Raw genomic sequence first — 1029009 nt, forward strand, 5'->3', positions numbered from 1 at the left:
CCGTAAAGGGGTTATCCAGCGCTACAAAAACATGGCCCCTTTCCCCCCGTTCTTGTCCCCAGCTTAGGTGTGGTTTGCAATTAAGCTCCATTTACTTCAATGGAACTGAGTTTGAAACCCCACCCAATCTGGAGACAAGAGAGGGGGAAAAGTGGCCATGTTTTTGTAGCGCTGGATTACCCCTTTAATATCCGATCCCTTTGGTGCAATGTTATATTATCATAAGGTCCAAGCCTATCTCTGGTAATGCCCCTTTTAGATGCCCCGACTTCAAGGGGGGGGGGGGTCATGGTGACGTTTACCATTTAAGATGAATATTCATGGATAAACTTTTCTCTGAAAGGGAAGGATGTAAATTTCCTTTTGGCCGCCTCTCCTTCCATTTCATTAAGCTTCTTCTTTCCGTCAGCTTTAGCAGAGTCACCCAGTAAGCCCGGCATTAACTCTATCTGTAACACCAGTCAGAGTTCACCCTGCGCCGGGCTTTGCTTTTAATTGACTTTGCCAGCTCTTAACACCAGAGTTTTGGGTTTCTGCAGGTAAGGAAGCGTGTTTGATAATAAGGGATAATGTTAATAATCCCTCCCCAATAACAAATGGCCGACCTGAGGGAGTACTAAGCTTAATTAAAGGATCAAAACCGCCCGACAGCTGGTGCACAGCACGCCAGCGCTCTCACTCCAGACACTTGATTTGTCTCAAATAAGGCACATTAGGCAGAATTGACAAAACTTAGCTTCTAACAGGATTTAAGGGCAAAGTGATCAGTGAAGGTGGAGAATCTAGGACATGGGGCTGAATAATGAGATACATGGACATGGGTGACCCTGCCGCCTGGAGTTAAAAAGACCAACTTTTTCTTAAAGCCTCTATTATCGAGTTACTTCAGAAAGGTATACTATTCATTTTCTGTCTGTCCATTTATTTACTATTGTCGAATCTATCTCCTATCTATCTATCTATCTATCTATCTATCTATCTATCTATCTATCTCCTATCTATCTATCTATCTATCTATCTATCTATCTATCTCCTATCTATCTATCTATCTATCTATCTATCTCCTATCTATCTATCTCCTATCTATCTATCTCCTATCTATCTATCTATCTATCTATCTATCTATCTCCTATCTATCTATCTATCTATCTATCTATCTCCTATCTATCTATCTATCTATCTCCTATCTATCTATCTATCTATCTATCTATCTATCTATCTATCTGTCTATCTATCTCCTATGTATCTATCTATTATCTATCATCTATCTATCTATCTATCTATCTATATCCTATCTATCTATCTATCTATCTTCTATTTATCTTTCTATCTATCTATTATCTATCATCTATCTATCTATCTATCTATCTATCTATCTATCTCCTATCTATCTATCTATCTATCTATCTCTCTCTCTATCTATCTCCTATCTATCTATCTATCTATCTATCTATCTATCTATCTATCTATCTATGTATCACCTATTTTATGTGTCCTGTCTTATAAGTTCTCACAAATTATTTCTCAAAACGTATATCACCAGATGACCTGACTAATCTGATTTTGTGATACTCTGTCAGGAGATGTATAAACTGTACATGTCTATATGTGGCCACCTAGTGGTCGAGAAATTTACTGCGGCTGGTTAAGGGATAATTTAGATAGTTATAAGATCGATAGATAGATAGATAGATAGATAGATAGATAGATAGATAGATAGATAGATAGATAGATAGATAATAGATAGATAGATAGATAGATATTCTTTAGTATAATCAGCAGCACATCACAAGGACTCAGGGTGCCAGATGTATCCTCCAACCACGAGGTGCATATATATGTAAAGTATTCCACCGGCACTCCACATTAGGTGGAAAAAAAAACACTGAGTATACAGCACAGCAAGCATAATCAGTCGGCAACGTTTCTGTGGCCTCTCGCCACCATTTTCAAGCTTGAAAAAGACGACAGAAGGTCGTTGAAACGTTGCTATGGACTGTTATTGCTGTGCTGTATCACTATGCTCTGAAATAAATCACGTTTGATTTCACCGTATCTTGGAGTGCTGTGGGCGATTCCTTGGAATATATACGAGAAGGTTACTGGTCAAAACCACCTGCTGGCACCCGCCATCTTCATTGTACAAGTAGTGCTGCTTACAAGATTCTTCAGACTAGATAGATAGATAGATATGAAAAAAGTATTGCAAGCAGCACAGCTTGGAGCTCAAACGTCTTGTGGGTGTCGGCTGGATGATCCTGACCTTAGATCCTGGAGGATATATTCAAAAAATTCCAACAGCACTTCCCGATATCTTTAAAAAACGTAAAATATTTATTCAATCACTGATTGAATAAATATTTCACGTTTTTGAAGATATCGGGAAGTGCTGTTGGAATTTTTTGAATAGATAGATAGATAATAGATAGATGATAGATAGATAGATAGATAGATAGATAGATAGATAGATGATAGATAGATAGATAGATAGATAATAGGAGATAGATAGGAGATAGATAGATAGATAGATAGATAGATAGATAGATAGATAGATAGATAGATAGGAGATAGATAGATAGACAGATAGGAGATAGATAGATAGATAGATAGATAGATAGATAGATAGATAGATAGCTAGATAGGAGATAGGAGATAGATAGATAGACAGATAGTAGATAGATAGATAGATAGATAGGATATAGATAGATATATAGGAGATAGATAGATAGATAGATAGGAGATAGAAGATAGATAGGAGATAGATAGATAGGAGATAGATAGATAGATAGATAGATAGATAGATAGATAGATAGATAATAGGAGACAGATAGATAGATTGATAGATAGAAAGCGACGTTTCTGACTGCAACAGCAGTCTTTTTTCAAGGCTTGAAAAAAGACTGCTGTTGCAGTCAGAAACGTCGCTTTCATTGTATTGATTTGGGATGTAATACATTTTTGCACCATTTTTTCACTACTTCCGGAGTGCTGCAGCCTTTTTGAAGGATATATTCACCATTGCCCTGTGGACCCCGGCATGCTTGCCGGCACCCGACTTTCTTCTCTGAGTGCCGCATACACTATTTGTATTTGATAGATAGATAGATAGATAGATAGATAGATAGATGATAGATAGATAGATAGATGATAGATAGATAGATAGATAGATAGATAGATCATATATCTATCTATCTCCTATCTATCTATCTATCTATCTATCTATCTATCTATCTATCTATCTCCTATCTATCTATCTATCTATCTATCTCCTATCTATCTATCTATCTATCTATCTATCTATCTATCTATCTATATATCTATCTCCTATCTATCTATCTATCTATCTATCTATCTCCTATCTATCTATCTATCTATCTATCTATCTATCTATCTATCTATCTATCTATCTATCTATCTCCTATATCTATCTATCTATCTATCTATCTATCTATCTATCTATCTATCTCCTATCTATCTATCTATCTATCTATCTATCTATCTATCTATATATCTATCTCCTATCTATCTATCTATCTATCTATCTATCTCCTATCTATCTATCTATCTATCTATCTATCTATCTATCTATCTATCTATCTATCTATCTATCTCCTATATCTATCTATCTATCTATCTATCTATCTATCTATCTATCTCCTATCTATCTATCTATCTATCTATCTATCTATCTATCTATCTATCTATTTTCCTATCTATTCCTATCTCTCTCTCCTGTACTGATTATTTTCTTCCGTTCTTCCTCCTTTGATTCCACAGATCCTGTCTTGCTCTTTGGGATGGATCACTCACTGTAACAAAAGCCTTGTAGTCACAACAAAAAGCCCCTCTCCCCGCCATCACAGGCCGGGCAGCGAGCGCTTCTGCACCTAATACTAATTGTGAGCCCTCAGTCTCCAGACATTATGGAGCTGCGAGCATAAAATAAACCAATTACGGTAGCAGGTGTTTAGTGAAGCACCAATTTTACAGCGGATAGGGGGGGGGGGGGTGTCATTTACAATGTCACGAGATCTGGATGACAAGGTGTATCCGTGGGATCTGATAAATTCTTTTGTGCTTGCAATTTTCTTTTCAGGTGATAAATTCCATGTGTCCATGTGTATAACTTTTTCCGGAAAGATCTGGGTGTATTATGTGCAGCGCCCGAGCCATTTATGAGGACAGGATTGTGTAGTATGTGCAGAATTGTGCAATGAGCTACATGGTTTGTGGTTTTACAGGTTAAGCACATATTGAGTTACACGACATGCATGGTCATCTCGGCTTGGTGTTCCAAAGCAGCAGCTATGATGGTACAGCCCCCCCGGCCTCTAGCAATACCCAATTAATATAGTTTTGGCAGGGGCCTCTTTCCACATGATATTTGGGAGTAGACGGGACTATGGATTTCTTTTCTATTTCGTTCCCTCTGGGATTTAATGTGGCTGGAAAAAAGGGCATGTCCTCTCCCCGCTCTGCCGGCGCACAAGTGGCCTCACTAAATCCCTGAGGGGCTGGAGAAGGGAGCGGCCTCTAGTGGCCAGAGACATAATGCTGCCTGTGGCCTTACAATCAGGTACATTACTTTAAAAAAAAAACAGTAGCCGATCACCGTTGGCAAAGATCCAGTTGGCATGGTAATTTTTTTGACGCACCCCTGGCGCTGTTCTTTTGCCATCTCTATGCAGTGGAGGTGGGCCCGTCGTCCCCCCCGGTGTGATTATATACCCTCCCCTCTGTGACGTGGCTCCATTAGAATCAATGGAGCCACATCAAAGAGGGGAAAGGATAGGGTTACACTAGATATCGTCCAGTGCATAGAGCCAGGCTGGTGCACAGCAAAAGATCGGTGCTAAGTGTAAGAAATGGACATCTTTTCAAAAAAAGGACCATGCCACTGGGCATGTCCCTGTGCCAGCACCGATCGGCTAATGGTAATGCTAATGTACATTCGCATTAAGGCCGGGTTCACACACTGTGTCACAGAACGGCCATTGTCTGTGAAGGTTATCCTGGCTGGTACTACAGTACCGTCCGGATGAACTTAATTATTTTTAATTGGAATATGGGCACATATGGGGACAATTTAAAGTGCCGCTGAAGTCGCAATGAGACTTGATTCTGAAGGAGGTGTGTCACCCGGGGGAGGGGACATTAGTGTATTGGGGGTGCTGGGTCCATCTCCAGTGCATAGAGGGGCCCTATTAGTATAACAAAAAAACAGAGCACAAATCGGGCAGTAATTTGAAAAATTTCTGGTGTCACCGGATCTACGTACCGGCATCAACCAAGTCATCATTTAAAAAAAAAAAGAAAAATGTAGAAAATTGGCTCTTTTGCTTTAATCCCTGAATAGTTCAGTGGATTTGTGGTTGGCTGAAGAATACATATCAGTTGATTGTGTATTCTGAGAAGAGACTGGTTATGAGTGGTGGCCACAGGGGTCTGCTCTGGGTCCTATATATATATATATATATGTTTGTAAGTGATATACAGTAGGACAGTGACATAACTGTGTGTGGGATACAGATAGACAGAGGATAGCTAAAATATCCCCACAGTGTCTTCTTCTTCAGACACAAAATCAACCTAAATCCCAACTGTGGTTGACAAATAAGTGTTGATAAAACTAAGAATGATCAGGTGTAAGAAAAAAAAAAAAAAGTACATATGAATCTGTTGAGTAAAGATGACCCACCAAGGTATGTATAGCGATGGAGGGTCTTAGGTCCTAGACAGCTCCAACCAGTAAGTCTAAGGACTACCTGATATGGATGAACCCTATAAATATGGATGAATCCTATAAATACTTGATTACTGGTAATCGCATGCCCCTACTACCAGTTGTTAGGTGTGTAGGGTTAATGTCTAGTAAGTCTGTATGTTAGAACGGTCTGGAGGCAGTTGTGCATTATGTCTTCTGCCTCCAACAGAAATGGAGTCCACCCTTTCTTAAGGTGGATTCCACTTGACCTTGATTCGTCCTCTGATGCGCTTTCCCCAGTAGATGAGGTTCCTTAGGGAGTAAATGGGTCAACTTATCTGAGATTCAGTGCATACTGGACCTTCTAGTTATAGGTCCAGTGATATATACACGCACTCCGTGTCATGGAAGAACTACTGAAGATATTTTAAGTATTTCTCATAAGATTAGATGTACAGGCGAGCTGTGTTGATCAAGAGATTACCGTGTGAAGTAGACAGTACAGTGGTGTCCTTGCTGCATGTGCTGGCACACCTATGGAGTGTGGGGTGTGGGGGGGGGGAGTACACCTATGATGAAGGATGTACGGTGAGATATGTGGACTAGATGGAGTGGGGGGTTGGGGAGGGGGGGCACATCTATGATGAAGGATGTACCGGTGACATATGCAGAGTAGATGGAGTGGGGGGTTGGGGGGGCACACCTATGATGAAGGATGTACCAGTGACATATGCAGAGTAGATGGAGTGGGGGGTCGGGGATGGGGGGCACACCTATGATGAAGGATGTAGCAGTGACATATGCAGAATAAATGGAGTGGGGGGTAAAAGGGGGGGGCACACCTATGATGAAGGATGTACCGGTGAGATATGTGGACTAAATGAAGTGGGGGGTTGAGGGGGAGCACACCTATGATGATGGATGTACCGATGACATATGCAGAGTAGATGGAGTGGGGGGTCGGGGAAGGGGGCATACCTATGATGTAGGATGTACCGGTGACATATGCAGAGTAGATGGAATGGGGGGTTGGGGAGGGGGGGCATGCCTACAATGAAGGATGTAACGGTGACATATGAAGAATAGATGGAGATGGGGGGTCGGGGAGGGGGGCATACCTATGATGAAGGATGTACCGATGAGATACTTGGACTAAATGGACTGTGGGGGGGGTGCAGGGCAGACCTATGATGAAGGATGTATCGGATGTAACAATTTTCTATGTTTCTTCTATTGATAGAAGTCAGCGTGGAGGATACGGCACATACACAGGTCCATCTCTAGGTGTAACAGATTTCTAGCACTTGTATACAGATAAAAGCACCTTCTCCATAAACATCCATCACTTTGTTTTTAGGCGTAAATGACATTATGTATCTGATGAATTTTCCTTTCAGCCTTTGTATAATTTACATGTAAATGTAAGACTAAGCCTTGACATTATTAGAGGTCCCTGAAGACAGTCTCTACAGATAGAAGAGACTTAATTATCCAATAATTACAACTCACAATGTAATACTAAATATAGAGAGGGCGGGGGATGGCAATTTTCAAGCCCAGGACACAGAACTAGATTTTATTTCATAGAATTGGGAGCCTCGTGTTTCTCAGTACACCCCAACTTAGCTCAACATTAAAAGAGGAGTGGTATTGTTCTTTGAGATAGGGGTCTTGGCGTTAAAGGGTCTTGGCGTTTTTTTTTTCTCTTTTCTCCCAAATCAAGTTGTGTCAGAAAGTTATATGTATTTGTAAATTACTTCTATTTAAACATTTCCAGTCTTCCAGTACTTATCAGCTGCTGTATGTCCTGCAGGAAGTCATGTATTCTTTCCAGTCTGACACAGTGCTCTCTGCTGCCACCTCTGTCCAAGTTAGGAACTGTCTAGAGCAGTAGAAAATCCTCATAGAAAACCTCTCCTGCTTTGGACAGTTCCTGACATGGGCAGAGGTGGCAGCACTGTGTCACACCAGAAAGAATACATCACTTCCTGCAGGACATAAGTTGATAAGCTGATGAGTACTGAAAGACTGGAACATTTCAGATCGGTATTTTACAAATCTATATAATGTTCTGGTACCAGTTGATTTTAAAAAATAAAATGAACATAAAAATTGCCATAGTACCCCTTTACCCCTGCCCCTTATTAGTGATCACATGGACACAGTGATGGAGCCTACACGATATAAAGGAACACTCTGAGTAAAATTTTGCCCAGTGATATGTCCAGTGTATAGCCTAAGGGGCAGAATATAAAACAAGTCACCTTTTCTGGTGTTTCTTATATCATAATCCACCCCCTCAGTCTTTGCCCTTGGCATAACACAGTTCATCAACTCTATTCGGAGTTTTCCTTTAATCACATTTACTGATAAGAAGTGTGAACTGAGCTTCTATTTCTGACCATGAAAACAGCCCAGAAACCCTCATAGACTTGTGATTCATCTGTAATTTCTACAATTATCAGCTTTTGGTTACAGTAAATCCTTTAATTCATTTGCGCAATATAAATAACGTCCATTAATATTCTAATTAAATCTATTTTTTCCACTTATCGCCCACTGCTTCGACAAAACAGGGTCTGAGTCACAACCGTAGCCACAACTTTACTTTTCAGATACATAGTGATGCTGTTAATGTTGGAGGCAGGAAAGAGAGGCAAGTGGTATATAATGGTTAGTACCTGCCATAAGTGGGTCAAAAAGGGCCAACTGGGAGTCGGTAATAGAGTCATGGGCAAGTGTTCTGATCTACAGTAGTTCCCACGATACTTAGAAAACTAACCAACCAGGTGGCACCATTGACTTTGATTGACTCTGTTGGCCCCAAGCCTCCAGGGCCTCCAGCTAGTCTGTCAATTAAACCTCTGGAGTAGTAAGGGGTTCAGACCACCTTAAAGTGACTCTTTACCCACAATCTCACCCCCCCCCCCCTCCCCCCGAAAACCCCTTGTACCTTCAGATAGCTGCTTTTAATCCAAGATCTGTCCTGGGGTCCGTTCGGCAGGTGATGCAGTTATTGTTCTAAACAACTTTTAAACTTACAGCCCTGTGTCAAATTTGCGTGGCCTAGAGTGTCTGGAGGAGGGACGGAGAAGCAGTGCAAGCGTAGGGCACTGACACTCTAGGTCATGCCAATTTGATACAGGGCTGCAAGTTTAAATGTTGTTTTTTAGGACAATAACTGCATCACCTGCCAAGGTTCAGGTTTGACTCCCACTGCCTTCCCGTTCCGTGGGGAAGGTGGAGAAAGCCCGAGTACCACCTGGAAAGCAGGATCGAAGGCAGCGGGAGTCAAATGCCGATGGTTCGGGTTCGTACGAACCTGAACCTCTGCCCTGTTCGATTATCTCTACTGCCGAATGGATCCCAGGATAGATCTTGGATTAAAAGCAGCTATGAAATGTGCAAGCGGTTGGAAGAGGGGAAGACAGATTTCGGGTGCAAAGTGGCTTTAAAGAGGTGGGAGATTTGGTCATCGGAGTAATAACAAATACGAGGAATATGAGAAACTGCATTCAGGCAATCCAGAGCAGAGAGAAATTGTGCTGGTTCATGTAGGGTAAGGAGGTTAAGGCTAGGCTTATTGTGCACATGTGGTTTAAAGACTAGTCCATCTGGTCCAATTCCATCAGAAGAGCAATTGTCAAGAAAATTATTGAAGAATAGAGATGAGTGAGCATGGTGCTAGATCGAGCATTGTGTTGCTTGAGATACGGGTAGGACCCCATGTACTTAGGTTGCCACTGTCAGTAGAACCAGGGGCGTAGCTAGGATTCATGGGGCCCCATAGCAAAGAACTGTATGGAGCCCCATAAATCCTGTAACCCCCCCCCCCCTCGCCAAACACAGACAATGACGCACATATACACACACAGAGGCACCATTAACATATATACAGATACACCACCAGGCCCGGACTGGTAATCTGGCAAGGCGGGCAAATGCCCGCTGGGCTGGCCAGGTTACCAGTCCGTGGGCCACATAATGAAAAAAATAAATAAATAAAAAAATCACCGCTGCGGCCCGCTCCTGACGTGCTCCTCCAATCCAATCAACGTGGGGCCGCAGCGGCCCCTCGTTTATTGGCGGAGCACATCAGGAGCAGGCCAGCCGGGTCCAGATGAGAGGGCTGCGGTGGCGGAAGGGGGCTGCGGTGGTGTGTCTTCCCCCAAGTGCCGAGAGCCGCAGACGTGCCGCGCGCAGGCACGTCTGCAGCCACCTCCACCAGGCCCCCAGCGGTGACGTCACTTCCCTGACGCGCCGCTGAGGACCTGGAGAAGAGAGAGGAGAGCCGCCGCCGCCGTGGACGGAAGATCCAGGGGTGAGGTGAGAATGTTTGTTTGTTTGTTTTTTTTGTTTTTTAACCCCTTCATATGTGGCTGGCCATGGGGGGGGGGGCTGTTCTATATGGGAGGGGGATGCAGGGGGCTATTCTATACTGGGGGATGGACAGAGGGGGCTATTCTATATGGGAGGGGGATGCAGGGGGCTATTCTATACTGGGGGATGGACAGAGGGGGCTATTCTATATGGGAGGGGGATGCAGGGGGCTATTCTATATGGGTGATGGACGGGGGGGGGCTATTCTATATGGGAGGGGGATGCAGGGGGCTATTCTATACTGGGGGATGGACAGAGGGGGCTATTCTATATGGGAGGGGGATGCAGGGGGCTATTCTATACTGGGGGATGGACAGAGGGGGCTATTCTATATGGGAGGGGGATGCAGGGGGGCTATTCTATATGGGTGATGGACGGGGGGGGGCTATTCTATATGGGGGAATGCACAGGGGGCTATTCTATATTGGAGGGGGATGGACAGGGGGGGCTATTCTATATTGGAGGGGGATGCAGGGGGGCTATTCTATATGGGTGATGGACGGGGGGGGGCTATTCTATATGGGGGAATGCACAGGGGGCTATTCTATATGGGAGGAGGATGGACAGGGGGGCTATTCTATATTGGAGGCGGATGCAGGGGGGCTATTCTATATGGGGGGATGCAGGGGGCTATTCTATATGGGAGGGGGATGGACAGGGGGGGCTATTCTATATTGGAGGGGGATGCAGGGGGCTATTCTATATGGGAGGGGGATGCAGGGGGGCTATTCTATATGGGAGGAGGATGCAGGGGGGCTATTCTATATGGGGGGATGCAGGGGGGGCTATTCTATATGGGGGGATGCAGGGGGGGCTATTTTATATGGGGGTAATGTACAGGAGGGGGGCTATTCTATATGGGGGTATGCAGGAGGGGGGCTATTCTATATGGGGGGATGCACGGGGGAGCTATTCTATATGGGGGAATGTACAGGGGGGCTATTTTATATGGGGGGGATGTACAGGAGGGGGGCTATTCTATATGAGGGGATGCAGGGGGGCTATTCTATATGGGGGATGGACAGGGGGGGCTATTCTATATGGGGGGATGCAGGGGGGGCTATTCTATATGGTGGGATGCAGGGGGGGTTATTCTATATGGAGGGATGCAGGGGGGCTATTCTATATGGGGAAATGCACAGGGGGGCTATTCTATATGCGGGGATGCAGAGGGGCCTATTCTATATGGGGGGAAGTACCGTGGGGGGGCTATTCTATTTGGGGGGTTGTATAGATGAGGATGTTGCTGGAGCAAGAAGCCTAAAATGTCTGTCTGACAGATCCCGTGGAGAGGAGTCCTGCCCAGAGAAGCCTTCATGATGGCCGGAGCCAGATGGAGAAGAAAAGGAAAAGTGGACGTCTCGTCATGCAGAGAAGACGCCTACTGTGAGTGACAGGATGTAATTGCACTATAATCACTAAGGGTCCGTTTACACAGAAAGATTATCTGACAGATTATCTGCCAAAGATTTGAAGCCAAAGCCAAGAATGGATTTAAAAAGAGGAAAAATCTCAGGCTTTCCTTTATGACCTGATGTCTGTTTATAGTCTGTTTTTGGCTTTGGCTTCAAATCTTTGGCAGATAATCTTTCTGTGTAAATGGTCCCTTATAAGGTCTTCAGAACATTTATACAGCTGGGATCTGCCTCAGTATCAGGGGTGTCACACTTCAGCCCTCCAGGTGTTGCAAAACTACAATTCTCATCATGCTTTAGCTGTCCAGCCATGATGGGATTTGTAGTTCTGTAACAGCTGGAGGGACAGAGTGTGACACCTGTGTTCTGGGAGAATATTGGTCTTTATATAGTGGCTGTTATTTGGTGCCAGTATAGTGGTATTATCCAGTCACTGTATGCTGAGGGTAGTGGGCATGGTGTGATGGTATAGTGGTATTGTCCAGTCACTGTATGGTGAGGGTAGTGGGCATGGTGTGATGGTATAGTGGTATTATCCAGTCACTGTATGGTGAGAGTAGTGGGCATGGTGTGATGGTATAGTGGTATTGTCCAGTCACTGTATGGTGAGAGTAGTGGGCATGGTGTGATGGTATTACTCGTATTATTGGCAATATTAGTGTTTTATATAGTGGATTATATTCAGTCACAGTGTAGCGGTATTAGTCATTATGTGGTGGTAATGGCTCATGGTGAAGTGGTATTATTTGTTACTTATATACTGGTAGTATTGGAATATTGGTAGGTTTGCTTAGTAACAGTGTGGCAGTAACGTGTACAGTATGGGGATAATATTTGCTTACTGGTGTTATTAACTATGACAGTATTATCATGCACAGGAAATTCTTACCTATGTTACCATTATATATGCTAAAATTTGTCCTGGGGCCCTACTTAGATAGGTAGATAGGAGATAGATAGATAGATAGGAGATAGATAGATAGATAGATGATAGATAGGAGATAGATAGATAGATAGGAGATAGATAGATAGATAGATAGATAGATAGATAGATAGATAGATAGGAGATAGATAGATAGATAGATAGATAGATAGATAGATAGATAGATATCCAGTAGGAAATGGCTATCTAGCAGCTTATTATGTAGCTTTGATTACACATGAGATCACAACCAGCAGACACATTATGATAATTAAACCTTACTACTTATACCGCCATTATATGGAGTGCAGATTTAGTGAGGATAAAAGGGATTTAAAAAATATAGTAACTTTTGTCCAAAAACAGCACCACCCTGTCCTCAGACTGTGTGTGGTTTTACAACTTGGCTCCATTCACTTAAATAGAACTGAGCTGCAATACCTCACACAAACTGAAGAAGAGTCTGGCGCTGTTTCTGGAAGAAGGTGGCCATGTTTTTCTCCTATAAAGGGAATCTGTGAGGTCCGTACCAGGTCTAGAGCTGTAGATCTCAGCAGACAGGTGTGAGGAGATATCACTGACAGGACCTTTAGTCCAGTGTAAACTTATATAATTGTCCTTTTCATTTCCAACTAAAGTTTCACAACAGCAGCCGCAGCAGCAGCAGCACCCTATGCGTCCATCAGTCAGAGCAGGCAGGGGCGGGGCAGAAGGTGCTGCTGTGGCTCCACCTCTCTGACACTTCAGCTGGTAATGAAAAGAATGATTATAGAGGTTTACACTGGACTAAAGATCCAGTCCCTGATCTGTACGCTGGGATCTACAGCTGTGTACCTGGAATAGACCCCACAGGTTCCCTTTAAGGGCACGTTCATACCTAATCCAATGCGGATTTGATGCTTCTGATTTAATCAGTTGAAATGAATGCATAAATATGCCGCATCAAATCCGCAGCAGATTATGTTATATCATTATTTTTAGGTGCTGATGGTGGGGTTCACATGTATAAGGGAGTAGTGGGGACATGGCTAAATAAAGCAGAATTGAAGCAGTATGTGGGCTGCTGGGGTTTGATTGCCAGGGCTGATTTTAAGTCCCAGTCCGGCCCTGTACACCACTGACATACACACATATATACGCTGTAATGTGATTACACTAGTGCTGATGTATACACAATGAATAGACTATACACAGGGAAATCATCTCAGTGTAATAAGAAATACTCAACCAGAAATAAAAGAAAATGCTGCAGATATTAATGGTGGGTTCTTTTATTAGAGCCCAGCATTAATAGAAGCTGCTGCAGAACATCTTTGGGAGCAAACACACACATATACACCAGTGCTACAGACATTGCTGACATACACACACACATATAGCCACAGATACATACACATACTGACATATAAATATATACACAGATACATATATACACACACTGACATATACATATACCCACAGATACATATATATACTCACTGACACACATACACAGCACTTACAGCTCCCAGGCTTCCCCCTCCTCCTCCTGTAGTCCGGGCTGATCTTCACATAGAAGTATTCAGGACCTTTGGGTCATGTGACCCAAAGGTCCTTCATCCCTCTCCTGTGCCGTCTGGCAGGTCCTGCTCCTCTGTTCAGCCCACTCACCCGGCACTACAGTGAGGGGGCTGAACAGTGCAGTGGGGGTCCCTCTTCCTCTCTGGACCCCTGGGGGAGCGGGGTACCTACCATGAAGGCAGGGCAGGCTTCCTCGGGCCCCCTTCCTGCAGGGGCCCCATAGCAGTCGCCTTCCCTGCCTTCGCTGTAGCTACGCCACTGAGTAGAACCCCTTTAAGCAATGTCGCTCTGTTAGGTAGAGCCCTGCAGATAGTTTTTATCCTAAAGATAGGACTCCCTTATAGGTATTTTTTTTGCCCCTGTAGGTAGGTAATTCCCATGAAGGTTGGACCCAATGTAGGTCATCCCCCCCCCTAAATAAATTGCTCTAGAAGCAGTTTGCCCCTTATAGGTAGCACCCCCTGGAGGTGGCTTTCCTTGGGTAGCTAGGATCCTCTTTAATTGTCCTAGTATTTAGGAAACTCTTGAAGGGGATTTGCCCTCGGTAGGTGGGATCTGCCTGAAGGTAGTTTTCTTCTGAAGGAAGGACCACCCTGAAGGTAGTTTGTTTCTATAGGTACTGTAGGACCCTTCTGAAGGTACTTTTCTTTTGTAAGCACGACCCTTCTGAAGGTGGTTTCCTTCTGTAAGTAGGACCCTTCTGAAGGCGGTTTCCTTCTGTAAGTAGGACCCTTCTAAAGGTAGTTTTCTTCTGTAAGTAGGACCCTCCTGAAGCTGGTTTTCCACTGTAGATGGGACTCCATGGCCAAAAAAAAAAATCCTTACCTATTCTCAACTTTACTAAGGTCAATGTTGTCTTCTTCTCTTTCTTCTATCCTGCAGGTAGCTTTTCCCTGTAGTCACTAAACGCTGGAAGCAACTCTACCTTCAGAACGTACAAAATTACGTCAACATTTTTTTTTTTTTTTTTTTCATTACCTTACTATTTCCTCTCTTCGGTTGACATTTTAGGACTTGGGAATTAATTGCTACCTTTTATTAGTATCATTACCTTAAGATAGAAGTTTTAATCAAGGCATTTCTTCTGGATTGTGATTAAACCCTTAAGGACCAAGACATTTTGGACCTTGAGGGTAAGATTTTTTATTTTTATTTTTTTTTTTCATTTAACTTACTCTTAATAGGTTAAATAAACACCCTTAATATTTGCAGGTGAAAACGAAGAAAAAACATTTGGCAGGAAAATGTCGAAAAGTAAATGAAATAACCAATTATTTATGTTTTTTTTTAATATATATTTATAAAATGTGTATTTGTACAAAGCGCACCCTCACCTGCCCTGCCATACATGACGGATTTTTCACATTCTCTTTTTTCACTGTGTTTTCATTTTCCATGTTGACAGGTTGTAATTACTCAGTCTGTTTTTATTTTTTTATTTATTTTTTTATTTATTTTTTTTTATAAATATTCACAAATATAATCAATATCAATATTTATTGTAGCACATTTCCTGACGCAGATGTGACTGTATAATTAAATCTGGAAATTTCACTGAAAACTTTGTCAGAAACTGATTAAAACGTCGCCATAATGTCGCCTGCTCGTGAATAAATCTCCTTTCATTAAGCTGTCAAAATGAGAGAGAAAGGTTAGGTGCAAATATCATCATCTTCCTCCATTCTACATAAGGAAGGACCCCCATGTGATGTTTATCTATGCTATGCTTTTTGGACATAATGTAATGGGGAATGCAGTTCTGTATGGTTCCTGACAGATACATGATACATAGATACATAACGGGATTTAATATTTTACCTCTGCAGACAGTATTACATAGGAAAGAGTGAATTTACAGTATTAACAAAGAGAATTGCTTAATTAGTTCCGCAATTGGCTTATCAGCCACTCCATGTGGCCTTCCCCCTTGATTGCCTGAAAAAGCTTGATCCAGTTCTGGAAAACCGCAAGACATTTCCCAGGACTGGATTCAACTTTTCCCGGCTGATAAGCTGTTGGCTGAATTAATGAAGTGATTCACTTGGACAGGCATAGATAGGTTGGCTGCCGCATGTAACTCTGGTCATAGGGGGTGCTACACTTTATCAGCCAGTGCAAAGTACGATAGTCCATCAATGCAGAAAATGCACCAATGCACTAAATGTTCGGGTTCGACTATGGATGCTTTATTTCAGGGTGCAATAAAACAGAATAGCAGGTGCATTCCACAGACAGGGGCAACGACCATTTTGCGCCTACGCGCTTCTTCCGGCTCACATACAGACACTTACATGTATGTATTTGGGCTGGAAGAAGCACGTAGGTGCAAAACAGTTGTCACTCCTACTTGTGGAACACACCTGCTATGCTGTTTTATTGAACCCTGAAATAAAGCATCCACGGTTAAACACAAATTGGCGGACTATAATTAATGCTAAGTTTATCTTTTTTTTTTTTCCTACAATATCCCAACTAGAGATGAGAAAAACTACAGTAAGTTTGAGTTTGTGAAACCCAGAACTCTCAGCATTTGACTCCTGGTGGCTGGAGAAGATGGATGCAGCCCTAGGATGAAGCCACACAGAGTGAGTCAAATGCCAAGAGTTTGGGGTTTCCTGAACCAAAAATGAAGTTCATCTGAAATCTTCACCTTTAGATCAGACAAATATGTACAAATCATTGAGGGAAAAATTGAGACTTATTGTCAGGTCTGCTCTAGGCGCAGCATAAATTAGTTCCCCAAGCAAAGTCAACTGGTGACTGCATTTGGTCTGCAGTGTTTCATACACATTGAAATTGATTTGAATATTGTTCCCCTTATTGCTTATCCCAGGGGGGTCCTAGCACTGGGTCCCACTGCAATCGTAAAAAGAAGGAGCCCTGTCTGCCCAGGGGCATAACTACCACTATAGCAGCTATAGCGACTGCTACGGGGCCTGTTGCCTCAGGGGACAACTCCTACAATACACTGGGCCCCCTGAGCTGTCATCATTTGCAGACATGGGTGCTGCATGGATCCTGACAAGCAATTTCAGTAGCATTTATGACAACACTTGATGGGTTTGTGGTCAGTCAGGAGGAGGGAATCCAAAGTAAGTTTGCTAGGGGGCTCAGCCGTTTCTAGTTACGCCCCTGAGTCTGCCATCAGAATAGAGTGATGGGTTGTGCTCTACTTATTCTCTGTGGTATTAAGCTTTTCTGTGGCTCTTGAAAAATTAATAGCGGATCGACAAACATACACAACACAATGTTATGTTCTGATGATAGATTTGGGTGCTTGGGTTCTCAAGATCATGGGGAGCTCCAAAAGTCCCATATCTATTACTTTTTCTCATGGGAATATCCCTTTAAACTCGAATTCAGAGAGATTGGAGAACAAATTGAACGGCCAGGCAGCACGACCAATCCATGCATTGTTTGTGCAGTAATGGAAAATGGCACATGGACTTACATATACCTATGCTGTCAGTTTCCAAATTACACAGCAGTGCATACTTACCTAGTGGGCTGCTTCTATAATCCGGCATCCTGCTCTTACGGCACTTCTGTTCAGGCACCGTATCTTCAGGCCCTGGTTCCTTTGGCTGTCAATCATTCTGGAGAAGATGGGGCCTAAAGACACAGTGGCTGGACAAGAAATGGAGGAACAGGAAGCCGAATTACAGCAGCAGCATGCTAGGTAAGTATGCACTGCTGTGTGATGTGAAAACTGACAGCAAGGATGTATGTATATCCGTACTGTCAGTTTCCCTTTATAGGCTTCACATTCCCTGTTTACACAGGAAGATGTTTGGTTGATGATGATAAATTTTAAGGCCTGCTCTAAATCCATGATCAGGCAAGGATTGGGAGTTTTCCCCCCTCCTCAGCAGATCACTGTCACTTTTACACAGGCTGATTATCAGCCTGTTCACACATACTGTATATGCTTAAGATTTTATATTGTATAAATCAATATTAATAAAATATAATAGTGCTGTACTGGACCACTTTGCCCCCTTTACCAACAGCATATAACCCCCTTGTACATGTATCTTTCGAATGGGAAGAGGTGTATACTTCCCAGCATTGGTGCACCATTGCATCCTGGCTTAGATACACAGCCCAAGAGACGGTATCACACACGGTGGACACAATACTGTAATGTATTATATCCAACGCAGAGCTGATAAATTTCATAAAAAGCTACGGTATGTAAATGAGCTCTTCACTTTTACTAATTACTTTTTCCCAGGGAGCATTGCCTGTAAGACTCCTTATACCTTCTAAGAAAAGCATTACCTTCCAAGAGATACACAGCTAATATGAGGCTCAGTGATACCAATCATCAAGAGAAAAACAGGCTTCATGACATATTGATTTTCCTACTGCACTTTATTGGTTCTTGGAAATCTCCATGATAGGATTATAAACCGTCAATTTTACTTTCCGCTGCTCATTTCCTTCCTCACCCTTGTAAGCTGTATTCTCTAACTGAGACACACTATAGGGGGTTATCCTGCCATTAAATATCATATTCACTGTATAGATCATAGACATACCATGAAATGATCCAGTGATAAGTTAGGGCATTGGCTGACAGGGAATGGTGCCACCTAGTGTTGAAAGTGTAGAGCAATGTCCATGGCCATCTGTTGTGCTAAGTGCTGGAGGACACACATGCTTAGTCAATCTTATTATTATTATTATTATTATTATTATTATTATTTATATATTTTTAAAGCACCCTTGATTCCAGAGCGCTTCCTATATCCCTACAACCCGGTTTCTTCATACAGATAATAAAACTGCACATATCTGATTATTTTCTAGCATGATATAGTGCCCCCTAGTTATGAGAGTATATAGCAATGTGCATGACCAGCTACTGGCTACAGAAGACAGGAAGTCCAGAGCACGCAGGTAAATGAAAACTTCAAATAATTTACTTTTAAAATAGTACAGATAGCTTCAAATTCTTGCAAGGGATTGTTGTACGGGACTGTGTGGTCAATGGCTCAGGGGACTGCTCTAGCTCCAGGTGACTGCTCTAGCTCCAGGTGACTGCTCTAGCTCCAGGTGACTGCTCTACCTCCAGGTGACTGCTCTAGCTCCAGATGACTTCTCTTCCTCCAGGTGACTGCTCTTCCTCTAGGTGACTGCTCTTCCTCCAGGTGACTGCTCTAGATCCAGGTGACTGCTCTACCTCTGGGTGACTGCTCTTCCTCCAGGTGACTGCTCTTCCTCCAGGTGACTGCTCTAGCTCCAGGTGACTGCTCTTCCTCCAGGTGACTGCTCTACCTCTAGGTGACTGCTCTTCCTCCAGGTGACTGCTCTTCCTCCAAGTTACTGCTCTTCCTCCAGGTTACTGCTCTAGCTCCAGGTGACTGCTCTACCTCTAGGCGACTGCTCTTCCTCCAGGTGACTGCTCTACCTCCAGGTGACTTCTCTACCTCCAGGTGACTGCTCTACCTCTAGGTGACTGCTATTGTTCCAGGTGACTGCTCTACCTCTAGGTGACTGCTCTTCCTCCAGGTGACTGATCTTCCTCCAGGTTACTGCTCTAGTTCCAGGTGACTGCTCTAGCTCCAGGTGACTGCTCTACCTCTAGGCGACTGCTCTTCCTCCAGGTGACTGCTCTACCTCCAGGTGACTTCTCTACCTCCAGGTGACTGCTCTTCTTCCAGGTCACTGCTCTACCTCTAGGTGACTGCTCTTCCTCCAGGTGACTGCTCTACCTCCAGGTGACTGCTCTAGCTCCAGGTGACTGCTCTACCTCTAGGTGACTGCTCTTCCTCCAGGTGACTGCTCTACCTCCAGGTGACTGCTCTAGCTCCAGGTGACTGCTCTACCTCTAGGTGACTGCTCTTCCTCCAGGTGACTGCTCTACCTCCAGGTGACTTCTCTACCTCCAGGTGACCAGACTCAGGCTTCAAATTACTTTGTGACACATACATACCAAAAACACATCACTTTCTTATTGTTTGGCATGGGCTGTATTATTAAAGACCATAAACAGGGCCAGTTCCAGGTTTTTGCGGACCCCTCATCCATCCACTATGCACCCATCATCCACACACTATGCACAATCACTTGAGACAAGACTAACATACACAAACACACATTATTTAAACAGACACTGACTGACACTGACTGAGTGGCCGACACTTACTGACTGACTGGACACTGACTAACTGACACGTACTGTCTGACACTGACTGAGTGGACACTGACTAACTGACACTGACTGACCGACACGTACTGTCTGACACTGACTGACTGACACAGACACTTATTAACACTGACAGACTGACACTCACTGACTGACTGACACTGACACACAGCACTTACAGCTCAGTCTTCTCCCTTTTCCTGTCTGTGGGGCTGTACACTGTAAGGTTGAGGACCTTCCGGTCACATGATCAGGTCCTTCACCCTTTTTTCCCTCTGAGCAGGTCCTGCTCCTGTGTCTTTTCCACTACAGTAAGCAGGCTGAACATCAGAACACCAGGCCCCACTCCCTCTCTGGGCCCCTAGAGGTGCTGTGGGCCCTGGGTAAAGAGGACACTGGGCAGCCAATGGGAGCAGGGTTCTTAGGTAGATAGATATAAAGTCTGCTATACAGAACCCATCCCTACAGCAGACATACCCTACACCGCCAGCTTATTCCTCTATAGTTCAATATAGTGCAGAGAGTCAATGTCTATTTAGAGAATCAATGCGTTTGCAGCTGAGTTTATATCGAATGGGAAACTTTTGCAGGTCAAAGCAAATTACTCAATCAAGTGACCTTCCTGACTTTCCTAACTTCATTTTGTTGTATGCGGTTGTTTTGACTTTTCAATGGACAGAAAATCAATAGAAAATAAATGTATTGACGCTCAGCGATTTGTTCTGATTGTGTAAGTTGACCTGTGTGCCGATGCCGGGCTGGTTCACCTTTGATATACTGTATAGTCCTTGTACTCTATAGAATCTGCATATATTTGCATTATTATGCCCTTTATCTCTATGAGCGCTCTGACCCCATCGCCCCGCCATGCTGCAGGCTTCATAGTCTCTATAGTCCTGACACGTTGTGCATAGGCTATAATGGTGTTCATATACTGGACTGTGTAAGGGCTGAAATCTATGGGGGAGATTTATCAAACATGGAGTAAAGTGAAACTGGCTCAGTTGCCCCTAGCAACCAATCAGATTCCACCTTTCATTTTCCAAACAGTCTGTGAGGAATGAAAGGTGGAATCTGATTGGTTGCTAGGGGCAACTGAGCCAGTTTCACTTTACAGCATGTTTGAAAGAATCTCCCTCTATGTGTCCAGAGCAATAGCGGATTATAATAGGTCAGTGTCCGTTTCTGTGGTGTATTATCTCCAGGCTACAGTTCTGCTATGATTTGCATACAAATATGCTTTTTATCGCAGTTTTGCACAAATCAGGGCAAAACTGCAGTATCATTAGCGAACATACTGAAGGACCTTATCATGTGACAATGATGTCACCACAGGTCCTTTACAGGCTGCATTATGGAGGAAAAAGACTAAAGCTAGTGTCGTCATAGTTACAGTGGGTTGGGGGAGGGGGGGCAAGCTTGGTGAACAGCCCAGGGTCCGTGGTAAAGTTAATCCGCCCCTGGTCCAGAGAGGTTATTAACCAGTGGACTGCCATGGACTTCTCACGTCTATGAGGCCAGGGGTTGATCCACATTTGATCTACATATTCAAAGAGGAAGTTCTGGAGAGGAGCAGGAAAGTATTTCTATAGGGATTTGCTACTGCTCTGGACAGTTCCGGACATGGACAGAGGTGGTAGCAGAGAGCACTGTGTCAGACTGGAGAAAATACACCACTTACTACAGGACATACAGCAGCTGATAAGTACTAGATGACTCGGGATTTTATTTTATTTTTTTTTAATAGAATTAAATTACAAATCTCTGGCACCAGTTGATTTGAAAGAGTTTTTTATGTGTGTGAACTACCCCTTTAATATATCAATGATTGTCCCAACAGGTCTGGCATCCATTATGAACTTCAGCTCTGCAGCACAATTGTAATATACTAACCACATACTGTATATACACACACACACAGCACATCACCAGAAGAAGGGGCATACTGTATTCTGATTTTGCCAGGGTCCGCTGTAGTCTCTGCTAGTGCAATATGGTGTTACCCTGATATATATATATATATATATATATATATATATATATATATATATATATATATATATATATATTCAGCAAATTGTGTATTTCCTCATAGTTTATCTAATACTAGAATATACTGCAACTCCTCATAGGAAGTCCCATTAACTTAGAAGAAGGGAAACATACAAACTCAATGCAAATGTTCCTTTATGTTAGATTTGAATGAGAAATCTTAGAGATGTTAAACACTGCGCCACCTAGTGTTGACACAGTGCAATAACAATGCAGTATGAAATGCTAAGGGGCAAAGATGGCTATGCTATGTCTATATAAAAGGGTATATCATGTGTGACCAATGTGGCAATATCATAAGGGGTATATAAAACTGAGGCACTTATGTTGCATGTGAGGAGGTATATAAGACTGAGGCACTGGGGGGGAATTTAGCCTAAAGCACTTATTGGGGCATCAGAAGCTGCAGCACTAAAGGCGGTATTTAAGGGGGAACTTTTCTTTTAAATCAACTGGTGTGAGAAAGTTATATAGATATGTGATTTACTTCTATTTAAATATCTCAAGCCTTCCAGTACTTATCAGCTGCTGTATGTCCTAAAGAAGTGGGTTTATTCATTCCAGTTTCACACAGTGCTCTCTGCTGCTACCTCTGTCCATGTCAGGAACTGTCCAGTGCTGGAGAAAATCCCCTTCAAAAGCTGGGGGCACGATGGGGCAGTGAGGCACTGGTGGGGGTAACTAAGCTATTTAGGAAGGTAATAAATTATACAACAAAGAGGCAATCAGAAAAGAAGGACTTTTATTCCTTATTACAACAAAGGTTGGGGGAGGTGGTGGTCATGACAGTGTTTAAAGGGGTACTGCAGTGAAAAATATTTCCGCGCAAATCAACTGGTTTTAGTAAGTTATATTGATTTGTAAATTACTTCTATTTAAAAATCCCCAGTCTTCCAGTAGTTATCAGCTGCTGTATGTCCTGCAGGAAGTGGTGTATTCTTTCCAGTCTGACACAGTGCTCTCTGCTGCCACCTTTGTCCATGTCAGGAACTGTCCAGAGCAGGAGAGGTTTTCTATGGGGATTTGCTACTGCTCCAGACAGTTCCTGACATGGACAGAGATGGCAGCAGAGAGCACTGTGTCAGACTGGAGAGAATACACCACTTCCTGCAGGACATACAGCAGCTGATAACTACTGGAAGACTGGGGATTTTTAAATAGAAGTAATTTACAAATCTATATAACTTTCGGAAACCAGTTAACTCGAAAGAGAAAGATTTTTGAGGGAGTTCCCCTTTAAGGGATTCAGGCTCAACAATACCTGACAAATACAACTCTATCGAGGAGATTAATCAGACATGGTGTAAAGTGAAACTGGTTCAGTTGCCCCTAGCAACCAATCAGATTCCACCTTTCATTCCTCACAGATTCCTTGGAAAATGAAAGGTGGAATCTGATTGGTTTCTAGGGGCAACTGAGCCAGTTTCACTACACACCATGTTTGATAAATCTCCCCCTATATCTCTATGTGTGTTTGCATGCAGCCGCGCACCTTCCATTCCTCGCCGGCTCCCAGGCCGCGTACAGAGACCCACATCACTCCTGTCCCTCGCGGCAGGGCGCACTCCCCATACAGATTGTTTTAATTCCATTGTCATGTAGGCCTCATGTGACATTTCTAAACCTTGTGACAGTGCTGCTCCTTTGTCATCTATCATCTTTATATTCTTCAAGTAAAATGTCTCCTCAGGGCCGAGGGGTTAAGCACATGTGATTCTAAACATTAAGTAGGTTTCAAGGAAATAAAAGGACACTGCCCTGTCGTACATCACTTACAAACTCCCATCAGAAAACATTGTGGTGTCTCCAGGGCCGTGGGAAGCCTTTCATTACTGGTATTAATGGGAAATTTCCAGGTATTGGTTCACAACGTCCTGACCAGCTAAACCTCCAGCTATGTGCTAAAGAAATTAGAAGCCAATTGGATTAGACACCATGTGGGGGAGATTTATCAAACATGGTGTAAAGTGAACCTGGCTCGGTTGCCCCTAGCAACCAATCAGATTCCACCTTTCATTTCCCAAAGAGTCTGTGAGGAATGAAAGGTGGAATCTGATTGGTTGCTAGGGGCAACTGAGCCAGTTTCACTTTACACCATGTTTGATAAATCTCCCCAGCCTGGCATGAATGTAATGTGGACGTTCCTACTATGGAGTAGCTGGAAGTTCACATTGAAGAGGAGCAAAGGGTGCGACCATAGGAATAAAACACGTATAAATAATATTGGCAGAAGGAAGGAGGATGAGTCTCTGTAGTCCTAGCTGTAATGTGTTATAGCAGTTATATTCATGTATATAGGAGCAGTATTATAGTAGTTATATTCTTGTATATAGGGGCAGTATTATAGTAGTTATATTCTTGTATATAGGGAGCAGTATTATAGTAGTTATATTCTTGTATATAGGAGCAGTATTATAGTAGTTATGCGGTTCAGGGAAGAAACAGAGTGCTGCACCTCACACCTATGGCTGATACTAGTGCCGCTTGGCTAAATAAAAAACACATCAGAATTTTGTGTATGAATTGATCAAGCCATACTGCCCCATGTACCTCGTGCCGGTATCTGATACACATGGGTCCCTACACTAAGTCCACACCGTGCCAGTCAGTGGCCACCAACCCCGCAGGCGTGCACAGCCAGGGAACGGGGGCCATGGGACGGCCCTGCGACCCCCATGCCACAGGACCAGACCCAAAAACACCACACCAGAACCCGGCCAGCACCGCCGGCGGAGAAGGTCGCCCCCAAGCAGCACAAGTCTGGATAAGGTATTGCGCTCACCATAGCTGCAGCAAACAGAATGGGAAAAAACAGGAGGGATTAAAACCATGTGCACTCAGGTGTCTCCTGCTAATTGCGGTCATGTGGGTCTCACCAGGAGGAGTGCAAAACACGGAGAAAAGAGAGAAACAAAATGCGGTTCAGGGAAGAAACAGAGTGCTGCACCTCACACCTATGGCTGATACTAGTGCCGCTTGGCTAAATAAAAAACACATCAGAATTTTGTGTATGAATTGATCAAGCCATACTGCCCCATGTACCTCGTGCCGGTATCTGATACACATGGGTCCCTACACTAAGTCCACACCGTGCCAGTCAGTGGCCACCAACCCCGCAGGCGTGCACAGCCAGGGAACGGGGGCCATGGGACGGCCCTGCGACCCCCATGCCACAGGACCAGACCCAAAAACACCACACCAGAACCCGGCCAGCACCGCCGGCGGAGAAGGTCGCCCCCAAGCAGCACAAGTCTGGATAAGGTATTTCGCTCACCATAGCTGCAGCAAACAGAATGGGAAAAAACAGGAGGGATTAAAACCATGTGCACTCAGGTGTCTCCTGCTAATTGCGGTCATGTGGGTCTCACCAGGAGGAGTGCAAAACACGGAGAAAAGAGAGAAACAAAATGCGGTTCAGGGAAGAAACAGAGTGCTGCACCTCACACCTATGGCTGATACTAGTGCCGCTTGGCTAAATAAAAAACACATCAGAATTTTGTGTATGAATTGATCAAGCCATACTGCCCCATGTACCTCGTGCCGGTATCTGATACACATGGGTCCCTACACTAAGTCCACACCGTGCCAGTCAGTGGCCACCAACCCCGCAGGCGTGCACAGCCAGGGAACGGGGGCCATGGGACGGCCCTGCGACCCCCATGCCACAGGACCAGACCCAAAAACACCACACCAGAACCCGGCCAGCACCGCCGGCGGAGAAGGTCGCCCCCAAGCAGCACAAGTCTGGATAAGGTATTGCGCTCACCATAGCTGCAGCAAACAGAATGGGAAAAAACAGGAGGGATTAAAACCATGTGCACTCAGGTGTCTCCTGCTAATTGCGGTCATGTGGGTCTCACCAGGAGGAGTGCAAAACACGGAGAAAAGAGAGAAACAAAATGCGGTTCAGGGAAGAAACAGAGTGCTGCACCTCACACCTATGGCTGATACTAGTGCCGCTTGGCTAAATAAAAAACACATCAGAATTTTGTGTATGAATTGATCAAGCCATACTGCCCCATGTACCTCGTGCCGGTATCTGATACACATGGGTCCCTACACTAAGTCCACACCGTGCCAGTCAGTGGCCACCAACCCCGCAGGCGTGCACAGCCAGGGAACGGGGGCCATGGGACGGCCCTGCGACCCCCATGCCACAGGACCAGACCCAAAAACACCACACCAGAACCCGGCCAGCACCGCCGGCGGAGAAGGTCGCCCCCAAGCAGCACAAGTCTGGATAAGGTATTGCGCTCACCATAGCTGCAGCAAACAGAATGGGAAAAAACAGGAGGGATTAAAACCATGTGCACTCAGGTGTCTCCTGCTAATTGCGGTCATGTGGGTCTCACCAGGAGGAGTGCAAAACACGGAGAAAAGAGAGAAACAAAATGCGGTTCAGGGAAGAAACAGAGTGCTGCACCTCACACCTATGGCTGATACTAGTGCCGCTTGGCTAAATAAAAAACACATCAGAATTTTGTGTATGAATTGATCAAGCCATACTGCCCCATGTACCTCGTGCCGGTATCTGATACACATGGGTCCCTACACTAAGTCCACACCGTGCCAGTCAGTGGCCACCAACCCCGCAGGCGTGCACAGCCAGGGAACGGGGGCCATGGGACGGCCCTGCGACCCCCATGCCACAGGACCAGACCCAAAAACACCACACCAGAACCCGGCCAGCACCGCCGGCGGAGAAGGTCGCCCCCAAGCAGCACAAGTCTGGATAAGGTATTGCGCTCACCATAGCTGCAGCAAACAGAATGGGAAGAAACAGGAGGGATTAAAACCATGTGCACTCAGGTGTCTCCTGCTAATTGCGGTCATGTGGGTCTCACCAGGAGGAGTGCAAAACACGGAGAAAAGAGAGAAACAAAATGCGGTTCAGGGAAGAAACAGAGTGCTGCACCTCACACCTATGGCTGATACTAGTGCCGCTTGGCTAAATAAAAAACACATCAGAATTTTGTGTATGAATTGATCAAGCCATACTGCCCCATGTACCTCGTGCCGGTATCTGATACACATGGGTCCCTACACTAAGTCCACACCGTGCCAGTCAGTGGCCACCAACCCCGCAGGCGTGCACAGCCAGGGAACGGGGGCCATGGGACGGCCCTGCGACCCCCATGCCACAGGACCAGACCCAAAAACACCACACCAGAACCCGGCCAGCACCGCCGGCGGAGAAGGTCGCCCCCAAGCAGCACAAGTCTGGATAAGGTATTGCGCTCACCATAGCTGCAGCAAACAGAATGGGAAAAAACAGGAGGGATTAAAACCATGTGCACTCAGGTGTCTCCTGCTAATTGCGGTCATGTGGGTCTCACCAGGAGGAGTGCAAAACACGGAGAAAAGAGAGAAACAAAATGCGGTTCAGGGAAGAAACAGAGTGCTGCACCTCACACCTATGGCTGATACTAGTGCCGCTTGGCTAAATAAAAAACACATCAGAATTTTGTGTATGAATTGATCAAGCCATACTGCCCCATGTACCTCGTGCCGGTATCTGATACACATGGGTCCCTACACTAAGTCCACACCGTGCCAGTCAGTGGCCACCAACCCCGCAGGCGTGCACAGCCAGGGAACGGGGGCCATGGGACGGCCCTGCGACCCCCATGCCACAGGACCAGACCCAAAAACACCACACCAGAACCCGGCCAGCACCGCCGGCGGAGAAGGTCGCCCCCAAGCAGCACAAGTCTGGATAAGGTATTGCGCTCACCATAGCTGCAGCAAACAGAATGGGAAAAAACAGGAGGGATTAAAACCATGTGCACTCAGGTGTCTCCTGCTAATTGCGGTCATGTGGGTCTCACCAGGAGGAGTGCAAAACACGGAGAAAAGAGAGAAACAAAATGCGGTTCAGGGAAGAAACAGAGTGCTGCACCTCACACCTATGGCTGATACTAGTGCCGCTTGGCTAAATAAAAAACACATCAGAATTTTGTGTATGAATTGATCAAGCCATACTGCCCCATGTACCTCGTGCCGGTATCTGATACACATGGGTCCCTACACTAAGTCCACACCGTGCCAGTCAGTGGCCACCAACCCCGCAGGCGTGCACAGCCAGGGAACGGGGGCCATGGGACGGCCCTGCGACCCCCATGCCACAGGACCAGACCCAAAAACACCACACCAGAACCCGGCCAGCACCGCCGGCGGAGAAGGTCGCCCCCAAGCAGCACAAGTCTGGATAAGGTATTGCGCTCACCATAGCTGCAGCAAACAGAATGGGAAAAAACAGGAGGGATTAAAACCTCCTAGCGTAGGGACCCGTGTGGACCAGAGGACCTGCGCGGTGGTACACGGGGCAATATGGTTTGATCAAATTCATATACAGACACTCTGGTGTTGATTTTTAATATAGGCCTGGCGGCATTAGTATCAGCCATAGATGGGATGTGCAGCCGTTCCATTCTCTCCAGTTCGTGTTTTGCAATTCTCCCTCTCTGAACAGCTAGCACTCCTTTATAAGACCCACATGACCAAATTTAGCAGGATATGTCTGTGCTCACATGTCTGGACCCTATGTCTTCCCCATTCTGTGAGAGCAGCAATGGTAAGTGTAATATCATATCCATACTTGTGTCGTTTGGGGGCAGCCTTCCCCGCCGGTGGTGCTGGCTGGGTTTTGGTGGGGCTTTTTGGGTCTGGTCCTGTGACATTGGGGTTGCAGGGCCGTTCCATGGCCTCCCTTCCCTGCACGTGCACGCTTTGCGGGGTTGGCGGTCGCTGACCGACACGGTGTGGAGTTAGCGTAGGGACCCGTGTGGACCAGAGGACCTGCGCGGTGGTACACGGGGCAATATGGTTTGATCAAATTCATATACAGACACTCTGGTGTTGATTTTTAATATAGGCCTGGCGGCATTAGTATCAGCCATAGATGGGATGTGCAGCCGTTCCATTCTCTCCAGTTCGTATTATAGTAGTTATACTCTTGTATATAGGGGGCAGTATTATAGTAGTTATATTCCTGTATATAGGGAGCAGTATTATAGTAGTTATATTCTTGTATATAGGGAGCAGTATTATAGGAGTTATATTCTTATATATAGGGGCAATATTATAGTAGTTATATTCTTGTATATAGGGGCAGTATTATAGTAGTTATATTCTTGTATATAGGGAGCAGTATTATAGGAGTTATATCCCTGTATATAGGAGCAGTATTATAGTAGTTATATTCCTGTATATAGGAGCAGTATTATAGTAGTTATATTCTTGTTTAAAGGGAGCAGTATTATAGTAGTTATATTCTTGTATATAGGAGCAGTATTATAGTAGTTATATTCTTGTATATAGGGGGCAGTATTATAGTAGTTATATTCTTGTATATAGGAGCGGTATTATAGTAGTTATATTCTTGTATATAGGAGCAGTATTGTAGTAGTTATATTCTTGTATATAGGGGCAGTATTATAGTAGTTATACGAACTGGAGAGAATGGAACCGCTGCACATCCCATCTATGGCTGATACTAATGCCGCTAGGCCTATATTAAAAATCAACACCAGAGTGTCTGTATATGAATTGATCAAGCCATATTGCCCCGTGTACCACCGCGCAGGTCCTCTGGTCCACACGGGTCCCTACGCTAACTCCACACCGTGTCTCTGAACAGCTCGCACTCCTTTATAAGACCCACATGACCAAAATTAGCAGGATATGCCTGTGCTCACATGTCTGGACCCTATGTCTTCCCCATTCTGTGAGAGCAGCAATGGTAAGTGTAATACCATATCCATACTTGTGTCGTTTGGGGGCAGCCTTCCCCGCCGGTGGTGCTGGCCGGGTTTTGGTGGGGCTTTTTGGGTCTGGTCCTGTGACATTGGGGTTGCAGGGCCGTTCCATGGCCTCCCTTCCCTGCACGTGCACGCTTTGCGGGGTTGGCGGTCGCTGACCGACACGGTGTGGAGTTAGCGTAGGGACCCGTGTGGACCAGAGGACCTGCGCGGTGGTACACGGGGCAATATGGCTTGATCAATTCATATACAGACACTCTGGTGTTGATTTTTAATATAGGCCTAGCGGCATTAGTATCAGCCATAGATGGGATGTGCAGCCGTTCCATTCTCTCCAGTTCGTGTATTATAGTAGGTATATTCTTGTATATAGGAGCAGTATTATAGTAGTTATATTCTTGTATATAGGGGCAGTATCATAGTAGTTATATTCTTGTATATAGGAGGCAGTATTATAGTAGTTATATTCTTGTATATAGGAGCAGTATTATAGTAGTTATATTCCTGTATATAGGAGAAGTATTATAGTAGTTATATTCTTGTACATAGGAGCAGTATTATAGTAGTTATATTCTAGTACATAAGGGGCAGTATTATAGTAGCAGATGTATTCTTGTTAATATAAGGGCAGTATTGAGGCAATTGTACGCTTGTCCATAGATTACCTTATAATGGTTGTTCTTGTAATACTTGTGATTATCAGGCAGTTATATAAATATTATAGCTGTACGTAGGGGTAAAGCTATAATACCCGATCCGTACCCGATCGTTCGGCATTTGATAAGCGGGGGCGGCTGAACTTGGATAAAGCTCTAAGCTTGTCTGGAAAACATGGATACAGCCAATGACTATATCCATGTTTTCCACATAGCCTTAGGGCTTTATCCAACTTCAGCAGCCACCGCTAATCAAATGCCTAAAGTTTGGGTTCGGATCGACTCGAGCATGCTCCAGGTTCGCTCATCTCTAATTGTGACCCTTTAAGGTCTTTTTCATCTTCTCCACATTCATTAGTTTTATTAATAATTTGTACAGATGGAGACTGTAGATAGATAGATAGATAGATAGATAGATTCTGATGACTCCTGTACACATACAGTATAGGCACTCATCCAGAGAAGCTCCTCATCCAGATGATGCAGTGCAAGGAATATGCAAGGATTGTGCAAACGTGCATAAAGCAGAGTCTCCTGTGTCTTTACATATAATGTCCTGGATGAAAGAATTTGTCCAGTCTTCAAGGAGAATAAAGATTTGCTGCAGGAATTTGCAAGGCCACAGGACAAGGTACCAGGGTAATCAGGTCAGAAGTGCTGTCACCAGATGATGAATATATGGTTTTAGATGAGGTTCACAACACCTCCGACCAAGAAAATGCTAAAAAAAAAAAAAAAAAAAACTTCTCTCAGGCTCCGGAAGATCCTAAAAATAGTCAATGCAGAGAATCCGAACCCATGATGGCTACCATCATCCTGCTTCAGACTATTTAAAGGGATATGAAACCCTAAGAAAAAAAACAAACATATAACATTGACTGCTATAGATATGCCAGCCAAGACAGAAACTCTGCAGAAATTGTGCACAGAAGGGAATCATTTCCGTCCATCATCTTGACTCTTGACATATTGGTATTACAGTGTGAAGTTCTGGAATGGAGTCTGTTAGCTGCATAATACCAAAGGATCAGGACCAGTAATAGATCTAGAATAGGTGAATTTTATTATGTTTGTTCCTGTTATGTATTTTATGTTGAGTTAGTGTGTGTAGTGTGTGTAGGTCCACTGTGGTTATATAATTGTTTGTACGTTTTGTATTATTATTATTTTTAATAATTTTTTAACTTTTTGTTTATTAAAGGAGAAGTCCGGCGAAAATTTTATTAAAGTATTGTCCCCCAAAAGTTATACAAATCACCAATATACACTTATTATGGGAAATGCTTATAAAGTGCTTTTTTTCCTGCACTTACTACTGCATCAAGGCTTCACTTCCTGGATAACATGGTGATGTCACTTCCTGGATAACATGGTGATGTCACTTCCTGGGTAACATGGTGATGTCACTTCCTGGATAACATGGCGATGTCACTTTCTGGATAACATGGCGTTGTCACTTCCTGGATAACATGGCGATGTCACTTCCTGGATAACATGGTGATGTAACTTCCTTGAGAACGTGGTGATGTCACAACCCGACTCCCAGAGCTGTGCGGGCTGTGGCTGCTGGAGAGGATGATGGCAGAGGGACACTGAGGGACACAGCACACTGGAGGGACACTGAGCATCCCCCTGCCATCATCCTCTCCAGCAGCCACAGCCCGCACAGCTCTGGGAGTCGGGTTGTGACATCACCATGTTATCCAGGAAGTGACATCACCATGTTATCCAGGAAGTGACATCACCATGTTATCCAGGAAGTGACATCACCATGTTATCCAGGAAGTGACATCACCATGTTATCCAGGAAGTGACATCACCATTTTATCCAGGAAGTGACATCACTGTGTTATCCAGGAAGTGAAGCCTTGATGCAGTAGTAAGTGTAGGGAAAAAAGCACTTTATAAGCATTTCCCGTAATAAGTGTGTATTGGTGATTTGTATAACTTTTGGGGGACAATACAATACTTAAATACAAATTTTCGCCTTACTTCTCCTTTAAAATACAGCAAAATCCTGGAAACATTAAGAAAATATCACTTGTGAACACTGTTACATTGTGCATGGTACCCAGCTTTTCTGGTAGCCTGAAAGGCAAATCTACCTAGCTATGGTACCATTTGGGGAAAAAAATTTGAAAAAAAGAAACATTAGTTAGGTCGGTTTACTGTTAGGTAGCTTTTATTACATCTCTACATAGTTTATTACCCCAATTTTCCTTAGATATAGCACAGTTTGGTAGCAAGGTTGGCCATTTCTCTAGGTAGAATGTGATACTGGATTCTACATGGTCCAGTTCTTTTTTTTTTCGGACCCTGAAAATGAAACATGCAAAGATATTGTGTGCAAAATGTCTTACTGCATAAGTGTTAATATTAGCTTAAAGGGGTTATCCTTCGGAAATCTTGTTCTTTCAAATCAACTGGAAAGTTATATAGATTTGTAATATACCTTTATTTAAAAATCTCAAGTGTTCCTATACTTATCAGCTACTGTATGTCCTGCAGAAAGTGATGTATTCTTTCCAGTCTGACAGCGTGCGCTCTGTTGCCACCTCTATCCACCTCTATCCATGAGCAGGAGAGGTTTTCTATGGGGATTTGCTGCTGCTCTGGACAGTTCCTGATATGGACAGGGGTGGCAGCAGAGACTGGAAAGAATACACCACTTCCTGCAGGACATACAGCAGCTGATAAGTATTGGAAGACTGAAGATTTTTAAAAAGAAGTATTACAAATCTATATAACTTTCTGACACCAGTTGAAAGAAAGAGATTTTGGATGGTAAACCCCTTAAAGAGTATTGGCCACTTGCTAATTCCGACTGTTTAGCCTCACTATAGTCTATGAGGCTAAAGTGTCGGAAATAGAGAGCAGCCTGGGAGTGGACGGCACGGCCGCTGTGCTTTCTAGTGAGATCCGCTTCGATCAATAACTTTTGACTTGCACAGCGTCTGTGTTTTTATACCCACCCCTGGTTTTGGTTGACAGAAATACCATGTGTGAACATAACCATAGGCTGTAGCCGTAACACCGCTCCTCCTTATAGCAGGCCTTTAGCACTGGGCTGCTGGTGTGCACACACCTGAACAGAAGATATATATTACAGAACATAAATGATTTCAGAAGACACTTGCAATTACTGCCTGCGGGCACTCTATAAATAATAAGAATTCAGTAAAAAGGAAAAAATCATCTCAATGTTTTTTTAATTCCTCCATTTAGGCCAAATCACATGCAGAACATAATGGGCAGATCGATTCACTCAGGAATTTCCTTTATTCAGTAATAGACAATTTCCAACGCGGCAAACTGGTTCTCGCACCATTCTCCCTAATAGCTTAGGTGTGTCCGTATCAATGTATACATGTTCCTATTAAGGAATCCTGGATGGAGTGTATACACATAGTATACACTCCGACCAGGATCCTGAGCGTTGCTGCATAACATCCACTATACTCTCCCTCAGCATTGACCTTATAGTGGTAGATTCGGCTCTGCAGACCTTATAGGTGATTATAGTGCAGTTATTCAGTGACTCACAGGGGACGTCTTCTCTTGTTGATCACTTTTGTGTTTCTTCGCCATCATGCACGGTCATCTTGAAAACCTCTCCGGCCATCTGCGAGACAGACATTTTAGAGCCCTATTCCATGGAGCGATAATCGGCCGAATCGGCCCCATTCGGCCGATTATCGCTCCGTGGAATAGAGACAACGATCAGCCGATGATCGTTGTCATTGGCTGGTCGTTGATATAGGTTAGGACCTATATTTGTCGGGCACCGACCGCGCACCGCTACGTGTAATAACGGTGCGTGGCCAGCGACTGACGGTATACATTACCTATTCATGGTGCAGGGCTTCTGTTCTCCTGCTTCTCCCGGGTCTCGTGCGCTTCTCCAGCGTCAGAGTGGCCTGTCTCAGCTGACAGGCCACTCAGCCAATCACTGGCCGCGGCGGTCCCGGCCTGTGATTAGCTGAGTGGCCTGTCAGCCGAAACAAGCCGCCCGGACGCTGGAGAAGTGTGCGGGACCTGGGAGAAGCAGGAGAACAGGAGCCCTGCACCATGAATAGGTAACGTATACTAGTTAAGCTAGGGCTGCAAGGACATCGGTAACAATGTCCCTGCAGCCCTTTTTTTAACGATAATCTGGCCGTGGAATAGGCCCAGTAAACGAGCGCCAATCTAGCAGATATACACATGACTTCTACACACACATACACACAACATGTAAACTGCACACAGATATACACATGACTACTACACACATATACACAACATGTATACTGCACACAGATATACACATGGCTACTACACACATATACACAACATGTATACTGCACACAGATATACACATGACTACTACACACATATACACAACATGTATACTGCACACAGATATACACATGGCTACTACACATATATACACATGTATACTGCACACAGATATACACATTACTACACACACATATACACAACATGTATACTGCACACACATATACACATGACTACTACACACATATACACAACATGTATACTGCACACAGATATACACATGACTACTACACACATATACACAATATGTATACTGCACACAGATATACACATGGCTACTACACACATACTGTCTACACAACATGTATACTGCACACAGATATACACATGACTACTACACACATATACACAACATGTATACTGCACACAGATATACACATGGCTACTACGCACATATACACAACATGTATACTGCACACAGATATACACATGACTACTACACACATATATACATGTATACTGCACACAGATATACACATGGCTACTACACACATATACACACGTATACTGCACACAGATATACACATGACTACTACACACATATACACAACACGTATACTGCACACAGATATACACATGACTACTACACACACATACTGTATACACATGTATACTGCACACAGATATACACATATACACAGGCAGTAGAGGACGGGGTGGAGTCTGTGTGAGGTCACATGACCAGAGGCCCAGGCTGCTGGAGACAAGGAGAGAGCCGCACAGGCAGGAGAGGAGGGGGTGGAGTCTGTGTGAGGTCACATGTGCCGGAAGGAAAGAGGAAGCAGTGTAGAGAAATTATAGCGGCTCTGCTCTTCAGGGGACCCTGGCTGGTGGGCAGGACCTCTCTCTCAGCAGAGGTAATTACATTAAGAGGTCGGCCCATCAGAATATCCTCCGTGGCTCAGTTCGACACTGGATGTGGGTGCTGTGAGACGTGCTGGGGCCCCATAGCAACTGCCTTCCCTGCCTCCATGGTAGCTATGCCATTGCCTGTGACGTCACCAGCAGCAGCATGTAGGAAATAACAGGAGAGAAGAGACAGAGCGCAGGTACCGCGGGGCTGGAGCAGAGAGCTTCTGGGGCAACTGAGCTGTGTGTGAGTCTGTCTGCTCCAGAGGCTCCCTGCATGTGTAAATAGCATCCCTGAAGCCACCTGACACTGTAAGATGGCTTCAGTGACGCCCCCTAGTATGTGGCAGTGGCCATGAGGAGGGGCAGCGGGACACATGTGGGCCATCCCGGGATGGCGGGACATCACCCCAAAATCGGGACTGTCCCGCCGGATCTGGGATGGTTGGGAGGTATGCATTAGGTGAGCAGGGAATACGGCTGGCGTATGGCAGGGAGAAAGGGACGCAGCGTTCGTAAATCTTCCCCCTTGTGTTCTGGCATCAAGTGGATGTTATTGTGACACGTACCACCTACCTAACCCTTATACACATCAAGTCTCTCCCTTAATGGCAGCGGCCTCCATCAGCAGGATCAAGCCCCGGGGGGAGCCACACTGCAGGTATGAGAAACATGACAAAGAATGAAGATTTATCAAACCTTGTGCAGAGAAACAAGTGGGGCAGTTGCCCATTGCGATCAATCCCATTGCTTCTTTCATTTAAAAAAGGTATTCTGAAAACTGAAAGCAGGAATCTGATTGGCTCCTATGGACAACTGCTCCACTGATCCTTTACATGAGGTTCGATAAATCTCCCCAAAAGAGTTTAAGGAGGTGACTTGTTATCCAGATCTCAATCCGATCGCGTCGGATCATGGTCATGCTCTTCCAAGCAAAGTTGGACATGTGACACCCCCAATGAAAACAGTCATCATGTATGGGTGTACGTGATCTGCAAGGATGGATTCATACCAGGACGGCTCCATCTGCCTCCATTGTGGCCGCGTCATTACTAGAGAGGAGCGAACCGGGTTTGGGTTCAAGTCGATCCGAACCCGAACGATCAACATTTGATTAGCTGGGGCTGCTGAACTTGGATAAAGCTCTAAGGTTGTCTGGAAAGCATGGATACAGCCAATGACTATATCCATGTTTTCCACATAGCCTTAGGGCTTTATCCAACTTCAGCAGCCACCGCTAATCAAATGCCGAAAGTTCGGGTTCGGATCAACTCGAGCATGCTCTAAGTTCGCTCATCTCTAGTCATTACACAACCAAGCCAGGTGAGCCGGAACTATATGTGTTTCTCATACGACTTCTTTCTACATTAGCACGTCACCCGATAAGGCGCTCGGACCTTTTTTTTTTTTTTTTTTTGCTTTTCTGTACCATACAGTAAAGATCACTGAACTGTTGATTTAGACATATTTGTAGCCCCCTGGTTCATCGTATGGTTCATATCTGTAGCCCCCTGGTTCATCGTATGGTTCATATTTGTAGCCCCCTGGTTCCACTGTAGCGTGCCGCTCTGTCCTTTGTCCTCCCTCAAAGGCAACGCTCACCATCAATGGCTCATGGTGCTGCGCAGTTTCCATGCAGCTTATCACAATGGCCCCATCTGTCCACTCATTACCCACCTTCACCACAGCAGCCCACCGACACAGTTTCAGCAATGGCGCCACCCATGGCCAATAAAGCCAATAATCATTTTTCGCATGTGACCTGAGCTTATAGTGCTACCGACTTCGACAGGAGTAAGGGTGTGTTTACACAGGGAGATTTTTCTGACAAATTTTTGAAGCCAAAGCCAGGAACAGACTATAAACAGAGAACAGTTTATTAAGGAGAGACCGAGATCTCTCTCATCTTCTCGAACCCATTCCTGGTTTTGGCTTAAAAAAATCTGTCAGAAACATCTCTCTGTGTAAACGTCCCATAAGTGATGATGATAATAATGTGAGTGACCAATCCCAGCTCAGCTTTCATATGCTAATGAGCTCTGGTAATATGAAAGCTGAGCTGTGATTGGTTGTTATAGGCAAAACCAGCCAGCCAGATGGATTATTCTGGGTTTATGAGTCGGGAAATTATTGGGCATTAGCATTAAAAATATCTGAGAACATTGAGTATTCACAGGTGATGCATGGTCTCCAGGGAAACAGCATTTTTATACCATTACATCCACATTATGATACAGCGTAGTTCAGCATAGTATTTCACTCAGTCGGCAACAGATGAGATATATATATATATTTTATTTTTTATTTATTTTTTTTTTACCCACATGAACAACTTAGTTTCAAAATTGTGATGCATAATTCTTAAGAGACAGAATTTTTTTTTTTTTTTACAAAAGTGCTGGGGAGGATAATAAAAAAAAAAATTACATGCACTTACCTCCCTGGCTCCAGCACTGATTGCTGCATACCGCTGCTCCGGTCCCCTGGCAGCTTCCTGGTTAGAGAGGGGACCTAGCCAGGTCCCGCCTCTACCATTGACTGGCTGAGCAGGCCTGACAACTCACATCCCAGGTACCAGGACTGGTAAACGGGTACAAGAGCTGGAGCCAGGGAGGTAATAACATGTTGTTGTTTTTTTTCATCCTCCCCCTCCCTGGCACTTTTGTAAAAAAAAAACAAAAAAAACTAGTCTGCCCATAATTCTCCTTTAATTGAAGTGGTTATTGGCTAGGCCATTTATATTAGACCGGTGGGGTTTGGCCTTCCAGGACTCCTAATTGAAGGGGCTGCTCCTCTTGTATGAGTGCTGTGAGTTCCTCCCGTCCCACCAGGAATAGCTCCATCCACACAGTAGTGGCTAAAGCTGATATTGCAGCTCATTCCATTTACTTTAATCAGTGTTTTCAATAGGGAGAAGCCAGTCTTACAATGAGAATATACTTTGTTGCCCATAGCAACCAATCACAACTCAGCTTTCATTTTACGGGGTTGTGTCATGAAGATCAGATGTACACTATACCACGTATACCATGTAAAGGAGGATATATGTGCTGTTTTTGGTATAGTAACTGACAGCCTGTACCATTTTTCTCCCCCATGATCTATTAACTATCTGGTTTCCTCTCTGAACTATGACCCTGCAGTTGCCATGCAACAGTGCAGATCGGGGGCATCGGTGGGTTAAAATATCCGGGGCCCAAGCCCTACAGAAATAAGTGCTAGCCCCAAATGTTTTTGGCCCCACAGAGAACAGAGACTGCAGTCTGACACTGGACTCCCTGCTATCTGAGTGGGGATCCCTCCCATCATCTTCCTTCTCCTGTTCCACTGGTCTGGTGCTGGTGAGTTAACCCCTGCTGCACCCTTATGTTATCTGTAACTTTATTAACCCCTGTAATTTAATAAAGTCACTGTGCCATGTGCACCCCCTCCCCCACTTGAATACATTAAGGAGGGTGTTGCAGTGCAGGGGGCGCTATAACAGGGGTGGGGTGAGGTGTGTGTGCACATGGCACAGTTACTTTAACTCCTGCTATATCATATATGTACTTCATATATAACAGTCCTCCCCTATATAGTGTATACATCACCTGCTGTATCATATATGTGCTGTATACTGCATATGTAATACTTCTCCCCTGTACAGCGTATATATTGTCTGCTATATCATATAAGTGCTATATACTGTATATATAACAGTCCTTCCCTATATAGTGTATACATCACCTGCTGTATCATATGTGCTGTACACTGCATATGTAATACTTCTCCCCTGTACAGCGTATATATTGTCTGCTATATCATATAAGTGCTATATACTGTATATATAACAGTCCTCCCCTATATAGTGTACACATCACCTGCTGTATCATATGTGCTGTATACTGCATATGTAATACTTCTCCCCTGTACAGCGTATATATTGTCTGCTATATCATATATGTGCTATATACTGTATATATAACAGTCCTCCCCTATATAGTGTATACATTACCTGCTATATCATATATGTGCTGTATATATAACAACCCCCCTATAAAGCGTATACATTACCTGCTGTATCATATATGTGCTGTATACTGTATATATAACAGTCCTCCCCTATATAGTGTATACATTACCTGCTATATCATATATGTGCTGTATATATAACAACCCCCCTATAAAGCGTATACATTACCTGCTGTATCATATATGTGCTGTATATATAACAACCCCCCCCCCCCTATAAAGCGTATACATTACCTGCTGTATCATATATGTGCTGTATACTGTATATATAATACACCTTCCCTGTACAAAATATATATTGTGTGGTGTATCATATATGTGCTATATACTGTATATATAACAGTCCTCCTCTATATAGTGTATACATTACCTGCTGTATCATATATGTGCTGTATATATATGTAATATATGTATTCTTCCTATTTCTTACTGACTTTACTGAAGGGCGTTATAATAACGAAAATATCTCAAAATGATTTCTTCTCTTTTTTTTTTTTTTTTTTTTTTTTTAAGATGTTTGAACATAGCCTAAAGGACTGGGTCATCAGACCTACAGGAGTACATAGAGTAAAATAGACATAAACATTTGCAAGTAACCTGCTTGTCTGAAAGCGACCTTATTTTGATACATTACTGTGTGAAATTCTGCACATTTTGTGGGCTGATGGGATTTGTGTGCCAGGGCTGCATTTTGGTCTCAGTCCGGCCCTGGCTTGCGCTGTTGCACAGTATGTAGATCTATGTAGAAAACTGTGCCAAATGACATACTGTATGGCCCTATTCCACCGGACGATTATCGTTCAGATTATCGGTAAATCGTTCAAATCTAGACGATAATCGTTCGGTTGAAATGCAGTTAACGTTTAACGACCGAACGAAAAAATCGTTGATCGCTTTATAAGACCTGGACCTATTTTTATTGTTGCACGTTCGCAAATCGTTCGCATTGAATAAGACGTCGTTCGGTCGTTCGAAGAAATAGCAAAAAAAAAGATCACAAATACGATCATAACAGTAACGATTATCGTTCCATGGAAATGAGTGAATGTTTTCAGGTCTTTCGCAATAGCGGTCGTTTGAGATCGTTAATCGTTAACGATTATGCGAACGATAATCGTCCGGTGGAATAGGGCCCATACTCAGATCTGCTACATCTGTATGGGGCTCACTAAAGAAGGGGTGATTACTACCACAAGAGAAGGGGTGATTACTGCTTGGGGGGAAAGAAAGGGGTATTATTAAGACTTAGAGGCACAGAAGGGGAAGTCTAACCAGTTTGGGGGCAAAGGAGGGTGGATTATTGCTACTTTGGGGCACAGGTAGGGGGAGTTAATTCTACTTGGTGGAGACTGCTACTTTGGGGCCTTCGAATGGAGATAATTTTGATTTGGGGGTACAGGAGAGGTTTTTTTTTTACTACTTGGAGGGCCGGGGGGGGGGGGGGGGGCTGAAGGAGGACCTCGTGAATTGAGGGCAAAGAAGGGATTATTATAATTTGGGGGATGCCACAATCTCTGCCCGGCTATGTCTCTTGATCAGAGTGGGTGTTGGCAGTGAGGCCCATTCTTCTCAATAACTTTTGACATGTGTGGGTGCCATATTAACCCCTTCAGGACCAGGCTAATTTTCGTTTTTGCGTTTTCGTTTTTTCGTTCTTGTGCTTAAAAGGCCATAGCACTTGCATTTTTACACCTACAGACCCACATGAGCCCTTATTTTTGCGTCACTAATTGTACTTTGCAATGACAGGCTGAATTTTTTCATAAAGTACACTGCCAAACCAGAAAAAAAATTAAATGCGCTGTGAAATTGAAAAAAACACACAATTCTTTTTCTTTTGGGGGGGCTTCGTTTTTACGCCGTGTGTCCTATGGAAAAACTGACTTGTTACATATGTTCCTCAAGTCGTTACGATTAAAACGATATGTAACATGTATAACTTTTATTGTATCTGATGGCCTGTAAAAAATTCAAACGATTGTTTACAAATATACGTTCCTTAAAATCGCTCCATTCCCAGGCTTATAGCGCTTTTATCCTATGCGACTTTTTGATCGCTTTTTATTACATTTTTTCTGGATTTGATGCGACCAAAAATGCGCAATTTTGCACTTTGGGATTTTTTACGCTTATGACGTTTACCGTGCAAGATCAGGAATGTGATTAATTAATATTTTGGGCGATTATGCAGGTGGCGATAGCAAACAAGTTTATTTATTTTTATTTATAACATGGGAAAAGGGGGTGGTTCTGACTTTTATTAGGGGAGGGGGCTTTTTATTAATAAAAACACTTTTTTTTTTTTTACACTTATACTAGAAGTCCCCCTGGGGTTAGGGTTATTCCCCCCTTGGGCCTTGGGTTAGGGTTATTCCCCCCTGGGGTTAGGGTTATTTCCCCTGGGGTTAGGGTTATTTCCCCTGGGGTTAGGGTTATCCCCCCCTGGGGTTAGGGTTATTCCCCCTGGGGGACTTATAGTATAAGCACTCTGATCTCTCATACAGATCTATGCTGTATAGATATGCAGCATACATCGATGAGATAGGCACTCAATTGCTTCCGGCTGCTGCAGCCGGAAGCAACCAAATGCCGAGTCGGGATCAGCGCCATTACGGCGCAGACCCCGGCCGGCACCATTCACAGAGATCACTCCTCCGTGACGTTGTCACGGGGGAGCGATCTCCCCACTAGACACCAGAGAAAAGCTGCTCTGAAGTCTTCAGATGCAGCTGTCAACTTTGACAGCTGCATCTGAAGACTTAATTAGCGGGCATGGCGATCGGACCGTGCCTGCTAATAGCCGCGGCCCTCGGCTACATGTGGCACCCGGGACCGCGGCGGTTCAGAGCAGGGTCGCCGTGCGGCCCCGCTCTGAATGCCCCCACCGGCGCGAGGACGTACAGTTACATCCTTGTGCAGGAAAGGGTTAGGGAAGCTATTCATGTTTGGGGCCCTATGGATGGAGTATTGTGTTGTGGTGAGGAGAGTGCTGGAAAAGTGTTGAGCCTAAAATGTTTGTCTGATAAATGCTGCGGGAAAAAAGTCCTGGCTAAAAGACTTCTTCGTGATGGCCCCGACCGAATAGAGAAGAAACGTGAACAACTCTGATGAGAGAAGATGTCACCTGCGAGTCACTGGATGTAACTGCACCCTGATCCCTATACAGTCACTATGTGGTTTTTATTTAGTAGCAGTACTGGTGGTATTTTTCCGTTATTGTTAGGATATGGCGGCATTATTTTCCCCTGTGCAGTGGTAATATTGGTAATAATATTTAGTCACTTTGGGGTGGTTATATGAAGTGTGGCTGTATTATTGGATGTTTATATTATGTTGATCTCAGTACAGTGGCTTTTTTCAGCAGCACTATGACGGTAATGCGTATAGTGATAATATTTGTTGTGTGTACAGTGATATAATTTGATAATTATAGATGCTTATACATTTGTATAACTTTTGGGGGGCAATACGATACTTTGAAAAAATTTTTTGCCTAATAAAAAAAAATCTTTCAAATCAACTGGTGTCACAGTTATATAGATTTGTAATTTACTCCTATTAAGAAAAAAATAAAATAAAAATCACTAGTCTTCCAGTACTGTATGTCCTGCAGGGAGTGGTGTATTATATTTCCACTCTGCCACCTCTGTCCATGTCAGGAACTGTCCAGAGCAGCAGCAAATCTCCATAAAAATAACCTTTCCTGCTCTGGACAGTTCCTGACATGGACAGAGGTGGCAGCAGAGAGCACTGTGTCAGACTGGAAAGAATACACCACTTCCTGCAGGACATACAGCAGCTGATAAGTACTGTTAGACTTGGAATTTTTTTTTTTTTTAATAGAAGTAAATGTGAAATCTCTGGCACTTTCTGGCACCAGTTAATGTTTTATTTTTCCTGGCAAAATGAAAGCTATGGTTGCTATGGGCAACAAAGTACATTCCGATTGTAAAACTGTTGGATAAATCTCCCCCTGTATGCTTTTTTTTTGCCCTCAGTTTGTGATGTTTTTCTTATAGACCTCCAAGGTTTTTTCATGTGTTGTTTTTTTTCCTGAATTTTTTTTTTTTTATCTTTATGATAAATCCTTGAATAACACTATAAAAAAAAATTGTAACTTGTAATAAAAAAATGTACTGAAAGACTGCATAAAATGGCATAAAAACCATCATGAAGCACAAAATAAAAAGATGCATTTTTTAGGTGTTTATTTGCATAAAAAACAACAAAAAAAACCCTGTAATGTAACTGTCCCTTTAAGTTATTTGCATAATGCTATGGAGGATTTATTATCATTATTCCTCTGTATTGTTGCTGCACGTTCCCTCACTGTGTTACTTTCCAGCTGAAAATACAATCTTGTCCGCACCTAGAGGGCATTGTGTGCATTTCATCCCGGCTTCTGTCTCTGCACTGAGCTAATGTGTGACCCGGTATTTACATCACAGATATAATATCAGCATAATACACTGCACACAGCGCACACGGCCATCACGGAGGAGTCCTGAAAATAGTCATCCTAGGGCCGGAAGATTACAATGTATATAATATAGAGAGAGCCCGGATATATCACACCATCATCATCATCATTATCATTGTCACCTTATAAAGTGTAATACTAACAGCAGAGTTAGGATTTAGGCCATGTTCACACGACGTATGTGATGTACAAATCACGGCCGTTGTTGTAGTTTGCAATAACTGCCGTGATTCATACAACACATACATTGTATTTCAATGAATGGAACCCTGTACATAGTATACGCTCTGGCCGGGATTCCATCCGGCCACACGAAAAACTCAACTAGTGGCCGCAGAAGACATTACAGTTGACACAATGGAGGGTGCGGTTTCGGCCGCACGCTCCATTGTGTGCAGCGGTGAATTGCGATGTGGATGCACACGGGTGCGCCCGCATCCGAATTCACCAGAAGTGAAGATCATGCAGTACCGACCGGCCGGGGTGATCTTCAGTAACACCGGCCGTTCTATGATCTGGCCGTGTCATAAAACGGCTGTTGTTATACGTAGCATGGACATGGCCTTAAAGTGTATCTATTCATTATATAGTTATATCTGTACGGGGAAAAGCTGGGTGGGCAATATGGCTACTATTCCAGATCTAAAAGTTTGACATTCAGCTGAGGTGTATTATGAGCTTGTGCAGCAGCTGAGGTGTATGATGTGGTTGTGGAGCAGCTGCAGTGTATGATGATGTTCTGCAGCATCTGAGGTGTATGATGAGGTTGTGCTGCAGCAGCTGAGGTGTATGATGAGGTTGTGCTGCAGCAGCTGAGGTGTATTATGATGTTCTGCAGCAGCTGAGGTTTATTATGATGTTCTGCAGCAGCTGAGGTATATGATGAGGTTCTGCAGCAGCTGAGGTGTATTATGAGGTTCTGCAGCAGCTGAGGTGTATGAGGAGGTTCTGCAGCAGCTGAAGTGTATTATGAGGTTCTGCAGCAGCTGAGGTGTATTGTGAGTTTCTGCAGCAGCTGAGGTTTATTATGAGGTTCTGCAGCAGCTGGGGTGTATTATGATGTTCTGCAGCAGCTGAGGTATATGATGAGGTTCTGCAGCAGCTGAGGTGTATTATGATGTTCTGCAGCAGCTGAGGTGTATCATGAGGTTTTGCTGCAGCAGCTGAGATGTATGATGTGGTTGTCGAGCAGCTGCAGTGTATTATGATGTTCTGCAGCAGCTGAGGTGTATGATGAGGTTCTGCAGCATCTGAGGTGTATGAGGAGGTTCTGCAGCAGCTGAAGTGTATTATGATGTTCTGCAGCAGCTGAAGTGTATTATGATGTTCTGCAGTAGCTGAGGTGTATTGTGAGTTTCTGCAGCAGCTGAGGTTTATTATGAGGTTCTGCAGCAGCTGGGGTGTATCATGAGGTTCTGCAGCAGCTGAGGTATATTATGTTCTGCAGCAGCTGGGGTGTATTATGAGGTTCTGCAGCAGCTGAGGTGTATTATGTTCTGCAGTAGCTGAGGTGTATTATGAGGTTCTGCAGTAGCTGAAGTGTACTGTATATGAAGTCTTATTGCCACTGTGTGGACTTAGAGACAGTGTAGTCATTGTATTTAGAAACATTTTTTTGAATGTTACTATGGGGCCTGGCGCGTCAGGGGGCCCGGTGGCCTGACCCTGTAATGGACCGCATCCCCTGAGATGACATTGTTTGCAGTACCCGACAGCCGAGCGGTCTCCCGGGTGCTGTAAATAACCTCTCGACCGGCCAGAATTCGACTTTTCAACTGTGAGAGCTCCCAATTAATGCTCACAGCTAAATGCTGGGCTATGATTGACAGCCTTAAGACCTAATGGCTCTGGGCCCTGCCAAGCACTTTTGTGGCTGCAGGAAGCATTCTGGCTCCGGCCACAAGAGCCAGCTTCCTCCCCCAGTGCACAAGTGACGTCACTTGTGTGCTCACAGCAGGGAAAGGAAGCAGCCGTATGCTGCAGTAGGTAAGTATTTTGTTTGTTTGTTTTTAGACTGGGGTGCCTACATGGTGGGAGAAGGTTTAATTTACTGGAAGATGTGTACATTGTGGTGATGGTATGTGTGTTTTTGTTTTTTTTTAACAAGAGGATTGCCTGCATAGTGAAAGAAGAGTTAATTTGCAGGGGGTGTGGACATGGTGGTGGCGGCATAACTTAAAGCGACTCTGTACCCACAATCTGACCCCCCCCCCCCCCCCAAAGCCACTTGTACCTTCGGATAGCCGCTTTTAATCCAAGATCTGTCCTGGGGTCTGTTCGGCAGTTATTGTCCTAAAAAACAACTTTTAAACTTGCAGCCCTGTGCCAAACTGTCGTGGCCTAGAGTATCTGTGCCCTAACTTTGCACCACCCCTCCATCCCTCCTCCCCGCCTTCTTCATCATTAGGAATGGCCCTAGTACATTTTCTCCTGCATGGACATTGCACAGGTGCCTTAACGATCCAGCCCATGTGCCGTGCTGACACATGTGATGAATAGTAGAAAATCTGCCTGAAGCATTCCTAATGATGAAGAGGGTGGGGAGGAGGGATGGAGGGGTGATGCAAAGTTAGGGCACAGATATTCTAGGCCACGGACGTTTGACACACGGCTGCCAGTTTAAAAGTTGTTTTTAAAAGTTGTCTTTTTACAATAACTGCATCACCTGCCGAACGGACCCACTACAGATCTTGGATTAAAAGCAGCTATCCGAAGGTACAAGTGTCTTAGGGAGGGGTCAGATTGTGGGTACAGAGTTTCTTTAAAGGGGGATTACCTGCATTGGGGGAGGATTAATTTACAGGGGGTGCCTACATGCGTGGGAGGCTGCTAACAGGGGGAATGCACGTATGGGGAGAGTAACTACCAAGGGAGATGCTTACATTGGGGGTTTAAGTAGGCTAACTTCCAGGGGAGATGGTTACATTGAGGGGATGGGGGCTAACTAAATGAGGTATAGTACACACTTGTGGGCTCATTACTGGGGGGAGGGGGTACTTACAGGGTGAAGCCTACCTACCATGGACACTAACTATTAGGGAAATAGCGACATGGGGCATTCTACCTACTAAGGGGCTATCTGCACAGGGAGGCCTAACTACTATACAGATCTCAGATGCAGATAGAGGGGCCTAACTACTATATAGGGGCACAGAGGGGCCTAACTACTATATGGGGGGCACAGAAGGTTCTAACTTCTTTGTGGATACAGAGAGGACTAACCATAATGCTAAAACATAGATGTGGAGGATGATGGTGCATAAGTGAGGAGTCTAAAATGTTTATCCGGCAGATTTTATGGGGACGACTCATGACTGAGAGAAGTCCTCAAGATGGATGGAGGGAGAAGAAGAAGAGGAAAAGTAAGCAACTCTAATTGAAGAAGACACCCCCTGTGATTCACTCAAAAAAAATGTGTCAGTGCACACAGTGGTAGAAGGAGTACAATTACAATGAGCACATATTATAGACCATCAGCATATCTCATCTAGACTCAGAGGCCACCATGAACTTACTGAAGGCCTCCTCTGAATTGGCAGAGACTGCACTCGTAGCAGGGCGGCCATGTACACATTCAGTAAACATTCATACAGATGGATGGAGGAGGACAGATCAGTGCTCCTTCAATAAACATTTCTTCATATATGTTATTATATAGGAGGAACTGGACACTTGTCCTCACTACTCATGCCACCAGTGACGTAACTATAAAGAGCTGGGCCCCATAGCAAACTTTTGATTGGGCCCCCCATCCCACTGTAGGTAAGCCCCCTGTTAGTAAGCCCTCTGCCTAGTAGATAGCATATGATAGGCATCTCCCCTGGTGTTCCCCTAGTAGATTGCAGGTATTATGCGGCGGGCCCCGTAGCAGCTGCTATGGTGGTAGTTGCGCCCCTACATGCCACCATATGTGTCACCACCAATGCTATTTATAATTGTGTGTATATATATATATATATATATATATATATATATATATATATATATCCACTATAACTGCTGCTACCATATCTGTTACCATGACAACTGCTGCTACATCTTACCGCCACATCTATAACAACTACCGCAACACCTGGTACCATCATTACAGCCAAACAAATCCACCAATGCCACATCTGTCAGAATCTTTCACCATTCCATGTATAGAGCCTTTACCAATCAGTTATACTGACCCTCAAACACAGATTTTAGTGAAAATAGGTGAAACATACCAAAATAAAGTAACACATTAAAGCCAATGGAAGGCAGAAAAAATATTCTTTGGCGGTTGACTAGAACCAACTAGGGATGAGCGAACATGTTCATAAATGTTCGCATGTTTGTATGAAAATGGCACCGATCACGAATCATTTGTTCGATTATGGGAATGGATATAACGATAATTTTCAAACATATTCAAACATGCAGAGATTTATCACATGATGTCTTATTTCAGTGGGTGCCTTATTTTAGCCTAGTTGGTAGGATAGTGAGGGTGTCTTATTTTCGGGGAAACACAGTAGAATTCGGCTGTCCAGGCCTGATGGGAATTGTAGTTTTGCAACATCTGGAGGGCCTGAGTTTGACAACTCTGCTCTAAATCATCCTACAATGGCTGATAACAGAGAACAATAGAGTGCAAAGCCTATAGCTTTTGGATAGACTGTAGTGGTAACATATTACACCATCTGTGCTTATTCTCTATGTATTAAGAGGAAACATTTGTATCAAAACAAAGCAGAAAAGTATCAATATAAATGGCGCATTGTTTCTAAGTACAAAGTAACTTTCCAGCCTTCCCCTATACTATAGTAGACCAGGGGTAGGAAACCTTCAGCCCTCTAGCTGTTGCAAAACTACAACTCCCATCCTGCCTGGACAGCCAACGCTAAACCATGATGGAAGTTGTAGTTTTGCAACAGCTGGACGGCCAAAGTTCCCTACCCCTGCTATAGACTGTAACCAGACATACTCACACACACACACCACACCCCAGGTTAGATCATTCTACACTGCAGTGAATTGTCCTCGCTGCTGCTGCTGCTGAAGAAGAGTAGAGAGAGACGTTATTATTATGAGGTAATGCCCTCATATGTGGCAGTGTACAAAGAGTTAAACCATACACATCTATAGCATTGGGCCTGCCTTTGTATCCCTGATCCTTTATGTTGAGCAAACAATAGGGCACCCCCCCCCCTCTTACCGAACTTTCCGCCCACCCTTGTGGATGAGAGGCTTGGCTTGGAGGTGTGAGCAGCAGGGGGAGCCAAGTGACAGGGGAGGGGGAGCAGCAGGGGGAGCCCAGTGACAGGGGAGGGGGAGCAGCAGGGGGAGCCCAGTGACGGGAGGGGGAGCAGCAGGGGGGGGGCAGTGACGGGAGGGGGAGCAGCAGGGGGAGCCCAGTGACAGGGGAGGGGAGCAACAGGGGGAGCCCAGTGACAGGGGAGGGGAGCAACAGGGGGAGACCAGTGACAGGGGAGGGGGAGCAGCAGGGGGAGCCCAGTGACAGGGGAGGGGGAGCAGCAGGGGGAGCCCAGTGACAGGGGAGGGGGAGCAGCAGGGGGAGCCCAGTGACAGGCGAGGGGGAGCAGCAGGGGGGGAGGGACCAGTGACAGGAGGGGGAGCAGCGGGGGGAGCCCAGTGACAGGGGAGGGGGAGCAGCAGGGGGAGCCCAGTGACAGGGGAGAGGGAGAAGCACGGAGAGACCAGTGACAGGGGAGAGGGGAGGGGGAGCAGCAGGGGGAGCCCAGTGACAGGGGAGAGGGGAGGGGGAGCATCAGGGGGAGCTCAGTGACAGGGGAGGGGGAGCAGCAGGGGGAGCTCAGTGACAGGGGAGGGAGAACAGCAGGGTGAGCCCAGTGACAGGGAAGAGTGGAGGGGGAGCCTCAGGGGGAGCTCAGTGACAGGGGAGGGAGAACAGCAGGGTGAGCCCAGTGACAGGGGAGGGGGAGCAGCAGGGGGAGCCCAGTGACAGGGGAGGGGGAGCAGCAGGCAGAGCCCAGTGACAGGGGAGGAGGAGCAGCAGGGGGAGCCCAGTGACAGGGGAGGGGGAGCAGCAGGGGGACCCCAGTGACAGGGGGGGGGGAGCAGCATGGGGAGACCAGTGACAGGAGAGAGGGGAGGGGTAGCAGCAGGGGGAGCTCAGTGACAGGGGATAGGGAAGGGGGAGCAGCAGGGGGAGCTCAGTGACAGGGGAGGGGGAGCAGCAGGGAGAGCCCAGTGACAGGGGAGAGGGGAGGGGGAGCAGCAGGGGGAGCTCAGTGACAGGGGAGAGGGGAGCAGCAGGGGGAGCCTCAGGGGGAGCTCAGTGACAGGGGAGAGGGGAGGAGGAGCAGCAGGGGGAGCCCAGTGACAGAGGGGAGGAGGAGCAGCAGGGGGAGCCCAGTGACAGGGGAGAGGGGAGGAGGAGCAGCAGGGGGAGCTCAGTGACAGGGGAGAGGGGAGCAGCAGGGGGAGCCCAGTGACAGGGGAGAGGGGAGGAGGAGCAGCAGGGGGAGCCCAGTGACAGAGGGGAGGAGGAGCAGCAGGGGGAGCCCAGTGACAGGGGAGAGGGGAGGAGGAGCAGCAGGGGGAGCCCAGTGATAGGGGAGGGGAGCAGCAGGGGGAGCCCAGTGACAGGGGAGGGGAAGCAGATAGTCGCTGCACACAGCGCACTCTGCAGCCTGACTACTCCAGGGAGATGTCTCACAGACAGGGGATGTCTCATACACAAAGGGACAGTCTCCTGTCTGTAGAGTCTGCCTAATACACAGGGGCTATCTAATACACTGGCAATGGGCCGTCTAATATGCAAATGCATTGTCTGCTTTAAAGGGAGTGTCTCACACACAAGGGACTAACAGGGAGGGTCTCATAGGAACTCTCATGCAATTCCATCTGTGTGGTGTACATAGAGGGGTCTCATACACACAAATGCTGTCTGATATACAGGGAGTGTCTCAGCCTTATACAAAGTGACTCTCTGATCTATAAGAAGAGTCTCACACAGGGACTGTCTGACACATACTGAACGTGTCTTCTTTACAAGTGTTGTCTCACATACACAGCGACTGTCTCATAAATAATGTATAGCATGATACTGATATATATAGGGACTGTCACATAATAATATATAAAAAGATACAGAGGTATTGTCTAATGTACAGAGGGCTGTCTCGTACACAGGGAGTGTATCCTAAACAGGGAAAGTCTCAGACATAGAGGCTGTCTCATATACAAGAAGTGTTTTCTAGACAGGGGTGGTCTCACAGCAGACATTGACTGTCTTCTGTATGCACACAGAGGATTCTCTGGTAACACGCTGGGGTTGTCTTATACACAGGGGGTTTCCCAATACATAAGATGCCTGATAAACAAAGAGTGTGGCATACACATGGTTTGTCTCATACACTTTAACTGTCTCATATATGTGGACTGTCTTAAACACATATACTGTCTTTTACATTTGGACTGTCTAACACATACTATCTTATACATAAGGACCGTCTCATATATGTGGACTGTCTCATAAACATATACTGTCTTTTACATATAGGCTGTCTCGCACACAAGAACTGTCTTATACGTATATACTGTTTTATACATCTGGACCGTCTCATATATGTGGACTGTCTCATAAACATATAATGTCTTTTACATATGGACTGTCTCACACATACTATCTTATACATCTGGACCGTCTCATATATGTGGACTGTCTCATAAACATATAATGTCTTTTACATATGGACTGTCTCACACATACTATCTTATACATATGGACCATCTCATATATGTGAACTGTCTCAAACATACTGTATACTGTCTTATATCTATGGGCTGTCTCATACACCAGGAATGTCTCACACACAAGAACTGTCTTATACATATGGACTGTCTCATATACGTGGACTGTCTCATACATATATACTGTTTTATACATATGGACTGTCACATACACATCAAATGTCTCACACACAAGAACTGTCTTATACATATGTACTGTCTCATACATATATACTGTCTTATACATATGGACTGTCTAACACATATATAGGGGGGGGGGGGGTTATAAAACATTGTGAAAAACTAAACTGGCTCAGTCGCTCCTAGGAACCAATCAGATTCCACCTTTCATTTTCCAAAGAGTCTGTGAGGAATGAAAGGTGGAATCTGACTGGTTGCTAGGGGCAACTGAGCCAGGTTCACTTTACAGCATGTTTGATAAATCTCCCCCCATAGGTCTTTTATGTATGGGTTTTCTCATACATATATATATATATATATATATATATATAGTGTCTCATACATATATACTGTCTTATACATATGGACTGTCTCATACATATATACTGTCTTATACATATAGACTGTTTAATACATATATAGGAGAAGATTTATCAAACTGGTGTAAAGTAGAACTGGCTCATTTGCCCCTAGCAACCAATCAGATTTCACTTTTCTTTCCTCATAGACTCAGGAAAATGGATGGTGGAATCTGATTGGTTGCTAGGGGCAACTGAGCCAGTTCTACTTTACACCATGTTTGATAAAAAATCTCCCCTATAGTGTCTTTTATGTATGGACTGTCTCACACATATTCTGTCTTATACATAAGGACTGTCTCATACATGCATACTGTCTTTTATGTATGTACTGTCTCCTACACATATACTGTTTTATACATATGGACTGTCTCATACATATATACTGTCTTTTATGTATGTACTGTCTCCTACATATATACTGTCTTATACATATGGACTGTCTCATATACATATACTGTCTTATACATATGGACTGTCTCATACATATATACTGTCTTTTACATATGGACTGTCTCATATACATTGTCTTATACATATGGACTGTCTCATACATATATACTGTCTTATACATATGGACTGTCTCATACATATATACTGTCTTATACATATGGACTGTCTCATACATATATACTGTCTTATACATATGGACTGTCTCATACATATATACTGTCTTATACATATGGACTGTCTCATACATATATACTGTCTTATACATATGGACTGTCTCATACATATATACTGTCTTATACATATGGACTGTCTCATACATATATACTGTCTTTTATGTATGTACTGTCTCCTACACATATACTGTTTTATACATATGGACTGTCTCCTACACATATACTGTTTTATACATATGGACTGTCTCCTACACATATACTGTTTTATACATATGGACTGTCTCATACATATATACTGTCTTATACATATGGACTGTCTCATACATATATACTGTCTTATACATATGGACTGTCTCATATACATATACTGTCTTATACATATGGACTGCCTCATACATATATACTGTCTTTTACATATGGACTGTCTCATATACATTGTCTTATACATATGGACTGTCTCATACATATATACTGTCTTATACATATGGACTGTCTCATATACATATATTGTCTTATACATATATATATACTGTCTTATACATATGGACTGTCTTATACATATGGACTGTCTCATATACATGGACTGTCTTATACATATGGACTGTCTCATATACATATACTGTCTTATACATGTGGACTGTCTCATACATATATACTGTCTTATACATATGGACTGTCTCATACATATATACTGTCTTATACATATAGACTGTCTCATACATATATACTGTCTTATACATATGGACTGTCTCATACATATATACTGTCTTATACATATGGACTGTCTAATACATATATACTGTCTTATACATATGGACTGTCTTATACATATGGACTGTCTCATATATATATATATATATATATATATATATATATACTGTCTTATACATATGGACTGTCTCATATACATACTGTATATTGTCTTATACATATGGACTGTCTCATACATATATACTGTATTATACACATGTAATGTCTCATACATATACTGTATACTGTATTTTCAGATGGACTGTCTCATACACAAGGGCTGTTCCTGTAAATTCTTCTTGTAATCACCTTACAGGGAGGACACATGAGATCACATAGTCACACAGATGTCAGTCACGTCATATTACATACTGTACAATATGCTTGTACTGTATATGTAGTATATACAGGAGTATATTCACACTTCTTTTTCAGGGTCCATTAGGCATATGAATCTGGAAAGCCCCAGGAGCATAACAAAAAACTATTCATAGAATATCATGGTGGCGTCCAACAGGCTAATATGTTCAGTTACTGTGTGTATAATAGTGTAGTCTGTACATTCTGTACATAGGCATCCCATCAAACATGTGTGCAGTTACTTTACTAAAACTGAAAGCCTACAAGCATATAGTGGCATTACACAGATATATGTAAGCCTGTAGGAGTCCTATATGATCACCCTATCCGCTTCCTGTACACAACATAAAAATCATCCTTCTCTTGTACACATTTTATTAATATCACCCTCCTCCTGTACACATCACATAATATCACCCGCTCCTGTACACATCATATAACATCACCCTCCACCTATACACATCATATAAGATCACCCTCCTCCTGTACACATCATATAAGATCACCCTCCTCCTGTACACATCATATAAGATCACCCTCCTCCTGTACACATCATATAAGATCACCCTCCTCCTGTACACATCATATAATATCATCCCTCTCCTGTACACATCAAATGAGCTCGCCCCTCCTGTACACATCATATAAGATCACCCCCCCTCCTATACACATCATATAACATCACCCCCCCTCATGTACACATCATATAAGATCATCCCTCTCCTGTACACATCAAATGAGCTCGCCCCTCCTGTACACATCATATAAGATCACCCTCCTCCTGTACACATCATATAAGATCACCCTCCTCCTGTACACATCATATAATATCACCCCCCTTCCTGTATACATCATATACAGATGTAGCCGGGCTTACTATGAGTTGTAGCCAGGGTTAACTTGATCACAGTAACGCATTTAACTCAACATTCTAATCGACTTAACATAACTCCCTGACACAATTGCTGCGTCAGGGATCAAGTTAACCCCGGCTACAACTCATGGTAAGCCCGGCTACATCTCTAAGATCACCCCCCCTCCTATACACATCATATACCATCACCCCCCCTCATGTACACATCACATAAGATCACCCCCTCCTGTATACATCATATAAGATCACCCCCTCCTGTATACATCATATAAGATCACCCCCCTCCTGTATACATCATATAAGATCACCCCCCTCCTGTATACATCATATAAGATCACCCCCTCTTGTATGCATCATATAAGATAACCCCCTTCCTGTACACATTATATAACATCACCCCCCCCTCCTGTACACCTCCCTCTTCCAGAGTTGTTTTCTAGCTCTTGCACACACCATGTAACTTCACGCTCACTCAGTAGCGTAATTTGGTGGGGGCAGAGGGGGTGGCCGCTCCTGGGCCCACACAGGCAGGGGGCCCACTGAAGATTTTGCCAGTTAATGCTGTCCACAGAAGCTATTGCTTTTGCAGACTGACTTAACAAATGTCTATTGGCTGTAGGTGGCCCCTGGCCAGCAAACAGTGCTCCTGGGGGGCCCATACGGCTACCGAATGTTCTGACCATTTAGTTGTATACGCTTTTATGCAAGGAGAACATACAGTTGAATGCAGCATGGTGATTGAAAAGGCTAGGAGAGCATTGGCTCTCCTCCCTGCCAATCACTGTTGTGGTCACAAGAGGCTGTTCCCTCCCTTAGAGCTGTGGGACATGAGTGATGTCACTCGTGCGCTCACAGAGCAGGGAGAGAGTTGACATGAGAAGACTACAGTACTGCAACCGCACAGCAGGTAAGTATGGCTTTTTCCCCTTAGTTATAGAGGAGGAGACCTATGTGGGTGGCTGGGGCTAACTCCTGGGAAGGATATTATCTATAGCGGTGGGTGGGGTATGGGATGTGCTGGCTAACTAAAAAGGGGGTACCTAATTTGGAGGTACAGTCTACTCAGTGGTGGTGGATTACCAGGGAGATTACTGCTGGGGAAGGGGTTGGCTGCATGGGGAATACATACAAGGGGGATTACCTACAAGGGATGGTTCTGGAGGGGATGCCTACATGGAGGAAACTACCTTGGGGGGGGGGGGGGTGCCTGCACAGAGAGGGCAGTCTACCTTCTGTATAAGGGCACAGAGGGCCCTAACTACTACTACATGGAGACTAACTACTGGAAACTAACTACTAGAAACCAGCTAACTACCATATGGATGTACAGAGAAGCTAAATTTCAATATGAAGGTACAGAGGGGCCTGAGTCCTATATGGGGGTGCACAGAGAGGGTCTGTCTTCTGTATAGAGGTACAGAGAGGCCTCACTACTATATGGGGGTGCACAGGGAGGGTCTATTTTCTATATGGAGGAACAAAGGAGGATACTCTACTATGTTAGGGTATAGATGGTGGCCTTTTTACAATATAAGAGCATAGAGGGACCCTGAGAACTACATGAGGGCTAAAATTGGGTCTAAATGCTACATGTAGGCATAAATTGGCTGCTACCATATACCCTGTACACCGTGATTATCCAGGCTGATGTTTAATGTATTGTCATGTATTGTTTCTATGAATTAGTAAAGTAATTATTCCATTTAGTTCTGTTGCAGTACCCTGGCTTTTTTGTACATAGGTTATTTAGTACAGTTGCCTTGCACTGCATGGGACTATTTATTGTTATTACCCAGCATTTGTACTATACATTTACTCTATTAGTACTGCGGGTATCCCCTTCGGATGTTGCTAATTTGGTCATTGACCATCAGCTATGGTTCAGTCCTCATGCTGCCCAATAGATATTAGACAGATAGATATGAGATAAAGAGATAGAAGAATGGATGGATGGATGGATGGTTAGATAGAAAACACAAACAGCGCCACAGCTTCCTCTATGTTATTCGTGGTATTACAACTTGGTTCCATTCTCTTTTAGTGGAACTGAGCTGCACTACCACATCCAAGCTTTGGCGGAGAGTGGCGCTGTTTCTGGAAAATGGCAGCTATGTTTTTGCAATACTGGATAACCCCTTTAATCTTTGCATGGTTATAAATGTGAAATGTAAAAAGTTTTTTTCACTGTTCTCAGTCCCTCTTCACCATGAATAATATAGCAGAATTTACCCTGCATTATTAGGAAAGCATTGTCATCTACTGAGGTTCCTTATGGGTAAAATAATCGGTTGGGGGCCCACTGAGACTCATTCGCCCCCCCCCCCCCCCAGGCTGAACCCCTAGCTACGCCCTTGCGCTCACTGTATACATGAATCACATCAGGTCATTCCCCTTCTGCAAACATCTGTTAAGGTCAGCTGTGAGCCGCACACATCATGTGGGATCATTACTTTGTATAATGTGTGTCACCCCCGCCCCCTGCACCCTTTCCTGCGGACATACACATTGTCACAATTATAAATATAACAATTACATGTGTAAGATCACCGGCCTTCAGCAAGGTTATCCCCTCCTTTACACATCATGTAAGCTTCCCTGTAAACTTCATATACAGAAATATCACCATCTGTATACTACAGCTATATACAATCCCCTGAGTATACGCCAAAATGATAAAGGAGGCACCTGAAGCTCCCGAAATATACTGTATGATCTACGAAAAATTTTCTTTGGGAACAGGAGAATCTTTTTGTGCAGCCATATTCTCCTATAGAAGGTGATGGTGGCTACAAATCAGGATTTTTTCCCCGGGTTTATATGTAAGAAATACAGTTAGTAAAAAAAACTATGGTCAATACTTTGATTGGTAAATAATTTGATGTGGTTACACGCAGGCCCCATAGCCTCTAGATGACATAAATAATAGAACGGCTGGGCCATACGAACAATCCCGTGCGGCCATTTAAAGGGTTTGTTTACCAATTTTTTTTCTTTCAAATCAGCTGATTCCAGAAAGTGACATAGATTTGTAATGTACTTCCTTTAAAAATTCTCGAGCCTTCCAGTACTTATCAGCTGCTGCATGTCCTGCAGGAAGTGATATTCTTTCCGGTCTGGAGAGCAGAAAAGCTTTTTTTATGAGGATTTGCTACTGCTCTGGACAGTTCCTGACATGGAAAGAGGTGGCAGTAGAGAGCACTGTGTAAGACTGGAAAGAATACACCACTTCCTGCAGGATATACAGCAGCTGATAAGTACTAGAAGACTGGGAATTTTTACTAGAAGTAAATTACAAATCTTTGGCACCAGTTTATATGAAAGTATTTTTTTGGTAAACACCCCCTTTAACTACATTGTTATCAGACGCACATCCCCTGTTTATACGGACGGTCTACAATGATGTATTGCCCTGATTTTAAAAATGTGATCAGCGGAGAATTGGGCATTTTTGCCGTCCTCAGATGATCACTGTCACTTTTGTCGGCCGAAGGAGCCTTTCTGGCAATGTTCCTTGCCGATAATCGGCCTGGGTAAAAGGGCCTCAAAGATAAGCTGACTATTGTATAAAAGCTGCACAATGTGAACACGCCTGAAAATGTAATATCGCCAGGCGTACACCAAGAATACAAAGAATTTTTATCTTTTAGATTTTGGCAAAAGCAAAAACAGATGTAAAGGGTTAAGAATATGTGTGAAGGTGTCTGAGCGTTCCCCCATAGCCAGGCAGCATGTCTGTAGGTAGGTGTCTATAGGCAGCCAATCTCTTTCTTACTTTATACATGATCACAATTCTTATACACATTACTGTATATAGATTACTATTCTCCTGGACGTTGTGTGTGACATATGCCTTTTCTGCGTCCAAGATTAATCTCCCTGTACATACAGCAGATTATAAAGGATATTACATTAGAAATATTTATACTACTCTCCTGTTGTACACATACAGTGATATCACCCTTCTACTGTATACAACAAAGCTCACCGCCCTGCTGTACACATCATATAAGATCACCCTCCTCCTGCACACATCATATACGATCACCCTCCTCCTGCACACATCATATACGATCACCCTCCTCCTGTACACATCATATACGATCACCCTCCTGTACACATCATATAAGATCACCCTCTACTGTATACATCATATACAATCACCCTCCTGTACACATCATATAAGATCACCCCCCTCCTGTACACATCATATACGATCACCCTACTGTACACATCATATAAGATCACCCTGCTCCTGCACACATCATATACGATCACTCTCCTCCTGTACACATCATATACAATCACCCTCCTGTACACATCATATAAGATCACCCTCTACTGTATACATCATATACGATCACCCTACTGTACACATCATATAAGATCACCCTGCTTCTGCACACATCATATACGATCACCGTTCTCCTGTACACATCATATACGATCACCCTTCTCCTGTACACATCATATACGATCACCCTCCTCCTGTACACATCATATACAATCACCCTCCTGTACACATCATATAAGATCACCCTCTACTGTATACATCATATACGATCACCCTACTGTACACATCATATAAGATCACCCTCTACTGTATACATCATATACGATCACCCTACTGTACACATCATATAAGATCACCCTGCTTCTGCACACATCATATACGATCACCGTTCTCCTGTACACATCATATACGATCACCCTTCTCCTGTACACATCATATACGATTACCCTCCTCCTGTACACATCATATACAATCACCCTCCTGTACACATCATATAAGATCACCCTCTACTGTATACATCATATACGATCACCCTACTGTACACATCATATAAGATCACCCTCTACTGTATACATCATATAAGATCACCCTCCTCCTGTACATATCATATACGATCACCCTTCTCCTGTACACATCATATACGATCACCCTTCTCCTGTACACATCATATACGATCACCCTCCTCTTGTACACATCATATACGATCACCCTCCTCCTGTACACATCATATAAGATCACCCCCTCCTGTACACATCATATACAATCACCCTCCTCTTGTACACTTCATATACAATCACCCTCCTCCTGTACACATCATATACAACCACCCTCCTGTACACATCATATAAGATCACCCCCTCATGTACACATCATATAAGATAACCCCCCTTCTATATACATATAAGATCACCCCCCTCCTATATACACATATAAAATCACCCCCCTATATACACATATAAGATCACCCCCTCCTGTACACCTCACATAAGATCACCCCCCTATATACACATATAAGATCACCCTCTTCTATATACATCATATAATATCCCCCCTCCTGTACACATCATATAAGATCACCCTCCACATGTATACATCATATAAGATCACCCCCTTGTGTACACATCATATAAGATCACCCCCTTGTGTACACATCATATAAGATCACCCCCTTGTGTACACATCATATAAGATCACCACCTCCTGTATACATCATATAAGATCACCCTCCTCCTATACACATATATAAGATCACCACCTCCTGTACACATCATATAAGATCACCCTCCTCCTATACACATATATAAGATCACCACCTCCTGTACACATCATATAAGATCACCCTCCTCCTATACACATATATAAGATCACCACCTCCTGTACACATCATATAAGATCACTCTCCTTCTATACACATATATAAGATCACCCCCTCCTGTACACATCATATAAGATCACCACCTCCTGTATACATCATATAAGATCACCCTCCTCCTATACACATATATAAGATCACCACCTCCTGTACACATCATATAAGATCACCCTCCTCCTATACACATATATAAGATCACCACCTCCTGTACACATCATATAAGATCACTCTCCTTCTATACACATATATAAGATCACCCCCTCCTGTATACATCATATAAGATCACCCTCCTCCTACTGTATATACACATATAAGAGCACCCCCCTCCTGTACACATCATATAACATCACCCTCCACCTGTATACATCATATAAGATCACCCCCTTGTGTACACATCATATAAGATCACCACCTCCTGTACACATCATATAAGATCACCCTCTCCTGTACACATCATATAAGATCACCCTCCTCCTGTATACACATATTAGGTCACCCCCCTCCTATATACACATATATGATTACCCCCTCCTGTATACATCATATAAGATCACCCTCTCCTGTATACAGTACATCCTATCATATTGCCCTCCTCCTGTACAATCTCCCTTCTACTGTACACATCATGTCAGATCACCCTCCTCCAGCCTCCACCACAGAAGCTTTAGATAGTAACATAACCCTTTAATAACCACAACTCAGCTCAGACAATGATTCCCCATGATGCCCCGTCCATCCCTGAGCTGTTCCTCCCTTTCCTAAATCCCAGAACCATTCTCTTTCACAACCTTCTATTAATCCTTTCAACTCCATCGCTCTGAGCAGAAGCGGCTTCTCTCTCACAACCTGTGGTTAATTTAACTCTTTATGCTCCCGAATTCTGCACAGCTGCCTCTCGTTCTCTTTCATTTCCTGCCTTCCCTCTCCAGCACTTAACCCATTCCTACCGTGCTGCCTGGCTTCTCTCACATCCCAACACTTAACCCTTCCTTTCCCGCTCGCTCCTTCTGCTGCTCACTGCCATCTCCACAATAAGTGCTTTGGATGTTTATTACCCACCTCTTTCTGATTATGTATCTTCTGCATTGTAAGTTTACATTCATTGTATAGGCGGTCTTGCACATTGTTAATTCCATCCTGTAACCCATACAGTGACTGTACTGTCTTCTTAAAACTCTGTTCACATCTATGTATAATTCTTATATAATGGATATTTAATTTAACCCACAAAGTCTGCCTCTTAGCCCCTCTTAACGTCGCCCCCGCTCTGCTTCGATTGCCTTTAGTATATTCACCATATATATGAAATTGTTACCTTGTTACTGGGTTGACAAAAGACCTAAATCCGACTCCAACCCGTCATATTTCAAAACCCCACCTTATAAATAGATACATTGTATATGTATGAATATACAATGCACATTATGCAGAGCTGAATGTGTTACTGTACACATTATACATCCATAAATCAAATACATCATGTCATATGTGTAATATGTAGAATATAAAAAAAGAGAATCAATGACTGTGACAATAGCAACACAAAACACACAAACACACAAATCAGATCTACCAATTTATAGACGACACAGAACATTATAGAGGTCTGATGAATACTTAGAGTATCTAAGCTCCGTTTCCAGCCCTTGGCTGAGCTCTGTTGTTCGGGCAGGATAGTAGAGAAGGAAAAATTCACGCTTAGATTCCGGCTTCTCTTTATTATAAGATAGGAAAAAAAAATGGAAAAATGGTAGATAGAGATCTCCACGAGCTGTGCTGAATAATGTTAAAAAACAATTTTGCGGAAAAAAGAAAAAAAAAAAAAAAAGAAGGATGCCAAATAAGAGTGGATGTTAAGAGAGAATCGTGCAGTAAAATGCAGGGTTGCTTGGCCCCCTGCTCACTGGGCACAATGGAGATTGACTAGCTTATATTTCTAAGTAGGGGCTGCTTGGAAGGTACCACTGAGCCCGGGCTGACAGGCTCTCTCTGCTGTGTGCTCAAGAGAAAGAACACACACAAACCCCACACCCACCCCCCCTCAGTCTGCCGGGGAGTTGAGCCAGCCCTGCCTGTTTAAACGGAAAGGACACAGATCCTGTCTGTTCAATGTATAAAAAAAAAGCCCGATCAGAGCAGGGAGAGAGAGGGGGAGACAGAGAGTGTGTATGTGTGCGAGAGAGAGAAACACCGTGTTACAGAGAGAAAAGCCAACAGGATCCTCTATGTATATAAAGATGGCCACGTTAGCTAACGGACAAGCAGACAATAGCAGCCTGAACAGCAATCACAGCAACCCAAACACCAACGGGCACATGAACGGATTAAACCACAGTCCCGGGAGCACTTCCACCATCCCTATGAAGGATCACGATGCTATCAAGCTCTTCATTGGGCAGATCCCCCGCAATCTGGACGAGAAGGACCTGAAGCCTCTGTTTGAGGAGTTCGGCAAGATCTACGAGCTGACAGTGCTGAAGGACAGGTTCACTGGAATGCACAAAGGTCAGCTGCCTGCTTAACTTTTCTGCCGGCGCATGTGGGGAGGGCAGGCTGGGATGGGGGGCTTTTCAGTTTAGGTAGAGAACAAGGCTAGGAGTCTGTCCACTCAACTGTCGCTTATCCCTTTAACTTTGTCACTGCACATCTGGGTAAGGGATAGGAGGGAAAGAAGCTGTTCCTACAGCTTGGTGCTTAACTGAGGGAAAGGAGCTGTCCGCTCAGCCTAGTGCTGAACTGAGGGAAAGTAGCTATCCACTCAGCCTTGTGTTGAATGGAGGGAAAGGAGCTATCCACTCAGGCTAGTGCTGAACTGGGCGAGAGGAGCTATCCACCCAGGTTAGTGCTGAATGGAGGGAAAGGAGCTGTCCACTCAGGCTAGTGCTGAACTGGGGGAAAGGAGCTCTCCACCCAGGCTGGTGCTGAATGGAGGGAAAGGAGCTGTCCACTCAGGCTAGTGCTGAACTGGGGGAAATGAGCTGTCCACTCAGGCTAGTGCTGAACTGAGGGGAAGGAGCTATCCACTCAGTCTAATGCTGAACAGAAAGAAAGGAGTTATCCATACAGCCTGAATTGAGGAGAGGGAACTGTCCGGATGGACGGCCAGTCTTTTAATCCTCTTTTTACTTTATGACAGCACATCTGGATACAGCAATAGATAGATCTGTCAATAGAGCTGCTACATAATGAAAGGCTTAAATATCTTTTTACTCTATGAATGCACATCTGGGGATGAGATAGATGGAGAGGGGGCTGTCCATGATGTTGGAGCAGAGCTGATAATATTAAATCAGCCTCCACTTTGTCATCACATATGTGGCTATGGAGAAGAATGAGCTAGTATTAAATATACAAGTGCATTACACCCTATCACTTTGCATGCTCACAAAAAGAAATATATACATAGCATATACTTAGTCCCTGCCTCTTGGTGAGATGGGGAGCTGTCCCTGACCTGCAGATGAACTGACTGTTTTAAAAAGCCCCTTTACTTTGTGGCTAAGTATCCACTGGCTTAGGCAAAGCGATTTTAGGAGCTTCCCCCACAACCAGTGCTAAACCGGCTCCTTTAACTTTGTGTTGCACATCTGGCAAGCTGAGTAAGAGGGAACTGAAAGGCAGAGCGAGAACATGGCTTCACACCACCTCCCAGGTACAAGCTTTCCACAAAAGAATAGACATTTCCATAAATATACAGAATACAGATGTTAAAGATTTAGATCTTACACATGAACGCCATTCTTCATCTTTTCCTGTAGAAAGGCCATAGATGTAAACTTTACTAATAAGCACCCAAAAAGCCAATACAGGGACCGGTTTAATCATTGGTTACTGTCCGTCCAGTGCCCATTTGAAGGATAAATTCAAAGCAAAAAATAAATAAATGAAATTCTACAGACTTCCATTATCTTGGACTAAATTGGAAAGCAATTATATCAGGAAATGATGATAAGCGTGATGATACTGTTCTATTAACAAGAAAAAAACATTATTGCATTATTTGGTTTGGAGAAAGAAGTCTATCATTCGTGTGGTACGAAGAGCAGTAAAAGCTTGCCTATATTTCTCCACCATGTGGCAATTGGTATCTGCCACTCGGCAGTCTTTGACAGCAATGTAACTTGCTATCTATTCATTGGGAGCCAGATATGCTACAAAAATAACGGAGGGGGGGGGGGAAGAAAAAGAGGGAGGAATTGATATTTGTTATAACATGGTGGTCTTTACCCAGATGAGAAAGTCAACTGCTGCAAGTTAATGCTGTCTCCAAGATGAATTGTCATGTATATCTATCACAGCAGCATTAGCGTTTCAGCCTGTAGAACTGCCCCATTCAATCATCAAAAGACAATACTACTGAAGGTGGACAAATACCCAGCAATAATAGCTGTCGGACATTGTAGGGAAAAAAAAAAAGGAATGAATAAAACATGTTCTTATTAGGGACAGTAACTCGCCCTTCTGTTCATGCCCAGGTACTGGCTTTTTTTTTTTTTTTTTTTCCTTTTGAGCTTCTAATTATATCACCTACTCATCAAAAATAACTGGCGCCAATGAGTTGAATGGATACAAGGATACATTTTATAGATTAAAAAAAAACAACGACTTTGTAGGTTGCCTCTTTGTGTTTAGTCAACTGTCTAAGCAGCCATTGGAAGAGAAAGCCTGCAGCTGGAATGAGTGAATCAGAAGGAATGCCCCCCCCCCCCTCTTAAAGGGTTAACTTTGCCAGACTGCTACATGTTGTAGCCTTTAGTAGAAATGGAAAGCTCCTAAGGATCTCATGGCATAAGTGTAGCAATACCCGATCCCTTACACAGTGCTTTATCCAAAGGCTTTGCCTAGATTGCGAACAGTTCAAACTCTTTATTACTCATTCTGGGGTGTATCTGATTTATTAGCTAATCCTGATAAAAATGTGCCTCTGGCAAGCAGAAAAAATTACTTGCTTGCCCTTGGTGATTAATTGTTGCCAAGTCTAAGCATGACAACTGTGTGACGAATGAGACTTGTGTTTGGCTTCCAGTCTTTTTTTTTTTTTTTTTTGACCAACTACATACAGTAGGGGAGAAAAAAAAAGTATCAACTCAATGGTCTTTTGTCTCCATGGGTGAGAAGCTCTTAGAGGGACCTTTTACCTTACTTGATCTTAAAATAGAACATTTCAACTTCTTTGAGTTCAGGCTCCAAGGCATTGTACCTCATCGGATGTATTAATGGAAAAGGCTATATATTTAATGCTGTTCAATATTGATTCATAGCCTGCTAATTAGATGGTGATATATTCTCGAGGAGGCACCTCGGAAACGGCACATAGTCCAAATCTCCCAATTAATGCCGCCACGGAGTGCATTAAAGAGTTTAGGGAGTTGAGTTTATTTATTGTCTATGACTATAGAGGGAGCTTTAAATAGGGATTAACCCACGCTACCCTATAGAGGGAAAGAACGTCATTCTTAAGCTGGATAGACGGTTGACGTTGAGCTGTAATCGTTGGGTGTTGAAAATTTCGACCCCCGTTGGATGTTCTTGACTATAATCTGAAAAAATTGATACAAACAAGATTAACTTTCACCATCAAACGTCATTTGCGATGATGAGCGTTGGGTGATGGGTCTTGCCCATGACTGTGTTGCTGTAATTAAAGATTAATCTCATGTAATTTTCTAATTAGAGTTGACCTGTTCAGGCATGGAAAGGTTCCTTACACCATTTCTTAGTTTGCCCATTATCAGCCAGTCATACGCTGTGGTTTGTTTTCTATTCCCCAATGATAAATAGGCAATGACCCACCCACAGATGCAGTTAGCTAATGACAGCTAAACCAGCGGACGATTCATTCATAACTTCACGCTTGTGTGATACGTCTCTCTTTCTCTTTCTCTCTCTCTCTCTCTCTCTCTCTCTCGCTTGAAAACTGACTTCTGAGAGACCTAAATGTTACTGCTCTCTGGGCAGCCATATACCAATGCATTATCTTTTAAAGTTATTCAAAAGGCAATTTCAAATGGTATTTAGTATAATAATTTTCAATTAAAGTAATCTAAATATAGGACCTTCACAATAGGCAGAGTCAGGTTTTATTGCTGAGACGTGCTTTTAAAGCTAGGCCTGTAATGTATTACAATCAAAAGATCCAGGAGACATCTGCCATAGTTATCTTTACCCCGACAGATCCACTGTTCTTAATATGAATATACAACTTGTTACTCAATGACACACAGTGTAGTATATCTCATTGTGCACTGTAGTCATAGGCAACACTGGCCATCCTCCTTTTACTACATAAGTAGCTCTTGGAATATTCCATTGAATAACAAGGATGAGGAACGGGATTAATTCTTAAAGATTACATATAAATCAGTCCTCCGACCCAAAATCTCACACAATGTAATATTACACGACTACCTCTTGACTAAATACTGTTCTGAATCCTCAAAACGACAGAGTCTTGTGACCAAAAATTAACTAGTCTGCGAAGGGTACTGTGATTGTCTTTTGGGGAACCTGGTTCTCTATCTTAAACATCCTCGAGAGTTATCAGTGCCAGATGATGCAATTTTTTATTTTTTGTCTTTTTGTTTGTTTGTTTGTTTTTGGAAAAACTACAAAGAGATATGGTTAGACCAAATCAATGCTCAAAAATATGATACCACAGAAGAACAAAGGGAAGGAGAGCAAAGACACGGTGTAGACTTTAGGAGCAAAGAGGTTTGGTTCAAGTGAGCATTAAAGCATTATCTGACGTCATGACGGAGATAGAGGTCGAAGTCGATATCAATCTAATTTACAAACATTTCCATTAAGGGCCTCAGTTTTGGGATTGTTAACTTGTTAAAGTAAGGCGTCCATTAAAGATCTCAACCCAAGAGGTGCTTGTTTAAGCTGCATAATAAATGAATCTCTGGGGGGTTCATAACCTATTGCCTAAAAGGAAAATGTTTGGAATTTCAAATATAACTTTAAAGTTGGCAACCTGCTGTTTTTGCTAATTTTTTTTTTTTTTAATTCAGCTTTATATCATCACTTAGAATTTTTTTTAGGTATTTTATATATATAAAAAAAAATTAAGATGTTCGACTCAAATGACAAAACTGTCTCCGAATTGCAGGATTTTATTTTGTGCTCTAAAAAATTTGAATCAACCTGTCCCTTTGTCTTTTCTGAATATCAAAATGATAAGAAAGATAATGAATAGAAGGTAGAGAGAAAAAGTCAGTCTTGAGTAACATGGCAATGCCAAAGAGGAAGCGTGTATGTGTGTAAGTGTGTGTTTGTGTAGGGGGGGGGGGAGGGGGTCTATTCGATAAGGGGCAGAATTTTTGAACATTTTGAATGACCTTTATCTCAGTTAATTGCATTGGACAGATGCAAACTAATGACGATGCTATTCCAGTACATGGTGTGCATAGTAAAGTCCAGATTAAAGTCTCAAGACGTGTAAAAAGTGCAGTAAACAAAAAAAATATCATTGTGGTATGCCACTTACAATGTCATTTGAATGCTATATCGATGGTAAAAAATGAACATTGTGTAGCCCGTTTTGTTTCCATCCCCGTGTTTCACTAATACATATAATCATCTTTTAATATGAACTATTTTTGTTGAATGTAATAGGCTGGAAAGCTGCTGCTACCACCACAGGGTGGCATTTTGCCAGAAAAATCCTGTCAAATTGTAAAGGTTCTAGAAAGACGCTAGCTGTGTAGGCAAGGAATACGTTTTATGAATCTTGGCATGAATGGATTCAGGATTATTATTTTTTTTAAGTATGCTGTGGGTTCATATGTCTATGGAAATTTTTTTGGAAACTATAGTCTCTTTAATATATATCCCGGTTGATGTAAGATACTAGAGGTTTGCATAGTGTTATTCTGTGGCCCTGAAAAAGTCGAACCAAGGGTTTGGAAATAATAATGGGTGAAATATTAATCGGGTTGGTATGTTGTTTAGAAAAAAAACAAAAAAATAAATAAATAAAAAATAAAGGTATATCTGCTTGGCTTTAGAAAACAACTTACGATCAACAGTGTTTTTTGTATCAGGAAAAAAAAAAAAATATATATATATATATAATTTGGGTTGGTCAAAAATAACCAGTTTCATACCAATATATGATGATTTTTTAGCATTATTCTAAAAATGACCATGATCTGGATACGCAGGCCCAGATTTTTATTTTTTTTATTTTCAACTTTTTTTTTTTTCACAATCTTTCTCCAATATTTTTCAATACCATGGGATGGAGTTCAAAAAGAATTGCACATATAACTGAAAGATGCAATGTAGCATCTGTGTAAGGGGCACATCTCTCATCCCTTTCCCCCTGCTAAATGAAGCTTGTCAAAAGATATATTGCAATCCGTACTTTTTTTTTTTTTTTTGAGCCCCTATCCAAGACGCTGCGCTTGGCAATGTGATAGATTCTAAAGGGGTCACAGCTTCATGTTAGCAATAGCGAAAATGAAGGTTACAAGACTAGGATGCTTCAAGGTTAGGAAATTTCATACAACTGAAATGGCAAGGAACACTTAATAATAAGTATATCAATACTCCTTTAAGTGTCATGACAGCCATACGGTGTACAGGGTGCATCAGTCCCACAGACAGTTCATACTACAGATGTACATTATTAATGTCGTCAATATACAGGGGAATCAATACAGGCCAAAAGGACAGCAAACTGTATCTAAAGTTTCTGAGATGAGATGCAGGATTCTATTTTTTTTTATTTTTTTTTTTATTTTATGAAAAGCAATTACAGGTACTTAAATTAGTCAGGGGAGCCATATACTGGGATATACTATAGATTATAGTATGTATACTAAAAATAGGGAAGTTACAATCATAACTGACAACCTTAGGAAACCTGACACCTACAGGTTATCACAAAATAAACAACTATCACCAAGTATGCTGGGATCGTAACATAGTTCCCGTTTCCAATTTTATTTTGTAATCGCAACCCTATATGATCTACTATATGACGGGAATAACAATGAGCTGCCGATAAACAATGGAAACTTTTTTGTATAGTCTGAGATAGATAGATAGATAGATGAGAGAGATACACAATAGACAGATAATTGATAGATAGATAGATAGATAGATAGATAGATAGATAGATTGATTGATAGATAGGAGATAGATTGATAGATAGATAGATAGATATAGATAGATAGATAGATAGATAGATAGGAGATAGATAATAGATAGATAGGAAGAAGATAGATAGATAGATAGATAGATAGATAGGAGATAGATAGATTGATAGATAGGAGATAGATAGGAGATAGATAGATAGGAGAGAGATAGGAGATAGATAGGAGATAGATAGATAGGAGATAGATAGATAGGAGATAGATAGATAGATAGATAATAGATAGATAGGAAGAAGATAGATAGATAGATAGATAGATATGACATAGATAATAGATTTTTTTTTTTTTTTTTCGGTCATTTTTGCACTTAATAAATTAATACTTCCAGAGTTACTAACATTAAAGGCACCTCTATCCTTAGAAATACTTTCTGCTCTCTTAACTAAAAGATGTTGGGCATTAAAAAGTTACATTAAAAATATTTGTGCAATCCCCCCTCCTTTTTTTTCCTCTTATGATATATATATAAACTTTATGTGTCAGTTGTGTTTGCATGCGTTACCCCTGAGCCGGTTTTGTCTCCCCCTGCAAAAATTAACCAAGAAGTTCTTGGTTAATGGGTTAATGGTTAAAGTTTTCCTCCTTCTGTCCGTATATTGCTGCTTTCACAGTGTTTTTGCATCGGTCTGTGTTAGACAACACTAGGAGTAAAACCTCCCCAAAATAAAAACTAGAATGAAAAATTTCCGGGCCCATTTATTATATTTGCTTCATACTGCTAAATATCCGGCCTTCATGTTGTTGATGACATTGGGATGTGAACCTCATAAGGGGGCAGGGACTGGTGTATAATCTGTGTACAGAGAAAGGGAATATGTAATAATAATAAAAATACAACGCAGAAATGTGCTCGTATTGTTGCTTCATACTTCTTTGGGATAGCATGACTTTGCAGATTTAACTGCAGTCTCTAACTTGAAAACCTCAAGTGACTTTTTGTGCTATCAAAATCAGTTGTTGCAAAAGTGACATTTAGTTCTAGGCCAAAAGAGTACCATGATCTGTCCCAGCAATAATATATCTGTGCTTTTGTTCAGTGTTTTTAGAACGCCCTTTCAGGGCTATCTAAGTAAAAGCTAAGATTTTGGATTTTTAGGGACTCTCTTTTTTATGTTACTAAAATATAAATATTTATTTGTTATTATTATTATTTTTTTCTTTTCCCACATCTAGTTTTGCTTGGCACCTACTTATTTGAAACTTTATTTATTTTTGTGCATGTATTTTTTGATTATTTATTTTATTTATTTTTTAATAGATTTAAGGTTAGGACTGTATAGATTAGTAGGGCCGTTCACATTACTTTATTTATTATTATTATTATTATTATTATTATTATTATTATTATTATTATTATTTATTTATTTATTTATTTATTTATTTATATTACTTTTGCCTGACTTAAGTGGATGACCAAAAACACTTTTATACATTTAGCCAATTTTCCCGGTTTTATCTAAGTCTATTCCAATGCCCTACACTGCTGAAAGTGACATTTAAGATTTGGCTTTTATAACAGGTGGGCATTTTTCCCCCCCACCAGTGAAAATGATGGCTTTTATTTCCAAGGTTTCTGTATTCCACTTGGCACATGTCCTCCCTCTATGATTGAGCGGGTCTGGAAAATAGGGATTTAAAGGAACATAATAGCCACTATAAATGTCTAGTAAACAATGTGTTTATAAAGCTCTTTGGCTTTGTCTATTAACACAAAAAAAAAAGTGACCGGGAGGAATCATTGAGAGTATGATTTGCTGGTGATTTGGCTTTGTAGAGGACCCTACTGTGGAAACTAGATAAAATGCTCAACAAAGGATAGTGTGAATGCTGTCACATGAAGGTGACGATGTACAGGCTGGGGGAGTTACAGGGTTTAAATATTTAATCAATGACATATATATATATATATATATATATATATATATATATATATATATATATATATATAAAGGCCAAATCCAAGACATACTCAAACTTGAATGTTATTATATTATATTATAGTACATCCTACTCTCTTTATTTCACAACTACCTAAGGGAAGCTATTCGACTTGACGGGATACCGATGTAGCAGAGCCGAATCTCACGTTAAACCCTTTGGAACTGCATATTTTTGCATCTTGGCTATAAGTTTTGATATTATTATGGGGTTATCATGGGTAATATAGGATAAATTATTCTAAATTACCAACGTATTCCAACTGTTTTACTCTTTATTATGTTCTAGTATTATATCAATGATAAAAGTATAACAGAGCTGTAATTTATTATTTGGAGGTATTGCAGTGAGCTGAGTTAATATAGCCATATGGCGGTAAATGACAAGTTTAGGTGCTTATATTGTATATGTATATTGTATATGTTATATTGTATATCATTCGGTTATAGTATGCCCCATAAAAAAAAATATCTATCTATCTATCTCCTATCTATCTATCTATCTATCTATCTATCTATCTATCTCCTATGTATCTATCTATCTATCTATCTATCTATCTATCTATCTATCTATCTATCTATCTATTAAATTGCTAATGCCTTCCCATTTTGTTATAGCAGATGAATAAACATTCCATTTAACTGTTTTTTCGGGATTGCAATGCAATGACAACCTCAACTTATAATTATAATATAAACTCCCATTTACTCCACTTTTCTCCATTGGACGAACCCAACTTATGTGGGTTTTCTCAAGCCAAATAGCTGATTTTTCCATAATGAAATCAGCTTAGCTGTTTCTGTAAAGGCTTTACTGTTCGGGGAATTCAGTCGAAGCCAACGTAATGTCTTACTAACTCCATAGAGATGACTGGACTGAAAATGACATGTATGTGGAGGAATAATCAGGGCCCTCTCGACACACAAAGAGAACACAAAGGAAGAAGAGAACAAATCAGGCTTTATTAAGTTGCCTTTTATCTCTTTCTTGGTTCCTTTGAACAAAGCCACGTTGGAGACCTGGACGAGGCCTAGCCCATCAGACACTGGAGACTGAGCCACGGGTCTCGGCACCAGATCTTTCCAGTATTTTCCGTGGGTAATTTCCCCAATGTAGGATTCTGAGAAGTGACGACAAAGAGAACAAAGTAGAAAGTTGGTTTTACGAGAACCTTGTATAAGTCTACAGATGTATCCATCATTGTTGAAAATTGGCCCAACCATATGTGATATGATGTGTATTGCACCAGATGGATGAGTGAGAGAGAACGAGTGGGCGAAACGCGTATTAAGATGGCGAGAAAAGCAAACGTACAATAAAGCAGATGGCATTAATCTCTTCCAATATAATGAACTGTTAAGTGATATCTACATCACTCTAGGGATAAAAAAAAATCTATGGTTGGGTCTTTGTCTACCTTGCTCTTGGTTTATTTCTGTAGAAAAATCTTACTTGTCTTTAAAGTAACTTTTTTTTAATCGATTTTTTTAAATGTTATTCTCTATTTATTGTAATTTTGGATAGATTTATCTCTAATCCAAGTGTGTGTGTGTGTGTGTGTGTGTAGAGTTGGGAGGCTATGTGTACTGCTTTTCCCCTCCCCTTCCTGTTCGGAGTCATTGCTATGACTTTGGTTATTGGAATGGATATTATTGGAAATTGGATTGGATATTGTAATTTTGGATAGATTTATCTCTTATCCAAGTGTGTGTGTGTGTGTGTGTGTGGAGATGGGAGGCTATGTCCACTGCTTTCCCCCTCCCCTTCCTGTTTGGTGTCATTGCTATGACTTTGAATAGAGGAAAACAAGCTAAAGTTGACACCACACATTAGAAAAGATAGATGATACCCACCCGATACCCACCTTTTGGTCCAAGTCTTCTAATCAACTATAAGGGCTACTACAATGAGATATATTAAACTAATAAAACTGCTAAAAAATTACAAAAACATAACAAAATTTCATAATAGTCCATGTACAAAGACTAAATAAGACTAAAGGTATGTAAATTTACCAGCTACAAATTGTCGACATTTCCTTCCCTCTTTTACCATGATTAAGGGTTACGTGTATCCGAAATGCGTTGGACATGTGGATTGGGGAACATCTTGTTGCTGAAGCTACTTCTCAAGTCAAGAACTTGACGCTAGATGTACACTATGCACTATATGTCACAGCCATGATAATATGTTTAGTACAATATGTACTGTATGTACAGTATGTTTGGAGTCAGTTAGCATACAGTCTTAGGCTATGTTCACACATCGTAAGAGACCGGCCGTTCTGCGAGTCGGCCGGGTCACGGAATGGCCGGTCTCAGAAAAGATTATCCCAGCCAGTACTGCAGTACCGGCTGGATGATCTTTGCAGCCGTAGAGTTCTGATGCTGGCGGATCCGTTCGCATCCGCATCAAAACTCTCCACTGCACACAATGGAGTGTACCGCCAGAGCCGCTCACTCCATAGTGTTCATTGACAGGGTTTTCTGCGACCACTATTCACTGAATAGCGGCCGCAGAAAACTGACATGTCAGTTTTCTACGGTGCCGCGAGAGATCCCGGCCAGAGCGTATACTATGTGTATACACTCTGGATGGGATTCCATAAAAGACTAGGCAACTTATCTTTTCGTAAAAAGCACGGCCGTTGTTGCCGATTGCAACAATGGCCATACTTTTTCGAAAAGATACATTGTGTGAACATACCCTAAGTAGGTGAACATTGAAAGGGTGGTACATGCTATGTAAATAACCAATCCAGAGTCATACAGCCGTAGCCGTGATGTGAAAAGGGCAGTAGTCTAAAATAGCCCTTTATAGGCTTGGCTGATGTCTTCTATCCGATGTATGGCTCATCTTCATCACGGCTGCATCCAGCAGATGACCCTTTTTTTTCCCCCCCTTAGACTATGGTAACATTACATCATACATAGGCATCAATCTAAATGCATTAAAGTCATGGATTCCGAGATGGTGGTGGTTTAAAGAGTGCAAAACTAGTGACCGGTTCCCTATAGGTAGTGAAGGAGCTATATACAACAGTACATGAAGGTAAAAGGAAAGGAGGCATTGGTTTGTGGTGCAGATGCTCCATGTATTCAGAGCTGGAGAGAGATATGGATTAATGGATGGATGGATAGATAGATAGATAGATAGATAGATAGATAGATAGATAGATAGATAGATAGCAAGATTAATTGAGAGAGAGAAAGAGAGAGATAGATAGATAGATGTTAGATACAGTACATAGGCGATAGATAGTAGATAGAAAGCAAGATAGATTGGTGGAGATAGATAGATAGATAGATAGATAGATAGATAGATAGATAGATAGGTGGAGATAGATAGATAGATAGATAGATAGATAGATAGATAGATAGATAGATAGATAGTAGATATATTGATTTGCACGATCAGGCAGCTACACTTTGCAGTTCTCTATCACTTAGATGCTGAGTCGGAGGCCTGAGGCTGGCACCCAGCTACAACAGATGTAACTGTGATTCCTTTGTTGTTGCATTGTGTGCAGGTAGATAGATTGTAGATAGACTTGATGGATTTTCTTCTTCCAGACCAGTACAGCTCTTTGCAGTCGGTGTTGGTGTCTGTGAAGCAGTGAGGAGGTTTCTGCATTACATTGCTGCACGCTGCTTTGAAGCTCAGTTCAAAGTCCTTTCCTGGCAGCGCCTTAACGCTCCACAAACACACAAGCAATTAAAGTGTCAGGTACGGAAGGGAGAGCTAATTTTAGACCAAGAGAGGGAGTAATCGAGTCAAGCTGATATTTCCACACATACTCTGACAGGCTGATATGCTGAGTGTTCTATTTCTATTATATGATAGAATATTCTCAGTGCATACATTAGCACCGGGCAGTGCACAAAGTGGTTGTGTCGCCATATGGCGCGGAGAACAACTGTGCTGTGCAAAAATCGATTCATGCCACTGAAACAGTATATAGCTTCATTATAGGTATGCCTGTACTAATGGCAGCCAAGTTTTGGCTTTACTAACCTTTGGCTTCATCCATTGAGGTGTAAGGCATGGGGTGTACCAATGTTCTGTATACACAGTCAAAAGTCTAAGGACTCCCTTTTATTTTAGAAACAAAAGGGAATTTAATATATCTGAATTACCACCCCCCACCCCAAAGGGTTAAAGAAAATTTTCTTAAAGTATTGTATTGCCCCACAAAAGTTATCCAAATCCCAATATACACTTATTACAGGAAATGCTTAGAAAGTGCTTTTTTCCCTGCACTGACTACTGCATCAAGGCTTCATTTCCTGGATAACATTGTGATATCACTTCCTGGATTACACGGTGATGTCACTTCCTGGGTAAAATGGTGATTTCACTTCCTGCATAACATGGTGATGTCACTTCCTGGATAACATGGTGATGTCACTTCCTGGATAACATGGTGATGTCACTTCCTGGATAAAATGCTCATGTCACGGCCCGACTCCCAGAGCTGTGCAGCTGTGGCTGCTGGAGAGGATGATGGCAGGGGGACACTGAGGGACACAGGGCACTGGGGGGACACTGAGCATCCCTCTGCCATCATCCTTTCCAGCAGCCACAGCCCGCACAGCTCTGGGAGTCGGGGCGTGACATCACCATTTTATCCAGGAAGTGACATCACCATGTTATCCAGGAAGTGACATCACCATGTTATCCAGGAAGTGACATCACCATGTTATCCAGGAAGTGACATCACCATATTATCCAGGAAGTGAAGCCTTGATGCAGTAGTAAGTGCAAAAAAGCACCTTATAGGCATTTCCCGTGATAAGTGTATATTGGTGAATTGTATAACTTTTGGGGGACAATACTTGAATAAAATTTTTCGCTGGACTTCTCCATTAAGAGCCTTATCTTAAACTACTGTATGTCGGGATCAAAACATACAGTATTGCCAATATACTACCAATAAACAACATCTAGTGATCTTGTGTATTTCTTGTGGTTCAAAACTTACAAAAGAAAGTAGCAAAAAGCACAAGGACCATTTCCTGTTATGCACAGCTATTTGACATGTTCAGTGGGATAACTTTTGAACCACAAGAGAGATTTGAAAATCTGATTGCGCCAATCAATTTCTGAGACAAATATTGTTCTACCTGATATGCTACTTGACCATCTCCCCATTGGAAAAAAAACATACCTCTAATCCAATATGGCAACTTTAAAGATGGCAGCCATGTTCTTCCCATAGCCTAAAACATAGACCCCTCCCCCCTTACTTGCTGGGATATTCAGATTTTCCCTTTTCTTTCTGAAAGAGTATCCGGATACGTGTGACTCACCTTGCAAATGACAAATTATAGTCACATTCATCCTGATAGCTCAGGTCTTGTATCTAGTAGTCGTCATATCCTTCCATCCATCATGGCTTAAGCTGCTCCCATTTCACAGACTATAGGCTTGCAGTGGGTCAGTCCACCCACTACACTTATATCTATGCATTACAAATAGAAAGTAGTCACAGCCCCGCCTTTTGTAAAACAAACAAACAAACTGATGACTGTATTTTTTTTCACAAGGAGAAATATCTTATTAATAATTCTAACAGATGAGTGGTAGAACATGATGTTATCCAAGTAATATAAGTAATATAGGTATTCTGTCTTTTTTATGGAGTTACCCTTTAATTCATACAGTGAATATCACCCCAGTGCATCCCTCCTTAGAACAAAAGATTCATCCTGCAAGACTTTCCTCATCTGTTCTGCCTGGAATCGGTGTATTGAGGCTGATGTAATGAGTGGAGGCTGCTTTGCAGTTTTCCCACTGCTTTCGATGTTTATTCTTCTTGACTTTATTTTCTCTAATCTCTGTCTTGTTGCCCTGGTGCAGCTAAACAGAGCGAGTTTTTATTACATCATCAATATAATCTTTAGGTAATCAGCATCCAGGCATGTGGCAGTGCCCAGTGGCTTTGTCTCTGTAGACACAAACTGCTTTTCCCAGTAAATGCTCTCAAGGTTCTGTGCATTATCCATCAGCCTCACTGGTGTTATGCCTGTCTGCTGGACCTGCGAGCCTTACTACCAGAAATTATTATCCAAGTGAAATAATATTAAACAGAGTTCAGCATTTCAACAGTTCTTTGGTGTAGGAATTATATTGCCTCACTAGTACAAGAATAAAACTACTATAATACTGCCCCTATATACAACAATATAACTACTATAATACTGCCTCTATATACTACTATATATATCTATACTATATATATATATATATATATACTACTATCTATATAACTACTATATTACTGCCCCCTATATGCAAGACTATAACTACTATAATACTGCCCCTATATACAAGAATATAACTACTATAATACTGCCCCTATATACAAGAATATAACTACTATAATACTGATCCTATGTACAAGAATATAACTACTATAATACTGCTCCTATATACAAGACTATAACTACTATAATACTGCTCCTATATACAAGAATATAACTACTATAATGGCATAAGCAAACAGAGATCAACAAAATCCAATGCACTCACCAGCAGGTACGGTCTTCACGGGTTTAATGAATACACATTACAGGCGGGAGGGGAAGGTTGAACAGGTGCGGGAGCGGCGATATGCTCCTGGCTAGACGACAGGCCCGAGAGGCCAGAAACGGCCGTCGCCATTAGAGACACGCCACGCACCCTCTTCCTCCCTGCCTGCACTTTATATGTGAAATAAAGATACAAGCCTGTTTACAGTAACCGGTGAGTGCTGAATACATTTACTCCTTTCTCAGACTGTATCATTCTGTTATCGGTATCCGTGCACCGCTGCTTAGGCTGCCTTTATTTGGGGAGTTACTCCTACTGCCTATACCCGTGCTCCATATCCATTGGTTACATTTTACACTTCTCGGTTGTGCTGAGGTCTCTCACTCTCCACGTACTATAACTACTATAATACTGCTCCTATATACAAGAATATAACTACTATAATACTTCTCCTATATACAGGAATATAACTATTATAATTCTGCCCCCTATGTACAAGAATATAACTACTATACATTATATTGTCCCCTTAATTCCCCTTATATTGATATAGAACTTACCTATATACACCCATTTTGGACCATGTCTGCCAGGTATATATGTCTCTGTGGAGGACTGAATTTAGGATTGCGCCTTTATTGCTGGACATGATGAATGGCAGATGGTTGGCTGTGGCGGGTATATCTGATATTTTATCTGTTTACCTTTGCATCATCTTCAGTGTACATATCAGCGGCGGGTGCGCACATAGCACTTTCCGTCTCATGCACTAAAAAGTGATGACGCTGACCATAAAACACTGTAAAAGTTTATATAAAGCAATAAAACATTTTTAGCTGCCTTAAGACATTCTGAATCCGATTTCTAGTCTCCTGATTTTACGGCCATGCACAGCCCGGTGAGTGTTTAATACCAGCATTTATCTGTGCATTAATTAGCATACTTAACTCCTTAATAGCTCCGGAGCAGCGCTCAGCCAGACTCCACACAGATCGTCCTGGGTGACAACTTCAGAGGTGACTCTGGTAGCGTAAACCTGTAACTTCCTGATAATTAACCCATGGCAGTGCCTTATTTATTGGCTCTACATGTCTGAAGGTGTATTGTAAAGCTTAATCCCTATATAACAGGGGTCCTCAACCGGCGGACCGCGGTCCGAACGCGGACCCCCGAGGCCAGCTGTCCAGACCCCTGCTACAGCTCAGTATACCTGTATACTGAGCTGCGCTTCTCCCCTCTGCACAGTAACTATGAGCGCTCATAATGAGCGCTAATAGTTACCAAGCAGGAGCAGCACTGACCATCGTCTCCCTCCCTGTCAGTCACTGTTGTGGCCGCAGTGGTCACAAGAGGCAACTCTGTTCTGTCTCGTCACTGGAGCGTCGGCACCAGGACAAGGGAAGAGCACCCTCTTGTGACCGCTGCAGTGCGGCCACAAGAGTGAAGAGAAGAGCAGACGCCCGGACCCAGGTGAGTATAAGTGTTTGTATGTTTTATGTTATATGCCATATGGTAGGGGAACACAGTGGGGGCTTTCTACTACCGGGGAGCACAAAGCGGGCGTCTATATAGTACTGGGGGAGTGCACAGGGGCTATATACTGCTAGGGAGCACAAAGCGGGGGGTCTATATACTACTAGGGGAGCACACAGCACAGAGCTGTATACTACTGAGAAGCACCAAGCGGGGGTTTATATACTACTAGGGGAGCACACAGGGGGGGCTATATTCTACTGGGGAGTGCAAAAGGGGGATATATACTACTGGGGAGCACAGGGGGGCTATACACTACTGGGGGAATGCACAGGGGGACTATATACTACTGGGGGAGCACACATGGGTCTATATACTACTGCAGGAGCACACAGGGGTCTATATACTACTGGGGGAGCTCACAGGAGTCTTTATACTAGTGGGAGAGAAATTGGGGGGCTATATACTACTGAAGGAGCGTAAAACATTTACTAATGATGTTCAGCTTGGGCCTTAACCTGACAGTAGACCCCAGTAAGTGGACCTTTACTAAAAGTTGTCGAGTACCCCTGCTATATAATAGTCGTTCTGAAACGTTTCATTAGAATTATTTTTTTTTAACGATTTTAAGATATATTCTTGCTGACAGTGAATTGCAACATTTTTTCTAACATGTAGAACAATGATCACCAACCTGCAGCTCTCAAACTGTAGCAAAACCACAACTCCCATCATGCCTTAATGGACAAAGTAAAGCTGGAGGGGAGCTTTAAAGGAGAAGTCCGGCCCAAACTATTTTTTAATATGTTATTACTTATGGAAAGTTAGACAAATTTCTAATGTACATTAATTATGGGAAATGCACATATAGGGCTATTTCCCTTAATTTAGTAGATCAGGGAGACTTCAGATTCTCTAAAAAACCGTGACGTCACAAATCTGGGGTGTAATTACAATGGAGTGTCCAGCAGGGGCGCACTATATATAGAAGTCAATAGTACTCATTGACTTCTATATATAGTGCGCCCCTGCTGGACACTCCATTGGAACTACAATGGATGTGTATGTAAATGTAATATACAGTGTTTTTGATTGAATACATTTATGGAATACTTTGGGGAGCAAGTGTCCTTGCTTCCCAAAGTATTCCATAACTGTAATCAATCAGTACATCACAGTAAGCCCGCCGAACCGCCGCCTGCGGATACGAACGCCCGCTGCCGCTCTGGACTACACTCAACTATTACAGGTGATGGGAGGTAGTAGCTGGGTTATATGGCTGAGATCACCGCCGCCACTGATGCTGCCGCGCAGGGCAGCCGCTCATCACTGTGCAGCAGCTATCATCCCCCTCTGCTCTCCCCTCCTGCTTCTTCCAGGATCCGGGCAAACTTTATATCTGATGAGCGTCTCCCCTGCACGGCAGGATCAGAATGGGCAATCTCAGCCATATAACCCAGCTACTACCTCCCATCACCTGCTCATGCTATGAGCCAGGTGATGAGAGTAGTAGTTGAGTGTAGTCCAGAGCAGCGGCGGGCGTTCGGTAGTGGCGGGCGTTCAGTAGCGGCGGGCAGCGGCGGATCGGTGGGCTTACTGTGATGTACTAATGGATTACATTTATGGAATACTTTGGGGAGCAACGACACTTGCTCCCCAAAGTATTCCATAAATGTATTCAATCAAAAACACTGTATATTACATTTACATACACATCCATTGTAATTCCAATGGAGTGTCCAGCAGGGGCGCACTATATACTGTATAGAAGTCAATGGTACTCATTGACTTCTATATATAGTGCGCCCCTGCTGGACACTCCATTGTAATTTTTTAGAGAATCTTAAGTCTCCCTGATCTACTAAATTAGGGGAAATAGCCCTATATGTGCATTTCCCATAATTAATGTACATTTGAAATTTGCCTAACTTTCTATAAGTAATAACATATTAAAAAATAGTTTTGGCCGAAGTTGTCCTTTAAAGTAAAGTCTACAACATACTGTATGTTAACCATGTTCTGGATTTTAATACTCTTGCTTGCGTTCAGCGAACGGCAAACCAAGCATGCTCATATCTTTTTATTAAAGGTATTAAGGGCCCCTTATGTAAGAAGACTAAAAACCCATCGTGACCTTATTGCAACAACGGTCCTGATTAATGCAAAAGATACCTTGTATGTGAATGCATGGGATCCCGCCATAATGTATACACACAGTATACACTCCGGCCAGGATCCATAGCGGCCATAATGAAAACTGACATTTCAGTTTTGTGTGGCCACTATTCATTGAATAGCCATTGCACAAACCTGACATGTCACGCAATGGAGAGTGGAGCTCCGGCCACACTCTCTATTGTTGGCTATGGGGAATTGGGATGCGGGCACACACAAATGCGCCCACATCCCAATTCAGCACAAATGAAGATCATCTGGCGAGTACTGCAGTACCCGCCGTTCTGTCATCCAGCCGGGTTACAGAACGGCTGGTGTTTCACGTAGTGCATCACATAGGAGGTCAACTCAGATTTAATTTCCTGACAGCTGTCAAATAGACGTTTAACATTTACAGATGTTGGCAGTATATAATGATCATTATATCATTAGCAAATATTGGACTTTTTTTTAAGGGCCACCAACAATGACGACCGGAAGAGTTGTGTGAGCCCTAGGGAGTTTGGAAAACCATACAGTAGATACAACTTTTAGTCTATGGTTGTATCCATATTTTCCAGGCAGCCTTATGGCTGCATCCAACTTTTCCAGCCAACAATAATCAAATGCTAAAAGTTTAGGTTTGCATGAATCCGAACCTACTCAGTTTTCTCATCTCTAGTATTGATGAACTTAAACTCTAAAAGGGACATTTATTAAGGTCCAAATGTTGTATTTTTTTGGCATCAAGAGGGACCTTTTGCGATTAAGTTTATTAGCACAAACTTGTTGTGTGAATAAATCTTTGTAATGGGCCCCTCTACGCCCATTACGCCAGAGGGGTGGGAAGGTGGAGAGGGGGCGAAACGGAACTGCGCTGGCATAGGTTTCCCTAGATGTATTGCACCTCTACATAAATTCGGGGAGAATCGGCATTGCTGGGACATTTTAAAGCCCAGTGCAAAAAAAGCCGGACTGAATAAATGTTGTCCCAAGAGGAGAATTTATCATCCGTATCTTTCTTACTCTATTTTCTGTCTATCCACATACAGGAGCACAGAGTAGGTGGGTATTCTCCCACATTCCCCAGAGGAGCCATGGAAACTATCATAGAGAGCATGGACTCCTTTCATTTTGAGAGGGTTCCCTGCCTCTTTGCATTAATGCAATGCTGTTAACTATAAGCTGTTTACTGATGCCCTGCTTCTGACCCAGGGGGTGTAGGGCAGAATTGCATAAGTAAATTTAATGGCCGTTTTGGTGGAATTATTCAGGTCTGGTGTGGCGGTGTTATCCAGTCACAGTATGGTGGTATTGATAAGGTCTTGTATAGTAGTGTTATCCTGTCACCGTATTGTGGTATTGGTTAGGTTTGGTGTGGCGGTGTTAAATGTGGCGCCTGGAGCTTTGACCTACCAATCCTGTGGAGATAATTCCGTCAGTCAATATGCAGACGGCTCTAATAATTGATTCAATGTGGAATTTTTTTATGTTTTAAGCAGTTAAAAACCATGAAAAACGTGATTCCGAAACCACTCTCCCCATGATGGGGCGTCTTCAGGTTTAGTGCCTAGGGCAACAGCAGCTGTTCATATGGCCCTGGATAAGGTAGGAGATGTGTGGTGTGTAGGACTAGTACTAATAGAGTAGTAGTAGCAGTAGTAGTGGTACTAGTAGTATAGAACATGATGGACAAGGCAGGAGATGTGCAGCTGTGTAGTAGTAGTAGTAGTAGTAGTAGTAGTAGTAGTAGTAGTAGTACCTTACAGCATTCTTCCTATTAGTAGTAGTATCTTAATTTATTATTCTTATCAGTAATTATACAAGGAGTTATACAGTATCTCATTCTTTTAGAAAGATTATGGTACTTTAATAGTAGTAGTGGAATCCTATTCTATTATTCTTATTTTCAGTAGTGCTAATATCCTATTATATTATTCTTATTTTCAGTAGTGCTAATATCCTATTATATTATTCTTATTTTCAGTAGTGCTAATATCCTATTCTATTATTCTTATTTTCAGTAGTGCTAATATCCTATTCTATTATTAGAGTGTAAATATTATTAGTTATGAAACTTGTCATTTGATTCAATGGAGTTTAATGATTGATATCAGCGTTTTAATTATTCATATTATTTCTTATTAATAGAATGTATCATTGTCATTAGCAACATAATATAATTACTCGAATAATCTATTGTTCTAATTATTGTTCTAAATTATTATTATTATTATTATTATTATTTTTATATTTTCTACCAGTAGTCATTGGATACAGAATAAATAGTACTACTAATAATAAAAGATGATTTTTAGAGTCCAGCTGAGCAGCATTGGTAACACAGTAATGAGAATGGGGGGGGGGGGGGGGGACTGTAAATATATAGGCGCATACAATATATGAGAACATTTTGACCTCTCACAGGTAGAATTTTCCGAGTTTTTCCGCAGTACGCTCGGCCTCTTTCCCTTTCTGATACAATTAGCGTTGCTGCTCTCTAATGTCTATTCCGTTAATGTCAGATATTTCCCCCACTCGCATTAGAATTTTAGCAGTTCATTTGTATATGGAGGGCGCTAATGCGCTTTTAAATTGTGTAATTTTTTTTTTATGTATATATATTTTAAATGGCAATTACATCCGATTGAAATCTTTCTCACAGCATGAAGAATTTGCCGTGGAAGGGCCCGTTGCAGCGCCGCATGGTTTCACGTAAATTATCATTTTCTTTGTGCAGAGGAAGCCATGAATATATAGAGATAGATGGATCATGGAGGCAATTATTAGGTGTTACAGAGCACAAACCCAAAGTGTTCCGAGGCACATGGAAAATATCTGCTATTAATAGGAAGAGCTTTATGGCCGATGAATGTTCCACTGAACGAGCAGGAAAGGACAGCAAATGTCTTCAGAAACTCTAGATATCTCTAGCTTTTATATGTTGATGACAATGAACATAATGCAGAGTAGTAGCATCTATATACTGTATATATAGAAGGAGGCCCGAAGCTTTCTACACTCCGGAATACTTGGGACTGAGGAGAAACTGCAGGACTGGGAGAGAAATATTGGAAGAGAATTGTAGTTGGAAGAATATGAGTGGATCTCTTGATTTTACAGATTTCATGTTGGTTTCCTGTAAATGGGAAAGTTCTACATGTCCAAGAGTGATCACCTCTATAGTCCTGCAAGTCACAGCTCTACAGGACCATACACAGATGTCAGAGCTTCACAGTCCTATAGGTGCACAAGGTGCACAGCCCCACAGTCCTATAGGTGCACAATTCCACAGTCCTATAGGTTTACAGCTCTATAGTTCTAAAGGTACACAACTTCACAGTCCTATAGGTGCACAGCCCCACAGTCCTATAGGTGCACAATTCCACAGTCCTATAGGTTTACAGCTCTATAGTTCTAAAGGCACACAACTTCACAGTCCTATAGGTGCACAGCTCCACAGTTCTATAGGTGCACAGCTCCACAGTCCTATCAGTGCACAGCTCCACAGTCCTATAGGTGCACAGCTCCACAGTCCTATAGGTGCACAGCTCCACAGTCCTATAGGTGCACAGCTCCACAGTCTTATAGGTGCACAGCTCCACAGTCTTATAGGTGCACAGCTCCACAGTCCTATAGGTGCACAGCTCCACAGTCCTATAGGTGCACAGCTCCACAGTCCTATAGTTGCACAGCTCCACAGTCTTATAGGTGCACAGCTCCACAGTCTTATAGGTGCACAGCTCCACAGTCCTATAGGTGCACAGCTCCACAGTCCTATAGGTGCACAGCTCCACAGTCCTATAGGTGCACAGCTCCACAGTCTTATAGGTGCACAGCTCCACAGTCCTATAGGTGCACAGCTCCACAGTCCTATAGGTGCACAGCTCCATAGTCCTATAGGTGCACAGCTGCACAATCCTATAGGTGCACAGCTCCACAGTCCTATAAAAGTAGAGCTCCACAGTCCTATAAGTGAACAGCTCCATAGTCCTATAAATGTAGAGGTCCACAGTCCTATAAATGTAGAGCTCCACAGTCCTAAAAGGGGAACAGCTCCACAGTGCTATAGGTGAACAGCTCCGCAGTCCTAAAGGGGAACAGCTCCACAGTCCTATAGAGGAACAGCTCTATGGTCATATGAGTGCACAGTTCTAAAGTCCTATAAGTGAAGCACTTGAACAGCTCTATACTCCTATAGGTGCACAATTCCTCAGTCGCATAGGTGCACAGCTCCACAGTCCTATAAGTGTAGAGCTCCTCAGTCCTATAGGTCCATACCTCCACAGTCCTATAGGTGAACAGCTCCATAGGTCCACAACTCCACAATACAAAGGTCCACAGCTCCACAGCCCTATAAATGTAGAGCTCCACAGTCTTATAGGTGCATAGCTCCACACTCCTATTGGTGCACAGCTTCACAGTCCCTAAGTTCCACAGCTCCACAGCCCTATAAATGTGGAGCACCACAGTCTTATAGGTCCACAGCCCCATAAGTGCACAGCTTTACAGCTCCACAGCCCTATAAATGTGGAGCACCACAGTCCTATATGTCCACAGCCCCATAAGTGCACAGCTTTACAGCTCCACAGCCCTATAAATGTGGAGCACCACAGTCCTATAGGTTCACAGCCCTATAAGTGCACAGCTTCACAGTCCAATAGATCCACCGCTCCACAGTCCTTTAGGTCCACAGATCCACAGTCGCATAGGTGCACAGCTCCACAGTCCTATAAATGTAGAGTTCCACAGTCCTATAGGTCCACATCCTCACAGTCCTATAGGCCGTCTACAGCTCCACAGTCCTATAGGTCCACAATCCCACAGGTCCACATCTCTGCAGGCCCATAAGGGCACAGCTTTATAGTCCTTTTAGTGCAGAGCCCTACAGCCCTTTAAATGATTGTCATACAGTACAGTATATCATATCCAGTTGTCTGGCTATAACTAAAGCCTAAATATAGACATGAGAAGAGCCTCTCCCTTGGGGCCATTCCAAACAGCCCTTTTCTGCTGTTACTATAAAGAGTGCGGAAGACGAAAAAAACATCAGATTCTTCTTGGGTGGAATAACCAGGCACCGTAATGGGCAACTACTCTATTCTTTTACTATGCAACTCTATCTCTCTCATGGATGTCATAGCTAGTGAGTGACATCATCAGAGAAAAGGGGGGGGGGGCTGTATTGACCCCTTCCCACTTATAAGCTCCCCCACTTTTAAAATGGTCATGTGATTTCTTCAAAGATCAAGCCGTGATTGGTTGTAATGGGAAATAAAGAGAATCTCTTTATAAGACAGGTTGATAAATCGCCCCCTTTAAGTTTGGCAAACGGTATCTTGTCGTCTTGAGAGAGCGCTATAATAATTCACCATCAGTCATCATGTTCCCTTCTCAGATAAGCACTTTATTATGGATTATTTACATTTCTACTACTAGATCCTCACCAGCCCGAGTCCCTATAGGAAACATTAACAAGTAACTTGCACGTTTGCCAGACCGTCCGATATAGACAAGGACCAAGCAACACAAAGGAAAATTGAGTTTAAAACGACGTCCGCATTCGGAAAGTTTAGTCGAAATGTGATAGTGTACAAGTAGCCGCGTGTCTGGGGGGTTTCTTAATCCTTTTAAAACTCTGCCCAGCAAGTAAGGAACACACATTATAATGCACATTACCCTCATAATGTATACCATTTATAATTCTCTGTGAGTCGGCTTGGCAGCAGAACTGTAGCTGCACCTTGTACACAGAGAGGCAGCCAGCTTATATCACAGGAGGGGACGGCAGCCGCTGCCTGGCAGCACCTAACTCCCTTCATTATTTACTGTTTTTTTTTTTTTTTTTTTTTTTTAAGAACTTGAGGCAGACACAATAGAAACTTCTTCAAGAACCTCAGAGCCGAATCCTACAAAGAAAGGATAATGGTTATGGGAAAATGCATGATGGGTAGCTAGCTAGATAAATAAATAAATAGATAGATAGTTAGTTAGATAGATAGATAGATAGATAGATATAGTCTTTGAATATCTTTGAGCAGCACTATGTAGTAATTGAATCTTGGGTGCCCGCAGGTATTCCCGACCAAGACTCGACCACTATAGACTCCAAAGGATCGCCCACAGAACTCTAGGTAAGTAACAAAAAAACATGTTCTTTTATTTCATAGTGATACAGCACAGCAAGTGAGTCAAGTGCAACGTTTCAACAGCCTCCTAAAGAGGCGGAGGGGGCTTTTGAAACGTCGCACTTGACTCGTTTGCTGTGCTGTATCATTATGAAATAAAAGAACACATTTTTTGTTACTTACCTAGAGTGTTGTGGGCGATCCTTTGGAATAGATAGATAGATAGATAGATAGATAAATAATTAAATGGGAAATAGATAATGAAAAGAGAAAGACAGATAGAGTAGATGGAAAGGAAGAAAGATGATAGATAATAAAAGATAGATAGATAGATAGATAGATTTTAGAAGTTTTTTCACAAGAAGGTTGTGCTGCAGATTTCTTGGTTTAGATAGATAGATAGAAGATAGATAGACAGACAGACAGACAGATAGTCAAATATCAGCAGCACCACCAAACAGGAACGTTCCTGACCAAGGATCCAGTTCAGCTAAAAGTAAAAATTTCCCGCATCACGTCTTGTAGTGAAGAAAATTCAATTGTTTTATTTAATCTCATGTAGAAAAACATCAGTGCAGCACAGCAAACAAAGTAGATGTATAATACGATGTTTCGGCCATCTCCAACGCCATTTTCAATCATGCTAGAAAAGGCGGTGGAGATCGGGGTGGAGGTGGTGGAGATCAACGAAATTGTCTCATCATACCTCTACTTTGTTTGCTGTGCTGCACTTATGCTTTTCTATGTGAGAAGAAATAAAACAATTGAATTTTCTTTACTACAAGACGTGATGCGGGAAATTTTTACTTTTAGATAGATAGATGATAGATAGATAGATAGATAGGAGATAGATAGGAGATAGATAGATAGATAGATAGATAGATAGATAGATAGGAGATAGATAGATAGGAGATAGATAGATAGGAGATAGATAGGAGATAGATAGATAGATAGATAGATAGATAGATAGATAGATAGATAGATAGATAGGAGATGATAGCTAGATAGATAATGAAAAGAGAAAGAGAGAGTAGATAGAAAAGTAGAAAGATGAAAGATAATAAAAGATAGATAGATAAACACCTTAATAGACATCTTAAAAAGATAGCCTAGAGTACATAGATAATAAATACACAGATCGGGGGGGGGTCTGCTACTGTAATACAGTGGACATCACACGTAATCTTTCTGAGAGAATATTTTTGTAAAATATTTAATATTAATATTAACCAAATATTCAGATTTATTCACACAGTGGCACCGAGGTTCTCTCACTGGATGGTTACATAACAATAAGTATACATATATTCATAGGTATTGGATCTTTCATGGCCACAGAATATAATACATACATTACTATCCGGCTATTGAGTTTTTTTTTCCTTTCATACCTTTATGTTCATTTTGCATCAAAGCTGGAATAATGATGGTATATGACAGCTGTCCACTGGAGCTGACATTATGCGCCGATGGCGCGGGCTGTATACACTTCTTAGCTACAGTAGCTAATTACCAGCCATTGTCCTGTGTAATCAGCCATAGCGTGTTCGGAGTGGCCCCCCGCAGTTCCCTTTCATGCAGGAATTCATGTGTGTAGAATCACATTCGTCTCTCAAAAGGGTCAAAGTTTCTTTAAAAGCTTCAGTTCTAAGAACTCCATTAACCTCTTTACAAAGAACGTGACTCTCAGAGGTGTCACTTAAAGGGAAATTCCACTTTTCAGCTCTTTACAGTATTCCACACTTGAAAATTATTTGGAAATGTTTTTTTCGATATTTGAAGTTTTCTTCTTTTCTATAGAACAGTATAGACTTAAAATTATATCATTAGAAATCTGTTCTTAACAAAGAGCAGTGCATGGTGGTAGTTCAAATGATAGTAAAACAGTCAGAGCTAAGGGGCTAGATCACATGTCCGGCAACAAAGCAGAGCTTACTTGCTTTCAGGTTATTCCATCAAAGCTGCAGGAAGGTGCTTTATAACAAGAGGGGAAAATGTGAAATTTCTGGGTCCTAATGAATCAACTGTAAAGTAGCCCCAAACTAGTACACATCACAACAATGGTCTTCTCATATGGGCGTTAAGGACCTCAGGGCACTACTTTACACTTCTCTTATGGGCATTAGGGACTTCAGAACACTGCTCTTCCCATATAAATTTAAAGGACCTCACAACACTGGTCTTCTCATATGGGCATTAAGGACCTCAGAGAACTGGTCTTCTCATATGGACATTAAGGATCTCTTAACACTGGTCTTCTCGTAGGGCTGTTAGGGACCTCTCTATACTGGTCTACTCATATGGGCATTGAGGACCTCACAACACTGGTGTTCTCATATGAGTGTTAAGGACCTCAGAGCTCTGGTCTTCTCATATGGACATTAAGGACCTTACAACACTGGTCTTCTCATATGGGCATTAAGGACCTCGCAACAGTGGTCTTCTCATATGGGCATTAGAGACCTCACAACACTGGTCTTCTCATATGGGTGTTAAAGACATTGGAGCACTGTTCTTCTCATATAGGCATTAAGTACCTCAGAACACTAGTCTTCTCATAGGGGCATTAAGGACCTCACAACACTGGTCTTCTCATATGGGCATTAAGGACCTCACAACAATGGTCTTCTCATATGGGCATTAAGGACCTCAGAGCACTGGTCTTCTCATATGTACATTGAGGACCTCAGAGCACTGGTCTTCTCATAGGGGCATTAAGTACCTCAGAGCACTAGTCTTCTCATATGGGCATTAATGACCTCACAACACTGGTCTTCTCATATGGACATTAAGGACCTCAGAGCACTGGTGTTGTCATAAAGGCGTTAAGGACCTCAGATCTCTGCTCTTCTCATATGGGCGTTAAGGACCTTTTGAGCCTGCACAAGCTCCAGGTTATGGATGCAACCATGAGCTCTTCATCCCTTTGTAGGATCACTAAAAGCAGTTAATGAGAATCGGCCCAAGGTGTCCTGCACAGATTCTTGCTAGAGACTGTACTCTCTTTTTTGGACCTGTGCTCTTTGGTCCTTTTACCTATTTTGAAAGCTTATAAAATTCAAGAGTAATAGTCAAGTATCGCATCCTGTATTCATTGTGTATAAAATAACATCAAGGTTCCCAAGTTCACAAGATTGATGTTGGCACCTACCATGGCGGGCAGGAACAATGGCATAGCTCACCAGTCGTAGGTAGAGTTTTTCCTTCACTCTCTTGTCATTAATCTTAATATGTTTGACCTGACATTCTCAATCCATCTCTGGCATGTTTCCTCCAGCTCAGCTTTTGCTGTTATTTGTGGAACAGAAATCAAAACTTCCAACATCTAACCAGTTACCCTTTGATTTATACTTCTATAAATCTTGCTCCGGGTGTGCGGCAAAGGACGTCTGAGGAGCAGCTGGACTGAGCGAGGGACTATTTTTCTTGGCTGGGTTGTTCTCCTTGTCTTTGTGAATCTGTAATTACTCTGTTGACACATGGTCTTAGGACTTCAGTACTATTGGATTCATGTAGCCGCAAATTATGAGGTCACGAGGAGCTTTAACCATTAGCTGCTGTCTACCATTGTGACATGGTGCTCTCTGCTTGCACTTCTGTCTATGTCAGGGACTGAACTATCTACAGCAGTAGCAAAACCCCATAGACAATTTTTTCTACACTTGACAGTTCCTGACATGGACAGAGGTGGCAGCAGAGAGCACTGTGGCAGACTGGAAATAAAACTCTACTTACTGCAGGACATGAGTTTATTTTTTTATTGAAGTCATTTATAAATCTATATAACTTTGTGAAACCAGTTCAGCAAAAAAAATAAATAAATCCTACAGAATACCACTCTAAAAAGTATATTAGTATAGTAGTATAGTAATTAATAGTAGTATACTATTACTCAAAATTACTTAAAAAGTACTTAGATATATATATGTATATATATGTATATATATATGTATGTGTATAAATACATTTTGAAGGCCTGTTGGTAAACGTAATAAACATGTTATGCTTACCTCTCTGCGCTCCCTTTGTCCCGATGCAGTGTCGCTGATGCCCCCCGCTGACTGCAGCTCTGCTATTTCTGAGACATATTTGTCTTGGGAGTGACAACCAATCAATGGCTGAGATGGATAAGCCCTGTGGCCAGTGATTGCCTAAGCAGGCTGTTATTCCTGAGACAAGTTCCTCTCTGAAGAGACAAATTAATCTTGAAAGAGGCAAGTTCATCTAGGGGGAAGCTGGCAACTGCATCGGGATTCCATGGGGGAGTGCGGAGAGGTAAGCATAACAAGGGGAATTTATTAAGACCCTGCCCCCTTTCCCCGTCTGGATTCACTAAGAGCCGCATGCCTCTTAGTGAATCCAGACAGCCGGGTGCCTGAACCTGCGCCCGAAGTACTTAATCTACACCTGCTTCCAGGTGTAAATCATGATAAATGAGGCACAGGAGGAGGTCATGGCTCCTCCCCACCTTAATACCCCCCCAGTCCCCCTGCCCGCCCATCAGGTGAGCCTGGGATAAAGATGGCATACGCTATGAAGAAAGGGCAAATGTGCGCCTTCACCCTGGTGTACGCCTCGGGCAGGACTTTCGTAAATGTCCCCCAACACGTTTTTTATGTTTACCAACAGGCCAGCAAAATATACAAAAAATGCTGGAAAACCCCTTTAAGTGATTCCCTAATAGATAAGGCATGTCCTTTATGTGTGTTCTCTAGAAGGAGAACTGGAATTTACCCCATTGGGGATGTTTATCACACAAACCCTTTAACATTCTATATGCCCCTTTCCCCATAGAGGACAATTTTGTAGAAAATAACAGTTTGTGGTTATTTTTTTTAATTTTAGTTTTTCTTCTTGCATGCAGCCGCTCAGAATATTTCAGTAAATTTATTTCCTTTTTAGCAAGTGGTGGGTACATCTCTCCAGACGTAAAGCTGCTATATTTTTATACCCACTAATCTACCTCTGCCTTTCATTTTTTTTCCCCTTGATCTGCAGAATCCTTTATGCTCTGTTCATTCTCCGCTACGCGTGCCACAGCAGGATGTGAAAAACACACGTTTGCACAAAGGCAAATTCATTTGTTACCGGTGTAATGCAGATGCTGAGATTCCCGCTTTTGCGGCTTGTGACAATCAGCGATCAAAAAGGTCGTCATGGTGAATTTATTAACCCCGAAAGGGATTTCATGTAAATGTTATATACCAAGGCAATGGGCTCCGGTGCTTAGTCTCATACATGATAAACATGTATAGGGTAATGGCTTAAATAGCAGTGGCTGATCCAGTGCAACAAGACTCCTTACCCAGAGAATGGTGACACAGACAGGACTTCAGTAGAGATATATGGCTGTTTTATTGGTTTCTTCAGTCTTGGCTAGTGTATATTTTTTATATTAGCATGATAGGTAGTGTGTATGTGTGGAGACTGTATCAGACTTCATTTACATGGGAGAATTATGGTTCATCAGCGCAGTATACAAATCATAACAGGCAAGCCCCCATAGAAATCTGTGGGGTCTAATACTATTATTATTATTACTATAATTATTGTTGTTGTTTCTGTTAATATTATTATCCTTCAGTCTATGGGTAGGTTCACACTACGAAATCCGTATGGAGAAATTCCATGGCTCGCACCCGTTGACAGCAGCGCGCGTATGCGCCCTTGTCATAGACACCATTCTATGGCCGGGCTATTTCCGTGTTCCGCCGAAAGAACTGACATGTCTATTCTTTCAGCGGACAGCGAAATAGGCCCGTCCATAGTATAGTATCTATGGAGCTGGCGGATATGCGCGCTGCCGCAAACGGGTATGGGCAACGGAATCTGCTGGGACTTCTCTGTGCGGATTCCGTAGTGTGAACCTACCCTTATATAGAAATACATATGGCTTTTTTTTTCCTGCTGTATTGGGACATGTTTCAATATGAGATTTACTATGTTTACTATCTTTTTAGGGGGGAAATCTCTCCCTGTGGCACAGAATAAAGTACCACACAGGGGTGCAATATGATGTACCTGTCATCAGAGTACTGTTAACCATTAGGCTTGTGTCTAAGAGGATGGTTGGTTACTGGGCTTGTTGGTTGGTCAGTTGGTTATTTCTCTGGTTCGCTGTTCAGTTGGTTACTTGGCTTGTTGGTTAATTGGTTGGTTGCCTGTTCAGTTAGTTACTTGTCTTATTAATTGGTTGGTTAGTTTGTTTGGGTTGTTTACTTGGCTTGTTGGTTGGTTATTTCTTTGATTGGCTGTTCGCTTGGTTACTTGGCTTGTTGGTTGGTAGGGTATTTCTTTGGTTGGCTGTTCAGTTGGTTACTTGGCTTGTTGGTTGGTTATTTCTTTGGTTGGCTGTTAAGTTGGTTACTTGGCTTGTTTGTTGGTAAGTGTGTTTGTTGGATGTTCAATTGGTAACTTGGCTTGTTGGTTAGTTTGATGGTTGGCTGTTCAGTTGGTTGCTTGTCTTGTTGGTTGGTTATTTCTTTGGTTGGCTGTTCAGTTGTTTACTTGGCTTCTTGGTTAGTTAGTTGGTTGGTTGACTATGCGGTTGGTTATTTGGTTTGCTTTGTGGTTGTTAATTTCATTCATTGAAACCCACACAACATTATCTGCAAAATCTGTGTGTGGTGTATGGGTGTATTCTGTCGTAGAAGCAGCATATGAATTCAGAGACATATGAAGATATAGGAGAGCCACAACAAGGTCCATGGATACCCGGCTATGGCTATGTACTGCTGTTGCTAAACTACAGTCATGTAATACAGTCTTGAGAACACTTGGATTTATCCCAACCCAAGCATGCAACATTTTATTTCCGTGGCCAAAGTTTGATGTAGCCCTAGAGAGTCCTGGAAAGGCCTAAAACTGTATCCATGTTTTTTAAGCATTCAATGTCTTCAACCAACAGTTATCAAATGCTGGACACTTGGATTCGGACAAACCCTAGCGTGCTCAAGGGTCGCGTCTTTCTCAAAAAGGCATCTCAATAGTAAAAAATACATATCATATAAACACAAATTCATAGGGAAGTAGAAGACTTCTTTCTAACGTTAATTTATATTAATTTCTCTCAATGCGTTACAAGAACCAAATATTACCTGCATGTGGCAAAGCAGATCTGAATGTAAGTCCAAGTGGAAGTCCAAACAGTAAATATGAAAACTTTCCCATAGTGTCTGGATGGTTGTAATTTACTGTACGGCTCTGGAGGAGAGGAAAAAAGATAATTACAAGATGAAGGATTGAGAGTAATACCTCCAACTGCAAATTATATCCTGTGCCAGAGGCTGGGGTCAGGGAAATATATTGAGGGAATCATTCATGATGTAATGATAAAACTAAATTGAGTTACAGGCATTAATTATGATTTCGAGGAGCAGTTCATTATCCTTTGGTGACTATTATGGTCAGGGCTGTCCCAGGATTCCTGAGGAATATGTTACATAGGGGACTAGTAGTAGGACCAGAGACGGTCACGAGCTGTCATCTATTAAGTGTGCATTAATTGTTCATTTTCTCTCTCTCGTTTTTGATGAATCCCTAGAGGTTTTTTTTTTTTTCTTTTTCTTCCTGTAAATGGTTTGAATGGCTCAGGTATGATCCAAACATACAGTATTTCATTACAGTTAAAGGAACTGTAAGCAGGTTAGATGAATATAACCTGCTGTTATGTCCCTATTGCACACAGGGTGCCAAGGATGAAGGTATGTCTCTAAGTGTTCAATCCAGTGTGTAGTAAGGTCATTTGGAGCACCGATACACCCCCAGCTGGCCCAACCCTTCTAATCATCATCAGCGGGCCGGCTGGGGGCGGGCCATGTTGATGCTCTGGAGGCCGTAACCCCACCCCCAGTGTGTCAAACGGGCTTACTGCATGTCGGATTAAATGGCAAAGTGTATACAAATGGCGACAAGGATAAAGGTAAGAGGCTAACCTTTATCCTCAGTGCCCCGTGTGCTGTAGGTACAAATTAGCAGATTAGATTTGTCTAAACTGCTGATAGTTTCGCTTTAAAGGTATATATGACATGGTATAATGGGAGTATTTCCTGATATAAACCTTAGAAGGCTCTATTAAGTAGTATATGTCCATTGGGTCCTATTGATGGGGGAAAAAAAAACATTCACTGTAGGGTACACTTTTTAGGATATGCCACTGCATATAAAAGAATAGTAGAATGCAGATGTATCCAGCACCAACTTTTTAAAATATACTGCTAGTCAATGCAATGTTATAAGTGTAATTGGCCTGCCTGAGACAGAATATACATGTAGTTTTACAATGGCAGACACAGAGGCCTTCAGGGACTGATTGGGGATGTGAGTGCCAACTGAACCCCTTAACCCCTGTGTCTTCTGTCAGTCAACTCTCTGCTTGCTGCAATCACTAATCAAAAAAGCCTCTTAAGGGTTAAACTGCCAGGATTATACCTTTTAATTCTGATCTTTCTTTGTTAATATGAAGCATTCGGAAAATGCATGCTTTTCAAGTTATGCTGCATGGCTGCATGTAATTCTCAGAAGGCATGGACGGCATGCTATGCATACATATTAATATGACTCTGGACACCCCAAGACTCTGGTCATGTCTATTGTATTGATTTCCAGAAATCCTTTTTGCTCCACTGACTTTTATCATCTGAAAGCCTAAGAATCACGTATCACAGAGAAGAAAGAACTTGACCCTACATCAATTACTTGCCCATTATTTTAATGCTTATGGGATGTGGCCAAAATGTATCATTAATGAGCAAGCAATTTTGGAAACTAGAAGCTGTCCGCAAATTTTTCTTAATCACGATACGAAAAATCTAAATCTTACAATGTAAATGAATATTGTGGGAACACTCAGCACGGTCCTCTCCTGGTTCTGTGTGACGTGATGAAAGTCTATGAGCCCTACTCTTTTCACTGACACCTTGCGGGGAGAGCGGGGTCCCTTCCCACAATCGGTCAGGGTCTGAAAATACAGGGCCCAACCAATCAAAACTTTTCAACTTGTCAAATTTTTTTCACAATGGTAGTGACACTTTAAACTTATTAGGCGCTAGACTTTAATGGTAAATAGCAATTTTGCATGAAAAGAATTTTACAAAAATTATGGAATCAGAATTTTTGTGATCTGTTTTGGATTCATTTCAGAGGAAAACGGTAACACCATATACATGCAGCTTAAATTAATTTTTGGACACTTGCTCATTATACCTTACAGGGGCAGGAATTGCTTTGACAGGAGTCCCTGCTCCTGTTAAAACTTGGCCTGGGAAATCACAGGGCAATTGGGGCACTTCAGATTCGAATCCAAAATGAATCTGACAGAATTTTTGTATCTCTACAACCATTAACTATTAATTTAAGAAAAAGGAACAGATTTGCAGCAAAATCACTTTGTGGCTGCATCTTAGGGGAGGATAGATATTTTAAAGAAACAACATTATTGTATGTTTGTAATAGTATATAGTTACAATTCAAACATTATAATTTTAGATGTGTGTGATGACAACATATACATTAAGAAGCACAGCCTATGTCCAGACTGTTCATCATTATCACATAGGCTGGGGCTACAATAAATGCATGCTATAGTTGGACCCCGGCTCTTGTCATTCTCATGATGATCAGTTTGGACAACGTGTAATAATCTGAATAACTTTTTTTAAATTCTCAAAGTTTGCAGTGAGTTTTAGAGAGGCAATAGCTCATAGAACAAGTAGTAAAAAGTCTACAGAACTTTAGAAAAAAAATATTCAAAAATATTTATGAAAATTTCCATTGAGGAGGTCACATGACATGTACTGTCCAGTGGTCATGACTACACGGGCTGGGGTCAATACACTGCATGTAACGTTTTGGCTTCAGCCCTTGCACGATCGTAATCATGGTCAGCGTGGACAAGTACAGATGTTAAATCAATCAATATCCCTATGACATATGAAGATGTAGCAGAGCTAAATTTATTGCATATATTGTGCAATGCTAAAGTTCCGCTACGACTTACTGTAGAGCTGCAGCTGCGATCCAAACAATACATTTAATTATATGCAATCTTCTAGACAGAGAGTGGCACTCAATAGTTAAAAACAATCAATAAAACTATAAAAATTCACCAAGTAGTCCTGGCCTATGGTTTCATATTCGACATGGTGGATATAAATGCATTAACTTTACAAGCAGTCCTGGGCCACGGTGTATGGTGTCTGATTTAGCTCTGCTACATTGGTTAATGTTCCTTTTTGCTATAAGTATGACTTTACAATACTTCTATCTATAGTTATTTACTGCATGTCTGCATGATATCCTCTGAAACAGAGGTCTGGTTAGAAATGGGAAAAAAAAAGAATTATAAAGGCTTTCTAGAAAATTCTCAAGTGTCCAAGAGTCCAACCCCCTGGGACCTCCAGTGATTGGCAGTATAAGGGGCTGAGTAAATGGGCAGCAAGTGGATGGGCTGAACTTCTATACCAGGCACAGGTGCACAAATGGGTCCAGCACTACAGCCAATGTAATAAGACTTTAATCTTGAGCATTGACGTCTTATCATCAGGGACCTGCCCAAAAAATAGACCGGAATTCACACACAAGTGAGAGGCAAAATTTAAATTTTTATATTGGGCTCAATGGTTTAAAGAAGAAGGTTTGGTAGATAACGTACATCATGGTTGTGTTCATTGGCATTCTTTTTTTATTTTTAGTCGTACTGCGTTGATTGACATTCCTCAAATATTGACGTCTCATATACTGACAAAAGTCCACAGGTATAAGGTTCACCAGATTTATTAAGAGGCCACATGTATCTTACACATTTGCCACAATCCTCACTGTCATTGAGCCAGACTAAGGGCTCAATTGGCCCTTAGTCCGATAATCGGGATAATTTCCCCAGTCGGGCAGATTTGGGCGATAATCGCTCTGTGTACTAAAGACAATGATCAGCTGATGACAATGATCTTCAGCTGATCGTGTCTTTAGGTCAAAACCTAAAATCATTGGCATGCAATAGCGATGCGCGGCCGAGGGCTGATGATTGTACTATAAAATAATAAAGTATTTACGTACCTTACCATGTTCCCTGGTGTCCTCGGGCTTTCCCTGGTCTCTGCGGCTGCAGCTCTACTTTCTGTTCCCTCCTGTTCTGGCCTTTGCACTGACAGGCCACTCATCCAATCAATGGCCAAGAAAGGACCAGCCAATGATTGACTGAGCGCCTAACAAACAGAACAGAAGGGAAGGTAGAAGGTAGAGCTTTTTGTATAATAATCTGTCCGTGTAATTGGGCCCATAGAAATCTGCTCCATTTAGCAGCTGACGTGGATATCTGGTGTAGCCAATTCCTGATGTAAGTTACGGTAAATCCGCCAGGCAGTAGTTGGCTATGAGACTCCTGCTCAGCCCCACCCACTTGTTAACATTTATTTAAATCTGTTAGGTATGTTCACACAACATATGAGACTGTCCGTTCCTTGACCCATCCAGGTCACGGAACAGGCGGTCGCTGAAAAGATCATCCCGGCCGGTACTGCAGTACCGGCCGGATGATCTTTAGCCCTGCAGCATTCTGATGCGGGCGCATCTGTGAGCGCCCGCATCAGAACTCTCCCCTGCAAGCTATGGAGTGAGCTGCCGGAGCCATCACTCCATAGTGTGCACTGAAAGGGTTTTTCTGCGGCCGCTATTCACTAAATAGCGGCCACAGAAAACTGAAATGTCTGTTATTTGCGGCGCCGCGAGAGATCCCTTCTGGAGTGTATATGATGTGTATACGGTCCGGCCGGAATCCCATAGGCAGCAAAGGCACGTATATTTTCATAATAATCACGGCTGTTGTAGAATGGCCGTGGTTTTACGAAAAATATATATTGCGTGAACATGGCCTTAAAGTGGAAAGTTTCTAATAGAGGTCAAACTAAAAATGTGAATAACCTTCCAAAATGTGTCTACCACTAGGTGATATTTTTGAATATTTACTTATACTTTAGGGGGTGAAAAGCACTTTGTGGTCCATGCTGATCATGGACATGTTTAATCCTTACAGCACACCATGTGGTAAGGGGTGGTACTGCAAGTAAAGAATATTAATGTGATATAAAATATGGTTGTATTTTATATGTAACATGACTGTGGCATACTTTTTTTGTGGTTATTGGAATACATTTCATTAAATATCCTTGTCTGTTCTGGAGATCACCTATTGATATAAATGGATGCCCATAGATAGGATGCAAGCGGGGCACTTTAGCCTGCCATGTTCAGTGTATGCTGAGCCACAACGATCACGTGGGTTGCAATGATTATTTCACGGATGCTGAATAAACATATTATATAAACTCCACTGCCCTTGTGTGAAATACTGTACTATATATAGCACTTGTTTCCTTGGCATTCACTGTACAAATTGTGTGGTCGTCCTGCACTCAGCACGTCATGTTGATGTAGCAGAGCTGAATCTGCCTTCGTTTTCGTGCAAAATGTAACGTTATAATGTACCCCCCTCTCGTTCTGTAATCGTATGTACTAGAGATACAATATATAAAAGTTATACTGTACAGTATTCAGTGGATAAATATTTTATCAGGTTGTGACCACTTGGTTATTGTTATTTAACTCCATTGACTTCTATTAGCGGTGATTTCCACTGCTATTTCCACTATTTAAAGGGGTTGTCCCACAAAAATCTTTTTTCTTTCAAATCAACTTGTTTCAGAAAATTATATAGATTTATAATTTACTTCTTGACATGGGCAGAGGTGGCAGCAGAGAGCAATGGGTCAGACTGAAAAGAAAACAACATTTCTGTGGAACATACAGCAGCTGATAAGTACTGGAAGACTTGAGTTTCTTTTTTAAATAGAATGAAATTACAAATCTGTATAACTTTCTGAAAACAGTTGATTTGAAAGAAAAAAGATTTATGGCGGATAACCCCTTAAATAAATTGACATTTGGTGGTAAATAATAATAATAATAATAATAATAATGTACTGCCTACTGTTCATGCTTTTCTTCAACTTTTTATCTAAAAGCTTAGCCCAAGTTTTGCTGTACACTGTAGCCAGAAATTCAGCCAACTCTGTCTAAACTCTCCCCCCACTACATCGTCTTGACAATAACCTTTCCCACATAGTGTAGAGTTGACTAAAGTCCCAGCTGGAGTGTACAGCAGGAACAGAAAGGCAATTACAGAAGCTTAAGCTAATAAAAACAACATAATAGCCAGTTTGCATAATAAACGGAATAAAACAATGAGAGACCACAGAAAGGTAGTAAGATTTCCTTTTACTAGACAACCGGCAATAGGTTTAATCATCAAACGAACCCCTTTGAGGCATTTTACAGACAACAGTGTGTAACATAAATTTCCCTTCTCCATGATCAACACATGAACTCAAAGCTACAACATGAATACATTAACACATGACCTACCCCAGGGGTGAGTGAAGATCATGCATGGCAGGTTCAATGCTCAGATACCATGCAAGCAGCATGGCTGCACTGACAGAAGGCTAGATATCATATATATTATATATTATAATTAATCCCTCATATCCAATCATATGTGGATATGCTGAAGATGAGCTACCAATGTTTACTCCAAGGAAAAGAGTACATGGTAAACTATATAAAATCTGCATATAAATAAATATATACAATCTGCACAATAAATAAAGTAAAATAATAATAATAATAATAATAATTATATATATTATTTTTATTATGATTATTTTAACTTTTTTTATTGTGCAGATTATATATATATATATATATATATATATATATATATATATATATACGCCCAATGCATTCATCTAGTACTGTATATAATTCTTGTAAACTACTGTTGTATTATGATCAAGTGACACAATACACAGTACAGCATATACCGTCCTCCTATAATTTATGTTGTGTGTGACTGAATTGAATACATACAGCGCATGACTACATTGCATCTGGCTTCATTATTAGTACATTACCTGCATGGCTGCATTATATTGTATTAAGATTGGATTCTGCCATGTATATAAAAACCTGCAGGACTGCATTGTATTGAGGTGGAGGTCTATAATATCTCATCTGCCTGGCTGTACTGTACTGAAGCTGCATGGTACATTGTATGTATACTGCTTACTACAGGACGACATTACGTTACATTACATTTTGGCTTGTTACAGGGCTCATTATTAGGACATTACCTGCATGGCTGCATTATATTATTATTCAGATGGAATTGTATAATGTATGCAATAACTCGCATGAATACATTGTATTGAGATGGGGTAGTACAATTTATACAGTAAAATATTAATAATAATAATAATAATAATAATAATAATAATAATAATATACTGTACTATAATCTGCATGACTGAATAGTATTGAGATTGAGAAATAAAGTACATACTGTAACCAGCAGCAATATATCCTGTAACCAGCATGCCTACACTTGTGGATGGTACAGTATGTACATTGTGATATGTGACCCGCACTTAGATTATGGTTGGAATCTAAAACCTACAGTAGAATTTGCAGGACTGTATTGCATCTTCATTTTAATATATGATGGACAGTGCTCTGCAGTGGCGGATCAAATGTACCCTGGGCCCCGGGATGTCCACCCAACCTGGCAACCCGCCCCCCCCCCCCCCCCCCCCCCCCCCCCGGTCAATCCGCCCAAACCACCCATGTTATAATCCACTACTGCCCCCCCCCCTTCCACGCTGTACCCAATAAACACTGCCTGCCTTCCCTCCCTGCTGGCCCCACTAAACATAATGTTTGGTCCCTTGCTGCTACCCTCAGTAAGCATTGTCCACCCCACCTCCGCTGCCCCCAATAAGGAGAGGAGGGTGCTAATCCTATAGGAGAGGTCCCAGCAGCACAGGGGATGTCAGGAGAGGAGGGGGCTGATCTTATAGGGGAGGTCACAGCAGCACAGAGGATGTCAGGAAAGGAGGGTGCTAATCCTATAGGAGAGGTCCCAGCAGCACAGAGGATGTCAGGAGAGGAGGGTGCTGATCCTATAGGAGAGGTCCCAGCAGCACAGAGGATGTCAGGAGAGGAGGGTGCTGATCTATAGGGGAGGTCACAGCAGCACAGAGGATGTCAGGAGAGGAGGTGCTGATCTTTAGGGGAGGTCTCAGCAGCACAGGGGATGTCAGGAGAGGAGGGTGCTGATCTATAGAAGAGGTCCGAGCAGCACAGAGGATTTCAGGAGAGGAGGGTGCTGATCTATAGGAGAGGTCCGAGCAGCACAGAGGATGTCAGGAGAGGAGGGCGCTGATCTTATAGGGGAGGTCACAGGGTCACTGCAGCACAGAGGATGTCAGGAGAAGAGGGTGCTGATCTTATAGGGGAGGTTGCAGGGTCCCAGCAGCACAGAGGATGTCAGGAGAGGAGGGTGCTGATTTATAGGGGATGCCACAGCAGCACAGAGGATGTCAACTGGCCCCCTCTATAGCTGGTTCCCTCTTCCCCCCTTATAGATGGTCCCCCTCTTCCCCCCTTATATATTGCCCCCTCTTATAGATGGTTTCCCTCTTATCCCCTTATAGATGGCCCCCTCTTATAGATGGTCCCCCTCTTATCCCCTTATAGATGGCCCCCCTCCCCCCTTGTAGATGGTCCCCCTCTACCCCCTCATAGCTGCCCCCCTCATAGATGGTCCCCCTCTTCCCTCTCCCCCCACTTATAGATGGTCCCCCTCACCCCCTTATAGATGGTCCCCCTCTTCCCCCCCTTAAAGATGGTCCCCCTCATAGCTGGCCCCCCTTATAGATGGTCCCCCTCTTCCCTCTCCCCCCCTCATAGATGGTCCCCTCTTCCCTCTTTCCCCCTTATAGATGGCCCCCCTCTTCCCTCTCCCCCCCTCATAGATGGTCCCCTCTTCCCTCTCCCCCCCTCATAGATGGTCCTCCTCTGCCCCCCTTAAAGATGGTCCTGCTCTCCCCCCCCCCCCCCCTCGTGCACAGCAGATAACACACACAAAAAAAAAACACAACGCAACTCACCAGCTATCCGTTCACCCGTCGAGCCTCTCATCCCCTGGTCTGTCCCCGGCTGATGCACGGCTGCACAGCCACAGTCACACCCCCAACAGCCGCGCATCAGCCGGGGACAGCCGGACTCTTGTGACCGCAAGCAAAACAATGCTTGCGGTCACAAGAAAGTGCAGTGGCAGATTATAATGTGGGCGGCGTAGCATGGGCCCCCCCGGAGCCTCGGACCCCGGGCGGCCGCCCAAACCACCCACATTATAATCCGCCAACGGTGCTCTGTGTCACCCACATGACCGTGGTGCATTGAGGTTGGATGGTGTATACTGTGTTTGGACTAAAATGTTGCATGGGACGGAATATTTGTGAATTTTGAATTCAAATTCTCTGCAAATAAGAGGAGGGGGAGGCAAGAGTTACAACCTCCATGACTGCTCTGCATTGTACAGTACTGGGATAGTCCTACATGGTGGTGAACGCTATGCCATATGCGATAACATTATACACTGATGAGTTTAGATACTACAGCATAGACAGCAGGAAAATAGTCATTTAAAAATGAATAGTCTCTACCCTTATGAGATTGGATAATCTAGTCTAGTTTTCTTCTTATTTATTTATTTATTGTTTGTTTGTTTTGGATAGTATAACATATTACTGCAATAAAATCCAAAGGAATGCAAAATATATTGGAAGCAATATAAAATGCATGCCTTTATATGTAGATGCATGCATTATATCACCAGTATATAGTAAATGCATCGTACTGGGGGTTTGATACAATAGGAATTAAATGACTGCCCTGGATGAAAACCAAGCATTGCTTACTTTGCATGACTGCTTGACCTGAGACTGGATTGCAGACTTTGTAATCTGCATGACTGCTCACTCTAGAATTGGATTGAGAATCATATAATCTGCATGATTAACATGGGATTGAAGATAATTTGCATGAGTGCATGGATGAAGATTGGATTGAATTTTAAATAATCTTCATGAGTGCATGAATTGGATTAAAGATAATATAATCCGCATGAGCACATGGATTAACATTAGATTTTAGATGCTATATTCTGCATAAGTGCATGAATATAATATAATATTGGATTGAACATAATAATCTGCATGAGAGCATGGATGAAGATTGGATTGAACATAATATAATCTGCATGGGTGTATGGATGAAGATTGGATTGAAGTTAAAATAATCTGCATGGAGTGCATGGAATAACATTGCAATGAATATAATCTGCATGAGTGCATGGATTGGAGATAATACAATCTGCATGAGTGCATGGAATAACATGGAATGAATATAATAATCTGCATGAGTGCATGGAATAACATTGGAATGAATATAATAATCTGCATGAGTGCATGGAATAACATTGGAATGAATATAATAATCTGCATGAGTGATTGGATTGGAGATAATTTAATCTGCATGATCGCATGGATTATCATTGGATTGAAGATAATATCATCTGCATGACTGCATGGATTGCCAATGGGTTATGGATAATATAATCGGCATGACTGCTTGAAAGGAAGCTGGATTAAACCTAATACAATCTGCATGACTGCACGGATTGCCAATGGGCTGAGGATATTGCAATCTACATGACTGCCAGAACTGAGATCGGACTGCATATACCATAATCTGCATGACTGAAATTGGATGGAAGATCCTATAATCTGCATGACTGCATGGACGAAGAATGGATTGCTGATGGTCTAATCTGTGTGACAGTTTGAAATGAGATTAGATTGTAAATAATATAATCTGCATGACTGCTGGAAAAGAGGTTGGTTCCACAGAGAGAAATCTGCACCGTCATCTGTTCAGGCTGGATTGAGAAGTACGTCTACAGGGTAGAACTATACATAACTTATATTTGCCCTGTATACATGCATGATATTACAGTTTCATACTATGTCATTGGATTTAGACTGCCTATATTCTAACAAGGAGGTTGCATTGTGTATAATCTGAATAAATATAACCTGTTTGATGCAATATAATCTGCATGACGCTATGGTACTCTTTGAATAGTAGATATGATAATCTAATCTGCATTGTAATAAATGGCCTGCATTATAACCTGCAATACCGATAACATATCTGCATGCCTGCATTCTAGATAACCAGAAACCTTGCCTTGTATTTCGATTGAATGGAATCTAATCTGCACAATGTGGGCTTCATGTAGTATAAGCGGCACAATTGGATTATATCGCAGTTATTATTATTCCGCATATGCTGCATGACTGCATTGTCAAACAAGGGAATGGATAATCTGTAACTTTACATTGGATGTCATTTAGCCTATGTTCACACAATGTATATTTTCATAAAAGTATGGCAGTTGTTGCAAACGGCAACAACGGTCATAGACTATGTTCACACAATGTATATTTGTACAATGGCCATGATTTTTATGGAAATATACGTTCCATAGCGTCTATGGGATCCCGGCTGGAGCGTATACACATAGTATACACTCCGGTTAGGATCCTTCGCGGCGCCGCAACCAACTGACATGTCAGTTTTCTGCGACCGCTATTCACTTCAGTACCGGCTGAGATGATCTCTTCAGAGCCCGGCCGTTCCGTGAGCCGGACAGGTCACGGAACGGCCGGTCTCTTACTCTATGTGAACATAACCCTACTATGTACGAAAATATACATTGCCTTGCCTTCTATGGGATCCCGTCCGGAGCGTATACACATAGTATACACTCTGGCCGGGATCTCTTGTGGGGCCGTAGAAAACTGACATGTCAGTTCATTGAATAGTGGCCGTAGAAAACCCTGTCAGTGCACACTGTGGAGCGAGCAGCTCTGGCTGCATGCTCCATAGTGTGCAGTGGGGAGCTCTGATGCGGGCGCGCACGGAACCGCCAGTCTTATACATTGTGTGAGCCTTAAACTGCATGACCCTATTGTGTGTCATTTGCATGCTTTCTAATTTGCATAAATCCAGATTGATTTATAATCTGCATAGGTGCATAAAAGAAAAATCCTGAATGCTATATAATGTAATGTGCACGATTGCATCAGATGGTTGGACGGTAAAAAAAATCTGCAACCTTGCCTTGTAGATTGGATATGACCTAAACTGCATGTAGGTTGCATGTATGAATGCAGATGAATGCAGCACCTAATCTGCATGGCTTATTTGTATTCAGGTCTGACAGTAAATTCAACGATCTACTTGACTTTCTTGCACTTTGTCTGCGTTATAACCTGGGTTTGGTACTATATATTTTGTATGACTGCATTGCGGTTAGATATTATGTAAAGTGCGATACACTGGCTGAATTGCATGGCGGCTGCACACTATGGGGATTGGATCTAAAGTTGACATCACTAAAAATTGCATGGTTTACACTGTACAGTGGATAAGCGTTACTTCATACTAGCTACACTGTAAATTTGCTGAGAATTTATAGTTTAAAATTGAAAGAATACATGAATTTGAATGGTACATGAATACTTTATATTTATGTATCGTACTGATATCAGTTGAATATTTTAATAAATGATTATTATTATTTTTATAATTATTATTATTATTATTATTATTATTATTATTATTATTATTATTATTATCATCATCATCAAAGCCAGACAGCAAAATTAGTAATTGTTGTCTTAAAAAACAGTTCACGGTGCCGTAATGATCTTCAGTAACACTGGCCGGGATGGTCTTCAGTAAAACTGGCCGTTCTGTGGCCTGGACGGTGTGAACATGGATATTGGACTTGCTGCCCAGCCCATCCCCCTTACCCCCCCCCCCCAGACAATTTCTTCCCCCTTGCAGGAATTATATATATATATATATATATATATATATATATATATATAATTTTCCTGCATATAAGACTACTTTTTAACCCAAGAAAATCTTCGTCTTATAACTTTGGAACCGGACTGGAGAATCTGCGGTCGCCACATATGGGGGGGGGGGGGGGCTCAAAAACGTCCGCATCCCCTGTGCGGCGAACGTATGAAGGGGAGAGCAAGCTGCAGGTGTCCGGGGTATGGTAAAAAGAGATACGGTAGAGTGGTGCTGCGCCCAGATAAACACACTTCTTTCACCCGTCTAGCCCACCCTTGTATCCAACCGCTATTACTGTACCTCCTTCAGCCTGATCTATTCAGCCTGAGATCAATATAACCCAACAGGAGAGCAAGGAGATGAATTTGTTGTTTAAGAGGAGTAGTTCCCAGACGTATCACCATCTCCCCCTTCCTGGATATACAGTGATACAGATGTACCCTTCCTTATCCTTCTTCTTGTCTCAACATATTCTGAGATTTGCAGTATGAGATACCAACTTTGAAAAAAAAAATGCATTTATATACACTCACCGGCCACTTTATTAGGTACACCTGTCCAACTGCACGTTACCACTTAATTTCTAATCAGCCAATCACATGGCGGCAACTCAGTGCATTTAGGCATGTAGACATGGTCAAGACAATCTCCTGCAGTTCAAACCGAGCATCAGTATGGGGAAGAAAGGTGATTTGAGTGCCTTTGAACGTGGCATGGTTGTTGGTGCCAGAAGGGCTGGTCTGAGTATTTCAGAAACTGCTGATCTACTGGGATTTTCACGCACAACCATCTCTAGGGTTTACAGAGAATGGTCCGAAAAAAAAAAACATCCAGTGAGCGGCAGTTTTGTGGGCGGAAATGCCTTGTTGATGCCAGAGGTCAGAGGAGAATGGGCAGACTGGTTCGAGCTGATAGAAAGGCAACAGTGACTCAAATAGCCAACCGTTACAACCAAGGTAGGCAGAAGAGCATCTCTGAACGCACAGTACGTCCAACTTTGAGGTAGATGGGCTACAGCAGCAGAAGACCACCCGTTACTAGCATGGTGTACCTAATAAAGTGGCCGGTGAGTGTACATGTGGCTACCTAGTATGTTATATAATAAGGATTCTGCTATAATGTCACAATATTGTATTATATTTGTATAATAGGAAATGTTGGTGTTTCATAAAAGGAATGGCGGACACCTCTGTATAACCTCAACTTTTATTTTCGATGACCTTACTTTACTCCATCTATAACTTACGATATGTTCTGAGCTCAGGAATTGCATTACAAAGAATGATCTCATCTTATTCCTCTCACTACCTCTGAGAAGAAAAGCTTCGGATTGTTACCAGATCTCCAAAAGGTTAATTTCATTTGTCATTTAAAATGATTACGATGAAAATAACCTACATGAAAAAAAATGACTATTACCGATCACTGCCAAATTCCCATTTAAATTAATATCTGTAGAACCCCGGGTTTCTCTTGAGTAATGACCACTGTGCTCACTGACCAGTAAACTCAATTAAGCCTTAGCATGAAAAATATACAGGGCTGAAAAATAGACCCATTAAATGTGTGGCGTTGTCCTCTATCTGTAAGGACCATTGCAGATTATTGGAATGTTTATTTTCTGGCGCTAGTAATGACACAGGTATAATAATAATAATAATAATAATAATAATAATAATAATAATAATAATAATAATAATATAATAATAATTATTATTATTTTAATTTATGTAACCACTAGACATCTTTTTTTTTTTTTTTTTTTTTTACCAGTCATATTGTATAATTCAACTACAATACCAATCCTTCACCTAACCAGATCTATCCTTCACCCACCAGACCTCTATGTTGTCCACCAGATCTATCCTTCACCTACCAGACCTCTGTGTTACTCACCAGATATATCCTTCACCTACCAGACCTCTATGTCACCTACCAGATCTATTCTTCACCCACCAGACCCAACTTCACCCACCAGACCTACCCTTCACCCACCAGACCTATCCTTCACCCACCAGACCTACCCTTCCCCTACCAGATCTATAATTCACCCACCAAACATTTCTGTCACCCACCAGATCGATCCTTCACCCACTAGACCTCTATATTACCCACCAGATATATCCTTCACCTACCAGACCTCTATATTACCCACCAGTTCTATCCTTCACCCACCAGACCTCTATGTTACCCACTAGATCTATCTTTAACCTACCAGACCTCTATGTTACCCACCAGATCTATCCTTCACCCACCAGACCTCTATGTTACCCACCAGATCTATCCTTCACCCACCAGACATCTATGTTGTCCACCAGATATATCCTTCACCTTCCAGACCTCTGTTACCCACCAGATCTATCCTTCACCCACCAGACCTCTATGTTGTCCACCAGATCTATCCTTATCCTACTGGACCTCTATGTTACCCACTAGATCTATCCTTCACCTACCAGACCTATTGGTCATGCAGCAGATTGCTATATTACCCAACAGATCTATCCTTCACCCACCAGACCTCTATGTTAACAATCAGATCTATCCTTCACCCACCAGCCTTTTATGTTACCCACCAGTTATATCCTATACCTACCAGACCTATTGGTCACCTACCAGATCTATCCTTCACCCACTAGACCTCTATGTTACCCACCAGATATATCTTTCACCTACCAGATCTCTAAGTTAGCTACCAGATCTGTCCTTTATTCACCTACTATATCTTTCACCTGCTAGATCTATCCTTCTACCAGACTAGACCCATCGTTCAACCATCAAACCTGTATTATTAGTGTATTATATAAAACCAGGCAGGTGCATAAAGCACCAAATTTGTTTATTGAGACAATGATTTAGGTCTATTAAAGGGGCTGAACTCAATAGGCAGAGTTTGATAATAGTGGGGGTCCTTAGCCTAATGGCTGTTTATGGAGGGTCCATTCAACAAGTAATTATAACATTGATGGGGGAACTACCTGCCGCCCAAGAGCTGTCCACTACGGGCAACCCTCTTGGAGCACATTCCGATTTGTTGCAGGGCATTCATCTGAAATGAATTTGCAGAAATCACTGCGCTCGCTGCCAAAACAAACAGGACGGGATTTCAGTCAAAGAAATATTTGCAACAAATCTGCCATGTGTGAAATTTCTGCAACAAATCTGCCTCTTGTGAACGTTCCCTTATTATCCTTATTATTGGCCACAAGGTATATGCAGGAATAGCAGCACCAGAGTGCTTTGATTTCACTAGCAGGAAAAAAAAACTCTTGGTCTCCCCGGTGAGTCTTCATTCACATAAGTGTATTGAAATACAGAGATAAATATAGAAACAGACTATGGATTGTGTTTTCCATATTTACGGCTGTATTTATGTCTGTATTGATTTTTTTTTTTAAGCTTTGTGTTGTGTCATTGTTCTTGGAGCTTTTTTTTTTTTTCCTTTTTCTTTATTTGTATTTTCTCCCATTGGAAATCTACTCATACGGATCAAATGCAGACATTAATATATGGGTATTGACTTCTATACATTAGCGATCCGGAGAACGTAAGAACATCAGATGTACGTAGATGTAAAATCTACAGTCGTGCTATTAACTGTATTGACTAAAATTTCACGAACATGAAATATTCCCCTGTTAATAAGAGGGAAAGCTTATAAAGTGCACCCTTCACCCGTGAATGGAAACACCTCCACTTTTGTACCAGAGGATAAGATCCTATTCTTGGTGTCCAAAGGTTGAACGTCCAATCCAATTATTGTCGAATGATTTCGGGTCCCTTTGAGCTTTGGCTCATATTAGCTCCGTTTCCTGCTCTGTGATCCAGAAATGTAAAGCAATCAGCCTATCCAGGGCTTTACACATAAAGCTACCGGTCAATGCTCTGAACTATATATCCAGTATTAGCGCTAGAAAAACCCAATGGGACATCTGGACGCCCTGGCAATGCCATTAGTGGTAGCACTTACATTGTGGGTTGGGTAATGATGCCAACATTAACCCATCTGATTAAGCCTCAATTGACTTGTCTTCCCAAAAATTATAATTCATTGATTTTTTTTTACTTTTATTCTATGATTTAGAGGTAACTTTAACCATTACACATAATCGCCCAATAAGAAATGTTAATAAAGGTCAAATTATGTACTTAGGCTTCAGAAATTACATTAATCCAATGGAATAAAACAGAAAAGCAGAAATTGGGTATTCTAGTTATAAGTCAGCTAAGTAGCGGTACTCAGTATCAGGCAGCTGCTGCAAAAGCAAATCGTTTTTGGATGTATAACATCCTGCCATTCCAAATATAGTATAACGTGTTTAAAACAGATCTTTAATATGGTATTTGGGCTCAGTTTTTTTGGAGAACCAGAGAGGTTTTAAGGGTGGACCACAAGGTTATCAAATGGAAGGTTTGAAAAATCAGGTTTGTTCAACTTGGAAAATTATGACTAAGGGCCCTTTTACATGGGCTGATGCCATAGCCTTTTCATGGCTTAAAGGGGTTATCCACTTAAGGGATAAAATATGAAATGCTAGCTGGTCTTACTCACCAGGTCCCTCTGAGTATTTTGAGATGTCTCCTGTATTTCTAGCTTCTGCCATTCCTGACTTACACGTTTTTCTAAAAGCCGATCTATATTCAAGATGGCAACGACCAGGAGACTACATTTTCCATCATGCATTTCCATGATTGGTCTGTTTATGTACTCACCCCCTTAGCTTTCTTTCCTGCCCACTGCTGTCATTACTATTTCACAGTAAACACAGGACTACTATCTGATGATGTAGCAGAGCTGACGCATGCATGGTATAGCTATGTGCTGCATAATGGGCATGTGTTTACCGGGGATAGGGGGTGTAGTGTAGGTTTAGATCTCTGCTTGGTGACTGTGAATGAAAACATTCTAGTTCCATCCAGACTCTAAGAAAATCCATAACACTGTATACAGAGCTGAGACACAAAGAAAGGGAAATATGCCTGCATTCTGACAGAACTATACCTTTTCATATTACAGAGACATAGGCTCAGAGACACATGTAAGTCTATGGAAGCAGCACATTCATTAGCAGTGGACAGCTAACCCAGCCCCCAGAGAGAGGGGGAAAGAGGAAGCTCAGCATTGTCAGAGAGGACACAGAGGAGATTAATTTAGACATCCAGAATGGATAAGAATGAGAAAAAAACTGGACAAGGGTGCAAGATAAGTTATACCTGTATATTAGACATAGGTTGGTATTGGGAAGGGGGTTCATTTACAATATTGTTTTTGTTACCCAGATAACCCCTTTAATTCCCATTATTTCCTCCTCCCATATTCCACAGATCCTACAGAAGGGTAAGCCCTTTAGTGGACTCTTACCCCGCTTGGCATCATGTATCAATATGATGCTGGGAGCTGGGAAAGTGTCAAAATCTTTGCTGCATCAGAACCATCATGATAATAATGTAGATGCTATCAGGCAACACAAAACCATTTTTTTCCATCCATAGGCCGATTGCTGGCCCTTTATTATCTACAAATGCTCATTCGTCCAATAATTGGCCAAGTCAATGGGCCTTTAGTGGTGATTCTATTCACATGTACAAAGATACTGTATGTATGGGCGATAGAACAATCTGACACATGATATATTCTTCCCAATAACTGTAGAAAGGATCAGGAAACACTATTCCATAGAATAAAATCATTTTTCTATGTTATAGAAGTACAGAGGGATTTGTGAAAGGTACCATGTGTCTCCTTGATCTAACAGCTATCTCACAGTATCAGCAGTTTGGAATGTGAATTTCAGCTGACATATCCCCTTTAAGCATTCACTGCTATTGAGCCCCTGGGATTCCCCTTCATGGTGCATACCTATTACTTATTCCCCCTTCAGGGGGCGAGGCAAGAGCAAGTCTGTTTGCCATTAGTATACAAATACTTTCTTTCCCTTACTTATCTGACACAGAATAGCACCTCAACACAAGGGACAGTTGCCAAGAATGTGAGTGATGAGATGGAAGCTTTGATTTACCTTTACATTATGGATCCTTTGTAGAAGGCAGACAGGTTCACCGATTGCAAGTAAAACAGAACAAAACAAAGCATAGCAATAGAAATATTTAAGCCCCCCTCTCAATATCCTCTCCCCCCAAATACACACTTAGGCCATGTTCACATTACGTGAAAGACCGGCCACTCCGTCACCCCGCCGGGTCCCAGAGTGGCCGGTCTCTGAAAAGATCATCCCCACCGATACTACAGTACCGGCCAGATGATCTTTACGGCCGCAGTGTTCTGATGCGGGCGCATCCTTGCGTGCCCGCATCAGAACTCCTCACTGCACACTATGAAGCAAGCGGCCGGAGCCGCTCGCTTCATAGTGTGCACTGACATAGCTTTATACAGCTGCTATTCACTGAATAGCGGCCGCAGAAAACTGAAATGTCAGTTCTTTGCGGAGCCGCAAGAGATCCCAGCCGGAGCGTATACTAAGTGTATATGCTCCGGTCGGGATCCCATAGAAGGCTGAGCAGCGTAGCTCTTTGTAAAAAGTACGTCCATTGTTGCCGATTGCAACAACGGCCGTACTTTTATGAGAAGTTACATTGGGTGAACATAGCCTCACTTTGTTTCATCTTGGTGTTACTAGAGACAGACTGAGCTTAACAACAGGCAGTGAACAGCAGAGTGAGACACCTAGTGGCCAAGACATTGGACATTGCTGTTGTTTTTTTTTTTTTTTTCTCCTGGGGTAAGGAGTCCTGTTTGGTAAATGAACTGATTTACAAATATGTTAGGAATAACACAGACTATAACAAGGAGGAAAGTTACTTATAAAAATAGTAAAAATTACGACAAGGCAATACAGTTAGCTCTTCAGGCTTTATGTTATTTCCAAACTTTTCTAAAAAAAAATGTTTTTAATTCTTTTCGAGTTCCAATGATGTTCATTGACTGGATGCTGAAGACGAGAATGATTTCACTAACAGCCACCTGCTTGGTTATCTGCATTTATCTGCTTGACTGGGTTTAAATCAGTTCCTGTAAGTGAAAGTCTGTTGCTGAGAGCAGATGTTAATGCTTCGGATTTTGTGTCGAGTCTGCCTAGCATATGCAAGTCAATGTTAATAAATGCAGGCATGCACCACCCTGCCAGGTACGTTTGCATTAAAAATGTGACCTTCCCATAAGATCAGCATTGGTTCTACATATTTAATGCAACAATAGAATGTTTGTATTCAAATTGATTCGAGCACCGCACATATTTTATACACTTGCCAGCGTTTGAAAGCAATTTCTAGGAGCACTTTGCTACCGGGCAGATGCATCTATATACATAACATGCAGGAGGTAGGGAAGCAAACCAACAAACGCGACCTCACCAGTGGGCATTATTCTAATGCAAGCCTAGTGCAGAATGCAGACAAAAGCACAAACAGAACAAAAGCCTCTGATAGGAATCACTTCGCTTTCGAGACATCTCCTTCATAAACTGTACTTGCCTGCGCTTTATGTTAGACTGGGCTCACAAAATAAGCTGATTGCAGATTGTAATCAGCATGGGGCTTCTGTTAGAAAGTTCACTCTCCCTGCAGCGCCTCCGCAGGTGAAATAAAGTATTGCACTGTGCTGGCTGAAATCAATGTAGTACTGCGATTGGAAGGGTCCTCCAAAGAGGAAGAGGGAAGAGAGAGCGGGGGAGAGAGAGACAAAGAGAGACACACTTTGAAGCTGCTTTAATTGATCGAGGTTCAGAATTTTCTCTTTGGACGTGAAAAACTTTTTTTTTTTAAAGGGAATATGCCAGTGCAAATAAAGCTTAAGTTGTACATATTTTATAAAAACCAAACTTTTTACTATCTTTAGTTTAACACAATCCTGAAATCTGTAGTTTTCATTCTGGCTACTAAGCCTAATAATATGCTGATACTTACCTGTTCTGTAATATTTCTAGCGGTATCCTTCTTATTATAACAGACAGGATTAGGCAATGTTCACTCTTTGTTCTATTTTTAGAAAATAATGGACACTGATTGAAATAAAATGCAATGCAATGCTGTCCGCTGTGTTCCGACATCGTTATTTTAACGTCCATTCTGTAAATACTGAACCTACTGAACAATAGCTGTTCACACAATGTTAAGTAGGGCCGGCGGCTGTACTTTACATTGTAAGCGATGGTTAATTGAATTGTGGGCAATATTGGGCTCAATTGTAAAATATAATGTTCCTGCAGCCGAACAGGAACTTAGTGTGAACATGGCCTTACAGTAAAAGGTTACACCAGTACATACTGTAGGTGGTGTAAATATGGAACAGGTCACATAGCATGCCAAGAAAGCTCTCCCATAGGGTTCCCTGCAGTCTATTATGCCTCTGTCCATTGGGCTTGCTGTCAAGTATATTTCTAAACGATGTGCTTAAAAGTCATGAAATATGTCTGTCCCCATGATAATGTACAGAATATTATGGTGGCAGCCATGTGAGCCATGGATTACAGGTATCCATCAGTAGTGTCTGTCAGGCATGTGCATTGGAAAATGCACTAATATATACCTCTGGCTGACACTGTCAGGGGGCATTCGTAAGTTCCATGATTACGGTCTATACTATGGGACAGAATCAAAAACATTGAGTACTGACACAGTCATGCAGTTGTGTCAGTACAGTAGCACAACATTTTAAACTGATTTTGAGCTCCCAGTATCATAATGAATTATGTATTTGGACCGTGCACAGAACATTTGAATTTCCCCTTAGAGACATTGTTTTGCCACAAACATGAATAATGAGATGACTTCTGATCTGAGTCATAATGGGACTTTGCTTCATCCTTCTTCTGCCCAAGTCCTGTATTCCTGAACCAGAAGGGCTTGCTGGTGCCACCAAGAACCCAAGGCACAGCTTCCCCCAGTTCCTCTAACTTTACCCCAACAACCTAGCTCCCACTGTTCACAGCACTAGATGAAAAATGAAAACTTATTGGGGGGGGGAAGGCTCTCTGAACTTTTTTAATTTTTTTTTTTTTTTTATGTTATTAATATTATTATTATTATTTTTTTTTTACTTTCAAACTTAACCCCCTCCCGCCGCTGCATTGTAAATTAACGTCACTGCAGCCTATGCCTGATTCTGCAGCGACGTTAATTTACGAGTGAGGAAAATAGACACAGTCATAGCTGGGGACCCGCTGCAACTCTCAGCATCGGAGCCGCGCTCCGGTGCTGCGAGTGAACCCTATAGACACTGCGGTCAGCAGGACCACAGCATCTATAGGGCTTCTGACAGAGAATTCTCGTTTTACAGGGGGAGAATTCTCCGTCCGGTGTCCATCGGGGCCCTGCAAAGTGATCACAGAGCCTAGATGGTAGACATGGAAACCGGAAGCCTCAGGTTTACGGTTTCCTGGCTATGGAGGCCGGCGGGGGGAGGGAAGCAGGGCGCATGCCTGGCACCCTGCCGTGCAATAAACCCCCTCCCCTCTCTCCCCTGCTGCTGTCACAAGATTGTAACAGCGGCAGGGGGTAGAGGAGAGGGGGCAGACATAGGGACATTAGCTTATGGGAGCATAATGATCCCATAAGCTGATGTCCAAACACGACTTGGGCATTGATGTATTATAGACCCCAGGTCGTGAAAGGGTTAAGTTAAATAATAATTTACTGTCAGGTGACCAGTCCACGTGAAAGAACCAAGTCAATGTTCCAAAAATCAAACAGGATGTCGTGAAGACGGAAATAATATTATTACAACCACCACCAGGACGCTGGAGATCATTCTGCCAGGATAAATGTGTGAATCACCTCGGTCTCATAGAGACAGTCTGACCCGATGACATCTCACATGATGAGCAGCTTTCATAAAATAAATAAATAAAATAATAATAACTATTTCCAACACTCTTGTCTTGGTGAACTTTAGCGTCATAATTCTTCCAAAGAGATCCTGATAAGTGTCCCCTGTCCCCATACAAGCCCATTGGCGGCTAATTGTGCTTTAGGAAGGTTATCACATCCTATAAATCACCGCTGGTAAATGGACTTTGCGGGTTTTGTCTATTTTTTCTCTAAACGCATTTTGGGTCATTCGCTTTTTATAAAGTATCTATTGAAGCTCGGGAAGATTTATCCCGTCTGTTCCAGACATGACATCAGAGTTTTTATATCCCCCCCCCCCTCTCCTTTCACTACATAATACCTAGAATATCCTTCATTAATGAATTTATGGTTGTGTCGCAGACTCGGAGAATCGTATTGGGACCCGTTTCATCCATCATTCCTCTAAACCAGAATTATGACAACACTGTCCAATAAAAACAAGAAGCAAGTTATGTCTTAGCCTTGAGGAACCCTCGGAGCATCTTCCCGTGGCTCCTTATTCTGTCATCATTATGGGTATTACCAGGAGATAATCATCAAGAGATATTCGGAGAAGTCATCTCCGCTTTGTTAATTAGTTTGTTGTGCGTCCTATAGGGAATGCCGGCTGCCCTTACATATGCCATAGTCAAACAGCAGACTTCATGTGTCCTGTGGAGGGTACCGCTGAGAAACAAGGCCAAAAATAGCAGACGACTCTACATTGGAGGAGACAGGAGCTCATTAATGGTCAGCAAGGAATTTTTTTTTAATGTTTTTATTTTTCCCAATGGAAAAAATGTAACACTCCTTTGTAAATATTTGAACTGCACAGGCTGCAAATTTAGTACTGGGAAATAAATCTAAGCAAACGCTATGCGTGCCCTAACCATTGCTGCAACCGGAAGAAAATCACTGTTGTTGGAATAAGATACTGTATAGGACACTAGTAATCTTTAAACGTTAGATCAGTCAATCTTTATGGGTTCACACTATGTATATTTGAGGCTGTATTTGTGAGGCTGTATAGCAACCAAAACCAGGAGTGGATTGAAAACACAGAAAGGCTCTGTTCACATAATGTTGTAATTGAGTGGATGGCCATCATTTAATGGCAAATATTTGCTGTTATTTTAAAACAACGGCTGTTGTATTGAAATAATGGCAGTTATTTACTGTTATATGGCGACCATCCACTCAATTTCACCATTGTGTGAACAGAGCCTTTCTGTGTTTTCAATCCACTCCTGGTTTTGGTTGCTATGAGGACCTGACATGAGGACCAAATACTGCCTGAAATATACATAGTGTGAACCCAGCCTAAGTTACAGTGTAAGGCTATGTCCACACTAAGTATTTGTTTGCAAAACTACGGCCTTTGTTGCCGACAGTGAATAGCGGCGCAGAAAACTCTGTCAGTGCACACTACGGAGCGAGCGTCTCCGGCCGCACACTCCATAGTGTGCTGTGGGGAGTTCTAATGCAGGCGCGCATGGATGCTCCCACATCTCTTATGCTGTATGAACATATATCAATATATATGTTCACACTATATAAGTTTCGTAATTAATCACGGCCATTGTTGCCGATTTGCAACAACGGGCGTGATTACTACGGAAATTACGTAGTGCTGCCGTCTATGGAATCCCGGCCGGAGTGTATACACATAGTATACTCTCTGTCCGGGATCCCTAGCGGTGCCGCAAAAACCTGATATGTCAGTTTTCAACGGCTGCTATTCATTGAACAGAGGCCGCAGGACACATGTCAGTGCACACAGTGGAGCGTGCAGCTCCGGCCGCACGCTACAATGTGTGCAGTGGCTAATTGGGATGTGGGCGCACACGGATTCGCCTGCATCTCAATTCATCAGAAATAAAGATCATCTGGCCAGCACTGAATCCAGCCGGGATGATCTGTGAACATGGCCTAAGGCTAAGTTCACATTACGTTTTTGCCATCCGTTTTATTTTATTTTTTTTCCCCATCTGTTTTTGCAAAAAATGGATGGAAAAACAGATGGAAAAATGGATACAATTGTGTGCATCCGTTTTGATCCGTTTTCCAGTGATAAAAAAAAAAACAACAACAAAAAAACCCCAATCAAAACGGATCCATTTTTTTTAACGGATACAAAAATGAGATGGACTATGTTTTTGTGTACGTTAAAAGAAAAACAGATGCGTTTTGTTTTTTTTTATAATAGAAGTCAATGAAAAAACGTATCGAAACAGATGCAGACAAATGCATCTGTTTTTTCATCCGTCTTTTGCAAAAAACGGATGAGAAAAACGTTATATTCAAATATAATTTTTATGAAAAGAACGGCCGTTGTTTTAATTTAAAGCAACAGACGTCTTTGCAAATCATGATTGAAGTCACTGTACTAAACGACGGCCTTTGTTTGCTTCGTCCATCAAAATAGGGATCATGTCAGTTCTCTTCAGGCCCTGGCCAAAGACTCCAGTGCAATTTTCAAATTTCAATTTGCAATTATTCAATACTTAAAACAATGGCCATTACTTTGAGTGCCAAATACCGGCTGTTGCTTATACGTTGTGTGAACATAGCTGTAGGCTGTTCCCACAAAGTCTTTTTTTAGGTAAAAAAGGTCAAATGTCAGTCATTCTAAAAAAAACCATGCAGTTTTTTTCCACTATAACTTAAAGATATTGTGGAAACATAGCCTTACCCAGTCCATAAGTAGTGTCCCGAAATGGTGGCTTTCTAACTGTTGCAGAACTACAATTTCTATAATGCCCAAACTGCAACGCCGCAGTTCTTTGCACCGTCACTAGTCACCGTCCACACTGGCCTCCACTTTCTGGTGTCATTTTGCCACATAGGAAATGTCCATTATTCAACTGTTACCATTTTCTCTCCCCCCCCCCCTTTTTTAAATTTAAAGGAGAAGTCTGGTGAAAATTTGTATTTAAGTATTGTATTGCCCCCCAAAAGTTATTCAAATCCCCAATATACACTTATTACAGGAAATGCTTATAAAGTACTTTTTTCCCTGCACTTACTACTGTATCAAGGCTTCACTTCCTTGTGATGTCACGACCCGACTCCCAGAGCTGTGCGGGCTGTGGCTGCTGGAGAGGATGATGGCAGGGGGACACTGAGGGACAGAGGGCACTGGAGGGACACTGAGCATCCCCCTGCCATCATCCTCCCCAGCAGCCACAGCCCGCACAGCTCTGGGAGTCTGGTCGTGACATCACCATTTTACCCAGGAAGTGAAGCCTTGATGCAGTAGTAAGTGCAGGCAAAAAGCACTTTATAAGCATTTCCCGTAATAAGTGTATATTGGGGATTTGTATAACTTTTGGGGGGCAATACAATACTTTAATAAACATTTTCACCAGACTTCTCCTTTAAACACACACTAGCACCAAGAAAAAAAAAAGTAAAAACATCCAAAGACCACCTCATTAAACATGGTTCAAAGGACATACACTGTCTGTTCAGTACTGCCCTACTTGCTTCTGTGATAAATACAACCCGGATGATAAGAAGGAGGCTCGCGGTCTGTTTTCAATTGGGAAACTACTGGAAATGACATCTTAAAGTCTTGTTTAATTAGTGAAATGGAGCAAGATTACAACTCGGAGAGTCCTTGGTGGACACTCGTCTTCTTCAGTTGCTCCTATGTGTATAGAGAAAAAGAGGAATGCATTTCTGGAATCGCTTTAATGTCATTTAAGGATAATTAACCTTTTACTAGCTGGAAGTTGATGATTTTTTTTCAGTGTTATTAATCCTTCAGCTAAGTTTCTAAAATAAACATATGTAGAATGATAACGAATGTCCATAGTATTATAACAGCTCGATTCTACTACCATAGGTATTTTCTAGTCTATTGGGATTAGTTATATTCTTGTATATAGGAGTAGTATTATAGTAGTTATATTCTTGTATATAGGAGCAGTATTATAGTAGTTATATTCTTGTATATAGGAGGTAGTATTATAGCAGTTATATTCTTGTATATAGGGAGCAGTATTATAGTAGTTATATTCTTGTATATAGGGGCAGTATTATAGTAGTTATATTCCTGTATATAGAAGCAATATTATAGTAGTTATATTCGTGTATATAGGGGGCAGTATTATAGTAGTTGTATTCATGTATATAGGAGCAGTATTATAGTAGTTATATTCCTGTATATAGGAGCAGTATTATAGTAGTTATATTCTTGTATATAGGAGCAGTATTATAGTAGTTATATTCTTGTATATAGGAGCAGTATTATAGTAGTTATATTCCTGTATATAGGGGGCAGTATTATAGTAGTTATATTCCTGTATATAGGAGCAGTATTATAGTAGTTATATTTGTGTATATAGGAGCAGTATTATAGTAGTTATATTCTTGTATATAGGGGGCAGTATTATAGTAGTTATATTCCTGTATATAGGGAGCAGTATTATAGTAGTTATATTCTTGTATATAGGGGGCAGTATTATAGTAGTTATATTCTTGTATATAGGGAGCAGTATTGTAGTTATATTCTTGTATATAGGGAGCAGTATTGTAGTTATATTCTTGTATATAGGAGCAGTATTATAGTAGTTATATTCTTGTATATAGGAGCAGTATTATAGTAGTTATATTCCTGTATATAGGAGCAGTATTATAGTAGTTAAATTCTTGTATATAGGAGTAGTATTATAGTAGTTATATTCTTGTATATAGGAGCAGTATTATAGTAGTTATATTCTTGTATATAGGGGGCAGTGTTATAGTAGTTATATTCTTGTATATAAGGACAGTATTATAGTAGTTATATTCTTGTATATAGTAGCAGTATTATAGTAGTTATATTCTTGTGTGTAGGGGGCGGTATTATAGTAGTTATATTTTTATATATAGGAGCAGTACTATAGTAGTTATATTATTATTAAGGATAATGTATAACAGTAGTTTATTTTTTGCTCTTAAAGAGTGCTATTACAGTATTTATGCTCTTGTACATTCCGAATAAAAATGTGATCCTTAAAATAAAAAAATAAAAAAAATCCTTATTTAATGGGTGCCTACAGAACAGGATGTACATACAAAATTAGGTGAAAAGTTAGATTCTTTTTCCTGACATTTGTCGATATTGTTTTATTAAAAATCTATAACATACACAAAGGGCAGGAACTACTTCATGGCACTGCCTAGGGAAGAAGCATAGCACAGAAGTTCTTTTCGGTACCTTGGAAGAAAATTACATTTGCAGTTTGCTGTCTCCCCCCACCTGGGTCCTAGTTATTCTCCCACTGATCAAGAAGAGAGAGTAGGGAGTCTTCATGGCTGATTTATGTGACACATTCCCTTTGCCAGCATCTTCTACTGAACTACATTATAGCAAATGTATTCATTATTCAAAGCACTGCACAGAAACTGCAAAGAACCACGTTTGTCTATGGACAAAATTATTTTTTTTTCCTCAGAGTTTTTAAAAAGGCTCTGTTTTTATGTTTCCTTTGAATATGTGTTATTAGTTTTTTTTCTTCTTTTTCTTTGAATATTCTTCTTGCAAAATTCTACCATATTCCTATCATCATATATGTCTCAGAAATCAGAGTAGCTAAGAGTTTTATCAAATTCGGTTCTCTAGTGTATGCTTCAACACCCAGTTACTTGAAAGGCGTTCCTGCTCCCGTACATACTTGCTGTGGCATCTTATGCACTGGGTCTAGGGTATCGTGGCAATTAGAGTACTTACTTGAGCAGAGATTGCCATCAAAAGCAAGTTTCTACAGTAGACATGCGAAACATTGAAGCATACACTGTACACAATTTTTCCAGGCTAAGGGCAGAGTGCCTGGCCCATCAAATGTAGTAAGAGACAAGCTATATAAAATGTCTACAAAGTGTACGGGTATGTTCACACTGAGTAAAATAGATGAAATTCTGCGGTGGTCATCGAAGAAGTGATATGTCACTTCTGTGAGCTGAGAGCGACGGCAGCGGAAGAGTGCACTCTCCCATAGAGATGCTATGACGCACTAAGACAGGTGAAATTCCGCCGTGGAATTCTGCCTATTTTGCTCAGTGTTAACATACCCTACTTCTGGCTACGTGGCTGCCAATGACTATGCACCTGGTAAAAAGAATAAAAACTGAGTGAGTGTATGCAGTGTGAAGGAGCAGGGACTCCTGTCTTCGAGAGGGTGCCATGCAGTTTGCCCATTTAAAGGGATCATCTGAAGAAAATTGTATCTAAATAAAACTACCACTTCAAGATATATAACCCACTAAAATAGTGTTGTCTCTAATAGCACCAGCTTCAGTGTGCTTTTATATTCTTCATCACTTCATCGAGGAGGGAGGTATGTCTCATACCTTCCTCCTCGGCACCATTCCCATGCTGTTAAAAGTGTAATCCTCAGTCCGCAGCACCGTTAGGAGTACTTTCCTACCCCCATTGTGGTGATATAGTCCATTGATTATAATTAGAAGGAGCGGTCCAGCTTGGTGCTGTAGTGGTGGGGCAGTGCTCCTAACGGTTCTCCAGGCCATAGATTCAACTACTAAAAGCATTGGAAAAACACCAAGGAGACAGGTTAGAGACATAACTTCCTCCTTGTTAACCCGTGTGCATTAGGGGACAATGAAGCAGGTTAGATTAGACTAACCTGCTAATAGTTCCACTTTAAGCTCTTTAGCTCTTCCATCTCTCCCAAGACAACACATTGTCTTCTCGTGTCACAGGAGGCTTGGTTAGATCTTGTCTCTGAGCTTGTCACCATCTCTGACCAGCCTACATCACCATCTCTCTGAGCAGACAGGGATGGAAAGAAGCAAGTGCTGCAACTTCACTGACTTAACTACAATCCTTAGTGAAATTAGATGTCCTGCTACAGCATTGGGTATAGAACTCGTACTGGTGGGAGCTTTGTGGGAAAGGAGTAGGCAAAGTGGGAAGACACCCCAAACAAGTGGATTTTAGGTTGTTTAAGAACTGTGGAGAACTAGTTAGCAATGCTATATTCTTCTACAGCATGTTTACATTTTTTTTTACCTGCTGTAAGAGTACCCCCTTTAATCTCAAAAATTTGAGATTCAAATTAATCAAACTTTTTTTTTAGGAATCTTAATGTAATCTAAGCATGACCACAACATGGTATATTTAATGGCTTCATAATAAATCAAGATTTGTTATTTAATTGTAAATTATCCTTACAAGATTATAGCATGAGCATGGGGGCGGGGATTTTTATTAGACCTGTATACTCGGATGACGGTTTGATGAATACTTTTTCACTATTTTTTTCCCTGTTCTAGCCATTGACCTCAATGCCTTCCAGATATGACCCCTTACTGTCCACCACTTATACTTCTAGGGGAGGTCAGCATTGACCTAGAAGTTGCACGAGACAAGCTTTCCGGTTGTCTTTTTACATACGGATACAAAAAATACACTTTTTTTCCCTCCATCACTACTTTATCATTCTTTATTCTGAAAAACACCGAAGAAAATTTGAGTTTGAAAAGTCAATAAAAATAATCATAAAATAGTGGTATTTGTTTCGGCGCGCAGGGAATCTAGTTATTGAAGTTCCCGTGATGTCAGTCGTTAGTCTTGGAGATTTATGATGTCTTGTTGTCGTTTTGAGGTAAGGCAAAGGATATGCACATTTTAGATGATATTTCTTCCCTAGGTTTGATGTTCCTATTTTTATACCCTAGTTCTGGGCTGTTCGCTCATTTCTCTTGCAAGTGAAGCATATAGAAGTGTTGGACGTTGTGCATTTTTGTGTTTTAAGAGTTGTTTAGGGATTATTTTTTAATGTACATGTGACAGAGCTGGGCTTAAAGGGAAGCATCTAACCTACTGATATGTGCCCATAGCATACAGGGCGTTAGGGTGGAGGTAAGTTTCTTACCTTGACCCTAGGCCCTGTTTTGGCCCTGTTTGACCCTAGGCCCAATATTTCTTTCAAAGAAGATGTGCCATGTGACAAACCTGGCTCTTCTCCATTTTTATATCCTACTTATTAAATGCTGCTATATTTGTCCATACCAATGGTCTGTTGTAATGTTGTAATATATCTTATAAGATGGTGTAATAAATCTTATAAGACAAAAATACTTCCTTTTCCTGTTATCAAGCATCTTTCACTCTCAAAATGAGCTTTGCAATGATATTTGTTTGCTGGTTATAACTTTTAACCTGATCCCTGAATTACAGTAGATACAAGTCTATGGAGGAGGAAGATGAAAGAGGGAGAGCAAAAAGAAAAAGAGACAGCTAAAAGATAACTCACAGTGTGAAAAAATTTGCTTATAAAAGCCACATACTGTACAAGCGATATAATGTCCAGATAGCGGTCTGCTCCTCATTGATAGCAGCTCACTTAAAAGCTGATGTAAGGCCAATATGGTATACTTGGATATCACCACATACTATATAAGGGACATTTTGGGTAATATATTAAGAAATTGGTAATAAAGAAGCAGAGTCGGAACTTTATCAAAAGTAATGTATAGTGATTACAGAGACGGAACTTTATCAAAAGTAATGTATAGTGATTACTTGTTACCTAATGGTGGATTCATGAATTATGGCTGCTTGTTTTGTCATATAATTTATTGCTAGCATCTTGGAATGCAGTTCTTGTTGTCACCCAGTTGTGTTTTAATATCTGATGAAGGTGAAGACATCTGCTTTATTATGGCTTCATGTAACTATAATGGTGGCAAATAAACTGCTCGCTGGAAATGAAGAGCCCAATTGTTCAAGGCTTATTAGATACAACACGATAACAACATACTGGGAAAATACTGGGAAAATGTTATGTATTTTATAAATATATACAAAGCTAAAGACGTAGATGTACGATATAACTATATACCAGAAGATACCCAGGCTACGAAATGGTCTGTTTCACTACATACAAGAAAATATATATTTTATACCAGTTATACACATACAATTTTATATACAGGAGATAACCAAATCATACAACCTGTACATACAGTATATAGTTATATACAGGAGATCCCCAGGTTATACCAGCCAGCTGTACATATATAATTACATAGAGGAGATACCCAGGCTATACCAACATGCCCTATATCAGTATATACATTAGATGCCCAGGTTATACCAGCTGGACATATAGAGTTACATACAGAAGATACTTATGTTATACCAAATAAATAAATAAATATATATATATATATATATATATATATATATATATATAGAGAGAGAGAGATACCCAGGTTATACCAGGATAATGCATATCACCAGATGTACATGCATAATTACATTGTACACAGGAGATGTCCGATTATTTCAGCATGATTTATATGCAAGAAGAAATATAACTTATATATAAATAATTATACACAGAAGATCCTCAGGTTTCCAAAACCCATAGCTTGTATGAGTGAGGGGAAGGAGAAGGAAGGAGGAATCAAGGCTAGATCATATAGTGAGGGGAAATATATACAAGCATGTAACACTTACTGAGATCTGAACCTGTAGCTGCACAAGCAGGGAACGCCTACTGAGCTCTGAACCTGCAGCTGCTTAAGCAGGGAACACCCAATGAGCTATAAACCTCCATCTCCACAAACTGCTAACACCCACTGAGCTCTGAGCCTGCGGCTACTTAAGCAGGGAACGCCCACTAAGCTCTGAACCTGAAGCACCTAAAGCAGGAAACACCAACTGAGCTATAAACCTACACTTCCACAAACAGGGAACACCCACTGAGCTCAGAACCTGCAGCTTCTTAAGAAGGGAACACCCACTGAGCTAGGAACCTGCAGTTCTTTAAGCAGGAAATACCCACTGAGCTGTGAACCTGCAGTTCCACAAGCAAGGAAAACCCACTGAGCTCTAATTCTGCAGTTCCATAAGCAGGGAAACATCCATTGACCTCTGAACCTGCAGCTCCCTAAGCAGGAGGGAACACCCACTGAGCTCTGAAGCTGCAGCTCTACAAGCAGGGAAACACCCACTGAGCTCTGAATCTGCAGCTCCTTAAGTATACATGTCAAAGAAAGTCATATGAATAAAAATTCTGAAATGAGCTTATAGCATAGTACAAATCAGCTTTCTAGTTATAATATTGATACAGACAGTGAAACCTCAACAAAAGACCCTCTCTTTGAGATGACCAACCTCTTATCTAGACCCCCATTTTGCATAGTGACCAGGTTTTTTGTGAACACTACCCCATGTTCCATCTTATTTTGCTTGGTCTTCCCAAAGAGGTTTCAATGTAATCAAACTTTTTTCCCCAAAACGTGTCATTTTCTTTTGTTGGGCGTCATTGAGCCGTCGCTTTAACAGAAAATCACAACACCTGATTGTATTCTGCATTTCCATCCCTCCGTCTCATCTATTTTATTTAATTTTTTTTCCTATTTCATGTTCTGTGACAGAAAATTAAAATAATATTGCCATATGATAAAGGAAGATTGTCTGGCGCAAAAACCTACATTCTATTCCGAAAATGAGAAGCCTCGTCTTAACGTTTTTACATGATTGGTGGCTGAGGTTTGGAAGAAAGAAGAGGAGGGGGGGGGGTGCAATTTCATTTAATTCTAAGGGGTTTTCATCAGATTTGGATATTTTCTTTCTTTTTTTTTTGTAAAAAACTAAGTTTTTTTATTTCTGCTTTAACAACTACAAAAATCCCATTGGCAACCTTTCATGACCCGCTCTATTTATGCACATAACAAGTGTGGGAACGTAGTCAGAGATGTTGATTAAGGTAAATTTCTTTGCCTCAGTGGGAGGGAGTGAAATCTATTTTCAGAGGAAATATGCAAAACGGCCTTATTTAAATTCAGACACAACCAGGCAGAATGGTGGGGGGGTGCAGGCGGCATCAGCTCGAGTAGAATGCAGTGATGCTCTCATACGTGCCGGGGCCGGATTCAGCAGACTCATGGAAATACTATCAGGTTCATGTTTAAAGATCTGTCACAGTGGCTTTATTATATTGGGGCGGGGGGATTACTCTATGCATTCGGGTCACTGTATTACGGGCGACCCAGGTCATATTCATTGAGCACTCATTATTAAAGTTATTATGATTCTATGCATGATCACATGTTTTATGAATTACTCTAATACCACAGTGAGGCTGAATATGTCTGTCTATGCATACAATGGGGCAGATTTAGTACTACCGTCTAAGACCATGTTTACACAACGTAAGTAAATTATTAATAACGGCCGTTTTTGCCAATTTTAAACACGGCCGTGATTAATCCTTTACCCACATTGTGCTGCAGGCCAAGGTAATCCCTGCCGCAGTGTATACACTTAGGGGGAGATTTATTAAACATGGTGTAAACTGGCTCAGTTGAGGAATGAAAGGTGGAATCTGATTGGTTGCTAGGGGCAAGTGAGCCAGTTTCACTTTACACCATGTTTGATAAATCTCCCCCATAGTATATGCTCCAGCCAGGACCCCTGCACCGCAAAAAACGGACATGTCACTTTTCTGCAGCCGCTTTTAAATTAATAGCGGCCGCAGAAAACCTGTCAGTTCACACAATGTAGTGTGCGGCTCTGGCCGCACACTCCATTGAGTGCAGTGGTGAATTTGGATGCGCCCGCATCCGAATTCAACTACAGTGAAGATCGTCCGGCCAGGATGATCTTTTCTGACATCGGCCGTTCCATGACTTGGCCAGGTCATGGAACGGCTGGTGTCATACAGCGTCTGAACATAGCCTAATAGCGTAGAATGAAACATTGCAATCTAAAACAAATGAGGTAATAATATAACTATCAATATATGTTCATTTTTTAGACAGTTGAAAATGTTTTCTTATTAGAAAACACCTTTTAGGGTACGTTCATACGTACAAGATCCGCAGCAGATCCACAGCAGATTTGATGCTGTGTTCAATTATTTAGATTGCGGATGCGCAGCTGATCCGAAGCAGAAAATCTGCTGCGGATCCGGTACGTGTGAACGTACCCTTAAAGGGTGTATTGGTTAGATGGCTTTTTTAATAATTCTTCTTAAACTATAATAGGAAATTTAATGCAGATAGACAGCCAACAATTCAATTATTCTTTTCCTAATATGTGGGTGAAGGATAGCTGTGGGTATGTGCAAAAGAAACCGTGGGCTTTGAATCTACAAGTTGAGCCTGTCTGTCTGATAAAGATAATCCACACTGGTTTTGGAAGGTAAATCAAGGCTTCCTTCTCATCTCTGACCAGCCAAGTGCTATGCAGCTATGACTGCCGTTGTGTGAACAGCAGTCTACTGCTGTATGTACAGAGTACTGCAGTATAATCTTCTTAGCAGCACCTCAGTTCTGCTCACCATTATGCATTGTGTAACCCTTTCAATGCTGCAGCTTTTTCCTTTATTTCTTCTCACATAGCACCTTTTACACCCAATGTATCAGTAACCCCTTCTCCCTCCACATACCATCTATAGTACTGTGTAAAATCATCACCCAACAGTCACCCCGTTCAGTGCACTTTACCAGCACTATATCATGGCACAGCAGTAAGAACTGATTGTTATGCTGTCTTGGGTAACAGTTTTGAGCAGACTCAAGGAAACCATCCAGGTTTGGCAACTTCTTTGAACCTGAACATTTGGTATTTGATTTCTATCATCTGGAGAAGCTGGATGCTGCTCTAGGGAGTCAGCTTTATCGGCAGGACTCCCTATCGAGGCACCCAACTTCTGGAAATGCCAAGTGTTGGGGTTCAGAGAACTTGCCGAACCCAAACAGCTTCCTTGAACCGCTCAACACTACTGGGCAACTAAAGGAGGAAGTAGGAGAGAGAGAGCTTTTAAACAGGTACAGGTACCCAAGCGTATTCAGGCTGTGTTCACACAATTTATGTGCTGTAGACATCACGGCCGTTGTTGCAAATTGCAAATTGTATGTGAAAGCATAGGATCCCTAGTCGTGCCGTAGAAAACTGACATGCTAGTTTTCTGTGGCCGCTATTCATAGCGGCTGCAGGAAACCCTGTCAGTGCACACAATGGAGCGTGCAGCTCCGGCCGTACACTCCATTGTGTGCATTGTGGAATTTTGATGCGGGTGCGCCAGGATGCGCCTGCCTCAGAATTCAGCGGTGCTAAAGATCATCTGGCCAGGATGATCTTCTCTGAGACCAGCCGTTCCGTGACCCGGCCGGGTCACAGAACGGCCGGTCTTTTGCCAAGTGTGAACATAGCCTCACACTGAAGATCTTTACATCTGGATTTGGACGCAAATTAAACCAACACAATAGGGCTATCCTGGATTCTTGTCACCCGCTTTGGTTTCTATGCAAATCTGGCCAATACATGAGGATCACTTTTTCCCCCCGTATTTATGAAAAATCTTTATGTTGTATCTTTGCCTCTTTCTCTATGTGAATGGGCACTGAACAAGCTGAGTAACACAAACAGATACTGTATTAGTAATAATATTACTAGTATCTCCTTGGGGGGGGGGGGTAAGGTATGAGGATTTATCGTTCTTTAATATTAACAAGTGGCTTCATTTGCATAGCGTAGCTGCAATAAAAGAGGAATGTCATAAAGGATTATGGGGGAAGGCGAAATTGAGAGAGAGAGAGACCCAGACCTCGTTCAGCTGGGTAGAGACCGCGCGAGCATAGAAAATCATTTGCGATTCATATTTCAGATGATATTTGTAAACAAGCTACACCCCGCCGTGCGTTGTAAACCAACTTCCAATTATACATAGAAATAATCTCAGCGCAATATAAAGCAAATAGACACGGAGACAGGATGCCGGATGTGTGATCACAATGCTGGCACAATGCATTAGAACTAAGTGCAAATTCTCTTGCAAAACCAAATGATTTTTCTTCTTTCTGTTATATTTATTTATTTTTGATCAGGGATTCTGCATTTCCTTAGGTAGATGTGGGAGTTAAAGGGAGCCTGTCACCCCCCTACACCTGGGGCGGAACCCACTCAACCTACCGATAGAGCCTCCCATACTTACCCTCTCCAGCTGGTTCCATTTCCAATGCCAGTCCTACTGCGGAGAAATTGCCTCCCAATCGTCCAATATGCAAATTAGAAGAGATGGATCCAATGGCCATAGGAGATTACTATAGTAGTGATTTCCTATGGACATTGGACTTTTCAAGTTGGCATATTGGGTGCACAGATGATTGAGAGACAATTCCTCCACAGTGGGATCGTCATCAGGAAAGGGACCCGCAGAAGGGGGTAAGTATGAGGGGCTCTATTAGGGGTCGGGTGGGTTCTTCCCTGGGTGCAGGGGTGACAGGTTCTCTTTCAAAATATAAAACAAATCTGGATTTTTTTAGATAAATTCCGACAACTGGAATTAGGTAAATATAATGGCCATGCCACTTTTTATTTATTTTTCTATTATTTATAGGGATTCACATTTGCATCATGGCATTTTAATGTGTTTGCTAATGATTTCTCCAAATTGCGAACATCAGATCTCGAGGAAAAAAAAAAGAAAAAGAAAAAATTTCTAGAGACTTAAACTGTTACTATCAAATGAATTAATTTTGACATGTCATCAAGATCCCAAGGGGCCTCATTCCTGAAAGCCGCTGTGATCACCAGATATAACCAGATGAAGCACACAGCAGTAAGCTTTACTACCTGGGCAGGTGCAAAACCCAACTGTTAAAGGGGTTTTCCAGCGCTAGAAAAACATAGCCAATTTCTTCCAGGGACAGCCCCGGTCTTGTCTCCAGCTTTGGCGGGGTTTTGCTGCTCAGTTCCATTGAAGTGAATGGAGCTTAATTGCAAACCGCACCTGAACTGGAGACAAGAGTGGCCATGTTTTTGTAGCACTGGATAACCCCTTTAAATCATTATATTTGAAAAGTGCTGAATGCCCGGCTCCTATGCAACCACCAATCAGCTGAGGGCTGCAGCACAGCTCCATACTTTTAGTAGTGGCTGTGTTTGGTATTGCAGCTCAGTTCCATAAACTTTGTAGAGCTGCAGTACAGGGGACAGAATGTACATAGTAGTGAATAATGAAGTAAGAAATGAAGAGGTTGGAACACCATAGCCTTTTCTATCTGCTGGAATTGATAGTTGTGCTGAGAGTCAGACACGCACTATAACTAATGGCTTATTCTTAGTTTAGGCCATCTATATTAAATTCTCCTTTAGCAGTATATGATGGTCCATGCCTTCCATGTTTAAAGCATGGATCATCATATACTGCTAAAGGAGAATTTCATATAAATGGTCTAAACTGAAATAAAAGCCATTTGTTCTAGTGGGTGTCTGACTCCCTTCTTGCCTAGACAAGTGACCACCTATAAGGGCTATCTTCCCTAATAGAGCATATAGACAAGGGCATGCAATATGTGTCACACTGCTTAGATTAGCTGGGCTGATGTTTACAGACAGTTGTACTCTCAGATAACAGACTTTCGTGTAGTTCCAACTTGCCATCCCAAGACCTTACCTCCTGTGATTTCATGTTGTATTCCTGTAATGTTCTTTATATCAGTGGTGTCTGTCAACTCCGATTATCTCTCTGTGCTCAATGCCGTGTGGTCTCTTATACTTTCCCAACATACAGCCTTCTTGCCTGGCACATCAAGGTCACAAAGCCAGTTGCCTGGGGCTGCAGTCGAGAATCTCAACCAAGTCAGTCTTACTGGGATAAAAAATGAAGCATTTTATACGTGCAGGTTTGTTGGCCGGCGTTCCTCAGAGTGTTCTAAGGTCTGTAAGAAAATAAAGCTACGGCTGGGTTAGTAACTTCTGGAAAAAATAGTCGGTATGATGAAGTGTCTGACATTGCCTATCTCTTCGAAAAGTTATACTTAAGTCTATGAATAATATTCCGTCTATGAACTTTGAAAAACTTTGTTTTAAGCAATCACTTACCTATACAATATAATACATCACTATTGCATTGATTTATCAGTGATCTTCATGCTATAAGAGCAGGTTATGAGAGAAACCATGGCGGCCATAAGACAACAGGTCGGCTTCCTGTGATCGCTTTGAGGGGAACCGATTCAACCCCCTTTACAACCAGTGATGCACATATAGGCCGGGTTCACACAGCGTACAACACCGGCCATTCTTTGACCCGGCTAGGTCACAGAACGGCCAGTGTTAGTGAAGATCATCATTAGTGATGATCTTCATTTCTGTAGAATTCGGACGCAGGTGCACCTGTGTGCGCCCGCATCCCAATTTACATTGCACCCAATGAAGAGTGCGGCCGGAGCCGCACTCTCCATTGTCTGAACTGACATGTCTGTGCGGCTGCTATTCAATGAATAGCCGGTTGGAATACCGACCGGAGCATATACTGTACTATGTCTATACACTCCGGACGGTATTCCACTTATTCAAATATGACGTATATGTTTTGCATAAATCAACAACAGCAAATTGCAACAACAGCCGTGATTTATGCAAAACATACATTATGTGAACATGGCCCTACTCTGTTTAATCCCAAAAGCCGGGATAAAGTACAAAAGTAGGAAGGTTCTCCACTTTTTTAGCCAGTGCTCCCCGTCCTGTGGTTCGGCAACTGTAGCAAAACTGGGACTCCCATCATGCTCTGACAGATTCAGTTATGCACATGCAACTTTTTGCTCCTTGAGTGATAAATATCAAAGTTAATCCTCAGATTACAATTTTTAAGCATTGACCCTCTTTCTGCCTTTAGCAACTACAAGCATGTATTGGTGACTAAAGGGTTAAATGTGAGTAAGAGCACCATCTGCTATCTCTTAAAGGAATTCATTGGCATTCAGAATTCACTGAATGAAGAAAAGTTTCCCATATGAGCCTTTCTCCGAAGGTTTTTTTTTCTTCCCTTCTGTAGCCAGTGGCGAAATAAAGTATGATACACTTCAGAGAGGAAGGTTACTTATTCGCCAGGAAATTAAAAAAGAAACAAAACAGATGGCAGATAGAGAAAATACAATTACTTGCACAGTCACTACATCACCGAGCGCGGCCCTGCCACAGGCTCAGTGCTCAGGATTATTCTGGATTGGTAATGTAGAAAGAGTAACTAATCTTTGTACGCGGCATCGGCAGCCATTTTGTGTAGGAAGCCACCTACCTGGAAACACTGCCTTTCAATTATCTAAAACAACCTTTCCCACTAAAATAATAACTATACGGTATGTAGTAAATTCCACTATTTCAGTGCTACCATGGTAACAAATGGTGGGAGACTTACAGCCGCCATTGTTGCACTTTTTTTTTTATCTCCCTCTACAGACCTACCTGCCTATTGAAATATTTTAGGTGGTTTTGTGATCTTTGCCTTAGATTTGCAGTATAAATCACAAGGTAGAGAATGAATAGAACATAAAGACCCCCTCCACACCAACACACACACACACATCCATCCTGATAAGTCAGTGAATTAAATGGGGGTGTAACACATTAAATGGAATGTTAAAATAAAAAAAAGTACTAGATCATATGAGTTATAATACTGCCCCCTATGGTCCAGAAAATAAAAAAACAAAAAACAAGAATATAAGTACTATAATAATGCTCCCTATATACAAGAATATAAGTACTATAATACTGCTCCTATATACAAGAATATAACTACTCTAATACTGCTCCTATATAGAAGAACATAATTACTATAATACTGCTCCTATATACAAGAATATAACTACCATAATACTGCTCCTATATACAAGAATATAACTACTATAATACTGCCCCCTATATACAAGAATATAACTACTATAATACTGCTCCTATATACAAGAATATAACTACTATAATACTGCTCCTATATACAAGAATATAACTACTATAATACTGCTCCTATATACAAGAATATAACTACTATAATACTGCTCCTATATACAAGAATATAACTACTATAATACAGCTCCCTATATACAAGAATATAAGTACTATAATACTGCTCCTATATACAAGAATATAACTACTCTAATACTGCTCCTATATAGAAGAACATAATTACTATAATGTGAACGGAGGGAGAGTCTGATGGCCAGCACTACTATTAACTCAACACCTGAAGCAACTTCGGAAGGTGGTAAGCTGAATCCTGGTATTGCAACACGGCTAGTGGAGGTGCTCAATGCTAAAAGAAACAGTCCAGAATAGGCAATATGAAGGAAGATAGATGCGGTCACTCACCACAGGATATGCCGTAGAATGCTTTATTAATCCAGGAATGAACACGGCAGGGAAGGGGGAGGAGCAGTTGCTGTCAGACAAACGTTTTCACGCGATAACGCGCTTCGTCAGGTCTGGTAGATCCTATATACTAGAATATAACTACTATAATACTGCTTCCTATATACAAGAATATACAGTAACTACTATAATACTGCTTCCTATATACAAGAATATACAGTAACTACTATAATACTGCTTCCTATATACAAGAATATACAGTAACTACTATAACACTGCTCTTATATACAAGAATATACCTACTATAATACTGCTCCTATATACAAGAATATTACTACTATAATACTGCTCCTATATACAAGAATATAACTACTATAATACTGCTCCTATATACAAGAATATAACTACTATAATACTGCTCCTATATACAGGAATATAACTACTATAATACTGCTCCCTATATACAGGAATATAACTACTATAATACTACTGCTATATACAAGGATATAACTACTATAATACTGCTCCTATATAAAAGAATATAACTACTATAATACTGCTTATTATGTACAAGAATATAACTACTATGATACTGCCTCCTATATACAAGAATATAACCATTATAATACTGTCCCCATATTAATAATATACTATAACTACTATAACACTGCTCCTATATACAAGAATATAACTACTTTAATACTTCTCCCTATATACAAGAATATAACTACTATAATACTGCTCCTATATACAAGATTATAACTACTATAATACTGCTCCTATATACAAAAATATAACTACTATAATACTGCCTCCTATATACAGGAATATAACTACTATAATACTGCTCCTATATACAAGAATATAACTACTATAATACTGCTCCTATATACAAGAATATAACTACTATAATACTGCTCCTATATACAGGAATATAACCATTATAATACTGTCCCCATATTAATAATATACTGTAACTACTATAATACTGCCCCTATCCACAGGAATATACAGTAACTACTATAAGACTGTCCCCATATTAATAAGAATATACTGTAACTACTATAATAATGTTCCCTATGTACTGGAATATGCGACTAGAAATAGAATTGCTTCCTTGAAAAAAATATGAATCGTTGATAGGAAATTGTCAAATCCCCTTAACCTATGAAGATTTGATCTCTTCTCTAAACACCTTGTTTAGCCAGGGACTGCGGTGGACTAAGGTTTCCATCTGCGTAAGCCATGTAAGTGTAGATGATATTTATGCCTCCTCTCCCAATAGCTTCCATCTCTATTCCGCATACATCTTACATAATGGCCGAAGACCAAAGAATATTCACCTCGGAAATGAGGACAGCTTGTATCTGATGGAAAAGGTAATTTTCAGAAGTGGTTGGCTCATAGCGAGGGGATTTTTGCAGGATGTCCGTCACGTTATGTGGATAAGGATGATGCCCTGATCATGATCCTACTTCTCAGGACTGTCATAGCATCTGCAGCGGGTGAAATAGAAGCCCAAGGCTTTTGAGAATTGGTAAATGTCATATACTGTATAGAGTTACAGCTGTACGGACAAGAGCTAGATTAAGGAGAAATACTATATGTAAAGGGATGCTACTCTTTTATAGAAAGCACAGACCAACCTGTATTATGCCGTTGTATTAAGACCTTTCTATAAGTTAAAACATCGGTTGACTAATTGATCAATATATTGATAAGTTTTCTAAGTTTAACAACCTTGAAAGAGAAGCAGTTCTTTTGTTACCCCATGTTTGTGTAATTTTCCGGGTTGTGGCTATGGTTGGGTGCATCACGATCTTCCAACAATACGGCAAGTGTGGTCCACCAAACTTCTAATGTGCATAGTCCATCAGAGAGATAAAATGCATAGTCCACCATGAATGAAACAAGCATGATCTTCTACAATGTAGCAAAAATGAATCATCACTTATGGAGCATATGGTTAACATGCATAAAGTATACATGGTCCACCACATATAAAACAGGCATGATCATGATTTACATGATAAAACAAGCATGTAGTGTATGGTCCACCACATATGCAATGAGCATGGCCCACTACGCATGTAGTAAGAATGGTCAACCACACGTGGAATGAGCATGGTAATGAGTAGAATCCACCACACATGCAATAAACATGATCCACCATACATGTAATGAGCATGGTAATGAGCATTGTCTACCACACATTTAATGAGCATGGTCTACCATGCATGTAATAAGAATGGTAATGAGAATGGTCTACCACAAAAGTAATAAGCATGGTCCACCACATATGTAATGAGCATGGTAATGAGCATGGTCCACCACACATGTAATGAGCAGAATCCACCATACATGTAATAAGTATGGTAATGAGTGTGGTCTACCACAAAAGTAATAAGCATGGTCCACTACACATGTAATGAGCATGGTAATGAGCATGGTCCACCACACATGTAATGAGCATGGTAATGAGCATGGTCAACCACACATGTTATGAGCATGGTAATGAGCAGAATCCACCACACATGCAATAAACATGATCCACCATAAATTTAATGAGCATGGTAATGAGCATTGTCTACCAAACATGTAATAAGCATGGTCAACCATATTGTAATAAGCAAGGTAATGAGCATGGTCTACCAGACATGTAATAAACATGGTAATGAGAATGGACAACCACAAAAGTAATAAGCATTGTCCGCCAAACATGTAATGAGCATGGTAATGAGCAGAATCCACCACACATGAAATAAACATGATCCACCATACATGTAATGAACATGGTAATGAGCATTGTCTACCAAACATGTAATAACAATGGTAAACCACACTTGTAATAAGCAAGGTAATGAGCATGGTCTACCAGACATGTAATAAGCATGGTCCACCACACATGTAATGAGCATGGTCTACCAGACATGTAATAAGCATTGTCCGCCACACATGTAATGAGCATGGTCCACTACACACGTAGTGAGGATGGTCTACCACGCATGTAATAAGCATGGTCAACCATACTTGTAATGAGCAAGGTAATGAGCATGGTAATGAGCTTGGTCCACCACCCATGTAATGAGCATGGTGCACTATACACATAGTGAGCATGGTCCACCACTCATGAAACAAACATGGTCCACCATACATAAAACAAGCAATGTAAAGACAATGATCCATCCCATATGAAACAAGCATGATCCTCTGCCATGTAAGGAGAATGATCCTTCCCTTACAAAACAAGCATGGTCAAACACATATTAAGCAAGCATAATTTACCACACATAAAGCAAGCATGTTCCATCACAAATGATTCAATAAGAGGCCACCGGACATAAGGCAAGTATAATCCACGCAGAAGACAAAGAGTGGTCAGCACAACACAAAGTCCCTTCAAATGGAATGTGGTGTTCTTATTTTGGCTGTATGCCTCTCCACGAGCACGCGAGAAAACCCCCGGACCCAAGGGCATCCAACAAGGTATAGGCATAAAAATACTCTCCAGCTCGCTTGATTTCTTTTAAACCTTTATTATGTAATGTTTAAAAGGCCGACGCGTTTCGGGCTCTCTAGCCCTTATTCATGGCTCTCTGTCAGGTGGTCCCAAGACGACCCATGAATTAAGAAGTCGTCACCCAAAATATAAAGGGGGGACTATCCCTGTCCATACCCCACAATGATAAAGAGAAAGGTGAGCAAAGTGGCGTCAGTAGCCACGCCACTTGTACATAATAAAGGTTTAAAAGAAATCAAGCGAGCTGGAGAGTATTTTTATGCCTATACCAAGTATAATCCACCACAGACAAGATATCAAAATGGTCTATTACACATGAACCAAGAGTTTGACATGCCAACCATGACACAAGTCCACCATACAGACAGCATGTATGATCTTCCACATATGAAACAAAGAAAAGAGCACCATCCATGTGAAACAAGCATGTCAACAGACATTTAGTAAGAATGGTCTAGAATAGGAGACACATTCATTTTGACCTGCCAACCATAAAACAGGTGTAAACCACCACTCTAAAGGAAAACCTGACCCTCCATTGAAGAAAACGAATGACCCACCACACATTTAGGAATCATGACTCCTCACCAATGAAACAATTATGGTCCATCACACATGAAATTTGCATGGTTCACTAACAATGTAAAGAAAATGATCCATCACTTGTGAAACTAGCATGGTCAACTACACATTGGAAACAAACATGGTTCACTACATACAGTATAAAATATGCCTGGTCCAATACAGTTTGAAAAAATGATCCATCACATATGAAACGAGGAAGGTCCTCCACACATGCAGTGAACATAATCCACTGCCTAAGAAGCAAGAAGATGCATAATCCACTAAACATATGAAACAAGCATGGTCCACGACACATAATCCAAGCATAGTCTCATACACATGTAAACAGAATGATCTACCACAAATAAAACAAGTATACATGAAGCAAGCATGGTCCTCTGCACATGCAAAAAGTATGATCTATCTCCTAATAAAAAAAAAGGCATGGTCTACAAGACATAAAACAAGCATGGGCCACCATTTATAAAATAAGAATGACCCACCACACATGAAACAAGCTAGGTCCACCACCATCTACATGTAAAAAAAAAAAACTACCAACAACATCATCATCACATTAGTAAAAAGCATGCTTCAGTATACAGAAATCAAGCATGGTTCGATAAAAATATAAAGAGCATGATTTGTCACATTAGTAACAAGCATGGTCCACCACTCATGTAAAGAACATTATCCATCACATATGATGCAAGCATGGTCCACCACACATGTAAAGATCATGATCCATCACATATAATACAAGCATGGTCCACCACTCATGTAAAGAACTGTATCCATCACATATGATGCAAGCATGGTCCACCACACATGTAAAGATCATGATCCATCACATATGATACAAGCATGGTCCACCACTCATGTAAAGAACATTATCCATCACATATGATGCAAGCATGGTCCACCACACATGTAAAGATCATGATCTATCACATATAATACAAGCATGGTCCACCACTCATGTAAAGAACATTATCCATCACGCATGATGCAAGCATGGTCCACCACACATGTAAAGATCATGATCCATCACATATGATACAAGCATGGTCCACCACTCATGTAAAGAACATTATCCATCACATATGATGCAAGCATGGTCCACCACACATGTAAAGATCATGATCCATCACATATAATACAAGCATGGTCCACCACTCATGTAAAGAACATTATCCATCACATATAATACAAGCATGGTCCACCACTCATGTAAAGAACATTATCCATCACATATGATGCAAGCATGGTCCACCACACATGTAAAGATCATTATCCATCACATATGATGCAAGCATGGTCCACCACACATGTAAAGACCATTATCTATCACATATGATGCAAGCATGGTCCACCACTCATGTAAAGACCCTGATCCATCACAAATGACACAAGCATGGTCCACCACACATGTAAAGATCATTATCCATCACATATGACACAAGCATGGTCCTCCACACATGTAAAGACCATGATCCATCATATATGATACAAGCATGGCCTCCACACATGTAAAGACCATAGTCTATCACATATGGTACAAGCATTGTCCTCCACACATTTAAAGACCATAATCCATCACATATGATACAAGTACAGTCTTTCACACGTAAATAGCATGATCCATCACATATGATACAAGCATAATCCTCCACACATGCAAATAGCATGATCCATCACATATAAAAGTAGCTTGATAAACTATGCAGTGTTAAAAAAAATGCATGCTTATTATTTGTAATAATAGAACTATATCTAGAAATATGAGGGGGAGGGGGGAGGGTACTTACATCAAGCACAGGAAAAACATCTTTTAAAGGGCATGAAATAAAAAGTTAAGAGTTGGGTTTACCATAGAGCCCTCTAAAGTCATCTGAAGGTGGTCGACCTGCTATACGCACTCATTTATTTCAATTTATTACCGAAGGAATTCCACCGAGAAACGCGGAGTATAAAAAAAACGAATGGAGAGATTAACACTGTGACCTCAGTAAATAGCAGCAAAGTTGATAAAGATATTTTTGGTTCTAATTTCTTTTAAGTGGAGAGGAGAAAATCCGGGAATCTTCAGCAGAAAGTCTGACGATAAGGACTAATTTACGAGCGCCTTAGATATAAGTTAGCGCGTGGAAGCCAGTAGGAAAATGAATGTTAATGCATGCAAACATGTGAAGTAATGAGGAGAGCGGCGAGGTAATAAAGACATAAAGAGGCAGATGAGGAAGATAGAGGAGGTCAGACACGGGAACGAGATACGCTGCCAATGATTTGAGGAGCATTAACCGCTGGTAATGGTCCTCAGTGCTGGCGCGTAGAACGCTGTCTTTGATTGTTATTGGTGTGAAATGGGAATGTTATAGTTAGATTGAAGAACAAACAAACTTACTGGAAGATAACATCGGAGCCGAATATAGAAACATGCTGACAGATGAGGCAGATACAGATATAAGTATAAAGTAGTTGGCATCGAGCAGCGTAGTCTTCAGGACTACAGCAGGCCACAGATGTATCAATAACTTGGTCAATATAACCCAACATCATGCGCCAACAATCTGTTTTCTTTACTGTATCATCTAGACTCCCCAACAGTCCCAGTTTTGCCAGGCCAATGCTGTGAGCTGATCCTTAAAGGGGCATTGTTTGCAAATGGGCAAGTGGGCATTTTGGGAGTTTTGCCTGGAGTCTTGGTGCATGCATAAGGAAAGAAATGAGTGAATCGGTTTATTAAAAGATTTTGCTCTGAATTTTTCAAAAATATTTGCATTTGTTAAAACCATTTTTTTTTTAGATTTGGAATTGAGCTTAAGGATGGGTGTAAAGAAGCAGGGACTCCTGTTTGTAAGGCAATATCGACAGGAGCAGGGACTCCTGTATGTAGCCAAAATCTACAGGAGCAGGAATTCCTTTCTGTAGGCAATATCTACAGGAGCAGGGACTCCTGTATGTAGGTAATATCTACAGGAGCAGGAATTCCTTTCTGTAGGCAATATCTACAGGAGCAGGGACTCTTGTATGTAGGTAATATCTACAGGAGCAGGAACTCCTGTCTGTAGCAAAATCTACAGGGACAGGAACTCCTGTCTGTAGTTAATATCTACAAAATCATGAACTAATGTGTGTAGGAAATATCTGCAGGAGCAGGAACTTCTGTCTGTAGGCAATATATACAGGAGCATGAACTCCTGTCTGTAGCAATATTTACAGGAACAGGGACTCTTGTCTGTAAGCTATATCTACAGGGACTCTTGTCAGTAGAAGGGTAGACAGAAATCCCTGCTCCGGTACATGTAGTTAAGATTTGCTGGGCTAGGCACTCTGGCCAGTGGACAGCATTGATGTTGTAGGTAACTTTGTTACTAACACAAGATATTTTCTGGGTCAATCACTCTGCGCACAACTAGGGAATGTTAAATTAAGGGGTAGGCATACAGTGTTTGTACAGGAGCAGGGACTCCTGTCGTTTGATGGGAGTCCTTTCTCTTATACAAATCCATATTGGCAACTGAATTTATCTAAAGGTTGAGTCAAGTGTATCCTCCCAAAGCAAATTACAGTATTCTTCCTGGCCATTTTAGAAAGCAAGAAAAAAGAAAAGAAAAAAAAAAACGGAGCAGACTTCCAAAAATCTGAATCCGATCAGACTCTGACTTTTTGGAAAATCCGACCCATATCCCATACCGGCCAAACCAGTTCGCTCCTCTCTAGTCCTCAAGTAGGGTGTGGGTTTGCAGCTCAATTTTATTGAAGTGAATGGAGTTGAATTTGTGTTGATAATTTCTTTACTTATGGTCTCTATGGTATTTAAAATGCAAGAATATATAGATAGTTTAGACTCCTTAAACCTTTACTCCTACAGACTACATGCTAACAATGACATATGCTTACATTTACAGGGGGGGGAAATCTGTGAAAATTCACAAATTGTTGTTTTTGCAAGTACAGTAACACATTGTCGAGAGTGAAAAGTAATGCGCTGCAGAGGAACGTGTTCCTGGCTTCCTTAGTATGAAACGGATCATATAGCTGCCGAATCCATTGCGCAGAACTAGCACTTAGAATTTATGCTGATTTAGCAAAGCATCAATGCTTTTTAATAGACCATGAGGTTTGCATATTAAGGCAGAAAAAAAAAAAAAAGCTTTATAACAATAGTAAAAAGCCAACTAATTCAGTCTGGTTTAATGCTCAATATGACAGGCAGGTATCTGGTTTGGGAAAGGCTTTATAGTAGAAGTTTAAAGGGACAGAGATACTTTTTTTTTTATATAGTCTTTAATTGTTATTAAACTTATTGGCCCTGCAGATTTTTGCAGTTTAAAAACTTTTTGCTTTGAGGAAATCCAGTAGGTTCTTCTGCAATCCTATTTAGAACTGGAGTACACATGTAATGACTCAAGGAGTAGGCAAAAAGTAAAGAAGCGCAGTATAAGGCTATGTTCACACTATGTAAAAAACATGGCCGTATTGCATAACACCAGCCGTAATTGCGCATTATTGCGCGTTATGCAATACGGCCGTGTTTTTTACGTAGTGTGAACCCGGCCTAATACAGATCTGAAAACATTAATCAGCTACTACCACACTTCCTGTTGTAAAACAGCTATAAGACTGGCCCCTTTAGGTAAAAAAATAAAATAAAATAAGTCCCCCAGTTTATCACGTCAAACAACTGAACTAATGCTGCGTTTACACAAAGCGATAATTTGCCCAATCGATCGTTTAACGATTTTGAAGCAACGATTTGGTTTTTATAACGATCAGCGTTTAGACGAATAAATCGTTAGAAAAATCTTTAGAAAATTCGTAAGAAAAATCGTTATTGCAATCGTTTTTTAGATCGCTTAAGTCCATCTCACACATGGAGTGAATCTTTGAAAAACTGTTTACACGAAGCGATCTTCGAATTTTTAGCGAACGACGATTTGAGAACATGTTGAAAGATCAAAATGAACGATTTCGCTTGATCATTCGCTGTGTTTACACGAGTCGATTATCGCTCAAATGCCATCGTTATTGGGAAAATTTGAACGATGATCGTTCCGTGTAAACACAGCTTTACAAGTGTGGAGTAGAAAGGAAATTAAGAATCCTCCCATGAGTGTTATTGAGTGAAAACTTTCTTACTGTCGAGTATATACTAGATATACTAGAGCACCGTCCTGCTAGATACAAGAAGAAATAACTACAACACTGCTCTCTCTGTACAAGAATATGGCTACTATAATACCGCCATATATATATGTGAATATAACTACTATTATGTAGCAGAGGAAGAACAAATCCAAAGCACTGACCGGGTAAGCACGGGGTAAGATCTTCTGTGGATTTATTGGTAAGACATACCAGGGAGCGACAGGCGATACAGGTGCTCTCAGCAGACAACGGTTTTGCTTCGCATCGCTTTGTCAAGTCTAGCCTCTGGCAAGTCTAGAAAAGACTCCATTGAAAAGAAAAGGCTCTAAAGTTTAGGCAACTAGGTGTCTCCTTCATTGCTATGCTGCTTCCATTTCTTTCAATTCTGCATAGCACCTTGCATGTGGGGGGTAGCTGCCCCCCCCCCCCCCCACATGCCACATGCTAACAATCACCAGTTGGCACAGTGCCAACCCATTCAGTTTCAGGCATTTCCACCAGCATTTATCCTGGTATAGCAGTGAGAACTTAGCGCTGTACTGTGATTGGCCAGAGATGTGAGGGAAAGGAAATCCTTAATTGTGTTCTACTAAAACCCTGAATTTTTAGATCTAATGTTCTTGGATATCATCCCCGTTTACTGCTATTTTATGGCCGCCATTCTTCAAATCTTAAAGGGGCCATTGTAATTTTTTTTCCCCCCAGATCCCATGAAAGGTTGTTTCAATTGAGCCTCATACATTGCACCTTCAAGAACAACAACTTTAAATGCTGATTATTTGCACAGGCTGTTTGATTGTTCTACAGCAGAGCATCATTCCATCTGTTCTTCATCTCCTCCATCTCCTATCATAGGGAAAAGTAAGAAAAAAAAAGAAGAGAAAAAAAAAAAAACTACTGACAGCTTGTGAATCTTTTCATAATCTTTCTGTGCCCAGTGGATTTACTTTTTCAATTACTATGTGAAAGGAAGGATTATATCAGCCCCAAAACATCCGAAAGAAGGCTTGTGCGTTGTTTTTCCGAACACAGAAGAGAAGACAGACTCCTCAGAAAGGATCAGAGGGAACAAGGAGGAAAAGCTTGTAGGATGGGGAACTAATTGAGAAATGCATTTTTCATCTGATCTTTCAGAATCTTCCCTGCTGGGGGCCACTAAGGGGATGATGTTAGTTTGTTTCAAGAACTAGAGAAAAGTTTGGTTTGTTTAGGTTGTGTGGTTCCAGAAGGGGATGGGAAAAATAGACTTGGTCTACCAGGAACGTGATCTAGGAATATTCTTAAGATGGAGGAAAGGATGTGTTGGGTATAAACTTTAAAGATCCGTTTGGCATAGATCTCAGGAAGCTCCAATGGCATTGCTTTCTATTTGGTGACACTATCACTGGAGTTTCCTGGAAGAGACATGGTGTTGGGTGGCTGTCAGCAGTACCAATGCTTCAGAGGGAGCTTAGCAGGGGTAAATAAAGACTAACTGTCTGCCTGGGGAAGCCCCAATGATGTATTCATTCTTTAATAGACAATTACCATGTTTACCTTCCATGTATGGACTATACCATCATCAGCGTTTTCCAGGGGTGTTACTTTGGGACCTGACGTCCAGTGGCCATCCATTGGAGGTTTATTCCAGAAGTGCTCCCGATTAGTGTTGAGCTCAATCATGCTCGACTGAGCATCTTGTGATACTAGGGTAAAGGTGACCATACACATTCAATGACGATCATTCGCCCTTCAGTTATATCTCCTTCCCGCCACAGTAACCTATTGCTTTTTTTGTTCAAACTTTTCTATATTTTTCCCCTTGAAGGGATGTGTAAACGAAATATACAAAATAATTAGACTGAAAAAATGCAATAGGTCTCTGCAACATACATTAGAACTCTGATGGTATTCCGGCAATGGCCAGAATGCCACCAGAGTTCTAATATGTCTTGCAGAAACCTATTTAATTTTTTCATTCTTATTTTTGAATAGTTTTGTCTACACATCCCTCCAAGGGGCGCAGTATAGAAAAACTAGAACAAAAAAGTTGTAATAGGTGAACCAGGCACCTTCCACTTGCAGAGCAAGGGGCTCCTAGTTAAATGGCTGAGTCTTCCTTTGTTTTAAATTTGGTTTATTAAGGGTTTCAACAGCAGGACACGCTATGATCTATTTAACATTGAGAATCCTTTGTCTAGTACATTAGGGTAATACTGTAGAAGGGTGATCATTGAATTTTGGTGATTTTTCAGCAGTGGGATTTTTGGGAAGGTCTTCAGAGGACATACAACATGGTGATGAGGTGGCAGGTGTGAATTGGTGGACTATCAATGTTACCATGATAGCCAATATTCTTCTTGCTCCATACGATCACCACATCCCTTTTTCTTAGCTAGCTTGTCATGTCAAGTGACCAACTAGTCAATCAATGTGATCAACTTGGTCAACACTTAAACTACTTACTAGGTCGCAGAATGCTGGTCTATTAAGGATTGGTGATGTGGTTGACTTCATTCTCAACGAGCTCAATAAATATGGCCCTGTCCATCTAGTGATGTATTTCCCCAGGGATTTTCATAATCCCATTGTACCTAAGTTAGCCATTCCGGCATATTGCATGTAACATTTTTCTTCACAATGGCAAAAAATATTGTATATCCTCCGTAAAAAAAAAAAAATCCTCTATACCAGTTTATAGGCTTCAATGACCTTTGGAGCATTTTGACCCAATGCTGCATTGACGAGCCCGGAGTTGTCCGCCCCTATAGCATAATGTTATATGCCTCTGAGATATTGTGCATCATCTTCTGATAGGAGGTAGATATATCATTCATTGATTTTGTCTGTCAGGTTTTGCTAATCCTTATCTGTCTCATCAATCTTCATTGGAAAGTCTAAGCTGCCGAGTTAACCCCTTGGAGAGAAGCTGCCTCCATCACTGTCCTATCATAAAGGAAGCAGGGCCGTGGTTTCCTCTCTGGCACAATATTGATACGTTGCATTTTTTATTGACTTTCTTTAGCCACATGTTACAGTTTTATATAGACTTTACTAATCTTTTGGTAAGTGATAGCTAAGATATTAACATCTATCCAACCAGGTGACTTCAAGGCTTTGTAAGTTGATTTCATATTGATTCTTCTTTACAGTGCATTGGCTGTCATCTTCTAATATACTTTGCCAGCATTCTCATGAAATATTCGAAAGAAATGATAGATTTGCTTTTTAATAATTTTTCCCAAAGAAGGCATTGTATCCCAATGGTGCAATGAGGACGGCAGAAAAAGGGAAATTTTTGGACCAACTTGAGAAGGGGCCACTCAAAAAGAGCAATAAGATTAACTTATCCATGTATCACATGGACATGTATTTATTAGAGGAGAAATAGAGAGATGAGCTGTTCTCTAGATCTGTAAATGATCTACCTTAACTTGAAAAATGAATAGAGCAAATCCTTGCTTTGTTATCATAGGATAAAAGAGTGTTTGAAAAAGTATGAATGGGTTCTTTTCTTCTCTTTTTTGAATTACTAAATACTCTTTACTGGGTTTCAAAGTTTAGAAATTCTATAGGTTACAGAAAGGTTACAGAAAATATACAACTTCTACTACTTGGGTAATATAATGGCTCAGTGGTTGGCAATCTTGTTTTTCGAAAGTGGAGTCATGGGCTCAAATTCAACCAAGGGTAACACCTGCGTGGAGTGGGTATACTCTTAACATGTTTGCATTGGTCACTTTTGTGTTCTTTGGATATCTCCTCTACTCCAAATACATATTGGTAGGTTATATACAAGGGTCCTCCAACATATGTGTCACAAATAGTGTTGAGCAAGCATGCTCTATCAAGCACAATCCTGGATCAAGCATTAGGGTGCTCCACTGAGCACTATGCTTAACCAAGCACCTCGTGCTTCTTGGGTTCCTGCAAGACACATTAGACAATTGACGGCATATTGCCGGCATTCTAATGTGGCGTGCAGTAACCTATAGCATTTTTTCATTCTTAATTTTGTATATTTTGTTAACACACCCCTTGAAGATGGAACAGGACATCCTCCACTTTGATGAGCCGGGGGCACCTGGTTAAATGCTTAAGTCTCCTGTTGACTTCATTGGGGTTTGATACTTGGGTTGATCACTTGAGCATTGAAAGATCATTTTAGCTCACTCAACACCAGTCACAAGATGACCAGCTTAGGACAAAAACCCAATTTTGTTGATACTCTGTTAGGAGACGCTATTGATATATGGGTCTATGTGTGGACAATCAGTGGTTGTGATTTTAACATGCAGCCTGTTAAGGGTTTTGGTAACATTTCTATTCTAAAAAATTGCAATCTGTAACTAAACTCAAGAAACGTAAGAATGGACACATCTGTATGTCTATCAATTTAACTTTCCGACACTAAAACTATACTTGATTTAAATGCAAATAAATACTGACAGTATATTACTCTGACCCATTAGGATTTATTGTCAATCTGTGCAGAAAACTCAATTGTTGTGAATGTCCATGTAGAAAAAAAATTGGAATTTCCGGAGAAAACCAGGACACATGAGACTTCTAATCCTGGTTAAAACAAATTGATTTGCTCATCTCTATTGACTACACTGGAAACTGCAGAGCAAAGTACATTAGTGCATCCAGTGTCTTGGCCTTAGTCAAGACGTTGACACCATGTGACTTGTCCTTTACAGTCTGACCCTTTCTGCGCAGTCATAAAATTGGATCACGGTGTTTCAGAAGTGTCGTCTAAGGACTGACATATTCAATAACGTGAAGTTAATTCATCCACTGTCTAATATCTCTTCTCAGCTTGATCTCTAAGTCACTCATAAATGTTACCTTGTGGACCTTGTCTTTAGTTCTAAGAATCCAGTTGCATATTAAGTATGTGAAGGCTAACAAAGGACACGTTTGAGATTTTCAATGATAGAGGAGTGCTCCTATATTCCTTATTATATTATATATTATTAAAACCGAAGACAATAAGAAATGGTTCTCCATAAGTCTAAGAGTAAAGCTGGACATACACTTTAGTATAAAATTAGCTGAATATGGTGATTTTGGCAGGCATCATGTGTACATGACGTCCTGACTCCTCCCCAATGGCATATTATGAAATTAAACATATCTTACTCCTTTGTTCTTGAGAAGAAAAGTCACCTCCAGAGGTGTCTGGCAGGGACTTTCTTTTCATTTTCATGATAGTAAATTGGAACTTATACAGTAGCTATTGGCCAAATATACTGCTTATGAGATTGGGAAACAGAGTTGTTAGATGATTAAGTCTTTATTTGGCTGATTCCTATATGACATGTATGGGTAGCTTAAGCATACTGATACAACACATTCAAATTAAAAAAAAAAAATCCCGGGCTGGGGGAACATAAAAAAGAAGTTATATTCAAATGTCCTGGAGCCTGCGCACCACCACATCCCACTCCTGGACCCCAGCCGCCGTCTTCTTAGCACCTCTCCGCCTTTTTCATGATCTGGTTGATGGATACCCCGTGCAGCCAATCAGCGACTGGGGCAGGACACCGCTGCAGTCACTGATTGGCTGACCGGACTAAATACCATCCACTGGTGACTTCCAACATGTGTCGTGACTTACACGGAAACTGGGAGAAGAGCTCACCTCTTCGGAAAGGGCGGGCACAGGGACAGGTGAGCATATAGTCTTTTTTTTTAAATTCCCCCCCCAGCCCCTGCCCATAATGATCTTTTGAACAACCCCCCCCCCCCCCCCGACTTCTCCTTTAATGACAAATTCAGATTTAGCTCATTTAATTGCATGCTTATGAACCTAGCGTGGATGTTGACCATGGCAGTGCTATGGCCATGGAGATGTTCAACATAATACCATGCCATCCTAATGCCATTTTGGTCACATTTGATTATGTGGTTTCCAAATCTGGCTTTATGTCTTGCCAGGACTAGAGATGATCGAACAGCGCTGATGTTCAGGTTCGTACAAACCCGAATCATCAGTATTTGACTCCCACAGTCTTCCTGTTCCGTGGGGAAGGTGGAGACAGCCCGAATCCCGCCTGGAAAACAGGAATACAACCTATGACCCAGACTGTATTCCTGTTTTCCAGGCGGGATACGGGCTGTCATCACCTTCCCCACGGAATGGGAAGGCAGTGAGAGTCAAATACTGATGGTTAAAGTTCATACAAACCTGAACATCAGCGCATTATCTCTCTAGCGCATTATCTCTCTAGCAATCCACTTGTTATGTGAGCCATGAAATGTACTAGCTCAGTTCCATGTATCCAATCTAATAGAGATGATGAAGCTTCTACCTGCTTTTAGGGTACTACCTACTGGGCCATTGTGGAGTAACACAGGTTGCACATCTGGAATGTTTAGCTCTGGGTAGCATGAATAGGAGACAGGGGTTGGGATAGTAGTAGTCTTCAATGGTGTAGTCACTTTCATATGTGGATGAGGGATACATTTTGATGTGGTCTGTTGAGTAAAGTTATAAGAAGAATCAATATATTGACAACATGCAAGCTCCATGTAGACTTTGTAGTCAGAGTAGTTTAACTCATTCCAATATGAGAAGGAGCAGGGGGTAGAAAAGAGACAACGAAACATTCAAGACAAAGAATCTTAGCAAAAATTTGATTTTCCATGCACGACGACATCAGCATTATCCGGATATTTTTATTCTTAGGCTGCACTCCACTCTGCAAACCATCAGCAAATTGCTAGAAAGTGCAGCACAAGGAAGAAAAAAATCCGGAGAACATTTATAAGGGGCGAGAAATGCATGTTCAAAATGTGTCAGCATTAATTTGACAGTAAACTACGACTTGATGCATTTTTCCCTGTGTAGTCTTTAGGAAGCTGACAGTTATGTTTAATAAAGTGGAACATTCAACTGAACAGCCATTAAGGAATACCGATGTGTATGATACTTTAGTGAATAGACGTGTGTCTCCAGTGCAGCATTCGGTGCAATTATTGTTGCTGAGATAATAAGTAATATACGGAAGATACCCGGAGAAATCCCAAGAATCATGTATGGCTGTATGATCATGCTGGCTTCTGTTGCTTGGGATGATAGGCTTGGTTATGACTGTGGTTAAAAGACCTGCTAGACAGATACTGAGATGAATGGTTTCTTAGGTATTTCTGTATCTTGAGGAAAGATGGCGGCCACCCTTACAACTTTTGCGATGTTAAAGGAGAACTAGATGAATCTAACCTGCTGATATTTCCTACTGCACAGGAGACCCCAAAGAGGAAGGTATCTGTCTTACTCTTCGCCTCTGTGCCATTCTGGTAGAGCTAATCTTTTGCTCCATGGTCCGTTAAGTCTACGTTAGGAGCACTGGAGCACCCATTAAGAGGGCTGCCCACCCCCATAGCGCCAATCCGCCCACGGCCGGCTCACCTCTTCTAATGATAATGGGAGTGGGCCAGCTCAGGGCAGGCCGGATCGGCGCTTTGGGGGCGGGCAGTGCTCCTGATAGGTGCCCCATTGCTCTTTACCATGGAGCCAACCACTAGAATTCTCATTGAGATAAAGTACAGCGTTCCCCAAGTGCCTCTTGTGATCAAAGAGATCACTACAGGTCCAAGTGGTCAGATCCCCTACGATTACACACTTGTCATCTATAGGTGATTATCGCTGTTAATGGGCTAACCTCTTAACAAATAAACAGAGCGATCGCTTGAATGCTTGAGTGCTCATTACTCATGTCAAGCATTTTTTGATGGCCAGCCATGCAACCAAGCACCCCGATGCTCAATTGAGTATGCTCAACAAACTCTAGGTGGAATGTATGATGGGGCCTACAAAAAGAATAAAGCCTAAATGTGATTTGATACAGTTTCCTCCTTCATTAGTATACACCCCCGAGTGACCTTAGCTTCCTTTGGGTTCTTAAACTACAGTACCTGGAGCGAACTTGTCATCGTGGAAGATTTTCTAATCTTAAAATAACCTCCAGACATGATATCAGTAGAGTAATAAATGACGGAGAGGAAACCATGACGCAGATAGTTCATAGAATGAGGCTAGGAGCGTCTGACCTAAATTAGAAGGTAATGTTCAGATGTTTTATGGCAGCGGAACAGTCTGTAGAAAATGGTTCTCTATGCCGTCTCCATACAGGAGATGTTTTATCCTCTTACAATCTAATGATACCGTCAGAGCCATTTAAGACAATTAGGGTCAGTTCCGTCTCAGTTCCATCCATCCATTTTTTTTTCCCTTCCCGAATCCTTGTAGCTAGCTGTAAGTGTCACAAGAATCTGAAAGGTGCAGATCAATGATGTCTCAAGAATCCGCCCGGGGAACCGGTGACACGCCAGCAACAAGATTTGAATATATATTGTACCGTAGATAAGCTGTCAGATTGGATGTTGGCAATTTCAACCAATATTCGCAGTTTAATGATAGGCATAAAGGAAAGAAAATCATTAATATTAATATTTATATGATTCGGGACGATAAGACCTCAATATGAATATCATTCCATGTTAAAGAGATTTTATTCACATTATCTTTTCAGGAAATTTAAGTTAGCTGCTCTGACCTATCTATCACAATGCCGCCGCTTGTAAATTGCAATGAAAAATACAATTTGAAAAAAAAAAAAAAAATGCAATGAATGGAGGGAAAAATATTAAATGTATCCAAAATTGTTATATTAGACCAGAGAAAGTAAGGTATAGTATTAGGAAAAACATCACAGCACTTTTATAAACTCTGTTAGGGTTTTACGGCCACGGTTGTATTAGTGGTGCTACACATCAACGCATACTTCATACTTATTTTTATTAGTTTCAGGGAGACTAAAGTTTTTGTTTTTGTTTTGTTTCAGAAACACAGTGCTCTCTGCTGCCACCTCTGTCCATGTCAGGAACTGTCCAAAGTAGTAGCAGAAAACCTCTCCTACTCTGGACATTTCCTGACATGGACTGAGGTGGCAGCATAGAGCGCTGTGTCAGCCTGAAAAGAAAACAGTACTTGCTGCAGGATATACAGTAGATGATAAGTATGGGAAGACTTTTGATATCTGTTGTGTCTGTTTTTTTTTTCCTAATCAAATTCATTAATGTTTCCCATTACCCGTGATAAATCTTGAAGTTTTTTTCACAGGACACAACTAAAACCCGTTCATCCCGCCACACTAGACGTAGCTGTTTCTTAGAATAGAAAACAAGTAAAAAAAATTACGGTTTGCTTAGTAAATCTATGGGTTGTGGTGGTTTTTAAAGGACACGCCCATGACCCAACCACAACACGCCCACTTGGCAGGTTTCTGGATTTGCTGCTGGGAACATGTTAGTAAATCAGGTAAATCAGTCTACGTGTCCCTTATTCATGCGTTCTAGATTGGTGACATCACTGACACGGAGGACTATCTAGTCACTTGGGACTGGTAAAATCAATGATAATTCACCCTTTAATTTTTCAAGATGGACTATGAATGGCATAGTCTATCCATAAACAACAACAAAAAAAAAACTAGCGACATCACTGGATATCTAATAACTAAAGACGGGTGATATAGTAGTGTTTATTCATTCTCTTACGACTAGTGACATCACTAACAATCCAGCCTATACACCCGCTATAGACTCCGAGCTGATGACAGGCTATTTATTCGCTGGAGCCCCTTTACTTCCTTAATAATGTCACATATGCAATCACTAGAGACTAGTTACATCCCCGAGAATGCAATTTGTCATTCAGTGGAGATTGGCGACATCACTGAGAGTGCACCATATCCATTCATTCAAGAATGGGGGCATGACTAACACTGAGAATACAATCTATTAACTAGACACCTGTGACTTCAAATACAATGGGGCTGCTTGCTAAAGAAGCACTCCATACTGTTTTATTTACCATATAATTCTAACTCACCCCCTTGTATCCCTGCTGTGTCATCTCTTTCATCCCAGCTCAGCTGCATCCATGCATTGCAATACTAAAGCTGGATCATGTGATCTCCAGTCCTATGGACAAATTGATCACTCCTGGCAGCTCAAATACCCCCCTCCTGGTTCTAATGTCCTTGTTCATTTCTGTGTCCCTTCTAGATGTAGATTGTTGCTGATGATCTTATATACTGTACATATGCAGCATTATAGAGACTTGTGGCATCACTAAGAATGTAGCCTATCCATTTACCAATGACCAATGTCTTCACAAAGCAGTAACATAGAGACTTGTGACATCAACAGAAAGCAGCTTATCCAGTCTGTCCCAGCTGAAGGACTGGCTGCTCAGCCAATCAGTGACTGGAGTGGTGTCCCACCAAAGTCACTGTCTGACTGACCAGTCCATAAGTCGTGACATGTCAGTTTTGGAGATCCCGGAGCCTGGCTGGGGACCCGCGGCTGGTCCTCCCGCTCACCATGGGCATGGAAAGAGGTAAGTTAGTCTGTGCAGCCCTTACTTTGGTGTAAAATATTAAAAAGATGTACTTACCTATCCAGGCTCCCCGGTGTCCTCCAGCCTTGTCTATGGGATTCCCCAGTTTCCACAGCTGCAGCTCTCACTTCAGGTCCTGTCTCCAAAGTACCAGGCTGTTCAGCCAATTGTCTGAGTGGCCTGTCACTTATAAGACGGGACCAGAAGTGAGAGCTAAAGCTGTGGAAACCGCTGAATCCCATACACAAGGCTGGAGGACACCGGAGAGCCTGGAAAGGTAAGTACGCCTCTTTATTATTTTATGTACTCAATCATCAGTCGGCCACACTAACTATTACATGAAGCGATGTGCAGTCAGCACACGATCAGTTGATGGTCCGCTCTCCGATAATCTGCCCAATTCAGCTGATTTCCCCCCCCCGCTAGTATAAAAAGGCCCTTAGAGTAGTAAGAATGCATGTGTCTTACAAGTTATAGTCGCCGAAACTCAACCATATTGTACTTTGCAAAGAAACAAAAGAAGTGAAGTACTTGACTTTCATGAAACAAATTACTCGACCAAAGGAAGAAGAAGAAAAAAAAATGCAATTTTTATAGTGGACAACTTGGGAGTTTGTGGTCCAATTAAAGAAGGATTACATTGCGATCTCTGCCTCTCGGATGTTCCCAACCAGCCTTCCTTGAATATTTTAGGTAAATTGCGTTGCGCTCTGCCCATGATAATCTCCAGGCACCAGACAGTTCTGCCCGGAGGTCACCACCTTGCACGTCCCGCAGAGATCATCAAATACCTCCTCCGTTCCTCCCCAGCACCCCGTTCTCATAAAACCAAATATCACCGTGTAGGGATGAAAGTGCTTCCCTTCCTATATTCCTGTAATACTTAACAAATGGCATAAAGGAAAATGTTTCTACAATAATGTATTATTTATCCCGAATAATAAATGAAGGCGCTGAATTATTAATCATTCCTATTTAGCATGGCATCAGGTTTTCAGATGCCAGGAGGGACAATTATGTGGTACAAAACATAGCTTTCCCGTTCTCCCTCCCATAAATCAGCGCTGACTTATTTTAATTGACGTAGGTGCCGAAAATGCTAAGGAAACCAAATACTTTGTTTGCGTCCCTCAGGAATAGTGATGAAAAGACTGAGCCCAGAGCCGGTTTGGAAGCGACGTAAAGGATTGTTGTTTTTTTTGTTGTTGTCTGGACAGGTCGGAACAGAAAAGAAAAAATAAATAAATATGCCAGTCATCTGCTTTATGGCTACTGTGAAAGATTGTTAATAATTTACAGATCGATTTTCGATTGTTTGTAACCTGTGGATGCGAGTAAAATAGTTGGTACAAGTAAAGTCTTTTACATGGGCCGATTATCGTGCAAAAAAATTGTTAAATCGAGCTAATCTTCTGGTGGATACAATCAAACATCCCACTGTGAGTTTGTCAGCAGCCCGCCCCGTTAACCCCCTGGCCACCGGAGCCTATACATAACTTGGTCCCTGCTCCGGCTTGGTTTGGGGGTTCCCGGCACACTGAGTGGCTGAGCGGGACGTGAAGACGCGGGGAGCCCCGAAGCAAGCCGGAGTAGGGATCAGGTGAAGCATACGCTACGGTGGCCGGGGGGCTAACAGGGTGGGCTGCTGACATACTCACAGCGGGATGTGCATCCCGCTGCGAGTTTGTCTACCCATAGTGTACAGGACAGGGATACGCAGTGGATCTCGCTGCAAATCCGCAGCAAGAAATCCGCTGTGGATCCGTTATGTGTGAATGCACCCTTAAAGCGAATGCACCATTAGACTTTTTTTTTTTACAGTAGCAGATCAGTGCCTGGTGGTGCGGGCCCTTTTTCGAAAACGTAGTCCGATTTCCATCCTCGGCGCTGTTCATTGGATGTGCACTGGCCCAGCTCTATTCACAGCCGGTAGGCCCGCCTAATGGGACCATATCCCCTCCCCTCTGTGACACAAATCCATTCATTCTACTGCATTCAGTGCATAGAACCGGGCCAGGTGTCAACCCCGCAGCCCCCCAGCTGTTGCAAAACCACAATTCCCATCATGCCTCGACAGCCAAAGCTTTAGCTTTTAGTGTTTTCTTTTGAAAATCACAACACAGCATCATTTTGTGGCATTTTTCCATTCAGTTTCTTCTCTTTTTCAAGTTTTGCATAATAGAAAAAAAAGCCACAAAGCAAATGTAGTGTATGTGGTGAGTTTTGGATTGCACTTTAACACATTACACGTGAAAGAAGCCTAAAAAGTGATAGATAGATAGATAGATAGATAGATAGATAGATAGATAGATAGATAGGAGATAGAGAGATAGATAGATAGATAGATAGATAGATAGATAGGAGATAGATAGATAGATAGATAGATAGATAGATAGATAGATAGATAGATAGATAGGAGATAGATAGATAGATAGATAGATAGATAGATAGATAGATAGATAGATAGTAGAGATGAGCGAACCGGGTTTGGGTTCGAGTCGATCCGAACCTGAACGTTCGGTATTTGATTAGCGGTGGCTGCTGAACTTGGATAAAGCTCTAAGGTTGTCTGGAAAACATGGATACAGCCAATGACTATATCCATGATTTCCACATAGCCTTAGGGCTTTATCTAAGTTCAGCAGCCACCGCTAATCAAATGCCGAACGTTCAGGTTCAGATGGACTCGAGGATGCTTGAGGTTCGCTCATCTCTAATAGATAGAAAGGAGAATCGGGTCCACTATTTTTTTTTTTTAACCTTATTCTGGATCAACACTGTCAGAAAACAGACTGAATAGAGGGGCATGAGTGAGTATTTCTGGATTAAATACCTCTGTACTTATCTCATGTGGTTACATATACAGTAATTATGACACAGGGCATGGAGTTTACTATTTTTTTTTTATTCCCTTATTCTGGATCAGCACTGTCAGAGTACAGGCTGTAAAGGGGGCATGAGTGAGGCTTCCTACCTTAAATACCTCAGAACATATCTCTTGTGGTTGCAAATGATCATGGCATAGGGGTCCTTTATCTTTCTTTATTCCCTTATTCTGGAGCAACACTGTCAGAGTACAGGCAGTATAGAAAGACATGAGTGAGTCTTTCTGCATTAAATACCTCAGTACTAATCTTTTGTGGTCGTATATGATCATGGCACAGGGCATGGGGTCCACTATTTTTCTTCCCATTGATCCACGCGTTAAAGGGATACTCCAGCGACTTTATTTTTTCTTTCATATCAACTGGTGTCAGTTCTAAAGATTTGTAATTTACTTCTATTAAAAAATCTCAAGTCTTCCCATACTTATTAGCTGCTGTATGTCCTGCAGGAAGTGTTGTTTTATTTTCAGTCTGACACAGTGCTCTCTGCTAACATCTCTGGCCGAGACAGGAACTGTCCAGAGCAGAACTGTCCTATGGGGATTCGTAGAAAACCCAGACAGAGTTCCTGCCTCGGCCAGAGATGGCAGCAGAGAGCACTGTGTCAGACTGAAAATAAACCAACACTTCCTGCAGGACATACAGCAGCTAATAAGTATGGTAAGACTTGAGATTTTTTTAATAGAAGTAAATTACAAATCTGTATAACTTTCTGATATCAGTTGATTTGAAAGAAAAAGATTTTCGCTGGACAACCCCTTTAATGCCATGTTACATAATATTAGCACAGACAGTGAAATAATCACACAAGTCTTATGTATATAAAAAACTGTATGGAATGGCGTTCTGGAGTGCCAGGGAGAGCTGTGTATTTATAGACGGAGGCTTTGTATAGCAATGAGTGCCTGTCAGACAGTATGTTTGCACAGTCCTATGAATGATAGAGAACAATTAACCGCGCCACCTCCGTCTTATCCCTTCTAGAACTCTCCCTGATTACTAATGGATCGCTCTCGCATACAGGCCCAACGTTCTCGAGAAAAAAAAAGAAAAAAAAAACCTCCGATGACTACAGTAACCTTTCCATATCAGATGAATGTCACATGGTCCCCAGAGTGGCCCAGGCCTTCCAGGGAGCCAAGAGATGGTGCCAAACGGGTGGCACAAAAAGTAGACTTTGTGGTCACCTAATACATTATCGATACAGCTCCTGGCACATTCCTATACGCACTGGATAAATATAGTCAGACCTTCTGTAATTGACTAAACCAGTCATCCATTCTATTAAAAAGAGAAGAAGAAGAAGAAGAAGGTCCTGCTGGGATTTATTATATAATGGTTGATGATGCGGCAGAGCTGAGTCGGTCATTTGGTGATATAGGAGTTTCACCGGATCGCAGGTGTTTCTTTATCTGAGTCATCATACCTGCAGACAATAGTAAGGGAACAATGAAGAGTGCGAAGAGTTAATGGATAAAGTTATCTGTTATACAATGGTAGGGGTTGTAAAGTGAAACAGGTTCAGTTGCCCCTAGCAACCAGTCAGATTCCACCTTTCATTTTCCAAAGAGTCTGTGAGGAATGAAATGTGGAATCTGATTGGTTGCTAGGGGCAATTTGGCCAGTTCTACTTTACACCATGTTTGATCAATCTCCCAGTATATGACCATGTTACTTTATATTACTGTTACTATAGGGGGTGTAGTGGTGACTGCTGCTCTGGTCCTGGTCCCTCTAGGAGGGATGTGGGGGCTTGGTATGGGGATATTACAGTATTTATAGTTTTATTAGACATACCTTCTAGCATAAATATAGGACATATTCAGGCCCAACAGTGTCAGACTGCCCTGACTGTTTGAAATACAAATTGAGCTGTGTGTTTTGTTGTAGCGGAGCTGGGTGTGTATGATGTAGCACAGCTTGGTGCATATGATGTAGCGGAGCTGGGTGTGTATGATGTAGCGGAGCTGGGTGTGTATGATGTAGCAGAGCTTGGTGCGTATGATGTAGCAGAGCTGGGTGTATTCGATGTAGCAGAGCTGGGTGTGTATGTTATAGCAGAGCTGGGTGCGTATGAAGTAGCAGAGCTGGGTGTGTATTATACTGTACATGCCCCAGAGCTGTGAATGTATGGGTATAATGTACTGTCTCGAGAGTGTTAAAGCGGTGTTGTCATTTCAATAAACTATGACCCCTTCACTGCCTTAGACCACCAAGGAAATTTAATAGGCATGAAATGTTTTTTCCGTTTTTGTTTTCCTTCAGTTGTCTAAATCAGAGGTGTGTCTCATAGTCAGATGCTTCTTATAAAGCGAGAAATATAGTATATTGTATCATGATATTGCTTACGAAACCAGCACTAAGGGTAATACCATGTCTATCATGAGATTATCACAATCTTGCCCATGTCTAGTTCTTGAACTATCTGTCTGGTTATCCATCTAGTTTCTTTCTTTCTTTCTTTCTTTCTTTCTTTCTTTCTTTCTTTCTTTCTTTCTTTCTTTCTTTCTTTCTTTCTTCTAACTCCTATCTATCTATCTATCTATCTATCTCCTATCTATCTATCTATCTATCTATCTATCTATCTATCTATCTCCTATCTATCTATCTATCTATCTATCTATCTATCTATCTATCTATCATCTATCTATCTATTTATTATCTATGTATCTATCTATCTCCTATCTATCTATTTAATATCTATCTATCTATCTCCTATCTATCTATCTATCTATCTATCTATCTATCTATCTATCTATCTATCATCTATCTATCTATCTTCTATCTATCTATCTATCTATCTATCTATCTATCTATCTATCTCCTATCTATCTATCTATCTATCTATCTATCTCCTATCTATCTATCTATCTATCTATCATCTATCTATCTATCTATCTATCTATCTATCTATCTATCTATCTATCTATCATCTATCTATCTATTTATTATCTATGTATCTATCTATCTCCTATCTATCTATTTAATATCTATCTATCTATCTATCTATCTATCTATCTATCTCCTATCTATCTATCTATCTATCTATCTATCTATCTATCTATCTATCTATCTATTTATCTATCTCCTATCTATCTATCTATCTATCTATCTATCTATCTATCTATCTATCTATCTATCTTTAAAATCCCTAAAGAATCCCGGTACAATGTCTATTATTCTGGGCTTTCACTATCTTCCCCTCCTCTGACTCTTATGTAAAAGGTAATTTATGTCACATGAAATGCTTATTTGTTCTCGTATTGTTGGAAGAAAGCTGTAGTTTTATCCTAGCAACAAGGAGGTCACGTGTTTCTCGGAATTATCCGGTTGCTGAGATACAGGGAGATCGTGTAAAGAACGAGACGGAATATTATTTAACCACTGGGCTTTTTTCCGACACAAAGATCCATTAATCTGTTATCTTTATAATTGGTGCGGCAGCGGATTTACTCCACCCAAACAGCGAGCCCAGATCTGCGGACTGGCGGCATGGACCGGCTATGAGCCCACAACCTGTATCTTAGGCGGCTGACTCCAGAACCCGACCTTTGATGCCACTTTTAGGATTGTACTAAGCAACTGCAAAGTTCTCAGACATGCAGGATTATGGGTAATCCTTGCAGTGCATGTTGCTCAGCAGCAGTCACAGCTCCTCGTCCTTTTAGCCAAAGCTAAGCTGTGGATTTATAACTCTAATAAAAGTAATGCTTTCATGACCTTATAATACTCCGGAGCTGCGTTCACAATTCTTAAAGTTTGTATTGGAAACAGTCAGCAAGCTTGTTGTCCGACACATCCAATGGGGTATAATACAGGATGTAAATCAGGATCAGTAATGTATGTACACAGTGACCTCACCAGCAGAATAGTGAGTTCAGCTCTGGAGTATAATATAGGATGTAACTCAGGATCAGTACAGGATAAGTAATGTAATGTATGTACACAGTGACCCCACCACTAGAATAGTGAGTGCAGCTCTGGAGTATAACACCGTATGTAACTCAGGATCAGTACAGGATAAGTAATGTAATGTATGTACACAGTGACCCCACCACCAGAATAGTGAGTGCAGCTCTGGAGTATAATACAGGATGTAACTCAGGATCAGTACAGGATAAGTAATGTAATGTATGTACACAGTGACCCCACCACCAGAATAGTGAGTGCAGCTCTGGAGTATAATACATGATGTAACTCAGGATCAGTACAGGATAAGTAATGTAATGTATGTACACAGTGACCCCACCAGCAGAATAGTGAGTGCAGCTCTGGAGTATAATACAGGATGTAACTCAGGATCAGTACAGGATAAGTAATGTAATGTATGTACACAGTGACCCCACCACCAGAATAGTGAGTGCATGCCTTTATGTTAATCCCCCTTTAAACAAAATATGTTTCCTAGGTGAGGGAAATCAGGTGTCTGATGTCCACCTATCAAAAGTTGTCTAGCCATGGCTTTGTTGTGACAGAGGATGCACTTTGATAACACAAATGTTTTTGTTTAGTTTTTTTCCTAAACCCTACCCTTCTATATAATCATAAGTAACTTCCCTCTAACCACCACATAATAAGGAAAACCCTCTATACACACTGCTACCGTCAGCCTATCCCTATAAGAAAACACCAGTATATAGTAAACGAGGCCAGGAAAAACCCAAAGGAAAATACAGTGTAAGAACCAAGTGCTAAAAAGGGTGACAAAACACTAATAAAACACCTGTCTGGATGAGCCCTATGTGTGAGATTAAGTGCAAAAGACATTATGTAAATATATTCCAGACAGTGGGTTGGCTGGGAAAGGGGAATGGTCTATGGATAGACAACGAGAAAGCTAGCTGAGAAAAAGAGTTGATTCCAACTATACAACGTATAAAAAGTGCTGCGTATCTAGTGATATATGCATGCCCTTATTCACATGTAATAGACCCACATTTTTCACAGAATTTTATTATTATTTTTTTTGCACTTTGACTTCTCATTGAAATCAAAAGAGTTTTTGAAGGAAAAAAAAAATGATAGTCTATTCATCGGATCGGCTCAGGTAACCCAACTCAACAAATGGTCTTTGCCACCATTGTGGTTGAACGTACAAAAGGTTGTTCCTGGACAGGTTGTTCCTGTATTAAGTTGTCCATAGGCCTTCAATATCTGTTGGCTAACAACTACTTAAGCCATATTCTGCCCATCTCCATCCCCCCCCCCCCCCCCCCCTTATTGTACATACTTGGCCAAGCGTCAATGGACAAAGGATAGAAGGCCACTGACAGAGTGTTATGGTGGTCTTATTTCTTGGGAGAACACAAGCTTATTTCTTCTTTACCCAAACCTCATCTATCCATGGAAAGTTGGGAACCCCCAATAAATATTTGGATGGTCCCAACTAAATGGATGAGTTTGCCGGACTTATCTAATGTTTATAATGGCCGTCACTATGACCAAGTCACTCCAGGAAGTCAGTAGCACATGGATAGTAATCAGCCCTGATACATGATGGGAGGAAAGGAATTCATTCATCTTTTTGACCAGTCAATTATTTTCCCATGCTGTTTGGACTATTAATGGGGTTGGCCTTGACCACACCATGCTTAACTACATTATAAATGCTGTACAGCATCATATGTTACCTATAGGAAAGGACTATTCATTGCTGTCCATAAGATACAATGTAAAAGTAATGCACCTTACAGTGCACACTACCCTCAAATAATACCAATATTTAGTGATTAAATACTAGCACCATAATAGCACCATAGGAAGAGTACTCCCTAAAAACCTATTACCAAAGTACACAATGGAAGGATGGATGTTTACAATACCTAATATCTTAAAGAAACCAGACATTCTCTTGGGGACAAGTAACCTCCTGAGGGTGAAACCAGAAAGCTACTGCATATACTTCTTCCCAGAATTCCCAGTGGTGCATAAATAGCCTATAAGCCTCTACGAACAATAAGAACCCAACAACGCAGGTCTTCATGTAAACAAGACAACACTGTGCTGCATACTGACAAGGGACAATAACTCCAAATCAGCTGTTTAGGTTTTGAAGAGTTCTGTGTCCCCCACCCCCACCCCCACCCCCTTGGTTTTTTCAATCCTCAGTCATGTCCCAAGGCTTCTTAAAGGAGCCAAACATTGACAAACAAGAGAAAGCTTCCTCCAGCAAAGTTAGACCAGAATTCTCATATTATATTGAGAGCTACTTTGCATATCTTTCTTCCCAGAATTCCTATCGGACCCCCAATGACCTATTAGTCTCCATGATGCTCTCCTCAAGGAGAACTATTACCTCTCTGTTTAATATAACCTACTATAGATAAGATACCATTCAATGTGACATATATCGGTTAAATGATGCTATATGGAAGTGAGTTAATAAATATATGTTTTATTATTATATGACTATTCTATTCATTTATTTTTTTCCTGGTTCTGAACGAAGGCCAGGAGGAGGTCCAAAAAGAAAAGAAGTGGTAAGGCTATGTTCCCACTTTGGGAAATTAACTGGGAAGGTGGCCGTTTCGCTATATAGACGGACACTAATAATGATCATGATATATTGAGATGGCCGCCATCCCCGTCTTTGTTCTCAAAGTGGGAATATAACCCGAAGAAAAAAAAATTAGATTTTACTTTCTCATCTACAGCTGTGTTGCTTGCAAATGTGCAACCAGCCTCAAACATATAGAAAGAATTGGTCCGGCAGCATCCGGTAGTCAAACTCCAGGTGAGGTTTATTCAAGCAACATACATCATGGCAACATTTCGACCCCTAGTTATTTTTCTCAAGCCTGAGGCTTGAGAAAGACCCCGGGGGTCGAAACGTTGCCGTGATGTATGTTGCTTGAATAAACCTCACCTAGAGTTTGACTACCGGATGCTTCCGGACCAATTCTTTCTCAATGTTACTTGGCCTCCTGTTGGGGTTGGAGACCTCCAAGTGTGCGTCCACATGTATTTTCAGGAAGGCTCTCTCCACACATTTGTGACTGGTGCTGTTGGACTTTTCTTTCAACAGCCTCAAACATATATCACAACATTTTACTAGCTAGCAGCATTTTTTACTTCTCATCACACAATTGACTGGAATATTGCAGAATACTCATTTTATTGTGTATTTCGAGGGTTTTGGAATTCTATATCTGTATATCAAATTTTTTAAAAAATTTTTTTAACCAACTTTCTTTTGTTCTGCATCCATCTGACCCTGGACATTGGAGGTAAAGAGGCAGTAGTGGATTATAATAGGGGCGTTTGGCAGCCCGGGGCCCTGAGCTCCTGGGGGGCCCATGACCATCCAAAAAGACTTATACTTTCAATGGTGTACTGTCTCCTGGCTACACTTCTGCCATGATTTGCAAAAAATCACTGTTTTTTATGGCAATTTTGCACAAATCAGGACATCATGACATTATCTATCCTGTACTATGAATGCCAGGCTAGTGCTTCCATAGTTAGTGGGGTGGCCCAGGCTTGGTGAACAGCCCGGGGCCTATGGTAAAGTTAATCCGCCCCTGTAAAGAGGCACAGATTATGAGCATAAATATAGTATAGTGGTACTTTTTCCGTTGCACTTGAACATCAAATGTAATCTTGAGGCACAAAACGCAAAAGAAAAAATGAATAGACAAAAATGCAGAAATGTATTTTTATTTCAAAAAGACTTGAATACCATGGGAGAAAAAAAAAAAAGAACAACACTGAAACACGCAGCTTCATTTCACTTGTTTTCCGCTGATGACAAACAAAGAGAATTGCATTTCATCTAAATTTATACATTCAGATATGAAACGTGGGGATGGAGTCGGAGAGGCTGGAAAATGAAATGTAGCGTGATTTCTATCCAGACTCTAAAATTTGTTGCAACGCTTATATATAGAAATGAAAATTGGAATAGTGACAATGCCTAAAAAAAAAAAAAAAAAAAAAAAAAGTTTTTCCATCTTATCTGCAGTCAAGTAAGGAACACTAGGAGTTTGGTTTTCTTAAAAAAAATCTGATTTCCTGATCTGTCTTCTGTTTCCGTTGCCATCTTTCGGCGTGAAAGAGTTAATTCAAAAACGACACGTCTTTTGCAAATTTCTCCCTGATTTACATTGTGAAATTGACTGAATTACCTGTCAAGTGTCTGATTTTCTGTATTAGACCCTATTGTCTTGCGAGTGCTTTGTACACCCCCCTGCGCTACAAAGAATTCAATAATTAGTTGAAGTAGTGGTGCAGGTATGCTTAAGAGATGAAAGGATAATTAGGTGTCTGGAAATTTAGAAAGTGGAGAGAAAATCAGCACCGAGCAAGCAATGACTTTAAAAAAAAAAAAAAAAATCAATCAAAAATATTTTAATGGCGTGAATAGACTTGTTGCAATGGAAATCAAGGTCTCCATGGTAACTGTGAAATGACCAAGACAAGTGACCTAGACTCGAATATGTTATGTATTAGAAACCCAACAACTTCATGTTATGATGTATAAATCAGGGTAGATATGAGGGAATAGATTCTAAAACTAAAGTTGCACAGAAAAATTCAGATGAATCTTTTTGGACTTGTTTCAGAGGATTTATTTACAGGAGCAGGGACACCTTTCTAAGGTGGGTGTCCCTGCTCCTGTATATTAAATGGTTCTGTATGCATTGCTACTTGATTGTAACTGCCGGGTGCACTTACCTATGTGTAAGTATAGGTAAGTGTACATGCAGTATAGATGGCTGCTGCTTATACTGCATAACTAAGCAAAAAGTTAAATGGTGTATGCTTCATTGCTCAGTGTACAGAAGCAGGGACTCCTGCCTTTGACAAGGTTCCTGCTTCTTTTTACATTTTTCTTTGGGAACCATCCCAGGGGTGTCAAACTTGCGTCAAACTCACAACAGTGAAAATGAACAAACTGTTGTATCTGAATGAAACCAAATTTGAGTAAATTCACTAGAGTTTTCGAACATATATAATCTCAAATTAAAGGAGTATAACGTTTTATTACTTTGTAAGCTTTATTAAAGGAGAAGTCTGGAGGGGGGTAAAAAATCCTCTCCTCCTGGGAACATAATAAGGAAGGTATAACTACCCGTCCCGATGCCCGCGCAGCATCGCAACCAACTCCTGGACCCCGCAGCTACGTCACAACTCAACTAAGAGGTGGGACACCGCTGCACTCACTGATTGGCTGAGCAGGGTAAATCTTTCCCTTCAGTGACATGGCAGCCAGGTTGTGGCATACTTTACAGCTGTGAGAAAATGACATTCAACGGGGTACTGGAGCCTGGTAATGCAGCGCAGGGCAGGCACAAGGTCTCATAAGTATATTTTCATTGTTATTTTCCCCCCACCCCCTGCCCAATATAAATTTTCACCCCACCGCTGTCGGACTTCTTTAACTTCTTTTTTTTTTTTTTCATTTTTACCTTGGGGCTAAATTTTCTCTGCTGCAACCAATGGCTGACTTCGGAACTGCTGTGCTGCCTAATTCTGGAACAAATACATATGGCTAGCGATACTGAGCCTCCCCTAATGCCTATTCTAATGCATGTTGGACATATATATATATATATATATATATATATATATAATATTATTTTATTTTTTGCCCCTTTTCTAAAGCCCCCCTTCCCTCATATGGGTAATTTATCTTTATACTAAGGCCTTGGTTACATTAATAAATCTATTAGATCACCATGTGCATTTTTTTCATGGTACAACCCTTTTATGAGATGCCTTATAATGACCTAATGCTGCTTTATGGAGACAGTTTGTCCTTTTTCCTGCTTTTCAAGGGGAAACGGTTAATATAAAATCGGCCTCACCCCTTCCGCACTCGCCGAAGAAAAATGATAAAAAGATCTAATGTCGTCCTTTTGCAGGAGAGCTGAGAGAATTTCAGCAGTGAAAGAAATGGTTCCAGTTATTTATAAAGAGACTTCCTGAAGATTGCTCTTACACCTAAACTTTCCAAGGCATCATAAATGAGCTGTCAACTCACGTCCCCAAATGGGCAACAGCTAACATTATATTAAAGGTCAAATCTCATGTAAATGTTTTCTCTCCAGAATGACTTATGCCTCCTATTTGAGGTAAGTGCTGCAAAATAGAAAAATTGAGGCAATGTATCAAAACTTTAACTGCACAACGAGATCAGGAACACTGATATCCCGGCCAAATAAAACTCAATTGCTTCCGTTTTTCACCCCAAGATTTGCAGTTGGGAGCCTGTGATAAATGACTTCTGCTTATGCACATTCTAATGCCTGAATTGAAGCTGCTGCCTATGCGAAGATGATAAAATATGGTATTTTAGCAAATCATTTGAGTTTTTATCAATCAGAGTGGGTCAAGGTGAGGTATCAATTCTTCATTCATTCATAATAAATTATGCAGACCACAAACCCAAGAAGGTTAGAAGCATTGTCCTAACCTACAATGTGCAAAATAGTTATTTACCTCTTTTCTCCAGATGTGTCCATCCTTACCTTTCATTTAGTTAGGGATTTCAATTTATCATGAGACAAATTCAACACATCAACATAACAATTGGGTGTCCACAGCTAGACTATCATCTATCTATCTATCTCCTATCTATCTATCTATCTATCTATCTATCTATCTATCTATCTCCTATCTATCTATCTATCTATCTATCTATCTATCTATTATCTATCTATCTATCTATCTATCTATCTATTATCTCTCTATCTATCTTCTATCTATCTATCTATCTATCTATCTATCTATCTATCTATCTATCTATCTACCTAAACTATCTATCTATTTATCTATCTATCTATCTATCTATCTATCTATCTATCTATCTATCTATCTATCTATCTATCTACCTACCTACACTATCTATCTATCTATCTATCTATCTATCTATCTATCTATCTATCTATCTATCTATCTATCTATCTATCTATCTATCTATCTTTCTTTCTTTCTTTCTTTCTTTCTATCTATCTATCTGTCTGTTTATTAGCTGTATCAGTTATGTTGTTGTGAAAAGCATACATATGTGTCCTGGCTTCCCTTTTTATTAGTTAAGTGATAGAATAGGGTTTCTTATGGCAGCCTTCCACCAAAATATCCCAACATTTTGGTCAAACCAAGGACAGACAGTCGTTTGTTCTGTTGAAGAATCAATATCACAATAAGTAAATTTCACTGATATTTTATGTCACTTACTAACTGAATTGGCTGTTCAGGGGATTGTCTCTAGTTATGGTTCCTTTCTAAATGCAGCCCCTAGGGAGATCATTTGATTGTTCTTGGTACCAGTAGCCTAGATTTTGCATGGGGAAGCCATGGCCAGCATCAGATTAATGTATGTATGTTCATGTCATGTAAGAATAGCTTAAAGAAGCACTGTCACATTTGTTTTTTTAATAAGCAAACAGGGGTTGTGTCAGAAGCAGTTTTGCAACATTCGAAAATAATTTTTATCGCTTTTAGATTTTCCTTGAGTGAATCAACATTTGACTGACTGTCATGTGCAAAGGCTTCACAGATCATTACCACAACAGGGGGCTTTGTAATGCTCCACAGAAAAGGCAAAATAGTTCACCATGAAGACTCTTTATTAGAACCCAACCATGATACTACCCAAAAACTGTACAATACTGTCCCAGTCCATAGCACTCCATGCTTCTCCTTCACCATAGCTCCTCAAACAAAGGTGATGGTGGCTATCTGTCAATGGCAGGACAAAATATGGATACCATGACACTTAATTTCCTTCTGCTTAGCACATGGAAGTGGTCCGAGTCAAGGATGTGTAATGAAGGGTCCCCCTGTGTCTGGATGATTGACAAGGAATCTATGGAGGCTGCCTCTGCTTGTTGACGGAGAAAACTCAAAAATCTATTTTCTGGTGTCTGTCTGGAGCCTGTCAACTATGTGTGTGCCCCCATGTAACCATTGCTCCCAACACTTTGTGGAAGTTTGGTCACAATGGCCTATATGGCCAAAAATATATTCCCATACCCACCCATCTAAGTCCAATAATTCTTCCCTCTCAAAATTTGTCAACTGGACAAAAAGTGCATCATTAAGTCATGAGTAACAGTCATCGATCTCACTACCCAAAAGTAGCCGTTGTCATAGGGTGGCAGTGGAAGCCCTTTTGTGACTTCCTTCTGAATGTATTCATATACGACTTGTGCTGGAGGGTGAAAATGATACAGTCTCACTTCTATTCTTCAACCGCTATCTGAACATCATGACCCCATGGTCTACACGATGAGCAAAAAACAACACGGTAAAACCTATTTTGTTAATAAAACAAGTTTATTTGTTCTTTCAAGGCAGCGAATCAGCTTAACATACAAAACAGTCAAGATGTCTGAACCTTATCATGGGTGGGGGTGTCTAGATACAGCCCAATAATCGAATATTACTCATCATCTTCTCTGCTGCTTTCCTGTTCTATGATTCATCCTGTAACAAATCAACCTTGAAGCCCAAGCAACAGCTAAGAAAAAAAACTTGGATTGAATTATCCTTTAAATATACATTTTATTACAGAGATGACAAAAGAGCTTATATTACTATTCGGTGATGTAAGTAACGGGAATGGGGATGTGACAATCTTTTATGTTATTCAGTGAGAATGAGATCAAGCCAACATGTGCAATATGGAAACCAGGGATGGTGAAGCACCTCACATTAAAGGGGTTATCTAGTTTATAAAGACTGAATTTCAGGGGTATTCCACTCTCAAGCACCGATGGGATATCCACATAGATTTCTGATAGATGTAGGTCCTAGCTCAACAACAAGGTCTCCTGGCCTCATATGACTTGTGTACAGTGGTAGGAGGAGGGCAAGATGGCTAAAACAGCTGTGCCAGTTGTTTTTTAGTTCATGTAACTCCCATAGACATCACTGGTAGTTGTGTAAAAGGCATAGGACCACAAGCTACACTGTTTCCGTAACTTGGGAACCATGTTTAGGACCCTCATTTTTTAACCAGAGAAGATAGAGCAGTTACAAAACATCTCTCACATCCTGGAATACATACCCTGCCTGCATTGCGCATTGACTTTTATAGTGCACTGTGTTCATTTCCCCTGGGCTGATGTTTCAATAAAAAAAAACACTGTCAAGATTTATCATAGATGATCAATAGATCAATGGGTTTCCCAGCTTGTGGGAATTTGGTTATTGCTAGTTGATAGTGATGAGCGAACTTAGTAAAAGTTTGGGATACATAGGTTGTATCCATGTTTTCCAGGACTCCCTAGGGCTGTATCCAACTTCTCCAGACCCCAGGAGTCAAATGCCGAGCATTCCAGTTCAGACGGACCCAAATATTTGGAAAGTTTGGTACCAGAAAAATAATGTCCTAATGTGTTGTGATTCACTGGGGGCAAATCTGTAGAGGAGCAAGAAAAAGATGAGGCCATGGTCCTGTAATTACTAAGTACCAAGGCTTACTCTGTATGCCTGCTACACAGTATATGTTCACTGGGCATCACCACTTACAATCTTAGGCCATGTGCACACTGCGTATGAGACCGGCCGTTCCGTGACCCGGCCGGGTCATGGAATGTCCGGTTTCTGAAAAGATCATCCCGCCTGGTACTGTAGTACCGGCCGGATGATCTTTTGGGCCGCATCAGAACTTTACACTGCACGCTATGGAGCATACGGCCAGAGCCGCTCGCCCCACAATGTGCACATGGGTTTCTGCAGCCGCTATTCAATGAATAGTGGCCGCAGAAAACTGACAGTTCTTTGCGGTGCTGCAAAGTATCCCGGCCGGAGCGTATACTATGTATATTATGTAGTACTATGTACTATGGGATACTATGCCAGGATCCCATAGACAGCAATGAAACATATATTCTCGTAATAATCACGGCCGTTGTAAAACAGCTGTGATTTTACGAAAATATATGTTGTGTGAACATAGCCTAACGCTTGTTGGATCAAGCCACTCCAAACTTGACCCAGTGGGTGTTCATTCAGACATAAAACATATTCCTCTATCTCAGTACATGTACATACATTGTTTCAGTACAAAGCTATGTAGGCAGTTTCCATATTACCTTATTGTAGTGTAACTGGAAATATAGAAAACGGAGCAGGGACTCCTGTCACTTTGAAAGGAGTCCTGTCTCTTCTGTGGTAGGCAGCTATAGGCTATGCATCACTACATACTGTATACAGTAGGTCAAAGAAGGTAACTGATTATGCTACGTATTACCACTTTACTCCTTACACACCCTGAGCCGGCACTCAGCACCTGGCCATTGGAGTGTAGGGCTTAAATTAACCTGATGGCCGATAGGCACTCTACCCCTCTAAACATACAGTATGTCTGTAGTTTTACCATAGTAGTGATTGTATAAATCTGATAACATGGGGTGGAGTAGCCTACATATATTTTATGCTAAAAATCTCAGGTTGTGTATCTCAAGAATTTCTGTTCAAATGTTTTTGGTTATTCTACAAGATAACAAAACATATATATTTGTATCTATATGCCCCCGATGATTCATTGTAAACAAAACCATTTAAAGGAGCCCTATCACATGGTTGATTTATTGAGTAGTAGTTAAAACTCTGTTAGGAGTTGTTTATGCTTTAGGTGTTTTTATGCCTCTACTGTATGTATGAATCAGATGTGAATTGCAGTACGAGAAGAGTTTTTCTAGAAAGTTGAAGTACTGTATTGAGTTTGCATCATTGGAGTTCTTAAACTAGTTTACAGAAAAGTAAGGGTACACATGCATTTGGTATATTGTACTCAATATTATAGTCATACAGGGATAGGGGGTGTTTGATATATGCAGTTGCACCAGTTACACATCCCCATGGATTGATTGTGGTTTATTCTAGAGGCTTATTGTAAAAAAGGCCATCTGTAGTGAAGGAAATTTTTTTTCCAATCATTATAACCACATTATTTTTGCACTTAGTTTCACTAATATTACTGTAGACTCATTATAGACTTCAAACTAGGGTTAAGCAGACCTGTCAAAAAGTTTGCATTAGGCAACGTTCTCCCAACCCGAACACTCGGTATTTGATTCCCTGAAGCTGCAGAAGTTGGAGGCCATCCTAGGGGGTCCTGAAATAAAAAAAACATGGATAGACTGCATCCATGTTTTCCTAGCAGCCATAGGGCTGCATCCAACTTCTGCAGCCATCGGGAATCAACTGCCAAGCATTCAGGTTTGGAGAACGTTGTTGAACCCAAACACTAACAGATCCGCTCAACACTACTTCCAACCAAGAATACTTATAAGACAAGAAGAAAAAGGTTGCCAGGAGGATGTCGCCTTGTGTAATCCTGTTACGGGCAGATGTGTGAAATGATTGTATAGGAGGACTCTTACCTTTAACTCCCTTGGGTTTTATGTGTATCACCCTGCTTTGGGGTAGCTCGTAGCGTCGGATGATGGCTACCGGCCAAAGGGTCCAGGAAATGAGACTCTCCCAGTGTTGGGGCCCGTGATTTCGGGCAGTGGAGAGAAGAAAAAAAGTAGCTAGGTAGGTATCCTGGCGCTGCTATTTTTTATACTCCACTCATTGTGAAGGAATTTTTGGCAGTGCCAGGATACCTACCCAGGTACTTTTCTCTTCTCTCCACTAGTGATGAGCGAATACTGTTTGATCGAATAGATATTCGATCGGATAGTAAGGTATTGGATCTATCGAATATTATTGAATAGTTCGCTGAATATTCGAAAAATATTCGATAAGCGTTCAAATCCCCCAGCTTCCGTTTTTACCTCCAAGTGGTCGAATAGATGTTTTTCAATAATCGAATACTTGTTCCCATAGAATTTAATGGGATCGAATATTTGATCAAATATTCAAGAGATATCCGTACGAATATCGAATATCCGAATATTTCACTATTCGCTCATCACTACTCTCCACTGCGAGAATACTTACAGAGGCACATATAGGGAAGTATTGTATTGGGAGAACCCAGTTTAATAATACTTGTCCAGCTTTAGATGCGAGCACAGGAGGGATCCAGCACTAAAGTGGCCGTCAAAGTTTGTTTTACAAAAACCATTTTATAGATCGTTCCGAACATGATTACAAAATATCTATAAGAGAATATACAATTTCCCCCGTAATGGCTGAAGTTTCCACTTGACTGCTATAGACGTGGAGTTTTCAGCCTCTTGTCGAAAGCCATCCCGGTGCCGTTCAATGCATTTTCAGGATATTGATGAGTTTCAGTCGCATCTTTAAAGTGGGAACTTGCGGATACAGTATGTTATGCACTGTTTAACAGCTCCGCTAACAATGCAGACTATTTGGTTTCTTCTAGGAGACCCAGAATGAACTATTTCTCACCATACTTTTCACAGTCTGTGGCAGATTGTACAGTCAAGTGTAATTTACAGTGTCTGGGCATGCAGCTAACCGTAAATTGTAAAAAACAGAAATGTTCTCCAATAGGACTCCTAGGGGGAAAATGTACAAAAACAACATAGAGTAATTTGCTTTTATGTATTCCAAGTGTATGTTTGTCATCAATGCGTTCACGCACCCTTGCGTAGGCATACGCCCCCACACTGCATGTACAGTACTGACATGAGCAAAAAGTTGGGAAAGTTTATGTTGCTTTTCTTTTGTGCACATGTTATGTAGAGATTATACAAGAGGATCTGAGCAGCCTGCAGCGACTCGATGTCTCTTCTCCACAGTTTTATTGGTGCATTAGAATACAAGCGCAATAATGTGAGGAGATAATGTGAGGAGCCATCTATTCACTATGAAGTACTAGATAATCCATGTACCATCACGTAATGCCTACAAATGGCTCCATATTATAATATCATTCATTCAATGATTACTTAAAAGGATTGACAACTCCTATGAGATAAGAGCCACCCAGTTTAAAGGCCCTATTACACAAGGAAATTGCCTGGCCAATCAGGGCATATATCTCCCTGTCTATAATCAGCCGAGGAGCCGATCTTCTGCTGATCATTGTCTTTCAACTTGTTGGAAAATTGTCACCGACTGCACAGCGCTTCGTGCTATAGGAGCTGTGCGGTCGGTGGCCGATGAGAAAATATAGTAAATAATAAACATGTATACTTACTTTTCTCTGCTCCCTGTTGTCCTCCTGCCTCTTTCCAGCTGACCATAGCCACCACTGAAGCTTCTGCACCTGTCTTTGAAGTGACAGGCCACTCAACCAATCATTGCTATTCTATCCTGTCTCAGTCAGTAATTGGCTGAGCCATCTGTCACTTCAGAGATGGCTGCAAAAGATTCATTGGTGCCTTCGGTCAGGTGGAGGAAACCAGGGAAAGGTAAGTATACATATTTTTTATTTACTATATAAAGAAAGGGGGAGAAGTCTAATAGATTAATAGGCTCGCTTATTCTGCAAATCGGGTCACGTAATATGGCTTCAACTTTTGGACCTTAAACAAAAAGCTAAAAAAAAAGTGTAGGGCCTCATGGTGCATAGGCCATAAGACCCTACTTAGTGTTTTTATATGTTTCATTGGCAACAACCCTATCAGATAGGAGTTGCCCAATGATCTACTCATTGCCAGGGTCCAGCTCCCAACATCTCAACTTGGATGCTAATTTTATTGGTGAAAACCTTGTCCAACCAGATATTAAGGGAAAGTCTCTTTGTGCAGAAGATAAGTGCATGAGATGGAGTAGAAAGCCCAATTGACATGCCACTTTATATTGTAGTACCTGTAGTATCTCTTGCTCATTGCTTCGGCATCAGACACCAGTCACTGCTGTAGCGAGTGCGGCTACAAGTTCTTGATGCTGATTGCTCTTGGCCTCTTTTTAATCAGGTTTTTCTATACTCTTTCTTTACATTAAGACGTAATTTCCAGCCAACCAGTCAGTGATCACTTCTAGTGTCAGAACAAGAGAGGCCGATGCAGTGCTTAATCACATGGTTCTTGTTAGCTCAGGGACAGTCGATTTCACTATTGATCCTCGGGGGAGGGGGGGGGCAGAGCGAGCATCTTCTGTCTCGAAATAATTTCAAAACGACAGAAAATGCTTAGAAGGTCAACAAGTGGTAGGGCCATCACTGGCATTTTCAGAACCTTGGAGTAGACAACCAACTTTTCTTTGGATTTTTTTTTCCTGTGAACTCATCATCAATGGAATTTGTTACAGTTCTTCTTTGTTGTTAAGTTTTTCTATGGTATTTAATGGATGTGGATTTTATAGAAAAACTCATAATGAAAGTAGGTCACACGAGTGTAAACAGAATGTAGGGCTCTGAATATAAGATGATTCAAAGTCATCTGTGGTACTCAATGTACATGGAATGGCTTGCTCTTAAAAAAAAAAGAAAAGTATAGTCTATTCAACCATTTTGTTCAGATTTCTCATTTTCAAGGTGATCCTTTCAACTGGATAAGACTCACCTTGGATGCAAGGCTTTCACCAGAAAGATGGAGAATAAAAAGGAGGGTGACCTTATTCTGTAACTATTATATGTGTTTTACTTTATGGTCTTAAAGGAGACCTGTCACCCCGACTGCCGGGGTGAAGCCCGCCCTACCCCCCGGTGGAGCCCCTTATACTTACCCCTTCCTCAAAGTCCGGTCCCGTCCCGTTGCCGAGCAATCCCCGTCGGAAGCCGTGTGCGTGCTCACCAGAGATGACTCCGACGCTCATAGAGAATGACTGCTCCAGTCATTCTCTATGGGCAGTGGACTCATCTCTGACAGGGAATTCTCGGCAATGGGACGGGGTCCAGGTCCAGGACTTCAAGAAAGGGGTAAGTATAAGGGGCTCCACCGGGGGGTCGGGCAGGCTTTACCCCGACAGCCAGGGTGACAGGTCTCCTTTAAAGTAGAACTCTACATCAAGGAACTTTGATTTTTTTTTTTCTATATAGCCTCTTAACTACACTATGGTGGGAATTGTTTTTTTATTGTTTGTTTGTTTTTTCTTTAAATTGACTCATGTCACAAAGACAGGAACTGTCCAGAGCAGTAGCAAATCCCCATAGAACACCTCTACTGTTCTGGACAGTTCCTGACATGGACAGAGGTGGCAGCAGAGAGCACTGTGTCAGACTGGAAAGAATACACCACTTCCTGCAGGACATACAGCAGCTGATAAGTAATGGAAGACTGTAGATTTTTAAATAAAAGTAACTTATAACTCTATAAAACTTTCTGACATCAGTTATTTTAAAAATATTTTTTTTCCTCTGAAGTGCCCCTTTAAGCTAGTCAATAAACCCTCACAATAAACTCATACTTCCCTTTTTTCTAGCATATACTATGTATACTGTACCAACTAACATATGGAATAGTATTAAATTGAAAGATAAAGCTGTAGACATAGGATGCAAGATTAAATATGATTGAGATAACTCAGTAGGCCCTCTCCTTTACTGTGAACAGTAAAGTCGACACTGAGCATGCTCACTATACTCTCACAATAGGTAAAGTAAAAGATTCCCAAAGTTTTTTTTTTCTTTTAAAGTCAAGGTACACAACAACTTGGGCAACTTCTGTAACAACCCTGGCAAGATAGTTAACCTCGTAATGCAGTATTTCCTCCATTGACCTCCACATTGACATCTACATGTACTGTATCAGAAAGCATGCTCGCTATGCTTTCCAATAAACGTTCTTGAGTTGCCTTATTTTTCTGGGTGAATGTTGTAAAGTAGTCTATTAAATGGGATTGAAATGCTTCTGTTGCTGCTCCAGCGAAAAGGTTATGCCCATAATTCAGTGGCATCTATATGTGGCACACAGCATGCTCACTATGCACTCCAATAGAAGTCTTCTTATGTGCAAGTCGCTGCAGTGAAACAATCCATTGCATTGTTGTGATAGCATCCGAAAGATGCACCATTTGATTGCATTTAAAAAACTCTCCCATCTTTCAGCTAAAACTGGTGTATAAAGCACCAGTCCGGGTGCCTCATGCCCCCCATTAAAAGCATCAAGCGTGACACCTTATCAATAAGCAATACAATTTTAACTCTGTGGACACCTTTTAAAAGCATTTTTTTTTTATTAAAGGGGAACTATCAGCAGGTTAGATTTGATAGTCCCCTTTACAACTCTGCCTAGTTTCTCTTTTACAGCATTGTATGTTTTGCTTTCTGTCTAAACTTGCCCACAATCTATGGGATTCTCTCCTGTAAATCTTTTATTGTGTGCCCTCCTTCCTATCTACAGCCTGTGTGAGCTGTCCTTCATGTATGCGCTCCCTTCTGCTCACACACACTTCTCATTGAAGTTTTGCTTTCTATCTACACTTGCCTACAGTCTATGAAATTCTCTCCTGAAAACCTCTTATTGTGTTCCCTCCTTCCTATCTACATCCTGTTTGGGCTGCCCTTCACATATACTCTCCCCTCTGCCTCCACACACTTCTAATTGAATTTTTGCTTTCTATCTACACTTGCCCACAGTCTATGGGGTTCCCTCCTGTAAACCTCTTACTGTATGCCCTCCTTCCGATCTACAGCCTGTGTAAGCTGCCCTTCATGTATACTCTCCCTTCTGCTCACACAAAATTCTCATTGAAGTTTTGCTTTCTATCTACACTTGCCCACAGTCTATGGGGTTTTCTCCTGTAAACCTCTTACTGTATGCCTTTCTTCCTATCTACATCCTGTGTGAGCTGCCCTTCTTGTATACTCTCCCCTCTGCTCACACACACTTCTCATTGCAGAAAAGCCCATTTAATATATTTTTTCTAACCTTTTCTTGAATAGCAGCTAAATGATACAGCATTTCCTAATGCAATTTAGAAGGTGGTGGCTTCATTTTGCATTCAGTAAACCAATCAACAATAACATATATATTCTAGCCTTTAGGGTCGGTGCATCATCTTCCTCTCTGTTCTAAGGCAGTAATAATAAATTAGCTCTAGACTATATAAGAAAGTTGCAGAACCTCTCATTACAGTATAAGTTTACTGAACGTAGGAAGCTGGATTCATTCATCATCCGCTGCCAATGTCTTAGGGTACATAAAAAAAACGCTTTCAAAGAAATATTACAAAATCAAAATACGTTTTGTACCAGTCAATCGGAGAGATACTAGAGGCAACTCTGATAATTATACACTTAGCATTCTCATTTCCAGGTATCTCCACACAGGCCTAATTACCGGGGTGGATGCGATTTCGGGCATCGGGCTTCGAACGACCTTGAGGATCATCATTAACTCTAAGACTTGTTAAAATAAAGAACTTGTTCTCATTCCTTTAGGATGGAACCGGGGGGCCGGGGGTATCCTTTACTCTCCAGGAGCGTCTGCTTTCATGCATCTCTCCGGCACTAAGCCCCCTATACTTGTTTCCAGAACAGCCTCACATGAACACATTTATTATAGCAGCCAATTAACTGTGCATTAATTATAGCAATATCATAAGAGTTGAATTCTAATAGACAGCTTATGCTCATGTCAAAACGTCCCAAGGGAAGAGGCTACAGTGAGAGGTAAAAAAAAAAAAAAAAAAAGGAAAAAAAAGCTCTTCCTATTGTGGATTGTTACTGTGAATATATAGCGTCTTAATAGTATGGTAATAATAAACGAGCCCAAAGGACCAACAGAATGATGCTCCTAAGCATCTACATGTTTCCATATTTGCATTATACTCTTTCACCTTCTGCTTTATCGCTCAAGGGTAATGGACTAATATATTCTTCTATAAAGTTGACATAAAGCCACGGAGATCTACGAGGGATATTAAAGGCATCAGCATCTTTCGGAGGGAGAAAAAAAAATATGAAAAGAAAAATTTGCATGTAGTTACAGATTTTATTTGTTTAATTTTATTTATTTTTCTTTCATTTAGGGTTTGCTGTTTTTTTTTTTTTTTCCCTTACGTTTTACGTGACCCTATATAAATCCATAATACGGCTGTTTGAAAGGGTACTCTGGGGGGGGGTGTGTGAAAGTTTGCAAATCAAATGGTGCCAGAAAGTTATAAAGATTTGCAAATTACTTCTGTTAAAAAAAATGTATAGTCTAGTCTTCCAGTACTTATCAGCTACTGTATGTGCTGGAGAGGATAAAAGAAATAATTTGCTCTTACCATCTCCCCTCCAGTGCTGGTGGCCGCATAGTGACACTCCGGCCCCCAGCCACTTCCTGGTCTGAGTGGGGACCCGGGTCATGTGGTGTGTGAGTTCCTGTCAGCCAGACAGCTGCCATAGTGGGGTCTCACTTACCTGCTGACTATCTGAACGGACCTTACACTTCAAGATTCGAGTCCCCAGAGTGACGGTAGGAGGCCACCAGTGCTAAGGCGGGAGAGGTAAGAGCATTTTATTTCTTTTATCCTCCCCCTGCCCAGAACTTGCCTTAAAAAATGGGTCTGGCCGGAGTTCACTAATGTCCAAAAAAAAAAATTCTCCTAATATCAACCTCAAGTACTTTTGACTTCATTATCATCCAAAACAATACATACTAGTTAACAAAGTAACTGCAACAACTATTTGGGTCTGAAATATTTGAGGTCTAACCATGCCAAAACAAGAAGGACTTTTGTCTGCTGGGAGTCAGCGGAAAGAACAAGCCATTTCTTTGCATGCCATTCAATGTGACATAACATTGGAAATAATGCGGAAAGCCAAAACTGCTGTCTCCCAGCTCTGAGCTGAAGAAGAATTTGACAGTTTCTCAAAAAAAAAAAAAAAGAAGAAGAAATTTCTTCAAAGCTAAAGTATAAATCTCCGTGGGATTAGTGGATCTGAAGGCTGAAATATCTGCAAAAAAAATGTTCCAATGTTTATTTGGCATGAAGGAGCGCATGGTTAATATTGTATATTATAAAAAATGGGTCCTCGGGTCTACGTTTTTTGGCGCTTATCGTAGATATTTAGAAGCCAAAGTTCTGTCTTCTGTGATTTCTGTCTTCTCTGAGTTGACGTACTAAAGTTCACCAAACACTTGTTTTAGCATCAGCTATGTTTTAGACACCCAGCCGCTACAACAGCAGTAGCTTTACAAAGCGGAAAAATATTTTTTATTACGTCGCGCAAGGCTGGTAGAGGGGTGGCAACTAGTCATCTGGGCAGGAAGCCACCCATGGCTAGTCACGGTTCTGTGCCTGTCAGCAACAGTAAGGGTATAATTGACAGGCAGAGAGGCTACTAATGGGTCTTTCTGCCTGTCAGTCATCCTCGCACTGCGAGTTGATAGGTAGAGAGCCATGACTAGTCATGGGTGGTTCCCCGCCCAGATGACTAGTTGCCGCCCCTCTCCCAGCCTGGCATGGCATGATAAAACATCTTTTACCCGGTCGTAAAGCAACTTCTTCAACGGCGGCTGGTATGCTGCACACTAGATCTATACTGTGCTGCTGGGAACCATATCAGCACAATGGTGCTGATTGGTTCCCTTTAAGGCGCCCTTAACACAACGATCACCATTTTTTGGGTCAGGAAACACTAATGAGAAATGCTGCAGGAAACCATTAATGTTTCCTGACAGTTGAAAATGAAAAAAATTATACAAATTGAACTGCTGCCCTTGTTTGCCGCATCAATGGGGTTGAGAGTACGGCCTCTTGTGGCTGAAGGTACAGTGCCGCCTCTTGCCCGAAGGGTGATTTACAAGACTGAGAACTGATTGGGTGCACATACAGTTAAAGGGCCAGTGTCAGCACCCAGCAGTGCCCAGTTGCTGGCGCTGGACAGGGCTTCCATGCAGTGCCTCCAGAATTCTGGACAGTTTCCAGATGCGCATCCAGAGCTGTCCATAATTCTGCATCTGTGCCGGAATTCAGAACAACAATTGGACAGGTCCTATAATTTCTGGGCCTCTTTTCTAGCACGGACACCCTTCAGGAATAATCCTGAATGATACCCGTGTCCTATAGAACTCATGGGTAATAAAATCTACAGATCTTTTCTGAAGTATGAAGGGGGGGTCAATGTACAAATGCTAATCCATTATGTGGTGCTGGCCAACAATGACACTAATGGGTTAAAAGCAGTAGTTGTGAATTTTTCAAAATTCTGCCGTAGTCCCTTGACTAAAATCTATACTAGCTCGGCAATAAAAGTGACTTACCACGTATCAAATTAAGCTTTCTATGACCCAGGTTGGTTTGCAAATGTGAGCGTTCGGAGGGTTGTCACGTGAACGGTGCTGTACACCAGAGCATGTGGTGCTCACAGATCTCCTGGGGATTATCTTTAATATTGAAATATTGCTAACAACCTCCAAGAACTTCATATGTGAGCAGCGCCTGCCTTTGGGTGCCCTTTTCCATCTGTTGATAAGACATGTGTGACCATGCTTTGCAAAGGTAATGGTGTGAGGACATTACAGCTGTTCATTTACAGACATCCAGGAAAAAATGTGCACTCCGCTAATGATGCTGAAGTAGGTAAATCTCACCATCGGCCGCCTTCATACTAACCCAGGGATGGTTAATGCATTATAATTTGTGGCCCAAAAATTAAGATTAACTTAAATGTTCCAAGGGCAGAGGGTGCTCAATCATGGCGCAATAGGCTACAAGCTCAGTGGCTCAAGGTCCTCCATGGAAGGTTATCGTTCTAAATACCAGAAACATTTTAATATATAAAAGTCATTAAGTCAAAGGACTTGACGGGAATCTGTTTGCATTTAATTAACCCTAACAGAGCATGTTGGCCGTGCGGTTTTTAATCTCTGGCCAGTTCCATTTTGGAATATCATTTCTCAGTTCCTTGCTTTACTCTTATGGACTCCCTTCCTTCCTAACATGGTCTAGAAACATAGAAGATTGACGGCAGAAAATGACCACTGGGTCCATCTAGTCTGCCCTTTTAGTATTTCCATTCTTATTATCTTAGGATAGATATGCCCATTTTGTTACCTTGCAGTCTTGGTATCATGGACAGTGTTGAGCGGACCTGAGGAAAGTGTCTGGGTTCCCCAACTTCTCCGAACCATAACCCTTTAAGAACCGGACTGCTTTTTGCCTTAAAGTGTCGCTGTCTTTTTAAAAAACTTTTGACATGTTATAGAGATATCAAGGACAAAGGAGTAAAAGCAGCAGCACCAATAGACACCAAACTTGCCTTCTGGTGGGATGCACGCTGGTGAACCCACAATCCCTCAAGTGGCTAACGACAATGTAGTATGGTCGACGTTTCGACCCTGTCCTTAACAAAGACCCTGGACAGGGTTGAAACGTTTTATTGAAAATATTTTTTGTAAGCATTGAAGATTTACATTGATGCTGTTGGACCTCTTCCATACTGTTGATGCTGTTGGACCTCTTCCATACTACAACGTCATAGAGACATGTCAAAAGTTTTGATTGGTCCGGATTTGAGTGGTTAGACCCGTACCGATTGTGAGAACGATTAGGGAAAGGACCGCGCTGCAGCGCATCCGCTATGTATCACTTGATATCAGTCCGGCCTCAAGGACCTACTTAGGAAATCAGAGCCAGACCGATTACGAGACACAGAGCCGGGAGAGGACCGTGCTTAGTCGGGCTTGATCATTCTCCCAATCAATACCAATCAAAACTTTTGACATGTCTCTATGACATGTTAAAAGTTTTTCAAAACGACAGTGACACTTTAAGGATCATGGTCCATTTTTTAAATTTGATCTGTCTCATTTTATGTGGTTATAGCTCCATGATGCTTCAACTTATCCTAGTGATTCTGAGATTGTTTTCTCGAGACACATTGTACTTTAGGTTAGTGGTATATTTTGGCTGATTCTGTCTATTCAATTTTCTTGTAAAAAAAAAAAAGGGGCCTAAATGAAAAATTTCATGAAAAAATTTGGCAAAAATTAGGCAAAATTTTTGAAGTCATTGTGCAGGTTTAATCATGGGATACTTTCATTGCCAGCATCGTTGCACACGCTGTGATACCAAATATGTGTACTTTTTTTTTTCCCTTCGACATGTACTAGTTGAATTAAGGGATAGATAGGGAGAATATGTGTAGCATCAATCTGCTATGCTAACCTATCTTGATAGGACATCATTCATCATCAATAATTTTTGCTTGAAGAATCCCTTTAAGTCCCATAATAAAATGATGGCTGATATATTCCACAAACAGCTTTGCACTTTTCCGTTAGTCGTGTCTGTGTTTTGTACTGTTTTAGTTTCTGTTTAATTAAAATAATAATTTTTTTGCTGGTGGATTCCACTCTCTCTTTGTGACAGTCAACGGTCAATGTATATTCATTGACTATCACAGAAAAACAATTTAAAGGGGCAGGCTTCTCAAAGATTAAACTAGACAAGGACAGCTGCATGGGTAATGGAGAATAGAAGTGATGGACAGCGCTGTAAATAAAACTGAAAACTAGAACTTGATCTTTAATTGCCTTTCAAAACGCTAACAAATTAAACGGCTAAGGCAGGATACATGGGGGCTCGGAGGCTCCACTCATAGTCTTTTCAGGAAAAAAAAAATTAGTAGTCAACACCAGGTACTAGGATAAGAAGCGCACAGAATATTCAATGGCACGCTCTAACAAGCACAGTATACTTACTGCTCCTGTCTTCTATCTGTCTTCACTGTCGCTGCTCAGTGTCCTACCTCAGTCTCTGATTGGCTGAGCTGCGATAGTAAAGACAGATAGAAGCCTGGAGTTGTAAGTATAAACTTTCTCCTCTCCCCACACTCCCAACAACAGAGCACAGTCCGATAACTGTCAGACTATTACTTTCAGATTAACCAAGTACCCTCTGCTCTGCCAAGTGTGTGTGTGTGTGTGTGTGTGTGTGTGTGTGTTGTTAAAATCTTGAGTCACCTATTTTATTGAATGGGGTTAGTTACTCGAGTGGTGTAAACAAACGTTAAAAAATCCTTGACAAATACTGGAAAAATTGAGTATCTAGCACTTGAGTATTTTGGAGCTCGCTCATCTCGGGTGTCCACTCTTACCTTTTAAATTATCATAAAATATGATTTCAGGAGATGTTCATGCCATATATGAGACAACCCCGAGACGGTGATGTGTTTGAAGCATGGTCAGGGTTTCTCTAGTATGTTACATTACTAAATTTATATCATAAGAAATTGGAAATCTTAAAGTGTACCTTTCAGCATGTCCGCTGACTCTATTGGAAGTAAATAACTCTATCTATCTATCTATTATCTATCTATCTATCTCCTATCTATTATCTATCTATCTATCTATCTATCTATCTATCTATCTATCTATCTATCTCCTATCTATTATCTATCTATCTATCTATCTATCTATCTATCTATCTATCTATCTCCTATCTATCTATTATCTATCTATCTCCTATCTATCTATCTATCGCCTATCTATCTATCTATCGCCTATCTATCTATCTATCTATCTATCTATTTCCTATCTATTTCCTATCTATCTATCTATCTATCTATCTCTATCACCTATCTATCTATTCTTTCTATTCTATCTATTATCTATTTATGCAGGGGCATAACTAGAAATGGCTGGGCGGGAGGCTCGCTCGGCCACCATGTGCTGCAAATGATGACAACTCAGGAGCAACTCATTTATGTGCATCCGTTTTGATCCATTTTTCCGTTGACTTCCATTGTAAAAATAACGGATCCGTTTTTTTTGACGGACACAAAAACGTAGCTGACACTACTCTTGTGTCCGTTGACAATGGAAGTCAATGGAAAAACGGATCGAAATGGATGCACACAAATGCATCTGTTATTTTCATTCGTTTTTCATCAGTTTTTTTGCAAAAAAACAGATGAAAAAAACGGATTGCAAAAACGCAGTGTGAACATAGCCTATCTAATATCTTTTCATCTATCTGAATATCTATTTACCTAATAATTATCTATCTATCTCTCTATCTCCTATCTATCTATCTATCTATCTATCTATCTATCTATCTATCTATCTATCTTATATCTATCTATCTCCTATCTATCTATCTATCTATCTATCTATCCATACATATATTGATCATCTATCTAAATATCTGTTTACCTAATAATTATTTATGCAGTAGATTTCCTACTTGCAAGCATTCAGTATAGTATGTTATAATTAGCAGGAGATGCATGACTATCGCTCACATCTATGATATAAGGAGCTGAACATACCATGAATATTTCCATAACGTGGGTCAATAAAATACTTTATCTATTATATACGCCGTTCTTTCGTCTCATCCCTCAAGCTCCTGAGCCCAAGTTATCATGACTGATGGCCTAGTCATTGCAATACCTCTCCGACGCCTTATCATCCTGCGTCGTCCCTTCCAGTATAGTGATGGAAAGAAGATTCTCTATAAATCTTCACGGAAACAGATGTACATTTCGGCGATACCAGATGAAAATGTCCGGGCAGCAAAGGTGAAAGGCGTGGAGAGGTCGTTAATTTGAGCCATGAAAGCCGCTACACATCATCCCAAGGAGCCGGCTTCTGCCCACGTCTGCCATTTTTATCTCAGGAATTTCATCTCTTGGATAACCTACATGCGGCAAGAGAGATGCAGATGGGGATCGGAGACAATGTAAAATGACTGGGGCAGATTCTTGCATTGCATTATATCTACGTAGAGTTATCACAATGACCCATGTGTGGTTAGTAGCCCACATTTTTTTTTTTACTTTAACTTTGCCCATAAAAGTTACTCATTACAGAACTTTTATTTCCCGACTTCTCTCTCCAATCACAGTACACTACATACTTCTTTCTACTATGCTAAGAGTGATGATAAATGTGGGTCAGAGAGCCGAGAGGAAAGAAACAGCAGCAGCCCTGGAAAGCTCTTCTGCATATAACACTTGCTACCCCACTTTCTGTGTACTGTCTTGATCTAGCATTTACTAAAGACAGATTTGCCCTAACAACAGGCAGGGGACAGCTGACTGCAAATAGAGCCTTTTTACATAGGACAATATGCTGCAGATCATCATGTTCTCAATGATAACAAAGCTTTCATTAGGCTTAATTGTACGTTCCTTTAACTTCATTATTAGCTGTCACTGATTTCCTGTCGATGTGTGGAGGTTACAATGATTTTACTGGCTGAACAAAAGATGGGATCAGCCATGGATCAAGTGTTTTCTTGTTTGTCGGCTGATCACTGGCCCTTTAATACAGAATAACTATGAGTCCTCTCAAAACCCTTTTTTTTTTTTTTTTTTTTTTTTTTGGGGGGGGGGGAGCAATTACAGGAAGGGGGTGGTGGAAAAAAACAAATAAAAAACAATACGCTTATCTGTTCTTATGCCCGTGTTATGCTGCATGACCAAGATCCCCTAGGTCATCTTCTCCAAGGTTCTGGGTAAATCACGACCCGGCTGAAACATCATAAGAGGGGGAAATTTAGCCCACTCAGAAAATTAGTGACTGCAAAGTTGTCCTGTCCCTGTCACTCACTGTCTGAGCAGGGCATTCGTCAGCTGGGTCGTGAGGTAGCCGGAGGGGATCTGAGAACAGAGCTGGCTGGGGTCCAGAAGCAGGATACGACACTGTGTGGGCCTAGGGACAGGTGAATATAACCTCTTTATTATGTTCCCCCACCACCAGGCCTAAAATATTTTTTTTTTGCCTCCCTGAACTTATCCTTTAAAGAGGACCTAGCCTGACTTAACCTGACCCCACTAAAATAAAACCTGTGCACAATACAGCTCCATACCCTAAATCAGAATACAAAACTCTTATGTCAATCTGTCGCACCAACGCTGAGATATAGACTTTAAAAGTTTTATGCAAATTAGCAGATAAAGTCTACAGACATTACCTGGCTGTAAAAGCTGAACACTGCTGGACCTGAGGGCTGGAGCGCCATATTTATATAAGAGTTATATGTCCTGATTCAGGGCAATACGCTCTATGATACACTGCCTTTACTTTAGTCAGCATAAGGCTGCTGACAGGTGCACTGTAAAGAGTGATCGCCATGAGTTATCAGTGGTGTTACAAAGGACTACGGGTCACAGTGTTATCAATGTGGGCTATGACTTATAGCAGGGAAGTCTATTCCTGGATGTGTGCTTTGAGCGTTATCGTGGTACAATGGTAACTATGCTCACCTAAAGAGTTAAATGACAAATTTAGTATTCAGACTTTGCCAATTAGTACAATTCCTGGTGTTATTTGTAGTTTTGCACAGGACTGCTGACATTGCAAACTTGCACTTATCTAGCTTTCGGAGGTTAAGGGTTGAAGTGTCTTTAAGTGACAAGCCTCACTGATGGACAGCACTCTTACCATAAGCTCCAGCATCGGAGCGGTCTGAGTGACAGAGGAGCAGGGGGTGAGCAGGAAATTAATCCGTTGTAAATGAATGTAAATGGATTGCCAGGCGCTATCGGTGACAGGAGCCGGTGGAGAGAACTTCAGCATGCAAAATACTCCAACTTATCTCATCCCACTTGTCCGGGGTCAATGAGACTCCAGCAGCCAGAGAGACCCCAATCCTTCTTATCAAATGAGAGGGATAAGGGGGAGAGAGAATTGTTAACAACTAAATCTAAGGCCAGGATGCTCATGAATAAATTAAGACTTGATGATAAAATCTCTCCTCACCCTCTGACATCGCAGCGCAAATTATTCACCACCGAAGGTCTGAACACTTCTCTTAGTTAAAGTTTATGCTAATTCACCTTAACCCTTTACTAGTTCAAGGCGGAACGTGTGACAGCTGAGCCTAGGGAAGGCTGAGGCAGGGGAAGGAGGGGGTTCTCTCTTGGAATCTTTTTTTTTTTTTTTTTTCTCCTGTACTTAAATCTTTCCTAGAATAATTGTTATTTTTGCATAAATTGGTAGCGTACAAATACAGCTGCATGAATACCCATGAATTTAACTAAAGTAGTCATTCAGAGTAGAGAGAGAGGGTAGGAGGGGGACACAGCTGCAGCTTAGTCTCTAAATCTGCCTGCTGTGAGAGGGGAGGAGGAGGCGGAGCATAGCTCTGACATGTCCTAAAGATTACAATTTCCGATCGGAAACCTGCAAATTGCAGCAGTGTATATGTCACTAGCAATTCAACATTACAGCAATTCAAACATCATCAATCTCTAACATACTTCCAAAGATAAAGGCTGGCCATACACATAAAGTAGTGATCAGCCAAAATGGACATTTTTACCCATTTTAAGTTACCATTGTATGAAAATGATGTGTCCAATTGGACACACTGTATATTTGAGGTACTAAAAGGGGATATAAATAGTTTTCTAGGCTAGCTTTACACTGCCTTAAAATCTTGAGGGGAAAGCCAATAAAAACTCTGTGGAATTTTTCTTAAAAAAAAAAAAAAAGATTTAGCTGGAGGTCAATAGAAGTTTATGATATGCCTTACACACATGGTGGTTTTCTCTCCTCTCTGGCGTTTTTGAGGCTCTTTGACAGTTGTTCCCAAAATGCAGCATGCTGGGGGTGTTTTTTTCCCCACTACCATAGACTTTAATGAGGTTGTTCTGTTTTTTTTGTTTTTGTTTTCTTTCTCAAAAACAACATTGCTGTATGTATGGCTTTTTTCCTGGTGTTTTTGTCACCTTTTTTATTTTGCAATAATACATATCAGGCCTGCATCAGAGTATTTGTTAGTAGCCTACATTGTAAATTCCATCTATCCAGACAAAATGGTGCCGGACACCATGGTGGAAACCTGACAGACAACAGTATAGTCAGTGGGGTCTGTCAGATGCCATTTATATGTGAAATGTAAGGGACTGGCCTAGCTGTGATTGTTGACAGACAAGAACAATGGAACGTATGACACAGATGTGGCCAGAATCGATCTACCTATCTATCTATCTATCTATCTATCTATCTATCTATCTATCTATCTATCTATCTATCTATCTCCTATCTATCTCCTATCTATCTATCTCCTATCTATCTATCTATCTATCTATCTATCTATCTATCTGTCTATCTCCTATCTACTGTATATCTATCTATCTATATAAGTTCAGGGGAAAAATAAATACAATAATAATATATAATAAAATAATAATAATAATAATAATAATAATAATAATAATAATAATAATAATAATAATAATATTATTATTATTATTATTATTGTTATTATTATTTCAGCTTTAATTAAGAAAACATAATATCACCATAGCAACCACAGCGCTTTTAAAAACACCCAAGACTATAAAAAAAATGACATTGGAAATGTGATGACAGGGTGGAATATAAGGGAGCGCCTGCCCCTGCTATTGCCATACATGTCACACTCCACCTACATGTGTTACTGCCAAGAATAAACGTGTCTCTATGAGAGGATGTGCTCGCTCTCCCTCTCCACCGGCAGATCTGTGCTGCGGCCTATAGCCCTCCTCACTTGCATCTCGCCGTCTTTGCTGCCACCTACAAGGCCACTCATTCAGTGAAGCATATTGGCTTTGTTCCCTGAGCCTCTCCATTCTCCTTTCAGAAGATAAGATTCTCTCACCTGCTCCCTATTTCAGCTCTAGACAACCAAGTGAAACGCCTGCCAAGCCGTCTACTACAATGCTGCATGGCCATTCTGGCAGTGTCTTCTCAGACCTGATGCTGTTATGGACATTGTGAGACCATAGAGATCGGGTCTAGTTCTCTGGCTGGTGTTTAAAACATTGCAGACTCTTCACCGTTGTCTAAGAGTGTTCCCCTTCCCCTAGTGTCTTTCTGCCTGGGCCAGCCCTCAAAGCCACACTGAGGGCTCTGTTCACAAGGTCATGGAGGCCCTACTGCCTGCTCCTGATCTCTTCATGGTCTCACTGAAGCTATGTTAGCGAGTTAAAATCTTAAAGAGTACCTCTCACTATGGCGCCACCGGACCAATGGTGAAATCGATTGAGTGCCCCGAAGTTTGGGTATCCATAGCAACGGACACACCGTGATGGAAATGGGCAAGGCCCCCATTGAATCAGGATGGGGGTCACGCTTTATTCTGCCATGGCATATTCATAGCTACGGATACCCAAAATTCCGGGCACTGAATCAATTTCCCCACTGGAACGGCAGCCGCCATAGTGAGAGGTACTCTTTAAGTAGCTAGTCTCTTTTACTCCTTAGTCCTGAATAGAACTTGCTCTGACACAACTTTCTGTCACATGTCACTTGATTGTACAACCAGACACGTTATCTGACCAGACTGCAAACCAGACCCCTAAATTAATCAGATCCTTAAGTGAAGACACAACCTATAAATTAGTAAGACTCCAGTTTAGGCCCAGGAATAAATGGGACCCCAGACCAGACCCTAAACTTATCAGTCCCCTAAATTTAGACTCCAGAAAAAGCGATACATTTATAGTACTCCATTTTAGACCCAAGAACAGCTTAAAGCAAATCAGGTACATCTTTTATTTTCTTTTTTTTATGAGATGATTGGAGCTGGCATGGGATCCCGGTGGTCCGGCCCTTTTTTAAAAAATACTGCCTGGTTCCTACACTCACCGCCATTTTTTTGCCATGCCTTGCCCATGCACTGAACTGCCCCTAGTGTGACCATATGCCCGCCCCCAGTGCATGGGCAGTGCACGGCAAAAAAAAACAATGACCAGGATCGGGGTGACGGCGCCGATTGGCTCATGTTAAAATAAATTGTACATTCGCTTTAAGTAGACCCCAAATCAGACCGAAGAATCAATCAGACCTAAAATAAGATTTCTAAATTAAATTAGACCCCAGACCTTTAAATGAAACCTGACCTTAAATAAGGTCTGACTCCAGCCCACTAAATTATTTTATTAGACCCCAGACCAGACCTATAAATTTATTAGATCATAATTCATACCCAAAATTAAATTAAACCTCAGGCCTAAATCAGACTCCAGACTAAACTCCAGTTTATAATTATACTACAGTCTCACATTAATTCTATTTTTACCGGTATTCAAATTCCGAGTGAACAGACTCGTGCATGCTCATCTCTAGAAATCAGCAATCCAACTCTACACACCAGTCACTGGGTGGCACCAAGGAGCCTTGTTTATCTACTATATAATGGTGTTTTTCTCATCCTGCTGGCTCTATGGTATTATAATTGCTACTGGATATGTGATAGTTATGCTTGGATTATTCGACTTACTGTTTGGGCAGCTCAAGGGTTGTTATGCTGTTTATTAGGGAACCACTTTATATGTTCACAGTTATAATATTTCAAGATACCCTCTTCTGTTTTTGCCTTGATTGGCCCTATTTAACTCCATGCTTTTCATTGCTATTATTATGGTATGCAACATTGCTGTACTTGCTACTCTGCATGAACCTTCCTGTCAATAGGCTCAGTTGTACGGTGATTTATTCCATTGTCAATCCTTGAAAAACAGAAAAATACTAAAGACTATATACAGAAACACGAATACAAATAGCCACTGCCGCAAAGGGAGATGCAACGTAGGAGGCTCCTTTGAACGGTCCCTTCAGAGTCCACCACGCTGACACCAATTACGGTGTTTCTTAGGTCTCCAATTTCTAAGCTGGGGGTGGTTTGTGTGTGTTCGGTTATTTTTGCACAATGGGGCTTTTTCTGCCACCTAGTAATGCAGTTGTTGGTTTCCCAGGCACTTGAAAACCCAGAAGCAGTGAAGGGGTTAATGAGGTTGCCCTGGTGCCAAGTCTTTCTATTATGCCAGTTAATTCTGAAATTGGAAATTATGTTTATCGGGAAAGAACAGCGGCCGGTCCAAGAATGGATTGAGAAAGTACTATGTAATTGTTCCAAATGTCTCACCCATTTATCTCAGTAAGCAAACAGCCAGGACGGTCCAAGCAGAAAACAAGGATACAGATCGCATTTGGGAGTGAAAAAAAATAGAGACTTTCTTTTTTTTATTATTATTATTCTTTCTTTTTGTGAATGTTAAGTCTGTGTTGGGGTAAGATTTAGCGGCTGCTCCTGGCACCATGCACAAAATGCTTTTAAGTTTGTCAACAATTTCCATACAGATTCCATATTTATGCGGAGCCTCCGTGCCATCGGCATCATTCTTGGCATTTTTTTTTGTATAGTACTTCTGGTGTTTGCGGCTTTTATTTCATGTCAGATGTCATTGGTTGCTTTGCGAAATTGCGGCTCCTCACAGTTAATAGCCTAAGCCGCGAGGAAGTCATAGCTGTGAAATTTCCAACCTATTTACTGGTCTTGTCCTAACTCTGGTGATGTCCAGAGCTGCATGTGAAATTCTGCACTTAAGTTAAAAATAGGGTACATTGAAGACTGTGTGATGAGGCTAAAACATGGTTTCCAAGAATGGTTAGAAGATGAATGCAGCTCTGGAGCAAAATCTGAGTAAGGCTATATTCACACGTGGTAAGACACCGGCCGTTCTGTGACCCGACTGGTGTCTGAGAAGATCATCCCGGCCAGTACTGCAGTACCGGCCAGATGATCTTCATTGCTGCAGAATTTGGATGCGGGTGCATCAGTGTACACCCGCATCCAAATTCCCCGCCGGTGCCGCACGCTCCATTATGTGAACTAACAGGGTTTTCTGCGTCCGCTGTCCATGGAATAGTGGTCGCTTAAAACAGACATGCCAGTTTCTTACGGGACCACTTGGGATCCCGGCAGGAGTGTATACTATTCTTCAGAAGGTACCACTATGTAAGTTTTGTAGTAATCACGGCTGTTATAATGGCCATGATTATTACGAAACTTATGCAGTGGGAACATGGCCTAAGGCTGGGTTCACACTGCATTTTTTTTTCATCCCATTTTACATCCATTTAAAAAAAATGGACAAAAAAAAACAGATGTATTTGTTTTGATCTGGTTTTCCATTGACTTACATTATAAAAAAAGATTAAAATGCATCCATTTTTTTTAAGCGTACACAAAAACATGGTTACCACGTTTTTGTGTATGCTAAAAAAAAAGGATACATTTTGATCCGTTGTTTTCATACTGGAAGTCAATGAAAGAATGGATCAAAACAAATGCATCCGTTTTTCATCAGCTTTTCTGCATGGAAAAAAAAACTGATTGCAAAAATGCAGTGTTAACCCAGCCTAAGGCTTTATGCAAGATCTGAGACCGAATAGATACCAACACCGCCACTGACATAAGTGGTTGTCTATGGGGCAGAAAATATATTAGTTATCCTCGCTGCCCAACATTGCCCTTGTTCTACCCTTTTTGCCTGAGAAGGCATACCTCTGAGACAATGGTTGGGAGACAATAGGGCGATGATGGCGAGAGAGGATAGGTTATATCTCCTCTGCTCTTTGGACAACCTCTGTAACTGTAATTGCCATTAAATAACTCGATTGACTTCAACAATCTACAATTTTACAGAAAACTTTTTGTTTGCTTTTTAAGTCTTCTAGTTTATGAGTAGAAACCTAAAACTGCAGTAAACACTGGCAAAAAAAATCAGAGAGAAAAGATGGATAAAAATGTAGATTTACATGTGGTTCCGTTGAGCAAACCTGTCAAAATGTTTGGCAATGTTCGAGTATGGCAACGCTTTCGGAGCCCGAACCCTCGGCATTTCATTACCCGCCAGAGATGGATGCCGTCTTAGGGATGCAAGAAGACATGAATACTGCCAATGGCTGTATCCATATTTTGCAGGACTCCCTAGGGCGGCATCAAACTTTTGCAGCCCCGGGGAATGGAATGCCAAGTGTTTGGGTTTGGATAAGGCTGCCGTACCAAAACATTTTGACAGATTCGCTCAATGCCAGTGATAATTCCCTCGATGTTCACCTATGCAGAATGTTACCTGTTTTACTGAGACCAGAAAAGCATTTGTGAGCCTAACATCTTAGCTACATTTAAAAGATGTAATAGACAATTATGCAACGTTTTAAATTTTTAAGTCCATAGCAGATGATCCAGGGTGCCTGAACAATACGTCTCTGCTTTAAAATTGTTACAACCCTTTAAAAATGCACCATAGCCATTAATGACTTGCATAAAGTTTGGTCCCTCAGGGAGCCAAATCATCTCTTTCATCTTAATGTAATGCTTACTTATACTGTGAGAAATACGGCAATGCCAGATGAAGGAGAAGCTGCCATGAAAATTATTTAATGACCACCCCCCTATCCCCAAATCCCCAAAAATGTGCTTCCCCTCTGAAAGCTCCCTGAGAAAAGTCATTTTTTTTTTTTTTTGGATAGAGAAAAGAGGTGCAAAATGGTGCCTATAATAGAAAAGACTAAGTAAAGAAGAACAGTGAGCTAGTGCAGCCATGCTCAACATTTTCCAGGCTTAATACTAATTCAGAGGCCCACCAGATCTGCCAGTCTGAGGTTCATGTAATAAAAAACGGACTGTGTGAGATAGATAGATGGATGGATGGATAGACAGACAGACAGACAGACAGACAGACAGACAGATAGATAGATAGATAGATAGATAGATAGATAGATATGGCTCATGTTTCTCCAGTCTATTCTATTTTTGACCTTTGAGATCTTTGTTTCTTCATTTCATACTATAGATGGCCTTTGGACTTAATGTTGGCTTAAAGGGGAACTATCTAACTTGCTGATAGAGAGGAAGAAGGCATGTGTCTTACCTTCCTCCTCTGTGTCATTCCGATTCAGGTAGTCATTTGCTTTATAATCAGGTGAGACCGTTAAGAGCAGTGGGGCACCGTTAGGAGCACTGCCCGCCCCCACAGCACCGATCCGGCCTGCTCCATTCATTATCATTAGGAACAGGTGTGACAGCCAGGGTGGATCAGTGCTATGGGGGCGGGCAGTGCTCTTACCGGTTGCTCCAGTGCTCCTAATGGTTTCACCCGGACCATGGAGAAAATAACTAACTGCACCAGCACGGCACCGAGGAGAAATGAAAGACACATACCTTCCTCCTCGGTCTCTCCTGTGAAATAAGGACATATTAGCAGGTTAGATTAGTCTAATCTGCTTACAGTTTTTTTTTCCCCCCCAGACAAAACTGATTGATTAATAGCCATCAATCACTGATGAGTGAGGTGCCAACACCCGCTACCCCTGCCAGTCAGCCGTCACAATGAACAAAGCCAACTGCTTCCAGACCCATTTACTATGCCATTGCTGAACTACTGATTCAAAGGGTGCTGCAAGTCAGCATACCACCGATCATCAATTGATTCAAGCAACCAGTTTTGCCCAGAAAACCTCCTTAAAGGAGAAGTACAGCAAAAGTTTTTATTAAAGTATTGTATTGCCCCTTAAAAGTTATAAAAATCACCAACATACACTTATTCCGGGAAATGCTTATAAAGTGCTTTTTTTTCCCTGCACTTGCTACTGCATCAAGGCTTCACTGCCTGGATAACATGGTGATGTCACTTCCTGGATAACATGGTGATGTCACTTCCTGGATAACATGGTGATGTCACTTCCTGGATAACATGGTGATGTCACATCCTGAATAACATGGTGATGTCACTTCCCGGATAAAATGGTGATGTCACGACCTGACTCCCAGAGCTGTGCGGGCTGTGGCTGCTGGAGAGGATGATGGCAGGGGGACACTGAGGGACACAGGGCACTGGAGGGACACTGAGCATCCCTCTGCCATCATCCTCTCGAACAGCCACAGCCCGCACAGCTCTGGGAGTCGGGTTGTGACATCGCCATGTTATCCAGGAAGTGACATCACCATTTTATCCAGGAAGTGATATCACCATTTTATCCAGGGAGTGACATCACCATGTTATCCAGGAAGTGACATCACCCTTTTATCCAGGAAGTAACATCACCATGTTATCCAGGAAGTGAAGTCGTGATGCAGTAGTAAGTGCAGGGGAAAAAAGCTCTTTATTTGGATTTTCCATAATAACTGTATATTGGTAATTTGTATAACTTTTGGGGGACAATACAATACTTTAATTTAAAAAATTGCCAGACTTCTCCTTTAATGGGGCAATTCAAAAAATATTCTTGATTCAGCAACTTCTCCAAACCCCAACACTTATTTAACTCCCTGTGCCTAGAAAAGTTGGCCCTCGGGAGTTCTGGATAACTCGGATACCGCCATAGGTTCTATCTATTTACCTCCCTCTAATCTTCCCCCTTTGTCGTCCATTCGTCCCGCCATTGTTCCTTTCATTAATGTACTACGTTTTTGTTAAATCCTTAACCCGAACACTTGATCTGTCAGGCACTTCCAGCATTCTACCTGCTGCTGGCTCTCCCGCCTGGCAGCTCATGGCTCATGTATATTGTATATGAATATGAAGAAAAGATAATAGGCCATTATTTGTTGTGATGTAAAGGTGAAATTGCTCACATAAAACGCTCCGTTTGCCCTTGGGTATAGTTCGGAGTTTCTGGATACGTTTTATCTTTTTCTAAAGTACTTGATGTTCTTTGATCTTTAACGACATCCTATGAGCTTTTCTGATGTTTTCTTGTTGTTGTTTTAGCATTTGCTTGTTGGTATTAGCATTGTCTAAATTTCCTCTCTTTTTTTTTTTTATGTATCCTGTTCTCGACGGTTTCCATTTTAAACCTATATTAAATTACTTCATTAGTCCCAGTTTTCTCCAAAACCGAGACAGTTTAAAAGCGTTTTCTGATATTTAAACACACGAGCGGATAGATTTCTCGATGGTATCTCCACATTCTGTAAATGACGGCTCATTTTTTTACTTTTGACATGACAAGACTGAGAGTTATTAACGGCTTTAGAGCAATCTCGCAAAGCATAATGTTACTGGTAAATACATAAAAGAATTAAACTAAATTAAAAAAAAAATTGTATTAGTATTTTTTTTTTTTTTTGTAGGAACACAAGGACAGTCAACCAAAGCTTATTTAACAGGAATGGGAAAACAGAAAATAACCTATTGTTAAAGTCATGTTTTATGTTAAAGGGGTTATCCAGCACTACAAAAGCATGGCTTCTTTCTTTCAGAGACAGCACCACTCTTGTCTCCAGGTTGGGTGAAGGTTTTGAAACTCAGTTCTAATTAAGTGAATGAAGCTTAAGGCTATGTTCACACTATGTAAAAGCACGGCTGTTATTGCCATCGGGTAATGATGTGTGAACGTAGTGCTCCGTGAAGCATTCGGTAGTGCGGTCCATGGCCACGGGTCCGCGGCCATGCACTGCACTACAGTTGTGTGAATGTGGCCTAAAGGGGTTATCCAGCGCTACAAAAACATGAACACTTCCCCCCTCCGTCTTGTCTCCCGTTCAGGTGTGGTTTGCAATTAAGCTCCATTTACTTCAATGCAACGGAGTTTGAAACCCCACCCAATATGGAGAAGGGGAAAGTGGCTGTGTTTTTTGTAGCGCTGGATAACCCCTTTAATTTTCAGATCACACCTGAACTGGAGACAAGAGCGTTTCTGTCTCTAGAAGAAAGTAGCCATGTTTCTGTAGCGATGGAGAATCCCTTTAATAATCCTGAAATATTTCACTTTCCATTATCACCAATTGACCGTCAACTAAGGGTCCATTCACACTATGATTGTGTGATCTGCATAAAGAAAAAACACTCAAGGAACTTATGTTGTGAGAGGTTAAACTAAGGACGCTTCTATTAAAGGGGTACTCTAGAGAAAAAAAATCTAATCAACTGGTATCAGAAATTAGTACAGATTTGTAAATGACTTTTTAAAAAAAAAAATCTCTTCCAGTACTTAGCAGCTGCTGTATGTCTTGCAGGATGTGGTGTCTGACACAGTGCTCTGAGCTGCCACCTCTGTCCATGTCAGGAACTGTCCAGAGCAGGAAAGGTTTTCTATGGGGATATGCTGCTGCTCTAGACAGTTCCTGACATGGACAGAGGTGGCAGCAGAGAGCACTGTGTCAGACACCACATCCTGCAAGACATACAGCAGCTGATAAGTACAGGAAGGCTTGAGATTTTTAAATAGAAGTAAATTACAAATCTTTATAACTGACTATTTTTTCCCTGCTGGAGTACCCCTTTAACTCAGGATTCTTTAGTATGTAAAACATGGCTTTCTAATCCAGATGACCCCTTTAAATTGTATACAGTTTTGTCTGGAAAGTCAATGCCAAGCCATGTTACTGCCCATCCAGAAGTATTATTCTAATAGTATTATTACAGTGACATAAAGAGAGGAAATTGTTCCTCCAAAGAGCCGAAGCTGTGACTGATTTTGCTGTTAATCAAATGTTCATTTCAGAGTAGTAATATGACATTGTGTTCCCGATCTCGGTGTGATTGTCTCCTAGGTAGGGTGATGTAATTTGTAAGTAACAATGTCATTATTTGAAGGCTGTTCACTTTTCACTTAAATGGGAAATCAATAGTGATTACTGTACACTTTAATTCATGTTCGCTTTGTTAGGAGATGTGTTCTTCCTTCATTCCGCTCAGACAAGGCCCCTTGTAAATCTAGGACATAAGGGCATTTAGAAGATGTTCATTGTCTCCTAAACAATGAACACTGAAATTTGGGGTAAAGGGCAAGGAGCACTGACGTTTGGGGTACAGAATATTGAAGCACTGGCACTTGTTTTACATGATAATAACCGGGGTGCAAAACAATTACAACTTTTCATTGGAGGTACAGGACAATCTCCTTTTGATGCTTGGGGCACAGAATAATGACATGCTGACACTTGGGGTACAGGATAATGACACTTGGGGAACAGGATAATTACACCCTGACACCTGTGGTACAGGATAATGACACTTGAGGTACAGGATAATGACACCCTAACACCTGTGGTACAGGATAAGGACACTGATACTTGGGGTACAGGATAATGACACGTGGGGTACAGGATAATGACACACTGACACTTGGGGTACAGGATAATGACACTTGGGGTACAGGATAATGACACACTGACACTTGGGGTACAGGATGATGGGGTACAGGATACTGACAATGACACTTGGGGTACAGTATGATGACACTTGGGGTACAGGATAATGACACACTGACACTTGGGGTACAGGATAATGACACTTGGGGTACAGGATAATGATACACTGACACTTGGGGTACAGGATAATGACACTTGGGGTACAGGATGATGACACTCGGGGTACAGGATAATGACACTGACACTTGGGGTACAGGATGATGACACTCGGGGTACAGGATAATGACACTGACACTTGGGGTACAGGATGATGACACTCGGGGTACAGGATAATGACACACTGACACTTGGGGTACAAGATAATGACACTGACACTTGGGGTGCAGGATAATGACACTTAGGGTGCAGGATAATGACACTTGGGGTACAGGATAATGACACTTGGGGTACGGGATAATGAAACTTGGGGTACAGGATAGTGAAACACTGACACTTGGGGTACAAGATAATGGCACTTGGAGCACAGGACAATGACACTTGGGGTACAGGGTAATCACACACTGACACTTGGGGCACAGGACAATGACACTTGGGGTACAGGGTAATCACACACTGACACTTGGGGCACAGGACAATGATACTTGGGGTACAGGGTAATCACACACTAACACTTGTACAGTAAAAAGATGGTGTGACGGAGCCTCCAAACCAGGTAATGCATTGAGCTGTTACTTCCCAATGCTACAAAGTCCATACAGTCCCGTGTCACAGTCAGTAGCAGAATACACAACAAGAGAAATCTCTGTCGTCTAGCAGAAATCTCTTGCATCTTTACTGCCCAGACATCTTTGGCTCCTCATTTGTGCAGCAGATCCTCTACACTAAGACAAGCTCCTCATACCCATCCGGGCTGTGCACACCAAAAGCAACGGCCACACACAACACCCTAAATAAAATGACGTCCAAAGCTGCACTGTCCAAAAATATTAGTGCTTCTTACTTCTTGGGGTGCATGTCCGTCATCTTTGATCAATGACGATGCTGGTTTATTGTAATTCTCTTTTTGTCTCACTGTCGTACTCTAGTTTGCAGGTACTTTCTATCTATCATCTGTGTATTCACTTTGGCTTTCTTCCTCGTTCAGGATACTACGATATCTCCTACGCCTAATACATGTGGGGCCTGGTAAATGTGTGAAATCTCTTAAATATGTTTTGCAGCTCTGAGAACCCTATTAAACATTCCACAAATAGCTGTAATCTCAGACCACAGGGTGTAATAACCGGACCATTAAACAAGAAACATATCCAAAAACAATCGTAAGAAACATTTTTGTTGATGTTGGCTTTTTATGCTTTTTAACCGAGATCCTTTTGGTAGGCAGCTTCACCGCAGAGAAAGGCATTTTATGCTATTTAAGATTGTATAAAATGTCATTAGATCTCATAGGAAATTACGTTTATGTTGTTTATTGATCGAATAGGTGTTGTATTATTTCTCGTCGCAAAGGAGGAACCAGGAGCCATAAATGTGAAATTTTCAGAAAGTAAACAATTTTACAATGCTTTACGGCACCTACTACGCCAATGTACTCAATAACGTAGCGTGAAATAGTTTATTATATCGATAGGTATGGTTTATGGGCCATCTGGGCAAATTGTAAAAAAAAAAAATCTAAGGCCAGGCTGAATCTTAATAGATGCTGTTTTCGTTCATGTTTTTGAAGTTCATATGAAAAAGTAAAGTTATAAAATTTGATAAAATATTTCAGCAAATTAATTAGGATTGATAAAGCATGGAACGGAAAGGTAAATTGCTAAAGTATACTTACAGTTGCCATTCTCACCACTAGGCCTAAAACTAAGCTGAGATTTCCTGTTTTGTCTGTGATGATAAGAAGGAAACTGATGGAACGTGATCTGTGCAGAATAATGAACGGTGACGACAAAAAATGTATAGAGGAATATCACAGCTCAGCCGCCCCCTCCCAGTGGGATGACCACTTTAAAGGTCATAGCGTTTGCCCAGTAATATTACTCATTTAAGTTAAAAAAATATATATATACAGATTGGTGCAGAATCGGAAAGGCGATGCATAAAGCATAAGGCAAAGATTGAATTCAGGTACATGAATCACCCATTACAGCATCTGCACTAAGCCTAATGTAGTATATTAGTCTTCTTCAGAGGGTTTATTTAAGAAGGCTATAGTTCTAAAGATAATACAACCTATTCTACTACAGATGCGTCCAACCTTACCTTTCCAAAAGCTAAGCTATGATGATATATTCTGACCTGATCGGCGTGAAATCCATTCTGACACTGGAAGTTCGGGTGTCGATGGATAAGACCATGCCAGATCAGTTCCATGCACAGGCCCCTTTCGAAGACATTAGGGCCTTTGCATGGAACCAACTTGGTGTAAACGTATCTATGTAAATGTATCCTTCTTCTGGTACCAGAATGGATTTTACACAAATCGGGTCAACGTACATCATGAGAGGCACGTGTTAAGCAATTCAATTTTCTTATGTCACAAACACCATATAACATTGTAGCATACTAGCATAACCCTAAACCATCACTTATTCCCATCAAAACCAATGGATCCCATTATAACCACAATATAGACACATAGCACAACTACTGATATGAACTCCAGAAGGTCTTGTATTCAACCCATGACAAACATTTGGAGTTGTGATGAGCCTCAAGAAAAGATAAGGATGGACACATCCATGATTGGAAACAAATATAGGTTTGCCTATTGTTGAAGATATAATTTAGAATTACGTGGGTTGATAGGATCATCTATCAAACCTAGCTAAATTTAGTGTCCATCACTACATAGCAACCAAGAAGAATCTGTTCATAAAAATATCTTTGTCTGCCTTTCGGCTAAGTATACGTCTAATCATGGCTGCGCCTTTCACTGATCATCTCTAGCATTAACAGTGTGAATACCCTGTGTGTGGTGATTGGTGGAAGCAGAGACATCTCCGCACTCCTTAAGGCCACAGTTACATGTTATACCATGGTCCCTGCAGGAAACAGCTGTTTTTTATGTTCCGACACGTTAGCCCCAAGGAGCTGCAAGACGTGCTGACCTTATGCTAACCTTACATATCCCGCTCACTTCCTATTCCAGATCCATGCAAATAGTTCTCTGGGGTCAGCTGTGACTGACTGGAAAAGATTAAAAACTTACAGATACAACAGGAATGAATTAATATCAGGTTTTAAGAGAAGGAAACGATTGGTCTCTCGGTACTGCAGTAACATCAAGGTTTGGTACCTAATCTTAATGTCAGAAAACGTAAAAACTGAGGAGTAAAAAAGAGCCAGATACTTACATTGTACATTTTTTCACATAGCAGTTCAGAAAAAAATTATTATTATTATTATTATTATTATTATTAATAATAATAATAATCATCATCATCATCATCATTTGCCTATAAACAATAACACAAGGGAGATACATTTGGCCAGGTGTCGTTTAGTTCTTTTAACAAAGTTATTTGACAAATATTGCAAAGAACACAAGGGTTAATAAAATATTGATCTCTCTTGTTTCCTGTTGGGAGATAGAGGAGGTGGGTGGGGCCTATACAAGAGGCGGGCCTTAGCCTTATTTGTCTTCTATTGGAGAACATGAAAAAAAGGGGGAGGCTCCTGCTGCAGTCGGTTCTGTTGCTGTCAACCATGATTATTGTGATGGATATTGAGGAATTCTTTATGTTGTTCCTCAGTTTGCTAGTAATAGGAGGGTGAATAATAGATGGTTTATTTTGTGTATTATTTATAGACTATATTTAATTTTAATAACACTCAGCCAAGTTGCTAAAGGTTACAGCTACTGGCAAGTCTTCTGTACATTAACTTTATTTAACTATGAGAAGGCTAACTGAGGGATATACAGTATGTGACCAGATAGTACCCAGTCCTGATCTTCTAGCCCCAGGCCCCTAATGGGTCATCAATGCCAGGCATTTTCAATATATGGGGAGGGTGTGTATCTCTGGCCCCTACTGTGCTTATTGGAACAAGGGTGTGACACCCCTGGCCCATTCAGCCAATCAGTGACTGAGGTGGAACACAGTTGCAGCTTCTGATTGGCTGAGAAGATCTGTAAAATCAGTGGCGGTGTGCGAGCCAGGTGCATTTTATTCTTTTAATCTCTCCACTGCCATATATGGATAGGGTCTGGGAAGATGGCCGTCCCTGCTATAGACCCGCCACCCCTGTCCCTGCCTACTTTGCCCCCTAGGCTAACCCTAGGGCAGCAACTGGGCAATGGTCCCTAGGGATATGGGGCAGTAGACAGAACACACAGACAGATAATATCTAACAGGTCAGACAGTCCGAGTCGGCAACAGGAGGTAACGTCAAAATCCAAATCAGCATGCAAAGGGTTAACAGAGACCGGTACAAGGTAAAAAAAAAGAGGTAATGCAGTACAGAAGGATGAGGCAGAAGCAAAATTCTAGTCCAAGAGTCAATGAACAAGTAGTACAAGAGAAATGCTGTTGTAGCTGGAGACCAAGTCCATACTCCTGGTAGAAATGGCCAGACTAAATGCTGCCAGAACTTCTGCCCTAGCCCCTGATAGAAGCAAGGAGTCTGACAGCTGTGATGGAGACCAATAGCAGCCAGGGAGCCCTCCCATGTGCTCTAGATTAAGCCCCAGGAGCACTGCAACACCTGAAGGCTTAAAGTGACACTGTCCCCCCTTTTTGCATTCTGACTTCTCTACACAGGGGTAAAGCGTAAATGTAGACGTTTTCATACTTATTTTATATCATACATCATGGTGCTTGTTCCTGCAGATTGTGCTATCTGGGCGGGGCTTCAGGGTCAAAGTGCCACTTAGACCCACCCACTACATCACCATTGTCCCGCCCTCGGCCATTGGAATGGACTGACCTAGAGGGGGTGGAGTCTAGACCTTTAGGCTGGCCTGTTCCAATGGCTGTTGAGGGGCTGGGCCTATGCACCAATGACATCATGGGGAGGGGGCGTGGCTAAGTGGCACTTCGCCCGTGAGGCCCTGCCCAGATAGCACAATCTGCAGTTGATAAAAGATCACTTTTACTAGAACAAGCACCATGACATATGATATAAAATAAAGTATGAAAACTGCTAAATTTATGCAAAAGGGGGTGACAGTGTCACTTTAACCCCATAAGCACCAGAGAGGAATCAGGAGCAGCATGAAGCTGGGTGGCGGCTCCCTGGCAGCACAGAATGAAGTGTGTGAATCAAGTTAGAGAGATAGGACGTCGGCTGGTTCTTCCAGACAAATTTACACATAGGAAACAAACTCTAACAGTGTCCAGTTTGAAAAACCCTGTTAAAGGGGCACTAAAAAAAATTGACAAAAAATTTTGATTGGTCAGGGTTCCCAGCAATCAGAAGAATGAGTCGGGAGACAAGCACACACTTCCCCTTTGTCAATCTCTTCCCTCCAGTGGCCCTATGGAGCTATAATGGATGAGAGTTATGGATAATAGGGAGTAAGGGACTAAAATATTGCCCCCAACTAAATTCCATGATCGGTGAGACCCTGACCAACCCAAAATAATTGACATGTCATTTTATTATTATTATTATTATTATTATTATTATTATTATTATTACTACAGTGCCCATTCTTTTCAGTTGACTTAGTGGCGACCTCTATCTTTACACTTTTAAAATGCCCAATAAAAAATAATATAGTAAGGTGACAAGATCCCTTTAAAAGAAAGTTAAACCTAAGTTAACCAATTTAATATACCTATAATATAGTTTTTTGTTGTTTTTTTTTTTTTTTGTGAAGGAAAGCAAACCAGTGAATCTCTCGTTATAATCCTTCAGTTCTCAGAATGACGTCTCATCCTATTTATTTATATGGATCCTAAAAGACACATGGTAATGAGCCAGCGGAGATACTTTCTTTTGGCCTTAGTCGGCAGAAACTGATCACGCTCTTCTTTTATTGGGTTCCTTCCTAGAAAGAACTTGAGGGCCATAGTAATAAGGATTAGCATAATGGCTATCTTTATTATGCATGGTTGTGTAATTATTTTTGCATTGATATATTTATTGTTTTTTATCTGCGCTTTAAGTTGTTATGACTGGGGTGAGAATTGTGAATTCACGCTTCAGTGTATCCTAAATGATATCTGTCGGATCTAATTTGTAGCGTGTTTAAAGGCACGTTGTATCAATCCATTATTGAGACTTGTTTTACATCAGTTAATGAAGCTGGAAGTAGTTTACATATGGAGACGTACATACATTCACTACATCGAAAGCCCTATAGAACGCTACTCTAAGTGATAACCTACGTCCACATAAACGGGTGGCTTCTATAGGATTATGGAGGATAGGCACATATATTCGCATAAGTGGGAAACAATAAATATAATAATAAAAGAAGAAAAAAAAAAGATGACTAGTGAGAATCCCTGCCTTATCCTTCCCATTGCCTTATCCTTCCCATTGAAACTCACTCAGTACTATAAAAAACAGTCCCTTAAAGGGGCTGTTCTCTAATAGCATTTATGGTATATCAAATAACTTGATATGTGATTGCTGATCTATGACTTTTTGGTTGCTTAAAGGTTATCAGAATGGAGACATAGGGGATACTTATCAAGACTGGAGTATGCCTGACGGATTTACTAAGAAGCGCAGAACTCTTAGGGTCCTATTACACTGGACAATTATCGTGCGAAAAATCGTTGTATCGTTTGAATTTAAACGGTAATCGCTCTGTGTAATTGCAGGCAACGATCGAAAAATCGTTTGTATGTCGTTGATCGTTGATTAAGATCTGAACCTAAAATTATCGTTAATCATTCGCTGTAATTCCACATTCGTTCGCTCAAGTTCCTCATTTGTTCACTAATCGTTCAGTGTAATTGCACATTGTTCATTGTTTTGCCGGGATCAGAAGGAATAAACGATCATAGCAACGATCGCAATAACGATCATAGTAACGATCGTAACTAACGACCATCGTTCTGTGTAATATGGTGAACGTTTTCAGGTTAACGATAAACAATCTCGTTTGCGATCGCTTATCATTAGTCGTTAATCGTTAAAAATCGCTCAGTGTAATCAGACCCTGAGACCTACTGTAGCTTCATTTTGTAGGCATTTTGCAATAGGTTTGATATATATGTCCTACTCCATACATAAGCCCTACAGTCAGCTGACCAGATCCCTGACACTGGGTGCTGAGCATGAGTCAATCAGGAAGGGTAAGAAGATGCACATTAGTGGACAGTGAATATAAGGAGGGAAAAAGGGGTAAATAAAGAGGGTGGGGAGGGGTGTATACAGTGTAGGGGAACAACTATAAAAAGTTGAGGGAAATATACAGTATAGGGGAACAACTAGAAAGGGGGCAGGGAGGTATACAGTATGAGGAAATAACTACAGAGGGGGAAGGGTTGTATACAGTATGGGGGGCTTACTGCGGAGTGATAATTTATAGAGTATGGGGGAAGAGCTAGAGATAGGGGAGGGATTTATACAGTATGGGGGAAGAACTATAGAAGGGGGTATGTATACATTATAGAGGCCTAACTACAGTGGAACTTATTGTGTAGGGGCCTAACAACAGTGGGACATACATTGTGGCTAACTAACATATAGTGGGGCTACAGTGTAGAGGCGTACTGTATTTCACAAAAAATAAGACCTGTCTTGCAGTATTTTCGGAGAAACACGGAAGTTAAGCTTAAGGAAGCACTGTAGTTTGCAAAGCATGTTGGCATTACTCATAGTCATTGGGAGAGATCCCAGTAGTCAAATCCCTATAGATCAGACATAGACTGAAATATCATTAGAGATGAGCAAATTGATTTGGCAGAAATCAAAATAGTTCTTTTTATTTCCTAAAAAAAAAATTTCAAACTTGTTTCAGACAAATCTCTAAAAATCAGAGCCACCAATGCTAACCCCACACAGCTATATATTTCCAGCCTTGTCCATCATTCTTCATACTGTACTGAGACTACTACTACTACTACCCCTACACAGCCATATATCTCCTGCTGACCTGCACTCCATACACTCTCTCTCCCCGCTATGTAACTAAGACCATATGTTCATAGAAGGAAAACCCAAATTGGTGAGTGTCGCTGACCCTTTTTTTTCTACTTTATGCACTGATATCTTATGGACATATTAGGCAAGCACCCTGATATAGTGGTTCAGTGTCTTTATATATGAGGATCTACTACAAGCGGGTGTAGTATATAAGGAACTGTGATGCCGCACCGGACCTCTCTTTGCGCTAAACTGTTTAGTCATGATTGCATTTTACTCAGAAAAACTATTTGGCTTTTGGCTGTTAGTCGTGAACTAAAGTCATGAACAGTCGTACTATTTCTGATATATATATATATATATATATATATATATATATATATATATACACACATTTTTTTACGTCAGATTTTATTAATTCTTTAAATATAAAGAACAATACAACAGGCGCCAATCATAATTTCATTAATGTTTTCTTCCTTTTGAGAGCAAAAACTGCAATTCATATTAGATAAAAAGCAAGAAAACCTGAAAACCTGACAGCCTGGGATCCATCAATTTTCTCCAAAGAACAAAAAACTTGATGTTAGCGTACGGCTCCTCCATTCATCTGTCAAAATGGGCAGAGAAAGAAAGCCACATTACTAAAAGTTTTGAGTAGGTGTCCATTCCCCGTAAACATCGACTAACTCCCTGACCACTCCACCATTCCTAAGATGATCATCCAGTAGAAGACATCTTTGGCCGTAGGCTGCATACTTCCATATTAAACTTAGAACAATAGAACATTATTTCCACTATGATCAAACGACTCTTATAACCTTGCATCAAGTTAAAGTGGGAGACAAATTCAAGTCAGGCCGGTTGGCTGACACAAATCTCTGTCACTAAATGAGACCATTGTCAGTGGTCATTTCATTTTCTCTGACTTTCGTATACTCTCCATTCTTTTTTGACGTTTGCTTATCTCCAAACTGCCAAGGTCAAACATGCTACTTTGGAAAGTCACTTTCGGATACAAAGATGTTGCTATCCTTTTTAGAAGGATGACTTTTCCAGCATTGTTCAGCTATAACACTGAAGGACCTTGAATTCGACAAACAACACTTCCATCTGTGCTTTGTTAGAGAATAAAAAAAAAAAACTAGAAGAAGAAAGATAGGCATGCCGATCACCTCACCTGCCGAATGTATGGATTTCAGCAGATATTACAATTGGTGCTGCATGAGCACTAAAATACTTGTCAACTCAAGTAACAAACCCCATTAAAATCAATGGGAGACTTAAGTATTTAACCAGGGTCCCCCTGCTAGGCAAATGGACGGTTACCTGGTTCACCCAAAAACATCAGATGGTTATGAAACACCACGGAAATGGAACGGAAGGAGCAGAATGATCCTTCAGCTAGCTGCCCCTCCCCATAGGAAACACAGGAACGCCTGGCCCAGCGCCAGTGGGCGTTTGGACATCAGTTATTAAAGGTGATGTAGTGTAGTAGTAGTAGTAGTAGTAGTTTAATGCCACACATGGAGATTACAATGTGGGCTCTCTCTGTCCACTAAATGATGGTAACTGTGCCGACTTTCTGGTGACTGAGGCCTACCAATCACTGCCATGCCAGTAGCCAACATGACTATGGCATAACAGGATGTGTCAGACCCCCCCCCCCCCCCACACACACACACACATTTATTGGCTAATGAGCAAAGGGGAGGAGGCATGCACTTTGACCTAATGTTCAGTCAAGCATCGAGCAGTGCCGAATGCCGATGTTCAATTGAGCACTATGATCAATACAGCATGCTCGCTCAACACAACCACAATGTCTACCATGTTGACACTCACTTACCCAAGATGTGCAGTAGCGCCGGTAGAATTTAAGGGTGTCACTGCCACTATTTTAAGAAGGGCACCATTATGCAAAGTACATCATATGTTTCAAGGTAAAGGCGACATAAAACAAATTTGCATTGTTAACCCTTCATATCAGGGTCCGAATGAGTTGCAATCGTTGCGAAACAGGCAGTGTCTTTCCCCTTTACACTGTGTTATTGGTGAGCTAGCTGTTTGGCTCCGATCAATAGCTAAGCAAGCTCCTTTGTCGAGCTAATGAACTGAGCAAGGCAGAAATCCCCATGTCATCTACAGTGATGGGGGGAGAAGTTCTATGTCTGTACGGAAGTTGGGGAACCATGCTGCAAGACAAGGTCTGGAATTGGGACATCAGAGCAGTATTCAGCATTACAGTAAATTAGAAAAATTTTGTTGATGACTTTTGGACACTTTTCTATGTCCCAGAACAACCCCTTTGGACATCTGTGCGTTCTACCATTATCTCTTACATCTTTCACATGGCGGAACCAGTTCATCTTTTTTTTTATTGTAGGTCATAGTCATTCATGTATACTGGACACACTGGATTGGATTTCTATTATCTGCATTAATAGTTCTGCTTGGTCTAATTAGTTTCATGGGTGAGATTATACGGAATTACATGTTACAGACCCAGTAGCATCTGCCCAGCAGCGAAATCTCCCTAGACGTTGTGTTCACATGTTGGCAACTCAACCACATTGCATATTTTCCTATAACAACAGAAAAGAAATTAAGTTGATGAAAATTAAACTGTCTTTGTATAGGAATAAGAGCAAAATCTACAGGGAGTAATTTTGTTGGCATAAATATGGACATAGTCTTGATAAGCTAGGACAATGCCGTACATTATTTAATATCAACCGTCCATTTCTTATTGAATTTAAATGTATACTTCGCTCAGACCCTGCCAAGACTGTTATTTTTAGCTAGTTTTTTTTTTTTTTGCTGTTTTATTCTCTATAGTGCAAAGCAATCGAGAGAAATTACAGATAGTGGAAGGGAGGGGGGGGAGAGAACCTTGAGCGCATTCGGCAGTCATTATTTCCTGGATCACGATATCGAGAACCGGCTTTGAATCTGTCCTAAACCATCAAGGAAAGGAGCCTTGATGAGTTGAGTGTCCATCACATGACATGCGGTGGGTCCTCCGTGATGGATCAGATCCATGTGTCATATGCAGATGACATGGCTGCCAAACGAGCTGAGCTTATGTGATTGAAGACCTGAAAGAGAGGAAGAATGCCATAAAATATGACTGACAGGCTGGCATGATGGGTTGGTGCAAAAAGCTCGTGTAATTATGAGGGTTTTCCGAGTAAAACAGACAGCTTGACAAATCAAGTTTAAGTGATTGGCCGGACATATTGCTAAATTATCTTGATTTCTTTTATTTTTTCACCTGCCACCCGAAGAGCAGAAGGGTTAATGGCAAGGCACAGCTGCACATCGACTATCGGTTTAATAAATCACTAGTAGGTTATTATAAGACAGGAGTAAATGTCAGACTATAGTTCAGCAAACAATGGTCCAGGTTTGCAATATCCTTCTAATTAACACTTAAAAAATTAATCTCAATGCACTTTATCCGAAGCTCTGGTAGTAAAATACGACCATTTACACAGAAATAAAAACAAAATGTTGGGTTCTTCTGCTCCCACCCCTCAAAAAAAAAACAAAAAAAAACAGCCCCCTTGTGGTATTTTTTACAAGATCTGACTACTTTTACCAACCATTGGCCACCATAACATTTGGCTTCAACCTGGTTTTGGCTTTTAAAGGGTTATCCAGTAGATGGCCACTTTTTTCTCCACTCTTGTCTCCAGTCCAGGTGCGGTTTTCAATTGAGCTCCATTTACTTCAATGGAACTGAGTTTCAGAACCCCACCCAAACTGCAGTGGTGCAAAAGTGGCCATGTTTTTGTACCGCTGAATAACCCCTTTAAATTTGTCAAATTTGGCTTGAAAATATCCTAAAATAAAATATCCCCTTAGGGACAAGCTGTCTGTGTCTTATGAAAAAGAAAAAGGGAACAGTGCTCCATAGCGTGAATCAATGGATACTCCGAGGGTGGGTGAACTCTCACCTGTCTGGGAGACACAACCCTCGGCAACACATGCAGGTAATAGATTGCGGCCACTACCATGGAATCATAAGGATCCTCGAATTTAGAATCAACTCCACTCCAAATCACATGCTTCAGGTGCAGATCCAACAAAAAGGAAGCAGATGAAAGTATAACAGTTTATTAAAGACACAATGCTTTTCGAAGCCGATTCAGCTTTCAATCAATAGCACCACAATCTACATTAATAAGTGCATGTGACACTTGATAAAGAAGCTGGATCGGTTTGGAAACGCATTGTGTCTTCAATAAATGGTTATCTCATCTGATACCTTTTCGTTGGATCTGCGTCTGAAACCTGTGATTTGGAGTGGAGGAGTTGTCTCTACTGTCTTATGGCAGTCACTAGTGGGCCTTAGGCTAAGCTGACGCCTTTTTACATCTTTTTACATGCTTATTTGGCCAGTTTAACCCCTAACATGCTGTGGTCAAAGCATGACCGCTCTATGTAGGGAAACTGTTTCCATCGTAGAAGGGAGGGTTTCTTTAAGCCTCTAGGCCTGCCATGGTACGTGATGGTATACAGCTGTGCTGTGCAGTTGATGACCACCAAAATGGAACCATTAAAAAGTACCATTTGCCCTGGCAAAAACAAGCCCTTTTATGGCTATACCATTGAAAAGGTAAAAAAGTTATGGACCTTCGAATGGAATAATTAAAGAATGAATGATATTGGTTTGACAGCAAGCCCAGTAAGAGGATATACATGGTGACTAGAGCTAAGCGAACCTAATGCTGCCTGAAAAACATGGATACATCCATAGTCTCCTCGAGATTCGCTCAACTCTAATAGTGATGGTTTATAGTAACCTCGGGTGGTTTAAACGTCATTAGAGAAGTCCGTCAATTTGTTTTTATTAAAGTATTATATTGCCCCACAAAAGTTATACAAATCCCCAATATACACTTATTACGGGAAATGCTAATAAAGTGCTTTTTTCAACCGCACTTACTACTGCGTCAAGGCTTCACTTCCTAGATAACATGGTGATGTCACTTCCTGGATAACATGGTGATGTCACTTCCTGGATAACATGGTGATGTCACTTCCTGGATAACATGGTGATGTCACGGCCCGACTCCCAGAGCTGTGCGGGCTGTGGCTGCTAGAGAGGATGATGACAGGGGAACGCTGAGGGACACAAGGCACTGGAGGGACACTGAGCATTCTTCTGTCATCATCCTCTCCAGCAACCACAGCCCGCACAGCTCTGGGAGTCGGGGCGTGATATCACCATTTTATCCAGGAAGTGACATTACCATTTTATCCAGGAAGTGACATCACTATGTTATCCAGGAAGTGACATTACAATTTTATCCAGTAATAAGTGTATATTGGTGAGTTGTATAACTTTTGGGGGCAATACAATAATTTAGTAAAAATTTTCACATTTTAAAGCAGTAACCAAATCCCCAAAATGCTATCCTACAAGCCCATCAATAAGGACTTCACATCTTTCTAGGAGTTCATGTAGCTGTCATTACCTTGGGCATGAACCTTGAATGGTGACATGTTGGATGCCGTTGGCTCTATTGTATGACTATAAGAAAAAGGTAGACAGGAGCTTTGTTTCAGTAATCTGTGGCCTTTGCTACACTAAGAGTGACATACAACTTCATTATGAATGTGCCACAGCCATGGCTCACCCTAACAGCTGATTGACAGAGTTGCTGGGTGTCAGCACTCCATTGATCAGACATTGATGGCCTGTCCTGAGGATAGGCCATTAATGTACAGTGCCTGAAAACACCATTTAATTTTATTAATTTATTTTTTATAATCCCAGACAACACATGTACTGTTTTTTCTTTTTTTTTTTTTTTTAAATACACCAGGAGGACTCTCCGGGGAAATATATATATATATATATATATATATATATATATATATATATATACTGTATGTGTATATATATATATATATATATATATATATATATATATATATATATATACAGTATATATATATATATATATATATATATATATATATACTGTGTATATATATATATATATATATATATTTATTCTCATTCATAAAAACTTACATTTACGAGCTCTGATCTATGCATTCTGCTTCTGTATTCTGTAAAATTCTGTCTCTACCTTTTACAGTTGCACTAAAAGAAAGGTTTACCCAGGCAGAGCCATATCTAGGGTGTCCTTCATGTAGTTCAAAAGTTAAGTTTCCTGCCCTATTCCTGTATCTTTGTCAAGAAGGAGTAGTTTGCTGGCACTCAACACCGTTTCAGCCTTCCATGTGTCCTTAAAGGGGTTGTCCAGTGAAAATCTTTTTCTTTCAAATCAACTGGTGTTAGAAAGTTATATAGATTTGTAATTTAGTTCTATTTAAAAATCTCAAGTCTTCCTGTACTTATCAGTTGATTTATGCCCAGAAACGTTGTTTTATTTTCAGTCTGACACAGTGCTCTCTGCTGTCATCTCTGTCCATGTCAGAAATTGTCCAGAGCAGGAGAGATTTTCTATGGGGGATTTTCAGTCTGACACAGTGCTCTCTGCTGCCACCTCTGTCCATGTCAAGAATTGTCCAGAGCAGGAGAGATTTTCTATTGGGATTTGTTTGACAGTTCCTGACACGGACAGAGGTGGCAGCAGAGAGCACTGTGTTAGACTGGAAAGAATACACCACTTCCTGCAGGATATACAGCAGTTGATAAGTATGGGAAGACGTGAGATTTTTTAAAAGTAAATTACAAATCTATATAACTTTCTGAAACCAGATCATTTGAAAGAAAAAGATTTTCACTGAATAACCCCTTTAATAGCTTTGAAAACATTGAAATGTGGTCTTCTCTGGAGTGATCTTTCCAAAGAATATGGACTAAATGCATCATTTATAGTGGACTGAATTCTGGTCTGAAAGTGGAGGTGGTCTTTAAAGAGTGGAGAGGTGTTACTCTATTAATTTATCGTTTTTTTTTATTTATTTGCTGTTTGTTTAATTACAATTTGTTAAAATTTTTTGGAAAGTTAACAAAAAGGAAGGGGAAAAAACTGGTAATAACTTCCGTTGGACACGAAATCGTTGAAATTTTTGATATATTGAAATATTTTCCTACTTTCTCCAATCTCTAAATTGAATAATCTGCTCCTCCACGTCTGCCCTGCTCCAATCTCATCCTAGCTCTTTCGATGTGGAGCTGTACACTAGGGGATGCGGCTAGCCTTCCAGACATCGGGTTATGTGTAAATAAATCTTGCATTTTATTACAATTACAGTCATTAGTACTGCTTGCTTTTTTAATCTCTTCTACCTCGCTCACCATGCATGACAAAAGAGTTTGTCTCATCTGTGTGGCGCGCGGCACCATCTCTCAGGCCTAAATCACATCCCCAGATCTAGCTGGCGTTCCAGGAAATCTATAGCACAACCTTGTCAGTGGTGCCATCACACTAAGTGATAATATATGGCCGCTGTTATAGGAGCTTTACACCATCTAGTTTATCACTCTAACAATGCTGCATGATCTGTCTAATTAGAACTGCATCAACTAGTCATGGTTCTGCTACCGAGCAGTTTCTGTTGTTCCTCGGAGAGCTCTCAGGCCCTGATTTAGCACTGAAATTAAATGTAACTCCGCTTCTCCGTTTGATTTGTCAGCTGGACGCTTTTGTTGCAAGTGATTTCAACAGTTACACCTTCTTAGTAACCTTTGAAGAAAAAAAAAAAGTTGCATAAGGCCTTCTTCACACATACTTTTTCCTTTTGTTTTACATTTTTGGTGGCATATTTTGAGTTTTATACAATTGTAGGCTATGTTCACACAACATATATTTTTGTGAAATCACATTGTACAATGTCCATGATTATTACGAGAACATACGTTGCATTGCTGTTTATGGGATCCCGGCCAGAGTGTATACACATAGTATACGCTCCGGCCTTGATCCCAAGAGGTGCCGCAAACAACTGACATGTCAGTGCCGCTCGCTCCATAGTGTGCTATGGAGAGTTCTGATGCGAGCGCGCATGGATGCGAGCGCATCGGAACACTTTGGCCAAAAAGTTCATCCGGCCGGTACTGCAGTAAAGGGCGGGATGGTCTTTTCAGAGACCGGTCGTTCCATAACCCGTCCGGGTCACAGAACAACCGGTCTCATACATTGTATGAACATGGCCGTATAATGTATTTTTTTCTGGCATTCCCTAAGTCCTATAGGCTATGTTCACGCAACGTTTTAGGTTTTGACCAGTTTTAAAGGCTGAAATCATTGATGGGAGGGGCTGCAATTTTTTGCCATGAACTGCCCCAATAAATGACCATGTCCTTAATTTTATGGATGCAAAAATTACATCTTTGATATTAATCCACTCCTGGTTTTGGTTGAAAAATACTGACCAAAATATTGAGCAAAAATATTGTGCGGGAACATAGCCCCAGGGTAGATTCACACATACCACATGGCTGAAGATTTCATGCTGAAAGTTTCGCAGTGAAGTCCTCTGTGATACCCGGTACTGTTATGGCCAATGACTCCGTATTCTCACAGCGGACTTTAATTCTACTGCAAGAATGTAGTGGAAAGACAGAAAGGCTATGTTCACACACTGTCCGTCATGATTGCCGTTATTTTAAAACATCGGCCATTGTTTTGATATAACTGCTATTTTTTGCCACCAAATGGCGGCCATACACTGAATTTCAACATTGTGTGAACATAGCCTTTTTGTGTTTTCAATCCACTCCTCGTTTTGGTTCCAAAATACTAACCAAAAATATTGTATGGGAACATGGCTACATATTGTATGGGAACATGGCTACATACCACATTGCTGAAAATTTCCAGTGCAATCCTCTGTGATACCCAGTACTGTTATGTCCTATGCTCCAATTCCTCCAGCGCGCCGCCATCTGCTTCTCCAGGTCCCGACTCGCTGACAGCCCGCTCCGTACTGTCCCGTCACAGCCAGTGACAGCCGGGACCCACAGAAGCAGACGGGGGCGTGCCAGAGGAACAGTAGCAGGTAAGCATGGTGTAAGCATGGTATTTTTACCATCCGGGCCTAGAAATAGTTAAAGAAAGTTGCCACTACAGTCTGGCAGCGAAATGTAATGAGTTGTGAGGATGTAGAACTATAGACTCTAATGGTAACAAATATCGCAGCAGATTTGATGCAATATGCGCATCATGAAATCTGCTGCAAACTCGTTATGTGTGAATCAATAGCTACAATTATGAGCAATTAGAATATTATAGACAACCTCAAGGTGTAAATATGGGGGATAAAACCATAGTTTGTGGTAAAAATAGAGTGGAAAGAAGAGTTGGTGGGGCGAGTTCAGACTTCCTAGTGGATGACATTGTGGAAACTCCATTAGTATATGGAGATTCAGAGGTGTCATTGTCTGAACTTGTTTGACCACTATCTAGCAAACACAGAGCTTGCAAAAATTATTAATTGGGGAGTATTAAGGACTCTCTATCAAATATTTACAATGGAGAATGTTCCTTATTTTAATTAAAAGTAGTGTGTGCTTTTGCAATCGATGTATTTGCTCCAATGCATCTAGAATAAGAAAAATTTTTTTACCTTCCTACGCTTCCTTAAAACCTCTTACCGTTCAGCGTATGCAGCCCCTATGTATTTCCATATGTACCAAATGGAAGCCATGGTTGTAGACTATAAGCAATGCTAAGACTGTAATTAGCCTGGGATCTATGACCTTTAGATGTAAAGTCAGAGCAGGTCAATATTATTCACGCATCACAGATGCAAAAGGAGACTTGTGGGCTGCAATTTTTTTCTGCGGAAAACAAAAGTTGAGTTTACCAAAAGAAGGTTTAACCAGACAAAATGGATTAAAGACATTTTACATAATTACAACAAAATATACCCCTCAAATAATAAAAAATAAATAAATTAAACCTGTGGAAACATGTATAATACCTGGGGGGGGGGGGGAGTTTCAGTAAACAGTTATAACATTTACATACACATCTTGGTGCCATCTGTGTGTCCACCTACTGAGTTGAGTGTTGGAGGAAAAACATGCCCACTCATTCGTCCTGTCCACCTACTGAGCTGAATGCTGGTGGACAAACACACTCAGTCACTCTCCCTATTCACCTACTGAGCTGAGTGCTGGAGGACACACATCCTCAATTACTCTCCCTATCTACCTATTGAGTTGAGTGCTGGAGGACACACATGCTCAATTGCTCTCCCTATCCACCTACTGAGTTGAGTGCTGGAGGACACACATGCTCAATTGCTCTCCCTATCCACCTACTGAGTTGAGGGTTGGAGGATACACATGCTCAGTCACTCTCCCTATCCACCTACTGAGTTGAGTGCTGGAGGATACACATGCTCAATTACTCTCCCTATCTACATATTGAGTTAAGTGCTGGAGGACACACATGCTCAATTGTTCTCTCTATCCACCTACTGAGTTGACTGTTGGAAGATACACATGCTCAGTCACTCTCCCTATCTACCTACTTAGCTGAGTGTTAAAAGGACAACTCCCACGAAAAAATTTTTTTGGGCTTATTTAACACACATTACAAAGTTAAATAACTTTGCAATGTGGTTAAATAACCGGTCTGGCCCTCTTCCCCCACTTTCCGGTCCCCCCCCCCCCCCCCGGAAGTTAAAGAATGTATACATTACCGATTACGGTCGTCTCGGTCCTCTTATCCCGCCATCTGGCGACGACGACGTCAGAGCCAGGGGGCGGTCCGGGTCTTCTTCCTCCTCGGTGTCTTCATGGAAAGTGAATGGGAGAGAAAAGGCTGCTGGTGCACATGCGCACCAGCAGGCTTTTCATTGGCTGGAGCGCGTCACATGGCTTCCAGCTTGCTCAGCCCTGATTGTAGTATGGTAGTATGGCTCATAAGACTTCTGAAGGGGAAGTAAAAAGGGACCATATTTAATCTTATCGGCTGCAAGAGGGGGAAGGAGACTGATTATGTCCAAAGCACTCTCCAAGACACATCGGAGCAATATATGATGAAATGGCATATATGTCTGCTAAACCACATACAACTACACAAATAACAATGTTATTAACAATTCTTCAGGAATTTTAGTATAGGAATTGTTGATGGGATTACCCCTTTAAATTCAATAGTGTGATAAAGACTGATTCCGCTCAAGTCATAGGGGTGCAATAAAGATATTTTCTTACTCCTTCCAGAATAAGCATTCCAAACAGAACAAATTTAAAATTATTAATTATTACTAATGAAATTCATAGGGAGCTCAAATAAAATGCCCATTAAATGAAGTATTGTGGTAATTCAATTAAGTGCATTAAGTGGTCGAGTGGGTAAGATATTAAAATAATACAATAAAATCCTTTATGAAGAGAGCAGGGTCCAGTGCTGGAGTCGAGCTGGTTTTTTAATACCGTATAATGTGACCATGGAGTGTTGAAATTTCAATAGCGATTTACTCTGGCGATATCATGATTTATTTATTTAGAACTTATCATTTTCCGAGCAGTGTTAGTCCCAAGTTATATATGGAGACCCTCGCTTGTAGTGGATGCTTTCATTTTCCTTGAGAAACCAATACCCCCACCTTGTTTGAATTTTTGATTTGCTTTTTACCTAAAATGCATTGAGCTGTTACACCCCCTGGTCTTAACTTTCCATTCCAGATGTGTCCTTCCTTAATTTTTCTTGTGAATATATCTACAGGCTGAGTGAAAAGTCTCAGTACAGCCTTTTATTTGAAAACTAAAAATAACATATCTGAATACCCCAGTAAATAATGATCAGGCACATGGCCGGCATCTTGAAATCCGCCATATTGGATCAAGGGCAAATGTTTCCACTAAAAAGGTGGTCATGAAGCATATCAAATAAGACCAGAATTTTGTCAGAAATTCATTTCCACAATTCGATTTTCAATATTTAATGAGGTTCAAAAGTTATCAACAAAGAAAATTGCTTTGTGTTCAGCTTCAGCTCAGTTTTCAGCACCATGGATAACACACTGAACACAAAGAACATGACAGAGAACGTTCATGGTTGTCGTTGCACCCTTTGAACAAAGGGAGTTACACGTGGTCAATACACATTTCGGCACAATTGGACACATTTGAAGCCATGCATGTGCCAAAAAAAAACTTTTAATCTGTAATAGAGACAATAACGAGCCAGACGTACATGTTGCATGTTCTCCTCTGGCTGTGTCACATAACCTGGATGGACTCTGGATTTAAGTCTAGGGGGACAATAAGGTTTTATAGACATGGAGCTTAGAAAGGTAAAAGTGTACAGAGCTCTGCCTGGTAAGCAGTGAAGAGGCTACATCCCCTAAAATTGACTGGTCAGTAAGGATGCTATCCACAGAAGATCATGGAGTCCAAATCTCTGAGCCCTCCAGGGATCTCTTAAAAAGTTCCCATACTACTTTGCTTTGAATGGAGCTGTAGGTTGGCGAGGGGCCGCTACTCTATTAATTCTTTATGAAGCCACCTGAGATATCTGAGTATAGCACTTCCACTTAAAGAGGTTTTCAGATCTCAGTCACAGTGCAGAGGTGGTCGGTATTAGGTAGCCACCAAACCAAATGTTCTACATAATTTCCATCATTCCCATAAAAATGATAGGGTCCCACATCTTTCAGACATTTGTGACATTTCCCGTAAATGTCTAAGAGGGCCATACCCCTTTAAGGGCATGCCGGACCCAACCCATGGACAAGAGCAGAGACTCCTTTTTTCTCACCCCGGACAACTCTTCCTAAATCTTCTATTTTCTATAACTTTTCCGAAATAAAAAGCACAGCGATTTTGTGGAGAATTGATTCCATCTCCAGCCTTCAAGGTTCTATGGTTTTAGGTTTGTGTAATAGATTTTTAGGGTCGTTGTTAGTTTATTTAGTCTACATAAATACCGCGTCCATTAACATTTTACTTTTTTATGAATGTTCCAAGTTCCTGCCCATTAAAAAGACTTTACAAGAGTTTTTAGTCAATGTTAATATTTAAATGGTTTCCCCAAAGTTACAAGTCTATATAACACAAGAAATCGTCGAAGGAAAGTGTTCTAATGCTTCTCTGCTGGCAATATAGTTTAATTACAGATTTGATATATCTTCTTGTATACATCATTAAGCAACAATATTTATACCACTGAAACATAATGAAATAATCTCCATCAGGGTGCCTAGTGGAACTGTGTGGAATCTCCAGATATTGTGGAAGGAAGACAATTACTCTTTATTTATACACTTATTTAAGAGACTGTGAGCGCGGACCAGGGTTGCAGTGGTTGCATGTCTTCTATCTTTTTATATTGTGTTAATAACGTTTTTATAATGGTTCAGTCGGGGAGAAGGCTTTGGAAGTTATCCTATTTTTTCTTTAATTATTGCAGATATTGATTTTTTTTTTTAGCATAGAACTTGCTGTATATAGTCCTTGGGTAAATTTACTTGTGAGTTAAGCTTTAATACTGTAAAAATAAATTTGCACTGAAAAATAGCTGGCTATCGTGGACAACAACATTTTAATCGAAACATCCTCTAAAAGGAGCCTAACACCAAGATAGGGTACCGATGCTTACAGACAACTGTATCTGTTGCCACTTATGGATGTCAGTTTCCTTTCATGGGGTTGTCTGAGGACTAATGTGTGCATATAGATGTTTAGGCTGGGGTAACAAAGTTAAGAAAGCTGCCCCTGGGTGTGTTGTTCTGCTACTAAGCATATTCTGGTCTTAGTCCTGATATGAGAAACTACCCAATCAACCAATCACAGGCAATGGTGGGTCACAGCTGCCGCCAATGATTGTCTGAATGTCCACTTACTTGTGTTGAGACCAGGAAGTGCTGAGCAGCGGGAAACGGGCACCATCAGAAAGGCAGTAACAAGGGATTTTGGCAGATTGATCATATTTACATATGAATATTAATCCAAGGACAATCCCTATAAAGAGAAGCCTGGCGGGAGCAGGGGGAACATAATCATTAAAAAAAATCACTAATTTCCTTTCCTCGTACCTTTGCAGTGCCGTCTCACCGCTCTGGGACTCCTGCCAGGCTCTAGAATCTCCTTTGGCTGCAACGTCCTGACCAAATTGATGGACTGCCCACTCAGCCAATCAGTGAGTGGGGCGGGACATTGCAGTCACTAATAGGCTGATGGGGAAATCTATCAGCTGGGTTGGGTATTTTCCCCAGAGTTGTGATGACATCGAAACTTGGGGGACAATACCTTCTGTAGGGGTCCCAGAGTCTGTGACACAGCGCTTTGCAGGCACATGGAGATTTTAATAGTGAGTTAATAGTTTAATATGTCCCCCATTATTTTTTTAGAAATCGTTGGACTTCTCCTTTAGAAATGAAGCATTATTATTATTATTATTATTATTATTATTATTATTATTATTATTATTAAAAATTGAAATCATAGCCATGAGTTGTGAACATCAGCTGCAAAGATTTGCTCTTCTGTATAAATAACCAATTAATTATATAGGAAAATATTGTGAGCATGTTCTCTTACAGCAAGGGCATATATACTATATACTGTATGTGACTACTATGGGGTCCATAGAAAGATGGGGTTCAGTCTTAATTGGTCTCATTTTTTTTGCTTATGGTAGAGGTTGTGCAGGGAAACTGCACTGTCAGCAAATAAAACGATGGGGGCATTAACCTTAAGGTCATGGAAAACAAAGGTAATTAACACCAAACCTCTCTGTCCATCTATAAACACCATGGTGTGACAAGAGGGTTGGAAACAAATTTGTCCCCATTAATATCTATTGTCAATCCTTTCTCTGCCTTTCTCCTTTCTGCCTTTCTCGATAATATAATCCTGTGCCCTACACAGAGTCAACCTGGTACAAGATAAATAGGACCTTTTAATCAATTGTTGCAGCCTAGTATTAAAATAGTTTAGCATTGTGCTTTACTTCAGTTTTATATATTTTTGTTTTTATAATTAGAGATTTCCTTTTAGACGCCAAGCCTAATATAATCTGTTCCCTTCTTTCAGGCTGCGCCTTTCTTACATACTGTGAAAGAGAATCTGCCCTGAAAGCTCAGAGTGCACTCCATGAACAGAAGACCTTGCCCGGGGTAAGTCAGTCTACGCTTTTTACTTATACAGCTGGTTTTCACTTAAATTGGCGATAAATTGAGTAGATAAAAACCTGATTCATTAAGGTTGGTGGGTAAATATACAAATACTACAATGTTCTTCGGCGTCTGACGATGGTTAAGAACCATAGTTTTAGAAGATGTATTGTAAACAGGGTTTAGATTTTAATTGACTAGTTTTTACTGGAAAATGTATTTGACACCCATCCTGGTTGAATTTTAGCTATAGGATTTGCTGTCTTTATGACGTTTTCTTGGCGTCCTCCATTGTTTTCACCACAACCTTTTGCCCATTAAAGTGTACTTGCCATAAAGTATTGTACACTGACATGATTGGTGTGAAATCCATTCTACTGCCATAAGTTTAGGTATCCATGGCTTCGACCACGTTGAGTTGGTACTGCATGTGACCCCAATTCTGTCCAATTGGGCTTGTGCATAGTGTATTTTAAGGTTTGCCTTGATATGAACTGACCAGTGTCCCAGGACATATATTGATCTTCAGGAGGTGAACACAAATGTGACTTACTTGTTAAAACCTAAACTAGGATTTGGTTGGAAATCATAAAATCAAAGTATGACGTAACAATAGTGAGGTAAGGCTATATTCTTTAAAGATTCAACACTATTACTAATACAGGGAACATGATAATTTGATATAAATGGAACACATTCAAGAAATATCCATTTTTTAGTCAATACCAGAAAAGGCACCATCATGGTTCATGTCAACGATTGACATTCATTTCAAGGTAGATCTCATTGTCTCCAGCAATTATCTATGTGACTCATATTTAGGCCTTGGCAGACGTTGGATTCGTATCTCCGTAAAAAAAGAGGTCATTTCCATTTGAAACAAGTTTTGTTGACTCATACGCCGACTGGTGGCTTGTTCATCAATTGTTTTCATGACCTATATTTTGATACATTTCTAAGATTTGTTAAAGTTTCTGGTTTGTTTAAAAAATCTGACTGGCACTGTAAAAAATATACAGGCACTTTGAGCAACATGAATATACCAAGACTTCATTGGAGCCCAAGATCTCCATAGGGCATTGAATTACCAAGGGAATCAATTACAAGGAGACATCATCCAGCACATCCAAACAATCACTGCTGCCAGAGTGACCTAGTTGTCAGCTCATATCTCTGTACAGTTGTATATCACTTTTCAAAGTGCTCTGCATCCGTATCAGTAAGTGTATCTTGGTATCGGGGACATTGAGCACCATCCCAATTCCTCAACATCTCTCTAATGACATAAAGAGATACAGCCTATTCCTCACACTAATGCATCAGTAATAGGGTTAAAATAACCCTAACATTATACAGAGTCTCAAGGGATTTGTCCCTTGAAGAAATATTATTGTACTAGATCATGCAAAATGGAAGTTTTTAAAAGTGAAATATTTTAAAACTGTTATAATATCTAGATATTGCTATCACATACTTGTTATGGTGCCCTCTCCCACCAGTGCTGGTGGTCACAAATATTCAGTAGCAGACGCTGGTCATTCTGTCGTTCATTGGCAACAGAGTGATCAATAGATCTGGGGTCTTTTCACCTGTACTGGACACATTAAGAGGACATTTAGAGAAGAAAAAAACCTTGGTTGCTATATTACAATTAAATAATAGCAGTATCTAGATACAGGATCAACATCAAATGATATTTAGTCATGAAACAATCACATCAAAAGCTATACACTATAGTGTGCCTGCCAGAGGGTCCAGAGGGGCAGAGCCATACTTGTTAAATATATTTTTAAATTCATCTTTAATACTTACGCTCAATACTAGCTTGTCTGGTCTTGAATGGTCTTAGTATTGGAAATAAAACAAGGTCCTTCTTGTAGAATTTCAATCCTTTAAAGTTTGTTATCTAACTTTAATGGGGCTCCTGACAATGTCTTCCATCAAAGAAGTGATGGACAGGTCATGTTGAATTTCTATGTGCTGTAAAAAAAACTTAGCTTTCTCAAATCTTATATGTGAAAGATGCCCTCCGATTCCACTACACAGATATGTCCACCCTAACTTTTCTTTTAGCTAAGGATCCCACAACACAGATGTGTCCACCCTAACATTTCCTTTAGTTAAGGATCTTTCCAGACAGATGTGTCCACCCTTACTTTTCATTTAGTTAGGGATTCCAATTTCCAAACAAATTAGTTCAACACAATACCACAACATACTATCAGAGCAATGAAATGCTTCATTTACGTAAAAATCACCTGATGTCCACACGTAAGCAAAGTGCAAACACACCCCATTACAGAGCATTGCCAAACCATGCTATAAGGTTGGTAATCTTACATCACGCATCTCATACATACATCACACATGTTGACTTGAGTGATAAGTTAAAAGGGTTATCCAGGCATTCAAAAATATGGCTGCTTTCTTCTTAAAACAGCACAACTCTTGTTTCCAATTTTGGTGTAGTTTTGCAGCTCAGTTCCATTTATGTTAGTGGAGCTGAATTGTAATATCACACACAATCTAATGGCAGCTTGCTTTTTGCAAGAAAGTAGCTGTGCTTTTTCTAATCGTTGTTAAACCCTTTAATAAAGGACACATCTGCACATGTAGAACATATAGTTAACCTACCTAGTGTTCTTGTTTTTGATCTTACCAATGCAGCTCACTCAATTCCCAACTGTGATCTTTCATATAAGTAAAATAGATATGAGATTTTCTGACAACCCATTTCATAGTGTGTCTGAGTAGTCTGGGACACTCCTCCCTGTTAAATGATTTAGCAGTGATAGGGTGGAATTGGAATAAAAGGAACTGCGACGGCAAGATTGCAAAGATGTGTGCCAGGTATGGTAACTATACATTCCGCATGTATAGTAAAATTTTACAGTGAACCGGAGGGTCGCTTTAATATTAATACTATGTTAATAAATTATCTAGTTGGATGCCCATTGCCCTTCTTGCCTACTTATTCTCCCAGCCATAATTCAGCATAATGATTCAATACAGCTAAGCCATAAATCAACGCAAGGTTTCTAAGCATGAAAAATAAATTCTCCATTCCCATCCCCGGAATCGTCTTCTTTGTAAATTTCAGATGGCGGAGTTTCTTAGATGAATAGTATTTAATTGCGCGCACCTGTTGGAATTCAGGAGATCCTTTGAGAAAAAAAATAACATTAGTAATAATAATAAATTCCATTTCAAAGCAGCGTGGCAGACCCGGCTTCATTTCTCAGGAATCACATCTTGTCTAGAAGGTGGAACATCAAGGGAAAGGTTTGATGTAGAAGCGATCACAATTATTCACACAAGGTGGTTTTGAAGAGTGCACAACGTAAGAGCCGATGGTTATAAATAAAACCATTACAGGAAAATAGGCTTACCTCACCTGCCTTGGCTGCTTGGAAACTGTACACAACAAAAAAAAAAAGACGCTATTTCCTTGCCAGAAGAGTGCTACGGCGTGCTCACCCTCCTGCAGCTTATACACTTTTCTGATAGGATTAGCTAAAGCACATGGTTAAATATTTAAAGCCCGGTTTGATTAGGAGCCAATTTTAGATGCAATGAAAACAACACTTAGAATTCATTTAAAGAACATTTAACCAAGCAATTGAGCTGGGCCCATGGAGTAAAGGTTCGGGGAGGGTATTTACCTTTAGTTACTGTGCAAGGGTTACGAAAGGTTAATATTTTTTATATTCCCCAAAGTAACAAGGTCAAACTTATATTTAAAAAGAGTTAAAAATGTAAAACCATAGATATTAACAGAGATCCCGTTAAGCTTGTTGACCTCATTAGAACTTCAGCTCAAAGGAAAATGTTTGAAGTAATTGTCATAATTGCATTGGGCTGGATTAATGCATGGAAAGAGATCAGAAATCAGGACAACTCTACCATGTTTCAGTCTGAACGTTTGGCTTTTGAATACCAGTAGCTGAAGAAGTTGGATTCAACCCAAGGGAGTCCTGAAAAACATGTTTTCCTGGACTCCCTAGGTCTGCATCCAACTTCCTTAGCCACCGATATCCGATGTCTAGCAATCCTGTATGTTTAAAGGCAGTGTTTGAAAAAAAAAAAAATCAATTAAATTAACACAAAAACTGCTAAAAACCACAGGGGGAGATGAATAACGGCCTATAGTCTAGTTTGTAGACCATGTAAACTGGGTGAACTTAACCTAGACAGCCTAAGACACATATACAGTTTTGTTGTGTTTCTTTATTTATATTATTTAAGGCCAATTGAATATGTGGGCTCTGCTGTTTTGTCTAAATTGATTGCCTGGGACTTGCCATGTGATCAGCATTACCAGGCTTTATCAGATTGTGTATGACAAGAAAAACATCTGCAATGAAGCCTGGTAAAGCCGATCACATAGCAAAACACGGATAGTCAATAAAAACAAAACTGCAGAGCCAAATATTCAATTAGGCTCTGATTATGTAAACAAAGAAACGCAACAAAGCTGTGGATGTGGAAACGCAGCCTAAGAGTGCTCCAGATTATTAACAGTAGCTCTTTTTAAGAGTGCCAAGTTTTGCCAATTTACAGGGACTAATTACATTGATCTTTCATGGGCTATTATAGTTTGAAATATCTACATATTCCTCAGCAGGGTTCACAGACCTGCGGCTCTCTGTTTTTTTTTTAATGAAACTACAACCCCCTTTGCCGGAGAATGATGATTTTAGTTTAGGAATGGGGAACACCGTTGTACAGTATACAGATGAACTTAAGTGGAGGTGACTAGTAAATAGGCTGCAAGCATATCATAATGTACTCTAAAGTCTTCTTCATCTGTACAAGTCTACATAATGATTATGCATATTTGCTTCTGGTACACTCGTTCTACACCTTATAATTGCATATTCAGTTTCGGTTATATTATTTTATTTCTGGTTGTTCTGATCACATTGCCTTCATCTTTTATACCCAATGCCTTGACTTATTCATCACTCTATTAAAATACATCGTCAATATACCCTCAATATAGTTAACATGGCTAAATCTCGATTGGTTTTAATATCTTATATTGAATTCATGTAAATTTGGCCACAAGGGGGCTCTTTATTTCATCTTCCAGAGTTGGCAGCTTTGCTTTGTGGCTGTTGTAAAATCAATGTAATAAAATCATGGTATGTTTGTATAATAAGGGGAATAGAAAAGACGTCTTTTCATATTAAATGATTCTATCCTACAACTTTGATATTACTGCTTATTTCTATGAAAAATTCAAACTATGATTTTGGGGAAACATCATCATCTTACCCTTGTCTGTCCTTCTCCAGATGTTTTGCTCATTGCATGTCTGCAAACACACTGAGCGCATCCTTAACCTATACTTTATTTTTTGCAAAAGCTTTATTGCAGACTAGATAAAATTAAGAATCTATGAGAGCCGGGGGGGACGTCTATATCTCACAGTGTCAATGTATAGCCGCCCATTTGGCATAGAGGAAGTAAAATGCTTTATTGAAAGCACCTGGAGCCAAGTTATTACATTTTTAATTTTCTCTTAAATCAAAAAGTATTTACTTCTTTTCCAATTCATTGCGCCTTCAGGCAATTTTATTCTTGAGATACTGTACTTGTAGTGTATTGCAGCAACAGCTGTCGGAATTGCACTAGATGTTGTCTCCCGGGGGTATATTCATCATACGCGCCCACCAATGGGGTCTGGAGCTCCATCATGACAATGTTGTTTTATTGGTGAGATTTTATTTGAGAGAAAAAAATGTTAATATATCATAATGGCCTGTTTAGGTATTGATTCCTATACTTTTCCCAAGTCTGCATCTTTACGATGTGTTTGACCGTACATAAATGTTCAGAGATCACATAGCAGGTTTTTATGCTTAGGGCTCATGCACAGGATATTACCACATGCATGAAGCCTGCATAGAACATAGATTCCCTATAATTCATATGGGTTAACCCTATTCCCCGAGAAGCAAAGCTTTTAGAGGAGCACAAATACAGATGGAAAATGCCACCTTTTTATTTTTTATACTATATATCTTTAAATATACAATAAAAGCTCAGAGCAGGCTAGTGACAATGTATTACCCAACGGTGAACTGGCCATGTGAACCCCTTTGGTTAACAAATGTTTCTTTGATTTATCCCTATATTTAGAATGCTTTCATACCCAATAACTCTAAACCTTTACGACTCCATTAAAATACATCGTCAATATACCGCAACACATTTCAGCACATATAGACCTAAAAGCAGTATTCTTTATTACTTGGTTTGACATCTGACTAATATTCGGCCTCTGATAATGAATCATGTTTTATATATCTTAAAACACATTATAACATAGAATATGAAAACTACTTGTTTCACCCTCCGAGACTGGATTCTTTGACACATTGAAAGGTCATTCTCAAGGATTGGGATAGAGATTTGGATTAGGAGACCACCAGCTGGCAAAAATTGTATTTTATATTCCAGACTATGCCCTCTGGGGGAAAAATAGGCAAATTAGTGTTTGTAGTGACATGATGGTCATGATTGACCCCTCAAAGGAGCCTGAAAATTACAAATCACCAAAATCATAATTATTATTATTATTATAATTATTATGTATTTGATCATTTTTCAAAAACACTTGTCCATATGTTGCTTAAGTACTGATTTGACAGCCTAGCTCCATTGATTTAAAGGGGGTTTCTCATGTACAAAGACATGTCTTCCAAACTCTCTCTTGCCTATCTTTGGCTGTCAGAAATATTTGGAAACCACATTTTGCGTAACTCCAATAGATATGAATGGCAGTTGGGTAAATAGCATACAGTACCTTTCTTACAAGGGGGCCATGGAGGACCCAGTGGGGGCTATGAGGCCATGAAACCATGTGAATTGAAGTTACAGTAAGTGACACTACTAAAAATTGCTAGTGTTGAGCGAATTTGCCAAACTGTTTGGGTTAGGCAACATTCTCCAAACCCTAGGCATTTGACTCTTAGCTTCTGGAGAAGTCAGATACCACCTTAGAGAGTCCTGGAAAACATAGATACATATATAGGCTTATCGACATTTTGTTGGCAGCCCTAGGGCAGCATCTATCTTCCCCAGACAACGGGAGTCAAATGCTAAACGTTCGGGTTCAGAGAACGTTGCCAAACCTAAACAGTTCAACAAGTTTGCTTAACGCTAATCATTACTTGTGGACAAGTGTGATGCTGTTTTTAGAAAAAAGCAGCCATGTTTTTGTAATCTGAGGCAGCTCCTTTAAAGGAAATGTCCATGTCCATTTTCACAATGATATATGATCACCTAGTCTCTTGTAATATGATAAAACAAAGAGAAGAATCACTGTTGCTCTTAGTTAATGAATATCATCTCGCTCCCTTTACATAAATCATGCACGGTTTATTCTGAGTTATGTCAGTGATCATGACTTCTCCCTGTCTGTCTGCCACTTTCCTGGCTGAGAATGCAGAACAATCTGCAGACAGCCGGTGTGACATCACCGGAGCTCTCAGCCAGGAGTTCATTTCTATCACTTGCATTGAATTACAATGTTACCCATGGGATGTGCTGGGGTTAAGGTTGTAGGAAATCAGAAAGACAAACTGGTACATTTTCTATTCATATAAATTCCTTGGGAGACATGGCGGCTCGGTGGTTGGCACTACATTGCTGGGGCCATGGGTCTGATGCCTCTCCTGGGTAAAAACTACATAAAGATTATATGTTCTTATCATCATTTATTTTCTCCTATCCTATCTGTTGATAAAGAAGCTGGTTTCCTCTCCATTGAGAATCATTATGATTGCCCAACTTTTCTTACAAAAACAGTATTCCCTACTTTAACGTGTAATTAGTGGCAAGCGAGTCTTCTGAGAATCGTTTCAGGTCTGGTTCTGCAAATCTGATAGGCTACTTGTTTCAATCCAGATTAAGATTGCCAATTGACAATCCAAAGTACCGGAGCAGGAACTCCTATCACAAAGACTAGAGTCCCTGTTCCTTTACAGTACAGTACATGGCAAATCGATGCATGTCTATTGGTACTTTCAAGCATAATGGGAGGAATTTATGGTTGTTTTCACAGAAAATCTTTTTTTTAAAAAAATTGCTATTTTTTTTGTAAATTTTTGTGCAATTCTATCAAATTTTTGAGCAAAACACAATTTTTCACCAAACACTACACAAAAACCATTAATACTCCCCCTTCCCCTGAATATGGCTTTAGGTCCTACATCAAGTGGTGTTTAATTTCCTTACTTATTTCATAAAGATACAGTAGCTACATTTTTCAGATAAAATTTACGTAAATACATCACAGTAGGGTTAGGTGAACTTGTAGGGTGAACTTTATGGGCTCTCTCTTTTTCAACCTTATTAACTATGTGAATATGTATATGTAACAAAGATCTATGGTTAGGGTTTGAGTATAAAAAGTCAACTAAAAGTGGGTTAAAGTATGAGCTAGGTAAACTATTATTTCTTCCTTGATCTGGTGGCTTAATGAGGGAAAAAGTTATTTTCTAAGAGAAAAAAGGGGTCAAGAAAGGTCAGTGAGGGCTAATAGGGATAGAAAACATTTTGCCTGTGAATACTATAGGCTTTCATAAAGTCAAAGACTTTCCCTTTAAACCAGTAGGTCATAACCCATTAGCAGCTAACGGCAGTACACATACATCAAAGTTCAGTGGACAGATTCCAGATTGTACACAATGAAGATGTTAATTAGCAGACAGGAACTGGAAAAGACAGCTGACAGAGAGCCAGTCCGGGACATGAGGGAATAAGAGGGAGACTGGAGAAAGGAAATTTGCCAGAATGTAGCAAAAGGCTGAATGAGAGAAGACTTGTATTTTAGAGAATTAATACTAATTAGTATAGTAGTAAAAGTTTCATTGTAGATAATAAAGTTTTTGGTCACTTTGATCCTTTAGTTTTCATTTCTGGTGGAATTTTCCTTGGTCCGATAAATCTTGAAAACTCCCAAAATATAACAAAAGAAAGAGTTAAAGTCTATATTGGCCAATGACATGACGCAGGCATGTGGAATCCACCAGAACAAATATGTAGTACTATATCACTATAGATCAATAACAATACTAAAAAGAGACGAGCGAGCTTTTAAAAAATTTGGCTGTCCAATACACAAACTGCCGGGTTGCCGGTTCAGTTGGACCCGAATAAGTTCTGAAAGAAGTGGATATTATAGTATGGCTCCCTTCTTTGCTGTGGTGGACATAATGTACTTTTTATTGGGGGGGTTATACTTAACCTCCTGGGCTCATGTCGTCTTCACACTTCACCAGAGCCTGGTCAGCTCCTGCAGTTTACACTGAGCAAAGGTTGGACACTGCATCAGCCACTGATTGGCTTAGCAAAGACTGTAGGAGCCGATCTGGCACACAGTCCTGTGTGCCGGAACTGGTGAAGAGAGAAGACATAAGCTCATGAGGGTAAGTATAATACCCCTCCTCCTAAGAGAGAACAGTCTTTCCCGCAGGGGGTTAAGTGAGGGTAGCATCCCCATTTAATCCCCTGAGGGTGAGACTGTTCTCCAATTTGACGAAGTTCAACACAACAAACTGCAAAAGTTTGCATTCCACCCAAATCCGAGTTCGACCTGAAAATTCAGGTTCAATTTATGTTCAGGCAGACTGGTTTGCTCATCTTTAATTCTAAACTGATCTTCATATTGTCTATATAGGAAATCAATAAAAAAGATTAAGCTTAGACAAGAGTAGTTAAAACTTCACTTGTGCCGTCTGGGCTGGGATCAGTGACGTCATCACATCTAATACAGTAACCTCAATTAATGTAAAATTTTCAGCCAATTAAATGGCTGCATTTCAAATATACAGTTTGTTCTATTGATTTAGATGCTTTACCTCTGGGCCCTGTTATCTGCCTCAAGAATAAACAGGGGCTTTACCATGTTGAAGAAAATTAAAGCAAGTATTCACCTTTTTAATTCCCTAAACCTCAGTCAATGATCGCTCTACATCACTGTGTATCGACGTTTCCAACTCTAACAACTCACCGACAAAACGGCATCCGTCTTGGTGTACAAAATATGGGTCTACGTTGTCATAATTTTGCATTTATATCCCAGACAAACTATCAGAGGACTTTACCATTGAAAGATATATAGTCGGGGAATGTAGGACACATGGATAAATGGCTGGAGTTAACTTCTTTCTTCTTCTTCAAAAAGTCTGCTGACAGATGAACCCTGGGCCCCGTTTCATGTAACACTGATGGTGAGAATTTGAAGCTGTCTCTCCAAACTCATAATAATGTCACTGTGGCTTATTTAAGGAAACCAGTGCTTGTCTTCGGATAAATTATAACAGTAGGATACTGTTTTATGGCTCCTGTGTGAGTAGAAGAGTTTAATTTATGACAGCCCTATCTCTGCCTAGTAACACGCTCCAGCATTATCAGACATAGTTCATCACCATAAAACAGCAAAAGAGGAAAGAGTATGAGAGAGCGAGGGGGAGAAAAAGATTCTCGGGGTCAGAGGTCTACGTCCTCCTTTACATGAGTTTACAAAAGAACAATATAAAACCTTCTTCTCTTGTCACTTCCTAGAAAACGGGCTGCTTACTTTATTAACTATGGTATGGCCACAGGGAAGCTTTTTGTGTTTTTTTTTTTATTATTATTTTTGCGTTGTTTTTAATTTGTTTTTAAATAGTCTCTTTCTTTTTTTCTTTTTTTTTTTTTTTTTTAATTGTATAACAGTTTATGCCTAGATTTTTTCAGATATTAAAAAATTCTAGAAATAAATTGAAATTATTACTGATTATCATTTTATTTTTTTATTTATTTATTTTATTTTTGGAGAAATTTCAAATATTCATGAAAGGCAGGTAAACAATCCATCTTTAAATAAAATAGAGGTCAATAAAATAAAGGGGATATGATAGAAATCAAAAAGGTCATACTAACCTACTCCGCTCCACAGCAGTTCCCAAATGATGTCATATGGTCTCTTTCTTGTCATTGGTTCTGTATGCTTTTGAGACTGAGTCATCTTAACTGGTATTGTCCTCTTAACCAATCACTGACTGAGGCAGGACACGGCTACGGACAGTGATTGGCTGAGAAACCAGGTTCTGCTCAGATGACTCCATCTCGGAAGCAGAAAGAAACCATAACAAACAGGGGACCAGATGATATCACAATCTGAGCTGTGGAGGCCCATAAATGTCCTTTCACACATTGTCATTCTCGGATTGTGGATGACTATTATTATTATTATTATTATTATTTTTTTTTTTTTAACAAGTCATAAGTGAATTCACAGGAAATGGGGAATATAAAGAAATGACATTCTCCTTCCTGCTGAATCCCCTTCTGGATTTGGCTTAAAGGGGTTATCCAGCGCTACAAAAACATGGCCACTTTTGCCCCTACTGTTGTCTCCAGTTCAGGTGCAGTTTGCAATTAAGCTCCATTTACTTCAATGGAACTGAGTTTTAAAACTCCAGCCAATCTGGAGACAACAGTAGGGGGAAAGTGGCCATGTTTTTGTTTTAAAGGGAACCTGTCACACTGTACATATATGTTATAGATTTTTTAAGGTATGCAAAGCAGCCCCCACACCACCTTATCAAGGCAGCTTTCCTTTAAAGTCAATCTCTTAGTCCAAATAAGAGTCTTAGAACATGGCAGGGGTATATATCAAGCCTTTTGTTGGCTTTTGGCAGTGCAGAGTAAGATGTTAACTGGCTAGTGAGAGGTCTGTTGTTGTGGTATCAAAGGAGTTCATTTTCTCTTTAAGGAGAGTGTCATTATGATGTGTGGAGGCTAGTGTTGAGCGGACCTGTCAAATTGTTCTGCAACGTTGTCTAAAACCAAATTCTCGGCATTTGAATACAGGTGTCTGATGTAGCCTGAGGCCAGGTCACACAAGGTACGACAGCGGCCGTTCTGTGACATGGCCGTGTCACTGAATGGCCGCTGTCAATGAAGTCATGAAATGTGGGCGCATTTGGGTGTGCCTGCACTGCAAATCACCATTTCAGACAATGTAAAGTGAGTCCGGAGCCGCACTTTACATTGTCTGCACTGTCAGTTTTGTGCAGCCTGTATTTAATGAATACTGACATGCCGCATAGAATCCCTGCCGGACACAATGTTATTTTAATTTTTAGCGGCCGTTGTTGCAACGACTGTTATTTATTGAAAATGTACGTTGTGTGAACTTAGCCTATGGCTGTATACATATTTTTCAGGACTTCCTAGTGCGGCATGCAACTTCTGCAGCCCCAGGGAATAAAGCACTGGGTTCAGAGAACATTGCCAAACCCAAGTAGTTTGACAATGAACTGGAGACTTAAAGGTTGTTCATGCACCACTAGGAATCCTGGGAAGGATGTGCAAAATAGCTGTCACCAACTTACCTTTCTCTTAAAGTCAATGTGACCATTCATGGGAAGCCATGCATAAATTTCTGTCACCAAGTGGCATTGGAGATTGCACCAACCAGGTCTGGACTCCTCCACACCAATAGCCCCATATGGGATCTGGCATGAAATGTATATAAATGCACATTACTATATGGCTTTGCTCCCACACAAAAGAGGGCCATCATGGCCACAAACAATGTTCACAATCATTATTTGCCGCCATAACTACCAAAAGACAGTAGCCTTCTGGCATTAAAATGACAGTGTGTGAACATAGCCTTAGGCTATTTTCACACTACATGAGATTCATAATAATCACGGACGTTGTTGCCGATTTGCAACAATGGCCGTGAATAATATGAAACTTACATTGTGCTGCCGTTTATGGAATCCCGTCATAGTATACACTCCGGCCAGGATCGCTAGCTGCCATGCAAAAAACTGATATGTCAGTTTTCTGCGGCTGCTATTCATTGAATAGCGGCCGTGGAGAAACTGTCAGTTCACACAATGGAGCGTGCAGCTCCAGCCGCACGCTCCATTGTGTGCAGCGGTGAATTCAGATGCATCATCTGAATTCAGCAGAAGTGAAGATCATCCGGCCTGATCACAGAACGGCCAGTGTTATACATAGTGTGAACATGGCCTCATTCTATATTACCATGCCTAAGACCGGTTTCGCCTTTTTGTCTATTAAATACAAAGTAAACTTTCTTTTTTTCAGAAATTCTCCCAGACATAAAATAGGCGTATTACAGTACAAAAGAAAACCTTGTCGATGGGATTTTTTCTTGCAGCTCTCATGCACGTTATTACAGCGCGGCGATTACCTGCCGTTAAGTACAAGCTAAATTGCGAGTGTTTACACCCATCTCTCCTGCCGGAGGAGGGTACTTTATGATAGAGGCTATTTTGTGTATGATTGCTGAATTTGGTACTTTAGACATCAGAGCGGCGCGGTGATCACGGTGCTTTATCGATCTCTTTCACTGGGCGGGTGGAGGTGGGGGCCCATACATTCAGATGTACAGTAAACAATGACTCCTACAAAACCAACGTCTGCTCGCCGCTGCTTATCTCCATACCGTAAAAATGGCTAAATGATGAAGCGTATTAGTTGCTTAATAATTTATAGAAAATCTTTGATGTTGTGGTGATTATATCATATAGTAGGTCACATATCAAAGGTAATTTATTTCAGCAGCCGTGATGGTTTCTTAGAAGTCGATCAATATCACCGTTCATGGTAGTGATTTCACAAACTGATAGGCCAGATAAAAAAAATGATGCTAATAATAATAATAATAATAATAATAATAATAATAATCCTATAAAAAGGAAATCAAAGCTAGTCTAGAGACAGTGCAGTGTAGTATTTGTAAAAAAATTAATAATAATAAAAAAAATATAATTTTATATATATATATATATATATATATATATATATATATGTATGTATATTTATATGTGTATATATATATATATATATATATATATATATATATATATATGTATATATATTTATTTAAGTGAGCACAGTATCAGTACAGGATAAGTGACACCACCAGCAGAATAGTGAGTGCAGCTCTGGGGTATAATACAGGATGTAACTCAGGATCAGTACAGGATCAGTAATGTAATGTATGTACACAGTGACCCCACCAGCAGAATAGTGAGTGCAGCTCTGAAGTATAATAAAGGATGTAACTCAGGATCAGTACAGGATTAGTAATGTAATGTATGTACACAGTGACCCCACCAGCAGAATAGTGAGTGCAGCTCTGGAGTATAATACAGGATGTAACTCAGGATCAGTACAGGATCAGTAATGTAATGTATGTACACAGTGACCCCACCAGCAGAATAGTGAGTGCAGCTCTGAAGTATAATACAGGATGTAACTCAGGATCAGTACAGGATCAGTAATGTAATGTATGTACATAGTGACTCCACCAGCAGAATAGTGAGTGCAGCTCTGGGGTATAATAAAGGGTGTAACTCAGGATCAGTAATGTAATGTAAACAGTAAATTTTGCATTTATTAAATGATAATATGTATGGACAGACAGAATGTAGATATAATCACATGTAAATACATTACTCCAGGGTGAACATACCATCCAACATGGTTTTAAACTCTCTTTACAGCCGTTTGTTCCCTGCTACAGTATATGCCCACACCCCATGCTATTACCCAGGGCTATGCTAATTACGGAATGATTATTATACTATGAATAGAATAGAAAGTACATCCCCATCACACCTACACAGAGTATCCAGGCAGACTCCTATCCTATACATCCTGCCAATGGTTCATCTGAAGGAGGCCAGCTCTGAAAGCCTGCAACTCTTTTAATGTGTTTGCTTGTTGGTTCCATCGAGTACATTACTCTGAAAGTCAGAGGAACAAGACTAGTGAGATATCGGTTCCAGCAGCCACTTATTTTCCTTCAATGGATCATTACATTTGGCTCCATTTCCTCATTCATGTGATAAATGGAGATTGTAAGTGGCACATTAAAGTCATGACTAAGAGACGATAAGTGTATCTATATATGACAGTGACAGAATCATTGTTGGGGAATCTGCATAGCGCTGGGAACAGCTCGCCATCCATGGAGCTTTTTATGCTTTATTTAACCTATGCAAAAAAATAAAAAAATATTGCAAATCTGCAATGACTGCCAGGACCTAACGTCCTCATTGTTTCCAGGGCTCTCCTTCATATTCTACATTGTCTCCACGTAACTGGGAATAAATGAAATTTAGAAAATACAATTATGGTGTGTTGGAGTACGGGCGGTGGCGGGATCCAGGCTATAATACACTGAGCTCAAATGGACGGAGATTGTCTCTTCTGAAGTTCAGCTTGAAGGGTAATGCTGAGAAATGTCCCTGAACTGTCAGGATTGGTGCATTTTATTTCCTTGGGGACAAATAAAGAGCATGTAAATGATGGCTACCGAAGGATTAATATTTATGCGTCTGCTTCTTCTAAATAGGATGCTTCTCCAATATTTATATTCTAGTTATAACATTAGTAGTAATAGAAGTTTTTGTTGTTGTTGTAGTGGTGGTAGGAGTAAGAGCAGTAGTTTAGTTGTTGCTATTATTATTATTATTATTATTATTATTATTATTATTATTATTATTATTATTATTATATTTAGTAGTAGTAGTAGTAGTAGTAGCTAAAGTAGCAGTATTAGTAGTAATAGTTTATTGCAGTTAAGGGTAGTAGTAGTAGTTTTTATTTTATTAGTAGTAGTATCGGCAGCGGCAGTAATAATACTGATTTTTTATTATTATTATTATTATTATTACTATTATTAGTATTACTATTGTTATTATTATTAACAAAAATAATACAGTATAGAACATGATGGGCAGAAGATATACGTCTGTGTTGTGGTTATAGTAGCAGCAGTAGCAGTGGCGTTAGTAGTAGTAGTAGTAGTTGTTGTTGTTGTAGTGGTGATAGGAGTAAGAGCAGTAGTTTAGTTGTTGCTATTATTATTATTATTATTATTATTATTATTATTATTATTATATTTAGTAGTAGTAGTAGTAGTAGCTAAAGTAGCAGTATTAGTAGTAATAGTTTATTGCAGTTAAGGGTAGTAGTAGTAGTTTTTATTTTATTAGTAGTAGTATCGGCAGCGGCAGTAATAATACTGATTTTTTATTATTATTATTATTATTATTATTATTACTATTATTATTATTACTATTGTTATTATTATTAACACAAATAATACAGTATAGAACATGATGGGCAGAAGATATACGTCTGTGTTGTGGTTATAGTAGCAGCAGTAGCAGTGGCGTTAGTAGTAGTAGTAGTAGTTGTTGTTGTTGTAGTAGTAGTAATTATTATTATTATTAGTAGTAGTAGTAGTAGTTTTTATTATTATTATTATTATTATTATTATTATTAGTAGTAGTAGTAGTAGTAGTAGTAGTAGTAGAAGTAGTAGTAGTTATTATTATTATTAGTAGTAGTAGTAGTAGTAGTAGAAGTAGTAGTAGTTATTATTATTATTAGTAGTAGTAGTAGTAGCAGCATTAGTAGTAGTTATTATTATTATTATTATTATTATTATTAGTAGTAGTAGTAGTAGCAGCAGCAGTTGTTATTATTATTATTATTAGTAGTAGTAGTAGTATTAGTACAGTATTGGTGGTAGTAGTAGTATAGTATGGGACATGATGGACAAGGCAGGAGATGTGCGTCTGTGTAGGGGCAGTAGTAGTAGCAGTGGTAGTAGTAACAGCAGGACAGTATAGAGCATGATGGACAAGACAGGGGACATGAGCCCCAGAAACATGATTTTATGATACTCTTCGGAGTTTTTTTATGTTAAGAGGCTGCCCAGTGGATTGCCAGTGGATGTGGATTATGGCCTGTTAAAGGTTTTGGCAGCATGTAATGACAATGTATTGAATGTATTCAAGGAAAAATAGTCATGTCTGCCGGTGATGCTGATTCTTGAAAGGGTCTCCCAGTAAAAATAAAAATAAAAAGTTGTGGATGACAATTAGACATTTTATTTCAGCCTAGTCTTAGTCCATACTTTATCTTCTCTCCGAGTTCTCTCTTAATGCTCCTGAGTCATTTGTTTACTGTGCCGTTTCAATGTTTCCTACATACTTGCCCCCTAAACTGATGTACGACTCCTTGGGCCCAGTTTAATATGTATAGGCTCCGAAGCATTTAAAATGCTAAAACATTCAATGATTAATGCTATTGAGATTTCACTATCTACCTGTCAACGTATTTTTCCTCTGTCTGGTACAATGCGCTGTGCATAATCATTGCCATTAATCAGACGGAAACTTTCAGTAAAACACACTCTACTTCACCGTTATCAGCCCCAGAAATCTGTGACTAACATAATACCCCTCGGAAATAAAACCCATACCAGTCTGTGCCTTGTAGAAATTTCACTGTAAATCAAAGTTTATTAAGCAGTGACAGACAGGCGCTGTTCCATTGATTAAAACAGCCTCGTGAAAACACAGTCTGCTTTTTCCATGCCCTTTAAGTTTTGAAAGGGAACACATGTTTAATTGTTCCCAGGGGACGAACCAGCGCTTTATCTCATTATAAATACAGTGCACATGAAACTACAACACACCTGAGATGCTAAGAAATGTATTGAAGTTGCATATTCACCGTCTCTCAAGGGCATCTCTACTGAAAAGGCCTTGAATTCAGATAAAGAACTCACGCCTGCCAGTCGGCCAGAAGGTCAGAGGTTTGGCTTTTGCTTTAGAAGAAGACAGCGTTCCCTTTTCTCTCTCGCCCCATGCAGCTTGACATTACAGGTCTGTTCGGCAAATGAGAAGAAACACCTGCCTGCCATCTGCTTGGTAAACATTACAAATGCGCCTGGCCCACTGCATCCACCTCTGGAGCGCAATATCTGAAGAGGTCAAGCAATTTCGAGAACTTAAGCGGATGCCCACCAGCCCGGTTTCGATCTCCTGCTTTGCCACTGCATCCCTGCGGAGTGTCTCTGTTGGAAAGTTTTGCACTTGGTTGTAACTTTTTTTCTGGTATTATTATTATTATTATTAGTTATTTATTATAGAGTGTTGATAAAATTTAAAAGTGGTTTAAAGCACTGGAGTCTGTGTCGGGATTATAGCATAAGATCATCATCGATATTAGAGATTATCGAACATCGGTAATTTTCAGGTTCAATGGAACTCGAACCTGCTCGAACCTTCGTCATTTGATTCCCGATGCCTTCCCGTTCTGTGGGGAAGGTGGAGACAGCCCAAGTACCGCCTGGAAAACAGGGATACAGCCTATTACCTAGGCTGTATCCCTGTTTTCCAGGTGGTACTGGGGCTGTCTCCACCTTTCCAACGGGAAGGCATCAGGAATTAAATGATGAAGGTTCGAGAAGGTTCGAGTTCAATTGAACCTGAAAATTCCCGATGTTCGATCATCTCTAGTCGATATAAGATCAGCTGATTCTACTTAAATGAAACAGCTTTTATAGATTAGGTTAGAGGGAACCTATCCTGAATCAAGAGTAGGGGCAATGCCTGGTGGCTTCTCCCCATCCATCGTCCCACCAATCTTGATGAATGGATTGTCTCTGGTTATAGGGAGAGATCTATCAATCAAGGTTTATAAGGGATCACCCTGATTAATAGGGAAAAGATAAGTACGACTTAACTTTTATTGGTCTCGGATAAAATAAACCAAAGGTGCAAACATGAACACAAACCCAAATACCACTCTCAGTGTCTCAGCAACTCATGTACCAGTGCTGAATGATTGGGAGTTGATGGAGATATGGGACCTACTCTAGGATTTTATCTGCCCCTGGTGTCCCCTAATTAAATCCAGTATGCCTAGGTGGGGTGTTATTCTGTGAGCCTGGTCACCCTGATCACTTTCTAGTTCAGTACATACAGTATGAAAGTGTACCTCACTGTCCCTAACATCATACCCTATTACAGCTTACTATTGTAGAAGAGGTCACCATATCCATGAAGGTGCCACACATTGAAAAACATCCCAGTACTCCCAGTTAAAGGTTATCCACATCTGGGATTGTCCTCCCCTATCCATAGGGGATAACGCTCAACTCGGAATTGTCCAAGGACTCCATAGAGAATGAATGGAGCACCAGCCTCAGTGGGTGCTCAGGTGCGCTGAGAGCTCCATTCACTCTGGGCCAATTGCATCCCTATTTCTGGGATCAGGGGTGCAGTCAGACTCCCAGCCATCAGCTTGTCATCTCATACCCCATGAAAAGAATACCCCTTTTATTATATTGTGGAGTCGTTAGTCTTCTTTACCAATGGGTCACTGTCCACTGCTAAAGTCCAACACACTCATCTGATGCTTCTTCCACTTTGTCCCCAACCCACTTCTATCCTTGTCATATGTAACACTGTTCCCAACGGCATGATGAATGGCAAGGTCACAACCCCCCCCCCCCTCCCCTCAATAATTCTTCTCCTATCCTGATGCTATTTATCCTCTAAAATAATTGGCTGCTGAATGTACCTTCCCCTTCCACTTTAGTCTCCACCCACTTTATTTTATGCTACATTAAGACCAATATCAAAGGGCTAAAGCAGCAAGCAATGTCCAATATTTGGTTCATTGAACCACGCAATAAAAGGCACCTGCATATTTTTGCATCACGAGAAGCTGATGAGGCTTTTGGCATGTGTGTTGGCAGCTCATCTCCGAAGAAAAGAAAATCCTGCTGGTCTCTTTCATCTATCTATAGGTCTCCAGCCTCCTTACCATTCATTAAACATCTTCCTGAAACCACTGATCTATATTTGACACCTATTATTCCACAGCTCCCGTGAGATATAATTTCAAGCGCTCAACAAAGGCCCCCTCATTGTTAATTCAATATATGTTTTTTCCCCCCTCTCAATGACAATTCCTTTCTCTCTGACGTGCCATTGAAAGATCAATTTAATTTAAAGTACAACTGTAAAGATGAATAAGTGGAAAATACCTATGCAGGAACGATGCAAATAAATTATAAAGGGCAAACGATGACAAGGCTGGGGGTCTCCGGAGACAATGATATGATAACAGAGACTCCGAATGAATGTATGATGGATGTACTTATTACAAGGTGCCAGGGATAATAATTCCTCTGTACCATTTTACAACTTGTTGTGCTCCGTAACATACATTTACTGTGAAAGAGCTACAATGTAATCTAGGGTGTACGCCATGTAATAATAAGGGTAATTTATGCTGACTTTAGAAGCTATTCCTTTTACTGGATGTCATGCAGAGCGTCAATAGCCTGCACCTGGCGCCATTGAAAAAAATTGATTCAAGATTTTATTTTAGACACAAGCCTTCCACTAGGTTGCTTGAGCTGCCGGTTTCTCTGATTTGCCAAATTTACCAATCAACTTTTCAATGATTGCCTTTAGTTGAAAAATTTACTAAAACTAATCACACCATGCATCTATTTGGTCGGTTGATCACAATTCGTAGTCCACGATAGGAAGTGTTTCCTATAGCAATAAGAGAAACAGTAGTGGCACTCTCCAACAGTTGGTGAGTGCTAATATTGTTTCTCTGATTGCTATTGGTATCCGGCTCTGACACCTTATGGCTTACTGCCTTCTGTGCCCCAGTCCGGCACTATCCCCATTGTGAGTGATAGGTGAGAGTCCAATGTCACTGATTTACTAAGTTGGACCCACTCTTTGATGGGCGTGATTTCTAGGCAGGGAACAGATATATCAATAGGAAAATAAGGAAATGGTATAAATGTTGGCACAGATTCATGTTTCTGTCACTTTTTAGATTTTTTGTCTTATTCCTATCTAATAGGATCAGGATCAGGGATGTATAGAAATCCATGGATTGGAATGGTGCAATGCCCTGTGGAAGAAATAGTACAGGGAGTCCTACAGATGAAAGACAGAGTTGCTCCTACAAGATTTTTAAGAAAGATGGATTCTCGATTGTGAATGGCACAATTTTCCGGAACTATGCCGTTCCTTTCCTCAGGCACCCATTATTCTCATCTGACAAAGGTATTCCGTATGCACTGGATCTTAGGAATGGGGACCCCAGGCTCTCGTTAGAATGAAAAAGCATCTGGAGTCACAGAAACAAATACAGTATTTTCTGGGGGTCCCAGCAGTCAGGACCCCCATTGATCTTGGGGATCTATCTTTGGGATTAGATAAGAATACCCCTTTAAATTTGACATTAATTTGTTTAAAGGGGAAGTCCGGTGTCAGAATTTTTTTTTTTTTTCAAAATAGTCGGAGAGGAGATGGCTTACATAACAATATGCACCTACCGCACTGGCTCCAGCGCAGGGGTCCACTGTCTCCCACTCTGGTTCCAGGCCCCAGGTCGTGTCAACCCTGTTCAGCCAGTCAGTGGTCAAGGTGGAACCCCGCCCTTACTGTACTATAAGAAATGCCAATCTTAATACATCTAGGATGCTTCTTAACCTTCCTCACCCTTAGTCCATAGCAGACAATGATAATAATAAAAAAAGCAGGAGCATACAAGCAAAAAATGTAATTTTGAAATGTAGCAAAAAAAAGGAAACAAAGATTTTATCATGACATTTTTAAATTTCTGAGCTCCGAGCCATGTAATGACTGTATAATACTGTTGGAGATAAGGAGACAAGTTTGGCTTGAGATTTAACATTCATATATCGCAATCCCAACTGAGGCCAGAAATCAGGAAACCAGAAAATGTTAGCAATACGCCATTGCCATTCATGCTCATTCTGATGTGGGCCAAGCTTCATGAACGTGTTGACAGTCTATTTTTTACATCTGGAAATATATGACTTGTCTCTCTCATTCATCTTCCGTGATTCTTTAGATAGCAGGCTGGATCTTTTGGCTCTCTTCAGCTCACTGAACCCGCACACGCTTCCTGCATGCATGACTGTGTCTATTCTATGGAGGTAAAGAAGGAGATTGTAAATTTTGAATTGATACACTTGGATGCAGGTAATCCTTATGTATAAGGGAGAGGAACGTAACTAGAATGTAATGAGCTCTTTAAGAACTACGAGTACCATCCTGCCCTGTAGGCCGCAGATAATTGAATCTTGCTGTATAAGACATATATACTTGTCCTATTTCTTTTTATTATTTAACTACTAAGTGGTCCTGCTTTTTTGAAAATAAGGCTAATTACATAGGCATTTCAACAAAATTTGCATGTATCAGTTGTGAATGTAAATATAAGAAACTTTTAATATATCTTACCAGACAAAAATGCTTCCTTTTCCTGTTTCAAGCGACATCCCCCCCTCATACATCCTTGTAAACTGTCATGCACTCTCAAAATCAGTGCAATGACTGTTGTTTACTGGCTATGACTTGTAGCAGCTCAGGGATTAGATTATCAGCGATACAAGTCTATGGAGGAGGGATGGCGATGGTAGAACGATTGCCTGGGAACGCACACAGCAGACAGAGAAAATCATACAACAACAATTTAGGGAAAAACTCAACATCTTCATTACAAAATCCAGGCTTTACCTTTATGTTTATTATTTTTCATCCCGCTAAAATGAACATCGCCGGAGTATTCTCACATCCGCCAACTACCCATAGGCCTAATGAATGTAGAGGATCGGCTTCCAACAGACAAATTGTACAGTGACTATATGAAATTGCTATCCTGATCCATTAAAAGATATTGTAAGCAATTAAATCCCACATTCTACAGTAGGCGCTAATCTGTGGTGCTTCATTCTTTTTTTGTTGTACAAATTACTGTAGAAGACGCCATTAATGTGTTCTACATATGCTGCCGCTACCACCTTAGTGAAATAGGAATCCTTGTTTAAAACCTGTTATCTAATTTATGGACTGTGCACCAAGGGTATATGCCGCACCGACATGTGATTTCCCCTTCAATCAGCTTTATATCCATTCATTAAGTTTGACTGATTGACCGATTGATTGATTGATTGATTGATTGGTTCATTGATTGACCAAGCTTGTGTTTGCCTAGAATGCTGAATGCCTTCTCTGGTGGTTTTGCCAGTATGGTTTTGTAGGGGACCTCCGCGTTATGGAGTGGGGCATTGGTAATAATTTTGGTTTATTATGTGGAATTATTGGAGGCAATAATATAGGACCTAAGTGTCCTCCATGTCTTTTACATACTCTAGTAAGGTGGTAATATGGAAAAGTTGCTGATAGCATAATTCCTATACAGCAGAACAACTTTAAAGGGTATTATCTAGAGATGAGCGAACTTCAAGCACATTTGGGTTAGTCCAAAACTATACTCTCAGCATTTGATTACTGGTGGCCGAATAAGTTAGATGGATCCCTAATGCTGCCTGGAAAACATAGGTATAGCCATAGGCTATGTTCACAATATGTAAGTTCCATGGAAATCACGGCCGTTGTTTCAACAGCCGTGATTTCCACGGAACTTATGTAGTGCTGCAAGTGGCTCCGGCCGCACGCTTCATAGTGTGCAGTGGAGAGTTCTGATGAGGGAGTGCACTGATGGGCCCGCATCAGAACTCTGCGGCCCGAAAGGTCACCCGGCCGGTACTGCAGTACCGGGCGGAGTGAACTTTTCTGAGACTGGCCGTTCTGTGACCCAGCCGAGTCACGAAACGGCTGGTCTCATACTACGTGTGAACATAGCCATAGGCTGTATCCATGTTTCCCAGGACTCCCTGGGGCTTCATCCAATTTCTTCAGCCACCAGTAATTAAGTGCTGTGAGATGATCTCATTGACTTTAATGGAAGCTTCAATGCAGAACTAAGCTAAAAAGAAGTGACGTCATGCATCGGCACATTTCCCCTCTTGCACTGAAATCAACGGGAGTGTTTTTAATAAAAATAAAATTGGTGCATTTCCACATGTTTTGCCTGTGTGATAGCACCCTAAGGCTATGTCCCCACGCAGTATTTTTTTTTGGAGGGGTCAGTATTTTTGCTCGGTATTTTACAACCAAAACCAGGAGTGGATTGGAAACACAGAAAGGCTAAGTTTACACACTGTTGAAATTGAGTGGACGGATGCCATTTGTAATAATGGCAATTATTTGCCATTAAATGGCCGCCATCCACTCAATAGCTTTACTGACCAAAATATAGAACAAAAATACTGTATGGCAACTAGTTTTAGCCTTGAGTTGCATTTCTTAGACCCTTTCTGTTTTTCCGTGGACTCTGTAAAAACCTTCTGTTTCCAAAGCATATAATTTTCATTGTGGCAGGTAATCGAAAGAAAATAGGACGTGATAACACCTTAAGCGAATTATTTGTGTACCAATGTTTTCCCTCCATACCTATTGTCATTTCTGCCTGCCGGGGTTGTCTTGCGTGGAGTCATTGTTCGCTTCCTCCACCACACACCTTGCACTTGCTGTATTTTTTGAAATAAATCTATTATGGCTTCATATTGTCTGTCCCCCCAGACTCCTAGCGCGGACTGTTGTATACACCGCATTGTATTTTTACACAATAAGTGAAGCCCATTAGAGGAACATAATCACATCTCTGTGAAGACCACCTCAGTTTCCATCAGAGCTCTACTTCTAAAGCCTATTAATCATATTTTCCACTCCTCGGCTGAATACGAGAAATGAAATTAGATAAAATAAACACAGTCATTTTGTCCAATTTAAAGCACATTATTAACTTGCTGCTGTTCTGAATGTATTTCAGGATTATTGTGCGTCTCTGCGTGATGGTGTCTGAGATTTTTACAATTTAGAGCTGACGAGAAACAAAATAATAATGTAAAATTGGAAGGATTGCCTAGCACGCCACGATGGTGGAACGGTCCTTGGTGTATTTGCTAGCGATGATTCAGAAACAATTGTAACAACATGACTCGGTGGATTTGCTGCGCGAGGCTGGGGGAAGGAACGTTTGTAGGCCGAGAGACAGGATATATGATGCTCGTAGGTAACGAGGCATTGTGTGTGTACGCAACAAATTACAGCTATTAACAGCTATGGCAAACCTTCAGCACTCCATCTGTTGCTACACTACAATTCCCATCATGCCTGGAAAGCCAAAGATATGGCTCTGGCTGCCTATGTATGGTGGGGATTGTAGTTTAACAACAGATAGAGTGCTGAAGGTCCATAATCATTCATTTAGAACATCATCTCACCACATAGATGTTTTTTAGGTCAAGAGTAGTGTTGAGCAGAGTTGCCGAACTGTTCAGGTTTGGAAACGTTCTCTGAACCCAAACACTTGGCATTTGACTCCCCACATCTGCAAAAGTTAGGTGCCGCCCTAGCACTAGCAGTAAAATATGGAAGATCCATGCTTTCAAGGACTTCCTACGGCAGCATATAACTTCTCTAGCCGCCAGGAATCAAATGTTAAGCGTTCGGGTTCGGAGAGCATTGCCGATCCTGAACAGTTCGGCAACTCAACACTAGAGATGATCGAACATCGGAAAATCTTAGGTTCTATAGAACTCGAACCTTGTAGAACCTTCCACATTTGATTCTCGATGCCTTCCCGGTCCGTGGGGAAGGAGGAGACAGCCCTAAGGAGACAGAACCTAAGATTTTCCGAAGTTCAATCATCTCTACTCAACACTAGTCAAGAGGGATCTTTGTTTCTTTATTTCTCTGTGTGACAATCATACAAATAGAAAGATGGAGGGTAGGGGTTCTTAAAGGGGTCATCCCCAGTTGAAAATGTTTGATGCTTGGCAATGTCCACAGGCTCAACAGAGAATGAATAAAGTGCTACTCTCCCATTTTTTTGGACAGCTATTAAGTTGCGACCCCCTTATCTGCTAAATAACCCCTTTTCTGGGGGTAAAGGACAACTTTCCCTTCGGGAGAACTCATTGAGAGTATGTTCACACAACATTTAGGATTTAAATACCATTTTCCCATCCATCTTAGAAGAAACTCTTCTTTGTCCATGAAAATGATGATCTTGTATGTGAAAGTAATTATTAAATCCCGTCTCTACCTGGGACAAACAATTTGTGTTGTAGCATCACGCTGACCACTCAGGCTTGAATCTCTCCAAGGCTTTCTTGTCCAGTTGCTCTTACAACACTGGAATTGTAGGACAGTCACTCTTGATTTAGGAATTAAGAGGCTGCCGGATACTAATGGAAACCTACATAGACCAGCTAAAGTCACAATGAGCTAGATATACAACCTGTGTCAATAAGTAGGGCAGAAAGGACAAGGAATCAATTATGGATAACAGAGAAAAATACAAAAAATGCTAATGAACCTCAGGCTGAAGACCCGATCTTTAGATTACTTTGTTTTCATTGTCTTAAAGAAGTTATTATGTTTATTTATTTATTTTCCTTTTGTTTTGAATGTTTGATAATAGACACATACCTTATGGAGAAAATAGAGAGGAGTGCACTGTACACTACCCAATTGTAAATGTAGCCCTTTAATTCCACCACCAGAATAGTGAGTGCAGCTCTGGAGTATAATACCTCTGGATCAGTACAGGATAAGTAATCTAATGTATAAACACTGTGACTTTACCAGCAGATTTGTGATTGCAGCTCTGAAAGTATAGTATAGGCAAATTGACAGTACAGGATGCAATGTAAAGGCAGCAATTTTGCCACCAAATAATTAAAGAGGTATTCCCATCTAAGTCTATGTTCACACAATGTCAAAAATAGAGAAAATGTGGCAGTTTTTGCTATCTGAAATAACATCCGTTTTTGCCGTTTTTTAACTGACTGCAATGGTAATACATTGAAGTCATTAGAAAGAAGGACAGGGAATAAATAGCTGGGGGTGCGACCACTGGGACACCCACCGATCCTGATAGCAGAGATGCAGTTGTCTATGGGGCTAGCAAATATTTGTAAGTGTCAAACTCTGAAACGTTTGGCGGCCCATAGAGTGTAAATGAAATGTTGGCCATGCAAGAGTGGCAAGTTCTTCATTTATCGGGCTATGATTATATCTCCATTGTCTAGATCGATAAGGGTTCCAGCTTGTTATCCCCAATATGACAAAATACCGCTTAGAAAACAATCTTTTAACTCAACATGGAATAAACTTGATATTTTATAATAGAAAATATTAACACTTTAAACTTCTACTGCTTTGTCATTCTAGGCAAGCACAGCCGCCCCACTCATTTCCCGCACAACTCAGCCGTCATTGGCTCTGGAAATAGTAGCGGATCCCTGTTCTCGCTTCTACGGGTAGATACTAATTGGCAGTTAGGTTCCAGTTCTGTCCTCTGGAGCTGCAGAATCTCAGTAGAGACAAAAATATATATTTATACATATATATAAGGTGTCAATGTGGCAGCTAAAAAAAGACTTTCAGTGGCGCATACTTGGATGTAGTACAATTGACATGTGAAATAAAACTCAGCATAGACATAACTTTCAATGAAACAGCCATCCTCAACACACACCTTCATTAGTATCTAGGTCATGTCACAAGAAGTAGCTGCCTCAGTGTCAACATATCCATCCTAATATGTCATAGTTTGCTTGCTTGAGCTCTCTAGGCAACAGGCAAGAAGTAATTTAGTGAGTGTGATGGGTGCAAAGAACAAAGGCCAGCGCTGAGGTTTCAGGCAGAAACAAGTAAACCTAGCTACTATCCTATATACCTGTGACATTGCCTACTGCTATATATATCTCACCTGGATATAAGTTTGTGTCTAGATGATCTATTATTCCGAGTATAGAAATACCAATTGAAATATTCCAGAAAGACACAGAAACTAATGAAAATATAGGATCTTAATATATAATATAGAATGTCTCTATATACCTTCCATGTCTCAGGTAAGGAGAGTGAACATGCAGAGAACCCAGAGAGATATCAGCTCTGAAGTCCAAAGAATTGTGAACATTCTAAAGTATAATACAGACTATAAAGCTAGTCGTACATTTCATAGGACTTGATCAACCAATATTAACAGTCACTTGATTGCATGTTGGGTGTTTTCAATGGGGGCAGCGGGCTGTGTTGCTTTCGGACACTTTTTGTTGCTTATTTTCCCAATAACATGTTGGGATGTAACATGCCCTAACCCTTCTCTCCCCATTTTTCTTCCTTTGATAGAGTCATGAGGCTACCCAGAGGCATTAGATGGTTGGCTAGCTCAACCAAAATTGGGTTCAGACAAATTTAACCCAAAATGTATGGATAGCATTAGGGTCAGTTCACACTGCGGAATCTGCACCAAAATTCCGAGCTGATTCCCTATCATGGACTCCTCGAAATTCCGCCTGAAACAGTGCCTCAATGTTAAGTATAGGGGGTCTCCACACTTATCCACTCAAAGGATTGACATTTCTTTGAGTGTAGAGGTGCAGAGAGCCGCGGAGAGCGGAGGTGCCCTATACTTTAGATTGAGGTGCTGAGGCAGAATGCAGAGCGGAGTCCGCAACAGGGATTTTGCTCAGAATTTGGGAGCCAATTCCTCAGTGTGAACCGACCCTTAGAATCAGTACAAGATATCTAATGTATTCACAAAAAACACTGGGCACATGTCACAAGAGAGAAGAAGTAGAAAAAATATTACTACCGAGTTCAAAGCCCCCAAAAATACCTCCTCATCTCTCACCTTTCAATAGTCTTGTGTGTGTGTTTTTTTTTAATCTTCAAAACTATTGTTTACACGTTCCTAAAAAACTCTAAAATCATCCCACTCTCTTTATTTATTTTTTTCCTTAAGACCCAAGCTGAATCTGAATCAGTGTCAGAATTTAGCAGAAAGCGTTATCAATCTGGGAGAAATAAATGAATTGAAATTCATAAGGCTTGTTCTGAGCAATGATTGAAAAACAAGATACATAGCCCAAAGAAATGAAGAGAAAGTACAGGGAAAATACACAAAACAGCAGACAAACTGTTCAAAGCAGTTGTTCATTACCTCCTCCGATGTAAAAAAATAAAAATAAAAAAAAAAGTTGAAACCATCGAAAGAAAGGTCTTATAAAATATTAAACAGCAAAGAAAAAAATTTACAGTTTTGTAGAATGGGAAAAAAACAGAAGGTTCTTTCATGAAAGTATTAAAAAACAATAAAAAAAACTTAAAACAAATACAATAAAAATACAAAAAAAGTTTTTCAATTAATAAATAAATATAAAAAAAATATAAATAAAACTATTAAAAACATAATCCTAAAAGAAAGGATACATGTTTAAATAACCTTTTCTTTAACTGAAAACAAATTTTTGGCTATTCTACAAATATCCAGAGAAAGATAAGATAAATACTTCTGCCAAAGGCAAACAAATATTTCATACTGATTATTTCGGAGATTTATAAATACCCCTCTTAATCCCATCCTCTCTGCTATTACTGCTGAAAATAATTTGTTCATCTATTGTTCCTGAGCAGTTACTGATAATTAGATCAGAGGTGGCTTCGTCTGCGTAGAGCCTAAAATATAAATTAGAAAAGACTATTTGCAGCGGAAGCCATTTAACGTATGCACATCACATTTCCTGTCATAAGCTTCTAAAATGAGCAATTTCAGTAGGCAGCTAGAACAAAAAAAATAGTTTTCATAAAAGTAGATATAAATAAAAATAAAAAAGTACAAATTACAAAAAGTCAAGTCTATCGTACTAAATGTATACATTGGAATGCAAAACATTTGTCAGATTATAACACCATATTATTTGGTATTGAACTTACTTTGTACTCTAAGGAGTCGAGTCAAAGGACAAACCAGTTGGACATCCAACGTTATTTACCATAACATCTCTGTGTTTCTATATCTGGGGGAATGCTAAAGATAAATTAATTGTGTGATGGTTTATTGATGGAGCTTAGCACCACTTCCATCCAGACTGTGGTTTGGCAACCGGCCTATGATTGAGGAGGTTTTCGACGGGATACTCCTTAATATTGTACTCCTCCATATTCCTGTAAATCTATATATAGAGTGGTAATAGTCTGTAGTGTTGAGAGACGTGATATAGCGGTTTCTTTTATAGATTCTGTCCGAAAATACAACTTGCAAAGTCTTCCTGCAAAGTTTTTAGCAAAGAGTTTGAACCATGAATGTAAACAGAAAGAAGACAACTATTCTATATCTTAGAGGTTCTTGGGTCTATTGTCCCATTTGTAGGTCAGTTGTAGACTATAAAGCAAGGAATTTGTTGCCTAAATAGCTTAGATCTTGTTGTTTTTGGGTTACTGGTGGAAGGCCAACTCTCAGGACTAGAGATGGACAAAACTAGAGTATGTTTGAACGTTCGGCATTTGTATAGCAGTGTCTGAAGAGGCTGGATATGATCATAAGGCTATTTTCCCAGACTTACCAGGGCTGCATACAACTTCTTCAGCCACTGCCTTTAATGGGGTTTTTATTTAATTTAGGAAAATGTATACAAAGCTTTAATGGTAAATGTTGGTGATACCTTAAAAATATTTGAATAACGGTATATAAAGGAGGATGCATACAAAACGAGGTAGCAAGGACTCAAACAGAGTCCAAGAAGAGGTGTGAACGCCGCTCCACCTACTGTACCACTGATGACTTTCTAAAGCCCTATCATCCTGTATATCTGAGCCATTTGGAAGAATTATACGGCAAGCTTGCTACAGTATTACTTGACAATTAGTTCTAATTGAACATAATATTAAAAATTCATCCAATCTACTGGGCTGTGATAGCATGACCCATCTGCCATACACTCTAAAACCATCCAATGGGCAAGTCAAGATATTAATGGGGGACAGATGCTACACCTGTTTGGCAAAGAAATTAATAGGAGATTTGCAAATACTGAAAAAGGTATTGTGAAAACCTGCCAAATCACTCTGGACCGGAGATCAAACACTTTTTAAAAGAAATTAGGTGATAGGAGCAAGGATATTATGTGATAATGATGTCATTCAGTGGGGAAAGCATGCAAATCGTTGTTCATCATACATAGATATTATAGCAGCCAAACAGATTCTATATTACCAATATATTTTTAATGTACTAGTTAGTATAATTGGAGAGATTTACTTAAATTTTAATTCTTCAGCATATAGATGTTCCCTTCCTTACCTTTAGCAATAGATTGTAATTTCTTCTTGAGTAGAGCACCTAAAGGCATATGGGAACCCATAGTAGAGGCCTATCTACTATAGTGAGAATTCTGGAAAGAAAAACAAAGTAGCTCTCCCCTCCTCTGCCACCTCTTGGAGATAACTTCCCATCATGTCAGTGTTTGGCTTATTTAGAAAATCTTAGAACCTGATTGGGAATTATTTAAGCTAAGCCAGAAACCCTACCAAAAGGGGAACATTATCCATCTGTTACCATCTGTAGGTAACTTTCCCTTTTGGGAGAGTTTCTGGCTTGGCTCATTAAACTTCTAGTCATGTTGTAAGACTCCTTAAAGACAAGAAGATAAGCATTGACTTAAAGGGAAACTATCATCAAAATTGGCACTAGAGAGCTAGTTTGCATATCTTTCTTCCCGACATTGCTTAAGCTTCATTTATAGAAGACTTTGTGTTATCTATACAGCATATACATTTAACGATGGAAAAATGCAAAATCGTGTTAACGTAAAAAACCGATAAACTCTCATTGTATATCTCTGGATATATTAGAAATAAGTTAAGAAAAGACACCTCTTTAGTTCAGAGAGGGAGACTCAAAATTTTAGCCCAGTGGTGAGCATGCAGATTGACATATGTCCAGTTTTGCCATTTGAAACAATGGGGGTAAAGGGAAACTATCAGCAGGTTAGATTCATAGAGCTGTGGATACTGAGGAGGTATGGGTCTCACCCTCCTCCTTGATGCCAGTCCTGCGCCGTTAGTCAGAGTATACTCTGTTCTGGAGCATCCATAGGACCATAGGACCACATCCAGCTCGCCCCCTCCATTGACTATCATTAGAAGGGGTGGGCCAGATGATGCGGCAGTGCTCCTAAGGATGCTCTGGAGCGGACTTTACACCAACTTAAAGCGTGGGACCAGCGCCAAGGAGGAAGGTAAGATACATACCTTCTTCCTCAGCATCTCCTGCGCTATAGGGGGTTATAAGCAGGTTAGAATATTCTAACCTGCTGATAGTTCCCCTTTAAAGCTAACTATAAAAATGTTCCAAATTATGGTCCAAAATTTATTGTTTTCTTGCTTTATCATTAGAATTTGGGTCATGATTATGTCTGTTTCTACTTGAGATTTTGCTTAGGTTATACAAATACCATAGGGGGAATTTAGCAAGGGTGGTGGTGTTTTATACTCAGCCCTTATCTAAAATCCCGCTTGTGTCTGCTCCATTGTATTTATTGATAGTCGAATGCCTTTCTATGAATCCGGTGCATCTGAGGCTGCCTGTGTGGCAGAGCGGCTTTGTGCGAAAAATCTAAAACTTTTCACAAATCTGTGATAAATTTCCCTCTACAGCTATGTTCACATTAGGTTAAAAAAAAAGAAAAAAAAGTGAAAAGACGTCTGTTAACGACGCATTTTAATTGACCTCAATGGAATGCATTGAAGTCAATGAAATGACGGACATCAGATGCACACAGTGTGTTAAATAACAGACATCTGCGCAGACGTAGAAATAATGATCATGAGAATTATTTTCGGATGTCTTTTGCAACCAGAGGATGTTATTTTTTTAGTTCACACACCGTTCCTCTTTTTTTTTTTTTTTACCATCCTTTCACAAGCTTCACTTGTAAAGGGGTTGTCCAGTGCTACAAAAACATGGCCACTTTCTTTCAGAGACAACACCACTCTTGTCTCCAGTTCAGGTGCGGTTTGCAATTAAGCTACATTTACTTCAATGGAACTGAGCAGCAAAAACCCACCCAAGCTGGAGACAAGAGTGGGGATGTCTCTGGAAGAAAGTGGCCATGTTTTTGTAGCGCTGGATAACCCCTTTAAATTTCAATGGGCTGTTCCATTAAAGACACACCCAAAGGCCAATCAGTCCATCTGAACTAGAAAAATGTACCAACAGTCGTTATGTCCCCACTACGTTTTTTTCTTGTCCGTTTATAATTTTTAAAAAGACGTCCGCCATTTTCGGTCTAACATACTGTTAGTCATTTGGCAGTTTGGCTTCCCATCAGTGCAGTAACGGCTGTTGGTACAATATTCTAGTTTCACAGTGGGTGGACGGTGAACAAAGAAGAACTGTGGGTGAACAACTAAAAAATAACATCGGTTGTTTGCAGATGTCTGAAAATAATTTCTCATGAACATTATTTGACATCCGCCTCAAAAGACATCCGTCATGTTATAGACTGTGTGCAAATTACGTCCGTTATTCCGTAGACTTTAAAATAATTCATTCAAGTCAAGCAAAATAATGGCTCTAAAAAAAAAAGCAAACCCCTCTTTCCTTTATTTAATGTGCACTGACGGAGGCCCAAACTGTCAAATGACGGCCGTGATTTTATATATATATATATATATATATATATATATATATATAAACAGACAAGAAAAAACGTTGTGGGAATATAGCCTATATTTCTAATCAATAATTTGATATCACCTCCGGTTAAACAGGAAGAACCGATAGACAAAAAAAAAAACTCGGAAAAGGTTAAATTCGAGTTAAAGACAAAAGAAACAAAAAGTGCACATATCCTGGGAAAACCAGGACACAGGATTGCCCTAACCATAATGTACTATTCTGTTTGGCAGAGAATTCATCACTTCTCTTTTGTTAGTGTTCAGTAGGACAGTCTACAAATAGCTGCTGCCTGCTTTTCCGCCATTATTTCTCTGTGCCGTTCATTACATATTCCTATTTTAATTTGAGGCGGCATGTTGGCCTTTGATTCTGAATGCAGTTAGAAAATGAGCCAGCGATGGCAGGGAGGCTGCAGGTTGAAGGTGACTGATGCAAATATAACGGCGGTGAGGGTTGTAGATTCTTCTTTAATTGCGTTACTGAGGGAATGCAATTTCATAAAGCCCAGAATGAACACAGGCAAGGAGGGTAGGCTGCTACTGAAATATACATTCAGTGTCTGGGCACACCAGGTGAAGCAGCTTTGCAGTAGGAATCAAACAGCTTCGGCAGAGATATAATATTTTTATTGTACATATCATATCTAGCGTCAGTGTTCAGTGCATAAAGCCATTGGCAAAGTTTGTTGGGAAGCTATGCATAATAAGTCATAAACCTGCTGGAAATCTGCTTCCGATCCTTTTATTCGGATGTTTGTTTGCCCAAAAAAAAAAATAGTCACTCTAGCAAGTTGCGCATTAATTTATAATGAAGAAGAGTACAGGATGGGAAATTTCACAAGAGCTTTATATCCAGGATGGGAAAGTGGCTGTAAAGATGCAATATGTATGGACTGATTTTTTGGTGTCTAGATACTTTTTACTACTGTATTGTACATTGAACACTGTAGAAGAGGGATATAGTTCATGACCATAAATTACTCGAAGAACGGGAGTTTGCTTCATTAGGGCGTTCGAGTTTAGGAAGTTGTGCTGTGGGGATGATGTCTGGTATGGCTCAAGATGTTTGTTGGCTTTAATAGTGGATTTTACTTGGACTCAGGTTAGAATAATTGAGGATTTACTCACTAAGGCTATGTACAGTATATTTTTGTAAACGTACAGCCGTTGTTGCAATCGGCAACAACGGCCGTACCTTGTACGAAAACATATGTTGCCTTGTTTTCTATGCGATCCCGGCCAGAGCATAGGCACATACAGTAGTATACGCTCTGGCCAGGATCTCTCACGGCGCTATTATTCAGTGGGGACTGGGGAGTTCTGATGCGGGCGCTCACGGATGCGCCCACATCAGAACTCTGCAGCCCTAAAGATCAGCCGGCCAGTATTGTAGTACCGGCCGGGATTATCTTTTCAGAGACCGGCCATTCCATGACCTGGCCGTGTTACGGAACGGCCGGTCTCTTATGTTGTGTGAACATAGCCAAATTTAGCATTTGTGGTGTAGAATCTACAAGTTTCGCCTCTAAGCTTAAAGCCTAAATGATGTGGCAAGCTCTCTTAGGAGAACACAACTTGATCCATAGGACATATGTAACATAGAAACAGCTCATGAACTAGTGTTAGAGAAGAGGTTAAGCTCAGATTGGCTTCATCCATTATTTTAATGGGTGGTGAGAGGTAAGCAGAGAGCTTCCTTCATAGATGTTAAATCAAACATGAGTATATTGGATGACATCATTGGTTGTGTAAGGACTAGCTAGCATTACATCCTTCTGTCAGAAGTTCCAAGGGGTGCGTTGGTACCAGAAGGAGGGCTCATTTATTTGTTTGTCATATGACCCATTCTCCTTAATGTATACCTCCTTGGAAGGGTCGCTTAACCCACCACCACCACCACCACTCCTTTGGGGAAGTTTTATTAAGGATGTTGTCCGGGATATAGATAGATAGATAGATAGATAGATAGATAGATAGATAGATAGATAGACAATAGATAGATAGAATTATGGAGTAAAAATTTAGATAGATAGATCAATCAATCAGGTCAACCTTAACCCTAATCACAGCGTTTCCGAACTTCCTTGAATACCTCAAGGTATTGGTGAATTTATTATGGTTTGTGTATCAGCTATTACTGCAGGTGTTCTTTGTATGTGGTATCCTTCAATCACGACCTATTGCGGGTACGTGAGGACTGGAATTGAGAAACACCATGCGTTGTCTCCAGGGAACTATTGTATAGAGCCTAACACTACATGGAAGAACATAGGGGCACAGGGTACTATAAACCTTTGGGGACTCCATACATCACCTTGCATCACTCCTATTCCAAATTGTACAAGAAAAATACAAATAAATTACAAAACATCGAAATAAAAGTATTCGGGTCACTTCACGCGTCTATACAACAGTTCATTATTTTCAGTAGCTGCAATGCTTTAAATAGCAGCAAACCCTAATAGGACGTTTTATCTTTTTACAAAGCACTTGAACTAAAGATATTAACGGTTTAATAAAATAGTCATTTTTTGACACATATAACATTTGAGATCAGTAGTTCTGCTAATGCTTTATACGCAGTGAGATATCATTATTATTGCCCAATAAAAGTATATTCTAGAAGCAGTTCAGTAGTTAGGCCAACACTATAGACTCAAGGAATTATTGGGTGGAGGAGTGAGGGGCCAATAATTTAAGTCGGAGAGAATAGGGGCTTTAGCCTTTTAACTTTCTGCTTAAAAAGTGTCCCATAAAAGCAAGGGGAATTTTTTTGGTGAACTATTAGATGTAATCTCTAAGGTGGCATTTCAGAAAGAAATACAAGGTATAATTGCCTTTTCCTCATATGTATATATATATATATATATATATATATATATATATATATATATTTATTTATTTATTTTTTCCCATAAAATTTCTTCAATGTATTTAGATTTAGTTTTTATAGTTGTTGTTTCAGCTTTGAAAGATTAGGAAAAACAATACCTTTACTACTTATACTACAGTATACTTAGTATTAAACAGCCGTCTTTTAGCATGACCAGCATTTGGAGATGAAATGAGTGTTATTGTACAAATGAGGGTCATCATTATAAAATAACAGCCGCTATTTCACCTCAAAATGACGACCATCCTAAAAGACGTCCATTAATGGGGCTAAAAAACACAGTGTGTGAACGTAGTCCTAGGCTATGTTAACACATAGTAAAATAATAGCAAAATCCATCCTTGCGTCGTACCTAAGAAAGGCCTCAGTCATTATACTAGGCATAACTTTAGCACAAATCGAATTGATCGCAGTTTTAGAGGGCATTGTATGGCTTGGAAAAGATGCAGCCAATTTTGGATATGGTTACGTTAGGCGCTGGGGCCAAATCTTACGATGGAACTTCACCGGAGGCCCCAAAATGCTCTGGTTCTATGGGGGCCAATGCAATATATATACTGATTTACTCTTCCTTAAAGGGCTTTGTAAAAAAAAAATATGGCCCCATTCTTCCAAAAACTGTACCTCTCCTGTCCTTCGGGTGCGGTTTTGCACCTCAATTCAATAAGAGTGAATGATGCTGAATTGTAATATGTTTGTATTTTGGGCCATATTTGGGTTTATTTTTTGACCCATAAATGCATACGTATACAGCTGTAAAATTGTAGGAAAAAAAAGAAAACATGAATATGGCTGACAAAGGTTTCGTTATTAGATCATATAAGACATTGAAAGTGGATTCAGTAGACAGTCACAGGGTAGGGTCACATCAAAGAAACTTTTCCGATTAATTTTCCCATTCTTTAAAAAAAAAAATGACAGTATGCCTTGTGGTATGTTCATGTCAAAATAAATGGTTTTACACAAAAATCATCATCATAATAATAATTAATATTTTTTTTTTACTTTTTTATGTACTAAAAGGTCAAATACTGAGCATTCTGAGAAGGTAATAAGACATGTTTCTGGTCCTGGGATGGTATTCCACCCTTGTTAATTCGGTTTTATTACCGTTGTTTTTTTTGTTTGTTTATTTGTTTTTGTTTTTTGATACTACTTTGTAACTTCCATCTTTATTTAAGACTGACAGTTTCATTTACCTCCCGGAGTCATGGCCTGACATAAAGTGCACGGCTATTTGCAAAAACAAGCCAAAGGCCTTAACCCTGCTCTCGCATCGAGGTTTGATGCGGCTTTAACTTGATTATACCAGAGACTAAAGATATTTTAGTCTGTAACAGGAGTCGCGCAAGATAAAACATTTTCGTTACAGGGAAAATGATGGAAAATCATTGGTCTATGTGTTACATTGCATCGTCGGAAAGGAAAAGGTCATCTTATAATGTTCCAATTTACCAGCCTTACTTAACAAAATGATATTTGAATGCATAAAAATCTTTGTCTGATGTTCCATTGCGGATATTTACAGATAATGATATTTGTTTTTAAGCCCGGGTGTACTGTATATTTTTTTTTTCTCGATTCATTTATTTTGGCTAAAGATGTTTAAATACAAGTAAACACCACGAAATGCATTGTTATCTGAGCGTGAAACTGCCACAACATCCCATCAACAATAATATATATATATATATATATAAAGAAAAGATAAAGTGAGATTCGAAAGGTTTAGCTTTTTTGCTTTTTTTTATTGTTAGAATTGATATATTGTCAATTTACAAATGTAATTTTGATTTATTTAGTAATTGGACAAGTCGTGTTACTATAATTAATATTATCATTTTTATGACAATGATTATTAACAAAAATATTAAATTTATTTTAATGAGGTGTAAAAAAAAGAAAAAAAAAAAAAAAGCTACATTTTTAGATATTCTGAACAGACAGTTGCAGAAAATATCATTTCAGTTTACTTTAACATAGCTTATGTGTTGGAAATCTACTGGTGCAAATGTTAGATGGACCTTAAGACCCCCATTAGCTCAATGGCCCCCTTAGAGGGGTTTTAAAAAAAAAAAAAAAAAAAAAGTTTTCTTCCAAAAACATGGGCACTCTTTTCCTTAGTTTGGATGTGGGTCATTGAAAGTGAAAGGAGCTGAGTTGTCAGAAATAGAGATGAAACATAGAAGAAACAAAGAAGATTGTCGGCAAAAAAAGACCATTGGGGGAGATTTATCAAACATGGTGTAAAGTGAAACTGGCTCAGTTGCCCCTAGCAACCAATCAGATTCCACCTTTCATTTCTCACAGACTCTTTGGAAAATGAAAGGTGGAGTCTGATTGGTTGCTAGGGGCAACTGAGCCAGTTGCACTTTACACCATTTCTGACAAATCTTCCCCAATGGGTCGATCCAGTCTGTCCTTTTAGTATTTCCCTTCTTATTATCTTAGGATAGATGTATATCCCAGGCATGTTTAAATTCTGTTATTTTAGATTTACCAACCACATCTGCTCAAAACATCTATTACTCTTTCAGTAAAGTAATATTTTCTCATGTTGCTTTTGATCTTTTCCCCAACTAATGAGCATTAAAGAATTAGAAATAAACAAATCTCTAAATTCATTTCAGGTCCAATTTAATGATTGTGAATGACAAGTATGTACAAGAGCAGGGACTCCTGTCAAAAGCGGGAGTCCCTGCTACTGTGCATTACACTGAGTGGCAAATGTAACGAAGGGAAGCTGCAATGCATATAGCATCCATGGTTACTTTCAAGGGTACATAGTGAAATGAAGAATTAATCCAAAAAGTTCAAATTGTTCAAACATTTGTGCTGACTTGCTCAATTGTAGGGCCATATCCCATGACAGGGTTTTATTGGGAAAATTATGAAGAGCACAAATAAGGATCATGGTTTTTCTTTGGGCCCATTCAAGGGGACCTATCCTAGTCGTAAAAAAATCCTATTTGAAATGTGTAAAGTTCACTGTGCAAGATGGGGGAGGAGGGAGGTGAAGATGAATTATTGTATGCCTATTATCTATAATCAATAGTGTGTATTGTCTATGATCAATACTATTTTGTTGATAGTTATTGTTTATATATTTTAGGTTGAGTCCAATGCACAAAAAACATAAGCTGATCTAAAATATTTTATAGAGCGAAAAATATTGTAAAAAAAAAAAGTCAAATGCAACAGTTAATCCCATCAATACTGCATCGTATAACGATAAACAGCAAGAAAGGGTAGTGCAGCATATTAGTGCAAAATCCATCATTAAAAAGTAATGCAAAGGACGAGATCTGGGAAAGTTAATTAGCAGAAAAAAGGGAATTAAAAGGCAGAGAAGAATAGTCACTGAAAGAGCACATACTGCACGGTACTGATCACCCGGTGCTAATAGCCAGATGTGAAGAGTTCTGGACTTTACGCTCTCAGCTGGTATCTCACTAAGAGACGCAAATCGAAAAGCTGGGTTAATCATTAAAGGGCAGAACACTGTGCAGAAAACGTTACACGGGCAACATATTCTGTTTAGATTTTGTGCACCCTGTTTTGTTTTCATATTTTTTAAGTAGTCTGAGTAAGAAGAGGTATCGGTTTTTTTTTTCTATCCAGTGGGATTGAAAGTCGTAAAGCATTTTATGACATAAAAATTATAAAATCTTTTTTTTTTAATTAAGTACAGTATGAATTTTTTTTATTGTTCTGCCATTAATTTTATAGAAGAATTTGAGAAAAAAAAAGCCACAAAAAATGCAAACATGCTATAGCTATAAAGACCTGGGGGGAGGGGCTTAATGAGGGGGAACGCAATGAAAAACATTGTAGCTTCTACTGAAAAAAAAAAAAAAGTATCATGGGGGGGGGGGTGTCAGATAGCATTTAAAAAGTTCCAGGGGCCTTCCATGACTGAAGGTCATAAAAGAACTATAATTTTTACACTTTTTTAATTTTCATTATTTATGTAATTTGCGATTTGTCAACCAAATCGCCCACCATTTCAGTTGGAGTGGAAAACAGACATAACTATGCTATTTAAGAAGTTTCTGGGAATTTTTATACTGGACACAGGGCCATATCTGCTATAGGGCGAGATGACTATCTCACCTCAGGTGGCAGATTGCAGAGTCCCTGAGGGGCGGTGTGTTCAATAGAGTAGCTGTAAGCCAAGTATATTCTGCTACATACCATTCACTTTGCATTGTTGACTCCGTTGACCCCATGACCTGCAAACGACAACCTGATACAGATGGAATACAAGACAATCAGGACTAGGAATGCACTATTTATTAACCGTTTGACCATTATTTAGAAGTATACAGTACTCTTTGCTTATATAGAAGTATACAGTACTCTTTGCTGGTAGTGTTATATGATGTGGATTTTCTGCAGACAAGCCTCTCTTATTTACACTTTTCAATAGGGGTGTATGGCGCCATTTCAGTCTGTGCTTCGGGCAGCAGAATCAGCCCTGACTATACTTGCCAAATGCATTAATAAAGAAACATAGATTTATTGCTATGGCTGGGATTTACACTATACACCTGGCACAGCCAAGGCCATGTTGGCTCTACAATGAACAGGTAGCTTTGGCAGGTGACCCAACTGCCAGTGATCATGTGATCAGTTTGTACCTACCTATAGGAAAGGCTAAACATGATCAATTACTGTTTTTACCGCCCCTTAACATTGTGTGGCTGTCTAACTTTTTGTTTGTTTGTAGGTCTCACGATGCAAAATTGTTACATGATAGAACCATACAAAAAGTTCCAAATTATAATGATAAAATTTTACAAAAAAAAGAGAAGAAAAAAGTAGACATATCTTATATTAAACTTCAAACTGATGCGCCTTGTCTAGAGACTTCTCCACTTTTCTTTCCTACTAACTTACTTTACAAAGACAAGGTAGTGGCAAGGTTAAACTAAACATTCCTCTTTATACGCCAGCACTGCTATAAATTAATAGCAGCGCAATAAATATCACAATTCCCATTAAAGTTATACAATTTCCTTTTTTACTAGTCAGCTTCTATTCTGGGATCCCATCTACAAGTAGAAAGTCCTTAACAAATAGTCCTCCAAGCGCCATGAGAACAAGTAATTTCTTTCTTTTCTTTTTCTTTTTTTTTCCCTTACTGAAATCTTGAAGACAATGCCACCAGAGGAAGCAGAACATCATTCATTTTTTTTCCTCATAGCAGAGAACTGTCATGTACTAAATAGCAAACAGAGTTTTTTTTCACTCTCGACACAATTTGGCTCCGTGACCCGGGACATTTAAGACGTCCCTCTGGAGCTGAGCTGATCCATTCTAGTGCTGATGTCTAAGTTTCCTTCAGAACATCTCATGAAGAGTGCTGAGAGATGCGTGTTCCTTTTTTTTGAAATTCTGTATGATTTTTTTTGACCCTGTCATAAGCATTCAAGTGTCAAATAGCAAGTAAAAAAAAAAAAGTCTAGGTCAAATAAGGATTAAGCAAATAACTTTGTGTTTAGTCAAATAATATTTAAAAATTATTAACCACACACATAGATAGATAGATAGATAGATAGATAGATAGATAGATAGATAGATAGATAGATAGGCGGGCTATGTTCATACATCGTTGTTTTTTTTGTAAAGAACAGACACTGATTGCAATGGCATCAGCGTCTGTTCTTTACTGCAGGTGCAGCATTGCATTGAAGTCAATGCAATGCCGCCCGCAGTGTTCACATGGCTTTATTCTAACCCCATTCTTTAGAACGGGTGTTAGAATAATGTACCTGCCAATTATTTCCGGACGCTGTCCACTGAATGGCGTCTGGAAAAAACAGCAGTTTACACAATGTAATGTGCAGCAGCAGCCGCACATTACATTGAAGCGAATAGCTAATTGATTTGCGGGCACACCCGACGGTGCCCGCAAATCAATATTAAAAAAGAACGTTCCTGCAGCGGATACAGAGGTATCGACCGCAGGAACGGGCTCAGTGCAGCCCGGCGTCTGGCTGTAAACTGCTGTTAAACTGCGGCTTTTATTGCCTACCTTTATGATGGGAACTGTAGTTTAACAAAAACTAGAGGGGCGCAAGTATGACACCACTGGTCTAAACACATGAGAAAAAAATATGACCTTAAAGGGGTACTCTAGAGGAAAGAAAAACCTCTAAATCATCTGATGACAGAAAATTATGGTGCGTTTACACAGGCAGATTTATCTGACAGATTTTTTAAGCCAAAGCCAGTAACAGACTATAAAAAGGGAACGGGTCATAAAGGAAAGACTGAAATTTCTCCTATTTTCAAATCCATTCCTGGTTTTGGCTTCTAAAATCTGACAGACAAATTTGCCTGTGTAAATGCACCATTAGATCTGTAAATTCCTTCCAGCATTTAAAAGCTGCTTTATGTCCCCAAGTAAGTTGAGCAGTTATTTTTAGTGCTCCTTGCTTCCATGTTTGTTTATTATTTAGAGCCAGAAGTTTGCTTAAGTTTTAAGGGGGTTTGCTCCCCCTCTGGACAGTTTTCCACATGGACAGAGGTGGCAGCAGGGGGCCATATATCAGATTGAGGCTAAGTTCACACAACCTTCACATACTGTAAGGGCATTGTTGCCAAACCATGGCCGGAAATAATGTTTATGATCATTAAAGGGAACCTGTCACCCCCCGTGCTGGGGTGACGCTCGCCCAACCCCCTGGTGGAGCACCATATATTTACCCCTTCCCCGAAGTCCCCATCCTGGACCCGCCCCCGCGATATCGCTGTCAGAAGCTGTGTGTGCGCTCATCAGAGATGAGTCCGACGCCCACTGGAGCCGTCATTCTCTATGAGCGTCGGACTCATCTCTGATGAGCGTGTGCACGGCTTCCGACGGCGATATCGTGGGAGCGGGTCCAGGACCGGGACTTGGGGGAAAAGGGAAGTATATGATGCTCCACCGGGGGGTCGGGCGACCGTCACCCCCGCACGGGGGTGGCGAGTTTTCTTTCATTCCGGCCATACTTTTACTACCTGGCCATGGTTTAGCAATAAACAATGGCCGTTGACTAAAAAATTGCCTAGTATGTAGTGGGAACATAGCCTGAAAATAACTATAAAACCTCCTATGGGGCATACAGCAGCTGATAACTACATATACTTTTTTTTTTTTACATTTTAATTTAAATATACTAATTATTTGTGAGTCTTTAATTGACATCATTCTGGTCATATACGTTATATTTAGCCGCCTTTTCACACATGAACAGCTGCCGTTCTCAGCATTTCTTTATAACCCCCCCATGCTGTAAAACATATGATATCATATTATTCCAGTTGATTTTTGCCCTTACCCTATATTCTCAGTCTCCATTCTGTTTGCAAATCACTCCACTCACTAACAATCTGTGTCAGGCATAAGCCATGCGGAAAATGAATGGTTTGAGCTTTACACTAGATGCACATTTTTGGGTCATTCATGTAAAGATCTGACGATGCACGTTAATAGATACCATACTCGTCCTGAGCTCCGGAACTTGTCTGCCTGCAAAGCAAACATGAACATTGCCCTTCATCTGCTCATGTTTCCTTATTAGCAAGACGATTTGCATTCTGATCACATGATTGCCGTTAGTACAACGGCAGCACGGCAGAAATACTAAAAGATTGAAGAGGATGAAAAGTTTAGAGGATCCCTTTTTGTAAACAGAGATCCCTCAAGATTACAGATTGTCTCAGGAATTTACAGTGATCAACTGCAGTGCCCCTACTGGAGAAATGAAGAATTACAATCAATGTAGAACCCCCATTGTTCTAATCATAATTCACAAACAGGATATATTAAAATGTGTTTCCTAAATTGGAGAACCCCTTAAAAGGGTTGTTCAAGGGGTTATCCAGCGCTACAAAAACATGGCCACTTTCTTTCAGAGACAACATGAATCTTGTATCCAGTTCAGGAGCTGTTTGCAGTTAAGCTCTATTGACTTCAATAGAACTTTGCAGCAAAACTGGAGACAAGAGCGGTGCTGTCTCTGGGAGAAAGTGGCCATGTTTTTGTAGTGCTAGATAACCTTATTAAGACTTGAAAAAAAAATTCTTGGAAGACAACAGTCATGTTTTTTCCCAAAATTTGACAACTTATTTAAAGGGGTATTCTGATTTTTTAAGCTACTTTCTTACAAAAATAAAATAAATAAAATAGTGCCACCCCTGTGCTTAGATTGTGTGTGGTACTGGAATTCAGCTCCATTCACTTTAATGGAACTGATCTACAAAACCCCATACCCAAACTGGGGACAAGAGTGGTGCTATTTCTAGAAAGTAAGTGGATAACCCCTTTAAAATTCCAGAGAATAGTTTCGAAGGTTTTGAATAAACTTTACTTTATCTTTAGTATATTGTCCGTCATACACGTCCATAAAGCTCCAACTGCTCTTGTTTCCAGCGATGTCACCTGGTCGCCTGTAAATAGATTTGATATTCCAGTTAAAATTTCTTCTCAGAGGAAGATTAACAACACATTTCCCTGGAATCTTAAAATCCCAAGGACACCTGTTTATCATCGGCAGACATGTAAATCTGAAATGCATGCTAAATTCACCTCTGCTCATCCTCTCCTGGGAGACACCAGAAGACATGTCAGCCACCTTCCTCTTTTATTATCTTTAAAGTGAAATGTGTAATAAATAAAATATATGACCTGCTCAAACTGCATTGACTTTGGTTAACTATTAAGCTCCTGTATCTAGGTTTGAGCTTGAAATCCTTTTAGAATTTGCTCTCTTAGGCTTCATTGAGAGCATAGACAGTAGAAGTTGGTAGGGTTTTTGTAAAGTGGCTTTGGCCACTTACTGTGCAGCCCTTTGAAGCTTTGTACTGTATATTGTTGTATTATGGGATTATTCTATCCTGGAAACAATGGATCTAGAGGACAAAAAAAAATAAAAATATCTGTATAACTGTGAATACTGAAATCAAGAGACATACCAAGATCCCGTAGGGTCCTATTTACATCTGTGGGTGACGTAATAAAACTCCACATGATTTAAGGCTGCCATAATATGCTCATGTGCATGACTCTTCAACCTTATTGTACTTTATTACATACATTGACTATATATACTTACAGATATGTCCTTTTACTGCAGTCGAACACTTTCAAACTCAAGTAATGAATCCCATTGAAATCAAGTGGTGACGCTAGCATTTAATCAGGTACCCCTTGCTCGGCAGAGCAGAAGATGTCTGGTTGACCTTTAATGGAAGGAAATATACAATAATAAATATTGTAGAACTAATCAGAACAATTGACGGCATACCGCCGGAGTTCTAATGCATCTTGCAGTAAGACATTACAGTTTTTTCCTTTCCATTACATATAGTCACATAGGAAATAAGGTTGGAAAAAGACAAATTCAACCTATAACACTACTGTGTTGATCCAGAGGAAAGCAAAAACCCTCATGAAGCAGATGCCAACTGCCCCATCACAGGGCGAAAAATTACTTCCTGACTCTACGCATCCCCTGCCTTACTCTAGCACCACAAGGTGCTCGGCCACAAGGTATCGACCCAATGCTTAATCAAGCTCTATGCTCGTTAGAACATGCTCGCTCAATGCAAGTTTTTTCTTAATATATCTCTAACTCCAAGTATCTTGAGGTGTATGGTTTGAAATTACCATCCTTTCACAACCACATGATTTGGTGTCACTGGTCACTGTGTCAACAGGTGTATAGGGTATATTGGGTTTGACTATGCGTGGACACTGACCAATTGTTACATATATTGAACACTTTGAGTGTTCTGATAGCGAGCCCTGATATTGTGTTAAAATGGTTCATGAGAAACTGGAATCCTTAACTCAACTTAAGGTAAGGATGGACACATCTATATGTACAGTCCAACATGGGTTAATTTAAAGATGGTTTCCCAACGCAAAAACAAAATTTTTCAATGGGAATAATTAAAAAAAAAAAAGTTTACTGTCTTGATTTGTTACTTGGTATGGCACCCCCTGCAGTTTTTTTGATGCTCTTACAGAATGCCTATTTACTATGCCCTGTGATCATGGTCACACATGTTTAGTAGCCCACTTTTAACATCTAGTATCTCACATTGTACATGGGTATAATTCTTGTTTTTGTAGAGGCCATCCATTTTGGTACTTGGATGGTACAATGTGCTTTTCAGATATCATAGGGTTAAATTTCTAAGTTTAACATTCTCAGGGAATCAAAAAGATCTACATTTTTAGGATTGAATTGGAAAAAAATTCACTCCTCTCCAGCGCCTAATAAGATTTCAGCACTCTTTCTAGTTTGTTTAGTTTTCTGTAGCCGAAAACTTTAATTCTTCTGTGTATCGCACGTTGACATGGTTGATGGACTGGTAAAGGATTACGGGACTAAATTTAAAGGCATTTAAGTCTAGTCTGGAAATTCGGAGCTTACAGACAGGCTTGCAGGAAGAGGAGATTAATGTATATTTTACCTAACCTGTCTCCCTCTAGCTATTTGCTCTGTGCCACTAGCTGTGCAGCCTTTCCTGGTCATCCTGACTAAAGTACCTCAACGAGATGCTGGAAATAAACAGTAACTATTTGCTGCTGAGACTGGAATTTCCAGGGCAAGTTGAGATAAATAGACAGTTGGTTCCATACCTCCCCACAGGACACTTAAATGGCGTGGGTGAAATATACAACGCATTTCTAAAGCCTTTTTGCTTGTCTCTATAAAATTACAAAGTGCTCCCCAGAGGCCATGGAGTAATATTTGAGGAAAACCATCGGATGTGTTGTACACAGGTAATAATACTCTATTTTTTCTTTGTATAGTGCACACCGGCTATAGAACGGGAATTGCACTCTTCCATGTTTCTCTGACTGCTTGTACTCAGATGCCAGGTTTAGATATCGGCTAATGATGGATCGGGGGAAAACTTTTTAAAATTTTTTTTAGAAGGATTATTCTTCAAGCTTGTAGACCCATCCCTGATATTCCAATACCATACTTTTTGTAGCAGTAGACAAACATAAGGGTCTTCAGTATAAGCCAGGGGGATTTCCACATGGGAAGGTAACAGTCTATTAAAGCAATGCTATGTATTCTGTGTAATAACCAACAGCAGAAAACCACCCAAACACATACAATAAAATCTACTCTTTCAGGTTGGATTCAACATTTCATTACAAAAAAAAAAAAAAAAATATTTATAATAATTTTACTTGTTCATAGTCCTGCTAATAATGGACATTTACATTGTCTATGCTTGCACGTAGGAGGCAGCATGAGGCTAAGTTCACACTACGTAAAAATGATGGCCATCTTTCATAATAACTGTCGTCATTGCGAAAAAACTACACAATGACATTCTTGTATGTAGGAGTAATATTACAATAGTTAAATTCTTGTATATAGAGGGCAGTATTATAGTAGCTATATTCCTGAATATAGGAGCTAGTATTATAGTAGTTATATTCTTGTATATAGGAGCAGTATTATAGTAGTTATATTCCTGAATATAGGAGCTAGTATTATAGTAGTTATATTCTTGTATATAGGAGCAGTATTATAGTAGTTATATTCCTGTATATAGGAGCAGTATTATAGAAGTTATATTCTTGTATATAGGAGCAGTATTATAGTAGTTATATTCTTGTATATAGGTGCAGTATTATAGTAGTTATGTCTGATTGCACCTGCTCCTCCACCTTCCCCCTTCCCTGCTTTGTTCATGCCTGGATGAATAAATGAATGTTTTCGGCAACTAATGGTGAGTGACCACCTCTCTCTTTCTACCTTGTTCCATATTGGACTGTTTTCTTGGGCGTAGAGCACCTCCATGAGCCGCAACTACATCCAGGAGAGAGCTTGCCTATCCACAAGACTGCTGATATAGTGTGCATTCCCGTAGTGCCAGCCATTCAGTTCTTACCTTATATTATAGTAGTTATATCTTTGTACATAGGGGCAGTATTTTTGGAATTATATGTTTGTGCATGAAGGATGATCTCCTTTTATTTATCTTGGGTATGATATAATAATAATAATAATAATAATAATAATAATAATAATAATTATTATTATTATTATTATTATTATATTTTATTATGAGTATATAGTAATAGTAAAGTAATGCAGCCTAATTGCTTGAGATTTGAAATGTAACAAACATTTTGGAATCAGAAATGTGCAGCTGTCACTTCTCTCACTTCACATGTCAGCTCTTACCAAGTGGCAACTCCTCAAAAACCAGACAACAGTTATAAAATTTTACAATCTAACTTACTGCTCTACTTTAGTTTTTGGTAAGCAACAGGTTAAGGCAGGACCCAGCTCAATTATTCCTGGCTGATAGATATGGTTGTCAGATGCTCGTGCATATTGACTGGATAAATTGACACTTAAACTTTACAGCTAATTATAAGGTTCTTGCCTGTATTTGACATTTGAAAATAAAGATTATTTCACTGGTTACAGCAGCATTATGGACCACTAATTAGCCTCCTATGGTTTCCCATTTTTATCTCTTGTTTAGAGTAATAAAAAGAAGAAAATTGTACAGTATTTCTCGCGACTTCTCGCTGGAGAAATGTTAGAGTTTCAAGTTGTAATTTAACTCATTTCTATAGGCACATCTATCTAGCGAACATATCCCCTACTGCAGGCAGAACATTAAAACAAAGCACTTCCTCTTCTTTCCTCTCTTTTTTTTTTATAGATTATATTCCGATTTACACCATCTGTTGTGTGTTCATATACAAGAATTCCAAGAATTTGGCGTAGACGCCTAAATAGAACAAAAATAAGGGCGCAACATAGGGTAATAACATACATGTAATAGAACGTAGTGGGTGGTGAGTTAAGTCTGACTCACCTGGGGATGTTTTACGCATGTATGACACTCAGCAACCTAACTCTTTAAGGGTTCCAGACGGTAAACAATAGAAGATTCAATGTTATGGATTCTATGGTGTTATACAGAGGTTTCCAAAGGGGAGTTCTCAGGTGGCGCTGTAGTGCTTGGAAATCATCACTTGGACCACAAAGATGTATAGTAAAAGCTGAGTTATTCAATATCACTGTGTCACAACGCGTTTGGGGTACCAGGACCTCCTTATCAAGTGTACAGGATAGCATCCCTCGGCTCATCTCTGACTCTTTTACACAGGCCGATTATTGACTAAAGTTGCATTTCTAGCAATGCTCATTGCCAGTATTGGCCTGTGTTAAAAGGCCTTAAATCTATTAGAGGAGCCTTTTGATAACATGTCCAAATATTGTGGTGAAAGTTGTCATAAAATTTTGTTTCCTTAATTTAACTAAGGGAAAGGTAAAACTGGACACATCTATAGTTGTGCCATATGTAGCATAGCTACACATTATACCGTGCAGGTTTTATACATGGCTTGCAACCGAAAGCATAAATTAAGAAGATGGGGTACTATAGTATAAGCAGGGTTGTCTTCTTCTGGGCCTTTTGGATTATTTTTTTGCCAGATCTCATGTTTTTTCTTGTAGGACAGTCTAAGGTTATGTTCCCATTTCAGGAAAATAACAGGGAAACTGTCTGTTTTGTAACATAGACAACCACTAATCATAATCATTATTGGAGGACGTCTATTTAACAAGACAGCAACCTTCCACTGATATTAATATGAAGTGGGAACATAGCCTAACCATGTAAAACTGATGCTGTCATCTCTCCCTCCATGAAAAGCTGTTTCAATTTGTATTTAATGAGTATTATATAATCCTGTCTATGGCTAGGTTCACCCTTTTATTTAATTTTTTTGGCCAATCGATCGCGTTCTTAGTGGATGTCCGTCATTTTGAGGTCATATAACGTCCATTATTTCAAAATAACGGATATTATTTGACCTTAAAATGACGGACGTCCACAAAGACGGCCGTCGAACGACCAAACAAAGACATTGTGTAAGCCTAGCCTATACGGTAGAATCTGGCATACATGCAATCAATACATGTCATCAGCTCCCATACTTCTATCCTTATACGTATACATGAGAGCTAAAATCAAAAAATCTAGGTATTGTTTTTTTTTTTCTAAGCCAAAGATTATCAGACAGAACATGGAATTTTCATGATAATACTAAAATGCAAAAAAACAACCCAACAGAATAATAATAAAAAAAGATAATAATACAAAACCTAATCCTCCTTCTCAGCCCCGTTTTACAGGATAAATCCATTGTCTCTAGCATAGAAGTAATGCAAAGTCCATTTTTTAAATCAAGTGTCTATTTCCAAAGCAGATTGATAAAAGATCGGGCTCAATAGAGGATCAGTCTCGCGAACAAGAAAATGGAATTGGCACATAGAGATAATTGTAATAGCCCCCTATATGTTCAGAGATAGGGCCAAGGCTTTGATGAAGGTAGAATTTGGAGCCGGGAAAATAGAAGTATCATATCTCCAAATGCAGAGTAGGATTATTTCCCTGCAATATGACACAGTGAGAATGTGTGCTCATGGTGGATTATTGCACGCCTCAGGTGAAGACGTCAAGCAGCCTTCAATTACATAAGCTATGCAATAATCTCCAACCCTGAAATGTCATGTTTTCCTCCATTAAGATGTCTCGCATTGAAACCTTTGACTGTCTTGCTTTAACCTTATTAGACAGCACTAGGCAATTTTTATATCTATTAATGCCTAATGCTTTGCAGAAGCCAACTACAATTATTAGACGGTAGAATGTATAACTCCTAGGCTATGTTCACACACAGTACAATCAAAGCCAAAAACAGTAAAATAGGTATAAAACGTGGTGTATGTATGGGCTACATTAACGTCTATGGAAAAGCAGATGTCCGTGAACATATTGCAAAAAAAAAAAAAATACAATTTGTGCGCAGATTGACATTTCTCCAAAAATGTAGCACTTCGAAATATGTCCGTATTATACCGTTATATTTGGCTTTTATTTCTGCAAGGAATATGTTGATGAGTATAATAAAATATTCAACAGTTTGTCCCTCTATCCGTCGAGCGTCAGTTTTAAAATAATAGTACTTAAAGGGGAAATCCACCTGAAAGACTTTGGCAATGTCCACACAATGTTTTTTTCAGGCAAAAATACAGCCGTATTTAGATAATTGCAGGTGTTTTTGCCCCATCTCAGAAAATGTTGTTGAAACATAGTCTAAAAGTCATATTTGGCAACATGTTTTCCACTTTATATAAATCGGGGACAATGGTCAAACATAACGTAACCCTTAACATTTTACTTATTTTTTAAATTGCTTTCTTTTTGAAGGACATTGGGCCAAGATTACATGAAGGAAATTTATCATGCACATATAACATATAATCATTCAATTTTTGTGATTTCTATGATCTAAATGAGAAGGTGGGTTCACTGTAGGGCTGACTTTGGGTCAAAATCAAAGAGAGTGGGGGAAGGGGGGGGGTGCAAAAAAAAAGTTTTTTTTATTCTCTAAATTTGACTTAAATTTTTTTTCATTGCTGTACATCAAGATTGACTGCTAGCCCGTTTGCTAAAATCCCCGTTTTTTATTTGGTCATTTGACAGACATTTTTTTCAGATGGCCATCATTTTTTTTGTCAAAGTAATGGGCATTAATAATGGCAGTTATTTGATGTTACATGATGGTCGTCCAGTAAAAACGAGAAAGAAAATAGAGAAAATTTCTGGTTTTAGTAGAAAGGCATCAGAAGACACTGAGTTTTAGAGCCTGCTTAGCGGTATAGTGCATGCTATTAGGCAGGTGTTAATAATGTCGTGGCTGTACACTTTAATTAAAAACAACCCCATCATAACCGCTACCCATAATAACACCGAAAACAAATACATTGAATTTCAATATAAAACTTCCATTTCTAAACTTTGATATCTTTTGTTACAGAGTCATCAAATATTAAATCACTCTGTGTGTCCCGAATGTGTAAGAACCGCTCGAGTTGTAACTTGCTTAGACTTAATTGAAATTTAACCAGGCCGCTTCCCAACATGAGCTGATAATTTGATTTTCTAAAGAGTCTACACAAAATCAAAAAGATGCGTACGGGTGCCCCTCCCACCCTTGGAGAGTCAAATATGAGAAAATATCAAGAGTGGAAAGAAGCAGACACTTGTTCTTGCAAAGTCTTCATGCCCCGTAGAATCCCCTAGAGCAAATTAAACCTTAAAGGACAAAAAGAGGAGAATTTTTTATTTTTTTTTTAAATAGCAATGAGGCAGCCAGTGACTTTTTTCGAGATATAAAATGCTTTCTATCTGATAAGTCTCATCATTAGTGAGGGCAGTAATCGGCCCATGCTCGGTAATGCTGACAGATTTTCCTTTTTTTTTTTGAATCTCTAAATACACAAAATCCATACAAACTAAATTAAAGCAGCTGGTGTGGTTTGTCGGAAATAAAAGGTTTACATATTGAAACGCATGGAGTCTTTGAAAAGATAAAAAAATAAATAAATAAGCACTCGGCAAAGCTTTTGGAATGGTTTTAATACCTGATCTACAAAATCCATATTTTCTGGGCTTTAGAACTTACAAAGCCAACAAGTGACAGTACTCAAATCTACGTAATCCTCTTTGTAAGAGTCTTTTTAATAAATGAATTTATGTTTTTAGCTCGAGCAGATTCCTTCCCTTTATTTTTATCTGACTTTCATCTACGATAGACAATATGTCAAGCAAATAGAAAATGCAATCATTGTAAAGAGGCAGCAGGGTTACTGTTTTTTTTTTTTTTTTCCTGTTGTACATCATCAATGTATCCCACCTTTAATATCTAAGATGAACTTCTAACAAAGACGGTACCTCACTCCTCAATCTTCAATCATTATGTTATTTGCATTTTGTCACATTCTTTTCCATGGGTCATATCAATGTGAAATAAGTTTTGTGATGAAATGTGCTTCATTTATTCTGCTATCTTTACTGGTAACTTGTTAAACTTATAATTTTAACAACTGCAACATTACCTAAACACCAGAGAAGGTAAAAAATATGTATACAAAAATATATTATACCATTATAAATAAAAATATGGATTTATTATTGTATTCAATATTCTGTAATTTTCTTATTTCAAATATTTTAGATGTATAAAATTACTTTCAACCTACTTGTTAAGATTGTTGAATAACTATGCATTCTTGTATATGCAAGAAAAGTCCAGCAAAGTCTTAATGTACCCTCCAAGTATGTGGCTAATGAGAATAATTTGTTGCCCAGTTCCACCCATTTACCGATCGCTCCTTTTCCCGGTATAATGCCACTTCCAGTCTCTGCTGCTTCCCAATGTGACTAGTTGGTCCACACTGGGGTTTGTGTGTGGACCAGAAGTCACTTTCCTGGGGCAGCATGGTGGCTCAGTGGTTAAAGGAGGATTCTGGACAACAACCAAAGTTTGAAACAATGCAACCTCCCCTATTGTTTTAAAGCAGTCCTACTGCTTTGATGCTGTTTTCTGCCTGCTCTATCTCTCTTGCTCTTCCTTTTCCCCAGCACTGCTTTCAGTCTACATTTCCCAGTAGTCTTTGTGGTGCAAGCTCATAACATCCTGTTTCTCCCACTCCCATAACCCTGCCCCCTCCCGCCCACACTCAACCCCCTCCCACCCATACTCAACACCCTCCTGGCCACATATGAAAAGTTACTTCACGTCCACAAAGCAAGCTCTGTGTGAATTAACACTGATATAACAGGGAATCAAAGTTCCGGTAAGCAGGGGCAGCAAGGCAGACATTTACCCTCACCAGCCTTACCAGCTCCTCCTCTCTCCTCCCCTCCTCTATGTAACAATGATCAATTTCATAACATCCTATCATAGAACTCAATAGAGCTACCCGAAATCGTTATGATATTACAAAGAGCGATAGTCGTCGGTTATGATTATTACTACCATTGCTTCCTTCATCTGATCCCAGCAAATGAACAATATGGAATTACACTGAACATTTAGCGAACAACTGTAGAATTACAGAAAACAATTAGCAAACAATTAACAATGATTTCCGGTTCACCTCAAAAGCCACACGAACAATGTTTTGGTCGTCGCCCCGTGTAATAGGGCCCTAAATTCAAGCAAAAGCCTTGTCCAGAGGCAACCAGGTGTCCCCTAAAAACATAAACAAAGTGTAAAATAGAACAGTGAAGACAAATAAAAGATTTTTTTTTATATATATTTATAAAAAAATAATAATGAGTCACTACATTCCCTTCAAGAGTCTATAAAATGTAGAATCTCTATCCTTCACTTTCCTACTGTTGCTTATGACCTTCCACAATTACATCCTCCGTTTTGTTGCACTGTAACCACACTGTTGGCAAGATTCCTGAATAAATGTTCTTTCCCTATGACATCAGTTTAAATGGTCTAATCTGATTATAATTGTTTCCAGTGTATCCTCTGGTAAGTCCTAATTGTAGACACAATGCACATGCTGCATTACTGCTTCGAAATGAGAACCATCCCCTATCTCACTAGCCCTGCCAAGACTGCAGTATGCCATTTAAATAACCCATCCATCAAACATCAGACTCAGCCTTCTATCTGCGGTGGCAATGATGGGGACGGATTGATTATTCAGGTAGCTATGGCTAAAGGCGAAAGCATTTCCTGACAGCTAATGACCAGATGGAAGTATTAAAAGATGACACTGGAGGAGAGGGTTGGATTGGTCTGAACAGAACAAAGGGAATCGCTTGACCTGAAAAGCTTCTTCCCAGTAAAGATGAGGCTTTGATCTTCACGCCATCTTAAACATTTCTCTTTAAATAATAATCACTTTAATATTCAGCTTTGGTGTGAGGTTCAGCCGTCTATTAATAGCCTCCATTGCTGTTGGGTTTAGTTGAAGGCAGCTGTGTCTTTGTGCATTTGGCCCGTGTCTTGTGAGAGGACCTACACGAGATGTAGTATCAAGGGAGCGTACTGGTCTGATGGAATGGGATGAATCTGTATTATGAGGGTTACTGTGTCGTATGTCATATCCAGGGCAACAAATAAAAACACTGACGTATTGGTGGAGTAGAGTTTATTGCAGTGATAACAGTCGTGCACCTCTCAGTCCTAGCCAGTGCAATTCTATAAGCTAACTCCTGTAGTATATGGCAGCATAACCCACGTTGTTTTCTTTTCACAAGAGAAATGTTAATCAACATGTCCAGGCCTGATCTATGAATACACCAATACTAATGCCCTCCATAGTTACTACCATTATACTGCCCCCAGAAACAAGATTAGTATTGCTATAATACTGTATCCTATGGGAAAGGGAGAAAAAAAATCATCCTATGCCAAGAATATAAAAATTACAACACTGCTCTCAAAGAACAAGAGTATAACGACTATAATAGTACCTCCTATGAACAAGAGAAAAAAACTACTATAATACTGCCCCTATATACAAGAATATAACTACCATAATACTGCCTCCTATATACAGGAATATAACTACTATAATACTCCTATATACAAGTATATAACTACTATAATACTGCTCCTATATACAAGAATATAACTACTATAATACTGCCTCCCTTATACAAGAATATAACTACTATAATATGGCTCTTATGTACAAGAATATACCTACTATAAAACTGCTCATATGTACAAGAATATAACTACTATAACAATGTCCCTATATACAAGAATACAACTACTAAAATACTGTTCCTATATACAAGAATATAACTTCTATAATACTGCTGCTATATACATAAATAAAACTACTATAATACTGCCTCCTATATACAAGAATGTAACTACTATAATACTGCCCCCTATATACAAGAATATAACTATTATAATACTGCACCTATATACAAGAATATAACTACTATAATACTGCTCCTATATACAAGATTATAACTACTATAATACTGCCCCCTATATACAAGAATATAACTACTATAATACTGCTCCTATATACAAGAATATATATAACTACTATAATACTGCTCCTATGTATAAGAATATAACTACTATAATACTGCTTCTATATACAAGAATATAACTACTATAATACTGCTCCTATATACAAGAATATACCTACTATAATACTGCTCCTATATACAAGAATATAACTACTATAATAATGCTCCTATTTACAAGAATATAACTACTATAATACTGCTCCTATATACAAGAATATAACTACTATAATACTGCTCCTATATACAGGAATATAACTACTATAATACTGCTTCTATATACAAGAATATAACTACTATAATACTGCTCCTATATACAAGAATATAACTACTATAATACTGCCCTTTTTATACAATAATATAACTACTGTAAAACTGCCCCCTATATACAAGAATACAACTACTATAGTACTGCCTGGATGGGAATTTTGAGGGCAGGAATAATAAATACCGTTATAGAGTGAGTCAATGTAGTAGAAACAACTGTCTCCATTACGGTGATCCTGTTACTGGCGATATACTGTATAACGTGTAGTCACATTTGTATCTTTGCAGTTTCAGTACTAAAAAGACTCCTCAGCTTTTACCTCAATTAACAGAGTTATCTGTCACCAAGTGAACTTTTCTGAAGTCTTTGCAAAATGAATATTGAAAGAGTTTGAGAAGCCGTTCCCCAGGGTGTATTCAGGAGTCCTCCCAGCCACTCGATGCCTCTCTTTGTTTTTAGATTTACATTCCAGGAAGGTTTTGCCGGGGAGCGTGATCAGCAGACTAACATTCCCTCCAATTCTGTCCTGTAACTTCTCCACACAAAGACGTTGAAATGCTGATCCAAATCTCCCAGGACAGGCCAAGTCATAAATTTCCAGGAGTCATATGACGAGACAGAGTCCTTAATGTATAATGTTAATTACCCAACTAAATAGTCAAACTACTGCACTTTAAACAGGTGCTTTAAAGCGAAGCAATGAATCCATAAGTCATTCCTAGTGACCCTGTTTAATTACATTTACACACAGTCTTCTGCTTAACCCTTTTCTGGTGGATTCGTAGATGGACAATTAGAGGTCATACAAGGACACCGTGACATATCATTGTATCTAGCCAGAAAGTCAAAAATCGGAATTTGAAAATTCTATGAAAGCTATGAAAATGACAGACTGATTTCCTTGGACCAATAGGCTATGTTCACACAACGTCTTTCTTATTTGGCCATTAGGCAAGCTTTTTTTTTTTATTTTTTTAATATGGCTGTCATTTTTGTCCATTATAGGCAAAATACAGCCATAGGCTATGTTCACACAACGTGCCATGTGTAATGGCTGTGATTATTATGGAAATATACCTCTACATCTATGGGATCCTGGCCAGAGCGTATACACATGTATACGCTCCGGCTGGGATCCCTAGCGGTGTGCTGTGGAGGGTTCTGATTCCGGCACTCTTATTTTTAGCCCCAGTGGTGAGAATGAAAACTGCAAGATTTCATAATTATTTTATAATATAAATTGGGAAATTAGAAAAAAACATTTAGGCAAAATCATTTCTAAAAAATCTGTTTAACATCAAACTTTATTTAAACAGTAAATCATTTTCTGATGACAAATTCCCTTTAAAGTCAATGGGGAGCATGCCTGTCCATAATATACATTGTGGTCCCATTTTCTTAGTTTGCCAATGTATACATGCCACAAACCTCCCATCCTAATGTGAACGAGGCCTTACATTCAAGGCATTTTGCAGGACAGTATATACAGTACATTATCAATCACTGTTCATTATAAGGATATAACCCATGGACATCATTAAAAAGCTTTCAAGCCCTGGTTTTCATGACACTGGATTTTTTTTTTCTCCTTAATCTCTCTTCCTCCGCCATCTGTACGGGCAGCCACGCCTCGTGTCAACAGCAAAGTCTACCAAAAGATATCTATTTCCCTATTAGTTTGTGTGTATGTTCAGGGCAGCAGCGGATTAGAAGAAAGATGCGACGGGCTAACCCTTCAGAGATGAGATGTGAAGCTTTTCCTTAAGTATTTTCAGTCTCAGCGCTGAGAAATTACAATGTAACTGTGACTTAACAAGTGGCATGACACAAGACACTTCAATCACAATGCAGATACAAAGCAGCAGTCACTGAATTCATTTCAAGGGACTGTTCACATTTACACTCTGCTTAACTCTTTCGCAAGTACAGACTATAGATTTAGGAAGGGTAATTAAAGGGGCATAGATAGGGGCAAAGATATTTTTTCCTGCACATTTCATTCCCTTTGACTGTATAGATATTCGCCTTCGAGAGTGTATGAATACAGAAATGACTTAAAGGGAACCTGTCACTGGGGACGCCGGCACAGAGCCCGCCCGACCCCCCTGGGCAGCCCCCGAATACTTACCCTTTCCGGCGAATCCCGCTCCTGGAGCTAGTCCTGGGATGAAGAAGCCATGCACGCGCTGTATGCAAATTACCTGAGATGAGTCCGAAGCCCATGGAGAATGAATAAAGCCATCATTCTCTATGGGCATCGGACTCATCTCTGCAGCACGCGCATTACTTTGGGCGCTGATATCTTCGTCCCAGTACTGGCTCCAGGAGCAGGACTCGCCGGAAAGGGTAAGTATCCGGGGGCTGCACCGGGGGGTCGGGCGGGCTCTGTGCCGGTGTCCGCAGTGACAGGTTCCCTTTAGGAAATTTAAGATGGTGGACACTCTCTGTATATCTGATTCACTTACTGTTATGAGAACCCAAAAGTTTACAGAGAAGGCGCAAGTCCATACACAGAGATCTCATCTATGACCTCGATATGATCCACTAAACATTGACAAAAAAAAACAACCCAAGGGACACTAACAAAAAGTGAGATGAGGGTACCCCACCAACTATAAAGGATTATTTCCATTTAATGACATATCACTAGAAGCAATGGGGGTCTGACCTTTGCCCTTCTAAGAATGAGGATTCTTTGAGCCGATTTAGTAGAAGGAATCTCTGTGGCGGGAAAACCAGCAAAAGGGCCACGATGCTAAACCAGCTCTACAACGTCTTCATTCTCAGGATTGGTGGGTGGACTCTGCTACCCATTAAGTGATAGCATGTCCTTGAGGTGCGTCACTTTATAAGATCCAGGTTTAGAAAAAACACAGCAACTTTTTGCAAAGACAACACCACCAATGTCCTCAGGTTGCGTATGATATTACAATTCAGCTCCATTCATGTTAATGGAACTGAGCTGCAAAGCCACACTCAAACTGAGGAAAGGTGAAGTGCTGTTTTTGAAATCTTTTCTTGAAAACCCCTTTAAATCTATCCCTTCTTGGCTCTTCTTTTTATCATTTATGCCATGAAGCAATATATTCCAGATGAAACGACTTTTCTTATTCTGGATAAGAGTTTTGGATATTCAGAATTTCTGGACTATCAGATGTTGATTCGTTCATTTCTTTGTTAGAGATTGATGCTACTTTTGGCTAGGGGAAATAGATGATAACATACATTAGCATCTGTATTGCTTCTTTGGGACATTGAAAGTCAAGCGCTGAAGATCTCCATTATGGGATATGCCTCCCTATAATATGTGGAGCTGCAGAAGCTTTGAGTCACCCAGATGATATCAGGGCCATTTGCTGAGCCGTGTTACAAGCTTTCCATATCCTGCAAGGATCTTACATTAAGAAGCACTACAGTAAATTAAACTTAATGCAGAATAATTAATGGAATATTTATTAGATAAAATTGGCAAGTGGCTTTTTTTAAGGATTGAAACTCTGTTGCTACATTCATCTCTATGCAGCAGGAAGGAGGAGCTGAAATACGGGTATTTTTAGCTACATGATCATCTAAAGCAGCTTCTATGGGGTTTTAGTTACCATAATGGCCTATATAGGGGATATTACTCCTCTGTCTCCACCTGGTGGTTGTGTTGCCAGGGCACTATAATTGCCCCCTGATGTTAAAGTGAATTCCTCCTATTGAAATCAATACATTTCAGGTCCAAAATAGCATGCAGAATCACCAAAAGGGGGTTGTATTTGTAGCTAAGAAGCTATTGAGTTATTGTTGAGTGTATGCAGTAAGCTCTCAAGCTCCCCCTAGAGGCTGTTGTAAGCAGTAAAAATTTTAAAATTTTGGATCAAAAAGCCAAGCTCTGATTCCTATAGGGGTGTGTTTACATAGGGTAATTTAAGGAGTAAAATGTCTGGCTGATCAAGTCTGTTGGATATGGAAAGGAAAGTCCTAAAAGGATTCAAAGCAGAACTCTCATCAAACACTTACATGTTCAATAATACTTTATGTATGTGTTATGTCTAAATCCCAAGCTTAGTAACATTACATGATTCATTCAATCAATACGTTATTTTCAGAAGAACTGCATATATATATATATATATATATATATATAAATATATATAATATATTCTATGCGTTATGCTCAGAAGCACTGCATGCCTATATTTTAGTTATTAATTATGCTCATAAGCCCTGCATAGATGTATTCTGGTTATGTATGATGCTCAGAAGCACCGCATGCATATATTCTAGTTATATATGATGCCCAGAAGCACTGCATGCTTATATTCTAGGTATATATGATGCTCAGAAGCACTGTTTGCATGTATTCTAGTTATGTTTGATGCTCAGAAACACTGCATGCATACATTCTAGTTATGTTTGACGCTCAGAAGCACTGCATGCATATATTATAGTTGTGAATTATGCTCAGAAGCACTGCATGCATATATTCTAGTTATGTATGATGCTCAGAAGCACTGCATGCATATATTCTAGTTATGTATGATGCTCAGAAGCACTGCATGCATATATTCTAGTTATGTATGATGCTCAGAAGCACTGCATGCATATATTCTAGTTATGAATTATGCTCAGAAGCGCTGCATGCATATATTCTAGTTATGTTTAATGCTCAGAAGCATTGCATGAATATATTCCAGTTATGAATGATGCTCAGAAGCGCTGCATGCATGTATTCTATTAGGCATGCTCAGAATCACTGCATGCATATGTTCTACCTAATGTGTTTAGCTCAGAAGCACTACATTAATACCTTATATCTCTGTTTCCTGCTGAGCAACACTCCATAGATAAGGATACTTTCTATGTTCCATACTCATACCTCATGTATACATTATAACTATGCCCCATGCTCCGTAGTACTCCATGGATGCATTCTATCTATTTCCCATGCTCAGTAACACTCCATGGACATACTCTATGGGCTATGCTCAGTACCACTCCATGCACACCCTCTATCTATATGTCATGCGCAGTCACTCTTGATGGACATACTCTATATCTATGTGTCAAGCTCCATAACACCACAGGCCCCATTCCAAGTTCCATCTTCCACAGGTTAAAGGGAAGACTCCAGCTTCACTCCAGTCATGTCTGCATTCGGCGCAGACATCAGAGGATCGGTGTTTTTCACTTTCACTTTAAGTGTGGTAAATGTAAAAAAACTTAAGAGAGGACATAAGTTCCTGTCATGGCAACAGTGAAATTATCAAAAGTTACTATGGTAACAGCGGTGTAATTAAGGTCTGTTCAGCATGTGGCAGCTGTGTGCACTTTATCTGGGTGGTAGGAAAAAAATATAGCAGCAATTTGCAGACCTTCCTGTTCTAGGGGAATAGAGACGCGGCTCGACCTAATTATTGTCCTCTCCATAACTAGCCGAGTCATAATGAAGGCTAAGGTATGAGCGCTAGGCCCAACAGGGTCAGAGGTCACACGAATCTTACTTGACAAGTTCTCGGCTACTTTGAAAGATGGACAACGTGGGCCGACCACTAAATAAATCTCCTATTTCTTATGTTTCCGCATAGACACATCACTTACACTTCACGTACAGTCACCCACATATGGTGGGGAACCTCAGGACAACATGGAGGGCAGGGAGGAGCAGCAGTGCCTGCCATTGTTACAGTGCTAAGAGATATACTGCATAATGACTGTATAATAGTTTTCCATAGACTGACATTCATTTAGAGACGGCATTGATCTATTGCGGAATGTCATGCATATTTCATTTACATAACACCCAATGATATAGGATTAACAGTGAGGAATTAATTAGATAATGCAGACGGAGTAACAAGCGCCAAGTGACATGGATACAACACAGTGAGGAGAGGAAGGATTGCTTATAACTTACCAGAAAGGAGAAGAAGGAGCCATGAGTCTTGTACACAGTAGGCAGTAATATAGCAGCCATATTCCTGTATATAGGAGCAGTATTATAGTAGTTATATTCCTGTATATAGAAGGTAGTATTATAGTAGCTATATTCTTGTATATAGGAGCAGTATTATAGTAGTTATATTCCTGTATATAGAAGGTAGTATTATAGTAGTTATATTCTTGTATATAGGAGCAGTATTATAGTAGTTATATTCCTGTATATAGGGAGCAGTATTATAGTAGTTATTTTCTTGTATATAGGGGGCAGTATTATAGTAGTTATATTCTTGTTTAAAGGGAACAGTATTATAGTAGTTATATTCTTGTATATAGGAGCAGTATTATAGTAATTATATTCTTGTATATAGGAGCAGTATTATAGTAGTTATATTCTTGTATATAGGGAGCAGTCATATAGTAGTTATATTCTTGTATATAGGAGCAGTATTATAGTAGTTATATTCCTGTATATAGGAGCAGTATTATAGTAGTTATATTCTTGTATATAGGTGGCAGTATTATAGTAGTTATGTGGGTAATGAGGTGTAGAAGCCTGCACCGCTCCAGGACTGTGCACTATACTCGATGGAAGCCAAGGGCCAGTCCTTAGGACCGAACTGCAACTGTGAATGAGGCTGCTGGAAGGGGGTGCACACTACAGAGCAAAGAGGTACTGAAGTGGAAAAGGAGAAATATGCAGTCGCACTCACCCTTAGACTTTCAGCTTAGCGGCTTTATTGCAATTCACAGAATTCGGGGAGGGAGAGAGTTCAGGTGTGTACGCGTCCTGGGACGGCCGTTTCGGGGATACGCCCCCTTTGTCGACCAGGTGACCTGGTCACCTGGTCGACAAAGGAGGCGTATCCCCGAAACGGCCGTCCCAGGACGCGTACACACCTGAACTCTCTCCCTCCCCGAATTCTGTGAATTGCAATAAAGCCGCTAAGCTGAAAGTCTAAGGGTGAGTGCGACTGCATATTTCTCCTTTTCCACCATTATAGTAGTTATATTCTTGTATATAGGGAGCAGTATTATAGTAGTTATATTCCTGTATATAGAGGGCAGTATTATAGTAGTTATATTCTTGTATATAGGGGGCAGTATTATAGTAGTTATATTCTTGTATATAGGAGCAGTATTATAGTAGTTATATTCTTGTATATAGGAGGCAGTATTATAGTAGTTATTTTCTTGTATATAGGGGGCAGTATTATAGTAGTTATATTCTTGTTTAAAGGGAACAGTATTATAGTAGTTATATTCTTGTATATAGGAGCAGTATTATAGTAATTATATTCTTGTATATAGGAGCAGTATTATAGTAGTTATATTCTTGTATATAGGGAGCAGTATTATAGTAGTTATATTCTTGTATATAGGAGCAGTATTATAGTAGTTATATTCTTGTATATAGGGGGCAGTATTATAGTAGTTATATTCTTGTATATAGGGGGCAGTATTATAGTAGTTATATTCTTGTATATAGGAGAAGTTTTATAATAGTTATAATGTGTATAAAAGATAAAGCGTCCAGCACTCACCGATTATAGAATGCATTGGGTTTATTCCAAGAGACACTGGAGACTTTGGCTGAGGAGGGGGGAAATGTTAAGCAGGTGCATTCACAGGAGCTCCTTTGAGCACACCTGATTGGGGTACAGGATAGTGAGACGCTGATACTTGGGGTACAGAACAGTCTTACAATGACACTTGGGGTACAGGACAATGAAACACTGCTAACAACTACCAATTTTCAGTTCTATTTCTCCCTCAGACAGACACTTTATCATCTGTAATTACCTCCATTTTAATTGTTCTCTTTCTGTAGAATGCCTGAAATATTTAATGTGTTAAGAAGTATTTTGTTAGTGACATTGTAATGTATTGGGTTGTGTGTGAGGATTACACCAACATTACTCAAATCCTGAACTGAATGCAGGATGAAGCATATTGCAAACAATTTATACACTGGAAAGTGACTCATTGCATTCTTTAAGCACCACTGCATCCTTAGGAGTCAGTCCCCAGATGCGGGAAGCCAGGTGGTTCAGTGTCAGGGGGACATTTGTGTAGGGACTTTACCAAGACATCTAATGCTGTCACAGGCTGAAACTTCAGGTATGGGTCAATGTCACACTTACATTTGGGGCAAAGGGTAATGACATACTGACACTTGGGGTACAGGATAATGACACAGTGACACTTGAGGTACAGGATAATGACACAGTGACACTTGGGGTACAGGATAATGACATACTGATATATGGGGTACAGGATAATGACACTTGGGGTACAGGATAATGACATACTGATATATGGGATACAGGATAATGACACACTGACACTTGGGGTACAGGATAATGACATACTGATATATGGGATACAGGATAATGACACACTGACACTTGGGGTACAGGATAATGACATACTGATATATGGGATACAGGATAATGACACACTGACACTTGGGGTACAGGATAATGACATACTGATATATGGGATACAGGATAATGACACACTGACACTTGGGGTACAGGATAATGACACACTGACACTTGGTTTGCAATATAATGACAACACTGGGATACAGAACAGTGATACAAAGAAACTTGAGGTTCAGAATAGAGACACACACTTTGGCTAGAGGATGATACACTGACACTTGGGGTAAAAGACAATGACACACTAACACTTGGGGTACAGGATAATGACATGCTTACCCTTGGTTTACAATAAAATGGCACACACTGGGATACAGAACAGTGATACAAAGAAACGGTGTGCAGAACAGAGGCAAACTTACACTTGGGGTACAGGATAATACACAGTGACACTTGGGGTACAGGATAATCACACGCAGACAATTGAGGTAAAGGGTGATGAAACGTTGACACTTGCGGTACAGGAAAAAGACACAATGACACTTGGGGTACAGGAAAAAGACACACGGACACTTTGGGTACAGGATAATGACACTTGGGGTACATAACAATGACACACTGATATACGGGGTACAGGATAATGATACACTGACACTTGGTGTTATGAACAATAATGCACCAAAATTTTTGGTAAAGGGCAATGACATTAACAAGAGCAAAACAGCCATGTTTATGTAGCGCAGCATAACCCCTTTAAGTTAGTGGTGGTCCCTGGATCCTGGTGCTTTAGGGAGCTGTATTGTAAATGACACATGGTACAGTATGTTGGAGCCTCTTCCATCTATCTGCATTAGGGTCCAGTTGCCTAATGTTATAGTACTAAGATAGACTTGTCTCACAACAGAGTCCTGTAAGCGACTCCGCACTTGCTGAAAGATGAAAATCCTTTTAATGTTTGTTATTAAACATGCAGTGAAGATACTTTCGGCGAGTATTTCACCCTCTTTGTCTTGCAATGAAATATACATCACATAGCCAGGTCGATACTGACTGTCATATACAAAGCTACAAAGACAATGATGGCTCTCTAAGGTGTCCGTTTAGGTAAGGGAGGATGGGGTTGAGCGTCCACTTCATCAAAGGCCTTTTCTTTTTTTTGCATACTTAGGCATCGCTTTCATCTGCTCAGATCTGTTTTGGATTCTTTCTCCTCGATGTCATAGATCATAAACCAGCTCATTTATTTTTTAAGTATATTTCATTTAGCCAAAATAAATGACTATTCCCAATTCCTAAGCTGTCCGGAAAATCACTTTATCTAAACACTTCCAAATGAGGACATTTACCTTAAAGGGGAACTATCAGCAGGTTAGAACAATCTAACCTGCTGATAGCCCCCTATTGCACAGCAGATACCGAGGATGGAGGTATGTGTCTTTCCTTTCTCCTTGGCACCACAGCAGTGCAGTTAGTCATTTGTTCCATGGTCCAGTAAGACCGTAGAAGCATTGGGGTAGCCATTAGGAGTACTGCCCGCCCCCATAGCGCCGATCCACCCCCTGCCAACACATCCCTTTCTAATTATAATCAACCTGCTGATAGCCCCCTACTGCACAGCAGATGCCGAGGATGGAGGTATATGTCTTTCCTTCCTTCTCGGCACCACATCAGTGCAGTTAGTCATTTGTTCCATGGTCAAGTAAGACCGTAGGAGCATTGGGGTAGCCGTTAGGAGTACTGCCCACCCCCATAGCGCCGATACACCCCCTGCCAACACATCCCTTTCTAATTATAATCAATGCAGTGGGCCAGATCAGAGCTATGGGGGCAGGCAGTGCTTCTAACAGTCTCACCAGATCGTGAAGCACACGACTAACTGCACCGGATCGGCGTTGAGAAAAAAGTAAGAGACATACCTTCCTTCTTGGCGTCTCCTGTGCAGCAGGGGGCTATCAGCAGGTTAGATTAGTCTAACCTGCTGATAGTTCTGCTTTAAAGGGGTTGTCCAGGCTTTTAAAAAAATGCCCGCTTTCTTCCTGAAATAGTGATACTGCTGTTACCAGTTTTAGAGATGATCGAACAGCGCTCATTTTCAGGTTCGTTCAAACTCGAACCAGTCGACATTTGACTCCTGCTGCCTTCCTGTTCCAAGGGGAAGGTAGAGACAGCCCGAGTACTGCCTGGAAAACAGGGATACAGCCTATTAGTAGTAAGTTCTACTCAGTTTAGGTGTGGTATAGCAGTTCCAGAGTGAATAAAATTAAAATACTAATACCACACACAACCTGTGGACAGGAATGGAGCTGTTTTTGCAATCCTTTTTTCTAATCCTTTATAACCCCTTTAAGTGTGGGTTTGCCAAAGCACATCACCTATTTATGGTTAAATGTGATCCTAATATGTCAATAGCATTGGTAGTCATTGGTATTTAGTAGAGGTATGCCAAAAATCGAATTTGATCATTCAGCATTTTAATATCGATGGCTAAAGAAGTTGGATCCCTAAGGAGTGGGAAAAAACATGGATACAGATTTTTGCCTATGGCTGTATCCATGTTTTCCCGGACTCCCTAGGACTGCATCCAGCTTCATCAGTCACCGGTATTCAAACAATCGGACTTAAGCATGCTCCAGTTGCGCTCATCTCTAGTATTTACTCATGGGTTTCCTTACACATTGCAACAATGCATTACTTAGCAACTTAGCAATTTCCCACTTGTCTAATGCAACAACATATGTTTGCACCTGCTGGTTTCTTTATATAGCTATTACATTTTAATTGTATTTGGTATAAAGGGGCACCATAGTCCAACCATGGATCAATTGCATTAACTTATCGAGACATTTACCACTCTCATTAAGGAAATTTGCTCTAAAAGCAGTGATCAGAGTGGTCTATATATACATATTGTATATATACATATGTGTATCTACAGATGTAGCCTGTGTTAACTTGATCACAATGACGGAAAGGGGAGGGGGGCAAAAATATGCTTAAATGTACTACCGGCTAAATCGCTTTGGGTTTTGTACACTAACAGACCGGCGGCGCTGCCCAGTTCCGGCGCATGGTTCCGGTCTATTACTGAGCACCAGCCCGGCACAAAGCTGGTCTTCTACTATCCTGGCCTGCCGGCCTCCAGTGTGATGAAACCTCTTTCTCTCTGTGACGCGGGTCCATTAGAATCAATGGAGCCATGGCACAGAGGGGAGGGGAGATTACCCCCAGTGCTTCATGCCAGGCTGGTGCTCAGGAATAGACTGGAGCCATGCGTGGGAATTGGTGGTGCATATTTTTGTACTGTGGTTCCCGCGCACGACGCCAGTTAAAAAAAAGGGCTGTGCCACCGGTATGCCTTCGCCGGTCTTTTAATGTAAAAAAACCATAGCGATGTACCTGGTGGTACATTTGCTTTAACATGGCGAGCTCTACAAGGATAATTATGTTACTTTAGATGGGAATATCCCTTTAAAATGCCCAAAGATCTTTGATCCTGATTTCGACTATCTAGAGTGGTTGAAACGATGGTGAGCAACGGGTCAAATTAGTCACATCAGTCAGAATGTTTAAAGGCAACTTACGAATCCCAAATGTATGAGCTCTCTAATTATGAATGATATTTATCTCCATAATTTGCTTAATGTTAATGCAAAAAAGCCATGATCATCAAGACATTCAAGGTCACGGAAGTTCACCGGATGAATATTCATGAAAATACGGTTTTCCAGCAAGCATGAGGTCTGAACGTTTGTGATGTCATTACTAGTCTACAGTCAACGCACTGATGAATTATTGATCAAGCACACAAAATCTCTACTCTACGCAGATCCGACATTAGTATGATTCTCTATTCAAAACTTTTTGCATTTCGATAGTATCTTTACAAAACACTCTGAACCACTGGGGAGTTGTTATAGGCCGAGCTTAAGAAAGGAAGCACAATGCTTAGTGTAGTGACCTTGCCAGCTGAAAGCAGCTATTGGACTTGTATTAAAACGTGCCGCCGCTATGCCAGTTAAGCTTAATGAAACGTCTTCATCCGTTCAATAAGCTGATCAACTTTATTGACTGTCATTTTTGCATCATTTACCTTGTCATTACTGTAACTCAAGGCCTTCAAATTGTAATTCAGATCTCTATCTGGAGTTCTGTGGCAAAGCAGAGCATTACCGTATTACAGAGGACGTTGGAAGCAGTCAATGGTTACTCCATATTTCGCTTTGGTTACTGAACATTCTCATATAGGTCGGAAAAAGAAAAAAAAAGTCATTTGAGATGCTTTTCTCCGATACTGGTTGCATTGGTTCATTTGAGAGCATATGTGAGTTCAAGATTTTACAAATGATCTGAATTTTGGATTTTTATCCTTTGAAAAATACAACCAAGTTCAGACAAGTTCTTGTGCTAGCCAAAAGTCATTCCTTTACTCTTTTCCTTAAATGTCATATGATTTAACAAATGCTATGGGTACCTTAAAGTTTCTGAGGTCTCAGAGGTCTTTGAAGTCTCAGAAGTCATAGAGGTCACTATCCTCAAATGTCCTCTTGGCTGGTTCATTATTCTTAAAGAGTACCTGTCGTTTCAGGGGTTTTTAAAAACCTGTCTGGTTTTGTTAGATTAACCCTTCAGAGTGATAACAATGTGATTTTAGTGTTCTTCCTGCTACTATTGAGGCCCTTCATGGTGCACAGTTATTTCTCATTCTCTCAATTTAATTGGGTGATGCCAGGGCTGATCACAACATAACTGCTATGCCATAAAACATTGTAGGCGAACAGCAAAGTTCTATAGATAGCATAGAACTGGCACACTGGCATTTGCAAAAGGGAAATCTGCATCAAGCTTAATGGGAAGCCTTGTTATACCTTTTAGGAACAGTGTGAATAATCTTTAGCAGGCAGACAGGTTCAGCTTGCAAATACACGGTCCAGGCTTTCCCAGACTCTCTCTTCTCTCACCTGCCTACAGTAGTGGTTATCTCCCATCCCCATTTCCTCTTATTGTGTGAATCTCTCTGTTACTAGAGACAGAAGCCTTGTTTTACCTTTTAGGAACAGTGTGGATCATTTTCAGCAGGCAGACTGATTTAGCTTGAAGGTACACGGCCCAGGCTTTCCCAGACTTTCTCTTCTCTCCCTTGCATGTAGTAGTAACTATTTGCAAGGAAGTTTTTGTGTGAATCCCTCTTACTAGAGACAATCAGCGCCTAACAACAGACAATGGACAACAGATTGCAAAGAGAGAAGATGCCGAATGGCCAGGACTTAATTTTTTTTTTTTGAGGGGGGGGGGGGGGAGAGTAAGGATTCATTTTAAGTAAATTAAGTTATTTACATGGATATAAGGAATTTTATTTGCTATCACGTGGAGAGAAGGTCCTTAAAACAGCAATGCTTATTTTATGTTAATATCGGGGGGCACGATCATTGGGTAATTAATTATTTCAATATCTCTCTACCCGAACTAGTCACCTGACCATTGCCACAAATGTAAAGGAGCAAAAAAAAAAGAGAGATCCTTAAATCAGCTCCTTGACCATATGCCAAGAAAAAAAAAATTGTGTTCAACAAAAGAAAAATAAATTTTGATCTTAATTTATTTTTTATTTTATTATTTATTTATTTTTTTTATAATGGAGACTTAAGCTATTTGGCACTTTAAAATCATGCACAAAAATCAAAGAATTTGATATGACACCAACGTGTGTTCATCCTTTCCAGACAGGTCTGTGTTGTTTTCCAAATTCGAGAAAGAGATCAAAGAAGTCAGGCAGCCATGTTGAATTATTACTTTCAGTCAATTCTCAAAGGACATTAAGCTTCCGGAGGTTGAACTTGTGGTGCGGTTGTATCTCACTAGAAATTTCTTTTATGCCAGAGGCCTGAGCAATACAATACTAATCAGTCAGCACAGTGTAAACCCATCTGACAGGAAAGGGATTTAGGCATGGGGAGAGAATCAAGTTAGAGAGTTAGCTCTACCAAGATCCTGGTCTGCATCATAGAGCACAATCATTTTTCTTTCCCTGTTGCGGCTGTGCCAGATGTAAGACACCTGTCTCATTTCGTACATTTGGTGGTGATGGATTTGCCAAGAGAGTAATGTGTCAACTTAGATCTGGCTAATGCAGTTGCATCCAGCACAATACAAACATAGGATAGTTTTGGAGGAAACATCAAGGTCTTGTATTAACTCTTTGTGGAAACCTAAGAAGCCACTGCTACAATTTAGTAGAGGCAACATGCATCAGGATGATAAATGTATATTCACATATACTTACCTATCTGAATGGTTCTAATAGAAAAAAAAATGGCAGGATTACTCTGTTTTTTACTTTTGGTCTTCATTTTTGAATTAGCCTTTGTTAACTTGTTCACAATGACGGGTTCCAATTGACTTAACATGTTAACCATGGCTACAGCTGTACATTCTTCTTCTTCAGTAAAGCAATACCTTTAGAGTGGTATACCATTAGAGTTTCCCCGCTTACTATTTGCCCTTTATAATATTTGAGTCTTTGTTTATGGCAGAGGAATCTTTGGGGCTTATGAGGCCCGGGGGGCAATTGATACCTCTTTACCCCTTTTCTTATGCTTTAGCACATATGAGAACTTATACAAGATGGAGCATCACATATCTATGTATTTCTACTTATCTGATATTGCTTTCTACAGAGTAAAATGTTATTTATACCATAAAATGTCTCACAAATAAATTAATACACCAAATTCAATACATTTAAATAAATAAACAAATAAAAGAGGGTTTAAATAAGGTCCCCCACACACCAAACAAGTAAATTAAAGGAATGAGTTTTATTGACCTAAAATGGTACTATTAAAAAGTATGATTATGTGAAAATCTCAATAAAAATTGAATATGTAGAAAAATATAAATTGTCCAGCAAAAAACAAGCTCTCATGTGGCTCATAGACGACACGTATAGGAGTTATCCATAGCGAATTAAAGGTCTTACCTCTTTTGCTCTCCTGTGCTCCTCTTCCTTCCACTGTACAACTCTGATAATAATTTTCAAGAAGAATGGAGGGTGCGAGCATGTTGCAGGCAATGATCAATAGCTGCCAACGTTCCCGAAGTTATCACCAGAGCTGGCCGGCCAAAGGAAGGGGAGAGCTGGAGAGCAGAAGAGGTAGGACCTTTTCTGCTCTCCAGAGAACTCCTTTAAGCCCCCTTCAGGTGTACAAAATATGAGATTTGGGGGTCTTCCTACAGTATGTCTATATTCAGTACAATCTGAGGGTCATGTATAGGCCAATAGCATAGTAGATGCAAAACTGACTATAATTTATTATACATTTAGGCTAAGTTCACACAGTGTATTCTTTTTTTTACAAGAATGGCCATTGTTGTCAAAAAGAATACACTGTGTAGAATCCTATGGGGAACAACAATCGCCGTGCACCCAATGTATTGCACAATGGCCACTGTTCCCCTGCATCCGTGGAAATAATTAACTTGTGAACAACGGCCATTTTTCACAGTCTGTGCTCACAACATATGGTCGTCAATGGTTAATTGGATTGCAGGCACACCCAAATGTGCCCGCAATCCAAATAAAAGAAAATTATGTTCATACTGCAGTATCGGGCTAGTGAACATGTAAGATAGAGGCAGTTGTCAATACATTGTGTGAACATAGCCCTAATATGTAAGAACAATACAAGTAAGATACAAAAACCATAGTATCACCATGTCTGTTGTCTTAGTACCGAATAAAATATTCAACAATCCTCGGCTCTGACAACACGGCTCCCAGCCCTTTGAAGATCCCGTATTCTTCTGTATTGTTTCACATTCCGAGTTTAGCTCGGGGATAGCACATTGCCATCCTCTTCCAATATTGTTAACCATATTATGATATTTATTAGAGCCTACATAGAACACTCATTATGTGGCTACACAAGGACGTCTTTTATCTTTCAGTATAGTGCAAGGTTTTTGTTTTGATTTTTTTTTATTATTATTTTTTTTTTCATCAATGTTACACTGTGTATTATACATCAAAGTGCTCCTTTTGTTTGTTAAGTTTGTTTCTTTGACTGTTTTATATACTGTAGTTTTGGGGGGAAGACATAAAAGAGATCCCTGAAGCCATGTGATAAAGCTTTCATAAATTAGAATTTTAAAGATCTGTGGCTTAAAGTACTAAACCTTGCAAGAAAGCTGACAGAGAAAAGTGATGCCTTGTTTTCTTTTGTTAATATACATACACTGTATACTACCTCTCTCCCTTTCTCATATCTATTATTATTATTATTATTATTATTATTATTATTATTATACAGTATTCTAATAATCAATATGTGGCAATGTTCTATGAATGAACTCCGCCCCAAAAAACGCCTGGGGAGAGGTTGGGTGAAAAAATAATATCCACTTCCCTCCTTCCCTCCAGCACCAACGTTCACATTTCATGGTCTTGAGACAGGAATTGCACCAAGGCTTGGCCATTTAGTGGCTGTAATGATGTCCCGTCTCTGCCACTTAATAACTTAGCGGTCCTGGCACGTCTCATCGGAATGCAATTAAAAGTGACGGAGCTGGAGCTGGGGAGGTACTGTAAGTAGATGTTATTTTTTTCACCATCCCCCTGCCTGGGTGTTCTGAAAAATGGATCCTGGAAAGAGTTCTCCTTTAATTAGCAAAACCAGAGAGCTTTACTTTTGTTGGCCCATTTGGTGTGAGTTGCTGTACTACCCAACTTGGGTTGACTCATAAATGGAATCTAAGCTCCCCCAAGGTTTTCATTCTTTATCTTGCTCCAGTATGTGGAAACTGAACTAAAGAGTAGTCCCGGTGTGGGTAACTGCTGACTAGTCATACCAGAAGATCCCATACCATGATACAACAGAGGCAGGTCTTAATGTTGGCTTGGATATTAGGCTAGGAATTGAAAGAAGTGCAGAGTTTTTTCAGGCGGTACAGAATGAGTGGTCTTGGTTATACAGAGGGCAAGGGAAGTCAACATTGTAGACACATTGTCAGGTAGAAGCAATGTCAGGTAAAAGGCACAGGTTGGATACAGAATTGGATATACAGGTTGGATCAGGAAGCCATATTTTTGCTAAGGAAAGCCACATTATTATTTAAGTACAGGTGAAGCCTTAAACAGGTAGTTTCAGCCAATGATAGGCGGTGGACCCATTAGTGGTGTAGGTGCTGGCACTTTAAATGCGAGAAAGACCATGTGTGCACAACTTAGGGGCAAGACTAGGTTCTCCAGCCATTGTGGAGGACATGGGTGTACAGGAAAAGGGAGACCACGCATATAGAGGAGAAAGCAGGGAAGCAAGTCAGACATGGCAAATGTGAATGTCACAACACAAAGTTGCCCATTAAGTTTACACGGTCAAGCACTGCCATAAGCTGCGTTCACAAGCTCTACATTTTCTTTATTTTATTTTTTTAGAAGCCTACTGGCTTCTCAAATACAGGGAATTTTTTTTTTAAATAAAGTGTTTCATTAGGGCTGATAGGAAGGCAGTTCATTGGCTGCATTTTATTTTTTTAAGGTGACAAAAGTAATGACTACTGTTCAAGGTATAAAAATAGAGATACAAAGGAACAAGATACCCATTAAAAATTAGATTGAATGTAGGGACATGTTCGGGGAGTTATAAAACACTTTAACAAATTGTGAACCTTCAAAATTCAGGGACACGTTTTCATAGGTTTCGAGTCTAAATGGAGAGAGTGGGGGAGCGGGACAACAATGCAATCACTTCACATGTTTAATAACAATGGGAGACCGAACATTGGGTAACCCGATCCGTGTTCAATGACTACAAGCATTAAACGACAATGTGTATCACTTACAAGGGAATTTCATGACAGCAGGTACACTTGATATACCATCCACAAAGACAACACTCAGTAGTGCAAGCCGACGAGAGATACATGACACTGGCACAATTAATCCCAACACATCGAGGTCATAGCCGCTCAGGCTCATTGTAAGTACAGAAATATACTGCAGTTAGCAAAAAACATGTTAATTATTCCAAAACATGGAATTAGTAATAGAAGACCATATGGTCATATTACTTAACAGAAAGTCTAAGCATAAGATCTATGTATTTGTGGTAGTTAAAGATACATTATGTCATATCCCTATTTATACTTAATTAGGAATGATAATTCATTTCAATACTACAAATAAAAAATATGCAACAATATTTTAGAATTTTTACTGAACTCCAGCTGTAATACTATAGTAAAGGTTTAGAAGAGGTTTCAGCATTTTATAAAACACCAACTATATTTTATTGGTTACTTTACATAGGATCAACAATTAAGACTTGTCCATTGACTCGAAATACATCCGATTTTGTACTATTGCCTGGGAGTTCTTTCATCCCTTCTTCTGCATCCCTAATTTTAACCGAATTGAGACGCATTTGTGTCTTTAAAGAGACTCTCTAACAGAGAAGATGAACAGAATGATGTATCATTTACATTGTTCTGTGCAGCTAATAAAGAGATATCCTCCTGAATCACTTGGACAATAAGTAGTCCTCTTCATTATGTGCATGAGCCCAGTAGTCCTGGATATTAATGAGAAACAGAAAACCCCGCCCACCCGCTGCTGATTGGCAGTTATCTCTCCATGCTGTGTTTAGGCAGTTAACTGTCAATAAGCAGCTGGAGGGTGGGGGTGGGGTGTGGCAAGAATCCGATTCTCCTGCATATTAGGAGAACGGTGAACAAAATGATGGCAGTAAAACACTGATCTGTGCAGCATTTCTGTCACTAGTTTATGCTGCCCTCATTTAAGGCAGCATAAACCTAGTGACAGATTCCCTATAAGATATATTATTATACATTGCTAATGTAGGCATGGAGTTTTTATTTTAAGTTTTTACGGTAAGTTTCCATTAATTTGTGTTCACAAAAAAGCCAAATTATGTGGCTGCTATGTGGCCATTCCTTTTGCTTTAGGGTGGCAAGACCCTGTGCAGAGGAACTACATGATTAGAAAACAAGGTTAGAATAAGTTAGACAACTGATCCAATGGCCATGTCATAAACAAGGCTATGGGGAGGCTTGAAAGCATTCACCAGTATTGGTGCAATAGCTATCATCACCCAGACACAAGTTTGCTTTTACTCACTCACAAGGAACAAGTGGAGTAGTGGATTCAACAAGGTTCATTGGAAAAAAATTCTTTGTATAAACTATAACAATTGAATTACTTGGTGGTTGCAACTGATTCTCTTGCATTACGTAACAGGTTCTCTGACTCTGGTCTTATCCGGTCTTACTTTATAACTCTATAGCTTAATGGCAGCCCCCAACCTCCAGCTGGTCCCAATAATCTACATTGTTATGCCTCAACTATTGGCCCTGGTTCACATATTGTGGCCAGCAGTTGTTTACTTCTTCTATGAACAAGTTGTTGTAATTCTGAAGCAAACAACATTAATAGTGGAAAAACCACCTGTTCCCATTAGCTTGTCTCCTTCCCTGACATGTTGGCAACAACACACCCTCTTCTATCTAGAGTCTACTACGTGGATTTCAAGTCCAACCCCAAAAACTTGCAGCCTGTTCCTAATTAACGAACCCTCCCCGCTGCCATGATGCCCAGTCACACTATGCAAATTGCCAACCTCACAAACTAATAGATACATATATTAGGGCTTAGCTTTGTAGCCTAAAACAATAACACATACTAAACTTTGGTGAAAAACATATGTACATGCTCGAAAGAAGAACTCCTGAGAGGATCACATTTGCTAGTATGGATTCTTCAGCAAAAAGCAAACGCTATTGCTTAAATACTAGAGATGAGCGAACCGAGTTCGGGTTTGAGTCGATCCGAACCCGAACATTCGGTATTTGATTAGCGGGGGCTGCTGAACTTGGATAAAGCTCTAAGGTTGTCTGGAAAACATGGATACAGCCAATGACTATATCAATGATTTCCACATAGCCTTAGGGCTTTATCCAACTTCAGCAGCCACCGCTAATCAAATGCCGAAAGTTCGGGTTCGGATCGACTCGAGCATGCTCGAGGTTCGCTCATCTCTATTAAATACTTATTTAACAACATAAATAACATATCTACAAAACTACACCTAAGTAGTTCAGGACTAAGTGTCAGCTCCATCCATTCAAATCAGCACAGACACTGCAACATCCACGCCAGGCTCTAAGCACAAGAACGCATACTATCCTTCCCGAAATTGCTGGTCTATCAAAATTATTTACATAGATTTATGTCCCACAATTCTTAATTGACATGCCTAAGGAGTCAGCATGACTTTTTGTTCTAAGAATTTTTTCCTCTACAGAGTATTTGAAGTCTTTACAAGTGATTTTCAAGAGATTTTTTTTTTATATTACTCTATGGTGAAAAAAGTATCTACTACCTTCTAAAAGCACTCAGAAATCCCAGCATGTAGCGATTAAAAAAAGAAATCGATAGTGACTCGCTTGACTGGAGCAATTTGGAGGGATTTTCAAGCTAACTCAATGCATTCCTATGGATAGCAAATCCTGAGCAATTTTTTTGTAGTAAGAAATAAAAGTCTAGGTGTAGTCCTAGCCTTAAAAAGCATCAAATAAACTATTATAGATCAAACCCTTAAATGTGGGCTTGAAAAGGAAGGCAAATACAGTCCATGTGCCCCTATTAGGGCATCAGGAGATCACAGAGGAGGGTCTCCCATTCAAGATGTCCCCCTCAAGGAGCCATTAAGGAAAACTTCTTCTTTTCTGGAGGACTGGGGGTCCTTGAATTACAAGGACTGCTATTCATCTGAATGGTTGCCTTGTAATACTACATTTTTCCAGCAGAGGTCACTACTAGAGAAATGCCTGGATTGACGAAAACAAACCCAGGGATAACAGCTGATTGCAGGTTGTCTTTAGTGATGAGCGAAATTCTCTGACATTTGGCTTCGGCCAAACTTGAGCACTCAGAATTTGACTCTCGGTGGCTGGAGAATTTAGATGAAGCTCTAGGGCTGCCAGGAAAATATGGATTCTGCCTATAGTCTATGACTGTATCTAAGTTGTCCAGGACTCTCTAGGGCTGCATTCAACTTCTTCAGCTACCAGGATGAACCCAACCGGTAGATTTGCTCGAATCAGCTGCCGTATTATATTCAGATTAAACTGTTAATTTGGATTTCTACAGGAGGAAGGGCTACTGTCACTGGGCTGCCCATTCTGAGCCAAGGCTAGTAAATATTTACTGATTCAGTGTACAGGAGCCGAAACTCCTGTCTTTGATAGGAGTCCCTGCTCCTACTGTCACTGGGCTGGCCATTCTGAGCCAAGGTTAGTAAATATTTTCTGATTCAGTGTACAGAAGCAGGGACTCCTGTCTTTGAAACGGAGTCCCTGCTCCTATACTTACTGTCACTGGGCTGGCCATTCTGAGCTAAGGCTAGTAAATATTTACTGATTCAGTGTACAGGAGCCGGAACTCCTGTCTTTGATAGGAGTCCCTGCTCCTATACTTACTGTCACTGGGCTGGCCATTCTGAGCCAAGGCTAGTAAATATTTTCTGATTCAGTGTACAGAAGCAGGGACTCCTGTCTTTGATAGGAGTCCCTGCTCCTATACTTACTGTCACTGGGCTGGCCATTCTGAGCTAAGGCTAGTAAATATTTACTGATTCGGTGTACAGGAGCAGGGACTCCTGTATTTGATAGGAGTCCCTGCTCCTATACTTTCCTGCCATTCAACTGAAAAGAAACCCAACACATTTGAAACTGAATGTTTTAGATAATATGGAGCAAATTTGATTCTTTAAAAATCAATTCCCTCCACTCCATTATTCAGTTCTTACCATAATAATGTCGGGTTTGTCACATTTTCCCACATCGAATTTGATAAAATATACATATTCAATGACTATAAATCATCTATGAATCCCAGCAGATCAAAGCCAATGTAAAACAAAGTGGTAAATCGATTCAATATTGAATAATGTTCCTTTTGGGTGGAGCTCCCTTTAAATACACCAGCATTGCATAATACAGCACAGTTTCTATAGGAAATTTTCTATTCAGAAGATTTCTCATTGACTTTACATTCAGTGAGTTTAATTGCATGGATCTTTTTGTTTCAAGTTCTAAAAGAAGAATATGGCTGTTCTATGTGAATCACTTCTATAGCTAATTCAGAAGCTGCGAGTCAATAGGAAAAGGTCTCTTTGAGATTTATTACCTGTAGGGGAAGGAAAAAAAAAAAAACGGATAATTACAATATTATGAATTCTACCCTATGACAAAAAAATACGTTATCTGTTGCTTTTGCCTGGCGTCAATATGTATTTGATTTGATTTGTGAAAAGCGTTGAATTTTCTTTTCTGCAATTATTTCATTTTTTTCTCTATGAATAACTTATCGAATGATTAAGCTTTTCGAAATTTTACACTTTTCAGTTTTTAGGCTGTGATTAAGAAATCGTTCTAGTTAGACCAAGGACATAAAATCCATAAAAATCTATGGTTGTAATGAGGCCGTAGAGGGGAGGGGGCAGATCAAGTAGTCAAAGTAACACTGCACTGGATTTCCCATCTCCGGCACACAAAAAAAGAAGTGAATCAGTCGGAAGAGGTTTTTTCTCTACAAGGGTTTATCCAGGTACCAGTTTTTATATGGCTAAAAAACCCAAAGTTATATCATGCTACCTTGAACCCCCTGGTGGGACATTATTGTGTTTGCCGGTTTCTTCCTACGTCCAAGGCAAACTTTTCACAGCAGGAGCTGCCTTCTCAGGAAATCACTGGTTGCAGTGAAGTTGGTGATTTGAGTGGGCCTTCACTGCTGAGTCCAGTTCCCCTTTGACGTAGGAAGTAACAGGATGACGTCACCCTGGGAGTTGTAACAGACCAAGTTAAGGGAGTATGACTATATGACTATATATATACAGTGGTGCCTTGGATTACGAGCATAATTCGTTCCAGGACCGTGCTTGTAAACCAAATCCACTCTTAAACCAAAGCAAAGTTTCCCATGAGAAATCATAGAAATGCAGACAATTGGTTCCACACCCCAAATATAATGATTTATTATTCTGAATAACATGTAAAACTGATGAAACAAACATTCAGAAACAGCAGAATATGTGATATTATAAGTTACTGTACAGTATAGCAAACAGCATGTGGTGTATAATGTAAAGTAAGTGCATAACCCTGATAACACAGCAGCAGTGTGTATAGCTGAGTGTAAGTGCAGGCACATTATAACAGTGTGTATAGCTGAGTGTAAGTGCAGGAGCATTATAGCAGGAATGAAGAAGATAGGAAACACAAGGGCGGACAGAGACTGCAGGGAGCATAAAGGAATGAGCAGGACATATGTGGGCACATACATGCAGCGCTCTCTGTTTGGGGACAGAGGGGTTACAGCTATGGAGAGATTATCTCCACAGTCCTGTCCCCTGATGGAAGCCCCAGCCTGAAGTGGATCTGCTATGATTTAAAAGGTGAGGGAGACTTCCTGGGTCAGATTACAGTGCTTAAGACCCCACTATGCAGACCATGCCCCTCCTCCACTCGCGCTCCCACCCAGTATAGGGAGCTCTTAAACCAAAGCAATGCTCTTAAACCAAGTCATAATTTTTAAAAACTGTGAGCTCTTAAACCAAAACGCTCTTAAACCAAGTTACTCTTAAACCAAGGTACCACATATATATATATATATATATATATATATATCACTGTCATCAGCTATGGAAAAAAATGGTCCTTGATAAACACTTTAAGACAAAGAAGTTTTTGAAAAATTGGTTACAGAAGCAATAATATAACATACTATATAACCTATGGAAGTTAGATGGTGTGATGATTGTATGATCCATCCTAGGTGTATCCAGTTTTACTGATACCTTCATTTCTGCATACTTTCTTTAGCATGATCCAGCAAGTCTTTTTGATCAAATAGAAGTAAAAACTGATTCAAGCCTTTTCCCAAAATTCAAATGCAGTGTCCCTATTTGCGTTGTTCTTTAAATAGATGGCAAGATGTTAGTTTCATCTTCTCACCAGCCTGAAAGATTTCCCTAAGATTGGCGAGAAATCCAACCCATCCCAAATGGGTCACTTCAGCCAATTATTGAAGCCCAACCAAACAACTTTGTCTCTTTAACGTAAGCATAATTCATTGGGTGAAGTACTTTCCACTAAACGCTACTCCCTCTTTCTGAGAGCCTTGGATTTTGTGTTGTGTTTGAAACCTGGCAGTGTCCCATTATTTGGTACACTGAGTCATTTGGTGTTGGTGCCAGTAATTTTCTGTAAGACTGCTCTGCGAGATTCCGTCAGTCACGTTTATGTCGATGGCTCCAGAGGGAGCTTGTACAGGGGCGCATTGCACTTAATGCTCTAACATTTAAGAGACAAATCTAATGAGGTTACTGCATTGGTGCCCTATAAAGCAAATTCACAGTTATCAACCTTGACAAAAAGTACCATTCATGAGCTCACTCCTGGATAACCACTATGGACTTGTGAGGTTATTAAGGGTAAATGAAGTCTTAGAGATTGGGCAGCAGGCCCATGTATTTCTATATATGGATATTATTTACTGGTAGCTCAATGTTGTTTCCAGCACTGTAAATCTCGCTAGTGACATTTCAGCTTTGTAGTCGACCATCAGGTCAATGAGAAAATACAGTATGTTATCAAAGTCAATAAACATTTGCCATCATTCACACAATCAAGATTTCTAGTTAACATATTGTTGGAAATGTATCAATTCCGAAAATGTTCAGAGAAAAGTTCATGAGAGACTATTAAAGGAAGTCATTTACTGAGCCAACTTTTAGTAGGGCTATCCTCGATATTACATCATTAAATATCTTCCCATGACCTTTTATTGAAACTTTAAGTTTTTACATTATGTTTTTAAGTCAAATACAGATGTGCCCTGCCCCCACCATAACTATTTGCAACATCTACCACCCCATGATACCACCCCCTTGCCCAGCATAGGAGATATGAATTTTCACTTGTGGATAGAAATGATCCTATTTATTAGGCAGTCAAGTGCTAACCTTGTTCTCAATGTGGTTCCCTTCATTTTTTTTATTGTGTGATAATTGTATATTGACTTATTTAGTTAACTTTTTTTTTACCATGGCCCCGTTAGTTAAGGATATATCCAATTTATCACGAAACAAATAATAATTAAAAAAAAACTCAAGTAGGCCCTCCTACAAGCTTTCAGTGGTACCATATAGACAAACACAGCATAAACAACACCAATCAGAGTAAAACAAGACTATATTTAAGGCTTGTCATTTCAAGGCTTGTCATTTCACACCACTCAACTCAGTGTATGTTAGCTAAGAGGAGATGTAATCAAGGACACATTTGTAAAATGTTTTTTTTTTTTTTTTACATTGAAGAGGTCTAAGCAAGAACAAAGACATGTCAATTTCTTAGCACGTGATGTCTGTAGAATACTGGAAGGATAAATTGTAAAGCAATTCACTTGATGAAAGTAATATAAAGTAATGAAATAGTATAGCTATAATTATGATGAGATCAGTATATGCATTGTTGTTAGTCATTCATCTCTTTCTCCCTCCAGCCCAGAACTACAGAAGTGTCCACCTTTACTTTTCCTTGAAGTATAGTTAAGGACTCAAATTTCTCATGAAACACATCCAATAAAATATTGTGACATTGAAGCAAACCCCTAAACAGGCTGCAGTTGAAATCACAACCAATGGATGGCCACATTGCCAAATCACGTTTTTTTTGTTTGTTTTTTCTAAATTATTAATCTTATATAAATGAGCAAATTTTATAACTTAGCTCTGCTACTTCTGTATTTAGAAGTTTGATTCTAGATCCATTGACCTTGCAATTTAATTTAAAATGTTACCATGGGTATAAATTATACACAGTACAGCTTTTATTGCAGTTTTTACTGCATCAAAAACACATCTGTAGTTTCTAGATAGACTATACAGCTGATTCAGTACCAACTACATATGTGTCCATCTTTACCTTTCCCTTAGTTAAGGAGATAATTTTCACCACCATTTTTCATGACAGCTTTTAACCACAATATCCTAACATGTTTTTAAAGGATTCAAGAGGTATCATTTCCTTAAGCTCTGTGTGACCTCTCATAGACTTAGACCATAAGTTGATGTGAAATGCTGGTAATTATTCGAGATATAAAACCAAATACATTCAGTTTAGGTATACGATGAGAGTGGACACATCTCTACATGTTCCTGAAACATTTTTGGGGCTACAAATATACAATACATAATTCAAAGAGATAACACTGAGTACACAAAATGTTTTTGTGATTGTCTTGTTGGATTTCAAACCATACCCATATTAACAGGCAACTTAGATAGCATTCTAAAAAAAAGAGTATTTGAATCCAATACTATTGCATCATTGAGTTGAAATTGATGTTCCATGCAGTAAAATGGGAAAAAAAATGTTTCTCTAACCATAAAGTATTGAAATGATCTTTTAAAAGTCACCATGCCCTTGCAATGCTGAGTCCAGTTATCATTGTGTAGCTTAGTCAACTATAAAAATTATTAATTCTCCACAAGTGGGCTTTACATATTAATCTGACTTTAAAATGTTTAATTGACCCATGGGCCAAGCTTAGAAGCCAACAAATAAAACCAATACATCACAATATGTTCCACTGTATCCCACAGAGCAAAAATGGTTTCTCTTACGCAGCATAAAAAAATAATCACAGCCTGTCACGCCGGCACGGCCAAATTTAGAGTCAGATAAGTACACTGTGCTGTAACAACTGTGCTTAAAGTGAACAATGTTCCAGTGGTGAATTTCTGAAAATCATCAAATGCTCTTTTGTACGAAAATTTAGCTTGAGATCACATTAAAGTTATTTGTTTGCAGTTATTACGAAAATGCAAGAGGAGCAAAATGTTCCATTTTTGTTCCCGAAACCGGTGGGCAATCTAGAAACATATTTAACATCTATCTGTGAGTGAACATTCGAGAACAAGCTTTAGATTTGTCCAGCATAATAATGTAGGTGAAAGGAATGGCTAGAAATGGGAACTTGAAGACAATCTTCCCAGAGTTGTTTCTATCAGTTGCACCTAATATGTCGTTCTAATAACTCCACCAAAATCTCTATTGACGATTTTCTTTTCTTCTTTCTTTTGAAGGAATGTTATAGGTCAATAACCACAACTGTATATTGAGTGCTTGGACCAATATTTTGCATTAATGTGATCAAATATTATTATGGGGTCAAACATTATTGGCCTGGGTCATGTCCTCCTTAAATTGTCACTGTCAATTAAAAAACATGTCAAATAGGTATCAATCGTAAAGTGGTCTAGCAGCACCAATGGCTCAGGTAGATAATCAGGATGCCAGGAAGAGGTTCACAGTCCCAGTCAAGTGAACCAATACATCAAAGAAGTTCGAAGTCCAACAGCAACCCAAGTAGAATAATCCAAAAGTGTATTTTGTTGTATTGGCACTTGGCAACTAAAAAAAACTTTTGTATTATTCTACTTGCTGTTGAACTTTAAACTCTTTTGATGTCTTAGGCTGGTTTCACACTACGTTTTTGCAATCCCTTTTTTTTTTACCAAAAAGAATGAAAATGGATGGAAAAAAAATGTATGCCTTTGTGTTCCTCCATTTAGGAAAAAAAAAAAAGATCAAAAAGAATCTGTTTTTTATAACATACACTTAAATGTAGTCAACCTCATTTTTGTGTCCGAAAAAAAAAAAAAACCTGGATAACCCCCACTAATTGCTAAAACAAGGCAAAATAGGCTTCTGCTGGCTGCAACAGAAGTCTTTGTAACCGATCTTGTACAGCAACGAGGGAAACAGTAATGAAAAACATAACTATGGACATCTTCTACCTTGTCTGTGGAATCAGTGGGGGTTTAGACACCCAGACCCCAAACAATCAAAACATTTCATGTGTCTTTGACATGTCAAAATAGTTTTTTGAACACACAGTATGACAACACTAAGATGGACAATGCCTATATTGATTTACATTTAGGTCATGCACAGTCCGTTATATTAGATACATAATACCCAGACCAAATACATCAATAGGGTCTGTCAGATTGATCCGGTTAACAGTTGTGGTTTCCTACCATAACAATGTTAACAGAGCCCTAAATTACCTAAGGGTTATCTAACCAAGACATGTATAGCATAGTAACAACTGAAATTGTTTATCTTTAGATTTTAAAACAATATGGCAAAGACTCTAGACAAATTCCCACAACCTATGACCTACTGTATATAACCAAATAACATTGCATGTAACCTGATTGTAGTCATTATTGCGTGATGTCCTCTACTGCTCAAGATGATGTCCTCCTATCTATGTCTATGAATCAAATTACACCATATCTTTATCAATGACCACAGAGTCTAGACATCTAATAGACCGGGCTATAGCGATCACTGACGCTAATTCACATAGGGACCTGGAAGAGATAAGAAGGAATCTCTCTCCAGGAAGCAATAAACAATGAGGTAAGATCAATCCAATTCTTGTTCTTTAAACCAAAAAACTAAATAAACACCAAAAGTAGTGAAGTCATAGAGATTGTGGATTATGAGAAACTTCATAGAATTTTTCATTTCCAAAGGCAAAGCCCCCAAAAGGGTTAAAACAATAAGATTGAAGAGGGTTCTAACCTAAAGGTGAAAGGTGTGACAAGAAAACATGGCCTCCATACCCTCCATAGGTTGGATGTTGTAATGACATGAACCATGTAAACCACCACAGCTCTTGTTTTTCATTCCAATCTATTCTTCTCCATGTACTTCCGAGAACTGGAATGATCCAGGCTTCTAAAAGACCAAACTAAGCTAGTCGAATTTGGCTTAGTCTTGGGTTAGTCTTTGCTAAAAGTAGCAAATAGAATTGGTTAAAGAAAATGGTAAGACTAGTAAAGAGTTGTTCATAACTCAGTTGGCTCAACTACATCCTAACGTCTTCCCTCCCTTATAGATTTTTCTATTATGCGAAGTTATACCAGATCTACGTGCAACTTTGATAAAGTTTGTTGCAACTGTATTAGTTAATGCAACAAAGCAACCTCGCAACATTGAGCCCTGACATTGAGCGTTAGAGGGTTAAGACGTGAGGATGTGAGTAACTGGCGCTGATGAAGGCTTGTGCCAGGTTTTCAAGCATTATGCCATTTTTTTTCTGCTGTGCTGGTACTTGTCCGCCATGAATCTGATAGAAAAGATCTCTCAAGAGATCCATTTGTCAACAAGAATCATCATCCCCTTTGCAACAGAACCCAGGAATCGGATTAGCAGGTGGGGGTTGCTGCGCTGTACAAAATGACAGATTAGACGAGGACAAGCCGATGTTTTGTGCTAATGTCAAGCATCGGTTCTGTGTAATTGCTGACCTCTGCTGAGGCCTCGTAAAATGCAGTTAAGTGGTACCCACTGCACAACAACTAGAACCTTGGCAAGCAAAAAATACACATGATTGCAAACTACATTCTGTAAAACAGAGATCCCCTGTTCTCGTTTGGCAGCCTTGTCCTCCTGGGTATTGCCCACTGCAAAATATCTTCATCCATCTTTCTGACTTTCTGCTTAACAACTCAGTAACCTCATCCAAACTTAATACCCTTCAGCTTGAGAAGCAAAATGCAGAAAAGCGGACAGAGGGAAAAAAAAAACTTAAATGCAAACAGATGGGTGTTAAGCATCTAGTGTACTATACGCTGCACAACACTCAGATGTCGACTGGCAAACCAGATGTGACTTCCTGATGGATTTCTATCTTGCCGTTGATTGGGCAGTATATACTGTTTAGTGGTAGAAGACTTTATTGCCATCATCTGGCTTGCATGAATTTCCAGCAGCATTACAATGTGAAGAGGGATTGACTATCCTCAGCTTTATCTCCATGAGTTCTGACAAACCTCTTCACGGTTCTGCCACAACCCGGTCTGGCTGGAGTCATCTGATTCAAAATCCAGATGAAAAAGGAGACAATCTGGTATTCAGCTCTTCGAGATTGAATCTGGAGATGTGCCATGATAGACATGGTTTTGAATGGCTCATAAAGAACTACACGGCTCTGGTACATCTTTATTTTGGCCATTTGTCTGAAGATATGGCAAGAAGAAAGAGGGAGGGTGTATTTGAAACCATGTGGGATTCTAAAGAGGGTTCAAATGAGGTGATATAACTAGGTCAGCAATATAACTTCTAGTAACCTAAAATGAAGATGTAAGATGTAAGTAAGGTTATAGTGTCCACATGTAATCCATTATACATTACTAGAGAATAAATAGTAAACTTAAAGCGTGGAGCGTGAACATGTCCATCACCCAGATAAGTGATGGTTCAGAATCTATGAATCATGATGATGCATAGAGCACAGATAGTCAAAGGATTTGTAACCCCACTCCTCGTTATAGGGAGGTGCTCTGTGAAAAAGGGGTCCTCAATAGAGATGATCGAACAGCGGAAAATCTTAGGTTCTATAGAACTCAAATTTTGTCGAACCTTCTGCATTTGATGCCCGATGCTTTCCCGGTCCGAGGGGGAGAAGACAGCCCGGGTACTGCCTGGAATTTCAGGATTCAGCCTAGGTAATAGTCTGTATCCCGGAATTCCAGGCGGTACCCGAGCTGTCTCCTTCTTCCCCAAGGACCAGGAAGGCCTCGGGAATCAAATGCGGAAGGTTCGAGTTCTATGGAACCTAAGATGTAGGGTTCTTGCCCTGAACCCTACGTCAGCATGAAGAAAGAAGAGACAGCACTAGTACTGCAATATAGGTGAAAAGGTAAAAGTTTATTTAAAAAGAAAATGTGTTTCTTATTTCCAACCAGAAGAATAGAGACAATAAGAATATTGTTTTGGTCCTCCCAGGTCTTTGTCAAGCCAAAGTCTCTCGTATTAGGATAAAGCGTAAAGGATGTCCTTGACTTTCCCCAGGTTTAACTCACTTTCTTATGGGTAGGTGGTAAAAACATACAGTTGTGGTCTTCCTTACTTTTCCTCTCAGCTCAATATATTCTAGTCATGCGATGTTCAGCTTTGAAAAAAGAATAAAGTGTGATCTTTCAATACTCCGTTAGGAGTTGTTTATAACGTATATGTCTATATGTGGCCTCCAAGTGGTTTTCATATGAATTTCAGCTTCTTGAAGATCCTACCAGCATTTCATATTTTGTAGTCATTAAAACATACCTGTCATCAAGGAAAGCTTTTGCTTTGTCATATGGACATATTTAAACTTTTGATTGGTCATTGTCTCGATGCTGAGATGCACAGAGATCAGGAGTTTTTAATGGACCTGCTAGATGTAGATCACTGCAAATGGCATATTCAGCAGTGGGATCCTGACTGATCAAAACTTTTGACATGTCCCAGTCATGCATTCCATGTTTTTCTTAATCACTAAATCCACAGAAGGGTAAGGATGGACACATCAGTATACAATCCTATTTGTCTGTATTGGGGCCATATTCAAAAAGAAAAAATACCCTAAAATTGCTGACAGTCATCCTTTATTGTAAAGTACCCCAGAACCCATTTTTCTGACAAGTCATAAAAACCATAGAGGCATATTAAGAGATTTTTGTTCTTTTCACTTTTTTTCCCCCTAATAAAAAGGCTATCATTATATCAGGAAAATTATTTTTGAGAATTGCCTTTTTTCTTTGTTTCTCATTGGGAAAAAAATGCAGTAAAAGCCGCCGCCGCCACATTCTTTCAGCGATTAGTAGTAAAATTGAATCAGTTCAAATATAGTTCACAGTGTCAGCCATTTGCAAGAGATCATAACTTTATTTTTTATTATTTTTTTCCCCTGAATTGCTGCATAATTGAAAGCTACTTACACTGACATAGGCTGGAAAATATAAATAATATACACCGACGTAATGTTTATCGGGAAAGTTATATGAGTCTGGGCTGGAACTAACACAACAGGAAAGGTGTTCACTGATGTTACAGAACGAATCCTCCATGTGATACATTGTAATGAGAAGGAGTATGGTTGTTTTCACACTGCATGTCCATTGGAACAACAGGTTAGTGGATTCCCTGGTGTATACCAATGATAGATGAAACTCAGCGTCATCCATCATACCTAGGCAGTCATTTTTTATACCTGTAGTGTATGGGATATTTTTTATTTTACTGTATACTACCTTACTGAATAAAGCAACTGTTTTGCTCTTTCATAAAGCAGAGCCCATTATATGATACTAAAAGAAGAGATAGATAGATAGATAGACAGACTAGACAGATAAATAGATAGATAATAGGTCATAGATAGATTATAGATTGAGTTAAAAAAAATAGCAGTGGTGTGCTCGGTTAATACAGTATATTGGTTATAGACTTGCTGATAGATAGAAAGTTGATAGATAGATAGATAGATAGATAGATAGATAGATAGATAGATAGGTAGAGATTATATTAGATAGATAGATAGATAGATAGATAGATAGATAGGAGATAGATAGGAGATAGATAGATAATAGATAGATAGATAGATAGATAGATAGATAGATAGATAGATAGATAGATAGATTGATTGATTTAAGGGTCCATTTACACAGAAAGCTTATCTAACAGATTATCTGCCAAAGATTTGAAGCCAAAGCCAGGAATGGATTTGAAAAGAGGAGAAATCTCAGTCTTTCCTTTATTACATGATCTCTGTTTATAGTCTGTAAATGGACCCATAGATTAAGTTATAAAAGTCAGCAGTGGTGTGCTTGGTTAATACAGTATATTAGTTATAGACTTGCCGATAGATAGATAGATAGATAGATAGATAGATAGATAGATAGATAGGAGATAGATAGATAGGAGATAGATAGATAGATAGATAGATAGATAGATAGGAGATAGATAGATAGATAGATAGGAGATAGATAGGTGATAGATAGGAGATAGATAGATACAGTAGATAGATAGATAGATAGATAGATAGATAGATAGATAGATAGATAGAGAGATAATAGATAGGAGATAGATAGATAGATAGATAGACAGATAGATAGATAGGAGATAGGAGATAGATAGATAGAAGATAGATAGATAGAGATTATATTAGATAGATAGATAGATAGATAGATAGATAGATAGATAGATAGGAGATAGATAGGAGATAGATAGATAGATAGATAGATAGATAGATAGGAGATAGATAGATAGATAGATAATAGATTAGAGAGATAAAAAGATAGATGATAGATAGATAGATAGATAGATAGATAGATAGATAGATTCATTGATAGATAATAAATGGGCCAATAGGTCATAGATAGATAGATAGATAGATAGATAGATAGATAGATAGATTATTAGGTGATAGATAGAGTTATAGAAGTCAGTGGTGGTGTGCTTAGTTATTTTGGTTATAGACTTGTCCTACGACGTCAGTGTATGTGCTGAATTTATGAATATGTAATGTATGTATGTAAATTTCTCTTTCATTCCTGATTATACCGTCTATTGATAGTTTTCATGTTTCATGCCAACTCATTTGCAGCTTGTTTTACAATGCAGTGAAGCGAGCGGCCAGCTGAATATACACTGTATATAAAGAAAGGCGCCGCCGTGCCTTTCCGCTGCTTACACTACTTGGGAAATTACAAAGCCGTGTCATCATTTATACTTTTTCCCTAAATGAATTGATGCTGCGACTACTTTCAAGGCTGAGGCTGGCAGTGCTGGGCGGCCATGCAGAGAATGAAGGCAGGAGTCTCACTACAAAGCGCAGGGAGAGAAATGCTTTTATTAAGGCCTTTTAAGCTGGACATGGTTTTTATGATGCCCATTGGGTATCAATATTCATAGTTGTAGAGTATGTGACTGCAACTAAGAGTCTATGGGACAGTCCTCTATTGTATCAAGTTGTGATATAGGAGTATCAGGAGTTGCCTCCTTCTTGCAATCTGTATATTCAGTGACCACTAGTGTTACATGGTCAAGGACTGTAAGACTATCATATGGAATATCACATCTATGGTTGAGTATCTCTTGAAACTCTTTAATAAAGATTCAATGTATAGCTGATTCTCGCAGACATTTGATTCAGCCTTTATTGCCCAGGTCTATTTTAGACTACCCTGGCTATGTATAGATGTGTCCACCCTCCACCTACCTTTCCATGAATTTATGGATTCCAAATTACAATTTAATTTTGAATTCAATACATTTCAAATTTGATATGTACTAGCAAAAAACTCGACAATCTGCAATTCCCATCTCAACCACTAGGTTGTCACTGTAGGTAAGTGAATTTATTTAGTATGGATCGGGCTCACATAATGGGTTGGGGAGGGGGGTATTTATCAATGGGTTTTTGCAAAAATTGTCAATTTTTTTTTTATTTTTTGGCCAAAATTTCAGACTTTTCCTGTTTTGTGCAAAAATTTGGATCACTGTGGATACATTTTCACTTTTCTTTTACACTACGGTTACACCCACACATCATTTTTTTTGGCCATTTGACACACGTTTTTTCAAATCCAAATAATGCCCGTTCTTTCAACAGCCCTTTTTTGGGGCTAAAATGGGCAAAAAAAAAATCCTTGTGGTCGTGGCTATAGATGATCGACCATCGGGAAATCTTCTCGAACATTCGTCATTGATTCCTGATGCCTTCCTGTTCCGTGGGGAAGGTGGAGACAGCCCGAGTGCCACCTGAAAAACAAGGATACAGCCTAGGTAATAAGTTGTATCCCTGTTTTCCAGGCTGTACTCAGGTTTGCTCCACCTTCCCCACGGAACGGGAAGGCATCGGGAATCAAATGACGAAGGTTCGAATTCAATTAAACCTAAGAGTTCCCGATGTTTGATCATCTCTAGTCGTGGCCATTTTGGATGTACAGTATTCATTGATAAATCCCCAATACACGTCAAAAACAACTCCAGAATTCATGTTCTCAAATTTGGTTACCCTATGTCGAGCAAAAGAGGAAAAGTAAGGAACACATCCGTATATAATCTAAATATATATTTCATTGTATGGGTAGAGTGACATCATCATATTGAGTGACATCACTTTGAATATTTGACATCAGATTTAACCTTTAGGTGAATGTACCATAAGGTAAATTGTTTCTTACTGTAGTAGACAGGTGCCGGCTCAGGGACCCAGATCATTTTTTTGAAACGCTACCCAGCTCCTACCCTCGGCGCCATTCTTTTGCCATGCTTTAGCCTGGCTCTATGCGCTGATTCCAATGGAGCTGCATCACAGAGCGGAGAGGAGATGGCGTTAAGGGAGACCCGAGTATATAAAGATGGGCAGGTACACGGCCAGGCTGCTACTAAAAAAAGAAAGCAATGTACAGTACCTAATGGTACATTTGCTTTAAGGCTATGTTCACACTATTCTATATAAAAAAACGAAACAAAAAATGTACTAGCTGATACTCTACCCCAGAGGTATAACAAGCAAGTGCAAACTATACAATATATGGGGATAATCTACTGGGTGCTATAACAGCAAAACAATACAATATACCTACAAAAAAATACTGTACCCAGATATAATACAATCACGAATGAATTTTTATTGATAACACAGACATATAACAATATATATCATAAAAACACAAACTGAATCAGAACGGATGATGACAAAAAACATGGGTAAAGTGCATATACTACAGTGCCGGCCTATAACATACATGTGCAAAAATGCAAGCGTTGTAAGTATTACAAGTAAGGTGCCTGGCACAAACAATAAATAGGGTCTACATATTCAGCAAGGGTTCATTACAATAAACAACATGTCCCAAAAGACCATAGACTAATATCACAGACATCCCTATCACTGAAACATTACCTGATCTGTATGTTCATACAATACCCATGAGGTGCGCCCCGACGCGCGTTTCGGCAACACGCCTTTATCGATAAAGGCGTGTTGCCGAAACGCGCGTCGGGGCGCACCTCATGGGTATTGTATGAACATACAGATCAGGTAATGTTTCAGTGATAGGGATGTCTGTGATATTAGTCTATGGTCTTTTGGGACATGTTGTTTATTGTAATGAACCCTTGCTGAATATGTAGACCCTATTTATTGTTTGTGCCAGGCACCTTACTTGTAATACTTACAACGCTTGCATTTTTGCACATGTATGTTATAGGCCGGCACTGTAGTATATGCACTTTACCCATGTTTTTTGTCATCATCCGTTCTGATTCAGTTTGTGTTTTTATGATATATATTGTTATATGTCTGTGTTATCAATAAAAATTCATATATAAAAAAACGGCCACATTTTATAACAACGGCCATATGTTGTTATTACATAGTGTGAACTTAGCCTAAAAGTTAAGTTGAGTTGTCTAATTGTTAAACAACAACTGCCAAGAAGTTATTCTTCAAAACTTTTCCTTGGCTATTTGTTTTCCAGTACTGCATTGAACCTTGGGATGTAGACATTTTATCGGCTATATTCAGGGCGGTTGTCCATAGACTCTTGATCTATGTCTTGGTTGATGTTCGTGGCACGTTAAAGACCCACCAATGATCCCTCCTTCCATTGACTTGTTCTCGTAACGGTAGCCTTCTTACGACAATCACCATGGAGACATAATAATCCTTATAGGAAAGCTTAGATATCTTCACTTTCCATTAAGTATCTCCATCTGTGGGGATGGTCCCAAAGTCTTGAATGTAGAAGTGCTTGAGCTGTCAAGAGACGCGGGCACCTGGGAACGAGAGGCAGGAGATACATGCATTAAGGTCACACTCATTGCCATCAAAGCACTTTCCAAATAAGATGTGAAAAAGCACTTAAAGGCTTCTTAAACTGTTGCACGTAGCCAACAAGGAACTTAACGCCAAATCAGAGAAAAACTTGTTATCTTATATGGCTGTCACTTGCTGTACAGCTGAGAAACATCAAAACCAATAAAAGGTGCATTAATAGACACCAGGATGGAGGACGAACGATATACCAACTTACATTTCACATGATCGTGGATTCTGTAGTCTGAACCCAGCCTAAGACTGGAAAGAATACATTGCTTCCTGCAGGACACACAGTAGCTGATCTTTATATAGAATTCATTTACAAATGTGTATGACTTTCCGACCCCAGTTGATTTGGAAAATAAAAAATAAAACATTAAATTCTTCGGAGTACCCCTTTAAGACTACTAGTACAAATGAGCCATGAAAATGTATGACATCATGAACTTCCCTTCTCAATAGTAAAGTGATCTGATGATGTCAAGCTATGTCCATTAACAATGCCACCACATTTTAAGGATTGGTTGAGTGTAGACTGTCAATCAAACCTGAGAAGAAGTTATACTTACGGTAAGTGTTGGACTGGCCCACCAGAGGACCGGAGAATCCTCCGGTGGGCCCCCAGCTTTAGAACCTGCACTAACACTGACTGACATGTCATTTCTCACTGGTTCTTCATAGGTGGACCCCCAGGATCATTTTCTCTGGTGGGCCCCAGATACCCAAGTCCAAGCTTACGGTCAACCCCCCCCCCCCCCCACACACACACACACACACCTAGTCATAGCCATAGCAGCCTATGAACACCCCCAATAGGATTCCTCTTCTAGAGATGAACAGTATATGGCATGGAGACACGGGAAGAAGCGTCCTTGAGCGACTTAATTTATTTCTACATTTTAAGCATTCCGCCTCCGATATGTTAATACCTAGAGAGGGTCGTATATCGTAGGCAATAAGAGCAATGTAATTATTAGCTGCACTAATTACAAACAGTCAAAAGCGGAGAGGATAGGCCAGAAAGGCAAAAGGGTAAAAAACAGATTACCCTTAAAGGAATCCAGATGTTTGTTCTGTGAGTGCGTCTTCTGGTGTCGGAGTTATTATGTGATAGGCAATTAACGGGAACAGATTTTCATCCGCATCGTCTTCCTGTCCAGCATGTTCTTCACCTGTTACTCGGCAAATTAATGAATTCGCAGCCTGCAGAGGACAATATGTCTGTGATTCATAACACTGCTATATGTACGCTGTCACCCGACTCTATTTCACACCAGTAATTTCTGCTGTTGATCGGGAAAAAGTTAGGAGCCCCGTGTACTTTAGTTTTACGATAATTGTAATTATTACGGTTTATTGCAATGTTAATTGTAAAATGGACTGAGAAAGGGAGAACTGGGGATAGATGGATAGATAGATATGAGATAGATAGATAGATAGATAGATAGATAGATAGATAGATAGATAGATAGATAGACAGACAGACAGACAGACAGATAGATAGATAGATAGATAGATATGGATGGGTGGATAGACAAATCTATAGATATGAGAGAGATAGATAGATAGATAGATAGATAGATAGATAGATAGATAGATAGATAGATAGGAGATAGATAATAGATAGATGATAGATAGATAGATAGATAGATAGGAGATAGATAGATAGATAGATAGATAGATAGATAGGAGATAGATAGATAGATAGATAGATAGATAGATAGATAGATAGATAGATAGATAGATATGGGATGGATGGGTGGATAGAAAGATAGATAGATAGATAGATAGATAGATAGATAGATAGATAGATAGATATGGAAGAGATAGATAGATAGATTCATAGCTTTCCCAATATTTAATCATCGTAAGCGGTGGGTTATCTTTGGTTTACGCCTTTGTCCCCTTCGCCACCACTCATGCACATTGATTGTCGCCATATACAACTGCATATAAAGTATAGTGGGAAGGACAAATATATTTTCTCAGGGAAAAAAAAGCCAATGTATTTCACAAAGTTCTCTGTGAATATTTCCATTGATTTATTCTTCAGTAGAAATTGTCTGCAGTAGAGTATGAAAATACATCTGTCACAGGCAGTCTACGGGTAGCTGGTCCACAGGGCCATGTTTCAGCTACCGCGCGGCACAAGCCGTGTGATGAAATATCTTCTTCTTTCTGCCTTCATACATCTCCAATTTACTCATTTGTAGACAGCGAGGCTTCCTAAACCTTAAGAGACATTGCTAACCTGTCTTCAGAAAGCACTGCTATGTCATGCTCAGTGCCAACCGCGCCAATCAGACCAGGGAAGTGTCTAAAACAGACTGTGAAAATGATCAATGTAGAGTAGGAAGACATCCAGGGGCCATGGTTAGTGGTTTATAAAATGAATTTCATACAAGAGGATTAAGCTCACCTCTATGGTACGTCCTTCATGTATGGTGTAATGCTCGTATAAGGAAGATATAATGGGGATACTGAGAGATAATACAGTCATATTTTGTTGTATCTGGTCATCCAACCAGATTCAGATCATTAGTGACAGCAACCCTAATTGGACACTCTGCTCTGTCGTTATGCCTGATTTCTTTTTCTTTAGTGTCCCCACAGGTCAAAAAAGGTATAGCAGGATGTATGGAAGGTGTACCCTTACTTAAAATGAGGAGAACATACTGTATAACATTCATGTGGATATAAACAAGATCAGATTAGAGCCCAGGACTAGTGTTGAACGGACTTGCCAAACTGTTTGGGTTCAGCAACGTTCTCCAAGCCCAAGCACATGTCATTTGACTTCCTGTGTCAGGAGATGTTGGATACCGCCCTAGAACTACCATGGAAAACATGCATACAGCCTATGGCTGTATCCATGTTTTCCAGGACAAATGGGTTGGAATCCAACTTCTTCAGCCACTGGGAGTCAAATACCAAGTGCTCAGGCTCAGAGAAGGTTGCTGAATCCAAACAGTTTGCTAAATCCCAGGACCCAAGAGCTCCAATTCCTATTTACTGAGCCAGAGCCATGCTCCTGTTGAGTCTGGACATTATTTGTGACTCCAGTAATGCCAGAACTTAACAGCTGCAAGAAATACTTGTTATCCAATATCCACCATCCCTGGTTGTGTTATTTTCCGCAGCCATTTCAATTCATCTCACAAAGGTTATAAAGGGGAACTATCCCTTTAAATTGTATCTGAGAAGGTAAAGCCACTCTGGTCTTATTAGATTTCATGTTCCGAATTTGGTTTCAAAAGTGTCCATATCACCCTCCTATGTGTTTCATGCAAAGTATGTACAGGAGAAGGTACTTCAAATGCAGAAGTCCCTGCTCTAGCAGCATACAATAGGTTGTACACACCCCATTGTGTAGTAAGTGTAACAATGATACGTAGAGGATCTCTTTTTATCTCTGAGCCCCTCGGTGTACATTAGCAAAGACCCCCATTCCTGACAAGAGTCCCTGCACCGGAAATAAATATTTTACTCATCCCTAAAAGTTTGAATTCGATCAAAACTAGAGATGAGTGAACCTGGAGCATGCTCAAGTCCATCCGAACCTGAACGTTCGGCATTTGATTAACGGTGGCTGCTGAAGTTGGATAAAGCCCTAAGGCTATGTGGAAAATATGGATATAGTCATTGGCTGTATCCATGTTTTCCAGACAACCTTAGAGCTCTATCCAAGTTCAGCAGCCCCCGCTAATAAAATGCCGAACGTTCGGGTTCGGATGGACTCGAACCCGAACCCGGTTTGCTCATCTCCAGTCAAAACCATTATTTTTTTTTTTTTTTATTGAATTTAAAACAATTTTCTATGCTCACAGTTCCCAGCATTATATCATACAGTATATATATTAAGCAGCAGAGTCTCGGTCACTATATTTCCACCAGCTCGTAGATTTTCATGCACACCGCTGTGCCTTCTTCAGCCATTACACGCATTTCAGCCTCTCTACTTATCGATTAAAATCAGTAAAACAATTCTAGGTTTAGCACCTTACGTGTCTTTCCTTGTTGGCTTTATGTTAATATCTTTTTGATCACACCTCTCCGTACAACATAAAACTGTCATTATATTGTAAGTCGCTTCCTTTTAGAACTTGATAAGATGTTAAATCACAATAACAACTCCCGGGGGAAGACGTATAAAAGGTTGTTTTTAGCTTTTTAGCTAAGTGTCAGCCATTTACAGCTCAGCAAACCTTCGCTCCCGTCTGGAGTCTTATGTGGCACTCTGCCCCCTTCACCGCATTAAGGTTATACACATTACCGAAGGTCAGACTTCTCGGGTTCTATAGTCTTAGGCTACAAGTGTTAAGTTGGAATCTATTAATGTTGCATGCTCTCAGTCTTGTATAACACCCAGTCTATGTCTACGTAGCATACATGTCCGTCCACCATCACAGCCACAGTGTCATCTAACTACTCGAAATCGCATCAAGACCAAGTCTACTTTTCGTAAGTAGACCTCTACCGCTCCCTTGCCACTTGTTTCCTAATTCCCTGCTGCGCCTCAGTCTTTACCGTAGCTCTGACACTTTTTATATAAACCTAGAAGCCTGGGATGGAGCAACGTTCATTGCCCTCTTGTAAGAGAATGTGTAATCACATAACAAAACTATAGGAGGATCAAAATTTTCCTCTCCAGAATGGGGTCCTTCTTACCTAATCTTTTACGTGGGCTGGAATGCAGCACTTTCAGCCCTGCTACATCCGTTCCTTGGATTTTTTTTTTTTTTTTTTGCATTCGCCTAGGGTTTTGTTTGACCTGTTATTTTTGGCTAGGACAATGGGAGGGCTGGATTTCGCTGTGTGAGTGATATCATTTCATGCTGTATCTCCCAGTACGAGGGTGTTGCCAATTACGGTGTGAAAATCAGAAATACTAAGCGAGGCGGCATGCAACCAGGGAAGAAAGCAGTCACTCGTAGTCTGCCGGAATATTGCTCCTTTCAACAAAGCCATCTATCCAATCGCACCGGCAAATTGGAAGGCACATCACATGTTCTCCCAGTCTAATGATGATGTAAGGTAGCCCTTAGCTGCCTTCAAGCAACTGCTGAGAGTTTGCACAGTTTACAGAAGTGAAAAAGAACATCCCAGAATCCTCTATGTCACCTACCAAGGACACATTTCCTACCTTTCAATCATTGCACCATTCCCCTAATCACCTCTGTGCATTGACTTTTCTTCTCCTGGACCATATTCCGGGTCTATTTTTTTTCCCCATCCCCGGAGAGGCTCCTTAAGAAATAATTGGAGAGAAGTGTTGTAATTATTATAATGCACCCTCACTCATTGAGATGGCAGTGGCTGCTGTGTACATGGTGGGGTTATATTGGGGATTTGCTTATTAGACATATAACGCATGAATATTTTCTCTTTCCTCCAGGAAACAAAAAAATGGATGTGTAGGCTTTGCTTTATGTCTCTTGGTCTTGTTTTGTTCTTTGTTTTAGCTCCAGGTTATGTCCTACTTCAGTTTCTGAGATCGGCAGCTACTTCCTGTCGGCCATGTTAGACAGGAAGTAGCTGCCTGGCATACACCCGCTTCAGGCATATTCACAATAATGGTCACATGATCACCGAATTGCTCCTTCTTCTACATCTCTCAGGTCTCTCAAGTAGTTTAGTTACCTTCTCAATGGTGAGGTAAGGAGCAGCTAGCTTCTCCTCCTATGGGTGCCAAAATTTTATTCAGCTTTTTCAGCTAAATCTGTTAATGGAGAAGCTGAAATACAACCAATAAGGTCACCAATACAGCTCCAAAAGTGGTTGACAGCTAATGTTCCATTGGTAGTGGTAAATCTATCTCAATATATATAGTGCTACAGTATATAGTGCTGACATGTGCCTATGTTATGCTATGCATGTCTATGTGTGACCACCCAAGGGTTATTGTGTGAATTGCAGCCTGTTTTAGGAGATGTGTATGCTATATGCGTCTGGTGACCACCCAGTGGTTGTTGTGTGCATTGCAGCCTGTTGTAGGAGTTGTGTATGCTATATGTGCCTATGTGAGACCGCCCAGTGGTTGTTGTGTGAATTGCAACCTGTTTTAGGAGCTGTATATGCTATAAGTGCCTATGTGAGACCACCCAGTGGTTGTTGTGTGATTTACAGCCTGTTGTAGGAGTTGTGTATGCTATATCTGCCTGCATTTGACCATCTAGTGGTAAATGTGTGGATTTCACCCTGTTGTAGGAGTTGTGTATGATATATGTGTCAGTGTGACCACCCACTGGCTGTAATGTGCATTGCAGCCTGTTGTAGGAGTTGTGTATGCTATATCTGCCTATGTGAGATCACCCAGTGGTTGTAATGTGCATTGCAGCCTGTTGTAGGAGTTGTGTATGCTATATTTGCCTATGTGAGACCACCCAGTGGTTGTAATGTGAATTGCAGCCTAATGTAGGAGTTGTGTATGCTATACGTGCCTATGTGAGACCACCCAGTGGTTGTAATGTGAATTGCACCCTGTTATAAGAGTTGAGTATGCTATATGTGTCAGTGTGAACAAACACTGGAAGTAATGTGCATTGCAGCCTGTTGAAGTTTCTCCTAGCACGTCACAATACTGCATTGAATTTCCAGAAATTGTAATTCTTAACTTAATTCGAGGAAAGGTAAGGATGGACACACCTAAAAACTAGCCACAACCATTACCATATCTCCCCACCATTGTCTCCAGGCTTACCTTGGACGGTCCGAGGAATCTCCGATCTCATTTGTATGCTCTTTGACTGTGTGCACATTTTGGGTTTTCTGTCATGTGCAGCGCTCTCAGAGCAAAATCTGTCAAGCTGTCAGCAGCATTGGGCAATTATATTACTGTTGTCAAAATACAACAGTGACTGCTTCTCCCTCATCGAACATCAAGGCAATTATTACTCTCAATGTCAGAGTCATAAATTAGCAATGGTACATGCCATTAATATTTGCATACCGCTCCTCCTGGCTGCCACTTGTTAACCCCCTCCCTCCAAGTCGCAGGGGTTAATTGTGCTGCTCCAGTCCCACCAAGAAGTGAATTTATGATGTCTGAGGTAATGTGTTACAATGACTGGTTACTTAGCTGTTCTGCCCTTCAGTACCCAGGAGCATAGCAACATATCACCTCCTTACGCTGCTGCCTGGCAAATCAGATGTGGATGCAGACGTTGTTGCTTGGGACATTTTTCAAAGTTTCCAGACCGCAGTCAAATAAATCAGACATATTAATAATGATGTAATTGTATGGTGCCCGCTACTCTGCCATGCTCCATATGGTAGTTATGCACATCTTCACTGTAAAGGATAGATAGATAGATAGATAGATAGATAGATAGATAGATAGATAGATAATAGGAGATAGATAGATAATAGATAGGAGATAGATAGATAGATAGATAATATATAGATAGATAGATAGATAATAGGAGATAGATAGATAGATAGATAGATACACACATATACATGTAGACAATATAGACGATATGTAAGCAATGCAGTGGAATTTTACCAAAGCTTTTATATATGTGGCTCAACTCCAATAAAAGCTCCATGATCTGGTATCCTGGGGAGAAAAGTGAGATTTGTCATGCTGAATCTAAAATAAATCTACAGCATAAAACATATGAGTGTAGAGATATACAACATATAAAAAATATATGAGTACTATAAGATGGATGTAAGGAAGAAAAGGAAGATAGGAAATGGTTTTATGCAGGAGAGATAATAGATATAAATGGATAAATTGATAGATAGACAGACAGACAGGAGATAGATAGATAGATAGATAGATAGATAGATAGATAGATAGATATGAATGGATAGATAGATATGTATAGATAGGAGATAGATAGATAGATAGATAGATAGATAGATAGGAGATAGATAGATAGATAGATAGATAGATAGATAGATAGATAGGAGATAGATAGATAGATAGATAGATAGATAGATAGATAGATAGGAGATAGATAGGAGATATATAGATAAGATATAGATAGATAGCAGATAGATAGATAGATAGATGATAGATAGATAGATAGATAGATAGATAGATAGATAGATAGATAGATAGGAAATAAATAGGAGATATATAGATAAGATATAGATAGATAGCAGATAGATAGATGATAGATAGATAGATAGATAGATAGATAGATAGATAGATGATAGATAGGAGATAGATAGATAGGAGATAGATAGACAATTTTGCTCTATTTTCTTCCTGGGAGCACAATCAGACCATTTCCTTAGATTTCTCTCCACATATAGATAAATAATTTAATGACTGTCTTGTAATTTCTTCTTCATTACTGTCACCCTGCCCAGTGAATTGTTCCTATGATGACACGGGGTGATCTAGACAGACGGTGCCTGAAAAGCGGGCAATCTGTCCTTTCATGTGTAATGCATGTCACCACTATCTCCATGATCTTACATATTTAAAGGGGGGTCGACATAAAACATCTCTTCCCCTCCAATGTGTCTCCACCGGCGAGACGAGCATTAAAGCGTCCCCATGTATGGCATTAAATCAAACAGTCAAGCCAAGGTGACGACGTCTCGGCGCAGCTCAGGGGTGACACTATGCTAATGAGAAATACAACTTAAAAAAAAAAAAATTATAAAAAAATTAAATAACTCCAGCAGGAGGGCCGTCCTCTAGCAAATGCTTTTAAGAATCCAGATGCAAAAGTGAGACATGGAAAGTATGAATCAACAGGCATAAAGGAAGCGCTGGGAATGAGTCATCTGCTGAGTGAATTCCATTAATTAGCATAAGGTCACCCAATGCTTGTCTTTGTAAGAACAATTTCATCTTCCCCCCTCGTCTTCCAACGACCTTCTTAAGAGTAGCTCTAGAGGTAGAGAGGAGGTAGACACTTCTTCTCTCTCCAGCAGTTCAGTATCGGCTTTGTTGGCTTCTTTAAGATGGCTGGTGTCCTCTATTGTTGCTGGGCTGAGAGTCTACTGTATTGTGGCTTGATATCCTTAGTAATGTGCTAAATAGGATTAATCAGTAAAAGACTATTCAAGCGTAGCGGCAAAGTAAGGACATGGTCAACCTCAAATGTCAACGTATCGGAGGTGTAAAAAGTTTAGATCTATGAAAGTCATTTTTTTTTTAGTCACCGCCTCTATGGAGGAAGAGTGGGCTATGATGGGTAGGGAACCACAGGATCGGATGTAAGAATCAATCATGGTCTAGTTATCCTTGATTATATCTGATTACTGGTCAATGTCATCAATGAGAAACAGTAATTCTGGTGAGAAGGATGAACCGTGTGATATGTATGAGCATAGTTAGCTGAATTTACTATCATACATGCTTGGGGCTGGCACATTTCTTCTCCGACAGATATCTGATTTCTGATGGATACCATCAAGATAAAACAGAGTATCAGATTAAGAGAATCTTTGAGAGAGAACCTCAAGCATGTTTTCCGGGACTCCCTAGAGCTGAATCCAACTTCTTTAGCCACCTTAAATGAAATGTCAAGAGTTCGGGATCAGACTAACCCAAACATGCTCGAGTTTTGCTGATCTCTAGACTTTATACTTTAAAAGGGGCCATCCATATGTGATAGCTGTTGGCCAACATTCCTTTGGCCAACATCTTCCTCTCCCGATTGCTCTCTACTCTAGCTTGGCAAGGCATTTTTGTGTTCTAAATGGAACAAGGACCTCTGGCAAGGTTTTTTCTGAAAACAAAAAAATTAGACCTTAAATTCAACATGCCCAAAATGTTTATCCGATGACATCATCTTTCGGAGAAGAGTCAGGGGTCCTTTTACACATTTGATCGTTTACCAGTCCTGACAAAATTATTGAGTCTGGTCAACTTTTTTATAATGTGTATTTTGGTCATATAAGAGTATAAGAAACCAAACTTATCCCGCTTATCCTATGTTTGGGGATTTCCCTTCTCGACCCTGAAAGACAAACTGGGCATTTTAATGCCATGTCTGATCCTTTTTTATCAAGAGTAGCGGAGAGAGTTCTCCGAACACGAATGCTTAGCATTTGGCTCCCCATGATATCCATGTTTGCTAGGAATCCCTAGGGCTGCATCCAACCTCTGCAGCTGTCAGATGTGAAATGCAAAACATTCAGGTTTGGAGAACGTTGCCAAATCTGGAAAATTTGGCCTCTCCATTTAACACAAATGAAGAGCAGAACAGAAAAAAAGAAAAACTGTCACTAGAAAAGTCTGAAACAAGTTCTCCACATTGAAAAAATATGCATTTTTGGCCAACTCAAGCATGCATTTATAAGGGGAAGATGGCCTAATGACCACTCGGCAAACAGATATTGGTGTATGGCCACCTCTAGGAAGCTAATTTTGGTTGACTGATCTGAGTTGGATAAGCCTATCAAAAGACATAGTAATAACCCACCAGCTATAGCAAAACTTGTAAGGTTATAAAGCAATGTACCTATTCTTTTTTGTTTGATGTTGGGCATCCAGTTATACCTAGTCTATTAGACATATGGACACACTGGACATGCCAACATCACACACTCTTTACCTAGAAGTGAATTTTTTTCCTCTATATTTTCCTATTTGCCTTTTTCTTTGGCTATGAAACATCACATGTAAAATCCCCCTTAGGCTAGGGCTATGCCTTTTGTAGCACTACCCATTGACGTTAACTGATCTACAGTGGCAATCCAAAGCAGTGTCTTAGTTATACGCAAGCCTGTGGACGGCATCTGTCATTCAATGGTTAAAATCAATCAGTAGCACTACGGCGTAGTCCTAGCTTTAGGCTTATACTCTCCGGAGATAAATATATGTTAATGTGCTGTGCGTCAGGAGATATTAAGGTGTTAATGATCCAATCCGGCCTACAGACCATTCATAGCAGGACACCATTAGGCAAAGTACTGGATTAAAAGCACTTAAAGGGGATATATTCGATTCATAGATGTAATAGGTTCTCTCCTTTTTTCTTTTCTTTTTTTGGAGGTGGGGGGATATTCCTAGAGGTTAGTGAATTTACAGTAAGTAAATCTGAACCCTTGGTATTTAAATCTTGTTAGCAGGGGAATTCCTAGGGCTTCATTCATCTCCTATAGCCACTAGGATTCAAATGCCAAGGGTTTGGGTTTGAGCGAACCCCAACTTACTATCAGTTCTCTCATCTCTAATTATTACTCGCATCAAGATATGTATCACCCTTCAATTTGGGCACAAAGAAGACTCATAGGGCCAGATTCAGGTGTGATATAACACATGCAGCTTTAAAGTTCCATCAAAGTACGCTTGCTGATGTTTTACAACTGTCCAACAATTTAAAAAAAATTACAAAAAATTACAAAAAAATTACAAAATAAGTTAAAGGACAATGCAAAGCCATGTAGTATTATACACATATAGCTTCACTGGCACATAATACAGCGATTTTACTGAACGGTTTTGTCTCCTGCCTCTGGCACCCCAGGGGTTAAGAAATTAGTTGTCACTGAGCTCCAGCCGTAAACGTATTCTTGAAGTTCTCCCGTGAAACATCTTCCATGGATTTCTTTCTACAGCCTTGTATTAGAAACATCTCCCAGGGGAGAGATCCTTTTTGTGAAGTATACAGTCCATTCGTATTACCTGGAGCACAAAACAGTGAAAAACTAATATTGTGCCAGGTATGTAGCTATGCTTCACTGCACAGTTAGATATCGGGCATTAAAAGGCAGCGTTTGCAATTAGACAGCCTTAGTGCAGAAAGGAAGCCGAGCCGAGCATCTACCGCAGTAAATTGCTATGCTGTACCACAGTGAATTATCCCTTAGGAGAGCTTCTGTGCTCAGGGCCGTACTAACTTAATTCTTTGTTTTACAGCTGTTGTGCAGAAAATTATATTGGATTTTAACAAAGGCCATGCAGCAGCGGCTTCAGAATCTATGCCGGGGCTGACAACTGCGATGTCTGCGAGCATTAATACATAGAAAGGACAGGATGAGAGCTGGAGTTCTGCTTTATAGCGTCTTACCGCCGCATGATAATTGTCACTAGAGCCCATTGTTCTCGATGTAGAAAAGCAATCAGATATAGCTGGGCTTGATACAAGCCAATTTCTGCTTCTCATAAAAGCACAAATAAACCCAGCACATTATTGTAAAATACTAATGCAATGTACAGATGTGTCCCCCCTAACCTTTCTTTAAAGGGAACCATTCACCCCTTGGCCCCCGTTAGAAACAGACAAACAGTTACATAAAGGTCAATATACTTACCATATCGCTCCCGGTCCCGTCCCGGATCTCGTTGTTGACACGGAGAAATCGCCGATTCTTCTTCTCGCGCCCATTATGGTAATGAGCGCCACCGGCCCGAAGTCCAGCCTTCTCCCCGCCTCCGACACTTGATTGACGCCGGGTCTTCTTCCTCCTCGTCTTCTTTCTTCTCGCCGGATCCCGCGCAGGCGCCGTGACGGTCGTTTTCGGCGCATGCGCAGTTCACAATTGAAGCCGCTCCACAGCTTCAATGTTTACTGCGCGTGCGCCGATTGTCAGAGCTGAAGCGACGTGTTGGACTTCGCGCATGCGCGGTACACAGGAACGTCACGAGCACGTATCCTGTTTACCGCGCAGGCGCAGAAGAGATGACGAGACCTTCGCAACGGCGCCTGCGCGGGAATTCGTGAGGAGACTGAAGACTGAAGACGTCAATCAGGTTCCAGGAGGCGTGGATGGGCGGCGACGAGAAGAGGACCTCATGAATAAGTTGGACTCGTCCGTCGTTTCCTATGGACGTTGGACTCATCTCAGCTCATTACCATAATGGGCGGGAGAAGAAGAATCGGCGATTTCTCCGTGTCAACAACGAGATCCGGGACGGGACCGGGAGCGATATGGTAAGTATATTGACCTTTATGTAACTGTTTGTCTGTTTCTAACGGGGGCCACGGGGTGAATGGTTCCCTTTAAGTTTAGTTAAGGATTCCAATTAGTCACAACACAAGTTCAATACAAAACCTTTAACAGGCTGCAACCTTTATAAGACCATGTATAGATAGGTATGGCATAAACACCAAAATACAGAGTATAATAAATACAAGTTCTTCTTTTTAAACAAGTCATCTTGTGACACTAAATGATCAACATGAAGGGTTAGGAGGGACACATCTATATGAAGAAAACTTAGAAGTTAATTAAACTAACCTTTTCACTATGTCCAGATGGGATCATATGCCTGCTTGTAGGGAGTTTTATTGGCAAAGCTTCCAGAAAAGGCAAATTAGCTCTTCTCCATTATACAGGGTTGTCACCACCAATAGGTGGGACTATAAAGAAAGTATTTTCTTTCTTCTAAACCAACTTAAGACAGCAACAAAGAATAATTTCATTCAGAACATTTCTTTGTTTTGAGCAAGGCTTTGGATGCAGAGACTATTCTAATACACCCCAGCAGGTACTGCTTTTAATTGGTAATCTTTTTCTGTATAGAAATATCTACAGGTCTTTTTGTGATTATTACAACATCATAGTCCACCACATTGTTGAGTCCAACACAGATCGCAAATATATTTGGGTAATGGATCATACATAGTCGCAATTAGACTATGTTCAGTCTATTCATTGTCATTCCTGAATTTAGTATTGTTGCACCTCTTCACAAGCATATTACACAGATGTGTCCTTTTCTATCCTTTTGGCTTGACATATAAAAAGATAAATGGCACCACATGACCAACTTGATAAAAAAAGGGATTTTTCATTAATCTGTTGGAAGATGTTTATGCTATACTTCTCTATGTTTGGTCACCCAGTGGTTGTGATGGGAATTGCAGACCATTGAGGGTTAAGTTAGCATGTTGGGATATTGTATTAAATTTGTGTTGTGAGAAATTGGTGTCCTTAACAAATATGTGAAAAGATAAGGGTTGGAAATATCAGTAAGACATACATACTAAAGCTGAAACGTTGGATCACTAACAAAGCAAACAGTAGGTAAGGGGTTGGTATTGACTAACAGGTGTAAGTCTGTGCCTATATGTGCTCGATGCTCTTGACAGTAATACCATCTTTGCTGTTCTGATTGTAGTCCTGTCTACTAGTTCCGTCCATAAAATTTGTTGGAGGGGGAAAAAAAAACTAAAAACAATAATAAAGGTTCATGATTTTGTTACTGTTATATACAAAACTTTTATCCATTCTATATTTTAACCAAAAAGTTAAGAAGCGTTAATATAGATACTCAGGCGGAGATGAATATTTATGTCTTTGAAATTAGTAATGGTGGACACAACACAAAAAGAACCTTGCTGGAAGTGGAGGACGGGAAGACCAGACAGATTTGATCACTGTTATGAAGCTTTTCCCTGTAATGCCTAATTTTAAATGAGGTCAAGCAAGCAATATGTGTGTAAGGGCTGAACGTTTGGTGACATCACCTGAATCCATGATCATGTCCTCATGTCCTTGTATCTGACGTGAATGATTCTTTTTAAGCCTACTTTCTGTGAATATAAACCAGACATCCTAAGACCACAGGAGACAGCAACGTCTGGGCGTTAGATTCATCATCAGACGTTGTGTCTTCTCACCGTCTGAGGTCATCGGCCTGTCCCACACTCAAAAATATTCTGTAGATCTATCAAGTTCCTCTCAAAGTTACATCAACATCCTTGTACTTTTTGATGTCCACAGCAGCCATATTGGCTCTTCACGATATTGTTTGACATTTGAGTCTTTAAAGTATTACACACTAAGTAACAAGTATCTAGTCCTAAATAAAAGACATACTGAAATATGGAGGAAGGTTGAGCTGTGTTGAGGACTATAGATGGCATTATAGTATAAAAAAGCGAAAAATTAACTGTGCTGCACCCAAGGTTGGATTTGCCCAATTTAAAAACATGGGTAAGATTCTATTAGGGACAACCTTATCTCTGAATGTTGGTTCCTACAGAGCATAAGCTGTATCCATGTTTTTCAGGACTCTTTAGGGCTGCAGGCAACATATTTAGCCACCGGTAATCAAATGCCGAGACTCCCAGGATTGGACGAACTCAAGCATGCTCTAGTTGCGATCATCTCTATTGTTTTCTTAAGCTGGTTATTCGGGTCTGAATCTTCCCCAACATCTGCTATTGGGTAAAGTAACAACACCCCTATACACATTAGATGATAGGCTTGTTCCAGTTAAAAATTGATGGATTTGGCCCACCAATACAATGCATAGGGCCTTCTTAAAAATAAAATCAAGAAAATTTTGGTCTTTAAAGTGACATTGTCACCCCCTTTTTGCATCATGACTTATCTTCACAGGTGTAAAGGGTAAATTTAGCAATTTCAATTTTATTTTATAGAGAGGAGAGAAGAGGGGAAGGAGTGGGGGCGCCTCCTGGTGCAATAAAAGATGACAAGAGTAGCAAGCACAGGGGAAGAGAGTGTTGCACTCACCTAGTCGAGTTGTGCTGGATTATAGGCACAACTCTATATCGGGCATGGTAGATAGAACACCGCAGCTCCTGCCGGGGAACGTCCAAGGGAGTCGTACAATCGATGATGAGGTATGCCAGCTACAGCAGGCTTTAGGACCATGTGGGGTCCCGGCTTGTGTAGGGCGCAGGTGTCCAGTGAACCACAGATTAAAGCGGTTGTTTCATAGAAGGAGTATTTATTAAAATCACGACGCGTTTCGGCCGCCAAATATGAGGTGGCCTTTCTCAAGTTTTACACAACGTACTGAAGAACATGGGTTTAAATGGTGTATGGTATGACATAATGAAATATCACTTCCGGGGCAACAACATAAATATGAGTGATGCCGCAGATATATATACATGAACTGATACAAGAAACCGGTACAAAAACATAATATCCGCAACATATATGAGTGAAAGTTACATAACTTACATTTCCTGAGAGTTCCGGAGGTCAGCGTCTGGATCCGGCACAGTCACGTGAGCGTCCAGGCGTCATTACGTCATTACGGTCGTGCGCACCGGCGTCACGTGATTCCGGAGTTCCGGAGACGTGGCTAGCGAAAACTGCGTAAAACATGTTTAAGAATAGTATAGTAGCGTAAATGGAGTAGAACCCGGAACTAGGTCTCTAAGAATACAAAGAGTACAAAAATACAAAAAATAAACATATGACTGATGAATGCATCCATCCATCCAATCCATTTTAGAACAGAAACTAAATAGTTGCCTTAAATAGGTAATAAATAAACTTTTTACTTCATTTATTATTATATTTTATTTATTTATTACCTATTTAAGGCAACTATTTAGTTTCTGTTCTAAAATGGATTGGATGGATGGATGCATTCATCAGTCATATGTTTATTTTTTGTATTTTTGTACTCTTTGTATTCTTAGAGACCTAGTTCCGGGTTCTACTCCATTTACGCTACTATACTATTCTTAAACATGTTTTACGCAGTTTTCGCTAGCCACGTCTCTGGAACTCCGGAATCACGTGACGCCGGTGCGCACGACCGTAATGACGTAATGACGCCTGGACGCTCACGTGACTGTGCCGGATCCAGACGCTGACCTCCGGAACTCTCAGGAAATGTAAGTTATGTAACTTTCACTCATATATGTTGCGGATATTATGTTTTTCTACCGGTTTCTTGTATCAGTTCATGTATATATATCTGCGGCATCACTCATATTTATGTTGTTGCCCCGGAAGTGATATTTCATTATGTCATACCATACACCATTTAAACCCATGTTCTTCAGTACGTTGTGTAAAACTTGAGAAAGGCCACCTCATATTTGGTGGCCGAAACGCGTCGTGATTTTAATAAATACTCCTTCTATGAAACAACCGCTTTAATCTGTGGTTCACTGGACACCTGCGCCCTACACAAGCCGGGACCCAACATGGTCCTAAAGCCTGCTGTAGCCGGCATACCTTATCATCAATTTTATTTTATATCATACGTCATGGAGTTTATTCCAGTAAAAAGCGGTCTTTTATTATCTGCGGATTGTGCTACCCGAGGGGGGGGGGATTCTAGGGCTAAGCACCTCTTAGCCCCGCCCACGTTGCCAAATAGGCCCAGCCCCGTAACGTCATCACAGAATAGCCCCCCCCCCAGCGACCATTGGTATGGGCCAACCTAGAGGGGATGGTGCCAAGACCTTTAGGCTGGCCTGTATCAATGGCTGTTGAGGAGGCAGAGGACAGAGATGTGAGCGGGCTGAGTGGCGCTTCGGCCATGAAGCCCCACCCAGGTAGCACAGTCCACAGATGATAAAAGATCCCTTTTAACTGGAACAAGCACCATTACGTATGATATAAAATAAGGTATGAAAACTGAAAATTTACTCTATATATCTGTATAGAGAAGTCATAATGCAAAACGGGGGTGACAGGGTCACTTTTAGAAGATCTTGGATATCTTACTTTTTGTTACTTATCTAAACACGTTGGAGGACATTGTGCCCCTAAGGGCATTTACAACTAAAGCAGTCCATTTTCCATTGATTTTAATGGAAGATGGGGAACCCTTTGGGAAAAGAAGTGTCATGTCACTTTTCACCCCAATAAAATCAACGGAAACTTCAGGACAGAACCTTTTTGCACTGACCTCAGTTTGGACAAAGCCAGAATGTACCACTAACTCCAGCCAGCCCTATGTCTTTTTACCTATCCTACAATTAGTGAGGACATGAGGACCATAACCTCCATACCCTATAGCGACAGGAAGTGTGGGACCAATTCCATAAGTTGGCAATTTTTGCCTATGGCATCCCCACCACCATGACTGGGCTATAACTTCCCCATCCCAATGTCTGCACTAAAGCACTTGCCGGGTAAAGAGGCGGCCTACACCGAGTAAATAACTTTCATACTGTTGGCCTGATAAATACAGCCTTTCCCTTCATTGCAGACAATTGTATCTTTTTATATTCTGCATTTTCCTCTATAATATGAACTGGTTAAGTGTGACTGGTAACTAATGAAATCTTGTACAGTAAGTGTGAAATAAGTGCTGCATTTTATATAGACTATAATATAAATAATGCAGTGGATACATTATTTTGCTCCCTCATGGAATATATATATGTATATGTGTTATTATATTCCACGGTGAATCACTAATTCACATTTACCATGCATATTGGTCATTGTAGAGCTAAAGCGTGAAAAAGCTGAATGGACAGTTCTAGTGTTGGAAAGCCGATAGTTGATATGAGGCACTACCGAGTGATTTCATGTTCCCTTATTGCCTATCCTTTTAACAGGTATGTCTGATTGATCTATTGATCAGTTCCGGGAATCTATAGGATTTGTGAGCGGATGAGAATGTTTAGAAATAGGGACCATTTTATTATTGGTATTAATACAGCACCCACCATAGCTCACCTATTCCGGTAGAGTCCACCCTTCATTTGGTCCTAACGATAATTTTAAAGATCATCTCTATCTCTTAAAAGTCAACGCATTTCACAGCCGAATCCTCCAGCTATGTTGCCTCTGGTCTGCTTTTATGCCTTACACATGTGGCCGCTCCCTATAAACTACATGCCAGCTATTAGTCTAAATCTCTTATGCTCTTTGGGGTCATTGAGATGTTAATGAGTATCTGCTCACACAGTGTTCCAGATGGTAGAACGATGGTACAGTACACAAGTGGACCAGAGTGCTATGATTATCCAGATCCTCACATCTCAGCTTTTACTAATGCAGAAACAAATTTCTATTGCCCTCAAAAATCATATGTTTATTTTTTTTTTGTACCTACCGCAATATTCAGATGAGTCAGAAGCTCATATCTCATATGCATCCATTATATCTTCTTTTTAGAGCTAGTTCCAATATATTGAGTCATCTGGCATAGTTTCCAGCTGGCATGCAGATTCGGGGGGGGGGGGGGGTACAAATTTCAAGCAGTGTTTTTTTTTTTTTTTTTTTTTTCAATTTGGCTAAACCATACTGAAAGGCAACTGTGTCCATGGGTTAAATGCCATGTCCCTTTTAGGCCTATAGAATAATGAATGGGACATTGGATGTAACAGGTCCAGCTTGTTGCATCTGGAGTTTCCATGGGAAAAATTCTGGATAGCTGGGTAGCCCCTTACACTTACCCTTTCCTCGAAGTCCCGGTCCCAGACCCCGTACCGCTGCCAAGAAATCCCCATCGGAAGCCATGTGCACGCTCACCAGCGATGAGTCCGACGCCTATAGACAATGACTGCTCCAGTCATTCTCCAAGGTTATTAGACTCATATCTTGTGAGCGCACGCACGGCTTCCGATGGGGATTTCTCGGCAGCGGGATGGGGTCCGGCATCGGGACTTCGAGAGGGGGATAAGTATAAGAGGCTCCCCTGGGGGTCGGGCAGGCTTCACCCCAGCAGCCAAGTTGACAGGTCTCCTATAAGGTAGCCATACACCTTCCATAGCTTTTAGTGGATCAATTGAATAGCTGGCAGCTATTTCTCCTTGGTTCCCTGTACATATGCATGCTCTGTTCAGCCAAATATGGTGAATAAGCCATTTGCAGACATGTCTGGTATTGGCTTATCTCCTTTAAAGACTCAACGAATAGATAGAAGTTTGCCCTGCCTACTGCTTTTTCCTCCAACATCATCTATCGAGAGTTGGCATGACCCCATACACGAAAAAATTGTTGGCTGGCCTTGTATAAGTTGTCAAGTTTGACTGACTTTGCTCTTATGCATATGTGTGCTTATAGACACTAATTGATTCTGGTAATTATCCATAGTTTAAATGAGTCTAGACTAGGGAACAAAGTCTAAGGAAGCCATTGCCTTCACTCTTAACCTCAGGGCCCTTTCTACATAACTTTTTACCCCAACACCAGAACTAATAATAGTCTACGATCAATGGTGACTCCCAGAACACAAGAACATCAAACCTGGGGGGCATAGTCAGAGTAGTTATGGGCAGAAAGCAACAAGAAGGAAACTTAGTCTAGAACAAAGACATTTGCATGGGTTTGCCAACACAGCTAGCCAGGAAGACAAACAAGACGCATATGACATCACTATAAGGTGATCCACAATTGGGACTTGTAATTGGACACCAAAGATTGAAGATTTGACTGTGTTTGAATAACCCATAGGAACATGATGCAATGGCATAAGTCATGGTGATATAATTTTTTTTTTTTGTAGTTTAACTGATCTTCAGGTTGATCTATGGCAGCTTTGGTAACAAAAGAAGCGGTTAAGTCTTAGATGACAAAATTCAGCACTATCTATAAATTTCAGTCACCAATTCGCAGTACAAGGTATATAGCAAGAACATACTTGTGACTTTTATCTCCTTCAGGTGTCCCTTATCTTCCTCAGGCTACTAAGTTTGTAGCTTAGTTTACATGGCCATTCGGAAATCATCGTCCTTGTTTATTGACCAGCCCGGCATCAAAAGAGTTATTTGAGGCGTTCTAAGACGTTGCCTCTTACTGACACACAAGAAGTCATTAGCAGTGAGACTCGTTGAAGAATGACTGAGCGCATCCTTTAGGGTCAGACTTCCTCATCCCTTGGAGACTGTCCTTGTGCCACGTCGTAGCACCGAGCGCTCTTCAACTCTCTAGGCTTTTATGACAGAGCGTAAATCAGGTCTGTACTTGGCCAAGGTTGAAACCCACAGCGCTGTATGGTAATTAGATTTCCCAAAGATTTTTTTTTTCTTCCCCGGTTTATTTATGTAGCTGTAATTACTTCTTGCTCACAGTCGGAATGATTGCTTGTCTTTCACGACCATCCCAACTCCCCTTTCAATTGACATTTCTTTTGCAGTTTTGTGTTTATTATGCCTCTCTCCTGCGAGATTCTTTATATATGTAAAGAACTGCTACATGGGGACATTCATGTTAATAAAAAATTATGCCCCATGAAGTTTCATTGTTGTCTTCTTCTACCATGTCGTGTTTCTTTTCTTATGTTTTAGAGTCTACTGGTTTGGCATAACCTTAGACTCTATCTGATAAACCACACATCCAAACCTTAACTACCTCTTGCTGCCTTCTTACATTTTTTCCATTCTTTTGTCAACCTTGATTCAACGAAGATGCTAGTGCATACCTCAGTCATCTTCCCTCTAGACTACTGCAACCACCTTTTACGCGGTCAACCATCTAAAGGCCCTTTTACACGGGATAACCAACTAAAGCAAGCAAAGGCCGAACTGTATGATCGGCATATATTTCCTTTGCCTTCGCAAGGCATGCCTGATCGCTATAATATTTGAATGGCCAATTTAATGAATCGCCACCTGTTTATACAGAGACAACCAGACATCACCTGGTGAACAAGCCTTTGGCAATAAGGATTACTAGGAATTCTCAGATGCCTAATGATCGAACCATGTAAAAGGGCCCCCATACTCTTGCCCCTCTCCAATTATTATTACTATTTATTCATAAAGCGCCCTTAATTCCAGAGTGTAGATAGGGGGTAACAAGCAGGAACAATACAAGATCAGAACACATTACATGAAGGCAAAAGACAGACCGGAACATGGGGGAAGAGGACCCTGCCCGCGAGGGCTTACAATCTATAAGGTATAGGGAGAGAAACAGGAAGTAAAGTGCAGCCAGTCAAGTGTGATGCAGAATTATTATAGGTTGTAGCCTAGTTTAAAGAAATGGGTTTTGAGGTTACTTTTGAAGGACTTGATGGTGGATGAGAGCCGGATGTGTCGGGGTAGTGAGTTCCAGAGTATGGGGGAGGCTCGGGCAAAGTCTTGGAGGTGGTTGTGCGAGGTACGAAACAAGGGGGGAGCACAGACGGAGGTCACTGGAGGATCGAAGATTGCGTGAGGGACGGTAGCGGGATATCAGGTCAGAAATGTATGGAGGGGACAGGTTGTGGATGGACTTGTACGTCGTGGTCAACAATTTAATCCAATCCAACTTTCTGCCCAAATAATCCACCTCTCCCATTGTTCCTCCTGTGGTTATTCCTCATTCCAATCCTTTCACTGACTAGTACTACTCATTACCCAGCAAAACTGAATAAAAGCATAAAATTCTGTCCACAAGTTGTCCTGGTCCCCCAAAACCCTCTCCCAATACAGCCCCTCACATCATATCAAATCCTATCAAGATCTACTCCTGTTCTCTCTGCTCTCCTTACACAACCATCTCCAAGATTTCCCCTGTTAAACTCCCCCCCCCCCATACTCATTGTCCCAATATATCAGACTATCCAACATCAGTGAATCTTTAAATAGATAGATAGATAGATAGATAGATAGATAGATAGATAGATAGGAGATAGATAGATAGATAATAGGAGACAGATAGATAGATAGGAGATAGATAGGAGATAGATAGATAGATAGATATATAGATAGACAGGAGATAGATAGATAGATAGATAGATAGATAGATAGATAGATAGATAGATAGATTAGGAGATAGATAGATAGATAGATAGATAGATAGATAGATAGATAGATAGATAGGAGATAGATAGTAGATAGATAGATTAGGAGATAGATTAGGAGATAGATAGATAGATAGGAGATAGATAGGAGATAGATAGATAGATAGGAGATAGATAGGAGATAGATAGATAGATAGATAGATAGATAGATAGATAGATAGATAGATAGGAGATAGATAGGATATAGATAGATAGGAGATAGATAGATAGATAGATAGATAGATAGATAGATAGATAGATAGATACTAATTGCTTCTAGATGAATGGAGCTCTCCTGTAGCTGTCTGCTGGATATCAGTAAGGTTACTTTTAGACACATCTTTACCATCCATTAGAAATGCACAACACACTTAAGAAATGGGATAAAAATAGAAATAAAAAGGTTTCTTGAGATGATGAGAAGACAGACGTCTGCCGCTTCCTGTCTTCAGCCATCCACATGAAGTGCAGCTCTTCCTATTGACATGACTTCAGTTTTGCTCAATTACATTTATTCCTGTGATAATAAACATTTCCTGATCTTTTTATATTTGTTTTATATCAGTTGACGGATAATAGATTATTTTAATTTAGGAATTGTCAAGGTAAAACCCGAGCAATCTGAGCAGTCAATAATGGGTTGAGTTCATAAACTTTCATTTACCTCACCTCCATCTGCTGCTATAAATCCCCCTCACATGGAATATGGAGAGAACCCGCACATGGAGCCGGGAAAAAACTAATCTGTTTTATGTTTTTTAATGTTTAACAGCAGCAGTGATTACTGTGTATATATCATAGAGGGTGAGATCATGTCACATCATTCTATCACCAAGGAGAAGAACCACACACATGACCGGTCAATCAGAGAAGAAAAATACTGAATTGAATAGTATGTCAATCTATTTATTATCTATCTATCTATCTATCTATCTATCTATCTATCTCCTATCTATCTATCTATCTATCTATCTATCTATCTATCTATCTATCTATATCCTATCTATCTATCTCCTATCTATCTATCTATCTATCTATCTATCTATCTATCTATCTCCTATCTATCTATCTATCTATCCATCTGCTATCTATCTATCTATCTATCTATCTATCTATCTATCTATCTATCTATATCCTATCTATCTATCTCCTATCTATCTATCTATCTATCTATCTATCTATCTATCTATCTCCTATCTATCTATCTATCTATCTATCTATATCCTATCTATCTATCTATCTATCTATCTATCTATCTATCTCCTATCTATCTATCTATCTCCTATCTATCTATCTATCTATTTATCTATCTCCTATCTATCTCCTATATCTATCTATCTATCTATCTATCTATCTATCTATCTATCTATCTATCTCCTATCTATCTATCTATCTCCTATCTATCTATCTATCTATCTATCTATCTATCTATTATCTATCCATCTCCTATCTATCTATCTATCTATCTATCTATCTATCTATCTTCTATCTATCTCCTATCTATCTATCTATCTATCTATCTATCTATCTATCTATCTCCTATCTATCTATCTATCAATCTATCTATCTCATATCTATCTATACAGTGTCGGACTGGGGTATCTGGGGCCCACCAGAGGATATGTTCCTGGGGGCCCACCAATGAAGAACCAGTGAGAAACAACATGCCAGACCTCCGGTCCTCTGGTGGGCCAGTCCGACATTGTATATATAATTTTATTGTCTATCTACCCATTTATCTTTCTGTCAGTCTATCTAGATACAATAGATACATAGACAGCTAGATAGATATAGATAGATAGATAGATAGATAGATAGATAGATAGATAGATAGGAGATAGATAGGAGATAGATAGATAGATAGATAGATAGATAGATAGATAGATAGGAGATAGATAGGAGATAGATAGATAGATAGATAGATAGATAGATAGATAGATAGATAGATAGGTAGGAGATAGATAGATAGATAGATAGATAGATAGATAGAAGATAGATAGATAGATAGATAGATAGGAGACAGATAGATAATAGATAGATAGATAGATAGATAGATAGATAGATAGATAGATAGATAGGAGACAGATAGATAGATAATAGATAGATAGGATATATATATATATAGATAATAGATAGATAGATAGATAGATAGATAGAATATAGATAGATAGATAGATAGATAGATAGATAGGAGATAGATAGATAGATAGATAGATAGGAGATAGATAGATAGATAGGAGATAGATAGATAGATAATAGATAGATAGATAGATAGATAGATAGATAGATAGATAGGAGATAGATAGATAGATAGATAGATAGGAGATAGATAGATAGATAGATAGATAGATAGATAGATAGATAGATAGATAGGAGATAGATAGGAGATAGATAGGAGATAGATAGGAGATAGATAGATAACAGATAGGAGATAGATAGATAGATAGATAGATAGATAGATAGATAGGAGATAGGATATAGATAGATAGATAGATAGATAGATAGATAGATAGATAGATAGGAGATAGATAGGAGATAGATAGATAGATAGATAGATAGGAGATAGATAGATAGATAGATAGATAGATAGATAGATAGATAGATAGATAGATAGATAGATAGATTTTACTTTCTACTCAAGTCCTCTTTCCCTTAGATATCCTTCCAGGCCGTTCTCCACTCTTCTAGAAACCACAGCACAGAGCCGTCCTGTCCCCAGATCCTGTAATACGCCGTTAAATGAGATTATTGTTCTGTTTTGTTATTTGTTTATTATGTGCTCATTAGACAAATAGACACATAAGGGATAATAAGTGTCTGCTAATGAGGAATCTCGGAAAGGCCGGGAAGAAAGGAAAAAGATTCATTTGTTACTCAGGAAATGAGGAAAGCAAAAAAGAAAAATTTTTACTTTTAGGGTAATTAACTGTCTGTACAGAACAAACTTTACCCAGTGTAATGTGGAATATGAGTCTGCATATTATTACATTCTGGTTTCATTGCATTGTAGGAGAGAACCAATAAGGGAAGGATTTCTGAATACGAGAAGTCATTCTTATGGAATCCATATAAACTATAGCATAACCTACAGACTACTGTATACAGAATCAAAAAGTTCAAAAAACGTAGTGTCACTGTCGTGTTTTTTTTTTTTTTGCAGAAATCAGACGATTTTAAGAAACTTTGTAATTGGGTTTATTAGGCAAATCTGCCATTATCTGCATTCAAAAAGACTTTTCCCAGGTCCACCCCCCTCTCATTCACTGCTCATTATCAGGAAATCTCGACTCTTTCATATCAGTCGAGCTCCGTGTAACCTATGGAGAAAGGAAAAGGAAGATTAGTCACCAGCAGAGAACAAAGGATTACACAGCAGGACCTGTGTGAAAGCTGGTATTTAGAGGTCAGAGAGGTCAGTGCTGACTTCAGAGGAGATAGCCCGGTGATGTAGCTGTAATTTAACTCTTTGTTGTCCTGTTTTGGTGCATCATCTTCCTCCTACCCTCTCCATGGATAACCATGAAGACAAGGGAGGAGAGCTTCAAACTGCTTTTTCATAATAAAAAGGCATTTTTTCGGCTAATAAACCCAATTACAAAATTTCTTAAAATCGCCTGTAATATTGATTTAAAGGCTAACTTTCCTGTATTTGTATAATATGCAAAATACTTAACCCCTCCTTACCCAAATGTCCCTCCATAGCTAAATAATTTCCTCTTTTTAATCAATATATGGCCGTTTCCCCAGACTTGACCACTTGGCCATAGACATGCTTACTTAGCTATCCCCTGCAATTTGCAACAATGTAACAATCTGCTGCTACATTAAAGAAAAAAAAAAAAAAAGGATCCATTGTGGTGCGGGAGAATGAGCACATCCGGGATTAGAGATGACATTTATCTTATTACATGAGCAGTAAATAAAGCGTATTTATCCGAGGAGGACACCGTCCATTGCGGTCTGGAGGCAATGCGGTCAGACCTAGGAATTAATTACGATGTAACAGGCAGAAACACACGGCCACCACAATGTGCAACAATTTATGCCGGGTTATTAGAGGAGATGTAGATAGGAAGGATGAAGTGCCTAGTAAAGCTGGGACATTGGATTTACCGATCGCCTGTGTACACTCTTCAAGTCAGTCGGGATTGTGGTGGAAACAAATCTTAAAGGTGTATTCCATATTAAGACGGCAAGTATCCCATTGGAAAGTACAGTGCTCAGGTATCAATGGCATTCATAAAGATCGGATGGAGGGGCATCCAACATGCTAAACTCAATTCTCATTAAGACTCAATGGGATCAGCTAAATTTTCTCTAATGTGGAAGGGGTCTTTGCAGTCCATAGTGAAAACTTCCCATTTTCTGCAACAAAAGATAAAAAAATAAATAAATATACATACATACTTTTTTTTTTATCTAAAATTATTATAAAGAACTAGCTCTGTGTAAGCATAAGAATGCAGAAGGTTCTTATTGGAATGAATGGAGCTTAATTAAAAACCGCACTTGACCTGGAGACAAGCGTGGTGCTGTTTTTGGAAGAAAGTGACTATGTTTTTCCCTTCGTGCCTGGGCAGCCAAAGCGTTAGCCTCTATGGTGTCACAAGAGGTTGTACATGGTCTACAGCAGTGATGGGGAACCTTCGGACCGCCAACAATTCTCATCATGCTTAGACAGCTAAAGCTTCGCTTTGGCTGTCCAGGCATGATGGGAATTGTAGTTTTGCAGCAGCTGGAGGGCCGAAGGTTCCCCATCACTGCTGTATGTCATCGTAGGAAAAAGTCTTTTAGATGGCACTTCTGTGTCTAGGGTGGTGCTCGCAGCAAGAAAAAATCCAACGATATTATAAAAGTTCAATCTCGGCACTCACCATAATGCTTCAAAATTTTTATTGTAGAAAAAAGTCCATCACAAAACACAACGGCAACAGTTGGCGTCGCCGTTGTATTTTGCGATGGACTTTTTTTCTACAATAAAAATTGTGAAACATTATGGCGAGTGCCGAGATTGAACTTTTATAATGCTCTATGTCATCGTCATTAATTTGCTATACAAAGACAAGGGTTCGGTATTTGGACAAGTACAGCAAGATGCATTGCGTACAGGGATGGGAAATGAGGATAACAACACATTTCCTGGAGAAAATACACAATAACATATTGCATCGTCTCCATTTCATCTGAACAAATGCGCGGAGACGTTTGCAGAGTTAGAAGAATGTTTTGGTATTTCATTTATTTTCATGTTTTCCCCATTGCCGGTAATGACAAGGCATAGCGTTTTCTAAAAGCTGTGTAATTACGAGATGAAGTCTATGAATCACATGGTAATTATTGTGGTTGCTGTCACCTCAGCTGAAGTGTTAGCGTGTCAGATGCACTGGCGCTTTTTGTTGCGTGTGGCTGTTTGTTCGCGCACTCGCCGGTTACTTCTCATATAATTTGGAGGCAATCAGCAAGAACATGTAAATTGCTATGTATGTAGCTGCTTAACATGTAATTTGATTCTTGTTAGATGGATTGTGCTTCAATGCCAAATAGAATATTGTCCTACTGGAGCATCTGGGTACATTGTGCTGAAATGGCCCATTCTGGCAACCGTCCTATACTCGAAATAAGGTCCTGGGGTGGCAACAGACATTTAGACATGGCTTTATTCCATAGTTCTTCCAGCAATATCCTCTCAAACATTACATTTTTTTAAAAGGGGTTCTGCCAAAGAGGTTCTAATACTAGACAAAGGATCTTAGGATCATTCACAGATTCTAGGCATGGTGTCTATATATACGGACAATGTGCTGTGGAGTGGAATGTGGAGCTCTACATCTTCACGCTACTGTACTGACACAGCCACACGGCTGTGTCTGTACTGTAGCTCAAAGATGATTCGGAGCTCCCGGCATCATCCTGATGGCAGTTCTGTGATTCCGGTCTGTAACCCATCTTCTCTATGAATGTCCCCCTAGACCAGGGATGGGGAACCTTCGGCCCTCCAGCTGTTGCAAAACTACAATTCCCATCATGCCTGGACAGCCAAAGCCCAGGCATGATGGGAATTGTAGTTTTGAAACAGCTGGAGGGCCGAAGGTTCCCCATCCCTGACTTAGACAATGGAAACATAGATGGAAAGTCTACAAATTCACTAAATTATCTAGGTGGCTCTTACTTGACTGTCTAGTCTATGTTTGTCTTGTCTAGTGTAAGTTTAGGCCAATAATTAGTTGGTTTACTTTATCCTAGAATGGATAAAGGCCAAACCCTCTTTGTGGAAAGTCCCACCCATTTCCAGATAAGCCACGCCCTTTTGTCAGGGTTTAGAGAAAGTTAAAAAGCATCTAAAAGATATCATAAATATGATGCTGCTCTCCTTGATATTCACATGTTTTGTCTACGGCTCTTTAAGATGTTGAGCTAGGATTTAAAAAGTAGAAAAAAATGTATAATGAAAAAAAAATGTGTATTAAAATGTATTGGGGAAAAAAACTAGAAAAAATAGTAAAAAAAAAAAAAAAAAAAAGAAGACGCTAAGAACAAATAATAGAAAAATTCATAATGACATTAGAAGAATAGAAAATCAAGAAAAATGTAAAGAAAAATATATATATATTGTAATAACACAAATATTTCATGGGGGAAAAAAACTAGAAAAACATAATAAAAAGCAAGAAAAATGTATAATAAACCAAGTTTAATACTGTGAAGTCCAACCCTAATAAATATCTGTACAATAATAAAGATAATAAGACTTGGCTCCTATAGGTGGCCTGTGCTGGTGTGTCTGGCCCCTTTAGGTTCCGTTCTTCTTCTTCTCCCCTGGTTGTTTTATGTAAATGCCCACACCGATCCTATTTCATATTTATTTTCATATTACGGAACATAAATAATGCGGCTTCATCAACGGCGTATGATTATTTACTGCGTCTGGTGGCTGTAAATAACGGCACCTTTAGTAGGCTATTAATGGCGTCTGGCTTGGGGGAGGGCGATCTCACTTTCTAAAGTTGTAATAAGTTCTCGTCAAGAAACAGTGGTGGGAGACGGGAGGGAAGAGCCGCGTTTCTAATTTGTGCGGATTACTTATTGCAACTTGACACCAACCGCTCCCTTTTAGCATTTCGGCTTGGATGGGATGTGACTGGTCTCACAATTCACGGAGATCACTGCGGAAAGAAGAACAAAATATCCAAAGTCCGCTAAGAGAAAGTGAAGGGGAGGGAGGAGGGTGATGAGCTGCTGGGAATAATTTCTGGCTAATCGGATAGCATTGACTTCTTATAGGAGACTGCTCCCAAACCCCCCCCCCCCCCCCCCACAATAGCTCAACAGGGGCACCAATTGTCGGAACCCCACCAATCAGGAGCATAGGTCCAGACATATTATTATACCGTCCGGATTTCGGGTCCTTGCGTTCACTCATTGTCTGCCAGACAATGGATGATACTCATCCATGTGGTACAGATTTGTGGTTTTATGGACTGGAAACCTATACGGATGTGCGCAGGAGACCTGACTATTGACATGTTGGTACTGGAACTAAAATATACCACTTGTTATAGCATTGCTCAAAATTGGTTAATTTTGCACCTCTGTACAAGATCAAGTTTATTTGTTGCATTTACAGGATCTCACATTTCAGTTTAGCCTTAAAGGGGTTGTCCGGTCAAGTAAAGTACATATTGAATCATCCCCCCTAACAATTTGTTCCACACTATTTATTATGTTTTCAATCTCCTTCCCCAAGTTCTGAGTCTGCTGCATTATGCTGAGGACACAGAAAACGGTGTGTGAGCTGTTCACTTCCTCTCTCCCTCCCTTTTGAGATGGCTCATGTAAATAGCATCCCTGGATGGATGGATGTCTCTGCACTCTGTAATGCCAGAAGGATTAATCATGGTAGTGTGATTAACTAACCTCCCCGGCATCAGAGACTGGAGAAACAGGTAGCCAGGGATGATATTTAAATGAGAGAGAGAGAACAGCTCACACACAGTTCTCTGTGTCCTCAGCAGAAAGCAGCAGCTCAGAACTGGGGGAAGGAGATTGAAAAGATAATAACGAGTATGGAACAGATTGTTAGTGTCTAGCAGGGGGAATGATTTAATATGTATGTTACCTAACCAGAATACTCATTTAAAGGATCCTTTCATGCTACCTGAAACATAAGTCACTGAGGCTTTTTCCTGCTCCACCAGGCTTGATTGGTCTATCCCACATCTAAAGAGGGAGAGAACTGTCAAGGCTAATAGAGTGGTGGATCAGGGAGCATGAATGTGATGACAGGTTCCCTTTAAAACTTCTCCGACATCCAAAGATCCTGTATTTGCCGCCTAAAAAATATTTCCTCCGTAAGATTAAAGCGAATGAAAAAAAAAAGCGATTAAAAGCTGAAATTGATATAAGTAGAAATAATAAAAATAAAAGAACAGCAATAATTCTATTCACAGTATGAGACTTAAATAAGCATCAATCAAAACAATTATTTCTTATAAAACAGCTGTCAGTCAGCGGTGGCGGCTTCACCCAAGGGAGCAGCAAAGAGCAAACAAACAAATAAGACGATAATTACCACATCTCGTTTTACTGCAGCTCCAGCTTTACCAGAACATAGACGGCTCCCATACTGAGTGCAGGAATAGGGGGCGGTAGTGAGGCGGCCATTGTTGTGTTCACATCTGTGTGGAAAGACAGAGGAGCAAACTCAGAGGAGCTGTCCGGTGCTGCGGTGCTGAACCTCAGACTAGACAGGACCCTGAGGGACCAGGCTCAGAGGAGACTTCACTCCTGACTCGCCTGTCACTTACTGCAGAGCGCTGGTCACTGTGACATGCCGAGTCACCATGACATGTTCTCTAATGTAGAATTTCTGAATTTCTAACTGATTTGTGTTTTTGTAACAGAACAACAATGTGAGAGGAAAAAGGGACAGAGAAAGTACAAAATTGTATCTATACAACCAGATCATACATACACACACACACACACACACACACACACACACACACACATATATATATATCTCAAAGGAGAAATAACTGCAAATCAGAATAAAGATAGGGGATGGATGGGCGGGTAAATACAATAGATAGATATAAAGACAGATAGATAGATAGATAGATAGATAGATAGATAGATAGATAGATAGGAGATAGATAGATAGATAGATAGATAGATAGATAGATAGATAGATAGGAGATAGATAGATAGATAGATAGATAGATAGATAGGAGAGAGATAGGAGAGAGATAGGAGATAGATAGATAGATAGATAGATAGATAGATAGATAGATAGATAGATAGATAGATAGATAGATAGGAGATAGATAGATAGATAGATAGATAGATAGGAGATAGATAGATAGATAGATAGATAGGAGATAGATAGATAGATAGATAGATAGATAGATAGATAGATAGATAGATAGATAGAAGATTCTTATTCCTGCATGATCTCCGATGTGACTTTCCCTCTATTCTCCTATACTGTATAATGTAATTAAGGTTCAATGAACTTTTCACAAACCTCAGTAAGACTCCACCCGGTTCCGGGACTGTTCATTTTAAGTTTAGATTAATATGTCACGCTGCACACCCCGAAGCAAAATATGAAGTCAGGTAGTTTACCATCTGCTTCTATGGGATCCACCTGGATCAGAGAGGGAATGACTAGTCAGCACTTCATTCATCTGCATACTGATGTTTTAAATGAATGTAAAGTCAGTATTTAGTGATGGAGCAGATGGCGGACACATGAGATAGGACCGGAGCTGGGGAACACCCTCATGCTAAACACATGGTCACATAGATAGGACTGCGAAAGGTCCGCACCATCTGCACATATGTCATCTATTCCCATCAGGGACAGATATACAGATCCTGTATTATACATAGGGGGTATATGCTTACATCAGGCATCTAGGGGGCGCTCAAGATTTTTAGTATTTGCACAAATATTCTATATTGTTTTCTTTGGTTCCATTCTCCTCCTTTCCATACAACATGGCGGCCAGGTTCACTAGCCAGGACTGACTTCCATTGGAAGGAGTGAGAATCGGAGAGACGCGGTAAGACTATACATTTGTCTAGCATTCAGGAAGAAAAGGGCACATTTCCATAAATCTTAAAGGTCACCGGGAAAATGAGTTCAAATCATTGACTATCTATATTGTTTCTGTTTTCATTTGATGGCTCGTTCCGAGGGTTTTAATGCCAGATTAAAGCTTGTGATTCTATAACATCATTATTACCTGGGATGTTGGTAATGGAATTAGACTTAACCCTTTGCCGTCAGGATCCTGGGCCTGTTTGTTACTGGTGGCAGCTGATTTTTTTTTTTTTTGTTAATTGTCCATAAAGTTACATAATGTTAAATCACCTTTTTTTATGTGATGTTCCTCTGTTATTGCTCCTGGAAACGTATGGATACGTTGACAATTGAGTGTTACTTCTCTCCTGTCAGTGGGGTATGTTTCTTGAAACTGTCCGATCAGTGCTAACTGCTAGGGACCATAGATGAATTAATTTGTACACACCGATTTACTCCTTAAAAAAAGAAAAAAAAAAATCTGATTAGTTTGAATCATATTTTTTTTTATACATACAGGAGCAGGGATTCATGTCAATGACTGGTGTCCCTGCCTCGTATACTGATCACTGGCACATACATTTTATGCTTTTCTGCTCGGTTCATGTCAATGACTGGTGTCCCTGCCTCGTATACTGGTTGTTGGCACATACTTTTTATGCTTTTTTCCTTGGTTCATGTCAATGACTGGTGTCCCTGCCTCATATACTGATCGCTGGCACATAGATTTTATGCTTTTCTGCTCGGTTCATGTCAATGACTGGTGTCCCTGCCTCGTATACTGATTGTTGGCACATACTTTTTATGCTTTTTTCCTTGGTTCATGTCAATGACTGGTGTCCCTGCCTCATATACTGATCGCTGGCACATAGATTTTATACTTTTCTGTTCGGTTCACATTTACTGTGTCGGCCATCAAACGTGTGAGGCAACATGGAGCTAAGAAGTGATGCTGTATGATTTGCTGTTCACTGTATTTCCTGAGCCAGGCCCACTGCAAATTTTAACTATGCAGCTAGACATACAGTAAAGCGTATGGCTTTCCGTTTTATGTTTATAAGAGCAGGGACATCTGTCTTTTGAAAGGAGTCCCTGCTCCTGGGCAAATCCATTGAAACTAAATCGCACCCAATGGTTGGTTTGAGAGACTCCTTTTAAAACAAATTCTGTCATGTTTGTTCACATTTTTCGGAGGAAAAGACTCACAGACCCTTTGGAAAATGAAAGGTGGAATCTGATTGGTTGCTAGGGGCAACTGAGCCAGTTTCACTTTACACCATGTTTGATTAATCTCCCCCTATATGTCTGACTATACTCCATTGAATGCAATATAGTATTAGAGTGCACCTAGCACCATTGCAGCATTATACTATGGGCACTAAATGCATTACACTCTGTATAGTAGTGTTCTCCAACCTGATGCAAAACTACAACTCCCATCATGCCCTAACAACCAAAGCACCTCTCCACCTATTATTCCGATCATGCAGTGACAGCTTTAGAATGTTGGGGCACGATGGGAGTGTTAGTCGTGCAGCCGCTGGGAAGCGTTATCGCATGACCTCAGTGTGTTTAATAGAGATTTGCATTGCACTGTGTTTAATGGAGGATTCCTCTCCACTATATGTATTAGTGTATTTGGCAGCACTATGCTTATGGCAGATTACATTGCACTGGATTTCATTTCACTCCCGGCAGCATAATCGCCTGAAGATTGTATTGCACTGTATATATAACAGCATGTTCCTGACTGCAATGAGATATAGACATAGTTGTCTGCGGATTGTATTGCATTAAAAATGGATGTATTAGTGCATGCCCCTGACTATACATACACTGTGCATACAGTACTAGGTATAACAACCTGTTTCCCATTACATTATACTGCACATGCACTCTATAGTACTAAATATAACAACCTGTTTCCCATTGCATTATACTGCACATGCACTGTACAGCACTAGATATAACAACCTGTTTCTCACTGCAGTGTATAGGAGAACTCTGTACTACCGCATGCAACTGCATCTGGACTATGTTTAACACCGTGTTCTGAACTCCATGGTTGCATTGCAGTATACCTTATGGCATGTCCCTGACTGCACTGCACTCTGCTTGCAATATTAAAGTGCATGACAATTGCACTGCACTATACAGTATATATTGTACCAACATGCTCTTACTATTGTATGTACAGTAGTAGTAGTACCTAAAGATTGCACTGCACTATGCAGTATACAGTATATTGTACCAGCATGCTCTTACTATGTACAGTAGTAGTAGTAGTAGTAGTAGTAGTAGTAGTAGTAGTACCTAAAGATTGCACTGACTATACGGTGTATATTGTACCAGCATGCTCTTACTACTGTATGTACAATAGTAGTAGTACCTAAAGATTGCTCTGCACTATGCAGTATATATATTACACCGGCATGCTCTTACTATGTATAGTAGTAGTAGTAGTAGTACCTAAAGATTGCCCTGCACTATGAAGTATATATTGTACCAGCATGCTCTCACTATGTACAGTAGTAGTAGTACCTAAACATTGCACTATATGTGCCTGTACTGGACTCGGTGCAATGGTGATGCCTGAGAACCCCTTGCACAGAATATAATGGCATGGCCCCCGCACTTTGCTCTGCCTATACACTGGTAATGCCTGAGGATTGATACTTCTATTGTTTGGGATCACAATGCATTGTGTATAACAGCATGTTTCTGACTGCCCTATGTTCTGCATGTTCTGGTAGTGCCTGAGAATCACACTGCATCATAACTCTTCTCCTCCGTAACTGCACTGCACTCTACCTGTATAATAGAAGTGGCCGAGGAGTGCACTGCATTATACAGTATTTACAGCAATGACTCTGCCTATACAATAAGTACAGTAGGTGCCTCTACAGTAGAAGTGTCTGAGGGTAACACAGCATGTCCCTGACTGCACTGCATCATATATCAGCATGTCCCTGACTGCACTGCACCCTATATATCAGCATGTCCCTGACTGCACTGCATCATATATCAGCATGTCCCTGACTGCACTGCACCATATATCAGCATGTCCCTGACTGCACTGCACTCTATATATCAGCATATCCCTGACTGCACTGCACTATATATATCAGCATGTCCCTGACTGCACTTTATATATCAGCATGTCCCTGACTGCACTGCACTATATATCAGCATGTCCCTGACTGCACTGCACTCTATATATCAGCATATCCCTGACTGCACTGCACTATAAATATCAGCATGTCCCTGACTGCACTTTATATATCAGCATGTCCCTGACTGCACTGCATTATGTATCAGCATGTCCCTGACTGCACTGCACCCTAAATATCAGCATGTCCCTAACTGCACTGCACTCTATATATCAGCATGTCCCTGACTGCACTTTATATATCAGCATGTCCCTGACTGCACTACACCCTATATATCTCATCATGCCTCTTACTGCACCATATATCAGCATGTCCCTGACAGCACTGCATCATATATCAGCATGCCCCTGACTAAACTGCATCATATATCAGCATGTCCCTGACTGCACTGCACACTATATCATCATGTCCCTGACTGCACTGCATCATATATCAGCATGCCCCTGACTAAACTGCATCATATATCAGCATGACCCTCACTGCACTGCACTCTGCCTGTACAATACATGTCCCTGACTGCACTGCACCATATATTAGCATGTCCCTGACTGCACTGCACCCTATATATCTCATCATGCCTCTTACTGCACCATATATCAGCATGTCCCTGACTGCACTGCATCATATATAAGCATGTCCCTGACTGCACTGCATCATATATCAGCATGTCCCTGACTGCACTGCACACTATATCAGCATGTCCCTGACTGCACTGCACAATATATCAGCATGCCCCTGACTGCACTGCATTATATATCAGCATGTCTCTGACTACACTGCACCCTATATATCAGCATGCCCCTGTCTGCACTGCATTATATATCAGCATGACCCTCACTACACTGCACTCTTGTAGAACAGTTGTACCTGGGAATCACATTGCATCATATTTTAGCATGTCCCTGATGGCACTGCACCCTGTCTGTACAATAGAAATGTCTGAGGATTGCACTGCACCATATATCAGCATGCCCCTGACTGCACTGCATCATATATCAGCATGCGCCTGACTGCACTGCATCATATATCAGCATGCCCCTCACTACACTGCACCCTATATATCAGCATGTCCCTGACTACACTGCACCCTATATATCAGCATGTCCCTGACTGCACTGCATCATATATCAGCATGTCCCTTACTGCACTGCACCCTATATATCAGCATGTCCCTGACTGCACTGCATCATATATCAGCATGTCCCTGACTGCACTGCACCCTATATATCAGCATGCCCCTGACTGCACTGCATCATATATCAGCATGCCCCTCACTACACTGCACCCTATATATTAGCATGTCCCTGACTACACTGCATCATATATCAGCATGACCCTTACTGCACTGCACTCTTGTAGAACAGTTGTACCTTGGAATCACATTGCATCATATTTTAGCATGTCCCTGATGGCACTGCACCCTGTCTGTACAATAGAAATGTCTGAGGATTGCACTTCACCATATATCAGCATGCCCCTGACTGCACTGCACCCTATATATCAGCATGCCCCTGACTGCACTGCACCCTATATATCAGCATGTCCCTGACTGCACTGCATCATATTTCTGCATGTCCCTGACTGCACTGCACCATATATCAGCATGTCCCTGACTGCACTGCACCATATATCAGCATGTCCCTGACTGCACTGCACCCTATATATCAGCATGCCCCTGACTGCACTGCACCCTATATATCAGCATGTCCCTGACTGCACTGCATCATATTTCTGCATGTCCCTGACTGCACTGCACCATATATCAGCATGCCCCTGACTGCACTGCACCCTATATATCAGCATGTCCCTGACTGCACTGCACCCTATATATCAGCATGTCCCTGACTGCACTGCATCATATATCAGCATATCCCTGACTGCACTGCACTCTATATATCAGCATGTCCCTGACTGCACTGCACCCTATATATCAGCATGGCCCTCACTGCACTGCACCATATATCAGCATGTACCTGACTGCACTGCACCCTATATATCAGCATGTCCCTGACTGCACTGCACCCTATATATCAGCATGCCCCTGACTGCACTGCACCCTATATATCAGCATGTCCATGACTGCACTGCACCCTATATATCAGCATGCCCCTGACTGCACTGCACCCTATATATCAGCATGTCCCTGACTGCACTGCACCATATATCAGCATGTCCCTGACTGCACTGCATCATATATCAGCATGTCCCTGACTGCACTGCATCATATATCAGCATGTCCCTGACTGCACTGCACTCTATATATCAGCATGTCCCTGACTGCACTGCACCCTATATATCAGCATGGCCCTCACTGCACTGCATCATATATCAGCATGTCCCTGACTGCACTGCACCCTATATATATCAGCATGCCCCTGACTGCACTGCACTATATATCAGCATGTCCCTGACTGCACTGCACCCTATATATCAGCATGTCCCTGACTGCACTACATCATATATCAGCATGTCCCTGACTGCACTGCACCCTATATATCAGCATGTCCCTGACTGCACTGCATCATATATCAGCATGTCCCTGACTACACTGCATCATATATCAGCATGACCCTTACTGCACTGCACTCTTGTAGAACAGTTGTACCTTGGAATCACATTGCATCATATTTTAGCATGTCCCTGATGGCACTGCACCCTGTCTGTACAATAGAAATGTCTGAGGATTGCACTTCACCATATATCAGCATGCCCCTGACTGCACTGCACCCTATATATCAGCATGTCCCTGACTGCACTGCATCATATTTCTGCATGTCCCTGACTGCACTGCACCATATATCAGCATGTCCCTGACTGCACTGCACCCTATATATCAGCATGCCCCTGACTGCACTGCACCCTATATATCAGCATGTCCCTGACTGCACTGCATCATATTTCTGCATGTCCCTGACTGCACTGCACCATATATCAGCATGCCCCTGACTGCACTGCACCCTATATATCAGCATGTCCCTGACTGCACTGCACCCTATATATCAGCATGTCCCTGACTGCACTGCATCATATATCAGCATATCCCTGACTGCACTGCACTCTATATATCAGCATGTCCCTGACTGCACTGCACCCTATATATCAGCATGGCCCTCACTGCACTGCACCATATATCAGCATGTACCTGACTGCACTGCACCCTATATATCAGCATGTCCCTGACTGCACTGCACCCTATATATCAGCATGCCCCTGACTGCACTGCACCCTATATATCAGCATGTCCCTGACTGCACTGCACCCTATATATCAGCATGCCCCTGACTGCACTGCACCCTATATATCAGCATGTCCCTGACTGCACTGCACCATATATCAGCATGTCCCTGACTGCACTGCATCATATATCAGCATGTCCCTGACTGCACTGCACTCTATATATCAGCATGTCCCTGACTGCACTGCACCCTATATATCAGCATGGCCCTCACTGCACTGCATCATATATCAGCATGTACCTGAGTGCACTGCACCCTATATATCAGCATGCCCCTGACTGCACTGCACTATATATCAGCATGTCCCTGACTGCACTGCACCCTATATATCAGCATGTCCCTGACTGCACTGCACCATATATCAGCATGTCCCTGACTGCACTACATCATATATCAGCATGTCCCTGACTGCACTGCACCCTATATATCAGCATGTCCCTGACTGCACTGCATCATATATCAGCATGTACCTGACTACACTGCATCATATATCAGCATGCCCCTGAATGCACTGCACTCTTGTACAATAGTTGTGCCTGGGAATCACACTGTGTCATATATCAGCATGTCCCTGACTGCACTGCACCCTATATATCAGCATGTCCCTGACTGCACAGCATCATATATCAGCATGTCCCTGACTGCACTGCATCATATATCAGCATGCCCCTGACTGCACTGCACCCTATATATCAGCATGTCCCTGACTGCACTGCATCATATATCAGCATGTCCCTGACTGCATTGCACTCTTGTACAATAGTTGTGCCTGGGAATCACACTGCGTCATATATCAGCATGTCCCTGACTGCATTGCACTCTGTACAATATAAGTGCCTGAAGATTGCACTGCACCCTATATTTCGCATGCCCCTGACTGCACTATATTCTACCTGTACATTAGTAGTGCCTTGGGTTCTCTGACTGTGCTGTGTACCTTCCCTATACAATATTACAGTATTGGTGCCTGAAGATTGCACTCCACCATCTAGCAGCATGTCCCTGACTGCACTCTGCCTGTACAATATAAATGCATGAGGATTGCATGGTATCATATCGGCAAGTCCAAGACTGCACTGCACTAACCTGTATAATATAAGTGCATGAGGTTTGCACTGCATTATATATCAGCATGTCCCTGTACTTTACAAGTGCCTGAGAGTTACACTGCCCCATTTACTGTATATGATCTTGTACTCTACCTATGCAACTGTACCAGCTGTACCAGAGGATTGCATTGCACCATATACCATTGCATGTCCAGTGCTGCACTCTACCCTTCCTATACAGAAGTGGCTGAGGATTGCGCTGCACCATCAGCATGTCCCTGACTACACTGCACTCTGTCTATTCAATAGCACTGCACCATATATCATTGCCTAAAGATTGCACTGCACCATTAAAAAAAAAAAAAAAAATATATATATATATATATATATATATGGCCTTGAATGCTCCGCCTGAGCACTGCATTTCATGTCAGAGACTAACACTGCACCGTATACTGTATAGCATGCAGGGCATAAAGCCTTAGTATTACATTGCACTAAAAGTAACTGCAGTAGGACTGCCTGGTGACTGTATTATACATGGTAGCATGTCTCTCTATACAACATATGTGCCTGCCTATTACTATAAAACTGCATGTTCTGGATTGCAATGAAGACAGCATTACCCTATATACAGGACCTGCATGTGCTGCTCTATACAGCATTACTGCATGAGTCAGTATATACAGCATATACAATCTATAGCCGATCACCCATGAAGGGCTTTGCACTCGGTATTGCATTTGCTTTGTGTTTAGTGCTGATTATATACAATTTTGCATATATCAGACCATAGAGCATCCCTGTGGCTTCCAATTCTTCTATATGTAATACACTGTATATTATAACCCAGGACTGCACTGCAATACTGGATACATACTGGTTTACAGTAATTATGTGACAACCTGTGGCTCTCCGACACCTGTTCAACTACAACTCCCAGCGTGCCGAGTGTTATAGTTCTGAGACATCTGGAGATCACAGAAATAAACTGCAGACTTCCAATCTGTCCATACATTGATTTCCATTATGGCCACTAACGCTTGATAGTGACACCGTGCAATGATTGTCAATGAACCGTGCAGAAATACTATGAAGTGATGCAGAGTATTGGTTATTACTATTTGCTATAACATCCATTGACTTCAACTGCGTTGCTCATACGTTATTGTATTGTCTGTATAGAGGCTTTAACTGGATCTGATCTTGTGGTTTATTACCTGTATTTCATATTGTATATTAACACACCCTTAGGCTATGTTCATTCATTGTATGACACTGGCCGTTCCATGACCCGGTCAGATCACGGAATGGCTAGTGTCAGAAAAGATCATCCTGGCCGCTACTGCAGTACAGGACGGATGTTCTTCACTGCACTTGAATTCGGATGCGGGCGTATCTATGCGTGCCTGCATATCAATTCAACACTGTACACAATGGAGCGTGCGGCCGGAGCCGCACGCTCCATTGTGGGCACTGTCAGGTTTTTTGCGGCTGCTATTCAGTGAATAGCGGCCGCAGAAAACTGACATGTCAGTTTTCTACGGCGCCACTAGGGATCCCGGCCAGAGCGTATGCTATGTGTATACACTCCGGCTGGGATTCCCTTAGCCTGCACCATAATGTATGTAAAGGATTAATCACAGCTGTGTTGCAAATCGACAACAACGGCCATGATAAATGATTTACTTACGTTGTGTTAACATAGCCTTAAGAAATATTGCAATTAAAAAAAATAATAAAAAACAGTGCCCCCTTTTCCTCAGGTTATTTTGGGTATTACAATTAAACCCCTTTCACCGCAAACTAATCTGCAAAGCTGAAGGAGAGGATATGTTTCTGGAAGAAGGCGGCCATGTTTTTCTAAGACTGTATAAGCCCTTTAAGCAGGGGATGTAGCAGGTTGTGTTGCAAAGACAAATGAGTTAGTATAAGGATTTCCATCTCTTACACACCGACAGATCTTACAGCTAAAGCTGTAGTCGTATGCTTATAGATGTGTCCATTTATATCTTTCCTCAAATGTTTTTAACCAAATTTCCGAGCTGTAATGCACATGGTGACCACCAGATGGCCACATAGAGACAAACAAAACACAAACATCTCCCAACAGAGTAATATAAACCCATGTTGTTTCCAAAAGTGGGTCATGTATGGAATATATATGGATCCAAGGGGAATTTTTGGCCAACGTTTGACCAAAGTGTATGAGAACCCTTATCCTTTGATTGAGACAATTCAGCTGGAGTCCTGTATCATTGCAATGTTCTATGTCAGGAGAAATGCAGTATAAAGCATGGGAGGGGGACAGAGCCAATGGTCACCGATCTAAGACTGAGCTAAGAGTCCTGAATGACACATGTATATAAGTATAAGCATACAGTATATAAGAGGGACTCATACATTTTATATGATAAATGGAATGACACCAAAGCTATTGACTAGATAGAGGACAGTGTCGGACTGTCATTGTTTCATTGGTTCTCATTGGTGGGCCCCCAGGATCATTTCCTCTGGGGGGCCCCAGATAGTGGAGATGGTGAAACAATGGAAATTATACTCACACGGTATGAGAAAAGAGAGAACAATGGCCAGGTCATTATTATAACTACAGACGTCCTATCAGTCCCCGACCTGTGAGGAGTGCACTGCCGGCCCGGTGAAGGAGTGAGAGCATGCAAGGGTGGAGGGAGCAGCTCGGTAACTGGGCCAGGAAGGCGAGGAGACCACAAGCCTCACAATACAACCATAGGACAGTATAACTTCTCTGATATGGTAACAGATTTCTTTGACTTCCAACAATACATTGTTGAAGATATGCTGGTCCTAACGCCATGGCCCAGATACCTGCCGTTCCCCGGTATGACATACATGGTGGCTTCTCTCCATTAGGATTTCCAAGAAGACTTCAATGTTGTCTTTATGCCCTAAACTCATTGGATTTTGGGGTTTCAAATGGTTTATATGTCAAATTAATCCAAGCAGTCTTGGAGATGCTGAGAAGTCAAGAGCGACCACGTATGTTCCCCACTATGATGGTCCACCTTTGGATCCTAACCCCTTCCATAGTGCTGGGTCAGTTGCACTACCAGTTCAGCACTGACAGTAAATCTGTAGGATAGTTCATATACATTATATATGATGGCGTGCCCACCATAGGAACAGAACACATGACTATTGGGGGTGTTGGAGGGGGAGTTGGTCAAATCTCTTCTGCTATTGGATGTTGAGAACGTACAAATAAAAGAAGAATTGGCACAATGGACAGGAAAAGATGATGAGAGTATAACCCATCATGTCCTTCGGTCTTGGTTGGCAATGCTCAGAACTATAATGGGAGAGTATATTTTGTTCTCTCTATCTTCTATGTATGCCCTGGTCTTACTATTTATTTAAAGGAGTATGATAATTTTTATTTTAAATGAATTGGAATTAGAAAGTTATATAGATTTGTAATTTACTTCTATAAAAAAAAAATCTCCAGTCATCCAGTACTTATCAGCTGCTGTATGTCCTGCAGGTGGTGTATTCTTTCCAGTCTGCCACAATGCTCTCTGCTGCCACCTCTGTCCATGTCAGGAACTGTCCAGAACAGCAGCAAATCCCAATAGAAAACCGCTCCTGCTCTGGACAGTTCCTGACATGGACAGAGGTGGCAGCAGAGAGCACTGTGTCAGACTAGAAAGAATACACCACTTCTTCCAGGACATACAGCAGTACTGGAATACTTGAGATTTTTAAAGAGAAATAAATTACAAATCTATATAACTTTCTGACACCAGTTGATCGGAATTACCCTTTAAACTTACCCAGATGAGTATGATAGTTGTCACTCATTATAACAGGGATGGGGAACCTTGGCTTTCCAGCGGTTGCATAACTACAACTCCCATCATGCCTGGACAGCCAAAACTTTAGCTTTGGCTGTCCAGGCATGATGGGAGTTGTAGTTTTTCTACCGCTGGAGAGCCAAGGTTCCCTGCCTCTGCATTATAAGGTCCATAAGCCACATCTTCCCTATAATGAACTGAAGCCTTGTCCTCTCTTTTCTTCCATATACAGTATACATGTATACATCTTGCCTGTGGAATGTATTGCACTATACACCTGCTTGCCAGAATGCAATGACGCCCTGTACTGCACTAAACAGTTTGCATATGGAATGCCTTATAACACCGCAGCATGTGGGATGCACTGAACCCTATAACACTACCTGGAAATTGGATGCATTGCACTGTATATGATTGCCTATTGAATGGACTGCACTTTATATAATTGCTTGGATCATAAATGACTTGCAAACAAAAGCCGGAATGCAAAAAACAAAAAAAAAAAACTGCCTGAATATGAAATGCATTGAACTCTATAAACCCGCCTGCAGACGGAATGCATTGCACTATGACTGCATATTGACTGCTCTAAGCCTGGCCTGCATTTTATGAGGATCCCTGCCTGAATGATTTATGATGTATTGCACGGTACATGATTGCATGCTATGGAATGACTGCACCCTATATACAGTAACTGAATGCCTATGACATGCACTGACTTCATAAGACGGCATGCATTGCACTGTATGTACATAACTGCCTGCATGAGTAATGGCTTGCACTATCCTTACTGTGGGGCAGTATATAGACTGTTCCGGAATGGATTGCACAATAAACCTGCCTGCGTAATGAATGTGCGATCACACCGAACATAATTGCATACATAAGGATTGCATAGCTAAATAGGGGGCAAACTGGATAGAGAAAGAGCTGTCAAGATTGCTTCGGAAATAGTCACAGCCGCTTGTTTCGCTGACACTGATACATGTGCCTGTCCTCAGACCACCCATAGGCTGACAGCACAATAAACCTTCCATTTCCTTCTAGAAATTGGGATAATAGGGTTATTACGTAGAGATTTGTCCAGCTGTACCAATACATTAAGCGTTTCTATCTTCAAAGCCCTTTTTTTCTAGGGTTTGGGGGAAGCTGGCTGTGCTGGGGGTGGAGAGCTGGGCATTGGACCATATCTTTACTGTGTATTATATACACATTCCATATATGATACAGTACTTAAAGGGGTTTTACCAGAAAATACGCGCATCCCCTATCAAGGGCCGGCATCAGCACCAGGCTTACCTGGGCAAGTGCCGGGGGCCCACAGCACCTCTAGGGGCCCAGAGAGGGAGAGGGGCTTGGTGCTCTAATGTTCAGCCCACTCACTGCAGTTTAGGGTGAGCGGGCTGAACATCAAAACACAGTGTGAGTGTGTCAGTAAGTGTGTGTCAGTCAATGTCTGTATCAGTAATGTGTGTTTGTGTATGTTAGTGTTGTCTTAAGTGATTGTGCATAGTGTATAGATGGATGAGGGGCCCACTGAGGCTCTGTTGCCCAAGGGCACGCAAAAACCTGGAGCCGTCCCTGCCCCGATCCACAGCACTAAAGACCCATAGAGGTGAATGGATCAAATGGAGGAACAAAGGACCCCTGAACCTAAGGTTGTGGGTCCAAGTGCTCGTGCCCCACTGATCAGATACTCATCCACCTATTCTATTAAGTAATATGTTATGTGCCAATGAATTTTATGAAATAGAAAGGAAAAAGGTGAACCATTGAAAGATACTCGACTCGAGCACTCTAAGGGTATGTTCACACTGAGCAATACAGCGGAATCCTGCCGCGCTCAGTGTCCCGCTGTGAGTGAATGGAAGGGCGCACGCTCCTCCACTGCTGTCGATCTCCGCTCAAAGAAATGACAAGTCACTTCTTTGAGCGTTGAGCTGCGGCTGCGGAGGAGCGCATGCTCTCCCATAGACGGGCTAGGGCACACTGACACGGGCGGGATTCCGCAACCGCACATACCCTAAGGGCCCTATTACATAGAGCAATAATCGTCCGAATCTGTTATCGATTATCGGTCTGTGTAAAACACAATTGATTTAGGTTTGGACCTAAAATCGCCAGGCGGCGACCACGCATCGCTACCTGTAATAGCGATGCGCAGATGACGGCTGACAATTTCCCAAACACCTGACACTTTACCTCTCTTCCCTCCCTCCCTTCTCCCCTGTGCTCCACAGCTTCCTGGTCCTAGCGGCTGCAGCGTCTAAGCGGCCTGTCAGCTGACGCGCTGCACAACCAATCATAGGCCATGAACCAGGGAGCTGTGGAGCAAAGGAGAGAAGAAATCTAGAAGAATAGTGGACATTCACTTTAAGAATTTTGATTCATGACCTTTAAGGGCTGGTGTTATATCCCATAGCGGTGCCCCACTGCTGAGAGTGAAGGCTATAGGCTTAATCCTGCAATGAGTCTGAACTGTACTGTACTGAAGCTCCGTAACTACATAATACCGTCTCCTTTCTCTTATGCCTGCGATTGCTGACTTACTGTGTGGGCTTAGGACAGATTTTACAGTTGTATATATATAACTCCATTACTTTACCTTTAACTGTGCGCCTATAAACTGCTGGAGCAACGTGAAGCTTTGTGCCTGTACATCGGGCTGATTTGCATTGATGGTAGAATACGATGGGATGTATTAAGCTGCCTGTGCATGGACTTTATTGTGGTATAAATAACTACCCTGTGAATTGCATTGTATATCACAGTTTATCTCGGGAGTGAATTGCATTGTATATATCTGCATGTATCTAAATTGCATTCGGAGGCCTTAAATTTGCCTGTAAGTGTACCGCATTGCATTAGATGGAGCTGGCTACGTTGCTTTATTCAGCTAGATGTCTGCGCCGGGGGATGCGTGGTGCGTCTGCTTATATACGGTTACCAACTTTTTAGCAATTACTGTACGCTTGGAATGATGACATCATTGTAAGTCAAACTATTATGTCATATTAGAAAGAGAAGCAGCCGGCAAAAGATTGTGGATTATCCAGATGCAGATATAAGGATTATATATATATATATATATATATATATATATATATATATATATATATATATATATATATATATGAGGAAGCAGTCACAGCCAGGGTGTCCTAAGGGCCCTCAGCTTTATAAAAACATTCCATCATTACAAATGGCACAGGATTTGTCTATATCATGACATAGATCCATCATATGGTTACATATCAGTGTATGATGTGTTGTCGCTGTCTCCAAGATTTATACCTTTGGATCCCATATTGTTCACTGCAATAGCTACCCCATACATAGGAAATTTTCCCTAGCGGGTCTCATGATCTGATTTCCTTCGCCTACAAATACTACTTCTATGGGAAGCCATTTACTTTTTTTTTTTTAGCATTTTTTAGACTGTTACTGGTGTATGATGATGCAGTCTGTTTGGGCTTGAGATGCCATACCATTGAGCTCTGCTCTCACTGAGTGCTGCTTCCACAGAGTGCTACCTCTATTGAGTACTGTTCCTACTGAGTGCTGTCCCCACTAATTGCTGCTTCCATTGAGTGTGTTCCTATTGAGCTCTGCTGTCACTGAGTGCTGCCTTCATAGTGTGCTATCTCTACTGAGTTGTGTTCCTATTGGGTGCTGCTCCTATTGAGTGCTGTTCCCATTGAGTGCAGCTTCTACTAATTGCTACTTTTTATTGAGTGCTGATTCTATTGAGTGCTGCTGCCACTTGCAATTTTTCCCACTGAGTGCCGCTCTGATTGAGTGCTTCCATAGAGTGCTACCTCTGTTGAGTACTGTTTCTATTGAATGCTGCCCACACTAATTGCTGCTCCCATTGAGTGCTGATCCTATTGAGTGCTGCTCCTACTTAGTGTTTCTCCCGTTGAGTGCTGCTTCCATAGAGTGCTTCCTCTATTGAGTACTGTTCCTATTGAGTGCTGTTCCCACTATTTGCTGCTTCCATTGATCACTGTTATCATTGAGTGCTGATCCTACTGAGTGCTGCCCCATCTTATTGCTTCTTCCATTAAGTGCTGCTCCCATTGAGTGCCACTCCCATTGAGTGCTGCTTCCATCGAGTGCCGCTCCCATCGAGTGCCGCTCCCTTTACGTACAGTTCCGATTGAGTGCTCCCATTCATTGCCATTGTCATAAATTGTCACCATTGTACCATTTCCATCAAGTGCTGCTCCCGTTAAGCATGACTTCTATTTAGAGCAATTTCTAGTAGAAGTTAATAGGAGTGAAACTGCAAATTTGGTCTTGGTTGACGTACATCTTGTCTATAACAATCCTGCCTATATCTTATCTATACCAATACTGCCCCATTATGCAGCAGACAGGTCATTTGGCCTCCTTTCGACTCCAAGGTCCAAGACACTAATGCTGAGTTTACACGAAACAATAATTGGCCCGATCGTACGATTAACGATGTTTAGACGGTACGATATATCGTACAGAAAATTCGTTTTGCGCTCATTTTGCGATCGCTTAAGCCTATCTCACACATTAGTTAAATCGGCGAACGACTGTTTACACGGAACGATCTGCGGATTTTTTTGCGAACGATCGACGATTTGAGAACATGTTCAAAGATTAAAATGAACGATTTCTCGCTCGTCGTTTGATTGTTCGCTGCGTTTACACGTACAATTATCGTTCGAATTTGATCGTTATCGTGCAAATTCGCACGATAATCGTTACGTGTAAACGCAGCATTAGTTTGCTTGTTGCTCTCTAGGTGTGACTCAGTAAGGATTAGAGATGATTGAACAGCGGAAAATCTAAGGTTCTATAGAATTTGAACCTTGTTCAACCTTCCGCATTTGATTCCCGATGCCTTCCGGTCCACGGGGAAGGAGGTAACAGCCCAGGTACTGCCCGGAATTCTGGGATACAGTCTATTACCTAGGCTAAATCCTGGAATTCCAGGCGATACCAGGGCTGTGTCCTCCTTCCCCACAGACCGGGAAGGCATCAGGAATCAAATGCGGAAGGTTCAAGTTCTATAGAACCTAAGATTTTCTGCTGTTCGGATTAGAAAAATACAGCAGGGTCTCCTCCCAAGACTGAGAAAGTGCAAGAATATCTCCGGAAATGGTGCGACGGGAATCATTGCCCAAAGATAGTACATGGACAGTCCAACCTTAACTTCTCTCAACAAGTTTTTCTTTAATGGAGCTACTGCCCCGGAATTTTACGGCGCATAAAAAGTATCGCTCCAATCCTCTAAATAATCCAGGACACGGAGAGGGGCGTAAATGAGGAAATATCTGAATGCAAAGCGTCAGACTCTGTACGGGGTCGTCTTAGGGCGCTCATTTACACACATGAATATAAATCTCCGTAGGTGCAGAAACTTCCCCAGTTAGACCCTCAGCGGCGTACCCTATCACCTCTTATTTGGGTTTGTTTCATGCCTGTGGATAATAGGAGGCTGAGGTGTGTAAAGAGCCCAGGCAGGCGGCCCCGGCGCCCCCACGTGCTCCCGTCCGCTCACCCCGTGTCTTTTATTCTCGGTAAGTTATTAAAAATGTAGACATCAGTGGCTCCCAGGGTCAATATGTTGTTTTTAAATTTAAACACGAATTTCCATTTCATTGAGCCTTCAGGCCTAATGAGATGTGCTCTGACAGGAGCAGCTAGCTGGAAAAGGCATGATTGAGGAATGAGCCAATAATATTAACGCAAAGCAGAGTTGTGTGCACACTCCACGAGCCTGATTCGCCGTCCTGGGTCTCCATCGGGCTATGCAAAGGAGGTTTTGTGCTGCGGGCGTTGCAGAAAAATGTCAGATACATTTAACTGTCTCTGAGCCTCTCGCCGTCTATCCGACCAAGCTGCTGCATTTCAGTCAATCGCTGCTCTATTCACCGGCCAGGATGGAAGGAGAAGGAGAAGAGGCAGCGCCCGACGCTCTACACATGTTATTCTGCTGCATTGCTAATCCTCTGCATTATGATCAGTGACAGTGCAGATGTAGCAGAGCGGAAAGGGTTCTTCCCTTTGTCATTACTCCCAGTGCTTACCATGCAAATGGCAACAAATGACAAACTCAGTTTTGCTGCATCTTTATATTTTGGTGCATGTAGTTCAATGGTATTAAGGTTGCAAGAATGGGTATTACGAAAATTATATACTATTCTATTCTATGTCATTCTATTCTATACTGTATAGCATTCTACAGTATACAATTCTATACCATTCCATTGTATTCTATTCCATACCATTCTATTCTATTACACTGTATACCATTCTATATCATTCTATTCTATTCCATTCTATTCTATTCCATACGATTTTATTCTATACTATTCTGTTCTATTATTTTCCATTCAATTATATTCTATACCATTTCATTCTATACCAATCTATACTATACCATTCTATTCCATTCTATTGTATTATATGCCATTTTATTCCATTCTATTCCATACCATTCTACACTATTCTGTTCTATTCTATTATTTTCCATACAGTTGTATTCTATACCATTTCATTCCATACCATTCTATACTATACCATACCATTCTATTCTATGCTAAACCATTCTATCCTATACTATTCTGTTCTTTTCCATACCATTATATTCTATACCATTTCATTCTATACTATACCATTCTATTCTATTCTATACAATTTCAATCTATTCCGCTCTATTCTATTCCATACCATTCTATTCTCTACCATTCTATACTATTCTTTTCCATACCATTCTATAGCATTCTACTCTATTCTAATCTCTTCTATTGTATACTATTTCATTCAACTCTTTTCTATTTCATTCCATTCTTTTCCATTGAATTATATTTAATTCCCTTCTATACTGTTATAAATTATATTACAACATACAAATGTCTAGAAACTATTCCCAGACCCATTATAGGCAATGCCGTGTTTTTAAGGATGTGTTCACACACTGTAAAGCCTAATTGTCTTTGATGCAGAAATCAGACTACCAATTTTCACAACAAAGACTACAATGTGTTACTAAAAAAAAAAAAAGAAATGTCAATTTCTTCCACATAGTTGTATTCTCAAGATCCCATTGAAGTCAATAGAAGCTTCAGGGCCACCCCCACTGGTTGGGGCTGAGAAAAAACTGTGTCTGAAATGGGTTTTACAGGATTAGAAGAACATGTCTTCTTCTTATAAAATAGCACCACCACTGTTTTCAGGTTGTGTGTGGTATTGCAGAGAGAGAGAGACCCACCTATCTATCTATCTATCTATCTATCTATCTATCTATCTATCTATCTATCTCCTATCTATCTATCTATCTATCTATCTATCTATCTATTATCTATCTATCTATCTATCTATCTATCTATCTATCTATCTCCTATCTATCTATCTATCTATCTATCTATCTATCTCCTATCTATCTATCTATCTATCTATCTATCTATCTATCTATCTATCTATCTCCATAGAAGAAGCCAATGGATATTAATGGTAAAGATCATGCACATCTAGTTACAATAATCTAATTTGCAGTACAGTAAGTCATGCAGGACTGGCTTCTATCTCCATGCAGAATGGGCCCTTACATAAGGTGAAGGGCAGTCTGACCATTGGGATTGCACTTTCCTCCTTTATGTGTATATGATGTATATATATAAAAAAAAAAGTAACTGCATGAATATATTCAAGAGGGCAATCAAGGGGTTAACTAAAAGAATGAAAAAGCAATATATCGTATCCTTTCGCATGACTCAAGATATAAAAATAGCAGGAAACGGCCCAAGAAATTTGCACAATTCAAGGTCTTTCGAGCCCCTTTAAGGACGACAATTAGCAAACTGCAGATTTAAGGGCAGAGCGTCGTTGGAGATGCGCTGTGCCATGATGAGGGGTCAGAGGCGGCCGCTAACAGCATCTGATGTGACACATTATATTCCCTGATAGTAACTCATGGCGCTGGCAACTGCCCACTTCTGCATTGGTGCCTCTTGGATTCAATTAGGAGCTATGTTTAGAATCATGAACTATTCAGGTCGGAAGATTTCCTTATGGGGAGAGACTGTCGTCTTCTATCTGGCCAAAGACGTCTTGGATTGTCTGCTTTCTGTAGGATGAAGCAGATTTTATCCACTCTGTCTAGATGGGGGCTCTGTTAATACACACACAGCGTATGCAGATGATACATTCACTGGGGTATAGGATACCTCATGCCTTGCTGCAGCCAATAGGCTTTGTAAGAATATTAGATTAGTCTCCGTATAGAGTAGCTATGTATACACTTAAAGGGAACCTGTCACATTGAAGAAGCGATCAGATCTGTGAGCAGCATGTTACAGAGCAGGAGGAGCCGAACAGATTGATCTATAGTTTACTGGGAAAAGATTGCATTTTATTAATTAAATCTCTATTTTTTCTGTGCTTAGAAGTCCAGTGGGCGGTCCTAATCAATGATTTATGACCTTCCTCGCATGAGACCACCCACAAACTACACATTTTCCAACAATATTATATATCGAATTTTAGGCTGTGTTCACACTACATAAGTTTCCGGCCGTAGCGCGTTACGTGAATAAGTGGCCGGAGACTTACGTAGTTTGCGTATAATGGAAAGTATACGAAGTACGGCTGCACAGTTCACACTACGTACGAACTTACGCCCGGATCGTACGCGGCGGCGTAAAAAATGAACCAGACCATTGTTTGCGGATGAAAATGCCGTAACTGACGCCCGTAGCGTTACATGCGGTCCCGTACGTAGTGGTGATTTCTTCATTTTTGCAGCTTTTTGTGCCGATCCAAAAGGTTCTGTGGGGTGTCCGGGGCTAGGCGAAGATTTCCAAGTAAAAGACCGCTGTCAGATCGCTACGTAGGGCGCTCGGGAAGCGTAAGTAGACTTCGGGCGTAAGTTTGCGGTCCTTACATAGCCGGCCGCAAGTAGCGTTAATGTCGGGCCGGACATATACGCAGTGTGAACATAGCCTAAATGTGCTAAAATATGATATTGGTAGATTTAACAATATTTTCAAGGTCATAGATTCCCTTTAAGATAGATAGATAGATAGATAGATAGATAGGAGATAGATAGATAGATAGATAGATAGATAGATAGATAGATAGATAGATAGGAGATAGATAGGAGATAGATAAATAAATAGATAATAGATAGATAGATAGATAGATAGATAGATAGATAGATAGATAGATAGATAGATAGATAATAGGAGATAGATAGATAGATAATAGGAGATAGATGATAGATAGATAGATAGATAGATAGATATGAGATAGATAGATAGATGGATAGATAGATAGATAGATAGATAGATAGATAGATAGATAGATAGATAATAGGAGATAGATAGATAATAGGAGATAGATGATAGATAGATAGATAGATAGATAGATAGATAGATATGAGATAGATAGATAGATAGATGGATAGATAGATAGATAGATAGATAGATAGATAGGAGATAGATAGATAGATAGATAGGAGATAGATAGATAGATAGATAGATAGATAGATAGGAGATAGATAGATAGATAGATAGATAGATAGGAGATAGATAGATAGATAGGAGATAGATAGATAGATAGATAGATAGATAGGAGATAGATAGATAGATAGATAGATAGATAGATAGATAGATAGAGATATCTGTGCTTAAAGCGGTTATCCAGCACTACAAAAACATGGCCACTTACTTTAAGAGACAGCACTGCTCTTGTCTCCAGTCCAGGTGCGGTTTGCAATTAGGCTCCCTTCACTTCAATAGAACTAAGTTTCAAAACCTGTATCCAAACTGGAGACAAAAGTGGTGCTGTATCTGGAAGAAAGTGGCCATGTTTTTGTAGTGCTGGATTACTCCTTTAATGTAGAATGGGCATTCCAAAATAATATGTATATAGAGAAGGTGAAACTCGTCACTGCTACGTTGTGATATGACTTCACCCTTATATCCTGTCTCTGATGCTAAATGCAAATGACTTCAGATGGGGCTCTATTCTGCCAAGCAGTCAGACTCAGTCCATCCGTCAAACAGAAGAATAAGACAGGTGGCACTCACTGGTAGCGTGGTCTTTTTTTATCAATGCTATAACGATAGTTATCAGCAGAGAGAAGAGAAGAGGGAAAGAAGTGGGGGCGCCTCCTGGTGCAGTAAAAGATGGTCAGAGTGATAGACACAGAGGAAGCAGTGTTACACTCACCTAGTAGAGTTGTGCTAGGTTATAGGCACAACTCTATATCAGGCTTATAGGGTAGGGACACCGCAGCTCCTGCCGGGGTACGTCCAAGGGAGTCGTACAGTCAGAAGAGATGTATCAGCCGCAGCAGGCTTTTAGGACCATGGGGGGTCCCGGCTTGAGTAGGGCGCAGATGTCCAATAACCACAGATTGAGGCGGTTATATCATGGAAGGGGGTTTATTAAATCACGACGCGTTTCGGCCGCCAAATATAAGGTGGCCTTTCTCAAGTAGTACAAAAACAGAATGACAGACAGGGGTTTTAAATGGTATGAGGCATGACATAAGTAAATCATCACTTCCGGGTCAAGCAGCATGGGTAACCCGGGTAATTCGGGTAACTCAGTGAATAGTGCCACAGGGGTCAATACACAAGATATTAGTTGGTGACAAAACATATAGAATCCATACATATATACAACAGGGTGTATGGAAACTTACATTGTCCTGGAGTGCAGCGATCCAGCGTCCGGGTCCGGCATAGTCACGTGAGCGGCCGGGCGTCCTCGCGTCATTACGCACGTGCGTTCCGGCATCACGTGATTCCGGAGTCCCTGTGACGTAAGAAGCGTAGACTGAAGAAGCGTGACGTAAGAAGCGTAGTTATCAGCAGGCTTAGATTGTTGCGATCATTAAGTCCTGAAGCACCTCAGTTCCTAGACATCAGCACAAACAACGAGGCTGAAAGAAGCGCGCACGTGCGAAACGGCTGTTCCCTTTGTGGAACGCTCCCGCACTATGATCCCCTCCCGTTAAGCTGCAGTTACAGCGTCAAAAAATAAAGCCCACGTTATCTGCCTTATTATCCTTTTTGATTGACATAACAAAATAAGATATACTTACCCTCCTCACTCCCCCACCACAGTCATGAGGCTCCTGGTTTCATGGTGCAGCACTCGCGGGACATGGAGTTGCCTAATCAGCCAATCAGTGGCTTAGATCAGACACCGCTGTGGTCACTTCATTATATAATCTTGACTCCCTCAACAGACTGAAATTCACATCATGACCATTGGGGGACCACCTATAGCCTAAACACCTCCTGGCAGTGTTTTTTTTTTTACTTTTATCATGGGTAAATCTAGCCCAAAGTAAAAGGTAGAGTAGGACACATCTGTAGATCCAGTGCTACCTGGATAAAACAGAAATACCAGTGTGTCCACCACATTAACCCCTTTTGAAGAGCAGGTGACCACCTCGTGTTCATCCATTCAGCGGATGAGATGTTTTCCTTTCCATGGTCAGCTCCTGGCGGTTAAGCTGGCCTCTTACAGCGTGCGAGAGACAAACTCAGGAGCGATGAACCAAGACCTCATTTCAGTCAATGGGAGCTCTCAGCCAAGCACATATTAAATGATCACCTATGTTCCCTAGTCAATGCAGTGAGAAGCAAATTAATGCACAGTTAATGATGCATCCACTTCCCTTTACAGTGTCTGGGACACAATGTTCTGTTAAATCCGTGTTATTAGGCGGCATCTGGAGAGGGAGTCAGGACAGCTAAGCTGCGTCCACGTGTGCCGACCATGATCCCCCATGGGGCAGGACACAGCCGCAGACTCGGAGTCTGATCTTGGCTTCCAATTATGATGGAAAGATTAATAAGTACTAAAATATACAGTATATAAAAGAAAGTGCCCCTGTACCCTGATGGTTAGTGAGACACTATCCTGCCCCCCCCCGTGTTAATGTGTCATTATCCTGTACCCCAAGTGTTAGTGTCAGTATCCTGTACCCCAATAATTAGAGAGTCACTGTCCTGTATCCCAAGTATCAATGTGTCATTATCCTGTACCACAAGTGTCAGTGTGTCATTATCCTGTACCCCAAGTGTCAGCGTGTCATTATCCTGTACCCCAAGTATCATTATCCTGTACCCCAAGTGTCAGCAAGTCATTATCCTGTACCCCAAGTGTCAGCGTGTCATCCTCCTGTACCCCAAGTGTCATTATCCTGTACCCCAAGTGTCAGCGTGTCATCATCCTGCACCCCAAGTGTCATTATCCTGTACCCCAAGTGTCAGTGTGTCATCATCCTGTACCCCAAGTGTCATTATCCTGTACCCCAAGTGTCAGTGTGTCATCATCCTGTATCCCATATGTCATTATCCTGTACCCCAAGTGTCAGCCTGTCAGTATCCTGTACCCAAAATGTCAGCGTCATTATCCTGTACCCCAGGTATCAGTGTACTATCCTCCTGTATCCCAAGTGTCAGTGTGTCATCCTGTACCCCAGGTATCAGTGTGTCACTATCCTGTACCCCAAGTGTCAGTGAGTTGCTGTTGTAATACTGAATATATTCTAAACTGATAGCAATGTCCATTAGATTTAATTAAATTTTTCTTATTGATTTGGGGGGGGGGGACATATTAATATGGAAATAAGTCAGCACAGTGGTTAGTATTACTTCCTTGCATCCCCGGTTTGCCAGATTAGAATCCAATCATAAGTAACACCTGAATACAGTTTGCATGCTCCCCTTGTATTTTTAAGGGTTCCCTTCAGGTGATCTGGTTTCCTGTGACCCTCTAAAACCGTACCTGTTTATTATGGTCGTGAATCTCAATGGGGAAAGGGACTGATGTGAGCAATGAAAATCTCTGTACCGCGCTGCACAATATGTTGGCACTATATAAATGAATAAAATAATACACATAGAGGGAGATTTATCAAACATGGTGTAAAGTTAAACTGGCTCAGTTGCCCCTAGCAACCAATCAGATTCCACTTTTTATTTTCTAAAGAGTTTGTGAGGAATGAAAGGTGGAATCTGATTGGTTGCTAGTGGCAACTGATACAGCCTCACTCTACGCCATGTTTGATAAATCTCCCCCATTGTCTACAATTTCACCATATAATCTGCCCTAGATCCCTCCATATGTAGTACAGTCCACACTTTAGTATTGTCACCTTCTCAGCCCGATCCCTTTCTCAATTAGGTGCCAAAAATTCTTATTTATTCTGTTAATGACTCCATTAAAAAAAATCTTGCATTTTCCTATTTTCTTTTTTTCATATTCCAAGTACTAATCCTCCAAACCTCCGAGACCCAGAGCCAACTCTTGCTCAGATGTTAAATTAGTAATGAAATCCTAACATTTTCTAAGCGCTTTTTTTTTTTCTCGTTTTCAAATAACGTCCTCTGACAGACAACATTGGGATGAAGAGTCGGTGTGGTACAATGTGTTTTCCTGAAGAAAGTGCCTCTTTGATTCCCTCCAAGGACAGATTTAAATAGCTTAGTTCCATTAGGGAAAAATGTAAATCACTACTACTCCCACCAGAGGGAATTCTTACTGCGGAGTTCATGTGTGCGTGTGTGTTTTTATTAAAATAAAATGCACTGTCAGAATATCACTGCATTTTAGTACCATTTCCCTTCTCCGAAGCCGCACTTGTCTGGCAATCAGCTCTGCGCCTCTATTCCGGGGTTAGTTAAGGCCGCCAGAAGCTTTCCAGCAGATAACTCGATGTGGAACACCCTCCAACTAAAAAGAAAGCCCTCCACTTCCTTTTATGTTCTGATGTGTTGGAGAAAAAAAGCAAAGTTCAACCTAATTACATTTCTAATCTGCGGTTTCTTCCTAATGTTTTTTTTAGCTGCCATATTCTCCTAAAATCTTTATGCCTAGTACTAGGCATGGTTTAGTCTTAAAGGGAACATTTGGAATGGTGTATTTAAATGTATTATAGCCCCAAAACATAGAAAAAGAGATCGGCCCTATCGTCATGTGAACAGAGTCTTATTGGGATGTCGCGCTGATGTATTGACAATAGTCATTAAGTGGGGTGCTCGCTCCAAAATAGTTAAGAGTCCAGTTATATTAAGGTAAACAAAAGGAGTAACCGGTGGGACACTCACCATAAAACGTGACTTTTATTTCAATCCATTAAAACCATCATAATATAACGGACGGTTCTGGAGAAGCGTGCTGACATGCGCGAAACAGCTGCCACGTTTACCGCATGGTGCTGGCGTCCTGGTCGTCCGTTGTATTATGATGGTTTTAATGGATTGAAATAAAAGTCACATTTTATGGTGAGTGCCCCACCGATTACTCCTTTTGTTTACTGAACGTATTAGAGGATACTAGAGATTAATGCAACTGGAGCATGCTCGAGTCTGATTGTTTGGCATTTGAATTCTGGTGGCTGAAGAAGTAGGATGCAACCCTAGCGAGTTCAAGAAAACATGGATTCAGACTATGGCCTATAGCTGTATTCATGTTTTCTCGGACTCCTTAGGGATCCGTCCAACTTTTTCAGCCACTGGTATTCTCAAGCATGCTCCAGCTGTGCTCATCCATGACAATTAAAGGGAAACTATCAGCAGGTTAGATTAATCTAACCTGCTGAAAGCCCCTTATTGCGCACAGGTGCCAAGGAGGAAGGTGTTTCTCTTACCTTCCTCCTCAGCACCCTTCCCGTGCTGGTAGCAGTGTAACCCTCAATCCATAGCACCATTAAGAGCCCTGTCACTCCCACAGAGTGTAGGCCTGTCCACACCATTGATTATCATTAGAAGGAGCTGTCCAACTCGCATTCTGAAGGCAGAGCAGGGCTCCTAGTGGTGATCCAAACTGAGGAGTACACTGCTAACAGCATGGGAATGTCGCCAAGGAAGAAGGTAAGAGACATACCTTTCTCCTCTATGGCCTGTGCGTAGTAGGATGCTATCAGCAGGTTAGTTTTGTCTAACAAAACACAGTAATCACTGAACTCAAGGAGAACAGCGAAAAAAATTCCAATGAAGTACTCAATCAAGAGTCTCCACTGATGCCCCCAAAAATTTAAATATGCAAAACAAGAATCCGTGGAGCCTCAGTTACGAGTCTCAAAACACGGGATAGCCAGATATCTCTAGCCTGTTGCCAACGGGGTGCCTCCATGATGGGGAGAGCACCACACCACCCTGATAAGTTTTGTCTAACCTGCTGATATTTTCCCTTTAAATTTGGTTAGACACGTTAGATTGATTTACAATAAATGTTGACTAAATAAAAGGTTGGACAACTAAATTAATAGAACTGAGGCCCCGCAGATATGGTGTGGCCACGCAGGTGGTTCCCAACCTCATCATGTCCTATGGGTAGGGGATAAAAAACTGACCTGTGCTACAGAGTTATATGTCCCCTTTGGTAGTGCTGTGTTTCACATTGACTAAGACTGACTAGATCAAATGATGAACTTCAATCTTTATTAAAAGCCAAGCTTAATTAGATACAATGTTTGCTTGGCTTTCGATAAAGATTGAATTTCTCCATTGGATGCTGTTGGACCTCCTTACTACATGCTACGTAAGCCATCTCTGGGATTTTGGGCTTTCCATTGTGCATCCCCCCACCTTTACTCACCAGGATCCATTGGTGCTGCTGACTCCATTCACTCCCTGCAAGCCTAAAATTTACTAGATTCACTGTTAATTCAAGGTTTGGCCATATCAATCTTGGTTGGTCGTGACTGAAGATGGAAACACATTAGAGGATAGGCATAATTTTTAAGTTCAACTTCCATGCTGGCACTATTGCAATAGGGATCCAGTTGGGTTAGCTAAAATTCTAGAGACATATCCAAATTCTTCACCCCACTGAATAGCACTGAGCAAAACAACCTAAATTCAAGAGGCCGTCTTTCCGTGATATATACACTGCACACTATAAATCCAAATAGGATTTTATCTTGAGCAATTTTTATTGAAAACTAGATAATTCTATAGCAGAACCACTAAAATTATGACATAACCATAGCCATAAACCGCATAGACAGGAACCTCAAATGGAGATAGAAATTGAATATCCTTCAACAAGTCTCCATTCAGATTAATGTCAGAAGATTCCGTATCCCGTCATTCTGATTAAATGAAAGGTGGCTGAAATAAGCAAAAAAATTCTGTCTAATGGGAGCTTCATTCATTATTAAACCACCTTCTTATCTGAATGTAAAAATGTGGAGGTAATAATGCAATGGTGTAGTATGATGTGGACCGAGAGGAAGACCGGGAACGAAGGCTTTCCATTTCACTTAATATATAAAACCAACAGCAGGCTCGGAGCCAGATTAATAACTAGAGCTAGCAGAAAATACCAATATTTCTTTTAGCTACATCTGATGCTGTTTGATTCATAAGCAGTTGTACCACCGGGCTTTATTAAATAAAAATAAATACCGTAGTGTTTCATTGGAGGTACACAGAAATAAAACAATGAGCCCGAGCAAGGGAAGGAAATAGATTCTCTCTCTCATCAGGGATTCGTCTGTTTGAAGAAGCAATGCAGGAAAAATACTGTTTACTCATTTTTAACTATCTCCTACAAGTAATAATGGGGCTTCTCTGGGCTCTTAAAGAGGCAATGCTTAAGATATCAAGCATGGTAGGAAAGTATCTAACCGAGTAGTATGGGTAAGGGTATCTATGGGTCAAGTTGCACTGCACAACATTTCAGAGCATCGTTAATTATTGGTTGACATGATTTCATTGGGTCTATGGACCATTTTATAGATTTGGGAATTTGCCTGACTGGCTGCAAATAGAGATGATCGAACAGCACTGATCTTCAGGTTCGTACGAACTTGAACCATCGGTATTTTACTCCCGCGGTCTTCCCGTTCCATGGGAAAGTTGGAGACAGCCCGAGTCCCACCTGGAAAACAGGAATACAGCCCGGGCCATAGGTTGTATTCCTGTTTTCCAGGCGGGACTTGGGCTGTCTCCACCTTCCACACGTAACGGGAAGACTGCGGGAGTCAAGTGCATTTGAGTTCATATGAACCTGAACATCAGCGCTGTTCGATCATCTCTAGCTGCAAATATCCTAGTCACTTAATTTTACTGGGGATTATTAGGAAACCCTAGGAAGAAAAAGAATCATGATGAATATTAGAGTCAACTTTTAAGGGGTTTTGGTGCATCACCAAAAGGAATGTGCTCACTTGTTCTTGAAAACGGTGGTACCCCTTAACCATCCACATTGGAACCGCACCAATTGTTGGCCTTTTTTCCAGCCATAAAGAAAACACTCATACTACCAGAATAACCAAATGGTATCTAGATGTTATTGACCACATAGTCAAAAGAAAATTGACCACCTACTCATAAGTTCCTTCATATACCCCTTCCCTCCTATGGTACCTGTAGAAATTGCCATCAATATACTGTATCCAAGTGATGTGTCTAAAATGCAGCCACAAGAAGTCACTGCCCCCTATATTTGGTTACATTAAATCCCTTAAAGTGTTGAGAGATATTCATATGACTTGAGTAGTTCTCTACACGATTTCATCTAACTTCGCATGACCAGTCCGCCACCATTGATATCGAAGACTAGATAGGAAGCCAACCAGCAAAGAAGAGATTCAATCTACAAAAATGTAGGCATTCTAGACAGGTATAATGGGCCTCTAAAGTATGATGAAGGCTAGTCCTAGCGTCTACCAGCCTGAGGAATATCGGGAAAGGAAAGACGTATTTATCTCACCGGTTAATTTCTTACTGCCACACACGTTAACCAAACTATGTCTATGTCATGATTTAGAAGCGGCTCATTCTCAGCCCCCTGTAGTAAATGTTGTCCCCATCCAGTGTAAACTCATTATCACCTGTTATCACCCAGCTGCTTTAGCATGTTCCCCTGCGCTACATTTTGGCCCATTTGCAATCATTTCTCACATAATAGCTTCTTGGTAGGAGGTTTACATGAATATGTGCGTGTGCGAATTCACGGTAATTAAGATGAATACAGAATTGTAGACATTTCAGGTAAAGTTGTTGGCGCTACATGCACTGATGCATATGCCAGTACTGAGGAATGATATTCTAAGCAGATTTGACTGCAGGAGAATCCATTCAACCTGAAGCAATGAGTTTGAAAGATATTTTCACATTCACTTCCTGTATTTTTTTTATGCCTTTACCTCAATCTTAACAGGTGGCAGACATAGTTCTGCTATTTGAGATACATCCCGAAAGCACCCTGACACATTTACAAGTTACCATGAGCAGAATGATCCACCAGAATATTGAATCAAGAATAATATCTGTACTTTATTGGCCATAAGTTGACATGTGCAAATCTTTAACCCACTCCGGTTTGTCTGAACCCGAACGTTCTACATTTGATGACCAGTGGCTGAAGAGGTTGAAGGCAACCCTAAGGCCGCCTGGAAAACAAATACAAATATAGGCTATGATGACGCTACGTAAGTTCCAACGGCCATGATTTCTGCGGTACTTACGCAGTGCTGCAGACTGAGGGAATCCCACATGGTATAAACTCCATACGGGATCCATAGGGGCACCGCGACAAACTGACATGTTAGTTAGTTCAGTAAATAGCGGCCGCAAAAAACCCTGTTAGTTCACACAATGGAGCGTACGGCTCCGGCCGTTCGCTCCATTGTGTGCAGTGGAGAGTTCTGATGCGGGCACACATGGATGTGCCTGCTTCAGACGGTACTGCAGTACCGGGCGGGATGATCTTTTCTGAGCCCTGCCGTGCCGTTACCAGGCCAGGTCACGGAACGGCCGGTCTCTTACTAGGTGTGACCTTAGCCATAGGCTGTAAGCGTTTTAATTCAATGTGTTTCTATTGCCTCTGCTGCTAGTCTTTGCTGTTGTAGATATGATTAGCCTCCTTCCTCCTCTGGCATCTGACAGTATAGTCACTTCAAAAACCTACATTATGCAGCCATTCAAAGCTGGGAGAGCATGCCCTGCATGCTGAGTCCTCCCATCTCCTTCTTCTCATTGGTGATTGTCTGAGTTCGCAGACCACAAACCATTTAGAAGAAGAGTCAGTGCACCTGGTCGATAGATCAATTTTTCAAATCGCCGCCCAGTTCCTGCCATCTGCACTAGTATTGTGACATAGAAATGGGACCGTTCTATGCACTTAAGGTGAACCCGATGCCCCCCTCCCCTGGATGACGCAACCAGACTTGATTCTGAAGAAGGCAGCAGCCCACTTCCCACTAGCCCACTTCCAGTGCATTTGCATGCAGGTGGTGCAGATGGTAGGATTCAGAGGGCGATTTAAAAAATGGACCGCACAACCGGGCTCTTCGTGCCGGCTCTGAACAGGAGATGTAAAAAAAAAAAAAAGTTTGAGGTAGCGAAGTGGTACATTTACTTTTAAACCCAGGAAGATATAGGTTTAAAACTACCCCTGGATTGTGTCCTTCCTTATCCTTCCTTAGCTCAGTTTTCCCCAAAATAAAACATGATACTCTGTTACAGGTTGTTTATGCTGTATGGACGACATTTATGAAGATCGATCTTAAATTAGGCCCCACCTCCAATTGCCCTTCCCGATTCAATGAGTCTTACACCTCTTAGGGAAACTTACAGAGGGCGCAAAAATATATACCTGTTCCTCAGCAGGTGTATATTTCTACCATGATTTTATCCCTAGCGTACACCAGTGGTGCAGCCTTCATAAATGTCCCCCTATGTGCCTATACAGGACCACCCAATGGTTGTCATGAGGAATGCAGCCTGTTGAGGTTTTTGCTGATATATTACAATATTGTATTGAATTTATATCTTTTTAGAAAGATATGGGTGGATATACCTGTATTTGAAAGCCGGATGATTGTCTAATCCGATTTTGGATCATTGTCTCCCCTGCACTATATTAGTTACAGTACATTAGAAAAATGCAATACTCTAGGGAGTTATACAGAGAATATTTCAGTATAGACAGAAGTACCTATGCCAACCAGCCTTTCTTTTTCAAAGCTTCCATTTCTCTGGCTATACTTACTATTTTTGAAAGCCTTGTAGTCAGTATTTCTCTGTTGGTAACATAAGACTCAGAAGACCAAGCTGACGTTCATTCATTTAGCTCATACAACCTAAAAAGTGACAGTACAGAGATTCCCCATGCATTTGAGACATAAATATATCTGCTTACATGCCAAATTTATTTTCCTGTTTATTAAAAATAGCTATGATTGCGTTACTCAAGGACATGCCAAAATCAATATGTTTCCCTTACTTATTTCTGCTCATGAATGTTATTGCTTTGGCTGATAAGTCAAAAAAAATGGTACCAATATTTTTTTTTTTCTTAAGTCACAAAAAGTCCTTAAACTTCAACCATAAGCAAGAATATTAAATATTTTCCCCTCATAGATCAAGAAAAAGATTGTATTCTGGGAATTGATTGTAGATGGATAATGGTGCAGTGAAATTCTTCTAGTCCAGGAATTGATCTGCTATGGAGTATTGTTACCAGGCATTTGTTCTTCACATAGAACTACAATAGAGTTTAAGACTCACAAGTCACAAAGAGAACCAGACAGAAGGCTCTCTCGACTATAATAGCAGATTTTGTGCTTACAGTTCATGTTGGGATTTATTCCTGGTTTCCACTCTTCCAAGTTAAGTTTGCATTCTCTTTAATCCTGTTTTTTAATATTATATTATATAATATTACTGGACTTCTGTTTGTGAAGGGATCTTTCATGCGCTAACCCTACTGCAATGATAATGAGATTACTCTCCTGAATATGTCCTAGTCTACACAGCAAAGCAGACAAGTGATTTACAGAAACGAGGAAATGTCAGCCTAGGATGCATACTTTGCGTTTTCTACTACTGGACTTGTATACACTGGGGGTCAATGGGTCTCAATTTCTTCCATGAGCTGTTTCTACTTTGATCATAATGAGAGGACTCTGCTCCCTCTGTTCTATTCTACACAGCAAAGCTTACACGTGATTTACAGGAACAAGAAAATGTCAGCCTATTTTCTATATGTTGTATACTTTATTACTGGACTTACTTTTCCAGTTTGAACAGGTTTTAAAGGAGAATTCCTGCAGGGCAACAAAAATTCAGTTTGGGGAGGGAGTGGGAAGAACATAATAAAGAATGTATATTTACTGCTCCCTGTGCCCGCGCCCCACCTCGTCCAACTCCAGCTCTCAGCTCTCCTATGTCACGAGCTGGTTAATGGATGCCCCACTCAGCCAGTCAGAGTTATGATGACATCATGACAAAATGCCTTCCAGCGAGGGTCTCATACCTTCTGACATGGCAATTTGCAGACACAGGGAGAGGTAAGTATTGCTTGTTATGTTTTTATTTGACGACAAATTACAAAAAAAAAAATGCTGGACTTCTCCTTTAAAGGGGAACTATCAGCAGATTGGACAAATCTAACCTTATGATATCTCGCTATTGCGCAGGAGACACAGAGGATTAAGGTATGTCTCTTGCCTTCAACCTTGGCGCCGTTCCCATGCACTTGGTTGTTTACTCCATTGTCCAGTAAGACCATTAGGAGCACTGGGGCACCATTAGGAGCACTGCCCCGCCTCCATAGCACGGATCTGCCCTGTTTATAAATATTATTTCATTAGTATATTTTTCCAACGACCTATTCCTTTAAAAAAAGCAAACATAAAAACAAACTTCTGAGTCTGCACATTTCCTTTATGGATAACCATCAGGAGATGCAGCTGAATATTCATTCTGAGTGACGAGCTGTACGGTATTCTCTCTGACACATCATGTACTATAGCTTTAAAGTACACACTTATTGAAGGCAGTAGTACTTATTGGCCCGCGTTTCACTCAAATAGAAAGATTTCTTCTCAAGAGAAAATTGCAAGCGCACATTTTTATCGTCACATAAAGATGAGTGATATCACCATTGCCTTCAATCTTTTTCATCCTTTCTGGTACTTGTTATTTTTACCTTTCCAGTTATAACACTCTTTTATTTTATTTTTTTTATTTTTTTATATTTATATATAATTTTTTTTTTTTTTTTTTTACTTTTTTCTCCCCCTGCCTACAAACTTATTTGCACATCTCCTACCCAGAATTCTCTGTCCTGTGACTGTGGTTCACACTGGGAGATGTTATTTTCATGCAGCGACAATTCAGGGCTAAAATGATTAGAAACCTGAGGCTCCCCATCAGAGAGTCGCTTATGGCCCATTTTGGAAGAAAATTACTTTCCTTAATTTTGAATTGAGCTTTTTTTTGTGTGTGTAGAAATAACAATCCACTCAAGTGTAATTATTTTAATATTGGCTGATGAGGGAATCCGGAATAATGTTTTTAGTTAGAACAATGAAATACATTTTAGATGAAGAATAGAGTGGGGAGCAATCAATAGGATTTTGTTAAGTTTTTTTTTTTTTTTTTTTTTGAACACACTCGGATCATCTATTTATCCAATCTACATTTCTATCAACAAACTGCACTTGTAATTACATTGTCTAAAAAAAATTAACTTAGTGTGTAAGTAAGAAACATACATAGGAAATAAACTATGAGACAAGCAGGAGAGCAAGTGGATGGTGGCTTAGGAGTTGACATCTCCGCCTTGGAGGTGGGCCATCCATCCTAGGTGAACAGCTTCTGCTACCTACAGATGTGTCCACCTTTCCCTTTATATACATTTTGTTAATGACTCATGATTAGTGATGAGCGAATTTGTCAAACGTTCTGGTTCGATATTTGACTCCTGGTGGCTGGAGAAGTCGGAGGTTGCTGTGGGTTGCTGCGGCACTTTTTGTTTTTTGGAAAAGTCAGAGGCAGCTCTAGGGCTGCCAGGAAAACATGGATACAGCCAATGGTTGCATTGATATTTTCCAGGACTCCCTTGGTCTGCATCTAACTACTCCAGCCACCAGGAGTCAAATGGCGATAATTAGAGATGATTGAACAGCTGAAAATCTTAGGTTCTATCGAAATTGAACTATTACCTGGGCTGAATCCCCGAATTCCAGGCGGTACCTTTGTTGTCTCCTCCTTCTCCATGGAGCGGGAAGGCATCGGGAATCAAATGCGGAAGTTTGATAGAACCTAAGATTTTCCACTGTTCGAGCATCTCTAGCGATGATTTAGGTTCAGACGAATCCAAAGAACGTTTGGCAAGTTCACTCATCACTACTCATGATATTTGAAGGACTCATGAATTTTTCATGATACAAAATCAATACTTCTACTACTTATGTCACAACTACTGTGTTGTCACTTTTAGATACCTATAGGCATACACAACTCCCAACAGAGTTTTAGAAAATTATGTTTATCTTCAAAGCTGTCTAGCCAATAGAAAAGTTAAAAAGGAAATATAATTTCAGAATATTATCCCCTATCTCCCGGGAGGATAAGAGAAAGGGAAGACAACCATCTTCTGAATGAATGGAGGGGTATTTAGCCTGCTTGGTCAATGCTCCATCCATTCTCTGTGGAGCCTCACTGATCTGCTACCACTAAAAAATATATGAGACTGTCTCCTTCTAGCATAGTGCTCTCTATGTGTGGGTGCTATGGCTCTCTATTGTTGATTCCATTGTAGTACAGTATATTAAGTCCCCCAATGATGGCCTCTACTGAAATAGGTTTCTATAGAGTCCATGCAATGATTACGTTAGTTCCATTTGGCTTTTCTTGGATATTTTCTGCTTTTAACAGTATAGTTTGCCTTGTATTTTTACATTTTTATGTAAATATTTTTTATTTTTTAGATTACTTTTTTATTTTTTAACTTTATATTATATTATACTTGTATTGTACCTTCATTCATAAAATAAAAATTAGAGTTCATTAGAGGTCAAGGTGGAGTTCCCCTTCGATCACCGGGTTAAGAAGACCAAATAAAATCTAGATATATAGGTTAAAACCTAGAGAAAATTACGGGGGCAGTGTCCAGCGCTGAGAAGGCTCACTTCGCAGTATATAAGAATCCACAGGCTTACTGTCTCTCATTGTACACTGCATTTCTTCAATTCTCTGTACACTGTCTGTCACTAATTTAATATTTTGCCCATCTCAACCCAACAGTGTATCATGTTCTTTTTATGCTCTAAGGCCAGAAGATCAAAGAGAAGTATCAGACTGAATCTGAATTCTGATGCATTTTTTATACCATGTGTTTTATGCTAAAGGTGACAGCCGTTTGATATACAATAGCTCCGTTCAGCTCTGTTCCTTCATGTCAATCAGATGGCTTTTTGTAACTTGCTACCTCTCATCTTCCAAAATAAAATACTCTCTATATTTTATCATACTTACTTTGTGTGGAATAACAAGGAGTATTTGTGATCTCGGATTGTCTGCATTATTACAGCCCTGTAGCTATAAGATCTGTAGGGTGCACTGTAAATCACACAGGGTGGATGGGCCAGTAAAAAAGTCTTCTTCTTCTTCTTTTGTTTTTTTTTTCTTTTTTGCTGCAGTGTTTTCAGGCAAAGCCATTAATACTGGATCTGATTTCTCAATGCCTGAGCTAAGACGACCTGTGGCTCCACTGCTGCTTTGGATGTAACAATGCCAGCAAGATGCCAATGTCAGGAATCAGTAGATGGGCATGTCTGTCTTATAATGTTCCTTAAAAAATAAAATAAAAAAACAACATATTTATAAAAAGAACAATTTGATGTATTTATAGACCGGTGTTCTTTTAAGCAATAGCTTACAATATATTTATGGTCAAGGATAATTCAACTCTTGGGACATGCAAGAATGATATCATTTGATATTAGACTTGCTGTTCCTAGATGTATTAGTTGTCTTTGTGGCTTGACCAGCTCTTATTATACACACGGTGAGACTGCAGCTTCACCAACCTCCTCCCTCTCCTCTTCCCTACCAGACATATAATTGGTGCATGCCCTCTTCTTCTTCTGCTTGGGCTTCTGCAAAATCCTCCTCTGTATTCACTCATCCAACATCATTGTTCTACTCCAACTTAAAATTAATATACCATGAGGTACTTTTTTTTTTTTTTTAACTGTAGCAAATTGGTGCCGACATGAGTTCCTGGGGTGTGGTCCTTTTGTGAAATACTACCCAGTTCCCAGCTCTATGCACTGGGGGTGCCCCCCCCCCCCATATGACGATCTCCCCTCCCATCTTTGACAGGGTTCTATTGACTCCAATGGAGCTGTGTCATAGAGGGGAAGTGATATGGTCCCACTACCAGGCCCAAGCCGGTGCATGGCCAAAGAATGGCACCAAGAGTAGGAACCAAGCAGCCTTCAAAGAAAGGTCAGCACCGTCACCGATCTGCTACTGTAATAAAAAATTGACCGAATGGTACAAATAAAATAATCTACCTATCCCCTTGCTCCTCCACTGCTTCTTCTCTCTGCTCATCCCTTTCCTGGCTTCCCTTTACCCAATGAATTCAGTTTAAATTGTTGACCATGACATCCGCAACTTATCCCGCCCATATATCTCTGACCCGACTTCTCTATACTGCCCCATCATGTAATCTCCGATCCTCACAAGAACTCCATCTTTGCACTCTGCTTGTCCACTCCTCACACAACTTCCTATAGGATTTTTCCCGTGCTTCCCCCATCCTCTAGAACTCACTACCCCGACACATCCGGCTCTCACCCACCATCACAACCTACAAAAGCTACTTGAAAACTCATCTCTTCAGAATTAGCTTCAACCTACAATAACCTTGCTGCTACCTCATCGCACTGTTACTAGTTGCTGCCACTACCCTGTGGATTGTAGTCACCCTATAGCCCTTGTGGGCAGGGTCCTCTCTCCTTTCTTCATCAATGTCTATTATACTTTATGTTGTGCGCAGCGCCCAGGAACCAAGGTTGCTCTAAGAATAAATAATTATTAATTATAATTTGATATTGCCTTTATCTTTCTAATTAGTGCCAAATGCTAGGGTTCAGCTGAACCAAAATGGTCAGAATTTGACACCTGGTGGCTGGACAAGTTGGATACACCCCTTGGCATGCCAGATAAACATGGATACAGCCTAGGGCTATATCTACACACGGTAAGAGACCGGCAGTTTCGTGGAGCGGCTGGGTCACGGAACGGCCATTCTCATTAAAGATCATCCCGGCCAGTACTGCGGTACTGGCCGGATGATCTTTATCGCCGCTTAGTTCTGATGCAGGCGCATCTGTGCGCGCCCATATCAGAACTTTCCATTCCACACTATGGAGCATGCGGCCCGAGCAGCTTGCTCCACAGTGTGCACTGACAGGGTTTTCTATGTGTATAGGCTTTGGCCGGGATTCCATAGATGGCAAGGCAACATATATTTTCATATAAATCATGGCCGTTGCACTCGGCAACAACGGCCGTAGTTTTATCAAAATATACGTAGTGTGAACATAGCCTATAGCTGTACTCATGTTTTTCATGACTACCCAGGGCCGCATGGTTTGGGTTCATCCAAACCTGAACAGGTTCACGCAACACCTTCAGAATAAAAGTGCCACATGGTAAACAACATAAAAATAATAATAACAACAACATAATAATAAACATAAAACACCAAAAAAATATTTATTTTATGTATTTTTTTTCTGATTAAATAATCCCAAGAGAGTTACTACAAGGCACGTATACTCCATGACGAGGGTCTTGAAAATTAGACCTAGCCTCTCAACAATAACCTACATATGGCTACACATATCACTGTTTACCCAGTAATGTTACATACACATCCTTTCCACTCAGTTCCAAAAAGTCTTGTACATTTCCCGTCTTCCAGCCCCTGTCTGAGTCCGTTATCTCCTCTGTATACACCCGTGGATTTGGAGACTGCAGGTTGCAGAGATGGATTTACTAAGCGCTGCAGACACTACACAATTACTTCTGAGCCTGATGCATCCACTTCAAAGACATCTTCTGCAGGGGCTACAACTAAATTAGATCAACTGAGCAAAATGATGTTCTCCTTTTTCTTCTGTTTGTGCATGAAGCAAATCTCTGGCTTTAAGCTCTTGTTACAATCACTATTTTCATGGACAATAAAAAAAAAATAATTTATACATTCTATTTTGAAAAACATGTCTCTCGCTATATCTACAGTTCTTTTCTAGAGACTTACGAGGACCAGGTCCCCGGGGAGCTTCCAATAACATCATCTCTCATTTTTTTGTGTCCTCGTGTTGTTTACCGTCTTGTCCTGTTGGAATTATTCAGCGTGTCAGTCTGGAGAAAAAGCTTTTATCAGCTCTGTGTAGGCTGGATGTGTTAGATGAACTGTTCTCTTTGCAACATTGACAGACATTTAATTCCATACATAATTTAAGGTGGGTGAAAGGATACCTACAACATTGGAGTTGGCCTCTGATGTTAACACTGTTGGTGTGGGTTATTCTATATGGCACTGGTGTGACACTACATCTCTGCCCCTGGCTATATAGGAAAGCTGTGAATGGTTTTGTTCTCCTAGCATGGAAGAACAATGAAAGTGGTTAACAGTGTTGGGCAGACTGAAGATCTTAAAGTGATTCAGCATAGAAGGGATTTTCGGTGATAGAGTTGTGGGGTATTCAGAAGCATAATAAATGGAATGATAGGGCAGGGAACTACATATGCGTCCTTTCATACATTTTCATGGTTTATGACGTCACAAGATGTCAACTGGGAAAAACTACATGACTGTTGGGAGATATGCTGTATGTGCCTAGGTGTGGCCACCCAACAGTTGTGATGTGAATTTAAGCCTCTTGAGAATTTTGCCAGTCATAATATTGTATTTGGTTTGTATTATTTTTTTTTAATTGGAGCTCCGGGAGTAAGTTTGCACATATACTTACCCGGGCTGATCGATTTCCCATGGTGCAGTATTATTACCATGTTCTGACACCATTCAGGTCCCGTTAGTGCTCTTCTCCGACTTTTCCGAGTCTACATAGGGCAAAAGTCGTTGCCTTATGTTCATCTCTATGAGCACTCTAATAGAGATGCATCAAAGACTATGACTTATGACTATTCAAAAGCACTGTAGCCGTGAAACAGTTAGAGGAGGGGGTCACATGGCCACGTGTAAATATTAAATATTAATAATATTTAAAAAAAAAAAAAAAAACAGCACACGTAATTAATGTCACATCACAGGAACCTGACCAGCCTGGGAAGGTATACATGCAAGTTTGTTGCCAGGAGCCCAATATTAAAAAAAAAACACAAAAAAACACTGGAGTGCTTTGATTGAAGAAAAGTTAAGGATGGACATCCGTGTTACAGCAACAGCTGTTTTGTGCCTATCCGGCACTTCTTCATGGCTGCGTAAGAAGTGCCGGATAGGCACAAAACAATTGTTGCTGTAACGCTGATGGCGTCCTCTCACATGTCTGTCTGCTAAGAGATGTTTGTGCGAATTTAATGAAGTGAATGCAGGAAGACTCCTAAGTGGTGAGTGCTATGTTTTTTTTCTATCGTTCCAACATTGCTATTGGAGCTTTCATATATATATATATATATACTCATAATATATATACTCATATATTGAGTACCACCTGAGAGTCTCCCATCTTCTATACACTAAAAGAAATCAGTGTTTTCCACTCTAAGCGGATTCACATGTTGTGTCGGACTCATCTGTTTATGGTTTTCCTTAGTAAGCTTCACTTTCTTCTTGCCTATAAAAGATAGACTCCATGCCTGATAAGGGTGATCCAATGCTGTATAGCCAAATACAAAACTACACGATGACCTATGAAATGGGACTAAAACCTTAAATACAATAACGATAATCAGAAGCAGCCAGGGGGTACTAATAAGCTATGAATGTACCATAAAATTGAATATATAGAGGAAAACCACATATGTGCATCAGTCTAAGAAGAGGAAAGTATAACACACTTGCTATAACTCCTTTCCAAATGACTTCCAACATATATGACCATAAGTCACCGTTCTTCAGGGAAGTCGATACTGCAAAGGCAATGGTATCCAATAACAAAGAAGTAAAGCAAAGCACTCCAGAAAATCTTCCAAAAGGCAGTAATGGTTTATTCCCCCATATGTTCAATGCAACATTTCAGCCCCTCAATGGAGCCATTTTCTTTAAAATAGTTCCATGGAGGTACTGAAATGTTGCATTGAGCATATGGGTGAATAAACTATCAGTGCTTTTTGGAAGATTTTCTGGAGAGCTGCTTTTTACTTTTGTGTTATTGGATTGCATGGTGGACTACAAAGTGTGGAAGCTGCTCACCCTCTTCATGTTCTGCCTTTCTATTTTGTTCCTTTACTTGCAATACCTAATAAGCTTTCATGTCGAAGGATTTTGGCATGCAATAACTCTACTTGTCAGTAGAGTGAGTTATTCTTTTCTACGACAACTTTTGATGTAGAGGCAGCTGATCCAATGACATCACTGGTCTCGATCCTGGAGCCCAGAAGAGTACTTGTCCTCGTCTCACGAGCTTCTTTTTCCCGCATCTCCCGCTACATCGGAAATAATTTAACACAAAGGCTTTCCAGGCTGCCAGGTACAAACCATAGCAAAGCATTATTCTTTATTTTCTTCCACCCAGCATCTTGTCTTTATAAACCTACCTCGCTCCTCACTCTTATTGATTTTCCCAACTCCCTCTCCACTCTTTTTACCGTTTTATCGCCGGCGCTCCCTGACCTCTCCCACCTTCCATTTTTATCACTCTCTACAATCTAACTTTCCACAACAACCGGCAAATCGTCTGTTCAATAAACGAACACTTCCTTGCATTATTTTTTGCAGAAGTTGTACTTTTTTTTTCCCTTTAAAGCAAATGCTGCCTCGGCAAAGTGAAAAAAAAAAAAAAAAAAAAAAAAGGTTGTGGCCTGCTTGACAGATGCTTAAGAATTACAGGTGAATTCTGCAGACTCAGTGCCCAAATTACTTGTAGGACTGGGTTCTGTATTTAGTCCAGTAATCATTGTGGTTTTGTATGTGTTCTCTCCAAGGTTATTTTCCGAAACAGGCAAGAAAGATCTGCTGAGGACATGAGACCGAATGATTCAAACCCTCAGATGCCAACTCTGGATAAGACAGATATTTTCTGCATCTATTAACTTGTATTATTCCCCCTTAACCACTAAAACCAGGTCTCTCACTTCCTGCTGAACCAGGGCATCCTTAATGGGAAATATGACCAATGTCTTACCTCCCGTTCTTTCGCAAGGTTCTGCTAATATTGACCTTTGCATTACATAAGATGACCGCTGGAGCGGAACCAACATTAAATGACAGTCGTAATGAAAAACAGTTTAATTTGGACAGCACCGTTATCAGCACCTCCATCATTTTCCAATTTTAACCCAATCAAAAAATAATAAATGAAGTGTTGCTCTAAGTTAATTTGGAGGATTGGTTCTTCATCATCCGCTATGGGACACGGAGAATAGAAATTTCACGCACTTTGTTTTGTGTTAGAGGGAAAGACATAAATGCATATTGATCTAAAATATCTGGTATGCATTGGATTAAAGTGCAGAAATTACGTAATCCAAGATTGTATATTACTGTGGGTTTCTGTTTAGATCAACCTTAACCGAGCAACAAATAGTGTTCAGTTGAGTAACCCATAAATTGGTCAGCCTTGATTCAGATATGAATAGAAAGTCTACAGATGTGTCTATTTTTACTTTCTATTAGTTAAGGATTCCAATTTGTTGTGAAATCAAACCAACACAATATAATGTGAATAAGAAAACCCCATACACATTTCCCTATTGTGAATCTACAGATGGGTCCATTCTCACCCTTCTTTTAGTTAAGGATCAATATTTCATGAAAACCAAAATAAGTTAAAGGAGATGTCTAGTTAAAACAAAAAATGCATTGAAGGCAAAGAGGTGCGGAAATATAATAAAAAATCAATACCTACTCATCCCCATGCCCCTACAGTGCCGCATCACAGCTTCTGGAACCCCACTGGCCTCCTGCAGCTTTTGACAGGTCACAACCTGGGTATAGAAGGGCCCAGTCAGTGACTGCAGAAATTTTTCTGACCCAGTCACTGACTGGCTGAGTGGGCATTCCTGAGGGTTGTGATGTGACAGGAGCTGCAGCTGCAGGAGGCCGGAGTGCTGCTGGGGCATGGGGATGGGTAAGTATAATTCTTTATTCTGTTCCCCCCAAAGCCATAAAAAGGAATTTTTTGACAACACGGATGAAAGATTGCATAAGGACTATAGAGTAAACAATTAAGAGTTTGCAAAAGGTCCAATCTCCGTACCCCTCCATTGAACTCCATATCTGCCCGCAACTCCTTTGTTTTAAACAGTGCTGCAGGTACGGCATGTGACCCAGGGCTCTATTATTTCCTATGGAGACAGCGGAAAGAGCTGAGTGGGAAAGGAGGTGGGACCCCTAGCGATCTCTTACTTGTCCCCTATCCTGTGGGTACAAGTTAGTTTTTCTTGGAATACCCCTTTAAAGTCCGCAACAAGGAGCAGGTTACAAACTGTGTAATAAGACATCTAAAATGAATAAAGGAATGAACATTGTAGCCTGAAACTTTCTTAACCCCGGATTATTACTAACAGTCTTTGTATTCTGTATCAAAGGAATCCATTGACAAGCCATCACATACGAAAGAATTATTTGCCTCCAGTCTGAGGACTTCCTGACTACTGCAGTCTAGATGGTAGTAGAGCATGTGTGCATATATGTATGACTGATCATTCAGCAAGTTGCGCTAGGCGAAATCTTGCTCTAATAAATTGTTTGGGCCGTGATAATCAAATCTCAGCAGGTTCCTTCCTCTCCACGTCTCACCATGAAAATATTGTTTAAACATAAACATGATGGAAGTCGAGCTTCATACAAAACACAGACGATTCACGCCACCCCAAGCCCGCGGTGAGCGAAAATCTAAACATCATCCAAATGTTTTATACATATTTCATACACTTGTCAAATTGTCCGATAATTTCAGGAAAAATGAGATTTTAAGCCGCAAATCACTCATACAAGAACAGGTCCGGGTTAATAGAATACATTTTACTCTTGTCTGCGAAACAAAAACCAATAGCCTGAAACGTATATACATGCATTGGAAATGAAAATACACAGGTTGGCCTATAAAAAAAAAAAGTAAGAAATAGAAAAGAAATAAAAAAATATATATATATTTTTTTTTTTTTTTTTTTGCATTTTCACTAAATATAAGCCTTCCAGGTCTTGATATTTACCAGACAGAATTCATGAGTCCCTGATAAATAATTCAGCTTTCTCCATCTGTGAAAATGTAGGATTTGGCCTCATTTCTGATATTAACGCAAAGAAGTGCCTTGCTTTGTAAGACAACCACTGGCGCTGATATACACAAAGCTTGTTTATTTATTACCATTTTAATGAATGTCCATAAAAAAGAATATTTATTTACAGACTCCCCACCAAGAATGAATTTTCTATTAACTGAGTTCCTGCATAAAGCGGGGATTTATTATTAAGTTAATATGCAATACATAACCCACCTAACGTTTCCGTAAAGTATATGCATGATCCAAATAATAACATTTTTTATGAAGCTTATTTAAAAAAAAATATATATATATATATATATGTATACATGTTTTAATTTAAATATTGATATAATTTATTTTGTCTTTTATTCTATACATTTTGGTTCATTTAAAAAAAAAAATCAATAATAAAGACAGTTATAATGATATCTATATATATTAGACTGTTGGTATATTTATTTTGGTCGACAATTTGTTTAGAAGACAATTTACATATCACATATTTTCTTTGCATAATGCATTAATAATGTCAAAAATAGAATAATGTAATAAAAGTATATTTGTGGTGAGATAAGGATATGGCAAAGCTTAATTAAACATATGCGCATGAATAATATTTCTATGTAAACAACAATAGCATATGCTTAACACACAAAAATGTGTATTATATATATATATATATATATATATATATATATGTACAAAGATAAAACAACTATAATACTGCCCCCTTTATACAAGAATAAAACTACTATAATATGTAATGTAGAAAGAGACGGGGTACTCACCGCAATTAAGTTATTCCTTTTTATTTTATGCTTGGTGTGCAGCTAGGGAGGGAGGACGGGTAGTATGGGGGGCGCACACTCTCCGGGACAGCTGTTTTTCGTCTAGTCAGATGCTTTCTCTGCCGGCAGTACCGGCCGCGATGATCTTTTCAGAGACCGGCTGTTCTGTGACCCGGCCGGGTCACGGAACGGCCGGTCTCATACAGCGTGTGAACATACCCTAATACTGCTCCCTATATACAAGAATATAACTACTATAATACTGTCCTCTATGCACAAGAAAATAACTACTATAATACAGCTCCTGTATACAAGAAAATAACTACTATAATACTGCTCCTATATACAAGAATATAACTACAATAAAACTGCTCTTATATACAAGAATATAAATACTATAATACTGCCACCTATATACAAGAATATAACTACAATAAAACTGCTCTTATATACAAGAATATAAATACTATAATACTGCTCCTATATACAAGAATATAACTACAATAAAACTGCTCTTATATACAAGAATATAAATACTATAATACTGCCACCTATATACAAGAATATAACTACTATAATACTGCTCCCATATACAAGAATATAACTACTATAATAATACTGCTCCTATATACAAGAATATAACTACTACAAAACTGCTCCCTATATACAAGAATATAACTACTATAATACTGCCTCTATATACAGCAATATAACTACTATAATACTGCCCCTATATACAGGAATATAACTACTATAATACTTCTCCCTATATACAAGAATATAACTACTATAATACTGCTCCTATATACAGGAACATAACTACTATAATACTGCTCCTATATACAAGAATATAACTACTATAATACTGCCCCTATATACAAGAATATAACTACTATAATACTGCTCCTATATACAAGAATATAACTACTATAATACTGCTCCTATATACAAGAATATAACTACTATAATACTGCTCCTATATACAGGAATATAACTAGTATAATACTGCTCCTATATACAGAAATATAACTACTATAATACTGCCCCTATATACAGGAATATAACTACTATAATACTGCTCCCTATATACAAGAATATAACTACTATAATACTGCTCCTATATACAAGAATATAACTACTATAATACTGCTCCTATATACAAGAATATAACTACTATAATACTGCTCCTATATACAGGAATATAACTACTATAATACTGCTCCTATATACAAGAATATAACTACTATAATACTGCTCCTATATACAAGAATATAACTACTATAATACTGCTCCTATATACAAGAATATAACTACTATAATACTGCTCCTATATACAAGAATATAACTACTATAATACTGCTCCTATATACAGGAATATAACTACTATAATACTGCCCCTATATACAAGAATATAACTACTATAATACTGCTCCTATTTACAACTATTACAGTGACGTCACACAAAGACAACAATTTATAGGAATATTTTATTTAATATAATATTTTTCATGTGTCTTTTATGTTTTGGTTTTACAGTGTATTTACCAATGTGCTGCATGTGAATTTCCGTCACATTGATATTCCAGGCACGTCGTCTCTCGTTTTTTTTTCTCTTCCCGTTCCTCCACCCTCCTTCACTCATCATAATCATATAACATTAATTCATGGCTCTGACCAATTGCAGAGTCCTCCGGGGACCCCGTAAAGTGGGGCTCTGCTTTCTAATGATTGAAAATGCCAGGTGTTTAAGAAGGATAATGTGCAATTTGCAACTTAAGCAATCTGCACAATAAGCAAACCTAACATTATGGTACCTGATAGGGACACAATGGCTATTCTGAGTGAATGAAATGTTTAACAACCTCTATGAGGCCCTGAACTCATGAGCTAATAATAGCTACAGCAAAGAACTATTGCCTATGCTGATGTGTGAAGGCAGAAAATTGTGTAGAAAAGAGTACTTGGGGGTGGGGGGGCTTTTGTCGCTAATTGGACATAGGATCCATAGTGACTCTATGCGCATGTGCTTCTAAGCGTATGTGATCAGTAATGCATACACTGTACATTCACAAGGCCAACCCCATCAATGTACTATACAAAGCGATACACAAATTACTGTTGTATGCATCACCACTACCTACAGTACTGTATCTAAAAGACCAAAGAGTCCAGCAATAGAGAGGAATCCTTCCTCCTGCATGTACTTTCTGTGGTTCTCGATGTTGGTTGCGTAGTAGGGTACTTGCTGATTAAAGTAAAGGCGGTATAGTATATACTCTGCATAAGGACATACAACTCTTATTGAAATCCACTGCTCCAGCACTGAGATATAAGCTTTAGAAGTTGTGTGAAAACTTAGAGATGAAGTCCATGGGGGGTTCCCCTGGGTTGCAAAAACCCAGCGACAGTCAGGCCCTTCTCTCCTATTTAAAGCTTATGTCTCAGTGCTGGAGTGATGGATTGAGATAAGAGTTATATCCCCTGATTCAGGATAAGAAACTCTATTAAACACTTTGCTTACTTTAATCATCAAGAAACTGCTGACAAGTCCAAAGGTCATTTTATAAAAATGTAAGTCTATGCGCATATGGTTCTAAGCATATGTGAACAGTACTGCATACATTGTACATTCACAAGGCCAGCCCCATGAATATACTATACAAAGCGATACAAAAACTACTGTTTTGTGCATCGTCACTACCTACAGTACTGTATCTTTAAGAGCAAAGAGTCCAGCAACAGAAAGGAATCCTTCCTCTTTTATATAGTTTCTGTGGTTCTTGATGTTGGTTGCGTAGTATGGTACTTTAAACAGCTATTACAGAAGGCCATATCGGTTGCAGTCAATGGGCTCTTCTGATTAATGTTACTCTAAACAGAACAGAACAAGCCAGAACTATATTTGAAAACATACAGGCTGCAAAAGAAAAACTAAACCAAATGTTTTCAGTGCCACTTCAGTGTCATAAAATATTTACATGCTGATGAAAGCAAAGGCGGTATAGTATATACCCTGTATAAAAGAACATACAACTCTTACTGAAATCCACTGCTCCAGCATTGAGATATAAGCTTTAGAAGTTGAGTGAAAACATAGAGATGAAGTCCATGGGGTGTTCCACTGGGTTGCAAAAACCCAGCGACAGTCAGGCCCTTCTCTCCTAATTAAAGCTTATGTCTCAGTGCTGGAGCAATAGATTGAGATAAGAGTTATATCCCCTGATTCACAATAATAAACTCTATTAAACACTTCCCTTACTTCAAGAAACTGCTGACAAGTCCACAGGTCATTTTTTAAAAATGTAAGTCTTCAAAGGGAAATTCTTGGAACATGGCTGGCCTATAAGGGTTGAGAATTAGAGATCTTTACAGCTCTCTAGTAGATTATTTCAGCGGGAATTTCCCTTTAATGTCTTCCGTCAGGCTCTCTGGCTATTCCTCCTGGCTGTCAGTACACCGTCTGGAGCTGAAGAGGGGTGGGGTGGGTGGAGAATTGCTCTTTTGCTACAAAGCACATTGCTATTAATGTGTCAGCCTTGTGTTATACTGTTGCCGTTTCTCTGAGGAGTTTATGGATCAGCAGATAACAGTAATTATCACACAGGCGCTTCTCCAATCTAACCTTTTATAGTTTTCCACCACAAGACCTTTTTTTTTTTTTTAAGGCTAAATTGGTGATTTCTTTACGGCCTTTAAATTATGGCAGGCCGAGCTGTAGACTGGCAATAAGGGTTGTGAGCGTTAACTGAATGAGTAGGCGGTCAGTGAAATTTTATTGATAATAGCGGTCACTGGAGCCCATTGAGATAGAAATTAAAGATGTGTTACTACTGTGTTAAAATATATCTTTGATTTATGGCGGCTAAATAAGACTCCTTCCAATGCCCAGGAAACGGCTTGGAAACAAATGTCTTCTTGATAGATCAACGGCCTAATTCTAAGTGAGATCAATATATACAATCTACTTTCTACACAACTACGACGGATGCATCGGGGAAAGGGGGGGGGAGAGTGATTATTAACAATCTCAGATGGAAAAAAAAAAAAAAAAAGGTAATGTTCTTTAAAGGGCAATCATGTCTTATATATAGTACAGTACCATTTTGTTTTCACCAATGTGTTAGTCAATTTTCCTACAGTATGGTGTGCCTCATACCTCTAAAATCTCAACAGTTTAAGGCTATGTTCACACATCGTAAGAGACCGGCTGTTCCGTGACCGGTACTGATCTTTGCAGCTGCAGAGTTCTTATGTGGGCGTGTCTGTGCGCGTCCGCATCAGAACTCTCCACTGCACACTATGGAGCGTACAGAGGCGCTCTCTCCATAATGTGCACTGACAGGGTTTTCAGCTGCAGAAAACTGACATGTCAGTTTTCTACAGCGCCACGAGAGATCCCAGCCGGAGCGTAAACTATGTGTATTCGCTCTGGCCGGGATTCCATAGAAGACTAGGCAACATATCTTTTCGTAATAAGTACGTCCGTTCTTGCCGATTGCTACAACGGCCGTACTTTTACGAAAAGATACGTTGTGTGAACATAGCCTAAGTATTGATCCAACAACCTCTTTCCTTTTTTAGGCAATGTCTCTACTTACTAGGTAATACATCCCACTCATTACGTTATACAGTTGTGTCCATCCTTACCTTTCCTCTTGGCTTAACATTTCCCAAGATGAAAGGTACAAGATGACCAGCCAGGTGACAACCTGATTTTGTGATGTTCTATTGGGAGTTGTTTATGCTATATATAGATAGTTGTTTATGCTTTGTATGTGTTTATATGTAATCAACTGTTAAACTTGTATTGTAAGTAATTGGATTCTGTACCAAAATTTGTGGAAGGGTAAGGGTGGACACATCTGTACCACACTTTCAGAATGCAACAACACCCCTAACCGTAATGGAAACTTATTCTAGAAATGAGGAGTAGGGGAAGACTCAGATTCCCTGACAAGTACCAAGCAGCATGACCTTTTTTCACGGTTCCTTTGTTGGACGTATGAGTTGAGGGTCTAAGATAATTTACTTTTATCATTGCTGTGTTGCGAATGGGAATTTTATGTCATATTTACTGAGATCATTCCATAAATAGAAACAATACTAGTAGAAAAGGAGTCAAAGGGATACTAATTATTTTTAAGGAGAGTCCATTATAAAGTCATGTGGAGTCATTAGGCCTTTCCTGCTCCACTGGGAACTCTTGGAAGAAAGGATATGCAAAATAGCTCTCACACCACTTTGGCAAAATGATGCCCCTTCAATTCAGTGTTTTACTCTATCTGGGAGTCTTAGAACATTGGCTGGGGATATAGGCCAAGCCAAGATCTATGGCTTAGTATGGATTCCCAGTCAATGTTATAAGGCTCCTAGATAAAGTGAAACACTGATTTGTAGGGACAGCAGGGATACTACTTTACCTAAGTGGCGTGGGAGCTATTTTGTATATCCTTTCTTAAGGGATGCGTTAAAGTGGTACTCAGACTCAAAGAAGATCATCCTCTATTAACAGGATAGAGTATAATTGTAAGATTGCTGGGAGGGTTCATCCAATGGGTCCAACTGCAATATCCAAAAAAGGATCCCAACTTCCTTGTGGGCTTCTGATCCATTCATTGTCTATTGGAGCTGCTGTAGATAAGTTAATTCAAGTTGGAATAACTTTTTAGGTTGACTATACGCAATATATGGCTATTTCACTCACACAGCATGATCAAACATACATACATACATACATACATACATACATACACATACATGTTCGGTCAACAAAAGGAATGGGCATGCTGTTACCAGCCTGATTATTTTTCCCCATGTGAGATTAAAGTCATCTGCTTCTGCTGAAATTTGCACTAGAAAGCCCTGCATCCCCTCAACACAGTGCCAAATGAATTTGAAAAATGGTTCCAGTTTTCCTAAATGGTTTAGTTGCTTTTGGAGCCTACTATTGGTCTAGGGGTGTTTGCATTTGCAGTTCGAGGCTATGTTCACACTAAGAATTTTTTTGCTGTCTATGACACCCCGGTCGGAGCATATACATATGGTATACGCTCCAGCTGGGATCCCTAGCTGCGCCGTAAACAACTGACATGTCAGTTTTCTGCGGCCTCTATTCAGTGAATAGCGGCCGCAGAAAGCCGTGTCAGTACACACTATGGAGCGAGCGGCTCCGGCTGTTTGCACCATAGCGTGCAGTGGAAAGTTCTGATGCGGGCGTGCACAGAGCTTTGCGCCCGAAAGATCATCCAGCCGGTACTGCAGTACCGGCCGGGATGATCTTTTCAGAGACCGTCCATTCTGTGACCCGGCCGGGTCATGGAACGGCCGGTCTCTTACATTGTGTGAACATAGCCCCACACTGCAAATGTAAGTTAGGTCATGTTCACACTGCGTTTTTGCAGCCCGTTTAACGTAAAACGAAAAATGAATTTAAAAAAACATGCAATTGTGTGCAATTTTTTCATTGACTTCCATTCTTAAAAAAACGGATAAGAACGGATACGTTTTCTTTTCAGCATACACAAAAACATGGTTGAAGGTAACTACGCAGTGTGAACCCAGTGTGAAGACCTGTGTGCAAGTACGCCAGTCTTATATTAGGCCCCGCACCCTTCCCCCCCGGCAGGATTCACTGAGAGGTGCATGCCTCTTAGTGAATCCGGCCGGCTGGGCGCCGGAACCTCCTTAAATAATGATAAATGAGGCTTGGTAGGAGGCCACCTCCTCCCTGCCTTGTCACGCCCCCCCCCCCCCCAAGCTCCCCAGCCCGTCCATTGGGCGAGCGGGGCATACGGCAGGCGTATGCCAGGGAGAAGGGGTGAATCTGCACCTTCTCCCTGGCGTTTGCCTCGTTTCATCCCAAAGTGGATAAATTTACTGTCTCTGCTTCTTCCTCTTCTTCACATGTCATAAAAGAGCTTTAGAATATTGGGATACACTGGAGACTTTCTTCCTCCTCTTGCGATATGATGGACAGTATTAGGAAATCATCAGAAAGTACTACCCTATTCCACCCTGAAATCACCATCTTAGCTTACGTTTTTTCCTTACACTCCCAAGAGATCCCCGTTACGTCTTACACTCTTCATAGTAACCTCTCGGATCAGCTGCACGTGCTACCATAGAAAGAGAAGCAAAGCCACAATCTGCTGTGTAACCGGCCCCCGTTAGTCTCTCTCGCTCGATTCCCATTTGACAGTCATACCACGTAAATCGAGGATTACGTCTGTACGCTGTGATCCCAGCCCTCCCCCACCCTCCCCCTTCCCCGATAAGCATTGGTTGGAAGCGTCACCTCCAACCAACGGATTCGTAAGACATTTGTGTTTCTAATGAAAAGTTACTGTGCAGGAGTCAGACACAAAATCAATACAAGCCAATTCGAGACCGGCCAAAAAAAAAAAAAAAAAAGGTGCTGTGTAAGTCATGCCGGCCATCTCACAATTTCACGGCTTATTATTAATGAATGAGTAAATTTTTATTATTTTTTTTTTATTTTTAACCCTGGCTCTTATATATAGGTTAACGTAAAACTGAGCAAAATGCGGTGATGTCATATCTTTTTTTAATATTCTCCCGTCGGGAAGCGCGTTAAGTGGCAGGCGTTGTGTCCTCGGGGTATATACGCCAAGAAATGTTACTGCGAGTCAAGAGACGGGAATGGAATGAACTTCTGCACAATGGAGGGTTTCATCTAAATAAGGAAAATACCGAAACAGTCAACGTCCCATTTTTTCGGTCTCTTATTATACATTTTTATGTATTAGAATGATGGGTTTTTACATGCGGTGGCAGAATTTCCGTCGATTGGAGATCACATGGGTATTTTAAGCCTTCGGGCTGTAGGAATAAAGGGTTGGGGGTTTTGGCTTGCTTTGCAGGTCTTTTTTATAATTTTTTATTATTATTTTTTTTTTTTAAGACTTAACATTATAGGAAATGCTGAGTGCAGCAAAAATGTCTTCCCTCGGATGAATAGAAACAGTTTATGATAATCCTAATTGTGGCAATCATTAGACTGGAATGACGGTACCTTTTCTTGGTTTTAGGATGCATTAAGAAGGTAGAAGGGAAGCAAAACTTGGCTCCTAACAACTTGGAGTCATTAGTCAAATGCTTATGCAAGGGGCAGCCATCTTAAAAAAAAAAAAGAAAAGAAAAAACCTGCAGCTTTCGTCTAGAAATAGCGCCCCAATTGTTCTCAGTTTGTGTGTGGTATTGCAGCTCATTTACATTAAAGTGGATGGAGTTGAGTTGTAATACCACACTCAGCCTTAGGACAGGGGTGGCACTGTTTTTTAAAGATAGCAGCTGTGTTATTTTACCCCTTTCAATTAATCTTTTACAAGATATTAGGCAGGTGGTGGCTCCTTAAAGGGACCCTGTCATTTTGAAAATGCTGTCCAATCCAGGTGATGTTAAATAGCTGAACAGCTATTCTGTAACTTATTTAGTCTTATTCTTATTAGTCTAATTATTTAGTCTAATCTTATTTAGATAATGGCTTTTTCGTGCAAAAAAAAAAAAATGCATACTCACCTTCACCTGATCCCTACTCTACCTATGCTTCTTACTGGTTCCTTCAATGAGCAGCACCCACAAGAAAAGCCCACAGAGCCCATCACTGACTGGTAGGAACAAATCAAAGGATCTAGGAGAGGAAGAGAGCAGCAAGGAAATATTGCTGAGGATCAGCAGTTTTAGAGGATTGGGGAAGGTGAGTATGCTTTTTTTTTTTTTTTTTTGCACCAATCTGAGTATTAAAGAAAAAATTCTATTACTATCACTGAAAACATGGTTGCTGATCTTAAAGGGGAATTCTAGCGAAAATCTTTTTCCCAGTAATTGAAACACATTACAAAGTTATATAACTTTGTAATAAGCTTCAATCACCTATCTGTCCCCCTTCCCTATCTTTTACCCCCTAAACCCCCCACCAGTAAGTGAAGTAAACTCATTCTTACCTAACGACTGTTGACCCCAGGCTTTTCTGTGTCAGCCATTTTGTGACAATGACATCTTCAAGAGGGAGGCGGGTCTAAGCCCTGTTAGGCTTGCTTCCCTTCTTCAGATGACACAGGTTGCTCAGCTCTGATTGGCTGAACAAGATGTAAGCCATCTAACAGTTTTACAGAGTTAGTTAGACAAAGTGCATCATGGGAAAGCCCCAAACCAGGAAGTGAAAAAAATAGTTAATCCACATATTTTAGATTTTTTTTTTTTTTTTTTAGAAAAGCTGAATAGGAGAGTAAGAATTAGCACATATGTGATGTAACGGATACATTGTAACTTCTAATGGTGACACTCACAGACATCCACGGAGTTGTTGTCACAGCTTCCGATGCGGATGCAGAAGGTTATTACCCCGGATTAGCAGCATATCTGGATTAACAAAACTAAGTCACTTTGTGAAAAGGCTTTCTTGCCAGCGTTAAATGAATTAATCTGGTTAAAGTCACTGGCAATTAAATGCAGGCCAATCACAATACCCAGAATTCCCAGCGGCCTGTCCTTAAAAGACACGGGAAGAACAAAAGCTTCCCGTACAGAGGGCTAGCATAGAGGCAGCGAGCATTGTCCAGTTTTAGATGTTACTTCATCCATATGCATGTACTCACTGTGTAGCCTTCAATGTAATAGAGCTGGTTTAATCTCCATTGTTGTCTAGGCGGCCATCAGGGTTGCGGGTGAGTGACATTAAGGCTAGATCTCAGTTCACTTTTTTTTTAACCAGAAAATCCTAGATGTTACTTATTGAGCTCATGTTGCCTTTTACAGGTTACCATATGCACCACCTATGAGCCTATCATTCCTTACAGGCCAGCTTTTGCATTACATGATTTTGCAATACTCTGTTGGGAGATGTTTAACCCATGTGTGTCTCTATGTGGCCACCTAGTGGTTGTGATGTTAATAGCAGTCTTTCAATGATATATTATTTTTATTGTAAGACCAAAAATTAAAGGCTACCCCCCCCCCCCTCTACAAGATAGCTGATCATTGGAGATTCAACTGCTGGGACATCAATGATCACAAGACTTGAGATTATATGGGTCCATTTACACAGTAACATTATCTGACAGATTATCTGCCAAAGATTTTAAGCCAAAGCCAGGAATGAATTTAGAAAGAGGAGAAATCTCAGGCTTTCCTTTATGACCTGATCTCTATTTATAGTCTGTTTCTGGCTTTGGCTTCAAATCTTTGGTAGATGATCTGTCAGATAATCTTTCTGTGTAAATGGACCCTATGTCTCCTGAATAAAATGCAAGTTTAAAAGACTGACTGAAGAGGCATTTATTCACTAAGTGACTTCCATAAATCCCTGAGACACTTCCAGAGAAAGAGGGGACAAGGCGCCTGAAATTTGTAATTCACTTCTATTAAAAAAAAAAAACAATCCTCCAGTAATCATCAGCTGCTGCATGTCCTATAGGAAGTGGTGTATTCTTCCCAGTCTGACACCAGTGCTCTCTGCTGCCACCTCTGTCCATGTCAGTAACTCTCCAGAACTGTCGTAAATTCCCATAGAAAACTTCTCCTGTTCTCCAGACTGGAAAGAAGGAATACACCACTTCCTGCAGGACATACAGCAGCTGATAGGTACTGGAAGATTTGAGATTTTTTTAATAGAAGTAAATTAAAAATCTCTGTCACTTTCTGGCACCAGTTGATCTGAAAGATTTTTTTTTTTTTTACAACCTATTTCTTAAGAAACAGTATTTCAAGATACTGTGTCAGGAGAGGTATAGGCTATATATATATATATATATATATATATATATATATATATATATATATATATATATATATATATATATATACATCTAGCTGTTTCTTTGATACTGTGTCAGGAGAGGTATTGGCTATATGTATACAAGTATATACCTGTTCCTTTGATACTGTGTCAGGAGAGGTATAGGCTATGGGGGACATGTATCAAGCAGTGTACCTTGTGCTCCTTAGTATTTTTTGGCGTAAGTGTGATGTGCACAGCCCTTCGTCAGATTTACTAAACAGTGTAGCTCGGTGTATGTGTGAATATGACAGCTTACTCCAGTTTTTTGCCTTCTTGACATTTGTGGGCGTGGTTATCCGTAAGAATATTCTCAGCCGGGATTTATCATGTGAGAATTTTGAAATTTTCGCATTTTCGTTCGCATCTGTACTCCAGTCCCAGGATAGCGGAACTTTTTTAACCAGGGTCAATTCATGAATACCTGCAGTAAAATGCACAGCGCCAGGGAAGCTATGGCAGGTGATTTATGAACCAACATGTGAATGTTCATAAATACCTTACTAGGCTGCAAACATATAAGCCAGTGCACAGTGCTAAAAATATTCGCAAAAAAAGGTGCAAATGATAAATGTCCCCCTATATGTATACATAAATCTAGCTGTTTCTTTGATACTGTGTCAGGAGAGGTATAGGCTATATGTATACATAAATCTACCTGTTTCTTTGATACTGTGTCAGGAGAGGTATAGGCTATATGTATACATAAATCTAGCTGTTTCTTTGATACTGTGTCAGGAGAGGTATAGGCTATATGTATACATAAATCTACCTGTTTCTTTGATACTGTGTCAGGAGAGGTATAGGCTATGTGTATACATGAATCTAGCTGTTTCTTTGATACTGTGTCAGGAGAAGTATAGGCTATATGTATCTATATGTGGCCACCCACTGGGGATGGTTTTCTGAGTATGTTGTGGTATACTACATTGAATTTGTATCATGAGTAATTGGAAGGAAATTGGCCACTGACGTTATAGAAACAGCGCCCTCTCCTGGTGGACATGATAGATACAGCAACAGAAGGGATCACTTTAATCTGTGTAATTTTATTATAATGAATACTGAAAGGGGAAGTGGTTGACATGTGACTCAGATAGGGATAATTACAACCCCCAACATCCAGGTTGGACTGCAGAGAAGCTGAGTCAAGCGGCACGAGGACTGTGCGATGCTAATTTGGTAGCGTCTCTGAACCCACTAGGCCTCTGAGCAGCATGCCAATGTTACACATTTTCATTTTATTATTCAGAATTTACCAAGGGATTCACCAGACATCAAACAGGAAGGAATAATCCAATTACCAATGAATGCATTATACACACTGAGAAATATTATTAAAATGATGTTCGGTATCAGGGGGTAGGTGGTGGGGAGAAGCAGGCTGGGTTCATGGATGTACGGAACTATGGGGGGCGCCAACAAAGCATCCCGTCTCATCTCTCCGCATCTGACAGATTGCTATTATAATCTGGGAGCATGCCCGCTCCTATCTCACGTATACAGTCAGTCATATAGCCAAGCGAGGAAGAAACCAGGGACACAGCCACAAACACTTTAAGGAGGAGATTTATCAAACATGGTGTAAAGTGAAACAGGCTCAGTTGCCCCTAGCAACCAATCAGATTCCACCTTTCATTTTCCAAACAGTCTGTGAGGAATGAAAGGTGGAATCTGATTGGTTGCTAGGGGCAACTGAGCCAGTTTCACTTTACACCATGTTTGATAAATCTCCCCTTTTAAGTCTTTTACTTCTTTCTTTTTTCCACCTTCAATGGAATTGAATGAGAAAAGTCTGATTGGAATGGTTGCTCTATTGTATTGGTTCCTATTCACTTCTGATGATTAGATATGTGCAGAACCTTCACATCATCATTGTCTTAAAGGGTTTATCCAAGACTAGATACAGATAAAGATGCTTTCTTCCAGAAACAGCCCCACTATTGTGCTCAGTTTGGGTTTGGTATTGCAGCTCAGTTCCATTAAAGTGAAGGGAGTAGGGTTGCAACACCACACACAACCTGACCTGGGGTGGCGCTGTTTTTGGGAAAAAAGTAGCTGGGTTTGTCTAAATTCTAGATAGCTTTTTCGCAGACACATTGAACAAAAAAATAAAAAATAAAAATGTATGCAACTGTTGAATGAAGTTAGTCTTTCTTACCACTGGGGACCAGTATGATGTCTCTTGTGCCAATGGCCTCCTATGTCCTATGTTAGGGGTAGGGAACCTTGGCTCTCCAGCTGTTGCGAAACTACAACTCCCATCATGGCTCTCTAGGCATGATGGGCATTGTAGTTTTGCAACAGCTGGACTAGAGATAAAGTGTAGGCTGCACTAGAGATAAAGTGTACTCCCCATATTTATCATGTTTCCCCCCCTATATCATGTTCTAACCATCACCAGTCCTATAGCGCCATCTCTTTCATTCCAGAACAGCTGTATCCATGACAGTATTAGTGTAACTGGATCATGTGATCACCAACCTGACCCACAAGAAAATCACAATGTTTTATGCGTCACAGGAAGTGGGCTGTCCTAGGTCAGCTGACTTCCTGTTTTTTTACAGCATGACATCATCACCTGTTAGAGTGGCTGCACTAACATCTAACCACCTCAAACTTTCTTTAGATTGCTTATATCAGGAAGCTGTCAGAACATAATGGGAGTTGCATTCTTGCATCATTTGCAAACATTGATAAACTTTTTTTATCATTGAAGTTCTACAGCAGTTGCTTTATGTTTCACTTTGCACCCCTTTGTTAGGCCATGACGGGAGTTGCACTTCTGCACAAGTGGTAAATATTCTGCATCCTTGTAGCTTTGCAACAGAGAACGTGATGGGTAGTGTAGCTTTACAACAGTTTGAAGGTTTGACTTACTGCAGATAGGACATGGGTCTTTGCAGCACCTCTCTTGACAGCCTGAAAGCAATACATGGAGATATTTTAGCGGTTCAGGAAGTGTTTATTGTTCTACCTGATCACATTTAAAACACTTTGATTTTTGATGACACTTTGTACAATCAGGAAAGCCGCCATGTCTGACACCTTATTAACCCGGCATATCCCCGGCCACCTCGGCCAGTCTGCAGGTCAATGCATAAAGCAGGCCATGATGAGGATTGGCCTGTGAGTGCACTGCAGCGCTCGGCGGTGGAGAGGGGTTAATTACCAGTGACACGGCTTCCTAAACCCGGCTCCTCAGCAGCTTTTCACTGCATGTGCCCTGTTAATCTCATTTGTTCAGCTCAGCGGCTAAACAAACAATCTCAGACCCTCGGCTTATTCAAATACGTGGCAAATGGGGATGTGTGGGAGGCATCTGCTGCCATGCCAAAGGCTAACGCCCGGCCGGCACCTTCTTAAAGGGAAGCAATGATTTGGCTAACGCATTAAAATTATAGACGTAAAATGCATCTTTCTTAGATACATTAGTAGAAAAACGTATTATTGCAAACAAGCCAGAAACCAGTGTTTATTAGGTGTTTTAGACACTTTTTGGAAAAGGGGTGTGGTCAACATGTGACAACATTCAATATAAAATTCGGGCATTTAAGGGATATTTTACTTGTAGGACTCATGAAGTTAAAGTGTCACTGTTGTTTAAATTTTTTTTTGCAGAAATAAATAGTACATGTGATTTTAAGAAACTTTGTTGTTGGGTTTATTAGCCCAAAAATGCATTTTTTGATCATGAAAAAGCAGTTTGAAGTCCCCCCCCCCCTGTCTTCATGGTTCTCTATGGAGAGGGGATCGGTGGAGGGAGATGAGGCACCAAAACAGGACAACAAAGAGTTAATTTACAGCTACATCACTGGCTATCTCCTCTGAAATCAGCACTGACCTCTCAGACCTCTGAATACCGGCTTTCACACAGCTCCCACTGTGTAATGCTTTGTTTTCTGCTGGTGACTAATCTCCCACCTCCCCCCTCCCCTCTCCATAGGTTACACAGGGCTCGACTGATATAAAAGAGTCAAGATATTCTGATAATGAGCAGTGAATGAGAGAGAGGAGGGGGGGGCTGGGGAAAGTCTTTTTGAATGCAGATAATGGCAGATTTGCCTAATAAACCCAATTACAAAGTTTCTTAAAATCGCCTGGACTATTGATTTCTACAAAAAAATATATATATATATTTTTTTTACCAAATACATTTTTTTTTTTTACCAAACTAGTCTCCTTCTCTTGATATGCTACCCTTTCCCTCCTATTCCCTCCTATCCGCTCTGTTCTAAAAGCAGTTTTCTTGCTGATGTGTATATACCGATACTGTACATATGTCTACATATTATACAGTGCATACACACTATGGGGGTGGATCCATCAAGATCGGCGTACTTGTACGCTAGTCTTAAATTAGACCCCACCCCCTTTTCCCCGGACAGATTTACTAAGAGGTGCACGCCTCTTTAGTGAATGCAGCCAGCCGTGCGCCTGACTCTGCAGAATTGGATCATGATTTACACCTACCAGCATAATAAATGAGGCGCAGGAGGAGGCAACACCTAGCTGTGAGGGATTCCCCACTTACAAAGTTGTCCCCTATCCAGCTCAGAACTGTTAATAAGCCTTATAGAGAATGACTGAGGGCTCACCGAGAATGTACAGTGTGTTCCATTATTCGAGAGATCCCTACTAGGGATGGTCCGAACCGAGTTTGGTTCGGGTTCGTACGATCCCGAACCCTCGGTAATGATTCCCGCTGTCTGCCGCTCCGTGGAGCGGGCGGATCCAGCGGGAGGACCGCCTGGAAAACTGGGATACAACCATAGCCATAGGCTGTATCCCAGTTTTCAGGGCGTTACTCCCGCTGGATCCGCCGCTCCACGTAGCGGGCAGACAGCGGGAATCTGCTGCCGAGCGTTCGGGTTCATACGAACCCGAACCTCGGCAGGTTCGGACCATCCCTAATCCCTACTGATCAGCTTATCCCCTACAGTACCTTGTGGACTGTGGGATAACTTTGTAAGTTGGGAATACCACTCATATATCATCTCCTACAGAGGGTGGCAAACCCATAGTGAGGGTCCTCCATCCTACCTGCTTGTACCCATTATTGGAATAAGTCATTGAAACCATCCGGGTTTGGAATCCCCTGCAAGGGATAGGGAACCTTAGGCCCTCCATGGTGGGCCCTCCATGGTGGATCCATGGGACATATATGTCTATTGCCGTGTAGACTTACAGTAGAGCAGGGATGGGGAACCACTGGCCCTCCAGCCATTGCAAAACTACAATGCCCATTATGGGCATGATGGGAATTGTAGTTTTGAAAGGCTGAAGGGCGGAAGGTTCCCCATCCCTGCTCTACTGTAAGTCTACATGGCAATAGACATATATGTCCCATGGATCCACCTGCATCAAGTCCTTCTAAGTTATAAACAATTTCTGATACTTTGTATCTCTCAAGATCCCGTAAAGGTCATTCTCCCTCCAATGTCCTGGCAATACCGCGTTGTCCTCCCCGATGGCACTGACACTGTTCTACGTCTTCTTCGAGAATCTTTAGGACTTGTGGAGTAAGCCCCAGGGCCCTATTACTGGCCGGTCACTCGACCTAACGCTTTTATTATTACTATCGTTGACTTAGTGGTTCCAGACGAGCGCAGCGTTTTACATAGTAAACTAATAAATAATGTAAACAAGTAACATAAAAGAGTAATACAATTAAATATAATCAACAAAGTCTATTAATAACGCTATGGAAATAGCTGGCGCGGGCAGATTAGCACAGAGCCGAGGAAAAACAATGGCTTCTACCCTCCGAGACGCTGTTTGTGCAGTTTCTGGAAAAGCGGGAAAAGATTAGAGACTGGGCCCAATGTCAACCATAGAGCCTGGAAGCAGAAACCTCCTAATGCTCCAAGTATTGTGTAGGGTCATCGAAAGGCTACACAGGGGAAGAAGGGGGGGCAGTGACAACAAGTCTGGGCACCATGTTGTTGTGCATATAATTCTTGGCACTTCTTTTTCCCCATACTGTGTTACAAAGCTAAAAGTGGATGATAGATAGATAGATAGATAGATAATGACATAAAGGAAAGAAATAATAAAGAAGAAAGGAGGAATGGAGGGTAATGGAAGAATAAGGGAAGAAAGGAAGGGAGGAAGACAGGAAAGAAGAAGGGAAGAAAGAATGGAGGGGGAAGAAAGGAAGAACAAGGGGGGAGGGAAGGAAGGAAGGAATTAAGGAAGGAAGGAAAGAATGGAGAAGGTGGAGTAAGGAAGGAAGGAAGGGGGAAGAAGAGGAAAGAAAAAGGAAGGAAGAAGGGAGGGAAGATGGGAGGGAGGGGGAACGAAGGAAGGGTAGAATAAGGGAGGGAGGAATGGAGAAGGAAGGAAGGAAGGAAGGAAGGAAGGAAGGAAGGAAGGAAGGAAAGGTGGGAGGGGGAAGGAAGGAAGAATAATGGAGGCTAGGAAGGAAGGAATGGAGAAGGGAGAGGAAGGGAGGGAGGAAGAAGGGAAAGAAAAAGGAAGGAAGAAGGGAGGGAGGGAAGGTGGGAGGGCAAAGGAAGGAAGGAAGAATAAGGGAGGGAGGCAAAAAAGGAAGGAATGGAGAAGGGGGAGGAAGGAAGGAAGGAAGGAAGGAAGGGGAAAGAAAAAGGAAGGAATGGAGAAGGGGGAGGAAGGAAGGAAGGAAGGAAGGGGAAAGAAAAAGGAAGGAAGAAGGAAGGGGAAAGGAAGAAGGGAGGGAGGAAGGGAGGAAGGAAGGAAGGTATGATAGATATATAGATAGATAGATAGATAGATAGATAGATAGATAGATAGATAGATAGATAGATATTAGGTAGTGACCATGGTGATATCATCGTGTGTATATCATAGATCAGCAGAGGATTTCACGATACATTGACATTTTAGATCTTGACAGATAAATGACAATTTCAGCTCTGCTACATCTGTACCCCTTATAGAAGCCAAGCAGAATTATTACGGTCTGATACAATCTATTAATAAACCCATGTAATCCGGGCCCCATCCACCCAACACAGATATCTTCACTAGTGACATGCAGTATCGGCGCTGATCTTCAGATTGATATTAATGTGCGGAGCGCAAAAGCCGATGCAGTGAGACAAACCCAGGAATGTAGATTAATGATGAAAAAGAGATGTAAATACATTGATGATAACGTTGCTGATAGGGATTTATGACCTGATTTTGTAGACATGATAAATACCAAATACAGAGCCGAAGCCTGAGAAGAAATAGGATCTGAGGCCTAGTCCTTGGGTTTACCTGCAGCCCTGTATCACTATGAACCGTGCCGAATAACAGGATCAGCAGAGCTGAGTTTGCTGATATTGTTTTATTTTAAAGTCAGTTCTGAATGGACAAACTCAGCTCTGCTGCATCCTTATATAAGTATTGTTCTCTATTTGCATAGTGGAGATATGTGGAATATTGTAATTTGCATGTATGGATGTGTATCTGTAAGCTGCTTAACAAAGTTGCATGATGGTGTTATCACATTTTGGTGGCAGACTTTCCCCAACCTAATGCACTCTTATGGAATATACTGTAACAAGTATGGTGTCCTGTATGAAGTCTATGGCATGACCCAAGTGATAACAATAGGTCTATAGAATTGATTGTTGTCAAATTCCTACAAATTGATTACTTCAGCAACTCTATGTTCCATTAGATTGCACCTTCATCCATCCTGGCCATCAGCAGATGAGGCTACCACCGGTCATGGCATCACACCTGGGCCAATTGTGTGAACTTTGGGTCCAGGCATGGAGCTGCCAGGAGACCAATCCCACAGGATTCCCAATGATATCATAGATATTAATTGAATTGTTGGCTTAAAAGTAGCTGGCAAGCGTCGTGTAAAAGGGCAAATGTCTCCTCTTTAGAATATTACTTTCCTTGCACATTTAGATCTATGGGTTTTTCATATGGCACCTGCTAGAGAAGGAAACACACCGTAGAGCCAGACTATGGGTGTAGACCAGATGTATTCTACTTGTAATGGTAAATAACTATGCAAATCCATTGCTTGATTTATACCTCCAGTCACCTCCAGAGCTGCGTTTACATTCTTGCAGGTTGATGCATTGGAGTATGGGAAAAAGTATGCTCCAGTGTCCACTACTTATGGGACCTTGTCCCATTAGTGATAAAAAGGACTCCTTCTCCTCCTTCTTTTCCTTCTTTGTTGCCTTTTCCTCTCCTTTTTCTTCTCCTCTCCTTCTTCTCCTTCTCCTTCTTCTTTCCTTCTTCTCCTCTCCTTCTTCTTCTTCTTTCCTTCTTCTCCTCTCCTTCTTCTTTCCTTCTTCTCCTCTCCTTCTTCTTTCCTTCTTCTCCTCTCCTTCTTCTTCTTCTTTCCTTCTTCTCCTCACCTTCTTCTTCTTCTTTCCTTCTTCTCCTCTCCTTCTCCTCTTCTTCTTTTTATCCTCTCCTACTCCTCTTCTTCTTCTTCTCCTCTCCTTCTCCTCCTCTTCTTCTTCTTCTCCTCTCCTACTCTTCTTCTTCTTCTTCTCCTCTCCTACTCCTCTTCTTCTTCTTCTCCTCTCCTACTCCTCTTCTTCTTCTTCTCCTCTCCTACTCCTCTTCTTCTTTTCCTCTCCTTCTTCTCCTACTTTTTTGTCTCCTTCTTTTTGTCTCCTTCTTCTCCTTCTCCTCTTATTCTTCTCCTTCTTCTCATCTCCTTCTTCTCATCTCCTTCTTCTTCTTCTTTTTCTATCCCTCTTCTCCTCTTCTTCTTCTTATCCTTCTTCTCTCCTTCCTCCCCTTATTCTCCTCCTGCTCCTTCTTCTTCATCTTCTTTTCCTTCATCTCCTTCTAAGTATTTTTTTCACATAGGTGACCAGTCAGGAACAATTATTTCCAAGGCACCCCCAAGTACTTGACCAAGTACTGAATAGTAGTACATTGTGGCACATACATAACAGTCTTATCTCGACACTGCGTGGTACTTACATGGCACTATAGTCTGGGCATATTGGATATTGGGCTGTATACTCGTCTCTTACATAACCAGCCACATACAGTCTGCATACAGCACAATGAGATATAAAAACTCAGACACAGACAACGGTATGTTCTGAATGCTTTTAATGATATATATGCAACGGTGCCACTAACTTGGTAAGCGGTCAGGGGGTCACCGATTCACTTTAAACTGTATTATTTGAACACTGAGTAGGTGTGTTGAGTGGCACAGATAAGGCAGTGATACAGTATGTGAGCACTATTTGATAGCATTAGTTAGATACTATATGGAGTTTATTATATAGGCATTACATGGTAATAATTTACACTTTACAGAAGTTTTATTTGGTACTGTACGGCCGTGTTATGGTTTCAACATTCACATAATCCATGTCTAAAAATGGTGATCAACGTGCCCTAGTTTACTTATAGCCCTTTGTCCTGTTTTATGGGACCAGTTCATCTCCAATGGATCCTTTTTAGTCCCAATACAATCTATGTAAGGGCAAGTACCATTATGAGGGTCACATATCAGGCGACCACCCAACTCTATGATGTGTCCCCCCCACCCCTAATGTAATCTCTATATACTTTCTATAAACAGATGCCGTTGCCATCCTTTGCCAAGAATTTTAAATAAACGATCTATCAATAATGTATGCCGCTTCTATTTCATTTTTCTTTGGGGATTAGGGGGGAATTGGGTTTCTCCACAACTTTGTGAAGATGAAAAAAGAAAAAGCCAGAGAGCCTCTATTCAGAGGATACTCCCCAAGTGGTTTATAAAATGCTAAGTGCACATTATAATATTACATTTTAATATCACCGGCTTACTTTATTTATAGGAGATTAGATTTATATTCATAGAAGGGAAGTTTCATGGAACAAACGCCTCTTATCGCCATCAAATTAACGCTCTTTTATGTTTTTAAACACGGCTGTTTCGAGAACTTTTTTTTTTCTTTTGAGATTTTTTTTTTTATATTGGCAGAAACATCTATTGTTCTTGATTTATCCAGCTGTCTGTCCATATGTGCTTGTTTTTGTGACAACGTGTTGACATAAGCGATTTTTGCTGTCTGGTTCTTGTGGTGTTTGGATTGGGGTCCGGAGCTTAGACGGGTGCTCAGAAGTTGGGATTGGGAATCCCTGTGGCCTGGATTTTATACCATGGTGTTATATTGTTAACCAGAATTGCTTGTAATTGAACATAAATAACAGGAAAGGCTTCTCCCATAGAGGAAGAGTGTGACAATAACTCTCTATGGTACATATACAAATGCAGCAAACATTAACTTGACAATTAACACATTGAAACAATCAGGTTAATATTTGCTACATCTGTACCTGTAACCAAGAGACTATCTACATCACAGGTGTCAAACTGTAGCCTTCCAGCTGTTACAAAAATACAATTCCCATCATGCAACTGTACACATGCAAAGTACAGATGTGTTCTTCCTTACCTTTGACCTTGACTACTGTTGAGTGGACTTGCCAAACTGTTCGTGTTTGGCAATGTTCCCTGAATGTAAACGCTCATCATTTCAGTCCCATTGGTTGGAGAAGTTGGATGACTCCTAGGGAGCCTTGCCATATGCTGTATCCATGTTTTCCTAGCAGTCCTAAGGTAACATCCATGAACAGGAGTAGAGATGATCAAAGAGGGCCGAGGTTCAGGTTTGTACGAAACAGAACCATCGGCATTTGACTCCCGCTGCCCCTTCTTTGGGGAAGGTGGAGACATCCCGAGTACCGCCTGGAAAACAGGGATACAGCTTATTATCTAGGCTGTATCGCTGTTTTCCAATCGGTACTCGGGCTGTCTTCACCTTTCCCACGGAACGGGAAGGCAGCGGGAGTCAAATGCCGATGGTTCGGGTTCGTGCGAACCTGAACCTTGGCCCTGTTCGATCATCTCTAAACAGGAGCCAAATGCTAAGCGGTCAGGTTCGAATAACCTCATCCAACCTGTTCAGCAAGTGCTCCCAACACTACTCTTGATCCAACGTATGCTGAGGACCATATATGCTGAGGACATTTAGGACCAGTGACTGTGAAGGTTTCAAAATCTGCATATTGCTTGGCCAAATAGATCAGGAGTGTCAAAGTCGCAGCAAAATTACAATTCCCCTTATGTCTGGACAGCTTTGGCTGTCCAGGCATGATGGACAGCCAAACGTCGATTGTTGTAGACAAGCAGTTGGGATTGGTGATCCCTATGGCCTGAATGGAATAAATCTAATGTTTGGCATAGTTGTATAGGTCCAGGACCAACAACATTAATAACATTCCAAGCCAATAGTTCTCAAAGATAGCATGGAGACGTAATGTTGGGATTAGTTATCTACGTGTCTTGGTGAAAATGAAATAATAATATCTAGTAATAAAAATAAGTAAATTAGCTTCTACACTTAAAGGTTTATGCCAAAATTGAAATGTATAATTTATTCAAAGAAGAGGGGGTGACTTGATGATTGATGGAGGTCCAACCGTTCACGAGAGTGGTGGTCACTTTTCACTGCATTCATTAAAGGTCCCCCTATACCTTTTACTTTATTCTGCCATGGTATAGGGTATATGGGGCTTTCCCCACCGGGAAAGCCCCATAGGAGACTTTGCTCTGGGAGACTTTGCTCTGGGAGAGATAAGCTGCAGACAAAGCTGTCTGCGGCTTAACCATCTCCATGGAGAACACAGGAACGCTCAACCGTGATTAATGTTGCCGTGTATAGAACGGATGGCAGAAGAAGGGAGAGATAACTGATGGCGTTGTTGGCAGAGGACAGGAGAGATAACTGATGGCGTGGTTGGTCGAGGACGGGAGAGATAACTGATGGGGGCTTAGCGGACAACGGAAAAGATAACTGACAGCTGGACAATCGTTTGGCCATCAGTTATTGAATGTGTACCGAGACCTTCAGGCTGAACATTTGTCAGTGTTTGGAAGCCCCATAGAGAAGGAATGGAGTGGAGGTCAAGCATGGACACTGCCAATTCATTACCTGGACAAATGGCCTCTGTTCAGTGGGGATCCTAATGGTTGGGCCCCTATTGATCAGCTTGTTATCCTCTATCCTAGGAGTACATGATGACTTATCATTAGCTTGGGCTAACTATGCTAAGGCTCTCACATACACATAATGGAAAAGTCAGATGATTGCATACAAGGGTCCCCAAGCTGTCCTCTAAAGCTTAATTTTGGGGTAAAGCTCTCCCTTGAGCACATTATCAGGGGGTGTCCGGTAGCATCTGGTAGTGGATATCCCATACTTTTTATATGGATTCTAATACAGAATAAAAAGATGCTACATGGTAACATATCCTTCTATGCAGAAGTTGACGCCAAAGATTTAAGGGGACACTCTAATCTAATATACTGTATGGGGCAGAACATGAGATGTGCTGTGTCACAGACTGAAGCTATTGGTGATAACAGCGACACCTATAGGTTATCGAGGAATAAAAACACAACCAATTATTCATAGACGTAGTATTTGTCATTCTATTTTTAGCTGGCGGTATTGTAACCCTTCCCGGCTCGCCGCTTTCATTCAGCCGCATCTCCTGGTATTTACCAGGCAGGTATCAGACACAGTTGCATCCTGAACTTTGTTCACAATTAGCTCTGTATTACTCATCCACTTCTCCTGTCCCCGGGGAGGGCAATGTCCAACATAATTATATCAATGTAGCAGCCAATACTTTTTCCTTAGTACAGCTGCGTTCAGTGCGGATGACCTAAAATCCAGTAACACATCTTTCTGCCTTCGGGTCATCGCCTTTCTGGAGTTCTAGGAAGGGCCCTGAAGTGCTTACTGAGTAGAACACAAGACTGGGATTTTTTTTTTTTTTTTTTACTTATATAAATAAATATAGAAATCTATATAATTATATTTATTTGAAATTGAATTTTAAAGGTTTGTTTCCTCCGGGCATTGAGATGTAATTTCTGATAGATATTAAACCTGGAATAAAATGCTAATACAAGCTCGGTTGAAGTCAAGCCTTCGGGCTAACCATCTAGGCTGTGTTACTATGATAATATAGACCTATGCAAATATCCCCGGCTGAAATTAGATGTGTACCGACTCGAGGTATAGATAACTGCATTCATATGTATAAGATTCTGGGAGTTAACTGCGCAATATATATGGCTGTTACGGATTCACCTGCAAATCACTCAGGGAAAATGAATGTTCAGGACATTTAGATTGAGCAAACAAAGCTTTATACGTTACCTGCCAATATTACTCCTCTACAGTGAGAGAAAATTCATTATTTGCATTCCCCAGTGATTGCATTATGTCACCAAACATTTATCTATGTGAAATGTTAGTAGATGTAGGTAATAGTTGGAGAACTACGATTTAGAAACCACTGGTCCATTCCATCATGACCCAAGTTGGTAAGTTCATAACCACTGGTCTAGTGGTTTTCCTGGTCTACTGGTCTCCAGCCACATGCAAAGTACAGATGTCTTCTTTCTTGACTAGTGTTGGGTGAACTGGCCGAACTGTTCGGGTTTGGCAACGTTCCCTGAATCCAAACACTCTTCATTTGACTCCCGTTGGTTGGAGAAGTTGGATGCCCCCTAGAGGCTGTATCTGTTAGAGGCTGTATCTGTCAGGGCCCCTGGGACAAAGACACACAGGACAAGTGGGCCCTATAGCTAAGACCCCCCCACACTGTCCCTACCTGCTTGCAGAGCAGCCCCTAAATGACCGTCCGCAACTGGGCAGCGTTCCCTATGCTGCAGTAAGTGCAAACACTAAACAAGACGAGACAAACTAACACAATAAAGAATAGTCGGCGGGCAAGGTTGGCAACAAACGGGCAGCAGAAGTACAGTCAGAATCCACAAGCAAAGTCGAGGTCACGAAATCCAGGTCAGAAACACTAATAAACATGGAACAAGGAAAGGTACAAGGAACTAAACGCAATAACAGACAGTAAACATGGTACACGGTGAAACAGAAACCAGAGACAATAACCAGGTAACTAGAGGACAAGGCAAGGAACACTGAACCAAAAGACAAAGGCAAGAAACAAGCAAAGGGATCAGGAACTAGGAATACAGACAAACTGAGGAAAGGCAGGATCTAGCTGACAGACAAGCTGAACAACGCTATCAAGAGCCCAGAGTGAAGGGAGAGGCACAGGTATAAGGGATCAGAAGTCCCGGACTGCAAGCTGATAGGTGGAGCAGGAGAAACACAAGAAATCACAGAAAGCCAGAGGTGAAGAGACCTGTCAATCACACCACAGCAGACACAATTAGTGCACAGACCACAACAAGGAAAGTGCAGGGAGAACTAAGAAAACATGGACCGGAACACAGATGACAAAAGCAGAGAACACAGTAAAACCAGGAACGGATCATGGCCAAAAGCACAGTCTTTGGCGCAGAGGTCGAATATTCGCAGCAGAGGGTGGCACTGATGCCTTTTCAGGCACGATCATGACAGTATCCATGTTTTCTTGGCAGTCCTAGGGTGGCATCAAATGTCTCCAGTCAATGGGAGTCAAATTCCGAGTGTTCGGGTCCGAAGAACATTGCCCAACCCATTCAGCAAGTGCACCCAACACTACTCTTAACCCAATGTATGCTGAGATGAGTTATGCAGTTTTTAAAACATTATTTTACTCTGTCAGGTGTTGTTTATGTTCTACATGTAGCCACCTGGTTATAAGGACCACATTTGTACACCAAAACTTTCTTTTTTCCCTGGATACACACATCTAGTGGCTAGCATTCTCCAACTTTTGCAGCCGTGAGCACTTAAACGCACAGTGTTCAGATTTGGAGAATGTTGCTGAACCTCAACAGTTTGATAGGTCCTCTCAACACTAGTGGCTAGCAAATCCATACTCAGTGGCCAGGTGGAGAAAAGATAAGAGTATCCCAAGTCGAAGGTGCTAGGGTAACTAATAATGCTCTTTTTCGCTACCTGTTGCCTTCCAAAGACGATGGTCAAGTGCTGGTATTTTTGACCCCTTTATATACTCTCATCGGTTTCTATAAACTCTATATTCAGTTCAGTGGAAACCTGTTCTTTTAGTAAATCAATAAATACATTGTCTAAAAAGATGTGAACTTGCGAGAGAGTCACATGCAAAATGCCGAGGAGCACAACACCGATTGAGGATTTATGACCCTTTAATCGATCCTGACACAGAGGCAGCCGAACGACAAGGAGCTTTACACTGTATCCGAGCCCATTGTCCATTGTCCGCAAGTGTCATCACTGGAAGCAGCAATAAAATGCAGGCCGCCACGGACAAAACAGGGTACTCAGCCTGTGCCGAGCCTGCAGAGAACTGACAGATGGTAAAACAAAGATAAAAATGTTATGTCTGCAAGGGTTTTATGAGCAAAATCGTTTGTTTCCCAGTGTGGACAAAGGCGTTTAAGGATACAGGATAAATCAATGGGTCCCAATAACTGCTAAGTGCTGACCTTTGGAATGAAGTAACTAGTTCACAGGATACATCATAGGTGGACTGATTCTGAATACTGCACTTGTTTAACCTTTGTTCTCTATGTGACAACATTTCCTATTATAATACCTAAGTATTTGCAAAATAATCTGCTTTTATTTTTTCTTCAGCAGATACCTAATGTACCATCTCACGTTTATATTAGCAACTGGATATTACAGGGTCACAATAACGGTAACTATTATTAATGAAACAAAGCACCTTGGAATTAGCAGAAACCTAGATAGAAATTAGAACAACCTGGTCTTCAAAAAGACATTCCAATTTGATGACCCCCAACTCAGAATTGTCAAACGTGTTAGAGAGAGTAGTGTTTGGGGTGAGAGTGTTGAAGAAGGTAGTGTTTGGGGTAAGAATGTTGAGGAAGGTCATGTTTGGGGTAAAAGTGTTTAAGAGGGTAGTGTTTGGGGTGAGAATGTTGAGGAAGGTCTTGTTTGGGGTAAAAGTGTTTGTTTAAGAGGGTAGTGTTTGGGGTGAGAGTGTTGAAGATGGTATTGTTTGGGGTACGAATGTTGAGGTAGTCATGTTTGGGGTAAAAGTGTTTAAGAGGGTAGTGTTTGGGGTGAGAGTATTGAAGATGGTAACGTTTGGGGTGAGAGTGTTAAAGATGGCAGTGTTTGGAGCGAGAGTGTTGAAGATGGCATTGTTTGGGGTTAGAGTGTTGAAGAAGGTAGTGTTTGGGGGTAAGAGTGTTGAAGAAGGTCATGTTTGGGGTAAAAGTGTTTAAGAAGGTAGGGTTTGGGGTGAGAGTGTTGAAGATGGTAGTGCTTGAGGTGAAAGTGTGGAAGATGGCAGTGTTTGGGGTGAGAATGTTGAAGAGGGTAGTATTTGAAATGAGATGTTGCAGTGGCTAGTGTTTGAAGTGTCATGGCCGAAAGGAAGCACTCTCATTGTGAGCGTGAAACAGTCATAGCACGATTATCTGTCAGCGTCCAGTTCCTTGCTTTTATGTAATTACATTTTTTCAAGTCCATTTATCGGTGAGTGCCACAATGTCTTTGTGAGAAGCTAATGGTGTCTCCATATCGTCAGATGGCAGGACATATACTTAACTGGTAAAGCCAAGACATTTCTACCTTTTGACTGTTGGGGTGTTAGCGTTAACAAAAGCAGTATTTAAGGGGAATGTGCTGAAGAGAGTACTGTTCGGGGTTAGAGTATTTAAAATAATAAGATTTGAGTTGATGAGGATAGCATTTGAATTAAGAGTGTTGAAGAAGACACCATTTGAGGTGTGAGTGTCGAAGAAGGTGGTGTTTGAGGTTAGAGTGTCTAGGGCCATAGCATTTGAGGTAAGAATGTTGAGAATGGTATTGTCTAGGTGAGTGTGTGTTAAAGAGAGTAGCGTTTGAAGTTGGAGTAATCAGGAGAGTTGTAATTGACATGAGAATGTTGCAGTGGGTGGTCTTTGAAATAAGAGTGTCTAGAATGATAGCATTTTAGGTAAGAGTGTTAATGAGAGTTCTATTCGGGATGAGAGTGTTGCAGAGGGTTGTGTTGAAGGGAAAGTTTTGCTGTGGGTAGTATTTGAGGTAAGAATGATGTGACGGGTAATGTTTGAGGCAGAGTGGGTAGTGTTTAAGGTAAGTGTGTTGAAGAGGGTGGTGTTTAAAGTGAGAGCACTGTAAAGGACATGCTTCTATGCTTCTAATACTGTATACAGGAAGAAGTAACAGGCACAGCCTGCCAAGTGACATGATTATAGTATCTTTTCTATTTGATGGCACCTTCTCTCGTCTTCTACGGTGCGCCCTACAACTTTATTACATGTGGTTCAAAACCCCGATACACATGCACCCTCCATTTGTCCAAACAAATTAACCAAGCAATACTATTTAGATTAATGTTGGTTGATGGGATCAGCCAACCATCTTAGGTGTATGGAGGCCACCAAATTAACTCCTGATGTCATATGTTGGGTGGGAGAAGAGTCAGACATTTTGAATTTCCATATGCTCAATTTTTTTTTTTGTTCTGAGTCTGGCAGTAGTTTTCTTCCCAACCAGAATATATCCAGACTCAGCCAAACTGCACATTCAAGGATACCTACTGTAACACAACCTGTCAAAGAGAACTTGGGAGGCAGCAATAAGATAGACAACCAGACCAACCAAAGTTGGAAGGTTTGTCGACATTTCTCTAACATGTATGCTTGCCTTTCCTGTAGTGGTCACAGACAGTAATTCCCAAAGGGGCCTGGGAGAAGATAGAGAGAAATAGCTCTGTCCATTATGAATGATAGGTCTGTAAGGACGTTTGTGAACTAATGGGTAGAATGAAGAGCAGTAGAAGACAAATGTGCAATGTTGATAGAGCTATGGATGTTATAAAAGCAGAGGTTTTCATATTATAAGCTAGCCTTTGTTCACTACAACATTATACTAGACTCGGTAAAGTCAGAGACTTATAAACCCCAAGATTAAAGGCATTTGAAACAACCTTAGTATTTAGACTTCAGTTAACCTTGGGTCTGTAATGTGTCCATAGAAATGATACAATAACCCCCTAACAATAATACGTTATGACTGTAATAGCTTAAAAATACATATAAAATGAGAACTTCAGCAACACATACAGATCAAATGATGTTCTGTCTAATTCAATGTCTATACAGTACATTCCATATCTTGTTTGCCAGCTTGCGTCTTCTAATTTATGGACATTTTTTTTCCCCAAACCTTAATCCTTCATATTTTCTTGAAGACTGTATATATACATCAAGGCCTGTTTTGTTATCAGTTGACCTGAGGCTTGGATTTATTATGGGATATAAATACCATAGCGGAGAACAGAAACATTTTATACTTTGTGATATTGAAGGCTATAGTTATTGTATATTTTCCCTCTTCACATATGGCTATGATCGGCCATCCATCTAATCTCTGTGGGGGTGTCCCAACTCTTCCCCACTAAAGATGTTAAGGAGAGGAAGGGTTGAGCATGTTGGATTTTAACATATCTAATCCTTTTGTTCTAAATGGGGATAAGCTGTTTCTGGAAGGGGCTTACTCTTCTTCCACATTTGTACTTAGCTGAGCTGAGCTTGGATTTGTATAGCGGGCAGTATGCCTTTGGGTTGGTGTGGTACAAATGTATGCTTCAGACCAGAAAGTGATCAGTGGGGCTTGGATCGCTGGGACCTCCACCGATCCTGACAATGGGATGCACATATTCCTGAAATAAATTGAGAACCCACCATACCTGCACAGTCGCCTAGGTCTACTCTTCATTTATTCTCAATAGGGCCGCCGAATGATTGAGTGTTCAGTCCTTAAAACATAAAGAGTAAATAGAGTCCAAGCTCCGATGGCTAAGCAGAAGTGGTGAGTGCTCAATTCATTGTTGAAACAACTGCATACCTGTTTTGAGGGGCTGGTAGGGGTGGTGGTGGTCAGATGGCCAGCAATGATCTTTTTTGCCCCTATCTTTTAGAGTCAGCATAACAAACTGAGATAGAAATACCCCTTGAACTTGAATCCCAATCCCTTACTGGTGCTATTCCAGCAGTTCTGGTCCTTGCTGAAAAATACTTCCAATCCTATGCAACCAGTTTCCATTGGGTTATATGGGGATTTACAGTTGTTGAAACAATTAAATCTTCTTAGGAACTAGATCAGTGGAATGTCGATGCACAGATAGTGGTTAATCCATTAATATTCTTTATGGAGAGTATTTACCATTGGCAGCACCATCCATACCGAGCTGATCGAGCATAGACATCACAAATGTCGGCTCTTGCAGCAGCAAAAAAAAAATGTTCTGTGATCTCCCTAAAGGGCTTTAATGACAAAAAAAAAGCTTCCGATCCATCTCCCCAACGGCTTCAATCAGAAAGTGTCCACACACAAACAAAGACCAGACCCTTCCACTCAGGGGAATAACACAGTGGAAAGGTCACCTCTCATTCACGGTCAAGTATGACTGACATCCCGTCTTGTCAGATATGTGATTATTGAAGCAGAAGGATTAACAGACACCCTCCTGGCATCCTTGCTTTATTGTCACTTCGGAATATCTTCTCACTTTTGTTTCTATGCCGTTAACCCCATCGAGGCAGGAAGCCACCGACGTGCCGAGACAGTCAGACGTTTTCTCTCGATTCTCCAAAAAGGGTTACGGCCCCGGCAACGGAATTATGCAGCATTAAGTGTGCCGAAAATATTCCCTTGCAAATAGAAAAGCTACCTTATTAACATTAATATTATACACGGGGTGGACAAATCACATGTCAATTTGCAGTGTCATTTGAAAGACGAAGTACATCAAGGGAACGATAATTGTATTCAAAGAAATCAAGGAATCAAGAGAAGTGAACGCGGGCGAGGATGGAGACTTCATCACTGAGCGCTAACATTTATATCAAAATAATTCAGGCTACAGTATAAATTAACCTCTCAATGGCTGGTGACAGTGTTGTGCGGTACACTCATATCCGATGCCTTACGTTGGCAGCAAAAGGCTTCTGTAAATGTAAAAAATTGGTAAAAATTTATATATTCCGATCAGCAAAGGACACTTTAAAAATAAATAACCATAATAATAAGGACTATTAGCAATTTTTTTTTTAAAGGAAACCTGGCACCTGTTTCAGACTGCCCGAAATTGTGGAAACAAAGTAAACTATCATTCACTCTTTTTTTATTTTTTTTAGAGAAATCATCTATCAGGAACTGGGTAACTTGTCACTGGGGTGGTCCCTGGCTACTCCTCGCGGAACTGTTTGGGTTCAGCAACGTTCTGTGAACGATCAGCATTTGATTTCCTACAGCTACAGATTTTGGATGCCACCCTAGGGCTGCCAGCAAAACATAAATACAGCCTATGGCTATGTTCATATGCTGTATGAGACCAGCCGTTCCATGACCCGGCTGGGTCACGGAATGGCTGGTCTCATTAAAGATCATTCCGGCCGATACTTCAGTACCAGCTGGATGATCTCTAACGCTGCAGAGTTCTGATGAGGGCGCATCCGTGCACGCCCACATCAGAACTCCCCACTGCACACTATGGAGCATGCGGCCTGGAGCCGCTCGCTCCATAGTGTGCACTGACAGGGTCAGTTTTCTGCAGCGGTCGGAGCGTATACTATGTGTATACGCTCTGGCCAGGATTCCATAGAAGGCAATGTAACGTATATTTCCGTATTAAGCTTGGCCACAGTTGTAGTCGGCAACAACGGCCGTACTTTTACAAAAATATACATTGTGTGAACATAGCCAATGGCTGTATCCATATTTTCCAGGACTCCCTAGGGCGGCATCTGTAGGGAATCAAATGCTGATCGTTCAGGTTCCTAGAACGTTGCTGAACTCAAACAATTTGACAGGTCCACTCAACACCAAAAAGCCCAAAGTAAATTTGCTGTATGACTGATCTGAGTCTCTGTTTCATGTTGCCATGCTAGGGTAGCATAGAACAGCTGGCCTGTTCCCTATAATTAAAGTCTATAATCTAGTTTGATCAGTCGGGGTGTGCCCAATTATTAGATGATGAGCTCGACAGACCACTGTCCCTTCTTACTCTCTTTGAGAAAGGAGAAGGGCCCATTGAGTTTATAATGTTCTCAATGTGTTACGTTCAATAACTGCCTCGAGGAAGAGTGTGCCCTTCTCCTGGCTCACCCTAATGATCGATAGGTGGCTGAACTCTCAGATCCTGACCAATCATATCTTTTAACCTCTCCTTAGGACATGTCTAAAGTTTTTTTTCAAATAACAGTGCCCATGTAAAGTGTTATTCCAATCTTACTAGGATGTGCCACCACATGATGTCTGGTACCCCTTACAGATCCTGAGAATGAAGAGACTAATGCAGCATCATGGTCCTTCTTCTTGTTTGTTGCCCTACACAGCAACCCACTGTGTATGGAAATTGTAGAACAGTTTGTTTAAGTGCCATTCAACGGCCAAATTTTTAAAAAACAGCAATGGAATTGCCTCTTCATTCTCAGGATTGGTGGGGTCCAAGTCGTTGAAACCCTACAGATGGAAAAAGAGTTTCTGCATAATAGTAGATATACTGTAGATAAATAGATAGATAGATAGATAGATAGATAGATAGATAGGAGATAGATAGATAGATAGATAGATAGATAGATAGATAGACAGACAGATAGATAGATAGATAGATAGATAGATAGATAGATAGATAGATAGAAGATAACAAAGTTTCATGATTCTAGCAGGGATAGATTGGTTGTAGGGTCGTATCACTCCCTGACTTTTATTGCACAGCTACACACCCAGTGAATCCATCTGTGTCTGAACATCAATTACTCTCCCACCGCTCATACAGATACATTTCTTTGTGAGAATTAAGCCGGTTTCCACTTCCTTGTGTCTAATTAATATATCAATGTGCTATGAAACCAAGTGAAATGTTAGATAATTACTCTGGCTGAGCCGGCATCAGTAGATTCTCAGGAAATTAGCCGGCATGACAGACAAAAGACAAAAAAGGCAAAACAATGGAAGGCATGCATCTTCTACCTGTTTGAGGTTGTTTTATGTTGTCTACTCCACCATTTCTTTAATCTTCTCTAACTACGTTAGAAAATATAGAAGCAATTTATTTTAGATGCCTGGCGTCCTATGGCACCAGATATCGCCACTTTAAACCCTCAGCACGCCATATATTGGGCCCATGGATTTGGCCATTTCATCATTGGGAATTTTTTACATTTTGTGCCTTTGGTTTACAACATTTTATACACACCTTCAAAAGACCACCTCTTTGTGAACACAACCTTCATCCACACCAAATTTTTGGGTGACCGTTTTTAAGACCAGTCCCATAGAAGACCACTTTCTGATGCAATTGTGTGTGGTCTTCTCAAAGAGAAGACCCCACTTAGGAACTCGGAACCACACACAGGAACCTTCATGCAATTTTATGTAATTTTTTTGGTTGTTGTTGCAAAAACTGCCCCTTTTTCCAAAAAAACAAAACACTTGCGCCTATGTCTATACACAAATATCTTTATAAGAGTTTAGAAAACACGAGGATTACCCACCTTAAAAAGTGAACCCAGCAGTATATATTCCTCAAATGAAGCAGACAACCTTATGATAGTTGTCTTGACAGGCTGCACCCTCATGCAACTTGGTAACAAAAACAAATGAATTTAAAATGGCCTGAATCTTCTTCCATTTCTGTTATAACAGTATAACAGGAATAACTGCCAATAAAGGTTATCTTAGGTCTTCTTAGTTCAGACTACCAGGTATGGTTTCTACCATGGTGGAGAAGGGCCCTCATAATAACTACACTCAATAGAGTTGTCCTCCTGAAAGCTTGATAAATTCACTTGCCAAAAAGTATTTTAAAAAATTACAGCAACCTGCGACGGGGTTTCACTTTGCACGACTTTGTAAAGTTTAATAAATCGCTCTTATCAAGACTGAACAGGACAGAGTCAGCCCAACGTGATTGAAAGCCTGACAAGTTACGGGAGCAGGGCAAAGGTTGTTATCGGGGGATTAGGCAGAAGACACTTGGCGGATAGCTGTACAACTGATGAAGGGTTTGGATGTTCAAGTTGAAAGATCCAATCATTTCTACACTCTTAGTTTAACTCATCCCCTTCCAGAAAAGATACTTAGATTCTTCATAGTTCTATTCAAGCTTCTTAAGGCCATGGTACCTAACAGAAAGGACGTATCGTTGTGGAAAGTTTGAATTACCACTGGACTTCCTGTGAACGAGCGTGGCAAAATGTATCCAGTTAAAATTGCCATCTCAAATAATCCTATAGCTATGCCACTAGACCTCATGTATAGCCCGCTTAAAGCTACATACTGCACACATCAGTCAACACATAATTTAGTGTTACTCTGTCGGGAGTTGTTTATGCTGTCTGTTGAGAGTTTTAGAATAATTACACCATAATGTGTTAGAGAGCTTTTGGATAAAATAAATTGATAGCCTATCCCCAGTATAGGTCATCGGTTACGGATTGGCACTCAGCACCCTTGCTGATCACTTGTTCAGGACCTGGGTTACATGGTGAACAGAAATGAAAGCAATTGGCTCCATTCACTATGTAGTGGCCAGACCTGGTTACTGCAGCTCACCTTGAGCTGCAGTTACCCATTGCCACAACTAAACAGTGAAAGGAGCCAACTTCTTCCTGTGGAGTGTGGATGCTGACGAGCTGCTCGGAAGAATTTTGTAGATGGACCATCTAAACCCCTTTAAGGCTATGTTCACACTATGTAAGTTTCCGTCCGTAGCGCGTTCCGTGAATAAGCGGCCGGAGACTTACGTAGTTTGCGTATAATGGAAAGTATACGAAGTACGGCTGCACAGTTCACACTACGTACGAACTTACGCCCGGATCGTACGCAGCAGCGTAAAAAATGAACCAGACCATTGTTTGCGGACGAAAATGCCGTAACTTATGCCCGTAGGGTTACATGCGGTCCCGTACGTAGTGGAGATTTCTTCATTTTTGCAACTTTTTGTTCCGATCCAAAAGGTTCTGTGGGGTGTCCGGGGCTAGGCGAAGATTTCCAAGTAAAAGACAGCTGTCAGATCGCTACGTATGGCACTCGGGAAGCGTAAGTAGACTTCGGGCGTAAGTTCGCGGTCCGTACGTAGCCGGCCGCAAGTAGCGTAAATCTCCGGCCGGAGTTTACCGCGTATATGTCCGGCCGCGAAAATATGCGGCCGGACATATACGCAGTGTGAACATAGCCTAAATTTGTATTGTCAAAAATTAAGAAAATTTGCAGACGGACTAGTGTAGGCAGATCTGTACCGTCTATTTTATTTTATTTTTTTTTGGTTCAGCAGAATTGAGCAAAAACCCCTCCCAACAGAGTATCACAAATTACATTTGTCCTTTCTCGATCCTCTCAAGTCACTTCTTTAAGATATGTTGAGCCAAGAGGAAGAGTAGGAATGGTATAACAGTAGATTCCATCGAGGGGAACCATGCAGCTGCGCTAGGGGGGGCCTTAGAGAATGTGGTCCTAGTCCTGGCTACTTGGTGGGCAAACAAATCAGGAAGAAGCATAATGGAGGGGCCATTTTTACTTCTAGCTATAGCGCCCCCGGTCTTCTTGTAGCTCCTGGGTTTTTATGTTGAGTAACCAAATTCCTGTTTACGCTGCAGTGTTCCTAGAAAGCACAACCTTTTCTTTTTTCTTTTTTTTTTTTTTTTTTTTTTTAAAGAAATATGGCTTGTTCTTCTGATCTATGCGTATAAACACACTCACATACACAGAAATTTCTCATTGAGCGAGGGAATGAGAAAATATATTGAGCTTTGCATATAAATATATCCGGCGCGCTCATTTTAATAAGGCTGCCACTGATGATACTGTACTTTTTCCTGCCCTGACGTTGCCTTAAATTATTGGATTTTTGTTTCTTTTTTGCATAATATGGTAGTACAATATAGCACAATGATAATGGAATGCTGTTAGCGGCCTATAACATTACTTTTCCCCCCTTTATGATGCCGTGAAGGAAATAAGCCATTGTTTCTGACTGTAAATAATAAAATACATTATTCTGCTTCATCATTCACCCCGACCCACTGTTACGCATTTGCACATAAACCTTTGTATTGTGCATAATTACGAAGGTTTATAATGTCAGCCTATGGTTACTCGAGTGTAAATCTTTAGACGCAAGTAATTTAACCCTCCATTGGTTGGGAAGGTGCTCACCTCATCTGTCACTATATAGCCTGCTATATATTTTTTTTCCCCTCATAAATGAGTTCTTTGGGATTAGCAAGCTCCAGATTTATACTGGATGTCAGATCATGTAGTTCACGATCATCCTGGTCTATCTTTATTGGGTGTTAAACAAAAAATAAAAAAAACAAAAAAACAAGATTTTGCGAAACTCTTTCAGGAGGTGTTTATGCTGTATAAAGCAATGTGTGGCCACCCAGTGGTTGAGATGTGAAGTGCAGCCTATTAAAGGGTTTTGCTATCATTGCTTGTGAATAGAATTAAGAAACTGGTTTAGAGTTCAAGAGAGTTACACGTTTTAGCAATTGGTAAATTTATTATTATTATTATTATTATTTTATTAGTATTATTATTATTATTATTATTATTTTATTAGTATTGACATTAGGTAATTTGAATAGGTGTAAGTGGAACACAACATTGCACAGTATGGGGGGGCACACAATCCCAGGTCCAACCTTGGGTCCACCAACCTAAACATTGTACAGACCCAGTCCCCCACTTCATGGCAGCAGCCCACCACCACCACCACCACCACAGGTAGTGGCCTCTTTTAGCAGGATAATGCCCTAGCCTTGATGCAGACATCAAGGTTGTCTCTAAATCCCCCAGAACTCAATCCAATTGATCCTCTGTGGGATGTGCTAGAGGAACAAGTCTGACCCATATCATAAGACGCCTTTAAGGGTCTTGAGGATTCTAGGCCTTAAAGGGGTTCTCTGATTAAAACTGACCTGTCCCCTATCCACAGGATAGAGGGCAAGTAAGAGATTGTGGGCAGTCTGACCTCCGTAAACCCCACCACCACTGGTAATCTCCATATCGGCCCCCGGCCAGGCATATGACCCACAGCTCTACTTATTCTCTATGGAGCCTCGAGAAACAGTTAAGGGCTGTACTCACTCTCTTTGAAGGCTTCATTCATATTCTATTGAGCTGGTGGGAAGAACACAGTGCTGTACTCGTCTCATTCCGGTGGCCCCATAGAGAATAAGTAGAACTTAAGGTCACATGACGACTCGCGGCTGTATTTAAAACAAAGGAGCCAGGGGCCAACATGGAGATCACCAGGAGGGACAGAGGTTGGACCCCACAACCCCCATGATCTCTTACTTGCCCCCTATCCTGTGGATAGGGGAAAAGTATTTTTTAATTGGAGGACCCCTTTAATAGGTCAAACCACAAAAAGGACCAATGTTGTTTTAATGTTATGAACAATCGATGTATACGATTTCATAGGGTTAAATTTACAATTTCACAGAGAGATAAGCCTTGTGCTTGGTTCACAATGTACATTCCCATTCCTATATAGAGTGTCTGCAGAATTGCGGAGTTCAGAAGCTATGCATTAAGCCTATTTAAAAGCACTTTGTGGCATCTCACTCTCTGTTTGTCACCTGGTGCCTTTGCCCCCATGGAATTTAATGGGTGTCTCCCCCCTCTCATCGGCATGCATTGAAAGCATTTACATTAAATCCACACGCTCAGGATGAAAGTGCTGGCAGGAGTCAGGGAGCTGTTTTCTGCGGCTTTTTTGGGGATTTGCCAATTTATGAGACTATAATAATCCAGAAGCCGTGCTGTTTACAGATGCAGCAGGAAAAAAAAACATCTCCCCTATGTCCGGCCTATATCACGTTCTATGCGTCCAATCTCTGTTTACAAGTCCGTGAATGGGAAACGTTTTGGTAAAAAACGTCAAATTCTTTTGCCTTAAAGGCGTATTCCTATCTCCGTATGTTATCTGCTGACCGGTGCAGTATCTGTAGAACGGATAAAAAGTGGAATAATCAAGGTCATGATCATTCATTGTGTGGGGGGTCACTGTGGTTGGACCCCCACCCCCCCCCCCCCCACACACACACACACACACACACCAAGTGTATCCCTTTCCAAAGCCATAATGGATTTCGCATCCTATTGGAAGCGTAGAGCATATGCAGTATGTGTGCAATGGGTATATATACATGTATGATGTGTTTCCCCGAAAATAAGACAGTGTGTTATATTAATTTATGTTTTCAAAGATGCGCTAGGTCTTATGTTAAGGGGATGTCTAATTTTTCATGAAGAAGAATTCATGTCACATACACAGCAGGGACAGTATAAGGTATGGAAGATTATGGCCACCAGAACTCACCACAGCACACTCAAACAGCACAGCAGGGACAGCGTCTGGCATCTCAGCTTCCTCCGACCCGGTGGAGTTAACCACAGCACTCTTGTACAGCACAGCAGGGACAGAGTATGGTATGGCGGCTTCTGGCCCTCAGGGGAAACTCACCAGAGCAAACTCATACAGCACAAGAGGCACAGCATATGGTATGGTGGTTTCCATCCACCAGAGGGAGCTTACCACAGCACACTCCTACAGCACAGCAGGGACAGAATATGGTATGCTGGCTTCTGGCCACCAGGAGGAACTCACCACAGCACACTCATACAACACAGCAGGGACAAAGTATGGTATGGTGACTTCTGGCCACCAGGAGAAGCTCACCATAGCATACTCGTACAGAACAGCAAGGGCAGCATATGGAATGGAGGCATCCATGCACCAGGGGGAGCTCGCCACAGCACAGCAGGGACAGCGTACGGTATGACAGCGGGTGATGGGATAACGGCAGACTGTGTGCAGCTCTACATCTGGCAGTTGGGGACAATGGGGATAGTGGCAGGCTACGGGCCTTTTGATGCCTTGTCTGCACATTTACAAGTGTCGGCCAAAGAAGGTTGGCGGCAGTTGACGGACTTCATGTCCTGCATGCAGCTGCCCTACAATGGATCGTGAAGGTAGGGGACAATAGTAGCAGGTAAATAGAATACCAGCTGTGTGTCCTGGTGTTCTGTTCAGCGGGCATGCCTCCAAACAACAATTTTGCTAGGTCTTACTTTCGGGGAGACCTTATAGCTAGCAATCCAGCAAAACCTCTACTAGGTCTCATTTTTAGGGGATGTCTTATTTTCGGAGGAACCAGGGTAGATATATACGTTTTCATTTATGACCTGTCACCCAAACTCTTCAACAAAATAATGTGGTTATCTACAAGGCCTGGCCGTAGACTTGTCCTTTACTGGAGAGAAGGGCACCGCTGATAAGGATGGACGGCTTGGAGAGGAGACAACAGGGTCTTCAGTCACCTAAACGCAGCTGCTGGGCCCTTTGTCTTTCCTTTTTGGAGGATGCCTCCTGAGATACAGGATGATACCTGCGTGCTGGCACCATCCGCATTTCATTTGCTTCACTGCCATTCATTATCAGGGGATATTATGGCTGCGTGCCCACCGGCTGGCATCACTTGTCATGCTTGGGGAACAATACTTGTGAAAACAATAGATTAGTTACTCCAGACCGGCCTGCTATGCAAATCATATGCCAGCGCTTTGCAAGCCAAAAAGATAACATGTTACTTTAATTATCAAGAGCTTTGCATGCTGCAGTGCCCTATTTGAGCTACAAAATATGCATCAGTCCTTGCCTGGCACCGGCGCCTCTTTAGCATAGCTCACAGATTGATCCAGCAGCGTTGTAGATCTATTTATACACGGGGTTTCGTTTTTACTGTTGTATAGTTAGAAGTTTCACCGAAATAATTTATTGCCAATGATTCTTAAAGGAGATGTCCAGTTTAGTCCTCAAAGACTTCTTCTTATCATCAGTAGAATTGACAGAAGGCTCTTTGCTTCCTCTACTGGTGAAGTGAAGAATTACACATCACCCACTGAATTGAACAAAAGCGCCATTTAACCTTAAATTGTCACTGTTGTTTACATTTTTGTTTTGCAGAAATCAATAGTACAGGCAATTTTAGGAAACTTTGTATTTGGGTTTATTAGCCGAAAAATGCATTTTTATCATGAAAAAGCAGTTTGAAGCTCCCCCCCTGTCTTTATGGTTCTCTTATGGAGAGGGGAGGGGTTGAGGGAGATGAGGCACCAAAACAGGACAACAAAGAGTTAATTTACAGCCACATTACCGGGCTATTTCCTCTGATGTCAGCACTGACCTCTCTGACCTCTGAATACTGGCTTTCACACAGCTCCCACTGTGTAATCCTTTGTTCTCTGCTCTATGTTGGCAACTTAACTCCCTCCTCCCCCCTCCCCTCTCCATAGGTTACACAGGGCCCAAATGATGTAAAAGAGTTGAGATTTCCTGATAGTGAGCAGTGGATGAGAGAGAGGAGGGGAGGGAGGGACCTAGGGAAAGTCTTTTTGAATGCAGATAATGGCAATAAACTTTAAAAAGAATGCCTGGAAGCAGATTTTTTTCTTTAATTCCTTTAAATTAATTCAATGCTATTGATTCTTAAAGGCAATGTCTAGGCGAAGTGGGTCCATCGGGACCTCCTGGTATTACAATGCAAAAAGACAGAGACTCCTTGCTTCCCCTACAGGTGAAGTGAAGCATTACATACAGCCCACTGAATCAAACATATCTTCAATTTAGCCCCTCATTGCTTTAAGCCACGTTTAAAGCTTAGAATACTTTAAAACCTCTCCTGCTCTGGACAGTTCCTTACACGGACAGAGGTGGCAGCAGAGAGCACTGTGTCAGACTGGAAAGAAAACATCGCTTCCTGCAGGACATACAGAAGCTGATAAGTACTGGAAGACTTTAATAGAAGTAAATAACAAATCTCTGGCACTTCCTAGCATCTGTAGTTTGTGAATGACCCCTTTAATATGTGTCTAGGAGCCCTCTATATAAGTAACTTTTTTCTGTACATCACTATATATATGTAAACAGGCAAGAAGAGGAAAAGTTGTCCCTCCGCACATTTACAGCTTCTGCCGGTTATAATATGCAACCTCAAATCCTTCTCATTAAAATTCTTAAGATTATCCAGCCAAGGTTGGGTCCATCAGCCTTGCTTCAATGCTGTTGGCTTCATGGAGGATCTCACAGCCTAGCAGCCCTTCATCCTCAGGCAAAGTGAATACATTAATCTGAAATATGTAAAGGATAACTCTGCATGATTCCTTTCCAGTAGCACGAGTGATATGTGAAGACCCCCCTCAGTCTTGCTGCGGGCGTCCGACACTGGTCATGTAACGACGAGCTGCTCAATGAGATACTAGCAAGGTTAATGAATGCACCTTAGGGGGTGTAGGGAATGTGCATAAATTCTATGTTTTTTCTAACATTTACATACACAGGAATTTCGAAGATGTATCAGAGTATACAGTAATGCTGGAGCGGAGTTGTACTTAGGCGTTCCATCTCCTGGGGCAAGGATTCGGTTCACAGCCCTAGTCGTGTATCTAAATAACTTGGCCAGGGCAGAGGTGCTTGTTAGTGCCGCCAGCACACAGCATCCAGGGCACATGCCAAAATAGTTTCTCTACTATAGCATATACCAAGCTTCAAGATGTACAGTATAAGTGTGATAGGAGTCTTAAACCATAACACTACTCCTATAGCAATAATAGATTTATGGTATATAGGGGTATATAGGGATACCACTCCCTATATACAAGAATATAACTACTATAATACTGCTCCTATATACAAGAATATAACTACTATAATACTGCTCCTATATACAAGAATATAACTACTATAATACTGCTCCCTATATACAAGAATATAACTACTATAATACTGCTCCTATATACAGGAATATAACTACTATAATACTGCTCTTATATACAGGAATATAACTACTATAATACTGCTCCTATATACAGGGATATAACTACTATAATACTACCCCTATATACAAGAATATAACTACTATAATACTGCTCCTATATACAGGAATATAACTACTATAATACTGCTCCTATATACAAGAATATAACTACTATAATACTGCCTCCTATATACAAGAATATAACTACTATAATACTGCTCCCTATATACAAGAATATAACTACTATAATACTGCTCCTATATACAAGAATATAACTACTATAATACTGCTCCCTATATACAAGAATATAACTACTATAATACTGCTCCTATATACAAGAATATAACTACTATAATACTGCCCCCTATATACAAGAATATAGCTACTATAATACTGCTCCTATATACAAGAATATAACTACTATAATACTGCTCCTATATACAAGAATATAACTACTATAATACTGCTCCCTATATACAAGAATATAACTACTATAATACTGCTCCTATATACAAGAATATAACTACTATATTACTGCTCCTATATACAAGAATATACCTACTATAATACTGCTCCTATATACAAGAATATAACCACTATAATACTGCTCCTATATACAAGAATATAACTACTATAAGGCTATGTTCACACTACGTATATTTAAGGCTGTATTTGGTCCTCAAGTCAGATCCTCATAGCAACCAAAACCAGCAGTAGATTGAAAACACAGAAAGGATCTGTTCGCATAATGTTGTAATTGAGTGGATGGCTGTCATTTAATGGCAAATAACGGCTGTTATATTGAAATAATGGCCGTTATTTACTGTTATATGGCGGCCATCCACTCAGTTTCAACATTGTGTGAACAGATCCTTTCTGTGTTTTCAATCCACTCCTGGTTTTGGTTAATATGAGGCCTGGAATATACAGCCTCAAATATACGTAGTGTGAACCCAGCCTAATACTGCTCCTATCTACAAGAATATAACTACTCTAATACTGTATAATAATAGAACTACATTTATTATCCTCCAGTTAGACTTTGATTACTGTAATACTGCCCCCAATGGACAAAAAATGTAACTACTCATACCAGTAAAGTTGACATCATACAACCAAATATAATCTACATTTCCATAGAGTTGCAGCAGATCAGCAGTGAGACTCCTCTCCTATATACCGAGTATAAATTCTCCGTACAATTCCTCCAAATTAATTTGCTTCCACAATCTGAAAGAGGAAAGAGCCGAAAGATGATCCTGTCAGCCGGACGTCGCCCATGCAGCTGCTTCATTAAGAGATATAATCCCTTCATCTCTAATTATGGTGAGGATGTCACATGTAGCCGCTCAGATGTCACTCCAGTACACAAGGGGTTACATGGAAATGTCAGGCTGGCAGAAGAGGTGAGATTCTCAGTTTGCGGTAAGCGAAGTCTTGGTGGCTTGGTGCCCATAACACTCGGGGGGAATGCAGGTGCATTAAATACAGTCATAATTGCTTTCCTGCACACGGAAGGTTTGGCGAGCTATTTCTGAACCCTACATCATGGGAGTTTTTGTAATTAGATAGGATGTCTTTTCCGGTCCTATGGTAGGGAGCGGGTGTTGTTTAATGTCACGGGACTGCATTTCATAGAGCGTCTACTGCACAACAAGAAGATTCTAGTTTTTTGTTTTTGTTTTTTGGTTTAGCTTTAATTTCCATCCGCCATTGTGTCATGTTACCTGAGGTTGAATTCACACGTGGCAGATAGTAAATCCCTGACCCCTGAACAGGGTTGTTTCTTTACGAAGCACCAGGATTGCTGCGAGGTGCGTTCACATGAGTGCCGATTTTGGAGCGTGTTAATCCACTCTTAGACTATGTTCAGACCTCGTATGAGACCGCCCGGTCTCAGAAAAGATCATCGCAGCCGGATGCAGTACCGTCCGGATGATCTTTAGGGCTGCACAGTTCTGATGCGGACGCATCCATGTGCGCCCACATCAGAACTCCCCACAGCAAACTATGGAGCGAGCAGCCGGAGCCGCTCGCTTCATCGTGTGCACTGACAGGGTTTTCTGCGGCTGCTATTTAATGAATAGTGGCCACAGAAAACTGACATGTCAGTTGTTTGTGTCGCCGCTAGGGATCCCGGCCGGAGCCTATACCATGTGTTAACACCCATAGATGGCAAGGTAACATATTTTATTATAATAATCACAAATTAGTAGTTTTACGAAAATATACGTAGTGTGAACATAGCCTTGGGGTTAGCCTTAGTATGGGTTCACACTGAAGAATCAGGGCAAATCATCCACCGCAAATTCCGTCGCTTACCCCCACTCGCATGCGCGTGCAACTTCTCCCCTGCGATACTCTATTGTATGTATGATCGGGTGAGATGCGTGTAGGTGCGAGGGGGCGGATTATCCGTCCTTATTCCGTAGTGTTAATCTACCTTTATTAAGGAACTCACTAAGGTTAGATTGGCCACTGGAGGACCAGATAATTCACCAATGGGCCACTGTGGTTACACAATTATGGACCCCAGTGCTATGATGACAACTAGAGACAACTCGCTTGAGTTTGTCCAAACCCCAACATGCGGCATGTGGCTGAAGCCGCCGGTGGTTGGATGCAGCCTAAAGCCTGTCTGGAAAACGTGGATACAGCCATAGGCCAAAGGTTTTATCAATGTTTTCCAGGACTCCCTAATGCTGCATCAAACTTCTGCAGCCAACGGTATTCAAATGCAGAGAGTTGGGGTTTGGGCGAACCTAAGCGTGCTCAATAGAGATGAGTGAACCAGGTTCAGGTTCCAGTCCATCAGAACCCGAACGTTCGGTATTTGATTAGCTGGGGCTACTGAACTTGGATAAAGCTCTAAGGTTGTCTGGAAAACATGGATACAGCCAATGACTATATCAATGTTTTCCACATAGCCTTAGGGCTTTATCCAACTTTAGCAGCCACCGCTAATCAAATGCCGAAAGTTTGGGTTCAGAATGACTCGAGCATGCTCCAGGTTCACTCATCTCTAGTGCTCAAGGTTTGCTCAACTCTAATAACAGGGTGCAGAATCAAGGATGGACCTGAAGGTTACTGGCCAGTACTTCTCAACACGAGTCCTCAAGGAACCTCAAGATATTCCGTTTACAAGTGCTCAAGGAACCTCAAGATATTCTGTTTACAGAATGATTGCCCACAATCACCTTCTAAGCAAATCCGGAAAGCATGACCAATTTGGGTGGCCTAGAGCACTACAGTTAAACCTCCAGACAATGAGTCTCTTCCCCACCAGTGGTCACATCTTTGAACCTTATTAATTGTTGGGAGGGGGGGGGGGATAGAAGGACCCAGTATGTCACAACATGTACAAGACTGTGCGTAAAATAGTTTAGACTCCACTACTACTATCTTGTGATAAACAAGGTCCTTCTACATTGGTCCATCCTACTTGGTCCTTGTACATAGGGTGTCACGCCCAATAAATATATACCACCTAGATAATTATAACATAACCACTTACACACTTACACTAGCTGGGTCAGGCTCTCCGCACCTTGCGTAGAGTGTGTTTATTGAGCAGGAGGTATACAGCATACGCCTAGTGTTCAGAACAAATAAGAGGAGCAGGGTCTTAACCCCTTATACCTCCTGGGTCAGATACTCTACTCCTGGCTTCATGGGTTTTCAGGGCCAAGTCTAGATTGGCCGTTGAGGTCAAAACATATTCAACGGCCACTTGGGAGATTAGCTCATTATAAGTCCCATTAATCATAACTTCTTTGTCCATGATTGGCCACTAACTTCCAATTGGCTGCCATAATGGGGTGATCTTCCATGATAACGTCTGTATTGAAGCCCAATAGATACAGTTGGCCTTGCACGTTAGATAGAGTACCCGTTTAACGCGTCTTCTACTGACAGTTGTCTCTATTGTTTCCTTCACAATGCACGTGGCTTAGCCAAGCATGCATAAGTGGGGAGAGGGGGTGAGCTTCTTCCAGATACCCATTTTTGGTAGGTTATCTCCTCCGAGAAGCCTCGAACCTGGCCAAGAGTTCTTCATAGAAGGCATTGTACTGCCCCCACCCACCCTCCACCCATGACTGTAAAAAGAAGACAACCTCTTCGATAACACTTTACAAAGTCAAAATTCACCAAAAGAACAACTATCTAGCGGATTTCGCCAACCCCCACCCGAATTTGCACAGCATGTAAAGTATGATCGCCTTATGTTCTTCAGAAACCATAGTGAGAAAAACAATGTGCCGGCCTTCTGCTCGTTTTTTACCGTCCTGCAGTATCCCCGGATATCGTTCAGAAAGTATTAAATTAAATTTTGATGCCTGCTAGAATGTGGTCGTAGTAAGCTGGTGCATAGCGGGGCTGAGGAGTAAATAAGCGTAAAGTGCGTTCCCCATGCAGAGCCCGGTCGTCGCCAAAGACACTTACCTAAAACTGTTTGCTCTTTGGGTTAGCGGGTCTAGCAACAGAAAACAGCTAATAAAACAATGGCCAAGGTTAGGACATAGGCCGGCAGAGATTAATTGGAAAAGCTTCTCCAGGCCTGACACGATCTGTCGGTTTCCTATCAGCAGACGTTTCCAGCTGCTTTAGGGGACTTCTTGAATAAGAATGAACCTTGGACCAAACCACTGGTGGGAGCTGACGGCTGAGAGCTGAAGCCTCCTCTCCGGCACCGCGATTATTACAGGGTTATATTTCTACAAAACCTGGCAGCAATACATGATATAAATACATCCGGGTGTCTGCTAGAACATGAGCATATCCTAGTATATAGTGATATGGAGCAAACTGATATAACCTGGGTATCCTATGTATATAATTATATGTACAGCTGGTATAACCTGGGAATCTCCTGTGTATAATTATATATGTACAGCTGGTATAACCTGGGTGTCTCCTGTATATAGTGATACAGAGCATACTGGTATAACCTGAGTACCTTATGTATATACTATATACAAAAATAGAAAAAAGATTCAGCTCACCAGGGCGTGTTTCTTTCTTGCAGCAACCCGAAGGGTGCTCGGAAGTCCGGTGCTGGCCAGGCACTGGTAACGGAACAGTTCAACAAAAATTTGGTGTGGACTCCAGAGTGCCGGAGTCCACACCACATTTTTGTTGAACTATATACTATATATGTCCAGCTGGTATAACCTGGGTGTCTCCTGTATATAGTAATATGGAGCATACTGCTATAACCTGAGTACTTTATGTATATAATTGTATTTGTACAGGTGTCATAACCTGGCTATTTCCTGTATATAATTATAAATGTACAGCTGATATAACCTGGGTATCTCCTGTATATAATTATATATGTACAGCTGGTATAATCTGGGTATCTCCTGTATATAATATATATGTACAGCTGGTATAACCTGGGTATTTCCTGTATATAATTATAAATGTACAGCTGGTATAACCTGGGTATTTCCTGTATATAATTATAAATGTACAGCTGGTATAACCTTGGTATCTCCTGTATATAATGATATACAGTATGTACAGCTGGTATAACCTGGGTATCTCCTGTATATTATAATATATGTACACCTGGTTTAAACTAGGTATCTCCTGTATATTATAATATAGGTACACCTAGTAAAAACTAGGTATCTCCTGTGTGTATGTATATATATATATATATATATATATATATATATATATATATATATATATATATATACACTCACTGGCCACTTTATTAGGTACACCATGCTAGTAACGGGTGGTCTTCTGCTGCTGTAGCTCATCTACCTCAAAGTTGGACGTACTGTGCGTTCAGAGATGCTCTTCTGCTTTCCTTGGTTGTAACGGTTGGCTATTTGAGTCACTGTTGCCTTTCTATCAGCTGGAACCAGTCTGCCCATTCTCCTCTGACCTCTGGCATCAACAAGGCATTTCCGCCCACAGAACTGCCGCTCACTGGATGTTTTTTCTTTTTCGGACCATTCTCTGTAAACCCTAGAGATGGTTGTGCGTGAAAATCCCAGTAGATCAGCAGTTTCTGAAATACTCAGACCAGCCCTTCTGGCACCAACAACCATGCCACGTTCAAAGGCACTCAACTCACCTTTCTTCCCCATACTGATGCTCGGTTTGAACTGCAGGAGATTGTCTTGACCATGTCTACATGCCTAAATGCACTGAGTTGCCGCCATGTGATTGGCTGATTAGAAATTAAGTGGTAACGTGCAGTTGGACAGGTGTACCTAATAAAGTGGCCGGTGAGTGTATATATATATATATATATATATATATATATATATATATATATATATATAGCCCATGCTGGTATAACATGGGCATCTGTTTTTAATATATTTATATATGTAGAGTTCATATAAGTAATATATCTTCTTCCTGTATATGGTGATAGGATCATGCTGGTATAACCTTGGCATCTTTTTATATAGTTTTATATGTACAGTTGTACACCTTCCAGTATATGGTGATAGGACTATACTGTTATAACCTGGGCATCTTTTTTTTTATAGTTTTATATGTACAGCTGGTATAACCTGGGTATCCCCTGTATATATCTATATGTGTACAGCTGGTATAAGTTATAAATCTCCCTTACATAGTGATATGGTCCATGTTGGTATAACCTGGGCATCTTTTTTTTATAGTTTTATATGTACAGCTGGTATAACCTGGGTATCCCCTGTATATATCTATATGTGTACAGCTGGTATAAGTTATAAATCTCCCTTACATAGTGATATGGTCCATGTTGGAATAACCTGGGCATCTTTTTTTTTTATAGTTTTATATGTACAGCTGGTATAACCTGGGTATCCCCTGTATATATCTATATGTGTACAGCTGGTATAAGTTATAAATCACCCTTACATAGTGATATGGTCCATGTTGGTATAACCTGGGCATCTTTTTTATGTACACTTAGTTATACATCTTCCTGTATATGACGATGAGGACCATGGTATAACCCGGGTATCTTCTCCCATATCCGTAGGCTAACCCAGCCCATTAGATTAATAACAGTCTAATGAATCATCTGGACAGGGAGCTGCTTTGTGTTTGGCGGCTTTCTCTAATAGGACCCTATTAGGTTATAATCCAGCTGCTCACATTGCCAGGCACTATAGTCCTCCGCACAGCTACTATTATAAACTTTATCTGCTGTTGGTAGGGGGAGACAATTCAGATTCATATTATTCATAGGATCCTCAGCTGTGTGACCATAAATACAGCAATCCCGTTTACAGCTCTCTCTCTCCCCAGAGAAATAGAGTCAGTGCTTTTGCTTCGCTTTGAGTTGACAATACCTTATATAATCACACAGGAGCAGAGTACAAGTAGTGGCTGTGGCCGTCGAAAACAGACACCAAACAAATGGAGATTTTCACTGTGACAGAAGACGAACGCAGGCGACTTTTGGTGGAAGGAAGGGGCAGATAAATCCGGGGGGAGAACAATAGCATTTGGCTTCTTGTGATCTAGCTGGAATGATGGGGTTGAATGGAAGAGCCTGAGTCTTTTTGTTCTGGGGTCTCTACGTAGATCCAAAGGCCGATGTATAGAAAGCATTTTATGAATATCCTTCTATTCCGGCGTCTTTTCTTCATGTTGCATGTGATCTGACCAATGCAACCTTGCGTTGTATAGATTTTTACAGTCTCACTGCTCTAACAGTAAAGAATCTTTATGTATTATAATATTGAAAATGCTCTTACAGTAAAGAATCCTTATCTATTATGGTATCGAAACTGCCCTTATATTAAAGTATCCTTGTCCATAATAGCACTGCCAATGATCTTACAGAAAAGAAATCCTGTCTATAATGGCATTGAAAATACTCTTACTGCAAAGAATCCTTATCTATTATGGTATCAAAACTGCCCTTACATTAAAGAATCCTTGTCTATAATGGCATTGGAAATGTTCTTACAGTAAAGACTTCTTATCTATTATGGTATCAAAACTGTCCTTACATTACAGAATCCTTGTCTATAGTGACATTGAAAATGCTCTTACAGTAAAGAATACTTATTTATGATGCTGTTACAGACTGAGACTGTTTTTATTGATGTGGTCTCTAGAATGGAAGTGTTTTAAGTTATATTATTTGGACAATGGGACTTATATCTGACTTATTTCTGTTAATATGGTATGTTTTTAGTATGTTGGCTAGACAAGATATTTGGCTGTTTAGATCCCTTTCTTTTTGACTGTAAAGCTATCAAAACTGCCCTTACATTAAAGAATCCTGGTGTATAATGATGTTGAAAATGCTCCTACAGTAAAGAATCCTCATAATATTAAAAACTGCCCTTACATTAAAGTATACTTCTCTATAATAGCACTGCAAATGATCTTACATTAAAGAATCCTCATCTATGCTTGCATTAGAAATGCTTTTACAGTAAAGAATCCTTATCTATTATGGTATTGAAACTGCCCTTACATTAAATAATTGCATTAAAATGCTCTTACAATAAAGAATACTTATGTATGATGCTATTACAGACTGAGACTGTTTGTATTGATGTGGTCTCTAAAATGGGATTATTTTAAGTTATATTAATTGGGCAACGGGACGTATTTGTTTGTTTTTCACAATTTCTGTTAATATGGTATATTTTTGGTATGTTGGCTATAGACTAGAGATTTGGCCGTGCAGATCCCTTTCTTTTTGACTGTAAAGCTATCAAAACTGCCCTTACATTAAAGAATCCTGGTGTGTAATGATGTTGAAAATGCTCCTACAGTAAAGAATCCTCATAATATTAAAAACTGCCCTTACATTAAAGAATTCTTGTGTATAATGGTATTGAAAATGCTCTTAAGGCAATTCACCTTCAATAACTCACAGCCGAAAGACCATTTGGCCGACAGTTATCTTTCCTGTCCGGGCCCATATATAAACGTTCAACATGGCCAAGCGATCCTGTGATTTCTATGGGGAGGGGAAGGTTAAGTCGCAGCCAGAGAGCTCTGACTGTGGCTTATCTCTCCGAGAACAAAGGGATTCGGGTGGTAATTTTCCATCATACCCAACCCCTACATCCTCCGTCATCATCTGTTGGTGGACGGTCGAGAGAGCACCATACACCTTACACACAGATGGCCAAATCTGAACACCTAGGGGCAGATCCCTTCTTTAAACTCGGCCAATGAGAAGGCCAATAATTGTTTATTCAACGATGCCTAAATTCCCCTCACTCCAGTCTGCTACAATGGTATGGAAAATGACCTGACATTAAAGAATCCTCGACTATAACAATGTTGAAAATGCTCTTACAGTAAAGAACCCCAATCTGTAATGATGGTGGTGGTATCTTCTTTCCTCTAGACTATATGGCAGTAGATGGATGCAGTAACGTGAGCCTTTTGGTATGTTGTATCTTTGGCGTCTCATCTGTAACGTATGTAGAGGTCAAGGCCAAGTGACTATGTTTGAGGCCATGGCCTCTTCATTCTACCCTTGGTGGTTGGACATTTACTCATCAAACATACAAGGTAGATTTAGTCGATATGTCTTCAAGGGAAACTCTAATAGATGGACAAAGGTCATCGCTAGATCCTAACAATGACATAGGCAAACATAGAGGTCCCTCATAATGAACTGATTGGTGACCCTGGAAATCCTCGACCCCCGTCCACGGCTTCATCTCTACAAAGTGTCGGCTTGTGTTTGCCTTTCTTCTCACAGAATAATTATCAGATAATGATGTTTGTTTGCTGGTGTTGACACTTATTAATACTGCAAAGAGAACTTCCCAGCCTCCACTTGTGAACAGCAGGAGAACTCCCGTAGGAAGACGAGTCTAAGGCCCCTAACGCTAAAGCGTCTCCGACCCTCCCCCACTACCCTGACCTTTCACTGTCTACATGAGGAGTCGCTATTAGTCATTTATAAATAGTAGAGCAAATTAAGAGGGATCTTAATTGTTTTTTTCACTAATTTCTTATAGGGCAGGACTCCGGAGAAATGTAGGGCACTCATGATTTACCTATTCCTTCTGTATATAGAAGATGAAGTCGATTTAGTAGGTTCAGTACATATCTACCTGTTTAGCAGCCATAGACTATATCCATGTTCTCCAGGAAGCCCTAGGTCTCCATCCATGTTCTCGAGGTAGCCCTAGGTCTCCATCCATGTTCTCCAGGCAGCCCTAGGTCTTCATCCATGTTCTCCAGGTAGTCCTAGGTCTCCATCCATGTTCCCTAGGCAGGCCTAGGTCTCCATGCATGTTCTCCAGGCAGCCTTACGTCTCCATCCATGTTCTCCAGGCAGCCCTAGTTCTCCATCAATGTTCTCCAGGCAGCCCTAGGTCTCCATCTATGTTCTCCAGGCTGTCCTAGGTCTCCATCCATGTTCTCTAGGTAGCCCTAGGTCTCCATCCATGTTCTCCAGGCAGACCTAGTTCTCCATCAATGTTGTCCAGGCAGCCCTAGGTCTCCATCCATGTTCTCCAGGCAATCCTAGGTCTCCATTCATGTTTTTCAGGCAGCCCTAGGTCTCCATCCAAGTTCTCCAGGCAACTCTAGGTCTCCATACATGTTAGTCAGGCAGTCCTAGGTCTCCATCCATGTTCTCCAGAGTGCAGGATACAAATGCTAAGCGATTAGGTTACAGCAAACCCAAACTTACTGTTGGTTCACTCTTCTCTAATGTACATGTTTTGATAGCTTTTGGCCTTTTTTGCTTTCTGGTCCAGTCTATTAGATGTAGATATGTAGCCATCTTCTCAAATTCAATTTTTTTTGCAAATATTGTTGACCTTGTTTCATCAATGGCATGGACATAGTAGCAGAGTAGCAGAGATACAAATTGTTATGGGGCCTATCATTTCGGAGGACCTGCTAGGATATTGGTAGGATATGGCATGACTTCCCTACTGTGACAGTCCAAATGTTGAGATCTCCACCAATCCTGAGAATGAAGCTCTGCAGTGAAAGTCCTTCACCTGAAATTGTCCCTCAAAGGAGTTATTCAGCGTTAGAAAAACATGGCCACCACTCTTGTCTCGAGTTCAGCTGTGGGTTACTTCTTCTCCTTCTTCTTCTCCTTCTTCTCCTTCTTCTCCTTCTTCCTTCTTCTTTTTCTTTCTTCTTTCTACTTCCTTCTTCTTCCTTCTTCTTCCTTCTTCTTCCTTCTTCTTCCTCCTTCTTCCTTCCTCCTTCCTCCTCCTCCTCCTCCTTCTTCTTCCTTCTTCTTCTTCCTCCTCCTCCTCCTCCTTCTTCTTTTCCTTCTTCTTCCTTCTTCTTCCTCCTTTCTCCTTCTTCCTCCTTTCTCCTTCTTCCTCCTCCTTCCTTCTTCTTCTTCTTCTTCTTCTTCTTCTTCTTCTTCTTCTTCCTCCTTCTTCTTCTTCTTCCTCCTCCTCCTCCTCCTCCCCCTCCTCCTCCTCCTCCTCCTTCTTCTTCTTCTTCTTCTTCTTCTTCTTCTTCTTCTTCTTCTTCTTATTATTATTATTATTATTATTATTATTATTATTATTACCAGTGGTTTCTGATTGTATGTTATTGTGTTGTGCACATTGATATTAGATAAGGGCATCGGCATGGACATTAGTTATCCAAACAATGTTAATTCTCAGCACCTTCACATTCGAAAAACGTATCACATGCTGATCGCCTTGAAGCACTGTATTCTCCGGGTGTTAAGCGGCCATTATATCGCTTCCCACCAAAGTATATGACTCATAAAACTCTGTGCAGAAATCTCTGGCTAGGTGTCAAGCTGCCCCTCAGGGAGCATGGAGAATGACTGCGTATGGAGTCATCACCGAGCGGGTAGAGCCAACACCCAGACAAGCATTAGCCCATCCCTCATTTCCCCGTCTCTCAGGCGTTTCCCGGTGCCCTTGTGTAGGTGACACATAGTACAATAAGACTTTCTACCGCACTTTGAAGTATACGATGCAGGAATGTCGTATATTGTATGATGCATCGCTTGTAGGTGAAGGTTCCTGCTTATTAAAAGGAGAGAAGTTACTAAATGGAAAGGCAATACTTGGGGTCACTGTGGCAATGTGAAGGAGAATAGGGATAAATGGAGGGACACGGTGGAAGAAACAGCACCAACAGCAGCACCAAGTATTTCAGCAAAGCAGTGTGTTCACACCCTGGAGAGTTACATAATAGCTGGCACAAACTATTTAAAGGGACACTCCAGCAATTTCTTTCTTTCAGATGAATTGGTGTCAGGAAGTTATATAGATTTGTAATTTACTTTTATTAAAAAATCTTCATCCTTCCAGTACTTATCAGCTGCTGTATGTCTTGCAGGAAGTGGTGTATTCTTTCCAGTCTGACATAGTGCTGTCTGCTGCCACCTCTGTCCATGTCAGGAACTGTCCAAAGCAGTAGTAATTTCCCATAGAAAACCTCTCCTGCTCTGGTCAGTTCCTGACATGGACAGAGGTGGCAGCAGAGAGCACCGTGTCAGACTGGAAAGAATGCACCACTTCCTGCAAGACATTCAGCACCTAATAAGTATAGGAAAACTTGATTTTTTTAAAAATAGAAGTACATTACAGATCTATATAACTTTATAAAACCAGTTGATCTGAAAGAAAAAATATTTTAGCTGGATAACCCCTTTAAGGTACATAGTGTAAGAGGTACATAGTGTAAGTAGCAAGGTCTCTAGCAGCACAGAGCATTTCAGGAGATGACAGTTAAGGTCTACTGGCTGGAATTATGTTATTGAGAGAGAATGGAGACACTTAAAAATCATTGAATGAAAGATACATAGTGTAAGTAACAAGGTCTCTAGCAGCGCAGAGTATTTCAGGAGAGGGGAGTCCAGGTCTACTGGCTTGTCATTGACTTGTCTAAGTGGAATCATGTTATTGAAACACAATGGAGACAAGTTTAATATCATAGTATGAGAGGTACATAGTGTAACTAGTGAGGTCTCTAGCAGCACAGAGTATTTCAGGAGATGGCAGTTAAGGTGTCACCGTCGTATTTTTTTTTTTTTTTTTTTTTTCAGAAATCAATAGTCCAGGCGATTTTAAGAAACATTGTAATTGGGTTTATTAGACAAATATGACATTTTCTGCATTCAAAAAGACTTTCCCCAGGTCCCCCCCTCCCTCCTCTCTCTCATTCACTGCTCATTATCAGGAAATCTTGACTCTTTTACATCTATCGTGCCCTGTGTAACCTATGGAGAGGGAGGGGGGAGGAGGGAGATTAGTCGCCAGCAGAGAGCAGAGAACAAAGGATTATACAACAGGACCTGTGTGAAAGCCGGTAGGCTCAGAGGTCAGAGAGGTTAGTGCTGACCTCAGAGGAGATAGCCTGGTGATGTAGCTGTGAATTAACTCTTTGTTGTCCTGTTTTGGGGCCTCATCTCCCTCCACCCCTCCCCTCTCCATAGAAAACCATGAAGACGGGGGGAGAGCTTCAAATGCTTTTTCATGATAAAAATGCATTTTTTTTTGGCTAATAAACCCAATTACAAAGTTTCTTAAAATCGCCTGTACTATTGATTTCTGAAAAAAATAAAAAAATAAAAATTAATAAACGACAGTGACACTTTAAGGACTACTGGCTGGAATCACATTATTGATAGAGAATGGAGAATCGTAGTATAAGAGGTACATAGTGTAAGCAGCAAGGTTTCTAGCAGCACAGAGTATTTCAGGATAAGAACAAGTACATGAGTTTGCTGGAAACAATGCCCATTGTATTAGGCCATGATGAAGAGGTTGTAGAGATGGGATAGATGAGCAGTACAGCTGGTAATCTCCGCACCTCGCTATGACCCAAGTATAAGTGCTCCATCCCTCAATATTAATGTGCTAGGATATCCAGTATGTACAGAACCATGAATACTGTACATCTAAGAGCATTATATATCTATTTGGAGGCTGACCTCAAGCATTTCTTCTTGACGTTAAATATCCTTGGCCGGGCTGTAAATAACATAATTTGACAAAGCGCTCCATAAAATGGCGAAAATCCCATAAATCACCGGGAAAGAAACACAGTAACCATGGCTGCCGTGAACTCAAAAAAGAGCCCCGGTGACCCCTCCTCATTTATCACATGGCAGGCTCGCACACTCAAGGTTTTAGGTCCCATCATCGGAATCACACCGAGGAGTCTCGCAGCGACTCCATCAAGAGAGCGCCGAGGCGAGCGGGGTGACGTCCGCGTCCGATACCGGCTAATCTGAAATGGAATCGCCTGTAGTAAATCAAATATGGAAGCCTGGTTATTCATCTATAAGCCTGGAAAGCCATGGGAGGAGGAATAGCCAGGCCTTTGGGAGAGTCACCGCTAATACGGATAGAGATGAATGTGCACGCTCCGCCGTGTTCACGTCTCCCGTTCGGGGGGCACGTCCTACGACCCCTTTTCTCCAAATTTCCCATGATACACATTTCATATGTTATAGCCTTCGACTGACAGAGCATGGTGGGAGTTGTAGCATTTTAACAACTGGAAAGTCATAGGATGAAGAATACTATACAATGGGAAAACCATAAAGAGGCTGCAGTTCCCATTATAACCACTAGGTGCTGACACATAGTTAAGGTTACTCATCTCCCACCCATTATACCAGGATGTATTGAGTCAAGAGGAAAGATAAGGATGGATACATCTGTACGCTAATACCAGCTATAGAATAGAATTCAAGTTATATAGATTCAGAAATGGCTTCTAAAAAAAAAAAAAATCTCAAGTCTTCCAGTACTTATCAGCCACTGTATGTACTGCAGGAGGTTGTGTATTCACTCCAGTCTGACACAGTGCTCTCTGCTGCCACCTCTGTCCATGTCAGGAACTGTCCAGAGCAGCAGCAAATCCTCATGGAAAACCGCTCCTGCTGTGGACAGTTCCTGACATGGACAGAGATGGCAGCAGAGAGCACTGTGTCACACCAGAAAGAATACACCACTTCCTCCAGGACATACAGCAGCCGATAAGTACTGGAAAACGTGATATTTTTAAATATAAATAATTACAAATCTGCATAACTTTCTGACACCTGTTTAGTTGAACACATTTTTTTTTCATAAGAGTTCCCCTTTAATCCAGTAAAATTCAAATATATGTAGAAAAATGAGTCTTTGAAATCTCATTGAACTATATGGGCGGCTGATTCCAGGCCGGATTCAAACTTATATTGAGGCATTAGCCCTAAAGGTAAAGCTACACACAGCATAAATGCAACAAATCAGAGGGTATACACCTTGGTCTCCGGACACGGATGGATTTTTCATATGAAAAAACCTTACACTGGACCTGCATAGATGTAGGAACCCTCTATAGAAGTGCCGTCCCCCACCCCCCCCCCCCCCCCCCCCCCATTACCAGCTTTCTCCTAAACCAACAATAAAGTCAGGTCTGAGCGTTAACCTCTTCTTACCTATCGCTCATTTGTTGATATTTCCGCCGGCTTTGATGGGCTGATTTTTTTTATTTTTTATTTTTACCTGTCACGGGAACGCCAGTGTTTTTTTCTACCTTAAATAGATAGGATTCTCAATGAGACAGAAACATCATCTCAAAAAAGAAAAAAAAAAAGCCACGTCTCTGTTGAAAAATGAAAGGTGCCCATCCGTAGGAAGATTAAAGCCCTTGGGACGATTAAAGAGTTTGCATTTAGTGTGTCTGCTCACGTCTTGCCGTAGCCTCACAGCTTTCTGACAGCTGACAAAGTAAAAAGGACGGGCTTGTCAGAAACAAAGGATGGCTCTCCCGCTTTTGGCCAATGTCCCTCTGGTCTATTCAATTAGGATTGATCAAACTGTGTCAAAGGTCCCACATGTTCTATTGGCTACCCGAAGCTTTCATGATGACTAATGATAGCAAAGACTTTACAAAGAAACCTCAAGACGGACGCTTTTTTGGGGGATAATAACCTGACCTGGTGCTGAGTAATGACGTTGGGTTCAGAAGTCTTTATTTTTTCTTGTTAAATGTTCGGAATGCTAGCTTCTGCCCGATTGGTCGGTGCACACACAATGTAGTAGTTTATAGTCATTCTCTTAGGCTATGTTCACACAACGTATTTTTTCGTAGTTCTACGGCCGTTGTTGCCGATTGGAACAACGGCCATAGTTAATACGAGAAAATACGTTGGCTTGCTGTCTACGGGGGCCCGGCCGGGGCGCATACACATAGTATCCTAGCAGCGCCTCAAACAACTGACATGTTAGTTTTTTGCGGCCACTATTCATTGAAAGCTCTGTCCGTGCACACTATGGAGCGAGCGGCTCCGGTCACTTGCTTCGTAGTGTGCTGTGGTGAGTTCTGATGCGACTGCGCATGAATGCACCCGGATCATAACCCTGCAAGCCGAAAGATCATCCGAAATTGATCGAGAATTATCTTTTCAGAGAACGGCCGCTCCGTGACAGTCGGTCTCTTACACCATGGGAACATGGCCTTACCGTGTAAGACATCCTCCTAAAATAAGACACCCCAACTAGCCTACCAAATTGGGCACCCCAACCCTAAACTAAGGTGCCCCTCGAAATTAAGGTCATTAACAAACCGCCTGCCGCTCCCCTCTTGAACCTTGACAGCCAGCGCCACAGGCATACTGGGTCATGGCCCCCACGTCCTGCCGCATGTTAGCGCCACATGTCCCTACGTCCCGCCGTGCACTCCTGGTTCTGCTGCTGCTGCTCTGCTTTAGGATGTTGGTGAGTATGCCAGGAAAAGGCCAGGGGGAGAGCCGGGGGGAAGACCGGGGGAGACCCGAGGTGGAGAGAAATAAGACATCCCCCAAAAATAAGACATAGTACCTCTTTGGGAACAAAATTTATTGTAAGGCACTGTCCTATTTTCGAGGAAACATGGTTCTAAAGTTTAAAAACCTTGGTTAACCTGAATGCATTGTGACCTCACTACTCTCACTACTCCCATACTATACAATAAGAGACTGATCTGGAACATTCTGTATGACATCATTTCCTATGCCCTGTGACATCAATGCCCAAATAAGGAATGACCTGATGTATAGTCTGTATGACCTCATTGCTGTCCTATGCACAGAATAACTTACCCCATAGATCGTATGACCTCATAATTCAATTACAGGTATGACATCACTGTACTTACAGTACATCACCATCCAATCATGAACCATACTGCCACAAAGACTTTCTGAATTTACTGCACTTACTCTGTGACATCATTATGACATGGCTGTACTAGATGACACCACATCATCATCCAATTGCAACCCATCCTGTCATATAGACTGAAATTACTGCACTCACCTTGTGACATCATTATGACATCACTGCACTATGTGACGCCACCAATTACAAACCGACCCTGCCACATAGACTGTTGGAAATCAGTGCACTCCCTCTGTGACATCATTGTGACATCACTGCACTATGTGACGCCACTATCAATTCTACAAAACCACCACATAGACTATTAGAAAAAATTGCACTCACTCTGTGACATCATCATGACATCACTGCACTATGTTACACCACCAATACATAGACTTTTGGAAATCACTGTGCTCCTTTTGTGACATCATCAAGTTATTGTCTAACTTGCTGTCCAGACTACATTGTATTCCTATAATGCACCGTGAAGACTGTGTGACCTTATTGTCCTTATTGTATGACATCATCGTCCAGCACCGGCTATGACATCATTGCCCTGTGAAATCATCATCACCATCCAATCACAGCGCGTCCTCAGGAGCACACACTCACAATACATTCGTTTTCATTCCCTTTAAGAGCTTTAGGACTAAGACAATCATTTCCCAAAGACAAAGCAAAAAGGCATCTGCAGTAGGAAATGAATTTGCACTAGTTATTGTAAATTTTATTTTTTTTTCCATCAAACTTTCGGAAAGACCTTTTAGATTATAGCCTCTGTGGTTCAATAAAAATTGAAAGGGGGAAAGAAAATACGAAAATGCAGATTACTTAACATTAGGAAACTTCGATAGAATAGTAGAATAATAAAGGGAGAAAAAAATAGAAACAAAAAAAACAAAAAAAAAAAAAACAATTCCCTTGTTCTCCATCTAAAGACACATTCTTACAATTAGATTGTGCTGTGGAAACGCTCCAACTTTCTGCTGTTTGATGGCATTATATAACTTCAATGTTTTACAGCCTAATGTTAGCAGGCATACCGCTTTTGAAGTCATTAAACAGGTTTTTGCCCGGGCTTTTTTTTTTTTTTTTTCTTTTGCAGCAACATTGTAAATAAATGGATGGAGCCATCAGAAGCAAGAAAATATGGTGCCAATTTTTTTTTTTTTTAAATATATATATACTTTGCGGCTAATAAAATACGTGTTTGACGTATAATTTCGACCATGTGTTATTTATCAATGGAAAAAAAAAGAAAAAGAGACGAGGCTACGATAGAAAAAAAAAAAACAAGGATAGCAGGAGCCCCCCAAACTATCTATCATTAATATTTATTGCCTTTAAAAAAGACAAATGCGTGGAGGCTTTCGAGTAAGACCGGAGCAAGAAGACCATAGAGTAAGGAAGAAAAATGACAAGCTACATTCAGTCGTGTCGTGGTGGACAGGGCAGCGCTCAGTGCCGATAGTATTGATCCGTTGGGTTTGGGATGCCAAAATATTCCCAGGTTAAAAATGACCATGTCTCTCCTTATTCTTGTCTCTCATTAATCGAAATAAAGTCTGCCTAGCTCTCTCCTTGAAGCCGACAGAAGCTAGGTCAAGTCGGCTCGTGCACTAGTGTTGATTTTTTTTTTCTTTTTGGAGCGAAGGACGGCCATTGCATAGCCGAGATGGGTAAATAAATGTTCTTATATGTTAGTATATATATATATTTTTTTAATTTCCCCATAAATTATACCTTGTCATTATGACCGGTAGAAGACAAGAGGTCGGGGTGGTGTCGCGTCATTGAGTTACGATCTACAACCAACTGGCAAATATGTCTAGGCAGGTTCTGGTAGTTACAACGGTGGATACGACCCAATGGAAATGGAGCCTCTTTTTTTTTATAAAAGAGTAGACGCCGAAATGCTATTATTCACCTAAAGAGACTGTGGAACGTCACTTTACATACTGAAATACTACATAGACCATGATCGGGATCTCACTACTCTCACCATGTGACATCACTCCTCAGTTATAATCAAGCATTTACATGCACTGTACATAGTCTAGGACCTACAAAATATAGGAACAAGGCAGCACCACCTTGTTCCTATATTTGCTAGTACCACCGGGACCTGGGTCTGGGACCGTGAGGCTGATCACCCTGATTGAGCCATTGAGCCACATAGTGCCGTTCAGCAACCTTGTATAGAGTGTTCTAGGACTTCGGTACCCTGATCATCACAGACTACTACATTAACTGCCTGATGTCATCAGCCCACCCTATGACATCACTATTCAGTCAGAGACCAAACAGCTACATCTCCATCCAGTCACAAAGTAACCTGTAATATGGTGCAATATTGATTGGGTAAAAATATCCAATCACCTATTCTCAGTAGCTAAATAGACTTACATTTCTAAATTCTGGTGAATCCAGACCATGTATTTCATTGGTCATTATATATAGTTTTATTTCCACTATAGAAGCCACTTAAAGGGGTTATTTAGTGCTACAAAAACATGGCCACTTTCTTCCAGAGACAGCCTCACTCTTGTCTCCAGCTTGGGCAGGTTTTTGCTGCTCAGTTCCATTGAAGTGAATGGAGCTTAATTGCAAACCGCACCTTACCTGGAGACAAGAGTGGTGTTGTCTCTGAAAGAAAGTGGCCATGTTTTTGTAGCACTGGATAACCCCTATTAAATATATGGCTAGATAAATGTTGCCTAGCCATTCTTTAGTGATTCCAAGAGTCGCACCTGTAGCGCTCAGGCGTTTGTTTGTTTTTTCCCACTATTGTTTTTTTTTCCCTAATATTTGAGGGTCTTGAACTTTTTATTGACTTTTTATTTATTTATTTAATTAATTTATTATTATTTTTATTTCATTTTTTAACTTTATTTATGGGGTAAAACATTTGTTCGAAAAAACTTTAGTACGGACCCTTAACTTCTTTTACAAATTACAAACATGTAATCCCGTCCCAACTTTTTGAATTGGGAGTGCGCAACAAAATGACTATTTTGTAGCAAAGACATTGTTTATGCGGTAAGACCCTCAAGCTCCTTGCTCCCCCTTGGTGTAGAATAATATCTGGGGGTATTCTACCAGTGTTTTTTTTTTTTCCCCCTTCATTGATGTGTTTTACAGTGTCAGGCATAATAACAGATAAGAGTGGGAATTTATCCTACCCCTGTTACAATCAACCATTACATTCTGAGACTGTCGATCCAGTGTCCCCTAATGACTCTCAGCCATCTGGTATCCAGACTCTAGAGTTTAATTTAATGTCTTCAAACAATGCTGTGAAAGTTGGAATTAACTCTAAATAAATGATCTCATGCATTCTATTAAATCTTCAATTATCGCCGGCTTTTTTTTTTTTTTTTTTTTTTTTTTCCTCCTAATGTCATTTTTTTGGTCATTTTAACTGGAAGCTGAAAGTCTAGGAAACCTCAAAGGGATAGAGAGACAGGTAAAGAGAAGCACAGCTTTGAGGCCTCAGGAAGCTCAATTAATGCGGTTCCCACTCTTTTATCCCACTCGCGTCTACAAAGGAAAAGAGAATTTTTTTATTTTTTTTTTAAAGTCCCGAATTGCTGAGAGTGTATAAGCCTGATGTTACTGGGGATAAGTGCTGTTCTCTTTATTAGTGTTTATTATCATAACTGCTTATTGTATTGGCCATTATGTTAATGAATTAGAACAACAGAGCGAGATGTTTGTTGTTATACAAAGCTCATTAGTCTCTGAGAGGGACTCAATAGAAGATGAAGGTTGCAGAATTTAGATGGAGGAATATAACCAATTAAGTCCTATGTGAACACCCAATTAGGTATAGCGACATGCTTGACTTGTTCTGTTTTATTGCTAAGCAGGATTGAATGTAATATATCATAGCATCAACCTTTCGCTGTCTCTCAAGTGAAGGTGCGGAATGGTTTGACATCTCTTATCTGGAAGGAGGCATCAAACACCAATATGCTCTAATGTATCTACCTATATCACAAAGACATGATAGCTACCAAAAAGTCCACAAAATTCTAAAATGTATCCAGTATAGAGAAGAGCACAACACAATTATAGGCTGTATCCATGTTTTTCGGGACACCCTAGAGCTGCATCCAACTTCTTCAGCCACCGGTATTCAAGTGCTGAACGGTCGGACTTGAGCATGCTAGAATTGAGCTCATCTCTAATATAGTATAAATTATATGAAATAAATTGTGTAAAATATTCCCCCTTTCCCCACTCCTATTTATGGATAGCACTGCTGTGACCACTGCAGAGCCACAGTGGGAAAATCCAGCTTAGGAATGGCCAGAGATAGAATTATTACACAGAGCATAGAATTTTTACACAGAGCAAAGAAGCAGGAGCGTCTGTCACTTTGACAGGGGACCCTGCTCTCATACAGAAAGCAGTGATGTGCCGTGTATCACTGCTTGCTGTTCTTACAAGGAGGTAGATGCCAGCAAAGCCATTAGTTGTCATGATGCCATGTCTTTAACAGTTGGACTTCACTTTCATGATGGTGACTATACAATGGTCCAACTCAAGATTCCTAAAAACTAGAATTCCCCTTAGGATTTTTTGGTCAATGATGAAGAAGATATCCACTAGTGGCCCGAAGAACTCTCATACATAGGTGAAAACAGAATATTTAAGTCTAAGATAAGGGATAATTATTCCACATCATGAATCATTATCCATAAACATGTTCCTTGTCTGGGAAATGTTCTGTTCTGAGATACTGAAAGAATAAAATATTGTAAAATAAATATATATATATATATATATATATATATATATATATATATAATCAGAGAAAATAGAGAAAACTGACAGCACACTGCTCCCCACTCCTCCTAATAAATCATATCAGATTTTTTTTTCACTTGAAAATCAAATAATTGGGTCACAAATGGATAGATTTTTAAACATAAAAAGAACAACCATCTTAAACAAATTCTATTTTGTAGGAATGAGCAGCGGTCACTAGAGATTAGCGAAACTTAAGTTGGATTGTTTGATATTTGAAAACCGGTGGCTGAAGAAGTTAAATGCAGCCCTAGGAAATCCTGGAGAACATGGATACACCCTATGGCCTACATGCCTATAACATGGCCTATATGGCCTATAACATGGTTGTATCCATGTTTTCTTGGATTTATTAGGGCAACCCAATGTCTTCAGCAGCCGGTATTCATTTACAGAGCGGTCGAATTCAAATCTGCTCAAGTTGGATTGTTTTGTATTTGAATACCGGTGGCTAAAGAAGTTAAATGCAGCTCTAGGAAATCCTGGAGAACATGGATATAGCCTATGGCCTACATGCCTATAACATGGCCTATATGGCCTATAACATGGTTGTATCCATTTTTCTTGGGTTTCCTAGGGCAACCCAATGTCTTCAGCAGCCGGTATTCATATACAGAACGGTCGGATTCAAGTCTGCTCAAGTTGGATTGTTTGGTATTTGAATACCGGTGGCTGAAGAAGTTAAATGCAGCCCTAGGGAATCCTTGAGAACATGGATATAACCTATGGCCTATGGCTGTATCCATGTTTTGCCAGATTTCGTAAGACTACCCAATATTTTCAGCCACCGGTCTGACTCAAGCCTGCTCAAGTTGCGCTGGTCATCAACGTGAAGGTCATGTCCACCCATCAAAGACCTTGTACCATAGCTAACATAGTTATTTCCTACATTAATAATTCCGGATAAGTCTTTAGAACTGAGAACTCCCAAAGTAACACAAAATATATCGTCAACCGTCTGGGGCCGAGCGCTCAGTAACTTGAAGGTTTCATTTATTTCAAGTGCAATATATATATGCTCGGAATTCAGTAAACAATGATTTTCTCTCTGCAGAGAAGGTACATTTTTCTCAGCAAGATACCCATGTGGCAGCGTATTGAAAGCAACGTGTACAAGGACATATTGTATACAGAACCATCTCACCCAACAGTACAAGACATCAAGTAAAACTGGGCATTTGGGAACTTTGTTTTTTACTGTCTTCCTCCTTGCAGAAAGCCATCTACTGAGTGATCACCAGCATTTTATTAGGAATTCTTTGGCTGGGTTCCCAAGGGCCTGACCAAAAATTCAACAACTAGAAATATATATCAAATTGCTTTGAAGACTATAATCATCGAGACCAGGGGCACTGTGGACTATTGTAGTAAGTCTTCACTACTTCCGAAAAAGAACCCAACAATATTTTGTTACATTCTTCTTAACCCATCGTGGTCCGGAAAGTTTCTGAACGATAGCAATATCCATTTCTTGGCATATACAGACGCAAAGTTGGCTTGGGCTGAGAAGCTATAGCTGAGGCTGGGTGGTGGGAATATGCGGCATGCACAAAGTGGGCATCTGGTGCGAAATCTAATGGTCACGATTAAGTAAATAAGCAGCTTGCCTACTAATTAAGATCCCGCTTTCAGAAAGGTGCGATTCCATGAACACTGAAGCAAAGTCAACTCTTCAGTTTCGGCAAAGTACCGTTGACATATTTTACATTTAATTAACGTCAAATGCTTTTCTAAATTAATGAATAAAAAGCTGAACATGCTGTAGTGTAGGTTTGGCGCAGAGATATAGGGAATAATTTAATGGGTAGGGAAAGACACAAATACATTTTGAGAGAAGGGGGGCCTATCCAGTTAGTTAGGTTACATTGACATTATTTTATCTTGTATTATACTCAAGAGCTGCACTCACTGTTTTGATGGTGGGGTCACTTGTGCAGATGTACTATTGTTCCAAAAGAATATTCTTTAATAAAACAAGCCAATGAAAAGTCTAAACTTTGACAAGACAGTCTACAGAGTCATCAAAGAGCATAAAGGGGTATTCTGCTCATTAAAAAAAACTTTTAATATGTTGTGCTATGACACAGAACATAACAAACAGCCTATTCTTACATAGCCGCACACCACTGGTGTCTTCCTACATCATATTCATCTGGTAGTGACAGCCTGCTCAGCCTATCACTAGCCTCGGCAATGTCCCGTCTCAGTTAGTGATCGGCTGATCGGGCTGTCACTGCCATGCGAGGCTGGATCATTCTCCCAGGGACCAAATATTATGTAGGAAGACACCCGAGTAGATTGGAAAGGTAAGAATAAGCTGTTTGTTATGATCTGGGCCTGGGCACAACATATTAAAAGTTAAGTAAAAATACTTTAATAAATCTGCCAAATTTTAAGACTGTCTGGATCAGTGCAGTATACATAATGTAATGTATGTGCACAGTGACCCCACCTTCATGGCCCTTTTAAATAAGGGGGCACACTGTCACACTCCATCATAAGGCTATGTTCACATGGCGTAAGACGCCGGCTGTTCCGTTACCCGACCGGGTCACGGAACGGCCGGTGTAAGAGAAGATCATCTCGGCCGGATGATCTTCACTGCTGCTGAATTCCCCGCTGCACACACGGGAGCATTCCCCGTTGCACACAACAGAGCATTCCCCACTGCACACACCGGAGCATTGGACATTGGGGGACATTGGAGAAAGTCAATTCTTTGTATGACCCAAAACTTGTATCTCAAAGAAATCAGGTATAGGCAAGCCTAAAATTTGTGATAATTGCCCCAAGAATTACTCATAACACTAGTGACTGGTGCGGGAACCTTTGGGCACTCATGGGCATTGGAGCCCAGTTCAACTGGTTATTAAGCTAATGAAAGACGAAGAGGCCACTGACTTCTAAAGGCAGCATCAGTAATACAAGACTAGTATTGACCATCCCCAGTGGCCATCCTGAATTACAAAGGAATCAATAAATATTTATTGAAGTTATTCTTTTGAGGCCGAGAAATAAAAACAGTTTGGACATCAAACCTTTTTTTTTTTTTTTTTTTTTTTGGTGCGAACTAGATGTTTGCCTGTGTTTAGTTTACTGTAGGAACCCCTTATTCTCCTAAGTCAATCAGTTCAGTTCAATGAACGCCTTAGACTGCTGGGTAACATAAGAGAGTGAATGCTTTTATAGCACACAATTACTGGAATTGCAAACGTGCGGATTCTTGTTGCAAATGATTCCACGTTGAATCTTCTTCCCCAGGGCCGGCCGCTGCTCTATGATTTAGCTCCTTTTCAAGCAGTCTCAGACTTTGCAGCCGTCTGCTATTTGAATACCCGGTTTTGACATATCTGCTAAGTAACAAAAGGTAAAAGACATAAGAGGAGAGAGAGAGCAGAAGATGTTGGGAAACAAAGCAACCGAGCCGAGAGATGACTTAAAAGCTAAACCCTGTGTGTGAGAAGATCATTACTGGAAGTTGCGGTGTGGGGAGGGAACGGAGATCTGATTGTTGTGCAAAATATTCTCAGAACTGGGTTTTCAGAGGATTGTTGCGAGAAATGTCTGCTCTGTGTCTGTCTTGTAATGATCTCCAGAGAGAATATTAAATCCTCTTGAGCAGAAACCTCTTGCATTCTGGTGCAAATAAAAGAATCTATTTAACCTTTTGGGCACACGTGTTGTGCCAAGGGAAAGACTGGAGGAGGAAGAATAGAGTCTTGTGTCGTCCTTCAACACAGGCCAAGCAAATAAGTAACCCCTCAATGGGATTGTGTCTTATATAGGCAAAGGTGGCAGGGTTCCCTACTATGGAGGCCCTGGATGACCCAATTTCCAAGTAGCCCAATCAAGTTGTCTTGAAGACTCTTGAGGCCATTGATTGATAAGATAGGCATCTTCTATATTAGGGTTCGGTTAGTAACTGGATGCATTTGTATATACATAACTGGTGTAGCACCAACAAAGGAAACTTGGCAATTCATGGGCCATTATTTAGCCTCCATTGTCTGTTCACTTTGTTCATTGTTAGAAAAGTGAGCCAACTGTATGGGTAATATAGTTGGAGGATCTGAAGACTACACCATGACCTGAGTAACAACTAAACCTGATGCAAACAAAACAGCTCTGTCTTGGTCTTTAGTAGTTTAAAGTCTTTAAGACTTTGTGTACTGTTTTTGGTAACATTTAATTATGTTTTATGCATTGAATTTTTCACAAAAGTATAATTGTCTACTGGTGCCTAATGCAGAAATATTAGACTTATCACAGGGGTTCTCCAGTATTACCACACCATGATACCATGCTTGTGACACATGACCTGATTAAGGTGGTCAATCACTGACCACATAATTAAAACCTCCACATTAGTCACTAAAGTCGGGTAAGCTGCAAAACTTCAGTGGAACCAATCTACAGTCTAAGTCTCTTCTTAATGTCAAGAATAGAGGAACTGAACATATAGAATTTCAACTGCCCAAATTGCAATAAGTTGCAAAAAGGTATACTGAAGTATGTGTCCACCCTTACCTTTCCATGGAGATTTGTCCATCTTTACCTTTCCATGGTGATGTATCCAACCTATCCTTTCTATGGAGTTGTATCCACCCTTTCCTTTTCATGGAGATGTATCCACCCTATCCTTTTTTGGGGATGTATCCATCCTTTCCTTTACATGGAGATGTGTCCACCCACATCCGAATATGTTCGGTGTACGTACAGGGAGCCTTCCTAAGAACTTGATATCATGTTGTTACTCATTCAGCTAGTGACTGGATTAATGTTGGCTGCATGAACAACACAATATTGTGTAGACATCCCTACCGAAGATGGTTTGAGATAGATGGCTTCTCTATTTATTTATATATATATATATATATATATATATATATATATATATATATAATGACCATTAAAAATCTTCTTGTACTTGATCTCCTGCTTATTAAACTGAATAAAGGATGAAAAATGTTTCCCTTTTAGGCACTGCTACAAACATTCAGAACATGATAGGCATCGATCCACCATGACGAGGTGTCCTTTATTTAAGGGCTGAGGCTGAGAAGACCCAATGATTTGCCCTGCATAACAGAACTATGGAGAAATGTTCTCAGCACAGCTTATTTGCTTAGGCACAAGGCATATTATTTAAAAAAAAAAAAAAAAAAAGTACATTGCTGAAGGTGATATAGCGTCTAACCAGGCTCCTTCTCTGCATTCCGTCACCCTGTGGAATTTCACACTGTATAAATGAAATAAATTAAAGGTCTGTACAGAATTAATGATTTTCGGTGTTGCCCATGGTGCTGATTCAGTGGTCGCTCCGAGGCTCAGGGTAACACATTCTTTAAGTGCAAATGATATCTCCCAGAAAATCCACATTATCTTGCCATTTAATTAACAGCTTTCTTCAGATAGAAGTAAGAAATTGTGTTACATAGCGGGCCAAAAACAATTCCTCCTCATTCCGTGTAGCACAGAGACACCGGTAATAAGTAACGTGTTTATTTTTACTCCGGCCTTGTTAGGATGATAATCTAACAAGATGTTTCCTGCGATGAACGCCAGCACAGACAGATTATTCATAATGAATTATATTAGTTTTTTTTTTTTAATGAAAGAATTTCTATATCTTGGATCATTGTCTTGAAACTGTATGGAGCAGCCTTTAAGCGGTACCCTATGGGAAAATGGCTCACAATTCGATGTGACCTACTATGACCAATCATATGTTTGAGGTATAAAAGGAGACTCTTCTGGATAATGGGTGAGATCAACCCAATATTGGGTGTGGTCTATATAGCCTACGACAGCGATGGGGAATCTGCATCCCCCAGCTAAAGCTTTGGCTGGCCAGGAATTGTAGTTTTGCAACAGCTAGGTTCAAGGGTTCCCCATCCCTGGTCTAGGACATGAGAAAAGTTTTGCCAAAAACATTTTGGGGGACGTCTCATATACTAGTCTTAAAAATTTACTGTAATTTCCAGTAGCTTTTTACATGTCAAAAATTACTGATAGCATCATGTCTCACTCCTAAAACCTGCTAGAGCCCTGAGATACAGCCGGGCGGTGTGCTCCATTCCCTGGCCAGAAGGACGTCTGATTCATTCACTCCATAGACTCTGGAGACAACAATTCTGATTTGATTGACAGCCGAGAAGTGATTGTGCACTCCTCTCGACTGTTTCTCTGGATCACAGCAGGTCTCAGGTGTTATATCAGTACCTTATGACTAGAGACAAGCAAACCTTATGACTGGGTGTGCTCCATTCCCTGGCTGGAAGGACATCTGACTCATTCACCCCATAGACTCTGGAGAAAACAATTCTGATTTGATTGACAGACGGAAAGTGACTGTGCACTCCTCCTATCGACTGTTTCTCGAAATCAAACCGGGTCTCAGGCGTTAGATCAGTACCTTATGACTAGAGAGGAGCAAACTTTTAAAAAGTTTGTGGTTCTGCAAAGTTTAGGTTCATTCAAACCTAGTGTTAAGGAAAGGGAAACCACACTTAAACAACAAAAAAATTGCAGGCATTTGACTGTTTTAGTGTGATCTCCTCCTTCTCTGGTCCCCAGCGTCCCCTGCAGCCACCTCCAGCTCGTTCAGCCAACCACTGACTGAGATGGAACAGTGGTGGGCCAGTAATTGGCTGAGAGGGCTTGTGTGACTTCTGTGTCTTCTTTCTACTCTAAAATCACTTAATTTCATGGTGGACAGGGTCACCAAGGCGGGGCTTAACGACAGTTGGTCCTCAGTTCCCCGGGAGATTGTGCCCAACTGCCGTGAAGCTCCGCCTAGGTGACACTGTTCACCAATAAAATTAAGTTAGAGTAAGGGGGGTGAGAGTATCATTTTAACAATGGAGCACAACTAATCCATTTGTAAAGTATTAATGTTATGGGAGAACAGAAGGGTTAAGATCACGTTTGAGGGAATCTGCTGACGAGAAGCCTGGGTAGCACAAACCACAATGACTGTATAATGCATAATATTATAATTTATTACATGAATATGTAGTATATATTATGGCACATCATATCATCTCTCCTCTCCGCAGCTTCAAATTGCTGAGGCACCCAAAAAAATGATACGATATTAATGTGCAAATTAGCGCAACCTGACTGCATCCAGACTGCCGCTGCTAATTTGCATATTAATAAATGTTTTTGTGACAGCATTTAGCAGATCAAGAAGGTCACGTATTAAAACTGTCAACAAGATTTTACGTTTTTTGGCTTGTGTTTCCTTTTTTTTCCCAGTTATCTCATTGCACTGAGCCAGATGGGTCCCATTAACTCTTCTGGTGCCAAAAGACATACTACAGGGACGGAGCACAATCTGCTGGAACTAGGCACTTGTACCAATGTACCCCGGGGAGAGGAATTTCGAGCTGTATTTAATAAGCAATATACAGTAATTATGGGAAGAGGAACCCGTAGACAATGTCATGTTTTGATTTTGACATTTTAGGCTATATTCATATCATGTTTGGGGCAGCTTTACCTTTTTATTGTGTTTCTCTGAAAATAAGACCTAAGCCCTAGTTATAGTCAGCTGACCAGACACCTGACACTGCCTCACCCCCACCTGCTGAACACAAGCTGCAGGGGGGGCAGGAGTATGAAGGGACATAGGGTATAGGGGCCAACTACAAGGGAAGGGAGGTATACAGTTTGGAAAGGAAAACTACAGAGGCGGAGGGATGTATACTGTATGGTTGAAGATCTAGAGAGGGGGGAGGTATACAGTATGGGGACTACCTGCTGAGGGGGGGATATATACAGTATGGGGAAACAACTATAGAGGGGGAGGGAGTTATACAGTATGGAGAATACCTGCATGGGGAGGAATGTATACAGTATGGGGGAAGAACTACAGAGGGGGGAGGGAGGTATACTGTATAGAGGACTATCTGCAGAGGGGGAGGTATACTGTATAGAGGACTACCTGCAGAAAGGGAAAATGTACAGTATGGGGGAACAACTACAGAGAAGGGGAGGTATACACTATGGGGGCTACCTGCAGAGGGGAGGTATACAGTATGGGGGCTACCTGCAGAGGGGAGGTATACAGTATGGGGGCTACCTGCAGAGGGGGAGGTATACAGTATGGGAACTACCTGCAGAGGGGGAGGATGTATACCGTGGGGGGGGGGGGACAACAATGGGGGGTATATAGTATGGTGAGGGGGCCTTACTGCAGGGGGGAGCAACTACAGAGGGGGGAAGCATGTATATAGTATGGGGATTTTCTGTGTGTGTGTGTGGGGGGGGGGTTATACAGTATGGGGAAACAACTATAGAAGGGGGAAGAAGGTATACAGTATAGGGGACTAACTGCAGAAGGGGAATGTATACAGTATGAGGGAACAACCACAGAGGGGGAGATATACAGTATGGGGGTTACCTTCACAGGGGTTATGTAGATAGTATGAGGGAACTACTACAGAGGGGGAATGTATACAGTATGGGGGGACAACTACAGAGCTGTGGATGTATACAGTATGGGGGGGATGACTACAGAGGGGGGAAGGAGGTATACAGTATGGGGACTACCTGCAGAAGGGGGTGTATACAGTATTGGGGAGTAACTACAGAGGGGGGGGGTATACAGTATACCTGTATAGCTACAGACCTTCTTCCCGCTTACTCCACTGATTTGACGGGATCTGAACACTAAGACCCCGACCAATAAAATCTTTTGACGTTTCCCCCAGACATCTCAAAAGTTTTTATTATTGACAGATATGATTGAAAAGGAAAATGGTGATGACACTTCATCCTTCTACTCCTTTTGGACAATAATATAAAGGTTGTGTGATCTGAAAAAGTGAATGTAGCACAGGAGAACAAGCTGTACATGTAAAGCTATCATGATGGACAGTCATGATTGGTGTTCTATAAAAATAATTGTATATGCAGATGTGAAGTTTATACAGATTTGTCGGAAAGTGAGGAGCAGACAAAGAAAAAAAAAAAAAACAGTCAAGGTAAACCTCTAGAGTATTTAGGCTTCGTGCAATCAGTGGAAAGGGATTCCAGACATTGTGAATTATGTATTCAGACACATTTCCTCCAAGGAATATTTCTCAGTTTTAATGTTGTTTTTAGGACTTTGTTTTAGAGAGTAGTTTTCAGAAATCGGATGCAGAACAAATTTGTAACTGACAAACAATAATAGAAAATCAATTTAGATAAACTGACAAAATCTCAGAACTCAAGTAAAGGTTTAACATCGTCCCTTGTGGGAGGAGTCAAATATTAGGGCATTTTTAGTTGATAACTGGCAGTTAGTCCCGCCCCTGAGGATGTTATCAGTTTCAAAATGTCTTCAATTTAAGTTTTTCCTTTCCGTAAATATAAGTCCAACAACACAGATATAAAATAGGGCAAATTAATATGCTTCAGACATCTCCAGCTAATATTTGTAGTTGCAAATAACTTATACATTACAGTCGGGCTGCTAAAGGGAAATCATACCTCAAGCGCTATATCAACAACTGTGTTAACAGTATTCCCCTTTTTTCTTTTTTCTTTTTTTTACTGTATAAACTTGTGTATTAGCCCCCAAAAAAGTAATTTGGACTGCTGCTTTCATAGTGTGAGTGGCAGCCCTGCCACTGAGTGGGTGAGAGCTCTCGAATCTCTGGATACATACAGGAGGCCTGCCAGGAGGTGGAATGCAAAGTACATAAATAGCATCTCATACATAACTGCTACATTAAAGATATATTCTCCGTCTCATTTAATTACTTGTCATATCAGTCTTGGGGAGAGGACCTGGCAGAGAGCCATGCTGTTTTATTCAAGAATTCTTCATTCACGCCAAGTCCTTCAAGCCTATTAGAATTTTAAAACCCTTCATACAGTAATGCGTTTACCTGTGTGTCAGGAAGGAAAGATATAGGAACGATAGAACTGTTAGTGTAGTTTACATAACGCAACCGTCCTAAGGCGCCTCTGAATTTACTGACAGTCGGCATAAAGGAATCCAATTTGTAGCTGTCGTCAGAGAAAAGGGCCGAACAGTAGAGACATGACAATGTGTGACTGTGCCAGAATTCATCGGGAATTTTCATACCAATGCGCCATAGATATTTGTTTTTGTTTATAAATATTTTTTAATTCTGTTTATTTCTTTAAAAAAAAGTTGTGACTGCTGGCGAAATTATCAATCAGTGTATAGAACGTGGTAGAGATGACATCACCACTGAGGATGTTGCCATTATGTGGTTTAGCAGAATGGGAAAAGGTTAGAGTAATGCGATCACTTCTATCGGATATAGAGTACATGATGTGAACAAAACTCAAGATTGGTATTGAGTGAACCTGTCTATCTGGGTTTGGCAACGTTCTCTGAACGCTTGGCATTTGATTCAATTTGGCTGCAGAAGTGGTATAGGGCCCTAGGGGGTGTTGGGAAACATGGATACAGCCCTAGGGCTGAATCTAACTTCTGCAGCTGCGGGGAATCAAATGATGAACTTTTATGTTTGAATGTTGCAGAACACAAAAAGTTTGACAGGTTCGCTCAACAATACTCAAGATGTCAACCACAAGTCTAGAAATCCCATTGGTCTGGCCATTAAAGCTGGCAATACACATTAGGCTTGGTCAATCTGATGGTTTTGGTGGGACCAGGTGACCATCTACTGTAGTTTGTAAAAGATACTTGGCCAATGATGAGGCACGTAGTATTCAATCTTACTTGATCCATGCAGGTGTCTATAGGCAGCTTACTTCCCTCTTTCCTCTTATATCATGCAATTGGTTTGAAATGTCCAGCATTCCATAAAATATTCTTTTTTATTGAACATCCTTAAAGACATGGTGCTCACATGGTAAATATCCAACGCGTTTTGAGCATGCAACTTTATGTCATATTAAAATGTGTTGATTGTTCTCCTGTAACATAGGAAGGCATGAATTTAAGCATGTTGGATTAACACAATAAAGAAAAATATTTCATGCAGAGCTGGACGCCATGTTGTTTTTCTGCTCCGCTCGGCAGTGTTGGAGTTTGCCATGTGACGGATTTGGAACTATAATAAAACAAAAAACTGCAAATGCAGAAGCAGATGTCACCCTGGCCTAAGTGATATGCTCCAGTAAGGGACTTTACTCCAGGTGAAACAAGGGAACATAATTTTTTTTTTTTAATCAGCAAAAAAAAAAAAAAGGCACAAATTACATAGTGGCACAAGTTATATTAGTCCAGAACATAAAGGATGCCAATGTTAAGGAATATCCTGTATGCTGAAAATGCAGGAAAACCTAAGACTCTTAAGAAAAGCTAAATTTATAGCACAGAGGACACCGGGATCCTCGACCAATTTTTTTTTTCTCTGCTTACGTTGAAAGTCAATGGCATGCAGTCCCTGTAAGATGAAGAATTGAAAGTCATATTAGAATGGACTGCAGCCTTAACACTGCCATAAGTTTAGTCAGGGACTTCCTGACACTATATAGTATATATGTGCATTTGAATTATTCCTAGCAATTTTGTTTCGCCATCTTCTGGACGTTCACCAAGATGAAAAAGCCTGCAGGCTCAGATCAAATATGTGAACGAGTTTAAAAAGCAAACACCAAAAAAAAACCGGGATCCGTCTGGCTGACTCCAATCTGCATTCTGAGTAGCTGGGCATTACTCTATTTACTCTCATCTTATAGCATGATGGAACTTAATAAAGGAAACTCCAGTCGTAAAATGGAAAAAAAAAATGTGATTCTTGTCTGCACAATGTAAAGACGAAGCTGTATTCATCGTAACAGTATGGTTTCTACATTGTAGCTGCCTTTGAGACCTTGTAACCAAGTGAAAACCTAAGGCCTCAGGCACATAGTAGAGTCTCCTAAAGCAACTTGTTATAAATCCACAAGAATGTATTTTTATGGGGGCTTCCAACTATTAATAAAATTAAAAGAATACCGGTAGGTGAGTAGATCAGAGTCTAAGTTAAAGGGAACCATTCACCCCGTGGCCCCCGGCAGAAACTGACATACAGTGACATAAAGGTCAATATACTTACCACATTGCTCCGGGTCCCGTCCCGAATCCCGTTGTTGACACAGAGAAATCGACGATTCTTCTTCTCGCGCCCATTATGGTAATGAGCGCCGCCAGGTCCGAAATCCAGCCTTCTCCCCGCCTCCGACACTTGATTGACGCCAGGTCCTCTTCCTCCTCGTCTTCTTTCTTCTCGCCGGATCCCGCTCAGGCGCCGTGACAGTCGTTTTCGGCGCATGCGCAGTTCACAATTGAAGCCGCTCCGCAGCTTCACTGTTTACTGCGCGTGCGCCTGGCTCGAACACGTATCCTGTTTACCGCGCAGGCGCAGAAGAGGTGACGAGACCATCGCAGCGGCGCCTGCGCGGGAATTCGTCAGAAGACTGAAGATTGAAGACGTCAATCAAGTTCCAGGAGGCGTGGATGGGCGGCGACGAGAAGAGGACCTCATGAATAAGTTGGACTCGTCCGTCGTTTCCTATGGACGTTGGACTCATCTCAGCTCATTACCATAATGGGCGGGAGAAGAAGAATCAGCGATTTCTCTGTGTCAACAACGGGATCCGGGACGGGACCGGGAGCGATGTGGTAAGTATATTGACCTTTATGTCACTGTATGTCAGTTTCTGCCGGGGGCCACGGGGTGAATGGTTCCCTTTAATATATCTCTCTCCCGACGCATTTTTCATGGAGTTTGCTTACTCGGGGGAGGCGAAAATATAGACATGTAGATGCCACCTTTAAGGGGTTTGTCCACAATCCTTACCCTCTTTGAAAATAAGTTTCCCAGATAGGCTGCGGCCTTCTAATACAGCCCTAGGGCTAAATACCTATTTAAACTCCAGTGTAAAAAGTGGATCCCAAATATTCTTAACCCAACTTAATCCAACTTCTTCATCCACTGGTTTTCAAATTACAAATTATCAGACTTGAGCATGGTCTTTACCAAAGAACAAATGGATCGGACATGTTGAGACCAAACTTCCTGATATTCTCCCATGAGATAAGATAGTTGCCCAGTCCCACCAAAATCGGCAGGTTTAGTTAACCGGAATCTGATGTGTATGGCCATTTTTAGGGCATGGTGATCTTACAATATAGTGAAACTCCTTCCTGGTGCCATAGTCCATATGTAAGACACTAGTAGGGTTCAATGGGAAAAGTCTATGCTTTTAATTTAACCCTTGATGCATAGTCTCTGTTTTCTCCCACCGCTCTCTTCCTATCCATTAAAAATGCAGATTACAATATAAATGGCAACGTGTCTGGCAATTATTTTCTGTATTATTCTTTTACATTTTTTATGTGAACAGAATGATAGATGCCTCCATTGGCAGTTTTCTCCATTTTTTTTTTGTGTGAGCCTTTGATGATAATTGCACAGACTGACTTGTACATTAATCAGTGACTGGTGATTATTTTTATTAGGTGCGAACGCCATCCGCCTGAATATATGGCCTCGGTTTAGAGCTGCCGAGAACTCTAGGCATTTGTATAAACTCCATCTATGGCTTCCTTATTAGAACATTCAAATAAAATCTGCATAACATTTATCTGATTTAAAGATGGAATCAGTCTCCGGTACAGCCATGCTAAACATTTCCACAAAGAGTTATAAAAGTTTAATATTAATGAAATGAGAGGGAATTAATTGGAGCAATGATTCTTTGAAGATCATACGGGTGACGTCATTGGAGTCGAGAAATCTTTTTTAACCAAGTGTCAATCCGTAGTTTCTTTTGTTACTGGTAATGGTATGAAAAAGGAAAGATACGTTGTTGGGGACAATGATGCAGCCGTTGGGCATGCAAAGCCCTCTTAAGTCTCGGCTCCGATGACATCACCTGTAAGATCTTCGAAGAACCATTGGTCCTATTAATTGTTTAGACTTAAAATTGCCTGGACAATGGTAGATGGCAATTTTCCCATACTGACCACTCATCACTAACGTTGAGCAGAGATGCCAAACTGTTTGGGTTAGGCAATCTTCTCTGAACCTGAGTGCTCAGCATTTGACTCCCCCTGGCTGTAGAAGATCTGCAGCCTCGGGTAGTCAAATGACGAGTGTTCCGGTTCAGAGAACATTGCTGAACCTCAACAGTTCGGCATCTCCACTCAACACTACTTATCACCAATCAACAGTCTCACCGATATGTGTTTCATTAAATGGGACCCAACATGTAAGAACCCAACTGTTCATAAGAGGGGTCCACATTTTTCTCTTTTGAATAGAGTGGCGGTTGAATATACGCTCTCCCTCTGTCTCTCCATTCAAAATCTGATGGACCACTCAATATAGAGCAATTTTTGGCAGTCTAAAGATTTAATGGATTAGAAGTTCGCATATTTGGGATGCAAGGTTATAGGCTGTATCCCTGTTTTCCAGGCGGTATTCAGGCAGTCTCCACCTTCCCCACGGAACGGGAAGGCATCGGGAATCAAATGCTGAAGGTTTGAGAGGGTTCGAGTTCGATCGAACCTAACATTTCCCGATGTTCAATCATCTCTAGTAATAGCTAGTACGCAAAATAGTGAGAAAGTGATACTGCTTTACTTGCTTACTATCCTTTTTATCATTCATGTGGCACCACCTGAGAGCTCAATGCCAGGATATCATGTAAAGCCGTAAAGCACAATTAGGCATGCTACATCTGTGGGTTACATTATGTAGATTTTCAGATTAACTTGATCACATGACCTTTTGAAGAGCCAGGGCTATTGAGTGGGTAATGCACCTTGAAAAAAATCGGACCCTGGCTTCCTAAACCGTGATACATAGTATAGAAATCTGCTGTCGTCTAAAGGTGAGGTTTCCACCTGAAGCTATTGATTCTTCTCATATAACTACTTAACCTAAATGAGACCTTTTGCAAGAGCTATTTTGGGTCCAGCGCTGAAGCGCAGAGCAGGATCCCCAGCTTCTGCCTCATTTATTGAAATTCAATAGGCTTCACTCATATTCTTTATTAACTTCTTTTATGCCAGAGGAAATAGGGCAGCGTTTAAAGCAGATAGAGCAAAGTGCCATTGCCTATATTCACTGATCTGACGGCTAAGAAAACATTGTGTCTGACATTGACTTACCTGTGTTACCTCCTCTGGATTAGGTATACAGAAGCCAAATACGGTTCTACATCTCCATGACGTTAATTTACAATGTAGTCATATATGGGTCAGACTCCAACACCCAAGGGGTTTCCCTTAATCAAGCCATTGGGTAGAACGCCAGGGGATAGCAGGATAATGTCAAAGTTTTTTTGAGGAATGAAGAATAAAGAGATCAAGGAGGTGACTCGACCGCCAGATTCTCCAATCCATGAAGATCAAACCTCGCACCTTATAGGATCTGCTGCTGATACCACAGGACTAACGTTAAGTGAACCTGCCAAAAGTTTGGGTTCGTCAATAGAGATGAGCGAACCGGGTTCTGGTTCGAGTCGATCCGGGGCTGGGGCTTCTGAACTTGGATAAAGCTCTAAGGTTGTCTGGAAAACATGGATACAGCCAATGACTATATCCATGATTTCCACATAGCCTTAGGGCTTTATCCAACTTTAGCAGCCACTGCTAATCAAATGCCGAAAGTTCGGGTTCGGATGGACTCGAGCATGCTCGAGGTTCGCTCATCTCTATTCGTCAATATTATAGATGATCGAACATCGAGATTTTGCAGGTTCGATCGAACTCAAACCTTCCGCATTTTATTCCCAATGCCTTCCCGTTCCGTGGGGACGGAGGAGACAGCCCGGATACAATCTATTACCTAGGCTGTATCCCAGAATTCCAGGCGTTACTTGGGCTGTCTCCTCCTTACCCAGGGAACGTGAAGGCATCGGGAATCAAACGTGGAAGGTTTGAAAAGGTTTGAGTTCGATCGAACCTGCAAAATCCCGATGTTCGATCATCTCTAGTCAATATATGTCTGAACCCAAGGCTCTATCCATGTTTTCCAGGACTCCCTAGGATGGTATCCAACTTCTCCAGCCACTGGGAGTCAAATGCTAAGAGTTTGGGTTTGGCCGAACCCAACTGTCCAACAAGTTTGCTAGTGTTGAGCAAACTTGCTGAAAGATCGAGTTTGGCAACGTTTGTCCAAACGCAACACCGTTTTTGACGACCATCATGTACAGACGTTTTATGCCATCCTAGAGAGTACTGAAAAACATAGATACAGCCATAGGAAAGCATCCAACACCTACAGATGCCAGGAGTCAAACGCTGAGGGTTTTGGTTCAGATGAACATTGCCAAACCTAAACTTTCGGCAAATTTGCTCAAGACTACTCATCACTACCCAGGACAAATGACGGGTGTGTGTTGTAATGTCCAGTGACCCAATGAGTTAGAGCTTTTTTTAGCAGCAGGAAGAAAAGACCTGCACAGGTGATATATATTTATATAATAAATAATGTGTAGAGCAACGATAACATATCTATAGTAATGCAACACACGGCTATCCAACCGCATATTATTGTCCTTCATGGTTCACATTAAGAAATATCAGATGAATCTTTTATAAAAACGGCATAAATCAATGGCTGATACCATCTCGAGGGAGGAAATATGGTTCCATGTTATGTAACTGTGGGGGCCATTCATCAAACAAGTGTTATTGTGGACAGAATAATGAATCAGTGACATAACACGGCAGCCATTGATACCATCACGCATGAGATGAGATCGGCCCCGTATGATTAATACAATCCCATACACCCCACTCACTGTTCTATTTCTTGGTAAATTATACAATACAGGGTGTAGTTTTTCAATAGAAGTCATTGAATTTGTACTAACAACCATTCCCTATAACCTTTTAAGACATCTCTTGATATTCTTTCTAGGTTAAAGGGGCTGGGGAGTAGTCCAACTTTTAAGACTTTTAAGTCTTATTTAAAGGATAGTGGACAACAAGGGTCCCAGCAGTCAGACCTCAAGAGTAGAGACCTGAGTCTTGGTTGGAATGGATTGGTGCTCTATCCATTGTCAATAGCAACTATTCGATACTGTAATGATCACTCCATTCTATATGGTCCCTATTCTAGAGATTTCTGTGGGGATAAGTCTTAACAGTGAGACAACCCTTTCCAGTTGGACCATAGAGAGAGACCATGTATCGATAATGAAGACCATGAAGAGGGGTTTCCAGGTTGGCCACATCCCTTCCGTTGATGGTTGTTGAAAACCTCCAAAAGTTCTACAAGGAAGAATGTGGGATATTAACTCAAGAAATGACAAAAGAAGATGGGGCAAACAAGCACCAAGACTTCATGAACCAGGTGGTTAATAGTCCATTATGGCCTTTTCTAATTTTTGACCAAGGTTTTGATTTTGACCAAAACCCCCATTGCAACCATTTAAATGGTCCCTAAAATTGTTGATGATCAACTGAAATAAAGTTCTGGGACGCTAAAAAAAAGGAATGAGAAAAGAGCTCCCTATGGACGAAATGTGGGGTCTGCTTACTTCTTTGGGTATTCCTAGAACCGGGTTCATGACAACATCCTAAGGAATTTCTAAAAGGGTGATCATACTGAGCTCCACAGGTGGTCTACCTTGTTGCCCCAATAGATAGACATACCCACTTAACAAGACATCAGAGGGTGGCATATATAGTGACATGTAGCTCACTACGGTATGTGTATAGGTTATTTTGCCTTCATGGTACCTATAAGGCTTTAGAAGTCTACGGTTTCCATTGCACTTTTTCCCTCTATTGCACCTTCTAGAGTAGGACCAATGTCAATCACTCACTCCACTGTATAGAACTCCGGATGTCTTTATTTATAGGAAGGAAAAGTTTAACATCTTACCAAACAGTAAATTTGGGTGTAAGTTTGATAGACGGACGGGTCATTATGCATCGTGTCTATAGAACTCGTAGCGGGAACATGACAACAATAACGTCTCGGCTCGCACATTATCATAGAAATAGGTTGCCCTGCAGCTGCTCCACTCCAGATATATTAACTGCTCTGGGATTCCTGGAAATCCTTAGCCACAAAAATAAATAAATAAATAAACATCGAGGCTGAGGCTGACTGTACCGGCCTCTATTAATAACACTATCACTTAGGAAGGTTCTGCTCGCTGGAAGCCAATGAAGTCTCATCCATACAATGGGCACCGTGTGTACAGGACAAAGCAATGAAGATGATTAGGCTTTTATTTATTGTTAATTGCCGTTATATTAGGAACAACAAGAGCATTATCACATAAAGCTGCACAACCGATGTGCCCGACCACATCCCGATCCAGCAAGGGATCCCAAGACTCAGCAACCAGGTCGGTATCACATGGCCCCTTCTTATTCATTTCTTATACATAGGAGCAGTATTATAGTAGTTATATTCTTGTATAGGGAGCAGTATTATAGTATTTATATTCTTGTATATAGGGGGCAGTATTATAGTAGTTATATTCCTGTATATAGGAGCAGTATTATAGTAGTTATATTCCTGAATATAGGAGCAGTATTATAGTAGTTATATTCCTGTATATATGGAGCACTATTATAGTAGTTATATTCTTGTACATAGGGAGCAGTATTATTGTAGTTATATCCCTGTATATAGGAGGCAGTATTATAGTAGTAATATTCTTGTATATAGGGGGCAGTATTATAGTAGTTATATTCTTGTATATAGGAGCAGTAGTATAGTAGTTATATTCCTGTATATAGGGGCAGTATTATAGTAGTTATATTCTTGTATATAGGAGCAGTAGTATAGTAGTTATATTCCTGTATATAGGGTCAGTATTATAGTACTCTTTTTCTTTTATATAGGGAGCAGTATTATAGTAGATATATTCTTGTCACTAGGAAGCAGAATTACAGCAGTTTTTTTTTGTTTTTGTTTTTTTTTTCACTGGACAGCAGTATATGATTAGGTATAGCTTTCTGCCATAAATGTGAAAACCTGCTGTGGTACATTTCATCTTGCAGCTCTTACTTGGTGCGACTAGGGGTGACATCGAGCACATGACAAGGCATCTAACTTACAGTAGTTAACAAATATTAACCCTTCCATTCCGAGACATGGTAGTTTGTCAATTACACTATTGTAGAGCAGCTTAGTAAGCTCCTACATTACAAACCTGTTTTCAATGTAACATAGGAGTGGTCCACGCATCATTGATGTTATTAGCATGTGTGACCGGAGTTGCCCTTTAAGCAGTGACCTTTAGACCCCTGTCATGTTCCATTGCACTGTATAGAGTACAGTTCACAGAGGGTTGAGGCTTAAGCAGGTTGGATTTACTTTCCTGTCCAGCCTTGCTTTCTGTGCATCGTGTGGCCGTGGCGGTCCCAGGGGCCGGCATGTAAATGAATTAGCACATGGAGTCCCTGGGGACGGGGATGGCGCTGATGACTAAGGGAAGGGGTGATGAATGTTAACTGAACACTTTTCCAGACTGCTGATTTGCCATTTGCAAAATGACTGCACACCTGCACAAAAGATGCCGACCGAGGGGGATTTCTCCATTATTCTTGCTCAGACTTTTTTTTTTTTTTTTTTTCAATCTTTTTTACTTGCCAAAAAATCCAAAGGGGCCAAATATTCAGGGTGCAAAAGGAAACACTTAGGATCATTAACACTTTGTTTTCTGGAAGGGACCAATCTGCAGTATGTAAATGGTCTAATGATTTAGTAAGGATGAAATAACTAAGCTTATAGAATGGATCAGTTCTTCATGAACTGGGATGGGTGTCCATCTATACAGGGATCTCTCTGGGTGTAGTCTACAGGAACTATCTCTTCCATTAAAGGGATTATCTAGGGGAAAAAAATTCTGGTTTCAGAAAGTTATATAGAGTTGTAATTTAATTCTATTTAAAAATATCAAATGTTCCAGTACTTATCAGCTGCTGTATGTCCTGCAGGAAGTGGTGTATTCTCTCCAGGCTGACACAGTGCTCTCTGCTGCCACCTCTGTCCATGTCCGGGACTTTCCAGAGCAGCAGCAAATCCCCATAGAAAGCCTCTCCTGCTCTGGACAGTTCCTGACATGGACAGAGGTGGCAGCAGAGAGCACTGTGTCAGACTGCAGAGAATACACCACTTCCTGCAGGACATACAGCAGCTGATAAGTACTGGAAGACTGAAGATTAAAAAAAAAAAAAGATGTAATTTACAAATCTATATAACTTTCTGAAACCAGTTGATTCGAAAGGAAGAGATTTTCGCTGGAGTTCCCCTTTAAGGGTTTATTTACATATTCCTGGTGATCAACCATAGTTCCTTCTGGTGTGGCCAAAATTCTTGGACTCTTTTGACTCTTTTGATTTGACCAGTTGCAGCACCCATAGTTCCCATGCCATGCTCCATTTGAGCATATGGAGCACCAAATAGCATCGGGTTCCATTACTTCCAGCGTCCTATATCCAACATTCCCATCTGTGGTGACCAGACACCGGCCAATGCTCAGTACATAATTTTGGCTATTTCATGTATATTACATCAACATTTTCTGCTATTTTCTAGATCTCTGCTTGCTGTTAATGAATAGGGGTGTTGATACATGGTAGTGTTGTGCTGATACATGGTAGCATTGTGCTGATACATTGTGCTGATACATTGTGCTGATACATGGTGGCATTGTGCTGATACATGTTAGCATTGTGCTGATACATGGTGGCATTGTGCTGATACATTGTTCTGATACATGGTGGCATTGTGCTGATACATGGTAGCATTGTGCTGATACATTGTGCTGATACATGGTGGCATTGTGCTGATACATTGTGCTGATACATTGTGCTGATACATTGTGCTGATACATTGTGCTTATACCTATATGTCTAGACTAGGGGGATGGAACAGAATGTTTCCATTTAGTAAAATCAGAGAATGTGAAATATTATTTATTTGCTTTGCGTTCCCATGGACACATTGTATTCCTGGTAGAAAGTTCCGGACCCTGATGGCAGGACGGGGTTACACAGCCGCACGGGTTACACAGCCGCACTGTCCTTTGTGGAAATAGCATGGCCGCCTCTGTAAAGCGCTTGTCACATAGTAAAATGAAGGGGACACTTGTAGTTTAGTTATTATTAAGCATCACTTGGAGAAGACAAAGCGCGCGGAGGAGCGGAGAAGAAAGGCGATGTTTAATTAGGAAGCTGCTAATCTCATGACATCATCCCTCCTGGCCCTCATTCCATTAATGGAGCTGAAAGTAGGCCACAAAGTGTGGGGAGTTACGCTGACGCCTCTCCTGGGCCCCGGCTATATTTGGCTGGAGACGCTGCGATGGAAAGTGCAGCCTCATTCTCCATAGTCAGGTACCTTAATCACCCGGCTCCTCCATACACGCCGGCTGGCTTAATGGCATCGTTAACTCCTTCAGAGCCGGCTTAAAGGGGGGAAAAAAGTCTCAGGAAATAGAACAGAAAGAACCTAAGAATAGCTAGTGTAGCTGGTAAGGTATATGTAGCAGAGCTGTATTTGTTATTTACTCTACACACTATGATTTTCTATGACATACACTCTTTGTTTGTGATGTTTGTTTTAACTTTTTTTGTTGCTTTAACCTCATGTTTTTTTAAGCAGTTGTTGCATCAGTTTGAATATATATATATATATATATATATATATATATATATATATATATATATAGTGATAACTTGGTTTAAGAGTAACTTGAATTAAGAGCGTTTTGGTTTAAGAGCTCACTTTTTTCAAAATTGTGACTTGGTGTAAGAGCATTGCTTTGGTTTAAGAGCTCCCTATACTGGGTGGGAGGGCGAGTTGGGGAGGGGCATGGTCTGCATAGCGGGGTCTACAGCCCTGTACTCTGACCCAGGAAGTCTCCCTCACCTTCCAAATCATAGCAGATCCACTTCAGGCTGGGGCTTACATCAGGGGACAGGACTGTGGAGGTAATCTCTTCATAGCTGTAACCCCTCTCTCCCGCGATAGAGAGCGCTGCATGTATGTGCCCACATCTGTACTGATCATTCCTTCATGCTCCCCGCAGTCTCTGTCAGCCCTTGTGTTTCCCATCCTCTCCATTCCTGCTATAATGTTCCTGCACTCACACTTAGCTATACACACTGCTGCTATAATGTGCCTGCACTCACACTCAGCTATACACACTGCTGCTATAATGTGCCTGCACTCACACTCAGCTATACACACTGCTGCTATAATGTGCCTGCACTCACACTCAGCTATACACACTGCTGCTATAATGTGCCTGCACTCACACTCAGCTATACACACTGCTGCTATAATGTGACTGCACTCAAACTCAGCTATACACACTGCTGCTATAATGTGTCTGCACTCATACGCAGCTATTCTCGCTGCTGCTATAATGTGCCTGCACTCATACTCAGGTATACACACTGCTACTATAATGTGCCTGCATTTACACTCAGCTATACACACTGCTGCTATAATGTGCCTGCACTTACACTCAGCTATACACACTGCTACTATAATGTGACTGCACTTACACTCAGCTATACACACTGCTGCTGCTATAATGTGCCTGCACTCACACTCAGCTATACACACTGCTGCTATAATGTGTCTCACACTCACACTACACTCAAACTGCTGCTGTATTTTCAGGTTTATGCTCTTACTATACATTATACTTTATATGCAGTAACTTTTGTTCAGAATTTAAAAAAAAAAAATCATAATTTTTGGGGAGTGGAACCAATTGTCTGCAACTCAGTGATTTCATATGGGAAAATATGCACCACTGTGTATATATATATATATATATATATATATATATATATATATATATATATATATACCCACCCCCAAGATTAAAAGTTATCCTGAATAGGGGGTCCAACTAGGTCCCTAGACCACTATACTTCAGGAGTTGCTGAAGACTAAATGCAGAATTGACCAAGCATGTGCGTTTTCACTATATTCACTCCATTTTCATAATTAATGAAGTCCCAGAGGGCGGATTTTAAAGGGGTACTCCAGTATTAAAAAATAAATAAAAATAAAATCTGGTGTCAGAAAGTTGGAAAGTTGTATATTACTTTTATTTAAAACGCTTTTAATACTTATCAGCTGCTGTATGTACTGCAGGAAGTGGTGTACTATTTCCAGTCTGACACTGTGCTCTCTGCTGCCACCTCTGTCCATGTCAGGAACTGTCCAGAGCAGTAGCAAATCCCCATAGAAAACCTCTCCTGGCATGGACAGAGGTGGCAGCAGAGAGCACACTGTCAGACCTGACAGTTTTCCCTTTAAGAAAATCCCTTTAAATACTGAAAAATCTCCTTAAAGTCCTATTAGAGAGCACATCAGTCTTCCAGGAAATGTGGTTTGTCCATGTAGCTTTGTAGTCAGTGTTACAGTATGGTTTCTACAGGGTAACAGGATGTGGTCGCTACCTCTACATCACTTATAACACTATTGTCCTGCCCAGGTAACGTCTAAATATTATCACACGTTAATTCCCAACCTGTTTGCTTATAAACGTCCCTTTTATGAATCTGGTTTCCAGGCAACAAGCGCTCTCCGCGTTCCGTCGCCTATATGCCTCATTGCCTAACGCTCGGCGCAAGTTCTAGCAATTCCCAGCTGATCAATAACCAGCATTGTCTGATCAGCCGAGAGGGGATTCTACCAGGAGGGAAAACACACAATATGTTATGCACAGAAAAAGAAGAAAAAAAAAAATGTCAGAAAAAAAAGCCGATCTGGTTAGACTCCGATCAACGCCTTTAAGGGAAGGCAAATCAGCTTTATCGATGGGAAGGATTTCCAGCTAAGAATTTACAAGCCACATAAGAAGATGTACAGGATTACGGGACGTTTCCATTTCAAGGAATGAGTTACTGTATTAACATCTGAGACAACGGCCGAGACTGTTAATTAGCAACGATAACGCTCAATATTTTAGTGGAGGATTTAGGAGGTTTCTGCATCTTAAAGGGGCCATCCACTTTTAGGGTCCTATTACACGGAGCGATTTTTAACGATTAACGACTATCGATAAACGATCAAGAACTAAATTGTTTAGCGTTAACCTGAAATCGTTCCCCATGTTACACAGAACGATGGTCGTTAGTTTACAATCGTTACTATGATCGTTTTGCAATGAACAATTACATTAAATTAGTGAAAAAACGCGGAACTTGAGCAAACGAAGGTGGAATTACAGCGAACGATTAAGGATGATTTTAGGGTCAGATCTAAATCAACGATCAACGACATACGAACGATTTTTCGATCGTTGCCTGCAATTACACAGAACGATTATCGTTTAAATTCGAACGATATAACGATTCTTGGCACGACAATCGTCCAGTGTAATTGGGCCCTTACAGCGATATCAAGAAAAGTCTGATAATGATCCTTATAATTAGGGAGAACCCTACAGCAAGGGTTTCATTACTCTGCAGTGCCCCCACAGGCTAAATTAGGTATTACAACAGTTCTTAATGAAATTAATAGGCTTTTTGTTTATTGTATAGAACAGTCCTGCAGAGACTGAGGGGGTGGGATTGATGTGACTTAAAGGGAAATTCCGGTATAAAAAAAAAAAGTTGAGTTGTTTGTCATTTAGAAAAACTGAAAGTGGTCCTCCGGCAAAAAAATATTCCTTTCAGATCAACTGGTTTAAGAAAGTCATATAGTTTCCAGTCACATGATATTACAATACAGCTCCATTCACTTTAAATGGGGAACTCCGGTAAAAAAAAAAAACAGTTTTCTAGTACTTATCAGCTGCTGTATGTCTTGCAGGAAGTGATGTATTTTTTCCAGTCTCACACAGTGCTCTCTGCTGCCACCTCTGTCCATGTCAGAGGATAAGTTTTCTAGGGTGATTTACTACTGCTCTGGACAGTTCCTGATATGGACAGAGGTGGCAGCAGAGAGCACCATGTCAGACTGGAAAGAATACACCCCTTCCTGCAGGACATACAGCAGCTGATAACTATTTAAAAGATTTAATTTTTTTTTAAAATGTTCAGAGCAGTAGAAAATCCCTATAGAAAACCTTTCCTGCTCTGGACAGTTCCTGACATGGACAGAGGTGGCAGCAGAGAGCACTGTGTCAGACTAGAAAAAAAATTGACCACTTATGGCAAGACATACAGCAGCTGAAAGTACTGGAAGACTTGAAATCTTTTAATAGAAGTAAATTACATATCTACATAACTTGATAATTTGATAGAATAATATGATTTAAAAGAATAAAGTGAATAGAATTGTATAGTAATGCCACACACAACCTGAAAGCAGGGGTGGCGCTGTTTTTTTTGTTTTGTTTTTTTGCAACAAACTAACAGTGTATTTTTTTAAGCCCAGATAAAACCTTTAAGAGCCTAAAAATACCACTATATCTGGAAATTGCAATTGGTTAGCACCTAATATTCATGCAAACGCTGGTCGAGGGATGCATCCGTGCAAGTTAAGCGATGATTACGGCAATAGCTGGTGAGCTAGAAGGGGTTAATCTCGGCAGGTCAGGTCACCGCCGGAATGGGATAGGATAACAATGTTCTTCTATCCGGCTCCGGCGTTCCCCCCTCTCCACTGTCCACATTTGGTGGAGACCTAATTTATTAGGCGCACCTCCCCTGCTGCTTTCCTTGCAATAAACCGCACTTGCAATGAATCAGCTAGTTCTGGGGTCCGGAGGTGAAGCTGTAATTGAACTGTTCCTCTGAAACAAAGTATAAAACCGCAGTTGTTTACTAGTGGCAAATTAAGGCGCAAGTAATTGGTCAGCTGTTCGCCGAGATAGCAAAGACCCAAATTGATAATAAAGAGCGGCGTTACAGAAGCAATTCCTCCCCGCACTATCTACGGCTTAATTTTTTTTGATTAATGTTATTGCAGGGAGTGAATGGTGCGGCCGCCCTGACCGAGGATAAATCCTGCGGCTGCTTTAAATGCTGCGCTGTGCATTCCAGAAAAAAAAAAACACACACAGGCCTTAGAGCAGATTGTGAGGTTGGATGAACAAACTGTTCAAGTTATTCATAGATTAATGGCGGTCTGTGCCTTATCAATATCACTGATGCTCTATATACCGTAGCAGTATTATAGTAGTTATATTCTTGTATATAGGAGCAGTATTATAGTAGTTATATTCCTGTATATAGGAGCAGTATTATAGTAGTTATATTCTTGTATATAGGAGCAGTAATATAGTAGTTATATTCTTGTATATAGGAGCAGTATTATAGTAGTTATATTCTTGTATATAGGAGCAGTATTATAGTAGTTATATTCTTGTATATAGGAGCAGTAATATAGTAGTTATATTCTTGTATATAGTAGGCAGTATTATAGTAGTTATATTCTTGTATATAGTAGCAGTAATATAGTAGTTATATTCTTGTATATAGGAGCAGTATTATAGTAGTTATATTCCTGTATATAGGGGCAGTATTATAGTAGTTATATTCCTGTATATAGGAGCAGTATTATAGTAGTTATATCCTTGTATATAGGGGGCAGTATTATAGTAGTTATATTCCTGTATATAGGAGCAGTATTATAGTAGTATATTCTTGTATATAGGAGCACTATTATAGTAGTTATATTCTTGTATATAGGAGGCAGTATTATAGTAGTTATATTCCTGTATATAGGAGCAGTATTATAGTAGTTATATTCTTGTATATAGGAGCAGTATTACAGTAGTTATATGCTTGTATATAGGAGCAGTATTATAGTAGTTATATTACTGTATATAGGAACAGTATAATAGTAATTATATTCTTGTATATAGGAGCAGTAATATAGCAGTTATATTCTTGTATATAGGATCAGTATTATTGTAGTTATATTCCTGTATATTATACAGTAGTATAGTAGTTATTCTCTAGTGCTATAGGCAGTATTCTAATAATTTATTATTTGGTGCTTCTGTAGTTAATTTCCCCAAGTTTCTCATAGAATGGAGAATCTCTAGAAGAACTTGCCCTTCAGCATTGTCAGAGATGAACAGTATAGAGATGTAACGCTTATCATAATATGAATACAACAATCATTCTTCTATCCAGGACACATCCTGAGAGCCTCAGTGTTTACTGGAGATAGCAGGCCTGGGTGTCACTATAGACAGCTGGGTATAATATCCAGATAAGTATATATGGATGGCACGGTATGTTCTGTGCATACATTTCCTCCCGGATCTTCTTCTCCTGTGATTATTATGACTAAGCAGCTTTGTTAATTATTAGATGAGCTCATCCTATTTATGCTGAGGTGATGCTGAGTGCTGACCAGGCTGAACCTCGCCGCCTTCCATCACAGGGGAGACCGGCTCCGAGAGGCTTCATAGATTCTCCTCTCATTACAACGTCCCGAATATAAGTTATAGGAAAATAAATACATAACAGATGGAGTCATTAAGATTCATGGTTTATCTAATATTTCTTCTGTACAGGCAACGCCTCATACCTGGAGCCTGAGCGCTCTGCAGAGGACTGCTGCATTCATTTACATTAGCCGCTGCCACAGAGAAGGTGATAGGAAACGACAAATAACCCCGAGTGATGTTACCATGCGGCATATGACAAACTCAGCTCTGCGGCATGTGACAAACTCAGCTCTGCGGCATGTGACAAACTCAGCTCTGCTGCATCCCACTTTTGGAAAGCTGTATATTTACATGTCCTCCAACACCCCCTATACTGATGATGGTTAGAATATGGTGCCGCTATAAACACAGGGGGGGGGTATCAAACATGGTGCAAAGTGAAACTGGCTCAGTTGCCCCTAGCAACCAATCAGATTCCACCTTTCATTCCTCACAGACTCTTTGGAAAATGAAATGTAGAATCTGATTGGTTGCTAGGGGCGACTGACCCAGTTTCACTTTACACCATGTTTGATAAATCTTCATAGTGTAAAGTGAAACTGGCTGAGTTGCCCCTAGCAACCAATCAGATTCCACCTTTCATTCCTCACAGACTCTTTGGAAAATGAAATGTAGAATCTGATTGGTTGCTAGGGGCGACTGAGCCAGTTTCACTTTACACCATGTTTGATAAATCTTCATAGTGTAAAGTGAAACTGGCTGAGTTGCCCCTAGCAACCAATTAGATTCCACCTTTCATTTTTCAAAGAGTCTGTGAGGAATGAAAGGTGGAATCTGATTGGTTGCTAGGGGCAACTGAGCCAGTTTCACTTTACACCATGTTTGATAAAACTCCTTCAGGATTTTTTACTACCTTGTGTAAGAGATGTAGCAGAGCTGAACTGTCAGTCAACGCGCTTTGTCCTTTTTACTTGTAGTGCTATGTAAAGGCACAGGTTAAAGGGGTACCCCCCCCCCCCTTTTTTTCCCCTTTAAATCAACTGGCTTCATAAAGTTATATTGATTTGTAAAGTACTCCTATTCAAAAATCTTAAATCTTTCAGTACTTATCAGCTGCTGTATGTCCTGCAGGAAGTGGTCTGTCAAACAAAGTCTGACAAAGTGCTCTCTGCTGACACCCCTGTCCATGTCAGGAACTGTCCAGAACAGGACATGAACAGAGGAGGCAGCAGAAAGCACTGTGTTGTGCTGGAAAGAATACACCACTTCCTGCAGGGCATACAGCAGCTAATAAGTACTGGAAGACTTGATGTTTGGCAATAGAAGTAAATTGCAAATCTGTAACCATTTAATTTGAAAGGAGTACCCCTTTAAGTTATTCTAAATGACAAACTTAGCTCAACTCTGCTATCCTGACAAACTCAGCTACAGCTCTAAATTTTTAAGAGTTACACAGTGCTTGATGTATATCTAGCACGCTGGTCAAGAAGGATATATATATATTTTTTATTTTTTTTCTTCCTTTATAGCGGTTAGTTGATGCTGAGCTTACAGGAGCCCCAGCTAAGGTCAGGTAGAGGTACTTGAGTATTTGTATTGATCCGATCAGCTTTCCAGCTCTGAATGTGAAAGGCTAGAATTAATCCATTACATCTCCCTGGGCTTGTTTTCAGAAACCCATGCCAGGACTTAGTATTCTTAGAAAAACTTTCCACGTAATGGCTTCGGGGACCACATCGACCCGACCATCAAATCAAAGGACGGACAGCTTTTTCTTTTTGCATTTGCAGTAATCTGTGTAAATGACAAAGCGTCACTGTCCTACAGACCGACCGCCCGTCCGCTGCTGCCATAGGCTTTGTGTATCAGCGTGGGACAGGGCGGGGAGGGGGCAGCATACAAACACCCAGGTCTGTGACCATTATCATCATTATCAAGTAAAATACAGTACATAGAATTGACATAAAATAAACATAGGGCAGCTGATACCCCTAAAAAATACAAAGGACTGTCATAAACTATGTGTTTTAGATTCAATACCGATCTTTTTCATATTGATGTGAGACCCATAGGTGGCGCTGCATTACTACAACACATCGCCATCTGGTGATACAATGAGTAGCGATGTCAAAAGGTGTCTGTTATACGACAACAAATCTATATTCTCTGTTCTCCCATTGGATCCCATGCTTGAAGGGGACACTTTTTTAAATTATGTAAATAAATAAGTTATATAGATTTGTAATTTACTTCTATTTAAAAAATCTTAGGGGTTCCAGTACTTATCAGCTGCTGTATGTCCTGCAGGAAGTGGTATGTTCTTTCCAGTCTGACACAGTGCTCTCTGCTGCCACCTCTGTCCATGCCAGGAACTGTCCAGAGCAAGAGAGGTTTTCTATGAGGATTTGCTACTGCTCTGGACAGTTCCTGACATGGACAGAGGTGGCAGCAGAGAGCACTGTGTCAGACTGGAGAGAATACACCACTTCCTGCAGGAAATACAGCAGCTGATAAGTACTTGAAGACTGGAGATTTTTTTTTTTTTAAATAGAAGTAAATTACAAATCTATATAACCTTCAGAAACCAGTTGATTTAAAGAAAAAGATTTTTGCCTGAGTACCCCTTTAAAGACCTCGAATGTAGGTTTTGCAATGACCAGTGCACTGCATTAAGTCACCACCTAACAAACGTCACATAAGAGCGTAGTACATTGGCAGTAAGAGATCTTTTTCCATTTTTTTTTTTACTACTTTGTTTGCCAAAGGGGTGTGTCCCTATACAATCTGGACACACCTTTTTGGCAAACAGTGTCAAGGCTGTGTAAAGAACCACCTCTCACTGGTAACACCCAGTTACTTTCCAGGAGTAGTAACAGAGGCCTAGTTCTATGTACAGACTCTGAGGGATTGTGATCTCATGGGGAATACAGGTATTTGGTAAAACAGACAGGACAGGAGAGGAAATCCGAATATTCGATAAATATTCGATAAGTGTCCTAATCCCGCAGCTTCCGGTTTTTACCTCCAAGTGGTCGAATAGATGTTTTTCAATAATCAAATACTTGTTCCCATAGACTTTAATAAGACCGAATATTGGATCGAATATTCGGGAGATATTCGTACGAATATCGAATATTCGAATATTTCACTATTCGCTCATCACTACTCTTTAAAGGAGAACTCCGGCTGGGGTGAGGATAAAGAACTAACATGCTCTCATCTCCCCCTGCTCCAGTGCTGGTGCTGGTGTACGGCAGCTCTGATCCCGGACACTTCTGGATCTGAGTGGGGACCTGGGATGTGACATCTTAGGCCTGCTCAGCCAGTCAGCGGTCGAGGCTAGTAAAATTGACATTGATAGCTTATATTTTGGGTCACCTAACCATTTAAGTACATCTAAGAATAAAGAAATGTTGGTTATGAGTTTAAATGTATCAGATGGAAGAGAGAGTTCAACTGGGGGTCAAAAGCATAGAGGACATTATAGAGCAGCACTGAACAGTGTAAGCTGTGACTCCAGCATTGGGGGTGACATACAGTATAACACTAACTGTAACTTTAAGCAGTGTGTGTGTGTGTGTGTGTGTGTGTGTGTGTTTGTGTGTGTGTGTGTATCTCACTTTGTAGCCCTCTTCTCCCCCTTCCCCAAAGACCACTGTGCTGCCCCCCTAGAGCACCCTCCCTTCAAAAAGAAGGAAAAAAAAAAACAACATGGAGGATATTTTAGAGCAGCACTGAACAGTGTAAGCTGTGACTGCTCTCTTCTTCTCCTCCTTCCCTCCCCATAAATTGCTGTAATTCCCGACTATATCTCTATAGCACACACAAGTGAGACATTATAGAACAGCGCTGAACAGTGTAGGCTGGTGACTCCAGGACCTGGTTAATATATATCACTGAATGGAACTGACTAGGCTAGAGAAATAGGCATTTTTGTCTGATAAGATACATTACAAAGTCTCTAACATTTATAACCCATCGTAAACCTAACCTAACCCATCGTATAACCTAAAATCTTTTAAATAGAAATGGGATATTACAGGATTTATGTTGAAAAATGCACTTTTCGCCTATTTTCTAGTATCTTCCCTACAAAAAAACGCATTCCTGCCCGAGCCTACAAAGTTCCCTCCACAATGTCACCCGTTTAGGTTGGCAATGACAAATTATGACGTGCTCGGTACAAAGGGACCGGAATACGAGCGAGACCCCAAGCTACATACAAAGTGGAAAGGGGGAGGCTTTTTAAGTTTCTAATTAAGAAATATTGACTCTCCCGCTGTAGGATGTCACTAATGGCTTTTCATTCTACCAAGTTTATGCAGCCAAAGTCAAGGCCTTGGACATCCATCATCAGGGAGGAGAGAGGCAGAAATACAGAGGCAGCCAGCACCGGCAGCAATGTAATGAATTACCCCATATTCTCATCTCAATGCTTTGGAACAGCACAATATATGCGCACTTTCTGGCTAATGGTTGGGCAAACGGTCCGCTCCAGGCTAAAACAGTAGTTTATCTCGGCCGAATCCCCTTATTCATCTAACAGCGCTCGGCCGTTTCCATACCAAGTACATTGTCCATCCTCCTTCTGTATGTAATATAACAATAGAGGGGGATATTTTTCAAACATGGTGTAAAGTGAAACTGGCTCAGTTGCCCCTAGCAACCAATCAGATTCCACCTTTTATTCCTCACAGACTCTTTGGAAAATGAAAGGTGGAATCTGATTGGTTGCTACGGGCAACAGAGCCAGTTTCACTTTACACCATGTTTGATAAATCTCCCCCATGGTGTAAAGTGAACCTGGCTCAGTTGCCCCTAGCAACCAATCAGATTCCATTTTCCAAAGAGTCTGTGAGGAATGAAAGGTGGAATCTGATTGGTTGCTAGGGGCAACTGAGCCAGTTTCACTTTACACCATGTTTGATAAATCTCCCCCAGTGTTGTTATAATACATAGTAATACTGGTGGTGGGTCAAAAACAGTGCCCCTTCCTCCCAATTTTCTGCATGATGGGGGTTGAGCATATTCATTGCTTCATTACCTTTCGGGAGGGAGGGGAAGGTAAGGGGTCCTCATTCTAATGGTCAGTTTGGAAACACCTGCCCATGGTGAGACTAACAATTTCTTCCACACTTTTTGTTATCTATTCAGTCTCCTTCCCCCAGTTCTGGGCTGCTGCTTTCTGCTGAAGACAAAAAAATATGTGTGTGAGCTTTTCTCTCTGTCTCTCCCCCCCCCTCCCTTTTGACACGACTGATGTAAAAATGTCCCTGGCAGGTTGTCAGGTTGTATTTGCAGTAATGCTGGAAGGGCTTAATCCCAGTGAGTTCATCAGCAACTTGACCCTCCCTGCATTACAAAGGAGCTACAAAGTTGCAGATAAAGCCTGCCAGGGTCTTGTTTACATGAGCCGCCTCAGAAGGGAGATGGCAGAAGCAGCAGCAGCAGCTGAGAACTGGGGGAAGGAGACTGAATAGATAATAACAAGTATGGAAGGAATTGTCAGTCTCACCATGGGCAGCAACATATCAAAAGTTATGTTTTAGCAGAATACCCCTTTAAGTCTTACATATGTTTTATGCTTCAGACTGTCCACCATTTTGATAGTTAGTCTTTGGATCCATCCTTTATGTTCTATCCATCTCTTTTGATTGATCTGTTTTGATCAGTCGAGGTTTCACTGCTGAGACCCCCCCACCACCACCACCACCACCAATTAGGAGTATTAGAGGGGGGAGGTATTACACTTCGCTTTCCTCGCTTGCAGTAGTTTCAGCCCGTCCATAGACTCCATAGAGCGGCCAGGACAGAGATCGCTGCAAGGCAAGAAAGCGCTAACACATACTTTTCCCCTCTTGTACCCCTGATCAGTGGCGTCCTCAGCAGTGAGATTAAAAGGGTACGCCCCCGCCTTTTTTTTTTTTATTCCATATCAGCTGGTGTCAGAAAATTATACAGATTTGTAATTTACTTCTATTTAAAAATCTCCAGTCAACCAGTACTTATCAGCTGCTGGATGTCCTGCAGGAAGTGGTGTATTCTTTCCAGTCTGACACAGTACTCTCTGCTGCCACCTCTGTCCATGTCAGGAACTGTCCAGAGTAGCAGTAAATCCTAATAAAATACATGGACAGAGGTGGCAGAAGAGAGCACTGTGTCAGACTGGTAAGAATACACCACTTCCTGCAGGACATGCAGCAGCTGAAAAGAACTGTAAGAATGGAGATTTTTATATAGAAGTAATTTACAATTCTGTATAGCTTTATGACACCAGTCAATTTTCTCTGTAGGACCCCTTTAAATGCCTACTCACTATTATGGGAGAAAGGATCCCATATCTGTCTACGGAATCTTTCCATTCCTTCTTGTAAGAAGAGACAGTCAGTATAGACAAGCTGGCCGGCCGCTCTGGTATGTGGTAAATAATGTCGGCTTATTGGTGTTTCCACGTGAAATGCTGATGTAAGTGCTGCGGCCCATGTCATTTATCTCCCGCTACTTTGTAAATATTGTGTCATTTAAAGTTGCATTGTGTGCCAAATCAGAGCACGGCTTGGTATCGGAAAACCATTAGTGGAATAAGTCGACACTAATGTGTATATGGGGGCTGAAAATCCCGGCTCCGCACACCGGCGAGTGTGATGGTATATTCTCAGGAGCGCTGCTCGCTGCTCAGTCGTAAAAAATGTTTACAATATCCGTTAGTTTAAAGGGTCATTCCGGGAGTCCCCATAGACGGCAGCCGCAGATGCAACAATGCTTTATGATGGTAATCACTTATTCTTTATAATGTATTCATCGTGCCGTGGAAGCAGGGTTCTCTGTCCTCTGAATATCCCCTATACTGCAGCAGGGCTGGGACGCTTTGTCTTACACGGATCAGGACAGAAAAGAATACAGGACCGACAGTGAAGACTGACAGATGGAAATGGAGCCTGTTACTGAGCATATTACTGAGCCTGTTACTGAGCATATACTGAGCCTGTTACTGAGCATATACTGAGCATATTACTGAGTCTGTTACTGAGCATATTACTGAGCCTGTTACTGAGCATATTACTGAGCCTGTTACTGAGCATATACTGAGCCTGTTACTGAGCATATACTGAGCATATTACTGAGTCTGTTACTGAGCATATTACTTACCCTGTTACTGAGCATATTACTGAGCCTGTTACTGAGCATATTACTGAACCTGTTACTGAGCATATTACTGAGCCTGTTACTGAGCATATTACTGCACATATAACTGAGCCTGTAACTGAGCATATTGCTGAGCCTGTTACTGAGCATATTACTGAGCATATTACTGAGCCTGTTACTGAGCATATTACTGAGCCTGTTACTGAGCATATTACTGAGCCTGTTACTGAGCATATACTGAGCATATTACTGAGCCTGTTACTGAGCATATTACTGAGCATATTACTGAGCCTGTTACTGAGCATAATACTGAGCATATTACTGAGCCTGTTACTGAGCATATTACTGAGCCTGTTACTGAGCATATACTGAGCATATTACTGAGTCTGTTACTGAGCATATTACTGAGCCTGTTACTGAGCATAATACTGAGCATAATACTGAGCATATTACTGAGCCTGTTACTCAGCATATTACTGAGCCTGTTACTCAGCATATTACTGAGCATAATACTGAGCATATACTAAGCCTGTTACTGAGTATATTACTGAGCCTGTTACTGAGCCTCTAACTATCTATCTATCTTCACCACATAAAACACAACACACATCTTATACCATCTGACCTGTCATTCTTGTATCCATACAGCGCTCCCCACCCCACATCCCTTCCCAAACGTTTCCCTCTGACCCCCGATTTCCTCTCTCCCCCTCCTCCATGTATTTTTAGGATGTTGTCAGTCCTCCTCACCAGACAGGGAGCACTCCGCCCGCACCTTCCTCCAGACCACCACTCTCCGCTCATTGTATGATTCAAAAACGGTAATCCCACCGGGGGTTTGCACAGTCTGGAAGTACAAAGGGAATAAAAAAATAAAAAACCTTTCATATTTCTCTTATCAAGCTTGCGGCCCTGCGCCATGAATGTTAATGGGCTCCCTCTCCAGTGGAAATACAATTGTCCTATATTCCACCATTGGAAGAAATGATCCCTGGCCGGGGGAGCTTCTAATTGTTGTCCTTGTTTGTGGATGGTGGGGGTCATTGTACAACCCATGTAATGTATGTGCAGTATATAGTATATAGTGCACCTACCATGGGCAATTTATAATGCTCAGGTCTTATATATGTTATATTTACTCCGCCTGTGCCCCTATAGCGTCACCCCTGCCCCTCTGTCCCTGGGCTGCTGCATCCAGATGTTACTGAGCGACACTGATGTATTATGTGACCCGCTTAGTGATGTAAAGTCACCAGACATGACATCTGTATTAACAGTCTCATATGTCATTATTAAGGCTTCTGGCATGGTTGCTGCATTGGTGCGTATAGAAGCCGTCTCCTGCATGTATAACACGAGCAGTATAGCGGGGGATCACTCCGGGGACCCTCTGCCCTAAAGCATCTGCTGTCTAATAAAAGTCTGAGTGACAGTGATCTATGTGACATCACAGGAGGGTAAATACACTAGACGTCACATCACTGGAAATGGTCCCCAAGGTCATTATTGATGGGTATTGGATATAGATTTTACAATGAAGCATAGATAGAAAGATAGATAGATAGATAGATAGATAGATAGATAGATAGATAGATAGATAGATAGGAGATAGATAGATAGATAGATAGATAGGAGATAGATAGATAGATAGATAGATAGATAGATAGATAGATAGATAGATAGGAGATAGATAGATAGATAGATAGATAGATAGATAGATAGATAGATAGATAGGAGATAGATAGGAGAAAGGAGATAGATAGATAGATAGATAGATAGATAGATAGATAGATAGATAGATAGATAGATAGGAGATAGATAGATAGATAGATAGATAGATAGATAGATAGATAGGAGATAGATAGATAGATAGATAGATAGATAGATAGATAGATAGATAGATAGATACTATACCCCACAAGGAATCTAACAAGGGGTGCAGTCAGCATATGGAGCCTACTGGTGACTGGCACATATGTAGAACATGTGGTATGAAAATAAAAAATCCCTTTCAGGCGTGTTCATTCTTTGGACAGACAATGGAATCCGCCCCTGCATAGAATGGAGTCTATGACACGGGCGGAGACGTGTGCCCACATCAGTCCGCCGGCGGGTGCCAGCTGCGGAATGCACAAAGGGTTATCCTTCTCCATTCCGCAGTGTGCACGTACCCTGGATCTGTAAGAGTACCCTGAGGTACTGTCACAGAGTTTGTAGAATTTCACGCCATACCGTCATCTCTTATTGGGACGGTACTGGCGGAAAAAACGTGTCTGGGGGGCAGCGTACGCTACGCTACCCCCAGACACATCACTGGATGATGAGGGCGATGAGGATGAATGGAGGAAAAAAGGATCCCCCCATTCATCCTCACTGGCTGTTTCAGTGTCAGAGGCAATAACAGCGTATGCGTCTGACGCCGAAAACACCCTGGGGGCCATTTTTATATGGGGATTGGTATATGGGGTATGTCAATGTGTAGTGGTGTAGTGTAAAACTTTATTCCGTGTAGTGTAAGGTGTTTTTTTACATTTTTTTTAACATTAAGTATAAAAAAAAAACCTACGCCAAGAAAGGAGTTGCCGATAAATGCCAGACCGTGGCTGTAGGATATAGGAAAAAAAACACCCTACGCCAACAAGGAGGAGTTGCTGATCAGCGGCGCACTTACGTGCGATGCTGATCAGCACTCAACGGCGATAGGGTGCGGAAAATAAAATAAAAAAAAAATTTGGGGGAAAAAAAAAACTCTCTTCAACCCTATAGCTACTGATATGTGTATTATATACACTTATCAGCCGCTAGGGGGCAGTAGAATGCAAATTCCGGGAAAAGGCCGAGGTTTGACGACGCCAGAAAAAAAAAGGCCGAAGGGGACCGCCAGAAAAAGCCGAAGACGCCGACAAAGATGAGGACGCGATCGGGACCCGGAAGACGCGATCGGGACGCTGGATCAGGTGAGTATGGGTCAATACCTGCTGTGGACACCTCAGCTACCTAGCTGAGGTTTCCACAGCAGGTATTTAACCCTTTCTTGGGGTACTTATATCACCGTTATCGGCCGGCCGGTCCCGGCCGATCACGGCGATCGGGACGTGACACCCTGGCCACCATTACTTTTAACAGTAATGGCGGTCGGTGCTGTTCTCGGACAGCACCGACCGCCATTGCTTTCCGGGCCATCGGGTCACCGATGACCCGGAAAGCTGAAGATTGCCGCCATTGGCTGATCTGAATTGATCAGCCAATAGCGCCGATCGTCAGCACGGGGGGGGGGGGGGGGTTAATCACCCCCCATGCCGACAAGCAGGGATGGCCTGCTATACATTATAGCAGGCTATCTTCCCCAATCGGGGAAACCGCGGGCGTAAATGTATGCCCGTTTGCATTAAGGCACGGGCTTTGGGGGAGTACATTTTCGCCCGCGGTCGTTAAGGGGTTAACAAAAACTTTTTTGCAAAATTTCGAGGGCGGACACAACTGCACAGGCCTTTATTCCTCGCCTAACCTGATATACACTATCTCAGACCTACTTTTTATCCGAAATCTGCACATTTACTGTTTTATCGGGAATAGGGCCAAGACATCCCTCTCTGACTACGACCTGAAGCGATTACCTTGCGCCGAGCACTGACGGCCGTCGTCGTTGTTGCTTCCTGTCAGGGCCGCACTGATAAATGACTTGTGTGCAGGGAAAGCTAAGCAGGAATGATTAGAATTAAGCAATTGGTGACCTGCCATATGTATATTACCTCCAGCTTCTCATCCAGGGATGCGGAGGGAAAAACACACAAGATGGAGCTCCCTTCTCCACCCATTTTATTTTCATAAATCGTCTCGGCAGAGATTCTCCTCCGGTATGACAGGACACCAAAAAAAAAAAAAAAAACAGCATTGAAGTTGCGAGGAAGAATTGAAGCGGTTTGATGGCCTGATAATTGCCAGTAATATAACAGAAGCCAAAAACTCCAGCTGGAAAGCAGCCTTCCCGGTTCTCTATATTAACCCACCTGCTGTTCCGGCAGCCAGACGTTCTTGTGCGGTTCCGTCATGTATCAGCTGGCCATGAATATGGAAGCAAATGAGTAAATGTTGCAGGCTTAGCATTATGATAAAACACACACAAAAAAGTACAAAAAAAAGGCACGCCGAGCACTTACACAAGGTAATGCTTTCTCCGGAATTTTTTTTTTTTTTTTTTAATGGGAATGATTGACGAACTGGGTGATAAATGATACAGGGAAAGAAAAAAAAATATGACAGATTCGAGTAGCTGGTTGTAAAAAAAAATAGTGTATTTGGATGTGGGATGAGTTTTTGTTTTTTTTGTCATCATTCGCTATAGTGAATGGATAGTCTGCAGTCTCAGTGATGTCATCAGTGCCTTGGGATTTAATAGATGTATTCTTAGTGATGTCATCAGTCAATACTATGCTGATAGGCAGCAATCTTAGTGATGTCATCAGCTCTTACTATGTTGATAGATACATTCTTAGTGATGTCATCAGCTCCTACTATGTTGATAGGCAGCAATCTAAGTGATGTCATTAGCTCCTACTATGTTGATAGAGGCAATCTTAGTGATGTAATCAGTCCATACTCTGTTGATAGATACATTCTTAGTGATGTCATCAGTCAATACTATGCTGATAGGCAGCAATCTAAGTGATGTCATCAGCTCCTACTATGTTGATAGAGGCAATCTTAGTGATGTCATCAGTCCATACTTTGTTGATAGATACATTCTTAGTGATGTCATCAGTCAATACTATGCTGATAGGCAGCAATCTTAGTGATGTCATCAGCTCCTACTATGTTGATAGAGGCAATCTTAGTGATGTCATCAGTCCATACTCTGTTGATAGATACATTCTTAGTCTGTCATTAGTCCATACTACAGTATGTTGATAGATGTATTCTTAGTGTTGTCATCAGTCTATACTATGTTGATTGGCTGCATTCTCAGTGATGTCATCAGTCCTTACTATATTTACAGTCAGCATTCTTAGTGATGTCATTAGAACCTAGTGAGTGGATTGGCTGCATTCCATGGGATGTCTGTACGTCTTACCTAATCTCGGGGTCAGTGATCTCTTCTATATGGATAGGCTGCACTCATATTGATGTCATTGGTTTCTATGAAATGGATAGACTGATGCCACCAATGATTGTAAGGAAATAAGTTACATTAGAAATGATGTCATCAGCCCATATTGAATAGATACATTCTCGGTGATGCCATTGATCTCTAGTGAATGGATAGACAACAAACGCTTAAGTTAGCTGGTAGCCTACAGTCTCCCCTCTCTAGTAAATGGATAGCCTACATCATCAGTGATGTCAATGGGCTCAAGGTAAGGGGAGGGAGACAGAAGGTAAAGATCAGCCAGTTACAGTGTGTGCAGAATTATTATGCTGCATTCTGGGTGGTGGCACCCTTCTCTAGTGATGTCATTACTTAGCGAGAGGCTATGCTAGATTACCAGTGATGTCATAACTCTTCACTGAAATTCTCAGTGATGTCATCAGTGAATGAATAGGCAACATTTAAGAAAAAAAAGACTGTCCAGTGTAAAACTTTTTCTCTCAAATCAACTGGTGTCAGAAAGTTATACAGATTTGTAATTTACTTCTATTAAAAAAAATCTCCAGTCTTCTAGTACTTATCAACTACTGTATGTCCTGCAGGAAGTGGTGTATTCTTTCCAGTCTGACACAGTGCTCTCTGCTGCCACCTCTGTCCATGTCAGGTTCTACCCAGACAGTAGCAAATGCCAATATGAAACCTTTCCTGCTCTGGACAGTTCCTGACATGGACAGAGGTGGCAGCAGAGAGCATTGTGTCAGACTGGAAAGAATACACCACTTCCCGCAGGACATACAGCAGCTGATAAGTACTGTAAGATTGGAAAGTTTAAAAAGAAGTAAATTACAAATCTACATTACTTTCCGAAACCAGTTGACTTGAAAGCAAAAGAGTACCCCTTTAATGTATCACTGCTCCCTAGTGAATGGGGAGCAGTCAATGTCAGGCTTTCCTAGATCTCGTAAGGTTTTCAGCCCTGCTCTTATATACCAGCTCAGATTTGTCACTTTTCTTTCTGTTATTATTCCGCCGGTCTCCGCTTATTATCATAATTGACTCTTTCTTTTCCATCCCGGTGGTCGGTGCATTATACACCCTCCCATTTGGCGTCTCCTGAAAGCTTCTGTAAGTGCGCACATTCCGTTTTACCGCTTGAAGGTTGTATCGAGAAAATGCTTTTTCCTTCTTTATCAGTAGAAAAGCGGGGAGAGGTTGGCGTGGATTTATCTGATGTCACTATCCGTGCTCTTGCGTGTAAAGATGACCTTTCATGTGTCTGCAGGACATGTCACACAAATGGGCGCATTGCAGTAAATCTTAAAGCTGGGTCTCCGGCACTCCGGCTTCATTATAGACTCCGGATCTGATCACTGGCTAACCTTGCAAACGAGTTCACGTTCAGTAAAAGAAATTGATTACTCTCAGTTGCAATTAACATCTGGTCCCGGGTCAAATCATTAGGATAATTTGTTATAGGAAATCCAAAGGCGCCGGCTACAGGGCAGTAAAGTTTCACAGCGGCCCAATTAAATATGTATCCTCTTCTTAGATAAGGGATGGGGGAGGGGTCACGGATTGTGAGAATTTGGGAAGGGAAGAAGAATGGGAATGATTATTGGAGTTTACTGACAACATACACAATGAGAAGAAAATGATTGTAGCTGTTAACTTGGGGGCCTATTGCACGGAGCGATAATTGGCCGAATCGGCCAATTATCGCTCCGAGGAATAGACACAACGATCAGCCGATGATCGAGTCATCGACTGATCGTTTATTTAGGTTTAAACCTGGTCCGCTGCGGCCAGTGATTGGCTGAGTGGTCTGTCAGGTCACACAGGCTGATACAAAGCTGCTGCTGCTCGCGGGACTGGGAGGAAGAAGGAGCACAGGAGAAGACCTGCAACATGTGTAGGTAAAGTATAGTGTTTAAACAAGGGCTGCAAGGACATCGCCAACGATGTCCCTGCAGCCCTCGCTTAACTCAGATCGGTGCTTGTTTACATTATTGATCGCGCCCCCATCGGCCCGTGGAATAGGACCCTTAGGGTGGACCCATGCACAATGGAAGATGATGGGATAAGGGTTATATCCGATGTGGATCCAGGGAAGTCATATACTAGTGGTAAAGAGGGTGCTGGTGGCGAGGAAAAGCATCGACTGTGCAAAGCTGGTAAGGGAAGGGATCCTAGAGGAGGGCGGTAAGGGGATTCTACTGCCTGGGGGGCAAACCAGGAGCGGGCAGAGAAGAAGGAACGCTAGTGGTAATGAAAGTCCTAGTGGTGGATGGAATAGTATTAGGAACAGTGTAACAATATGAATGGTGCAATATCAGGAACACTAAAGCACAATGGGCACAACAGTATCAGGAAGACTTCAGCACTATGGACAGTGCAGGAGCAGGAACATTTCAGCACCGTGGACAATACAGTACCAGGAACACTATAGTACCATGTACAATACAGTACCAGGAACACTATAGTACCATGTACTCTGCAGTATCAGGAACACTATAGCATCATGTAGAATACAGTACCAGGAACACTATAGTGTCATGTACTATACAGTACCAGGAGCACTATAGTGTCATGTACAATACAGTACCAGGAGCACTATAGTGTCATGTACAATACAGTACCAGGAGAATTAGAGCATCACGTACAATACAGTACCAGGAGCACTATAGTACCATGTACTCTACAGTATCAGGAACACTATAGCATCATGTAGAATACAGTACCAGGAACACTATAGTGTCATGTACAATACAGTACCAGGAGCACTATAGTGTCATGTACAATACAGTACCAGGAACACTATAGTGTCATGTACAATACATTACCAGGAGAATTAGAGCATCACGTACAATACAGTACCAGGAGCACTAGAGCATCACGTACAATACAGTATCAGGAACACTACAGGTCAATTTACAGTACAGGATTAGGAATACTAAAACACCATGTATTCTACAATATCAGGAATAGTATAGCACTGTTGGAGATATAGTATCAGGAACAGTACAGAACCATTTACAGTACAGGATCAGTACAGAACCATATACACTATATTATCAGGAACAGTACAGCACCATGTAAGTACAGTATCAGGAACAGTACAGCACCATATGCACTATAGTATCAGAAACAGTACAGCACCATGTACTCTGCAGTATCAGGAACACGATGGCACTATTAAGTGCAGGATCAGAAACACTATAGTGCCATGTACTCTATGGTATCAAAACATTACAGCACCATGTGCAATACAAGATCAGAAACAGTACAGCACCATGTGCATTACAGGATCAGGAACAGTACAGCACCATGTACCGTACAGTATAAGGAACAGTATAGCACCATGTACAATAGAGTATCAGGACCACCTACAGCGCCATGTACAATACAGGATCAGGAATATTACATTAGAACCAGGGTCCATAGAACCATTTACAGTAGAGTATCAGGACCATTACAGTACAGTATAAGGACCATTACAGTACAGTATAAGGACCATTACAGTATAGTATAAAGACCATTACAGTAAAGTATAAGGACCATTACAGTATAGTATAAGGACCATTACATAGAATATCAGGACCATTACAGTACAGTATAAGGACCATTACAGTAGAGTATCAGGACCATTACAGTACAGTATCAGGACCATTACGGTAGAGTGTCAGGACCATTACAGTAGAGTGTCAGGACCATTACAGTAGAGTATCAGGACCATTACAGTACAGTATAAGGACTAATACAGTATAGTATAAGGACCATTACAGTACAATATCAGGACCATTACAGTACAGTACCAAGAACACTACAAAGCTATGTAAGTGAAATAAAGTCCCAGTAAGGATTCCTGCCCACCAGGGACTAACCATTAGCTCTGGCAGCTAGCTTGTTGCCGGCTATAATAGCGCACACCTGCATTATTTACCAAACAAAAGTGACTATTTTGACTCTGCACACTAAGCTGCAGAGAGCTGCCTCCTCCTTGTGCAGCCGGCCATAATAAGAGCGGATACTAAGGGCTATAGCTCATATTATAAGACAGGGTAGAGAAGATCAGGGGCAATGTGCCGAGCTCCACACCGCTGTGTACTGCAATGGGGTCAGGTCACTGAATCTCAAGGAAGAAAGCGGAGAATTCCTTGCCCTGTCCTGGACAATGAGGCGCGGCCGGTAGCTGGCAGCATTTAGTGCCACACAGTATCATTCTGGACGGCCATTATAAAGGCTGTAATAGAGCATCATAGAAAGCAATGACTAGTCTTATCCGAGGTGTTTTTATTGGAGAATGAGGCATCTAGACTCCCATAATACTGTGCAGCCAGAACGCTGCTTATCCCCCGGAACCCTTCTGTATGGATTCGGTTATGAACCATACAGACGACGATCTTTGATGTGTTTTGAAGGAAATTAGTTTTCTGCTGCAAAAAGATCAATATTCAGATACGCCGCATTGTAACCTAGAAAGCCAATGACAGGGGATGATAACCGTTTCATTCCCGGGAAGGTGGCGTTACATCATCTGATGACTAAATGGATTAAAGGGGTATTCCACTTTTGATATGTTGCTGCCCATGGTGAGACAGACAATTCCTTCCATACTTGTTATTATCTATTCCGTCTCCTTCCCCCAGTTCTGAGCTGCTGCTTTTTATGCTGCTTTTTATGAAGACATAAAAATATGTGTGTAATATATTCTCTCTGTCTACCCCTCCTCCCTCATTTCTGAGACAAATTATGTAAACAAGTCTCTGACTGGCTTTATTTGCAACATTGTAGCCTCTTTGTAATGCTGGAAGAGATAATCACAGTGACCTCAGATTATCCCGCCCAGCATTACAAAGAAGTTATAATGTTGCAGATAAAGCCAGTCAGGGACTTGTTTACATCAGCTGTTTTAGAAGGGAAGGGGGAGGAGGAGGCGAAGAGAAAAGCTCACATGGATTTTTGTGTCTTCAGCAGAAAGCAGCAGCTCAGAACAGGGGGGAAGGAGACTGAATAGATAACAAGTATGGAAGGAATTGTTAGTCTCACCATGGGCAGCAACATATGAAAAGTTATGTTTGAGTTGAATACCCCTTTAACCCTTTAGACCAATGTATAAAAGTTCAGAAGTCACAATTGTGCAGGTGCCACCATCTTCTGTTGCATTTAGCTCTTATACTGTATATGGAGGTGATAACCGCCCATAATAATATACTGTAAGTAAAAGCTATTGCATTGTGATGGGTAGCAGAGATGTCTTGTAATGATTTATTTATAGGTAAGTGGCGGAGCAGCGTTCAGCACAGACAGGCGTTCAGCACCATGGAGAGTTCACTATCAGGCATCAAGGACTGCTCCTCATTAAAGACTATACAGAATCAGAGAGAGTTTAGCATGGAAAGTTTATCAGAGAGAGAGAGTTTAGCTGCAGGGACGTTGCTGTACCAAGGAGAGTTCACTATCAGAGACAGTTCAGTGTTAGACGGTGCGGACAGGATTCTGCCAACAGTTTAGCATCTGCCCTGGTTCACTCCAAATTACATCTGTACCAAGGAGAGGTCAGTGTGAGGGACACACCAGTAACATGGATGGTACAGCACCATGTAAAGTACAGGATCAGGGACGGTACAGCACCATGTAAAGTACAGGATCAGGGACGGTACAGCACCATGTAAAGTACAGGATCAGGGACGGTACAGCACCATGTAAAGTACAGGATCAGGGCGGTACAGCACCATGTAAAGTACAGGATCAGGGACGGTACAGAACCATGTAAAGTACAGGATCAGGGACAGTACAGCACCATGTAAAGTACAGGATCAGGGACGGTACAGAACCATGTATAATACAGGATCAGGGATGGTACAGCACCATGTAAAGTACAGGATCAGGGACAGTACAGCACCATGTAAAGTACAGGATCAGGGACGGTACAGCACCATGTAAAGTACAGGATCAGGGACGGTACAGCACCATGTAAAGTACAGGATCAGGGACAGTACAGCACCATGTAAAGTACAGGATCAGGGACGGTACAGAACCATGTACAGTACAGGATCAGGGACAGTACAGCACCATGTACAATACAGGATCAGGGACGGTACAGCACCATGTAAAGTACAGGATTAGGCACAGTGCAGCACCATGTACAGTACAGGATCAGGGACAGTACAGCACCATGTAAAGTACAGGATCAGGGAAAGTACAGCACCATGTACAATACAGGATCAGGGACGGTACAGAACTATGTAAAGTACAGGATCAGGGATGGTACAGCACCATGTACAATACAGGATCAGGGATGGTACAGCACCATGTACAATACAGGATCAGGGACAGTACAGCACCATGTACAATACAGGATCAGGGACAGTACTGCACCATGTACAATACAGGATCAGGGACAGTACAGCACCATGTACAGTACAGGATCAGGGACAGTACAGCACCATGTACAGTACAGGATCAGGGACGGTACAGCACCATGTAAAGTACAGGATCAGGGACAGTACAGCACCATGTACAATACAGGATCAGGGACAGTACAGCACCATGTACAATACAGGATCAGGGACGGTACAGCACCATGTAAAGTACAGGATCAGGGACAGTACAGCACCATGTACAATACAGGATCAGGGACAGTACAGCACCATGTAAAGTACAGGATCAGGGACAGTACAGCACCATGTACAATACAGGATCAGGGACAGTACAGCACCATGTACAGTACAGGATCAGGGACGGTAAAGCACCATGTAAAGTACAGGATCAGGGACAGTACAGCACCATGTACAATACAGGATCAGGGACAGTACAGCACCATTTACAGTACAGGATCAGGGACGGTACAGCACCATGTACAGTACACTACAGGGACACTATAACAGCATACACAATACAGATTCAAGACCTCTATAGCACCCTGCACAGTACAGTTTCAGGACCCCTATAGCACCATGCACAGTACAGGGTCAGGACCCCTATAGCACTATGCACAGTACAGTGTCAGGACCCTTATAGCACCATGCACAGTACAGGGTCAGGACCCTTATAGTACCATGCACAGTACAGGGTCAGGACCCTTATAGCACCATGCACAGTACAGGGTCAGGACCCCTATAGCACCCTGCACAGTACAGGGTCAGGACCCTTATAGCACCCTGCACAGTACAGTGTCAGGACCCTTATAGCACCATGCACAGTACAGGGTCAGGACCCCTATAGCACCCTGCACAGTACAGGGTCAGGACCCTTATAGCACCATGCACAGTACAGGGTCAGGACCCTTATAGCACCATGCACAGTACAGGGTCAGGACCCCTATAGCACCCTGCACAGTACAGGGTCAGGACCCTTATAGCACCATGCACAGTACAGTGTCAGGACCCTTATAGCACCATGCACAGTACAGGGTCAGGAGACCTATCAGTGGACAGCTTTGTAACCCCATCTGCCATCTCACACCTTACACATCTGTATTAGCTTTGGCCACAATCTTTATCTTTACCACCCTGCACAAACCTCCTCCTTCACCTAAAGCGCCCCCCCCCCCTCCCCGTAGTACGTCTATCACCCTGGAGCGTTACTCCTATACATTGCTCACAGTTTTTCTTGACTCTCTACTCATCTGAGTAGATGAGGTCACTCAGCTTTCCTGAACCCCAGGCCTCCTGAATGACAAACAGTGGATGGACCATCGCTATAGTCAGGCAGGAAAGTTTTGGTTTTTTTTCCTATTTGGCCTGTATCCAGCCTGAAGTTTGTCATGTCAACTGAACTGCAGGCTGAGACTTTTGTTCTCCGCCGCCCGGGGTTGAGAGCGGGCCAGCCCCATGGCATCATGGGTAATCCTCATTTGTCGCTGCCTAATTAAAGGCTCCGTACACAAAGAACTTCTGCCTTAATATAGCTGGAAAAAAAGGTAATTGTAGCGACTTAGGGGCCAGATTGTTAACTAGCGGCTGGAAGGAGCTACTGTGAGCGGGGAGGTTTCTGCCGGGAATAGTTTCCAACAAATGTCATATTAATTTTTAATTAAAAATGGCTTTTCCCATAGAGCCTCATGGAGAGAATGTGTTTAGGCTGGTGAATTGTACTCAGCGTGGCGGCCATAACCGAGAAGAGTTACGACCATCGCCGCGGCTCACGTAGGTCTCCAGCAAGACACATGATTGGGGGAGATTTATCAAACATGGTGTAAAGTAAAACTGGCTCAGTTGCCCCTAGCAACCAATCAGATTCCACCTTTCATTCCTCACAGACTCTTTGGAAAATGAAAGGTGGAATCTGATTGGTTGCTAGGGGCAACTGAGCCAGTTTCACTTTACACCATGTTTGATAAATCTCCCCCATGGAGTGCAATGTATATATCTTTCCGGTATCGGAGCTGTTCCAGGGTCTTGACTTTTTAGTTGATTGGTTATTTATTTTCTCCAGTCTGACACAGTGCTCTCTGCTGCCACCTCTGTCCGTCTCAGGAACTGTCCAGAGCAGGAGAGGTTTTCTATGGGGATTTGCTGCTGCTCTGGACCGTTCCTGACATGGACAGGGGGGGCAGCAGAGAGCACTGTGTCAGACTGGAAAGAATACACCATTTCCTGCAGGACATATAGCAGCTGATAAGTACTGGACGACTTGAGATTTTTAAATGATTATAGTTATTTACAAACCTGTATAACTTTCTGATTCTAGTTGATATGAAAAGGGAAAAAAGGTCTCCCTTAACTATGCAAGAAACTCATCTGTCCTCCAGAAGGAAGGAAATCACTTGGACCATCAGAAATTTCACAGATTACCAGAGCAAGAGGGGTTACCAGATCAGAGGGGTTATCTAAAATTAGGGGGGGGGGGGGGACTCTCTTGCAAAAACACTGCCACCCTTGTCCTCAGGTTGTGTGTGGTACTACATTTCAGTTCCATTCACTTTTATGGAACTGAGCTCCAAAACCCCCACATCCAAACTGAGACCAAGAGTGGTGCTGTTTATGGAAGAAAGCGGCCATGTCTTCTGATCTCTTAAAAGTATCTACAGTATGAAAAAGTACAGTAGAAAAAAAACAGTATGTAAATCAAGCTCTCTTCCAGAGATCATAAAATCACTATTAATATCAGAGATGTGGCAGAAAACTTTTGAAAGTCCAGATCCAAGTTTTGAACTATATACATTTTTTGTTTGATTTTTATATTATTATTTGTTTGTTTGTTTATTTAATTATTATTATTATTATTATTATTATTATTATTATTATTATTATTATTATTATTATTATTATCATCATCATCTTAGTAATTGTTATTTACTATTTATTATTTTTTTAATTTACTTCGTTATTATTTATTAGTTATTATTTGTTTATTTAACTATTATTATCTGCTATTATTATGTTATTATTTATTTATTTACTTAGTCATTGTTATGATTTACCATTTATTATTATTTTTTATTTAATTTGTCATTATTTATAAGTTATTATTATGTGTTTATTTATTTAGTTATTTATTATTATTATTATTATTATTATTATTATTATTATTATTATTATTATTTACTTAGTTATTATTTGTTATCAGTTGTTAATATTATTACATTTTTTATGCATTTTTACTAGCAATAAGTTTTAAGGTTTTTACTCATCTGATGGGTTGTGTGCCACTTTTTTCCTTGACCCAATTCCCCCCCTCTTGTTTGCCAACAGTATAGAGTCCCGGACTAATTTTTGTCGTCCATTGGGACCAACCAAGTCTGGCACTCTTCCCCCCAAGGATCCCCCATTAGACATGGTCGGCTTCTATGTGCCCCTTGATCATTGGATAATGTCAGTGCATTCCCCGTAAGTGGCTCCTCTTCGGTGGTGTAATAAATCACTATCAGTGGGCCGTACATCGCCGCCGCTGTGATTGAACGTCCTCCCGCGTTATGTAAATGAGGTCAGCATGGCTCGGATATTAGAGGGATAATTTAGGATAAAATGTTGGGCAGGAAGCTGCAGTGAGCTGGGATCCCTCCATCCTCTCCGCTGCAATTACCATCCCTCTCCCCCTGATCTGTAATCACACGACTGGGTGACAAGGATTCCGCAAAATAAAAATTATTTTCCTTCTTAATGAAATGATTGGAGACGCTCGTTATTTAACTGGGGCGTTTCGTTGTTTGAGGAAACATATTATCAGGGATGGAGATTGGGACGAGTCCTGAGTTTATTTACTGCAATGTGGATGATGGGTGAATGAGGGAGGGGAGGAATTAGGACGGGGACTAGATACACTATTTAGGGTGCGTTCACATGTACAGGATCTGCAGCAGATTTGATGGCGCAGATTTGAAGCTGCAGATTTGCTTTGAATCTGCAACTTAAAATCTACGCCATCATATCTGCTGCAGATCCTGTACGTGTAAACGAACCCTTAAAGGGGAACTCTCACCTATCCTGTATATAAACATTTTTTATAAATATTTTTTTAAGTATCAAATCTTCAAACCCTTTGCGCTATACAAATAAATTTTATTAATAATAATAATATTATTATTATTAATATTATTATTATTACTATTATACTGATCGTCAGTTACTGTCTGTTATTTTTCACTTGCCTGCAGAGCTGCGATCATAATTCTTCTGTTTTTTGTTTGTTTTAATTAAATTTCACACCAAGTTGTCCTTTCAAATCAGCAGAGATTTGTAATTTACTTCTATTAAAAAATCTCCAGTCTTCCAGTATTTATCAGCTGTATGTCCTGCGGGAAGTGGTGAATTCTTTACAGTGTGACACAGTGCTCTCTGCTGCCACCTCTGTCCATGTCAGGAACTGTCCAGAGCAATAGCAAATCTCCATAGAAAACCTCTCCTGACATGGACAGAGGTGGCAGCAGAGAGCACTGTGTCAGACTGGAAAGAATACACCACTTCCTGCAGGACATACAGCAGCTGATAAGTACTGGAAAACTGGAGATTTTTTAAATAGAAGTAAATGACAAATCTCTGTCACTTTCTGGCACCAGTTCTTTTGAAAGAATTTTTTTTTTTTATGAACAACCCCTTTAATAGAGAGACTCAGGTAACACTTACACCAGTACAGTGGACTGATATAGCTCTTTGCTACTTGCTACTTGGAGAGACTTTAGATATCCGGCCGGTCATTGTTTTTAGCATTTTCCACACATCTGACAATTTGCATATAGAGAGAAGTGCAGAGAGTATAGCTGTGAGTATAGTGTGAAGCCGATCCTCGCAGAGTCTGCAGGGGCTTCCTCTGGGCCTGACCTAAGGAGGACGGAAGTATGTTCCCTGCAGGGGTAGCAAGATAGCTTCTCCTGACCCCCACTGTCAGACAGTGACCTTAGCCGTGTCTAATTAGGTCGGCCCGGCCTCCCTGACTCTCTCCAGGCCTAATGTGAGGGAGCGGAGGGAAGAACGGGCAGAAGGGTCTGGAGCTGGTTACTGCGCTGTATGTTACATCCATGGGAATAATAATCTATAATACATTACAGGACTAAGGGGACTAATCCCAAACTATTGTCTCATCATATCATCCTGTCTGTACGGAATAAGCAAACTATCTATTATCTATCTATCTCCTATCTATCTATCTATCTATCTATCTATCTATCTATCTATCTATCTCCTATCTATCTATCTCCTATCTATCTCCTATCAATCTATCTATCTATCTTCTATCTATCTATCTCCTATCTATCTATCTATTATCTATCTATCTCCTATCTATCTATCTATCTATCTCCTATCTATCTCCTATCAATCTATCTATCTATCTTCTATCTATCTATCTCCTATCTATCTATCTATTATCTATCTATCTCCTATCTACCTATCTATCTATCTCCTATCTATCTCCTATCTATCTATCTATCTTCTATCTATCTATCTCCTATCTATCTATCTATCTATCTATCTACCTATCTATCTATCTATCTATCTATCTATCCATCTATCTATCTATCTCCTATCTATCTATCTACAGTATCTATCTATTATCTATCTATCTCCTATCTATCTATCTATCTATCTATCTATCTACCTATCTATCTATCTATCTATCTATCTATCTATCTATCTATCTATCCATCTATCTATCTATCTCCTATCTATCTCCTATCTATCTATCTATCTCCTATCTATCATCTATCTATCTCCTATCTATCTATCTCCTATCTATCTATTATCTATCTATCTATCTATCTATCTATCTATCTATCTATCTATCTCCTATCTATCTATCTATCTATCTTATCATCTATCTCCTATCTATCTATCTATCTATCTATCTATCTTAAAGGCACAGTGCTAGTTCCTGAATGCCCCTCACCTCACTACTGCCACCTTGTGATGATAGACTTAACTGCAATTAAGCAAACAGTGGCACAATTCTTGTTAAAGGGGTATGCCACTCAAACATAACTTTTGATATGTTGCTGCCCATGGTGAGACTAACAATTCCTTCCATACTTGTTATTATCTATTCAGTCTCCTTCCCCCAGTTCTCAGCTGCTGCTTTCTGCTAAAGACACAAAAACTCTGTGCAAGAGCTTTTCTTTCCGTCTCCCCCTCCTCCTCCTCCCTTCTGAGACAGCTGATGTAAACAAGTCTTTGCCAGCCTGTATCTGCAACATTGTAGCTTCTTTGTAATGCTGGGAGGATTCACCACAATGAGCTCATCAGCAACTTGACCTTAGATTAACTTTTTCAGCAATTCAAGAAGCTACAATGTTGCAGAAAAAGCCGACTAGGGAATTGTTTACATTAGCTGTCTCAGAAGAGAGGGGGGAGGAGGGGGAAAAATAGAAAGGCTCTCACACAGATTTTTGTATCTTCAGCAGCTAAGAACTGGGGGAAGGAGACTGAATATATATTAACACGTATGGAAGGAATTGTTAGTCTCACTATGGGCAGCAACATATCAAAAGTTATGTTTGAGGAAAAAACCCATTTAACTAAACTGAGAGATTATAAATGATGTAAGGAAAGAATAGAATACATGATGCTAATGACTTATAGAAGAGGTGGTAATACTGCACCTGACTACGTCTCCTTACCTTTGGGACCCCATAGTAGGTACTGTTAATAGTGATACCCAAACCATGGTGGTGGTATCTTCTGTATGGGGCCCCTGTGCTTATATCTGCCCCCAGTTAGTACCCAGTCCTACAGTGGGGTTACCAGTGCAGATGCTGGAGGGTCCGGCTCTCCCCAGACACTGGATTATAGCATTATATTTATTGTAACAGGAGGGGCAGAGGACGCGGCATCATGTTCTCATTTCCCGAAACATGTCCGCCTCTTATTATATCATTCCAGCAGCTGCACCTGATTTTTCCTCAGGAATGGATTTTAAAGGTCAGAGAGAAAAGGCCAGGCCACCGAGAAGACCCAATGTCTCTACATCCTGTATAATTATATCCAAATTTACTGTAGCATGTCAGCGGAGCCGGAGCCAGGCAAAGGTCACCCTCCCTGCACCGCGCACTGACATCACATCAGGAGCAGCCAGGGGGGATCCCGACCTCCCTCCATCAATGTCTGCAGGAGCCAGCTCCACTCCGCCGCCTCCTAGACACCACTCACCTCTATGGGCAACAGCCCCGGGGATCTGTGGTCTGCACGGCCCGGCCTCACCTAAAGGACACCGCAAGATGGAGACACGTTACCTTATTGTATATAACCTGAAGCAACTTTACATTATCTATCTATCTATCTACCTATCTATCTATCTATCTATCTATCTATCTATCTATCTATCTATCTTCTATCTATCTCCTATCTATCTCCTATCTATCTATCTATCTATCTATCTATCTATCTATCTATCTATCTATCTCCTATCTATCTATCTCCTATCTATCTATCTATCTATCTATCTCCTATCTATCTATCTCCTATCTATCTATCTCCTATCTATCTATCTATCTATTATCTATCTATCTATCTATCTCCTATCTATCTATCTCCTATCTATCTATCTATCTATCTATCTATCTATCTATCTATCTCCTATCTATCTATCTCCTATCTATCTATCTCCTATCTATCTATCTATCTATCTATCTATCTATCTATCTATCTATCTATCTATCTATCTATCTCCTATCTATCTATCTCCTATCTATCTATCTCCTATCTATCTATCTATCTATTATCTATCTATCTATCTATCTATCTATCTATCTATCTATCTATCTATCTATCTATCTATCTCCTATCTATCTATCTCCTATCTATCTATCTCCTATCTATCTATCTATTATCTATCTATCTATCTATCTATCTCCTATCTACCTATCTATCTATCTATCTATCTATCTTCTATCTATCTATCTATCTATCTATCTATCTATCTATCATCTATCTATCTATCTATCTATCTATCTTCTATCTATCATCTATCTATCTATCTATCTATCTATCTCCTATCTATCTCCTGTCTATCATCTATCTATTATCTATCTCCTATCTATCTATCTATCTATCTATCTATCTATCTATCTATCTATCTATCTCCTATCTATCTATCTATCTATCTATCTATCTATCTATCTATCTCCTATCTATCTATCTATCTATCTATCTATCTATCTCTTATCTATCTATCTATCTATCTATCTATCTATCTATCTATCTCCTATCTATCTATCTATCTATCTATCTATCTATCTATCTATCTCCTATCTATCTATCTATCTATCTATCTATCTATCTATCTCCTATCATCTATCTATCTATCTATCTATCTATCTATCTATCTATCTATCTCCTATCTATCTATCTATCTATCTATCTATCTATCTATCTCCTATCTATCTATCTATCTATCTATCTATCTATCTATCTATCTCCTATCTATCTATCTATCTATCTATCTATCTATCTATCTATCTCCTATCTATCTATCTATCTATCTATCTATCTATCTATCTATCTCCTATCTATCTATCTATCTATCTATCTATCTATCTATCTCCTATCTATCTATCTATCTATCTATCTATCTATCTATCTATCTCCTATCTATCTATCTATCTATCTATCTATCTATCTATCTATCTATCTATCTATCCTGATAACTGCTATGTAAAGATTTAAAGCAAAAATTCTAAGTTCTCTCTCCTTCCACAGAGGAGTAATGCTGAGCGCCCCTTTAAGACACGGAATCCTTGACCTTAAGGTTGTGGGTGATTGGCGTGCCTCCTCAGTGCCTGACTCAATTAACATTTAAATGCCATTTGGTGTGAATATGAGTGGCGCTTCTGAAACAAACAAATTGCTCACGTCTTGCTGCAAGACAGAGATCAGAAGCTTCATTTCAATTTGATGCTCAATCTCCCCAAGCCCCCTCTCCATGGCCCGGGGTGTATAGAGGTATATACTACAGGAAGGCTCTAAGAAACATAGAAGATAGTCGGCAGATGAAGCTCCCCTGCTCCATCTAGTCCGCCCTTATATTATTCCCTTCTTATTATCTAAGGATAGATATATGTATTTACCAGGCACATTCACTTACTGTAGATTTACCAACCACCTCTACTGGAAGTTTGTTCTAAGCATCTACTACTCTTTCAGTAAAGTAAAATTTTCTCATATTTTTTCAATTTTTTCCCCTCAATAACTTTTGTTCATTTCCACATCATTATTTCTGTCCTCCTTATTTTATTTATTTTTTTATGATAGAGAATTTTCTTGGACGGAGTTGCCCTTTAAGTTCCTTACCCAAAGGGGTGTGGTTTATATAACCACTTCCTGTAACAAGATGATTGATAATAATAATAATTTTTTAAAAATCTATAGGGATCTATAACTGTATGCAGTAAGCTATTTAAGGGTTATTACATTATTTCTCTTTAAAAATCTCCAGTCTTCCAGTACTTATCAGCTGCTGTATGTCCTGCAGGAAGTAGTGTATTATTTCCAGTCTGACACAGTGCTCTCTCCATGTCAGGAACTGTCCAGAGAAGGAGATGTTTTCTATGGGGATTTGCTACTGCTCTGGACAGTTCCTGACATGGACATAGGTGGCAACAGAGAGCACTGTGTCAGACTGGAAAGAATCCACCACTTCCTGCAGGACATACAGCAGCTGATAAGTACTGGAAGACTTGGAATTTTCTAAGAATTTACAGATCTATATAACTTTCTGACACCAGATGATTTGAAAATAAATTTCCTCAGAGTACCCCTTTAACTCAGAAATTCTCTATTATAGTATGTAAAAAATTGGCTTTCTAAACTCGACAACCCCTTTAAATATAAGTTATGGCGGCGTAAGACGTCAGTCCTTCTCACTGCCGGGCTCCGAATCCAGCAGAGGGCAATTAAAGGACATTTCTATAGAAAACCCGCTTTCAATAATATTATGCACCATTCACCGCATCTTAAACCAAACGGTGAATGATGGAGGTTATTCATCTACGCGGCTCTCAGGAAAATCCGTATATTTTCTCGTTTTATGTCTAATCTCATTACATTTTTCCCCCATCAATAAGCGTTCAATAAAAGATGTACATAAAAACCCATAATAAAACACGGGCCGCGAACGCCAAAGTCCGAGCGAATAAATAAATAGACGTCCTTCACAACACCCGCAAATATAGTCTCTAAAGGCTTTTAAACTGTTTGAGGGAAAGAGCCTTGTGGCTGCGTAAAATGGCAATGATTTTCTAGGGCAGCGGAGGTAGCGCCCCCCGGTCACTCCTTATGGGACGCCATATCCGGATTGGTATCCGGATCACCTGACCGGCCACAACGTCCTCTTTTGTTATATTCCTGCTGTGTCAGTCTTCACTGCTGAGCTTGAGTTCTATTCAGGACCCAGGAACATTGCAATAGCCAAAGCTTTCATAGGAGGAGGAGTGCATGGGCATATAGGAGATAGAATAGACACCTGGGGGGGAGATTTATCAATCATGGTGTAAAATGAAACTGGTTGCTAGGGGCAACTGAGCCAGTTTCACTTTACACCATGTTTGAAAAATCTACCGCATGGTGTAAAGTGAAACTGGCTCAGTTGCCCCTAGCAACCAATCAGATTCCATCTTTCATTTCCCAAAGAGTCTGTGAGGAATGAAAGGTGGAATCTGATTGGTTGCTAGGGGCAACTGAGCCAGTTTCATTTTGAGGGCCCAAAAGCCTATGTAGTATTTAATTTCTTACCTGGGCTTCTCCATCTGATGCAAACTACAACACCCATCATGCCCTGACAGCGTTTTGTAGTAAGTCTCCTAGCTCCAGATAGCGCAGGGGTAGGGAACCTTGGCTCTCCGGTTGTTGCAAAACGACAACTCCCATCATGCCTGGACAGCCGAAGCTAAAGCTTTGGCTATCCAGGCATGATGGGAGTTGTCGTTTTGCAACAGCCGGAGAGCCAAGGTCCCCTACCACTGAGCCAGGGTTTTGTTTCCCTGCCTGCATCTGTCCAGCTGAAGAAAACTACAACTCCCATCATGCCCTGACAGGCTACTGTAGTTAAATCTTTAGTAATAAAGTTGAACTAACTTTGAGCCTATTGCTGTCTCCATGTTTTCCAGGACTCCCTAGGGCTGCATCCAACTTCATCAGCCACCGCTAATCAAATATTGCACGCTTGGGTTAGGACGGACCCCAGTGTGCTCGACTTTCACTCATCTCTACTTATTCTGGTCCTAAGCTCCATCTAGTATCTTGTTTCCTTACCTGTGTCTCCCCAGCTGCAAACTACAACTCCCATCATCCTATGTCCTCCTTTTGTAGTAAGCTCCTTAGCTGCAACTAGTGCCTTGTTTTCCAGTCTGTGTCTGTCCAGCTGTCAGAGCATGATGGGACTTGTAGTTTTTCAACTGGTGGAATGTCACTTAATGAGAAACACAATTGCTGTGGAGCAGAAAGAGTTAAAGGGGTACTTTAAATCAACTGATATAAAAAAGTTATATAGATTTGAAATTTACTTCTGTTTGAAAATCTCCAGTCTTCCAGTACTTATCAGCTGCTGTATGTCCTGCAGGAAGTGGTGCATTTGTTCCAGTCTGACCCAGTGCTCTCTGCTGCCACCTCTGTCCATGTCAGGAAGTGTCCAGAGCAGCAGCAAATCCTCATAGAAAACCTCTCCTTCTCTGGACAGTTCCTGACATGGACAGAGGTGGCAGCAGAGAGCACTGCGTCAGACTGGAAAGAATACACTGCCTTCTGCAGGACATACAGCAGCTGATAAGAACAGGGAGACTGGAAATTTTTAAATAGAAGTAAATCACAAATATGTATAATTTTCTGGCTCCAGTTGTTTTTTTTTTTTTTTTTTTTGCTGGAGTACCCCTTTAAATTAAACACCTGCGAAGATACAGAATAAGATCTGCTCCTTGACTGTCAGGAAGAACATTTCAAAGTTATTTTATGTGGTATTATTAGCACGTGCCGGCGAGAGTAAATATACCTTTAGAGTCGCAACCTTTGATGTCAGTCAATGCGCCTGTCTGACAGGTTGGATCGATAGAGCCGGACATTAGCTGGGATAAAGCCACGTTCCAGTGATTCCTGTCCTGATTTCCTTCCTTGTAGTGACAGGGTGTAAAATGTACATTGACTTTTATACTGTGCGCGGAGAGGAATAGGTGTCTCCAAAAACCGCCACACCTGTTGTCTATAAACATTACATCTAGTCATTGTTCTATAATATGATACTATGGTCAGGTTGATTCCCACTTATATCCTATCCTATAATATCCATAGCTCACAATGGTTCACGATTCCTATGATTGTCTGGAAATGTTGGCTGAATCAGCATTGAGGAGATTGTATGATGTCATCACTGGGGCGGAAGTCACCTGGTGATGTCACTATGTGCCAGACTGGAAATGGGATGAACACATCATTGTGAGTAGATAGAAAGCAGTACCCTCCTCCAAACAGCAGGGGGCAGCGATTTGGTTTTGAGGACATCACCCGTATCAGGTTTTCAAGGCAAAACAGACTGAAAACTGTCCACATCAATCAATGATCAGTGGGATCCTGACACACGACTCACCACAACCAATCAGCTGTTTGGCGCTCACACTACATAGTGAATGGGGCCAAATGCAAACGTAGCAGTGGCAATGTATCAAAGGGGTACTCCGGCATTTATATTTTACTGGTTATAGAAAATTATATAGCTTTTTTTTAAAATCTTAAGTCTTCCAGTACTTATCAGCTGCTGAATGCCCTGCAGGAAGTGGTCTACACTTTCCAGTCTGACACAGTGCTCTCTGCTGCCACCTCTGTCCATGTCAGGAACTGTCCAGAGAAGTAGCAAATCCCCAAAGACAGTTCCTGATATGGACAGAGGTGGCAGCAGAGAGCGCTGTGTCACACTGGGAAAATTATACCACTTCCCTCAGGACATACAGCAGCTGATGCGTATTGGAAGACTGCAGATTTTTAAATAGAAGTAAATTATGAATCTGTATAACTTTCTGCCTAGGCACTAGTATTTGCACTAGTTCCACTAGGTACTGTATTGGGATGGTAATTGACTGGCACTATGAGCATCACTAAGTGACTGGCACTATGAACTAAGACACTGGCCCTATGGATGTTACTTTCCTAGAGTATCACTAGACGTCTCATTGGTGGAATTGTCCTCAGATGCATCTTTTCCACTTCCACCATAGGCCAAAGGGGGCGCCCTTGAGTCTGCTATATAGAGTTGTATGTCCCAGGAGGCATCCATTGCTATAAGGCATAGAGTAATGTATGGCTTTTGGTGGCTGCCTTGCCCTTGGATGACCATGCAGGTTGGCACGGGCTGCGGTATGGCACTATGGCACGGGGCACTGCCTCTCTGATGGAGCGCATTAGGTATGTATTTTCTTTGACCACAGCTAATTAATAAAGCTTTGCAAGCCAAGATTCCAAACAGAAAATCAATGGCGTATGGATTCCCTTTTAGGTTCTTCAGCAGCACAGTTCCATATGCAAAGTGACAAGGTAGGACAACGCCGAATCGAAAATCTGTTTATTAATGTTTGTGTCTGTAATAATGGCCGGCGACATGCCTAAATAATAATCATTAACCATTCGGGTGCCAGTGCTAGGGCAGTGCCTACCGATGGTGTACAGTGTGCAGGTAGCATAAGGGTAGACAGAGACCTCAGAGAGTCCTCGCAGCAGGTCCATCTGTGTTTGGATGATGTTCAGGGACGGATTAACTTTACCAGGGGCCCCGGGCTGTCCACCAAGCTTGGGCCCCCTAACCCACTCTTACTATGGCAGCACTAGCTTTAGTCTTCCTCCTCCATAATGCAGCCTGTAAAGGACCTGTGGTGACATCATTGTCACATGATAAGGTCCTTCAGTATGTTCTCTAATGTTACTGCATTGTCTCCTGGCTGCAGTTTTGCCCTGATTTGTGCAAAATTGCGGTAAAAAGCAGCGATTTTTATGCAAATCATAGCAGAAATCTCCCCTGGAGACAATACACTACTGATAGTATAGGTCTGTTTGGGTGGCCATGATGTCATACAGTGAGAGCTATGAGGTTACAGAGCCTAGGCGGCAGCATCATTTGACAAGCAGTGAGGTCACGTTATGTTTTATGATGTCACAAAAGAGGGGGCAGTGAAGTCACATAGTCCATGTAGCAGGTTCATTTCTGAACGGTGAGAACAGTGAGGTCAAATTATCTACATGGTAGGTTAATGTGATGATGTCACACAGTGAGGGCTTTGAGGTCGTTGCGTCTATGTTACAAGATCCTTTGCACATGGATGACGATGTCACACAGTGAAGGAAGTGAGGTCACAGGGTCTATATAGCAGGTTATAGGGTGGGGGCAGTGAAGTTACATAGTCTTCCAAGTAGGCTAGTAGATCATGTCCCACTGAGGACAGTGACCTCACATAGTCTGTATAGTAGGTTATGTCGTAAATGGCCGATGATGTCATAAAGTGAAGACAGGGAGGGAGGTCACATAGTCTAAGTAGCAGGTTAATTATTGAATGGATGATAACATCACACAGGAAGAACAGTGAGGTCACATTGTCTATGTGGTAGGTTAGTCTGGTGATGTCGGTAGGTTAGTTTGTGATTGGACATTGATGCTCAAGGGCAGACTGAGGCTAAACCTCGGCTCAGGATTTCAGAGCGAACAGGCCCACTTGCTGTCAGGCGCTCACCTGGGAATCCGGGACAGGTGTCCTGGATTCCTGGGACAGCCCTGGAGCACTGTACAGTCCAACACTGGCTTTCTGGATGCCTATGAAACATGGGACCGGCCCACAGAGGGTACTGGCCCATCTGGCATTTGCCCGATATACCAGATGGACAGTCCAGCTCTGATGATAATGTCACATAGTCTACGGACAGAAATAAAGCTTTGGCTATCTAGGCATGATGGGAATTGTAGTTTTTGGAAGGCTGGATGGCCTGTATTAGTTTATGTACTAGTTTTGTGCACTTGTCTTCCTGATCGGGGACCTCATTATTGCTTTTGCTATCCTTTTATATTGTATATTAGCAGCAATAATAGTAGATGGATGATTGGCTTAGCATATTTTAGCCTTATAATATCCATAGCCAAGATGAAAAATGTTCATCTTATTGCTTGGGTTCACGACCCTTTGAGTTTTCCGGTTTCTGTGGCTGCCATAGAGTTATAAATGCTAATGATGGGGAGACATTTACAATCACAGCACGACCATTGGCAGTCGGGCAAAGAAGAGTGAAATATCTCAGCTAATGGATGAGCAGCCTATATTTTCATAATAACCAGACTCCGCAAACTCCGCGCGTAGAAAAAAAGAATATTGATGAAGCGGTTGAGGACGTTCCTGAATGGAGATGAGTGATCAGATGGAAGATATACAGGAGAGCGATGTATAAATCACGCCATCATTTTTATTCCCACCAGTCAAACAGTCAATGTTTTAAGAAAAGACTTTGCAATATTAACTAGCGCTGTCAACCTTGCCACTTCGGGGACTTTAGGAGGGGATTTTTTTTTTTTTCTAAATAAGTTGACTTTTATGAACTTTGGGGGCTCTTATCTTCATAGATTTTGATCAAGTGATCGAGGTGACTACAGTAGTGGCTTAAAGGGGTTTTCCGGCCAGAATAGACTGATGAGCTCTCCACCCTACAGATCAGTCGGTTTTGGCCGCAAAATCCCTTTAGGGTGCGTTCACACCTACAGGATCCGCAGCAGATTTGATGGTGCAGATTTGATGCTGTGTTAAGTTATTTAAATCAAATCTGCTGCGGATCTGCTCCAGTAAGTGAGAACGTACCCTTAAGGGGTTATCTGGGAAAAAGTTATACTTACCTGTTCCATCACTGCCGTTTCCTGGGCCATCCATTCTCCGCCGCTGTTAGTGTCTTTATAACATCCGATGACGTCCTGTTCCCTTAGGAAATGACGGGTCAGTACAGACTCCATGCTGAGTGACCATTTGCTTTTTGCTTTTTCAAACATTGAGTGGACAGCCCAGGAACTGGCAGAGGCGGAGGAGGTGAACAGGTAAGTATACATTACTGACATGTCTCCAGCAGCCCCAGCAGCCCCAGCAGCATGACTAACACATTTTTCTTGGACAACCCCTTTGAGGTCCATCCCCACCAAAATTTTAGAGAAAGTGTTATGATATAACATGTGATGCACTGATCATATGATGCATGTGTCAATCGGACATGGAGGGAACCCCAGAAGAAGGTTTCTATGGGGGTGGTGTCCAATAAGTTAACCTATAAGAAAACTCCACCTCATAGATTGGCAGGTAAATGTCACCATGGTGGTTTCAGACAAGAGTTGTGCTCTGCAGTTAGCACAACTTAACTAGGTGAGAACCTCCAACATATTTAACTCACCTAAGTTATTTGTCAGATTTATGCTATGGAGCGCTGTCTAGTATTTTGAACATGGTGGTTTCTACAATCTTTGCTTAAAACAATAGTACAAGCGAATCTAAGAAATGTTGCTTTCACCCTCAAAAGAAGTTCATATCCCGGGATAAAATGGACTGAGGGATTAGGTTACATGCTGCCTATTAAAGTCAATGAAGGTGGCAAAAGAGAAGAGGATTGGAGCAGACAGACATATATAGACAGACAGCAGAAAGACTTCACAGGTTCATAGTGTGTGTATGATCTCACCTCAGTGCTTACACTGCTCATTACAGCTCCACGGCATCCTTCATGTTGCTGCCGCTTCTGAGGGTGTGCTATAGAGGCAGGAGGGGAATAGATCACTGGGAATAAGGCATCTGGGGAAGAAAAAATATACAATATAAAATATTTTAATCACATGTACATAGTGTGCGTAAGATCTCACCCCAGTGCTTACACTGCTCATTATCGCTCAGCAACGTCCTTCATGTTGCTGCTGCTTTTGAGGGTGTGCTATAGAGACAGGAGGGGAATAGATTATTGGGGATAAGGTATCTGGGGGAGAAAAAAATATACAATATAAAATATGCAAATCACATGTTCATAGTGTGTGTAAGATCTTACCCCGCTGCTTACACTGCTCATTACCGTTCCACAATGTCCTTTATGTTGCTGCCGCTTCTGAGGGTGTGCTATAGAGACAGGAGGGGAATAGATTACTGGGGATAAGGCATCTGGGGAAGAAAAAAATATACAATATAAAATTTGCAAATCACATGTACATTTATGTAAATTAGGCTCAGACAGGACGATTGGACTGGGGCAAAGGGAAGAATGCAAAGAGCTCTAAATGAATAGAGAAGACGTTTTTTAATATTATATAGCGACTCTGGAGAATCTCTTCTCTCCTTTCCCAAGGACTGTGCGGAGTATACAGTATGGCATCAGTAACACCATGGTGGTCTATAATGATGAGCTTCTATGTTGCCTGGTGAATTTTCTCCATTATCCTTCCACCAGGAGCGATCCTGCCCCATGGGCCCCGAGGTATAAAGCAAGGCAATATCTTCTTATAGGCATCGCTCATGTGAGCGCGCTATCATAATGACAGTAACATACTGTTGTTTATTTCTGGGAACAGTTTCTATAAATTACTGCCATTTAGTGTAATAATTCCTCGCTGTTTTTTTGCACACCGTCTGGCTTGTTTAATATCTCTTGTAAATATCCATGTGAGCCGCTGACATTTATTTTCTTCCCGTTTTTGACATCACGGAACACTTTACAGATCATCTCATGTGGGTACTTGGGAAGCGGCAAAGCAATTTAAAGAACCAATGTCTTCTAGCAGGACGTCTATAGGAATCCCGTACAGAATTCTGTATCCGTCTATGTAGGGTCCATCCAGTGTCGGACTGGGGTACCTTGGGCCCACCAGGGAATATTTTATTCTAGGGGCCCACCCTACATGCACCAGATATACCCAGCGCCACATTACTATAGCGACTTTGCACAGTGCTGTGTATGTGGCCAGCAATGCTCGCTCACTGTTAGTAACTGGTCAGACACTCTATGCCAGGGATGGGGAACCTTCGGTCTTTCAGCTGTTGCATGTCCAGGCATGATGGGAGTTGTAGTTTTGCAACAGCTGGAAGGCTGAAGGTTCCCCATCACTGTTCTAGTGTATAGGAGCTGTCCAGGCATGATGGGAGTTGTAGTTCTGCAACTGCTGGAGGGCCGAAGGTTCCCCATCCCTGTTCTATGCAAACAGCACAGCCGTCCACTTAAGTTTCTGGAAAGGTGAAGCCCCATGAAACTAACTGATGGATTATATGTCATCCTGAAGCTGCTAAACAGGGATGCAGACCTCCTGCTCAGGGGCCCACCAATGGGTAGGGCCCACCGGGGGATTCCCCTGCTCCCCTGTGGGCCAGTCCGAGCCTGGGTCCATCGTAAACTCAGCTCTGCTACATCTCTGTATCGATAGTAATTCTTAGGTAGACTACAGTCTATAAAGTTGAGAAATCTGCCCACCTCAGTCCCCTACAGCCCTTCCCATTGATTCTCCCTTCCCTCTCCATTCTCCGTCGCAGCTTGAGTCTTATTGTTACACTTTACGGCCATTTTAAAGGATTATATAAAAGCCTCTTTAGCGCAGAGTAAAGATTAAAAAGACATTTTTCTCAACCCTTATTGAAGATTCCTTTCTTTACTGTTCCCATGACAACACTTCCTGGCCTGGACACTACAAGCTCAGTGTTAGTGTAGGGACAGTATACAAGTTCCACACCTTAACTACTTACTTGTTAAGAACTAGAAGAGTTGTCATAGGGCCTATGCGTGATATCTTAAAGGGGAATTTTCTTTTCAAATCAACTGGTGTCAAAAAGTTATATAGATTTGTAATTTACTTCTATTTAAAAATCTTCAGTCTTCCAGTACTTATCAGTTGCTGTATGTCCTGCAGGAAGTAGTGTATTCTTTCCAGTCTTACACAGTGCTCTCTTTTGCCCCCTCTGTCCATGTCAGGAACTATCCAGAGCTGCAGCAAATCCCCATAGACAATCTCTCCTGCTTTAGACAGAAGTGGCGGCAGAGAGCGCTTTGTCAGGCCGGAAAGAATACACTACTTTCTGCAAGACATACAGCAGCTGATAAGTACTGGAAGACTGGAGATATTTAAATACAAGTAAGGCTGGGTTCACACTTTTCATCTGTTTTTTTAAAGAAAAGGAAAAAAAAAAAAAAGGATGTATTTGTGCATCCATTTTGATCTGTTTTTCCACTGACTTTAATTATAAAAAAAAAAGGAACAAAAGACAGACTGCAAAAACCGCAGTGTGAACCCAGCCTAGATCTCAAATCTATATAAATTTCTGAAACCAGTTCTTTTGATTATTAGTTCCCCTTTAAATTGTCCTCATGACACTGCTCATGGCAGGACTCTCCATCTTTCATGTTCGCCGTCATGGCTCAGTCTCTGAATTCTCTACACAAACGCCCTGTTGCTCCCGGACGAGAAGGACATCAGATAGCGCAGTCTTTCATGTGACCGGCATTGTACGGCAAATGTATCATTCTCATCTTTGTGAGATGACCTGATTGACTTGCCCACTGCGGTATTGATCGACAGCAGATCCATGGTAACATTGTATTAACAAGAATGGCAAGGTGTATCGACGGAGCTCAGACCGTGGGCTGTCCAGCCCGGTGATGAATGGATACCGGGGGACGACGCTTATTGAGCTTCCCCTCCAGGGGTTAACAGTGATTAGTTTGATACATTCCCGTTAACACAGAGATTAGCATGATAGCAATTAAAGACACAGCGGGAAGCCGGAGATAGAACGGAGGGAAGAATAACGCTAACGGCTGTTTTTTTTTTTTTCAATAAATTGCAAGCTCTTTGGCTCTTTGTTCATTAAGGTGGGCTGTCTGCTTTAGAAAACAAATTATTTACTGCAATATGATTAATAGTAGAGGAGGTTTCCTTGTCCCGGAGCCATAGTGGAGACTGGTTATAAATAGGATCTCGCCCAGTATCTTTCATTTTAATTTTAAAAAGAAACTGTAATACTTAGTTTATCCTGTGGTGGCGCTGCAGAGAACTTGAACACTTAAAGCCTGGTCTCCTCCCATTTTAAGGCTGATCTCTCAGGATCTGGATATCATGTGATCAACTTAAAGGGTTTTTCCACGCTAATTAACTAATTAGAAAGATATTTAAAGGGGTATACTGCCCAATGTAAACTTATAATGTGTCGCTGTCCCTGTCAAGAATATAACAAACAGCCTGATCTTTACTTTCCGTACTCCCCTGGTGTCCACCAACATCATCTTTGGGTCCACAGATGAGTGACTCCTCCTCCTCTTGCAAGACAGACTCATCTGGGTGTGACAGCCTGCTCAGCCAATCACTGGCGAGGTGCTGTCCCGTCTTGTTCAGTGATTGGCTGAGCAGGTTGTTACTGCCAGACCAGTCTATCTTAGAAGTGGAGGAGATGACAAAGATGACGAAAAAGGACACCAGGGAAGCACGGAAAGTTTTGTTATGTTCTCCCCAAGGGAAACTACATCATAAAAGTTTACTTTGGGCAGAATACCCCTTTAAATGATAATAACCACAATAGGGGAGATTTATCAAACATGGTGTAAAGTGAAACTGGCTCAGTCGCCCCTAGCAACCAATCAGATTCCACCTTTCATTCCTCACAGACTCTTTGGAAAATGAAAGGTGGAATCTGATTGGTTGCTAGGGGCGACTGAGCCAGTTTCACTTCACACTAGGGATGGTCCGAACCGAGTTTGATTCAGATTCGTAAGAACCCGAATCCTTGGTAATGACTCCCGCTGTCTGCCCGTTCCGTGGAGCGGGCGGATACAGCGGGAGGACCGCCTGGAAAACTGGGATACACCCATAGCCATAGGCTGTATCCCAGTTTTCCAGGCGTTACTCCCGCTGTATCCGCCCGCTCCATGGAGCGGGCAGACAGCGGGAATCTGCTGCCGAGCCTTCGGGCTTATACAAACCCGAACCTCGGCAGGTTCGGACCATCCCTACTTTACACCATGCTTGATAAATCTCCCCCAATGTTCCTATTAAAGTTCTTACCTACTCATATTTTACACCACCCGCTCTCTAGCCCACCAGTCCCATCAACAGGTTGGAGAAGCTAAACGGAGCCGTTGCAGGAACATTATAAGAGGGAATTGCTCTTTCTGAAGCTCCTTTTCAAGTTTTTCGGTCCCTGAAACTTGGCTTTCTGTTGTATCACTTGTACAGTCCTTGTATTTATTCAAATGGAATTAGCCGCAGGCACAATCTATAAGCTACATGTTGCTTCTCTCTGTACGGTTGGAGAAAGATTTGACGATCACAGCCCGGCAGTAACACAAAACCCTCATCCCCTTTGAAGCTCGTCTCCGTTTAAAAAAATAAAATAAAAAAAACCTTAAAAAATAAAAAAAAATAAAAAATTCCATCTGGCTGATCACATAGGGATTTGTCGAAAAGAAAAAAAAAAAAATCTCCTTCATGTGTGGGCTAATCAATATTGGAAAAATTGTTGTAGGAATTGAAGGAGAAGACAGTCCCTTTTTTTTTTTCTAAATCCGTAATGGTTGGAGACAGAATCAAAGCTCCGGGCCGCTTGTATTAGAGAAGTGACTTTCTACACAGCACTAGGCAGCCTGTGATAGATCAGCGGGCTTGTTAATAAATGCATGGACACCTGCTTAGTGGGAGTGATAATTCTCTATGGCACAGGACAGGGAGGGAAGGAAAAAACAAGCTTTACATTGAATGGTGTCTAGAAACAGCGGCTTCTAGATAGGAAATTACATAGACACATCCATCCCTTCCCCGCCAGCTGGAGTGTGGGCATCCAGATGGGCACCATATAGAGCCGCCAATCACGCACCTTATAGCATCAGTGAGTGCACTAAATTTAGTAGTAAGGGGGGAGGAGGTTATATATTAGACCTCCCCCCCCCCAAAAAAAAAACCATGTACACAATGGGGGAGATTTATCAAACATGGTGTAAAGTGAAACTGGCTCAGTTGCCCCTAGCAACCAATCAGATTCCACCTTTCATTCCTCACAGACTCCTTGAAAAATGAAAGGTGGAATCTGATTGGTTGCTAGGGGCAACTAAGCCAGTTTCACTTTACACCATGTTTCATAAATCTCCCCCAATTTGTTTTAGTAGAGTATCTATAGGTGACTACTTTTTGCAGAGTGTAGAGTTAAAGGGGAACTGTGGCAAAAAAATATCCTGCAGGAAATGGTGTGTTTTTTCCAGTCTGACACAGTGCTCTCTGCTGCCACCTCTGTCCATGTCAGGAACTGTCCAGAGCAGTAGCAAATCCCCATAGAAAACCTCTTCTGCTCTGGACAGTTCCTGACATGGACAGAGGTGGCAGCAAAGAAGATACCACTTCCTGTATGGCATCCAGCAGCTGATAAGTACTGGTAGACTGGAGATTTTGAAATAGAAATAGCAAATCTGTATAACTTTCTGACATTAGTTGGTCTTTTGTCCCCTTTCTAGAGTATCCCTTTAAACGAATTATCCAGGATTAGAAAATTATGTCTCCGCCACCTCCCTCCTCAGGTTGAGTATTACGACTTGGCTCCATTCACTTCAATGGAACCAAACTGCAGTACCACTGCAACCAAACTGCAAAACAGCTATATATGTCTAATTCTGGATAACCCCTTCAAAAAGCCATGTTGCCAGTGAAATCTTGACAATGATTTCAGCAACAGGGAGGTAGTATGCTTACATAGTGTAGCGTGAGGAACTGGCTTTCCAGCAGTACAGAGTATTTCAGGGAGTGTTCTGAATTTGAGGAGGGTTTCAGGCTATTCAGTATGGTCTTGCATCTGGGGACAATATTTAGTCAGAAATATACATGTCCTGGCTAAAGCAGAATGGGTTTTTGGGCACCAAGATACAATGACTAAGTCTAGTTCCTGGCTGCATTGGTCACTCTCCAACCTTTTGTGCACTTTAGTACACTAAAGAATAATAGAAGCCTAAAATATTAAGGATCAAAAGCAACATGGTTCAAGCCGACATGTTTCTTCTTACACTCTTATTCATGGGTACAGTGGTTCTGTATACTACTTCCATGATCCAACCACCATCAACCCCCTGAATAAAGCAACTATAAAGAGGGATGCAGAAGAGACATACGTTGTAGCTTCATTGTCCTCTCCCATCTCTTCTGAATCATATCCATCACTTCATGTTTCTCTATATAAAATACTGGATCGGTCAAGCTAGAATTTATCCGCTAAACAACCTCTGTACTTATACCAAGTTGTATCACAAAGCAGAATGCGACTTGGAGACAGGGCCCTTTTACTAAAGCCCACGGAGGGTGCCAAAAGTGTACCGGAGTCATGCGCCAAGATGTAATAGTCTTCTATCTGATGAATGGCATCACTAAACATGTTATTGCGATAGTTGTGGCGCTATAATAATTACACAAGCTGACTTCCCGCTATACATCTTCTCAGACAGAAATGGCGATGGGCTAAGGAGACAGCCGGAATTGCAGCAGAAAAATAAGTGAACACTTGATGAATGCATTGCGTGTAATTAAGACCAACGCGTTTCAAGAGTCTCCAGAGGCTTGTAGGAGCGGGAGAAGTTGACTGCTACTTTGCCGGGCCACATAATACTTTCAGCGCACTGGATGCCAAGAGAGTCATAGTAGAGGCTGGAAAAAGTGTTAGGCTATTAGGCCGATAGCCCTGGGCACCATAAAAGAAGGGTTTATACGTATAATAAGATGTAAAATATAAGTCATATGGCCAGAATGACCCGGGAAGTGTAAGAAGTATAAGACTAATAATAGATTGGGATAGTGTTATAGGCAGATGATAGCACCAATACCTAGCAATACCACCAACCTGCACTAGACTCCACTGTTATTTGGACAGTTTTTGGTTATGAAGCCACTATACGGTACAATTGTAGGAGCGCTACATGGTAATTTTATTTATAGATTTGCCCTTTCTTACATTTTCTTATGACTCTACATTTCTTAATGTTGCACCGCTGGTATACGCCACGGAAAAGGCCCATATTCTTACCATCTCTGTGGGGTACGCCAGTTGTAAATCCCACTCGCCCAGCGTGGTAAGGCAGTAGGTGTAGATTTCTGTGCCTGCCGTGCGGTAGGTCCCGCCTGATTCACTAAAGAGCATGCAACTCTTACTGAAGCGAAGGGGGTCAATAGGGTGCTGCATAATTTAAGACCATCGAATGAATACTCTATGTCCCCCTAAATGCCTAAGATTGCTAGCATGTCAAACTAGCCTATCAAAAAGCAAGCTCTGTCAAAAGAGGTATATGCTATATGGGTCTATGTGAGGCCACCTAGTGGCTGTGAAGTGTATTGCAATAGCTTAAAGGTTATGCTAGCTGCCATAAGCGATTAGCCCTATTCTACATTATAGGACTTATACATGGAACTTTCTGGGCATTGGACTGTTGCCTTTGCAATACAACAGCCTGGTGTGGACTGCATCTCTCCTTGGCCAATGTAAAGATTGTGTGGGACCTTAACTTTTGAAAGTTTTTGAAAACTTGAAACCCTTAACTTAACTAAAGGAAAGGTAAGGGTGGACACATCTGTATTTTTTTGTATGGCATTAGTATTTATTATGGCTCTAAAGCTGCAGTTTACGTATAGTCTTTGCTCCATAGTGCAGTAGATTAGACACCATCTAGATGAGGTGTGAAAGGTTTAGTAAGACAGAGTACAGATGGGTCACGTGACGTCTTTATAGGCCTCTATGGGTCACGACTCCCTATAGATAGCATTAGTCTAATAGAGCAGTAACATTAGACACCATGACGCAGACCCAGCGATGTTTTGTTTTTCCCAGTAATGAGTGGGAAGAGTTTGGGCGCCTTAAGACAGGTGCGGAAGAACCAATTTATGTATTCGGCTCCTCCGTCTTTTTTTGTACACACGTGACAGGATAGATTGACAAGAGCTTAAAATATTAAAATATTGTAATTTCCTTCAGTTTAAATTAAATGCTGGATTTTGTCAGAACGTGTAACACCTGGAGCCATCACTCAAGGTGTAATGGGAAAGAGATTACATTTAATGTGCAAATAGAATATTAACCCTCTGCACTGAACAGTGTTGAGATGTGTCAAGCACCGGGCAAATTTATATGAAGAGTACGGTGCCATATATAGTGTAGAAGCACTGAAATATGAAATCTGTGCACTAATACACCATGTATGAGATAGAACTTAGCCATTCAGTCTCCATCAAAACATAGGAACCATTATCCTCAACAAGACTCAACAAGATGAAGTTATAGAATCCAAAAGTTTACCCAGCTGTAGTCATACCAATGGTCTGAGAAGGCCTAACCCTAATGCTGTTTCAGCAATGGAAGCCAAACTCAGTGGAGGTTGAAAGTTTCCAAAACTTACTTTACACTCTCTGTACAGGACCGTACATAGACTATAGGGGGCTTAACCCAATCTCATTGACTGAGGAGGCCTAGCCCTAATACTTCTCTATATGGCTGAGGAGGCCCAACACTATCTCAACAAGACTTATAGTATGGGACTGAGGAGGCTTAACCTTAAATCTCCGCAGGACAATATCTCAGCAGGCCCAATCATAACACTGCCTTGGCAGGATTAGTCGAAAAAGACCGGGAAAACCGAATCCTAAAACTATCTCTATGAAACAGGGCTGTGAAGGCCTGTTCTTAACACTATCTCATCAGGACCAATAGTACAAGACTGAGGAGGCCTAAGCTTAATACTGTCGGAGCAGGACTGTTAGTATAAGACCTAGGGAGCCTAACAATACCATTGTCTCTGAAGGACCCATAGTATAAGAATGAGAACCCCTACCGTGACACTGTCTCGGCAGAACTCATAGTATAAAACTAAGAGGCCTAACCGTAACACTACAATATCTTTGCAGAATTCATATTATACTTTCTTGGCAGGACTAATATAGAAAAGGGGAGACCAAAATCTTATCTTTAAGGAACCTAAATTTTAGTGGTGCCCAACCCTTCTAAGGAGGCCCAACTTTAATACTGTTCCTGAACAACCTATAGTACGGGGATAAGGCGGAATAGCTCTATCTACAGGATCCATAGCAAAGGACTAAGGAGGTCTGACCCTAACTACTGGACTCATCCGGCCTAAGGAAGACTAACACTGTAGGCCTAACCCTATACCTAGTAATGACAGACCCCTCCCCAATAAGAATTGCCCAGCTCAACACCCGTCCACTCTTAGTATAGGAAGCAAACGTTAGCTCAGATTTTATTACTATATTAGACTAGACCATATTGCTGAAAAAGAGCTCCCACCATCAATTTATGCAGTTTTCAGTTCTCTCCGATAGGCAGAGGTAAGTCGGCTTTGACTTGCCTCCATAGAAAACATATTTTACAATGTCTCACCTCTGTCAGCTCATCTCCCGCTCGTTCTCCAGGAGAGCAGGATTGCAGAATATCACCTTTAATACATCATTGTCTAACCTAAGTGTCCCCGGCCTGCTCCCAGCACAGCAAAGATATTACATAGAGCACGATGATGGTGTATTTATCACCGGGGACAAATTAATGCAGCTGGAAGGTCTGTCCTGTATATCAGAGCGACGTCCCTGTTACCGGAAGCCGCCTGATACATGTAGAGACTTCTGGGCACATTAATGATGATGATTAACACTTCCTGATTAGCGCCATCACCTTCTAGGTTCACAATGCAAGAAAATTTTTTTTTTTTAAATTTAAAAATAATGGAAACCCTGAAGGGCAATTACATGGTACCTATTAAGAAATGTAAAAAGCAGTGACAGCAATCACCAAGCCGAGTGTTTAACATAGGGGGACGATGCGTTCCTGATTGCCAAGCCGGGAGAGGACGGTGACTGGTTGTATCCGGCCGTACGCGGACTATTTGTCAGACGATTCCTAGAAAAGGTAAATAAAAAAGCTGCCGATCAACTGGATGGTAACACAGTGCCGACGTGACCGGACTCTCACATCGAGTTTCTGCAATAGACGTTACATCCACCTCGGTATTGACGGTGACATCAAAATAATAATGGGCGTAATGCATCCTTTATACACACAAGTCTTGGCTAATTGAATTGGGATTACAAATATTAATAATAGTATTATAGTAGTTATATTCTTGTATATAGGGGGCAGTATTATAGTAGTTATATTCTTGTATATAGGAGCAGTATTATAGTAGTTATATTCCTGTATATAGGAGCAGTATTATAGTAGTTATATTTTTGTATATAGGGGCAGTATTATAGTAGTTATATTCTTGTGTGTTGGGGCAGTATTATAGTAGTTATATTCCTGTATATAGGAGATGTATTATAGTAGTTATATTCTTGTATATAGGAGCAGTATTATAGTAGTTATATTCTTGTATATAGGAGCAGTTTTATAGTAGTTATATTCTTGTATATAGGGAGCAGTATTATAGTAGTTATATTCTTGTATATAGGGGCAGTATTATAGTAGTTATATTCTTGTATATAGGAGCAGTATTATAGTGGTTATATTCTTGTATATAGGAAGAAGTATTATAGTAGTTATATTCTTGTATATAGGAGCAGTGTTATAGTAGTTATATTCTTGTATATAGGAGCAGTGTTATAGTAGTTATATTCTTGTATATAGGAGCAGTATTATAGTAGTTATATTCTTGTATATAGGAGCAGTTTTATAGTAGTTATATTCTTGTATATAGGGAGCAGTATTATAGTAGTTATATTCTTGTATATAGGGGCAGTATTATAGTAGTTATATTCTTGTATATAGGAGCAGTATTATAGTGGTTATATTCTTGTATATAGGAAGAAGTATTATAGTAGTTATATTCTTGTATATAGGAGCAGTGTTATAGTAGTTATATTCTTGTATATAGGAGCAGTGTTATAGTAGTTATATTCTTGTATATAGGAGCAGTATTATAGTAGTTATATTCTTGTATATAGGAGCAGTATTATAGTGGTTATATTCTTGTATATAGGAGGAAGTATTATAGTAGTTATATTCTTGTATATAGGAGCAGTATTATAGTAGTTATATTCTTGTATATAGGAGCAGTATTATAGTAGTTATATTCTTGTATATAGGAGCAGTGTTATAGTAGTTATATTCTTGTATATAGGGGCAGTATTATGGTAGTTATATTCTTGACTATAGGAGCTGTTTTATATAGTATGTTTGTACATAGAAGCAATATTATTTTGTTATATTTTTGTACATCAGAGGTACATTATAGTAGTTCCATATTTGTTAATAGTATTGTATATTCTTGTCTATAATGTGTATACCAATAAATTACCAGATCATAGCCGATACAAAAATTCACTTTATTTAAACATTAAAATCCTTAAAACATAACACAGGAAAATACTCCAGCACAAGATCGTATAACCTGCATTATGGGTATAAATTGTAATCGCATATGTCCATAGTGTAAACAATTTCTCCTACAGAGCCAGATGTAAAAAATTTTCAGTAACTCAAGAGGGAGGGGGATATATCTCACAAAGTAATGAAAGAGACACCTGTAACTCACATCCTAAGGTGTATTACTAAGTCCTGTCTCTACGTCTATTCCAACCCCGCTCACACAGTGAGAAAATATTTTCACATATGAATTATAGAATATACTCTGTATTGCACCTAACCCATATTGTAACTGCAAGGAACCCCAACGCACGTTTCGTGTCTTCCTCAGGGGGCGCTCTATAGTGAGGCAGTATTGTAAGCCTGATCTCCTTACAGTAAAAGCAGAAATTAAAGTAAAAATAACCGTACATGTCTATGACACATTTTCGAGTTGCTCTACCATGTATTGGATTTACAATGTTCGCTGCACACTGTACTCATTATATCAATACCAAGTGATTTATAAAGAACAGACATCTGGGTGAAAGTTTAGGGATATAAGAAGAAAATGACTTTCGCTATTTTTAACCTTCCTGATGGACCACCAATGCTCGGAGTCCAATTTATTGGCCATGCTTTATTTATTATAGTCCAACCAGCAGCAATTGGGGAGCGGCCACCATGTGCTGTGTACCTAAGAAAAGTGGGAACACTCGCCCACACTTCTCCAGAAGATGAGACATCTGTGTACCCAAGGCGCCTGAAGCGCGGCCAGATTACCGCACCTTCCAAAGGCAGTAGATTTTTTCTTTTTTTTTTTTTTTTTTTACTTCAAGGGCTTAATTAAGCAGAAGGAAAATCTCATAAACATGTAGTTTCATTCAGAACACTGTCACGGGGGAGGCCTGACGCCAGATCTCTGTTAGGTGAGATTAGCAAGAATACCACTTGGCTGAGCTCAGGAGAAGTCCCAAGATTGAACGCGGGGAGATGGGAGATATCAGCTGCCAGACGCCTTTTTTTTTTCTTTCTCCCAGTCAATGTGTTGGTGCTTCATTCCAGGACATCTATCTTCCCTGAATGACATATCACACTATTGCAGAGTTCAGTCTAAAGACCTCCAGATTTGGTTCTGTAGCTTCATATCACATTTTTTTTTATCTGCAGCCTTCCCCCACCAAAGCCGTCCTCCTTTCCCTCAATGTTTTATCTGGATTTATGGAAATCGGACTCTTACAGTCATTTACATCCACACTCATTGTTTATTGAGGAAGAAAAAGTTGCAATAAAATTCTATTTTTTATTACAGCAGCTTCTCCCCATTATTATTTTTTAAAGTGATACTGTCCCTTACTCTGTTCAGTTCTCCACACCATCCACAAGCTTAGATGCTGCACATGAGATATATACCTGTTTAACACTTGTCTGTGTCTCCTTTCTGCTCTAAAAATGCTTCATTTCATCAATGGACAGCGTCTACTAGGCGGGGCTTCCTGACAGTTGGGCCCCACCTCCCAGCTGGGTGATGGCGCCAAACTGCTGTGAATCCCCGCCTAGGTGACACTTTTAACCAATAAAATGAAGCAAGCGTAAGGGCTTGATAGTATCACTTTAAGGGGAAGGGGATCCTAGCAGAGTTCAGCTCTGAAGCATGCAAAATTGTCAAAATAGCTCTGGGGTATAATACAGGATGTAACTCAGGATCAGTACAGGATCAGTAATATAATGTATGTACACAGTGACCCCACCAGCAGAATAGTGAGTGCAGCTCTGGGGTATAATACAGGATGTAACTCAGGATCAGTAATGTAATATATGTACACAGTGACCCCACCATCGGAATAGTGCGTGCAGCTCTGTAGTATAATAAAGAATGAGTGCCAGACAAATAACATATTGAATGTACCGATACTTATAAGGGGACATGAATAAACTCTACTATTTATGGGAATCTATGGTCCTCTGATGCTTATGACCAAGCTGATGGCTTCACCCAGCAATCTTTCATGATGGACGGCAGAAGGTGGGGCAGACATAGTCATCACTTAGAGGTTATCAACCTAAACCGGCCAAATGATGATTCATTGAATAGAGGAATATAATGAGTGGGGAATCTTACATCTCACCTATCTGATATTATTGTATCTGGCTATAGACTCCAATCGAAGACCGATAGTAGTAAAGTGTCACAGTCTGTTGGGTTTTCCAACATTCGAAAGACAACGTAGACATCACTAGTTTCTAAGATGAAAGCTTTGACCATACATAGGCTTCTAATTGTTGCCACTTTTTATATAGAGCCCATCTAATGTCCCCGGGCTCCCAGGATACCTGATAGTTTCCTGTTCCATCCTATATTTGTTGTGTCCTTCGGTCTTCTACCGCACCCTGTCCAACCATTCTTCATGTCAGTTTCTTGCTCAGCAGCCAAGATTCACAGAGGAAAATAAGTACATTGAGCCTCTCTTTGCAGGTAAAACCTCCATTGGGAGACAACAGCTATTTTCCGTGACTTTAGTGAGTCGACATTGCAGAACAATCACTGATCTAGCAGCAGGACAGGCCTTTGGCTCCCGTACATTGCAACATACTGTATGCAATAAAACTGGTAACTGCTTTCAGTTTTGAGGCCTTTTAAATAAGAAGAAGAGTTAAGTTTGCCAGAAAAGGTGTGGAGGAAATTAATATGTAAAACCCTTGGAATCAGCGTGCCTATCCTCTGAGTTCCAGATGATAATGCCAAGACATTGGAAAATGTCAGCTGCATCTACAGAGAGAACCAGAGTCTTGATTAAAGAAGCTGCGAGGCCAGGCTCATTTCCCATACAGAAATCTCACTCATATGCCAGCCCGTGACCTTACCTCTCAGGCAGGAGCCCCGGGAAGGAGCCTTGATATTGTTATGCTAATTGGTTGGTGCAGGGCGGCTTGTGTTATTCCAAAGTTTTTCAAAATACTCCAGAATTTGGACGAAAAAAGTCAGAAACAGAAGCGAAGTCGAGAGGTCACCAAGAGAGTATTCGACGGCGGATCATCTAGACTGCAGATCAGTTCTGTCACTAGATAAAAATAGGATACGAAAGCCTTGGCTTGATAATGGAAAGTGCAAAGATTTCTTTTCCATCAGCTTGTGCTTCTTCAGCAATATTTTATATAAGCCTCCTTTTTATAAATGTTCACAGTTCATATAGTTGGGTTTCTAAGAGTAATTCGACTCTCGATACACCATCATGAGGTGGTCGCTACGAGGTGATCCAAAGTCCAACTGACCACCGATGTGAGGCCCATTGAGGTTACAGATCAGCTGTATATAAGAAAGGGAAGTAAGAAAACATAGGTATCTTTTCATCTGCATGATTTTTTAAAATTCATCCCTTTACCAAAATACATCCTGGTTTTGATGTGCTCTTGTCCATCACGAGTCTTCTCGTACTCTATCATAAGCATATATAATAAGTGCATACTACAGACTGCATCCATATATACAGCCATATATACATATAGATGGACCACATCCATTTATACATCCATACTACAAAATGCAGCCATATAAGCCAAATTTTTTGTAAATTTTGCAACGTTACCGTGCAAGACATAACACAATGTTGACGAAAATGATTCCCCTATCAATGTCCATTGGTGGTCATTTTATCTATACCTTGTATTATAATAATCATATAGAAGGCACCCACACTAAAAACGGCTTCTGCTCTTGTAAGCCAAAGTTTTGGTAAGTTTTTAAATTTCCCTGTCATCTGAGAATTTTGAGAGCCAGCAAATAGGAATCGGCTGGTCAACCATTCAATAGCTCACCATGTAATCAATATGTAGAGTAAGAAAACTACATACGTTTTCTTAGGTCCATGTAAATTTAAGACATTTGAAAATGTTTATTAAAATGTCATTGACTTGCAACCAACAAGAACAATTTACCATCAACCACCATAGGTGGTTGTCTGTTCGATGGCTTGCTCTATCATAGAGACAGAGAACATATTAGAGAGGGCATCCTCTGTCAATATAAAAAAAAAAAAATTTTGGTAAATTATGCAAGATATTAGAGAAGATTGACCAAAATATCAAAGGTTGGCAACAAACATGGACGATTCTCAATTGATTTCCATGGTTGGTCACCTGATCGATAGCTTACTCTATAATCAGTATATGAAAAGAGCACATACTGCAGACTGCCTGCACATATAAGCCAAATATTAGTAAATTTTGCAATGCAAGACCAGAGATGATCGAACATCGTGAAATCTTAGGTTCAATCGAACTCGAACCTTGTCTAACCTTCCGCATTTGATTCCCGATGCCTTCCCGGTCCGTGAGGAAGCAGGAGACAGCCCGAGTACTGCCTGGAATTCTGCGATTCATCCTAGGTAATAGGCTGTATCCCAGAATTCAAGGCAGTACCCGGGCTGTCTCCTCCTTCCCCAGGGAAGGGGAAGGCATGGGGAATAAAATGTGGAAGGTTCCACAAGGTTCGAGTTCGATCGAACCTAAGATTTCCTGTTGTTCCATCATCTCTATGCAAGACATTAGAGAATGTTCACCAAAGTGTCATTGACTGGCAGCCAACAAAAACCATATAAGCCGACATTTGGGTACTTTTTAAGACAGCTCTGTGCAAAATATTAAAGAGAATTGACTCCCCCACCATCAACATAGACATATTATTGTGCATGAGGAAGAAAGATTGAAGACTGTCAAAGGGGAAAACAATGGGAATCCACTAAAAAGTTCATGCTCTCTTTATGGACCTCCAAGAGTTGTAGAGTTGATGTGACCTCTTTATCATGATTGGGAAACATCAGTTACTATTCCTGATATAGGAGTTCACTATATTCAATATAGTCTCTTTATATCAGCATCACTCGCACATTACATGGAGGGAAAGTGTTTTGTGTCGGCATCGGGTTATGTTGTGGTTCTGATTTGGACTCCTGCAGGCATCCGAGAGGTTAAATCCATCATCCGTGTATAAATGAATCCATCCTGACTATAATCATGTCCTAATGTTTAATCACCTCTAGAGTTGCATGGCACCGTCTGTGCCAGCCACGGGAAACGTGCACGCTCTCTCCTCAAATCACTGCCTCTTGTCCCAGTTTCGCTGGCAATTTTGCCACTGGGCGCCAAGATGCAAACAAGCACAACAGAGGAAATAAAAAATATCACAACGTAGAGGCCCCTGTCATGATTCAATGCACCACAGACATATAAAATCAAATATTGGAGCAGTGAAATGACCCTGCGCTCCTAGCAAGACACATCCGCAACCGTACCTCATTACTTTTTTCCCTTTTGTTATGACAATTGAATTATGGATTTTCTGAGAAGTTTCATTTTCATTTATTTTTACTTTTCTGTTCTTTCTCAGCCACTCCCCCCCCCCCCCCCCCCACACACACACACACACTTCCCTTCAAACCATCTTTTATGTTTTTAGGTGATATGTGGTGAGCAGAAGTTTGCTGCTGATCTGCGCTTCACTTCACTGTTTGTACTTCGTTAATTGTTATTGGGTTTTCAATCTGGATAAAAAACTTGAAACTGGAATGAAACTTTCTTCTTTATGAGTTTATAATGGGACAGTTTATTCTATCTATTTATCTATCTATCTATCTATTATCTATCTATCTATCTATCTCCTATCTATCTATCTATCTATCTATTATCTATCTATCTATCTATCTATCTATCTATCTATCTATCTCCTATCTATCTCCTATCTATCTATCTCCTATCTATCTATCTATCTATCTATCTATCTATCTATCTATCTATCTATCTATCTATCTATCTATCTCCTATCTATCTCCTATCTCCTATCTATCTCCTATCTATCTATCTATCTATCTATCTATCTATCTATCTTTATTGTAAGCTAGTGAAAATTGTCCAAATTGAAGGAATGAAACTTCCCTTGTCATTGTGAAGCATCAAAATAATTTTTTGCCTTCTTTTGGTGTCCATAGTGCTTTTAGCCATAGTTACCATAAAGGCAGACCACATTTCACTGGGGGGCAGAGAAAGGGTGTGGCTTATCAGAAAAGGCGTGGCCTAACATACATCAATATTTTACATTGACCATGAATAAAATTTAATGGTTTCACTGCTGATTGCTTATCGTAAAAAATTACACATTCTGTGTTCTATACTGGAACTGCAGAGATGACAACATCTATGAGATCCACTGGGACTATCATCCCATCAAACAAAGGAGCGACCCATAAAAAAGCATTGAAGTAGAATTCAAGCCAAATATTAGTAGTAGTAGTAGTAGTAGTAGTAGTAGTAGTAGTATAAAAAAGCCATTGTACCATTGTACCATTAGATCTCAACATTAACATCTCTTATAATTGTACACATTTTTTAGCACCTCGCCCGAATTCTCCACCACATCTCTGCACCAAACCCCCATAGAAGAGACGTCTAGAAGAGACACATACAGTATTTCCAGCTGACACAGAATATTCCCTGATCCCCAATAGTAACAAAGCAATGAGCACTGGCTGCTTTTGGTATTCCGGTCCCTTCTCCAACCTGGGAAATGAATTGGAGGCCAGGAAAGATTGTAGAGATTGGAAATCACGTTCTCTCGCTGATTGCAGATTGGTTACTCCTTTTATTCAGCGCCGGGACGGCAGAGTTTGTTTGCTCAAGCTGTTTTCCGCTGAACATATTGATTTTTATATATTTTTAACAAAGTGCTTAGCACTATCTTGTAGCACAACCTATCCATATTTATTAGGCCAGGCCAGTGAAAACAATTTCAACCAACTGAGACTGCAAATTCTTGAAAAAAAAAAAAAGAGAGAAAAATAAAAAAAGTGCAATGTTTTTATTTAAGGAAATTCAGCCGATAACTAAGAAAGCTCCGCCACTTTACAACGGGTATTCATTTTCATTTCACAGCATATAAAAAGGCAAAGCACATTTATGGGCAATGCACAAATAGGGAAGATGCTTTTACCGGACCCTTGAGACGCTTGATACACTACAGACCACCGTGTATTTCCTCGGTAGCGGCTTATGGATAGATGTTGAATGATTAAAATGTAGAAGGATCTTGAAGGAGGCTGTAATAGAAGAGCAAGGAATGGATTCTACTAAACCATGCTTCAGTTATAGCTATTTCTTAGAAAGCTGGTGGATAATCAATATGGCCGCCATCACAAATCCTGCATCGGTGGTTAACTAGCAAATCATATTGCGAGGCAATGTCATAGGCAACAATAGTACAGTGTGTAGTTACATACTGTAGTTAGAACTGTTAAAAAAAAAGACATGTGCAATCGGGGAGGGGATGAAGGGGAGGAGCATGGGTATGGCTCATTAGCATAAATTGGATGCAATTTTTATTTGCATTACAGATATAAGTCCCCAATATGACCAAAAGTCTCATAACCTGAATTGAGAGCTGTTGTTTAAGTCATCAAATGCATGGTTGGGCCAGAACAGATGTCAGATTGGGTCATCACACCCGAAGTTGTGCCTGGGCTTCTCTCAGTTGGGATAATCAAATGCATGGTCTGGCCAGGACTGCTGTCAGATTGGGTCATCAAACCTATGGTCTGGCCAGGACTGCTGTCAGATTGGGTCATCAAACCCATGGTCTGGTCAGAACTGCTGTCAGATTAGGTCATCAAACCAAGGGTCTGGCCAGGACTTGCAGTCATAATGCTTTAGAACTATCCTTTGCTCAAATTGATCCAGTCCCAAGAGAAATCTAAAAGCTGTGTTGATTTGCTGGTTATTGCAAAACCTATTGGTGAACAACCAAATGACTAAAGTCCACTTACTGACCAAAATTGAAAAAACATGGATGAAGCAGAGCAGCATGGCCACACGAACGATACAGTAATCCTTTGTGCAGCCTTGAAGTGCATTTAATCTGAATTTATAAAAGCACTACAAACAAGGGCCAATCTTGCTTATCAGCACTAAGGATGGTCCGAACCTGCCGAGGTTCGGGTTCGTATGAACCTGAACGCTCGGCATCAGATTCCCGCTGTCTGCCCGCTCCGTGGAGCGGGCGGATACAGTGGGAGGAACGCCTGGAAAACTGTGATGGCTATGGTTGTATCCCAGTTTTTCAGGCAGTCCTCCCACTGGATCCGCCCGCTGCACGGAGCAGGTAGACAGCGGGAATCATTACCGAGGGTTCGTACAAACCCGAACCAAACTCGGTTCAGACCATCCCTAATCAGCACTCATTTGATTCCATAGATGCCCCCCATCTTCCCCACCATCACCACCACAAGAAGCCATTTTAGATCTCTTGGCAGAACATTAATGAAGATATGTGACAAAGCTATAAAGATTAGGGAACTAGTGAGGCAAAATTTGGGTCCTCTACCGAATGGCCATCTATAAACCTAAGATTGTTGTTGAGCATACTTAAAGGGATTTCCCAATGATGAATCCTATTTTCAACTGTCTAATAAATTAACATATTGTTAAATTTATTCTACTACCATTTTTGGTGTTTCACGCTTTCCTTCTTATCCTAATTGTCTGCTCTGTTGTCTAGCTCAACTTCCTGTCTAGTGTACAATCTACAACTTCTATAACTTCCTTCCTGTTCTTTCTGTATGCTCTAGCTGGAAATTCAGCCAACTCTATCTTCCTCCTGGAAGTTTAGTGGAGTTGTTGTCAGGAAGGTGAAGTAGGAGGGACATAGATTTGGCTGAACTCTCCGCTAGCATAGTGTCCAGGAGGTACAGGAAGTCTGTTACAGGATGTATGCTAGACAGGAAGTTAGGCTAATGAAGACAACATAGCGGTCTGCACTAGAAGCGGAAAGCATGATAGACCACAGACAGGTAGCAAAATAGATTTATTTACCAAACACTGTTCATTTATTAGACTATCTAGTCATCAAGAAATTCCTTTAAATAGCCAGTCTATATAAAAATCCTTTTAACTGATCAGTGAAAACTTTAAGTGCACGTTACAGCCATCCCCTGATTGGCTGCAAAAGTTTTAGTTAAAATTAGCATTTTCTTTCATTACTTTACAGTCAATTATAATTGCTGACTCATAGCCGACGGCTATTATAAGGTCACGTTCAACACGTACTCCTCAATAACCCCCAATATCGCTAAGGATCATTACAAGCCGACACTTAATCAATTTTCCCAGTGCTGTTAACCAGCAGCTTACGCTCTGCCTGCTACCACTCAGTGCTCTTTTAAGTGCTGGAAGGGGGATATGAGTCAGTTTATGGCGCACACGGACCAGAAGGTGGCTGATCCATCCGAATCCCATAGGTGCGCGTTAAACAACTTGGCCCATAATTACCTTGCTGTCACAGCACTTCCATACATTGCAATCCCTTGACAAAGAGGATGCAAAATTGTTTTCTACGGAGCTGAAAATTCCTCTGATGTGTTAACCTTGGGTTTGTCAAGCAAACGGCCCCACTGAACCGCTCAAACATCTCAGCCGGTTGCAGAATTCCAACCCCCTCTCTCCCATCAGCCCTCCCCCCCATCCTCCCTTGCCTTGGGGGTATTCAATCTCATGAATTTGATTAAATTACCCTGCGCTCAGTATTCCTTTAATATTGCTTTTTAATATATTTATGGTGGCTCCTTCGATAAAAATACTGTACATGCGGCGCTTTCTTTAAAGCTGCAAAGTCCCATTTGGGGCAAACAATGAAAGCCTTATAAAAAGAATGTGATGTTACAAGCCTCTAACCGCATTCAAATTACTCGGAAACAACATCTTACTGTACACTTTTCATTATTGTCAGCGGTGCCAGGAATACGGGCTAGGAATACGATAGCAGAGAAAAATGGGATTTTTATTGAAATATTACAGCAGCCGCTGGATGGGAACAATGCGGAGTTAACCTAGAAGGCTCGGCGCATCACCGCGGCTGAATAGGAAGCTTGGTTAATGTTCTCCCTAATGAAAAGGATAGTGGGTCATGTATAAAACATATAGGAATTACTGATCAATCTACGATACCTCCATAAGCAAATGTATTCATCCGATGATGTGTCTGAGTACCAAGGAAAGATAACATAAGATTTCTTTAGTTCTCCTACTGACTTCCTATAAGTTTATACATTTGATACATACATGCTATAACAGATATGTCCATCCTTACCTATCGCCAAACCTTGGTACAATTTTTAATACGTTATTACAACTGACTGGAAAAACCATTGGCGAAATCACATCGTAGTCATTCACATAGGGCATAAACAACCCCGGACAGAGTATAACAGAGTCATGGTCATTTCAGAGGAAAAGAAGGACACAGCTGTAGTATGAAGAGATGTATTGAGATGGCAGGGAGGAATTAGTATCCCACAATGCTTTTTGGAAAACGTGTTGATGGGTGGCCTCTTCTTCTCCTCGCCCTTGGTTGACTACAATAAACATGTGTCTTTTTCCAATCAGGCTATGTTAGCATATATCCGAACCAAATCCATTCTCTACTGGGTTACTAGGTACTGTATCTACCCTCTACTGGCTAGTCTCTTGCCCAGTAGCGCTCAAAACTACGCAAAACTTTGAGGGAATTGGGAAAAATTGTCCAGTACTGTAGACAATGATTAATGTTGATGGTTTATCAAAGCCATCCATAAAAATTTGAATGGTGACAGCCAATTAATTTCTCAGAGTTTGAGTTAAATGGGCACCATCACTTTAAAAAAAAAAAAACTTTAGACATGATTAATAAGCCCCTGGGTGGGGGCAGACACCCAATGAAGACCACCTTGGAGAGAGAGCCCAGCTGTGCACTACTCTCACCACTCATTCAGTAGGGGGTTGAAATCCATATTGCGATCAATTACTTTTTTTTTTTTTTTTTTTTAAGTGACACTTAAAAGAAAAAAAAAATTATAAATGAAAAGACCTGAAATGTTCCATTGTTTAACACTTTCCCAGAATATTTCCTGATCATGTGAATTGTAAAACAACATCTCCAAGACATCATGTTCCCGAAACAACAGATTGATGTCATCTCAGCTCAGGGTTTTCCAAAGTAAGGTGCAAGTTTGCTAATTTATGGAGCGTTCGAGAAACTTAAAGCAACATGACAGGAAACCTTCACACCACAGGAACAATGAAAAACCTGATACCTCAGGTTCTTAATCACGGAATATACTGTGAGAAACTCTATAGCGGAGATAAGTTTCTTATCACTTTTCTTCAGTGTGATCTGATAAAGCTAGTAAGTTAGATAAAGCTAAGAAAACTTACCGTCATATGGCAACCCACCCTATATCCTGATACTACTCTGAATCCAATTATAATATCAGCTCTGGTTCCTTTAAAAAATTCCATTCTTCTAGAACTCAAGGAGAACGAACAAGATTGTAACGTTAAAATGTTATATCTGGTTTATCTGCAATACTCTGTAGGGAGGTGTTTGTGCTATGAGAGTCTATGAGTGGCCACCCAGTGGTTGTGATGGGGATTGCAGCCTGTTAAGGTTTTGGCTAATGTTTCATGATATTGGAATTGACTTTGTTTCATGCAAGAGTTATTGGTAAAATTTTGCATAGGGGTAAGTGGGAACCCATCGCTATGTGCACTATGATATGGATACAGGGTTCCATGAGATTCATGGATCATTAGCTATGGCAAAACTGCATGCTTTCAGGTGTAGGGGTTTTGGTGAGAATTCCTGTTTTTCAAATTCCAGCTTTTGAAATATAGTGTTAAGCTGGAGTACCTTGGGCTCACCAGAGAGGGCAACTCTGGTCATCTATACCCTAGGTACAGATTATCACTAGTGTTGAGCAGAGTTGCCAAAGCGTTCAGGTTCTGCAACATGTTCGAAACCTGGATTCTCTACATTTGACCCCCTGCATGTGGAGAACGTAGATGCCACTCTAGTAAGCCTGTAAAACATTGAAATAGCAATAGTTCATATCCATGCAGTGTTGGACTGGCCCACCAGAGAACCAGAGGATCCTTCGGTGGGCCCCCTAGCTTAAGAACCAGCATTAACACTGACTGACATGTGGTTTCTCACTGGTTCTTCATTGGTGGGCCCCCGGGATAATTCCCTCTCGTGGGCCCCAGATACACCAATCCGGCTCTGTATCCATGTGATGCTTGCAACCTTAGGGCTGCATCCAACTTCTCCAGACGTCAAGAGTCAAATGCCAAGAGTTTGGGTTCAGAGAACGCTGCCAAACTTGAACAGTTTCGGCAACTCCGCTCAACACTACATGTCACCAATCAAAAATAAGGAAGAGTCGTATGGATTACATGGAATTACACAATGTACAATTGTACATTATGGGCCCTGAAGACAGCTTTAAGGTTTTTTTATTATGATTATTATTATTATTATTTTTTTTAGCTTAACCTTTCTTTGGGGCTCTATTGTATTAGGGTTTTAGGGTGTTTAGGGCCAGTAAAGGATCTTCTGGTCCTCTGAAGGGTCTATAAGTTGTAGAACATGACAATAATAATATTTAATGGTTAGTTGCATCGTATGAGACAATGTTTTCCATAATGCAGTAAAGCAAAATTGGCCCCACCCCCGAGGAGCCTATATCTCTCTATAAAGTGAAGGCCAAGTGATTAATTAAATAAACACTTAACTAATGGTTATTTTTTTATATAATTGTGCATACAAAGAAACAACGGGAGGGTTTTATCCTTGGGCGGAAAAAAATTATATAATTATACACGGAAACTATTTAAAAATAGATTTTTTTTTATTTTATTTTTTTTTTTTTTGCTTTTTCTTCATTTCTAGTTTTCGTTAGTAATATTTTCCTGACCTCATCTGTAAAATGCCAGAGCATAAAAATAAAGGTCAGTGTCACGGCGCACAGGCTATAAAGCGTTTATTGCAAACAGAACAGAATGTATTTTTAACAGGGAACACTAGAAATTACAATTATTATAGAGCGAGGAAAAAGAGGGGGGGAAATTTTGAAAAAAAAAATTAAATGTTGTGCTTAATAGTATCTGTTATATGATCTGTTAGAGCACTTTATGGGGCGCAGGGATTGCAATGTTAATTGTTAAACATCCAAAGAATTCAGGAGCTGGGTCAATCTGTCCGGCTATGCTAGTGGTCTGACGGCTATGGTAGTGGACTCACAAGCTTTTATAGAACTACAACCCCCAGCATGTCCTGACAATGGCACCTGCTAAAGGTATCTAATATTTTATCATTGAATTTTTTTGACAAAGTATAGTAGATGGAGATTTTGCCTATAGGAGTATGGAAATCATTTGGTTATATATATATATATATATATATATATATATATATATATATATATATCTGCACATACACAAACCTACATGCACACATGAATATACACAAACACAGCTACATACAGACTGTACGTACATACATACATACATACATACAAAAAAAAAACATATATGTTAACAAACTCAAATACATATATATGCACATACATTCACACCTGCAAACAGACAGACTCATATACACTAACATGAATATGCATACAAATGCCCCCAGTGTATGCTATGGAAAAGGCGCATATTCTTACCTTTCCCATAGCATATGCCGGCCATCACCCCTGCTCACCTGATGGGTGGGCAAGGGGGGTACAGCAAGGTGGGCAGGAGACGTGGCCTCCTCTAGGGCCTAATTTATCATGGTTTACACTTGCACACCTCCGGAGATGGTGTGGATTTTTGTCCAATCCTTGCGACAGGTGTAGGTCCGACCGTTTTCTTAAGAGAACCTCCCCTCCCACTCCCACCTGCTGGCTAATTTATGCTTCACATAGATAAACACTGATACAAAACTAGTATAAAATACACATAAATACAAGAATCTAATAGTTCAGTAAAAGATCCATTCTATGATTTAAGCCATTTGGAAAAGATGTAGCTAGCATAAGTATCCAATACCCCTCCCGATTGAGTAATTTGTGTCTTCTATCTTCTCCACGGTCGGGGCAGGACACTCTTTCTATGCCAGTGATACTTAGTGCAGACACATCACCTGCGTGAATGGAAGAAAAATGTTTTGGAACATTCAAAGCATTTCCGACATTATTGTGGGTTGCTCCATAAATGTCTTCTCTTGTGTCACACTTACCGGATCCGCAGCTGATTTTCTGCTGCGGATTCGCAGCAGATCCGCAGCAGATTTCATTTAAATATCTGAACACAGCATCAAATATGCACCATCAAATCTGCTGCGGATCCTGTAGGTGTGAACGCACCCTTAATCTGTCTTTCATTTTTCATTTAGTACAGCCCACATATCCAATGTTACATATCTGGCATTTAATAAAGTATACAATCCAGGTGGTGTTGCAGTTAATAAAACACATACACACATGCTGTACTGTACAAATATATATACATAGAGGCTCATATACTATACATATACATACTGTACTGTGCAAATATACATACATACAGACTCATATACTATACATACATACATACGCAGATACTTAACTGCATAAATACACATGCATATAGACTCACATACTATACATATACACATACACACATAATGTACTGTACTGTACAAATAAATATATATATATATATATATATATATAGACTCACATACTATACATATACATACTTACATACATACTCTACTGTACAAATATACATGCCCATAGACTCTCATACTATACACACATATAGGCACAGATTTATCAAACATGGTGTAAAGTGAAACTGTCTTAGTCGCCCCTAGCAACCAATCAGATTCCACCTTTCATTTTTCAAAGAGTCTGTGAGGAATGAAAAGTGGAATCTGATTGGTTGCTAGGGGCGACTGAGCCAGTCTCACTTTACACCATGTTTGATAAATCTCCCTCATACTGTACTGTACAAATATACATACATATAGAATCACATACACAAACACAGATATAAATCCATAAATGCACACAGACCATATACACAGATGCAACTTCAGTATATAAACACACATATACTCTTACTCCGATATATACGTATAGACACATAAACATGTACAGCATGCACAAATAAAGGTAGACACAGTTATCATATACATACATAAAAAGTCATGCACAAATACACAAACCCCGTATACATACACACAAAAGAGATACACACAGTACTTGTATATAATTCCTGCATATATACACACGCGCCAACTGACATACTTACACCCTTATACATACAACACTGAACACTGCCAAATACCACTACACCTGTACAATATGATATTTGTGCCAACATAGACACACAAGCCACACATACACACACACACACATATATATATATATATATATATATATATATATATATATATATATATATACACACACACACATAGCACAATGTTGACAGTTTCTATCCTAACTCGCCCCGCTGAAGCTGGCAGGAGACAAGTCATCTGATATTTAGGGGTAGGCACATTTTTCTTTTAGTAATGCCGGTGGGACCCGAGTGCCGAAACACCTCAGGCATAAAAAAAACATTAATGCGCAGGAGCCTCGGAGGAATTAATCCGCAATCAAAACAAAGATCAAATGAATATATCAAATGAAGCGGGATAATTTAGGAATATATTTATGGGCACGGACAAGTATTTTGTGTCCTGTTTTCCTACAAATAAAGACACAGATCTCCTTCAGGGACCTCTTAGCCATGCCACATGCAGTTCAGACTCTTGCTAAGGGAACTGCCTCATACATATTAATGGCAGTTTCAGGATATCGAGGCACATCAGAGGGATGTCAAAGAGATGTCACCGCCTGAATTCCCTCATACATGCCAATAAGTTATTGACGAAAAGAGCTGATATCAGTATATTCGGTGACACCGCTGCCAGTTCGAATGGGATGGTGCGGTAATGAAGGAGAAATGGGGTAAGGAGACAGGAGGAAATCGCAACGGACACAGAGGCGAGGGGTGATTTACTTTGCACTGTATAGAATTCATGAGACGACCGACTCAGCATCCATTCTATACAAAGTGCAATGACTCCGTCCTCCGATGCTGAGTCAGAGCTTTTCCCTGCATCGTTTTACAGCGCCGCACTTCCCATTCACTCTCTACCGTAGTACACGTAGCCCCAGTCTTAAACATTATTTTCTCCTATGATAAAAGAAGACCTGGAAATATAAGTCACTTTTACTATTTTATTCATTAATTTCTCTTGGTAGAATACATGAGTAGGAGATCAACCAAGAGGCACAATTATATAGTCTATAGCGGTGGATACGGGTATCTACATCGCCTGTGCAGTTTTATAATTGTATTGCTACCTCTAGCGGTACTAGTGTGTCAGTCTTTACTGTGGTTCCACCATTCTACTCCCAGAAATGCAAGGATGCTATAGAATTCTACAGGTGATTTCCTCCATTAAACATACACTGTACCATACTGCCTCTATGTGCATAAAAACAACTATTATACTGCCTCCTTTGTACAAAAATATAACTACTATATTACTGCCCCTATATACAAGAATATGACTACTATAATACTGCTCCTATATACAAGAATATAACTACTATAATAGAATGGAGTAGAAAAATTGAGGCGGTCACTCACCACTTTAGATGCCGAAGGTACTTTATTCATCCAGACATGAACATAGCAGGGAAGGGGGAAGGTGGAGGAGCGGGTGCAATCAGACAAACGTTTTCGCGGACTTCCGCTTCGTCAGGTCTGGCTACGTCACACAGGTGAGGGTGTGTTTTATAGGTAATGTGATACAAGTGAAAATAGTATGAAACTATTACAAAAATATATTATAAAAACACATTAAAAACAAGCCGCAGCAAATGAACTAGAACAGTAGGGCATTTAAATCATTTCTCTCGTTGAGGCCAGAGACGCCCGTAGCGTCCAATCGGATGATCCATCTGGTCTCACACTTAAGCAACAATTTCAACCAGTCCCCACCGCTGCCGGGAGGGTTAACCCTTTCTAAACCTATCGACCCGTAGAGGGCGCACGAGGGGGCGGAAATCCAAATTACAAGAGAGCTCCCAAACGGAAGCAAGTCTCATGGAAGTAACTGAAGAGACCCTCCTGGATCCCCCCAATGTAGTCAACATCTCTGGGGTTGACCTACCAGATGGCTGTGAATTATTATTGACAAAGGGACTTAATTTTGGCTTACACGAAGAATTCTCATATGAGAATTTTGAGGCTGATTTTTTCAAAGCCATTAGGAAAATCAATTTGCACAAGTTCTTCAACGTCCATAAAAACACACAAGATAAATCTGCATTATCTACCCCACAGTATCACATTGGCCCTTTGGGATTTTTTATGCCAGAAGAGCTTACCCCCCAGGACATATCCAGTATTCATACATTATCTACCTTGGAAGAAGATTCTCCCCCTCCATGTCCTGTCGTTCAGACTACTGAAATATTTTCAGGAGGAAAACCTTCTACCTTCTCCCCACAGATTCCCCCAGGGGGAGCAATTGACATTTTCTACAAATCTGTGCTGCGTGATACTAAAGCACTTGTGTATCCTAAGCCCCCCAATAATCTCACACATAGTGAGAAGCGAGCTCTGGAGTGGCTAAAGAAACGACCTGATTTAAAGATCATACGTGCAGACAAAGGTGGCTCCACTGTTGTCATGCAGAAGAGCTATTATTTGGAAGAGGCGCATCGCCAATTAGACGATAGAAACATCTATGCCAAGATCGACAGGGACCCTACCAGCAAGATTAAGGAACGGTTACGAGGACTCCTTCATAAGGCAGTGGCCAACAAAGCCCTTGATCAGAAAACTGCTGAGAAGCTCATTCCTGACTCGCCCCGTAAACCAAAGTGGTACTTGTTACCCAAGATACATAAGTCGCTGAGCCGACCGCCGGGCCGTCCTATCGTCTCGGCGGTCGGCTCAGTGACTGAAGGGTTATCACAGTACCTTGATTGGGCCCTTAGACCTCTCCTCCCCACCTTTGCTACTTATTTAAAGGACACTAATGACTTTCTGCAGGCTTTAGATACTATCTCCTGGCAACCCGGTTATTCCTTGGCGTCCATCGATGTGGAGAGCCTCTACACCCGCATCCCTCATGATGCGGGTGTGGGGGCTCTCGACCACATCCTTGGGCGCACGGGTCAGTCATCCTCCTACAGGTCCTTTATTTGTGATGCCCTCCTTTTTGTTTTGGGGAATAATTTTTTCACCTTTGAGGGAGATTGGTATCGTCAGGAGACCGGCACTGCTATGGGCACGCCGGTCTCCTGTACGTATGCCAATCTCTTTCTTTCTTGGTTTGAGCAACATTTCATTTTTTCTATTAAGAATCCCTACATTAAATTTATTGTTTCTTTTTTCAGATATGTGGACGACATTTTCATTGTCTGGAATGGCACCCCAGACACTTTCCGTGAATTCGTCACATATCTGAATACATCAAATTCTGTTAATATGTTGTTCACATATAATTTTGGGGGTTCTGAGTTAGATTTTTTGGACGTTAAAGTTAAAATTATTGACAATTCTATTCATACATCCGTTTTTCGTAAAGCTACAGCTTCAAACTCTCTATTACATTTTGCTAGTTCACATCCTCTTTCTGTTAAGAAGTCCATACCTTTCAGCCAAATGTTGAGAATCAGACGCATCAACAACAGTGATGAGACGTTTTTTGTACAGGCTAATGAATTGCGTCATCGCTTGACGGCCAGGGGTTACCCCCCCGCCGTCATCAATGACGCATACATCAAAGTCAGTAATATAAATTATATTTCTTTACGTACACCTAAACATAGACACACTAATCAACAGAATAACGAGCAGAGGAGGTTTACCTTTTCATTACAAAATTCCCCCTTAAATGAAACTATTAAAAATATCATCAGAAAACACTGGTACATTTTAGAGCAAGATGAGGATATCAAGACCGCTGCCCTCAATAAACCACTGTTCACATTCAAAAGGAGCAAAACCATCGGAGACACACTAGCCTCGGGCAAGATTGATCGTACTCAATCTTGGCTCACTAAATCTTTACCCTCAGGCAACAGACGCTGCGGGCAATGTAACTACTGCCCCCAGCTCCTCACACAAGCCTACATTGTTTTGGGAGGGGTAGAATGTTTTATTAAACAGTTTATTACCTGTAAAACTACTCACGTAGTATATGCCGTTATTTGCCCCTGCCACAAGTATTATATAGGGAAAACTAAGAGGCCCTTGTGGACAAGATTTAAGGAACACCTCTATTCGCTACGTTCGGGTAAAGGGGTCCCCCGCCTTATCAACCACATACGCAACGATCATGCTAATGATGCGAAATGTTCAAAGGTGATAGGTTTAGAAAGGGTTAACCCTCCCGGCAGCGGTGGGGACTGGTTGAAATTGTTGCTTAAGTGTGAGACCAGATGGATCATCCGATTGGACGCTACGGGCGTCTCTGGCCTCAACGAGAGAAATGATTTAAATGCCCTACTGTTCTAGTTCATTTGCTGCGGCTTGTTTTTAATGTGTTTTTATAATATATTTTTGTAATAGTTTCATACTATTTTCACTTGTATCACATTACCTATAAAACACACCCTCACCTGTGTGACGTAGCCAGACCTGACGAAGCGGAAGTCCGCGAAAACGTTTGTCTGATTGCACCCGCTCCTCCACCTTCCCCCTTCCCTGCTATGTTCATGTCTGGATGAATAAAGTACCTTCGGCATCTAAAGTGGTGAGTGACCGCCTCAATTTTTCTACTCCATTCTTGCTGGACTGTTTTTCTTTGGCACTGGGCACCTCCACTAGCCGTATATTTTATCCAGTCTAGAGCTTGCCTGTCTGTTACATCGCAGTCTGGTTGTGCAGGTAGTAGTGCCAGCCGCTCTGTCTCTACTACATAACTACTATAATACTGCTCCTATATACAAGAATATAACTACTATAATACTGCCCCTATATATACAAGAATATAACTACTATAATGCTGCTACTATATACAGGAATATAACTACTATAATACTGCTCCTATATACAAGAATATAACTACTATAATACTGCTCCTATATACAAGAATATAACTACTATAATACTGCTCCTATATACAAGAATATAACTACTATAATACTGCTCCTATATACAAGAATATAACTACTATAATACTGCCTCCTATATACAAGAATATAACTACTATAATACTGCTCCTATATATAAGAATATAACTACTATAATACTGCTCCCATAAACAAGAATATAATTACTATAATACTGCTCCTATATACAGGAATATAACTACTATAATACTGCTCCTATATATAAGAATATAACTACTATAATACTGCTCCCATAAACAAGAATATAATTACTATAATACTGCTCCTATATACAGGAATATAACTACTATAATACTGCTCCTATATATAAGAATATAACTACTATAATACTGCTCCCATAAACAAGAATATAATTACTATAATACTGCCCCCTATGCACAAGAATCTAAGTACTATAAAATTCATCTATATGTATTAGTAAAAAGTAAACTTTACAACTTACTAAAGTTTATTTCTGTTACTTTTTTCTTGATTTTCTTGAGTTTATATAGAAAAAATAAATTCTCTGTGGGAAGAAATTATCCTCCAGCTGTGCCGCGTAAGGTTGTCCTTAAATAGTCCGGTCTTCTCTACTCAATCAAATTGACTACCTTGCTCTTCTATCTCAATCCCAGTAGAAGAAAAATATACAAGAAATGTGTACAAATGTATATGATCATTAGCAGCCATTCAGACTGGTGCTGCTGCTTCTCGAGATAAATGACATTAATCAACGGGATGTCTTCAGACCTCATGGCTAGTCATTTGTTACATTAATTGGTCCACTTAAAAAAAAAAAAATTCTGTCAAGGTGTTAAAATCTCAGACTGGAAAACATGCTAACTACCTGCCATGTTCCTCCCCGCACCTACCTCCTTATATTTCCATAATCACTAACAGAAGAATGGTGGCTTGACCTCATCATGGTTGTAGATGCTTTGGCCTTGGATTGAATCAATGCTGGGTCATCGGATGTGTCAACTTTGTTTGAGTCCTTAAAGGGGCTGTCCATTAGTAGTATAACGTGGTTGCGTTCAAATACAGGACCATACTGTATAGGCTGGGTAGATTACTAAAGTGGAGCCAGAATACTAGACACAACCAGTGTCGGACTGGCCCACCGGAGAACCGGCGGATGCTCTGGTAGGTCCCCAGCTCAGAACCTGCAGTTACACTGACTGACATGTAATTTCTCACTGGTTCTTCATTGGTGGGCCCCAGGATCATTTCCTCTGGTGGCCCCAGATATCCCAGTCCGATACTGGACACATCCTACAGGAAAGATATGACTCTGCTTTATAATGGAAGCGGCCATATTTTTCTAACCTTAGACAAGATTTTTGAAAAACAAAAACATCAAACTTCTGTGAAGTAAACAATTGTTGTTCAAAGTGGACAATCACTTTAAGGATAGAAGCAAAATTTATACCTCACTTCCTTAAAGTGTTTTGTCATTTAAAAAAAACTAAATTATTTGTCACGCAGACATGTCAAATATTTTGATCAGTAAGGGTATTGGCGTTCAGACCCATATTTATCAATAGATATAGCTGGGAGAAGAACACCACTCTACGCTTCACTTCTTAGCACGCTGATAGGCCTGACTTGTTGTATGGGATGAGCTCCGTAGACTTAAAAAATGAAACCAATGTCCTGCAACAAATTGGATCAAGTGATGGGCCTGGGAGTTAAACACACAGTGGAGTGCTTCTCACGCTTATACTCAGTGATCAACAGGGCTTTGAAAATCCAGACCCCGACCAATAAAAACAACATTTCCCAAACTGACCAGAGATGTACTATCATAAAACAGACACAGTTGTTTATACAAAGGTTGAAATTCTTCCTTTTCCTATAATCGAGCATCTTCCCTCTCTGTTTAATTCCTGCTTAACTGTCTGAAAAATCAAGATTGCAAGTAATATAAGTCTATGGAGGTGGGAGAAGGCAATGGGAAGGGTACTGCCAGGAATTTCGGGATACAGCCTAGGTAATAGGCAGAATCCCAGAACTCCACCTTCCTCTCAGACCGGGAAGGCATCGGGAATCAAATGTTGCAGGTTCGTTCAAAATCCAGAGGTTCGATCATCTCTAGTAAAGAGGGGGTAACACAGTTCCATTTTCTTTTCAATAGGGTTGAGGTTGTCTTCTTCCTCTTCCAGTAGACTTCATAGAGCTAGCAGTTCTGCCCCTTCACTTCTACTATCGTGACTTTCGAAAAACTATTTCCCAAATGGGCCAATATACAAACATTGAGTTTTACTGATTTTCATCCTTGGACGGGTTGATTTCCCATGGGCCGTAACGCTCTTTATGTGCACCGTTCATGGAAGGAATTTTCGGTAATGAGAAAATATTGGAATGTCCATCTACCAGGGGAAATTTATGCGCCTCCTACCTCTAAAGACGTTATATTCAATTATCAGCCATGGTGCAGATTCTCCGGGTGGCAAGATTTTTTTGGAGAATTTTTTTGCAAATTGTTTGTCGTATCAAAAGCCATCCGTCAAGGCAGGAAAGTGTTAACCTACAAATCTCAAACTCCTCTGAAAACTGTTCACCCTGCGGTAAGGAGGATTACCAGGCTGATTTCCGACAGTATAAATGTAACATATAGCCTAATGATCTACTGCAATATTTAACAATACAACAGACTCTGTCAAATGCCTAACAGCTCGCTGTACCTGAGACAGAGATTGGCGGCTGCGGTCGACTTTCTAATGAGTCTAATTAGAGCTGATTCTTATTTCAGTAACTTTGTTTGAAGTAATTTGGTAGTGCAGGTGGTGCAGACTCTATTACAGCACTTGATTCTTTAAGGAAACGCCAAAGGCTCATTCACGAAACTGTTGTACAACCTATGCTGGAATATGGCAACCATACAAGTCTATGGGGACCTGCTAGGGGCATGACTTTAGGTGGGGCAAAACTCACAGTACAATGAAGGCATGGGGTTAGATATTTAAGAATAATGGTCCCTTTCTGCCCATATTTATTTGTGAAAATTTATGAATTTAACATCAGGTGATCGGTTCTGGCATGGGGATCGCGTGGTCCTTTTTTAAGACGCCTCCTAATTCCCACGCTCTTTTGCCGTGCACCGGCCCGGCTCTATGCAGATTGTGACTATTTTCCCTACCCTCTGTGAAGCCGCATCACCAAGGGGAAAGGTAATTGTCACACTGGGCCGGTCCGATAGAGTCGGGCCACTGCATGGCAAAAGAACAGCGATGAGCAAGGCAACCAGGCGGTATTTAAAAAAGAAAGTACTGTGCCACCTGGGTCCCTGTGCCGTTGCCGTTTTCCTGATGGATTTGAAGTACCCGATGGTAATTTTGCTTTAATAGTAAACCTAATATACGAGTAAGCAAAAAAGTAATTGTCCAACTTAAATCTAAAATATTAAATGGGTTATCCAGCGCTACAAAAACATTGCAAACCGCACCTTAACTGGTGACAAGAGTCGTTTTGTCTCTTAAAGAAAGTGGCCATGTTTTTGTAGCACTGGATAACCCCTTTAAAGAAGTTACTTTGCAATAAATCTTAATTAAATTTTTTCAGACTTATGTGTCTCCAAGGTAACAGACTACAAACAAGGCTTGTGTAGTCTAATCCTGTATATTAGCTTTCATTCATCCTCTTAAAGGGGTTATCCTGGGAGTTCTCTTCCATTTTGGTCACAGAAGGTTTAGATGGTGTAGGAAGAACTTTATTGAGATCATCACATGCAGGTGAAACCACACCCACATGCAATGATCGCAATATAGTCCCTGCCCCACCTTCTTAGCCTACCACTTGGGAGGAAGTTATATGTTAGATAAGAAAAAAGGCAGAACAAAGCTGCTGGGGAGCAAGTAAATGTAAGAACCTTTCTTGTTCTGGAAGTAACCCCTTTGGTGTTTCAATAGGAAAAATAGGGGACAAAAAGAAGAGAGTATATTTATAGGATAAGCCTTCATAGGAGTCACATAGGCCTGCATAGGAGCCATAGACAGAAAACAACAAAACAACAAAAGAAAATAAATCATTCTAGATGTGTTGGGAAAAAATAGATATGTCCTTTAAGGAAATATTTAAAGACTATCTAAAAATCTGGATGTATATAAATAGTAATTTTTTCCCCCCAATCTGCCTGAAAAGCCACGGTGACCTTTCAGCCAGTAGAGCCCGCAGCTAGTCGCAGCTGCCATATTATATTACCATCAATAGCAGTAACTTTCTTCTCCCCATATGGGCGCTGCTACTGGGATTGGCTCATTAAAACCTGATCAAATATTCCACCATTTTCCTTGTTTCTCATTCATGGTCTTTAATCAGCAACTAATTCTCCGACATTACAATACTGAACCAATATCACGAGGAAATACACAGTGTAAATGGTCTCTTAATGTATTCATCAATTCCCCAATTAATCCTCCAATCAAGCTGTCAATCAAACTATTTACCCATTAAGTGATCCGATAAAGTAGTCCCAACAAACACAGCTGATGTTTAGTGGCCTCCCAGATAATATATTGTTATATTATGATAGAAAGTAGTCATAGAATCCAATCTCTAATGAAATGGGGGGGGGGGGAACAGGATAAGTTCTACTTCTAGAACATTCCAGACGTATGGGGCGAATATGATAAATTTTAGAATATTCTAGACCTATGGGGGGGAGCTAAAGCTTTGGCTGTTCAGGCATGATGGAAATTGTAGTTTTGCAACAGCTGGGGGGGCCTAAGTTTGGCACCCCTGTACTAGAGCATTCTGGACCTATGGGGGGGACCATGATAAATTCTACAACATTCCAGGCCTATTGGGGGAGGGCAGGATACATTTTAAAACATTCTGTCCCTATGGTAGTAGGGAGAGGTGGCAGGATAAATTCTAGAACATTCTGCCCCTATGGTAGTGGGGGGAGGTGGCAGGATAAATTCTGGAACATTCTGCCCCTATGGTAGTGGGGGGAGGTGGCAGGATAAATTCTAGGACATTCTGCCCCTGTGGTAGTGGGGGGAGGGGGGTCAAGATAAATTCTAGAACATTCTGGACCTATTGGAGGAAAAGCTAAAGCTTTGGCTGTTCAGGCATGATGTGAATTGTAGTTTTACAATAGCTGGGGAGCCTGAGTTTGACACCCCTTTTCAAAAGCATTCTGGACTTATGGGGGGGGGGGGGGGGCAGTATAAATTATACAACTTTCCAGGACTATTGGGGTAGGGCAGGATAAATTTTAGAACATTCTGCCCCTATGGTAGTGGGGGGAGATGGCAGGATAAATTCTAGAGTATTCTGCCCCTATGGTAGTGGGGGAGGGGGGGGGGTTCAGGATAAATTCTAGAACATTCTAGACTTATGGATATCTGATTATCCAGTTATGTAATAGTTGGAGTGGAAATTATTTTATTCTGATTCAGGATGCTGCACTAATGTTAGACGGTAAATTTTTCATTCTGTGCCAGAAAAAAAAATTGTCCCCTTTTAAATCATGTTCCATATTCCCATTGAAAAAACTGAGATGCCGAATTCACACTAATTTCTATGTGAATTTTACCCTTTATTGCATGAGCGGACAAGAGGGGCAGGAGAAGAGAATGAGAACATCTCCCAGCACATCTGCCTAATAAAAATGTTGTTGTTATTTTTTAAGCTCATTCAGCATTGTCCTCGAAAAGTTAATTATTTTTACAGTCAAAAACCTGCTTAATCGGATAAAATTTTACTGTAAAAATCCCTTTCTCCAGATTGGAATTCAAGGTAAAATTAGGCTTTGATGGTTATGTCGACTTTTGAAATATTTTCTTTTTAGCACATTAAAAAAACAAACAAAAAACATGACGTTGCAAATTACAAATGATTGATTCAAATCTGCAACTGTTGTGTGTGCAAATCTGTTGTCATGGTTACAGACTACAAAGCAACTTTGTGTAGTCTGATAATGTAGTCCCTTTGTCTATGTTCCTTACAACTTAACTAAAGTTGGAGATAGATGTTAGCCAAATGGGCATGCTCATCTTGGCCCCGCAAGTATGGTTTTCAAATCGCTTCCAAACACCAATGGCAGTAAAACATGTCTGCTTTCATCCAGAAACAGCACCACATCTGCTGAAGACACAAAAATCTGTATGTGAGCTTTTTTTTCTGTCTCTCCCTCCTCCCCACTCCCTTCCAAGATGGCTAAAGTGAACTACTCCCTGGCAGGCTGTACCTGCAACATTGTAGCATCTTTGTAATGCTGGAAGGTCAAGTTGCTGATGGACTCGCTGTGATTCATCCTCATTCGTTACACAATTGCTACAAAGTTGCATATAGTGACTTGTTTACATCAGCCAACTCTGAAAGGAGGGGGAGGAGGGGGAGAAAAGTTTTTTGTGTCTTCAGCAGAAAGCAGCAGCTGAGAACTGGGGGAAGGAGACTATATAGATAATGACAATTATGGAAGGAATTGTTAGTCTCACCATGGGCAGCAAAAGTTATCTATGGAGGGAGAGGTGGACGGCACCACCCAGGCAATCTCCGGCACCTGGAATCAGGACTACGAGCAGGTAGCTATGACCAACGAGACAACTGAACCCAGTGGTGCTCTGCTCTAAACAGGAACGTATTGTGAATAAAGTGAGAAAACAGAAACGGGCACTCACCGGTAATATACGTCTTCTGGTCGGTTTATTTGAGGTTTACTTCATACATGCAGGGAGGGGAGGGTGTGCAGCAAACACGTCCTCACAGGTAGACTACAATTGTTTCACGCAATGAAGCGCTTCTTCAGGTCTATGTTTCTACGGTCTATGGATATCATCCGTAGACCAGAAGAAGCGCATCATCGCGTGAAACAATTGTAGTCTACCAGTGAGGACCTGTTTGCTCCACACCCTCCCCTCCCTGCATTTATGAAGTAAACCCCAAATAAACCGACCAGAAGACGTATATTACCGGTGAGTCCCGCTTCTGTTTTCTCACTTTATTCACAATATTAAAAGTTATGTTTGAGTGGAATACTCCTTTAAGAAAAATGTAAAAAAAAAAAAAAAGTTGATATAATACTGTACACTAGAAAGAAAAAAGTTAAATAAATAAATAAATAAATAAAATGGCATATTTAGACTTTTTAGTCCTATAAGGAATATACGTTCTGCTCTTAAAGGGAATATGCAATGCCCAGATGGCAGGTGTCAGTCACTAATGTAATCCGGGTCAGACAAAGAAAATAGGGTCTATGGAGCTCATAAAAGAGACCACACAGTCGTGTCTAGTGCGATGGAAAAGAAATCCGCTAAAACAGCTTTGGAAGTCCCCTAAAGAGAAGGCGAGCGAGCCAGCGCTGGCCAGGAGCGCCTCATTAATCATCGATAAGCTGAGTTTATGCACTTCTGTCAACTGTCACTTAGCAATGTATGTAAATCAGTCCAACAGGAACAATCTTGGTAGACGTTAGTCAGGCCCAGACACACACCAGATCCGCAGCAGACAAGCACATTGCCTGCCCTGCTAATCATAGGAGCCGCGAGGAGGGCACTGCCATGACATTCACAGGCCAAGAATCTATTCAATATACAATATTATGCTCTATTTATTACATTGGGGGATCGTCTTATAATCTGGTGTCATGTTAGAAATAGTTAAGAGAAAAACATGCACTATACTGCATATTCAGTCTGTACATGGGCCCAGAGGGTGGAGGACAAGACGGCTGTTGCCTATAAGAGAACAAGAGGTGGGCAGGACTTAAAGGGAACTTTAAAGGGAACCTCTCCCTGCCCTACTGGTCTGGACTGATAGATCTCTCCCTTCAAAGACGGATCTATCAATGAAGACTGGTGGTGTGGGGAAAAACCGCCTGGGGCTGCCCAATGGTGTTTGGTTTGGGGAGTATGAAAGAAATGATAGGCTCCCTTTAAGACCAGACTATTTCTGGCATCCATTTTTTCCCCCAATTTTATTCATTTTTATAACCCCACCACTCACATTTTCCCCAAAGCTTTTTATTGAGTTTTCACCATTTTCCTGAGGGGCAGTATTACTAACATCCCTTAGGGGGCAGAGTTGCAGGTATAGTACTTTGCAACTAATGTTATTCCATAACTAACTGAGTGAGATTGTTTCTACTATCTTTTTTAGAATCATGAATACTCCCTTTAAGGGATACCATCTGAGTTTGTTGGATGGTGGTTGCATACACAATGTCACTATGCATCATAATATATGGCCCTCTGATTCATGGTCATTCTGGTCCATGCTCTGTTGGGAGTTGTTTATGAGACTATATATGCCACCTAGTGGCTGCTAGGGGAACTACAGGTTGTCAGGGTTTTGTTATGGAATGTTGCATAGAATTTGAATGACAGATTGTAGTCTATAGAGATAAGAGTATATATATATATATATATATATATATATATATATATATATATATTTATATTCTTATCTCTATAGACTCCAATATATAAATATATATATATATATATATATATATATATATATATATATATATATATATATATATTTATATTTACACACACACACCTTACGGGGCAACAAAGTGTCCTCTTCATCCCATTGCAACCAATAGTGTAACATATTCAATCCAGGTACATGCAATAAAGCATGGTGGCACCACTCTGGTCCAGTGGGGCTACACCTTATCTTTAATACTATGTACAGCCATGCTTATATGGTTATGGGGACATCAATGTATAGCTTCCATCCTATATTACATTTGATAACATTTCTGCATGCAGAGCTCATTTGTTGTCCCCGAGGACAGGTAGAGTATTGTTAGATGTTAATAGACCAGAGATAATTGAGGACCCTTTAAGTAGAAATGTCCAGTTCCATTACCTCCCAGTTAGCAGAGTGGCAGGTACTCGTACGTTCCATCTCCGGCGTGCCAGAACGGTCAGATATGACATTTCAGCAACTAATGTATATTCATGACTATTCAAAGGGATCATGCACAAATAATATATCATGTTCAGCTTACAGCAGCGCACAGCAAACAAACCATTCTCTGTGCCAGCTCTTTTCATTAGCATAACATACAGGACACGTTGACTGGAGCAGTGCAGGCTCTCCGTTGCTATGCATTTGGAGTTTCTAGCTGAACGAGCAGACTTAGGACTCTATTTTAGCATTACAAATGGAGGGAGAGCAGGTGCAGGGGATCTGTGCAGATTTACAAGTGGGTGACTTCCAATTAGGTCTTCCTGCCAGTTCTGGAATGTATGTGTCCTGTGCTAAGGGTGTTTGGTGCCAGCACACAGAGGCATGGCTGTGAAATCCTCGCTCCTAGTTGGGAACACTTTTAATTTCTGTCTCACTCCCAAAACACATCTCATCTTCACGGTTTAACGTACAAGTATTCTTGGTGGTCTAACCTTTCTTAAAGTTGATGCCAATGGAGAAGGTCAGTTGTCGCTCTTCGACTCTCGTGGAGGATGTCTAAGCTGGATTAGTTGCTTTTCATACACTGTATCAACAATAATATGACCATGGGGAGGACAAATTTGGTTGATTCTAAAGGGAGTTTCCATTTTTTTGAGAACAGGCGACCATGCTTGCTGAAAGAATACTACGTAGGTCATTGAAGGTCTTGTCTATTAAGTCTAATTTCCCAAAGGGCATTGGAATAGGGGGTTTTCCAAATCCAGAAACTTCTAAAAGTACAAGTCAGGAGAAGAATAATTTTTCTCTCAAGTGTTTATAGATTTTTTTTCAATAACTGCCCATGTTAAAGACATTGGGCTCCCATCCATGGTTCTTTGTCTTAAAAAATTAACCCAATTTAGAAAAATCAGTTTTTACTTTAGACATTTTTTTATTTTTCTGTAATAAACATCAAGTACTTGGTGGTGTCAGCCAGAGACCAAGCATGGATCCTAAAAAGCATTATTGTCTAAAAAGAAAACCATCATTGTACAATTGTAGACTATACAGGTCTTCTTTCCGACATCCCTTCACTAGCACTAGTCGTAATTCCTCTTCTGAAGAAATAAAAAAAAAAAAATTGCAGAAAGGTGAGGATGGACACCCTCAATCTCTACATCTCAAGCAGTAATTATTCCTTCGTATACTTAATAATACCCATTGTGGAGTTTTTGAAGTTGTCCCCTTCACATGGCTATAGAATATGGTCTGCATTCTGTAGATCTATAATCAGGGACAGCGATGGACTGTTCTATGGACTATGGATTCTACGGTGTATGAATTTGCCCAGAGCCCAGGCCACCTAATGGTATGTCTTATTTTATATGGTTCGGGATCATAAACTCGTATGCCTCCTGCACTGTATACGGTTCATGGGCTATGGGTTATGATGATGTGAAGAAGGCCTTGACTTGCTGCACACACAGTCATCCAAAGCCGAGGAGCTTCAACTCCATCGGCCTAATAACACTTCATTGGCCGTCTATGCGTTATGATGATGTGAAGAAGGCCTTGGCTTGCTGCACACACAGTCATCCAAAGCCGAGGAGCTTCAACTCCATCGGCCTAATGACCACTAGGATAAACAAATTCTTTACGACCCTATAATTTTATAACCTTACTAAGAAACGTCCTTTCTCTGAATGTTGCTTGTAGTACACTTTTTTTTTTTAATCACCTTTGATAGTCTAATCCCACCGGCAATTCGCCAGCTCTGTGACTACCTGCTTTGTTTTCCAATCAAGTTCAAGTGCATTTTTTTCATTGCATTTGTTTGCAAGTTATGACTCAATATACAATTATGGAACAGGTCCAAGGAGTCAGTGGGGGTTAGCATATGGCCTGTTAATGACTGGTATGCTGTTAGTGGGCATAATTGTGCCTTCCATATGTCCAACCCAGCACTACGATTGGCTGCAGGGCTCCACATGTTAGAACCCTGTGCAGTCGATATCACCTACTATTTTGCAAGCCCTTTAGGTACTTGTGTTAGAAGAAGTCATGACTGGAGAACTATAACTCATTACTAAGCTCAGCAGTTTAGCGGTAACTTGAATAGAAGTGGCCAAGAAGTTTCATCATCGACTTTTCCGCCAATGATTCCGTCACTGCGTGATATGTTGAGTGGAAATACATAACGTCCTTCAAAACTGAGATGACTGATGGTCTAGGGGTACTCGAGGGAAGAGGGGGGTGCCCCCGGAGCAATATCTATTGTATTTTGCCCTGAAATTAGAGCCATCCATGGATTGATTGGTTTTCACACCTGGAGCTAGATAATGTTACCACGTCGTGCGGAGCGATGGACTTATTGCCTCATCGGTTCTATTCTGTAGCTGGCCTGTGTTTCAGCCAAGCCGTCATCTATGCCAGCTACCAAATGCTGTTTGCAATGCTATGAGCAAGTTTAACAGCTTGTTATTGCATTTGTAAAACAGGAAAAAATAGACATAAAAAATTAGGTTGAAATTATATTACGGAATGTGGCGAAAAGCTGCTCCCTGTGGCAAAGGAAAGGTATCTGGAAAAAAAATTCAAAAAATCAAAAACATTCAACTTCCTTCGCAACAGAATTTTTTTTTTTACAAGCACAATTTTCCACCCTATCATTTTACATTTGTTAGCAAGCGAGATCTTATTGAAAACTATAATTTCCCATCTCTCTATGTGCCTCTCCTGTGGACCTGTAAAGCTTCGGGGGGTCAAAGGAAGACCCTGTGACATTCACACAAATTATTATTTTTTAAGTGTTTGCTCAAGAAATGCTAGAAGGTTTCTGGAAAGGTGAGCGCCTGCCGCAACGAGCCCTTTCTTAATCTTCCGCTTGAAGACAGAGAGCCTATCGGCGGCCGCCTTTAATATGCATAGTCTTTAGGTAAATAGTCTGGAGAAAGGATGTCAGTCAAAGCGAATGGGGTTTACTTGCTGAGCGCTCGCCGCTCTGCACTTATCAATGTGTTAACAGTGACAGGGGTGCGAGGGATTACGGAATTAAAAAATTCATCACCAGCCTCCTCTTTATTCTGTATTTTTGGCACTGCCAGGCATACGAGAATACTGCAGACGTTGGACATCCAAGACTTTTTTTCCCCTACATTTTTTTTATTATTATTATTTAGTATTCGGCCTGCTTTTCTGCTTGAAATACGATCTCAGACCAATTTTTCCAAAACAATTAAATTTATTATTATTACCGATAGGAAATGTTGCCGGGGCAGCCCCACTTAGTTCGGCATAAAACGCGAACGCTAATAGCAGCCTGATGTCATTAAATGGCTAAACAAATGTAATCAGGCGAGATTTAATCACATTTTTTTCTCTCTCTTTTCGTTACAAAATCCATTTTTTCCCTTCTGCGGGGACTTGGAAACCAGATGCTTGTACAGTAAATCAGTGATTACAGGAAAATGTTAGTTTGAATGTGAAATTTATTTAAAATGGGGTTTAAAAGTAAAAAAAAAAAATAATTATTTCCTTGTATACATCATATATAAAAGACAGCCAATCAGAACAACAGACAAATGGAAAGCTTGAATCTGCTTACATGCCGCGGGTAATGCTATCACTCTATACATGCATTGGGTCTTATGAAATGATTTAGGGTTAACAGTGCCCCCAGTGGCTAAGATTAAATTTGCAATTAAAAAAAAAAAGGAAAATTATGTTTAGATTATAAAGGGGTCTTCTTTTGATATGATGCTGCCCATGGTGAGACTAACAATTCCTTCCTTATTTGTTATTATCTGTTCAGTCTCCTTCCGCTAGTTTTGAGCTGCTGTTTTCTGCTGATGAAACAAAAATCTGTGTGTGAGCTTTTCTCTCCATCTCCATCTCCTCCTCCTTTCCCTCCCTCCTGAGACAGCTGATGTACAGGTTATTTCCCAACAGCACAACCTCCCTGCTCACCCCATCCCACCTTTTGTGACTTCTGGTTATGGGGTTTTGTGAAGGACCATGTCTACCATATCAAAGTCACACCTGAAGCATGATATTCATCAGTGCATTGTACAAATTTAAGCCGACTCACTGCATTAGTAGCAGTAAACAGTGCTTTGCTAATGAAGAACATTGTTGTAAACCAAGGGGGACATATTTAACATTTGCAGCATGGTTTGCATAGCTACAGCGCCACCTATATGATACTTTTTGCACTCAAACTTTTTATTGTATAAATGGCGAGCTCAATATCACCCGCTGTCCAATTTCCATTCTATTTGAGGCCACAGAATATCAATCCAGAGCCCTTTGGGTTGAGGAAAGTTCATTTCACTATCCTTGGATATAGATAAATAGTTTTTTTCTGTGTTTTCCTGTATTTGTTATCACATTTGGTCTTTCTACATCATTTCTATATGCAGTAAATAGATAACTCAATTTGGGCTCCAGCAGGACGCCTGTAAATAAGAATTTTGGGCAAGTAGACACGATAAGACCTGCTTGGAGCTCCTCGTTGCTGTCATCTGGTCTCCTGGAGACTAACCAGCCATCAGCTGCTCCACACATTACTGAGCACAACAAATGCTACTTTTTTTTTTTCCAATAGACCATACATTCCCAAATGTCCTGGCATGGTTAAATGGAGACTATTGTGTACCAATATCCCTTAAGCTCTGAAGGAGACACTGTCATTGTTTCACCGGGAATCAGACCCGGCAATATGGAATGTACAATAAATCCGTCACACAGTCCTCGCCCGACAACCTGCCAAAAGTCTCCGACCCCGCTAGCCAAAGTTATTAGTATCCGAGAAGATATAAAAACATTCTGTTTCTTTTCTTTCCAGGTCTATAATGCAACAAGTCTATTACAGACAAGCAAATTCAATTAACTTCTCATCCTCTTACAAGAGGAAAAAAAATTAACAACAGAATTTCATTAAAATTCATTATTGCAGAATGATTCATGAAGGAAACAAAGACCATAAAAATAAAAAATAAATATTAGGTTGTGTTCGAGTCTTTTACACTTCAGAGGGAAATGGCAACATTGCTGCAACCATTAAAACACATGAGGGGGAATCAGCTGCCTGGTCCGGTCTGGAAAAGGAGGGGCAATGTGCATGTATTATGCCATGTACTTAGGTAGATGTGGGGGGATGTCAGCCAAAATTTTACATCTATAATGCAAAGAACTCCTTTCATGGTAATTTTTTTGTGTTTTTGACAAATATGCTTACAATAACTACAGATGGATTTACATGTATCCCTTATATTCTTGGTTTGCCCAGTCAATGGCATGTATCCCTTATATTCTTGGTCTGCCCAGTCAATGGCATGTATCCCTTATATTCTTGGTCTGCCCAGTCAATGGCATGTATCCCTTATATTCTTGGTCTGCCAAGTCAATGGCATGTATCCCTTATATTCATGGTCTGTCCATTCTATGTCATGTATCCCTTATATTCATGGTCTGTCCATTCTATGGCATGTTTCCCTTATATTCATGGTCTGTCCATTCTATGGCATGCATTTGTTATATTCTTGGTCTTACAAGTCAATGGCATGTATCCCTTATATTCTTAGTCTGCCCAGTCAATAGCATGTATCCCTTATATTCTTGGTCCACACAGTAATTGGTATGTATCCCTTATATTCCTGGTCCACACAGTCAATGACAAATATCCCTTATATTCTTGGTCTGCACAGTCTATGGCATGGGTCTCCAGCCCTTCAACTTCAACCCTCCAGCTGTTGCAAAACTACATTTCCCATCATGCCTGGACAGCAAAATCCAAAGCTTTAGCTGTCCAGGCATCATGGGAGTTGTAGTTTCGTAACAGCTGGAGGGCCGCAGTTTGGAGACCCATGGTCTATAGCATGTAACCCTTATGTTCCTGGTCTGCATAGTCAATGGCATGTATCCCTTATATCCATGGTCTGCCCAGTCAATGGCATGTATCCCTTATTTTCTTGGTCCACATAGTCAATGATATGTATCCCTTATATTCCTGGTCTGCCAAATCCATGGCATGTATCCCTTATATTCATGGTCTGTCCAATCAATGGCATGTATCCATTATTTTCTTGGTCCACACAGTCAATGATATGTATCCCTTATATTCCTGGTTGGCCAAATCCATGGCATGTATCCCTTATATTCATGGTCTGTCCAATCAATGGCATTTATCCCTTATATTCTTGGTTTGTCCAGTCAATGGCATGGATCCCTTATATTCTTGGCCTGCCCAATTGGTTACATGCAGGTGTTATACCCCTGGTGTGAACAGTTTGTGGCATGCGGCCATTATGTTCTATTTGCTCCCTCTATATTCTTTTTGTGCCTAATCAATGGCATGTAGCTCTTATTTTCCTGGCATGTCCAGTTGGTACCTTGTCCTCCTTTTAATTCTGGTGTGCCCAGTTGATAGCATGCAGCCCTTATATTTCTGGTGAGCCCACCTGGTGGTATGTAGTCCAATGTTCCTGGTTTACCCACTTGGTGTTATGTATCCCTCATATCCCTGTTGTGCTCAATTGGTGGCAAGGAGCCTTTATATTCTTGGACTGCCCAGTTGTTGGCATGCAGCCATTATATTTTACTGGTGTGCCCAATTAATGGCATGAAGCCTCTATATTCCTGATATAAAAGGACCGAACATGAACACGCTTTTATGATGAGTGCTGTGCTCAGCTATGAAGATCAGAAATGCAACTCCTCTGGTGTGTAGTCAATAGCCATATGTCATGCATACATTATGAATCTGTTTATGGGTTTCATTGTTTCTGTGCGTTTGACTGGAATGGGTTGCCTAGTCCATTGATGGAGTCAAAAGCTGCAATTAAGGCCGCCATTTTGGGTTGACCCATGTTGGCCATTAAAGGTTCTCGTAAACATGGTGGAATCAAGACGTTTCAGGTCAGAAATAACTTGATATATATATACATAATGTGATTCTTCTTTTTTAAGGATGCGCAGAATATGGCAGAGACTTTAGCTGCAGTCTTCAGTTCAGAGCTAGAAATCAATTTGCACAGGTCTGTGTCTCAGTCAGATTCTCACTGTCGCGGCATCTGCCTTCCCTCGAATCACTTCCTTTCCCCTGCTCAAGGCTAACAAGCAGAATAATAGTTATGTTAATGTTTATGATAGTTACAAACTGCAGTTTTCCGAGTTGCACTTATTTCCTGTGAAACGTGGATCAGAGAATTTGCTGACAGACAGCATCGCCTATCCCGCTTCTGTGTCTATGCAGCGGAGAAGGACAACAATAGCCAAATACTGAGCGGAAAGATTAAAGGCGTATTAAAGTTTTTATCCACTTTGGATAACCTCTGACCTGCATTCACCGTGAGACTATCGCGAGAGGTCCCACTCCTGAGTCTAGTGATAATCATGGTCATCTATATACAGAGCAAGACCCATTCTGTAGGTAGAAGGAATCAATCAACCCAAAATCAATATATGTGCCAAAACTGAATATGGTAGATGCCCAAAGTAGACATCCCTTAAACAACCATATAAGATCATATTTTATGACTAGTGCTCTTGGCTGTACCAACCCTTCCCCCATATAAGAAAAGTTTGGACAATCCCTGTTCTGCAGTCATAGCTTGGTGTCCCATTACAGGAAATACTATGGATCAGCTAAAACTGCCAGATAGGTTAGCAATAAACATTAGGAATCTATATACCACATAGATGCATTGGGTTGCTCAGAGCAAGACCCCATTCTGCGATCAGAAGGGATGAGTCAACCCAAAACCAACATATGTACTCAAACTGCATTTATTAGACAGCTGGGGGGAGGATAAGTTATGCTTACCCTCCTGGGATCTTGGTGTGTGGCAGCTTCTCTCTTTGGCTCTTTCATCTGCAATGAGCCAATCAGCAGATACGGTGGGGCATTGCTTCAGTTGCTGATTGGCTAAGCAGAAACTGCAGTAGTCTCTGTTCAGCCAATTAGTGGCTGCACCGATGACCCGCCTCAGTGGCTGATTGGCTATTGCAGATGAAGGAGCCGAAGAGAGGAGATGCCACACACCAAGATCCCAGGAGGGTAAGTATAATTTATCCTTCCCCCAGCTGTCTAATATATGCAGTTTGAGCACATACAGTATGTTGGTTTTAGGTCGACTCATCCCTTCTGATCGCAGAATGGTTCTTGTGATGAGGAGAGAAGACTTTGGAAGCCAAACTGCCCCCTTCCCCCCCCAAACAGGGCACAGCCTGGCCCCAAGGGGATTAACATAAGACTCTGGGGGTTAGGCTGTCACTTTCTGAAGTTTTCAGGTGAACCAGGTTCCCTCAACTCTGTCAACCAAGGGGAACCTGGTTAAATGCTTGACTTTAAAGGGGTTTATTGCTCGACTCGAGTAACAAGCAGTCAAGAGCTCGCTGAACACTCTAAAATTACACAAAACAACTGCTACTACTATCTTATATCTTAAGGAGAAGGTCTCCAGGTTTTCATATGCTGGGCAGAGAAACATCAGTCAAACCAAATAGGATGTGCTACATAGATATATATTTATAAAGTGATCACAAGATGTCCCCCTGTTGGGATCTATGGGAAAACTTGTCAGAAAGCATGTAATTTCCCTACAGCGCCACTACAGGGAAGATGAAGCATTACATTCTCTCCAATCAAATCGATGCAATGTCTGTATAATGCAGGACGGGACCGTTCCTCCAGAACAAGAGACACTCTTTGCAGACGCTCTCCCATCCTCTTCTAATACCTCCGAATTCCCAGAGAATTATCATTTGTTATATATTTGGGGGTTATGAGGGCAGAAGCGAGGGCAGGGACCTTAGCGCTGATTTTACATCAAGGCCGAGGAGCTTCAAACCACGTCTATTCATTGATCCAAATGTCACTGATTTCATTGCTTTTGGAGGAGATTCATTGGCAATTAAAAGGTTAAAGAGAAAATGGGTCTTTTTAGTGAGTGACACAGCTTGATCATCAAATGCTCTTTTAACTGTATAATCTCTTCAGTCTTTCAGACTCAGCTCCGCTCAAGTCTCCCTGACAGTGCAGACAGACGTGAGCCATATGGAAAGACCATTAGCAAGGAGCGGGGAGATCTGTTACTTTTCTAAGGCAGTCTCAGCCTTTTTGGCCAAATCTGCCAACTGAGTGTCTTTAACTCCAATTATCCTCCATGCAATCCTCCCCGGCCTTTCGTTCCCTGATGTTACATCTTGAAGTCGTCTTATGAATTAGTTCAAGCCTATAGCAGTGGGTAGCGTGTACCCATTACTGGAAAATATTGCAGCTTAAGGGCTCTTAAAGGAACGTTCCTGGTAAGGGTTTAGTGATTCACCATTGCTTAGGGGTTGGGCCATGACACAGGAACTCCATATGCAGTCTAGGTCTCCTCCAAAAGGAAGAGAGCTTGCTCTTTGATGCCACCTGTTTGAAGTAGCAAGTCAATGCTAAGCCTTTTTAAAGGGATTATTAGCCAGGGCAGACTGTCCTCCAAAAGGAAGAATAACTCATCTGTACACTGTAACTGTCTACAATAAGTGGCACCAGTAAGCAAGTTCTCATCCCCTTGGAGGAGGGCCAATATTATTATTATCTTTTCCCAGTGGAGCCTTCCATGGCCTATGAGACCCATTTTCGGGAAAAGTTTTACCTCTTCAGTCACAAGGGCTCAAAGCAAACACTGAAAAGATAATAATTGTTACTCCGCCCCTGAGGTCTGCAAATCCTTGTTACTCCACCCCTGAGGTCTGCAAATCCTTGTTACTGCAAATCCTTGTTGCTCCACCCCTGAAGTCTGCAAATCCTCTTTACTCCTTCCCTGAGTGTCCGTGCGCGCCCGCATCCGAATTCCCCACTGCTCACAATGGAGCGTGCATTGAATAGCAGACATGACAGCAGACATGACAATAACAGACATGTCAGTTTCTTGAGGCGCCGCTAGGGATCCCGGCTGGAGTGTATATTATGCATATACACTCCAGCCGGGATTCCTTAGAAGGTACCACTACGTAAGTTCCGCAGTAATCACGGCCGTTGTTACAATGGGCGTGATTATTACGAAACTTACGCAGTGGGAACATGGCCTTATACTGGAAATCCCTTTTTAAATTTATTGATCTACATGACAAAAGTTTGCCTTAAATAGGCAGTCATTCCGAAAAACTTTTAAAATGCCATGACAGGTTGTGAGTGTTCACTAAAATGAGCCAGGGGAAATGTGTATTTATTAAGTCTTGTCCTTTATAAAGTGACTGAGTGGGTCTTGCAATGTGAGTCTATGGGACTGTCTCACTCACATAAACAGCGGAGAGAGAAGCACGTGGCCATGCCATTCTCTCTCTGTTCAGGTTTTTTTTTATTTTGACAGGTATACTTTCAATATATGAAGATTTAGAGCGCAGCTCCGATGGTTAACATCAGCCTTCATAACATCAGTTTACCATTATTTTTTTTTTCTTCTTCCGAAACGTTCCCCCCATCGTGTTTCAGAGCAGAGCCATGATTTTATATTCTCTTTACCCTGGGAAGTGCTTTCTTCTGTGCTCATTGTTGCCCCCTGCTGAGTAATGTTCTTTGTACGAGTTGCCAAGAGAAGTGGGGAAGAGGAGCTACAGCTGCTCTGTGCAAATTTCCGATTCATAAAATTGTCACTTTTTTTTTTTTTTCCGAGCCCGGTTACCCGTAGCCTTAACAAACTATATTTATCCTTCTGTAAAGCTCCAGAAAATATATAAAAAAAAAGCAGAAAACCTATCACTGCTCGTAACTGTAACGTGAACAAAAAGTTGGTTTCTTCTTTCTGTAACTCTAAATTTGTGCCAGTTCCGTTCCAGGCAAATGTTTTATAGCAGTGAAGGGTAAGCACTCTAGTGGACAGAGAAGGTACTAAAACTCCCAAGAACTCGACATTCTGGAAAATCTTACTTCTTGGGGGTTAAGTTCTTGTCAGCAATGTCATTGGTGTGACACGGTGTAACAGCAAGAAAAGGTTTCTCCAAAAATTTCTTCTACTTTTTGAGCATTGCCGTCGTGGCACGCACACACACCTACTGCATTGATGATGAAATTTTGCTGTATTGCGGCAGTCTGACCACACCCTCCTTACCCCTACCATTCCGGCATACTAAGATTGATATCCCTCGAGTCCTTCGGGCGAGATTGGGTCATGTTTTTTCGGACATCGGGTGACTAATCTCGGGGGTAAATAGCAGCCGGGTCGGATTTGTTTGGCCAGTCGCTCTGGTATCCCCTGAGATTTTTTTTCGACGCTCCCTGTTGCTAGAATATTTTGTCTGTACTCGCCTCGCATCTGTATGAAAGATCTTTCCAGACAAAAGATCTTTTGGGCGTTGGGAACGTCCGGGCGCCATCTTATGTCTATGTCTCGCATAAGCCTTTTCGGAGTATTGCGGCTGCTTTTTCTTTTATTTTGTACAGTCTAAATCTTTTTTTTCTTTTTTTTCTTTTCCTTTTTTTTTTGTCTGTGTGTTTCCATTTATACGAGGGGACAGTGGGACACAAAAATAATTCAGCACAAACTTGGACACAGAAAACATTTTTTTTTTTTTTTTTGCCGTTGGACTGAAATCAAAGAGCTGAGGCAGAGGGAGGGCTGGCCGGGGAGATATTAAAGGGAGAGGGTGTTTCAGTGAAAAGCAAGCGGAACGCAGAGTGTCACTCATTAAACTAGGTCACTTGGCAGCCGTGGGGTAGATACGATGGGAACGTGACGAGGGAGCAAAGTGAGACAGGACTGAGTAGAAAGAACGCGGTTACTATCATTAACCAGTTCAGTGCGCTGATTAGGATGAGATCACGCTCAACGTTCCTCCAGAAATAACAATCTGTCTTTACAAAATGTAACGTAGATGATGAAGACCGGAGGGAGGAGGAAGGAGGCAGGGGGGGGGGACCAGGCGGCTCCACAGGCCAGATACAGCAGCTCCCGGGACCACTCACACTTTCTAGGAACATCCATATGCGGTCTAGGGTGGATCTGCTTCAATTAGGGATGGAGAACACGGGCGCGGTCGCCGGGTCCTCTACACAATGTCATTAGGTCCCACTGTATAGCCTCAGGATGGGAAAGTTATCCGAAAGGAGATGATAAGAGTTGTAGTTTTTGCAATAGAAGAAACACAACTTGCATATCATTGAGGAGCCCCCCCTCCGCATACTTAATAGTGATAGACTGCTGCCTATGTGTGTTCATGTATGATGATGGTGGATGTGTTTGCACATATCTCTATGTATAGTATGGGTAGGTGTATGTCTGTGTATGTATATAAATAGGTTGCAGTATATATGTGTCTAGTTGTGCATAGAAAGTATTCATGTGTCTATTAGATGTTATATGTATATACTGTACATGTATGTACTATATACCGTAAATGTATGCATACAAGTGTCTGGGCATGTCCGTGTATGAAGCTGTTGAACTTACACGTATCTTTTGTCTGTCTCCTTCTGTATTGTATGTTTTATATGTCTTTTGCCTTTATATATAGCAGGTGTAGGTGTTTTGTATGTGTAGCTGTGTGTGCGGTACATATGGCGCAGTATGTTGTATTGTATATACCTCTCTGACTCTTTATATACTGTTTGCCTGTGTATGTATCTCCTGTATTATATGTCCTGTATTAGCTGTGTGTACGATATATATGGCGCTTTATAGCATTATGTATACCTACATAGCATTATGTATACCTCTGTTTCCGTATGTACTATATATCTGTGTATGTATTCTATGTTCCTTGCCTGTATACATACAGTAGCAGATGTCGGTGTTTTGTATGTGTAGCTGTGTGTACGGTACGTATGGTGCAGTATGTAGCATTATGTATACATCTGTGTATATATTGTATATATGATATGTCCCTTGCCTGTATACATAGCAGGTCTAGGTGTTTTGTATGTGTAGCTGTGTGTACGGTGTGTATGGTGCAGTATGTAGCATTATGTATACATCTGTGTATATATTGTATATATTCTATGTTCCTTGCCTGTATACATAGCAGATGTCAGAGTTTTGTATGTGTAGCTGTGTGTACGGTACGTATGGCGCAGTATGTAGCATTATGTATACATCTGTGTATATATTGTATATATTCTATGTTCCTTGCCTGTATACATAGCAGGTCTAGGTGTTTTGTATGTGTAGCTGTGTGTACAGTACGTATGGCGCAGTATGTAGCATTATGTATACATCTGTGTATATATTGTATATATGATATGTTCCTTGCCTGTATACATAGCAGGTCTAGGTGTTTTGTATGTGTAGCTGTGTGTACAGTACGTATGGCGCAGTATGTAGCATTATGTATACATCTGTGTATATATTGTATATATGATATGTTCCTTGCCTGTATACATACAGTAGCAGATGTCAGTGTTTTGTATGTGTAGCTGTGTGTACGGTGTGTATGGTGCAGTATGTAGCATTATGTATACATCTGTGTATATATTGTATATATGATATGTTCCTTGCCTGTATACATAGCAGGTCTAGGTGTTTTGTATGTGTAGCTGTGTGTACAGTACGTATGGCGCAGTATGTAGCATTATGTATGCGTGTACTGTAGGTATCAGAGACCTTTTCTTTTTATCCCTTTCATTCAGATAATAGAATCTAATGACCCCCAGGACCCTGCCTCATATCTAAGATAGCAACTCCGGAGGGATGCGGCCAGGTATAGGAATATTGAAATGGGGGGAGATAATTCTGTGGGCCTGTATTCTCTGAAGATTTATGCTCGGCTCGCCTCACACACAGGCATATAAATCACTGCCGGGCCCCGGTGATGGCTGCTCACCGTACAGATTGTTAAATAAAGACGTACAAGTATACAATTTATGAACGAAGCCGGATCATGTCATCTCCTGTCCCCACCACACCGCTGTCTATGTACGTGTCTTACCTCCTCGGGGTGGGACGGCTTTCTATTTTTCTCTTTCTCTGGGCCATTAGTTGCCATAACAACATAGTGTATTCCTGCTCCGGCTTGTCACTAGGCCGCACCGCTCAAATATAGGTCTTTAAATAATAGAAAAATGAATAGTTGCTTCTGAACTCCGTGTACTGCTTTATTGTTGTACTTTTATTGCTGCGATGGCCGCTTTTACTACAGATTTGTATTGGGGGGGGGGGGGGGCACCGCATGGGTGCGGAACTTAAAGGGTGACTCCATATAGACGCCAAAGCAACAAAAACTTATTAAAGGGGTAATTCTCATCACCTTAACTTCTGCATTAGCAAAATTGCTTTCTTTTGGAGTTTGGCCCCTTTCTCTTGCTGTCATAGTCATGTTGCCAGTGGTTACCTAGGAGTCTGACCACCACTCGGTTTGGATCGTCTCATGTGTAATGTCAGATGGAAACTCATTCAGCTTAGTACCGATCTGTCCTGTCCTCACTCCCCATGTCCCCCGTGCCTCTCCTCGTTTCCCCGTGCAACCCCTCCCCCATGCCAAACCAGTGAGGACGGGACGCAATGGAGCTCATCTAAAAGGGGGAATGGGACAACCTCTTAAGCTTCTCCAGCCTCCAAGTTAGAGGAATCTTGGTAAGATCTGTTATGATTAGTGATGACCGAAAATCCCGATGTTCGGTTCGAATCCCTAACACAAACATAAAAAAAAATTATCATGATCAGTTTGTGTTCATCGAACAAATACACAGTAGAAGCATACGTTTCAGTCTACGCAAATGCGTACAGATTAGCAGGAGCAAAGCGTAAATTAAGTTATTTTTGAACTCCATGTAGCCCAGACCTACTTAGGTCAATAACCTTTGACATGTCTGACGACGTCAAAAGTTGTCTTTAATGACAGTGACTCTTTAAGCACTGAGCTGCTGGTGAAGGCAACAATGCAAGCTAAAGGGAGGGGGATAAGAAACATAAGGCATCACTGTGTACCTACAGCAGCAGCAGCAAAGCAAAGGGGGTTACACTTGGCACTGACCTATTATTACTGCTGCAGAGATAAGAGGTAAGCCTTGATTTGCCTTTCAGAGTCAATGCAGCTCGTCTGAAAAATAGACACAGCTTGCAGGAACACAGTCCTTGTCTACCTCCAACACAAACTTTCTGCTAAACCCTGCTTTGGCTTACTGTGGTCTGTCTTGCTGTATCTGTTGCTAGAGACAGAATTGCCTAACAACAGACAGAGGGCCACAGACCGCAGCTTTTTAGGGGATGGGTAATTTTTGGGAAATTATGTGATTTACAGAAATGTTAGGAATCATATGGAAGGAAGTTATTTGCAATAACAGTGACTATTTAAACCTATTTGTTATGCAGTTGACTTGTATTGATTGTTTCCTAGCATCAGCAACTTTAAACTATATGGAGGATCTGACTATAGGTAAATGCCATCTATTGATCCCACCAGGAGATGGACCTTCCTTTCTATGGATCCCACTTTATACCCCTCCCATGCAGATCTAATGCCAGATACTGTAGGTTACAGCACTAGGCATTTTTGAAATATACATAGAGTTCCCCTTTAATATATACTAAATACAAATACATCATCCGAATTTCATATTGTATTCGGAGAGAACTGAATCTTGCTTGATAGACACAGAGCAGTCCAAAGAGGGAGGGAGAATATTGTATCGCAACAGCTGAGTGCAGACCTGCAAATGCCCCAGTCTCTACAAAGAGCCAGGCTCCCATCTGACCGCAGTCAGACTTTAATAACAGACTAACCAAGCAAAACCGGCAACAGAAGGGGATAGATAGGGGACGCAAGCACTGCTGCTCTACACCTGGCCTGTGGGAAGAGACCTGATCTGTTCTGGGCTCGCAGTCCTGCACTCCACTACTCTACTATACAGAATAGGAAGAAGACTGGATTTAGGTTGCTCTATGCTGACATCTAGTGGCCAAGCCTTAGAATGGCGGGTTAAAAAAAAATAATCTTTTTTGTTACATTACGCAGCAAATTGAGCAAAGTTTCAGCTAAATACATAGATGCACAAGGCGGCGGAGGCAACGAATAGGAAAATGCAGCACAGTAAACTGATATAGATTTTATTTTGGTAGATCTGAGTACGCTGCCTTTATAGTATAATGATACTCAGCGACATTACAGGATGGGGTGGAGTGCTGTCTAATTCCCTGAGGATGTATCTTATGCAATAGGTTTAGATACACTCATTCAGCAGACATTATCACTCAATAGGCTGACATCTCTGGTTTATCAGTATCACTAAGGACAGGTTTAGATACATGATCTCAGCTGTGGGTATTATGCATGATATGCTTGGATACCCTCACTTAGTAGAGAGTGATGCATATGATGCACAGGTATAGCAGACAACACATGATGGACTTAGATACTCAGGATACACCACAGGGTGGAGTTTTGCAGATACACTTGCCCAGAGGCAAACTTAGGCTCGGGCTTAGATACAGTGGCATAGTAAATAATCTTACACATGGCAGGCTTAGATACGCTACCTAAGAAAACAGTATCACATATTATTGGTTTTGATACAGTATCACGGATATTCCAGCTCAGCAGATAGTATCACTTAGGGTAAGCTTAGATACATGGCTGAACAAAAGGTACAACATAAGATCGATCTGCAGTAAATGCACCTGCTCGGCAGACAGTAAGAGAATAGATTAAGGTACATTATCTCAGCAGACATTTTCACACTTTATAAGTTTTGGTACAATCGCTTAACAGACAGTATAATACATGATGGGCTTAGATACACAATGCCGGTATCACAATAGTCCGTATCCCATATGAGGTGGAAGGACCATTATTAAAAAAAAATATATATTCAACTGGTGCCAGAAAATGGCAGAGATTTGTATTTATAAAAAAGAAAAAAAAAAAATCTCAAGTGTTTCAGTACATATGAGCTGCTGTATGTCCTGCAGGAAGTGGTGTATTATTTCCAGTCTGGAAAGCAGGAGAGGTTTTCTGGTTCAATGTTTTTATTAGGTTTTTTAGGAACAAATTACAAAAAAAGAAAATCTATAAGCACTGACTTTAGTGCCAACAGTATAGTTAACATTTAGAAACAACAGGAATAACATTCGGTATATTATATAGATATAAAATTGGTGATTTGCTTCTGCTCTGGACAGTTCCTGACATGGACAGAGGTGGCATCAGAGAGCACTATGTCAGTCTGGAAAGAATACACCACTTTCTGTAGGACATACAGCAGCTGATAAGTACTGGAAGACTTGATATTTTTTAAATAACAAATCTCTGGTACTTTCTGACACCAGTTGATTTGAAAGAAACTTTTTTTTTTTTATTATTGTGAACAACCCCTCTAAGGACTGAGAATCATTAGGATGGCTGACTTATTGATCTTTTTTCTGCATGATTATATAATGGAACAAAAAAAAAAGAAGAAGAGAGAGAGAAATAGTTATAGGATCAAACCATGTAACAACTAGGATTTGTAAAAGGAGACTTTTAAGTGTTCCTCGTGGGCGGAGCTTAGAGCTTACTTTATGACCTATGGCAGATAATATAGCCTTAACAAAGTTAATGGTCACATCACTGTATAATATAACAGGACCCACGCCCATACTATTGAGGCCATACGCTGCCTATACTACAAATAATAACAACTAAAACCTGTGAAGGAGGTCTGTCTGTGCTCCCCATGGGTGGAGCTTAGAGCTTCCTTTCTGACTTATGGATATAGCCTTAACAAAGTTAATGGTCACATCACTGTATAATATAACAGGACCCACGCCCATACTATTGAGGCCATACGCTGCCTATACTACAAATAATAACAACTAAAACCTGTGAAGGAGGTCTGTCTGTGCTCCTCATGGGCGGAGCTTAGAGCTTCCTTTCTGACTTATTGCAGAAAATATGGCCTTAAAAAAGTTAGTGGTCACATCACTGTATAATATAACAGGACCCACGCCCATACTATTGAGGCCATACGCTGCCTATACTACAAATAATAACAACTAAAACCTGTGAAGGAGGTCTGTCTGTGCTCCTCATGGGTGGAGCTTAGAGCTTCCTTTCTGACTTATGGATATAGCCTTAACAACGTTAATGGTCACATCACTGTGTAATATAACAGGACCCACGCCCATACTATTGAGGCCATACGCTGCCTATACTACACAAAATAACAACTAAAACCTGTGAAGGAGGTCTGTCTGTGCTCCTCATGGGCGGAGCTTAGAGCTTCCTTTCTGACTTATTGCAGAAAATATGGCCTTAAAAAAGTTAGTGGTCACATCACTGTATAATATAACAGGATCCACGCCCATACTATTGAGGCCATATGCTGCCTATACTACACAAAATAACAACTAAAACCCGTAAAGGAGGTCTGTCTGTGCTCCTCGTGGGCGGAGCTTAGCTCTTCCTCTATTTCTCCCCAGAATAATTGTGTGCAGATAATTAACCCTTAAATTTATCATCATCTATTTGCTATACAGATAAACTTTATTCCTCCTTGTTAGTAGTGGATTCTATATTATCCTATATACTGACTTGTATACACTCTTGTCACTCGATCAGCCAGTAACACTACAGAGCCCCAGCCTAAAGGTTACATCAGGCATCAGGCTGACATGAAGCATCGGATTAGACTGTAATCAGGTTATAATTATGTCACTCCATTAACATAAACGCTCTTCTACTACACTTAAAGTGACCTGACCTTCTCACTTACAACCAGATTGCCGCACATTAAGCCTGAAAAACCTGTCATAAATAATAATAAAATGTCATTTCTAAGGGCCGGGTAATTCCTCTTCATTTCTGCACTTCCAGGGATCATTTTTATCACTTAGTCAAAAGTAGATGTGAAGTAATCATTGTGAGCTTGATGCCGGCGGGCACAGTGCTGGATTGTCAGATATTCTGGAGTATTGGATGTCTGGGTGACACTTTCCCATTGGCTATAAGTTGGTCTGAGCCCCCTCTTCTCGTGGGCCCATTACAGCTGCCTCTGTGTCTTCTAAGCCTAATAATCCGGAGACTAGTGTCAAAATGGTACATAGATTTGTAATTTACTATATAAAAAAATCTCCAGTATTCCCGTACTTATTAGCTGCTGTATGCCCTGCAGGAAGTGGTGTATTCTTTCCAGTCTGACACAGTGCTCTCTGCTGCCTCCTCTGTCCATGTCAGGAACTGTCCAGAGCAGCAGCAAATCCCTATAGAAAACCTCTCCTGCTCTGGACAGTTCCTGACAGGGACAGAGGTGGGAGCAGAGAGCAGTGTGTCACACTGGAAGGAATACACCACTTCCTGCAGGACATACAGCAGCTGATGAGTACTGAAAAACTGGAAACTGTATACCCCATCACTGGATCCCTCACTGGCCCCGGCAGGGACTTCCTAGCCCTACAAATGTGGTGATCAGCAGTAGTGAATGCTGTGCCGCTTACACTGGGCCTAAGCCCTTTATTCCTTATCTTACTATACAACAGATGTAGCAGAGCTGAATTAGTGATCATCTCTTTTCTTCAAGCTCCATGGTAACTCTCAGAGAGCGGAAGGTGAGCTTAGATATAGCAATAGTCATACAGATAACATGTGATTAGGCTTCTACTCCTAGTGCAGATATTGCAGTAGGTTTACTTGCAGTCCTATGTAAGATTGCAAACAACACAAAGGAGTTAGAGTTACCTGCAGTCTTATGTAACACAAAGGAAAGCATGCAGTGGTATGTCACTAAGAAGGTATAAACAGTAGATGTTACATGCAGTCCTATGCAACACCAAAGAAAGCATGTAGTGGTCTGTCACTAAGAAGATATAAACAGATGTTACCTGCAGTCCTATGTAACACTAAAGAACGCATGCAGTGGTCTGTCATTAAGAAGATATAAATAGTAGATGTTACCTGCAGTCCTATGTAACAACAAAGAAAACATGTAGCGGTCAGTCACTAAGGAGATATAAGCAGTAGATGTTACCTGCAGTCCTATGTAACACTAAAGAAAAATATGCAGTGGTCAGTCACTAGGACGTTATAGCCATTAGATGTTAATTGCAGTCCTATGTAACACCAAGGTAAGCATACAGTGGTCAGTCACTAAGAAGATATAAACAGTAGATGTTACATGCAGTCCTATGTAACCCTAAAGAAAGCATGTTGTGATCAGTCACTGAGAAGATATAAACAGTAAATGTTACACACAGTCCTATGTAACATCAAGGAAAGCATGAAGTGGTCTGTCACGAAGAAGTTATAAACAGTAGATGTTACCTGCAGTCCTATGTAACACCGAAGAAAACATGTAGTGGTCAGTCGCTAAGAAGACATAAACAGTAGATGTTACATGCAGTCCTATGTAACACTAAATAAAAATATGCAGTGGTCAGTCGCTAAGATATAAACAGTATATGTTACAAGCAGTCCTATGTAACACTAAATAAACATACGCAGTGATTGGTCACTAAGAAGATATAAACAGTATGTGTTACATGCAGTCCTATGTAGCAGTAAAGAAAGCATGTAGTGGGTATAAGAAGGTACAAACTGTAGGGGTTAACTGCAGTCCTATGCAGTTGTCAGTCACTAAGATAAATGGTGCAACCTGCAGTCCTATGTAACACCAAGAAAAGCATGCAAGGATAAGTTACTAAGAATATATGAGACGTAGATAATAATAATAATAATAATAATAATAATAATAATAATAATAATAATAATAATAATAATAATACCAATATTTATTATTAATAATAATAATAATAATAATAATAATAATAATAGTGTCTATGACTGTGTTACCTATGAGGTTCATTACCGTTCCTTATAAAACCGCAGCTAGCACGTTATTACAATGCATTGGACCATATGACGTACTCAGCTCTGCTACATCTGCATATCCTCATAAGCTAAATGGACAATGAATGGCATTTATTTGCACTCAGCTCGGCTCTTCCCGGCCGTCTCCTCTGTTTCAATTTTCCCAACTTGTCTGTTCAGGGCTAATTTTCCATCGCAGGCCTCCATTATAATGAAGACCTAGTGTGCGTGGCCTGGAAGGCCAGCAGATGTGCCCCGTCCCCGCTCAAATAACAGGGCTTATTTGGTAAAAAACATTATCTGTAATGTGGAAATGGTCTGACTTCAGGCTGAGATTCATCATCATTACCCGAACATCATCTCAAGCTCAAGCTCTGGCAACAGCGAAGGAAAGTAACGGGGCTTAATTCAGTCAGCGCCGAGTGAGACAGAGGACAGCAAATGATTTATGACGGAAATCAATGCAATCATAATACTTTAGGATGGTAAAATTGGGATGTTCACCAAGAGCTTACAATATCACCTGGGAGAGCGAGGCGAAAACAGGGACAACGCAGTCACAGGCTTTATGAATCCATTTTCCCAAGACACAAAGGAAAGAGGCCACACATGTTTCTTTGTTATAATCATCTTGTATAATCATATTCTGTTATTGCCATTATTCCCCCATAGAAGTTCGGGCTTACTTGTTGTTCTCTTATACTGTACACCAACGGACATCCGTAAAAGAATATACAGTAACTACTATAATATACAAGAATATAACTACTATAATACTGCTTCCTATATACAAGAATATAACTACTGTAATACTGCTCCTATATACAAGAATATAACTACTATAATACTGCTCCTATATACAAGAATATAACTACTATAATATTGCCCCCTATATACAAGAATATAACCACTATAATACTGCTCCTATATACAGGAATATAACTACTATAATACTGCTCCTATATACAAGGATATAACTACTATAATACTTCTCCTATATACAAGAATATAACTACTATAATACTGCTCCTATATACAGGAATATAACTGCTATAATACTGCTCCTATATACAAGAATATAACTACTATAATATTGGCCCCTATATACAAGAATATAACTACTATAATATTGGCCCCTATATACAAGAATATAACTACTATAATATTGGCCCCTATATACAAGAATATAACTACTATAATACTGCTCCTATATACAAGAATACAACTACTATATTACTGCTCCTATATACAAGAATATAACTACTATAATACTGCTCCTATATACAAGAATATAACTACTATAATACTGCTCCTATATACAGGAATATAAGTACTATAATACTGCTCCTATATACAAGAATATAACTACTATAATACTGCTCCCTATATACAAGAATATAACTACTATAATACTGCTCCTATATACAAGAATATAACTACTATAATACTTCTCCTATATACAAGAATATACCTACTATAATACTGCCCCCTATATACAAGAATATAACTACTATAATACTGCTCCTATATACAAGAATATAACTACTATAATACTGCCCCTATATACAAGAATATAACTACTATAATACTGCCTCCTATATACAGGAATATAACTACTATAATACTGCCCCTATATACAAGAATATAACTACTATAATACTGCCCCTATATACAAGACCATTGTATTCCTTCCCTTGAAGTGGGCTGAGTATCTGGCAGACCGGTTCACCTCCTCTTGCACAATGCCAGACGGGATTTTTTTGTCAGTAATTTGCTTTGATTTTTATTTATTTTTTTTTTATTATTACTGAAAACCACTGACTGGCACAATCAAATTTACAAGTCTTGGCAATTTGTCAGAAGGGAACAAAATGAAACTTTTTGTCTCTGTAATGAGCGGAGACAAGAGGTCAGCCTGATGAGGGATGTGGACATTGATCCACATGTACCGCACCTTTATCTCTCTGACCCGGCGCATTATTCCTGTGAATTATAACAAGGACGCTGCTAATGAGACGTTACCACACATGTAACCGATCCTATAGAGAAGGGGGGAAAGAGTGGTGGTGAGGGCAGGGCAGTTTCTAGGTAATTTTGACTACAGGGCGAATCTTGACAGAAGCGCCCCCCCCATTCCATGATGTCCGAGATGCACAGAGCAGTGTCACCCAACCTTTCAAAAATCATCATAAAGTGACTCACAGGTGACTCACCATATTGTTACTGACCAAATCCTGTATACTGAGACCAATACTACCTGTAATACCAGTATATGGGAAGGAAATATTACCGCCACACCACAACCACTACCACAACCAAATCCAGTATACTAAGACCAATAAAACACAGTACAATAACAAGAAATAACACCACCACATACTGACTAACACCACCACATACTGACTAAAACCACCACCACATACTGACTAAAACCACCACCACATACTGACTAAAACCACCACCACATACTAACACCACCACATACTAACACCACCACATACTGCCTAACACCACCACATACTGAATAACAACGCCACATACTGCCTAACACTACCACATACTAACACCACCACATACTGACTAAAACCACCGCCCCTACTGACTAACACCACCACATACTAATACCACCACATACTGACTAAAACCACCGCCCCTACTGACTAACACCACCACATACTAATACCACCACATACTGACTAAATCCACCGCCGCTACTGACTAACACCACCGCCGCTTACTGAATAACATCCACTGTATACAGATCACTATCACCTCATACAGTCATATAGAGGTATCCAGCGCTACACAGGTTGTATACACCATATACATTACTGTGCAGTTATATCCAGTGACTCACAGAGGACGTCTTCTCTGATCAGAGTTCTTCCCTTTTCATCTTTTTCTTCATCCTTCCTGGGCCGTTATGAGAACTTCTCTGAGCCACGAATCCACAGAATCTGCCAGAAAAACATATTAGACTCCTTATACTGGCACCATCCTCATCTCTCTACACACTGCACATCTGTAATGGCTACTTTACATACTCATTTAGTGGGTGGGCTGATCTATGTGACCCCCTAATAATAAATGCCCCCCTCTGTTGTCCCCCCTTATAGATGGCCCCCTCTCCCCTATGTTGTCCCCATATAGATGGTCCCCTCTCCCCCCTCCCTTATAGATGGTCCCCTCTCCCCCTCCCTTATAGATGGTCCCCTCTCCCCCCTCCCTTACAGATGGTCCCCTCTCCCTTATAGATGGTCCCCTCTCCCCCCCTCCCCCTGCCTTATAGATGGTCCCCTCTCCCCACCTCCCTTATAGATAGTGATGGTCCCCCTCCCTTATAGATGGTCCCCTCTCCCCCTCCCTTATAGATAGTGATGGTCCCCTCTCCCCTCCCTTATAGATGGTCCCCTCTCCCCCCTCCCTTATAGATAGTGATGGTCCCCTCTCCCCTCCCTTATAGATGGTCCCCTCTCCCCCCTCCCTTATAGATAGTGATGGTCCCCTCTCCCCTCCCTTATAGATGGTCCCCTCTCCCCCCTCCCTTATAGATAGTGATGGTCCCCTATCCCCTCCCTTATAGATGGTCCCCTTTCCCCCCTCCCTTATAGATGGTCCCCTCTCCCCCCTCCCTTAGATCGTGATGGTCCCCCTCCCTTATAGATGGTCCCCCTCCCTTATAGATGGTCCCCTCTCCCCCCTCCCTTATAGATAGTGATGGTCCCCTCTCCCCTCCCTTATAGATGGTCCCCTCTCCCTCCTCCCTTATAAATGGTCCCCTCTCCCCCCTCCCTTAGATAGCGATGGTCCCCCTCCCTTATAGATGGTCCCCTTCCCTTATAGATGGTCCCCTCTCCCCCCTCCCTTATAGATAGTGATGGTCCCCTCTCCCCCCTCCCTTATAGATTGTCCCCTCTCCCCCCCTCCCTTATAGATGGTCCCCTCTCCCCCCTCCTTTATAGATAGTGATGGTCCTCTCTCCCCTCTCTTATAGATGGTCCCCTCTCCCCCCCCCTTATAGATAGTGATGGTCCCCTCTCCCCCCTCCCTTATAGATGGTCCCCTCTCCCCCCTCCCTTATAGATGGTCCCTTCTCCCCCCTCCCTTATAGATAGTGATGGTCCTCTCTCCCCTCCCTTATAGATGGTCCCCTCTCCCCCCCTCCCTTATAGATAGTGATGGTCCCCCTCCCTTATAGATGGTCCTCCTCTCCCCCCCTCCCTTATAGATGGTCCCCTCTCCCCCCCTCCCTTATAGATAGTGATGGTCCCCTCTCCCTTATAGATGGTCCTCCTCTCCCCCCCTCCCTTATAGATGGTCCTCCTCTCCCCCCCCCCCCTCTTTTATAGATGGTCCTCCTCTCCCCCCTCCCTTATAGATAGTGATGGTCCCCCTCCCTTATAGATGGTCCTCCTCTCCCCCCCTCCCTTATAGATGGCCCCCTTCTCCCCCCCTCCCTTATAGATGGCCCCCCTCTCCCCTTCGTGAAGGCAGATTTAAAAACAAACAAACACACAACTCACCTACCCCGCGTTCCCCCGTCGAGCCTCCCTTGTTCTGCAGCCTCCGGCTGGTGTGCGGCTGCCAGGGGTGTCCCGTCCTATCCCCGGCAGCACGCGCATCACACAGATCCCTGTGCCGCCTGGGCCCTGACTTCCGGTACTGGGAGTGCACGTCAGAGACGCTTTCTGTACCGGAAGTCAGGGCCCAGGCGGCACAGGGATCTGTGTGATGCGCGTGCTGCCGGGGATAGGACGGGACACCCCCGGCAGCCACACGTCAGCCGGAGCCGAACTCTTGTGACCGCAAGCAAAACAATGCTTGCGGTCACAAGAGTAATTGATGGGGGTGGGCGGGGGATGCGGGACGGATGGGATGTGCGGGTGCGCTGCAGCCAGGAATCAGGCGGGGGACACCCTGAGCAGGAGAATGGCGCCCAGAGCGCAGTGGAGTGTGGCGTGTGCGGCGGCCAGGCCGGAGGTGCGGGGCGCGTGGCACGCTATCCAAGCTGGATGGGCGAGGTCCCGGGGGGCACCTTCAGCGCCCTCTAGCTGGCGGCGCCCCGTGCCGTTGCATGGCCCGCCCGGCACAAGAAACGGCCCTGGGTGAGGGGGGGAAAGGGGGCATAGGGCAGGGGTTGGCTGGGCAAGGTCATAAAGGGAAAAAGTAAACCAATAAATTATTCCATGATAAGAAAAAATCTAAATAATATAATAAAAAATACTATTGTTTGGTTATAAAAAATACTGTCCCGTTTTTGACCCCAAAACACAAGGTATCGGGGGGAAAAATGTTTGCTAAAGGGATATTCTGAATTAAAATAACTTACCCCCTATCCATGGTGGGCAGACCCTCCGCGACTCATAATTATATATAAAGTGGAGACACATTGCACCCTGCTGCTTTATTGGTTGTCTATGTAGCTGCTGAAGGTAGCCGAGCATGGTACTCTGGTAGGTATATATATATATATATATATATATATATATATATATATATATATAGAAGCTCCATTTGGGGTCCCATTTTTGACATTGTAAAGAATCTGACCCATGTTCCTGGACAGGCCCGGATTGGTAATCTGGCAAAGCGGGCACATGCCCGCTGGGCTGCCAGTATTACCAATCCGGGGGCCGCCGTTCCTGGCCCCCATGTGCGCCGGCCCTCAGCAGTGGCTGCAAGAATAGCTCAGCCGGCCGCTGCGCTATTCATTCAGCCTCTGCAGAGAGCCGGCGCCCTGGCCCTTTAACTGTGAGCGTTCAAGATGAACGCTCACAGCTTGCAGCGGCCGCACTCTGCCTCTGACTGACAGAGCCAGGTAGCCATTGGCCCCCGGCCCTGCCAGTCACTCCTGTGGCCGGCCAGTCTTCCTAGTTGGAAGGTGTCAGGGCCGGCCCGGGGCTGCAGACGTGCCGCGCGCAGGCACGTCTGCAGGCACCTCTAACAGGACCCCAGCGGCTGACGTCACTTCCCTGACGCGCCGCTGAGGACCTGTGAGAAGAGACGCCGCCGACGCGCTGCAGCAGGGAGAAGAGGCTGCAGACTAAAGATCCGGGACCGGAAGGAAGAAGCTGCCGGGAGCGAGGTGACAGGTGAGAATGTGTGTTTTTTTTTTTTAACCCCTTAACATGTGGCCATGGGGGGGGGGGTATTCTATATTGGGGGGGAGGCACAGGGGGGGCTATTCAATATTGGGGGGGATGCACAGGGGGGGCTATTCTATATTGGGGGGGGAGGCACAGGGGGAGGCTATTCTATATTGGGGGGAGGCACAGGGGGAGGCTATTCTATATTGGGGGGAGGCACAGGGGGAGGCTATTCTATATTGGGGGAGGCACAGAGGGAGGCTATTCTATATTGGGGGGATGCACAGGGTGGGCTTTTCTATATTGGGGGAGAGGCACAGGGGGGGGCTATTCTATATGGGAGGATGCACAGGGGAGGCTATTCTATATTGGGGGGATGCACAGGGTGGGCTTTTCTATATTGGGGGAGAGGCACAGGGGGGGGCTATTCTATATGGGAGGATGCACAGGGGAGGCTATTCTATATTGGGGGGATGCACGGGGGGGGCTATTCTATATTGGGGGATGCACGGGGGGGGGCTATTCTATATGGGAGGATGCACAGGGGAGGCTATTCTATATTGGGGGATGCACAGGGGAGGCTATTCTATATGGGAGGATGCACAGGGGAGGCTATTCTATATTGGGGGGGATGCACAGGGGAGGCTATTCTATATTGGGGGGATGCAGGGGGGGGGCTATTCTATATTGGGGGGATGCACGGGGGGGCTATTCTATATTGGGGATGCACAGGGGAGGCTATTCTATATTGGGGGGATGCGGGGGAGGATATTCTATATTGGGGGGATGCGCAGGGGAGGCTATTCTATATTGGGGGATGCGCAGGGGAGGCTATTCTATATTGGGGGATGCGTAGGGGGGCTACTCTATATTGGGGGATGCACAGGGTGGCTACTCTATATTGGGGGATGCACGGGGGGGGGCTATTCTATATGGGGGATGCACGGGGGGCTATTCTATATGGGGGATGCACGGGGGGGCTATTCTATATGGGGGGATGCAGGGGGGGCTATTCTATATGGGAGGATGCACAGGGGGGCTATTCTATATGGGGGGATGCTCAGGGGGCTATTCTATATTGGGGGATACACGGGGGGGCTATTCTATATGGGGGGATGTACAGCAGGGGGGCTATTCTATATGGAGAGATGTGCAGCGGGGGAGGGGAGGCTATTATATATGGAGGGATGTATAGATGAGGATGTATAGAGGAAGATGTTGCTGGAGCATGAAGCCTAAAATGTCTGTCTGGCAGATCCCGTGGAGAGGAGTCATGGCCAGAGAAGCCTTCATGATGGCCGGGGCCAGATGGAGAAGAAAAGGAAAAGTGGACGTCTCTTCATGCAGAGAAGACGCCTACTGTGAGTGACAGGATGTAACTGCACTATAATCACCTATAAGGTCTGCAGAACCTTTACACAGCTGGGATCTACATCTGTATCAGGGTGTCAAATTCAGGCCCTCCAGGTGTTGCAAAACTACAATTCCCATCATGCTTTAGCTGTCCAGTCATGATGGGATCTGTAGTTTTGTAACAGCTGGAGGGCCGGAGTGTGACACCTGTGTTCTCTGGTCACTGCTTTGGGAGAATATTGGTCTTTATATAGCGGCTGTTATTTGGTGGATAGTGGTATCCAGTCCCCGTATGCTGAGGAGGTAGTGGGCATGGTGTGATGGTATAGTGGTATTATCCATTCACCGTATGCTGAGAGTAGTGGACATGGTGTGATGGTATAGTGGTATTATCCAGTCACCGTATGCTGAGAGTAGTGGGCATGGTGTGATGGTATTACTCGTCCTGTGTATTCTGGTATTATTGGTAATATTAGTGTTTTATATAGTGGATTGTATTCAGTCACAGTGTAGGGGTATTAGTCACTATGTGGTGATAATGGCCGTGCTCATGGTGTAGTGATATTATTTGTTACTTATATACTGGTAGTATAGGAAATATTGGTGGGTTTGCTTAGTGACAGTATGGCAGTAACGTGTACAGTATGGGGATAATATTTGCTTACTGGTGTTATTAACTATGAGAGTATCATGCACAGAAAGTTATAGATAATAGATAGATAGGAGATAGATAGATAATAGATAGATAGATAATAGATAGATAGATAATAGATAGATAGGAGATAGATAGATAGATGATAGATAGATAGATAGATAGATGGGCAATAGATAGATAGATAGATAGATGGGAAATAGATAGGAGATAGATAGATAGGAGATAGATGATAGATAGATAGATAGATAGATAGATAGATAGATAGATAGATAGATAGATAGATAGGAGATAGATAGATAGGAGATAGGGAGGGAGATGGATAGATAGATAGATAGATAGATAGATAGATAGATAGATAGATAGATAGATAGATAGGAAATAGGAGATAGATAGATAGGAGATAGGAGATAGATAGATAGATGGGCAATAGATAGATAGATAGATAGATAGATGGGAAATAGATAGGAGATAGATAGATAGGAGATAGATGATAGATAGATAGGAGATAGATAGATAGATAGATAGATAGATAGATAGATAGATAGATAGATAGATAGGAGATAGGGAGGGAGATGGATAGATAGGGAGGGAGATAGATAGATAGATAGATAGATAGGAAATAGGAGATAGATAGATAGATAGATAGATAGATAGATATCCAGTAGGAAATATCTATCTAGCAGCTTATTATGTAGCTTTGATTACACATGAGATCACAACCAGCAGACACATTTTAATAATTAAAACCTTACTGTTTATACCGCCATTATATGGAGACATAGTCAGGATAAAAGGATTAAAAAAAATATAGTAACTTTTGTCCAAAAACAGCACCACCCCTGTCTTCAGGTTATGTGAGGTATTACAACTTGGCTCCATTCACTTCAATGGAACTGAGCTGCAATACCTCACTCAAACTGAGGTATGGCACTGTTTCTGGAAGAAAGTGGCCATGTTTTTCTCCTTTAAAGGGAATCTGTGAGGTCCATACCAGGTCTAGGGCTGTAGATCTCAGCAGACAGGTGTGAGGGAGATATCACTGACAGGACCTTTAATCCAGTGTAAACTTTTATAATTGTCCTTTTCATTACCAACTAAAGTTTCACAACAGCAGCCGCAGCAGCAGCACCCTATACGTCCATCAGTCAGGGCAGGAAGGGGCGGGGCAGAAGGTGCTGCTGTGGCTCCACCTCTGTGACACTTCAGCTGGTAATGAAAAGAACAATTATAGAGGTTTACACTGGACTAAAGGTCCGGTCCCTGACCTGTACGCTGGGATCTACAGCTGTGTACCTGGTATAGACCCCACAGGTTCCCTTTAAGTGCACGTTCATACCTAATCCAATGCAGATTTGATGCTTCCGATTTAATCAGTTGAAATGAATGCATAAATATGCCGCATCAAATCCACAGCAGATTATGTTATAGCATTATTTTTAGGTGCTGATGGTGGGTTTCACATGTTTAAAGGGAACTAATAAGCCCGTTTGAGCTGATATGACTTTTATTCCCCGGCTCGTGACTAGATACAAGCGGGGAAGTAGTCATGGTGGTCGGCTCCCCGCTCGTATCTAGTCACTGCGCTCTGCCTGTCAGCGCGCTCAGAGGGGATGATTGATAGGCAGAGAGGTCCGTTACTGGCCTCTCTGCCTGTCAATCATCCCGCCGAGCGCGCTGACAGGCAGAGCGCAGTGACTAGATACAAGCGGGGAGCCGACCACCATGAATACTTCCCCGCTTGTATCTAGTCACAAGCCGGGGAATAAAAGTCATTTTCTCCGTTATAAAGCACCTGCTGCGGCCGTGGTCGGTACTTGTCGCGGCCGCTCCAGGTGCTTTATACAATGCTCCAGGGAACTGATCGGTTGATTGTTTCCCTTTAAGGGAGTAGTGGGGGACATGGCTAAATGAAGCAGAATTGATATACCATGATATGGTATGTGGGCTGCTGGGGTTTGATTGCCAGGGCTGATTTTAAGTCCCAGTCCGGCCCTGTTCCTGGAATAGTGAGGTTCAGCCAAGTGGGGTTTAACCAAAGGACCCTAAGATTAGGACAAACAAGTAAAAAAAAAAAAATCTTCTTTTCCAGGTGTTTAGGCTGTGATGGTGAGAACAAGATTAGAGTCTGTTCCCCTTGCTGTAGACCCCTACTTGGTTCCCTAAAGAAAATAAAAAATGCTTTGCAAAAAGAAAAAAAAAAAAAAAAAAAAAATATATATATATATATATATATATATATATATATATATATATAATAATAATACAATATCTATATAAATTCAAAGAGTATACAAAGTATGAATACAAAATATTTAAATAAATTTAAAAAAAAAACTATAAAAAGTATAAATAAAAAAAGTATTCAAACTATGAATACAAAATATTTAAATAAATAGAAAAAATATAAAAATACAAAGTATAAATAAAATAAAAAAGTAATCGTCCTGAACCACCACTAGGGGCAGATTAATATCTACAAATTTCACACATCACTTATTTCCAGGAGAAATTTCTTATCTAATTACAAACTTGGATTTATTTATTTTTATATTTTTTTAAAATAATATATAACACTTCATCTTTTTTTGTCCTTATTTGATCGATCCCTAAAAACTTTTGCAGTGTTTTACGGTGAAATTTAAATGTGACATTGCTGAGGAGTTAAGGTTGGGTGACTTCCCGCGTTACTGTAGTGTAAGATTATAGCGACTGAATGGAGCGGCGCCGGGAGATAATCATTGAGACAGTCATAAATACACCGTCTCTCCGGGTTGTCACACATCACAGGTGCGGGATGACTCATAAAGCGGCAAAGCGTTACCGGGAGGTTTATGAGGTCATCGCACTTTGATAGCGTTTAGGAAAAATCTCATAAACATACTCTTGCTTATTCATTAATTTCTATAATTGGAAGAGCAGGATATCTCCCTGTGTCGCTTTTCCTGGGAGCTGTAAAGTAAGATTTCTAGAGCAAAACTGATTTAGTCTGTTCTGCTAATGTTCTCTGTGCAAGCATTATAGAAGACAAAGTCAGGAGACTGTTCCAGAGGGTTGAATACAGTGTGTGTTTTGGTGGTGGTGGTGGGAGATACATGACTGTTTTGATGAATCCCAAGGGAAACAGGCCCAAACTCAAGCTTACATATGTTGCTCAGTCTCTGTAAATCTGTAATAGGCAATCTGTTACCACAACAGGGTGCTGAAACTTGTAGTGGCAACTGTAATGATAGGGGATCTTGCCCCGGTAGAATTGCCCACAATGGACCTGGGTTACCATATCATGATTCAACTCTATGGCTACTTTCGTAGAGGTTTCCATCATGATTGAGGGATTCAAGGTAAATTTTTGTAAGTAGTGTTGAACAAACTTCATGAAAGTGTCCGGGTTGAGCAACTTCTTTAAACCCAAACCTCAGCATTTAACGCCCCCACGTCTCGAGAAGTTGGATCTTGCCCCAGTAGAATTGCCCACAATGGACTTAGGTTGCCATACCTATGATTCCTCTTCATTGCTACTTTAGTAGAGGTTTCCATCATGATTGAAGGATTATGAGTCAATTTTTGTAAGTAGTGTTGAACAAACTTCGGGTTGAGCAACTTCTCCAAACTCCCCCACGTCTCGAGAAGTTGGATGCCGCCCTAGGACGTCCTGAAAAAAACTGAATACAGCTATTGACCATAGGCTGTATCTCTGTTTCAGTTAGTCCTTGGGCTGTCTCAACCTTCTCCAAACACAGAGAGTTAAAGAGGTTGTCCTGGGAAAAATGTACTTTTTCCCTTTCCACAGGATAGGGGAAGAATAAAATATTATGGGGGGTCCGACCTCCATACCCCCGCCGATCTCCATATAAACCTCCGGCTTTATTGTTATGAATAGAGCCCAGGTGCGACACATGACCCGCGGCTCTATTCAGTCCTATGGAGGTGCTGGAGGGAGAAGAGTAAGCACTCTTCCGGTTTACTCAGCTGTTTCCGGCACCTCCATAGGAATGAATAGAGCCGTACATGTCATGTGCCGTACCTATAGCTCTGTTCATAACAATAAGGCCAGGGGCTTTTGGCGGGGGATTCGGAAGTCTGACACCCCACAATATTTCACTTTTTCCCTATCCTGTGCATAAGGGGAAAGTAAAATTTTTCCAGACAACCTCTTTATTCTCCGTGACTGGAGAAGGTGGGGGCAGCCCGAGGAGGAGCTGGAACACAGGGATACAGCCTATATTTTCGATCCCTCGCAACCTCTTAGTTAATTTTCCCCAGACAACCTCTGTAATGCCGATCATTCGAGTTTGAAGAAGTTGCTAAACCTGAACACTTTAATAAGTTTGCCATACACTAGAGATGATCGAACTGGGCCGAGGTTTAGGTACGTACGAACCCGAACCATCGGCATTTGACTCCTACTGCCTTCCCGTTACGTAAGGAAGGTGGAGACAGCCCGAGTACCGCCTGGAAAACAGGGATACAGCTTAGGTAAAAGGCTGTATCCCTGTTTTCCAGGGGGTTTTTGGGCTGTCTCAACCTTCCCACACGAAACGAGAAGCCAGCAAGAGTCAAATGCCTATGGTTCGGGTTCGTACGAACCAAAACCTCGGCCCAGTTTAATCATCTCTACTCAACACTACTTACAAAAGTTACCCAGAAACCCTTAATAGGACTCTCAATTAGGGATGGTCCAAACCTGGTTCGGTTCTGGTTCGTACGAACCTGAACTCTTGGAAATGATTCCCGCTGTCTGCACACTCCGTGGAGAGGGTGGATACAGCGGGATGACCGCCTGGAAAACTGGAATACAGCCATAACCATAGGCTGTATCCCAGTTTTCCAGGCGGTCCTCCCGCTGTATCCACCCACTGCACGGAGCGGGCAGACAGCGGGAATCTGATGCCGAGAGTTCGGGTTCATACGAACCTGAACCTTGGCTGATTCGGACCATCCCTACTCTCAATCATGGTAGAAGCCTCTACTAAAGTTGCCGTGACCCCTCATCTCTACAAATTCTTATGGGATCTAGCCAAAGATAGAAACTTTTATGAAGTTGAATCCATCAACTGCAAAACATCTTTACTTTCCTCAAGTTGGGTCCTGGAGACTGAGAAAGACCTTATACAACATGGCTGGCCCGAAGCTCGTCTTAAGAACACTGCGTTAATTCGGAAAATGTCCACACTCCATAAATGTGATTACTGTATAGTTCCCGTCCGTTATCACTTCCATTAGAAGAGCTGATGCAGACGCATATCTGCTGCAATATCATCTTCTCCCTGGATTTCGCTTGCTTGGCATGAACCCAGAGGCATTTATGTCTGAGTTCTCCTTAAGTTAATTAAAACTTTTAAGGTCAGAGGCCAAGTATACTTTAATTGCTCAGCCTAGGAACTCATTCCAGTCGTGTTTTGTAATACTCATTAGAGCACATTTGTAATAATATGCTATGAATTAATGGAAAGACAATCGCCCCAGATTGCTGCGAGAAAGCTCAGTAACTTCATCGTTGGGTGCAGGGGCAGCATTTCCCACGCAGGCTCCCTATCTCGTACTGGAGACGTTCTCATAAAATGAATTCAGGAGCAATTTACTGACTTTAGAGTTAAATAGAGTTTGTTCCATTTGTTCATATTCCTGATGTGACAACATACGGTATATTTTTTTAGTAAATAGAAAATGGATGTGTACTAAGGTATATATTTCTTTCCATATCCTATAGGAGCAGTATTATAGTAGTTGTACTATTGAATATAGGAGGCAGTATTATAGTAGTTATAGTCTTGTATATAGGAGGCAGTATTATAGTAGTTATAATCCTGTATATAGGGGGCAGTATTATAGTAGTTATATTCTTGCATATAGGAGCAGTATTATAGTAGTTATATTCTTGTATATAGGAGGCAGTATTATAGTAGTTATATTCTTGCATATAGGAGCAGTATTATAGTAGTTATATTCTTGTATATAGGAGCAGTATTATAGTAGTTATATTCCTGTATATAGGAGCAGTATTACAGTAGTTATATTCCTGTATATAGGAGCAGTATTATATTAGTTATATTCTTGTATATAGGAGCAGTAATATAGTAGTTATATTCCTGTATATAGGAGCAGTATTATAGTAGTTATATTCTTGTATATAGGAGCAGTATTATAGTAGTTATATTCTTGTATATAGGAGCAGAATTATAGTAGTTATATTCTTGTATATAGGAGCAGTATTATAGTAGTTATGTTCTTGTATATAGGGAGCAGTATTATAGTAGTTATATTCTTGTATATAGGAGCAGTATTATAGTAGTTATATTCTTGTATATAGGAGCAGTATTATAGTAGTTATATTCTTGTATGTAGGAGCAGTATTATAGTAGTTATATTCTTGTATGTAGGAGCAGTATTATAGTAGTTATGACATGGAGAGAAAAGAACAGCTGCACATCCCATCTATGGCTAATACTAATGCCGCTAGGCCTATTTTAAAAATCAACACCAGAGTGTCTGTATATAATTTGATCAAACCATAATAGCCCCGTGTACCACGTGCAGGTCCCCTGGTTCACACGGGTCCCTATGCTAACTCCACAGCGTGTCGGTCAGTGACCGCCAACCCCGCAAAGCGTGCACATGCAGGGAAGGGAGGACATGGAATAGGGGCAGTATTATAGCAGTTATATTATTCTCTATTGGAGCAGTGGACAATGGACAGAGAAAGACAAAAGAGTGAGATCAGCAAATATTATAACTATTAAATTAGATAGATAGATAGATAGATAGATAGATGCACATGTATAGTATATCTGAAGTCTGACTAAATCCTAGAGCTCTGTTATTACCCAAGCACAGGTCAGGCTTCTATGTTTTATGCCGCTAATATCAGCAATACTCTGGCTTCCAGCTCCTCTACACCATTTCAATTTAGTCTCTGCCTTTTCTTCTTTGTAGCATCAAATAGACGTCTTTTGTGTAGCTCAGAAACTTGAGGGGAGTGTTTTATTCTAGTCTCGGGCAGCCGGGTGTAACAGAGGCCTTCACTGACCCTGATCAATTATGTTCCAAGTTTATGCCTGAAGAACATCAACGGGTGAAGTCTGGAGTTGCAGACCATCAAGTTCCTTTGTTGTTCTTTTTTATTTCATTTGTTCTTTGAGAAAGCTGAAACTTAAGATGGTGTCTGGAGGCAACACACACGGAACATTTTTTAAATGCGGTTCTCTTAATAAATAGAGACAGTATAAGAGGACAATAACAAGAGCGGGGGGTTTAAGGCAACTTCTGTCAGATGAACGATGATCAGGCGCTGACTCTGCCATTGCCCTCCATGTTTCGAAGGATTTATCATCCCAACACACCCAAGGGCTCAGTATCGTCTCCTATCTTACTTTACTATATTGATATACCGAGATATACAGTCCGTCATCCCCTAGGACAATGATTTTTCTTGGATATAGAATTACTCATCATGGGATACAAGTTTAACAATAATGTTCATGTTCCAAAGAAAAATTGTTCAATACATCCAAGAGAAAGTTCTGGATGATGAACACAATTCTATTTGGTTGGACGTACAGTAAATGTGCCATTATAATTTATGTATTTATGACACGATGGACCGTGATGACTTGGACAAAAGAAGTGGATCCAATCCACAGTGGTTAGTCCCATTAAGTTGATTCTTTATGTGACTTATTAGTTGACAACTAGCTACTAGGGAGGCAACTACTCAAGTAATGTTCTACAACTACAACAGTGGATGTAGTGGGCATCCTTTCTCTTCAAAAGTAAAGTTGCCGTAGCCACTGAAATGATACCTTTCTTGGGTTGCAGTAGGACAACATCACTTGGGGGGAGGAGGTATTGAGACCACGGTGCTGACCTAAGCAGGGAAATGGCATAGTGGCAGTGAATCTCCGCCTAGGTTACTCTCTTTACTGATGAACTAAACCGATTTTAGAACATAAAGAAGATAAAGACAAGTTAATTGATAGCTATCTCCCTTGACACCCTCATATACACAAGTATGTTCACACTTGAGTGTGAATATGATCTGTATACAGAGACGGGACTAAGTGGCCAGATACCTTGGTAAGCAGCCAAGGTGTGTCTGATACCTTGAGATCAGACATTTTAAAACCTAAGTGTCTGATCCTTCTCTTTCTGATACCTTCTTTAAAAGGAAAGTCAGGAAGCCCCCTTACACATGATGGCCAATCCTGCTCAAATTGTTGGGGTGGCTGTCATTAATCTAGTGTGCATGGCCAGCTTTAGTTTTATTTTTTGTTTTTTTTGATCAAGGATCCTTTTTTTTTTTTTTTTTTTGCAAAACTGCATTGGTCTTCCTCGTGTACCCCCAACCTTATTCCTAACAGGTGATATGTTAAGGTTCATCATGCCAATGCATCAGTAATTATTACTCGTTTACAAAATTATGGTACATGACTTGAGTTGAGGTCTTGGACTTTCCAATGCTGGTCTTCTTGTACATCCAACAAGCCATGTGTTAAGAATTTCCTTATTTTCATTGGTGGTCCACTTATTGTATATGCACTAGTATTTTTTTAGGGGTTCCTGTGGGGCACGACCTAAGGAACACATGTGGACTTGTTGAGTTGAGGTCTTGGACTTTCCAATGCTGGTCCTCTCGTACAACCAACAAGCCATATGTTAAGGATTTCCTTATTTTCATAGGTGGTAAACTTACTGTATATGCACTAGTAATTTTTTAAGCGTTTCTTTGGTGTATGACCTAAGGAACACATGTGGACTTGTTGAGTTGAGGTCTTGGACTTTCCAATGCTGGTCCTCTCGTACAACCAACAAGCCATGAGTTAAGGATCTTCTTATTTTCATAGGTGGTCAACTTACTGTATATGCACCTGTTATTTTATAGGGGTTCCTATGGTGTACGACCTAAAGAACACATGTGGGCTTGAAATCTTGCACTTGGACTTCCCGACACCAGTCCTCTTGTACCACCAAGAAACCAAGGGACACATACTAAGTAGAGGTCTACAGGCTGCAAAACTATAGAACAGCAGATTTTTATTTCCTTGTATGCTGTCTAGCTATGATAGAAGATGTAACCTTTACCCAAGGCCATCATGTAATGTATCATTATGTTTCACGTCCATCAAGCGACATGTCGAAGAGAAATGGGAACGTGCATTTTAAATGTGCAACAGATTGTCTGCCTCACTATCTAAACATTTGCACAAGAAGAGCAAGACTTTCAATTTAACCAGGCTGGTGCACCTTAGGGAGGAAATGTTCAGCATTTCACATTGCAGCTGTAACAAGGCCAAACTCCAAGCTCAATAGGATTCTAGACCTAATTAGTACTTAATGATCTGGAGAGGCACGAATGTCCATCACCCTATTCTTCCGTCTCCTCTACTTCGCCAGTTCTTAATTAACCTTTAAGGAGGTGGCGATAGGTTGCCAAGGATACCATATTGATCCTCTCTTTCCCATTGTCTTGCCCCCCTGACGCACCTGCAGATACGGGAGATAGGACCAAGTTGCCCCTGTTGCATTCCTAGATGGTGCCACCAATCAATGTCTATTAATGAGATACAACTTGCAAGATTGCTAATTCACGGCAGGTTGGAAAAGGTCATCGGTATCTCTCATCTGTTTCAAATTAACAAGTGTGAATATTCAAGGTTTAAAACTTTCCCGGAGCAGTCGGTGGGAAATGAAAAATGGCCCTGTGCTTGTAACAAGTGACGTTAATCCTCATCTTTATTCACTAGATATACCGTACATCCCTTACACTGTGTTAGAGGTTTATAGAATGATACCGCTGCCAAAGCCATCACCGGCATGTTGAGCTTAAAGTGTCATTTTACCCCACAGAAAAAATATTACTGTACTAACTGGAACTAAAAAGAGAAAAAAAATTGGTGCCGATAGGGGTTGGCTGGAGGAAGATTCATGTGTTTTCTATGGGGAGGAGAAGAGAAAGCCACAATGCAGCTTCAGCTCTGGCTCCAACTTATCCCTCCAAGAACAACATGGTTGGGCACTGAAAATCCATTACCCCAACCCTTCTCTGCACTGACATGCACTTTATACTGTCGGGTGAATCTGTTAGCAGTGGCAGGTATGGATAATATAGTTTAAAGTGTATAGGAACGGGTTATCCAGGATTAGAGAAAGCACAACTCTTTTTTTTTTTTTTTGCAAAAACAGCACCACCCCTGTCCTCAGGTTGTCTGAGGTATTACAATTAAGTACCATTAACTTTGATAGAACTGAGCTGCAAAACTTCACACCCAAACTGAGGGAAAGAGAGGAAGTCACTATGTGACTAGGCCTGGATAATCCCTTAAAGCTTTGGAAGAGAAAGACACTTGTCCCGGACACCTATAGGGCCCTTTGGCTTGGAGGGTTAGGGTAAGGGTTGAGGTCCTTTCATTTTGGAAAAAACTTGTGATGCATATTTTGGTGACATTGGAAGCATCTGATCCATCTAGAAAACAATAATGTACCATTTATAATTCTTTTGTTCTTAGGGCCATAGGTCCTTCTTGCTACCAGGAGCAGCTTCTTTAGATGCTACTTATTTAAACTTTTTTTGTTTAACTATTTCTTTTCCACATATGGAATAAAGGAAAAAAAATAACTGGGCCGAGGTTCAGGTTCGTACGAACCCAAACCATCAGCATTTGACTCCCGCAGCCTTCCCGTTCCGTGGGGAAGGTGGAGACAGCCCAAGTACAGCCTGGAAAACAGAGATACGGCCTAGATAATTGGCTGTATGCCTGTTTTTTTAGGCGGTACTCGGGCTGTCTCCACCTTCCCCAAGGAACGGGAAGGCAGTGGGAGTCAAATGCTGATGGTTCGGGTTCGTACAAACCTGAACCTCGGCCCTGTTCAATCATCTCTAGTCCTGAATAGGGGATGTGCCTTTAAATTTTTGTTGTTAGGATAAGGGACAAGCTAATTTATGGTGATCCAACTATCGGGACCCCCACTGATCCCAAGAACAAGACTGCAATCACCCCCTATGATTTAAACACTCATGAAGCCACCATGGACAGCGCCCCATTCATTCTCTATGGGGGAATAATATTCCCTTTAAAAACTAATAGAATATTAAACTATAAGAGGTTTCTAATTTTTTGGTATTTTGGTATTATTGTTTCTCTTAAGAAAGGTAAATGAATGTATATGGATGAATCAAAACCCATCAATCTTGGCAAACGTTGAAAAAACAGTCAACTTGCTACTTATTGTTGGAAAATGGTAATTGGTGGGGTATAGTGGATTTACAGTAAGAAAAACACCAATTATGTCAGCCAGGAGGCTTTCAAAAAAAATAATAAAAATAATGACAGCGTTGGATATAAACCATGTGATATAAACAGAGTCTGTAAGGTAGATATGGATAAAGCTTATCCATCCTTACCGGCCTTACCAGTCTAGACAGTCACTTTTACTGTAGTCTTGATCGATTTCTACAATGTATCAGTGTAGTAAAATGTATCAGTCTGGAGCTCAGAGAGGATTGTGTAAGAGAGAGAGCAAGAGAGAGTGTAGATAGATAGATAGATAGATAGATAGATAGATAGATAGGAGCCCCAGCAGAATGGTTCAATGCAGCTCTGGGTGTGACTGGAGTACATTGTGTTTGTAGATTTTTCTTAGATTTATGTTTTAAATTAAAGCCTCCGTGTCTGATACTATGAGCGTGCATCGCCTTTACGCCTTACAAAGCTTTGGGATTTTATTTTACTTGAAGTGAAAAAAAAAATTCAGAAGAGAAATAATTATTTTTTCCTGGGCTGGCTTCTCTGGCCGCTTCTCTCTGCTGTGCTCGGAGAATGTGGTCACCCAGGGCATTGTACAGATGCATCCGCACCGGTCTTTTGACAGTAATACATGCACTCCACAAGCATAACACAAAGAAAAACATAAACTGGGCCCTTTATACCCGGGCTATAATAACACCGCCCAGTAACAGATGGGAATCCTATTAGCTCAGTTATGCCTTTGTCCCTCTGCGTAAACATTAATTTTAGGATTAACCGTCTCAGCCTCCTCGAAATGACTTTGGGGAGAAAAAAAAAAATGTTCTTCAGCGCAAGTCACCTGATTTTCTTTTCTTCTTTTTGGAAAAGGACATTTTTTGGCTGCTAGGCAACACAATGGTGCGGCTTCCTTTCAGAGGACGGCGCTCGTCAGGCATAGTCTCATCGAAGAGTAATCCTATTAATTAGAGCAACATTGACCGCCCCTTGTTTCTCGCATCCTCTCGCAGGCTTATTACTATTTTTAATTAACGTGTCATTGTGTGTGAACTTTATAGAATCATAAGTGCACGGCGGAGCCAGATGCATTGTCAGGTATGGAGTGAGCCATTAACCCTTATATGAAGGAGGATACGATGTTTTAAGTCAGCCTCATTATTTGTAAAGGGGTAGATGTGGGTCTGACCTCCCACCAATGTAAAACAGTTCATTCGGCAGTTTTTATGTTCCTAACTACCTCTGGTGGTCCCCTTTAGCAATGTGGATGGCCACCAGAGGTAGTTAGGAAGACAAAAACTCCTGAATGAACTGTTTTATGTTGATGGAACTCCCATTTAGGTTAATAGGGGCTGCATAAACATCATAACACTGCTAGATAAGCTGTTTCTATAACTGAGGGGTTATGGTAGCAGTGAAGCTTGTGCTTCTGTACCGTATTCTATAAATTTTCCATATTTTTTTTAACTATGGCTCAACGTAACCCATGATTTGTATCACTGGAGGTCTTGGCTATCAAAAATAGAGGGCTTTGTAACCATGTGTCTATGTGGTGCCACCTAGTGGTTATGGTGGACATTACAACCTGTTGAGGTTTTGCTAGCTTGTTGCAGTAATGTAGTAAATTTATTTTAAAATCAAGGAAAGAGTGAATAGTGATACAGTGTCCAAACATTAGGTTTTCCAATCATCCATTGCTGAACATGGCAGCAACTGTTTGCTTTTGTTGCAGTGCCACCATAGGTGAAATGAAGTATTACACAGTGCCCAATAAAATCTCTATTACTCATGCATGTGTGGGATATTCCACTGGTACAGACTGCTTAACATATTCCCTTTTGTGACAAATACATGCAGGTCCTGAATAGAGATGATCGAACAGGGCCAAGGTTCAGGTTCGTACGAACCCGATCCATCGGCATTTGACTCCCACAGCCTTCTCGTTCCGTGGGGAAAGTGGAAACAGCCCGAGTACAGCCTGGAAAACAGAGATACGGCCTACATAATTGGCTGTATCCCTGTTTTCCAGGCGGTACTCGGCCTGTCTCCACCTTCCCCACGGAACGGGAAGGCAGCGGGAGTCAAATGCTGACGGTTCGGGTTCGTACAAACCTGAACCTCGACCCTGTTCGATCATCTCTAGTCCTGAACAGGGGATGTCCCTTTAAAATTTTGTTGTTAGGATAAGGGACAAGCTAATTGATGGTGGTCCAACTATCGGGACCCCCACTGATCCCAAGAACAAGACTGCAATCACCCCCTATGATTTAAACACTGATGGAGCCACCATAGACAGCGCCCTATTCATTCTCTATGGGGGAATAATATGCCCTTGAAAAACTAATAAAATATTAAACTATGAGAGGTTTCTAATTTTTTAAAAAAATATTTTTTATAAATGTCCTTAGAGTTTTGGAAGTATTGTTTCTCTGAAGAAAGGTAAATGAATGTACACTCACCGGCCACTTTATTAGGTACACCTATCCAACTGCACGTTACCACTTAATTTCTAATCAGCCAATCACATGGCGGCAACTCAGTGCATTTAGGCATGTAGACATGGTCAAGACAATCTCCTGCAGTTCAAACCGAGCATCAGTATGGGGAAGAAAGGTGATTTGAGTGCCTTTGAACGTGGCATGGTTGTTGGTGCCAGAAGGGCTGGTCTGAGTATTTCAGAAACTGCTGATCTACTGGGATTTTCACGCACAACCATCTCTAGGGTTTACAGAGAATGGTCCGAAAAAGAAAAAACATCCAGTGAGCCGCAGTTCTGTGGGCGGAAATGCCTTGTTGATGCCAGAGGTCAGAGGAGAATGGGCAGACTGGTTCGAGCTGATAGAAAGGCAACAGTGACTCAAATAGCCAACCGTTACAACCAAGGTAGGCAGAAGAGCATCTCTGAACGCACAGTACATCGAACTTTGAGGCAGATGGGCTACAGCAGCAGAAGACCACCTGTTACTAGCATGGTGTACCTCATAAAGTGGCCGGTGAGTGTATATGGATGAATCAAAACCCATCAATCTTGGCAAACGTTGAAAAAACAGTCAACTTGCTACTTGTTGTTGGAAAATGGTAATTGGTGGAGTATAGTGGATTTACAGTAAGAAAAACACCAATTATGTCAGCCAGGAGGCTTTCAAAAACAGCTGTGTCTTCAGGCTACATGTAGAGAGGAGATTGGAGCCGGCTATGTTCCTGTTTTATCTATAGTCCGATAGAGGGAGGGAGGAATCAACAGAGAACATCTATACATGCCAGAACGAGAGCGCACAGCTTAAGTCTGATTCCTTCCAAATAAATAAGACATTGTAAAGGGAATATGGGGGGGGAATCTATCACTTTCCTCAGTTGCACAGCCGTTTTTATGCCTGTAAGTAATGTACGTACGTGCAACAAATTTATCAAGAAGATGCACAATGTTTAGTGAATGTGTCATTTGTAAGTATATGCTTAACTAGACTCAACAGCTTATAATTCCCTGTTGGTTGTAAGTATGCTCGGGGTTACAGTCAACACTTCTAAAAAAAACATTTCTTAAAAAAAGTCTCAGTATGTAAATAATACTTACTGGACCAAAAATACTAACATGGTGGCCACTCACTTCATCATTTGTTGAGCGTAACTAGAGCATTCTCCAGTCCAATCACTTGGCATTTGAGTAGCAGTGGATGAAGAAATTGGATGCAGCCCTAGGGAGTCTGGGAAAACATGGATACAGTCTATGGTTGGTGGTCAGTCTTATACCGGGTGTCCCTAAGGCCTCTAGATAATTACTATTAAGGTCATAGTCAATGATCACTCTGCTTCTTCCCAAATAATTGTAAGTTTCCCACTTGTAAAAGTTTCCCATTGGAACTTTGGTTCTTGATTGGTATCTGCCTCTTGTCCTCCCTTAAAGGGGTTGTCTTGGTCCTTAGTAGGGATGGCGCCTCCTTTGGACAAACCACTCCAGACTGTGCTGTATATTTGGTAGTATCTGTACATGTGTCCCATTATAAGTTTATTTTAACATAAAAAACACTTTTCTTAATAAAAAGCTGTGGCAGATGGTTCTGACAAAAACTATCCGTAAGCTCTGATGTAAAAAAAAAAAGTATGACAAAATAAAGCCCCACAGTCTCTCATCCAGTGGATGAGGTCAAGTCCCGTATGTTTTGAGGGTTATACCTTAAGGCTATGTTTACAAAATGTAACGTATGTTTTCGTAAAAGTACGGCCGTTGTTGCAATCGGCAACAACGGACGTACTTTGTACGAAAATACACGTAGCCTTGCCTTCTATGGAATCCCGGCCGGAGCATATACACATCGTATACGCTCCGGCCGGGATCGCTCGCGGCACCACAAACAACTGACATGTCAATTTTCTATGGCCGCTATTCATTGAATAGTCTCTTATGCCATGTGAACATGGCCTAAAGGAGTATTGACTTATTTACAGGATAGGAGATCATAGGACAATTTACCACACCTTGTGCTATCATGATCCTTGGAGAACAGAACCAAATGAGCACAACCCCAAACCCGGACCCCCAACCCCCACACTCCATTTCACATTTATTTGTCTTTTTTTTTAAATCAAAGTGGTAGGTACCTCTTAAGGCCCCTTCACACTATGGAAAACAGGCAGAAATTCAAAGCCGACCTCCGCCCATGGACTCCGCTTGGAATCCCGCCTGCTATCAATGACAATTGTTGGGCGGAGAGGAGCGGAGAGTGAAGGCGCAAAAGGTATCCTATTGAAACAGATAGCAAGCGGGATTCTAAGTGTAGTCTGCTCTGAATTTCCTCCTGTTTTCTGGGCCCTAAAAGAGGATGTTCAGGAGAAGAATTAAAGGATAGCAAACCAATCGATGATCAGTGCGGTACTGACACCCAGCATCCCCATTGTTTGCCGCTGAATTGTCTCCTTTCCTTACTTAATGGCTACACCTTTATAAATATTCCCTCAAAATTAAGGGTGGACTTATCTGTAACTAGGAAACAAATTGAAAAATAACGGGGGGAAAAAATCCCTGTTTTTGCTAATTGTTTGCATTTCTAATTTTTGCCTTTAAGTCAAGGAGGGGGGGGGGGGATGAAGTAGTGAGACGTTGAGCCTCGGAGACCCTGACTAATATGCATGGCGTTCCGTACTACGAGTTGGCAGTCAATAAACATTAGGTTACCTTCATGAAGTGAGAGAATGGATTTATTAAAAAATCTTATCTGGAGGGTTTGAATTTCAATAGGATTGGAATTTGCATATTTTAACAATAACCTCCAATCATTCTGTCTGATCTCTGCTCCGTTAGCCATATACATCTCTTTCTCTTGAATAGATTATCATCGGTTTAATAAACCCTTCATAATATGCAGGTATAACAATAGTACTTGACGGCATAAAGGAAGCATTAAAGTTCTTTGCTGGAGAAGGGGCTTTGCTAACTAGTGATTAAGTTCATATCTTCATACTTTCTTGAGCTGAATACATGATTAAAGAGCTTGTATTCGGGTTCCTCAATCTCGTATTAGCTTGTTAAAGCCTCGTTTCAGACCAGGCATCCTTTCAAATGACAATGGATGTTATGGAGCGCGGCCGGTGAGGATGATGGCGCAGGTAAGGCTTAATAAAGCCTTATTCGCCGGTGGAGCACAAGGTCTCCGTAATTGCTGCAATTAGTCACCCAGTTACACCGCTATCCGTTTCAATACTTCACAGAGAGGGCTTTTTTTTTTTTTTTTTTCCCTGAGCTCATTTGCATATTAAAAATTTCAAATCAGGCAATTTCAATATTCAAATTTATGGAAATTCACCTTTCTTTTCTCTCTCTTTTTTTTTTGAGTCCCCGAGGACGTTCAGACTTTGCTTGCCTCGGACCTCTGAGAAGAATGTTTAGAATTCGATATTATTTGGCTTATACACTTTGGTCTGTTCAAATTGTCTGGTTCTTCACAAAATAAATTTATTGAAAGAGATTTTTTGGGGGGTCTTCTATTTGGAACATAAAATATTTTTGTAGCTCCAGTGGTACAAGGACGGAAGTATAAGGTGGAATGTCAACATATGTGATACTAATATAACATAGAAGAAACTAGAAGGGATTTGAGCATGGAGTCTAACATGGTCATCCCTGGTGGGTATAACACTTACAGATCTGCCCTTCCTTATCTTTCTTATCCCAAAGGACACTAGATGACCAGCTGTGGAAAAAAAAACTTGATTATATAACACTCTGTAGGGAGTTGTGTAGGCTACGTTGGATGTTTCCTGTGGCCACCTAGGGGTTTTGATCAGAATTGCAGCATTTTCCTTTTGTATTCTGAGAAACTGAAGTCTCTTAAGGAAAAGGAAATGGCATGCTTGCTCCATTGATTATTATTAGAAGGAGTGGGCCGGCTCGGCTCTATGGGGGCAAGGCAGTACTCCAACAGTGCTCCCGACCGAGGATTACACTTCTAACAGCACAGGAATGGCGCTGAGGAGGAAGGTAACAGACATATCTTCCTCCATCATGCCCCGTGCGCAGGAAGGGGCTATCAACAGGTTAGATGTGTCTACCCTGGTGACAGTTCCCCTTTAAGACCCGTTTAACAGGAACCTGTCACCAAGACAATGCTATCTAATCTATCTCCATCATGTTATAGAGGAGGAAGAACTAAAGAGATTGATATATATCTTTGTGGGAAAAGATTCAGTATAACTTTTTCTACATATTGATTGAAATCCCTGATCATCATCATTATGTGATAAGGAGTCCAGTGGGTGGTGCTACTCAATGGACTGGACTCTTTATCATGGAAACATCACAGATATCAATCAATAAATTACAAGTTATACTGAATCTTTTCCCATGAAGATATATATCAATCCGCTCAGCTCTTCCTGCTCTATAACATAATACTAATAGCTCAGGTAGCATTTTCCTTTAAATAGACTGATGTCTCTAAGATCTTGGTGATCAACGCTCTTGTACAAAGCCTTTACAGGACTTGATCAATCATCATGACCCTTCAAACTCATCATTGGCCACACATCATCCTTCCATACAGGGCCATGTGCGGCCTATAACAATGATTTTATTGGCCACATAAAAAATCTGATCGGCCATTTTTCAACTAGTCACTGGCCCTTTAACACAGGTCGATTCCTAAGAACGCTCATTGATCCCATAATTGTCTTGTGTAGAGATGATCGAACATCGGGAAATCTTAGGTTCTAAAGAACTCGCACCTTGTCGAACCTTCCGCATTTGATTCCCGATGCCTTCCCGGTCAGTGGGGAAGGAGGAGACAACCCGGGTACCGTCTGGAATTCCGGGATACAGCCTATTACCTAGGCTGAATCCTGGAATTCCAGATGTTAACCGGGCTGTCTCCTGCTTCCCCACTGACCGGAAAGGCATCGGGAATCAAATGCGGAAGGTTCAACAAGGTGCGAGTTCTATAGAACCTAAGATTTCCCGATGTTCGATCATCTCTAGTCTTGTGTTAAAGGACCTTGAACATTGTAGTGAAGATACTAAGGTGCTACATGACTCCATTCACCTCGACTGGGGAATCCTCTTCCAGCTGAACTTTGGCCGCTTGTCTCAAAAAGCAGAGCCATCTTACCCCGACTTCTATCAGATTTCTTAATTGCCTTGAAGATCCCATTGTGAAGAATAGTACGCGACGCTGTCTTTCGGAATGGCAATCTACGATAAGATGGATGTAACGTCCTTAGATCATTACATGGTGTAAATATATCCTTTCTGACTGTAGGATAGCGCGCCCCGTGTATATATATATTTCCAAATGTGTCATTTTATGTTTTAGTACAAGCCGTTGTAAAAATATATATATATTTTTTCTTCTGTAGTGTTAGAATTTATAGTCGGTGTTTTATGGCCGAAAAATACTGCAAAGCAAACATCAGCCGGGGGAGAAAAAAAATAAAAAAAATAAAAAATAAAAAAATTGGTTCTATGTGAACGGTTCCATTCTGGAATAATGTGGTAGAACAGTGCAATGGCATTGAGGAGAGCACAATGAGGCACAAAATAAATGGGAGCCACAAAAATGTGATGTTTCAATGATGAAAGCCGGATAGGTATGCCGAATGTTTATCCACTCCTCATAGAGAGATGGGGTTTCTGTAGTCCTGAGCGGTAGAACATAGTCTCAACCTCTATGGACAAGGAACAGTGCGGCAGAAAAACGCTGAGAATAATAAATTTTTGAATTTTTTTCGGTTAATTGTGATTTTAAAAAATAAAAAAATTGAACAATTCATTTTAAAAATTCAACAATTTCATATTAAATGTTTTTGTTTTTTAACCAACTAGTGCCAGAAAGTTAAATAGATTTTTAATTTACTTCTAATTAAAAATTTCCAGTCTTACAGCATTTATCAGCTGCTGTATGTCCTGCAGGAAGTGGTGGATTCTTTCCAGTCTGACACAGTGCTCTCTGCTGCCACCTCTGTCCACGTCAGGAACAAATCCCCATAAAAATCTCTCCTGCTCTGGACAGTTCCTGACATGGATAGAGGTGGCAGTAGAAAGACTAGAAAGAATACACCACTTTCTGCCGGACATTCAGCAGCTAATAAGTACTGGAAGACTTGACATTTTAAAATAGAAGAAAATCACAAATTTATATAACTTTATAAGACCAATTGGATATCCCACAAAGAACTAATACCCTATTTCCCCCCTGATTTGATATGTATAGAATAACAAACATGTAAATGGGTGCGATAAATACACTAACCACTAGCTGGGATTACATCTATGTTTTAATATTTCTTTCCCATGATCATGCACAGCCACATACTCTATCTAACATATTTGCAAAATGTGTTTATACACCACATTGAATGAAATTGCTTATTTCCTCTCTACTTTGGCTTTCACAGCGCAGCATGTGGTTAGGAGTGGTATTACAAGAAAAAATAAAATAAAAAAAAAACTGCAAGGCTAGTTTCACGCTGCCATACACATATATGTCCAATGTATGCTTATGATTACTGCTAGTAAGTGGCATCTGTCATACATAGGTCCCCATAGTAATAGGATGTATACCATCCAACGGAATGGATTAGCACAGAACCCGTTACATATGTCCCAAAAGGAGGTCACAACTTTTGGCCTCTGTTTGGCATTTGGATTAATTTAATGCATGCTCCGAGACCTATGCCTGTACCTGATGTCCTGCATAATGCAGTGTTGATAGATATATATATATATATATATATATATATATATATATATATAGATAGATATTTTTTTTAATCAAGCCAGCTTCATTGAGGATTCACAAAAAAAAATATATAATATATATATATATATATATATATATATATATTTATATATATATATTTTTTTAACTTATAGCTTTGTCTTATAGCAGGTTTCTCTCCCTTCCCATGGGTATATACAACCTAATTTCCCCTATCCTACAGTATCTGCATAATGTTCCTAATACTGCACAGTGGGCGCCTGAACAAAAGTTGTGTAGTTTGTGTTATTCACATGCTAATGTGACCTTCACAGCGCACCCAGTGGTAGGGAGTGGTACTGCATTAATATTGAACCTAAATCTAAATTATGACACAATATGACCTACATAAACCGGGGTGAGGGCTAATGCACATGTCGCAAAATTCCATCCATTTACGGACGTGTGCATTAGCCTTAACACGTACAAGAGGAAGGATAAGCATCTGCACTACATATGAACATGTACAGTTTATTACAAAGAATAGACATGTAAAATTTTAAAGACTCCCACATTGTCTTCTTAAAGCGGGGAATATCCTTTCCTTTCTTCTTTTACTTACTGCTTCTAAAAATAAAAAAATAAATAAAAAATACTTTTTTATCTTCCCAAATTCCCACAATATGCTTAATTCATTAAAAGCACTTCAGAGCTGAGCTTCTGTGGCAAAGAGAACACGGGAGCGGAGATGAATAATTGAATGTTATTGACCTTCCATAACCTGGTATTATTGACCATAAATGATTTAGTTTTAAGTAAACCACCAAGGCCAAAATAAGTGACCCAGATCTGGCTGTAGTGTGCTCCGAGCAGACCATTCAATTACCGACCACCTTAACCTCGGGTCTTTAATATGGCAGCGGCCAAGGCTAAGTAAGGATTCTATGGGAATATTATGATGCTGTGACCACAAGTAACATGGCTTAGAGTACATTAAATTTTTATGCATCTATATGTGTCTATCTAGCGCTCCTAGAAGTGCAAAAGGAAGATCTAATTCACGGACATCCCGGACGCCTACCCAATGATAAGGCACTGGTTAACCGTTTCTTAAAGGAAACATGTCACTTCCCCCGTGCCGGTGTGACGCCCGCCTGACCCCCCCCCGGTGGAGCACCATTCCTCAAAGTCCCGGTCCTGGACCCGGTCCTGCCGCCTCGACATGGCCGTTGGAAGCCGTGCGTGCGCTCACCAGAGATGAGTCTGACGCCCTTAGAGAATAACTGGAGCAGTCATTCTCTATGGGCGTTGGACTTATCTCTGATGAGCGCGCGCATGGCTTCCGACGGCGATATCTCAGCAACGGGAGCGGGGCCAGGACCGGGTAAGTATATGGTATATGGGGGGTCAGGCGGGCATCACCCCAGCATGGGGGTGACAGGTTCTAGGGGCTTACTAAGGCCCTATTCCGCGGGACGATTATCGTTGGAAAAATTTCTACGTTGTTCGTAATTGAACGATAATCGTTTTGTGTAATAGCAGCCACCGATTAAAAGACCAATGAGAAATCGTTGGTCGCTTGATAGAATTTGAACCTATTTTTATTGTTGATCGTTTGCAAATCGTTCGGTGGTTCGCGGTAGTGACGAACGCAGTAGCGATGACAGGAAGACGGCAACAATCATCATAAGTAACAAACGTCGTTCCGTGTAATTGGGTGAACGATTTCAGGTCGTTTGCCAAAGCGATCATTTGAGATTGTTAACCGTTGGAAAATTGCTTTGGGGCACAGGACCCTTAGGATCCATTTACACAGAAAGATTATCTGACAGATTATCTGCCAAAGATTTGAAGCCAAAGCCAGAGACAGACTATAAACAGAGATCAGGTCATAAAGGAAAGCCTGAGATTTCTCCTCTTTTCCAAACCATTTCTGGCTTTGGCTTCAAATCTTTGGCAGATAATCTGTCAGATAATCTTTCTGTGTAAATAGACCCTAAGGGTGGTATTCCACGGGCTGACCAGGGCCCAATCAATGATGTAAACGAGCGCCGATCTACCAGATCGGCGCTCGTTTACTGGGCCTATTCCACGGCCCGACAATCGTTTAGCGAGGGCTGCAGGGACATCATTACCAATGTCCTGGCAGCTCTTGTTTCATACTTTACCTCACCAGGGTGCAGATCTTCTCCTGGTCTTGTGGCGCAGCAGCTTCATAGCGGCCTGTCTGAACTGACAGACCGCTCAGCCAATCACTGGCCGCAGCGCAAACGAGATTGTTTATTGTTAACCTGAAGTCGTTCACTATAGTACACAGAACGATAGTCGTTAGTTACGATCGTTACAACGATCGTTACTACAAACATTTACTCCATCTGATCCCAGCAAAAGAAAGAACGATGAATAATAACACTGAACGATTAGTGAACGAATGCGGAATTACATCGAACGATTAAAGAGCGATCAACGACACACGAATGATTTTTCGATCATTTCCTGCCATTATGCTGGGTTTACACGGAGCGATAATTCGCCCGATCGTACCATTAACGATTTCTAAGCAACGATTTTTCTTTTATAACGCTCAGCGTTTAGACGGAACGATATATCATACAGAAAATTCGTTTTCCGGTCGTTTTGCGATCGCTTAAGCCTATCCCGCACATAGGTAAAATCAGTGAACGACTGTTTACACGGAACGATCGGCGAATTTTTTGCGAACGACGATTTAAGAACAAGTTAAAAGATCAAAATGAACGATTTCTCGTTCGATCGTTCGCTGCGTTTACACGTACGATTATCGTTCGAATTCGATCGTTATCGTGCAAATTCGCACGATAATCGTTCCGTGTAAACCCAGCATTACATAGGACGATTATCATTTAAATTTGAAAATTAAGGAGTTTTCCGCACGATAATCGTCCCGAGTAATAGGGCCCCTTGTCCCGGCCCAGTGTTGGGAGAAGGATTCATTTTGGAGGTCCCAAAAGTAATTGAAAGCAATCCCCTCACATGGGTTTGCATGGTGTCTTGATTAAAATAAAAAGCCTTCTTCGGCACGAGAACCGGTGTAATCACTTTCCCCACTAACAATCTGGATTCTTGGCTTTGATCAGACGGTAATCAGTTTCACATTCTGTCGCACGCAATGCAAAATATATTTCTCCCGCAGTTATCAAGGTGTAAGTAATTAACGGATCATCACGTGAAAAGCTTTGGAGGCTTTTTTTCTCTTCGAGACGTTTGAAGCTCGAATGTTTCTTCGCTCTTTGTGTAACTGACTATAAAGCTGGTTGATTGAATTTTAGATTTCGATAGAATATCAAGGGGCATCTACTATCTACTTGAGGGTCGATTATCGAGTCCACAAGGTGAACACCCAGAAATAAAACCATTGGGTTGGTTATCAGTGACGCACCACCTTCAACTTAGGCTCATGAGTTGTGCATCCTCCATTAACTTTCTGTATAAATCTAGAAGATCGGAATATTTCAAGACGTTCTGATGATATTTTTGAGCCAGAGCAGTAGCAAACCCCCAAAGAAAACCTCTTCTGACATGGACAGAGGTGGCAGCAGAGAGCACTGTGTCAGACTGGAAAGAATACACCACTTCCTGCAGGACATACAGCAGCTGATAAGTATTGGAAGACTGGAGATTTTTTTTTTTTTTAATAGATGTAATTTCCAAATCTATATAACTTTCTGACACCAGTTGATTTGAAAGAAAAAAAAAATCACCAGAGTATCCCTTTAATATGAAATTTTTAACTTTCTGACACCAGTTGATTTCAAAACTTTTTTTTTCTATAGAGTGCCCCTTTCAGGCAAAGGAAGAACCTTATATCTACTTTCTATTCGAGATGCAGATTCTAAACACTACAGGGGAACTCTGGTGATTTTTTTTTCCTTTTCTAATCAAGTAGTATCAGAAAGTAGTACAGATTTATAATTTACTTCTTTTTTTAAAAAAATCTCCAGTCTTTAAGTTTTTTTCTTCTGCTGCCATTGTCCCTTTAAGGTGACATCAAATAACTTTGCACTTTGGTTCTGAGGAAGGGAGGATACTCTCCCGAAACATGTTAACGTTGTGCAACCAAATAAACAAGTTTTTCTTCTGGATTTTCTGGCAGTCACAGCGCTGGTAATGATACTATTTTTTGGATTTTTCTTTTTAATCAAATAACATTACACTGTTGAAATTTACATATAAACTTATACAGGTTATTCAGGCTTAGAAAAACAAAGTTGCTTTCTTCCAGTTTTGGCGCTGGTTTTGGAGCTCAGTTCCATTAAAGTGAATGGAGGTAAATTGTAATACCACACACAACCTGAGGACAGGGGTGGCGCTGTTTTTAGGGAAAAAATAATAATAATAATTGTGCTTCTTCTAATCCTGGATAACCCCATCAAACATTATTAGGATTCAGCTTTAGATGTGAACAGAGAGTAAAGCGTCATCTGACTGCAGATCAGGATTCATAGTTACTGAAATATATATATATTTTTTTTTTTTTTTTTTTTTTTTTTTTTTATTATTATTACTTATTTTTTTTTCAATCTCAGCTGCTGTATGTCTTGCAGGAAGTGGTGTATTCTTTCCAGTCTGACACAGTGCTCTCTGCTGCCACCTCTGTCCATGTCAGGAACTGTCCAAAGCAGAAGAGGTTTTCTATAGGGATTTTCTACTGTTATGGATATTAAAAAAATTCAATCTTTTAAATACTTATCATCTGCTGTATGTTCTGCAGGAAGTAGTGTATTCTCTCCAATCTAACACAGTGCTCTCTGCTGCCGCCTCTGTCCATGTCAGGAACTGTCCAAAGCAGGAGAAGATTTCTATGGGGATTTGCTACTGCTCTGCTCTGGACAGTTTATGACATGGACAGAGGTGGCAGCAGAGAGCGCTGTGTAAGACTGGAGAGAATACACCACTTCCTGCTGGACACACAGCGGTTGATAAGTACTGAAAGACTTGAGATTTTTATACAGAAGTAATTTGCAAACTTATATAATTTTGGGGATTTTTCAAATAGAAGTAAATAGCAAATCTATATAACTTTCTGACACCAGTTGATTTGAAAGGAAACAAAATTGCTGGAGTTCCCCTTTAACAGAGAGTTCCCTAATAGAGTGTATGGAAAGTGCTTTTCCAAACTGGACAACCGTTCTAATATTTATTCATTCAGAAATAATTTACTGTAGACCCGTCTGATGAAAAAACTTTGGACTTCTATGTAACAAAGTTAGGTGTAAGTCACTCTCCGAGGGATTGGATGGTATAAAGGCAGCAGCCCAGGATACAACTTCCCCTACAAGAAAAGGTTCACTAATTGTCCAGATTAACGTTTTCTAATCATGGAAGCCGGTGGATTGTTACCTGGCTCCAAATAATCTTCGGCTAATACCGGCTGTTTCCTGACGACCATTAGAAGAGGGATTTATCAGACTTTTGGCACTTCCAACTGTCTTGTTTCTCGGAGATGGCTTTTCTCCTATGTTTAATCAAAATCCTGCTTGTTTAAGCATCCTCTTCTATTGAATTATGAAATAATAAAACATTAACTCAATTTTGAGAGGAAATGCTGTGTTGGAGATAACTGTGTTTTGTGTACAGTCTGCCTCTACAACAAGTTTTCGGCATAGGGAGCGATAAATTACAAGAGAGAAAAAGCACTCAAGGTATGTCGCTCCATTGTCTGAAAGCATTAGAGATATAATGCAGTGTGCTGTAATGCAATTTAATATAATAATTCAAGAGAGCAGACAATGCCATGTTCTGAGACGAGGAGCTCATCCTTTCTTGACGAGCGGTCCTGATTATAAGCCCTTGAATTATGGCTAATGGCTGACAAAAGCAGCGGCAACCATTGCGTCGCTTTGTTAATGATTGGGGTTGGAGGGTATGGGAGCCTACAGCATGTGTAATGCGTAATTCTCTCGTAAGAAGTCTACTTTGCATGAAGCCCATGGGCACGGAATGGATTTATTTTGGCTTTCATATGAGCTGTGATCATTAGGATCCTCGGCAATTAGTCTTCGCCTTTGTTTATTAACCCAGATGCAAGTCACGGATGGGAAGGTCAATCCGTGTCGACCTTCAACAAGTCACTTTTGCTTCTCTGGTCAACGAGATTAGATTGCACCTTGGATGAGTTGAGGACGGGGAGCCCAGATATAATGAAATATAATGCAGAATGGAAAATTAATTACAGGGTAGGATGAATTGCATTACGTAAGGCTCAAGGGACAAAATGATTCAGGTTCTCGATGGATGACGTCAATCGGAGCATTGGGTGGAGAAATGGGAAGAAGTTGGAGGACAGAGTTGAAATTTGTTGTTGGGTTTGATTAACTTAAGTCCATTACTGCGTTTGTTTTTATACTGTACCTATATGATGGGCCAAGTCCCTTACAATTACATGGGATACAACGATGAACAGTGATAGAGCCCTACTGAAAACAGTTGGCCAGTCAACGTAGAATTTTCGGCTCTTTGGGACTAAAGGATCAGCCAAAATTTTTGAGTAGATTGCAGTGTCAGATCTCCGAGGTTAAGAGGAGGAAGCAGGCGAAAGCTTGAATCAGGCGCTGGACGGCAGTGAATTGGATCAGATTCCAAAGCAGGTAAAGGCAGGTATATTTATATGTCTCAAGAAAACAACACACTTCAGGGACATGTCTCTTTTAAGTTGAGAAAGGGGCCCCGAACCCCGAAATGCATTGTTTGTAAAGATGGTGAATAGCCCCTCTAAATGAAGTGAAGCACTTTGTTTCATCGGCAAGCCATCTGCCTTTTATCTCTGTTCTGCTCCACCATGAGTGTGAGGAAAAGCTGCATCCAGTCCTGGGAAAGTGCAAGAAGTTTCCCAGGACTTGATCCAACTTTTCCCGGTACCCGGGGAGGAGTGGCATGGAGCAAAATAGAGTTGAAAATCAACTTAGTTTATATCGGCGATTTGGTCATCTTGAAATGAGAAAAGGGTCCCGAGCCCTGAAATTGTTTCCTTGAGACAAATAAATATACTTACTTTTACCTGCTTTAGAATCGGATCCAATTTACTGCCATCCAGCGCCCAAATAAAGGATTGGCCTCCTTTCTCCGCTTAACCCCATGGATCTGACACTGCAATCTAGTTGCCTACCACCGAGACCCAGTGGCTCTGGTGACTCTAAATTCTACGGCTGCTCCGGCATTTGTCATCTGTTCACTGATCGTTGATAGATGTTGTGCTCTTAGTATTGAGCATATCCAATTGTATTATTCTCACCTTTTTATCTCAGTTTTAACCCTATGGCGCCATGCACATTTTCCCTAACGTTTTTGAGGAAACTCAGTAGCAAATTTTCAATTATCATACAGTGCCCCCATAGGACAAATAAAGTATTACATGATGCTCATTGGGAAGAAAAGATATGCAAGTATTTCTCACACTGTTTAGGAGGGTGGCTTTCCCTTCAACTCGGAAACTTGAAGATCACTTCTGTAGACCAACAGTGATTCCACATGGACCAATAGAGGAACTGGAGGTAAACCATTACAGAAAGAGAATCTAGTCTTCCTGCCTCCTTGCAGTTCGCGGCTAGTCAATAGTTTCTCAAAAGGTTGGAGGTGACCATTTGGAGGTTCACCAAACTATTCTCTTGCTAGTCTAGGGAGTCAACTGGTGTTTGGTGGTCCAAACAGTAGTGTCTAAGGGTCTATATACATGAAGAAAACCATGCTGGACATCAAGCATACCTGATGGACGTTATTGACCTGTTGCCCCACCACAGTATTATAATAGGTGGGAACCCTGTTTTGCATTTTGTATTGGGGCCAAGTAGCTTCAAGTTCTGCCTGTACCCATACACATTAGGACCATGTACTATTTTATTAATCTTTAAGAAGCTACATCACTGGAACTTATGTCTTCATGGATCAGCTGATGGCGGTTTCAACGCTAAAAGAGACACAATGAATATTTCATGCCACATGTGCCCATTGATGGAAGAGCCCCATTAGAAAACATCTGCCTACCTTTCACCCATGGATTTTTCCTTTGTTTCCCCGTTAATGCGTTTTGTCTGATTTCCATGCCAATAGACACGCTCATCCCGGTTAGTGGCACTGCCGGACAGGTGAACCGCCCCAGACTATCAATCATCATATTTATTTTAATTGTATTGTAATGGTCCCTTAGGAGATCGGTTCAAATGAGCTTGACATTATTAAAATTTTAATGCTCAGTTTTCATAGCTGAATGAATATTTAAAGAGTATGTCCTGCTCTTAACTTAATGGAATGTCTTGTTTAATGTATCGGTACGTGTTGATGCTAAAGGGGTGGGGGAGGGGAGGAGGAGGGGGGGGGTCGAATGAGTGTTTTGGCATAATTACTGGAAAGAGGTGGAATTGGCGACACATTAATCTTAAAGAATAGGGCAGAGGAGATGGCTCTCGGTGGAGTTTGTGCCTTGTGGTGGAACAGACGGCAATCAGTGGTTCCAGGAACGTGGATGTTGTAGCAAATTGTTCCGAAACAATTGTCCCTAAAGCGATGGGAGATTAAATATTTACTCGCGAGGGCAGTTCATGTCGCGAGCCGAGGCCGTCATGTATGGTAATTCGGTTTGATGTGAAGAGGCGACCATGTCCTATTATTTCTATAGGGCATACAAATTCTGCACCCTTCTTCTGAGAAGACATTGACATCTGCACATGTCTGCTAGGAGGCTCCCATCTCATTCCCTTCTCCACATTGCACACGTAGTCTGGGGGCAACAATTAACCTATGAGTTCATTTGCGCAATATGGTTGGAAACACATGCACGCACCGAACATATAAGCTCCATGGCTGCATGGTGACCATTGGTTGACCTCAATCTACAGTAATGTTCCTTATATCGCACTGATGAGATCTCATAAGCATGCAGATAGGGAAGCCTATAATGTAGTCTAAATGGTTAGCCTGGTAATAGGATTTAAAGAGGTTGTTGCATTGGGGTAAACCCGGCCTATATATTGTATTACTGTGTTTCAATATGAGAGAGGGATGTGTTATGTGTCTAACCATACTAGAAAGTACAAGTCTTACTCTAGAAGGCTTAATGCAACCGTGTATTATATCAGGGATGGGGAACTTTGGGTCCTCCAGCTGTTGCCTGGCATCATGGGAATTGAAGTTTTGTAGCAGCTGGAGGGCCCAAGGTTCCCTATCCCTGTATTACATGACACCTATCTAATAGATAGATAGATAGATAGATAGATAGATAGATAGAAAGATAGATAGATAGATAGATAGATAGATAGATAGAAGATAGATAGATAGGAGATAGATAGATAGATAGATAGATAGATAGATAGATAGGAGATAGATAGATAGATAGATAGATAGATAGATAGATAGGAGATAGATAGATAGATAGATAGGAGATAGATAGATAGATAGATAGATAGATAGATAGATAGGAGATAGATAGATAGATAGATAGATAGATAGATAGATAGATAGGAGATAGATAGATAGATAGATAGATAGATAGATAGGGGATAGATAGATAGATAGATAGATAGATAGATAGATAGATAGGAGATAGATAGATAGATAGATAGATAGATAGGAGATAGATAGATAGATAGATAGATAGATAGATAGATAGATAGATAGGAGATAGATAGATAGATAGATAGATAGATAGATAGGAGATAGATAGATAGATAGATAGATAGATAGATAGATAGATAGGAGATAGATAGATAGATAGATAGATAGATAGATAGATAGATAGGAGATAGATAGATAGATAATAGATAGGAGATAGATAGATAGATAGATAGATAGATAGGAGATAGATAGATAGATAATAGATAGGAGACAGATAGATAGATAGATAGATAGATAGATAGATAGATAGATAGATAGATGATAGATAAGGGATAGATATATAGGAGATAGATAGATAGATAGATAGATAGATAGGAGATAGATAGATAGATAATAGATAGGAGACAGATAGTAGATAGATAGATAGATAGATAGATAGATAGATAGATAGATAGGAGATAGATAGATAGATAGATAGATAGATAGATAGGAGATAGATAGATGGGAGATAGATAGATAGATAGATAGATAGATAGATAGATGATAGATAGATAGATAGATAGACAGATAGATAGATAGATAGATAAGAGATAGATAGATAGATAGATTTTATATTAAAAAAAAATACAAAAAATATATGTAAAATATATAATATAAAAAATAATATAATATAAAAATATTTTTATATAAATATATATTTTTTATATTAAAAGAATACCGTAGACAAGTAAAAAAATATATACCTTGCGAGGCTGGTGGTGTCTGGTTATTCGAGAGTCGGCATCAATGCAGCTGACTAATCCTCGCTGTAACTAAAAATGCAATAAATTAATGGAGAAACGAGGTCTAAGAATTCAGATCGGGATAGTTTGTAGCTGCCTGTGAGCTGAACCTGCGGCCTTACTGTATATCTCTGTCTGCGGAGCCCGAGAAGGATCGATACATAGACGGATAGACCATGATTTCATGTGATATATGGAAACCCCCCTGCAGGACTGGCCCAGGACAGGCTCTATAACTCTCTGGCTGGTAGGAGTCTGCTGCTGAGTGATTTGTATGGGGCAGGGGCTCGCCTATCTATCACCTGCTGACAGGTGGCGCTTGTTTCTTTACTTAGAGCCCTGTGATGTCAGCAGACTGTAATCTGCTGTAAATTATACATGTATTACAGCTCAGGGGGGAAGGAATTGCTTTCTGAGAAGCGGTAATGGGCTATGGCACTGTTAGGCAACTAGTGGGTTTATATAATGAGTCCACTACAAATCCCAGCAGTTTCTATTTAGGACTGATAGGCACAAGGGACACCACAAATCTAGAAATCTAGGGTTATACAGTATATACGGTATTAAGTCACCAAGTTTCTTTACCGTGACATCAGTTTCAACTCCATCTAGGGAGGAGGAGCCAATGATGTCATCAACCATCAGTGGTGGCGCTGTGACTGTGTCATGTGACTTTCGTAGCAGTTATCTGTCAATCATGGGCTGAGGCGGAGCAAAGTCCCCTATGAGGTTGAAATTGTCATTGAGCTGTATCTAAGACCTTAAATGGGAACTCTTACTAAGAAAGATTTAACACTGTTCAATCCCCATCGATAATCTAAGCTTGTGTGTAATAGGTTTCTATTACATGACTTGGTCCGTTTGTCTGCAGCACATCCTGACTCACACCCAAACGCTGCAGAAATTCCTCACTTACTGGACCACTCTGTCTCCACTCCTCTGTCCTCCCTCTCCCTTCTGAGACAAAGGTCACATGATCTCTGTATCTTCTGTTGTCAGAAAAACTGTGACATCTGTAACCCCACACAAACTGACATCACACAGTGATCACAGCCTCTCCTGAGCAGTATAAGGGAAAGGAGACATTGTTGTTTCATCTCTCTTTAATCAATCTAATTTATGTAGACAGATAGATAGATAGATAGATAGATAGATAGATAGATAGATAGATATTAGAAATTAAATTGATGGATGGATATGAGATACATGAGTAGATAGAATGCAGTATAGGAGTATAGAGCCCCTTTCGTGCAGTCCCCTCTCTATTCGCTCTACATATTAATGCCATACAATCATCTATTATAATTACTATTCTCCCATTCCTGTACAATTAGTGATCCTCTCTCCTGGCGGGGTGACCCCTCCCCCACGCTCGCTCAGAGCAGAATCCCCATGACTTCCTGTTCTGTGTTCTTCTCAGTAATTAGTGAGTTTTATGTCAAGTTGATTCTAATGATCAGAACTGGACGTCGGGAGAAGCTTCATCTTTGACACGGAGGAGTCATCGCCGCTATCTTCTTGTATCTTTAATATCGGCACAAATGTATTGAATAGTAGACGTTCATCTGCAGACGTCTATGGAACACAGTGTCCTGGTCAGGACTGGATAACTTGCAAATGTTTTACGTTTCTAGATCTAGTCACATCTTATATCATGTCTCTTACTTCAGTCATATCCAGAGCTGCAATCAGAATTCTGCTATGATTTATGGAAAGGTTCATTGTGACCAGAGGCGGCTGCACTTATATTACATTGTGATGTTATTATAGCTCAGACCTCTGATGGAACCACCAATCATAGTGCACATTAAAGGGGTACTCCAGAGGGAAGAAAAAGAAACAAATTAACTGGTATCAGAAATTTATATAGATTTGTAAATTACTTCTATTGAAAAATCTCCAGTCTTCCAGTACTTATCAGCTGCTGTGTGTCCTGCAGGAAGTGCTGTATTCTTTCCAGTGCACTCTGCTGCCATCTCTGTCCATGTCAGGTACTGTCCATAGCAGGAGAGGTTGTTTGTTTGATTGTTTGTTTGTTTGTTTGTTTGTTTGTTTGTTTGTTTTGGGGGGGGGGTGTTACTGCTCTGGACAGTTCCTGACATGGACCAAGGTGGCAGCAGAGAGCACTGTGTCAGATTGCAAAGAATACATCACTTCCTGCAGGAAATACAGCAGCTGATAAGTACTCGAAGGCTGGAGATTTTTTAATAGAAGTAAATTACACTTTTTGAAACCAGTTAATTTGAAAGAAAGGAAAAATATCCGGAGTACCCCTTCCACTTCCAAGTACCACTTCCTGCAGGACATACCGCAGCTGATAAGTACTGGCAAACTGTAAGTATAACAATTTAACCATCTTTTGTGGTTCACATTCCTTATCTATCAGTCCATTTAAGTTGCCCCCTATAAAAGGGACGATAATCAAGATCCTTTCAATTGCATGACCAAATGGATATTTACAGAGAGGCATCAAGGCCTATGGAGACTTATAAGCCATTCCTGCTCCAATGGGAATTCTGGGAAGAAGAATATGAATTGTGGTTCATTGGTGCCATCTTAGTTTCCCTACAAATTAATATATGGCTCCTTTAAGAAGCCTTAAAACATGACTAGAGAGAGGGTAAATCCCTATTCAGATTCTAAGGCTTCTTAAAGGAGCCAAACATTGACTTAAAGGGAAGCTGCCTTCATGGTGGTATCACACAACTACTCTACCTATTCTTCTTCCCTTTGCTTTCCTATAATGGCTTAGGGTACTTTTACACAAAGCGATTTTTCAATGATTAACGATAAACGATCTTAAACGGCCGCTATTGCGAACAACCCAAAATCGTTCACCCAATTACACGGATCGATAATCGTTACTTATGATCGTTCTTGCGGCCGTCTTCACGTCGCTACTGCGAGCGACCGAACGACGTCTTATTCCATGCGAACGATTTGCGAACGATCAACGATAAAAACAGGTCCAAATTCGATCGAACGACCGACGTTTTCTCGTTGTTTGTTTAATCGTTGTCTGCTATTACACTAAACCATTATCATTCAAATTCGAACGGTCTAACGATTTTGCGAACGATAATCGCCCCGTGTAATAGGGCCCTTAGCTCAGATCCCACAATGCACTTGGTTGAAGTACATTACATATGACCAAGAACTTCATGTAAACACACTATGGCAAAAGATATAGGGGGAGATTTATCAAACATGGTGTAAAGTGAAACTGGCTCAGTTGCCCCTAGCAACCAATCAGATTCCACCTTTCATTCCTCACAGACTCTTTGGAAAATGAAAGGTGGAATCTGATTGGTTGCTAGGGGCAACCAGGCCTGTTCTACTTTACACCATGTTTGATAACCCCCATGAAGTTGTGCCAGATAAATAAAGTACCTGCACAGTAATACAACGTTACGCATATGTTTTAAGAGGCGTTCAGTTTGCAATATTAAGGAGCTGCGCAGTTTTTTTTTTTTACCATGAGCCTCTTCATTACAGGCGGGGGTCCGGGGGGAGACGCTGCCACCATATACTCTAATTAAAGATCATAATTAAAGATCTTTTTATGCGAGTGGTAACCTACAAATGAGCTGTGGGGCCAAGGTAACGGAATCCATAAAACCTCCCTTATTACCTCAGAGACCTGAGATTTACCTCCGAGCGCTCAGATAAAAACATCATGGCTTCTCGCAGCCAAAGCGGCCGAGCTCTGGGGTCGGTGTGACGCAGAGGAGAGCTCAGAACTTACTCAGACTTTTACGCTTCGGTTATGCAGGGTATCGAGTGCCGCTCCTTCTATAGGGAGAATCTCGAAAGGACTGATAGATAAGGATTGGGAACCATAGGACTCATGGTGTTCAGTACTTATCAGCTGCTGCATGTCCTGCAGGAAGTGGTACTGGGAAGTGGAAGGGGTACTTCAGACAATTTTTTCTTTCTTTCAAATCAATTGGTGTCAAAAAGTGCCAGAGATTGTCATCTACTTCTGTAAAAAAAAATTGAGTCTTCTAGTACTTATCAGCTGCTGTATGTCCTGCAGGAAGTGATACCAGAAAGGTGAAGGGGTACGCCAGACATTTTTTTTTCCTTTCAAATCAACTAACATGAAAAAGTGGCAGAGATTTGTAATTAAATTCTATTAAAAAAATCTTAAATCATCCAGTACTTATCAGCTGCTGTATGTCCTGCAGGAAGTGGTGTATTCTCTCCAGTCTGACACAGTGCTCTCTGCTGATACCTCTGTCCATGTCAGGAAATGTCCACATGCCCATAGAAAACCTTTTCCTGTTCTGGACAGTTCCTGACTTGGACAGAGGTGGCAGCAGAGAGCACTGTGTCAGACTGGAGAGAATACACCACTTCCTGCAGGACATACAGCAGCTGATAAGTACTGGAAAACTTGAATTTTTTATACAGAAGTAATTTACAAACCTATATGATTTTGGCACACCCCTTTAAGTAATTGTATAAAGGGGTAATATCACCAATATATAACACTTAGTATGGTTATGGTTATACGCATCCTCCATGACAGTACAGAGCAGCAACAAACACTATGCTAAGCCCCATCCCCCCATGCTATAGCCTCATGTAAAGAATGGAACTGTTTGTAATCTCCATAAATTCCCATTTGCAGAGTATTAAGTGACGTTTTATGACTCTCAGCATCCTCCTGTATTCTAATCGGGTCATTGTCTTCAGTGCTGAGCATCTTCTGGTCAACAATACATTCCATTTACAAGACTAAGTGACCTGACATCATGCTTTACTGCACCTGGACAGCTCCCAAGTGTTCTGCTTATCGCCGTCAAGCACCTTTGTGGCCATTTGTCTTACAGATTAATAGAAGCTTCACCTCCTGGGTGATATGCAGCACTCACATCTCTCTCCTCGCTTTGCGGACACTTTCGTTTAGATATCAGGGTGTTGTTTTCCTATAGATAGTGATCTCCTGGGCTCAAAGTGTGTTCTGTTTCAATAATAAAAACTTTGAAGCTGCTTTTCGAGCCCCTCCCACTTGTCTGAGCCCCTCCCACTTGCCTAAGCCCCTCCCATTTGGATAAGTGCATCGGTTGTATTTTGTTCACTATGGGGGAGATTTATCCAACATGGTGTAAAGTGAAACTGGCTCAGTTGCCCCTAGCAACCAATCAGATTCCACCTTTCATTCATCACAGACTCTTTGGAAAATGAAAGGTGGAATCTGATTGGTTGCTAGGGGCAACTGAGCCTGTTTCACTTTACACCATGTTGGATAAATCTCCCCCTATAAGTTTAGTTGCTTGCTATGATCTTTAATGGAGTAAAAATCAACTTTAGCTAACTTAGCCAATTGGAGAGAGCAGAGCTGCAGTGTAAAGCATTGAAGAAGGACAGAACAGCATATTGTATGATCAGTTAGATTACTTTAGACAATGGAGCTAATTGTATATATACAGTGTATGGTCATCTTCATATCTAATAAAAGCTAACCTTAAAGGGGTTATCCAGAATTAGAAAACAAAGCAGCTTTCTTCCAGAAACCACGCCACTCTTGTCCCCAGGTTGAGTGTGGTATTGCAGCTCAGTCCCACTCATGTCAATGGAGCCGAGTTGCAATGCCAGGTACGACCTGAGGACAGCGCTATATTCATCTACACTGGATATCCCTCTTTTTGGCATGTTGATTGACTTTAACAACCTTAGAATAAGCCTCACTATCAGATTGATGCCCCCCCCCTGGTTTCATGGACTTTGAGTGTTGCTGCCTCTTCATTGCTTAAAGGGGAACTATCAGCAAGTTAGATAGTGAGGATAAAGATATGTCTGTTACCTTCATCCACTGCGCCGTTCCGGTGCCGTTACTTGTACCACAGTCTGGTAAGACCGTTAGGAGCACAGCCCCGCCCCCCATAGCGCCGATCTACCCCTTGCCGCACTGCCACTTTCTAATGATAATCAATAGAGTGGTCCAACCATGGGCAGGCAGTAACGTTGATATGGGGGCGGGACAGTGCTCCTAATGGGTGCCCTAGTGCTCCTAATGGTCTAACCGATAGTGGAGCAAATGACTAACTTCACTGGGACAGCGCCGAGGATGAGCGTAAGACACATACTTACATCCTCACCCTCTCCTACACTGCTCCTACTCTCCTACACTGCTATAAGCAGTTTAGATTTGTCTAATCTGCTAATAGTTCTCTCCAAAGCCGTGTTCAGTGCAAAAAATTGCAGTACCACTTATGGCCACTACAAAATGTATGGCACTGTGACTGGTTAAAAAAAAAACAAAAAAAAACTTGACTTATTGATGGTGGTGCTATGATCCAGACCACCCGTAGTCTATCGTAAGGATATTAAAGTCACCCCTTCAGCTCCTATGTGTCAATGACAAAATTCCTATGTGTCAATTACAATTAGTTTTTAAAAAAAAATGTGTTGAACACTTTCTTGACCGCCCTTCTAATAACCGTTCTACCTCTTTTGTGTCTTGCAGATGAACCGACCAATCCAGGTGAAGCCAGCCGACAGTGAAAGCAGAGGAGGTAGTAGTTGGCATTGCTCCAAGCATAATTGCCTGTGTAGTCGTGTGATTGCCTTGTGGATTTTGTCATGCAGCGCGCTGATCAATTAGCAGCCTAATCACTGCCAGGGACCTTCCCTCCGCACTCCCGCTCTCTCACTTATTTAATCTCTTCTCTCTTTTCTTCACTTTTTTTTTTCACTTCTTCACATTCAATTATTATTAGATTTTTAAAGGCAGGAGGTGCCAGGGATCACCAAGGAAACCAATATCTGCCTTGTTAAGCCGCTCGCTGTCAGACGCTGATTTTCCCAAAAGTTGAAAATGAATCCAAACTTTTTCCTCTGTAGACCGGCTGAGAATCTCGGCGGTGAGACGGTTCCAGCAAGGTTTCTGCTAACGCATTTTGGGGCTAATTGTAGAAGGAAGAGTGAAATGTCGCTAGGGAGGATGAAGCTGGAAGACTCCACCTTCAGACAACTTTGATATATTTGACAAATCCAATAATAGATACAGAGATCGGCACTGCCTTTTTTTCTGGCACTTGGAGGTCTTAGAGGATACACTTGGCGTTCTAGAAGAAGATAGGTGGTTGGTGACGTGTGCTCTTGTCCCTTAATGCAGTTATGTATCTAATCACAGTTCAAGAAGAGAAAAGAAACAGGGGTCACCTACTGTCCCATGCAACCTTCTTTATTTCATAAAACACGCAAGCTAAAATGTAGCATGCAGCTGTTACAGCAGTTTCACACACATACGTGCACTTCCTCAGTCTCTGAGGAAGTGCGTTCATGCGTGTGAAACAGCTGTCACTGTTTGCTGCATAAGGCATCTCCCCACCGGCTCTCGCATGCTACATTTTAGCTTGCGTGTTTGTTGCATTGGACGGTGAGTGCCCGTTTCTTTTCTCTTCTTGAACTGTGATTTGATTTTTTTCAAAAACTTCTTAAGGCTATGTTCACACATCGTATATTTTATGGCAAGAACGTTCTTTTCATAGTGAAATGTGTTGCATCCGAGCCATTGTTTGCTACAGCCGTCGAAATAAATGATATCTCAATTCTTTCCGGCCATCGTGCATTGATTTCAATGCAATTTTCAATGACACTCAATACAACGGGTGTGTTTTTTTTTTGTGTGTGTGTCAACTGTTGTTGTCCGCACGTTGTGTGAACATAGCCTAAAGGTCTGCATACATAGTGAATGGTTGCCTATGATGGCCAGGATGGAAGCTACTATTATGGAGCTCATATCTATGTGACCCAAAGAGAGGGGAGTCTACATCATGCCCCATATATTTATTAGTAGAAAGACAAATCCATGTAGGATTATGGGCGAAATTGCTGAAAAGTTAAAGTCATCTGAAGGTGGAGCATATGGGGAGAATCTTCTGCATGATATAGTTATAAAGAATTTAGTAGTGTTGACCTTAATATGCACTTTTTAGTTTCTTGAGATAGTTATACTGTATTTTTTAAATAACTATCGGTTTATATGACTTGCTTCCCTCTTATTGTCAAATCTTTTCTATGCCTTAGTGTCATAGCTCCACCCACTAATGGGAGGGGATATACTTAAAGAGACTCTGTCAGCAGGTTTATGGTGTCCTATCTCAGGGTAGCATAAACTAGTGACAGAGAAGCTGAACAGAATGATCTATCACTTACATTGTTCTGTGCAGCTGATTCAGAGATATTCTGAATAACATTGACAATAAGTAGTCCTCTCCACTATGTGCGTGAGCTCAGTAGTCCTGGATATTCATGAGATGCAGAAAACCTCGCCCACCAGCTGCTGATTGGCTGTTATCTATCCATGCTATGTATAGGCAGTTACCTGTCAATCAGCAGCTGGGGGGAGGGGTGTGGCAAAAATCCAATTCTTCTGCATATCAGGAGAACAGTGGACAGTGTCACCTAGGCGGGGCTTCGCAGCAGTTGTTCCCTCTCTCCCTAGCTGATGGGGGGGGGGCAACTGCCATACAGCCCCGCCTAGTTGACACAGATGAAATGAAGTGAGAGTAAGGAGGGTGATGGTATTACTTTAATGTTATGTTGATGCAAATTGCTGTTTTAATACCATGATACAAACATAGACAAGCTGTACAACTGCCTAACACCACCTACTACAATACTATTGTAAGTTTATGTCACAGAAGTCAAACTCGGGACCCTCCAGCTGCTACTGAACTAAAATTCCCATCATGCCTGGACAGCCAAAGCTTTAGCTTTGGCTGCCCAGGCATGATGGGAATTGTAGTTTTGCAACAGCCAGAGGGACGCGAGTTTGCCACCCCTGGTCTATATCCTTCTTTTTAAGATGCCTTATAATATTACCAAGCAGTTGAGCAGCAATAGATGGTACTGTTTCTCATCAAAGAGATCTATCTATGTGTTAAGTCATACAAGCAATGCCCTATGGGAACATAGTATGCAAATTGTCTTCAGATGGGAAAATAACTGTCTCTCTAGTGCCATCTGTTGGAGGTATTGCATAGATGCAGTCACAGAGGATTATTAAAGTGTCACTGTCGTTTGTTTTAGATTTTTTTGCAGAAATCAATAGTCCAGGCGATTTTAAGAAACTTTGTAACTGGGTTTATTAGGCAAATCTGCCATTATCTGCATTCAAAAAGACTTTCCTCAGGTCCCCCCCTCCCTTCTCTTTTTCATTCACTGCTCATTATCAGGAAATCTCGACTCTTTTACATCAGTCGAGCCCTGTGTAACCTATGGAGAGGGGAGGGGGAAGGAGGGAGATTAGCCACCAGCAGAGAACAGAGAACAAAGATTTACACAGTGGGACCTGTGTGAAAGCTGGAATTCGGAGGTCAGAGAGGCCAGTGCTGACTTCAGAGGAGATAGCCCAGTGATGTAGCTGTAAATTAACTCTTTGTTGTCCTGTTTTGGTGCCTCATCTCCCTCCACCCCTCCCCTCTCCAAAGAGAACTATGAAGACAGGAGGGAGAGCTTCAAACTGCCTTTTCATGATAAAAATGCATTTTTCGGCTAATAAACCCAATTACAAAGTTTCTGAAAATCGCCTGTACTATTGATTTCTGCACAAAAAAATAAATAAATAAACAACAGGTACACTTTAAAGCCTAGGAGTGGAGCAGGGATTGTCTATTATATGCTCCTATCTGTGTTGCCCTTTCTATTTACTTCCCCATAGAATTACCAGGGTCTTAGAGGTCGCAGATAAGGAAACGGACCGGCCTCTGTGTGCAGGAATAACTTCATCTTCTGTCCCACTTCATGTAACTGTCTCCCCTTATGAACTATGAAAGCCGAACACTATCACCGCCTGCATCCTGCCTGCAGCCATTGGCCGACCTGAGATTGTAATCTAACCTGCGAGCGCCCGCTCCCCCCACCCTGTCACCACATTATGCTCTGCATCCGGCCCAACATTACAGCATGAATCCTGCAAAGGAAAATGTGATAAGTCGCTGGTCAGATAACGACAACACGTGGCCCCGAGCAATGTGTATGCACTGGAAACCTGCTAGAACTTTTATCCGAGTATGGAAGCATTCATCTTAAAGAGGACAGCACAGGCCTCACCCGCAGATTATTTCTAAGGTTTTTGCACCAAAAAGGGTTTAAAAGAAGCTGTGGCGTTAGTGCAGGGGATTACTGGGGTTCAGAACGCCTTGTTATTTATTTATTTAGTATATTTTATTTATATAGTATTTATATTTTTTATTTATTTATTTATTAATTAACCATTGTAGCAATATTAAAATCATGAGTCTGTGACACACTATTTTTTATATATTTTATTATTATTATTATTATTATTATTATTATTATTATTATTATTATTATATAAAACAAGCTGCCGCATTAGTGCAGGTGATTACTGGGGTTCAGAACAGCATGTTATTTATTTATTTATTTAGTATCTTTTATTTATATGGTATTTAAATTTTTTATTTATTTATTAATTAACCATTGTAGGTCTATGGCACTCTATTTTTTATTTATTTATGTATTTAATTATTATTGTTATTATTATTATTATAATTATTATTGTTATTATTATTATTATTATTATTATTATTATTATTATTATTATTATTAATAATAATATTATTATTAAGAAGCTGTTGCATCAGCGCGGGTGATTACTGGGGTTTAGAACACCTTGTTATTTATTTATTTAGTATATTTTATTTATATACATTTATATACACTACTTCCTTCAGGACATACAGCAGCTGAAAAGTACTGGAAGACTGGAGATTTTTTAAAATAGGAGTAAGTTTACAAAAAGTTAACTTTCTGATACCAGTTTATTTGCAAACATTTTTTTTCTCCTCAGGAGTACCCCTTTAACTCTTTTAAGGTTTTATTTTTAAAACACTAACTGTGCGGTATAGATGACATATTAGCTTTATTGTGCGAGTCATTATGGCAGTACTAGATTTATCGAGTTTTTGTTATGTTTTACTACTTCCAAAAAGTTAAAGGGGTAATTTGAACATGTAAAAAAAAAAATGTTACAGAGATTTATGTAGAGGCGGACTGCCTCTACATAAATCCCGTGCGCTCTGGTGCGCATGGCCGAAAACCTACGCCAGCTGAGGGCTGGAGTAGGTTTTCGGCGTAACTTTAAGAGAAAAAATAATGAATCCCCCGGCGTACCTGGCGGAAAGTGCTGTTTTGCGAATATTTTCTTCGCAAAATGGCCATTTTGTGAATAAAATATTCGCAAATCGGCACTTTCCACCGAAAATCAAAGATATGCCAGATGATACATGCCCCCCATAGTGTTGCTGAGAACAACCCATACTTACCATGCTCCCCTGAGGATTCTGGATCCCCTGCTGAACAATCTCGCCGCTACTATGGAGACAGACTTGTCTCAGCCATGCCAGCCAATCACTGACTGAGTTGGGAAAGTGTTGCAGCTACTGATTGGCTGAGCAGACTGTCACTGCCAAGACCTACTAGAGAGTTCAGCAGGGGATCTGAAGACATGACAGCAGGAGCAGGTTAGGTGAGTATGGGTTATTTAATATGCTCTCAGCAATATATATAAAAAAAATCTGTATGTCAGGAGTACCCTTTTAATAAAAAAAATAATAATAGTAATTTACAGACACCATTAAACACTTTCTGGTTCCTGGGGGGCAGTCCTATGAGGACTCATTTGCATATGACCATAATAGGGCATGTGAACAGGGTTTGTCTCTTTAAGCTAAGTACAGATAGGGTTAAAGCTGGCCATGTTCCTGTGGCCGTGCACCGCATTGCAGGTAGTCATTGTGCGCTGCCGGAAGGATAAAGCTTCATTGCACTACACCGCTTAAATAATAACCAATCTGAAAATGAATGAGGTCTGTTTGCAGAACAAATGGCCGTACACGAAACACCGGGGCGAGATAATAGGTGCCTCAATCTGCTTCTCCGCTCCGTTCTCAGGGGGACAGAGTTCTCGCCTCGCATTGAAGAGGGATGTACATTCAGCTCGATTTTGCCACATCAATTTCTCTCATACATCACCCTGCGTTGATACTTTGCCCCCAAACTCGATTATTCAGCTGTTTCCTCCACTTCCTCCCAGTACCAGGCATGACCAAATATCTCCCTATTAATTGCATATTCAATACTTAAACAGCAAAAATGATGCTGACTTGCAATATCACTGTACCATAAAGAAAGAGATAGTCCACGCATTTACATAAAAAATAATAATGTGCTCAGAGGCGGCCGTGACCGGGGAGGAGGGAGAAGGGGGGGATGCATTTTGTAAATTGATAGGAAGGTTTACACTATTCTGTGGGGAGATGAAGATTTAAATAGAAGCTGTTAATAGAGGTCCTTAAAGGTTCCAGTAGCGTCTAGTGACATTATCGGAGGAGGCGCTCCGCTGCCTGCAGCTTTAATATCTCCTCTTTTTTTTAGTTCTTTTACAATCAATATAATGATTGCGTTTTGCAGGAAGTGATGGACAGTGTAAAACAAATGCAATGGAGACAAAGGTGGACAATAAGGTTCTATGCTGGACATGGACCCTTTATCATGGGACAAGAAAGTTTTGCCTCCCTTTACTTTATCCCATCCCATATAGGGTCCATAGATATGAGGTTGTGGCCTGACTGAAATGACAGCTGGCATTATAATACAGCCAATCCCCGTGTGTAAATTTACACCATCCATTGGTATAGACATGTAAGCTCCGCCCCTGAACAACCATTGGTATAGACATATAAACCCCACGCCTGATCATCCATTGGTATAGATATGTAAGCCCCCGCTCATCATCTATTGGTATGGGACATTTAAGTCCCACTCCTGATTATCCATTGGTATTGGACATTTAAGTCCCACCCCTGATTATCAATTGGTACGGGATATTTAAGCCTCACTGCTGATCATCTATTGGTATGGTACATTGGAGCCCCTACCCTGATCATCCATTGGTATTGGACATTTAAGCCCCTCCCGCTCATCATCTATTGGTATGGGACATTTAAGCCCCACCCCTGATCATCCATTGGTATGGGACATTTAAGCCCCTCCCACTCATCATGTATTGGTATGGGACATTTAAGCCCCACCCCTGATCATGCATTGATATGGGAAATTTAAGTCCGGCCCCTGATTATCCTTTAGTATGGGATATTTAAGCCTCACCACTAATCATCCATTGTTATAGACATTTAAGCCCCTCCCCTGATCATCCATTGGTATGGGACATTTAAGCTCCTCCCCTGATCATCCTTTGGTATGGAACATTTAAGTCCCACCCTTGATTATCCATTGTTATAGACATTTAAGCCCCTCCCCTGATCATCCATGGCTATAGAACTTTTAAGCCCCTCCCATGATCATCCTTTGGTATGGAACATTTAAGTCCCACCCTTGTTTATACATTGGTATAGAACATTTAAGCCCCATTCCTGATCGTCCATTGGTATGGGATATTTAAGCCCCACTCTGATCATCCATTGGCATAGAACATTTAAGCCCCGCCCCTGATCATCCATTAATATGGAACATTTAATCCCCACCCCCGATCACACAGGAACTCCCACTTTGTGCTATGTCTGCAGTGCAGTGTTTGCAATTGGATAGTCCAAATGGTGGCATTATGCATCAGCCATGTAGCTTCTTGACAGGGTACAATGACTGTTGTGAGCCAATGATGTATCCTCAAAGCAGTTATCCAGATTTTAAAAAAGCACAGCCACTTTACTGCAAAAACAGAGCCACCCCTGTCCCCAGGTTGTGTGAGGTATTGCAATTAAGCTCCATTCACTTCATTCACCCAAACTGCGGATAAGACCTCTTTAGCTGTTGGAAATTGCACACCGGAATTGTTTCACCCCAAATGGTTCACTTCCATATGCTGTAAAAGTGGAGCATGCTCGAGTCCGATCGTTCCGCATTTGAATACCAGTAGCTGAAGAAGTTCGATGCAGCCCTAGGGAGTCCATAAAACATAGATACAGTAATAGGCTATAAGCTCACGATGCCGGTGACATGCGCTCATCCCCTTCTCAGGGGATCTCAACAGGTACATTTCCTGGCTCCCCGGAGAACCCCTTTAAGGGAAGCAGTTTCTTTGTGATCCCACAGGGACGTGACCCTAGCACAGGTTGTAGTTATTCATCTTCCCTACAGTAATCAATATACCTTAAGGCCTCTTTACAGGGGCCAATGGGAGCAGTGATCTCTGTGATCGGTGCTTGTATACGGAGCCATCATGCAGCCAAATGAATCGATTGCTGGATCATCCCCGCAGCCCTTTACATTCATCATTGTCGGCTGCACATCCCCTGTTTGCACAGGGCAACATGAAGCTGATAACAATGATTTTATTAGCCGCAGGAAAGATGGGATCAGCGGATGAACCAGTGTTTTTAGCTGATCGTTGGCCTTTCTACAGGGGCCAATTTGCCCTATAAATGGATCATTTAATAGGACCTTTTGTACTACTAAAGGTGAGGCTGTGCAATTAGCCTTAAAGGGATTAAGGAGTTATCCAAGATTAGAAAAACATGGTCACTTTCTTCCAGAAACAGCATGACTCTCATCCAAAGGAGTTCTATGACATGGAGCGATAATCGTCCGAATTATCCCGATTCGACCAGTTATCGCTCTGTGTAGTAGAGACAAGCTGATTGTTTCTTAAGGCCCGCGATGCGCGGCCGCCGGCTGACAATTCAACAAAAAGTCTTACATTACCTATCTACGTTCCCAGTCTCCTCCTGTGCTCTGCATGCTTCCTACACGATCTCGCGCGCTGCAGCTTCAAAGCAGTCTGTCTAAGCTGACAGGCTGCTGAGCCAATCACTGGCCACAGTGGTCCCAGCCCATGATAGGCTGAGCTGCCTTTCAGCTCTGGCGGGCCATTCTATAGCTGCAGTGTGCGTGACTGGTGGAGAAAGCATGCAGAGCGCAGGAGGAGATCAGGAACGTGGATAGGTAATGTAAACTATTTAGGCAAAGGCTGCACGGATAGCGATAACAATGTCTGTTCAGCCCTTTCTAAACAATTATCGGGCCGTGTAAAAGGCACAGTAAATGAGCACTGATCTAACAGATCGGCCCTCGTTTACAGTATTTATAGTGTAAGGAGCAGTGAATTGAGTTTACAAGATCAGACTACACATATAGTTTGTAGTCTGTAACCATAGAGACGAGCTGTATTTAAAAACAAAAGATTCTAGACTAAACGTTTATTTCTAGTTAAAGTTAATGGGGTGTTTGTTGCCTCTCCGTATTCCATGCACACCTCCAGAAGTCAGTTTTTGAGCACAGTAAGGGTATATGCACTCTGAGTAAATGTGACTGATAACTCTGCACAGATTCCGTTGCTCGCCCTCCGTTCTCCCACTTGAAGTTCCACCCATGACATAGACTCCATTCTGTGCTCGGCGGATTCCGTTGTCCGCCCAAAGAATTGACATGTCAGCGGCGGACAGCGGAATCCACCTGACCACAGAATAAAGTCTATAAGATGGGCGTAGAGCCCAGCGGGAGGGTGCGGGGATGAGCGGCAGAATCCCAGCTAAGTTATCCACCACTTTTACTAAGTGTGCATAAACCCTAAGTGTTGCAATGCTGAAAGTAAGGAGTAAATTCAACCTTAACAAAGAACTGATGCAAAGAACCCAAAGTAGAATGACTAAGCAACTCGCCTTGTAAATCGCCCCCTCCACCCCCTATACTACAATTAGAGCTGAAGTAACGGCGCAGAAGACAAACTGTATTGTGCTGTCATTTTATGTGGCCATCTGCATAGGTGTCAGGGATTTACTGTGATCATTATCTAAGAACCACACTTCCAAAGTGCTTACTTTACATTGACTCGGATAATGCTTCATAAGTTTCCTCCTTTAGATTACTACGAATAAAGAGGAGCCGATTGATTTCAGCTGCGAAGTACAGTAAGCAGAAAATCACTACCGAATGTGCTTACATGGGAATTTTTTTTTCTATAATAAAACATGAGTTTTAGGTTAAAACAAAATGACAACATATCATTTAACCCATGGATGCACCGTGCGGCTGGAATCACAGGTTTTGTGCTGGGTTCTCATCGAGTCGGGGATGAAGGGTTAAACCGAGATGGTATAAAGGCATCCTTTTAGCATTTTGCTGTGGCATTCATTATTTGCTATCTTTCATGTCTGCGCAGCATTAGTGCAAATGATAAAACCATCATTTTCATACGGCAGTTTATATCGGAGGTGCTTGCCTCGAAAATGAGCTAGATGCATCTTATAATGAGACTTGTAATGGGACACTTTAACCCTCGCTGCAACCGGTGCATTACTATGAATAGTGGGGTCCTATAGTGAAAGATGAAATAAGGCCTCAGTACCCTATGGCCAAATGGACTGGTGATGATCCTTGTGGTCTTCATTGTCCTGTACTCCTAGTACTCGTAACACTCTATATTCTAAAATCTACTGCTGTCTCCTTCCTATATATCAATTCCACTCTCTGCTGTTTTTTTTTTTTATATAAGATATATTTCTATATTATATATGTTCCCTTTTAGTTGCTGGGCATCCATGGTAGCAAAATTTTTGATGACGAAAAATTTTGCAAGTTCAGAAGGACTTAAAATCTTTCTATAGGTGGCCACTCTAAAGCTGGGAAGACGTACAAGATTCCTATGAAATATCCGGATAGAGCATAGTTGCTAGAAGCCTACGTACTCTAAATCGCAACTGGTGCATAACTATAAATAAGGGGGTCCTATCGTGAAAGATAGAACAAGGCCTCAGTACCCTATGGCCAAACGGACTGGTGATGCTCCTTGTGGTCTTCATTGTCCTGTACTCCTAGTACTCGTAACACTCTATATTCTAATATCTACTGCCGTCTCCTACCTCTACTCTATCAATGTTACTTTTTATATAGAATATATTTATATAGTATATGTTCTCTTTCAGTTCCTGGGCCCCCATGGTAACAAAATTTTTGGATAAAGAAAAGTTTGACAAATTCAGAAGGAATTAAAATCCATCTATAGGTGGCTACTCTAAGGCTGGGAAGAAGTAGAAGAGGAAATATTTGTTTGACTGACAATAGTTTTCCCAATCCACACACACACACACACACACACACACACACCGGCTAGGACTTATGGAAAAGAGAATGAAAGGATAAGGCACACAAAATTCAACATACCAAAACCTTCTCTGCCCTGATGTCATCTTTTGGGAGAGTAAGTAGACCACCATACAAATTATATTGGGTTTCGTTCAAAAAGATTCAGGACTACTCGTAACTTGTTAACTGCTCGTTCTAGGTTAGGACAGGGCATGAATACAGAGATAGCCGTCATTCACTGAGTAGGACCAGCCATTGGACTCCTAAGCCCTGAATAAGCAGAGGTTTAAAGAGAAACAAACAGCAGGTTAGAGGCATCTATCCTACTGTTATGTCCCTATAGCACACGGGGGCTAAGGTGGAAGTAAATTCTTTACCTTGCTCCTCGGCGCAGTTTTCATGAAATTTGTAGTCTATTACCTAGGCAAATTAGGCGGTGTGGTGCACTGGGGGTGGGGCTACCATCCTCAGTGCACCGATCAGGCCACCCTGGCTGCCCCTCCTATTGAATATTGGGGCAGCACTCTGCAAAGAAGTCACTCCAGCGATCATCACTGCAGAGCGCTAGATGAATATTCATTAGGCAAGGCAGTCAAGCCAGGGTAGAATGATGCACTGAGGGCAGTAGGCCCGTCCCAAGTGCACCAAACTGCTTCATTTGCATAGGAAATTATAAACTAAAAAAAAATTCTAAAATATTGCAGAGGATCAAGGTAAGGAAACTACACTCATCCTGTGCTATAGGGACATAACAGCTTGTTAGAGGAAGAGGAATCCCTTCTATCCATGTTTCCCTTTAAATAAAATATATAAAGTACATAAAATAATTACAGTATAAAGTTATACTGCAATTATTTAATAAATAAAAAAAAACTAAAAAAAAAAAAAAAAAAAGAAAACCTATATATATATATATATATATATATATATATATATATATATATGGTGCCTTAAAGGAGAATTCCGGGCATGGACATTTTTTTCAAAACTGGCAGGGAGGAGGTGGGTGAAAAAAACAACATACACTTACCTCCCCAGCTGGTTTCCGATGTCCTCCAATCCAATCCCTGGATCCCAGCGGCCAATCCAGCTTGAAAAGTCACAACCCAAGTTTTCTCTCTAAACCAGGAAGCAGCCAGGGACCGGAACGAAGGACAATGGACACCACCACTGGAGTTAAGAAGGTAAGTGCATGTTGTTGTTGTTTTTTTTTTTACCAACCCCCCTCCCCAGCAGTTTTAACAAAAAAAAGTCAGTGTACGGAATTCTCCTTTAAGTGCCTTACCCTTTAGTGCATAACTGCAAGGAATCTCACTTTCCTCTTCTGTAGAAGTCAACTCTGGGAAAAGCAAACTATGTGCATACTTATGTTTTATTTATATCAAATATTTCCTTGTTGTTTCCGGTGGATGATCTTCCATACACATGTGTTTAAGGAATCAACAATGGCTTGCCTTGCTCTCTTCCAGGGAGTGAGTATAAGAAAAGTGTACATTTTGGTAAATTTAGTATACTTTATTGGGAAACACAATACATTTTACATCCATACCCCTTTAAATACCAAAGCCAACACAATTTACATCCATATATATTAGGACTATATCCTTGAAGGGAAGGTTCCTTACATCTCATTTTTTCACCACTTACTTAAGATCCGTATTTCAGACCCTTGTTATGTTCTATATTAATAGTAGAATTTATAGTAAATCCCTTAAAAGTCTACGAATAATAAAATCGCCTGATTGTATTTACCTTGAAACGGAATATTGTTGATGCAATGGCGCGGTTACATCTGACCTCTGTCAGCTCCAGGATCCAGTCCTTGATGTAATACATGATTTATTTTGACTGACAGAGGAGGCCAAACTCTGAGCTGAGGAGGGCACAATCTTTCAGTCACCTCTTGTATCATATATTCAGCACTTTAAGTTAAGGTCCAGATAAATTCGTAACATAACAAGTTGATTTCTAACCTTCATTACAAACATCAGTATTACCCTTTAAATAACAATCCTTTATCAACACAAATCACTTTAAAGTTGTAATACCTTGTATAACCACACGGTGTGCTGTTAAAAATGGATATTTCCTTGAGATGTACTCTAAAGCACCATCTAGGGGTAAAAATAGGTAGTGCAACAGTTCAAATTTTTCTTTAAGAAATAGAATGTTTCTTAGATACCAGAAGTTTCGAAGCAAGGTTTATTTTTAACAACCCCTCGAATTATATTTTTAACGTTCCCTCCAATGATATCATTGCCATACGGATACCTTATTGATATTCGACATCCCAACCTTTGTTTTTAAGCTTGAAATCTCACACAAACACTTTCAATTCTATGTTTAGAGCAAAGAAGGTTTGTCCTTTTTAAGTGCATTTCCTTTGATTACAGAACACCATTGGAAAAAAAAGGACAGGAAACAAGACACAATAATACGGTTTGTGATAATCCAATATCACTCCAATAAACTGCAGCGCCGAGAAAGTAATTTAAGATTTTCATTTATCAAATTACCAAACAATGACTTTCCTTTGCGAGGGGTGACATTTCAGGCTGGTGGTTTAAAGTTAGTAAATCTATTTTCCAATCACTTGAGAATTAATATCCCTCACACTCTTTCTGAATAGCATGGAAATTACTCTCGCTCTCAAAGCAGCCCGTCGGAGGCGCCGAAATCAGAATCAATTTTAAAGTGTAGTGGTCCCTTAAAGCCAGATGGAATTTCACTCTGCATGTGTAAGAGCGTTGGTAAATACACATCGCAGAACATGATCATTCCTAGGCCAATATCTATTCCTGGGGGTCAATGAAAAAAAAAAAAATTACATATATTGTAAAGGCTGAACAGAGTATTAGTTTTTTTTCTGTTCCTTTCATTTTAAAATTCCAGTGTGTTAGGTACAGTGAACAGAATGAAATACTCCTATTCCATGGTATTGAATTCCATGTTTACATCTATGGCTTTCTGTGTAACCAAGTTATTGCTCAACGGCACACCAAGAGGTCAGGAGTGGTATTGCAAGTGAAGCTTAAAGTATAACTATCATTCTTTGCTGGCTTTAAGATACACTGTCGTGAATATAAGAAACTTTGTAATTTATCTTATGAGCCAAAAATGTTTCCTTCTCCTGTTATCAGGAATCTTCCCAACCACCCCTCCACTAAATTGTCTTCCCCATCCTTGTTTATGGCAAATCAAGGACAAGCAATACAAGTCTATGGAGGGTAGAAGAGGGGGAGGAGAGCCTAAAGACACAGTCAGAAAGAGACAAATAAGAGATAGCTCCGTAAGTGAGGGATCTCACCCCAGGGTTTTAAACACAGCTTAGACTACTTTCTGCAGGTTTACAGTAGCTTCCATGCTGCTGCTGCCTATTAGCCTGTGAAAAAAGACAGTGCAGGATCTTCTCCTCTATGTGTGTAGACACCCCAGACCTAAAGCAAATGTACCATCATTTGCTTTAAGTTTTGCTTGTGGATAGTGCGGCACCGGTGTGGTTTCTGCGTATGGTGCTGTTTTATACCCGGGCACCGGCCAGGGGTGAAGCTTTGGAGGTGGGCCAGTCTGCCCCTATCGGGGGAATCCCCACCCCTCTATAATGCGCCTCCATTGATTATAATGGAACCACGTCATAAAGGGGCGGGGGTTTTAACCACTGAGGGTGGGCCAGCCCGCCTCCAGTGCTTCACCCCAGGTTGGTGCCCAGGAATAGAATGGCTCCAAACACGGGAACCAAACCACAGTTAAAAAAAAAAGACCGTTGCACCGGCTCGCCGTGCCATCGCCATTCTATCTGCGTGCAATAGTTAAAGCGAATGTACTGATGGTACATTCACTTTAATCTTTGCCCATCCGCTCTGTAAAAATGAACTTAACAAATTTAGCTATTAACATATACAGTATAATGGCCAGATATAGTGCTAATCCTGAAAAGTCACCTAAAACAACAGTTACACTATAATTGATGAACTCACTAGAGAAAAAAAGCAAATTTATCCAATAGATTTGGAAATTAGTACAAGATCCACTCACCAGTATAATACATTGAGTTTCCATCTGCTTTTATCCATAGTATCATATGGGTGAGTGGCGTCTGGTCATCCCCATAAGGGGTTAACGGATTGTTCTCCACTGTCTGCACCACCCACTATAGACAAAGAACTGAACACATTTTCCTTTTTTATTCCTGCTCCCTAACCTGTAGAACTGACATCCTCTTCTCCAGCAATCGCCGATGTTTCATGTTCCCTCCGGCGCTGTCTATTTTTCAGGAAATGCCTTCAGCATATATTCGTTTTTCAACTAAGATGCCTTAAAACTTTTCAAGCCGGCTCTGACAGGGCCTTTGGCACAGATGACTCCCAGTCTGTGTCTCCGAGTCTCTGTAAACCTTTGAGCTTTCTGCATCCAGTTACAAAGGTTTTCAGAAACCACGGCCAGAATTAACATTTTCTTCTTAAGGTGGAATTCTTGAAATAAAATAAAATAAATTAAAAAATTTGACGCTGGCATATAGCGAACTCTTCTGTCGAAGGTGATGATGATGCTCAACCGAATGTTCTCAAGAACATGATGAAATGAGATATTGAAGGCTTTGTATTAGAAGGATACATTGCCACCACAAAGACTAAAGCCGTCCGTTGACATTCAATAGCTGTTGGGTAAACATCAATAACCTTCAGCGTTCATGTCATAGAGTAGAGTAGGACGATATATCCTCCATTCCTGTCTTTGTGCTCCTCTCTAGCTTCCTGCCATGTCTGTAGAGCAACCTGGACGTTATTCACATTATTCCCACCACAATAAATGCATGTATTCCCATACTAGAGAAATAATTTTTTGCAGCTAGTAGGACTGATGGTGTCACATCAAGTAAACCTAGTAATCAAGTAAAAACTAAAGGTAACAGTATACATAATATGGTCTATTATAGCCTAAAAGCACCACAGACAAAAACTGCACAGGAACTAATTATATTCTTGTTCATAGAAGGCAGTATTATAGTAGTTATATTCCTGTATATAGAGGGTAGTATTATAGTAGTTATATTCCTGTATATAGAGGGTAGTATTATAGTAGTTATATTCTTGTATATAGGAGCAGTATTATAGTAGTTATATTCTTGTATATAGGAGCAGTATTATAGTAGTTATATTCCTGTACATAGCAGGCAGTATTATAGTAGTTATATTCCTGTATATAGGGGGCAGTATTATAGTAGTTATATTCCTGTATATAGGGGGCAGTATTATAGTAGTTATAGTCTTGTATATAGGAGCAGTATTATAGTAGTTATAGTCTTGTATATAGGAGCAGTATTATAGTAGTTATATTCTTGTATATAGGGGGCAGTATTATAGTAGTTATATTCTTGTATATAGGAGTAGTATTATAGTAGTTATATTCTTGTATATAGGAGCAGTATTATAGTAGTTATATACTTGTATATAGGAGCCGTATTATAGTAGTTATATTCTTGTATATAGGAGCCGTATTATAGTAGTTATATTCTTGTTTATAGGGGGCAGTATTATAGTAGTTATATTCCTGTATATAGGAGCAGTATTATTTTAGTTATATTCTTGTATATAGGGGGCAGTATTATAGTAGTTATATTCCTGTATATAGGAGCAGTATTATTTTAGTTATATTCTTGTATATAGGGGGCAGTATTATAGTAGTTATACACGAACTGGAGAGAATGGAACCGCTGCACATCCCATCTATGGCTGATACTAATGCCGCTAGGCCTATATTAAAAATCAACACCAGAGTGTCTGTATATGAATTGATCAAGCCATATTGCCCCGTGTACCACCGCGCAGGTCCTCTGGTCCACACGGGTCCCTACGCTAACTCCACACCGTTCGTGTATTATAGTAGTTATATTCTTGTATATAGCAGCAGTATTATAGTAGTTATATTCTTGTATATAGGAGCAGTATTATAGTAGTTATGCAACTTTAGACAAGTGGAACCAGCACTACTTGCGCCACTCACTCCGTATCACCAGCAGGTGAGCAGTACTAGGCAAGACAGTTCAGCTAAGCAAATCAAATGCAGCCACAGGGTGTGCCAAAAGCAAGAGCAATATAGTAACTGCAGCAATAGAGACAGTGAAGCTCACTCACCGTATCGGCTGAAGTCAAGATCCTTCATTGCATGGTATTCCACAAACACATGGGGGAGGGAAAGAGGTGCAGGTCGGCGTCCTTACAGCGAACAACCGTTTTTGCATCAAATGACGCTTCTTCCGGCTGTGGACCACGTAGTCTGACGCGAAAACAGTCGTTCGCTGTGAGGATGCCAACCTGCACCTCCCTCCCCCATGTGTTTGTGGAATACCATGCAATAAAGGATCTTGACTTCAGCCGATACGGTGAGTGCGCTTCACTGTCTCTATTGTTGCAGTTATTATAGTAGTTATATTCTTGTACATATAGCTTCATTCTTAGACATTGGTATCTTGGGAGCTGCTCTATTAATGTTAATATCACTTGAGCAGATCTTTATGAAGATCACTTGCAGTCTACATTGTTATTCAGTAATAATAATATACTATTCCGAGATCCATTTAATATTAAAAATCAGTAAAGATCACACAATAACCTGCGCCATTTGACACTTTGCCATCCATCTGAACACTCGATTGCCAGGAAGGATCACAGTGATGTGCAAGGTCCATGAAGCAGCCGGGTTAGTGGTAATTAATCCTATGAATCTTCACTTTATCCATCTGCGATTCAGTGTAGAATGGACATATCCATTGATTACTTACCACAAACACTGACGTTTCCAAGTAGCCATTCAATTAAGCTAAAATTATGCTGTCACAACTGAAGACACATTGAATGAGCAAGCCACCTTCTCGATTTAGAGGAGACGGAAGCCATGTTCTTTATCTTGAAAAGATGTGGTACTAGCAAGAATCACCCATTTATTGCCAGTGATATCAAAGTGTATCCAATATAATATAATATATATTTTTTTTTAAGTTTTAGTAAATTATGTATTTTAATTTGGGAAAAAATAAAGAAATGAACTAAAACAATTTCAAATAATCAAAAATGTTTGCATGTACCTTGGATTTATTGTGTTCGTTAGTCTGTCACTGTTCTGTGTTTCACCCTACTAAGTATAGGGACTGCCATCGTGGTTGTCCGCAGTCACTTAGGACTGTCTTATGGCAAGTAGGCAGGGACAGTGTCAGACTGCCTTTTGCTATACTCGACGCTGACAGTTTAACAGTGTTTGTTTGTATAAACAATTATTTATTCACCATGACATCTTCTTTCTGCCTCTGGCAAATCTACTTTGTTTATTTAGGGTGAAATCTAATTAAAACTTTGCTTTATCTACCTGCCTTCTATTCGTTTTGAAGTGATGTAACAATTTAGGAATAATATCCAATAAGTAGGAAAGGACTACAAATTTTTTTTTTTAAATTTACTATTCAAAAAAATGAAAAAGTATGTGGGTGGATTATTCTTGCTCTGTTTTATTTCACTCATCGAGGCTTCATTGCATGAGAATTGCTGAAGCCAATATGACTACAGAGGAGGATTTTCTGATTGGTACATCCAAACATAAGAGTGTCATTATGCAAGACTCTTATCTCTGTATTAACAACCCAATGGACACCCACGGACAATCCTTCTAAAAGACCAGTGTCAACAGTATTTTCCAATGGTTTCCAATAGTGTTGAGCAAAGAAGCCGAACTGCTCTGGTTCGAAAACGTTCTTCAAACCCGAAGGCTTGGTATTTGACTCCCCTCTGCAGAAGTTGGATGCAACCCTAGGGAATCCTGAAAAAATATGGACACCTTTACGAGTGAGTGGGTTTAGAGAATGTTTCCAAACCCCAACAGTTAAAACTCTCCACTCAAAACTACTTTCCAAAACTGTCCAAGCTTATCCAGTGGCATATAAAAGGCATTACCCAGTGTCACTCCTGCTCACAATATGTGTCTAGAATTACCGATCAATTGGAGTGAATGGCACCGATCCACTCACAGAGAGCTCGGGGGCAAATGTGGTTTTGTTTTTGGAAGAATGCAGCCATGATTTTCACATTTTGGACAGCCCTCTTGAAAATCATATTTAGAGTTAAGCAAATGTACAGTAAGGTTGACCAAACCCAAAGCTGATCACCACCAGTCACCAATGCGGTAAATGGACCTCCATTTGGTCTTGCAACAATTGTTCAGCTTTCCACTTATTTCGATTTCCCAAAAGAGTCCAGAAAGAGACCATGCAGTCTTATTGCTGATTTTTTTTTTTTTTTTTTTTTTACAATACCTTGAAAGCAAAACAACTTTTAAAAGACTAAATTAATCAATGACTGATTCATTGGATAAAGGTTCTGCAAATCTTACTGGAGAATTGCTCAACTCTTCTCATGATATGGGGATCAGGAGATCATTTCCATTGCTATAGACGCAGTATGAACCAAATTTATTATAATTAAAAAGGCACTAAAGTGGTTGATGCAACAAGCGTTTTTCAATGCTCGACTCCAGTAACAAACCCCATTGAAATCAATGGGAATCTCAAGCATTTACCAAGTGGAGAGTGGAGTGTGCCTAGTTCACTCACAATGTATCTTCTAGTAATGTATCACATTTTTTTGTTGTTGTTTTACTTTTATATATTTCTTCCCTTGAAGGGATGTGTAAACAAAATATACAAAAATTAGAACAAAAAAATGCAATACTTTACTGCAAGACATATTAGGTAGCATTAACACATTGCATTTTGTATATTCTTTACCCAAGCACCATGAGGTGCCCGGTCAAGCATCGAACTTGATCGAGCACCTTGAAGCTCGACAGAGCACCACGCTCGACCAACACTAAATATAATGTGTTTTTATTTGGGGTCTACCAAAGCGACTATAAATATGCCTAAAGGGTATGTGTATTCTAATACCCTATGTGATTGAAGAGGTTATTGTAGTTGTTTACCACCTACTGTATACACAATGTCTCCACAAGGTGCGGGGTCCAACCACTAGGACTCCCACAGATCATGAGAATAGGAGACCTTGTCCTCTGGGAAACAGGTTTTAGTGGCATCCATTCCCTAAGATGCTACTGAAGATAGTCGATTACATGGCTTGGTTACTTTCAGAAGGCTCCTAGAAAATGAACGTGAATAGGTGAAAATCTTTAATCTTAGGATACCGGCCTTAACTAGCATGTCCTCAAAAGTACTTTCCTGGTGCATCATCCTTGTCTGGATATTTATTGTTTAATTCAAGCATCTATGGAGGCTTTTGAACTGTGCCAAACCATAATTCCTTTCCCATGTGATACATTCTCTTCTACAGTAGGTCAATGTCACTGGGACTAACATAATGACATCATTTCTTCCACATGCACCGAGATCTAAGGTCTTTGACATGTTAACACCACTATAAGAGTTAATACCTCCTTGAATGCGTTTGGGCTTGACTCAGATTCTAAGCAGTCTATTAAGCCAAGGAAAGTACAAGGAGAAGGGTCTAAGACACAGTATATTATGAGCTAATGCTAGACCTTTAAGCATCAATTAATTGCTTTGTTCTCTGAGAAACCATTTAGCTTTTCTCTTTCGATATCATAAGTCAATCTGCCAATACTCGCTCCATAGGGGTTATGGCCTACAATATACCTGCTTGTGCTAAAGAGGCGTCTTCAATGTCGAATAAATTTATTATTAGGCTCCGACGATGACTTGATGTTGGCACGGCTGGTTCTCGGCTGCCAGATCTGATGAACTCATAATGTCTTCATTGTTCACAAATTTATTTTATTCCTCATTTCCCTACATTATATTATTGAGTCATTTTATATTATGATCAGATGCTCATGAGAGTGAGATAGACAATAACAATAACTTGTACTGCAATTATTTTTTACGATGGCAACCAATCTTGTTGGGGTTGTCACTCAGTATTGCTGTCACTGTGGAATCATACACAGCATGGATGGGCATCCTTCAGCTCCCCAGCTGTTGCAAAACTACAATTCCCATCATGCCATAGCTTAGGCTGTCCATGTATGGTGTTAGTTGTAGTTTTGCAATGGCTGGTGGGCTAATGGTTCCTCTTTAGTGTTAAGCGAATTTGCCAACTTGTTTAGATCCACCAATGTTCTCCAAACCCGAACGCTCAGCATTTGACCCCCAGCGATTGAAAAAGTCGAATGCCTAGAGAGTCCTGGAAAATATGGCTTTAGCCAAGCGTTGTATCTATATTTTTCTGGCAGCCCTAGGGCGACATCCAAATTCAGTTGCCGGGAGTCAAAAGCCTAGCTTTTGGGTTAGGAGAACGTTGTCTGAACAGTTCTTCAAGTCTGCCCAACGCTATGCCTCATCCCTGATCTATAGGGTATCTCAAAAGTAAAAGAAGCAGTAAAGTATAGTAAAAACAAGATGGTGTGGCCAACAATTATCCAATATTATAAATAAGCTATAGGGGAAGAGGGAAGCCATCTTGAATGCTGCCATTATAGATTTTTTTGCCATATGTGTTTCATTACTGTTGTATTTTGCGAATTTACAAAACGTCTTTACACCACACAATTGTTGGCCGCAACAAAGAAAGTGTAATAGTCTTAGTATATAGCGTCATGACAATTTTTAAAAATCCTCCAAATTTTTTAATAATTACCATTCAACACCCTTTAGCGTTGCCAAATCTTTACCCATTATGCACATTTTCTTTTTTTTCTTCTTTTTTTATTAAGCGTCACCGCGCAAAGTTTTCTAGCCTCCAAATGCTCCCATCATCCCCTGTAATTGTATTAGATGTGCCATTCACTCCTACGCCGCTTTTTAAGTACATATTTAATTCCAGCTCCGGTTACAAGCGTCACGTAATGAATGGCTTTCCAGTAATTTCACAATCCTCTACGCCTCTTTTTTTATTATTATTATTTATTTTATTTTATGCCGCCTTCATATTTCTCCGAAGAAAAACTGTTTGTACAAGGAGGCTGATTAACATTATTAAAATTAAATTAAAATTCTTAATATTTATATTGCATTAAAATAATGACTTTCCATGAACATTGCTATTTAGAGATGTGCAAGGCATTCATTTCTTCCAGGATTATGCGAAATAGCCCAATTATTGTTCTTGGTATAATGATGACTTTTTTTTTTTTACTTTATTTCCTTTTATTTTTAGTACTATTAGCCTTGAATTAACACTGTCTAGATTTTTTATGTCATCATTTTTATTAATTCATTTAAAGAGGTATTTTAGGAAAAATAGACTTTTCCCCTCTCTACAGGATGAGCCAGTTGATGGAATTCTGCAACGGAGCTCTCCGCTGTGGAATCCCACCTGCCTCAGGTTCACACAGGGTCTCTATGGGAGGGCTCGCGCGTCTCCACTTCCGTCACTCTCCGCTCAAAGAATTGACATGTCAATTCTTTGTGCGGAGAGCGATGCAATCGGAGGTGTGCGGTTCCTCCCATTGACACACTGAGGCAGACGGGATTCCCGAATTCCACCGCTTTTGCTCCGTGTGAACTGGCCCAATAGGGGAAAATTAGGAGAACGTAGTGAATCAACCTCTGTACCTCCCGCCAATCTCCATATCTGACCTCTGCTTCTGTATGAATAGAGCCACAGATACGGCACATGAGGTTGGACCCCCCATTCTTCTACTTTTCCCCTATCCCCCTATCTAATAAGTACATCGACATAGTCAATCCAAAAATGTGCTCATATTACACCAGTCTGAGACCTTTCATAGGGTTTGCTGAACCATTTTTACAAGATGGGACGATCCTCAGCCCTAATCTGTGGAGAAATCTGTCCACAAGCATTTCATTTTCCTGCAGTGCCCCCGCAGGACAAGTAGAGTATTACACGCTACTTGCAGTGTATGAACTGTTGCCCTCCAGAGAAAAATAATTTCCATTTGTATGTTTTACTTGATGGAGGAATAAATGATGAACCTCCTTTTTTTATACCAAATTCCCTAAAAGTTTTGTTACAGCTTGAGGCTATGTTTACACAATGTATCTTTTCGTAAAAGTACTGCCGTTGTTGCAATCGGCATAGTCTTTTATAGGATCCCGACCGGAGCGTATACACATAGCATACACTCCTTCCAGGAACCCTCGCGGCCTTCTTTTCAGAGAAAAACATGGCCTGAGAGTTACCAGGAACACTGATGTATAGGGTCCACCAATGCCTTTTTATTAGAGGGGTTCCTGAAGCTGATCCTAGGGTGTTCTGATATTAAGACCCTCAGCTCTAATCTGGATTTCATTTCACTGTACTGCCCCCACAGGAGGCACGGAGTATTACACTGTTCTTGTTAAACTCTATGGGCTGTGTAGGTAATTTATGAACTTACAGTCCTCCAAAGAGAGTTGTTATTTGTAGCTAATCTCTGCCCCAGGTATTGATGAGGAATATAAATGATGATTTTTATTTTTTTATGTGCCTCTTACTCCAGAGCACTATACAAGCGATGGAGGTGGTAAACAGAACATTACAAAATCAAAACAAGTTAGAGGACCCTGCCACTTTTAGGCTATGTTCACACGGCGTATCAGACCGGCCGTAGTTTTACATAGTGTGAACATAGCCTTAGGGTGTATAAAATGGTCTTTGTAAACCAGATTGCTGGCAAAATAGGAAGAAGTAAGAAAATTAAAAAAAAAAAAAAATCAGTGATCATTTCCCTGGTGTCTATTTGGCATACAGTAGCTAACCTGAATGTACATTAGTATTTTGGTGTTGTAATGGATTAGCACAATACACTTCACAAGCCGATGGAGAATAGTACTTAAGTACTGTACTTTAATGTACACCTTATTAAAGATGGCTATTCAATATCACATTGATCTTTCCTCTGTTCCATGGGAAGGGTTTGTGTACTTCCTAAGCTTGGCGCGTGCTTAACTTTTCCCTTTTTTATTATTTCTTTTACTTTTTTTGCAACAGTAAAAGCTTTTTTCAACAGGGAAAAAAAAATAATTATATAAATATTATATATATATATATATATATATATATATATATATATATATATATATATAGTTTTAGACCCAGTCACATATTACTTGTACAGTACAGCACCCTAGGGAGGGGACTAAGGATTAATTTTTTTTCAGTGATTACTTTTTAAATATTTTCATTTTCATTTTTGATATATATATATTTTTTTTTATTGTTCACAGTAATGTGTGCTGGCTGTAATGTGTGGCTGAGCAGTGAGTGGGGTCTAAGATTTTGGTCCTGATTGAACATAACACATCAGCATTATCTAAGATTTTATATGAAGTGATGGATAGGGCTTTCGTGTTATATTGAACTCTAGATTTTAATGTTCAAATAATGAAATGCCAAAGAAGAGAAGAAACCTTTCAGCCCTGCTACGTCTACGTATCTTATTGGGCTGGGGGAATCTTAGGTATAATCTCAAACCATTCAGAAGACAGGTCCTGGAATGAGTATTGGGTATCCTTGGCTGACACAATGGGGGAGATTTATTAACAGTGGGTGTCAGGCATATGCCATTAAGAACGCACAGATTGTGGCCTTCTCCCTGGCGTACACCTGTCATAACCCTCACTCACCTGATGGGTAGAGATGATCGAACACCGGAAAAAGTTAGGTTCTATCGAACTCGAACCTTGACGAACCTTCCGCATTTGATTTCCGATGCCTTCCCATTTCGTAGGGAAGGAGGAGACAGCCCCAGTACCACCTGGAATTCTGGGATAAAACCTCTGTACTCGGTACCACAGAATGGGAAGGCATTGAGAAACTAATGCGGAAGGTTCAACAAGGTTTGAGTTTGATAGAACCTAACTTTTTCCGGTGTTCGATCACCACTACTGATAGGCAGACGGAGGTTTGTGCAATGCCTATGCTGGGCAAATGGTTGTCTGGTTTTACTAGGAGGCTTGCTATAAATGTCCCCCAATGTGTCCTCAATAAAGAGTGGTTAAAGGCATACTCCCATTTGGATACTCCCATATGCCATGAATGTCCAATGGATCCCACCTATATCGAAACTCAGAGAACCTTAGTGCCCTACGGTTTACTTGGAGCTACCAGAAGTGGTCAGGAATAGTCTTGAGTGTAGATGCCAAACTGTTTGGCAACGTTCGGCATTTGACTCCCCAAGGCATCAGAAGATTGATGCAACTCTAGGGAGTCCTGGAAAACATGGTTATAGCCTACTGCTGTTTGGATAACAGGTTCGGCGAATGCTGCCGAACCCGAACAGTTCGGCTGCTTTGCTCAACACTAGTCGTAAAGCCAAAAAAAAAGCTAAAAGGGTTGTTCTGCACAGTTTATGTAACTCTGATAGAGGCCAATATTGACCTGTAAGGCTTTTGGTTAACATGCTCTTTGTTTCTAATGCTAGGTTGGACTACATAATGGGTCTTCTGTGTCTTGGTTGCCATGGGGTCACATAGACTTGGAGCTGGCTCTACTGGAACCCTAACTAATATTGTATTCTCTTCATAATATTTTTGATCCTTTTATTGATCAATTTCTTGAAAAAGTCCATTACCTCCTTCTCTATCCTCACCGTGTTACCGGCCTTTGTTTCAATGGCATCTGTTTATTACTCAGTGTTAAATGCCGCTTAAAGCGCGATATTATCGAAACCTCCCGTAACTGAAATTGTACGCGTGCCGGGAAAAAAAAAGAAGAAAACGATTCCAAGCATCCAAATAGTCCCATTATAAGACAAAGGACATTTTGGCACAGATTATAGAGCCAACTATAAGAAAAATCCATTGTTCCATAATGACAAACATTTCACACCTGCATGCCCAAAAGTAATAAATTCCATTGATTTCAAAAAAAGCAATTTACAATTAAATGCAACTCGGAAAAAAAAAAAAAAATAAGAAAAATATAAAGATGGAATAAAAAGCCGCCCAAACACAAAGGCTTCTCTGTTCATTTCCACTGCAATTAAATAGATGAAAATTAATTCAACATTTTTTTCCCACTACTTCCCCCAACTTATAAAAAAAAAATAACAATCAAAAATGAAATTGTTTCTCGGTTTACACCCGGCATTTACTCAATCTTCATATATTGTAACTCCATCTCCTCTGTGTGGTTTAGACTTGTTTCTGTTATTTAATCATTGCAATTTCTGCCGTCTGGGCAAGGTCTGAGTAACAAAGATATTTAAAAGACCAGGCTTGGGAGCACAAGCTATTTCATATTGATAGGCCCGACACATACATAGAAATGGGCTGCTTTATTAGGGGGCATTGTATCCTAGAGCAAGGAAAAATTGTGTTTCTACCAGCGTAATGATCCATAATGCAAAGGTATAGGTAAATTTCAAAGAGCTGTATAAGGCTATATGTAAAAACGTATAAGTTCAAATGTTCCCTTAAAGGGAACCCATCACCATGAAAATGTTACCTGAGCTATCACCATCATGTTATAGAACAGAAGGAGCTGAGCAAATTGATATATATCTTTATGGGAAATGATTCAGTATAACTTGTAATTTTTTGGTTGAAATCTCTGTTTCCATGCTAAAGAGTCCAGTCCATTGAGTGACTCCGCCCACTAGACTCCTTATCATAGATGAGCAGGGATTTCAAACAAGATTTTACAAGTTATACTGAATGTTTTCCCACAAAGATATATATCAATCTGCTCAGCTCCTTCTTTTCTATAACATGATGCCGATAGCTTATGTAAAAACTCCCAACAAAAAAAAGTAGGTGGGGTTTAGCAGGGGGCGGGGCATTCTGAAGGTTTGGGCAAGATTTATTAGCAGGCATACATCTTACTCCAGTAACCTTCTTTATTCCAGCACTTTCTTCACTTGCGATACTTCATATGATAGATTAGTGAATGTAATAGAATATTAATAGAGCCCCTATATGACGCATTTCAGCTCCTGTCTCAATACTCCATATGGCTCTGAAGACGTTCTGTTGTATTATATGTATTTCCAAAAAGTTTTAAGGTTTTTTTTACCCCAGAACTGTTAGTAAATTATGCATAGTACAGATAACACAATACACAGCAAGTATAAAGTAGTGAAATAACCCAGCATACAGCCACTATGCACATACAGGGGGTGAGGAGCGGTACAGATTGTACATTAGGCCCTGGGAATTGGCAGCCTTGCCTCTGGTCTACAGACTATGCAGAGTAAGGAAGAAGACGCGGCTCAGCTCCACAATCCACAGTCTCTCTTCTAGATGTTTCCGCATACGATTCGGTGACCTTTACTGATCCCTTTGTTTTCCTCAACTCTTTGTTCTTAAAAAATATAAAGCCCCATGTGTGGAAAACCAAAAGAGACTCAAAAATGTTCTTTCAAATTCTGAAAATATTTCAAGTTTGGAAAAGTTAATTTTAGTACCATTTCTACATACTCGCAAAGATCCTCCATATGGTGTAAATAGCAATACAAACCAATATTATCTATCTATCTATCTATCTATCTATCTATCTATCTATCTATCTATATATATCTCCTATCTATCTATCTATCTATCTATCTATCTATCTATCTATCTATCTCCTATCTATCTATCTATCTATCTATCTATCTATCTATCTATCTATCTCCTATCTATCTATCTCCTATCTATCTATCTCCTATCTATCTATCTCCTATCTATCTATCTATCTATCTCCTATCTATCTATCTATCTCCTATCTATCTATCTATCTCCTATCTACCTCCTATTATCTATCTATCTATCTATCTATCTATCTATCTATCTATCTATTTATCTATCTATCATTTATCTATCTATCTATCTATCTATCTATCTATCTACCTATCTATCTATCTCCTATTATCTATCTATCTATCTATCTATATATCTATTTATCTATCTTCTATCTATCTATCTATCTATCTATCTATCTATCTATCTATCTATCTATCTGTATCTATCTCCTATTATCCATCTATCTCCTATCTATCTCTCTCCTATCTATCTCCTATCTATCTATCTTCTATCTATCTATCTATCTATCTATCTATCTATCTATCTCCTATCTATCTATCTATCTATCTATCTATCTATCTCCTATCTATCTATCTCCTATCTATCTATCTATCTATCTATCTCCTATCTATCTATCTATCTCCTATCTATCTATCTATCTCCTATCTACCTCCTATTATCTATCTATCTATCTATCTATCTATCTATCTATCTATCTATCTATTTATCTATCTATCATTTATCTATCTATCTATCTATCTATCTATCTATCTATCTATCTACCTATCTATCTATCTCCTATTATCTATCTATCTATCTATCTATATATCTATTTATCTATCTTCTATCTATCTATCTATCTATCTATCTATCTATCTATCTGTATCTATCTCCTATTATCCATCTATCTCCTATCTATCTAAATATCTATCTATTTATCTCCTATCTATCTATCTCCTATCTATCTATCTATCTATCTATCTATCTATCTATCTATCTATCTATCCTATTATCTATCTATCTATCTATCTATCTATCTCCTATCTATCTATCTATCTCCTATCTATCTATCTATCTATCTGTCTGTCTGTCTGTCTGTCTGTCTGTCTATCTATCTATCTATCTATCTATCTATCTATCTATCTATCTATCTATTGATAGTACAAAATATAAATACTATTTGTCAGTTGCTCTTACAAGGTGCCCTGCAATACTTAGTTTTTCCTCTAGGGGTGCTGACCTTCATACAGATACTGTATGTCCTTCCTTACCTTTCCTCTCAGCTTAGCACATTTGTGCATGTGTGACTGTTGGGAGTTGTTTAGGCTATATTTGTTTATATTTTGATTTGATTTGCAGCCTGTTAAGTGTTTTTCTTGCAGGCTTCATTGATCTTTTACATTTGCAACATGAACAACTGGAGAAATCACATTTGTTTTTATTTTCTACTGTATATCAACTATATAAAAATCTTGTATTTATTCTGACATACATCCTGTATTATACCCCAGAGCTGCACTCTCTATTCAGCTGGTGGGGTCACTGTGTACATACATCACATTACTGATCATGTGCTGATCCTGAGTTACATCCTGTATTATACTCCAGAGCTGCACTCACTATTCTGCTGGTGGGGTCTCTGTGTACATACATTACATTACTGATCCTGTACTGATCCTGAGTTACATCCTGTATTATACTCCAGAGCAGTGCAGACACTCATCAGGCAGGGGTTGCTGCTTGTTCAGTGTCTGCATAATAATAGCCAAAATATAAACAATCTGACCAGTCCTAGTTTCAGAAAATAACCGGCAATGGAATATTATATGGCTTTCCAGTCAGTATATAAATCAATGATTTGCAGATATACATAATACTACTCTCTCCTTATATATTATTTCTTTGCATCCTTACTGGGTGCCATGATCAGTGCCAGACTGGCCCACTAGAGGTCCGGAGAATCCTCCGGTGGGCCCCAAGCTTTAAAACCTGCACAAATGCTGATTGACATGTTGTTTCTCATTGGTTCTTCATTGGTGGGGCCCCCAGGATAATTTCCTCTGGTGGGCCCCAGATACCGCTGTCCGACACTGGCCGTGATACAGCCGTCCAGGGGACATGATAACTCTTATAAATCTTTCCATGTAAACTATGTTGCCATCATCGTTAAATGAGAGATATTCTGCTTTCCGCACTACTCAACCCATAGGGGGAGATTTATCAAACATGGTGTAAAGTGGAACTGGCTCAGTTGCCCCTAGCAACCAATCAGATTCCACCTTTAATTTCCCAAAGAGTCTGTGAGGAATGAAAGGTGGAATCTGATTGGTTGCTAGGGGCAACTGAGCCAGTTTCACTTTACACCATGTTTGATAAATCTCCCCCATTGACTTTAATGACATTGGTGACACAGCCACCTTTGCCCCGGAGTGATCTACATGTCTTCTGATGGTGGTGAAAGGCTTATCTTCTCATGTTAAAGCTATTTGTCACTTCATTCATCTAATGCTCATTTCTCCTTCCCTGGCCCCCGCAGGCAAAGGATTGGTGGATAAAATCGAACTGCTTGTGAGCGCGTAAAGAGGATTTAGTTCCCCACGGGGGAAAAGAAGGGCGTAAAGCAGGAGGGAGATGAAGAATGATGGGAGTTGACCCTGAAGGGATGTAGGACTTAGATCACATTCGCTTTCTATTCCTCTTTGTGTCGATGCCATGTTATTTCATGAAACGAATATGAAACAAATAGAAGTAACAGCTCGAAGGAGGTCAACACTCGCCTGCCGACAGAACCGGCCCTCTCTCTGTAGACGGATGGTATTGCTTTCGTTAAGGGGCCTATGAATCTTACTGCAGATCCCGAGGTGGAAGTTGTAAGATACAGAGAGCCTTCATATAGTGGAGATACGTCCATCCGTAAAGATTACAGAGTCTCATTATATAAATCTAATAAATTGTTTCGACGTGTCCCTGCAATTCACATCACAACCACTAGGGGGCCACATATAAACATACAGGGGGAGATTTATCAAACTGGTGTAAAGTGAACCGGCTCAGTTGCCCCTAGCAACCAATCAGATTCCACCTTTCATTCCTCACAGACTCTTTGGAAAATGAAAGGTGGAATCTGATTGGTTGCTAGGGGCAACTGAGCCAGTTTCACTTTACACCATGTTTGATAAATCTCCCCCATAGTATGCAGCATAAACACCAACAGACAGAGTATCACAAAATCATGTTTATTTCCTTAAGCTAGTCATCCAGTGACACACATGGATATGTTGAGCCATATGGATTGGTTATGTCTGAACATACCTTTATTTGTTATTGGTTTTATAGCGTCAACCTATTCCGTAGTACTGTACAGAGATCGCCAATTACATTAATCTGTGAGCGAAATTGGTTTTTGGTTTACAGGAGGAAATGGGAGTACCTGGTATATCTTTAAGAAAAACGTACCAACTCTAGTAAGATGTCACCCTTGGTTAGATCCAAAGTAATGAGCCGCGAGTTTTCCCCCCGAGTTGTGATGACGTCACAACTCGGGGGAAAATGCCTGCCCCGGCTGATGGACAGCTCGCTCAGCCAATCAGTGACTGAAATGGCGTCCCATCCCTGTCAATGACTGGCTGAGCGGCCAATCCATTAGCCAGGTCATGATTAGAGTTAATAGAACCTCGGGAAATCCAAGGTTCGATTGAACATTTACGAACCTTCCGCATTCAATTGCTGATGCCTTCCCGGTCCATGGGGAAGGAGGAGAGTGCCCGGGTACCACCTAGATTTCCGGGATTCCGCCTATAACCTAGGCTGTATCCCGGAATTCGAGGTGGTACCCGGGCTGTCTCCTCCTTCCCCATGGGCCAGGAAGGCATCAGCAATCAAATTCGGAAGGTTCGTGAATGTTCGAGTTCAATCGAACCTAGGTTTTGCCGAGGTTCGATCAACTGTAGTCATGATGTTTCAGCACCGTAGATCCTGAGGCCGGTCCTATGCCTGGGCATACTTACAGTTACGAAAAGCAACTTTATGAGAAGGGGAGACCCAATGCTAAGTTGGCCTTTACTGTTTCCAAAGCAAGGAAAGCATAAATTCGACCCTCTGGTCCCAGAATCGGGGTGTATAATATAGGAGTCCAATTTGGTTGGTGTATATTTTAAGACCTTTGTCTGCGATAGTGTTGAACAAGAGCTCAGTCGCATGTTTTCAATGCCTCCTTCTTCATTGAGGTGTGGGCCGCTAATAGGGTAGAAATCCCAGACCTATCACTCTGTGAAATCAGCCTTACACATATGCATCCATGTAGAAAAAGATAATACAAAAATACTTGAAGGAAGCAGATTCGGTGACCTTTTCTAATCCCACTGTTTTCTTCAATCCTGTGTTATCAAGAGAGAACAAAAAAAAAAAAAAAAAACTTCGATGTTGAAACCAACAGAGAAATTGCTCTACAGATGCAGCTAAGTGTATTTACTTCCGGAAATTATTTACCATATGACGATCATAGGACTGACCTCTCTCCAATAGAGTCGTCAATAACATGAAATTTGAGTCAATTAGGTTGAGAATACACTTTCAATAGCTAAATGAACAATCAGCCAATCACTTCCAATCTCTCCATACAAATGAAGGCACATATAAAGGGGTAAGTTTCTGCCAGATAGCTCTGGTGGTAATTTATCTCTCCGAGAACAATAGGGTTGGCATTTCAGTTCCAACATGCCTGATCCTTCTCAACACCTGAAATCAGAGGTTGGGGAAGAGTTAAGAGACCACCATAAACTGTAGACAGTTCACCGGTCTTTCAAGTGTTAATGAGTGCAACCAACTTTTGTTAAAAGTATATCGGAACCATTGGAGATGCCCTAGTCCAAAGAGGAGGTTAGAAATTCATAAATCCTCATAAGTTTACCTGGCCAAAGGTAATTCTTAAAGGGGTTATCCAGCACTAGAAAAACATGGCCACTTTTCCCCCTCTCTTGTCTCTAGATTGAGTGGGGTTTCAAACTAAGTTCCATTGAAGTAAATGGAGCTTAATTGCACACTACACCTGAACTGGAGACAAGAGAGAGGGGAAAAGTGGCCAAGTTTTTGTAGAGCTGGATAACCCCTTTAAGGTCCCCATACACATAATACTTTTGTCGACTATACCTGCTCACTGTTCAGCCATCGGTATACAATGTATGGGGCTCTCTTGACTTCTCCACCAGAAGATGATGTCAGTTAACATAGGGAATGGGCATGGTAAAAATTTCACAGCCTGACCCCTTTAATCTGGGAGAGATAAGCTGTAGCCAGAGCTCTCCCACCTCTCCCTATAGAGAACACAGGATTGCTTGGCTGTGCTTAACGTTTCTGTGTATGGGAAGGGCATTGGCCAGATGGGAGAAATAACTGAGGGCCAAACAATCGAACATCCACCAGTTATTAAAGTTGTATGGCCACCTTTATACTATAGAGCTATATTTGATCCATATTAGTCTATGTCTTCTCAAGATTTCCAAAAACAATGTGTCAATTTATAGATTTATTAAGAGTTATTATCCAAGTAATTCCAAAGCACAAAGGAGCTATTGCCCGTCCTGGTCTGGATAGTTCACAACGGTTGCCAAAGGCCTAGATAAGGTAGTGCATTATATAGGAATATGCTACAGCTGAGATACTCGGCTTCACTCCGCTACCTTGGATAATAAAGCTTACATGATATATTTAGTGGCTCTTTCTTGCCGAGTCGCTGAAAGGCAGATGGAAGAGGTGTGATCTCCTGCGAGGAAGCAGAGGGTTAAGCTGATTCCTCTGCACACAGCGAAGCCGGAAAGGCCAGGCTAATCCAAGGATTCAGCTGCAGTTACTCTGCCCCTGATCTCAAAACCAATTTTCTTTGGTGGTTTTGTAAAAGTAAAGGTCAGACACTGGAATTTGATATCTCACAAGTCTTTCACGCTACAATGTGTCCTTCTCAAGGAAATTAGGATTCATTAAACTGCTGGCCTGATCACATTGCTGGGACTACCGCTGGCCTACGTCCAGCCCAAGAATCCACTGGGAAGGGGGTAGACGCTGGAGCGAAAACTAAAAGTGATACCTCAGCCCTGGTGCCGCTATCATTCAGTTTGTCATTCCCTCCAGCAATAGGCCACATGCTATTATTGTCATAATCTGCATTAAACTTAGATGGGACATCACTCAAATTACTCCCGAGGGGACATCAATCCCAAGAAGACCCGAATCTATTATTAAAGGAGAACAAAGTTAAAATGCTAATGATGTATGTGAAACCGGTAACACGAAAAGGGATTAACAAAATTCCAATAACGGAAATGTAGAAGACAAGGACGTGAACTAAGTATAAATACGATCATCTGGAGAAACATATTAAGACCTCGATGGACTGGATTTAATCTGATTTGTTGGAATAAATGTTTAATTTAAAATTTTCTGATTTGAGCAAAATTTAAAAAAATTGGCCAAGTCAACTGGCAAAACTTATATGAACAACTCACTATTAAAGGAGAAGTCCGGCAATTTTTAGAATCCTGCACCCGGCTGGGGCAAGAGGGAATTTGGTTAGGAGTATGAACTTACCTCTTCCCGTCCCTGTGGTGAGTGGTGGGACAGGCCTCAATATCCTCGCTGGGCTCCAGGATCTTCAGCGCTGACACGTAACGGCACAGACAGCGGCGTCCCCCCCCCCCCCCCAGTCACTGACTGGCTAAGCGGTCAGTCCATCAGTCGGGTCAAGATGTATCAGTGCCAGATATCCCAGAGCCCAGAGAGGGTCTTGGGGCATGGGGAGTGGTAAGTTTATACTTCTCATCAAATTCCCCCCTGCCCCAGCCGGCTGCAGGATTTTAAAAATGGCCGGACTTCTCCTTAAGCCAACATCTTTCCCTCCTTATAAGTAAAGCGGGTTGCGGAACTGTTGCCTCTTCTTTATATAAATCAATGGAGATCTATGGGGAAGATTCATTAAACATGGTGTAAAGTGAAACTGGCTCAGTTGCCCCTAGCAACCAATCAGATTCCAATTTTCATTCCACACAGACTTTTTGGAAAATAAAAGGTGGACTCTGATTGGTTGCTAGGGGCAACTGAGCCAGTTTCACTTTACACCATGTTTGATAAATCTCCCCCTATGTTTTTATCTATGATATGTCAGAAGTTTTGATTGACCACTTTTTATGGCTCGAAATGTACTTGGTTTGAGCAATATTTCCTATGTGAAAATTCTTCAACCGGAAGAACAGTAAGACCAAATGTAAGGCCAGACTTTATTATAGTATGCACATTTTATAGGATCAATTGTTCACGTCCGTATCATGGCTTCCGTCATGGAACGAAACCATAACTGTGTGCCGTATCTACTGCACTACCAATGGTGACCAACAGACGCTATGCCTATGAAAGGGTTTATTGGGTTCTGTTATGGTGTCCATAGTCTTCCCATCAAGAACTATAAAATCTGCAATGGAGATTCCCGATACAGATATGAACGGACCACTTTATAAAGTTTTGGTTTGGTCTGGTCACCGAGACGAGACTGAGACTATATAAAAACTCAGTATCAAAACTAATACGATCAAGGAAGAACAAAAAAGGGAACGTATTAATGTGATATAATTCCCTTGCATCATATTTAGTTTAAAAAAAAAAAAAAGCCAAGCCATTGAAAATAGCTCTAAGGCTTCACTTGCTCCTTTTAAAAGGCGCATCAGCTCGAATTTTATAGAAAATGAAAAAGACATTCTGCATGCTTGGCAGATTTTAAGACCTTTGCCTAGAGAGGAAACCATATAAAAGACCGGATTCAATTAATCTAACGTCTCTGCTTTAAAAGGATTCGGCCCTGTTTAAATTGTACGATGCAGGTAGATGTAAGTTTATGAATCTCTAGAGTTATTTATGAAGCCACAAAATGCCATTTTCGGTGTTAACTTCACCCTAAAACCCCTCCCCTCTTAAAAGAAGACCCTTCCAGGTCCGGCGCCTGTCGTGTTTCCTTTCTTAGCATCGTGAGCCTTACAAAGTTAGGACTTATTGCTAATAAGTAGAGATGAGAAAACTTTGAGTACATTTGGGTTCGTCCCAACTAGAGATGATCGAACACCGGAAAAAGTTTGGTTCTAACAAACTTGAACCTTGTCGAACCTTCCGCATTTGATTCCTGATGCCTTCCCGCTCTGTGGGGAAGGAGAAGACAGCCTGAGTACCGCCTAAAATTCCGGGATACAGCCTAGGTAATAAGCTGTATCCCGGAATTCCAGGCGGTACTCGGGCTGTCTCCTCCTCCCCCCCACAGAGCAGGAAGGCATCGGAAATCAAAATCGGAAGGTTCGAGTTCGATAGAACCTAACTTTTTCCGGTGTTCGATCATCTCTAGTCCCAACCTGAAGTCTCTGCGTTTGATTACCGGTTGCTGGAGAAGTTGGATGAAGACCTGAGGCTGCCTTGAAAACATAGATACAGCCATAGGTCATTCCCTGCATCATGTTTTCAAACTTTTTCAGCCACTGGTATTCAAATGCCGAGAGTTTGGGTTCGGGCTTCGAACGCACTTGAAGTTTTCTCATCTGTACTTATAAGTATAATACAGCTCTGTCCTGAACGGGTACCCAATGCTTTAGTAGGGTTTTACCAAATAAGAAAGTTTTTTTTTTCCTGTGGAATTTAAAGGAACTAATTAAACAAAATGTAAATATAATGTAAATATAATTATTGAGAAATAAGAGGGGGTTACAGCTATGGAGAGATTACGTCCACAGTCCTGTCCCCTGATGTAAGCCCCAGCCTAAAGTGGATCTGCTATGATTTGGATGGTGAAGGAGACTCCCTGGGTCAGAGTACAGTGCTGTAGACCGCGCTATGCAGACTATGCCTCTCCCCCACTCTCCCTCCCACCCAGTACAGGGAGCTCTTAAACCAAAGCAATGTTCTTAAACCAAGTTACAATTTTGAAAAACTGTGAGCTCTTGCAAAACGCTCTAAATTCAAGTTACTCTTAAACTGAGGTACCACTGTACTTTTTTCTTTCTTATGGGGTCATTTGATGATCTTATGATCACAGAATATACAACCAATCAGCTGCAACTGTTTACTTCTCCTGCAGTGCCCCCGCTGGAGAAAGAAAGCACAGCATGGTGCCCTTTGTCAATAAACCATTTTGGCTCCCAAATAAGTTAGCCTTCTAAAAGATCAGAATGAATTCAAAGAGAAAGTTAAAACTGAGAACTTTTAACCAGACAACCCCTTTAAGCCTGTACTCACACTAGGTGAAGCACCATTTTGCAGTCAACTATAAATTATCAACACCTGAAAAGTTTCTTGGAAAGTATAGGTTTTTTTTTGTTTTTAATTAACTTTATATTTATTGTTACATTAATAAAATAATAAAAGAAGAGAGCGTATAATTAGGAGAGAATCTCATCACCGAGATGTGTCGGGCCTCCTTAATTAATAGAGAGGGCCCAGAGGTTTTCAATGCTAATCAACTATTCTCTCTCTCTCTCTTATTCCTTCTAGACACTTTTTAACTGCTTCACGTTATTTTGTCTACTCGCTATCTCTACCAAATTTAAGCTTGTCAGACAATTGCTCATTCTGGTGACGACTTTATCCCCGATTTATCACCCACGTGATCCACTCCCTGGCCGGTGGTTCAATCCGTCAATGTAAGTCTATGAGAAAACTTTGACGGCATGAGCGGCCAGCCAGGGAGTGGATCGTGCTGAAGCCATCTCTCTATGGCTAAATCTTTTGATTGGGTCTCAGTGGTGATCAATAATTTTTGACATGTCTGATGACATAAATTGTTGGTGCAATACCAACACAATATAGATGTTTAGAATGGTAAAATAACTATAGAAAGATTTGGAAAAAAAATTAGTCCTTAGCAAACCATTTGATCGACATGTCAAAAGTAATTTGCAGTGACAGTGCCCATTTAGGTTACCAAAAACAGCTCTATACTCTTGGCCACTAGGGGTCTTTCTTCTCTGCAAGCTGCTGGTCACTGCTTGTTGTTAGGGTAAATCAGACTAGTATCAGAGAGACCAGGACAGAACACAGGAAGTGGCGCTGGGGCTTCACGTATGTGCAGGAGAGAAAAAGAGACTGTATTCCTGTAAGATGTAAGCCTCTAGAGGATCCACACTGTCCCTAAAAGGTAAATCAATGCTTCCCTATCACCTGTAGCAGAAGTTTTAGAACTTTGTATTATACCATTCCCTGCTGAACTGTACACAGCCCTGTCTCTTGCTTGCTTGTCTTTTGCAGCAGTTCAGTGCTTAGTACACCTTCTTCTTCCTGTCCTGCTGCTTTTTCTTTCACTTCTACTCATATAGCACCTAATGCCAGTGCATCTGTAACCCCTTCTTCTTCCATGTATACTATTGTACTTTAAAATTTTCCCCAGCACAGTGCCAACCTGCTCAGTGCACTTTTACCAGCACTATGTTATATGGCATAGCAAGGAGTATTTTCTATGCTGAGATTAAACAGGCGGCCAAGGGGATGGGGGTGGGGGTGCTAGAGGGGTAACTACTGGCAAAGAACGAATACTGGTGGCTGAATAAGATGTTTACAGCCTGAGGAAGTATGGGAAAACATGGACACAGCCATAAGCTATGGTCACACGTAGTATGAGACCGGCCGTTCCGTGACCTGCCCGGGTCATGGAACGGCCGGTCTCAGAAAAGATCATCCCGGCCGATACTGCAGTACCGGCCAGATGATCTTTAGCGCCGCTGAGTTCTGATGCGGGCGCATCCGGGCACGCCCGCATGAGAACTCTCCACTGCACACTATGGAGTGTGGGGCTGAAGCCGCTCGCTCCATAGTGTGCACTGACAGGGTTTTCTGCAGCCGCTATTCAATGAATAGCGGCTGCAGAAAACTTACGTCAGTTGTTTGTGGCGCCGTTAGGGATCCCGGCCAAAGCATATACCATGTGTATATGCTCCGGCCGGGATCCCATAGACAGCAAGGTAAAGTATATTTTTGTAATAATCACGGCTTATGTTGCAATGTGCAACAACGGCCGTAGTTTTACGAAAATATACGTAGTGTGAACATAGCCCGAGGGAGTATGGGGAAAGATGGATACAGCCATAGGCCATATGCTGTATCTATCTTTTCCTGGACTTTTAGGGCTGCATCCAACTTCTGCAGCCACCAGTATTCTAATTCCAAACGATCGAGGGTTGTACTCATCTCTAATATTAACTCCTTACATCATCTCCTCTTTGTTCTCAGCTGTCTTACTGCTTCTCTCGCTCTCTCCCCCTTCTTCTCTCCACTTCCCTCTCCTCCAGTATTGATCCCATTTTAGAAGAAAGGAAACAAAATTTTGATAGCGAAACAACACAGTCTTAAAAAAAAAAAAAGGTTCCTACGAGCTATATATTGTGCGCCTGTATATAAAAGCACATATAAAAATGGCTGTCGGTCTACGTGGGTAAAATATTAAGAGCCCCGTCATTAAAATCTCCCCTTCCGCCTTAAATAAAGCAGCGTTGTGCTGGCATTTGAAAGCGCAGGCAGGAATGGGGTTTGTATTGACTCAGAAAGGCCTCGTCGATAACACAAGTGAGGAAATTAAAGATAATAAAATAAAGTGTAGAACTGGACACAGATTCTGGAGAGTAATTACTGGACTCCTGCTGCTAAAACACCAGGAAGGATTAAAGTGGACCTGTCAACCAACGCAAAGCAAACCGAGCCAGTATTGTAAATGATATCACCAAGGCGTGGGGCACTTTGTACCTCGTGCCTCTGCACCGGGGGTAGGATATTAATATGTTGTGAAGATGTCTATGTGTCCTGGGGAGGTTTTTCACTCATCGATATAGAGGCCACCAAAATGGCATAGTAAATGTTACAAACCAGGCATTGCTTCTTGGGAAAAATGTATGCAAAGTAAATCTTTTTCAGGAGGAAAAAAGTTGTTGTTTAGTACCACATCTTGGAGGTAGCTTCATTGTAAGTTCATGTTCAAGGCGTGAAAAGGCAGCAAACTTTTCATAGATCAAGCAAATAAAAAAAAAAACTTAATATATCTTATCAGACAATAAGGTAATATATCTTATCAGACAAAAGGAATTACTTTTCCTGTTATCAAGTATGTGTCCCCCCCCCCCCCCCGCTTAACTGTCATCTATGAAAAATTGTCTCAGTAACACTATGTAACTAGCTCAGGAATCAGATATCAGGCTCCAAAAAAGGCAAATCTATCGGGGGGGCTGAACACACATGCAGACAGAGAGGGGGGGGGGGGTGGATGAAAAAGTCTTTAGCTATCTGCTGCTCCCTGGCCAACCCCTTTAAGTCACTCGACAGCATAAAGTTTATGGGGGCCTCCCAGCTCTCCACCAACAGATGATGTCAGTAAAGAAAGAAGACAGGTCTGATGGAATTTCACTGCCTGACCTTTTTGTTCTTGGAGGGATAAGCTGGTGCAAGATCTGTCTGGGGATGGCTTAGCCCTTCCATTATGGGTATGGGAAGGACAGTCATTTGTCTGACACTTATTGAAGATGTATAGACTCCTTAAAGGGGTACCCTGGAGAAAAAAATTAAATCAACTGATGCCAGGAAGTTAAACAAATTTGTAAATTACTTCTATTTAAAAAATATTCAGTCTTCCAGTACTTATCAGCTGCTGTATAACATGCAGGAAGTGATGTTTTCTTACCAGTCTGACACAGTGCTCTCTGCTGCCACCTCTGTCCATGTCAGGAACTGTCCAGAGGAGTAGGAAATCTCCATAGAAAACCTTTCCTGCTTTAGACATTGGTGGCCACGTCCAAAAAATCTTCACCTTAATCACACCAGTGCAACGTTCTGTCACATTACAAATTTATATGACTTCAAGTGAAAAAAAAAGAAGAAGAAAAATTCTTCAGAGTACCCCTATCATTTTCAGTGGTTTCAAAATTGGGACAGACAAGTAAGCCATGCTACATACTTCTGCATCACCCCTTTAAAATCATCCCCACTCTTAGGCTATGTTCACACACTGTAAGAGACTGGCCGGGTCACGGAACAGCCGGTCTCTGAAGAGATCATCCCAGCCGGTACTGCAGGATGATCTTAAAGCCCCTATTTCACGGGTCGTTAAGAGGAGCAAACGAGCGCTCTCAACGCTCATTTGCTTCTCGTTCCCCGCTCGCTGCCGCCGCTATTCAACGCGGCTGCAACGAGCGGGTGAGTGCAGGAGGGGCGGCGGGGAGCTGCGGGGGGGGGGGGGGGGCTGCCCGGGTGATCGCTGATCGTCCGGGCAGCCCATAGGATACCGCAGCGTCTGCTGCCGACGCTCCTATTCAACGGAGCGACGGCAGCAGATCGCTGCTATATCAGTCGCTTGTTTTTCAACATGTTGAGAAAAAAGCGACTGCAACGATCAGCCGACATGAACGATGCCGGCTGATCGTTGCACTCTATTCCACGGGACGATTATCGTCCGTAGCGGCCGATATCGGCTGAATACGGACGATAATTGTTCTGTGGAATAGGGCCTTTAGCCCTGCAGAGTTCTGATGCGGGCGCATGCATGCGTGCAGGGACGTAGCTAGGATTCATGGGGCCCCATAGCAAAAAACTGTATGGGGCCCCATGAATCCTGTACACCCCCCCCCCCCCCCCCCGACAAACACAGACAATGACGCACATATACACACACACAGAGGCACCATTAACATATATACAGATACACCACTGACATACACACATATATACGCTGTGATTACACTAGTACAGATGTATACACCATGAATAGACTGTACACAGGGAAATGATCTCAGTGTAATAAAAAATACTCAACCAGAAATAAAAGAAAATGCTGCAGATATTAATGGTGGGTTCTTTTATTAGAGCTCAGCATTAATAGAAGCTGCTGCAGAACATCTTTGGGAGTAAACACACACATATACACCAGTGCTACAGACATTGCTGACATACACAAACACACACATATACACCAGTGCTACAGACATTGCTGACATACACAAACACACACATATATACACCAGTGCTACAGACATTGCTGACATACACAAACACACACATATACACCAGTGCTACAGACATTGCTGACATACACACACACACTCACACACACACACACATATATAGCCACAGATACATACACATACTGACATATAAATATACCCACAGATACATATATACACACACTGACACATACATATACCCACAGATACATATATACACTCACTGACACACATACACAGCACTTACAGCTCCCAGGCTTCCCCCCTCCTCCTCCTGTAGTCCGGGCTGATCTTCACATAGGTATTGAGGACCTTTGGGTCATGTGACCCAAAGGTCCTTCATCCCTCTCCTGTGCTGTCTGGCAGGTCCTGCTCCTCTGTTCAGCCCGCTCATCCGGCACTACAGTGAGGGGGCTGAACAGTGCAGTGGGGGGCCCTCTTCCTCTCTGGACCCCTGGGGGAGCGGGGTACCTACCATGAAGGCAGGGCAGGCTTCCTCGGGCCCCCTTCCTGCAGGGGCCCCATAGCAGTCGCCTTCCCTGCCTTCACTGTAGCTACGCCACTGCATGCGTGCCCGCATTAGAACTCCCCACTGCACACTATTGAGCAAGCGGCCGCTGCCGCGCGCTTGATAGTGTGCACTGACAGGGTTTTCTGCAGCCGCTATTTACTGAATAGCGGCCGCAGAAAACTGACATGTCAGTTTACTACGGCGCCGCGAGAGATCCCGGCCGGAGCATATACTACGGGGGAGATTTATTAAACATGGGGGGAGATTTATCAAACATGGTGTAAAGTGAAAGTGGCTCAGTTGCCCCTAGCAACCAATCAGATTCCACTTTCATTTCTCACAGACTCTCTGGAAAATGAAAGGTGGAATCTGATTGGTTGCTAGGGGCCACTGGGCCAGATTCACTTTACACCATGTTTGATAATTCTCCCCCATTGTGTAAAGTGAAAGTGGCTCAGTTGCCCCTAGCAACCAATCAGATTCCACTTTTCATTTTTCAAAGCGTCTGTGAGGAAAGAAAGGTGGAATCTGATTGGTTGCTAGGGGCAACTGAGCCACTTTCACTTTACACCATGGGGGAGATTTATCAAACATGGTGTAAAGTGAAACTAGCTCAGTTGCCCCTAGCAACCAATCAGATTCCACCTTTCTTTCCTCACAGACGCTTTGGAAAATGAAAGGTGGAATCTGATTGGTTGCTAGGGGCAACTGGGCCAGTTTCACTTTACACCATGAGGGAGATTTATCAAACATGGTGTAAAGTGAAACTAGCTCAGTTGCCCCTAGCAACCAATCAGATTCCACCTTTCATTCCTCACAGACTCTTTGGAAAATGAAAGGTGGAATCTGATTGGTTGCTAGGGGCAACTGAGCCACTTTCACTTTACACCATGTTTGATAAATCTCCCCCTATGTGTATACGCTCCGGACGGGATTCCTTAGAGGCCAGGTAACGTAGTATATTTTCACATTATCTACGGACGTTGTTGCAATTGGCAACAACGGACGTACTTTTACGAAAATATACATTGTGTGAACATAGCCTGAACATATATAGGTGTCAAAATCCCCTTTAAGTGGAGAGCGAAAACCTGTTCCCTCTGTAATAACCCGCAGGATTTATTCCATTTTCTTCATGCAAACGCCTCCTTTTCATGGCGCCATAAAGCATATTTAATCTTCATTTCTTCACCTTTTTATTGGGAGGCTAATAGGTAGCCCAATCTATAGGTAAGTGATACTTAGGCCGCACTTAATAGGCATTTCATTTCCCCGCAGTGTTTAAGTACCCGTCATTAAAGGAGAGAATGTGTGTTTGTTTATGACGGTAATAGTGTTATGAATGAGATCATATTGGTCGCCTCCAGCTAGGATATAATCTGCCCGGTTCTCGGGTGCTTGATTTTCCCGGTGTCAGGCGCTCGCCTTATAAAATACTCTTTCTCCCCAATAAATCAGCTCATGCTGGATGGAGTCACTTTGATATGTGGCAAGGGCAGCCGTGGTGAGCGCTTTATTTATTTATTATAATGGGATTGCATACGTGGCTGAGCGCTCTTCCCCCCCTTCGCTCCTTTATTAAACTTACCACTTGAAGGAATTCGGTCTTTTTTCTTCCGAAGTTTTCTTAGTAGGAAATCCATCTGAGCTGCCGCTGCCGGACCAGACGGGGGTTAATGATAGAGACATTGAGGTTTATTTATTAATACGTGATGGAGCGCTATGAAAAGTCGCGACAACATTTTTCAGTAATCCAACTGCAAAAGTACATCTCCCATCATGCTCGGACAGCCGAAGGCTGTCCGAGCATGATGGGAGTTGTACTTTTGCACAAGCTGAAAAGTTACAGGTTGGGAAACACTATATACAGTAAATTGGTAATCAGCTCATGTAGTGCATGCTATCTGCCACTAAGTCTTTTCACTAATGACTGACATCAGCAATCATGCTGAAGTCGGTCATGTAACCCCTTTAATGCCATGATCAATAGTGATCACAGTATTTAGCCAACTGGCTGGGAGACCTCCAATCAGCACCCCCACATTGCAATTGCAGAGTGTCGACAGTCCAAGGCCTCTAGTAACTGACACAAGCAATCATGCTGTTGCCAGTCATTTTACCCCCTAGATGCCATGATCGGTAGAGATCACAGTATTTAGCCAACTGGCTAAGAGACCTCCAATCAGCACCCCCACATTGCAATTGCAGAGTGTCGACAGACCAAGGCCTCTAGTGACTGACACCAGAAATCATGCTGATGCCAGTTATTTAACCATCTAAATGCCATGATTTATAGAAATGCTAAAATTGACAATGATCACAGCATTTTGCCAGCTGGCTAAGAGATCTCCGTTCAGCATGGAAGCCAGAGCCCTGCAGAAGGTCCCCGTGTGTGCCATTTTAACTTAACTAATTCAATCTGCCTCAGGCAGACTTTCGTAAAAAATACTATTCCCATCATGCAGCTGTTGGGGAACACTATATACGTTGGCAGTTAGCTGAGTTAGTAGTGCCTGCTATCCGCAACTGACCTCTGCCGCTAATGACCAACATCAGCAATCATGCCTAGATGCCAACCCCCTAGATGCCATGATGATCAGCACCCCCACAATGCAATTGCAGACTGCTAGACAGAACAAGGCTGACAATGACTCACATCAGCAATTGTGCTGATGCCAGTCATTTAACCCCCTAAATACCATCATTGATAATGATCACAGCATTTAGCCAGCTGGCTTATAAATATCCATTCAGCATGGAAGCCACAGCCCTGCTGAAGTTTCCTGTGTGCCGTTTTAACTCTTCTAATACAATCTGCCTCAGGCAGACTGTTGCAAAAATACTATTCCCATTGTGTAGCTGTCTGGGTAGAATGGGAGCTGTGCTTTTGCAACAGCTGGAGAGTTACAGGTTGAGAAACACTTTATACATTGAAGTCAGGAATGAGTATATGGATAAGGATCAGGAGCTGAGCTACTGCCTGCTATCTGCAACTGACACCCACTGCTAATGACTGACATCAGCAATCATGCAATCATCATTTAACCCCCTAAATGCAATGATCGATAATGATGACAGCATTTAGCCAACTGGCTAAGACACCTCCGATCTGCACCCCAACCATGCTATTGCAGAGTGCTGACAGACCAACATGGAAGTCAAAGCCCTTCTGAATGGTTCCTGTGTCCATTTGTTAATTCTACTAATACAATCTGCCTCAGGCACACTGTTGCAAAAATACTATTTCCATAGTGCAGCTGTCCGGGCATAATAGGAGTTGTACTTTTGCAACAGCTGGAGTGTTACAGGTTGGGGAACACTGTAAATTGAAGTCAGGAAGGGGTATATGGAAAGGTATCACGAATTAAGGTACTGTCTGCTATCTGCAACCGACACTTCTAATGACTGACATCAGCAATAATTCTAATGTAAGTCATTCAACCCCCTAAATGCCATTATGGCAGTGATAGCAGCATTTAGAAAGCCGTGTTACAGATCTTTGAATGCCAACAAGACAAGATGGCAGTCAGAGCTCTTCATAAAGGTCTCCATGCCTGTCATTTTGACTTTACTAATGCAATCTGCCTCAGACTGTACTGTACTACATTTATGACTTTATGAAACATCTCTGGGTAGATGGTGCATTGAAAAAAGTGCACACATCATTCATGCAAAAATTAGTACATTCGAAATTGAAACAAAGAAGAAAGTACAAGGTTAATAAAGGTGTAGAAAAAGTTGTCAACCAACACGATAAAAAAAGCAAGTACAAGAAAAGGGCAAATAAAGGGCAAATACATTCAGGAATGATATGTACTTTGTGTTCTGAACTGGTGAAGTCCATGGAAGTCTCGTTTTATTAAAGTGTAACTTTTATCACTCAAAAAGACAAGAAATCGATTGTTTCCTTTACGCAGTGTCGCGTTGTCCGTGTTGCACCGCTGGGGACTTCTATGTACAATGACCCCTACTTATTTTTAGGAACGACTACCCAACCTCACGTCTTAAACCCCTTCAATTTAAAAGACTTTAGATGTAAGATTTAGGCGGCCCACCGTGAAAATGACGGGCCTCAGCGCGGCAAGGCTCTTAAGGGCTCACATAAAGCTGACAGCATGGGACCAATTTTAAGCAGATCACTGTTGACAAATGGAAAAGTGGAGTGCGCAGGTGCCTCATCACTCCTGTCAGATTATGTTCAGGTACAGGAACGCGTCACCTGAAATAACTGAAAACCATGTGCAAAAAAAAAAAAAAAACATTGGTGATTGTAAGCCAAGATACAAGGTTCCCGGAGCCAAGTCAGTGTCGGAGAGCGATAGATGGATAGGTGGATGGGCAGGTTTATTTATTAGCTCGTGGATTGACAGCTGAAAACAGTAATGTTCATACATCAGAGCATTTCCTATCAGTCTTGCTAAAGCTTGAGTTAAGGTGATAAATGAACGTTTTGAGGCTTTTTACTGAAAATATTCTATATACAAGACAATGCGCAACGGAATACGTGCACGAATTACAGAACAATTCTACTATATATGATAGATAGAAGATTACAATTCCCAGTATGACCAGTCACCGGACCGATGTACATGATCATATTACAATTCTGTTATGTTCTGTGTCTGGGGAGCACCTCCCAACATGACCGGGTCAACGGGGGCTGGGTGGGTGCTGTCAAAGGCACCCCCATGGCACATTGACAAACCTCTGGCATCACTGACATACTGGAGTGAGTGGTAACATGGCATGGAGGGGGGGGGGAGAGGAAAGCACTCTCAGTGGATCACATGTCCTCATTCTCTCTTTAGTGGGCAGGGTTAGAAGCGCTAACTTTGCCCTTTGAACAGACAGAGGACATGTGATCCCAACAGGGGGGGGTGGCGGCCAGGAGGAAGGAGCAGTGTCGGAAAGGACTCACTTTAGATGATTTTATGCATCCAGGGGGGATGAGTGCACCTAAAGAGAAGCAAAACGGTCAAAATCCATAATGAGTTAATAATACAATGATGGAAATCTATGCGTGAGCTTTTTAATAATTCAAAAATGATTTTGGAGGGAATACCCCTTTAAACCCCTAATTTGACCAGACCATTGGATATCATAATAATAATACTTTATACAAAGAACACTATGACCCTCAACTTGACTGGACATGGCTAAATACAACTCTTTTATATTCTCTATATAGAGAACTACGACTCCCGACATCAATCAGATTCTCTTATACATAGTAGTATTTCATACATATCACCACTTTGTCTTCTCTTAATAACACATCCCCATCTAGTGGCTCTCGGTCACATATGTCGGCTGTGATGTGAAACCTTCACGAGACGCTTTGATTTCTGACTCAAGTTCATTTACGAGATCAGTGCCGTCTTTTCTTCTTCCCTCCAATAAGACTTGTAGAGCAGAGCACACAACTCCCACCGGGTCTCCTAATGATGTTGGACACACAATGTGCAAACGTCTCTTTTGAGGCGTCCTCCCCCAGGCAACATGGCTGCCTATAAAATCATTGTTTACTTTGTCCTCGGGCCCCAGAAACCATCTGCAATCCTCTGGGCTCCTGTTGTTTTTAAAGTCCTATTAAGTTTTCTAAGTTCTCCTCAGAGCTTTATTTTATTTTCAGAACCCTCCCCATCAATGAAGCGTTCACTCAGCGAATAAGTAGTGACAGCTTCATCCCCGAGCCTCTGCCAGACGTGTCTTAAATACAACATGTGTGATCAAGTCCTGATCTATGAACTGCTCTCAATCTACTGACGTTCTGTCACAGCGTGTCACCTTATACACGGCGCCTGCTTCTATCTTCTCGCCTACCCTTAACGCGGCTTCATGTCTCCAGTACCTCCATGAAATTCCAGGAAAAAAAAAAAAAATCTACAGATAAACATGTAGCCATCAAGTCAGGAACGTGACACCCTTTTCAATTAAGTTCTTCTTTGTTGTATTCAAGATGGTGGTTTTGAGGTAGAGTAACACAATCTTATAGGGTTAATACATAAAGGAACTTATTAAAGGGAACCAATCACTAGAAGAACTGCTATGCAGCTATTCATACGTTGGCTTAAAGCCCCCCGCATGGTTTTCAAACATAACATTTACTATTATCAGCTTCCCTCGTAAACCCATGAAAAAACAACTGAAAAAATTCCTGCGCCATATGTAAATTACCCTAAATATCCAAAAAATCTTCTCTTATCATGCCTCTCTGGGAGTGGAGGGTCCTACAGCATCAGGGAGGGGCCGTCCTATGATTTCATCTTAGCACGGACATCATCGATGGGCCAGACATGCTCAGTACATGAAACGCCTAGTGAGGTTTGAATGCCCATTTACTGTACAAATCCAGCCCAGTGGTGAGGTTGGCACTCAGGGCACATAACAGGATGGCCCCTCCATGAAGGACCCTCCAATCCCAGAGAGGCGTAATTAGAGAAGATTTTTGGCACCAGCCATGACTACTTTGCCATTGAGGACCACTCACATAACTACATAGGGGTTATTTACATATGGTGTGGAAAATGTTCAAAGTTGTTTTTCGAGGGCTATGAGGAAAGCTGATAGCAATCAATTATATGTTCGGAGACTATGCGGGGGGCATGTCACTTTTTTGTGACGCCGCTAGCAATCCCGACCGTAGTGTATTCTAAGGGGGAGATTTATCAAACTGGTGTAAAGTGAAACTGGCTTAGTTGCCCCTAGCAACCAATCAGATTCCACCTTTTATTCCTCACAGATACCTAGGAAAATGAAAGGTGGAATCTGATTGATTGCCGGGGGCAACTGAGCCAATTCTACTTTACACCATGGTTGATAAATCTCCCTCTATGTGTATAGACTCAGGCTGGGATTCCCTCAGCTGCAACACAATATAAGTTCTGTATGAATCACGGCCATTGTTGCCATTGTACAATGGCCGTGATTAATGCTGAACTTACTTTGTGTGAACATAGCCTAAAGGAGATAAGCTACCTTTTCCCTATTGAGAACACATGCACAATGACCGTGTATATTTCCATTGTTCTTGAGTAAAACAAGAAACTTTTTTTGTCTTTAAAACAGGAATTATTTGGTTTATTGACCCTTATAATGTTTTTAGTAAACGTTAGGCATTTGAGCATGTAGCCACTGGAGTCAGCCATCAATATTACATGAAGTTGAGTCTGCCAATTATGATGACCATCTAATGCATATAAGGAGGCATTGGCTCCCCTCCAATGGCAGATGTTGAGGAAAAGAGGGACCTGGCTGCTGGAAGTCAACATGCCAGATCCTTTTGTCCTCAGAAGAACGAAGCCGCCACCAAAACAAATGTGCAAGTGTATAAATTATGGGAAGAACAGGTGTCAACCTATTAAGTATTCAATAGCTATTTGGTGTTTGACCAGCCTTATTCATGGTCTTGGGGTAACAACTTTAGGGCCAGGTAATTACTGGGCACAATTAAAGCTGAGAGTCTCTTCCAAGATCCGTTTTGAGTCTTATTCTGTTAAATTCATTTTGGATTAAAGATTCGGAAGTACCCCGAATGCCCTTAAATTCCCTGCACAGACATAGGTCCCTTCTTCTTTAAAAGAGAGCAGAGTTTGGATTGCTATGGGTTAGATTTTTTATTTTTTAGAAAATTCACTAGCTTGCAACCGGTTGTCAACAAAAAATATTGCCCTGCATTGGGCCAGTCATTGTTTGTCTTCTTCTGACATTGTCCTAGAATGTACCGAGCACATGGTCCTATTGGGTTTTGATGTACTGCTCTCTCGAGGTGGCACAATGTTCTATATAATAAATTGACCTGCTGGAGTAATTTCCTCTCCTAACCTATTATTTTCTGTTTAGGACAGTAGCAAACAGTCACGCATTGCTCCACAAATGGTATCCCGAGTCATTATTCAATGTAACCTATATTCCACAGGTGTCTTCCAGACCTAGAAAGCTGCTTCATCTTCCTTAAAAGAAAAAATAATAGACCCTGTTCCCCCAACCTCATTTGCAAATGTCGTCCCCAAGTCAACTTCCCCAACTTAAAACTGGAACTAGTTTAGAAGGCGGCGTACTTTTAGCATTTGTATTCCCCTTGCAGTGTCTGTTAATAATTTAATTCCCATTATAAGTGACTGTGTTGTAGTCAAGGAAAAAGATTTATAGACAGAATGCGCTCCAGGTTTTGTCTTCCTCTGTTTTCCTGGCATTTTTCATGCATTTTTTAATTTGCATCAACGACTCCATACCATCTGGTGGTCATTATTGCAAAGAAATATTCACTTTCTCACATCCGGTATTTTGCTCGCCATCCATCACCGAATTCAAAGGTGACACTATCACTTTAACAGTTAACTCTTACCATATAGAGTAGCTTGTAAGAAGTTGACTATTTTTTTGTAATTTGTTCTTAATGACATGAACTGAAGTATGTCTTTCGATAGAGTCACCTTCAAAGAACACTATCGGAACAAACATTTTTGGAAAAATCCCACTTGACGATCGACCTTCTTGACCCTTATTGTGTCCTGTACCCATTAATCATATATATAATCATTTATATGGCTTAATGGGTGTTGCCTGGTGGATTAGATTCTCCTGAAGAAGGTGAATGGGATTCTCTCATGTCCAAAAGTTATCTCCTATCCCACTGGGAGAAAACAGCCAGTGCCAGACCATCCCATCACATCTCCTTTTCTTCATGCTACAACCTCAACTTTTTTTGATGCAATCCAAGACACACTTCCCCTCTCTCATGTAACCAAAAAATGTTTGGAAAAGATGCTTTGGAAAAATACTTTGTTTCCCTTATTGAAGAGATCCCTTCATTCATCATTTGTTTCCTAATTTTCTTAAAGGGAAGCATAGTTGGTCAAATTAAATGTGTACCGCATGCAAATGTGCAGTTTTTTTTGTCAAGTAACTTATATCTCTGTACTGTTCTTCTCCCCCATGGATCTGATCACTTCCTGTTTCTTGTCTAGACTGTGACCCAGCAAAAATACACATATTTTCCCTCAACCCCTCTTGCTTGCAGACTCGGTGGAGATTAACTGCCAATGCTTCCTGCAGATTAAAGTTGAACTGAACATACCCTAGGGGAGCAGGTTATCATAATAATGCAGACAAGTGGGGCATTAAAAGTCTTTATCTATAACACAGTACCTTATCAGAAGTTTAATTTCACATAATGCATTAGTTCAGACCCAGTTATCTTAATGACACAACTCCTTTAAGGTGTCTTTGGTGTCATCCAAAGTACATTTTGTCTAACCCCATGAACCAAAATTTCTTCTGGAAGAGACAGAATATTTTTAATATTATTACTCATAATCAAAAATTGCCCTAAGCAAGTCATATACTCATTCTATTAATAGCTGTGTTGGAACATGAGTCTCAAGATGACACAAAGTCATGACTTCAGAGCCATCTCTAGATTCTATACTGTATTTTAGTAGAAGTTTTTAGAACTCCAGCACTGTTCCTTCACCCTGTAAAGCATGGAGAGGTATTCTACTACTGCCTTGACATTCAGACGTGTCAAACGCTATTGCATCCCTACTTTGACTTCTCATAAACCAGAACCAAAATATCACAACTATACTATCAGAACCAGAGATGAGCACATCCCCTGAGATTCATTATCCCTTCCCTCTGGGCTGCCCATTGTAAGGGAACAGGAGTTAAATGAATTCAAAATGAATCTCAAAATTTTGGGAATCAAATTTTTTTTACACATCGACTGAGGCCCATTTGTGTTAAAGGAGAAATCTGATGTGAGGGGGGGGGGGCAATTATTTTGGGGTGACGGTAAGGGAACATAAAAAAGAAGTTATTGTCACCTGTCCCGATGACGATAACCACACAGAGCTGCATCCCGCTCATGGACCCAGCCGGTTGTTTTCTGAGCTCTTTTCTGGGTACGTCACGACCCGGATGACAGATGTTCCACTCAGCCAGTCAGTGACTGGGGTAGGACACCGCTGCAGTCACTGATTGGCTGAGCGGGCTAGATCCCACCTGTATGTGACGTCGGACCCAGGTTGTGACGTACCGGAACCAAGAAGAAGATGCCAGCCAGTGTGGTCTGGGAGCTCCGTGATGCAATACACAGCGTGGGCACTGGGAGCGGTAAGCATATTGTATTTTTTTAATCTCGTCCCCCTGCACATAATAATACCCCCACCCCACCCGCTGGAGTTTATTTGAACCAATAGGTGTCCAAACCTAGACAAACACAATGTATGCTTAGAAAATCACCACATTATCTTGTTGTGAAAATCTCACACTGTATATCTCAGGACATATTAGGGTTACATATAAACCTTACACTGTATATCTCAGGTTATATTAGTTTTACAGATAAGTTTCTAAAAAAAAAAAAAAAGAAACGTAAAGTATTATTCGCCAGGCATGAAAGTGGGGATGAGAAATAGAGTTGAGCGAACCAAATTTCACGAACTAAGATCAACTACAAATGTTTGCAAAGTTTATAAACAGTTTTTAAAGATGGCGGTCACACATTTTATTAAACAAAGAAAACAATAAAGAACCTATGCTTACCTATCCGCGCTCCCTTGGTGTGTTTCTATGGGTCTCCAACGTCCCCTGCTGATCGCCACTACCTCCAATCCTCTCAGCTTATCACTGACATAGACGGGACAGTGCCTTGGCCAGTGATTGACTGATCGGGCTGTCAGTCAGGAAATATAAAGAGTTACAATCATCGGGGAGTGCGGACAGGTAAGTATTGAGTGAACTTGCTGAACCACACTAAAACAACTAAACGCCTGCAACTGTTTTGTTGTTGTAGTGCGGTTTAAAGTTCAGTTTGGACGAAAACTAACTTTTCTTTAAAGGGGTACTCCAGCGGGGGGGGGGGACACTTTTTTGCTGGGACTGGGAGGAGGTGGCCGAGGAAAAAAGACGTCCACTCACCTTCCCAGTTCCAGCGGCGGGTCCCGCATTGCGATGCTCCGGTGCCCGGTTCCTGGCCGCTTCCGGGTGTCTGACGTGGGCCCGAGACATGACGTCTCAGGTCCGCTCAGCCACTCAGTGAAGGAGGCGGGATCTGTTTCAAGTCCGCTCAGATCCCGCATTCTCATTGAGTGGCTGAGCGGACCTGTGACGTCACGTCTCGGGCCCGCGTCAGACAGCCAGAAGCTGCCGGGAACCGGGCACCGGAGAGCCGCGATGGGGGACCCGCCGCTGGAGTCCCGGTAAAAAAGTGCCCCCCGCGCTGGAGTACCGCTTTAAAGTTTGGCAAATGCTGCCTAACCAAAATTTTTTAAAGTTTTCTCCTCTAATGGGGGACATTCAGCCCTCTAGTTGTTGCAAAACTACTAAATTTCTATTTTGTCTGGACAGCCAATGCTAAAGCTTTAAAATGCCTGTGCATGAGGTAAACTGTAGTTTTGCAACAGCTGGATGGCTGAAGGTTCCCCATCCCTTCAAAAACAACGTTTCAATCGTTTCAACGTTTCAATCAAAGACAACATTTCAATCACAACATTTGACAAGTCACCCAACGCTGTCTTGTTGGTTTCACGCCTTGGGAAAGCTCAATTCTGGAAGATTCCTGGTATTTTATATACAGTATAATACTTTTTCCAGAATTAATATTTCACTCCCTACAGTCAACATTCAAGTCAAAAACGTCTCTTTTTGCCTTGGGGCTTTGAGTGTCAGATTCGGTTACGAGTCAAGCTTTGCAATAAAGTCTCACCAAGACAACAATACTTTTAATTTTATCCACAGCACAAATTTTATTCCACTCATAATAAAGCATTTAATAGAAGCAGCTGCATGAGTAACATCTGTTCCCCAATTTCCGACCTACCTAGCATGGAAATAAATTAGAATTATCTGACAGTGTCCCATTATTAATGTCTTTGAGTTGAAGAAGATTCATTTCATATTATCTGGGATATTTGGCTTCCCTCCCAGATAAATCTTCTTCTATGAGCCCCCATTTAAAATTTAATCATTTATTTTCTTTTTGTCTCCCGGAGTATGTATTCACGCACCAGCCGACGACACTCTTCTTTGCTATTTCCTCCATATGAGCCATTCTCTATGGCCGTTGGCTCCAAGTAGCATCAGGCAGCCTATTAATCAGGAAGAATAATGACATCATGGCCTGGTAAAGGTTCCCGGGGGTATCATGCAGTTATTACCTGTACAAGGTTGCATACAAGTCTTTCCTCTTTCTCCTTTCTCTACAGTTTTCCGATTTCTTACAATTGTACAAGAAACAAGTTTTATTAACTTCCAACACAATTCGTACACCAACGTTTAATGATGTATCACGCCTCTAGGGTTGTGTAATGCACCCGGTAATGGGAGCGTGTTATTGCGATGTGATTCATGGTTAGAAAAGGCGTACATTACTTTTATGTATGGTGATAAGAAGCATGTCTAATGTCTCGCGTGGAGTTATTAAAGGGCAGGAGCCTAATGTGAAAAGGCAGTAAATGTAAGTCATTGAGGTGTCCTCTTTGGCCATTCCCGGAAAAGACGTCTCACGGCCAACATGGTTTCCATTGCTGTCCCATGCTTTCCATTAGTACCTTAATGCTAATATGCAGACCTAATTATGGAACCCCCTTCCAGAAAAAACATTGAGTTAAATGGGTGTTAGAAAGTTTAATTGCAGTCTGCTAGGGCTGTAACATAAACTGCAGCATTCTGACCTTACACAATCCGGCACCAGCACTTCATTCTACTCCAGTACCGCACCAGGTGTTATATAGCCCTAGCATGCTGTAGTTTAGTTTTTATATTTAAAAAATGGACTGTCGCTTTAAATTTATAAAATTGTGTTATTTTGTTTAGAAAGCAGCAGGCAGACCTTATTCCAAAAGTAGCTACTTCACAATAGATGGAAAGACACCAATGCACTTGAAAACATCATATTAAAAAAAAAACTCCAGGGGTCTTATTATAATAGGAACCTATATGAGAAAGGGACAGGTGTGATTACTGACCTACAGATTACTGGAGACTGGAGTAGGGACTGTGCTTGTCCAGCTAGGAGAGGAGGAGACAAGGAGGAAGAACTGCACATGCCCAGCTAGGAGAACAGGAGATGGTCGGAAGAACTGCACATGCCAAGCTAGGAAAACAGGAGATGGTCGGAAGAACTGTACATGCCCAGCTAGGAAAACAGGAGATCATCGGAAGAACCGTACATGCCCAGCTAGGAAAACAGGAGATGGTTGGAAGAACTGCACATGCCCAGCTAGGAGAACAGGAGATAGTTGGAAGAACTGTACATGCCCAGCTAGGAAAACAGGAGATCATCGGAAGAACCGTACATGCCCAGCTAGGAGAAGAGGAGACAGGGAAGAACTGCACATGCCCAGCTAGGAGAACAGGAGATGGTTGGAAGAACTGTACAGGCCCAGCTAGGAGAAGAGGAGACAGGGAAGAACTACACATGCCCAGCTAGAAGAAGAGGAGACAGGGAACAACTGCACATGCCCAGCTAAGATAAAAGGAGACAGGCTGAAGAACTGCACATACCCAGCTAGGAGAAGAGGAGACAGGGAGGAAGAACTGCACATACCCAGCCAATAACGTTCACTGCCAGTGTATGTGTCTATTAGCAAACTTTCAAAAACTAGGCTGTAATGAATGTGTGTATAATTTTTTTGACAAACTCAACTCTGGAGCGTACTGGTTCTCATTGAGGATATCCAGCTGAAGGAGTGATATCTTAAAACCAATGATTCATGAGGAAAAAGTATGTAAATTATCTCTGGAAGGAATAAACCTATCTCTGTAGTGCCACCTGTAGGTAGCTACCCAGTAAGTCATTGTTTAGCGTTGAGCCAAACCAAACACCTATCTGTAAAAAAGCTACATTAGGATCATTGCTACTCATCTGGACAGAGCAGGGTAGTGGTTGGGTAGATGAGATGTTTTTGGTGTTTGTGGTACAACCTTGGGGGTAGGGGTGAGAGTGGTTCCCATTGAAGGGATCTACCAGTTTAATAGGCAGTGCCTCTTGGAAAAACAGTATATAAATGAAGAAGAAAACTCCATCCGGTGCCATATGTTGGTCACTTACTAAGTCAGTGGTCTTCAACCTGTCGTTGTCCACCTGTTGCAAAAGTACAACTCCCAGTATGCCCAGATAGCAAACTCCTGGATATAGTTATATCTTATATCTAATATATAATCAATATTATAATTGATATTATAATTGATGTTCCATATATAGAACAATCTGACTGCCTACACACCTAGACATCTTGATCGTCTTTGCCGGTACTGGGTTGACCATTTCAGTTTGTTAGCTATAGTATAGGACGATATGAATATTCAGGACGGAGCCAATAAACTCTCCGTCACGTCGTTCATGTTTCTTCTAAAGCCATTAATAATATTTTTTTAAGCTCCTTGACAATTTTTTTTTTCTTCAACCAGCATTTACAATGACGTGCATGACAAAACTTAAGCAACGTAAAGGTCATCGGCAGTTATGGCCTGTCTTTTATAATTTATGGTCAATTTATTATGCAAAGGAGAAATTAATTGATGGTGCATTTATTATAAGAAGGATGTTCATTGTCATTGCCTAATGACATTTATTTAATATGGAATAGATGCTTTTTAATGCTTTTAAAGGTCCTGGGCAAGTAAAAAGAGGAAACAGGGAAAAACACGGCCATTTTGTTTCCTAAAGGGATAAAAACTTTAGCAGTGAAGCTAGGGAAAAAAGTCCCAGCTCCCAACTGATTGGAAATGGTTCCTCACGATGCTGAAGAGTAGTTTTGTGTCATGTGACTATTCCCAGTTCTTTGGAGTGGCTGGGAGGGTTAATAGGAAGAAAAAGCTAAAATAAAAAATAAAAAAAACTATTTCAATGTTTTAAGAAAAAATAAGCTTTCTGGTTGTAAAGAGTCTTGATTGTGGAGCAGAGCATCATCTGACTCTTCTCAACTATTTGGATTGTCTGAGTAGGTTGGTAGAAGGGAGGAGCTAAAATAGGTAATATCCACCCCAAATTCTAAAAAAAAAAAAAACTTTTATACCTCTGGATATACAGCCCAGCAAACAATTTGCTTTCCCTACGACCTGGTTGCTCTGATGACTCTTATAAAGTTACTTTTTGTTACTATTGTTACAAAAAGCTTTTGACATGTCATAGAGACATGTCAAAAATTTTGATCAGTCCAGTTCTGAGTGTTCAGACCCGTACTGATTGGGAGAACGAGAGGGGAGAGGACCGGACTACAGCGCGCCTTCTCCCTGCTCTTCGTTAGAAAAAAGAGTCGGGCTCCATAGAGCTCCATTATAAGTCTGACTCTTTTATCTAACTCAGAACGGAGAGTGGACATGCTGCATGGCGGTTCTCTTCCTACTCATTCTCCCGATCAGCATGGATCTGAACACTCAGACCCGGACCAATCGAAACATTTCACATGTCTTTATGACATGTCAAAAGTTTTTGTTGTAACAACAGTGACACTTTAAGGCTGTCAGAAATCACTATCCCTAAATCCTTCTCTTCTGAAGTCTTTGCCAACACAGAACTGACGATATGATACTTGGATAGAGTATTCCTTCTCCCCTAGTGCGTTATTACCATTAGAACACTGCCCTTAGGCACTGCCACTAGATGGTTATGTTTGCTCACATGCGCCCTCCACAGGATGGAAGAGACTATACAGTAGATCAGTGTTCCATAACCTCTAGTGGCAGTGCCTAAGAGCAGTGTTCTGCAACAATTAGAGTGTAGTTCTGCAACAATTAGATACTTTTAGAGTCATTCAGTTCTAGGTCAAAACCCTAAAGGGGCTGTACTGGCAGCCATATTGTTTTTTTGTTGTTGTTGTTGTGTTGTTTATGTTTTTTAGCTGAAGGTAAAAAAAAAACAGTTTTTTTATTTATTTATCTTTTTAATGGAAGACTATTTAAAGAGCATCTGCAATGTAGTAATAGAAAAATGGTTAAAAAAAATATACAGCAATAGTAAAAAAAAAATAATAATAATATAAATTAAAATAGTAAAAAAAAAAAACTTCATTTTTTTTCCTTATTAATCAATCACATAGAAGCTGATATGTGCATCTGAAGCTGAAGCGCGCCATGTAAGACAGAGGCCTCTGTAACCGTGAATAATAGAATCAATTTGTGTATAAATAAATTACACTTTGCACACACCGCAGGCACAGGACGTACAAATGGAATAAAATCTACGCCGCACTCTTATTATAGAAACAGGAGAGAGACCTCGGCATGCCGGGGGGATGGAGGGTACAGAAAGTGGTTTGCTACCCTGGATGATGTATTGGAACCTTTGCTGGTTCTATGCATCTTTATATGTAAAAAGAAGTGGGCGCGATAGAGGTTGAAATGGGTTTAATCCATCTCTGGGGCCTGGAAAGAAGAGGATAATTATAACGTACAGGGGGATTGTGGAGAAGGAGACGGGATAGGGAAAAAGATTTCCCATGTGGCTGTGTTAGTAATGTATCTAAGCTTATCAGGTGTGATACTGCTTTCGGAAACAATGTTTCTAAGCCTATTACTGTATCTGTGAGTCAGTTCCCCCATTCTTACCATAGATGATAGTGTGATGAGCCAGTGTATCTAAGCCTGTCATGTGTGATGTTGTCTTTGTATCTAAGCCTATCACATATACCATAAGGCACTGCTGGAACACCTTATCTAGTACCGTGTTTCTCTGAAAATAAAACAGGGTCTTATAAAGGGCTAGGGCTTATTTTCAGGGTAGGTCTTATTTTCGGAGAAACGCAATATACCCCTACACTGTAGCCGCACTCTATCCACCATACTGTATGTCCCAGTGTTATTAGGTTCCTATACTGTATACTTCCCTCCCCCTCTGCAGGTAGTCCCCATACTGTATACCTCCCCCTCTGCAGGTAGTCCCCATACTGTATACCTCCCCCTCTGCAGGTAGTCCCCATACTGTATACCTCCCCCTCTGCAGGTAGTCTCCATACTGTATACATCCTCTTCTGCAGGTAGTCTCCATACTGTATACCTCCCCCTCTGCAGGTAGTCCCCATACTGTATACATCCCCCCTCTGCAGGTAGTCCCCATACTGTATACATCCCCCTCTGCAGGTAGTCCCCATACTGTATATATCCCCTTCTGCAGGTAGTCTCCATACTGTATACCTCCTCTTCTGCAGGTAGTCCCCATACTGTATACCTCCCCTTCTGCAGGTAGTCCCCATACTGTATACATCCCCTTCTGCAGGTAGTCTCCACACTGTATACCTCCCTCCCCCTCTGCAGGTAGTCTCCATACTGTATACCTCCCCCTCTGCAGGTAGTCTCCATACTGTATACCTCCCCTTCTGCAGGTAGTCCCCATACTGTATACCTCCCCCTCTGCAGGTAGTCCCCATACTGTATACCTCCCCCTCTGCAGGTAGTCCCCATACTGTATACATCCCCCTCTGCAGGTAGTCCTCAAACTGTATACCTCCCCCTCTGCAGGTAGTTCCCATACTGTATACCTCCCTCCCCCCTCTGCAGGTAGTCCCCATACTGTATACCTCCCCCTCTGCAGGTAGTCCCCATACTGTATACATCCCCTTCTGCAGGTAGTCTCCATACTGTATACCTCCCCCTCTGCAGGTAGTCCCCATACTGTATACATCCCCCCTCTGCAGGTAGTCCCCATACTGTATACATCCCCCTCTGCAGGTAGTCCCCATACTGTATATATCCCCTTCTGCAGGTAGTCTCCATACTGTATACCTCCTCTTCTGCAGGTAGTCCCCATACTGTATACCTCCCCTTCTGCAGGTAGTCCCCATACTGTATACATCCCCTTCTGCAGGTAGTCTCCACACTGTATACCTCCCTCCCCCTCTGCAGGTAGTCTCCATACTGTATACCTCCCCCTCTGCAGGTAGTCTCCATACTGTATACCTCCCCTTCTGCAGGTAGTCCCCATACTGTATACCTCCCCCTCTGCAGGTAGTCCCCATACTGTATACCTCCCCCTCTGCAGGTAGTCCCCATACTGTATACATCCCCCTCTGCAGGTAGTCCTCAAACTGTATACCTCCCCCTCTGCAGGTAGTTCCCATACTGTATACCTCCCTCCCCCCTCTGCAGGTAGTCCCCATACTGTATACCTCCCCCTCTGCAGGTAGTCCCCATACTGTATACATCCCCTTCTGCAGGTAGTCTCCATACTGTATACCTCCCCTTCTGCAGGTAGTCCCCATACTGTATACATCCCCTTCTGCAGGTAGTCTCCACACTGTATACCTCCCTCCCCCTCTGCAGGTAGTCTCCATACTGTATACCTCCCCCTCTGCAGGTAGTCTCCATACTGTATACCTCCCCCTCTGCAGGTAGTCTCCATACTGTATACCTCCCCCTCTGCAGGTAGTCTCCACACTGTATACCTCCCTCCCCCTCTGCAGGTAGTCTCCATACTGTCTACCTCCCTCCCCACTATACAGGTAGTCCCGATACTGTATACCTCCCTCCCCACTATACAGGTAGTCTTGATACTGTATACCTCCCTCCCCACTATGCAGGTAGTCCCCATACTGTATACCTCCCTCCCCCCTCTTCAGGTAGTCCCCATACTGTATACATCCCCCTCTACAGGTAGTCCCCATACTGTATACACCCCCCTATGCTGGTAGTCCCCATACTGTGTATCTCCCCCTCTGCAAGTAGTCCCCATACTGTATACCTTCCTCCCCCTCTATAGTTGTTTCCCCAAACTGTATACCTCCCCCTCTGCAGGTAGTCCCCATACTGTATACCTCCCTCCCCCCTCTGCAGGTAGTCGCCATACTGTATACCTCCCTCCCCCCTCTGCAGGTAATTCCCATACTGTATACCTCCCCCTCTGCAGGTAGTCCCCATACAGTATACCTCCCCCTCTGCAGGTAGTCCCCATACTGTATACCTCCCCCTCTGCAGGTAGTCCCCATACTGTATAGCTCCCCCTCTGCAGGTAGTCCCCATACTGTATACCTCCCATCCCCTCTGTAGTTGTCCCCCCCTCCATACTGTATACCTTCCTCCCCCTCTATAGTTGTTTCCCCAAACTGTATACCTCCCCCTCTGCAGGTAGTCCCCATACTGTATACCTCCCTTCCCCCTCTGCATGTAGTCCCCATACTGTATACCTCCCTCCCCCCTCTGCAGGTAGTCCCCATACTGTATACCTCCCTCCCCCCTCTGCAGGTAATTCCCGAACTGTATACCTCCCCCTCTGCAGGTAGTCCCCATACTGTATACCTCCCCCTCTACAGGTAGTCCCCATACTGTATACCTCCCTCCCCCCTCTGCAGGTAGTCCCCATACTGTATACCTCCCTCCCCCCTCTGCAGGTAATTCCCGAACTGTATACCTCCCCCTCTGCAGGTAGTCCCCATACTGTATACCTCCCCCTCTACAGGTAGTCCCCATACTGTATACCTCCCTTCCCCTCTGTAGTTGTCCCCCCTCCATACTGTATACCTCCCTTCCCCTCTGTAGTTGGCCCTTGTACCTACTGTCCCCCATATTCAGTGTCCCCTACTGTGAATCTTCTTACCTGCGGAGCATAACAAGCCTGGCTCTGATTGGCCGATACTCAGCACCCAGTGTCAGGGATCTGGTCAGCTGACTGTAACTAGGGATTATATATCCAGTCTACTCCAAAAAGTCTGAAAAATGACGCTAGATCTTATATTAGGAGAAACACAGTACCATCCTGTGTGATACTATTTGCTGTCTGTGTGACAATCTATGTGATCCTGTCTGTGGGTTTAGGATCGCTCTATGGGATCCTCTCTGTGGGTTTAGGATCGCTCTATGTGATCCTGTCTGTGGGTTTAGGATCGCTCTATGTGATCCTGTCTGTGGGTTTAGGATCGCTCTATGGGATCCTCTCTGTGGGTTTAGGATCGCTCTATGGGATCCTCTCTGTGGGTTTAGGATCGCTCTATGTGATCCTGTCTGTGGGTTTAGGATCGCTCTATGGGATCCTCTCTGTGGGTTTAGGATCGCTCTATGGGATCCAGTCTGTGGATTTAGGGTCGCTCTATGGGATCCTCTCTGTGGGTTTAGGATCGCTCTATGTGATCCTGTCTGTGGGTTTAGGATCGCTCTATGTGATCCTGTCTGTGGGTTTAGGATTGCTCTATGTGATCCTCTCTGTGGGTTTAGGATCGCTCTATGTGATCCTGTCTGTGGGTTTAGGATCGCTCTATGTGATCCTCTCTGTGGGTTTAGGATCGCTCTATGTGATCCTGTCTGTGGGTTTAGGATCGCTCTATGTGATCCTGTCTGTGGGTTTAGGATCGCTCTATGGGATCCTCTCTGTGGGTTTAGGATCGCTCTATGTGATGCTCTCTGTGGGTTTAGGATTGCTCTATGTGATCCTGTCTGTGGGTTTAGGATCGCTCTATGTGATCCTGTCTGTGGGTTTAGGATCGCTCTATGTGATCCTCTCTGTGGGTTTAGGATCGCTCTATGTGATCCTGTCTGTGGGTTTAGGATCGCTCTATGTGATCCTCTCTGTGGGTTTAGGATCGCTCTATGTGATCCTGTCTGTGGGTTTAGGATCGCTCTATGGGATCCTCTCTGTGGGTTTAGGATCGCTCTATGTGATCCTCTCTGTGGGTTTAGGATCGCTCTATGTGATCCTCTCTGTGGGTTTAGGATCGCTCTATGGGATCCTCTCTGTGGGTTTAGGATCGCTCTATGTGATCCTCTCTGTGGGTTTAGGATCGCTCTATGTGATCCTGTCTGTGGGTTTAGGATCGCTCTATGGGATCCTCTCTGTGGGTTTAGGATCGCTCTATGTGATCCTCTCTGTGGGTTTAGGATCGCTCTATGGGATCCTGTCTGTGGGATTAGGATCGCTCTATGTCAGGGGTGGGGAACCTCCGGCCCGCGGGCCGCATCCGGCCCCTGAGACCTCCCGATGCGGCCCGCAGCTCCCCTGTGATGCTCGCCGCTCTGCTGGGGAAGAAGCCGGCATACACAGCATCCTCCGGTGTCTGTGACAGCTGGCGGACACCGGAGGATGCTGTCTGTGCCGGCTTCTTCCCCAGCAGAGCGGCGCGTGTCTTTAGTCTCTTGCGGGCCGCGCGCGATGACGTCATTTCATCGCGCGCCGCCTGCAGGAGAAGAACGGCACAGAGGACCTGGGAGAGAAGAGGACCTGGACTGCGTGGGAGCGGAGGTAAGGTGAGTGGGATGTTTACCAGGGACATGACTGATGGGGGGGGGGGGACAACTAGGCTACCAGGGACATGACTGATGGGGGGGACAACTAGGCTACCAGGGACATGACTGATGGGGGGGGGGGACAACTAGGCTACCAGGGACATGACTGATGGGGGGGGGGGACAACTAGGCTACCAGGGACATGACTGATGGGGGGGGGGACAACTAGGCTACCAGGGACATGACTGATGGGGGGGGAATAACTAGGCTACCAGAGACATGACTGATGGGGGGGGGGATAACTAGGCTACCAGGGACATGCCTGATGGGGGGGAATAACTAGACTACCAGAGACATGACTGATGGGGGGGGGGGGGAATAACTAGGCTACCAGGGACATAACTGATGGGGGGGGGACAACTAGGCTACCAGGGACATGCCTGATGGGGGTTAACTAGGCTACCAGGGACATGCCTGATGGGGGGGGGGGAATAACTAGGCTACCAGGGACATGCCTGATGGGGGGGGGGGAATAACTAGGCTACCAGGGACATGCCTGATGGGGGGGGGGGAATAACTAGGCTACCAGGGACATGCCTGATGGGGGGGGGGAAATAACTAGGCTACCAGGGACATGCCTGATGGGGGGGGGGACAACTAGGCCACCAGGGACATGACTGATGGGGGGGACAACTAGGCTACCAGGGACATGACTGATGGGGGGGACAACTAGGCTACCAGAGACATGACTTGGGGGTTAACTAGACTACAAGGGGCATCACTGGGGGTTAACTACAATAGCAGGGGCACTAGGGGAACAATACTATGCCTTGTCCTGGGTGCTGCAAACCCCCGCTACTAACTGCCGCGCACGGTATGCGGCCCTCGAATGATTTTATTAATGCCCAACCGGCCCTCGACATGGAAAAGGTTCCCCACCCCTGCTCTATGTGATCCTGTCTGCTGAGCTTGTGTATCCAAATCTATTGTGTGTATAAAAGTCTGCAGAGCTTGTGAGGCAGAATTACTATTGCAAATGTGGCGGAACGATAGTGTCATATGTGCCGGAGCTGTCATGTTAGCGTTTGCTTCATCACGGCCTGTAAAACAATAAGTGTCAGGTTAATGTTTGCTACATGTGTAGGTGCACAGGAGGAAATTGTGTTGTCTACCTGTTCTGTACATAGAGTATTGCTTTGTGGCTTGGTGAGAGATGTGCAGTATATACTGTATACCTTATGTATTGATATTGTATACGTAGATGTTCTTCACACACACACACACCTAGAATTTTTTTTTTTTTTTTCCATAAAATTAGTATAAAGCTCCTGATATATGATACTAAAGTATCTCCGAGAGCCAAAAAGTAATCGATCCCTCAACATGTACTCGAAAATCATGGTTGCATCTGAAGCATGGCCATAGGAGGTGCAGAAAATTAACCCTGGTGGAATCTTTAAAGGGAAAGTATCATCTACATTATTATTTTTTTCTAGGAAAAAAAAAAACACCAGATATTGATTTATATTCTTTTTTCTAGTCTGTTTCTATTTTTGGTTATATCATTTATTTTTTTATGTATTTATTACAGAATTTTACAGCAACTAACAGACATAGATAATAATGGGCAGCATTACTGAACCAACTCTGTAACCTTTAAAGAGATCGTTCCACAGGGAGGGGGAGGCTGAGCTGTGAGCTTCAGCTATAGAAATTTCTACTGGTGTCACCTTTTAACAGTAATTTTGTACAGATCACTTTACAGCAGCCTCCTACTTATCATCATCATATACAGAACAGGAAGTGTCAGCTTAATTTTAGGCCTAGTGGAGAGAATGAAAAGTGCAAGATTTTAGGATTATTTTATCATATAGTCAAATGGAAAAAAAAAAACACAAAAATTCTTTATTTTTTTATGTTCAGAAATTGATTAGGCTGGGTTTACCTTGTGATTTTAGTGCATGCATCATATATAGAGATAAGCGAACCTGGAGCATGCTCGAGTCCATCCGAACCCGAACTTTCGGCATTTGATTAGCGGTGGCTGCTGAAGTTGGATAAAGCCCTAAGGCTATGTGGAAAACATGGATATAGTCATTGGCTGTATCCATGTTTTCCAGACAACCTTAGAGCTTTATCCAAGTTCAGCAGCCCCAGCTAATCAAATGCCGAACGTTCAGGTTCGGATTGATTTGAACCCGAACCCAGTTCGCTCATCTCTAATCATATACTATACACCTGAGAGACAAACATATTAGTTTTTTTTTTATTTACATATCTTTAATACATATACCTTAATCATATAGCTATGTGTTCTATACCTCTTAATATGTTTTTCACATACAACATACATTTACAGTTTTTATTTTTCCTTGCAAATAAAGTTGCAGAATTCAATGTAAATATGCTATGGTGCATGCCTGAAAAAAAAAATGGCATTAAAAATATAAAGAGGTAAAACTTAAAATAATAATAAAAATAATAATAATAATAATAAGAGAGATTTTTTTTTTCAAGGACAAAAAACGTGTGCTTTTTCAGGAGTTTCAGTTCCATGAGAAAACATATATGGACATAAAGAAGTCAAAATGTAGTAAAAAATATACAAGTTTTGCAGAGTCTACAGGTGCGTTGAGCACTTTTTACTGTGTTTTTCGCGATCTTAAATGTATGCGTTCGACCCCCATTACAGGTTTTCTATAGGGTCTTACTAATGTCACTTCACGTCTCTGGTCGCCTCAGGCATCTAATGGGTTATAATGGCGTGGCGGAAGTTTGCGCTGAGATAAAACTCGCGGCCCAGCGTGTCTTCGCAATGCTTGTTCCTTATGGAAACATAATGGAAAATAAAATACAGTCCCCGGTGCTCGGTGCGCCCGGTGGCTGCGGCTTTTCTTTTGTATCTGCCCATAGTCCTGAAAGTTTATAACTGTACAAGCATATAGCCAGTGGCTGGCCTTTCTTTATAAGGGTCAGTACACATTTAGTCGCTGCTTTCAGTTTCCATGGCGATTTATCCGTCTTCACTCTACACCGAGGCCTCTAACAAAGATGGAATTTTCTTCTTTTTTTTCCCATAATACTTTCCTCTGTGATTTTAATGAAGTGTTCAAGAGAATCTAAAGAGGAGCATCAAACTTATTCTCTATGTTGTAGGGTCGATTAACATGGAAATAGCCGGGTAGGTGGTGATGGCCTAGTGGCAGCCGCGGTCATGAATGAGTTACTCCTCGACATGGAGGTGCCCAGTATCGCAGGTGCTGTACACTTCTGTACTAGAGATCTCTTTGTTCAGCTTTGTCCAATGTACTGATGTAGTAGAGCTCAGTTTGTCATTTGACACCAAGGACATAACTAGAGTTCCTAGGGCCATCTAGAAAATGAAAATGGGTCTCCACCATCTAAGGACAGGCCAGGTATGGATAGTAGCGACATCGTAGTACAGGATAACAAGAGGCCACTTATAAAAATGGACAGCATTATTACACTGAGTGGGCCCTCAATCTCTGGTCCCCATATGACTATGGCTATGGCTACTCTTGCCATGTATATACCTATGGCACGTACATATCAATATCGAGAAGAATAATTTGATTGAGCGACTCAAGTTTTTTTACTTAAAAAGTTTGTAAATTAAGAAATAGCTGAGAAAAGTGGGTGGGGTTTAGCGGAAGTGGGTGTGGCCTTTATCAGTCTGACACAACTATTAAAGTGTTCCTATCACTTTAAAAAAACTTTAACTTGTTGTAAAGATAAGCCAAGAGATTTGATCAGTTGGGGTCAAGTAGGGAGAGCAGAACGTGGCTAAATGCTTCTCTCCTCCCTCTCTATGTCTACAACTGAGATGGCCCTATTGACTTGCATTGGAATTTCATCTCGATCACGTGGCACAGAGACGAGAGAGAACATATTAAGAGAGCACTTCTCACTGCTTGCTCTAGAGATTAATCGGGTTCTGAACGCTTCGACCCTTAATGATCAAAACTTTGACGTTTTCATTTTTTTTTTTTTTCATTTTTTTCATTTTCTGGCTTTAGGACGACCATAGGTGTACCAAATTTAATATATTTTGAGCATTTTACTCAGCATTTTACTGATCAACCAACCAAAATTGCCAAGTATCCTTGTTTGGTAAAAATAAAACGCAGTTACCACTGCAGGAGAAATGTGGTATTACATGGTGGTCTTGTGTCAGGAGTCGGCTGTCACGCTTGTGGCCAGTCTCCTCTTGTATTCCGACGGCATCTCTGGTAACTGCCCTGGCCGGGTGCAGGGAAAGCACCAGTTGCTAAGGGCGCGGAAACATCCTTTTTGATGTTACTGGCCGATGAAGCCCTTGCCAATTGGCACAGACAGTATGTAAATGTATTTACCGACTGGCGCCCGGCACCGCCAGTCAGCTTTGTTATGTGGTTAGGAACTAGAGGCTTTTGTGTTTGTTTGTCTTGTCTGTGTTTTTGTGTTATACTAAATAAAAAGGTTAGGTACCATCACCCAGTTACCCACTGCCACCTAAGGCAGTTTGCGGTAAGTAGGCAGGGACAGCTGGGCGGGTGCTAGCACAAGGGCCTCACCTATCTTGTGTCCTTTTGTCCCAAAACCTAACATCTTGGCTATCTAAGTAATACAAGTATGGTTTGAGTCTGGCTAACAGAAGCTGCACTTATCGAGAAGATCGTGGTCTTGTAAAGGGTCCAGAGCAGGAAACCACCCATGTGATGGGGCATATATGCACAGGGGTTGACTTTATTAGTCAACCCTTTTAATATCTCTCTCTCTTTCTTTCTCTCTTCCTTTCCCTCTCCTGCAGCATCCCATCATCTTTTCACCACATACTATTACCCGATATAAGTATTCAAATAAACCAAATGCTTTTAACCCTTAAGTCTGCCATCTGGCATCTGCTGATCATTCTCATGCTGCATCCCGGTAAGGAAGGGGTTAGCGCGCATCCTCCCGCTATGTCACACACTGATCTAGACTGCGCTGGAAAACATGAAATACATAATTATGCAACAATTAAAACCTGCACTCTACATCCATAATGAGAGGACCCACAATAATCTCCATTTATCTCAGTTTAAAGTGGCAACGTCTGTGCAGGATGAGGAATCATTTCAGCTTCTATTGTATTCCTGACATGCCAATGTGGTTCCTGTAACCTAAATAGACTGTCCCATTTGCGCACTAAAAGCATTTCATCATAATTAGGACGCGTCCCAACTGGAAGGCTTGAAAGCCTGAAACTAAAGCCTTCTCACCCATACCGGGTATTATCCTGGCAGCCAAAGTGGCAGCCAGATGGGATCTTCACTATAATAATATGATTGATGGTGATAACACTGTTTTATCTAACCCCAGTCCTGGCTTTTTACAAACAGTGTGATGCCTTCCCATTTGTAAATGGGAAATTGACATCCAGCAGCCGGGCCCAAGACGCAACCTGCGATCAGACAATGCCCCGCATATTGCCTTTGTTATGCAAAGGAAGCAGATTTAATTAAATCCCCCTCTCTAACAAATAGATGATAGTCTGGTGAAATTTCATAAAAAACAGACACATGGACTCTCTCGCTCGCTCAAACCTTTTCAAAGATTTTTTCCTATTTCGATGTCTTTGGTTAACCCTATAAAAACTACGTAAAACAAAAGCAGTCTTGCTAAACAACTCCTTCCGAGCGCTGACCTGGTGTTAGTGCCCTCATCATGGTCCATAATGCAAAGTCATTAACAATAGAGATGATCGAACATTGAAAAATCCTAGGTTCGATCGAACTCGAACATTCCCGAACCTTCCGCATTAGATTGCTGATGACTTCCCAGTCCGTGGGGAAGGAGGAGCGTTCCCAGGGACTGCCTGGAATTTCGGGATTCAGCCTAGGTAATAGGCTGAATCCCGGAATCCCAGGCGGTCCCTGGGCACACTCCTTCTTCTGCATGGACCGGGAAGGCATCAGCAATCTAATGCGGAAGGTTCGGGAATGTTCGAGTTCGATTGAACCTAGGATTTTCCAATGTTTGTTCATCTCTTATTAACAACACAAGAATAGTATCCATGGGTAGGGCTGGTATCTCCATAGTTGACAAAATTTACACTGGAATCCTCATCAGTGTTGAGCGGAGAGGTCTAACTGTTCTGATTCAACCACATTCTCCCAACCCGAACGCTTATCATTTGACAGCTCTAGGCTGTATCCATGTATTTCAGGGCTCCCTAGTGCGGCATCCAATGCCAGCAGCTACAGAGAGTCAAATGCTGAGTGGTATGGTTCGGAGAATGTTGCAGAACCCAAAATTTTGGTTCATTGAAATGGAGTTTCCGATGTTATTAATAACACAAATGCATTGAAACTATTGATCTGAGGAAGAGGAAATGTAAGGATATGTCACACTTTAGGGGATGGTTTCAAGGAGACCTCAAAACTTTGAGTAGTGGATTTTATTGATAACGGTAATGCATTATAACTAGAGATGAGCAAAGCGAATGTGGTGAATCAAGATTCGCTGCAAATCGCACTGACAATTTGCTTCGTTCTCCAAGGCAAATTCCTGCCGATGTGTTAAGGAAATTAAACAAATAAATAAAATGGTGGCCGCACATACTGTCTAGAGTGTCACTGGGTGGCAGAAAGGGATTAGCCATAATCCCTAGCACCCGCCGTCGAATCAGCTGCAGGCCCCTTTGTGATGTCAGCACCTCCCCCTCTATATAAGGAGGTTTGGTAATGGAGGTAGCCAGTCGGCTGTGTGTGGAGGAGAGAGCAAGGGGACAGCAGGCAGGTAGAGCAGAGTAGGGAGAGACTAACAGAGGGCTATTGGAGGATTGACTGGCTAGTTGACTTTTTTAAAATTGGGATTTTCTGATGTTTTACACTTTTACAACAACATGCTTTAACTAATTCTCTCTTCTGTTATAGGTCAGTATTGTAGCTACTATAGTTTTATGGCTGTTTTAATGAAATTTGTTTCAATTTGCAAATTTCAACGAGTTTGACGGAAAATTTGCGAAGCTTGCAAAACAAATTTACACTGCTTCTAACTAAAACAATGCATTTCAGGTCAGAACAGGTCATAAATTATACTAACCTGAAGAAGTATCCATATGGACTAGAAATGTGTTCTTTTAGTGCCTTATTTTTATCAGTAAAATCATCCACGAAAAATTGTCCATTAGTCATATCACATGTGATATCTCCATATTAGTGTACGGTAATTTCCTGTAACTTATTGGGCTGTTTGCCATTGGCCTGGACCCGGGGGGCAGCTACAAGGTTTCAGGGGGTTGTGCTCTTATTACAATATAAACAACAATACCAAAAATGGACAAGGTATATAAGGTGCTGAAGAATCAGCTGGCGCTATACAAAAAGTATCTATGTTTTGCTCTCACTTTATTTCCTATCCCAGTTGCATTTTACAAATAGATGTTCCCCCATTTTTTTTTCTTTATAGTTTTACCACTTACATTAGGACACCTAGGGAGCTTGGACAACACCCCTAAAGTGCCTACTATTGGGCAAGGTTTTTATAAGCTCTACCCCTTTGCAGCTAGGTTTGCACAGTCCCTACCATATGAGAACACTGCAGTTCAGTTACCCTATTAAAGCTAGGGTTAACACAAATTGAGGAGTCTGAAGACCATTATGGTGCCAAGTTTTGCAAGGTAGGACAGAAGGACCTGATGGTGTCCCTTTTCATGACTTTGGGATGTTTTCACTGTCATGCACAGGTTCGTACCAATCAGTTACTCTAACCATGGCTGGGCCTCTTCTGTCTAAGGAGCCCATAGCACGATCTTGGTTCTCAGACATGATTGCCCATCTGATCAAGGTTTAAGACACTATGCACATACAATGGCTCATGTGTCTGTTATGATGTAACCCTTGGGCTTTAGCTTGTTAGTGGTATTTGGGCCGTATCAAGTTGTGGACTAAAAGTGGCCTGGTCCACTAGGCTTGGGCTAGCAGCTTTACTATGAACTAAGCTATGCTATTGTATAAGTGATCCCCAGTCTGTAGTTCTCCACATTTCATTGGCTGTTGCAAGATGCTAATTTACATTGTTACTTGAAGGCCAAAGGCTGTAAGGACATGATGGAAATTCAAGGTGTCTTAGGTTTCTATTTTTATTTTTATTTTTGTAGCCTGGATAGAGCACAGTACAGTATGGGACATGATGGACAAGGCAGGAGATTGCGGTGGTAGTAGTAGTAATTCTTGTTGTTGTTGTTTTAGTAATAGCTGCCATTTTGATTGATAACTCCTGATTGTAGCTCAAAAATTTGAGATTTGCAGATTTTTCAGAAACATGAAACAAATTCAATTCATGGCCATTGGTTTCTGTGACGTTCCCGGCTAAAAACGAGGCCCTTTTATCACCTAGGCGGCCAGGTATGCAGATTGCAAGTTAGCAATGGTGAAATAAAAAAAAAAGCCCAAGCTATGAATGCATTTAGCATGGGAAAAGTGAGGTATTGTGTTTTGGGTATAATTTATATAGCATTTCTATGCAAACACTTCCCGTGGTCTCTATTGCTGCATGTAGGAGCCTCCTAACGATAGTGGAAATTTGTTTATTAGCTATAAGAGCTTCAGTAGGATTGATAACAAATTATATTTAAAGTAGTAATAACAATAACAACATAATAATTCATAGTAGTAGTAATAATAATAATATAGCGTAGGAACTTCAAAGGTTAAAAAAAATCTTTCTACAATCGTAACCAGAGTTTTTTTCCCATAATGACCAAATTCTCATCACTTTTTCCATAACAGCTTTTTAAACTGTAATCTTTGTATTTTAAGAACTGCTTGTTAAGCCAAGTGACTGCGCTGATGCCAATACTTGTTAATGGACCCACCGGTGTCTCCTGGCACTGCAGCGGTAGCTGGCAGAAGGTGAAGTAATTATAGTGGGATATGTGTTATGAAGCCGTGGTCATTGGCAAAATTCACGGGCAGATTGTTGTTGTGACAGCATAGGAATAAAGACAGATTTTGCTCTGCCCTTGTTTCGCTGGGCCGACGTAACACAAAGGGCCAGGATCTCTTGTCTTCTTTAAAAAAAAAAGTAGTGAAAAACAAATAGATAAATAAATGCAGCTCTCCCGTCTTTGTATTTGTTTTGCCCTCTCGCGATGAGAATCACATCCGCCTCCCCAGTCAAGTTTATTTAGAATAGAGAATTGGGCATTAGCTGCTGCTGCTCCCCGTCATGACAGACAGTAATTTACCATTTTATTTTGATTCAGTAACTTGGACAGCGGCACATATTAGCTGTCACGCTGTGTTCATCACACACTGTACAGAGACAAACATTGCCTGTCAACCCGCTCTGCTGCTGTAATGAGGATACCTGGGTCTGGCATAACAGATTCCCCTGGATTATGGGGCTAACTAATGCAATGTTTGACGTGCAGCCCCCACGTCCCTCCTCCAGCCCCCGCCCAGACCTCCGTATACCAGGATTGTGGATTTCTTCTACCAGACACATATGCTTTTCTCATAGAATGAAATAGACTCTTTGTACAATGCTGTAGATTATGTTGGTGCTATGTAAAAAAGAATATATCTTATAATATAATATATATATATATATATATATATATATATAACAATATAATGGACTTATAACAAATAATGTAAACAATAAGTTTATTTTTATATAATCTGTATGTTTTATATAATATTCATGATTTATTTATTTATTTTCTTTCATGGACCTACATATCTACTTTTTTTATTGTTTTATCTTCCTCCCTTCCTTCCTTTCTTCCTTCCTTCCTTCCTTCCTTCCTTCCTTCCTTCCTTCCTTCCTTCCTTCCTTCCTTCCTCCCTTCCTTCTTTCTTCCTTATTTCCTCCCTTCCCTCCTCCCTTCTTTATGATTTCCTTTTTCTTTCCTTCCTACCTTCCTTCCTACCTTCCTTTCTCCCTCCCTCCCTCCCTTCCCACCCTTCCTTCCTTTTTCCTTATTTCCTTTATTTCCTTCCTTTCTTCCTCCCTCCCTTCTTTCCTTCCTTCCTTCCTTCCTTCCTTCCCTCCCTCCCTCTCTTCCTTCCTAGTTCCTAAATCTCAAGATTTTTCTACATATACATAGATTTTATAAAATAACAATATTGCAATATGTTAAGAGTGGTGTCCACTCTTACCTTTTCTTTAGTTAAGATAAAATGTCCCTGTCATTTACCAAAACTTTTGAGACATGTTAAAAGCTTTGACTTGTCGGAGTGTGAGTGGTCACTGATCATTACATTTGGATAGCCTAGAGGTAAGCAGAGATTCAGTATACATCTCAGCTTCCACAATAACTCTGCACCCAACCACTCAGTGTACTAAACCAGAGCAAGGATTCCTGCCCTTAACAGAAGTCAGTGCTGTGGTATATACCTAGCTTGGGAAATAGTACAGCCATTAAATCACTTCCGAATCGGGATCCAAATCTGAAATTATTATATTCACCAAATCTGACCCAAACTACATCTTAAAATATTTGCTCATATCCTATTGCAGAGTTAGGATTATATTTTTTGGGGAAAAATCCATATACTTTTTTAATGTCAGGTACATCGCTTTAAGTTTTTTTACATGAGTGACTCTGTGCGGGGATGCCGGTGGCACGGTCCTTTTTTTGAACTGCCTCCCAGTTCCAATGCACAGCACCGATCTATTCTCGGGCACCGGCCCAGAATGAAGCACTTGAGGTGGGCCTGCCGGCCCCCAGTGTGATGACACCCCCACCCCTCTGTGGCTCCATTAATTTTAATGGAGCCCTGTCACAGAGGGGAAGGGAGATTGTCAAACTGGGGGCCAGCGCGCCTCCCTCCAGTGCTTCATGCTAGGCCGGTGCTCGAGAATAGAACAGATAGAATAGAATAGAACTGGTGCCCGAGAATGGAATAGAACTGGCGCCATGGGCGAGAAGCAGGCGGTGATTCAAAAAAAAGGACTGAGGCATTGGCATGATGGTATATTCTCTTTAAGGGTGCCTTCACACGTACCAGATCCACAGTGGATTTCACCTGCTCGGCGCCGCAGCTGTTTGTGAGGCTTCCGGCTTCCGTTGGTCCCCATCAGCCAATCAGTGCACGACAGCACTGATTGGCTGAATGGGAGCGGAGGGAGCCGGGAGTCTCACACACAGCTGCGGCACCGAGCAGGTAATGTATGCTCCAAGCCGGGGGCTGCGGGCAGCGGGGGGTTAAAGGGGCCGGGTCATATACTGGGATACTTGCAGCATGACATCCGCTGCGAAGCCGGTACATGTGAAGCTACTCTTAAACCTTAAGACAAAAAAAGTAAAAAAAAATAAATAAAATGATGTGTTTCATCATTTCAAAATTTTCTAACAATATAAATGGATCCTCATATAAAGTATATTACCAAACTATGTCTCTTTTCTATCCAATTTTTTTTTTTTTTCTTTCTCGTTTTCTTACCATTCTATCATTTAGCCATGATGGATGTATCTAAATGCTGTGCTGTAATAACCATTACCTCACTATTAGAGTCACTGTGGTATCTGCAGGGAGTAAAATGTGCTGGAGAATTACAGAGCAGTAGTGCCAGGCAGCCAGGTGACTGCAGCACATTGCACAGACAGCGCTCACCATATTGTAAAATGGATGTGTCTTGCCGATATATCCATCTGCCACACGTAATGGAAACTAAATGAAATGTTCTTCAATGCTGCAATAAAGTATCTACTCGCTGGGTACCGGTGGCTTTCAAGGAGTGATTGCACAGTGCGAGTGCCCTGACAGTGATATTACATTGTATATTAACTGACTGTGATGCCTTCGTAGACAATGCCGCTGCCAAAAAACCTACATTGTAATACTGTATCATAGAAAAATGGATGTAAGGGAAGCAGCTGAGTCAAAAATATTCATCCCGTGTGCAAGTATGCAATGCACTGCCAAGCGGGCTCGATAACGCGGGGGAGGCAGAATTTTACAACTTTTATAATTCAATTAGTATCCATTCAAAGAAATTTTTGTACATACATATACAATGCCTAGTGGAATGAATGAATATATATATGTATATATATATATATATATATATATATATATATATATATATATATTTATTTATTTATTTATTTCCCCCATAATAATAATAATTATTATTATTTTTATTTTATTTTTCATTTACACAAGTTTATATTTAGAGTTAGATTTTTCAGCTCAGTTGTGAAAACCTCATTTATTGTTAGGAAAGAGGGGGTCAGTCCATTGTGATATTACTGAACAAAGTCTTAGGCCATGTTCCCACAGTGTAAGAGACCGGCCGTTCCGTGACCCGGCCGGGTCACGCAACGGCCGGTCTCTGAAAAGATCATCCATGCCGGTACTGCAATACAGGGCGGATGATCTTTCCTGCCGCAGAGTTCTGATGCGGGCGCATCCGTGCGTGCCCACGTCTGAACTCCCCACTGCACACTATGGAGCGAGTGGCCGCAGCAGCTCGCTCCATATTGTGCACTGACAGGGCTTTCTGTGGCCATTATTCACTGAATAGCGGCTGCAGAAAACTGACATGTCAGTTCTTTGCGGCGTCGCTAGGGATCCTGGCCGGAGCGTATACTATGTGTATACGCTCTAGCCGGGATCCCATACAAGATAAGGCAGCGTGTCTTTTCGTACAAAGTACGGCCATTGTTGCCGCTTGCAACAACGGTCGTACATTTACAAAAAGATAGCCTGGGAACTTAAATGGTAAACTTTACTTAAAGGAGAAGTCTGGCAAAAATAAATAAAGAAATTGAGTGCCGGCAGGGGGTGGGAGAAACAGAATAAAGAAAGTATATTTATCGGCCCCTCTGCTTGCGTAGTGCCACATCACTGGGCTCCCAGACCCTGCTAAATGTCATTTTCTTACAGATTCTATGTACCTTAGCGGGAAGGTTGGGATATAGCCCTCTAAGCCAATCAGTGACAGCGGTGGTGTCCTTCCCCAGTCAATGACTGACAGAATGGGGCATCCATTAGCTGGGTTGTAATGTTGAGAGATGCAGAATGCCAGCAGAGGTCCTGGAGTGGGAGCGGCGCTGTGTGGCGTTCTTTATTATTCCCACCCACCCACTGCCTGAACAAATCTTTTTTCTCCCCCACCGCCCTTTAAACAGACATCCTATCCATACCCAGTGACAACCTAGTGACACCACATGGCGCCAATTGTCAAGCAGACCACTGTTACATCTTTCATTCTCTTCATTTCTGCATCATGGCTTCTATTAGATATGGAAACCAAAACACATTATCATATGCATCATATGACAATGGCAGCAAATGACTCACCCTACTGACTATTACTGGGAACTGTTGGGTTTCTCTGCAGGGTCCATCATATTGAAAAATGGTAGTAAATGCAGTGGGATTCCCATCTAAATGTCCTGGCAGTGCCTTTGAGGAAGATTTTAATGTAACCTTGCAAATTTAACCCTTCTGTATCACAGAAAATTAACCTATTAGTCCTAGGGAAAACCAATAATAACCTGGTCAAGATTGTCCAATCATTGACATTAAAATTTCCTACAGCTGTAGAATCTGTGCAACTTCTTTACATAGCTGGCTGTGCTTCTATTTCCAACATTGATCCTACAACACACTACTGTCAGCTCAGGGCTGACCTTATCTGTTCTATGTTTCTCTCTTCTCATAGTAAAAAAAAGAGCATTATTATTACTAAAATGGACGGTAGGGGCCATTATTAGAATCGGAGCATAGACAGACACTAGTGGAAGTACAGCAAAGTCTGCAGAGAGATGAATGGATATCAGTGTAGAGAGAGGAGAGGTCCCATGGCAGAATCTGCAGGAGATGAGGGGAAAGGTCACAAACACAGACCAGACTATGTCAGCACAGGAGGGATGAGATCACACATGGACAGAAATAATATTTACAATAGAGTTGAAAGAAGTTGAATTGTAGGTCTCCATCTAAAATGTGGTACTGACTGACAAACCACAATTTTTTAATATAAAGAATGAAAATGATATGAACATTTATAGACTCAATGAGTATAAAGTAGTTATAGGAATACATGCTACAATGCAGCAGATTAACAATATGTTTTGAGGTACTGGAGGTTTTACACCGTGAGTAAGAGATACTGTAGCTCAAAATGTGTTGGTCGTTCTGCTATGTATTCCCCACCACTGTAAGCTCATTATCTCCATGGTCTAAAATAGTCGCTCTTCCTGACTTCTGTGTGGTGAGCTGTCTGATGTTTTCCAAATACAGACAATGACTTTATCGGCCCACTCTCTCTGTAAATATTGTTCCTATCGGGGGCTATGTTCACACTACGTAAGTTTCCGGCCGTGGTGTGCTCCGTGAATAAGCGGCCGGAGATTTACGTAGTTTGCGTACAATGGAAAGTGTACGATCTACGGCTGCACAGTTCACACTACGTAAGAACTTACGCCCGGATCGTATGCGGCGCCGTAAAAAATTTTTACACTTTGATTTGCCGATCCAAAAGGTTCTGTGGGGTGTCCGGGGCTAGCCGAAGATATCCAAGTAAAAGACCGCTGTCAGATCGCTCCGTACGGCGCTCGGGAAGCATGCGTAGCTTACGGGCGTAAGTTCGCGGACCGTACGTAGTCGGCCGCAACTTGCGTAAATCCTGGCTGGAGTTTTACACGTATATGTCCGGCCGCGAAAAATATACGGCCGGACATATACGTAGTGAGAACATAGCCTTACAGTGAAAATACCAATTTGCTACCTAATTTTTTTTTATATAAATCACCCGGTCGGCGCCAGTGCAGACATTCCGGTGGCGTGGTCCTTTTTTAAAATCGCTATCTACATCGGTTTTGGGAAATACAAATCGGGCTGTTCTATGCGCTAGAGGTGGGCCCAGCGCCCCTAGTACACCAATATCCTGTCTCCTTGGTGACTTGACTCTGAAGGAGGTGCATCACAGAGGGAAGGGGGATATTGTTGAACTGGAGTCACCGGACCCACCTCAAGTGCGTAGAATGGCCCGATTTGTATGTCCCAAAACCAGTGCAGATGGCGGTTTAAAAAATGGACCAATGGGATATCCACGCCGGCAACGACTAGGTGATGTAAATAGAAATAATTTAGGTAGCGAATTGTTACATTCGCTTTATGTTCTTGAGTTATAGAAGTTTATGTTCCCGGTCTGGTATACCTCAATATTCATTTGTTTTGAATATTACTTTAAGGCTATGTTCACACTACGTATATTTCCGCTCATAGTGCGAACCGCGAATATACGCACGTAGTTTTGAGGTTGATGCGGTCGCTTGAAAGTATACGATATACGGCCGCACAGTTCACACTACATATGAGCTTACGACTGGATCGTATACCGCGCAGTGAAAAATTAACAAGACCATTGTTTGAGGGCGGAAATGTTCCAACTCACGGCCGTGGATTTCCATGCGGTCCCGTACAAAGTACTTATTTCAGTCAAATTGAACTTGATTTTTCGATCCAAAAGGTTCTGTGAGTTTTATTGGGCTGGGAGAAGATTTCCAAGTAAATTACCTGCCTCAGATCGCTTCAAAACAAGCTAGGGAAGCATAACTGTACTACGGGCGTATGTTCGCAGTGCGTACGCATCCGGCCGCATGCCGATTTTTCCCACGGCCGTAGTTTCAGCCGCACATGTATGGCGGCGTAAGAACTGCGGACGGAATCGTACACAGTGTGAACATAGCCTAAAACTGCATTAGGCGTGACCTATAACATATCTGAAGATTATATGGAGCTTTGGGCTCCATACAGTACATGACTTGTCTTCAGCCTTGTTGTGATCTTCCTCTTATTACAGTAAAATAGTATAAGAGGTTCTGGAGCTATGTAATACACTGGGAGAACATCCCAGCCTCCTCCGCCTCCTGCTATGCTTGCCGCAGCCTCTTGAAATGAGCTTCGTAAACCAAGATTTTAAGCTAATCGACTGTTCCTACTCCAGAAACACTAGTAGTAAAGTGTATAAAACAGTCCCTGAATTAGACAATATCCTGTATTTTTCCTAAATAAAGGCAAGTAAAAAAAGGGAACCCAATCGTTCACAGCCACAAAGATATCAATATTCCCATTTATCGATCATGCTTATAATGCCTTGTTCGTCTGTCCTCCCACAATCCTATGCATGGGGGCTGGGGGTGGGGTCTAGTATCTATCTAATGTTGTTTATTGGAATATTTTTGTCCCGTGAATAGAATGCGAGGACTGCAGTGCAGACTGACACAGAGCAGTCGGGAAGGGTATAAGGAAGGTAGACTACTTTTCATAACTATATGGAAGCTAGAAACTATGAAAAACTAGGCAGGAACAAAGTTTGGCTCTAAGGGTGGTATTACACGAAGCGATTTTTTTCAACTAACGATTAACGATAAACGATCTCCAACGATCGCAATAGCGGTTGCCTAATAATCGTTCGTTTTACTACACGGAAAGATTATCGGTTATATTGGAGCAACAAAATTCAAGAACACTCCCCTTTCAATTTGCGAATGAACAGGGAACGGCTAACGACATCTTATTCAAACGAACGATGTGCGAACGATGTGTAAAAGACAAACGATAAAAATAGATTCAAAACCTATTAAACGACCAGCGACCAATCGTTCGTCGTTTAATCGTTGTCTACTATTACACTTAAAGATAATCGTTCAAATACGACCGATTGAACGATTATTCGAACGATAATCGCTTCGTGTAATACCACCCTAAGAGAGTACTTTGGTCTTTCTTTGAGTCGGAGTTGGAGTCGCTATAAAAAAAGGAGCTGCTGATCCTGCAGATGTGTCCTTGTTCTTTCATGTATAACATGAATTTTTAGTAGTTTTGCAACAGCTGGAGGGGTCCTAGTTTGACAACCCTGCCCTTAAAGGGGTTATCCAGTGCTAAAAAAAAACATGGCCACTTTTCCCCCTCTCAGATTGGATGGGGTTTCAAACTCAGTTCCTTTGAAGTAAATGGAGCTTAATTGCAAACCATACCTAAACTGGAGACATGAGAGGGGGAAAAGTGGCCATGTTTTTTAAAGGGGTTATCCAGTGCTACAAAAACATGGCCACTTTCTTTCAGAGACAACACGACTCTTGTCTCTAGTTCAGGTGCGGTTTGCAATAAAGCTCCATTCACTTCAATGGAACTGAGCAGCAAAAACCTGCCAAAGCTGGAGACTAAAACGGTGCTGTGGCCATGTTTTTGTAGCGCTGCATAACCCCTTTAAGAGACCATTGTTCATCCAGTACTTTCAGTTTATTATCTGTGCAACAGAAAGGCAAGAATTAGTCACCATTTTTGGCATATTATGATAAATCTCTTGGTCTGCCAGATCCCACTCCTCCTCCCACTAAAGCCTACCCATTTCCTCTTGGCTTTAAATAAAAAAAGAACTTGTAAAAATGTGTAAAAATCTTCACACATCAATTTATGGCATAACTGGTATCAGGCCACTCCTCTTTGCCAAATTCCCCCCTTTTTAAAGTGACCCGAGAAGTGGAAGACTGGCAAAAAGTTTCAAATGTGACTTGAATGCGTGCCAAGGACCTCCTCCTATGGCATTTTTGAAGCCGTAAACCATTACTTCATCGCACCACTGTCCATTCTGAGCGTGTGACTCCGCATCCAGTTTCCTCCTCGGGTCGAGATGATTTTGACAAAGCTCCTTTTTATCCCCAATGCCAACATATCACCTTGCAAGCATTATCCTTACAGCGTACTCGGAAAGCCAATGTGAAGAGAAAGTCAGTGTAGTGTGAAGACGCAACAAGGCTTCTTATTTTCTGCCGTCCTACTTAACCACATCCCCGAAGCTTTAATCTTTCTTTTTTTATTCCCCTCATTTTCAAATCTGGGATGAAGCCATCAAAGAACTAACAGAACATGATTAGAAAGGACCTCTGCTTAATCGGAATATAGTCATGATTTAGGCTTGGCTGTCCTCCAAATATTCCTGTTCAATCAAGCAGAGAAACGCATTCGAGAAACAGAATGGCAAAAGTTACTTTGAAGAGTCAGTTGCCGTGGGAACCGGCCTGTAAATACTTAAGTACAAACGTTAGCTGACATGCCGCCGTTCTCTCGCTAAGTCTGCTTTAAATGGATGATAAATTTGGTCTGGTTTCGTGTTAATCAGGCGAGCGGTTTTCTGCTCAGACCCTTTGAGGCCCTCGGCTCGCAGCCGGCCCCGTTCGCCTATCACGCAGTCACGTCTTAGGGAAAAGAAATTGGTTCTTTCTGTGGCAATGGAGAATAACTGCAATCCTTATACTCGAGTCGTTGTTTTTGTTGCCTCCCTGGCGTATAAAGGCTGTAGACCACGATCGATATTTGAAAAAGACAAGGAGGTTATCACTTGCTAAGCGGGTCGCGTGCAAATCCTTAAGTACTAGACGCGAGTGGTGCTGCGCCTGGAATTATGCTGACGTTTTACCAATGCAATGCAAATTGATGATTTTCTGAAACAATTTCCTACTCTTTCCGTCTGACTGACACACCACTAATCACTTTTTGAATGGAAAATAATCCAGAGAAAATATTTGGTGGAAGTGAAGGAAAGAAAAACATGGTGGGGGGGGGGGGGGAGGGGATCACTTTGGGTCTGGCATAGTTCAACAAAAAAATTACACATTTTTGTCCAACTCAGCTACTTTGTACAAAAATGTTAAACTTTTTGCCCATCTACACAATGCTTACTTGATGGGTGGGCATAGGGGTGCAGAAAGGCGTAAGGGGGTGCAGGTGGGTGTAAATCATAGAGATCATCAAACAGCGCTGATGTTCATGTTCGTACGAACTCTAACTATCGGTATTTGACTCCCACAGTCTTCCCATTCCGTGGGAAAGGTGGAGAAAGCCAGAGTCCCGCCTGGAAAACAGGAATACAGCCTGGGCCATAGGTTGTATTCCTGTTTTCCAGGCGGGACTCGGGCTGTCTCCACCTTCCCCATGGAACAGGAAGACTGAGTCAAATACCAATGGTTCGAGTTCGTACGAACCTGAACATCAGCGCTGTTCGATCATCTCTAGTAAATCATAGTAGATGTCTATGCCAGCTCAGTACATAGCAGTCTCAGATTCAGCAGATTTGGTATGGTCCGTCTCTAAATAAATCCAGCATTAGCCACAGGGGCAAGGATTTAGTTAAAGTGTACCTATCATTTCAGGATGGCAGCAGTTTACACTATAAAAATCCTGCTTTTCTGTTGTCTGTTGAGGCAAGAGCCGGGGATGGAAATCTTCCGGAAGCGCCGTTGACTGCAATGTATACACTTCCATTGCAGTCAACGGCACTCATGGAAGAATGCCGTCCATGGCTCGTAACTGAACAGACAGCGTAATAGCAGCTTATGCTGCCACCAGCCTTTAATAATACAGGTATGGCGATCTTAATAATCCCACACACACACACATTTCGCATTATTTGACTGTCTTATACTAAGTTTGCTATAGTTAACAAATAATATCTTACTATAACACAGCACCATGAACCTCCCCCAAACTGTATTTCAGATAATCACATGGGGGTGATTGGACACCTCCTTTTCTAGTAGATCCTCAATGGACTAACATTGGCCATACACCTTAGACATGCGTTGACCAAACATGCACAGATTGGCAGGAGATTGGCTATCCTTCTCATGTATATGGGGGCCTCTTGAGGTCCCTTAGTGGCAAATAATTGGGAGAGAAGGATAGGATATGTTTAATTTAAATCTTTTTGTTCTCGGATGGATACCACACATATATTTGACATACATACACACACAGGTACAAAATGTAGACCTATAATTTAGAGGGAATCATGATTTTCATGGAACATTCCATGCTAAGGTTACACACAGTATAATGCAGGGACTGCGGGGGTGGAGCATCACAGAGGTGATTCAAGCTCCGCCCCACAGAAACGAAACCAGATATAATACAATGTATTGATTTTTCTTAGAATGTTGCCGTATATTTACTTCATGTTTTGAAAAAATGTTCTTTTGACCTTAAAACATAAGGAACCAAACAAACTATACACATTGTCCATTCTCCTATTGACGTCTAAAGTAAACAAAATGTCTTCCAACACGACCCTTTCTATAGAACTTTATGAGTGATCTGTATCCTCTTCAATGGTCTTTACATCTTTCATAACAACAGAAGGAATCCAGGGGTGGAAGGTAAGAGTTCAATCATCTAGAAAGTTCTGATAAGAAGTAGGGTAAAACTCAGAGAAGACGTGGGATTTTTTGCTATATTTCATTCCCATTGCGTGGACCAATCACTTGCCAGACCACTGACTTGCAACTAGCAATAGAAGTTGCTTTTCCCTAAAGATTGCAGTCATAAATCTCGCCAGTTTTCTTATAAAGAAAAATAAAGTAGAGCATGAAAGGAACGTGCGACCCCCTGACCTTCCTCCCAAAAGAACCAGGACGGAGAAAAAAGAATTTCATCACATGAAAGAGAGGAGTGACTCCATCAAACATGGCTCTTTCCAGAGCGGAGAAGCCGCCTTTATAAAGGGGAGGGGGGTTCAATGAGATCTGTGACTTATTGTTCCGCATTTGGTCTCCTGCTGTCCCATTCCATCCTGACCATGGGGCAGAACTGATCACAGGGAATATATTGTTCTCGAGAAGCTCAAATAAGGTCAAGGACTCCATATGAAGCAGGAATGTACCGTAACGGTATGATATATTTGTATATGGTATCAGAAATCCCTCAATATAAACACATAAGAAGTAAAGCTTGCCGTAGAAATATTTCCCTACTCCGACTAAATTCCATACTGTTTCAATAATTCTTGTAAGATTCAAGCTTTCGTAGCTGTCGGGAATTAAATCCAGCAATTAATAAGGAAAATCTTTATATAATGTTTAGTGGTTCACTCATCTTTCTCAAGTTATCTTCATCCAGAGCTGCATTAAAAATATAGCATTCAATATCCACCAGCGTTGGACACTACCCAAAAAAATTTACTTTAGGTCTTATACTGTACTGTTACTTTAAATTATAGGATATATGCTGATATTTACCATATCGGTAGTGTTAAGTGAGCATGCTCTATGCTCGACTGAACACCTTCTGTTGCTGGTTACTGCAAGACAAGATTAGAACTCTGGAGGTATGCCGTCAGAATGGAATATCACCAAAGTTCTGTGCTTTGTAGTAACGTCTTGCATTTTTTTTTCGTTCTAATTTTTGTATGTTTCCTCCCTCAAAGAGATGTGTAAACAAAATATACAACAATTACAACCAAAAAAGAATTTAATGCGTTACTGCAAGACATATTAGAACTCTGGCGGTATGCCATTCATTGCCATCACTGAAGTTCTAATGTATCTTGAAGAAATCTATAAACATTTTTCATTCCAATTTTTATACATTCCATTTACACATCCCTTTAAGTTGCACAAGGTACCTCGTTAAACGCTCAAATCTCCCGTCAATTTCAATGGGGTTTGTTACTGTGCGCGTTTGGCACCGTTCTCTAAACCCGAACACATGGCTGTATCCATGTTTTCCAGGACTCCTTAGGGCGGCATCAAACTTCTGCAGCCTACGGGAGTCAAATGTTGAGCATTTGGGTCGTAGAACGTTACAGAACTCGAACAGTTCACCAAGTGTGCCCAACACTAGTGGGCACCTGAGAGTTAATAGAACGCCAGCAGTTTAAATTTTACTTTTTCTATATTAAATAGTATTAAAAAATGGCAAAAATGTGCTACACCTTCTATACATCTTGGCCCCTAAAGGTATATGAAAGGTCTTTTGAATTATCAATTTCTCCTTGTTGTCCATTGATTTTTCCTTATCTTTCCTTTCCTGCACATATCTTTCTAATTGATCCCTAATTACAGATGACACAGTAACAAAATGTTTTTTTGTCAAGCGGAGGAGATATTCCTGTGTGTGCTGTGGACATGTGTGAAACTTCTCTCCTTGTATGTCTGCAGGGTATTAACCTCAATGGCAGGCAGAGGGCACAGGAATCAGTTAATGGGTGAGTGACACCCTTCTGTCCTGGTTGTCCTGACTTGTGTCTCTGGCATGTGATCCTCCAACCATTAGTTAAAATCAAGCAAATGGGGATAGGGCTCAAACACTTAAACAATCATAACCATCATCATCTGAGATCTGCTGAAACAATGATAAATTCATTCACAGACCATCAATCGCCCTTGATGGAACTGAGATTTTACACTTGAAAAATACATTGCACTTACGGTACATATTTGTATTATATGTAGACATATAAAATTAGGGCCTGTCTACACTGGAAGAGATTTTATCATGGATAGTGTGGGGTGATAGAACTGATCCCTATGACCAGTTAAAGTAAACTGTGCTTCAGAACTGCAATCATAATTCAGCTCATTGTCATAGAAAACTGGTTTATAAACAAACCCCCTGATATTTTAGCTGATTTCCTATAATACAAAGTAACCATTTTTTCTGCATATCCACACCAAAGATATCAAGCGGATACCTTGCAGCAGATTTCACCCCTCGCCCCTGCACGCTCCTTCTTCACTGTTCGCCCGTCCCATAGACTCCCTTCTATGGTCAGGCAGATTCCGCCGTCCAGTCAAGGAATAAACAGGTTCATTCTTCGGTCGGATGGCGGGATCCCCCTGTGCATAGAATGGCAACTATGGCATGGGTGGAGATGCTCATGGCCACGAGTAGGGGCGAGCAATGGCATCCGCAGATGACTGGATGTTGCTCTCTTCACTACGCAAATCACTAGAAAAAGTTCTGCAGAGACTCTGAACAAGCAGGTGATGCTCGGATAGTAAAATTGTGAAAGGCTGTAACACAGTGACTCCATCCTTCCTAAGGTGCCTATACACCTTTAGGCTGGGTTCACACTATGTATATTTGAGGCTGTATTTGTGAGGCTGTATAGCAACCAAAACCAGGAGTGGATTGAAAACACAGAAAGGCTATGTTCACATAATGTTGTAATTGAGTGGATGGCCATCATTTAATGGCAAATATTTGCTGTTATTTTAAAACAACGGCTGTTATATTGAAATAATGGCCGTTATTTACTGTTATATGGCGGCCATCCACTCAATTTCAACATTGTGTGAACAGATCCTTTCTGTGTTTTCAATCCACTCCTGGTTTTGGTTGCTATGAGGACCTGACATGAGGACCAAATACAGCCTCAAATATACATAGTGTGAACCCAGCCTTAGAAACATGTCGGCCAAGCTACAGTTACCTCTCCTGGTCTACCTATACACACAAACATTTGACAAGGCATAATGTTCCTGTGTTCCCTATGGGGAAGGGTAAATTGCCTTTGGACAACTCTGGCATTGGCTTATCTCTCTGAGAACAAAATGGTCTGGCAATAAAAATGCATTATATGAGACCCTTATCTCAACAAACATCATCTGTCAGAGGAAAATTGGGAAGCCCCCCCTTACACTTTACACTGTTAGCTAAATTCGGCACCAGCATCCCCGATTGGGCAACTTTAGTATAAAGTGTATAAGATGGGGGTCTGGATATCCAATTTCTATCAAATTATAAAGTTTATAAAGTTACAAAAGGACCATGTGGACTCTGGTCTTCATACCACCATGACCCTGAATTGACTCACAAAGTAGCTACCTCCAATAGGTGGCACCAGAGAGACAATTTGTTTTCCTCTGGGAGATAACTAATTAGCATACTTTTTATTTTCCATAGAGCATTGCCTGGCCTATAAGATTCCCTAGATTCCCCTCCCTATAACCATGACCCTGGTATCGCACTAGCTGTATCTATTTTATACACAGACTTGAGTTTCCCAATCTTACATCTTGAAATCCTCTTATTATTAGTTGCCAGTAAATAAATGTAAAATGTAATTAAAGTAACAAATAACTGTGCAACTGTATTTATTTCCCGCACCAACATCAGCAATCTGCAAAATTTGCAGTTCGCTTCAATTTGCCAGTGAGTTTAATACGCTCCTCTTCAGCTCATTAGTAACATCGGCTGTTTGCAGTGCTTAAGCCATTAATTATTTAAATTAAACTAACGACATAAATTATTCAAATTTTATTTCCACAGCAGACACCACAGAATGTTCAATAATAGCCAGGTTACATAGCCATTCCAATGACAGAACCGCCAAACAGTAATCCAAACCCGGGGAGGGTTCACAAGTGACCTACAGGACAGAGGCATTAGTGAAAGGGTCAAAGACCGGTCACTCACAAAGTTACCTTCACAAAACTTTCAATGAAAGAACAAAAAAAGGGAAAGCTTCAGAGAGAATAAAACAAAAGAAAAAAGCAAATCCTGATGAAATGTAACCCCATTGAATACATTGAACAGGTGGTTGTAGTTCTTGACCAATAAAAAGGTTAGGATCTGTCAAAAATTCCAACCAAAAAAAAAAAAAACATGCAGTTTTGTATGGTGAAATGACAGAGACTCAACTAACTCCATTATAGACAATAGGATCTATTTGGCTTCATTGGTGTCCACCATAGTCAATAGGATCCATTTGGCTAGATTGGTGTCTATTGTAGTCAATAGGATCCATTTGGCTTCATTGGTCTCCATCATAGTCAATAGGATGCATTTGGCTTCATTGGTATCCATGATAGTCCATAAGATCCATTTGGATTCATTGGATTCGTGCAAGTATATTAGGAACCAGGAGAGACTGGGAGTCGGTCAAACAAGAGTTTGACCAACAGGTATCTAGAGTGTAGGGTCAGCTTTTTGTGAAGGACAATACATTTTTGCAATGTTGTTTGGGTTTTATGATCCCATGCATCAAATTTGATTAAAAAGAATACGAAGTAACCATGGAGCTCATCCTCATACGAGTCCAAAACTCAATTTTAGGGCTTAAATGCTGCTATATTCATATTTGCAAAAGAAGAACCCTTCATTGCTGTCTAAGAGACTAAGTCCGTAAGCATTAGAATTTCTTTTGGCTTCAACCCAAATCATTACCCAAACTCCACCTCAACAACAGATGGTCGGACAGGTGTGAAGGTGCCAAACCTGAGAATTTCATTCTTACTGACCCTTTTATTAGCTAAATTAAATGCCACATTGTCAGAATTTTAACTGCGGGATCTAAGCTCTTCTAATGCTCGCTAAAAATTATTCTGCACATTGCGTCCAAGGCTCGTCGTCAATAATTTTGATGCCCATCCACTCGCGGTCTGCTCTGACCTCTCATTTTCTCATTGATTCATTTCACGCTAACTTATACCACTGACAGGTTAAAAAAAAACTACATAAGACAAATTAAGGAAGGTCTGAGCGTGAGGAACGCACGAGTCTCCGTGTTTGACCATCTTTCATATTCCTCAATAATTCCATCACATTCCTCACGTTCATTCCCCCTACTTCGACATTGATTAACAAATCAGACCTCCACATGTCAGTGTTATCTTAGAAGACCAGGCCTGTTGTGCTTCAGACATAGACTAGGTGAATCGATGAGAACAAATGAAAGAGAAAAAATCTGATCTTTCTGTAGCAAAAAAAAAAAAATGTAAATGTTGACCGGTTTAGTCGTGTTTTAGAGTTTGTGTTCTTCTCCTTATCAACAATGGTTGAGCATTGAATGGGAAATGAAATGTCAGCTCTTTAATCAGAGAGGTCATCTGATTCTGCCAGTGATGTCTTCACGCCTCAGTCCTCATCAAAACTTTTTCAATGTTCCTTTTATTTACCGTACGCCGGCTTCCCGATTCCCATAGGCCCCCGCCATTGAATTCCTTGTCAAGTCAACACCACTCAGGAAGAGTTTTGTATGATGGCAATAAAGAAAGGTACAGAAATATTGATATGTGGCTCTTGTAAAGACAGCGACTTCCATATCAAAAGGTTTCCAGCTGCTGAGATAAAGAAAAATCTGAAGATTTATGGTTTAAATACCCGATTCTTCGCAACGTGGCAATTATCAGATCTTTAATCTACGTTGAGTTTGTACATTGGCAGCTTCTGATATAATAGGATTTATAGAAAAAGATTAAAGAAATTATTTTTCTTTGCAGAACCAGTTTGTTCACGTTCAGCCATGGTGCTTGTGTTTCTGCATGGTGTTTTCATCCTTTGATAGTCTTTTTATAATTTTACTTTTTTTATGTGTTTGTCGAGCGATCACAGAACCCTAGACAATTGAGCCATGAGATGTTTTCCATTGACTGTGAATTGAGAATTGCTCTAGAAGGGAGGGTGGTTACTCTAAAAAAGATGACATTAACTCATCCTTATTATCCCTAGTCATAAGGTCTAATGTCCTACTTGGAACTGAGAATTGCTTCTTTTACAACCTGTGCAGAATAATTATTGTAGATATAATGGTGCATTAACATTAACTGCTTAAATGTTGCAATATTTTGACCCTCAAATTCATGTGAAAGCATGAGATGTTTTCCGTTGACTGAGAACTGACATAGGTATACTTTGTGTCTTCTATGACTTTCGGCAAGTCAATGGTATCCAGCATTGAAGTATAATATGGCCAAAGAACCGATTGAGGAGAACTTTGTTTAAAATCCAAATACTCATCCAAGAATTCTGTACCCTTGACCCCCAACTAGAGATGAGAAAACCTTGAGCACACTTGTGTTCATCCAAACCAGATCGGGTGGCATTTAATTACCGGTGGCTGCAGAAGTTGCATGCAGCCATAGGGAGTCCTGAAAAGCATATGGATAGCCTACCCATAGGAAGCCTTAGGGTTGCATCCAACTTCCACTGGTAATCCAATGCTGCAAGCTTAGGATTCTCTCATCTCTAACCCTAATGTTACTTGCAGATCAGGTCCCTAAAATTTAAACATTTTTACTGTCAAGTTATTTCTTATCAGATAGGGTATAGATAACACTGGAGATAAACCCGTTCAGTGTAGATTAAGGACTAAAAGTGATTACTCTGAAGTGCAGCACATTTAGTTTTGACCATGTGGATTTAGATTTGAAGATTTCTGGTTCTTGACAAAAGTCTTGTCTCTTGAGGCCATTTGAGGAGCATTTTACCCTAAATCCAATAACTCAGCTTTGATTGAGTTGCTAATAGTGTTGAGCCAACTTTCAGCTTCTGTCTAGGTTCGTCAACTTCTCCAAACCCGAAAGCTTAGCATTTAACTCCTCACATTTGGAGAAGTTGGTTGCTGTCCAAGGGCTGCCAGGAAAACATTGATATGCATGTTTTCCAGGACGCCCGGAGGCTGTGTCTAACTTTTCCAGGGGTAAAGAATCAAATGGCAAGCATTCGAGTTCAAAGAAGTTGCCAAACCTGAAGCAGAAACATACATTTGCTCAACCCTAGCTGCTAAGAATCCTGAACCATTGACCTTTAACTTGCAGATCAAGTCTTCAAGACTTAATTAATACATTTCCCGGCTCTAGTAGCCCATTCTTACTTGATATACTATAATTTCTGATAGAGACAACACTGGTTACGCAATAGTTAAGTTTAGCTCGAAAATTGAGATTGATTCCTTTGGTGGCCAAAAACTAAAATTTTGGGGCCTTGAAAAACTAACAATAGTCTTAGGAGAGATCCATTGATACTATTGGGGCTACAGTCATCTTAGAGACCAGGTCTATTTCAAGTTAATGGTGGTTCGAGAATATTACGAAACCCAAATGGTTTCTACATCTACTAGAATTTGTAACCAGAAAAATGAAAAAATAAGATGAAAGAAAGAAAGAGAAAACTGTTAAAATGGGACACTTAGAGTTAAGTCTGGTGTGGATAGTTTTTTTTTTTTTTTATTTCTCTCTTCCGTACACAAATGACTTCTCCATGAAGGACAACAGCCACTTGTAACACAGAATAATCATTTACGCTAGGCAGCAAAGGACACTCGCTGTAAATAAAACGTCAAACATCTAAAGTAATGTCAAGGTATGGACACATTGACAGGTGTATTAATGAATGTTATCCATTGCCCTGTTATATATAGCATCGTGTGCCGTGTGTTTTAGGTTTAGTGGTCATTTAACTCCAATAAATCTGAGTCGTGTGGTCAAACATAGAAAACCTGTTAAACATTTCATTTTCTGTCAACCTACAAAGATAAATCATTGTTTTTATATTTCGATTGAGGAGCAGTGGGAATATCAAGCTATTGAGATGCATTGGACGTCACCCTCATGGAGTATTGAGCAGACCTGTTAAACTGTTTGGGTTTGGCTACATTCTCCAAATCCAAACACTCGCCATTTGATTCCCTGCGGCTGCAGAAGTTGGACGCTGCCCTAGTGAGTTTTGGAAAACATAGATACAGCCATAGGTCTAGGACGGCATCCGACATCTGCAGCTACCGGAAATCTATTAGCCTATTAGTGCCCATTTACCTTAGACTGAGGTTGATGAAAGTGAAAGACTTTGAAATTGTTGCCATCTGAAAAGGAGACGGTGATTGGTAATTTTTGGGCTATAGTGAGACTTACTGTCTTGTCTAGTGTGATTGCTTGTTTGCAAGTTTATAAGAGCGTGTTCCCGTTTGCATTGGGAGCCCCATTGCCACACAATTTTTTATGATAAAATGGCGGACGCCGTGGCAAAAAAAAAGAAATTGGACCCCATTATATTTATTTGTTGTTTATCACGTAGCAGGTCTAACATTAGTCATTGTTCTCCTGGGATGCAGTAGAATGACCTTAATGAACAATGCAGGTGTAAATATAGCCTTACATTGTAGCTGACCAAATAACTCAACATGACTATGAATGACAGTGGTGCCATATTGCTTCAATCAGGCTGGAAATCTACACTGTATTCTATACCAGATAAGAGTTGGCAATGTATTTGCTCTCATTTATGCCAATTTCTGATGTAAATTATAGCAATAGTGTTGGACGGCTCCCAATAAACAACAACCACTTGGAAAATGGAAAGCACAATACAAAACTTTGGACTTTTCTTCCCCAAGCTTTTAGCATACAGTGTTTGGTAAAGTCTCGATTTTCATTTAAAAAAGAAAAAAAAAAAATCAGATTGCATAGTGTTTGTTCGTAGTCTGTTACCATGGAGACACGTAACTCTCCAAAGGATATTTGCGAATAAAAATTTGGCAAAGATGTTTAATTTCTCTATTTTTGATGAGCAACAACCAAAGGTTGCAAAGGTAAATCTATCCCCTTAAACAGTATAGTGGTACAGGTACCATCTTCCTGGTGAGTCATCTATGGTATACTCTCTTTTATAGTCATGCTTTTAACTAATTTGACTAATGAAGGACAACTCTGACCAATGTGTATTTTTTACATGTAATTTCTACATATACTGCGCCTCTTACTGGACCCTTCAGGTATTGACCGAGTTGTGACATCACAGTTTTTTTTTAGAGAAATTGAAGCCTGCCTGATCTACTAAATTGGGGGAAATAGCACTATATGTGCATCTCCCATAATTAATGTACATTAAGAATTTGTCTAACTTTGTTTATGTAATAACATATTAAAAAATACATTTTGTCCGGAGTTGTCCTTTAATCATGTGACTAGTAGGATCATTACCCACTCCCAACGTTACTGATGACATCACTGCTCCAATGTAAATCCACTTGTGCATAAAATATGCTAAGGTGTGCATACTGTACAACGGCAAATCTCCGTAGAGAACGCCGGCTGGAATTAAATCGCGAGCAAATAACAGGTATTAATAAACAAGGATCCTAATTGGGTCATGTACAGCTAATAGATTTTCTTCTAGAAAGATACACAGGATAATTGTTCTCTCTGAAGAGGTAAATATTCTCAGCCCATTTGTCTCCATAAATGATAGTCAGTGCAATATTCGCTTCAGAGATAATGGATAATTTATCGTTGAACACCCACACTACATATGTACAGGTTTCTTGTATGCTTTACTAATTAATTACCAGGAAGGTGATATTTGCCAAGCGGCCACGAAATGAAATGCGAAAATCTTCTGTGATTTTTGACCTCCTGGGATGGCAAGAGTCTATGTGATCTCTGCTACATTCATGAATAAGCTTCTGTGGATCTGTCTCATTCACACAGGTCATAAGAAGATCTTTAACCTTATATTGCCATACTTCAGCGGTGGGGGGCAAGTCGGGCATTAATAAAATCATACGAGGGCCACATACTGTGCGTGGCAAGGCAAAGTATTGTTCCCCTAGTGCCCCTGCTATTGTACTTAACCCCCAGTGATGCCCCTTGTAGTCTAGTTAACCCCCCCAGTGATGCCTCTGGTAGGCCTAGTTAACCCCCCCCCCCCATGATGTCCCTAGTAGCCTAGTTACCCCCCCCCCCCCCCCCGAGTCATATCCCTGGTAGCCTAGTTAACCCCCTCACTCATGTCCCTGGTAGCCTAGTTAACCCCCCCAGTCATGTCCCTGGTAGCCTAGTTAACCTCCCCAGTCATGTCCCTGGTAGCCTAGTTAATCCCCCCAGTCATGTCCCTGGTAGCCTAGTTAACCCCCCCAGTCATGTCCCTGGTAGCCTAGTTAACCCCACCAGTCACGTCCCTGGTAGCCTAGTTAACCCCCCCAGTCATGTCCCTGGTAGCCTAGTTAACCCCCCCAGTCATGTGCCTGGTAGCCTAGTTAACCCCCCCAGTCATGTCCCTAGTAGCTAGTTAACCCCCCCCCCCCCCCAGTCATGTCCCTGGTAGCCTAGTTAACCCCCAGTGCCTGTCCCAAATAAAGAAAATAAACATTCCATTCACCTTTCTTCCGCTCCCACGCTGCCCAGGTCCTCTTCTTTCCCCTCTAGCCTGTGCCCGTCTTCTCCTGAAATGATGCCATCGCACGTGGCCCGCAGGAGAAGGAAGACGTGCGGCGCTCTGGCGGGGAAGGGGACAGCACTCACAGCATGCTCCTGTGTGTGGCAGCCGTCACAGACAGACGAAAATGCTGTGAATGCCGTCCCCTTCCACACCAGAGTGGCGCACATCACAGGGGATCCGCGGGCCGCATCGGGAGGTCTCAGGGGCCGGATGCAGCCTGCCGGCCCGAGGTTTCCCACCGCTACCATACTTGATACTCCCCCATGGCCAGTGATCATTCTGTTTCTTCTGCACGCTGCTGATCATATGGAATCATATTGTACATTATACATACATTATGCATAGGAGGTACAAAGGGGGGGTTAAGATCCACCTTAAAATCAAACATGTGACCTCATCCTTGTGTTGAGTTATTCCACCATAAACGTCCCATTCCTTTTCTTCTTTGGACATTGAGACCCTTATGGGCTGCTTATATTCATGATCACTCTTTAGACTCATAGTAGTTGTTTTGTCTGTATGGTGTGTATATTTTTGGCTGAAGACACGTCTATTCATTTTTAAGGTGACAACTAAAGATGAGCAAACTTACAGTAAGTTCAGGGTAAACCCGAACGCTCAGCATTTGACTCCTGGTGGCTAGGGAATCCTTGAAAACATGGATACACCCTATAGACTATGGCTGTATCCATGTCTTTCAGGCACCCCTATGGCGCCATCCATCTTCTCCAGCCACCAGAAATTAAATGCAAAGAGTTCAGGTTTGGATGAACCCGATCCTATTGTCAGTTCACTCATCTCTAGTGACAAAGGTCTGCTCACAATGCAAAAAGATATAAAAAATATTGGTAGTCCTTCCCACCTCTTGTGGTTGTTAGCTGTTCTCTTGTTTGGGATGTTTGGTAGGCCATTTTGGCATCATTTCTGTTGGCCAAAAGAAAAACAGGTTTCATGATGTCCGTTCAAAAGGAGGAGGCCAGATTCAGCATGGGTCCAGAGCCATAGCTCTTATACTAATCCAGGGTGGTCTATAGTAGGAGGTGATGGCAAGAAGTATAGTTCGGTCCTAACTGAATGTTCTTTCAAAGAAACATGGCCACTTTCTTCCAAAGACAGCCCCACTCTTGTCCCCAGCTTGGGCGGGTTTTTATTGCTCAGTTCCATTGAGCTGAATGGAGCTTAATTGCAAATCGCACCTGAACTGGAGACAAGAGTTGTGTTGTCTCTGAAAGAAAGTGGCCATGTTTTTGTAGCACTGGATAACCCCTTTAAGTACGTCCTAAAATACATACCTGAAAGGAAATGATCCTGGGAAGAGAGAAAGGGGGTTGTAAAAAGAAATCTGGACTAAGATACATGGACTCGGTGGTCTTTTGGTCAAGCAAAGTATGAAAGATTATGCTCACAAAATAAACTCCCTTAGAGGTATTGGACATTACTCTCTGAGACTTACTGTACCAAGTCCAATTGCTTAGTCTGTTGTAACCTTGTCTTAACCCAACCTGGTGGTAACTCATGTATGGTTCTCCAACCGCTTTGGGCAAGGTCCACCACTTGGTTTGACCCCTGATATCTACTCCATATAATACAGAAAGACCATTTTTATTCTGTTTTTCTAACTACTGCTAGAAAACATATAGCAGAGCCCTCGGGAACTTGTGACAGAGGTCCTGTTGCGTGGAAAGATCCTTCTGTAAGTGTCACAGCACCCAAGGTTCATAAGAGGGTTTTATTAGAGCTGTAGATGTTATGGGCACTTGCAAGGTTCATAAGAGGGTTTTATTAGAGCTGTAGATGTTATGGGCACTTGCAATAAATGCATTAACAGCACAGTGACAGCGTGTTAACATATCTAGAAGTTGCACAATATCCTTCCGCTTCATCTGTTTTGTTGCTATAATTTTAGCCAGCGCGGGTCAACAAGGGACCGAGTCATCCTATACCTTTGGGCTGCGGGATGGACACTCTGTGTGTCTCAAAGTTGTGAAAAATTGTAGTGTGGAAGCTCGGTGCTTAGCAAAACAGTCAGCTGAGCCATTTGCACCTCGGTAAATGGGCTTGTTTAGTGTAGAGCTGTCAAGCAGAATTTACATCCGCAGAGTGGGAAATCGTATTTGTGAGGCGATGTGTTAAAAGTGATTCTGTTTACTGTGCTGACGCTAGATAGCATGAAGCTTTCAGAAGAGCCAACAGCCTGACCTCATATTTCCCATTTACATAAGTACTTCAAGGCAGCAGCTTGGTTCCTCTCAAAACCTATATGCGCAAATATCCTTCACCGCATTGCTAGGCATTAGAATCTGGCTAGCGCAGGATAAAATGCTGCGGACGCCAATTTCCAGTTCATACACACTATGCAACTCAATTGCTTCATCCTATATGGACTTGGAGCCGTAAGTAAGGCTGGACATCAAGTGCAACTAAATGTATGGAAAGCCCGGCGTTCTCTATATATTCCTAGGGGGAAAACGGCATGGTCCAACCACAGACTATTTGATCACACTATCTCTGTATGTGATATATATATATTTTTTAACTATTTCAATCTTCAATCTATGCTACATCTGCCATTGTAGTGAATAGGACTGGCACCCCAGATTCTTTCACAATCATGTAATTGTTGAGATAACAATCCAAGCATAGCAATTGGCACCTGTTCCGACTCACTCAACCCAGTAGTTTTGCTCTTCCGACTTCCACCTTGGGGCAGTTAACCAACCGGAGAAAATTGAATACATTTGAAGCCATTGAAGCTCTTATTCATGGTACTGCAAGTAAGAGCTTTAATGGCTTGAAATGTGTTGGTTTTGCACCAATGTAATGCTTGTACTCACCTTAAAGGGAACTAACAGCAGGTTAGACAAATCTAAACTGCTGATGGCCCCTTATAGCGCCTGGGACGGTGAGGAGGAAGGTATGTGCATCCCCTACCTCCTCTGTGCCAGTCCCTTGCTGTTAGTTGGGGTAATCTTCGCTCTGGGGCACTGTTAGGAGCACTGCTGCATCATCGGCCCACTCCTTCTTATAATAATAAATGGAGGGGATGGGCAGGATGAAGTGGCAGTGCTTCTAACAGTGCACCAGAGCGAAGATTACTCCAACTAACAGAATGGGACTAGTGCAGACGAGGCAGGTAACAAACATACCTTCGTCCTCAGCATCCCAAGTGCTAGAAGGGTCTATCAGTACTTTAGGTTTGCTGCTTATAGTTCCCCTTTGACGACGTCCACTAATTGACTTCATGGATGTCAATTTTTACTGGTTCCTCCCCCTACTTTCTGTTGGGTTGGACAGCCACAGTAAAAACATGGAATAGGAGGAGTCTTGATGATAAAACCTGCATTTTGCACTATGTTACATCAATGGTATATCCTAAGGGAGTGAAGAATAATAGGGGATTCACAAAAAAATCCCTTCCATGTTCTACTACCTCAACCCAAGCACTAGCCATCCGAGAGGTTCAGGATAAGTCCGGGCAGACCCATTTTTTTAGCAAGTGCTCTTACCACCCCCGCTCCAGCGCTGGTAGAGGCATCCTGCCGCTCCAGTCCACCCCAGTGCCGCTTCCTGGTCTGAGCGGACAGCTGGGTCGTGACGTCCACTCAGCCAGTCAGAGGCAGAGGCGGGACCCCACTATGGCCGCTGACTGACTAATCGGACCTCAAACGTCATGACCTAGGTCCCCACTCAGACCAGGTCCTCAGACCTCTGCCTTAGAACAATGGCCAGACTTCTTCTTTAACCTAAGGCTGAAAGAGCTGAATTGTTGGAACTCCCTAAGTCTACCTCGTAAAAAGAATGAGAAAATGTAGCCTGTAACTTATTTTACTGCGGAAGTGTTAAAGATGGATAACACAAATTTATTATTTACTTGAACAGAATGAAGACAATGGATAATAGACCCTCGAAGGAGCCCCTGTTATTCAAACCTAGTTCCATAGTGTATACTGTGCATTTGTTGCATGGAGAAGCAGCTATCTGAATCCCTGTATGGCATTCTTTTATAATGAAATATGGCCACTGATTTTCTGTTACTACAATATCTGCCCTTGACGATGATTTGCTGCCGAACGTGAACAGCTGGTAACATCAAGCAATGCGGGGAGGCAGGCGGGAGTCTTGCAGATTGATAGCGAAAACCTAATTCTTCAATCTAACACCTTGTTCTGTCAGGAGTAAAGTGTCAAGGATTTAGCAGTCAATGCTCTGTCAAAATGTGCACTGAAGTCATATCATTACTGCTCATAATTTCATCACATGACATCTCCCTGTTTACTGAAGGCCTCAGGATTCAAGATCTTGGAACCAAGCCTATCTGGAATTTCTAGACATCCCTTAAAGGCAATGTGAAGCTTTGTAAACAAATTATTCTTCTTTTCTTAATGTTTGATGTAAAATGAAGAGACTTCCGTCAGTTTTTGTTTAAAAACCTATGCATCACCATGGTAACAGACAACAGAGAAGCTATGTGTAGTCTGATCCTGTAGTCACGTTCCCTTCTATCTATTCTTTATGATGTGCCTAACCTATCAAATGTAGGGAAGCACAGAGTAGGGGACACATGAAAGAAAATATAAGACTACTGGATAGCACTAATTTGCTCACTGTTGTTGTTTTTATTATTATTATTATTATTATTATTATTATTATTATTATTATTTAAAAAAAGGACCATGTTACCATGGAGACACATACATTTGCCTAGCAGCCATAGACACAAAGTGATAGGAGTGCCTGCTCCTTTATGTAGTTTACATGATGTCCATTTCTAGGGCGCCATGGAATATATGTACTGAGCAGGAGGCACACACTGTATGTCTTCTGCTTAGTGTATAAGATTTATAGAATTGGAGGAGCTAATGAATTTCATTGCATAAAGTAGAAGCTCAAATGCTGATTTTGCACAGAAAACCTCGAAAAAAAAAGAAAAGAAAAAAACAACTATTGGAAGCAATGTAAAATTACCTAAAATATATGGTATATCAGATATGTCAGCCAACTGAATTTTATTGCTTTGTAGTTAGGGTTTTTGAAGGGGTTGTCTACTTATGGCCAATACCTACGCAAAGCCGAAATGCAGATTTTGCACAGGAGCCGTTGACTATGAGAAAATATTCAATATTTAATTGTTGACAATTTGTTGAGATTCAATATTTAATATTCAATATTTAATTGTTGACAATTTGTTGAGATTTGTTGACAAGCAAATTTTTGTTTAATTAATTAATTTTTAAAAATTCGCAAAAAAAAAAAAACTATTTTATTTACCTGTCCGCACTCCCCTGGTGTCTTCTTCAGTGTCTTAAGCCGCATGCCGCAGGCAATCACTGACTGAGGGACAGCACCGGGGGCAGTGATTGGCTGAGTGCAATGTCACTCTCGAGACACAACAGTGGCAGCCCACTCAGCCAGTCACTGGCCACGGCGCTGTCCGTTCTTAGTTATTCAATTATTGGCTGAGCGGAGAGTGACACCTCACTTAGCAAATTACTGACTGACAACAGACAGCACCGCTGTCAGTTATTGGCCGAGTGGGCTGTCACTCTTAAGACACAAGAGTGACAGCCCGCTTAGCCAATCTCTGGTTGGGGTGCTATACGTTCTCAGTCAATGAGTGGAGAGTGATAGCCCACTCAGCCAATCACTGACTGAGAAGGGCCAGCTGTCAATTATTGGCTGAGTGGGCTGTCACTCTTGAGGCACAAGAGTGACAGCCCGCTGAGCCAATGTCTTGCTGTGGTGCTGTCTGTTCTCAGTCAGTGATTGGCTGAGTGGGCTGTCACTTTCTGTCAGCCAATCATTGACTGAGAACGGACAGCACCCCAGCCAGAGATTGGCTGAGTGTGCTGCTGTAGACATAGTGGATGGCGCTGGGGGAGTGTGAACAGGTATGTATTAATTCGTTAAGTTTGGTTAAGTTCATTAATTTTTTTGCGGTAAAAACTCACGAACATTGCAAACCAAATTTTTCAATGCTTCAGTCATCTCTAATGGGATCCCTTTAATTATTTCCATGTAAGTTATCAGTCATTATTGTTGGTTATGATTAAGAAAAAAAATTTCCACCACTAAAAGGGGACAAAGGAGATGGATGAATTCTGCTGAAGGTAGCCGTCGCATTTCTCTGGCGGTGAATGGGTTAAAACGCCAGCAATTTATTGCCTTCCACTTCAGAAATCTCTAGGGACGCAGCAACTAAATCTTTGCTCAGCTACAGTACCTGCTAAACTTTCAAAGCAGCTTATGGGAAAGGGAAACATCCCAGCAGTGTTGATCTGCCAGGTGAAAACAGATGGGCTTTGAAACAGACACTCGTGTCATTTGCGAGCTATCTTTACTTACCTTGCTCTCACGGATTATCTGGCTTCATTTAAAACCCTCTGCGAAAAGGTCTGACAGTGCCAGAAAATGCTGCGCGCTCCTCACTCCCTGCCGCCAGTGCTCGCTGTCTGTCTCTGGGCTTAAAGGGACCGGTCTGAGGGGGATCAGTCTCTGCGGGGAAACCTGGATGAGGCCGATGTGCGCACTCAGTCATGCAGGGAGAGGTAGTGGAGTTGGGAGAGTGGTGGCTGCAAATAGGTAACTGGGATAATGGATATAGGGCAAAGGGCTCCAGAAACTGAGACTGACACACAGAATAATGACAACCTGACACCATGGGTATAGAGCAATGACACACATATATACGGGGTACAGAATAATGACACACTGATATACGGGGTACAGAATAATGACACACTGATATACGGGGTACAGAATGATGACAACCTGATACCATGGGTATAGAGCAATGACACACTGATATACGGGGTACAGAATAATGACACACTGATATATGGAGTACAGGAGGATAGTACACTGATATACGGGGTACAGAATAATGACACACTGATATACGGGGTACAGAATGATGACACACTGATATACGGGGTACAGAATAATGACACACTGATATACGGGGTACAGAATAATGACACACTGATATATGGAGTACAGATTAATGACACACTGATATATGGAGTACAGGAGGATAGTACACTGATATACGGGGTACAGAATAATGACACACTGATATACGGGGTACAGAATAATGACACACTGATATACGGGGTACAGAATAATGACACACTGATATATGGAGTACAGAATAATGACACACTGATATATGGAGTACAGGAGGATAGTACACTGATATACGGGGTACAGAATAATGACACACTGATATACGGGGTACAGAATAATGACACACTGATATACGGGGTACAGAATAATGACACACTGATATATGGAGTACAGAATAATGACACACTGATATATGGAGTACAGGAGGATAGTACACTGATATACGGGGTACAGAATAATGACACACTGATATACGGGGTACAGAATAATGACACACTGATATATGGGGTAGAGAATAACAACACACTGATATATGGGGTACAGAATAATGACACGCTGACACTTGGGGTACAGGATGATGACATGCTGACACTTGGGGTACAGGATAATATTACACTGACACTTGGGCTACAGGATAATAACACACTGACACTTGGGGTACAGAATAATGACACGCCAACACTTAGGGTACAGGAGGATAGTACACTGATATACGGGGTACAGAATAATGACACACTGATACTTGGGGTACAGAATAATGACACGCTGACACTTGGGGTACAGGATAATGACACACTGACACTTGGGGTACAGGATAATGACACACTGACACGGGGTACAGGACACTGACACTAACAGTTGGGGTACAGGATAATGTCATGCTGACACTTGGGGTACAGAATAATGACACGCTGACACTTGGGGTACAAGATAATGACTTACTGATATATGGGGTATAAGATACTGACACTAACACTTGGGGTACAAGATAGTGACACGCTGACATCTGGGGTACAGAATAATGACACACTGACACTTGGGGTACAGGATAACGACACTGACACTTGGGGTACAGGATAATGACACTTGGGTTACAGGATAATGACACTGACACTTGGGGTACAGGATAATAACAGGCTGATACTTGGGGTACAGGATAGTGACACATTGACTCTTGGGGTACAGGATAATAACACAGACACTTGGAGTACAGGATAATGACACTTGAGGGACACAATAATGACACACTGTAACTTGGGGTACAGGATAATGACACTTGGGGGACACGATAATGACACACTGTAACTTGGGGTACAGGATAATGACACAATGAAGCTTGGGGTACAGGATAATGACAGTGACACTTGGGGTACAGGATAATGACACTTGGGGTACAAGACAATGATACACTGACACTTGGGGTACAGGACAATACCGCAACGATACTTGGGGTACAGGTCAATACCGCAGCGATTCTTGGGGTACAGGATACTGACACTGACACTTGAGGTACAAAAGATTGCCGCAATGAGACTTGGCGTACAGGATAATAACACACTGATACTTGGGGTACAGGATAATAACACACTGATACTTGGGGTACAGGATAATGACAGTTGGGGTACAGGACAATGATACACTAACACTTGGTGTACAGAATAACGACATGCTGACACTTGGGGTACAGGACAATACCGCAGCGGTACTTGGGGTACAGAATACTGACACTTGGGGTGCATGATAATGACACTGATACTTGGCGTACAGGATAGTAACACACTGATACTATAGACCTATGGACTCCTATAGAACTGCTTCCGCTGTGCTGGGACTTGCAGTTCCTTAGAGGCCGGTGAGCAGACATAGATATATGGTCCCGTAATCCTGTTCCAACCCCTGGATGTGACCTCATACAGGCATAATGATAATGCATCTTAATAAGAATGTATGGAACTCCTTAGAGAACACTTAAGGCATAAGAAACCCATGGAGAGCGGAGATTTAGATAAATGCGGCATATTCCTATAAAACAATCATCTGCTCCCACAAGAGTTAAAGGAAATGGAATTTAAACAATAAATAAATGATCCTGGCATTTCTCCTGTAGAGACGGCTGCCGACCCCGGTGTAATATAGCGAGCCCGGACCCCGCCACTCTTCTCCACCTTATACATTTATTTATGAGCAGGTGTAGGTTAAAGTCAATTACACTTATTATATTTTTTATTCCACACATGGTTTCGGAAAGCTACGGGGAAATTACACCAATAAAACCGCAGCTGAGGATTTAAAGCTACAGATACCACAAACCGAGTCGGAAAAAAAGAACTTACTGCCGAAAAGTAGAAATCCATGATGAAAGAATCACATGACTCGAAATTTAAAAAAAAATGCAGGGAACACAGTTTAGACTGAGTTCACACTGTTTTTGCAGTCCATTTATAGGTTTTATGGGGGAAAAAACTGATGCATTTGTGTGCAATCCATTTGGATCCACTTTCCCATTGACTTCCATTATAAAAAAAAAAACTGATGAAGTGGATGTTTTTTTTTTTCTTAGCGTACAATGTGGTCAGCCATGTTTTTGTGTATGTTAAAAGTAACCATTTAAAAATGCATTCATTGAACGGACTGATAAAACTCAGTGTAAACCCAGCCTAATTTAACGCTGCGCTTTTGCAATCCGTTTTTTTTTTTTTTCCCCATCCAATGTAAGGCAAAAAAAAAGGAGTGTAAAAAATATAGAGTGTAAAACTTCCCTAGGTGAAATTTTCAAGAATTTTTTTTCCAGAAAAAAAAAAATAATCAAACATTGTTGCAGTAACAAATGCATTAAGTTCAATACACAACGGCCAGAAATAATTGTCATGTCAATTATTTAAACAAAAAAACATTGTGTGAACAATGGCCGTTGTTTACATTGGTGTCAATTCAACACTTTTTTTTTACAACAAGAATGGCCATCGTTTTAATTGCAAACAATGGGCATTCTTGTCATAAAAAAATAAAAAAAAAACGTTTTGGGTGTGCTCCTATTTAGGGATGGTCCGAACCCACCGAGGTTCGGGTTCGGCTAAACCTGAACGCTCGGCATTGGATTACCGCTGTCTGCCCGCTCCGTGCAGCGAGCGGATACAGCGGGAGGACCGCCTGGAAAACTGGGATACAGCCTATGGATATGGCTGTATCCCAGTTTTCCAGGCGTTCCTCCCGCTTGATCCGCCCGCTGCACGGAGCGGGCAGACAGCGGTAATCATTGCGGAGGGTTCGGGTTCGTACGAACCAGGTTCGGACCATCCCTACTCCTATTGCACAGGCGGTTCCAAGTATTACCTAGGCTGTATCCCGGAATTCCAGGCCGTTCCAAGTATTACCTAGGCTGTATCCCGGAATTCCAGGCCATTCCAAGTATAACCTAGGCTGTATCCCGGAATTCCAGGCCGTTCCAAGTATTACCTAGGCTGTATCCCGGACTTCAAGGTGGTACTCGGGCTGTCTCCTCCTTCCCCACGGACCGGGAAGGCATCGGGAATCAAATGATGCACGTTTGAAAATGTTCGAGTTCAATCGAACCTAAGATTCACCGATGTTCGATCATCTCTAGTCATTGCATGAACAGTCATTGGAACCCTTTTGGGTGTGACTTTAATTTAAGGTCCATCAATTTTAATGCAAAGGACGGTGAAAAAAATTTTGTGAACAACTTCAAGTAACAGCCAAACAGCGGCCGTTATTTTATAATTTGTGTGAAACAATGACCGTTTTCTCCTTAAACTTTAATGGAAATCATCGAAGATTTTAAATCAAAATTGTGGCCTAAATTTTACAGTGTGTGAACATGGCCTTGACGTACTGTATATTCACCCCTGAATTTAGCTAATATCTGTTTACTTCCTCCAAAAACCTAAAAGAAGACATTCGTAAGAGGCTAGAGGAGACAATAAAGACCGGACAGACGTCTTTCCAGATTTTGCCGCTTATGGATACATTTGCATTCGGAGCCTCTGTCGGGATTTCCAGCCTCTATCTTTTGACAGCTCGAAAAGTGCAGCTCGCATTGTTATTTTTTTGCTTTGAAAATTACCAGAACCCCGGTGGACCCCATTAAAGTCAAAGAGGAGTTTTCAGGGATTTGCCAATATCCAATTGGAAATAAATCAGGCAGAGCCTCTATGGCTTCGTAAAGCTTCACCATTTCAGAAAATTAAGTAGAGACTATGACCATGATGGGAAATTCCCCAGTTTGTGCTTTACGGGGAAGTCCAATATGGTCCTTTAAATTTAAAGGTTTTTTTATATATACTTTATATGGTTTATTATATTTCCAATTTTCACTTATTCCCATCACTCCATTCCGTAAACACACAAAGAATAATATCTTAATACGTCTTCCATTAAACATGCTCGGTTCCCTGTCAGAATCCCCAGGTTGTATGTTTGCATGTTTAAATAACTAAAGGGAAAAAACACAGACACATAATGGAAAGAAGACGCTCTAGAGGTTAATTACGAACAATGGGAAGTGTGTCGGCAAAATGAGACTGAGAGGTTCCCGAAGGGATGGGCCTACTGGGGTCACAGCGAGGAAATGTTCCGTCTGAAACCCAGACAGGCTTCTTCTCTATGGGCTCTCAGCTATAGTCATGTCGGCCATTGCTTCCTAATTAGTTTTTAGTTAGCAATAATTTGACAAGACTTGTTCTTGCGCAAACAGGGGAGATGAGGATTGCTGTAATCAGCCTGGCTTCGCTTTTAAAGCTGAAATCCCGGAAGGCAAAAAAAAATTAAATACACAAACTACTTATCAGCGTAATTGTGTTTCAGAGGAAGATTCCGACATTTCCCTAGTAAAATATTTACCTTTTTTTCCCGGCTTTTTAAAAAAATTTAAATTGAAATCAGTGCGTCCTGTGAGCGTGGCGTTAATCAGGGACGGCTGGAGCGCTTCTTCTTCACGTGAGCTTTGGGTTCGGGTTCTTAAAGGGGCTCTGTCTGTAGGTAATGGTGTCCAATTTAAGGGTAGTATAAACTAGTCACAGAGGGGCTGAACAGAATGATGTATCACTTACATTATTTGGAGATCTCCTCCTGAATAACATGGGCAATAAGTAGTCCTCTCCAATATGTGCATAAGCTCAGAAGTCCTGGATATTTATGAGTAGCAGAAAACTCCACCCACCAGCTGCTGATTAGAATTTATCTATCCATGCTGTGTAAAGGCAGTCTAAGTAAATAAGATAAGTTTCATAGAACTGTATGGGGGGATTTATAAAGTTTTTATATTAGGCCCCACCCCCTTTTCCCCGGCAGGATTAACTAAGAGGCGCACACCTCTTCGTGAATCTGGCCGGCCAGGCGCCCGAACCTGCCCCAGGCGTACTAAATCTACACCTGCTTCCAGCAGGTGTAGATTTTGATCATGATTTACGCCTGCGAGTAAGCGTAAATCATGATAAATGAGGCGCAGGAGGAGGCCACTCCTCCTCTTCGCCTTGTCACACACCCCTAAGCTCCCCCAGCCCGCCCACCTGGCGAGCGGGGCGTACGTTAGGCGTACACCAGAGAGAAGAGGCGAATCTGCACCTTCTTCCTGGCGTACGCCTCTAATGGATGCTTCGTAAATGTCCCCCTTAGGGTACTACACCACGGGTGGACTATGACCGATTATTTTAGTAAACGAGCGCCGATCTAGCTTACTGGACTTATTATACGTTCCTGATACCTTACCTCTCCCCGCTGCTGGTCTTCTCTCCTGTGCTTTGCTGCTTCTTGTTCCCGGCAGCTGCAGTGTCTGAGCGGCCAGTCAGCTGAAAGGGCCCTTTCAGCTGACTGGCCGCTCAGATGCTGCAGCTGCTTGAACCGGGAAACTGCGGAGCACAGGAGAGAAGACCGAGAGCGGGGAGAGGTAAGGTGTCAGGTGTTTGGGGAATCGTCAGCCACTGGCCACCCACTATATTGCATGGTCGGCGCCCAGCGATTTTAGGTCCGAAACTAAAACAACGATCAGCCGATCGTTGTCTCTATTACACGAAATCACCCCTATTCCTCCTAGTATTGCTCAATGTCATAGGGCCCTTAGACACACACCAGTGTACTCACCCTGTAAGATACAGCCAGAATAAACAGCCTGTCTGAAGGGAGCGAGTACCTGGTGCAGACGAGGAGACAACAGGCAGGAAGAGTTAATTTGAGGAACGACTCCGGTTCACACCTTTCCGGCTTCCCAGAAGACACCTATCTGTTTTAATTGTCTGCTGGCTTCTTATGCCTCAATTCAGATATAGTCCCCAATGGGAGAGAGGGAACGCGAATGTTAATGGAACGGTCTGTCCATCAAACCTGCAGATCGTATAGAGGAGCAGCTGTGTCTTGGCAGCGTGTGATGATGTAATATTGGAGGTGATCGTACAGGTGTGCATGTTAATGAAGAAAATGCAGTCTCCGCGCTCCTCTCATCACTCCATCAACATGGCCCAATACCTTACCTGCATTTCAATACAGTATACTAAATAAGCATATGATCTGTATGTGCAAAAAATAGGGGGTGGGCCGCCAGACACCTGCCTGGAGGTCACGTTAGGATAAAGTGTTGTGTTAGATATCATCTTTTTAAAGGGGTACTCCAAAAAACTTTTTCTTTTAATTCAACTGATTTAAGAAAGATATACAGATTTGTAATTTAGTTCTATTTAAAAATCTCCAGTCTTCTAGTACTTATCAGCTGCTGTATGTCCTGCAGGAAGTGGTATATTCTCTCCAGTCTGACACACTGCTCTCTGCTGCCACCTCTGTCCATGTCAGGAACTGTGCAGAGCAGGAGAGGTTTTCTATGGGGATTTGCTACTGACTTGGACAGTTCCTGACATGGACACAGGTGGCAGCAGAGAGCACTGTGTCAGAATGGAAAGGATACACCACTTCCTGTAGGACATACAGCAGCTGATGAGTACTGAAGACTGAAGATTTTTAAATAGGAGTACATTTTTAGCATTATTGAGAGCTTAAAGTGGTACTCTCGCAATTTTTTTCTTTTGAATCACCTGATGTAAAATACCTATATAGATTTGTAGTTTTATTTAAAAATCTCAAGTCTTCCAGTACTTATCAGCTGCTGTATGTCCTGCAGGAAGTGGTGAATTCTTTCCAGTCTGACATGGTGCTTTCTGCTGCCACCTCTGTCCATGTCAGGAACTGTCCGGAGCAGCAGCAAATCCTCATAGAAAACTTCTCCTGCTCTGGACAATTCCTGACAGAGATGGCAGCAGAAAGCACCATGTCAGACTGTAAAGAAAACAATACTTCCTGCAGGACATACAGCAGTTAATAGATATTGGAAGACTGGAGAATTTTAATTATTAGAAAATTACAAATTTGTATAATTTTCTGACACCAGTTTATTTGAAAGAAAAAAAAGTTCTCCGAAGTATTAAGGATCAGTGTGGGTCTGGCACTGTTGGGACTGTGGTTATGTCTATAGGCTTTCTCTACCATCATTACATATTGAGGCCAGCACTATGAATGCTTCTATTGTTATTGACATTTGTACATAGAGGTGTGGCCTCACTATTCCGGGGCGGGACTTATGTCTGATAACCACAAAAATTGGGTCAAAATATTTAATTATTTATTTTTTTGTTATTTTTAACCCTTTAATTTCAGTTTCCGAAAATGAACATCACCTCCACAACCAAAACACTCAGCTCTAGATAAAATCCTATCGTGTCCCTATGGGCTCTCACCATTTTTATTGGATCACTTCCCAGCGAGGTCTCAAAAATTCCTAGAAAGGAGCTGAAGTGTTTTTCATCACAGTTTTATCGACATTTTGTCACAAGTATTTGGGGAACAAACACCTTTAAATTGATACTTTCCTCCGCAAAGTCGAGATTTCATATCCGCAGAATCTTCGGGGATTATTCATTTATTGAAGAAGATACAGGAGGGTCGGAGACAAGTCTGCGTAGAGTCATCTAGACGCGTGGCCTTGCCGTGCACCCTCCTTGCTGTTGGGCATTATTAGCATGTTCCATGTCACGTGCGACACTCACACCTCGCACAGCTTCATACTAAAGCCTCTCGCTGGGCTTGTTCTGCCAAATTAAGAAATCCTTTTGATAGCATTAACAGGCTTTCTCCTTGAGAGCGGAAAGGACGGCAAAGAATTTATTCTCACCCAGGATGAAAAAGTGGAAATACATTGCGGTGTTCACATGACAAGCCCAGGAGGGAGGAGGGGGGGAGCACAGTTTTTTGACACCCAGAGGGGAAATCCCACGACACCGATTTTTCTCCTGCACGACTCCTAGGAATCAAAGCACATTCTGTCTCCAGGCAATAAAAGAACATTTAGAAATGTGGAAAATGTGGAATCATTTAAAGAGCAATACCAGACCCTGTGAATCAGACACTAATGGTGCAGTAAACACTCCGAAGTTACATTGTAATGATAGTAGATTATCCTAAATATTGTATTCATCCAGAATGACCAATGTGTACAAGAAAATACAAACTCCAATACTTCTTTCTATGTACCAAAATATAACTACGATATAACTTCCCCCTATATAAAATAATATAACTACTATAATACTGCTCCTATATACAGGGATATAACTACTACAATACTGCTCCTATATACAAGAATATAACTACAATAATACTGCCCCTATATAAAATAATATAACTACTATAATACTGCTCCTATATACAGGAATATAACTACTACAATACTGCTCCTATATACAAGAATATAACTACTATAATACTGCCCCTATATACAAGAATATAACTACTATAATACTGCCCCCTATATACAAGAATATAACTACTATAATACTGCTCCTATATACAAGAATATAACTACTATAATACTGCTCCTATATAGAAATATAACTACTATAATACTGCCCCCTATATAAAAGAATATAACTACTATAATACTGCCCCCTATATACAGGAATATAACTACTATAATACTGCTCCTATATACAAGAATATAACTACTATAATACTTCTCCTATATACAAGAATATAACTACTATACTACTGCTCCTATATACAGGAATATAACTACTATAATACTGCCCCATATATACAAGAATATAACTACTATAATACTGCTCCTATATACAAGAATATAACTACTACAATACTGCTCCTATATACAAGAATATAGCTACTATAATACTGTTCCTACATACAAGAATATAACTACTATAATACTGCTCCTATATACAAGAATATAACTACTATAATACTGCTCCTATATACAAGAATATAACTACTATAATACTGCCTCCTATATACAAGAATATAACTACTATAATACTGCTCCTATATACAAGAATATAACTACTATAATACTGCTCCTATATACAAGAATATAACTACTATAATACTGCCCCTATATACAAGAATATAACTACTATAATACTGCCTCCTATATACAAGAATATAACTACTATAATTGTAGGTAGTGAGGTGTAGAAGCCTGCACCGCTCCCGGACTGTGCACTATTATGGATGGAAGCCAAGGACCAGTCGTTAGGACCGAACTGCAACTGTGAATAAGGCTGCTGAGAGGGGGTGCACACTACAGAGCAAAGAGGTACTGAAGTGGAAAAGGAGAAATATGCAGTCGCACTCACCCTTGGACTTTCAGCTTAGCAGCTTTATTGCAATTCACAGAGCTCGGGGAGGGAGAGGGTTCAGGTGTGTACGCGTCCTGGGACGGCCGTTTCGGGGATACGCCCCCTTTGTCGACCAGGTGATGACGTCAGGATGCAAGGAAAGGTGTGATATACAAAATACACTGTGCACGTGATGTATAACAACCAATAAAAACATTTCTCAGGTATCAGATGAATGTGCTTAAATCGTTACGCTCGTTGAGACCGAGCGGGCCAACAGCATTCAAGCGTGAGATCCATGTAGATTCCCTCCTCAATAGGGTTAAATGCCTGTCAGATCCGTCCTTAGGGGGGTCAACCCGTTCAAGGCCTAGAAATCTTAACGAGGAGGTGTTACCATTGTGGACAGTTCTGATGTGCTCAATCAGGCGGGGGACCCCTTTACCTGTTTTCACAGAATAAACATGTTCCTTATAGCGGACCCACAATGCCCTTTTTGTTTTGCCTACATAAAACATTTGGCAGCTACAAACTAAGGCATAGACTACGTAACAGGATTTACAAGTTATAAAATCACGTATGAAGCAATCATTACCGCCTAGGCGGACATAGGCTACATTTAGCATGTGTGCACAGTACCTGCATTGTCCACATTTTTTATTTCCCTGTGGTAGGGTGGATTTGAGCCATTGTGTCTGGCTGGTGGCTGTACGTTCTGTGTGTGTGTTGTTACTAAGACAATCGCCCAAGTTTTTGTTCTTCCTGTATGATATGCAGGGTCTACGGGAAGCTATTTCGCTGAGGTCGGGGTCACTTTCCAAGAGATGCCAATGGCGCAGTATGGAATTTTTCAGGATAGTATTCATTGGAGAGTTTTGGAAAATAAAATTAAACCTCCTGTCACTGTTTTTATTTTTCTGAGATGATTTAAGGAGGGAAGCTCTGGTCTCAGATTCAGCTCGACGTCTTGCTTCATGTACTATGTTGGGGGGGTAACCCCTGTCTAAGAACCTCTCCTCCAATTCGAGAGCTTGCCGTGAGAATGACTCATCGGTATTATTCACCCTACGTAGCCTGAGCATTTGGCCATAAGAAATGGCTCTCTTTGTGTGCTCAGGGTGGGAGCTCTCGAAGTGGAGGAGAGAATTACAGGCCGTTGGCTTCCTGTACACGGAGGTACAGAGGGAATCATTTCTGACCTCCACCAATACATCTAGAAATTCGAGGGTCAGTCCTCCAAATTTCGATGTAAAGAGCATGTTGACCTTGTTGGATTCATTGAGGTACTGTAGGAAATCTGAAAAATCTTTTTCAGATCCCTGCCATATCATAAAGACATCGTCTACAAATCTGTAGTAGGTTTTGATGTATTTTATATATGGGTTGCTAGGGGTGAAAACAGTGTCGTGCTCCATTTTAGCAAGAAACAGATTGGCATACGTACAGGAGACCGGCGTGCCCATGGCAGTGCCGATCTCCTGTCGATGCCATCTGCCCTCACTAAGGAACACGTTGTTAGTTAGAATGAATTTTAAAGCTTCCCGGATGAAGTCCTCCATCGACGTCGTGGCCTCATTATGCCTCACGAACCAGGATACAGCCTCTACACCCGCATCGTGAGGGATGCGGGTGTAGAGGCTCTCCACATCGATGGAAACAAGGGAGCAGTCAGTGGTCCAAGGGGTATCTTCCAGCATCTGCAAAAAATGACTAGAATCTCTAAGGTATGAGGGTATGCACTTGAGAAGTGGATTGAGAAGCCAGTCCAAAAATTTGGAAAGGTTCTCAGTGACTGAGTTAATAGCAGACACGATCGGGCGCCCAGGGGGTACTTCAAGCGATTTGTGGATCTTGGGCAAGAAGTACCACCTGGGCGGCCTGGGGGCTGTGGGGATGAGTTTTTCTGCTGTTTTTTTATCTATGGTACCCAGGATGGTGTATTTGTTCAGCATGGACCTTAGCTTCTCTTTTATCTCCGGGATAGGATCCTTGTTTAGGAGTGTATATGTGTCTCTAACCCCGAGTTGGCGTTGTGTTTCTGCTGTACAATATTCTCTGGACATGATCACAGCTGCTCCCCCCTTATCGGCCCTGCGTACAATAAGATCCGGTCGTTGGCGAAGCCACTTGAGTGCCTTCTGTTCCCTATCTGATAAATTACTAGTGGCTTTGGGATATATAAGTGTTTTGATATCCCTGAGTACAGATTTACTGAAAAGGTCTATAGGCCCTCCTGGTGTGACTTGTGGTGTAAATGTGGACTTGTTGCCCCCTGTAAATGTGGACCTGGTAGTGTGTGTATGGGGAGCGGGATTTTCAAAACCCTCAGCTAGCATCTGGAGGCAATGTGTTTCAGTAGCATCGAAACCTGTGGGTGGGATAAAGCCCAGCGGGCCGATAGAACATTGAGAAACCCCTTTCTGCTGCTGTGTGCTATTTTTATTATTAATGGCAAAAAACTTTACTAAGTTGATGCTCCTAATGGCTTTGAACAGGTCCACCTCAAAAGTATTGGGGTGGAATTCCTCAGAAATCCCAAAGTTCAGGCCCTTGGATAGCAGGGAGACACAGTCCTGAGGGACTTCTTGGCCTGAAATATTGAAGACGTTTCCGATATTCAGCGGTGTCTCCAGGACACCTGCTTGCGTTTTCCGGGACCTTTGTTTCTTCCACTTCTTGCCGCCTCTTCTTGTTTTCCTCCTAAAGGGAAGGAGGCTGAAGCGGTAGTTCCTGCTGTGGGATATGTCCCGGTGTCAGTCGCTGGATCATCAGAGCTATTCATCTCTGTATCAGTGGTGAGGATGTCTGTCCCCGATCTCCGGGCTCCTGCTCTTTTGGGGGTAGTTGTCTTTTTATTCCAGTTAAACACACGTTGTGTCTCATAGTCCATCTTATCACGGATGAATTTGTCCTTTTTCCTTGCTTTAGTTTCGTTTTGTAGGTGGACTAATTTCGTATTGATTTTTAACAGGAGATCGTTTGCTTTGTCTTCAGATAGTCGTGTGCGTAATTCATGCTGCGCTTTGCACAAGTTAGTTGTTACATCTTCATACTCCTTACAATGTCTTTGTATGGAGGAGGGAATCCTAACCCTAACCCTATTGAGGAGGGAATCTACATGGATCTCACGCTTGAATGCTGTTGGCCCGCTCGGTCTCAACGAGCGTAACGATTTAAGCACATTCATCTGATACCTGAGAAATGTTTTTATTGGTTGTTATACATCACGTGCACAATGTATTTTGTATATCACACCTTTCCTTGCATCCTGACGTCATCACCTGGTCGACAAAGGGGGCGTATCCCCGAAACGGCCGTCCCAGGACGCGTACACACCTGAACCCTCTCCCTCCCCGAGCTCTGTGAATTGCAATAAAGCCGCTAAGCTGAAAGTCCAAGGGTGAGTGCGACTGCATATTTCTCCTTTTCCACATAACTACTATAATACTTCTCCTATATACAAGAATATAACTACTATAATACTGCTCCTATATACAGGAATATAACTACTATAATACTGCTCCTATATACAAGAATATAACTACTATAATACTGCTCCTATATAGAAGAATATAACTACTATAATACTGCTCCCTATATACAAGAATATAACTACTATAATACTGCTCCTATATAGAAGAATATAACTACTATAATACTTCTCCTATATACAAGAATATAACTACTATAATACTGCTCCTATATACAGGAATATAACTACTATAATACTGCTCCTATATACAAGAATATAACTACTATAATACTGCTCCTAAGTCTAAGTATAGCGTATATTCATGTCTAGCTGAAGCTGCTCTTTAATTCTTAGTTTATAAAACCGTCCTATTAACAATGTTTAAACCGTATTTAGTCACAGATATTAACATCTCCACCTTCTTTGTTGAGATGCGACAACCTGCTAAACCTTACATTTCAATATTGTTTTGCAAAACGGAATAAATTAAAGATTCTGGGATCCCGTCCAGGCAGATAAGAGTAAATAACCGCTGTAATATGGGTGGAAGTCTCGGGTGATCATTTGGTATCATACGGCTTTCCTGCTTCTCGTGATTTAAAATTGGCCAACGTGAGGCTTTGAATGTTGCAGCTTTGGATGGATTTGTCCTCTCTGGACGCATTTTCGTCATAATTGAAGCAATGTACCAGCAGTACCACCTCCACAGTAATAGAGGGAAAGGTCATTGTGGTCCCTCGTGTGAGAGACAGCTGGTGGGATGGTAGAACGTCGACCCATGAAAGCCGCTCTGGGGGCCACACGCTCATTGACAACGCTCAAGCTCGTGAGTTGGCCGGAAACGTTGGCCAAGTGGTTGTTCGCTTCACCAAATGACATCGTCTGATGGTGAATAAATGTTGCTGTATACGTCATGTTTGTTTGTTCCCTGGCTTCTGAAGGATACGAGTGGTTTGATGTTCTGAATGGAAGAGCAGGGGAGTTGTAGCCACTTCAAATGATCTCTTTTCTTTCCATGGAGTCATTGAGTTGATATTCGCTTTGAATCGGGCTTGAAGCTGACTACAAAGACATCTCTCAGGTTGTGTTGTTCACTTTTATCCTTTTTTTTTTCCTTAAGGGGTTATTTGAACTTTTAACCAGGACCAGATCTACCAGGTCTGCCGAAAGAATATGTGTATGATGACTCCATACAGCAAAGTTTCCTAACCTCTTGTGGATCTTTTTGAGTCCAATGGGGTTTATGGACTTCTCGGAACATTTATTGATGAGGGCTCATTTACAGTATATGGCTATGTTCACACTGCGTACAATTCCGGATGCGTACGAACCGCGAACATACGCCCGTAGTACAGTTATGCTTCCCTAGCTTGTTTCAAAGCGATCTGAGGCAGGTCATTTACTTGGAAATCTTCACCCAGCCCAATAAAACTCACAGAACCTTTTGGATCGAAAAATCAAGTTCAATTTGGCTGGAATAAGTACTTCGAACGGGACCGCACTGAAATCCACGGCCGTGAATTTCAACATTTCCGTCCTCAAACAATGGTCTTGTTCATTTTTCACGGCGCCGCATGCGATCCGGCCATAAGCTCATACGTAGTGTGCATTGTGCGGGCGTATATCGTATACTTTCAAGCGAACGGATCAACCTCAAAACTACGTGCGTATATTCGCGGTTTGCACTACGGCCAGACTCATACGTAGTGTGAACATAGCCTTTAGCTGTATTATGGCTTTTAGTTTTGTAGAGGTTTCAAACAAACCTTTGTGGTTCTACAGTGATTTCATATGACTAGATATCAAGCTAAAAAAATTGTCATTGACAACAGTGGGCAACATGGCCAACAGCATGGGTCTCCAAACTGCGGCCCTCCAGCTGTTGTGAAACCACAACTCCCGTCATGCCTGGACAGCTAAACCTTTGGATTTGGCTGTCCAGGCATGATGGGAAATGTAGTTTTGCATCAGCTGGAGGTCTGCAGTTTGGAGACCCATGGCCAAGAGTGTCCGTCATCCAACAGATTGGGGCTACTCCGCGACTATGGCTGTGATGCAGGTCGTGTGCCTGAAAATGGCATGAAGCTTGCCTGCACTGCAGCTAATGGAGTAGAATATGGTTACATTGCTATGATTGCAGTATGATCTTTGTCCAAGGAACCTGCCAAAGATGCCATATAGTGTCACTCACCTGTTCCGGTCTAGCACAGCTGCCATATTACCACCCCTGGCCTCCTATTGGCCTCCTTTATCTTGTTTCCTGTGTCATCAAGCTCAGGACTCTGCAGCAACCACTGGGGCATTGAGTGTGGTGTTGTGATCTGATAGGGACTGGAAGATAGAGAGGACCAGAAGTATACTGGGAGAGGTGGCGTGGTGGCTGTGCTGGATAGGGATGGGGTAGTTTAGAGCTGAGTAAACTCCGAGCATGCTTGAGTTCATCCGAACCCGAGCATGCTGCCTTCGGGTAGTGGTAGCTGCTGAAGTTGGATATAGCCCTAAGGCTGCATTAACACGTTCCGTGAATTTGTCCGTGATCGCGGATCAGCAACCATGGAAATTTTGGAGGCCATTGAATTCTTTGAGTCTATTCAGAAGATCCGTGCCACGGTACTTGCCAGGAAAAAATAGGACATGTCATAACTCGGAAGTGATCACGGCACAGATTAGCCAATAGAAGTCTACGGGATCCGTGTTTTTCACTTTAATTTGCAGAAACAGCCCATTTAAAGGAGTATTCCGAAAAAATTACCTTTTCCTCTATCTATGGAAAATGCCGAGTATGCCGTAAAGTCGTTATACTCGGCTCTTTTCGTCACTCCATAGGAATTAATAGAGCCGCGGGTCGCAAGCCAACTCGAGGCTCTATTTATAACAGAACCGGCGGGGTCCGATACGGAGATCATCTAAGGATCACTGCGTGATCTCCTACTTTTTATCTATTCTGTGGATAGGGGAAAAGTTATTTTTTCCCGGAAAACCCCTTTAAGCTTTTCCTTTTTGCTCTTTTGATTGACTAGGGCTTAGAGACATGTCCCACCTTAGTGTAGAGCATGTAGATCCTCCTTAGTGCTGCAGTGTTATCCCCTTCACACTCCTACTATCATAGTGACGCAATGACTTCTAACAGAGATGTAAGCTCAGCCATAGAAGAATATAGAAAAATTACAAATACGTCCCTATCTGTGCAGCAGCTACAAAGTGCCAACCCTCTTATACCTCCTGAAATATAGACTCGATCACCAAATGAGTTAGTCAATGACTGCACATAATATACACAGACTTGTGACACATTTCTTATAGTGATAATGGATTCCTTTCCGCCATGCAATGCTTCTATAGATAAAACAGTAAACCTTAACTACAAAACCAATATTAATGAGTTTTCTATAGGATATAATTACCAGGTCACAACAGCTGCAGTACCTCCGGTCACCATTAGGGGCAGACAGTTAATCCCTAAAAGTAAAACAACCAAAAGTAGCAAGTTAGGAATCCTTTTGCTGGCATGTCATCAGATGGAGTCTCCAAAAACCTTTTATTAATCTCTATCTGCTGAGACGGTCATGATGAGTGGACAGAAGGTGTCAGGATGTTCCCCGACACTGCAAAAAAGACAAAGGTCCAGTAAAGGAATACTCTGGGAATATTATAGTAGTTGTTATGTTATGTTCTTGTACATAGGGGGCAGTATTATAGTAGTTATATTCTTGTATATAGGAGCAGTATTATAGTAGATATATTCTTGTATATAGGAGCAGTATTATAGTAGATATATTCTTGTATATAGGAGCAGTATTATAGTAGTTATATTCGTGTATATAGGAGCAATATTAAAGTAGTTATATTATTGTACATAGGGGCAGTATTATAGTAGTCATATTCTTGTACTGTACTGTATATAGGAGCAGTATTATAGTAGTTATATTCTTGTATATAGGAGCAGTATTATAGTAGTTATATTCTTGTATATAGGAGCAGTATTATAGTAGTTATATTCTTGTATATAGAAGGCAGTATTATAGTAGCTATATTCTTGTATATAGGAGCAGTATTATAGTAGTTATATTCTTGTATGTAGGGGCAATATTATAGTAGTTATATTCTTGTATATAGGAGCATTATTATAGTAGTCATATTCTTGTACTGTACTGTATATAGAAGGCAGTATTATAGTAGTTATATTCTTGTATATAGGAGCAGTATTATAGTAGTTATATTCTTGTATGTAGGAGCAGTATTATAGTAGTTATATTCTTGTATATAGGAGCAGTATTATAGTAGTTATATTCTTGTATATAGGGGCAGTATTATAGTAGTTATATTCTTGTATATAGGGGGCAGTATTATAGTAGTTAAATTCTTGTATATAGGGGGCAGTATTATAGTAGTTAAATTCTTGTATATAGGGGCACTATTATAGTATATATATTCTTGTATATAGGGAGCAGTATTATAGTAGTTATGATGTAGGGAGAAAAGAAAATTTTCCAGCGACTGGTGAGTGCTGGAAAAATTTCTTTTCTCCCTACATCATCACATTGACTCTTTATCTATCCGTGCACCACTACGCAGATATCTTTATTGGATTGGCCATCCACCTGCATTTACCTAGAGCTCCCTTGAATCGGCGAGACTGACTGTTGCTCCGGCTGTGCTGAGGTCTTTACCCGCTCTATTACCCTATTATAGTAGTTATATTCTTGTATATAGGAGCAGTATTATAGTAGTTATATTTCTGTATATAGGAGCAGTATTATAGTAGTTATATTCTTGTATATAGGAGCAGTATTATAGTAGTTATATTCTTGTACATAGGAGGCAGTATTATAGTAGTTATATTCTTGTATATAGGAGCAGTATTATAGTAGTTATATTCTTGTACATAGGAGGCAGTATTATAGTAGTTATATTCTTGTATAGGGAGCAGTATTGTAGTAGTTATATTCTTATATTCAGGTTGCAGCATTATAGTTGATATTGTTGTTGCTCATAGTGGCAGTATCATAGCATTTACATTCTTATACATAGGGAGCAGTATTTTATTATATTCTCTGAAAATCCTTAATCTGGGCAGTTCCGCATCTTATATCCACTAAATCCCTTACTGTCAGCCAGTGTAGACATCGTAACAGTATTTTCTGTCTCCTTGAAGCTGCCAGCTCCTTCTCATCCTCCTCTGCTCTCAGTGCTGTGGGAAATGAATGTGATAAATTTTAAGTCTTAGTAAAAGTATTCAGGTCAAGGTAAGGTCGGGCCTGTACGATCCCAGGATGGGGTTTTGATGCTGCTTAGGAATTCTGAATTCTAGGAAAGGTAATGCATAAATTACATGTACACGTCTATATATTGATAGATGCTCGGCTCAGCTCCTGACACAGGCTTTCCTGTCACCTAGGCAATGCTGTGCTTTATACCAAGTCTCATCGAGAAAATAAACCACACATATTAGGGGGGGCGGGGGGGGGGGCCTTATCCGACACTTGTGACTTTGGGATATCCATTTCTTTTTTTTTTTCTTGTTTTGGAAATGAAGCTTTGGAATATCTTTTGTTCTTTTCCAGTTGAAGAGAACCAGTTGAAGAGTCACCATTTCTAACCTGTCTGGTGTATTAAAATTAAAATCAATGGATTTGCGTCATAGAGAGGCGGGGGCTTCCTTCTACTTAGTCACCTGTCACCCCAGCTGCTGGGGTGAAGCCCACCCGACCCCCTGGTGGAGCCCCTTATACTTATCCCCCTCTCGAAGTACCAGACTCCATCCCACCGCAGAGGAATCCCCGTCGGAAACCGTGCGCGCTCTCACCAGAGATGAGTCCGACACCCATAGAGAATGACTGCTCCAGTCATTCTCTATGGGCGTCGGACTCATCTCTGGTGAGAGCGCGCACGGTTTCCAACAGGGATTTCTTGCCGGCAGGACGGGGTCCGGGACCAGGACTTCAAGGAATTATAAGGGGTTCCACCGGGGGGTCGGACGGGCTTCACCCCGGCAGCCGGGGGGACAGGTCCTCCTTAAACAAATACAGTGGTCCCTCAAAATACAATATTAATTGGTTCCAGGGCTTTCTATGTAGAGGACCAGAGAGTTTTCAAAGTTCTGTACAGGCCACACAGGGTCCCAGAAATATAAAATGAAACAGTTCTCACCTGGTGCCCAAAGTTGCAAATTATCCTGGTACAGGTAAAGAGCAGCACAGGACATGTAGTATCACACTATACTGTGCAGATTAGATAGCAGACATCCAACCAGTGCATGCACTTCACTAATACTGGGGTTTTACCAGTAAGATGACCACTCTTGTTGGTCGATCATCTAGATATTCACATGTGTTGCAAATCTTGACTGTCTGTAGCATTGTATGTTGAGTCTGGTCTCAAGTTACGATTGTGCAAAATCAACCATTGTATGTTGAAAATATTGTATCCTGAGGCCATTGTAAGTTGAGGGATCACTGTATAACTACAACATATATAGCTCTAACTCCCCACCCCCCATTATTTCTATATGACAGCACCGAATGAAATTCGCTATGATATTGCTTTTACTAGATGGTCATAGTTGGCTAAGCCAGAAAACAGCCTCACACACGCGAGCTGCAGCTTCTCCAAGTCAGCTCTGGGGAAATGCATGGCGGTTGCCATGTTTAATGAGGTCTACACATATTATTTGCCAGCAATTAGAAATTGACTTGAGTGCTTGTGATACATCGGAAATGTCTACCGAGGTCCAATGACCCAAAGCAGAGCAATATGGAGAAAGTAGAGACAAAAAATATAATTCAGTCAAATAGCAATGGTGGTGGTGGTGGGTGGTAGTCTTGCCAACAGACCATGTGAAGGTTTAGATATATGAAATTGACATACCTACAATATACTATAGATAACATGAAGGATATGGTTGACATGCTGTTTATTGGTTCCTACACCATGTCAGTAAAAAGCAAGGTGATGGGTCATTGGGTTACAGGAGGTAACACGTCTCTTTGGGGAGTCTTCCAAAAGAGTTTTATAGGCCAGGCAACACAACTTGGGAAACAAGTATGTAAATTAGATACCTCAACCCCTAAAAGAGCCTGAAAACAGGACCTGGATATCAACCAAATGGAAAATAACCCATCTGTCATTTAGATCGTTCGGCATTTGATTACCAGTGGTTGAAGAAGTTGGATTCAGCCCTAGAAAAACTTAGATAAACACTGTGGCCTATGGCTGGATCCATGTTTTCCAAGACTCCCTATGGCTGCATCCAACTTCTTTAGCCACCAGTATTCAAATGACAAACATTTGGACTTGATCATGCTCGAACTGAGCTCAAATCTAGTGGGAGGCTTTTGGTGCACCATTAGGTGCCACTAGAGAAGCAGTTTTCTTCTTTCTAGAGAATTAATTTGCATATAATTTGCATAGGATTTTCCAAGGAAACATTTCTGAGCCTACAGGACTCACTGTGTCAGCTGGTTCAGGGTCTCTCAGTTAGAAGCAGGGTGGCAGAGTGAGAGGCCTTTGATGAGGGTCTGAGAGGGTAATGAGTCTCCTCGGGGAGACCAAGAAGCAATGCCCCCTAGTGGTCTCCCCAAGGAGACACATTACCCCCTTTTGTACATATAAAGTTAAACTTCCTGTCCTTTAAAGACTCCTATATTCATCCTTATCATATTTTCATGGAATACACACAAGGCAAGGAGCTTAACCAAACATCAGATGGTTGAGAAGATCCTATTTTTATTCAGTATTTTTAAAACAATGCATTTCGGGGGCTCCATGGGCCTCTTCTTCATGTCCCCAGAGACTTAATACCGGAAAATTCAGAGGATATATGTACCTGGATCATGGTTATTCTTTGTGAAAGCAAATTAGAAAAAAAAAAATCTGCATTCGATTTGCAATCGATTCTTCGGTGGAGAAAATTTTTCGGCGGTCCATTGGTCTCTGGTGCTAAATAGTGAATATTATTTTAGCGCAATATCCTTCTCATATATACTGTTTATCTTTCTATTAACCTAACTGGATTCTGAACCCAGCAATGTATTCATTCCCCTGAATGAGACAAGATAGCGAAATCATCGGAATAAACTGCCCTTCATAGAAACACATTAAGCATCAGCTGAGTTTATTGAATGTAATAGATGTAATGGCGCCCGCGTCTGACTCCGCCGTACATATTCCTCACACTATTAATAAAGCAGTCTCTATAGATGAACATTACGTGTTTCTTGTTTCTCTTTATATTTGATGGCTTTCAGCGAGTCAGCCAGGCGTGTGATGATATTTAGACTCGAGTCCCGGCTATCGCTGCGGCTCCATTTTCCGCCATAGCGTGCACATGTCACCTCTCAAGTGATAAATCCATCTTTTCACTGTCATTGTCACGGCGAACCGCAGACGACAGAAGATAGGCCTGTCAAGTCGCCTCTGTAACACCCACATCGTTTCCACGGAATTGACATAGTTTGCTCTTTTTTACCTTAATTAACTCTCTCGCTGACAGAATTTAAAGAAGGAATTGATCCATTCTGTCACTCCATATATACACATATAGGGATATTCCTTAAGGGTACGTTCACACTTACCGGATCCGCAGCTTATTCTCTGCTGCGGATCCGCAGCGGATCCGCAGCAGATCCGCAGCAGATTTCATTTAAATAACTGAACACAGCATCAAATCTGCACCATCAAATCTGCTGCGGATCTGCTGCAGATCTGCTGCAGATCCTGTAGGTGTGAATGCACCCTCAGGTTGTATTCACACACAGCGGTTTTGTAAAAAAAAAATTTGCTTCATTCAATGTGTTTCGGTTTGTATATGTTTGTGGCATATGTTGAGTCATTGTCTTTTTTAGGAAAAACACAGCATGAATCCATGTCCCCCCCCCCCCCCATAACTTTCTGTAGAGAGTGTGAAAAGTGTCATATAACATATAAGAACATAAAAGAACATAAAAAAAACATAAGGGAACATGAAAAATGGACAAGAAGAGTGAGAAGGAAGGAAGCAAGGAAGGTAAAGAGATAGATAAGAAAGTGAGATGGGGGGAAAGAAAGGAAGGATAATGAAGGAAGGAAGTAAGGGAGGGAGGGAGGGAGGGGGAAGGGGGGAAGGAAGGTAGAAAGGAAGGGAGGGAGGGAGGGAGGGAGGGAGGGGGAAGGGGGTAAGGAAGGAAGGTAGAAAGGAAGGGAGGGAGGGAGGGAGGGAGGGAGGGAGGGGGAAGGGGGTAAGGAAGGAAGAGAGGGGGAGAGGGAGGGAGGGAGTAGGGAAGGAAGAAAGGAAAAGAGGGAGGGAGGAAGGAGGAGTGAGAAAGGAAACAAGGGAGGAAAGAAGAAAGGGAAGGAAGGAAAGGGGGAGGAAGGGAGTAAGGAAACAAGGGAGGAAAGAAGGAAGGGAGGGAGGGATGGAAATAAGAAAGGAAGGAGGAAGGAAGGAAGGAAGGAAGGAAGGAAGGAAGGAAAGAAGGGAGAAAGGGAAGGGAGAGCGGGATAGGGAAGGAAGGAGAAGAGGAAGGAAGAAAAGGGAAGGAAGAACAGAATATAAAGACATGGCTAGGAAAGAGAGAGAGAAGGAAGGCATTAAAAAGGAAGGAAGGAGGGAAGAGAAGGCAGGCATAAAGAACGGAAGGAGAAGGAGAGGTAAGGAAGGAAGGGTTTAAAGGGTTATCTCATAAAATGCCTTAAGAATATGGGCAACATAGAGGGTTGTCCTCATCTAAGGGCTCTCTATGATCCAGATTCAGAGAGCTGTTCCCTGTTTGGAGAGAAATCAGTTCTTTTCTATATGCTTCTCCTCCATTTATGATCCCCTTCTAACATCGGCTTCAAAAACTGCATCAAAATTGTACATGTGAAAGTGCCCTTAGAAGCCATCATGGAGAGATGTGACTGTTGTGAGGACGTCCTCGTCAAGGTTGACCAATTTGTTGCCATTTATTCTCGTCCTTCTTATTGTATGCTTTACTGCACTGGTGTCAAACCCTCGGGTTGTTGTAAAAGAACACTTCCCATCATGGATTGACCGCCAAAGGTTTAGCTGTTCAAGCTTGATGGGAATCATAGTTTCTTTAACAGCTGGAGGGTCGCAACTTTGACACGACTGTCTTTTGTATAACTAGAAAGATTTTCCATTTAGGAGCCTGGGAAAGACATTGGTAATTGATTCGGGAATGTGATGTATAATAAAATCATATACTATATATACGTTAAGGAACATTTGGATTTTAGTAGGTAATTCTCTTTAAACACCTGTGAAATCTCCAGCTTCATTTATGATGTATATCGAGTTTTGGTTGTATTTTTTATTTTTTTTGCAATTTTTTCCGGTTTCAGCCAACATATTAAACTGCAGATATTTGTTGTGTGGATTTCTTCAAGAGACGGAGAAGCCTTTTATCTCCTGCCAGGCTTGCGCCTTAAAAGAAGCCTGTTAGAAGTTTGGCTCCTCTGAACACCTTGCTTGGGCCACAGCTCTCCGCGCTCCCCCCATAGACAACGCTTACTGTAGGACCCTTTAATTTAAAAGGGAATATTTATCAGCAGTCGGTGGATGGGATAAACCTGCCCCGGGATATTTTACTAGCTGCTTGTGTCCAAAACAAATTTGTAATTAAGATGATGGTATTTCTCTGCTCCGCCAAAGACTTGAGAAGAGAAGACGCTGTAAATATTGGACTTATGACATGGGCCGGGATCGGGTTTGAAGTCGGTTTGAACGTTGCTGTAATGATTTATGTAAGCTGATCGATGGACCAGGCGGAAGTCACAACAAGAAGTCAGGAGTGAGCAAGGCTCGCTGCCATCATAGACGGGGGAAAAGAGCAATAAAGTTTTCTAGGTTACCAATTATAATCACTACAATTATTGTTATTAAGAATGCCAATAATACTATATATAATAAACACTAAATATATATTCTCCATACAAAATATTTCATATAGGGAAGCAGTACCAGCATGGATGATAGGGCCTACAAAAAGGAGCCAGGACCATTCCCCTTAGAGGAAATCTTTTGTTCGCCACTAAACGTCATAAATTTAGTAGCGGTTCTGGAGAAGAGGATGGGCCGTAGACATATTCCCGATGACCACAAACTCTCCACCACTTGGGGGGAATCCTTCATACTCCACTAAGCATGATGGGTCATAGACATATACCCTGAAGATCTGGAGATATGGATGGACCATAGACATTCCAGATGACCATGAACTCCCCACCCCTTGGGGGAATCCTTCATATTCCACTGAGCGTCTTAAATGGGGCATCGGTTCCGGATGATGGGTCATAGACATATTCCCTGGGGATCTTGAGAAGAGTATGGGCCATAGACATATTCTCGATGACTATGAACTCCCCACCCCTTGGGGGAATCCTTCATACTCCACTGAGTATCTTAAATGGGGCATCGGTTCCGGATGATGGGTCGTAGAAGGGAATAAGTGCACGGAGAGATGAGATGGGAGATTAACTAAAGAGTCACAAAGTAGTAATGCTCGTATTCTGAAATATTCAGGACCCCACGTGCTCCGGTTTCCTAAGGACATTCAGGGAATTTTTTTTTTTCAGCGTGCCAGATAGCGAGAGCTGTTATTCCAGATCTGTTTTATCCGTGCTCCAAAAGGGAGAAGGGAGTAAATTATTGACTGAGCAATTTTTATGTCACCGGGGTGTTCTGCTTTTTTCTACTTGACAAGAAATTGAAGCCCTGGATATACTACAAGATCGCGCTGTTTTCTAGGTTAACGGTTGTACGAGTTTAACCTCTTCTCGTCTCTTTTCTTCTGGCAGCAAAACGGTTATTAGGCCATAAACAAACAAGATGCTTTCTCTGCGGCTGTGTACAAATCAGGACCATATACCACGCTCAGCACGCCAGGCCTCCCGCAGCTCCCAGACTACTGCCGAGCTGTAATTCTGCCAACGTCCCCTCTATAGTCTCCCCTCCCGCTCCCCAAATCCTATGAATTTACTGGGGAATAGGCAGATTCTGTCTGCCATTAGCTGGATATATGGCCGATTGGTGCCATACATCAGCCCTGCTTATAATATAATAGCTATATAACTCATGCAGGGCCCAATGTATGTGAGCTATGGAGGGTTACATTACACAGGGGAGGGATAAGTTACACAGGAATGCACATCCTATACATCCAAGGAGATTGCACAAAGAAGCAATATTCTTCCGATAACCTGGGGAGTGGGCTTGTTATACTGTATCGCGTGTATGATTGGGGGTTTGCGGCACCATCTTACATTGTGGGTCTGGGGGTCATCTTGTTGTTCTTGGATTAAAGTTGTACACTTTGTGGGGGCAATAGGCCCATAATGAATATATAGCCCAGTCTGTAGATCTATGGGAGAAAAACCATTCACCTCTGACTTATAGATAGAGGGCCCCCTTTTAGTACTTAAATGTCTTAATACCCTTAAAAGCAGCAAATCTATAGTGAGACTTTGAGGTATTCCTTAAAGGGTATAGCCAACTATGTTAGCCCAAATACAACTAGACATAATTTAACAGTAACTAGTTACTGGGTACATACATTACATTACTGATCCTGAGTTACATCCTGTATTATACTCCAGAGCTGCACTCACTGTTCTGCTGGTGGGGTCACTGTGTACATACATTATATAATGCGCCTGGTGCAGCTGCTATCTCTTCTCCGTCTTCAGCTAAACCTCTTCTTTTGGGTTTCAACTATAGAGTTTTAAAGTTTTTGTTTCTCCTTTTTTTTTTTTTCAATGAAATTTCCGGCGTCCGTGTTTTATAGACCTCTAACCTTACGTTGAAGCTTGAAAAATAAGATTCTGTCAAAATAATGTGCAAAGCGTTCACAACTAGTGGCCCTCTAAAGATATTTTATTTGGACTGTATTTTCTTATTGTAATTTCTGGTCATGGGCCGTTTGTCTTTAGAGGCTCCTGTGAAGATCAAGCACTGAGGACCGGCCGCTGTTTGCAAAGTTCTACTTTGAAATTCTGAACATGGCGCAATAAAACTACAGTCAAACCCTCTTTTTATGTGCTTCAAGGGACCAGGAAAAATTGGTGTATAATCCAGGGATGTGTTTGAGAAAGATTTAAGAGTTCTCGTTTTTTAATACAAGACTTAAAATCAATAGCTTAAAGGGGTTATCCAATAAATCATATACCTATTAAAAGCCCTGATTGACTCTTAATAGTCTGGGTTTTTATAAAAAAAAAAAAAAATCATCATTCTTTTCTCTATAATCTGTTCTGCTAGGACCAGGATACAGACAGATCTCCTTCCTCCTCTTGCAGCTGGCAACATAATCGGAGAAACCCAGCGACTGAGCATGTGTGTCTTTTATCATTAGCTTAAAAGGTGGCAGACAGAGAGCAACTGAGCATGTGTGACCTCCTACATCAAGCTCAGTAGGTAAATGAAAAGAGGGACTGAGTATGTGTCTCTTCAAGTGAATGGAGAGAATGACTGAGCATGTGCGACCATCATTGCTCAGCTCTTTGGATGGACAAAGAGAGAGCATCTGATTGTGTGTGACTTCTCACACTCAGCTCAACACATCTTCCGGCATTTAGGTCATCAGTAGAGATGAGCGAGTAGTGAAATATTCGACTTTCGAGAATTCGAATCGAAAAGGCACAGATATTCGACTATTCGAACGAGTATTCAATCCCATTATAGTCTATGGGAAAAAAAATTGCGGCACTTGGAAATCAAACTTCGACCACTTGGAGGTCACCAAGTCCCCCATGAAACCTCCCTAAACAATGCAAACACCTCCGGAATGACACTGGGACATTAGGGGAAGCATGCCTGGGTGCACCTAACACCCCAAAATCACAGTATATGCGAACGCTTTACGAACATTTATGGCAATGTTCACACCTTTTGTTCGTATTTCTTGCGCAGTCATGTTATTCGCACGTATCATGTGTAATGCTGTACAAACGTTACTGGAACAGTATGTATGACGTGCCTTTTTCTGGGCTACTGGAACAATATGTATCACGTGCCTTTTACTGGGCTACTGAAACAATATATATCAGGTGCCCTTAGTGGGCTACTGGAACAATATGTATAATGTTCCCTTAGTGGTGTTAAACAGGGACACTATAAGTCACTTGTACACACAGGGTACTGGAATGAATACACCTGCTGATGCTGCTGTTATATCATCTATTTCTTAGTACTGAGAAGTGCTTTTGATTCAGAGATGACTTTTTTGCTGGATCTTAGCCCTGAAAAGGACTTTTGGGTTCTGTAGTAATCCTGCCGAACCAAAACGCTACTAAAACCTATCTCTCCCTGCTCCTAGATCTTTCCCTGGCGAGGTTGAAAGCTTATCTGCGGTCGAGAGGCGGGAGCCAAGTATTTAAGATTCAAGGTCATGTGGTTCAGCTATCCAATGAGGGTAGACGCCGTTTCGGCACTGCGTGCGTACTCCCAGGGTCCCTTGCAGCCTCCCTGCATGGAGATTGGGTTAAAAAAAAAGCGCCAACTGCGATGGGAGGGCTTTTGAATGTTTACTGCGTATTCGACTCACTACTCGATTCTTTCGAATACCGCAAAATTCAATTGAATACCTACTCGATCGAATCGTATTCGCTCATCTCTAGTCATCAGATGAATGAAGAGAATGACTGAGCATGTGTGTCCACCAGTGCTCAACTCTGTGGGTGGACAGAGAGAACATCTGAGCATGTGTGACCTCCCACACTCAGCTCATCATATGAATGAAGAGAATGACTGAGCATGTGTGTCCACCAGCACTCAGCTCTGTAAGTAGATATGCACTTTTCTTTACACTTTGATAACCAGTTGGCGCCATACTATCTAAACTAATGTTATAGCTCCGCATTGTCATGGTCATTTCCCCAGGGCTCTCACCGTGCCTGCCATGTGTGGCACTGCGTCCTGGGTATTGGGGGTAGGTTCACACGCACGACCAGCACCCAGTCTCCTTACTTACCTCTCCACACTCCCTACTCTGCATCTGCTGACCAGAGCGCGCATCCCCACCTCCTAGGGCGCACATGCACCAGCTCTGTCTAATTTAAAGGGCTAGCGCACCAGTAATTGGCTATTGCTGGTCGCTGACCTTATATATTCCTGCCCCTTCCTGTCTTCCCCTCTGGATCTAGTACCTATTGCCAACAGAGAAAGTGTTCCCAAGGCTGTTCTTGTTTACTTTGTGTATGTGGCCTCGTTCCCGACTTTGTTTGCTTGCAACCTGTCCTGACCTGTCTGTCCCTTACTATGACTTTGTCCTGCGATAAATCGTCCACTTTCACAAACTAGTCATGCCATGGAGGGTGGTGGTGAAGACCAGCGGCCCCTTAGACTCCGCTTCCTGGATTGGCTTCCACCATCGCTTGCAGAGGTCCATTGAATCCACTACCATCAGCCGTTAACCTCATTGGTTCATCTTCACAGTACGTAAATGAGAAATATTGTTGCCGTGTTTGAGGGAATCTATTGTAGCTTTTGGTTGCGCATCCGGTTCTCAGTGAGTAGAGTTGTAGAGACTTGCAGTAGGGTTTGTCGTGAGCAGAGTCTTCAGAGTTAACGCTCTTCTTCTTCTTTGTCTCTATATATAGTTCCACTCACATAAACAAACAATTATATGCATGGTAGGCTCTTGGAGAGATGGGAAAGAGTCATGCTGTGGAATCAAGTGTGACAGGGCAAGCAGGGGTCTCTCTGCTAGAGACATGACACATGTGACTATTTGTTGCTCGGGGAGCGAATTCAGATGTCAGACAGTCGAGACAGAAATAGACTGAGTGACTCAAATGCAGATTCTCTTTCCAGTATAATGGATATGAGACCACAAATAGCCTCCCTGGTACAGGCACCTTTGCTCTGCATGTTACCGGCGGCACAATAAGCAACAGACAAAGAAGGCGAGAAGACGTCTCGTCTTATAGAAGCTTTATCCGTTCCATCGAAGAGCCCATAAATTGTCTGGGTCTTAAAAGTGATCTCGATGTCATCTGGATGGAACATCTTGGAAATTTGGAAAGTCGAGAGGCTCAAATGATGGAGACAATTGCAACACTTCATATCATAAGAAAGTGACCTTAGGGCACTCACAAGAACACATAGAAATCCTAGGGATACTTTACTGTTGGACAGGAGCATCAGGGTCCTAGAGGTAGTATGTGATACTTATATACTAATACATTATAAAATAATATTACTAGTATTTTATACTACATAGTGGTGAGTTTATATAGTCAAATACTGGACTCTACATAGTGGTGAGTTATTATATAGTTACATGCAAGGTGGGGGGAGAGAAGGATCGGGCATGTTGGATATCGGTTCTGCTGGTCTCATGGAGATAGGCCCTGGCAAAGAAGTCTGACAGTAACATTAAAAAACATGTATGTATGTCAAGCTGCACTTGCATGAGAATCATATAGCCGACAGCTATCTTATTGTATGGCCGGCTTAAGGATTCTCGAGATTCTGCAACGATGACATATCCTGTGGATTATCCAATATAATGTCTGGGGACTATGTTCATATTTTAATGTGCACATTTGGATTTGATGAATTTTAAAGTGTACCTGTCACTTTAAAAATGTTGATCCGTCAAAAGTTTTGATCAGTCGAGATCTGAATGTCTAGACCTCCACCGATTACTGGAGAAGCACATGGCATGGCTTTAGAAAGTGTTGTTGAAATCCTCGGCAAATCTTCTAAAAGAAGATAATAATCATGATAATAATAATCTAGCGACTCTAGTGACAGAGAGTTATACACAACTTTTCAGGACAATCAGAGCACTTTCTTTTAAGACCGATCAGTCTGAATTTGATCTGTATAAGTGACTTTGTAAGGATATAATGGTAATTGGCAAAAAAACTTTTATTCTAAACTATAATCCTTTCAAAGAATTTGACTTTTTGACTTATTAGTCCCATAATAAGTAAATGACTGAAGGAACTTAGTGATAATAAGCAAGTGATCGCAAGAATCTAATGAAAATAAGCAAGTGCCTACAGAGACATAGTAATAATAAGCAAGTGACTGCAGGAATCTAATGATGATAAGCAAGTGACTGTTGAAATTTAGTGATATTAAGCAAGTAAATGCAGGAATCTAGTGATAATAAGCAAGCGACTGCAGAAATCTAGTGATAATCAGCAAGTGACTGCAGGGATCTAGTAATAATAAACAAGTGACTGTAGGAAACCAGTGTTAACAAGCAAGTGGCTGTAGAAATGTATTCATAATAAGCAAGTGACTGCAGGATTCTAGTGATAATAAGAAAGCGACTGCAGAAATCGAGTGATAATCAGCAAGTGACTGCAGAAATCTAGTGATAACAAGCAAGTGACTGCAGAAATCTAGTGATAATAGGCAAGTAAATGCAGGATTCTAGTGATAACAAGCAAGTGACTGTAGAAATTTAGTGATAATAAGCAAGCGACTACAGAAATCTAGTGATAATAAACACGTGAATGCAGGATTCTAGTGATAATAAGCAAGTGACTGCAGAAATCTAGTGATAATAGTCAAGTGACTGCAGAAATCTAGTGGTAACAAGCAAGTGACTGCAGAAATCTAGTGATAATAGTCAAGTGACTGCAGAAATCTAGTGGTAACAAGCAAGTGACTGCAGAAATCTAGTGATAATAGTCAAGTGACTGCAGAAATCTAGTGGTAACAAGCAAGTGACTGCAGAAATCTAGTGATAATAGTCAAGTGACTGCAGAAATCTAGTGATAATAAACACGTGAATGCAGGATTCTAGTGATAATAAGCAAGTGACTGCAGAAATCTAGTAATAATAAACACGTGAATGCAGGATTCTAGTGATAATAAGCAAGTGACTGTAGAAATTTAGTGATAATAAGCAAGCGACTACAGAAATCTAGTGATAATAGTCAAGTGACTGCAGAAATCTAGTGATAATAAGCAAGTGACTGCAGAAATCTAGTGATAATAAGCAAGTGACAGCAGGAATCTAGTGATAATAAGCAAGTGACTGCAGAAATCTAGTAATAATAAACATGTGACTTTTTATTTAGCACTGGCTCTAATAGTAATGAAACCTTTATGTATAAAGTTTCCATATAAGTTAAATTTTTGTTTTAATCCATTAAAATCATTGCGCCTGTCTGAGGCCAGACGCTGTTTTTGGCGCCATCCTCTTGTCTTCTCCCGAGCTCACGTTTAATGGCTGAACCGAATCCATATGTTGGATTTGTGTGTATAAAATAAATTGTTTCACATAACGGGCTTGATTAATGTTTCAATAGAAGGGATTAATTACCATAGCTTCTATCTAATTGTACTTCGTGTTTGGACTGATAAAATGAATGAGCTGCTTTAAGCCGCTTTTTTTTTTCTTTTTTTTTTTCTCTGTTGCCAGCAGAATAAATGTAGAAAATCAGAGAATTTGTAGCCGGATATCACTCTCCCGGTTCAGCGTCTACTTTGTGAAACGCACTGATAGTGACTCATGGAGGCCATGTTGAAGTGTCAATAAAATACAGAGAAGGCTGCGATAAGGGAATCTGTCGCTTTCGTTTTGTACTGTAACTTGATTCACAGTTCGTTGATTCGTGGAGTGAATTGGTTTCTTATGTTTCTTATTCATGATCAGCGACTATCGTTGAGAAGGACCTTATCTTTTCTCATTGTAGCCTTAAAATTCCCATTGTATGTGATAATTTTTTTTTCAATAGTTTGATATTGATGGCCTACCCTAAGGATAGACCAATGGTAACAAATCTGTGCTGGTCTAACTCCCGGTATACCTACTGATCAATTGTAGCTACCAAGCAAGCACTACAGCTTTATTGTTAACCCAACGCAGAGGCTATGGCTGGTATTGTAGATCTTAAGAGCTGCCATACCAGACACAGCCACTAGCAGATGTATGGAGCTGTTCCAGGTAAACGATGGAAGGCACAGGGCACATGCTGTATAACCACAGCTTCTTCAGACATTTTGTGGGGATGGCAGGAGTTGGACCATTCTAATGCTGATGGATAGAGATGAGCGAACCTTGAGCAGACTCAAGTTCATTTAAACCTGAACGCTCTGCATCTGATGCAGATCTGGATGCAGTCCTAAGGCTGCTTGGATAACATGGATACCGCCATATGCCATAGGCTGTATCCATGTTTTCCTAGACTCCCTAAGGCCGAATTCAACTTTCTCAGCCACCGGTAATCAAATGCAGATGAAGGTGAAGGTTAGGATAAAGTTTACTAGGTTAGGTCAGGGTTATATGGCATTAATGGTAGAATGGGGTTATGTAAGTTAGGTTAGGATAGGGTTAGCTAGATTAGGTTAGGTCAGGGTGAAGTAAGTTAGGATAGGGTTTACTAGGTTAGGTCAGGGTTATAAGGCATTAATGGTAGAATGGGGTTATGTAAGTTATGTTAGGCTATGGTTAGCTAGATTTGGTTAGGTCAGGGTGAAGTAAGTTAGGATAGGGTTTACTAGGTTAGGTCAGGGTTATAAGGCATTAATGGTAGAATGGGGTTATGTAAGTTAGGTTAGGATAGGGTTAGCTAGATTAGGTTAGGTCAGGGTGAAGTAAGTTAGTATAGGGTTTACTAGGTTAGGTCAGGGTTATATGGCATTAATTGTAGAATGGGGTTATGTAAGTTAGGTTAGGATAGGGTTAGCTAGATTAGGTTAGGTCAGGGTGAAGTAAGTTAGGATAGGGTTTACTAGGTTAGGTCAGGGTTATATGGCATTAATGGTAGAATGGGGTTATGTAAGTTAGGTTAGGATAGGGTTAGCTAGATTAGGTTAGGTCAGGGTGAAGTAAGTTAGGATAGGGTTTACTAGGTTAGGTCAGGGTTATATGGCATTAATGGTAGAATGTGGTTATGTAAGTTATGTTAGGCCAAGGTTATATTGCAGTAATGTTGGAAAGAGTTTTCAGTAAGATAGATTCGTTTGTATTTCTGTCATTTTAGAATAAGGTTGGATACGTCAGCCTAACATTAGACTCTTAGCAATTAGAGTGTTAATGAAGGGGAACTTAGGCAGTCCCCCACGTTGTATAACCTCTATTGAAAACCAACTAAGCATGCAGAATGGACCTAAGAACGCTTCCTGATAGCCCAGATAGTGCCGCTCGATATGACGCCACACATAACACACTGACAACCAGATGAGCTAAATGTCAAAGTAAAGTCTTCTGCCTGCTGTAATCCCTATAAACCATCACGCTGTATCTTGCTTCTTGTCAACGCTCGGGTGATATTCCAGAGACAATTTTTTTTTTTCACCTGTTCACTTAAGAAGGTTATAGTGATCCGGCATCGGCCTTTCTGGACGGGAAGGAGGTCTTCCTCCATACGTGTTACCTGTCAGATTCCTGGCTGGTTTTTATTTTACTTCTTACTGGCTCAGAGCCAGATCATGTAGAACATCTCACCAGCAAGGCGAGCCGACATCTGCTACAAGGTTCCAATGTCTCCGAGGAAATTACAAGAGACAATGAACCAATGATTGAAAGGATAGGAAGAGAGGGATTTTCCTCTTCGGAAGGATCAAGGAAATGTTTTCATTGGTGCTATCTATCCAATATATAAAAACCAATCCAACAAACCAATAAATACAATGATACCCAAGAATAAAATCGTTCAGGTATGTGCAAAAATATACAAAAATACTCAGAAGGCAAAAAGTAGCGATCATAGAAGATAGGAAATTTTCTCTGAGTTGAAATAGCTGATAACAGGGAACAATAGATGCTATTCCGAAGCAACAACATATATAGATATGTGTCACCATTCCCCTTTAAGAAATTGTTTTAAAACAAACAAATGGTTGATATTTTTGAAGACTCGGACTTTGCTGAAGTGTATTATGTCGATTTCTGCAAAATAAAATGAGAGAACAATTTGCACTTCAAACGGAGTCCCATTTTCATGATGATTTCTCATTTCGTAAAGCTGACCGCTCATAAATAAATTTCAACACTCTCCAATGGAAACTGATCGCTCTGCGTTTCAGCATAAACAGAAGCCCTAAAATGAGTTTCCAAATAAGATAATGCACACTCGAAAACATGTATTCATTTTACCTATAGATTGGCTGGAGTGAAAAAACGTCATCTATATGGCGTCACCATCCCCCCTTCCCTTCTTTCCCCACAAAGCTTTAATCTTATCAGGATAACACAAAAGACCATGATCCAATATAAAGTATATATTAATTCTACTCACAGAATTCCTGAGAAAACATCGTCAATGTAACGTCACCTACATTAGTAACTTGATATAATCACATGACAATGCCAGTGTTTGTGATGATCTTTAACCCTTTTCTCATGGGTCTCACATACATATATGTACGTGGTGTTTGTTTTTTTAAGTAAAATTACCCCCTTCACTGTACAGTTCTTCTCCCTCCTTAAACATTATCACTTCCTGGTTTTTATCTGAACCCTGAATGTATACAATGTACAACATACACTGTAGAGACCAAAAAGCAAATGCAGCTAAACTGAGCATGCTTGACCATCTAAGTGGACAGTCTAAGTTCATTGTAACCAATGGCAACAGGGCAATACGAGGAAATCACATGGGGATTAGTACATGTTATTAAACAGTACTTGTATGTTAGAAAAGTAGGATATAAAGTATTACAAGAATTCTACTTACAGAATATTAGGGGTAAGAAAATGGTGCCAATTTGATGCCATTTGCCCTTTACCAGTTTTATGCTGGAGTTAGCTGGGATGTCACTTTAAAAGGGTTACTAAAAAAAAATCAGATCAACTGCTGACAGAAGTTATACATATTTTTAAATTACTTCTATTTAAAAATCTCCAGTCTTCTAGTACTTATCATCTGCTATATGTCCTGCAGGAAGTGGTGTATTCTCTCCAGTCTGACACAGTGCTCTCTGCTGCCACCTCCGTTCATGTCAGGAACTGTCCAGAGCAGGGAAGGGTTTCTATTGGGATTTACTACTGGACAGTTCCTGACATGGACAGAGGTGGCAGCAGAGAGCACTGTGTCAGACTGGAAAGAATACACCACTTCCTGCAGAGCATACAGCAGCTGATAAAAACTGGAAGATTTTTATAATAAAAGTAAACTACAAAGCTCTGGTACTTTTTGACACTAGTTGATTTTAAAGAAAAACTAAAATTTGGCTGGATAACCCCTTTAATGTTGACAAGTATTTGATCCTCTATAGGACAATGCTTTACTTATCCTTAAAAAACCTTCTAAACAAATCGGATAATACAATGCTTAAGTGTGCAGGCCTTAAATGTTAAAATCCTATAGTAGAAGAAGTTGTGACTTCTAGCAATCCGGTGAGCGACTGGTTAATCTTTGTTTAACACTCTTCGTGGCTCGGTATGACCCGGCCTGTTTCCAAGCATCTTCCATCTGCATCTATTTTTCCCTTCCCAGACTCCTTCATAAACATGCATGGAGTTTTCTATTACTCGTGAAGCATGAAGAGAGGAGATGACAAGCCGTGGATGTCATTAAACTATGCTGAGAGGAGATGTCACCCTGCATGCAGACATCTTCCTGACACTCCACTTTGAAACGATTTCAAGGAAAGCGCTCTGATGATTTCAGGTTGGCTAAGCCTGTCACATCTGATGGGCACTGCTGCATGTTCCTCCAAGCCTGACATCGCTCTGCAGTTTTGCAGATGCCGTCCCCTCACACCAGTATAACGCACATCATTATATTATTCCACCAGCCCCTTATACCCTGGCACCTTCTCAATTCAGAGGCTTCATTAATGGACTCGCTGTTCTATTGACAAGATGTGTTTTCCACTCTATGGGCCACAAAATGAAGCCTAACATACAAACTGGAGCATTATGGGACAGTGCACAATATTCAGGATGAAATAAGGTTAGAACTGCTGACCACATCTTTACTAGATAACATGCATTAAAATTGTCATTTTTTTATTTATTTTTTCATTTATGCTTTGCAATGAAAAAATAATATTAATAATAATAATAATAATAATAATAATAATACTTATAATTTCTACCACTAGGTGGTGCTCTAGCATTGTATGACCTTGAAAGGAACACTTGATGCTCAGTGTTGTTTATAGGCATTTTAGGTCTTAACAGCACAACAAGTGGCCATGTGTGGTACTGCAAGTGAAATAGCACAACTTGTGGTCAAATGTGGTAATGCAAGACATTCTTTTAGCAGGAATATGGATTAGTTTATCGGAAAATTTTGCGGAATTCTTTTCATTATTGTCATTATCCTCTTTCATGTCCAAGACCAATTTTTACCAATTTCTCTTTAAGTCTCAGACTAATTCATACCTTTATACTAGGCAGTACAGCACCTATACATTGCACAATCAGTACCCCGACAAGTATAGCACAGTAAGACAAAAAAATAGATTGCTGCAGTAAACTGCAAGTGTCAGGACTCATTGTATTTACTCCCAAAAAAGGGTTCTAAAATTTTGGGGTTTTATAGTAAAAATGAGGTTCTTAGCAAACCATTTGAACACATTAAGGTGAGCCCCAAAAAGAGTTGGACCCTATACTTAGCTACTGGCCTCTCTCAGACTATAAAATTACAAAACTTGGCGTATAGGATTCACTAATCTCTGTGTAAAACGCCCACAGGAGCTGGGTGGAGTTCACGGCTAAAAGGAGATAGCCACACCCCCAAAATGTGCTACCCTAGTAGGAAATGTACCTCTCCCATACTATGCTAGATTATCAGTTCTGGACTAAGGGCCTGATCACTAATGTAAACAAGCGCCGATCCGCTAGATCGGCGCTCGATTACTGAGCCTGCTACACGGCTTGACTATCATGTAGCAAGAGCTGTATATATAAAAATATTAAACTTTATACATACCTGTCCACCTTGTCGGACTGGGGTATCTGGGGCCCACCATTGAGGAAAGGATCCTGGGGGCCCACCATTAAAGAGCAAGTAAGAAACGACATGTCAATATATGTTAGTACAGGTTCTAATGCTGGGGGCCCACCGGAGGATCCTCCGGTCCGCTGGTGGACCAGTCCGACACTGCCTGTCCACAATCCCCTCTGTCCTCCCCGATTCTGCACAAAGCCGCCCTTGGAACTTCAGAGCTGGTCTCTGTAGTGACAGCCACTCGGCCAATCACTGGTCGGATGGTCCGATCTCAGCCAGTGATTGGCGAACGACCTGACACTTCAGAGACTAGCTCTGAAGTTCCAGTGGCGGCTGCAGGCAAAGCGGAGAGAACGTACGTATAAACTTAAAAAAATTTACACAGTCGGGGGGCATCACTATTATGTGCATGGCGTCCGATAATTTATGCAGTAGTTTGATTTGGCAGATTATTGCTCCGTGTAGTAGGGCACTAAGGCTGGGCTTTCGCATAGGGGATGAAATGCGTCAGAGATGAAATGTTTAATCAAATGTCGAAAAGTTAAGTCCATAAAACAGAAACCGAACGTCACAAACGTCTATCAAATTTTATAAAAAAAATATTATGAATTTTTCAGAATTGAAGCTTCCCGGTTGGATTCTTCTTGTCTTGTCTTCGTGTTCAGGTCTTTGTAATAAGAACCTCAGGAAGACAATACTGTGGCCCCCGGTGGCTACAGAGGGTTGGCATGAAAGTAATTTTGACATTGTAGATCTATTGAATGGATGCGTGAAGTTTTAATCCCTCCAGTGCAGGTTATAATTTTCAGAAGATTGCCGCAGCAGGAAGAGGTTCCCTTGGACATTGGACGTTAACTCCACATTTCCTTCAAAATCCTCCGACTGCGGCAGGAGACGAGGAAACAATTCTGCCTCTTATTTGTATCAGGTTACTGGAGTTTTCTACGCTATTAAAACAAATAGGGGTGTAATGATACAAATCACGAATCCTAATTGAATATGGAATTATGGTGGAGGATGGGGAGGATAGCAGCCCCCGCTGTAGACCAGATATATACATTTTACCCGGTGATTGCCATTGATTATTACTGATGCTGGTTCACGGGGTCACTAATTGCAGTCATATTTCTCGGTCTAGAAATGCGTCATCATAATCTTACTCGTATATCGCAGGTCAGCCCTACTCTGATGATAAGCAAGGTTCCCAGTGGTTGGTCCATCAATGGGGCCTTCAGAGCTTTAATCCAGCAAAGCCACTTTAAATGACCTTCCGGGTAGAAGCTTAGAATGCAGCTGTTACACAAAGAGACGACATCCACTTCACCTCCTACTTATACTTACATAGTCCCTGCATAGTACTGCAGGCAAACAAAGAACTTCAGTGTCTTTAGAAGACTAAACTTTATTTAAAGGGTCTGGTAGAGAGAATATTCTCGACATGTTACCAATGCCGACATATTTTAAGCCATGAGCTAGACTTATCCTAAATATGTTGCCGTGTTGTGTGTGTTCTCTTCAGCACTTTGGACAGGGAATACGTGAACCTTAACTGATTTTTGGTTAACTGGGAATGTCACAGCAAAATCGGGACTGTTGGCAGGTGAATGGTAGTTATTATTAGTGGAGAACACAACATTTTCTGAAAATTTGGGCTCTGGTGGGTATGTTGGGAACTGTAAGTTTACTACCTACAATGTGCCATTTATAATATAGTTGCTTCTTCTTCAGGTAGGTGTCTACTATAGTAATATAGTTGAAGGGGAACTATCAGCAGGTTAAACGAGTCTAACCTGCTAAATGCCCCCTATAGTACCAGGGACGCTGAGGAGAAAGGTATGTGTCTTACCTTCCTCCTCGGCACTGATACCGTGCAGTTTTTTGGGGTACACGCTACTCCCAAGCACCCTTAGGAGCACTGCCGTGTCAATGGAGGGGGCGGGCCGGATGACGCGGCACTGCTCCAGAGCAGACTTTACCCCGACTAACAGCGGTGTACCAGCGCTGAGGAGGAAGGTAAGACACGTACCTTCCTCCTCAGCAATCCCGGCACTAAAGGGGTCTATCAGCAGGTTAGATTCGTCTAACCTGCTGATACTTTCCATTTAATAAGGTTGAAAAAAGTCCAACCTACCATGTAACCACTTGGGCATATAAATGCATCTTATCAGTTTTCTGAAAAGATAGTCTTCTCATGACCCATATTTGCGATGTGTTGAGTAGAGTTGAACGTATCAATGAGTTTAGAATTCCCTCTTAATTGCCAAAATAAAATTTATTAGACAAATCTGAATTTTTTTGGTATTTGTTTCAAGTACAGGAACAAAAACGCCTGTTAAAGACAGGTGTCCCTGCTCCGATACACACAGGCCTTGCCACTGAGTTCATGCTAGCTGGAGTGGGCGTGCTTGACCCAGTGACTATGTGCAACACCCCAGGAATAAGCCTCTCCATGAAGTGTAGAGGAGCACAGACTCCTGGAGAACCCCTTTAATGTTGAGCTATGAGAAAAAGTAGGGAAAGACACATCTGTACCCTGCCTCCTCCTATGATACCGCCACACTACAGTACTGTATAGAGTGTTCACAGCCAGCAGAGGGTGCAAGGTGGTTGGATTAGTGTCCCAAATAGATTTTGCCACGAGGCCTTAAGTCTACGCCCCCGCTTAACCTGCCGCAGTGTGTTTGCCCTCGTAATATAGAACAGGTCGCAAAAACACGACAAAAGCCCAACCTGTTCGGAAAGTGTAGGATGAAAGAAATAATTTTTCGATGTTCTCTATACATTAAGCTCTCCTGACATCGGGAAACTTTACAGAAGAAAATAATGACCCCAATGATTAGTAGAAAGAACTAGTTTGGTTTCCTGGCTGTAGGGCGTTCTCAGGATGAAAGTCACCGGTGAATTGGATTAGTAAAATCAACCGGAATACATGGGGGAGCAGAGGTGCATGGCAGGTGCACGATCACAGGCAAACCAATCACTGTTTCCACTAACAGGAGCCCAGCATTTCATTTGCAAGATGAAAGCAAATTGGACAGTCTTGTGCCGGACCTCCCTGCCCTGATTAAATTGAAGCCATCTTCTCCACTCCAGCGTTGCTTTGAAAGGAACTTGATTGCATAGCGGCAATACTACCTGCACCAGACTTAAAAGACAAGCAAATGTCATTTGATTAGCCTCTTATTGTGAGGTGGGAGGCTGGCACCCGCAATATAGATTGGGAGCGCAATGATCACAGACAAATGAGTTTTTCGACATAAAGGAAATAAACAGAGTCTTTCTTTATGGGTGGTTTACGTGGAGCGATGATTAAGAATCCCGGCACTGATTGATGTTGTGAGTTCAGACACGTCTCCTCCTAAATCATCTATACAATTGTTAAGGATTTTTTTTTTTTTTTTGGTTGTTTTGACTGGGTACGAAGCAGACAATTATCTATCTGAAGGGAGAAGGCAGAGTAAAGAGGATGAAGGAGAATGAAGCTTAGTGGGAATACAAAGAATATGTGGCAACGCGGACGGAATAATAGGAGTTTTCGGAGATGCAAGAAACACAAAGGGTCAAAACTGGCCCTTAAGGGGTCTAGAGGATCATAGAGGACAGGAGGATCCAGGTTCTGGCACATTAATAGGGATCAGCACAGAAACACAACCTGAAACTCTTCGGCCAATCTGTAACATGGCTGTCAGAAACCGGACAGCAGGACAAGACAAACAGTGAGCCCTAAGCTCAGCCCCGCCCACTGTCCTCTACCTATTTGCCACAATCCGCCCTAAAATGGCGGCGAGCAACTGGGCGGCAGTCCCTGCGCTGGCTAGGTGGGACACAAGGACAAGACAGACAGACAAAACACAATAACGAATGGTCAACAGTCCGGGTCACAACAAACGGGCAGCAAAAGTACAAAATCACAATCCGAAGGCAAAGTCAATATACAGGCAGTATGGTCAGGGGCAGGCAGCAAACAAGAATGGTCAGAAAGGCAAAGCAGGGTCAGAATCAACAGAGCAAGCATAGCAAACACAGAACCAGGCAGAGACAAGCTCACTATCCGGCAAAGATATCCCAGACTGAGGTAGTTATATAGGAGGCCAGGGTTCTGATCCAGAACATAATTGGACCATCCCCCTGAACTCCAAGCACAGACACCTGGGAACAAGACAGATCCACTGGCAGGAAGACCTGTCAGTCACAGCAGAACCAAAACAGATTAACCCTGACATGGCCAAACAGAACTCAGCAGGTAAAGTCGGGTGTGTCTCTCAAAGTGAGCAAATAACCAGTGTTCACACACTACAAAACAAAACACAGAAACAGAATGCAAGAAAATCAGCACCTTCTCGGCCGCACAGCATGAGCAGAGGGACGCATGACGCTCCACAAAGATACAGTCCTGACAGTACCCCCCCTTTTATGAGGGGCCTCAGGACCCTCACCAGACGAACCAGACCTGGGAGGAAACGGACCTCTTACAATACATGTCTCAACATCGCTAGAGATCTCATCGTCCGTCTCCCATTCATCAGAATCAGACTCCAAGTGATGGACAACTGGTCTCCTGACAGATCTCCCATAACTGCTCAAATCGGTACTAGACACAGAGCCAATTTCAGCATTACATGAAGACACAGATATGGCACAATCACCAGGATATACAGAGCCAATTTCCACCTTACACAAATCAGCAGACTTGGTATCCTCGGCGGGACACACACTAACTACACCCACCTGGGCGCCCAGATGACCCTCCTGGTAGTCACCTGGACGCTGATGATCTGGCCTCGAGGGACGCTTGGCACAAAAGCTGATGTAGTGTCCACTTTCGCCACAATAAAAACAGAGTCCATTCCTTCTTCTGTGTTCTTTGCGGGCCAGGGATCTATTAATTTTGCCCAGTTCCGGAGGTTCCTCCACGGTGACCAGAGGACGAAACATAGTAGGCAGAGGTTTGGAGGGGACAGAAGAAGGAACATTAATGACACAGGGGTGGTCTAGGCGTGGTCTTAGTGTGCGATCAATGGTAATCGCCAGGGAAATGGCCTCTTCAAGGGAGCTAGGGGTGGGGTGACTGACCCAAGCATCTCTGAATGTCACATATGTGTTCAGGTCCCCTGAAAACTTGTCAGGCTCCTTGAGCGTGACCACTGGGATGGCAGGAGTGGTAGCTGGTAGCTGCTGGGCCAATAGCTGGACTTGCTTGGCCAGCTCAGAAACGAGGGCCGCAAGACCCTCAAAGTGGGCAGACAACTCCTGTGCTGAGTCCATACTAGCCTCAGGTAAGGAGTAAAAAAATTTTTGGGCCGGATAATCTGTCAGAAACCGGACAGCAGGACAAGACAAACAGTGAGCCCTAAGCTCAGCCCCGCCCACTGTCCTCTACCTATTTGCCACAATCCGCCCTAAAATGGCGGCGAGCAACTGGGCGGCAGTCCCTGCGCTGGCTAGGTGGGACACAAGGACAAGACAGACAGACAAAACACAATAACGAATGGTCAACAGTCCGGGTCACAACAAACGGGCAGCAAAAGTACAAAATCACAATCCGAAGGCAAAGTCAATATACAGGCAGTATGGTCAGGGGCAGGCAGCAAACAAGAATGGTCAGAAAGGCAAAGCAGGGTCAGAATCAACAGAGCAAGCATAGCAAACACAGAACCAGGCAGAGACAAGCTCACTATCCGGCAAAGATATCCCAGACTGAGGTAGTTATATAGGAGGCCAGGGTTCTGATCCAGAACATAATTGGACCATCCCCCTGAACTCCAAGCACAGACACCTGGGAACAAGACAGATCCACTGGCAGGAAGACCTGTCAGTCACAGCAGAACCAAAACAGATTAACCCTGACATGGCCAAACAGAACTCAGCAGGTAAAGTCGGGTGTGTCTCTCAAAGTGAGCAAATAACCAGTGTTCACACACTACAAAACAAAACACAGAAACAGAATGCAAGAAAATCAGCACCTTCTCGGCCGCACAGCATGAGCAGAGGGACGCATGACGCTCCACAAAGATACAGTCCTGACAATGGCCCTGAACTTTCTTCGAAAATAAGATAGGGGTTTATATAATTTTTTTCTCCAAAATAAGGGCTAGAGCTTGTTTTCAAAAGTCTATGAACATCAATCACATGTGCTCAGTTCGTTAGTTCCTAGCTTTTAATGACTTATTGTCATTATATTGACTATAAGACAATGTAATGACAAGGGGAAAAAACAATACCAGGCATGCATCCACAGACAGCTGTTTCAGGGGGTTGCCCCTCATCAGTGTGGAGCAGGATTTTGGCTAGGTGGGAGCATTGCCTAGTAGAGACATATGGGAAACAGATACCTGATCTCAGGGAGCCAAAAGCCAAAAATAGAAATGTCAGCTGCTGGTTAAAGCGTTTAATACAATTAAATCCTAGGTGCATTGCTCCCTGAGAAATACAAATATACAAAAAAAAAGCCTGTGGAGCCTCCACACTGATGAGGGGCAACACCCAGAAACAGCTGTCTGTGGATGGATACCTGGCCTTGGTTATTCCCTTGTCATTATAGGGCCACTTAATATGGTGGTTTTGGTGGTTTCCCTACAGGAGTCACCCTCTTGGCTGGTTCCTTCCGGGAGGGATATCTGTCTGGTCCTGTGTTTTGAGACTCTTAAATGAGGCTTAGTATTCAAAAGGCTAGGCAGGTTTGCACTTAGGAGACAAGGTCAAAATCAGGACCAGTAGCAATAGCAATAAAACACTTGACAACAGAAGTGAGAAGAAAGTAGCTTAATCCTCAGGTGGTGTCCAACATTAAATTATGGTAATATCACCGTAATAGATGTAAAAAAAAAAAAATAATGTAAAGGAAAACTCAAAAGTCAAAAGGCCAAAAATGGCGACTATTCTTATCCTTAATCCCTTGATAAATCTCACTGCGTTTTTTTCTGGATTCAGCCATCTGCAGACACAACGAGACACAACAAGCCACTCTCCATATCTCCGTCGAGTGAGTATTATTCCAGCCTATGGACGGCACAATGCTTTAATGTGTTTATAGGGTTCTAGAGGGTTCAAAAACATCAAAGGGAACTTGAATAATCAGCACAGTGAAATAAAAGATCAAACGGAATATCTTTAAAACAGATCTGAGCAGCTTAATTCTCTTCCCATGTTACTGGAGGAGATTTTCCTCCTCTTTTCTCTTTTTTTCAGTTTCTTTTTTTATTCCCACTTACAAGACGTCCTTTGATCTGTGTTGATGTCTTTTTCTATCCCAGTTCCTCATAGAATGTGTGTATCTTCCCAGTCAGTGGTCACTGTGAATATTAAAGACATGGAATCTCCTTTGTTGTGGCTCAACGCAACCTCCGCTCTACCTGTATGGGAACGTATGGAGCGCAACAATTTATTTAAATTTAATTATATAAAATATTATTTTGTGTATTCAGTGATAGGTGACCTTTACATAGCCTTTATTGTATGGCTCTGTCCTTGTTGTATCTTTATGAGACAATAGCAAAACTACAGTAAGTTCAGATTCGCGAAGCCTCAAATGTTTGGCCATTTGGCTTCCTGGAAAACATGTATAAACCCAATGGGCTTTATCCATCCTTTACAGCCACCAGGAGTCAAATGCCGAGCATGCGAGTCTTCGTGAGCCCAAACTTAATGTAGTTTCGCTCATCTGAAACTACTCTGATGCCTTAGAGTAACACCATGTTGGAGAGATAGCCGTTTGAGATGAGCGTAACTAACGCATGCTCGAGTCCGATTGTTCGGCATTTGAAAATTGGTGGCTGAAGAAGTTAGATGCAGCCCTAGAGAGTCCAGAAAACATGGATACAGCATATGACCGTATCCATGTTTTCCAGACAGCTTTTTATCTGCATCCAACTTCTTCAGGCACCAGTATACAAATGCCCAAGAACTGGACATGAGAATGCGGGAGTTGCGCTCATCTCTACTAGCCATACATACTATACATACTTTAAACTTTAAAGAGGTTATCCTGGATTAGAACAATGTATCCATTTTCTTCCATGTTCTTGTATGTGGTATTACAACTGAGCTCAATGCCTGCAATGGCTGCGATACCACACTCAAATTGAGGACAAGGGTGAAGCTGTTTCTGCAAGGAAACAGCTATGTTTTTTCTAATCCTGGATAACCCCTTTGAGAGTATAGTGTTGCTTTGAGTTACCAAATTATTCGGGTTCTGTATTGTTCGGCATTTGAGTTAGATGCCGCAGTAGGGAGTCCTGGAAAACATGTTTTCCTGGCAGCATCTAATTTCTTCAGTCCGATGGCTAGCATTTGGGTTCAGAGAACGTTGCCGAACCCGAACAGTCCGGCATCTCCGCTCAAAACTATAAGAGGGAGCAACACTCCAAGATCCACCAGACATCTTGTTCTAATGATGTGGCTTCAATTCTAGTCACCAAAATGGAAGAACGGCTTGGGTCAGGGAGGTAGATTGATGGAGGCCCCATGATATGTGGTGGAAGGGATGGAACACGTTCCTCTACAATATGTCCACGCTTATTAAAATACAGGGATTTCAGTGACTGCAGTTGACTTATTTGTTATGAGTTCAAGGGTTCCATGACTAAGAATCCTGACAGATTCGAAATGCGCCTGCTCTATGACTAATTTAAGGGTTGTGTTATTTTTATGATAAATGACCTGTATGCTCTTATAATTCATCAAATAAAGTAATGTTTTATAGAAGATGAGCGCTGGAAATATCTGCCTTATTTCATGAAGTCCAGGGAGACATGCCTAAACATATGCACCGAACATGCATCTAGCATCATGTTATGGAGGAGTTGAGCAGATTGATATAGAGTTTTGGGTAAAATAATTCAGTATAACGTGGGTACCTGAGGGTCTAGGGCTCGAAGCTAAAATTCAGCACCAATGGTCATTCAGGTACAACATAGGAGGGGAGCTATGCAATATCTAGTCCCAGTTAGGCTGAAGCATTCAGGCTGGTGTTTTACATTGTGCCTAATGAATGAAGCGGAAGCCACTCGAAATGCGCTGTGGTTATCTAGTAAAAAACCTTCATCAATTCAGACACCCAATAATTAACTTCCCGAAATGAGGTTGTGATGGACATTTGTGTTGTTCCCAGCCTATAATCATCTGTACACAACGTCCTTCGCTTAATTTATAAAATTTATGGCCTGTTTGTCGGACAAAGTGCCGGAAATATATTTGTGGTTATTGCGTCTCCCCAAACCGCTCACCACACAGAAGAAAAATGACATCCAGGCCGCCTGTTCCTCCACACACTTTGAATGAAACTGGCACATTTTAAAGGGAATCTTTCAACTACAATTCATGTTCCAAACTGCTGACACTGTATATAGCCCCTGGGGCAAGGAGGCACATGGTACCTTTCATGTATCTGTCTGAGCTTCCAAAGTAAAAAAAAAAAATAATAATAATAATAATAGTTTTAGGGTTTTTTTCTGCAATGAGTCATAGAGGTGTTCCCAGGCTCCTAAAGTGCTAAGAGCTTAAACACCTCCTTGCTCCCCGTCCCATCCCAACTCTGATTGATTGATAGTCAGGGCTCAGTCTCCAAATCTTATTCCAGTGCTGTGCATACAAGTTGTGCCCTGATGCAAGGTTTATAGGCAGAGCTCAGCGTCTAGCTGACTGTCAATCAAGCAGGGGCAGGGATGGGAGGGGGAACATAGCGCCATTATAGTCCTAGCGCCATTATAGTCCTAGCACTTCAGGGGCTTGGGAACCCAATTTTGCAGCAGAGAGTAAAGGCATTTTATACAGTATGGAAGCACAGCTGCATATATGATGGGTACCACATGTCTCCTTGCTGCTTTCTAACAGAGTCAGCAGCTTGGAATGTAAGTCGAAGCAAATAGATTCACTTTAAGGCTATGTTCACACTTCGTAAGAGACGGCCGATCTCAGAGAAGATAATCCCAGCCGGATTATCTTTTGCGCCGCAGAGTTCTGATGCGGGCGCATCCGTGCGCGCCTGCATCACAACTCCCCACTGCACACCACTGAGCGTGTGGCCGGAGCCGTTCGCTCTATAGTGTGCAGTGACAATGTTTTCTGCGGCCGCTATTCAATTTCTACGGCGCTGCTAGGGATCCCGGCCGGAGTGTATACTATGTGTACACACTCTGGCCGGGATTCCTTCAGAAGGCAGCACTATGTAAGTTCCGTGGGAATCACTGCCGTTGTTACAACGGCCGTGATTCCCACGGAACTTAGGTTGTGTGAACATAGCGTAAGGGTGGAGGAAGGTGAAAGACCAAAACTGACTCCCAAGAGAGCCCCCTAAAAGCACTTGTGCTATGTATTACAACTTGGCGCCATTCACTTCAATGGAACTGAGCTGTCCTACTGCTGACAAACCAAGAACAAGAGTTGTTCTCTCTTGTTTCTGATAGAATGTTTTTTTTTTTTTTTTTTAAATCTTAAATAACCCCTTTAAGCAGACTATCTGCGGGATATAGAAATAGGAGTCTGACAGCTCTTTATTCCCTTGTTCCGTCAAGCCAAACGCTCATACATATTAAGTAATTGGGTGAGCTGGCTGAACCAACGCTCAGCTGACAGCTTTCTATTATGTACGGCCAGCTTTAGCCTCTCTCTCTCTCTCTTGTATCCTACAACAATGCATGGTTCATCTCCCATGTAACATGTGATATCATAATGAGGTTTTACATGGGACTGCAGATCTACGTCCGTGAAATAACACGTTCCGCTAAATCTCTATTCGGCCATCGCCTCTGTATTTAGCTCTCGCTTCCTCATCCAGCCAGGATTTCTTCTTGATAAATCGCTGAACGTTCTAATCACTTTCTCCGGTGGTCTTGAAATGACCCTTCAGAAGAGATCTCGAAACGCCGGTGATCAGAGTCCTTATTGCGCTTTGAAAATCCCGAGATAAACCGGCTTTGACGAAACAGCAACTCATTGTTTCCAACTGACTCCGTTAATTGCCGGCATTAATAATTAATCACTTTCCCATATTTTAAGCATGAAAAGTGACGTGTGAAATGTGTGTTGGTAGTGGGCACCGAGCGGAGCGCTGTCACCATCATTCATCAGCCGTATTATCGGGGCATTACTTATAAATGTTATTATGCCTCATCTCAATACCGCCATTAATATATTTGTACTGATGAAGTGTTAAACTGAGGGCGAAAAAATACTCATTATTCTCATTTCGACTTTCTAGTAGCTATAAGGAATAAACCGCGATTTAGCCGACTGTTTGCTTAGCTGCAATGGTTCATAGAACTTAGTGGGGTATTCTGTTTAAACATAACTGCCCATGGTGAGACTAACAATTCCATACTTGTTATTATCTATTCAGTCTCCTTCCCCCAGTTCTCAGCTGCTGCTTTCTGCTGAAGACACAAAAATCTGTATGTGAGCTTTTCCCTCTGTCTCCCCCCTCCCTTCTGAGACAGCTGATGTAAACAAGCCCCTGGCAGGCTTTCTCTGCAACATTGTGGTTTCTTTTAAATGCTGTTATTAATTAACCCTCCCAACATTACAAAGAAGCTACAATGTTGCAGATAAAGCCTGCCAGGGACTTGTTTACATCAGCCATCTCAGAAGAGAGGGGGATGAGGAGGGGGAGACAGGATAGGGATGATTGTGACAGATTTTGCACCAATAGTCCTCTCTGTCTAGAACTGCATTCATATATTTTGAGTCTTCAGAGCTGTAATCTTCCAGGTGATCATGAATTATTCGAACAAAACAAAATTTCACCATGTTAAAAATAAAATGTATTTATTTTGAAGGGCCTACTCAGAATTAGAAATAACACAGCTACTCTCTTGCAAAAAAAACAAAACAAACAGTGCCACCCCTGTCCTTAGGTTTTATGTGGTATTACAATCCAGCTTCATTCACGTTAATGAAACTGAGCTGCAGAATCCCCCTTGGAACCCTTGGAACCCGCGTACAGTGCCGGTCTATTACCAAGCACCGCCCCAGGTGGGGGTGACTTCGGGTGAACCCACCGGCCCACAGCATGAGGAAACCCCCTCCCCTCTGTGACACGGCTCCATTGCTTCTTGCCCGGCCGGTGCTTTGTAATAGACCCCCCCCCAGTACCGGATTATAATAGGTCCGTTTCGGGCAGTAGCCCGGGACCCTGAACTCCAGGCCACCCAAACAGACTTTTACTTTCAGTGTTGTATTATCTCCAGGCTACAGTTTTGCCATGGTTTGCATAAAAATCGCTGCTTTTTACACAATTTTACACAAATCAGGGCAAAACTTTAGCCAGGAGACAATGCATTACACAAATTTTACACAAATCATGGCAAAACTTCAGCCAGGAGACAATGCATTAACATTAGAGAACATACTTAAGGACCTTATCGTGTGACAATGATGTCACCACAGGTCCTTTACAGGCTGCACTATGGAGGAAAAAGACTAAAGCTAGTGCCGCCATAGTTACAGTGGGTTGGAAGGCCCAAGCTTGGTGAACAGCCCGGGGCACATGGTGAAGTTAATCCGCCCCTGCCCGCCCACCCCCACAATAAAACATGTATTAACAATCCTATGGATTTTGTATGTTCTAACTCTTTTGTTATATGATTCAGAAATAGAAATAGCAATGTCAGCTCTGCTACATCTGTACTCATGGATGTAGTTATAACAGCTGAAGAAAATATCATCTCTTTAGCGCACACTTTATGGCCGGTTATTAGTCGGCGTTCTTCGCGGGTTCCATAACTGTGGCTGAATCCGGCGGCCGGCGCACGTGACGTCCACGGCTTTGCGAGGATTTAAGGTACGACTTCTGGAAATATACTGATACTCTACAAGTTCTGTTTGCTTGTTTAAAAACAGGCGAGATTAGTTCTTTGCCTACAGAAGGATTACGGTATGTTCTCCGCCGGAGATTAAGATGCTGACCTTGATAGAATTTCAATCTCTGTTATGTTTTTCATGCGCCGGAGTATGAGGTTGGACAAAGTTCCACATGATAATCTGTCCGCGGCTCGATATTCCCTTTATCCGTCCAGGCGGCTCGGTACGGGTCCACAATGCGGTTATTGAGCGATACTTTACTATGTGGGAAAATGAAGCAGTCACAGATAATTAACCACATACAGCGCTGAATTCCTAAAGAGCGTCCGTCTTCTGCGGCCGCCGCTGAGCCGCCCCGCCGGGTAATATACTGTACTAATCCTATTTATGGAGGGAAATATTACCGTATAGCACAATGATCGTGCCCGGCTGCTCATGGTAAGAACATATCCGGGATGTGGGGGGGGGGAGTATATAGGGAAGGGATCTCCAGTAACGGTATATACTCCAGTAACGGTATATACTCCAGTAATGGTATATACTCCAGCTAATATCCCAGGTTTTCACTGATGATACTAACAAGAGGAAATCTGTACTGGTCTGTAATAAAGAGCGAGCAGGAGATCCTATACAGATCCTAGAGTTTTATTGCTGCTCGTTGTGAGTAGTGTGTGTAATGTGTGCTGTGCGTGTCTGATGGGTGTGTAATGTGTGCTGTGCGTGTCTGATGTGTGAGTGTAGCAGAGCTGTGAGTAAGTATGTGTGTGTGGCAGAGCTGTGTTTGTGTATGTATGTATAATTTGTGTACTGTCTGTATGGTGTGTGTGTGTGTGTGTGTGTGTGTGTAGCAGTGTAGAAGAGCTGTGTGTGTATGTATGCGTAATTTGTGTACTGTTTGTATGGTGTGTGTGTGTGTGTAGCAGCAGAGATGTGTGTGTGTGAGCGTGTAGCAGAGTTGTGTGTATGCATGTGTAATTTGTGCTGTTGTGTATATGGTGTGTGTGTATGATGCTTGTGAGTGTATCTATTCCTTTCACCTGTTTGATGTGTGTGTGTGTATGTGTGTGTTGTGCTCGGTTGATGTGTGTGTGTATCTGTGTGTGCTACAATAGTCTGTAGTGTGTACAGCTGTGTGTGTAATGTGTGCTGTCCTTATCTGATGTGTTTGTAATGTCTGTTGTGCTTGTCTGGTGTGTGTGTGTGTATGTATGTGTGTAGCAGAGCTGTATGTGTGTTGTTTATGTGCTCTGCTTCTATGGTGTATGTATGTATGTGTGTGTGTGTGTGTGTGTGTGTGTGTGTGTGTGTGTGTGTTCCAAACTAGTCTGATTTGTGTGTGTAATGTTTTTGTGTGTAATGTGTGTGTATCTATGCATCTTACTTGTTTGATGTGTGCATGTGTGAGCTGTGCTTGTTTGATGTGTGTATGTCTGCTGTAGTTTGAAGTTTGTACTGTATGTTTGTGCTGTAGTTGTGTGCTGTAGTGTGTGTGTGTGTGTGTGTGTGTGTGCTTTTTTGATGTGTGTCTCCCATGTACAGTATATGCTAAACTTGTCTAAAGTGCATTCTGAGTATGTCTGATGTGAGTCCTATGTATGTCTGATGTGTGAAATACATACAATTGTGTCTTTTTAGGAAAAAATGTAGGCTTTAACCTCCCTTCTAAACTCTTTATTCACTTTAAACTTCTAAAAGCCTTCTCCGGGCAACCATCGTACTTTCACTGAGGGATCAGATTACAACTGTCTGTAAAAGTTTATAGAGAGGGGAGGGGAAGAGAAAGGTGGGTAGATGAAGAGATATTAGCAAACAGACACACAAAAGAATGCTGCTGAGAGCTCTGCTAATTTATATAAGTTATATCTCAACGCAGGGCTGGATTTACAGTTAACACTGCTACGTACTGCTCTATAATGTCCTTCATGTTGCTGCTGCTTCTTCTATAGAGATATTGCGGTGTACGGAGGAGTGTGTGTAGTGTATAGGAGATATCATAGCAGCTAGTCTATACACATCTTATAGCCGCCATTTATACCGGCACTAGTTTTGCAGATGAAGCAGAGCTGGAGTTGCCTTTAAGGACAACTTCTCATGGGAAGGAATTACACAGGTAAAATCCATGGGGTAGGAAATACTATGCATTTTTATAGACGTCTTCAATACATTGACAGGGAGTTGGCCCTCCATCTTTCCTCCTCATGGATGGTGGAAGACTAGAAAAAAGCAAACTTTTCCTGTCCGGTCTGTTTTATTCATGACACTTCTGTGCCAGCTCTTGTGCCTTTCATATGGGAGCAGCTGCATGAGGAGAAAGAGCAGGCAGGGTGCCTCAAATCTAATCGCCGACTTCCAAAATCTAATCGAAAGGCGCGAGCCCTTATCAATAATTCAGGGCTTTATTACTGATATGGTGCCGTAGACCATCATACAGCATAAATAATGGATCCACAGAGGCCCAACGTGTCCTATTGTGTGCAGGAGCCGACCGGCCGCTCCCAACAACAACAACACAACGCTTGTCTCTACAACATTGCAGGAATAATAAAAGATGGGGATGTATACCGGGAGCATGTCCGCTCTACATGTGCCCTTACCATACACCATATGTCACCTATATGAGAGCCGGGGGGTGGGGGGGGGGACACATGGCAAGCAGCTCCCCCCTTACCTGCCGGGGGACTACAAGTCACAGCACATTATCTATGGCTCTGGCTACTTGCATCTACACCCTGAATAGTGTTCACACTGCACAGCTACTAGGGAAGAAATGTAATGATGGAGACATCTATCTATCTATCTATCTATCTATCTAACTACTGTATCTATCTATCTATCTATCTAACTACTGTATCTATCTATCTATCTCCTATCTATCTATCTATCTATCTATCTATCTATCTATCTATCTATCTCCTATCTATCTATCTATCTATCTATCTATCTTCTATCTATCTCCTATCTATCTATCTATCTATCTATCTATCTATCTATCTATCTATCTATCTATCTATCTATCTATCTATCTAACTACTCTATCTATCTATCTATCTATCTATCTATCTATCTATCTCCTATCTATCTATCTATCTATCTATCTATCTATCTCCTATCTATCTCCTATCTATCTATCTATCTATCTATCTATCTATCTATCTATCTATCTATCTCCTGTCTATCTATCTATCTATCTATCTATCTATCTCCTATCTATCTATCTATCTATCTATCTATCTATCTCCTATCTATCTATCTATCTATCTATCTATCTATCTTCTATCTATCTATCTATCTATCTATCTATCATCTATCTATCTATCTATCTATCTATCTATCTATCTATCTATCTATCTATCTTCTATCTATCTATCTATCTAGATAATCACACAAAAGTCGCAGCACTCGGTAAAAAATGTAGCTGGTGGGTGCACTCCGCGTACCCCGATCCAGGTGTACTCCAATATAAATTCAAACATGCGGCAGCACTCCAAGAATTCCAAAAACAAAGTGAAAATTTATTAGCACTCCATGCAAAAATACAGCGACGTTTCTGACTGCACACCGCAGTCTTTTTTCAAGCTCAAGTGAACACACTACCCATACCGGTATATATACGTGATACAATCAAGTGATCTGACGTGAAAAAAAGGCATCAACAGGTGTGCTAGGATTGACACATAGATCCATATGTCAAAGAATATAGTGATAATAGATACAAAATCATAGTGTATAGTATCTAATAAACTAATTACATAAATTCAAGTGTATGTGAATATAAAATAAGTATAATACAAAATATCAGATGTAAAAGAAATCAGGATTGCTCGCTCACCGTTAACGGACAGAAGCCGTATGAAGCTGAAGGCTGTGGAGCGCACGCCTAGATGGAACGCAAACATTGTGCGTGTACGTGTAGGCTGCGCATGCGCAATAAGCATTGTATTACGCCCACCCCTATTCTGACAGATCAGTACAATGGGAACGCCCACAAAAACAAATAATGAAAATAAGTCCATACATAGGTAAATGCCAGGGATTATCAGTGTGTCAAATCACGTGTTGAGCAGACTTCATGGCTTCTCCCAATATTGCGGGGGGTGAGAGAGCAGGACAGTGAATCCGTCGGCGCTCTCCCTCCACTATCTTCCGCCACCACCAACTAGAACTCCACAGCAGCTCAAAGCTCCGATTTCATTCCTCAGGTAGGGCATCAGACAAACCCGTAGGGACCACTCATCTGAACACATATAACACACACCCTTCTGCTAGTCACCCGGACTTGAAAAATATTCAGATACGGTCTGTCAGGGGGATCATCAAAATGAATTCGGCTTTCTGTTTTCCTTCTAAGGCGAGCGTGCATCCATGATTTCCACAAATAGCTTGATGTCAAATCTGAAAAAATGGAAACAGATATGTACAAGGTAAGTATATTGTATATAAAAAAACTGTTCAAATATTAATAAAATGTTTTTCTCTGTGTTCACCTCCCATGTCACAAATAGCCAGACCAGAAACACATCACAAGAGTCCGAATTCACCACTAATCCGCCATCTCCATAATAGATGCCATTATCTAGATCAGTTGCAATATTTAGGAAGGATCTTATAGTCAGCATTGAGGCCCCTAGGTCTCAGCGTATCCAACCTAAAGATCCATTCCAACTCCTTACGTTTCAATTTCGAATGTCTATCTCCTCCGTGGGGTAATGGTGCTATCTGGTCAAGCACCAAAAATCTCAAATCACGCTCCGTATGACCAGCCTCCACAAAATGTTTGGGTACAGGGAGGTCCAATTTACCCTTCCTGATTGTGTACCTGTGTTGGGTGATTCTTGTCCGCACATCATATGTTGTCTCCCCAACGTATAATAGTTGACATGGACACATCAGTAGGTATATTACCCAATCAGAATCGCAAGTGAAATACTTGCGAATATCAAATGTTTTGCCAGTTCTGGGGTGTGTGAATTTATCACACTTAACCTCTTAAGGACATATGACGTACCGGTACGTCATATGTCCGCACTTGCACTTCAAAGCGGGGCCGCGCGGCGGCCCCGCTTTAAAATGCCGCGATCCCGGGTGCCGCGAGTAGCCCGGGACCGCTGCTATTAGTGGGCACGGTCTGATCGCCGTGCCCGCTAATTAGCTAATCGGAGGCAGCTGTCAAAGTTGACAGCTGCCTCCGATTACCGGAGGCAACGTTTCCCTGGGGTCTAGTGGGGTCCGTTACTGATGCCGGCCGGGGACGCGTCCAAGATGGCGCCGCCCTCGGCTCGGCACTCGTTCGTTTTCGGCTGCAGCAGCCGAAAGCAAACGAGTGCCGATCTCATGGATCTCTGCAGCATATCTATGCTGCAGAGATCTCAATGAGAGATCAAAGTGTATATACTAGAAGTCCCCCAGGGGGGCTTCTAGTATATGTGAAAAAAAATAAATAAAGTGTTGTTTATAGTAAAAAGCCCCCTCCCCTAATAAAAGTCTGAATCACCCCCCTTTTCCCAGGTTTTAAATAAAAGTAAACAAATAAATAAATAAACATGTTTGGTATCGCCGCGTGCGTAATCGCCCGAACTATTAATTAATCACATTCCTGATCTCGTACGGTAAACGGCATCAGCGCAAAAAAATCCCAAAGTGCAAAATTGCGCATTTTTGGTCGCATCAAATCCAGAAAAAATGTAATAAAAAGCGATCAAAAAGACGTATATGGGCAATCAAGGTACCGATAGAAAGATCACATCATGGCGCAAAAAATGACACCTCGCACAGCCCCATAGATCAAAGGATAAAGCGCTATAAGCCTGGGAATGGAGCGATTTTAAGGAACGTATATTGGTTAACAACAGTTTGAATTTTTTACAGGCCATCAGATACAATATAAGTTATACATGTTATATATCGTTTTAATCGTAACAACTTGAGGAACATGCATAACAAGTCAGTTTTACCCCAGGGCGAATGGCGTAAAAACACATTTCCCCCAAATAAAAGAAATGCATTTTTTTTTTCAATTTCACCACACTTTGAATTTTTTTCTGGTTTCGCAGTGTACTTTATGCAAAAATTCAGCCTGTAATTGCAAAGTACAATTAGTGACGCAAAAAATAAGGGGTCATGTGGGTTTCTAGGTGGAAAAATGCAAGTGCTATGGCCTTTTAAACACAAGGAGGAAAAACCGAAAACGTAAAAGCGAAAATGGGCCACGTCCTTAAAGGGTTAAACATGTATTTACAATTCACACACCTCCAGCAGGGATAAGAACCCGTCTTACGGTTATCCACCTGTGCAACCATACGGTCCCCGGTTTTCACCAGCTGATCCTTTAAATTCCTAGATCTCCTATAGGAAAGCAAAGGTTTCAGCTGGAATTCCGGGATATCAGGAAAAGTATCCTTCACAACTGTCCAATGTTTATGAACTATTTGTGCAATGTCACTGCTACATGTGTTATAAGTAGTGACCAGTGGTATCCGTGACGGCCGTGCAATTTTTGTTGTAGCAGATAGAAGACTACTCCTGTCAAGTGTATCTACACTCCTACAGTGTTCATTGACCACACATCGTGGGTAACCCCGTTCAATGAAGTTGTTAATCATGGTGTTATATGCCTTACCCAGTCTAGCTTCATCCGAGACTATGCGTTTAGCCCGTAAGAATTGACTCTTCGGCAAGTTCCGCTTCATAGTCGGAGGATGACTAGATTCATATCTCAACAACGTGTTGCGATCAGTGGATTTAGAAAAAATGTCCGTCTGCAATTTTCCTTCATGTATATATACTTGTGTATCCAGAAATGACACCGATGCATGTGAATGTGTCATCGAGAACGTGATATCACTATCCACATGATTTAGGAAATGCAAAAAATCAAGCAATTCATTCTCTGACCCTGTCCACACGAGGAAAATATCGTCTATGAACCTCCACCACCCCAATAAATGACGGGAGTGGTGTGATCCATAGACGAATGTCTCCTCCAATGCCTGTACAAACAAATTAGCATAAGATGGGGCCACATTGGACCCCATCGCCGATCCCATCAACTGCAGGAAAAAATTCCCTTTCACGGTAAAAAAATTACACGTAAGAACCAACTCAAGTAACTCCAAGATAAATTGTTGACACTGTTCAGACCACTCAGATCTGGCCAAGACCCCTCTAACCGCTGCAATCCCTTTCTCATGTTTAATAGACGTATACAGACTCGTGATATCCAGAGAGGCCAAAATTGCTCCCTCTGGTACCACGAGTCTGTCAATTTTATTGATAAAGTCCGTGGTGTCCCTTATGTAGGACCGCATCTGAAGAACACTCGGCTGTAACACTTTGTCCAAAAAAATGGAAGAACGGCTCATGAGAGAGTCACGGCCAGACACAATAGGTCTGCCTGGTGGGCATTGAAGATTTTTATGGATCTTCGGCAAAGTGTACAGCCTGGGGACCTTAGGATGCTCGGTCCACAAAAAAGTCCTCAGTTTCTTATCAATGATGTGATTGTTGTATGCTACGTCCAATATGACCTTAAGTTTATCCTTAATTAATATTGTTGGGTCTTGAGTCAGTGGTCTGTAAACAGATGTATCACTTAGTTGTCTGCTGATTTCATTGTCATACATAACTGTGTCCATAATGACAATCGCCCCACCTTTATCGGCTGGTCTGATGGTGATTTTGTCATTATGGGCCAGCTCAGTCAAAGCCTGTGCCTCCTCCCTCCTAAGGTTTGGATGTCTCAAAAAACCATCCGGAGTGTTCCTACGCAATCGGTCAATGTCAGTCTTAACCAGGTGAGAATATGTTTCAATAGCATGTACCGTCTGTGTGGGTGTGAAATCACTTCGGTTATACAAATCAAACTCATTCAATGACATTTCAGCTTCACAAGGTGTCACTGGGTTATCAGCTATGGTCTCACCCCATACCCTTAATTTTAACCGTCTAAAGAATTGAAAAAGATCCAACTCCAAATTAAACCAGTTAACATGGGCCTCGGGGCAAAAAGAAAGACCCTTACTTAACACAGTCACTTGATTGTCCGATAACACACAAGACGATATATTTACCACTGTCGTAGATTCAGTTAGTTCACTTTCGATTCGTCCTTCCGTTTCTGCGACCCCTTGTTCTGTGTGCGTGTTCTGGATACCTTGGTGGTTGTAGATGCCTTTGGTGTATCGCCTCCTCCGACTGCCCCCTCTTCTGGTAGGTTTTTTCCGTCCGTCAGGGGGCGCTGCTCGAAAAAAGGCTTCCTCGGTGTATTAGGGACAGTTGCATTGGAACTTTGAAGACGATCTTTGCGTTTCTGATTCTGATTCTGTCCATCTTTATTCCACGCATATAGATTCCCCGAAATATAGTCCTTTTCATCCCTGAACCATTTCCTCTTTTTGGTCTCTTCTATATCTTTACGGTATTTACTCAAATAATCATTTTGTCTTTGTAGATAGGCTGCATATTCATCCGGAGTCAAGCCTGCCTCCAATGTCCGCTCCAATTCAGTACGTCTATCAGTCAACAAAAGTAAATCTTTTTGTAGAAATTTAATATTAAGCAACAATATGTCTTGACCATAGCAATTGGATATGTGCTCAAACATACGTTTAAACTCATCATGAGACGTGTTCAATGAAGGTCTAAGCTGGGATCGTAGGCCCCTGGGGATCCGTTTGTATCTATAATATTCACCCAACGTAGTGAGGTGTAGCTCAAGTCCAACAATCTTTCTAGTTTCCATTTCGTACTCACGTTTAATGTCAATAAGAGCAGGAGTACGCAGAAATGTGGGATCTCCCGTCAGACCTCCCATGATGTGTCTAGCCTCGCCATCCGTGAACACAGGTGCATGGGTGTAGGTAGAATCAGCCGGTAAACCAGTCGTAGCAAATGAGGAATCGGTGCCTGCGTTAGGATCCATTTAGATAATCACACAAAAGTCGCAGCACTCGGTAAAAAATGTAGCTGGTGGGTGCACTCCGCGTACCCCGATCCAGGTGTACTCCAATATAAATTCAAACATGCGGCAGCACTCCAAGAATTCCAAAAACAAAGTGAAAATTTATTAGCACTCCATGCAAAAATACAGCGACGTTTCTGACTGCACACCGCAGTCTTTTTTCAAGCTCAAGTGAACACACTACCCATACCGGTATATATACGTGATACAATCAAGTGATCTGACGTGAAAAAAAGGCATCAACAGGTGTGCTAGGATTGACACATAGATCCATATGTCAAAGAATATAGTGATAATAGATACAAAATCATAGTGTATAGTATCTAATAAACTAATTACATAAATTCAAGTGTATGTGAATATAAAATAAGTATAATACAAAATATCAGATGTAAAAGAAATCAGGATTGCTCGCTCACCGTTAACGGACAGAAGCCGTATGAAGCTGAAGGCTGTGGAGCGCACGCCTAGATGGAACGCAAACATTGTGCGTGTACGTGTAGGCTGCGCATGCGCAATAAGCATTGTATTACGCCCACCCCTATTCTGACAGATCAGTACAATGGGAACGCCCACAAAAACAAATAATGAAAATAAGTCCATACATAGGTAAATGCCAGGGATTATCAGTGTGTCAAATCACGTGTTGAGCAGACTTCATGGCTTCTCCCAATATTGCGGGGGGTGAGAGAGCAGGACAGTGAATCCGTCGGCGCTCTCCCTCCACTATCTTCCGCCACCACCATGCACCTGTGTTCACGGATGGCGAGGCTAGACACATCATGGGAGGTCTGACGGGAGATCCCACATTTCTGCGTACTCCTGCTCTTATTGACATTAAACGTGAGTACGAAATGGAAACTAGAAAGATTGTTGGACTTGAGCTACACCTCACTACGTTGGGTGAATATTATAGATACAAACGGATCCCCAGGGGCCTACGATCCCAGCTTAGACCTTCATTGAACACGTCTCATGATGAGTTTAAACGTATGTTTGAGCACATATCCAATTGCTATGGTCAAGACATATTGTTGCTTAATATTAAATTTCTACAAAAAGATTTACTTTTGTTGACTGATAGACGTACTGAATTGGAGCGGACATTGGAGGCAGGCTTGACTCCGGATGAATATGCAGCCTATCTACAAAGACAAAATGATTATTTGAGTAAATACCGTAAAGATATAGAAGAGACCAAAAAGAGGAAATGGTTCAGGGATGAAAAGGACTATATTTCGGGGAATCTATATGCGTGGAATAAAGATGGACAGAATCAGAATCAGAAACGCAAAGATCGTCTTCAAAGTTCCAATGCAACTGTCCCTAATACACCGAGGAAGCCTTTTTTCGAGCAGCGCCCCCTGACGGACGGAAAAAACCTACCAGAAGAGGGGGCAGTCGGAGGAGGCGATACACCAAAGGCATCTACAACCACCAAGGTATCCAGAACACGCACACAGAACAAGGGGTCGCAGAAACGGAAGGACGAATCGAAAGTGAACTAACTGAATCTACGACAGTGGTAAATATATCGTCTTGTGTGTTATCGGACAATCAAGTGACTGTGTTAAGTAAGGGTCTTTCTTTTTGCCCCGAGGCCCATGTTAACTGGTTTAATTTGGAGTTGGATCTTTTTCAATTCTTTAGACGGTTAAAATTAAGGGTATGGGGTGAGACCATAGCTGATAACCCAGTGACACCTTGTGAAGCTGAAATGTCATTGAATGAGTTTGATTTGTATAACCGAAGTGATTTCACACCCACACAGACGGTACATGCTATTGAAACATATTCTCACCTGGTTAAGACTGACATTGACCGATTGCGTAGGAACACTCCGGATGGTTTTTTGAGACATCCAAACCTTAGGAGGGAGGAGGCACAGGCTTTGACTGAGCTGGCCCATAATGACAAAATCACCATCAGACCAGCCGATAAAGGTGGGGCGATTGTCATTATGGACACAGTTATGTATGACAATGAAATCAGCAGACAACTAAGTGATACATCTGTTTACAGACCACTGACTCAAGACCCAACAATATTAATTAAGGATAAACTTAAGGTCATATTGGACGTAGCATACAACAATCACATCATTGATAAGAAACTGAGGACTTTTTTGTGGACCGAGCATCCTAAGGTCCCCAGGCTGTACACTTTGCCGAAGATCCATAAAAATCTTCAATGCCCACCAGGCAGACCTATTGTGTCTGGCCGTGACTCTCTCATGAGCCGTTCTTCCATTTTTTTGGACAAAGTGTTACAGCCGAGTGTTCTTCAGATGCGGTCCTACATAAGGGACACCACGGACTTTATCAATAAAATTGACAGACTCGTGGTACCAGAGGGAGCAATTTTGGCCTCTCTGGATATCACGAGTCTGTATACGTCTATTAAACATGAGAAAGGGATTGCAGCGGTTAGAGGGGTCTTGGCCAGATCTGAGTGGTCTGAACAGTGTCAACAATTTATCTTGGAGTTACTTGAGTTGGTTCTTACGTGTAATTTTTTTACCGTGAAAGGGAATTTTTTCCTGCAGTTGATGGGATCGGCGATGGGGTCCAATGTGGCCCCATCTTATGCTAATTTGTTTGTACAGGCATTGGAGGAGACATTCGTCTATGGATCACACCACTCCCGTCATTTATTGGGGTGGTGGAGGTTCATAGACGATATTTTCCTCGTGTGGACAGGGTCAGAGAATGAATTGCTTGATTTTTTGCATTTCCTAAATCATGTGGATAGTGATATCACGTTCTCGATGACACATTCACATGCATCGGTGTCATTTCTGGATACACAAGTATATATACATGAAGGAAAATTGCAGACGGACATTTTTTCTAAATCCACTGATCGCAACACGTTGTTGAGATATGAATCTAGTCATCCTCCGACTATGAAGCGGAACTTGCCGAAGAGTCAATTCTTACGGGCTAAACGCATAGTCTCGGATGAAGCTAGACTGGGTAAGGCATATAACACCATGATTAACAACTTCATTGAACGGGGTTACCCACGATGTGTGGTCAATGAACACTGTAGGAGTGTAGATACACTTGACAGGAGTAGTCTTCTATCTGCTACAACAAAAATTGCACGTCCGTCACGGATACCACTGGTCACTACTTATAACACATGTAGCAGTGACATTGCACAAATAGTTCATAAACATTGGACAGTTGTGAAGGATACTTTTCCTGATATCCCGGAATTCCAGCTGAAACCTTTGCTTTCCTATAGGAGATCTAGGAATTTAAAGGATCAGCTGGTGAAAACCGGGGACCGTATGGTTGCACAGGTGGATAACCGTAAGACGGGTTCTTATCCCTGCTGGAGGTGTGTGAATTGTAAATACATGTTTAAGTGTGATAAATTCACACACCCCAGAACTGGCAAAACATTTGATATTCGCAAGTATTTCACTTGCGATTCTGATTGGGTAATATACCTACTGATGTGTCCATGTCAACTATTATACGTTGGGGAGACAACATATGATGTGCGGACAAGAATCACCCAACACAGGTACACAATCAGGAAGGGTAAATTGGACCTCCCTGTACCCAAACATTTTGTGGAGGCTGGTCATACGGAGCGTGATTTGAGATTTTTGGTGCTTGACCAGATAGCACCATTACCCCACGGAGGAGATAGACATTCGAAATTGAAACGTAAGGAGTTGGAATGGATCTTTAGGTTGGATACGCTGAGACCTAGGGGCCTCAATGCTGACTATAAGATCCTTCCTAAATATTGCAACTGATCTAGATAATGGCATCTATTATGGAGATGGCGGATTAGTGGTGAATTCGGACTCTTGTGATGTGTTTCTGGTCTGGCTATTTGTGACATGGGAGGTGAACACAGAGAAAAACATTTTATTAATATTTGAACAGTTTTTTTATATACAATATACTTACCTTGTACATATCTGTTTCCATTTTTTCAGATTTGACATCAAGCTATTTGTGGAAATCATGGATGCACGCTCGCCTTAGAAGGAAAACAGAAAGCCGAATTCATTTTGATGATCCCCCTGACAGACCGTATCTGAATATTTTTCAAGTCCGGGTGACTAGCAGAAGGGTGTGTGTTATATGTGTTCAGATGAGTGGTCCCTACGGGTTTGTCTGATGCCCTACCTGAGGAATGAAATCGGAGCTTTGAGCTGCTGTGGAGTTCTAGTTGGTGGTGGCGGAAGATAGTGGAGGGAGAGCGCCGACGGATTCACTGTCCTGCTCTCTCACCCCCCGCAATATTGGGAGAAGCCATGAAGTCTGCTCAACACGTGATTTGACACACTGATAATCCCTGGCATTTACCTATGTATGGACTTATTTTCATTATTTGTTTTTGTGGGCGTTCCCATTGTACTGATCTGTCAGAATAGGGGTGGGCGTAATACAATGCTTATTGCGCATGCGCAGCCTACACGTACACGCACAATGTTTGCGTTCCATCTAGGCGTGCGCTCCACAGCCTTCAGCTTCATACGGCTTCTGTCCGTTAACGGTGAGCGAGCAATCCTGATTTCTTTTACATCTGATATTTTGTATTATACTTATTTTATATTCACATACACTTGAATTTATGTAATTAGTTTATTAGATACTATACACTATGATTTTGTATCTATTATCACTATATTCTTTGACATATGGATCTATGTGTCAATCCTAGCACACCTGTTGATGCCTTTTTTTCACGTCAGATCACTTGATTGTATCACGTATATATACCGGTATGGGTAGTGTGTTCACTTGAGCTTGAAAAAAGACTGCGGTGTGCAGTCAGAAACGTCGCTGTATTTTTGCATGGAGTGCTAATAAATTTTCACTTTGTTTTTGGAATTCTTGGAGTGCTGCCGCATGTTTGAATTTATCTATCTATCTATCTATCTCCAATCCATCTATCTATCTATCGGTCTGTCTGTCTGTCTATCTATCGTTCTATCTATTTCTGAGCATTTTATTCCCAGTAAGAATAGGTCAGTGTTTTAAGCAAGTTATTCAAGTCATCAATCATTCAGCTGACAATCATCTCTTCCGTCCTCCTCATACACATGATCGTTCATGTATTCTCTATAGGGAAAGAGCTCCAGCGGCGGCTTATTCCTCTGAGAACTAAAGGGTCAGGCAGTAAAAATCAATCACTCCTATCTCCACCAACATCATCTATCAGTGGAGACTCAGAAGGCCTCCATACACTTTATACTGACAGCCCATCCCGCCACTGGTGACTTTAGTATAAAGTGTATGGACATCACACACTGTTACCTGAAACCTCAAAAAAGACCATAAATAGGTATAAAAGGCATCTGATTATTATTATTATTATTATTATTATTAGTAGTAGTAGTAGTAGTAGTAGTAGTAGTAGTAGTAGTAATAGTAGTAGTATATTATTATTTTTTTTTTATTATTATTATTATTATTATTATTAGTAGTAGTAGTAGTAGTAGTAGTAGTATATTATTTTTTATTATTATTATTGTTGTTGTTATTATTATTATTATTATTATTATTATTATTATTATTATTATATGTTATTATTATTATTATTATTATTATTATTATTATTATTATTATATGCACGCACTGTATAAAAAACCATCCGGAATTACCGATACATTATTCTCAGATTGGATTTCTTCTGTCGGCCTTGGGTAAAGCTGGAGCGTGGCCCTATGTCTCCGGGAAACTCCACACAAGTCGTGGAGAAGAGACACAATCCCGGGTGATTATGCGCGGTAATGAATTAGTGCGGCCGGCGTGCGTGAGTGGCACAGCAATGGCGGCTCGTTGTTCTCCAGACATTGACAAACCACTTTAGCTCGGCTCCCATTGTTTGTGATGTCACCAGCCGCTCTTGATGGCATTTGCAGTGGTATTATTCACAGTTTATATTATTACAACCTGAAGATCATAATTACTACAGAGAATTACCAGCGGAGGCCGATGAATACTTAACCATGGCGAACGGAGGAGCGGGGACTCATCCTCATCCACATATACAGTCATTTCCAGGAAATTCCCCAGGCATTCAGGCTCCTTCCATTGTACGCGATCCCCCTCCCACCAATTATTCTTATCATTTTAATTTGTCTTTGTCTTTAGGGTTTTATCTGGATGGTTAACCCTGAAATGTCTATTTCATGTATCTAGTAGTAAAAATTAGATGTAGAATAAACTGAAATAGATAGATCTCATAGGGATAGATAGATAGATAGATAGATAGATAGATAGATAGATAGATAGATAGATAGATAGATAGAAGATAGATAGGAGATAGATAGATAGGAGATAGATAGATAGATAGATAGATAGATAGATAGATAGATAGATAGATAGATAGATAGATAGGAGACAGATAGATAGGAGATAGATAGATAGATAGGTAGATAGGAGATAGATAGATAGGAGATAGATAGGAGATAGATAGATAGATAGATAGATAGATAGATAGATAGATAGATAGATAGATAGGAGATAGATAGATAGATAGATAGATAGATAGATAGATAGATAGGAGATAGATAGATAGATAGATAGATAGATAGATAGGAGATAGATAGATAGATAGATAGGAGATAGATAAATAGATAGATAGATAGATAGATAGATAGATAGATAGGAGATAGATAGATAGATAGATAGATAGATAGATAGGAGATAGATAGATAGATAGATAGATAGATAGATAGATAGATAGATAGATAGGAGATAGATAGATAGATAGATAGATAGACAGATAGATAATAGATAGATAGATAGATAGATAGATAGATAGATAGATAGATAGATAGATAGATACTGTAGATAGATAGATAGATAGATAGATAGATAGATAGATAGATAGATAGATAGATAGATAGATAGATAGATAGATAGGACATAGATACTGTAGATGGATGGGTGAAGAGGAAGGAAGAAAATATTAGATAAATAGCAAAGTGTATATAGCACAGTGTATATAGTATAGAGTATATAACATAGTATATATAGTATTGTATATAGTACAATGTATATAGCATAGTGTATTTAGCATAATGTATATAATACAGGGTATATAGTACAGTGTATATAGAATAGTGTATCTGGCGTTGTGAATATAGCATAATGTACGTAACACAGGGTATATAGCACAGTATATATAGTACAGTAGAGGATCCCCATTATAGTCTCTATACAGCTAAACTCTCCTTTTTATGGAATTTGTGGCTCATTTCCCCTGGATAAATATATTTCAGACAGATTAATGGGGCAGAATTTGGGTGAGATTCTCCCGCAGATGGTGGGAATAAACTTTCCTTGCTAATGAGTGTGCCGGGGAGCGGATCTCGGAGCGCTCTCACGACCATTATTTTATTGGCTATATATATGTATATAATATAATGTAAGGTAAGGAGGATCAGTCAGTGCCCCTTATTTATGGCACCTCTATGGGGTCGCCCCGGAGTAATCAGGATAGGGAAACAAATATATCACCGGGACATTCAGGACCAAATTGCGGCATCGTTTTTCTTAATGGTTTTTATGAATCTAATAAATAAGTGAGAACTGCAGCTGCTTCTACTGTATTACGTGTAATCCTCTTACTAGGACTAGATACCAGCTCTACACAGGCATCGCACACCGTGTAAGTGGTTGCAGTACAATTACTCAGGATTAAAGTCATTGTCTTCCATCTTTTCCATCTGCCCAAACCAACATGAAGACTGCTTTCATCCACAACTTGTTTCTTGTCTAAGTAGGTAGCTCCTTCAGTAGGTAACTAGGTTCCCCCCCCCAATAGATTTCTCAGTATGTTGGTAGGTCCTCCAATGGGTAGGTAGATTCCTACAGTAGGTAGGGAGGTTTACCAGTAAGTCAATAAGACCACCCAGTAGGTAGGTAGTTCCCCTAGTACGTAGGTGGGTCTTCCCAAATAGTATATGCATTCCCTAGTAGGTAGATAGTCCACCCAGTAGTAGACAAGTTGGCCAAAAAAGTAGATAGCTCCTTACCGATATGTAGCTTGACCCCCGAATAGGTAAGTCCCCTGGGAAGTAAGTAGGTTACCCAGTAGGTAGGTAAGTCTGTCATTCCTTCCTATTTATCACGACCCCTTAAAAACCTCTCTCTGTTCCGACACCAAGCAGCAGGATCTTCTTCATCCTTCGCTCTAGCCCCTTCTGTCTTACATTACAAGAGTAAGGGTTGGGACATGGCTCATGTCGTCCCAATTTTCTCCTGCACGCATGTCCTCAGGATATATAAACAGCTTGAAGTGACATTTGCTCCCCTGGGGATCTGGGGTAGGCACCCTAGGAGAGCACCTATTCTCGCCTACCAAGTATCCCAGCCCTGATTTGAGATATGGGTAGAGTCGGGAAGACCATCCCAACCACATATACAACTTGTGTCTTCTTGCGCCACTTGGGATATGCTTAACCAAAAGGTGAGATATAGGGTGTATCTGTATCTGTAGCACACTAGCCTAACATCAAATAAGGGATTTTCAAAAGTTGCCTAGACATAAGTATACAATAAGAAAATCCCATAACTAGTGTTGAGCGAATTTGCCCAATGTTTGGGTTCGGCAACGTTCGTCCAAACCCGAGAACTCAGCATTTGACTCCTAACGCCTGAAGAAGTTGAATGTCACCCTAGGGAGGCTATGGCTGTATCCATGTTTTTTCTGGCAGTTCTAGAGAGACATTCAAGTTCTCCAGACACTGGAAGTCATATGCTGAGTGCTCGGGTTCAGATGAATGTTGCCAAACCCAAACTTTTGGCAAATTCGCTCAACACCTATACCCAGAACTCCTCAATCTTTAGGGATAAGAGTGAAGTATAGTAGGTTACTCTGTTGACCACTTCCACCTCTTCTATGACCACAAGGGTGCACATCTTGGTCCATCGGTCTTCTACATTGTGTCATTATTCTCGTAGCCCAGATAACTTCCCTTCCGGATCACGATCTTTGTGCATTGCAATCTTGAGCATCCTTCACACCCTAGTAACAGTGAGAGGTGCTGCAGGATGCCCTATGGAGCCTTGAGCAACCTATTTAGATTCAAAGAAGCTACAGTAAAGTCTAGTCTAGTAAACAGTGAGCTCTAGTTAGAGCTTGGCACAGGACGAGGTTCTATCAGTAGTCGGCCATTAATGCATGTTTTTTCTCGCTACTTTATTGCACCATGTGCCAGAATAGGTAGATGGGATTTCTGATCACGTACAGCCGAGCACCTGACCCTGGTGTCTCCAAGCTGAGTTAATTCCTACCTTGGCGATGCCAAGTCTTACGTTCTGCCAGTTTTGCATGAGATGTTTTCTTGGTGTCCTCATTTGGCTGTTCTGATCATCAGGGAGGGGGGGGGGAACGTCGAAAGTTTATGAAGTGTTCTCTGAATATTTAGTGTTCTCTGATGGGTCTATGGAACATAGACACCTGTATTTAATAATTGACATGGCCCACCATCCCCAGATGTGATATTCCCCGTGTTCCTCCACCATGCACAGATCTTCCTCTTTGTGGTCTCCTAGACCTTATGATGCAATATTTACACAAGGAATTCTTACTTGAAAAGAAGCAGCGAGTATAAAGGGACTAGATATGAAAAGGTGCACCCAGGCAGCGGCGGTATTTCATCCAATGCTTCTGAGAGTCTGCGAATCAAGGGATTTTCTATCTCAGGTGGATCAGTTTCCTTGGCTTAAGAAAGAACTGACCTACATATTGACAGTAATAAAACTTGCCAAGCTCAGTCTACTGGTAACATGGCTGACTGAGAAGAGTCAATGCCGAGGAGCTAGAATTATATGAAAAGACATATAGCAAATGAATGGAAAATACTATTGTGCATGTACTGTATATTATTAGTTATACCTGGGGGGAAATGTTGGCTATCTTGGACTGGTGACATTATCTAAGACATATCAACTTGGTAATATTACGAAGAAGAAAGGTGTGTATTCAACACATCCAAAAGGAGAAGAAGAACTGTTAAAACATGAAGCTTTATTCCATATTCAGATTAAAACGAGACCCAGTCAGGGGAATACTCTGGCTGCATGACGTGTTTCACGCATGCGCGCTTAGGACATGACTAAGCACGCATGTGCAAAACGCGTTGTCCGGCCGGAGTTGGAAAAAAACTGGGGAGTTCACCTTTAAATTTGTACTATAAGAATCATAGTCATCAACTAAATTCAAGGACAGGTAAAGGCTACATCTGTAAAATTAAGATTTCTATTCAGTTATAATAAGAAACAACCTTAAAAACCAGCTTCATTTACTAAAACCAGTCACCCCTTTAAAGGGTTTGTCCAACCAATACCCCACAGGATAGGGTTTACGATTGTTGGGGGTCTGACCACTGGTTCTAAGGATCTCAAGTGCAGGGGTCTTCCCCTGAATGGGGTGTATATATACAAATATATATCACTATATACAGCACTCCACTATCTAAAACAGTCCTATAGACAATGAATGGGGCAGCAGTTCAAGAATCCGAACCCCCCCCTCCTGGGAGAATACGGGATAAGCAGTGTAGTTGGGACAACCCCTTTAAGAAATCAGAACCCTAAGTTTTACATAAGTTTATGACCTCCTAAGTTCCCATCCGCCGCCTTTCAGCGTTTCTCATCTTTTTTTTGTGTCTGTGATTTTTCTCCGCCTTTTATGAATTTGTGCTTTATATTAAACTCTAGAATCAGCCTCGCCGCTTCTCGGTGCGAGGATGAAATTTCCTATTAATATCTATGGGAGTTTGGGGCCAAAAATAGCTAAAGTGGATACGAGATTTAATGAGTTCTCCCTTGGGGCAGCTGTAGAATTAATTCCGGATTGTTATGCGCTGTAATTAAACAAACGGACTTTCTCAAATACTCGCGCTGACCCGAAGTCACGCTGTAAATACTACGTCTGCTATACGGAGATAGGGAGGAAAGTAACTCGGAAAACCATTTGCGTAAATTATGTTTAATAAAAATTGCATATCCCTAATGAAAGCGCAAATATCAAAAGGAGAGTTATAAATAGCTGTTTTATATACTGGTTTGTGAATACAGTTCCGATGCAGACCGATGTGTCTACTGACTCTTGGTTAGCACAAAGTTGGGGGCAGAGAGAATGGGATAACACATGGCTGTAAGACCAGACTCAACAGAGTTTGTATGGAACCATAAGGACTTAAAGTAGTGCATAGGAGCTGTATACTCGAATCGGTAAAGGATTTTTAGAAAATATTGGTTCTTTAAGGTCTATTGGAGCAGAAGGAGTCTAAAGGGTTACCAACATTTCAAAAGCCAAAATCATGACATTTAAAGGGGTATTCTCATCTCCAAAAATTATCCCATTGCCATAAGATGATTGGTGTTCTGACACCCTGTAGAGAGTATATGAAGCACTGGCCATGTATATGCAGTGCACACCATTCATTCAATGGGGAAGATGTCGGAAGATGTCCTTTTTTGGTGGTGGTAGTAGTAGTGGCTTATAGAAAGATATCTTTAAACCACAAGAAAAAGTATGTCATATTTATATGGGTGGCACATCCAAAATGAAGGTCTGCATCCTCATAACTGTGTACAAAATATCTTTATTAATACATAAAGCACAAGAGCAAACACAAACAATTAAAATAATTTAAAAACATAAATACAAACATACTTTTTCTTGCGGTTTAGGGATTACTGGGGTATTTGTGTCATATTGGGTTGAGCACCCTTAACATATTGTGGTTATTTGGACATACTTAAGTAGTGCCTTGTCTATAAATTGGTATGGCTTATAGAAAAATATAATATTAACATCCTTTTACTATAGAGCTCCAAACTCTCTGTATGTAGATGTACAGATGTGTCCGTCCTTTCCTTTAACTTAGTTAAAGAGTGTCCAGGAAACAATAATTGATAGCCTTTCCGTAAGATCAATAGTTGGTCAATGGGAAACCAATGTCCTGCACCTCCACTGATCAGCTGATTGGTACCTGCACTATAGATAGAATAGGACCAGAAGCAGCTGGCTCTTTACTTCTTCCAATGTGGGTGCAGCATTACTGCAGCCTCAGTTCCTTTTCTCTTTATTAGGATCTGAAGCTGCGGTAATGCTGTGGCACCACTACAAGGCAACTATTTCCAGCACTATTCAGTGTAGGTGTGAACAGCTGATCAAAGGAGATGCAGGGTGTCTGCATGCTGCCAAAGAAGTATGGATAGCCTATTCTGTGGACAGGCTATCAATTAATATTATATTCTACTAATCACAATGCTAGCAGATATAGCATAACAAATATAGCAGAAACATCACCTAACAGAGTATTCAGTTTTTTTTCTTGTGCCACACATGTTGGAATATGTTGAGCCATTGGCAAGAGTATGGAAGTATACATCTGTAGGTGATGAAATTCTGTCTCCTTTAAGCCACCTATAGGGGGACATGTAGTGCTCAGGAAAAAAAAGAAACTCCGACCTCCTTATAGAGATAGTAATAAATTATTCAGGACAAACTGTTACATCTAGGACCATTCTGATTTTTAAAGAATGCACGTTCACTTTAAGGTTTTCTCATTTACTATGTAGCCCTGAAGGACAGCATAATGATGGTTTCCCTTTTAATGGTTTGGAGCAGAAGAGCTTTTAGGACTAGATTATAATGATGCCCCCATGAATAAATAAAACCTGACACCTTAATTGGGAGAAACCATAAACTGGAGCAGATCTCTGTCCCTCCAGGCTCCAACGCGTCCCTCCCCAACCCCAACTTTTAGCAAACACATGAAAATGACAGACTCCTTCTCGGGGAGAATAAACTCTCATTCTTTCCACCAGACTCGGAGAAAACGTGGGAATTGCTTCCATTTAAATGGTATTTTATCGCATTAAAATTAAAAGTTACTTCCAACATCTGTTATTTGCCTGTGGATGCAGATTGAAGGTGAGAGATAAAAATACGGCTAATTATTTGTGGAATTCATGTTCTGGAGCGACTCTGGCTGTTTTCCGAAGCCGTAAATCTTTCGCACCAAGCTTACATGCGGGAAAGTTAATTGGTTTGATTTCGAGTACTTATTATAGCGCGCAAAAAGTTTAATTCCATTATTTTGCCACTTCATTTATATGTGCGGGGGGAAAAAAATATATAAAACAAAACATTAATTTGACTTAATTGAAAAACTCGTCTAGACGTGTCATGATCTATTCGCGTCTGTGTCGGTGGTTGGGAAAAGGATTGAGAAATTCTAAAAGAACCGCTCCTATATGGGGGTCTCTTTCTTTAAAGAAAAATATAAAAATTCAGGCAAGAATTTAAAGTTCTGAAGGCAAAATGTTATCCTCCATTCTATTTAGGGATGGTAGAAACAATATGAGTGATCTAGTACTTATAGGCCATGTTCACACTACGTGAAAGACTGGCCGTTCTGTGACCCGGCCAGGTCACGGAACGTTTGGTCTGTGCAAAGATCATCCCTGCAGTACCGGCCGGATGATCTTTCCGGCCGCAGAGTTCTGAACTTCCCATAACACACAATGAAGTAAGCGGCCGGAGCCGCTCGCTTCATTGTGTGAACTGACAGGCCTTTCTGCGGCCGCAATTCACTGAATTGCGGCCGCAGAAAACTGACTTGTCAGTTCTTTGCGGCGCCGCATGGGATCCCAGCCAGAGCGTATACTATGTGTGTACGCTCCGATCGGGATCCCATTGAATAATAAGCAATGTTCCACACCGTACAAAGTACAAAGCCATCGGCAGCAATGGCCGTACTTTTACGTAGTGTGAATATAGCCTCAGGGTATAATGTCCTCTCATGATACCCAATATGGCAATGGCAACAAAATAGATTTTCCCACTAGTGTTGCGTGAGCACTAAAAATCTTGAGTGGGTCTTACTCAAGTTGAGCAATGCCAGAGTGCTCAATATAAGTAACGAACCCCATTGAAATCAATGGGAGCATTTAAGCAGGTGCCATCTGCTCAGTGGAGGGTGCCTGGTTCACCTATTTTTTGTTCTATTTTTTGTATCCCTTGAAGGATGTTTAAATGAAATATACAAAATTTTGGAGCAAAAAATTAAAGGTTTCTGCAGGACAAATTACGAGTCTGGCTGAGATATACCTGATGGTCGAACAATAATTAATCTGTTAGTTATTGAATTTGTTGGCCATCTTTACGCAGGCACCACAAGGTGCTCGGTCCGGCATCAAGCTTGATCGACCACCCCGAGGATCAATCAAGCACTCTAATACTCCATCGAGCACTATGCCTGACCGAGCACTATGTTCAACCGAACACGCTCACTCAACACTCGTGTCCACTCTTACCTATCCTTAAATTTAGATGAAGATTTCAATTTCTCATAATACAAATCCAATACAATATTGCAAGATGGTAAAAGAGCCCTCGGCAGGCTGCAATTCACCCAACGACCACTGGGTGACCATAGATATAGGGTGACACACACTTGTAACATATATATCTCCCGACAGAGCACCGCCAAATCATGTTTCTTTTTTAAACCCTAAAATCCAGAGAATTCTAGCAAGTTCTTAATGGAAAATGTATGATTTATTTTATACAGGTAATTATAAAGGTTTGAAATAGATTTTAATTTTTACTACATTAGCAGCGTAAATAATATTAAAATGAACAAAAGAAAAAGCTATAATCATCCAGTTATATGCATTACAACAATACTGATTTTATTCCCCCCATGATGCATTGTTCAAAGTAGTATTTTCCATCTGGGGTGGAGTAATCACATGACTATATAACCATCCCCATTGGCACCTGTTTATAACCATCCCCAATGGCACCTGCAATTAGAATAAAGAAACAGATGCAGTATGTTATTTAATGGGCATAAACTGTTATAGCGTGAAAACTTTATTATCAAGGCAACATGAGATTTAACCATCAGTGTTTTCCTATGTAAAAATTTGAAAATTAGAAATTGCCCATAGGGAAATATTGATCATATTTAGGCTGTGTTCCCACTGCGGGAACATATCGGCAAAGGTGGCCGTCTAGTTATATAGACAGTCACTAATAATGATCATGGTCTTTATTAGTGGACATCTATATAACAAGATGTCCGCCTTTGCCCGATATGTTCCCAAAATGGGAGCATAGCCTTATGGTAATCTCAGAATTTTGTTGGATCTGGAGTGCCGTCATTGGTAAAAAAAAATAAAAAAATCTTGTAGTAAATATGAATGTCTCCATAAAATTTCCCAATTTCCCATTCAGATTGTGCCGGAAAACTAATAGGGACACTTTAAAGACTTTGACGGTCTCATCCATTATACCGTAGGACCAATAGCCTTTTATTATGGTCACGCTGCAAACTTTTTTTTCTTTCAAGATGCCTGGATGAGGTTAAACAAACCGGAGCTGTTTTTAAGTGTTGAACTTTCTTCTTCGGATCAGAGATCATTGGCTGATGGCTGAAATTTATCTGAGCAATATGCAAAAAGGCTTCGTAATGTTCAATATCATTATCAAGGCAATTAGTCTCAGAATCTCCGACTTAGTGGTGCTTGACACGATAATGGCGAACATAGTTACATAGTAACTTGGAGACAAAAAGGATCCTCGCTCCATTGACTTGGTCCATCCCTCCTCGCAGTCATTTTATACTCTTCATCAACGGGAGTGGAAGACTGTGCGTGGAATAGTAAAACCTTAGTCATGTCAATTCCCCGATGGACGGCGCTGACAACAAGATACTTTCTAAAAAGGTCCGTCATAGAATCACGAGAGCAGTAAAAAGTGAGCTCAGATGCATCATCTTCCAGTTATCGGTTTTTGATACGTATCAAAAGGAATAGGGTTAACACCTAAAAACTATATTCAAAGTATGCAGATTTTTTGATAATAATACAGCATACAAGTTCAAAATATCCAGAATTTTTGATAATCCAGCACATATATTTCAGTATTAGTAGGGAACTTGCTGAAGGTCTGTTTTAAGGGTTCAATTTAAAAAATGATAGCATAGGATCGGTGGGAAGATACAAGACCAAACACAATCACATATAGCGTTAAACTGGACCGATTCCCTTTACCGAGGCAAAAACAGAAATGGTAACCGCAAAGTGTACTGTATACCTCTATAGAACAGTCATACAATTACATACAGTTACTAGCTGTCATTTGCAGGTCATTAGTGATTAGTGAACATATGCGGAATTACAGTGAACGATTAACGATGATTTTAGGGTCACATCAAAATCAACGTTCAACGACATATGAACAATTTTTCGATCGTTGCCTGCAATTACGCAGGACGGTTATCGGTTAAATTCGAACGATTATTGTCCCATGTAATAGGGCCCTAACGTTATCTCGCCTCAAGACATATACTCTACTGACCTCAATGGAACTGAGCTAATAAACCCCTCATAGCCCCTAATTGGGCAGGAGAAGCCAAGGATGATGGTATGTCTCTTACCTTCAACCTTGTTGCCGTTCCAGTGCAGTTAGTGGTTTTCTCCACAGTCCAGTAAGACTGTTAGGAGCACTGGGACACCATCATGAGCACTGCCCGCCCCCATATTGACGACTCAGCCCACACCCAGCAGACTAACTCCATTGATATTTATTGCAATGGGGCAGGTCACTGGGGGTGAATTGGCACTATGGAGGTGCCAGTGCTCATAACGATGCCCCAGTGCCCCTAATGGTCTTACCAGAACATGAATCAAATTACTAACTGCACCAGAATGGCACCAAAGGATGAAGGTAAGAGACATACCTTCATCCTATGCATCTTCTGCACAATAGGGAATAGATTCATCTAACCTGCTCATGGTTCCCCATTTAGGCAGATGTGGATTGAATAATCCTACAGCTGTGTCCGTCCTTACCTTTCTTCGAATTTTGTTCAGGACTTATTTCCCACAATACAAATTCAATACAATATTGTGACAACGCAAGCAAAACCCTCAATAGGCTACAAGTCAAATAACAACCATTGGACATATGTAACATAAAAAAAACTCCCTATAAAGTAAATCCTGAGAGGTGGATTGAATAATCCTAAAGATGTGTCCATCCTTACCTTTCTTTGAATTTTGTTCAGGACTTTTTTCCCACAATACAATATTGTGACAACGCAAGCAAAACCCTCAATAGGCTACAAGTCGAATGCCAACCATTGGACATATGTAACATAAATGAAAACTCCAGATAAAGTAAATCCTGATCTTTTTTACCTTTTTGCTTGGTAATTTACCATCACATTTCTGGATATTTCTTGCCAAGGTTATTATGGTGATGAGGTTGTGGGTCCGGAGCTCGTTTCTCCCCATATGCCGATCATACATTCCAGTTAATTACATAATTTACATTATTGATCACAGAATCTGCAACAAACGAGTGGCTTTTGGGGCCCGGAATATTGAACTGAGCAGGCAGGGTGAATAGACGGAAGGGGGAAAGTTCCTGATCTTACACGGTTAGGCAGAATCTGTGATCAACACAAATTGACCATAAACTTCTAGCACCTCGGAGCCGGAGAACAGCAGCCATTATCATGAAATATTCACTAAATGCCTCGCAGCTAAGACCCACTAACAAGCTGAAAGTAGGGTCCATGAATATGCAGATGTAAAGCAATGTATTGAATAATTTCTGCAAATCAATAAAAATGAGGATGGAATGGGAAGCATCCGGAACATTATACATATCGGACTTTGCGTCTTCTCTTTTCTTGGGGTTGCAGTTTTGCCGATAAATGGACGACCTATAGTACACAAGCTTATATATATGTTGTATTGGAGCACAATAAGTGAAGGCTATTCCCTAGAGCCTGAGTCATGGACTCCCAAGTCTGACTCCAACTCTGCATCCTATTACATGGGGTGATTATCGTTATATTCAAACTATAATCGTTTCGCGTAAATGCAGGCAACACAGTGACACAGTGCTCTCTGCTGCCACATCTGTCCATGTTAGGAACTGTCCAGAGCAGCAGAGTACTTCTATGGGGATTTGCTGCTGCTCTGGACAGTTCGCGGCAGCAGAGAGCACTGTGTCAGCCTGGAAAGAATACACCACTTCCTGCAGGCCATACAGCAGCTGATAAGTTCTGGAAGACTTAAGATTTTTTAATAGATGTAAATTAAAAATCTCTGGCACTTTCTGGCACCAGGTGATTTGATCTATATATATATATATATATATATATATATATATATATATATTTTTTTTTTTTTATTATTTATTTATTTGTTTATTTATTTTTGCTGGAGTTCCCCTTTAAAGTTTCTTGCGCCACAACTTTTGCATGCCCCTCATTTTAGGGTTTTGGAATGACATATGGCTGGTAGGTAAAATTTCTCTACAGTAATTAGATTACTTCGTCTGTATATGACAATACTAAGCAATGAGAGATTTCAACACCAGCATTTAAGAGAATGGTTCATCGAAATCCGGAACACAGGATAAAAAAAAATATGCAATTTATCGTGAAGACAAAGCATCGGAATGTTCCAGCGTCCTCCGACGCCGCCGCTGCCGCCATGTACGTATTTGGAGGTATTTGCTCAGTGATTCATTAATGTGACAGGAGATGGTGGGTGTTGAAATCAATAGTGTTTGAAGAGGAATTAATCTGCTGTGGAATTTCTTCAATGAATTATGGTCGGCGGGTTCCATGTACGTCACAATCAGGCTGAAGACCGCTCTCAGCCCTTATAGCAAGCAGTAAAAATCAGAATAAAAACCGGCACAGAGCCAGATGGAGACAGATCCCGGGATTTAGCTTTATTACTAGGAGGAGATTTATCAAACATGGTGTAAAGTGAGACTGGCTCAGTTGCCCCTAGCAACCAATCAGATTCCACTTTTCATTTTCCAAAGAGTCTGTGAGGAATGAAAGGTGGAATCTGATTGGTTGCTAGGGGCAACTGAGCCAGTTTCACTTTACACCATGTTTGATTAATCTCGTGTAAGCGACACATGGAAAGGCCGGAGACCTGGCTGTTTCTTCCGAAGAATAGAAGGTTGAGGGTTCTGTGGGGATGTTGGTAGACTCTGAAGAAGAAAGTCGAAGTTAAAGGGGATCTCTGAAGGAACAAAAAATAATCAGAACATTATACAGATTTGTAAATTACTTCTATTTAGAAATCTCCATTCCAGTACTTATCAACTGCTGTATGTACTGCAGGAAGTGGTGTATTCTTTTCAGTCTGACACAGTGCTCTTTGCTGCCACCTCTGTCCATGTCAGGAACTGTCCAGAGTGGTAGCAAATCCCTATAGAAACCCTATACTGCTCTACAGTACCTGACACGGAAAGAGGTCACTGTGTCAGACTGGAAAGAATACACCACTTCCTGCAGGACATACAGCAGCTGATAAGTACTGGACGGCTTGAGATTTTTTAATAAAAGTAACATTCTATATACCATTCTAACATCAGTTTATTTGACACACACAAATCTCTGGATTACAATGAATAAGACAGTCCTTCAAATATTTTGTACACTTGATATGGTGCCTCACCATGAATGGAGCCCAAGTACACCTATGTGCCTGGATGAATTGCAGAGACTACACATACTACACAAAACATCTCTCCCGCTACACACGCCTCATTTCCCTTATATTTGCTGATGCTAAAAATTTTTTTTTTTAAATCGTATAAGCTCCAAAGACAACAAGCTCAGAATAATAATAAAATTTCCCATCCCCCCCCATGCCTATTACTTATTCGTCCTGAAATCATTTAAATGTTAATATAAAATAAGCAGTGAAGTGCTATGACCTGGGATGCACGGAGCGGACGGTGCTGACTCAGCCATCAGTCCTCGCTCACATCTACCTGACACCACATCTAGCAACGGCCCTACACAACATACAGCCGGCTAAAAGAGATGGAGCTTACTGGGGTAGAGTATTATTATCAGGGTAATGCAAGGACACACGGACTTTAAGCTAACTATCAATGTATTAAAGATGAGCGCACGCTCAAGTCCGATTGTTGGGCATTCAGCCACCAGGAGTGCTGCTAAGGGAACAGAAGAAACTTCCTGCTTCATGGTAATGTATTACCAGGGAGACAACCCTGTCCTGTCCTGAGGCTGTAAACATGGAAAGTGTTGTGGGGGGAAAGAACTTGGGTTAGGAAGATAGAGGAGAGCTGTCACTGGAAGGGGGGGGGGGGGGGTTTGAGGGGGAGTCAGTGCTGCTATTAGTGTGAATGGGGGCAGGGAGGAGTTAAACTGCCAGATGTTTAGAGGCGTGGAGATGGTAACAGGACTACGGCACTGCAGTGTTGGGTTACTACAGGTGGAGCAGGATTTATTGCTGCCATGTGGTGTTGGTTTACTACAGGTGGAGCAGGATTTATTGCTACCCTGTGGTGTTGGTTTACTACAGGTGAAGCAGGATATATTGCAGTGGAGCAGGATTTATTGCTGCCCTGTGGTGTTGGTTTACTACAGGTGAAGCAGGATATATTGCAGTGGAGCAGGATTTATTGCTGCCCTGTGGTGTTGGTTTACTACGGGTGGAGCAAGATTTACTGCAGTGGAGAAAGATTTATTGTGGTGTTGGTTTACTACAGGTGGAGCAGGATTTATTGCAGTGGAGAAGGATTTATTGCTGCCCTGTGGTGTTGGTTTACTACAGGTGGAGCAGGATATATTGCAGTGGAGCAGGATTTTTTTGTGCCCTTCTGTGTTGGTTTACTACAGGGGGAGTGGGATTTATTGCTGCCCTGTGGTGTTGGTTTACTACAGGTGGAGCAGGATATATTGCAGTGGAGAAGAATTTATTGCTGCCCTGTGGTGTTGGTTTACTACAGGTGGAGCAGGATATATTGCAGTGGAGCAGGATTTTTTTGTGCCCTTCTGTGTTGGTTTACTATAGGTGGAGTAGGATATATTGCAGTGGAGCATGATTCATTGCTGCTCTACAGTGTTGGTTTACTACAGGTAGACGCATTGTGGTTCTGGATTATTGCTGGTAGAGAAGTGGGTTTTTTTTTTTTTGGGGGGGGGGGGTTGCGCTGCCAGAAGGAGGTTTCGCACAGGGCCCTATCTACTCTAAGGCCAGCCCTGGTTAAGTATCTACCTTCTTCCTATCTAGCTATCTGTCTGTCTATCCATCTATCTGGTACAATATGAGAGAACACAGTATCTGTGGGCAGGCGTTGATCATCATTACGCACATCTGTCAGTGTCTCCACTGTGAATCACTGAGCGTGCGTCACGTCATCCTGGTACTTTATGCACACATTCCTTTTATCTCCTTTATTCCTTTATTTTTTTTTTTTTTTCCCTGCAATGTTTTCCGCCTTACAGTTAAAGAAAATTTACGACGACAACTTGTAATTCCCCCAAACTGCCCTGTGCGGTCATTTTAGCCGGTGCATGGTGAATTATGCAATAAGCAATCTCCTTAATTAAAACAAATTGGGTTTACTGTATCGGTCCCGGCCATAAATCGCTCCCCTGGGTCTCTCTTTAAGGTTTTCGAGATTCCTTGCTCTTGAGATATGTTGACAGCTTGCTCCCATTACAAAACAAAAAAAAAAACAGCAGGAGTAGAGCCGGGTGTCTTTTCTATTTAGATTCGGCTTACAATGGAGATAATGGCGGAGATAACACTCAGCCCATTTATACTGATGGAGAATCAGGGCGCTAATGTGCAAAAATTAACACGTCCTCGTTTCACTTTTTTTTTAATGCCGTTAATTCTTTGTTCGCGAGGGGCCGGAGCGGAAAAAACTTTTTATATCAAATTTTCAGATGAAGCGCATAACTTTTTGATGAATAGAAGGAGTGATTAATATTACAGCCATTCACCGGAGCTGCGTCACCCTGAGGCCATAGCGCTGCATATTAGATCAGGTCTGCTCATAGATATGCAAAGCAATGATCAAGCCAGGGGCGTCAATGGCATCTTAGTGTATGTCAACATCTCTCAATGCGCCACGCAGTGAAGCAAGTGAAATTATTTAAGGAAGCCCTGCCGGCTTTCCCAACAATTTATTTTTTTTTTTTAAACATTGAAGATTGCATTTTACCAGATGGTATTCTGTTCCTCTGTTGTTGTTCCTGGAAATGTAAAACTAAGCTGGGTTTTATCATGTATCTAGTGAAATAGGGTGTGTGATATATAGTCTTACTTTTCTGTCTCTTTCTCTGCCTCTGCTCCCACTTCCAACTCAATCCTCACCTCTCCCCTAATCATAGATTTGTATGAGCAGCATGTAACGTAATCTTTCAGTGACTTTGCTAGTGGCCAATATTAAAGGAGAAAGCTGGCGAAAATTTTCTATTAAAGTATTGTATCGCCCCCCAAAAGTTATACAAATCACCAATATACACTTATTATGGTTAATGCTTATGAAGTGCTTTTTTTTCCTGCACTTACTACTGCATCAAGGCTTCACTTCCTGGATAACATGGTGATGTCACTTCCTGGATAACATGGTGATGTCACTTCCTGGATAACATGGTGATGTCACTTCCTGCATAAAATGGTGATGTCACTTCCTGGACAAAATGATGACTCCCTTGACTCCCAGAGCTTTCCTGTGTCCCTCAGTGTCCCTCTGCCATCATCCTCTCCAGCAGCCACAGCCCGCACAGCTCTGGGAGTCGGGTCGTGACATCACCATGTTATCCAGGAAGTGACATCACCATGTTATCCAGGAAGTGACATCACCATGTTATCCAGGAAGTGACATCACCATGTTATCCAGGAAGTGAAGCCTTGATGCAGTAGTAAGTGCAGGGAAAAAAGCACTTTATAAGTATTTCCCATAATAAGTGTATATTGGGGATTTGTATAACTTTTGGGGGGGCAATACAATACTTTAATAAAAAAAAATGTACGCACGTCAGATCTATGCCCCCCAGCTGTTGCAAAGCAAAAAATTTCTATCATGTCTGGATAGCCGATGCTAAAGCTTTTACTGTCCAGGCATGATGGGAATTGTAATTTTGCTACAAGTTTGAAAACCCTGCCTTAGTGAGGTTTCCTCTTAAAGGGATACTCAAATCAACTGGTGCCAGAAAGTTATACAAATTTGTAAACTATTTTTATTAAAATAAAATAAAATAAAATAAAAAAAAGTCTTCCAGTACTTATCAGCTGCTGTATGTCCAGCAGGAAGTGATGTATTCTCTCCAGGCTGTCACAGACGTCTCTGCTGCCACCTCTGTCCATGTCAGGAACTGTCCAGAGCTGTATAGGTTTTCTATGGGGATTTGCTGCTGCTCTGGACAGTTCCTGACATGGACAGAGGTGGCAGCAGAGAGCACTGTGTCAGACTGGAAAGAATACACCACTTTCTGCAGGACATACAGCAGCTGATAAGTACTGGAAGACTTAAGATTTTTAAATAGAAGTAGTTCACAAATCTATATAACTTTCTAACACAAAACATGTTTGTGACTCCGGAGTACCCCTTTACATGATAGAAAATGCAACATTCCTAACTCGGCACTGCTACATCTAAGTGTATAATTGCACTAGAACCTTACACCACCCTTAGTATAGTCTCTGAACCCTACACAGACATAACAAGTAGGCGAGCCAGCGGTTCTTCTCAGCAGGTTGATGAGACATCTCCGTCCCTGTGAAGCGTGCGGCTTTCCTGAGATCCCGGGCCGTGTCGCTCAGAGTCACGCTGCTTTCCCTGCGAGGAACAAAGAGGTTAATTACTGTTGCAGCTTTGGCAGGCCGTTTCCAGGAGCCATTTTTCAGCAATATAGTTAATATAATGGCATTTCATTTGCCATTTGCTGGGAGAGCTCGGGCAGTTTCGGCCCATTTGTAAGTAAAAGATATTCCAAATATTGATAATGTGATCATATGAATATGTAATCTACTGATACATCAAAATAATAGTCCACTAAAGGCCGTAAAATCTATCGCTTATGTTCTCCCAAAAGTGATTATACTGTCTGCACCACTAAAAACTATTGATCCTTGCCTGTGATTGGATCTTTATGTGTGTTTAATACAATGTCAGGTGGAGAGCGGCAAGGCCGGCGCGGGGAGGGGAGGGGGGCACCCAGCAATCTGCACCCCTGAACTTTGGTGGTGGTCACCGCAGTCAGATAGTGTAAGCTACAGTATGTGGATGCAGGTATGGGGGGCGAGCTTGTGTCTGGCGTTATATCATATAAAAGGACAGATGGGTGATATAGAAGATAGATAGATAGATAGATAGATAGATAGATAGATAGATAGATAGATAGATAGATAATAGATAGATAGGAGATAGATAGATAGGAGATAGATAGATAGATAGATAGGAGATAGATAGATAGATAGATAGATAGATAGATAGATAGATAGATAGATAGATAGATAGATAGACGTATAAACCAGCAGCACTCCGTTCTTTTAAAGTTCAAATAAACGTGATTTATTCCATTATAAGTGCGACGTTTCAACCGCCTCTCACAGTCTTTTTCAAGCTTGAAAAAGACCGTGAGAGGCAGTTGAAACGTTGCACTTATAATGGAATAAATCACGTTCATTTGAACTTTAAAAGAACGGAGTGCTGCTGGTTTATCCGTGTATGTACTGCAGAGGAGCCGAGTCTAAGGTCCAACCAGCTGGCACCACACAACACTTGAAGTAGTGCTGCTCTCATCTCTTGATTAGATAGAGAGATAGATAGATAGATAGATAGATAGATAGATAGATAGATAGATAGATGATAGATAGATAGATAGATAGATAGATAGATAGATAGATAGATAGATAGGAGATAGATAGGAGATAGATAGATAGATAGATAGATAGATAGATAGATAGGAGATAGATAGATAGATAGATAGATAGATAGATAGGAGATAGATAGATAGATAGATAGATAGATAGATAGATAGATAGATAGATAGGAGATAGATAGATAGATAGATAGATAGATAGATAGATAGATAGATAGATAGGAGATAGATAGGAGATAGATAGATAGGAGATAGATAGATAGATAGATAGATAGATAGATAGATAGATAGGAGATAGATAGATAGATAGATAGATAGATAGATAGATAGATAGATAGGAGATAGATAGATAGATAGATAGATAGATAGATAGGAGACAGATAGATAGATAGACAGATAGATAGATAGGAGACAGATAGATAGATAGATAGATAGATAGATAGATAGATAGATGATAGATAGATAGATAGATAGATAGGAGACAGATAGATAGATAGATAGATAGATAGATAGATAGATAGATAGACAGACATTTGTCCATATTCTTGTACACCATCTGATGCACAGGTGACAATTACACAAAGTAAAATCTCTAAACAACCTGTATAACTTTTGGATCAGGTAAACAATCATTATCATATAAAAGCAGCTTAGACCTATTGACCTTGGAGAAATGTTGGAGGAATTATCAGGTTTACTCTCTGATCTTGTTATCTGACTTTTCTCATGCTTAGTAGTTACAGTACAGACCTCCTAATGATGAGCCGGTTGCAGACCCTGTGTCTGGCAGCGGGGATGGTGGAGTCTCGGAGTGGACCCCGCTAATTGATATGATGCTTTAGAACATAACTGGATTGACAATTTAATGAAGTGCGAGAACAAGGAGCCAGTGATGTGGACTTCCCGTTGTTATTTGTGCCATAGCCGCGACTAATAGACCCTTTATCTGCCAATTAGGAGTAATTATAGTGTGGGGATAGCAAACTTACTGCCTACATTTCTGAGTCTGAAGGTATTTCTTTCCTGTCTTCCTTCTTTCTTTCTGTCTTCCTTCCTTTCTTCCCATCTTCCTTCCTTACTTAATTACTTCCTCACTTCATCCCTTCTATCTTTCTCTTATGTTCCTTTTACCTTTTATCTTATCTTTCTTTCTTTTTCTTTCTGTCTTTCTTTTTCTTTCTTCCAGTCTTCTTTACTTCTTGTCTTCCTTCCTTCCCATCTTCCTTCCTTTCAGTCTTCCCTCCCTCCCTTCCTTCCCATCTTCCTTCCTCCCAGTTTTCCTTCCTTCAGTCTTCCTTCCCTCCCTCACTCCCTTCCTTCCCTCCCATCTTCCTTCCTTTCAGTCTTCCTTGCTTTGTCTTCCTTTCCTCCTTCCTTTCTTCCTTGCAGTCTTCCTTCCTTCTTTCCCTTCTTTCTTCCAGTCTTCCTTCCTTCCTTCCAGTCTTCTTTCCCTCCTTCCTCCCTCCCTCCCTTCCTTCCAGTCTTCCTTCCTTCCCATCTTTCTTCCCTTCAGTCTTTCTTCCTTATTTCTTCCTTCCTATCTTCCTTCCTTTCAGTCTTCCTTCCCTCCCTCACTCTCTTCCTTCTTTCCAGTCTTCCTTCCCTCCTTCCTTCCAGTCTTCCTTTCCTTCTTCCTTCCAGTCTTCCTTCCTTCTTTCCCTTCTTCCTTCCTTCCTTCCTTCCAGTCTTCCTTCCCTCTTTCCTTCCAGTCTTCCTTCCCTCCTTCTTTCCTTCTTTCCCTTCTTCCTTCCTTCCAGTCTTCCTTCCCTTCCTCCCTTCCTTCCCATCTTCCTTCCTCCCAGTCTTCCTTGCTTCCAGTCTTCCTTCCCTTCTTCCTTCCAGTCGTCCTTCCCTCCTTCCTTCCTTGCAGTCTTCCTTCCTTCTTTCCCTTCTTCCTTCCAGTCTTCCTTCCTTCTCATCTTCCTTCCTCCCAGTCTTCCTTCCTTCCCTTCCTTCCTTCCTTCCCTTCTCCCTCCCTCCCTTCCAGTCTTCCTTTTTTCTTTCCTTACTCCATCCCTTCTATCTTTCTCTTATTTTCCTTTCTTCTTATTTTTCTCTTTCTTAGTCTTTCCTTCCTTCCTTCCTTCCTTCCTTCCTTCCTCACTTCTTTTTATCTCCTATCTTCTATCTATCCTATCTATTCCATCCTATCTATCTATCTATCTATCTATCTATCTCCTATCTATCTATCTATCTATCTATCTATCTATCTATCTATCTATCTATCTCCTATCATCTATCTATCTGCTATCTATCTATCTATCTCCTATCTATCTATCTATCTATCTCCTATCTATCTATCTATCTATCTATCTATCTATCTATCTATCTATCTCCTATCTATCTATCTATCTATCTCCTATCTATCTCCTATCTATCTATCTATCTATCTATTATCTATCTCCTATCTATCTATCTATCTATCTATCTATCTATCTATCTATCTCCTATCTATCTATCTATCTATCTATCTCCTATCTATCTATCTATCTATCTATTTATCTATTGGGGGTTTAGATATCAGGCCAGGTGTTTGGAGCACTAGGACTGGTCACATGATATTGGCGGTCGTCTCTGTACCAGGGGAGGGCTCGGATCATTCCAGCTCCATAAGAATTACCATAGCCTTAATCCAGCCGGCCAGTGCAGGTATAAAATGGAAAAGCAAATTTTGCCCCTTTGCATTAATTATTAACCAAGAAAGAAAAAGGAAAATCAATTTTTGGCAGCGGCTCCAGAGCAGATAATAAAGTCTTTACAATTCTCACATGAAAGGTTTTGCTTCGGAGCGGGATGCACTAAAGCTGCCTCTTAAATAATTCATCTTGACATTGGGATGAGGACCCCGAGCGTCACTTCCCTCTCCATCCATCCTCTACAGACTGGCCAGGGGGGGCGCTCCTGAGCTGTGCTGGGATTCTCTATTAAAAGATGTAACCTCAGACATGCTGGGCCTCTGAGAACCTCTGTCTATCTATCTATCTCTGTCTATTTATTTATCTATCTATGATCTATCTGTCTATCTAATATCTATCTATCTATCTATCTATCTCCTATCTATCTATTATCTATCTGTCTATCTCCTATCTATTTATCTATCTAATATCTATCATCTATCTATTAGAGATTAGCGAACCTGTAGAGTCCATCCGAACCCGAACGTTCGGCATTTGATTAGCGGTGGCTGCTGAAGTTGGATAAAGCTCTAAGACTATGTGGAAATCATGGATGTAGTCATTGGCTGTATCCATGTTTTCCAGACAACCTTAGTGCTTTATCCAAGTTCAGCAGCCACCGCCACTAATCAAATGCCGATCGTTCGGGTTTGGATCAACTCGAACCCGAACCCGGTTCGCTCATCTCTACTATCTATCTATCTATCTATCTATCTATCTATCTATCTATCTATCTATCTATCTCCTATCTATCTACCTATCTATCTCCTATCTATCTATCTATCTATCTATCTATCTATCTATCTATCTCCTATCTCCTATCTATCTATCTATCTATCTTCTATCTATCTCCTATCTATCTATCTATCTATCTATCTATCTTCTATCTATCTATCTATCTATCTATCTATCTATCTCCTATCTATCTATCTATCTATCTATCTATCTATCTATCTATCTCCCATCTATCTATCTCCTATCTATCTATCTATCTATCATCTATCTATCTCCTATCTATCTATCTCCTATCTATCTATCTATCTATCTATCTATCTATCTATCTATCTATCTATCTTCTATTATCTATCTATCTCCTATCTATCTATCTATCTATCTATCTATCTATCTATCTATCTATCTCCTATCTATCTATCTATCTTCTATTATCTATCTATCTCCTATCTATCTATCTATCTATCTATCTATCTATCTATCTCCTATCTATCTATCTATCTATCTATCTATCTATCTCCTATCTATCTATCTATCTATCTATCTTCTATTATCTATCTATCTATCTTCTATTATCTATCTATCTATCTATCTATCTATCATCTATCTATCTATCGCCTATCTATCTATCTATCTATCTATCTATCTATCTATCTATCTCCTATCTATCTCCTATCTATCTATCTATCTATCTATCTATTCTTCTACCAACAGGGTTGCTATGTTTGCCCTTTTCCCTTCTTCCCCCGCAGGATGGGCAGTGTCTCTTCCTCTTCCAGGCTTCTGGTGATCACACATCCTCCTGCACTCACTGTTCCTCACTGCTTTCTATTATCTTGACTATAACACAAAAACTTCCTTACACACAGACCCACACAGGGAAAGGTTTAGGGATTATTTGTGAAAAATGTCTGCGGCTAATCCCCAAACCACATATCCCCCGCATGTGAATTCACCCATAATTTGCCGCCAGTGGTTGTATTCTAGCCTCAATTCCTCATGCTGGATATAAGACATGAGAAGACCTCAGCCGATCGACCATGGTGTAAGGCTTTTTTACGGTTCATGGATTCAAGGTTGCACTTGCTGCTGATGAGGTCCGGGGGTTAGTAGGTGACGTCTCAGGGGTGGAGAGTATGGAAACTCCCCGCGCTAAGCAGAAATAAGGAAAACTAACCTATATCAGCCCCTGGTGTATACAGTGTATCCAGAATATTGCCCCATCACATCCGCTAATCCCATGTTCCGGCTGGAAGTGCGATGCCTTCTGGCTTTGACTACCTGTCTCTTTAATTCCTACTGTCTCCATAGTCTAAATGGAATTCATGAGAAGTAGCAGCTGACTCCAGAGTTCAAATTATTGCATTGCAATGACTGGGAAACAGAAGGCTTTCTTGCATAATTTAAGGAATTCATTTCCATTCCGCCGTTCTTGTTTTTCATCTGGTTATTTGCTCTTAACACCAGACCCACTTTAACATGGAGATGCCGGAAAGCAAATGCGCTCATTACCAGCGTACCGCTCCCCAAACCATGATTTATTTTCCTTATTAAATTCGGAAGATTTGAGATTTAAATAAGATTTTTTTTTTTCTGATTTGGAAAAATATATATAAAAAAAACAGAACAGTCCCGTAAAGATGGCAAAAACGGGATCAGATGACCACTAGGGATTTAATAAATGTATTATTTTTCATAAAGGATTGGTATATTAGGTTTAACTATTTTTAGAGGTTTTTTTTTAGTTTTTTTTACGTTTTATTTGATGTTTATGTTTTATATGGTTTATTTATTTTTATTTAATATTTATATATTTATGTAATTATTATATATTTTTATTATATTATACATTTTATTTATTTTTATTTAATATTTATTTATATATTTATGTAATTATTAAATTTTTTATTATATTATATATATTTTTTTAGTTAATATTTTTTTTATATATTTATGTAATTATTATATTTTTTATATTTTTTTATTTAATATTTATTTATATATTTGTCATTATTATATTTTTTTATTATATTATATTTTTTTATTTCATAAATCATACAATTTATGTCTTTATTATATATTTTTATTATATTATTGTATATTTTTATTTAATATTTATTATACAATTTATGTCAGTATTATATCTTTTTATATACTGTATGTTTATTTACTATATCCTTTCATGCATATCTGTTTGTATTTACTAATGGATGGATTGATAGATGGGGATGTAAAAATTGGCCATGGGGTGGACAGAGAGTATGGTATGGCGACTTCTGGCCACCAGGGGGAGCTCACCACAGCATACTCGTACAGCACAACAGGTACAGCCAACGGTATTTTAGCTTCCAGCCACCAGGGGGAGCTCACCACAGCATACTCGTACAGCACAACAGGTACAGCCAACGGTATTTTAGCTTCCAGCCACCAGGGGGAGCTCACCACAGCACACTCGTACAGCACAGCAGGGACAGCGAATGGTATGGTAGCTTCCAGCCACCAGGGGGAGCTCACCACAGCACACTCGTACAGCACAACAGGTACAGCCAACGGTATGGTAGCTTCCAGCCACCAGGGGGAGCTCACCACAGCACACTCGTACAGCACAGCAGGGACAGCGAACGGTATGGGGCATATGACGGGATAACGGCAGACGGTGTGCAGCAATACATCTGGTGGTAGGGGACAATGGGGATGGCGGCAGGCGACAGGCCTCCTGATGCCTTGCCTGTACATTTACAAGTGACGGCCGTGGAAGAGAACATCAGGGGTGGCGGCAGGTGTCCTGCATGCAGCTGCTCTGCAATGGACAGTGAAGGCGGGGACAATTGCGGCGGGCTGAAAAGAATCTCAGCTGCATTTCGCCATGCTCCAGAGTTAGGATAACTAGAAGGCCAGGTTTAGGAAGGAAATTTAGTAACCTATTAACCATTCGTAAGCTTAGATCTATAGTTACTATAGTATACTAGTTACTATAAGGGGGCGGGGACTTGATGGAACTTGGAACTTTTTTTATGCATTTACATTTAGAGGGATATAATAACCCAGAGCTGGATATATATACTCTCTCTATGTCTTCTACATGCTTAGTGTGAATGGAGCCCTGTGACTAGGCCGCCACGGACGCCGCTTTCGGCAGCTCGGAATAAAAGCAGTTTAATTGCAGGCCTTTCATTGTGCGCCATGTCACCGCGTCGGCTTTATAATTGCAATCATCAAAACTCTTTCAGAGCGGCGGTATCTACCTGACCCCTGATCACTTACTATCAAACCTATCTTATCCAGCGACACACACAAGCATTTGCAGCGGCGATGATTAAAAATACGAGAGACGCGGCGGCGGCTGCCGGATCGGCTCTGAGAGCTAATTTAAGCCGCACACATCAGAAATTATAGAAAATAACTCGGTAACCGGCAGCCGGTGGGAGAGAGGAGATGGGGGAATAATTGATTCTCCTGGACGGCTGGGCGGAGAGATCAGCATGGCGGTCCGTTATATTCGTGGTGAAGAGATAGGTGGAGGGAGATGGTGGAGGGAGAGGGGGGCATGAAGGCATGGTGGCTACTGTCATTCAGCTACTAAGACGTTTAGGATACATAATAGCGTGGCCATACGGGAAGTGCGGGTACACCATAGCCCCATGTATATCACATGAGATGGTTGGGGGTAATAGCAGGAGCAGACACAAGGGGGGGCTATGGAGTAAAAAAAATCTTACTCCTTTGTATAACTCTTCCTTGACCTGCCCCATGGCCCTCATCACCCGTCTACAGGGATCCTCTCCTGTCCAGTACGCTGATGAAAGGCAACCGCTATATACTGTATAATAGAAGCATCATGTACAGGCAGAAAGAGTTCAATCCAGTTCCAGCATCCTTTCTAGTTGCAGAACAAAGAGCCCGTCCACAGCTACAGTGAGGAGGGGATGGCTTCTAGGAAATACAGCAGAGAAATGTGTATGTGTGTGAGTGTGTGTGTGCCACAGTGGGTATGTGTATATGAATATGTGTAGGTATGTGTGTGTGTGTGTATACCACAGTGGGTATGTGTGTGTGTGTGTGTGTGTGTGTGTGTATATATGAATGTATGTAGGTATATATGTGTGTATGAATGAATATATGCATGTATGTATGTGTCAGAGGGTATAAATGTTTAAATGTATATAGGTGTGTGTGTGTGTGTGTGTGTGTATATATAGTATATATATATATATATGTGTGTGTGTGTGTGTGTGTGTTACAGGGTGTAGATGTGTATGAATGTATATAGTTATATTTGTTTGTGTGTGTGTCACAGTGGGTATGTGTGTATGAATGTTTGTAGGTGTGTGTGTATGAATGTGAAACCTACTTACTGACTGAAACACATTACTGACTAACTGACACACACATGACTGACACACACATGACTGACTGACACACGCACACACACACATTAGTGACACACACACAAATTACTGACACACTGACTGAAACACAATAGAGACTGACTCACACACACATTACTGACTGACATGCACACAGTACTTACAGCTCACTCTTCTCCCTCTTCCTCTCTGTTTGGCTGCTCTCCACACTGTAGTATTGAGGACCTGTGGGTCATGTGATCAGGACCTTCATCCCTCTCTCTCTGCAGGATGCTCACAGGTCCTACTTCTTCTCTATTTCTGATGTTCAGCAGTCACCCTGCACTACAGTGAACAGTCTGAACCTCAGAACACCAGGCTCCCCTCCCTTTCTTGGCCCCTAGAGGTGCTGCGGGCCCCGACACTTGCCCAGGTAAGCCCTGTGCTGGCTACGGCCCTGGGACAAGGGTGGCGCTGTTATTGCTAGACAGTATCTGTTACTAACCACTTTAAGAAGACTTACCATGAGCGGAATTACTTTGTATTGTCAGGTGCCGGCTCCATTCATCCCATCATGCAGTGGGACTTATTGATGTCATATACCATCTACCCTATTGTATCTACCAGAATGAGTAGATGATGGTCACAATCTTACTTTTAACACGACGAGAAATTGTATATATATATATATATATATATATATATATATATATACACACATTCCCGCCCTTGCTTCTTCTAGTGTATTAATAGTAAGTCTCCAGTATTAGCACAGTACATGTCAGGAAGCATGGCGCACCATCACAAGGCATCAGGCACAGTGGTGGCACAGATGTGCACCGACACAATGGAGCGCACCATTATACAGCACGATGATAACAGTAAGGGAGTCCTGGTCACTCTGTATTGTGGAGCTGTCTCCGCTCATTAGCCGCCTCCATCCAATCCTTTTATTTTTGTTTAAATGGCATTTAGCAAAATGTTACAAGCCCCCCCTCCCCCCTTCCATGTCTCTTGGCTTCGCCGGAATACACCTGCACACGCGCGGGAGCCGAGCCGGTTGTATCCATTCTGACAGATGTCAACACGGATCTCATCGCCGGCATCAGCTGTGTCATTCCTAATGATTCTAAGCAGTAAGATCAGTCCTTGGCTTCATTACATCCTCTGCTGCCCTTAGGATGCATAAGGAAGACTACAGTAATCGTTCCTGACCCTGCCAGATCAGGGGGTGAGAGCGGCGGAGCAGTATCACTACTACTTAGGAGAATGGAGAAGATCGACTCGAACAGCGGCAGAACTCCAGAGCTGTACTTCTCCTGATTCGTTCTACACACAGCCATGAGTTACAGATTTCATTATTTTATTGCAATATGATGATTGGCTGCAGTTCACATAACAACCACCGGGTGGCAATGTAGATAACACAAAAAGCTCCAGGCAGAGCATCATGAAATCATGGTTTTCTTTCTAAGCTATTCACCTGGAGACTGAGTTCTATTGAGCAATGACATAAGATTAGATTTTTGGTGACTTCTTGGTCATGACTGCAGATTGTGACATATGCCCTTTCACTTTCATTAGCTTTGATGTAGCCTAAAAGGAAACTCTGATGATTTTTTTTTTTTTTTTTTCATAAAACTGGTACCAGAAAGTTAGACGGATTTTTAAATTACTTCTATAATAAAATATCCAGTCTTCCACTACATATCAGCTGCTGTATGTATTGCAGGAAGTGGTGTATTCTTTCCAGTCTGACACAGTGCTCTCTACTGCCACCTCTGTCCATGTCAGGAACTGTCCAGAGTAGTAGTAAATCCCTATAGAAAACTTTTCCTGCTCTGGACAGTTCCTGACATGGACAGAGGTGGCAGCAGACAGCAGTGTGTCAGACTGGAAATAATACACCACTTCCTGCAGGGCATGCAGCAGCTGATAAGTACAGGCAGACTGGAGATATTTAAATGAATCTGACTCAACATCATAAAAAAAAAAATTGCTCTCTTGCTAATTTATTTAGTATCCTGAAGAAGAACAAACCATCTGGACTCATTTGCCAATAAGAAACCTTGGTGTCAGACAGTACAATAAGCCGATGTCTGGATCGCTCCGCAGAGGTAGCGGTCGATTCGCATTGAATGCTTATGGATTTATATGGCAGTATTATTTATTTTTCGCAGGGTTTTCAAGAGGAGGTCGCCCTGTAGGAAGCTGCTTGTTTTTCTGAAGGAGATAAGTTTCCGCATGTCACGATTTTATTGTAGTAGGTTATCATTTTAGCAATGAAAACCAACATGGCGGCCTCCAACCCCCGGCTGTTACAGGAGCTATAGTGCCACAATACTTGGATCTATAACTTTTTGTTTTTATGTTTATTTTATATAAGTAATTTTACTTATATAATGATAATTTATCATTTTTATTTGTATTTTTATCTTTTTTTTTTTTACATTGAGCCCCAGCAGTGAGGGGCAACACGATCCATCTGTTGCCACTAATGACTGTTTTGGAAACTGCAGGGCTACTCAAACCCTGGTCCCATCATAGTTACTTATTGCTATGGCTGCTGCCATATTATTATTATTATTATTATTTATTTATTTATTTTTTCCTTTTTTTAAGAAATTTAATTTCAATTTTTTTTTTAAAAATAACCCTCTAACTAAAAACCACCACCAGTATTATTACAACGAGCCATTGAAATTCCGCACCATTACCCAAGGAGTCAAGGCCGCCATTTACTATCCATATCTGCAGTTTTCTTCCGACATCAATGATATAAAAGCCGCTCACCATCTTTCCCATGCAACCAGCCTAAAAAAAAACAAAAAAAAAACTCCATCCAGAGGAACAGTCTCTCAGATTTTGTCACAGAACATTGACTTTTGGGTAAATTGCATAATTTCTGCTCCTATGGCAGTCAATGGCCACTGATACATGACCCTTGTAATGTGTTCCGAGACCCCTTCAGCAATAATACGTTTTATGATTCATTGTTTTTCTAGAACTCCGTCTTATTCCGGACCCGACACCCCGAGGCTTTCCTCTAATTGAATTATAAGGGCTTCATGAACGGTTTGTGTTTTATACCAGGAAAATAGCGAGAGCGATGCGGAGGCCTGTCCTCTGCTCGGACTATGTAGAGAGAGCCTGTAATTTAATTACATAGACCCTGTGGACATAATGTCCTCTTGTTAGAGTTAAAGTGGACATCGACGATATTTCACCGTATCTCTCGTTTTACTGTGCGATTATCACCTCTTACCATAGGGCAAAGTGGCTGATGGAGATTCTGCTGTAGACGCCTTGAAGCTTTATGTCTTTACCCTCGGTGGCCCGCTGCATGTATATGCATGTATTTTTCCTAAGATCCTATGTATAACACTGCGTAGGTGTCGTCATATATAGACATATAATAAAATTAAAGGGGTTGTTCATCAGAGTGACCCCGTAGAATGAAGCCATCTCCGTAAATAAGGTCCTCATAAATATGAAATCAAAGTCATCCGAAGCGGCTGATTTGCAGAGACTGGCTTCATGTACTATGTTTATGGGTGGCATTGACTCTTATAAAAAAAAAAATTAAAGTATCGTAAATATATGGCTATATGTCAACTGTTCCCAAAAAGAAAGATTAGAACATGTACGGGGCTTGTGTCAAATCTTCCCTAAAAGAAGGAACGGTCTATGTGGATGTTTGTCATCTATTACCCCCAAAAAAAAGCTTCAGACATGTTTAGGTGTGTGTCAAAAAAAGCATTGAAAATATATAGGTATGTGCCCACTCTTCCCCAAAAGAAGAATCATGTGTGTTTGAGTATGTCTCAAATCTTCCCCGAAAAGAAGGATTAGCATAAATTACTGTTTGTCATGTATTCCCCCAAATGATGATTTAGACACGTTTTTCTTTCTTTCATTTCTTCCCTAAAAGTAGCCCTGAAAATATATAGGTGTGTGTCCGCTCTTCCCCAAAAGAAGAATCAAGCATGTATGGGCACGTGTGAAATCTTACATCAAAGAAGGATTACCATGCATGGGTGATTGTCATATATTCCCCCAAAAGAAGGTTCAGACAAATGGGTGTGTGTGTTCACTCTTCCCCATAAAATTTTATTGTATAGGTATGTGTCTACTCTTCCCCAAAAGAATTAAGCATGCATGGGCATGTGTGAAATCGAGTCAACGTTTTAAAAATAAGGATCGGACATGTTGGATCCTTTTTGTGGAAGATGTAGCTAGCCTATACTCCTCTCCACACTGAGAAAACAGGTATACTTATCCAAACTGAGGCTATGTTCACATTTGGTAAGAGACCGGACGTTCCGTGACCCGTCCAGGTCACAGAACATCCAGTTTTAGAAAAGATCATCCCGGCCGTTACTGCAGTACCGGGCGGATGATCTTTAGCGCTGCTAAGTTCTGATGCGGGCGCACAGTGAGTGCCGACATCAGAACTCCCGACTGCACACAATAGAGCGTACGGCCGGAGCCGCTCGCTCCATTGTGTGAACTGACAGAGTTTTCTGCGGCCGCTATTCATGGAAGTTGTATTCTCACCTTGTGCTATGACACCTACGGGACCTTTAGGTTAGAGGCAATGCGGTAGGGGTGAAGAGGTATCAGCATTAGGCCATGTTCACACAGCGTATATTTTTGTAAAAGTACAGCCATTGTTGCCACTTGCAACAACGGCCGTGATTAATACAAAAATATAGGTTACGTTGCCGTCTATGGAATTCTGGCCGGGATCGGTAGCGGTGCCGTGAGAAACTGACATGTCATTTTTCTGCGGCTGCTATTCATTGATTGGCCGCTGCAGAAAAACCCTGTCAGTGCACACAATGGAGCGAGCGGCTCTGGCCGCACGCTCCATAATGTGCAGTGGGGAGTTCTGATGTGGGCGCGCACGGATGCAGCCGCATCAGAACTCAGCAGCACTAAAGATCATCCAGCCGGTACTGCATGATGATCTTTTCTGAGACCGGCCATTCCGTGACAGGGCCGGGTCATGGAACGGCCGATCTCATACAGCGTCTGAACATAGCCTTATATGTAATAGGTCCAGTTGTGGCTATCCGGGCTGCCTGTGTGTAATAGCCGCTCTCGCTTGTAGTTGTGAGTAATCTCCGCTGGGCCTGTGACACAGCCCTGAATACACTTGGCTCAGCTTATTGTCTGACAATGGTTGCAGCCTTGGGCCTTTCTCAACAGCCCATTCACCGAGGGGGGAATATTCAGGTGCTGCTCAATAGTGCATGTACCAGCGCACACAATGACCCATTGCACCGGATGAAATATGTGCCACTCCACTCAAATGAGTCTTTTTATGGACTTTCTCGCTTTGCAAGGCAATCAGAGCATCAAAAGAGCGAAATGCGCTGTGGAGAATGCAATGATACACAGCCAGGATTATGGGGTTTATTTGGTCAATGAAGGATCACCATAAAAACCAGGCCTCGTATCCCTCAGCCTGACCGCAGGAGACCGCAGCTCCCTGTAGGTCTCCTTTCCAGAATAGTTTCCTAGGATAACTGCAGATGTAGCAGAGCCGAGCTGATCACTTTGGCACAACTCGCATAATGCGCTGATACCAGACCTATTACATCTACAGGCGGTAAAAAGAACACACAGTGGTGGGATATTTGGATATACAGATGTAAAGATGTAGCAGAGCTGAAGTTGTGTGGGTTTTTTTATGGCTAACATACTCAACTCTGCTACATGTGACAATCCTGACAATAAATAATAATAAAAAGCTAATTAATAATAAAAAATAATAGAGATTTATGAAACATGGTGTAAAGTGAAACTGGCTCAGTTGCCCCTAGCAACCAATCAGATTCCACCTTTCATTCCTCACAGACTCTTTAGAAAATGAAAGATGGAATCTGATTGGTTGCTAGGGGCAACTGAGCCAGTTTCACTTTACACCATGTTTCATAAATCTCCCCCTAATAAAGTGTATAAACTATATAATATATATATATATATATATATATATATATATATATATATATATATATTTTTTTTTTTTTTTTTTTTTTTTTTTTTTTAAGTAATGTAATGTTGAAATATAACTTTATGAAAGATAATGTTTAGTTTATTTATTTATTACTTTAATTGTATTGATTCTAAAGCCAGAAAGTGGCAAAAAATATTGTCCCGGTGCTTGCTATAAATCGCCAGCCTCCATAATTCTTGGCGGTAGCGTCTGGTCTATCCAGGTGATCTGTGCTGCTTGTTATAATAGACGGGTTATTCCTGGGCCCTGGCGCTGCGGAGCCGCTGCATATTTTATATAATGTGTGAAAGTGCCGGCTCATAATGTAAATATTTAATGCGGAGCTATGAGATGTGTATGGGATTATTCATCAGGACCTGATTGGGGCCCGTGTGTGTATATCGGCCTCCACCGGCCGCTACCAGGGCTTAATGAACAAGACGCTTAATATGTGGCCGTTCCAGGACCTTCCCGAGACTCCGGCATTCACTTTGTGTTTTCTACTCATTGTAAGAAAGAATAAATATCCTGTATATAGAAAGATACATGATACATGTAACATCAACACTACACTGATGTATAAACCCTAACCCCCCCCCCTGACACACACTAGATTATAAACACTAAACAACTCACTAGATTATACACACTACACTGCTCACTATACTGGATTATACACACTACACTGCTCGCTATACCGGATTATACACACTACACTGCTCACTATACTGGATTATACACACTACACTGCTCGCTATACCGGATTATACACACTACACTGCTCACTATACTGGGGTTATAGACAATACACTGCTCACTATACTAGATTATACACACTACACTGCTCACTATACTGGGGTTATAGACAATACACTGCTCACTATACCGGATTATACACACTACACTGCTCACTATACTAGATTATACACACTACACTGCTCGCTATACCGGATTATACACACTACACTGCTCACTATACTGGATTATACACACTACACTGCTCACTATACCGGATTATACACACTACACTGCTCACTATACCGGATTATACACACTACACTGCTCACTATACTAGATTATACACACTACACTGCTCATTATACTAGATTATACACACTACACTGCTCATTATACTAGATTATACACACTACACTGCTCACTATACTAGATTATACACACTACACTGCTCGCTATACTAGATTATACACACTACACTGCTCACTATACTAGATTATACACACTACACTGCTCACTATACTGGATTATACAGACTACACTGCTCACTATACTGGATTATACACACCACACTGCTCACTATACCAGATTATACACACTACACTGCTCACTATACCGGATTACACACACTACACTGCTCACTATACTGGGATTACACACAATACACTGCTCACTATACTGGGATTATAGACAATACACTGCTCACTATTCTAGATTATACACACTACACTGCTCACTATACTGGATTATACACTATATGTCAGGGAGTCCTGGGGTCCGGGAAGATGGCAGTCCCTTCTCTCGACCCACAACCCCGTCCTTAGGCTAACCCTCGGGCAGCCACTGGGCTACAGTCCCTAGCCTAACTAGGGACACGGGACGGAAGACAGAACACACAGACAGGTATATACACACAGGTCAGGCAGTCCGAGTCAGCAACAGGAGGTCACGTCAAAATCCAAATCAGCAAACAAAGGGTAAACAGAGTCCGATCCAAGGTCAAGCACAAGAGGTAAGGCAGTACAGAGGACGAGGCAGAGGCCAAGAGTCAAATAACAAGTAGTACAATAAGATTAACACTGATGGAGACCAAACATACACTGGCAACTACAGGGTGTACATCACCAGCTTAAATGCTACTAGAACTCCCGCCCCAGCCGCTGATAGGAGCAAGGAGTCTGACAGCAGCATTAGCCACCAATAGCAGCCAGGGAATCCTCCTCTGTACTCAGACAAGAGCAAACACCTGAAGGCTTAACCCCACGAGCACCAGAGAAGGGGAATATGAGAAGGAATGAAGCCGGGTGCCGGCTCCCTGTCAGCAGAGTGTGAATACGGTCAGAGAGAGATTGGGCATTCTTCTAGCCGAATTCACACAAACAGAATGAACTCTGACACTATACTGGATTATAAACACTACGCTTCTCAATCTCCTATAACATTACATCACTCACTGGATTACAAACAATGCTGTAAACGCACAGTATTCCCTATACTTGTGCCCCTACCCTCATGCAGATAATGCTGTGAGTTCACCTGTCAGACTAAGTAACATCACCTTAGTATGCCTTCTGTAGCAAACTCAGCTCTGCTACATCCCCATAATGAGCTCCTCAGATCTATAACCCGGCTCATTTTGGCTCTTGTTGAAGAAGACTGATTCTTGTGATGAGGACCCCTTATACGCGATGATCATCCCAAGCTGACACTGTCAGGTCATTCCACCAGCTGCAAACGTGATTAGACACCAGCCCCGTCCACCCCCCACCCCTATCACGTCTTACTTATATCACGCATTGTGTTTGTCAAAGACAATGGAGATGGGACTGCACAAATGAGAGAAGAAAGGGAAACCATGCAGCCATGAACCATCTAGTCATCTCAGCTAACATCCATGGTCATCATGCTGTAAATCATTATGTACATTGAGCAACCCTCCCTATTATTCTGGTCACAGACAGAGCAGAGTTGAGTTTGTCATAATTCTTTAGTGTTTTATCCATGGATGATGAGATTGAGCCTACTATTTGCTAGGATTAGCAAGCAGGTCGGGTCTGGTCTGCTTGGGTAACAGGGACAAGGTTGGGACAGGCGGAGTGTGGTCTGCTTGGGTAACAGGGACAAGGTTGGGACAGGCGGAGTGTGATCTGCTTGGGTAACAGGGACAAGGTTGGGACAGGCGGAGTGTGATCTGCTTGGGTAACAGGACAAGGTTGGGACAGGCGGAGTGTGATCTGCTTGGGTAACAGGGACAAGGTTGGGACAGGCGGAGTGTGATCTGCTTGGGTAAGAGGGACACGGTCGGGACAGGCGGAGTGTGGTCTGCTTGGGTAACAGGGACAAGGTTGGGACAGGCGGAGTGTGATCTGCTTGGGTAACAGGGACAAGGTTGGGACAGGCGGAGTGTGATCTGCTTGGGTAAGAGGGACACGGTCGGGACAGGCGGAGTGTGGTCTGCTTGGGTAACAGGGACAAGGTTGGGACAGGCGGAGTGTGGTCTGCTTGGGTAACAGGGACAAGGTTGGGACAGGCGGAGTGTGGTCAACATGTAACAGGTAAAACGTCTGGGCAGGTAAGGCGAGTCAGCTCAGGTAACAGACAAAAAAAACAGGACAGGCAGAATTTGGTCAGTTCTGGTACAAAGCATAAGGTCTGGGCAGTCAGAATTTAGTCAGCTCTGATATAAAGGAGAAGATCCGGACTAGTACTGAGTGGATGTGCTGAATGTTTAAAGGGGTTATCCAGTGCTACAAAAACATCCCTTCTCTTGTCTTCAGATTGGGTGGGGTTTAGGATTTTGTTCCATTGACATAAATGGAGCTTAATTACAAACCACACCTGAACTGCAGAAGTTTGATGCCACCCTAGGGCTACCAGGAAATCATGGATTCAGCCTATGGCTCTGTTCACATTCTGTATGAGACTGGCCGTTCTGTGACCCGGCCGGGTCACGGAACGGCCGGTACTGCAGTTCCGGCTGGATGATCTTTAGCCCTGCTAAGTTCTGATGCTGGTGCATCCGTGCGCGCCAGCATCAGAACTCCCCACTGCACACTATGGAGCGAGCGGCTGAACTGACAGGGTTTTCTGCAGCCGCTATTCAATGAATAGAATTCTTTGCGGCGCCACTAGGGATCCCAGCCGGAGCGTATACTATGTGTATACACTCCGGCCGGGATCCCATAGGCGACAATGTTACATATATTTTCGTAATAATCACGGCGGTGGTTTTACGAAAATATACGTAGTGTGAACATAGCCTTGGGCTATGTTTACACAACGTAAGTTCTGTGGGAATCATGGCCATTGTTACAACGGCCGTGATTTCCACGGAACTTACGTAGTGCTGCCTTCTGCGGAAATCCCTGCCGGAGTGTATACACATAGCCGGGATCCCTAGTGGCGCCACAAACAACTGACATGTCAGTTTTAAGCAGCTGCTATTCATTGAATAGCGGCCGCAGAAAACCCTGTCAGTGCACACTAATGGAGGGAGCGGCTCCGGCTGCCTGTTCTATAGTGTGCAGTAAAGACTTCTGATGCGGGCGCGCATGGATGCGCCTGCATCAGAACTCTGCGGCGCTAAAGATCATCTGGCTGGTACTGCAGTATCGGCCGGGATGATTTTTTCTGAGACCGGCCATTCCGTGACTTGGAACGGCCGGTCTCTTACGTTGTGTAAACATATCCATGTTTTTCTGGACTCCCTAGGTAGAGTGTCCAGCAGTTGGGAGTCAAGCTAACTCAGCACTAGGACAGGCAGACTTCAGTCCACTCTAATATAAGGCAGAAGGTCGGGACAGGCAGACCTCAGTCAGCTCCGATATGAAGCAGATGGTGAGGACAGGCAGACTTCAGTTATCTTTAGTATAAAGCAGAAGATCAGGACAGGCAGCAGACGAAGATAATAGTCAGGAACACATTGGGTCCAAACTAACCTTCTATAGCATATAACCTTAAATACATATAAATATTAAAGGTAAACATCAGCCGCCACTGCGGAGGATGAGCGCCCCCGTGACAATTTATTGAAACTGTCAAACGTCCGTTGCCACAAGACATGTAGCCTGAGCATCTCAGGTCCTCCTCATGTGACTCTACCATGTCCTTGCGTCTTCTATTATAGTTTATGCGCCCGGTGGGTGACCCCCGTCGCTCTAGAACCCAACTTGCTATAAGTTGGAGGGGATTTCTCTGACAGATTTAATAGATCGAGCCTCGCAGCCCAAAGACTTTGCGGAATGACTTGATGTGTGAGGCCTCTGCCCAGCCGGCTCAATACAAATAGATGATTACTAGCACCAAGGATAATACATGATCCTCCTCGGCTCCGTTAGCCCTTAAGCCTTGCGCCATGGCGTCGAGGGACAAAGCAGAGAAAATATAGATTTGACTGCCTATTAATTTAAATCAGAGCCCCAGAAGAAGCCAATGAACTGTAATTTATGAGCTGTCAGAGGCTGAAAAATTCCTTTTGACACTCTGTACTTTCAGTTATTAAAGCCTTTCCTGCGGGTGATAGAGAAATTCTACAAGGATCCTCGGAACACAAAAGCCAGGCGGGAGGAGTCGTCCTCGTAATGTTTTTTCACTCGCGAACCCTTTATTTTTTTCCCCATTTAATAATTTCACCTGCTCACCTATCTTTTCGTCAATTTAGGGGGGGGGGGGGTAGTGGCGTCTACCTGTGCGGAGACGTATGGCTTTATTTACAGTCTCTGATCACAATTGAAAGTGAAGTCTGGTCTTCATGGTCTTGGGGAAAATGCTGGATGCTGTTAACCCGTTAAGTGCCTGACAATTCTGTACATAAAATAAGGGAGTGTGCATGCAAGTTTTGTACTGTATGTTGATAGGTAGATAGGTAGCATTTTCCTAAAGTCGACCAAGGCGACCATAAAGACCAGACTTCGCTTTCAATTGTGACCAGCTAAGTCATTCCTGCTTGTAATTTTTTTTTATTTTTGTATATTTATATCGGCATTCCTACTAAAATTCATTGTAAACTATTGCAGTTTTTACCTATGCTGACACCTAGTGGCCAAGCGGTATATCGACAAAAATCTCATTTTACAGCCTACAGTAAAATTAAATGTTGCAATCTCACTTGTTAGGCTTGTAGACTACTATTTAGATAACAGACACAAAAAAGGGGTGTTAAAAGGGTTGTACACCAAAAAAAATGTTTCTTTCAAATCAACTGCTGCCATAAAGTGCCAGAGATTTGTAATTCACTTCTATTAAAAAATCTTAAGTCTTCCAGTACTTATCAGCTGCTGTGTGTCCTGCAGGAAGTGGTGTTTTCTTTCCTGTCTGACACAGTGCTCTCTGCTGCCACCTCTGTCCATGTCAGGAACTGTCCAGAGCAGCAGCAAATCCCCATAGAAAACCTTTCCTGCTCTCCAGACTGGAAATAATACAACTTCCTGCTGGGCATACAGCAGCTGATAAGTACTGGAAGGATTGAGATTTTTTAATAGAAGTAAAATACAAATCTCTGACACTTCATGGCAGCAGTTGATTTGAAAGAAAAATAAATGGTGTACAACCCCTTTAAGGGCAGGCTCTGAGTGGAAAAGCTGAGTTATTGTAGGAGGACTGATGTGTATAAGGAATATTTAAAGGGGTACTCCGAAGGGGAAAACTTGTGCCAGCTGTACAGGTTTGTAAATTACTTCTTTTTAAAAAATCTTGTCTTCCTATACTTATCAGCTCCTGTATGTCCTGCAGGTTTTCTCTCCAGTCTGACACAGTGCTCTCTGCTGCCACCTCTGTCCATGTCCAGAACTGTCCAGATCAGTAGCAAATCCCCATAGGAAACCTCTCCTGCTCTGGACAGTTCCTGACATGGACAGAGGTGGCAACAGAGCGCACTGTGTCAGACTGGAAAGAATACACCACTTCCTGTAGGACATACAGCAGCTGATAAGTACTTGAGATTTTTATATGGGAGTAAGTAAGGGCAAAAACATACTGTATAGAGACCTTCTCCACTTTGACTGCAGTTGCAGAACTCTCCCCAGCCTCTTATTTCCCTTGCAGCTGAGATATGGAGGATGGTAAGATTGCACAGGGCTCAGCTTTATGATGGGGAGCCACGGGATGGGCACAGTTACACGTAATGTATTGCTGGTATTTTGTCCGCATGGTTCCAGCCCATCAGAAGTCACATTCGTTCCTCTTTGCTAGAGGACCACAGGTTGCCAAATGGACAGAGAGAAGGGAATCTTGTGCCAGAGCTCAGCAGTGCAATGTGCTATTCGAAAGCAATAAGATGTGTAAGGCAAGACTATGCATGGGTCATTTAGATCAGTCCCCAGGGTGCTGTAAGGTACCAAGAGTGTTACATAGTATAGCCGAGTAATTTTAGGAGGTCCAAAAGCTGCTTTAATGAAGCCTTTCATCTCAAGCCCTGGGGGGGGTCCTGTCCTTGTAATACTATGATGAATCACTATGAAAATATCAGGGGGGTTCAAGTCGATGTAAGTAAAGCAACCACGGTGAAGTACCTATAATATCAGTATAATATATAATATATAATATATCATATACAGCAGCTGAAAAGTACTGGAGGACTTCAGTTTTTTTTTTTTTTTTTTTTTTTTAGAAAGATGCAATTTATAAATCTGTATAATGTTCTGACACCAGGAAAAAAAAAAATCGGTGTGCTACCCTTTGAAGTAAATTCTCTTGACTATTATGCACATATTATAGACCACAGTTGTGGATTGCTAAGATCTAAGTGTATTACACTATTGCTCAATTACATTTGTCCACCAGGGTACTAGAAGATAAAAGAAGGCATGCATATAGATGGGTCTGGGCGCTCAAAATAATCTAGTAAGTCCAAAGAACCCCAAAGTACTATTACACCAGGCGATTTTTTTGACGACTAACAATTAACGATAAACGATCTCAAGCGACCGCTATGGCAAACGACCCGAAATCGTTCGCCCAATTACACGGAACGATGATCGTTACTTATGATCATTCCTGCGTTCGTTTTGTCGTCGCTATTGCGTACATTTCAGCTATGACTTCTTATTACACCGAATGATGTGGGAACGATTTGCGGACGATCAAACTATAAAAATTGGTCCAAAATCTATCAAACGACCAAGTATTTTTCATTGGTCGTTTAATCGTTGTCTGCTATTTCCCGAAACTATTATCGTTTAAATCCAAATAATTTAAACAAAGAAGCCGGGGGCTCGCTATGAAGATCAGCAGGGGCTACAGAGGTCGGACCCCCCACGTTCTCTTACTTGTCCCTTACCATGTGGATAGGGGACAAGTAAATTTTCCCAGGACAACCTCTTTCAGTCAATGATGGAGGAAAGTTTAGGTAAGGACAGGTGTTCCCAGTTTAGCCTGTTTCTTCTGAAAGTTTAGATGACAGCCAGGTCTTGACTGATCCATTGGGTTTGGTCAACATCCATGACCTTAAAATAATCCCAATGATGACAAGAAGGCTACAAAGAAAGAAAAATCAATGACTGGAATAAAACTCAATCCATTCTTATGTTAGCAGGGTTTCCCAATGAGTTTAACAATTCCACCCTAATACTCGAGAATCGGTCATCAGGAGTCAGCTACAGAATCTAAGAGAAGGTTTTTGGAGCACGTGGGAGTTTGGCGAATTTCACAATGTACCTTGATGCTGTATAATGTGACATTATGCTCTCCAAGAAAATGAGATCAGCGGGAACCTGTGCCTCTGCCGGAGACATTGACAATGTGTGAATTACTATACAATCAGGAGAAATGCCTGCCGGCCCTCAGACAGCACTGTGGAGGCTTTTAGGAATCCAAGTTTTTTTCCCAAAAAGCAGACATGTCAAATACTTTAAGAACAGAAAGTGCACGTGTCTATTTATATATATATATATATATATATATTTTTTTTTTTTTATATATATATATATATATATATATATTTCTATGATGTCAAACCTAACGCTTGTTCAATAAACTTAGCCTAGTGTTCATGTGTTCTGAGTAGAGATGATCGAACATCGGAAAATCTTAGGTTCTATCAAACTCGAACCTTATTGAACCTTCCACATTTGATTCCCGATGCCTTTCCGGTCTGTGGGGACGAAGGAGACAGCCCGGGTACCGCCTGGAATTCCAGGATTCAGCCTATTACCTAATACATAGGCTGAATCCCGGAATTCCAGGCAGTACCTGGGCTGTCTCCTCTTTCCTCACGGACCGGGAAGGCATCGGGAATCAAATGCAAAGGTTCGATAAGGTTCGAGTTCGATAGAACCTAAGATTTTCTGATGTTCGATCATCTCTAGTCCTGAGCTATAAATGAGGCAATAGGACTGCTAGGCTCCTTTGGTGGTGGCCAGCATTGAGTGGGCTTGCTAAACTGTTGGGGTTCGTCAATGTTCTCCAGACTTTTGACTTTTGACTCCAACTTCTCCAGCTGCCGGGCATCAAATGCCAAGCATTCAGGTTTGGAGAACTTTGCCAAACCCGAAAATTCGTCAAGTCCACTCATCATAAGTGGAGCCATGTCTTCAGCGGCACTTTTCATTATGCGCTATGGTGAATTGGGATGCGGGCGCACAAGGATTAGGGATGATTAAACAGCAGGAATTTTCAGGTTCGTTCGAACCCTATTCAAATCTGATGTTTCGAGTTCGAACGAACTGAAAATTCCCGCTGTTTGATCATCCCTAACAAGGATGCACCCGCATCCCAATTCCATAAAATTGAAGTTCATCCTGCCAGTACTGCAGTACCAGCCGGGATGATCCTTACAGACCCCGGCCGTGTCACAGAACGTCTGGTGTCTTACTTTGTGTGAACCTAGCCTTAAAGTGTAAGGCCAGCTTTAGAAAAGACTATGGGGGCAGATGTGAGTTTCACACTAGAAAGATGAGCTTCCTTAAAAATACCTATGTAATTTTTTGGCCTATATATTTGACTCTTTAAAACGTCCCTGTTTCCAATAATTTTTTAACACGTCCTGAAACAAGTTACTGATTATACCGGGTATCACTCCTCAGACCTGCTGTGATCCTGAGATACAGGGCAATGCGTGGGTGTCAATTGTCTGTTCTATTAAAGTCTATGGTGCCAACGAGTTGGATGTTCCTGCCAGCTGTGAAGTGGAGTGAATCTCCCTTGGCTAGATCTTAGGATGACAACAGGTTTCAGAGGTGAGATCCGACGCGATCATTAATTTTTGTCAATTTTGTCAAAAAGTTCTGGACACAACAGTAAGGTTATTGGGGCATTCAATATTCCATATGTATTTTACCTATATCTAATACCAAGCACTGAAGGGCTTGCAAATTAACAAAGAAGAACGAAAGAGCTTCAAAGGGCACAGGTGCTCGTTTTCAATGGCGGATCTGCCGTACAATGGCTTCTTCTTGGCTCTCATTGATGAACGTCCACAAAGGAAGAATAAAGACTGCAACCCGGGGTCTACACGGCTGAGAGTCATTAGGGTGCAAAGGGGATTCATAGCAAGACTCTACAATTGGCCGCTTCTGGTAATTCCTCATTGTGCTTTGCCTTCAGTTTGATTAAAATCACGGACAAAAAGATAGTTACAATCAGAAGCCGAGGAGTGCGTCATGTGCATACATATTAATGGGAGGCTTTAGATTTGAAGTGCATAGGAAAATCAGTAGACCCCATCAAAATGAGACACCCGTAGTATATTCCTCCTTCTTTTCTTCCCTCTCGAAAGGCAGAAATTGAATTTTTAAGCACGGCGAACAAGGGATTAACAATTGGCAGGTCTTCAGTTCTTTTTTTTTTTTTTCCGGCGAATCCTATTTAATCACGGACTTTAATATTAAGTGAGGTCTGGCCATGGCGCTCGTCTAGGCTCCGAGCACGAATGATACAGACTGAGATGAGGGAGATAGAACTTAAGTTGGAGCAATTGTGAAGAAGTGTTTCAATTACCCTTTGTGAAGTCTCGAAAAAGCTAACTTTAATTTGATGGGAAAAGTCGCGGAGGGCACATGCCAATTCTGTCTATCGTGTCCATAACGTGGCGGCAATTATGAGCTTCTATTTTAGTCGCCATTGTTGCCCATGGTGGTTAATGATATGTTAGCCAAGCCTCCGCACAATAGGTTGTTTGTTCTGCTATGGGATTATCTTTACATCAAATGGTCCGATGGAAAATGGATCTCGATTGCCGTCTGGGAAGGTGTTTCGGCTTAGGGTGATAATTTGGTGGTCTCGAAAAAGGGTCGAAAAGTTAACCTTAAAAGTATCGTTTCCTAGGAGACACAATTGACTCCATCGCTGCCCCCCTATAGTGGCTTTGCCTCAACGTTCTTCAAGGGCACGTGTAAAGCCTATACTTCTCCCCATAGGATACGTAAGAGCAATTTAATACTTAAAAATACAGCAGACTTATTTACCTCGAAGTTTACGATGAACAGATGCAAGGTGCATGGCAATTTTCCCTAAATGGAACAGAACATAATCCTCCAGCTTCTCACAGGTCTATAGAAAGTGTGTGTCAGCAGAGATTTCATATAAACTGCTTATTTTCATTTAGTGTATATTCATCTCTGGGCTCTGAAAAGGAGAATTTCAATAAATCTTGCCCTGTCCTGTACATTTCTATAGTTGGAAAGTCTATGTAGGAGATTAGCATTGACAAGGCGGCAGGGTTGTAATGATAGTGCCAAACCTGTTTTCCTCTGGGACTGCGTGCTGCTAACCTGGCACTCACTCCTTTCCACTGCACTGGGTGCTTTCTTCTCTCCCAATCGTGGTTACCATTGACCTCTTAAAGGGCCAGCATGCACCACTTCACCTACTCTTCTCCAACTGCCTTTCCCATAGGCTGCCTTTCTCCCTCTTCCCATACGTGACCAATAAGATTACTTTAATTCCATACTCTGCAGACTTGTGTCCCTGGTTCCTATTGTTTCCTGACCATTTCCTACTATCTGCTTCCTGTCCTGAACTTGAACTTGAATTCCGTGTTGTATGAACCCCACTTATCCTGACTTTTTGCATGAATTCCATACTGTATAAACCCTGCCTCTTCTGACCTTCAGCGTAAATTCCATATTGTAAGAACCCCGCCTATCCTGACCTTCTGCATGAATTCCTTACCATACGAACTGTGCCTGTCCTGACCTTCAGCAAGAATTCCATATTGTAAGAACCCCGCCTATCCTGACCTTCTGCATGAATTCCTTACCATACGAACCACGTCTGTCCTGACCCTCACCATGAATTCCATACCATACGAATTGTACCTGTCCCTACCTACAGCATTACACGCTGCCAGTCCTGACCTGCCACCTTAATACTATTTTACAAAAACTCTGCCTGACACTTACCGTACCCTGTCTTGACTATGAATTGCAGTTTCAACCTTCATAGCTCAATTTGATGACAATTAGAGACTATTCTTGAATATAGGGACCTAGAGGACCACAATCACCCAATCTCTCAGATTTCCAACTCTCTAGAACCCTGAAGATGTTACTAGTAGTATCTAGAGATGATCGAACATCAGAAAATCTTAGGCTGAATCCCAGAATTCCAGGCGGTACCCGGGCTGTTTCCTCCTCCCCCATGGACATCAAGGCATCAGGAATCAAATGTGGAAGGTTCGACAAGGTTCGAGTTCTATAAAACCTAAGATTTTCCGATGTTCGATCATCTCTAGTAGTATACACATTGGGAAGAGCGACCAGGGAATTCCCTATAGAAGTCCACACTCTTTCAAGGATCACACAAGACCCATCTTTGCCATATTGGTGGACGGAAGTCAATGGATAGCACGTAATTGGTGAACGGAAATAGGATATATTTTGCCATGGGCCCTAGGAACTTCCAGTTATTACCCTGAATGCAATATGGCCCATTGAATTTGGCTTCTTCTTATGTTCAAACTAGAGATTTATAAGTTGCAAGAGCTGAAGAGTTACAGAAAATATCGCGTATTTGTCACTTATACGACAATGGAGGTCGACATCTATACTCAAGTATTTCCGTCAGTGTTGGCACCTAGATGGTAAATACGGCTCGGTAACAGAAAATAATGGAGACACCGGAGCTGTTCTATCGGTGACACTGCCATTTAGTTTAGACAGAAGGCTGTTTGCTATGGCATGGATCTCACGAGGCTGAGCATCTGTATTGTGTTACAGATAGTTGGAGAATAAAACAAAGATTCATCGAAAACTGAGCGTAGGAAACTTTATCCTCCACTAGAGACACCATGGGATGCCGTGTACGAGATAGGACGTGTACTGGTGTCATACACTTTTATAATATGCAGCCTGCAAAATAGATGGGATATGGCAGGTATAATGTCCATGTATAAAGAACCATGCACAGTCTGGAGGAATGCATTGGTCACTGAAGTTCCCATGCTCATTGGCAGAGTGCACACTTTATTTGGGGGGGGGGGGGGGTGGAGGGTAACTACAAGTGGTAGGTAGAGTGCAATGATGCAGGAGGTGCCCTATTTATTAAGAGAAGGGAAAACATTTCGATAGTTATATAGCCAATCCGAAGATGTTTTTGTTCCATGTGACCACCGGCTTTATCACTGGAACAGAGGAAACCTCAGTCCTCCCCCCCTTCCCTTCTCAAAAAAAAAAATCACAAAAATTTTGCACTGGAGCCACATATTATATATATGAAGCTCTATCTAGTAATATTTTCTATTGATCAGCTGCACAACCTGCATGACATTTATTATGTATGTATCTACTGTATGTATCTCTAATCTATCTATCTATCTATCTATCTATCTATCTATCTATCTCCTATCTATCTATCTATCTATCTATCTCTTGAAAAGCGCTTGAAAAAGACGACGGAGGTCGTTGAAACGTCGCTATCTAACATTGTGTTGTGCTGTTTCACCATGGAATAAATTCACTTGTTTTTTTGCTAAAACCGGTATGCTGTGGGCGATTTCTAAATCTAGATAGCAAAGTATCGTCAGGACTATACCTGCTGGCACCCACCCTAATTGACAACAGTCGTGCTGCTCCAAGATACAAACTAACTATCTATCTATCTATCTATCTCCTATCTATCTATCTATCTCCTACCTATCTATCTATCTATCTATATATCTCCTATCTATCTATCTGTCTATCTATCTATCTCCTATCTATCTATCTATCTCCTATCTATCTATCTATCTCCTATCTATCTATCTCCTATCTATCTATCTGTCTATCTATCTATCTATCTATCTATCTATCTCCTATCTATCTATCTGTCTATCTATCTATCTATCTATCTATCTATCTCCTATCTATCTATCTCCTATCTATCTATCTGTCTATCTATCTATCTCCTATCTATCTATCTATCTATCTATCTATCTATCTATATATCTTCTATCTATCTATCTATCTATCTATCTATCTATCTATCTATCTATCTCCTATCTATCTATCTCCTATCTGTCTATCTATCTATCTATCTCTTCTCAGTGCATGTTGTTCTATCACACGTTCTTATAAAATATGGTAAGCATCTCTTAATTTTGTTCCAGAAGACAGAAAACTCTTTGTGGGTATGCTGAATAAGCAGCAGTCAGAAGATGACGTCCGCCGACTATTTGAAGCCTTTGGGAACATTGAAGAATGTACAATCCTCCGAGGACCAGACGGAAACAGCAAAGGTAACCCCAGTTATTATATATACGGTATTATATATAGTTATTACCTGTTATACATGTTGTATAGATAAATCTGTGTCAGTTTATCTCTGTGTGTCCTCACTATAAGGGTAGCTGCTACTTTGAATGTGCAGGTGGCTTACAGCATAGCTTACCTCTCTATTATACTATTCATTCCAAAGGTTTAGACAAACCTTTTCAATCCTTGGTTTTTCTTTTCTTTTTTTGTGATTTTTTTTTCTTGAGGAAAACACCTGTAAATAGTAAACAAAAACAAACAAAAAACAAAAAAGTGTTAAACCTTTAAATTCTTAGGGTGTCCGCCTTCTGCTTCATTAAGTCGCACCCTCTTGGCTTTCATACACTGGTTGGTCACTTTTCCTTCATTCTGCAGCCTTCTATTTCAAGAGGCCGTCCTCAAAGAACTAAATTCATCATAGTGTTTTATAGTTTTTAAGGATGCCCTTAAAGGAGAGGTCCGGCAAAAATTTTTACTAAAGTATTATATTGCCCCCCAAAAGTTATGCAAATCCCCAATATACAATTTTTACAGAAAATGCTTATAAAGTGCTTTTTCCCTGCACTTACTAATGCATCAAGGCTTTACTTTCTCCATAACATGGTGATGTCACTTCCTGGATAAAATGGTGATGTCACTTCCTGGATAACATGGTGATGTCACTTCCTGGATAACATGGTGATGTCACTTCCTGGATAAACATGGTGATGTCACTTCCTGGATAACATGGTGATGTCACTTCCTGGATAACATGGTGATGTCACTTCCTGGATAACATGGTGATGTCACTTCCTGGATAACATGGTGATGTCACGCCCAAACTCCCAGAGCTGTGCGGGCTGTGGCTGCTGGAGAGGATGATGGCAGGGGGATGCTCAGTGCCCCTTAGCGCCCTGTGTCCCTTAGTGTCCCCCTTCCATCATCCTCTCCAGCAGCCACAGCGGGCACAGCTGTGGGAGTCGGGTCGTGACATCACCATTTTATCCAGGAATTGACATCACAATTTTATCCAGGAAGTGACATCACAATTTTATCCAGGAAGTGACATCACTATGTTATCCAGGAAGTGACATCACCATTTTATCCAGGAAGTGACATCACCATGTTATCCAGGAAGTGACATCACTATGTTATCCAGGAAGTGAAGCCTTGATGCAGTAGTAAGTTCAGGGAAAAAAGCTCTTTATGAACATTTCCAGTAATAAGTGTATATTGGTGACTTATATAACTTCTGGGGGGCAATACAATACTTAAATAAAAATATTCCCCGGACTTCTCCTTTAAAGGGAAACTATTAGCAGGTTAGAAGTATCTAATCTGTGGACAACTCCCTATAGTGCATAAGGCACTGAGGATAAATTTTCTTGCCTTCATCCTCAGCATCATTTATATGTACAATGTAGTATAATCCATATGCTAACGAGGTGGTTTGGTACTGAAAGGGGGGGGGGGACTAGCACCCTCAGTGCATCAATCTGCTCTAGCATGCCTGTTCCTTTTAAAGGGAAACTCCATATATAAGGTGTCAGTTAGACTTGTAAATTACATCTATTTGTATGTCCTGTAGGAAGTGGTGTATTCTTTCCAGTCTGACACAGTGCTCTCTGCTGCCACCTCTGTCCATGTCAGGAACTGCCCAGAGCAGGAGAGGTTTTCTATGGGGATTTGCTACTGCTCTGGACACTTCCTGACATGGACAGAGGTGGCAGCAGAGAGCACTGTGTCAGACTGGAAAGAATAAACCACTTCCTGCAGGACATACAGCAGCTGATGTATTCTTTCCAGTCTGACACAGTGCTCTCTGCTGCCACCTCTGTCCATGTCAGGAACTGTCCAAACCAGGAGAGGTTTTCTCTGGCGATTTGTTCCTGACATATACAGAGGTGGCAGCAGAGAGCACTGTGTCAGACTGGAAAGAATATACCACTTCCTGCAGTACATACCGCAGCTGGTAAGTACTGGAAGACTGGAAATTTTTAAAATTTTTAAAATCTGTTTAACTCTTTGACATCAGTTGATTTGAAAGAAAACATTTTCTGTCGGAGTTCCCCTTTGAATAAATATTAGGGCTGCGCTCTACAGTGATGTCACTGCAGAGAGTCGGATGAATATTTATTAGAAGGGGCGGCAGTCCCGCCCCCAGTGCACCAAACTGCCTCATTAGCATATGGATTAAACTACAAACTACATGAAGATGGCGAAGAGGGGGAAGATGAGAAACTTACCTTCATCCTCCTCTCCCTGTGTGGTATAGGGACATATCAGCAGGCTAGATGTAAGGGATGTTTCCATCCTTCTGCTCTGCTGTGATCCCTATTGGAGGAGCTCTGCTGTGATCCCAATTGGAGGTGCTCTGCTGTGATCCCTATTGGAGGAGCTCTGCTGTGATCCCTATTGGAGGTGCTCTGCTGTGATCCCTATTGGAGGAGCTCTGCTGTGATCCCTATTGGAGGAGCTCTGCTGTGATCCCTATTAAAGGAGCTCTGCTGTGATCCCTATTGGAGTAGCTCTGCTGTGATCCCTATTGGATGAGCTCTGCTGTGATCCCTATTGGAGGAGCTCTGCTGTGATCCCTATTGGAGGAGCTCTGCTGTGATCCCTATTGGAGGAGCTCTGCTGTGATCCCTATTGGAGGAGCTCTGCTGTGATCCCTATTGGAGGAGCTCTGCTGTGATCCCTATTGGAGGAGCTCTGCTGTGACTAGTGGGGGTCCTTTAAGAGGGACTCCAGATAGGTTTATGTTATGATAAGATTCTTCTTCTTTCTAGTCCTGGATATTAATACCATAACTATTTTGGTCCTGGCTGCTGCTGCTGGGCTTAGTGAAGCATGAATCACACATAGGATATAATATGGAGAGACTGACAATCCACCATAGTAAGCGCTAATTATAACAAGATGTTCAGGTGGGTGACAAACAGGAGAGAGTCTAGATGAGGAACACACCATCCACATAGCATTATCTCGCCTAAAGGAGACAAGATAGCTAAGAGGAATATAAAGGGGGGGGGGGGGGGTCAACGTAAGTGAAGCTTAAAAACTATATAATCAAAAACATAAAATACATGTAATATAAGTATGACCCCTCCAGCAGAATAGTGAGTGCAGCTCTGGAGAATATTACAGGATAAGTAATGTAATGTATGTACACAGTGACCCCAGCAGCAGAATAGTGAGTGCAGCTCTGGAGTATAATACAGGATGTAACTCAGAATCAGTAATGTAATGTATGTACATAGTAACCCCACCAGCAGAATAGTGAGTGCAGCTCTGCAGTATAATACAGGATGTAACTCAGGAACAGTAATGTAATGTATGTATACAGTAACCTCACCAGCAGAATAGTGAGTGCAGCTCTGGAGTATAATGCAGGATGTAACTCAGGATCGGTACAGGATCAGTAATGTAATGTATGTACACAGTGACCCCACCAGCAGAATAGTGAGTGCAGCTCTGGAGTATATTACAGGATAAGTAATGTAATGTACACAGTGATCCCCACCAGCAGAATAGTGAGTGCAGCTCTGGAGTATAATACAGGATATAATCAGTAATGTTATGTATGTACACAGTGACCCCACCAGCAGAATAGGCCCTATTACACGGCCCGACTCTGAGGAGCAAACAAGCTCTGTTAGCGCTTGTGTGCTTCTCGTTCCTTGCTCGCTGCCACAGCTATTACACGCGGCTGCAGCGAGCAGGTGAGTCCGGGGAGGTTCGGGGGGAGCTGTGGGGAGCTGCCCGGGTGATCGCTGATTGTCTGGGCAGCCCATAGGATATAGCGGTGGTCTGTTTCTGCCACTCCTGTTGCACAGAGGGACGGCAGCAGATTGTTGCTATATAAGTCATTTGTCTTTCAACATGTTGAAAGACAAATGACTTCAACGATCATGAACGATGTCGGCTGATTGTTGCCTCCTATCCCACCGGACGATTATCGGCCGAATATGGCCTATACTCGTTCTGTGGAATAGGACCTTAAGGCTGGACCAGCGAATACATTTATGGACTCTGGGACTTGTATCTATTGTGCAGTTATATATTATTTATACTTTTGTTCTCATTGTTATTATTTATTATTGTTGTAATGTTTTTCAAATAAAAGATCTGTAGGATGTGACTCAGGATCAGGACAACATGGACCTAAGTCTTCCTTCCACACTGTTTACATGGATTATATTTGTATGGACAGTAAATGAATGGACTCTCATTGTAGCCCTTGTGTTCAGTTGTCAGGTCAGATAATCCCCATATAAGTGTACAGTGTATCCGGATGACGCACGTCCTCCAACCTCATTAGTGACTGCTTATAATAATAGAACAAGATCTCTAGCTCCCATTGCTGCCCATGCATCCCGCTTACATCTGTCCCCAGTCTATAAATGGGAGCTGTAATTCTCCATTATCCGGATGTGCACATAGGGGGAGATTTATCAGACATGGTGTAAAGTGAAACTGGCTCAGTTGCCCCTAGCAACCAATCAGATTCCACCTTTCATTCCTCACAGACTCTTTGGAAAATGAAAGGTGGAATCTGATTGGTTGCTAGGGGCAACTGAGCCAGTCTCACTTTACACCATGTTTGATATATCTCCCCCATTGACTTTAGTGACCCTCTCTACCAGTTCGGCACCCTTACAGCACAATAGGCAGATCCCACTTATATGCACTGGTGAAATCTTATTATAGTATAGAGACTGTACTGTTACCAATCACTTCTTGGTATAGTCAAAATATCTGATCAGTGGGGGTCTGACTCCCAAATCCTCCGACCATCTCAGTCGGTGTCTCTCAGGACCATACACTCAGTTGTGGCTGTGCATGGTACTAAAGTCTCATTTACTTCAGCAGCAATACCAAGCACAGCCACAACTACATTTATGGCGCTGTTCCTACATTTTAAGGAAGTATTCTGACGCAAAATTGTTTTCTTTCAACTGGTTTCAGAAGGTTATATAGATTTGTACTTCCATTTAAAAATCGTTCAGTACTTATCAGCTGCTGTATGTCCTGCAGGAAGTGGTGTGTTCTTTCCAAACTGACACAGTGATCTCTGCTGCCACCTCTGTCGATCTGGACAGTTCCTGACATGAACGGAGGTGGCAGCAGAGAGCACTGTGTCATACTGGAAAGAATACACCACTTCCTGCAGGGACATAGAGCAGTTGATAAGTACTGGAAGTAAATTACAAATCAATATACATTTCTGAAACCAGTTGATTTTAAAGATATTTGCTGGAGAACCCCTTTAAGGATTGGGGAGACTCAGCACTACCTGGGGCCCATTGTTGCTTTCATTCAGCTTATTAGCTTGGGTGCCAGGAGTCTCACTCACACTGATCATATATTGATCCTATTGATTCCATTCTCAGAATACTCCTTTAAATAGACAGGTAACATGGATTATACAGTTATAGCCGCGCCTATCTAGAGAGGGCTGAACACTGTTTATGATGGCTTGGAAGAAGTTCTCACAACAATTATACAGGTAGAAAATATACACAATGCAGTATGTAAGTTTCCATCTACAATTTCTGGCTGAGGACTCTGTGCCATTTATTAGAATAATCTATGTGGAGGGTGCACAGTCCATTAATATCCATATGGGGCGCAGTAGGAAATCTTAATGACTGAAGGCCTTTAGAAGATAGATAGATAAATAGATAGATAGATAGATAGATAGATAGATAGATAGATAGATAGATAGGAGATAGCTAGATAGATAGGAGATAGCTAGATAGATAGGAGATAGATAGGAGATAGATAGATAGATAGATAGATAGATAGATAGATAGATAGATATATGATAGATAGATAGATAGATAGATAGATAGGAGATAGCTAGATAGCTAGATAGATAGATAGATAGATAAGAGATAGATAGATAGATAGATAGATAGATAGGAGATAGATAGATAGATAGATAGGAGATAGATAGATAGGAGATAGATAGATAGATAATAGATGGATAGATAATAGATGGATAGATAGGAGATAGATAGATAGATAGATAGATAGATAGGAGATAGATAATAGATGGATAGATAGATAGATAGATAGATAGATAGATAGATAGATAGATAGATAGATAGATAGATAGGAGATAGATAGATAGGAGATAGATAGATAATAGATAGATAGATAGATAGGAGATAGATAGATAGACAAACCCTGCAAAACCTTCTACACCATCAGAAGACAATTCTACCACCTTAAGCCACCTGTCAGGGTTTGTCTTAAAATCTTTGACTCCATTATTGCACCAATTCTCCTGTACAGCAGCGAGGTCTGGGGTCCTCACACATACCCCGACTGGTCAAAATGGGATTCCAGCCCAACGGAAATCTTCCATCTGGAGTTCTGTAAGCATCTCCTCCAGGTCCATCGGAGCACCTCCAACTGTGCCTGTAGAGCAGAGCTGGGCAGATTTCCCCTACACCTAACTATCCAGAAGAGGGCGCAGTCATTTTGGGGCCACCTACATGGTAGTAGTGAAGGTTCATATCACCATAAAGCCTTGCTACACCAAGGGGCCCCAGGCAAAGCAGAGCCCCAAAACATACCTTCTGGAACCCAGCCAAATCAGACAATCCCCCCATACCAGCTCACAAAAGCCGGGATCAGGAAAACAATAACCAGGAGACAAGAAGAATACGTCCAAGAATGGAGGGAGGAGGTCAGAGCATCCCAGAAGCTGGCTGTGTACCAGAGCCTGCAGAGGGAGTATAGACTGGCCCCATATCTGGAGAAGCTTCCCAACCCCAGAGACCGGAAGACCCTGAGCCGCTACAGGCTGAGCGCCCACAACGTCCCCAGGGAGAGCCGACTGTGCCAGCAGTGCGACCAGGAGGCCGTGGAGGATGAGGCCCACTTCCTGCTACACTGCCCCAAATACTCAGCAGTGAGGGACACTCACTATAGTAGACTCTCCAATCTCCTCCCAGGCTTCTCCACCATGGAGGAGGAAGAGAGATTGCCCATCCTGCTGGGGGAAGAAGAAACCACAGCGGCTATAGCGGCACAATACGTCACTGCCTGCTATAGACTGAGAGGAGCGTGATACGTCATAGACTCCAATACCCCAACCCCGATAGGTCATGGACTCCGATACCCCGACCCTGAATGTGCCCCCCCCCCCCCCCCCCCCGACCATGATGCATCATGAACCCCTGTACACCGACCCCGGGTGAATCCCATTTCCTCAACCCCCTATTCTCCACATGCTTTGGCAATGCTAATGTGTAACTTGGACCTGCCAATAAAGCTTTTTTGATTTGATAGATAGATAGATAGATAGATAGATAGATAGATAGATAGGAGATAGATAGATAGATAATGATAGATATATAGATAGATAGATAAATAGATAGATAATGATATATATATATATATATATATATATATATATATATATATACAAAGAAAATAGCAATTGAAGACAGCGTCTCTTAAGGTATCAAAAAGGTTTCTTCTCTTATTTTGCCATATGCGTACAAAAAAATTAGACAACGTTTCGGCCCTTTAAAACATACTGAGCCTTTCTCAAGTATGGCTCAGGCTCAGTATGTTTTAAAGGGCCGAAACATTGTCTAATTTTTTTGTACGCATATGGCAAAATAAGAGAAGAAACCTTTTTGATACCTTAAGAGACGCTGTCTTCAATTGCTATTTTCTTTGTGGATGAAGTACTGGGTACGAGCTAAACCTAGTGGAGGACTGTGCGTCTACACGGGAGCCCCGCTGTTTTCACTTGGGACAGATTATATATATATATATATATATATATATATATATATATATATATATATATAAGAAAGGTAGATAGATAGATAGGAGATAGATAGATAACAGATAGGAGATAGATAGATAGATAGATAGATAGATAGATAGATAGGAGATAGATAATAGATAGATAGATAGGACATAGATAGATAGATAGATAGATAGGAGATAGATAGATAACAGATAGGAGATAGATAGATAGATAGATAGATAGATAGATAGATAGATAGATAGATAGATAGGAGATAGATAATAGATAGATAGATAGATAGATAGATAGATAGATAGATAGATAGATAGATAGATAACAGATAGGAGATAGATAGATAGATAGATAGATAGATAGATAGATAGATAGATAGATAGATTACAACATACAATACCATGACAATAAAGAGAGACTGAGAGTAATGTGGAATCTGGACAGAAATATGACATAGAAGCATTTGGGAAATATGATCAATTCCAATGTTGTGCTGAAAGGGCATCTCCTCCTCTGATACCGGCGGCTGTGTAATGGGGGGCACTTCCTGTCCCAGCATTATTGATCCCTCCATGATCTCGGCTGCAGCTTCCTCTAAATAAACCTTTCACCATCTCTTTTTAATCATTTTAATTACTGGGAATGTAGTTTCCTAGACAGATATTTACTGATTCTTGGAAAGGTCACGGTGTCTGCCGATCAATAGGTTGTAATTGCTATATCCATATCTCCTTCTCTAAATCACAGCATGCAAATGAGGAGCCATAAAGAAAGATGGAAGTCCAGTATATAAATATTAATAATAAAGATTTCACCCTCAGAACCAAGAAGATGGCCTCCTGAATATGGGAGCTGTGTGTTGGGTAGTGTGTGGTTGTGCCGGACTGGATGTATGAACTGTCCAGATCAGTAGCAGCGAATTCCCATAGAAAACCTCTCCTGCTCTGGACAGTTCCTGTCAGACTGGAAAGAATACACCACTTCCTGCATGACACACAGCAGCTGATAAGTACTGGAAGATTTTTAAATAGGAGTAATTTACAAATCTATATAACTTTCTGACACCAGTTGATTTTTTTTCTCTGTTTCTGCTTTAATATTACAGTAGGTGTTAGCTACTGACAACCATCTGAACCCATATTTCCCTTCTCTTTATTACAGGATGTGCATTTGTGAAATATTCATCACATGCGGAAGCACAGGCAGCCATTAACGCCCTTCACGGAAGCCAGACAATGCCGGTGAGTAGCTGCTTCTAGGTGACCCCTAGTGGTGCGGCGCTGATATTCTGTGCAGGATGATCAGTGGCTTTCTCTACTATGTACACAACATATATACTGAATGATACATAATGTGACTACTGCAGGTGCCCTGTCCATGGTGCTGGCTCCTCTTTGTATACTGCCCTGTCCATGGTGCTGGATCCTCTGTGTATACTGCAATATACAGTATATGGTGCTGTATCCTCTTTGTATTATGCACTATACATGGTGCTGGATCCTCTGTGTATTATGCACTATACATGGTGCTGGATCCTCTGTGTATTATGCACTATCCATGGTGCTGGATCCTCTGTGTATTATGCACTATCCATAGTGCTGGATCCTCTGTGTATTATGCACTATCCATGGTGCTGGATCCTCTGTGTATTACGCACTATCCATGGTGCTGGATCCTCTGTGTATTATGCACTATACATGGTGCTGGATCCTCTGTGTATTATGCACTATCCATGGTGCTGGATCCTCTGTGTATTACGCACTATCCATGGTGCTGGATCCTCTGTGTATTATGCACTATACATGGTGCTGGATCCTCTGTGTATTACGCACTATCCATGGTGCTGGATCCTCTGTGTATTATGCACTATACATGGTGCTGGATCTTCTGTGTATTATGCACTATACATGGTGCTGGATCCTCTTCATATACTGCCCTGTCCATGGTGCTGGATCCTCTTTGTATTATGCACTATACATGGTGCTGGATCCTCTGTGTATTACGCACTATCCATGGTGCTGGATCCTCTGTGTATTATGCACTATACATGGTGCTGGATCCTCTGTGTATTACGCACTATCCATGGTGCTGGATCCTCTGTGTATTATGCACTATACATGGTGCTGGATCTTCTGTGTATTATGCACTATACATGGTGCTGGATCCTCTTCATATACTGCCCTGTCCATGGTGCTGGATCCTCTTTGTATTATGCACTATACATGGTGCTGGATCCTCTGTGTATTACGCACTATCCATGGTGCTGGATCCTCTGTGTATTATGCACTATCCATGGTGCTGGATCCTCTGTGTATTATGCACTATCCATGGTGCTGGATCCTCTGTGTATTATGCACTATCCATGGTGCTGGATCCTCTGTGTATTATGCACTATCCATGGTGCTGGATCCTCTGTGTATTATGCACTATCCATGGTGCTGGATCCTCTGTGTATTATGCACTATACATGGTGCTGGATCCTCTTCATATACTGCCCTGTCCATGGTGCTGGATCCTCTGTGTATTATGCACTATACATGGTGCTGGATCCTCTGTGTATTATGCACTATACATGGTGCTGGATCCTCTGTGTATTATGCACTATACATGGTGCTGGATCCTCTGTGTATTATGCACTATCCACAGTGCCGTATCCTCTTTGCATAATACACAATGCTGCATCCTTCTCTGTATTCTGTGACTATAGACCAATATACTCTATATATAGCCCAATTACATCTGTATATGAATAGTTATAGTTCAGTAAATATTGTGCGTTGTACATTGTCCATGATGCTGTAACAGTTTTACAGCAAGTGCAGCTGGTGCTATATCTTCATGTCACTGTACGTTGCCCATTGCCTGGTATACTACTTGCTGCTCTCTATAGTGTGGTACTGTGTGCCTGGTATACTACTTGCTGCTCTCTATAGTTCGGTACTGTGCACTCTCCATTGCCTGGTATACTACTTGCTGCTCTCTATACTGTACGCTCTCTATGGGTTATCACATGCTTTGTTGTACATGGGATCTCCAGCTTCACCCTTCTACTCTTGCAGAGTTTCAGGTCCTGTTCACATGGTAAGGTTTCGGTCCCGTTCCATAGCTGATCCAAGGGAATGTTGCAGATCCCCCCTGCAGCTTTTACCTGCTCTGATACATTGTAACAAACTGCAGATGCTGTAAGTTCTTTGTTTAATGGAAGAGGCTGAGATGAGAGATGACAAAGTCCTGTCCTCCGGAGTGAATTATTCTCCATAAAGCGATCAATATCACATTTATGGAGAACAATGTGCGCCGACAGATGACGCTCACTTTATGCTGATGAAACCTGGCGACGTACTGTACTGCGCGTGGTGTGCGGAGTCCACCCTGCCAGATGCATTGTTATATATATGTGTTTTATGATGATAGAACAGACATCAGTCGTACTAGGAAGGGGAGCACCATATACATTAATAGCGGCCAGGTAAACTCTTATCCAATCCATACACATGCACACTCCATCCGGCCTATGTAACAGCACAGATAACACAGTGATAACTCTGAGTACAGATAATGTAGTTGAGGTCACCTGCAGTCCTATGTAACAGCACAGATAACACAGTGATATCTCTCTGAGTACAGATAATGTAGTAGTCACCTGCAGTCCTATGTAACACCACAGATAACACAGTGAGTACAGACAATGTAGTTGAGGTCACCTGCAGAGTACAGATGATGGGTTTATATGCAGTCCTATGTACCACACTCAGCTAAGCTACATGTATATATTCCTACAGTCTGTTTCCATAAGAATCGGCCATGTTTTTTTAGGCAGGACCCTGATACACCAGCATATAGGAGAGCAGGAGTGATGCAGTATGGCTGTAGAGCAGAGCTGTGTTTGCTGTGACGTTGTGCGCTGCTTCCTGTACAGCTCAGCTCTTCCAGGTCTGGTGGCTCGGCGTGTTGCCAGGACGACCGTTACTTAAAGATTATATTTAAGGTGTGTGACAATTTGAGGGAATTAATGGATTCCATCAACCTTCATGAATGCGAGTCCCCTAGATGTTTTTACCCTTGAATAATGGCTCTGATTAGTTTTCATCCTGTGGCTTTCCAGCATGCTGGGAGTAGTAATTCACCAGTATGCTGGGGGTAGTAGTTTTCCAACATGCCGAGAGTAGTAGTTCACCAGCATGTAAGTACCAGTACTTCTGCGACAGGTTAGAGATGACCCTACCGGTATGTAATAGCCCCTCTGTGGCTTTCCAGGATGCTGGGAGTAGCAATTCACCTGCATGCCAGGAGTAGTAATTCTCCAACATGCTGAGAGTAGTAGTTCTCCAGCATGCCAACAGTAGCAGTTCACCAGCATGCTGGGAATAGCAGTTTAACAGCTTGCCGGGGGTAGTAGTTCTCCAACATGCTGAGAGTAGTAGTTCTCCAGCATGGTGGGAGTAGCAGTTCACCAGCATGCCAGGAGTAGTAGTTCACCAGCATGCTGGGAGTAGTACTTCTGCGGTAGGTTGGTGATGACCCTACTGATACATAATGACCGTTCTGTTACTTTCCAGCATGATGGGAGTAGCAGTTCACCAGAATGCTGGGAATAGTAGTTCATCAGCATGGTGGGAGTAGTAGTTCTGTAGCATATTGGGAGTAGTAGTTCATCTGCATGCTGGAAGTAGTACTTCTCCATCAGTCTGGAAGTAGTAGTTCTTTAGCAAGCTGTGAGTAGTAGTTCTCCATCAGTCTGGAAGTAGTTGTTCTGCATGCTGGGAGTAGTAGTCCATCAGCATGCTGGGAGTAGTAGTTCTCCTGCATGCTGGAAGTAGTAGTTATCCATCAGTCTGAAAGAAGTAGTTCTGCATGCTGGGAGTAGTAGTCCCTCAGCATGCTGGGAGTAGTAGTTCCCTTGCATGCTCAGAGTAGTAGTTCTCCTGCATGCTCAGAGTAGTAGTTCTGTGTCAGGTTGGAGATGACCCTCACAGTACATGTCATGGGTGCTGTGTAATATAGGAAGGCCCATGAATATTCCTGTCAGGTCTCGGTCTCCTGGCCTCTATCTCCAAGGCTGTCAGGTCTCCTGGCCTCTATCTCCCATGCTGTCTGGTCTCCTGGCCTCTATCTCCCAGGCTGTCAGGTCTTGGGCTCCTGGCCTCTATCTCCCAGGCTGTCTGGTCTCAGGCTCCTGGCCTCTATCTCCCAGGCTGTCAGGTCTCTTGGCCTCTATCTCCCAGGCTGTCAGGTCTCGGGCTCCTGGCCTCTATCTCCCAGGCTGTCAGGTCTCCTGGCCTCTATCTCCCAGGCTGTCAGGTCTCAGGCTCCTGGCCTCTATCTCCCAGGCTGTCAGGTCTCAGGCTCCTGGCCTCTATCTCCCAGGATGTCAGGTCTCCTGGCCTCTATCTCCCAGGCTGTCAGGTCTCAGGCTCCTGGCCTCTATCTCCCAGGCTGTCAGGTCTCCTGGCCTCTATCTCCCAGGCTGTCAGGTCTCCTGGCCTCTATCTCCCAGGCTGTCAGGTCTCCTGGCCTCTATCTCCAAGGCTGTAAGGTCTCCTGGCCTCTATCTCCCATGCTGTCTGGTCTCCTGGCCTCTATCTCCCAGGCTGTCAGGTCTCAGGCTCCTGGCATCTATCTCCCAGGCTGTCAGGTCTCCTGGCCTCTATCTCCCAGGCTGTCAGGTCTCCTGGCCTCTATCTCCCAGACTGTCAGGTCTCAGGCTCCTGGCCTCTATCTCCCAGACTGTCAGGTCTCAGGCTCCTGGCCTCTATCTCCCATGCTGTCTGGTCTCCTGGCCTCTATCTCCCAGGCTGTCAGGTCTCCTGGCCTCTATCTCCCAGGCTGTCAGGTCTCCTGGCCTCTATCTCCCAGGCTGTCAGGTCTCCTGGCCTCTATCTCCCAGGCTGTCAGGTCTCCTGGCCTCTATCTCCCAGGCTGTCAGCATTATGGCCGCTCTGCGCTTCCTCCTTTACATATGTTCCTCCGGAGTTTATAGAAAAGAAAACTTTCTGTAATGAGACTTTCATCCACCATGGCAGATAAAAGCTGCATCTCCTCGCAGGAAACAATTCCGCACTCCCACACCCATACATGCCAATGCTTTGGATGATCTTTTCTAGTATAAAGACTTAAAGGAGTTGTTAGAAAAAACATGGCCGCTTTCTTCCCGAAACAGAACCACTCTTGTCCTAAAGTTCTATAGGAAGTGTATATAGGAACCTCCCGACCCGCAGAATTCATCTTGGCAATGCTGCGCTCTCACTAACTTCCAGGGGCGGTTGTACAGTGCATGACAGCCCGGCCACTGCTCTCATAACTGACGGTGGTCGGGACCATAGGTGGTCGACGAACCTAGATAACCGCTGTCAACACTACAGTGACACCAAGGAACCAAACTTCAAAAGAAAGCAATTTTGTTAATGCAAAGCATATTTTGTATTCTCTATTACCTAACAAAAGTTTAAATGATAGGAATACCCCTTTAAGGTTTACATTAGGGAGAGATACAGGGAAAGAAAGGAAAAGTAAGGTATTCTATAAGCTCTGGGAGGATCGGAGCCATCATTAGGACTCAGGAAAGGCGGCTGCTATAGGTGAAGCTAGCTTCTGCCATCTAGTGGCCAGCCGGCAGTGTTACACATCCCTGAAGTCATACAGTGGTCTCTATGTGTAGATGTTAGATATTTCTTTTAAAAAAAAAAAAAAAAACATTACACAATATGGCATCTCAGCACTATGACTAAGTTTTACTCATCCCTAGTGACGTCTTAGTTCACACAGAGATATTTAGGGGTGAACGACTCATCTCAGTCCACCATAACAGATGTAGTAGACTGTAAGTGATCTTTGCATATTAGGCATATTAAGCTGTTAATGTTACCTCTCTGTGGTCCTATAGAAAACCCCCAGATATCATATCATATATACCGTCATGCACCATAGAAGGCTTGACTCACGCCAGGCATCATAGCCGGAGTGCCAGTACCTAGGGCAGTGACTTACACAGGGAGACACTGACCACTAAGGTTTCCTTCTTTACTTTTCATCATTGCTGGACATACTGTATCCTGAGAACTGACCGGCTTTGGAATTTTCCAATACTCTATCGAGAGTTGTTTATGCTGTATGTGTCTCTATGTGGCCACCCAGTGGCTGAGATGGGAATTACAGCCTGTGTAGGGGTTGGGACAATCTATTGAACCAGTTTAGAAATGGGTGGATGCATTTACGTAATGGCATGAACTAGCAACAGTAGGATGAAAGAGAAACCTTAAAGGGGGACTCCACAGAAAGAAAAACTTATGCAGTTTGTAAATTATTTCTATTTAAAGGGGTTGTACAGTGAAAACCTTTTTCTTTCAAATCAACTGTTGTTAGAAAGTTATATAGATATGTAATTTATTTCTATTTAAAAATCTCAAGTCTTCCCATACTTATTAGCTGCTGTATGTCCTGCAGGAAATGTTGTTTTCTTTTCAGTCTGACACAGTGCTTTCTGGTGACATCTCTGGCCGAGACAGGAACTGTCCAGAGCAGGAGAGTTTTTCTATGGGGATTCTAAGAAAACCGAGACAAAGTTCCTGTCTTGGCCAGAGATGTCAGCAGAGAACACTGTGTCAGACTGAAAAGAAAACACTTGCTGCATGACAAATAGCAGCTGCTAAACATGAGATTTTTTTTAATAGAAGTAAATTACAAATCTATATAACTTTCTGACACCATTTGAACAAAAAAGATTTTCGCTGGCCAACCCCTTTAAAAAGTCTTCCAGTTCTTATCAGCTGCTGTATGTCCTGCAGGAAGTGGTGTATTCTTTCCAGTCTGACACAGTGTTCTCTGCTGCCCCCTCTGTTTATGTCAGGAACTGTCCAGAGCAGGATTGGTTTTCTATAGGGATTTGTCTCTTTGCTCTTTGTCAGACTAGAAAGAATACACCACTTCCTGTAGGGCATAAAGCAGCAGCTAAGTACTGAAAGATTTTTTTTAATTTACAAATCTCTATAACTTTCTGAAACCAGTGGATTTTCTTCTCCGGAGAACCCCTTTAATGAAACTTTTACCTTTACCAGGTAGACTAAAGACATTGAGATTCCCTAGCAGTCATTGGCGATAACTCCGGTCCTCATTACTGTATGTATAGAGCACTCCATTAACCGCTCTGTACGCACTCATTGTACAAGGCTGGGAAAACAACCTGAACATATTCAATAAAACAGAAAGTAATCAGGAGTACAAAGAGTCTCCTTGAAGACTGTGGCACCTCCGAGTCACACATGGCTGCTCGCAACAAAAGCAGAACATATTTTGTGAAAACAAGACATTATCAAGCGCTCAATGCGAGTGACTGGCCCAGCTGCTTGGCAGCTGCCGGGACGATGCTCCCCCTTCCTAGTTCTGAACCTGGAGACTGGAGCAGCCGGGGGATGGGCAGCGAGCGGAATGCTAATGATCCTCCCCGTAGCCTGGAGTTCAGTCCTGAAGGGGGAAGTTCTGTCACTTCTACAGGTGTAGGATGAATTCCTCCAAATGAATCTGTCTACAGATTGTCAGCGGCGGCTCCTCCACTCATTGCCCATGGTACCAACAGGCGTGTGTCTGTGCATGCATGTGTGAAATTACTGGGAGAGCGTTCTTCATCTGTCACTTTACAGGTGCCGTAAATTCACACGCAACTTCTATACAATGAGATTTCTATCAAGCTCAGAAATCTTTTCCTAAAAAATAAATAAAAAATCTGATTTCTATAGACAATAGAAGACAGATGTAGCAGAGCTGAGTATTTAAAGTTGTTTGTTTTTTTTTTGCCATTGTGTAAATAAGGCTTTATCCTTAAAGGGGTTATCCAGTGCTACAAAAACATGGCCACTCTTGTCTCCAGTTTGGGTGCAGGTTTTGCTGCTCAGTTCCATTGAAGTGAATGGAGCTTAATTGCAAACCACACCTGAACTGGAGGCAAGATTCGTGTTGTCTCTGAAAGAAAGTGGCCATGTTTTTGTAGCACTGGATAACCCTTATAACATTTCTAAATGCTAGACAGCAAAGCTGTGCCGCATACATTACAGTGTTGCAAGCTGTGTTATGGATTTGCTAAAGTTATGGAAAATTGTATGACTTACTAGTCACATTCATCTTTTTAGAAAAGAACTTTTAACATGTCAAAGACATGGTCCGGGTCTGAATGTTCAGAACAGAACTGATCGGGAGAATGGGCCAGGAGAAGTCCATACTCAACATGTTCTCTCCTAGCTCTGTGCCACTGTCCCCTGTAATGTACTGTACCACTGTCCCCTGTAATGTACTGCACCATTGTCCCCTCTAATGTACTGTGCCACTCTCCCCTCTAGTGTACTGTGCAACTGTCCCTTCTAATGTACTGTGCTACTGTACCCTCTAGTGTACTGTACCATGGTCCTCTCTAATGTACTGTACCACGGTCCTCTCTAATGTACTGTATCACGGTCCTCTATAATGTACTATACCACGGTCCTCTCTAATGTGCTGTGCTACTGTCCTCTCTAATGTACTGTACCACTGTCCCCTCTAATGTACTGTACTACTGTCCCCTCTAATGTACTGTACCACTGTCCTCTCTAATGTACTGTGCCACTGTCCTCTCTAATGTACTGTGCCACTGTCCTCTCTAATGTACTGTACCACTGTCCTCTCTAATGTACTGTACCTTGGTCCTCTCTAATGTACTGTACCACTGTCCTCTCTAATGTACTTTGCCACTTCCCCCTCTAATGCACTGTGCCATTGTCCCCTCTAATGTAATGTGACACTCTCCTCTCTAGTGTACTGTACCACTGTCCCTTTAATGTACTGTGCCACTGTCCCCTTTAGGGTACTGTGCTACTGTCCTCTAATGTACTATACCACTGCTCCCTCTAATGTACTGTACCACTGTCCCCTCTAATGTACTGTGCCACTGTCCTCTGATGTATTGTACCACTGTCTTCTCTAATGTACTATACCACTGTCTTCTAATGTACTGTACCACTGTCCCCTCTAATGTACTGTGCCACTGACCCCCCTAATGTACTGTACCACTGTCTTCTCTAATGTACTGTACCACTGTCCTCTCATGTACTGTACCACTGCTCCCTATAATGTACTGTACCACTGACCCCCCTAATGTACTGTACCGCTGTCCCCTCTAATGTACTGTGCCGCTGTCCTCTAATGCATTGTACCACTGTCCTCTAATGTACTGTACCACTGTCCTCTCTAATGTACTGTGCCACTGTCCTCTAATGTATTGTACCACTGTCCCCTCTAATGTACGTACCACTGTCCTCTCTAATGTACTGTACCACTGTCCCCTCTAATGTACGTACCACTGTCCCCTCTAATGTACTGTACCACTGTCCCCTTTAATGTACTGTACTACTGTCCCTTCTAATGTACTGTACCACTGTCCTCTCTAATGTACTGTGCCACTGTCCTCTCTAATGTACTGTAACACTGTCCTCTCTAATGTACTGTACCTTGGTCCTCTCTAATGTACTGTACCACTGTCCTCTCTAATGTACTTTGCCACTTCCCCCTCTAATGCACTGTGCCATTGTCCCCTCTAATGTAATGTGACACTCTCCTCTCTAGTGTACTGTACTGTACCACTGTCCCTTTAATGTACTGTGCCACTGTCCCCTTTAGGGTACTGTGCTACTGTCCTCTAATGTACTATACCACTGCTCCCTCTAATGTACTGTACCACTGTCCCCTCTAATGTACTGTACCAATGTCCCCTCTAATGTACTGTACCACTGTCCCCTCTAATGTACTGTGCCACTGTCCTCTGATGTATTGTATCACTGTCTTCTCTAATGTACTATACCACTGTCCTCTAATGTACTGTGCCACTGACCCCCCTAATGTACTGTACCACTGTCTTCTCTAATGTACTGTACCACTGTCCTCTCATGTACTGTACCACTGCTCCCTATAATGTACTGTACCACTGACCCCCCTAATGTACTGTACCGCTGTTCCCTCTAATGTACTGTGCCGCTGTCCTCTAATGTATTGTACCACTGTCCTCTAATGTACTGTACCACTGTCTTCTCTAATGTACTGTGCCACTGTCCTCTAATGTATTGTACCACTGTCCCCTCTAATGTACGTACCACTGTCCTCTCTAATGTACTGTGCCACTGTCCTCTCTAATGTACTGTACCACTGCCCCCTCTAATGTACTGTACCACTGTCCTCTCTAATGTACTGTACCACTGCCCCCTCTAATGTACTGTACCACTGTCCTCTCTAATGTACTGTGCCACTGCCCCATCTTATGTACTGCACCACTGTCCTCTCTAATGTACTGTGCCACTGTCCTCTCTAATGTACTGTACCACTGTCCTCTCTAATGTACTGTACCACTGTACCCTCTAATGTACTGTACCACTGTCCCCCTCTAATGTACTGTGCCACTGTCCCCCTCTAATGTACTGTACCACTGCTCCCTCTAATGTACTGTGCCACTGTCCTCTTTAATGTACTGTACCACTGTCCTCTCTAATGTACTGTACCACTGTCCCCTCTAATGTATGTACCACTGTCCCCTCTAATGTACTGTACTACTGTCCCCTCTAATGTACTGTACCACTGTCCTCTCTAATGTACTGTGCCACTGTCCTCTCTAATGTACTGTGCCACTGTCCTCTCTAATGTACTGTAACACTGTCCTCTCTAATGTACTGTACCTTGGTCCTCTCTAATGTACTGTACCACTGTCCTCTCTAATGTACTTTGCCACTTCCCCCTCTAATGCACTGTGCCATTGTCCCCTCTAATGTAATGTGACACTCTCCTCTCTAGTGTACTGTACCACTGTCCCTTTAATGTACTGTGCCACTGTCCCCTTTAGGGTACTGTGCTACTGTCCTCTAATGTACTATACCACTGCTCCCTCTAATGTACTGTACCACTGTCCCCTCTAATGTACTGTACCAATGTCCCCTCTAATGTACTGTACCACTGTCCCCTCTAATGTACTGTGCCACTGTCCTCTGATGTATTGTACCACTGTCTTCTCTAATGTACTGTGCCACTGTCCCCTCTAATGTACTGTACCACTGTCCCCTCTAATGTACTGTACCACTGTCCTCTCATGTACTGTACCACTGCTCCCTATAATGTACTGTACCACTGACCCCCCTAATGTACTGTACTGCTGTCCCCTCTAATGTACTGTGCCGCTGTCCTCTAATGTACTGTACCACTGTCCTCTCTAATGTACTGTGCCACTGTCCTCTAATGTATTGTACCACTGTCCCCTCTAATGTACGTACCACTGTCCTCTCTAATGTACTGTGCCACTGTCCTCTCTAATGTACTGTACCACTGCCCCCTCTAATGTACTGTACCACTGTCCTCTCTAATGTACTGTACCACTGTCCTCTCTAATGTACTGTACCACTGTCCCCTCTAATGTACTGTACCACTGTCCCCCTCTAATGTACTGTGCCACTGTCCCCCTCTAATGTACTGTACCACTGCTCCCTCTAATGTACTGTGCCACTGTCCTCTCTAATGTACTGTACCACTGTCCTCTCTAATGTACTGTACCACTGTCCCCTCTAATGTACGTACCACTGTCCCCTCTAATGTACTGTACCACTGTCCCCCTCTAATGTACTGTGCCACTGTCCCCCTCTAATGTACTGTACAACTGTCCTCTAATGTACTGTACCACTGTCCCCTCTAATGTATTGTACCACTGTCCCCTCTAATATACTGTACCACTGTCCTATTTAATGTACTGTACTACTCTCCCCTCTAATGTACTGTACCACTGTCCTTTCTAATGTACTGTGCCACTGTCCCCTCTATTTGTTTGTACCATTGCCCCTCTAATGTACTGTGCTAGTGTTCCCTCTAATGTACAGTAACACTGACCCTCTAAAGTACCATGCCACTGTCTCCTCTAGTGTACTGTGCCACTGTCCCCTCTAATGTTTTGTACCATTTCCCCCTCTAATGTACTGTGCTACTGTCCCCTCTAGTGTACTGTGCCACTGTCCTCTCTAATGTACTGTACCACAGTCCCCTCTAGTGTACTGTGCCACTGTCCCCTCTAGTGTACTGTGCCACTGTCCTCTCTAGTGTTTTGTACCATTGCCCCCTCTAATGTACTGTGCCACTGCCCCCTCTAGTGTACTGTGCCACTGTCCTCTCTAATGTACTGTACCACAGTCCCCTCTAGTGTACTGTGCCACTGTCCCCTCTAGTGCACTGTGCCACTGTCCTCTCTAATGTACTTAACCACTGTCCCCATTAATGTACTGTACCACTGTCCCTTGTAGTGTACTATGCCACTGCCCCCAATGAACTGTGCCTATTATTTGAACTACTGTCGAGTACGCCTGTAGAGCATTGTATTGGTCTCTTTCCGTCGGTTCCATAAGAATGAATAGAGGTCAGTTACCGTACCCGTGGCTCTATTCATAATACAAAAGCCAGGGGTGTGATATGGAGATCAGTGGGGGGTACAGAGGTCGGACCCCCGCGATCTCCTATTTTCCTGTGGATAGGGGAAAAGTAAATTTTTCTTGGAATACCTCTTTAAGAGTGAACTATGAGTTTATAATTTGCTGGGTGTAGCAACGATAGCGTGTCATAGGAGGTGAAACGGCATTTTTCTCTGATAAGATATACTACATCGGCTTGTCCTCTCGATTTACGGATTTATTTTGTTCCGTTTTCAAATGTTACATATAAAAAAATACTACTTTCAAAATCTCTCGTTGTTTTCAGTGGTATTTGAGCCTAGCCCCATCTATAATACCGACGCACCCCTCAACTGGGTAACTGGCAGTGGTGCTAGAAGTGATATTATAGTCCCATAAAACTTCACCGGGATCTGTCACCATCAGGAACGGCAGCTCGGTTATTGTACACTAACTTGTAACAATAACCACTGCAGTCTCAGCTTATCATAACCTTGGACAAGGCCCTTCGATGTCCACATTAGATTGTAAGCTTGACCGGTCTAAGAAGCCATGATTGTATATAAAGCCTAGCCCCCCCCCCCCCCAACAAAATCAATAAAGCACAACAATGGGCAATAATCGTGTCGCCTTAAGTCTTATCAGCCCCGAACAAAGGCGCCGCCTGAGCCGCCTGATTTCTTATTTTCTGGCGTTATTGACACAACCTGTTTATCGGAGCCCGTCTCATTATCCTACAGAAATACAACGGCAACTGGGAATTTTCTATTTCCGACTGTCAATCCCCATCTTTTCCAGGTCCTCATGATCCGCTCCGCAGGGCGGGGCACCGGCTTCCCAGATCAGCCCTGATAGATAGCTATATGTATATATTTTTGAACAATTATTTTGATATAAACAGCTCGGAACTGGAGTAGATTCATGTAAATGGGAAGCAGTGGGGCTTGTAATTAGATTTGTGTACACTTTCATAAATTGCCGGGAAACATCAAAGCCCCGATAGAAGGTTGCAGTCCTCTTTCTTCCCTTCTTCTGTTAATTGAACAGTTGATGTGTGGAAGGAGAGTGTTGGCTATAGAGGAGCACTATTTACAGACCCGATGACAGCTGTACTGTGAAAATTAACAGGAACCGTGCTGCTGGTGTCACAGTTCAGCGACGGCAGAGAGGGGGGGGCACATTTGCTTTAAATTACATTCTCGTAATTTTTATAATCTTACTTTTTTTTTTTTGCTATCGAGTCATCTAGGAAAAGCTCGTGCTTTGGAGGTTTTTTTATAGCAACGTTTTTGTGTGGGACTGTACTATGGAGCTGTTCTTCTTAAGAGAGTACAGGAGTAAGATGATTATGTTCTTCTGTCTTATTCCTACCTTTCCCATAAAGCGGTAATGCCACCAGGGGATAGAGCTTGCATCTGGCTGGGTGTGTAGCAGAGATGATCGAACATCAGGAATTTTCAAGTTCGCTTGAACTTAAACCTTCTCGAACCTTCGTCATTTGATTCCCGATGCCTTCCCGTTCCATGGGGAAGGTGGAGAGAGCCCGAGTACCGCCTGGAAAACAGGGATACAGCCTATTACTTAGGCTGTTTCCACCTTCCCCACGGAACAGGAAGGCATCGGGAATCAAATGACGAAGGTTCAAGTTCAATCGAACTTGAAAATTCCCAATGTTCGATGATCTCTAGTGTGTAGTGCCATAGCTGGTAATGGTCAGAGGAGCTTGAGGGGGTGTCACAGGCCTTTCCATACTCTTTAGGAGGTTACACTATTGGGGTCAGTTACAGTTTTGCTGGGCACAGGTATCAGGTGTGGTAGGATTTGGGGTCTTCTGGTCTTGCGCTGTGGGTAAAGACACCAGCCACTGGGTTGTGGGTAAATAACTTTCATTCTTCCTTATGAGAGATGATCGAACATCTGGATTTTGTAGGGTCGATCGAACTCGAACCTTTTTGAACCTCGATTTGATTCCCGATGCCTTCCCGTTCCATGGGGAAGGAGGAGAAAGCCTGAGTACCGCCTGGAATTCCAGGATACAGCTTAGGTAATAGGTCTCCTCCTGCCCCTCAGAACGGGAAGGCATAGGGAATCAAATGCGGAAGGTTCAAAAAGATTCGAGTTCGATCAAACCTACAAAATCCCGATGTTTGATCATCTCTAGTCTTTACTTGGCTCAGAAAGACAAATGGAAGGAGAATATTTGGTTGAAATTTAACATGAGCGCAACTGGAACGTGCTCAAGTCTGATTGCTCACCTTTCGAATACCGGTGGCTGAAGAACTTGGATAAAGTCCTAGAGAGTCTGGAAGAACATGGATACAGCTTATGGAGTATGGTTGTATTCATGTTTTCCTGGACTCCCTAGGGATGCATCTAACTTCTTCATCCACCGGCATTCAAATGCTGAACAACTGGACTCGAGTATGCCTGAGTTGCGCTCATCTCTAGTGGTAATCCCAACGGGCATCAGGAGTCTGAAGATAGGGACCATTTCCTCTGGCAACACTGAAGGGGATGGTGGGTTCTCTCACTTTTGCCTCTTGCAATGTGTATTGTATCCAATCTTTGAGGGTTAGGCAATGTGAGGTATGACTCTCTCAGCTACATGGATGACTAGGCCTGGCCTGAAGCCCAAAGGGTCCTACAGGGCAATGAGCCTTCTGTTCAACTTCCCAAAAGCTTTCTCGTTTCAGTATCTCTAGTGACCTGGCAATTCTTGGTACTTATTGGTGCATATCCAGTGGTCTTAAAGGGAACCTGTCACCATGAAAATGCTACCTAAGCTATTGCCATCATGTTATAGAGCAGAAGGAGCTGAGCAGATTGATATATATTTTTATGGGAAAAGATTCAGTAGAACTTATCATTTATTCATTGAAATCTCTGATGTTTTCAAGCTAAAGAGTCCAGTCCATTGTGTGACTCCGCCCACTGGACTCCTTATCACAGAATGATCAGGGATTTATATCAAGTTACACAGAATTTGTTTCCACAAATATATATATCAATCTGCTCAGCTCTTCCTGCTCTATAACATGATGGTGATAGCGCAGATAGCATTGTCTTAGTGATAAATTCCCTTTAAGGCTTCCTGTAAGATAGGCGGAAGCAGACTGCTCCTTACACTTCTTTACTTTTCCCTAGATCAAACAGGATTTGTGTCTAAACAAAGGCCTCCCACTTTCTAGAGTTCTAGCTAATGTGTGTGCATGGTCCACCTGCTTACTATCATGACACAACACAACCATTAGGTGGCAGCAACATTCATATACATAGTAAATTAAAGGTGTTATAAACAGGGCCACTTTCTTCCAGGGACAGCACCGCTCTTGTCTCCAGTTCAGGTGCGGTTTGCAATCAAGCTCCATTCACAACGGTGCAGACCATTGGGTCAATGACATTACAGTCGTGTTACATTGGTAACTTGGCTCTGCTACATCTCTGTGTTGTAGTCCATACACAACAGGAGATGATGCATAGCAGTGAAGATTAATATATTCGTACTCATACAACATGCATCTTATTCCAGACAACCGGTCTTCAGTGTTGTTTTTGCTTAGGTTCCTATATGACTTAAGCATGACATTAATCCTTCCAGCTGAAGCATCCCGCCCTTTAAAGAGCACTTGAGGGTCCGGTAATGGTGGCGGCTCAATAGACGTCGCCTTCATCCTGATCTACAATAAATTATAGCCCCAGCCTTTCGGTGGACTGTCATCTTCTGCGTATTATCGGGAGCGAAGGCGGCCAGGCTGCTGGCCCGGGTGAGTTAGGACTGTAGGACTCCTTCCTGGTGATTTGCACCTCCAAGGGGGGGGGGGAGGGGGATACTATTGTGCATTTAGTTTAGTCTAATATTTTTTGGCCGCTGCAAAGTAAATGCTACGCGTTGTTCGTGTACTTGCTGCGACCTGGATATATTCAAATAGCATTGTATAGAGTGTTTACAGGTCTCTGAAGTCAAGTGCGGCTTCCCACTGGGATCCCTATGGAGCTTGTGTTTGGGTATCATCCAGCGAGCTCCTTCTTCCATGTGGTTTTCATATTTTTACTGTTTTATGTTTTCCTTTGTATTGATACTGTATCGTACCGGGTATGGCTGGGAGTAGGGTTAGCATGCACATACACATAGCTAGGAACCTTCTGTAGGTGGCAACACTGTATAAGGGGGGCACCACCTGACCATGGATGCATGTTGATGGCATAAAAAGGGGTTTAGTGATATGTTTGAGCATTTCCCCCTGCCCCCTGGTTAAGGACCCCCCTAAATATACACCCCTTATCCTCCAGTTCGTCCTCTAGCAAAGTGAACTTGCTCCCCCCCTCCTTCCCCCCTTTACCATAAAGTGACAGCTGGTATAGAAAATCTGATGGTTGTGGTGGCCAATAGGTGGGACATGACACATTGAAGTGAGTCTACCATCCCGTAAGGCAATCTTTTTTTTTTACATTACCTTATTGGTGGTGACGCGGTGACTACTCCCAGTGTAATGATACCTCCTCCCCTTGGTGATGTGCCAGACTTGATTCCAATGGAGGTGCATCACTAAGGGAAGGGGCTATGATTACGCTTGGTGAGCTGGGCCCGCCTCCAGTGCTTACAACCAGGCAAGGGCATAGCAAGAAGAAAATAGCGCTAAGCGCGGGAACCGGGTGGCAATTTAAAAAGTGGACTGCACCACCGGGATCACCGCACCGCCATCAAAAATTGCCGTACATGATGGCACATTCACTTTAAACACCATTGGTCATCAAGTTGTAGTGCTACAAAAGGTTAATATAAAGCTGTGGCCCATCCCCATCCAAAACACTTGCTTGTCTCCTCAGCGAGAGAAGGTATAGGGCAGCTTCTCTCCAATGAGAGGCCTGAAATGTAACCTTTCCACTTGATGGTAGTTCAGGAAAACCTACAGCTCCTGTAAAGACTTCTGATCAAGCCGATTAGGCCCTAAACCACCTACCTTGGGGGCAGGTTTTCTACAAGTCCCACCCCTGAGCAACCTGATTTATTGGCTTGTCCAATAAAAATCAGGACTATTGACAGGTATACTATCAATTGTTGTCTCTGAGATCTCTTATCTACGTTGGAGATTAAAAAAATATATATATGTATATTTTTTATTTTTAGGTCACTGATGGAGGCAATTTTGACAAGACCAGATTTTTTTTAAATTCTTTTTTGATCTGTGGGTATATTACGTTATTCCTCATTCACAATGATCCATCATGAGGGGGGGGTGTCCTGTACCCCCCTACTTGGCATGAGATATAGTACCAGATTTTCGAGGAGTGTTCCTTTGAAGAAAATCCATATGGGGTTTAAATGGCTGGAGAAAAGAGGAAGGATCCTATACCAGAAAAGATGAGGTTTCCCACGCTTGGCTAAGCAGCCCCATAGTAAATCATTCATAATGCACCCGACGTGTATAGATTGAATGCCCTAACCCAGATCTGGAGGGGTTACGTGCAAGACCCTCAAACGTTTTATGGTCAGGACCACAAGGGTTAATCCTCATCATTGCCAACCTGTGTTTTTGTGTAGACAGAACCATTATCGGCATCTTATTTCAGTGGCGTTTTCTTAATTCCGACTGCAAGAGCGGCACAGGCCAACTTTTTTCTTTTTTTCTTTTTTTTTTTTCTTTTTTCTTCCGTGCCCATTGTTTTATAAATGAGCTCATAAATCAGTTGTTGCTAGGCCGGAAATAAAGTGCCAGGCAGCCAGGCTCCCTGACAGGGGGTATGAATCATCCAGGCACAGAAGATGGCCTTTTGGGGATGAAGTGCTCATCTGCAGCGGTTTTTGTTTTTTTTCTTTCCTCTCCAGTCACATCTTTGTAACGGGGCAGGCAGCTGGCAGGACAGCTAAAAGCCCCTGAGGGACCCAGCGGGCTTCACTCTATGTCTCTCTTCTCTCCAACTGTTTTGTGCCATCGAATTCATTACCTCCATATGGGATGAGAGGGAGAGACTGACAACCAGACTCGCGTCCCAGACAAAAAAAAAAGCAACTAATTGGTCCTTTAATGTCTTTTTATGAGTCTGGCGGAAAAGCTGGGTGGGCGGAAGGTGGGGGCGCCCGATCTACAAAAATAGTCAAAAACAAAAAAACAAAGTAAGTCGCTGAAGCTTCAAAAAGATCACGTGCGGCAGCGTCGCCCGAAGACTCATTGAGAAGCTTTGTTGAGAGCCATAGAGTGAATTAGAGATGAGTCGATTGATCTGGTACAAGTCCGATTCAGTATGAATTTCACCAGAATTCTGATTCAAATTGTTTTTGTGATTTATTTTGTATGATTTGGTAAGTACGGCTTGGAGGTAAGTAGTGATGTTGTATACATCTCAGCTTACAACCCAACATTCTATGGATCAGCCGCTCTGCACCCTGACCGGTCTAAACAGTCATGGACCTGCTCAGCCAGTCTCGGACTGACCCACCGAAAGACCGGAGAATCCTCCGGTGGGCCCTCAGCCCAGAACCTGTACATTCAGTCTATCACCATCACGCACACTGACATTGAGTGGCAGCACGGTATCATTGACTGATAGGGCCACATCAGTCAGTGATACAGTGCTACCACTCCTACACACAAGGCAAGAAGTCATCTCATTGGGCCCTGGTCAGGAATCAAACTCCCCACTTACCCAGTCAGATGACAGCGATCATAGTCAGGCCTGGATTGCTCCCCCAGGACCATCGGTGCTGCCTCAAGGTTTTAAAATGTATGCAGTCACAGTCACATCCACTGTGATTGACCCAGCGAGGAGCCATTGGCTCCCAGCTGTGCCAATCATTCTTGAGGCCAAAGGCAGCATTATGCCTTAGCTACCAAATCAGCTTAGCTTTGTCTACGTAACCTTAGTCTCTACCCTCTATCCCACTGTAGGTCAGTGATATAGGTTGGCAAAAGCCAGTACGGTACAGGATAAACTTTTACTCTACTTTTGAAAGGTGTCCCTGCTCCTGTACCTACTTAGCAAGTACAATCCCAGAGCAAACAAGACACGTCTAAATCAGGATCTGTAATGAATCTGACCGTGAGATTTTCCGAATTAGAATCTCAAGAGAGTCCAGAGAGTCGCTCATCTCTACGTATAAAGCTTGCAGGGATTTTTTTTTTAACCTTTTTGATTATTTCAATGTTCCACTATGCCCAGATAGTGCCATGCAGTGCCCTGCCATAGAGGATTCCATGCAACCTACACAATATATATATACTGTATATACAGGGTGGTCCAAAATAGGTGGGCAGAAAATAATAACATTTACACATATTCAACTAGATCTATGAAACTGGCCCAGTTGCCCCTAGCAACCAATCAGATTCCACCTTTCATTCCTCACAGACTCTTTGGGAAATGAAAGGTGGAATCTGATTGGTTGCTAGGGGCAACTGAGCCAGTTCTACTTTACACCATGTTTGATAAATGTCCCCCGTCTCCTAAGCCTATTATACATGCAGTCCACCTACTTTATATATATGTATATATATATATATATATATATATATATATATATATATATATATTTATATTCTGGGTCTCCATACAAGATCTGTATCAGGGCACCACGTGTCACCTATAAAGCCGGGGTATATTATATGACCATTGTGTCCCCTAGTGTCCGAGGAACAATAGAAAGGCCTGGTCTAGGTCCAGTGATTCTCCGTCCTTTGCTGTAGCCGTATACAGTGTTAATAATCCGGCTCTCTTAACACTCTGTACAAACTGCAAAAAGTTGCGTTGTCTTTACCGCCACCTAGTGCACAATACTAATATTACAAAGGGGAAAAATAGTGTTATGTTTTTATTTTTATTTTTAAGTTGAATGCTGAAAATTTCCTCTGGAGAATCTATCCTGTGTGAGTGAGGGATGTGGCAATTATACAGTGACTAGCAGATGGGAGATATTATAAAGGCAATGATACAGATAATGGATGTGCAAATGCTAATTTTGGGGCTTTAAATATTGGAAAACTGCATCCTAAGCGTTTCCCTAATATCACAAAGGAGCTTTGAAGGTCTCTGCTTTCCCTTCTATATATAAGTATGCACAGTATATTGCACTATGCTATGTCTTATACCCTATAGACTGAATGCAGACCCTTGTGACCAGTTCAGGCAGTTTTCATGGGTGTCTGTGAGTGCAGCTCTGAAGTATAATACATCATATAACTCAGGATTAGTGATGTAATGTATGTACACAGTGACCCCACCAGCAGAATAGTGAGTGCAGCTCTGAAGTATAATACAGGATGTAACTCAGGATCAGGGATGTAATGTATGTACACAGTGACCCCACCAGCAGAATAGTGAGTGCAGCTCTGAAGTATAATACAGGATGTAACTCAGGATCAGTAATGTAATGTATGTACACAGTGACCCCCACCAGCAGAATAATGAGTGCAGCTCTGGGGTATAATACAGGATGTAACTCAGGATCAGTGATGTAATGTATTGTATGTACACAGTGACCCCACCAGCAGAATAGTGAGTGCATCTCTGGGGTATAATACAGGATGTAACTCAGGATCAGTAATGTATTGTATGTACACAGTGACCCAACCAGTAGAATAGTGAGTGCAGCTCTGGGGTATAATACAGGATGTAACTCAGGATCAGTAATGTAATGTATGTACACAGTGACCCCACCAGCAGAATAGTGAGTGCAGCTCTGGAGTATAATACAGGATGTAACTCAGGATCAGTAATGTAATGTGTGTATACAGTGACCCCCACCAGCAGAATAGTGAGTGCAGCTCTGGAGTATAATACAGAGTAAATAATGCAATCTACTGATAAAGAAAGTAAACATATATGCATATGTTTCTATCATGTAAATGTATGTTTAGGCTGAATATAAAACCCTGAGTGTAAACTTTTACACTATTCCCTCTTCTTAGTTTTATTTCAAAATAGAGATGGTAACGCCTGACAAGGGCATGCTTAGGCTTGTAGTTCCTCCATGTGCTTTTATAATAGCATAAAAGAGTTAATATAGAGGGCTGCATGCTCTCCATTAGAGAGCTCTTCCCCAGGCTCTTGTGCTTTGCCTCTATACAATGTGGCTGAGGGGGAGGCCCATAGTGCTCTGCGGAGAGAACAGTACAGGCAGGCCCATGCTGCGTAATTGAATATCAATAGGTGAGAACTAAACTGGAAAAGCAACCTGTCACACGTAGGTGTGCTCAACAACTCAATTTTCTGCTGCTGACAACTTAGGAAATGAGCTTTTCAGCTACTGTAGGAAATCGTCAAAAAGGCAAATTAACCCATTATAGCAAATGACAATAATGGTGCAGAACCGGAGCTGGAGTGGTTGGCTACTTTACCTCCTAAGCTCCACATCCAGATTTCCTTTGTTTTCTCCTCTGTATATTCTGTGTATAGTTCTACAGCACTGTTCCCCAACCTGGGGGTCCATAGCCCTTGTAATACTACAACTCCCAGCATGCCTGAGCAGCTGAAAGCCTTCTGGGCATGCAGGGAACTGCAACAGGGGGAGAGCTGCAGGCTGGGGGAGCACTGCTCTACCAGGTATACATCTGTATACACCTGGCACTCTACTGTATAGGTCCTGGCTCATGTTGTCACAACTTGAGAGAGAGAGAGAGAGAGAATACCTGCTGTATTCACGACAATGAATGATCCATTAATGCTGGAAGAGAATGCAGGTCGCCAAACCTGGTAACACGAGCCCCAGGCCTGACCAACTGGGTGGAACTAACAATGCGACCTATGCCAAAGAGGTTGAACGAACTGCAGCAGGGCACGTCGGCACAAAGCACTTCTCCAGCTGCTGTCTGGACTTTGTGTAAGACCTCTATGTACTTGCTACAAGACTTGAAAAAAAAAGAATTTGAAAGTTGAAAATGATCCCCTGGTCAGCAGTCACATCCCAGGCTTTAGCCGGCCATAGCTTAGCTCACAGGAACACAGGAATGGAAAATATACACTATAGGAACATAGATTCTCAGTATATCTTATGCTGCACAGGGGTGATCCCATTGGTAGAGGAGACATGAGGTAGCTAGGAACCGCACAGTTGGGGAGACAGCCTGAGCTGTGATAGGCTAGGCAATTTATGAAGTAGCTTTAAGTGGGTGACCTTTACCAGGATGGGTAGCCCTGACAGCCCTCTCAATCAAGTGGCAAAGACAGAAAAATATGCACAATAGGTCACATCTATCTATCTATCTATCTATCTATCTATCTATCTATTTATCTATCATCTATCTCCTATCTATCATCTATCTCCTATCTATCATCTATCTATCTCCTATCTACCTATCTATCCATCTATCTACCTATGTGTATACTTCAAAGAATCTGCAGCACAACCGTATTGTGAAAAATCCAAACGTGATTTATTCCATATCAGTAGAAAATTCCATGCAACGTTTCTGTCTCTTCTCGAGACCTTTCTCAAGCATGCTTGAGAAAGGTCTCGAGAAGAGACAGAAACGTTGCATGGAATTTTCTACTGATATGGAATAAATCACGTTTGGATTTTTCACAATACGGTTGTGCTGCAGATTCTTTGAAGTATACACGGGGGGGACGTGGATTCGGTCTCCAGCTGCTGGCACCCTTTACACCATCTTAACAGAGTGCACTCCACACTGGACGTTCATCTATCTACCTGTCTATCTCCTATCTATCTATCTATCTCCTATCTATCTATCTATCTATCTATCTATCTATCTATCTATCTATCTATCTCCTATCTATCATCTATCTATCATCTATCTATCATCTATCTATCATCTATCTCCTATCTATTATCTATCTATCTATCTATCTATCTATCTATCTATCTATCTCCTATCTATTATCTATCTATCTATCTCCTATCTATCTGTCTCCTATCTATCTATCTATCTATCTATCTATCTATCTATCTATCTATCTCCTATCTATCTCCTATCTATCTATCTATCTATCTATCTATCTCCTATCTATTATCTATCTATTATCTATCTATCTATCTATCTATCTCCTATCTATCTATCTCCTATCTATCTATATATCTATCTATCTATCTATCTATCTATCTCCTATCTATCTGTCTCCTATCTATCTATCTATCTATCTATCTATCTATCTATCTATCTCCTATCTATCTGTCTCCTATCTATCTATCTATCTATCTATCTATCTCCTATCTATCTATCTCCTATCTATCTGTCTCCTATCTATCTATCTATCTATCTATCTATCTATCTATCTATCTATCTATCTATTCATCTATTATCTATCTACCTATCAGTCCCACATCTTTTTTTATCACTGGTTCAAAATGGCCGTCGTCCTTGTATAAGAATCATTGGGGACGGCGACATCTCCTATGTGCAGTTCACACTGTTGTGTTCTCTTATTTACAGATAAATATAAATGATCTTCATTTGACTTCCCCCCCCCCCCCCCTCTCCTGGCGGCAGAATATTAATGCCCAATAGTATAAGTGTGATGTGTTGTCAGATTTGTGTAGAAATTGTATTGGCCAATTACACAACAATTACAGATAGTCAGTGCGATCATTAAAACCTCATCTACCGGATGGGATCCTGCGCTAAACAGGTACAAGGACACCGAGGACGCGGAAAATTATCTGGGTTTTCATTAAATTATCAGGGAAGAAGCACTTAGTGGCGATTATATGTAATGTGCAAAGACGGTTATCAGCTCTCAATATGCCGCACCAGTCCTGATGTATAAGGCAGACGGAGCGCCCCCCCCCCCCTCTCCTATCACCCCCCCCCCCCGTACGATATCGCTGATTCCCCCCCCCCCAGGCTTAGTAATTGGTTTATATCAATGGGTTCTACAAAGGTAATGCAGAATAAAACAAGAGAAATGAAAACTTATTCTGTACGTATCCATAGGCGAACAGAGCGCCAAATATTCCAGTACTTATCAGCTGCTGTATGCCCTGCAGGAAGTGGGATTTTCTTTCCAGTCTGACACAGTGCTCTCTGCTGCCACCTCTGTCCATGAGCAGGAGAGGTTTTCTATGGGGATTTGCTACTGCTCTGGACAGTTCCTGACATGGACAGAGGTGGCAGCAGAGAGCACTGCGTCAGACCGGAAAGAATACACCACTTCCTGCAGGGCATACAGCAGCTGATGAGTATTGGAAGACTGCAGATATTTAAATAGAAATGAAGTACAAATCTGTATAACTTTCTGACACCAGTTGATCTGAAAGAAAATAAACTTTTCACCGGAGTAGCCCTTTAAGCGTCTTGTCCAATGTTGTCTCGTTTTATAATACATAGACTTAGAAGATATGGCTTCCATCTGATCAGTTCAAACTGGATAAGGGTAAATTCACACAGGCGTCTCGCATAAAAAAAACGCAGCTAATCCCCAATACACGTATTAATAATAAGAATAATAAATGTATTGCGGATTAGCTGCGGATTAGCTGCGTTTTTTTTATGCGAGACGCCCGTGTGAATTTGCCCTAAGGGTTCTCATTATGGACCTGTGTCGCCATATGGAGCATCAGTATGACACAGTGATCTCTGGAAGTAGGGGATAAATCGATACGGCATACAACAATGCAACAATGCACCAGTTACCTAATGGGCAAATTATCAGAGTCCGTAAGGTCAGAATTTTCTGAGACCTAAAAAAAACAAAAAAAAAAACACAAGAAAAATAATCCCCACAAATGACCATTTAAGGCAAATAGAAGGAAATGTCCACTAATGTTCAATTGAGCTGAAATTCCCTGCACACCCGCCAGCTCTGCGGTCATTACACCCGCTTAGCGGACAGCGCAGCGGATCACAGTTAATTAAATGAACGCGGCTCTAATTAAGGCCGGGCCGGCAGGAAACATATGCGGGGAAATATTCCTTTGTCGATGAGCTGCAATTAAGAGGCCGATCAATAACAACATAATGCCTGTAAGGAGGGGGGCGCTGCACCATGGTGGCTCAGGAGGACACCGGCACAACTCATTACAGATTGGGAACCCTGCTCAATATAGAAATATTCTCTATAAATGTCAGATTCACCCAGAAGCTGCAGAAATGTCAATAGCTGCAAAGTGATCATTGGATTTAGTTTATTTTAGATGAGTAAAGATAGATAGATAGATAGATAGATAGATAGATAGATAGATAGATAGATAGATAGATAGGAGATAGATAATAGATAGATAAATAGGACATAGATAGATAGGAGATAGATAGGAGATAGATAGATAGATATGAGATAGATAGAAGATAAATAGATAGATAGATAGATAGATAGATAGATAGATAGATAGATAGATAGATATAGATAGATAGATAGATAGATAGATAGATAGATAGATAGATAGATAGATAGATAGATAGATTAGGAGATAGATAGATAGATAGATAGATAGATAGATAGATAGATAGATAGATAGATAGATAGATAGATTAGGATTAGGAGATAGATAGATAGATAGATAGATAGATAGATAGATAGATAGATAGATAGGAGATAGATAGATAGATAGATAGATAGATAGATAGATAGATAGATAGGAGATAGATAGATAGATAGAGAGATAGGGAGATAGATAGATAGATAGATAGATAGATAGATAGATAGGAGATAGATAGATAGATAGATAGATAGATAGATAGATAGAAAGATAGATAGATAGATAGATAGATAGGAGATAGATAGATAATAGATAGATAGATAGATAGATAGATAGATAGATAGGAGATAGATAGATAGGAGATAGGAGATAGATAGATAGATAGATAGATAGATAGATAGATAGATAGATAGATAGATAGATAGATAGATAATAGAGATAGGAGATAGATAGATAGATAGATAGATAGATAGATAGATAGATAGATAGATAGGAGACAGATAGATAGATAGATAGATAGATAGATAGATAGATAGGAGATAGATAGATAGATAGATAGGAGATAGATAGATAGGAGATAGATAGATAGATAGATAGATAGATAGATAGATAGATAGGAGACAGATAGATAGATAGATAGATAGATAGATAGATAGATAGATAGAACATTTACAATATACATTATCTACCATGTATTCAACGTATAATAATACATGCTTTCTCACAATCCCCCTTGACAATATTCCCTGGACTGAGACTTCAGTCGGACTGAGCATGTGTGACCACCTTAGCGGATTTTGTAAGGTGAACGCAAGAGTATATTTTGTATAACTCTTATACATAATGCATCAGATGAGTCCGGTAACACCAGTCATCATGTTCTGTCTCCAGGGTTTCATACTCATCCTGTCAGTTAGTGACCATGTATTGTTTCTCTTCTCCTTTAGGGGGCATCCTCGAGTCTGGTGGTGAAGTTTGCAGACACAGATAAAGAACGCACAATGAGACGTATGCAGCAAATGGCTGGACAGATGGGAATGTTCAACCCCATGGCCATCCAGTTTGGAGCTTATGGCGCCTACGCTCAGGCAGTAAGTATATAGTCCGGTGTTATCTATGGGATCTATACATTAAAGAGGTATTCCACTCAAACATAACTTGTGATATGTTGCTGCCCATGGTGAGGCTAACAATTCCTTCCATACTTGTTATTATCTATTCAGTCTCCTTCCCCCAGTTCTGAGCTGCTGCTTTCTGCTGTAGACACAAAAATCTGTGTGTGAACTTTTCTCTCTGTCTCCCCCTCCTCCCCCTTCCCTTCTGAGACGGCTGATGTAAACAAGTCCCTGGCACTCTGTATGTGGCACTCAAGTTGCTGATGAACTCACTGTGATTATCCCTCCCAGCATTACAAAGTAGCTACAAAGTTGCAGATAAAGCTTGCCAGGGACTTGTTTACTTCAGCCATCTCAGAAGGGAAGGGGGAGGAGGGGTAGACAGAGAGAAAAGCTCACACACAGATTTTTGTGTCTACAGCAAAAAGCAGCAGCTCAGAACTGGGGGAAGGAGACTGAATAGATAATTACAAGTATGGAAGGAATTATTAGTCTCACCATGGGCAGCAACATATCACAAGTTATGAGTGGAATACCCCTTAAAGCTTGATGTGATGGGATTATTATACGACCTGGTATTTAGGACCTGGTGAGAGGGAAGCATGTGTCGGGCATGATGGATGGTAGGCTATCATCCAGCTATCATATTGCTGCATTACTATGATGTATGATGAGCATGATGTGAGCAATGTGCTGTGGGAAGCCATAGGAGAGTCATGGAGGAAACTCCTGTTACATAAGGCGCCAGACCCCATAAATCTAAAGGGGCGACACATAGAGAGACGGAGCGAACACAACCCCAACTCTTATAAGTGACCACTCAGGAGACAGGGCAACCATGAAAGGCGTCACATTAACCCTTTGTTGGCTCTGTGCTAGCTTCACATATATACACTGGAACCACAATGGGTGACCAGGATGCAGGACAACCCCATTAAATCCAACAGCTGGAACCAAGACAGAAATCTAAGGGTCCTGTATAGGGAAAACTACATCTCCCATGATGCCTGCTTTTAACTTTCACAGCATTAAAGGGGAACTCCAGTGAAATCAAATCAATCGGTGGCCAGAATGTTATACAGATCTGTAAATTACTTCTATTCAGGCTCGGACTGGCCCATAGGGGAGCAGGGGAATCCCCCGGTGGGCCCTACCCATTGATGGGCCCCTGAGCAGGAGGTCTGCATCCCTGTTTAGCAGCTTCAGGATGACATATAATCCCCCAGTTAGTTTCATGGGACTTCACCTTTCCAGAAACTTAAGTGGACGGCTGTGCTGTTTGCATAGAGCAGGGATGCGGAACCTTCGGCCTTCCAGCTGTTGCAAAACTACAACTCCCATCATGCCTGGACAGCTCCTATATACTAGAACAGGGATGCGGAACCTTCGGCCTTCCAGCTGTTGCAAAACTACAACTCCCATCAGGCATGATGGGAATTGTAGTTTTGCAACAGCTGAAAAGCCGAAGGTTCCCCATCCCTGGCATAGAGTGTCTGACCAGTTACTAACAGTGAGCGAGCATTGCTGGCCACATACACAGCACTGTGCAAAGTCGCTATAGTAATGTGAAAGGTTTGGCGCTGGGTATATCTGGTGTATGTAGGGTGGGCCCCTAGAATAAAATATTCCCTGGTGGGCCCAAGGTACCCCAGTCCGACACTGCTTCTATTTAAAAATCTCCAGTCTTCCAGTACTTATCAGCTGCTGTATGCTCAGTAGGAAGTGGTGTATTATTTCCAGTCTGACACAGTGCTCTCTGCTGCCACCTCTGTCCATGTCAGGAACTGTCCAGAGCAGTTGCAAAAACTCACAGAAAATGTCTGGACCAGAGGTGGCAGCAGAGAGCCCTGTGTCAAACTGGAAAGAATACACCACTTCCTGCAGGACATACAGCAGCTGATAAGTACTGGAAGACTGGAGATTTTTATTTTTTTTTAATTAGAAGTAAATGATAAATCTCTGGCACTTGTTTAGACCAGTTGATCTAAAAGAAATACCCGGCAGTATTCAGGATTGTGGTAGACTCTATCGGTCCCCAAGTCTTGTTTCCGGCTCTCTGCACTCGGAGGGTTATCGGTTTGCCAAGAACTTTGCTTACAAATCCCAGGGACAGAGACTCCATTGGAAATTGTGTGATCTGCTTGGGAATGACATGAAGTGACTCCACATTGAGAGCTGAGCCTTCCCCTCCAGATCATTACATGGGAAGGCATCAGAGTGCATTAGCGGCCCCTGCGTCTGACTCTTCTAGCAAGCAAATAGAATGTGATAACCTAAAATGTACTTTCCTCCCCATGAGACCGGCCTCCTCCATTGCCTAACTAGCTTTGTCAGGACTCCCCCCCATGCAGTCAGAGTCTCTGGCCGTCATGTGGCAGATTCCGAGCCTTCCTGTCACACAGGATGGAGGCGCCGGGGTCCGGGAGGACCGCCCTGCTAGGTTATGGCAGAAGGACGTGCGGATGTTCATTAGGAAACTTGTCATCTTCTTTACTTCTCCTCCAATGTCTTAGAAATATGATGTTCTGCAGGATGGCACATGTGCTCTGCCCTTATATAAGCCAGATATGTATATATATATATATATATATATATATATATATTTGAGTGTCCCCTTTTTTTGAGCAGTATATATATATATATATATATATATATATATATATATATATATATATGAAATCTTCTCAGTCAATACTTTGGGGAGATTTATCAAACATGGTGCAAAGTGAAACTGGCTCAGTTCCCCCTAGCAACCAATCAGATTCCACCTTTCATTTTCCAAAGAGTCTGTGAGGAATGAGAGGTGGAATCTGATTGGTTGCTAGAGGCAACTGAGCCAGTTTCACTTTACACCATGTTTGATAAATCTCCTCCTTTGTTCTTTTCAAAGCTGAATGTGCTGACAACATAATCACACAAACATCATCAATTGAAGTCACACGGAGTCACACACAAAAATAGGCCGTGTTTACATGGCGTAAGAGGCCGGGTCATGGAGTGGCCGGTGTCAGAAAAGATGATCTTTACTGCCGCTGAATTCGTATGCGGCTGCATCCATTCGTGACCGCATCCAAATTCCCCGCTGCTCACAATGGAGCGTGCGGCTGGAACCGCGGGCTTCGTTGTGTGAACTGACAGGGTTTTCTGTGGCCGCTGTTCAATGAATAACGGCTGCAGATAATTGACATGTCAGTTTCTTGCGGCGCCGCTAGGGATCCCGGATGGAGTGTATACCATGTTTATACACTCCGGTCGGGATTTTATGCTTTCACATACAACGTGTGTGCTGTATAAATTACGGCCGTTATTGCAACAGCAGTGATTTCTACAAATCAATGGTATAACCCTCCCCTCATCTCCTCTTTGGTCCCCAGCAGCCAGTGCACCCCACCCCCCATCTCCTCATTGGTCCCCAGCAGCCAGTGCGCCCCTTTCTCCTAATCTCCTCTTTAGCCCCCAGCAGCTGTATACCCCTCCCCCCCCCCCCATCTCCTCTCTGTTCCCCAGCAGCCTGTGGGCCCCCCACCCCTCATCTCCTCTTTGGTCCCCACCAGTCTGTGCACCCCCCACCCCCCTCGCCCCATCTCCTCATTGGTCCCCAGCAGCTGGTACACCCCCCCCCCCCCCCCCATTTCCTCTCTATTCCCCAGCAGCCTGTCCGCCCCTCCCCCCCCCCCCATCTTCTCTCTGTTCCCCAGCAGCCTGTGCCCCCCTCCTCTCATCTCCTCTTTGGTCCCCAGCAGCTGGTGAACCCATTCCCCCCCCCCCATCTCCTCTTTGGTCCCCAGGAGCCGGTGCCCCCCCCCCTCCCCTCCCAGAATTAAGAAGTGACCGCTCTGTGGCTTGTTATTACGTCCCGGCGTTCCGGCTTCTTTATGTATCAGGCCGATAATGAACTGCCGGCAAACGCAAAGCAAATTAGGTTCCACTTTCTTGGAGATACAATTAATTTGTAAAACTTCAGAGGCGGCGAGTGGACAGTGAATGCAGGTCTATTACTGTATAAGCGGATGGCGGCGGCGGCGGCTTTGGAAAGCTGGACTTTTTTTTTACTTCCCCTTTTTTCTCTTTGTTCCGTATTTTGTCGACTTTTTGAAAGCTGCCGGGGACTTTGTGATGGCGAAAGTGCAAATCTAATGGGTGTAATTAGAGCTGAGAGCCGCGTCCTAATGCTCCTTCCATATTCATGTGCGCGGAGGCAATGGCAGCCATTTACGGTGCATAAAGGCTAATGGACGGCCCATCGCCTCCGTTACATCTCCTGCCGCCCGCATCCACATTCTATCATCTCCAACCGCTTTTATGCAGGAGAAAAGATGCAGAAAGAATACATAAAAGTGGGAAATATAGAATAAATAGGCGGCATATGCCATAGACCAGAGCCAGGTCATAAAACTACAACTCCCATCATGCCTGGACAACCAAACTCTAGTGTCCCCCCCCCCAAAATACAACTCCTATGATGTCCAACCCAACATTACGAATCCCATCCTCCCATAAGCTGTAGAGTATGAACTCCCGTGGCATGATGGTAGTTGTAGTTTCGCAGCAGTTTTGTTAGGGCATGATGGGAGTTGTAGTTTCGCAGCATTGTCATTGTGCAATAGCATTGGTCAGGCTAGAGCTGCCAGGTTGTAGCTGTGTAACATTGTAGTGTAGTGTTGTGGGTTTTGGGCACCTTGACCCGTATATAGCTTTTACCTCTATACCCCCTATACATCCCTCCCCCTCTCCCCACATGGTAATGGACAGATGCCCAGCCTCCTTCATAGCACATGACCCCCTATACCCCTCTATGGTAATGGACGGATACCCAGTCTCCTCCATGGCACATGACCCCCTATAGCTCCCATGATAATAGTCGGATACCCAGCCTCCTGCATGGCACATGACCCCCTATACCCCCTCTATGGTAATGGATGAATACCCGGCCTCCCCCATGGCGCATGACCCCCTATACCCCCCCATGGTAATAGTCGGATACCCAGCCTCCCCCATGGCACATGACCCCCTATACCCCCCATGGTAAAAGTCGGATACCCGGCCTCCTCCATGGCACATGACCCCCTATACCCCCATGGTCATAGTACTGATACCCGGCCTCCTCCATGGCACATGACCCCCTATACCCCCCATGGTAATGGTACGGATACCCGGCCTCCTCCATGGTACATGACCCCCTATACCCCCATGGTCATAGTATGGATACCCGGCCTCCTCCATGGCACATGACCCCCTATACCCCCCATGGTCATAGTATGGATACCCGGCCTCCTCCATGGCACATGACCCCCTATACCCCCCATGGTAATGGTACGGAAACCCGGCCTCCTCCATGGCACATGGCCCCCTATACCCCCCATGGTAATGGTACTGATACCCGGCCTCCTCCATGGCACATGACCCCCTATACCCCCCATGGTCATAGTACGGATACCCGGCCTCCTCCATGGCACATGACCCCCTATACCCCCCATGGTCATAGTACGGATACCCAGCCTCCCCCATGGCACATGACCTCCTATACCCCCCATGGTAATGGTACTGATACCCGGCCTCCTCCATGGCACATGACCTCCTATACCCCCCATGGTAATGGTACGGAAACCCGGCCTCCTCCATGGCACATGACCCCCTATATCCCCCATGGTAATGGTACGGATACCCGGCCTCCTCCATGGCACATGACCCCCTATACCCCCCATGGTATTGGTGCGGATACCCAGCCTCTCCCATGGCACATGACTGTGCTTATGAGCCGCACTCGCACACAGGACTCAGAGGGTCTAATTTTATTTAAATGTTAATCTGACACTATGGCGGCTGCAGATGCCAGAACCTTATTAAAATGAGTGGAGTTTCTGCGCTGTCCCTGGCACGGAGAGGAGCATTGGCATGGAGACACATGTTAAATATACATGAGAATCTGGTGCAGCTGCCCGGCCTGAACAACAAAGTGCGGCCTGCACTCCCAGAATGCAATGGACTATGAGTTCCAGAGGCGAGGAGGCAGAAGGCCCTGCGGCAGTGGCAGCAGGTTATCTGTCTGACTGGGTGAGGGTACTGATCCTGTGCCCACCACCAGATGTAGCCTGTAGTCTTCAGGTTGTGTGTGGTATTACAATTCTGCTCCATTCACTTACTTGGAGGTGTCCTGCAATACCACACCCAAACTGAGGACAAGAACCAGGGGGCTCCTAGCTGGTCAGATACAGCAGAGCTAGGTTGGATGGTATATAGCAGGACTGGGTTGATCACATTTAGCAAGGAAAGGCTGGACCGATGCAGCAGAGCTGAGTTGGTCAGATATTACAAATCTATATAACTTTCTGGCACTACTTGATTTAAATGATTTTTTTTCTAAACTGCCCCTTTAACAAAGAGTTATCCAGGGTTAAAAAAAAACACGGCTGTTTTCTTGCAGAAACAGCTCCACCCGTGTCTTCAGGTTGTGTGTGGTATTACAATTCTGCTCCATTCACTTACTTGGAGGTGTCCTGCAATACCACACCCAAACTGAGGACAAGAATAATGCTGTTTCTGCAGTCATTTTCTGTTCTAAGTCTGGATAACCCCTTTAAGATTGTCAGATATAGCAGAGATGGGTTGGTCAGATGTAGCAGAGATGGGTTGGTCAGATATAGCAGAGCTAGGTTGGTCAGATAAAACAGAGCTGGGTTGGTCAGATGTAGCAGAGGTGGGTTGGTTAGCTGTAGTGTAGCTGTATTAGTCAGATGTAGCAGAGATGGGTTGGTTAGCTGTAGTGTAGCTGTATTAGTCAGATGTAGCAGAGATGGGTTGGTTAGCTGTAGTGTAGCTGTATTAGTCAGATGTAGCAGAGATGGGTTGGTCAGATATAGCAGAGCTAGGTTGGTCAGATAAAACAGAGCTGGGTTGGTCAGATGTAGCAGAGGTGGGTTGGTTAGCTATAGTGTAGCTGTATTAGTCAGATGTAGCAGAGATGGGTTGGTTAGCTGTAGTGTAGCTGTATTAGTCAGATGTAGCAGAGATGGGTTGGTTAGCTGTAGTGTAGCTGTATTAGTCAGATGTAGCAGAGATGGGTTGGTTATCTGTAGTGTAGCTGTATTAGTCAGATGTAGCAGAGATGGGTTGGTCAGATATAGCAGAGCTAGGTTGGTCAGATAAAACAGAGCTGGGTTGGTCAGATGTAGCAGAGGTGGGTTGGTTAGCTATAGTGTAGCTATATTAGTCAGATGTAGCAGAGATGGGTTGGTTAGCTGTAGTGTAGCTGTATTAGTCAGATGTAGCAGAGATGGGTTGGTTAGCTGTAGTGTAGCTGTATTAGTCAGATGTAGCAGAGATGGGTTGGTCGGATATAGCAGAGGTGGGTTGGTTAGCTGTAGTGTAGCTGTATTAGTCAGATGTAGCAGAGATGGGTTGGTCAGATGTAGCAGAGATGGGTTGGTCGGATGTAGCAGAGGTGGGTTGGTCAGATGTAGCAGAGATGGGTTGGTTAGCTTTAGTGTAGCTGTATTAGTCAGATGTAGCAGAGATGGGTTGGTCGGATGTAGCACAGGTGGGTTGGTCAGATGTAGCAGAGATGGGTTGGTCAGATGTAGCAGAGATGGGTTGGTCAGATGTAGCACAGGTGGGTTGGTTAGCTTTAGTGTAGCTGTATTAGTCAGATGTAGCAGAGGTGGGTTGGTCGGATTTAGCAGAGGTGGGTTGGTCAGATGTAGCAGAGATGGGTTGGTCAGATGTAGCAGAGGTTGGTTGGTTAGCTGTAGTGTAGCTGTATTAGTCAGATGTAGCAGAGATGGGTTGGTCGGATGTAGCAGAGGTGGGTTGGTTAGCTGTATTGTAGCTGTATTAGTCAGATGTAGCAGAGATGGGTTGGTCGGATGTAGCAGAGGTGGGTTGGTTAGCTGTATTGTAGCTGTATTAGTCAGATGTAGCAGAGATGGGTTGGTCGGATGTAGCAGAGGTAGGTTGGTCAGATGTAGCAGAGGTGGGTTGGTCAGATGGGGCATAGCAGAGTGGATATGACGGAGCTATAGTAGGTCGGTCAGATGGATCAGTGGTGGTTGTATATAGCAAAGATGGCTGACAGTACTGAGCCGATCAGACACAGCAGTGCCAAGTTAGTCAGATGTAACAGGGGTGGGATAGTCAGGGGGCTCCTAGCTGGTCAGATACAGCAGAGCTAGGTTGGATGGTATATAGCAGGACTGGGTTGATCACATTTAGCAAGGAAAGGCTGGACCGATGCAGCAGAGCTGAGTTGGTCAGATATCGCATTGCTATAACCTCTACTTCACATAACAAATCATGGCACCACATGACAAACTTCTATCTGCTATACGGTTATGTGCTCAGTGCCAGGATACCAGTCTGCCTTCAGCTCCATACATTGTCAGGGCATGCTGGGAGTTATAGTTCCAAAACATCAACAAAGTGCGAGACCACCACAAAGCCCCCAGTGTCAGTCACAGTCACTGTTGGTCATGATTAAGTGGGGTGGTCGGGAGGGTCCTGCCAGTAACTTCTGATATTTTTTGTCTGTTTCCTTTCTTCCAGCTGATGCAGCAGCAGGCCGCCATTATGGCTTCCGTAGCACAGGGGGGATACCTGAATCCAATGGCCGCCTTCGCAGCCGCCCAGATGCAACAAATGGCTGCTCTGAATATGAACGGCCTGGCGGCTGCTCCGATGACGCCAACATCAGGTGAGAACGCCACACCAATCACTACTACATCTATAGTAGTTATATTCCTGTATATAGGAGCAGTATTATAGTAGTTATATTCTTGTATATAGGAGCAGTATTATAGTAGTTATATTCCTGTATATAGGAGCAGTATTATAGTAGTTATATTATTGTATATAGGAGCAGTATTATAGTAGTTATATTCCTGTATATAGGAGCAGTATTATAGTAGTTATATTCTTGTATATAGGAGCAGTATTATAGTAGTTATATTCTTGTATATAGGAGCAGTATTATAGTAGTTATATTCCTGTATATAGGAGCAGTATTATAGTAGTTATATTATTGTATATAGGAGCAGTATTATAGTAGTTATATTCCTGTATATAGGAGCAGTATTATAGTAGTTATATTCTTGTATATAGGAGCAGTATTATAGTAGATATATTCCTGTATACAGGAGCAGTATTATAGTAGTTATATTCTTGTATATAGGGGCAGTATTATAGTAGTTATATTCTTGTATATAGGAGGCAGTATTATAGTAGTTATATTCTTGTATATAGGGGCAGTATTATAGTAGTTATATTCTTGTATATAGGAGCAGTATTATAGTAGTTACATTCTTGTATATAGGAGCAGTATTATAGTAGGTATATTCTTGTATATAGGAGCAGTATTATAGTAGTTATATTCTTGTATATAGGGGGCAGTATTATAGTAGTTATATTCCTGTATATAGGAGCAGTATTATAGTAGTTATATTCTTGTATATAGGAGGCAGTATTATAGTAGTTATATTCTTGTATATAGGAGCAGTATTATAGTAGTTATATTCTTGTATATAGGAGCAGTATTATAGTAGTTATAGTCTTGTATATAGGAGCAGTATTATAGTAGTTATATTCTTGTATATAGGAGCAGTATTATAGTAGTTATATTCTTGTATATAGGAGCAGTATTATAGTAGTTATAGTCTTGTATATAGGAGCAGTATTATAGTAGTTATATTCTTGTATATAGGAGACAGTATTATAGTTGTTATAATAATAATAAATAGGAGACATGCTTTTTAAGGCTTTTCCTTTCATTTATATGAATAATTAATAATATAAATGTTAAGTTGTATAATAATAAAAGTGTCCATAGGGGTTATTTTAGTCACACTTTTGAACACATAGACAAAGCTATTAAAAAAAAAAAAAAAATGTCAAAAAGTTTCCAGAACTCCCTGTGCGCTCCAGGCTTGGACCTTTGAAGTGTGAAATCCAGCTACACTATATAGGTAATATCTAATGAGCTGCGGAGAAGTGACACTTTGTAATTTTATTTTGGTTTTGACAATTACATTGAGGTAGTGGTATAGTTTTATTACTATATGTACCTATTATTTATTTATTTATTTTGTTAAAATTTTTTGTTTGGTTGGTGGTTGGTTTTTTTTTTGTTTGTTTTTTTTTGTTGTTGTTGTTTTAGCCTAGACCGGGTGCTGTCCAAATATCATTAAGACATGTGGGACAATGGTGACGGCATTCTCCTTGCTATACATGAGCACATGCTGAAACAGCAACACTTCACATAAAGAAAGTAGCGGCAGCCGAGTGCTTAGTAAGCGAAAAAAAAACAGCGGATAAGGCAGTAGGAAATCTTTGGCGCTTTCATCACACGTACAAGCGCAGTCAGGAGCGCACACAAGGAGCTGTCACATCAAGGCGCCGGTGTCAGCTCTCGTAATAAAAGAGAATCTGCCAACACAAGTGATGGGGAAATTTTCACTTTTTTATTTATTTTTTTAAATGGATGACGGGAAAAATACATTGGCCCGATTGTTAATTTTGCCCCCGTAAGGCGACTGTCATTGCGTTTCCCAAGGAGATGTCGGATCCCTAGAACTTTTTAGATTTGCAGTTTATCTAGTTGGAGTATAAGGGGAGGCGGGAGGTGCGGAGTAGAAGGCGGGGGGGGGGGGTCGCTAGATGTTAGGCGGTATGACAGCGATGGAGGCGATGGGAGAACAATATGAGCGTAATTAGTACTCAATTAACATTGGGTAAACGGAGGCCTAGGGGGGTAAAATGATTCGCCTGCAGCAATTTGCATTTTTTCTCCTGAATTATAACTCTTGTTTAACCGGTGAGGTTCTGGATGTAGATACTTCCTATGGAGATGTAGCAGAGCTGAGTGTGCGCGGAGTGCTGCGGTTGTTCCACTGTGCCTTTGATCTAAGTAGTGATGTGCTTCACTAGCTGTTGAACAACTACAACTCCCAGCATGCCCTGATGGGCATGCTGGGAGTTGTAGTTGTGCAACAGCTGGAGAGCTAAGGTTCTGGATCCTACCAGTGTAATGCATGGCAAAGAGTAGATTTAAAGAGATACTCCAGAGATTTTTTTTCTTTCAAATTAACTAGTGTCAGTTATATAGATTTTTCATTTACTTCTATTAAAAAATCTCTAGTCGTCCAGTACTTATCAGCTGCTATATGTCCTGCAGGAAGTGGTGTATTCTTTTCAGTCTGACACAGCGCTCTCTGCTGCCACCTCTGTCCATGTCAGGAACTGTCCAGAGCAGCAGCAAATCCCGACAGGAAACCTCTCCTGCTCTCCAGACTAGAAAGAAAACACCACTTCCTGCAGGACATACAGCGGATGATAAGTAGCGGAAGACTGGAGACTTTTTAATAGAAGTAAATTACAAATCTCTGGCACCAGTTGATTTGAAAAAATATTTTCTTTTTGCTGGAGTTCCCCTTTAAGAAATGAGCAGATGGCCACCCAGCTTGGAGGTTAGTTATGGTGTAGCAAGTAAAGGAGGGCACCAAAAACCTGCATAAAGCTACTCTAGCTTACCAAGGAAACAGGAACACCTTACAATACATTCTACATCGGATAGGGTAGCACACTTTGTAATAGATGTACAACTATCTCTATTTGTTCGTCTGTCAGAAACTTCCTCTATTGAGGCACCACGGGCTTTGTGGTTACATCAATGTGTAGCATTCTGCATTCTTCAGTTATTGAGTGCAACACAATTTGCAAGTCCTTTAGCTAGCTTGCTTCTCCTAGTTGTTCATTGATCCTTTTGCTTATTACTCATATGGGGTTGCGCCCCCATCTACCGGTTCCCCTGGCCTCTACAGAACTAGATTTCCTAGGTTGTGTAGCCCCCTCTTATGACCCATTGTCTTAGGCTACTTCCCAACACCTTAAGGCAGCTCATAGTCCTAAGACTGTCTATCTACATTTGGTACATATATATATAATTTTATTATTATTATTATTATTATTATTATTATTATTATTATTATTATTTTATTTATTTTTTATTTTTATTTTTTTAACAATATACAATAGGTACATATAGTAATTGGTACATGAAATGCAATGACAACGTGAACAATGAGAACCTGAGGAATCGCCAAATGTAGCAGTAATAGTAGACACATTTACCATAGTGACATCCAGTGGCGTAGCTACCATAGAGGCAGAGCAGGCAGCTGCTATGGGGCCCATACAGGAGGGAGGCCCGGGGATGCACAGAGAAGATAAGAACCCTCCTATGTCCTTCTGCTTAACCTCTTATATACTGCAGTGTGTTAGTCACCCAGTGTTTTTTTACCCCTGCTGCAACACAAAAAAAGGGTTGAATGCAGAACACACGGAGATCTCTGCCTCACTGCTATGATAACCTCTGAACTGAGCTCCTGCAGAGGTCAGGGGTTATCAGTGCAGGAGCAGTAAAGCAGAGATTTCCTTGGACTTTGGGTCACTTACACACTGCAGTATATAAAGGGGTTAAGCAGAAGGTAGTCTGCTCTGCACCTACTGTATGTTTTTAACCATAAGGGCTCCTAATGAGCCCTTATAATTAAATACAGTGGACTGACAGAGCAAGCAGCCATAGGCTCTCTTCCCTGCCAGTCACTCTTGTGGCTGCAGGCAGGATTCTGCCTCTGTGTGTGTGTGTGTGTGTGTGTGTGTGTGTGTATATATATATATATATATATATATATATATATATATGCGCAGTGCTTTGTGTTGTGTGTGTGTGTGTGGGGGGGGGGGCCGTACAGTTCTATGCTATGGGGCCCCATGAATCCTAGCTACGCCCCTGGTGACATCCTCTTATTTCTGCAAACATTGAACTATATAGAAACTTAAAGGGATGTTCCTATCTCACGTCCACAGGACATAGGATAACAAGCTGACTGATGGGAGTCCAACCACTGATGTCCCGTAGTGGTCGATATGCTCTGTGTATGAGCTGTGGGACCACCAAACACTTCCAAGTGCTAGATTGGAGTAACCAATGACACTTTGATATTGTATCGGGGAGGTGACCGCTTGATTTTTGTCTCCGCAGGTGGAAGCACACCGCCAGGAATCACCGCACCAGCTGTGCCTAGCATTCCATCACCAATTGGGGTTAATGGATTCACCGGCCTCCCACCCCAGGCTAACGGACAGCCCGCCGCCGAAGCTGTGTTTGCCAATGGAATCCATCCCTACCCAGGTACTGAGCTAATAGATTATACTTATTATGGTCCGCGATGACCATAGAAAGCGCCCTGCTTACCTCGAACCCTCATTTCAATCCAATATCCTTTAAGACTCTCGCACAATTTGCCAAATTTGCCATTCAGGGGTGTCAAAAAGATGGCCGCCAACTAGAGTTGATTGTTGCTGCCAACAAGTCTAAGGCTGTATCCAAGTTTTCCAGACAGTCCTAGGACGGTATCTACCTTCTCCAGATGCCGGGAATCCAAAGCAGAGGAGTAGATTTATCAGACATGGTGTAAAGTGACACTGGCTCAGTTGCCCCTAGCAGCCAATCAGATTCCACCTTTCATTGAGAAATGAAAGGTGGAATCTGATTTCTTCAGGGGTGGTGCTTAAAGGGGTATTCCACTCAAACATAACTTTTGATATGTTTTTGCCCATGGTAAGACTAACAATTCATTCCATACTTGTTATTACCTATTCAGCGTCCTTCCCCCAGTTCTCAGCTGCTGCTTTCTGCTGAAGACACAAAAATCTGTGTGTGAGCTTTTCTCTCTGTCTCCCCCTCCTCCTCCCCCCTCCCTTCTGAGACAGCTGATTCCAACAAGTCCCTGGCAGGTTGTATTTGCATCATTGTAATGCTGGGAACGTTAATCACAGTGAGGTTATTAGCAACTTGACCTCAGATTAACCCTCCCAGCGTTACAAAGAGGCTACAGAGTTGCAGATAAAGCCAGCAGGGACTTGTTTACATCAGCCATCTCAGAAGGGAGAGATTCTCAGAGAGAAAAGCTCACACACAGATTTTTGTGTCTTCAGCAGAAAGCAGCAGCTCAGAACTGGGGGAAGGAGACTGAATAGATAATAACAAGTATGGAAGGAATTGTTAGTCTCACCATGGGCAGCAACATATCAAAAGTTATGTTTGAGTGGAATACCCCTTTGTTTGTTTCACAGAGGTATAAAAAGGGCAACACGATGCGGCTCTATTGTTCTAGAGAACAACAATTGTTATAATACCAGCAGGGGGCGTGAGTGATTTCTGATATCAGAATCTACAGATTCATGGTTGTCACCACTATAATTAGGATAACTCCTTTACCAAAGCCCAAAGCCTGAGAGATTTCCTATTTGGCATCTACAATGGCAGACTTTCCTGCTGGAGTTCCCCTTTAAGTTTTCCTAAAGAGCGGAGTAAGTAAATTACAATTAGACATCTGTAATCTATTCTACGAGCGCCCGGGATCATCATTCTTTTCCATTTGTAACAATCAACCATATTCCATAAAGCAGTCACTGGAAAGGGAAGGGAAGAAAGATCTAATTTAGCATCTTTAACTCGGAATATTAGAGATTTTAATGAGAGAATTCTCCCCAACTCACTCTAGTGCAGTAATAAATGGAGGTGATTAAGCCGGGGCTTGGCAGCTATAATAGAAGCATTTGTGCTGCGAGTTGAGATAGTTATCAAAATAAAATATCCATCAACTCCATCCCTGGTGCCCGAGCGTCACCGCACAGACCGACACATTGGGGGGAGCGGGGGGGGGGGGGGGGGGGGGGGAGGGGAGGTAATGGGCGGCTGGGGGGGGGGGTATTGCATTTTTTATTATATCTTGTAAAAGGAACAGGAGTATACCAGAGAAAGCAAAGCGTATACAATCTATCTGGTGGAAGAAAGATATGTGTCTGTCTATCTATCTATCTATCTATCTATCTATCTATCTATCTATCTATCTATTATCTATCTCCTATATATCTATCTCCTATCTATCTATCTCCTATCTATCTATCTATCTATCTATCTATCTATCTATCTATCATCTATCTATCTCCTATCTATCTATCTCCTATCTATCTATCTCCTATCTATCTCCTATCTATCTCCTATCTATCTATCTATCTATCTATCTATCTATTATCTATCTATCTCCTATCTATCTATCTATCTATCTATCTCCTATCTATCTATCTATCTATCTATCTATCTATCTATCTATCTATCTATTATCTATCTATCTATCTCCTATCTATCTATCTATCTATCTATCTATCTATCTATCTATCTATCTATCTATCTATCTATCTCCTATCTATCTATCTATCTATCTATCTATCTATCTATCTCCTATCTATCTCCTATCTATCTATCTATCTATCTATCTATCTATCTATCTATCTATCTCCTATCTATCTATCTATCTATCTATCTATCTATCTTCTATCTATCTATCTATCTATCTATCTATCTATCTATCTCCTATCTATCTATCTTCTATCTATCTATCTATCTATCTATCTATCTATCTATCTATCTATCTCCTATCTATCTCCTATCTATCTATCTATCTATCTATCTATCTATCTATCTATCTATCATCTCCTATCTATCTATCTATCTATCTATCTATCTATCTATCTCCTATCTATCTATCTATCTTCTATCTATCTATCTTCTATCTATCTATCTATCTCCTATCTATCTATCTATCTATCTATCTCCTATCTATCTATCTCCTATCTATCTATCTATCTTCTATCTATCTTCTATCTATCTATCTATCTATCTATCTCCTATCTATCTATCTATCTATCTATCTATCTATCTATCTCCTATCTATCTATCTATCTATCTATCTATCTATCTATCTATCTCCTATCTATCGATCTATCTATCTATCTATCGATCTATCGATCTATCTATCTATCTCCTATCCATAGAACTAATAATTCTAATGCAATAAATACCTAGATACAATATTGCAGTATGTATTGTAGGGAATTAAATATAACCAGAACAAATTAAAATGATCCTAGTATACATTGTATATACAGTATGTCAGGAGTATATGCCTGGCCATAGGAGCTTACCGCCCATAAACAGTATCCCTGTGTAAAGGATGTGCTGGCCTCTGGTGGACAGAGGAGGCTACTACACTCCCACTCACATATCACATCACATTGTTCTTTCTTTGTGTTTTGTTTATAGATTGGTAAGTACAAATGTAGCAGAGCGGAGCACATAGTGTGATTTTCCTGCAGTCCACATACTCAGCTCTGCTGCATCCGCAGGAGATTTACAGAATCAAGTCATTTTCTCATTTAAAAAGCTCCAACAGACGATGATACCTGTGCTCCATGACTCTTCCCCAAACTGATGGACGCTGCTGGCAATAAATCTGTGCAGCCCCTCCTGTGCCCTCTCTGTTAGTGGCCAATAACTTATTGTCACCCAGCTTTCCCAGAATCAGAAATAAGGAAGAGCCAGGTCAGCTGACTACTTGGTGTCCCATCACAATCCGCCTTTTCAGAGGTAGTGACATCTCTTTTCCCTCCACCCTCCATGCTTTATACTGCAGCTCTGCTTCTTCTGCTTATTACATGTGCAGGGGTCTAAGCTGCTGGTGAATTTTTTTTTACAAAAATTCCATCCATAAACCTGCAGACAAATGCATAGATGGAACCCATTCATAATATTCCCCCGCCCCCCATAGATAATATCCCTGGGGTACTCACCTGAGTGCAGGGCTCCAGTCATACAGCATCTCCTTCCTCTCCCTGCTCTGCCAGCACATAAGTGACGCCATTCATGTGCCAGAGCACAGGGATGGGGGCTCCTCGCTCTGTCATCACTGTCACTGTGCAGCATTTACAGAAAGGAGAGAGAAAAGGAACTGGGGCACTCACCAATCTTCCAAGTTAGTATTCTTTTATTGCATAAGACTCTAATCCATTAGGCGAGGGAGGACAGATGGACTTGCGGGCGCGTACACCCCCCCCCCCCCCCCCCCCCCCCCCCACACCCACCCATCTGTCCTCCCTCACCTAATGGATTAGAGTCTTATGCAATAAAAGAATACTAACTTGGCAGATTGGTGAGTGCCCCAGTTCCTTTTCTCTCTCCTTTCTGTGCGATCCATGCTTTTTAGTCCAAGGAGCAGCTAGCGATGTCCGGGGCAGCTAGCGATACTGGCAGTGCCGACTATACTCTACCCCATACATTTAACTGTGATCGCTTATCAGGGGCGCTCACCGTTAAAGGGGCCAGGGATGTTTTAGGAAGCTGGGCACATGGGGGCTGGGGGGGAGGGGGCGCCCAAAATCATGAACGTTCCATCAGATCCAGGGCAGTTGGGAGGTATGGTGGTAGTAGTAGTAATAGTAGTACAGTTTAGTACATGATGGACAAGTCAGCAGATGTGCGGATGTGTTGGGGTACTAGTAGTAGTAGTAGTATAGGACATGATGAATAAGGTAGGAAATGTGTGGTGTGTAGGGGGAGTAGTAGTAGGAGTAGGAGTATAGAACATGATGAATAAGGTAGGAGATGTGTGGTGTGTAGGGGTAGTAGTAGTAGTATAGGACATGATGAATAAGGCAGGAGATGTGTGGTGTGTAGGGGTGGTGGTAGTAGTAGTATAGGACATGATGAATAAGGTAGGAGATGTGTGGTGTGTAGGGGTAGTAGTAGTAGTATAGGACATGATTAATAAGGTAGGAGATGTGTGGATGTGTTGGGGTAGTAGTAGTAGTATAGGACATGATGAATAAGGTAGGAGATGTGTGGTGTGTAGGGGTAGTAGTAGTAGTATAGGACATGATTAATAAGGTAGGAGATGTGTGGATGTGTTGGGGTAGTAGTAGTAGTATAGGACATGATGAATAAGGTAGGAGATGTGTGGTGTGTAGGGGGAGTAGTAGTAGGAGTAGTAGTATAGGACATGATGGACAAGGCAGGAGATGTGTGGTGTGTAGGGGTAGTAGTAGTATAGGACATGATGAATAAGGTAGGAGATGTGTGGTGTGTAGGGGGAGTAGTAGTAGGAGTATAGAACATGATGGACAAGGCAGGAGATGTGCGGATGTGTAGGGAGAGTAGTAGTAGTCTGGGACATGATGAATAAGGTAGGAGATGTGTGGTGTGTAGGGGTAGTAGTAGTAGTATAGGACATGATGAATAAGGTAGGAGATGTGTGGTGTGTAGGGGTAGTAGTAGTAGTATAGGACATGATGAATAAGGTAGGAGATGTGTGGTGTGTAGGGGTAGTAGTAGTAGTATAGGACATGATGAATAAGGTAGGAGATGTGCGGATGTGTTGGGGTAGTAGTAGTAGTATAGGACATGATGAATAAGGTAGGAGATGTGTGGTGTGTAGGGGGAGTAGTAGTAGGAGTATAGAACATGATGGACAAGGCAGGAGATGTGCGGATGTGTAGGGAGAGTAGTAGTAGTTTGGGACATGATGAATAAGGTAGGAGATGTGTGGTGTGTAGGGGTAGTAGTAGTAGTATAGGACATGATGAATAAGGTAGGAGATGTGTGGTGTGTAGGGGGAGTAGTAGTAGGAGTATAGAACATGATGGACAAGGCAGGAGATGTGTGGTGTGTAGGGAGAGTAGTAGTAGTTTGGGACATGATGAATAAGGTAGGAGATGTGTGGTGTGTAGGTGTAGTAGTAGTAGTATAGGACATGATGAATAAGGTAGGAGATGTGCGGATTTGTTGGGGTAGTAGTAGTAGTATAGGACATGATGAATAAGGTAGGAGATGTGTGGTGTGTAGGGGGAGTAGTAGTAGTAGGAGTAGTAGTATAGGACATGATGGACAAGGCAGGAGATGTGCAGATGTGTTGGGGTAGTAGTAGTAGTAGTAGTAGTAGTACAGTAGTGGTAGTAGTAGTACAGTAGTGGTAGTAGTAGTACAGTAGTGGTAGTATGGGAGATGGTGGATACGGCAGGAGATGTTTGGCTGTGTAGGGGAATAGTAGTAGTAGTAGTAGTACAGTAGTGGTAGTGGTAGTATAGGACATGATGAATAAGGCAGGAGATGTGTGGTGTGTAGGGGGAGTAGTAGTAGTAGGAGTAGTAGTATAGGACATGATGAATAAGGTAGGAGATGTGTGGTGTGTAGGGGTAGTAGTAGTAGTATAGGACATGATGAATAAGGTAGGAGATGTGTGGTGTGTAGGGGGAGTAGTAGTAGGAGTATAGAATATGATGGACAAGGCAGGAGATGTGCGGATGTGTTGGGGTAGTAGTAGTAGTATAGGACATGATGAATAAGGTAGGAGATGTGTGGTGTGTAGGGGGAGTAGTAGTATGAGTAGTAGTTTGGGACATGATGAATAAGGTAGGAGATGTGTGGTGTGTAGGGGGAGTAGTAGTAGTAGTATAGGACACGATGAATAAGGTAGGAGATGTGTGGTGTGTAGGGGGAGTAGTAGTAGTATAGGACATGATGAATAAGGTAGGAGATGTGTGGTGTGTAGGGGTAGTAGTAGTAGTATAGGACATGATGAATAAGGTAGGAGATGTGTGATGTGTAGGGGGAGTAGTAGTATAGAACATGATGGACAAGGCAGGAGATGTGCGGCTTTGTAGGGATAGTAGTAGTAGTATAGGACATGATGAATAAGGGTGGGTTCACACTGCGTTTTTGCAATCCGTTTAACGGATCCGTTTTTTTTTTAATGGACAAAAAAAATAGTGTCAGCTATGTGAAGTCAATGGAAAAACGGATCAAAACGGATGCACACAAATGCATCCGTTTTTTGCAATCTGTTTTTCATCCGTTTTTTGCAAAAAAAACGGATTGCAAAAACGCAGTGTGAACCCAGCCTAAGACAGAAGATGTGCAGCTGTTTAGGGGAGTACTCGTATTAATACAGTAGTAATAGTAGTAGTAGTAGTAGTACAGTATAGAACATGATGAACAGGGCAGAAGATGTGCGGCTGTGTAGGGTGAGTAGTAGTAGTAGTAGTAGTAGTACAGTAGTGGTAGTAGTAGTACAGTAGTGGTAGTATGGGAGATGGTGGATACGGCAGGAGATGTTTGGCTGTGTAGGGGAATAGTAGTAGTAGTAGTACAGTAGTGGTAGTATGGGAGATGGTGGATACGGCAGGAGATGTTTGGCTGTGTAGGGGGAGTAGTAGTAGTAGTAGGAGCAGGGGCGGTCTTGGCATTTCTGGGGCCCCAAGCGAAGTTATGTCTGGGGCCCCCCCCCTCGACCAGCGTTCCAAAACAATAGACCGCTGTGTGTTGCCCCCAGTAGTTTATACCCCTTGTGCGCTACCGCCAGTAATATATACTCCTTGTGTGCTTCCCCAATAGTATATACCCTTTGTGTCCTGCCCCCAGTAGTATATACCCCTTGTTTGTTTCCCCCAGTAGTATATAGACCCCTGTGTGTTTTCCCCCAGTAATATATAGCACCCCGTGTGCTCCCATAGAAGTATATAGACCTCCTGTGTGCTGCCCCAGTTGTATATAGACCCCATGTGTGCTGCCCCCAGTTGTATATACCCCTGTGTGCTGCCCCACTAGTATATAGGCCCCCTGTGTGCTCCCTCAGGGGTATTTAGCCCTCCTGTGTGCTCCCCCACTTGGATATAGACCCCTGTGTGCTCCTCCAGTAGTATATAAACCCCCTGTGTGGTTCCCCCAGTAGTATATAGACCCCCTGTGTGCCCCACCAGTATTATATAAACCCCTTGTGTGCTGCCCCAGTAGTATACAGACCCCTGTGTGCTCCCCCAGTTATATATAGACCACCTGTGTGCCTCACAAGTAGTATATAGACCCCCTGTATGTTCCCCCAGTAGTAAATAGACCCCCTGTGTGCCCCACCAGTAGTATATAGACCCCTGTGTGCTCCCCCAGTAGTATATAGCCCCCCTGTGTGCTCCCCCACTTGGATATAGACCTCCTGTGTGCTTTCCAAGTTGTATATAGACCCCATTCTGCTGCCCCAAGCAGTATATAGGCCCCCTGTGTGCTGCCCCCAGTAGTATATAGACCCCTCTGTAAAGCCTCAGTAGTCTATAGCCCCCCTGTGTGTTCCCCCTGTTATATAGCCCCCCTGTGTGCTCCCCCCATTTATATAGACCCCCGATGTGCGCTCCCCCAGTTAAACAGACCCCTGTGTGCTCCCCCTCCCATATAGTATAAAACACTTAAACAAACACTTATACTCACCTGGGTCCGGGCGTCTCCTCTTCTCTTCACTCTTGTGGCCGAAGGAAGGGTTTTCCGTGCGATCACAAGAGGCCGCACTCCCCTTGTCCTGGCGCCGATGCTCCAGTGATGTCACTGGAGAGCCGGCACAACAAGGACAAAGCTGCCACTTGTGACCACAGGGAAAACCCTTCCTGCGGCCACAAGAGTGACTGACAGGAAGGGGGCCAATGTCTCCCACCCTGTCAGTGCTCCTGCATGTAACTATGAGCGCACATTACGAGTGCTCATAGTTACAGTTCAGATGGCAGCAGCGAGCGGGACAGCGGCCCTGTCCAGCGGTCTTGAGCACAAGAGCAGGGCATGGGGGCCCCCTTGGATGTTGGGGGCCCCAAGCGATCGCTTGGTGTGCTTGGTGCCAAAGACCGCCACTGAGTAGGCGTAGTTATAGAACATGTAATAGAACATGATGTTACAGTATATGGAATATGTCAGTTCTATAGAAATGAATAAAACTAAGGTAATTGTTCCCAGCCATGTAAGGCTTTAAAACTAGAGAAACAGAGGCGACTCCTGGGCCGGTTCCTGGCGGTGACCCGGTAAGCGGCCATTAGATGTGAAGGTGACCGAGCCAAGGCCGGGGCTATAGACTGTAGTGAGTGTAGAGCGGAGCTGGTGGCCTCATCCGCTGTGAGATGTGAGCATTAAATCTGGGCCTTCTCCTGGTTTCCGCCCGGCTCAGCACTTTCTTTGGGTTATTGTTGTGTGTGAATGCCTAATTAATTACAACAGTAAACGGCGGATTCTTTAATCACGGCCATCGGCCGTCCTAATCAATCTTAATAATATGGACCGCGCGCTATGGCGCCCATGAATTTTAATCTACATAAATTTTGCAAGCTTGTTGCATGAAATGATACGATTGCGGAGTCAGATTGACTAAAGCGTGGACGGGGGGAAGAAGGAAAAAAAAAAAACTTAAATTGGATTGAAGAAGGTAAACCGCGTCTCGGGCCGAGGCTTTATTGCCGGACCGGTGACCTTGGAGGCTGGTGAAGGTCGCCTATAACAATGCAGATGTGTCTTGTCCGCGCGCTCATTTATTTGACCTATAAACAGAGGCATTGCATAAAATTCTGCGTAAAATCCGTCGGTGCCGGCGCGTTTCGAGGCACATTGCTCATTCAGGTTAAAATATATAGCTTGTTAAAGTGAATGTCACATAGGAATATATTACACCGAGCAGAAATGGGGGCTCGCTTGACCTACATCACGTCCTTGAAGCCGGCGGAGTTGGTCAGGGATTCGTCTTTGATTTTTTTTTTTTTTTGATGTGCCTCTTGCTTGTTCGATGCTCTTTGTGCGCTCCTTGGAGAAATTAAGGAAATGTGTATTTTTCAGACTATGCAAATGAAGACCTGATCCTCATCGAGCGGCCAGACAATGTCGGTGGTAGGGATGCGTTAGAATAGGTCAGATTTCAACCCAAAAATTTAAAAATATCACCTCTCCCCCCTTGAGTTATCATTGTTATGAATTCTATTCGGTTGGTTCTTAGTCATATGTATTGGGACTGAGACAATAAAAAAGCTCCCATAGGGGGCAGCACTGAGTTTCCTCAGATTCTGCCTAATATAATTCTGGAAAAACAGGATTTTTTTTTTTTTTTTAAATAATTTGTAACAATACCTACTTTTTATTTTATTTTTTTCAAAAACAGCGCCGCCCCTGTCCTCAGGTTGTGTGCGGTATTACCGTCCTACTTCAAAGGAACTGAGCTGTAAAAAGCCCAAACCCGACCTGAGGATAGGAATGGTGCCATGTTTTTCTTAGCCTGGATAACCCCTTTTAAAAAAAAAAAACTCTCTAATTCTGCATATGAATAAGAATGTTTTATCAGTCATTGACAGCAAGCAGTGGTTTTATTTAAAGAGGTAGTTCACAAAAAAAAATTAAAAAAAATATTTCAAATCAACTGCTGCCAGAAAGTGCCTGTGATTTGTAATTTACTACTATTTAAAAATTTCCAGTCTTCCAGTACTTATCAGCTGCTGTATGTCCTGCAGGAAGTGGTTTATTGTTTCCAGTCTGACACAGTGCTCTCTGCTGCCACCTCTGTCCATGTCAGGAACAACCCCCCCATAGAAAACATCTCCTGCTCTCTAGACTGGAAAGAATATACCACTTTCTGCAGGGCATACAGCAGCTGATATGTATGGGAAGACTGGAGATTTTCAATAGAAGTAAATGACAAATCTCTAACTCTTTCTGACACCAGTTGATTTGAAAGAAAAAATGTTTTTTGTAAACAATCCCTTTAAGTACAACCTCTGTTTGCTGTCAGTGACTGATAACATTCTTATTCATGTGCAGAATCTGAAGATCTATATAGACCTAAGGCCACAGGCTGAGACAGATTAGCTGCACAGATACATTGTAACGAAACTGTCAGGATAGAAGAGAGCTGTGAGTGGCTGATGTATGTAGCTCACAGAGGATTGTCTAGAATGGGCTGTGATGTAACATGCAGATGTGAGAAGTATTTAAAGTGTCACTGTCAATTTTTTTTACAGAAATCATTAGTACAGGTGATTTTAAGAAACATTGTTGGGTTTATTAGCAAAAAAAATGCATTTTTATCATGAAAAGGCAGTTTGAATCTCTCCCCCCGTCTTCATGGTTCTCTATGGAGAGGGGAGGGGTGGAGGGAGATGAGGCACCAAAATAGGATAACAAAGAGTTAATTTACAACTACATCACCGGGCTATCTCCTCTGAAGTCAGTACTGACCTCTGAATACCGGCTTTCACACAGGTCCCGCTGTGCAATCCTTTGTTCTCTGGTCTCTGCTGGCGACTAATCTCCCCCCTTCCCCCTCCCCTCTCCATAGGTTACACAGGGCCCGACTGATGTAAAAGTCGAGATTTCCTGATAATGAGCAGTGAATGAGAGAGAGAGGAGGGAGGGGGGGGGGGCTGGGGAAAGTCTTTTTGAATGCAGAGAATGGCAGATTTGCCTAATAAACCCAATTACAAAGTTTCTTAAAATCGCCTGGACTACTGATTTCTGCAAAAAATAAAAAATCAATATGACAATGACACTTTAAGGGGTAGTCTGATAGCGATACTGATCACAAGATTGCTGAAGATTAAAGGTGAAAAATAATGTTTTCAAATCAACTGGTGTCAAAGTTATATAGATTTGTAATTTACTTTTATTTAAAAAAAAAAAATCTCCAGTCTTTGTAATTTACTTCTATTTAAAAATTTCCAGTCTTCCAGTACTTATCAGCTGCTGTATGTCATGCAGGAAGTGGTGTGTTCTTTCCAGTCTGACACAGTGCTCTCTGCTTCCACCTCTGTCCATGTCAGGAACTGTCCCCATAGAAAACCTCTCCTGCAGAGAGCACCGTGTCAGACTGGAAAGAATACACTACTTCCCGCAGAGCATACAGCAGCTGATACGTACTGGAAGACTGGAGATTTTTAAATAGAAGTAAATTACAAATCTGTATAACTTTCTGACACCAGTTGATTTGAAAGAAAAAAAAAATTGCCGGTATACCCCTTTAAATAGGATTTGCATGTAGACAATCACATCTATTGACTCCTATTTGGAGGAGTTTTGAGAGTCACTCGATATCATTTATCTAGTCCCTTTTAGTCGGATAATGCTTCTCCTCCTCCTCCTCTCCGAGCAGATGACATCTGTAACCAATGATCCAATAAGTTTTTCTCCAATGTGACATATGTTCATCATTACCAGCAGGATGCATAATATTTGCCTCTATATATAGATAGAACTTTTTTTTTTTTTTCCTTCCATACATCACATGAGAGATAAGCGTTTATCTGTTATTAAAGCCGTCCTCCGATGATTGAATCAGCTCCGACTTCAAGGGCGTTTAATGGAGCCGCTTCCTTCATGAAGAATGTTATCAATATGTTACCCTTGTGTGCGCCCCTCGTATTACCTCCCCCCTATAATGTGTCACTCCGGAATACGTCTGTCCTCTTCCCACCCCGCCAGACTCTCCGATTATCCGTATGTTTCATGTCATTTATATTTCGAGTGACTTAAAGTGGAACTAACAACAAAAATGACTCTTTTTAAAGGGGTACTCCAGCAAAGATTTTTTTTTATTATTATTTCAAATCAACTGGTTTCAGAAAGTTATATAAATTTCTAATTTACTTTTATTTAAAAATCTCAAATCTTCCCTGACTTATCAGCTGCTATATGTCCTGCAGGAAGTGGTATATTCTCTCCAGTCTGACACTGCTCTCTGCTGCCATCTCTGTCCATGTCAGGAACTGTCCAGAGCAGCAGCAAATACCCATAGAAAACCTCTCCTGCTCTGGACAGGTGGCAGCAGAGAGCAGTGTATCATGCGCCACCTCCTGCAGGACATGCAGCAGCTGATAAGTATTGGAAAACTGGAGATTTTTGAATAGAAGTAAATTACAAATCTATATAACTTACTGAAACCAGTTGATTTGAAATAAAAAAAAAAAATTGCCGGAGTTCCCCTTTAACTCCATGTAAGAGGTACAGTATATAGTCCATACCTTGATGAAAAGTCCCTGGTTTCCACCTAAATCCCCATGTCTTTTTTTTTCTTCCTTCTTTAGGGTCTCATATATAGATCATTGTGGATAATCTCCTCCATTGGCTTCCACAAGTGTCTGCTTGGCTCCTAACGTTGTAATAGAACCCGTCATCTCTCTTATTTTGTGTCTCAGTGCTTTGCATTGTCTATGGTGGTGTTTAGTAAGCCGTGTCGTACCATGATCTGTGTTTGAAGCTGTGTGCGTATCTCGGAGAATGCGAGTGACGTTTCCGTGTACTTCAGATGCTGAGAGAGACACTGTAGTGTGGGTGGATGGGAGAGGATGTTAGTCTATAGCTTTTTATGGGCAGCCATCAGGAACTTCTTTCTCAAAGGGATCTGTACAGTGCTGAGTATATTGAGAGCAAAACATCGCATGTCCAGGGAGGGTATCATCAGCCAAATGATACCGCCATACCGTTACACAAGTAACTATACAGTACTATACAGTGCAATAATAACTATACAATACTATACAGTGCATTAATAACTATACAGTACTATACAGTGCAACTAACAACATACACTGCAATAATAACTATACAGTACTATACAGTGCAATAATAACTATACAGTACTATACAGTGCAACTAACAACATACACTGCAATAATAACTATACAGTACTATACAGTGCATTAATAACTATACAATACTATACAGTGCAACTAACAACATACACTGCAATAATAACTATACAGTACTATACAGTGCAATAATAACTATACAGTACTATACAGTGCAACTAACAACATACACTGCAATAACTATACAGTGCAATAATAACTATACCGTACTATACAGTGCAATAATAACTTTACAATACTATACAGTGTATTAATAACTATACAGTACTATACAGTGCAACTAACAACATACACTGCAATAATTATACAGTACAATACAGTGCAGTAATAACTATACAGTACTATACAGTGCAACTAACTTACACTGCAAACACAATACTGTAGTGTTCAAATAATACTGTACAGTACCTAAATATCTACTACCGTACAGTGTTGACATTATATTAGCATACAGGAGCCAAATCATACTAGCATAGAGTGCTCAACTATAACCAACATATAGCATATAATACTACAATTGATTGCTCAGATATTACCAACAAACAGTGACCAAATAACATCACCATAGCATGCTCAAATAATGCCGCCATAGAATGCTTAGGTAATACCATTATACAGTGACCAAATGATACCACCATAAAGTGATCAATAATACTGTCCTACAGTGCTCAAATAATACCAACATACTGTGACCAAATTATACTGCCATAGAGGGCTGAAATAATACTAACATACTGTGACCAAATAATACTGCCATCGAGGGCTGAAATAATACCAACATAGTGAGTAAATAATAACACCACAAGGTTGTCAAATAATACCAGTGCTCAAATAATATTGTCCCACCGAGCTCAAATAATACCAGCATACAGTGACTTAATAATATTACCATAGAGTGCTCAAATAATAACATAGACTCATAGAGCAGGTAAATAATATCAATAGACAGAGACCAAATAGTAACACCATAGAGTGCTCAAATAATAATGTCCTATAGTGCTCAAATAATACCACCATACAGTGCTCAAATAATAATACCACCATACAGTGCTCATATAATAATGCCACATACAGTGCTCAAATAATACCACCATACAGTGGTCAAATAATACCGTCCTACAGTGGTCAAATAATACCAACAAATAGTGACCAAATAATACCACCACAGAGTGCTCAAATAATGCTGTCCTACAGTGATCAAATAATACCACCATACAGTGCTCAAATAATACCGTACTACAGTGCTCAAATAATACCGTACTACAGTGGTCAAATAATAATACCACCATACAGTGCTCAAATAATAATACCACCATACAGTGCTCATATAATAATACCACATACAGTGCTCAAATAATACCACCATACAGTGCTCAAATAATAATACCATCATACAGTGCTCAAATAATACCATCCTACAGTGGTCAAATAATACCAACATACAGTGCTTAAATATGGTTCTACAGTGCTCAAATAATACCATCCTACAGTGGTCAAATAATACCAACATACAGTGATCAAATAATACCACCACAGAGTGCTCAAATAATACTGTCCTACAGTGATCAAATAATACCACCATAAAGTGACCAAACAACAGCTCCTTCCATAAAGTACTGTAATCAGTAGTGCCATAACGTCTCAGGTTGTGCTACGGCTGGCCATACACATTAGGCTTCTGATGACCAATTTGGTGGGACTGGCTGAGGATTATGGGGAGTTCCCCCCCCCCATATGGATGATGTTGTGAAGGAGAAGCATCGGGCAGTACATTAGGCTCACTTGGCCGACCACCCATGCCGACCACTATATAGTGTGGGGGTGCAGTTTCCCTAGAATAAGGAGTCTGGTCTATGAATATGGATGGCTGGCAGAGATGTTCTGAGCTGGAGGTTGATTCCTACCCGTGAATTATCTGTACATAGTGTCACGACTGTCCCACTTCTTTGTGTTCTCTAAGATGAGTCATTCCTCGGAGTTCTTCGAGGATCCTGGATGAGTCATTGGATTGTCTTGTTGGTTGAGTCATAAGCCTATGCCGTGCGTTACTCAAGGATCCATGTCAAGTCATATCAGTTTGTTCTGGCCATGTCATCATCCACACCCTACATAGAACAGAGGGCTAAGAAGCTTCACGTTGTAGTCCTATGGCCTCCATTTAGAGAATTCCCCATTATATAACATAGGGGTTACGAAACTACAATTCCCATCATGCCTAGACAGGTAAAGATATGGCTTTGGCTGCCCGGGCATAATGGGACCTGTAGTTTTGCAACAATTCCCCCATTACTGACATAGCCTATGCTCTCAATATAACCAGCACGTTGCCGCTCGCTTTGATGGATGGCACACGGCAGCTGTCAGACAACACCGCCTTACATTGCAGAAGTACATTCAGGCCATCTTTTATGTTTTAGTTTTATATATATATATATATATATATATATATATATATATATATATATATATATATATATCCTTTAAATTGTTTCCTTGTACCCTTGATCCATTTTTGTTCTTAGTTTCACTTTATGGCAAATAGAGTATATAGTATATGGTGGAAAGTCGAGAGTATAGTCCACCCCCATGTATAGCGATGGCTCCTCTTCTACCTCTTCCTATGTAAATCTCTATGTGTATGTGAAGGTTATGAAATGGATGTGCTGTACTGAATCCTGTTCGTAACGCCACACCCAGTCTTGTGCCTGATCTCTAACTCTCGGCCTCTCCTTGTTTTTACAGCACAGAGCCCCACCGCGGCCGATCCATTGCAGCAAGCCTATGCCGGAGTGCAGCAGTACGCAGGTCGTTAGTATTAACACTTTCTCCTAATAAATCCTTATATACTACTCATCCATCCGTGTCATAGACTTGTAATGCATGCACATACTGTATGATGTCATATATGATCAGAACTTTCATTCCCAAACAGGAAAATAAGGTTACAACGGACTTTGGTTGTTGTGGAGATTTTGCCTTTGGCTGTTAAGGTTTTTATTCAGCGCACAAAAGCAAAAATGGAGGAATAAGTAAAACTATAATAATCTAAAAGTAATAGAACTATCTAAAAGAGAAACTTTTAGCAACCAGTCACAACGCAGCTTACATATCACATAGTGCTGGTTAAAAATGAAAGTCAAACTGTGATTGGTTGCTATGGGCAACAGACAATGGGGGAGATTTATCAAACATGGTCTAAAGTGAAACTAGCTCAGTTGCCCCTAGCAACCAATCAGATTCCTCCTTTCATTTTGCAAAGAGTCTGTGAGGAATGAAAGGTGGAATCTGATTGGTTGCTAGGGGCAACTGAGCCAGTTTCACTTTACAACATGTTTAATAGATCTCCCCCAGTATGTTTCATACCCCTGGCGTAGAGACATGCAGAGAGATCATGGTCCAGATTTATCAATCCGCCAGAGACCAAACTGATTTACCCATAGTGACCAATCACAGCTCAGCTTTCATTTTAGCAAAGCAATGTAAGAAGTGAAAGCTAAGCCGTGATTGGTTGCTATGGGCAAATCAGAGAGAGAGAGAGAGATCAGATGGATAGATAGATAGATAGATAGATAGATAGATTATAAATAGATAGATAGATAGATAGATAGATAGATAGGAGATTATAGATAGATAGATAGATAGATAGATAGATAGGAGATAGAGAGATAGATAGGAGATAGATAGATAGATAGATAGATAGATAGATAGATAGATAGATAGATAGGAGATCTATAGATAGATAGATAGATTATAAATAGATAGATAGATGAGAGATAGATAGATTATAATTAGATAGATAGATAGATAGATAGATAGATAGATAGATAGATAGATAGACGAAACAAAGTCACGCAGTACTCTTGAGATAATTTAAAGGTATTGTGCCAGCCGTCTCACCGCGATCCTCCGGTGTATATTCAGACAACCGATAAACAACTGCAGCACTCAGAAGATGAAGTGAACTAGTGAAGAGTTTTATTCAACAAACATCTGTGGATACAAGCGACGTTTCAGTCCATTCCATGTGGACTTTTTTCAAGCTCAAAGCTTGAAATGGACTGGACTGAAAGATCGCTTGTATCCACAGATGTTTGTTGAATAAAACTCTTCACTAGTTCACCTCATCTTCTGAGTGCTGCAGTTGTTTATCGTTTGCCTAGATAGATAGATAGATAGATAGATAGATAGATAGATAGATAGATAGATAGATAGATAGATAGCAGATGGATAGATAGATAGATAGATAGATAGGAAATAGATAGATAGATAGATAGATAGATAGGAGATAGATAGATAGATAGATAGATAGATAGATAGATAGATAGATAGATGATAGATAGGAGATAGATAGATAGATAGATAGATAGATAGATAGATAGATAGATAGATAGGAGATAGATAGGAGATAGATAGATAGGTAGATAGATAGATAGGAGATAGATAGATAGATAATAGATAGATAGCAGATGGATAGATAGATGATAGATAGATAGATAGATAGATAGATAGATAGATAGATAGGAGATAGATAGATAGATAGATAGATAGATAGATAGATAGATAGGAGATAGATAGATAGATAGATAGATAGATAGATAGATAGCAGATGGATAGATAGATAGATAGATAGATAGGAAATAGATAGATAGATAGATAGATAGATAGATAGGAGATAGATAGATAGATAGATAGATAGATAGATAGATGATAGATAGGAGATAGATAGATAGATAGATAGATAGATAGATAGATAGATAGATAGCAGATGGATAGATAGATAGATAGATAGATAGGAAATAGATAGATAGATAGATAGATAGATAGGAGATAGATAGATAGATAGATAGATAGATAGATAGATAGATAGATAGATAGATGATAGATAGGAGATAGATAGATAGATAGATAGATAGATAGATAGATAGATAGATAGATAGGAGATAGATAGGAGATAGATAGATAGGTAGATAGATAGATAGGAGATAGATAGATAGATAATAGATAGATAGCAGATGGATAGATAGATGATAGATAGATAGATAGATAGATAGATAGATAGATAGATAGATAGATAGATAGATAGGAGATAGATAGATAGATAGATAGATAGATAGATAGATAGGAGATAGATAGATAGATAGATAGATAGATAGATAGATAGATAGCAGATGGATGGATAGATAGATAGATAGATAGATAGATAGATAGATAGATAGCAGATAGATAGATAGATAGATAGATAGATAGATACCCATTATCCTGATTGGTGTTCAAATCAAATCAAATCAGCTTTATTGGCAGGTCTTAATAACATATTAGCATTGCCAAAGCAAACAGGAGATTTTTTGGGGGAGGGGTAGGGAAGATGGGTAGGGACGGGGGGTAGGGACGGAAGTCTGTGGTATATCGTATGTGGTGGGATGGGGGGGGATACCGGGGTCGGGTAGTTGGAGTCCATGACGTTCTCTATTCCTTTGGAGCCCATTGAGGTTGCTGGTGAGTTAGTGTCTCTCTACACTTTTATCTCATGTTTGGCACAGAAGAAGAATGGAGATGATTAATATTTTATTCACACACCAATATATCTCTATACGTTCGGCTCATTAGAGTTCGGTGTCTTCGAGCATCGCTGCCTCCGTAATTCTGAAGTGGATGGAGTCATCTCTCCAGGTTACTCAATAGTCAGTGGAGTCTTCAGGCCAACAAAGGAGGATTGAATTAGTGGCTAAGCCCTTAATGTTCCTCCGCTAAAGCCATCCATAGTCACGGCAGCTGAGCATGCATGTGCATGGGTATCTTAGGAGAGATAGCTGTCAACTATGCTGCCCACTGTGTAAACACTCATACACAATGCTGCCTCCTGAATGTAATCCTGTCTTCTTAGACCAGGGCTGCTTTTGTGATGTAACCTCCTCCTACTGTAGTTTATTCACTTTGTTCAAATAGCACCTTGCAAACCCAGTGCGTTCATAACCGCCTTCTCTATCCACCTGCGATGTATACTAGTACACTGTAAAACTGCCTGCAGTATCTCGAAAACCTAGTGTACATGAATGTAATAACATCTACCTATTACCTGATGCCCCCACTGTCTGTGTTCACCTTTCATACTAAGAGAGTAATTCAATAAAATGTAAAGCCTTCACCTAGAGGTCAGGACGTCGGTGTCGGGCTCGGTAAGGTCACTGGTTAATCGATTTACCCCAATAGAGAGGGCAGATCGGGCCCTGCACCCTCCTGGCATCAAAGGAACACGATTCCCTCACTCTCCCAAATATGTGAAGCTCTCCTATAGATGTTCTGTATGTGTCACCATTTACTCTAGCTACAGCCATGACATTTTATATGACCTTTGTTCTATCACTTTGTATAGTGCTGTACCTGTACTTGAGATGTTTGTTTTATGGATTCAGGTTTTAGCTTGTCTATTGGTTTAAAAAAAGAAAGAAAAAAAAACTTTTTTTTTTAAGAAATCAACTTTTTTTTTTTTAAAGGGGAACTATCAGCAGGTTAGACGAATCTAACTTACTGAAATGTCCTGATTGCACCGGAGACGCCGAGGAGGAAAGTATGTCTCTTGCCTTCATCCTCTGTGCCGTTCCCATCCACTAAGGGGCCTATTCCACTGAGCGATAATCGGACGAATCGTCTCGATTCGGCCGATTATCGCTCGGTGGAATAGAGAAAACGATCGGCTGATCGTTTATTTAGGCCCAAACCTAAAATCATCGGTCACCCACCTTACATCGCTGAGTGGAATAGCGATTCAAGCAGCATACGTTACCTAGCTGGGCTTCTCCTCCTGACTGAGCTGGCAGACCACTCAGCCAATCACTGGCCAGGACCGCCACGGCCAGTGATTGGCTGAGCGATCTGACAGCTCAGTCAGGTGGCACCAAAGCTGCTGCTGCGCGTGGGACCGGGATGAAGACGGAGCAGAGGAGAAGCCCTGCTAGGTAATATATGCTGCAAGGACATCGGTAATGATGTCCCTGCAGCCCTCGCTAAACGTTCATCGCTTATTGATCGGCCCATGGAATAAGGCCCTTAGTCGCCAGTAGGAGTGTTAGGAGTAGAGATGAGCGAACCTGGAGCATGCTCGAGTCCATCCGAACCCGAACTTTCGGCATTTGATTAGCGGTGGCTGCTGAACTTGGATAAAGCCCTAAGGCTATGTGGAAAACGTGGATATAGTCATTGGCTGTATCCATGTTTTCCAGACAACCTTAGAGCTTTATCCAAGTTCAGCAGCCCCAGCTAATCAAATGCCGAAAGTTCGGGTTCGGATGGACTCGAACCCGAACCCAGTTCGCTCATCTCTAGTTAGGAGCACTGCCATCCTCTTAGTGCCGATCCATCCCTGGCTGGACCGCCCCTTTCTAGTTATAATCAATGGAGCCGTCTGGCCAAGGGTGAATCGGTGTTATGTAGTGATGAGCGAACATGTTAATAAATGTTTGTATGTTCGTACAAACATGACGCTAAGTGTTCGTGTTCCGATCACAATTTTTTTTTCCGATCATCGGAATGGTAATAACGGTCCTTTTTCGAATATATTCGAACTTGCGAGCTTACACAACTGCATAATTTACGCTTTGCACCTGATAATCTGTACGCATGCGTACAGACCGAAACGTTTGCTTCTACTGTAGTCCATTATTTGTTTGAGAATGTTCAGCGAACACGAACCGTTCACGATAATTTTTTTTTTTATTAACGTCCGCAAATGTTCGCTCATCACTAGTGCTATGCGGTGGGCAATGCTCTTAATGGTCTTACCGGACCGTAACGCAAACTACTAAATGCACTGGAATGGCACCGAGGATGAGGGTGTGAGTCCACACTCAGTTTTTTTTCATCCGTTTTTGCCAAAAAACAGATGCATTTGTGTGCATCCATTTTTCCATTGACTTCCATTATAAAAGAAAACAGATCAAAACACATCCGTTTGTTTTTTTTAATGTATACAAAAATAAGGTCAGCTACGTTTTTGTGTACATAAAAAAACTGATGCGTTTTAATCCTTTTTTTTATAATAGAAGTCAATGGAAAAACGGATCAAAACAGATGCACACAAATGCTTCCGTTTTTTGTTTTTTTTTTTTAATCCATTTTTTGCAAAAACAGATGAAAAAAAAACAGATTGCAAAAACCTAGTGTAAACACAGCCTAACCAATCACAAATCCTCCTAGTCGGGGGTCTAATATGATCACTTCTACCAATCCCACAGGTAAAGCCCGGGGAGTAGAGCCCCCTTAGGGACCTGACTTAAAACGTCACTTTTAATTACGTATTTAAAATAATGCGGTAAGTATAACGGAAAAAAAAAAAAAGTATTAGAAGCGCAAACTCTTGGGCCCTTACGCTCATGCTAACGGCATATGATTCTTGCAGCCGCACAGTTACACAGGGAGATTTATCAAACATGTTGTAAAGTGAAACTAGCTCAGTTGCCCCTAGCAACCAATCAGATTCCACCTTTCATTCCTCACAGACTCTTTGAAAAATGAAAGGTGGAATCTGATTGGTTGCTAGGGGCAACTGAGCCAGTTTCACTTTACACCCTGTTTGATAAATCTCCCCCTATGTCTCTCTGCTGGTTATGATATATAGATCATTTGAGAATCAGGAGTAGTGGTTAAACATCAAAACTATAGCCCCCTCAACATGTTTCTCCGTCACACACAGCGTCCTCAGGAACCACAGTCATGCTGTATCCTCCAAATGTTGTGAAACTACAACTCCCATCGAACCCAAATAACAGACGGCTGTCAGGTCTTGATGGGAGTTGTAGTTTCTCAACAGGGTTTTTGTAGTTTTCCAACAGCTGATGTCTATTGTAATTCTGGATGATCCTTTGCATCGCTGCACAACCCTGGGCGGTCTATTGATTTTGGGCGCTGTGTAATGTCATTCTCTCTGCTTCCCCTCATCAGTCTTACCCAAACTGGACAATCCCTTTAAAGGCATCCCTTTAAATATCTCAACTGACTTGTATGCACTTTATGGGTGTGTTACTGTACATTCATTTCTCAATAGAAACACTCAGCTTTGTAACTCTTCTCATATGAAGGGGCAAGATTTTCCAACTCTATAGTCTCCGGTGCCATAATCGGACAAATAATAGGTGTATTCCCAAATCTTGAAATGTATATATATATATATATATATATATATATATATATATATATATATATATATATATATATATATTGTACTTAAAGGGGTACTCCGGGCCGGGGGTATTTTGGAGGATCGATCCTCCAAAATACCCCTGGCCTGGATATTATCATTTAGGTATTATATAGTATTATAAGTTATATATAATATATTATAAATATATAATTATATAACAGATAATATATTCTAAATAATAATATTAAATATATATATATATATTTTTTTTTATAATATTTATAATATATTATATAATTATATATTTATAATATATTATATATAACTTATAATACTATATACTTAAATAATAATAATTATTATTATTATTATATATTCTAAAAATTTATATTAAATATATAAATAATAATAATAATAATAATGGTAAATATATTATATTTATATAATAATAATAAAAATAAAAATAATAATAATAATAATAATAATAATAATAATAATAATAATAATAATAATTATTATTATTATTATTATTATTATTATTATTATTATTATTATTATTATTATTATTATTATTTAAGTATTATATAGTATTCTAAGTTTATAATGAGTTTTATCCCTTCTACTCCATAGTAAAAGGGTGCAGTGCTAGATGTGAACAGCAGAGGGCAGCAGAGATAATGCATTTCTATACAGAGAATTACAATCACGGTTCCAAATTTAACAAATAATTGTATAAAAAAAATAAAAACAGACACACAAAGGGTAACAGAGTGCCGCCATGCAAAATTTGCCATTTAGCCCTTTATTGGGCATGATTATAATGTCACCGTGCATAATCCTTTCATAGGAATCAAGCCCTGATGAGCGTGGAATGGCACATAAATATAGCAATTTGTATCCATTATTTCTCAGTACACAGACCTTAAATGTACATTATTACCTTGCTTGCTATGTCAGCTCAGGGAACATACTGTACTATTACTTTTCAGAGCACTTACTTTCGGTACAATATAATTGGCACGTAGGTGAACCAGAAAGAAATAAAATCAGCGAATAGAGGTATGATATATAGAATGGGAAGGAAGGTGTCAGATCTGACAACACCCGGCTGCGGAATAAGAAGAGATTTCTTTAGCTCCACAGTCTACGGAAGGTGATACGCCCTATGGTATTGCCGCGCGTTCCGCAATTTTGTAAGCGGCTATTATAAACCACCGGGTCAGGAAGCCTCGTAACGTTTTTTAGACCTTCTTTCTATGGGAATGAATAAAAGTTAATAGAGTCTTGCTGACTTCTCTTTCCTTGTTTCCCCCAATAGCTGCTTATCCTGCTGCCTATGGACAGATCAGTCAAGCTTTTCCCCAGCCACCTCCAATGATCCCACAGCAACAGAGAGAAGGTGAGTGCCCTGGCGCCCCCTAGCTGCAAAAAAAGCATGAAAAGTAATGAGATGCACCATGAAATAGAGAAGAGATGTGGTATGACTAAGCTTGGAGGCAATGTCATGAATGGCGGTGTTCTCCAAGCTGTGGCTCTACGGCCATTGCAAAACTACAACTCTTATCCTACCCTGACATGATGAGAGTTGTAGTTTTGGTCATGTTGTAAATGACTGCTTATGTGTAGAATTTATATTGTAAGGAATTTATATCCATAATTAACTTTGTAGGAAGGGTGGACACCTTTGTCTTACCATCCATCATCTTCTCAAATGCAGTTTGGAATAAGGATGGAAACTTTACATAGGGAGTCAAAAGGTTGCGGTCGCATCGTGATGACTGCACCTGGCCAAAACTACCATTATATATTATCAAATTGGTTGCCTCTAATACTTAAAGGGGTATTTTGCTCAGGTAAAATACATGTTCAATCATTCCCCCTCCTGGAAATGAACATTCCATGTTCCATACATGTTATTATCTATTCAGTCCCCTTCCCCCAGTTCTGAGCTGCTGCTTTCTGCTAAAGTAACAAAATCTGCGTGTGAGCTGTTCACTCCATCTCCTTCTCCAACCCCCCCCCCCCCCTCCTTTCTGAGATGGATCATGTAAAGAAGTCCCTGGTGATGTCACTTCCTGGATAATATGGTGATGTCACTTCCTGGATAATATGGTGATGTCACTTCCTGGATAACATGGTGATGTCATTTCCTGGATAACATAGTGATTTCACTTCCTGGATAACATGGTGATTTCACTTCCTGGATAACCTGGTGATGTCACTTCCTGGATAATATGGTGATGTCCCTTCCTGGATAACATGGGGATGTCACTTCCCGGATAACACGGTGATGTCACTTCCTGGATAACATGGTGATGTCACTTCCTGGATAAAATGGTGATGTCACGACCCGACTCCCAGAGCTGTGCGGGCTGTGGCTGCTGGAGAGGATGATTGCAGGGGGACACTGAGGGACACAGGGCACTGGAGGGACACTGAGCATCCCTCTGCTATCATCCTCTCCACAGCCCGCACAGCTCTGGCAGTCGGGTCGTGACATCACCATTTTAGCCAGGAAGTGACATCACCATGTTATCCAGGAAGTGACATCACCAAGTTATCCAGGAAGTGACATCACAATGTTATCCAGGAAGTGACATCACCATGTTATCCAGGAAGTGACATCCCCATGTTATCCAGGAAGTGACATCACCATTTTATCCAGGAAGTGACATCACCATGTTATCCAGGAAGTGAAGCCTTGATGCAGTAGTAAGTGCAGGGAAAAAAGCTCGTTATAAGCTTTTCCCATAATAAGTGTATATTGGTTATTTGTATGACTTTAATATATAATAATATACTTTAATAAAAATTTTCACATAACTTCTCCTTTAATCACAGTAAGGTCACCAACAACTGGACCTCAGATTAACCCTCCCGGTATACAAACAGCCATTCATGGGTGCTGTTTATATGAGCTGTCTCAGAAGGGCTGGGGGAGGAGGGGGAGGAGGAGAGAACAATTCACACACAGATTTTTGTGTCTTCAGCAGAAAGCAGTAGCTCAGAACTGGGGGAAGAGGACTGAAAAGAAGATAACAAATATGGAACTCACTGTTAGCCTCCAGGAGGAGTGATGATTCAACGTGTATTTTACCTGAGCGGAATACCCCTTCAGGGTATAAACCCACACACCGTATAAGCAGCGTATTTACTGCTGCGATACGCAGCAAATACGCAGCAAATACGCAGCAGATTAGATCTAAATAACTGAACACAGCATCAAATCTGTACCAACAAATCTGCTGCGTATTTGCTGCGTATTTGTTGCGTATCTGCTGTGTATACGGTGTGTGGGTTTGTACCCTTAATCTTTATTGTATAAAATTCCTAACACATAAGCTAGTGCAAATGCGTGACCTTCACCCTTGACCAACTTGGTCAGGTGATGACAGGTTGGTGGCTGCTTCTGTTTACAAAATACACTGTAGACCCTGCCCTCCTGTTACATACTAATAGGTAGTGATGAGCGAACATCCCAATTAGGGATGGTCCGAACCCTCCGAGGTTCGGGTTCGTATGAACCCGAACGCTCGGCATCAGATTCCCGCTGCCTGCCCGCTCCGTGGAGCGGGTGGATACAGCGGGAGGACCGCCTGGAAAACTGGGATACAGCCTATGGCTATGGCTGTATCCCAGTTTTCCAGGCGGTCCTCCCGCTGGATCCGCCCGCTGCACTGAGCGGGCAGACAGCGGGAATCATTACTGAGGGTTCGGGTTCGTACCATCCCTAATCCCAGTGTTCAGTTCGGTTCGACATGTCACTTCTTTGAGCGGAGAGCAGCGGGAGTGGACGAGCGCGCCCTCTCATTCACTCACTGCAGGACACCGAGCACAGCACAGAGCTCTGCTGTTCTTGCTCAGTGTGAACTTGGCCTTTGATAATATACCCTTTGCAGGGGTTCCCCACTTTGACCTACCGTCCTGTAATTTGCGACAACTGACCTGTCACTGCAATTTATATATATGGAAACCACCAGCAGCCACAGGATGTTGGGGAAACTGATTGGCAACATGGTGCGGCTGTTGGTGACCACATGGAGATATGGTTTAATCCACATGTAATCACCACAATGTGTGAGCGCTGTCTTAAGGCCCTATTACATGGAACAATTATCGTCCGTATTCGGCCGATATCGGCCGTTATGGCGATAATCATCCTGTGCAATAGAAGGCAACGATCACCCGACATGAACGATGTCGGCTGATTGTTGCTGTTGTTTGTCTTTCAACATGTTGAAAGACAAGCGACTATGATAATCGATCCGTAGAATAGAAGCGGCGGCAGCAGATCGCTGCTATCCCCTATGGGCTGCCCGGGCAATCTAGCAATCATCCAGGCAGCCCCCTGTACTCACCCGCTTACTGTCGACGTGTGGAATAGGGGCTTTAGGCTATGTTCACACAATGTACTTTTTCTGAAAAAAACAGCCATTGGTTTCCATAAAAACAACGGCCGTTCTTTTAAAAACTGCAGTCATATGCTTTGAAGTCAATGCAACAACCACCGTTGTTCAATGCATTGTGTGAAACCAATGGCCGTTGCTCCGTTAACTTCAATGCCTATCATTGCCATATGAAAAGAACGGCTGTTGTTTTGATGGAAAACAATGTCCGTTCTTGTCATAAGTGCATTCTGTGAACCTAGCTTCAAAGTGTTGCTGTCGTTCCAAAAAAAAACAAGAGACTTGTCAAAAGTTTCGATCGTTTTGGCTCTGAGTGTTCAGAACTTGACCGATAGTGAGAACGAGTGGGTAGAGGAGCGTGTCAGTGAGAAAAGACGGCCTTATAGACGTTCATTATGAGTCCGACTTGTCAGGTGACACAGAGCCTGGAGAGGACCATGCTAAGCACTGACTTTAGAGCAAAGGTATCGCTCATGTTGTCCAGTCCAGTTCCATCATCTTTATCTGCTATGACATCATCTGTCAAGGGAAAGTCAGGAGGCCACCATACACATTAGATGACCAGTCGGCCCAACCAGAATTGGTGGGTTTGACCAACATGAAGGAGCCAATTCCCTTAACATTAGACTTCAGGACCCATTTAGATCAATCCAGCAGACCATTGTCATCCAAACCCAACGATTTTGTAATGTTATGTAATGTTTATGGCGGCCTCCTCAGGGTACTATTACTTGAAGGCGATTATCTGCCATACTTGGCCAATTACTGGCCGTTCCTGCCGATAATCGCTTCATGTAATAGGTCATGTTTTCAATCAACGATCAGTCGACATACCCGATGGTTTAGCTTCGGCTGTCCAGGAATGATGGGAATTGTAGTTTTGCAACAGCTGGAGGGCTGAAGGTTCCCCATCCCTGATTTAAAGAGTGACCTAAAATCCGAATGACGATAGCGGCGGCCGACATTCCATGCAAAAAGAGTGGTGGCAGCAGACCGATGCTCTCTCCTATGGACCACCCGAACAATCTAAAGATTGTCCGAGCAGCTCCTCCCGCTGCTCCCCACGGCCCTCTGCTCCTGTTGGTGCAACGAAAGCAAGTGGGGAACGAGGAGCACACGAGCACTGACCTGACAGGTTGGTGCTCGCTTGCTCTGAACTATCAGGCCCTGTAATACGGCCCTTACACAGTAGCCTGGTCCTGCCCAAATTGTCAAGTGTGATCCTCACTGTGAAGGAACTTTAGACTTAACGAGCCATTTAGACTAGTCCAGAAACCAACTGGGCTCTTTTTGGAGTGGCCTAAAACCATCATCATTACCATCAATAGAAAGCAGCCTAAGAAATAAAGGGTGCATTTCCAGAACCTTAAAGTGTCACTGTCGTGTTTTGTTTTGTTTTTTGCTGAAATCAATAGTCCAGGCGACTTTAGGAAACTTTGTAATTGGGTTTATGAGGCAAGCATGCCATTACCTGCATTCAAAAAGACTTTCCCCAGGTCCCCCCCCCCCCTCTCATTCACTGCTCATTATCAGGAAATCTCATCTTGCCCTGTCTGTTCTATGGAGAGGGGAGGGGAAGGAGGCAGGAGGGAGATTAGTCAACAGCAGAGAGCAGAGAACAAATGATTACACAGTGGGACCTGTGTGAAAGCCAGTATTTAGAAGTCAGAGAGGTCAGTGCTGACTTCAGAGGAGATAGCCCAGTGATGTAGCTGTACATTAACTCTTTGTTGTCCTGTTTTGGTGCCTCATCTCCCTCAACCCCTCCCCTCTCCATAGAAAAACCATGAAGACTGGGGGGAGAGCTTTAAAATGCTTTTTCATGATAAAAATGCATTTTTTTGGCTAATAAACCCAATTACAAAGTTTCTTAAAATCGCCTGTACTATTGATTTCTGCAAAAAAAAAAAAAAAAATAATTAAACCACAGTGACACTTTAAGTGTGACCATGCCATTCCATGCAGAGAACTGGCAAAAATAAAAATAAAAAGGTTAGGTTTTCTAAATAAGGAGTAAAAAATATCTCTCCACCAGAAGAAGAAGCGACCCCAATGCAGGATCATCTTCATATCATTGCATATACAGCAGTGCGGGAAGCCATGTTGAGCTTTGCAGATCGCTATATGTATTAATGCTCATTTTTATTACCCATGAATGCTCATAGACTATAAATCCCTGAATAAATTTCCCCCTCGACAGATGAAAACAATATTGTGACAGCTGGATGTTTATTCTTGGCATTCAGCTTTGGTCAGCTGCCTATAAATTGTCCCTAACCTGCTAATGACTTGTACAGGACACAGTTTGTTTTGTTCTACATGTGGTCGTTGTGGCATCAATCTCGGAGCGGCGGGGATGAGCTGAAGTTTAATCAATAAGTGCAGGGAGGTGGTAATGGAAGTGAGCTCAGGAGAGGGGCGCAGAGGATGAGGCTAGGCTGCAGAGACCTGATTACTGCTGAGCCTGATATACAGGCTGGGATCAGCCACAGAGATTCGTAAAAAAACAAAAAAAAACACAAAGTTGGAGAAAATGTTCGACAGGTTTCACTGCCCGGCACATCCAGGGTCAGCTGAGGATGGAGAGCGGGCATCATAGAACTAATCTCCTGCAACAAATTATTATTTTGGAATTATTGTTTTCAACTAGTTTTATCTCTAAGTTCATTCAATGTAAAAAAAAATGTAAATAGAGATGGAGACAGTTACTGAGAGATGTTTTATGATTACATTTGTTTTGGATTCGTCCCAAGACGTGTCCCTGCTCCTGTACTCTATGAGCAGCTGGGCCGTGCACAAAGCACCCAACACTTAATGTAGGGAGCAAGGACTCCTTTCTAAGACAGGTGTCACTGCTCCTGTACTCTATGAGCAGCTGGGCCGTGCACAAAGCACCCAACACTTAATGTAGGGAGCAAGGACTCCTTTCTAAGACAGGTGTCCCTGCTCCTGTACTCTATGAGCAGCTGGGCCGTGCACAAAGCACCCAACACTTAATGTAGGGAGCAAGGACTCCTTTCTAAGACAGGTGTCACTGCTCCTGTACTCTATGAGCAGCTGGGCCGTGCACAAAGCACCCAACACTTAATGTAGGGAGCAAGGACTCCTTTCTAAGACAGGTGTCCCTGCTCCTGTACTCTATGAGCAGCTGAGCCGTGCACAGAGCAGCCAACACTTAGAGGGGGAGTTATCACGGTGCACTCGTAAGCCGGTCTTAAATTAGGCCCCAGCTAAAATCTCTAACAGGTTTATGCCAGGGAGAAGAATCTGCGCCTTCTCCCTGGTGTACATCCCTGATGTAACTTTGATAAATGTCCCCCTTAATGTACAAGAGCATGTTCTCCTGTCCAAGATAGGTGTCCCTGCTCCTGTAGTCTATGAGCAGGTAGGCCATGCACAGAGCACCCAACACTTAATGAACAGGAACAGGGACTCCTGTCTTGGACAGGTACCCCTGCTTCTGTATTATAGGAGCAGCTGGGCCATGCACAGAACACCCAACATAAGATAACAGATTAAACCCTCGCCCATCTATGCACACTTATGTCTGACTCTTTTTAATATATGTTGACTGGGTCAGAGTCTTTCCTGGGAACTGGTAACACCCATTTGTCAATGTACCATTTGCACCACTTGACCATCTTTGCTATAAATCCAACATTCTGAACACTTCTTACCCAATGGCCCATGCCTAAAGGCGTTGGACACTTTTGAAATGATTTCCATATATCTTAGTGGTTACTTTGAGTCGGGTGTGCAATTCCTGTAATACATGGTGGATGTGACGTCTGTGTATACAGTTTGCTGTGGGTTATCGACTTTCTTTATACGCTTATACACAATCATCCCTGCAGACTGCCTTTTGTGTGCTTATCTTCCTCTTTACAGCCTGCCCTCCATGTATAGTCTCCTACCTACCCACACTCTGAGCTTCTCTATACAAACCCCTCCCTGCTACTATCCCTAATACTGACAATACAGAAAGTCTATCTGGTGGATTTTTCCTATATTTTGCTGAACAAAATGATAGAAAATTTTTAACGAAGACTAAGTACAAAGTTGTCCATAGGTATTAACTCATTTTAAAAGCTATGAAGAAAAAGAACGTATACCCTATCCACAGATACCCAATCCTAAGGATGATAAATAAGCATAAATTGTGCTGATGAGTAGAGATGAGCAAACTGAATCTTTCGAACTGAGATTGATACTCAGTACTGAACCAAACTTTTTGCAAAGTTCAGAATGAGTTTGTAAAGTTGGAGGCTGCACAATTTAATACACATAAAAAACAAAAAGAAGGGTACGCTCACCTCTCTGTCCTCTCCCGATGTCCCCCGCTGAGTTTTGATGATTTTACAACTTAGGGGGGGAGGGGGGGAAGGCCTGTCCTGGTTGATGGACTGGCCTCTCACCAACTCAGTGACTGGAGCGATGTCTTGGCTAAGCGACCAGTCTATCAGCTGGGTCGAGCTGCGTCAGCACCAAAGATCCTGGAGCTGGCAGTGGTCCCGAAGCCGGTCCTGCCGCTCACTGCGGGCACAGGGGGAGGTAAGTTCCTACTCTTGATCAAATTCCCACTGCCCCTGCTGGCTGTCAGATTTAACAAATGGACGGGCTTCTTCTTTAAGGTTCAGTTTGGACAAACCCAAATTTTATTACAAAGTTCGGAAAACCTGCCGAATTGAACTTTTGAAAAGTTTGTTCTCAACTGATGAGTACTACTCCCACCACCCATTGCTTACATGGCACACCTATAAAACATGTAGACATATAAAGGATACAAAAACTATGTGGGGTATCATAGCCTTGCATTGAATCTGGCCATAAAAAAAATCTGTAAAGGAAATTAGAAGTAAAGGTGAGGAAAGAGTCAATCTTACACACAATATAAAGTTAGCGAGTGACTAGCACCTATTTAGATTTAAAGTGTCACTGTCCTTTTTATTTTTGTTTTTGTTTTTTTCCAGAAATCAATAGTCCAGACGATTTTAAGAAACTTTGTGATTGGGTTTATTAGGCAAATATGCCATTATCTGCATTCAAAAAGCCTTTCCCCAGGTCCCCCCCTCCTCTTGCTCATTCACTGCTTATTATCAGGAAATCTTGACTCCTTTACATCAGTCAAGCCCTGTGTAACCTATAGGGGGGAGGGGGGAGGAGGGAGATTAGTCACCAGCAGAGAACAAAGGATTACACAGTGGAAGCTGTATGAAAGCCGGTATTCAGAGGTCAGAGAGGTCAGTGCTGACTTCAGAGGAGATAGCCCAGTAATGTAGCTGTAAATTAACTCTTTGTTATCCTGTTTTGGTGCCTCATCCCCCTCCACCCCTTCCCTCTCCATAGAAAACCATGAAGACAGGGGGGAGAGCTTTAAACTGCTTTTTCATGATGAAAATGCATTTTTCAGCTAATAAACCCAATAACAAAGTTTGTTAAAATCACCCGTACTATTGATTTCTGCAAAAAAAAATTTAAACGACAGCGACACTTTAAGGTGGTTTTGTCTTTGGCACTAGTAAACGTCAGGCTGCCTCCATTGACTTTGGTGTCGTGTCCCCTTTAAATCCATAATGATCCATTACCTGAACTCGGCCTGACATTCTATACAAGAGGGATCCGGATGTGAAGTCTGTTTACAAATGAACCTCCACTTTATTATGGGCCATTATTTCTACTTGTTAGACTTTTATGTAACAAGGCATCCATCATTAAGATGTAAGCACCTAAATGTCACCGCTATTTGGCTGCACCGGGGATGGCGGCATTAACGATGCAATCTTCATTTTATCACTTCCACATTAAACATGAATTGATTTTATTTCTTCATATATCTATTTTGGTCACATTAGCAAACTCCAGAAAAGATGTAATTAGCCGCAGAACATAAGTGAATGTTTACCGGGGCATCAGACGCGGTAAGAACCAATGGCGCACTTCTTACCCGTATTGTCTTGTGGCCCAGGTGTATCATGATCTACATGGAGTTTGCAGTCTCCCCTGGTTGTATATGTTCCTTATAGACAGCCTGGGGTGTATTCTCTCCAGTCTGACACAGTGCTGCCACCTCTGTCTATGGTATACAAAAAAGAAATAGATCTAGAAAAACAAGGTCTGCACCTCCACAATATATTTAGTATTCTTTATTTAAATCCAATCAAAAAAGACACAAAATTAAAAACCTTTAAAAACACACACATGATCCTACCACTGGCCCCAATAGTCACAAGACCACCCGGAAATACTCGTTGGAAGTTATATCCCAAAAGCCAGCTACTGCCCCTTCCTCAATTCGTACACATCCGAGAGTATAAACATGACACGACGCATGCGCCTGGCTATATGTGCGGGGAAAGTGACCAAGTTCAGTATGTCCAAGGTGGAGACTCCACCTTCCCCACGGAATGGGAAAGCATCGGGAATCAAATGACGAAGGTCCGAGAAGGTTCGAGTTCGAAGGAACCTGACATTTCCCGATGTTCAATCATCTCTAGTCACTGACAAGAGACAAGGCAATGGCACAGCCAGCGACACCACAGTGACAGCCTTCTCAGCCAATCATTGGCTGCTGCGCTGTCCTGTCTCATTGATTGGCTGAGCAGGCTGTCAACCAATGTCAATGAGATGGCAGCCCACTCAGCCAATAACTGACTGAGACTGACTGACTCGTGAGGTACTGAGTGGACTTCTAGCGGCTGCAAGGGACTAGAGATGATCGAACATCGGGAATTTTCAGGTTCGTTCAAACTCGAACCCTCTTGAACCTTCGTCATTTGATTCCCGATGCCTTCCCGTTCTGTGGGGAAGGTGGAGACAGCCCGAGACTATTACCGAGGCTGTATCCCTGTTTTCCAGGCGGTACTTGGGCTGTCTCCACCTTCCCCACGGAACGGGAAGGCATCAGGAATCAAATGACTAAGGTTCTGGAAGGTTTGAGTTCGAACGAACCTGAAAATTCCCGATGTTCGATCATCTCTACAAGGGTCGCCGAACCAAACTTTTGAAACGTTCGCTCAACTCTACTCGATATCATGAAATAAAAAGTTTTGGCAACATCCATTGAACTCAACAGTTCCTTTTCGAAAAGAAAACATATTAAAAGTTTACTCCATTGAGATAAATGATATCTGAGGATCTATGGAGTAGTGTGTTCACCCGGCACGGCTCACTCGATGGGTCGCCTTATTCGACGAGTCTTTGGGCCATACTCAATCATACAATGGGCCAGTCCACTTCTGATATCGAAGCTAGGTAAATTTGGTTGATATTGGTCGATCTCTTATTTTTAGGTGGGTCTCGTATTCATACCCTAATCTATATTTTCATGATTATACAAATAATTTTTAAAGCCAACATTGAGCCCCCTTCCAATAAGGGGTTAAACTAAAATGGCCTTCGTTCATCAGGATCCCCCGCACACACCCTCGACTCCGGATTAAGCTCCTCCGTCACCTCTGAACTTGAGCTTCTGTAGGAAATGCCGAGATCAGCTGCTCCCCGGCGACGTGGCTCTCAGCACATTAGAGGCGGGAAGGTTGTGCTTAGCAAATATTCAGCAAGACTTCATTTTCTCTTAGTCGTGGGAAATGCTCTGAGACCCTAATTGTGTTCACGCTGAGACAGAGGAATTTTAATGGGCTTTAAATGGGCATCTGTCAGGGCACTGATCCATCTTCTTTCGCTTTCACCAGCAAGGTGAATGAAATACGGGCAGGGGAGGTGGGTAGGGGCCCTCGGGTCCCCCAGATGCATATACTGCCATAGTCTAGCTAAAAACCTCGAAATCCCTTTAATAACGTTTATTACAGATGCCAGATTCTTTCCCTAAATGTACTTGGCATCGATAGAAGCCATGCTCCACCGTCAGATCACTTTGTCATATAGTGGGTATAATGTACCTTCCTGCAACTTTGACAAATTTCACATTTTTTTTCACCTTTTTACCCCAGTGTGATATATACACACAGTCAAATCACATAAGGAAAAGTTGTGTTTTTTTTCTGCTCAAGATCCATGAGATGCCATAGACCCCACTTGTTCCAATTTTGCAGAAAGATCCGCCCCAAAGTAGGGTGGTTTTTGAGTTAATCCTCATGTTCTTTTTTGGCTTTTAGCAATCTTATCGATGGATGTCTCACCTCTGGGACTTATGCGCCATCAGGTTACTTTATCGTATCGTGCATAAATACCTTACTGCGACTTTGTTCAACTACAGTATATGTTAGGAAAGTCCAGGTTCTTGGTAGTAGATGGGTGGAGTAGCTGTGAGCTGGATGGATATACAGTATGAACATTTCTTCTCCGTACTAGTCGTGCAGCTTACTTGCAGGATACATGGGCATCTACTTACAGAGGATACTTACAATGGATAGGAGTAGTAGTACTTGTAGTAGTAGAGATATGAGAAGCTACTCACAAAGGATGATTACCATGAAAGCATTACTGTCCTTTGTAAGGCTATGTTCACACTAGGTAAGTTACGTAACAGTCACGGCCGTTGTTGCCGATTTGCAACAACGGCCGTGATTGCTACGTAGCCTAGGTAGTGCTGGCTCCTATGGAATCCCGGCATATCCCCACGTAATATACACTCTGGAGGGATCCCCAGCGGCGTCGCAAAGAACTGACATGTCAGTTTTCTGCAGGCGCTATTCATTGAATAGCGGCTGCAGAAAACCTGTCAGTGCACACAATGGAGCATGCGGCTCCAGCCGCACGCTCCATTGTGAGCAGCGGCAAATTCGGATGCAGGAGGACGCTCATGGGCCTGAATCTGCATTTAACAGCAGTAAAGATTATCCGGCCAGTACTGCAGTAGCGGCCAGGATGATCTTCTCTGACACCAGCCGGTCCTTGACCCTGCCGGGTCACAGAACGGCCGGTGTCTTACGCCATGTGAACATGGCCTAAGAATGTTTTCATCAATGGGGTCCAATTTGGGTCTACACTAGTGATAAGTGAACATCTCGATGTTCGGGCCGGATCCCGAACGTGAAAAAAAGATTGTGATTGGTTCTTTTCTCCGAACATTCACGGACAAATAACGAGCACACAGTAGAAGCGTACGTTTTGGTCTAGAGTTACGCACATGTGTACAGAATCTGGAGCAAAGCGTAAATTACGCAGTGGCGTACGTTCACAAGTTTCTTCTCAGGTGATGGAACATCTAGTCACAGTCCTGTTAAGTCTAGATACTATATGTAGCTGCTGAGTTGGGATCTTGTGTCGGTAACAGCTTCTGTTTCTCTCTTTCTTCTCTCTCCTCAGGACCCGAGGGCTGCAACCTGTTTATCTACCATCTGCCCCAGGAATTTGGGGACACCGAGCTGATGCAGATGTTCCTGCCTTTCGGTAATGTCATCTCCTCGAAAGTGTTTGTGGATCGGGCGACAAACCAAAGTAAATGCTTTGGTGGGTAAAGATAACAAACATAATAAGCTTCATCCAGGAATTTATAAAAAGGGTTTTTCTCTAGACACTCACCTGCTTGATGTCATTGTACTGTTCTCTCCTCTAGCCTGATGTCTGCTCATGATAGGGACTAACCCGGGAGCTGGAAGGCGGCAAATACTCTCATCCGAAACCAGTGTCACCTCACTCACTAAATATGGCCTCCTCCAGTCATGAGGGTCCAGGCCAACAATAAGTATTCCTTGTGTAGCTGGGGCTCTATAAGAGGATGGTCTTATAGAATACACTGTAACTTTCTCATCTGCTTTGTATAGAAAGTGGAAGAGCTTCCAATGAGTTTGAGTTGCAGTTTTATTCTGTCAGTTATGGCGGTAGTAGAGTTCTATTAAAAAGTTGCAGATCAACGTACAAATGTGACAAACTCAGCTCTACTATACCTGTTTATGGCTATCTTAAGGTTGAATATTGTAGTGTAAATGTTGTTTATTACTGCCTTTCTTACTGTAGGGGGCGCTACTCATGGCCCGGCACCTAATATGTCCTTTTTCAGTATACTGTGTGTTGGTATTACTTAAAGGGGCACTCCAGACAAAGAAAAGAAAAAAAATATATATATATATATATATATATATATATATATATATATATATATATATAAAGTCAGAAAGTTATATAGATTTGTAAATTAATTATCAATTAAATATCCAGCCTTCCAGTACTTATCAGCTGCTGTATGTCCTGCAGGAAGTGGTGTATTCTTTCCAATCTGACACAGTGCTCTCTGCTGCCACCTCTGTCCATGTCAGGAACTGTCCAGAGCAATAGCAAATCCCTATAGAAAACCTCTCCTGCTCAGGACAAATCCTGACATGGACAGAGGTGGCAGCAGAGAGCAGTGTGTCAGACTGGAAAGAATGCACCACTTCCTGCAGGACATACAGCAGCTGATAAGTACTAGAAGACAAGATTTTTTTTTTATAGACTTGAGTTTATATATAACTTTATGGTACCAGTTGATTTAATATCTTTTTTTCCCAGAGTACACCTTTAAGCACTGTATGGGGATGTTAGGAATTGTGTTGCACTTCTACTCAGATACTCTACAGTGTATTATTTTGCAGCGTATGGTGGTAGATGACTGTGTAGCATGGTTAATACCAATATAACGGCCACCAATCGTAGTGCGTTGTGCCATGCGGTCAGCTTTAAGGTAAATCCCAGGCAGTCATATAGTATAGGACAGAACAATATGGTCTGTATTGGCTTCACATTATTTCCTGATACTTGGTTAGGAGTTGTCTATGCCATGGGGGAGATTTATCAAACATGGTGGAAAGTGAAACTGGCTCAGTTGTCCCTAGCAACCAATCAGATTCCTCCTTTCATTTTCCAAAGAGTCTGTGAGGAATGAAAGGTGGAATATGATTGGTTGCTAGGGGCAACTGAGCCAGTTTCACTTTACACCATAACATATATATATATATATTGAGTTCACATTATGAGAAATTGATGAGGAAGGTTCCTTTTACACGGCACAGTGAATAGAGCGGCAGGGCTGCATGAACGATCCTTGTGTCGTTAGTGCAGGCATGGAAGCTTACAGCACAGATATGTACTGTATATGCCCACTCTGTCGGTTTCCAGATCACACAGCAGTGTATATATACCTAGTGTGCTGCTATGTGATCTGGCATCCCACTCTCTGTTTCTTTCATCCTTCTCTCTGGAGGAGGCAGTGGCCGGAAGAGAGAGAAGGTCGGGAGAGCCGAAGGGCAGGAGAGGCGGATCACACAGCAGTGCAATAGGTATATGGAAACTGACTGACTGACTGACTGCACAGATGTATGCATATTCGTTGTGTCAGTTTCCCTTTGCTATCAGCCACACATCCCATGTTTACACAGGATGTTGCGCAACCGAGGACAATGAATTTTGCCACAATCCAAAAGGTACTATCAGCTGAGGATGGGTAGTTTTCCCTGCTTCTCATCTGATCACTGTCACTTTTACACGGGCTGATTATCGGTCAAATGAGCGTTTCTAGGCCAGTGCAAAAGGCCTGTGAGGGTGAACGTGCTGCTACATTTTCTATTTGTCATTAGGGAATGAAAAACATTGCTCCACATATAACTTTAGTAATAGATGACAGGTAACAAACTATGACATATAACGGTCATACGAAAGGGGGTTAATAATATCTAGGTTTAAGGAGTTGTTCACCCAAAAAAAAGTCTTCCAGTACTTATCAGCTGCTGTATGTCCTGCAGGAAGTGGTGTATTCTTTCCAGTCTGACACAGTGCTCTCTGCTGCCACCTCTGTCTATATCAGGAACTGTCCAGAGCAGGAGAGGGATTTGCTGCTGATCTGGACAGTTCCTGGCATGGACAGATGTGGCAACAAAGAGCACTGTGTCAGACTGGAGAGAATATACCACTTCCTGCATGACATGCAGCAGCTGATAAGTACTGGAAGACTGGAGATTTTTAAAAAGAAGTAAACTACAAATCTATATAACTTTCAGACACCAGTTTTGTGATTCAGCGCTGAGGCTGAACACCTCCACTCATCGTCCAGTTCAAAACTTATAGGGAAAGTTTTTCCTGCAGAAAAAAACTTTACTATTAAAAAAAACAAGAGAAATTCATATCAAATATGAGAAACAGACTGTTGCCGTAGGTGCAGTTTCCCATTGATAAATCCATTTGTTTGTAGCCAGGTAAGTCTGATAGACATGAATCCTGGAGTGTCTGGCAGCGTGTGATTTGTACCATGCTAATGTTGAAGCCAGCCTTCCCCCCCCCCCCCCCCCCCCCCTTTCTGCCCAGCTAGGGCTGCATTCCCTGTGGCATTCCAGGGGTTAAATTATTCATGGCGGCGATGCAGATTTAAAACATCAAAGGAGAAGATGATGTTTTTTTTTATTGGCTTATTTTTATTCTACTTACAGAGACCGTGAAAAAAGATTTTTCGGGAGCAATCTCTGTGAATTTATCTGTATAATAAAATTAGCTTCTATGGCATTGGGTAAAACAGCTCCCACGGTGACACTGATTCTGTACGTTATAAAAGAGCATTTCCACCTAAAATCACAAAATCCCCACGACATAGAAGTCCTTGAGCCGTCCTCTGCTGTCAGGCTGGGAGACCTTCTTTTCAGATGGTATAAAGGGTTATCTGTTCCAGGGAAAGCTGGGTGACAATCCCCATGGCTGCCCTGCTAGAGATATTATACACACCTGAATGGCAAATCTATGTAAACTATTCAGTATTCAGGATCTTGGAAAGCTGGGTGATAATAAATATACCTCCTATTGTATCCCAAGACCCCCTAAATGGGAAATCTGCAAATTCCATGACATAGCGCTAATATTTATAACTAAATGACTGTTCATCACCATTAATTTTAGCAGATTTAATTAATTAAAATTAGTCCACCATCATTCTTGACCATCATCCACCTGACTCCCCAACTGCAACATCAAAGCTGTCATAGATAACACAAAGGCCTAAAATATAAAGCTAAAATTAGGTCAACATTCATAACAAGGCATTAGCCCCCAACTCCCAAATAGACATCCTCCAGCATATAGGAGATGAAAAACCCTATGTGGAGGAAACCTCTAGGAAACCACAGCTGAAGGTTTGCCCTTGTCATGTCCCCTTTCCTTTAGTACCCTAAGGGTTTCATGATGACAACAACCCTTTAACTAAAATAACATAGTTTGCCATTTAAAGTTATAAGAAAGTTGGTTTACAACCCCCAAGTGAAATGTAGTGATTACCTTTTAAATTGTTATCCAGCTTTCTCAGAAACAGATAAGATGACTGAAGACTTAATATTCTTGGAGCAGAAAAAAAAATTCTTGGAGTAATAGAAAAAAAAGGAACAGACATTTACCTTCCTCACTCCCCCACCACCATTATTATAGGGCTTCGGTCCCTACTGTACATCACTTCCAGGTTGAGGGACGTGATGTCATTGGCCCACTCAACTAATCAGTGGCTGCAACAATGTCCCACCCCAGTCACTGATTGGTTGAGTGACCCTGTAACATCCCATCCCGGAAGTGTTGTACAGCAGGGACTGGAGCTCCATAACAGTGTCAGCAGTGGGAATGAGTGTCTGTTCTTTTTCTTTTCTCTTTTTTTATTGACCCCTTTAAAAAATGTCTATTGGTACAAATTCTCTATCATTCAGAAGAAAAGTTTTCCTCCGACCTAATTATAATTAATCACCGTAAACGTTAGCAGCACAGCGATGGTCACATGATAGAGAGAAGGTATTTTAGGGACATAAATGAATCATATCCGTTTTTTTTTTATTTTCGCGGTCCTCTCCTTTCCAGATGCGAATCATTTTACCCGGCACACAGGCAAAAAAAAGCTCCCTTTGAAGTGGCGAAATGCTCTTCTGGATGGCTTTAATGATGAATCTTGTTAAACCTGACACAGATCATTAGATGGAAATTCTTTTGTGAGACCAAAGGACCGTGCAGAATGCAGAAAAGGGGGGGGGGGAGGGGGAGGGAAAACAACTTGATAGGTTTTATTCTACGGCATGGGATCTGTGCGTCTGGCCCATCGCAGGTGAACGCACGTTGGGCATTGTAAGAGGGGGACCGTTTATAATAATGTGCAGAAATGAAAGTCAGCCTCGGTGGTGCCTGGAAGACCATTGTGCTGCGGATAAATAGGCGGATACCACAGGATTACACAGGACATCTTCTGTTTTTTTAGCATAGATGCACACAGGCAAATACTGAACCCCACAATGCATATATACAGTAGTGTATATAGTGCAATTTGCTCTCAAATAACAACAAAAAAAACTTTTCAGATAAAAAAGACCTTAAAGAAGACCTCCTGTGCCTCACCTCCACTCATTAAGGCCCTATTCACACAGAGCATGTTCATTCTTCAGGGCTGAGAGATGCAGCACGCGTGCCTCTCATAGAGTGTCATTATGACACGGAGGCTGGCGGCATTTCGGTTCGGACAATTCCGCCTCTCTTGCTCCGTGTGAACGGGGCCTAAAACTGTGTTGTTTTTCTTTAGCCACTATGGTTCCTGGGATTTAAAGGGGAACTCTCAGCTGATAGCCCCCTATTGCACAGAAGACACTGAGGAGGAAGGTATAACTCTTACCTTCCACCTCGGCGCAGCTACGGTCCAGTTAGTCATGTGCTCCATGGTCTGGTAAGACTGTTAGGAGTACTGGGCCACTGATCCTGCCCGCCCCCATAGAGCCGATCCGCTCCCGGCTAGCCCGCCACTTTCTAATTATAATGAATGGAGCGAGCCAGCTGGGGGCGGGCTGGATCGGCACTATGGGGGCAGGCAGTGCTTCTTATGAGTGCCCCAGTGCTCCTAAGGGTCTCACAGGACTGTGGAACACACGACTAGCTGCACCAGGGGCGCCAAGGAGGAAGGTAAGAGACATACCATCATCCTTGGCATCTCCTGTGCAATAGGGGGCTTTCAGCAGGTTAGATTAATCTAACCTGCTGATTGTTGCCCTTTAAAAGGGAGCTATTTAAAGGAATTTATTCCCCAAAAAATTATAGCATATTAGAACATCGATAAGCTATATTATAAAGCCACCACATAAGATGGTAAGAAATAAAAAGAATTGGTTCCCGCTTAGAACTTTTCAGCCATAAATGGGTGGCTATTCAGGTGTCTGGTTGTGAACTGCACAATCACCACCGGATCTATCTGAGAGGGGTTGACGCAACTAAAAGAAAGGACTTAATAGATGTATAAATCATAGAAGAGTAGATACAATGCATTCGGAAAGTCTTCAGACCCTCTCACTTTTATGACATTTTGTTATTCCGAGGGATTGTGCTAACATAAAAGTCCCCCCCCCCCCCCCCCCCCATCATTCTTCTCCCAGTATACCCCATAATGAGAATGTGAGGGCAGAATTTCAGAAATTTTTAAAATTTTTTGAAAAGGCAGAAGTACAATTTTACATGAACATACTGTACGTCTTCACATCCTTTGCCATGATAATTCCAGCTGATTGTACAGGAATTGGAAAGACACACCCTCGTCTTACAGCTGACAATGTATATCAGCGCAAACATCAAGCCATGAGGAGGAAAGAACTGCCTGTAGAGATCAGAGACAGGATTGTGTGGAGGCACAAATCTGAAAACTGGACAGAAATTTCTGCTGCACTTAAATTTCCCAAGACCGCAGTGGCCTTTGTAATTCTTTCATGGAAGAGGTTTGGAACAAACAGAACTTCCTAGAGCTTCCACCCCACCAAACTAAGTAATTGGGGTTGAAGGTCCAAAATGATTGCACAAAACACACTTTTTGATGTTAAGATGACCACAGCTTCATTTAAAGAAAAATGCATATGACCCTGCTGACAGTTCCCGGGAACCATTTACTTCCTCTTACTAGCACCAGTCGTCTAAAGCTTGTAAGTCCCATGGTTTTGGTGAATATGCAAATTTACTTGTTAGAAGAACTGGAGGCACTTCTGGGCCGCTGGCTCAAATACTTATGCATATTCTAGCCGGCCTGCTTATGTATATGCCTAAGTAGGCATGAGCATCTGAGATGGGGTGGGCAGGCCAGTACTCTGGGGGGCTAAGGAACATCCCCAGTGCTCCTAACAAGTTAATTTGCATATTTTTATAGGATGGAATTTCATCATAACCGCAGAATTTCAAACTTTAGAAGACTGGTGCTGGTAAGATTAAGTAAGCCGCTACTGGGAACTGTCAGCAGGTTCCTATGCACAAACCTGCTAATAGTTTTCTTTAAATCACGGGACTAAAACAAGCAATGAAAATCCTCATTCCTGTGCTTAACCATTGTGCCAACCACTGGATGAAATTACTATTATGAAATCCTTAAGGCTGGCCACTTCCAAGTCTCAACCTGTTCACCACCAAAAATAAGTTAAAATGGGTCTACCATAACTTGCCTGCAAAGCTTCACCAGACTCCTGAACTGCCAAACCAAAGCTTATTTATTTATTTTAATCCATTTACACATTTTTGCACAACCTGCTAATCCTTGGCTCATAAAGAATTATCCTCCTGCACTCAGGAGAGGAAAAAAACCCTGTGGAAGAAACCTCTAGGGTACCATGGCTGAAGGATTGCCCTTCCCTTGTGCTTAGAGGGTTAAGGCCAAATCAAATTAAAATAAAATTGATATTGTCATCGCATAGCTAGTACCTTGCATGAACAGATAAGATTTACAACTATACGTGTATCATTACACCTGCAAAAAAAAGAATACATTGTAAAAAAAAAAAAAAAAAGGATTAAAAAATGGAAAATGTTTTTCTCCAGATCTTCTTGTGAGAGAGAGAAAGTGAGAGAAAATACAGGAAGATACATCTATTCCTAAACCCCACCCTCATCATACCAATACACTAGGTATATACTTCTTCCTCTTAAAGGGGTACTATCAGCAGTATAGACAAATGTAAACACTGCTGATAGCTTTGTGCATAGGGCGCCAAGGAGGAAGGTATGTCTCTTACCTTCGTAATCCTTGGTCCGGAGGACTGTTAGGAGCCCTCCGGACATGGATACATTGGCTGTATCCATGTTTTCCAGACAACCTTAGAGCTTTATCCAAGTTCAGCAGCCACCGCTAATCAAATGCCGAACGTTCGGGTTCAGATCGACTCGAACCCGAACCCGGTTTGCTCATCTCTAGTTGCCAGCCTATAGGAAACTAGATGCAAGGTTACAAAATGAAGCAGAGGAAATGTTGTTTTATTTTATTTCAACACAATTTTGCACATTGCATCAAGAACTAGATTAGAACTTACTGTGTAGCATCAGTCAGGTTTTCCGTCTATCACATCGTGTTCATTTTAGACAAAGGAGAGATAAGAGATCACATATTGCAACCCTGGAGCAGCTGCAGGCAAATGCTCACTGACCGGCTGTTGCAGAACCTGCTGGGAGAAGTAGCTTCAAAACAGCTGGAGGAGCCCTTGATGTGGACTTCAAAATGTATTTACATAGAAGCAATGTCAGCCGAACCAAAAAGTCAGCGTTAGTTACATTGCCGGTTCTCTCTGTACAAAGTAGAATATGACATTGATTTTTCAAAGGTTAAAGAGTTTGTCTTCTGAAGCCCTGGGACCTCTGGGTCATCTTCCTTGACTAACAGAGGAGACCGGAACAGGGCATATGGAAACTAGGCAACTACTTCAAAGAAAATCCACAATGTATCTTGTGAACCACAGGTTGGCAATCCATCAGATCTAGAGATGAGCAAACCTTGAGCATGCTTGAGTCAATCCGAACCCGGACGTTCGGCATTTGATTAGCGGTGGCTGCTGAACTTGGATAAAGCCCTAAGGCTATGTGGAAATCATGGATATAGTCATTGGCTGTATCCATGTTTTCCAGACAAACTTAGAGCTTTATCCAAGTTCAGCAGCCCCAGCTAATCAAATGCCGATCGTTCGGGTTCGGATCGACTCAAACCCAAACCCGGTTCGCTCATCTCTAATCAGATCCTTACAACAACAAGACTTAAGGAGGCCGGGGATGTAAAAGACTATTTGAGCCATTCAAAGTTTTACTCCTCTACATAGAAGACCTTCCTAGACTAGCAGATGGTTTGACTGGGGCACCTAGTCATAGACCTTAATGGTTCTGAATTTTAGGATTACTTATAAATTGTATCAATGGGGTTTCCTCCAGAAGAAGTGGTGGTGTACTCTATATCTAGAGTTAGACAAGAACAAGAACAAGAACGGTCCTACTACTTGGTCCCATGCCAACAACCAGAACCAGGAAGCCAAAGAGAATACCTACATTCATTTGAATGTGCAAGGAAAGGAGCTTGGTCTCTCAAATTGTGGAACCTAGATCCTCCCGTTTTGAAGAAGCTTCGGTCAAGCATGCGTGTTTCCACTCTATTTGATCTTTATAGGACTTATGAAGATAGCTAAGACACTATCTCTATCAATCATACTGAATGGAGCAGCGGTGTACATGCCCGGTGCTGATTTATTCTCCTGCCCTCTGCTTGCCTCCCGGTGCCACAGCTGTTGCTTTAAAGTAGTCTCTAAGCTGACAGGCCGCTCAGCCAATCACTGGCCGGGACTTCAGCAGCCAGGGATTGGCTGAGCGGCCTGTCAGCTCAGTGACCATTTCGAAGCTACAGCCATTGTGCCGGCAAGCAATCAGAGGGCCGAAGAAGAGCGGGAGCATGGACAGGTAATATATGACAGTTTATTCAAGCATTGGCCATCCACCAAAATCATTGGTCAACGACCATGCATCGATACGTGTAATAACGATTTGCAGTGTTGGACCTAAAGACACGATCAGCCAATGATCGCTGTCATCGTCTGATCTTTGTCTCTATTACACTGACCGATAATCGTCTGAATCAGCCTGATTCGTTCGATAATCGATCCATGTAGTAGGGCCCTTGCAGTTTGACATAATATAAGACAAGATAAGCAAGACATTATCTGAATGTAGTTACAGTTCTCGTAGGGTGCACACCTCATTGGACTGGACCAACCGGTAGGAAAATTATGGACATGTTGGAAGGTCCTCAGACATGTCAATAGTTTTTTATTGCATCAGGTCTCACTCCTGAAACCCCCTGTGATACCATGATATAGTCAGATGGAGTGCTTGGTAGTGTGCTCCACTCCCCGGACACCCAAGACATCAATAAAACCAACGAGTCAGATTTGATTGACAGCTTGCTTCCACACACCCAGCTGTATCTTGTGGTCACAGTGGGTTTCAGGAGTGAGACCCATTGCTATCGGTATCATGTTAAAAGTGACTGCAAATTGACTTGTAAGTTATATCCAGTCCTATTTAAAAGAAAAAAAAGGAGTCCTTACTATCAACTGAATAATACCACAAGCTGAGAAAACAGGGATTGTAGGGTCCAAAGAGTCGACACATGCACTATTTTTTGCAATGTATTAAATAGCAGTTTCTATGGCAATTGTTAAACGATAGATCCCGCAACGCGCTCAAGTTCGATCGTTCAGCATTTGATTACCGATGTCTACCGAAGTTGGATGCAGCCCTAGGGAGTCTGAGAAAACATGGATACAGCCGTAGACTGTATCCATGTTTCCCAGGACTCCCTAGGGCTGCATCCAACTTCTTTAACCACCAGTAATCAAATGCCGAATGACTGGACTCCAGGTGCTCTCATCTCTAATCCCCTTACATTAGGTCTGATGTTATTGCCTACACTGTCTCAAAGGGTTTATTTAGTGCTACAAAAACATGGCCACTTTCTTCCAGAGACAGCACCACTCTTGTCCCCCGGTTTGGGTGGAGTTTTGCAACTTCGTTCCATTGAAGTGAAAGAAGCTGGGGGCTATGTTCACACTACGTAAGTTTTCGGACATAGCGCGTTCCGTGAATAAGCGGCCGGAGATTTACGTAGTTTGCGTACAATGGAAAGTATACGATGTACGGCGGCACAGTTCACACTACGTAAGAACTTACGCCAGGATCGTACGCGGCGCCATAAAAAATGAACCAGACCATTGTTTGAGGACGAAAATGCCGTAACTTACGCCCGTAGCGTAACATGCGGTCCCGTACATAGTGGTGATTTCTTCATTTTTGCACTTTTCTTTGCCGATCCAAAAGGTTCTGTGGGGTGTCCGGGGCTAGCCGAAGATTTCCAAGTAAAAGACCGCTGTCAGATCACTACGTACGGCGCTCGGGAAGCGTAAGTAGACTACGGGCGTAAGTTCGCAGACCGTAAGTAGCCGGCCGCAACTTGCGTAAATCCCCGGCCGGAGTTTAACACGTATATGTCCGGGCGCGAAAATATGCGGCCAGACATATACGTAGTGTGAACATAGCCTCAAGAGGTACTTCGACTGGGGTTATTTTAAGGGTATGGCCGGGTCACTTACCTCCCTGGTTCCAGCTGAGGTCCTGGATCGCGCCGCCTCGTTCCCCTATCCCACTTACGCTTCCTGGTCTGAGCTGCTGCTTGAGACGTGACGTCTCAAGGAAGCTCAACCATTCAACGGCCGAGGCTACGACTGCTGAGTGGCTGAGCTGCCTTGAGACATCACGTCTCAAGCCACAGCTCAGACCAGGAAGCGGAAGCCGGACGGGAGAACGGGGTGGTGCAATCCGGAACCCGATGCTGGAACCGGGGAGGTAAGTGACTGATGGCCTCTATATCCACCCCTTCCCCCGGCCGTACAATAAAAATCACCCCATCCCGGAGTACCCCCTTAATTGCAAACCACACCTAAACTGAAGACAAGAGCGGGGCTGTCTCTAGAAGAAAGTGGCCATGTTTCTCTAACGCTGGATAACCCCTTTAAACAGTGCGATAGGTTGAAAGTCCAGCTCAGGCTTTGCATTTGTATCACGTATTTGTGCTATATTTCTGGCGTGCCATGATTGATATTTGGTCTCCGTCGAGCCTACCAGTGTCATAAAAAAAATTCTGAGAGATTTGCTACGGGGGATGGGGCGATGATGTGTGGTTCACAGGTCCTCTAAGCTCATATTTCCCCATTTAGAAAACATTTTCCGATATCTACGGGAACATATTTTCCGGCACAGAAGATTCAGTCCACAGAATAACTGTTTAATTTCACCTTATGCTGTTAAATAAACAGGCTGGAAAAAAATTGGGTACAAGTTCACTCAATGCTTTGCATCATGAAATTGTACATTTTCATCCTGATATCGGAAACAGTCAGCTGTTCCTTCTAGACTCCGCTTCAAGGGAAGAAATGTGATGATATTTGAAACCCCTGTTTTCACTTGTGCTCTGTCATTTATCTCCTAGGTAGCACACGTCTACAGATATCTATAAAACTGCAGGAACTGAGCTCCTGCTAAAGAGCCGTATGCCGGAAACGATAGGAATTTAATTTGTTTTGGGGGGAACAAATAGAAGTGGTGTGATACAGTCCCGCGAGTGACACCGAAGCCACTGACCATGTCAAAAAAATGGAAATAATTGTAGGAAAGGACAGGAAATTCCATCTTTTCGGCTGCCGGAACAGAATATCTGATTATCTGGCTATTACCCCAATGGCTCTGACTCATTACAGAAATTAGGGTAACAAAATAAAAACAGAAAACTGGAGATTTAGGGCGACATGTATCATCCGTCGTATGGATGATTTTCGGCGGAAAGTGCCAATTTGCGTATTTTTTTATTTGCAAATGGCCGATTTGCGAATAAAATATTCGCATATCGGCACTTTCCACCGAGTACGCCGGGGGGCGGGGGCGTGGAGGGGGGCGATTTATCATTTTTTCAGCGCAAATATACGCCGAAAACCTACTCCACCTTTCAGGTTGTGTAGGTTTTCGGCTGTGCGCACCGACGCGCACGGGATTTGTGTAGAGGCGGTCCGCCTCTACATAAATCTTCGTAGCGCCGGAGATTCGGGGACATTTATAAGTCTGGCGTAAAAAACTCCCGGACTTAATAAATGTCCCCCATAGTGTTTTCCAAAAAAATTGGTGTCTCGTAAAACATTCGAGCAGCATCTAAAACTAGAGGGAATTAAAATTTTATAAAAGCTATATAAAAACAGGAAAAAAACGCACTTTGGGAGCGGTAACATTCCTATGGTGGGAACAGGGCTCTAGGAAATAAATCACTCACAATTGGTGAGTGGTGAAGCTTCACCACTCATTCTAGACCAACGCCCAAGAGATTAACAACACAATTCTGTCGGGATCGCTACACCCTCCGGAGGATCCAAGTCACCAGTCCAACATGGAAAGGCATAAAAAATTTAAAAAATTGGGGAGCCATCTATTCTCTAGCAACCAACATTTATCCTTGATATCATTAAAGTAAGTGGGCTACTCAAGTCTCGGAGGGGAGATTGGTCAAACTCCCCCCTCCAATCTCCCCTCCGAGACGGGAGTAACCCAGTTACTTTAATGGTATCCAGGATAAATGTTGGCTGCTAGAGAATAGACCGCTCCCCAAATTTTTTTTATTTTTTATGCCTTTCCTAACTTTATAAAAGGGAGTAATTCCACATCCATCAATTATCCAGAGAGGGGAGCTATTAGGTGCCCCCCCCCCCCCCCAGAGGACCTGGATTATGTATGAATTACACATATAACACATGAACGTAGTGGTTCCATGTAATGCTGTAATGGGGGTGCTGTAGCAGAACACTTATAGCTAAGTTCCTCCAGTACAGCTGGGGATTTGGTGTGATCAGTTTCAGGGAGGCGTATATTACTCAAAAAGAAAAGAGACTACCCCTTTAAACGGAATTGCACAAGGATTATGCCGCCTCAAATGAGGGCAGCATAAAATAATGACAGAAATGCTGAACAGATAGGTGTATTACTTAGCTCATTCTGTTCAGCTGTTCTCCTAATATGCAGGAGAATAAGATTCTGGCCGCATCCCTCCCTCCGTCCTCCAGCTTCTGATTGACAGTTAACTGTTAACTGACTATACACAGCATGGATAGATAACTGCCAATCAGCAAATGGTGGGCAGAGTTTTCTGCTTCTCATGAATATCCAGGACTACTGGGCTCATGTACATAATGGAGAGGACTACTTATTGTCCATGAGGATACCTCCAAATCAACTGCACAGAACAATGTAAGTGATACATCATTCTGTTCAGCTTCTCTGTCACTACTTTATGTTGGATAGGACAGCATAAACCTACTGACAGAGTCTCTTCAAAGGTTTAGAAAAACATGGCTGCTTTCTTCTAGAAACAGCATCTCTGGTTTGGTTTAGGGTTTTGCAGCTCAAATCTATTGAAGCGAATACCACACAAAACCTGAGGACAGGGGGGGCACTGTTTATTGAAGAAAGTAGCTGTGCTATTTCCAATCCTGAATTAACCCTTTATTCCAAAGTAGAATGAGATAACTTAAAACACAAAGTGCAAACTGGAACATTTCTCTCCTTACCTTTCCTCTTGATTCAACATTTCCTGACACGGGGAGCCCAAGATGACTGAAACATTCTTTGATGATTTTATCAACCATTGTCTATGCTGTAGTTATAGACAGATACCAAATCATGATGATCGCATGTGGGTGGCACCCAAAATATGGGCACAATCATACAGCCATTGGGCGTGGTATCTCCTGCACATATAAGGAGATGTTAAGAAAGCGCTAGCCAAGTATTGGACTCAGAAGAACCCTCCTAAAAATGCCATGATAAACCATACAATTCCGATGGAAGGGCGGATTAACTTGAAAAGGAAGGCACCGGCTAAATTTAATAAAATATGGGGAAATGGCTCAGTTGTCCAGAAAGTTTTGTAGGTAAGGATAGTGACATAGGAGAAGGGTTGGTAGGTAAGGATAGTGACATAGGAGAAGGTTTGGTAGGTAAGGATAGTGACATACAGTAGGAGAAGGCTTGGTAGGTAAGGTTTGTGACATAGGAGAAGGTTTGGTAGGTAATATATAATGGTATGCTGGGCTGTATATATATATAATGGTATGCTGGGCTGTATGTATATATATATATATATATATATATATATATATATATATATATATATATATTGGTATGCTGGGCTGCATATATACATATATAATGCTATGCTGGCCTGTATAGCTAGAGGTATAACCAGTAGGAAGAGGAGATTGTGATCCCACTGTATAGAGCTCTAGTGACATCACATCTGGAATACTGTGTCCAGTTCTGGAGACCTCACCTACAAAAAGGATATTGATAAAATAGAACGGGTCTACAAAAATGGTGGAGAGTGTAAGGCATAAAACATATCAGGAAAGACTTAAAGGGAACCTGTCACCCCCCGTGCTGGAGATCTTCCTGTCTGATGCCCGGCGTGCGCTGCTGAGATGAGTCCGATGCCCTAGAGAGTGAATGGAGCCGTCATTTTCTATGGACGTCGAACTCATCTTAGCAGCGCGTGCGCCGGGCTTCAGACAGGGAGATCTCCGGCACGGGACCAGCTCCAGGAACGGGACTTGGTGAGATGGGTTAAGTATCCAGGGCTCTAGCGAGGGGTTGGGCGGCCTCCACCCCGGCATGGGGGGTGACAGGTTCCCTTTAAGGATTTGAATCTGTATAGTCTGGAGGAATGAAGGGAAAGGGGGGACATGATGGGAACCTTTATATATGTTACAGGACTAAATAAGGGTCAGGAGGGAAATGTTAAAGTTTACTTTACTGAAAGAGTAGTAGATAATTGGGACAAGCTTCCAGCAGATGTGGTAGGTAAATCTACAGTTAGTGAATGTAAACCTGCCTGGGATATGCATATCTATCCTAAGATAATAAGAAAGGAAATACTAATAGGGCCGACTAGATGGACCCGGTGGTCTTTTTCTGCCGACTTTCTTCTGTGTTTCTGAAACAAGTTCTGATTTTAAAAAAAGATATTTTGGTAAACAAAAAGTACACCAATCTATGATGCTAAGGACCCATTCACACCACATTTTCGGGCTAGATACCAGCAAATAGATTTTCCATCAGCAAGCTGAGTGACCCCCGACTGACCAAAAGTTTTTTTTATAGTGGAAGTCAATGGAAAAACTGATCAAAACGGATGCACACAAAGCGTACGTTTTTTTCATACGTTTTTCGCCAAAAAATAGATGAAAAAATGGATTTCAAAAGAGTAGTGTGAACCCAGCCTGATGTGTAAAAACTAGAATTGATTAGAAATGTTCTATTTCATTGTATATACTATTGTTTATTGATCTATTGTGCCTGAAATCATCTATTATTGTTTGTCTTCAGTCAGTCACATGGGTATGACGGATTGACTGTCTCCAACCAGATCCTAAACCAAAGACTGTTCTGTGCTGAATGATTGTTCTGCTTCAGAGACTATGCCGAGAATCAATAGCTCAGATAGCTGTCATCTTATTTCTGAGTCTCCAGCAGGCATATTAGAAATATTGTTATCAATCAGGAAATGTTCTGCTAAGTAATATTGATTGAATGTATTCATTGATGCTTTTATATGTATATATATATATATATATATATATATATTCATGTTGTATTTTTTTATGACAACTCTGTATATCAAAGGCATTAAGAAGATTGTAGCGGCTTTTCTCCAGAAACAGCGCCACTCTCGTCCTTAGTTTGTGTATGGTATTACAGCTTAGTTCTTTTACATTTACTAGACCTGAGTTGTAATACCACACACAGCCTGAGGACAGGTGTGGCGCTGTTTTAAGAAGATAGCAACAATGTTCTTTCTAATTCTGTATAACCCCTTTTAAGAGTTTGTTCGCAAAAAATATATATATATCAAATCAACTGGTGCCAGAAAGTGCCAGAGATTTGTAATTTACTTACATTTACTGTAATTTACTTAATTTACTATTCACAAAATCTCCAGTCTTTCAGTACTTATCAACTGCATTATGTCCTACAGGAAGTGGTGTATTCTTTCCAGTCTGGAGAGCAGTAGAGGTTTTCTATGGGTATATGCTGCTGCTCTGGACAGTTCCTGACATGGACAGAGGTGGCAGCAGAGAGCACTCTGTCAGACTGGAGAGAATACACCACTTCCTACAGGACATGCAGCTGCTGAAAAGTCCTGGAAGACTTGAGTTTTTTTAATAGAAGTAAATTATAAATCTCTGGCAATTTCTGGCAGCAGTTGATTTGAAAGATATTTTTTTGTGAACTACCTCTTTAAACGAGAATTTGTTATCACCTTAATGCTGCCCGAGTCATGAGTCATCAGGTCTGTTCCCACCAGCTTTGATTGGTAAAACTCTCCCCGTTTGGGTATAGAAAAAAATCTATGAATCAAGACTGGCAGGGCAGGGAGATGTCACAAGGACCGCCTAGATGACTCATGGTTTAGAGCCGGAAGGGTGGGGCATGGCACTTGGTGAACACTAAAAATAGAATATCTGTGCCATGCTCCGCCCCCTCAAGCTCTGCACTGAACATAGGAGATAAGTTTGCACAGATCGCTCAAAGTAATTTCATACATTTTTATTCTGAGAAAAAAATGTTGATTGTATTTGTAAAATTTTTGATCATTCTAATAATATTTTATAATCTCCAGGATTGGTTTTAAGGACATGTCCACTATAGGTTCTTAAAGGGTTATTCTTGTATTAGCTATAGATAAGATGACCCCACAGTTCACTGATACAGACCACTCCTCAGGGTCGGTCTTCCATGCTAAAAAAGACCTTTGCAAAAAGAAAAAAAATTGGAAATGATGAGGGGTTGAGGGTGGGAGGGATTTGGTGTTTGGACGTTTTTGATGTTTTTTAACTGGTGTGCCGTGGTGATGTGGTGATGTGGCGTAATTCTATACTGCAGTGATGTGCCGTGCTGTGTAGTCACAGTGGACTGTGTTTCCATCTCTGTGATTTGAAGGCCATCCTTATTGCAGCACCGGTAGATTAAAATATTTAACTATTTTTGAGCATTTATACTGACGAGCATGCTTACGTCCGCTCGCTCAGCATTTGAATACCAGTGGCTGACAAAGTTGGACACAGCCCTGGAAAACATGGATACAGCCATAGGCCATAGGCTGTGTCCATGTCTTCCCAGACTACTTAGGGCTGCAGCCAATCTTCAGCCACCGGTATTCAAATTCCAAGTGAGCGGACTGACAATTGAGTGATTTTAAATTTTACTTCACCAGCAGAGAATTTATCAAAATTTTTAGACAAAAAGTGAAAATTGAAGGAATGGGCATCACCAGAAGAGAATAGAGAAAATAGTCTAGGTTTAAGCTTTTCTTTTCTTTTTTTTAATAACACTGACCACATCAATGGGTAATTTTTTTTACTATCCATATTACCTCTATATTTTAGCAGTTCTATTATTACTACAAGTAAATTGCTAAATAATCTTGATTTTTGAAATTTATGAACATCTGGCATCAGTGCCCATAGACCACTGTCTCGCAAACACTTTAGTCAAAAACCGGCCAAACCTAGTGACTTTGGTGTGTTTGGCTGTATAAAGTGTATGGCGATCTCCTCACTCCAGATGACGTCAGGGGAGAGAAGAATCAAGGATCTTGTTTTTAGAAAGATGAGCTACCACCTGAGCTCTCTAGCAGCGGCTTAGGGTACTATTACACGGAACGGTAATCGGCCGAATCGATTATCGCTTCGTGTGATAAATACAACGATCAGCCAATGACAACGATTATCGGCTGATCGTTGATATAGGTTAGAACCTATATTTGTTGGGCGCCAACCGCGCACCGCTACGTGTAATAGAGGTGCGTGGCCAGCGACTGACGATATACATTACCTATCCACGCTCCAGGGCTGCTCCTGCAGTCCGCTTCTCCCCGAGTCCTGCACGCTCTGGCTTCAGAGCGGCTTGTCAGCTGACAGGCCGCTCAGCCAATCACAGGTCGCGGCGGTCCCGGCCTGTGATTGGCTGAGCGGCCTGTCAGCCGACAGGCTGCTCTGAAGCTAGAGCGCGTGGGACCCGGGGAGAAGCGGACCGCAGGAGCAGCCCTGGAGCGTGGATAGGTAAAGTATATCGTTTAAGCAATGGCTGCAAAGACATCGGTAACAATGTCCTTGCAGCCCTTGTTAAACGAATATCGGGCCATGTAATAGGCCCAATAAACGAGCGCCGATCTAGCAGATCGGCGCTCATTTACAGGTATTATCGGGCCCCCATCGGCCCGTGTAATACCACCCTTACCTCTCCTCCCTCCATTAAGATTACATGGTCATTCATGCACTCTACACCGACAGATGATGTTGGTAGAGAGAAAGGTTGGACATGAAGGATTTTTACTGCCTGATCCCTTTGTCTACAGAGGGAAAAGTCAGTGCCACCACTGTCTGATTGTGACTTACTCTTACCTCCCCATAGAGAACACGAGAACGTTCGTCCATGCCAAACATTTATGTGTATGGGGAGGATGGGAGAGTAAACCGTTGGCCAAACAATTTCTTGTCCAACAGTTATTAAAATGGCATAGGCACCTTTAAGATCCCCATACACTATATACTTTGGTAGAATCTAGAGATGAGCGAACCGGGTTCGGGTTCAAGGCCATCCGAACCCGAACGTTCGGCATTTGATTAGCTGGGGCTGCTGAACTTGGATAAAGCTCTAAGGTTGTCTGGAAAATATGGATACAGCCAATGACTATATCCATGTTTTCCACATAGCCTTAGGGCTTTATCCAAGTTCAGCAGCCACCGCTAATCAAATGCTAAACGTTCGAGTTCGGGTGGACTCGAGCATGCTCCAGGTTCGTTCATCTCTAGTAGAATCCCAAGACTCCAGATAAGGGGTAGGCTTGATTGAACAGTGGAAAAAGCTAGGTTTGATCAAGCTCGAACCTAGCCGGACCTCCCGCATTTGATTCCTGATGCCTTTTCGGTCCATGTGGAAGGAGGAGACATCCTGGGGACCGCCTGGAATTCCGGGATTCAGCCTAGGTAATAGGCTGTATCCCAGAATTCCAGGAGGTCCCTGGAATGTCTCCTCCTTCAGCACGGACAGTGAAGGCCTCAGCAATCAAATGTAAAAGGTCTGGCTAGGTTTGAGTTTGATCAAACCTAGCTTTTTCCGCTGTTCAATCAAGCCTAATAAGGGGTGGGCATGATGGAAGAGTTCTTGGATAGATACCCTTCCCCTTGTCCACCAATCGATTAGCATCCTCTCTTAAACTTAATCTATACATTCATACCTAATTCTATTATCATAGATTGTAGAAACATTCGAAACATCTTCCGAGATTGACTTTCATCCAAATAATCTCGCAAAAATTTCAGAAATTGATATGTTTTTTTTTTTCCAAAGTCATTTTGTGAAGAAAAAGCCTGCAGACCAATTCCTAAACTGTGACATTGGCCATAGATGGACACTGATAGTTGGTTAAGACTTCTAATAGGTCCAATCCACGGGCCCGAAACATAAACACTATAAGGATAGAATGAGGTTAATTGCCTACATTTTTGGAAGATGTCTGTAGCCGAATAACTTTCCCTTCCATTAAAGGCTCTCATTGTCTCTTTCATCCACCAATTAATTACCATATAGCCTTCAAATTGGGCCATACATTTAGACCATGTATGGCCAACACTCTTCCCAATGATAAACTGCCATGCTACTTTTCTTCAGGACTAATAACGCAATTAGTAGTTCTTACATTTGAATAAAGAGAAGTAGCACTATAACTCTTGCTCACAGCTTGTATTGTTCAGCACAGCCTGAAATGAGGCGAGCCGAATGACAAATAGACCCCAACAAATGCCAATACTTTCCTCATTTGTTTTTAATAAGGCTGGCACCGTCTCTGGCATCTGAGCCAGTGATACATAGCCCACCGTTCCCTTTGTGAAAGTGCATTGGATCCCGGTTTGCAGGTTGCATAAAATTTTGAAAGACAAGTAGGAGGAACAGGGAAAAAAAAGCTTACCATGGCCCGGAACTAAGAGAACGGGGCCAAGAAAGGAGAAGAGGGCAGCAAACGTTGCAGGTCACTGTTGTTATCTGCAGCCGGATGATTAATCTTAGGCTCTGATCCCACCCCAAAAAATGCAGAAAACAGTCAATGCAATTAGCCACGAGGGAAGACTCTCACAAAACATGTTAGGCGTACAGGCAATTTCTCATTTGCAAACCATAATTAATTTGATGTTTAGATTAATTTCTTATGTTCTCCCAAAGGTGCAATGAAGGCATTTTTCCGTTACAATGAAGTTGATGGCTTATTGGGAAAATAAATCTAAATGACAGTTATGCTACTGACTTTAACCAAGACTTTAGCACTGGCCAAACACACTCCAAACATCAACTAAAAAGTAGATAAAATTAATATCACGTTGAGTAACCCTTTGCTGGTAGTCCCACCATGTCATTCAGCAGAGGGAGCTGTTGTGTTGCAGTCATTTTCATGGCTGCATGGGCTGACCATTTAGAAAATTTTAATAATCAATTTGAATATTATATATATATATATTTTTTTTTTTTTTTTTTTTTTTTAATTTTTAAATATTCCAAAAAAATATTTAAAGGGGTCATCCTAAGATTTAAAGGGAAACTATCAGCAGGTTGGACAAATCTAATCTGCTGATTTGTCCCTATAGCACAGGAGACACTAAGGAGGAAGGTATGTCTTTACCCTCCTCCTCAGCACCGTTCCATTGCAGTCCATTGCACCTAACGGTGCCCCAGTGCTCCTAACGGTCTCACCGGACCATGGGGCACAAGACTAACTGCACCAGAACAGTAACGAGGAAGAAGGTAAGAGACATACCTTCTTCCTCTGCATCTCCTGTGCAATAAAGAAAACTCTATGAAAGATCAACACATAACTCACAATACCATTGGTGTCCAATGGTGTCCAACCACCATGAGAAAGTGAGGTCTATTCTAGAAGTATTGAATTGGTCATCGCTACCTCTTTCACTACACACTAAAAAATGTTTACTTGGACTCCCTAGGGCTGCTTCCAACTTCTTGAGCCACTGGTATTCAAATGCAGAACAATTGGGCTCTAGCATGCTCGAGCTGCACTCAACTAGTGTTCACAAAGTATTTGGTTATTTGGCTGGGTTCCAAAAAGTTCTGCAATGTTTGAGCAAGACTTAGGCTTATTGCACTATGTGCCCCCATAGTGCCGCTCTCGGGTCACACGACAGTTACCAGTGTATGCCAGTGTACGTCACGGCCCCGGCTCCTCCAGCTGCAATGTCACAGACTGGTTGGTGGATTGCCCACTCAGCCAGTCAATGAATACAGCAGTGTTCCACCCTAGTCACTGATTGGCTGATCCATCAGCCGGATACGTGATGTTGCAGCTGAAGAAGCTGCAGGAGGCTGTCGGCTGGCGGATATCACTAAGAAAGCACTATGGAGGCAGAGATTGATAGCCTTCCAGAGGTTCCAGAAAACCCCTTTAGTTAGAAATTCTTATTTCAGAACCAAATTTCCCATACACTTTATATTAAAATCAGCCAGGTTTGGCCATCAGTATTAGGTGTATGGGCACCTAATGAGTATGGTCTTATGGATATTAAATTTCCAACCTGTTTGTTCTGAAAGATACACTGGCTCCAGAACATTCTGGCAACTGCCTACTACTCCCCGTAGGGAACACATGAGTGCTCAGCCATGCCAAACGTACATGTGTAAAGGTCCTCATACACATTATACTTCTGATGGCCGAACCTACCACTTGGGTGATGTTGTTAGTGGAGATAGGGTTTTGTTCTTGGAGAGAGAAAGCCAGCACCATAGCTATCTAGCTGTGGCTTACCCCTGCCCTCCCCATAGAGAACACAGGAACATGACATCATCCCCACCAAGTGGAAGGGACCTCTTCGGCCCCTTACTAAGCATTTCTGTTTATTGCAGTATGAATGCTTCAAAATACACCTTAGCAAAGCAAACAGATGTATTGGCACTGTGAATACTGAGAAATTCACTAATTTCTCAGGGTAGTGAATAAGAGGAATCATTGACTCCAGTAACATTGGAGAAAGTATGCAGGTGTCTCCTTTGTTCATCCCATTGAAGGAGAAATCAGGCAGAAACCCTTGGCTGAACGATCCGGCGCAGGTTAGAAAGCCAAGAACTACTTCATGTGGAAAGTTTACATTCCACTGTGCCAAATGGTAGAAAGTAAAAATTCCTTCAAAACCTGCAAAAATAAATGAACAATGAACAATATATTAACTCTAAACGTGATGTAAAATAATATCCCTCCAAAATCTAGATATTGAGGGGGCCATTTTATCTTTGTTTTTAAAGGAGAGGTCTGGGCAGGGTGATTTTTTTTCGAAAAAGAACCAGAGAGGCTGAAAGAAATGGCATGTTCTCTTCTCCCCGGCTCCAGAGCTGATGCCACATACTGCCGCTCAGGTCCCCTGGGTCCTTGGACGCTTTTTGTCTGAGTTGGGGCCCGGGTTGTGACATGTCAGGCCCACTCAGCCAGTCAGCAGCCGAGACGAGACCCTGTTACGGCCAAAACTTTACAGGCTACCCTACCCAAAGTCAGCCATTACAGCTCCCCAATCATAGCCTTTTCCTTTATCCCAATCTCAATGCAGAACCGATAGAAGAGGCAAATGGAAATTTCTCACTTCCTAAAATGTATATGTCCCAGGGAATGCTGCATACTGTTAGTTGATGATGTAGCAGAAGGAGGAGGTTAATCTATCTTCCAGCAACAGACTCTTTTTTTTTACCTATTTTAGAAGCCAGAGCCATCGGTAGGCTTCATTTACCTGGCACAAAGGTTATGTTTGCTGCCTTCGTTTCCATGGCCAGAATTTGTGGCACACATTCGTCTAAGCAGTTTTACCAAAGATTCCATCCATTTTGTGGTTGGAGCCTGAAGTTTTATAAAACAAGCTTAGGCAATATGGACGTTTTGAATCCCCTCTATGTGAAGAACCACTCTGCTTCCGCTTTGATTGATTTAAGCCGCCGGAAAATTACATGGACCGCCAAAGCTGTTTTTTCTGACGAGGCAACCCCTTGTAGGAGCTAAGGATCCCAAAAACACTAAACAGAATTAAACTATAGATTGAGCCATGAAAGCCCATTAATGATCCATTGGCCAGTTCGGTACATTTTGTACAGTATATCATGACTTCTTTTCAAATTGTATATTATTGTTAATGGTGATGGCTGTATATGGTAAATCCATCTCTATGACTCTTTCTTGAGTTGAAGACTTTAGAGATTCACAGGAAAATAGTTATCTATTGCATCTGTTTCATAATCATTTTAATTTACTGAGGCTGGAAATCCGTAATCTAGAGTAGAAGAGTAGAATTATGCCACAATCTCCATAGAAAACATTGGCCCAGATGTACAAATGTGTCTTTACCAGAATTGTGTCCAAAAAGTTGTGCACAGTCACTATCCTACCCGGTCTAAAATGGGCATGGTATTGGTTTAAAAATGGGTGTGACCTAATGTACCAAATACTGATTGAATTTGCCAAACGTTTGAGTTCATCTGCATTTGACCATGCAGCCTGGAGATGTTGGAAGCAACCCTAGGGCTCCCAGGAAAATATGGATAAAGCCTATGGCCTATGGCGGTATTAATGTTTTCCAGGACTCCCTAGGGCTGCATACAACTTCTCCAGGCTGTAGGAGTCAAATGCCGAGCTCTCAGGCTCAGATGAACCCAAAGGTTCAGCAAGTTTGCTCATCACTAGTGTTGTACTGTTGCCAAAAAAATGGGGCAAAATCTGGCTCAAAACTCTTGGGTACGTTAAGAAATCCAAGACTGTCTACTCTAAATTTGCATATAGAAAGTTTTAGTACATCTGAGCCATTGTCTACTGTTCAGTAGCTCATCCTATATAACGTTAACCTGTATTTTTTTACTGATTGTAAATTACCGGAAGCCTTCTGAGTTATCTTAATCATGGGTGCTGCTTTTTAGGATATGCAATGTTTTGTACTTTATCCATCTCTCATCTATCTATACTCCTCCCCATGATCATATTTAATGGTATCGCTCTATGTGTATTGTCCCCGGTAGCCTTCGGCTTGTTAAGCCCCCACATTGCTTCATGTTTCGACAGGTTTTGTGAGTTTTGACAATCCTGCCAGTGCCCAGGCTGCCATACAGGCTATGAATGGCTTTCAAATTGGCATGAAGAGGCTTAAAGTGCAACTGAAGAGGCCGAAAGATGCCAACCGCCCTTACTGAGACATTTCAGGAGCTGCGGGAAACAAGGACTAGCACAGGTAGGTTACGTTCATCAATCGTACTGTAAAAAGAGGAAACATTTCAATATGATTTTTCATTGTGTATTGAGTATTATTTTTGACTATAGTTGCAATGGACAGCCCGAAGTCAATGTAATCTATCTAAAAAACAAAAAGCAAACCTACCTATTATGTTGGCTGTTTTTTTTGGCATGAGTTTTAGTCTAAAAGTTTTTCTTTATAGTTATATGTTTGGCACCACAGGTTGAGATAGTACATGGCAAGGCTTTACTCCTACCAAGTTGTTCTGTACAGTACCGATCCAGCTCATAGGTCAAACAGCTGAATCATGTCAAACAATGGAATAGATTGTCTGACGATAAAGGGTTTTTCAAGGCTAATATGATTGAATGCCTATTCTCCTCCACTTCATTGGGAGCCACCACTACAGTGTGTAGTGTCAAACGGCAAATCCCTCTGTTTTTGGCAGGACTGGCTGACCAATGTGTGAGGGTCTCCCAATGGGTGGGGGAGAAGGCTCAGGTATGTTGAGTTTTGACTGCCTAACCCTTCCCTCTCCATTCAAAACATTTGAGTGGGGCTATGTGTTGTTCTGTATAAAGGGATCAAGAGTAATAGCTGTCCTACCTAGAGTTGACTGATGGGTGACCAGAAAAGAAATTGGCAGTGTTTACCATTTTCATAGGATAATCTCTAGGCCCTGACTGTCTATGGTGCCTTTGGCCACTACACCATCTTTTGTGAAAAAAGACCCTTTATCCATTTCCATTGATTATGTTTGGTTTTAATCAAAAAAACGGTAATGGCCAAATGTGTATGGTTATGTCCGTGTAATGACTTGCCGATCTGTTTGGGTTCGGCAACATTCTCCAAACCTGAATGCTCAGCATTTGACTCCCGGTGTCTGGAGAAGTAGGGTGCCGCCCTAGGGAGTCCTGGAAAACATGGATACGGTCATAGTACTCCATAGGGTGGCATACAACCTCTCCATTCACCGGGAGTCAAATGCTGAGCGTTCGAGTTTGGAGAACTTTGCTGAACAATCGGTTAATCGGTTGATCAACAATCAACTTCCTTCTATTTAATGTCTATGACTACTCCAAAGAGTACCTCTCCCCACTTCTAACTGGTCTGTTTTAACAAATACATGCAATGCCCATGACATAACAATCTGTATCTCCTATTTTTATGACTCTTGTTATTCTTACTAGAAATGTATGTATTAACCAAGTGCGTATTACCAACGGGCGTTTTGATATTATCCAATCAGAAACGATGATGTAAAATGTAGAAGGTTTTACAAGTCACAAAGGGGCACGTTTATCAATGTGCACCTCTGGGTAGGTCATGGAAAAGGGGCAGATTTTACTCTTTTTCATGGCATACACTAGGTGTAAGACCCACTTTCCTGGTGGGTGGGCACAGGGGACATGGCAAGTAAGTGTGGCTTCCTCCACACCTAATTTATTATGGAACACTTCACTTACAGAAAGTTGGCACTAACTGGACTTCGTACTTGCAAAAATAGAATTTATTCCATATAGAATTGGGTCAAGGGGAAGGGCTAGAGGAAGTGCACTGATAATGCGCGCGAAACAGCTTTAGCTACTCTTGTCAGCATCCTTGACCTCATTCTTCATGGTATAAAGCCTATTTTTGCAAGTACAAACTCCGATGAGTGCCAGCGGTGACTTGCCGGGTTCACAGCAATGGGATACTGTAGTGACATCCTGTAGAAATCTACACCTAGTACGCCAGTCTGAATAAATCTCCCCCATAGTTATTATAAAGAGTGGATGCATAAACAAAACATGCTCCATCTTTTTCCGTTCTTTGGATTCACCGGGTGATGGTGGTGATGGTGGATTCTCATAGTTGGCCTTCTGAACTTCTGGTACGAAAGGCCTTTGCTCTATTTTGTCACACAATAATTGATGGCACCATCATTTTGACTCTGATCTCCATATAATAGTACCAGGAACAGAAAACGAGATATTTTGATGACCACAAATCAGGTCAGAATGACCTTAGAGGAAGAAGTCATCCCATTCATTCAACTCTTCATTGTGTTTGTTGTTTATCGGCCTTCTGGCTGTTTGGGATTGAAGGGGGGGGGGGGGGTCATTAACTTACAGATTTGCCTGCTAAGCTTTTCCTTTAGAAAACAAAATGCAAGGAGGCTGTTTTGGTGACAGTGCATTTCTCTTCCTTTAAATGACACTTTAAATAACGTTAAAGACTGATGGACCTCACGGTCTCAGGAAATTCACATTGCTGCTTTAAGACAGCGCCGGGAAAAGCTAACGCCTTGAAAAAGACATATGGAGAAATAAAGGAAGACAATTAAGAAATCCACCATCTAAATCACAGCTGACATGATAGATTCTTTAAATATAACTGTGTTTGAGTTCGAGTCAGCATTGTGTGCAGTTTGGAGAAGATGGATGAGTGAATCTGGGCTGCTAATTTGAGCCTAAGTGATGAACACAAGTTCTCCTTCTATGGCATTATCTCCGGTTGGTTTCTTAACCCATTCACTGTATAGAAAGCTTCATATATATATATATATATATATATATATATATATATATATATATATATGCGCCAGGGCTTATATTTTACCATTATTAAATTTATAATATTTCCTCAATAAATAATAATAAATGATTGTGCTTTAAGTTTAACATTTCAACATTTTAAATTAATAATAAAATTATAAAAAAAAAAATATATATATATATATATATAATATAATTTTTAGGGAAACAGGGTATGGAGCTGTGCGCATTTAAAGTATTTTGGAGACGCCTTAGTAGAGATGATCGAACATCGGAAAATCTTAGGTTCCATCAAACTAGAACCTTGTCGAACCTTCCGCATTTGATTCCCGATGCCTTCACAGAAGGCCTTTCTCGATCTGTGGCGGCCGCATCAGCACCATGGGGATCAGAAGTGTCCCTAACGGATGCCCCAGTGCTCCTAGTGGTTTCATCGGACTGTTGAGCAAACTACTAACTGCACCGGAACAGCACAGAGGAGGAAGGTAAGACACATACCTTCCTCCTCGGCGTCTCTTGTGCAGTAGGGACATATCAGCAGGTTAGATTTAACTAACCCGCTGATAGTTCCCTTTTAAGCTCCATTCTCTGAACTGTCGTACAGTCCAACCTGTAGTCACCATGGTATAGAGCAGGAGGAGCTGAGAAGAAGGATATATAGTTGTACAGAAAAAGTTCCAGGATAATGCATCATGTAAATCTTAGTCAAGTGGGTGGGCCAACTCAGTGATTGACAGCTCTAACTGAGAAGGACCACCTACTTGACTACAGAATGAGCACAGGTTTCCATGAATGAGTGACAAATTGTCCTGGAACTTTTTGTAAAAAACTAGATATCAAATTGCTCAGCTCCTCCGGCTCTATAACATGGTATCTGCAGATTGGACTGCATTTTCACTATGATAGGTTCCCTTTAATATTGTTATCATCAGCTATTACTGTATAACTGTACACTACTTATATAAAGCTTCCATCTGGCAGTTCTGGAGTCCTCTTGCTGACTGCAGCAGATTTTCCTTTAGCATTCCCTGCTTTTAGCTCTATCAATCTCACCCTCTAAACCCACAGGGCTCTCTAGGCCGACCTCAGAGAAATGGTATCCGCAATGAGTGTGGTGGGGATTTGGAGATTATTTTTTAAATTTTTATATTGTTTGCAATATAAACAATATAAAATAAAGTTGCATAGAGATAGACATAAACATATAGATATAAGTTAGATATGAACTAGATAAGATAGATAGATAGATAGATGGATAGATAATAGATAGGAGATAGATGATAGATAGATAGATAGATAGATAGATAGATAGATAGATAGATAGGAGATAGATAGATAGATAGATAGATAGATAGATAGATAGATAGATAGATAGATAGGAGATAGATATTCTATTACAGGGGTCCTCAACTGGCGGACCGCAGTCCGAACGTGGACCGCGGAGGCCAGCTGTCCGGACCCTGGCTGCAGCTCCCCTTTGCACAGTAACTATGAGCGCTCGTTACCAGCACTCATAGTTACCATGCAGCAGCAGCACTGACAGAGAGGGAGCTATTTGCTCCCTTCCTGTCAGTCACTCTTGTGGCCGCAGCAGTCACAAGAGGCCGCACTCTCTCTCTGACGTCGGCGCTCGAGTGATGACGCTGAAGTGCCGGCGCAAGGACAAGGGGAGAGGGGCCTCTTGTGACCGCTGCAGTGCGGCCACAAGGGTGAAGAGGAGACGCCCGGACCCAGGTGAGTATAAGTGTTTGTTTTTTTGTTATATGCTATATGGGAGGGGGAGCACAAGGGAGCTATATACTACTGGGGAGCACACAGCAGAGGTCTTTATAAATGGGGGAAGCACACAGGGAGTCTCTATACAAAGGGGGGGAGCACACAGGGGGTCTCTATACAAACTGGGGGAGCACGCAGGGGGTCTCTCTACAAACGGGGTAAGCGCACAGGGAGTCTCTATACAAACTGGGGGAGGACACAGGGGGTCTCTATACAAACGGGGGAGCACAAAGCGGGTGGCTATATACTACTGGGGTAGTGCACATGGGAGCAATATACTACTGGGGGAGCCACAGGGGGGGCTATATAGTACTGGGGGAGTGCACAGGGGGGCTATATACTACATGGGGAATGCACAGGGGGGCTATATACTACTGGGGGAGTGCACAGAGGGGCTATATACTACTGAGGGAGCAAACAGGGGGGCTATATACTACTGGGGGAGACCACAGTGGGACTATATAAGGGCTGCTGATAGAGAAAAAATGCCAGTTTTCCCACTAATAAGCATCAATTCTGTATGTAAATAGTTCAACGATATTTGTGAAACGTTAACAAAACACGTTTACTAATGATGTTCAGCTCGGACCCTCACCTGACCTGGAGATAGATAGATAGATAGATAGATAGATAGATAGATAGATAGATAGGAGATAGATAGGAGATAGATAGATAGATAGATAGATAGATAGATAGATAGATAGATAGATAGATAGATAGAAGATAGATAGATAGATAGATAGATAGGAGATAGATAGATAGATAGATAGATAGATAGATAGATAGAAGATAGATAGATAGATAGATAGATAGGAGATAGATAGATAGATAGATAGATAGATAGATAGATAGATAGATAGAAGATAGATAGATAGATAGATAGATAGATAGATAGGAGATAGATAGGAGATAGCTAGATAGATAGATAGATAGATAGATAGATAGATAGATAGATAGATAGATAGATAGGAGATAGATAGATAGATTCTAAGCAAGTTTTGAGAGGAGGAGCCGGTCTCCTGGTAGTGTGAACAGAACAATTTTTTTTTCTTTATGTTTTTCTATTAATGTTTAACCATGGAACTATATTTCATCTTAAGAAAACAGAAACTAAAAGATTTACTATAAGAACTTATATCCGAGAAAATAAAACTCCCAGCTGGAGCGCCGTCTCCGGTTGCTGTAACCTCCAGAAATCTAGCGAGCTGTCTGCTCCTGTTGATTCTGTGATATAAATGTGTGGAGTCTTCTGCCCATAGTGAAATGACAAAGTACACAGAGCAGTGTGAGAACTCCGTACATTAGAATAAAGAATAGAGAATTCAGAGCCGAATCATGTACAAAAAAAACTTAATAGTCCTTGAAATTGGGACTATCCATTTTTTTACAAGATAAATACATTTCACGTCGAAATTATTTTTGTTCTGTCATGCATTGTGGTATACTGTGATCTCTGCTTTCAATAAATTACATTTTGCCTACAGTAAAAGCGCAGAACAGTTTATTACTTCATTTAAATATGTTTATGTTGTTCATTCTTTACGTCTCTGCAAAAAAATAACAAAGCCTTAAAGGAGAACTCCACGTGAATCCCCATTAACTTTTTATGAATGGAGCAAATATGTGAAATATCAACTTTCTCCACCAATTTATAATTTTAATAACAATTCTGTGTGTCCCCATGACAACACCTCTTGTTCCTGGCCTAGTATTTTGTGGGTTTTGGATCTTACTGTAACCAATTACAGTCCAGTTTTTAGAGAGGGCACGGAGCGGGCATAGCCTACTGTAGGTCCGACATGACCGGGGGCTTGACAGGGTTAATAGGTAAAGGAAGGGTAGATGGAAAAGTAAGAAGGGTCTAAGACAGGTTAGTGAAGGGCAGGGGTAAGTGTGTGTAGGGATTGGTTAGAGTCACCAAGAGGTGGATCAAGTGTCCATAAGGGGGAGGGGGGGGGGTAGGTGAAGCAGGACATGGCTAGCATCTAGTAGTTAGAAGAAAATACAGAAGTCCCGCACAAGGCTCCTGGCGGCAGGGCAGGGCCCATAGGCACATGGTCAGCAGGCTCTGTGATGTTGCTTTTGCCCATACAATCTGGCAACACTAGGCCACAACTGAAGACTGAACCCATTAGTCCCACCCCGCTATATATATATATATATATATATATATATATATATATATATATATAGCAAACAGGAGGGGATCTGATTGGGCAATAAGCAAAGAATAACCCTCTAGGATATGGTACAGCTCCTGAGGTAACTAGCTCAGGGATTGGTTACTAGAAATCAGAAGACAGTGGCAGGAAATACATAATTAATAATAGAGACATCAGTTAACACATATACACGTTTAGCTATCAGCCATGCAGGAGAACAGTGACATCTAGTGGTGGGAGTTGCTCACTACAGACCTCAGTCTGAGAAGGTATACACACATATGGTACCGACTTATACCTGTTTAGAAAAGACAGTGAACCCCTCTCTGGGACACTGCACTTTGTCAGCCTGGGGTAGGGAGGTCTTATAGGCCACTTCACAGTCTGGTCTGGAAAGATGGGGCCCATAAAATGAGGTACCCCCTCATTCGGAGTGCAGAATTTGGTTGTTCCCAGTGGGATAGGTCCCGAGGAACGGTAGTGTTGCAGTTCCATATGATGGGCTGTCATCTCCTGAGTCGGCATGACTGAGGGATAAGTTGGGTTCGGTACTGCTGGATGGCGCCCCACCAGATCTTAGATGCTAGCGGCAGCTGCCATGTATGCAAATTTTACATACTAGTGAAGTTTTCATATTTGAGCAGAGTTTCCTTTAAGTTATGACTTCTCTGTTAGGAATGCACATATTGTGAAATGGAAGACGCTGGCAGGCAGCTACTCCCCGCTGTTCATTAAGTCTCAATGTTATCATTCCATTGACGGAGCAGCAGCCAGAAGATGTCTCTAATGTATTTTGTCGCCACCCATGGACGTGTTCCGGTAAATTTTTACAATGGGTCTAAGTAAACAAAAGTGAAATGAGCTTTGTGCGCGCTCATTATTCCTTCCCCAGGATGGCAGCAGTTACTGCACGGAAGGGAGCGGGGCCCGAGCAGTGTCACTGACTGCAAATGATAACTCTGCCATATCTCTATATCCTGCTCTGAGCACGAGATTGTTTTTTAATGAGCGCAAACGGCCTCCCTGTCACGATTTTGTGCGAGTCGCCGCGGCTCCCCGTTCGGCAGAACGCAGGAGCCTGATCCTCCATCAAAATAATCCAATTTAAAGAAATGATTCATATTAGTAAGTGCATCTGTCTGAGGCCGGAGCAGGGCCCCAGCATTTCTTTAATAAATGATCTTCATTAAACTGTGCTGAAAATATAATCTGGGGAGAGACGAATGGGGACTGCGCAGCAAAGAATAAGCACAAGGAGTTAGCAGTCTGGAGTTGTCATTTGTTCAGCCCCGGCCTTAGTACCGGCCCTTGTTTGCTGAAATTTTAATTTTGTTATGAAGACACCGAATCTATCAGCCGGACCGAGCAGAGTCTTAGCTTTTGGCTGACGTCTTGGAGAGAAATTGCTTACTCAGTGCATGTAACGGCTCGGCTCCTGGAAGGAAGCGCTGTGCGCCCAGTTCTTGGTAATTTCATCATTACAGAGGATTTTATAGCTACTGTTGTATGGAAGCTGTTATGTGCCTCGAAATAGAGGGACGGTATGTTTTTACAGAGCAGAAGACCAGAAGGAGGCAATATTTGAAGAATTAGATTCGGTTTTCGTTATATAGGTGATCTGGAGCATTTTCCTATTTAACCCCTTCTTGCAGGACCGCTTATGCTAAGAGGCGGAATCCTCATTCAGGTCTTTCAGGTGGTTGGTCTTTTGGTCCCGGAGGTTCCTTGTCACTTTGACTTAACTAAAATGACTGTAGGGGCGCTGGCCCTGACCCCCTTCCGCCCTTCCCATGTACCTCTTGGCCCGGGCTGCATCTCCTTGTGAGTGCGTGAAGTGATTTGACCCAATAGTCTTTTTCTTTATTGGCTGTGTGCACCACAACCAGCCAGAGCGGTGTGGCCCTGTCATGTTGGGACCCTTTGATTTTTTCCTCAGGTGGCAGAAAAGCTAGGATCGGCCCTGCCTTGTTGGGCAAGAAAATTCCCAATTTTAGTATTTTAGTTATTTACTCCTCATCTTCCAGGGGCTAATGCACACGTCCGCAGAATTTCTCCCATGCTTGAACGGTGTTCTGCGGACTGGACCTTTGGAGCTCCCGGCATCATGATTGGTTATGATGTCGGGAGCTCCTAAACAGTTTAAAAGTTTGTGCCAGTGTACTGACACAGCCGTGTGGGTATATTACTACACTAGCGCAAACTTTCAAACAGTATCGGAGCTCCTGACATCATAACTAATCATGATGCCGGGAGCTCTGAAGGTCCAATCCGTGCATGGACAGAATTCTGTGGACGTGTGCATTAGTTCTTACCGGTAAACCTTTATTTATTCATTATTAGAGATGAGCGAACCTGGAGCATGCTGGAGTCCATCCGAACCCAAACTTTCGGCATGTGATTAGTGGTGGCTGCTGAAGTTGGATAAAGCCCTAAGGCTATGTGGAAAACATGGATATAGTCATTGGCTGTATCCATGTTTTCCAGACAACCTTAGAGCTTTATCCAAGTTCAGCAGCTCCAGCTAATCAAATGCCGAACATTCGGGTTCGGATCGACTCAAACCCGATTCGCTCGTCTCTATTCATTATTTTTCCATCTACAGAGGTGCTACTTAAGAGTCAGCAGTTTGACAGATTCCCTTTAAATATATGACGAAAACGCACTCCGGATACAGATCAGTTATTCAGTGAATAAATTAAAAAAAAATAAAAATAAAAAAAAATGATTCACAGAAATGTCAGGTTTTAGAAGGGATTTGACTGAACGTCAGAATAAATAAATGGATTAGTATATAAATGTTAGGTGTGACATAAAGAATGAAATAAACACCATCTCAAAAATACGTTTGAGCCGGTCCACGAAGCCCCAACCAAAATGAAATTAGAAAGGGATTACACTTAACTCAGTTTATTAATTATAAATCCCAGTTTTTCTAAAAAAAATTAATATTTAAATAAATATTGACATTTCACATTGATTTGAAGAATACAAATTCCAATCTTAAAGGGGCGATGGAATTTTCAGTAAAAGAGAGCTGAAATCGACAGAAAATGTATGTATTGGGCTGGCGGATGTTATTATTAGCTTGTGAATGGTATTAAGATGAGGACCTTGTTCATATAGGGGCTCGTTCTGTATGGGTGGGTTCACACTGAGGAATCCGGGTGGGTCAACTGCCACGGATTCGGTGTTCGCACGCATCTCCGCCTGTGCCATACATTCCATTCTCTGGTCGGGCAGATTGAACTGACATGTCAATTCTTTGGGTGGACGGTGGAATTCGCCAAACCATAGAATGGAGTCTAGTGGGTTATCCGCCCGGATTCCGTAGTGTGAACCCACACTATTGGAGGTTCAATATGAAGCTGGATGGGCCATTTCACAATGGATCCCAAGAGATTCCATTGACTTTCATGGGGTCCATTGGGTTCCTGTCTGTTGACCATTTATTTACAGGATTTGAGTGGTCAAAAAATACTTGGATTCTGAGTGCCTTGATAACATTCAATTGGATTCTTGAGAAATTAGAATTTTTAACCAAATTAAAGAAGTCCAGCCATTTTTATCTTTGGGCAGCCGGCAGGGGCAGAGAAAAACTTACTACAGAACGCAAACTTACCTCTCCATGTGCCTACACCACTACACCGTCTCCGGGACCCCCTGATGATGTCATTACTAGGGGTTAATATCTTCCCGGCTGATGGATTGCACGCTCAGCCAATTAGTAACTACAGCAGGGTGCCACCCCAGTCACTGATTGGCTGAGTCAATCAACTGGGTTGTGACGTCGGCTGGGAGAAGATTCCGGAGCCAGGCCGGGGTCCCAGAGCGACAATTTGACAGTAGAGAGGCGCAGGGAGAGGTGAGTGAAGCTTGTTTTTTATGTTCTCCCCTGCCCCCACTTATTTTAAAGAAAAAAGTTTCCTTGCCAGACTTCTCCTTTAAAGACACAGTAACTGTGGACACATCTGTATATTCAAAAAACTTGTTCCAACGCTTTATCAATATTAGGTTTTTCTTTTATTAGGTAACTTACCTTATATCTTTGGTATTATTTATGAACAATATTATTAGTACCAGCAAGGTTCCCAATCTCCAGTGTTTGTTTGTTTTTTGTTTTGTTTTGTTTTTTTTACATAAAATTCCATGCTCCTCAAATATGTACGCCCCTAACATGATATTACAACACCAAGAAGGAAAAGTTGTGGAATTATGGAAATAACAGAATTGATAGATATGTTAATGATATGCAAATGATGGAAACAGAGTATTCAAAATATCTCAATTTATTCAGTACTGAGTATGACCGCCACATGCAGACATACATGAATTTATATGTCCTGGCATGATATCAATGAGGTTATTAATGGTTGTCTGCGGAATGTTCTGCCACGCTGAATGCACTTGGGCACACAAATCATCCACTGAGGGGCAGCCCTCTTGTTAACCAATGGCACCCCAGTTTGATTAATGTGAGACAAGTCTAGACTAGAGTTGATCGAACAGCAGAAAAAGCTAGGTTCGATCGAATTCGAACCTAGCCGGACCTTCCCGATTTGATTCCTGATGCCTTCACGGTCTGTGAGGAAGGAGGAGACATCCCAGGGACCGCCTGGAATTCCAGGATATAGCCTAGGTAGTATCCCGGAATTCCAGGCAGTCCCTGGGATGTCTCCTCCCTCCGCACGGACCAGGAAGGCATCAGCAATCAAATGCGGAAGGTTCGGCTAGGTTCGAGTTCGATTGGACCTAGCTTTTTCTACTGTTCCAAGAAGCTTAGTCTAGAGTTGCTGTAGGCCATGGTAGCATGTTAGATGTAAGCAACAAACAGCCTGACAATACATTGTAAAACGCCATGTGGAACCAGTAGTATGGCCATTTCTCCAAATTGTATTTCTGTTCATGGCGCTCATACTGTTTACTAAAAAAAAAATCTAGATTTGTTCATCTTTTCATCATTTGCATTTGTAAGTAATTTTGCTATATACTCTTTATTAGTATTATACACAGGGACGTAGCTAAAGGCTGATGGGCCATTTAGGGCCGATTCTAGCCTTTTTGCTGCCTGAGGCGAAAATTTAAATGCCCCCCCCATCATCTTCTGACAGTAGCTTCTGTATATATTGAATAATACCGCCACACACTGTGCCCCTGAATATAATACTGCCATACACTGCGACCCCTGAATAAAATACTGCTATATGCTGTACCCCCTGAATACAATGCAGCCACTTAATGTGCCCCTTAATATAGTAGTGCCACATGCAAATAGTCCCCTGAACATTATGTTGTGCCCCCTGAATACTGCCACAGACCACATCCCCTAAATATATTGGCATCACATGCTGTCCCCCCTAAATAATATGCTGCCACACTCTGTGCCCTCTGATTAAAATAGTGCCACACACATTATGCCCCCTGAACAGTGACACACACATTGGGGGACATGTATCATCCGGCGTACGGATGATTTTCGGCGTAAAGTTCAGATTTGCGCATTTTTTATTCGCAAATGGACGATTTGCAAATAAAATATTCGCAAATCGTCACTTTCCGTCAAGTACGCCGGGGGGGCGGGGAGGGGGTGTGAAGGGGGCGGAACGGAGGGCGCGGACTCAGAGTCCACGCGATTCACCATCCGTTCCGCCAAAAGATACGCCGAAAACCTACTCCACTCCTTAGCTGGCGTAGGTTTTCGGCGGTGCGCACCAGAGCGCACGGTATTTATGTAGAGGCAGTCCGCGCTATTACAGTGAAAAAATTGGGCCCCTAAAAATTAGTGCCAAACACATTATGCCCTCAGAAAATCATAATGGAAGCCATTAACAACTGATCAAGAGCCCTCCTGAAACATGGCAATAAAACCCACAATGACAGACAATAAATGATGGCGCCATTCACTGTTATCTGACCACAACCTGACTTTCCCAGTATGAACATACACTAAGTGACTGGCTTATGGGACATGCCTGGGTGTAAACTGGGTCAGAGCAGTAAAGGAGGAAATCTTCTTCTCAGTTTCACATGTTATTCTGACCTCCCTGACCCCATCACTCCCAGTCACTCAGCACCCCTATGAAAACTCACCAGCAGCCTCCAAAGCAGCACCAGCCCAGGAGGAGGACGACAACAACAGGAGCAGCAGCAGCAGCGTGGTCAGTAAGGCCCCGTTCCCACTGAGCAAAAGTAGTAGAATTCCGCGCGTACAGAGCAGGAGCGTGCGCCTCCCATAGACTCCCATTATGAGCGGGAGGCTAACGGCATTCAGCGGCGGACAATTCCGTCGCGGAATTCCGCCACTTTTGCTCAGTGGGAACGGGGCCTAAGGGGGGAGGGAGACACCTGGACTCTGCTCTACAGTGAGGAACATCCTGACATGTCTGGAGACAGGCAGACACAGCTTCCTCACTTCCAACCATAAATCATGTTCAGGACCTGTGTGTGATGCCGACCCCGCTCACACAGGTCATGAACTTAATTATTCTAACCTCACAGGTGGAAGAAGGGACAGCACATAGTGCAGATAAGGAGACGGACACCACTCCGCACACGGCTGTCAGCAGTGTCTAGCGGCAGCTCTCAGTAGATGGTTTGGCAGCATGGGGACGAGGAGGGGGGCCTTGGACAGGAAGGAAGGGCTGTCCCCTGCGCTGCCTGTTACTTTTTTCCTGGAGGCCTGTGCTTAGTGCATTTCTTCCGAACTGGCTGTCATTATAACAGCCAGTTGGGAAGAACTGCAGAGTGACAGAAAGTGGTGAGGGGGGCCAGCGGGCCCCCCCTAGCTATGGGCCCGATCGCCATGGCGACCCCTATAGCTACGCCACTGATCATACATATGGCCACTAGGTGTCTTCCTATTGGCAGTCCCTGCCCCCTCCGTGCCAATATTTGGTATTTTCTCTGTTGAAAAAAGAGACCAAACACAGGAAGTCCCAGTCTATTGCGCACTCACAGTTATGACTTGGTATTGATTGACAGCCATTCCTGAGAGCGCACAGAGCGGGACAAGTCTTCATTGGTGTGGCCACATTCAGTAGCAGAGAATCCTAAAGGTGCTTGCATTGTATGGTCATCTCTCCTATCACACAGCACTAGAGATGAGCGAACCTGGAGCATGCTCGAGTCGATCCGAACCCGAACTTTCGGCATTTGATTAGCGGTGGCTGCTGAAGTTGGATAAAGCCCTAAGGCTATGTGGAAATCATGGATATAGTCATTGGCTGCATCCATGTTTTCCAGACAACCTTAGAACTTTATCCAACTTCAGCAGCCCCAGCTAATCAAATACCGAACGTTCGGGTTCGGATGGACTCGAACCCGGTTCGCTTATCTCTACACAGCACCAAAACCTTTATAACCCCTTAGCGATTGAATTGTTGCATAAAAGCAACTCAGTGAATATACAACCAGCATGATGAACAGGTGTCTTTTGTTGTGTGAACATGAAAAGTACTGGGACTTCCTGTGTTTGGTCTCTTTTTTTTTTTTCTTTTTTGAACAGAGAAAAGAGGAAATATTGGCATGAGGGTAGCATGAACCGCAGCTTTTCTGTATGTATAACGTTGATTTAAAGGGATACTCTAGTGAAAATCTTTTCCTTTTGAATCAACTGGTCTCCAAATTTATATAGATTTGCAATTAACTTTTATTTTAAAAAAAATCAAATTTCATATCTTCCAGCATTTATCAGCTGCTGTATGCCATGCAGGACGTGGTGTAGTCTTTCCACCTATGTCCATGTCAGGAACTGTCCAGAGCAGTAGCAAATCCCCATAGAAAACCTCTACTGCTCTGGACAGTTCCTGACGTGGACAGAGGTGGCAGCAGAGAGCACTGTGTCAGACTGGGGAGAATACACCACTTCCTGCGGGATATACAGCAGTTGATAAGTGCTGGAAGACTGGAGATTTTTAAATAGAAGTAAATTACAAATCTATGTAACTTTCTGAAACCAGTTGATTTGAAAGAAAACAGATTTACACTGGAGTTCCCCTTTAAACATAGAAAACTTAAAAAATAAAAATAAATCAAGTATATTGCAAAACTGTTCTCAATCACAACTCCTGTAGATTTCTTTTAAAAATAATTTAGCATCCTTATTATTAAGTATTTTTTCAATGTATTTTTGCCGCCCCATTGGTTTTACAGTGGCAAGTGTAAAGATTTAGAAATAGAATTTTTTAATACTCCACAAGCCATCTTCCTCTCATCGTTGCTCCATTTCACATCACCTAATAACCTCGGCATCAGATGCACTTATGTGAGGTCATCCATATACCCTTGTTCCGCTTACATTTCAGACTCAACAGGTCGAACCCCTTAACCTGTGAAAATGGTATTTGTAGAAAAAAAAATATTGAACTCCCTGGCCAATTACGACTCGAAATCTTTTTTACTTTTGTTTGGTATTTATCACACAGCAATCTGTTTCACGCGTGTCCCTTATATTTCAGCCCCCAAGAAGCTCTCTTCATCTCTGAGAGGTCATGGGGTGATGTGAACTCATAACCTCAAAGATGACGCCGGGGTCTTGAAGGGTATAAAGAATCACAATGGCCTCAATTAGATCTGTAAGATTCGAGATGAAGGGAACGCGGTGTAATATGTTTGTCCACCGGTCTCTCTCCTGTGACTGCAGAAATTATAGAGATGTGCCTACAATGGGGGGAACAAGACACAATAACAATCACAGCATGACGCACAAGCAACTCTGTCAAAGCTCGGCTCTCTCTATTACTGCACGTTACATGTTACATGAAAGACTCTTCAATAGCGAAAAAATACAATATAGAATCGGTGAAAAATGTTTTCTAATGTGGAAGGGGGAAAAAAAAATTCTCAACCTTCTTGATGTGAATTCCGCCTTTATTTTCTGATTTGTTATCCAAACTTTAATTGCCCTACGTTAGAAAATAAGAGTAAGCAAAGCCATCTATTCATAGCTTCCTGTTACTGCAGTAGTCGTTTCCCCGACATTCTAGAACAAAAGAATTAAAGCAGGGACATAAAGGTAAGAAATTAAAGGCGTACTCCGAGCTGGGGTTATTTTTAGTGTACGGCAGGGGAAGGGGTGGAAATAGAGGCCGTTGGTCACTTATCTCCCCGGTTCCAGAGCCCGGTCCTGGATCGCGCTGCCCCGTTCTCCCGTCGCAGCTTCCTGGTCTAAGCTGCAGCTTGAGACGTGACGTCTAGGCAGCTCAGCTATTCAGTGGCCGAGGCGGGACTCCGCTATCACCGCTAAATGGCTGAGCTGCATTGAAACGTCACATCTGAAGCCCCAGCTCAGACCAGGAAGCGTCAGTGGGACGGGGTGGTGCTATCCGGGACCTGGTGCTGAAACCGGGGAGGTAAGTAACCGTGGCCTCTATTTCCACCCCTTCCCTGGCCATACCTTAAAAATAACCCCAGCCCGGAGTACCTCTTAACTTGTCCCCTATCCACAGAAGTCATAGGGAGCAAGTATAAGATCATGGGGGGGGGGTCAGACCTCTGAACCCCCTGGCGATCTCCATATCAGCCCCTGGCTTATGTGTTGTGAATAAAGCGGCGGGTACGGCACAAGACCCACGGCGCTATTCATTCTTATGGAGCCATCAGAGAGAGTCGAGTAAACACCCTTCCAGCCCTATTTATCCCTATGGAGGTGCCGGAGAGAGCGCACTTCCGACTTAATTAGCTATTTTCAGCACCTCCATAAGAATAAATAGAGCCGCGGGTCACGTGGCGTATCCGCGACTCTTTTCAACAGCTAATCTAACAGCATCTAACCTGCTGATATGTCCCGATAGCTCACAGAGTGCTGACTTTCTTACCTTGATGCTTGGTGCCGTTTTTGGGAACTTTGTACTTTATTAGGTATCTAAATTATGCCGTTTGGTGCACTGGGGCGGGACTACCATGCTCCGATCTGCAAGGCCCCAATATTCATTAGGAGGGCGGATTGGTGCACTGATGGTGGTAGTCCTACCCCCAGTGCACCAAACTGTCCTATTGACATATCTAATAAACTACAATGTTTCCGAAGAAGGTGCCAAACATCAAGCTAAGAAAATGACCTTCATCCTTAGTATCCTGGGCTTTATAGGGACAAATCAGCAGGTTAGATGCTTCTAACCTATGGATAGTTTCCCTACAAATGTCCACTAATTCTTTTAAATAAAATCTATTCAACATTTCTATATACGTTCCTCGATACTGAAATAGCACCAAGAACAACAAGCCATAAGGTTATGTAAATTAAGCTCTGATCTGTGGCACACAGGAGATGCCAGTCCAAAAACAGTCTCTTTGCAACATGAAACCTTAGTAATCGGATCAAGTACTTTGATTGTACACTGCCTCTAGTTTATCAACATGCCAGTTACCACCACTTGTCGCAAACCGAGAGGGACAGAATCTTGGACTGGTTTATCACTACGGCACAGCGTTACACATACAGGATGAAATGTCAACACTTTTCAACATAGTCCTAGTAGTTGAAGGACCAAAAATGAACTGGAATAACAACAAAGAGGTGCACAGAGATTAGAAGAATGGCAGGTAGTGATCCTATCTGTACTGTGAGTGAAATTGGACATCACACACCAAGCCTAGGGCATCAAAAAATGTCTACACAAACCATCAGAAGGCATTTGAATGATATTGGGCATGGAGACTGATGTTCCTTGACCTCATCCAATTGCTTTTAAAAGCGATCATGGTTCAAGACTAAAACAGAGGCTGGAATGGAGGTTTATACTCTTCAGTGATGAGTTCTGCTTTTGTCTTGGATGAAATGATAGCTGGAGACTGGTCTAGAGACCACATTGGTAACACCATATAAAGGACTTCATGAGGGAACATCACACTGGTCATAATTACAGGAATTATGATGTACAGTAGCCTGACCTTTGTAGTCTTTATTCCAGGTTCTCTAACAGCTTGCTTGGCATTACACTGATTTGGTCTTGGAACCAGGGGTAAGACCCCTTGTTTACACCACATTACTTGAGCGGTAACCTAAATATGCTACCATTAGAGTTGATCGAACCTCGGAAAATCCTAGGTTCGATCGAACTCGAACATTCCTATTACCTAGGCTGAATCCTGGAATTCCAGGCAGTCTTCGGGCACTCTCCTCCAGGTTCGGGAATGTTCGAGTTCGATCGAGCCTAGGATTTTCCAAGGTTCGATCAACTCTAGCTACCATAGCCTGCACCATCACTGGACTTGTCTCCTATCGAACACATCTGGGACATTTGCAAAGGGAACCGCCAACAGTGGATCTTGATAATTTGTCTGCCCAAGTGCATTCAGCGTGGCAGAACTTTCCTCAGTCTTACCATTAATAACCTTATCACGCCAAGACACATAAATGTGCGTATTTCTGTGGGTGGTGCTTATACTCAATGATGAATAAATTGAGTTGTTTGAAGAATTTTGTTTCCATTTTTTTTATCATTTGCATATAAAAATCATGTTGTGGAATATCATAATTCCACAACTTTTCCTTCTTGGTGCTTCAACTTCGTTGTTGTGAAATCTAAGTAACCTGATTGTTTATGTGATGAGGATGAAGGGTCATTTACCATTTTACTAGAGTCAATATTTTATACCTAACGATTATACATTAGTCATTGATGAAGAAGTCGGCATGTGGAAAAGTAGAGGTGTTGGTGGTTGCCGAATCCGCACCATATAGACCACAGAGTATACTTATCAAGGCTTATACACCAGTTCTCTGGCATACAAATGTCGCAAACTGTGCACCTCATCCCACAAAGGGAAATGGCATTGGTATTGATGGGAAGTGGCATTTCATTCCCTTCATTCAATGGGTAGCGTAACAATCCAGAAGAAAAAAAAAAACAACCTTTTTCTGACTCTTGACAAACACTTATGGCATGGTTTTGCCTGAGGGTGAATGACGCATGGCAGGCTAGGATGTGGCATCTGCATCATGCCTGGTGGATGCCATCTACCATCTGGTAATGCCTAAAGATGATTGAACATCGGAAAATCTTAGGTTCTATTAAACTTGAACCTTGTCGAACCTTTCGCATTTCATTCCCGATGCCTTCCCAGTCCGTGAGGAAGGAGGAGACAGCCCGGGTACCGCCTGGAATTCCGAGATTCAGCCTAGGTAATAAGCTGAATCCCGGAATTCCAGGCGGTACTCAGGCTGCCTCCTCCTTCTCCACAGACCAGGAAGGCATTGGGAATCACATGCAGAAGGATCGACAAGGTTCGAGTTTGATAGAACCTAAGATTTTTCGATGTTCGATCATCTGTAGTAATGACCAACATCAATGATCACTCCGATGCTGGTCTTTTAGGTCAGGCTTTTTGACATTTTGTACACTGAACACATGGTTATCTACCAAAACATTTGTAGATAGCAGCAGATAGTGCAGTGTCCATTGAACAGAAGAGAGTTTTGCTTTGTGTGAAGACGGTGAAAATTACAGTCAGCTGTAAATATAAGTAATGTCTGTGAGAAGGGAAAAGAATTGTGGTCCTTTACGTTAGTCCAACCCACAACAAACCCCGGCAGTATCAAAACAAAGGTGTTATACGGAGTTGAAAAAAAATATTTCTGAACTATGGTGGCATGATATGTAGAGCATTCGAAGGTGCTATTCTTCTCCTGTGGAGCAGGCGGTAGAGAGTTGAGACTGTTGGCACATTTATCGTCTCTCCCCCTCCATTCAGGAGACTGGAATCCGTGGTGGGTCACACTACTGCTTCCCTTAAAGTCTACAAAGTCAATACCAATCCATATTAATGCAATATTTTCTTGTTGTCAATGTCTTTATTTGTAACATACATCATTCGGTATTCTGTGCAATATCTCCTAAGTGCCAATACAGTGCTTGTTGACCTCTGTAAGGTGTATTAAAGGGCTGGCTGGAAATGTTAATCCAATTTTCCCAAGGCTATGTGTGTATCGTCACTCATTAAGTGTATGTCTACCTGGTTTATTTATCACATACTGTGCCTTGTCCCATTTGCTCCCATATTTCCATGTGATTTGTTTTTTCCAAAAATTTATTTCATTCTACCATTGCCTTTGTTTTTATCACCTACCGCCATTGCAGCTGCCTAAATGACCTTTGCCTGCTACTCATATATCTCTCCCCTCCTGCTTCCTCCTCTTTTCCGAAGACTAAAGAAACCAAACCCAACACAAAAATCCACCTTAAAGAACAAAAAAAAATCTTATTTTTTTTTTCTTCAACTCAAACCCAACCTAACCAGACACAACAAACGGTCTTGTGCCAAAAAAGTTAACGTAATGACGTGAGTGGGAAGAAAAGAGCCCCCCCAATCCGTAAGTTTCATCGACTATGAGTTGAATATGTGAAATGATGGCGTCATGTATAAAGCTATTGAACTGGCTGCATGACACACCGTTTTGTGGAGGTGCTGTGCTTGTTGTATCAGTTCATGGTTGACCAGTCACGATCACATGTATTTTTTTTTTTTTTATTGTACCGTCATACCTTTTACTTTGTTGTATTCACTCTGTTACTTGGTGCTTGTGTAGGTATTTTTTTCCTTGATTTCCTTGTCCAGCCTTGCTTTGATATATGCTTTGTTTTATTGTAAAGTAGATGGTTAAAAAAATTGCAAAAACTGTTGATAAATACACTTTTGTAAAAACTTTATGTGAACTGTTTTGTAGTCAAAGGGTCAAATATGTCGTGGGTGTTTTTTTTTTTTTGCATTTAGTGACTTTGTGCCTATCTATCTATCTATCTATCTATCTATCTATCTATCTATCTATCTATATTTCTATCTGTCAGTCTATTAAATCTATCTACTTACGGAAATTTTGGGCCTTTTTCCAATTGACTTACCAAAAATGATATTTTAATTTCAATTTAACTTATCGAAAATTATTCATTTAATTTTATTCAATTTAATTTTTTTATTTATGTAATATGGTCTTCTGAATTTCACAAATTCATATGGCACCAACGAAAAATCAAAAACTCATATGCGTTTTCCAATGCATGTTGTTTTATAGAGCTATTCTTCCCATGTGATGCCTCAAAGAAGCACTTACAGAACCATGATATGAAGCCATAAGGAATTCATGAGCTACCTCATATACAGTATATACAAAGACTAAAGCCCCTATTCTACAGGGCAACTGAGAGGAGCAAAGAAGCGCTGTGCTCCCCGATCACTGCCACTTCCATGCATCGGCAGTGAGTGGGTGATCACAGGAGAGGCCGCAAGAAGCTGCAGGGGGCTGCCCACGTAATCGCTACATCGTCCGGGCATAGAGGATAGTGGCGGTCTGCTGCCTATTCCACAGAGGGAAGGCAGCAGATCGCTGCTATGTTTGTCGTTTGTCTTTCAACATGTTGAAAGACAAACTACAGCAACGATCAGTCGACATCATTCATGTCAGCTGCTCGTTGCCTTCTATTACACAGGTCGATTATCGGCCGTAACGGACGAATATGGCCCGTAATCGTTCCGTGTAATAGGGCCTTAAGACACCTGGGAAAAGAGAAAAGGTCTCAGTCTTTCCTTAAACATCTCTTCTAGAGATGAGCAAACCCCTAGGGTGCTCAGGATTGTCTGCCATTTGATTACTCATCGCTGAAGAAGTTGGATGCAGCCCTAAGGCTGCCTGGAAAACATGAATACAGCCATAGGCCATAGACTGTATCCATGTTTTCTAGGACTACCTAGGGCAGCATCCCACTTCTTCAGCCACCGGTAATCAAATGCCACACAACTGGGTTTGGACGAACCCAAGGGTGTTAGAGGTTCTCTCTAATCTCTTCCATTTTATGATCTGTCCCTAGCTTTTTACAATAAAGATATTCAGTCAATGCAATAATACCAGTAGATCATGGAAATTATAATAAAAATGGTCCAATCAATTCTTCTAGTCAACCACGCCACTAATTGCAAGAGCCTGGTTCTATAGACTTATAATGTAGGCCACCTCCTCAAGCGCCAAGTCTTATGCTAGTTTCACACATTCCATGTTTGTTCCGTGAAGCACGGGTGTGTAAATCCAGCCTTGGAGTGCAGTGGGCAGCCGTATACTGCTCCCAGCTGTTTCGGGAGATCGGTTGTAGTTTTATGGTCCTTTTACACGAGGCGATTTCGTAGTAACGATTTGTTTTTATGCCGATCAGCATTTAGATAAATCATTCAAAAAATCGTTATTATTGGTGGCTTTAAGATCACACTTTATCTCACACACTAGGATGAATCTTCAAAAGACTGTTTAGATGAAGCGATCTGCGAATTATCAGCGAATGACCAGTGATAATTTGAGAACACGTTGAAAGAACAAGATGACCGATTTCTCGCTCGTCGCTTGATCTTTTGTTGTGTTCACACGAGATGATTATCGTTCAAATGCAATTGTTATCGCAAAAATTTGCAATAATCGATCCGTGTAAAAGGACCATTACCAAGCCCCCAACCAATCAAAAATTTTGATATGGCATAGCTCAGGTCCATTAAAGTGATTGGATGTATAACACACCATTCAAGGTGCAGACAAGTGTGGCCAAACATCCCCATAACCATATAAAATAGCATTATAACTTTGAGATTAAAATCTATATGATTTTAGATATCTTAACTTGAGATGAGCGAAGTCGATCCGAACCCGAACGATCGACATTTGAAAAGCTGGGGCTGCTGACCTTGGATAAAGCTCTAAGGTTGTCTGGAAAACATGGATACAGCCAATGACTATATCTATGATTTCCACATAGCCTTAGGGCTTTATCCAAGTTCAGCAGCCACCGCTAATCAAATGCCGAAAGTTCGGGTTCGGATCGACTCAAGCATGCTCAAGGTTCGCTCATCTCTAATCTTAACAATAAAGACATCAAACTCCGGCCGAAACGGGACAGAATCTTTGAGCAATTTTTTTTAACAAAATTAGAAAAATCTGTAATTTTTTCTCATCTCTATGTTTCTTTGCAACTGAAAAAGGGTCCTTGACAAGTATTTCTTTGTTTCTTTTTTTGGTGTTGTAATTGTTTACCAGCTGTGTATGGTTCGCTGTCTGTTGAAGCAACAGTGTTGAAAACCTGCCAGCATGAATTGACATTCGCATGACAAACCTACCAGAGTGGATCCTCTCAGCTCCAGCTTCTTGATGTAATAAATCAAAGAGTGCTCAGGAGGAACCAGCTTGTGAGCAAGAGATAAGGGTTTCGTGAGCTAATCCTCAATGATTAGGCATCCGGCTAAAATGCCAAGCTTAGCCAGATAATGATTACACCATATAAAAAAAAATAATAATAATTTTAACGGTTCAATTTAAAGACCTACTTTTTTTTATTATTCAAAGATTTTTTTATTATATATATTTTTTTTTAATTTATAAATATTTGAAAAAAAATTAGGGCAGAAAAACTGCAAATATTTTGCTTCAACACTTGTGGTTTCCATTTTACAGGTATACTTAATCTACAACACACTTTTTAAAAGAAAGTTGAGTTTCTTGGGTCCTATATTCTCCTCTTACAAAAATAAGTTATTATTAGTAAATGATCAATATTTAAGAGGTTATCCGGAGGGCAAAAAAAGTCCTACCTCTTCTTTTCTCCGACACTTCACTTTCTCCCTCTACCCATCTGAGCAAGGAACTTCTAGAGATGAGAGGGGGGTGGGAGCATGTAGCAGGCGCTGCGGGCATTGAGTGCGGGCGAAACCAATGACCAATAGCTGCCCAATGTCACCGCAACATCGGTAACATTGGGCAGCTTTTGATTAGAGATGATCGAACATCGGAAAATCTTAGGTTCTATAGAACTCAAACCTTTTCGAACCTTCTGCATTTGATTCCCGATGCCTTTCAGATTCGTGGGAAAGGAGAAGACAGCCTGGGTACCGCCTGGAATTTCGTGATTTAGCCTAGGTAATAGGCTGAATCCCGGAATTCCAGGCGGTACCCGGGCTGTCTCCTCCTTCCCCACGGATCAGAAAGGCATCGGGAATCACATGCGGAAGGTTCGAGTTCTATAAAACCTAAGATTTTCCAATGTTTGATCATCTCTACTATTGATCACTGCCCGCAACATGCTGCCACCCCCCTCTCATCTTTGGAAGTATCAGCACAGACAAGCAGAGGGAGGAAGTGGAGCTCGAGGGAAAGCAGAAGAAGTAGTACCTTTTTTTCTCTCCAGATATCCCCATTAAAGCGAATGGACCATCATGTACATTTGCTTAAAGTATTACCCATGTATAGCTACGGCGCGGGAAGCCAGTGCCACTGTCCTTTTTTTTAACCCAGTTCCCGTTCTATTCACCTTATTGTTTCTAATGTAGCCACCTTATGGGCTCTGGGGGAGGGCCGGCACGCCTCCAGTGCTTCACCACTGGCCCGGTACCCGTAAACAGAACAGCGCCGTACGCGGGATCCAGCCCACGGTTCAAAAAAAAGGACCGCGGCACCGGCTTTACTGCATCAACACCATTCTATACATGGGGAATACTTAAAGTGAATGTACCTGATAGTACATTCGCTTTAATATTTATTAGTTATAGTAATATTAAAGTTGGGCAAATCTACAGTACATTTCTACAAATCCAAATTGAATGAATCGGCCAACGGTTACTTTTGTCTTGAAAAAGTAGTTTTCCTTTCAAAGTGCTCAATTTGCAAGGAAAATTGCACTGTAGGTAACCTCAGAGTATCATACCTGAAATTTCCAAGGGGTCCAAGAACTTTGAAAGCAATACTACTTTATCAAGACAAAACTAGACGATGGCCGAGTCATTGGATTCTAATTTGCAATTTTGCTCACTTCCAATCACAACATTCCTTACACTAGTTAGTTTATATTTAAAAATATAAAATATATTCAATCTTCGGAATTTTAAAATTTGTGCAATTGGTTTTATTTCAAAAAGGATTTTAATGATTTTACGAATATTATTTTCACATATACAGTTACTAGTAGAAATAAACAAATGTTCACTTAGAGACATGTCACGTAATGGCTCAATTATTACTATGGAAGTAAAAAAATCTGTCTTGTTTGATCGTCAAAATACAATTCCTTTTTTTTTTCTCGGGTGAGAGATAGAGTTTGCTACTCGTGTCAGCTGCTAGAGTTGAAAAGCCACATAAAATCAATTGATATGTGTCATAAACATTGGTGGTCATTGAGGTAAAGAAGAAAATCCATTTATATCAATAGAATTTTTTCTGATTTTATTTTTTCTAACTAGAGAATGTCCCAAACACAAAAATGTATGGGAATTTGAAGAATATTAGACCAGTTTATAAAATTATTAATATTTAGTTATTTATTTAAGCAGAAATTAATTAAAGGGGTTATCATTCCAGCATTAGAAAAACTACAGGTACTATGATTCAAAAACATTAGGGTTACCTACATCACTGATCTCCATCACCACTGCCATACCAATGCCCAATAGGGGTCGGTTGATTATTATTTGTGCACTGGAGGCGGCCCAAGCATTCCACATGCACTGCATTCCCCACCAGCCGATGGCGCCACTTCATCAATATTTATTATTAAGCTGTTGCATCGCTCCTGGGGGCCCTGGGACCACCTTGAGTGTACAGAGCAAGCCTATTTCTGGCAACAGCGTCACCCATACAAAGACATTAGTATAGGCTATGTTAATGCTGAATTATTCTTACCAAAGTGCAAAATAGTCCAACAGCATCCAAATGTCTCGAGCTTTTAATACATAACGGACCATAAATCGGCAATATTTCTACCCAGAAGGTCTTCTTGGTCAAAACGTTGCCGCCTTTTGCTCAGGTTTGCAATAAAAGCTTGGAACTTTTTGCACACAGTAGACTCTTCTGCTCTTCTATGATTACAAACCAGTGTTTAGGATTACTGATGAGCTAGCATGCATCCTTTTTTTACTTCTACTTCTGGACTCCTATCTACGGTGCTGTTGGACCCCAACGCTCTCACCTTAAGAAAGTTTCAATTATTTATTAGGAAATATAATTTAAAAAAAAAAATCATCTGACCAAATAAGTTACACTGTAAGTCACTGGAAAATGTCACCAAAAATACTTTACATAAAAAATTTATGAAAATCCTTGAAACTTGTACAATATATATTAAATGTAAATTATTTGATTATTTTAGTATCATACTTAAAAATTAGATTTTTTAAAAAAATAAATGAGGGGAAAAAATTGTCTAAAATGAGTATTTTTTTATTTTTATTACTATTGTTTTTTATACAAATATTTACAAATTTACAAATATAAAAAAGTTATTCTTGTCATTTATATCTAACTCAGATTTCCGTCTTTTTATTTCAGGGCAGGAATTGAATGGGCCGTATTATAACAATACAACATACGCATATAAATATATATGATTGAGAAGCGCTGGATCACAACTTTGACATATCAGCAAAGTACCAATCATGCTGAAGACTACAGACTTTTATTCTTTGATTGTTTAGACTGTAATATTTCTTCAATGAAAGTATTGCGTTCTGCTTACGTGGATGAAAGAAACGTTGGAAAACATCGGACCGGATCAAGATCAATCGGAATTTCCAAATAGACAATGACAATATTACACAAAAAAAGGCTTTTTCTTCTAACAGGAAACCTGAAAACTGACAAGGAGTGCCTGTTTGTCACCACGAGTTCTGTTGCCATGGTATCCCCATAGCAACTGTTACAAGAAGCATCGTATCCGTCATTCCTTAGCTATTTAGGGACCAAAGGACCAAACTTTTTATTGCAGACTTGTAGCTGTATGTAAAATATGGAGTTAACTTCCTACTTCTCGTCTGTTCTTAAAACAGTCTGAGAGCAATTATATGAAATATGTACAAAAAAAATGCTTACATGCTTTTAAAAAAAATGGCAAGATAATAGTTATTTGATACTATAGAAGGTTCTTTGGTTACGTTACTTCAATTATGAAAATTTCCTATGGTTTTCTGTATATTATGAAAGGGGTTAAGTATGTAGAGATTAAATAGAGGATAGCTATTTAAAAAAAGCAAAAGAAAACAAAAAAAAGAACAAAAAAAAAAATAGAAAAAAAAATAAAAATGCGTTAGAAAGATGGTAGTGGAAATAATTAAAAAAAAAGGTTTGTAAATGCTTCTAACTATTCCCCTTCCCCCTTCTTTAAAATCCTAATAGTTGTACAGATTTAACAGAAAAGTTTAAGATAACTATATAATAGTAAAAAAAAAAAAAAAGATTAGAGAGAAAAAATAAAAAAAAAAAAAAAAAAAAATATAGACGTTAGCATTACGGCTAAAAGAAAGATGTTGTAGAACTGTAATTTTTGTAGAGTTTAGAATAAGCATAAATTCCTACTCTTTGCCAATCGCATACTGTATCGAGGAGGATATGAGAGGCTGTGATGGCAGCTCCTAACTGCAAGCATTCCACCTATTCAATAAAACTTGACTCTTGTAAAATGATGCAATGAAAATATTAAAGATCTTTTTTCTCGGTTAATTTAACTTGAAGAATGACACGGCTATCGCTTCATATCTTCGTAACCTGCTATTTGCTAACCTTCCCATCATCCTCTGCTTTTAGTAGTTTCCATATTTGTTCTAGACCTTCAGGGCAAAAGACAGCCTAGAACCTTAATGTTAAAAATAATTAAAAATAAAAAATAAATAAAAAAAACACTAAAAAAAAAATATATATATACAATCTTTAAAGAAATTTCTGAAACTGTTTACAAGGAATTTTGAAAAACAAGGGATGTTTAAAACAAAAAAAACAAAAAAAAAAACGATGCTGGCTCTGTTTTTCTGTAAATACATTTGCATATTTTGTAGGTCTTTTAATTGTAATGATAGAGAAAAAAAAAACAAGGAAAAAATTATTTAAATGAAAAAAAGCACGATATTTATCTTTGGTAATTGACTTTAGAGCAGTTTAAAAAAAAAAATAAAAAAATAACGTCGCTTTAGAATAAATCTCAGATTCAGAAAAAAAAAAAAAAAAGTAAATGAACTATTAACAAAACACATATATTTTAAAAGATATCATATTTATTCTAAGTTATTTCCACGGTGTGAATTTTTTGATTTTTTAAAAAAAATTTGTGTTACTCTGGCTCCTTTTAGTTGAACTAAAGAGCGCAATGATCATATTTAATTTCTTTTTTACAAATATATAGAAATATAGATATATATTAATACACACGTATAGAATTAACTCATGCCAGGGATCATCTCCTAATTTTATTCCATTTCCTTTTTTTTTTTTGTTGATGAATTCCTGTCGGGCCTTGTATTTGTAATGGGCATGGAGCACTATAGAGACACTCACTCTGGATCCTTAAAGGGGTTGTTACCCGTTACCTATTTACCTTAACCCTGTGATATAATCTCGCAGGCCTATAATCTTGCATTGAGAGGGTAGTTTTACAAATTTAAAAAAAGATTGAATTTTAAAATTAGATTCTAATAATTCTGTGATCCTTGCATTTGTTCATTAGAATGCTGGCCGAGCTTTTTTATTTTAATATCTCTGGTGGAAACAATCCTTGCTTCCTTCTAGTTCTTTTCCTCGCCCACACTATGGTATTTTCATTCTTCTTCTGTTAGTAAGTACAGGTGTGTACTGCAGCTGCATTTCCGTCCAACTGCTCTTTTCACTCTCAATTACCTTTAAAAAAAACTAAAAAAAAAAAAAACTCCTTGTAATCTTCTGTAATTATTGAATGACGCTTTTCAGCTTAGCCCTAAATAAAGCACAGTTTAAAAAAAAAAAAAAAAAAAGTGAGCGGCTGTGGCTGTTTTTTCTTGTGTTATACGCATGATATGTAATCATAGAAGGGATGATGCGATTAGAACATTACATTACGTAATAGCCTTATTATTGTTGTATCTTAAAGTAGCATTTTCATCTGCTAATGTTTTATTGTTTTATATAAAATGCAAAAGTAAGCAATTTTGTAAATGCTTTCCATTAGAAAAATTGCTTACTTTTAGCATTTTGGTCCTATCTGCTCACAGCTCCGTTTTATAGGATTTTCAGAGGGTTAATAAATAGGTCCGGACACAATAGCTAAGTAAAATGACATAGTTTACTGACAAAGACAGATATACTTACCTACGAATACAGATAACACCTGTCCAGGGGAAGGTCCGCCATTGGATGGATATCCAATGCACCCCCATTTAGAAAGTAGTTTCTTCTGGACATGGCTGCAATACAATCAACCATGTTATACATAAACCAACTGGTTCTCCAAGGACCTCCAACATGTGGTCAGTGTACCTGGTTTATCGACACTTTCTCTCCACCCCTTCTCGAACCTTCCAGAAAGCAACCAGAGCAGCTTTATGTGATTGTACCACTAGATACTTAGGTTTTTGGGTTTTTTTTAACATGAACAGACCGGTGCCGCAGTTCTTTATTGGAACCGCCGCCAAGTTCCCATGCATGGTGCCCGAGCATCAACCCAGCATGTAGCACTGGGGGAATCCTCAACCCTCAACAAGCTTCCCAATGAGTTCCCAAGTAATAAACTATCCAGATGAAAAGTACTAAGGTAAGAGAGACACAGAAAACAATAGATAATGTAATGGAATAAAACCATATGTTTATTACTCTATTATACAAGCTTGTTGCCTCCACTCCGTGAACAATGTGATGTCACTTGGATCCTTGGGAGCCGATAAGTGTTCTTTTTACCCCTTCTTTGTCTCCCTTTGAGATCACAAATGTCTCAAGGGTTTGTAAATTGTCCCTAGAGGCATGTGTCATCCTTAGTAGGAGACACAGAGATGCAGAGCTGATTCAGCTCAGGAGACACAGATTCAGAGCTGATTCAGCTCAGGAGACACAGAGATGCAGAGCTGATTCAGCTCAGCTCCGCTGCATCTCGTCCTCACTCCATTTGTCAGTACTGGTTTTCCGAAGGGTTAAAAATGGCAAGGATATACTTTTGCTCTTCGACTTTGCGGATAAGTTTAGAGCAGCAAGGAATAAACATATTAGTTTGAAAATTTAATATACGGGAGTACAGAGGGCTACAGAAATTATGAAATAAAAATGACAAACTGTACAGATATAAGCAAAGCAGATAGAAAAAAAGGAATGATAACCGACTTCTTAATAATTAGATTGGTGAGAGATCATGCTGAGGAGAACGGCTTAAAGGAGTTATCCAGTTAGGGAAAACTATATTTAGATTATTGCAAGAAGACAGAAAACAATAAAAAGCTATGCTTACCTCTCCGCGCTGCATCGGTGTCCCTCCCGAATGATCCTACCTCCACTTCCAAGACGGACTTGTCTCGGTGGTGATAGCCTGTTTATCCAATCATTGGCAGTAGCTCTGTCCTGTTTCGGTCAGTAATTGGCTGAGCACCATTGAGACGAGTTCATCTTGGAAATGGAGACAGGATCATTCAGGGTAAACATAGCTCCCTTATTGTTTTCTGTCTACTTGCATCAACCTATAGTTTTTTCTGACTGGATAACCCCTTTAAAGGAAAAAAAAAATACAATCTAGGTTGGAAATGTCCATGTTTCTCACCCCACATTAGTGTTGTTATGAGGTTCTTAAAGAGTCCTATCCAAAACCCTCAGCCTCTCCCCTTTCTTAGGTCAAAGAAGGATGGCTAATAAAATTCAAAGGGTAACAGAGCATAATTCTAGTTAATGTCATATATCTCCATAATAATCTCATGGTAGACAGATAATATGCACAGCACGTTCCCAAACACACTTTCAGCCACTCAACCACCAAACATGGTATTCTATTGAATTGATTTGACCATAGGCCATGCAGGGGTCTACTTACTTTACCCTTTAGGTTTTCACCCTTTATCCTTCCTGGTCCAGGATGTAAAGCTAAGCTTCTGTTGCTATAGGGTACTAGGTCATTCTAGAAGCCTGATCCCGGTATGGGGATCAGTTGACCCAGGGGACTGGACAGTACTGGTGCAGTAGGTGTAGTCAGCAGTCCAGATTAACCCCTTCAAGACTAAGCCTATTTGCACCTAAAAGACAAGGCTAATTTTTCAAAATCTGACCTGTCTCACTTTATGCTCTTATAGCTCAGTGATGCTTTAACGTATGCTAGCGATTCTGAGATTGTTTTTTCGTCACATATGGCACTTTATATTAGTGGCAAAATTTGGTCACTACTTTGTGTGTTTTTTGTGAAAAACATCAAAATATCATGAAAAATTAAAAAAATTAGCATTTTATGAACTTTGAAATTCTCTGCTTCTAAGAAAAGAGAGTCGTATCACATAAATTAGTTACTAAGTCACATTACCGATATGTCCTCTTTATTCTGGCTTCATTTCATAAACATATTTTACTTTTTTAGGGTGTTTTTTAAGTTGATTTAGGAGGTTTGTATACTGGAAACCCCCATAAGTGACCCCATTTTGGAAACTACACACCTTAAAGAATTAATCTAGGTGTATAATGAGCATTTTAACCCTACAGGGGCTGGAGGAAAGTATTCACCATTAGGCCGTAAAATTTTCCAATAATATATACGTTTAGATTAAAGTTTCTCAATTTCACGAGGAACAAGAGAAAAAAAGTACCCCAAAATATGTAACGCAGGTTCTCCTGAGTAAAACGGTACCTCATATGTGGGCATAAACCACTGCATGGGCACACAGCAGGACTCAGAAGGAAAGGAGCGCCAATTAGCTTTTTCAATGCAGATTTTGCTGAAGAAGTTTCTGAGCGCCAGGTGTGTTTGCAGTGCCCCTGTAGTGCCAGCGGAGTAAAATCTCGCCATAAGTCACCCCATTTTGGAAAGTGCACCCCTCAAAGAATTCATTTTGGGGTGTAGTGAGCATTTTGACCCCACAGGTATTAGAGGAAAGTATTCAAAAGTAGACAGTAAAAATGAAAAACTCGAATTTTTCCAATAATATGTTCCCTTAGTTTGAAATTTCTCAATTTCACGAGGAACAGGAGAGAAAATTTACCCCAAAATCTGTAACGCAGGTTCTCCTGAATAGAACGGTACCCCATATGTGGGCATAAACCATTGTATGGGCACATAGCCGGGCTCAGAAGGGAAGGAGCGCCAATTAGCATTTTCCGGGCAGATTTTTCTGAAGAAGTTTCTGAGCGCCAGGTGCGTTTGCAGCGCCCCTGTAATGTCTACAGAATAGAACCCCCCCAAAAGTCACCCCCTTTTGGAAAGTACACCCCTCAAAGAATTCATCTTGGGGTAGGATGAGCATTTTGGCCCCACAGGTATTAGAGGAAAGTATTCAAAATTGGCTAGTAAAAATGAAAAACTTGAGTTTTTCCAATAATATGTTGGTTTAGTTTGAAATTTCTAAATTTCACAAGGAACAGGAGAAAAATTGTACCCCAAAATCTGTAACGCAGGTTCTCCTGAGTACAACGGTACCCAATATGTGGGCATAAACCACTGTATGGGCACACAGCGTGGCTCAGAAGGGAAGGAGCGCCAATTTGCTGGCGCAAAACCGCAGCTAGTAATAGTTATTAGAATAGCGCAGTTACGAAAATAAAATAAAAAAATCAGATTACAGGTAATGTGGTGGTTACGGACAGTCTGGGGTGGTTCCGGGTAATCTGGAGGTGGTTACAGGCTGTCTGAGGTGGTTCCGGGTAATCTGGGGTAGTTACGGGTAATCTGGGGAGGATACGGTCAACATGGGGTGGTCACGGGCAACCTGCTGTGGTTACGGCAACCTGGGGTGATTACAGTAAACCTGGGGTGGTTAGAGGCAACCTGGGGTGGTTACGGGCAACGTTGGGTGGATACGGACAACCTGCTGTGGTTACAGACAATCTGGGGTGGTTACAGGCAACCTGCTGTGGTTAGGGGCAATGTGGGGTGGTTACAGACAATCTGGGGTGGTTACGGACAATCTGGGGTGGTTACAGGCAACCTGCTGTGGTTACGGCAACCTGGGGTGGTTAGAGGCAACCTGGGGTGGTTAGAGGCAACCTGGGGTGATTACGGGCAACCTGGGGTGGATACGGACAACCTGCTGTGGTTACAGACAATCTAGGGTGGTTACAGGCAACCTGCTGTGGTTACAGGCAACGTGGGGTGGTTACAGACAATCTGGGGTGGTTACGGACAATCTGGGGTGGTTACAGACAATCTGGGGTGGTTACAGACAATCTGGGGTGGTTACAGGCAACCTGCTGTGGTTACGGATAAACTGAAGTGCTAATAGGTAATCTAAGGTGGGTACCTGTAATCTGGCGTGGGTACCTGTAATCTGGTGTGGTTACGGGCAATCTGGAGGGGGTCACTGGCATTTTGGGGTGGTTAGAGGCAAGGTGCAGTGGTCAGAGGCAAGGTGCAGTGGTCAGAGGCAAGGTGTGGTGGTCAGTGACAACGTGCGGTGGTCAGTGGCAAGGTGCGGTGGTCAGGGGGGGTTACATGTAATCTGGTAGGTGACTGGGGGGGTGGGGGGCGACTTGGGGGGTGGGGGCACACCACTTTTTATCCCCTGTCACCAATCATTCATGGTGACAGGGGATAAAAAGTGCCAGGAGCACATGGCACAAGCGATCAGCGGTATATAGTATATACCGCTGATCGCTTGTACCGGGACCCCACAGGGGGGTCCCCGATCACTGCCCCATGATCTCCACTACCTCCGGTGGCGGAGAGCATGGGTGTTTCATTCATTTTACTGTTAGATCACTGTGAACAGACATTAGTCTGTTCACAGTGATGGCGGCGGCCATCTTGGATCTGATGGCCGCCGCGGGGAGGGGGGGTTAGTGATCAGGGCACTAGGGGGGCTGATCTGGGGTCTGATTTTACAGCGACGACACCGGCCGTTTCGGCGGTCACTAAGGGGTTAATGGGGGTCAGCTACGGGATCGCAGCTGATTCTCATTATCTCCGGTGCTGTACTCAGATGAGAGCGGGATCGCTATCTCTGCAGCGATCCCGCTCTCATCATAAACCCCCCTCAAAGCAGGAACGTATATATACATTCCTACTGCACGGGGCATGTGTAATAGGAACGCATACAGTATATACAGATTGCTGACGTGAAGGGGTTAAGCACTGGAGAATCAATATGGTAGACAGGAATCAGATGGAGGCAGGGCAAGAATAAGGCAGGGCCAGGGCAGGAGGCAAAGGTTTAGGTTAGCAATCTGGGTTGGCAACAGGAGACATGGTACAGTGCAGAAGGGGTCATGCAAGAGTCCAAAAAAAGTACTGGGGAGGATAGTAAGGTACACATCACTTCTTTGCTAATGGATAAACCAATATGATGCTCATGCACTACGGATTGGGCAGAGGTGGCTTATATAGAGGTTGCTGAGCAGGGATAGGAAGGGGACATGCAGGGGTGTAACTACCACTGTAGCAGCCTACAGTGGCTCGCTCCTGCAATACACTGAGCCCCATAAGCCATCATCATTTGCAGCACCAGGTGGCCTAGCGGGCCCCCTGGTTCTGCAAATGTCCCTTTAAGTGCAAGCATTTCTGACGAGCACTTGCAGTTATGCAGTTATGACTAGACTTAACGGCTTAGTGGTCAGTCGGGAAGGGGGGAGGGGGGGCAATGAAATGCTTGCTATGGGGCCCAGCCATTTTTGGTTATGCCAGAAGTGGAACACCAGCATCACGGCATTAGTGGGGCACAGAAGAGCAGATCCAGGTAACTGAGGGGAGTAACAAGGTGGTTACAAGGTAAAGTGGTGCCTTGGATTACGAGCATAATTCGTTCTGGGACCGTGCTTGTAATCCAAATCCACTCTTAAACCAAAGCAAATTTTCCCATAAGAAATCATAGAAATGCAGACAATTGGTTCCACACCCCAAAAATAAATACTTATTATTCTGAATAACATGTAAAACTAATGAAACAAACATTCAGAAACAGCAGAATATGTGATATTATAAGTTACTGTACAGGAATGGAGAGGATGGGAAACACAAGGGCTGACAGAGACTGCAGGGAGCATGAAGTAATGAGCAGGACAGATGTGGACACATACATGCAGCTCTCTCTGTCTGGGGAGAGAGGGGTTAAAGCTATGGAGAGATTACCTCCACAGTCCTGTCCCCTGATGTAAGCCCCAGCCTGAAGTGGATCTGCTATGATTTGGAAAGTGAGGGAGACTTCCTGGGTCAGAGTACAGGGCTGTAGACCCCGCTATGCAGACCATGCCCCTCCCCCACTCCCCCTCCCACCCAGTACAGGGAGCTCTTAAACCAAAGCAATGCTCTTAAACCAAGACACAATTTTGAAAAACTGTGAGCTATTAAACCAAATTGCTCTTAAACCAAGTTACTCTTAAACCGAGGTACCACTGTATTTGCCTCTTGATCCAAGGCCACAAAGCTATAAATTATGTCAGGTTTAATTGTCCCATATCAGAATATGAAATGTTAATAATTATTGAAAAATAAAGTTCTGCCCCATCCCGAGCCTTATAAAGAGTACATTTTTAGGAACTGAGTGCGGAGCTATAAATTTGTCTGAGTTTCTCATAAAAACAAACACAATGACAACATAATTGATAAAGTTTTCACAAAACACATCGCTGTTTTTAGGCTTCGCTATATTTTCCATCTTCCGTAATACATGTCAAGGCTCAATCTGATTTTCCAACTCATTGAAGATATTCACCGGTTGCTGTTCAGCAATTTCACGAATTGCTTTTGAGTTTCTTATTCAGAGATTTGAAAATAGAAAAGTAGAAAAACAACCAGAAATACAAAAATTCAGGAAAAAAAATAGAACAAACACAACATTTAACCCCTTGAGACTCCTCTGAAAGCCCTGGAGACCCACAATATACCAAGTATCCTATCTATTAGAGTCCATTACGGCTCCATGTTATGAGAAATCCATAGTATCATCATTACCGGACCAACATTCCAGATAGAAAAATTGATACACTGGTAGATCAGTAGGTTGAAATCTGAAAAAAATATGAGCCTCCTCTAGATGGACATTGAGTAATGAAAGTTTGATGTTAGATAGTTCAGATCAATTATTAGGTAGTCAGGACGTTGTGGCTGTAAGGAACGGAGTACTTTACTTGCTCGATAATGCTGCTCTTTTTATTTGGAACGAGACACAGGTGTGGTGGGAAAGAGACAAAGGCTCATCTAGTCTATAGATTTTATTTTCCAGCCACCGAGCAATGAAGAGGACACAAAACTCAGGACTAGGGATGGTCCGAACCTGCTTCGGTTTGGGTTCGTACGAACCGGAACTCTCGGAAATGATTCCTGCTGTCTGCCCGCTCCGTGGAGAGGGTGGATACAGCGGGAGAACCGCCTGGAAAACTGAGATACAGCCATAACCATAGGCTGTATCCCAGTTTTCCAAGCGGTCCTCCCACTGTATCCACCCGCTGCACGGAGCGGGCATACAGCGGGAATCTGATGCCGAGCGTTCTGACCATCCCTACTCAGGACCCCTGCAAGGCTACACTCAGCTACCATGCTGCCCACATCTCTCGGCATCAGTGTTAGACTTAGGGCTCTTTTTGGATCCAAAATTAGACTTCACCAATGGTCCAAAGATTGACATACGGTAAATCATATACCTGATTAGAGGATCAGAAGTTATTATTATGATTTAACAATTTAATAAAGAAATTTTCCGAACCCCGTAACGGACAATAATTAGGCCAAATACGGTGGATAATCCCTTGATGTAATGATGTAATCCCTTATCTTACAGAACATAGGGTAGAGGACTAAAAGCCCAACTATAGTTAGGAGACCCTGTTTCTGCAGGCCATTGTGCAGGCCAGGGTTGTACAATAATCTCATACCTTTAGGACCCACTAAAAGATTATAGCAGAAGAATTACTTGTTATACTTTGCTTACTGCATATCATGACCAACTCATCTTGGGGTCCTGGTGTCCCACAATACAATGGTTGTGTACCACAAAGCATGCTAAAGGGCTTGACAACAAAATTCTATGGGACAGGGACTGGGAGGAAAAAGAAGAAGGAACACTCACTCCTCCAGTAGCTACTGGTCCAGAATTGCCACCGCTCTGGTGTCCCCAATGGAAGGGGTCGGTAACATTACAGTATGCTGTGCATGGGGCCACTGACGCCAATCCTTTGCCTCATTGGTCATGTGCACTTGTTGAGACCAGTGATTAGGGGTTCAATTGCTGGGGTCCCCCATGATCTAAAGAATGGCAATCCTGAAATCCCAGCTCGATTGAGCTCCATTTATTCTTTAAGGAACTACCAGAGATAGACAAATGTAGCTTTCTATTTTTTTTAATCACCGGGGAGCTCCAGGACAAATGCACCGCTTGCCACTCGTGTTTCGGGGTGGAGGCTCTTAAGAGTCAGACCCCCACAATCTCTTTGTTATGCCCCATTCTGTGAATACTATGGACAGGGCATAACTTATCAAGACGGTAATATCCCTTTAATGACTGAAAGTACGGCGAGCATAGTATTAAATGAGACAGCGAAGGTAGTGACAGACATAATGTCACCGTCTTCTCCTTTCCTTTGCTCGTTTTTGTTTTTCAGTAAAAGCTGAAGAGCCAGACATATTAAATCAGCATTAGGTCGTGAAGTTCTATGAGGTGATGCAAGAAGCAGTCAAGTTTTCTTCAAAACATAAAAAGCAATGAGAGGTCACATAAAAAAAGGAAAGAAAAAACAAATTTCGCTTGACATTGATGTGTCCTGGCTGTCTCCGCTGCGGGGGCTTCTGCCAAAGGGCCAGATGAGAAGAAGAGGAGAAGTCTAAAAATACGAGAAGATAAAAGGAAAACAATGAAGTGTTCGCGGCTTTACCGTGGACATCGACTCTCACTCACGTCCAAGAGCTGCGTCCGGGGAGTAAAAAGAAAGAGCCTCAGAGCTACAATGCGTAGAGAGCAACATTTCAATGGCAGTAAAACTCCACGGTGTCTTTAGCTGGAGGGTCCGGCTGCATTTCAAACCACTTGAGCTTCCCTTCCATGCTTTACGAGATCCCTATAATCCCTGAATAGAAATATTTTGTGCCTGAGCCCTGCAGCGTGACTTCTATTCCATCTGGAGTTTGTCAGTGTGCAATAAAATAAAACCCTTCAACAATGTGTCCGGATTCTTTGCCTCTGATGTCTGAGGCTTTCAGGAGAAGAATCTCAAGTTGTTAGACAGTAGTAAGAAACTATGTTACTGGGCCAAGATGGCATCTCAGACCAAGATGGCATCTCAGACCACTTCCACATTACACCACTATGCTTCAGATTATACGGCTACTCTATATGGAGAAACTCTACACATGGTATGGAACACTGGACAAGAACCATACTTTGCACTCACAAGGTCGGGGTATCCTGTAGCTATAGAAGGTGCAGAGGAAACAGATGCACCTAGGCCCTATGGGAATTCCATATGTTTGAGCATTCCATAGGGCCCTATTACACAGAGCTAGAATTGTCTGAATCGGCCCAATATGTACGATTATCGCTCAGTGTAATAGAGACAACATTCAGCTGATGAAACGATCATCAGCTGATCGTTTCTTTAGGCTACGTGTAATAGCGATGCGTGGCTGGCAGCATACGTCTCTACAAACAGTATACATTACCCACGCTCCACGCTTATCCACGCTCCAGGGCTCCTCCTGCGATCTGCTTCCTCCCAGTCCAGCACGCTGCAGCTTCAGAGCAGCCTGTCAGAGCTGACAGGCCGCTCAGCCAATCACTGGCTGCTGCAGTCCCGGCCAGTGATTGACTGAGCGGCCTGTCAGCTTTGACAGGCCGTTCTGAAGCTGCAGTGTGTGGGTCCCGTAAGGAAGCAGATCGCAGGAGGAGCCCTGGTGCATGGACAGGTAATGTATACTGTTTGGGCAAGGGCTGCAAGGACATTGGTAACGATAGGGGGCCATGTAATAGGCCCTGTAAACAAAGGGGTACCCCACTACAAAAATATTTACCCACACTTCTCTTCCTTTTCCCAGCATATACATTAATCACATAGGGATGCTTAATCTGTTCTGCTGTTTTCAGCCACTTTTCTGCTCTCAGCTGCTGCCCAGGAAGTTCTGTAGTTTCTATTACTGGTAACCCCTCTTATCTCTAGCTGCCGCCATTTTGTGTCAGTCTGTCAGTGTGCCGCCATTTTGTGTCAGCCTGTCAGTGTGCAGCCATTTTGTGTCAGCCTGTCAGTGTGCAGCCATTTTGTGTCAGGCTGTCAGTGTGCAGCCATTTTGTGTCAGCCTGTCAGTGTGCAGCCATTTTGTGTCAGGCTGTCAGTGTGTCGCCATTTTGTGTTAGCCTGTCAGTGTGCAGCCATTTTGTGTCAGCCTGTCAGTGTGCAGCCATTTTGTGTTAGCCTGTCAGTGTGCAGCCATTTTGTGTCAGCCTGTCAGTGTGCAGCCATTTTGTGTCAGCCTGTCAGTGTGCCGCCATTTTGTGTCAGCCTGTCAGTGTGCCGCCATTTTGTGTCGGCCTGTCAGTGTGCAGCCATTTTGTGTCAGCCCGTCAGTGTGCCGCCATTTTGTGTCAGCCTGTCAGTGTGCAGTCACTGCTCTGGGCTGGGAATTCTCTGTCCTGGCTTGTAAACCATCCCCCTGCCTCATGGCCAATTTGCATCACTTGTCCTGTCACTTCTGATTGGCCTGCTAGTCACATGGTGCTTGCTGGCCAATAACCAGGCAGTCTGGGATACTGATCACATGCTCATGCTGAGGGAATCTCTGAATGGCTGTGCACCTTCCCAGCTACAATATACTGCTGTTTCCTCACACAGGCAAGTCCTCTTTTTCCTACATGGAATTACCTCACATATATCTGTCTATTACTGACTGTTATTTGCACAACTCTGCTACCTGGGAAAGCTGGGTGCTTGTATGTGTGACTCAGACTGAAGAGCAGAACTGTATATGATATTCCTGCACAGGCTTCCATGTCATCTCATAACAATATGTTTGCTTAACAGGTATAAGGGGGAGAGGTATATAGGGGGAGATATACAGAGATAGCAGGAAATGGAGAGACAGAGAAGAGTGAGAGAAGAGGAAAAGAGAGATTGAGGTGTTAGTGCACACTGTACATCACTCTGCTTTCCTAGGTGCAGACACATGTTTAACTCCTACTAATTCCTGTGGCTGTAGTTCTACTTTCTAAGCTTGGTTTATCATTACCTGGGAAAGTTGGGTGGTTGTTATCTAGAAGGGCATTATTATCTCTCTCTGTATATTTGCATCCCTCTCTCTGTCTATTCTTACCCTATGGGCCCTATTCCACCGGATGATTATCATTCGCATAATCATTAACGATCTCAAATGACCCCTATTGCGAAAGACCTGAAAACATGCACTCATTTCCATGAAACGATAATCGTTACTTATGATCGTATTTGCGATTATTTTTTTCTTCGCAATTTCTTCACTATTGCGTTCATATCTACTGCGAACGACCCAACGTCTTATTCAATGCGAACGATTTGCGAACGAGCAACGATAAAAATAGGTCCAGGTCTTAAAAAGCGATCAACGATTTCTCGTTCGGTCGTTAATAGTTAACTGCATTTCAACTCAACGATCGTTTAGATTCGAACTATTTAACGATAATCTGAACGATAATCATCCGGTGGAATAGGGCCCTATCCCTTTTCACCTCACTCTCTGTCTCTCCCTTCAACAACCCTACCCCCCCCCCCCCCCGTCTTTACATTTCCTGCCGTCTCTGTATACCTCACTCTTTTTCTGTCTTCATGTTATTACAATTATCCAGCTGTGATGAAAGCCTGTGCAGGAATAACATATACACTTCTGTTTGATTGACACAGGCAGACACCCAGCTTTCCCAGGTGCTGATAAGTCACTGTGTGAGGGTTACATTCCCTCTGCAGGCTGAGGCAGGAGGGGCTGTGGGGTGTCTGTTGGGTTGTGTGATGTGATATCCTGGGCTGATCTTATTGGCCTCATTGAGATGAGGAGGTAGGCAGTGGGTCATCGGTAGTGTCTAAATCCCATACTGCAAAGGGACCTCACTGGGTGCGCGCACACAGCTCCCAGGCAAGCCCCGCCCCGGCCGGATTTCATTGGCTGCTCCACTCCGGGCTTCCTATCAGTTAAATTTAGACCCTGCCGGACCCCCGACCCTAATCCGAGCGTTTAGTATTAGGGTTAGGGTTGGGGGTCGGATTAGGGTTACGTCCCACTGATTCTCATGTCTAACTCTCCCCACAGCCCCAACCCTAACCCTCCTGATTAGCACCAACCCCGAGGGTTAGGGTTAGGATTGTTGTGTGGGAAGGGGATAGTTAGATGATTTTAGTAACCCTAATCCGACCCCCAACCCTAACCCTAATACTAAACGCTCAGATTAGGGTCGGGGGTCCGGCAGGGTCTGATTTTAACTGATAGGAAGCCCGGAGTGGAGCAGCCAATGAAATCCGTCCGGAGCGGGGCTTGCCTGGAAGCTGTGTGCGCGCGCACCCAGTGAGGTCCCTTTGCGGTATGGGATTAAGTCACTACCGTGGGTCATTTTAGCAGCAGTGGGTGTTACTGAGAGAGCTGTCTTAGCAGCAGTGGGTGTTACTGAGGGGGCCATCTTAGCAGCAGTGGGTGTTACTGAGGGCGCTGGCTTAGCAGCAGTGGGCGTTACTGAGAGAGCTGGCTTAGCAGCAGTGGGTGTTACTGAGAGAGCTGGCTTAGCAGCAGTGGGTGTTACTGAGAGAGCTGGCTTAGCAGCAGTGGGTGTTACTGAGGGGGCTGGCTTAGCAGCAGTGGGTGTTACTGAGGGGGCCATCTTAGCAGCAGTGGGCGTTACTGAGGGGGCTGGCTTAGCAGCAGTGGGCGTTACTGAGGGGGCTGGCTTAGCAGCAGTGGGTATTACTGAGGGGGGCTGGCTTGCACACAAGGAATGCTGGCCTCAATAGTTTTAGACCTCACAGACAAACACAACATGAAAGTGAAAAGAACATGGAAGGTAGGGAACAGCTCCACAGCAGCCACCAAAAAGATCATATTGTAGCGAAGCTTGGCAGGCATATTTAGATAAGCCTCGGACACAACAGCAGCAATTTTTTTATTTTTTTTTTGCTAATTGTTGAACAACCTCTTTAAGACCGTGTTCACACTACATAAGACACCGGCCATTCTGTGACCTGGCCGTGTCACAGAACATCCGGTGTCAGTGAAGTTAATTTCTATTGAACTGGGATGCAGGCCGGAGCCGCCCTCTCCATTGTGTGACCTGTCAGGCTTGTGCAGCTGCTATTCAATGAATAGCGTCAACAAAAAACTGACAGGTCAGTTTTCGCTGTGGCCGCTAGGGATCCCGGACGGAGCGTATACTATGTGTATACACTTCGGCCGGGATCCCATTCATTTTCTATTGAAGGGAATTGCAACAAGGGCCGTGATTAATTCAAAAAATAAATTGTGTGATCATAGCCTAAAGGGGTATTCCAATATCATAAAATTGTATTCAAATAAAAACATCAACGCATCACATATAACGTACGGATATATAGTGCAGTCACTAATACTGGCTTCAGCGAAGGTTTTGCATCATTCACCGCAACAGGAAGTTGAAAATAGAAGAAGTATAAAATGTGTATTGTCTCCAGCCCCCCGGCTCCTCCCTCTCGCCTAAGGCAAGACATCATCTTCTGACATCATCACAGGAGGCCTAGCTGGATCTTGTCCCTGAACTTTAGCCCTGTCCTCTTCATTGCCATCTCTGAACAGCCCATATATATATATATATATATATATATATATATATATTCATATTCACTATATTTACCAGCGTATAAGACAACTTTTTAACCCCGAAAAATTGTGTTTAAAGTCGGGGGTTGTCTTATATGACCACTATAAAAAAAACAAACATTTAACTCACCTAGGGCCCGTTCCCGGCCTCCCGTACCGTTCCCGACACAAGCAGTGTGACGTAGACTACCTTCGCCGGAGATTGCTGAAACTCTCCCGGGCAGCCAAGCGTCTCATCAGAGAGGCTTGGCTGCCGGGATAGCTTCGGGAGAATGAGAGAGGCTTTGGAAACTACCGCTGCCTCTCATTCTCCCGAATCTCTCCCAACAGCCGAGCATCTCCTATCCTCTCCGATGAGACGCTCAGCTATCTGGGAGAGGTTCGGCAATCTCCGGCGCAGGTAGTGTACGTCACACTGCCTGCGCCGGGAATGGTACGGGAGGCGCGTGGAGGCCGGGAATGAGCCCTAGGTGACTTAATTGTTTGTTTTTAAATTTAGCTGCAGTTAACCCCTGCCTGACCGCAGCAGGCAGGGGTTAACATTTTCCAGCATATAAGGCGAACCCCTGACAATCTGCTTAAAAGTCAGGGGTCGTCTTATACGCCCAGTCGCCTTATACGCCGGAAAATACGGTAGGTCTGATTACAGTGTGCTGCCTTGTGCTGAATGATGCCTCAGAAAGAGCAGACAGATTGAATACAGCAGGTGCAGGTGCAATAGTCTTTACTGAAATTAGATGTTCTGCAACAGCTTTGGGGAGGGGAGTAGGCAGGATGTGAAGACTGTGATGAACAGCAGAGGGAAAGCAATGCATTCTGGGAATTGTAGTACTAAGCAACTGCTCAACCAGGAAGTACTGCGCCAAAACCCGAAAACAAATAGATTTTTGGTTATTTCAGAATTGGGGCCGACAGCTAAGCAGTGCTATATGTTTAAATATTATTTTACCTAATGTGTCAGTTCTAGAGATGAGCGAACCGAGTTCGGGTTGGAGTCAATCCAAACTCGAACTTTCGGCATTTGATTATCGGGGGCTGCTGAACTTGGATAAGGCCCTAAGGCTATGTGGAAAACATGGATATAGTCATTGGCTGTATCCATATTTTCCAGACAACCTTAGAGCTTTATCCAAGTTCAGCAGCCCCAGCTAATCAAATGCCGATCGTTCGGGTTCAGACGGACTTGAACCTGAACCCGGTTGGCTCATCTCTAGTCAGTTCCCCTTTAATACAGTTTCCTTATCTCCCCTTTGGCTCTTCTCCTCCCAGTGCTGACTTCGTGTCCCCATCTTATCATCGTATAGCATTTTATGACACTGGTGTCTGTCAGACTGAGCTTGGCTGCTAGATTAACAGGCATTAGCAAGGCTCAGCTTTTAATTGGTCTCCTTCTGTTTTATTCCCCTCTCCCTGCTTTATGCTGTTCGGTCCAGTAATGTGCTGCCTTGTGTTATTATATATCGAGGAATAACGCTGCGTTATGCGCTCACAAATGGCTTTCAGCAGGTTGCGTGAAACATTAATAAAATAAATGTTTGCATCAAATAAATGAAAAAGCTTTTATTCCTCCTTTCTATGGAAGTTGAGTAAATATTTAGTCAACCGTCTGTGGCGTCTCCGGGGGCCGCAAATGGGTTTTATCCTCCAGATAGCGGCTTATTTCAGAGCCTCCCTGACAAAAAAATTGTTATGTGCGACACGAAATCAAAGAGAGATCACATATCGGAGGCATTCAGCCAAAAGAAACGCTCATTACTCCTAATTAATTACACCGTGTCGTTACACCGAAGACACCTACCAAAGCATAGGCAGATTTGTTTCCTGGAATAAACTATAAAAAAAAAAAAGTTTCTTTGATGTCGTATCAATACGCACAGATAGAAAGTTTATCGCACTTCGAGTCTGATGGAAGGAAAAAAAATTGTGAAAAAATATCCACAGTATAGTATGAAAATACAAAAATTGATGATGACCGGGCCAGTTTTTATTTTTGCCCTTTGGTTTTTTACTCTTCATGTTTAAAAGGCCGTACAGCTTTCATTCTTTTCACCTACAGACTCAAATGAGTTCTTATTTTTTTTGCAACACCAATTGTGCTTTGTGATAAAATACTTAAAGGTGGTTTGGAAATCCAGGAGCCGACAGGGAAGAATTTGATAAAAAGTATGAATGTACCTTTCTCCATGCCCATGGCGAGCGGCGGGGCCTGCCTCAGGTACCTCGACAGGCTCCGAGATCTCCGGGATGTATTGATCATAACTAGAGATGATCGAACATCGGGAAATCTTTGGTTCGATCAAACTCGAACCTGCAGCATTTGATTCCCGATGCCTTCACGTTTCCGTGGGGAAGGAGAAGACGGCCGAAGTACCGCCTGGAAAACAGGGATACAGCCTATTACCTAGGCTGTATCCCTGCTTTCCAGGCGGTACTCCGGCAGTCTCCTCCTTCCCCACGGACCGGGAAGGTGTCGGGAATCAAATGCTGCAGGTTCGAGAAGGTTTGTGTTCGATCTAACCTAAGATTTCCCGATGTTCCATCATCCCTAGTCATGACCCGGCTGATAGGCTGGCCACTCAGACTGTGGTGGCATGCCGCCCTAGGGACAGCCATTTTCCCCTAAGTTGTGTCGTCATCACAATGAGGCCGGTCCCACAGGCACTGGGAGAGGTAAGTGCCTACTTGTTATCAAATTCCCCCCTGCCGTCTCCCGGATTATCAAAATTCCTGGACGCGACCGCCCTGCTGGAACGCTCCTGCAACCCAGAGATGCTGCTTGCCACCATCCTCCTTCAGGTCATGTGAGTATAAGCATGGGGGGCCTACAAGATTCATTGGGCCCAGTACAATTTCTTGCTATAGGTCCCCATGAATTCCAGTTACGCCCCGGGTGCGGGACACATTTACAAGTAATGAATCCATTAGCATTTTTGCCATGGGGTCTTCTATATGCACCTCCCTCGTGCAAGAAACGCAGCATTGTTAGTTCTAGAAACTAGGGATGGTCTGAACCCGCCGAGGTTCGGGTTTCGCTGAACCCGAACGCTCGGCATCGGATTACCGCTGTCTGCCCGCTCCGTGCAGCGGGCGGATACAGCGGGAGGACCGCCTGGAAAACTGGGATACAGCCTATGGCTATGGCTGTATCCCAGTTTTCCAGGCGTTCCGCCCGCTGCATGGAGCGGGCAGACAGCGGTAATCATTGTGGATGGTTCGGGTTCGTACGAACTCCGTACAAACTCAGTTCGGACCATCCCTACTAGAAACTCAATCACTTAAAAAGATCAAGAAACCAACAAGCTTTCAATCTATAAATCTGCTTTCCTATTGGATATCATGATCATGGCTAACGTCGGTTTACGGATTCTCCTATAGAATATTCCTGTTCCATTAGAATAACATCCTGAAATGTAAACATGGCCTCCGATACGACCAGGATACGGCAAAGAGAGTGATTCTCCCCGTAACTGTATGAATGTTAATAGAGGATAGAGCCCTATGAGACACCTCAGCAAGGTAACTTTGGAGAATGAGCCACATACAAATTGCAAATGAGGACTGACACAAATAGTACCGTACCGCTGATACTTTTGGAGGGTCTTAACCTTAATGAATAAATTCATCGATCTAACAATGGAAGTACGTGCTCAAATAACTCCCGGAATTTTAATGAAGTCGCTCGGAGGGCATAGCAAAATAAAATTATGTGGGGGAATATTTTATTCAGGATCGGCTATTAATATTGGTATTCAGAAAGCTGGACCTCTGAAATATAAAAAGAACTAAAAAGTACGAAAAAATATAGCGGCAACGTCCAACATTTGTTGTATGTTTAATGATGAAGGACCTAAAGTTCAGTACAGGTACATAGGTCTCCTATTCTCTCCAGTATGGGATCAGCTGTGTCAGTATGGATCAGGAGGCTTTAAAGTCAACTGAAGACTAAGGCCGAGTTCATATTAATTTAAAGGGAACCTGTCACCAAGACAATGCTATCTAATCTATCACCATCATGTTATAGAGGAGGAAGAGCTGAGCAGATTGATATATATCTTTGTAGGGAAAGATTCAGTATAACTTGTAACTTGCTGATTGATATCCCTGTTCATTATGTGATAAGGAGTCCAGTGGGCGGTGTCACTCAATGGACTGGACTCTTTAGCATGGAAACATCAGAGATTTCAATCAATAAATTACCAGTTATACTGAATGTTTTCCCATAAAGATATATACCAATCTGCTCAGCTCTTTCTGCTCTATAACATGATGGCACTAGCCTATGTAGATTTTCATGGTGACTGGTTCCCTTTAAGAGGGACAACTCCATTGCCTTAATGGTTGTCAGATGTTCCTTCCTTGTGATTTATGTTGGATCACATAGTTTGCACTTTGTGTTGGCTAAAAGTGATAGGAGTACATTTACTCACATAGTTCCATAGCTTAGCATTGTGAACATTCTAGATAGTAGGAGGGGCCTGCTTAGGAGTAGTCAGAGGTATTGATAGAGTGAGTAAGGATGAAGAGCACCTGATCTTTCTTCCTACATAGTTAGGTTTTAGAACTCTTTGGATTGTTTGGAGTTTATATATATATAGTATAGTGTTTGGCCCAGGAACTGTTACCGTCTATCGGCCTTCACCAACCTGTGAGACCCTTGAGACGTGTAATAGGAGATACCGGGACTATGGCAAACCCTAAAACCATTTCTCCCAGCCACACTTTAGGTGTTTCTCCTGCTGTTACATAGTTAATAGTTACAAAGTTAGTACGGTTGAAAAAAGACACACGTCCATCAAGTTCAACCAAGGAGGTGAAGGATACAGGAAAGGGGGGGGGGGGGGAGAGATGTAGCCTTCATCTCCTACATGCTAACCGCAGTGTACAGCAATGGTGTTCAGCTCGGACTATTACAAGGAGTCACACTATTGTAGCCCTATATACACAGGGTGGTCCAAAAGTAGGTGGACAGTATGTGTAATAGGGTTATGGAGAGTTATCAAACATGGTGTAAAGTGAAACTGGCTCAGTTGCCCCTAGCAACCAATGAGATTCCACCTTTCATTCCTCACAGACTCTTTGGAAAATCAAAGTTCATAACCCTATTATACATACTGTCTACCTACTTTTGGACCATTGGGAAGATCCTGATGGAGAATGACATAAATCAAAAGGACAAGATATAAAAAAAAGTTCCAGTGGATTGTATATGGGCCCGTACAGTGAAGCTTGTTGTACACATCAAGGACACCAGGAAAGAGAAGGGATTTCGGTGCCCAGCGTCAGCCATTAGCCGGCTCCTGGCTTCATCACCATTACTATTCACCTGTCGTCTAATAAAATACAGCTCTGGACTTTTCTAGCTGACCGGATTCCTTAATATATCATAAAGAGTTCTGCCGTACACCGTGACCCAGTAGTGAGCTTCAATTTCTGCCAATGAAGCATGTCTGCATAAAAGTACAGCATAATGGCCCGTGCCCATATTAACAGCACTTTTTCATTTCAGATTGGGAGTTAACGCTGCACGACCAGGACGAGCGGCAATCACTTAGCGAACAGCGCCGGAAGAAATCATGCTGGAAATGAGTGGAAATACCAAAGGCCAAGGAGGCTTTTCTAGGCGTCTAGGAGAGATGGTGGCCATACATTGCAGATTAACCCATAACAGGACAATGGAAGCGTTTTCCAGAGTATGGTGTCTAGAGGTGCCCTCTAAGGCTGGGTTCACACTACGTTTTTTTTCCATCCATTTTCACAAAAACTGATGCATTGGTATGCATCCATTTTAATTCATTTTTCCATTGACTTCCATCATTAAAAAAAAAAAACTATCCATTTCTTTAGCTTACACAAAAAAATTTATAATGGAAGTCCATGGAAAAACTAATCGAAATGGATGCAGCAAATGCATCCGTTTTTTGTTTTTATTTCATCAATTTTTTGTAACAATTGATAAAAAGAAAAACAGATTGCAAAAATGTAGTGTGAACCCAGGCTAAGACATTGCCATAAGAGATGAGTGAACTAAACTTCACGGACTAAGATCCGTTAAGAACAGTTTGGTTTGTTACAGAACGGAACATTTTGCAAGATTCGTAATGAACCCGGTCATGGTTGCCGCACAATTCAATACACATAGAAAATAAAAAAGAGCCTATACTTACCTGTCTGCGTTCACCTGGTCTCCCCCTATAGGTCTCCAGTGTCTTCCTAATTGAGATGAGAGTGACATACTGATAAGCCAATCACTGAGGCGGGACAGCGAAGAGGCCAGAGATTGGCTGAACGGACTGTGACTAGCATCTCAGTCAGTAAGTGGAGGCGGATTCAATCAGCGTGGGACAGCTGGGGGAGCACGGACAGGTAAGTATTGTTGAGGGAACTTTCTGAACTGAACTAAAACACCTAAACGCCTGCAATCATTAAGCTGTTTTAGTGCAGTTCATTTAAGATCCGCTTCGGCTTTACTTCAAAGTTCGGCGAACCTGGCGAAATGATCTCTAAAAAAGTTTGCCCATCTCCAATTGCTATCTTACAGGATACTTTTATGTTGAACCTGAACATACTGTAAGTTTGCATCTCTAGTCAGCAGATTTTTGCCGACTGAAGTAAAGGCAGCTTCTTACCCTGAATCAGGACATATAACTCTTATTTCAATCCTTTGCTCCAGCGCTGAGATATTAGGTTTAAAACCTTTATTCAAATTAGGAGATAAAGCCCACAAGGTGCTCCTCTGGACTGCAAAAGCCCAGCAATGTTCAGCTCCTTTCCACCTAATGCCCCTATGCCTGCATATAAATGTAGTTCCCCTTTAAATTTTGGCAGGACGGTCACATGAGCAGAACTGCAGAGGTTGGGTTTATGCATACCCTAACCGAACTGGATGTTTTGGGGACATACCCTGGGTAGAGTTTAATTGTCCCAATTTAGCTCTTTACATATTGCCAAGTATGACAGATAAGCAGGTAAGTTATCCATTGCATGCATTAAAGGGGTTATCCAGGCTCAGAAAAACAGCACCACCCTTCTCCTCAGTTTGGTTTTGGGTTTTGCAGCTCAGTTCCATTGAATTGAATGGAGCTGCATTGTAATACCACACACAACCTGAGGACAGGGGCAGCACTGTTTTTTGCAAGAAAGTAGCTGTGCTTTTTCTAACCCTGAATAATCCCTTTAAAGTTCTGCACTATCTTTACTGACTGTCAGTGAATGGTTTATATTCCTGCTTTATATCATTCAACTGCTCAAAGTAAGTACACAGGTTTGATACGGATATAGACAACAATTTTTACATTCATTGTATACAGGCAAAATTTTTGAAAATGAAGAGAAATCGGAAACAAAAATTAACAAGACTTAGGTAAAACATTGAATAATTTTACCTTCCGAATGCCACAGGGAACATAAGGGGAGGAGCAGGGCCGCCGTCAACATTAACATTTCGAAAACAATTTATAGAGTGTCTGAGCCGCTGCCAGAATCCCCAGGATTTGTATTTATCAGACTTTCCTTGCTGCCGCCCCATCGGCTTTATCAAGGGGGAACCCCACCAGCTGCGGCCATTTGTTATTCGCCTTTGATATAGTTTTTGTTAGTGAAGTTTTTGCTGTAGGGAATCCCACCCCAAACCAGATTGTATCCCAACTGTGAGCGGCCAAGGTGAATGGAACTGATAGGAAAAAAAGCTGCAACCTTTGATAAGATAGCAAAAAGTCTGGACGATGTGATATATTTACAACGTGCTATACCCAAAGCTAAAAAGAAAAAGAAGTTAATTTACTTTATAGTTTGAAGAATGTAAAGTCTGTAACAGGCCCCAATGTGCCGTGGTGTTCTTAAGTGGTTCAGATGCTCTCAGTAGAGGTGAGCAAAGTGAAGTTTAGGTTCGTACAAAGCAGAACGATCGACTTTTAAATCTCGCTTTCCCCACTCTGAGGTGGAGGCAGCCTGGAAAACATGGATCCAGCCAAAGGCATACCGCCGGAGTTGTAATGTGTCTTGCAGAAACCTATTACATCCCCTCAAGGGACGAAATATACAAAAATTGGAACTGGAATTGGAAAAATTGGAAAAAAATGAAATAGGTTAACCAAACACCCTCCGTATTGCCGAGCAGGGGCTCCTGGTTAAAAGCTCCAGTCGTCCATTAATCGAGTTCTGGAAAGTTGAAAAATGCTTGAAAATACACTCATGCATTTTAGTGCTCGCTCAACACTAGTCATCATGTATTTGGGAGCGGAGAGTGACACCATTTTGTGAATTGTCAATTTGATTGCCACAATGCTAGCCTACAAAAAGTTCCTGGTTGCCAAAATCCAAAAATATCATAGGACATCACTTATCACGTAGCATTTAAAATACTGGTGTCTTATGTGATGGACTCAGCCTTCTGCTACTTCAGCACCTCAGGAGACAGCCCGGGTACCGCCTGGAATTCTGGGATTCAGCCTAGGTTATAGGCTGTATCCCGGAATTCCAGGCGGTTCCCGTTCTGTCTCCTTCCCCACAGACCGGGAAGGCATCAAGAATCAAATGTGGCAGGTTTGACAAGGTTCGAGTTCTATAGAACCTAAGATTTTCCACTGTTCGATCATCTGTATGCGATAAGCCACTGTACACCAGTCATACTAGATGCGGGACCCTCATTTACTAATATACAGTAATATGGAAGTAATATGAGCTAATCCCGCAATCTAGAGCCGGTTGTAACGTGATTAAATTGTGCAATTTTTCAGACCTCCGGGAAAATGACAGAAATGCGGTATTGTAAGTGAAAGTGCTTTCCTTCACGAGACTAAGAGGAGCTAATATGGAGGGGACGGGGCTTGTCAAGGTGATAAACTGCTGTATTTAGCTCAGTTTCAGCAATAACAGACTGAAGGACACTTATTAGCAAATATAGTCATAGCATCTGAATGCAAGAAGAGATCGGAGAGTTCAGGTTGTAAATGTGCGGAGCCAACAAAAGACGTCTACTCTGGGAAATTGAGCTGTAGGAGATGGAAGAGCAATTACCCCCCTGTTCTCCTGGGAGTCTATTCAGTTCCATCTTAGTTACAGCACAGGAACACCAATATGGACGCCATTAACGCTTCCCGTTGTCCAACTTTTTGTCCAAGTTCTGAAATCTGCCAACTTGCATAGACAAAATTGTTGTTTCCGTTCTATTAAAGAAAAAAACACGATGGACGCGGACAAACTGAGAAAAGAGATTTGAATTACAGATTAACAGATTTTTTTTTTTTTAATAAACTAATAAAATTGGCCTAAACAGAAATAATGGTTCCCTTAATTGAGAAGTCCAGCTATCTCTAAAATCTTGCAGCTGGCAGGGGGGGAGTTTGATCAGAAGTGTGAACTTATTTCTCCCCATGCCCGTGGTGAGAGGCAGGACCGGCCTCGGGACCCCCACCAAGCCTCGGGATCTCCAGCGCTGACACGTCACAACTAGGCTTGATCGAACATCATGAAAAGCTAGGTTCGATCGAACTCGAACCTAGCCGGACCTTCCGCATTTGATTGCTGATGTCTTCACGGTCCGGGCAGAAGCCTAAATAATAGACTGTATCCCAGAATTCCAGGCGGTCCCCGGGATGTCTCCTTCTACTGAACGGACCGCTTCTTGACAAGCAATCTGCGGAGAGGATAAAGAAAAAAAAATAGGTGACATCATGGCTGCGATCACTTAAAGGGAAATAGATCATAGCAGTAAATGGGGAAAAAAGAGCGCACAGAAGTGTATCAGGTACCCATGGATCCTCCAATCAGCAGAGGTGGTTACACAGGTGGCACTTTGGAGTTAGTGCCACTGGATTTCATCTGTTGCCCAAAAAAAAAAATTTAAGTTAGGCCAACCAATAGATAAAATAAAGCCCGTATCTGAGGAAATTTGGCCCAGTACTAGAGATGAGCGAACCTGGAGCATGCTGGAGTCCATCCGAACCCGAGCGTTCGGCATTTGATTAGTGGTGGCTGCTGAAGTTGGATAAAGCCCTAAGGCTATGTGGAAAATATAGATATAGTCATTGGCTGTCCCATGTTTTCCAGACAACCTTAGAGCTTTATCCAAGTTCAGCAGCCACCACTAGTCAAATGCCGAACCATCGGGTTTAGATGGACTCGAACATGCTCGAGGTTTGCTCATCTCTACCCAGTACCCTTTGCTTGGTAAAAGAATGGCTGCGTTATGATTCAGTGCGTACTATAAACCTGAGCAGATAAACCATCCATCTACGTGTGTGTGTGCCGCTTGTGTGTCCTGAGCCCAGACGGGATATTTCCAGTCATTTCCACCTTCCCGCTGATAACGGAGATTTCACTCTTGTTCCATTTAAGCAAACAAACAAGGTCTGGGTGTTTCATGAGCTGTGATTTGTTTATGTGACCCCCGAGACGCCGCGCACCTAATGCCGCTTCCTGCTCCGCAAATTATACGTTTCCATCTGTAATTTATCATTTAATCAAAACACCACTTAATTGTGCATCATGTTCGTTCCAGGAGACTGCAATTGATGTTCCCAGGGAAATGGGACGGTGGTGACCTTCTGATATGACCATCTGAATGGAAAGTGATTAACAAGACAATCAAGTCTGGGAATTAACCCTTCCAGGGGAGCTATCGTTCCGTCGCTGGCGGACAAAGGCACCGTGGATGAGCAAACAGGAGTAAAGGATCATTCCACCTAATGATCGATATTTGAATCCAGCTGCCTGGAGAAGGCGGATCAAGCCCAAGGACTGCCTGGAAAACATGGATACAATGGCTGTATCAGTCCTCGGCTGCGTCCACCTTCTTTAGCCAATGGGATTTGAATACTGACCAATGGGCTCGTGCAAACCTGAACTTTCGGCAAGTTTGCTCATCTCTAATCACTACCATAACTTATAAACTTGTCATGGTTGAATACAGATCGTCCAGGTCTCTTCCACATTTACTGCAGGGTGAGGGGGTATTTAGAAGGCTATCCCATAATGAGCACCATTGGTGATGTTTCCTTTTGGCCCCATAGGTCCATACAGTATAATATTTGAGGTGGTTACGTCTGGTGTTCTCTGTACACTATTTTATCGGTCATTATCTTGAGTTTATGTAAGGCCGTAGCAATAATTCTTACATAATTCCCACACGGCCATCTTGTTTCTTCTTAAAGGGTACAAATCCAACCTGCTGATAGCTCACTATAGCACACGGGGTGCTGAAGATGAAGGTATGTTTCTTACCTATATCCTTGGCGTTGTTCTTGTCCGGTAAGGCCATTTGGAGCACTGGGGATGAGGCTAACCCTGCCCTGCCCGGTCCACTGATAATCATTAGAAGGGGCTGGGAGGTAGCCCGCCGCCAGTGCTTCAAACAACTTTGGGAGCTATTAGCAGGTTATATTTTATTATATAACCTGCTGATAGTTTCCCTTTAAGGCTATGTTCACACTGCGTATGAGACCGGCCGTTCCATGACCCCGGCCGGGTCACGGAACGGCCTGTCTCTGGCTGGATCATCTCGGCCGGTACTTAAGTACCGGCCAGATGATCTTTCGGCCGCGGAGCTCTGATGCCCGGAGCCGCTCGCTTCACTGTGTGAACTGACAGGTCTTCCTGCGGCCGGAATTTTACGTAGTGTGAACATAGCCTAAATCCTGATCAGAACAGAACCCCTACTCCAGTGTCTCATTATATACAGTTAGGGATGGTCTGAACCGAGTTCGGTTTGGGTTCATCCGAACCCTCGGTAATGATTCCCGCTGTCTGCCCGCTCCGTGGAGCGGGCGGATCCAGTGGGAGGACCGCCTGGAAAACTGGGATACAGCCATAGCCATAGGCTGTATCCCAGTTTTCGAGGCGTTACTCCCGCTGGATCCGCCCGCGGGAATCTGCTGCCGAGCGTTCGGGTTCATACGAACCCGAACCTCGGCAGGTTCGGACCATCCCCATATACAGTGGTGCCTTGGATTACGAGCATAATTCATTCCGGAACCGCGCTTGTAATCCAAATCCCCCCTAAACCGAAGCAAATTTTCCCATAAGAAATAATAGAAATGCAGACAATTGGTTCCACGTCCCAAAAATGATTTATTATGCTGAATAACATGTAAAGCAAATCAAACAAACAATGAGAAACAGCAGAATATGTGATATTATAAGTTTCTGTACAGTAATGGAGAGGATTGGAAACACAAGGGCTGACAGAGACTGCAGGGAGGAATGAGCAGGGCAGATGTGGGCACAGTATAGCAGCACTCTGTACGGGGAGAGAGGGGTTACAGCTATGAAGAGATTACCTCCACAGTCCTGTCCCCTGATGTAAGCCCCAGCCTGAAGTGGATCTGCTATGATTTGGAAGGTGATGGAGACTTCCTGGGTCAGAGTACAGAGCTGTAGACCCCACTATGGAGCCCATGTCCCACTCCCACCCAGTACAGGGAGCTCTTAAACCAAGTTACTCTTAAACCAATGTGCCACTGTATATATATATATATATATATATATATATATAAACTCCAGCCCAGGTCTTACCAGCCCTTACTGAACCATAGTGTGAGCGCTATCAAAGCTGCTAAGCCTGTGCGATCTGCTGCATCTAGACGATGCGACCCGTTCCTTTTTTTATTCTGACTTACCTGAGAGAAAGGACTGTTTCTTTTTTCTGGAAGTTTTTTTTTTTTTTTCTCTTAAGAAAAGCTATTTATGTTTGTAAGACTGCGTTCACACAATAAAGTGTCTTTATCACACGATCATTATTTTGAAGGCCGTAGCAAACAACGGCTGTTGTTTAATACATGCATTATGAAAAGAACGGCCGTTGTGTAAATTCATAAACATTACGTTGTGTGAACATAGCCTAAACATGCATTACAGAAATGAATATCAGACACAGCTGATGAAAGCCCTGGAGGTACACGTTAACTTCAATGGTAATCTTTATTGTAGTAAGCACATAACAATTAAAACCAACCTTTAGCTATAATCTCCTCCCACCCAATGTATTTCATGCCCTTAGGGCCGTACAGCAATATAAATTATGTAGATCGGCACTCGTTTACTGTGCCTTTTACAGAACTCGACTATCGTGCAGCCCTTACCTTTAGTGTAAAATAATAAAGTATATACATACCTTGCCATGCTCCGCAATGTTCCTTCCCGCTCCCCGGTATGTTTTCAGCTTCTGCCCAATGTCTGCAGCCACCAGTAGAACTTCAGCTGGTCTTTGAAGTGATAGGCCGCTCAGGCAATCATTTGCCACGGCTGTCTCTGCCACTGATTGGCTGACCAGCTCTGAAGTTCCATCTGTGGCTGCGGGGAATGGGCCATAGCCAGGAAGATACTGGGAAACGGGCTGAAGCCCGGAAGATACATGCCTTGCCACGCTCCATGGTGCTTCTGCCCGCTCCCCAGCATCTTCCTGGCTTCGGCCCACTACCCTCAGCCACTGGTGGAACTTCTGAAGTGATAGGCCGCTCAGGCAATCATTTGCCACGGCTGTCTCGGCCACTGATTGGCTGACCAGCTCTGAAGTTCCATCTGTGGCCAAAGCCAGGAACATACCGGAAAACGGGGTGAAGCCCGGAAGATACAAACCTTGCCACGCTCCCCCGTGTTTCTGGCGGCTCCCCAGTATCTTCCCGGCTTTGGCCAACTACCCTCAGTCACTGGTGGAACCACAGAGCCGGCCTCTGAGTGATAGGCCACTCAGCCAATCATTGCCCATGGCTGTCTTGGCCATTGATTGGCTGAGCGGCCTATCACTTCAGAGAACGGCTCTGAAGTGCCACTGGCGGCCAATGCTGGGAAAATGCAGAGAAGCGGGCAGAAGCATCGGGGAGCATGGCAAGTATGTATATAGGTTATTATTTTCTTTACACAGTCATCAGCCGTTGCTATTACATTGAGGCAGGCGTGCACAGTTGGCCGAGGATGATTTTAGGTCAGAACCAAAGAGTCTGTGAGGAATGAAAGAGGGAATCTGATTGGTTGCTAGGGGCAACTGAGCCAGTCTTTTGATAAATCTCCCCCATTGTCTTTATTACAGGAAGCAATAATCTGCTGATTCGGCAGATTCTCTCTCCATGTAACAGGGCATTACACTATACTGCACATGAACTAGGTTTCCCAAGCAAAACTTCTGGCTACAGTATCTATCCTGATGAACATAAGACCATCAGAAGAGATCTCCGCCGGTGTGGAGTAGCAGGAGTATCATTGGGCCACTAGACTCTGCAGTGAAAAGCTGTGCCTCACAGATGGTCTCCTCTTGAATGTTTTGATAAGTGCTTTATAACCGCGCCGGCATCTGTAATTACACTCCGACGTGCACCTAGTCAGCCCTTTAATAATGTTTAACAATCCAGGAGATTTAAAAAAAAAAAAAAAACCTTCGCTGTACCAAACCTCATAAAAGCCACATCTGCTTCAAATAATTGAACTGACCTCTACATTGACCCTTCCTTCCTCTACTTCCTACTAAGATCTACTTAGTCTTTCTTCCCTCCCGTTCTTTATCGCCCAACGACATGATCCCCTCATTACTGTAGGTCTATGATCTTTAGAATTTCTTTTTTGTGCCTGTGTTGTTTTTGTTACATTGACTTGCATGACTGATGTTACGTTTGCGATTCGGTTGGTCTAAGGGTTGAGCGTCTTCTCCTCCGAGACCGGGCTCTAAAGCTTCACCTCCCCTTTTGAAGTGACATTTACAGATTAAATTTGTAATAAAAACTGCAATTTTATTTTGACATTTTTTTTTTATTGTCCTGCCATATAAAAGATGATGACCAATAAAGTCTGAGAACTGTATTGTAGGTAACAGATGGTCTCCTCAGAGATAGTGGAATCATGCCAATTCGGTATTGATTAGGGACATTTTGTTAAATTTTTCAAATTATCTATATGAGGACTTTTTGGAAAGAGGCGGACGTTTAAAGCGCCACGGCAACCAAATAAAAGTATATACTAGTGCCTATAAATAAAAAAAGAGAATCAATGGAACCTCAATACATCTAGAATAAATGCTAACAATCAAAAACCTTACAACAAATGTAGTATAAATAGTTCAAGCAAGCATAAGAAATTTTGTAATATATCTTAGCAGACAAAAATGCCTTTCATCCCCAGGTTTTTTTCTTCTGGCTCCCATCCCCTTAAACTCATCATTAAAGGGCTTATCCAGTTAGGTAAAATACATGCACAATAATTCCCCCTCCTGGAGACCAAAAATCTGTTCCATACTTATTATTATATTTTCAGTCTTATTCTCTGAGTTCTACAGTAAGTCTGCTGCTTTCTGCTCAAGACATAGAAATCTGTGCCTGAGCTGTTCTCTCCGTCCTTGCTCTGAACTCCCTCTTCCCCCCTCATTGAGGAGACATTCATGCAAACAGCGTCCCTAGCCGGCTGTCTATGCACTATGCGATGCCAGTAGGGTGAGGGCCCTATTACATGAAACAATTATCGGCCATACTTAGCCAATTACAGGCCGTTTCAGGCCGATAATCGGTTCGTGTGATAGTTCATGTTGAAAGGCAATGATCAGCCAATACTTGTGTTCTTACTTTGCACACAGTGCAGCCTCCTGACTTTAAGCCTCCCTATTTCAGAAACTTCATCAGTAAAAGTTCACTTCTTAGACCAGGACTGCTTTTGAGATTTCACGTCTGCATTACTGTGATCCTTTTTCTGTATTGTTTTCTGCTAACCTAGCACCTTGAGAAGCCATAGCATTAATAAACACTCCTCACTTAGAACGTCTGGAAATTACATGTTCTACTGTGCAGACAGGATACCATTCTCTACTATATGACTGACTTCCTGTGAACTATGTAATTCCATCATCACCTGTTAGGTTCCTCTTGTCAGCCCTCACACCCATCCCCCTCCCGCCCACCTCCACCTTTCTTGTTCCTCTATAAAGTCTTTCAATCACAGGCTGCCTCTGTAGATATAATTTCTACTTTCTCTAAGAATCCAGGAGAGCAGTGATATAGTAGGGGAGTCCATAGAATAATCAGGTGCAGAGTTATACACCTCCCCTGACTCGCAATGCCTGTTTTCTAGTGTGATAGCCTAGCAGGGAGAAACCCCCACAAGTAGACAAGCTGAAGCTGCACCTCATATGAGACTCTGTAGTGTGAGATACAGGACATCATGGGAAATGTAGGCTTCATTGAGAGAACCATATTAGAGGGGACATGGGAAATAGGAATTAAGATGGCAGACACCCCACTTAAAATAGGTATAAACAAGCAGTGGCGGTCCTTGGCACCAAGCACCCCAAGCGATCGCTTGGGGCCCCCAACATCCAGGGGGGCCCCCACGCCCTGCTCTTGTGCTCAAGACCGCTGAACAGGGCCGCTGCACCGCTCGCTGCTGCCATCTGAACTGTAACTATGAGCACTCGTAATGAGCGCTCATAGTTACATGCAGCAGCACTGACAGGGCGGGAGACATTGGCTCCCTTCCTGTCAGTCACTCTTGTGGCCGCAGGAAGGGTTTTCCCTGTGGTCACAAGTGGCAGCTTTGTCCTTGTGGTGCCGGCGCTCCAGTGACATCACTGGAGCATCGGCACCAGGACAAGGGGAGTGCGGCCACTTGTGATGGCAGGGAAAACCCTTCCTGCGGCCACAAGAGTGAAGAGAAGAGGAGACGCCCGGACCCAGGTGAGTATAGTGTTTGTTTTATTGTGTTATATACTATATGGGAGGGGGAGCACACAGGGGTCTGTTTAACTGGGGGAGCGCACATCAGGGGTCTATATAAATGGGGGAGCACACATGGGGGCTATATAACAGGGGGAGCACACAGGGGGGCTATAGACTACTGGAGCTTCACAGAGGGGTCTATATACTACTGGGGGAAGCACAAATGGGGTCTATATACTATTGGGGCAGCAGAATGGGGTCTATATACAACATGGAGAGCACACAAGAGGTCTATATCCAAGTGGGGGAGCACACAGGGGGGCTATATACTACTGGGGGAGCACACAGGGGGTCTATATACTACTGGGGGAACATGCAGGGGGTCTATATACTACTTGTGAGGCACACAGGTGGTCTATATATAACTGGGGGAGCACATAGGGGTCTGTATACTACTGGGGCAGCACACAAGGGGTCTATATAATACTGGTGGGGCACACAGGGGGTCTATATACTACTAGGGGAACCACACAGGGGGTTTATATACTACTGGAGGAGCACACGGGTCTATATCCAAGTGGGGGAGCACACAGGAGGTCTATATCCAAGTGGGGGAGCACAGGGGGCTAAATACCCCTGAGGGAGCACACAGGGGGCCTATATACTAGTGGGGGAGCACACAGGGGGTATATACAACTGGGGGCAGCACACAGGGGGTCTATATACAACTGGGGAAGCACACAGGAGGTCTATATACTTCTGGGGGAGCACACGGGGGGCTATATATAACTGGAGGAACACACAGGGGTCTATATACTACTGGGGGAAGCAAACAGGGGGTATACACTACTGGGGGCAGGACACAAGGGGTATATACTATTGGGGGCAGCACACAAGGAGTATATATTACTGGCAGTAGTGCACAAGGGGTATATACTACTGGGGGCAACACACAGCGGTCTATTGTTTTGGAACGCATGTCGAGGGGGGGGGGGGCCCAGACATAACTTTGCTTGGGGCCCCAGAAATGCCAAGACCGCCCCTGTAAACAAGGCATATACGGGAACATGGACTTTCGCCTTTCAATTTCAGTTTTTCAATGTCGCAGGGGTGAAATCCAATGAGCAGGTGGATGGGATCCCGATTCTTTTTATAAGGGACACCCAAAAGACACCCTCAAATTATAAAGCTATGAGCAGATAGTAGTGTGGAGCAGTGACTTAGAACGACCTTTGGTTCTTAGCGCCAAGTCCCCATTCTCCCCACGGACGCTAAAAGCGAGGGACGTCGCTGAACAGTTAACGATAGATGCCATTTCCTGTCGTTCCGGCTCGTACGGAATTAATTGCTCTGAAAATGCTTTGAAAAAAAAACACACACAATAAATATACAAATGGCAGCACTCTAAAGGAAAACTATGCAAATGCTCAGCGTTCTGAATGCCACTAAGCCTCATATATTTGCAACGTTGTCACATTTATGTTGCGGCCCCCCTGGGGAGCTCAGAGAGGTTCGGGGATGGGGTGGTGGGGGGTTTCACTTTGGTCATTTTCTCTTCTCTTAGAAAGCATTGATAAAAGAGCATTTACTGTAATACATAAAAACAACATCCTACAATGTAACATTTACAAACGCTGAAATAATAGGGGCGGGAATCGGTGAGAAGAGCGGAGAACGGGGAGTAATTATAGAACAGGAATAGCAACCGGCATTTATTGAAAATGCAAGAAATAAAAAAGTTTAAAACTAGGGAAAGAAAATAAAAAATGGCATATAAAATTATATTTTATTCTGTATTTATACCACAATATCATGATCTGCAGGGAATTAACCCATTCCCATCGGTCTCAGACTAGTGCAGCCTCTATGGGCAGATGGTGTGGCGTCATCTCCCGCTATGATATCACATAATTCCGATTATCCTGCCCCCCATAGTTTACAGATCATGATGGGGGACATTAACAAAGACGGCGCCACTGGTCTACACCAGGGAGAAGTTACAGAGTCGCCCCCTTTCCCTGGCATACGCCTGCCGTATCCCCCGCTCCCACAATGGGTGGGCGTGGCAAGGCAGAGGGTAGGCTTGACCTCCTCCTGCTCCTGGTTCATCATAATTTAAAGGGGTAATTAATTATACAAATCTACACATGCTGGAAGTGCGCCTCTTAGTAAATACAGGTGGGAAAAAGGGCATACAAGTATGTCAGTCTTCGTCAATGCCCCCCCATATCACTCAAGTTGAAGCACTCCTGAACCCTTCCCCAAGTGCAACCCTATCACCCCCTAAGTAACCCTAACCAAACCATCCCTATACTAACAAATGACTACTCACTATGCCATGGGCGCACTTCAGCAAGCTTTCAGCCCAGCTCCATGCCAATCTTCGGCGAATGGCAGGGCCACGTGGGCCTAAACAGCGAGGAAAAACATGCTCCACATCCAATACAGTAACATCTGGCTCCAATATCTAAAAGTCCTCTAAAGAGATATCCCCAAGGAGGAACAAGCCCAGAACAAAGCTAAAATGATGACAAATTCGAAGTCTATGGAGAAAAAATTCAAAGATTTCCAACCCCCCGCGGATATATCAATAACGCTGCCAAAAATATCAGAGAGAATGTGATTCATGTAACGTAAAGAAGATCGGTGACGCAGATGGCATCGCACCAGGCGGCCATAGAAAACCTTTTAATATTGTGCTGAGTGCCTGCTATTTCTCTTGGATATATTTAGAGCCAAGACCTTATAACATCCATACACAAGAACGGGGACAGGTCAACCCAGTCAACTACCAAGGGATATGTATGAGCACCAACCTGGCATCCTGAAGCAGAGCATCCTCATCTTCCTCACGCAACACATTGTCCTGAGTAAAAGTCAAGCAGAGTTCACGCCAATCTACCGCAATACTGACCACATGTACACCCTCCACAGATATATACCTGTATTGTGGACCTGTATTGTGGACTTCAAAAGGTCTTTGCCTCACTGTGGTACATAGGCCTTCTCCTGATACTTCTGTAGAGTGGAATAGAAGAGAAGACTTATGATGTCATCAGAACCTTGTACACTGAGGACCGATGTGGTGTGAAGAACGGCTTATTTCCAGCAGAACTGGGAAAGGACTGCAGTACAGGTCCAACGCTCTTCAACATGAACTGTCCACAACTCTAAGAAAGGTCTTCAAGACCAGCTGCTAAGTCTGGAGAAACTCAATGCAGCATGGGCAATACCCATCAGTCCAAAGAAGACCTCCATTGTGGTGGTGTCCTAGTGGAAGAAAGCACAATCAGCTGGGCATCCTACCTTCATGCTAGCTTCAGAGCTGCCAAGATGTACACCTACCTGGGTCTGGAGATCGATCACTTTGTGAGTCTGAAATCTGCCATTGAGATGCTGAAAGACAAGGCTTTAAAAAAAAGAACCAAGATGAGTGTACTATCTCACATCACCAATATTGGTGTTGGGGAATTAGCGTGACCCGAAGCATTTGAATACCGGTGGCTGACAAAGTTGGAAAATGTTTTCCAGGACTCCTTAGGGTTGCATCCAACCACCGATATTCAAATACCGAGTGACCAGACTCATCTCTAACTCACACTTATTGAATCCTCCTGTATGGCAGTGAAGTCTGGGCCCCTCACTTATACTCGCCAAGGTGGGATTACAGCCCAACAGAAATATTCCACCTGGAGTTTTGCACACATCTTCTCCAGGTCAACAGGAGCACCTCAGGTTCTACCTTAAAAGCAGTGCTGGTACTTCACAATCCAGAAGAGGTTGCTGTCATTCTGGGGCCACCTACATAGTAGCAGTCAAGGTTCCTCTCATTATGAAGCCCCCACGGAGCCCCAGGCAGCCTGAAGCAAGTCACCAAACCAGGAAGTCACCCGGCACCACCTCACAAAAGGAGACAAAATAGGCCAAGAGGAGTCTGTCAATGAAGGCAGGAGGTGCCCAGGGAGAGCAGACTGTGCCAACAGACAACCAGGAGGCTACGGTGGATGAGACCTCCCGAGGGACACTCACTTCAGGAGACCTTATATCATCTACTGAATTTAAGCTCAATGAAGGAAGAAGAAAAACTGCTCATCCAGGGGCGTAGATAGGATTCACGGGGCCCCATAGCAAAGATTTGTAAAAAAAATATATATATATATATATATATATATATATATATGCATACTCTACTGCTGGTGCACTGATAACCCCTGACCTCTGCACGGAGCTCTGCACATTTTCCTTTCCTACTTGATTGCAGCTGGAGAACAGAGGTCAGAGGTTATCAGTGCAGTGAAGCAGAGATCTCTGTCTTCTGCTTGTTAACCCTTTTTTGTGTTGCAGCATGTAAGTAAACACTGGGTCACTTACACACACTGCAATACATAAGGGGTTAAGCAGAAGGACATATGCTGTTACCTTCTCCCCTGGGCCCCCCTCCTGCACGGGCCCCATAGCAACTGCCTACCCTGCCTCTATGGTAGCTACGTCACTGTGCTCATCCTGCTGGGGGGAAAAGATAATACAGCGGGCATGGCAGCACAATATGGCAGCACATGTCATAGACTGGGAATATGTGATATGTGATATGCCATGGACTGCTATATCTCAACCCCTGGTGTATTCCCCCATCCCTCATCCCGTTATTATGATATATAGTGGACTTCTACACCCTGACCACTAGTGTGTCCCTATCCCTTATCTCCCTGATACCATACTCACTGCCAATGCTAATGTGTGTCTGATCCTTCCAACAAAGTGTTTTTTTTTTTTATTCTAAGGAATCCGCGCAGATAAATTCCGTCGGATTCCGTCGCTCATATGCGCTCATGGCCGCTCGCCTTTCCACCCGCTTCATAGACATCATTCTATGGGCGTGCCAATTTCGATATCCGCTGAAAGAATTGACACGTCAATTATTTCGGCGGAATGTGGAATCTGCCCCCCCCCCCCCTATAGAATGGTGTCTATGGAGCCGGCAGAAAGGCGTGTGGCCGTGAGCGTGTACGAGTGACGGAATCCGCCGGAATCCTGTAATGTGAACCCACCCTAATACAGATGAATAATAGATTCCTTAACTCCTTAATTTTTAACCCTTGCTGCGCCTTGTCGGCAGCAAATAACCCCAACACCCCCCTATGCATATATGATGGTGATTTGGGGTTGAGGGTGACATTTGCCGGAGCTGGGAATAGAGTCCACACACTGCGGGAAGGCTCAAAGTTAATATTAAATCTCCACTTACTAATCACGAAAGAAATAAGTTATAGACTTGTTCCTTTTAAGCTTAAGAATCCAAAATCCTAATTTCAGGCCTCCCCAGACATATTGCGCAGGTTACCAGTAAGGTAAAATTATAATTAAAAAAACAAAACAAATCAAGACTGAGATATAAAGCACTAGGAATGACACTGGGTGCGATAGAGTCTGTAAAGTCTCTGATCTAGGTAGAATAGCGGCTCTCACGCTGCTCTCCTCCTCTATCAGCCTCCATAGCTTCACTGTAGATTTAGTTTTACTTACTAGTACTGAGCTGCCACCAGGTGTTCACTGCTAGTAAGACACTGTACCAGGGCGAGCAATGGGCACAGGATGAGCAGAGGCGGCTGACAACCCATGTTCTGTATGGTGCCCGTGCTTAACTCTATATACTGGGGATAGTCTCTCTGTAGGTGCAATGCTTCGGGAGGAGAATACCTGCATAATGTCAGATTTTTGGAGATGTACAGTAAGGTCCCATTCACTTCTGTTACGGCTTGTACATGAGTATACACCAATGTGCATCAACCCTAAAGGACACAGCAGCTTTAGATGTACTTACCAACATTAAAGGGGTACTCCAGCGAGACTTTTTATTTTTCAGAGCAACTGGTCTCAGAAAGTTTTACAGATTTGTAGTTTACTTCTACTTAAAAATCTCAAGCATTCCAGTACTTATCAGCTGCTGTATGTCCTGTAGGAAGTAGTGTATTCTTTTGACTCTGACACTGTGCTCTCTGCTGCCACCTCTGTCCATTTCAGGAACTGTCCAGGGCAGGAGAGGTTTTCTATGGGGATTTGCTGCTGCTCTGGACAGTTCCTGACATGGACAGAGGTGGCAGCAGAGAGCACTGTGTCAGACTGGAAAGAATGCACCACTTCCTGCAGGACATACAGCAACTGATAAGTACTGGAAGGCTGGAGATTTTTAAATAGACGTAATGTACAAATCTGTATAACTTTCTGACACCAGTTGATATGAAAGGAAAAAAAAACATTTAGCCAGAGTTCCCCTTTAAGTTGTCCACTTTAGTGACAGCCTCAACAGCAGTAGAGCTATATTCCTACAGACAGATGCCTAAAGTGGATTCATTAAGAACAAAGATAAGACCTACATGCCTTATGTTACCTTATCCATATATTATTTCCTTTGCTGTGTACCTATTCGTTGCATATACTCAATTCACATCCAGAGCTGCACTCACAATTCTGGCGGCTACTTGGGATCCATCCGCACATTAACATCTTATCCTGGCAATTTCTTCTGAAATATGTAGTCTTTCTATATCTAGTCTAGTATCTATGCTTAGTAATGATGGCCCTTCTCTCGGCCACTAGTCTCTGCCCCCATTGTTGGCCCAACAGGCTGTGGTGTGCGGAAGTGCCACCATGCATAGGTAGTGTTACTGCTGGCCATGAATCACAGCTTCCTACCAGCTCCCAGATGTGCCTAACATCACCATGGACCCAAGCATGTCCAACGCTAACCCTGGGGTGATGTGTCATTGTGTAGGCAGGGGATGGACCCAAGCAGATCCAATGCTAACCCTGGGGTGATGTGTCATGGTGTATGCAGGGGATGGACCCAAGCAGGTCCAATGCTAACCCTGAGGTGGTGTGTCATGGTGTATGCAGGGGATGGACCCAAGCAGGTCCAATGCTAACCCTGAGGTGGTGTGTCATGGTGTATGCAGGGGATGGACCCAAGCAGGTCCAATGCTAACCCTGAGGTGATGTATCATGATGTAGGCAGAGGACGGACCCAAGAGGGTCTAACGCTAACCCCGAGGTGATGTGTCATGGTGTAGGCAGGGGATGGACCCAAGAGGGTCTAACACTAACCCTGAGGTGATGTGTCGTGGTGTAGGCAGGGGATGGACCCAAGAGGGTCTAACACTAACCCTGAGGTGATGTGTCATGGTGTAGGCAGGGGATGGACCCAAGAAGGTCTAACGCTAACCCTTAGGTGATGTATCATGGTGTAGGCAGGGGATGGACCCAAGAGGGTCTAACACTAACCTGAGGTGATGTGTCGTGGGGTAGGCAGGGGATGGACCCAAGAGGGTCTAATGCTAACCCTGAGGTGATGTGTCATGGTGTAGGCAGGGGATGGACCCAAGCAGGTCCAAAGCGAACCCTGAGGTGATGTGTCATGGTGTAGGCAGGGGATGGACCCAAGAAGGTCTAACGCTTACCCCGAGGTGATGTGTCATGGTGTAGGCAGGGGATGGACCCAAGAGGGTCTAACACTAACCCTGAGGTGATGTATCATGGTGTAGGCAGGGGATGGACCCAAGAGGGTCTAACACTAACCCTGAGGTGATGTGTCGTGGTGTAGGCAGGGGATGGACCCAAGAAGGTCTAACACTAACCCTGAGGTGATGTATCATGGTGTAGGCAGGGGATGGACCCAAGAGGGTCTAATGCTAACCCTGAGGTGATGTGTCATGGTGTAGGCAGGGGATGGACCCAAGAGGGTCTAACACTAACCCTGAGGTGATGTGTCGTGGTGTAGGCAGGGGATGGACCCAAGAGGGTCTAATGCTAACCCTGAGGTGATGTGTCATGGTGTAGGCAGGGGATGGACCCAAGAGGGTCTAATGCTAACCCTGAGGTGATGTGTCATGGTGTAGGCAGGGGATGGACCCAAGAGGGTCTAATGCTAACCCTGAGGTGATGTGTCATGGTGTAGGCAGGGGATGGACCCAAGCAGGTCCAAAGCGAACCCTGAGGTGATGTGTCATGGTGTAGGCAGGGAATGGACCCAAGCAGGTCCAACGCTAACCCCAGGGTGATGCATCATGGCAAAGGCAGGGGGACAGCCTTGATAGGCGAGGAGAGTGTTAAAGAGTACTGTGACCTTGTGGACTAAAACTGCCCCTATCTGACCTGTATTCAGGTGCAGAAAAGAGGACTTGTTGTGGCCAAGGGAAATAAGGATCAGTGAACAGTAGACGCGTAGTGGCCACCATGAACGACCGAGGCAACAAGTGTTTCCCCACAAGATGTCATGTGCACCCTCATACTAGGTTCACTGGGCGGACAGGCTGTGGCAAAGGCTGGACCCCCAAAGTGAGTCCCATATCCGGGACATAGTGGGACGAGTTCTGGTGCAGCCAGAATTGGCATGAACTCCTGAAGAAGTTCCAGACGAGGGACTACTCTGCTTGGGCACGGCACTTTTTGACAATGATAAATTGCAACTTCTGTGCCATATGGCAAAATAAGCCCTTCTTACTAAAAGGAATCCTAGGTGAGAATTTAAATGGGGTTGCTAGTTCCCAATGGCTCAGATAATAGGCAAGAAGAAGTGGTGCCAAGAAATGACCAGATGACGTCTGACCAGGAGTGGTGGGGAATTGGGGAAAGGTGAGTATCATTTATTTTTTATTTTTATACCACCCCCAAAAAATATTCAAATTTCAAAAGTTTTTCTTAGATGACGTTAACTCTTTAAGTCTTGATTAACAGAAGGAAATCAGGGGAATTGTGAAGAATATAAGATCATCTAATCATTCACGATAAACGAAAATCAAGTTACTAAACGTCACATGTAGATTGAACTTGTACAATGATGTCCTGAAGTGGAGGTGACCTTTAAGGAGGCACATTGGGATTTCTTCCATTATTTCTCGGCTCCGGGACTCATTTCTTGGTATTGTAGCCAGATTACAAGGTCTTTTCTTCTCTTCTCTTCTCTCCTTAATGTAAAGACACAATCAGCTCGAACGCCGCAAAACTCTTGAAGATTTCTCTTCCTCCCTTGAAAAAAAAAGAAGTAAAGCTCATTCTGCTTTATCTGGTGAACTTCAGGGGAGGAGGGAGGCCGGGGGGAGCGTGATTGTGGTCTTCACTGTACTGAATGCGTCCTGCCGAGAAGTAAATGAGGGTTTGTTAAAGCAAAGCTCTGTGAGGAGCAGGAGGCGGACGGCTCGGGAAAAATGCAGGGCTAAAGTCAGGAAAGTCTTTACATCCCGCAGAGTAATGAGGCTCAGGAAGGTGCGGGAGGGACTGCGGCTCCTGTCACTCGCTCAGATGTGAGGGGGGCGGATAATGCACAACACAAATCAGGTGAACTAACCGTGAACTACACAAGAGCCGTATGGATAACCCCCCCCCAATATACGGAAACTAGATCAGCTAATGAGCCCTGTAATCAGAGATGGAGGAAGATCCGAGACATCATTGGATTTGGTCCTTATGGGGCACCAGAGATCCATTTGCAAAACTAAACTAACTAAAGCCTGGAGGTATTTATATACGAAGGCGATGAGCATTTGGGGGGAGAAAACGAAAAGTCTCATCACCCCTACTAATGGCTGGGATTCTGGAAAAGGATTAATGCATTTAAAGAGAACTTGTCACCAATGCTATCTAATCTATCGGCATCATTTAATAGAACTAAATTACAAATCTGTAGCACCAGTTGATTTGAAAGAATTTTTTTTTTGTGAACTACCCCTTTAAAAGTAGTGAAAATACCATATATAAGGTATATAATGGCCAGATATAGTGCAGCTCCTCATGTACATGTGGTGTCCCACCACAGGTGTTTCTAGTTTGGGCACCTGTCGTAAAAGCCTTTTTTTATAAAGCAAAGTGGTAATGAAGGTGCATTCTCAGGTTTTACCACAAGATGTCAATGTATATATTTATGTATGTTGCACAACTGTAGTAAGCCATGGGTTATTATTGTATCTTGTGATTCTGTACAACAATGAGAGATGCAGTTCTTTTTCTACCTATCTCTACCGCCTTTTCTTCTATGCACTCTCTTCTCCACGACTCACAGGAGCTATTACATACACCCTGTAGGAAGTGGTCACATGGGGAGAGGAAGTGTAGGTTCTTGTTAGTCAGTTCTTTTCTGATTCTTAGTGGAGCAAGAAACACAGATCAGACATCCCTGCTGAACTTAGCCATGAGCCTGGCTCTGCCAGGTTCCCTGTGCGGGACAGACCAGCTGTAGTGTTGGGACACACGTATGCAGAACACAGAGACTTTCTTTCTTAAAACAACACTTATACTCAAGATGCAGTGCTAAACAATAAAGAGAGGACAAGTCAGAGAACACCTCAACCCATGCCATGAACATATCTACACAGTGTAGGACAGTATCCTAGATTGAGGAACTGATCCGGATAGAGCAAAGCAGCCATAGTCAAGGCCTACGTAATCTCGCAGCGCAGGTGACACCGGGCCACGCTCGGACACTTTGCTGAACTCAGGTAACCAAGACTGGCTTTTGTGTCACCCATGTAGGACGGGTACCCCAACACTGCTGGGTATAAGATGGGTATAGCGACTAAAGGTCGAAACACGGGCACAACTATTCTTCTTTCAAGTATTTCTTCTTCAAGTATCTCTTCTACTAAAGTTCCAGCAGAGTACACTATTAAATTAGGTTAGGGCTCTCCCGACAAACTGCTCTCCATTCTTCTGAACTCTCTACTCTACTCAACCAAAGCAGCACTACTGTTCTACCTCCGCACTTCAGGAATTCTCAGTACAGATCCAGATAAAGCAAGTCTGTATCAGTCATGTATTATACTGTTCATCTGTATCATCGGAGACTTGTGAGTAAAGATCAGTTTATTTATTCAACTGGGACTTGGTACTATTTTCACCAGCACCTGCATACAAAGGCTACACCGTCCTTGGGTTATTTTCTCCTTTCTGTGGGTGGCGGTACCAACAGTCCGGGTGGGTCACATCTCCACTCTGGACCACCATGATAAGCGCCTAAGGGAGCCATCACAACCTGGCAGGTCGCCGACCATTGGGGATCAGTATAGCCAGCCACACACTAAAAGCAGGTATACCATCACACCTGTGTGCTGAGTAGCACTGGCGTCAAGATAACATCCTAACCAGCTGAGCTATATTCCACCGACAAACCATCATATAAGCGGCGTCACCAGAAACAACTCTATAGGTGACCGGTTGAGCAGACCCACATACACACTATTCAGGTACCAGCAAACAAGAAAACAGACTGCAAGAACAAGCCATGTGTTTCCGCATCTGTGCAATGAGAGAGCCTGAGGGATAACAGGTAAAAAGAACAGATGCATGGGATCCCAGTTGGATATCATTGTAAACAGTGAAGATCTCCCCGCCCGATACAAACTTTACGTAGATGTCGCCATGGTCACCCCATAAGGGTCAGCTCTCTAAAATGGTAGTCTTAACCCTTTAAGGTGGCACCTTCTGTAAGACCCTGGTAAGCCATCACCTCCAGCTGTGAGTGTAACCTTCTTCCACTGTCTGGGCGCAGGTCCGGGGTGATGACAGCCGTGCGCGGAGCTGGCAGGACTCGACTCTACGCACCACAATTACTGTGCCAGAGCTAATAACCATTTTCTTAGTCGCTGCCACTGCTGGTCTTTTGTGTTCAGACACTTTCCTCTAATTGGATAGTACAATAAAATCAGCAAGAGGTAGCCTAGGGGGACTGGCCCAGCCATCCACCCAAGCAGCGAGCTTCACACTCGGCCCATCCCCATGCCAGGTGCATCTCTACAACGCTGTGCCAGAGGGGCTGCAACCAATTCCGATACAGGAAATGACTGCAATAAAGCCACTATTATCCACCCACTGTATCTGAAATTCCTACTGGAATTTCAGTCATTTTGTCTTCTATTTTCTGCCTCACTGAACCAATATTAACAGTCATTAAGTATTCAAACAACTGGAAGCGATGCCAGCTCACCGTATACAAATAGCAGGCTGGTTATCTATACATCAGAAAGTAACACTACAGCTACCGGCGGGGAGGGAGGGGGGGGGCATCAGCCGGCTGAGCCACAGGGTAACCCGGTAACTTCAAGCTTCTGGACCCAACTCTAAATCTGTAACAGTGACCCCCCCCCACACACACACACACACACACACACACACACACACTCACACTTACTGCCGTCTTATATTATTTTTTTCTCAAAAAAAGAGCTAGGGCTTATATTCGGGGTAGGTCTGATTTTCAGAAAAATATGGTATACCCCCTACACTATAGCCGCACTCTATACGGTAGTTATCAACCATACTGTATGTCCCACTGTTGCTAGGCTCCTATACTGTAAGTTCCCCTGTACAAAGGCCTCCATACTGTATACTTCCCTGCCCTCTGTAGTTCTTCCCGCATACTGTATACCTCCCTCCCCCTCTGTATACCTCCCTCTCCCCCCAGTATGGGCCCCTAAGTCTTATTGCACCTCAATAAGGTAACTCTTTTGGGCTCACACAAGTGGGATGATGTTTTTCTGTATAACTTATTCTCTGCACAGCTGAAGTCTTCCAAGGGTTAACTGTTATGTGTCATGTGTTGCCTTTCTGATCACTCACATGTGCAGGTGCTTACCCTCCTTTCTTTAGCCTATCTCCTACACTCTCTCTTTTCACACACACAGCCCATCAATCACAACCAGAGTTAGGGCCCTATTCCACCGGACGATTATCGTTCAGATTATCGTTAAATCGTTCGAATCTAAACGATAATCGTTCGGTTGAAATGCAGTTAAGGATTAACGACCGAACGAGAAATCGTTGATCGCTTTATAAGACCTGGACCTATTTTTATCGTTGCTAGTTCGCAAAACGTCCGCATATCGTTCGCATTGAATAAGACATCGTTCGCAATAGATACGAACGCAATAGCGAATAAATAGCAAATAAAAAACGATCGCAATTACGATCATAAGTAACGATTATCGTTCCATGGAAATGAGTGAACGTTTTCAGGTCTTTCGCAATAGCGGTCGTTTGAGATCGTTAATGATTATGCAAACGATAATCGTCCGGTGGAATAGGGCCCTTAGACAAACTCCAGGAGTTAGTTCTTGGTGGCAGGAATTAGTTAATGTAGTCTTGGTTCCAGAGTGAAAGAGAGAGCACCACGAACAAGTCTCTGGAGAAGCCAAGCCAGGGCCAGGCTTTGGCCAAGTCCTCTAACAGGGACGCAACTAGACAAGTCCGTTCTTATGAGCATTAGAACCGCTATGCAGTGCTAAGCCTTCTACATGGGGAGAGAAGCCAAAATGGGAACACCTTGCCCGTGCCGTGAACCTCTCTAAGTTAACTTAGGAGTCTTAGCAACTGACTCCAGTTTAAGAAAGGTACGGAACGTCTACGTATTCCACTGCGCAGCGTAGGACAAATGGGATTGCTCGGGAGTCTGCTCAACCCAGATAACATGGCCTGGGGCTCGAATTACCCACCTAGGATGGGTAGCTCCCAACTAGGGGACATAAGGCGGTCAAGACAAGAAAGTCATTTGTGAGTACGAGCATTCTCTATCTGTTCTTTCACACACCTCCAGAGTACACTTCTATATTGGGCAGGGCCCCTCTGGCAACTTCTCTCTGCTCTTTTTCTACTGAAAAGCACCTTCCTACTACAAGCACCTGGTTCTTACCTCAACTACTAGCACCTGAGTTATTGCAAGATTGTAACTGCTGTATTACTACCGCAAATACTGTTCCTGTATTTCACTACGTCTCTCCTAAGTAAACTGTTCTACTTTGCTAAAGCACTGGACTCTGGTTTATCTCTTCCACACCCGCATATACACCACTTGGGCTGTCCGGGGTGGGTCCTACACCACTCCAGACTACTGTGACACGTGCCCAAGTGACCTTAGACCCACTCAGCTACCATACCACAGTACCAGCTGAGGCTGGGTTCACACTGTGTTTTTGCAATCTGTTTAACGTATACGTTTTATGGAAAAAACTGATGCAATTGTGTATCATCCGTTTTTCAATTGACTTCCACTATAAAAAAAAGAACGGATTGAAACTGATGTGTTTTTTTTAACAGACACAAAAGTAGTGTTCACTACGTTTTTCTATCCGTTAAAAGTAAAAAAATTAAAAACGGACAAGTTGAACGGATTGCAAAAATGCAGTGTGAACCCAGCCTGACCTAGCAGGGAGATCACCCAAAAAAACAAACATTCCCCGTGCCTCACCGCAGTAGTCCCCATACTGTATAGTTCCCTCCCTACTATAACATAGTAATCAAAATATATTGTAATATCAATATAATATACATATAATATAATCAAAATATAGTATTATAATATCAATATAATACACAATCTGCGGTTACAGATGTTCCATTTCCCTGCAGCGCCACCACAGGGAAAGCTAAGCATTACACAACTCCAAAGTTACACTGTCGTTATAACTTTCAAAATATAAATCAGCAGTAGATGTGATATAAAGTAAGTTTACATTTTACATTCATAATTTTTTTTTTTAGTTATCATGGAAAACACAGCACTTCCTGTTTTCTGATTCTTTTTTTCTTAAACAGGAAACAGTCAGAAAACAGGAAGTCCTGTGTATCCCAGGCCATCTGAGCACCCACAGAGAGAAGGCAGTCATGTTATTGACAGACATATTGAGCTGTAACTCTCTGTACTGGCCGGAATTCCTGTGTCTAGTCTGTTTTTTTTTCAACCATTCAGAAAGTCTGCCTTCAGGAGACTGGACCTGGAAACAAGTAAGTATAGCTGTTATATAGCAGCCTTCAGGAGACTTGACCTGGATACAAGTAAGTATAGCTGTTATATAACTGCCTTCAGGAGACTGGACCTAGATACAAGTAAGTATAGCTGTTATATAACTGCCTTCAGGAGACTAGACCTGGATACAGTAAGTATAGCTGTTATATAGCAGCCTTCAGAAGACTGGGCCTGTATACAGTAAGTATAGCTGTTATATAGCTGCCTTCAGGAGACTTGACCTGGATACAAGTAAGTATAGCTGTTATATAACTGCCTCCAGGAGACTGGACCTGGATGCAAGTAAGTATAGCTGTTATATAACTGCCTTCAGGAGACTGGACCTGGATACAGTAAGTATAGCTGTTATATAGCTGCCTTCAGGAGACTGGACCTGGATACAAGTAAGTATAGCTGTTATATAGCTGCCTTCAGGAGACTGGACCTGGATACAAGTAAGTATAGCTGTTATATAGCAGCCTTCAGGAGACTGGACCTGGATACAGTAAGTATAGCTGTTATATAACTGCCCTCAGGAGACTGGACCTGGATACAGTAAGTATAGCTGTTATATAGCAGCCTTCAGGAGACTGGACCTGGATACAGTAAGTATAGCTGTTATATAGTTGCCTCCAGGAGACTGGACCTGGATACAAGTAAGTATAGCTGTTATATAACTGCCCTCAGGAGACTGGACCTGGATACAGTAAGTATAGCTGTTATATAGCAGCCTTCAGGAGACTGGACCTGGATACAGTAAGTATAGCTGTTATATAACAGCCCTCAGGAGACTGGACCTGGATACAGTAAGTATAGCTGTTATATAGTTCCCTCCAGGAGACTGGACCTGGATATAAGTAAGTATAGCTGTTATATAACTGCCTTCAGGAGACTGGACCTGGATACAGTAAGTATAGCTGTTATATAGCTGCCTTCAGGAGACTTGACCAGGATACAAGTATAGCTTTTATATAACTGCCTTCAGGAGACTGGACCTGGATACAAGTAAGTATAGCTGTTATATAGCTGCCTTCAGGAGACTGGACCTGGATACAAGTAAGTATAGCTGTTATATAGCAGCCTTCAGGAGACTGGACCTGGATACAGTAAGTATAGCTGTTATATAACTGCCCTCAGGAGACTGGACCTGGATACAGTAAGTATAGCTGTTATATAGCAGCCTTCAGGAGACTGGACCTGGATACAGTAAGTATAGCTGTTATATAGTTGCCTCCAGGAGACTGGACCTGGATACAAGTAAGTATAGCTGTTATATAACTGCCCTCAGGAGACTGGACCTGGATACAGTAAGTATAGCTGTTATATAGCAGCCTTCAGGAGACTGGACCTGGATACAGTAAGTATAGCTGTTATATAACAGCCCTCAGGAGACTGGACCTGGATACAGTAAGTATAGCTGTTATATAGTTCCCTCCAGGAGACTGGACCTGGATATAAGTAAGTATAGCTGTTATATAACTGCCTTCAGGAGACTGGACCTGGATACAGTAAGTATAGCTGTTATATAGCTGCCTTCAGGAGACTTGACCAGGATACAAGTATAGCTTTTATATAACTGCCTTCAGGAGACTGGACCTGGATACAAGTAAGTATAGCTGTTATATAACTGCCTTTAGGAGACTGGACCTGGATACAGTAAGTATAGCTGTTATATAGCAGCCTTCAGGAGACTGGACCTGGATACAGTAAGTATAGATGTTATATAGCTGCCTTTAGGAGACTGGACCTGGATACAGTAAGTATAGCTGTTATATAGCTGCCTTCAGGAGACTGGACCTGGATACAGTAAGTATATCTGTAATATAGCTGCCTTCAGGAGACTGGACCTGGATTTCTGTTAAGTTCAGCTTTGTTTTTCAGCATGATAAGAACAAAAAAAATTATGAATGTATATTGCAAACTTGCTTTATTTCTCTTATACTGTTGATTTAGATTTTGAAAGTAATAAACACTTTAACAAACAAACTCTCCTAGGTATACATGGAAGTACTGGGTCCTCCAGAACAAGAAACACTCTTTAAAGCTAATCTTTGTTGGGGTTGGGGTTGCTGTAGTACAATTTCTCATAAATGCGGATCCCAAGTAGAGGACCCCTCCATGATTCCCTAAGGATTTACATTTTTTTTAAATACCCTTTGGTGCACCTACAAAATTGCATTGTTCTGTATAAAACTTGACTCGTTCTCCATAATTTCTCTGAGAAAGTTTTTCACAGGGATCAGTCTGATGTCATGTATTACCGCGCCTCCAATTGATGGTGCCGGAGACTCAGTCATATATATAAGAGGAATCGTTCAAATGTTCTGTACTCTTAGATAATTTGAGTATCATAAATTACCACAGGGTTGAATGTTTTCTCTGCCGATTCATTCAGTCTCAAGTTGAGTGAGTGGAGGGGGAAAAAAAATAAAAGAAATTGTGAAGAAGAAAAAAAAAAGAAAGAAAAGCTTTGAGGACTCTTCAAAGTCTGTCTGCTTGTCTTTGAATTGGATAAAACCGCGAGCTGAAAAAAAAAAATCAGGATGAGAGAGAATGGGAAAACGCTCAAGTTGTAAGTGATCTGAACTTTGCCGGCGCCAACAGAACAAACCCTGCTACATATTTCATAAAATAACTATTCTGTCTTCGGGTTTTGAACAAGTTAAAGCAGCTTTGTCAGACAAAATCACAAGCGCCTGATGGAAGACTCATTCAGGAGACAGTCGCCATAGCGCAAATGAGCTTCCTTTCGCGATCGCAAGGAACGATGGACATGGCAATAAAGAATTCCAACTTAGTAAAATTCTTGCCATCAGGCAGTGAAATCTGATAATTTGTTTTTGATCAGGGTAACTTATACATACTGTATACAGGCCCGGACTGGCCCACAGGCAATCAGGGGAATCCCCCGGGGGGCCCTACCCCTTAGTGAGCCCCTGAGCAAGAGGAGGGCACTAGATGAGTCAATGGCAGCTCCACATGATTCTTCTGAAGATGATAACATAGAAATTAGGCATCTGTAATAGAGTTTAAGGCCATGTTAAAGAAAACTTTTTAATGCTGCCTGAAGCACAAGTCATCGAGGTAGTGACTTCCCCCCCTGCCCCACTGGCCTTGATTGATAGATCTCTCCCTGAAGAGGCAGAAGCCAGAGGGGACTGCCAGGATGACTGGCAGCTACAATTCAAGTTCCAACCGGCTGACTCTTAGATTAAGGAGACACATGCTACCTTCCTAATCTCTGTCTGTGCTTCCAGATTGTAGAAATATGCTTTCATTCTATAGTTAAAGGAGAAGTCCGGGCCCTGGAAAGGATGTGACAGGAGGCAAGGGAAAACACAGCAATAAAGAATTGCTTACATATACCCGTGCCCACATCTGACCACCCCAGGCCCCCCGCTGAATGATGACATCACAACTCAGGGGAAAATGCCCGTCCTGGCTTAACCAGTCACTGGAGCACCTTCCTGCCCCGGTCACTGACTGGCGGAGTGGGCAGTCCATCAGCCAGATTGTGATGTCTGCTCTGATGGAGATCCTGGTGCCTGGCAGGGGTCCTGAAGTAGCGATCCGGCGCTGAAGAGGCACGGGGAGAGGTGATTTGATACCATTTGATATTTTGCCTCCATGCCCTGCTGCTTAAAAAAAAAAAAAAGCAACCAAAGTTATAATAGGGCTTCAGACGCAAATTCATTTCTGTAAAACCCCAGGAAATTCTTCATATAGATCCACAAAATAAAGAATTATTTTTCCAGTTCCATATTTCCAGTGGGTCATAGAATACCGTACAAAAATTCATAGTTTGCCACAAAGTTGCATGAAGGTGCTTGGTTATAAGCTACGCCGTGTGTAGCGATGTAATGGAGTGGAACTGTAACAGTTGCTGGTAATAGGCACCAGACTTGGTTTTCTTATAGAAAATGTCACATCAGGTCTATGTTTTGTCAGTTCTCCATTAATCTCTGGACCGGAGCGCCCTCTGATTTGTAACTATTGTGTACATATCCATAGACTCCATCTCTGAGCCTAGATGTCTGCGCCGGGCAGTGTGGTGATAATTGGCAGGTTGCTGTGTTCTCCCCCTAGTGGACGCCGTTTGGCCGTGTTGCTTTGTTAACTCGGAGCTGCCTGCATTCGGCGTGTCTTACTGTTCGCTTTCATGGGAAAACTAAGCTTAGAAATGTCAAGTCTAATTTGTGCTGGAGATTGCGGTAACAAGATTTCACCGGCAGAGTCCTTCGCTGTGCGTTCTGCTAATTCAATACGATGACTTCAGCGTGGAGCTCGAGACAAAATAAACATTTTTTAGCGAACAAAAGTCGGATTGATTTATGCTCTGCAGAGCCATGGGGAAGGTGCGATGTGCTGCAGCCCTGTGTGCTTCATACATATGACTCACATCCTCTTATTATAAGCAGTAAATCTGCTGTACATACATGATGTGTTCACACGTCTTACTGCAGACACAAACTGTACTAACAATAATGGAATAAACATTCCCAAGAATAAATAGGTTTTGTTATTTCTAATGACCTCCTCATTATCCATTAGAATGGAGCACAAACTTTCTATTCAGAAATATGCTGATAACTTGTTACTTTTCAAACTTGTTTACTATTATAATATGTACAATATAACTACTATAATACTGCTTCTATATACAAGAATATAACTACTATAATACTGCTCCTATATACAAGAGTATAACTACTATAATACTGCTACTATATACAAGAATATAACTACTATAATACTGCCCCTATATACAAGAATATAACTGCTATAATACTGCTCCTATATACAAGAATATAACTACTATAATACTGCTCCAATATACAAGAATATAACTACTATAATACTGCTCCTATATACAAGAATATAACTACTATAATACTGCTTCCTATATACAAGAATATACTACTATAATACTACCCCTATATACAAGAATATAACTACTATAATACTGCCTCCTATATACAAGAATATAAGTACTATAATACTGCCCCTATATACAAGAATATAACTACTATAATACTGCTCCTATATACAAGAATATAACTACTATAATACTGCTTCTATATACAAGAATATAACTACTATAATACTGCCCCTATATACAAGAATATAACTACTATAATACTGCTCCTATGTACAAGAATATAACTACTATAATACACGAACTGGAGAGAATGGAACCGCTGCACATCCCATCTATGGCTGATACTAATGCCGCTAGGCCTATATTAAAAATCAACACCAGAGTGTCTGTATATGAATTGGTCAAGCCATATTGCCCCGTGTACCACCGCGCAGGTCCTCTGGTCCACACGGGTCCCTACGCTAACTCCACACCGTGTCGGTCAGCGACCGCCAACCCCGCAAAGCGTGCACGTGCAGGGAAGGGAGACCATGGAACGGCCCTGCAACCCCAATGTCACAGGACCAGACCCAAAAAGCCCCACCAAAACCCAGCCAGCACCACCGGCGGGGAAGGCTGCCCCCAAACGACACAAGTATGGATATGGTATTACACTTACCATTGCTGCTCTCACAGAATGGGGAAGACATAGGGTCCAGACATGTGAGCACAGACATATCCTGCTAATTTTGGTCATGTGTGAGGTGCAGCACTCTGTTTCTTCCCTGAACCGCATTTTGTTTCTCTCTTTTCTCCGTGTTTTGCACTCCTCCTGGTGAGACCCACATGACCGCAATTAGCAGGAGACACCTGAGTGCACATGGTTTTAATCCCTCCTGTTTTTTCCCATTCTGTTTGCTGCAGCTATGGTGAGCGCAATACCTTATCCAGACTTGTGCTGCTTGGGGGCGACCTTCTCCGCCGGCGGTGCTGGCCGGGTTCCGGTGTGGTGTTTTTGGGTCTGGTCCTGTGGCATGGGGGTCGCAGGGCCGTCCCATGGCCCCCGTTCCCTGACTGTGCACGCCTGCGGGGTTGGTGGCCACTGACTGGCACGGTGTGCACTTAGTGTAGGGACCCATGTGTATCAGATACCGGCACGAGGTACATGGGGCAGTATGGCTTGATCAATTCATACACAAAATTCTGATGTGTTTTTTATTTAGCCTAGCGGCACTAGTATCAGCCATAGGTGTGAGGTGCAGCACTCTGTTTCTTCCCATAACCGCATAACTACTATAATACTGCTCCTATATACAGGAGTATAACTACTATAATACTGCTACTATATACAGGAATATAACTACTATAATACTGCTCCTATATACAAGAATATAACTACTATAATACTGCTCCTATGTACAAGAATATAACTACTATAATACTGCTCCTATATACAGGAATATAACTACTATAATACTGCTCCTATATACAGGGATATAACTCCTATAATACTGCCCCTATATACAGGAATATAACTACTATAATACTGCTCCTATATACAAGAATATAACTAATATAATACTGCTACTATATACAAGAATATAACTACTATAATACTGCTCCTATACACAAGAATATAACTACTATAATCTGGTCCGGGTCCGGGTCTGGTCCTGTGACATTGGGGTTGCAGGGCCGTTCCATGGCCTCCCTTCCCTGCACGTGCACGTTTTGCGGGGTTGGCGGTCGCTGACCGACACGGTGTGGAGTTAGCGTAGGGACCCGTGTGGACCAGAGGAGCTGCGCGGTGGTACACGGGGCAATATGGCTTGATCAATTCATATACAGACACTCTGGTGTTGATTTTTAATATAGGCCTAGCGGCATTAGTATCAGCCATAGATGGGATGTGCAGTCGTTCCATTTTCTCCAGTTCGTGTATAACTACTATAATACTGCTCCCTATATACAAGAATATAACTACTATAATACTGCCCCTATAAACAGGAATATAACTACTATAATACTGCCCCTATATACAAGAATATACCTACTATAATACTGCTCCTATATACAAGAATATAACTACTATAATACTGCTCCTATATACAGGAATATAACTACTATAATACTGCTCCTATATACAAGAATATAACTACTATAATACTGCCTCCTATATACAAGAGTATAACTACTATAATACTGCTCCTATATACAAGAATTTAACTACTATAATACTGCCACCTATATACAGGAATATAACTACTATAATACTGCTCCCTATATACAAGAATATAACTACTAGAATACTGCTACTATATACAGGAATATAACTACTATAATACTGCTACTATATACAGGAATATAACTACTATAATACTGCCTCCTAGCTGTGAGGACGTGTTTTGGTTGCTCTCCTGATGCCTGGAGAAAGCCCAGGGCGGGGCCACCCTGGGTGGGGAAGCTCCCCAAGCGAGGCCCAGGCTTCAAGGCCTATTATGGGAAGTAATTCCCAGACCCCTTCTCCTGTGGGTGAATACCCCAAAGTTTTTCCTGTTGGAAGAAAAGATGTGAATGTCAGCAGTCCCAGTGCAGCAAGAAGTGTTGATGGGAGTAAAGTTGGTGAAGTAAAGAAAGTATCGTCAGCAGCAGCAAGTAAGAGAGTGGTGGAAGAAGCTTCCAGTGTGGGTGTGCAGCAGGCAAAAGAAATGAATGTAAGAAAAGAAAGTTCTAAAGTTCTGGATAAACCAGAGAACAGAAGCCCCCAGAATGTGCAGGAGGTGAGGCAGACTCCATTGCAGCCCTCAGGTGTGCAGTGCCCCCCTCCCCATGGCAGAAAGAGGAGAACGTCCTTGGAGAAGCAGACCATGCAGGAGAATCTGCAGCAGCCTGTGCTCATACGGTCTGACCGCACGCGATCCCGGAGCGGTAACAGCGCAAAAGTTACCATGTCTGTGGAGAAGACCAAAGTGAGAGCAACTGGAAGGCTTCCTAGCACAGCAAGTGCCGCCATTGGAAAGAACCAGGGGCCCAGTCCCCAATCTGCAGATTGTGACTCCACAGTGAGAAGCCATCCACCTGCA

General features: G+C 41.6%; 1 protein-coding gene and 1 long non-coding RNA gene across 13 annotated transcripts; one reads left to right on the forward strand and one right to left on the reverse strand.

The window, feature by feature from the left end:
• Positions 1–62957: 62957 nt before the first annotated feature.
• On the forward strand, positions 62958–974234 carry CELF4 (CUGBP Elav-like family member 4). Of its 12 annotated transcripts, none has more exons than XM_069963253.1 (13): positions 62958–63338; positions 223159–223241; positions 626043–626091; positions 837787–837915; positions 846858–846937; positions 873443–873586; positions 882149–882296; positions 886641–886790; positions 902669–902734; positions 910381–910461; positions 922736–922879; positions 947379–947544; positions 973313–974234. In XM_069963253.1, the coding sequence occupies exons 1-12, from the start codon at positions 63002–63004 to the stop codon at positions 947504–947506; spliced, it is 1539 nt and encodes a 512-aa protein (XP_069819354.1). In that variant the 5' UTR covers positions 62958–63001; the 3' UTR covers positions 947507–947544; positions 973313–974234. The 12 variants fall into 12 exon arrangements, with proteins under 12 accessions (XP_069819354.1, XP_069819353.1, XP_069819356.1 ...); XM_069963252.1 differs by having other exon boundaries at positions 973308–974231; XM_069963255.1 differs by having other exon boundaries at positions 902669–902731; positions 973308–974231.
• LOC138787513 (uncharacterized) lies at positions 519439–519878 on the reverse strand. Its single transcript, XR_011362390.1, has 3 exons — positions 519790–519878; positions 519623–519678; positions 519439–519542 (listed from the first exon to the last, which is right to left on the reverse strand). It is a non-coding gene; the product is annotated as an uncharacterized lncRNA (long non-coding RNA).
• Positions 974235–1029009: the final 54775 nt, after the last annotated feature.

This window comes from Dendropsophus ebraccatus, chromosome 3 (assembly GCF_027789765.1).
Source record: "Dendropsophus ebraccatus isolate aDenEbr1 chromosome 3, aDenEbr1.pat, whole genome shotgun sequence".
Classification (NCBI taxonomy): domain Eukaryota; kingdom Metazoa; phylum Chordata; class Amphibia; order Anura; family Hylidae; genus Dendropsophus; species Dendropsophus ebraccatus.

Coding starts and splice junctions, on each gene's coding strand:
- CELF4 (XM_069963253.1), top strand. CDS start 63,002: ATGTGTGCGAGAGAGAGAAACACCGTGTTACAGAGAGAAAAGCCAACA. Junction 223,242..626,042: donor AACAGAAGACCTTGCCCGGG/GTAAGTCAGTCT, acceptor TGTGTCTTGCAG/ATGAACCGACCAATCCAGGT. Junction 886,791..902,668: donor TGGAATCCATCCCTACCCAG/GTACTGAGCTAA, acceptor TTGTTTTTACAG/CACAGAGCCCCACCGCGGCC.